General features: G+C 36.8%; 4 protein-coding genes, 1 long non-coding RNA gene, 1 other non-coding gene and 1 pseudogene across 11 annotated transcripts; 3 read left to right on the top strand and 4 right to left on the bottom strand.

The window, feature by feature from the left end:
- The first annotated feature begins 243,457 nt into the window (after positions 1-243,457).
- On the top strand, positions 243,458-782,073 carry SYT1 (synaptotagmin 1). The gene is made up of 12 exons (XM_019952111.3): positions 243,458-243,611; positions 243,708-243,812; positions 357,473-357,583; positions 428,161-428,219; positions 588,060-588,242; positions 636,578-636,762; positions 642,688-642,810; positions 646,567-646,734; positions 650,410-650,577; positions 697,997-698,114; positions 776,311-776,444; positions 781,022-782,073. The coding sequence occupies exons 5-12, from the start codon at positions 588,077-588,079 to the stop codon at positions 781,226-781,228; spliced, it is 1,269 nt and encodes a 422-aa protein (XP_019807670.2). The 5' UTR covers positions 243,458-243,611; positions 243,708-243,812; positions 357,473-357,583; positions 428,161-428,219; positions 588,060-588,076; the 3' UTR covers positions 781,229-782,073.
- Positions 318,075-318,150, bottom strand: LOC117314385 (U4 spliceosomal RNA; annotated as a pseudogene).
- LOC117314363 (small nucleolar RNA SNORA18) lies at positions 663,643-663,773 on the top strand. The gene has a single exon (XR_004529110.1). It is a non-coding gene; the product is annotated as a small nucleolar RNA SNORA18 (small nucleolar RNA).
- Positions 782,074-848,456: 66,383 nt separating the features above from the next.
- Positions 848,457-951,121, bottom strand: PAWR (pro-apoptotic WT1 regulator). Its single transcript, XM_033866301.2, has 7 exons — positions 950,962-951,121; positions 949,760-950,447; positions 880,796-880,927; positions 871,373-871,407; positions 855,021-855,168; positions 853,309-853,413; positions 848,457-851,120 (listed from the first exon to the last, which is right to left on the bottom strand). The coding sequence occupies exons 2-7, from the start codon at positions 950,297-950,299 to the stop codon at positions 851,034-851,036; spliced, it is 1,047 nt and encodes a 348-aa protein (XP_033722192.1). The 5' UTR covers positions 950,300-950,447; positions 950,962-951,121; the 3' UTR covers positions 848,457-851,033.
- Positions 940,767-941,319, top strand: LOC117314189 (large ribosomal subunit protein uL23). The gene has a single exon (XM_033866302.2). The coding sequence runs from the start codon at positions 940,794-940,796 to the stop codon at positions 941,262-941,264; it is 471 nt and encodes a 156-aa protein (XP_033722193.1). The 5' UTR covers positions 940,767-940,793; the 3' UTR covers positions 941,265-941,319.
- A 38,979-nt stretch (positions 951,122-990,100) lies between the features above and the next one.
- Positions 990,101-995,167, bottom strand: LOC109547189 (uncharacterized). Its single transcript, XR_012324283.1, has 2 exons — positions 994,409-995,167; positions 990,101-991,632 (listed from the first exon to the last, which is right to left on the bottom strand). It is a non-coding gene; the product is annotated as an uncharacterized lncRNA (long non-coding RNA).
- Positions 995,168-998,969: 3,802 nt separating this feature from the next.
- PPP1R12A (protein phosphatase 1 regulatory subunit 12A) lies at positions 998,970-1,148,835 on the bottom strand. 6 transcript variants are annotated; one of them, XM_073788378.1, is made up of 26 exons: positions 1,148,391-1,148,835; positions 1,090,731-1,090,861; positions 1,071,966-1,072,084; positions 1,062,556-1,062,715; positions 1,057,984-1,058,128; positions 1,056,517-1,056,591; positions 1,055,597-1,055,685; positions 1,055,289-1,055,446; positions 1,049,878-1,050,002; positions 1,042,256-1,042,471; positions 1,040,897-1,040,991; positions 1,039,941-1,040,045; positions 1,038,855-1,039,022; positions 1,038,281-1,038,457; positions 1,031,858-1,031,948; positions 1,030,233-1,030,433; positions 1,029,822-1,029,990; positions 1,027,116-1,027,237; positions 1,022,987-1,023,052; positions 1,017,288-1,017,304; positions 1,015,902-1,016,037; positions 1,012,747-1,012,851; positions 1,007,213-1,007,260; positions 1,004,987-1,005,017; positions 1,004,191-1,004,241; positions 998,970-1,001,422 (listed from the first exon to the last, which is right to left on the bottom strand). In XM_073788378.1, exons 1-25 carry the CDS (start codon positions 1,148,625-1,148,627, stop codon positions 1,004,210-1,004,212), a joined length of 3,018 nt encoding a protein of 1,005 aa, XP_073644479.1. In that variant the 5' UTR covers positions 1,148,628-1,148,835; the 3' UTR covers positions 998,970-1,001,422; positions 1,004,191-1,004,209. The 6 variants fall into 6 exon arrangements, with proteins under 6 accessions (XP_073644479.1, XP_033722189.1, XP_019808203.2 ...); XM_033866298.2 differs by lacking the exon at positions 1,004,987-1,005,017 and having other exon boundaries at positions 1,038,855-1,038,986; positions 1,148,391-1,148,834; XM_019952644.3 differs by lacking the exon at positions 1,004,987-1,005,017 and having other exon boundaries at positions 1,148,391-1,148,833.
- Positions 1,148,836-1,153,433: the final 4,598 nt, after the last annotated feature.

The raw sequence follows: 1,153,433 nt of genomic DNA, 5'->3' as shown, positions 1-1,153,433 counted from the left end.
TCTTAAATCACCTCTAGTTCAAATTATCTACTAAGACCCATTTGGGCAGGCATAGAAAATAATTTGATATTTCTTAATTTTTAGTCTCCATTTATAAAATAGCAATAGTGTTTAACTCTTTGACATAAATTTTGAGAAAACTGAATTTGAGGAATCTTCTCTCCCTTGTGTTTGGTATGCTTATACAATTGGCATCTGTTTTTCAAGAAATAAGGTGAGATTTTGCTCTATTTTTAAAATTGGGTATAAGTCAATTTAAGGTTAAAGATGCAGCACACTCCTTGGCTTTTCGGACAATTTTTTAGAGAAGTTTGCTTTTGAGAAGGTGGCTGCATGAATATGTCTCCCTTCGCCCCACAGAAGCAATTAAAAATCCATTCGGAGGTTTTAAGCAAAGTTCACTTGATTGTAGGTCAGTACCCAGTGGATAAATCACAAAATTGCTTCAAATAACGTACGTGATTTGTTTTCTCCCTGCTAAGGAGAAGGTCTGAACTGAGAAAGCATGAAGTAAGAATTGTTTCCTCACCCCTAAGGTTAACGCCCCTGTCACAACTGAAGTCACCATCAAGGAAAAACAGAGAAGTAGCTTAAAATGCAACTGTTTTCATCAATCTGCCACAGGCAGCAGAAAACAAATGATCATGGATCCTATCTGCCAGTGGCAGGGTATTTGTTAAAGTACAAAGATAAGAGAAAAGAAGGGACAAGAAATCCCTTGGCAAAGAACGTGAGTGAAACATGCCACCAAAAGTGCAGGGCCTTCCAAAAATAGTCTCTTGTGATCACTGAGGCCCGTTGGGTTGGCAGAGTGTAGTGTTTGGGTGAATGTGTTAGGCGTAAATGTTCCCCTTTAGAGTATTAGGCTATTGACCCCCTGCTGCAAGAATAATCTTTCTCAAGCACCATTTTCATCATGTCGTTCCTACTCAAGGACCCTTAGGGCAGAGCACCCTGGTGCCTACCATATTAAATCCAAACTCTTCAGCTTGGCATCCTCAGTGGTCCTCTCCAACTGATCTTTGCCTCTATTGCACCAGCAAACAGGCCCTCTTCAATCCATTCAAGTAGATTGGCGTGCTTTTCTCTGTATAACTTTTTTGGTAGAAATTGGCTTTAATATTCTGCTTCTCATTCTCCAGCCTTGAATGTTCTCCTTGTTCCCAAAGGTACACACTCCCACATATACTTCTGTTCCACGCCTGTTGAAGTCTCTGCGATTAGCTTTGAAATTGGCTTCCCTCAGGAAGTCTTCCCCGACTAAACTTAGCCCTATTCTGTTAATTTTGATTTTGTGTCCCTCTTCAATTTGTACTGTTTTTCCATATATATTCTTCACTGTGAGTTTCACTTCTGTAAGTTTGTTGCCCCAAGCTAGAGTCAAAATATAACAATTGTAGCATGTTTTATGTTTGTTTTCCCAGTGACTTGATCATCATTCATTCTTTTATTTCTTCACTAAATGTTTATTACTTAATTACTCTATGTCAGGAACATTGCTAAATTCTGAGTCCAGGGAATTCCCTGGCCGTCCAGTGGTTAGGACTCTGCGCTTTCACTGCCAAGGGCCCAGGTTCGATCCCTGGTTGGGGAACTAAGATCCTGCAAGCTGTGTTGTGGCCAAAACAAGCAAACAAACAAAAACAATACTTCTCATTGTCAATATTAAAAAAAAATTCTGAGTTCAAAAATAGACAATAAACTGTTCCAGTTTGGGGGAATTCTTAAATTCTAGTTGATTCAAGACCAAAGTGTTGTGTGAGCACAGAAGCAGCTCAGGTAAAGTTTTCTGAAAGAAGTAGCCTCATCTTAATCTATATGTATTACATTCAAGATAAACTAGGAATTTCTGGGGAGGGATAAGCAAGATGGAGAATCTCTTTGATATAAAAGTAATAAAGTATTTGTAGAAATTCAGAATATAAATGTGGTTCTTAAAAACCTCAATCTTAGCTTCATGTTAGCACAAACATTTTTCTTTCATGGGACGATTTGCTGAATGCAAGTTTATTTCAGAAATTTAATTTCTCTAAATAAATGCCATGCTAGGTATTGCATGTTATAGAATTGTTTAGAATTGACCTGCTGCTCTCAGAAATTAACATTATGACCCTTCATGGGTCATAAAATTTAGACATATAATCACCAGCTTCTTAAACCAGGTAATAATGTATAATATGATGCAGAAGTATAGCTGCTACTGTTATTATGTTATTGAGAAATAAATTATTTTAGGACAAGAAAAAGCTTACAATAAAAATCAGAGTTTCAGTATAGAGACTTTTAATCTGTATGGTTGAATAGACTTATTTTTATTAACATAGTCTGATTCTTTTACTTCTTCCCCCTTAATTTGTTTTGTCATTTGCCTGTCATTCAAAGGTACTTAAATCTCATGTGAGCTACAGAGCATAAATATATGAGATTCTTGTCTTAAATGTTAATTCTAGATATTTAAGTGGATGATTCCATTTTGGAAGCTATATTGTTCCTTATATATATGTATATATATGTATATTTATACAGAAGGAGCAAGAGATAGAGGGAGAGAGAGAGAGAGATGGATTGATTGATTGATTTTAAGGTATCGGCTCATGAAGTTATGGAGGCTGGCAAACCCCAAATCTACAGGGTGGTCCAGCAGTCTGGAGACCCAGGGTAGAATCAATGTGAAGTTCAAGTCCAAAGGCAGTCTGCTGGCAGATCTCCTTTTGGGAGGGGAGATAAGTCTTTATTCTATTACAGTCTTCAACTGATTGGATGAGTCCCACCCACATGATGGAGGGTAATCTGCTGTACTCAAAGTCCATGAATTTAAACTATTAATCTCATCCAAAAAAGCATCCTTATGGAAATATCCAGAATAATGTTTGACCAAATATCTGGGTACTGTAGCCCAGTTAAGTTGACACATAAAATTAACCATCACAGAAGTCAGAAGTTTTCTTCTTTGTCTTATTTTAGACCTTATTAAAAGTTAGGGAGAGAACTGTGTTCAAGGCTTATCTTTTGTCTTCTTTTGTTTTTAATTTAATTAATTAATTTTTATTTTTGGCTGCGTTGGGTCTTCATTGCTGCGTGCCGGCTTTCTCTAGTTGCAGCGAGTGGGGGCTACTCTTTGTTGCGATGCGTGGGCTTCTCATTGCAGTGGTTTCTCTTGTTGCAGAGCACAGGCTCTAGGCACATGGGCTTTAGTAGTTGCAGCACGTGGGCTCAGTAGTTGTGGCTCGTGGGCTCTAGGGCACAGGCTCAGTAGTTGTGGAGCACAGGCTTAGTTGCTCCGCGGCATGTGGGATCTTCCTGGACCAGGGATCAAACCCGTGTCCCCTGCATTGGCAGGTGGATTCTTAACCACTGCGCCACCAGGGAAACCCCAAGGCTTATCTTTTGAATTCATATGACTTGACTACAGGCTCATGAATCACAGTTCCCACCACTGCCACCTCATCACAACCACCACATATGCTTAACGTTGTCTCTGTATTATTCAATGAAGTGTTTTCAATTCTGGCTAATCAGCCAATAAAACAACCTAAGTGTTCATCATGGATGAATATGGATAAGGAAAATGTGCATATATAAAATGGAATATTATTCAGCCACTAAAAAGAAGGTTATCCTGTCATTTTTGACAACATGGATGGATCTTGAGGCTATTATGCTAAGTGAAAAAAGTCAGACAGAGAAAGACAAATACCATATGATCTCAATTTTATGTGGAAACTAAAAAAAACTCCCCAAACTGAACTCACAGATACAGAGAACAGATTGGTGGTTACCAGAGGGAGGGGTAAGGGGTAGGTAAAATGAGTTGAAGGTAGTCAGAACTACAAATTTCCAATAATAAAAATAAATAAGTCCTAGGGATGTAATTTACTGCATGAGGACTATAGTTAATAATACTGCATTGTACATTTGAATGTTGCTAAGGGAATCAATCTTAAAAGTTCTCATCACAAGAAAACAATTTTTAACTATATGTGGTGATGGATATTGATTAAACTTATTGTAGTAATCATTTTGCAATATATACATGCATCAAATCATTATGTTGTACACCTAAAACTAATATAATATCATGACAGTCATATCTCAATAAAAAACAACATATATATATTGAGTCCTTATTAGATTTTATGCATTATTCCAGGTACTGTTCATAGCAGCCTGTTCTTCTGAAGCTTACATTCTATTGAGGACCACACACAACAATAAATAAATAAATGAACATAATAAAAGATAAAGTAGTAATAACTACTCTGGAGAAAAAAAAAAGCAGGGCATGAGAATAGTAGGGAGAACTATTTTAGACAGGGTGGTCAGGGAACCCTCTCTGTGAAGGTGATGCTTCTGTTTCAACAGGAACCTAAAGAAATGTTGGGAGAAACTAGGCAGATATCTGGGAGAAGTATGCTATATTCAGAGGCACTAGTAAGTGAGACATCCTGAGATGGTTCTGACTTGCTGTGTTCAAGGAATAGCAGAGGCCAACTTGGCCAGAGCAGTGAAAGATAGAGGAGAGGTAAGAAATGAGGGCAGAGGTAGCCAGGAGCCGGTTGTAATTGTGGTTGTCAGGGACACAAGCTGTATAATCAAGTACACTGCTATGGTGATTTTATTCATGAGCAGAGAGAAAAGGAATTTTGGATCTTATTGTAAAATATAATAAAGATGAAGTTTTCAAATGTAAATACCTATTCTGAGTTGGCCAGATAAGGAAATGTGTGAGGCATGTTGGTGGAAACTCTGATGATCTGAAGAGTAAAGGCCTTGTCAAAAGGGGATTTCTTATACCAACTTCTAGCAAATTATCATCATGCAGGTAAGCTTTAAATTTGAGACTTCTGGTAAAATGGTTTGGCATGTTAATTATGTGCATTATGGAAAGAAACATACATTTATTATACCTCCTCTCTAAGCCAGGCGTTATAAAAGTGGATTTCATACCTGTTCTCATACAATCTTCACAATTAAATTAGAGGTACTTTTCAAAGAATAACAGAGCCATGTCAGGAGGCAGTTCCTACTTTAAAAAATCATCAGCAACCATGGCAATAAGTTGGAGGTCAGCACTGACACATACTCTGTCGCACAGTTAGGTCAGTGAAATGGTATGTGTAAATGAGACTCATCCAGTTTGTCTGAGGCACCATGGTTTGATGGCTGTCAGTACCAGATGCTTATGCATAAATTTCAAAATTGTTTTCTGAGAACTAGTTAAATACTCTGAACTACTCACATATATCAAGGTTATAAAATAATTGAGAGTGAGAGTTGTTTTTAGAAGAATTTCTTTCTTGTAAGCTATGCTATGAGCCCCACTCTCAGAAAGAAAAGGGATAAAATTATTGATCCGTTACCAAAAGCCTAGGAAAAAAGAATGGCTTTCATAGGATTAACTCAGGAAACATTTGTCCTCTGAATCCTCTTTGGAAAATGTCAAAAGCCAGAAATGACTGAGTAATATTCCATTGTATGCATATACCACATCTTCTTAAACTCATCGTTTGTTGGTGGGCATTTGGGTTGTTTCCATGTCTTGGCTAGTGCTGCCGTGAACATTGGGGTGCATACATCTTTTCAAATTAGAGTTTTCATTTTTTCCAGACATACGCCCAGGAGTGGGATTGCTGGAAACTATTTTAGCTCTATTTTTAGTTTTTTTGTTGTTTTTTTTTTTAAAAGTTACTCTTCAGCGTGTATTGCCATGAAGTTGAATTTTTTTTTTTAAGTATAAACCAGATTATTTATTTATTTATTATTTATTTATTTATTTTTGGCTGTGTTGGGTCTTCGTTTCTGTGCGAGGGCTTTCTCCAGTTGTGGCGAGCGGGGGCCACTCTTCATCGCGGTGCGCGGGCCTCTCACTGTCACAGCCTCTCCCGTTGCGGAGCACAGGCTCAGTAGTTGTGGCTCACGGGCTTAGTTGCTCCGCGGCATGTGGGATCTTCCCAGACCAGGGCTCAAACCCGTGTCCCCTGCATTGGCAGGCAGATTCTTAACCACTGCGCCACCAGGGAAGCCCTATTTTTAGTTTTTTAAGGAAGCTCCATATTGTTTTACACAGTGGCTGCACGAATTTACATTCCCACCAACAGTGTAGGAGGGTTCCTTTTCTCCACACCCTCTCCAGCATTTATTATTTGTAGACTTTTTTTTTTTTTTGTAGACTTTTTGATGGGAGCCATTCTGACAGGTGTGAGGTGATACTCCATTTTGATTTAGATTTGCATTTCTCTAATAATTAACAATGTTGAGCATCTTTTCATGTGCCTGTTGACCATCTGTATGTCTTCTTTGGAGAAATATCTATTTAGGTCTTCTGCATTTTTTTTTGATTGGGTTGTTTGCTTTTTGATATTGAGTTATACAAGCTGTTTGTATATTTTGAATATTAACCCCTTGTTAATTGCATCATTTGCAAATATTTTCTCCCATTCTATAGGTTGTCTTTTCATTTTGTTGATGGTTTCCTTTTCTGTCAAAAGCTTTTAAGTTTAATTAGGTTCCATTTGTTTATTTTTGCTTTAATTTCTTTTGCCTTGGGAGACTGATCTAAGACAACATTGCTACAATTTATGTCTGAGAATGTTTCGCCTATGTTCTCTTCTAGGAGATTTATGGTGTCATGTCTTATTCTTAGGTCTTTAAACCATTTTGAGTTTATTTTTGTATATGGTGTGAGGGAGTGTCCTAAGTTCATTAATTTACATGAGGCTGTCCAGCTTTTCCAACATGATTTGGGGAAGAGACTGTCTTTTCTCCATTGTATATTCTTGCCTCCTTTGTTATAGATTAATTGACTATATGTGGGTGGGTTTATTTCTGAGATCTCTATTCTGTTCCGTTGATCTATATGTCTATTTTTGCGCCAATACCACACTATTTTGATTACTGTAGTCAGCACTGTAGTATTGACTGAAGTCTGGGAGAATTATGCCTCCAGCTTTGTTCTTTTTCCTCAGGATTGTTTTAAAAAAGAATGAAATGTTGCCATTTGCAGAAACATGGATGGACCTACAGAATATCATACTAAGTGAGTTAAGTCAGACAGAGAAAGACAAGTTTTATATGATGTCACTTAAATGTGGCATCTAAAAAATGATACAAATGAATCTATATACAAAGTAGAAACAGACTCAGAGACATAGAAAACAAACCTATGGTTACCAAAGGGGAAAGGGAGGAGGGGGAGGGATAAATTAGGAGTATGAGGTTAACAGATACAAACTCCTGTACATAAAATAAATAAGCAACAAGGATTTACTGTATAACACAGGGACAATATTTAATATCTTATAATAACTTATAATAGAAAATAATCTGAAATATATATATAGCTCAAGCGCTTTGCTGTACGTCTGAAACTAACATAATATTGTAAATCAACTATACTTCAATTAAAAAAAAGTAAAATGGGAAAAATAATACTTAAAAAAAAGCTAGATATAGGCGATTTGATGGCAGAACTAAAATAGAATTACTACTGCATTATTACCAGGTTGTGGAAAATAATGCATAGACCACTTGTAGATGTATAAGTGAGCACAGCAGCATGGGTTAATTTGATCCTGTACAAAGAGGAAGAAATCTAACTAGTATTGCTAGATATCTACTGACTGCAGAAACACTAAAACATGAGCTGACAGTACATCACTTGTATCAAGGGAAAGGCAGATAATGGCCCCAGCAAAGGGAGATTTCTGAAGAACATACAAAAATTGTTCCATGTGAGAGAATCAGTTTAAACATTGGCCAGGCTCATAGAACCTGAAGCCAGCTTATGACATTAGCAGTCAAGTAAGAACGTCATCACTTATAATTCTACCTTTTCTATTCTCCAACCTGGGAAAGTGCAAACTTCCCTCATGCCGATAATGTTAATATGTAGAACACACAACTGTTTATTATCAATAATAGTTTCAGTAAATGTTAATAGTTATCATCTCTGGATCAAACCAGTACAATTTAACTCCTTATATATAACTTGTCTTTGCCTAAAGGTAAAGGTCCTCTCAGACTCTTCCACAGATGTTCCTTAAGCCAGGGGTTGGCAAAATTTTCCTGTAAAGGGCTAAGTAATAACTATTTTATACTTTGTAAGCTAAATGGTCTGTCACAACTTTTCAACTTGGCCATTTTTAGTATGAATGCCTCAAAGACAATATACACATGAGTGGGAGTGGCTATGTTCCAACGAACCTTTATTTACAAAAATAGGCAGCAGGTTGGATTTGTCTCAAGGGCTATAGTTTACCCATGTTTGCCCTAAGTGGTGGAAACAGTCGTATTCCTCAATTTTATATGAGTATTCTCATTATGATATCCTTGAAATAGTGAGTAGTCCAATTGCTGAGACAACCAAATATAGCTACTTACATTAGCAGTAACTGAAACCTTAGCTCTACTTGGCTAAACTGTGCTTTTTTTGCCCCATTAGTTCCAGTGCAAGATTTCAAACGTTCTATAATTATTCTATTTATTTTGCCTTTTTCCTACAATATTTTGGTGACCTGTGCCACTTTCTATGATTTAATTTACTTGACAATTTCTACTAACTAAACTTGATATTGTTCTCTCCTTTAATAAAAATAGATTTCCATTTGAATCAGTGATATACCTCTAGATCAGTATAACTTTAGATTTCTTTTTTTTTAATTACATCGGTTTATTTATTTGTTTATTTATTTATGGCTGTGTTGGGTCTTCGTTGCTGCGTGCAGGCTTTCTCTAGTTGCAGCGAGTGGGGCCACTCTTCATTGTGATGCAAGGGACTTCTCCTGGCGGTGGCTTCTCTTGTTGCGGAGCACGGGCTCCAGGTGCGTGGGCTTCAGTATTTGTGGCATGTGGGCTCTGTAGTTGTGGCTCGCGGGCTCTAGAGCACAGGCTCAGTAGTGGTGGCGCACGGGCTCAGCCGCTCCGTGGCATATGGGATCTTCCCGGACCAGGGCTCGAACCCGTGTCTCCTGCATTGGCAGGTGGATTCTTAACCCCTGCACCAGCAGGGAAGTCCCAACTTTAGATTTCTTATATAAACAATCTTAGTGAATCAGTTGATAGTCAAATATAATATCTACATATATGTTTCTGATCTGGTAGGTAGATTAATGCCTGGAAAATATCTCTGTGTCCAGTAAAATCTTTTCATGCTTGAAGATTGGAAGTTTCACTTCAGGTACTTTGTCACATTGGATAGACTGTCTAAAATCAAAGAAGTAAACAATAGTTATAACAATGGTCTTTAAAAAATAGGCTTAAAAAATAAATTTAGCTCTTGTCACTTGTAACGTTACCTATATTCAGCCTAAGAATCTAAGGAGTCATTTGATTAACTGATTTTCAGGTTGTGACTCAAAGTAGAACTGTGTATTACATATTTTGGTAAAAGTAAGAGTAAAATTATCTCAGAAATACATCAAGCAGATTTTGGCAATTGAGGAATCAATTACTGACAGAATATTTAAGCCGATGATCAGAGAAGATTACTTCCTCAGAAAGTAAATTTATAGTATGATAATAGTAACACATCCTTGATCTCAGAGAAATAAAAATAGATAATAAAGCAAATGTAATAAATTGATGAGTTATTTGTTAATTTAAAGTGGGGGAACTGATCAAATCGAAAGTTTTGTGGGTTTTGTTGTTATTATTATTTTGCTATTACTAACATTTGAGTTAGAGTGAAAACGACTTTATTTTATTTTTATAAATAGATGCTAGGTCTAAAGCCCACATTCTTAGAACTTCAAAAGTGATTTTTTTCCTCCAGTGCTGTGTATGGCAGGCTAAAACAATTCTTACCTCCATAAAGCATTTAGTAATACTCTGTAAAACATAACAAACACTCTTTCAGATGCACAGCTGAGTTCATGTGAAAGTAAAGGAAATACTCAGGGTCCAAAATCAAAGAGGAGTCCAGAAACTAGAGTTGTCAATTGGAACTGAAGCTTGTGTCTGCCCAAGAGCCTTAACAGATTCAGAAACGTAGAACCTAGGATTGTAGAAGCTACCAGGAGGGTAAAGAACTGAGGTCCCCACATAAACCTGAAACACTTGCAAGGCACCTACAATGAAAAGGAAGACTGAAGAAAAATCTATTTATTGCTATAAGGACTGGAAAAAAATCTTATTTACTGCCCTATGGAGGCGACCAGAAAACAAGTTTGTGTTGATCTGCAAGATGGAAAAAAGAAAATGCCTGAGAATTAAAATCCATAGTACTGCTCTTCTGCATGTTTGATGTTTGTGTTTATATTACCTGCAAAATACAGAAAATGATAAAAAATGAATAAATTGCAGTGGTCACAAGTTGATAACTCCCAGAGATATGTGGCAGGAGTAAAAGCAAATTCTTCCTTGAGGAACAAGGAAGCAAATTCTTCCTTGAGGAACAAGGAACAACTTCATACCAGGTCTCAAATAATTTATACAGTTAAAGCCTAATGAAACATGGATTCAGAAACCAAAATTACAGAGCATGGAAAGAAATAACCTACCATGAATGAAATCATCAGAAGCAACAGAAAGCAAATTAAACTTACAAGAGTATCATATGATTTGAAATAACATAAAAAGAATGTAAGTCATATATTAAATATATATGGAAAAAAGAAGCTACAAATATAAGCCAGGTGGATCTGAAAAGAAAAAAGAAAATTAGTAGCAATGAAAGCTATACTTCTAAAATTAAAACACAATGGAAAAATTAAAATGCATGAGACCCAGCTGAAAATAGGATTAGTGAACTGGAAAAATTAATCTGAAAAAATTACATAGAATATAACAAAATAAAACCAAAAAAGAAAAGCATTCAACAGTTAAGAAAATAGTCTTCACCACTACACATGAACCAGTGCAAAGCAATTACTTATTCTCTGAATATGTGCAACAATATAGGCACCTATTAAATTTAAATTCTGCAACATTGTATGTCAAACTTATGAAAAATAGCTGAAGTGGTGCTTGGAGGAAAACACACACCTAATCACTTGCATTGGATAAAATTATCAGGCAAGCATCCAGCCAAAGAACTCAGAAACAAAACAACAAAATAAATCCAAATAAAGTGGAGGAACTGGAAAAATAAAGATAAAAGCAAATATTAGAGAAGATTAATAAAGCCATGAACTTGAAAATTTTAAAAGATATATAATAGATGGATTTTTGGCAAGAATAATTGTGGAAAAAAGAAAATATATGAATAAATATTACTAAAAATGAAAAGTGAGATAGAATTACAGATAGGATAGAGAGTAAAAATATTAAAGCAAACGTTAGGAAAAACTCTAGACCATTAAATTTTAAAACATATGAAATGGTACATTTCCTAAAACAAAGAAGTAACTTATGTAATAGTGACTGCAAAAGAAAATCTGGATATATTTTTAATCATTAAGGAAATTTAGTCAGATGAATCAGTAGCTAAAAATCTATCCATCAAATACTATGAATATTAAACTACTAGGCCTGTATTATTTTACAAATGAATTTTAACAAACGTGTACAGTACAGAGGCCTAATAGTACAGATTAGCTAAAGAGAAGTAATATTCACCAATTCTTCTTGTGAGATGAGTGTGATCTTGATGATAAGCCAAAATGTAAGAGAAGAAAATTATAAGTAAATATAATTTGTAAAAACATACAAAAATCTGAAATAGGTATTAAGTTCATTATGACAATATGTAAAAGAGATTAATGTATCAAACACAGGTGGGTTTATCCCAACAATGCAAAAATGTTAGAATATCTGTCAGTGTAATTCTCCACATTGGTATTGAAACAGATAACAATATGGCCATCTCAACAGACTGATAAAAAGCATTTGATAAAATTTAGCATTCATTAATACTAAAAATTAATGATAAAACTAGTAATAAAATTCTATTAAACTGGGAAGAAATTTTAAATTCCTTCCTCTGCTAAAGGAAAACTACTTAAAATTAAAGAATGTCACTAACAAAATTTATAAGCATTTCCTTTAAAGTCAAGAGTAGGGCAATGAGGTCTATTGTCTCCATTTAAATTCTATCTGGGATGGAAACTCTGGTGAGTGCAAAAGTAAAGGTGGAATAGAGAAGGAGAATAAAAATTACAAACGAAGAAAAATTATAATCATCCACAGATTATATGTTATCACATAAGAGACTCAAAAGAATCTGGAAAGAATATTAGAAATATATGAATATAGCAGGGTGGCTATTTATAAGGTTGGTAAAGAAGAATCAATGGCTCGTCTACATAACTTTTAGAAAACATAATTTGTGAAGTTCACTTACACTAGAAACAAAAATATGAAATAACTAGGTATAAATGCAAATGATGCTTCAGATCTGTATGGGAAAAAAAATAACACTTTATTTAAAGTCATTAAAAATACCTTTTAAAAAAGTAGAGATATACCACATTAAAGGGTAGCATAACTCAGTATCTTAAAGATGACAATTGTTTTTTCAGTGCAATACAAATCAAAATTCTCAGTGGGTTTTTCATGAACTTGAGAAGCTAAATTAAGATATATATATATATATATTTGGGAGAGCAGATGGCCAAAAAGAGACAACTCAGTCTTTTTTTAATTTAATTTTTATTTTATATTGGAGTATAGTTGATTTACAATATTGTGTTAGTTTCAGGTATACAGCAAAGTGATTCAGGCATATTTATATATATCCATTATTTTTCAGATTATTTTTCCATATAGGTTATTGCAGAATATTGGGTAGAGTTCTCTGTGCTATACATTAGGGCCTTGTTGGTTTTCTATTTTACATATAATAGTATGTATATACTAATCCCAAACTCCTAGTTTATCCCTCCCCCCCCCACCTTTCCCCTTTGTTAACCATAAGTTTGTTTTCAAAGTCTGTGAGTCTGTTTCTGTTTTATAAATAACTTCATTTGTACCATTTTTTTTAAGAGTCCACATATAAGTGACATCATATGATATTTGTTATTCTCTGTCTGACTTACTTCACTTAGTATGATAATCTCTAAGTCCATCCATATTGCTGCAAATGGCATTATTTCATTCTTTTTTTGTGGGTGAGTAATATTCCATTGTATATATGTAATTAATACCACATCTTCTTTATCCATTCCTCTGTCGATGGACATTTAGGTTACTTCCATGTCTTGGCTATTGTAAATAGTGCTGCTATGAACATTGGGGTGCATGTATCTTTTTGAATTATGGTTTTCTCCAGATATATGCCCAGGAGTGGGATTGCTGGATCATACGGTAGCACTATTTTTAGTTTTTAAAGGAACCTGCGTACTGTTCTCCATGATGGTTGTACCAATTTACATTCCCACCAACAGTGTAGGAGGGTTCCCTTTTCTCCACACCTTCTCCAGCATTTATTGTTTGTATACTTTTTGATGATGGCCATTCTGACTGGTGTGAGGTGATATCTCATTGTAGTTTTGATTTGCATTTCTCTAATAATTAGCGATGTTGAGCATCTTTTCATGTGCTTTTTGGCCATCTGTATGTCTTCTTTGGAAAAATTTCTATTTAAATCTGCCCATTTTTTGATTGGGTCTTTTTTTTTTAATATTGAGCTGCAGGAGCTGTATGTATATTTTGGAGATTAATCCCTTGTTGTTCATTTCACTTGCAAATATTTTCTCCCATTCTGTGGGTTGTCTTTTCATTTTGTTTATGGTTTCCTTTCCTGTGCAAAAGCTTTTAAGTTATTTAGGTCCCATTTTTTTAATTTTTGTTTTTATTTTTATTACTCTAGAGGTCGATCCCAAAAGATATTAGTGTGATTTATGTCAAAGAGTGTTCTGCCTATGTTTTCCTCTAAGAGTTTTATAATATGCCATCTTACATTTAGGTCTTTAATCCATTATGAGTTTATTTTTGTGTATAGTGTTAGAGAATGTCCTAATTTCATTCTTTTACATGTAGCTGTCCAGTTTCCCAGCACCACTTATTGAAGAGACTGTCTTTTCTCCATTGTATATTCTTGCCTCCTTTGTCATAGATTAATGGACCATAGGTGCATGGGTTTATTTCTGGGCTTTCTGTCCTGTTACATTGATCTATATTTCTGTTTTTGTGCCAGTACCATACCGTTTTGATGACTGTAGCTTTGTAGTATAGTCTGAAGTCAGGGAGCCCAATTCCTCCAGCTCTGTTTTTCCTTTCTGAAGATTGCTTTAGCTATTTGGGGTCTTTTGTGTTTCCATACAAATTTTTTTAAAAATTGTTCTAGTTCTGTGAAAAATGCCGTTGGTAATTTGATAGGGATTGGACTGAATCTGTAGATTGCCTTGGGTAGTATAGTCATTTTGACAATATTGATTCTTCCAATCCAAGAATATGGTATATCCATCCATCTGTTTGTGTTGTCTTCAATTTCTTTCATCAGTGTTTTATAGTTTTCAGAATACAGGTCTTTTGCCTCCTGAGGTAGATTTATTCCTAAGTATTTTATTCTTTTTGATGAGATGGTAAATAAGATTGTTTCCTTAATTTATCTTTCTGATCTTTCATTGTTGGTGTATAAAAATGCAAAAGAGGGCTTCCCTGGTGGCACAGTGGTTGAGAGTCCACCTGCTGATGCAGGGGACACGGGTTTGTGCCCTGGTCTGGGAAGATCACATGCTGTGGAGCGGCTAGGCCCGTGAGCCATGACCGCTGAACCTGCGCGTCCGGAGCCTGTGCTCTGCGACGGGAGAGGCCACAACAGTGAGAGGCCCGCGTACCGCAAAAAAAAAAAAAATGCAAAAGATTTCTGTGTATTAATTTTGTATCCTGCAACTTTACCGAAATCATTGATGAGCTCTAGTAGTTTTCTGGTAGCCTTTTTAGGATTTTCTATGTACAGTATCATGTTATCTGCAAACTGTGGCAGTTTAACTTCTTCTTTTCCAATTTGGATTCCTTTTATTTCTTTTTCTTCTCTGATTGTCATGGCTAGGACTTCCAAAACTAAGTTGAATAAAGGTGGTGTGGGTGGACATTCTTGTCTTCTTCCTGATCTTAGAGGAAATGCTTTTAGCTTTTCACAATTGAGTATGATATTAGCTATAGGTTTGTCATATATGGCCTTTATTATGTTGAGGTAGGTTCCCTCTATGCCCACTTTCTGAAAATTTTTTTTTAACATAAATAGGTGTTGAATTTTGTCAAAAACGTTTTCTGCATGTATTGAGATGATCATATGGTTTTTATTCTTCAATTTGTTAACGTGGTATAGCACACTGATTGATTGGCAGATATTGAAAAACCTTTGCATCCCTGGGATAAATCCCACTTGGTTATGATGTGTGATCCTTCTAATGTATTGTTGGATTCTGTTTGCTAATAATTTGTTGAGGATTTTTGCATCTATGTTCCTCACTGATCTCAGCCTGTAATATTCTTTTTTGTGGTATCTTAATCTGGTTTTGGTGTAGGGTGATGGTGGCCTCATAGAATGAGTTTGGGAGTGTCAATCTTGAAAATAAATAAAAGGTGATGAGAGTTTTCAGTTACTAAGATTTATTATTATATATTTATTATAAGATATCAAGACTTATTTTGAGTAAATCATATTTGTGTATCTCTGAAACTTGATGTGTGACAGCAGAAGCGCTACAGATTAAGAAGAAATAATGGACTGTTTAGTAAAAAGTGTCTGTTAGTCAACTGGTTAATCGTATGGAAAACAAAATACAGTTAGCATTCCACCTTACAATACACACATAAATTGCAGATTAAAAATATAAGTATGAAACCAAAATTTGTAAAAAAAATATTACAATGGCTTTTGTTAGGAAAGGATTTATTAAGATACAAAAAGCAATAACCATGAAAAAAAAGATAGTTAAATTTTCTGCATTAATATTAAAAACTTCTTTGGGAAATGTGACAGATACAGGTAGAAGCAGGTAAAAGATGTTGCAATACATGTACCTGACAAAGGATTAGTGCACAGACTATATGAAAAGCATTTCCAAATTAATAACAAAAAAGTACACTGGAAATGTGGGCAAAAGATACATCTTGATGGAAGAGATAACCCCAAAACTCAAAAATATTATGAAAATATTTATCAACTGCATTAATAATAAAGGGAATCCAAATTCAAACCACAATCATATCTGATTTTACACCAAATTGGCCAAAATAAATACTCTAGTGATTTAAAAAGGTAGATAAAGGAAAACTACACTGCTGACAGGAATCTGTCTGGTATAGCCTCCTTTGAGACAAAGTTGACTATACTCTATCTGGTAAATAAAAAATGAATTTAACCTATGAAATTCCACTTCCAGATATATACTTTAGAAAACTCTTTGCACAAGGAGACAGACATCCATAGTAGCAATGTTATAATAGTCATAAATAAGTGTAGCATATTTACATAATATAATACTGTGTAGCAGTGCAAATAAATTTCCTAGAGTCACATATATTAACACTGATGAATTTCATAAACTATATTGAATAAAGCCATTCTTTTTTAGGAGTAGCAAGAGAATAAAATGTGCCTGAGAATTACAGATAAAAAAATTTAGTTTGGTGTTTCCTTCTGAGGAAGGAGTGAAATGAAGGAATTACACTCTGTACGTAAACTGGCTGGTGTGTTCTTGGTATTGTTTATATGTTTTCTATTGCCTGAAAATTTTAAGTAGAATGTACAAAAGAAGGAGAAAAAGCTACTTAAAATGTTTAATCTTTTTCCTTTATTATCTTATGGCCTACCAGTCTATGCTACCATTTTAAAATTCTCATCCCCAGAAAAATCTTGGCGGAATTCCTTTGTGGATTAGTCACTCCATTACATGGATTTTTAGTTTATATATCTCTATCCTTACTTCCTAGTTCTTGTATTTTTCCAGATTCACAGTACTTCTTGAGAAAATAGTGTGAAAGAGAAAGTGTAATATTTGCTCTACAATAAAAAGTAAAGAGCACCATAAAAATCTCTTAGTTACATCCATGAGTTTCATAGACTTGTATCAAGAATAGATTTGAGCTCTGGAAGCAGTTTGGTCTTTAGAGGAATACTCGAAAGCCTGAAAGCTCTTCCATGAAAACAGAATTAGTGAAGCCCTGTTCAGTCATTTGCTGTTATAAAGTCAATTAGAGCATGTGCGTATAACACATCTTGTCCTATTTAATTGAGGGTTGTAAGCATACTCGGTGATGTAAGCAAGGAATGAAACTTGGTTTGGGCAGGGATGTGATATGATTTTTAAAAAAATATGTATGTAAAAAATACAAACAACCACAAACCATGAAATTAAGAATGAGACATACATACACTAAACAGAGGAATTTGGCACTCCTATTCTTACTAGCAATCTAAAAAGGCACTAAGTGTTGCTATATAGGAGACTGATTAATTGCTATAAAAAACTAGAAAGTATGAAACATAAACAAGCATCTTTGACAGAGGGGAACACCAAACTAAAGATGTAATGAGGAGGAGATTATCTATAGCGTGTGACTCGTAGAAGATGCTGATAAAACTTCTTTGCCATACAACATCCAAAGAAATTCTAAGACTTGTGTACAATAAAATGGCAGTACAGGGCCCAACATGGCTTTAAATAATACAGTCAGTGTGTAATCACTGTTGTAGTACTTGGTGCAACTCAACTATGTTGCATGTGTTCAGGGGCTAGATTGTCAAAAAATTCTCAAACAGTTATGATATGTGAGGAAGTGATACATTTTGTCGCTTGGGAAGCAGAAGCAAAAGAAGATAAAGCCTGCTGTGGCACCATGTAGCATGATATGGCGCAGTTGTAGGGCAATTAATAGGAGCAAACTAACCAATTTGCTTCTAGCAATACAAAATGAAGGAGATCACACTGTGGGCAAAGAGGCAAAGATGCAAGTAGTGATGTCTCATAAACTGGATGCAGCTCTGTCCCAAACGGCACTCTTAATGGTAGAACTCTGAAAAGGAACATTCCTTACACATTTTAATTTGCAGACCAGAAATAATTTTGAACTTCCAATGTGTGCATATAAAAATGTGTATATTTTTAAAAAACCCAGATTAATAAACATACCAAAAGAAAATTAAATAATTAAATTATAATAGAATTTAAGAAGTAGTTGTAAATAAGCACCATTTATTGTGGTAGATTTCTTGCAGAGTATAAGAGAAATATTTTCCTTATAATTCCCAAAGATTGATTCACCTGAGATGTTTATAAATTCGCTGTAGAGGCAAAATGTTTATAGAGTCACCATAAAACATTTTAACAGAAAATATTTTACAAGTGTATTTAACTCAGGAATGAAGACAAAATGTATAAAAGGTCAGAGAAGATTTCACAGAGTATAAATTCCTTGAGATGGTCCATGAATGCTTTGCAGGGCTTGGATGAGTGGATTTGAATGGAAAATGTCTTCTGCGTGTTAAGAACAGTCCATGTAAAAGCACAAAGGCAAGAATGTCTCTAGAGTTTGCAGGCAACCCTCAAGAAAGAAGCCTGACAGAAAAGTATATTGAAGTCTTGGGAAATGATGTTGGATAGCTGAAGTGGAGTGAGATTCCTGAGAGCTTTGAATTGAATTCCTGGGTAAGGAATATCAGTTTTATCTCACACAGGAGGGGGAGACATCCAATTATATGAACTGGCTTGATCAAAGTGGGGTTTTAGTAAGATATATCTTTCTTTAGTGTGTAAGGGCTATTTGAAATGGGAGGTTAGAAGCTCAAGAGAAATAGGAGATATTTGCCCTAACCCACCTAAGTGGTTAGGACCTAGGCAACTGGTGGGGCCAGTGGTAACAGGAAATGATCAAGTCTATTCACATGCCCAGTTACTCTTAAATTTATTCATTTTTTTTCATTCAGTGCATATATATTGAGCGCTTTCTATGGGCCAAGTTCTATTCTAGGTACAAGAGATACAGCAACGATCAAGTAAAACAAGGTCCCCATTCTCAAAGAATATACATCCAAAGACCATGGAAAAACAAAACATAAATAACTTTATAAAGTGTTTTTAAAACGGTGAAAGAATAGAATAGAAAGTAATGGGGAGAATGGCTAGCTGAGATTGGGTGTGTGGTTAGGGACAGTCATCTGAGCTGGGTCCTGAATGAAGGGAGGGATGGATGCTGAGCAGAGAACATCCCAGGTGCCAAGGAAATCATACGGAAACACTGAGCCAGAAACATGCCTGGTGTGGAGATTCATTACACACAGCAGCATACTGAAAGCTCTGACAAGTCCAGCTTTAAAGAATCTTTAGTAAATGTTGTTAGCATTTCTCCAATTTGTTTTATTCCAAACTGTCTTTTGAAATTGTTGGGGCTGTTTTTCCTTAAACAACAATTGGTGTGTTACCCTAGACATTTCATGTCAAAGTCCCAATCATTTAGCAAGTTCTGTCTTTATTTTTTGTAAGATAAAACATGTGAACGAGAATAAAAATGTCACTGCTTAGTATATTCTTTGGCTCAGAATAGTACATTTGCATTAAGCAAATGGAAATGCCAGGTGTTATTATGATAGTTCCTCTAGAATAGCTCAGCGATAACACTGGCATTGCCACCACACTATTTCAATAACTCTCAACTCACTTTGGAACCACTTCCCCTGTCAGTCTCATTGTCTTCTGCCACCTTCTGGGTTCATCACATTTTACAAACCCCTGCTGGAGTAACTTGGAAAGCAGTTTCATCCAGTAGCTTCTCTGATCAAGAACTGGTTCTGCATTGGTTACAAAATAACGTTAAAACTTTATCTGAGGGCTTCCCTGGTGGCGCAGTGGTTGAGAGTCTGCCTGCTAATGCAGGGGACGCGGGTTCGAGCCCTGGTCTGGGAGGATCCCACATGCCGCGGAGCAACTGGGCCCGTGAGCCACAACTACTGAGCCTGCGCGTCTGGAGCCGGTGCTCCACAACAGGAGAGGCCGCAATAGTGAGAGGCCCGTGCACAGTGATGAAGAGTGGCCCCCGCTTGCCACAACTAGAGAAAGCCCTCGCACAGAAACGAAGACCCAACACAGCCATAAATAAATAAATAAATAAATAAATAAATAAATAAATAAATAAATAAATAAATAAAAAACAAAAAATAACCCAAAAAACTTTATCTGATATTCAAGGCTTTTTTCCAATTGCACTCCAATCTGCTCTAAAAATCTTATCTCCCACATTAGCCCAGCTTGAAATTTCCTACCCATTACCTGTGCTCAGAGTTCTGCAGCACCTAAAATAATATCCTCTCCCCCTAATATAAATCTAATCCATGTACTCATATTTCAAGGTCCATTTCAAAGCCTAAAGGCCTTTCTTTTTTTTTTTTTGCGGTACGCGGGCCTCTCACTGTTGTGGCCTCTCCTGTTGTGGAGCACAAGCGCCGGATGCGCAGGCTCAATGGCCGTAGCTCACGGGCCCAGCTGCTCCGCGGCATGTGGGATCTTCCCAGACCGGGGCACGAACCCGTGTCCCCAGCATCGGCAGGCGGCAGACTCTCAACCACTGCACCACCAGGGAAGCCCCTAAAGACCTTTCTTTAGGGCCTTTCATTTCCATCACCCAGCTCACAATTCTTTCTCAATTTCAGTGACATTTGTTGTCTGTACTATTAATGTGAGATATACATATATACACACATACATTCATGTTTTTATTATATATATTTGTTTATATTATGATTTTCCTAGCTATGAGATTATATGCATGTATGTCAACTATAACCTGAGCTTCTGAAAGGCAAGAATGATTATTTAGTTCTTTTATTTCTATTAACACCAGAAGAGTTAGCTAATAATAAATACTCAGCATATATATCAATTGATTAAACACCTACATAGAAATTATAAACAAATACAATTCCTGAATTTGCTCATATAGTTGTTCTTATTACATCATTAGTCAGGTTCAGCTTGTTCCATAATAATTTTCCATTTTCCCCTCTTATTCCACACACAGTTGATAAAATGTGTTCTGTATATTTTCTTTTTCTCTTTCTCTACATATACTTATGCATTTGCACATATATATACATACCATATATGCAAATCACCTCTATATATAACATATATCAGATATGAGTTACATATGACATAGTGTTGGTTTGACAACTTGATGTCACATTTACGGATACTGCATAGGTTATCATTGATTTTCATTTCTGAGAATTAAATAGACCAAAGGTTGGCAAATCTGATCCATTATCTGTTTTTGTAAATAAAGTTTTATTGGCCACAAAAGCCACACCCATTTATTTACATACCATCTATAGTTGCTTTCCCCCTAAAAGGAGATGTTAAGTGGTTGCATCATGGAGCATATGGCACACAAAGTCTAGTATATTTGCTATGGCCCTTTACAGAAAATGTTTGCTGATACCTGATACAAAATAAGAGGAAATGTAGTGCTTTACGTTTGCATAGTTCTCAAGACCCAGGTGTCATAGGTCGATTGATATTCTACTGTTCAACTTCCCCATTTATTCAGTTGTAATAGGAGTTTGACACCAGACACATAGACCCAGAAGGACATTATTTGCAAATTATCCTCTTGTTGCTCAAGGCATTCAGTCTGAGTTATACTGGTCTTGAAAATATGGAAAATGTTACAAGGAGATATCAGAAGGTATAGAAGTTGAGCTTAATCCAGAATTATTTTCTTCCAAAGTTATTTTGATTATGGAAGGCCTAATTAGAAAGCTTAATCATAACACGAAGAATGTGTTTGCTTTGCAAAATCAAATCAATTGCACAATTTATGTTCCCTGCAGCTGCTACTTCCCATTTTTCTTTTTCTTTTTTTTCGGACCTTCACTTTATGAAGATCTGTTTCAGATCTTTTTTTATAAATATATTTATTTATTTTTATTTTTGGCTGTGTTGGGTCTTCGTTTCTCTGCAAAGGCTTTCTCTAGTTGTGGCAAGTGGGGGCCACTCTTCATCGCGATGCGCGGGCCTCTCACTGTCGCGGCCTCTCTTGTTGTGGAGCACAGGCTCCAGACACGCAGGCTCCAGACGCGCAGGCTCGGTAGTTGTGGCTCACGGGCCTAGCTGCTCCGCGGCATGTGGGATCTTCCCAGACCAGGGCTCGAACCCGTGTCCCCTGCATTAGCAGGCAGATTCTCAACCACTGCACCACCAGGGAAGCCTTACTTCCCATTTTTATAGAAGCAGCTGCATCCCAGCTGTGGATATGAGCAGTTATGGCTCCTGCTTATTCATAGTGGAGATGTTTCACACCCATCAATACGGACGCCAACAACCAAAGCTTGGAAGCAAATTTCTTTTAAGAAAAAAAAAAAGAGGCTAGTATTTTTGAACTAAAAAAGAAATGAAAATGTAATGTACTGTAGGTTTTTGCAAGCCTAGGGAAATATAGTAATATATAGTATTACGTATTAACATATCAATAACATATCAATTTCAAGGTTTATTCTGTTAACTTGGGATTTGAATTATTATTAATATTTTTCTGCATCCCAAACTGACACATTAAATTACTAATTTATGACAGATTCTAAAACTATAACATTGAAGAATAATATTTTTCTTCCTTTATAACATAACCTTAAGCAATGAAAGAGAGGATAGACCTCCTTTTAAAGAGACAACAAGCACCTTGTTAATAAGTTAGCAAATAAACTCATTTGACATTTTCAGTAAATTCCATTGACTTTGTCATATGCACGCATATATCTGTACAGTATCTAAGGTACGGGTTTTGTCTCAGTATTTTTGGTTTTGCTTAATAAAATATTACTTTTTTTGCTAAAAATACGATTTTCTTAATAAATCTCTGGCAATTAGTCATGTTTCTATTTTTCCGGTTTTATCAACCATTTTATTGTATTAGTATGCCATTAATTCTGGAATATAGCCCAAACAGTGATATGAAACAATCCCAGAATTGTAAGAATATGAATTCTTGCTGAGTAAAAGCAAGACATAAGAACTGCATGTAGTGAAATGTAAGTTCAGTCACACAGTAGCTTGGATAATAAGTGTAATGTATCCTTGTTCACAGAGCAAAATTCTGAAATCACTCTCATTAACTTTTCCTGTGTGTTGAGAAGTTAGTTGAGAGCTGAGATATTAGCCAAAATTAGTTTTCATGCCTTACCATAAGCGCATTCCACATTTTTTGTTATACATTTGCTAATTTGCCCCTCATATTTCTAAATTTCTACTTTTACTGTGGTAAGAGTATATACTTAAGGATATCACAAATTGATTCTGAAAAGGACAAAGGAATAAAAGGAGAACATACAATCACTATAATCACATAATATTATTTGAAAGTCTAATCAATTTGGAATTTGTACATTAGCATAAAATTTTTATTTGTGCATCCAGCAATTACTTTTGAGCTGACGTATTCATTTAAAACTTAAAGAAAGAGTATGCACGTGGCGTGTCTTAGAATGCCATTAGCACCCGTTGAGGAAGAGTTCCTGGTCTTCTCTCCATATCTGAGTCATGAAGGAAGAGATGTATATACAGATAAGAGAAACACTTGATGAAGCTACCTAGGAGTAGGGAAAATTCAGTGGTATTGATTCATATTTCATAAAGTATATTCCTATCGTTATATCACAAAAGTTAAGAATATTACAGTTCCATGGTTGAATAATTTTTGGAAAACATTCCGTATTATTTCCCCTGAAAATTCAGTGTTTATTTGGATATTAGAGGGTTTGAAAAATCCTAATTCAAGAATCCTGCATTTTTTTGTTTTGTTTTGCTTTCCTTTGTTTTACCCTTCATTTGCCTTTCATTCTCCAAATTCATTTAATCATAAAGTGCTTTTTGTAAGTGACAACTCTTGATATCATCTGGAACAAATATTCTGAAAAACATGTAGGGAAACATGGAAATAGGTCTTTGAAAAAACAGGTGAAAACACACATGGAGGTATGCAAAGATGGTGGGGTACTGGCCAGTCTCTCACCAGATTTGTTTATAGCAGGTGCCAATTCTAGGTTCACTCTGGTATTCTCTGGATAAGAGGTGACCATGCAAAAGAAGACTCTCAGAAGGAGCTGGGAGCATAACAGTGACTCTCAAACTCCTTAGATGGGTACTTTACAACTGGCAGGAACCTTTCAAGGAATGCCCTATTGTCCTCTGTGATACTCTAGGAATTTCTATCTGCTGAGAGCCACATGCTTCCTAAAGGCAATATCCCTTGTTGAACCTAAAGCCGGGGCCCACCATTGCACCATTGAACAGTAAAAAGTTTACAAGACATACTTCTTCCCAAACCAGGGGTCTTTGGCCCTTTTGTAATTAAATTAAACATTTATGGAGACAACTAACACATGTATGCAACCGTGTGTTAAAGCTGGAGTCTGAAAAAAAATGACAAAATAAAAGTCTCAAAAGGCTAACAGATTAGTGTAAGAAATAGCCATAGGGACAAATAACCACAGTAAAATCTGATAAATGCTATACTAGTGGAATAATTAAAGTGTCATAGGAACACAGGGTTGAGGGAGACAATACATTCCACGTGTGGAAGACAGAGGAAGAAGGTGGCTAAAATTTCACAAAGTAGGTGAAATTTCATCTGAAGTAATAAGAAGTAAAATATTTTAATAGAAATTATTTAATAATAAATAAGATAAAAAAATTATTCACTCCATGAAACAAAAATGGGCTAAGAAAGCTGCTGCCTAGTACAGAGCCAAATCTTTAAGTTGGGTCACAAACAACCAGGAAAAATTCTTTGAGATAACGCTGCCATCTATGTCTAGCTATAGCCTTGAGAAATAATGGCTACTGGTATAGTCACTCAACAAATGTTTCTGAGAATTTACAATGTGAAGGGCATACTTATTAAGTACTAGGCATACATTTGTAAACAAGACACAAACCTCAGGCTTAAGATTCTAAAAGTATAATGCAAAAAAATGCAAATAAGCAATTAAAGTAAGCATTTTTTTAATGTATGCAAAATGCTGCCTGATTTGGTAAGTCAGCTCATCATGTTTATGAGAAGTTTACTATGCAGAGACAGAGTAGTGAACAAAGCATCAAAACATTCTGGTCATTGCCCCTAGGAATTTATAGCATAGATAGACTTTGAAAAGGTTCTAATTCCAGTTGAAGGTGTATGTGTATATATATAAGTATATGTAAGTGTGTATGTGTATATATATATATATAATTTATATACAAATTTATATGTTGATTTAATATATAAATTATATATATATATAATATAACATTTCCAGTAATCTCCTTTGAAAAATAATCCAATGGTGAGTCTCAATTGCTATATAGCTAGTGGTGCAGCTTCAGAACTTCAAAATGGATCATTGTAAATATTCAATGCATATTATGAACGAGTCCCTACACTTATCCATCGCAAGTGAAGCTCTCTGGTTAACACCTCCAATTTGCTCACTATTGGAGAGTTTTCCTCATTGTGCCATTTACGTTTTGGGTATTTTCTGGTATTACTAGAGGTCTTTAGGAAGAGATAGGGATGGGATAGGTAGATGGAGAAAACCTGTATATTCTGTTGTCGAATTTCCTGTTATTTATATTTTTATCCAGCAGGTTCTTATTAGTTATTCATTTTATACATATTAGTGTATATATGTCAATTCCAGTCTCCCAATTCATCACACCCCCTCTCCCCGTCGCTTCCCCCCTTGAGTCCATACATTTGTTCTCTACATCTGTGTCTCAATTTCTGCCCAGCAAACCAGTTCATCTGTACCATTTTTCTAGGTTCCACATATATGCATTAACATACGATATTTGTTTTTCTCTTTCTGACTTACTTCACTCTGTATGACAGTCCCTAGATTCATACACATCGCTACAAATGACCCAATTTCGTTCCTTTTTATGGCTGAGTAACATTCCATTGTATATATGTATCACATCTTCTTTATCCATTCGTCTGTCGATGGGCATTTAGGTTGCTTCCATGACCTGGCTATTGTAAATAGTGCTGCAGTGAACATTGGGGTGCATGTGTCTTTTTGAATTATGGTTTTCTCTGGGTATATGTCCAGTAGTGGTATTGCTGGGTCATATAGTAATTCTATTTTTAGTTTTTTAAGGAACCTCCATACTGTTCTCCATAGTGGCTGTATCAATTTACATTCCCACCAGCAGTGCAAAAGGGTTCCCTTTTCTCCACACCCTCTCCAGCATTTGTTGTTTGTAGATTTTCTGATGATGCCCATTCTAACTGGTATGAGGTGATACCTCATTGTAGTTTTGATTTGCATTTCTCTAATAATTAGTGATGTCGAGCAGCTTTTCATGTGCTTCTTGGCCATCTGTATGTCTTCTTTGGAGAAATGTCTATTTAGGTCTTCTGCCCATTTTTGGATTGGGTTGTTTGTTTTTTTTAATATTGAGCTGCATGAGCTGTTTACATATTTTGGAGATTAATCCTTTGTCCGTTGATTCATTGGCAAATACTTTCTCTCATTCTGACGGTTGTTGTTTTGTATTGTTTGTAGTTTCCTTTGCTTTGCAAAAGCTTTTAAATTTCACTAGGTCCCATTTGTTTATTTTTGGTTTTATTTCCATTACTCTAGGAGGTGGATCCAACAGAGATCTTGCTGTGATTTGTGTCAAAGAGTGTTCTTCCTATGTTTTCCTCTAAGAGATTTAGAGTGTCCGGTCTTACATTTAGGTCTCTAATCCATTTTGAGTTAACTTTTGTGTACGGTGTTAGGGAGTGTTCTAATTTCATTCTTTTACATGTAGCTGTCCATTTTTCCTAACACCACTTATTGAAGAGACTGTCTTTTCTCCATTGTATATCTTTGCCTCCTTTGTCATAGATTAGTTGACCATGGGTACGTGGGTTTATCTCTGGGCTACCTATTCTGTTCCATTGATATGTATTTCTGTTTTTGTGCCAGTACCATATTGTCTTGATTACTGTAGCTTTGTAATATAGTCTGAAGTCAGGGAGTCTGATTCCTCCAGCTCCGTTTTTTTCCCTCAAGACTGCTGTGGCTATTTGGGGTCTTTTGTGTCTCCATACAAATTGTAAGATTTTTCCTTATAGTTCTGTAAAAAATGCCATTGGTAATTTGCTAGGGATTGCATTAAATCTGCAGATGGCTTTGGGTAGTATAGTCATTTTCACAATGTTGATTCTTCCAATCCAGTATCATGGTATATATCTCTCCATCTGTTTGTATCATTGTTCATTTCTTTCATCAGTGTTTTATAGTTTTCTGCATACAGGTCTTTTGTCACCCTAGCTAGGTTTATTCCTAGGTATTTTATTCTTTTTGTTGCAGTGGTAAATGGGATTATTTCCTTAATTTCTCTTTCAGATTTTTCATCATTAGTGTATAGGAATGAAAGAGATTTCTGTGCATTAATTTTGTATCCTGCTACTTTACCAAATTCATTGATTAGCTCTAGTAGTTTTCTGGTGGCATCTTTAGGATTCTTTATGTATAGTATCATGTCATCTGCAAACAGTGACAGTTTTACTTCTTCTTTTCCAATTTGTATTCCTTTTATTTCTTTTTCTTCTCTGGTTGCCATGGCTAGGACTTCCAAAACTATGTTGAATGATAGTGGTGAGAGTGGACATCCTTCTGTTCCTAATCTTACAGGAAGTGCTTTCAGTTTTTCACCATTGAGAATGATGTTTGCTGTGGGTTTGTTGTATATGGCCTTTATTATGTTGAGGTAGCTTCCCTGTATGCCCACTTTCTGGAGAGTTTTTATCATATATGAGTGTTGAATTTTGTCAAAAGCTTTTTCTGCATCTATTGAGAGGATCATATGGTTTTTCTTCTTCAATTTGTTAATATGGTTTATCACATTGATTGATTTGCGTATATTGAAGAATCCTTGCATCCCTGGGATAAATCCCACTTGATCATGGTGTATGATCCTTTTAATGTGTTGTTGGATTCTGTTTGCTAGTAATTTTTCGAGGATTTTTGCATCTCTATTCATCAGTGATATTGGTCTGTAATTTTCTTTTTTGTAGTATTTTTGTCTGGTTTTGGTATCGGAGGGATAGTGGCCTCACAGAATGAGCTTGGGAGTGTTCCTTCCTCCACAATCTTTTGGAAGAGTTTGAGAAGGATAGGTGTTTGCTCTTCTCTAAATGTTTGATAGAATTCACCTGTGAAGCCATCTGGTCCTTGACTTCTATTTGTTGGAAGATTTTTAATCAGTTTCAATTTCATTATTAAATTCATTTCATTATTAAATTCATTTTATTATTGAATTCATTTCAGTTCAATCACAATTATGTGTGATTGTTCTGTTCATATTTCCTATTTCTTCCTGGTTCAATCTTGGAAGGTTATACCTTCCTAAGAATTTGTCCATTGCTTCCAGGTTGTCCATTTTATTGGCATAGAGTTGCTTGTAGGTCTCTTAGGATGCTTTGTATTTCTGTGGTGTCTGTTGTAACTTCTCCTTTTTCATTTCTAATTTTATTGATTTGAGTCCTCTCCCTCTTTTTGTTGATGAGTCTGGCTACTGGTTTATCTACTTTGTTTATCTTCTCAAAGAACCCGCTTTTAGTTTTATTGATCTTTGCTATTGTTTTGTCTCTATTTCATTTATTTCTGCTCTGATCTTTATGATTGCTTCCCTTCTGCTAACTTTGGGTTTTCTTTGTTTTTCTTTTTCTAGTTCCTTTAGGTGTAAGGTTAGATTGTTCATTTGAGATTTTTCTTGTTTCTTGAGGTAGGCTTTTATTGCTATAAACTTCCCTCTTAGAACTGCTTTTTCTGCATCCCATAGGTTTTGAATCATTGTGTTTTCATTGTCATTTGTCTGTGGGTATTTTTTGATTTCCTCTTTGATTTCTTCAGTGATCTCTTGGTTATTTAGTAACACATTGTTTAGCTTCCATGTGTTTGTGTTTTATGTTTTTTTCCCTGTAATTGATTTCTAATCTCATAGCGTTGTGCTCAGAAAAGATGCTTGATATGATTTCAATTTTCTTAAATTTACTGAGGCTTGATTTGTGACCCAAGATGTGAACTGTCCTGGAGAATGTTCCGTGTGCACTTGAGAAGAAAGTGTAATCTGTTGTTTCTGAATGGAATGTCCTATAAATATCAATTAAACCTATCTGGTCTGTTGTGTCATTTAAAGTTTGTGTTTCCATATTAATTTTCTGTTTGGATGATCTTTCCATTGCTGTAAGTGAGGTGTTAAAGTCCCCTACTATTATTGTGTTACTGTCGATTTCCTGTTTTATAGCTGTTAGCAGTTGTGTTATGTGTTGTGGTGCTCCTATGTTGGGTCCATATATATTTATAATTGTTATATCTTCTTCTTGGATTGATCCCTTGATCATTATGTAGTGTCCTTTCTTGTCTCTTGTAACATTCTTTATTTTAAAGTCTATTTTATTTGATATGAGTATTGCTACCCCAGCTTTCTTTTGATCTCCATTTGCATGGAATATCTTTTTCCATCCCCTCACTTTCTGTCTGTATGTGTCCCTAGGTCTGAAGTGGGTTTCTTGTTGATATATCGGTCTTGTTTTTGTATTCATTCAGCAAGGGTGTGTCTTTTGGTTGGAGCATTTAATCCATTCACTTTTAAGGTAATTATGGATATGTATGTTCCTATGACCATTTTCTTAATTGTTTTGAGTTTGTATTTGTAGCTCCTTTTCTTTTCTTGTGTTTCCCACTTAGAGAAGTTCCTTTAGCATTTGTTGTAGAGCTGTTTTGGTGGTGCTAAATTCTCTCAGCTTTTGCTTGTCTGTAAAGCTTTTGCTTTCTCCATCGAATCTGAATGAGGTCCTTGCCGGGTAGAGTTATCTTGGTTGTAGGTTCTTCCCTTTCATCACTTTAAGTATATCATGCCACTCCCTTCTGGCTTGTAGAGTTTCTGCTGAGAAGTCAGGTGTTTACCTTATGGGAGTTCCCTTGTATGTTATTTGTCGTTTTTCCCTTGCTGCTTTCAATAATTTTTCTTTGTCTTTAATTTTTGCCATCTTGATTACTATGTGTCTCGGCATGTTACTTCTTGGATTTATCCTGTATGGGACTTTCTGCACTTCTTGGACTTGGGTGGCTATTTTCTTTCCCATGTTAGGGAATTTTTCTACTATAATCTCTTCAAATATTTTCTCGGGTACTTTCTCTCTCTCTTCTCCTTCTGGGACCCCTAAAATGCAAATGTTGTTGTGTTTATTGTTGTCCTAGAGGTTTCTTAGGCTCTCTTCATTTCTTTTCATTCTTTTTTCTTTATTCTGTTCCACATCAGTGAATTCCACCATTCTGTCTTCCCGGTCACTTATCTGTTCTTCTGCCTCAGTTATTCTGCTATTGATTCCTTCTTGCACAGTTTTCATTTCTGTTATTGTATTGTTCATCTCTGTTTGTTGGTTCTTTAATTCTTCTATGTCTTTGTTAAACATTTCTTGCATCTTCTCCATCTTTGCCTCCATTCTTTTTCCGAGGTCCTGGATCATCTTCACTATCATTATTCTGAATTCTTTTTCTGGAAGTTGCCTATCTCCATTTCATTTAGTTGTTTTTCTGGAGTTTTATCTTGTTCCTTCATCCTATACATAGTCCTCTGCCTTTTCATCTTGTCTGTCTTTCTATGAATGTGGTTTTTGTTCCTCAGGCTGCAGGATTGTAGTTCTTCTTGCTTCTGCTGTCTGCCCTCTGGTGGATGAGGCTATCTAAGAGGCTTATGGAATTTTCGTGATTGGAGGGACTGGTGGTGGGTAGAGCTGGCTGTTGTTCTTGTGGGCAGAGCTCAGTAAAACTTTAATCCACTTTTCTGCTGATGGGTGAGGCTGGGTCCCCTCCCTGTTGGTTGTTTGGTCTGAGGCGACCCAACACTGGAGCCTACCTATGCAATGGGTCCTGATGCACACACTACTTTGTGTGTGCCCTCCAAGAGTGGAATCTCTGTTTCCCCAGTCCTGTTGAAGTCCTGAAATCAAATCCCACTAGCTTTCAAGTCTGATTCTCTAGGAATTCCACCTCCCGTTGCCAGACCGCTAGGTTGGGAAGCCTGACGTGGGGCTCAGAGCCTTCACTCCAGTGTGTGGACTTCTGTCATTTAAGTGTTCTCCAGTTTTTTAGTCACCCACCCAGCAGTTACGGGATTTGATTTCATTGTGATTGCACCCCTCCTACTGTCTCATTGTGGCTTCTTCTTTGTCTTTGGATGTGGGGTATCTGTTTTGGTGAGTTCCATTGTGTTCCTGTCGATGATTTTTCAGCAGTTAGATGTGATTCCAGTGCTCTTGCAAGAGGGAGTGAGAACATGTCCTTCTACTCTGCCATCTTGAACCCTGTCTCTCTGTTTTCTCTTTTTTCTTTAAATTTTTGCACATAGTTCTTGAGATGTCATTTTTAGTAACATTTACATATCATTCTCTACTTCTTTCATAAGTAAATTCTGGATACATGTCATGGGGTAAATGCAGCCTAGGCTGCTATGCTGTGTATATTTAGGTAAGATAACATTTTAAATTGAATAGATATATATATAAAATTCTGGAAAAAATTAAATAGACACACACATAAACACAGAACCTTTCTTCAGATGAACACTTTCTTTCCCAAGAAGCACAAACAGTTCAAAATGAATCTGTTAAGTCTGAATTCATCTTTGTACGAATTCAGTTTACAAACAGTGACTCACTCCTTAATTCTTAACATAGTAAAACTTCCCTGAAAGTTTTATTTCTGCTGCATAATTAAGGCATGATATCTATGTTGTTGAGATCTTGCTCTTAAAGGTTAGAGGAACATCTTGCAGTGTGGCACAATACCTACTGTCAGGTGGCAGAAGCATCCCAGTTAGATGTTAACAAGTGTGGATGATCATACCTCATCCCATGCCAAGTTTTTAGCAGTAAATATGTCTGCCTTTCAGGGTAGCTAGTCTGCCCTCCTCCACACACATGCACACTCTTCTTTTCATGCAGAAATCAGAGATGACTTCTGAACTTTTCTTATCTTTCTGTATTTCTTTAAGGAAAAAAATCCTCAATTTCTTAATAATCATATACTAATTAACAAAGGAGCCAGATGTAGCAGTGACATTCAAAAACTATTAATTCCACTAAGAGTAGAGTATCTGATACATCTCTATTTTGATTTTACTTTAAATTTTCAAAAGACAGTGGAAACAATGAAGGCAACTTCTACGCTGAATTCAAGTGGAAAAACAGATGAAATGATAATTTATCACCAGATGGAATGGTTGAAAATATAGAACAGAAAGTTGTTAAAAATTTGCCTTGTCCTACATACAGACAAGAATTTATAGGTCTCAATACTCTATATATTTCACATTATACACATTTTTTCAAATGTTACTGTTAATTACTGAAATGTAAATGTGGTCATGTCTGAGGAGTTGAAGGCAGTTTTGCCAGCACTGGAAAGTTTATCTTTTCAAAAAATCTCCTTCCTTATCTTTGTGATTTTTTTCTACATTCATTTACTTTTCTTACTTGATTTACAAAGTGGTGACCATCCTCTCCAGCACCTTTTATCACATTCTTTCAGACAGTGTTCTTATAACATGTAGGGATTCATTCTGAACACCTGAGACATAACTCCAGAGCAGCTATTGCTTGTTAAATCTCCTCTTGTTTTCTGATTATTAAATTTCAGAGTTAAAGGTAGACTGTTGCATCTCCAAGCAATAGTTTAGTAACACATTCATGAACACATACACAGCATTATAAGCTTCTGTTTCCATCAGACTTTTAACTGTTCTATTTTAGTACTCACTGTACCTGGTCTTAACCAGGGTAACTATAGAGTGGTCCGTACTTACTTACCTATATAGTATTGAGTCTTTTAGCAGGAAAGGACTACATCATTGTGAAATTCATAATCGCAAAGAAAGATAGTTAGAAACATGCCTTAGACTGCAGCAATAAAATATTTTAACAAAAGTTGTCATAATCCTTCTGCCTGGATAATCTTAAAAGAAATATTGTTCAAGAATATCAGATGATCAAAAATGAAATTTTGACTCTACAATTACAAATATTTTCAATTAGTAAGACCTGAAGTGTTATACAAATTAACTAAGAAGAAATTTACAAATAAATAAAGATTTTCAAATAGATATATACAGGTATACCTCGGGGATATTGCAGGTTCAGTTCTAGACCACCATAATAAAGTGAGTCACAAGAATTTTTTTGTTTCCCAATGCATATAAAAGTTGTGTTTATACTATAGTCTATTAAGTGTGCCATAGCATTACATATAAAAGAACAATATACATACCCTAATTAAAAAATATTTTATTGCCAAAAAATGCTAACCATCATCTGAGCCTTCTGCAAGTCACAATCCTTTTGCTGGTGGAGGGTCTTGCCTCCAAGTTAATGGCTGCTGACTGATTAGGGTGGTGGTTGCTGAAGCTGGGGTGGCAATTTCTTAAAATAAGACAATAAAGTTTGCCACATTGATTGGCTCTTCCTTTCATGAATGATTTCCCTGCAGCATGCAATGCTGTTTGATAGCATTTTATCCACAATAGACCTTCTTTCTGTATTGGAGTCAATCCACTCAAACTCTGCTACTGGTTTATCAACTAAATTTATGTAATATTCTAAGTCCTTTCTTGTCATTTCAGTAATCTTCACAGCATCTTCACCAGGTAGATTCCATCTCAAGAAACCACTTTCTTTGTTCAGCCATAAGGAAGCAAATCCTCATCCGTTCAATTTTTTTTGTTTTAATAAATTTATTTATTGGCTGCATTGGGTCTTCGTTGCTTCACGTGGGCTTTTCTCTAGTTGTGGGGAGCGGGAGCTACTCTTTGTTGCAGTGCATGGGCTTCTCATTGTGGTGGCTTCTCTTGTGGTAGAGCACGGCTCTAGGTGTGTGAGCTTCAGTAGTTGTGGAGTGCAAGCTTCAGTAGTTGTGGCACACGGGCTTAGTTGCTCCATGGCATGTGGGATCTTCCCAGATCAGGGCTGGAACCCATGTCGCCTGCATTGGCAGGTGGATTCTTAACCACTGTGCCACCAGGAGAGCCCCCATTCAAGTTTTTTTGTGAGATTGCAGCAACTCAGTCACATCTTCAGGCTCCACTTCTAATTCTAGTTCTCTTGGTAGTTCCACCACATCTGCAGTTATTTTCTCCACTGAAATCTTGAACCCATGAAGTCATCCATGCGGGTTGGAATCAACTTCTTCTAAACTCCTGTTACTGTTGATATTTTGATGAACCATGAATATGTTTAATGGCATCTAGAATGGTGAATCCTTCCCAGAAAGGTTTAGGTGACTTTGCCCAGATCCATCAGAGGAATCACTATCTATAGAAGCCTCACAAAATGTATTTCTTAAATAATAAGACTTGAAATCCAAAATTACTCCTTGATCCATGGGCGGCAGAATAGATGTTGTGTTAGTTTCATGTGTGACATGAAAACAATATTAATCTTATTTACATCTCCATCAGAGCTCTTGAGTGACCATGTGCATTGTCAATGAGCAGTAATATTTTGAAAGGAATCTTTTTTTTCTGAGCAGTGGGTCTCAACAGCGGGCTTAACATATCCAGTAAATCATGTTGTCAACAGATGTGCTGTCATCCAGGCTTTGTTGTTCCATTTGTAGAGCACAGGCAGAGTAGATTTAGCATAATTTTGATGGGCCCTAGGATTTTTGGAATGATAAACAAGCATTGGCTTCAACGTCAAGTCACCAGATGCATTAGCTCCTAACAAGAGAGTCAGACTATCCTTGGAAGCTTTGAGGTCACGCATTGACTTCTCCTCTCTAGCTGTGAAAGTCGAGATGGCCTCTTCTTCCAATATAAGGGTGTTTCATGTCCATTGAAAATCTGTTGTTAGCGTGGCCACCTTCATTAATAGTCATTACTAAATCTTCCGGATAACTTGCTGCAGCTTCTACATCAGCACTTGCTGCTTCACCTTGCACTGTGATGTTATGGAGACGGCTTCTTTCCTGAAACCTCACGAACCCACCTCTGCTAGCTTCAGACTTTTCTTCTGCAGCTTCCTCACCTCTCTCAGCCTTCACAGAATTGAAGAGAGTTAGGGCCTTGCTCTGGATTTGGCTTTGGTTTCAGGCAATGTTGTGGCTGGTTTGATTGTCTCTCCAGATGACTGAAACTTTCTCCATGTCAGCAAGAAGGCTGTTCCTCTTTCTTATCATGTGTGTGTTCACTGGAGTAGTAGTTTCCTTTAAGAACTTTTCCTTTGCCTTCACGACTTGGCTAACTGGCACAAGAGGCCTAACTTTTGGTCTGTCCCATCTTTCAACATGCCTTCCTCAATAAGATTCATCCTTTCTGGCTTTTGATTCAAAGTGAGAAACATGCAAGTCTTCTTTCACTTGAACACTTAGAGGCCACTGTAGGGTTATTAATTGGTTATTTAATATTGTTGTGTCTTAGAGAATAGGGAGGCCCAAGGAGAGGGAGAGAGATGGGGTCAGTGGAGCAGTCAGAACACACACAATATTTATAGATTTTCATCTTATGTGGGTGCCGTCCATGGTGCCCCCAAACAATGACAATAGTAACGTCAAAGATCACTGATCACAGATCACCATAATCATAATAATGAAAAAGTTTGAGATATTGAGAGAATTACCAAAATGTGACACACACAGACATGTGAGCAAATGTTCTTGGAAAATGACACTGAAAGACTTGGCTTGATGAAGGGTTGCCACCAACCTTCAATTTGTAAAAAAACACAATATCTGTGAAGCACAATAAAACTGAGGTATGCCTATACAAACAACTTAATATATAGAATAATGGCTAAGACCTGTGATGGTTAAATCTTAGTAGTTGGAGTTTGAAATTCTCCTCTCACACCAGCTCTGTGAGTTCAAGCATGTTATGTAAGCAGTCTAAGCAACTGCTTCCTCATCTGTAAATGGGAATAATAAAATTACCCATCTCAAAGTTTTTTGATGATTAAATTAGATAATATTTATAAAACAATTATCTCAGTGCCTGGTTAATAATAGGTACTTGATATATTCAACATTTTTGGTCAAAAAGGAGAAGGGTCGCCTAAAAAGCTAAATATAAAAATTAACATGAAAAAAAATTAACATGAATAAAATGGAAAGCTGGGGACTTCTCTGTCAGTCTAGTGGTTAAGACTCCGTGCTCCCAATGCAGGGGGCATAGGTTCGATCCCTGGTCCGGGATCTAAGATCCTACATGCCACACAGTGTGACCTGAAAAGAAAAAATCAGGAAATTGGAGTATCAAAGATGGTAAAACTTAGAAAATATTCTAAAATACAAGGCCCACAACCTCACATCTTACAGGTTATTGTTCAAGTCTCACCTTCCTAGAGAGGCCTCCCTCCCTATCGGATTTAAGATTTTGAGCTCCCGCCCCCATCCTCACACTCCCTATTCCACTTCCCTTTGTAATTTTTCCCATCAGGCAGCTAGACCAATACCTGTCCTATAGTAGGTGCTGATATTTGTTGAATGAATGAATGAATGAATAAATGAATTACAGATCAAGTAGAACAAAGATGGAGTAAACTCATTGCTTAGGGAAGGTGATATAAAGTTAAATGATGACAGAAAGACAGCACAACTGTTCATCTTTACAATCATCTTCTTACATAATGAAAATGGAAATACGGAAGTTGTCCTCCATTCACTCCTCTGTTTCACCTTCTAGATTTTATCAGTCGCTCTGTTGTGTCCTTTGATTATATTTCCTGTTTCTTGCTCTCCATGCTTTATTTTCTTTTTTAGCATTACAAAAATCTCTAAATAGGTTTGTTCCTTCCAGTGCCGTCTCTTTCCAATTTAACCTCCACACTGTCAGGAGTGATATTTTTAAAATACATAATCTGATTAGGTTAGTCCCTTATTTTAAGTCCTTCACTTGTTCTTTACTTTTTTTTTTTTTTTTGGTAAATTCTAAGTTCCTTAGAAAGGGGTGCAAATTATGGCACAGTGCAGTATTATTCGAACAGTAGGCTATGATCAGTTAGTGGTTCCAGAATAAATTTACTCTTTTGTTGTGAGCAACAGTTCTAAAACAATTAAATAGACTATACTAGAATAGAAATATCTAAATAAATCACACTTATAAAGGATAACCATAATTTTTGGAATTGAGATACACACACACACACACACACACACACACACACACACACACTACTTTATGACACGAGACACATTTCTTACTGTGGATTGAGGTAAAAAAATTACTTTGAAAGCCACTGGCATAGTGGTTAAGAGCATGGACTCTGGAACAAGGTGACCAGAGCTTCAAATTCAGTTCTGCAATTTACAAGTTGTGTAACTTTGGGTAAATTACTTAACATCTCTGGCTCCAGAGATATTTATGAGGTAAAATACAGTATCTACCTTTGTGATTATTTTGAAGACAAATGAGTTTATATATGTAAATTGTATAGAAAAGTACCTGACTCAAAGTATATACTCAATAAACATCAGCTATATAATTTGGAGGGTTTTTTCCCAGTGTATGTTCATCTGGCTCCTCGTCTATCTCTATAGCCTTACCTTACTTACCCTTCCCTTCCACCTGTGCTTCACTACATCCTATTTGAATTACTTAACATTCTTTGCGCCATCAAGTTTAGCACCTCATAACTGAAGAAGCTGGGGCAGAGATAAGTAACTTACTTTGCCCAAGTTCACAGGGCCAGTTACTCTGGTGTGCTGAAGGCCACAGCTCGTGCTCTTAAGCACCACACCACAGTGCCTCTATTGCCTTTGCTATAACCATCATCACAAACATCTAAACTTCCATCATTCTTACGGATCTTTGTTGGGCATCACTTACTGAAATTCCCAAGTACTTCATTATATATCTGTCTTTCATATTAGATTCTCTTTCCTGTATGTACTTGAAATGCTCTTCTCTCGGAAGTTTCCCTGGAAAAGTCCTACACATCATTCTAGATTCTGCTCCCAAGCATCCCTCTCTATGTGCAGCTCCTGGCAGACACAGTTTAGTCACATTAGTAATTTAGTAAATTAGTCAAATTGGTAATTTCCGTGTACTCCAAAAGTACTTTGTGATTTCCTCTAACAGTATTTCTCAGTTTGTGTTATCAGGGACAAATAAAACAAGTCACATATGAGATGCCAAAAAAACAGGTCACTGGTCAAACTTGGGGAATGCCACACATTATGCCTTCTTTTGCCTAGGAAAGTCACAAAGTGTGTGTGTGTGTGTGTGTGTGTGTGTGTGTGTGTGTGTGTGTGTGTGTGTTCGTATGAATATATATATTTTAAAGGCTCAGGGAAGACCTGAAGGAAAGATGGCAATTTTTCTTTTGTATTCCAGATTTTAAAAATAAACATTGAACCATTATTTTGGTGTAATACTTATTAAGTATTAAGCAACAGTTTTTGCAAATGCTGTACTGTTAGCCTTTATTTTCCTAAATTGGGATTATTTTCCATGCCTACCTCTTTCTCTTGAGTAACTCTAGCGTGTTTGTTGTTTTGGCTGTCCATTGTGGGAATACCTTCCCTGTTTTGGCATAACCCTTAAATATTTGGCCAATGACCTCACCTACTTCCATGAAAGCAGAAAGAGCTATATTACCCTCTGATGCCTGATTACCTGTTTTTATCTGGAAATTTAATACTTAAGAGGAAAATCAGGAAAGTACAAGGATATTTATTGCTATTTTTAACATCTGTGGCTATCAGTAACCAGTAGTAATGGGGCCATTGTTTTCCTATGTTGTTCAGCTTATACTGCACAATACACTACTCTAGAAATCTCAGTGGCATACAGCAAAAGTATTTGCTTCTCACTCATGCGTTGCATGTTAACTGGGGCTCAGCTGATCTCGACCGCGCATGGCTGGACTTGGCTCCAGGCCATGCCTAGCATTTAGGATTTCTCCATATGGCTCACATTTTCTGGGACAGCATTATACCTGGTACATGCACATTCCAGGCATGATGCAAGCCTTTGCTTTATCATGCCCACTAATATCCCACTGGACACAGCAAGTCACATGGCTAAGCCCAAAGTCAAGAAGCTGGGAAATAACACTTTTTCTACCAAGAGACCATGGCAAGGGTATGAATGTATAATGTTATTACAAGGGAATGGAGAATTGAGAACGTAATATAATCTGCCACACATCCTAAGCATACATGTCTGTGGCTGAATCTTCATTGAACCTTAACTTCCTCTGTTGCTGCTAGGGAGTTTTTCTAGTCCTCCTGATGATTCAGTGAGCTACTTGCTATCCTTCAGCAAACAGTGACATTTCAAATAATATGGCATCATATGAGCATGTGGGAGAGTCTTTGGGTACAAAGAGAAGATCCTCAAATAAGGTCAGGAGACCATGGCCTACCCTGTATCTTAGTAAATCCAAATTCTGACTCATAAATCTTCTCCATGATACTTACACTTTCCCATCAAATATTTTGTTATAGGAAGCACTGATCATTATATAGGATATGATTTTTTAGGAATATAAGTTAAAATTAGTAAATACCTTTATTAGGATATAAGTATTCTATTCCAAATTTCTGGTTTGTAATATCTTTTAAACAAAGATTTTCACCAGAATACTCACATCCATAAGTTTGAATTGGAAGTAATGGTATGTATGATTTTTAGTTGCTTTTTTTCCTATTAGAAACCAAATTTGATGGGGGCGGGGGGGGGTGCTGTCTCCAAATACTTACATTGGTAAGCATGAAGTAATTGAGTTGAGTTTCAAACAGTCAGCAGTAACTGTTACTTTTTCCACAAATATAATATTCTTCTGGATTACTAAATATGTAACTGGTACTTGCTAATTAATAATATTAGTTAATATTAGTAGGCTTAATATTTAAAAGAATACTTCTTCATTTGAGGGCAGATAGTATATATGAGACATCGAAAGAAAGCTAGTTAACCATGAAATATGAAACCAAGACCTGGAATGAAGAATATTTCCAGTAAATGTGGGAAAATACTCGTAAACCTGATGATTAGTCCATGTGAATTATTCTCAGTGCTCTGCCTTATGGTTGGAAATTTGAGCATGCAGAGTAATGCACTGCACATCTGTGATTGCTAGAGGGAATTGAGTGAAAGCACTACTGTCTATGCAAAAAGAAAATAGCATTATAAAATACCTTGTAATGCAAGATAATGAGCTGATATGATTACAAGCTAATAGACTGCATTACAGTACACAGTGCCGCTCTGGGGTCAGTCTGATATTCCTCTTCTTTCACTCCAGATGCCACTCTGCTATTATTTTGTCTCTTTTTACTGTCATTGTGTAGATTTACAGCTACTTTGTATGTTTAATTTTGTTTCAAAAAAACTGTTGGTGAATTCTGCTCTAGGTTGATAAAAATCAATGGTTTGTAAGCTCCGGGAAGGAATACTGACTAACTGGTGAGGAGCTGCAGCATTGAGAGTCCTAGTCAGTGGCCTCCACTCATGTCACCATCTGCCACAAAGTAGTACTGTTTCTTCTTTTTTCTTAAATTCTTTTTTCTTAAATGAGTAATTCTTTGTGGCAAATCAGATGTGCCATGGAAGCTCTGTCAGTTAAAGTTCAAGCTTAGCTGAATGTAACAGAAAACCTAAATATAGCCGATTAAACAAAGTGGGGTTTCTTGTTCTGTCAAGAAGGATAAGTTAGGGAGTAGACCCTCCTAACTTCCACTTACATCTCATTGTCTGGAATTTAGCCACCTGGCCAATGCTACCTGCAAGGTACTATCTTTTAATTGGAAATACTGTCACACTCAACTAAATAATAAGGAAGAAGAGATAAATGGATATATAGTAGGAAATTAACACATTAGTCACATATCAAATCCAACAACAGCAGTCTTGGAAACTAATGGTAAGAGAATGCCTCATTTGAAGAAAGACAAACACAGCCAGCGATTAGACTGTAATCTCATTTAATAAGAATCATAGAGTACTCCAGGTGACTTTGGAATAGAGTACTTTAAACTGTCAAAGTATAATTATACCCTACAGAGTTAAACAGACAAGGAAGATTTTATTCATGAGAAATGCAATAAAGGAGAGAGCTTGAACTAAACTCTGCTGCAACAAAAGATGGGAGCTGTTTTAAACACTCGGGTGAGCTAATGGAAGAGTACTGAAAGGCATCGGGTTGAGGGGAGCTTGGTCAGTGTGATTAGGCCATCTGTGTTTGCTAATTGGTGCTTATCAAAGTTAGGTTCCTACCATCCCACAGAGACTAAGAGAGGAGAGCTATCTTTCTTGATGATTACTTTTCAAAGGGATGACTCTCAGGTCTTGAGAAGGACATTTTTGAGTTGTAAAAATGACAAGAGGTTTGGAGAAGATTTTCATCAAAGGGGAGATGCTCTAAGAAAAGGGAGGTCAGGAGCTTATTATGGTCAGGAAGAAACCTGGCTAAGGTTTAATCAAGCCAAGGGGAACATTAAAGACCTCTTGGTCAATCTCATTGATGCTGTTTGGAAATGCTAGACCATGGTGATGATAAAAAGCAGAATAAATTTAAGTCATTAAAAAAATTCTTTTTATATTCTCTAGTCAATATACCCCCTTGTTGCCAAGGATATTTGTCATTGTTATGGGTTGCACTCTGTCCCCCTCAAATTTGTATATTGAAGTTGTACCCCCAGTACCTCAGAGCGTGACCTTGTATGGAAATAGTAGAAATAGGGCTGTTACAAATGTCATTAGTTAAGATGAAGTTATACTGAATAGGGTGGTCCTCAAATCTAATATAACCAGTGTCCTTAAAAAAAGGGAAGATTTGGGCTCAGAGACACACACAAAGGAAGACTGTCATGTGAAGGTCGGAGTTATGCTGCCACTGGCCAAGAAACTCCCAGAAGCTAGGAGAGAGTTATGAAACAGATCCATCCCTAGCATCTTCAGAGGGAGCATGGCTCTGCTGACGCCTTAATTTCAGACCTCTGGCCTCCAGAATGGTGAGATGATAAATTTCTGTTCTTTAAGCAGTTGGTTTTTGTACCTTGGTAGACAGCCCTAGCAAACTAATACAGTCATTTGTTATTTCTTAAAAGTTATCTACAGCAAGTATTGCAAAAATTGAAAAACTGATAAAACTGAATGATAATTATATGTAGGCATGCCATGTTATTCTCTGTGCTTTTTTTCTGAACTTGAAAATGTCATGATTTAAAAAAATAGAAGTAAATTTCAATCCTCAAATACATAATTAATAAAATGGAAAAGGTATTCAACTAAGGAAGCTAGAATGTGAATATTAAAAACTCAGCTTCATGGATGGTAAGAGGAAAGTCCTAAACAGTAGTAAATCCTGAATTAGTACACTGAAACTCAGTGCAATTAAGAAAATTATTGTTTAAGCTTAAAAAGCAAAACTCTGAAAAATCAAATTAATAAAAAAGATTTATAAACAGAAAATACATGAAGAAGACATAGAATATGTAAAGATATACAGAGATAATTTCTTTTTTTAAAAGGTGTAGTTTTTTTTTAAAATCTTTATTGGAGGATAATTGCTTTACAATCGTGTGTTAGTTTCTGCTTTATAACAAAGTGAATCAGCTGTACATATACATATATCCCAATATCTCTTCCCTCTTGCGTCTCCCTCCCACCCACCCTCCCTATCAAATGAATAATGATACAATTGGCAAAGTTGTATACTAGTACATTTAAATATCTTGAGAATGAGAATAATTTTCTAAAAACTATGAACCACGTGATATACATCCAGGAGAAAAGTCCTAAAATCCCATTCTTATACATTTATAATGTGGAGAGTATATATCATATAATTTAGAAAAGTGGAGTACACAATTTAAAATATGATGAAGGTTTCCTCTCACACTAGACTGGGAGCTTCTTGAAGGCAAGGATTTTATCATGTTGATCTTTGTATTTCTTAGCACTTGGTCCAATGTCAGGCAGTTTGCAGGTATTTAAGCAATGTTTTTCTGAGTAAATATAGGAAATAAGCATTAATCCAGTGCATGATAAATGTCAAATATATGGCACAAAACAAAATATGGTAGGGAATCAAAAGAGAGCAAGATTGCTATGTGAAGTTTTCATTGCATCACAGTACAATGGGAAGCTTTGGGTTCACAGACTGTTGGGGGCCAGTTGCTAGCTGTGTGATCAAGTTATCTAATCTTTCTAAGCCTCCACTTCTCCGAGTGTGAGGATAACCAACTTGAGTTCACAGGGTTGTCTGGAGCCCATAATGTGCCTGGCTGATACAGGTGGTCCATGAATGTTGGTTGCTGTCCCTCTTCTGCACTGTTTACACTGTTGTCATTGATTCTTGACCAGCTCTATGCTTCTTGGAGGCAGAGATGATATCTTACTCATTGGTACTATTTCATAGCATAGAACAATGAATAGCACAAAACATGTGCTCAATAAATAGTTTTGATTAAAGAAGAAACTACGTGAGGTTGAAGGTTGGGTTGCATTTGGATATATATGAAGATGTAGCATGATGGTGAGAGGGAATAATACTGAGAATGAAAAAGGTGAAGCATAAATAAAATGTGGGAAGTAAAATGATCTAGGCAGAGACCTTAGAAGACAAGTCAACCCAAGTAGATGATTCAAGTAAGAGATTTCGCAGAAGAGTGAGCAGAAAGTAAGGTTAAGTCTTAACTATGAAAACATGAAAATTTAAGATTCTGTCTTTTATATAATGGGTAGCAAGAGAAGCATTTTGAGCAGAAGTATGACATGTTCTTTACCTCAGGATTAAAGAGTGTTCCCCAAATTCAGGCAGGGTGAAATAGAGGTTATTTGAAAATAGAGTTTGATTTTAATCACTGAGCACACTTAAGAGAAATGTTATTATTAATCATTCATGTGGTATGGTCCTGAAATAGAGTGATATCAAAAGAAATAAACATGGAGCGTTGGATGTAATTAATATTACATGATAGATTCATAGAATGTGATGGGGAAGGACATGGAGAGCATGCAAAATAAGAACAATGAAAAATAAGCTTGAGAACAGAAAAGAATTCAGAGAGAAGATAAATTCAGCTTTAGACAGGTGATGGTGGTGATATGTCCAAATACAAAAGCTGGGTAGGCATTTAGGGAAGTGGTACTGGATGGACTCAACAATTACATAATTACCACAGAGGTGGTAAGTTACAGGATTAGAGTAGATGAAGACATTTTAACTCAAAATACAAAAAATAATAATAGAAGACCAAAGTTTGGCCTTTAGGAGAACAAAGTACTAGATGTTAGGAACCAAAGGAAAAGGGCACAATCTTGTATGTTTTACAGAATTCTGATCTTTTTTTTTCTTTTTTAACTAAGAACAGTGCTTCAGTGAATAACTGAGTCCTCTTCAGATCTATTTAAGGCAATCATTGTATTTTATATTTTTCTTCTTTTTTAAAAATAACTTCATCAGGGAGACATTAAGGTTGCAGAGGAGTAAGGCATGGAGATCACCTTCCTCCCCACAAATACATCAAAAATACATCTATATGTAGAACAGCTCTTAAAGACCACCTACTGAACACTGGCAGAAGACCTCAGACTTCCCAATATGCAAGAAAATCCCCATGTAACTGGGTAGGGCAAAAGAAAAAAGAAAAACCAGAGACAAATGAATAGGGATGGTACCTGCACCTCTGGGAGGGAACTGTGAAGGAGGAAAAGTTTCCACACACTAGGAAGCCCCTTCACTGGTGGGGATGGGAGTGGGGGGAGCTTCGGAGCTACGGAGGAGAGCACAGCAACAGGGGTGCAGAGGGAAAAGCAGAGAGATTCCCCCAAAGAGGATTGGTGCCGACCAGCACTCACCAGCCTGAGAGGCCTGTCTGCTCACCCGCCAGGGTGGGTGGGGGCTGGGAGCTGAGACTCGGGCTTCACAGGTTGTATCCCAGGGAGAGGGCTGGGGTTGGCTGCGTGAACACAGCCTGAAGGGGGCTAGTGCGCCACAGCTAGCCGGGAGGGAGTCTGGGAAAAGGTCTGGACCTGCCGGAGATGCAAGAGACCATTGTTTCAGAATGTGTGAGGAGAGAGGCTTTTGCTCCATGTGCCCACAGACGGCGGAACACCGCCTAAGTGAGCTCCAGAGAAGGGCATGAGCCATGGCTATCATCTTGGACCCCAGAGGTGGGCAGGAACTGCTACCGCTGCCACCAAAAATCCTGTGTACAAGCCCAGGTCGCTACCTACAACCCCCTGGGAGCCTGTGCAGCACACCACTGCCAGGGTCCTGTGATCCAGGGCCAACTTCCCTGGGAGAACACACGGCACCCCTCAGGCTGTTGCAAAATCATGCTGGTCTCTGCCACCACAGGCAAGCCCCAACCCGCATTCCAGTTATGACTGCCATACCCCTCCCTCTCCCCAGCCTGAGGGAGCAAGAGAGGCCTAATCTGCTGCTTTAACCCCCTCCTGTCTGGGTGGGGAAGAGAATGCCTGAGGGCGGATTACAAGCAGAGGTGGGGCCAAAACAAAAGCTGAACCCCGGGAGCCCCAGGAGTTACGCAAACAAAGAAGAAAAAGGGAAAATTTTCAGTGCAGCCTCAGGAGCAGTGGATGAAATCCCTGCAGTTGGATTGAATAAACCCTGCATCTGTGAAATACCTGAATAGACAATGAAAGTTCCCAAAATTGAGGTGGTGGACTTTGGGAGCAACTGTAGAATTGGGGTTTGCTTTCTGTATTTGATTTGTTATTGGTTTTATGTTTATCTTGGTTTCATTTTTAGTGCCTGTTTTTATTGGTGGGTTTGTTTCTTGGTTTGGTTGGTAACACAATAATAGTAGGGGACTTTAACACCCCACTTTCACCAATGGACAGATCATCCAAAATGAAAATAAATAAGGAAACACAAGCTTTAAATGACACATTAGACCAGATATACTTAATTGATATTTATAGGACATTCCATCCAGAAACAGCAGAATACACTTTCTTCTCAAGTGCACATGGAACATTCTCCAGGATAGACCGTATCTTGGGTCACAAGTCAAGCTTTGGTGAATTTTAGAAAATTGAAAGCATATCAAGCATCTTCTCTGACAACAACTATGAGACGAGATATCAATTACAGGAAAAAAACTGTAAAGAATACAAACACATGGAGGCTAAACAATACACTACTAAATAACCAAGAGATCACTGAAGATATCAAAAACTACCTAGAAACAAATGACAATGAAAACACAAAGAGCCAAAACCTATGGGATGCAGCAAAAGCAGTTCTAAGAGGGAAGTGTATAGCAGTACAATCCTACCTCAAGAAACAAGAAACATCTCAAATAAACAACCTAACCTTGAACCTAAAGCAATTAGAGAAAGAAGAACAAAAAAAACCCCATAGTTAGGAGAAGGAAAGAAATCATAAAGATCAGATCAGAAATAAATGAAAAAGAAATGAAGGAAACGATAGCAAAGATCAATAAAACTAAAAGCTGGTTCTTTGAGAAGATAAACAAAATTGATAAACCATTAGCCAGACTCATCAAGAAAAAAAGGGAGAAGACTCAAATCAACAGAAATGAAAAAGGAGAAGTAACAACTGACACTGCAGAAATACAAAGGATCATGAGAGACTACTACAAGCAACTCTATGCCAATAAAATGGACAATCTGGAAGAAATGGACAAATTCTTAGAAACGCACAACCTTCCAAGACTGAACCAAGAAGAAATAGAAAATATAAACAGACCAATCACAAGCACTGAAATTGAGACTGTGATTAAAAATCTTCCAACAAGTAAAAGCCCAGGACCAGATGGCTTCACTGGTGAATTCTGTCAAGCATTTGGAGAAGAGCTAACACGTATCCTTCTCAAACTCTTCCAAAATACAGCAGAGGGAGGAACAGTCCCAAACTCATTCTATGAGGCCACCATCACTCTGATACCAAAACCAGACAAAGATGTCACAAAGAAAGAAAACTCCAGGCCAATATCACTGATGAACATAGATGCAAAAATCCTCAACAAAATACTAGCAAACAGAATCCAACAGCACATTAAAAGGATCATACACTACGATCAAGTGTGGTTTATCCCAGGGATGCAAAGATTCTTCAGTATACGCAAATCAATCAACGTGATACACCATATTAACAAACTGAAGGAGAAAAACCATACGGTCACCTCACTAGATGCAGAGAAAGCTTTCGACAAAATTCAACACCCCTTTATGATAAAAAACTTCCAGGACTTCCCTGGTGCCGCAGTGGTTGGGAGTCCACCTGCCAATTCAGGGGACAAGGGTTTGAGCCCTGGTCTGGGAAGATCCCACATGGGATGGGCAGAAGACCTAAATAGACATTTCTCCAAAGAACATATACAGATTGCCAACAAACACATGAAAGAATGCTCAACATCACTAATCATTAGAGAAATGCAAATCAAAACTACAATGAGGTATCACCTCACACCAGTCAGAATGGCCATCATCAAAAAATCTACAAACAGTAAATGCTGGAGAGGATGTGGAGAAAAGGGAACTGTCTTGCAGTGTTGGTGGGAATGTAAGTTGATACAGCCACTATGGAGAACATTATGGAGTTTCCTTAAGAAACTAAAAATAGAACTAACATACGACCCAGCATTCCCACTACTGGGCATATACCCTGAGAAATCCGTAATTCAAAGAGTCATGGACCACAGTGTTCATTGCAGCAGTATTTACATTGCCAGGACATGGGAGCCCTAAGTTTCCATCAACAGAGGGATGGATAAAGAAGATGTGGCACATATATAGAATGGAATATTACTCAGCCATAAAAAGAAACGAAATTGAGTTATCTGTAGTGAGGTGGATGGACCTAGAGTCTGTCATACAGAGTGAAGTAAGTCAGAAAGAGAAAAACAAATACCGTATGCTAACACATATATATGGAATCTAAAAAAAAAGTGGTTCTGAAGAACCTAGGGACAGGACAGGAATAAAGATGCAGACATAGAGAATGGACTTGAGGACACCGGGAGGGTAAAGGGTCAGTTAGGACGAAGTGAGAGAGTGGCATTGACATATATACACTACCAAATGTAAAATAGATAGCTAGTGGGAAGCAGCCTCATAGCACAGGGAGATCAGCTCGGTGCTTTGTGACCACCTTGAGGGGTGGTATAGGGAGGGTGGCAGGGGATATGGGGATGTATGTATATGTATAGCTGATTCACTTTGTTTTACAGCAGAAACTAACACACCATTGTAAAGCAATTATACTCCAATAAAGATGTTTTTTAAAAAAGTTACTAATAAGTAAAAAAAAAAAAAAAAGAAATAACCTAGATTAAGTTTTGCTTATGTTCATGAAATAAGCTAGATTTTAGTTTTCCTTACATGGTTTAAATGGTTGTGTCTGTTCAGGGCATTCTCAAGTTTGGTCTCATTCTGTATTTAATTTTAATGCTTGGATAACGTTGAGTTGTGATTTGTGTTTTCCCTACTTTAGTTCAATTTACTTAATAATTAGTGTCAGTTCCTCTCATTCTGTTATTATGTTTTCTGACAGTCTTGGTTTCCAAGGTTGTGAATCTTTTTTTAAAAATTTACTTCATGGATATCTTAGTGATCAGTTGAGAGAGGTTGTATTAGAATCTTCTTGTCAGAGACCATTTTGAACTAGAAACTATTTTGTTCAGTTAGAAAATTGTGTGACATGATTGGATAAAAAACTAGAGCTGGGGATGCTGGCCTTGGCTATTACATTCCTTAACAGAGAAAGCTTTTTACCACATTTCAAAAACTGACTTTGCCCATCACCTGACACCTATATCAGTATATACAGGTCACCACGCGTCACAGGTGTTCAATAAATGTGTGTCGGCAGCTACTTTTCTGAGAGCGTTTCTTATAGCAAAAATCCTTAAAAGAGATGTCTGTACATACTTTATCATGCTCACTCCCTGGGTAATAACATTTATTCCATGACTCCAAAATGCTGTCAATAATAAAATGGGTCCAAAACTTATAACTGTGTCTCTGACCTCTTCTTTAAGTTTGGACTCATTTAACTACCACTTTGATGCCTGGTAGGCGACTCAGAAAAGAAGTCTTAATCACATCCTACCTTTTCTTTGCAGGTTGTTTCTGTCTCAGTAAATGGCTCTACCATTTACTGTGTGTTGCTTAGGCCCAGTTTTTTAAAACTGACGTATAGTATAGTGTTATATTAGTATAATTTCAGGTGTGCAACATAATGATTAAATGTTTGTATATTTTGTGAAGTGATCACCATAGTAAGTCGAGTTAACATCCATCACCATATATAGGGAATAAGCCTCTTTCTCATAAATTCTGGGCCCTTTTCAAACAGCTGCATCTGCCCTAGGCCCTGTGGCATGTGAGTCCCTGTGCAAGTCCTTTAAAATTTGTTTCTCAGTTTACCACAGCCCCTTTGGTCTTGTGAGCATGAGCCCCGTTAGTTTTCAAGCTAGATGTTTTGGGGGCTTGTCTCTCAGGTGCAGGTCTTAAAAGTTGAGGTGTTTGTTGTGTGGTATAAGCCCTTAGCTCCTCAGGGAGGAGCACCAGGTTCGAGTTCCCTCCTGATTGTGCCTGGCAGTGCTGGCCAATGGGGTTTATGGTGAGATTACATCTCAGCCTGTCCTAACTACTTACATGTGTTTGGGTTTTTTTATCCTTTGCCCGATAGGGAGTCGCTCTGCAAGTTTCTTAGGTTTTCTTTTTTTGTTTCGTTTTTTTCCCCCCAGAGGATATTGTTCCATATGTAGCGGTAGGTTTAATGTGACCACGAGAAGGGGTGAGTTCAGGATCTCTTTACGTCGCCATCTTGAACCAGAACCTAAGGCAATCATTATAGAAAGATAATTTGATAAATGTTTCCTATCATGTGTGTTTGCTTTTTGAGCATGGGTCTTTGCCATGATTATTCCTGATCTACTTCCCAAAACTATATAGTGAGTTTTGTGTATTCATACAGGTAAAAGTTAATAATGATATTCCTTAAATTCATCTCTTGTAAAATGGTTATAATTATGTACAAATTTTATGAAATACTTTATAGATTGGTAAAATTTATAATACTTGGTAAAATTTATGTATAAATGAAATTAAATGGCAAGTGTTATTTTAATCTGAAATAATTCTGATTAATTAAAAATATTATTCAGCATTCTTTCATCTCTACCTGTGATCTGGATGAACCAATGAGTATCCTATCCTTTACAAATTAATCTCCAATTAAGAGCTGCTCCTGGGAATGTGGATGCTGATAATTTTAATCAGGAACACTGTGAAACAGCTGATTTCATTTAGTTCTTGAATGTGGTAGAATTTCATAGACTCCCAAACATAAGATTTTATTTAACAGTAAAATTCAAAGTAACCCAAAACAACTGGATATATTACTTTTAAGGTAACTCAAACAGAAGTATATTTTCTGTGTACTTTTTAATGCCAGCCCTGAAAATTAAATGCCTAGATCTTTCCTGGTAGAATAGACACTAGTCTATTGTTTCTTTTGTGTTTTGTTCCAGAACATTGTATCCTTTTAAATGAAATATACTAAAAAACACTGTAATATTAGAGTGTTTAAAAAAAGAAAAAGAAGCAAAATGGCAATGGAAAATTTCAAGCCTACACACAGGGACTACACACTCAGAATCAAAGTTTCTTAAAGAATAAAAAATGAAAAAGATAAGAGTAAGAAGTTTTCTTCAGAATGGTACAGTGTGTGCATCCCAGTCACATGGAAAATTGTCTTAGACTGGAAGCTACTTATGACAAACACGAAGACTTCTGCTTAAATGCCAAAAGATTCTGCCAATCTCCCCACAGTAGCGCGGTTAGCTGACAGACAGATGTTAAACAAAGCTCTCTCACTCTGTGACTTCCTGTTGATATGCTTCATAAAACACCTTTCTTCCTAAAACAAAAGACCAAGAAAAACCTGGAAGACTTCTTTGCAATTCATATAGGAGGATGCCATCAGTCCTAATCCCAGCTCCTTGAGGCTGTTTGTCCTTCAACTTTCAAACTATACAATATACAGCTTAATAAGAGGACTTTTGCTTCTGCAAATGCAAGTCACCAGTAAATCAGTGAACTAGATAATTGCCTGTATTTTGAGAGAAATTAGAAACATTCACTAAGGATTTCTGTAGCAAGATCCCATTTCAAAAAAATGTTTGAGAAGTGTGGCAAAATAATTTTCATCAATGATTTTAATTAAACCTCTAAAATTTTTGTTTCTTCGTTGTTGTTAGGTGAATAGATAGCTGCCTGGAGGCCAAAACTGTTCTATTTGTTTGTTTCCTTTAGATTGAGGTATAATGGACATAGAACATTATATTAGTTTCAGGGGTATAATATAAGAATTCAGTATTTTTATAATTGCCAAATTATCACAAGTCTAGTTAACATCTGTCACCCTACAAAGTTACAAAATTTTTCTTGTGATAACTTTTAAGATTTATTCTTTTAACAGCTTTCAAATATGCAATATCGTATTAACTATATTCCCCACCCTGTACATTGCATTTGCATTACCGATTTATTTTCTAACTGGAAATTTGTACCTTTTGACCCCCTGTACCCACTTTGTCTAGCCCCCATCCCCACTCCTACTGCTGGCAACCACCAATCAGTGCTCTGTAGCCAGAGCTCTTTTTTTTGTTGTTAAAGTCCACATATAAGTGAGATTATACAGTATTTGCCTTTCCCTGTCTGACTTACTTCACTTAGCATAAGGCCTTCACAATTCATCCATGTTGTTGAAATGGCAAGATTTCCTTCTTTTCTGTGTCTGAATAATATACACCACACCTTTATCCATTGATTTATCAATGAACACTTAGGTTGTTTTCATACCTCGGCTATTGTAACTAATGCTGCAGTAAACATAGGTGTGCATGTATCTTTTCAAATCAGTGTTTTCATTTTCTTCAGATAAATACCCAGAAGTAGAATTGCTATTTTTAACGTTTTTGAAGAACCTCCTCTGTTCTCTGTAGTAGCTGCACCAATTTATATTCCCCCAAGCGGTGCACAGGGGTTCCATTTTCTTTACATCCTCGCTAACACTTGTTCTTTCTTGTCTTTTTGGTAATAGCCATTCTAACAGGTGTGAGGTTATCACGTTGTGGCTTTGATTTGCATTTCCCTGATGATTAGTGTTGTTGAGCATCTTTTCATGTACCTCTTGGCCATCTGTATGTCATCTTTGGAAAAATGTCTGTTCAGATATTCTCATTTTTAATTGGATTGTTCTCTTGCTGTTGAATTGTATGTGTTCTTTATATATCAGAAACTCTTCTTGTAAGTACTGTGGCTATGAGATTTCTCAGAAAGCCCCATGAACCCTGCTTGGTGCTGGTACTTTCCACTTCCCATCACATATGGCCCTCTCAAGAATGTCCAATTTACTCAGTGTTTTATGTGTCTCTACTTTGAATGTGATGTCACAGCAGAGCCTAGGAACTGTTTTTCTCCCATCTTACCTGGGGAAGGTAAAGTTGTGTAGCAAATTCTATTTTTAGCCAAGTGCAAAGGAAAAATAATTTTCTCATCCTCAACAAGGAAACCATCTGGATGGAGGATGGAGGGAGTGACGAGGAAAGCTGTACTCCCTTCCTCGTGGAGTTTGGAGCCCATTGCATTGAGGCCTGTAAGAAGAGCCCTGATGTGTCACTTGCTTCCCACACATCCCCAAATGGTTTTCTTAAATTTGCAAAGCAGACATCTTTCATTTTCTTTTCCAAGAAATGAAGTTTTAAAGGTCAACTATATTAGAGAGAATTTAAGGGTTCTTGAGTAGCTGCTTCCTGAAAGAAGAAAAGCAGTCTTGTATTTTTGTCTTTGAAAATACATTTCTTCTAGTTTCTTAAGTCTTCTATATCTCAAATGCTTGACTTCTGAGCAAACCTAAGGCTAACCGGGGCCAGGCTAGTTAAACATTAGAATGTGTGGAAATACTCCTGCTTTCTTTATATTACCGATTTTTCTCAGCAAATGCTGTAAATTTCTCATAGAAAAGAAAAAAGCAATAGGAGAAAGATTACCTAGAAAATCTTCAATTAATTTTTATAAAATCCCCTATTTGGTAAAAGACTTATTGGCACAATTCCTATTTGAAAAATTTAGTGGGGAGCATCAGAATTGGAAAAATAAATAAAATATTTCAGTAGAGTCAGAGGCAAATAATCTGTATTCCTTAACTATGTGAAGCAGGATTAAAGCAAAGATTGGAGTTGAGGTTGAAGTAATTGATCTATACCCTTGTGATACCACTATTGAATATTAATCATATTTTTCCAGAGGATTTCAGATTGTCTCATCACCAAGAAGACTAAAATGAAAAGCTAGCAATAATGTAAAGTCCAAACTACTCTTTCTCTCTTTACTTACTACCCCAAATCTTACATAAATGCTTACTCTCACTGCAGTCACTCTCTGCTCAGCTTTTCGCTCACCTTACAACTTTGTAACCTGAACTCTTCCTCAGTCACTGTGAAGACCACAAGGACACTGCTTGATACACAGGACCAATGCCTTCCTAAATTGCCCATCCAGAGTCTCACCCTAGAAAACCCCAAACTTCAAGGATAAGAGCAGAATTGAGGTCCCCCCAAAAAGTAAAGGGGAAGTAGAGAATCTCAGTTTATTAAAGCAAGTTGAGAAGAGCAGCCCTTCCTATCCCATCCCTTTCACACAACCCCAAGAAAGGCAATCACTACTATGAACCAAGCTCTTGAAATTTTATTGGCCACTATGGTAATTGGTTGAACTTTGTAAACTAAGGGGTAAAAAATCCGGTGTTCATGAGGATGATCTCTCTTCTCTCTCTTTTCTAGTGCAATTGCTGAAAGGATGATGGAGAAAAAAAGGATAGAGGGAGTTGTTTTTCCTTTGAGAAGCTGAGCTATTTTGTTGTATATCTTTCTCTCCTCACCTCTTCGTCCTCCCCGTCCCCCCTTGCTACTCTCTGACTCCCAAACTACCTCCAAAATAGAATGGCTCTTGGAGGTTTGCTCTCCACCTGGGGGAGGAATACTCTGTCTAATTTGCATTCCCTCCCTGTGTGTTTGTTGGTTGATTGGCTTTGAGAAGGCAAACGAGTTAACTTGGGCAAATCTGTTTCACTAGGGAATAGAATATCTGTTTCACTAGATAGAGCCCCAGCCTGGAATAACAACATTCTGTGCATACTTCTCCCCATGATTATTTTTCTCTTGGAGACTTCATGTAGAAATGTTTGTTGATCTAGAACAAGCCTAAATAGTGTAACAATTTTAATTTTAGCTTTCACATGATGATATTTATACCTGATCCTTGTTTTGAGCTATCTTTAATGTGCTATTTTTCATAAATATTATTCCAACCTACCAACATTATTTGACTCTTGCATAGGAGCAGAATACTGAATTAGGTTTGAGAGAATATGAAATAATGCTACCTCTAATGAAATGATAACCTAGTTTGGAGGATTAAACATATAGATCAATAAATAAAACAGTAATAATAACTAGACTGAGAGTAGAAAACAAAACCTGAAAACATTACAGTCATCTGAGGAAGAGATTTTTTTTTTCCCATTTAGGGTTATTAAAAGAAGTTTTCATTAAAAAGGGTGGAATTTGAGCAGAGTCTTGATGAATTACTGAAATGCTAGTAGTGGAGTTTACACTAATGGTTATTCCTTATGATGAGAATGACAGAAGAAAGGCAGGAAAAATTGGAAAATTATAGATACCTCAAACTAAAGAGTCAATTTGTGTGAATACTTAATACAGTGGTAAGAATTATAACTTAATACTTAGAATGGAATCAGATGAATCTGAGATAATCTGAGCTCTTTGCAATTTATTCTGAAGGAAAAGAGGGTCTACTCATGGTTTTGGAACAGGGATTCAAGTTAATGACACAGAATGGTTCATTTGGTAATGATACGCTTGATACTTCTTCCCAGACCAAGCCCACATCTTCTCTGTCCATTAAAAGAGTCCCCTGTTTACCCTTAAACATGTCAATACTATAGTGTTCTAGAGTGTTTTCAACTTAACATACAATGGACCATGCCCTGTCCAAACCCTTTAATGGCTCCTTGATGCTTATGGGATAAAGGGAACATGATTTCATATGACTTCCCAGACCCTCCATGCCTGGGACCCTGCCTCTGCCTCAGAGTAATGTTCTGCCATTCTCCACATGAAGAGTATATGATATCATTGGATGAGAAGCTGAAGAAAACATTAAAATGTGAAAACTGATGTAAGTAAATGCAATACAAGGAAGGGAAATTGCACTTGACTTTATCCAGAGTGACTCAGAAAATGGGGGTAATAATTTAAAAAGCAAAACCAGAAGAAAGCTGAATTGAGAAAGAGAGAGAATCATTTTGCATTTCTACTTGTTGGGAGTGAGAAACTTGCAAAATTACCGGGTAAAAACTTCCTTCGTGGGGTTGATAGTTGGGGCCCAGAACTCAGTTGTGAGCAAAAGTAGATCTAAAAATTGAATTTTGATAATGTTAGGCATTATGGTGAAAGTGGAAGCCACACAGATTATGAAAATTGACAAGGAAATTATGGAGAAAGAAAGTGGTACCAAAGATCCTTTTGACATTTTATAATGTGCACAATTAGTAAGTGGGTGTAAGAGGCACCTAGAACAAGAGACTGTAATAAATGTCTCCTTCTCATGAGAACAGAGACTTTATTTCAATCCTGCTGTATTTCTGCTCCTGTAACAGAGCTTGGCACATGGGAGAATTTTAATAGGTCTTTGTTAAAATAGCTGAATAAAACATAAAGGCATAAACTCACATGGTACTGAGACATTTTCTTGTAGTGAGCATTTTAGTATTTGGAAATGGAGAAAAATAAGTGAGGTATTCAGGACTCTGGATGGAGGAGTTCTTAGGAGCGTTCAGAGCCATTGCTGAAAAGATATGTCTAGAAACCCAACTAAGTTACGAGGCAAGTAATGCTAGAAGGGGGTTTAGGCTTGGAGAAAAAGGAGAGTGAGGGACCTGAGACCACAAGGAGAGGAGACACTAGTGTTTTGTAAGCATGAAGAATTGGGAGAGGGAGCATTGTGGAGATTGTAGTAAGGGACAAGAGATTTTAAATTCAAGATCCTGTCTTAGCTCCTTTCTTCTCTCCGTCCGTGATTTATTTTCTGTCCACCCCCATGACTTCAGTTGTCATCCAAATGAAATATCCTGAGTGCCTGGCTCAAAGGAAGAATTCAGTGAAATTTGGCTATCACCTTTTCTGTATTATTATTTGTTTATATACACAGGCTTTGCACACAAGTTTTCTGACTTCCTTAAATAGCTCCAGATTTATCATTCCAATGCTGACCTCAGACATCTCAGATTTAACTTGTTCAAAATACAATTTATCAGTACTTTTCCAAGGAAAAGCTTTTGTTCTTTCCGGTGCCACAGTAAAGTGCATTGTAAATCCAGTCTTACCAGTTAAAACAGAATCATCAATTACCATTTCCTTTTGGTCATGGTCACATCCAGCCATCACGTCCTACTAATTCCCATTCAGAAATATCTCTAGAAGTCGACTTCCAGTCATCCATACTGCTACCTCACTAGTTTAGGCACCCATCATTACCCCCCTAACCTATTAGAGCAGCCTTCTGTTCCGCTCCTCAGCTGTTTATACGTCTAGACTGTTCCCCACACTGTTGTCATTGCTGTTTTTCTAAAACTAGAATCATGTCACCAGCATTGAAGATATCTGCTGGCTCCTGATTGGCCTCAGGATAAAAACATCCATTCTTTTGCTATGCACTACTCCTTGTGCTGGAGGCCTGGGGTACCATGATGAGCAAGACAGTTGCAATCTACCTTCTTCTCCTGGCTCCCATTACTTCTTCATGATCATCTTCAAGCAACTCATCGCCATGTTCTCTTTTCCTTCCATACGGGGTTATTACCATCTAAGAGTATTCTGGGCTTTTCCACAATTTCTCCTTCTGTACGTGCTGATCCCATCATCTAGGAAATAATACCTACCAACATTCAAATGAAAAACCTCTCAAATGCCATTCTTTCTCTGAAACGTGCGTATGTCCATGGCCAAGATATTTCCTCTTACCTGTCCTAGGACTCTGCTTATGCTTCTATTATAGTACTTATCATGTTTGTCTTTCTCTTTTTCCTTTACTGTGACTTCCTGTAAACATTTGTATACCTAAAGCATAATACAGTGTGAAGCAGTACTGAGAGGCATTTGAGTATTCTGGGGATGCGGTGAAGTCAAAGAAAGGTACAAGCACAGATCTTGCAGGGAAACAAACCTAATTTGAATTCTTAAGTCAATAATTTTTTGTTGTAGAACAAGAGCAATCATTCAACAGCCTTTTTTAAAAGAAACTTACTATAATGGAAAATTTCAAGCAATACCCAGAATCAAAGAGCATAACATTATGAACCTCCGTCACGTACTCATCACCTGTTGTCAGTTATTACCAACATGTCTAATCTTTTCATCTATACCCGGTCTGTTTTCCCCCTCTCCTTCTGAACTATTCTGATGCAAGTCCCAAACTTCATCAACTTTAATCCATAAATAATTTATCACGTATCACTGAAAGATGTGTTCTCTATTTTATAAGAACTTATAACATCTCAAAAATTTCTTAATGTCATCATTCAGTCCAAATTTTCCCAGTTATTTCTAAATAAGCAAGTGTTCTTTAAATAGCTAGTTTTGGGGAATCAGAATCCCAATTTCCACATTTCTTGTATTGATATGTCTTCTAAGTATCCTGTGGTAATTTTCCTCTTTACTTCCTCCCTGATATTGCTGTTAAAGAAACCAGTTTCTTGTTCCTTATAGAGCAGGGCTTCTCAAATATTAATGTGCCTATGAATCACCTTAGAATCTTGTTAAAATGCAGATTCTGAGTCAGTAGGTCTGGGTTGAGGCCTGAGAGTCTGCATTTCTAACAAGCTCCCTCCCACCTAGTGCCAGAGCTTTACAGGCCGCACTTGCAAATGTGACTGTAGAGCATCTTACATTCAGGATTTTGCTAATTTCATCTACATGATGTCATTTGCCTTGTTCCTCTGTACTTTGTGATATCCTGTAAACTGACAGTTGTATCTAGAATTATGGTTCCCAAACTTGGCTACACAATTGCATCACCAAGGAACTTTACAAAATCTTCATGTCCAAGTCATACTCCAGACAAGATATTAAGCATAAAAGTCCTCTTTTATTGACCAGTTTGTAGAACAATGAGTCATTTCCCTATCATCTTCCAAAAGCTTTTATTTAAATTCACTTTAAATATATTAATATATTTGTATCTATGCATCTATATGTACATATAAAATGAGAATTCTTAATAGAAGAAGAATTATATATTTTGTAACATGTGTTGATGAATCATTTAAACGTAAGATAGGTTGTTGGTGGTGGTGGTGGTTTTTTCTTCTTTTGTCTTTGCTTTTGTTCTCTTTGTAAGAGCTGTGAAAGCATAAGCGTCTCAGTGAAAATGTGCCATCAGTAGCAGCAGGTACACCTTAACACCTGGCACTGACATCTCTGCCAGAGTCTGACCTTCCCATTCCCGGGCTTCTGCCTCTCCAGCTGCAAGTACGGTTGTCCCCTCTCAATCCTGGGGGCCCTGAGTGGTTCCAGAGCAGTTGCTCTTCACTGCAGCTCGCAGGATAAGGAGGTTATTTTCCATGTGCCCAAAGCTTTCCTCGCCCCTTTCTTCTTTTGGACTAAGTATAGACTTTTATCAGACAGCAAAATTCTTTTATCTTCTAAAACACTGCTGCTTTCAGTCCTGCATAATTCTTTGAGACAAGGAAGTAGAGGGTCTTGCTCACTGGCTAGGAATAGAAGAGAGGAGGGAAAATTGTGGAGAACAAAATTAGCTAAAAAAATTTATTTTCTATCATTTATTGTCATTGATAAGAGTATTTTGTTTACGTAGCTTTAAAGAGAGCATTTACATTAAAACCCAGCATTAAACTTTACTTTATGGGAATGTGGATGGTTAAACATATGTGTGAGCCACTGAAAATTTACAGTTACTGAAAACTTAGAGATAGTATTTTCTTATGTGTATTTGTCCATAGTAGGGCAAAGATTTTAATCTACAGTCTGTCTAGTAATCAGAGAGGTAGTGTTTAAGCAATGTGCTTCAAATAAAAATAATACCCTTGAATGTAATAATCAACTTCAAATGGGTTTTTTCTTTCTGTAATTTTACAGAATGGGATTTTAAACATAAAACTTATACAAGATCAGGGTACTTTAGAATATTTGTGTAAACTAATTCTGATTTTCAAACCCAGAGGCTTAAAATATAATGAAAACTAAAGATATTGCCAGAAAATGAACTATACTATATGGTTAGCTGAAGGCTAAATTTGTTTTCAACTGCTGCTGTTGAATTTATATCTGTTATTCTCTCACCATGATATCATGAAATATATTGAAGAGTGGGTACTTTAAAAGTGGTATTATAATTATTACAATTAGCATAACACTTCATAAGTTACAAAATATAGTGAATGTGTATATGCTTATACACCAATTCAAAAACTCATTCAATCCTTACAATACCCCTGGGAGACAGGTGCTACTGTTCTGATACTTTTATTGAGATAGAAACTGAGGCTCAGAAGACTAAAGGCTCATAGCTGGAAATCAATCTCTTGGAAACTAGAGCTCAGGTTTTCTGATTGCAGATCTTGGTCTGCTTTTATTTTTTTTATGCATAGACTAGATCCAGATGAGATCTGATCTGAGAGGCATAACTAGGTTTAGAACTAGTCATATCTCTGATTAAATAATCAAAAGTGATTTGCTAATGATGTATAACATACATAATGTACATTTAGATATCACACTTAAAAACTTAAAGTATCTTTACTGCTTTAATCTTATTTTAGTCTTCCAAGAAACCTGAGTGAATAACTTCAACACCCAACTAACAGATGAATAAACAGAGGTCTAATGAAGTTATGGTACTCATCTAAAATTATTAAAAGTTTCATTCTTTCTGATGTTCCAAGGTAACTCTTTCCACTGAAACCACTTCATTTGTAAATACTTATCAAGCCTAAAATTTACTAACAAAATCTGATTTAGTGACCTTTAATCATTTTAAGAATATAGAGCTGTTTAAACTTCTATGGGGGAAAATATGCATATGAGAAAGTAGATTTTTCTTTTATAAAGGAAAAAACCCCAAACCCTACCTATGTCAGCAATTTGTAATAATACAAAATTTGCCACACTGCTTTATGTGTACTGCTACTAACCTTTACCCTACTCATTGATTTAATCCTTTAGCCCAACATTTAGTCATAAAGCAAATTATGAAATAAACATTTGGTGCAAATGAGAACAAACATCATTTGTTTCCAAGGGTAAGTCTATTGACCTGCTTACAAATTACCCTCTGAGAAACATCATACATCAAGACTTTGACTGTTATCAACGTTATACTTCCAGAATTTTCTTTCTCAGACGGACTGGGCACAGAGAAACTGAGCATGTGCAGATGAGTCCCCAGGGCCTCAGGAGCCACACAGTTGTGCAAAGCTCTTCTCTTGAAGTGAGTTGGGCTGAATTAGAAAGCTTTATTTAGGTCCTTCTATGAGATGATTCAGGAGGGAAGTGGTTTTCAGCCCAATTACCACCAGCTGAGATGGGAAATCTGTCTTGATACCTCCATCCTCTTTGGATATCTGAAGCTTAATGGAAATTGGGGAGGAGGGCTCTGATATTTAAAAACCAAACTACTCAGCTAGGTCTCACACTAAGCTTTTAGGCACTTCTGATAGAAGAAAGTAACACCATTGCTCAGAGTGACACCAGAGATTCAATGTGAATCGAATGTGTTCTGATGATTCTGAAAGTCTGCTGGAAGCTTTAGACAGCCCATCAGCAAGTTGGCCATGTGACTAACCAGAGGTGACTTCAGAACTGCCAGTTTCCCAAACAAGGAAGCCTTCCAAAGAGCCATATGCCACTAGAAGTGTCTGTCACAATTTAGCATCTGAATGTAATGCTTGCTTTCCAGCTTAAAGAAACGGTAAAATGCTTTAGCTTCCTACTGGAATTCTCTCTGCATTCAATTAAATTATGTTATTTAGTGACCAGAGGGTACAATAACTAGTTATGGATATAAAAAACAAATTATAAGTCACTAGGAAACAGGATCCTAAACTTCAGAAGTACATAACCTTGTTGAAATATAGCAGTGTTACGGTATTTAACTGCTCTAAACCTTCCTAGTCCTTCAAGGTCTTAATTCCTGAATAATGAAACCCAGGCATAAGAATGGTACTAAACTATCATGTATACAGGTACGACATAAATATGTTTGTGTTCCCAGGGCTGTTTGCATGTTAACAGAGACCAAGAAACCTTAAGTCAAAATAATGACGCTCTAGGGAATTACTTTAAGGCACCAGTGAACAGGAGGGAGAAGTATATTTCAGGGCCCTGGGCACTGTTCAGCATCCCAGAAATCATATGACACGAACAGATGACTTACTCCAGCTATATGTAAATTTGGCCCCCGAATTGGGACTACCATGGTCTGCTTGCCTATAAAGCAATAATAATAATATGATAGGATATTTTAGAGCTGTACATTATTTGTTAATACATCATTTTATTTAATCTTCTTAACAACCTTGAGTTATGCAGAGCACTTAGTTTCCCTCCACCCCTCCATTTTTTTTAAAGGAAAAAGGCAGGCTCAGGAGGTCTAGATTAATTTCGGATAAATGACAAGCCTTATGAATTAAAATGAACTTCTGGGCTGAAAAAGCTGAGCACTCATTGGTTATGGTAGTGTATCCCAGAGGTATGCTTGTCTATCATAAAAGGAACATTTTTATTGAGTGGAAAGTGAAAATGGTAGCCATTGCTACATTGGAAAGTGCTATGAGCATGAAATGTAGGGTAAAGCAAGTATAGAGAACAGAAAAAAAAAAGTGAAAGGAATTAGAAAAACTAAAGGAAATAATGAAAGGAAAAATGAAACAAAAGGAAATAATAAAAAATGTCCCCAGCTATTCTAATGCATGTTTCTATTATTAGGAAAGGGAAGAAACTTGCTTGTGATCTTCATATTTAAAGATGTTTACCGACCTACTCTCAGTGAGATGTAGACTTTACATTGTGAAAATTGTCTTCCAAAACAAGCAAAAAAAACCCCAAAAGAACCAAACCTCACATTCTTAACAAAAACACCTAGGCAGAGACAGAGACATCCACAAAGCGGTTTCTCCATGCACACATCAAGTTGTTGTTTAAGGCTCAAGCCTGTGGACTGGATCCCATTAACTCCATTTTATAATATACTCTGTTGACCACCATTGAGATGTATCCACTACGCAAATAAAATTGGGAGAAAAGAGGAACTTTCAGAATAGTTAGAAAAGTACTTGAAAGCAAGGATTAGAACTAGAATACTGAGCAGGGTGAATAAAGAGTCGGAGTACTCAGAGGTCTTTCAGTACTTTCTGGTATTTTACTTCCTACCTAGTTCTCGACCATATTCCTATGTACATATGGTAAATAATTTGCCATATTTGTAAATGTAAAATGTTACTAGATTAAGTCGTATTTTTAAGCCTTGATAACACTATAATATTGTGGAGGAGAGATTAAAACATTGAGGTTTCCATTCCATTTTTCCAATGTGCTTTTAGGAAAGCTCAAATAGGTAGCATCACTAGGAATCATGTCAATATGCTTCATGCAGGTTGAACAGAATGTATCTAAACATGAGGAAAAAGATACATTGGGAAATTGTGTCACATTAGCTAAGATGAAATCCTCCAATTTTTACCTCCATACCTATCTAAGATTTGGGGTAAACTTTAGGCCTCCATTAAAGGATAACCTAATTGGTTAACACAATTATCGATGTAGCTCATGTTCTGTTGCTCATGCCAGACTCTTAAAGGAATAATGAGATTAGTTTAAGACAGGAATAAAAGGAGTTCTGAAGGTTAATGAAACCAAGGGTAGCAAAGAAGGAAGATGTCAGTTCTGGCACACCAGCTGTGTATTTCGAGGACAGGAGCATCTGTCTCCTGTCTGTAGGCCTATTACTATTAAATTTGTCAAAGCAACAGCACCTAATGGAGCTTTATTTTTGTTTTTCTCCAATAGAAGCGCGTTTCTTTGAAAAAGGTTGACAGAGGATTCTTAAGTTCATGGAAACCTTGTACTTTAAAAACCTGGTTTCCTTTATACATCCTACCCTTAGACCTTTTGTTTATTGCCTTCACCAAGTCTGACTACAAAATCTGAGTATGGATGTTTAGGGAAAACCCATTGAGAGTACCATCTATAAGGGACTACTCAAATAGAGAAGAAGTAGAAGCCCAGCATGAGCAGGTTATGAGATTCTTGAGGGCCGAGAAAGACAGCATAGCCAGAGGGAGAATCTCAATTAAAGTCAATGAGGAAACCAAATATCGCCACAGAGGAAGAACTGAGGATTGGGAACCAGGTACCTGAGCTTCCTTTACCAAATAGAAACGTGCCCCCATCAACACTGGGACACAGTCCTGTTCCCTTCAACACTGGTAATGGTGTGCTAGGACAGATCAGTTGTCTTTGCAATTAATCCCCTGTGTTACTGACTTGCTGATTAAAAATTCCAGTATACTCTGTGTACTGCTTAAATTAAGCACCGTCTTTGTAACAGATAAATCCTGAAATATTAGAGGCTTAAGCTAATAGCTATGGTGGAATTGGCTATCTGTCCAGAAAAAATGTTGACTCTCTTTCCTTGGAGTAGAGTTTTTGCGGGGAAGCAACTGTGCAGTTGAGAGCTTGATTTTACAGCCCCATGGAATCAACGGAAGGGGGCATCTGACTAAGTTTGGACCAATCCTGGTAGAAGTGACTTATCTCACTTCTGGGCGTATCCCCTAGTTAGGGGACCAGCTCACATATGCAATATACTCTCTAACTTCCCTTCTCAACAACCTGTCGAGGTCAGGGAAAATGGAAACTATGTATAGAAGATGGCAAACTTCTTTCAGCTGAATTTCTAAGTGGAGTAGCCACCTGTAACATTTGAGGTTTATGAAATTTGCAAACTGACCAATTCTTGGTCTCTCTCGTTGATCTAATGCCTGCTAAATTGTCTATTCTATTTTCATCCTCCTTCCTAAGAGCTACAGACAAGAGATTGGCTGGCTGCTTTCCAAATTATTATGTGTGACAGTTTGACTCAGTGTTTCGTCACTGCGTAACATGGGTCAACAGCTTTCCAAACACCAGTATCAGTTTCCTTGTTACCCAATACCCAACTACTAAGCCAGTGCCACTTGCTTTAGTTTTGGGGTTCTTTTAATGATACCACACCACTTCTGATACCAGTTTCTTTATCAGTATAAACACTAGAAGTGGAGTCTTAGGGTTAACACAGTTACACAGTATCTCACTCAAATAAATGCCAAGTGACAGCAGAGAAAGCGAGAGTTCTATTTGACACAGTCATTCAAGGACCCAGGCTGACAAAGGTTTTGCTATCTTCATGTGGTTTCCAGGTCACCTTGGGAATCAACATTCAAGCCCAGACATGGCGAGTGGTAAGATAGTGCATGTGGAGGGTACACGGAATGTGTCAATGGCCAGGCCTGAAGGTACATTACCAGGCCTACCTAGATGCAAGGGACATGTGTAGAAGAGAAGTCTTGGAAACAGTTCCTGGCTGGGCAGCAACTGCTCAAACGCCACTACACCATAGTCAAGACCTGGTCATCCCTGCCATATTTTATGGCTATCCCAATAAAAACATCAATAACAACAGCAAAACCATAATAATTAGAATAATAAAAGTAACCACTTACTGAACATCTACATGCCAGCCTTTTATAAAGATCTATTTTAATCCTCACATGTATCTTTTAACATAGCTAATATTACCTATTAAAAAAAAAAAAAGAAAAGAAAAAAAGAAACTGAGGGGGCTTTGCAATTTGGCCAAGCTTCTACTGTGTTACTATCAAACTCACATTTCAAACTCAGCTTTTCTTAGGCCAAAATGTGTGATCTTTCTGCACTATACCTGCCTGTACTTTGTCTAACAATAATTTAGAAGCTCTGGTTAATAGGATGGTCAGAACTGAAAATAGAAATAATAAGTATAACTTTTAGAAATTAAAAGGCAAGAGTGTCTTATTTTTCATGTGATATGCATATGCCTAAAATATTCAATAGAAAAATGTCATAAACAAATTCAATAGCTTTCCTATATATTAGAAAAAATTGCTATTTTAGTGATTAGAATTTAAGTGAAAATATTTTGTAAGGCAGTTCTTTCACCCTGACTATATTTAGAAAGTTATTCTAAGCCAAAAAAAAAAAAAAAGTACAGAAAAGGCATTAATTACATGATGTTTTCTAGCTTTATTTATACAAGTGAAAGACAGGAGGTAACATAAATAGTAATACCAAATGCATAAACATCCTCTTGATGTAATCTCACACAACTCTAAAACTTGATCATATTCATTGAAAATACTATAATATATAAAATGCATATGTTACAACAAATTTTAAAAAGTATACTAGTATCCTCTTTATATAACATCAATCAAAACAAAGCATAATGTATAGAAAACCAGGATACACACCAAGAATTAATTGTGGCTATTTTTATGTGAAGGGAAATTGATTGCTTTTTTCTTTATTTCTTTAATTGGGTATTTTTTTTCTCACAAATCTCTTGCATGGATGAATTTTATAGTGGAAAATATCTGACCTTTTATTTCAATGAGTGTGGCAGGAAATTATATTTGTAGAAGTAAGAGTGATTAATGCAATTATCATCTGCAATCAGCACTCTGGGTATAACACCTTCCATGACCTACTCAGTAAATGCACAATCATAAATGTCTATGATATGCTAAGTAGCTCCTTAAACCCTATCAAAGTATGTAGCCCTGAATATTTCACTTTAAACTAGTTCTGTTACTTTTTCTTATATAGAAAATTAAAGTTCTGAACTCTTAAAATATTATAGTTGTACATCATGTGTACATTCACCATCCTTATCATTGTCATCATGTAGATATTTAACGTAGATACTCAGAAGATCTATATATGTTGTTCCAGACTAGCCCCCTAACTAATCCAAAGACTTCTGATATGCTTTATGTTTGATGAACTATTGTAGATAACTTTTGCTGAGCAGTCTCATCTAAATCTTCTTTGGCCAATTTATTCTAAAGGAAGGGCAGAATTACACATTTTTATAGTAAAATATGTGCCTAATTGAAGGACTGCAACACCGTTACTCATTTTAAGAATCCTTATCCCATGAACCACTATGCATTTATATCTGATTTTGATACTTTATAACTTAATTACCTCCTCCATACTGGAGAAAGCCTTGGTAAGAGAAACTAATTTCAAAGTGCTATGAGACTCTGACCACTTGTCCCCCAAATTTTCTGTTTCCACCATCTCTTTAAATAAATTGTTATAGATCAAGTTCCTAATTCACGTCTTGTTTTAGTCAAACTCTTTTCTTCAATCCTGATATCATCATCAGAAGAACAAGTCAGATCCTCTTTAGCTAAGGAACCAAATTTTTATTTGGCATATCAAAAACTGAACTATGATTCTCCCTATTGTCAGTGTACAATGGTTCAATTCACTCCTCCACTAAAAATTCATATTTATTTGTGTTTTTTCTCGAATCCAAACATCTCATGTGCCAATCCCTTCTGGAAATCTTCCCCGACCCTGTAGGCTGAGTCAGCTGCCCCTTCTCAGGGTTCTAGTGACGCCCATGCTTCTGCCAGTAGTGCGGAAGCTCCGTTCCTTTAAATAAATTGTAAATTAATATATGACTAAAACGCAGGCCTCTCAACATGGTTTCTACCGAAACCATTTATTGACTCAGACATAAGTCACATAGGAAGGAAAATGGCCATTACATTAGATTCATGAAAATCCTAGCATCTAAGATCATGTCTATCTATATGATCCTCTGAAAAGTGTTACTGTGACTAAGACCACATAACCAATTTGTAGTGTCTGTACTCATCGAGAAAGCAATCAGTCCCAAGGCCTCTAAGCTTTAAATGTCTAGTACCCAATAATGTATTCCCATTATTTCCTCATCAAGCTTGTCAAAGATGACTAAATCACCTCTACGTACAAAGCTCTTGAGTCCTAAACTCAGGCCATAGGAATTATACATGCGAAATAGACAAACTGTAGAGTCATGGAACATGAGACAACTGCCACATCTGTGAGAATGAGAGCGGTTAAGACTCAAAGATGATCGTTATTGGTCCTTTCGTTCTTTGCTGATTTGAAGCATCTTGAGGTCTCTAGTCTTCTCCTTTCCCTGTTCAGGGGAGGAGATGGAGAGGAATAGGGGGAAGGGACCTCAAATTAAGCTAAAGGCTGGCTTCAGGTCCATGAAAGAGGTCTTCCACAGGAGCAATGGCCAACGAGAAGAGGTTGGATAAATATCATCTGATCAGACTCTTGTGTTCTCTAAAAATGTTAACAGTGTAATGACTACAATAAAGGGTGTATTCTCAGGGCTTGTTTACCAAAATTATCGATGAACTAACCTTGGAAGTACTCCATTTTGGCACAGAAGGGGTGCGATTCCTTTAACATGAAGTATATCAGAGAAGACAGGACCCCTTGAGTCATCCAGACACTCTGAGGAGCCTTTCAATGTGCCCTAATGCTTCTTTCTCTGGCAGCTAGCCAGAGCACTGCATTTTCTGTCAGAATCTCTAACCCACTTAGCACTCTGTTTCTGGGCCTGGCCTTTTGTTTGTTTGCCTTAAGCCTGGACTTGATTTAGTTAGACAAGCAGCCCCAGCCAGATCTTGTCATTCAGTATCACTTCCTGACCCTTTTTATTTTATTAATGTCATTAATCTGTTCCTGACACCATGGAAAGAGTTTGTCAATGCTCATCTTCTGCATACATAAACACTTAAAATTCCAAGATAAATTTAAAACAGTTCAGGTTGGATTTCACAATATTTAAATGTATTTAATGCTCACATGACAAGCTTGCAATTTAAAAGAAATGTATGGAGAGCCTTTTTCTGAGGCCAAGAAGCCTGAAAGAAAACTGGGAGTCATATGTATTTGAACAAGGATTGCCCTTGGAGTTAGGAGAGTCAGATCTGGGTCCCAGCTCTCTCAAAAGCTTATCATGTCATCTCAGGCAAGTTAAATCATCTAACCTTTCAACTTGAATTTCTTGTCTTTCCAACTGGAGTGTTTGGACCAAGTAACCGCCATGTTCTGATCAACTTTTAAAATTTTACTAAATTATGTTATACCACCACTTGAATTATGAGCATCCAGACTTCACATAACTTAAAAACACAAATGTTTTTGTGTTTTTAAATGTGAACTACCCCTTTCACCACACACGTCACCCACACAAAAGTTGGAGGCTCTTGCTCTGAACAGAGACAATTGTAACTCACATGAAATAAGGCGCTGGTTAATTTTCCAGTCTTATGCTTTTACACACGTTAATTCCTTACCTTTAAATGGTTGGATAATTGTTGCTTTTTTTTTAACAGAGTTGTTACAAAGATGCAATAAGATAATACATATTCTGGTGCTAGTATCTCTGGAGAGAGAATAGAATGAGTTTGATTTTTGACATCTAGAAGGAAATAAAATTGCCTATAGGCCATTGACTCTTATGCTTCAAGACATTGAGCTAGGTGTGAAATTGGTATTAGTCAAATAATTTGTCTGTTTATCTTCTTCATTCCCCTCCCTCCACTATTCTCCACCATCCCTAGTGTGCCTAAAAATTTATCTGTAGCAGATGTCATACTCATAATTGAATTCTCTGTAGTATCTTCAGCGTTTGCACCATATTTAGCACATTGTAGGGCTTCATGTTTGACGGAAGTCACGGGAGTTTGACAATACCCAAGAAGAAATGGGTTATGAAGAAAAATTCTGGGGGCAGTTAGAAGGCTATTATAATAATACAATAGAAATGTTTATGACTTAGAAAATATTATTAGCAGTGAGGCTAGAGTGAGGTGGATGCAATTGAGAGACATTTGCAAGGTAGAACATCAGTACTAGGTGATTAAGTGGATGTGAGTAGAAGAGAGAGAAGAGTCTGCCAGGTTTTTAGCTTGAATTGGGTAGAAGATGGTGTCATTTACAGAGTGAGTAGAGGTTTTTTACATATTGAATCTGAGATGACTGTGAGCTATCCAAATGTCAAACAGATGGTTGGATATGCGAATCTTGAAATCAGAAGCAATGTGAGAGCTCTAGAAATACAGCACTCAGATTATAAGTGAAGTCCTGGAAGTGCATGGCATTCCATAGGCATTCCATAGGTAGAGAATAAGAAGAGAATCTAGAAGAGGCTCCGGATATTTTCAAACATTTAATAGTAGCATTCAGAAGGAAGAATTGATAATGAGACCAAGGAATAGGTGACAGAGATATTGGAACAAAATCTGGAGAGGTGATAGAGAGCAAGGGCAGAACATATTACTAAAAAAAGGAGTGATCAGCTGCATCAAATGAAACTGAGCTCTGAAGTGATGAGTCCTTGGAGATATCCATTTGACTGAGTAACATGGAGCCCATTGGTGAACTCGGTAAGAGCAGTTCCAGTGGAATAGAAAGAGGGGAAGCTGAATTGAGACCTATAGAGAAGTGAACGAGGGATGAAGATGCTGAGACACTTAACATCAACAACTTTTTGGTTATTGCTAAGTTTGACTGTTAATGAAAAAATAAACAGAGCAGTGAGAAAAGACCATGGTGTGATAAGTGAGGGATAGTTTTTGTCTGTTGATTTGTTTTTAAATATAGGTAAAATGTGATCATGTTAAAATGATAATTGGAAGGAGCTGGTAGAAAGGTCAGGTTTGAAAATATGAGAAGCGGTAAGTGAAGCAGCACAGACTTTTTTAATTGAAGCATAGTTGATTTACAATGTTGTGCCAGTCTCTGCTGTACAGCAAAGTGACTCAGTTATACAGATATAGACATTCTTTTTTTATATTCTTTACATTATGGTTTACCACAGGATAGTGAATATAGTTCCCTGTACTATGCATTAAGACCTTGTTGTTTATCCATTCTAAATGTAATAGTTTGTATCTACTAACCCCAGATTCCCAGTCCATCCCTCTCCCTTCCCCTCTCCCCCTTGGCAATCACAAGTCTGTTTTCTGTGTCTGTGAATCTGTTTCAGATTTGTAGATAGGTTCATTTGTGCCGAATTTTAGATTTTACATATAAATGATATCATATGGTATTTGTCTTTCTCTTTCTGACTTACTTTACTTAGTGTGATAATCTCTAGTTGCATCCATGTTGCTGCAAATAGCATTATTTTGTTCTTTTTTATGACTGAATAGTATTCCATTGTATATGTATCACATCTTCTTTATCCATTCATCTGTTGATGGACATTTAGGTTGGAAACAACAAAGTTTTTGAGAGGACAAACAGATGGGATTCCAAACACAGGTAGAGGAGTTATTTCTTCCATTGTAAGTAGAAAAAAATTATAGTTAAAGATAAAGGAAGGGTTAGTAAATACAAATCAAGGTGGTACCCAATCAGTGGCATCAGTTGAGGGTGAGAAGGAGAATTCAGAGATTTGAGGAGAGTAGAGAAGTACAGAGTATTCACTGGACAGAATAAGAATGTTGTAGAAGAAGAAAAACCAAAGACATTCCATGAAGAAAAAGGAAAAAGGAAACATCAGAAAAAGTAAGAGTGGAAGCAAGGGAAAGAAATCATTAAAGAAGATAGACACAGTTGTTGGGCAGAAGCCACTGCATCTCACTCCATTTCTCCACATGCTGCATCATTAACAGATCACTGCATTCCAGTTTTTCACTGTTCCCCATCACCCCATCTCTTCTAACTTTTCCAGTTAGCTCCAGAAGATATTTTACTATTTCTTGTTGGCTTGGATGGTTTCTCCTTTCTTTGTTCAATTCATAAGCCTAACTTTTACTGTAGTTATGGTTTGTAAACTGTAGTGTCATGCTAGTAAAAATACCTTCTTCAGGGAACAGGGCAATCATATTTTGAAATGAAATAGGCATAATAAATCATGGCTGACCACCAGTTCCAAGCAAATTGTAGACTCAATTCCCCCATCTATCTCATTAGCCTCTTTAACTTGATTCTACTTTAGTTTAAGCTCCAATGAGTCAGAATGTTAAAACATTTTCAATATTCGTGCCATTTTCTTATATATTTGGAGATGAACTCCCTTATCAGATTTATGGTTTGTAAATATTTTCTCTCATTCTGTACATATTAGCATTCTCAAGTCCATTGTAGCACCATTCACAATAGCCAAGATCTAGCAACAACCTAGATGTCCATAGATGGATGAATGGATAAGGAAAATATGGTATATACATACAATGGAATACGATCCAGCCTTTAAAAAGAGCGAAATTTTGCAATATGCAACAACATGGATGAATCTTTTTTTTTTTTTTTTTGCGATACACAGGCCTCTCACTGTTGTGGCCTCTCCAGTTGCGGAGCACAGGCTCCGGACACACAGGCTCAGCGGCCATGGCTCACGGGCCCAGCCGCTCCACGGCATGTGGGATCTTCCCGGACCGGGGCACGAACCCATGTCCCCTGCATCGGCAGGCGGACTCTAAACCACTGTGCCACCAGGGAAGCCCTATTTTTTAATTCTTTTTTTAAAGTTAATTTTTATTGGAATATAGTTGCTTTACAATATTGTGTTAGTTTTTACTGTACAGCAAAGTGAATCAGCTATACTTATACATATATCCCCTCTTTTTTTTGATTTCCTTCCCATTTAGGTCACAACAGAGCATTGAGTAGATTTCCCTGAGCTATACAGTAAGTTCTCATTACTTATCTATTTTTTTAATATAAATTTATTTATTTATTTATGGCTGCATTGGGTCTTCGTTGCTTCACACAGGCTTTCTCTAGTTGCGGCGAGTGGGGGCTACTCTTTCTTGCAGTGCGCGGTGGCTTCTCATTGCGGTGGCTTCTCTTGTTGCAGAGCGCAGGCTCCAGGCACGTGGGCTTCAGTAGTTGTGGCATGTGGGCTCAGTACTTGTGGCTTGCGGGATTTAGAGTGCAGGCTCAGTAGTTGTGGCTCACGGGCTTAGGTGCTCTGCGGCATGTGGAATCTTCCCAGACCAGGGCTTGAACCCGTGTCCCCTGCATTGGCAGGCAGATTCTTAACCACTGCGCCACCAGGGAAGTCCCTAGTTATATATTTTATACATGGTATCAATAGTGTATATGTGTTAGTCCCAGTATCTTGAGGACATTAGGCTAAGGGAAATAAGCCAGTCACAGTAAGACAAATACTGTGTGATTCCACTTAAATGAGGTTTCTAAAATAGTCAAATTAATAGAACCAAAGACTAGAATGGTGATTGCCAGGAGCTAGGGGTAGGGGGAAATGATGAGTTACCAATCACTGGGCATATAGTTTTAGTTCAGCAAGATGAATATGCTCTAGGGATCTGCTGTACTATATTGTACCTATAATCCACAATAATATGTTGTACACTTAATAATTTGTTAAGAGGTAAGATCTCATGTTAAGTATTCCTAATATGACTAAAGAGGTAAATTGTTTGTTATAATAATTTGTTAAGAGGTAAGAGCTCATGTTAAGTATTCCTAATATGACTAAATTCTAACAATAATATAAAACTTAAAGATATTTATACTATTTTCATATTAACAGTATTATAAATAATTTGCATAGTACAGAAAACCAAAAAGAAGAAAATAAAAATCACTCATCGGATCACTCTGAGATAATCCCAAATTACTTGATACTTAACCTACTGGTTCTTTATGGCACGCACACCCTTTATACCTTAAATAACACAATCCTAACAATATGGTTTTATTTTTTCTTAAAAATAGCACGTTACTACAGCTATATTTGGCATGAAATTAATCAATGTAAGTATGTTACATCTGTTTTAGGCACTGTAGATACAAAGGTTATCAAGACACAAACACCAGTAATGTCCAAATTGATGATGTATGAATAAAATATAATAAAAGAGGTATGAATAAAATATAATAAAAGAGGTATGAATAAAATAATGGAAAAGCAGATCATTAATTCAAAAAAAGCGTCACAGAGGGGGGACGTACCCTTCTGAGATCTTTATAAGAATTAACAATCCTGTGAAAGAAACATAATTATTTCCTTAATTTTATACATAAGAAAACTGAGATGTAGATTTCAAACCAAGTCACACTGCTAACATGTGATGTGGCCAGCATTTAAACACTGGTGGTCTAATGGCAGAGCCCATGCTCGTTTAATCACCAGGTGATGCTTTTCTTTTCACCAACAGGACTTTATTTAGCAGAAGGTAGGTACAAAGGCAAGACAATAAAAGTTCATGATCTACTCCAGGAAGAGCCAAATGTTTTCTCCAGTAGTAGTAGAGGGTCAGTGTAAGGTGATGGAAGAGATGAGACTGGAAAAGTGGTTGCAGATAGATTATAAAAAGCATTTAATGCCATGGTAAGGAATTTGGACTTTATTCTGTAAGCAATACGGGAGGCACTGAAGGATTTTAAGCAGAGGAAGACATGTTTCTGTGTGGACTTCCAGTTTATAATATTGGTATCACCAGTCTTAAAGTTAGAAATCACTTTTTAATTGTTTTCTTCACATCATTATATTTTAACTTTGCCCCTCTAAGTTATCAACAAGAACATTAACAGTAATAACAGCTTAGATGGAGCCAGAAAATCTGAACCTAACTCCATGGGGAAGTTGGGAAATGTTAGGACGGGTACTATGCACCTTTGTCTAGCTATAAATGGTTTCAGAGCTTTTGCTCTGATGGCAGGACCATCTTCTTCCTGTTTCTTGTGTTGCCCAGGTAGCCTTGGTCTTACTGTAGAAGCTGAAGAAGGCACAGGTCAATGATCCATTAGCTTTAAAGATTAAGCTTTAAAGATTAGCTTTAAAGATTAAGATGATAGAGATGATTCAGTAAAGGAGTGTACATGTACTATTGGAGAGAATAGTTCTGCTGAGGGGATATCTTCTGGTTACTCTGCTACAGTCAGTTTTACTGCTTTATGACTCCAACAAATACATTCTTTAACTTCATCTTCACTCCTTGAGGAAAACACAGTGATTTTACTAGAACATATAATCAAATTTCAAATCAAGGATATAATTTAAGACGTCATTTCCCAAACCTGAAGCATTTTGCTTATCCACTTGGAAATCTGTCTTTTGGTTTTTCTGTGATATTAAATATCATATAGAAGAAGCATTTTGGAGGTTTAACAGTCTTACTTATTTTAAACCAACATTTGCAGTTTCTACCTAACCCTCTTCAAAAAACCAACCAAACAAACAAACAAAAAACCCCAACTTTTCCTAGAGCTATTAATTGTTAAAAAGATTTGGTTGAAGTTTCAGATCTTGATTTTTTTTTCTCCTTTCCTCTTTCTAAGTAGGAGTGTCAGAGAAAACCAAAATGACAAAAAGATGTGAAAAAAGGCATAAAGGATAGAGCTGAATCATTTTCAGAACACTGATAATAGGATTTGTTCATGCTCTATTTTAACAGATACACATTGAAGGGACAGATCATGTTTTCTTATCTGGCAAATTAGACCAGTTCCTTTCTTAGTTAACTGTAAACAACCAGCCAAACTTTATGAGCTTCCTTTGATTTTGCAACTGAAATCTGTAGAACTATGGACACTGTTATCCTGCTTCCTAGAGACCAAAGGTAATTAGTCATGGTTTGCCAAAAATCCAGTCTCACAAGCAGAATATTAAATTAAGATGAGTAAGTATGCCGCACAGTTAGGAAACTTAAGCAGCAGGACAAATAAAAAGGGAAAGAAGTTTTGCTCTATTGAGTAGATTAACAGCTAAAATTGAAGCTCGAATTCTAGGGCTGAGCTCTGCCACTTCCTTCTTATCTGTTTATGAGAAACTGTTTAAGCCAAAAAGCCCCTAGGCAAACATCTCACGTTATTTTATCTCTCCATTTTATCCCTCTCCTGCCTCTCTGTTCCACACATCACTGCCTAGCTCCATCACCAGCTGCCTCTTTTTTAATCTAATTCACACAGAGGTAAAAGTGAGTTGATATTGGTGGATGATGTCTGGAACAAGCAAAGCTTATGCCAAAGGAACAAGGCTCTAATAATGAACTTCAGGTAGTACAACATCTGGATACTATTCTGAGGCAGATGAGTTCAGGTGGTTCTCTCAGGTCTCACGAAATGCTCATTACACAGCATGACTTTGCTCTTCTGAGTACCATCACTGGATCTAGACTGCCTGGACTGGAATCCCAAGTTCACTGCGTGCATACACTTGGCAACAGCTATGGAAATGTACTTGGGCACAGCACTTCTTCCCCTTGGTTTTAGTGTCCTCCCCTCTATGGCTGAAAGAGTAATAATGCCTATCTTGTAAGCGCTGTTGGAGGATTAAAGGAGATTCTAACATGTAAAGTGCTTAAAACTATTTTGGCCACAGCCAGTACCCAATAATTGTTAGCTGTTTATTTATTTACACATTTTCTCAGATTTTCTTAAGGAAAAAGAGATGGCTGGCATCAATTTTGGTATCCTTTCCCAAGGCTTATTATTATTATGAAGGAAGAACATATGTTAACATTTTGACTTATGGTTTATGGGTTCAAATATTTGCATTCCCCTTTGCCAAACTTACTACTTTTACTGAGCGCCTCCTCTTAAAAAGATGGTGGTAGAGGTAAGAGAGATGCTGTGTCATGATACAGTAGAAAATGGCTTGGACTTAGACTTATTTTAAAGCCTTGCTCTGCCACTTAAAATCTAGGTAGTTTATTAAGTTTCTCTGTTAGCCCTCTGTGAAATGGAGGTAGCAGTTGCCCAGTTTGTTGGGTCATGGTGGTATATGGAAGATAAAACTTATCCATAGAACCAAATAGAATATTAAAGAAGGAGGTTTTTGGAAGGGTATAGGGTCAGCCATGGTAAAAATTATATATTTCCATTTCTACTTTCTACTAGAAAGCAGTTCCTGCCAAGTGATCCATTAAGTGTTGATCTGGACTGAATGGGTACTCCTTTCATAATGTTCCTTGGGAAGGCTAATCACTCAATGAGCAGCATTGAGTAACTTTTTCTGCATGTTTCTCCGTTGGCTTTTATAGCAACTTTTCTGATCTTCCTCCTACTTTATTGGCTGCTCTTTCTAGGATGGTTATTGTGGCCTTATGTTTTTTTAACCATTTAAAAGTCCAAGTTATTCAGTGTTGTTTTCTTGTCCCACTGCTGTTCATACCCTCTATCCCCCTCGGATGATCTCAGTAGCTTCAACTGCCATTAACAAGCAGGTTATTCCCAACACAAACCAATCTCCAGGTCAGCTTTCTCTCCTATACTTTGGACTAACCAGCTACTTGATGCAAACCTCGATGGGATATTCCACAATCATTTGAAACTCAATAGTCCAGCACTGAACTGAACGCCTTCCCCAGATTAAAAAAAAAAAAAAAAATGTTTTTTTACCTTCTGTCTTAGAAAGTGGCACTATTATCCACTCGTCATTCAAGCTAGAAACATAGGAAACATCTTAGAAAATTGCTTTGTAACCTCCATTATCACCTCTTACATATTCTTCTTCCTTAATATTACTCACAGCTCCAGTCCACTCCCCTGTTTTAATTTAGTACCTCATGGCTTCTTGAACTGTGTGAGTTCACAGCCTTAAAGTGGTCCCCCTATGTTCAATATCTCTTCCTCAAGTCTTCCTCGCATTGTGACCATAGTGATGTCTCATAAGGCAAGACTGACCTTGTCTTTCTCCTGCTTAAAAAGTGTAATGGCCTCCCCCCCGCAACACACATAATTGTAATGGCCAACATAGCTTTTATGACGAAACTTAAAATATTTATAGGCTAGTGCATGGGTGTTTCACACTCTTGCCCTTGCCTCTTTCCAGTCTCAGTCCAGCGTGCAGTCTCCATATTTATCAGCCTGAGGTCACAGGACAGTTTCTGATAGAGATACAAGGAATAGCCGTCAGATTCAGGCAGTGCAAAGAATTACACTTGAGATATTCCTTCTCTCATACCAAACTACCTCCAGAGACAAAGGAAGGAGGCTACCTATCATTTGGGAGTTGTTGGCTGAGATTCCAAGAGATGTTAGTGACACACTGTTTATTTTTTATTTTTTTATTTTTTTGTGACACACTGTTTAAATAAAATTAATTAGAATCCACAAACTGGTGTGAGCTGGGTGGGGTAGAGGGTATTTGGATTAATTAATGGTGTATTTTCAGACCTTAAACACTTAGGATGTAGGAATCATATATTAATGGACTTTTTATACCTAGTGATTAATACAAAGCCCAGCACATATTAAGCACTGATTAAATTATTTAGGGAATGAAAGAGAAAGCAATGAGAGAGGCCACTATGAACATGTATTTGACTCTATACTCACTTTTTACATTTCCTTCTTTACAAGAGTATTCAGTGATGTAGAAGATGAAAAAAGGAAAGGGGAATATTAACCAGAATTGTTAAACATTTTATTTTGAGGGTAGTGTTTATATACAGTTAATGCACAGTTCTTAACTGTACAGTATGATGTGTTTTGACAAACGTATATATACACCAGTGCAAACACCACCCCAATCAACATAAAGAAAATTTCCATCGTACTTTTCTCATGCTCCTTTCAGGCAATCCCCCACCCAAACAGCCACTTTGCTGATTTCCAACACCATGATTCGTTGGCCTGTTCTTGAGCTTCATATAAGGGGAATCATACAATGAATGTATACATTTTGTGTTTGGCTTATTTTGCTTATCATCTTTTAAACATTAATCTGTGATGGTGAACGTATCAACAGTCAGTTAGTTTTCATTGCTGAATAGCATTCCATTGGATGAATATGAATATACCAAAATTTGTTTGTACATCCACCTGTTGATGGACATTTCTACCCCTACCCAACACCCACTCCCAGAGTTTTGACTCATAAATCTCCTGTGAAAATTCTTATACAAATCTTTCTGTAGGCATGATCTTTTCATTTTTCTTGGGTAGAAACTTAAGAGTGGAATTATTTGCTCACATGCTTTGTTATATGTCTGAGTTTGGAAGGAATTGCCAAACTGCTTGTCAAAGCAGTTGTAAGATTTTACACCTCTCCCAGCAGTGAATGAGAGTTCCAGTTGTTTCGCATTTTCATAACACTTGCATTGTGTTTATAATTTTAGCCATCCTAGTGAGTTTTAATTTGTGGGTTTTTTGTTTTGTTTTGTTTTGTTTTTTGCGGTACGCGGGCCACTCACTGTTGTGGCCTCTCCCGTTGCAGAGCACAGGCTCCAGATGCGCAAACTCAGCGGCCGTGGCTCACGGGCCCAGCCGCTCCGCGGCATGTGGGATCTTCCCGGACCAGGGCACGAACCCGTGTCCCCTGCATCAGCAGGCGGACTCTCAACCACTGTGCCACCAGGGAAGCCCTAATTTGTGGTTTTAATTTGATTTCCCCTGATTACTAGTGATGATGGGCATCTTTCTATGTGCTTATTGTATTATACAACTTCTTCTGTGAAAAGTCTGTTCAAATCTTTTGTCTACTTTTTGAGTTATTTGTAACTTTATTGAGATGTGAGACAATTATATATAAATATATATAATGGATATGTAAATATATAATCCGTGGCTTATTTTAATTTTAATATTGTCTTTTAAAGAGTAGAAATTTATAATTTTGATGATGTCCAATTTATTATTTTATGTTTATTGCCATTTTAGTTCTAAGGAATCTTTGCTACCCCAAGATTCTGAATATATTCTCCTATTAATTTTGAAATTTTGTGAATGCATAAGATAGGAGTTAGGGTTCATTATGTTCCACGTGGATAACCAGCTGTTCCAGATAATTTTTTGAAAAATTTCCTTTCCCCACTGAATTGCTTTGCCACTTTGTGAAAAATCCATTGACCATGTGTGTTTGTCTATTTCTGGATACTCTATTCTGTTGTGCTGATCTACTTATCAATCCTTACACCACACCATACCATTTGACTGCTGTAGTTTAAGAGTAATTTTTAAAATTAAGTAGCATAAGTGTGTTCTTTCAAGACTATTTCGGTTATTTGATGTCCTTTGCACTTAATAATTTCATATATATTTTAGAATCAGCTTGTTTTATTTCTACCAGAGGTAAGGAGGGAGGCAGGGAGGGAGAGAGGGAGGCAAGGAGGGAGAGTGCTTGCTGGGAATTTGATTGGAATATTCACAAGGTTGGGCCATCCAATTAATAAACTGTAATATTTCTCAACTCATTTTTTCCTTAGTTTCTTCCAACAGTGTTTTATAGTTTTTCAGTGTAGAGATATTAAATATTCTTTATTCAGTATATCTACTTTTTTGTTATTAAGAATGGTATTGGTTTCTAAGTTTCATTATCCAACCGTTTGTAGTTTATAAAAATGTAATTAATTTTTGTATAGTGTTCTTATGAACTACTAATTTGCTTAGTAGTTATAGCATTTCTTCTTTCTAATAGATTTTAAAAATTTACTATGGACTAAGTTATGTTGTCCATGAAAAAATACTATATTAATCTTTACTATATTTTATTATTTTTTACTTGTTTTATTGCACTGAATGGGAACTCCATTACAGTATTATTAGAAGTAGTGAGAACGGACAAGCTTGCCTGTTTCCTTTAGAAAGGAAAGTACTTAATTATTAACTATGATGTTGATTGTAGATTTTTTTTCTCAAGGTGACCTTTATCAGATTGAAGAATTTCCCTTAGATTCTCAGTTTGTTGAGAATTTTTATCATGAGTGGGCATGGAATATGATCAAATGCTGTTTCTACACCTATTGAAATGACTATATAGTTTTTTAAATGTGGTGTAGAATTCAACAGTGAAGTCTTTTGGACCTAATGTTTTACTTGTGGGACAATTTTAAATTATGAATTCAAGTTATTTAAGGTGTAAGGCTATTCAAAATCTATTTGTTGTTGGATTAGTTTTGGTAACTTGTGTTTTTCAAGGAATTTGGTGGTTGCATCTTAATTGTCAAATTTATTGACATAAGATTGTTCATAATATTTCCTTATTATTCTTCAAATGCCTGTAGAATCTATAATAATACTTCCTCTTTATTCCTGATATTGGCAATTGGTATTTTCTCTTTTGTTCTTCTTGTTCATTGTAGCTAGAGTTTTATCAATTTTGTTCTTCTTTCCTACAAATTGGTTTTTGGTGTGATTGATTTTTCTCTATTTTTTATTTTATAATTTTCTGATTTTATTTTTATTATTTACTCTCTTCTGCTTACTTTGGGTTCAGTTTGGTCTTTTTGTTGTTGTTATCTAGCTTTTTAAGGTGGAAACTTGGATCAAAGATTTTAGAACTTTCTTCTCAGTCTATACATCTTTTCTAGGAACTCTGTAGAAGCTGTCATTATACTCTGCTCAACTATGAAGGCTGATAACTCCTTGGAATTCAGTTTATCAAGGTTTCTTTGCAAATGCCTTTTCCTAATCCCACAGAGAAGTATGGTTTTTATTTTGTGTCGACTTTTCTTACTTCTATCGTGGGCAAAAAGATCTTTCAAATCCTTTACTGCTTACCTCCTAGTAGAAGTTGATTCACTGGTTCTTTAGATGTCCTGAACATACTGAGGTTCTGCTAACATCTGGTTTAAAAAAATTCATATATTCTTAGCATCTTTCCCCATTTTCCTAAATTAATGCTAAGTAAAAATCCTGGCACACTCACTCTGAAAGATCTCAGAGAAAATTACCTTAAAAAACAAAATGGAAATATGAGATTTAGCCTTTCCCAGCTAGAAAACACCCAGTTAACCATTTTATTTCTTTTCTCTAAATGAGTTGCTAATTTGTTAAATTCCAAGGGAAAGTTATACAGTATCTCTCCCACATCTTTTTATTTCTGCTCTAAAAAATTTGTTTTAAGTAGTAAAATGTGCTGTAAAGTGACAAGTGTAAACTATCTTAAATGAAAAAAGTCGAAGACTGAAGGAACATTTTATTCTATCATAAGATTCATGTATCAGATATTACATCTTTTTAGGTAACGTTTAAAAAAATCTTTTCATGAATGACAGCTATTACTTCCAGTCCAGAAAGTGTATACTTTAATACTCAGAGGAATTTCCATGGACCCCCAGAGGGGGTCTATCGTTGAAGATTAATCATGTCAGATCACTCTACTGTGAGAAGCTAAAGCCAAGCACACGTGATGATTTCATTTCAATAGATTTAATTTTCTTCTTCTGACTGCCACTTTACTCTCTGGTTGCCTTAGAAAAAGCCATGGTTAAAGGAATCCCATTGTGAAGAGAAACCAGGAAAAAGCTTTGCTACAAGGCAAGAGCTAATTCTCTATTCTGTAGGGGCTGATACTCTTCTATCCTTCAGTAAAAGCTAATGGCTCAATAGGCCTCATGCACTAAGCTAATCTAGGAAGAAGTTGATGCTTATTCAATCGAGGATTATTCTTAAGTGCTATTACTGCATATAAAACTACACTTACACCTACTTGATGTAAAATATGACTAAGGTTTTTAAAAAACCAACCTACTGACTTTAGCCTTGTCAATATTACATAGACATTTGCAAATGTGATAGTATTTGAATCAGATGCTACTGCATATCAGTTTGGGTTTTTATAGCAAATGACGATACCTGCTAATTAGAAAATGAATACATAAATCTCTGGCATGAAAATTAGCCTTGTATTATTCCTAAGGTCTCCTAAAGAATTAGAAATATGTAAGTGATGCTATTTAAAAATAATTCAGTGACTGCTGTTTACTATTTAGAATTCAGGCATCCTGATAAAAGGACATAAGCTTTCCTAGCAGGTATTTTTGCCAAACATTCACAAGAGTAAGAGGAATTTCCTTTTGATATGAGTAGTGTGTTGGCTAAAGGCACTGCCACCCTATGGTTATCAATTCCTACAAGGGGAGAGAAAACCATGAGTAGAGAAAGAAAGAAAGTGAGAGAAGTAAGCAGCATAAAATTTGGAGACAAAGTTCTTGTATAGGGAAATAGCAGAAAAGTTTTTGTGAAATTCAGTTGTGTCAGTTGTGGATTGTAGGCCCTCATTAGGAGTAATGAGTGGTCAGTGCAAAAAAGACCCTCAAATAACTTCTCTTTACTTAATTACATACAGCTCAGTTTAGATGGTTCATTTTAGTTAGTTAAAACTGAAAAATCATAGAGATCATAATGTTAAATTACTTACAGTTGCATGAAGATATAGAAGTTTGAAAGTTATTTTGCTTTACCAAGTACTCCTAATATAAAAATCATATGCTACTGTTTCCGTCATTTCAACTACAACCATATCCACTTTCAGTTTTATTTGGGATGATGATCTGCATGTAAAGGCAAAAAGTTAATTCATAAAAGTGATGCACTGTTCTCATGATGTTAAATGCAACCACGTTTATGTATAGGCATATTGGGTTTTATGTAAAACACATGTGTTCAAGAGCGATTTACTCACTTGACATGCTATTTATAAGTGTTTGAGTATCCTCTAGCATTTGAGTATTGTTATATATGTTGCATTTTTAAGTCTACTCGTGCTGAAACCATTTTAGTTTGGGTCTAAGCAAATAGAAAGTGTACTGCTCTGAGTTATTTCTTCTTAATGTAATAGAATTTAGATTAAACCCTAAGAGTTGTATATCAAACATCTATTATGAAAACTCTCTACTGAAACTTCAGTTTGCTCATCAGAAAAAATGAGTATGACCTATATGATCTCCTATTCCTCAGATATTCTGATTGTGTGATTGTACGTGTTGCTCATTACAAAGGGTAGAAATAGGCATAATTTTATTACCTAAGGAAGTTCTATCCAAATGTTCTCACATTTCATCTGGTTTCATCTCTAGGCATTTGTGACCTTTGAGAGATTTGGGAGCACCAGGAAGAAGCTATGGACTTTTATTTTTGAAGGTTAAAATGGCATTGCTCCTTCCTTGTAAAGAATGAATTTTGACATTGTGCACAGGTTTATTCATCAGAAAAGGGGATATAAAACTAGGGTAGCCCTTTGGCTTACAGACATATCTTTACTTATTTGTGAATTCTAGAATAAAGCCAAGCAACTTCACAACAGTAAACATGATCCAATATTTACTGAACACTAAATGTGTGCCAAAAATTCTAAATGCTCTAATATCTGAAGTTTTGTAATCCTCAAAACAATTCTTTAAAGCAGATATTATTTTTTTTTATTTTATTGAAGTATAGTTGATTTACAATGTTGTGCTAATTTCTGCTATACAGCAAAGTGACTTACTTCTACATATATATATTCTTTTTTATATTCTTTTCCATTATGGTTTATTATAGGATATTGAATAGTAGGACCTTGTTGTTTATTCATCCTATAGATAATAATTTGCATCTATTAATCCCAAACTCCCCTTGCCTCCCCCCAACTCTTCCCCTTGACAATGATGAGTCTGTTCTCTATGTCTGTGAGTCTGTTTCTGTTTCATAGATATGTTCATTTGTGTCATATTTTAGATTCCACATATAAGTGATATCCTGTAGTATTTGTCTTTCTCTTTCTGACTTACTTCGCTTAGTATGATAATCTCTAGGTCCATCCATGTTGCTGCAAATGGCATTATATTATTCTTTTCAATGGCTGAGTAATATTTCACTGTGTGTGTGTGTGTGTGTGTGTGTGTGTATATATATATATATATCACACCTTCTTTATCCATTCATCTGTTGTTTCCATGTCTTGGCTATTATAAATAGTGTTGCTATGAACATAGAGGTGCATGTATCTTTTCGAATTATAGTTTTGTCTGGGTATATGCCCAGGAGCGGGATTGCTAGATCCTATGACAACTCATTTTTTAGTTTTTTGAGGAACCTCCCTACTGTTTTCCATAGTGGTTGCACCAATTTACATTCCCACTAACAGTATAGGAGTGTTCCCTTTTCTCCACACCTTCTCCAGCATTTGTTATCTGCAGAATTTTTTTTAACATCTTTATTGGAGTATAATTGTTTTACAATGGTGTGTTAGTTTCTGCTGTATAACAAAGTGAATCAATGATGGCCATTCTGACCAGTGTGAGGTGGTGCCTCATTGTAGGTTTTTTTTTTAAATAAATTTATGTATTTTTAAAATTTATTTTTGGCTGCGTTGGGTCTTTGTTGCTGTGTGCGGGCTTTCTCTAGTTGCGGTGAGCAGGGGCTACTCTTCATTGTGGTGCGCGGGCTTCTCATTGCAGTGGCTTCTCTTGTTGCCAAGCATGGGCTCTAGGCATGCGGGCTTCAGTAGTTGTGGCACGTGGGTTCAGTAATTGTGGCATGTGGGCTCTAGAGCGCAGGCTCGGCAGTTGTGGTGCCCAGGCTTAGTTGCTCCGCAGCATGTGGGATCTTCCCAGACCAGGGCTTGAACCCGTGTCCCCTGCACTGGCAGGTGGATTCTTAACCACTGCACCACCAAGGAAGGCTTTTTTTTGTTTTTCGCAATTCTCTAATAATTAGCAATGATGAGCATCTTTTCCTGTGCCTATTGACCATCTGTATGTCTTCTTTGGAGAATTGTCTATTTAAGTCTTCTGCCCATTTTTTGATTGGGTTGTTTAGTTTTTTGTTATTGAATTGTATGAGCTGTTTGTATATTTTGGAAATTAAGCCCATGTTGGCTGCATCATTTGCCAATATTTTCTCCCAGTCCCTGGGTTGTCTTTTTGTTTATGGTTTCATTTGCTGTGAAAAGCTTCTAAGTTTGATTAGGTCCCATTTATTTATTGTTGCTTTTATTTCTATTGCCTTGGGAGACTGACCTAAGAAAACATTGGTATGACTTATGTCAGAAAATGTTTTGTGAGGCAGGTATTATTGTTCTATCCATTTTACAGATGAGTTACAAGAGATTAAGTAACTTACACAAGGTATTAGTAAGTGGTCAAGCTGAAGATCCAACCCACGCATTCCAGCTCTGCAGCCTGCATTTAAAATCAATACACTATAGTGTTTCTATGGAATACATGTTAAGTTGAACACTGTCAATAATAGTTCCAGATCATTGGTTTTATTTTTTACCAGCAATTTGGATAACATGGATCATCTTAGTGGTCTGTGGCAGCTGAGTTCTCCTGCTTGGAGAAAAGGTCCCCAGACACAAGCTCTCAGGGTCTTTCCTTTCTAGACCCTGAGCTATTTATGTACTCATTCAACTCTTAATTATCTGTCTTGGGCCAGTAGCTTAGTGAGCTTGGGCTCCCATAACAACATACCATAGACTGTGTGGCTTAAACTGTAGACACTTATTTTCTCACAGTTCTGGAAGCTAGAAGTCCGAGATCAGGATACCAGAGTGTTTGTGTCTGGTGAGAGCCCTCTTTCTGATTTGCAAATGGCTGCCTTCTTGCTGTATCTTCACATGACAGAAGGAAGAAGCTCTGGTGTCTCTCCCTTCTTATAAAGGCACTAATCCCATCATGTGGGGGGGTTCTACCCTCATGACCTCATCTAAACCTAATTGCTTCCCAAAGGTTCCACTTCCTAATACCATCACTTTTGGGGTTAGGGTTTCACCATATGAATTTGGGGGAACATAAATGTTCCATTCATAACAGCCAGACTTTGCTCTAGGCACTGGGGATATAGCATAAACAAGTCAGACAAAAAGCCTTGCCCATGTGGAGCTTAAAGTTTCATGGGAAAGACAGATGATAAGCAAGATGAATAAAATAAATAGACTGTAAGTGCTAAGGGAGATAAAAGGCAGAAAAGAAGGTTAGGATATATAGGGTGTTGACATTTTGGATAGGATGGTTAAGAAAGTCTTCTGAGAAGTTGACTCTTTTTTTTTTTAACATCTTTATTGGAGTATAATTGCTTTACAATGGTGTGTTAGTTTCTGCTGTATAACAAAGTGAATCAGCTATACATACACATATATCCCCATATCTCCTCCCTCTTGCGCCTCCCTCCCACACTCCCTATCCCACCCTTCTAGGGGGTCACATAGCACCTAGCTGATCTCCCTGTGCTATGCGGCTGCTTCCCACTAGCTATCTATTTTACGTTTGGTAGTGTATATATGTCCATGCCACTCTCTCACTTCGTCCCAGCTTACCTTCCCCTACCCCGTGTCCTCAAGTCAATTCTCTACATCTGCGTCTTTATTCCCGTCCTGCCCCTAGTTTCTTCAGAACCAGTTTTATTTCTTTTTGGATTCCATATATATGTGTCAGCATATGGTATTTGTTTTTCTCTTCTTCTGACTTACTTCACTCTGTATGACAGACTCTAGGTCCATCTACCTCACTACAAATAACTCAATTTCGTTTCTTTTTATGGCTGAGTAATATTCCATTGTATGTATGTGCCACATCTTCTTTATCCATTCATCTGTCGATAGACACTTAGGTTGCTTCCATGTCCTGGCTATTGTAAATAGTGCTGCAATGAACATTGTGGTACATGACTCTTTTTGAATTATGGTTTTCTCAGGGTATATGCCCAGTAGTGGGATTGCTGGGTCGTATGGTGGTTCTATTTTTAGTTTTTTAAGGAACCTCCATACTGTTCTCCATAGTGGCTGTATCAATTTACATTGACTTAATCTAAAAGGGCTAAATGGTGGGAAGAGCCAAAGCAAAGGGCTTGAGGGGGAGTGTGGCTGGCTTCTACGAGACAGTGACAGAGCAGGGTGTGTCAACTCATGTGAATAAGGGAGAAACTGTAAGAGATGAAGTTAGAGACATAAAGGAAACCCAGACCATGAAGGTCCTTATAATTCGTAATAGGAACCTCAGAAACTATTGGAGGATTTTGAGTGGAGGAATGACATAATCTGACTTTCACTTTAACAGAGTAATTCTGGCTGCTCTGCTGAAAATAAACTGAAGTGAGGAACAAGAGCTGAAGCAGAGAGACCAGTTAGGAGGCTATCACCTGTCAAATTATTAAAAGAGATGAGGCAAATGAGTGCTAATCATGTCTCATCTGAATCGATCAAATGTTTTGTTTGCTGCACAGAGAAAATTTGAATGTGATTTTAATGCTAACTTGGGAAGACTTGCAAGAAAGTTGGCAAAGTGTACAAGGCATTAATCTCTTTTGAATTCTTTCAAAGAAGAAAGACAGCCTCAAATTGGATGTAAACTGCATAGGTATACTGAAACTAAAGAGTGGCAACAAAGTCATACTTCAAATTCTATAGGTTACCTGCTGGATAGTGTGCAACTTATACTTAGATGAAGTACTCCAAACTTCAATAGATATTACCTATAATCCTAAGTATGATAAGGAGTTTAGATTGTGGATGGGAACAGTCTGAAGAATACCACTAAATTCTCTTGCTTGGAGAGGTTAATAGTGGGATATATTTGTGGACTCACTCTCATTGTGTACAATAGGAAGGGCGGGGGTTAGCAAGAGATCTTCTGACCACACAAGGTAGCCACGATATTGCATTTAAAAGGAAAAGGGGAGATTGTAATTATAGCTGGGTCAAAGGAGAAACAAGGGAACAACATTGTGGGGACATTCTGGGTCAACAAAGACATTCTGTGTTAAAGATTCAATAGAAAAACTCCATGAGCCATAGAAAATCACATTAGATGGAACTTCTTCCAAGATGGTATTCACTCCTAAAAGCCCAGAAATGAAGATCTCATCCTGACCTACACTGATGTGACCGTGCATGCCAATAGGGGATGAAATTCAATAAATCTGGAAGAAAAGCTGAAAGAAGTTGGCTGCCGAGTGCCCTGTCTCCCTTAGAATTTACCCCTCCTAAAGCTAAATAACCCTAATAGTTGGAGGAAGGAAAATATTAATAACATCAAGGCCTTCAATTTAGAATATTGAAGTGATGCCATGATAAGAGGTAGGGAAGAAAAGAGAGAACCTCTGTGCAACATTTAGGGACAATGGCGGGCCTCAGTGGGCCTGTTTTTATTAAAGGCAAAATTACAAATAAATGCAAGATTAAATTGGTGCCATAATTCTTCAACAGAATGAAAGAAGACACCTATGCTAGACGTAAATACGTGCTCGAATTTACGGAAATACACTTACCTAAACACATTTGGGAAGTTTAGGAAAGAATTGCGTCACCCTTTCAGGTTAATAAAAGACAGGAAAGGGTAAGATGCAAAATACCAAATTATCCATTGGAGAATGAGCTATCAGAATGAATATTTAAACTAAAATAGATAATTTCAAAATCATACTGAAAAAGAACAGAATTTTATTAGTCTTCACTCTATAGCTTACCACACAGACTTGAGGAATATATATATATACTGAGGGAAAGGGAAAATAAATGAATAATTGGCAATGCAGAAATTGTTTTAGACAAAGTTAAATACGTGAAGAAGACTTTATTCAAGGCTACTGCAATAGGGGAAAAAAGATGCCAATGCAGTCTAAGCTGAATTCTGCGGATAGAAGTGGCAGAAGTGTTTTTAAGGGCTGAGTATGGGGGACCAGAGACCATCTTCTCATACCTTCATCACAAGAGATAGTCTTACAGCTTGGAACAAGGCAAGTTAAGCTCCTACCCTCCTACAGAAACAGAGATAGGGATACTCTCTCCCTTGTTTATTACACTTCAAAGAGATGAATCCCAGGTCCTTTAGAGAAAACAATCTTAGGTGGTAAAATCAGCAAGACGCTTCTAAAGAGATTTAAATCACAAAGGAATAGAGAAAGACTTTATAATGACAAGTTTTCTAAAGTAAATGCTCTAAGTAAACAGAGAAGAGAGGCCTCTGTGGTTAGGCTATCTGGATTTTGTAAGGCATGTGCGAGGGAGGTCAGAGGTAGGAAGATGCCTGTCTAAAGTTTAGTCAACCTGAGAGAAAGGTTAAGGTGGTCTTGGTCAATATAGATGATAAGGTAGTTGATACAGAGGGCCACAAAATGAAGATTCAGTCCCCAGATAGGTATAGAAAATACTTTCAAAGACATAATAAAAGAATAATTCCCAAAATCAAATAACACCTAGATCAGTATATATTTAAATCATGTTCTACGAAAATTTAACACCAAGATCTATCTTGATGAAATAACTAAACTTTAAAGATTAAAAAAAAATCCCACAGTTCTAGGTGGCAAAAACATAATAAAATTGCAAAGGACAAGAAATATTTAGCCAGGCCAACTTCAAACCTCAGATCAGCAAGTATGGGCCATTGTCATTAGAGTATTTTCAGGGACTGATCAGATTGTAGAGAGAAATAAATTACAGTTTAAGAAATGTTATCTTTATTCCCTTCTCTACTTTTTAAAATAGCTCTATTGAGGTGTAATTGATATCCAATAAACTGTACATATTGAAATGTGATAAATTTCAACATATATATGAGTATGTATGTGTGTGTATGTATATATATGAAATCATTACCACAAGTAAAGTAACAAACAATTCCATGAACTCTTTGTTTCCCAGTGCTCTTCTGCAGTCCAACTCTTCCACAACCCCACCCACAAATAACCACTGATCTGCCTTCTGTAATTTTATGTTAATTTGTATTTTCTAGAATAAATGAAATCATACATAGTCAAGATGGTTATTAGTCCCACCATACACTCCCATTATGCAATCATACGATTGTATTTATAATGTATGTGGGGGAAGATAATGGGGCATTTTTCACTTACCATTTTTGTTTTGAGAATCTCTCATGTTTGTTATATGAATCATTCGCTTTCATTACTGAGTAGTGGTATAATTACACAATGGAACACAATTTGATTCACCTGTTGGTTGTCATTTGTGTTGTTTCTAGCTTTTAATAAAGAATCCCAAATAAATCTCACATGAACATTTGTGTACCACCAAGTCTGTGTGGAAATAAGCTTTAATTTCTTTAGGGAAAATACCTAGAAGTGGAAATCGTATGTCATAAGGTAGTTTTATGTTTAATTTTGTAAGACTCTGTTACCACCAGCAGTCTGAGAGTTCCAGTCACTCTACAGTCTCACAAACACTTGTTATGGCCAGTTTTCTTAATTTTAGTGTTTCAAGTGGGTGTTCTATGGTATCATGCTGTGTTTTTAAATTTGCACTTCACTGATGACTAAGGATCTTAAACATTTTCTTCCTGTGTTTACTTGGTATTAGGAAATCTTCTCTGAGGTGGCCATTCAAAGATTTTATCTATTTAATTATTTTAATTGGGATATGTATCTTTTTATCATTGAGTTGTGAAAGTTTTTTTAATATATTCTGGATTTAAGTTCTTTTTCAGTTATTTGTTTGTTAATATTGTATCCTAGTCTATGGCTTGACTTTTCATTGCCTTAACACTGGTTTTAAGAGAAGCCTGTAATTTTGATAAAACTTCATTTATCAGTTGTTATGTGGTTCATATTTTAGTGGTTTTTCTCAGAAACCTTTTCGTAATATAAAATCACAATTTTTCTCTAGTGTTTCCTAGAAAAGCTTTATAATGCTAGCTCTTACATTTAGAGATATGATTCATTTCAAGTAAAGTATTATATATGGTATGAGGTAAGGGTCCAGATTCATTATTTTGTGTGTGGAGAACCAATTGCTCCAGCACTATTTCTTGAAAAGATGTTTCTTTCCCCATCAAAAATTGCCTTTGCCCCTTTGTCAAAATTAATTGGCAGTACATAGATGACTTTTTGTAGACTCTCGATTCTCTTCCATTGTTCTATATATCTATTTTTCCACCAGTACTACACTGTCTAGATTACTGTAGTTTAGTAGTAAGTCTTGCAATCTGCTAGTATAACTCCTCCAACTTTGTTTTTCTTTTGCAGAATTGTTTGTCTGTTCTGGAAAACTTCCATTTACATGTAAATTTTAGAAATCATCCTGTCAATTTCTACCCAATAAAGTCTTCTGTGATTTTGATTGGGATTGTGTTGAATTGTAGGTCAAACTGTGGAGAATCTACCTCTCAGCAATAATGGGTCTTTCAATTTATGATTATGGTATATCTCTCAATTTTTTAAAATATCCTTTTATATTTCTCTCAACAATGTGTTGTATTTTCATTATGAAAGGATTAAAGGGCTTCCCTGGTGGCGCAGTGGTTGAGAGTCCGCCTGCCGATGCGGGAGACACGGGTTCGTGCCCCGGTCCGGGAGGATCCCACATGCCCCAGAGTGGCTGGGCCCGTGAGCCATGGCTGCTGAGCCTGCGCGTCCGGAGCCTGTGCTCCACAACGGGAGAGGCCACAACAGTGAGAGGCCCGCATACCGCAAAAAAAAAAAAAAAAAGGATTAAAAATACTTATCAAATTTTATGTTTTAATTCTATTAGTTGTATTTTAATTATATTAGTTTTAAATTTTAAATCATCAGTTATTACTAGTATATAGAAATAGATGTTTTAATATTAACTTTATACCCTCCAACTCTGCTTTTCTGTGGATTCTTCATGCATTTCTTTTTTTCCCCAGTTTTGAGATACAGTGACCATTTAAAATTTCATGAATTTAATGTGTACAACTTGATGATTTGATAACACGTATACATTGTCAAATATCCACCACACTGTCTTTATTTTACGTCAGCCTTTCCCAGATGGATGTTCAAAAATCAATGCATCCTACATCCTTTCTCATTACCAGTTTGAAGATTCATTTCATATATTAGCACATTGAAGTCTTAAATTCCACGCAAACATGTAGCTTTTTAAAACATTTTCCAAATGTATTTGACTGTAAAACTTTTTTGAAGAACAACTTTTAACGTTGCCCGAACTATCGTAACATTTTCTAAAATTGCTACCTTGGGTCATTTGATCAAAAAATTGGCATCAAAAATGGGGTGTTTGGAGGAGATGAACACAGTGGCTGTGCATAGAATGGACTGGAAGCCAGGAGATCTTACCAACTAGAAGGCCATTGAGATGGCTATTTCAATAAGCCAGACAAGAAGAGATGAGAGCCTAGAGAGTTATAAAGAAGGAACTGATGAAATGCCTTGCTTACTTCCTGTTGCCTGAAATGCCCTGTTCTCTCCTTTCCAACATGGAATTTAAAGAATTGTTCTTGTTTGAATAACTACAACAAGATTATGGTGGTAGCATCTACTACTTAACAAATTATAATTGCTACTTTCCCCATTGTTTCTGTAGTCCCCTCACCTTCTTTATCTGAATTGACATGCAACTTATTACCGAGAGATTAGTCAGTTTAAATGGATATAATAATTTGCTAATACTAAAAATCAGTGTTGGTAAGCTCTGCCTTCATATGCCATTTCTAAAAATTACTATTTGTTCTATAACCTGGGTCAAATCCTACTTCTTTATAAATATTTCCTAGACCATGCTTTCGTATATTGACTCTCTGGTCACTGAATTACTTTAGCATTTATTTACTATATTACTGTAATGTATCCTGTCTTAATTTGTTTTTATTTTATATGCTCAATCTTCCTATTCATCTGTATTGTAATTGTATTCCATGGAAGATAATTGTTTACCCTTCTGCAGCACCATCTATAGACCTATTGCACTGGGTACAAGATAAGTAAAATTGATTAGATTTAAATATTCTACTTCCTTTGATTTTTCTATTATTTGATAAATAAGCTGTGAATTTTAATGAAATGCTCTCCATACATTGGAAAGAAATGGAATGGAATAGAGTATTTTCTCACGGAAAGGTAATTCCCTAAGCCTCTAAAAATGTACACTTTAAAAAGAATGTGTGTATGTATATATATATATATATATATATATATACACACACACACACAGACACACACATATATATATATAATTTGAATTAGTAGGAAATTGTAGTTTTTTGACATTGACATCTAATGAATTTAAAGAGAAGTTCACAAGGTAATTGAGAATACATAACCAAAACTATTCAGCAGTAGAGTTTTTATGGAGATGAAAGTTTCATATATTTTATTATCTTCTAGGCAAACATAAATGAATTCAAACCAAGCATTTAAGTTGCCCGCCTACCCTTTAGAAAATTGATTTCTATAGGAAAAAGTACAGGTACTAATAGCAATTTATTAGACTATAGCTTATGAAGAGTAGGCGGTTGGGATAAAAATATCGCATGCGGTATAGTGATGGAGTAGAAACTCTGGAGTCAATGGAGTCATTGAAATTTGGTGTGAATCACAGCTTTTGTTTTGCTAGTGATCTTGGGCAAATCAATCTATAACTATCCATCTATCTGCATATTTTGAAAATAACAGCACTTTCCCCCACAGGATTGCTATGAGGCCTATGAGAGAATAGTTGTAAATAGTTGTAAAGAGTAAAGAGAAGAGGTTCTATTTTTATTTTTGTATAATTCATTGTAAGATATTGTGGGATATTTAAGCAAAATAATTTCTCAACAGAGAAATAAAACATCTAAATTAGTTTTAGGACAATTAGTGTGAGATACTTAACACATGAAGTATTTAACTTCACTGAATCATTTGCTCTCTGTTGAGAGGAAATATCATGGGCCCCATAATGATTTTTATTGAATTTTCAGAAAAGAGTGTTTGCATAGTCCAAAGTTACAAAGTTTTTCTCCTATGTTTTTTCTTCTATCTTTACCTTTAGGTCTGTGCTCTATTTTGTGTTAACTAATTTTTATGTGCTGCAAGGTGTGGATTGAAGTTCATTTTTTCGCATAGGGATATCCAGTTTTTTGTGGGGTTTTTTTTGCGGTATGCGGGCCTCTCACCGTTGTGGCCTCTCCCGTTGCGGAGCACAGGCTCCAGACGCGCAGGCTCAGCGGCCATGGCTCACAGGCCTAGCCGCTCTGCAGCATGTGGGGTCTTCCTGGACCGGGGCACGAACCCATGTTCCCTGCATCGGCAGGCGGACTCTCAACCACTGCTCCACCAGGGAAGCCCTATCCAGTTGTTTTAACATGTTTTATTGAAACAACTGTCTTCTCCCCACTGAATTGCTTTTACACTTCTGTTGACAACAGTGGTCCACGTAAGTGTGGGACTATTTCTGACTTTCCATTTTGTTCCGTTGATCTGTTTTTCTATCTTTACACCAATGTCACACTGTCTTGTTTGTTGTAGTTTTATAAGAAGTTAGGTAATATTAGACCTCCAATTATTTCAAACTTATTTGCTATTCTAGTCTCTTTGCATTTCTATATAATTTTTAGAATTTATTTGCCAATCTCTACAAAATTACCTATTCAGTTTTGACTAGGATTATGTGAAATTGATAGATCAGTTTGGTGAGAACTGGCATCTTAAATTACTGAATCTTCCAGCCCACGTAGAATGTATCTGTCTCTATTTAGCCCTGTTATTTCTCTCAGCAACCTTTTAAGGTTTTCAGATCTTTCATATCTTGTGGGATTTATCCTTAGGTATTCATATTTTGAGGCTATCATAAATGGTATCACACTTTAAATTTCAACCATTTTGGAAATCAGTTTGGAAGTTTCTCAAAAGTTAAACATACTTCTGACATATGATCTAGCCATTTATCTTGTAAGTATTTTCCCAAGACAAACAAAAGCACATATACATAAAAATACTGCACAGCTTTATTCGTAATAGCACAAAGCTATAAGCAACTCAAATATCCACCAAAAGGTGAGTGAATAAACTGTGGTATATATACATACAATAAAATAAAACTTAACAATAAAAAGGAATAAACTATTGATCCAAAGCTGGAATATGAATGAATCTAAAAACAATTATATTGAGTGAAAGAAGTCAAACAGAAAAAGAACAATCTGTATGATTTCATTTATATAAAGTTCTATAAAATACAAACAATCTATAGTGGCATAAAGCAAATCATTGGTTGACTGGGAATGGTGTGAGAGGCTGGGAAGGGATTACAAACAAGAAAAAGTAAAGTTTGGGGGGTATATTGTTTTGCTAGGACTGCCACAATAAAATACCGTAGGCTGGGTGGCTTACACAACAGAAAATTATTGTCTCAGTAGAAGTTCAAGATGAAGCTTCTCCTGAGGTCTCTCATCTTGATTCGCAGCTGGTTGCCTTCTTGCTGTCCTTGTATGGCCTTTTCTCTATGCCTGTGAGCATCCCTGGTAACTCTCTTCTTATGAGGACACCAGTCATATTAGATTAGGGCCCCACCCTTATAACCACTTTTAACCTTAATTAGCTCCTTAAAGACCCTATCTCTAAATATAGTCATGTTGGGAATTAGGTCTTCAGCAAATGAATTTTGGGGTGGCTTATAGCTGTGGGTCTATTTTACTTAAATGTGTGTGTTCCCTTACTATAATAACCTAAAGCCTTGAAATACTGTGTTTTATGTCTATGGCTAACAGAATTATTTCTAGTTAGTTTGCATAACTGATGGTTTTACATAACTTTCTAATAAGGGGTAGCAGGATCAATATAGAGAGAAGCTAGCATCAAACCACAGATCAAAATGAAGTGCAAATTAGAGTTGGTGAATATCTTTGAGAATTAAGTTGTTAAATTCTGTGCTATTTTAAAAATTCACAGCTAGCTGTTTTTCCCAAGTTTTACATAGATGCTCTGCCTGCTGTTTGCTTATCACTCAATTCAGCAATATATCTCCCAATTGTTAGTAAGCCTTTGATTTGGTCTGAAGTGGCTGCTCACCCAAATGGCAGGCCTGAATTATATAGTGTAATAATTAATGAATATACACTAATGTAGTCTCAAGGATTCAATTAGTAAATAAAATAAATTTAGGGAAAAAATAATAATTTAGAGAGCTGTCTGCATCTGACTCCAAACAATAAACAGGATTTCTTATACATGCTCTAATTTTCCTTTTCAGTAGCCTATTTCTAGTTCTGAGGTATTACTTACAAACTTGTTAGTATTTAACAAGGGGAAATAGGGGGTCATAGCATTCATTATAAACAGAATGTGTCATTCATATAGAAGAGCAAATAATTATGTGAATGAGATATAAGATATTTTAATCATAAGTGCAGCACAAAACAGTCTCTTCTTTTGTAGACACTACCTACTTTTCTTCTTAAATGTCATCCATATTTATCAGACAGCATGGTTCTTGACATTTAGGTTTTTTTTTTTTTTTTCGAACTGTAACTGAAGCTTTGACAACAGGAGCTAATCATCAAGGGACTAAAGAGAAACTTCTTTTTTTTCTTTTTTTAAGCAGCAGGTCTCAGTAAAAGTGTGAATTATCAGTCATTTGAGATACTCTGTAGCCGAGAACTTTTATCATAATGTAGTTAAATCTCTTAAAGCATTTAATAGATCTTAGAAGTTTACATGGAAAGTTTCAGAAATTAAGTTTAACTTATTAGACAACTTTTTCTGTCTTTCTGTGTTAAGTAATCTGTGTACATCATAGGGAAAAATTGTTTTGAAAAATTTCCACAAAACAGAAAGTCTTACTTGAAGTATTTTATGGAGATAATTGTTTCCCCATGAAAATTACATTATAACAAATGTTCCAAATGTCTATCTTTGGTCATTCAAATTAATCTTTTAAAGGCCCCATTTCAAAGTTTATTAATGACTAGTCAACTACAATATTTTCACTAGTTATGTTTATAGATTGTTTATCAGCAGTAATATTATAACTATTTTCCTGCTCTTAAGCCAGTTCATATCATGAAACATATGTCAAGAAATCTCAGGAAACACTGGTGAAAAAGTATTTACTAGGAAGCTTTTCATAAAAGTTGTAGATTTATCAAGAATTGTGAAAAATCTGAGATTTTACCCTCCTTCAAGGTAACAAGTTAGCCTACAACAGTTGTATAAATGCTGGTACAATACACAAGATTCCTGGATCAGAGACTAATGCTAGTTTATTTCTGACAGCAATCTTAGTAGACAAAGTATAATATCTGCTTTGGTTCCCTGAGCCTCAGTTCTCACAGGGTGAGAGGAAGCGGACCAGTTGATGTTTGCATATGCAGTGTGTTGGATTACAGGAGAGGAACCCTAAGTTTAGGTAACCCAAATATCTTATAATGGGCAGTAAGAGAGCCTGGCCTTTTTTCTGGAAGGAGACACTATCTTTATCTTCCAAGGTTGTTTCCATTCTGGAAAATAGTCTGGAAAAAAGGCAGTGCCTCTGAACTGAAGATATGGAAAAACATGAAAGATGCATGGAAAATTGTCTCCCAGTAGTAATTTCTTAGGTATGTATCTTTACTCCAAATAAACTCCTCTAATGGGTATTGATCATGTGGCTGACCAAAAACAATTTTAAAGACCCAGTATATTGAGATCTACGAAATTAAACTAATTCATCAATTCACTTACTATAATTTAGACATTATATGTAAAAATTCTCACATTCCTACACCAAGGGAAAGTTTATTGTTCTGAACAGTACATAAAGTAGTTGGGATTTTTTGTTTTTTTGTTTCTATTTTTGCTTTAACAATTCTGGTTTCTATTCCAAAGTTCCTTCCTCAATAAATCCAGTTAATTTCTTTCTTATTGAAGCTGTTATTGATGCAGTTTTTGTGTTGGGAATACTTAGACTCTAAGATTAAAAGTGGTCAGCTGTACTTAAGGCAATAGATAGAAATGGAACAACGCAAAAATCCGCAACCATCTGTCCCTCTGTTAATGAATTACAGTCCTTAAGGGTCTGCTAAAAATCCTTTTAAGCTGACTAAAGTATTTTAAATGTAAATCTTCAGAAAAATATTAATTTTTAAGATAATGCTGAGCGGCAGCTATGCACTAAGAAAATGTATAACTTAAATTATACTATAACCAAGCATATTTTAATATAAATACAAATAAGGTATGAATAAACGCTAAAACAGACAATGTGATGAAAATAACAGAGCCTGAAAACAGCCAATATTTGATATTTTGGGGGCACTGACAGAGTATGACTTAACATTGTGCTAAGGATGGGGCAGTTAGCTCTTTGCTGTAGATAGCTATGGGGTCTCCTGCTTCTATACTATGCCTAGACGTGGTTCTTGTCCTAGGTTTTATGGCCTAACACTCAGTATTCTCCTGCCTTAATCTTACCCATGAAATATGGGATGAATCAGTAGGAACGATGAGGAATAGCAGCCCTGGGATGAAAAGCAATCACTAACAGGGAGTGGTATGTAAGCTAAGCACACTGATGGATGTGCTGGATATTAGGGATAACAACTGCCCATGGGATGCTTGGTCATAGCCTTTGCCCAATAAGTGCAGTCTATATTGGATGGACTTAAAATGACCCAGCTGGATACTCTCTTGTGATTTTCAAATGAAATACAGAGATGTTAATAGGGGATGCTTGATTGTGAGGAGAATGAACAGGATATGTTCATTTGAGTTGTTACTTAGCCTGAATCACAGTAGAACATTTTATTTCTATTCTCCTTGATGCTCGTGCACCTTCAGGTCATGGAAACTCTGAGTGGTATCCAGTGACCATACAATTGCTGAGATGGCTTTGCATGATTGCTCACTTCTCCCTGCATTGATAGAATAAATCCTAATGAACTGAAACAAATTGAGTACATATCTTCCCTCTGAAGGAGAAGAATTTCCCTGATAGACAAACGTGGATTAATTACAACTGAAGTATATAGTTTACTGAATGGTTAATTTAATGTCAGTAACATACAAAATTGCACATACCATATAATGTAAGTCTATTGTAACTTCCAATCTCTCCTTTGCAGGAATCACTGAAATAGTTACTCACGTGTGGCTCAGGTAAATTGTGTCCCCATTAGTTGAGTATAGTCAGCCTTTTAGTACTAGATTCTCTTCTGTATCTACGTCATTTCTCTAGAAAAACATTTAATATCATTTTGAGGGGATTCTGTCTCTAGATTTGAAGCTACTCAAAATATAATTCTAATTAAAGCAACTTTATAGAATGAATTTATATAACTCTAGGTAATTCTGTTTTTAATTGTGTTTCCTTTAGATTTTTTAAATTGAAGTATAGTTGACTTACAATGTTTTAGGTGTACAGCAAAGTGATTCAGTTATACATATATTTATTCTTTTTCAGATTCTTTTCCATTATAGGTTATTATAAGTTATCGAATATAGTTCCCTGTGCTGTACAGTAGGTCCTCCTGAAAATCTATTTTATACGTAGTACTATGTATCTATTAATCTCAAATTCCCAATTTCTCCCTCCCTGCCCTTTACCCTTTGGTAACCATAAGTCTGTTCTCTTATGTCTGTGAGTCTGTTTCTGTTTGGTAAATAAGTTCATTTGTGTCATATTTTAGATTCCACACATAAGTGATATCAGGTGGTATTTGTCTTTGTCTTACTTCGCTTGGTATGATGATCTCTAGGTTCAACCATGTGGCAAATGGCACTATTTCATTCTTTTTATGGCTGAGTAATATTCCGTTGTATTTAATTGTGTTCTTACTGGCTTTCCCCCTTTCAATATAGTTATCAAAATGCCAGTGCCAATTTGCCCCCCACCCCACAAGAAAGTTTGTTGGATATTCCACAGTACACTGTAACTTTGTTTTTCCTCTCTCTAGGAATATAGTAATTTGTTTATATTTGCAAAATCACCGTAGCAGATCTTTTTCCCTCTAAATTTAAAATCTACTTATGTTGCTGAAATCCACAGGGATGAGGAATGAGTTGGAGCGTGAGTGGTTCTTCTTTTCTCTGGATATTTTTAAGAAAGAGAATCTCATGGAGGCCCAACTGAAATTCTCAACATGTGCACAAAAGTGCGGTTTCGTGTACACCACTGTATTTTACATTTCTTCTAGTTTTAGCGGTGTCTCTTCACCTTCATAGCCCTGGTTTTATTGTTTAACTATTTTAAAATCTCTGGTGTACAGGATATAATTTTTAACTTAGTACATCAAGGTAAAATTTTAGCTGAAAAACTGCTCTGTATATAGATGTCTGGGAAAAGGGGGAAAATAAATCTACCGATGAAAGAAATTACTTTGCTATTTAAAATTAAATTATCTCTCTTAAAATTAGAAGGAAAGTAATACATTTTAATGAAAAAAATATGGGCTTACGAATTAGACAAATAGAACTCAAAACTTGGTTCTCCCATCATTAAGTGTACAAACTTGAGAAAGTCATCGTGTCCTCCACGCCTGTTTCATTATCAGTAAATTAGGACTAATAATACCTAGTTTGCAGAGGCTTTTGAGATTTATGCCATTATGTGTGAAAAAATGCTAGCTGAATTGTTTGCTCTTAATAAATATTTTTAAAAATCGACTTTGATAAAAGAATTAAATTTTTGGCAATCCCTTATATATTGTACATTTCTTTCTTTTGACCTTTTGCTAATCAGTCTCTTCATAACCCCAGTTATCTTTAATATAATTTTAATTATATTATATATTTAATATAATTCTATTATATAATTATATTTAATATAATTTTAATTATATTAAATTTATATTAAAGATAACGTGGGTTATAAAGAGAGTTTTTCCCTCTGACATGTTAATATTATCTGTGCTTTCTTTAAGTTTCCATCATAATTTGTTCTTTTTGGTTGAATCTTCCTTTCTGGTGTTTGTGTGTGTGTGTGTGCGTGCGCGTGCATGTGCGTGCTCACGCACATGAGCACACAAATATCTGGATAAAAGGCACAGCAGATGATGAGTTGCTTTCTCTGGGAAACAGTATAGCAACTAGGTGAAGGGCTGCAGTTATTTTAACTGTTTACAATTCTGTGCAGTATGTGTTTTTATATGAAATACTAACATAAAATAGTCATAATTTACTATTAAAATATTTAAGCTAACACAATGCTAGTTTTGTCTTTTACTCTTTGACCTTGAAAACTTAAATTTTAAATTTCTTAACAATCCCAACTACCTCTAAGCTTATGCAGTGCTCTTCTCTTTTCTAAGACCTCTACACCATCTATCGGTCTCTTTAATCAAGAGACAAAATCATGTTACTTTATTATTTTAAATTATTATGCCTCTTTATGTCTTAATTGGAATATTGATTTTTAAACTCCTCACCAGAAAGACTGTTCTTTGAGTATCATGTTTTCTTTTTTTGCTTTGTCTATATTAGTACTGAAATTTATCATAGTAGTGACAAGTATTATACAGCAATGATTTTCTTTATTTAGACTGCATGTGATCATAAACAAAGCATTGATCCCACACATGCCTACGAGTCCAGAGAGGCATTGTAAAGTAGTTAGTGTAGTAAAAAAGACTACAGATGCAGTGTGTCTCATAACATATTGCGGTTTTGTGATCTCCAAGGAACCTTTAAAAAATAGATTTTCTTTACAGCTGGCTTACCTAGGCAGTTCTTTTTTGATTACAGAGTTTCCTTCTTTCTCTTTTTCAGATCTTTCAAAAAGCAGCAACACCTGAGTTCACCAAATGATGTCATTGCTTATTCTTTATCATGCAATTTTATAAACAATAAGCTTTTTATTCTCATAGTTTGACTAAACGATACATGTACAAAGCAGGGCTGCTATTTAGCCCATATGCACAATTTTCAGTCATGCCAGATGTTCCAGATATTAGAATATATGAATATTTCTGAACTGGAAGAAAAAGAGCCACAAAGCTCAGCTGCTTCAGTATCTGCCCCTAGCACATTCTGTCCATCCTGTCAAGACTGCAGCAAGATCTAGGGCTGCTGAGGGAAACAGTAGGTCCTCCACAACTCGCCTGTTGATTGCTTTCATAATCCTTGTTAAATATTCTAAATATCAAGGGATGTTGGGTGGAAGTTAAATATGTATTACATATTTTTTATTAAATTTTTTTTATAATTTGAATGAAGTATACAAAAACAGTTTACCTGAGAAAACCATTGCATCTAAGGCCAAGAAAGTGGGCTATGTCCTTATCACCCTGACCTTTTTGGTTCGGTCTATTTTGGAAATGTTCTCTGGCACAGTTATGGAGGTCTTGCTGTCTATCCAGTGATTCCTTGGACACCAAGGCAGGATCTAGAGTTGAGGTTCCCTGGATTCAAGACTTGATTTTGTTACTCCACTAACTGTGACACCTTAGGTCTCTTACTTAACTTCTCTCTGCTGTAAAACAGCAATACTAATTATCCCTGCCTCATAAGACTGTTATGCAAATCATATGAGATAATTAATATAAAGCATTTATAAAAGTGCATGGCACATATTATGTTCAGTAAGTATTAGTAACCACTGCTGTGTTGGTGGTCAGTGTTGTTACTACTGGGTCATATTGCTGTCACTCGGACCAGGTGGTTTCTCGTGATCTATAAAGTTACACTTAGCAGCTTTAAGAAAGTGTAAGTGTTATACAACCTATTCTGGCAGAAAGACCTCCAAAGTAAACATTATTTTCGGTCTACTAAAAAACACTTTCTGTGAAACAGTACTAATTATCAAATCACTTTTAATTTAATAAAATGTACTAACAGTATTGCATTGTAATAATTTGATTACAGTCTAGTCTCCATACTTACCCTTCTCTCCTTCTCCTTGAAAAAAAATAATATATTTGATGAATAGCAATAATCAGAAGAACTACTATGTACTTAATATTTAAATACCTTGATTCTCACAGCACTTCTGAAAGGTAGCTATCACTATTCCCATTCTACAGATGAGGAAACAGATATCACAAAGGCTAAATACTTTTTCAAAATTATGGAAGTAATAAATTGCATAATTGTACTCCCAAATCTATGCTCAGAGCATTAAGCCATTTGTAAAAGTGTTCAGTGAATAAAAAACCACTATGAGATCTGAATGGAAAGATCTGTGGCAACAGTGATGCAGTATACCTTCAAATTAAGGGCTGTGGGCAATAGTAGCATTCGTTTAGCCTTGGCATCAAAATTATTTTTTTATATTTTGTTTTGCATTTACAAGACAAATCCTTGTTGCATCACTATAAGTTTTGCTTTATGGAAACATTTTTGAAGTAGATTTTTTAATCACAGGATATTCTTTTATTAAAGTGACCAAAAGCTTTGAATAGGAACAAAAGGATATTTTAGTTTCAAAGTGAAAAAAGTAACCATATCTAACATAGATAATGTTCCTTTTTAATATATTTAAAATAAGAGAATACCCACAAATTGCAATAACTGTTTTAGATTAATATTACCTAATAGGATAAATATTTATTTGATATTGAATAACTCATTTATAAAATAATGAAGGCTCACCTTATTCTTACCTGGCATATAACTGTCTTTAACATCTATAATAATTTATCTACTTGGCTTTGCTTTATTTCCCATATTCTGTCTTTCCCTACTCATTTCCACAGTTCTCCTTTACCTTTACATTTCTGAGCACCTAATGATGCTCTATTCTAGCTAATGCACTATTCTATCTTTGGAAAGATCTTGACAACCCAAGGGTTTCTGATGATGCTGAAAATAATTCATCTCTCTGTGATAAATATAAGATTTAATTAGAAGCTAGAGAATAAGTCCAGAGGGAAAAGATTTGAATGTCAAGGTGAGAATGATATTTTTTTTCTGATTCTAAGGCTATTAGTTTTTTTTGTTATTTAAAAAAAAAATCCAGAGACGATACAGTAAGAGATCCAGTGTGTTATGATTCTACCATTTAATTTGATTTTTATTTTGCTTTTCAAACAGGGTTTAAATCAAACCTAAATAACTAAATCAAGTAATTAAATGCAAAGTTCGAGCTGATCCACTCATGCATATTCTCTACAATAACCATCATCTTGTTGCCTTAATCAAGGGGGTAAAATTAGATTATTTCTTCTCTAGCTTAATGTGAATATTTAGTACATCATTTATGAATGATCAGTGTTCATGGAAAAAGTCCACCTTGTGAAACTGAGCAACTTCCCAAATTGGTACTATTAATTGTTGCTTCAGAACAACTCATCTCAAAAAAAAAAAAATAGTTAATCAGTGTGTAACTGTATAATTTTATCAATGAAATTAGATGGTACAACTACTTAAATGTCTAGACTCTTTTGCTTTTTGAAGATAAAACATTCTCTCAATTGCCAAAGTTCAGCTTTATGCCAAGACAATAAAGTGCTAAAGTTAAATGCCATCCTCATTCTAAACCATTGAAAAGACAAGCCTGCTCTTATTGAGTAAATTAAACAAAAGACTTTGACATAAGAGGATCACTGAGAAAAATGCCCAAACAAAAGCCTGTGTGATGTGAATCAGTAAATCCTTGAAAAGCCCTGACAAAAGACAAAAACATACTGTAGTATTTTAATGTATTTTGGGAATTTTTTTTTTTTTTTTTTACTTACAGAAAACGGATTAAAGAGGGCTTGAAGTGTAGGTGTCTTTATTCAAAAGCTTATCTATGAAAACAATCAATGGAAGACATACATCTTTTCAAAACTTACCTTTTCACAGACCTTCAAGATTGTACAAACTTGGGCTAGTCAAACAGGCTGTAACTCACAGAAACCCATGATCTGACTTGACTCTCAGTAAGGAGGAGATACTGCTAGAGCACGGTTGCTTGTCAAACAGCTTCCTATGCCCAGACTAACAACGCTGTGTCCATGGCAATGCAATTAGCACAGCATCCTTTGAGTTTAAGGAATGAAGAAGCAGGCTATGTTACTTCAACATTCTTTGCCTTACGCACTCCCTTGTTCTGTAGTCTCATACCTGAGAATCGCTGGATAGAACTAAATTATCAAATGGATAGCCTCAAAAAATGTATAATTACACTAGAGTCATTCATCAGTCCTGATAGGAGCTTAATCTCAAACTGAGTGGTACTTAACTCCAGACCAAAAGAATGGAATTTGAGAGACACAGGTAAGACATGCTATCATCTGTTCCCTAAATTCTCAGTTTCCTTTCATATTAAAGTCAGCAGGCAGTAATTTATTTTGATATAGGTAGGAAATAATAATTGTCCATTATATCAGTTCTTCATCTCTTGCATCCTTTGTAGATTATCTTTTTCATCTTTTGAGAACATTGTCCATTAATTATTCATTGTCCTTAGAGATAGCACTGAATAGCAGAAATTTCAGTGAAATTCAGAATAAGAAAATCTAGATTCTTATCCTTATCTGATGCTTACAGAGACTATAACCTTTTACAAGACACTCAATCCCTTTGGGCCTCAGTTTTCTCATTTAAAAAAGAAGCAGGTCGGACTAGGTAGTTCCTACCACCTTACCTGGATCCAAATGTTCATAAATTTCTGAAGATATTCTCTCTGATACAGGGTGGTAGTGTGTGTCTGTCATTTCCCTGTTGTCTCTCAGCTCCAAACCTATCACTATATACCTTTGCTCTGTGATGCTCACAGCTGGGACTCTGCAAACTACATTTCTCTTATGCCACCTGGTTTCCAGTTAGATTCTCTTAATAGGAAGCACCAGAGGGAGACAGCAAGGCTGTTTGTTTTTTGATCCTTGAACAATGTTGAGCTGTTGTACGTTGCTTAGCAATTGGTTCCAGTCTCCAGCTTCTTTCAAAACTCCCACTTCTTTTTCAGCCCTCTAAGTTTAGTCATTGTCCTATATTAAATTCTTCATTATAGTTTCCAGTTTTTTTGTCTGGACCTATACTAATACTTAGATTATGGGGCAATGGATAAAGCTGTATGTGTCAAGAGATAGGACCCATGTCTATCTTCTTTACCTTGTTCACTGCTGTATTTGTGGTCTAAAACATAGTAAGCTCTCAGTACATACTGAGTGAGTGAGGTGGACTTTTATAGACTAGTGACCTTAATTCAAGTTCCTGGCCTTACCACTTAAATGTTCTTAAATGATCTTGGGGAATTTTCCTAACGTATCTGATCCTTAGTTATATAATCTAAAAACCAGAAAAGTAGACATTGTTTTTTGTAATTCCTGGTTATTTGCAAAAAACCTGATTAACTTAGTTTTTCCTACATACTCACTATCCAGCAGATTGTCTGGCTCATGGTTGGTATTCAGTACATTTGTGTTTACTAAATGATGAGTGAAGGCTGCAGGAAATAAAAAGATTTTTTTATGATTGATTGGAGCATGGTGGGTCTTTGAAAAATTTTGACTATATCATCTTGTTATTTTTGTAAGACTCAGAATTCCCCCAAAGATAGATAGTATGTTTCTATAGCTCTCTGTTCTCGACGTGTAGCATAGCACCCATGCCTGTGGGTACTCATGGAGAGTTGAATGAAGCATGTTACTAACAATGCTCAACTACAGTAAATGTGTCATCTTGCTCCTGGTTGCAGTCATCTCCTTTTTTATTACTGTAGCTGTATTGTGTATGGACCTGGTAAATTTTTACATCTAAGAGCTTAGGGCTCAAAACATATCTCCACATTAATTACTAGCTGTTAATTTCTCCTTTTCACAGCTTTCTCATATGTAAATGGAGATTCTAGTATACTGTTCTCATAGGGTTGTTTTGAGGATTAAATAAATGACTACATCAAAAGTTTTTGGAGCAGTGCTAAATATGTGGTAATCTCTCAATAATACCAGCGATTGTTCTAGAGGCATTCATTCAGAGCTGCTAAAATCTTATTTCTGAACTCTCTATTATTGATAATACATATATACTTATAGTTTTGAGCATCCACAAAGTGGCCTTAATTTTTCTAGTGAACATAAAAAATTGTGTCATGATCCAACAGAAATCCAAACCTGAAACTTGGCAGGATTTCTCGCTCCCATCTTGTACATCTAACTGGTCACTGAGGGTTACACAAATGAACCAAAGATGACCTCTGTGCATTGACCCCCGGGTTGTAAATTTCTTCACTGCAAGCTGAGACCTGTTAGCTCAAAAGCCTGCCAACACCAAACTCAAATTTTCGTAACTCCAATTATTTTTTAAAAATAGACCATCCACGCAGTCAGTCCCCAGATCCCTTTTTACTTTCCTTTTTTTTTTTTTTAACATCTCTAGATCCACCTTTTAGTTTTCATCCTGGCTGCAATTGCTATGGTTCAAGACTCATCACCTTTAGCCTCAACTTTTATACACACTACTATATATAAAATAGATAACTAATAAGGACCTACTGTATAGCACAGGGAACTCTACTCAATACTCTGTAATGATCTATATGGGAAAAGAATCTAAAAAAGTGTGGATATATGTATATGTATAACTGATTCACTTTGCTGTACAGAAGAAACTAACACATTTTAAATCAACTATACTCCAATAAAAATTTATAAGTAAATAACTAGATTAAGTAGGCTAGTAACTGGTCTCTTGCCCCATCCAATTTTACCTTCCATAAACTGTCAGGATGATCTTCTCAAACATAAACCCAGTCGTATTATGTGCTGCTTAATATCTTTCATTAGCTGATTATAACACTGTGACTTTGTTGAACTGAAGTGGGTAATGTGACTGTTGACTTCTAAGCTTTTAAAGTAACATCTGTATATAAATATGAAACATAACTAAAAAAAGAAAATACAATATTGTAAGTTGTAAATGATGTGAAAAAAGACAGGACTATCATAAAGAGAAAGCAAATTCATAGTTACTAGTCTATGACACATAAAAAGACCTCCAAAGAAACCTTCAAAGATACTTTTGAAACAATATATTGAATTTAAAGTTATGTGAAGTATATTACAGAGATTCTCAAATAGGTCTGTGTTATTTTCATGTTCATAAAGGGTGTCACCACTGTATAAAAGAGTTTAAAAAGCACAGGATTTAAAAAGGTAGTAGAAAAGAATAAAAACAGCAATCTGTCTTCCAAATGTGCAAATTTACATGCTCATTCTAGCAAAACTTATTTGAGTCAGGTTGGATTCATTTGTCATCTCAGAATTCATAAATCAATCCTAGAAACAATATAAACAAATTCTCTTGTGAATTTATTAATCCTTTTTTACCACACCATTTTCTAATAGCTAGAATGCTTTACATCTTGGAAAGGTTGAATTCCAAAGCTATCCTACAGTGTTTGTTGATTTATTTGACATCAAATTGTTGATCTCTTTGCTTGGTTCTAATAATATAAAGATGAATAAAAATGGTCCCCAAGTTATAGCAGTTTATATTTACAGAAAAAAAAAAACACATATAACCAAGTAGTCTTCCAACTGAATGAAAATGACTATGCTAGTTTTGTCTATACAAGATACAGGTATGGTTTAAAGGAGTCATAATCAATTTCCTTTAGGTGAGTGGAGAGAGAAGTTGCAAAGAAGAAATCTTTGACCTAGATCTTTAAGCAAAGGGAAGCTCTTTGAACGATAGAGTGGTTGAGAGGAAGGTTACTGCAAGGTGACTAGAGATTAGCCCACTCTGGGACTCTAATTCCTGGATGACATTCATACTATAGATATCTGGTTATTTTTAAGCAACAAATTTTATGTAATATTTTTCTGGCATGAGCTTCCAAGTATAGCCAAGTCTAACCTTCAAAGTTTAGAGAAGTTTTAAAAAGGAGAAATATATCTAGTCATTTTACCTGTACTTTTGTCTTTGGGGAAGTGTTCTTAAATTATCTCAGGTAGATTTTTACCATTTTACTTCACGTAGAATGGTATATAAACTTCTCACAATTCTCAGTTTAAAGGAGAAAAATAATATGCACTCTAGAGATTAAATATGATAAAAATCACCAACCCTCAGTTTCCTCATTTGTAAAGAAGGAATGCAAAACCACATACCACATAGGGTAACAGAAAGGATTATTACCTATATAAAGTGCTTAAAAGAGTGCCTGTCCCACAGTAAACTCTAGGTAAGTGTTATTTATTACACTATTCTGAATACTCATACATATTTTTTCAATGACTCTTGAAATAAGACAAAATAGACTATTTTTCATGTTGTTACTTTGACTATATTTCTTGTTACCTTAATATAGACTTAGTTATTCACGATAGAACATTTAAAAATTTTATTTCATTCATAACATGTTACTTATGGGTTAATTTTAGGTGGTCTGAGATGCTCTGTACCCAACCTATAACTTCCTGCATGAAGGGCCAAAGATGGCATCAGGGTATAAGTGGCTCCTGTGACTTCCAGCCCCGGAAGCATGTGGAGAGTAAGGGAGGAGCATGGTTGGAAAGATACAGAGCCAGAGCCAGTCTGTGAAAAGCCCTTCCAATCTTACAGCTCACATATGAAAGAGACTTGACAAATGTTTTCCCAAATTAGATGGTGATTCTTAAAAATCTATGTGATATTGCCAGTAATAAATCTAAAGCAATCATTTCTAAACCATCAATAAAAAATTCAGTCTACTCTGGTAGAAAAACTAAGGTCTTTTTTCAATTCTCTCTATAGAAAATGATTTACAAAGTTGCCATCATGGGAAAGTGGCATCATCAAATCAGTAAGTTTGCAGCCAAACTTTTCAGGCAAAAAGTCTTATAAAAGTAGTGTTAGTTAATGAATAAAAATATTGCTTTATTTCCTCATTTTTGTGATATTTGTGGTCTCAACTTTTAATAAGTTGTACTTTGATTTCTTCCTTTATTCTCAATAAGTAACCACACTGCACCAATTTTTACTCTCAATTTTGCAGTATTATTTTTTAAACAGTGGCCCTCAAATGGTCTTAGTTCAGAGCCCCTCTTTCTGAATGATGTTATGATATCCGATTGACAGTAGAGGAAAGTGAGGTGCAGAACCAAAAGTCACATAACCAGTAAGTGAGAGAGCAGAGCTAATATACGTGGTACGTGTGATGAGAAATGCGAGGATAACAACTATGTGTAAGGAACCCAGGGAAAACAGGTCAAGTGTCCAATGCTATTGAGAAAAATGATAGGAAAAATAAATTATATGTATTTGCAGCCCAGAGAGACATGTCTTTGTGTACCAAGCAGGTTGAAGGGAGGAGAGGAGACTGGCAAAAGTGTAGAGATTGAGTGAGGAGATTCTCTGAGAACAGTTTGGGAGGAGGTGGGGAAGCAAAGCCAAGAAAGGGAGAGGAGAAGAGGGAATAAGAAAGAGATGAGAATCATGAGAGAGAAGGAGTGTGAGAAAATAAAGCTTTTGGTTTGACTCAACAATCTGTTAGTGTTCTGCCTCCAAAGAATAGACGCCTACTTGAAACTTTGTATTTGAGTAATATTGTGTGAGGAACATATGTGAAGTATCTAGTGGAAATTTATTATTTGGCTCCCTTAATGTGAGCTTGCAGTTGAAAAAATTAAGAAAAATAAAGAAAATTTGATCATAAGAAGGAAGGAATAAAAACAGTGGTTATTCCAGGTCTAAGTAAAAATTGTATACTTTATAATATACAACAAAATAGCATCATTATAGCCTAAAGGGAGTTTTAAGCTAAAGCTCACAACTTCTGAGGAAACTTGGCTTATATTACGATGATAAGAAATAGATTTAAATAATGAAAATAATTTAAATAGATTTAAATAATGAAAAAAATAATGAAACTTTTCATTATCTCAAAATCTACCCTAATCACTTAATTATATTGCTGCAAGGAAACACCGAAACGAAAATAATCTGATGACATGAAATATTTTTTACAGATTATTTAAATGTGTCCAATTGTTTCTCCTATTTTCCCCCTAAATTAGTTGATAAAAGATATCTTAGTCAAAGGCTGAGCCATGAACCAGAAAGCTGTTTATAATATTGGCACGCATTCCTTCATTTATTCACTCAAAAAATATTCAGTACCAATTGTGCTCCAAGCACGGTGCTTTGGACAAATGATGGTGGAGACAAAGAAATGGCTGGGGACACCAGGCACAATGGCTGCTCTCAGGGAATTTACATACTAATGGAGAGGCAGGCATTAATGAAATAACTACATAAGTGAATATATGAATACATTGTAAGATAAATACTGTAAAGGGAAGTAACCAAATGGGAAGACATTCCTGAGGATATGTGTATCTGAAGTGGAAGTGATGGAGAGAGAATATTTTAGTACAGGGAATCAGACATGCTGAGGTTATTGTACCTTAGCCTAAGAACAAAGAAAGTAATTTAAAGGTGGAGATTGGATTAGGAAACGTGTGAATGAAGAAAAGGTAGTTATAGATGACAAGTGGCAGCTGGGGTTAGGTGGGAGCATTGGAGACAGAGAAATGGGAGTATTCAAGAAGTATTTAAAATAAAATATAAAAGATTTAGTGATTGACTGAATATAGGAGGGGTGATGATAAAGGAGGGCAGTGTCAGGAATGACTCATCAGTTTGTGCTTCTAGATAAATGTTTCCATTTATTAAGATGGAAAACACCAGAAAGATGGGGTGAAAGGATGGCAGACATAAGGAAGGCTATATTATTGGGATTACATTAGACTATTCCAAAGATCCACTGCTAACACAGCATTGCACTAGGACTCCAGGCACTATACCAAGCCACAACTACCTCTAATGATAAATGGCCATACAGGCATAAATCACTTAGTAGTGAGCAGTATTTCATCATCTTCACAGATAATTCTATAATAGGACCAAGGGAAGTGTAACAACGCAGATTATGTTCCGTTCTTTAGTTAGATGGTTTCTTCTGGCTTATATAATTGTTAATTTGGTAGCAGAATGGAAACAGAATATGTAAACGTATGCAAGTGCCAAGTTAGCCTTTTAAAAATCTATGCTGAATGTATTTTTCTTTACATTATTCCTGAGTAGCCTTCCTGGAAAATGTAGCTGGTTTATTATAATCAGTGTATTGATCTCATCTCCCAATATAATTTAAACCAGAGTAAGACATTTCTTCTCAACAATAAAACAAAAATCTAGTTAGTCTTCATACGTGGCTTCAAAGTTGTTTATACGTAAAGAGAACCATGCAAGAAAATTATCCTTGCATATCCCAAACTGCATTTTTATATATTTCTCTTTTTTTGGATGATTACTAGCATATAAACTGGTGAGAATTATTTATCTCTATTCAACATTCAATAGATTTCAGCCTCTGCCAGACAATAATGTATTTGTTAATATGTTCTTCTGAATATAATCCTATTATAGCCCCATTACTTTCCAAATTTATTTTAGTCCTTTAAGTGTGGATTCTAAGAACAGATGTTGAATACACATCCGATTTTGGTTCAATCATCTCATTCCTCATAGTGTTAAAAACGCAATAGGTCATGGAATTTTAAAAATTAGAGCTAATTTCAGATGAGAAAATTAAGGCCCTGAGGAATGAAGCCAGCCTTGCACAGTCACAGGAAGTTCCTGGCCAGATCAGAGCTCAGAGCTCGGCTGTAGCAGCATGGGTCCAGGCCTGTTTCTTCTGCTGCACTACATGCTGCTTCTCCACTGCAATGGCCCCTGAGGCCATTTTATTTAACACTTACTAGATGCTGTATCAGTTTATTGATAGTATCTCTAATGTTTGCCCACCTCTTACCCCACTTTTACAGATGAGCTCCCTGAGGCATAAAGATATTAACACTCTACCCTAGTAAAGGGTGGAACTGTTATCTGACCCCTGAAGTCTGACTTGTGCATCAGTGCAGTTAACCAGTATACCACGCTGCCTTTTTAGAAAAGCTCTCAAAAAAGCTGAACCTGAAAACACTGCTCTCTTCTAATAATTTCTTTTACTAACTTTATATAAAATATACTTTAGTTCATCAATGTGAATAATATTTTTCATTGTTAAAATACAAGAAATTCTCATGAAAAATTAGTCAATAACATCTGCTAAACTTAACATACTTATCTTCTCATAGACTGGCATTCTTTATATTCTTCAGAGGAAGTCTTATTATTTTGACTATTGAGCCCAGTGTGAAGTCAGCATAGAATTTCCTAATAGCCTTTAGAAGTAGAATAAATTAATTCAATAAAGGTTCTAGTCTGCTTAGTTTCCTTCTCTTTCATAGTAAGGAAGTAGTAAAGTAGTAAAGTCCAAAATAGACTCATTATAAGCTTATCATAATATACTTATTTGAACCACATTCAATCCTGAATTTTTAAAAAAGTCTTCCATTTAAACATCATTTTTTATTGCTGCAGATGTATGTGGAAAAAATATTGCCTGAACTGCATTAAAACCAGCTGATGTTTTATGAGATTTTCTACCATGATATTCTCTAGACATTGAAGGTCTGTTAGAACAATGGAGGAATATGACAAAAGAGGAGGAAAATAATTGTTGAACTAGGTGCTAGATATTTTCATATATATGATCTCCTGTTTATCACAGCACTAAGATATTTACATACATACATTTCCTGCATTTTGCAAATAAGGCAACTAAGGTACAAAGAGGGAAAATACAGCCCACAGCCAATTAGAGACAAATTCAGGACCCAGGTATAGGAATACCTGTAAGAGAGCTGAAGCTTTCCCCACTGTTTTATGCCAGATAGTCTGCAAGTGTATAGATAGTGTCTAAAATTTTCAAGGAAAAGAGAAATAAGGGGAAAATTAGCTTAAAGAATCAGGAGCATTTTATGGGAAGGTATGTAAAAGGGAGAGGCGATGTGGAGAATAGTATGGGTGAGAGTGAGAAGCAGGGAGAGAGAGAGAGAGAGTGAGTGAGAGTGAGAATGAGAATGAGTGAGAGACAGACACCACACATGGTGGGAGACAGGGAGTGTGGGGAGGAGAGGTTGGAGTTCCAGAACTAGAGGGGAGAGAAAAATATTTTCCGGGAGTTACTGTATGGCATAGATGAGAGAGAGTATCTAATGCTGACATGTTAAAAATTGCCTTCACAACTCATGGACTTTTGTGTATCTTTAAAGCCAGAGCAAAGATTTAATTTTTTTCTGATAGAATGTTGTTACTTATTTTAATGTAATTTTGCATAAACCCTGGAACATATGAGTCCTCAATATTAGTGTTACACATTAATGATCTATACTGATAATAAATTCATTCATAGATATTCCTCCATATTACCTTCTGCCTTTTTCATTCTTTGTACTACAAGGGAAAGGTAGAGAAGATGAAAGACTACCCTAGACTTAGAAACATACCTATCGTACTTTTTTACACTATAGGAATCAGTGCAAATACAACATATTAGCATTTTGGCTAAAATGAAGAATGTTGAGTTTTACAATATTTTGAGTTGTTTAATGTAAACATTAATAGTGAAAAGTGAGATAATTAGCTACCGTACATCTGAATGGATATAGAAAATATGCTTCTCTCATTCCCCAACGTTCTTTACAGATACTCATCTCTATGCTATGATTCCCTTTTCCCAACCTTTAGATGTTTATCATTTATTCATTTGTATATCATCTGTTGGTCCAAAACTTCCCTGGTTTTGTTCATCCATCCACTTAACAAAAAGGAATAAGTGCCTACTCTGTGCTAAATTCCCCATGGAGGACTACCTCTTGCTCCTGCCCTATTCCTTTGCTGCTTTGTGAGCTGGTTATCTTGTATTAAGCAACAGAATAAATATAATTACAATAGATCTTAGACTTCCTTCCCTCTCCTAATGTGGGACTATCTACTATATCATTATAAAAAGATGGTGAAACAATTTCAGCCCAGGAAGATATGTTCTATTTTTAAGCAGAAAATACAAAATAGCTTTTAGGAACTTACCTCTTTTCAAATGAAAAAGCCTCCTTCCACTAAGGCTTAAAAGTGGCTTAGAAATTTGAAGAGAGCTTTGCAGTTTAAAAGAAAAGTGTAGAAGGTGAAAAGCCTTCTCAAATTGTGGGTTATATAGGGGATTGGAAATATTTGGGTCATGAGTCCTCTAAATGCCCTTAGTTTACTGCTGGCTACTTATTTAGTGTCCCAGGGAACAGAATACACACCCCTCCCCACCATCCTTGGAAGATACCCCAAGATACTAACGAGTCAGCTCTTAAAGAGAAAGCATGTTTTCCACATATAGCTTCAGAAAATTGTAGGCACCCTAGGAAAAAATAGAAAAGAATAATAGAGCCTTTAAATGAGATAATTGGGAAATTTAATATATTACTATAATTTAAAAAATATATCTGTAAAATATTTAACATACTACTCTGTGAACAGAGAGATGTTTATAGAACATTGTTTTAAATGTTGATGCTGCAATTGTAAAACAAGATCTCATACTAAGCTGGTGATAACAGTTTAGAAAATTTCCCAAAGTTGTTATTTAACTAACCAGATTCTCTGACCATGGTAATGTAACACTAGAGTACAATTTTTAAATCTAACTAAAAAATAATTACAAAACTTTTAAAATACAATCTTGATCACAGAAAAAATTTTAAATTTCAAATTACACTAACAGACTACTCATTTAGTTTTGGAACATTGCATATGAAAATTTATGAGATGATGTTAAGAGTAGCTATTTGGGCAGCAGTGGACATCAAGTTTAATAGTGAATTGTTAGTAATGCTCTCTAATCGAGCTTTCCACAATGATGGAAATGTTCTCTGCATTGTTCAGCATGGTAGACACTAGCCACATATTACTATTGAGCACTTGAAATATGACTAATATAACTAAAGAACTGAATTTTATGTGGAAAATTCATAGTGAAAAATGCTCATGTTATTTAACATGAAATAATAGAAACAAACTAAGCACTCAGCTCCAAAGTTTTTTTTTAAAAGACATTAACATTAGAATTAAAAATTGCTTAAAATTAGAAGTACATTAGAATTTATGAGTAAATCCAAATTCAGGCAGGATATTTAAAGAAAGTGAGAGGCCACCCCTAAAGTCACACATCAAGAATAAGAAAGACATTATAACCAAAATGCAAAGATGTTTTTTAAAGGATAAAAGGAGAATCTCTTCTAATTGGGAAATTTTCAGTAAATGTGGCAATTGTCTAGTAAAGTATAAATTATGAAAATTGACCTGAAAATGTGTTTGCATCACTTAACCATTTAAAAGAAATCCTAATATATGTACTAGACCAAAATTTTTAAATAGGTAATTATTTAGGTATGTGACATGTCCCATATCATTGACAAAGATTAAGTCTTCCTAGAACTAATTTCGAAAGCTAAAAATGGTTTGATATGCACTCTTAACATGTTATTCAAAGAATAAACTATATTTTACTGTAAGGTATAGAAGGAAAATTCCCAGAAAAATCTTTGAGAATTTCATACAGCAGAATGAAATGCCACAAACAAATTGTACTTGTGCTAGGAAAGCAAGAATGACTAACATTAGAAAAAAATACCTTATTAAATCCATCATACAAAGAAGTTTAAGAGAATTTTTTTTAAAAAAAGCTATAATCAGGGCTTCCCTGGTGGCGCAGTGGTTGAGAGTCCGCCTGCCGATGCAGGGGACACCGGTTCGTGCCCCGGTCCGGGAAGATCCCACATGCCGCGGAGCGGCTGAGCCCGTGAGCCATGGCCGCTGAGCCTGCGGGTCCGGAGCCTGTGCTCCGCAATGGGAGAGGCCACAACAGTGAGAGGCCCGCGTACCACACACACACACAAAAGCTATAATCATCTTAATTAATTTGATGAAATTTAATATCTGTTCCCTACTCCATTAACTAGTGTTTCTAAAAACATATTTCTCCTAACATGAGTGAAAATTACCCATTTGGACCAACAGTAGACATCAATTTTAGTGGTAGAATTCAATGGCAGTGCTGTCCGGTGCTTACAGCAATGGTAGCGATGTTCTCCTCACTGTCCAATAGAGTAGGCACTAGTCAAATGTGGCTATTGATTAGTTGAAATGAGGCTAATGGTATTGTAGAACTACATTTTAAATTTTATTTAATTTTAAACAATTTAAATATAACTTTAAATACCATATGTAGCTAGTGACTACTATACTAGAAAGTGCAATCCCAGACACAAACCTCTTAAATTCATGAATATATTTAGGGAGTGCCAGCTAAGTACCATGAACTATGCTATGTTCTGAGGAAACAAGGGTGGTTGGATAGACCTCACTCCTTACATAATGACACTTAACTTTCAATTTATCTCAATATAAACAGCAGTATTATTAAGAATACTCACAGATTTTATTTTGCATGTTGATCTTCTGAAAAAAATATGCAAAATTTGAAAGTAAAAGTCTAAATAGAAATTTACATCTCTTTTTTTTTTTTTTTTGCGGCACGCGGGCCTCTCACTGCTGTGGCCTCTCCCATTGCGGAGCACAGGCTCCGGACGCGCAGGCTCAGCGGCCATGCCTCACTGGCCCAGCTGCTCCGCGGCATGTGGGATCTTCCCGGACCAGGGCATGAACCCGTGTCCCCTGCATCGGCAGGCGGACTCTCAACCACTGCGCCACCAGGGAAGCCCTACATCTATTTTTATATAAATAAAATTCCACTAGAATGAAAGCTTCTTGAAGTCTGGGTTTTTCTTTTGTTCACTATTATATGTCCTTGCTTTAGAACAGGGTATGGAACACAGAGAACATTCATTAAATCTTTGATGAGAGAGAGAGAAAAAAAGGAAAGAAAGAAAAAAAGAAAGGAAGGAAAAAATGGAGGTACTGAGGGCGGAAGGAAGAATAAGTATATGTTTTTTCTATCATATCTTACAGTGTTGGATTATAGCATTGGTATTAAATTATATGTTTACATTGATAAGATAAATAATTTAAGAACAGATAACCCCTGAGTTGTGTATAAGGCTATATCTGTTAGGTCCACATAAGATTGCTCCAAACATTTAATACTAAGGTGTTCTAGAGGTGTTAAAGGACCTTTTAACATTTTTACCAAAGCAAATATACTTCGGGACTCCCTATTGCTATTAATTACCAATTTTATGTTATTCTAGTCAAAGCTATTTGCAAATCAAAGAGAACTATAATGTATTTAATACTGTTGCTGTTAGAATTGAGTCTTATGTTCAAAAACTTACCAAATACTGAATTGGGAAATAAAGAGAATGGCAGGCATAATTAACAAGTTGTTTGAGGAGGTTGGTGATCTTTGGAGACAGGAAGGTCTGGACACAATGAAGGTCAAAATGACTGCAACTCCATGATTTTTAAGGTATAGTATAAGGAAAGAGGATGTACTTTAGAGTTAGATTGATCTGAGTTCTGATTCTTTCTGTGCCAAGTACTGATTCTGTGATTAGATTCACCATCTGTAAATTTCCATGATAATACTTCACCAGAATGGTATAGCTGTTAAATCAAATATTGTTTTAAAGCGCTGGGATTGAGTCTGACACATTGTTAGCATGTAATAAATGCAAATTCCAACATGGATACCATCTTTCCTTGGCTATTACCTCCCTACTCTTTTACCAAAATGGTTTATTCCATGTTCAGATAGCATTTTGCACCAGGACAGTTTCTTTTCCAAATACACCCCAAATATCACCAGTAGCTCTTTGAAACAACAGTGTTAATTATCATAGGAATATCATATTTGCTAACACATTTGACTTTTCATTGCAATATAATCTTTTGTTGTAGAAAGTTCTTCCATTTCTTGAAATTCTAGCCAATTACAGTGGGAATCTTTCTTGCCCTTCAAAAGCCAGTTGTGGGAAAATTATAAACAAGATCATACTTAGTTTGGTACAACTTTTCCATGTAACCCACATCCTCTGACCTTCCAAGAAATAAGTGAACCTTATCAATTCATAAATCTTACTTCTCAGCAAAGTTCTGTCTATACTGAATTCTTTTGAAGAATTTCCATTTTGAACTTGATGGACTCTTGCATTATTCCTTCACAGTCTTTGATTGATCACAGGGAAAAGTAGGTTGGGCTCGAAAAATGAAAGATGAAGTAAGACTAAGACAACATTTCAACCCAATTTTTATTTACACTCATGTTCCAAAAATGGAATGAAAACTGTAAAATACCAAGGATTCATTTTTAAAATAGATTTTAATGGAATAAGGAGAATGTTGTGTGATAACTTCTCATTAAAATGTAAAGAAAGTAAACTTGAATATTAAAAGTGATACTGAGTGATCCCGTATAAGCTCTTGTATCTCCCTCTCTGAGGATGGCAGGAGGAAAAAAAAGCAGGATACATTCTATATTTGATTTTGAGATGCTCTGTTTCATTTCAGTCTAGACTCAATTTTGTTTTAAGATTGACAACGTGGCCTAGCTTCATAGTGCATTTCTTCCAAAAGCAATGTACTGAAACAACATTGCAGTATCGATTCATTTTACATGGTTGATAATGTGATTATATAATTAGAAGAACTGTGAAGAAATCTTTCACACTTCTGCCCTGGTTGAAGAAATAGCTCCATGGGATAAATCTTTAAAACATTAAAGGATTTAAAAAAATAAGTGTTGTGTTGGTGATTTATGCAGCCCATAATAATTTGGGTTACATTTATCATTTAGTTATGCAGATTGATACTTGAGTAAACAATAACTTCCTTGGAGAAAGGTAGGCTTAGCTATTTCTTTTTTTTTTTTTGTGCAGTACACGGCCCTCTCACTGTTGTGGCCTCTCCCGTTGCGGAGCGCAGGCTCAGCGGCCATGGCTCACGGGCCCAGCCGCTCCGTGGCATGTGGGATCCTCCCGGACCGGGGCACGAATCGGTGTCCCCTGCATCGGCAGGCGGACTCTCAACCACTGCGCCACCAGGGAAGCCCGCTATTTCTTGACTTACTATAGCTAATAACAAAAGTTAATAATGAATATTAAAAACAATAGTTCTCAAAATTTATTGTATATCTAAATCACCTGGAGAGCTAATAAAATTCATATTACAGGCCCCACAGCCTGATGTTCAGTTTTAATGGATAAAATTTGGGTCCATGAATCTGCATTCTGAATAAGCCTCTAGGCTTATTGTCTAGGCTTGTTGTCTACCAGAAATGTGAATTAAGCATAAAGACTCAAATAGCCACCTGAAGGATCAGAATTAGAGCTAATTCTGATCTAATCAGAATTAGATCAGAGATAGAGCTCTTTCAAAGTCTTATTCCAAAAGAATTGCATTATTTAACCTGTCTAATGGTTCCCTGGAAGATCCCACTTGCAAGACTATTTGTATCTGACCTAACAGAGAGCATACCCAATACCAAAAGCCCTTTCTCCTAGAGGAGTTTGTTGAAAACAATTACAGTGAGTATTCTAACTTCATAGCTGTATGAGGGGGTGGATAACAGTTGGGGCAAACAGTAGACTAACTGAAAGGCCTAAAAGGAAATTCTGGTGAATAATGTGTGCATAGGGGCTTTGAAACACTCTGACATAGTCCTAGGGATCTAGAGAGTCACATACATGCTGTGGACACGCTCAGGAAAAGATCTGAGAAGGCCATAAGCTCTCACCTCCAGCTGACTTCAAGGCTCAGTGAAAGCAGGAAGTAAGACCAAGACAGAGATGTCAACTGCTTGGCTGGGCATAGCAGGCATGCCTCAGCATGCACAGAGTGCCCTGGTGAAGACTGGGAGAGGTACTGCTTCCAGGAATTGAAGACAATATGTCTAGTATTCACAAAAATATTAAACAAATGACCAATGATCTGACAAATGATTAAACAGAAAATTCAGTGGTCAGAGACAATAAAGAATACAAACTTTACAGAAAAGTCACTAAAACAAACAGTAACAAATGTAACAAGTAGCAACAACAACAAACCTTGGGGAAAGGGGAGACAATGATTTCCAGAAAAGCCATATTATATTATTTTAGATGTCAAGTTTTCACCATAAAATTATGAGATATGCAAATCAACAGGAAAGGGTGCCTCATAAACACAAAAAATAATTAATAGGATCTACACCTGAGGAAAGAACTATTCCTGAGGAAGTCCAAACACTGGAATTCCCAAAGACTTCATTTTTTTTAAGTTTTTAAAATTTTTACTTTATATTGGAGTACTGGTGATTAACAATGCCATATTAGTTTCAGGTATACAGAAAAGTGATTCAGTTATAAATATACATGTATCTATTCTTTTTCAAATTCTTTTTCCTTTTAGCTTATTACAGAGTATTGAGCAGAGATCCCTGTGGTATACAGTAGGTCCTTGTTTGTTGTGTATTTTATTTTAATTATTTATTTTCTGTGCTTCAAGAACATAATTTTTTATTTGCTGTATGGAATAAAGACTGGGGAAGGGAGACACAAAAGGTAGAGACACCAGTTAAGAGGCTATATTTTATTACAAGGGTACAAAATAATAGGAAAGGGCAATTACAGAGGTAATTCGTACAGAAAGCCAATTCAGGAAATGGTGTTTCTTTCTAACTGATAGACTTCCAAGAAATGTTTTTTTTTTTTTTTTAACATCCTTATTGGAGTATAATTGGCTTACAATTTTGTGTTAGTTTCTGTTGTATAACAACCTGAATCAGCTATACGTATACATATATCCCCTTATCCCATCCCTCTTGTGTCTCCCTCCCACCCTCCCTATCCCACACCTCTAGGTGGTCACAAAGCACAGAGCTGATCTCCCTGTGCTATGCGGCTGCTTCCCACTAACTATTTTACATTTGGTAGTGTATAATATGTCAGTGCTACTCTCTCACTTCGTCCCAGCTTCCCTTCCCACTCCCGTGTCCTCAAGTCCATTCTCAACACCTGTGTCTTTATTTCTGTCCTTGCCCCTAGGTTCATCAGAACCTTTTTTCTTTTTATTTTTAGATTCCATGTATATGTGTTAACATACAGTATTTGTTTTTCTCTTTCTGACTTACTTCACTCTGTGTGACAGACTCTAGGTCCATCCACCTCACTAAAAATAACTCAACTTCATTTCTTTTTAAGGCTGAGTAATATTCCATTCTATATATGTGCCACATCTTCTTTATCCATTCATGTGTCGATGGACATTTAGGTTGCCTCCATGTCCTGGCTATTGTAAATAGTGCTGCAGTGAACACTGTGGTACATGTCTCTTTTTGAATTATGGTTTTCTCAGGGTATATGCCTAGTAGTGGGACTGCTGGATCGTATGGTAGTTCTATTTTTAGTTTTTTAAGAAACCTCCACACTGTTCTCCATAGAGGCCGAATCAATTTACATTCCCACCAACAGTGAAAGAGGGTTCCCTTTTTTCCACACCCTCTCCAGCATTTAATGTTTGTAGATTTTTTGATAAAGGCCATTCTGACCACTGTGAGGTGATACCTCATTGCAGTTTTGATCTGCATTTCTCTAATGATTAGTGATGTTGTGAGCATCCTTTCATGTACTTGTTGGCAGTCAGTATATCTTCTTTGGAGAAATGTCTATTTAGGTCTTCTGTCCATTTTTGGATTGGGTCGTTTGTCTTTTTGATATTGAGCTGCATGAGCTGCTTGTAAATTTTGGAGATTAATCCTTTGTCGGTTGCTTCATTTGCAAATATTTTCTCCCATTCTGAGGGTTGTCTTTTCATCTTCTTTATGGTTTCCCTTGCTGTGCAAAAGTTTTTAAGTTTCATTAGGTCCCATTTGTTTTTTTTTTTTTGTTGTTTTATTTCCATTTCTCTACAAGGTGGGTCAAAAAGGATCTCGCTGTGTTTTATGTCATAGAGTGTTCTGCCTGTGTTTTCCTCTAAGAGTTTTATAGTGTCTGGCCTTACCTTTAGGTCTTTAATCCATTTTGAGTTTACTTTTGTGTATAGTGTTAGGAAATGTTCTAATTTCATTCTTTTACATGTAGCTGTCCAGTTTTCCCAACACCACTTATTGAAGAGGCTGTCTTTTCTCCATTGTATATTTTTGCCTCCTTTATCAAAGGTAAGGTGACCATATGTGTGTGGGTTTATCTCTGGGCTTTCTATCCTGTTTCATTGATCTATATTTCTGTTTTTGTGCCAGTACCATACTGTCTTGATTACTGTAGCTTTGTAGTATAGTCTGAAGTCCAGGAGCCTGATTCCTCCAGCTCCATTTTTCTTTCTCAAGATTGCTTTGGCTATTCGGGGTCTTTTGTGTTTCCATACAAATTGTGAAATTTTTTTTGTAGTTCTGTGAAAAATACCATTGGTAGTTCAATAGGGATTGCACTGAATCTGTAGATTGCTTTGGGTCGTATAGTCATTTTCACAATGTTGATTCTTCCAATCCAAGAACATGGTATATCTCTCTATCTGTTTGTATCATATTTAAATTCTTTCATCAGTGTCATAGTTTTCTGCATGCAGGTCTTTTGTCTCCTTAGGTAAGTTTATTCCTAGGTAATTTATTCCTTTCATTGCAGTGGAAAATGGGAGTGTTTCCTTAATATCTTTTTCAGATTTTTCATCATTAGTTTGTAGGAATGCAAGAAATTTCTGTGCATTAATTTTTTATCCTGCTACTTTACCAAATTCATTGATTAGCTCTAGTATAGTATCATGTCATCTGCTAACAGTGACAGTTTTACTTCTTCTTTTCCGATTTGGATCCTTTTTATTTCTTTTTCTTCTCTGATTGCCATGGCTAAAACTTCCAAAACTATGTTGAATAATAGTGGTGAGATTCGGGACCCTTGTCTTGTTCCTGATCTTAGAGGAAATGGTTTCAGTCTTTCACCATTGAGAACGATGTTGGCTGTGGGTTTGTCATCTAAGGCCTTTATTATGTTGAGTTAGGTTCCCTCTATGCCTACTTTCTGGACAGTTTTTCTCATAAATGGGTATTGAATTTTGTTAATAGCTTTTTCTGCATCTATTGAGATGATCATATGGTTTTTATCCTTCAGTTTGTTATTATGGTGTATCACATTGATTGATTTGCATATATTGAAGAATCCTTGCATTCCTGGGATAAACCCCACTTGATCATCGTGTACGATCCTTTTAATGTGCTGTTGAATTCTGTTTGCTAGTATTTTGTTGAGGACTTTTGCATCTATTTCTATTTTGCATCTATATTCATCAGTGATATTGGCCTGCAGTTTTCTTTCTTTGTGACATCTTTGTCTGGTTTTGGTATCAGAGTGATGGTGGCCTCATAGAATGAGTTTGGGAGTGCTCCTCCCTCTGCTATATTTTGGAAGAGTTTGAGAAGGAAAGTTGTTAGCTCTTCTCTAAATGTTTGATAGAATTCGCCTGTGAAGCCACCTGGTCCTGGGCTTTTGTTTGTTGGAAAATTTTTAATCACAGTTTCAATTTCAGTGCTTGTGATTGTTATGTTTATATTTTCTATTTCTTCCTGGTTCAGTCTCGGAAGGTTCTACTTTCATAAGAATTTGTCCATTTCTTCCAGGTTGTCCATTTTATTGGCATATTGTTGCTTGTAATAATCTCTCATGATCCTTTATATTTCTGCAGTGTCAGTTGTTACTTCTCCTTTTTCATTTCTAATTCTGTTGACTTGCGTCATCTCCCTTTTTTTCTTGAGGAGTCTGGCTAATGGTTTATCAATTTTGTTTATCTTCTCAAAGAACCAGCTTTTAGTGTTATTGTTCTTTGCTATTGTTTCCTTCATTTCTTTTTCATTTATTTCTGATCTGATCTTTATGATTTCTTTCCTCCTGCTACCTTTGAGGGCTTTTTTGTTCTTCTTTCTCTAATTGCTTTAGGTTTAAGTTAGGTGGTTTATTTGAGATGTTTCTTTTTACTTGAGGTAAGATTGTATTGCTATAAACTTCCCTCTTAGAACTGCTTTTGCTGCATCCCATAGGTTTTGGGTCATTGTGTTTTCATTGTAATTGTTTCTAGGTAGTTTTTGATTTCCTCTTTGATACCTTCAGTAATCTCTTGATTATTTAGTAGCATATTATTTAGCCTCAATGTGTTTGTTTTACAGTTTTTTCCTGTAATTGATATCTAGTCTTATAGTGTTGTTGTCAGAAAAGTTACTTGATACGATTTCAGTTTTCTTAAATTTACCAAGGTTTGATTTGTCACGCAAGATATGATGTATCCTGCAGAATGTTCCATGAGCACTTGAGAAAAAGTGTATTCTGTTGTTTTGGATGGAATGTCCTATAAATATCAAGTAAGTCCATCTTGTTTAATGTGTCATTTAAAGCTATGTCTCCTTGTTTACCTACATTTTGGATGAACTGTCCATTGGTGAAAGTTTGGTGTTAAAGTCCCCTACTATGATTGTGTTACTGTTGCTTTCTCCTTTTATGGCTGGTAGCATTTGCCTTGTGTATTGAGGTGCTCCTATGTTTGGTGCATAAATATTTACAATCGTTTTATCTACTTCCTGGATTGATTCCTTGATGTTTATGTAGTGTCCTTCTTTGTCTCCTGTAATAATCTTTATTTTAAAGTCTATTTTGTCTGATATTATAATTGGTACTCCAGCTTTCTTTGGATTTCCATTTGCATCGAATATCTTTTTCCATCCCTTCACTTTGAGTCTGTATGTGTCCCTAGGTATGAAGTGGGTCTCTGGTAGACAGCATATATACGGGTCTTGTTTTTGGATCCAATCAGCCAGTCTGTGTCTTTTGATTGGCACATTTAATCCATTTACATTCAAGGTGATTATCAATATGTATGTTCCTGTTACAGTTTTCTTAATTGTATTGTGTTTGTAGGTCTTTTCCTTCTTTTGTGTTTTCTGCCTAGAGAATTTCCTTTAGCATTTTTTGTAAAGCTGGTTTGGTGTTGCTGGATTCTCTTAACTTTTGCTTGTCTGTAAAGGTTTTAATTTCTCCATCGAATCTGAATGACATCCTTGCTGGGTAGAGTAATCTTGCTTGTAGATTTTTCCCTTTCATCTCTTTCAATATGTCCTGCCACACCCTTCTGGCTTGCAGAGTTTCTGCTGAAAGAAGAGACTTTCAAAGGGGGATTCCCTTGTATTTTATTTGTCGTTTTTCCTGTGCTGCTTTTAATATTTTTTCTGTGTATTTAATTTTTGATAGTGATTATCATGTGTCTTGGCATGTTTCTCCTTGGATTTATCATGTATGGGACTCTCTGAGCTTCCTGTACTTGATTGACTATTTCCTTTCCCATATTACAGAAGTTTTCAACTATAATCTCTTCAAATATTTTCTCAGACCCTTTCTTTTTTTTCTTCTGGGACCCCTATAATTCGAATGTTGGTGTGTTTAATGTTGTCCCAGAGCTCTCTGAGACTGTCCTCAATTCTTTTCATTCTTTTTTCTTTATGCTCTGCTTTATTTATTTGCATTATTTTATCCTCCAGGTCACTTATCCATTCCTCTGCCTCAGTTATTCTGCTATTGATTCCTTCTAGAGAATTTTTAATTCCATTTATTGTGTTGTTCATTGTTTGTTTGCTCTTTAGTTCTTCTAGGTCCTTGTTCAACATTTCTTGTATTTTTTCCATCCTATTTCCAAGATTGTGGATCATCTTTACTATCATTACTCTGAATTCTTTTTCAGGTAGACTGCCTATTTTCCCCTTCATTTGTTTGGTCTGGTGGGCTTTTACGTTGCTCCTTCATCTGCTACATATTTCTGTGTCTTCTCATTTTGTTTAACTTACTGTGTTTGGTGTCTCCTTTTCGCAGGCTGTCTGTTCGTAATTCCCATTGTTTTTGATGTCTGCCCCCAGTGGGTAAGGTTGGCTCTATGGCTTGTGTAGGCTTCCCAGTGGAGTGGACTGGTGCCTGTGTTCTGGTGGGTGGGGCTGGATCTTGTCTTTTTTGTGGGCAGGGCCACTTCTGGTGGTGTATTTTGGGGTGTCTGTGAACTTAGTAAGATTTTAGGCAGCCTCTCTGTTAACGGGTGGCGTTGTGTTCCTGTCTTGCTAGTTGATTGGCACGGGGCTTCCAGCCCTGGAGCTTTCTGGCCGTTGGGTGGAGCCGGGTCTTAGTGCTGAGACAGAGATCTCTGGGAGAGCTCTCGCCAATTGATATCATGTGGAGCTGGGAGGTCTCTTGTGGTCCAATGTCCTGAACTTGGCTCTCCCACCTTAGAGCCTCAGGCCTGACACCAGACCAGAGCACCAAGACCCTGTCAGTTACCAGCAGGTAGGAGATAGCTAAATAGAAAGTATCTCAATGGCTTCTTAAGTGATGGGGAAGATGTGATGCATGAAGTACACAAGCTCAAGTCTCACAGCTTAGTTCTGTGAACTTGAATGAGACAGTTAACCTCTCTGTGCCTCAGGTTTCCTTTCGTGCAGCATCTCCTCATCCCAGAGGCCCAGTCATGTGCAAGGGAAGGGCTGTCGCTCACAGGCTGTGCAGGGAGGAAGGCTGGGAGCCTGGCTCAGGACCGAACTGCGCATGAGTGTCTTGGAAATGTCTATATCTATTTTAAATAAAGCAGTGTGTACATGTCAATCCCAAACTCCCAACCTGTCTCTCCCCCAACCCTTCCCCCAGTAACCATAAGTTCATTCTCTAAGTCTGTGAGTCTACTTCTATTTTATAAATGAGTTTGTGTTATATATATATTTTTAGATTCTACATATAAGCGATATCATATGATATTTGTCTGTCTTTGTCTGACCTACTTCACTTAGTATGAGAATCTCCAGGTCCATCCATGTTGCTGTAAATGGCATTATTTCATTCTTTTTAATGGCTGAATAATATTCCATTGTCCATATATATATATATATATATATATATATATATATATATATATATATATATATATATACACCACATCTTCTTTATCCATTTATCCATTGATGGACATTTAGGTTGCTTCCATGTCTTGGCTATTGTAAACAGCACTGCAGTGATCTTTGGGGTGCATGTATCCTTTCAAACCATAGTTTTATCCTGATATAGGCCCAGGAGTGGGAATGCTGGATCATATGGTAGTTCTAGATTTAGTTTTTTCAGGAATCTCCATACTGTTCTCCATAGTGGCTGCACAAATTTACGTTCCCACCAGCAGTGTAGGAGAGTTCCCTTTTCTCCACACCCTCTCCAGCATTTATTGTTTGTAGAGTTTTTGATGATGGCCACTTTGACCAGTGTGAGGTGATATCTCATGGTAGTTTTGATTTCCATTTCTCTAATAATTAGCGATGTTGAGCATCTTCTCATTTGCCTCTTGGCCATCTCTATGTCTTCTTTGGAGAAATGTCTATTTAGATATTGTCTTTTTTTTGATTGGGTTGTTTGTTTTTTTGACATTGAGTCCCATGAGCTGTTTGTAAATTTTGGAGATTAATCCCTTGTAGATCACATCATTTGCAAATTTTTTCTCCCATTCTTTGGGTTGTCTTTTCATCTTGTTTATGGTTTCCTTTGCTATGGAAAAGCTTTTAAGTATAATTAGGTCCATTTGTTTATTTTTGTTTCTATTTCCATTACTCTAGGAAACAGATTGAAAAAGATATTGCTGCAATTTATATCAAGGAGTGTTCTGCCTATGTTTCCCTCTAAGCGTTTTATAGTATCCGGACTTACATTTAGCACTTTAATCCATTTTGAGTTTATTTTCATGTATGGTGTTAGAGAATGATCTAATTTCATATTTTTACATGTAACTGTCCAGTTTTCCCAGCACCATTTATTGAAGACACTGTCTTTTCTCCATTTTATAGTCTTCCCTCTATTGGCATAGATTAATTGACCATAGGTGCATGGGTTTATCTCTGGGCTTTCTATCGTGTTCCATTGATTCATAGTTCTGTTTTTGTGCAAGTACCATACTGTTTTGATGACTGTAGCTTTGTAGTATAGTCTGAAGTCAGGGAGCGTGCCTCCTCCAGCTCTGTTTTCCTTTCTCAAGATTGCTTTGGCTACTTAGTGTCTTTTGTGACTCCATACAAGTCTTAAGACTTTTTGTTTTAGTTCTGTGAAAAATGCCATTGGTAATTTGATAGGGATTGCATTGAATCTGTATACTACCTTAGAAAGTACTGTTATTTTGACAGTATTGATTCTTCCAATCCAAGACCATGGTATATCTTTCCATCTGCTCGTGTCATCTTTGATTTCTTTCATCAGTGTCTCTTTTCTAATTTGGATTCCCTTTATTTCTTTTTCTTCTCTGATTGCCATGGCTAGGACTTCCGAAACTATGTTGAATAAAAGTGATGAGAGTGGATATCTTTGTTTTGTTCTTGATCTTAGAGGAAATGCTTTCAGCTTTTCACTGTTGAGTATGATGTTAGCTGCAGGTTTGTTGTATATGGACTTATTATGTTGAGGTATGTTCCCTCTATTCTCACTTTCTGGAGAGTTTTTATCCATAAAACAATATTGAATTTTATCAAAAGGTTTTTCTGCCTCTATTGAGATGGTCATATGGTTTTTATTCTTCAATTTGTTGATGTGGTGCATCACACTGATTGATTTGTGGATATTGAAAAATACTTGCATCCCGGGATGAATCCCACTTGATCATGGTGTATGATTCCTTTAATGTATTGTTGGATTTAGTTTGCTAGTATTTTGTTGAGGATTTTTGCATCTATGTTCATCAGTGATATTAGCCTGTAATTCTCTTTTTTTGTGGTAACTTTGTCTGGTTTTGTTATCAGGGTGATGGTGGCCTCATAGAATGAGTTTTGGAGTGTTCCTTCCTGTGCAGTTTTTTGGAATAGTTTCAGAGGATAGGTGTTAACTCTTTTCTAAATGTTTGATAGAATTTACCTGTGAAGCCATCTGGTCCTGGACTTTTGTTTATTGGGAGTTTTTAAATCACAGTTTCAATTTTAACACTTGTGATTGGGAGATTGTACCTTTGTAAAAATTTGTCCATTTCTTCTAGGTTGTCCATTTTATTGGCATATAGTTGGTTGTAGTAGTCTGTTATGATCCTTTGCATTTCTGTGGTGCCTGTTGTTACTTTTCCGTTTTCATTTCTAATTTTATTGTTTTGAGACCTCTCCCTCTTTTTCTTGATGAGACTGGCTAAAGATTTCTGCTCTGGTCTTTATGATTTCTTTCCTTCTAAAAACTTTGGGTTTTGTTTGTTCTCCTTTCTCTAGTTGCTTTAGGCGTAAGGTTAGGTTGCTTAATTGAGCTTTTACTTGTTTCCTTAAGTAAGATTGTATTGCTATAAACTTCCCTCTTAGAACTGCTTTTGCCATGTCCCGTAGGTTTTGGATCATTGTGCTTTCATTTTCTTTTTGTCTCTAGGTATTTTTTGATTTCCTCTTTTACTTCTTCATTGATCCATTGGTTGGTTATTAACATAATATTTAACCTCCATGTGTTTGTGATTTTTACAGTTTTTTCATGTAGTTGATTTCTAGTATCATAGCATTGTGCTCAGAAAAGATGCTTGATATAATTTCAATTTTCTTATATTCACTAAGGCTCACTTGTGGCCCAGCATGTGATCAATCCTGGAGAATGTTCCATGTGCACTTGAGAAGACTGTATTCTGCTGCTTTTGGATGGAATGCTCTCTAAGTATTAATTAAGTTTGCCTGGTCTAATGTGTCATTTAAGCCCTAGGTTTCCTTATTGATTTTCCGTCTGGATGGTCTGTTCATTGATGAAAGTGGGATGTTAAAGTCCCCCACTATTATTTGTGTTTCTGTCGATTTCTCCTTTTTTTTTTTTTTTTTTTTTGCGGTACGCGGGCCTCTTACTGTTGTGGCCTCTCCCGTTGCAGAGCACAGGCTCTGGACGCGCAGGCTCAGCAGCCATAGCTCATGGGCCTAGCCGCTCCATGGCATGTGGGATCTTCCCGGACCGGGGCACGAACCCGCATCCCCTGCATCGGCAGGCAGACTCTCAACCACTGCGCCACCAGGGAAGCCCGATTTCTCTTTTTAAGGCTGTTAGTGTTTGCCTCATATATTGAGGTGCTCCTCTGTTGGGTGCATTTATATTTACAATTGCTTTATCTTCTTATTGGATTGATCCCTCGACCATTATGTTGTGTCCTTTGTTACTTGTAGCAGTATTTATTTTAAAGTCTTTTTTGTCTAATAGGAGTATTGCTGCACAAGCTTTCTTTTGATTTCCATCTTCATGGAATATCTTTTCCATTCCATCCCCTCACTTTCAGTCTGTATGTGCCCCTAGATCAGAAGTGGGTCTCTTGTAGACAGCATATCTATAAGTCCTGTTTTTGTATACTTTCAGCCAGTCTATGTCTTTTCGTTGGAGCATTTAATCTGCACAAGACCCTATGTGTGCCCTCCAAGAATGGAGTTTCTGTTTTCCCCAGTTCTGTGGAATTCCTGCAGTTAAACCCCACTAGCCTTCAAAGCCAGATTCTCTGGGGGCTCCTCCTCCCAGTGCCAGAACCCCAGGCTGGGGAGTCTGACATGGGGCTCAGAATTCTGAGTTCAATCCTGTGGGAGAACTTCTGTGGTATAATTATTTTCCAGTTTGTTGGTCACCCACCCAGTGGGTATGGGATTTGATCTTATCGTGATTGTGCCCCTCCTACCATCTCATTCTGGCTTCTCCGTTGTCTTTGTATATAGGGTATCTTTTTTGGTAGGTTCCAGCATTTTTTTTTGTCAATGGTTGTTCAGCAGTCAGTTGTGATTTTGGTGTTTCTGTAAGAAGAGGTGAGCTCACATCCTTATACTCCGCCATCTTGTCCAGGAATTTTCCAGACAAAGACTTTAATTCAGCTATTTTAAATATGTTCAAAGAGCTAAAAGAAATTGTGTCTAAAGAACTAAGGAGAGTATGAGAATGGAGTTGTTTGTGCTGCAAATTTATATACAAAAAGTACTTAAGGTACAAATCTAACAATATGTACAGAATATGAATAAAACTATAAAACACTGTTGAAAGAAATCAAAGAAGAGTAAATAGAATTTCCTTGTTCATGGATTGGAAGACTCAATATTAAGATGGCAGTTCTTCCCAACTTGATCTGTACCTTCAGTGTAGTTCAAATCAGAATCCCAGCAAAGTCTTTTGTAGTTTGAAACAGTTTTTAAACTGATTCAGATATTCAAATAGAAAGGTAATAGCCTAGGCTAGTCAAAACAATACTGAGGAAACTCAGAAAGATTCTACTACTTGTTTTTAAGTCTTACTATAAAGCTTGCAGTAGTAGAAAAATAATAAACACACACACAGCTCAATGAAACACAAGAGAGAGCCCCAAAATAAACATGCTCAAATATAATAAACTAATTTTGGACAAATTTATAAAGTCAGTACAATAAAGAGAGGTTAATATGTGTAACAAATGATGTTAGAACAATTGAACATCCATGTGCCAAAAATAAAGTGAACCTAGACAAAAAGTTTACCTCTTTTACAAACAGCTCAAAATGGGTCTTAGATTGTAAAATGCCAAACTATAAAAATTCTAGAAGAAAACATAAGATACGATCTACGTGATCTTGCATTTAGTACTGAGTTTTTAGATATAACACCAATAATGCAATCAATGACAGAAAAACCACATAAATTGGAGTAAAGTAAAATTATCTGCTCTGTAAAAGATACTTGTAGTAGGCTCAGTAATCTTTTCCCAAAGACATAGGGTCCTAATCCCCCAAACATGTAAATGTTTGCAGATGTGATTAATGTAGGGATCTTGAGATGGGGAGATTATCATGGATTGTTTGGTAGGCCCTAAATGAAATCACTAGTGTCTTTATGAGAAAGATGTGGAAAGAGATTTGACATAGAAGAGGACTATATAATTAACCATAGATGCAGAAACTAGGGTGGCTACAGTCTAAAGAATTCTAGCAGCCTTTAGAAACTGGAAGAGACCAGGAACAAATTCCCCTCTAGAAAGCATCCGGAGGTCGATTTAACCTACTAACACCTTGGTTTCAGCCAGTGAAACTGATTTTGGACTTTTGCCCTCCTGAACTGTGAGAGAATAAATTTCTGCTACTTTAAGCATTTGTAATAATTTGTTTCAGCAGCCATTGTAAACTGATAAGCACTGTTAAGAGAATGAAAAGACGAGCCAAAGAATGGGAGAAAATATCTGCAAAATGTATACCTGATAATGGACATGTGCGCAGAATATACCAAAAAAAAACCCCAAACCTTAGAACTCAACAATAATAAAACAAACCATCCACTTTAAAAATGGGCAAAAGATTTGAAAAAATACATCACCAAAGTAAATATAAATATGGCAAATAACTATATGAAAAGATGTGCAATATCATGTTAGTAAAATGCAAATCAAATAACAGTGATAAAACACTACTCTTTTAGCCATTCCAGTAGGTATAGAAGGTAATTTTTTAAAACGTAGACTACCAATTGCTGGTAAGGAGAATTCTCATTCATTGCCAGTGGGAGGGCAAAATAGTCCACCCACTTTGGAAGACAGTTTGGCATTTTCTTGCAAAGCAAAATATAGTGTTGTTATATGCTCCAGCCTTGTACATCTAGATATTCACTCAACTGATGTGAAAGCTTATATGTACACTAATCTGCATGAAACTGTTTATAGTAGCTCTATTCATAATCATCCAAAACTGTTGCCAACCAAGATGTCCTACACCAGGTAATGGATATACCACCTGTGGTATATCCATATGATGGAATATTATTCAGCAATAAAAAAGAGTGGACCATCAAGTACAGAGAAAGACATGGATAAATCTTAAACACATATTCCTAAGTGAAAGATGCCAGTCTGTAAAGCAACACATTTTATTACTGCATTTAAAGGAAATTCTGCAAAAGCAAAACCATAGAGGCAATGAGCAGACCAGTGGTTAGAAGCTTGGGGGATGGGAGAAGAATAAATAAGCAAAGCACAGGGGATTTTTTTATGGCAGTGAAATTATTCTATATGATACAGTAATGGAAAACACATGACACTGTGTATTTGTCAGTATCCACAGAACTTTACTATACAATGGTGAACTCTCATGTAGGCAAATTTTTAAACTACTAAGGAAGTTAAGGGATCTCAGGATGAATGTGGGATGTGCCCAAAAGGAAAAAAAAAGAAACTGTAAGAGAGGTATGAAACAGCTTCAGTGATTAGAGTGGGGGAATAAGGTGCTGACCTAAGTAAGTAACTTTGCAAGCTGAGTGCTGTCTGTATGACTAAAGGCAAAAGGAACTGTGCATGAACACTCTACCCTAGTTGATAAAGTTGGTTCCTATGGGGTGTGGGTTAACAATTCTGAAACCATTATAGATATTGTAATTGAACAATTAAGTAAATGGAAGGGGATGGTGGGAATGAGTTTTGTAGCTGCTAGAGTAGAGGTTACATGAAAACATGAGGAGGAGGCTAGAATGACCCACGTGGTTGTGGATTAGAGCAGAGACATCAGCATCAACGCACATCCCACTTAATGTCAGTGGAGTTACTTGCATTTAGAAATATTTATAGATATGTGTGTACATACAGATTAGTACAGGTACATGTATTTCCTTGCTCCCTCAGCTAAGGGAAAGCTGTACAACTTTGTACAAATAGTCAAAATTGTTGATTGTGATTTTTGAACTTCCTTTCAAAATTCAAGACATTTTTATTGTTTGCCATTCACTCATTCAACTAATATTTACTGTATGTCCATTGTGAGCCAAGAATGTTCCACCCTGAGGATATGAAACCAATAATGTCATTGACCTCATAGATGAATGGGAAAAACATTCAATAAACAAAGAGTTATATGTATATAATATAACTATATATCTTCAATTTATTAAAATACTTCTAAAGTAAGTAAAGGAAAATATTATTACCTTGTACCAAAATTTCAGAGCAAGAAAAATATTCAGGTCTTTGACTTGGTATTTGACATCTACCTGCGGTAGAAAACATCTAGCCTGATGATTGCAGTGCTTCATTAATCCAATGATGCTCTCAATTCAAAATATACTTGTTGACACCTAATATGCTATATATATATATATATATATAGCATATATATATGTGCTATATATATATGCTATATATATGTGCGCTCTCTCTCTCTCTCTCTCTCTCTCTCTCTCTCTATATATATATATATATATATCTCCTACTTAGGAGTTAGAAATATCCATTCATTCCCTTATTCAACATTTATTAAGGGGTAACTGTGAGACTATTTCTAGAAATTTCCAAGATGAATTAGACATATTTCCTATCCTTAAATAGGTCAGTATAACGGGAAAGAAATACAATTAAAAAAAATTAAATCCACTCTGGCAGAATGTGCACAAAGTATTATGGAACTATAGGGCATGTCATCTAACCTAGCGTGAAAGCCAAGGAGGATTCTTGTTATATGCCTTTTCTGAGCTAAAAATTTGAGAAGGAAGTTAGGCTTCAGAACCAGGCAGGAAGAATATAAGAAGTGAGGACGTATACCACAGAGAGAGTATGAACAATGAGAAAAGAAACAAAATGGAATGTGCAGGAAGCTACACAGTTTAGTGTGGCCCTGGCTTTTCAGGGGGAGGACAGGAATGGTAGGAGATGATGTTGGAGAAGGAGGAAGAAACAAGTTTGTAAAGAGGCGTCAGCCATGCTGTGGAACTTTAATTTTATACTGTGGGGATAGCACACGGATTTTAAGTTGGAAAATGAAATGGCTAGATTTAGAGGTAAAAGATGTATTTCTCTCCTTGAGAATCTTATGGCCTCAGAAATCAACTTTCTCTTTATAGGAGATGTGTTGCCCTTATCCTTGAAGAAATCCAGAGTTTAGGAATAGAGTAATATATTCTTGACATCATACCAATGCTAAGGAGAGATACGAAGGACTCAAGGAAAAATAAATACAGTGAGAGTTATCTTAGTAATTTTTTTTACAAGAAAGTTGGGACTGTGAATTCTGAGTTCCGAGGCTGATCTTTAGAAATATCTATTTTAAGGGTGGAACATTTAAAGAGCAGGATATCTCTCTAATGGGTTGGCCTGTGTAGGAGGAGTATGTTTTGTATATTCTGTATGATCTGAGCAGAATCACTCAAGTGATCACAAGCAAAAGATGATCATAATTGAAATTAACCTTTTGGTTTCTTCTTACTAAGGCTGTGCCTTTTGGCTGGCATTATAAAATGCTTAACACTTGAAAGCACCTTCTTTTGATATTGCTACAATGATCACAGAAAAATATAACTTTCCTCTCAGTGAACTAAATGAAGCAAATTATAGTGAGGGCTACAAAGAAGAAAATTACATGTTGCCATCAATTTAGGCAATAGAGTAATAATTTTAATAAAAACTTTCCCTATTAATTTTGTCACTCTCTTTCTGTGTGTTACCATTGGATGACTAACCATCCCAATGGACTAGACAGGCTCACATTAAAAGTTTTATTCTTAGGCAAAAGTTTTCCCAGAGCTATCATAGACTTTATTGTTCTCACTTATTTGCCAAAAAACATAATGTAAGTGACACAGAATAAACTCAAAGTTGTTGATAAGAGGGTTAATTTGAAAAAATCTGACAGTGCACTGGGTTTCGGATTTCATATGCCACAGAATCACCTGTGAAGGTTGTTTAACATATAAATGCCTCAGTCTCCATCTCTGTCAGTCTCAGGAGGCACCTACACTTTTAGTGCATTTCTGGTGCACTCCAAAGTTTGAGAATCAGAGTTACAAATGACAAAAACCTTCCAGTATCAGTTTGGAAAACTGATTTTAAAATTTTAGAGCAAGGACAAGAATGCCTCTTTGCTGCATGCTTAAACATAAAAATTTATAAAATGTTAAATTCTTTTTAAATTCTGCATGTCATCTAAAAGATCGGAATTTACAAAGATGAACATAGTAGCTAATATGTTTAAACAACCTAATATAATAAAAGATAAGTTAATTAAAATAGAAAATAACTGTAGTCTCACAGGAGAATGCCAAATGCAAATCAGGGTACGCTTCTTCTGTGCTAAATGAGAATATGCCTATGCAAACTTGGAAAATAGTAAGTTTACATGGAAAAAAATAAGCATGTATATATTGAAGTAATAAATTCATCATGTATGTAAAAAAGAAAAGGTGCTAAAAATTATGTTATGGGGGAAAAAACCCAGAAGAGCAGTCACCTCTACTGGATTCTGATTCTCTGAAACCATTGGTTGTTTTTTGTTTTTGTTAAACTTGTAAAACGTGAAGAAAAAATATACATACCTCAAGGAAGCATATGCTTCAAGTTTTTGGATGTTGGTCCAAAGAAAACTCAGTGTTTATGTGCAAGGCAGACATTTCACGTTTTTTAATGTAATCCAGTTTTTGTGGAAAGGGTCCGTTCCCAATATATAAACTTTTCTCAGTAATGCTGTGAGGTTTCCACCTGTCTCCTCAGCAATAGTTCATAAAACAAAATAAGAGAATTTATTTTAAGAAAAGTGTGCATTAACCTGTGACATCTGGTTTGTTTAGTGACCCTGTAAATGCCGTGGGCCTATCACTTTAAACTGATGAGGTTTACATAACCTTAATTGAATTATCAGGGCATTGAAAACAGAAGGGACAAGAGGGACTACAAGGCGAGTATTCCAGTTTCTAACTTCTACTCAGCTCAAAAATCAGTCTCCTGTCAGATTTTTGGAGACTTGTGCCTCCCTGGGGCTATTGCAGACTTCTAGCCTCTGCTCTTTCGATTAGGTTGCGCAGCTCTCAAACAAATACAGAGGATAACTTTCTGAGTGCGTAGAAACAAAATGTGGAGTCTGAAGCTTTGCTAAAATTTGAAAACATCAAAATGATTTCCCCCAGGCCTGAAAATGCTCTCAGTGTTGTGGTGAAATTCAGCCAGCCCTATGCTTACATGGAGTGACCAGTATGAAAATACACTGGACAATGTATTTGAGACTGCTAAGACAAGAGGCACGGTGGACCAAAGCATCAATTTAATGTTAGAACTAAATTCAAATCTGAACTCTCATACTCTGTATGACCTGAGCTATGGTCTCTAATCCGTTTTCCTCATCTGAAAATGGTGATGATATATATCTTGATAGATTCTTGTGATGACTAAATGTTGAAATTCATACAAAGCATCTGAAAAAAATGTCTAAAAATAGTTATCTATGAGTAAGAAAATACATAGCTAGAATCATTCATTCCAGGTAAGTTTACTGATCACCTCGTTTATGTAATAGAGATGGTAGGTTATATCAAAGTTCTTTGTGAGCATCTGTAACATTTTGAGGAGCACTTTAGATGGCCTTAGAGAATATCTAGTTTATATCTAGGTATAATTAAGCCTTGAGGAATAGGAAAGGGAGCCACCTCTGTCATATGCAGAAATTGCCAAGAAGTTGAGAGGGACTACAAATTTACAGTGACAAAAGATTAAAGCACTTTCTCTCAACTGTACTGAGAATCTCAGAGAAGATGGAGAAGATAGAATGTTAGAATGATTCAGGATTAGGGCATTGTTGTTGTTGTTTGTTTTGTTTTTCCAGGCAGTTATAAAAGATCTAACAGAAGCAGGGTCATTGATAGTGTGGCAGGGTGTAGTTGAAGCCAAAAAAAAAGGAATTAAGAAAATGGAATATTAAAGTTTACAATTTGGAGGTACAACTTTTGAGAAATACAAGCTGTGTCTAATGTTTGACTGTGGGTGTGTGTGACTTCTGCAAAAAAGATTTGCTGGCTCTTGAGTTAAGGAAATCAAGAAATTCTAAGTCTAGAGGCTAGCGGTGGAGAGACACACTCTGGGTCAGCCTGACACAGCCTTCAACGGCTATCGATTTGACCAGGATGGTAAGTAACAGTATCAAGGAGAGATGACAAGGTTATATGGATATATGTCAATGGATATCACAAATCTCAAAAGAGAAGTGTTCTTAATATCAAGTTATAAGTTCACAGTGGTGAACAGGAGCTAGGTGAACACTGACAACACCACTATCATCATCACCACCGCAATTCTGATCATCATCACCACCAATACAATTCTGATCAGAGAAACTAAGCTGAATGGAGCCAACAATATGGGAAGTAATTAACAGCCAAGGAAAGATACTGGAGTAAGCAAACTGTGAAATAGTTGAGTATGTAGGAAAGTTTGTTGACCATGAAAGGGTCATTCCAGAGGCTAGAGGGAAGAGTTAGTAGGGAAGGGAACCGTGAGAAAAATGGAGTAGGGAAAGGATGCACAGAATATATGGGGATGAGGTTACAAGAAAAGATAGGTGTTAAGAAAGGAGGCATTTAATGTGGTATCCGAGGATGAGGTATGTGGCTACTGTAGGATGACTTGATCTCCGAGATCCCAAAGGAATTCTGGTTTAAAGTTTTTCAGTGTTTCTGTAGTCTAGGTGGTTCATATGGCTTGTTTGTTGGTAAGAAGTATATTGTATTAGTTAGGTGCGTGGATTGTGGGGTCAGATCATCTAGTTACAGGTCTTCCTGCAGTGCTGACTCACTGTGCAACTTTAATAAGTTACTTAATTTCCCTGAGTCTTGGTTTCATCATCTGTAAAATTATCAGTGTAGCAGGTTCATCATAGAGCTGTAGGATTGAATGTCATAATGTGTATTATATTAAGATTTGAACTTGGCACAAAATTAGCACTTTGCTTTCACTATTACTATTTTTGTATGTATAAGAAGATGATGGCTTTTATTTAAGGTTCAAGCAGAACATTCAGTAAAAATTGTAATGTCTTACTCATAATCAGAATTGCTTTTAATTAGTTTATAGAACACGTACCTCAAAATAGAAAAATCAGGAGACTGTGCAGAGTGAGAGAATTCAGGCCTCTCATAAAGAGCCCATCTTACTGGCCACCTTTGCAAAGGAAAGCTTAGTGCGGGCCAGGGAAAGGGGTGCAAAGGAGATTTCTTAGTTTCAAGATTGTTCCCTTTATCTATTGCTGCAAAACAAACCACCTTGAATTTGATGGTATTGAAAACAACATTTAAAAAAAAAATTCTCTCTCATAGTTCAGGGGTTGATTGATCCCAGTCAAGTTTCTCTCCCTTAAGGTCATTCATTTGACAAAAGTCAGACAGTGACTGGAACTGGAGTCATCTCAAAGGCTTCTTTTTTAAAATCCATTCTTTGTTTGATAGCAGTTTTATATTTACAAAATTATTACAAAGATAGTAAAAAAAAAAGTTCCCATATACTCTACACACAGTTCCCATTACTATTAACATCTTACGTTAGTATGGTATTTTTGTCACAAGTAATGAATCGATACATTAGTATCAACTAAAGTACATCATGTACTTAGATGTTCTCAGTTTTACCCTAATGTCCTTTTTTCTGTTCCAGCATCTCAGCCTGGATAACACATTACATTACATATATGGTCGTGTCTCCTTAAACTCCTCTTTGGCTGGAAGAGTTTCTCAGACTTTCTTTGCTTTTGATGACCTTGTCAGTTTTAAGGATTACTGGTCAGGTATTTTTGTATACTATGCCTCAGTTGGGATTTGTTTGATGTCTTTCTCATGATTAGACTGGGGTAATGTGTTTTGGGAGTGTAACCCCAGAGACAAGGTGCCGTCCTCATCACAGAATGTCAGAGGTGTGTATTATCAATATGACCTACCATTGTTGTTGTTACCTGTATTCATTTCCTAGTACTGCTGTAGCAAATTACCACAAACTTTAGAAGATTAAAAAAAAATTATTACCTTACATTTCTATATGTTACAAATCCCATATAGGTCTCACTAGGCTAAAATCAAGATGTCAGAGGAGCTGTATTCTTCTCCATAAACTCTAGAGTAACATCTATTTTCTTGCCATTCCAGCTTCTAGAGGCTTCCCACGTTCCTTGACTCCTTTCCTCCGCCTTCAAAGTCAGCAGTGTGGCATCTCTCAGTGCCTTTCTTCCATAATCACATCTCTCCCTCTGACTTTCCTCTTCTGTCTCCCTCTTCCATTTTTAAGGACCCTTGTGATTACATTAGGTTCAGCTGAATACTACAGGATAACTTCCCTATCTTGAGGTCAACTGATTAGCAACCTTAATTCCATCTGCAACTTTTAATTTGCCTTTGCTATGTAACATAACATATTCATATTTTCCAGGGCCTACAACATGTATGCCTCTGAGGCCATTCTTCTTCCTACCAGATTAATCTTGATCACCTGCTTGAGGTAGTATTTTTTCCCCTCCCTTTCATAATATACCCAATGGAAGAAAGTCACTATGCTCAGTCCATTCTTTTTTTTTTTTTTTTTTTTTTTTTGTGGTGCGCGGGCCTCTCCCTGTTGTGGAGCACAAGCTCCGGACCCGCAGGCTCAGCGGCCATGGCTCATGGGCCCAGCTGCTCCGCGGCATATGGGATCTTCCCAGACCGGGGCACGAACCCGTGTCCCCTGCATCGGCAGGCAGACTCTCAACCACTGCGCCACCAGGGAAGCCCTCAGTCCATTCTTAAGGACTGGGAAATTATGATTTTATGCTTCCATCAGGGCAGAGTATCTGTATGAGTTACTTGGAAGTTTTTATCTATTTTTTTCCCTTTCATTTATTACTCAATCACCAGTTATCTTTATGGACTCATGCATATTTATTTTATTCTTTGGATCATAACCTAATACTACTTAGTTTACTTTGTTTCTCAAGTTTTTCCAGCTTGGCTGTTGGGAACTCTTTCAGATGACTCCTGTATCCGTTAGACATACCCTCATAATTGTGGGGGTTTTTTTGTTTTTTTTTAGCACTTTCTTACTTTCTGGAATTATAAGATGCTCTAGGCTTGTTTATATACTTCCTTCTACATTCTAAGAATCAGCCGTTTCTCTTGTTCCTTTTATTGAAGTCCAAAGTCTGGGTGCTAGCTGTTCCGGTTGCTATTAGGGTGTCATTATTTCTAGGGCCTTTCAGCTGACAGAGCATGGAGATATATATATTTGTGCACTAACCTGTGCATATGCACATATTTACACATGTTTTTATATTTATACTAAGCTAAATATGAGTTGATACTGATGTCTCTAAGTCTAATCAGTTACTACACGGATCATTCTAGCTTATTCCTCCTGCTTATCTATAACCTCCCACTCCAACATTGAGAAACCTTACTCCTCCCACCCCCTTCCATTTCTTTAATTGTTCAATTTCTGTATACATATAAAATGGGTTCAGAATTGTTAAACCCATATGCCCATAGGAAATAACTTTATCAACTAGAATGCAGTTCATATGTACAGCTCTCTTTGCCTTTAGTGGAATATACGCCACTCATTTCCAGAGTTACTTAGCTCAGGGACTTCTTCTCCCATCCCATTCAGTGAGGTGGTTTCATATAGCTGTAATATAGTTACATGTTTTGGTTACACTTAGCATTTCATCCCGTGATTCCTCTGAAGCCCTAAATAATTTCACAAATATTTGCATACATTGAGGTTCACTCTGCTATAAAGTTCTATGAGTTTTGACAAATGCTTAATGTCCTGTACTCACCACTAGAGTGCCAAACAGAACAGTTTAATCACCCCCAAATTTCCTCTGCTTCATCTATTGCAACCCGTATCCCTTGAACTCCTGACAACTAATGGTGTGTTTTGCCTTTCCAGAATGTTATATAATTGGTATCATACCGTGTGCAGCTTTCGCAGATTGGTTTATTTTACTAGCAGTATGCATTTAAGATTCATCTATGTTTTGTATGGCTTGATAGCTCATTTCTTTTTATTCCTAAATGATATTGTATAGATGCATCATAGTCTGTTCACTTATTGTAGGACATCTTGGTTGCTTCCAGTTTGGGCAATGATGAAAAGTTTACTATAAACATCTGCAGGTTTTTGTGTAGGCATAGGTTTTCAAATCAATTGGATAAATACATAGAAGCACAACTGCAGGATTATATGGTAAGACTATATTCACCTTTGTAAGAAACAGTCAAACCATCTTTTAAGTCATTACACCATTTTGTATTACCATCAATAGTAAATGAGAGTTCTTGCTGCTCTTCATTTTTACCAATATTGGTACTGTCAGTGTTTTTAGATTTTGGCCATTCTAATAGATCATTGTATTATCTCACTGCTGTGTCAATTTGCAGTTTCCCAATGGCAGATAATGTCGAACATTTTTAAGATGCTTATGTTGCCATTTTTGTATCTCCTTTGATGGGATGTCTGTTCATAACTTTGCCCATTTTTTAAAAATTGAGTCATCTTTTTTTAATTTATGAGTATTAATAGTTCTTGGTATATTTTGGATACACATACCTTTATCAGGTATGTGTTTTGTAAATATTTTCTTCTAGTCCGTGGCTTGTCTTTTCATTCTCTTAACAGTGTCATTTGTAGAAAAGAATTTTAAAAATGAAGTACATCTTTAATTTTTTTAAAATTTCATGGATCATACTATTGGTATCGTATTTAAAAGCTCATTGTCAATCCAAGGTCATGTACAATAGATGTTGTTTTATGTTTCTATTAGAAATTTCATTACTTTGAATTTCACATTTAGGTCTATGATCCACTTTGTTTTAAATACACATAGTCATGTTTATAAAGATATACCATTTTTACAAGCTGGGATCATATTCTACATACTCATTTGTTTTCAATGTGGCAAAATTTGTGTCTGTGCAAAATAGAAGTCTTCAGAGTTTAATCCTATGCCTTTTCACTGATGTACATAGAACCATATAACAAATATCCCAATCAAGGTATAGAATATTTCCATCATCCCAATAGGCTTGCGTCTGCTACCCTTCAAGTAAATTTCTCTCCTCATATTTTGATTTTTACCACCATAGATAATACTGCCTATTTTTGAATTTCATATAAAAGATACCATACAGTATGTATACTTCTGTGCCTAGTTTCTTTCACTCAGATACTGTTTTTGAGATGCACATATGTTGTTGCATGTACAAGTGGCTCAGATTTTCTTTTATTGTTGACTAGTGTTCTGTTTTATGAATAAAAATAATTTGTATCCACCATCTTGTTAAAGTATATTTGAGTTGTTTCCAAGTTTTGGCTATTACAAATATTAGCAAAAAGTTGCTGCCAAAGTGTTTCCCAAAGTGGTTATACCATTTTACCCTTTCACCTGCAATATATAAATATCCTCTTGTTCCACAACTTTTGATATTGGCAGTCTTTTTTATTTTAACTGTGATAATATACATATAACATAAAATTTACCGTGACATTTAATATGTTAACAGTGTTGGCAAAACCATCACCACTGTAGTTCCAGAATGTTTTCATCACTCCAAAAGGAAACCTAATCCCACTAAGTAGTCACTTCCCATTCTTCACCTCCCCCTGAAATATTTTTTTCTGTCCAATCTCTCTTCTCTTTATTGGACTCCCAAGTAAGTAATGATAGCCTGCCGAACATTGCCCTATAAGAGTCTGTATTCTTTTTCAATCTTTCTTTTCCTTAGGTCTTCTGATGTAATTATTTTATTAATTTGTCTTTAAAACACTTTATTTTTTAGTTTCCGATCTGCTAAGTCCATTAGGTACTGAAATCTTTTTAGATATCATAGTTTTCAGTACTAGAATTTTCATTTGATTCTTGTTTATATTTCTCATTCCTCTGCTGAGGTTTCCTATCTATTTACTCATTATATCCATCTTTTATTTAAGTCCTTGAGTATTTATAATACTTATATTAAAACCTTTGCCTGCTAATTTTGACATCTAGGTCATCTTAAAGATGTTTCTATTACCTGCTTTTGTCTTTATTTTGTGCCATATTTTCTTCTAATAATATTTTAAAGTTATATTAGGGTATTATGGTGATGCTGTAGACAATCTGAATGTTGTCTTCCTTAAAGAGATCAGACTTTGTTTAGTTAGGCAGATCAATTACTATCAGATAATTCATTTTTTCTTGTCAGAATGTTGTGTGTGTGTGTATGTGTTGTTTTATTTTGACTCGTCTGTACGTAGGTTCTACAGCTCTCAGCCAGGCACACGTGGGGAGCCTCTATGCAGAGTTCTGAGCCCACCTCTCTGTGCAGCTTTCTCCTTTTCAGTGCCCTGCTCAATAAATTCAACAGCATCTCTGATATCTGCCCTCTCAGCGTAGCAAGACTTCTGTGCTCTACTTATACCCATCTTCCTGTAGCATAATCTAGAAAGAGACCACAGGCAGAAAGCAAGAGCAAATGTGCAGTTCACCTGGTGTGTCTCCCTTCTCTTGAGAAGGATGTGTGTAAACAGTTTTCTCTAATATTCTGTCCAGTTTTATAGTTGTTTGCAGAAAAAGAGCAAGTCTAGTATTAGTTACTACATGATGGCTAAGAGAAGTCTTGATTAGGGACCTTTAAGCATTTAACATTCACACTGTATTATAAAATGATAATAATTGGTATTCACAAAAATATTTTTCTCCATTCTTGAAATATTTTTGTTCCAAGGTAGTACATATGTGTCCCAATTTTTAGCTTTGCTGTATATTTTTTTCATATTTTTTCCATGAAGCATACAGTTGGTTAAAAATCAGTTTAGAAAGGTAATTTAGAAACTCCTTGAAGGGCAGTAATTATATCCTGTAGCAATAAAATAGTAAAGAGAGATATTAAATATTGGAGTTGTAAGTTAAAAGAATTAGGATGATAAAAGTGGAGTAGTGTTATGGGGGAATGACATAAAGAAATGCTACTGAACCCCTTCAGTAGATGATGGTGTGGAGGTTACTGCAAGGTCTAAATAACATAATAATGCTGGAATAGGGGAAATTAGAGGGTAAAAGATAGGAAGACTCTGCTGGTTTTATTTATTTATTTGACAAACTTCATTCAAAAACCTCTTTTTCATAAAGGTTGTAGAAATGTGAACATTGGCATAGAATAAAAATAGATTATGAAATCAAGGATAAGGAAAAATAAAATCTACGTCCAAAATTAAAATCTAAGACCATGTTAAAGGAGCCACAAATTTGGCCATGACATTCCTAGTAAATAAAGGAAGGAAGAAAAGTGAACACAGCATCCATAATGCTGAAAAAGAAACTAGATAATTAGGAGAACATGTAAGTGAGTGAGTGAGTGAGTGAGTTTTTTGGTCCCAGCAGCAAAGAAAGATTTCTCTGATGGGTTCTTACAGAGGTACCACATTTAAGCATAGCACCTTTATATTAAAGACAAGTACACAGTATGCTCAAGTAGTGTAATTACATTTTCTGATACTCAGGGGTAGTGCTCTTTAATTTACAATTTACTTATCCATTCCAACGAACTATATTGAGAAATGCTATGTTTTACTAGATAAAGATTGGATGGTATGGTGTCTTTTATCTGCAATATTTTATCCTTAATATTACTTATAAATACTGTTCAACTTTTTTTTGCATATTCAGCCATATGCATTCTTTCTTCTATGTGTACATCATGTAGATATCATAACTGACTGACTGAATGATTGGACGGATGAGTTAGGAGGACAAAAAACATTCAGATCCTAAATAATAACTTCCTATGTAGGAAGCGAAAATCTATTCCCTGTAATGACAAACATTAGCTTACCAGTATGCCAGTTGGCCAAATGGGAGATTTAGGAGCAGTAATCATCCAGAAAAATACTGGATCAAGGCTTCTAATTGACCTTTTTGATATTTATTATAGTTCAGTCTTCTTGCTTCCTAGCTTTCTTTAAACTCTGAAATGTTGAGCCTATGCTCATCTCAACAGGAACTTTATAGCTTCAGCCTGCCCAGATAGAAGAGCATATTTGCATAGCATGAACTTTATATCGACTCTTATGATTCCTCAGATAAATGTCTTTGATATATTTAAAAACGAATAAAATCCATCTCACAAAACTGTGATGGAAAATTAAAGACAAACTTTTATTTTCATCACTTCTAAACTTCAAAGGCACCATCTTGGTAGAGCAAGAAAATGTTAACACTTCTGACTCCTCCACTTCTTGGTCATAATCCCTCAGTGGATAATCTTACATTGGGAAGGTAATAATGAATACAGATTTTACTTCTTTGTCCACATGTCCTTTATTTTAGTGTGCATCACACAAATATGAGTTAGTTTTGTTCACACAAAGGGAAAAATTTAAATGACCACCCAAGTTAGAAATACTGTAAAGAGATCAGGTAAAGGAGATGGAAGATTTTAGTAACTAAAGAAAGGTTTTCACCAACCTTCTCCTGTGCAACTCTATTAAAAAATGTACTTCAGATGATCTCATGCTCGTAATTCTAGAAACTAGATGAAACGTTGATCAGAGCAAACTACAAAGCAGTGTATGTCATGACAAAGTGACTAGACAAGACACATGGGAGAATGTCAGGAATTATAATCTGACATTAGAGTTGATATTGTTCATGGTTGGATTAAATAAATGTGATTACTAAACCATTTTTTCTCTGAATCATTGATAGGATGATTTATATGAATACATTTCATAAAAACATAAGCAATCTTTAAAGGTATGATAAATAATCCTACTTTGTCAAAGGATTTTTTTTTTTTTACTATACTGCTGGATATTTTATTTGGTATTGGATATCTCTAAAGAGATAGATAGATTTTGGTCTCTGATAGATTTGTGTATCAGTGGTAAGCAAGATTTATAAAATTAACAGAGAAACAACCAATATTTCCTATTTCCTGGAATATTTTATTGACTTTTTATCTAAAATGATCAAAAAGGTTATTTACTAAATGGTGTGTGGACATTGCCTGCTCCAGTTGTAGTTCTTTAACAAACTTTTTATGTATTCCATTATTATTGGTATATTTTGTTGCATCTTCAATTTTGGTCTTTTATGTTTTCCTAGAAAATCACCAATTTGATAAAATCTTAAAATGTATATCAGCATAAAATAGTATTCCTAAAAATGGGCTTTTGGAGATACTGGATCCAGGAATTGATAACAGATATGCCAAGAAATAAGTATTCCTTAGTAAAATACATTTGCATATTATGACAGGGAAATTAGAAATCAGCAATATGCCTTAACCTATCAGATCTTCTGAAAATTCCTAGAGTCAAAATATCTCATTTTTTTTTTAGTTTGGAATTTCCAAAACATACTTGAACATGGATACTTCTACCATCACACAAAAACATACCTATAAATATACTGTAAAACAAGGCTTTGTGGGACAGTGGTTTAGAAACACTAGAATGCAGCAGATATAAAAAGTGATCTCCCATACTCATTCATCTGTTTACTACATATTGCTTTTATAATTGCAAGATAATGAATAGACATTGCAAAATATATACAAACATAAATGTGAATAAAGTTAGTGAAAGTTTTTATTTCTCTACTTCCATTTGTGCTTCCTTCTATGGAATGCTGAATGGACTAATTATTCACATATTTTTCCTTAATTATTCAGTAATATATTAATTTAAACATATATAATTAGTTCCTAACTGCAGATTTTACTACATATTTTGTACATTTTTATTAAAACTTTTTCAAATTCTTTGTTTTGGTTTCTCCTTTGAAACAATAATTGTTTGAGACTTTCTTTTCTTAACAGTAAATGGATGTTTCTTATTTAAACTTTTTTCATTAATACCTAGTTTGTTACACTGTAATTAGATATTATACCTGTATAAATATGACTTTTAGGAGCTGATTGAAATATTCATTAAGCGTAGCCTGGTTTATAATAAGGTTTGTAAATATTTGCAAAAATATGTATTCTTTCCTTACAAAGTAAAATATTTAATTTAAATCAAGTTATTATATTAATAAGTTTTTCATTATACAATATTCTTACAAAATTCATTCAAAAAAGTACATGAAAATGTCATGATTTTGGTTGTTCCAGGTAAATACATGAAAAAAGAGAGGGATGAAAGAATTAAAGAAATTAAAATTATTAAATTAAATTAAAATTATTAAATTAAAAAAATCATTGATAATAATGACATTATTTTAAACATTCATCAATGTATCTGTTTTACTTAATGGGTCTGCCCATGATTTGAATGATATTTTGAACAATTCAACTACCATCACTTTTTCTTCAATTTTTATTGAGTTTATAATGTGTTTGCTTTAAATTGTTGAGTCATTCATTCATTCAACAAATATTTACTGAATATCCATCATATTCCAGGCGTTTTTCTGGGTACTGTGGATATAGTAGTTAATGAAAAAGACAAATCCAAAAGTTCCTGCTCTCACTGAGCTCATTTTGTAGTCCCATGGTACCATCTTTGATGCTCTGACATTTGACACTAAAAGATAATGAAAGGTCTGCATTAATTTTGGCTTTTCCTTTTATTTGTATACCTATTCAGTGTAAGTTCTCAAATTTTAATATTTACACTTCTCCTTCCTTAAGTTTGTACTTTCCTGGTAAAATTTTACCTATACTTTTATTTTTTTTTTTTACTTCTTTCTCCCGTTTCTTTGTTGATTGTCTCTTTTATACAAAATATACTATCCTTTTATATCCTACATTGTTTGTTCTATTTTAACTGTTTATTCTGTTCAGTCACTATCTGTTGGTACACAGCCTGAAGCAGCCAGCTCTCTAGTCTCTGGGGATAGAGTGGTGTGAAATACATCCAAGGTTCTTACTTCCCTGAAATTTACCTTCATGTGGGAGAGGCAGATCATATTTTAGATATTAGTAAGCACTATGAAGACAATTAAAGCCACTGAATGGGATAAAGGGGATATGAGATATTCAGGATAAGTGAGCAGAGAAGTTTTCTCTGAGTAATTGCTAATTTCTGAATGAAGATCCAGTGACGCAAAGATTTAAGAGAATAGTGTTCTAGGAAGAGGAAAGAACAGGTGCGTAACATTTAGGAACTGAAAGAAAGCCATTGTTGCCGGATGGCATGGAGCAGGTGGGAATGAAGTTAGAGGGTATACGGGAGCCAGATAACAAAGGCCTTTGGATTTGCAGAGTAAGTATGTAAGAAAATATTAAAGACTGCTCTGTTTTGAAGTCTGGCCTCAAATCTGAGAACAATCAGTGCAAAGTAACCTGTCATTCTAGGTATAGAACTGTCATGCCGGACATATATGAGAGGTGTTCAAATCTGGTTCTGCCACGGCTAATCTGTATCCCATCACACATTTAATGAGCAAAAGCTAAGCATTCCTTAGAGAGGATAGTTTCTCTGAAGAGAATGAGGAATTCTATGGAGCACTGGTGTCTTCCTCCTTCCCACAGGCATAGACCTGTCACTCCCTCCCAGCCAGGGAAGAAAGCTCCCAAGAGCACGTTCAGAAAGATTGATCCGTGTCCTGGAATTGGAAAGACACTGCGGCCGGTGTCCGTGTCAAGGCTGAGAAACGGCTGAAGGCCAGAGGCTGGCTGGAGGGGCCTGGTGTGACAGAGGGGAGGGAGACGTCCTGGAAACACTGAGGTTCACAGTATGGCTATGGGTTTTCCCGTGGAACGTTCTGGGGAAGGTAGCTGGGTGAGAGTAAGCCTGATGGGAAACAGCCCCAGTGATTGGGTCCATGTGGTGAGGTCCTCCTGAAGGCAAGACAGTGGGAAGGCCAAAACTGATTACCAGAGGCAGCGCCACACATATCAGCCTGCTGCAGGTGAGACAGTCCAGTGACGGGGTCTCCAAAAGGCCCACAAAAGCACCTCACGGGCAGAAAAAGCAAATAAAATGAGATTTAAATTTCTGACACAAGCATGGTTCCAGGTTGCCAGACTACAGTAGCACCTGCCATGTAAGGTTGTGCACTCTTGGGATTTCTCACTCCTGCTGAGGCTGGCCTAGCTTGATGGAGAAGAGGCCAAACCTTGGAACCCACCCCCTTTCCGTGTGGTGGGTTGAGTCAGGCATCAGTGAGGGGAGAAGAAAAGAAGCTTTGAAAGGAAAAAGGAAGTCAGCTTTTGCTTTAGATCAAAGTGGACTTTATAAACTAGAGAATGAGGTTTTTAGTCAATATCTGAGAGCAACTAAAAATCTATGAACTCGAGATGGTATTCAGTAGAGGGAGTATGAAAAAGTCTATTTTAATCATTGCATTCCTACAATTTTATTTTGTTCAGTAAACAGCCTGGCAGGGTTTTAATATACTTACTTACCTATATTTTAAAATCTAGATCCATTTATTTTCATAAGTGACAGTGTTGGTCTTTCTGCATGTTTAGTCTCTATTTTTGTTGATGTTATCTGGGAAGTACATTGCATTCATATTTTTTAAATTATTTACATTCCTACTAATTATTTAATGTTTGATTACTTTTAACCATAGGAATTAATTTTTAAACTAAATCTTGGCTTCTGTGTCTCAACTTAAATCCTTTTAAAATCACAGTCTCTTTATTCTTCCATTCTTCATGTCATTTATCTCTCAGTCAATTGAAGTATCTCTTTGATTATTTTTTAAAAAGAAAGCATATTGGCCTCCTAATATCTGAGAATGGCTTGGCATTTTCTTTGAGAAGAATGACAATTTGGTTGGATAAATATTTTCTGAATGTACAATCATTTTTACTTTAAAACTTTTAAAAATACTCAATATTGCACAGATGCCTGCTTAAAAACTGATTTGTGTTCTAAGGGTATTTGTACAGATTTGTTTTGTTTTGCCTGCATCCTGTACATTGCCAGACTTTGTCTAGGATTTGGTCTCTTTTCCTTAGTTAAAATTGCTTTAGAAAGAAGTTCAAGGACTTTTTTCAGGTTAGCAGTGTTTTCTTCTTACATTTATTTGATCACTGCTAATAATCTATCCTGTTTCTTATTCTGAGAGCTGTATTATATGCAAGTTTAAACTTCTTATATCTTGTATGAACTGGTCTCGAGAACAAGCATCCCCTGCTTCGAATCTGCAGTGGTAATCAAGTTATGAGTGTCTTCCTTATTGCTTCTCCATCGCTTGTGCTTTCATATAAGAAGCTCATTCTGCCGGCATTACTAACTAACATAGATTCACCAAAGCTTCAAAAGACTGGCTTTTTTCCTAACACAAAATTTTCCTCCATTTTCTTCTTCTTTTTGGCTATTTGTGTGGAAATCTGGGAGGGAGTTATATCCATCTGTATTCTAATAACAAGCCTATCCAGACAAAAAGCACTTATTTTATGCAATGTTCTAGTTGCACCCTTGTAGAAATGTCTATATCCACGTTACTGAATGTAATGCCTAAGAAACATTTATAGAAGTACAATTATAGGCTCAAAATTATGCACATTCAATTTTTTTTTCATTTTGATAGGCTAAAATATGCATCTCAACATTTGAATAAATTTTAATTTTCTCTCAGTGAGGTTGAGCATGATTTCATAAAATAACTTGGTGTTAATAAATTGTCTTTTCAGGTCTTCGATCTTTTTTAAAACTAGGTTCCGATATGTCACTTATAAATTTGAAAGAGTTCTTTGTACATTAAGTGTACTAACATCACATTTTATTAGTTACAGTAGCCTCAGCACTATAAAAAATAGACCCTTAAAAGAATTGTCTTCTATTTTATAGAGACTTTTACTTTACATAGTTGAGATTATTTCATATATGATTTTAACAGTGGTCAATAAAGGAACATTTACAGATTGTATCTCGACAAGGATTCCCTTTTTGGAGACAGCAAATAATATTTTTTGTTTGTTTTACTTTCAGCGCAATAATTTTAAGTGGGTTCTTAAAAAGACAGGAAATTACATGTGAATTGTAGGATTAAGGATGTGGCTCAAAAATCACATTTTCCCTTAGGAAAATACAAATTCAGAACCAGTATTTATCCAGTCCACATGAGAAAAATTTAATGAATTGAACGACTTCCTGAAGTCAAGAACCAAACTTTATGAAAACTTAAAAAAGTTCTTTTATCTAAAAGCCCCCCCCCCCGCCTATTTTTTTAAGGTTATGGTTTTTCTTGTGTTTTTCTCTGTAAATCTCCATGAAGACAGGATCCACTTCTGTTTTGATCACCAGCTTATCCCAACTCTTGGCAGAGTTGGCAGAGTATCTGATGCATAGTATCATATTAAAATATTTGTTAAAATATAGCAGAGGGAGGAACACTCTCAAACTCATTTTACGAGGCCACTATCACCCTGATACCAAAATGAGACAAAGATGTCACAAAAAAAGAAAAATACAGGCCAATATCTCTGATAAACATACATGCAAAAATCCTCAACAAAATACTAGCAAACAGAATCCAGCAGCACATTAAAAGGATCATACACCATGATCAAGTGGGGTTTATCCCAGGAATGCAAGTATTCTTCAGTATATGCAAATCAATCAGTGTGATGAACCATATTAAAAAACTGAAGGAGAAAAACCATATGATCATCTCAGTAGATGCAGAAAAAACTTTTGACAAAATTCAACACCCATTTATGAGAAAAACTGTACAGAAAGTAGGCATAGAGGGAACTTACCTGAACATAATAAAGGCCGTAGATGACAAACCCACAGCCAACATCATCCTCAATGGTGAAAAACTGAAACCATTTCCTCTAGGATCAGGAATAAGACAAGGTTGTCCACTCTCACCACTATTATTCAACATAGTTTTGGAAGTTTTAGCGACAGCAATCAGAGAAGAAAAAGAAATAAAAGGAATCCAAATCGGAAAGGAGAAGTAAAGCTGTCAGTGTTTACAGATGACATGATACTATACATAGAGAATCCTAAAGAGGCCACCAGAAAAACCACTAGAGCTAATCAATGAATCTGGTAAAGTAGCAGGATACAAAATTAATGCACAGAAATCTTTTGCATTCCTATACACTAATGATGAAAAATCTGAAAGAGAAATTAAGGAAACACTCCCATTTACCACTGCAGCAAAAAGAATAAAATACCTAGGAATAAACCTACCTAAGGAGACAAAAGACCTGTATGCAAAAAGCTGTAAGACACTAATGAAAGAAATGAAAGATGATACAAACAGATGGAGAGATATACCATGTTCTTGGATTGGAAGAATCAACATTGTGAAATGACTATACTACCCTATGCAATCTACAAATTCAGTGCAATCTCTATCAAACTACCAATGGCATTTTTCACAGAACTAGAGCAAAAAATTTCACAATTTGCATGGAAACACAAAAGACCACGAATAGCCAAAGCAACTTAAGAAAGAAAAATGGAGCTGGAGGAATCAGGCTCTCTGACTTCAGCCTATGCTACAAAGCTACAGTAAGTAAGACAGTATGGTACTGGCACAAAAACGGAAATATAGATCAATAGAACAGGATAGAAAACCCAGAGATAAACCCACGCACATATGGTCACCGTATCTTTGATAAAGGAGGCAAGAGTATACAATAGAGACAAGTCTGCCTCTTCAGCAAGTGGTGCTGCGAAAACTGGACAGCTACATGTAAAAGAATGAAATTAGAACACTTCCTAACACGATACACAGAAATAAACTCAAAATGGATTAAAGAACTAAATGTAAGTCCAGACACTATAAAACTCTTAGAAGAAAACATAGCCAGAACACTCTATGACATAAATCACAGCAAGATCATTTTTTACCCACCTTGCAGAGTAATAGAAATAAAAACAAAATTTTAAAAATGGGACCTGTTGAAACTTAAAAGCTTTTGCACAGCAAAGGAAACCATAAAGAAGATGAAAAGACAACCCTCAGAATGGGAGAAAATATTTGCGAATGAAGCAACTGACAAAGGATTAATCTCCAAAACTTACAAGCAGCTCATGCAGCTCAATATCAAAAAAACAAACAACCAAATCCAAAAATGGGCAGAAGACCTAAACAGACATTTCTCCAAAGAAGATATACAGATTGCCAGCAAACACTTGAAAGGATGCTCAACATCACTAATCATTAGAGAAATTCAAATCAAAACTGCAATGAGGTATCACCTCACACTGTTCAGAATGGCCATCATCAAAAAATCTACAAACAATATATGCGGGAGAGGGTGTGGAGAAAATGGAACCCTCTTGCACTGTTGGTGGGAATGTAAATTGATACAGCCTCTATGGAGAACCCAGCATTCTCACTACTGGGCATATACCCTGAGAAAACCATAATTCAAAAAGAGACATGTACCACAGTGTTCACTGCAGCACTATTTACAATAGCCAGGTCATGGAAACAACCTAAATGTCCATCAACAGATGAATGGATAAAGAAGATGTGGCACATATATACAATGGAATATTACTCAGCCATAAAGAAACAAAATTGAGTTATTTTTAGTAAGGTGGATGGACCTAGAGTCTGTCATACAGAGTGAAGTAAGTCAGAAAGAGAAAAACAAAGTATGTTAACACATACATATATAGAATCTAAAAAAAAGAAAAAAATGGTTTTGAAGAACCTAGGGGCATGACAGGAATAAAGACAGAAACGTAGAGAATGGACTTGAGGACATGGGGAGTGGGGAGGGTAACCTGGGACGAAGTGAGAAAGTGGCATGGACATATATACACCACCAAAAGTAAAATAGATAACTAGTGGGAAGTACCACATAGCACAGGGAGATCAGCTCTGTGCTTTCTGACCACCTACAGGGATGGGATAGGGAGGGTGAGAGGGAGACACAAGAGGGAGGAGTTATGGGAACATATGTATATGTATAGCTGATTCACTTTGTTATAAAGCAGAAACTCACACACCATTGTAAAGCAATTATACTCCAATAAAGATGTTAAAAAATAATTTGTTATAAATAACAAGAAAATCTTAAAGTTGTGTGTATATGTTGTGTGTTTGTTAATGGTATATTCAATAAGAGTACATAGGTGGTATGTTTTCTAAGCCCTTGTATATCTGAGAAATTCATTGTCTTCTGACATGGAAGACTTGGTTGTTTATAAAATTCTTGTGTTTTAAACATGTTTGTTCAATACCTTTAAGTGTTACTCCAGTGCCTTTTTGGCATCTTATTGTGTTTGAGTATAAAATTTACAAGTACTTTTTTGACTAAAGTTTATAGGCTTTTGTTCTCATCTCTTTTTGAAATTTAAACCTTTAGTCAGGACATGTTTTGATTTGGATCTTGTCTAATTTGGGTGGGAGCATAGTGGTTCCCTTTTAACTGTATACTTAATTACTATTTTAATGAAAACTATTTTCCTTATTTCTGTTTTTAAATATTATTTCTGTTATTATTCTTCCTGCACATTTATAATTCTTGGTTTATTCTCCATTTTCCTTCTTTCATATTCACTACTTCTCTCCTTCTAATCATTTCCATTTGTTAACTTTTTCTTTATAATAATATGAATAAGAATAATGAGAAGGAGGGAACTTCCCTGTTGGTCCAGTGGTTAAGACCCCATGCTTCCCCTGTAAGGGGCATGGATTCGATCCTTGGTCACGGAACTATGATATCCTACGTGCCCTAAGGTGTGGCCAAAAAAAAAAAAAGAAGAAGAAGAACGAGGAGATAAAGGAGATGTAGAAGGAGAAGCAGCAGAATCCAAGCTCTGCCACAGGGAAATAAAATAAAAACCCTTTAAAAAGAGCCTCTTATGCCAAGGGGGAAATACAAAATTAAATTGTAAAACTTACCAATACTAATAATTGTTATTTATTATAATCTATGGCATGATGCTAAAGCAGTACTCAGAGCAAAATTCATAGCACTGAATGGCTATATCAATAAACATGAAAATTAAAATTTGTTCCAAGCAGTGGAACACTTATTCCCTTAATTCAGGGGTCCACGGCCTGTTAGGAACAGGGCTGAACAGCAGGAGGTGAGCAGCGAGCTAGCGAAGCTTCATCTGCTGCTCCCCATCGCTCCCCATCGCTCACATTACTGCCTGAACCATCCCCCATCCCATCCGTGGAAAAATTGTCTTCCACAAAACCGGTCCCTGGTGCCAAAATGGTTAGGGACTGCTGCCTTAATTCCTGTTCCTTTAACCTGGATCCTAGCAGGGGGAGACACGTGAAGCAGACCTGAAGTCAACCTACAGAGCTAAGCCGGACTGAGACCAGAGGAGTCAGGCAAAGCCACAATCAACCCATCAAGCTGAGAAGAAGAAAGAAATATTTATTGTGAAAGCCATTTAATTTTAGGGTTGTTTGTAGTAAAAGTTGACTGATATATTGAAAAATTAATATATTGAGAACATATTAGAGGCATTTCTTCAAAGTATAAAACAAGTATGCCACTATTATCATTATTACTTAACATGGTACTGAGGTGTTAGTCACTGCATTTAGATAAAAGAATGCAGTCAGAAGAATAAAATAAAAAATGAAAGGAGTTTTACAGTTTATGTGATTATATAACTGGAAAACCAAAGAAATTTAGTGGAAAAACTATAAAACAATAAGAGAATGTGGTAAAATAACAGGAAGTATACATATAGAAATCAATACAAAGAAACCAGTTATAAGATATGCCAGAGAAAATTCTGTTTTCTGTGGTAAGAATAACAAAAAAGCAAAAAAAATACCTAAGCACAAAAAATTAAAATTGTGCAATAACTATACGAGGAAAAGTTTAAAACCCCAAAAGACACATAATAAACAAAAAATAAAAACATATATTATTCTTGGATATGAAAATTCAACATCATGAAAATGCCATCTCTTCCTAAATTGCAAATGTGCATGATTTCTATAAAAATGTCTATAGGCTTATTTTTCTACATTAACTATAAAATTCATATAGCAAAATGAACAAATAAGAATTACCAGGAAACGTCACCAAAAAAGAACAATATTGGGAGATATAACCCTACCAAATATTAAAACATATTATAAAACCTCTATAATTAAAGCAGTTTATTATTGGTGCAGACCTACAGTGGAACAGGTTCCTAAATCCACAAATAGATACAAATACATGTGGAAAGGCAGTATATGAAGAATGAGGCATCTCAAATATGTGAGGAGATAAGAACTTTCTGCTAAAGATTGTTGCTACTTTGTCATTTGAAAAAATACTGGATTCATGTCACACCGTACTGCACAATAAATTCCAAGTGGATCAGAGATGAAAATGTGGAAACTTAAACCAACGTGTACTTAAAGCATGGGTAAATTGTTTTATAACTAGAGAAAAGGGAACACTTTTAATTATGTCTCAAAACATTACTAAATTTGAGTACATTAAAACTTGCATTCTAGAAAACACTAAAAAATAAAAATTATAATTACATACTGAGAAATAATATTTGAGGCATATAATATACACAAAAGGCTAATTGTTGTAATATATAAACTATTCAGAGAGGAAGATATGAAAATAGCTCTTAAACATGTGAAGAGACAGAAAACCTTATTCATGATAATGAAAATAAACATTAAAATTATATTTCTAAGCTCGTTTGCAAAAATCTACAAATTTGATAACAAGCTCTTGTATGGAAACAGGGAGGTTTAGCCATTGTTGTTGGGAATGCAAAATAGTTCAACACTTACAATGAAGAATGTGGGAAGACCTAGAAAAGTTGCTGGGCATTTACTAATTCATCTGATAGTCCCTCTTCTAGGATTCTATTCCTAAGATGTACCAGCACAAGTATAAAATTACTTAGGCAAAGAGACTTCCCTGGCTGTCCAGTGCTTAAAACTCTGCGCTTCAAATACAGGGGGCTTGGGTTCGATGCCTGGTCAGGGAGCAAAGATCCCACATGCTGTGTGGCTGAGGGTGGGGATGGGGGATTACTTAGGCAAAAAGTTATTCTTTGTAGTCTTATGTGTAGTGGAAATGTATTGGAAATGACCCACATATCCATCAGTTTCGACCTGATTGAATAAATTATTCTCTGCCTACACAATCAAATACAATGCAGCTGCAAAATGGAATGAAGAATATCTTTATAAATTGATATGGAGCAACGTCCAAGACATAATGTGGAATGAAAAAAGGACAATGCCAAACAATATGCATAGTGTGTTATCCTTTGTGCAAGAAATATACTAATATATGTACTCATATTTTCTTACATTTACAAAAATAATCACTAGATGGGTAAATAAAAAAAATAGATACCTGTAGAACTGTGGAGATAGAATAAACGGTTTGGTGAAAAAAAGTCACAATACAGTTACTACTCCAACATTTTTGTTACAAATCTTATATTTATGGGCAAAACGTTAGAATCACTGGGGAAAATAAGGGAAAGGCATCTCTACTTTCGTTAAGGTGAAAATATTTGCATCCTTTTTAGGTCACAGTACCAATTTGTTCTTAATTAAAATTTATGGGCTTTGTGGTTACTGGAAATTCTTCACAGAATCTGTCAGTAGATTGACTTTGAGTCTTTCCTTTTCAACGTGGTAATTTTCTTTTCCTATCTTTTCATGGCATCTTAGAGGAAAAAGTTGGAGAAGCTGTGCATTTTACTACTCACAAAATTTTACACAATAATTAAATTATGAATTTTTATGATATATTTGTAAAATCTGACAAGATAAGTGCTACTCAGTCTCCTTTTTAAAATGGATTGGCTAATCTTGTTTATCTATTTTATATAGTTAATATTCAAAGTGATTCCTGCAAAAAAAGAAACATTTCCCCATTTGAGATTTTGCTTAAAATTTCCTAAACTTATTAGAGAAGACTTTGGAGATTTATATCATTTGTTCTAACTACAGGGACTTTATAAAGTTTCTCTCATAGAGTTTGTTTTTTTTTTTCATAATTTTATAATATAGTTTCATCATATTGTTAAAACATTTCTGAATATTTTATATTTTTTGTTCTAGTTGTTATATAGGGCAGTTATTTATTTTGGTATATTTATTTTGTACCTGGGCACTTTGCTTTCCCATTAGTTCTAATACATAGAAAAGCATGTTGTCTGCAAGTATTTATGACGGTGATGTCAAGTTTCTAAAAGTAATAACCAATACATCTGATTTGTGGCTTATTGACTTAATAAAACATGAGACTGGTAATTCTCCTTTTCTTAAACTAAACTATTGTAAGAAAGCTTTCAGAGTTGCATTTAAACATAATGCTGACTGATCTTCAGAGTAAGAGAGAACCCATCTATTCATAAGTATACTATTGGGGACTTTCTGTGATATCCAGTTATTTGTGCCCACTTTAAAAAGTGGGAATTCCAGCAGAACTCTTAGGAACACCTTCCAGTAACTAATAATACTCATCATCAGGGAATCTCTTTGTATGTCAGTTGAATCCCTAGTGTTTCAATTCAAATCAACTACTTCTTAGACTATCCCTCATTAATTGAGGTAGCTCATTATCAACATTTTGTTATATCTCTCAAGGTTCATTTTTCTTCATATAAAAATTGTTGCTCCTTTTTCAATTATTCTCATATATGCTTCAAAAATGCTCAGTGAAGAGTAGGTTCACCTGAACAAATACATCATGAGATAAGTTTCATTTACTGTTATTACATCCCTATAAAACCATGTTTATCATGCCTGAAAATGTTTCTAGTGGCCCTTCGCCTGATGCTTTAAATCACTTAGTTATCATTTTTAACTTTATCACACAGGAAAAAAATGCTAATCAAAAGAGATTATTCTAATTTTACTCTAAATAATCCTTAAGTAAAATAAAGGAAATTAGGAAATAAGATTTCTGATGAATGTAACTACACATAGAAAACTAGTTTAGTTATGTAAAATTATCTTTTAAAGCAATCTTCATTGGAGGTTATATTTTCTAACAATAAGTTTTTATGGAGCTTAGATAACTAACTAAATAATGTTTGGTGATTTAGGCAAAGGTATATATGAGTACTGGAAAGTATATATGAATTAGTATGGACTTTGTTAAATACATAATATCAGTAGTTAAACACCTAGAAAGGCAATAAAATACTGATAATGTGAACATTTTTCCAACTTACATCAAGGAATATATGGTTTGAAAATTTGACTTTATATAATAAGAGGAAAAAATTTTTATTATATTTCTAGACAAAAATTAGGTAGCCCAACATTGATATCATATGTACATACTTGGAGCATTGCTTTCAGAAACAATTCTAAAGACTTGAAACAGATACATACTTTTGCTTGTTTTAATTGATCACTAGTTTCACTGCAGTATAATAGATTCTGAGTAAAAGTGTGTTGGATTAAAAAATCAATTTATATATTTATTAAAATCAGCAAAGTAGGGCTTCCCTGGTGGCGCAGTAGTTGAGGGTCCGCCTGCCGGTGCAGGGGACATTGGTTCGTGCCCCGGTCCGGGAGGATCCCACATGTCGCAGAGCGGCTGGGCCCATGAGCCATGGCCGCTGAGCCTGCGCGTCCGGGGCCTGTGCTCTGCGATGGGAGAGGCCACAACAGTGAGGGGCCCACATATCGCAAAAAAAATAAACAAAATAAAATAAAATCAGCGAAGTATATTTTTGTTATGAAAAGATTCTGAAGCATACTATATCAATGAAAGATTTACTTTCATATTAATCTTTCATTTATTTAAAAATTAATCAATTTGTTTCTTGAAAAACTAGAAATTACTGATGTCTGGATCACATCATCTGACTATAATTTTCAGTTCAGTGGAAATAAAAATGACTTTTTCTCTTGATAGTCCTCCATTTTGACTATCAAGGACTATTTTGCTTCAGGGACTATCTTTATCAGTGAAAGTATAAGCTGAATATAAACTCTTATTTTATGCAAATACAGCTCTCACTGGGTCTAAATCCGTGAAGGACAACTATTTCTTCTTCACAGATTGCCAGTGACCTAAGAGGGGAGGGGAGGAAAGCTTCCAGCAATCAAGTAGAAGAATTAGTATAAACACTGTGTCCACTGTGATCGCCCATCATGATTAAAATCAGAAATCTTTCAAGTGTCACTAATTTAAATAGGTCTTTTGTTGTTTTATAAAATCCAATGGACCATTCAGAATGGCTGGATCAACTCTTTCCCCTTATCACTGCACCACTGCTGTAGTTCAGTCATTGTAAATCAATTCTTCCCATGTTCCTACAGCCTAAGCAAAACTGAGTTGAAATACAGGGAAAGATGGATATTATTGGTAGAAACCAGAAAGATATTTTATTCATTAGTTTTGCTTTTCATTCTTCTGATTAACTTGGACTTTTCAATGAAAATTGGTTGTGGAGCAGTTGTTAGTGTGATATGGGGGAAATGAAGTATAATTGATGGTTGTCTCTGAAGTTTAAAATCTTCTTTACAAATATTGTGCCATTTCATTTTGGGAACAAGCTAGTGAGAGAGTAAAGACATTTATAGGTAATGAAATCTGATAGTCAGAGAAGATAAATTTAACATGGTTCTTCTGAGTCCCAAATATTTAAAAATTATAGGCACTGGAGAAGAGCTGAGGACTTAATGGACATAATCCCTGAGAAATAAGCAGGTGTAAGATTAAGTAAACCAACATTTTACAGCTCTTTCTTTTTCTTACGATTCTAAACATTAGGCAGAAGACTGAACACAGCATGGACCCGGAGAAAAGGCCTCTTCTAATAGGCAGAGAAAGAGCACAGCTTTAGGCTGCTTTCAGGGGATATAAAGACAAAAAACAAACAAACAAAAAAACATAAGGGGCCAGGATCTCAGTCAGATGGGTGGTGCAGAGAATGATTTCAATACTGTGTCAGTTTGTACTCAAGATATTTGCTAAATTTTAAAGCTGCGTAGGTCAAAATATGAGAAACCAAGTACAAACTCTGAAAAATTGAAAAAAAAAATCAGTAGTGTCTACATGTTAAGAAAACTAGCATTGGGCTTCCCTGGTGGCTCAGTGGTTGAGAGTCTGCCTGCGGATGCAGGGGACACGGGTTTGTACCCCGGTCTGGGAAGATCCCACATGCTGCGGAGCGGCTGGGCCCGTGAGCCATGGCTGCTGAGCCTGCGCGTCCAGAGCCTGTGCTCCGCAACGGGAGAGGCCACAACAGTGAGAGGCCCGCGTACCACACACACACAAAAAAATAAAAATAATACCCTCTTTTTAAGGTCATAATGCTTATGTTCTTCTGCTTCTGCTGTTTGGATTCTAAATTCTCTGCATATTCAAGTTTGATAAAATACAAAGAAATAAAATTTTCTTGTTTCCTACAGAAATTAAGCATGATTAAATGGGATTGCCTAATCATTATGTTGAACTAAGTTTGCAAGTTTTTAGATATTTCATTAGATGTCGCTCCCCCTGCACATACAGACACATACCTGCCTAGTAACATCCTAGTATCAAGTAGATACTTATGAGAAAAACCAGATCAAATACAGATAAATAATTTACTCTTCCCCTGCATATCTGAGATATACTGTGAGTTAAATTTTGCAATTTTAGTGTATAAATATTTGGAATATAACTCATTCATGGCCTACTACCTGTGCCTTAAAAATGTTGTTAAATTGTTTTGCTTAATTAGAAGGATATTTATTTTGATAATAGCTGATAACAGTATTCAAGTATTATTTAGAATAACTCATTACTAATTTTATGACAGATTTTACATTATATTGGTACTTCAGTGAATGTAGCTTTTAAAAATTGTGTTGAGTTTCCTTCAATAGTTATCTAATAATAAATATAATTAAGGTTTTTAAGAAGCATATATAAACTTGAAAAACAGTATTAAAAATGGTGTTTTTATTGCTTTTAAATTAAGGACCTTATTTATAGTTGCTATGATTGAGTTATTCATATGCAACTGAAGAATCAAATTTTATTTTCCTTTACTGTGGTTGTTATAGTCAAACCCACAAAGCTATTATTTTATTTTTAATTGTAGTCTTTTCAGTTTTGTGTGTTTCTTTTTTTTTTGGAAGTTGATAAAGTTAACTGTCAGTTTTCACCCCAGGGTGAGAGTCTCATTTTCTAGGACTTCTGAAAACTCAAGAACCATACTTCTTCATGAATTTTTAAAACATTATTTTCTTTTGACTTGCCATGTAAAAATATTGGAAGTTAGTGATAATAATAAGCCCATTTCTATGGAAATGTTCTATATTATTTAATCAATCTTTCTAGATGCTAAACAATTCATGAACTTCTTTTTGAAATTCAATAAGCAGTTCATGAATACTTGAAAAGAGAGATTCTGTTTAAAAAAATCAGAAACTGGTAAGTTCTATCAGTGACGAATGCTCTCCCATCAAATTCAAACTGGTTATGAAACAACCCAGTTTTTTAACTCATCCTGAGTGCACTCACAGCAGTAAGAATAGACAAGGTACGAAATTCATTTTCTTAGGTGATTTGTAAAAAAAAAGGCTTTCTGAACACAATTCCGGAAGAGAAGTTCCAGAAAGGTTTCAAGCCGTGGTAGCTTCATTGTAATTAACGTACAGTCTCCCAGAGAGATTTCTTAGAAGGTAAACACTCATTGTGGTACTTGTTAGTAATTGTCTTTGTTATTTTACTGTCATACCTTTTAAGTTCGGTAAGGCACTTTGCAACTAAAAGAATGTCTTTCAGAGAACCTTGGAAAGGATGGTGTAAGGGGCCTGGTACATATCTGGAGTGTAGGAAAATAAAGTAAAATCGTATTCTTCATACTATCAGTGTACATTCTTATTCTGCCATGGATGCATTTTTAATCGCTCTCCTTAAAAGCTTGATCCAGCAGCCTTAGAAATAAACAGCTCTCTATCATTATCCTATTATAAGTGAACAGCCTCTCAATCCTATCCTGATTTTCAGAAAGAAAAAAAAAAGACATTTAGAAATCGTTCTGAAATATAGTTTCTACAAACATTTCCGGTGGGTGATCTTACTAGCCTGTTAAACATTTGTAATCACACAGAGCCTAAAATATGGAACTGCAAGCATGTTAGCAAAGTGTGAAATTTCAGTGCTCAGAAGGCATCCAACACTCACAGTGAGCTGATTTCCAGAACTGGAGCTGCACCAGCTCTTCAGAGAGCTAAAGCTGCCAGTCCATTCTCCTATCTCCCTTGGAGGATAATAAGTGGTAGCAACAATCCATGTGGTGGAAAATGAAGAAATAGAGAGATAAAGTAGAGGAGGAGGAGAAGGTGGCACACGCACGGCAGTGATGGAATAAATGACACAGCTTAAATTCAGCGGGTTTCTGTTCCTGGTTTTAGACTGATGATGTGCACAGCTTTTTTTCCCCCTCCTTTTTAAATTATCAAACATAATCCTAACTAAGCACCTGGCTGCCTTGCTCCTAGACTGCATTGGCGGTGTCTGTCTCCTTTCATCTACCATTTTAATGCAAAATCTGAATGCAGTTTCACTGCTCTAAGAGATTTGCTGGGAGCCTACTGATATTTTTCCAAGAACGCTTAAAAATACACTTTGTATCAGAATTTCAAGCACTGGAATAATAAAAGAGTGATGACAAGAATAAGCAAGTGGTTTAGGGAAAAATCATAATCTACTTCCCCAAAGTAATGGTATTAAGAATCCTATTGCTAGCATGAGTCATGGTTAAATTAGTACATAATTAAAATGAAATAATAGATTATGATAACTGTTATGCCTTCAGTTTTTCTCTCTCTTTCTCCAAAGGGGTGACAGTGGTGAAAAATACAGGAAGTAGCATGATTTGTTTGGGATGAGATGAATGGTTCAATTACACAAAGAAATTTTTGGTTGGTTTGGATAAATATTGAAAATTGTGTTATATCAATATATCAGCGTGCCCTTTTCTTCAACAACACAAATATTTAAATCCCCTTTGGCTGTTCATGTGAATTCAGCCCAGCCACCAGTTCTGTACCTGGTTGCAATTAGCTATAAACACATAATTCCCAAGGTAGGTTGTTTAAGGCTAGGTGGAAAGATTTAATACTTCTTAGCCACAGTCAGATAGTTTATTGCTTATATGAAGGCCTGTGAGCCCTACCACACAGGAATGTGTACAGCAGCACTTGTTTCTGACTATGGCTACATTCTTCATAGGACAGTCCACTATTCTGTCATTATTTTAGTTGAGGCTATACACGAAGCAAGATGGGAAGATGTGAAAGCGTTAAAGACTCAGGTTCTTTGGGGTCCTGAAGACAGGCAAGTGGCCACTCAGCCAGGTTCGTGTCTAAGGCCTATACCATGAATCAGAGCCTCCAGTTATTTGATGTGCCCATTTCCCTTTATTATACATGAAAGCTTACATACAAAAAGAGGGGCCATAGCTGTCCAGGAAAGGACAAGGTAAATATAAACATAGAAAAGTAAAAAAGTAAAAAAAGTAAAAAAGGAAAGGTAAATATAAACATAGAAAAGTAGTCATCAAGTTGAATATATACCTAGTTCTGACAGGAGACTTGGTCATGGAAAAAACAATCACAGTGCGAAATTGATGGAATTAAAAAATAATTACATGTGGGAGAAAATGTCCAACTAGCAGCAGAATGCTTTTGGGAATTCTCCATTACAAGTGTGGGTGTAGACACCACCTTATTTCATTTTTGATAAGTGTTTTTACAAGTTCCACATTTCAAGTGTGTTCTGAAGTCTGCTACAGAGCTGATGTGAAAATAGCCTAATTCTAAAATTATACTCCTGTTGCTGTTACTGTATGTATCTACTTTTAAAAATAATTAGACTGCTTAATATCTTGAAAACTTATGTTGAAAAATCTAATGAGTAAAATATTCACCAGGATTTCCATTTGACAATGTGTGAAGTAATGGATCCCAGTACGATATTTATGTTACAAGACTGTAGTCTCACATTTGACAAAGATTTTTCCAAATACAGACTCAAGATCTTTGGTAGACCGTATTATTTTAGCTGTGTTGAACACGGTCAAATCATCACAGAGTCTGATAAAAGTTGATTCAGCTAAAGATCTATCTCTTCATATAAAAGATTACAGTTAATCTAAACTCTTAAAAACTCTCAATGGATTGCCTCAGATTCATAGAAAATATATTTCAGTTTTAGAGAAGTTAACTATTTCAAAGACAGTCTATCTAAATACTTTTGTAGCTTTTAATCTGTACAATTTTTTGTGAAGTAGTATATACTATTGATTAAGATCATGGGACATGGATTCAGACTGACCTAGATTCACTCTGTGGTCTACCACTTACTTGCTTTTTGGGCCTGGATGAATCTCATAAAATCAGAGTCTTTCTTTTCAGATTTATTAAATGGAGATAACAAAAATTTATCTCATAGGAGTTTTTGTGGGGATTGAAATAACATAAAAAGTTATTTAGGACAGTGCCTGGTACATGTGAGATGCTGCTATTCTTATTACAAATCAAAAATAAAAGTTAAGTTACAATGGATTAAGTTGTAATCTCATTAGAGAACATCAGATTAGTTGTAAAATCACTGTAGAAATCCCTTGTACTATGCTGGGAAATTAACATATGCCTCTTAATAACCTGTGCCCAAATTTTCAGGGTGGCCAGGTACCAATAGTAAACGTTGAAGGAACAAATTTCACTGACAATTACATGACTTGAACTAGCTGATCTCTAGTATCAACAGTAGTATTGACCTAAAATCAGGAAATTTAATCAGTTCATATTCAAAAAGAAATTGAGGGAATCTAAGATGTAAAGAAAATCAAGCAAGAGAGAAAAATAATCTCATTTCCATGAACTGAAAATAAAATATCAGAGATATTTAAGATGAGGTCTTACCCTCCACCAATAACAATAGAAAGAGATGGAGAGAAAAGGAGACTAGGTATTACATGAGTCAGCAATTCACATTGGAAGTTTTTCATCTTCAGGTCAGTAGATCAAATATGATCTCAGGCAGTGCAGAAGACTCTAAATATACCGGGTGTTTGTGCTGTGAAAAAGACAAGGTATAATTAAGCTCTCATCCACCCAGGTCCATACCAGACTCGGCTTACCCAGGAATGAGTCACAGCTCTGATGCGCTGATTGCCCTGGGCAGAGCCAAAGCAGTGATTAAATAGCTCAGAGCTTAGGAGCTGGAGGGAACCTCTGCATTAATTCTCCTTCATGCTTAAATTAAGGCTGATTCTGGAGCAATCCCAGTGATTGCTAGGGATTTAAGATGGTCTTCTGTAAACCATCCCCAGGAATTGATGCCAACAGGCTCTCCACTGAGCAGATGAAATGCGGGCTGGGGAGCTCTAGGGCTAATTTGTTTTTCATATATTATGAATGTTTTCAAATATAAATTATTAACTGTACTTTAAAAGTTGACTGAATAAAATGAATTTTCAGTTAACCTACTCTCCAAATGGTCTGCAACATATAAACAACTGAAGATACAAAAACATTTCTTTACTCAACATATGACTAAGTTTATTCCTTTGAATAAAACATTACTTTTTTTTTCTGGACTCTGTATCATAATGCTTAAATCTTATTTTGTCACATGGGAAGACTTTATTGTAACGATAAAAAAAAAAGCCTTTCTAAACTGATCAAAATAATATATTTTTATTTAATTGGCCCAGAAGATTATAGTGGATACTGATTATTTTTCACTGGTTGGGTATGATGCTGCTGCTTGGGTCACTGGCTTAAGTTTCACATATCCAGATTATCTATATATTATCTATGCATTGTGTATCCAGGTTACCTATAAATATCCATGCATCATGAATCCAGCTGTGCACACAGAAAGATTCTATTCCACACTCAAATTTGTGCACAGTTTCACAACTGGTAAGATTTATAAAGCACCTACCGTATTAAATATGTGGGAAGGATTGTACTTAACCCATCACCACTGTTCATTGCTCAAAGCGAATATAGTTGGGGGAGTTATAAGGACAAAATGTGTTTATGTTCAAAGTGACTCAGATATATAGATTTGATTCTGAACCTCCATATACTTTTAATCAAAGATAGATTGAACGACAGACTTTACATGCAGAGTTTATATTATTATCTTAGTAAATAAGTTCATTAAAAAAGCATTTGAACAAGGTGGATTTCATTTTCAGATATAAGGTAACTGGAAATGCCCTTCTTCTGGTAGAAAGAGTATACAATGAAAGAAACTTCATCATGCTTAAGATCTCCCGCTCTGAGGTGGTGCTCCTCTCATATGTTCATAGTTTCTATTTCTCCAATTTGATTAAAGGGTCTTGAATAGTGAACTCAATAATAATAGCCTTGGAGTTCAATTCAGATCCTGGTTCATACTCTGGAGTTGACATTCCAGCTGTCTCATTTGGGGCAAGTGTTTAACTCCTCTGAGCCTTGTTTTTTTATTTGGTAAAATAGTTTGTAAGCTGATAAGTTTATAAGGTATTTTTTTAAAGAAATCAGAAATATTCCCTGAATTCTCTCATAATTCCTAGCAAAGTGTCAGACTTATTTAACTTAGCATAATGCCCTCAAGATCCATCCATGTTGTTGCAAATGGCAGGATATCATTCTTTTTTATGGCTGAGTAATATTCTATCTATCTATCTATATATATATATAAATCTCACATTTTGGGACACAGGTTTTTTTCCATATCTTGGCTATTATAAATACTGTTGCAATGAATGGACATTCTTATATCTTTTTGAGTTAGTGTTGTTTTTTCTTCAGATAAATCCCCAAAGTGGAATTGCTGGATCTTGTTGTAGTTCTATTTTTAACTACTTTTAGGAATCTCCATACTTTTTTCCATAGTGGCTACACCAGTTTACATTCCCACCAACAGTGCACAAGGGTTCTCTTTCCTCCACTTCCTTGCCAACACCTGTGATAATAGCCATTCTGATAGGTGTGAGGTGATATCTCATAGTGGTTTTGATTTGCATTTCTTTGATAATTAGTGATATTGAGCATCTGCTTATGTGTCTGTAGACCATCTGTATGTCTTCTTGGGAAAATGTCTATACAGAGCCTCTGCCCAGTTTTTAATAGGATTGGTTGTTTTGATATTGAGTTGTATGAGTTTTTTTTCTATATTTTGGATACTAATCCCTTATCAGACATATGGATTTGCAAATGTTTTCTCCCACTCAGAAGATTGCCTTTTGATATTGTTGATGGTATCTTTTGCCATCCAGAAACTTTTTAGTTTGATGTAGCCCCACTTTATTTTTGCTTTCATTGCTTTTGGTGTCAAATCCGAAAAAATATATCATCACTAAGACTGACGTCAAGGAGGTTACCACCTATGTTTTCTTCTATGAGTTTCATGGTCTCAAATCTTACATTCAATTTTTTAATCCATTTTGAGTTAATTTTTGTGTATGATATATGACACTGTACCAGTTTCATTCTTTTGCATGTGTCTGTCCAGTTTTTACAACGCCACTTACTGAAGAGACTATCCTTTTCCTCGTGTATTTTCTTGGCTGTTTTTTTTTAAATAAATTAATTGACTATATATGTGTTGGTTTATTTCTGGGCTCTCTATTCTGTTCCACTGATCTATATGTCTGTTTTATGCCAATACCATACTGTTTTGATTACTATAGCTTTGTAAAATAGTTTGAAATCAGGGAGCATGAAGCCTCCAGCTTTGTCCTCCTTTCCCAAGATTGCTTTGGCTACTCAGGATCTTTTGTGGTTCCATACACATTTTGAGATGGTTTGCTCTATTTCTGTGAAAAACGACACTGAGATTTTGATGGGGATTGCATTGAATCTGTAGACTGTGTGGTATGGACTTTTTAACAGTATTAATTCTTCCAACTCCTGAACACCAAACATCATTCCATATATTTGTATTTTCTTCAATTTCTTTTATTGTCTTACAGTTTTTAGTGTATAGATCTTTCACCTCCTTGGATAAATTTTTCCTAGGTTTTTTTTTTTGAAGCAATTGTAAGTAAGATTGCATTCTTAATTTCTCTTTCTAGTTTGTTACTAATGTATAAAAATGCAACAGATATCGGTATACTGATTTGTTATCCTGCAACTTTACTGAATTCATTGATTAGTTTTAACAGTTTTTTTGGTGGAGTCCTTAGGGTTTTCTATATATAATACTATGTTTTCCGCAAATAGTGAAAATTTTACTTCTTCCTTTCTGATTTGGATACCTTCTATTACTTTTTCTTTCCAAGTTGCTCTGTCTAGGACTTCCAATACTGTGTCAATAAAAATGGCAAGAGTGAACATTTTTGTCTTCTTCCTGATCTTAGAGGAAAAACTTTCAGCTTTTTAGCATTGAGTATGAATAACTGTGAGCTTGTCATATATGGTCTATATTATGTTGAGGTATGTTTGTTCCATATCCATTTTATCGAGAGTTTTTTTATCATAAATAGATGTTGAATTTTGTCAAATGCTTTTTCTGCATTTATTGAGATGGTCATGTCATTTTTATTTTTCGTTTTGTTGATGTGGTGTATCATGTTGATTGATCTGCAGATACTGAACTATTCTTGCATCCCTGGAATAAATCCCACTTGATCATAGTGTATGATCCTTTTAATGTATCATTGAATTCAGTTTGCTAATATTTTGTTGAGGATTTTTGAGTCTGTATTCATCAAAGATATTGGCCTATAATTTTCTTTCTTGTGGTATCCTTGTCTGGTTTTGGTATCATAGTAATGTGCATTTGGAAGTGTTCCCTCCTGTTTTTGGAAGAGTTTGAGAAGAATAGGTATTAATTCTTCTTTGAATGTTTGGTAGAATTCATGAGTGAAGCTGTCTGGTCCTGGACTTTTTTTGTTGGGAGATTTTTTAAATTGCTAATTCAATCTCCTTACTAGTAATCAGTCTGTTCAGATTTTCTATTTCTTTATTTTTCAATTGGAAGGCTATAGTTTTCTGGGAATGTATGATTTATTCTACAAAGCTCAATATTGATATATAAATGTTCTTGGTAGTCTCTTATGATCCTTTGTATTTCTGTGGTATCAATTGTAATGTGTCTTTTATTTCTGATTTTATTCATTTAGCCCTTTAACCATCTAGTTAATGGTTTGTCAATTTTGTTTGTTTTCAAAGAAACCAGCTCTTGGTTTCATTGGTCTTTTCTATTATCTTCTTAGTCTCTTTTATTTATTTCTGCTCTGATATTTGCTTTTTCTTTCCTTTTAATTTTGGGCTTTATTTATTCTTCTTTTTCTAGTTCCTTAAGGGGTAAACATAGGTTGTTTATTTGAGATTTTTCTTGTTTCCTGAGCTAAACATGTACTGCTATGAAATTTCCTCTTAGAACTACTTTTGCTACATTCCCATAAATTTTGGTGAGTTGTATTTTCATTTTCTTTTATCTCAAGTTTTTAAAATTTTTCTTTTGATTTCCTCTTTGATCCATGGTTGTTCAGTTTGATGTTGTTTAATCTCTACATATTTGTGAAATTTTCAGTTTTCTTTTTGTAATTTATTTTTAGTTTCACACTATTAAGGTCAGGAAAAATACTTGATATAATTTCAGTCTTCTTAAAATGTTTAAGACTGGTTTTGTGGCCTAGCACATGATCTGTTCTGGAGAATGTTCCATGTGCACTTGAAAATAATATGTATTCTGCCATTTGGGGAGAGAAACATATATATGTATAACTGCTAAGTCTATCTGGTCTAACATGACGCTTAAGCTGATGTTTCCTTGTTAATTATGTCTGAATGATCTATCCATTGGTGTAAGTGAAGCTATATATTCTTTTAAACTACATATTTAAATTTTAAAATTAGTTCTTATATTTGTGCTTACCTTACAAAAAATCAAAGGAGGTGTATATAATTATTTAAGGTTAAAAGTACAAGATATAGGGGTTCCTTGGTGGTGCAGTGGTTGAGAGTCCGCCTGCCGATGCAGGGGACGTGGGTTTGTGCCCTGGTCCGGGAAGATCCCACATGCCGCGGAGCGGCTGGGCCCGTGAGCCATGGCCGCTGGGCCTGCGTGTCTGGAGCCTGTGCTCCGCAAAGGGAGAGGCCACAGCAGTGAGAGGCCTGCGTACCACCAAACAACAACAACAACAACAACAAAAGTGCAAGATATAATAATATCAGTAAGAAAGATAGAGGGAAAAGTACTTCAGTGATTAATGGAAATTATGGATATATTTTCTTCATCTGCTGAATATATATATATATTTTTTTTTTTAAAACTTTATAGTTACTCTTTGACTTTCAGTGATACAATGTATTGACAACCCCAAAAACTAAAAAATAAGAACCAACATCTCATGAAATTTCCAATAAAGTGTATGAACAGATTTTATTCTCTCCTCCTTCTCTCATCAGTACCAGATTAATTTCTTTTCTGTCATATACAGCTATATTTCACATTGCTTTTAGGAGTGAATTTGCATACTTTAGATCAAGTACTGTTTCTATCTCCTTATGTTATTTAACTGAAAAGGCAATCTTAATTGGTAGAAACTTATTTATTAAAAGAAATTATTAATGTTTTCTTAAAATTTTCATCTTTCAATGAGAGCTACAAAATGGAAAATAATACAGAGGTTTTCTCTATTAATGTCTAATTAGATAGTATAGTGTGAAAGTAATTTTAATTTCCATGTCACATCTGGAATGCAATAAAAATTACATAACCATATGGAAGATTTATTATTTGAATAAAAAACACTAATAAATTGAAATACTGAAAATATGTATATATGGCTTAACCTTAGTAAGTTATTTACTTGGGAAATTAAAAGAATATTTAAAAACTCAATTCTAACTCAATTTAGTAAAATAATGCAACATGGGTACATTAATTTCTTTAATTTGGGACTTTTAAATTTATTTCTTTGTAGCCATCATTGATTTCCAATTCTTGTTTTCATATCATGTTTTTTTCATTTTTTTCTGTCATATTATTTATTCAGATGTCTGACTCTCCAGCAAAAGCTGTACCTTTATCAACTGATATTCACATTTAGTTCACTACATTGTGTCTAGTGAAGGAGAATCATGTTTATTATAATAAACAAAGAAATAAATAATGCTATATATATTTCACAGGCTATTATGTGGATCTTAAAATTCTGTGGAAGAATATTTAGTAACAAGGGAAAATATTTTTTAAATCATCTAAAATGGCCAAAAGCAGGATATAAAACTTATGTAATCATAATATAATTCCAATTTTATATATAAATATATACATATAAAATTGCCAGAGATTAATACACCAAAATAATATTCTATATGCTAAGGGTGTTGGGAGCCGGAAAGTGAGATTAGACATAATACTGCTTTACTTCCTTATATATTTCTTTATTTTCCAAAATTTCTATGGTGAATATATATTAATTTTTACAAGTTATATGCATTTAATCATGTTTTAAAATATATTTTGAATAATGAATTTATCTTTGAAACTAAAAGTATTTAGTTTAAATTATTAAAAGTCATTGCCTTACTTCATTCATATCTGATCTGATATTATGCCCTGAGACAATAATGTACCTTTTAGTACTCTACCAAGAATGGAAAATACAGCAAAATACCTTTATTACTATTACAAATTGAGGAAAAACTAATTACTCCATCTTCTCTCAATTATATCCCCACTTGAAAATTGCATATACTGAGTAGAAAAAACAATGGTGGAAAAACTGTAACCAGTCACCTTCAGAGTATTTCAATATGAAGACCATGTTCATAAAATTTTAATCTCTGAAAGAGTTACTGGTTTCCAGTTCTATAGCCAAAAAAAAAAAAAAAAAAATTTTTAAACAAGGTTGACAGAGCACAAGATAGAATAATATTTTGATTTTACCTTTGGAACCTTAGTATGGGCTTTAAATCAGTGCACAGAACTTTTTTCAATTTATATATATATATTTCCCTTTGTGAAAGTAACAAATGTTGAAAGGTTCTGTAAAATATAAGTGCCTTTTGATACATTGATAAAACAAAGCTGCAAAGAATATATCACATAACAAGACCCAACTGAGCATGAGTTTTAACTGTAATCTTAGCTGACATTTATCTAAAATTGTCTCCTACTTTGTCATTGCACTGTTATAGGTACAAGTTTGAGTGGCCCATAAATCAGAGGTCCTCTAATTCTGTCTGAAAAATTAAGGTTGATTTATTTAAATTTATCTGAAATCCCAAGGCCCTTAGAGAATGGATGATTAAATAGAGATGTATGGCTCTCTGCAAGGTAGCCGACATTGCACCAGGGTCTATAAAAGCTCTATACTTGCTCCAGTCTTTTATCAAGGCTCTCTATTTCAGAATAGAAGATTATAAAAAAGAATCTTCACTTTATTGAAAAGCTTCAACCCATCCTGATTTACTCGTACAAAATTCCACGTAAACTGACCTTGAGGAGCCTTTTAAGATAATGCCAACTACTCTCTTAATGAAATCTTCTATTCAAGAATTTTACCCGGGAGGTTTAGAGATGGTTTTATCTCTGCTATGTACATTGAGATTCTGAATGGTTAGGTAAATTCTCTAGTACATTGTATGGCTCATTGCCAGGTTCCTGTCTCCCAACTTACCGTGCTAATAGTATTTTCTCATTCACCATTCATGGATATAAGAGGAAAATGACATATATGCACATATATTGAAGTACTGCCATCCTTTATTACATTTATATTTCTAAATGTTTGATTTTCAAAACAAAGGATTTAGGTCCTTTAAATAGCATCCAAAAGAAACCAAGGGTGAAAAAACTCTTAAGAAACCTTGAACAAATCTGAGTTTGAATAACTATGTGGTTATATGTCTTTATGCCTGATGCACTCCTATTTGAAACTTTGATCCAAATTTAAAATCTCCGGTTAAACAAATTTTTACATAAAGAGTAATAGCAGTTGTTTTGTGGTTCATTTAGTGCCTCAGTAAAACAAAATTTATTAACGTCAAAGTCTCCAAAAAGCATTGTTTTTTCTTACCTCTACTTGTACTTTTAAAACTTCAGTCCATTATTTACTGTAATAAAGGAAAATACAATTTTAAACTTATTTGCCAAGGTAGGTAACTTATTTACCTACTAAGGCAAGTATGTTAGTGAAATAAACATCTTTTTAACCTAAACTCATCTGAAAGATGAAAATTCCAGAATTTATAAGGATCACCTCCATTATGAATTTCTCTTATTAAAAGAAATCCTTATAAATTGTTCTCATAAAAGTTTCAGAATTATGCTAGTTGCAGGAACTCTTCATAAATGTTACAGGGACTCAATGTTTTCACTTTGTAAGAGCACTATTTTAGTATTCATACTTTGGCTGATTCCCTCCCACAAGGTCAATGTGGGGTGATAAGTAGAAAGCACCCATAAATGAAAAAACAGCACCACAAAGTGTCTAGGGTTCTGTTTTGAATTAGTATGTGCATCCTGTGTAAGGACTGGGGGACAAGGCAGGGAGTAGAGTTTTTGGCTTGGGGCATTGCTGTGCTGCAGAATGATAAAATAGTAAAAAGAACTGCTGGGATTATGTTGTTGCTTCTCCTTGCCAATGATTTTGGGCAAACGGTGCCTGCTTCACATTGGTAATGATTCAGAGAACTCTCAGGATTTGTCAGGAATAAAATCGGAAGCCCTATGTATTTAAGAATCTGATAAAATAGATTAAAATAACTAATTTTAGGCAGGGCTTCCCCACCCCTCCTTTCTAAACTTACTGGACTGGTAAACTCTAAAGAGGGTCTCCTCCTAATGTTGTCTTATTGGGGGAAAGGGTAAGTGTAAGCCTTTTCTGATTCTAGGTAGTAAAGAGTGAATAGTGGTTTTCTAATGACTCTGGGTCTTCATCCTAGGGGTTCATTTGCTCTCTATCCCTCAGCTGTTTGGATCTGTCATGTCCTTCCCACATGTCTGACAAATAGCTGATATACGGAGGGCAAATGAGCTCACTGGATAAAATAAAATAAAAAAAACAACCTCTCCCAATACACCATTTATTAAATGAACTGTCCTTCACTCTGAAGGTAATCTTGAACTAATAGATAAAATCACCCAAACTCTTTTATTCTCCATCCACAGAATAATTCATTATTATTGGTCCAGAAAAATATTACCAAGCTTATCAAGAACAGTAAAAGGAACCCATTAGTCATAAAAAACTAGTATGAGAAGAAAAGATAAAGTAAAAATCAAAATTTTTCATCTGAAGAAATACTCCAAACCACAAAGAAGAGAAAAACTGGTACATAACATCAATATGAATTAAACCTAATTAAATTATTGTCACAGGTAAGGTACACCAGATGAATCAGAAATTCAAAAACTGAGAAGTGGAAAACAAATTATTCATTGAAGAAAAACAGAAAATCAACTCAGAAATAAATATGGAGATAAAAAGTATCCAAGGGAGAAAAAAATATGACTCAATACACAGTGATAGATACAGAAAGTAAAAGAACGAAAATGAAATCTGAAAAAAAAAGATTAAATTATGAAAAAAAGAAGGCAGGCACAGAGATCCAACATACATACATACATACAACTGGAATGGGAAGATCTAATAAAAACAAAACAGAACTTTATAACCGAGCTAAATATTAAAAATTTTTCTGACATAAAAGCAGACCTGCCCTTTCTACTGAAAAGGTCTATCTTTGTACCTAGAAAAATGAACCTGGAAGGGTCAAGTCCAAAATATATCAAAGTAAATCTATGCCTCCAGAACAAAACAAACAAACAAACAAACAAAGAAAAAGAGACTAAGTCACTTACAAAAGGAAGAAATTGGTGTGAATAAAAACTTCTTTTGTGAAGTGTTTGTTCAAAACTTCTCCTGTTGTTTAAACTAGGTTGGTTCATTTTTTACTGAGTTATGAGCTATTTATATATTCAATATTAAAATATTTTATCAGATGTTGTTTTCAAATATTTTCTCCCAGTTTATAGTTTGCATTTTTGCATGTGGTTGTTAAGCACTTGAAATGTGGCCAAGTGTGACCAGAAAGCCAATTTTTTTTTAATGTTTTATTTTTAAGTTTTTTTAAAATTGAAGTATAGTTGATTTACAGTGTTGTGTTAGTTTCAGATGTACAGCAAAGTGATTCAGTTATACATATATATGTGTATGTATACTTTTCAGATTCTTTTCCCTCATAGGCTATTATAAAATATTGAGTTTAGTTCCCTGTGCTATATGGTAGGTCCTTGTTGATTGTCTGTTTTATATATAGTAGTATGTATATGTTCATTTCAAACTCCTAATTTATCCCTCTTCCCTTTTCCTGTAACCATAAGTTTGTTTTCTATGTTTGTGGGTCTATTTCTGAGAACACTGAATTTTAAAATTTCATTTTATTTTAGTTAATTTACATATAAATAAAATAGACAAAAGAAGTTATATGAATGTCCAGTCAGCGCATAAAAAGATGTTCAACACCATTAATCATTTGGGAAATGCAAATTAAACTATGAAATGCCACTATAAATACACTAATATGGCTAAAATGAAAGAAACTTATGATAACAAGTATCTGTGAGAATGCAGAACAACTGGAAAGCTCACATATTGCTGGTATGGTTTCCACATTAGAATATACTTTGCCAATTTCTTATAAAGGTAAACACACTTACCATATGACCTAGTAATCCTAGGGTATTTATGCAAGAGAGAGGAAAGTATACGTCCACTCAAAGACTTGTACATGAAAGTTCATTAAATTTTATTCTTAATTCCCACAAACTGTAAACAACCCAAATGTCCATCAACTGGTGAATGGATAAACGAATTGTGCTTAGTTAAAAAAAACCTGAGATAAAAAATCTTGAACTATATAGTTGTGCTTATGTAAAATTCCACAAAAGACACATTTAATAATCAATAATTGCTGGGGTTAGGGTGGATGTGTGGAGAGGATTTAATGCAAAAGGGCATGATATAACTTTTGGGGTGATGGAAATGTTCTCTGCAGTGTTTGCAGTGGTAGTTATATGAGTACATATATTTGCCTCCAAACTTACTGTGCAATTCACTTAAAATTGATGAATTTTACTGTGTGCAGAGTATACCCCAATTAGGCTGATTATAATATTCCTAGAAATGAATGATTGTAAAGACAGTACTTATAAAAACCTGTAGAATTCAGCAAAACCTATGCTTTGTGGAAATCTTATAGCCTTAAATATATGTATTAGAATGGTAGGAAGCATCAGAATGAATGAATTCAACATTCATCAGGAAAAATAATTTTAATTATTACAGAATATACCCAAAAGAAGAGAAACAAAAGAGGTAATGAGGTGGATAGACCTAGAGTCTGTCATACAGAGTGAAGTAAGTCAGAAAGAGAAAGACAAATACCATATGCTAATACATATATATGGAATTTAAGAAAAAAAAATGTCATGAAGAACCTAGGGGTAAGACAGGAATAAAGACACAGACCTATTGGAGAACGGACTTGAGGATATGGGGAGGGGGAAGGGTGAGCTGTGACAGGGCGAGAGAGAGGCATGGACATATATAAACTACCAAACGTAAGGTAGATAGCTAGTGGGAAGCAGCCACATGGCACAGAGATATCGGCTCCGTGCTTTGTGAACACCTGGAGGGGTGGGATAGGGACGGTGGGAGGGAGGGAGACGCAAGAGGGAAGAGACATGGGAACATATGTATATGTATAACTGATTCACTTTGTTATAAAGCAGAAACTAACACACCATGGTAAAGCAATTATACCCCAATAAAGATGTGAAAAAAAAAGAAAAATTATAATATGTTATAAAAACAAATATTAAAAAGGCATTAAAACAGCTAAAAACTAAAACATTGGCAAGATGACTCAGATTTTCATTGATGAGTTTGCTGGTGCTTATTACATTATTAAATTTATTAACATTATTAAAATATAATAAATACCAAACAAAAGTATGCTAAGTACTGACAACGACGAGTATGTTCAGTGAACCAGGGTTTATTACTCATCTCATTCTGTGCATCATAAGTACAATGGAGAAAAATGCAGTTTTCAAAAACCTTGATGTTTTACTTATAGACCCAAATAACAATAACAATAACCTAATATTTTTTAGATGTGTATTTATTTCAAGATGATATTGTATATTTGAATTTTCTATTTCTATTTTCCAAATTTTCAAGAGAATGTCTTTTAAAGAAAATAATAAAATTAATAACCATGTTAAATTTTATTATTTTTATTACTATTTCATGAATTTTTGAAATATGAAGATGAAACAACATGATACATGTTTGTGTGTGATTACGAATAAGTACTGCAAAATATTTCTGCCTAGGGAAGTTCTTGTAGCATGTATACACACACACACACACACATATATATGTGTTTTATTTTGTATGGTATATATACCATAGTATATTCCACATAAATGTACATATGTATTTTTTGCACTTTCATTGCTCATTATAATAGTGGTAAATAATATTTTAAAGTTGCTGATATAAGTACTTATCTCTACCATTGAAGAAAAATGTGGCATATAGAGAATGAGTACAGTTTATGAAGAAAAATAGACTAAAACAGTTATGAAGTAAAACCATTGGCGTATATCAGTGTTAGCCCATTGCTTTTTTAATGCATGTGATTACAAAATGAGAAACGTAATTTTATTGCATCCTTCATTCTTTGTGACATGGAATTAAAGCTCTTCTTCATTTCTTGGCAGACATTCATTGACAGTTTTGTTAAAGTTGACAAGGGCCAAATTTTTAAAAAGATAACTTCATAGATGTACACTGGAACTTCTTATATGAAAGTATGGCTTTAAAACTTCTTAGCTATCAAATTAGTCATAAAATAGTTAATGTCTAAATAGAGCTATCTCTATACTTAAAATTTCACTTATATACTCATTTTTTATATGAAAATCAGTTTTCTTTTCTCACCTAGACTCTCCTTGCAAAAGAGAGAATGAAAGAAACCTGCATGCATTTCCATGGGAATATTCAAATTGGGTGCTTAAATATTCAGATTCCAAGAAATCAGAATCCTTAATGAGGTGGGATGCAAAATCTGCAGAAACAAATCCATCAACAAAATTTTAGCAACTAAAGCTCAAGAGAAGTTTATTTCTTGCTCATTTAGCAGTTCAAGGCGGTGAATCTTGATCTTTAAGCGGTTCTTCTTTAAGTAGTAATTAGGAGACGCAGGGTTCTTTCATCTATGTTCCTACTATAGTGTGGATTCTTGTTATCATTTGCAGCCAGTCAGTGGAGAAAGAAAGAATGGGCAACAGGCCACCCATCTTCTTAACCCTTGTCCCTGATATGGCACGTAGCATTTCCATTTTATCCCATTGCCTATAATTCAGTGACATGTTCACACCTAACTGCAAAGAAGTCTGGGGCATGTACTCAATTTGCGTGCCTAGGAAGAAGAGCAAATGGATTTCAGTAAACCACAGTCTCTGACGTAGAAATCAATTCTGTGCTGTATTTTAACATCTGAATGATGTTAAGTGAAAAAGCTGAGTTTCTGTGGTAGAAAATACCTACATTATGGTGTCATAAGAATAAGATGAATTAAGATTCATTATACCTGGGCCCTATGCTGTCTCCACCTATAACATCTGAGTAAATAGGCAAATCATTAAACTTTAGTGAAATTCCATTTTGAGTTTTGTGACTGAATCATCTCTAAGATTAGCTACAGCTCTAAAATGCTATAATTATACTTTTAACAGTTTTTGAGGTGTTGAGTGAGACTTCAACGTACAGACTTCCAGCAAATTGGAAAAAGGTGATGAGTACTTTATAAAATGAATATTAAGGTTCATGTGGATGATTTTTATCACATATCAGAGGTACGCTATTCTTTTTCTAGGAATTATAGTGCAAGTAAGTATCAATATTAAATATCAATTGATTTTAGTCACAGTTTTTCTTAAAATTCGATATTTTTTCACCACTGTGTGCTGACACCATTACTTCTGGCACATCGCAGGAACTCAGTAAATATGTGCTAAATGAAGAAATGCATGAATAAATAATTAAAATGAATTTAAATAAAATTTAACTCCTATGACCTGAATTTGTATCTAAAGTATCACTTATGCTATATATCTTCTCCATAATTAATCGAAAAAATACATAAATAAAATGCAGATAAGAAAATCCTCCTATAAAACTTAATACTTAAATGGAGTAAGCTCTGCCTTTTTCTTCAGAGCATGTTGTAAATGAATTCAGATGGGTCTAATAATTAAACTAAATCTAGCGAAAATCTGAAAAATTTAACTCAACAACTGGGACTGGTAAGTGCACACACATTACATAGTTCAAATGAAAAAGACTGCATTTTCCATAACAGATTACTTACCAGAATTGACATTTTTAAATGAATTTCCTAAGGGAAAGACCTAGAGAAGAAACATAATATGTAAATGCAAAGAGAGTTAGATTCTGAAGCTGGCAGAAAGCTTCAAGACACTGTGTGATAATTGACACATTTGGTCCTTTCATATTCTTGAATATAACTATCATCCCACTCCCCCACCAACTTAGAGGAGAGTTTTCTTTTCTCAAATGCTTATGGGAAAGAAAATGTTAATTATATTCAAGTAAATACAGGCAAATTTCTCCCACATAGTGGTCTAATTCATTTCTTTTTTAACAACTTCATTGGACTATAATTGCTTTACAATGGTCTGTTAGTTTCTGCTTTATAACAAACTGAATCAGTTATACATATACATATGTTCCCATATCTCTTCCCTCTTGCGTCTCCCTCCCTCCCTCCCACCCTCCCTATCCCACCCCTCTAGGTGGTCACAAAGCACCGAGCTGATCTCCGTGTGCTATGCGGCTGCTTCCCACTATCTATCTATTTCACGTTTGGTAGTGTATATATGTCCATGCCACTCTCTCACTTTGTCCCAGCTTACCTGCCCCCTCCCCATATCTTCAAGTCAATTCTCTAGTAGGTCTGCGTCTTTATTCCCGTCTTGCCTGTACGTTCTTCATGACCTTTTTTTTTTTTTGAGATTCCATATATATATGTAAACATATGGTATTTGTCTCTCTCTTTCTGACTTACTTCACTCTGTATGACACACGCTAGGTCCATCCACCTCACTACAAATAACTCAATTTCGTTTCTTTTTATGGCTAAGTAATATTCCATTGTATATATGTGCCACATCTTCTTTATCCATTCATCTGTTGATGGACACTAAGGTTGCTTCCATGCCCTCGCTATTGTAAATAGAGCTGCAATGAACATTTTGGGACATGACTCTTTTTGAATTATGGTTTTCTCAGGGTATATGCCCAGTAGTGGGATTGCTGGGTTGTATGGTAGTTCTATTTTTAGTCTTTTAACAAACCTCCATACTGTTCTCCATAGTGGCTGTATCAATTTACATTCCCACCAACAATGAAAGAGGGTTCCCTTTTCTCCACACCCTCTCCAGCATTTATTGTTTCTAGATTTTTTGATGATGGCCATTCTGACTGGTGTGAAGTGATATCTCATTGTAGCTTTGATTTGCATTTGTCTAATGATTGATGATGTAGACCATTCTTTCGTGTGTTTGTTGGCAATCTGTATAACTTCTTTGGAGAAATGTCTGTTTAGGTTTTCTGCCCATTTTGGGATTGGGTTGTTTGGTTTTTTGATATTGAGCTGCATGAGCTGCTTATAAATTTTGGAGATTAATCCTTTGTCAGCTGCTTCATTTGCAAATATTTTCTCCCGTTCTGAGGATTCTCTTTTCGTCTTGTTTATGTTTTCCTTTGCTGTGCAAAAGCCTTTAAGTTTCATTAGGTCCCATTTGTTTCTTTTTGTTTTTATTTCCATTTCTCTAGGATGTGGATCAAAAAGGATCTTGCTTTGATTTATGTCATAGAGTGTTCTGCCTATGTTTTCCTCTAAGAGTTTGATAGTTTCTGGCCTTACATTTAGGTCTTTAATCCATTTTGAGTTTATTTTTGTGTATGGTGTTAGGGAGTGTTCTCATTTCATTCTTTTACATGTAGCTGTCCAGTTTTCCCAGCACCACTTATTGAAGAGGCTGTCTTTTCTCCACTGTATATTCTTGCCTCCTTTATGAAAGGCAAGGTGACCATATGTGCATGAGTTAATCTCTGGGTTTTTTATCCTGCTCCATTGATCTATATTTCTGTTTTTGTGCCAGTACCATACTGTCTTGATTATTGTAGCTTTGTAGTATAGTCTGAAGTCAGGGAGCTTGAGTCCTCCAGCTCCTTTTTTCTTTCTCAAGATTACTTTGGCTATTCGGGGTCATTCATGTTTCCATACAAATGGTGAATTTTTTTGTTCTGGTTCTGTGAAAAATGCCAGTGGTAGTTTGATAGGGATTGCATTGAATCTGTAGATTCCTTTGGGTAGTAGAGTCAATTTCATGATGTTGATTCTTCCAACCCAAGGAAATGGTATATCTCTCCATCTGTTTGTATCATCTTTAATTTCTTTCGTCAGTGTCTTATAATGTTGTGCATACAGGTCTTTTGTCTCCTTAGGTAGGTTCATTCCTACATATTTTTCTTTTTAACATCTTTATTGGAGTATAATTGCTTTACACTGGTGTGTTAGTTTCTGCTTTACAACAAAATGAATCAGTTATATATATATACATATGTTCCCATATCTCTTCCCTCTTGTGTCTCCCTCCCTCCCACCCTCCCTATCCCACCCCTCCAGGTGGTCACAAAGCACCGAGCTGATCTCCCTGTGCTATGCGGCTTCTTCCCACTAGCTATCTACCTTACGTTTGGTAGTGTATATATGTCCATGCCTCTCTCTCACTTTGTCACACCTTACCCTTCCCCGTCCCCATATCCTCAAGTCCATTCTCTAGTAGGTCTGTGTCTTTGTTCCTTTCTTACCCCTAGGTTCTTCATGACATTTTTTTTTCTTAAATTCCATATATATGTGTTAGCATATGGTATTTGTCTCTCTCTTTCTGACTTACTTCACTCTGTATGACACACTCTAGGTCTATCCACCTCATTACAAATAGCTCAATTTCGTTTCTTTTTATGGCTGAGTAATATTCCATTGTATATATGTGCCACATCTTCTTTATCCATTCATCCGATGATGGACACTTAGGTTGTTTCCATCTCCGGGCTATTGTAAATAGAGCTGCAGTGAACATTGTGCTACATGACTCTTTTTGAATTATGGTTTTCTCAGGGTATATGCCCAGTAGTGGGATTGCTGGGTCATATGGTAGTTCTATTTGTAGTTTTTTAAGGAACCTCCATACTGTTCTCCACAGTGGCTGTATCAATTTACATTCCCACCAACAGTGAAAGAGGGTTCCCTTTTCTCCACACCCTCTCCAGCATTTATTGTTTCTAGATTTTTTGATGAGGCCATTCTGACTGGTGAGATATGATATCTCATTGTAGTTTTGATTTGCATTTCTCTAACGATTAGTGATGTTGAGCATTCTTTCATGTGTTTGTTGGCAGTCTGTATATCTTCTTTGGAGAAATCTCTATTTAGGTCTTCTGCCCATTTTTGGATTGGGTTCTTCGTTTTCTTGTTACTACGCTGCATGAGCTGCTTATAAATTTTGGAGATTAATCGTTTGTCAGTTGCTTCATTTGCAAATATTTTCTCCCATTCTGAGGGTTGTCTTTTGGTCTTGTTTATGGTTTCCTTTGCTGTGCAAAAGCTTTTAAGTTTCATTAGGTCCCATTTGTTCATTTTTATTTCTATTTCTCTAGGAGGTGGGTCAAAAAGGTCTTGCTGTGATTTATGTCATAGAGTGTTCTTCCTATGTTTTCCTCTAAGAGTTTGATAGTTTCTGGCCTTACATTTAGGTCTTTAATCCATTTTGAGCTTAATTTTGTGTATGGTATTAGAGAGTGATCTAATCTCATACTTTTAAATGTACCTGTCCAGTTTTCCCAGCGCCACTTATTGAAGAGTCTGTCCTTTCTCCACCGTACATTCCTGCCTCCTTTATCAAAGATAAGGTGACCATATGTGCGTGGGTTTCTCTCTGGGCTTTCTATCCTGTTCCATTGATCTATCTTTCTGTTTTTGTGCCAGTACCATACTGTCTTCATTACTGTAGCTTCGTAGTATAGTCTGAAGTCAGGGAGCTTGATCCTTCAGCTCTGTTTTTCGTTCTCAAGATTGCTTTGGCTATTCGGGGTCTTTTGTGTTTCCATACAAATTGTGAAATTTTTTGTTCTAGTTATGTGAAAAATGCCAGTGGTAAGTTGATAGGAATTGCATTGAATCTGTAGATTGCTTTGGATAGTAGAGTCATTTTCACAATGTTGATTCTTCCAATCCAAGAGCATGTTAAATCTCTCCATCTATTTGTATCATCTTTAATTTCTTTCATCAGTGTCTTATAATTTTCTGCATACAGGTCTTTTGTCTCCTTAGGTAGGTTTATTCCTAGATATTTCATTCTTTTTGTTGCAATGGTAAATGGGAGTGTTTTCTTGATTTCACTTTCAGATTTTTCTTCATTAGTGTATAGGAATGCCAGAGATTTCTGTGCATCAATTTTGTATTCTGCTACTTTACCAAATTCATTGATTAGCTTTAGTAGTTTTCTGGTAGCATCTTTAGGATTCTCTCTATATAGTATCATGTCATCTGCAAACAGTGACAACTTTACTTCTTGTTTTCCGATTTGGATTCCTTTTATTTCCTTTTCTTCTCCGATTGCTGTGGCTAAAACTTCCAAAACTGTGTTGAATAAAAGTGGTGAGAGTGGGCAACCTTGTCTTGTTCCTGATCTTAGTGGAAATGCTTTCAGTTTTTCACCACTGAGGACGATGTTGGCTGTAGGTTTGTCATATATGGCCTTTATTATGTTGAGGAAAGTTCCCTCTATGCCTACTTTCTGGAGGGTTTTTATCATAAAATGGTGTTGAATTTTGTCAAATGCTTTCTCTGCATCTATTGAGATGATCATATGGTTTTTCTCCTTCAATTTTTTAATATGGTGTATCATGTTGATTGATTTGCATATATTGAAGAATCCTTGCATTCCTGGAATAAACCCCACTTGACCATGGTGTATGATCCGTTTAATCTGCTGTTGGATTCTGTTTGCTAGTATTTTGTTGAGGAATTTTGCATTTATGTTCATTAGTGATATTGGCCTGTAATTTTCTTTCTTTGTGACATCCTTGTCTGGTTCTGGTATCAGGGTGATGGTGGCCTTGTAGAATGAGTTTGGGAGTGTTCCTCCCTCTGCTATATTTTGGAACAGTTTGAGAAGGGAAGGTATTAGCTCTTCTCTAAATGTTTGATAGAATTCGCCTGTGAAGCCATCTGATCCTGGGCTTTTGTTTGTTGGAAGATTTTTAATCACAGTTTCAGTTTCAGTGCTTGTGACTGGTCTCTTCATATTTTCTACTTCTTCCTGGTTCAATCTTGGACGGCTCTGCATTTCTAAGAATTTGTCCATTTCTTCCAGGTTGTCCATTTTATTGGCATAGAGTTGCTTGTAGTAATCTCTCATGATCCTTTGTGTTTCTGCAGTGTCAGTTGTTACTTCTCCTTTTTATTTCTAATTCTATTGATTTGAGTCTTCTCCCTTTTTTTCTTGATGAGTCTGGTTAATGGTTTATCAATTTTGTTTATCTTGTCAAAGAACCAGCTTTTAATTTTATTGATCTTTGCTATTGTTTCCTTCATTTCTTTTTCATTTATTTCTCATCTGATCTTTATGATTTCTTCTGCTAACTTCGGGGTTTTTTTGTTCTTCTTTCTCTAATTGCTTTAGGTGTAAGGTTAGGTTGTTTATTTGCGTTGTTTTTTGTTTCTTGAGGTAGGATTCAAACTGCTTCTGCTGCATCCCATAGGTTTTGGGTCATTGTGTTTTCATTGTCATTTTTTACTAGGTATTCTTTGATTTTCTCTTTGATTTCTTCTGTGATCTCTTGGTAATTAAGTAGTGTATTGTTTAGCCTCCATGTGTTTTTATTTTTTACGGAGTTTTACCTGTAATTGATATCTAGTCTCATAGCATTGTGGTAGGAAAAGATACTTGATACAATTTCAATTTTTTTTAATTTACCAAGGCTTGATTTGTGCCCCAAGATATGATCTATCCTGGAGAACGTTGCATGAGCACTTGAGAAGAAAGTGTATTCTGTTGTTTTTGTATGCAGTGTCCTATCAATGTCAATTAAGTCCATCTTGTTTAATGTATCATTTAAAGCTTGTGTTTCCTTATTTATTTTCATTTTGGATGATATGTCCATTGGTGAAAGTAGGGTTTTAAAGTCCCCTACTATGATTGTGTTACTGTTGATTTCCCCTTTTATGGCTGTTAGCATTTGCCTTATGTATTGAGGTGCTCCTATGTTGGGTGCATAAATATTTACAGTAGTTATATCTTCTTCTTGGATTGACCCCTTGATCATATGTAGTGTCCTTCTCTGTCTCTTGTAATAGTCTTTATTTTAAAGTCTATTTTGTCTGAAAGGAGAATTGCTACTCCAGCTTTTTTTGATTTACATTTGCATGGAATAACTTTTTCCATCCCCTCCCTTTCAGTCTGTATGTGTCCGTAGGTCTGATGTGGGTGTCTTGTAGACAGCATATATACGCGTCTTGTTTTTGTATCCATTCAGCCAGTGTGTGTCTTTGGTTGGAGCATTTAATCCATGTACATTTAAGGCAATTATTGATATGTATGTTCCTATTACCATTTAATTAATTGTTTTGGGTTTGTTATTATAGGTCATTTCCTTCTCTTGTGTTTCCCACCTAGAGAAGTTCCTTTAGCATTTATTGTAAAGCTGGTTTGGTGGTGCTGAATTCTCTTAGATTTTGCTTGTCTGTAAAGGTTTTTATTTCTCCATCAAATCTGAATGACATCCTTCCTGGGTAGTGTAATCTTGGTTGTAGATTTTTCTCCTTCATTACTTTAAATATGTCCTGCCACTCCCTTCTGGGTTGAAGAGTTTCTGCTGAAAGATCAGCTGTTAATCTTATGGGGATTTCCTTGTATTTTATTTGTTGTTTTTCCCTTGCTGTTTTAATATTTTTTCTTTGTATTTAATTTTTGATAGTTTTATTAATATGTGTCTTGGCATGTTTCTCCTTGGATTTATCCTGTATGGCACGCTCTGTGCTTCCTGGACTTGATTAACTATTTCCTTTCCCATATTAGGGAAGTTTTCAACTATAATCTTCAAATATTTTCTCAGTTCCTTTCTTTTTCTCTTCTTCTTCTGGGACCCCTATAATTCGAATGTTGGTGCTTTTTATGTTGTCCCAGAGGTCTCTGAGACTGTCCTCAATTCTTTTCATTGTTTTTTCTTTATTCTTCTCTGCAGTAGTTATTTCCATTATTTTATCTTCCAGGTCACTTATCTGTTCTTCTGCCTGAGTGTTTCCGTTATTGATCCCTTCTAGAGAACTTTTAATTTCATTTATTGTCTTGTTCATCACTCTTTGTTTGCTCTTTATTTCTTGTAGGTCCTTGTTAACCGTTTCTTGTATTTTCTCCATTCTATTTCCAAGATTTTGGATCATGTTTACTATCATTATTCTGAATTCTTTTTCAGGTAGACTGCCTATTTCCTCTTCATTTGTTATGTCTGGTGGGTTTTTGCCTTGCTCCTTCATCTGCTGTGTATTTCTCTATCTTCTCATTTTGCTTTACTTACTGTGTTTGAGGTCTCCTTTTCGCAGGCTGCAGGTTTGTAGTTCCCATTGTTTTTGGTATCTGTACCCAGTGACTAAGGTTGGTTCAGCAGGTTGTGTAGGCTTCCTGGTGGACGGCACTAGTGCCTCTGTTCTGGTGGATGGAGCTGGATCTTGTCTTTCTAATGGGCAAGTTCACATCTGGTGGTGTGTTTTGGTGTGTCTGTGGCCTTTTAATGATTTTAGGCAGCCTCTCTGCTAATGGATGGGGCTGTGTTCCTGTCTTGTTAGTTTTTTGGCATAGGGTGTCCAGCACTGGAGCTTGCTGGTCCTTGAGTGGAGCTGGGTCTTTTCTTGAGATGGAGATCTCTGGGAGATTTTCAGTGTTTGATATTACATGGTGCTGGGAGGTCTCTTGTGGACCAGTGTCCTGAACTTGGCTCTCCCACCTCAGAGGCACAGCCCTGATGCCTGCCTGGAGCACCAAGAGCCTCTCATCCATACAGTCATGTGGCTGTAGGTAGGAGGCCTCAGTTCCTTGCCACATGGATCTCTCCTTTGTGCTGTTTGAGTGTCCTCATGACATGGCAGCTGACTTACTCCAGGATGAGTGATCCGTCCTGCAGTCCCCAGGACTGTCACGGCTTCAGCTGCTGGGGCCCCTCCAGTACCAGCATCCTCAGTGAGACCTCCCTCCCCTCAGGCTCCGGGGCTGTTCAATGACGGCGTAGGGCAGAGACCCCAAGCCAGCAGTTCCATCTCTGCCTCTAATTCATTTTTACATTTGGTCACTGTTTAAAATATTTTGATTGTATATACTTTATATACCAGGTTTTTGAGATATAATTGATATATAACATTATGTTAGTTTCAGGTGTACAACATAATTGTTCAATATTTGTATACATTGTGAAATGATCAGAATAAGCCTAGTTAACATCTGTCACCGTACATAGTTACAAATTTTTTTCATGTGAAGAAAGTTTTTACAGTCTACTCTCTTACCAACTTTCAAATATAAAATAGAATGTTATTAACTATAGTCCCCATGTTGTATATTACATCTCCTTAACTTATTTATTTCATAACTAGACGTTTGAATCTTTTGAGTCATTCACCCATTTCACTCACACCCCCAACATCCCCCACCTCTCACTACCACCAATTTATTCTTTGTATCCATGAGCTCAGATATTTTGTTTGTTTTTTAGATTCCAAATATAAGTGAGATGATATGGTATTTGTCTCTCTCTGACTTATTTCACTTAGCATAATACCCTCAAAGTCCATCCATGTTAACATAGATGGCAATATTTTATTATTCTTTTTTTAGGCTGAATAATATTCCATTGTCTATATAAAGCACATCTTCATTAGCCATTTATGGACACAGGTTGTTTCCATATCTTGGTCATTATAAATGATGCTACAATTATCATGGGGTGTCTATATCTTTTTGAGATTTTTGTTTGTTTGTTTTCTTTAGATAAGTACTTAAAAGTGGAATTTGCTGAATTATATGGTAGTTCTATTTTTAATTTTTTGAGGAACCTCCATACTGTTTTCTATGATGGCTGTATCAATTTACATTCCTACCAACAGTGCACAAGGGTTCCCTTTTCTCCACATCCTCACCAACACTTGTTATTTCTAGTCTTTTTGATAACAGCCAGGTGTGAGGTGATATCTCATTGTGGTTTTTATTTGCATTTCCTTTATGATTAGTGATATTGAGGATTTTTTCATGCATGTGTTGACCATCTGTATGTCTTCTTTGGAAAAATGTCTGTTCAGATCCTCTGCCCATTTTTTAATCATATTGTTTGGGGTTTTTAAAAATTCTTTCCCTATTTAGTTGTATGAGTCCTTTATATAGTTTGGATATTAACCTCTTATCAGATATATGGTTTCCAAATATTTTCTCTCATTCAGTAGGTTGCCTTTTTATTTTGGTGATGGTTTCCTTTGCTGTCCAGAAGCTTTTCAATTTGATGTAGTACCACTTGTTTATTTTTGCTTTTGTTGCTTTTGCTTTTGGTGTCAAAAAAAAAAAAAAAATATATATATATATATATATATCTTCACTAAGACCAATGTCAAGGAGTTTGCTGCCTATGTTTTCTTCTAGGAGTCTTATGTTCTCAGGTCATACATTTAAGTTTTAATTCATTTTGAGTTAATTTTGTGTTTCGAATAAGATAGTGTTCCAGTTTCATTCTTTTGCATGTGGCTATTCAGTTTTCCCAGCACTATTTACTGAAGAAACTGTCTTTCTCCCATTGTATATTCTCGGGTCCTTTGTCAGAAATCAATTGAATATATATGTGTGTGGATTTATTTCCGGGTTTTCTATTCTGTTGCATTAATCTATGTATCTGTGGTTATGTCAGTATTATACAGTTTTGATTACTATAGCTTTGTAATATAGTTTGAAATCAAAGAGCATGATGCCTCCAGCTTTCTTCTTCTTTCTCAAGATTGATTTGGCTATTCAGGGTCTTTTATGGTTCCAACTTCAACGAATATTTACCAAACATTTTCAGAGCTGTAGGTCTGAATACATACTAGTGACATAGAAACACAAAGATCCTGCTCTCATACAATGTATAATCCCCAATAAAAAACTCTACATTACAGTATTGTATTGAGTAAAGGGAGTAAATAATTTAGCATTCATCAATTATAGAAAAGCAAAATATTAGAAAATTTAAGTTAATATAAAGAAGAGATAAATTTCATGTAAAAGAGTTAAATGATGTGAGGTAATAGAAAGTTTAAACCCCATTTTCTTGGCCTCTTAGTATCCAAAACGGTGTGGAAATGCTAGAAAAAATTACTATAGATCTAAAAATAGAAGCTAATTTGGAATGTAGGTATTGTGAATTCCATTAATTGATTTAATCATTTGGTGAGTATTGATTGGGTCCTTACTATGGGCCAAACATACAAAGGTTAAGATATTGCTTAGAAAAGAAATAAAATAATTACAATACAATGTAATAGAATTATAAAAAGAAGCACAAAACTGTAGAGAATATAGAATGGTCACTTAATATAGGCAAGCCAATGCCATAATTTAAGAGAACTTGGACATGTAAGAGAACATTTCCAGGAGAATCATTGTCTAAAACAGATATGGAGACCTTCAAGATGGCAGAGGTGTAAGATGTGGAGATCACCTTCCTCCCCACAAATACATTAGAAATACATCTACATGTGGAACAACTCCTACAGAACACCTACTAAGTGCTCACAGAAGACCTCAGACTTCCCAAAAGGCAAGAAACTCCCCACGTACCAGGGTAGGGCAAAAGAAAAAAGAAAAAACAGAGACAAAAGAATAGGGATGGGACCTGCACCTCTGGGAGGGAGCTGTCCACACACTAGGAAGCCCCTTTACTGGCAGAGACGGGGTGGGGAGGGTAAGCTTCAGAGCCACGGAGGAGAGCACAACAACAGGGGTGCAGAGGGCAAAGCGGAGAGATTCCCGCACAGAGGATTGGTGCCGACCAGCACTCTCCAGCCTGGGAGGCTTGCCTGCTCACCCGCCGGGGTGGGTGGGGGCTGGGAGCTGGGGCTGGGAGCTGAGGCTCGGGCTTCGGAGGTCAGATCCCAGGGAGAGGACTGGGGTTGGCTGCGTGAACACAGCCTGAAGAGGGGGGGGCTAGTGCACCACAGCTAGCCGGAAGGGGTCTGGTAAAATGTCTGGAACTGCCTGAGAGGCAAGAGACCATTGTTTTGGGGTGCACGAGGAGAGGGGATTCAGAGCACTACTTAAACGAGCTCCAGAGATGGGTGCGAGCACGGCTATCAGCGTGGACACCAGAGACAGGCATGAAACGCTAAGGCTGCTGCTGCAGCCACCAAGAAGCCTGTGTGCAAGCACATGTCACTATCCACACCTCCTCTCCCGGGATCCTGTGCAGCCTGCCACTGCCAGGGTCCTGTGATCCAGGGACAACTTCCCCGGGAGAACACACGGCGTGCCTCAGGGTGTTGCAATATTATGCTGGCCTCTGCCGCTGCAGGCTCGCCCCACATTCAATACCCCTCCCTTCCCCCTAGCCTTAGTGAGCCAGAGCCCCCTAATCAGCTGCTCCTTTAACCCCGTCCTGTCTGAGCGAACAGACGCCCTCCGGCAACCTATTTGCAGAGGCAGGGCCAAATCCAAAGCTGAACCCCAGGAGCTGTGCAAACAAAGAAGAGAAAGGGAAATTCTCTGTGCAGCCTCAGGAGCAGGGGATTAAATCTCCACAGTCAACTTGATGTACCCTGCATCTGTGTAATACCTGGACAGGCAACGAATCATCCCAAGATTGACGTGGTGGACGTTGGGAGCAACTGTAGATCTGGGGTTTGCTTTCTGCATCTAATTTTTTTCTCTTTTTATGTTTATCCTAGTTTAGTATTTAGAGTTTATTATCATTGATAGATTTGTTTATTGATTTGGTTGCTCTCTTCCTTTTTTTTATATATAGATATATATTTTTCCTTTTTCTCTTTTTTGTGAGTGTGTATGTGTATGCTTCTTTGTGTGATTTTGTCTGTATAGCTTTACTTTTACCTTTTGTCCTAGGGTTCTCTCCAGTTTTTTGTTTGTTTGTTTTGTTTGTATATTTTTTTTAGTATGCTTTTTAACACTTGTTTTCATTGGTGGATTTATTTTTTGGTTTGGTTGCTCTCTTTCTTTCTATTTTTTTTATTAAACTTTTTTTATTTTTAATAATTTCTTATTTTTTATTTTAACAACTATTTTATTTTCTTCTTTCTTCCTTCCTTCCTTCCTTCCTTCCTTCCTTCCTTCCTTCCTTCCTTTTTTCTCCCTTTTCTTCTGAGCCATGTGCTTGACAGGGTCTTGGTGCTCCAGCTGGGTGTCAGGCCTGTGACTCTGAGGTGGGAGAGCTGACTTCAGGACACTGGTCCACCAGAGACCTGCTGGCTCCACATAATATCACACTGTGAAATCTCTCCCAGAGATCCCCATCTCAACACTAAGACCCAGCTCCACTCAACGACCAGCAGGCTACAGTGCTGGACACCCTATGCCAAACAACTAGCAAGAGAGGAACACAACCCCACCCATTAGCAGAGAAGCTGCCTAAAATCATAAGGTCAAAGACACACCAAAACACACCACCGGATGAGGTCCAGCCCACCAGAAGGACAAGATCCAGCCTCCTCCACCAGAACACAGGCACCAGTTCCCTCCACCAGGAAGCCTACACAACCCACTGAACCAACCTTAACCACTGTGGGCAGACACCAAAAACAACGGGAACTATGAACCTGCAGGCTGCAAAACGAGACCCCAAACACAGTAAGTTAAGCAAAATGAAAAGACAGAGAAACACCGCAGATGAAGGAACAAGGTAAAACCCCACCAGACCAAACAAATGAAGAGAAAATAAGCAGTCTACCTGAAGAAGAATTCAGAACAATGATAGTAAAGATGATCCAAAATCTTGGAAATAGAATGGAGAAAATACAAGAATCGTTTTACAAGGACCTAGAAGAACTAAACAGCAAACAAACAATGATGAACAACATAATAAATGAAATTAAAAATTCTCTAGAAGGAATGAATAGCAGAATAACTGAGGCAGAAGAACGGATAAGTGACCTGGAAGGTAAAATAGTGGAAATAACTACTGCAGAGTAGAATAAAGAAAAAAGAATGAAAAGAATTGAAGACAGTCTCAGAGACCTCTGGGAAAACATTAAACTCACCAATGTTCAAATTATAGGGGTCCAGAAGAAAAAGAGAAAAAAAAAAAGGACTGAGAAAATATTTGAAGAGTTTATAGTTGAAAACTTCCCTAATATGGGAAAGGAAATAGTTTATCAAGTCCGGGAAGCACAGAGAGTCCAGGATAAGTCCAAGGAGAAACATGCCAAGACACATAGTAATCAAACTACCAAAAATTAAATACAAAGAAAAAAATATTAAAAGCAGCAAGGGAAAAACAACAAATAACGTACAAGAGAATCCCCATAAGGTTAGCAGCTGATCTTTCAGCAGAAACTCTGCAAGCCAGAAGGGAGTGGCAGGACATATTTAAAGTGATGAAAGGGAAAAACCTACAACCAAGATTACTCAACCGAGGAAGGATCTCATTCAGATTCGATGGAGAAATTAAAACCTTTACAGACAAGCAAAAGCTAAGAGAATTCAGCACAAGCAAACCAGCTTTACAACACATGCTAAACGAACTTCTCTGGGAAGGAAACATAAGAGAAGGAAAAGACCTACAATAACAAACCCAAAACAATTAAGAAAATGGGAATAGGAACATATATATTGATAATTACCTTAAATGTAAATGCATTAAATGCTCCAACCAAAAGACATAGATTGGCTTAATATATACAAAAACAAGACCTGTATATATGCTGTCTACAAGAGACCCACATCAGACCTAGGGGCACCTACAGACTAAAAGGGGATGGAAAAAGATATTCCATGCAAATGGAAAACAAAAGAAAGCTGGAGTAGCAATTCTCATATCAGACAAAATAGACTTTAAAATAAAGACTATTACAAGAGACAAAGAAGGACACTACATAATGATCAAGGGATCAATCCAAGAAGAAGATGTAACAATTGTAAATATTTATGCACCCAACATAGGAGCACCTCAATACATAAGGCAAATGCTAACAGCGATAGAAGGGGAAATTGACAGCAACACAATCATAGTAAGAGACTTTAACACCCCACTTTCACCAATGGACAGATCATCCAAAATGAAAATAAATAAGGAAACACAAGCTTTAAATGATACATTAAACAAGATGGACTTAATTGATATTTATAGGACATTCCATCCAAAAATGCAGTAGGATACACTTTCTTCTCAAATGCTCATGCAACGTTCTCCAGGATAGATCATATCTTGGGACACAAATCAAGCCTTGGTAAATTTAAGAAAATTGAAATCGTATCAGGTATCTTTTCTGACCACAACGCTATGAGACTAGATAGCAATTACAGGAAAAATTCTGTAAAAAATAAAACAGATATGGTACAGAAAATGGGCTAAATTTGGAGTAGAGATTCAAATTTGGCAGCTCAGTGTGAAGTTGGATGTGTGACATCAACTCTCTGAGTCTCAATTTCCTCATACATTTCAAGAAGTTATACCTACTGGAATGGTTGTTGCAAGGATTGGCTAATGGTCTGGTATTGGCTAATGGTCTGGTATATGGTATTGGCTAATGGTCTGGTATATGGTAGATATTCTGTAAAACGGCGATCAGTGTTAGGATTATTTGCAGAGTCTTAGGATTATTTGCAGAGTCTTAAACTCAAGTAAGAGTAGTCAAGGATGTTCCAAATAAAGAAAAGTACAAATGGCATAAGCTAGAATAATAGAATGCCTTTATATTAGGTCCCTAGGGAACAGTTGACAAGCTGCTAGTAGGTGGACTGAATAGAGAAAAGAGTACAGAGAATGAATTCGGAGAGGTGAAGTGTTGGAGTTAGATAGTGAAGGACTTGTGTGATATTCTAAGGAATGATGCAGAATCAAATTTCTGTTACAGAAAATTATTCTGGTGGCAACTGGAGGGTGAATTGGAGATGGAGCAGTATGACAGTTATAGAGATCATATAGAAAGCATTTGGAGGCATGCGTCCACTCCTCCTGTGTACCAGGCATGATAGGTTATATTGATGCGTAAATGAAGAGATAGCTACTTTTAAATCCAGGAGAGAAATTGTGAAGCATGAAATAGTGGAAGCAGAGGTAATGAAGATTTGGGAGAGCTTTGGAATCATAATGGACAAGAGTATATGATCAAGTAGGTGTGGGACATGAGAGACAGAGAAAAGTCAGGATGACTCTGGAGCTTCTGAATGAAGCCTGTGGGTAGGCTACAGGCAGGACAGCAGTGGGCGAAAAAACATGGTCTCCAGAGACTGCTTGGGCCCAAATCCTGGCTTCATCACTTTGTAGATGACATACCTTGGGTAAGTAAGTAGCTCCTCCACTTGCTAGCAATATGCCTGGGGTGGAACAGGGGAGACGTCAAGCTCAGTAAAGTGAAGAAATCTTCCTAGAGTAAAACTTTTGATAATATATTGAAGAGCTTGAGACAGAAATACAAACAAGGTATGTGGTTAACAGTTTGGCTGCTTCACTGCTCAAAGCCGTAGCCACTAGCTACATGTGACTATTTAAGCTTAAGTTAAGTTTAGCGCTTTAGTCACACTAGTCATACTTCAAATGCTCAGTAGTTACATGTGTCTAGTAGCTGCCATATTAGTTGTACAAACTATTTTCATCATTACACAAAGATCAACTAGACAGCACTGGGTTACTCCAAGAACTTATAAGGAGCAAGATTAGAGGATTTTAAAGAGAGGTTTGGGGTTCCTGAAACTTTTAGAATAAGCCTACAGTGCAGAAAAATTTGTTCTGTTATTGTTTACTGAAAGCCCCTCTCTGCTGAAGAGACAATCAGGCACATGAGTGTACTTGGTATTTGTATATCCTTCAGTCACATTCTGTTCACCTGATGTTTGTCCAGTGGGTTAATAAACAATATTCATCAGCTCAACATCACAATTCTCCATTCAATCAGTGCTGACCTTGCTGTACTACACATAAGAACCCAATTTTTCAGTAACAACCACCACCCCTGAACCCCCAATTCAATAACATACAACAAAGGGTGCAGCCAGCTAGATACCTGGTATCAAGCTTATGACATTGGACACCTTCCATTTGAAGGAAGCTTGGAAGAGACATGTACTCTAGATTGAGATTTGTTTTCTTTGCTCATTATGTTACGCCAGCACAAACATTCATGGGCTTGCTAAATGCCTTATCCGCTCTCCTGGCATGATGGTATCATTGCTTTAAGGAAATCATGTTATGGAAAAAGTAAAATTCAAAACCTTATCAGTTAACTGATCATCAAAAAGCAGCTGGTATTATAGCATGATAAAATTTCTATTAAAAATACATTTCTCCAGCACAAGGAGTCAAATCATTTTTAGGCTTGGACAGTATCTCATACCTAGAGGATGTGGTAAATGGTTTGTATTTTTGTCATCTTTTTCCCATAACCAGAACTCAAGTGTCAGGTCTCCTAGCATGGAATTTGACATGGAGCCTGCCCTTAGGAAACCAAATGATCCACTTGTGTGCTTTTTTGTTTTTATTTGTATGACTGAACCAATATCTACACCAATTAAAAACTGATACTGCTACTTGGCCTTTTGGGGTTCTTCATGCCACTTACTGAGCAATCCCAAATGGAAGTTTATATAGTTGATATGGGCAGTGGATCTGTTTTAAGAAAAACTGGGTTATAATTCCTACAGTCCAGGAATTCCAACCCTCCTTCTTGTTCTCTACATATTCTCTCTTTCATACTTATTACATTCTAACATTATATAAAATTTACTCATTAGTGTTCAGTGTTTATCATATATCACTTCGTGCTTAAATATAAGTGACTCAAGGACAGAGATCTTTGTCTTCTTTTGTCTACCAAAGATTTCCACTGTATAGAACCGTGCCTAGAATGTATCAGTTATTAAATATATATATATATATATATATATATAGAGAGAGAGAGAGAGAGAGAGAGAGAGAGAGAGAGAGAGGGAGAATTGAAGCACGAATGGAATCAGAGACTCCCCTAGTTTCAACTGTTCCATTATAAAAGAAATGGAAGACTACTGCAATCCATTACAAGTACGATTACTGTAAAGCTCACATCCCACGAGAATATTTTGGGTCATCCTTCAAAGTTGAAACAAACAAACATGGTCAAGTTTCTGGCTAAAGGCAAAAGTAATAATGAATTGGCAAAAGAGTTAAAAACCATGAATATCAACTATGGCCCCATGACAAAAGGGAATCATGCCTGCAGAAAGAGAATAGATTGTTTATGGTTGTATTTTTCATTCTTTTCTCTGTTTTACTAGCATTTATAGATCATTTTTATTGAGATGGGGTAATCATAGACTTAAGGAAATAAAAGGTGCCACCTAAAAATCTTGGGCTTAGGCACCTAAACTCTTACAGCTGTCTGCAATAACTGATGAGATTTGTGGATGGTTTGCCTTTCTGGGGGGAACTGGGTATGTTTGCAGTTTTAAGGTTGATTATGTTATGGGGGAATATTATTTTTAGAAATGTAATATAGTTAGAAGATATATAAGGAAATGAGGTAGCCAAGGGGGTAATTTTGTAAACATTTCATGGTTTGGGGTACCATCAACATTGACCCCTCCTTCAACTGGTAAAAAAGGAAACTTCATGTATAATATCTGTTTCATTTCTCACTATGGAGACTGAGGGAAATGGCACCTAATGGCAGCAAATGTACATAGAAGTATCTACAGCTCAGCCTTGGGTGTTGTATCTGAAATGAATGATGTAAAGGCAGTGAGATGGTTGGTATTTATTAAAGTTAGCTGTGACTGTGTCCAGACACAGAAATACCCTGGCTATTTATTTAGCAAGTATACATATAGGCCTTACTATGTGTCAAGTCCAGCTCTAAGTGTTTTACAAATATTAACTCATTTAGAAACTTCTATTAGTCTCTGCCAAATATTCTGGACTTGTAGTAGGATTGTACTCTCTGATGTCCTTCTGGTGTAGCCAAGTGACCAGTTTGCGCCAGGGAGTTTTAAGTAGAAGGGATGTGTGTCATTTTTAGGCCTACCAACTAGTTGTCAATAAGATACCCTCCTGTCCTCTTTCACCTTTGTTGTGGCCATTGATAATAATCCAGAGAATGGCTCTTCCTTCAGCCTGGATTTAAGAGTGCAGATGATGGAGCTGTCAGTTAGCCAAACCATAATGAACATGTTCCATGAGCATGAAATGAATATTTTAAAGTCAGTGAGATTTGGGGGGTTGTTTGTTACCAGAGCATAGCTTTCCCTAGTCTAATACAAATTCCTGTGTGGTAGGTACTGTTATTCCCATTCATAGGGAAAACCGACCACAGAGTGGTTAAGTAATTTACACAAGGTCATACAGTAGGAAGCAGGATTCAAGTTCAGCTAAGTTAGCTTCAGAGTCCATATTCTTAACTAGTAGGCTCTGCATCCTCTATAGGCTGTCATTTATAAAAGATGGTTTCTGTCCTTTCTGATTTTTGTACTTCCAGCCTTGCCTTTTACCTGTGTTCCTTCCAAGTCTTTCCATTAGCTCCCCATTATTAGCATGGGTACTTCAACAAATAAAACTTTTCTTTCTTAAAATAGAGTTGTTTTGGTGCTTATAACCAAGAACCCCAAAAGAAATATGTGAATGCTTTTTACCTATTAAAAGCAATAGGTATTCACTGAAGGAGTTTAAGCTGATGAAATACATGATCCAATTGTATTAAAATAAGCCAAATAACCTGTTTTAAAAAACTAAAATTAGAAGTGTATTTTACAAATTAGAAGTGTATGGAAACAAATTGATTAAATATATTGATAGAATGTCTCAAAATTTCCCATAAATCTCAGAGAATTTTAGATATTAGAAAAACACAGTATAGTGATACTGTGTTCTCATTATGATGCTAACCTCAAATAATCCCAACTCAGGCATAATATATAGTCTCTCCAATCCTGAGAAATGGTTTTTATAATGGTGTGACTAAGGAAATATATTCTGAAAGCCCCACAGAACTACTTTTCTATTCACTGTTGATTTTGACAGTGTTTTCACAAGTTCTGGTTATATGTTTGGAACTCTATTTTTAAGGTAACAAAATAAGTTCTGAAAAAGCAAGACTGGATTTAACATCTAGCAAAACTGCCAATTGCTTTTCAATTTGTTAGTTGAAAAAAATATCTAGATAGTAAATTGAAAGTTTTTATATCTATCATTGAAAAGTGGTATTTGTCTCCAGACTAAGATAGAAGTTTGTGATGCAGAAGCCTAAGAAAATTTTTATTTACAATGGCTCACTCTCAGTACCTATCTCTTAGAAGTGAGACAGTACATCAATACATATTGCCAATTCTGTCTTTTATTGTTTCCATAATTGTCAGACTCCTTGTCAGATTTTTAATATCTGAAAATAATCAAAGCAAGATAGCAGTTTCACCTATTATACTTGAAAATTTCAGCAAGAGTTCCTTGTTATTTGTATATATTGAGCCCTTCCTCGAGAATCTAGGTCTAGATGTTATCACATAAAACCAACAATAATTTTTAGGTTTTAGGGTTCCCAAGATAATAAAAGAATACGCAGATAATAGAGTACAAGGAAGATAAATTTCTTTTAGGCCATATAAAAGACAGAAACTATGCTTATAATGCTTGGTTCTTCTTTTTTGTAGAAGAGTTGGATATATTCATTTTTATGTGTGTATGTTTATTGTGATTTGCTATTATGGGTTTTTTTTTCAATCATCCCAATTGCAATGATTTCTCCTTTCTAAGTGAACAGAGAATATTAATAAATCTAGGGCCATTGTTCCTAAGTGAGTTTTGCCAGAAGGTCAGTGCGTTTTTTTCTGTAAAAATACATTTACATGTTTGCACTAAGGAAGGATGAGTTAACATATGCAAATCCTATGGGGATTTTTTGGGGGTTTTTTTGTAGATCTTGCTGCAGGACCCTGTTGTCTTAATCTACTTAAAGTGAGGTTTGTCCCTTTGTTTCACGTCTAATAAGATTGCTAAGCAAGGACCTTTGTCTAGCAAGTACTGTTGGGAATAAAATCTAGGGATGCTGTGAATAAATTTGGGTCATTAACATAACCTAGTCATGCTATAAATTTTTATCATAACCTCTCTTCAGTGATGAGTGGAATGGTCTGAGGTCTGCCTGCTGAGGTATAACTGTAAGCTAGAGGCTACCTCAGTTTGCCCCTGTACACTCAGGCCTGACAGCTAAGATGCTCAGGACCACTTAGACCTTGAAGGTGTCGACTATCAGAAAGAGGCCTGAAAACAATCATGGAATAACTAAGTATGGTCTGGATATTACTTGGAGCAGAAAGAAGTAGTTTGGAGGCCCCCAAACAATGAATTGACAGTGTCTATTTAGAATCCAGTAATAAGCACTTGAAATATAAGCACTTAAGGTGATTTTAATACTTTTTACTATATTTCTCCAATAGTGAATATGAAAGGACTGGGCTTTTATTGTTTGTGTTGGGAATTTTATTGTTCTCATTAATTTCACCATCTGTCTACATTCGTGTTGTGTGATTATTACATGGACAAGAATGTAACAATGAAAAGAACAAGCATTAATTCAACTAAGGTTATCTTTGAAGTCTGTCGACTGTACATTGTCTTAGTCTCCTAATAAGGAGATAATATGTTTATAATTATATTGTTTATTTACCTAAAGAACAGGAAGATCTAAACATATGGCTCAAACTCACAATTAGATGATTCCTTGCAGTGAGCTCAGTAATCCTTGATAATTTTATACAAAGTGACATTTGGCTAAACCTGTGACAAGGAAAAAAGCAAATTTTCTTTGGAAAATAAGTGAATAATCTCCTAGAATCTAGAAACTGGGAAAAATAGGAAGTACAGGCTAAAAATTAAGACTTTCTGTCTGCATATCAGCTCATAAGTTTTATAGCACTTGCCTTCCTCCAGATTTTCAGCAAGCCTATAATCTACAACAGCCCTTAGATCCCATTCACTTTGCCTTATGCACTTGTTTATTTTTCTTGAAAATTCCCCAGACATTTTTCTTAACAGGTGATTTTTCAATGAAATGTCATTTTGGTTTTTTGTGAGTATCCTTAGTGGCATGTACCAAATGACTCATTTCATTTGTGACCAGAGCCAAATTCAAATTTAATTTTCCAGAGGGGACAAGTTAATGTATAACCTATTGTGCCACCTGGCATCCTAAATTCAATTTCCTGAACTGTTTTCACTGAGAACAGAATCGGGTTTATTGTTTTGTAAAGACATTTCCAGCTGTCAGCTGTGACTTCAGTCACTTTTTTAGTTATATAATTAACCCATTTGTTATAATTAATAAGTAATAAATACTCAGAATTCTAAATTTTGAAAATGAAAATTTGGGTTATTTAGATCTATGGAACTGCCGTGGCCTATATTCTGAACTAGAGAAATACTAAAACCTCTTAATTGAACTTCCATTATTCATCCTATACTGAGTTTTGTGCCTCATGAATACTATCCTAATTTGTTCTTTTGAGGTTCAAACCCAAACCAATTTAATTCCAAAGCTCATATATTTTTCTATTACATGATGTTTGAGTTAAAGGTGTTTTTTTAATGTTTATAGAAAGCATGAACATTATAAAGTTAAAAATAGGAAGAAGAATTTTCAGACCACTTCAAAATGGCATGTAGATACAAAGTCGTAATAGTATTGTATGTTAAAAAAGTGAGACTTAATAAAGTTTCTTTACATAAAGATTTCTGAGTTATTAAGGCCACTTGCTGTTCATAGTAGCCTGGTATGTTACCAAAAGACTCTAATTATAATATATAATATGTGTCTTGTAACTCACCAGTTTACATTCATGCAGCAGCTTGCTCATTTATGTCCAAATATTCAAGATTGTTCTATATGTTTGACTAAACCCTGAATGAGCCATTTTAAATAGTAAACAACATATTTTACACTGCATTATTTTGAAAAAAAAATAAGATGAGAATTTATGAATTAAATGATATTTTGTTCTTTATTCTTATTTTAGAATCAGTTATTCCCTTTCTTATTCTTCATCTAAAACTACAGACCCTGACTTTAAATTCCAGGCCCACAATCTCTTAGCTGAATAACTTTGGGAAGTAGTGTAACCTCTCTGGGTTATAGTTATACAAATGGGAATAATAATAATAATAGTAATGACCTCATTTGGTAATTAGGAGTATTAGGCAATTTTTATTTATGTAAAGACTTCAAACAATATCTGAGTACTTAAAAAACATCATGTACTATTATTAGTTGTTAAAGTTTTCATATTACAGTGCCTTAGCATATTAGCTAATCTATCAATCTCTAATGCTCAATTCTCAATCACTACTATGTTCTTTCTTCCGTTTTACCTCATTTCTTCTGAGCACAGGTAATAAATAATAATACCAAAATATACCAAATAATAATACCAAATATACCAATAATAATATACCAATACCCATATACCAATAATAATACCAAAATATTTGCAAAATATTTTGAAATAAGGAAAATACATGATGTCTTCATCCAAAAACATGTTCTAGAAATACTTGAGGTGTTTCTTCTCAGTCTTTTCCCCCCTAGGTATAATTTACACTGTGATGATCGTATTGCATATAAAATTCTAGTTCCTGTTTATTAATATAATGTTACCAAAGAAATCTCTTTACTATAAAATATACATCATGTTAATGGTTTAAGTTATGAATATATACTAGGTTATTCAACAGTCTTTCTATTGTGAATCATTTAGTTTACTTTCATCTCTCTCTCTCTCTTATTTTTATCATCATAGCTAGTGCTATGGTTTGTTCATTCACCAAGTAAGAGTCCTTTCTAGCCAGAGGAAACAGTAGGGACCAAAGGAGGCAGAATCCCTACCTTTGTGGAGCTAATGTCCTAGCTGGGAAAGGAGCAATAAACAGATAACTCTACATACATTTAAAGGAATGATGTGTACTTTAAAGAACACTAAGACAAGATATGGGTATAAATATTGATGGGGAAGTTCTCTTTAAGACAAACTGAATTTGCAAAGCCTCTCTGAGGATATATTTGAATAGAAGCCTAAATGAAATGATGATTAAATTATAAAGTTTAGTGCATAAAACTTTTTATTGCAGGTCTTTTTGAATATTTTTAGTTTTATATGGGGAAGGGAAGGAAAATCAATAAACTAAAAAACCTAAATAATTTCATGTCACATCCTAAAGTCACTCCCCAGCAAGCATTTAGCATAAAGAATTTATAACATTATTCCTTATTAACAGTAGCAAAATAAGCATATTTAACTCACTGGTTGACATATGAGAGGTTTGAAGTATGACTCAGAGAGTTACATGATTACTCAGGCCAGTTTTCTTGTCTGGTAGGTTAGAGATCATGGATCTAAAAACCAATTTTGGTTATATATTTGTTAGCAAAATCCTCATAATCTGTTTATAAAAGAAAATCAACATCAATGGGTATGATTCAAACATGTGCATCTCTTTGGGTTCAAATTATTGGCAACAGCATACCTCTATATTTTTATACTTATAAAACAATCCAAATTCTCCTGTGGAATTCCAATAGAGAGAAACCTATTATATTCAACAATATGTAACCTGCAAAGGATTTCTGAAAGTCAGGGTGCATGATGGAGATTGCCTTTGCTTAGACCTTTACATAATCACTTACAGTCAGCCTTCCTGGAGAAGTTCCCATATTTAGCTTTTTGATCATAATGCAGTAGGACAAATGTCAGGAAATACATTCCCATAAAGTGAAATAAATCTTGTTCTTTAACCCAGAAATGACTATAAACATTACCTTCATGGAAATTCCACTCATTTGCATATTTTCAGCTTCTGTAAGGAGAACAGAACGAATGATAATTAGGTGGTGGTATTTTTAATTGAGGACAAGATTAAACCTTACTTATCAGATTCTCACATAGTGCAGGCTAATTTTGGTCTGTATACTATAGTGAAAACATGACACATTGACCTCAAAGCATTTGAGGGCTGTTTAATTTTCTTTCACTGAAAGGAAAAATAAAATAGATTTTGGTAAGTTGTCTTGATGAGAAAAATTCATACAATATTTACATATCTTTTTTTGTAGCATGTTTATATATTTTGAGATCAAACAGCATTTTTCCTTTAGTTTTCTTTTTAAATAATATAGCATTGTAAGTTTCAATCTCACATAGATGGGAAGATTCAGAGCTTAAAACAACTAAACAAAGACTTAGGTACATGTACAAGCCTCAAATTGGAAACACATCAGATTCAAGAATGGAAAATGGTGAGTAAAAAAAGGGAAGGAAAACAATGAAATGAGAACAGACCTAGAAACGATAGAGGAGAATTATGTTAAGAACGGGCAGAAAAGTGTCAGAAGTACCATGAGGAGGAAAACACAGAGAGAGAAGTAGAAGAAGAGACATAAATACTGAATAGAAAGAAGTAACAAGGCAACAGGGAAAGGAAGAGAAAAATAAATGTCAGTAGAGAGGATTATCTCAGTCCTCCAAAAACAAAAAAATCAGAAATGACAAAGAGGGGAAGTAAAAAGAAAGCTAGAAGAACAGGCAAAAGAAAAAGAAATTCCTAGTTAAGATTCTTTTGACTGAAAGTTATACACTCACCACAACTATGTTGCAATTAATTAATTAAGAAGAAAATATCTCATAAAGATACAAAAGTATCTCAGAGAACACAAGACATGGAAGTTCAAGCAGGTTTTCCCAAGGACTAGCACCCGAAACTGGAAAGCTGACAGTGTCAAGGGCTCTTTCTTCCATTCTTCCCTTTTTTCATTCTTTGCTTTCTGCAGACTGGTTTCTGGTTAGAAGTTTGGTTTTCTTGCAGCTTCCACTTTCTCATCTACTCAGTATAATCAGCATCAGAGACTGGCTAGGATTTCTGAATTTTAATCTCAAATTATCATAGGAGTTTGTTTAACCCAATTGGATCAAGGATCTACCCCTAGTATAATAGGTTTAATCAGCCTTCACCAGGGAATGATAATTAAATTGAGATTAGTCAGTCTTCTCCCTATGAATTGTGGAACAATTCTCAGGAAAGGAAGCAGTGGGATAGGTTGAAAAGTTCAAAGATATCAACTTCTTAGAAATAAAGAAGATTAACTAAAGGAGTGATGGAAAAAGAACGCTTATAGGTCAGTAAAGTAAAAGGAATATTGAAAGGAAAGCAAACAGAGGAAGAGAGAGTAGTAGAGATGATTACTATGTTAAAGAAGAATCAACCCAATACAATTATAGTACTTCATATTGGTTTCAGCATTTACAAAAGTTTCATAACACCCCAAAAAATGGTTTCTAGCTCTACATGTATAGGGAGAATGGAATATCTTCTCTTGAGTTCACATAATTTGTCCTTTATGACTGACATCTCTTGAGGGCAAGGATTGACTCTTTTTTTAAGAAGTTTATTGTGGTAAAAACAATTTAACAAGAGATCTGTCCTCTTAATAGACTTTTACATGTATAATACAGTACATGTAAAGTATTGATTACAGGCACAATGTTGAATAGCAGATCTCTAGAACTTATTCAACTTGAATAACTGAAACCATATACCCCTTAGTTAGCAACTCCCCAATTATTCATCCCTTCAGCCTTTGGCAACCACCATTCTTCTCTTGCTTCTATGAATTTGACTATTTTAGATACCTCATGTAAGTGAAATCATGCGGTATTTGTCCTTCTGTGACTGACTTATTTCACTTAGCATAATGGCCTCAAGGTTCATCCATGCTGTCACATATTGCAGGATTTCTTTTTAAAGTTGAATAATATTCATTGAATGTATGTATATACCACATTTTGTTTATTCATTCATCTGTTGATGGACACCTAGATTGTTTGCACATGTTGACTATTGTAATAGTGCTGCAATTAACATAGGAGTACTAATATCTCTTCAGGATACTGATTTCAATTATTTTAGATAAGTACCCAGAAGTAGGACTGCCGGATAATATGGTAGTTCTATTTTTAACTTTTTAAGGACGTTCCATACTGTTTTCCATAGAAGTTGTATTATTTTGAATTCCCATCAAAAGTGTAGAGGGTTCCAATTTCTTCATATCCTCATCAACACTTTTTGTCTTTTTTTTTTTTGGAGGGGAGAATAATAGCCATCCCAACAAATGTGAGGTAATAACTCATTGTGGTTTCAATTTGCATTTCCCTGATAATTAGTGATGTTGAGCATCTTTTCATATGTCTGTTGGCCATCTGTATATCTTCTTCAGAGAAATGTATTTTCAAATCTTTAGTCTATTTTTAAATCAGGTTATTAGGTTATTAATATTGCTGTTGAGTTGCAGGAGTTGACTATATATTTTAGAAACTAATCCCTTATCAGATATATGGTTTGCAAATATTTTCTCCCATTATATAGGTTACCTTTTTGTTTTGTTTATTGTTTTCATTGCTCTGCATCTTTTTAGTTTGATATAGTCTCACTTGTCTATTTTTGCTTTTGTTGCCTGTACTTTTAGTATCATATCAAACAAATAATTGCCAAGACCAATGTCATGAAGCTTTTTTCTGTTATTTCTTTTAGGAATTTTACAGTTTCAGGTCTTATATTTAAGTCTTTAATTCATTTTAAGTTGATTTGGGAGTATGGTGTAATATATAGATCCAATTTTATTCTTTTCATGTGGCTTTCCAGTTTTCCCAACACCTTTGTTGAATAGACTATCATTTCCCCATTTTGTATTCTTGGTACCCTTGTTGAAGATCAGTTGGCCATATATGTGTGGGTTTATTTCTGGGATCGCTATTCTGTTCCATTGGTCTATATGTCCTTTTGCCAGTACCATACAGTTTAATTACTGTAGCTTTGTAATATAGTTTGAAATCAGAAAGTGAGATGCCTCCAGCATTGTTGTTCTTTCTTAAGATTGTTTTGGCTATTTTGGTTCCTTTGTTTTTCCATGTTAATTTAAGAATTGTTTTTTCTTTTTCTGTAAAAGAATTCCATTGGGATTTTGATAGATATTGCATTGAATCTGTAGATTGTTTTGAATAGTATGAACATCTTAACAATATTATCTTCCAGTCCCTGAACATGAGATGTCTTTCCATTTGTTTGTATTTTCTCTAATTTCTTTATCAATGTTTTGTAGTTTCAGTGTACAACTCTTTCACTTCCTTTTGTTTATTTTTAGGTATTTTATTATTTTAAAGCTATTGTAAATGGTACTGTTTCCCTAATTTACTTTTCAGATAATTCACTGTTAGTGTATTATCACAACTGATTTTTGTATGGAAACACAACTGATTTTTTTGGTTGTTGTTGATTTTGTATCCTGCAACTTAACTGAATATAGTTATTAGTTATAATAGGGGTCTTTTTGAAGTCTTTAAGGTTTTCTATATATAAGATTATGTCATCTGCAAAAAGGGGTGATTTTACTTCTTTTTTTCTGATTTGGGTGCCTTACATTTCTACTTGGTCTGGATAGGACATCTAGTACAGTGCTGAATAGAATTGCCTAGAGTGGGCACCCTTGCCTGTGCCTGATCTTAGAGGAACAAATTTGTTTTTCACCAGTAAGTATGACAATGACTATGGGCTCTTCATATATGGCCTTTATTATTTTGAGGTAATTTCCTTCTGTTCCTAGTTTGTTGAGTGTTTATGATGAAAAAGTGTTGAATTTCGTAAAACATTTTATCTGTTGACAATATCATGTCATTTTTATCTTTCTATCTATTAATGTGGTATATCACATTAATTGATATTCATATATTGAATCATCCTTGCATCCCAGGGATAAATCCCACTAGGTCCTGGTGTATGAAATTTTTAATATGCTTTTAATTTGGTTTGCTGCAATTTTATTGAAGATTTTTGCATCCTTGCATTTATCGGTGATACTGGCCTGTAATTTTCTTATGTTTTGTTGTCTTTATCTGGCTTTAGTACCAAGGTACTGCTGGCCTCATGATATGGGTTTGGAAGTATTTGCCCCTCTTTAATTTTTTGGAAGAGTTTGAAAAGGGTTAGCCTTAATTCTTATAGAATTCACCAGTGGAGTGTTCTGGTCCTGGGCTTTTCTTGTTGTAAGGTTTCTGATAACTTTTTCAATCTCATTGCTATCTATAGGTCTGTTTAGACTTTCTTTTTCTTCATGACTAAGTTCCAATAAGTTCTATATTTCTAGGGATTTATCCATTCCTTTTAAGTTATCCACTTTGTTGATGTATAACTGTTTATAATAGTCTTTTATGATCCTTTTTATTTCTGTGACATCAGTTGTAATCTCTTCTTTATAAGCAGGTTTAGGTTTACAGAAAAATTGTGCAGAGTACAGAGAATTCCTGTAAATTGCCTTCCCTCCCCTTCCTTCCAGTTTCCCTAATTATTAAGACCTTGCATTAATGTGGTCCATTTGCTACAATTGATGAGCCAATATTGATGCATTATTATCAACTAAAGTCTATAGTTTATATTAAGGTTCACTCTTGTTGTACATTCTATGGGTTGTGATAAATGTATACTGGCATGTATCCGCCATTATCATGTCATACAGAATAGTTTCATTGTCCTAAGAGTCCTTTGTTCTCCCCCTATTCATCTCTCCTCCATTCCAACCCCTGGCAATAACTGATCTTTTTACCTTCTCCATAGATTTGCCTTTTCCAGAATGCCATATAATTGAATTTATGCAGTATCTAGCCTTTCAAATTCACTTCTTTCACTTAGCAATATGCATTTATGATTTCCTCATGTCTTTAGTGGCGTGATGGGTCATTTTGTTTTATTCCTGAATGATATTCCATTGTATGATGTACTACAGTTTGTATATCTGTTCATCTATTGAAGGACATCTTCCAAATTTTGGAAATTATGAATAAAGCTGCAGTAAATATTCATGTGTAAGGTTTTTGTGGACCTAAGTTTTGTGGACCTAAGTTTTCTCATTTTGGTAAAAACCAAGCAGCACAATTGCCCTTCTTTTTCAGTACAGTTTTTATACCTGGTAGTCCTACCTTGATAAATTATAATTTCTCCTTCATAGCTAAGTCCTGTGCCTGTGATCCTAATTTCTTTTTTTTTTCTTTTTTTTTTTTTTTGCGGCACATGGGCCTCTCACTATTGTGGCCTCTCCCATTGCAGAGCACAGTCTCCGGACACGCAGGCTCAGCGGCCATGGCTCACGGGCCCAGCCGCTCCGCGGCATGTGGGATCTTCCCGGACCGGGGCACAAACCTGTGTCCCCTGCATCGGCAGGTGGACTCTCAACCACTGCACGACCAGGGAAGCCCCTAATTTCTTTTTTTAACACATTAAAATATGGATATTTTACTGAAGATTTATCTCATGGGTAGATGGGGAAGAAAAGGTATAACATATAGCCCAGACTTAAAATCCTTATTAGACATATTCATTCTTTAATCCTCAAAGTTCTTAAAATGAGCAAACCACCTCTTCTTTTCATTTCTCATTTTACTTTTTTGAGTATTTCTTTCCTTAGGTTATCTAGCTAAAGTTTGTGAATATTGTTTATCTTTTCAAAAAATCAACTATTTTGTTGATTTTTTTTCTTTTATATTCTTTATTTATTTCTGCTCCAATCTTTTTTATTTCTTTCCTTCTGCCAATTTTGGACTCAGTTTTTTCTTCTTTATCTAGTTCTTTGAGGTGTAAAGTTAGGTTGTTTTTTTAAGATCTTTGTTTTTTTTCTTTTTTATTCTTTTAAAGGTTTATCACTAAAAACTTCCCTCTTGGTGCTGTTTTGGCTGCAACCCATAAATTTTGGTATGTTGTATTGTTTGGTTTTTTTTTTGCGGTACCCGGGCCTCTCACTGCTGTGGCCTCTCCCGTTGCGGAGCACAGGCTCCGGACACGCAGACTCAGCAGCCATGGCTCATGGGCCCAGCCGCTCCACGGCATGTGGGATCTTCCCGGACCAGGGCATGAACCCGTGTCCCTTGCATCGGCAGGCAGACTCTCAACCACTGCGCCACCAGGGAAGCCCTGGTATGTTGTATTTTCACTTCATTTTCTCAGGATATTTTCTAATTTCTCCTTGATTTCTTCTTTGACCCATTGGTTGTTGAAAAGTATTGTTTAATTTCCACATGTTTTTTTGATTTTCCATTTTTCCCTCTGCTATTGATTTATCATTTCATTCCATTGTGTTTGGAAAAGGTACTTTGTATGATTTCAGTCTTACTGAATTTGATCAGACTTGTTTTGTGACAAACTAGTGACTTATCCTGAATAATGTTCCACATGTGATTGAGAAGATTGTTATTCTGATGAATGTTCTGTGTATGACTATTAAGTTCAGTTGGTCTATAGTGTTGTTCAAGTTTGCTGTTTCTCTGTTGATATTTTGTCTGGGTGTTTTATCCATTATTGAAAGTGTGGTATTGAATTCTCCTACTATTACTGTGTTGCTCTGTATCCTCACTTTAATTCAGGAATATTTGCTAATGTATTTAGATGGGTACATATATATTTATAATGGTTATATCTTCCTGTTGAATTGACCCTTTTATCATTATTTAATATACTTTGTCCCTTACAATTTTTGACTTAAGTCTATTTTGTGTGATATAAGTGTAACTACCCCTGCTTTCTTTTGGTTTTTATTTGCATGGAATAAATTTTTCCATTCTTCTTTTTTTTTTTCCAGCCTATGCATGTCCATAAATGTAAAGTGAGTCTCTCGTAGTCATCTATATGTTCATTTTCTTTCCCAGATTTGGAAAGTTTTTGGTCATTGTTGCTTTGAATTAGATTTTGGTTGTTTCTCTCTATGTTCTTCTTCTGGGACTTACATAATGCATATATTGATCTTCTTTTTGGTATCCCATATATCCCTTAAACATTCTTCACTCTTTTTGCTTTTTGCTCCTCTGACTGGATACTTTCAAATAACCTGTCTTCAAGTTGCTAATTCTTTCTTCTGCTTGCTGTAGTTTGTTGTTGAACTCCTCTATTGAAATTTTCAGTTTAGTTGTTGTATTCTTAAGTTCCAAAATTACTGTTTGGCTATTTTTATAAATTTCTGTCTTTTTGTTGACATTCTCACTTTATTCATGCATTACTCTCCTGAGCATTTTTAGCATTCTTATAATAATTATTTTAATTCTCTGTCAGGTGATTCATATATCTTCACTTCATTAGGGCTAGTTCTGGAATTTTACCTTGCTCCATTTTTTAAAATCATATTTCCATATTTCTTCATTTCCTTTAACTCATTGTGTTGTTAGCTACACAGAAGAAAAAGACCAGCTCTCTCAGTCTTTGCACATTGGCCTTGTACAAGAGATGATATTCACCAGTCAAGCCAGTTAGAGCTTCTGTAGTGCTCTCAAACATTTGTGTCAGTCCAAATCACCATTTTTGTTTTTAGGTGCCCCTAGACAGAAGTGACAGAAGTCAATCCCTTTGGTGGTAACTGGAGAAATTGTAACACTGAATGTGTGATCCAAATCTTTTCCTCCCTAGGGAGAAGCTTGGAGTTAGGGTGGCTTTTTCTTTCTCCCCACTAGCTCTGTGTTAGGCTTGAGTAGCTGTGCTGAGTGCATGAATTTTAGTTTAAATTGCTGCCTTTGTTCTCTGTGGTCCCAGGAGTCTAGCATATGTTGATCCTGTCAAGCACTCTGCAAGAGATGAGATAGAAGCCAGTCCTGTGGGCAGCATGCAAAAAGTTGGGATACTATATGTGTGGTCTAATTCTTTCTCTCCTCATTGATAAGCTGGCAGCTGGGGGTTTCCTGTCAACAGCATGGCACTGTTTCAGGGAAGGGATTATGGCAAGAGGATGTCTCCAATTTTACTACCAGTTTTTTTTTGTACCTGGTTTTTGTACTTGTCCAGACTGCAGGAGCCCTTCAACTAGTTTCTGGATTTCTCACAAAGGGAATTTATCTGTGTATTTCTGTTGAATTTATATGCTGGTGGTGGGTGAGTCCAGGGGTTCCTCTTCTGCCTTCTTGCTGATGTCACTTAAGTCTTATTTGTTTTTATGCTAGCACTTCACAGAATGCCAAGCACTTAATCAATGCTTATGGATTGATGATAGGAAATCATATACTATTGCCTTTTGTGCTGTTAGCTGATTCATTGAATGATATACTCATTCAAAAAATAATTGAGTTTCTCCTGTTTACTAATCATTTTTTTCCTAAATATGAAATATTCACCACTGGAAAGATGAAGATAAAATGGCTTACTTGACACACTCAACGCATAAAATGCTCTAGGTTAGATTCCTTGATGAAACCAAATAAAGAGTGTCCTTCTTTACTGCCTGTATCCTAGATGAATTGGGAGGCAAGATAACAGGCCAGCAGATGGAGAACCAAAGTATCTCCTTTACTGCTGATAAAGGTTAAGAGGAAGGACATAATGGAGGAATCAAAATTGCTTTGCTCACTGAACCCATAGAAATAGAGAGATATACCAACTGGGAAGTTTTGCATTGAGCCAGCCACCCCTACAAAAGAGTCTGCCACCAGAGGAATAAGGACAAAATGTGATATCTTATGAACACATTCAGAAGGAAGGAAACAGGAATGGTTTACCCCTACAGTACTTCAGATTAGTGTATACAAGTCTAAGTTATAATGAGTGAGATGCATTATCTAACACTGAAGTCAAAATATCAATGAATTACAAGAAAAAAATAAATGAGAACCAAAAATTTTACTAAATTTTGTCTTAGATAAAGATTTAATTTCACTCATTAATGATATTGATTTCTGCTTGTAATTAATACATCATTAGAGTTTTTATTTCTTAATGACAGCACCTAAGGCTGTGGTTATAATTCTCCTACATTAGTGGAAGCTATCCAATGGCCAATGGCATTCTATTAGATTTTCCCAGTTAAATTAATATGATGGACTTTTAATGGATGTTTTAATAAACATGATCAAGAATATTGTGAAATCACAGTCACTCTCAATGACATTTTTGACTTTGTGTAGTAATAGAGTTTTCAGTCATTGATTCTGGTCCTCTGAGAAACAATTCAAAATGAATTATTAATATATTTTTCTAGTGTTAGTAAGAAAAGTGACAAAGGGAACATAGACTAGACCAGATTTAACAAGATTTTTTTAAAGATAAGCTATTTAATTAGCTAATCTAAAGTTTCCGTTTCATGTCATTGTGATTATCCAGGTCTGTGATCTTTCCAAATAGAATACAGGTAGAAGGGGTGAGATTTGATTTGGGATTGAAAGAGTAATAGATAGGCCATCTATGCTTATTTATAAATTTCCTGTCTTAGGGTCATGTGTTCAGATCACTCACAAAGACAGATTTTGAGCTTAGCTTAACCTAACTCAAAACAGTGTTTCCTCCAAGATATAGATTCTTAAAACCTTCAAGTCCAATGGGTGGCTATTTCTCTTCACTCTGTGAAAACACACATTTAAAGAGAAAGCTGCTAAGTTGCATGCTGAGATTCTCCTAGGACATATTTTAAAGAAATTTTTGCAGGTGGTTGAGAGTTGTCCTCTATGTATCTGTGGTAAGGGAATGAAAATTGCTTACTCTGGGAACATTGACTCTATCATTCTTAAATTATCTGTGTACTACTTAAATAGTTTACATTGATATAGGGATAGAAAGGCTCACGGTTATGTTTCCATCCTGCCACCATCATTGCCTATAAACACTGGGTACTCGGTGCAAGCAAAGCAAATTGTGTCATATTTTTTGTTTTAAATTTTCATTACATTTTTATTGCTTATGTAACAATATTGTTACTAAAGAAAAAATAAAGTGTACATATAAAAGATAAGAAAGAATTTAGGAGAATTATTCCTGTAACCTAGCATTTAAATATAAAGCCTATTAATATTTTAATATTAATGACCATTCAGATATATTTATATGAGTATATGTGTTTTTCTTTGTTTTATTTTTCCTCAAACACTCATGTAGTTATTCTCCAATACATTAAAAATCTTATATTTTCTAATTGAATACAAATAGTATAGAAAATTAAGAAAGAAAAATATAATAAATTGGAATTACTATAAATCATTGCTCTCAGACATAACTACTGGAAATACTTTAAGATATAGCTGTATATTTCATTTTCCCAGTCTTTATCCTGAATAATTGGTATAATTAAGTAAAATATTAAGAATATATTCCATGTCAATAAGTGTAGAGAGACTTCAGTAGTCTAGTGATCAAAATCATTTTCCCGATTCAGGGAATGGCCTGACTGCCATTTAGTTGTTACGGAACATAGAACAATTTCATAACTCTGTGGAAACTCATGTCTGTATCGGAAAATAATAGCACCATCTACCTCATATAGCTGTTGTAAAGCAACTAATACATAGTATTTTATGTAACATAGTATACTATAATATCTCATAATTTTATTTTATACTATTACTGTGTATTTTGTCATGTGTACATATACCAGAGTCTATTTAACCAACTCTATTTTGATAAACTTTCAAAGCACCTCAGATTTTTCACTATGAAAGAGAATGTCTATGATGAAGATTCTTACACATATATCCTTATACATATATCAAATTATTTTCTTAGAATACTTTGCATGTAATGGAAAGTTAAGTCAAAGATTATTCATTTGAAAGAATTTTAGGACTACTGAAATTTTCTACTTAAAAACGTTTTTATTACATCTATTATGAATAAAAAGAAAACTATGAACAAGCACATAAAGTACCAGAATTCTTCTTAATAATAACAGATGCCATTCCTTATACTTGCATAGAAGAAAAGAACTTGTTCAATTTGTTCACCTTTTATTGTTCATAGTAGTTTTTTAAGATCTTTGTATTTCTGTGATGTCAGTTGTAACATATCTGTAATTTCTGAATTTTACTTGAGTACTTTCTCTTTTTTTTTCCTTGGGGAATCTAGCTAAAGGTTTGTTTATTCTTTTTTTAAAAAAACAAAAGCTCTTAATTTCATTGCATTTTTAGACTCTACTTATTTCCACTATGGTTTCTATTATTTTCTTCCTTCTACTAATTTTGAGCTTAGTTTGTTCTTCTTTTTCTAGTTCCTTGAGGTGTAAAGTTATATTGTTTTATGAGATCTTTCTTGTTTCTTCATGTATGAATTTTTTGCTAAGAGCTTCCCTCTTAGAACTGCTTTTGCTGCATCCCATAAGTTTTGGTATGTTGTATTTCCATTTTCATTTGTCTCAAGATTTTTTTTTTTAATTTCCCATTTGATTTCTTCTTTGACCCATTGGTTCTTCAGTAGCATGTTGTTTAATCTTCACATTTTTTTTCAATTTTCCAGTTTTCTTCATGTAATTGATTTCTAGTTTTTTACCGTTGTGTTTGAAAAGATGCTTGATATGATTTTAGTCTCCTTATATGTTATGAACTAACATTTAATTTAACTTCTCACTTATTTCTAACTCCAGATAACTTTAGAAAATTACTTTCTACACTGTGACATTTTCTTCTGAGTTGCTTCTTAAAAGGCTTAATAATAAAAGTCAGTAATGGAGTTCAGAATTCTATCCATGAAATTTATTCTCTTGTCCTTGATATCGCCTAAAAACTTTGTTGACATTCAGGCACCTTAATTTTAGTTCCTTGGAGCATTGTCTTTATGTCCAAAGGAATGTTATCCATTATCTAAAAGTGAATTCCTTCTCTTACATATAGAGGGGGGAAAACGTCTTGATTTTATGAGGTAATCATTTTGTTTGATTATTTATGCAATTTCTAAATAATCAAAACTGTCTAAATAACATTGGTTAAACTATTTTAGAGAAAACCAAAATGCTATATGAGACAAATGAGTTATTCCAATTGCTATATGGAAGTATGATTTTCTTTTCCCTATACAACATCCATTTAATCTTTTATTGAAATGTCTAGAGTGGTATATCCCTTTAAAATCTAAAATTACATTATTTATATTTGAAGTGTTTCTGCTATTACTATTCTTCCTGAAAATGTTTTTTTTTTATTTTTATCTTTTCTAACCTAGCTCCTTTCCTCATCTTGTGTTGCAACTTAAAAAGTATCTCTTTTAAAAAATTCTAAGTAGAAGAACATGTTTATCAAAGGGTTTTTAATTGTCATGCTTTAGATTTTACCAATTTATACCAATTCCATAAATTTTTTATTGTAAGTGAAGTTTTCCACACTCAAATAAAAGTACCCACTAGAAGACCATGGCTTTATTACTCTATTTTTATAATTCTTAAATAATTTACAATATCAATATCTTCCACTTTAGGTTATACTAATATTTTATTAAGTGAAATAATGTATTAAAAGTACATAGTATCATCACTTAATAATGCTAAGTTGTAAATTTACTATTGCTGCTAGATGATTAAATACTGAAGCTCTGTTTATTTGGGAGCCTAAATAAAAAGTGCACAGTTTCAAGTATCATAATTACACAGAATTTTATTTTCTATGAAATGAGGTGGAAATAGAAGTTAATCGTATTATTGATATCATTTTAAAACTCTGACACATACCGGAAAGGCATTTATGTGAAATGTGCAGTGAAGAAATGAGAAAGTTTATCAATATTTTTAACAACAGAAGTTTCTCTAGTGTACAAAGAAAAACAACTTGTTAAAGAACATGCCTGAAAATCTTACACTAGGAAATACTTTCATAATGACTTTGAATTGGAAAACTTTCTACAATCCATTGGAATGAAAGCAAGAGAAGTGAACTCCAGCAGTAGTATATGTTTGAGAGCAATGAAATCTCTTCAGTACAAACATTCATATGCATTTTGAAAGACTATAGAAAAGACATTATTGTCATGCTTTAAAAATGAACCTATAGTTACACAGGGAAATTGGCATATGTATGTTCCTCCATCTTTTCCTGAATCTCGCCGAATACAAAATTCCCATCTCTATCGTCCTGTAAAGCTGGAACCTATAAATCTAGAGAATTTGCAACAGTTTAAGTTAAAAATGACTTTAAAACAACCCAGAAGCAAATGTTCTAAACTGACTTGGATTTAGGAGCTACTTAGCTGTAGTCAGAGCTTGCACAGGTGCTGGACCCTACAATTCTGAAAGCACATAGAAAATTTAGAGGACTCTGTGATTAAGGGATTTTAAGAGGAAGCTAAAGAAACAGAGTTATAATGTAAAACAAACAAACAAAAAAACAAAAACAGAATAAAAAGACCTCAGTGTTCCTCCTCAGACTTAATTGTTTAATATCGTAGAGACTGAAGGAATACACTGATATTTTATTGAGGAGGGGCATCTCTACTGTGATTCCTGAAAATGGCTCAGGTTTAACTACAGGGTCAGAGGAGTTAGATTCAGTATAAAAATGAATCAGTAAATTTCCTATGTAGATGCTAAAGTGCAAACAGCTCTCTTAACGAAAAAACTTCAGGCCAGCTCCTCATCAATATTCAGTTAGAATGCATATTCCAGAAGTATTCCTTGATCCCTCTTAAACATACTACACACAGCCATCAAAAGTGACTTTCTTAACACATAAAACATATAGTGTCATTCTCTTATCTCACACTCTCCCTCTTGGCACATGGGATCATCTGTATTTTTTTCACTGATTTTTAAAATGTGGCAAAATATATATAACAACATAAACATATAACATAACATTCACCATCTTAACCACTTTAAAGTGTACAATTCAGTGGCACTTAGTACCTTCACAATGTTATTCAATCATTTCCACTATTTAGTTCCCGAAAGTTTTCATTGCTCTGAAAGGAAACCCTATACTTATTAAGCTGTAACTCTCTACTCATCTCTCTCCTCAGCCTCCGGCAATGACTAATGTGCTTTGTATCTGTATGGATTTAAGTATTCTGGATATTTCATATAAATAGCATCATAAAATATGTGGCCTTTTCTGTCTAGTTTCTTTCACTTAGCCTAATGTCTTCAAGGTTTATTCATGTCACAGCATATATCAGTACTATAATACTTTTCATGGATGAACAATATTCCATTGTATGTATATACCACAATATTCATTCATCAGTTGATGGAAATGCAAATCAGTTGAGTTGTATGCACATCTTGGCAATTGTGAATAATGCTGCTTTGAATAGTTTTGTGCAAGTCTTTATTTGAATATCTGTGCTCAATGTGGAATTGCCGGGTCATATGTTTTACCTATGAGAAACTGACAAACTGTTTCCACAGCAGATGCACCATTTGATATTTCCCCCAGAAGTGTGTGAAGGTTAAAACTTTTCCACACTCTTGCCAACGCTTATTATCACTTTTTTTTTTTATGATAGCCATCCTAATGGGTATGAAGTGGTGTGTCATTGTGGTTTTTAATTTCCTAAATGACCGATGATATTGAAGACTTCTCATGTGCTTTTTGGCAGTTTGTATATCTTCTTTGGAAAAATGTCCATTGAATTTTTTTTTTTTTTTTTTTTTGTATGCGGGTCTCTCACTGTTGTGGCCTCTCCCGTTGCCGAGCACAGGCTCCGGACGTGCAGGCTCAGTGGGCATGGCTCACGGGCCCAGCTGCTCCACGGCATGTGGGATCTTCCTGAACCGGGGCATGAACCCATGTCCCCTGCATCGGCAGGTGGACTCTCAACCACTGTGCCACCAGGGAAGCCCTGTCCATTGAATTTTTTTGTCCATATTTTAATTGGGTTGCTTGTCTTTTTGTTGGTAAGTTGTAAATATTGTTTATATATTTTGGATACTAAACACCCTGATCAGATACATGATTTGAAAATATTTTCTACCCATTTGTGGGTTGTCTTAACTCTCTTGATAGTGTCTTTTAATGCACAAAACTTTAAATTTTGAGAAAATCTGATTTATCTGTTATCTTTTGTTGTTTATGCTTTTTTTGTCGTAACTAAGAAATTATTGGCAAGTCCAAGGTCATGAAAATTTACCTCTTTTCTTCTAAGAGATTTAGCTCTTAACGTTAGGCCTTTGAAACATTTTGAGTTAATTTATATATGGTGGGAGGTAAAGGTACAACTTCATTCTTCTGCAAATGGCTATACAGCTGTCCCAGCACCATTCATTGAAAAGACTGTCCTTTCTCTTATTGAATGGTCTTGGCACCCTTGTCAAAAATTAGTTGGCCATAGGTATTTAATTTATTTCTGTACTCTCAAGTCTGTTTCATTGGTTTATATGTTACCCTTATGCCAGTGCAATTGTTTTGATTACTGTAGCTTTGTAGTTAGTTTTGCAGTCAGGAAGTATGATTACTATTTTGGCTGTTCAGGGTTCCTTGCAGTCCCATGATAATTTTACGGTCAGGTTTTCCTTTCTGCAATATGGTCATTGGACTTTGATAAAGATTTCATTGATTCTATAGATCACTTTGGGAAGTACTGCCATTTTAACAAAATTAAATCTTCCAATGCATGAACATGAGACGCCTTTCCATTTATTTAAGTCTTTTCTATTTTTCAGCAGGGTTTATCATTTCCGATGTGCGAGTTTTCTAATCTTTGTTAAAATTATTCCTAAGAATTTTATTCTTTTTGTTACTTTTATAAATGGAATTGTTTGCTAAATTTTTTGATTGTTCATTGATAATGTATAGAAATACAAATAATATTTGTGTGTTTATATAGTATCTTCCAACTTTTGTTGAATTTGTTTATTCTTTTTAAAATTTAATATAATTAATTAATTTTTATACAGCAGGTTCTTATTAGTTACCTATTTTACACATAATAGTGTATATATGTCGATCCCAATCTGCCAGTTCATCCCACCACCACCAACCGCACCCACCCCACCCCTTTTTCCCCTTGGCATCCATATATTTATTCTCTGCATCTGTGTCACTATCTCTGCTTTGCAAACCAGTTCATCTCTAACATTTTTCTAGATTCTACATATATGTGTTAATATAGGATATTTGTTTTTCTCTTTCTGACTTACTTCACTCTGTATGACAGTCTCTAGGTCCATCCACATCTCGACAAATGACCCAATTTCATTCCTTTTTATGGCTGAGTAATATTCCATTGTATATATGTACCACAGCTTCTTTTTCCATCTTCTTTATTCATCTGTCCATGGGCATTTAGGTTGCTTCCATGACCTGGCTATTGTGAATAGTGCTGCAATGACCATTGGCGTGCATGTGTCTTTTTGAATTATGGTTTCTCTGGGTATATGCTGAGTAGTGGGATTGCTGGGTCATGTGGTAATTCTGTTTTTAGTTTTTTAAGGAACCTCCATACTGTTCTCCATAGTGGCTCTATCAATTTACATTCCCACCAATAGTACAAGACGGTTCCCTTTTCTCTACAACCCCTCTAGCATTTGCTGTTTGTAGATTTTCTTATGATCCCCATTCTAACTGGTGTGAGGTGATACCTCATTGTAGTTTTGATTTCTCTAATAATTAGTGATGTTGAGCAGCTTTTCATGTGTCTCTTGGCCATCTGTCTGTCTTCTTTGGAGAAATGTCTATTTAGGTCTCCTGCCCATTTTTGGATTCGGTTGATGGGTTTTTTTAATATTGAGCTGCATGAGCTGTTTAAATATTTTGCAGATAAATCCTTTGTCCATGATTCATTTACAAATATTTTCTCCCATCCTGAGGGTTGTCTTTCCATCTTGTTTGTAGTTTCCTTTGCTGTGCAAAAGCTTTTAAGTTTCATTAGGTCCCATTTGTTTATTTTTGGTTTTATTTCCATTTCTCTAGGAGGTAGGTCAAAAAGATCTTGCTGTGATTTATGTCATTGAGTGTTCTGTCTATGTTTTCCCCTAAGAGTTTGATAGTGTCTGGCCTTTCATTTAGGTCTTTAATCCATTTTGAGTTTATTTTTGTGTATGGTGTTAGGAAGTGTTCTAATTTCATTCTTTTACATGTAGCTGTCCAGTTTTCCCAGCACCACTTATTGAAGAGGCTATCTTTTCTCCATTGTATATCCTTGCCTCCTTTGTCATAGATTAGTTGACCATAGGTGCGTGGGTTTATCTCTGGGCTTTCTCTCCTTTCTATTGATCTATATTTCTGTTTTTGTGCCAGTACCATATTGTCTTGATTACTGTAGCTTTATAGTATAATCTGAAGTCAGGAAGTCTGATTCCTCCAGCTCTGTTATTTTCCCTCAAGATTGCTTTGGCTATTCGGGGTCTTTTGTGTCTCCATACAAATATTAATATTTTTTGTTCTAGTTCTGTAAAAAAATGCCATTGGTAATTTGATAGGGATTGCAGTGAATCTGTAGATTGCTTTGGGTAGTGTAGTCATTTTCACAATATTGAATCTTCCAATCCAAGAACATGGTATATCTCTCTAACTGTTTGTGTCATCCTTGATTTCTTTCATCAGTATCTCATAATTTTCTGAATACAGGTCTTTTCCTCCTTCAGTAGGTTTATTCCTAGGTATTTTATTATTTTTGTTGCAATGGTGAATGGGATTGTTTCCTTAATTTCTCTTTCTGAACTTTCAATGTTAGTGTATAGGAATGCAAGAGATTTCTGTGCATTAATTTTGTATACTGCTACTTCACCAAATTCATTGATTAGCGCTAGTAGTTTTTTTGGTGGCATCTTTAGGATTCTCTATGTATAGTATCATGTCATCTGCAAACAGTGACAGTTTTACTTCTTCTTTTCCAATTTGTATTCTTTTTATTTCTTTTTCTTCTCTGATTGCCATGGCTAGGACTTCCAAAACTATGTTGAAAAATAGTGGCGAGAGTGGACATCGTTGTCTTGTTCCTGATCTTAGAGGAAACACTTTCAGTTTTTCACCATTGAGAATGATATTTGCTGTGGGTTTGTTGTATATGGCCTTTATTATGTTGAGGTAGGTTCCCTCTATCCCCACTTTCTGGAGAGTTTTTTTAATCATAAATGGGTGTTGAATTTTGTCAAAAGCTTTTTCTACATCTATGGAGGTGATCATATGGTTTTTGCTCTTCTATTTGTTAATATGGTGTATCACATCGATTGATTTGCATATATTGAAGAATCCTTGCCTCCCTGGGATAAATCCCACTTGATCATGGTGTATGGTCCTTTTAATGTGTTGTTGGATTCTATTTGCTAGTATTTTGTTGAGGATTTTTGCATCGATATTCATCAGTGATACTGGTCTGTAATTTTCTTTTTTTGTAGTATCTTTGTCTGCTTTTGTTATCAGGGTGATGGTGACCTTGTAGAATGAGTTTGGGAGTGTTCCTCCTTATGAAATTTTTTGGAAGAGTTTGGAAAGGATGAGTGTTAGCTCTTCTCTAAATGTTTGATAGAATTCACCTGTGAAGCCATCTGGTCCTGGACTTTTGTTTGTTGCAAGATTTTTTTTTTTGAATTTTATTTATTTTTATACAGCAGGTTCTTATTAGTTGTCTATTTTATACATATTAGTTTATATATGTCCATCGCAATCTGCCAGTTAATGCCACCACTACCACCCACTTCCCCACCCTGTGGTGTCCATATGTTTGTTCTCTACGTCTTTGTCTCTATTTCTGCCTTGCAAACTGTTTCATCTGTACCATTTTTCTAGATTCCACATATATGCATTAATATACGGTATTTGTTTTTCTCTTTCTGACTTACTTCTTTCTGTATGACAGTCCCTAGGTCCACTCATGTCTCTACAAATGACCCAATTTCTTTCCTTTTTATGGCTGAGTAATATTCCATTGTATATATGTACCACATCTTCTTTATCCATTTGCCACAGTTGCAATTTCATTACTTGTGATTGGTCTGTTCATATTTTCTATTTCTTCCTGGTTCAGTCTTATACCTTTTTAAGAATTATACCTTCCTAAGAATTTGTCCATTTCTTCCAGGTTGTCCATTTTATTGGCATAGAGTTGCTTGTAGTAGTCTCTTATGATGCTTTGTATTTCTGCAGTGTCCATTGTAACTTCACCCTTTTCATTTCTAATTTTATTGATTTGAGTCCTCTCCAGCTTTTTCTTGAGCAGTCTGGCTACACTCTAACCTTTAGGTGTAAGGTTAGCTTTTATTGTTTTTTGTTGTTTTGTTTTGTTAAAAGGTAGCTTTTTAAAAATTTATTTATTTATTCATTTATTTTTGGCTGCTTTGAGTCTTTGTTGCTCCGTGCAGCCTTTCTCTAGTTGCAGAGAGTGGGGGCTACTCTTCGTTGAGGTGCATGGGCTTCTCATTGTGATGTCTTCTCTTGTTGCGGAGCACGGGCTTTAGGCACTCGGGTTTCAGTAGTTGTGGCATTCAGGCTCAGTAGTTGTGGCACATGGGCTTAGTTGCTCCGTGCCATGTGGGATCTTCCTTGACCAGGACTGAAACCCATGTCCCCTGCATTGACAGGTGAATTCTTTTTTTTTTTTTTTTTGGTACGCAGGCCTCTCACTATTGTGGCCTCTCCCGCTGCGGAGCACAGGCTCCGGACACGCAGGCTCAGCGGCCATGGCTCACGGGCCCAGCCGCTCCGCGGCATGTGGGATCCTCCCAGACCGGGGCACGAACCTGCGTCCCCCGCATTGGCAGGCGGACCCCCAACCCCTGCGCCACCAGGGAAGCCCGACAGGTGAATTCTTAACCACTGCACCACCAAGGAAGTCCCTAGATTGCTTATTTGAGACTTTCCTTCTCTATTGAGGTAGGATTCTATTGCTATAGACTTCCCTCTTAGAATTGTCATGTTTTCATTGTCATTTTTCTGTAGATATTTTTTGATTTCCTCTTTGATTTCTTCAGTGATCTCTTGGTTATTTAGTAATGTATTGCTTAGCCTCCATGTGTTTGTGTTTTTTTACGTTGTTTTCCCTGTAATTGATTTCTAATCTCATAGCATTGTGGTTGGAAAAGATGCTTGATATGATTTCAATTTTCTTAAATTTACTGAGGCTTGATTTGGGACCCAAGATGTGATATATCCTGGAGAATGTTCCATGTGCACTTGAGAAGAAAGTGTAATCTGCTGTTTTCGGATGGAATGTCCTATAAATATCAATGATATCTATCTGGTCTATTGTGTCATTTAAAGCTTGTGTTTCTTTATTAATTTTCTGTCTGGATGATCTGTCCATTGGTGTAAGTGAGGTGTTAAAGTCCCCCACCATTATTTTGTTACTGTTGATTTCCTCTTTTATTGCTGTTAACATTGAGGTGCTCCAATGTTGGGTGCATATATATTTATAATTGTTGCATTTTCTTCTTGGATTGATCCCTTGATCATTATGTAGTGTCCTTTCTTGTCTATTTTATCTGATATGACTATTGCTACTCCAGCATTCTTTTGATTTCCATTGGCATGGAATATCTTTTTCCATCCCCTCACTTTCAGTCTGTATGTGTCCCTAGGTCTGAGGTGGGTGTCTTGTAGACAGCATAAATATGTATCTTGTTTTTGTATCCATTCATCTAGTCTATGTCTTTTGGTTGGAGCATTTAAGCCATTCACATTTAAGGTAATTATCAATATGTATGTTCCTATTACCATTTTCTTAATTGTTTTGGGTCTGTTTTTGTAGGTCCTTTTCTTCTCTTGTGTTTCCCACTTAAAGAGGTTCCTTTACCGTTTGTTGTAGAGCTGGTTTGGTGGTGCTGAATTCTCTTAACTTTTGCTTGTCTATAAAGCTTTTGATTTCCCTATCGAATCTGAATGAGATCCTTTCCAGGTAGAGTAATCTTGGTTGTAGGTTCTTTCCTTTCATCACTTTAAGTATATCATGCCACTCCCTTCTGGCTTGTAGAGTTTCTGCTGAGAAATCAGCTTTTAACCTTATGGGAGCTCCCTTGTATGTTATTTGTCATTTTTCCTTTGTTGCTTTTAATACTTTTTTTGTCTTTAATTTTTGTCAATTTGATTACTGTGTGTCTCAGCATATTTCTCCTTGGGTTTATCCTGCCTGGGATTCTCTGCACTTCCTGGACTTAGGTGGCTATTTCCTTTCCAGTGTTAGGGAAATTTTCGACTATAATCTTTTCAAATATTTTCTCTGGTCCTTTCTCTCTCTATTTTCCTTCTGGGACCCCTATAATGCGATTGTTGATGCATTTATTTTGTCCCAGATGTCTCTTAGGCTGTCTTCATTTCTTTTCATTCTTTTTTCTTTATTCTGTTCCACAGCAGTGAATCCCACCATTCTGTCTTCCAAGTCACCTATCCATTCTTCTGCCTCAGTTATTCTGCTATTGATTCCTTCTAGTATATTTTTCATTCCAGTTATTGTATTGTTCATCTCTGTTTGTTTGATATTTAATTCTTCTAGGTCTTTGTTAAACATTTCTTGTTAAACATTCTAGGTCTTTGTTAAACATTCTTTTTTCCGAGGTCCTGGATCATCTTCACTATCATTATTCTGAATTCTTTTTCTGGAAGGTTGCCTATCTCCACTTCATTTAGTTGTTTTTCTGGGATTTTGTCTTGTTCCTTCATCTAGTACATAGTCCTCTGCCTTTTCATGTTGTCTCTCTTCCTGTGTATGTGGCTTTCCTCCGACAGGCTGCAGGATTGTAGTTCTTCTTGCTTCTGCTGTCTGCCCTCTGAATTGGTTTATTCTTCTAATAGTTGTATTGTGCATTCTTTCAGATTTTCCATACATAAGATCCTGTTATCTGAGAATATAGTTTTTGTTATTTCTTCTTTTCCAGTTTGGATGACTTTTAGTTATTTTCCTTGCCTAATTTCTCTAGCTATAACTTCCAGTACAGTGTTCAATAGCAGTGCAAAAGTGGAATCACTTTCTTTTTCCTCATCTTAAGGGGAAAGCTTTCAGTATTTCATTATTGAGATGTGGGTTCTTCATAAATGCCCTTTATCTTGAGTAAGACCCCTTTATGTTGAGTAAGACCCCTTCTATTCCTAGTTTGTTGAATGTTATCATCATGAAATGGGGTTGGCTTTTGTGAAATGCTGTTTCTGCTCAATTGAGATGAACATTTTTTTTTTAACCTTCCATCATTAGTTGGTTATATTATATTGATTTTTGCATGTTTAGTTACTCTTGGATTTGTGGAATAAATCCCACTTGGTCATGGTGTTTAATCCTTTATATAGGCTATTAGATTCAGTTTGCTAGTATATTATCCAGGATTTTTGCATCTATGTTCATAAGAGATATTGGTCAGTACTTTTCTTGTGATATCTTTGGCTTTTTGCCAGGCTAGCCTCAAAGAATGTGTGAAAATAGTGTTTCCTCCTCTTTTGATTTTCGAAAGAATTTGAGAAGGATTTGAGAGAATCCTTTAAAAATTTGGTAAAATTAACCAGTAAAGTGATCTGCTCTTGCACTTTTCTTTGTCGGCAGGTTTTGTTGGGATATTTCATGTGCTTTTAATTTTATGAACACTAATGATCTGAGCACTTTTTCATGTTCTTATTAGCCATTCACACTATGTGAATCATGTGTTGAACTCTTCCACCGTTTTTTAATTGTTTAGCAGTCTTTATTATTGTGCTCTAAGAATTGTTAATATATCCTGGACACAAACAGGATATACGTTTGTGAATAATATTTCCCAATACGTGGCTTGCCTATTCAGTTTCTTAAGTTTCTTTTGAAGAGATTTTTAATGTTGATCAACTTTAATTTATATTTTCCTTTATAGTTATTAGTTTGTTCTAAGAGCCTAGGAATTCTTTAATTGTTCTGGATTTAAGTCCTTTGTCAGATATATGCATTACAAATGATTTCTCTCAGTTTGTGTTCTGTCTTTTCATTCTTTGAATGTTGTCTTTGATGGTCAGAAATTCTTAATCTAATGAAGTCCATTATGTCAGTCTTTCCATTAATGGCTAGCTATTTCTGTGTTGCATTTAAGAATTATTTGCCTACCTCAGGCTGATGAAGATGTTCTTCTATGCTTTATTCCAGAAGCTTTACTGTTTTTCTTTTCACATTTAGGTCTATGATCTATTTCCAATTATTCCATTGGATAAATGTATCTAATTGGTTTAATGTCATTTGTTGAAAATAAATCCTTTCCCCCACTGAATTAGCGATGTGCCTTTGGTACAGATCAGGTGACTATATATATGTGAGAGTGTTTCTGGACTCTACTTTCAGATCTGTTGGACTATTTGTCTATTCTTGTACCAGTAACGCACAGTTTTGAATATGAGTCTTTGTAATAAGTTTCATATCTACTATTGTAAGACTCTCAACTCTGTTAAATGTATTTGAGACTTTCACAGAAAGTATAAGCCTTTTTACCTCCATATAAATATTTAATCAGCTTGTCAGTTTACATTAAAATTGATATTGAATTTTATCTATAAATTTATATGGGAGATTTTGGCATCCTATTATTTATTTCTCCAATATAAGAATATGATATTTTTTCATTTATTTGTTTTCTTAAATTTTTCTCATCAATATTTATAATATTTAATGTAGACATCATAACCATATTTTCCTAGATTTATTTCTAGGTATTTAATATCCATTGATGTTATTGTAAATGATGTAATATTAAATATCACTTCTAATTATTTGTTTCTAATAGTTACAGAAATTAGTTTTGTATATTGATCATTTATGAAGAAAACTTGGTAAATTTATTTATTAATTCTAAGACTAGATTTTTTCATAGTTTCTGCATATAGAAGCATGTAATTTGCAAATAATGATATTGATTTTTAAATTTCATATGTAATTTAAATTTCATATATATGATTTTAAAATTTCATAATATATAATCTTTCTCACATATTTCTGTGTCAGTGTGGTTAGATGAGAAGTCCATTTTCCAGAATCTTCTTCTATGTATAATGCCTAAATAGAGTTGGTCCAGAGGTACTTGTGTACGTATGGAAGACATAAGTGAAGCTGTATCTATTGTTCTCGGAAGGTCCTCATGCTTAGATGTGGTATCAGATAGAACCTGGCAGATTACATGTAACAGAAAGAACCTGGCAGTTTCTAGTTTGTTCTGTCTATTCCATGTCCAGTTCTTCTTCTCAATAATGCTCACAGACCCATAACCAGGCCCTTGGCTGCAAACCTACAGAAATAATAAGTAGGCAACAACTTTCCATCAGTCTCTCCATAAACTTCATCTGTTAAATCCTTCTGAAATCCTAAGCTTGTAATTATAAAGGATAAGTAACTTAAACCACTAACAAGTTTTCAAAAAACAAACAACAAAAAATATTGTGAGGCATTCAGAGGAAGACATTTTTAATCGAGAAAGGGTAGGAAATAAGTTTCTAACTTATGATGGGTTGCCTGAAAGTATCAGAATTGAGACTTGAGTCAGTTGATAAAGAAATACTTAAGACATTTATTTAAAGAAAAAAACCACTATAATTAAACCATGAACAGTTTATTTTGTATTTAGAAGTTAAACTTCTTTCCATTTCTGGGGATATTAACAATGTAGATTGCTTAATCATTTTTTATTTTAGCAGTGTTCAATATGTGCTTTGCAAACAGATAAATGCTACAAAAATTTAAAGTACTGTATAAAACTTAAGATCCTATATGTTAAATTTGAGATTAAATACATCTATTCTAATTGAGATTAATTTAAAATTCCAGTTCATTTTTTTTAATGTTTTGAAAACTCTGCAGTTTAAGGGAAAGTATAAACACCTGGATTGCTCAGCTGAGAAACCCATACTTAAGCAGGGAAATGGAGACATTTTAAAAAGAATAAGACAATTATAAGCAATAATCACTGAATAGATTGTATGAAGTTCATAATTCTTTCACCATTATTTAAACAAACTCAAATCATAGAAATATCAATTTTGTATACTTTAATTTTTACTACAGTCTCTCTTATGATCAAATATCTAACATTGCCTTAGGAACAGGCAGCACAGCAAAGTTAATTTCCCAAACTTTAGGTCAATTCAAGCTTGGTTAAATTGCCATTATTTACTGGCTCTTTGCTACCTGTTTTCAAAGCAGTCCATGTTCTTTCCCTTTCACCTTCTGTTAGTCAGTTTCAAAATCTTCTGATCTATTAGACATGCACAGAATCTGCTTCCCATCTGCTCATCTCAACACCACTGATGTTAAATTCTTAATCTTTAACCCAACATCACCACAGTACTTTCATCTCTTGGGAAAAACTTTTTTGATCGTTGAATGAAAATGGCTACCTTCACCTAGTTGCTCCATGTTTTGTTCATGCTTACTGATATACCCTGAAACTAGCCCTAGACATTCCATTCTAGATTTGCCTGGTTTCAATGTGTGCTCTGCCACTACCAATGCAGAAAGTAAAGAGGGAGACTGGGTAAAACAAAAGACATTGCATTGGTAGAACCAGGTTATACTCCCTATTACCTTTAATTGCAAGCCTTTTAAACAATCTGACCCTCTTTCATCCTCTGTTAAGTGGGAACAATAGGAATGACATCAGAGGACTATTACACTGAAATGATATGGGTAAAAAGTATACTATAAAACCCAACATATTACTATTATAAAATATGCTAATTTTGAAAATATCTTTTTAATATTCTGAGATACAGCACTGATGTTTTTTTCCTTTAGAAACCATATTTAAAGTGGCAGTTAGGAATACTAAACATGGGATTAATATTACTAAACTTTGAGCTTGTAATAGATTTTACAAGTTTTGTGAATTCTCTAGAGGAGTATTTTGAGAGTGTTTCCACTTAAATATATATATTTAACTTCCAAACAATTGCCTTACAAATAAACTTTTTACTTATTCAGTATTTTTTTGTTTATTATAAATAAAGGTATCTCTTCATGGTATTCTTTATATGAAATTAAGATCTAAGGAACTTTTTATTATTTTATTTTATTTATTTATTTTTTTACGGTACGTGGACCTCTTACTGTTGTGGCCTCTCCCGTTGCGGAGCACAGGCTCCGGACGCGCAGGCCCAGTGGCCATGGCTCACAGGCCCAGCTGCTCCGCAGCATGTGGGATCTTCCTGGACCAGGGCACGAACCCGTGTCCCCTGCATCGACAGGTGGACTCTCAACCTTTGTGCCACCAGGGAAGCCCCCAGGAACTTTTTAAACAGGGTTAAAGTTGTTGTGATATCAGTATGCTTGCTTATTCCCTTGTTTAAAAGCATATGCTAGCAAAATAATAGAAATGGTGAGAATTTTTCTTATTTCTATGAATTCAATCATAAATCGACAATAACTGTTCCCAAATTGTTATCTCTAACCTTGACCAAATTCCCAGACCTGAGAATTACTGACTTAAGTGACATCACCAGATCTCCTTTCCATAGGCAACTTAAACTCTAAAACCCCACACTGAACTCACATCCTTTTTAAAGCATACTTTTCTCTGTATTTTCTCTCCAGTCAATGACTCTAATATTTCAATTAACCAGCTCAGATATCTAGACTTTTGTCTAAATTCCTCCCTCTCTACCACCTTTGACCTGGAAAACCTTTAAATACATGTTTTTAAACATCTCCCAAATGTGTCTCATCTTAAACATGTCATTATTACTGACTTCACTCAGGTCCACATACTTGCCTAAGACAGGAATCAGCAAACTTGTCTTTGTAAAATACTAGATCACAAATATTTTAGGCTTTGTAGGTCATATAACATCTATGAGTACCAAACGCTTATCTCTGCTATGTGAAAGCAGCCATGGACAACAGACAAACAAATGGGTGTAGCTGGATTCTAATAAAATTTTATTTACAAAAAGCAGTTGTACCTTGGGTTGTAAATAAACCTTAACATGAACAAATTGGTCTAAGAGAAATTAGTCTGCATGCCAAAATAAACTTCAGCACACTTTAAAGGAAGACAGTAGTATTCAGACATTTGACAATGTAATATTCACAATGTCCTGTATCCAATAAAAAAATACTAGAAAGAAGAAGGAAGCAACTTTGACACATAATCATGAGGGAAATCAATCAATAAGCAAAAATACAGAAATAATAGATGATAGAGTTAACAAGGATTTCAAATGAGATAAGTTCATGCTTAAAGCTAAATATAAACATAACAGAGGGAGAAACAGAAGATATAAAACAAATGACATTCTGAAGCTGAAAGCACAATATTCAAAATGAGAATTGATAGACTAAATAACAGATGAGATACCGAGGGGTGGGGAAAAAAAAGTGTGTATAAGGACATAGCAATAGAACTATTAACACAGAAGCAAAAAGAGTAAAAGGGAGGGAAAACCCCTGAGTTTTGGATACCTGTGGAAAAATATTAAGCAGTCTAACATATACAGACGTGGAATCCTAGAAAAGAGGAAATGTGGTTGGAATGAGAAGAAATATTTTAAAAATTTTCAGAATTTTCCCTAATTCATTTGAAACTCTGTTTACAGATTAAAGAAGCTCAATGACCCCAAGCAAAATAAACACACAAAAAAACTGAAACCAAACAAATCATATTGAAATTGATTTGAAAAATGAAAATCCCAAAAGCAGTCAGAGAAAATGAACATATTTTATGCAGGCCGAGAAAGAAAAAAAAAAATCATTCTCATCAAAACCATTGCAAACTAGAAGATAATTCAATAATGTTTCTAAAGTCCTGGGGAAAAAACACATATTTTATCAGCCTATATTTCTATGTTCAATGAAAATATACTTCAAAAATTAAGATGAAATTAAAGACATTTTTAAACAAACTAAAGTTCAGAGAATTTGTGAATAGCTGTCTTGTACCACAACATAAGTTATAAGATGTTTTTCAGGCTGGAGGAAAACCCAGATAAAAATAGAAATGCACGAAACAATGAAAAACAGCAAAAGTTTGTGGGTAAAGATAAGTGAATATTGTACAAAACTAATGATAATGTAGATTTAAAATATTTGTATAATTAGAATAAATTGTCAGATTTATGCTACTCGTGGTATAGGAATAAATGGAATTACATGTTCCTAAATTATAGCATTATTGAGAAAGTGGTAAATAATGTGTATGCGATTGCAATAAGTAAAGGGTATATGTTATATAAACACTAAAAGAATAGTAAAAATAATGAGTTGAATCCACCATATATTCACATAGAAAAAAAATGAATACTGACCCCCAGTCTGACACCATGCATAGAAATCAATTCCAGATGGCTTACTTATTTAAATGTTAAAAGTAACAAGCAAATCTCTTAGATGAATGCACAGGAAACTGTCTTCATAACTTTAGAGTGAGCAAACATTTCATATATAGGGCATAAAACAAGCTATCCATAAAGGTGTGATGTGAAAGGTTGTGCTACACAGAAAAAAGAACACAGACCCAATACACGTTATTTGATGCTTTAGTAACCTTGATACCAAAACCAGGAAGTACAGCTCAAGGGGAAAATTATAACTGAATCTTAGTCAACAACAGAAATCCAAACATCTTGACAGAATATCATGAAACCAAATCCAGCCATTTATTTAAAAAATAGGTTTATATTAGAGTTAATTTATGTCAAAAGTGCAAGATTAATTCAATATTAAAATACATATTAGTGTAAATGACATTAACGTATTAAGAGGAAATTGCCCTCTCAGTAGATGCAAAAAACAAATTAAAACCTAGAGAAAATTCAACATCTGTCCATGATTAAAAAATAAAAATGTAAACCAGAAATAGGAGAGAACTTCTTTGCCTTATAAAGACTTTGTCAAATACTCTACAACAAACAAATACTTATTGGTAACATATTAAAAGTGTTTTCCTTAAAGTTAAAATAATAAGGATCTTTACTTAAGTGGATCATCTACCCAATGCAATAATCAGGCAAAAGAAGTGAAAATGATAGCTGTTGAGAAAATTGTCATTATTCATAGATTTTTGTCTCCAGAGAAAATCTAAATAATATCCAAATTATCATTATTAATTAGTTTAGCAGCTTTGCTACAAAAGCCAACTTCATTTTTTATGAGGAAATGTAAGTTTTAAGTGGTAGAATTTGCCTCAAACAATAAAAACTGGTACTTAAATCTGGGGAAAAAGTGTATAATGTCTTTGATAGAGTCAAAGTCATAGTGCTACCAATTTTTTCCCAAATTAGTAAAATATGTAATAAATGTTATCAATAATATTAACAGAGTTTTTTTAATGGAAATTTACAGGGGAATTCTAAATTATATGAGCATGCTTAAGGTAAGCAGTCAAGACACTTGGGGAATAGAAGAAGGAAGAAACAGTGGAGGAGGAGGAGTGGGGAATGCTTTTAGATATCAAAATCTATTATAAAGTTACATAATTAAAACAGTGTACTGTTGATGCAGAGATAGATAAGAAACATATATGCAAAAATGAAAAAGTGATCTAGACAAAGCTAGCATTGCAGGTTGATGGGGGAAAGGACAGGCACTCAATAACTGTGCTGGGACAACTGGTCATCAGTAGGAAAAAAATAAATTCTATCTCAAGGTATATACAAAAATTATTTTAGTTATATTGATGACTCAAAAGTTAAAATATTTTTAATTTTATAAATATAGAGAATATGAAGTGAAAGAATCATAGAATTGGGCTACACTAAAATTAAGCATTTGTCTTCATTAAAAAAAAACAGAAAAAGATGAAAATACAAGCCACAAGTTGAGAAAAGATATATGCAATACATATAACCAACAAAATATTAATACAAAGAATATATAATGAACTCCAGTGAATCAAAGACCAAAAATAAAACATGGGGAAATGATTTAGAAAAGGCATTTCACAGAAAAGGAAATATGAATGGCCAATAACATATGATATTATTCTCAACAAATTTCTCAGTAATCAGAAAAATACAAGTTAAAAATTCAAAAATATATCATTGATCTCCACCAAATAAGAAAAATTGTTTTTAAAATTTGTTGTGATTTCTTTTCTCATTCCAAATAAATATACACTTCCATTCCTATTTTGAGGCTATTTTTAAATAGCAGATGACATGATATTATACACTGAAAATCCTAAAGACAGCACCAAAGTAAACAACTAGAACTCATCAATGAATTCAGTAAAGTTACAGAGTACAAAATTAATATACATAAGTTTGTTGCATTTCTAAACACTAACAATGAACTATCAGAAATAGAAATTAAGAAAACAGTCCCACTTACAATCACTTCAAAAAGAATAAAATACCTAGGAATAAATCTAACTAAGGACATAAAGAACCTGCCCTTGGAAAACTATAAAACACTGATGAAAGAAACAAAAAAGGACACAAACAAATGGAAAGCTATACCGTGTGCATGGGTTTGAAGAATTAATATTGTTAAAATGACCATACTACCTAAGGCAATCTACAGATTCAGTGTGATCCCTATCAAAATGTTGATGGCATTTTTCATGGAACTAGAACAAATAATTCTAAAATTTGTATGGAAACACACACACACAAAAACCCTGAATAACCAAAACAACGTTGAGGAAGAACAAAGCTAAAAGTATCAGATTCCCTGATTTCAAACTATGCTACAAAGCTACAGTCATCAAAACAGTATGGTACTGGCACAAAAACAGAAACATAGATCAATGGAACAGAATAAAGAGCCCAGAAATGAACCCACATTTATGTGATTAATTAATCTACAACAAAGGAGGCAAGAATATACAATGGGGAAAAGACAACCTCTTCAACAGCTGGGAAAACTGGACAGCTACATGCAAAAGAACCAAACTGGACTAATTCCTCATACCATACACACACACACACACACACACACACACACACACACACACAAAGAAAACAAACTCAAAATGGATTAAAGTTCTGAATGTAAGACCTGAAACCATACTCCTATAGGAAAACATAGACAGTATACTCTTTGACATCAGTCAGCAATATTTTTTTGGATCTGTCTCCTCAGGCAAAAGAAACAACAAAAGCAAAAATAAACATATGGGACTACATCTAGCAACAAAATGAAAAGACCACCTACTGAATGGAAGAAGATGTTAATTATATTTGCAAATGATGTATCTAATAAGGAGTTAATATCCAAAATATACAAAGAACACATAAAATTCAACATCAAAAAAAACAAACAACCCAATTAAAAAATGGGCAGGTGAAAAAAAAATGGGTAGGGGACCTGAGTAGACATTTTTTTCCAAATAAGACATACATATGGCCAACAGGCACATGAAAAGGTGCTCAACATCATCAATCATCAAGGAAATGCCAATCAAAACCACAATGAGATATCACCTCACACCTGTCAAAATGGCTACTATCAAAAAGACAACAAGTAACAAGTGTTGGCAAGAATATGGAGAAAAAGGAATCCTCATGCACTGTTGGTGGGAATGTAAATTGGTTCAGCCACTGTGGAAAACAAAGTATAGAGCTTCCTTAAAAAAATTAAAAGTAGAATTATCGTATGATCCAGCAATTCCACTCCTGGGTATTTATCTGAGGAAAACAAAGACACTAATTCAAAAAATATGTGTACCCTTATGTTCATTGCAGCTTTAATTACAGTAGCCAAGATAGGAAAGCAACCTAAGGGTGTCCATCAATAAATGAATGGATGAAGAAGATGTGGTATACATACAATACAATATTACTCAGCCATAAAAAAGGAGTGAAATCTTGCCATTTTTGACAACATGGATAGACATGTAGGGTATTATACTAAGTGAAATAAGTCAGACAGAGAAAGACAAATACTGTATGATTTCACTTATATGGGGGATCTAAAAAATAAAGCAAATGAGTAAATATAACAAGAGAAACAGAGTCACAGATTTAGAGAACAGACAGGTGGTTGGCAGAGCAGAGGAGAGTGGTGGGGATGAGAGAAATAGTTGAGGTAGATTAAGAGGTACAGATATCTAGTTAAAAAATGAGTCACAGCTATGAAATATACAGTGTGGGACATATTGTCAATAAAAAAGATTTGTTGTGACTTTTTTCATTCCAAATAAATATACACTTCAATTCCTAATTTGGGGCTATATTTTAAAATAAGGTCCCTAAATTGTAAAAACCTCAGATCTATAAAACCTGGGTCCATTTCTTATTCTAGGTGTATACCCAAGAGAAACTCATGCACATGCAGAACAAAAGACATGTTTGAAATTAATTATAGCAGTACCATATGTAATAGCAAAACAATACAATTATCTATAGACAAAAGAACAATGGTAAAAAACAATGATGGGGACTTCCCTGGTGGCGCAGTGGTTAAGAATCCGCCTGCCAGTGCAGGGGACACGGGCTTGGGAAGATCCTACATGCCACGTAGCAACTAAGCCCATGCACCACAACAACTGAGCCTGTGCTCTAGAGTCCGTGAGCCATAGCTACTGAAGCCCGAGTGCCACAACTACTGAAGCCCACACATGTAGAGCCTGTGCTCCCAACAAGAGAAGCCACCGCAATTGAGAAGCCCGCACACAGCGATGAAGAGTAGCCGCCGCTCACCACAACTAGAGAAAGCCTGCACACAGCAATGAAGACCTAATGCAGCCATAAATAAATAAATAAATAAATATTTTTTAAAATGATGTATTCATACAATTGAATACAATCTATGAGTTATAATGAATAAACTTCAGCTACATGGATGAATCCCAAAATGTACTCAAACTAAGTGTGTTGAAGGAATATATATTACTGCATAAGTCCATTTATAAAAATCCAAAAAAAGGAAAAACTGAAAATGACAATTTTTAGAGTTACTTACATATGTGGTAAAATTATAAAGAGTAGCAAGATAATGGTAAACACAAAATATAGGATAGTGGTTACCTTGGTGGTGCAGGTAGGAGAGTATCAGATGAGGAAGAGCAAATGAATGATGGCAAAGGTAATTTTCAATACTTAATTTCTGAAGCTGGATGGTGCATATACTGGTGTCTTTATTAATAACATTTAAACTATTCATACTATTTCCTAATGAACATTTCTAAGAGTTCTAAAGCCAACAGCTAAAACTCAGTAACCTTATTCATTAAGAAGAGTGGCTGGCAAAATATCCCTTTTCTGGTTCCATGCATTTCCCTTGGTGATGATGAGACAGTTATATTAATGTGTTATTTAAGCTATTCCTTAATCCATAAATCTTTCAATTTACTCTGTATTTTTGGAGCCTAGTAGAAAAGGATTGGAATTCTTGAAGTAGTCACAGTTATTTTGAATATATCTTAAATTTCTCTTGATTGTCATGTGTTGGGGATTGAGATGTGCTGTGTGATGTTGGAGAAATTAACATTTCTGTTTCAATTTTCTCAAAAATATTTTTAATATTTATATCCCATTGACTTCCTGATACTCAAATCTATTCCTCTACTCTTAAGATAGAAAACACGGGGACATACAAAATGGACAACCATGGTCCAGGAGATGTCATCATCATGGCATCCACAATAGGTTTCAACTACAGTGGGGTTTAAGCATGCTCACAGACCAAGAGACCAATCACTCAGGCTCCTGTTACCTCTGTCAAAAGTCTTCAATATCCAAAAGGGAAGCATGCCCAGATCTATGAGAGACTTTTATTCTGGGGTTAGAAGTAGAGAACCTTGGGTCTTTCTTATCTTTCCTCTTTGTTCAGTATCCAGTAAATGAACTTTTCCTTCAAAAGCCTGCCAGTTTTGATGCTTAATTTAGTATTAGGTGAATTAGAAACAAATGGACCAGGTTGCATATAAATTGTTGAAGCACACACAGATAGTCGGTTCTACAAAAACCCTCCCAGGAGTGTACTAGAATGAATCAAACGTATTTGTGTTTTTCCTGCCTTCTATCAAAGCACTGAGCACCATTCCAGAATCAAATTTTGAAGTCTTGAATGTCTGCCCTGCTTCTCTCCTAAACATTATTAAAACATTTTAGCTTGTTGAAAGCACAGACTATTTCTCCCCTTCCACAGCCTCAACCTACCTTAACTCTCTCTATGGCTTTTGATAAGTAATTAATCCCTCTGGACACACATTTTTTTTTTTTTACATAAATTGAAGGCAGTAGTTGAGCTATGATTCTCTTATGTATTCAGTTAAATAGAATTCTCCCTCTGATTTTAAAGGGAATTAATATAAAATTTAATGTTCCTCTTGATTTATTAGCAAAATTGCTTTTGCTACAGTATATTCCTGGTGTGATAGGGTATTTGAAAAATATATCACTTGTTTTCCTTCTAAAACCTTTGGCTAACACTAACTCAAACTACTTTTTATTTTGCTCTTGAGATAGATTCACTTAAATATTATTTTCCTTTTGCTAACCTCAACAGCCTGACACAGTATATTACTTTTTGAGTCACTGTTCTCCTTTTCATTTTCAATATTTTCTTAGCCATAACTTTAAGAAAAGCCTTTTGTAAAGCCACATTGAATACTTCTAGCTCTTTATTTTCTTTTCTGTGAAAATTGTAAGGTATTGTAGTTCAATTATAGAACTCTTACTCTCTGCCCTAGAGACTAAGACTTGACTTGACTCCCATGTATTCATTTTATTTTTTTCCTCTTTCAATTCTAGATTCTCTTTATTTAAAACTTTGGGTGTCCAGTTAAAAAATCCATGTGGTTAATTTCTTTTTATCTAATTCTAAAACAGCTCTGATGTGTTCTCCTTACCAGGTGGCTATAATATCATTAGCAGTACTATCAGGCCAAATGATTATGAGAGAAAGGAAACCAAAATGGATGACTCCACTGTCTTTAAGTGTTTTGAAAACATGTGGTTGGTTCCACTGGCCTCCTAAAAACCAAAAACACCAGTGTTCATATTTTTAACACTAGAATAGATTTTTCTTAAAGAGTAATATAAACTAAATGTTAACAGCAAAACGATACTTAAGTGCATATTCTCTAAAAATTATTCATCTCCTAGAAGCTTACAGTCTAAGACCAACACATGCAAGATAGAAGACTGTTGATGCTTTATGTATAAACAAATTTTTATAACACGGATTAACTCTCTTCTAACTTCAATGTTCATACGTAGAGTGTCCAACTCACTGTTGGCTTAAATGGATTGGATTATGGGAGGAAGTCCCACCTCCTAGAAATCTGAAAAACAAAAACAATGGCAAGAGGAACGATAATGATAAAATAATAATAATGGCTAATGTCATTAATCCTTGCTATGTGCTTGGAACTAGCACTTTATATACATTGCATTACTTAATCCTCGCAAAAAACCCTAAGATATATGCTGTGTCCTTTTGTACATATTATAGATGAGAAAACTGAGGCTTGGAGGGGTTTTGTACATTTTTCGAGATCACATAGACAATTAGTGTGGAAGCTGGAATTCTATACAGATTTTTGCTCCAGAAAACAAACACTTAATCAATCCTGTATCCTGGAAAGAGGGGAGAAAAAAGGCTGTATCTTGAAAGGCAATGACAGAAAATGTATAACTATAAAAGAAAATATGAATTTATAGAAACAAAATAAATCTATACAGGCAAAATATGGAAAGGTTGGTTATTTTTTCATTTTTTCACAACCTTGAGAAATGATACTTATGAATAGATTTTACCAATTAGTGTGGTTATTAAAGATACAAACTTTAATGATATATGAGTGTGTTAATTCAATGGAACTCTTCAGTACCATTGATCAACTAGCATATACAAGCCTTTTCAGCAATGTGGAGAATTCTCTTGATACCTCTCTTGTGTGTTCTTTCTGTGGTCTATACAAAACCTTGGCTAGGTTTGCACTTAATGAATTTCTAGTTTCTAAAGTCTCTAATTCCCACTCTTGCCCTAAGACACACTCTTCTCCTCAGTGCCCCAATCCAATTTAATTTCTATTCTGATCCTGTAGCCTATTAAAATAGATGGCAAAGGGAACATTAAAGTAGTAAATAGATGAATCCATTGAAAAAGGAATAAAGAAAATGATGATGAGATCTCAGAGCAAAAAATGTGAAGAAAAAAATGAACAAAGGTTTTTTTTTTTTAAGCAAAGAATGGGGAAGCAAAATGTTGAACAAAATAGATAAACACAGTTCTGAAAATAGCAAATATTTTTTAAAAATACAGGATAACCAAGGGATGAGTTCAATCTCAGTAGCATAAGACATAGACATTTCTAGATTTTAAAAGTACCTGAGGAACTGGATAAAGACAAAAGCCTATTGACCTGATCTTTCTTTTAATGGAGGTGAGTCTACTATAAAGTCAAAGAGATGATATATACTCTCTGCAACAGAATAGCATGATATGTGAGCCCAGGTGGAGGTCTTTAGATCATTCCCAGAGTTTGGAGAGAACATAGGAATAGGAGAGAGAATTAAAAATCTTAGTTCTGTAAAAATTACAGCGTATATATATCCAGTATGTAAGTGCAGTCTTCCTAATATTCATGATCAGAAATGCTGTTTATTCCAAAGTTAATCACAATATACCTGTGAAACCCATTCATATCTTAGCCAGCAGTCTCCTGCAAGGAACTTTGGGATGTAAACATCTAACACCATTCCTGTTGTTTAGGATTCTGACCACTGAGAGAGAGTTGATTATTGGGTAGCATATGAGGTAGACAGGAAGAGAAATTGGCTAAAACGCTGATAATAGGATCAGAGTCTGGAACAGAGATTAATATGGAATCATATTCTACTTACTAATTTCTTCTAAAATAAGTTTACTTGTTTCTACATGCAGCTATTGGACACAGCTTTTAAAAACAAGCAGCTTTTAATTATTGGAATCTAGAGAATGTGCTAGGAGTATTTTTTAGAATAAAGATCTCTATTAGGTGGATAATATAATGATCCTCATGTGAGGACGTTTACTAGGAAACAGTGTTAGGTAATTGATTCTTTTTCTCCTCCTCCTCCCCCCTCAACCTCCTCATTCTTTTTCTTCGTCATCAAATACTTAAGTTGATTTTAAACTAACATCTATTATCTTTCTCCATCTATGAAATTATTCTAAGATTTGAGGAATATTTTTAAACAATGGGAGATCCATATAGTTACAATTTTGGAGAATACACAGGTATTTGTCATTAAAAGGATTAGTTTATATCAAGTTGTCTTCTTTTCCCGTATACTTAGAATAAGGATCTTAATCTTAAACATTACATAAATTGGAGAGATTTAATTAAAACTTGAAGAAATGTGTTACTGTTAATTGAATTCTTGATACAGTTACCTTTGCAAACCAATGTTAATGAAACTCCAGTTCAAAGTGGATGGGTTTGGGGAATTGAGATAGCTATTTATTTCCTTAACTGAGATGCCGTGATCATCTTCTCAGTAAAATAAAGAACCCAGTTAGGAGAGTTCTCATTTGTAGCTATTGATCAAGTTTACACAAACTGGAAGTATTTCTAAGCAAAACAAATCAGAGATTCAAAGTCCGGTAAACAAGGTCAGTGAGTGAGAGATGGAAATGCTTCTATGCGTTTTGAAAGACTTGCACCTGTGGAGCAGAGCCAGGACTTGGTCCGACCCCGAGCCAGGTTCCGCTCCGCCCCTTGCCTCGCTTGCTCTCCCTGCCCCCACACGCTGAACCTCCCAGTTTGGTATCTCTCGGTATTACCAAGCTATAAATTGCCCTAGAGCTTAGAGGCAATCAGGTCAGCACCGCTGTCACAGGGGAAAAGCTTCTTACTCCCGAGCAGAATCGTTCGGGGGAAAGAGAGGAAGGAGGGAGGGAACCCACGCTTTAGTCGTCACTGCGCTGGCAGGGGGTGGAGAGATGGGGGAGGGGGCTGGCAGAAACTGCATCCTCAACAACGTCGCCCTTGACCCAAGTCTACAAACTTATTGGTCGCCACAGTGGAAACTCCCAGTGCACTCTCCGCTGCCTGACAGCCCCGGCTGCTGGGTGGAGTCGCGCTTCCCGGCCCCACCTATGGGAAGGAGCTTCCCCTGCATCTCCGATCCACCGCACCCTTTACGAAAAGTCTCCAGGTACCTAGCAAGGCTCAGATTGTTCTACCCCCGCTTCCACCCCTGCACCCACACGATAATATTATCAGCCTCCGACAGCCCAGAGGGCCACCTTCCTGTGTCCTCAGTTTGAGGACACTCTTGCGGAATCCTTTCTTTTCCCCGCCCTGCTTTGCTTTCACAACTCCAGCGGGTTGAATGGCCAAAGACAAACTTCTGCCTCTCCTTCCCGGCTCCCACATTTTCAAAACCCCACAGCCTGCAAACCCACACACATCGGAACTCCAAGGGTGCTGTTGCAGTCCGGGCATGCTCAGTATCAAGGCAGATTTTGATTGAAAGTAAAAAAAAAAAAAAGAAAGAAAGAAAGAAAATAGCTTTGTATTATGCAGTCTCCCTCTCATGTGCTTACAGCTTGCTGAACAGGTTGCGGGGCATTCCTGCGACTACCCAGAGGGTTTATCTGGTGCCCTTGATTACGTCTCCTTGGCATCTGTACCCCTCGTAGTTCCCCCCCCCCAACCCTTCTCAACCCCCCCTCCTCAGGTCCCTGTCCGCTGTGGGGATGGAGAGACACTAACAGAACTGGGATGGGCGCTGTTGGCTGAGCGGATCCACCTATTATTAGTGCGCCAGGATTGGCTCCTCGGCGCAGCGTACCCCAGGTGGAACCAATCAGGAGGCCGGGGCTGGGAGCTGATGGGCGGCCGCCTCCTCACTGGAGGGATTCCTCGAGAAGCTGCAGTGTGGGGATGCTCTAGACCGAGTACTGCCCCCAGTGTCTTTCCACCTCTTCTTCCTGCAGCGGCGGCAGCAGCGCTTGGCAGCGGCAACTTGAGACTGCGCCCAGGGCAAGCCCCCCCCAGGGTGGTGCTCAACTGAGAGGGGGGGCTCAGTGCCCGAAGGTGTGTGTGTAGGGTGGGGGCGGCCAGCTGGGACCAGCTGGTGGCCCTGGAAAACCTCCCACACACCCACACCCACACACCCCTTTTGTGTTGCAGGCTGCCCCTCCAAGAGCAGAGGCAGCAAGAGGACGTGTGTGCACCGGTCCGCACGGGGAAGCAGTAGGGACGGAGCCCGGCACCACCTCCTGGTTCTCCCTCCAGGTAAGACAGCGGGACTGGCGGCACAGCAGCCTCAGCTGTGCCTGTTTGCTTGAATCCGTTCGTAAGATTTTGTTCTCGGTACACTTAGGTTTTGGCGGTGGGAGACTGAGACCTGGGCAGGGAGCCCCGGGTGGCCTATTGTGAGCTATGTAATGAGACCACATGTGCCTCTCCTGGAGAAGCACTTTGCACAGCGCCCGTGATTTAGAGCCTGGAGTTGATGATGTTGGTCATCCCCCATCTTCTTCTTTCCCTCTTTCATTTCCTCTCCTCCGTCCCCCACCCCCAATCTCTATCCTTCACCTCCCCCCCCCCAACCCCTTTCAAATCTCTCATCTTCTCCCTCCTCCCATCCAAAGCACGCACAGTGTTTCTTTCTCTTCCTGGAAAGGATTGCCTTTTCTGAGAGGAAAGAGGGGGGTAGTGATGAAAGGAGAAAGATTTCTTTCTGCCCAGGGGGAAAAGAACAAGATAGAATACACGATAGAAAATTAGAGTACCAAAAGCAATTAAACTGAATAAAGGAAGTAGACAAGCCATGCAGCCCCAGCTGCCAGAGAGGGGAAGTGTCAAGTTTGACTTGATCTTCTGCTTGCAAGGGGCTGTGTCTCTCACTAGATTGCTTCAAATGGAACAAAAATAAACCACCGATCCAACCCACTTTCAATTGCTTAATTGCTGTTGCTTTTAAGTGCCCACCATCTGACTTTTCCTGGTTCCATTTGTCCTGCGGGGCTGACTATTTGGTCTTATCCATCACTGGTAATGTCTGAACTTGGAGAGGTTTCTCGAGTGGAGAAAAAAATTTAAAAACAGATTATTACTTTCCTGAGGTTCTTTGGCATGGCCTTTATGTTGAGGGGCAAAAGAAAAAAAAGTAAAGTTTCAAAACATGTTAGTGACACCAGTATTATTAGGAGGCTTGGATTTCTACTTTGAGAAAGCAAATCTGGTTAGCTTTGTATACATGGTGATTTTGACTTTCTTGAATATTAAGCTTCTGAAATAATGCAAACATTTAACTTTTGTGTTAAAGCTGCATTTGCATATGAATTGTGATTTCATTCTACCTTTCTGCTGTTTGCGTTTTGCTGCCCAGATATCGAATTCATGCCTTGCCTTATTTTCTTTTAATAAGTATATTTAATAGATGTACACATGATGCTTATACAGTTTCAGTACTCGATTTAGAAGGTGCATGGAAGCTCAGTTGGCCAAGAATCCTCTTGTACTGGAACAAAGTTTAGGAAGTAATGGTAGGAAGATAGCGTCAAATTAAAAAACCTTGAAGGGGAAAATGCTTTTACTTTCATGTCTTATTATAATACAGAGAAAGGTATCAAAACAACTATGTGCCCTGGCTGCCTGCATGATAGGTCAAGTGAAAGGGACTTGCTGGACAGAGCCTTGACAGCAGCCTCAGAAATTTCTAATTCCATCATCAATGGTATAAGCTTTCCTTTCCTATTATTCAGCTAAGTGATGACCGTCAGATGGGAGGAGATAGAAGTGCTTAGCTGAATGTAATGGGAAAGCATCCCAAGTGGGTGCTACATGAGTGCAGAGAAATCAGCAGATGTTAGTGTCCAGATAAATCTTTTCCTTTGATTTATCAGGGGAAATGCCAAGTCTTACATTTTTTTCTTTTCCTACGTGTCCACTTCGGATAAGAAAAGGGAGCCTTCTTAACTCTGCCTGATCTTCCACACTAATCTGTGTACCCCAGAAAGTATTTTTTTCACCACATATCTTCAGTGGACAAGTTTATACACTGACCTAAAGAAGAGCTGCTTTCATTTACCATCAACGTAATATATGTTATTTTCTAAACCATTTTCCATTTGAGACACTTATCTTTCCTATCTAAGTAGAATTGCCTCGAGTCACAAAAACAAGATCTTCTTTCTAGGCCTTTGACATTTAAATGCCTTTTTTTTTTTTCTTTTTAATGTAGTATCTCTGTTGAAAGCTAAAACTTATTTTTTAGTGGTGCCACCTTTTGGTTATAAGGACAAAAGGACAATCGTTTAATTGCCTTATGTGTGTACAACTGAATTAACAAGTTTAGACATGAAAAGATATAGAAAAAGGAAACCAACTGCTTTTCACTGCGAGCAAAATATTTTACTTGCTTATTTCTCCACTGTCTTAGGAAGGGTAAAAGTTTGGTCTTGGTTTGTGACATTTATGTTCAGGACTCTTAACAAATGCTAATTATAACAATGACAAGTAAAAGACATGCATATGAGTATTGAGTTTCTCACATACAAAAAAATTAAGCCTTTATATACCGGAAGTCAGAACTAATTCCAATATATATTGAGTGGATTAAAGTGAGACTTTAAATGATATATTATGGGAAATTATTACCCTGTCTTTCCACAAAATGTTCTAGTGTAACAGTTTCATACAACCTTCATCTTTTCTCCTTTTAAAAGAATATCTTAGTAAATCTTATTAATGTTTTAGAGCAAATATGGTAATTAGACTTTAATGTATTTTTATCAGAACTAAAGGTTGCTACCCTACAGAGGAAATGCTAAAATGCTAATTTCATAAAATACCACATGATAGAGAGTTGTTACCGAGTAGTTTTGAACTTTATTTCATAATGGAGAATATTAGTTATTCTGTCTGGTCAAATTGTCAGAGAGTTCTAATTCAGAAATATGAAAATGGTTAGCATGGTATGTACAAGATTTGCACATTAGACTTGGTGCTAACTGAAAATAAAACTAGAATATAGTAGCTTCTCTTAATTGTACTTGCAAAATGAACTGGATGATTAATAAATAAAATACAGAATGTGTTAGATCTAAAAGCTAATTCGAACTTCCTGTTTGCCTAATGACACCATGGACATAATATCAATTCATTCTTTTGAGTTCAGTATACTAAATCAATTTATAGCGAATTCCCAAAACAGATTTTTACAGTCATCTAATCTTAAAAAAACTCACACTTAACACAGACAATTATGTGAGCCTGAAATACTTATACCTCTTAGGATTTCCAGTTTGTGTAATAGCTAGGAAGAGATACCATTAACTCCAAATTGGAACATCATAATTGTTTTCCTAATGGTAGTGATTAAATGATTTGGGGAAGGGAAAGTAAAAGTAAACAGTTTGATTACATAATGGAGCAAATTTGGTCTCCTATTACAGAAAACCAAGACCAAAGTTAGACTTTCTGGCATTAGAATAACATAGGTGTGGGTTTTACAAGTGTTTTGCTAAAAACTAATGCTTTCTAAAATGAAATACCTGGAACACTTGTGATTTAAAATAATTTTTTTTTTTTTTTTTTTGTGGTACGCGGGCCTCTCATTGCTGTGGTCTCTCCCGTTGCGGAGCGCAGGCTCCGGACGCGCAGGCTCAGCGGCCATGGCTCACGGGCCCAGCCGCTCCGCGGCATGTGGGATCTTCCCGGACCGGGGCACGAACCCGCGTCCCCTGCATCGGCAGGCAGACTCTCAACCACTGCGCCACCAGGGAAGCCCCTAAAATAATTTTTAATGATTTTCTTGTCATAAATACATCCGTATCAAAAGTTTAATATATGATATTCTTCCTAACTGAATTTGTTTGCCATCGAAATTGATCAAAGCTATTTAAATAGGGATAAAGTATATGGCTGTGTAAAACATAATTTCAATTAGCATTTAAGGATATATATATACACGTATGTGTGTGTATATATATGTGTACGTGTGTACATATATATACATATTATGTAACATTTTCTAAAAGGATTTGAGACTAATGGACAGTAGCATGTAATCTGCTGAAACTAGGGAGTACTCCTGTAAAAAGTACCATTTAAAGAAAGATGACAATGTCTTGGGGATGCTTTTAATATTTCTTTGGTTGAAAAGACCAGGAGTACTCAGAGGCAAAATTAATGGAGGTCTAGATCTTTTCCTTTATACAGCCCTTCTGTGGCTTAGGGAAGAAGTGATTTTTATATGAATCATGTATTAAAAAAAAAAAACAAAACACCTCTCAGTGCAAGATGCACTTTTATATACAGGTAACAAACTGAAGTCACATTTTCACATGATTTGGACATAACAGGGCATTAAAGTTTTTATCTTTCTAAGATTTCTTCAGTGTTTCTTTCAGCATTTGCACAAAGGTAAACGTGTTCTTAATCTTTTACATAATCGACATGATTATCATTGCTTTTTCAGATAAGGGGGTTTAGATTGGTATCTTAAATAATTCCTTTAGGAGTGATCAATATTTTTCCTAATAGTTTTATAAATTTGATTCAAATCTCTCCATTCAGTGTGGTCACTTTTTTTAAAGCAGGAATTTAATCTTTCCAATCTGAAGAAAACAGTGTCTTTCCTTTAGCTTCTCTGTCATTTTAGGAGAGTTCTTGAAGAGCCACTTTTATATTGACTATAAGATGAACTGTGATAGCAGGGCATATGAACATCGTTCTACTCATATGTGTTAGTATAAAAGAAATGTATTTTAAATAATATTGCAAGTATAGTCATGCTATCTATTGGAAATAAGAGAGCACCCAGTCCTTTCTTGCTATGTATGAATAAAACTTCAACCTTTGCTATATTGTTTAAAAAAGAAAAGCTCTTATTTTAAAGTGTACAACGTGAAATTATTGCTATGTTATAGAAGGAGTAAGCACCGGGGATGTTATTTCCGCAGTTTTAAAAATAATTATAGAGGTCCTATTGCAAAGAAGCCTCCTTTTAAAATATCCACTTTCTAAATCTAAAAACAATATTTAAAAGAGTTCTAAAACAAACTGAAACCTAGGTTAGCATAACAATAGCACATTTATGACTGTGTTAGAAAGAAGTATTCTGCTGTCTTTGAAAAATGCAAAGCAGATTAAAAAATGTTTCTGTAATTTCTGTAATTGTATTTAGTTAAACCACAACTTCTAGTTGTTTAGAACTAATTCTGATTCTCTTTGGCTTTGTTTTGTCTCTACAAATACACTCAGTGCTTGGAAGGGATGTGACACACTGGTTTCCTTAACTTACCAGTAATGTAAATGAGAGGAGGTCAGAGTTCATCATTTTTGGTTACTGCTATTGTGGAGATAAAAAGAAAAGATACCGATCGTTCCTATACTGGTCTCACATGTAGTATGTTGAACATATTAGTTATACACATAGGGCGTCATTTTGTTGAAGAGGAGCTCTGGAAAATTGGAAAGCTTATGAAGATAATAAACGCCTTCTGTATTTTAGCTGTCTGTACAAAATGGGAGCTGGAAACTTTCCATGTAGATTGAGAATGGCCTTTCTCAGCTAGTATGAGAATCTGGTGAAATACTGTAGTTTCTGAAATAATTTGGTTAAAATACCATTTCCTAGCAGCGCTGTCAGACAACATTTCATTGGAAATACTGGATTACAACCCCCCTACCGCAGCCCCCAAAACTACGCCTAAGACAGTTAGCTAAGTGCCTCAGTCAAGAACGAATTTTGGTCGAAATAGCCATTTAATCAAATCCAGCTATGGATGGTACTGAAACTTGGTCTTGCCTCATCCCATTAAACCTGTTGTTTCTCTATTTGCTCAATGTAGTTTTGCTTATAATTAAAAAGAGTTAAGTGTTTCCTGCAATAGATGAATGTTTTCCTTTTCTTTCTAAATCATTCACCTGATCAAGGATAAAATGCACATAGGAACTTAAACACAAATAGAATCGGAGAGTTACTTAAATATGAGAACTTCTGATACTGCAGTTGTTTAAATGAGACATACTATCTCTTGTCCTCCTCCTACACCCTCCCAGACTACAGCCAACTTTTCTGTCGCAAGCAAATGAAGGAGAGAGCAGGCAAACCCACCTCACACCTCTGGGCACAGTTCCTTGGGTGTGGCCTCCAGGGGACAGCCTCCTGTTTTTACCTGAGGTCTCCTTGCGTATCAGCCCAGGCCCTACTCTAGCTGAAAGCAGATAACTGAATTTAGGAATTGCTACTTTGAGATTTATTGGCATATTTTCGTCAACGTGAGGGCAAAAGCACACGGAAATACTCAGACAGAACATACTCAGCTGTAACAAACTTGGTGCTAACACTTTTCAAATGTGATGCTGAATCTTATATACGATTTAGATAATTGATAACATAGTTTTCTTTCATGGAATTTCTTTTGATTACTCACAAGTGATCCAAGCAAAAGGTGAGATTGTTAAACCGTGAAGCCTCGTATAACTTAACTTATTAGCACCAGTGGACAAAGCTGAGATAATTATTTAAAAGAATTTCAAATCCTTCGATTGGCTTTAATACTTCCAAAATCCACCTGTGTCTTGTTATGGAGACCCTTAAACATTTACATACCTCGTCCTGCTCATCACAGATAATTGAGAACTGGTTTGTACATCTACAGACTGGATATTATTGTGAAACGTCACATAGGGTTGCTTTTAGGATGGATTATTGCTAATCTTCTTTCAGGCATAATTTTATGTGAATATAACTAAGTGTAAACAGCATGTAGCATCACAGCAGCAGACTACACTCACTACAATGTCAAGTTAGAATTGTTTGCTCTTTCCTTGAGAAGGAGAAAGAGTCGATTAAGTATATTTTTTCCTGATGATGTTCTGCCCCCCAGCATTCTATGTATTATAAACAGCGAAATAGGTCCTTGTTCTCCACCTATGAAATATGGAAGCTGCTTATTTTTGTGGGGAAAGTCATTAACAAATGTTTTTTTGGACAAATGACTTAATGGCTTTTGAAACAAGGACAAATGATATAACACAGGTTACTAAGGCCTAGCTAAGCTCCTCTAGCAAGCAGGCTCTGCGTTAGCAAGATTATTAAGAAAAGTTGACACAGCTTCTCAGGAGAAAGGCAAGGTAGCAAAGCTCTGAATCTCTGTCTCACTTGGAGTGTCTGCAGATCCTTGTTTACAAGGCTGGCTTTCTGCCTAATCCCTAGCATTTTTATCAGATTTGAGGAATGAATAAAGTGAACCATTGGGCCTTAGACCATATTTCTAGAGCACTAGCATCTTTTTATAAATAGAATAACATCACTATCCTATTTTAGCCAGTGTCCAGAATCCAAGGCCACTAAAAGTTTTATATATAAATATAAACCAGACCATTAAATGCCTAAAAATGCTTGAGTTTTATCTGTCTGTGTACAGGAAATTCTTGTGTTGAAAGCTTAGTTAACAACATGACTGTACAAGTAATTTACCTATTTTTCGTGTTTTTATTAAATTATAATATTAAATTTAAAATGCCAAACAATCACTTTGAGATACAGTTGACTTTAATAATTCAAGAAAGTGACATTTCAACAAAAAGCCAACATATTCCTAAATTCTCCAACACCACCCTGCTTTTAAATTGTGGGAGGAAAAAAGTACTTCATATGCAAGTTTCCAGTTTTGTTTTGTTTTTTTTTTTTTCCTGTGGAATCATAGATACTTTCGGAACCATTCCTAGATACCACAAAATGAATATTAATGATAGGACAGAGCCTACTCCTTCAGGACAGAGTGGAGTAGACAAGTTGTTAGCCTTGGAGAATCTGTTTCATCATTTAGATATTGAACACATAGCAACAGTTTGATTTCTTTGACTTCTGGACTTTTAGACCCGTATGTGTTGGAGCGTGTTACTACTCACTGCCAGGGTAGAAGAGATTTGTTCAGCTCTCCAGCTAAGAGCGTGATATAGCAATTCTCTTGCATTCTCTTCCTTCCCCACCATTTTGTTCCTTTCTCATCTCTTGTTTGCCTGCCCTCTTCTGCCTTCCTTCCTTTTTTTCTTTCTTATTCACCTCCTAACGAATCATCTTCCCCTAGAATCACTGGGAGCTTCGTACTCTAGGCCCCATACTAATCTCCACATGCTGAATTTATTTTTTGTCAGTAACCAAGAAATTTCACTCTTAGTTTGTATACATTTCAGGTTAGTTTCACAAAAGGTTTGTATAGATAGATAAGGGAGCATCCTCTTAATTTGTTTAAGTAGTTGGTACACTTAAATGGATTGTGCCACGATTTGAATGTTTTTAAGACCTTACATGTAAAGACTAGCCCACTGGTAATTTTTAGAACAAAATTGATTGAAGAGAGATAAAACAATAATGTTTAAAATTCCAAACGGCATGTACTTTTAGGCACCTTTTTTTCTCTGTTTTGTTCTTCCAGTGGTAACTTTTACATCATTGTTTTCACAACAGTTGTATCTCACCGTATGTAAAAAATATTATGTTGCCTTATTTGATTTTGATAATAGAGAGATTCTCCATTTTACAGAGGCAATAAAGGAGACTCAGAAGTTAAGTTACCTGGCTGTAATTACACACTTAGGAAGGCTTTTATAATTTTCACCTGCTGAATCATACTGCCTCAGCAGTTAATCAAGAAAAAAGTCAAGTATATTTTTAAACTTCCTCGCTATATAAGAACTAGTTTGCTATTTCTTATCAAAAATAAAAACAAAAATATAACATCTTCACTGAATATTGGATATACAGTTGTTATTCTTCCCATTGAAAAGAGAAGGACAGTTTAATATACTGTCATTACTTCTGTGACTCTAACTTTGGATTAAATTGTATTTTAAAATTATTCAAGGAACAGTTCTCTAATCCATAAGACAGTTCACCAATCCTGAGTCACTAGGCTTAGTTGGCCTTTACTCATTGCTGTATCACTGTGGTATTAGATGTTACCTCATTTGTTTCCTTATTTGGAAACTATGGAGTCATAAGCCACCTCCTAGAGTACACAGAGATGTGATGAGAAAATGAACGTTGTAGCTTTACTAGAAGCTTTACAACCTCATCTCTCATTATTTTTCTCATTGGTACTTACACATAAAACTTCTCACTGTTTCCAGAACCTGACATTAATGGAAGTTGTTGAATCTACTGGTGCTTTTTCTCTCCTATTTCAAGATAGAAAGGGCTAAGCAGGGAACATACTCAAGCCCCAATTATTATCCAGCCCTAATGTGAAATCCATCAATTGGCAATTCTTTATGTTAAGAATCAAACACGTTTGGAAATGATTGCCAGTAAGTATACACATTGCAATGTGGATCATCATAATTGACTTTCTAGCTGATCTGATAGAAGGAAACAGAAGTTTTAATTGGGAAAGGCTTATAGAAAGAATGCAAGATTAATTGGAACAGAAGACAGGTATTTATGGGGATTTTTGGACAAACACAAGTTAATCATATTCTCGTGTTCTTACTACGATTCCATTTAATATTCCCAAGAATTTTTTGAGACTGGTACTAATTTATCTATAATTTTTAGATGAGAAAAATGTGGAAAAGTAACTTGCCAAGGTCATACAACTGTTATGTAGAGGGAATTGGATTCAAACCCAAGCAGTCTATTTCTAGAGCCAACACTCAACCATAAGAAATCATAATCATTAAACTCCTCAGTGGTAGAAGATGCAGAACAGTTGGAAGCAAACAGAAGTGATCAAAAGAAATTGAACAGTCATAAGCAAACTGTACTTCATAGTTTGAGTCAATATGACCATCATGGCAATGTGCTAAAAGATTGAAACTTGAGTCTCATAGGTCTGGGTGTAAAGACCTACTCTGGCATGGTGAGCTTCAGTAATATATTTCACTACTAAAAGCTTCATTTCACCAGGAATGGAAATGTTTGCAAATTGTCTGGTACTCTGTTAATAAATGGCAGATCTGACCACTCTTGCCCCCTTTTTTATTAGTCAGGAACTCTTTCACTTTCAAAAATGCCACCTAACTCAAAATGGTTTAGAGAGAAAAGGGATTTTAGAGCTCATGTTACCATAAAATCCAGGAATATTCTGGATTTCATCATAGCTGGAAATAGGAAATCAAGCTATATGATCAAGACCAGGCCTATCGCCCCCCACCCTCCCACCCATCCCTACCTCCTTAATTTTACTTTTCCTGCCATTGCTTTATTTAGAATCAGGCTCTTTCTTTACAGTGGTAAGAATGTTCCCAGGGAACAGGCTTACATAAGAAATCTCCATGTAAAGAGAGCATCTTTTTTTCCAAAAATTTCTAGGATAATCTTGACTGGAACAACTTGAGTCACTTGCCCCAAACTCATCACTATGGTGAAGGCTGTGAAATACCATATTTTTCTAAGCTGAGCCTTGTGTCATCCCTGGATTTGAGAGTTGTACAAAGCATCACTCAACTACACAGAAAGAGAGTTCTGCTGTTAAAAGAAGGGAAATGATTAGATTTAGAGCAGGCAAAACAACAAATGCCTAGCTCATAAGGTATGGGCACTGACCGGTCGAGAGGATGCCTGCTGGCATTAATGCTGGAGCAGGCTCCTGGAGGGCCCTTATTTTTCCTGGCACTAACCCCTTAGTTGATGGGGTAAGATCCAGGGAATTCTAGGGGAAGGGCCATAGTAGTTGAGGATGTGGAAAGGAGTGGCCCTCAGAAGGCTTGAAGCAATGCCATTTACAAACAGGTGTGGATGTAGTCAATAATTAAACAACTGGTATGACTATAGCAGTGTGAAAAGGCTGCCTATCAGGGGCTGAGGGCTGAGTTGAGTGTCGTTTAACTCTAGTTGGGTCCTTGCCTTATTGCTTTGGCCTCCTCTTTTTTAATGCAGTGGGAAAATACTTATAGGATTTGAGGATTCTTAGATTCAGAGCTCAGTAGGTCTGAGAACTGCCAACTAAAGATATGTACAAGGCCACCTGTGTATATGTCAATACCTCACATTTTTGTTGGTTTTGAGTAAGGCTGGTTATTTTCAGGAGTTTATAGAGTTTTATTTTATGATTACCCTAACTACCTATGTATTGCTACAGATACAATAAAATAAATTTGCACAAAAACACTATACATTTTTCCTTGCTATACCCTGAACTGAAAGGGAATTATTTAGGAATGATGCACTTCCTCCGTAAGCACCAGGGCATGCCTGTTATATGCCAGGTGCTATTTTAGTGCTGGGAATATAGAAACAAATGTAGTAGATAAGTTCCTTGCTTTTAGGGAGCTGGCATTCTAGGGAAGGAGACAAAATAGTTAAAAACAACAACAAAAGATAACTAAGGTAGTTTTCAAATAGTGAGAAATGCTACTACATAATAAAACAACCTAATAAAACAGTAAAATCAAGGACTCTGGTAAACCAAAGCTATGTAAGTTGAGGCATGAAAGGAGAAGGATCCGGCTATGTAAACACCAGGGGAAGAGCACAGTAGACAGCAGAAATCCTAAGTGCAGAGGCTTGGCAGTGAGGGTGAGTTTGTTCTACTTACGGAAGAGAAAATAGCAAATGTAGCTGAAGTTGTAAAGATGCTGGCTTCATGAGTGTAACCCTGCTTTAATATTTTAACTAAAAGCAAACTACAAACATTATTAAGGAAATTTTCCAAACAAGACGATCACGTCACCTCAACATTATTTAAATATATGTAGTATCTTATTTCTGTGTAATACATTTCCAGTCTATGTAATCATGCTTACACATTTTATGATTACAGTCATGGAATACATACTATTTCCACCCTGACTTTCAAAATGCACTCTCAGGTGACTTACAGGCATATATTTTTATCTTCCAATTTCTCTAGAAAGGTAACTTCTTTTCTTTTATGACATAGATTCCTTAGACACGTTCCGTTATCTTTTGTTAAATCTTAATAACCTTTCTCCTTTTGCCCTCCTTTCTAAGGGAATTGAACACACAGCCTACCCTCAATTTTATTGTTTCTCAAAATTTAAGTGAACACCTTGGTTTTTTATCACAATAACGTTTTTTTCCTCAATTTAATTTCCTTTTGAGTATATGTTTGATTATATCCAACAAAATTCAAATTTAGATTTTGAAACAAAAGTAAATAAACACTGAAAGCATAATGAAACAACTCATTTTGTGTCGATTATCATTTAGACAACACGGGTCTCAGAGCATTAACCGGAAATTATTTTTCCTCTGTCTGGTTTCATATCCTGGTTTTAAGAACTCAGTAACCCAAGTCTACCTAGGTCACTCTGTGACAGTAAACTAGGTGCTTACAGAGGCATATTAACATTGCGAGTGGTGCTGCAGTACCACTCCCTATGCTGCAGCAGTAATGAAGTAATAATTACAGTGTCAATCTTAAATGGCCCTCTTTTTTCCCCTAAGACTCCCATAGACATTATATGCTGATAGTAACATATTTTGTAAAGAGAGTATTCTTTGCTGAATTCACCCAAAATCATCTATATGTGAATATAGCAAGAGTGTTATAATGGACCATTCTCATCAGTAAGTGATAAACTCTGTTTTCCTTATCTGTGGAAATCAGGCTCTTTTGTATCCTAAATATCTTATGTTTTTCTACATCTGTATATATATATATATACTTGCATATATAGTATATTTGAATTTTTTAATTATGTGATCACTCCACTAAGTGCAAGTTTTTCAGGATTTTGCAATGATGTATGTATATTTTTTATCATCTTTTGACTCTGCAGTGCCTGACAAACATTAGGAAGAGAGCATTCCATAGAATATTTATTGAATGAGTGAATGAATTCACTAAATCTATATTTTCTAATGTTTTTGAATGACATCCAAACACAGTATGCTTTCAAACACACATACACACTACATGAACAAAAGTTCTATGAAGTATTTCTTACTGGTGGTGTATTCTGATACCTCCTTTTCAATTCTCTTTTTTACCTAATTTATTTTTTTATTTTTATTTATTTATTATTATTTTTTTTTTGCAGTACGCCGGCCTCTCACTGCCGTGGCCTCTCCCATTGCGGAGCACAGGCTCCGGATGCGCAGGCCCAGCGGCCATGGCTCACGGGCTCAGCCGTTCCGCGGCATGTGGGATCTTCCCGGACCGGGGCACGAACCCGTGTCCCCTGCATTGGCAGGCGTACTTTCAACCACTGCGCCACCAGGGAAGCCCTACCTAATTTATTAAAAAAAATACTGGTCATGACCAACAAAGTTAATGTAACAGCATACCAATGGATAACAATCTGTAGTTTTAAAAACAGTTTCCTAAAAAAGTATTATCAATTTCAAAAAAGTATATTTAAGATCCCATTAAGCATACATAAGTATAATATAATGGATATACAGGAACTTGCAGTGCCTTATTTGGAACATAAAGTATCATCATACTGTAAATGAATGAAAGTTAATAGAATTCCCAGACCAAAATGCTCTTGCTGTATTCACATATAGGTGATGCTCTTGCTGTATTCACATATAGGTGATGCTCTTGCTGTATTCACATACAGGTGATTTCGTGTGAACTTACACTGTATTTTTTTAAACCCACAATGAATCTGGCGCCAGTGCTGTTATTGGTCATTCTCAACCAAGCAGATTTATGTTGGTCTGCTGCCTTCTGAGGAATTCAGTTAATAGCCATTAGTTAAAATAAACTTTTTTATAGACTAGAGGAAAATACAGAGATGTGATAGGAGATTATTTCTGTTTCTTTAAAGTAGTGAATACAGAACTAGTCTATGGAACCAACAGATGATGAAGACTGAGCATAAATATTTAGATTTTTGTGTTCAAATATAAAAACAAGCAAATAATATAAAAACCCTCAATCTGTCACTAAGTTTATGATATGGTGATTTTACAGTGTGATCTCTCTGAAACCCTTCTGTGCTAACTGGAGAGGATCTGTAATTGATCATGATATTTCTCTGCAAGGTAGTAGACATTCAAGTGGCTCAGCACAGTAATGCTTCTTTGGCTTTCCTACTATCCAGGTGAGTTTTCTCATGATAGTGGATAAGGTGGAGATTATGTCCTCAATCTTTCAGTCATTCATCAAGCTGCTCAAAAATATTTGAGAGTACAAACTCTCAGGCACTGTCAGCCACTTATGGAAAAGTGTAGTTCAGTTAAGAGAGACATCATAAGCAAGTAGTGGTAATATATTCAGATGTGAGCTGTGAAATAATCAGGATAGGGTAGGAAATGCTATGGTAACAAACAATAGGAAAACCTCAGTGGCCTAAACATCTAAGCCTTATTTCTTGCTTATACTATGTAACCATTGTGGAAAAGTGTGTGTGTATTTGGGGGGAAGGGTGGCAGAAGACCCTCTGATTTGAAGTCATTCAGGGACCCAGAATGTTGAGAGCTTCAATGAGTTATAATACTGTCATCTCAACATAATGACATTAATGATACAATGACATTAAGGATTCATTGCAGTTGGGAGGAAAGCGCTGGACAGTTTCTCACCATCCAGTGAGAAAATTAACTACTTTGACCCTATAAGAGGCATATACAATTTCTGGTCAGAGACCATTTGCCAGATCCAGCCAACGTGGCCTGTAACTACAAGGGCATAGGAAGTATAACACCCTCCACCCCAACTTGGGCCTCGAAAGGAGAGGATATTGCCAAGATCTTGAAGCCTCTTTTATTAGCTGCCACAGAAAAGTGAAAGCACATGAGAGTGAATGATCAGTTAGTCAAGCCAGCTACGGCTTCACAGAGGAGGTGATGCACGGGCTGCACTCTGAGGGACTTTTCTATTATCATGAAAGATGCTTAATTCATTCTTTAATGAAATCTTCTCTCTCTCTCTCTCTTTTTTTAACCTGAATCTCAAACACGGGATATGTGTTTTATTAAGAATGCCAGCACTCCTGGTAAATTTGGTGGATGAACTAAATCATTTCTCTCGTACTAGGAGTGCTGATATATAATACAACTGTCAATTTAACAAATCTATTTGGATGTCTCAAAGACACCTCATATTTACCATGGAAAAACTGAACTTTCAGTGTCTTTGATCCTAATGAATGATTCCATCATCCATCTAGTTGTGTTATCTAGAAACCTGGGAGTCATCTTTGTTTTCGTGTCTCTCATTCTTTTTTTTTTCGTGTCTCTCATTCTTAACCCGAAGTCTAAAATATATGATATCTTTATTATTTTTAGTTTATAAATATCCTTTACATCTCATTATTTTTCTTTATCTCCATTGCCATACCATAATCAAACCAACCTTGCCTTCTCAATTCTACTCTTCTTACTTTGACTTTCAAGTGCATGCATTATCTGGCGCCTCCTACTCACCAGCCTAATTTCTCATATTGTTTCTCTCATTCTCATGCTCAGGCCACACGGGCCTTCTGTCAAGTTTTAATATTCCAAACTCCTTCCTGCTTCAGGGCCCTAGTACATGCTCTTCCTATGCTTGGGTTACTGTGGACTGTATTTACTATTGGCAGACACTAAGGATGTAAACCCAGCAATAAAGTTTGGCCAGCTTTTTAAAAATAAATGTTTATTCTTTATATACAAGAGTAAGTATTCGGTTTTTTTCATATTATGAGTATGAATATGTCACTTTTCAAAATTACTGCAGAATTGTCAAGAATTGGCAATCACCGTGTGGTAGAAAGGGATCTGAACAGTAATTGAAACTTTTTTATGGTTTGGGAAACCCTGAGTATAAGTTTGAAGATGTTGAATAGTTAGCTGCTTTTAAAGAAGAAATGTATTTATAAATTCAAATCTTACAGGTGAGGATACTGATGAAACGAAATTTAATTGAAGGAAATCTTCAGTGGGATATAGAACAGTGCTTTAAATATATCTTGCTAAAATTTTAACCTTAGGATTTTTTCCAATTATTTTGAGAACATGTTTCTTCCAAATCATGCCATCGTAGAGTTTTTTCTTGTTTGTTTCTTTTCTTTGTAATGGGAACACTCTGATCTCACATCCTCTGGGTGTGAAAACACACTTTCAGAAAATACTTGAAAAAATGCAGTGAAAAATAAATCTAGCTAAAGATAAAATAGCAAGACTATAAGAGAAATTTTAAAATAAAGATTTTAAAAATCTTTAAAATCTCTGATTACTGAGACTGAAAAATCTCTGAGATTGACTGTGTTAAGAAATCTCTTATATTTATGTGTATATTTCTGTACTTTAGTTCAAACAGTAATTCATTGTTATAAAATTATAGCAATGAAGATTAATGTTTATCATCTTGTTTCCAATTATATCTTCAATGTCAACTGACCTAGCAGTGCTTAGCACTTTACTAAGTAGGAACCTAAAAATCTTTGGTGGACATTGCTGGATGGATCATCCTTGTTGGTGTTTTTTTCATTTGTTTCTCACGCATTTCTATTTTTCTTCCAACTTAATGTTTAGCCTTGGCAATGAATCTTCATGAACTGGAATTAGTTATAGTTGACTCTTACTTCATCCAAGGTGAAATATGACTTACTTTCTTTAATCAGCCTTTACTTCTCTATAATAAATCATCCCAGTAGTTCACTACTAAGTTGCAAATGAATGTGTGCTAATTTAAATGTATAGATCATTAAGAGTAAAAACATATAATTTATTCCAGTTCCACTTTAATGGAGCCACTATTGTGGATTATTTGGGTCAATGCTAACTATCTTTGAAATAGATAGTCAGTCTTTTGCTTTACTTTTTCCCTTTCATCTCTTCTCCACCTTTTCTTCCTTCTCTCTTTTTAACCATTTCCTCAATTTTATCATAAATATCTATTGCATTCGAAGCACAGAAGAATTCTACTACTAAGCAAAAAAAATATTCTTTCTGTATGGATTTTAAATATATGTTTAATATTCTACATTGGAAACTGGTATTTTTTAGAAAATTATGGTTTATTGCTAGTAAAGAGCAATGTTTTTAAAGAAATATTTTAACTTGATTTTTTTTAAATTGAAGTTGGTTGATTTACAATGTTGTGTTAGTTTCTGGTATACACCAACAAAGTGATTTAGTTATACATATATATACATATTTCTTTTTCATATTATTTTCCATTATGGTTTATTACAGGATGTTGAATATAGTTCCCTGTGCCATACAGTAGGACCTTGTTGTTTATCTGTTTCATATATAGTATTAACTTGATTTTTAAATGAAAAAGTATTCCCTAAAAATATTTATAATATTAAAATAATCCAAAAATATGTGAATTGAAAAGTAAGTCTCCTTTCAAACCACTTGTTGTCTTCCCACAGGCAACCATGGTTAATAACCTCTTATATCCCCTAGCAGAAATATTATCTCTGTATGCAAACATACATCACATTTAAAATTAATGTTCCATTATATACACAATGCTCTGTACATTTTAAGTTATTATATAATTTTATTTATGTTGGATAATATTTTATTTTATACAAACTACAATTATTTCATAATGTACATAATATATTTTACATGTTAGTAAGAGTTATAGCTAACACTTTTGGTTAATGTAACAGGAACTAATTCTATAAAATATGTTAATTGCAAGTGATTCAGTTTAACTTTAAGCTAAATCAGTTTTATAATTTTAAGTATTTTCTGGTATAATTTGTGATGATTGTGACAATTTACTTTAGATATATTAAATGATTTTATAGATTTGATCATATTTAAGGATTTTTATAAAGTTTTACTTTTCTCATATTGCAAAGTATCTGTCAACAGATATTATAATATCTTGTTTCAAATGAATAATTATCATTAGAGAGCATACTCTTCTGTAGTATTTTTAATGTTCAGACACTATTATAAATAACATTTTATAATCACGTTTATTATGTCTTTGTTTGGGGGCTTCAATATGTTAATCTTAAGGATTTTAAAATATTTCAAAATGTAAAACATTAAGAATGATCTTGCTTGTTTTGGGTGCATGACAAGTATTTTACAACAGAAAGGAGATGGAAAATATTTGAAGGAATATGAAGTTTTTAGGGGTCTTTACAGAATATGTTGACTTAATAATAGTAGCTTACGTGTAGAGAGCTTTAATTACATGCCAGTTGCTATTCTAAGTATTTACTCATTTAATACTACTTCAAACTCTTTGTGAGGTGTGTACCATTATTACCATTTTGGAAATGAGAAAGCTAAGGGTAGAGAAATGATGCTGTCTGCTTACAGTCACATAGCTGTTAGGTGTTATAGCTGGGACTCAGTTCCATGTGAGGGGAGGGTGGCTTTAAAGCCAATAGAATCTAGATTATTTATTCTGTCATTAATCCAAAAACCTCTGAGCATTAGTTCAAAATTATTCAGTATCAATAACTTTCAGCCCTCCAAGAGCTTATCTTTTAGGGGGAGCAGAAAAGAAGTTAAGTGGAGAAAAGAAAGAAAGGAGAAAGGAGAGAGGAAGGGAAGAAGGAAGAGAGGGATTTGTTGGTAGTATGTTTTATCTTGGTAAGTACTATCAAAATAGTCAAGATAAAAAAACAAGGAGAGAGAGCAGAGAGTGCCAGGTTGTGGTGGGTGGGGGAAGATGAAGGCAGAATGCATTTTTAAATAGGGTCCTCAGTGAAGGTCATAATTGAGCACAGATCTGAAGGAGGTGAGGAATTAAGCTTTGGTAAGAGGTGGGACCATGCCAGGTGATTCAAGGAAAGCAAAGGAGACAATTGTGGCCCAGGTGAAACAGGCTGAGAAAGCACCAAAAGATTATTTCAGAGAGGTGACTTGAGGGCAGATGGTGTAGAGCGCTGGGTCAACTTTGGCTTTTATGCTGAATGAGATGGAAAAACCATTGGAGGGTTTTGAGCATAAGGGTAACATGTTCCAACTTGGATTTTTAATGATCTTTTTGAATAGAATGTTTTTGTTAGAATAGGCTGAGTGGGTTAAGGGTGGAAGCAAGGAGAAAATATGCTCTTTGTAGGTTTATATTTGAAATGAAATTGCCTGCACCTTCTCTCTCTGTTCCCTAGACGTTGTGGCCTTTAAGTACATTAAGAGAGCGGTGGAAAGCTCAGGAATATGTTACCACAGAATGTTTATGAAAAAAATGGGTTTAATTTCCATCATAGAAGGTTATCATAACACTGTTTTTTTTGTTTGTTTGTGGGTTTGTTTGTTTGTTTTAACATTTTATACATGCATTTCCCAGCCATCTTTATTTTGAGGCAAGCAGATAAAAGGTGGTCTAACTTCAAGGCATCTGGGAAAGTGGCAGAGAAAATCTTTTTTTATTCTTTCTATGCTTGAAAGACTTACTAATGCACTCTCAAACATTAGAGGAAGAGAAGCATTAAGGGTTCATGAATATAGAGTGCGTGCAATTAGTTCTAAAAGCCGTCTTCCATAAGATTGGATTGGCATTGCTTTTCAAGAAAATTTTTTCTAGACAAAATTCTTTTGCCTTTCAGTATTTTACATTTAATTTCATTTTAAACAAAAATAAATCAATATCAACATTGCAAATGATACCCACCCTACTGAAGGCCGATTTTGAGACTTAGAAGACATTTGATATAATTCTCTAAAATTAGCCATCATCCAAATAGTGCTTATCATAGTCAAATTCATAGCAACAAATTCAGAATTAAAAGATATCTATAACGCTTATAGCTAAGTTGATTTGTGTTTTAGTCAGTACATACTCCTTATGTTTCAGTGCACCATCAGCAAATAGTTTTCCTTTGCTTGCTTACTATGAGATGAGCCTTCAGCCAGCTATTCTAGATTTTTTTAAAGGCTTTTTTAAAAGGAGACTATAATATAGTTAAAAAGCTACAAAAGACCCAGAAAATACTTTCAGGGAAAAATATAAAACAGTATATTATTTTTTGCTGAAGTGGAGAAAATGAATATTTAAATAAAAGACATGGTGGATAAACAGATATAAGCTATTTAAAGTTAAGTCATTCAACAAGACTCCATTATCTATAAGTGCTATTTAGTCGTGTGGTCTGGGAATGCCAAGGGGTGGAATTGAGGAGGTATCTCCAATGACACTTGTACTTTATACCTTATAATATAGTTGTTTGTGTACATTATTTCCCTTCCCTATTACAATATAAGCTCCTTGATAGTTGAGAAGATATCTTAATTATCTTTATATCCCAAACAATATCTCACACATAGTTGATATTCAATAGAAGTTTACTAATTGAATGAAGTATGTGCTTTCCCCTAAGATGCTAAAACATAATTTCAATATCTAGGACTTTCATTGGGAGAAATAGATTATTGCTTGCTTGAGAGCACTGATCATGTTTCCCAAATGTGATATTCTTGGCTTATTGAGAAAAAGCTTACCTTTTTGGATGGAATATTTAAAATTAACTAAATTTTATTTCCAAAGAGGCATGCTTAAATTTTACCCCCCCCACACAAATTATTATTAGTAGAGTATTTAAACTAAGTTATGTTGAGATTATAGTTAGTAATCAAACTTACTTCATATAAAAAGTGAAATATTAATTAGTATCATTAGTAGTAGTAATAAAAAGTATAAATTAGTGCAATTTCCAATATAAAAGTATTTTTAAATCATTTTTTTTAAATAGAGGGTTTTTGTTTCAATTTTTATGATTTACAAAGATTACATATTGCCCTTGTATGTAGAAGACTACATATCTGACTATAAAGTAGGTGTAAGTAAGTAGGTTTAATAAACATATTCAAGCTGCTGAGATAATAAAACATTCAACTTAATAATAATGCATGTAAAGTGATTAGTATGGCAAAATCATATTAGTGATTCTTTGACACAAATGTTCAGTAAATGATAATGATATCTATAATTGCCATTATTATTCTTACTAATCTTGTTGGAGTTGTTCACTTTTGAAATGCTTTGGAGAACACTTTTTGCATTTACCTTCTGAACTCTTCTTCACTTTACATTGTTCAGTATACCTCTGCCTGGTGATTGGTTCATATCTTTGGTAGCTTCTGAGTCATGCTTTATCAGGAAACCAAGGCTGTGATTTGCATCCCAGAATATCCTCCTCCTTCCTCCTTCTCACTGTCACTTCTATTTTTACTTCGGAGCACAAGGTTCTTTAAGGCTTATCTTGTATTCTGAGGTTTCCCGCATCCACAGATTTACTACCTGCTTCTCTATAAGAAATGTGTACTTGGTAACAAATCCTTACTAGAAAAAGACCGCTGTAGCTAGGTTAATACCTAAGGACAAAGCTTTTCTTTTTTCCTAAATCTCCCATTCTTTCCCCTCCTTGAGCTGACTGTTAGCATTTTTCTGCCCCAGTTCTCCCCGAGTGCCTGGTCCAGTTAATCTTGTTAAACCAATAAAAAATGATTTGGTTACCTGTAGTTAATCTGTTGAAAAGCATATATTGAATTCCTACTTTGTCCAGGGACGTTTGTTAAACACTAATTCAGGATATCTTATCTTGGCATCCATGTTGCCTCAAGGGTTTCAGAATATTTTCCTTGAAATTATGTGGAAAACGTGGTGTGCATGTTTGCAGGTATGTTTTTTCTGGGGAATAAGCTCATAGTTTCCATCAGATTGTCAAAGGGTGAAGATGCCAAAAAGATCAAGATTCACCCACAACAGAGGCAAAAATGCATAAAGCACATTTCTCTGGTTGAGGAGCTTACAATACAGGTGAAATTAACAGGTAAATGACAGTATAAAAATAAGGGTGAAGAGTATATAGTACAATAGGTAAGAAGAGAAAAATCACTTAGAAATAAATTGGTGGGAAGAACTGGGACTTCATCTGGGTTTAGAAATAAGTTATTTAAAGTTTTATGGGACTTCCAACCTGAGGGAAAAGAGTGAACAAGTCCTTGGAATTAGTAGTATTGATTAGAGTGTCTGGGAAGATAATGAAGAGCCTACTTGAATTATATTTGTTTATAAATAAAAGTGTTGTTGAGTACATGATATATTAATAATTGCCATGGTTTAAAATGTTGAATAGTAAAAATATTCATGGCAGATCATCTTTTAGCTAATCTTCCTTTAGATTTAAAAACTTTCAGATTCTGAAAACCTTAAATATTCATCAAGATATTTTTCTGTAAAATAACAATGATCTGCATGATATTTCATTAAGAAAGACACTATGGTCCATTTCACAAAGACATGAGGTACAGTTCTTCAGTAGTAAATTATATTACAGCAGCTTACACTGACCTAGACTGAATATTTTAGTTTTCTTAAATATATCCAGTGCATTTTGTTTCTAAGCTTCTGTTTTATCCAATTAGAAGGAAAAAAAGTTCAAATTTCATGGCTTAAGAGTGTAGACATCTGTACTCAAATATTACGTACTATCTCAAAATTAAGCATCTTAAACTGGACCGCTCATGACCCTCTTCTTCCTTCAACTCACGTCCTCTTCATCCTCCTTTTCTTTCCCCTCCCTTCCAAACTTTGCAGTGTCTCAATTGTAATCAGTCTTTCATCTTCCAGGTCACTCATTCTTCCCAAAATTGATCCCTTCTTCCCAGAAAACTTTCTTCATCTTCTTCTTATACCATATTTTTCATCTTCATTCTCCACTCACTAACATTTTCATTGCCTCGGATCTCCTATCCAGAGTCAGACTCTTTTTCCTTTCCATCAAGGTAAATATTGTCCTACCTTCAAGGCTTAACTGAGAAACCATCAGCTAGAGTGTTTCTAAATAAGAACTATACAATAGTAATCATGCTCCTAACATGAATACTTCTAGATTTTAGGTATGTAGATAGTACCCTGTTTTATACTATATTTTCTGTTTGGATTTATGTAGAATTAACCCTGCTGATTTTTCACATATACATATGTTACTTATCTTTCCACCTTAACTAAAATCTTTTTGCTGGCTGGATCAGGTTTCCTATTCCTGGTTTTCTTGTTTGTTTGCTTTGTTGTATTTTTCATCTGTCAGATCATTAGGCACAAAATGGGCTCTTTACGTACAGCTATTTTTAAAACACAGGCAAGATTTTAGGAGAGAATGGCACGTAATCAACACATACATTGTAATTTACACTGTACATACAAAGTATCTCATTTACTAACACTATTATGTTAGTGTTAACACTATAACACTATTATGTATTATCATCTTCATTTTGCAGATAAGGAAACAGACTTGGTCAGGAATAGGAAACTAGTCAATACCTGACCTGAGCATTAACTCAAAATGTCTGCTCTATACCCAGCTTTCCATGTTAGCATAGCTGCCTTCTAGGGCTGCATTTTATAAAAGAAAGTTAAAAGACTGAATAGTTTCTAATATTCAAAGGGCAATAGATCTGGAACAAATTTGTCAAGATAACTAACAGAAGTTCTAGATGTTGCTGAATTGTAAAGTATCCACCATGAAATGACAGTTAATTGAAATTTACTTAAATACGGAAGGAGGCATTTTTGACAGCTTTTTAATGTGTAAAACTTGTAAGATAATCTCAGAACATGTAGGATAAAAGGAAACTTTGTCAGTATTATCACCAGAAACCTGTGACAATTTGAATTGTGCCCAGGAGGAAGGTCACAAATCACTCCTTTAGGGATGTCCATTAAGTAGTCTTTCCTCTCTTTAAAAGCTAGGTAGTGGGTACCAAAATAAACCAACCTCAAACTTAGATGCATGTCATTTCATGTGTGTCTTCTTAGGTCCGCAAAGCCAGCACTGTTAAGCTCAAGTGCTGAGAATTGTTTAAATAAATCCTCCTATGTGTGACAAATAATCAAGAGGTAAAAGTCTAAGAAAACTACAAAAGGTTACTACTAATAATTTTATATATTGGCAGTTTTCCATTCTATTTCTCTTGACGTGTATTCTTTAGTCTTAGTGTTTATGAATCAAGCGTATTTGGTATTTGTAGGATACAAATGCATATTTGATTTAGCAACATGTTTTCTCTCCAAAAATTATACCAAGGAAAAGAATTTGATGACAAATATATATACCAATTAGGGTGAAAATTATTTTTGAGAATTCTGCGATATTTTAAAGATAACTACATATGAATCTTAGTTTGAGAAAATCACTTTGAGAAAAAACAAAGTCAAATTCTAAAATTGAAAAAATAGTTCATATAAGTATCATCGTGATGCTCTTATTATGATTTGTGTTCCCTAGTAACTTAGTTGCCTAACAAGGTTATTCTGCTGATGACCTTTGCCATCAAAAATGGTTATCAAGATCTATGAGGATTGTGCAGACAAATGGATGCCCGCCATGATTGTAGCCAGTATGAGCGCACCGAGCATGAGCATACAAATGGAAACCATTCCACATTATTCGCAGACAGTTGCAACATCAAAAGCAAGTGTGATTAATAGTTAATGACAGGTTACTTCTTTCAGTCTACTAATAATGATTCTTGCCTTAATTTTTTTGACTTTCCATTGGCTAATTTATCAAAACTTACAGATTAACACTGACAATAAAGTTGTTAGCATCTAGACCAATAACATGATTTCTGAATAGAATACATATTTCTAAATTAAACTTTTTTAAAGTTTGCAAGGTTTGTTTTCAATACTAAGCATAATTTTCAAAGCCAGGTCATCTAGGTACATACATTTCTCTTCATTTTATCGAAGAGGAAGCAAATCTAAGTACCAACATTCACTGAATACCTGAAAAATAAAAAGACAGTTAATTTTGATACTCATGAAATCCAAGCTTTTAAAAGCGGATATTATAGAAAAGTTGAGTCAAAAATATTTAGCCTTCTACCTGAGTAAAATTTAATATATTGATCCTATGATTTCTGCTGTAACTTGACCAGTGGATGATGATGTGTTGCAGAGAACAAACTTCTCTGAAGTGAAACTAAACCTAACCTTAAAGGTAGCTAAAGACTGGATTTATCTCCTGTTATATAGATAATCAAAACAAACAGATAAACAAAAACCATGATGCATTAAGTTAATAAATTAGAAATGAGTTTAAATGCATACTATGTAGATACCCATTTCTGTCATCACCAAAGTAACGATACAAAACATAGTAAAATGTCCTCTATGTTTCTTCTTCAGATCTCAGTTTTCAGGGCCTCTCATGCACACAGACCCTTCCGAGATCCCGGGGGAATAGGGAGGTTAGCAGTGGATATGTTTTGTTTGTAAAATTTGTAAAAATAAAATATTTTAACCATAATTAATGAGATAACTCTGTCCTTTCCACCTAACTTTGTATTCCTATTGCTTTTGTGATTTTTTTTCTTCAAAAGGGCCCTCAGAATTGTATAAGTGTCAGGAAACTCAATGTCTGGAACTGCTCCTATATGCTTTACCTCTGCCTAGATCTCTCTCCCCTTCATCCCTACTTGTTAGAATCCTACCTAACATTCAAAGCCTATTCCACATACCTCTTCTTCTATGCGAGTGTTCTGATTTGTTTATAGAACTTTGAGCCTATTTATTTTCAGTGTTAGTTTTAATTTATGGCTTGTGTATGGTTCTTCTTGCTTTTCACCACCCACATAATCTAGTAACAATTGGCTCCAGCCTAATAGACTCTTGGAGACTCACTCCCAAGCCTCATGACTTCCTAGTTGTGTGACACCAGGCAAGTCACTCATTCTCTTGCTCCCTCTGGGACTCAGTCCCGCACTATCAAATGGACATCAAAATAATAATATTCTCCTCATAGACTTGTTGTCAGGAGTAAATGAGATGATTACTATTAAGTGCTTATTAGAAAGCTTGGACAATAGTAAAAACTCATGAGTTAGTTCTTACAATTATGATTATTTAAGTAAAAATTTTAGGTTTCCATAGCATCCCGTAAAATACTGTGAAAATAAATATGTACTGACATGAATTATTGATAACAGACTTGATTATTTCAGGCTATAGGATCATTTTGAAATACAAAATGAGAAAAGACAAAAAATGTTTCTTCGTAAAACTACTTTATGACATTTAGGATTAAGTAATCAACGTGGTAAGTAAAACAATCAAAAATCCTTTGATGTAATATTTATTCTAAGTGCTTAATGTAAAATAATGTTAGTTTTAGCAATTACTAAAGAGTTGGCATTTGTGTACTTCCCACATAATAAACAGACTCTAAAAAAACACATTTGGTGGTTTGAACTATGGCATTTTCATTTGAAAAATAAAATATGTTATCACAGAAACATTTTCATTTCTCTGTGATTGACTTATTTAAAAAATATTTTTGAAGGTATTCTATAAAAATACTCCTTTTTTTGTTAATCCATGTTTTTGATTCCAAAATATTTTAAATAAGGCATATATTTGAAGTCACAGGACACAATAATGAATGATTGTGATATGTGCAAAGTATTTGAATAATGAAAGCTAATTCTAGTCTATTAAGGACAAAAAAAGATGCAACACTATCTGCGTCAAATGTTTTCTTAAGTTTACTCTGTATTTGGATCTATGGACACCACTGCAGTTTATAGCCTCTTTGACTGTTTGGAGTTGCAAGGTAAAGAAATCAGGCCTCCTGCTATAATGGGGACCTTGTGAAAAATGTAATGGTATAGGAGAAAGAAAATGGCCAAAAGAAACCTAAGGACAGGAGGCAAGCTCAGCTATTTGGTTGCCATGCAACGGGCAATTTCTTTACCCTTGAGCCTTTTCCTCATATATAAAATGGAAATCATTATACTGACTTCAAAGGTAGATGTACATAAAGCACCTAGATCAATTTCTGGAGTGTAGTCTGTGACTTTACCATATACATAGATGAAAGAAAGAATTTGTTTCTAGAAGTCCAACTCTAAGTATCACAAAACCCCTTTCTTCTTCTTTTTTCCTAAGCATTTAGTGTAAAGTTAGAACTGCATTTATTCTTTTCTAACTTTAATTGCTACTTGCCCTGTTTGCATAAAGAATTGGCTATTTCAACAGTCGTGCTAACTAGTGAATGAGTATTGTCTTCACAGGAATTATAAGATAAATACATTGAGAAAATGTGCTTGAGAGAAAAGAGATATGGAAACACACGATAAATAACTAGGGAAATGTCTCAGGGTAAATGATGAAGAAGAACATTTTAGCTTTTTTTGTTAAATAAGAAAATGTGGTCAATGGAACAAGTATAAATCTCCTGGAAGAAGAAATTTATCTGAGACAACCCAAAATTTTATCTGAAACATATGCTTAATATAGGAGATAAAAACATTCTGAAACACAGATGGGGGGAACTTAATTTGAAATGAACAGCAATCACTCTCCCTGAGGGGCAAATGTCCCCAAACTGTATATCCTCTAAATACTGTAAATAGAGAATTTACAGTATTTAGAAGTCAATGATATTTCTTTTTTTTAATTTTTATTGGAGTATAGTTGATTTACAATGTTGTGTTAGTTTCAGGTGTACAGCAAAATGAATCAGTTATACATATACATATAGCCACTCTTTTTTAGATTCTTTCCCATATAAGTCATTACAGAGTATTGAGTAGAGTTCCCTGTGCTATACAATAGGTCATTATTAGTTCTCTGTTTCCTATATAGTAGCATGTACCTGTCAATCCCAGTCTCCCAACTTCTATTAATTGTTTATAATGTAGATACCAAACTCATTTAATTCTGTTTTAATTTAAAACAGTATAAAATATATTACATACTAAAAATTATTTGAAAAGAAGGTATTTTTTAATTAGCTTCATTTCTCCTTGATGAACACAAAAAGGAAAAAAAGAGTGATTTTATATATTTTACAAAGGATAATAGGAATTTTAGAGTTCAATATATAAAAAATATTTTCTACAAAATATTAGTTTCAATTAACAGAAATATATAATTAGAAAATTTACCTTCCTTAAATCTTAGCTCACAATAATGCACTTTAGTCTTTTTGACCTATGTATAATATCTAGATTTATGACAATATCTATATGTAATATCTAAATAGATTTGTGACAGTGTCAGCAGTCAACTAAAAGACAAGATGTTTAAAATTTTATTTTAAACTTTTCTTAAATTTGTTACATATAGACTACAGAAGTAGCAGACCATGCATTTAAGTATGTAATACCTTCATACTGATTAATCTAAAATGTACCATAAAATAGCTTTTGTACTTTGTTTCTATGAAATACCATTTGAAAAATATTCAGGCTAATTTATTTTTATCAAATGTCAAATATCAGGATATTATTAATGATTTTTGAGCTTAAGAGAAAAGCTACTTTCCTTTCTCTGTATTTCAGTGGTATCAACATAGAAATACTACTTAATAAACCATCCTCAGAGTACTTCGGGCAGGATTAAATGTTTAGTGACTAGAAGTTAAACTCTTTTTTATTAGACCAGGTCTTAAATGCTGTTCAATCCCAGAGGTGGATCTTCATCATTGCATAAAACTTGGTAAACCTGAAAAAAATGACAGTTCAAGACTGTCGTCTACAGGCATATGAAGGAGTTTGTCTTGATCGTTTAAAAGGAGTAGACAGTTGGGCTTCCCTGGTGGCGCAGTGGTTGAGAGTCCACCTGCCGATGCAGGGGACACGGGTTCGTGCCCCGGTCTGGGAAGATCCCACATGCCGCGGAGCGGCTGGGCCCGTGAGCCATGGCCGCTGAGCCTGCGCATCCGAATCCTGTGCTCCGCAACGGGAGAGGCCCCAACAGTGAGAGGCCCGCGTACCGCAAAAAAAAGTAGTAGACAGTTGATGCTTTATTAATGATTTTACTAGATCCCATCCACTGATTTGCTCTGTATAACTAATAAGGATCCATATAATTTATCAAGTGCCACAAGGTAAAACTTATACTAGGGCTTTTCATCTATCATCTCACGAAGATCATACTTAACCTGTGGATAAGTGTGTACTACAAAATAAATATTTGGTAGGGGGAAGGTTTATCTTCTCAATTGTTTTGGAGTATTACGTTGATCAGAGAATATAGTGCTGAGGCTCTGGTATTTTTTTCTTTTTTGCAAATTATTTCTCCCATTGATATTTTTTAAAGTGAATATGAAATCTTTTTGATTTTCCATAGGCTCCTTGGAAAATCTTAAAGATAGTTTTAGAGGTAAAAGATATCATGAATTTATTTTTTATTTTTTATTTATTATTTTTATTTTTTTAACATCTTTATTGGAGTATAATTGCTTTACAATGGTGTGTTAGTTTCTGCTTAATAACAAAGTGAATCAGTTATACATATACATATGTTCCCATATCTCTTCCCTCTTGCATCTTCTTCCCTCCCACCCTCCCTATCCCACCCCTCTAGGTGGTCACAAAGCCCCGAGCCGATCTCCCTGTGCTATGCGGCTGCTTCCCACTAGCTATCTATTTTACGTTTGGTAGTGTATATATGTCCATGCCACTCAATCACTTTGTCACAGCTTACCCTTCCCCCTCCCCATATGCTCAAGTACATTCTCTACTAGGTCTGTGTCTTTATTCCCGTCTAACCTCTAGGTTCTTCATGACCATTTTTTTTTTCTTAAGTTCCATATATATGTGTTAGCATACGGTATTTGTATTTCTCTTTCTGACTTACTTCACTCTGTATGACAGACTCTAGGTCCATCCTACAAATAACTCAATTTCGTTTCTTTTCTGGCTGAGTAATATTCCACTGTATATATGTACCACATCTTCTTTATCCATTCATCCGATGATGGACACTTAAGTTGCTTCCATACCCTGGCTATTGTAAATAGAGCTGCAATGAACATTTTGGGACATGACTCTTTTTGAATTATGGTTTTCTCAGGGAATATGCCCAGTAGTGGGATTGCTGGGTCGTATGGTAGTTCTATTTGTAGTTTTATAAGGAACCTCCATACTGTTCTCCATAGTGGCTGTATCAATTCACATTCCCACCAGCAGTGCAAGAGGATTCCCTTTTCTCCACACCCTCTCCAGCATTTATTGTTTCTAGATTTTTTGATGATGGCCATTCTGACTGATGTGAGTTGATATCTCGTTGTTCTGATTTGCATTTCACTAATGATTAATGATGTTGAGCATTCTTTCATGTGTTTGTTGGCAATCTGTATATCTTCTTTGGAGAAATGTCTATTTAGGTCTTCTGCCCATTTTTGGATTGGGTTGTTTGTTTTTTTGTTATTGAGCTGCATGAGCTGCTTGTAAATTTTGGAGATTAATCCTTTGTCAGTTGCTTCATTTGCAAATATTTTCTCCCATTCTGAGGGTTGTCATTTTGTCTTCTTTATGGTTTCCTTTGCTGTGCAAAAGCTTTTAAGTTTCATTAGGTCCCATTTGTTTATTTTTGTTTTTATTTCCATTTCTCTAGGAGGTGGGTCAAAAAGGATCTAGCTGTGGTTTATGTCATAGAGTGTTCTGCGTATGTTTTCCTCTAAGAGTTTGATAGTGTCTGGCCTTACATTTAGATCTTTAATCCATTTTGAGTTTGTTTATTTATTTATTTATTTATTATTTATTTATTCTTCGGTATGCAGACCTCTCATTGTTGTGGCCTCTCCCATTGCAGAGCACAGGCTCTGGATGCGCAGGCTCAGCAGCCATGGCTCACGGGCCTAGACGCTCCGCGGCATGTGGGATCTTCCCGGACCAGGGCACAAACCCGTGTCCCCTGCATCAGCAGGTGGATTAGGTGTTCTAATTTCATACTTTTACATATACCTCTCCAGTTTTCCCAGCACCACTTATTGAAGGGGCTGTCTTTTCTGCACTGCATATTCTTGCCTCCTTTATCAAAGATAAGGTGACCATATGTGCGTGGGTTTATCTCTGGGCTTTCTATCCTGTTCCGTTGATCTATCTTTCTGTTTTTGTGCCAGTACCATACTGTCTTGATAACTGTAGCTTGTAGTATAGTCTGAAATCAGGGAGCCTGATTCCTCCAGCTCTGTTTTTCGTTCTCAAGATTGCTTTGGCTATTCGGGGTCTTTTGTGTTTCCATACAAATTGTGAAATTTTTTGTTCCAGTTCTGTGAAAAATACCAGTGGTAGTTTGAAAGGGATTGTATTGAATCTGTAGATTGCCTTGGGTAGTATAGTCATTATCACAATGTTGACTCTTCCAATCCAAGAACATGTTATATCTCTCCATCTATATGTATCATCTCTAATTTCTTTCATCAGTGTCTTATAATTTTCTGCATACAGGTGTTTTGTCTCCTTAGGTAGGTTTATTCCTAGATATTTTGGTTGCAGTGGTAAATGGGAGTATTTTCTTAATTTCACTTTCAGATTTTTCATCATTAGTGTATAAAATGCCAGAGATTTCTGTGCATTAATTTTGTATTCTGCTACTTTACCAAATTCATTGATTAGCTCTAGTAGTTTTCTGGTAGCATCTTTAGGATTCTCTATGTAGAGTATCATGTCATCTGCAAACAGTGACAGCTTTACTTCTTGTTTTCCGATTTGGATTCCTTTTATTTCTTTTTCTTCTCTGAGTGCTGTGGCTAACATTTCCAAAACTATGTTGAATAATAGTGGTGAGAGTGGGCAACCTTGTGTTGTTCCTGATCTTATTGGAAATGGTTTCAGTTTTTCACCATTGAGGACAATGTTGGCTGTAGATTTGTCATATATGGCCTTTATCATGTTGAGGAAAGTTCCCTTTATGCCTACTTTCTGCAGAGTTTTTATCATAAATGGGTGTTGAATTTTGTTGAAAGCTTTCTCTGTATCTATTGAGATGATCATATGGTTTTTCTCCTTCAATTTGTTAATATGGTGTATCACGTTTATTGATATGTGTATATTGAAGAATCTTTGCATTCCTGGAATAAACCCCACTTGATCATGATGTATGATCCTTTTAATGTGCTGTTGGATTCTGTTTGCTAGTATTTTGTTGAGGATTTTTGCATCTATGTTCATCAGTGATATTGGCCTGTAATTTTCTTTCTTTGTGACATCTTTGTCTGGTTTTGGTTTCAGGGTGATGGTGGCCTCTTAGAATGAGTTTGGGAGTGTCCCTGCCTCTGCTGTATTTTGGAAGAGTTTGAGAAGTATAGGTGTTAGCTCTTCTCTAAATATTTGATAGAATTCACCTGTGAAGCCATCGGGTCCTGGGCTTTAGTTTGTTGGAAGACTTTTAATCACAGTTTCAATTTCAGTGCTTGTGATTGGTCTGTTCATATTTTCTGTTTCTTCCTGGTTCAGGCTTGGAAGGTTGTGCATTTCTAAGAATTTGTCCATTTCTTCCAGGTTGTCCATTTTATTGGCATAGAGTTGGTTGTAGTAATCTCTCATGATCCTTTGTATTTCTGCAGTGTCAGTTGTTACTTCTCCTTTTTCATTTCTAATTCTATTGATTTGAGTCTTCTCCCTTTTTTTCTTGATGAGTCTGGTTAATGGTTTATCAATTTTGTTTATCTTGTCAAAGAACCAGCTTTTAGTTTTATTGATCTTTGCTATTGTTTCCTTCATTTCTTTTTCATTCATTTATTTCTCATCTGATCTTTATGATTTCTTTCCTTCTTCTAACTGTGGGGATTTTTTGTTCTTCTTTCTCTAATTGCTTTAAGTTCAAGGTTAGGTTGTTTATTTTAGATGTTTCCCATTTCTTGAGGTAGGATTGTATTGCTATAAACTTCCCCCTTAGAACTGCTTTTGCTGCATCCCATAGGTTTTGGATCATCATGTGTGCATTTTCATTTGTTTCTAGGTATTTTTTGATTTCCTCTTTGATTTCTTCCGTGATCACTTCGTTATTAAGTAGTCTATTGTTCAGCCTCCATGTGTTTGTAGTTTTTACAGATCTTTTCCTGTAATTGATATCTAGTCTCATAGCGTTGTGGTCAGAAAAGATACTTGATACAATTTCAGTTTTCTTAAATTTACCAAGGCTTAATTTGTGACCCAAGATATGATCTATCCTGGAGAATGTTCCAGGAGCACTTGAGAAAAATGTGTATTCTGTTGTTTTCGGATGGAATGTCCTATAAATATCTGTTAGGTCCATCTTGTTTAATGTATCATTTAAAGACTGTGTTTCCTTATTTATTTTCATTTTGGATGATCTGTCCATTGGTGAAAGTGGGGTGTTAAAGTGTCCTACTATGATTGTGTTACTGTCAATTTCCCCTTTTATGGCTGTTAATATTTGCCTTATGTATTGAGGTGCTCCTATGTTGGGTGCATAAATATTTACAATTGTTTTATCTTCTTGGTTCGATCCCTTGATCATTATGTAGTGTCCTTGTTTGTCTCTTGTAATAGGCTTTATTTTAAAGTCTATTTTGTCTGGTATGAGAATTGCTACTCCAGCTTTCTTTTGATTTCCATTTGCATGGAATATCTTTTTCCATCTCATCACTTTCAGTCTGTATCTGTCCCTAGGTCTGAAGTGGGTCTCTTGTAGACAGTATATATACTGGTCTTGTTTTTGTATCCATTTAGTCAGTCTGTGTCTTTTGGTTGTAGCATTTAATCCATGTACATTTAAGGTAATTATTGATATGTATGTTCCTATTCCCATTTTCTTAATTGTTTTGGGTTTGTTATTGTAGATCTTTTCCTTCTCTTGTGTTTCTTGCCTAGAGAAGTTCCTTTAGCATTTGTTGTAAAGCTGGTTTGGTGGTGCTGAACTCTCTTAGCTGGTATTTTTAATTTATTTACATTTTTATTGAAGTATAGTTGATTTACAATATTTTGTTAGTTTCAGATGTACAGCATACTGATTCAGTATTTTTGTAGATTATATTCCATTTATAGGTAATTTCAAGATGATGGGTATAGTTCCTTGTACTATACAGTAAATCCTTGTTGCATATCTATTTTATATATAGTAGTTTGTATCTGTTAATCCCACACCCCTCATTTGTCCGTCCATTCTTCCCTCTCCTGTTTGGTAACCACGTTTGTTTTCTGTATCAGTGAGTCTGCTTCTGTTTTGTATATACATTCATTTGTATTATTTTTTAGATTCCACATATAAGTGATGTTATTTTATTTTATAGAGTTAGTCCCCAAAACACTTCTGCATGGGCAGAGATGAAATTCCAGAGTTAGGAAATGAACTACATATAATATGAAAGTTCATTTGTACCTTGTGCTGGGTATCCTTCCTCATCTTTAGCTCCCAAAGGGGTGGAACACCTCAGACTGAAAAATCTTACTAACCTAACTCCTAACCTTACTAACCAAGAATTTCTTAAGGCATTCATGAATGCTTGAATGTCAGTGATTATAGTTCATAAATCTTCTACCCTGTCTGTATGGTTAAAAAATGTTATATGGAGTAAAATTCTTATACTAAAACTGTACTTAATAACTATACAACCTTGAGTAAATTACTTAACTTTCCTGTCTCATATTTCTTACCTGTAAAATGTGCATAAGAATAGTACTACCTATAGGCTTGTCTGGAGGATTTAAGTGAGTTAATAAACACCAATAATCTTGGAACAATGCCTCGAAAAAGGTAACAATAACTGTCAATTACTGTGATTGTTATTGTTTTGTTATTTTCTCATATACAGGCTGATCCTATACCAGGCCAGGAGAATTCGGTCAACTTGAGGGGGGAAATGTTAGTCAAATAATGATTTGGTGCCAGAATTCATTTTACTTTCTGTTTGGCTGTTTAATCATTTTGTTAAAGAATAACAAACAGCATAATCTCTATTCTCAAAACGTCCTCAGCCTTCTGATCTTCACAGAGTCACAGAAAGTAGGATTTAAATGGCTTTCATCTAGTTTGTCTTAGTAATAGACCCACAGTCCATCAAGAAACAAATGTCTTTCTATGGCCCTAGTTAAACAGAATTCATGATTGTTTTTCCCCCTAGGACTGCATTGCAACTGCAGATGAGAATGGCATCATGCCAGTGGGCCCTGCCAGATGGCTTTCCACTGCATTCTGAGTTTTGGAGAACAGGAGCACAGATATTTTTGATTCTGCAGGTCCATTCGAGCACAATTTACAATAAGGAAGAAAATATTTAACAGCAATTTCATATGCAGTGAAGTTATAACTTTAACATTGAAAAAATGCAGTTTTTAAATATATATCCTTTCCAAATGGATACTAGCAAATTATCAGCTAAAAAACCTGGGTATCTATAACAGAGCATGTTTTCCAATAGTTAACTGCAGATTCAGTAATGATACAAAATGATATAGTTGTTGATATTGAAATGTTTCAGTCATTCCTTTCATTCATCTCTTCAGTACATAGTGCCTACTCTGTGCCCAGCACTTAACGTGAGACGCCTTCACTTCATTGTTGCTGGTTTTGAGTTGGCAAATTCTGATGTGATATTGTTTCTTATACTAGACTAGTTCTAGATAATAATGCTCACTAAATATCTCCATGTTCATATAAAATATGAGATTATATTTCTCATTTAACTCTATGTTTAAGGCTATCAATGAATTCCTCATGAGTGTCTCTAGTGTAGGGCTTTGCTTTATCCTCCAGTGTATTCCTGGAGCTAGAGCGGTGTCTGGCACAAGTTAAAATATACAATGCAGTAAATAATTGAGTTAATAAATATGAAAATCTAAATAATCCCGAATGTCAGTTAGGAGAATTGTGGTAATGATGAAAAGCTACAAACCCTGGGAAAAACTGTTTTAATTTCAAAATCTATGTGATATTCTCCAGATAAATTTTTTTTTCATTTATTATATATTAAACATATATTAATGTATTATTTGGTTAAAAAAATGTGTTTCTATAAGTGTAGATGGATACAACCTACACCATTTTAAAGTTTTTACGATATACTTGTGAAATATTAACACTTTTCCCCAAAAGAGATTTTTCTGTTTTTTTTAATCCAAGGTGGTTTTTGTCTTTGAAATTTAATGTAGCTCTTAAAAATGTTCTGTTCTCTCTATTTAATCTGCAAACTTAACATAAGTGGATTTTTTTGAACCTGGTTTTTAAAACACTATGTGAAAACTTTCTCTCTAATATACTTAATTCAATATGCTTTATATTTTTTATTGATTTTTTTAACGAGGCTCAAATAATTTTATACTTAGATTATTTTATAGGTAAAACAGAATATTCTTGCAATAGGAAGACCTTTTGAAGGAAGTCATTAATTTTGTTACCTAATTGAATTTAGCTCCTAGTTTTTTATCTGATACCTTTAGAAACACAAATTAAGAAAATTATATGAATAGACAGGCTCCTTATTTAAATTAAAAATGTCATTACCTTGTAATTATAGTATGGTAAGACCAAACACAAATATGACAAAACAGGTTAATCGAATAATTGGTCATTGAAAATTGCTAATAGACCCTTTGGTGGTGATTAAGAGAGGCAGTAGATAAGAATAGCTGTATTTTGGTAGTTTTCTGGTAAAATGTTTTGATGGTGAAAAATAACTGAAAAGATGGTTATTTACTTATTTTATTCTTTCATTCAACAAATATTAGTCTGGACATTTTGCCAGGCACCCTTCTATGACCAGGGCTACACTAGGGAACAAGCTAGACAACATACTGTTCTCATGAAACTTACATTCAAGAGGACAGGACATATATATGTGTTAGTATACGGTATTTGTTTTTCTCTTTCTGACTTAATTCACTCTGTATGACAGACTCTAGGTCCATCCAGCTCACTACAAATAACTCAATTTCGTTTTGTTTTATGGTTGTATATATGTGCCACATCTTCTTTATCCATTCATCTGTCGATGGACACTTAGGTTGCTTCCACGTCTTGGCTATTGTAAACAGTGCTGCAATGAACATTGTGGTACGTGACTCTTTGAATTATGGTTTTCTCAGGGTATATGCCCAGTAGTGGGTTTGCTGGGTCATATGGTAGTTTTCTATTTTTACTTTTTTAAGGAACGTCCATACTCTTCTCTATAGTGGCTGTATCAATTTACATTCCCACCAGCAGTGCAAGCAGGTTCCCTTTCTCCACACCTTCTCCAGCATTTATTGTTTGTAGATTTTTTGATGATGGCCATTCTGACTGGTGTGAGGGTGGGAGGGAGATGCAAGAGGAAGGAGATATGGGGATATATGTATACGTACAGCTGATTCACTTTGTTATAAAGCAGAAACCAACATACCATTGTAAAGCAATTATACTCCAATAAAGATGTTTAAAAAAAAAAAGAGGACAGGACAGATATTATTAAGTACATAAGTAAATACATATGGTGAAATCTGGTAGCTTTAAGTGCAAAAGAAGATAAAACAGGCTAGAGAGTGACTGTGGAGAGATGCAGCTAATTTTGAATGAGTAGTCAAGAAAGTCTCATTTGAACTGAGACGAGGAGATGCCAGCCCTGTGTCAGATGCTCTAGGCAGAGGAGCTAAAGGCCCTAAGGGAGTGTTTGAGAGATGGAAAGAAGGCACATTTGACAGGAGCATGTAGAACTAGGGAAAGGAGGGGAGAGGATGCTAGATATCTCTAAGTAACACCCTGTGGAAACTATGAAAAGAGTTGGGCTGTACTCCAAGTGCAGTGGAGTATTGTAAACAGCATAGTGTCAGGCTCTTCTTTATAATTTTAGAAAAAAAACTTATGTGAAAGAATATTTGTTCTATACTTTTTAAAGTCACATACATTTGGATCCCTGTTGGCAATGCAGTCTTGTTTCTTAATTTAAACACTCAATGCTGTCAAAATGCACATAATTTTTAATTTAATGTGGTTTGTCAGAACACTAGAAGGCAATTAAAATCATTTGACATACTATTTTCCTTTTTGTCCATTTTCACAAATGCATTTTAAGTTTTTTATAATATTTCAATTAAACAATATCTAATCCATTTATTTAACTATATCCTTCCTACATAGAAACGTCACACATTATTTTTAAAGGTATATGCATAAGTGTGTCTATCTGGCTGGCATGATATTAATTCATTGCTTCTCTAGGAAGGATAGTCATGAACAGTGTTTTTCTATTCAACCATTTAACCATCAACATTTTTCATGATGATAAAATTTATGTATTTTCCAGCAACAGAAACTTTGAATTGCATTTGGACCTCTTAAAAGAATTTTTGCCCAATGGCAATAATCTTCTTCCCTGATTGATAAAGATTAGAATTGGTTACTGAGTTTTTGAGATTTTATTTTGGTATAGCATTTTTCCTTTTCTTTATTTTCCAGACATGAATAACTGCCAAGCAAACACTGTATTTAAACCCCTGAGAAGTTCAAAAGGGTTTGGAGACAGCAAAGGGAGTTCTTTTATATTTCATTATCCTCTATAATTAACATTTCTGCCTCAGCATTAATAGAACTAAGCTTTTGTCTCCTTTTGATTTTCATTTTAGTGGTTGAGGCCATTATTATTTGTGCAAAAGGACAAGCTAGCTGTTAAAAGTAGCCCAAGTGCAAATTGGAGGGTAATTGAAGGAGATAATTTGCTGTTGTGAAAATATGTCCAAATATTTGTTCATGTCATTGTCAACAAAATGGTGATCATCAGACCAAGCTAATTCCCTTTCCCAGGCACCAACTGGTTGTTGTTGAGTGTTTGGCCTTCACAACACTCATGTGATCACATCCCATCATATGTGCTTGAGACAGTGTCTTTAAAACAGCAGAAATGTGGGTGCTGCTTCTTTACCTCTTCATCTTAAGAATTATTTTATGTTTTAGCTGTATGCTATAACCAATCTTTAACTTTGATCATATAAGGATACTTTATCTTAACGTTACATATGTAACTATGCCCATTGATTCTTGGAAAAAGAAAATTCATTTCTTTACATAGATTTTTAAGGACCCAGTTGAAGATAAGCTCAACATATAACAGTAGGCAAACCATATAGAGTACTTTAGGGATATCTCTGTAACTTCTATATACATCAAGCAAATAGCTCATAAGACTATATACAGGGTGTTATTTATTTATGAACTGTGAAGAAAAATGACATAGATAATACAAGTTGGTAGACAAACTGAAATTATGAAAGTAAAAATAATTTCTTAGTTATAATAGCTGTCACTTACTGAATATTAGCAGTATCATTAATGAATATTGCTATTTATTTTTTCCCCAGGAATTTTCTGTTTTTCTAAAAGGTAGAAGACCATGAGTTAGTTAACAACCAAATAAACATCATTGAGTAGATATCAAATAAAGGTATATGAGAAATTTAAATTTATTTTTCATCCATTTCATCTCCAAATACTTGATTATTTCACTGGTAGTTATGTGATTTTGCTTCATCTTGACCCTTTGGAGAAATAATATTCTGTCCTCTGATGGTCATGGAATTTGTAGCCTGCTTTGAAAGACTCATCACAAGATGTTATTGACAATCTGAAGTCTCAAAAAAACATTGGATGTATCCAGTATACAGCATTTGGTGTTTCCAGTTTCCTGAAAGTAATTGGTGGGACTGTACGATAAAGCAGGGGTCTTGAAATTCAGATCTTACTATTTAAACCCTAGTAATATATGTTGCTAGGAGCTGAATTGGGGTTAAAATATTGTCAGCTGAATTTAGCCACAATTGTACAGAATCAATTTTAAACTCAAAGAACCGATAATAGTCATTTATATTACACCTTGTATTAGTTCAAAGCTGGAAGTATAATATAAAGTTATTAAATCTCAAATCAATCATTCAAGGTAAAGATGGATATATCTTTGGCATTTTATGTCAAAAAGGTAGGAAAGCGTCTCTAAATATCTAATATTTTATTTGTGATATTTATGCTGCAGAATAAATAGGATATAGTGCTTTTTAAATACTTCTGCATTTGTTAAATTTTTTAATTGGTTAAAAGGATACACAAATATAACAATTTCAAAAATTGCCGAGTGAAAATGATATTTAGGATATTCTGAACTACAGGTATATGTTTACATGTAGATTATGGGTATATATTTATATAAACATATACATTTACAGTTCTCATAATCTTGTATGATAAATAGCCTATCATTTTATATGTTTTAACTTAATGAAATATATAATGTAAATAGTTATACATATATTTACATATAAAAATGTCATGAATTTTTTAGAGTCTCCAAACCGTACAGTTCTTTGTATTCTTTAAGCCGGGAGTCAATAAAGATACCAATTTATCTTTATTCCTGTTAAAGGATCACAAGATATACCCTCTGAATCTATATGATACAAAACTTGATCTATCTGATTAATGGAACCAATAACTAGTGTATTCAGAAAATAACAATAAATTAAATAATTATGCATCATAAGAGTATCAGAATCCCAATTATTAAAACTGTTATAAATCAAATTTATCAATCTTTATTTTTTACGTTACAATTTGAAAAGCAAACTAGAAATACTAGTGTGTATTACATTTTAATTTATCTTTTCTTAGAGAAATTTGCCATTAAGTATTATAAAATATCAAATCAGTCATTATCTGTAGGTGACTGAGCCCTTAAGATAATTGTATATTAATTTTCATACGTGATTCATCCATTAGAAAGCTTATGCAAAGTTAGATGTATTGAAGACAGCCACCATTACCCCATAAAAAATATAAAAATTAATTGCTCTCTAAGGATTTAATGTCCACCTATTCTGGGGAAGTCAATATATTGGATCTGTAGTAAATAGACTCAGTGAATCTAAATGTGGACATGCTGAATTTCTTTAATAGTATGCATTAGTCTAAAGAACTGTAAGTGAAAGGAGGTAGTGTGTGCAATGCTATGATAAGGAACTACAACTACTCAATTTTAATTCTCATCTGAAAAGCATACAGAATTTCACAAATATTGGGGAATGTTGGAAGAAAAGAGTTTTAGCTTAAATGGAACTGTCTTTTAACTCTTTTAGTTTTTATTTGTTTTAAGTAAGGAAGATAATAAGAGTATTGCTGGCTCATTGAGCACTTTCCATGAGCAGGTGCTGAACTAAACTCACTACTGCACAGAACTTTTTATAAGACAGATATATATCTATATCTATATCTATATAGATATATACACATATACACGAGACAAATAAACACATGAGACAAATAAAGCATGCAGAAGTAAAGTTGAACCAGTTTTCGAAATTAGGGTGATATTCATACATTGCAATTAATTAAATTTGTATATGTTAATCTAAAGAATATTTCCACCAGATTGGCTAAATGTTTTATAAATAATTTCTTATTGGACATTTGAAAATTATTTACATTCTTAAATTTGGAACAAATCTTTCTGTAAATCTCCTTGAATACTAATGAAATCTTGCAAAATATAGTATGTATATTAAGTAGTTTATTAAAGGGAGATTACGGGTTATTCAGATTTTTTTACATTATTAAAATGGAAGAATCAGTGGAACAATTTTCATTTTTTCTTTCTCTACAAGAAAGAAAAACGTGAGATAATGCAAATACGTAGCAAAATAAGGCTAAAAATAATAGAAAAGATGGTAATTGTCTTATTTCTCTACAAAGTGAATAACTTAAGTACCATAATAGAGGAAGCAATTGCTCTCTATTTTCAATTTAAAAACAGATTAAATAAAGTGTTAATTATAGGAATAGTAAGTAAAACAAATCTACTTTCAATATTTAAAGGTAAAACATAATGGAGATTTCAAAGAAATTTGTTATCACTAATTTATGGTGGTTTAGGTTCAGCATGACCTTGAATCTATTAGTTAGGCATTAAATTTCTTTTCTGTCCTGTGAATTCTGGAAAAACTTTAAGCCTTAGGGCAGGTAAAATATGAACAATAGTTTTCTCAAAGGTAGTTACTTTTTAAGTACCACAAATATTTGTTTAGCTTCTCCTGGGAAACTAGAGCCATCATTCAGCATCCCCTATTTCTGAATCTTCTTAATTTAAAAAACATGTCAAGTTTTAGCTGATGAAGGTAAGAGTGTTGGATATTTTGATAGTTTCTTTTTTTTTTGACATTTAAAAAAATTTATTTTACTTGCCTTTATAATCAAGATTTTTGAATAATACCTTCTAAGCTAATGCATTTTAAGCCCAAAAATTTTGTATTGTCATCAGTGATGAAATTTAGAGTAAATATAAAAGTATTATTTTCACAGGTTTTTAAGTACTTTTAAAAAATATTTAAATGACAAAACAAAACACAAATTATACTAAATTTTCATTAAAAGATACTTGGATAGCTTCTTAATACAGAACGTTGCACAGGCCACTTGTTCATACAAGGCGATAAATTCTGTAACCATTCACATGGCCCCGGAAAACTGCTCTATAGATCAGCTTTTAGCATCAAATTCTTTGGAAGTTTGCTTACCTGAAATTATAATTGTCAAAAAATAAATTAAATTATATCTATGTTATTAAAATTTGTTAATGAAGAAAATGCAAGAATATTCAATATGCTTGCTTAAAAATATGCTTTTTGAGACTTGCAAGATAAAACTTGTATATAAGTAATTTTTATTGTTGATATTTGCTCACTTCCACAGCAGCAGTATTATCTGGCAGGACCTAAATGAAATCTAAAGTTAACCTACCTGTTAAGTTAACTTTTACAAAGCCTACAATAAGGTTTCACACAGAGGTTGTTTAATTCAAAAAGCAAAACCTGAGTCGCCATTGTATTGGAGTAGATGCTCTGCTGTAGCAGAAGTGGCTTAAAAATATAAAGTAGGATTAGGAAGGGAAACTTATCTGGATAGAAAATTGTTAATGGTGGGGTCCCTGAGTGAAACAATTGTGCTCACAGAAAAATATCTGTTCTTTTAAAGTGGACTTAAAGTATTTTTTTAAGATAAAAGGCAACTTTTTTAATGCAGAGAGTTTAGTTAGACTTATGGTACATGTAAATGTTAATTCAGAACCTCCAAAGATTAGGGATCCATCCTGGAAACACAAAAGTTGGAAGGAGATATTATGAATATTTAGAAAATGATTAAGATTATGTAACATAAATAGAGACATTATTCACTCTCATCCCCATATTGAGATGAGGCCATAAGAAAATAATTTTGGATAATTGAAGAAATTATATTTGTATATAGTAATACATATTTAATATATATGTAAAATTATAATTATATTTTACACAAGTAAATAGTTAAGTTATGGAACGAAGAGACAAAAAGGCTGAAAGTGTTCAATAGACTTCAAAGTTTTGTAGTTAAAATGGTCTGTCAAACTATCGTCACCATGCTGTACATTATGGCTCCAGAACTTATTTATCTTATAAGTGGAATTTGTACCTTTTGACCCCCTTCACCCACTTCGCCCACCTAACCACTCCCCCACCAACTCCTGCCATCTCTGGCAACTACCAATCTGTTCTCTGTATCCATGAGCTTGCTTTTGTTGTTGTTGTCTTAGATTCCACATATAAGTGAGATCATACAGTATTCGTCTTTATCTGACCTATTTTACCTAAGTATAATGCCCTCAGGGTCCAACCATATTGTCACCAATGGCAAAATTTCCTTCTTTTATATGGCTGAATAATATTCCTCTTTGTGTGTGTGTGTATATCACATTTTCTGTATCCATTCATCCATTGATAGACACAGGTTGTTTTCCATTCCATACTATTTTAAACAATGCTGCAGTGAACATGGGAGTGCGTATATCTCTTTGAGTGAGTGTTTTTGTTTTCTTTGGATAAATATCCATATGTGGAATTGCTGGATCATATGGTAGTTCTATTTTTAATATTTTGAGGGCCCTCCATACTGTTTTCCAAAGTGACTGCACCAGTTTGCATTCTCACCAACAATGCACAAGTGTTCCCTTTTCTTCCTTGCTGACACTTATTATTTCTGGTCTTTTTGATAATATCCATTTTTACCGGTGTGAAGTGATATCTCATTGTGGTTTTGCTATGCATTTCCTTGATTATTAGTGATGTTGAGCATGTTGTAATGTGCTTGTTGGCCATCTCTGTATGTCTTCCTTGGAAAAATGTCTATTCAGACTCTCTGCCCACTTTTTAATCGGATTATTTTTTTGTTTTGCTATTGAGCTGGATGAGTTATTTATATATTTTGAATATTAACCCCTTACAGATATATGATTTGTAAATATTTTCTCCCATTTGGTAGGTTGTGTTTTCACTTTGTTCGTTGTTTCCTCTGCTGTGGAGAAGCTTTTTAGTTTGATGTCCCACTTGTTTGTTTTTGCTTTTGTTGCCTTTGCTTTTGGTGTCAAACCCAAAAAATCATTGCTAAAACCAGTGTCAAGGAGCTTGAAAATTGTTTTTCAAGTTTTCTAGACTTCATATGTTATACTTAAGCATAAAATGCCTCAAGCCCTATACTTGTATTTTCTAAACAAACTGCAAATGTTATTGTCGGTTACTACTTACTGAAATCTTTTTAAAGAACGACTTGTGCATTAAAAATCTTCAAAGCAGGAACAATTTGGAAAAGGATAAACCACTCATTTTTATACCTCTGACCTTTTAATATATATATCTTCTACCGTACATTAGCTTTGCTCTGCTTACTGTTTATTTTAATTTCAGTTTCAGTAAAATAAATAAATACCTGAATGTAGGAATCCTAAGGGAAATAACCTTGGAAAAGGAAAAATAGATTCTTTGATCTATTTAAGTGATTCAAAAATTACAGCACATTACAGTGCTATTAAATGTTGTAAATAACATAAAACCTTACTTAACTCTCTAATATGGAGAAAAATAGTTCTGATTATATGAGATGTAGCATCAAGGAAGTTTGTTTTTTTTCCTCCAGAGAGGTTTGTCATATTTTGTAAACACTGATGAGGTTTTCCTTTATTGAGGTAAGATAAAAATATTCATAATTGAGGAGTACTCCTCCTTCTCATGTATTCAAGGAATCTGAAGAAATCAAAGCAGTATTTTTAGCGTACTTTCAGTCAAGCCAGTGAATAAAGATATGAATTAAATAAAGAAATTTGTATATTTAGAATGTACAATTATAGAACATGTTTCTTTTAATAGAAGGAGGGGATGGATTCAGTTATGTTCAGTAATATTAAGAAAGTCTTTAAACTCTAGAAAAAAATATTACTCATATTAAGTGCTGATAACTGATTTTATTCTAGGCACTTACGTATATATCCCAAAGAAAAGGAAGGAGCTACCATGTAAAAATACATTTCCTCATGAGGAATGGAAGTTCATTCAAACATTCAGCCAGTAGCTCTGGGTGCCTGCAAAGTGCCAGGCTGAGTGCTGAAGATATAGCAGTAAATAAAACAGATAAAAATGTCTGTCCTCATGGAGTTTATATTCCAATGTGGAAGGCAGACAGATATAATAAAAAATAAAATACTGAGCATGTCAGATGGCAAAAGTGCTATTGAGAAAGACATAGGGGGAAGGGCCTACCAGCAGCAGGAGTGTGAGTTGTCCCGGGCCACCTACTAGTAACTAAGAGGAATGACACAGAAGTGAAATTAGAGCAAACAGAATTAGTTCTGCCTGTCTTCACGCAGGGAGTGATCAGACTGGGAGTGTTCTTGAAGAGAGTCTCACCAGGAGAAAGCAGTGTTCTGGGCTCCGTCTTCTCTCTGCCAGAGCACACAGTATCCCTAGGTCACATGGATCATTCTGCCATTTCATTCCATGTCATCACTGAAACGTCGATTTGAGCACCTGCTGTGCCAGGAGCGTGTTGTGTCTTGTGAACACAAAAATGATGAAGACCTCATAACTGCACGTGAGAAGCTCAAACCCTGGCACTTCAATAAAACTACTGGTATAACTCTTTGATTTAAATTATTTAGAGACTAGATTTTCATGTTTTGATTCATTAGAGTTGTATTTATGGTAAAGTGCTCTCAGAATGGGAATTTAACCTTTTCGTGTTCAGGTTCTGGAGTAGGGGCTTCATAAAATCAAAAAAATATTCCCAGGAGTTGGATATTATGATTCTTATTTTAAGAAAAGGAAAAAAGAAAAGGTATCCAAGTTCATGGGGTAAGCAAGAAGCAGGAAAGACTATTGAATCCGAAGTCTCCATACTTTCTGTCAGAACATGATGTAGACAAAAGCCACCCCAAGAAAGAGATTCATTTGGTAGTTTGTTATCATCATGATTGAATGTATAATATGGAAAAAAAAGTATGTGAAGATGTGTTAAATCAAAAGATAATGCCGTGTATATATATTCAGAACATTTCTCTAATAAAGGACCAAGGGATGGAGCTCCTCCAAGCAAAGTGATCAAGTCCAGGTGATGATGCTTACAGATTTACATCCTCAAAGCAGTCCTCCTTTCCAGAAGTTCCATACTTATTAGAGCATTAACTACTAAATTCTCCTTTTATGTACCGATGGAAGTCTCAAAAGACGAGCTGTCTGAAGCCAAAATATAAAATGCCCTGTGTAGTTAGGTCAAAAACTCTGATCTACCTCCCAGTTATTACTGTCATGAAGCTACGTTTTATTTTGTCAAATGAAATAAAAATGTGAGTTTGCATATGGCTTACAACCTGAAAAGCGTTATCAAAACCACAAGTTCTTGGGACTTAACAGAAGCAAAATGATCAAGATGGTTGCTTACGTAAAACGTTGATTTAGTTCTCTGATGCTTTGAAAGGAAGGCATAATTTGAATTACCGCTCAGGTATAGAGGGGAGAAAGTCTTTTCTCCTACCATTTCCTGAAGTCTGACTCTGCAATATTTGGAGCTGCTCAGCCAGCCAGCAGCCACGTCGTTGCATAGAAAATATGCAAATTACATTTTGTGCCCAGAAGGTGTAAATAATTGGGTTTATTAGAAATAGAAATTTTTAGATCACACTAGTCTTTTTTTTCTAGTTTCTTCATCTCCTTGTTTACACAAAGACACATACCCTTTTGTATAAATCACTCTCTCTCTTTATATATTTATATACTCACTGTGTCCCGGGCAAGTGATAGAAAGCCAGAGTTTTCAGAAACTCAAGGAAAAGAATCTGTCAAAGGTTCTCTGGATTGACCTTCACAGGCTAGTGGCTCAGTCTTGAGTAAATCACTTCACCCCACTTAGCCTCAGTTTCCTCATATCCACAGTATCCAAAATTCTTTAAAAATTCTGTTTACTCATTAATATTCATGGAATTTATAATTTCCAAGCCCATGGGATCTTTCTTATTCCATTATTCTAATCAAAATGTTATATTTAAACTTGCAGAATTTGAAGATCAGTGAGATGTTTTTGAGTACCGGTTATATTGTTTCTAAATATAATGTTACCGTAAGGGCCATGTGGTACAGCTTCAGAGATAACATAAACTCACACCACCATGACTGCCAGTTTTGATGATTACATATCTTAACAGTAGAAAGCTGAACAGAACTCAACAGTTCATTTTTAGACCAGAATTTGTGTTAATCATTTTGGTCTACTGATAAGAATTTAAAGCCATATTTTTTCCCCCTAATCTCTAAAGCATAACCGTGCCATGTTCCAATCATGATTTGATGTTTCCAGTTTACCCTATTTTACTCCTTATTTCTGTAAATAAAATAGGCTTAAGAAAATGTTGGAACTCTAATGGATAAAGAAGGACTCATGGACAGGTTGAGGGCAGATCTACTATTTTGGCCTTTAGAAAAATCTCTACGTATCTGGGTTGAATCTCTTACCTGGCATTTCTAGGAAATCAGTTTTGATACTTCACTTAGGAATGATCAGTTTCTAGTACACTGATCAATATTGAACATTTTCACAAAGAATTGATTTAAAATCAGAACACAATTTATTAATATATAATTAATGCCATTTCAATCAACCAAAATGTTCATAATCTCTGCAGGACAAAGAAAACTTGGGAACTACATTTTATTACAGAGAAATGTTTATCTTACTTGACTAAATGTTCATTTATTCAAGTGGTGTTTATTGATTTCTTGCTCTCTGCTGGCCATTTGGGACACAAAGAGGAGCAAAAACAAGTACAGCCTTTGCCTTCATGAAAATTTCAGTCTAGAAAAGGAGAAAGAGTAATTACACCATGATCACAGAAAATGTTAAGTTACAACTCTGAAAAATGCTACAAGAGAAAGTAAGATATACCGTGTTCTGAGAGCTTATAGTAAGGACATTTTGCCTTACTGGGTAAGCCAGGCTTTCCTGAATAAGGTACACATGAGCTGATATCTAGAGGACAAACTGGAAATTAACTTGGTGATGCATACGGGGCAAAGAATGCAGGCAAATTCTTGACAAAGGGCAGACATGGGACTGAAAAGGCCACTCTGCTAAAGTACAGGGAATGCCTAAGAGTATGCTCTAAGAAAAGATTAAAAAAGCAGAGAGAGATCATATTGGGTTTATAGGACATGCCAAGATTTGTCCACGAGTGATGGGAGGCCACTGAGAGGTGTTGAACAAGGGAGGGAAGTGATCAGATTTTCATTTTTAAATGACCTTCCAAGCTGCAGTGTTGTGAGTGAACTAAAGGGACACTGAGCTGGGTGTGCATAAATTAGTTTGTTGTCAAGATGAGTTGTACAACTTGTACAACTAGATGGGTGTGGGTGTTATTTATCAAGATAGAAAATGCACCTAGTGGGTGGGAAGATTGTGAATTTTATTTTGGACATGAATGTGTGTTTGGAAATAAATCCTGGAAGAGATGTCATAGGAAATTGAATATATTGGCTTCGAGCTCAGAAGAAGTCATTTGTGTTTAGGTCATATTGCAAACTGTGGAAGTGGAAGAAAGCATAGAATAGGGCAAGCCTAAGTCTGAACTTCGAGGTACTCCACTGTTATAAATGTTATAAGTGTCTATGTACACACAAATGAACCCACAAGTAACAAAGAACTGGCACAGAGGAAGGAGTATGATAAGACAAATGTGGCAGATGACCAGGGAAGAATATGTTTTGAAAGGGCGGGAGACATCGTCTATGTCAAAAACTGCTGTGACATCATCTAAAATCTGAAAAATGTTTATTAGATTTACTGACATTGGAAGTCACTAGGAATCTCAGCAAGAACTGTTTCAATGGACTCAGGAGACCAGATGCCAGAATGATGGGTGAGGAGTAAGTGAAAGTTAAAATGGACATAAGTATAGACAGCTTTAGCCTCTCTAATGCTTTGTGATGATGATGTTGGTGACTTCCTGGGGAAGTGAGGTGACTTAATTCCCAGGAAACACTTTTGCCATTGCCTTATTTCCTGTTCTCTCTTTATTCTAAACAAGTCAGTAATGGAGTCCTAGAGTGTATCCCCACTTTGTTAAATTACTGAAAGCAATGAATATTTGCTCACTATACTAATTGTATTAATAGAATCATAAAGTCTTCCCCAAGGCTCAAAGCACAACATAATTGATGACATCTATGTCTGACTTCCTATTTCCATGAATATCTGGGTGAGTTTCTATGATATTTCTGTAAGTTTCCTCTGTAGAATGTATGCAATGGAATTTAGAATTGGGGTACATAAGACAGGTAATATCAGGGATGGAATATTTGGTATGGGTCAGTTGTGATATCTCAGAAAATGAAAATGGATTTATTATTATACATTTACTCCATTCCCTCCCTCCCTCCTTTCCTTCCTTTCTTCTTTACTTCCCTCTTTACTTCCTTCTTTCTTTCCTTCTCTTTAAGGAATGAACACCTAATGATTCTTCTGTAATATGCAAAGTACTAGCTGATAAATAGTAAAGGTAAATGAAGAGTTAAATGATAAGTACACTGAAATTGCTAAAACAGAATAGCTATGTCAAAATAAACAAAGATAAGATTGAAGAGAATGGGATTAAGAGAATGGGAGTGATAAATACTTTTGAATGCAAGCCTGTGATATAGTGATGAATAGAACGTTATTAAGAAAATAAAACTTAGAGATTATCCTAGAAGTTCTGCACAGGTCTAAAAATAAAGAGACATTGGTTATCGTAATAATCCTAGACATCAATTTTGGGAAATGAATATAAACAAGATGCATTATGCCATGGAAGTATTCTCAAGTCTCAGTAATCCCTGAGAACATGTCACAGAGAAAGGCAGTCAATTTGGAGTCAAAAGGAGCTTTACATTCAAGATATATTGTGAGGGAGATATTTTTAATAAATAAAAGTATAATTTGGGGCTTATTAGGTATCAGGTGTTGGTAGGACATCCAAGCACACATATACTGAGGCAGAAGAAAATAAAACACATGTAGAATTACTGTTCAGGTATCTAAACATTTTCTCAAATACTTCTTGGGAAGGCCCACTCAGTAACCGGAATTTTCTAACATATGCCATAGATTGATAAAGACAAGTGAGAAAGTTGATTGGTTGAAAATATGTTACAAATCTATTTAGTTATATTTACTTACATCAGAATGGAAAGTTAAATTTTACTTTTAATTGTAAGTGAAATCCTTTTAAGTTTATTCATTGCCAGTATGTGCTGTTGAGTCTGTTCTCAGAAGACATAAGTAAAACATCTCAACTTTGTCATAAGCACATGTACACAGTACTCTTGATTTCCCATAGAAATCTTAGAGAGATAGCTTATTTTTAAGGAACCCAATTCTAAATTTCTTTATCCTTTAAAGATACGTTTTATTTATTTATTGTATTTCCTTTTGTTTTTTTCTAATATAATTTTTAATCATACTCACTTTTGATCAGTCTCTACTTACTGTGAGATCTAACAGTGATAATTTTAGACTAGGGAATTCCCTGGCAGTCCAGTGGTTAGGACTCCACGCTTCCACTACAGGGGTCACAGGTTCAATCCCTGGTTGGGGAACTAAGATCCTGCACGTCGCATGGTGCGTCCAAAGAAAAGAAAAAAAAGTTAGACTAAGCCAAACACACTCTTTTTTTCTATATTAGTTGAGTAAACACTTGAGTAGAGCCTTAAAGTTTGAAGAATGATATTTCTTCAAAAAAGTATCAAATTTCTACTTAATATAATATTACTTTATTGATATTTAAGAAACTTTTTGTACTTTCTCTCTAGATCTCATAATAATTTCAAGTGCATACATGCTTGCAGAATGCTCTATTATGCTCATTTTCCAGATTATTTGAAAAGTTTCCTCAGCTGATGATAGTTATGATTTTTATGAAATACAGAATTCTTCCTTCATTCCTTGCTCCGAAGAAATCTTTAAATTTTACCAATATGTGAGTTGTTAGGGGTTTTTGTTGCTGTTGTTGCTGTTTGGTTTTTTGCTTTCATTGAATAATAATCAAATCTTTTGCAATATTTACTTGATCCAGTAAAATAGATAATTTATTTGACTCACAATGATGTAAATAGGAAATGATTAAACCCACAATAATTGAAATTAATTATTAATCAGTGATCTAGATGATGAACAAATTAGCCTTCTGCATCGCTGGTCACATAAGTGGGGAGATTGAAAGGGTGTAATATATTCCTATTAAAAAATTTTAATTGTGTCTCTAGGAGTCCCCTAAAACTTTAAATATCTTTGGGAAAACTGGGTATTTTGGAAAGGGCACTAAATTGGACTTACCTTGGGAAAATCAGTTTTTCATCTTATTTAGTTTTTCATATGCAAAATGCAGATAATAATTTTTACTTATTATATAGATTGTTCTGACTCAAGTAAGATAACATATGTGATTTTTTTAAACATAGAAAAATGGCATTAATCTTCAATTAATTATTCTTTTGCTCACCTATCAAATCCATCCCTTAGTAAAATTCTGAGGAAATAGATATGGGTCAGTTTTCAAAAAGGTTTTGGGAAAATGATTGTGGGACTTTGACATTGGAGAAATGGGGACTTCAGTAGAATACCCTGGAAAGTACTTCTGTGGGTGGGAAGAAAGAAGTTGTGCTAATACTGGAGAGAGAGGTGCATAATTGGGGACTAGAAACACAGTGAAAAGGAACTTCTATTTCCTGGTTTTGTCCCTGGAATCTATTCTGATAATAGCCTGTGACCGTCTACAGCAGATGTTTTCATGTGTTTAGCCACCAAGTAGTTTAATGAGTTAAGCCTACTTTAACAGCAACAAATTATAGAGTAATTTGTTTTCTTTTATTGATGCACATATTATATATACGTTTCCACTTTAATGTCCTCATTTGCATAAGTTTAAATAGGCATATGAATTACAGCTCTGAGCCTGATGTGCAATAGTGTATGGGTCCCTACAGCTTGTGATGTCTGCTAAAGAAGTATAGAGCTCAAATGCTGTACCAGAAACATTTCTTATTTTTCTCCTTATAAAACCTCTGAATTTAACTCTGAGTCAAGAATGCTATTTTCTACGTCTTTTCGTGCATTAATTCATACAAATGATTATCTACTTTCGTGAGAGATGTGTGCATAATACATTGTACCTATCCTCAATTTACATGCCATCTAATGTAAAAGTAAAACATGTACAGATATTTATAATACAAAAATGAAGGTTATAACTACCACGTGGTTAATACAGAATGAATGGGGGGTCCAAATAGAGAGTGATGACTTATCGCAAGTTGTGAAGGAGTGCCTTTTGAGCTGTATGTTGAAAGATGACTGATAATCTCTTGAAAAAGGCAGACTGGACAACAGTATGAGCTATTGAAAGTTTTAGAATCAGAAGGTACTATCATTAAAGAAATGCTTTAAGAAGATTGAAGTGGTGGTTTGAGCCATATTGGTTAGAACACAGGGGATGATTCTGCAGATAAAAGCACAGTTAGGGGACTATTTTAATATTCGGTCCATGATTCCCAAACACCGGTTCCCAAGCACCCCTGCTACAGAAGCATCTGCAGAGATTTTCTAAACAGCAAACTTCCAGGTCCCTCCTGAGACTCTGATTCAGTGCGTCTTAGTTAGGACCCCAGAAACAATATTGAAAACCCATCAGTGATTCTGATGTATAGCCAAGGTTAAGAATCACAGGTTGCAATGATAAACCCTCTGGCCTTATTAGTAGAAACTAGAATTAAGGTAATGGGAGAAAAAAGAAACAAATGTAGGAATGCCATAGAAGGTATTTTAGCTGTTAATAATTGCCCAACATTCAAAATGACAAGTTTTACTATTTGCAGTTTGTGAATTGCACTTGTGGAAATTTTTCTGTCTTGTTTTGTTACTATATTTATAGAGCATTTTTAATCTATTTTCCTACCATTTTGTTCCTCATTTGACATCACAACAAATTCTGTCAAAATAAGTTTCAAAAGTGTTTCTTCCTTCTACTCATGCTGACAATAATTCTGAAGTTATTTTAAGATTTTAAGCCTTTTGCAACTGCACCGAATATTTTAAATTGCTACCATAGATACTTTTAGAAAGAATGATATCAGCTGATTATGAAAGAAAACATTATATTTGAAACAGTTTTCTAGGCTTTGCTAGCCACTTTCAAATTCTCTATATTTTTATTAAGATTCCCAAATACATAACAATAGAAACTGATTTATTTTTAAATGTACGTTTAACATATTGGTATTTAATTATGCCATTTTATGGGGATGTTTTATTGTAGAGTTTAATTAGATGTTTCTGGGTCTAAATGAAATCCAGTCTTATTTTAATTAAATGGTACATGGTGCTAAAAATGATAGGAAAAGCTAAAAGAAAAGAACCCCAATGGAAGACTTGGGTTTCAGTTGTTGGTTTTTTTTAAACATAAAGTAGCTCAGCTCTCTAGCTGAACTAGCCAGACAAGATTTGAAATCACGTATAGGACCCATTTGTTGAGCCAGGATTTTCTCTTATTTAGTTTCACTGATATGTCTGAATAAATTACTTAGCCAAATGTATGGTTTACTATTAAATCATATTGGAATCATGGCAAGACCAAAAATCTTATATGAAATAAGTGATGTACAGGTAATGCAAATAAGCTCATTCAAAACATTTTTTTTAACAAATACTTGAGGAGGGCTCAGATTGCTTATTGAAACAACATTTTTTTTTTTACATCTTTATTGGAGTATAATTGCTTTACAATGGTGTGTTAGTTTCTGCTTTATAACAAAGTGAATCAGTTATACATATACATATGTTCCCATATCTCTTCCCTCTTGCGTCTCCCTCTCTCCCACCCTCCCTATCCCACCCCTCTAGGCGGTCACAAAGCACCGAGCTGATCTCCCTGTGCTATGTGCCTGCTTCCCACTAGCTATCTATTTTATGTTTGATAATGTATATATGTCCATGCCACTCTCTCACTTTGTCACAGTTTACCCTTCCCTCTCCCCATATCCTAAAGTCCATTCTCTAGTAGGTCTGTTCTTTATTCCCATCTTACCCCTAGGTTCTTCATGACCTTTTTTTTTTTCTTAGATTCCATATATATGTGTTAGCATACGGTATTTGTCTTTCTCTTTCTGATTTACTTCACTCTTCATGACAGACTCTAGGTCCATCCACCTCATTACAAATAGCTCAATTTCGTTTCTTTTTATGGCTGAGTAATATTCCACTGTATATATGTGCCACATCTTCTTTATCCATTCATCCGATGATGGACACTTAGGTTGCTTCCATGCCCTGGCTATTGTAAATAGAGCTGCAATGAACATTTTGGTACATGACTCTTTTTGAATTATGGTTTTCTCAGGCTATATACCCAGTAGTGGGATTGCTGGGTCATATGGTAGTTCTATTTGTAGTTTTCTAAGGAACCTCCATACTGTTCTCCATAGTGGCTGTACCAATTCACATTCCCACCAGCAGTGCAAGAGTGTTCCCTTTTCTTCACACCCTCTCCAGCATTTATTGTTTCTAGATTTTTTTTTTAACATCTTTATTGGGGTATAATTGCTTTACAATGGTGTGTTAGTTTCTGCTTTATAACAAAGTGAATCAGTCATACATAAACATATGTTCCCATATGTCTTCCCTCTTGCGTCTCCCTCCCTCCCACCCTCCCCATCCCACCCCTCCAGGCTGTCACAAAGCACCGAGCCAATATCCCTGTGCCATGTGGCTGCTTCCCACTAGCTATCTACCTTACTACGTTTGTTAGTGTGTATATGCCCATGACTCTCTCTCGCCCTGTCACAGCTCACCCTTCTCCCTCCCCATAACCTCAAGTCCGTTCTCTAGGAGGTCTGCGTCTTTATTCCTGCTTTACCCCTAGGTTCTTCATGACATTTTTTTTCTTAAATTCCATATATATGTGTTAGCATATGGTATTTTGTCTTTTTCTTTTTTTTTTTTTAACATCTTTATTGGGGTATAATTGCTTTACAATGGTGTGTTAGTTTCTGCTTTATAACAAAGTGAATCAGTCATACATAAACATATGTTCCCATATGTCTTCCCTGTTGCGTCTCCCTCCCTCCCACCCTCCCCATCCCACCCCTCCAGGCTGTCACAAAGCACCGAACCAATATCCCTGTGCCATGCGGCTGCTTCCCACTAGCTATCTACCTTACTGCGTTTGTTAGTGTGTATATGCCCATGACTCTCTCTCGCCCTGTCACAGCTCACCCTTCCCCCTCCCCATAACCTCAAGTCCGTTCTCTAGGAGGTCTGCGTCTTTATTCCTGCTTTACCCCTAGGTTCTTCATGACATTTTTTTTCTTAAATTCCATATATATGTGTTAGCATACGGTATTTGTCTTTTTCTTTCTGACTTACTTCACTCTGTATGACAGACTCTAGGTCTATCCACCTCATTACAAATAGCTCAATTTCGTTTCTTTTTATGGCTGAGTAATATTCCACTGTATATATGTGCCACATCTTCTTTATCCATTCATCCAATGATGGGCACTTAGGTTGTTTCCATCTCCGGGCTATTGTAAATAGAGCTGCGATGAACATTTTGGTACATGACTCTTTTTGAATTTTGGTTTTCTCAGGGTATATGCCCAGTAGTGGGATTGCTGGGTCATATGGTAGTTCTATTTGTAGTTTTTTAAGGAACCTCCATACTGTTCTCCATAGTGGCTGAACCAATTCACATTCCCACCAGCAGTGCAAGAGTGTTCCCTTTTCTCCACACCCTCTCCAGCATTTATTGTTTCTAGATTTTTTCATGATGGCCATTCTGACTGGTGTGAGATGATATCTCATTGTACTTTTGATTTGCATTTCTCTAATGATTAGTGATGTTGAGCATCCTTTCATGTGTTTGTTGGCAATCTGTATATCTTCTTTGGAGAAATGTCTATTTAGTCTTCTGCCCATTTTTGGATTGGGTTGTTTGTTTTTTTGTTATTGAGCTGCATGAGCTGCTTGTAAATTTTGGAGATTAATCCTTTGTCAGTTGCTTCATTTGCAAATATTTTCTCCCATTCTGAGGGTTGTCTTTTGGTCTTGTTTATGGTTTCCTTTGCTGTGCAAAAGCTTTTAAGTTTTATTAGGTCCCATTAGTTTGTTTTTATTTCCATTTCTCTAGGTGGTGGATCAAAAAGGATCTTGCTGTGATTTATGTCATGAGTGTTCTGCCTATGTTTTCCTCTAAGAGTTTGATAGTTTCTGGCCTTACATCTAGGTCTTTAATCCATTTTGAGCTTATTTTTGTGTATGGTGTTAGGGAGTGTTCTAATTTCATACTTTTACATGTAGCTGTCCAGTTTTCCCAGCACCACTTATTGAAAAGGCTGTCCTTTCTCCACTGTACATTCCTTCCTCCTTTATCAAAGATAAGGTGACCATATGTGCATGGGTTTATCTCTGGGCTTCCAATCCTGTTCCATTGATCTATCTTTCTGTTTTTGTGCCAGTACCATACTGTCCTGATTACTGTAGCTCCTCCAGCTCCGTTTTTCGTCCTCAAGATTGCTTTGGCTATTCGGGGTCTTTTGTGTTTCCATACAAATTGCAAAATTTTTTGTTCTAGTTCTGTGAAAAATGCCAGTGGTAGTTTGATAGGGATTGCATTGAATCTGTAGATTGCTTTGGGTAGTAGAGTCATTTTCACAATGTTGATTCTTCCAATCCAAGAACATGGTATATCTCTCCATCTATTTGTGTCATCTTTAATTTCTTTCATCAGTGTCTTATAATTCTCTGCATACAGGTCTTTTGTCTCCTTAGGTAGGTTTATTCCTAGATTTTTTTTTGTTGCAATGGTAAATGGGAGTGTTGTCTTAATTTCACTTTCAGATTTTTCATCATTAGTGTATAGGAATGCCAGAAAAATCCTCAACAAAATACTAGCAAACAGAATCCAACAGCGCATTAAATGGATCATACAACATGATCAAGTGGGGTTTATTCCAGGAATGCAAGGATTCTTCAATATACACAAATCAATCAACATGATACACCATATTAACAAATTGAAGGAGAGAAACCATACGCTCATCTCAATAGATGCAGAGAAAGCTTTCGACGAAATTCAACACCCATTTATGATAAGAACCCTGTAGAAAGTAGGCATAGAGGGGACTTTCCTCAACATGATAAAGGCCATATATGACAAACCCACAGCCAGCATTGTCCTCAATGGTAAAAAACTGAAACCATTTCCACTAAGATCAGGAACAACACAAGGTTGCCCACTCTCACCACTCTTATTCAACATAGTTTTGGAAGTTTTAGCCACAGCAATCAGAGAAGAAAAGGAGATTAAAGGAATCCAAATCGGAAAAGAAAAAGTAAAGCTGTCACTGTTTGCAGATGACATGATACTCTACATAGAGAATCTTAAAGATGCTACCAATAAACTACTAGAGCTAATCAATGAATTTGGTAAATTAGCAGGATACAAAATTAATGCACAGAAATCAACATTCTTCTGATGACATTTCTCCTTTTTTTATTCCAAAGTTCAGCCCAGTTAAATCCATTTATTTCCCTGCTATCTTACCTTTTCATTTATGGGCCAGCAAATATAGTTAGTTTATTGCTTAGTATTGAACTGTCTCTTTGATCTATACAGTTTTATTTTACTCTTGATATACCTAGAAAAGGAGCATAGTATTCTTTATTTATAAGTACCTCAGTTAGTTGTATCTATTGAAACTATGAAAACCCCTTTTTAATTACAACTAGAACTCTATTCTCTGTCTAAGTCTCTGGCTTTACTATTTATGAAAACATAGTGTTTAATTACTGTTTTGCCACCTCATTTCTTTTCTAGTAATTTAAACTTGAAAACCTTTTCACAGTCTCAGTATAAATTCTGAAAGCAGTTGTAACTGACCCCGTGCTTTATTAGAAACTTCTTTCCTATATTGAGTTGAAATGTCTTCTTATATTTCTACCTATCGCTCAACCCCTTGTGGCTAGACAGAACAAATCATATTCCATGCAACAGCCTTTCAAGTATCTGAAGATGGTTATATTCATACTTCTATACCATCTCTGCTCCAGGCAGTTTTTCATGAGTCATGTCTTTGATTTCTTTACCATCCTGTCTTCTGAATATTATCCCAATTAATCTTTATAATCAAAGCTGACTGTAGGACCCTGGCATCACAGAATAAAATTGGACCAACACTAACTTTGTTCTTGCGAATGTATTTGCATTAACACCCCTAGATACCCAGCCACACATACCCTTACCCATCTGATCAGATTAGTTTCCAAAATGATTGTTTCATCATGTTGGCTCATATTAAATTTAAAATAAACTAGAATGTGGGCCTGAGATAGAACACAAGCATCAACTGTTGGATAGATCAAAGAAAGAGTAGCTACATCTTAAGAACTCATGTTCATATTAAACAAATCTTTTAGAACTTTTAAAAGCCATACATTAAGAGATTTTTAAGTCTTCTGTAAGGTTTTTAAGTACTCCCATATCAAATCCTATAAAAAATAATTTATCTCAGAAAGGTACAATAGTAACATGGATTTTTTTTTTGCTTAAGTAAGACAGTGATGCCATAGGTGCTCAGAGTGGGCTTGATTCTTCCAGGGAAGAGACTGAGAAATCGTTGATGTGAGAAGAGCCTCTCGCTTGCTGTTCTCTCCTTTCCGGGCTGGTTGCCTGCCAAAGCCTCATTCCTACCTGTAAAACTGCCAACATCGGTTCATGCAGCAAGCCTATGTAATTTGCTTTTCTGGGGAGCTATATTAGGGCAGGGTTGACTGATTGAGAGAACTGAAAGCTACAGGCTCTGGGACAAGAGGGCTTTCCTGTGGCCTTATGAGCTGGTTGGTCCTTTTTCAAGCTTGAGAGATAAAACTCTTGGTAACATAGAAAAGGCCTTACTGGCTAAACTGACAGTACTTTACTGAACAGTGCAAATGGCCCTCATAGCAGGTGCGTTATTCATGGAGCATTATTCATCAGAGCACCACCTGGACAAAAGCAAACAAACAAAACAATATAGAGAGAGATTAGTTGGGAACAAATTTTATATAAAGGATGTTCCTTGTCGAATTATTTATAATGGAAAGGAAAAACTATTCAGTCTGAATGGCCAGAAATTATAGTATTAATTATAGGGCATCCATACCAGGAAATGTTATGCATCCTGTGTGATGTTAAAGAAGAACCTTCAATTTCTATAAAAGTTGATGAGATACTTAATCAAAACTCAAATTTCAAGGCAGTATTATGGTGGCAGCTTGTTAAAATGCATAAGTGATGTACTGGGAGAGCGATACTAATTGAGAATGAGATGTGGAAACAGAAGATAGGAAGGATTATCAAACAAAATTTTAGAATATTATTGTTAGATGGTAGAGAGTTATTGATGACTTGTTGATTATTTTAGTTTCACTATTTGTGCTTATATGTGTTATGCAAACACACAGACAATAAAGTTACTGCTTTTGTAATAAAAGCATGGATAATTTAAAAACAATTTTGATGGGTATAAAAATAATGTTTCCAGGTTCTAAACAACAGAACCCAGCTCTAGGGAACTTGAAAAAAAAAAAAAGAATGTGTTGGAAGATTATCAGAGAACTCTCCAAATCTGCTGAATCCAAGATTGGGAAAGATGTCAAGGGAAGCAGGATACCAAGCGAAGCCCGGACAGCTGAATGCAGAAAGGGATCAGGCAGAACAAGGGGATGGTCTGCTTATAATTCTTCCATTGGTACCTTTGTCACTGGACTGTGATATGTGCCATAGTCTCTTGACACCTCTGTTCCTGTGCCCAGAATAATCACTAACTCTCCTTACATCTTTGCCTTGCTTTGTTAAGATACCAAAGTCCAAGTTGGGATGGTGTATATTAGTGGCCCATAACCCATAGTATGTGTCCATGCCCAAGCTTCCAGGGCCCTGCATGGCTATTCTCTGCTTCCCTTGGCTTCAGGTGGAGACCCACCTCTTATTTTGAGGTTTCTGTCACCTCCCTCCAGTAGAAAGCTTCTTGGATGCTAAGTAGTAGCAAATGTTCTGTACATCAAATGTTGGAAGAGTTAGTAAAACATTGTGTTAATATTTCTCTGGAGATGCTTAAAAGCCTTAAATAGGATCCTTCAGATAGATTTTTATCTGTACAAGTAAGTCCAATTGTGTATGCCACAATTCCTAAGACTCTGGAATATTTCAGTAATGTGTATTATGTAGCTCAGGCATAATAGAAATGCATTCTCCTGGAGACCAACACATGAAACGATTTGTGTATGCATTGCCAGCGTCAGACACCATATATTAGTGTCAATATACTGTAGAGTACCATCAGGATGTTTTTTGCTCAAGAGAGCTATGAAATTTAGTCCTTTTGAAATACTAAGGCAGAGTGAACTACTAAGCTAACTGCCAAAATCCAAATTTAAAAATATATACAAATACTTTTATTTTTTGAGGGATATGTAGGAGCCTGTCTTCTGATTAACAGACTCAAAAGAAAAATGTCAGTTAAATTAAAGTCATGGGAATCTATGATTAGGTTAATAATGTAGTGACCACGTCTTGCTAGTAAAACAATAATATTTAATAAGAGTGTTCACTGCACTTTTATAAGATGGTTTACAAGGTCACAAAGAAAGTTATAGTTGTAGTACCTGCCACTGAGTTGTTTTATGAGCTAATAGATGACATTCAACAGATGAAAATGAAAAGGCAGAATATACATCATAGATAAATGTATGACTATATTATTTATAAATGTGTGCTAAGGGATATTGGAATGGCTTAAACACATTGAGATTATTTTAATACAAATTCAAGAAGCAGTTGAGTTTTCAAAAATTCAGATGCTTTTCATTTCTTAATTTTATGCAGTCAGATGTATTTTTGTAAACTTTGCAACCGAAAGATCTCTGAATAAGCATTTTTAATTAAAAGTCCCACATAACCACTTTGAGAATATTTTTTTCATTGAGGAAAGGGGGAAAGAGCCCATTAAATATTGCTGTTATTTTGTATGTATAAAAGAAGTCTCAACTGGCAATTCAAAGCCTTCTATGATTTGTTCAGTTGAAATTAATTCTCTTCCTTCTCCTCCATGTTTCCCCTGAACTTTGCTTTTACCTGTATTATCTCATTTAAGTTTGCATCATATGACGATGAGCATAACGATAATAATGAACCCTTAGTGATTAGGAAATCAAAGTTTAGACAGATAGCTAATTTGTTCAAAGTCGTGCTGCTTATAAATAAAGTACTAAGATTCATTCTTAAGCAATCTGACTCTAGAGTCCGTACTTTCAATCCCTGCACTATTAATTGAATATATATTTTCTTCTCTGGATCTTTAATTTTTAAAAGGAAAGGCATCCATCTTACTTACCAATATAACTTTCATGGTACTTAAGACCATGATGACCACAAAATAAGATTAAAAGGAAACAAATCAAAATGTTCAGTATAGTTGTTATATAGTGTGATTATAAGTAATTAATTTCATTCTTTTACTACTTTAATGTTTTCCTAATATGCTGTAATAATAGAAGTCAGCATAAGAGATAGTTAAGAGTAGGAATTCTGGTCAAACATACCTGATTTCAAATTATTTCTCCCTCACTTTATGACTCTGTTTATTTATGGCTTCAGTTATCCAATCATAAAATGGGAATATTACAATGGAAATGGTATTTAAGACTGTTGTAACAAAAATACACTTGTCAGAGTATCTGGTAGAAAGCAATCAATAGAAGCTAGCTATTATTTTTAATCAAAAAATACTTAAGGAGAGAATACTAATATATCATAAATAAAGAATACTGAAATTTATGGTCATTGATGAGTCTTTGAATCCTTAAAATGGATTTTTATCCATACAATAAATTCTAATTTTGTGCACTAAAATTCCTAAGACTCTGAAACATTTCAGTAATGTGTTTTGTACAGCTCAGGTCATGATTCTAATGCTCAGGGTGGATAGAATAAGTAAAAATGCTACTTACAAAGATGTACCTGACCAGACTTCCTCCTTTTGGGTATTCTACCATGGTACAGTCATATTTAACAATGAACGGTGTTTGGAATCAATTTATATGTATACACAGTATGTTTACATGGTATTTCTGAGATTATTACAATGTTATTTAATTAATTTTATTTGGAATTTCTGCTATGGCTTGAATCACAAAGTATTGCAGAGACAGGGTCAGGAAAAAATAAAAGATGGTGAGAATGAGGTGAAAACTTTAAATAAATAATGCTTGGATTTTATAAATAAGCAAAAGAACATCTTTTTTACATGTCTCTGTAGTTCATGAAAACTGTATTAGAACAAGTTTAGGTCTAAGAGAAGATAAGGGGTAATATTTTGAAATCAACACATTTTTTACTATCACTGAAGAAATTTCAATATATTTTATCTTGCATCAAAAAATTACATCTAAATATTTCTTTATAAAAGTTTCCTTAGGGCTACACAAACCCAGAGAGGTACAGAATTACTTGACTTTTCTCTGTGCAATCCTAAATCAAATGAAGTTCTCTCAACTGAGATTCTGTGATCAGTTTGGAGGTCTTGAACTAGACTGTCCCTTATACTGACCGTAGGAAACAGTTCTCCATATTCGTTATCATTTTCCCAGTATGTACCAGCATGTCCAGTACATACTATGTTCTCAACAAATATATAATGAATGCATAACTAATGGAGTTACATGGCATAAAGATCTTGGAATTACCAGTCCTGTCTTCAGTCCTGGGCTTTGCCACTTGCTGATTATTTAGCTTTGGGCAAGTGATTTAACTTTTTAGAATGTAAATTTATGTATCTGTAAAATTTTAAAAACAATTCTCCTAGTCTCTGTGAAGGAGATACATGTAAATTATCTTTGAAAATTATAAATGCTAACCATTATAAAGCCATTTCTAAGGCAGAATGACAATGGCTTAATATCGTGGAATCATAGAGTCTCTGTATTGAAAGAGACCTTAAAAGTCATTAAGTTCAACCACACCACTGGTACTTGATTTTCTTCCTAAACAGGGATGTAATGGATATGAAATGCATATTTTATTTTATACATAAGGGGTTTTTCATTCTGCCCCTGATATGACCCAAAACATTCCCTTTGAGTTATAAAGGAGTGATATTTTCAGTACTTTACTCCACACTTTTAAACCGCACACAATTCCATGAGGTAGACACTACATTTATCCCCATTTTAGAGATGAGGCAACCTAAAAAAAGAATTGTAATGTTACTTGCCCAGTGACTCACAGTTGGTAAGTTGTAGAGCCTGGACTTGAACCTAGACAGTCAGGATGGAGACAGTCTTGAGTCCATACTCCTAACCAGCACAGTGCACCCTCCCCAGGTGAAGTGGAATGTGGGAATCTTCTCTGCTCCCTGCATGCAACAGTGGATGGTTGTAAGGCGCATCCTATCAAATTCCATAACAGTCTGGAGTCTAGACCAGCAGAGTTCCATAGAACTTTCTGAGATGAAGGAAATAATCTATATCTATACAGTCCAGTATGGTAGCTAGTAGCCACCTTTGGCTTTTGAGCAATTGATACGTGAATGGTGTGATTGAGGAACCAAATTTTTAATTTTGATAATTTAAGTTTAAATAGGTAGATGTAGATAGTGATTACACGGTGACCACATGTTGAACAATGCAGTTTCAGGTTCTAGAGCAATGCTTCTCTTTTTTTTTTCCTCCTTGGTATATATGACAGCTGGCATTTATTTGTGAGACACTCTCCCATGAATGGAGCCTGGCAGGACAGAACCAAGTAGTGGCTAAGAATTTAGAGGCTGAAGTTAAGCCGACTTAAGCTCAAATGTCGGCTGTCGTGCTGAATGTGTGACTCGGAGTGTGGAGTTGACTTACCCTTAAATCAGGGCAGTAATTAAATTACATCACTGAGCTTTTTAAAAACTGAAAAAAAATTATTTGACATAATTTCAGAGTTACAGGGGGAAATGCAAGAATAGTACAAAGAATTCCTGTGTACACTTCACTTGGAATCCCCAAAGTTTATTACTTTTTCTCTCTGTCTCTGTCTGTCTCTGTCTGTCTCCCTTCCTCTCTGTCTCTCTCTCCTCTTCCCTCCCTCTCTCTTTTTCTCCCTTTCTCTCTCTGTCTCTCTCTGTGTATGATTATTGCCCTGAACCATTTGAGAAAAAGTTGCAGGCATGACTCCCCTTTCCTTTTACTAAATACTTGTGTGCATTTCCTAAAAATAAAGACATTATCTTAGACAAGGCAGGAAATTAACAGTTACTAGTCATAATACTATTATCTAATCCACAGACCTTATTCAGTTTTCAGCTGTCGTCCCAATAATGTCTTTTATATCCAAAGCAAATACCATCTTATGCTGTGCATTCAATTTTCATGTCTCTTTAATCTCTTTTACTGTAAAACAGTTTCTCAATCTTGATATTGTTTCATGACATAGATGTTTTTTAAATGATGTAGGCCAGTTAGTTTGCAGACTGTCTCTCTGTTTAGGTTTGTCCTTTGTTTCCTCATAATTTGATGTACTTGTGCACTTTCGTTAGGGATAAGAAAGCTATGGCATGTCCTTTGCTGTGCATCATATCAGGAGAAATATGATGTCCATTTGTCCCATTATGTTGGCCCATTATGGTGATAATAACTTAGATCACTTGGTCACTTAAGTAAGTTTCTATCTACCAAGAACATGTTTTCGAGTTAAGCTTATAAATTCATATAATTATTTTTTTTGACACTGTAGCTCCACATTTGAGTAGAGAGAGCCCCCCTCCAGCTGACCCTTATATCCTTTTGACATGACTCCATCATTATTTGAATACATCCCTAATTTCTGGCATAAGAAGTCACTTCAGACTCAGGTCTTATCTTCCCTGACTACCTCCTGGAATCATTAATTTCATCAAAATGCTTCGGTTTATAGGAGTAAAAGAAAGGTATTTCGAAAGCAAGATCTTAGAGCCTGGTGGACTTGTTGTTGCTACTGAATGTCAGTACTTCTAGGCTTTTTAGCAGTTAGAACTAGGCTACACACACAGAGATGGGTGTATGTACCACCACATATATACATACATACATATATATATATGTAATTTCTTCCTCCCTTCCTACCCTCCTTCCTTCTATCTATGTCATAAAAGTTGTAAGTTCAAACTGGTTCAAGTTCAAACAAGTTCAAGTTGGTTTCAATTCCAACCAGCATCATCTTTCATCTTTCCCACATTTGTAACTCCCTTCTCTGACAGTACAAGACCTAGATCTCATTATCCACAATATATTTATTTATTTGTTCAGTCCGAGAATACATAGAAAGTAGTTTCAGAAGTATTAACCAATAAATCTGAAAAAAGATACCTGCTATGTAGAATTCAATAATTGTTTAGAGTTCTTTGTGTCTTCAGACTGAGGGTATATAGTCCAAATATGCAAAGTCCAAATAGTCTAAAAGTTACCTGAATTCTCCCCCTCTGCCACCATGCCCAATGTGGCTATGTTATTCATTTGATATAAAAACATGACTCTGTTCATGTTTCTGTTTTGGGTTTTTAGATTTGGGTCCCTCCCCAAAGTGTTGTCCATTTTCTTTTTTTAAGTATGTAAAACATTAACCATTTCCAAAAATTAGAACTTTACCAGAAATTCTATTCAGAGAAGTGTTATCCCAACCCCCTCTTCCTTCATAGAAGTTTTTTGAGGAATAAATAAGATTATAAGTGTTTAGATTTTTACACACGACCTGGTACCTATTTAGATTCCAGGAAGTCCCATCTAGCTATTCACTTAATAATATTGCTTTACCTTTGTTCATTTACACACTCCTCAAATACTTCATGCATTTTCCTCCCATCTATGAAACCAAACTGGAAAGCAATTGTGTGAATAAAATTCTTCTCAACCTTTGATATTTTAGATCTTACTAGGAACAGATTATGTTGATATCCTTATCACAACTGATCACAAAACGCTATTGTATTTAGTTACCCAGTTAATCAGTGGCCTATTTTGTTCCTTAAAAGAGAAGAATATGCTTACTGTCTGTGGGATAACCATAATGTTATTGCAGGAATTATGTAGAAAACATATCACAGTAAGACCTCATTTCAGTGATGCCCTAAACAAAGCTGTAATTCTGTATGAAGGTAATAATTGTTAGATTGGACTGAAACAAATAAAGAATCCTGAGACATGTCTCAAGAAATAAGTGAGTTAAGTGGAACTTCCAAGAATCATCACCAGGTTGCATTCGGGTTCTAGCTGCATGCTGAACCCCAGGAATTTCTTGGGATGCTTTAGAGACCCAATCTTTGTGTAAGGTTATTTTTATAATAAATTGGTTTCATTGTCCTCAATAATACAACTATAGGTTTTGCTCTAAGACTATTGCAGGTCATGATTTTTCTTAAATTTTGTATCTTGCATTCATTGTGAGCCATGTCCCATTCCATAATTCTGACCATGGGATCATGCCTAAATTTTCTTTGCCTTTTTGAAATGCCCTTTCCAAATGCCTACAGTATGTTTCTAACTAGTTGCTATCTTTCCCCTTCTTGCTGGTCTGAATTAAGCATTGAAGAGAAATTATCCTAACAACTTTCTTTTCCTTCTCTAGATAAAATTGTTAGCAGGGCGAGGAAAATATTTGTTAGCTTTTCCACTTTCATTACAATAAGATTTGTAGTAGATGGCAGAATTTAAGCCCCCCATTGCTACAAAGCTTGCCTTTCTCTCACCTCATCTCGTGGTTATCATTAGGAATAAGGCATCCATAGCCTCCAGCCAACCAGGCATCTCTAGCACCGTGCACCTCCTTAATAGGATGCTTCTGTCTGCCTTTGTGTTCATTTATGCCAATACTATTCTGCATGCTTCTGCTCAGAAATCTACAGATTTCTCAATACCTCATTTTTCAGTATTTCTCCCTATTTCCCCTCACTGGGATTCGAAAGTATGCCTTTGAACTTGAAGTAAATAATACTAATTGGCACACGATTTTTAAAAAATTCTGTTGTTATAAGATGGGGACAAAGTGATAGCTTAGAAAGATGTAACTTATCATAGCAATGAAGGAGTTTGGGATATTTTCTCTTCTTAGCTCATCTCATTAGTAACTACTGCAGGAGTCATTTGTATTCCATTTTAAAGTATAAATATTTGATTCATATCCAATTGGGAATAATTTGTGTAAGATATAGCATACAATGTTTTACCTCTGTGTATAAATCATTACCCCTGCATTTAATCATTGCTAAGAGATCGTATAATTTAGCAATATAGATGATTTTATATTTGTTTCTAGGCTTCTTTTACCTTTGGATCAATTAAATAATTTAATATATTCACCACTTAATGCAGCTTTTTAAAAAACTGAAGTAAAGATCATAGAGGAACAACTATGACCTTAGAAAAGTTTGTGACTTCATTAAACAGCAAAAACAAAAAACAGCAGGAAACGTAAGTTTTTTAAAAATCCAGAATTTGTGACATAGAAGTGATACCACAAATAGGGCAATTGCAGGAAATCTGAGACTATCCTTAAGACATGTCATGTTGTTACTGACAGTTATACTATATAGTGAATTCTAACACATTCTGAATCATGAATCCAATCACTTGGGTTTGGCTGACCGGAATTATCCCAATATAGCACATGCATTCATTTTGAGAACAAAGAATATGAAAGCTAGTATTTGATTTCTCTTGTAATCATCTGGAAATATGGTAGATAGTTTTAATCCAAAATTTCCTGTATGAGAAGGGAATAAAATGGAAATAATGCTGTTGAAGTTGAAGGTCAAATTCTATCAGCATGAACAAGGAACCTAACATCAGACCAAAGTTCTCCTTCAGAATCCCAGAGTTTGAAGATGCTATGAAGTCCTGCACTGCAGGAAGAATAATTAAACAATGTTATCAGTTGGATTCTGTCAAACAGTCTGGTGCTATTTTACCATAATAGTTCTAATTGATCTTTCCATAATCTGAACATTGTAACTTGAATGTGACACTGCCTTAAATGCCCAATAAAGTGCCAACACAGAGGGACCATTTGGGGCCAGATCCCAACCTATTTCTAATTCAGTTCTATTCTATTCTATTCTATTCTATTCTGTTCTATTCTATTCTATTCTATTCTATCCTATCCTATTCCATTCCATTCTATTGATTCAAGTGAGTATCTGCTAGTTACAGGGGAGTTTTAAGGTGAAGTTTAAGATTTTTAACTAAAAAAAGTGTTAAAATAGGGTTGTAGAAAATAATATATACTTTGATCCTATATCTGATATAACTAATAATAATAATAAATAAAAGAATCTATAAATACACAAAAAGTTATTAACAGCAATTATTTTGGGAGAGGGTAGGAAGACTTTTTATTCAGTAATTTTACTTTCTAATTTAACAACTTTGTAGTGCGTGATTATCAATTAGCAGTTATTACCATCTGATTAGGAAAAGATAGTTTTTCAAAAGCTAAACTTTATAGAAAAGTCAAATGATGTAATGAAAAGTCATAGAATTTATAGTCAGAAAACATGGCAACTGTCTAGCCATGTGACTCGGTAGATGTCATATATTTCTTCTGAGCCTCAGTATTCTTATCTGTAAAATGTGATTGATAATAAAATTACCAAGGTAAAAGGTGGTTGAAAATATCAAAATGCAATGTATGAAAAAGTACTTTATAAGGTCAAGTATCAAGATACCTTTGGTAGTTATATATGTACAGTTTTATGCTGACTTATAGGTACTTATTGATAATTCAGAGAGAGACATATTGGGTAGACCTATTTGTAAAAAAGAGCAAAATCCTATAAAGAAAACTGACAGTGAAAAACTGAAGGCAGAGGTGAAAGGAAAAATACAATGGAAATATATCAGAACACATTTTCAAAACAGACAGAATGCAGCCCTGGGAATAGGGAGGAGAGAATTAAAGAAAAATTAACATGGTAAACGAAAAAGTCAGAAATTGGGGGAAAAAATAGAGCCAATGACGAAGAGACTTTTAGAAATAGCACTAAGCTGTGAAGCCTAGGATGGTCATTAGATTTGGGAAGGGTGATTGAGGCTCTGGCACTCTTACATGCTAAAAATGACTAAAGGACAGAATGAAAATCTTTTCTAGGACTGTCAAGTTAGTTATGCTATATAGCTGGAGGTTGGAGAGTGGTTAAGGTTTGAAAATAATTAAGTGATATAACCAGGATTTGATCTACTGAATTCGATTTATGTCTTCAATGGCCGAAGGTTAAAATGATCAACACGTAAAGCTGAGGCATAAGTTGTCACATGAGACATCTAAACTCAGATCCCGGTTCGAGCTTGCTTCTGCCCATAGAATTGAGGACTTCAATCCACGTCTTGAGAATTCCAGTTGGTTACTTAGGAGTGAGTGAACGCGTGTGTGGCCATGATGGATTTATTTATTTCTGTCTTAGGAGTTATTTTCATAGTTTTCCTTTGAGAATTCTAACAGACTTCTACCAGCTTCAATTGTTCTGTGTCTCTGGATGCTGCCTACGTTCTGTCAACAGAGGTGGGCCAATTTATCTGATATTGCCTCTGCAGAAAAGACAGGAGCTTTGGGGGGCAAAGTGTGCCTATCATGCAGGTAAACTTCCCTGATCTAACCAGGTAGAGAACTAAGCAGTCAGGAGAGGTAGTGTTGGGAAAAGCAGAATCTTTTCTGTAGCCACCTCTCCTGTCCACGTAGGAATAGCTAGCACAAGAGCCACTTTCTATAAGAATTCCTAACATTTGACATGGCTCGACAAGGATGACTCTGATAGACATCATCATGTCAGAATCTGTGCATGGCTGAGTCTACCGGTGTGTTTGGACAGCCACTTTCCCTCGCTGCAAAGTATGTCTCCTTTTCATCCTTAGTGGTATTTTTGGTTTATGCCCTTGTTTGTGAAATTATGAGAGGCTAAATTTGGTTCTTCCTCCAAATCTAAATATCTTCAGAATATAATCTGAATATCCAAATTTAGGGTTGGGTTGGGTTTCCTCTTATATTTATTTTGTTTGTTTATTACCATAATGACTTCCCTAATAATTGTAGTTTGTACCCTAGCCTGAGAGCGGCAACTAGGAGAATATATGCCTGCTGCCTCTATGCTCTCTGTACCTCAGTTTCTTCCTATATGTTCGTGGGAGGTATGTCAGTGTTTTTTATTTATCTCGTAGGATTATATTGAATGCCAATTAGGTGTATTTTTAAACACTTACAAAGCTATTTGTGTCCCCCAAATTATCTACTCATAAAAATACTAATTTTAAAAGGATCCCTGTGGTAATGAGGTTTATAATTAAGCTGTCAGTTTAAAATATTTTGATTTCAGTTTTATTTAAAAAGGAAAATCTAGAGAATGGACTTGAGGACACGGGGAGGGGGAAGGGTAAGCTGGGACGAAGTGAGAGAGTGGCATGGACATATATACACTACCAAATGTAAAATAGATAGCTAGTGGGAAGCAGCTGCATAACACAGGGAAATCAGCTCGGTACTTTGTGATCACCCAGAGGGGTGGGATCGGGAGGGTGGGAAGGAGATGTAACGAGATATGGGGATATATGTATATGTATAGCTGATTCACTTTGTTATAAAGCAGAAATTAATACACCATTGTAAGGCAATTATACTCCAATAAAGATGTTAAAAAATAAAATTAAACAAATAAAGTTTATCATACTAGCAAAAAAAAGGAAAATCCACTTCAAGTTTGCTATGTGAAGTTTTGAAATTTTGTGTAAATGCTAACATCACATGGAAATCACATTTTGTACAATTTTATAGCCACCATTTTTTTTTATCTGACGGTTCTTGTAATTTTCTTTTTAGTTGCCTTCAGGGAACAATATGAGAGCTCTACTTAGAGCTTATTTAACTCCTATCAATTCTTATCAATAAAAATCAAAGATTATACAAAATTATACAAACATTCATTTGGATAAGAGGCAGTCCATTGAATTCTGCTAAAACAGTTTTTATATTAAAACTGATTCATTTTATTTCCTCACTTCAGTTATAGGCTACTAAACTCTTACAGCCTTCTGAAACACAAAAATTGAAAAAGTCTTATTCATGTAAAAAATTTTTTAAATTCTACGTAAAGCAAATGTCTGTCATACCAAGATGTCCAAAATTATAAAGGTTATCAGGCATCACTCGTGGTAGCCTTGGAAATTATTTGTTTGATTTTTGAGAAAATCCTTTAACCAGTCAAGTTCAGTAATATTTTTAACTTACTTTTCTCTGCATTAAAAGGATATGCCTGTTAAGATATACCTAGGTCATACATAATATATTCATCTGTCTTCTACCACCTCTGTGGGTTGAGATGCACATGGTTTAAGTGAATCTGTGTGACGAATATTAGAACCATCTTGACCCCAGTGTGTCAACTTCTGTGAGTCTGGCGGTTCTCAAAGAATTTGTTGGCTGAGCTATAGAGTCTCTAAGAAACTCTGATTTGAAGAAGGAAGACTAAAGTTTGGGGAGGGAAAGTGAAAAAGGTTGATAAATACATATAACTTCCTAAATAAAAATTTTGTCATATATTATCAAGAGTAGCCCAGGAAAACCATTCTTATGGCTTCTAAATCCTTGAATCCAGCAATATAAAAAATTTTTATTTTGATTTAGGTTTAAATGTCCAGTATCTTGAGATGCCAGTTTCTTTACAACCTAAACCACTTGTCAAGTTCAGACCACGGGGAAGAATATGACTAGTTTTCAAATACAGATTATTAAATCCATTCCATTTGAAAGACTAGAGATGCAGGTCAAACATCCTCTACTTCATGTTTTGGATCCCCTGGGAGATAATCCATTTTAGGAGTTGTTTAATACTTTCTGAATACTTGTCATAAACTTCCATCACAGATACTTGTTCTTAAATCTGCAAGGCAAGTTGTCTTTTTATATGCTTGTTTTGCCTCTTTAAGAGAGAAAAGGGAAGAGAGAGGGAATGGAATTAAGCTTTAAAGAAACATGCCTGGTTTGTGTGTTTGGTGCTTTCCAGAAACAGGAAATTTATTAGAAGAAATTGAGGGTAATCTATAGTTAAGGGAAGCAGTTTATATGTCTTATGGGCCATGGTTTCCCCAATGAAAGAATGTTTAATACATCTTTATTGAGTAAAGAGGCTTGAATAAAATCTATAAATTTATAAAATATTTTTGTTTGATCTTTATGGCAATCCTTTGGGATGAGTAAAAGCAATATTATATCTCTTTCTGGTGTTGTTGCTAACTTGGCTTCCTGACCCAAAGTCAGTATCAATCCATTCCAATTGTGAAAGACCTAGGAGTGTCATCTGAACAAGCAGGAGTGGAGATGTTAAAACCACTGGTTTTATCGCACATCTGCAAGTGAGAAGACCTGTCAAAACATGCGTTAATTGTTTATATGGTAAAAAACTAGATGTTGAAGTGAAAAATCTAAAGTGCTAAATATGTTAATTATAATTAAATATGAGCTGTTTTCGGAAAAGGTACACTGAAATTTACTACAGAAAGAATCCAAGACTCTCTCTGATGAAGTTGGTATACAACCTCTTTCTTTAGAGAATAGTACAAGCACAGGGAGCAGCTGCAGGACCCCCAAATTCTTGGAGGTAAAGAATATCTAGAATTTAGATAGATATTATTATTAGATCTATTCATAATAAAATATAATTATTCTATTATTCTATTTAGAATAATAGAATTTGCAGATTCTAACAGGTCACATCACATGTTGGTAACTGAGGTGTGAAAAAACAAAGGACCATACTCTGGCTTGTACTCCACAGAAATCACACCTTACTTGTAACTTTAGATTTGGTTGGATCCTTTTCCAATGAATTAAGGGCAGCAAGCATTAAAAAAAAAAGACTAAAATTGAACTCAGACAAATTTAAAATGTAAGATCTAAAGGTGGCACATTGTGGGCCTAGATAATTTGAATTCTGTCTTTGAACAGAAGGGCAGCTATGGGGAAATTAGGCTTCTTGTGATGACATCAGAGACATCTCATCCCCTGGGTGTCAATGGTCACATTTAGAACGTTGCTCTAAAGTCCGATGCAGACTCTCTGCTGATAAGTTTCTGAGAGGCAAGTTTTTGGGTCTCATTGATTTACTGAAACATTCATTCAATTAAGAAATTTTTGAGTTCCTGGAAGGAGCCAGTGGTATGCTAGGCCATACAGCTACGACATAGGCATGGCTCATTTGTGGTGCAACCTAAATTTTGTTGCTTTGGTAAAGATAACATTACTTCCGAGAAGGGAGGCTAAATATTATAGAAAAGAACAGAACAGAAGTAGGATGCCTCCATAAAAGGAGGCAAATACATAAGATTGGAAATTGAAGTGTGCGTTCAGTCTGGGTAAATAAAAATATGAGATTAATTGCTCTTATATGGGTAATTAAATGGGGGGTGGGGGAGGTGTTCCCATGATGTTAATCCTTTCTGAGATTAACATGCTTTTATATACTGGTTTCAGTTAGTCATTTGCCAATGAAGGCTTTTAGATAGTATTTAAGAGAAATCTGTACAGGTCAAAACAAAAAAAGAGACAATCTTTCCTAGCAGAGCAAATTGTTAGAGATAAGAGTATACATGAGTTATGAAATTTGCTGTAAAGTCATTCGAAATGGGTGTATTCTTCTGTGGCCACCTTAGCTATATATGTATCTCAGAGCAGAGGAAGCCCATCTAGATCATATCATCTAGAAACCAGTATTTGAGCAGCCTCATAAAATATTTCAAAGTATAAAGTCTCAAATTTCCTTTGATGTTAAAGAAGAGAGACACAGTAAATAAGTAAGGTTTTGGATATAAGATAAAGAAAAGTTGGAAGAAAATTATTTCATTATCATCAAAATCAATTATTGAGTTTCACTGTATTTATATCACTTCTTTTAGAGTGGTAAAGTTAGGAGAAAATTTAAACATTTTCTTCTAAGAATGTACAATTTAAAAGGATAATTTTAATATAGAAAAGGTTAACTGATGAATAGAATATATTCTATTTAGGAATGTTTACTTAGATAACGACAAAGTATTCATGTTTCCTTCAATGGTAGTTGAATCAGCAGTATCTCTAAGTTTGCTAATAACTTGAACACTATGATTTTGGACTTGAACCCTAAGGAGTCAAGTTCAAATGATGACTTGTATGTTCTCTATTATTTAGTTGGGAAATTAGACCTGGCTATTTAAGGTTTCTTAAATCATTACATATATGTTACATATTTTAAACAGCTTTCAGTATAATTCTTGTGAATTGGCTTTGCAGATATGCCTGTTTATTTTTTTAGATTATTTAGGAGATTATTTAGCATTAGAAGATATGTTTAATTACAGTTTTTCCTTATAAAGTAGGCAAACTTTCATGTTTACTAAATAATAAGAAATATAAATTCTTTATTTATTAGTGAATGTGGAAAATAATTTTCTCTGAATGTAACCCAGTCTGGTAACTTTGCATAAACAAGCCCTAATTCAAAGCTATTGCAACAGGAGGGAGAGACCGGAACTCAATCTGAGCTCTACTCCAGGGGGAAAAAAAGGGCAGGAGAGTTTTCAATTAGCAATAATCACGCCTCGGATAAACCTCATTGGCTAGGATACTGCCACTGCGCAAAGCTGGGCAGGAGAGTTTTAAGAGGTGCGTGGAGGCCTTTGTTTGCTAAGTCCGCCTTTGTTTGCTAATTGGATTTACCTACAGGAAAAGGAAGATAGTTTTACAACTTGGAGCAAGGCACCTATCAAATTTAGGCTTCTACCTTCCTACAGACACTGAAAGATAGAGGTACTGTCTTCCTGGATGGTTACATTTCAAAGGAATGACTTCCAGGTCTTTGAGAAAGACATCTGTGGGTTGTAAAACTGGCTAGGGCCTTTGAGAGATATTTACATTTCAAAGGAGCAGAGAAGGATTTTACAATGATATGTTTTCTAAAGTAAATGCGCTAAGAAAAGAGAGATCAAGGGCTGAGTCAGGAAGATAACTAAAGTTTAGTCAAGCAGAGGGGGACCAACTTGAGCAATATATTATGTCGTGATTATGTTATAATTTGGACTTCTTCTCCAAGGTTCTTTGACTGTGGACCTCTGGGTGTGACTCATTTGGACTTCTGGAAAGGGGAAGGAACAATAGGGATGATGCTTTGGTAGTCTTCTTTACTCTGTTACCAACTATTTATGTCTTGAGAAGCTGCCTTTGGGGCCTTTAAATTTTGTAAGTTGAGAAGAAATTAGATATTTATTCTAGTAACAAACAATAATGAAATAAATTATTGGAATTGCATAGATTATCATAGAAATACGATTAGTAGTAGTATTTTTAATACTTGTGTTGAACTTAGCCATCATGATGCATAGAAAAGAGATGTTGTTATACTATAAAGATAAGTAAATTTAGGTAAGTTATGCTGAACAATTAAGCAGAATAGCCTTATTCTTATACTAGCAGCTTCTTACCTTCAAACTGGAATTAAAAGAGAAAGTTTATATGTCATCCTGTTAAGGAGACAGTGATAATTATAAATTCTCGTCCTCCTTCAGAATCTTAAACAAAAAGCCTTACTTTCTGGAAAATTCTATAGTCCTATAATGCGGAAACATTATTTAGAATAAAACAACTCGTAAAATGTTGATAAAAAAGAACTACCTAGCTAATTCTTAATTCTCTGAAAACTAAAGCTCTCTAATACCTATTTTTTGAATGCTGTTGTGGGTAATTAGATATGATTTTCCAGTTATTGGGGAAAGAGCAGATGTGACTGGGATTGCTGAGATCATAATTTCATGGTGTAATGTGATGCTGACCGTGTGAGGGGATGTGAAGATGAGGCAGTTAACAGTAGATGTAAGAATTTGGAACTGGGAGTCTTTGAACTATATTTGAAAGAATCAGAGCAAGGGCTTAAAGTCATTTTACTTTTCTTCTTTCTTTGTTTCCTTCTGCCATTCTTATAGCAGATGAATTCTTGGGGCCTCTCTCCTCACTCTTCCTTTCCAACGTTTTCCTTCTATTTCCTTCTCCTTTAGCACTGCTCTTTAAGTAAATAGGACACTGAAAGAATATATAACGTCAAACAACCATCAGACAGCAGGTCCTAATCATGCCAGTATTCAGTAAGCCATGTCTGAAGACTCTACCTTTCCTCTGGGTTTGATAGGATAAAGCTAGTCGTGGAAAAGGAATTGAGAAGTGTGGCTCTACTGATAAGGAAACATCACCATAAACTATGAATTAGCAGCAGGTCACTGGATTTACACCTGGAGTGTTTCACTGCTATTAATAATGCCTTTTTTACTCTTTGACTTCTGTGGACATATCACCTAGGATAATGACCCTCCATCTATTTGCACAGGTGCAAGGAAATAAAAAAAGGTCCTAAAATGTACATACAGACTCACACACACGTAAGCATGCTGGGCATACTAAATTATAGAAAAGAATAATTCATCAATAAAGTAAATGTTGTGAAGTCCTGTGATTCATCATTCATGATTCATTCATAACACAAATTAAAAAATAATTTTGAAAGAAGCTGACAGATTGGACCAGAGGCATAAATCTAAGCTATCCAGGCAGTATAACTCTGCACAGTAACATTACGGGAACAGCTGCTATCTTTGTGTAGCTCACACCTAGGTTGTTTTTGTAGACCCTACTGATGACAAAACCAATTAGCAGATTAGAAATTGCCAAAAATCAGGGATGCCTTGCTGAAGAATCTCTAAAACTGAATAGTATTTTGGCTAATGCTGTTCTTTGTTCATCTCAGGATTTATAGAATAAGAATGTTTTGTGTGTAAACATCTGTTGCTTCAGGGGAGCACCCATCATGCAGTTGCCAAATGAGGTAGACATATGTGCATATGGAAGGCCTTAAGACCTGTGGTACTGCTGAATTTCTTAACATAGATTAAAACTTCTAATCAGGTTTTTTTTTTTTAAGTAAACCTACTTTATAAAATGAACTGTTGAATAGTTTGATGTAAAAGAAAGCATTTCAAAGGATATTTCATTTAAATGTAAATGTAGACTATGCATTATTAAAGAGAACGTGGCTTTTCATATTCTTGTTTTTCTAGACACCTGGGATCAAAGTCACCTTTTGAACTTACACAGTAAGCTTCTAAACTTAAATCTTACTGTTAAGGATTTAAGTTCCTTATTTTCACTGTTAAGAGACAAATGCTACCTAAAGCTTTATCTGCAGCATTAATTTTCCTGTAAAGACAGGGGAACTGAATTAGCAGGGGAAAGGGTAGGACTCTGGAACACTTCGGTCGTAGCTTTGGAATCAGAGCTCTCAGCAGTTTCATGCTTTGTGGATAATTAAAATCGATACAAAATAATTACACAGCTGGAAGGATCTCCAGATAGTTAATCCAGTCCCTTTCCTCCAGGAGAAACTAACTCTAGTCTAAACCAACGTCCACACAGGCATTCAGGTTACATGAAAGAATTAGGAACCCTAGATTTACTTTCTGCACTTACTATGAACATTGCAAATGTGGCCTGGTAATAAGTGTTCAGAAGGAGATTATTATTATTATTATAAAGACGATGTAAGCATCATACAATAGCCTTCTGCAATCGCAAGATAATCAATGGAAGGCAGTGATGGCTAAAATGACTGTCATTTTTAGTGTTTCTCATGTCATATCTTAAAAGTCCAGATCAAGTGCTATTCCTCCCTAAAATCTTACTAATCTCCATATCCATTGGTTATTTAACTTTTGGTACCTATATTTAGTAAGGCTTTAGGATATATACATAAATCTATAATATGAATATAGATAGCTGTATAAAGTAACTTTTGACATCTCTGCACCTTAATGAGAAGTCCTTGAATGCTAGTTGCCAGAGCCTAGCACAATGCTCTGTACTTAGTCATTACTCAGCAAATGCTGGTTTTTAATATTTTTCTTCTAAATCCGGTTGAAGCTAGTTTTTCTTTATTGTTCTGTCCTCAGGGCAGGTGAGGACAATCATGAGAAGTGTTGAGTCTCCTGGCTGATTTCAGTTCTCTATTCCAACATTCTCTTTATTTCTTTTTTAAGGCGTCTTTGTTTTTTTTATTTTATAGAGATCAAATATTGTAAGAACAAAATAAAACAAATATTTCCAAGTTCCATTAATGTTCCACATTTTTCAAGTAAAATTTAACGTGACGAAGTTAGTCTACAACAAAAGATTTTTAGATGATCTCTTGGAGTTCAATTTTATTTTTTAGGTACACTTTTCCTAAAGAAAAAGGCCATGGTTCTTGAAGCTTTTGGTAAATCAGTAGAATTCAAAAATTGTAAAGTAACGTGTCAAGTTAGATTAGTGGATTAGTCCAAGGCATCTACAAAGTTTTAGGGAAACAATGTATTACACTCACTACATGCTTTGAAAAAAATAAATAAAAGGGAACTTTTCATCAGTATTCAATATTGGGCCACCATATGGAACTGCACCCTATTCACACTTTTTATGTTTCCTTTAATCCTGCTGTCTTTGACTGGTGGTCAAAACACAAGATTTCTATTACAGAAAATATTTCCCATCAATTGTTATTTCTACATCCAGCTGCCTTCACAATCTCTTTTCTTTATTCTGTGACCTACATTCCACATTTCTTTACAGTATATTCTTTCTTCTTCCTTTAGCTAATAAACTTCCAGTTTCTTCACTTGACAAGAAACAAAGGCAACTCAAATGGAGGCTGTACATTCCACTACAGCCAGAAGGGGATGGGGGAGTGGGGAGGTGAGGGCTGAAAATGGGAATAACATTCTAAATTTCCATGCATTCAAATACCATCACTTTCTTTGTCTGCAAGACCCTTACTCTGCATACACATCCCAGACACACTGTCTTCTAATCATTGAGGACACTGGAATCTGGCTCCCTATCTTCCTTTTGACCCCCAAACCCAAGCATCCTTGTGTATAGCTTCAGTGTCATTATGGTGAACCCATCAATTTATCCCAAGAAATTTTACCGACACTTCACTCAACAAACATCATCAAAGCTCAAGTCCAAAGAAAAGAATGAATCTCTCTCTCTTTCTCTCTCTCCCCCATTCCCTCCATTCAACCTCCATGCTCTTCAACCCTATAATTATCTATTTAATTTTCCTAAAGCACCGCATTAATCCATGCAGTCACTGATTCCTATTGCCACATGTTCAGTCTTCCTACTTCTGGTGTTCAAAGACCATCAAAATTGGCCCTCAACCTTTGTCTCTAGACAATTTTTGTTACTTGGGCAAGATTATAACTGATCCAGCAATTCTCCAAATACGCCTAATTTTCTAGAATTCTAAGCTATTCTCATGGCCTCTGTCAATTGTGTCCTACCCTCCCCCACAAAAAAAACTACTTTCCTTTAAGATCCAAATGGCCAGTAGTCTGTGACCACTCCATGTGAAAGTGTCTGTGTTCTTCTCAGAAGTTCTGTGGATTGGGTTCCACTGTTTGAAAGCATTTATTTCTTTGTTTTGGGGTTAACTGTAAATTTATCTGTCTCCTTAATTGCCTAAAAGGTAGAACCAGCTTACTGTGTTAGTAAAATAGGGTATTAGTTCCGTGTCTACCTCTAATGAGCTCTTTCTGACTTACCACTTCACCCTACTGAACTACAATTGTATATGTATGTAACAGGAGAATGAGGACATCGATTAAAATGATGTGTTATATTTTGTATGTGTTCTATGAAATTATCAGAGAAGTGGCCAGGGCGTTCTATGTTTATTATTTCCATATCACTCTCTTTATAGTAGGCTAAAACTAGTAGATATTCAATAAATATTCATTAATATTCATTGAATAAGGAGATATTTACTAATTTCTTTTTAACAGAGCACAATAAGTTTTAAGGAGTCAATAATCCACTTAAGGATACAGTTCTCAGTCATCTACCCCTTCTTTTCATCACATCCGTGATTAGATTTCTCCACTAGCTCTGTCTTCTGGACCACATCTTTAGCCTATGGCAAATACTAAAACTAGTATAAAAAACATGGCATATCAGGTTTGAAAAAACAGACTTCTAAGTTTTAGTGGCAAGTTGTGCAATGCCACAGTTTCTTTGAAAAGCCTTTGCAAAGCACCTCAATTACACCTCATCATTATGGTTCTTGTGACTTCCTGGATATTTCTCTAATAAACTCTGTAAAACTCACCTTGTTAATCACCATTGACAAAGCTCCATCACATGGTTCATCTTGTTTGAACCGCATAAGAAATCAGAAGTTGTACCTTCTTCCTGTCTCATTGGTTGCCTCAAGTTGTAAGTTTTGCATAATTATATAGATTTTTCTTCAAATGATGGTATCTTATAAACATGGCGAGTTATGTCTTCTAGAAGCCCGTATCTTTGGGGGGTTTTACATTGATAAGAAACATTGAAAACTTAGTTCATTTTTACAAAGATTTCAGAATTTTAAATATCTCTGAGAAGGGTCATATGCCAACAGATGCTTAATTTTCAGTGTAGCCCACATTATCCAATGCCCAGAGGGTGTTTTTTCTTTTTTAAATATTTAAATAACAGTAATATTGGCAAACACCGTCTTCTCCCCCCAGATGTGGAATACAGGAATGACTTGTTGGCTACTAAAGAGATTAAATTTCATTTGTCTTTGCCCTAGAGATAAACACCAAGTAAAAGATGGAAATATTTTTGATAAGTAAGTTATCACAAACAGCATAGTTTCTACTTAAGAAGTAAAAAAAACTAACTCGGCCTCGGGGCTCTAATTCTATTTGTGTGCCATCTAATATTTGTAAGTGGGCTTCACTTTAAGCTTGTCTATCCTGGCAGTTCAGAATGCAAATATAATAACAAAATTCCCTGAAAACAAATTTCAGCTGATCAAAACCCCTTAAAGAATTGTTTAAAAGATAAGTTATTTTCTTTACTACAGTAAGTAAAGTATTATGGTGATCAACGTGTGAGAGAAATGAAGTTAATTTATATTAAATACAGAAAGGAATAAAAATAACTCATAATACATTCAAAACAAGACTGTACCGTATTTATAACTAGCTTACCTTATCTCAGTAGTTGAATTTTCCTTTGAATATAATTTTGGAGGAATTGCGCTTTTTTTGGCTAAGGTTCTATTTTAAAACACACACATATATGTTGTTGACAATGTAGCCCTCCATCCTAATAACCGAGATTAATATCCAGTGACATAAAAACACTACCAAATGTAAAATAGCTAGTGGGAAGCGGCTGCATGGCACAGGGAGATCAGCTCGGTGCTTTGCAACCACCTAGAGGGGTGGGATAAGGAGGGTGGGAGGGAGATGCAAGAGGGAGGGGATATGGGGATATACGTATGCATATAGCTGATTCATTTGGTTATACAGCAGAAACTAACACAACACTGTAAAGCAATTACACTCCAAAAAAGATGTTAAAAAAAAAGTACTTGAGATTAAAATAGAATAATTGTGAAGTAAATGTGTTTTTTTCCCCCTTAGACTTGGGACATGATTCAGCATTTAAAACTTATAATTCCCCAAAAGATGTTACAGAGACAATTCAGCTGTTGGATTTGTTTCAGAATAAATAAGGGACTTAATATAATATGCATATAATATCCATATGTGTACATACATATAGAGTCTTACATATCTAACCTATGTATCATGTGTTGATATATTTTTTCTTCTTTAATGTGAACAATTTCAGTTCATTCAGTGATATACTTAGGCAAATGTTACCAAGCCTCCCTCCTCTGTTCAGGAAATGAGATCAGCAGTGCTTATGGGAAACGCACATGGAATCATCAGTCTTTGGTGCTCATCTAGTCACATTAGCATTGTACTTCACTAATAATGTGGGATTTGGCACAAATCTAATGATATTAATGGGGAATGACTTCTGTTTGTATAGAGAGAGTAAATGGTGGATAATTGTGCTCTTTCTGCCCTTATTCAATCCTTTGTTCACTCTCCCACAGCCAACATGCCTCCCACATCCCACCTGAAACTGGAGGCAGCCTTTCTTGGCTTTTCTACTTTTTCTAATATTTCTTAGCCTTGTGGGAGAAGATAGGAGGAGGAGGAGGAATAGAAGAAGTCTAGTTCAAAATATGCAGTTTCCTCTTTAATGTCACCACTGGACTTGTTCAAAGAGAAACTCAGATCCTTTTTTTTTCTTTTTTTAAAGTAGTATCCAGACAAAAGTTTTAGGCTGTAACTCGGGTATGTAATGTTACAGCAGCTTTATATTTACATATTAGAGAAATCTGTATATTTATATGTTAGAGAATTCTAACATAAAAACCTTTTTATTTATATTTCAGTAAAATGTCCTTTTAAAAATATTTAAAATCTGAAAAAAATATTTCCCAAAAGATAATCTCTCTTACAAGGAGGGAACACATTTATTCGTTCCACAGGAATTTGCTGGGTGTCTTGTATGTGCCAGGCATCTCCTCACTGGAGATACAGTAGGAAAAGGAGGACAAAGTTCCTTTATCCAGTAATACTTAAAGGGTTAAAGCTTGTATTTATAAGAACTGGAGCTACCCTTAAAACCACTAGACTCAGTAATTCTATAGTGCCCATAACATCTTACACTAAACATGTAGTAAGTACTTTAATGATACATTTCCTCACCAAACTGGAAAGCCATTGCATGTTTAGCTAAAATATCTCCACTTTGGAGTGAACAAACAAAAGCACTGGGTTTGATCAAAATGTAGAAGAGAAATACCTATTTGTTATGAATCTGCCTCTTAGTATAAAGGGTATAAGAATTATTTACATCTACTGGAAAAAAAAAAAAACTTTGCAAGTTTTGTTTCCAAAATGTTTCGTGACATTTATTTATTAACTACGAATTGTTTGTATATTGTGATGGACTACCACTTAAGGTGTTTTAGTTGTTGTTGTTTTTACTATTCCTGAAAGATTTGCAACTAGTTTACCCCATCAGCTTGGTTTCTTTCTCCTCTCTCCTGGAGCCCTAGTTTCCTGGCAAACAGCAGGAATGTTATAGATTTAGGAATTAACCTTCAAGAAGGCGCTTTAGATGGCGATGTCTCCATGAACTGCTCAGTTCTTTAGTCTCTCTTTTGGGCACAACTTGGCAAAGTGAAAATAAGCCAAAAGACGGAGAGGAAAGTATTTTGCATTGGAAATTTTTTCTTTTCTTGAAAGAAACATCACTCACATTTAGGCTAGATTATACACCACGACCTGGAATTGGAAACCTAGCAGCTGATGAATTGGAACTTTTCTGTGAAACAAGCCAATTTAAGTTAGAGTCATGGACTGTTCACACAGGCTATCAAATTCAAACGGATGAAACAGTGCCTGGCAAGAGTTTGACTGAATCTAGAAAAGAAAAACAGATTCACTTAACAGAAAACGGCTGGTAAGAGATTACAATTTTTAAATATGTACTAAAATTACTGTTGTTCAGGCTGATAATTTCTCAGTGCTAGTAGGCCACGGAAAGGCTTGATACAGCCAGTGTAGCTTTGGAGACAGGGATTTTGTTTGGTTTTTGTTTCTATGTTTTATTCAAATTATTGTTGTTCTTTATAAAACTGCTTGGGTCATTTTTATTAACGTAGGAGAGCCTGGACTTGTTGCAAGAGATATTGTCTAAAGAGTGATGGCACTAAAGACCTTTAGTCCCTATATGGACAAGAGAAAAATAACTAAATTAGGGTAGATCTTTTTATATAAACCAATTTTAACAAAACAATCTTAGTAAATACTTTAATAAAATATCTTCATAGTCAAGTAGTGTTTTAAAATACCAGCTATACATTTTCAAGTTCATTTTTTTTCAGAGCTTTTAAAGAACCATAGAAATACTGTATGTAAAAAATGAATAAATCCAACAGCAGTGATAGAAAAGGATACAAATATAATACATGAAAGGTCCTGCAACTTACTTTAACCACCTAACTAAGAAAAGTAAGAACACTATTTCTCAGATAATTTTTTTAAGTCAATATTACTACAACTCACTATATTAAAGGCTCTCAAAATGAGGGAATTAGTCATGGAATAACATTTTCTACAATTAATGGCATATTTAATTTTCTTATTTAGTCATATTGCTTTCTTTACTCATAATCAAAATATAATTTAGAGAATGTATTATTTCATCTAGAAATTAACAGCTGGCTTGTAAGAAAGACTTATGTCAGATTAATTACTGCCTTTTTAAATTTTATAATATACTGTGACAGAAAATTAATGATGCCTGCAGTATTTAGCATAGTTCGTAACCCACATTTCAATGAAAATATACTGTTATTAATGATAAACATTGCACAGATATAATATACATGAATTGCTGTCCATTTTATGTCTGTTCTGTATAATTCTATGAAATGAAGCTATATTCATTCTGTTTATTAATTTAGGCTTCATGGATTAAAATTTGCATTCATTATATTCATGTGTATATAGGATTATATGAATTTAATCAACTCAAGGCATGACAAGTAGCGTTTGACTGACAGTTTCTTCACGATTCTAATCTGGTCAAGAATTTATTTCCCGTTCATTTTATCATAGACATATGAGCATTTTAAATTAGACTGAACACGTTAGCATTTTAGGTAGTATCCATTCCCTTCATGCTCCCTGTGCCAAAAGCAAGGTAGTGTCCACAGGCAGACATAGACTTGTATAGTGTCCACAGAGAGATGCTTCCATAGCATGCATGCCCTGACATTTAAAGCATGATATCTCCAGTTTGGTGTCTCAAATTTAAGTTTCTTGCACAGTTTTAGTTAAAATCTCTTTTTCCTGTAATGGATAGCAGGGCCCCTTACATTATAGTGTAGCAGGTGTAAAATTCCAGTTTCTCAAATAGGGTCACCTCTTTCGTTTTTAGTCCTACTGAATTCAGTCATTTTCTTTATACCAGTGGCTAGTGATTGGCTATGACGTCTCCAAACCAAGGACTATAGTAATAAGAAAGACATGGTATATCCCTGGACAAATATGGGAACAGTTATTTTTGGAACCATAGGCATAAAAATACTAAAAAGAATGCTTAATAGTTTTCCTGTAGAGGATCCTTTCGGAAATACAGAATTGCTATGGAATACTTAGAGGAATATTCATAAATAGATTGAATGAATAGTCGAGATTTCTACATTAATAATGAATGTGAAGTAAAGTTATTTCCATAAAATAACACCAAGTAATATTTGCAGAGCTATGATAATGAGTAAAATGTATCCACTGGTTTCAAGATTGTTCCAAGTGAGTTTAGAAGGTGTGAGTTGTCACAAAATAATACAGCGAAGTTTTCAAAACCTTAAGTAATACCCAGTCTGAGAGACTTCAATCACAACACCATTTCATTTATAATTCACTTTTAAGTGTCTGTGTTCCAGAGATTGACTGACAATGGCAGGTGTTTCTGAGTGATTGCTGAAGAAAATATCTAAAATGAGATACAGCAGAAATAAGTCTCTCTAAAAGAAGAGAATTAAAAGCAACCAGGTAGGGAAATGCATTTCTGAGAAAATACAAGAGACTTTCAGATCTCTCTTTGAGGCATATGCCTCACATTGAAAAGGAAGCATTTGAGGAAAACAGAGATGCCAGAGAGAATAGATAGGGAGTTTCCCTCCCATTAGCCTGAACAGGGTACAGAGGTAGAACTGGGCAACCTAAATTACATTGAATAATCTGAACTATAAAAACCTTTGGGATATGAATTTGCCTCTACTTTCATAGGAACAGAGTAGATGTACATGAAGATTATAATCAATATTTGTGCATAGTGGCAGAATAAAATTATGTTTTCAAAAGTTAGAAATGTTTTAGCATTTTTCTGGGAAGTCATAATTCTCAAAATTTTCAAAAACACAAAGAAAAAAGTAAAGCCTTTCTGGAATGGTAGCTCCTAAAAGTAACTAAAATTGTCAGTTTGGTGTGAATCCTTTCAAACTTTTGACAATATGCAAATATATACGTTTACATTAATGGGTTTTTCTGTAATATCCTTCTGTAGATTAATTTTTTACTCAATCATATAAGGTATAAATTAATGTGTGAATACATAGGAACCTACTTTATAGTTTTGACACTACCATGTTTCATTAAATGGATGTACCATAATTCACTGAAGCTATCCCTTTCTGAAGTATATTCATAATATGATAATATAAGTAATCATAAATTCTAGTGTAATTTAGGTTTTAACACAGTTTCTGATCAACCCCAGCGATGAGAAGGGACTTCCTTCAGTGGAAAACATTCAAAGTGCCAGCCAGTTTCTCATAGTATTTTATGAAATCACAACCACCTTTGGACGTAGAAATCATAAGCTTCATTTCACAGCACAAAACAATGTGTTTCTGAGAAGTTAAAAAGTTTATTGCAAGACATAGCTGGTTTGGTAAAGAATCTGAAAAAGAATGAATATATGTATATGCATAACTGAATCACTTTGCTGTACACCTGAAACTAACACAACATTGTAAATCAACTATACTCCAATAAAATTTTAAAAATATATATAACTTACCCAGTCGTTCAACCAGAAAACTGGTGGGTATGCAGTTATCGCCCAGCTCCTGGGGTACAGGCATGCCAAATACAGAAGAACTCTGTCAAGAAAAGATATCCAAAAAGTATGGGTAGTGTGTCCCTCCCATGTCATACAGGAATGAAGGCCTGCCCAGAGATGAACTTTTTGGTTTCAGGATCCATTTACATCTTAAAAATTATTGAGAATTCTAAGGATATTTTGTTTGTGTGGGTTGTAATCTAATACATCAATATTTATGTATTAGAAACTAAACTGAGAAATTTATTTACTGATTCATTTTTAAATGACAATAATAATAAACCCACAGCCAACATTTTTAATTAAAATATGTTTTGTAAAACAAACAAGACACAGAGCTAGTAAATGACAAAGCTAATATTCAAAACCAGTTATGTCTGACTGATTCCCTGTCCTTGACATGCCAACAAACTGTGAGAAAACTGTGAGAAAAATATGTTATTTCATCATGACCTTTTAGTGAGAGAGTTTCATTCTCAAGTTGTTTTCCTTAACTACAGAGCCCTGGATTTAAGAGAATTATTGAACAAAATTGTGCCATTCTTTTTTTTTCCTCTAACATCTGTACCAGGAAACCTTGTTGCTTAGACCAAAATGGAGGAGCCATTGCACTGTCACCAAAGTACCAACCTACAAATAGTGTCATGAGGATTGATGGGTTTCTGTATCTTTATATTTTAAATATAAAGCAACGCCACTCATGGACATCAAAGGACAAAGTTTTTTCATCTAATACAATTTTATACTAATTTGGAGGTGGCTGTTTTTAATGGGATATGAGATAATCCTCTATGTAAATAGGTAGTGTATTTCATCCAGAATAATAGTGAAGTCCAGACGCTCGATATATGGATTACCTCTTTGCCCTAATTCAGTATAATTCTGCTGGTGTCATAAAGCCTCAAATATACTTTTTTTTTTATACAAAACAAAGATTTTTCTTTTGGATAAAAAGTTGTCTCCTAATTATCTACAGGTCATTCTATTATGGAACCAGGAACTTCATTCATTGGTTTATTAAGCAATTGTTACTGGATTTGTGCTGAATTCTAGTGATATCAAAATAAATTAGAAAGAGAGTTCATGTCTCCATTCCTCCAGCAACCACCAGTGTGATAAGTAGGGAAGGGACATGAGCAAGGAATTGATACAAAGTATGATATAAAGTAAAATGAGAGCCCAGTGCTAATTTTGGGTCCTAATACAGAAGACACATGAGAAATAGGGTTAAATAAGGTTTCAGGACAACAACATTGTGGGATTTAATATTATAAAATTTTTAAAGTAATTAGGATAATCCCAGGGAAGGGGGGAACGACTAGTTTAAAAAGTACTGTTTAATATGTGATGTCAGTTTGTAACTACATAAATAAAACGTCTGGTTAACGTTAAAATAAGACTCTCTTAGTCTGTGTTATGAGTCAGTGCAGTGAACAAGTTAGTCAACCCCCTTTTTGGCATCGTGTTCAAAACCAAATGAATGACCAGATCTTTTGTTCACCTGAGTGGACCTTTTGCCATCATCTGGTCACAGCCGCCATTGCAGCCCCTAGTGGTTTGGCTACTAGAGCGCTTGCCAGAGCTCATGTGTCATTTAGGATGTCCCCAGCCTCTGCACGTCTGTTTGTTCTAATGACCACCCTCAGCAAGCCCCAGCTTCCGAAGGAGACTCCACTAATTAACTTAGTCAATACAGCATCTGATAACTGGTTGGTGGGATAAACAAAAAAGACTCCTAAAGTGAAGGAAGGAAAAATGAATTCTCCAGGCCACGAAGACCAAAATGAAATTACGAGCCATCAACCCAAAGCCATAGAAGCTTGATCATGTACATCAGCCTTGTCTTTGGCATTGCCTGGCACTCCATCCTGGGCCAAAATGTAGATAACTGCAGTTATACCATGCTCAGCACTTCAGTTTGGTGGCAGTTTCATAATATAATAAAATTTATCATTTGTAAGCCCGTCTGCTTTTTTTTTTTGAAAAAAGCCCGAGAACAATTTGATCTGTCCTGCTAACAGCAGACGCTGATGCAGGTGGTTTAAAAACAAAGCATTTAATCGGGCAGGGTTTTACTTAAACTACTTGATGATTCATCATCCAGCCTCTGCTCATTGTCAATTGTGCCTCTCTGAGCTATTATTTATAGAATATTTAAAGAGCCGGGACTACATGTGCCTCTGTCTTGGGTTCTGTTGTGCTATAAATTGTAGTTCCAATTTGTTTCAAATGTGGCATGGATTGTCAGGATGCCATGACTCATGCTTGGTTCAGATGAATACTGTATAGTAGTTATAGCGAAAAGAACAGTTTTCACTATTTATTGGCAGTTCTAGAATATTCCTAGACTACAGTTTTCTCAGGTTTTAGCCCCGTAAAATCATTCTACTCCTACATTTCCTCATGTTCATTTTCTTCACAGGGCAAAATTCAATCAATGGCTTAAGGAACACTGTGTAGGTTCTGGCCCCCTAAAATGGCCGTTGCCATATGAGGTTGCTCAGCATGACGCAACCCTTTATCTATCAAGAAAAGAGACCAACATTTGTGGTTTTCCCAAAGGAGACACTATAGATTTCTTGAATCACATTCTGTCTCCTTAGGTACTTTTTTTTCCTTTAAGCTAACTATTAAAAACAAAAATCAGAATCAGATGAAAGAAAGAAAAATTTAACTTTAAATGACAAAACCAGGAGGATAGAAACTTTTACTTGTCATGCTTAGTCCTTAATAATTGCAATTAAATAGATATTAAGTTTAATTCACCCCCTAGGCTCCCTAAAAGCAGAACAGTCTTTCCTCTCTGCACCCTCCACCTTTAACTATGTCCCATAGTAGGGACATAATAAAGATTAGTGGCAGGAATGAATGATTCTGGAAGACAAGTTATGTGACTCTATCATTGGGAGGCTGGAGAAAGTTAGAAAAGATAGTAAAGTATAAGAATAGGACTGAAATAGGATGATTTAGAGAAGAGTTGAAAAGGATACATAATTATCCAGCCTAAGAGTCCGCCTCTATCTTATTCCATTCGGGCTGCTACAACAAATCACCAGATGGTAGCCTTTTCACTGTCCTCACATGGTGGATGGGGCCAGGGAGCTCTCTGTGGTCTCTTTTATAAGGGCACTAATCCCATACATGTGGGTTCTACCCTCATGACCTAATCACCTATCCAAAGGGTGCATCTCCAAAGACCATCCCATTGGTGGTTAGGAATTCAAAATGTGAATTTTGGGGGACAGAAACATTCAATCTGTAGCAACGTCCGAATGAACAACCCCTCCTCAGAGCACATATTGCTCATGTGCGGCTATGGCACCTGGCACATTTCATTGTTATAGCTCCTAGGGGTGCTTCGATTGAGTGTGTTCATCTTCTCATTCCTAGCACAGGGTGTGGCACGTGAACGAGTATTCAGAGAGCATTTATGGATGGACTGAACCAGTGCACACCCAATATCATTATCATCAAATGCTAAAGGCTTTCCCATTTTAAAGAGAATTGAGGTGTTGTGTTGAGAAGTTAGACAAATTGTATAATCCACCAGAAGCAGTGTCTAAAAGAATAGGCATCCAGCAAACACAAATTTTGATGAAATTTGAAAATTCGAACCACAGTATGTAGTTAAAAAAAACTCAAATAGGCTTTGCCAGAAGAAAAAAAGGGTTTTGAAATTTTTCATTAAAAATTCAAGAAGAAAAGAAGGTGGGGCATGGAGAGGGAGAAAAAGCAGTAGGGAATGTGAGGGAAGAACCAGAAAGAGTGAAGACAGTGGATCAGAGTTTTCATTAGGTCTAGCCTGGTTTGCTTTGGACCCCTAACCAGGGATGATTTTTACCTATTCAATTTTCAAAAGCAATCCTTAATGATATTTCAATGCCCAATAATATTTCAGTTATATTTTAGCGTCAGTGCTATCCAGGAGGATTATTCAGATTTACATGGCAAACAAAGGTACTTAATAAAAGTCTTGGACTACTTGGAGAATCAGAGAGAGATTTCCTCTAGCTGCTTCATTTGTAGCCTTAGAGAAATAATGCATTAATCTGCAATTAGATCATGTCATCTTTCAGGATGTTTAGCTAAGGTGAAACGTGTAATTAGACATTTTAAATTGCATGTCACCACCCACAGGGTTGACACATGTTGTTTTCTCTTTGGTACAGTTCTGTGTAAGGATTCACTCAGTATATCCAGAAGTCACCTTGACCATGAAAATAAGGCTCCTGCAAATTACAGCTTCAGAATGAAATCAAACGTTATCTTCCATTACTCGTGTATTCCAACTTGAATGAACATGCATTTGATAAATAAGTTTTCATTTTGCTTATTAATTTAACATACATTTTATATTTGAGGATAGCTTAATAATTATCAAAATGACTAGCAGATAATGATTAAAAATAGTCCCACATGTACTCGGTCCACCTTTTATTATGGTAGGTATAGGCATGGAAAAGAGGCTTTAAAAGAGAGAGAGAGAACATATGTAAATATCTTCTTAATATTGAACCCAGTTGACTTTCCTTAGTTTGTTGTACATGTGATAATTACCCTGGATCATATTTTTCAATAATGGCATGTTTGTTATTATAAATAACTTTATATATGTATTTTTTCATTTGGGATTTTTGTAAAATATTAGCAGGTGAGGGAAAAGAAGTAATGTAACCCATCTCTAAGTGTATAATAATGAATGCTAAATGTTAAAGACATATCTGCTAAAATACACTTAAACAAATGCAGTATGGCCTGCTTTATATCTCTCTACCTTTTTATTGCGATGTTAATCAGGAATTTAAATTTTATTTTTAGGCATGGTATCCTGAGTACTATGTGAAAAGGAAGTGATGATGGAATTTTTATTTTAGTGTTAACGGCAGTTTTCAAGAGGCCTAATTAAAATCTTTATCTGAACCTTGAAGATGGGAAGGCTGTGTGAATGCATGCACTGAGTTCATATGCCTTTTGAGATTTTCTTTTCAATTTTATAGTATAAAATTTCTAGTTTTTTAATACTTTTCTCCTATAAAAGTAGTATTTCTTGTTATCTTTAAATACTGCTTTCACTTAAAATGACAGTTAAACAGTTTCTAAAATATTTTGAAATACTTTAAGAGGGAAAAACCTACTTTTCCAATTGTTTAACAATAAGATAGGAGTTCCAATAATTTTAGGAGTTGCCTAGCCGCTATACATATTAAGGTGATGTCTGGGTGATTAGCAGGATCATAATTCAGAAGATAGGAAAAGTGTTGCTTATTTAATTTTCAAGTCCACCATTCAGGTTATGTCAGTATCTCTTGAGTGGGGTAATACTGGTTGGTCCTCAGGGAGAAATAAATGCTTATTCGTTGTATAGGTGTTTATTTAGTATCTTTAGTAGACTTAGTGTCAATGAACTATACCTTTATAATGACCAGGAAGAAAATAATCTTTACTTGACCATTACCTGAAAGTGTTATGGGACCATGCATTTTATTTTCTGCCAAGACATTGTGTGGGTATATGTAGGTAAAGACTGGGGACGGGGTGGGGAGAGGGCAGGGGTGAGAAACACTGAAATACAATGTCTGTTGGCTCTATGGTTACCTAGCAGATAAATTGCATTTTCTTATGTCTTTCAAAGTTTCAAGGTCAAACATGTATTAAGATTAATATTTTTCTTTGGCTGAAAATCAGTGATCAGCATAGAACGGGGTGGTGTAAGACAAGTGGTGCGAGTCAGAATGGAAACTCCTATAATATGAGAAATTTTGTGTTAAAATGAAGTTGCTTTACTCGTTTGAACTTAGGTCTTCTTTTTCTGAATGAGGATGTGGTGTGTAGGGATTTGCGAGGAAGTGCCTTGGTAATCATGGAGTACTAACGTTGCTGGAAGGACTGGTTTTGTGTGTATGCTTGTATGTGTTTAATAAATGTGAAATGACATTCTGAGAGATAGCTGGAACAATTTAATACAAACATTAATGCAAAGTGCGCAAAGATTTTGGAGGCATACTGCTTGAGTTTGAATCCTGGCTCCTCCACCTGTTTTTTCTGTGACAGGCTACTTACGTAACCTACTTGCACCTCAGTTTCCATCTCTGTAAAATGGGGATAGTAACAGCAGCTACATTATTAAAATGGCTTGAGGATTAAGTGAGTTAATATCCCACTCCCTCCTCTTCTTAGAAAGGAAAATTCATATCCCACTCCCTCCTCTCCTTAGAAAGGAAAATTCAGGGTTTTTTTGTGTGTTTTTACAGGATGTATCCTAAATAACCAAAACAATGGTGGCAATCATTTAAAATTGAAAATACCTATCAGAAATGGAGAAAAAATGTGTTTCTTAAACCACTGGCAAGGACATTTATGCATAGGCTTTGTGTCTTAGTAGCAGCTTACTCCAAGGTGACTGTGTTACTTACTGAGATTTGACCTCTTATATAGTTGATAAATTAATCAGTAAAGAATAATTACAGAACACTGAAAAATACAGATTATCATCAGAATCAAAATTTGCCTATTATGGTGAGTTTCCTTCAGATTTTCATGGAGAAAATATTGTCTTAACATCACAGTTTACTGGACTAAGAAAGTTGGAGGGATTTTTGTTTGTTTTGTTTCTTAATGACAGACACCTTAAAAGATTTTATTGTTGTTCAGGACCATGAAGTCCATTATGGTAAAGAGCTAGTCATTTCTTGAGTAATTTTTTTTTTTTTTTTTGCTAAATACTAATATCAGTTTAAGTAAGTTTGATAGCCAGCCTTGATCACGATTGATTACACAGCATTTGAAGTCATTGCTCTAGTGCTAATAGTAAATCTATTTTGTACTGTGTAACCTCTTAAATATCCTTAATTAAACTGTCTTTGCTCCATGGAGTGTCACCTGCTTGTAGACCAGCAAGAGACCTCTCTCTCTTCATAACTGCCCCTTCATAACTAGCACAGTGCCTGGCACAGAGCAGGCTGTCAGTAAATGGTGGTTAGATGAACAAATCATACTAAATGAAAAGGTGTCAGTCCATTTCAATTTCCTTATACTTTACTGTGCTTAATTTTAAGTCATAATAAAATTGATAGTAAGACCTGCAGTAAAGGCACAGTGGTGGGAAGCCTAGGAATTGAGGTACCATCAGAGTTATATGGCAATAAAGGACAGTCATCACTTAGACGTGGCTCAGATCTATGGAAATTGACAACTAATGTAGAGAATCGTATTATCGACATTGCCTACACCTGGGTAATATGACTGCTGAAGCACTAACTGTGTTCAAGCACTGAGCTCAATACTCATTTCAACTAAGAAAACTCTGTGGGGTTGATTTTATTAATTGTATTTTGCATCTAAAGGGACTCAGAAATGTTAAGTCATTGGCTCATGGTCACACAGCCAGTAGGTGGGTAGAGACCAGAATTGGATCCTGTGTTTTTCTACATGAAAATCCTGTATTCTTTGCTTTTCTTTGGGAGTCAAAATACTCTGAGCTGGCCCAAATAGACTACACGTTTTCTTTGACTCAAATGAGTCATATGTACAATGGATAAAATAACAAAACACTGAAGATCTTAATATTGTAAGGTATTTCAAATAATACTCCCCAAATAAATATGAAAATCCTGCAAAATGTGGCAAAGCAGTAACCATTATACCATATTATTTGGTTAAGAAATCATCTAAAAATTTAAAGTCAATTTAGTCAACCTGCATTTTTATTTACATTCTAGCATTCACATAATTTTCGTTTCCCTCAATTTACTCTTATCCCCTAAATCCTTACGTAGCTTCACTTGAGATCATAGCTTCTTCTAATTCTGTTCAAGGTGTAACTTTTCAGGAAAAGAAAAGCCATTTTTGAGTGTACTTTTCATCTTTCCTTGTGAAGAAAGTTATAATTAGAGATAAAGTCTGATCTCCCTTCTCCAAGTACCCTTTAATAAATGGATTATGCTTCTGAGGCCCAGATAGTTCCAAACCACAAGAACCCTGCATACAGAGCTGTCACTGAGAAACCAAGGACGCAATAGATACTTCAACTTTCTCTTTTTAATTTAGTTTACAAATCCAAATACAGCAGAAGTTTGTTGATCACTTCCTTGCCATATTTTTGTTTGTATTTTTCTGTTTCTACATTCCAGTGTTAGAATTTGTACCTAGCCCCTACCAGGCAAGGTCAGGAACTTACCAAAGATCATTCAAAATACTATGTATTATTCTTTCTAGTGATTGAGTTTTATTACTTGCAGCTATAATTTAAGTAAAGGAAAGTGCACTATGCTTTGATATCATTTTGTATCTTTTGTGCCAGTGTGAAAAACATTCAAGATCCCTTTAACATCAATTGAGAAGAACATTTATAGGACCGAAGAGTCTGCTGTATATAACATATTTGAAATTATTTTATATGTAAACATTTATTCTTATAATATGCTAATTTTGAACTTTAGTCTCTTAATTGTTCAGCAAATTATTCAATTTATTTAGTTAATTTTTTTTTAAACAAACTGGTAGAAAGCTGTATATATTAACTAGTATAAGTATTGTGTGGCGGTTAAGCAGTGTTCCAAAGTACTGAATCAGTTGGAAGAAAGATTTTCTTATTAAATATTTGTGTTACGAATATATTTGGAATAAAATTATATGTAACTGAAAATGCAATATTTTAAGATGTTTGCTTAGAATTATGAAAATTATAATCTTACTTAAGAGCAATTATAATCAAAAAGCTTCCTCACAAGAAAATACTGGTTTTAATATGCTTCAAATACCCTTTAATCCTTCTGCCCCCATCTGTTATTACAAACATGTTGCTTGTGCTACCTTAAAATGTAAACGAGGGTGTATTCCATTAGAAGGTCTTCTTTTCTATATGAACACAAAAGAGAGAGGTTAATAGATGCAATAATTCTGATGGATGATTCTCATAAGAGGCCCCTAAAAAGAAACAATCAATCAAACATATAGGTTCTAGCTCTTATTACAGAACAACAGATGTCAGGGCTTCTTAAGAAAATGTGTGCCCATCACAGAATACTGCTGAGTTCTACCCTCTTTGAAACTAATAAAAACACAGTTGCAATGCCAGCTATGTAAGCTAGGGAGGAATTCAGTGGAAAAGTGAGATATCAGAAATGCTTTCAAGTCCTTTGAAATTGTAAGTGCATTTGAATGTTATGCCGTGAGCAGGGAGGCTGCATGAAGTGATTCTGTTTCTAAAGGTAGTTATAAAGAATCTGAACTACAGGATTCAAGAAACACTACTGGTGATTTTGAAAAACCATATAAAGCTAAAGTTAGGAAGAACTGCATTCCAGAGTGGTTCAAAAATGGCACATGATTTCAGAGTAATTTAAATAATTTTAAACTCTTATATATACTTGATTTTACAGTCTAATAGTTAGTATCTTAGTTTTAAAAAACAATAAAAAGGCAACTTCACTACTTCCATGCTTTGTTGGGAGTTTTGCTTGTCATGGAAGAAAATAAAAGAAGAAAGTAAAAGAGAAAATCTTAACAGTTCGTGTTTCAACCCTGTTCAACTCCATTTTTTGAGAGTTTTTTCTAACCTTTAGCCTTTCTAGATTTTCTCTTAACAAGCATTTTAAGTAACGGCATGAATTTTAGGAATTCTCAAAATATTTTCTGCTATAATTTAAATGTATGCAGAATCTGGCAATACAGTGATCTGTTCATTTCTTGAGTGAATAGGTAAAGCATATTTAATCATTGGAAAGTAGAAACACCTTTCTGACTCAATTTTTTCTCACGTAGTTCTTCATCTCAAAGAAGAAGTTCCTTTAGCAACCAATGAAATCAATTGGTGAAGCAGGTGTAATGGACAGATGTCTTAATGTGCTGCCTGCCTGGGACAGCACAGTCTATTGGAAAAAAACAGAAAGTAAAGATGCCAGAACAGAGTAATACATTAGTGTCACATTTAGAGAGGTTCATGCGTTGCTCTGGGGGACACAGAGATGATTCTACATAGATCAGTGGGGTTAAGGATGGCTTCTGAGAGATGTGAATAGGAGTGAGGATCATTTCTGAAGAATTTCAACTGCAGAAAAGTTAGCCTAGCCAAAAATTTTAAAGAAGGGCCTGCCATGGTTTTCCCTGTAGAATTAAACACATCAGCTTATACTTGAACTATAAAACTTTCTTTCAGCTCATGGTCTGTGCCTACATATTGGCAAAGGAACGTACAGTGGAGAATATAAAACTATTGCAGTTCTATTTTTAATAGCCCAGTATGGATCTGTAATCCATCAATTATATAAAGTTTTCCTTAAAGAAACTTATCTTTTCATTCTCCTTCTCTGGAGTGTGCGTTTCTATACTCGAAGGCCCATTTTGTGGACTATTTAGTATCTGTTTTGTTGTCTTAAGTTTGCTATTTCAAGCTTTAAGCCGTTGTTACTCCCGTAAATTCTAGTGATTCAAGATTTCTATGAGCAAGTTCATGTTGACCCAATCAACTGCCTTCATGTCTTCATAGAAGCTGATTATATCCCCTTTGTTTTCCTAAGTGGAGATATTATCTTTGCAACCCTGTCTCCTGTAGCAGCCTGCTTTTCCTCTGAATCACAAGCAGTATGTCATATAAGAGAAATGAGAAGGTAGTTGTAGGCACTGCCTGAATGATGAGTAGTTCTTATGCATTACTAATGGCAACTTGAGAACTACTTAGAATGACACTTAGCACCAGATAAAGTGATCAACCTTCCAGGAGATGGAAGCTCTGTAATTGAACTGGAATAACCGGTAAACACTACATCCCTTTCTTTTCAGCTTGTTGTGTCATATTTTGGTAAGTGAACATAATCATTTACTACATATCTGATGCTATACTTGAGCAAATTCATAGTAAAACCTTTGACTCATGAGTTACATAGAACCAGTCAGAGGCCAGATGTAATATTGTTATATACCTGTAGTGTTTTTTGATGTCACATAACCTACTATAACAACAGTGTATTGAGATAAAATATTGGATTGTGCTTTTTGTTCGTTTGTAGGGTTTTCTTCTTTTTTGGTTTTAAGGTTCATTAGTGTGATTTTGTTTTTCTTCAAACTTTTTGCTTGTGATGATATGGATAGTCTAGGCAAGAAGCTTGGGTCACTTAGGGTATTATCTCATAGGATTCTTACAAATATTAAATAACAATATGAGATAAAGTGTTTAGAGAACTGCCTGGCACACAGTAATCACTCAGTAGCATTCTTTTTAGGGCATTATAATGAAATATTATCGCTCCATAGGTCAGTTACCTTTACTTTTCTCCAAGCAGATTTATCCTAGGTAGCCTATAAATGATCAATAAAAACTGAACAACACTACTAGAAAACTAGCTCAAAGTCTATGACCTAAATATTACATGAACCAAGTATGTCAGCTTTGTAAAGCGATTGGAAAATGTGGCGTCTGTGAGTCTGTTTGGGGCAAGGAAGCAGGGAGTTGGCCTGTGTGTGTTCTCAGTCCTAATCTATATAGGATATTCTGAAAGCAAGCTGTCATTCAAACTTTTTAAAAGAATTGGCTTATAGGAACAATGAATTTATTTCATAAGCTTTGGTAATAAATAATTGTGTCGCTTAACTCTTCTATTATTGTTTCCCTGAAATCTATTCACCATACCACAGCCGAAGTGGTGTTTTGAAAATTCAGCTCTGATTAAGTTACTGCCCCCTCCTACCCTACTTATAGCTCTTTATTTATTTATTTATTTATTTATTTATTTATTTATTTTTGGCTGTGTTGGGTCTTCGTTGCTGCACACGGGCTTTCTTTAGCTGCAGCGAGCGGGGGCTACTCTTCGTTGTGGTGCGCGGGCTTCTCATTGCAGTGACTTCTCTTGTGGAGCACAGGCTCTAGGCGCACAGGCTTCAGTAGTTGTGGTGCACAGGCTCAGTAGTTGTGGCTCGCGAGCTCTAGAGCACAGGCTCAGTATTTGTGACACACGGGCTTCATTGCTCCGTGGCATGTGGGATCCTCCCAGACCAGGGCTCGAACCCGTGTCCCCTACATTGGCAGATGGATTCTTAACCACTGTGCCACCAGGGAAGCCCCACTTATAGCTTTTTAATGATTTTATAAAGTTTAAGAAAAACAGGCCAAAGTCCTTGCTGTGACTTACAGGGACCTCTGGGATCTGAATCCTCCTTACCTTCCCAGCCTAGGGCTCCTCACTCACACTGTGCTTTCTGTGGTTCAGTGGCCCTGATCATGGGCTCGACATGTCAGAAAATTTGCACATGCTGAACCACCCCCCTGGAATGCTTTTCCCTACAAGGCCTTGCTCAAGTAATTTTTAATTCTAAGTTTGATCTCAACACAGTGCCTGGCACATAATAAGTGCTCCAAAATATAGGTAGCATAAATGAAAAAGTGGATGGTTAATGGAACATGTACTGTCTCAGAAGCTCTGTAATAAAGGATAATTTGAAATTTTTTTCACTAGCAGTTTTCCCTTTATGTCACTTTATATTAGAATAAAGTTCAAACTCAATTTAAATATTCCCTTCTTTGGATTCACATTCATGTATCTGAATTGTTAAAAGATTCTTACCATGTTAGTAGAGAAAAAAGTCTTTTATCTGCTAGTATATTCTTTTCAGATTTAGGGTTAATACATTAATAAAGGGGGAAGGGGTAATACATTCTCTCTCTAGAATTTTGGAAGATTTTGAGAAAAGGTCCAAAACTTAGCTCACCAAAAATGGAATGACTGCATGTATCAAGCCTATATTGAATGGTAACAATTGTAATAGTGAATATGCTGTACATGATATAAAAACTGTCTTACAATTTGTGCTCTAAGGAAGATATTGTGAAACTATAGCCAGACAGAGATAACAAAGTAAAAAAAAAAAATCTTAAAAGGAGAAAAACCATACATGGAAGCTTCACAATAATAAGCTTTTGCAATTGCCCAAGTTCCCTCTCATAGCAGCCTTGGTTGATTAGAATGAGGAACTGTGAGTAAATAGAATTCCTTTGAAAGAAAAAGTGTTTGGGCTCCAGAAGCTGATGAATTTTCTTGTATTCTTAGGGTAGCAAAAAGAAAGAAAGGTAAAATTCTGAGCTTTACTCTCTATATAACAAGGTTGTTGTGACCAAATGAATGTGAAGAATTTAGAACACTGTACAATTCTAAACTATTGACATGAGTAATACTTTTTTGTTAACTATTAGTAATGTCAATGCATTCTGTATGCTACTGAGGAAATTGATTTATTTTATGTGCACTAAATAGAAGTGAGACCCAATTAGAAATGAGAAATTATTCCTAATCTTACTTCTAAACTTTAAAACATTTGTTCATAATTTTAAATCTTTCAAGATTTCATTATTCATTTTTATCTCTCTCTACTTGTTAGTTTCACACATCTTGAAAAAGAATATTTGTTGTCTGAATTACTTCTTATAAAATAGAAATTAAATATTGTCTGACTCTTTTAAGCCTTTAAGAAATGTCTTTTTTTTTTAGTTTATGAAGATGCTAGCTGGTGTATGTGGGTGTGTGTATCTAAACATCCCGAAATGTCCCACACTACTAATATGAGTAACAATTAGAAGTGCACATACAATAGTATTACTATGCTTATTCTCTGAGTTATTGTATATCATTATATTTTATTTTATTGTCCATTCTATGTGTTCTCACTCTGTCTCTGAAGGAACACTGTCAAGAGATATACTTTGAATCTGTAACTTACTTGGTTTCTTGACCACACACTCTACTTTTAGAAGTTTCTTCTACTTTGTCTTTCAACACACTGCTCCCTTCTTTTGCCTATTCTTGGGTATATTACATTTTCTCTGTCCATCTTTTATTAAATATTGGTTTTCTTCAATGGTAGTCAGCCATTTCCTCTTCCTACATTTCATGTGTTCGCTGAGAGATTTCACCTATTCCTTTAGCTTGTTTTTACATCTCTACAAACAATCTCAAATCTCTATTCTCAGCTCCCAAATTTTTTTTTTTATTCCTTAGTTTTGCAAATTAGAGAGGGTAGTTAAGAGTGTGGACTTTGAAGACAAAATGCTTGGGTATAAATGTGAGCTTTACTTATCAGTTAGGTGACCTTGTGCAAGTTATTTAATATCTTTGTGCCCCAGTTTCTTGTATTCCATGGTATGGCTGTGAGAGTTAGCCATAGAATAGAATAGTTAGCCATTGGAATAGAACCTGACACATAATAAGTCTTCTATTAAGTGCTCTGTTAGATTTGTTGTGCTGTCATTGTCATTACTGATTGAGCAGGTAGCATGAGCAGGGAGACATAATACTGAGCAGAGGAAACAGGACCTGGCCCCTGCTCTCCTGGAGCATATAGTCTATAATCCTCTTTTTAGCTTCCCACTAGATTTGTGTGCTTGGTTAGCCTCCTGGTATTTCCAATAGAAGATATTTAAATCCAAAACAAGAACATGCTTCCCCCTCAAATCTGCATCCAGTCCTCATAACACTTAACATCTTTACAAGGGTCACCTGGTAAATTGAACATTACTTCAATTACATTTTACAGGAAACAACTTTCTGAATGTCTCACAGGTGTGACATTGGTCAACCACTTGCCAGTGATCCCACAGCATAAGTCCTGGAGCTGACACTTGGACCAAGATTGTTCTTCAGGCCCTTTCTGTATGAGTCACTGCCAAAGATACCATGTTTCCTGGAACCTGGTAGAACATCAATACATATTCTTGAACTAAATGAATGGAATGAACCCTAATTTATTAATTCAGAGTTTACATTTTGACTGTGTCTATTTTATGTTCTGTTAGAAGACAGGGAAGTGGGAAGGGACCAGTATTTTCTGAGCAGGAAACATTTATATACCTTAATCATTCGTTTGTCATCCTTCACCTCATTCTGTCCTTGTAACTCTAAGACTGGTACCATTATCACCATTTTAAAGATGAGAAAACTCGGGAGTTTGAACAATTCTCTTAAGATTCCTGAGCTGGTACATGTTAAAGTCACAATTTAATTCCAAACCTGTCTAATTCTAAGGACCCGCAATCTTTTTACTATGCCATCTTGCCTATTTACTTTGCCTGACAATCTATGGAAAATAGTTTCCTCTTACACCATAGTTTTAGCTTTTCACAACATATATGTCGAGCACTCGGTCATATCACTTGTTTCAGATTAAGTCAGAATAAAAACATTGACAAGGTAAGTCACCTATCTGTTTATTTACAGAACCTTAGACAGAATCCAGAGGTATGAGTCAAAAACTTAAGGATGTGAATTAATCCCCTATTATATATTTTTGATATCATATTGGAGAAGGTACTTATTCCTCCTGCATTCTTTTTATACATATAAAACACTCAAAAAAGTTAATATTCATAAAAGCCTTTTCTTGCTAATAACTATTGAGAGAAATTTAAGTGAAATAATCATTGGCTTCTGATAACATATGACCATTAAGTCAATATATGCTTCTACTCTCTTTAATTTTTCCAGTATATTATTGAACAATTCCTTGTTCAAAAACTAAATATCAAGGATAACAAGTAAGATATTTGAGCTAATATTTGAGCATAAACTATTAAGGACAATGATGTAGTTTTATTTTCTTGTGTTACAGTAGAGAAGGGCATCTTAGCCAGACTAGCACAGTGATGACATATTTTCTGAACTGTTTTTTCTCACATTGTCTTATGCTTAATTTAACAAATATTTATTAAGTGCATACTGTGGGCAAGGGGTCACTATGGAGGGTACAAAAGAGGCTAGAATATCATTTCTCCCCTTGAAGAATTCATAATCTGATGGCAAAAGCAGACTTGTATGTAATCAACTGCAGTATCTGGAAGAAAAAAGTACATCTTTTAATAACAACACAAAATACTCTGGTATTGTAAAAAGAGCAAGGCTAGAGGGCAGGGCATTGTGGAGCTTGGAATGAAGTGGCAGGATATTAAATGGAAGACATCAGTTATGAAGCTAAAGCACATATAGGCAATAACATGATAAGAGTCTGGATTCGTCAGTGGACTGAGAGAGTAGAAGGTAAAGAATATCAGGGACATTTCAGGGGAAGAATCAATAATATGTGACACTTAATCAGATGTGGGAGTAGAAGTTAGGTGGAGTCAAAGATGAATTTCAGTTTTCTTATCAGATAATATGCCAGGGAACACAAAATAAGAAAAAGCGTAAGGGAAATGTGCAACATTTCATTTGAGGTTTGTGGGTTTAATATACCAGTAGGACATCTATAAGTAGATAGCCAGCAGGAGGAAATTTGGGTCTAGAATATAGTGAGGAGGAAGCAAAATAAGAAACTACAATAAAACACAAAACTACGGGAACCTCCTTGGTGGGGCAGTGGTTAAGAATCTGCCTGCTAATGCAGGAGACACAGGTTCGAACCCTGGTCCGGGAAGATCCCATATGCCACGGAGCAACTAAGCCCGTGTGCCACAACTACTGAGCCTACACTCTAGAGCCCGCGAGCCACAACTACTGAGCCCGTGTGCCACAACTACTGAGCCCGTGTGCCACAACTACTGAAGCCTGCGAGCCTAGAGCCCGTGCTCCACAAGAGAGGCCACCGCAATGAGAAGCCGGAACACTGCAACAAAGAGTAGCCCCCTCTCACTGCAACTAGAGAAAGCCCGCGTGCAGCAACAAAGACCCAATGCAGCCCAAAATAAATAAATAATAAATAAATAAATAATTTTAAAAATAAATAAAACTACAAAAACCAAAAACTACAAAGCCCAAAAAGTATGGGCATTAACACAGAACCAAAGTTTTGAAACAGTGGAATGGTGCTTAACAATCTCAATAATGCAGAGAAGTTGAAAATTGAGAATTAGGTGTTAGATTTGACAGCCATGAGATGCATGATGACTTTAGTATAATGAATGAGGAAGCCGGATTGCTGAAGGTTGAATAGATATATGGAAGTAAATGCAGAAAAGTTCACTATGAAAGTTTTATAATAAAGAGGAGAAAAGTGAGTAAGGGGTAAAAGGGTAGTTGATGTAAAATTAATATTTTGGCTTAGTATGGAGAAAAATGAACTTGTTTATAAACTAGTAAAAAACAAAAATAGAGAAGAAGAAGAATAAAGATACTTAACTCAAGATCCATAGAGTAGGAGTCTATTTGGGACTTCAGGTTGATTTTGATCTCTTAAAAGCATAAACAAAATATTGAGTGTATGTAAATTTTTATTTGAAGAGTCATGAGATTCTCATAAGGATCTCTACTTCTCACTGCAACCTCCCAAAAATAAATTTTGGAATCTCTGAAATACACAGAGGGAAGATTTTATGGGCAATACCCAAGGAAGCAGGATGAAATGAATTCAAGGGGATGTATATTCTACACCATTTCATTGAAAATTTCATCTGTGAATCTCAAAGTGTTCCATGTATGTTTAAAACAAATTTGAAAAGAATAACTCATATCATCTCTTAATATACTCTGAATTCTGAAAGGAAAATAGACCTAAAAGGATCATCACTGTACACATTACCTAAGAAATAACTGAGCACTTGCCCAATCTGTGCCAGGCATAGTGCAGGGTGGACTCAAACAATTAGGCAGGACACCTAACGTAGAATTTAGTGGAACCATGCCAATGTGGGATTCAGTAATGGTTTAGCAGACAAACTATCTAAGCTAAAACATGAAGAACCCATTCATTCAAAAAATGTTTATAGAGTGCCCATATGAGCCAGATACTATCCCAGGTGCTGGTCTTCTGGGCACGAATAAGACAGGAATGTCTGCCTTCGTGCATTGTGGCAAGAGGGAGACAAAGTAAACAAATGGACAAATAAACAAAAGTCTATAATATCAGGTCTTGATAAGTGTTATAAAGAAAATATACGGGGCGGGGGTGGGTATAGTGGCAAAGGAAGACTTCCCTACAAAGGTGACATTTGATAAAAGACTGGAATAAACAGAGGAAATGAGCCATGTAAATATCCAGGAAAGATCATGGGTGGTAGAGAGAACAAAGGCCCTGGGTAGGAACATGGTCTGTTGAGCTGGAGGAATCGCCAGTGTGTCCGGAACAGACTGAGGAAGACAGATGAGGAGAGTATATGAGGCCAGAAAAGACTTATGAGCCATGTTAAGGAGTTGAAATAGGAATAAGTCAAGTGAGGATTGGAGGGAGTAGCTTGACTTATTTGACTCCTTATTGAAGTTTGACTCCTTATTGAAGGAGAGTGTAGAGAAATGAAGTTGGAGGTGGGGATAAAAGTATTACCATTTTCATAGGATAGAAAGGACTTGATGAATGGTTTACTACCAACTAGCCGTCAACAATACACGAGAAACCCAAGGTTTGCAGATCAAAGACATCACTAGATAATTTCATCATCCAAGATTCTCTACCAAGAGATACCAATTGTTTTTCTTTATACAAGACACTGTATTGAGTACAATGCTTTAGATTGAAATGGGTATATTCTAATATAGTAGCTTTAGATCATTTTATAAATTTTCTTACTTTGCAGAGCCTAAAGTTCTGAGAGTTTCCAAAGTAAACATATTTCACTGATTTATATGTACATATTTTAAAGAACATGAAAATAAAGTAGACTGATTTTTTTAGTTATTCTAAAATTGGTTTTAAACTTTATAATATTTCTAACTTCGATTTTTTGAGTGGTTCTCTTTAGTACATAATGTTTTTACAAATATAAAATAATTCTAGGAACTAAAAATAAGTACCCTATTCTCCCTTCCCCCATATAACTGATGGACTCAAAATGTTAGTGATTCTTGGGTAGCTTTAGTTGTTGTAAAGTATGTGCTTTTACATCTGATTTAAGAAACAGGTAAATGTTTATTTAATCGTTCAGTTGAGATTGATACAGTTGTCTTCTACTTACGCTATCTTCTTATTGCCCAAATCATACATAGAAGATATGTAATTTTTTTTAAATATAGGTAATTTATGAAGTTTAGAATGAGAAGTTTATGGTTACTACTACATGAGCAAGCTATTTCAATGGAGGCTTCCTTGTTCTATTGCATCGTACTTGCTTAAGTCTGGGTTTTCTCATATCTGGGTTCTTATGACACTGACAATGTAATGTTAAAAATGTGGGACTAAATATTTTGTGCAAAATAAACTGTTATACCATAAAGTTTTTTTTACAATTTACTTCATTTATCTGTTTATTGATAGGCTCTTTTCTCATCAAAGTTGAAAGCCTCTTTTGTAAATTATAAAAAATTTTATTGTGACCTGGTTCATTTAGTACTTATTTAGATGAAAAAAGCTTGAACTTGATAATAATACAGAGACATTCAAACAAGGTCAGTATACTCTGCCTTCGTTATTACAGTTAATTTTTCATGACTTTTGTTGTCTTTTTATGAAAGTTTACATCTTTTACAATTTCTTACATTTTAAATACATTTTCTAAAATATTTACTATGTATATATTTGTTCATGTCTTTATTTTTGTATTTGGCACTCCAACATTTGCACTGGTATAGAATTTAGCAAATACAGCAGTAACAGAGTTTTAATTGAATTTTGCAAGAACTTAAGCAACATGAAAGCAGGGATCTGATCTGTCTTGTTTGCCTCTGTAACTTCAGACCTACAAAAGTGTCTAGCACAAGGTAGGTCCTCTATAAATATGTTAATGTAAAGGAGAGAAGAAAGAAGAGATAGAGGACAAGAGAAAGGGAAAGATGAATTAATAAGACAGTTTTTGTCCTGAAGAGACTTAGAGGCCAGATAAGGAAATATGACATGTGCGTAAAAACTAGAATAACAATACAGTGATGTACCCTCCAATATACCATAATTATATGTGCCTTCAGCGTTCAAGAATGGGATTTAGGCTGAAGTGTTTTTAAATTTGAAGTTGTGTTAACTTGATATTAAAAAGAATAATGATGTTAGTAATGGTAACATTAACGCCAACGCAACAGAGCTTATTATATGCTAACATTTCAAGTAAATTAATTTATCCAATCCTCACAATAGCACTATTGGATAATTATTATTATTATATTTGGTTTTTTAGATGAAGGAATTGAGGATTATAACTAGGAAGTTCTAAAGACAGAACACAGTGACAACCAAAAAATAACAGCCTGGGCTTCCCTGGTGGCGCAGTGGTTGAGAGTCCGCCTGCCGATGCAGGGGACACGGGTTCGTGCCCCGGTCCAGGAAGATCCCACATGCCGCAGAGCGGCTGGGCCTGCGCGTCCGGAGCCTGTGCTCCGCAATGGGAGAGACCACAACAGTGAGAGGCCCGCGTACCGAAATAACAGTCTGTGAAAGCTCAATTCAGTCCTTTACTGGAAATATCACTCAAAAAAAACCTTTTTTTTTGTTTTTGGCGGTACGCGGACCTCTCACTGTTGTGGCCTCTCCCGTTGCGGAGCACAGCCTCCGGACGCGCAGGCTCAGCGGCCATGGCTCACGGGCCTTGCCACTCCGCGGCATGTGGGATCTTCCCGGGCCGGGGCACGAACCCGTGTCTTCTGCATCAGCAGGCGGACTCTCAACCACTGCGCCACCAGGGAAGCCCCGAAAACCTTTTTTTCATACAGCATTTATTTTTGTATTTTACTTTCATTAATTTTTTTCCTTAAGTTGGATTTATAGTAAAATAGTAATAGTTATAAATAAGTATAACAATATAAATATTATTTCAACTATTTAAAAGCTCCAATTTATTAAATAACAAATGTTAATTATACTTCTTTGAAAAATTTATTGAAAGGGTATCCATTTTATTTATTTTTTAATTGAAGTATAGTTGATTTACAATTTTGTGCCAACTTCTGCTGTGCAGCAAAGTGACTCGGTTATACACCTATATACAGTCTTTTTTTTATATTTTCCATTATGGATTACCAGAGAATGTTGATTATATCAATAGTTCCCTGTGCTATACATTAGGACCTTGTTGTTTATCCACTCTAAATGTAGTAGTTTGCATCTACCAACCCCAAACTGAAAGAGTAGCTTTGAAATAAGCAGCTAAAGAAAATCTAAGAACATCTCAGTGTTCTGCTGATTCTAGCATTTTGTCTCTAGATTTCTAACCTCATCTACGAATTATTGCTCATTCTCTTTCCCTGCTCCACTCATACATGTAAGAAAGTCTGCTAGAACTTGAGCTGTGCAGATTGCTGTGCAGAATAAAATGTTAATCTCTTGGCTTATTCAATCCAAGAATGATTGTAATATACTTACAATGATTGTAATAAATTGAGACTGTGACTGACTCAGATAGTGGCACAAAATTAATTACCTGTCTTTAGTCTTATATAATGCATTATATATATATATATATAATATTTAGGAAAAGCACACAAGCATGGAAGATACATATATAATACACTATATATAATATAATTAATATATATTATATATACATGATATATATAATATATAATGCATTATATATACGTGCCTTCCATGCTTGTGTGTTTTTCCTAAATCTGTTCTCCCAGTGACTTTTACCTGCACTTCAGATCAGAGTTCACCTAAATTCCCACAGTGGTCAAGTATTGCTAGTGTTGCTAGTTTGTTATCTAGTAGTTAGCATACCACTAACAGTGGTCAGTAGATGATGGCATAAAAAAATGGATCATGTGCATCATGGCCAGTTTTAGCAAATCTCTAGACTAGATTCCTTTCCTAACTAAAGTTATCTTATAAAGAGGTCCAAACGTATTTTGAATAATTTAAAATCAAACCTGAAAATACATTTACAAAAGAAAACAGAAATATGTTCATTTGTCCTCAATAACAAAGGAATAGAGAAACTGAAGGCAATCAGTTGAACCAAAACAGGTTGTTAAAATTCACAGTGTGTTCTATGTTGAAATTTTAGAAATAAAAAAGAAAAAGATGAAAGCAGATGCACTGTTTTGTGGATTAAATCAGACAAGAGAGCCAAGGCTTTCAAACTCCTTCTTCTGTCCAATTTACAAAGAATAATGATATAAAATTCTTTGTAGCTTTTATCCCACATTGACTAATATGGTAAAAGATTTCTCCCTGGCATTTTTTTGCTTTAAAAAAATCCAAATAAATTTTAATTCTAACTGAAGTCCTTCCACATTCTATGTTTCGAATACAATTTGCAAACATTTTGTCTTAAATTATTTTTTAATAGGGAAAAAATTTTTGAATGGTGCAAGAGCCTACCTCTCCTGCTTTCTCCCCCACTTTTTGCCTTTGCACATTGCAAACAAGATTCTTCTTACGCAATTATCTTACAGGGCATCTTGGCATAAGGATATTCAAATGTAATTATTCTTTACATTTTCATGTCTCAGGTAATTTGGCTGGTATATTGTCTGTGATTTGCTTATACATAAGGTCAAAAACCTGACCCCTGTTGGTAATACATCATAAACTAATCATTTATATTTTCTTTGCCAAGGTTCACTGAACCATTTAACTTACACTGACTACTGCAACATTAACTTTTTCATATTAAAGCAGTATTCAAATTAACGTTTTTAAATTACACTATAAAAAAGTGAATTTGCGTAAGTAAAAATTAAGGGCACCGTAAGCAAATAAGTTGGGCAGTTTTTCTTGGGAAAACTGTAGCTTAAGCACATTCCTCTATATTATTTAAGCTGTTTGTTGTGTTACAACAATTTGTATCTAACCCAGTAAAATTTATAGTACATGTGTTCAATGGAAGAAAATAATTGATAAATTAAACATCTCACTCTGTGGAAGCAGTCTATTAAAATTGCTAACTTATTAGATATTTTGTCTATGAGCTTTTATGAATTCATCTATATCATAAAAATATAATCTTTTAATATTACAAAATTTGAAGTACATATATTTGGTTAATTCCTCTAAGTTCCCCTGTCAAATAAATGGTACCAGAGAGCCCTTTATCTGTATCCATTTCTAAATTGATAATAACTAAAAGGATTTAGAGTTTTGTGAAAATAACAAGAGAATTTACCGAAAAATGATTGACTCTTACCCTAAAATGAGTGAACCTAAAGTCTAAGAGAAGTACGTTAGGACAAATATATTTTGCTTTCAAGTTAGGTTCCTCATCTTTTATTTTTTTGTTCATTTACTTTGCCCAAAGAGGTTTATTTATACCTTTTCCATAAGCTACAATTATAAATACTTTTTTTTAAATTGAAATATTGTTGATTTACAATGTTGTGTTAGTTTCTGGTGTATAGCAAAGGATTCAGTTACGTATTTGTGTGTGTGTGTGTGTGTATACATATATATATTCTTTTTCATATTCTTTTCCATTATGGTTTATTATAGAATATTGAATATAGTTCCTTGTGCTATACAGTAGGACCTTGTTGTTTATCCATTTTATATATAGTACTTTGTATCTGCTCATCCGAAACTCCTAATTTATCCCTCCCCACCCCCTTTGGTAACCATAAGTTTGTTTTCTATGCTTGAGTCTGTTTCTGTTTTGTAAATAAGTTCATTTGTATCATAGTTTAGATTCCACATATAAGTGATATCATATGATATTTGTCTTTCTCCTCCTGACTTACTTCACTTAGTATGATAATCTCTGGGTCCTTCCATGTTGCTGAAAATGCCATTAGTTCATTCTTTTTTCATAATTGAGTGGTATTGCACTCAGTTGTTACGGTAGTATCTTCTCTATCCATTCATCTGTCGATGGTCATTTAGGTGGCTTCCATGTCTTGGCTACTGTAATTAGTGGTGCTGTGAACACTGGGGTGCATGTATCTTTTCAATTTAGAGTTTTCTCCAGATATATGCCCTGGAGTGGGATTGCTAGATCATACGGCAACTCTGTTTTTAGTTTTTTAAGGAACCTCCATGCTGTCTTCCGTAGTAGATGCACCAATTTGCGTTCCTACCAACAACGTAGGAGGTTCCCTTTCTCCACATCCTCTCTAGCATTTATTACTTACAGACTTCTTAATGATGACCACTTTGACCGGTGTGAGGTGATGTCTCATTGTAGTTTTGATTGGCATTTCTCTAATACTTAGTGAAGTTGAGTATCTTTTCATGTGCCTGATGACCATTTGTATGTCTCCTTGGGAGAAATATCTGTTTAAGTCTTCTGCCCCCTTTTTGATCGGGTTGTTTGCTTTTTTGTTATTGAGTTGTATGAGCTCTTCATATATTTACAAATACTGTTTTGAATGACGAATCACCAGAAGCACATTTTATTAGTCTAATAAGCTCTACATTAGCATGCAAAGCTGACCTGGCATGAAAGTAATTTAGGGATAAAAATAATAGCAAATGATTGCTAGCATCAGGAGACAGTTTTCTAAATTATCCATTCATTTATACATTCAACATGTATTTGTTGAGCTACGACTGTATAGAATAGTAGCCAAATGGTGTTCTAGGCACTAGATATGCATCAATGAACCAAACTGAAAAAACCTCGAGCTCTTACAGATTTTTGAAGAGGTGGTCGTGGTGCCAGGAGGAAACAGACAAGCATATATGCAGCGTAATGATAAGTACTGGGAAGAAAAATACAGTATTACTGAAAAGTGAAGAAAACAAATAAACCTAGACCTATTCAACATCAGGGAGTCAGAAAACTAATTTTTAAATCAATACGATAAATTTCACTCCTATGAATAGGTAAAAGAAAGTTGTTGGTTTTTTTTTTAATAGTGATAAATATCCTCACCCCAATCCATTCTCCAAAGAGTAACTAAAGGGAGTGGATGCTTCAGTGGCTTCCAGGGTCCCCTCACCTAGAACCCTCATCAGAGGCTGCCCCATGCCTGCCTCCAGCCTTGATACCCCCATGCCTCTCCATACTCACTACATTTCAACCACATGGACCCTTTGTGTCGTCCTTGTTCCTCAAGCATACGGAGCTCAGGACTTTACACATATATTGTCATATTTTGAATCTACCCCTTTACCCCATCCTACCCGTAAATCCAGCTAATTCCTGAATGTGATTTCTGCAAGGAAGCCAATTCTGGATGAAGCTCCCCTGCTCTCACTTTCCCGGCATCTTTACCTGTCCTTTTTGGAATTTATTACACGTAAAGTGTGTAATGACACATGCTCTGTATGTATGTTTTTATCATCTCTCTCTTTCATTAGCCTGCAGTCTCCGCGGGGCGAGGTGAGGTGGGCACTAGAGGCAGCCGTTTGTCTCCTTTGCCAGTGAGTGTTCAGTGTCTTGCACCCTGCCTGACACGAATAAGCATTTAGAAAATCACTTCTGAGAGAAAGAATGAATTTCTATAAAAAATGTCTTAAGTTTACAACCCATGGTTTTATGTAACACATTGCAAAGTGGGTTCTGGTGGGAGCTGGTAATATCCTTTTAAACCATGTGACTGAGCTAAATCTAGTTGAATCTTTTGTTTTTAAATCTGTGTTACATACTGTTTCTGCCCCGGACTCTGCTGGAAGTCTACTGCTTGCTTGTAGACTCACAGTCCCAATGACAGATGTTTTTTAATCTTTGCTATTTGACTTCCAAAATGGGTATATATTACTAACTCATGTATTCTCACCAACATTTAGAAAATGACCCTGGGGGCTGTGCTCTGAGAAATCAGATACTTTCTGGGACCTGTAGCCATGGGAAAGAGGTCTTGAACGCTTTCTGGTGGGAAAAGCCATTTTATGCTTGGAACCATTGTTGAAAAGAAGATCCAATTGTGAAAAGCCACAGTTGTGTAAACTATTAAAAAAATTCCAGGGAGTGACATAGATCAGGACTTTATTGTTTTATCCTCTTACTTCACATGTGTGTGAAGGGCACACACATAGATGTGCATAAACATACAGTGTTGGTGATGTTTTCTGCTTCATTCCACATGAGAACTTAGAATACTCCTAGAGGATGGGAAGAATCCTTTATCCACATGCCTACCACATCCTGCATCTCCATTGTGACACTTATCTATGTGTAGTAATAATTTATTTCCTTACCTGTCTCGCCAATTCTTTTAGAAGCAAGAAACTTTCATTTTTTATCCCCAAAACCTGGCCAGCAAAAAGACAGTCCACAATAGACACTCAATTAATATTCATTGAATGAATCGCAGATTATAAATAAGTACCTATAATGGAAATAGCCTGAGCTGGAGTCAACCTTCCCTTGTCTATCTCAGCCAGGCAAAATGGAGCTCAGAAACCACTCAGGGAATTACACTGTCTTATGCAGCATCTTCTCCTTTAAACCAACAGCTAAGGTTTTCCCAAACCCAGAAAACCCCCAAAAGATTTTCCTACATGGATTTATGCCAGAACGATTCTGGTCCATTAGTTGGCAAAGAGGACTCCATAATAACTTCAGAGGAACTGTAAAATTCTATTCAGAATATAATGAAAGCTGCGGGGGATTGTGTATTCATTTATCTTGAAGTAGGAAAGCTTGAATCCTCAAATAACAGGGTGTTGCCATATTAGCTTCCTCCAGAAAACTGAAACTTCAACTGTGAAGAGAGCAGAATGGTCTGATTAGTATCAGAGCTGCTGGAATCTGCAAAGCCTCCATTCTTAATTGGAGCTGCAAGATGCAGCTGATAACTTAAAGTCTCCCTCTGTGAGTTTCTGCATTCGTGGATGAATTCTGTTACTTTAGTGTTTTTGAGATTCCATATTCTAAAATCATTATTTAAAAATCTCAAATATAAGATAATACCATAGGTTGCCCTGTGTCTAAGAATAAATAAATACAATAAAAGAGTATATTAAAGAAAACAGAAAGAATAAAAGGAAGAAGGAAAGAAAAGAAAAAAGAATGGAAAAGAAAGGAGGGAGAAGAAAAGGACAAAGGAAGCAAGGAAGGAAGGTACTATTAGAATATTTGATAGACCTCCTCCACAACTCAGATGTTTTTGTATGTGCAGTATTTCAATGTCCTTCCTAGGTACATACAATGCCTTCCTTTTTTATTAGCACGGCTGCAGCTGCTGTTGCTTGCAAAGAGGTTCACAAATCAAAATAGACTCAGTTAGCTTTTCAATAATTCTAAAATATGGGGGAACACTGCCAGAGAAGGACAGCACTCCAGTATCCTAAACAAGGAGTCTTGTCAGCAAAACAAAGTATGAATTGCTTAGAGATAATCCCCCCGGGTGGTAATTCCACCGGGTGCCTTCTGTGGCGGCACACGCTCTTTCTCCTCTACGGAGCAATGCCATAGAACAGGCTATGTCAGAAGAAATAGGAAAAAAGTTGCTTTCTTGAAACATTTCTTCTTCTAGATTTTTCTTTATGTCCACATGATTCATACCTCTTGGTTCTTAGCCTGGAGCACGTAGTGCAACCAGGAAATGAGGAAGCTAGAGCTGGCTGTGAATAATGAATGGGCCACATCAGCAAAAGTCTATATACACACTCAGTAGCAAAGGCGGGTGCAGAGTTGCAGGCCAGCATTTTTATGAATTTTTTCCATTCTCCTCTTTCTCTCAAAGGAAACCAGGAAAACAAGAACTAGCAAGAGCTTGACAAACGCCTGGCTTTGAATTGGAGACATTCACCTGCCTATTGCTTCATTCCTGGAAATTTCACTGCAACTAACTAAGGTACGTGGAAAAAAAACAGAAACTTTGATATGTTTTGTTGATGAACTTGTGATATGTGGAATAAGAATGCATTTATGCGGAAAATTGGAGGACTGTATCTCTTACTTCAAAAGAATGTTTAGTATTTGTCATGTCTTTTGAAATTATTACTAGTATTAACGCCCTTGACGTGCTAGTTATTTGGTGGGGCACTGGCCACTTATATAACATTTTGCTTTCTCCCACTCTCGTTTTGTACTTCATCAAATCCAAAGTTGTCATGGTTCATTATCTGTAGATGATCTTGAGCAGCCTTGCATTCTAAAAGAATATGCCACAGCATCTGCCTCTGTGCTTTTGTGCCCTGCTGTACGGATGATATTTCAGCAACAATATTGGGTAAGGGGTGGGAGTGGAGGCAGATTTGTCTCAGGCTGATGTTTCTTTGTGCCATACTATGCCTTACTCTTTCCTATATGCCTAATTCAACAATGAAGTACATATATCACATTGTGACTATTACCTGTGTTAGAGTACATAATCGAGGTTGTAAAGTATCTGCTTGAATGTCCCAACTCATGAATTCCATCAAATTCAATTATCATTCTTAGACTCTTCATTAACCAATCAAATTGCTTCTTTGGTCTGTCATTTCTAACACCCTTTCACTCGGCATAACCACAGTTCTCTGAAGTAAATTGGAGGTGATTAAATTATCTCACTAATCATTATTGGGAGTCTCATGTTACTGAAGTTTTGGATTTCTAAAGAATCGTCTTTCACATGATTCTCATTGTACATAGGAGAAATAATGTTACAGTATGAGGCCGTGTCTTGAACTTTATTCTGCTATTTGTATCTTAGTTTCTTCCTGAGGAAGGTGGCTGCAATAGGTCTCTGATCCTAAAATCATACAGAAATAAACCAACTATACACTCCTATAAATTCACATCTTATTAAATAAATCTGTCCAGTAGGCTTGTGTTGTAACACAGTTCTTCACCTTTGGGGAATGAACCATTTGAATGCTGGAAGTTCCTCTTATCTCTGATGCAGTATGATTTTACAAGATCACAGTTGTTATTGCTGAAACATGTCTTTTGCTAATTTTTATAATTTCCTTACATAGATTATTAAAACAAAGGAAGTGGTTCTGAAGTGCATATTACCTAGAATCAAAAGTTTCTTTCTTAGGCAGTAATTGTCAGTGCTAATATATAATGGTTATTTCAATCATTTTATAATGAAAGGCACCGCTGATGATCTGACAGTGTGGTTCTTACCATGCAGTTCTTAAAATATTCCCATTTTATACTCTTCTACTTTGTATTTTAGAAACAGTTTCATCTTCTACTCTGCAAATATTTTGAGAAACATCTCAAAATGTAACCTGAAGCCAACCTAAGGAAATATCTATTCCTGGGTTCCATGCCAGACGTACTTAATCAGAATCTTTGTGAATGGGCTTTAGAACCAGCATTTTAAATATGTGTATCAGATCATCCCAATGCACTCCAAAGTTTAAAAACCACTACTCTATAATATGACAGCAAGGAAACAGCCAAGTGGAAAACATTTTAAAGCTATAGACATATAATTAATATAAAAATATTGAAAATAAATTAGGATTTTGACTTTTTTCCTACATATTTTTATTTCCTAGGAGTGTACAAAGGACTTTAGACTGTTTCTTTCCCCTTTCATTTGAGTCATAAATATTTTGAAATTAAAAATTAAATGTTAAATATGCTAAGGGTATGAATGTCTATCAATTGAAAAGTTTCCCAAAGTTGCCAAATAATAAATGATCTCATAGTAAAGGGTATTAAATTCATAATTGCTACAATTATTTTCACATTTAAATCTTTAGTTTTACAAAGCTTTCTAAATATCAAGTCATTCTTTCAATATTAGATGTCTAATAATCATCACTTCTTTAAGAATTCCAGCCTGTACTTCTGTTATGGTTTCTACTCATACAAGTCCTGTGGGTGTCAAACTTTCAAAAGATAATTTATTGGTACAACTAAGTAAAACCTTTTGGCTAAGGGTACCCCATTTATTCATAAGTGAATATTTTTCTTTTATCTAATTTTAGTAAGGGAATTTCCTCATAGCTTTATCTTTAATGCAAAAATGTCAGACAGTTTGCCAACTTAACATGCCAAACTCTGAAGTATACATTTAAGTTAGAAGGGACAAAGAACTTTCTTCTGAACCGTGAAACGACAGAATATTGTGATTACCTCTGGCACTGAATGAGAGCAAAAAGTAACATTAGATTTAGTAGGAAAACTGCAGAGACTGTTTGACCCATAAAATTAATTCTTGCTTCCTATCTTGTAGAATCCACTGAGACAAGGGTCTAAAAGGGGAAAATGCTCAAAATCTTTAGGTTTTCAGGTGTACTTACTTTATAAAAGTGTCCTAAAATAGTTGGAATAATTGTCTTCCAAATTCATACGAATCTTTTTATAAATAAAAATATTCTTGGTTTTCAACTGGTTTTAAAAATCACATTTACAATACAGGCAGGCACTAATTTCAATTGGATTGTATTTCAAAAGTTTAATTTATAAGTTATATTTAGAACTCAAAATGTTTTCACACAGAAACGATGTTATAAATGATGTTAGATGCACATTCAATTTTTTTTTTTAAACATGTTGGGGGTAGGAGTTTATTAATTAATTTATTTTTGCTGTGTTGGGTCTTCGTTCCTGTGCGAGGGCTTTCTCTAGTTGTGTCAAGCGGGGACCACTCTTCATCACGGTGCGCGGGCCTCTCACTATCGCGGCCTCTCTTGTTGCGGGGCACAGGCTCCAAATACGCAGGCTTAGTAGTTGTGGCTCATGGGCCTAGTTGCTCCGTGGCATGTGGGATCTTCCCAGACCAGGGCTCGAGCCCGTGTCCCCTGCATTAGCAGGCAGATTCTCAACCACTGCACCACCAGGGAAGCCCCACATTCAATTTTTTTTAATCCACAAAATTATAGTCAAATTATATGATTTGTAAAAAACGAAAAAAAGAGCTCTAAAGTGGAAAATAGTAGAAAACAATACTATGGGATTCTAAAAAGTAAACCAATTGAACAAAATATTTTTTTAAATTCTTATTTACTTTGAATATTGACACTAAAGAAAAACAAGTTTGGTTATAAAGTAAATGAGAAACTGAAAGAGAGGGTAGGATGTTTTTGTAAAACACAGAGAAACTGGTTATAACATGAGCAGTATTCTCTTGAGCAGAGGAAAAGTAGATGGAGGGAAGAGATGCAGCCCAGAGATAGAGCTTGAGGGGCAAGTGGTCTCAAATATATTGCCAAGCAGTATTAAACTATTAAATAGACAGGATGCTCATTAATGTTCATGTTTATGGCTCAAGGAAAGAGGTGCATTCAGTTATTTTTAAATGAATAGATACTTATTGTAGGTACACATTCATTTAGAAAGCAGATGAATAGAGGAAGTGTTTAAGCAGAGACAGCGAGCATGAATGCTAGTCCAATGAACACCAAGGAATGATGGAAAGAGAGAACTAGTGATCTCATAGCCTTCTACCAACAGCTTTTTCTCTGAATGACTCAAGCCGCCACTCAGGGTTTTATTATACCCCACTTTCTAAGGAATTCTACCCTCTGTGTTTTTCAAAAAGTTCAGCATCATGTTCAGTTGGATCAAGTTTACCTATTTGCTGCATTTACCCCTACAGGTGTTTCTTTAATTTGCCAAATATTTCTTGAATATCTACTGTGTTTTAGGCACTTTGCTGAATTTGCTACTTTTAGCCCAGACATTAGACCAAAAAAAATATTTTGTTCCATTTGAATTTTAGTATTTTCTGTTTTACTATTTCTCTTTCTTTCTATTCATTAAATTCGGATGGTTTGATAAAACAGGAAGCACCTGTACCTGGCATGGAGGACAGGAGTCTGAATAGCCCAGGGAATGAGGCCCAAGTAAGGGCTTATCTGTCTTATTCTTCCTCTGTTCTTTGGAAGTCAAGGAAGTCTTAGCAGCTCTGAGTCCCCTTTACCTGATTTAACCTAAGGAACAAATGGTAGAGGTGGAAAAGCAAACAAACTAAAACTCTTCATTCAAAGAAAAATTGATAATTTCAAAATAAAGGCCCGTAATAGTTAACATCTCTTGTTTTGGTCAAGCCTCACTACTAGGCTAATCTGCAGTGTAAGAAACAAGAAGTTAGATACCTTTCCTAGAAAAAGGGCCTGTAATACTTCATCAGTTCTAATTTTTAGTAAAATAAAATGTCTAAAAGAAAAGTTTCCAGAATCTCTATTACCGTTGAGGTTGAGGCACAACAGAAGTTATCATGTAGGCTCCTAACATCCCTCTTCACTCTGGAAATTCCACTAGGAAAAAAAAATGGTTCATTTTCCATTGAAGAAAATTTTAAAGATATTTTTAAATGTAAAGCACCCTTCTTTTCCATTCCATTCTCAAGAAACAAGAGTAAAGGGTAATATGGAGTATTGGCAACATTCAAATGAGTCTTAGGACAGGAATGGTCAATGCCTGGGTTGAGTTATCTCAGTCTGTACTTCACAGCTTTCAAAAACTACTAGGAAAACCTGGGCTTAATGAGACAACAATGGTATTGCCACTCAGCCTTGTTTGAATTTCCCAATTGCTTTTGTTCCCTCATCCCTTTGAAGTGATGCTTGAGAATTGCTTGACCAGTCCTATATCACCAGTTATCTTCACATGTAAGCTTGTTTGATGTTTCCTGCACTTAGGTTTTCAATCAGTATATCTTCGTCCTCTACTTTCCCTTAGCCCAGCAAACCTTGTTCATCAGCCTGGGTTCACACTTCCTATGCCAGTCAGCACTTCCTATGCCAGTCAGTCTTCCAAGCCGTGTGTCCAGGCCCCTGGTCTATGGAGATTTCATGTTAGTGGAGAAACAAACAAGAAACAAACACATAAATACTCAGACCCACTAAAATAGTGATCATCCAGTAACTCTAATCATATTCTTCTCTGCATTTTTTTCCTCCAAGTTGTTTCCAGTCAATGATCCTACTCTTTTTAATCTCACTGATTCTTACTGTTGTCAGTTATGCACTAAAATCAGTCTGGTCCACTTACTTTAACTCTTTTTAGTCTTTATACCTCCTTAAATGAAATGTATAAATTTGCATAGTAGATAAAGCTATATTGCCTGAGAAATCTAATCCATAAAGCTAGGCCTAAGTAATGCCACAGTGGCTACACTGTGGCCATTATGGAATCTAATACCCCACAACCCAGGCCACCAAAGGCATAATTTCTGATCCTGAGATTTTTCTTAATTACATTTCCCAGCGACTAAGTGTCCTGTTCTGGGACACATCAGAATAAATCTTTTGCTCTGTTGTTCTATCTGGCAAAGTAACTTCACTATGGATGAAATTGGACTAGCCACTTTTAAATTCAATAAGGATTGTGTGTATCTAGTCAATATAAAAGAATAGACTTTCGAGAATTCATTGTGGTAATAGGAAGGAAAATTACCTACTTGAAGATATTGGATGTAATTCAGGAAATAGATGATAAGAAAAGAATACATAGCAATTTGTGAGAATGATGCACTATTTAAGAAGAGATAAACCAATAGCCTGAAAAAGTTATAGAAGTTGGACATTCATTCTTAACAATTTTCTTTACACTTATTATCACTTAAAAATAAACTAATAACATTAAAATGCAATATTTAATGAGAGTAGAACCACTCTAATTTAATAATAAAAATGATTTTTATATTTGCTTATGCTGATACTTATTTCAGTTTAAAAATGTTTTATGGAGAAGTTAATACTTTTTATTGTAATTTAATAAAAGCAAAAGTTGTGTTGCTCTCATTAGTTTATTTAGGGTTGATTATCTTTTTTATTTGAAAATATTTTTGCCAATTTTAAGGCATTTAAAGAATCTTCACTTTGCCATACATTAAACCCCCTAAGCAATGTGCAGCTAAACATATCTTAAACATATATACCCAGGAGAATAATACAGTTCACAGGAACATCGAAGAGAGCTTAATAGAATCTTCTAGAAAAACTGAACCAGAAGGAAATGTATAAAATAGATGAAAGGATATTTTCAAAACCCAGTAAGAATGTGAGGTCACAAGGGGATATGTTGAAGGACATAAAATTGTTTCAGGTGCAATAGTAATGAACTCCAGAAAGCTATCCTTTTCCTAACATTGTGAAATACACACAGAACTATGTGAAGCATTGTCTCATTTCACTGTGTGCATCTAGGTTAATCACTGATTACTAATTCGTTTCATATCTGAGATGAAGCATTTACCACCTCTTGTTCATACATACATATCTATAGTATTATCACTATAAATATTTCTAAATATGTAGATCAACAACACATTAAAACCCTGAAAATCCTCAAGCGTCAGAAAAGAAAGAGCTCGAAGGCAGAGTAGAAAGACGAAGAGCTGATGTCATGACTGAGTAGGGAGAGGTCGGTCCTTTATCAAGTCTCTAATGACTACAGGACTTGGGTCTAAGCAGGTTCGAGATCTGGAACTGAAATTCTCACATAAATTCAGGATCGGCGAAGAGCTGCTTCCTTCTTGATGAAGCAGCAAGAAAATTGCACCCACTGATCCAGGGAAGTGACTAGAGCTTATCTGCCTAGGAACCTAGATGAAATACAGGGAAAAAAATAGTTCTACTGTGACAAGTCAAAACACCAGGCTTTGGCATATGTCAGTACGGGGCTTGAATGTATATTATTCACAGTGCATGAATCCTCCAAATGTAATTTATATAAACTAATGGGAACCTCCAATTCTGTATGGAAACATGTCTGAACCAGGACACACAGGACTCTTTAAGAAAAAAAACAAAACTAAAATGAGTTTACAATTAAATGAATAATGATAAAACCACACATGAGAATTATCCAACATAGCAAAGCATAATGAGGCACCATAAGCAAGAGCATTCAAATCCTAAAGTTTTGAGATAGCTTAACAATATGAAAAACAGCATAAACTAATCATTTAAAAAATTATAAAAATAAAGAAGGAAGAAATAGAAACCAACAGTAAGACACTATGAAAACAGATTAGCAGATCTGAAAAAGAACCAAGTACTCATAGAAAAGAAAAATATAGTTTTCAAATTAAAAAATTTAATGAAAACTTTTAGGATGAAAAGAGAAATGACCTAAGATGATATTAATGGACTGTGAATTACATCTGAAGAAATTTTCTAGAATGAGCACAGAATGTTAAGAGATGGAAAACTTAAGAGACATAGAGGAATAAAATGAGAAAGCACACCAGTATCTATTAGGAATTCTAGATGGTTAGTTACAAGATAATAGCTGAGAATTTTCCATATTTGAAGAAAGTCATTAATACCTTATAGAAAATCATTCCCAGCCACAAACCAGATAAAGAAAAACAAATTCAAACATAAACATTTTAACAAAGCCACAGAACTCCAAAGATAATACAAGATCTTAAAAATCAATTAGAACAAACAACATATAAAGGAGCAAGGAAAAAATAATAGATATCTCGTCAACTATAATAGACAAGATGACAGTGCAAAAAATAACTTCATGTGTTGAAGGGAAATAACTAGCAAGTTCCATATTTATATTCCATATTTATATAAACTACGAATTGATTTTGCTGGCATTATTTTTCAATAATGACAGCAAAATCAATGTACTTTTTCAGAAAATGATTAAAGAAGTTCACCACTCATAAATAATTTTGAGTAACAAAATATATATTATCTACATTTTAGTGAAACCCTGGTTTTCAGCCTTGAAAACTTGGTTATTCTAGGATTCGGTAAACTAAAAAGACATCCCTGGGCTTCCCTGGTGGTGCAGTGGTTGAGAATCCACCTGCCAACGCAGGGGACACAGGTTCGAGCCCTGGTCTGGGAAGATCCCACATGCCGTGGAGCAACTAAGCCCGTGGGCCGCAACTACTGAGCCTGCACTCTAGAGCCCGCGAGCCACAACTACTGAGTCTGTGTGCCACAGCTACTGAAGTCCGCATACCTAGAGCCCGTGCTCCACAACAAGAGAAGCCACTGCAATGAGAAGCCCGCGCACCACAACGAAGAGTAGCCCCTGCTCATGGCAACCAGAGAAAGCCTGCACACAGCAACCAAGACCCAACACAGACAAAAATAAATAATAAATAAATAAATAATAATTTTTTAAAAAGACATCATCAGTAGCGTATTGTTACAGACCAAGTTCATTGCTGACATATCTTTATGTGTCAAAAGGTTGAAATTTTAATAGCATAAGAGAGGCGCCTTTTTGATAGATAGTTAAGTGGCCTAAAATACAGAAACTGCACTGTCCTGATCATTTACTTCTTCAGTTAGCTACTCTGTAACATTGCCATTCTTCTGAACAGGAACTTCAAATGTAAAATCTTTATGTTCTCCTAAAATCATTGTTATCATTCTTGACCCATCATTAAATGTAAACTATTGCATTTCAGAATGCACATCCAGACATTTAAATGTGTACACATGTAAATGCTTATCTTGCTCAGCTATTCTGTAATAGTGTGAGAGATATATAAATAATCAATAGTTAAACCTATAAACCATCTTTGTGCCAAGCACACTTAGTAATTATAGGATAGCTGAGCTAGAGATAAAAAAGACTGTAGGGGTAATTGGAGCAAGTTCTTGCCAGACAGCTTATGATCATTAACAACTTCTTCATGTAATAAAGTGATTCTGTGAAGAAGATGGAAGGGCACTAGGAACTAGCGTAGGAGCAGACCTAATGACTGAGTGGTTTAGCAAGAGTGTGTTTTTACCCAGGACAAAGCCTTAAGAACTAGAGACAGACCAAATACTAAGAAAGAAATTTGCATTAGTAACTTATCTACCCCTTAAATTAGATAAAACATTCACAAATCAGTTATACCCCTTCTTGTGCCTGTGATGTTTTCTTATGCCCTGCACAGAATTTACTAAGATAATTAAAAACTCAGAGCATCCTATCCATACAATGACATATAAACATTCTCATTCTGTTTAATTCTTGAAGCTAATGTGTTTATTTATTATGATGATCAGAAATTAGGAAACATAAAGGATGAATTTAATAGGAAAGTATTAAAACATATTCATGAAAGGAACATACTACAAAGGCGAATTAAAATTTGCTATCAAATATGTAGAAAATTAGATGGAGTTTTTGGTTTGAAACAGCTGAAGAGCTGGCAATATGCTACTATTAAAAACCAGCATTATACTAAGATATTCAAATAGAAACATAAGAATAATGCTGGACAGATCACTGTATTAGAGAGCCTAGTTCTAATTTAGATCCATAATTGAAACACAACATCAAGAACTAATACAAGGACTGACATATACACACTACTATATATAAAACAGATAACTAATAAGGACCTACTGTATAGCACAGGGAACTCTACTCAATACTCTGTAATGGCATATATGGGAAAAGAATCTAAGAAAGAATGGATATATCTATATGTATAACTGATTCATTTTTCTGTACACCTGAAACTAACACAACAGTATAAATCAACTCTGATCTAATAAAAATTTTTAAAAAAAGATTTAACAGAGGGAACTGTATTCATTATGCTGTAATAAACCATAATGGAAAAGAATATGAAAAATAATATATATGCATAACTGAATCACTTTGCTGTACAGCAGAAGCTAACACAACATTGTAAATCAACTATACTTCAATAAAATATATTTAAAAGTAAAAGAATTAAAAGAAATTGAGAAACAGCAACAAAACTAAAATTATTTAAGGTTTGAGACATCACCTTGTCAGAAAAGACTAAAGAAATTTCAAGATGTTAAAATGAGAAAAAGAGAAGCATCAGATGTGGATTTAAAGTAAATATAGGCCATTACAAGAAAGGTCAGACACTGAGGCCCAAAAGGGAGAAATGTGTTTAAATTGTCGGAAAGAATAGCAGATGAGATGATGTGATGTTCTACAGAAGAGAATGTTGAAATTCTGTTCTTGAATTTATTGAAAAGACAGAAATTTGTCTTTTGTGAAAAATTTTATACAGTTCTCCCTGACAGTAAAGAAATACATGTTTATAACACTTCCCAATTCTCGTATATGTATATTGATAGATAAGTTTTGACACTGTATTTGGAAGGCTTAGGGTAATCAACCCAAAGGTTTCCTGAAGTAGAAGCACAACATTACAATTTTCTAGGTGATAAGTTATTTTATGACTTTGTTATTACATTGAATGAGCAACAGGAGAGTCCAAAAACATAATCTTCCCCCCACAAAAAAAAATCCGTTTCCAAAATAACTCCTGTCAAGATGGCAGCCAAGTCCAGAGAATGACCAGATTAATCGTTTGGGTTTCGTGGTTGTTTTGATGTTGCATAGAAGGAGAAATGATCATTCTGTGATGGTATTCAAGGAAGTGCTCCTACAGAGATAGAGTCATCCGCTCACCATCCCTCACAAACCCCCTTCATAAAATGGGAACATTCCAGGTGGAGGACAGATAATAAATTCTTTATGTTGTTTTAGAACCTTTAATTCTAAAAATATTGGAGGTTTTTATGTACTGCTGTTTTACTTCTGAGTATAAATGTAAGGAAGTTGTTTCATAATTTAGTTTTATAATTTAGACCCTTGAATAAGGCTTATAAACTGATTTATGGTCATTATGCTTCAAGTTTATTTTGGATGCAAAATGTCTTACAGAATCTACTGAAATCAACAAAGGAAATAATTTCAAAAAGTGTTCATCCAATAGAAATTCTCTGTGGTTAGGAAAATTTACATCAATCTATTTTTACTTACCGACACCCTCGTTCTTTTCTTTATAAAAACACCTTTGGGGGAAGGAGAAAATTTAAAAGAACACAAAGAGAGGAAAATTACATAAAACTTTAAAAATTGCATGGACTCTTGCCTGCTTTTCACATGGACTACTGTCTTATACTTATTTAATCTTCTCTGATTGCATTATGTTGTGAATGGGCAGGGTAGTGTTTTCCCACCAGTTTCTTCTATACAGGCAAGAATTTTCAAACCAAAAATCTAACAGTTTGTGTTTTTATTTTACTTTATTATTTTTTTAATTAATTAATTAATTTATTGTTTATTTTTGGCTGCATTGGGTCTTTGTTGCTGAGCCAGCGTGGCTTTCTTTAGTTGCGGCGAGTGAGGGCTACGCTTCATTGCGGTGCGCCGGTTTCTGATTGCGGTGGCCTCTCTTGTTGCGGAGCTTGGGCTCTAGGCGCGCGGGCTTCAGTAGTTGTGGCTCGTGGGCTCTAGAGCGCAGGCTCAGTAGTTGTGGTGCACAGGCTTAGTTGCTCCGCGGCATGTGGGATCTTCCCGGACCAGGGCTCGAACCCGTGCCCCCTGCATTGGCAGGCGGATTCGTAACCACTGTGCCACCAGGGAAGCCCAGTTTGTGTTTTTATACTGCAAGAAATGTCTCTGGTGAATAGGGAAGATGATTTATATGCATACATCTGACCTTATAAAAAAATCTTTGTTTTTCCCATAAAGTTGAATTTATATTGCTATCATTTATTCCAGTTTCTTTTTGTGTATCTCTAATACACCATTTAGTTTGTAGATCTTTGATACTTTAGAACATATGACAGTTTAAATAAATCTATTTTTCCAAAATTTTTTTACGTTTATAGTTTTTCTTCTTTTTTTTAAAAATGAAACAAATAGTTAATTACATGGTTACAACAATTTTTGCAAAGTTTCAGCTAACACATTGTAATGACTAAAAATTGCCTCTGCCTGTTATTTATTGTTCAGAAATTAAAATTTAATTGTATTAATTAACAGTTCTATGAAGAGTAAAAGTTATTAGGTTTCTAATACTTACAGTTCTTTTTTATATATAGTGAAATTCAGATTTCTTCTAAAAGGGAAAAATCACTCTTCCACAGTAAGAAAGGCTTTCTATTCATATCCTGAAACTACATTTTTTAGCTTGTGGAATATAAGTCATCCACTTGCTTGGTATGAATGCAGAAATTTAGTTCACGAAACTGAATATATATTTGTTCATATGTCTCTTTATAATAAGATTCTGGACTGTGATGAGTGGTTTTTCCTTCATGTTTTCCATACACACATGAAGGATTAAATACATAGCTTTCTTTTTTCCAAAAATGCCATCAGCATTATCAGTCTCTGAATATAGGTGGAAAACTGCCTCAGTGTTTCTGATATTTCTCTTTTCAAAAAAAGCCACAATGCAGAATGAATAAATACTAAAATTTTATAAAGTGTGATCATGAAATAACAAAACTTCTTTTTTTCAAAAAAGCTCATGTACTGAAATTTATATTCAAATGAATGTTGTCCTTCACTGTGGTCACCTTGGATTTCAGAAATGCTGCTGCTCTTCAAAGTATTTTGTTAACACATTTTGGGGTCTGTCTTTAGAGCCAGTTTGTGCACCAGGAAGCATTCCTCAAAGAACACTGGGAAGGCAGACACCATCCATGTCTGCTACAGGAGACATTGGCTTTAAAATCACATGATCATGGCAAATGTGAAGGCAGACTTTCTGAAATGTATGTTTCTTCCTTCCTTCCTTCCTTCCTTCCTTCCTTCCTTCCTTCCTTCCTTCCTTCCTTCCTTTCTTTCTTTCCTTCCTTCCTTCTTTCCTTCTTTCTTTCTTTCTTTTTCTTGCTTTTGTGAATATATTTATTTACAGTTTTCAAAAGCACTAAGTCTACAGCCCTAAGATACTCAGAATGACTTTCTGTGCTTCCTTTGACCTGAGATGTTTCTTTTAATGAGTTTGTGCCCTCTTCAAGCAAAATAGGCATTCATAAATTATATTTTTATTTTAAATAGTACTCTTTTTTTCTGGACAGAAAGATATATCTGTCACATAGGAGGAGGGATCTGAGGCTGATGGAATCATGAGATCACATGTTGGTTAAAGAACTTCTTAGGCTATGCCCAGAACACTGGATTCTTTAAGATATTAAAAAAAAAAAAAATCAGGAAACACAGATTTTTCAGGCTAGGTGAAGGATTATGGGCTCATTGTTTTACTCACTTCTTATTATATCATTTAGTTATATCCTTATCCTGGACAAGTATATAAGGTCCTTACTAGAACCCATAGGACTATACATGACCTGCCCCTGCTACTGGTCTTTAATGGGATATAAAACTTTACCAGAGCCTATAGTACTCTGCATACCTAATTACTGTTTAATATTCACTTTGCATTAGGGATTTATAAAATGGACCCTAAAAAGCCAGTATATACCAGGCCCACATGGGTTCACTAGTGTATTTTACCAAACATTTAAGAGAGAAATTATACCAATTCTCTAAAATCTCTTCCTAACTCATTCTGAGGCCCACGTTACCCTAATACCAAAACTAGAAAGACATTACAAGAAAAGAATATTGCAGACCAATAGCTCTCATGAACAGAGATGCAAAAATCCTCAACAGGAGCCAGCCCATGAGCTATCATGCCAGGTGAAAGAGGTAATGGAACTGTGGAGGGATGTTTCACCTTCTATTACAAACTGTTCATTTATTCAACCAAAGTTTACTGTTCTGAGTACTATCCTATGTGGTCGAGAAGTCAGACTAGTTACCATCCCCCATTCAGTCAGTCACTTATCAATTAACTTATCCAACAAGTATTTCTTGAACATCTACAAGGTGTCAAGCATTATACCTGGTACTGGGGAATGTATCAGTGAGCAAAATAAACCAAACTCCTGCCCTCGGGGAGCTTACGTTCTACTGGGGAAACAGACGACAAACAAGATATACACATAAAATGTAAAACATGTTAGTGACATGTGTTAAGGAGGAAATATGAGTGTAACATGTATGTGGTGGTGAAATGTACATAGGTTGTTCAGAGATGGCCTCACTGAGAAGACGACTTTATGCAGAACCCCAAAGGATGCAAGGGAGAGAGTCTTGACAACGTCTCCTGGAAAAGAGAAGGTAGAAGGAGCAAGGAAACAAAATAACTAGGAGGCCAATGAAGGGTGAGAGAAGGGATGTGCTTGGTGATAAAGTTGAAGAGTTAGGTGGAAACCTGGTCACGCAGGGCCTTGTGGGAAATGGCAGGGAGTTTGGATTTTATGCCAAGTGTAATGGAAAACCGTTGGAGGCTGTTCAGTGGGAAAATGCCATGCAATGATTGACTATTCTAGAAATTCATTCTTATTTCTGTGGAGAATATATATTTAGGTGTCAAAAGTACAGGCAGAAAGACCAGAAGTAAGTTATTGCAGCAGTGCAGGTGAGAAAGCTATCAGAGGGTTAGTAGCTTTGATTAGGCTCATGGAAGTATAAAGGGGAAAAGTAAAAAGACTTGAGACATATTTTCAAAGTAGAACTTATATGACCTGTTGATAGATTGGTTATGGAGAATAAGAGGAAAAAAGTTAAGAATTATCCTAGATTTTTGCCTTCAACAGCTTGGTAAAGTCATTCACAATGATGGGGATGATCCAAAACAGGATCCAATAAGGGAGGATAAATAGAGTTTTATTTTTTACATAGTAGGTTTGAGATTCTCATTGGACTTTCAAGGGGTGACAAAAAGGCTCAGGTGCAGGAGGCTGGGCCCCGGGAGAAATGACTGGGATGGAAATATCAAAAGAAGATTTGTATTAACTAGGATGCTCTCAGCAGCAAATTAAAGAACACCTTACCAGAAGCTGCTTAAAAATAAATATTACTGACATTTGTTTTGTCACTTTACCATGTCTGTTTATTAAGTTTAACTTTAGAGTTAGATAACTCAGCAGATAATTGTTGTAAAAACCCTGGGTCAGCCTCTATGAGAGTCTCTTGGCCTGGCCGCCAGGTATGCAGTGTCAGTGCAGCCATCCAAGCATCATGTCTTCAAGTGGCAACAGAGAAAGCAGGGTAAAGGAAAGAAGAGTGTGCAGCCAAAAAGTTAGCTTTCTCTTCTGATTGGGGAGCAAAATTTTTTCCAGAAAATTACCAACAGATTCCCCCATGTCTCTTGTCCAGAGCAATATCAAATGCCCACCCCTTGCAAAAGGAAATAGTATTATCTAAATTGATAAGACAAATGTGTCATTTCTTATAACCAAGATTCCATCATTAATTTTAAAAAAGCTAGGCTGTCTAAGGAAGGTAACCATCCATGTCTACTACAGGAGACATTGGCTTTAAAATCAGGACAAATGATGTCACCAAAAATATATCACTGTACACCCAAAATATTTCACCCTCTCTCTACAATAGCCTTTTTTAAATGGCCACTGGAAGAACAAAATCTAGAGTATCACCTACAAATTAGTTGCTTCTGGAAGTGAAAGAAAACCATAACCCAACAAACATAAGCTGGCTGTAATGAAGATTATCTCTCATCACAGATGAGAATTACACACATACACACACACACACACACACACACACACACACACACACACACACACACACACACACACACACACACCATGATTTCCAGTAACTTCATGTTTCTTGTTAGCTTAGGGAAAACCACAGCCTAAAATATCATAATCTTACATATATTTATTGTGGACTTAAATTCAGCAGATCTGGATAACAGCCATTTTACTTTCATGAACCATGACTGTCTCATCTCTGGGCTTTTGCTCTTGCCCTGCCCATTCTGCCTGGAAATCACCTCCCTTAGATCTTTACGGGGCCAATCAGTTCTCATTATTTGGATGAGAATGTCATTTTCTTAGAGCCTCTTACCTTGACCACTTTACTGAGAGCAGCCATACCTGTACCAAGTCCCTCCATATTTAATACATATTTAAATAACTGCTTTTAATGCACAGAAGTTATCCCTAACTGAACATTGTATATATTTTTGCTTGGACCTATAAGATGTTTCTTCCCCACCCTTAATTAGGTCAAGGACGTCTGCTTTCTTCTCCATGGGCTCTCAGCACCTATGACAGCACGTGCTATGAGGTACATACTCGGTCAAGATTCATTTGTGCATCTGTAAATGAGGATACTTTGAAAATAACGGACCTATATGATCTTTCAGAAAACATATAACACTTATATTCTGTGATTCCTGAGAAGATTTTTTTTGAGTGACATTTGTTGGAAGTTTTTTTTTTTTCCCCTGATTAGGAAAATAAATTACATCTAGAAATCATTCTTAACTCACTGTTCTATTAGTGCCTATGACTTAGCTGACCTCCTTCTTTCTTTGAGAGACTTTTTTCCTTTTAATCCACATTTTCTACTTCAAAATATAGGATGAATAAAAGTACATGACTGTGTTTTCTTAGACATAGTAGTTGGTTAAAGTGGGCACTAAATGCAAGAGGAACCAATCGTGAAACTTTTTCATACGGTTGTAATCATTTATGTGCATATTCATGTTTATACTTGTAGGCTCTTAACCTATGTGCTCCAGTGCCTCTTAATTTGGAAATGAAATGTCTTAACAGTGGCCTACAATTTTATACTATGTTTTTATAACTTTGAAATTAATCATCTGCCTATGAACCAAGATATAAATGAAAAATTTCCTGGGGAAAAAATGTACCTATATTTCTGGGCTTACAGGTCTAAAAGATAAAAATTGGAATATAGCGAGGAAGAATAGCTAATATCACAAGGATTATTTGAATTGCCTTTGCTAAGTGACAGTAACTGAATTCGATATTAGAATTTTTCGGATGAATAAGATGTGATTAATGCATTTGAGTGTTCCACAGCCTAGTTGGAGATTATAGGTAGTGTGTGAAGTGAAATAAACAGGAAGGAGAACAGGATGTGTCTAGGATAAATGAGACCCAGGGAAAGAAAGTTTTCTGAGAAAAAAAAATAGAGCTCAGATGTAAACATATCTGATTCAGAGACTGTGCTGGAAAATTAATGAAATCAGTAGGCAAAAGAGAGATTAAATCAGCCTAAGAGGGGGGATATACAGATCTGTTAAAGAATCAGAAATGGGACAATCAGAAATACTGGGAAGAGACTTAGAAAATTTACAGGAGAATGGAAGCAACTGAATTCCAGAAAGTAAGTTTCTGTGTTTGTGCACCCTTAGTAGAGGGTCTCTGCTAGTATTTGAACATGCGCTTGTGTACGTGACAGTGTTATGCGGCCTGTGAGTGTTGCCTCACCTGCCGCCTCTATGAGTAGGGTTTATGGGTATTAACTGTTCATTTGTTTACTGAGAATCTCCCATATGCCAGGTACCCTGGCAGAGGCAAATAAAAGAGACCACTGTCCTCAAAAAGGTCATAATCTCTGGGATTGGGAGATAAGTATTAAATAAGCAACGTGATAAAATATACTTGCCACAATTTCCTATTATTGCAGGGTTTTTTTTTCTTTCTTTCTGATGTCAAAAAGTAATCCAGGCCACCCACTGGCATTTAAATCATGTATATCTAGTTTACAGTGTCCTTCCTTACAGTTACTTTGTTCTATATTTGTTCTATTACAGAAAAAAACAATGTGAGTTGATATCTACATGAGTTTTTAAGTACAAATCCTTATCTCTGTCTGCCATATCACACTGTGTTGTGAGAAGTCCAAAATTTAGGTTCTTTCTTAAATTTAATTATCTGGTACTTCCCTACAATAGTCTGTCTCTTATTGACATGTCAAATTTCATTTTGTTCACATATCTTTTGTGTATGTCTACTTGATACTGATAACAGTGGCTGGTGTAAGAGCTTATCTGCTTTTGATTCTGAAAATGTAATAAAGAAGGAAAACACAAAGGAACAGCCACATGTACTCGCTATTCAAGCATACATCCAACTTTTATATCAAACTAATATTGGGAGAAACGTGGGCTGCATGTTGCAACTCAGTCTCACTGGTATCAAAGACAGACACCAATGGCAAGGGACAGCGCGTCTGTGACAAATGTGTGAAGGGATAAATTATTGAAACAAAGCATGTGAAAGCGGTCTTATGAGGATCTGTGTTTGACTTTTAGGTACAATAATTTCACGAATGTGTCCCTTTGTATTACGTTACCTTTGACTTCAGAACAACAGCATTTTTCTTACCTAACAATTTATGAATAAAAATGACATGAAAATGAGAAGAGACATTACCCCTTAGTGCTCCATTTACTCCATTTGAATAGATCTTAAATAATTATCAAATTAAAAAATATTTGAGGGAAAACATAGTATTAAAAGAAACGCCAAGGGCTTCCCTGGTGGCGCAGTGGTTGAGAGTCCGCCTGCCGATGCAGGGGACACGGGTTCGTGCCCCGGTCCGGGGAGATCCCACATGCCGCGGAGCAGCTGGGCCCGTGAGCCATGGCCGCTGAGCCTGCGCGTCCAGAGCCTGTGCTCCGCAATGGGAGAGGCCACAACAGTGAGAGGCCCGCGTACCGCCAAAAAAAAGAAAAAGAAGCGCCAAGAAGTTATGTAGTTCTTGCCTAACTCTAGGCAGTTTTGAAATTAGTAAAGGCCTTCTAAAAAGGGAACCTTACATCTTATAGAAACACTTCCTTCTATCTAACTCAAATGCTTTATTTCTATAGTAACCCTATGTTTTCTTTTCTTTAGAAAATTAGTAGTAGAGTATCATGTCTTTTGGGTCTATAGCTAACACCAAAAACACTGTAGTTAATTAATGTGGATATTTTTAAATTGTGGACCCCTAGATAATTAATTTTGTTTCTCTGGACTTCACAGATGAAAGCAAAATTCAATGATGTGTAATTAGAAGAAAGGCACAGTTAGTCCTTTTGAATCATTTTATGTGAAAGAAGATTTTCATCATTTATTTAAAATCATAAACCGACATTTTTATCCAAGAAAATTCTAGAGGAAACATTTTGATTTTCAAATGTGATTAGAAAAACTCAGACATTCATCCTTGCCCTTTCTATGAACTCTTTCTCAGATTAACAAGTTTTCTTGATCTCATCATTTGGGGTGCTGTTTATAAAACTGATAGCTGTACATAAGCACTGAATCTTTTTATAGATTTTATAAAATCATGCTGAATTGTTTTGTGGATAAGTATGTTTGTGTCAAATTGATTTGGCTCTCTGTGGATTACTGTTTGAGGAAAAGGCTGATCATTTTGTAGTGAGGGTCATTTTGTGAAGAGCCGTTATTTCCTGGAACCTTAATTTTGGGGCCCCAGAATGTAGACTTAGGGACCAGGCTCTTCACCAAGGTCATTGTTCTGTTCTTACCATTGCCCTTTCCCCAACTCAAAGTCACCCTTGTAGTCAGGAACATTCATTTACAGGGAAAAGAAACGAATAGCTCTTTCTTACCTATGCCCCAGAGCAACAAACAGCAAATATCACCCGAAAGTCACTGCAGATGGACGGAATATTCAAGTTTTAGAAGTGGTTATGTCTGGACCTGAATCTGCCAGTTCCGTGTGACTCTGCACAAGGTGATTGACCTTTCCAGCACATGCCATCCAAAAACAACAGAATATACATTTTTCTCAAGTGCTCATGGAACATTCTCCAGGATAGATCATATCTTGGGTCACAAATCAAGCCTTGGTAAATTTAAGAAAACTGAAATTGTATCAAGTATCTTTTCCGACCACAATGCTATGAGACTAGATATCAATTACAGGAAAAGATCTGTAAAAAATACAAACACATGGAGGCTAAACAATACACTACTTAATAACGAAGTGATCACTGAAGAAATCAAAGAGGAAATCAAAAAATACCTAGAAACAAATGACAATGGAGACACGACGACCCAAAACCTATGGCATGCAGCAAAAGCAGTTCTAAGAGGGAAGTTTACAGCAATACAAGTCTACCTTAAGAAACAGGAAACATCTCGAATAAACAACCTAACCTTGCACCTAAAGCAATTAGAGAAAGAAGAACAAAAAACCCCCAAAGGTAGCAGAAGGAAAGAAATCATAAAAATCAGATCAGAAATAAATGAAAAACAAATGAAGGAAATGATAGCAAAGATCAGTAACACTAAAAGCTGGTTCTTTGAGAAGATAAACAAAATTGATAAACCATTAGCCAGACTCATCAAGAAAAAAAGGGAGAAGACTCAAATGAATAGAATTAGAAACGAATGTCAGTAACAACTGACACTGCAGAAATACGAAAGATCATGAGAGATTACTACAGGCAACTCTATGCCAAAATTGATAAACCATTAGCCAGACTCATCAAGAAAAAAAGGGAGAAGACTCAAATGAATAGAATTAGAAATGAATGTCAGTAACAACTGACACTGCAGAAATACGAAAGATCATGAGAGATTACTACAGGCAACTCTATGCCAATAAAATGGACAACCTGGAAGAAATGGACAAATTCTTAGAAATCCACAACCTTCCAAGACTGAATCAGGAAGAAATAGAAAGAAATATGAAGAGACCAATCACAAGCACTGAAATTGAAACTGTGATTAAAAATCTTTCAACAAACAAAAGCCCAGGACCAGATGGCTTCACGGGCGAATTCTATCAAACATTTAGAGAAGAGCTAACACCTGTCCTTCTCAAACTCTTCCAAAATATAGCAGAGGGAAGAACACTCCCAAACTCCTTCTATGAGGCCACCATCACCTTGATACCAAAACAAGACAAGGATGTCACAAAGAAAGAAAACTACAGGCCAATATCACTGATGAACATAGATGCAAAAATCCTCAACAAAATACTAGCAAACAGAATCCAACAGCACATTAAAAGGATCATACACCATGATCAAGTGGGGTTTATTCCAGGAATGCAAGGATTCTTCAATATACGCAAATCAATCAGCGTGATACACCATATTAACAAATTGAAGGAGAAAAACCATATGATCATCTCAATAGATGCAGAGAAAGCTTTCGACAAAATTCAACACCCATTTATGATAAAAACCCTGCAGAAAGTAGGCATAGAGGGAACTTTCCTCAACATAATGTCCTTTATATGCAGTAATTTAAAAGGGTCCTCCCAACATCATTCCAAAGACAAAAACTGAAGGTAGAAATGGTTCTCCAGACTATTCTGACTTCTAGTTTATCAGTGGCGTGAGGTTCTATTAAGATGTAACTTAAAATAGTGCCTGTTAAATGGTGGATGGTGACCTATTAGTGGGTCATGGAACCAAATTAGTGGTTTGTGACAAACATTTTAAATGGAATAAAATAGGACAAAAATCAGAAGTGTGTAAGTTACATCAGATGCAGTGAGGCTTAGTATTGCTTTGTGAAACAATTATGTATTCAGTTACATATTTGCATTGTGTGACTGAATTGTGCTATAAAACATTTCTTACCGATGTCATTGCATTAAGTAAAGTAGCTGAGCTGTAGATGTCCATGTGTAGGTGATATTTAGAAACTCACCATGCCCATTCGGTTGGATGCTTGTGAGAAGAAAGCAGATAGATTAGTGCATTCTTATTTGGTTTACTTAAGAACCGCTTTTAGGCACCTTTCCTCAAAATCCGTGGTGCTAAGACTACTGCAGAGAGAATTCTCTGTTTGTTTCCTCTTCACACTCTGATGTTTGTTCGCTGACATTTTTGTGTCAGCCCCACAATGGCTCCTTTGGGCTAATAAATCCTTGTGCACCAACTCACAACTCTTACATTCTGATAGCACTCTCTAATGACTTAAAGCCTGTATTAGATTTCTCTGTTTCCTAAAACAGCATATGAAACTGTTGGACCTAAATTATCCTGGACCCCAAACTCTGAAAGAACATATAATCATAGGAAAAATATATTTCTTATCAGAACAAGCAGATGTGCTTGAATATTGACTAAGCTGCTTAATCTTTTGGGCACGGTATGTCTTGCAAAGAAGGACAGTAATGTTCAAATACCTGTACTTTTATTTTCTGTCAGTTTGATATTTTTCCCTTCAGAATAATCATTTTCCACTTTCCTAATGAAATCAGTTTCATGCATCAGATCAGCCATCCTTGAATATTTGAAGCCTTTGACATCAGGTCCTGTAATGCCGTTTTACATATTGTTTGCTGATGTGGTTGCCTGGTCAGAAATTCAGCTGTTCCACTGGGACCCCACTTTTGTTTTTCTAGGAGCAGTTGAACATCCATAGCATCCAGCTTCTGGAAAGAAAAGCTTTCAAACTAAACAGACTGTGTTCATTTAGGTTACCACAAATTCTTTAACCATATAAAACTGCTCTTTGACTCATTTTGACCTATAAATGTTTAGTTCAGGCAGTTTCATATAGTTCAGTCTAATATTATGTTTGAAAAGACAATATCCTGTATTCAATTTACATTTCCTTTTAAATAGCCAGACTCTGAGTTCAGCCAGCATGAGATATGGGCTGATGCTTTTCTTCATTCTTGTATTTAGTAAATATTTTCCTCAGTTCCAGCTATGTTCAGAGCACCAGGCATGTGGTAAAGACAAAGATAAAGCCGACAGATGCTTAAGAATCATGTAATATTTTTTCTGATTGCTAGTAGACTGGTGGCAAAATAAAGTTATATCCTCCTTTTCACTCATAAAGTAACACAGAACTTGATAGCCCATTAAGGTATGTGGTTTTTCTTAAATATGGACTCAGTGTCGTATTAGAATCATCAAACCCCTTCCTGTGTCCCTATATTTATTTCCTCCTGAGTAGATACTCTCTCCAATCAACCTGCCAGTGTCATTTAGTCTCTCCTAGGTACCTGTCCCTGATCTTTAAATACTAATGATCTACTGTAAGCATTTAACCACCTAAAGTCTCATTGCATCTTGAAGCATTAACAAAGCACTAAGGTGGCTCTTTAACGTTTTAATTGCACCAGCCACAATCAATAAAATATTACAGATGTTCCTATGTTATTGTTTCTTCGTTTTGGAGATGAGAATGAGTGGATATCTTTGTAGTTTGCCTCTTTGTAAGACAGTCACTGCCTGGCCTGTCTGTTGCTATTTCTAGTTCTTTTCACGTTTACTTTAGAAGTTGCATTATTCTTGGGTTTAGTTTTGTTTTGTTTGGAGGGAGTCCTTTGCTCTGTGGTTGATATTTTTGAAATGATTGCTCCCATCGCTATCCAGTGTGGCAGGGCTTTTGTTTCCTTCAGAGACTCCTCGTTTTGTTTCTTCCAAATGACCATCCCACCCGCCACTGCTGCACTGATGTTACCAAACTATAGACTGAGTACAGCAAGGCGGTGCAACCATGGCAGTGATTCTCAACCTTGGCCGCACGATAGAATCCCCCACGGAGTTTTAAAAATACTGACGCCTGGGTTCTGCTCTTGACATTCTGAATGAATTGGCCTGCACTGAGGCCTGGACATTAATATTTTTAAACATTTCCCAGCGGGAGTCTAATGCGCAGTGAAGTCTGAGACCCACTGATTAAAGTTTTAATAAGAGTTCCCACGTCGAGCGAGCTGTATGTCTTTGGTCTCATTGAAGCTGGTCCAGACTTTGGAATGAGCTAAAAGCTAATGTGTATAACTTCTTTCAGTAACCCATTCTGATGGTTAGCTGGTTACTTTATAAAGGTTTTACCACCTGCCCTACATTTATCAGAGAGGAGTTCAGATCTCAACAAGAGTGAGAAATTATATCCATAATATCTAATAGCCCTGAAGTCACTCTTTGGGATCCACTGCAAGATTATTTTACACACCTGACACTTTGGGCAGCTTTCCTAAGAGTAATTAACATCTGTGTAAAGATGTAATCACCTGAAGCAGCTATGTAAGCAAGAACAATCTCAAGAGCTTTTCATTTCTAGCAGCAAAGAAATTGTATAACAGCAGCATTTTGCCAGCAGAGCTTAGGACATCAGTGTAGCCAGTATTAGAATGAAGCATTGGAAGACTGAATAACAGGAAAAGATTAATTTCTATTAAATACCTACATCTGCTGGTTCTCCCAAGTAGATTAGACTGGAAAAGCCTAATGGAGGATTTTACCCAATCTCCTTTGACTCTGTGCACAATTCCTGCAGGTGCTACCAAGTTTCCCCAGAAAGAAAAAAACAAAAGGAGTAAGAAGTAGCCCCAAACATGTAACCAATCCCCAAATTAATTGCTGTTTGAATGAACTGTGTTGTTATTTGTGTTGTCTTAATTTACATGGACATTCTTTTGTTAAGAAAGAAAGATTTCTTTTACTATGTAACATTATACACTTTTAGAATCAAAAATTTGCCTGAATTTCTGAACTGAACTTACTGTTTATCATCTGTCAGTTTCACAAATAATCCAGGTCTTTCTCCATCCATTATTGTTACAGAGAGGTCTACAGATAAAATTATGGGTATAATTTTACTCCTATCTACCTTAATGTCATTTATTTTAAGAGAATTGGAAGATCTTTGTCAGCTTTTGCTGTTACTTTTATGCGTCTCTCCCTCAGTGCATTCGGTAAACTATAAAAAAATAGACGAATAGTAATTTTCAATGAATATAATTTTTCTGTTTTATATCAGAGTCCAGCTGCTTTCAAGAGAATCCCTTGATCACCTCTACAGCCATGATTTGGGCTTAGGGAAATGTGACTAAGCACTGATTTCCACCTAAGGGAAAGGTTGCTTCTAAGATATAGGAGAGCCTTGCAAGAACACATTTCTTTTTTAGTGAAAGCTATACTATATTGATACCAATTAAGAAGAAAGCATGGGGCTTCCCTGGTGGCGCAGTGGTTGAGAGTCCGCCTGCCGATGCAGGGAACATGGGTTCGTGCCCCGGTCCGGGAAGATCCTACATGCGGCGGAGCGGCTGGGCCCGTGAGCCATGGCCGCTGAGCCTGCGCATCCAGAGCCTGTGCTCCGCAATGGGAGAGGCCACAACAGTGAGAGGCCCGCGCACCGCAAAAAAAAAAAAAGAAGAAAGCATGAATGGGAACTCTGCTGGGTTTCTGAAAGTTCTGTTTTACTACAACTTTATTAAAGCCCTGGGAAAGACCCTTTTTTTTTTTTTTTTTTTTTTTTTTGCGGTACGCAGGCCTCTCCCATTGCAGAGCACAGGCTCCGGACGCGCAGGCTCGGCGGCCATGGCTCACGGGCCCAGCCGCTCCGCGGCATGCAGGATCCTCCCGGACCAGGGCACGAACCTGCGTCCCCTGCATCGGCAGGCGGACTCCCAACAACTGCGCCACCAGGGAAGCCCAGGGAAGCCCCCTGGGGAAGACCTTTAAACTTGCCTTAGTGGTTAGTTTTGATGCTAATAGTATAGGGTATTCTTGAAGAGCCTCAGAATTCAGAAGGACCATATTGACACTCTTAGATGGTCAAGAGATTGGTTTCTAAATACTACATCAAACAGTATATGTAAGAATAACCTCAAAGCACAGTAAGAGTTGAGGATGCTATAGAGTCATATATCAAACCCTAAAATTCCATCTGTCTGCCTTACCCTACCCAACCAAATCCGGTTTGGCAAAATACAGAAAATGGATCAAATAAATCAGAAAGATAAAGAGCAAACATAAACTCACACAAGTGGCTTTGGAAATGCAATGCTTAAAAGAAAGTCAGAGAAACAGGAATTAGATTGTTCACAGGATAAACATAGGTCTCGTCACAGTATTAAGTGAGAATCTTTGAATGGCAAGCCACAGAAACTATTTGAGCTGGCATAAATCTCAGTGATGTTATAGGAAAGGCACTGGGGTATCTACAGAATCCAAGGAAGCATTAAGCTTTCACATCTCAGGGAGAGCGGGATCCAGTGTATCGACAGAGATCTCAGGGGCAAGAATATGTTCTCCGGGCTTCTAGAATTCTCCTAGAGGCCCAACAGTTTAACTCCCAAATTAGCAGGAAAGTAATTTGATTTTCCCATTTGAGGTAAAGGGCCTATCCTGTGTTAATTAGCAATATCCCAGACAGCTGTTCTTGGAACAAAAACATGGCCCTTGGGAGTCATTCCTATGGACAGTGTGGTTGTTCTCAACTAGGAAGGACCAGACAGGTAATCCATGATAGGATTCTATTATGAATATTTTCAGAGAGTCCTGAAAACAAAAAGAAGAGATCCTCAAAATACAGGGACGTCTGTGGATCGTGTTATTCCTGAAGCCTCAGGCCTTTCTATTTTGCCTAAATTGTCTTATATTCGTGACTGCTAATGTTAAGTAATTGTGCCTTGAGAGAAGGTGGTCATGTGTTGCTTTGTGAAAAGTAGGAGCATGAGCAATCTTGAGAATGGGCATTTTTTCCTTTTCCTCTTGAGTTTGAGTGAACGCAAGAGGAGGAATGTGTACCGAGATGACCTTCTTTCTTCCCAGAAGCTGACTTGTACCCTAAGCCTATCGCTTTACAATTTCTTTTCCTCTTTCTTGTTCCCTGTTTTGGAAAGAGAAAGAGAAGACAGAGGAAAGAATGGGGAAGAAGAGAGTGTGCCTTGCAGAGGACACCATGTTCCCTGGATTCCCTCGCCCAGTAACCTAATGGAGAGTTAGAGGAAGCAGCTCCTCCAAGGAACAGTTCTAGACAGTTGAGGCTAGTCCTTTCAGCCACCCCGCCCCTCTCTTCAGTGCCACAAATGCCTAAAACGACTTTACAAGAGCTCAGAGCCTTCAGTCCACATTTAAGAAGGAAGGGCCAAGTGGATTTAAGCTCAAAACAAGTTAGAAACTGACTCATATCAAAGTTTTGCCCAAGACCAAGTTTTGAAAGACTTGGAGAGGAACAGGAGAATTATAACAACACAAAAGGAAAAGTGGGGGAAAGAGCAGGATCTGAGAGCCTGCCCCAAACCCTTGCTCTCATCATAGTTTACCCGGTGCTGTCCTTGGTTAGAAGTCATTTTACTTTGTTTGCCTATGAGAAATAAAAATACTGAAATTAAGTCCGAGCATGGAGATATTTATGGATATTGACCTTTAAATTAGGTGAAGGGAGAGTTAGGAGTTCAAGAGCACAGGGGTCAGAATTTCATTAAGAAGCAACTTCTATTTGCTCTCCTTGGCAGGTAACCCTAAATGTGTGAATTCAGTGCCATCCTTATTCCTTACCCAAAGTCACCACTCTTTGTCAGGGAAGAGTTCTGCTTGCTTTGTCCAGGCCACTGGACTGGAAGCTCCATGAGGACAGCCACCATGTCTTCTGTGTAACAACTGAATACCCAGCACCCAGCATGGAGGCACTGAGTAACATGTGCTGAAAAGATATTAAATCATGAAGCAGTGTCTAAACAACAATGTGACCTTCGGGAAATGCGGGGAGGCAGTGTAGAATTAGCACAGTGTTTAAGAACGAAGACCCTCGAGTGAGTTAGACTGAATTGATTCAAATTATGACCGCCATTTTCTAGCTTTGTGACCTCTGCTGGTTTGTTTAACCTCTGTGAACTCGGTTTCCTTCTCTGCAAAACTGGAATAATAATAGGAGCTTCCTCCTGAGATAGTTCTTAAAAATAAATCTATTACACATAAAGCATTTAGCATATTTCCTGCTACACAATGAGTACTCAGAAATATTAAGTATAGCAAGTTGTCACGTGTAGTTATATGCAAAATCCAATAAAATTTTGTAAATCCTTTGAGTTTAGTGTTGGTAGAAAATTTCACTCTGTTACATTCATTACTCATCAAGGGATGCGTGCGATAAAGAGAGGTGGTGTAAAGGTCCTGCTCTTGGCTAATAACAGTGAATTTCTAGAGCAGCAAGCCTCCATGATTAGGTGACAGAAAATGGCTTATTATATAGTTCTTCTATCAGTTCACCAATAAATACATTATAAAATATTCACACAGGAAGCTCTGATTCACCAAGGGTTTTTAGACATTCGTATCTGCTGTTTTTCTTCCAACACTGGCATGATTGAAAAGCATTAGCATGCTCTTGGCTGTGACTGTGTTTTGGAACCTGCATTTGTAACTCCCCCCATAGAAGAGCAGCAAGTGATTTGGAAGCAGCGTGATGGTATGATTTCTAAAGGGAGATTGTTTTGTGTACCTATGGTTTCCTTTTCTGGAGTTTATCTTTAAAGAGTCTAAATCTTTGACATGCTTTTATATTTTTTGTCTAAAAATGGGAGACTAATGGCAATGCTCAAAATCAGGATAACCATGGTATAAACTGCTTCTGACAGCCCTTTCAAGGACAAGTTCAATTCTGACTTGTACCGCCCTTGCTTTTATAATCCTTCCACCCTGGCAGAAATAGTCTAACCTGGATTAAATTTACATCTATCAGAACATATGTACTTAATAGCAACTAAATTAAAATAATCCCATATTCAAACTTTGAACTTGGGTGTGTGGAAGAGGAAAGGTATGTATCATGCAGGGTCCAGTGCAGTCCTTTGCCACCTTATCAGAGATTTTTCAGGAATCGGTCACTGTTAGTAGTTAATGTATTCAATATGTTAGTGCAAAGGTGGGGAAGGGATCAGCACTGAAATGTAGAAGCTGGTTAATATTCCTACAGAGAATTCATTAACTTCAACAAGATGTCATTTGAGAGAAAAGGTTCTCATCACCACACGTTTTAAATAAGTACTTGCACTTAATAGGTGGCAGGATTTTGATTATACAATTGGGTATTTCATACTGAGAAACGCTGACTATTTTAAACATATCAGTGAGGTTAGTGGAAATATACAAAATATTTGAAACGTGAAATAAATGCAAACATTACTGATGTTAGGTCAGATTATATTAAATTGGATTAGGGTATGTTAAAATATAGGACACAGTCTACTTCAGAAGTAATTCAAGATTAATTCACCGTTACCAAGCTGTGATTCGGATGCAAAGCAAAATGGAAAGGAGAGTGCTGTTCTTCTTCTTCAGCTAAGCAGTGGAAGGATTAAAAACTGTAAACGTACTCCTTGGAAACAAAATACCTCTCTTGCTTTTGAACGTAAGTGGTTTTTTAAAAATCACTTTTTAGAACTACCTTAACTACTTCTTCATTTTGAAGATATGAGGGTTTCTGTCCTTAAAAGAAAATTATACTTTGTGTCTACACTTGAAACTATCAAGGTTGATGCTGGATTGTCTAATAATGCCTTAGTCACACACACTATCCTGGGGCCAAAAGATTCCAATCAGTATTTTGTTTTCCATATAAAACGTTTTGTCATCTTCTTTTCATGAATTGAAAATACTGTTGTTGGACCTTTATTTCCGTTGATGTCCGTTGGTGAAATATCCATGTACTGAGACACTCCAAGAAATGCCAACTTAAATTCCCAAATATGTCTTTACTTGAAAATAAAAAGCGAACAATAAGCAGAAAATTGTCTTAGCCAAATTAGCAACAGAAATCATCTCAAATAAATTATGTAACTGAATATTAAAGAATTCTACAAGTTAAGACTTCCAATGTGTTTGCCTTTGAGTATCCTTTTTTAATAGTCAGAATACCACTATTGTCTACACCTTAATTCATTACTATTCTAGTATAAAAATCACAGTAAGTTTAAGGACAATTCGTATTTAACCCTTAAAATAGCTAAAAGCTGCCAGTATGATAATCAGTTCCTCTCTTTTACATGTTATATTGGATAGACTAAAATGGTGATATTTTACAAATCCTTCATAAAGTTCACTTCAGTTAATAAGAAAAAAAAAAGTCCCCAGTCTCACTAACAAAGCCACCGCTAGAGTGACAGTAAAACCTTCTGGAGTTTCATCATTCATAGATAATTTAAAGAACATCAACTGTAGATCCTATGATTAATTAGATTAAAAAAACCAATGCTTAGTGATTTTTTTATTAGTATACATTTTAACTCTAAGCTGTTTTACGAATAAGAAGAAAGTACAAACATGTTATTTAAGAAGAGAATGTGACCAGAGTTGAGAAGACTAAAGATGTTACACTGCCATCCCTACAATCCATTCTATCGGTTGGAAAGATTGTGTGCTATTAGTGGCTACAAAAAGGCTGCGAAGAAGTGAGCACACCACCATTATCTGACTAATTTGCTTTGTGAAGTGCTTTTAGAAAAACCGAAACTGAAAGGCACTCTAAACTACCAATTTATGGTCTATTCTTGGTGTCCATGATGCCTGAGAGAACAGCACATTGTAAAGTCTGTTTTTCAGATGAGAAGATTTTTGTCAAAGTGATGTGGATTTTCAAATACAGTCAGCCCCCCATATCCAAGTGTCCCGAATGTGCAGGATTCAACCAAATGTGGATTGAAAATTTCCAGAAAGTTACAAAAAGCAAATCTTGAATTTTCTGCACCCCAGCAACTATTTACATAGCATTTTCATTGTATTTACAACTATTTACATAGTATTTACGTATGTCTTTTAAGTAATCCAGAGAGGATTTGAGGTATATGGGAGTATGTACGTAAGTTTTATGCAAATACTATACCACTTTATATTAGGGACTTGCGCATCCTTGGATTTCGGTATCTGCAGGGGTCCTGGAACCAGTCCCCCAGGATAGTGAGGGACAACAGTACTCGTGATCATCTGCTTTTCATCATGTGAAATTTATCATGTGCATTCACTTTCACTTCAACTGTCTTCATCCAAATAAATGTTCTTTTTTTTGACACTTGCTTCAAAATTAAAAGAACATAAACAGAGTACGTGGATTTATTTCAGTGATTGGATTAACTGAGAGGTTTTGCTTTTAGTAATTTCAAGGTTTTCTAATTCCATTTTAGGAGTGTGCTCTGCGTTAAACATCTGCATGGTAAAATCACTAAGATATTGAAGGGAAAAACTGCTGTTGCAGGATGCATAGAGATGTTTGCAGATCCTTTTTTTAATAAAAGGATAGAAATATGTATACCTTTTTTTTCCTCCTTATACTTTTCAAAAAATTAAAGAGATTTTACTGTAATTTTTTACCATAATCTTTCACTAGTTAAAAAGAATGACAGAAAGGCATGGATGTGATAAATTTAAGGGGATCAAGGGAAGCACGTCAGTACAGTGTGCTCCCTCCTGGCCAGAAAAATTATAAATTAAAAGTCATCCTGGCGTGTGCTTATTGGTCACTTATAATAATTTTCATTTATGAACAACTTGTTTACCTTAAGTTGAAATGTCTTTGGCAGAAAGAATAACAATGCACTTGTGAATGCAAGAGGAAATATTCCTTGTTTGGCTTTTTCTCGCATTGTCATTTTTTTAATTATTATTATGAGGGGAAATTTCGTTTAGAATAAAGTCTCATCATTTCACAGTTTTAAAAGTTTTCTCAGATGAATGAAATTTGGCTTTTGAACCTCTCAAGTTCGGTATCCAGGTAGTGAGTGAGCTACGCAGAAAATGGTCTCATGCTGTGTTTATTGAGATGTCCTGAACTCTTGCCCTGAGCTTATTTCATTTATATTCCATATCTAGTCAAACTATGAATTTAGTTTAGCGTCACGAAGCACATTACATTTGTGTATTCCTTGAATCTCAAATTCACTAAGTCACTCCTTTGGGATTCTTCTATCATGGTGAAGTAAGGCAAGATGAGAAAAAAATGAGATCCAACATTAAAAAAAACAGCTTGAACTCTTATTCACTTTGTTTGGAAAATGATTTCATGAAACCTGTAGTATTGGGCTTTAAAAAATAAATATCTGTTATATTAAGATAAGTATGTAGCTTTCTTTTAAAATGAGCAGAAGGTACATTTGTGCTGCACCTTTCACCCCCTAAGGAGTGTGTTACAAACTCTATACAGAGCACAGAAATTACTTTTTCCATCACTGGAGTGGAACAGAGCAGTTGTTTAACAGAATACAACAATACTGCAAAATCACTTAAGAAAGGAATTGAATGAGAGTACAGCCTCCAAAAGAAATGACAGGGGGGATTTAAGAAAAGCAGACTGCAAACTCTCAACTTGGAATGTGGCCAGGACTTTCAGGCCAAACACTCCAATCTTTCCCTGAAACATTATACAGTAGTGCCTTTGACCCATGATCAGTGTCTTGTCATTTTAGTGTTTATCACATGTGACATCTCCTGGATCTAGTCCCTTGATAATTAACTAGTCCAGAACTGATCCAGAAAAAAAAAATCTTTTAATGACTTTCCAATGTCCACTCTTCTAATGCACCTGGGTTCCCACCGTCAGGTCTCCTTGCAAATGTCACCAGTCCTAGCCAATGTTAGGAGTGTAACGCACGTGTTATTTAAAACCCAAGGTGTCAAAGTTGTAGGTGGTAAGATAGATTTTTCTAATTTCAAGTAAATATAAATAGATCCAAGCTTAAGACATCAGTGCAAAATTAGAAAGTTTTTGAGACATTCAGTGAAGCCAAGTGAATAGACGTAATATGTGTCATTGAGGGGTTGTTGTTTCTTTGTTTCCTAATAAAAAGGCTCTACCTTCATTTACATTGTATTGTAGATCTTTCCAAAGTCCTGAATGATAATGATCATTTTGCAGATGAATTTATTTTGAAAAGCATGTATATATATTTCATTTTCCATTTTGAAGATACACTAGACGTTTTCAAAACTTTTGACCTACTCAAATTTTATCTTTTGATGATATAATCTTCTCAATTCATTAGTACATTGGACAGTCCCTTTTCATTTTTTATAATTCTATAGAAACTCTTCTGCTTTGAAGTCAGATTAGAGCTATTTCTTTTTTCATCTGGCAGGTTTGAATCAGCACTCCCTCTGAAAGGATTAATTTCTTTTGTTCCAATTTTAAAGTAACGATTGCCAGCATCTTAAAAAGCATCAGTTATGTGGAAAAACTGCCCTGCGCAGAAACCATAATAAAATAGTTAACCTTCATCTTTAAAGTAACTGTGATGCCACCAAGTATTCAATTTTCTATGCTTTCAAATATCTAATAACCCTGCTTTTTTAACCTCATATTCTAATCAAGAAAAGACGATCACATGTAATTTATATATATACAAAGCAATATGAAGAAAACATGCTTATATTCATTTAGTTTGATTTATAGTTATTTGTGGTGAAAGTTACCAGTTGTCTAAACTTCCCAAAGTAATATATTTGGACATTTAAAAGTAACTTAAATTTTTAATGAAACTAAATAAATTAGATCATAAATATAAAGGTGATGACAATTGCAATTTCTCTCTAATAATTACAACACGTAATTAATTTAGCTAATTCTTACTGACTTCTCTTATGTGCCTAATAAATTCCATGATTTGGATATAAAGCACTTAGAAATACTGAGCTCTATACAAATTTTATCATTATTATTGTTTAGTTAGTATAAGTAATTGTATTTTGGTAAAATTTCAATAATATCTTATGTTTAAGTTGTTTTGTTGGGTTGGAGCTAAAGATAAAGAGAAGTATTTGATGTTGCTATTGGTTTGGTTTATTTCAATAGGATAGTAGCACTTAATACAAGGGTGAAAATCAGAATGCAGTTTGAATACACATGTGGGAATTTTTCAGGTATCTAGTATGTCCCATTTCCTTTAAGCATTTTATCTCATTTCACTTCACCACAATATTATAATGAAAAAATTATTTCCATATTTAGATGAAGAAAATAGAGCAGAAAGGGGTTCAGTAACTTACTCAGTGTCACGTGATTATAAATGATAATTCAAAGTAGCTGACTCCAAAACTCTCTCCACTCAATAATGACACTGATTTGGTGACTAATATGTTCATATGCTCATTTTAACTTCGAATGAGAACTTACACAAAAACCTGAAGCTTAACTCTGCATGTATAATACTTCCATGAGAAGAAGGGTTTCCTAGAACATAACTTGAAAACCCTGATAGATGGCATCTCATAAAAGAATCTAGTATCCTTACTGTGTGAGCACAACAAAACTTTCTGGTAGCCCTCGCATTCTAGCAAACAAGAAGCCCCCTCTAAAACTATGATAATTTTCCTTGCCCCAGCGATACACAATGAGGTCAGCAGAACCCCTTGTTTCAAGGGTCCCAGCCAACCTTATGTGTTAGAGGCCAGCTATAGACTTTAGAAAGGGAGCATGAATGAAGTCACAATATGTCTGAACCCATTTAATGTTTCAACATGACAATGTTTTATTCATATTATGAAATCAATTAAACAAATGTTTATGAATAGATAATAAACATGGATTATCTCTGTGGGATTACCCACAAAGATTAAAAAACATGGATGTTTAAGGTCACACAAACCTAGATCGCAGTCCTAGTTTTCCTTTTACTAGTTCTGGATCTAAGCAAGTCTTTGCAACCCACTAATGTGCAGTTTCTTTATAGGAAAAACAAGGCTAATAATAGTATCTCTCTCACAGGGCTTTTGTACATTAACATGTATTAAATGAGATAATACATGTAAATGACAGTGTATCTGCTCCATAGGAAACACTTCAGAAATTATTTTGTTCATTTACTAGCATTATTATTAATATATACCGGATTGTATACAAGATCCTTAAGAGCAGATAGACATGGCCTCAACTTAGACATAGAGGTTATGGATTGAAAAGATAGGCAAACAAGCATGGCCGTGCAGTTTACCAATTACTATGCTGGAAGAGGATTAAAGTCATCAAGAGTTCCAAAAGGTTCAGTTTAAAAAACCATTCCAAACTGGGAACTGGTCCCATCGAAGGTATGCACTTCATGCAGGTCCCACATCTTCAAATTGCTCTTCCCACCATGGACACACCTGAGCCCTGGTGGATTAATATCAGACATCTAGGGTAGTGCTGTGGTTTTGACAGGCACTCTGTTTGCCTACCTTCCTTTTCTCTAATTGGTTTGCCTTGAAGGGTGATGATATGCCTTTTAGGATGCCAAAAGATTAGACACCTTAGTTCCTAAGAAATCATTGTGACTGTGGGTAAAAAAAACCTAGAAGATTTTTTACTCAAGGTTCTCTTCCAGGGAAGACCAAGCTCTTGAAATTGACTAGAAATATCAATTCCCATTCTAGCTTGGAGAGGAAGTGATGGCATTCATTACTTTAGGATTTTCTCTCTCAGGCAGGTCTACTTGTGCCAATGTATGAAGGTCACTTATATAAGGCATGGGAATTAAAGTATTCGATTCTGGGTCATCAAGGGAACACTTAGTCAGGACTGGCCAATGCAGCGGTTTGCCAACAGCTGGCACCTGTTTGGCCGAAGTTGCCAAGGCCAAAGGGTGGCTATTATGCAAGGAGTGGTTTCCATAATAAGTCGTAATTGGAGTGTACCATGAGGGGACAAGGGAAGGCAAAAGTGGCAGTGACCATGAATGAGCTCCAGGCAACAGGTGCTCTTTTTGGAAAACTAGTCATGTTACTGGGAACGATGACATTGCAGGCTTGGATGTTTGGGTTTTCTTGTCTTTTGACAATCAGTGAGGATGACTGTTTGGTGTCATCTTCTGAAAGTCCCTGAAATGACGTATCTCCCACCTGTTTTTGTTTGTATTTTTTTTTCTTTTGTTTTGTTTTGGGTTATCTAAAATGTACTATATAGGATCGTTAGAGATTCACAGAAGATATTCTCGGAAAGCTTCAGAGCTTTGTTTGCTAAGTTTGATTCTAATCAAGGATAAGAGGGAGGTCCTGCAACACAGTTCCCACTTTACCCATGACGAGCCATGTCAAACCATATGGTGAAACACATTATTATTGTGGTTAATAACTTTGAAGCACAGTTTGGTTGCAAGTAATTAAGATGTTATGCATTGATGATTGACTTCAGTAAATCTATAGCTCCTGCTATTTTGTTGTTTTGTACCTGTTTAAAGCTGCCAAGAGAAATCTTAAAAAACAAAATCCATACAAATATACAAAAGAAGTCCACACAAATATACTCTTAAGGTGCTCTACCCATTAAAATTTCAGTGTGTGGACATTTCAAGTGTTTTCAGCCTGAAATTATTCACAGTTACCTTGTTGGCCATTTTTCAGCGAAAGGGTTGCTACAGTTGACAGGCATGGCAGCCAGCCAGGAGAAATTGAGCATAGAGGAGATGCAAATTTCCCCTCACAGTTAGGTGAGGGCAAATTATGCAATTAAGTATGGTAGCTATTTAAATCCAATTGTAATTCAAGGCCCATCTCAAGTCCCTCCGCCTCCTCCATGAGGCTTTTTAAATTACTTCAGGCCATGATGACCTCCCTGTCCTCTGCAGCTCTATAGCTCAGTTTATTCAGGTAGTTATGAAATGAAAATGAAGATGTATTTTATAAGTTTATGTGTAAGTTAGTCATTTGGCACATGAAACTATTTTCCAGGAGTTGGGAAAAAACATTTTATGTGGTGGTTCTATTTTTTTCAGTCAGCTTTGTTACAATTATTAGGAAATTATTGCCTAGATCAGTCCCCAGGGCCACCAACCGTCACATAAGCAGTGACAGTACTGCAGGAACTTGATGTCCTAAGGACTTTTATGTTCCCATATTTAAGAGTTCTCTTCCTCTTAAATTAACATAGCATCTGAACTCAGAAGGTAGTTGAAGGTCAAGTTGGGAGTGGAGGGGAAAAAGTAGATAATACTTATACTGTTTTGTGTTACATATGTCAAGTTTCATCTCCTGGGAGGTGTCAAGAAAAGGCTTTGGGAGAAGGTGAATAGAAGATTGAGAGGTTCAATTCTCATTAGAAGGGTAAGGGGAGATTTTCAATGCAAAAGCTCATCAAAGACAGAAAAGAATTCTGGGAGGAGATGGCTTCAGAGATTGGGAATGTACCTGGATGATTGATATGGGTAATGGTCCCCTTCATTCATTCAACATTCAACTCACAAATGCTTACTAGACGTCAGGCACTGGTTTAAGGAGGTACTTGGGGATACAGCAAAAATACGTTAACCAAGATCCCTGCCCTCAAGGAATTTACACTCCAGTGAAGTAAAAAAGAAGATCTACCCACATACATATAAATAGTTACGACTGTGATTAGAAAAAATACATAAATGCAGTCGTGAGTGGTGAGTTGAGGGTGAACGGCCATATATATACAGTGGTCACAGAAGGCCTCTCTGAGATGATGACCTCTGAATCGAAACCTAAAGAGTAATAACCATCCTGGAATATCTGGAAGGAGAGGGTTCTAAGCAGAGGGTTCAGCACATACAGGAATCCTGAGGCAAGAGCGACCTTGGTTTGTTCTAGGGGCAGAAAGAAGAAAAGTATGAGGAGTTCAGTGCAAGCTGAAGGAGAGTGTTAGGTGAAATAGGCAGGGGAAATATGTACGATCCTATAAGCATGAGAAGTGGTTAGATTTCATTCTAATTGTGATGGGGAGCCACTGAAGAATTTGAAGCAGAAAAACGCTGTGACCAAGTTTATATTCGAGAAGCTTATACAGGCCATTGGATAGAATATAGACTCCTTTCTGTAGGTAGAAAGGAGTGATGTTAAGAGACAAAAGCATTTATCCAAGGGAAAGATGAAGGTATTGTGGTCTATGATTGTGGCCGTGCGGATGGGGAGAAGTCAAATTGGGACTTTTGTGGAGGTGGAATAGGTAGGTTTGATATAAAGATTAAGGGAAAGGAAGGAATCATAGATGATTGATAGTATCCTAGCTTCAGCCTCAGGTTGGATGCATAAGGTGTTCCAACTGATGGCTGTGCCATCTCCCACTGTTCACTCCTGTTTTTTGCTAGCCTCATTTCCCCAGATAATGTCCTCATGGATGATTGCCCCATTTTATTCGTGTCCATAGTGTTTACCATAGTAGGAGTTGAATAAAAACTCCATTGATTTATTTTCTCCACTACTTGAACAAGAAAATATTATTCAAGAACAATTTTCTTCTATAAGAAAAACATTATGGTGAAATTTTTAGAAACTTTAGCATTGCTTTAAATATATTTATGCTCCCAAGATTACTTATAAGATTATTACTCCATTTAGACACGTCAAATTGAAAATCTGAATTGCTCGCTTTCATTAAATGTTTAAATTACACGAAGACTACCTTTCTGGTTACCGTGTGACAACTTCTGTTGTGGCTGGTGTGAAATACAAGATGGCATTTTAAAAGCTTTATAAGTTTTTAGTACTTTCCATGAGAAAACCAATACCTATCAACACTTACGTATTTCTAAAACAGTATTTTAAGTCTTAGTGGTTTCATCTTTACCATTTATGTAAAGATCCCTCTGATTTTTTTTTAACTTTCAATAGTTTATGCAAAGCCATCCATCCTGTGAATTGTCTAAAGCACTAGGCAACCCTACTTTCTGTTTTCCCCTGACACCCAGAATAAACTTTGGTTGTCTGCACACTTCATTATTGATGAGTATTAGCAAAGGCAGCAAAGCAAATCATAGCTATTAATACTAAATTACATGTATTAAGTTCTTACTTGCTTCCTGGCACCATGATAAACACTTGTATGTTTTATTTCATTTAATCAATGTAAATACCATATGAAGTAAGTAGCATCATTATCTCCATTTTACTGATAAAGGCTGAGACTTAGAAAGAGTGAAGGCTGTGCCTAAGATCACCTAGCTGTCAATCAAAAGAACTGAAGTCAATGTAAGTCCACAACTCAGACTCTCAACTATAAGGTATATTGCATATTGACATAAGAAGGTCAATCCAGCTGATATTTTGGTTATTTTTATAATTTGGTTAACTTTAAAGGTTTATATTTTCTAACATTTTGAGAGTCTATACTTTAACCTGTATCTCATTTTCTTTTCCCATCATTATCAATTCTGTTTGTTTCTTTAGCCTTTTACTCTACCTTTCTTTCACTATCATCTTTTCTCCCTAGCCCAGATTTAGTGCTTTACTCCATAATATTAAAGCTCTGCCCAGAGAAGGCATTCTTTGTACTTCATGACACTTTGCTGCCATTGCTGTCACTATGTTCTTTCCTGGATTCGCAATCCTGAGCTCCAAGTGTATTGCCAAGATTTCTTAACCTGCCTTTCAGTGTCTCTGGGTGGAATACTGCTGTGTGGAGTCTGAGGTCTTACCAGAGGCTTTATGGGTTTCTTTTTATTGCTAAATGGATACTATGGCATTCCTATTACAGTAGTTTGTTTCTTTATCCCGTTCTTTCAATATTTTTCTAGTACTATGGAGAAAGAGGTAGAAAAATCAATAGAATTAGAATTGAAAAGAAACTGTGACAAGATGAAAATTGGACAGAAACAAATTGAATGATTTTTTTTTCCAGTCTAAGTTGAAGATTAGACTAGATGTCTCTCACTTGTCTTAGAAAATAGAAGATGGGGAATATCTCACATGTATCCTGTCCTCACTTTGGTTGCCTTCCATGAAATCCTCCATTTCATTCTGAACAAACTCTCCTCTCAAAATCATGTCCCCTATGTGTTCAAAACAGGAAGTAAGTTGTCCATAATAACATGTTCCACTGCCTTTTTTTTTCGTGAAGATCATACCTTTTGCTACTCCTCTTGATATAAAAGTGAGGAGGAAAGTCATCCGTATTTGAAACCCCCTCTTATCAAAGCCCACTAAATTATTCTTTACTATATTCTTTATTAAATCTGGATTCTTGATTAACAAATTCAGTATCTCCTTTAATGCCTCCAAGACACCCAGATCCTGATCATTTTACTCTCACCTGTACTTGCTCTATTTCTGCAATATAGACTTACAAAGTCTTGTTCTGCAATCAGTTGTTAAGCCATTCCTGTAGATACTCAGATTCTTTTCAGGACCCCATCCTAACTACTTTATTACGTAAATTTTCATTATTTATCTCAATCTTTGAAGACAATTTTCTTCTAAAGCTAGATCCTCTGAATGTACCCTCTATCTAACACCCATCTAATTCCTGATTGCTAGCATGAGGATGCCTTTATTTTCCAAGTCTACTTGATTTCCTCTTCAAGGGAAAGATGGAGGCATTTTGGACTAGGATTGCGGCTGTAGAGAGGGTGAGATGTGGCCAGATTTGGGCCGTGATGCCAGTCATTGTTGAGAAGTCCTACCAGAATTTGATGTCTGTTTCTTAACATTAGCCTAAAAAGTTGCTTTAGGATCTCATATGAAACCTTAAATGAAATATCTTTTCACTGGTAAAGAGGAGGTTAAAAGAGATCATAGTCTTCAAGTAATGGAAACATTTATTTAATATTTACTGCATATATTTTTCATTCAGTAAGTATTTATTAAGTGCCAGGTGCTCTGCTAGATATTAACAGTTCTACTGAGCATAAAGTAGACAGTGTCTCCCAGTGTTTACTAATAACTTAGAAGAAAAATAATCAGTTTACTACAAAGAAGTGTGATGAGTGATTTGAGAAATTACAAAGGTTTGTGGATCTGTAGCAGGAACATTCCATCTAGTCAAGAAGGCAATTGCATTTCATTTGAGGTCTAAAGAACAGTAAGAGTTAACCCTATCCTAGTGCTAAAGAGAGAAGGTTGAAAAGATTGTGCCCCGGACCTCAAAGAACTTACAATACAGGTGTGTATATGCTTTCTGAGAGATCTTACTAGAAATCGTTCAAATAAACTAGGGAAAACTTTTAGACCAATGGCTCTTTGCACTTAAAATTCACCTGAGCTTTATGGGAAAAAAAAATCTATGACTAGTTGCCACCCCAAATCTCCTGAATTAAAATTTCTTGGTATAAATCCTGGGAATTTGCATTTTATAAGATCCCCAGTGACTCCTATATTTATGAATGCTTGGGAATCATTGCCTAAGATTTAAACATAGGTTTTCTTGAGAATCACCTATGATGTTTTCTATCTGCAGATTCTCTGGGCACACTTAGGACCTGGAAAGTTTAGAACTAAGAGGTCCAGAATCTTCATTTGTAGGCATCAGTCCAGTTGATTCTAGTTCAGGGGTAGGTGGACCATACATGGATAAGCAGCACTCTAAAGTTGTATGACAACATTATCTGTTATAGAATATTATGGACTAGATATTGATTTAATTTTTAGAAGAAGACTGGATCCAATCACCTGGAGGGTATCTTACTTTCTGGCCACATCTAGCTCAAGCCGTCTCCCACTCAAGCATAACTGAGCACGTACTACTGTGATATACAAATGGCAAGCCACATTTCATTGTTCATAAAACCACAAGTGTATGCAGAGTTTTCAATATGGAAGGAAAGGAGTTGGGCTTTTCCTATTCTCTTACTTGTTTCTGTGACACTTCTGAGATCTATGGAGTCAAGTCACCATTATATAGCTCTTGCTTTCAGAAAGAGTCAAGAAAAAAAAATGTTGTAATATCTCCTGGTTCTTCGTGAAGTATGTAGGCAGAAACTGATAGCTTTCTGCAGACAAGTGTTCACTCCTTCTGATAAAAACAGAATGTACCTTTTAGCTGCTCCCATGCCTCTTCCCAGGTGGTCACTGCTCTGCAGCCAGATTGCTAATTTTCCTTCCATGGTTTCTCATCACTCTTAGGATGAAGTCATCTCCTTAATGAGGCCTACCATGCTCTATAGGACATGCCCCGACTCACCTCCAGACTCATGTCCCCTCTTTCTTTGCTTCATTAAGGATGACACATATGCCTTATGGTCACGTGGCACCTCTTTCCGTGCACCCTCGTCTGCCTGAAGACCCCTGCTATCTCTGCTTGCTTCCACATCAGCCTAACTAACACTCATCTGTTTCACATGGCAGCTCAGGAGTCACTTAGAGAATCTTACCTTGACTCCCACTCAAGGTCAGTTTTATCAACATTATTCTGTCTCCTAGGGTGCTTTTCTTAGAGAGTTACTGTATCTACTCCTTCATGAGTTTATTTGCTTAATGTCTCCTTAACTAAACTGAAAGCAGAAACAGTGTGTGTGTATATGTGACACATACAACATTGTCTACACATAGTAAGTACTTAATAAATATTTGTTGAAGACGTGAATGAAGAGTGTAAAAAACTTGAAGAAAGTCAGAGTATTTCAGAGTAGGATCTCAGTCCATCCAGTGGGTTCATCAAATATTTATTCAATATTTGCTATGTTCTGGATGCAGTAATAGGCACCAGGAAGACACAGATGGATTAACTGTTTGTGAGCTGTAAACACAACATGCACTCTCAGTTTTAGGCAACTTTCTTCCAAGGAGATGCTGTTGTATCACTCATTTGTGTAAGTGGTAGCTCTTCCGAACTCATCTCCAACTTATCTGCAAGCAACCTGGGCATATTCCATTTCTATTTCTTCTGTTTTCCCCATACAACACCTAGCCCATTTCTAGGAGGTCCAAGTAAAGCATTCAGTCAGGCCCAATTCTAGAAACAAACCAAAACCTCAGATCAATTCTTGTTATAGTATAAGAAAAAGTACCTTTTTTTCTAGATAGTTATAGAATGGAAATGCCAGCAAAATATATTAGAAGATTAAATAGTACATTGTTTTTTTCATATACAAATGAGATTCATGACTATATCAATTTTGTTTGAAAAAACAAATCTAGGGTATTTTGACAACTTCTAGCGAAAAATCAATTCAGATACTTTAATCAGAAATAACTCTCATGATAAGTACCATTTATTTTTTCTTAAGTCTAACCTAAAATTTGCACTCAAATGTGATTAGAACTCTTTTCAAATACTTGATACCATTTAGAATAGTGTTTAGAATTCTTCCCTCTAACCATTCTATGTCATGCCTATATTTGGTGGAAATATTTCTTCTCTTTGAAAACATATTCCGAAATCTTCATATCGAATTTAAGTTAAAGATTCAAAGCTAAAGTTAGAAGATATAGCCACATAAATAAATTTGTACAGTGATGACTCATAATAAATGCAAACATTGTAACTCAGAGTGTCTACCTAATAGTTGGTATTGTACCTATTAATAGTCGGTATTGGTATAGACGTAATGATCAAGCGTAGCCAACAAGAGAGACTTTTTTTCTATGAAGCATCTGGTTGGTAGTACCATGTTTGTTGGTTTTAACTTTGCTAGGCAAAATGCCATTTAGGGTTTTGAGGGTGTTTTTAAGAAGTGGGGAAACAACCTTCAGCATTTTTTTCTTACTAAACTCCATTCATGTCAGAGAAAGAGAAGATTGCTGGCTGGAGAAACCAGAAGCCAAATTTGCAAGTGAGGTCAAACAAAATACTAATAGATTCTTGCAATATGCATTAAAATGCTTTCATTTTCACAACCCATTTAACAAGTAGGTGTTTCCCGCAATGCAAAAATACATTAATTCTTTTTTTCTTTCCACACCTCTACAAATTGCTTTTGTGTAATATACTGCACCATAGGATACTTACTCAGAGAGCTGATGCAAAACCTCATTTTGAGAAACAAAAGCAGTGTCGATTTCTATGGCAAGAGAATGAATACTACATTCCAAGTTGATTTAGGATCTGACAGTTCAAATCTAAAATAAGTTACTTGGAAGGCCCACTATCTTTTTTCCCTGACCTTGGGTATTCACAGCATTTGTGACCTTGAATGAAAATGAAGTCTAACACTAAGAATGTTCTTCATCAGCATGAATTAGCAGTTTTTTAATGTATGTTTCTGTGATCATCAGTTTATTTTCCAACGTGTAATTTCTATCTCCCTAAATCAATTTACCCAGCAGCATGTTGCGAATGTGACTCATTTCGTCTGTGCCTGTGCTTAGCATTATGTTGCTACAACAAGACCACCTGACAGATTTTTGAGCCTAGGAAGTTGTCCATTTCAATTAACAGGACACCCAGGACATTTCCCTGTCAGGATAATGAAAGTATGCACTAATTTGCCTCCTCTCTGAAAAAGAAGAAAATATTATGTACTGTTAAAATGAAGTCAACTTCCTTTTTTTTCAGAACACAAAGTCTTAGCATAAAATGAATATAAATAATGGAAAATTATACATAAAAATATACAATATATATTATATGTTGTTTGTATTATGTATATTATATGTGTGTGTGTCTGTGTGTGGGTCTGTGTGTGTATTTTTTTCCTCCACATTATAGTGTATGTGCCAGGCATCCTTTCCTAATTCTTCGACGTCTATAGAAAAATGGATGGATTATGGACACAATCATCAATTCATAATGCTAATATGACCTGCTGTTACCTGTCCATAGCAACAGATTTCTGTTTCCTGTGCTTTGGAGAGGAAATACGTAGAAGAAAATGCATCATTCTAATGTTTAAGTATCGTTTACTTCATGAACCCTTTGAAGAAACCTGCAGCGTTTAATTCCTCCTAGGCTATGGCTAAGCAAGGGAACCTAATGGGTGGTAAAGTACAAACACGGTATGACAAAGGCTCCAACTGGTTTCATGAAGAATTGATGCAGTTTTGCAATAATGCTTTAATAAGATTAGAAACTCTGACATTTTCTCATCCTCCGTCAACATTGGTGCATGCGGGACTTTTAATATAGTTGCACATGTAAACCTTAGCTTTTCTAGTCCAATTCAGTTTCTCCAGGTTCTATTCTTGATAGATCTCTTTTTGTTAATAGTTTTTGTAAGCCTACAGGAGAAAGGAGAAAAGGGAAAACAAACTGAAGCAAAGCTCCTTTCAACTATAAAACGTCCCTACAAATATATGCGGGTGCTCTTTAGATATACCATTTTGTATGGTTAAGCCTCACAAACTCATCTCTGCAGCAGGCTGCACATAATAGCTGGGAGACAACTGAGTTATAAAATTCGTTTTGGACTATTGAGAAAAGAAATGGAGCTAAAGAAAGGTTCGAGATTCTATCATGAGCCCATAAAATAGGAACTTTTACTTCTTCCGGTGAATTTCTCTCACTAATACTGGTTTATTTTCCTTTGTATGGAGAATGGTCACTATTAAGACACCTCGTAGGTTTCCTCCATGAACAGTGGCCCTTAATTAAAGTTGTGCATATATATGTAGTGATGAGATGAGCCTGACGTTTTGCAAACACCTGCTTTCTTTAAATAAAATCCAATGATTATTTTATAGAAAAAGAATAATAATGTTATACAATTTGGGAGCTGAAAAGATGGATCTAACCCCTCAATAAATCATTTTAAAGATGAAAACTACTGTCCAAAGAGGTTGATTTGCTCCAAATCAGAAAGTTATCTAGTGATGGGAGAACAGACAGAGTGCCATCATCTGCCCCCTAGGAAAGCATTTTACTCTTCAGTGTGCTTAACAACTTGACAATAAAATGAGGGATTTAGAAAACGTATAGTTCCTAAACCTAGACTTTTTAAGGAAATAATTTACCATAACTCATATTTTTATTTTATCTTTCAAAGAGCTGAATCTAAGTACCAAACTTATTCATTAACATTTTTATTCTATTGCCAATATAAGTGCATTTCTTATATTTTAATGTCTCTTCTGCTTTTTCAAAGCATCTCAAAATCTGCCATTTTGTTTTGTCACCATAGCTCTCCAATAAGGTAGCTATTCATATCTTCTGTATTTTGTTTTTCCCCCCTCACGGAGGACACTGAAAAAGAAAGAGGTAAAATACAACGCTACCACGTTCACAAACCAATCTATACAGACAATGACAATATACCTGTGTGTCAATGAATTTGTAGAAGGAAGTATAAGAGAGGAAACTTACTTATACCAACTATTGACTGATCTGTGCTAAACTAGTAGGAGAAGCTTTATATATGTTATTTCATTTAATTCTCTGTGAAGAAGCATTATCTCAATTTCCTAAATGATGTACTAAGTCTCAGACAGGGTAAGTAATTCAGCTGAGGCCTTAAAACCATGTAGAGGCACAACTAAGATTGAAAATCAGGATTTTTACTACAAAAACGAATGCTGGGTGTTCTAGACTAGTGGTTCTCAAATTTGGTCTGGGGACGCCTGCAGGCCCAAAGACCTAGTCTATGAGATCAAAACTACTTTTATACCTTTTCAATCTCATTGCCTAATGATTTTACAATGTTTTCCAGAGGTTATGTGACGTATTGCAACACAACAAATTGACTGAAGCAGCAGACATGACACTTCAGCTACCTTCTATTAAGACAGAGATTTTTAAAGATTTGTAAATGTGTAAAACAATGACATTGCTTTCACTAATCTTTTTGTTTGCGAATATAGTTACTTTTTAAACATGTTAACTATATTAACGAGTTATAGTTTATTGTTATTTTAATAAGTTAATAAAATTTTACATTTCTTTTAATTTTTAATAGGTTATGTATATGCAGACGTAACACATATGCAACAGATCTCGTGGAATCCTTGATAATTTTTTAGTATAAAGGAGTTCTGAGACTACAAACATTTGAGAACCACTATGTTAGATGAAGCCTCCTCATTGAACAAAACAACCCAGGACCTGTCTTTCAAAGGTCAAGAAAATCTATGTGTACATCAGTCTTAGTGCTAGAAATGACTTTCAGATAAAACTTTGCTGCCATGTTGTTTTTTCACTTAACTTATCCTAGAAAGAAATCAGTAATTATTGTTCTTTTCTTGGAGGTCCTGAGTTATGAACTGTCACTGTAGTCAGGTATTTAAATCTAACTCTTTTGACTTAGTTTTAGCAAAGGTCTCAAAGGCCAAGAAGGAAGTGAGAGGTGATAAAGCCTGCACATTCCAAAGTGAGGGGCAGTAATATACATAAAACTTTCAAAGACAATTTTTAAAATTAGTTTGACAATACCTCTCTTACCTGGATGAAATAAAAGGGTCAAAGTAGGAGAAGCCAGGTTGTTGGAAACTGAATAATTTCTTTAAATATAGTTGTTAGTATGCTGAGTCTTTATGGGGGCAGGAAAAACACAGCTTCCCTCTAGCCTGAAACCTAGAGAAAAGGGGCTTTAGAGAGACCATCTGAAGTTCCTCACATGATGGAGTCTCTGTGGCCCTGCAGTTGATGCCTGGCCCACAGTAGGAGAAGCCAGAATGTAGGATATTGTGACTGGCTCAGGCCTCAGATGGAGGAACATGAAGAGACTTCACTGAGAGCAGTCTGGACTCAGAAGTTGACAGGGCCAAGTATGGTGAGCATTTCCTCTGGGATCAGGTCTTGAATAAACAGCCTGGAGTTGTTTTTAGTAATTTTAAAATGTTTTATTATTGTATATTGTATAATTCATAGTAATACATTTATTATTACATAATTATTTCATTCCTACAGAAAAGTTACAAGACTACTACTAAGAATTACCATACACTCTTTGCTGAGATTCGGCAATTATGTCTATGCTGTACCATTTACTTTATCATACCCTTTCTTTATCAGTCTTTCTCCATGCGCGCGCATGCACATGCACACACACACACACACACACACACACACACACACACTTTATTTCTGAACCATTTGCCTGTAAGCTGAAGACATCATGCCTCTTTATCCCTAAATACTTCAATGTGTATTTCCTAAGAATAAGCACATTTTCATATATAACCACAGTGTAGTTATCAACATCAGGAAATTCCTCATTTTTATCATAGTACCACCTAATCTATAGCTGGAATTGTTTCACATTTTTCCCAAGAAGGGCATCCTGACCCCACCTAGGGGTAGAAATGCTGATCTCCCAAGGGTTGAGAGAGGAAGTATGAAGGGGGAACGGATGGAAATACATAGATCTCTAACCCAGCCTTGAGTGACTGGCAAGGATTCTAGGAAATTGGGATTGGTGATAGAAAGGACTCATTCACTGAAGAACAATTCAAAGATTTATTTTCTGGGAAATGGGGTTGAAAGAGGTACCTGGCCGACCAACAGCAAGGCAAATTTAAGCACAGATTGGAATGCACCTATCACAGGCTCCTGGTTGTGCTTTCTCTTTATTGTCAGAATTGATTGAGGAAACCAGGGCTATGCTTCTTCAACAGGTAGAGATTGCTCATACTCAGTGGCCAAGACTAGCTGCTGTATCAATATCCAAAGCCAGAATTTTGCTTAACAGTATGTATCTGTAACATATCTTTACCATTCTAGAGCTATAGAGACACTTATTCATTTAATTATCAAATATTAACTAAATGTGTACATTGTAAAGTCCTAGACTAGGAATACATTCCTGCAGTCTCAACATTCAGTCATTCATTCATTTATTCATTCAACAAATACTTTCTGAGAAGTACCATGTACCAGACTTTCTAGGTGCTAGGAAAATAGTATTTGACTAAAATGGCCAAGATCCCTGCTTGCCACGAAGTTAGTTACTTTCTAGGGTGCATTCTGTTGTCCTTGTTGAGCTTATCTCTGCAAGGGGGATGCTGCAAAGATGTTTTGTTATATCTGTGCTATAGTTTTTATGCTGTAATGATTAAGAAAGAATTTGGATCAGAGAATGAAGCTAATGGAGAATTTAGTCCAGCTTTTTTCCACTGTGATGATGTATTGTCTTCTTGAAGTCCTGCTGTTTGCTACATATTTTATTTTTTAATAGCTCCAGGATAATAGCTACCTAACCCTGCATTTATTGGGACTTTTTGACAGTCAGTTGCAAAGCAGAATACCCTTATTTATTTTTTATTTATTTTTAATAAATTTATTTATTGATTTATTTTTGGCTGCATCGGGTCCTCGTTGCTGAGCATGGGCTTTCTCTAGTTGCAGCAAGCAACAGCTACTCATCAGTGCAGTGCGCGAGCTTCTCATTGCAGTGGCTTCTCTTGTTGTGGAGCATGGGCTTCAGTAGTTGTGGCACATGGGCTCAGTAGTTGTGGCTCACAGGCTCTAGAGCACAGGCTCAGTAGTTGTAGCACACAGGCTTAGTTGCTCTGTGACATGTGGGATCTTCCCAGACCAGGGCTCAAACCTGTGTCGCCAGCATTGGCAGGCGGATTCCCAACCACTGCACCACCCGGGAAGCCCCAGAATACCCTTATTTAAAATATGCTTATGAGGGACCTGGCTCTGCCCCAGCAGCTGAGAGGAGCTGCGTCTCCTCACGACCCCCTGGAGCCTTGGCTTCTGGAACAAGCAGGGCCGAGGCCATGCTGATGGCCCCGGCTCTGAGATGAGAGACATCAAGTCCACAGTAACGGAAGCCTGGTCTCCTCAGGACCCGCTGAGAGGTGGTGCCGCTGAAGGAAAAGGGTCTTGGTGTTCCGGCTAGGTGTCAAGCCTGAGGCTCTGAGGTGGGAGAGCTGAGTTCAGGAATTGGTCCACCAGAGACCTCCTGGCTCCTTGTAATACCAAATGGTGAAAGCTCTCCCAAAGATCGCCATCTCAACACTAAGACCCAGCTCCACTCAACAACCAGCAAGTTACAGTGCTGGACACCCTATGCCAAACAACTAGCAAGACAGGAACTCAAACCCACCCATTATCAGAGAAGCTGCCTAAAATCATAATAAGGTCACAGGTACCCCAAAACACACCACCGGACACAGTCCTACCCACCAGAAAGACAAGATCCAGCCTCATCCACCAGAACACAGGCACTAGCACCCTCCACCAGGAAGCCTACACAACCCACTGAATCAACCTTAGCCCCTAGGGGCAGACAACATAACCAATGGGAACTATGAACCTGTAGTCTGCAAAAAGGAGACCCCAAACACAGTAAGTTAAGCAAAATGAGAAGACAGAGAAACACACAGCAGATGAAGGAGCAAGGTAAAAACCCACCAGGCCAAACAAATGAAGAGGACATAGGCAGTCTACCTGAAAAAGAATTCAGAGTAATGATAGTAAAGATGATCCAAAATCTTGGAAATAGAATGGAGAAAATACAAGAAACGTTTGACCAGGACCTAGAAGAACTAAAGAGCAAACAAACAATGATGAACAACATAGTAAATGAAATTAAAAATTCTCTAGAAGGAATCAATAGCAGAATAACTGAGGCAGAAGAATGGATAAGTGACGTGGAAGATAAAATAGTGGAAATAACTACTGTAGAGCAGAATAAAGAAAAAAGAATGAAAAGAATTGAAGACAGTCTCAGAGACCTCTGGGACAACATTAAACACACCAACATTCGAATTATAGGGGTCCCAGAAGAAGAATAGAAAAAGAAGGGGACTGAGAAAATATTGGAAGAGATTATAGTTGAAAACTTCCATAATATGGGAAAGGAAACAGTCAATCAAGTCCAGGAAGCACAGAGCGTGCCATACAGAATAAATCCAAGGAGAAACATGCCAAGACACATATTAATCAAACTATCAAAATTTAAATACAAAGAAAAAATATTAAAAACAGCAAGGGAAAAACAACAAATAACATACAAGGGATCCCCATAAGGTTAACAGCTGATCTTTTAGCAGAAACTCTGCAAGCCAGAAGGGAGTGGAAAGACATATTTAAAGTGATGAAAGGGAAAAATATACAACCAAGATTACTCTACCCAGCAAGGATATCATTCAGATTCGTTGGAGAAATTAAAACCTTTACAGACAAGCAAAAACTAAAAGAATTCAGCACCACCAAACCAGCTTTACAACAAATGCTAAAGGAACATCTCTAGGCAGGAAACACAAGAGAAGGAAAAGACCTACAATAACAAACCCAAAACAATTAAGAAAATGGTAATAGGAACATACATATCGATAGTTACTTTAAACCTGAATGTATTAAATGCTCTCACCAAAAGACATAGACTGGCTGAATGGATACAAAAACAAGACCCATATACATGCTGTCTAAAGAGACCCACTTCAGACCTAGGGACACCTACAGACTGAAAGTGAGGGAATGGAAAAAGATATTGCATGGCAATGGAAATCAAAAGAAAGCTGGAGTGGCCATTCTCATATCAGACAAAATAGACTTTAAAATAAAGACTATTACAGAGACAAAGAAGGACACTACATAATGATCAAGGGATCAAACCAAGAAGAAGATATAACAATTGTAAATATTTATGCACCCAACATAGGAGCACCTCAATACATAAAGCAAATGCTAACAGGCATAAAAGGGGAAATCGACAGTAACACAATCATCATAGGGGACTTTAACACCCCACTTTCACTAATGGACAGATCATCCAAAATGAGAATAAATAAGGAAACCCAAGCTTTAAATGATACATTAAACAAGATGGACTTAATTGAGATTTATAGGATATTCCATCCAAAAACAACAGAATACACTTTCTTCTCAAGTGCTCATGGAACATTCTCCAAGATAGATCATATCTTGGGTCACGAATCAAGTCTTGGTAAAATTAAGAAAATTGAAATTGTATCAAGTATGTTTTCCGACCACAATGCTATGAGACTAGATATCAATTAAGGAAAAAATCTGTAAGAAATACAAACACATGGAGGCTAAACAACACACTACTAAATAACCAAGAGATCACTGAAGAAATCAAAGAGGAAATCAAAAAATACCTAGAAACAAATGACAATGAATACACGATGACCCAAAACCTATGGGATGCAGCAAAAGCAGTTCTAAGAGGGAATTTTATAGCAATACAATCCTACCTCAAGAAACAAGAAATATCTCAAATAAACAACCTAACCTTACACCTCAAGCAACTAGAGAAACAACAACGACAAAACCCCAAAGTTAGCAGAAGGAAAGAAATCACAAAGATCAGATCAGAAGTAAATGAAATAGAAATGAGGAAACGATAGCAAAGATCAATAAAACTAAAAGCTGGTTCTTTGAGAAGATAAAAAAAATTGATAAACCACTAGCCAGGCTCATCAAGAAAAAAACTGAGAAGACTCAAATCAATAGAATTAAAAGTGAAAAAGGAGAAGTAACAACTGACACTGAAGAAATACAAAGGGTCATGAGAGATTACTACAAACAACTATATTCCAATAAAATGGATAACCTGGAAGAAATGGACACATTCTTAGAAAAGCACAACCTTCCAAGACTGAACCAGGAAAAAATAGAAAATACAAACAGACCAATCGCAAGCACTGAAATTGAGATTGTGATTAAAAATCTTCCAACAAACAAAAGCCCAGGACCACACGGCTTCACAGGTGAAGTCTATCAAACATTTAGAGAAGAGCTAACACCTATCCTTCTCAAACTCTTCCAAAATATAGCAGAGGGAAGAACACTCCCAAACTCCTTCTACGAGGCCACCATCACACTGATACCAAAACCAGACAAAGATTTCACAAAGAAAGAAAACTACAGGCCAATATCACTGATGAACATAGATGCAAAAATCCTCAACAAAATACTAGCAAACAGAATCCAACAGCATATTAAAAGGATCATACACCATGATCAAGTGGGGTTTATCCCAGGAATGCAAGGATTCTTCAATATATGCAAATCAATCAATGTGATACACCATATTAACAAATTGAAGGAGAAAAACCATATGATCATCTCAATAGATGCAGAAAAAGCTTTCGACAAAATTCAACACCCATTTATGATAAAAACCCTGCAGAAAGTAGGCATAGAGGGAACTTACCTCAACATAATAAAGGCCATATATGACAAACCCACAGCCAACATCGTCCTCAATGGTGAAAAACTGAAACCATCTCCACTAAGTTCGTGAACAAGACAAAGTTGCCCACTCTCACTGCTGTTATTCAACACAGTTTTGGAAGTTTTAGCCACAGCAATAAGAGAAGAAAAATTAATAAAAGGAATTCAAATCAGAAAAGAAGTAAAGCTGTCACTGTTTGCAGATGACATGATACTATACATAGATAATCCTAAAGATGCTACCAGAAAACTACTAGAGCTAATCAATGAGTCTCGTAAAGTAGCAGGATACAAAATTAATGCACCGAAATCTCTGGCATTCCTATACACTAATGATTAAAAATCTGAAAGAGAAATTAAGGAAACACATTGCAACAGAAAGAATAAAATACCTAGGAATAAACCTACCTAAGGAGACAAAAGACCTGTATGTGGAAAACTATAAGACACTGATGAAAGAAATTAAAGATGTTACAAACAGATGGAGAGATATACCATGTTCTTGGATTGGAAGAATCAGCATTGTGAAAATGCCTATACTACCCAAAGCAATCTACAGATTCAGTGCAATCCTTATCAAACTACCACTGGCATTTTTCACAAAACTAGAACAAAAAATTTCACGTTTTGTGTGGAAACACAAAAGATCCCAAATAGCCAAAACAATCTTGAGAAAGAAAAACAGAGCTGGAGGAATCGGGCTCCTGGGCTTCAGACTATACTACAAAGCTACAGTGATCAAGGCCATATTGGTACTGGCACAAAAACACAAATATAGATCAATGGAACAGGATAGCAAACCCAGAGATAAATCCACGCACATATGGTCACCTTATTTTTGATAAAGGTGGCAAGAATATACAATGGAGAAAACACAGCCTCTTCAATAAGTGGTGCTGGGAAAACTGGACAGCTACGTGTAAAAGAATGAAATTAGAACACTCCCCAACACCATACACAAAAATAAACTCAAAATGGATTAAAGACCTAAATGTAAGGCCAGACACTATAAAACTCTTAGAGGAAAACATAGGCAGAACACTCTATGACATAAATCACAGCAAGATCCTTTTTGACCCACCTCCTAGAGAAATGGAAATAAAAATAAGCAAATGGGACCTAATGAAACTTCAAAGCTTTTGCACAGTAAAGGAAACCATAAGCAAGACGAAAAGACAACCCTCAGTATGTGAGAAAAAAATTGCAAATGAAGCAACTGACAAAGGATTAATGTCCAAAATTTAGAAGCAGCTCATGCAGCTCAATATCATAAAAACAAACAACCCAATCCAGAAATGGGCAGAAGACCTAAATAGACATTTCTCCAAATAAGATATACAGATTGCCAACAAACACATGAAAGGATGCTCAACATCATTAGAGAAATGCAAATCAAAACTACAATGAGGTATCACCTCACACCGGTCAGAATGGCCATCATCAATAAATCTACAAACAATAAATGCTGGAGAAGGTGTGGAGAAAAGGGAACCCTCTTGCGCTGTTGGTGGGAATGTAAATTGATACAGCCACTATGGAGAACAGGTTCCTTAAAAAACTACAAATAGAACTACCATATGACCCAGCAATCCCACTACTGGGCATATACCCTGAGAAAACCATAATTCAAAAAGAGTCATGTACCACAATGTTCACTGCAGCTCTATTTACAATAGCCAGGACATGGAAGCAACCTAGGTGTCCATCGACAGATGAATGGATAAACAAGATGTGGCACATATATACAGTGGAATATTACTCAGCCATAAAAAGAAGCAAAATTGAGTTATTTGTAGTGAGGTGGATGGACCCAGAGACTGTCATACAGAGTGAAGTAAGTCAGAAAGAGAAAAACAAATACTGTATGCTAACTCATACATGCGGAATCCAAAAAAAAAAAAATGGTTCTGAAGAACCTAGGGGCGGGACAGGAATGATGACACTGTTATAGAGAATGGACTTGAGGACACGGGGAGGGGGAAGGGTAAGCTGGGACAAAGTAGGAAAGTGGCATGGACTTATATATACTAACAAATGTAAAATAGGTAGCTAGTGGGAAGCAACGCATAGCAGAGGGAGATCAGCTCAGTGCTTTGTGACCACCTAGAGGGGTGGGATAGGGAGGCTGGGTGGGAGAAGCAGAGGGAGGAGGTATGGGGATATTTATATATATGTATAGCTGATTCACTTTGTCATAAAGCAGAAACTATCATACCATTATAAAGCAATTATACTCCAATAAAGATCTTAAAATAAATATATAAAATATGCTTATGAAATGTTTCTTTAGGCAGATAGAATTCATACATTCATAAGCTAAAGCCCACATGTATGCACACTAATTGATTTTTATGAATACCAAGTGTGAGTGTTGTTTTCTATCCAAAGTTCTCTGTGTGGTTTTACCATTTAGGCAGCACTGATTTGTCTAGAAGTATTTTGACATGGTACACGTACTAAACATTCAAGCCTGAATTCAGAGTAATTTTCCCTTAAAATTACTTAGAGGCAAAAAAAAAAAAATTATGTGAGCAATCATTACTCTTACTTCAATGTGAATCACGTGCCTCATCAGCATGATTCCATTTCCTCTAAGTTCACTCTAAAAGCTCTTCAACTCAAAGCCAAAATATGATATTTGCTTGTTAAGCTTTATGGAAGCATTGGGAAGCCTGGAAATGAGGCTGAAATTATATTGAACATTGGAGTTTCTAATGTCCATTTTTACAATCATTAGTAACTAAGTTTAATGGCTTGCTTTGGGATTGTCATTCTAGACTCAAATCTAGAGTGAAAAACCTGAAGTATACTTTGTGTATTATTTTACCTGTAAAATAAAAAATGTAATTTGATTTCTTGATCATATGTGTATGTGTGTATATATACACAATACACATTGACATAGACACATGCATGTACACATATATATACAACATGCATATGAAATAAGTGTATATTGGTGCATCTATGTGTTTTTATGCCTATATATAATATACATGTATATACAGGCTGTTTTATTCTGACACGCATGCAATGTATACACATATATATGTTTATATACATTTGTGTGTAGAAGAGCTATTAAGCAGTAGAAAGTGATAAAGACTATCTGATTCTAGATCTTTTTCCTTCTTTTTTTAAATGCCAAACACTGTACCTGTGTAAGTGACCTTTTGAGAAGGTTGGTAATATTGATGCATATGTACATTGTTGGAAATTGTATTGTGATATTACTAAAGAGAAGTAGCTTATGTCTGCATATGAGTGTGCAATTGCTTCAAAATGAATCTTCCTCCTCAGTGCTAGATGTCAGCTACTGAAAATAGATATTAAAAAAGACCCTTGAAATATAAATTCTGTGGCATAATAATATTATAGTGAAGAATTGTATTTAAAATTTTGATTTGTTAATTTTATGCATGCTTTATTTTAGTTTCTCTTTTCTTAAGGAAATATTACTATTCAAGCATGTAAAATTGCTTGCTTTTCTAAGTTAACAGATTGGCTACAGCATTTATGCTTCTATTTGAACACTTTCAAGAAAGAAGAAAGTTTTTAACCCATTCAGAATAGGAATTATGTCTGTTCTATAAACATATTTCAAGTACGCAGTTATTATTGTTTCCCGATCAAGGAGACTTTAGTGTCCTGGTTATAGAAATGAGGAAGATGAACACTCAGAGATAGTTTCATTCTGTGAGTGTTCAATGCATTTGTATATTGATCACTGAAAAAAAATTGCCCATTCTCATCCTTTTAACGTGTTCTTTCCTGATAAAGAAAATGCCATTCTGCAGTTAGGAAAAAACAACAGGCCATTATTAAATTTAAAAAGCACTGTGCCTTTATTTTATTGGAATCACTTAGTTTATTTGCCTGATTATTTGTTTTCAGCTATTAGAATGTATTTAAAGCTGCTTGAAAACCCACACAGCACTGAACACTGATGTGTTCCTTTTACACCCTTTAGTAGATGCCTTGAAATTCTCCACATAATTTGGAAAACTATTTGGAAAATGCTTTACTCTGCTGCATTAAGGGAACTTAAGTTCTTGTTGTTTTGCTGTTTCTTGAGCACAACCAACTTTCCCTGCCTCAGACATGGTGCTTCCAATTCTCTCCACCCAGAAGGTTCTTACCTGGCTGCCCACACAGCTGTCTTCCTCACTTTAGTCTCTGTTCAAATATCTTTCCAAAGTGGCTTTCTGGAACCACCGTACCTAAAATAACCTCTCCAGCCTGCTTTCTGCTTGATTCTTTTAAGTCTTGCCTACCTATATTTTTCTTCATAGCCATTATTACTACCTGGAGTTATAGTGATTCACTTTCTTATTGATTCCATGAGGATAAGGATCTTGTGTGCTATATTCACCTCTCTCAACAGTGCCTGTCATATTGGAGGTGCTCTCAATATTATATATTTTATATATATATATATATATATATATATATTTATACTTATATATGTATCAAACCCATGCTTAATCAATGTAGAAAGCAAGTTGAAAACCAAAAGATTTAGGCAAGTGACAACCGCACACACTTGAAGCCAATTTATGATTAAATAATACCATACCCAAAGTATCCGAAAAAATGAATTCCTTTTTTCCCAAGAAGTAGGCAAACTAAAACATAATATGCTCTAGTTATTTTAACTTGTAACAAAAGAATTGTTATTTAAAAGCATAAAAAAGAAGCTTTAAGATAAATTCTATTTGCAACAATTAATATAAGGGTATGGCATAACATACATTTATTATTTTGTAATTGCTTTAAATAAATAGAGACCAATTTAGCTATGGGATTTGCATCAACTACTGGCCGAGTTTTAATGGTCAGATTGCCTGTCTGTGGATGGCGAGATCTCCTTATACCTTCCCAGGCTATATTTATTTGAGTTAGCCCATTTCTTTGTATAGGCATAGTATGAATTGATAAAGATCTCTGTATTTGGTCAGGATAAAAGAACAAAAGAGGAATATTGAATATCACCTAATCCATAGGACGAGATTACTGCTTGCTTCGTCAAGTAATATTATAGAAATACATGTTATTTTAATCATCTCAAAGATGTCTCCATGAAAAATGTGTTAGAAAACTTCAGCAAAATAATGCACTGTTGGTTGACAAGCCACTTCAAATTTCCTTTCTGTGGAGTTATTTGTGATCTATCATCCAGTCAGCCCTTAGCAGATATTTCTTTACTCCAATAGAAAAATACACTTTTCAACATAATCTTCTCACATTATTGTTGTCCTTCTGAAACTTTAAGTGTAAATTATGTAATATAATACATGTTCCTGGCCAGCCTAATGCTTTAGAAGTTCAAAATCCAAAAACAGATAAATAAACTAATATAGACAGAGCTAAACTAATATGGATAGAGCATGATCATTGGGTAATTCAGTGAAGATTTTGTGCTTTTCCTTAAGTAAAAACTACACTTTACTGCTGACTTTGTCTCCAGAGCAACAGAGTAGTTTAAATGGGAATAAGAAATAGAAAATGCATGTGGGGTTCCTGCCAGTCATTGTGGAATAATAACAGTAATAGATTTTCTAAGAGCATTATTTCAAAGGGCTCTTTACGTTAACCACCATCACACAAATATTTTTTTTCCTGTATTCAGTGGTTGGAACATTTCTTATTCAGGAAGCTGTACAAGATATATTTGGCTTTGGAAGTCCTGCATGGTAGTAGGATACTTTCCCCTTCCTAGGTAATTTCTACTAATGCAGATATCAATTATGCTTTCAAACTTTTCAATATCTCGCCCTGTGTGTTATGGGTAGTGCAGATTGGTTTTGTTTTATAGTCTTTGTTAATGCGTTTGTAGATTGCATTGAAAGAGTCTGAGAAAATTACTCCATACATCAACATCAACAGTGCAAATTGTTTTTTCTTTTTTTTTTTTTTTGGAAATCTACATACTGTGCTAGTGTACTACACTGTACAAATCAGTAAAAAAAAATTAAATGATTAAAGTTGGTTCTGGAAAGTTTTAGGTCGGGAGCAAATGTACTTTTTGAATGCTTCTCAAAATTGAGCAAGAGAAAGGGAAGTAAATAAAAACGACTATGAAACCAAACATATATGCTGCTCTCTTCCTACCATCCAGATTCAGAAATACTTGTGACTTCTGACATGGTGATTAATGTAACATCACTTGTGAAATCAATGAAACTAAAATATTTTCCATACATTCATTGCTTTTCTCTAGCTAATGAACCTTAAATGAAGTTTTATTTATATAGATGTGCTAAGTGTGAACAGAGGAGGTTACTTGGTAATTGTAAGTTAATTAATTATAACTGTAATAAATGTTTCTTTAAGAATTCCTATGGTAACATTTTGCAAGTAAAGATAATGCTCTTCTTTACTCAACCATGTGTAGAAGAATAACCTTAACTGAATGTTGCAATGTTTCTAACCTGCATAGTATAAATTCTAATACATTTAAGTGCCATTGTGCTTAATTTTTTTTTTTTTTTTTTTTTTTTTTTTTGCGGTACGCGGGCCTCTCACTGTTGTGGCCTCTCCCGTTGCGGAGCACAGGCTTCCGACGCACAGGCGCAGCAGCCATGGCTCACGGGCCTAGCTGCTCCGCGGCATGTGGGATATATCTGGACCGGGGCATGAACCCGTGTCCCCTGCATCGGCAGGCGGACTCTCAACCACTGTGCCACCAGGGAAGCCCGTGCTTAATTTTTGTATCAGACTTGCTTCACTGTCTACGTGTAGTTTTCTTTTACCCTCCTGGGTACAGATTGTCTATGCCACATAGAACAAATGATAGGACATTTTGTTAAATCAGGTAATGTCTTTCTCTTCCATGTGTCATGAATTTCAGTGTTAAGAACACTTTCATGGAAGAAACAAAAGCTTTGCACACTTTATAATACACTTTCAAGACTGCCTAACAATACTTTGTTATATTTTACTCCAATATTTTTATAGCACAAAGTGAAATAAAGCATTACCTAATCAGAAGACTACTACCCAGTTGCTTTGCTACATTGATCTTCTGAGAAACCTGCATTGGCTTCTTGTTGCCTTCTGTAATCTCATTCTAAGATTGTCTACAATATGATCCAACCTACTTTTCCAGCCTTATTTCTCTGTCCTTGCATACACCTGGTTCTCCTGCCCGACCAGCCTACTGTCTAGAAAACAAAGATGCCTAGTGCTTTTCCTCCTCCATCACTTTGCTTCTCCATAACTGGTCCCTCTGAGACGCTTTTCCCTATCAAAACTCAAACAAAGAATAGATCTTCCATGTACCCTAAGCCGTTAGGGCTTTTGCTACTCCTTTGGATTTTAGTTTACATACAAAGAGAACTCATTATAGTCTGCTTCAGGTAAGAGTTATGAGTGGGTTCAACGCTCCCTCCCCCACCCTACCTTTTGGATAGAAATTTCTTGGGATTTCTCGTTTTTGTATTCAGAACAGTGTTGGGCAGGTGCCTTGCCCAAAGTATTCCATCAGCAAAATCCATTAAATGAAAATATATCATGAAGGAATTGCATCATTTGCCTTGGTGAGGCTCTCACAGAATGAAAGAAATAAGAATAGTTGTTTAAACAGTCTTATGTTTAAATTAAATGGAGGGGTAAAGTGATAGTGTCAGCTCAGAAGTACACCTACATTGTCCTTAAATAATGACTTGTTTTAGGTGAAACAGGTTCAGTTTCCTTCAGATGTGTATCATGTCTCCAGTATTGTTGCTTCAGTTCTTATCTCCAGTCTGCACTCACCTCCCATGATCACCATCTAGACTTTTGGAGCTATTGCTCATGTATATACACATACATACATATATGTATGTATCTTTCTTTATATTTTCTTTATTCCAGAAAGAATAAAATATTTGTATTTAATAGAATAAATGCTCATCCAATTTTAAGGATTGATTTACATAAATGACACCTACTGAATAAATCCTTGATAAAAGAGAGATGAATTAAAATAATCTCAAAATAGTATCATTTGCAATGAATTTAACTATGAATGGCACAATTATTTGATTCCTCCCATGTTAAGAGTCTATTTTAAAAGTCACTAAGGGGCTTCCCTGGTGGCGCAGTGGTTGCGAGTCCACCTGCCGATGCAGGGGACACGGGTTCGTGCCCCGGTCCGGGAGGATCCCACATGCCGCGGGGCGGCTGGGCCCGTGAGCCATGGTCGCTGATCCTGTGCGTCCGGAGCCTGTGCTCCACAACGGGAGAGGCCCGCGTACCGCAAAAAAAAAAAAAAAAAAAAAAGTCGCTAAGAACGTTTTCCTGACCTAGAGAGCTTGTAAATTTTATTATATACCTCCTGCAAATACTTCTGATCATCAATTTTTTTTTTTTTTTTTTTTTTTTTGTGGTACTCGAGCGTCTCACTGTTGTGGCCTCTCCCGTTGCGGAGCACAGGCTCCGGACGCGCAGGCTCAGCGGCCACGGCTCACGGGCCCAGCCGCTCCGCGGCATGTGGGATCCTCCCGGAGCGGGGCACGAACCCATGTCCCCTGCATCATCAGGCGGACCCTCAACCACCGCGCCACCAGGGAAGCCCTGATCATCAATTTTAAATAATATTAAATTTGAGGTTGTGGTACACTGTGCCCGATGTGTTGATTGGGTCTTCTATGTTGACTTCTTTTCTTGGCATTTGCTTCTTTTCAATAAAGGAGCATGAAGACAATCCAACATAGAAACGGCCTCTTAGGACCATGTTATAGCTAATCAAATAAATGCAGAATTTTATATTTTAGGCTTGCAGAATTTTATATTTTAGGCTTGAATGTCCCTAATTCACCAAGACAGTCACCTCTCACCCCTTGTTAAGGTGATGATCCATGTTAGTTCCCTATCATGTAACTTTCATATTAGACACATCACAGAACTAACCTGGCTTTTTCTTGTAGAACCTAAAAGAAAAGTGAACAAGTACACAGATAATGGGCAAGAGAATAAGGTTTGAGAGTAGTAGTTTTCTACCTGGGAGAGAGAGAATGTGGTGTGGAATAGTATAGAATAAGTTACAATATTCTGCACTTGAAATGTCTGGAGTATATGATACAACCGCACCATCAAATTGGCAAACTAGATTTTTAGTGAGAGGGTACTGCATAGAGAAGGAAGACTGATTGGGTTCTTCAATTGTTTAGTTCAACAGACATTTATTTAGAACCTCATATATGCCAGGCAATGTACTAGGTGCTTCCAAGTACATTGTCATGGAGTTAAACAACCTCAAAAACTTTAACATGATGTACTAAGTGCTATGATACAGATATGAATTGGCATTCTATTGGACAGAGACCTTTTCTTCTACTTCATTTTGTTCCACACAACTCCTGGAATGGTACTACAGAAACACAAGGACATTTGTTGAGATTTGCCTGATTAGAGAGATGGAACTGTGACTTGACTTGGGGCCACCTCCAGTACATGGACAGTAAGACTGTGATTTGTATTCAAATCGGAGAAGGTCTGTGCTTCCCATCAACCTCCGCCAACCAAGTTTACTATTCTTAATATAATTAGCATTTAAATGATTTCATTATGTTGACATTTTAGTCCATGTTATGATTGTTAGTAAAATTAGAAATCCACATGTGGTAGATGATACTTCATAGACTTCATTGAAGTCTGTTAAAGTGAATGATTACATGATTAGTTTCTGAGTCTCCCCTATATCAAAGAGATGGAAGTGATGATAATAAAATCAGTTTCTTTTCAAAAATGACATGACCTTAAACTATAAAGAGGAAATTACAATGCTAGGGAATTCTATGGCAAAAACCAGAACACCACTGAGAAACACAGTAAAAGTTCACCTGCTATAATATGTAAATCCAAAAGAATTTTTATTTTAAATTGAAGGTTGTTCTCGTCAGTTGAGTTTTCTATCAGTGGGCCCAAAACTCAAGCCCTTATAATCCCTGCCTAGAATCCTGCCTCCAAGGGAATTTCCCTGTTCTAAGGAATTAGTTCTAAGGAATTAATCTTGATCGTATTCCTTTTGTCAGTGAAAATTAGTCGCCATCCACATTAGACCCCTAAAGGATCAAAGAATAGAAGCTGGGAAACCAGCTCACCCATGTTATTGCCTCACTGGACCTGTTGTTATTCCATTCATTATATCATTTCATGGGTGAAATGAAAGTCTTTTTTCAAACCCAAGTAAAATAGTGTCAAATTTTTAAGTAAAATTTTATTGAACTCTCCCCCAAATTTCTAATGCTAGATCACTCAACTGCTTTCTCTAGTGAAAAATTTAGTGTGATTTAACTATACATTCCCCATGTAACTTGTTGGACATTCTTCATTTCTCTCAAGTATATTTAGGTTTTGAAAACATCTTTGAGTTCTCTGAGTAAATCATTAATTCAGAATTTTATAGGATTGCATTTATGGTTATTTTGAGAAAAATAATTTTATCAGAATTAAGTGGTTTGTTCTTATAGCAAGTGTCTTATTTCATTTCTTCTCCCCTTTGGTCTTTTCTATTCATCAATTTGTTTTCATCCACTGATGGGGGATCTCGAGTCTGGTGTTCTGAAACTGACTTCATGTGCATTCACTTTCAGAGTGGAGATCCCATTCTATTCTTTGAAATGCTTACCATTTCCAATACCCACACATCTAATTCTAAGAACTAGTTTTTAAAATGTGTTTTCTCCAAGTAAAGTTTTTTGGTTTTGGTTTTTTTGTTTGTTTGCTTTTTGTTTTTTTTGTTTTTTTTTAAATTTCTAAACCTCTTAGAATTAAATAAGCATTGTCCATTTAAAGAGTTGAGAGTTTGGCCGTTTGAGTTAACACAAACCTTTGTGCTTTGGGGTCATCACATAACGTCTTTTAGCCATCCCCCCGGTATGTAGCTCTTAACTTAGGTATTCACTCAAATTTGGTTGACTCTAGTTAGAAAATGTATCTCTAGACATCCATGAGCATGCAACTTTTACTTCCTGCCTAATTCGATGTGAACTGTGTAGATGTTTGTAGGACAAATGTTTTATGCGTCTCATAAATATATCCTTGAAGGTAGTCCCACAATAGTAAATCCTCATATGTAGATGAAACTATTATGTTGATTTAGAAATCTTTTGTTTAATGTAGGAATAATGCAATTCAGGTAAAAGTTCCAGGAGTAGTAATGAATTTTACAAAGGTTACATGTTGAACATTCCTTGAAAAGACTTCTACTTTTAAGGCTTTTTACGCTTCAGAGATTAGATATATTCAATTACTTTTAGAAACCAAAGATACCTCAATAAATCAAGTAATTTAGTCTTTTTCCTCAGGGTAGGTATTGTGTTACCCCATCTTACAGATGAAGCAATTAAGATGCAGAAAGCATGTGAATTGCTTCAGGTGATACACACGGAATAAGTAGAAGAGGAATGTCTAGAAAATAGGCTTTTTACCTTCTCAAAGTCCATTCCAACACTACAGAGACTTTGTTGCAAAGGAAAAATGGGATTCAGAAAGAGAGCTGAATGTAGATACTGGCTCTACCATTTACTAATTCCAAAGAAGTTGTGACCTGAGTTTGCTCTTATGCAGAGATTTAACACCTACTTCACCATGTCCTTGTGAAGATGAATGTGATAAATATATGCAGTTTGCTGAGTGCAACTAATTAAATAGCAGTTATACTTACTTTTTTAAATCATGCTGCTTCTCCAAAAATAAGCATGTAAACCCCGACAGTGAATCTTTGAAGAGGGCAGTTTTCATGTGAATATAAAGGCCCAGGATACTATAAGCAAATTTGTGTTGATTTTTTTTTAATGTACCAGTAAGAAAGAGAAAAATAAGACAATGTCTTGAGAACTAGTTTAATGTGAGAAATCACTAATTTTCTATTTTATCTCTACAATTTTTCCCCGAGTGAATAGAAGTGACTGAAGACCACTTCTTCTAGGCTATGGTTTTGTCACAGCTGGCCCTGAACTTCCAGCTTGGTACTTTCCCATGGTGATGAACTAAACTCAAAACACAACAGAATTTGAGCCAATCAGCATAGACCTGTAAAGATTTCATGCCATATCCCAACATCACACTTATTTGGTCACTGAACTTTGTTGGGCTTGAATTTGCAGCAAATCCAGGTTTAAATGTCATTTTCTCTCCTTCAGTCTTAAATCTGTATACAGAATTGATGCCCCACTCCCCCTACCCAACCTCAAAAAATTGGGAAAGTTGAGTCAACTTATTTTCATTGCTTGTCACTTCATCATGTCTTATTAGGACAGGTGTGGTTTTTATAGCTACCTTGGAGCCCTTTGTAAAGATATTTGGTTGGCTTCTCCTTTTCCAGCAATTATGTCAGCATCTATGTTATGTAAATATTCTCCACAGTCTCTAATTGTTGCAGCACCAGAATCTGTAGAGAAATCAAAACCCTCTGAAAATAGTCCAGTTCGTTTGTGTTCTCTTTCCCTTGTGCCTTCTTCCTCTTTTGTACCCCTGGCTGCCCACAGAGACGCTAATTCTGCCATCAACAACCCTCCATCTTTCTTATAGTGGTATCACCATCAGTGGTCTTGTTTTGAACATAGAACCATAAGAAACATCCTGCTCTCTTCTGACAAAGCTGGGAAAGTGGCCCCTCTCACCTCTCCAATAGATCAGACTGAATTGGCAAACTAATTTCAAGTCATAGATTGAGGTGCCTTTCAGGCTATTTGACTAGGTCTTTCTAGTTAAAGAACAGTATACCTTTCATCCCCCTATAATAGGTCCTTGGCCTTTCTTCCCAAAAATGCCAGGAAGGATAGGTGCTGATAAGAAAGCAAGGTAGGGGATCCACAGAAGTCCCAGGATCACCAACCATGGTTAATGGCCAAGAAGTCATTTTTTGGTATCTGCCAATCAGTATTCCAGTACATTTTCTGAGCTCAAAATATACTCTGCCCATCTCCATCAACAGATGAGTGTTTACCATGCATTGACTCATTTTAAGTACCACCTTATTGTAGGGAAACACAAATGCATAGCACATGCCTCCTCTAGAAGTCAATTCAAAATCAGCATAGATGGGACTGGGGAAAGTAATGAGATCATATATAAGTAAGGGCTAAGTTATGTGTTATTGAATGTAAGTGCTCCACAAGCGTGTAGGAAAGAAAACATGAGGAAGCTAGTGGGTTTTTTTTTCAATTTGTTTTATTGAAGTATAGATGATTTACAGTGTTGTGTTAGTTTCTGCTATACAGTAAAGTGATTCAGTTATACATAAATATAATAGTTTTCATTTGTTAATCCCAAACTCCCAATCCATCCCTCCCTTACCACCCTCCCCCTTGGCAACCACAAGTCTGTTCTTTATGTCTGTGAGTCTGTTTCTTTTTCATAGATAGGTTCATTTGTATCATATTTCACATTCTACATATAAATGATGTCATATGGTATTTGTCTTTCTCTGACTTACTTCACTTAGTATGATCATCTCTAGGTCCATCCATGTTGCTGCATTATTTCATTCTTTTTTTATGGCTGAACAGTATTCCATTGTGTGTGTGTGTTTGTGTGTGTGTATGTGTATATATATATCTATCTATCACATCTTCTTTATCCATTCATCTGTTGCTGGACACTTAGGTTGTTTCCATGTCTTGGCTATTGTAAAGAGTAGGAAGCCAGTGTTGATCATCAAAGGCATCATGGAGGTATCTGCAACTGTGCCTTGTGGGTCTTGAATTAAATAGCTCTTCATGGAATTAAATATAGATTCTAAGACTTTCTTCAGCCTTTTCTTCTCTAAGATGGACAGTAACAATTCTATGACCATGTAGTAACAGAATATTTCTATGAACTCCTGCCATTTCGTGGCTTCTTTTGAACACTTTCCATTTCTATTCACTTGGGAACTCTAGATGTGGAAGCAGAGAGTGTGTAGTGTCACAATAATAATAAAAAGATAAAGATTTCTACATCTTCATGCTTCTGTCAATAGTATATGTAAATGTCACTTCACACATGCCAAAGCCATAAAGCACATTTTGCATTCTCTCTTCTATATTAAAGTCTCTTTCGATGGGATTTATTTCCCATTACTTGAATCAATGCATTGCTCTTTTATTCATCTTTTCTTTTCCACCCTCCATTTGTCTTCATTTAAAACTCATATCTGGCTATTCTCTTCTACAAAAAGGTTCACAGTTACCCATTTTAATAAACAGAACCACATACAGAAATATTTAGAAATGGAAGGCACATTAGAGAATCACCTTTTTCCACACTCTCATGGCTGATGACCTTGAGGTTAAAATAGATTAAGGGATTTGCCTAAAGTCACACACTAGATAAGACAGAGGCAGACTAGGATTATATGACACTTAATTTTACTTTTATCAATATTCAATATTATTCATTCAACAAACATTTATTTGTGTGATAGGAACAATTCTAGGAGCTGAAGGCCAACAGAGGCTCCCCTAGGCATAATTCTGGTCCTGTGGCTCATGTTTCTTTGGGTTTTTTCTCCCTTTGCTGTGCTTACTGTGGCTTCCTGCTATACCTTTTTTAAAAATTGTTTTATTTCTTCATGTATTGATAGTGTCTTTATCTTCACTCAGTCCCAATTAACTTTCCCAAGCTTTTCATTTAATTAATTCCCATCCTCCTTTTCAAGGTACAAACTGGCTCTCTCCTGGCTCAGTGCCATTCTGCCTCATTATCAGGCCTCCATTCTAAAATAATTATTTTGAGTATAATGAAAATGTTAAACATGGTTGAACCCAGTATGTGATTTGTTATAACTGACTGCCAACAGCTGTTTTATAGTATGTTTTGACTTGTATAATAAAGTGTCACATCAAAAAAATAAGTAAACCCTTCATCCTTCCCCCCACCCACCCATTTCATTCTTTGTTGGTAAATATTTGCTTCTATTGTAATGAGGACAGGCTTGTTAGACTTAAGCCTCTTAAGTGACTGAATGGTTAGACACAAAACATAGAAAATGTTCTTTCCTCTAATATGAGGTACAATCTTTTGGCCTTCTACCTTCCTTTGAAGGAAAGTCCATATTCTGTGTGATTGCCTTGTTTACTGTTCCTACCAGCAACTATAGTGATTGCATTTAGTTACAGAACATTTGTTTGTTTACTCTATTACTTGATGGAATATTTTTCTTTTACCACCTAATATTCTCTAATAGTTACCCAGATAAATGTCATTGTCTTATCTTTTGTAGCTATAGACAGAATAAAACCATCTTGTGCTTATTGATCAAAATAAGAATAGCCACAGTTCAGTGTAATGTTTTGTAGAGATACTGAAAAATGGCATTTTATATTTATTTAATTTTTTTTAAAGATAGTTTTAGAGTCTCTTTTTTGGTCATGTTTGTTTTGCTATTTCAAACTCTCATAAAGCATTACAAGAATAGGACAGGAAGATCTCATATTCCCTTTACCTTGATTAACCAACTGTTTACATTTTATCCTATATATCAGTTTCTCTTTCTGTCTCATAAAAAATGATATACATATATATACTATATATTCTTCATATTATATATGTTACATATGTCTGTGTGTATACACAGTTCATAAACCATTTGAGAATAAGTTGGAAACATGGTGTGACTTATCCTAAATACTTTAGCATATATATCAGTGTATTTCCTGAGTACAGGACATTCTCTTACATTACACAGAACAAGAATCAAACACAGGCAATTTATCGTTGATGTAATACCATTATCTAATGCATAGTCCACATTCAAATTTCATCCACTGTCACAATAACGTTCTTAACGGCTAATTGTTTTTTCCCATTGGTCCAGGATCTAATCTAGAATCATGTAAGCCATTTAATTGTCATGCTGTGCTTTACTTTTTTGTTTAAAAGCTTGCATTCAGTCACTAATGACCTGGATAGTGTCTCTTTTTAAAGTAATTTCTGCTTGCTGACTACTGTTCCAAGAATAGGAATTTAAGCCAAAAGCTGTCTAACAAAATCCCTTAGGAATAATGTTATCTGTGCCGGAAATGGCACAACAACTTTGAAACCCTGTTGTGACGACAAGTTTTGGCATTTCAGTAGGAGACAGTAAAGAGAACTCTAAGTTAAGCAACATTTTGCAGTTTTGAAATTTAAAACTTGGAATAGAGATTCTGTTGCCATTCCAGTCAAGGGGTAATGTTTACAAGTAGCCGTGTTGCACACAGATTCACAGTGCAGACTTTAAATCCAACCCTAAATAAATATTTAGCTCAATGATGTGTTAGTGAATGCTTAGTAAAAATCAATGCTTTCATCAAAATAAAATACTGGAGATATTTTTTAAAGTTTGGATGTAAATATTAGTTATTTGTCATTTTTTAATCTAAGTCCCCTTTTTTAAAAAAGCTATGCATTTTTAAATGTCTAGCATTAAAATGAATACAAGTAGTTCCCTCCCCCCCAAAAAAACCAAGGAACACTGATCTGTAGTATTTATGATGCCTAAAGCATGCAGTGTTTTGCTTAGTTCTGTAAATAGAATTATGATTAGGGCTACAAGGTTTCCACAGCAATTTCTAGCCACTGTTGAGCAATAGTGATACCTAAGTCTCAGACAATTTTCTTTTTTCTCCATGTCAGGCTTGCTTCTAAAACTAGATAAAAAGAACATGAAAGAGCCATCGGTTTTACTGACTATGAATACCTATCATGTTTTGTGAAAATTATATGAACCTACCTACCTAAACAGATTCATTTTGTTTTTTTTTTTAAGTATTGTAAAAACAGGCAAAAGTACCAAGTACCAGGAAACTGAGTCAGACCTACTGGTAGCAATTACACTACTGAAAAACCAGATGGTTGACGGGAGGTGCAGAGTCATCCCATGTTATTTTCACGTTTTCCCTCTAAAAGAGAGAGAGATGTTTATACATGCAAGAGACAAATTAGCTACCAGAAAAATACTATGCACATCCATATTCAGCACGTAGATTAAAAATAAAATAATTGTCTGTTCCCTACAGTGGAACAGGCTTGCCCATTCATCCTTGTGATAGATATGCATGCAAAACCAAAATGAAACCAAATCCCTGCAGATGGCTCATAAGTCACAAAAACTGTTTAATCCTTTCATTGTATCCCTTTGGGAAGCCTGCCCCTTGGTTAGTAGTAACATGCAATATGTATAATGTCAAGTATTCTGTTAGTTTTTTAGTAGAAAGGCTTCGTTTTTTCTAACAGAGTTGTGTCCCTGTATTTCATACAAAGAGCTTTATGCCACTCTGTTACCTTAATATGTACGTCCATAGAATTCTGTTGTAGCTTTTGTTTTAATAAGAAAAGTGTCAGTAAGCAGAAACCATGTATGGAAATCTTATCTAAAATTGATTGTGGCTCTTATCTAAATTGATTTTAAGAGGCAGGCAGGTAAATCTAAGGTGCATTTTTACATTGCTCTTTCTAGTGGATTTTGCTAGAAAACAGTTGAGTTTCAAGCAGGACTAAAATGGAAGGAGACCTTGGAGTCTTAACCATTGAACAGATGCAGTAAATGCAGCTTTGGAAATACAGCCGTCACTTCACATCTTTTCCACTGAGTACCTATGTAAGCCAGTCACCAGAGCTGCTGTCATTATAATATTTTTGTACCTTTGTTGAAAATAGACACTGAGAACCCTTTAAACAGAGTAACGTGCCTATTATCAACCTATTTTTAAATATTTCATTCCTTCTTGATTTTCATTCCACTTAAATTTTTTGATGACCAAAACTAATGAGAACTTATAATAAAAAGGTACTTGTTTCTAGCACTGTGAAATTGTTCATTTGTGAGTTGCTAACTTATCAAACCAAATCAGAAATTCTTGATATCTTTATAATATTAAAGCAGTTCCTGATATTGACTCTTGGGAAGGATTTAATTTTCTTATTCTCTAAACTGAAAGTTGTACTGCTTTCTGCGATGATGTGAGATTATTTTTCTCTTTATCCCTGATGGGATTTTATATATATGTGTGCATATATATTATATATATAGTATATATGTGTATAAATGTATGTGTATATACTTATACACATAAACACACACACTAGAATAGTTTTAGGTTATATCTGAACCTTGATATGGCTCCGAAAATAGGCAAATAGGTAGAATATATTGAAGTGTTCAATATAGCAACAGGCATTTAATTGACTAATAATTGTATGATTCCTTTTTAATGAATAAAATAATGCAATATTCTCTAACAATGTCTGCCTAACTTAGTAGTATTTCAGTTTTCAAATGGAAAAACTATAATGTAGGGAGCATAATGAACTTCCACAAAATCAGTGTATAAACTATGCACAGAACCTTGATCTCTAAATCTTCAACTTTAAAATCCCTATCTATCTATCTTATACTATATCTACTAAGTATATATATGATATTGTATTGTATTTGGATGTATATAGTGTAAGATGTTTAAGTAGAAATATTAAATAATAAAATGAATCAGTTATAATTCATGACAATATGAAATGATTCTGAACTATGTGTACTCACCTAACCATTGCGCATATTGTTTCCTTTTAGGAAAAAAAATACCAAGAAAGAAAACAAAGAACAAAATACCCGAGAATTCCTGAAGAACAGTAAGTACTTTAATGAGACAATGATTATACTAGCGCTTCTATGACCTTACAAATTTCTTTTATAGAAATATTCACCTTTCTGTTTTCTAAGATAAGAAACTAACATACTAAGTAAATGGAGCCTTCTAAAACTCAATTTCAATTTACTGGAGCAAACTGAAAATCATTTATCCTATAATCCTCTTAGATAAGAGGCCAGGGTAATCCTTGTGATACGTATATGTGGCAGAAAATGTTTATGTTGATTCCATCATATCTTTTGACTAGCATCATATCATTTTAAATTCTATAGAAGAAAAACAGTAAGTAAAATTTAATCAAAGTACCTCACGTTCTCTGTATGTGATACAAATTTTTTTTCACTTTGAACAAAATTTTAAGCAGAATCAATATGCTTGGTTTGTTTATAGTCATTAAATTAGAATTATTAAAAAATGGCAGCCATCTGCAGGCATTAAAACTAATTAATCTCATTAGTACATTTCTTTCCAATCTTCTCACAACTTAATTACGACGTGTATTTCCTTACATAGCTATTATTTGTTAGTAATAATTGTTTTTATTAAACAAAATTAAGTGCATTCTTGATATCATTCTTTCTGATAAAACTAGTAATATTGTAATGATTTCCTAGATGTAAACAATTACATATAATGTAAATAATTATAAATTTTGAATATGTGAATGTCAAAAAATAGTAAAATAAATATAGGAAAGCAAAATCCACTTTGGTGCCCCATGGTATATCACTTTTAATACCATGGTAGTTTTGAAATGAGTTTTCACATGCATTTCTCTAAAATTTAAAACAGAAATGTTGAAGTAAAATGTAGTGAATTAGCAAAATGATAGATCTATATCTTGATATATATCAAAATAGAATAAAGTCCAATGGAAAGGCTATAAGTGTGATATAAAAAAAGAAATTCATGAATAATTTTTCTAGGATATACACAAATTACACTTAATAAGATTTTCTAGCACCCAAAGAACTTTAAGATGTGATTCATGCATTAAATGATTAAATATAATTAATCATGGTAATGATGATATAAATGCAGTTTATCTTAAACTTATTTTACTTTTGAAGTGTGAGAGAAGCAGGAAGAAAAGGATTTTCTTTTACTTACCTATCTGAATATTATCCCTGTGCTGCCTCACTTTATACAAAGTAATTTACCTCACTTTTTGCTGTGGTTATGGATGGCTATACACTTTCAGTTTTAATCAGAGATTTATAAAATTCAAACTTCAGAACTTTCAACAACTGTTCCTTGTTTTAAAAAAGAAACTCCAAATATGTGAATTGCTTTTCTGAGGTGACATAATATGTTTACATGGTCTTGGGTATAAGAAGGATAATTTAAGAATTAGATTTTTCTATCATGTTTAAAAAAAAGAAAAAGTGCCGCCAATTTGAGTGAATTGCAGAATATGAAATAAATGGGCAATTTCTTTTTGACATGTTTTATTGCCAACATCTTACTGACCAGAGAAAGTCAACTAAGTAATTCAGCCAAAACATAACACCTAGAAATTGTCCCACAAGAAGGCTAGCTTCCCTTTAAGTTTTGTTTTTATGTAAATAAGTCAGTTTTTAAACATAATTTCAATTCCTTACATTACTTATTGGGGAAAAGGTTGGATTTTTAAATGAAAGAACCATGCATGTTTGTTTTAAGGTCTTTATACAAGAGCCAGGTAATACCTACCCTAGCCTCTCACAATTTCTTAGTCATCTTCTTATAATTTTATTGTGAAAAGCTATCAATGGCTTTTTATCTTATCTGATTAATCTATAACTTATTTGGTCTGTTATTCAGTGTGACTTATATAAGTGATTTGATTTGAAATGTAATTTTCAGTAGGATTTAGTATGGCATACTTTGGAAGGACCTGATTCAAGTAATGACATCTTTTGCTTATTTGGAATAATCCTAGGGAAAATAATGTATGTTTCCAAGAAAACAATCATGCCTTTTCTTGGTGCATTTTGTGGTATAGGGCAGTTTTTCCCTTCAGTCTTTAATTGTCTTTTATTTAACAACAACATGTTAAACTACTCGTAAATAATTGTAAGGAAAAAGTGACTCTTTTTAAGATACATATCATCTGATTTAATGGTTCCAGAATTCTTATGCCCTAATCCTTCCATTTTTTTAATTTTTATTTTATATTGGAGTATAGTTGATTAACAATGTTGTGTAAGTTTTAAGTGTACAGCAGAGTGATTCAGTTATACATATACATGTATCTATTCTTTTTCAAATTCTTTTCCCATTTAAGTTATTGCAGAGTATTGAGCAGAGTTCCCTTGCATTACAGTAGGTCTTGTTGGTTACCTATTTTAAATATAGCAGTGTGTACATGTCAATCCCAAATTCCATATTGATCCCTCCCCACTCATCCTTTCCCCCCAGTAACCATAAGTTCATTCTCTAAGTCTGTGAGACTGTTTCTGTTGTGTAAATAAGTTCAATTGTATCATTTTTTTTAAGATTCCCCATATAAGCGGTATCATATGATATTTGTCTTTGTCTGTCTTATTTCCCTTAGTATGATAGTCTCCAGGTCCATCCATGTTTCTGCAAATGCCATTATTTCATTCTTTGTAATGGCTGAGTAATATTCCATTGTATATATATATATATATATATGTACCACATATTCTTTATCCATTTGTCTGTCGATGGACATTTAGGCTGCTTCCATGTCCTGACTACTGTAAACAGTGCTGCAATGAACATTGGGGTCCATGTATCCTTCTTTCGAACCATGGTTTTCTCCAGATACATGCCCAGAGTGGGATTGTTAGATCATATGGTAGCTCTATTTTTAGTTTCTTAAGGAACTTCCATAATGTTCTCCATAGTGGCTGTACCAGTTTACATTCCCATCAACAGCATATGAGGGTTCTCTTTTCTCCACACCCTCTCCAGCATTTACTGTTTGTAGACTTTTTGGTGATGGCCATTCTGACCATTGTGAGGTGATACTCACTGTAGTTTTGATTTACATTTCTCTAATAATTAGCGATGTTGAGCATCTTATTGTGTGCTTTTTGACCATCTGTATGTCTTCTTTGGAGAAATGTTTATTTAGGTCTTCTGCCCATTTTTAAAATTTTTTCTTTAATATTAAGCCACATGAGATGTTTGTAAATTTTAGAGATTAATCCCTTGTCGGTTGCATCGTTTGCAAATATTTTCTCCCTTTCTGTGGATGGTCTTTTCGTTTTCCTTCTGGTTTCCTTTGCTGTGAGAAAGCTTTGAGTTTAATTAGGTCCCATTTGTTTATTTTTGTTTATATTTCCACTACTCTAGGAGAGGGATCAAAAAAGATCTTGCTGTGATTTATGTCAAAGAGTGCTCTGCCTTTATTTTTCTCCAAGAGTTTGATAGTAGTTGGTCTTATATTTAGGTCTTTAATCCAGTTTGAATTGATTTTTGTGTATGGTATTAAAGAATGTTCTAATTTCATTTTTTTACATGTAGCTGTCCAACATTTCCAGCACCATTTACTGAAGAGACTGTCTTTTCTCCATTGTATATCCTTGCCTTCTTGGTCACAGATTAATTGAGCACAGGTGCATGGGTTTATCTCTGGACTTTGTATCCTGTTCCATTGATCTGTATTTCTGTTTTTGTGCCAGTACCATACTATTTTCATGACTGTAGTTTTGTAGTATAATCTGAAGTCCAGGAGCCTGATTCTTCCAGCTCCATTTTTCTTTCTCAAGATTGCTTTGGTTATTCAGGGTCTTTTGTGTCTCCATACAAATTTTAAGATTTTTTGTTCTAGTTGTGTGAAAAATGCCATTGGTAATTTGATAGGGATTGCATTGAATCTGTAGATTGACTTGGGTAGTATAGTCATTTTGACAGTTTTGATTCTTCCAATCCAAGAACGTGGTATATCCTTCCATCTGTTTGTGTCGTGTTTGATTTCTTTCATCAGCATATTAAAGTTTTCAGAGTACATATCTTTTGCCTCCTTAGGTAGGCTTATTCCTAGGTGTTTTATTCTTTTGATGTGGTGGTAAATGGGATCACTTCTTTAATTTCTCTTTCTGAACTACTGTTGTTAGTGTATAGAAATGCAATAGACTTTTATGTCTATATTTTATATCCTGCATTACCGAATTCATTGATGAGTCTAGTAGTTTTCTAGTAGCATCTTTAGGATTTTCTGTCACCTGCAAACACTGACAGTTTTACTTCTTCTTTTCCAATTTGGATTCCCTTTATTTCTTTTTCTTCTCGGATTGCTGTGGCTAGGACTTCCAAAACTATGTTGAATAAAAGTGGTGATAGTGGACATCTTTGTCTTGTTCCTGATCTTAGAGGAAATACTTCCAGTTTTTCACCATTGAGCATTATGTTAGCTGTAAGTTTGTCATATAATGGCCTTTATTTTGTTGAGGTAGGTTCCCTCTATGCCCACTTTCTGGAGAATTTCTATCATACATGGGTGTTGAATTTTGTCAAAAGCTTTTTCTGCATCTATTGAGATGATCATATGGTTTTTATTCTTCAGTTTGTTAATGTGGTGTATCACATTGACTGATTTGCATATATTGAAGAATCCTTGCATTCCTGGGATAAATCCCACTTGATCATGGTGCATGATTCTTTTAACATATTGTTGGATTTCGTTTGCTAGTATTTTGTTGAAGATTTTTGTGTCTATGATCATCAGGGATATTGGCCTGTAATTTTATTTTCTGTGGTATCTTTGTCTGGATTTGGTGTCAGGGTGATGGTGGCCTCATAGAATGAATTTGGGAGTGTTCCTTCCCCTGAAATTTTTTGGAATAGTTTCACAAGGATAGATATTAACTCTTTTCTAAGTGTTTGATAGAATTCACCTGTGAAGCCATCTGGTCTTGGACTTTTGTTTGTTGGAAGATTTTTAATTACAGTTTCAATATCATTACTTGTGATTGGTCTGTTCGTATTTTCTATTTCTTCCTGGTTCAGTCTTGGGAGGTTATACCTTTCCAAGAATTTGTCCATTTCTTCTAGGTTTTCCTTTTATTGGCATATAGTTGCTTGTAGTAGTCTCTTACGATTCTTTATTTCTGTGGTGTCATAACTTTTCCTTTTTCATTTCTAATTTTATTGTTTTGAGCTCTCTCCCTCTTTTTCTTAATGAGTCTGGCTAAAGGTTTATCAATTTTGTTTATCTTCTCAAAGAACTAGCTTTTAATTTCATTGATCTTTTCTATTGTTTTCTTCATCTCTATTTCATTGACTTCTGCTCTGATCTTTATGATTTCTTTCCTTCTACTAACTTTGGGTTTTGTTTGTTCTCCTTTCTCTAGTTGCTTTAAGTGTAAGGTTAAGTTGTTTATTTGAGGTTTTTCCTGAAGTAAGACTGTATTGCTATAAACTTCCCTCTTAGAACTGCTTTTGCTGTGTCCCATATGTTTCAGGTCTTCGTGGTTTCATTTTCATTTGTCTCTAGGTATTTTTTGATTTCCTCTGATTTCTTCAGTGATCCCTTGGTTATTTAGTAGCGTATTGTTTAGCCTCCACATGTTTGTGTTTTTTTTCCTTGTAGTTGATTTCTAATCTCATAGTGTTGTGGTCAGAAAAGATGCTTGATATGATTTCAATTTTCTTAAATTTACCGAGGCTCGCTTTTTGGCCCAGCATGTGATCAATCTTGGATAATGTTCCATGTGCACTTGAAACGAATATGTATTCTGCTGCTTTTGGATGGAATGATCTATAAATATCAGTTAATCCATCTGGTCTAATGTGTCATTTAAGGCCTGTGTTTCCGTAATGATTTTCTGTCTGGATGATCTGTCCATTGATGAAAGTGGGGTGTGAGAGTCCCCCATTATTATTGTGTTACTGTCAGTTTCTTTTTTATGGCTGTTAGGAGCACCTCAGTATATTAGGCAAATGCTATGTTGGGTGCATATATATTTACAATTGTTATATCTTCTTCTTGGATTGATCCCTTGATCATTATCTTGTGTCCTTCTTTGTCTCTTGTAACAGTCTTTATTTTAAAGTCTACTTTGTCTGATATGAGTATTGCTACTCCAGCTTTCTTTTGATTTCTACTTGCATGGAATACCTTTTTCCATCCCCTCACTTTGAGTCTGTATGTGTCCCTAGGTCTGAAGTGGGTGTCTTATAGACAACATGTATACGGGTCTTGTTTTGTATCCATTCAGCCAGTCTATGTCTTTTGGTTGAAACATTTAATCTGTTTATGTTTAAGGTAATTGTTGATATGTATGTTCTTATTGCCACTTGGTTAATTGTTTTGGATTTGTTTTTTTAGGTCTTTTTTCTTCCCTTCCTCCTTTGTTCTCTTCTTTTGTGATTTGAGGACTAACCTTAGTGTTGTGTTTGGATTTTTTTTCTTTTTTGTGTGTGTATCTATTGTATATTTTCAGCTTGTGGTTACCATGGGGTTTTGCTATAGCAGTCTATATATAAACAAGATTGTTTTTAAGTTGCTGGTCTTTTAATTTCAAATGCATTTACAATATCCTGCATTTGTGCTCTCCTCTTCTCACAGTTGCTGTTTTTGATATCATATTTGTGTGAAAATGATTTGCTACCTTTACTGTATATCTGCCTTTACCAGTGAGCTTTTCCATTCGTAATTTTCTTGTTTCTAATTGTGGCCTTTTCTTTTCTGCCTAGAGAAGTTCCTTTAGCATTTGTTGCAAAGCTGGTTGGGTAGTGCTGAATTCTCTTAGCTTTTGCTTGTCTGTAAAGCTTTTGATTTATCTGTCGAATCTGAAGGAGAGCCTTGCTAGGTACAGTATTCTTGGTTGTAGGTTCTTCCCTTTTATCACTTTAAATATTTCATGCACTGCCTTCTGGCCTGCAGAGTTCCTGCTGAGAAATCAGCTGATGATCGTATGGGGATTCCCTTGTATGTTTGTGCTTTTCCCTTGTTGGTTTTAATACTTTGTCTTTAATTTTTGTCAATTTGATTCCTATGTGTCTCGGCATGTTTCTCCTCAGGTTTATTCTATCAGGGACTCTGCTTCCTGGACTTGGGTGACTGTTATTCTTCCCGTGTTAGGAAAGTTTTCAGTATTATCTCTTCAAATATTTTCTCTCTCTCTTCTCCTTCTAAGACCCCTATAATGCAAATGTTGGTGCATTTAATGTTGTCCCAGAGGCCTCTTAGACTGTCCTCATTTCTTTTCATTCTTTTATGTTTATTCTGTTCTGCAGCAGTGATTTCCACCATTCTGTCTTCCAGGTCACTTATCCGTTCTTCTGCCTCAGTTTTTCTGCTATTGATGCCTTCTAGTGTATTCTTCATTTCAGTTATTGTATTGTTCATCCCTGTTTGTTTGTTCTTTATATCTTCTAGTTCTTTGTTAGACATTTCTTGCATCTTCTCAATCTGTACCTTCATTCTTTTTTGAGATCTTAGAGCATCTTTACTATCATAACTCTGAATCTGTTTCAGGTAGATTGCCTATCTCCACTCCACTTAGTTGCCCTTCTGAGGTTTTATCTTGTTCCTTCCTCTAGGACATATTCCTCTGCTGTCTCATTTTGTCTAACTAACTTTCTGATTGCAGTTTCCATTCTGCAGGGTTGTATTTCTTTGTGCTTCTGCTGTCTGCCCCCTTGTGGAAAGGACTGGTTCCTGTCCACCGGTGGGTGGAGCTGGGTCTGTCCCTCCAGCAGGTAGGGCCATATTACAGGGTGTTTATTGGGCAGCTGTATGCTCAGGAAGACTTCAAGCAGCCTGTCTGATGAAGGGTAGGGCTGTGTTCCTGCCCTGTTGGTTGTTTGGCCTGAGGCATCCCAGCACTGGAGCCTACAGGCTGTTGGGTGGGGACAGGTCTTGGTGAGAAGGGATGGCCTCTAGGAGGGCTCATGCCAATGAGTACTCTCCAGAACTACTGCCACCAGTGTCCCCACACTGTGCCAGAGCCACCCCCATCTCCACAGGAGACCCTCCAATACTAGCGGGTAGGTCTGACCCAGTCTCTTATGAGGTCACCCCTTTTTTCTCTGGGTCCTGGTGCTCACAAGACCCTGTGTGCACCCTCCAAGAGTAGAGTTTCTCTTTCCCCCAATCCTGTGGAATTTCTGAAATCTTACCCTGCTGGCCTTCAAAGCCACATTCTCTGGAGGCTCCTCCTACCATTGCCAGACCCACAGGCTGGGGTGCCTGACGTGGTGCCCAGAACTTGCACTCCTGTCGGAGAATTTCTGTGGTTTCATTATTTTCCAGTTTGTGGGTTGCCCACCCCCCCAGGTATGGGATTTGATTTTATCGTGGTTATACCCTTCCTACTGTCTCACTGTGGCTTCTCCTTTGTCTTTGGATGTAGGTTATCCTTTCTGGTAGGTTCCAGCATTTTTTTGTCAATGGTTGTTCAGCAGTTAGTTGTGATTTGGGTGTTTCTGTAGGAAGAGGTGAGCTCATGTCTTTCTACTTTGCCATCTTGTCTCCGCCCACACTGGATCCTTCCTCCTTTCTTTAGTTCCTTCCTTCCTCAAAACAAATGACTCAATTTAAGCCTGAATAATAAAAAACATATAGTTTATTTCTTTAAAATTTTATAAAATATTTATGAAGAGAAATAATCTGAATTAAAATGATGTCAAATGTGTGTTAATATATGTCTTAAGGGTGTCAGTGCATGGAGTAAAGCATGATATTAGGTGACTATTTTTCTTGTCTTTATCTGTAGAATACGTGCTTGTATTATACACCCATGACGAGTAAATAAGCTTTTACAACTTTTATTTGAATCAAACCTTACAAATGAAAGATGTTTTAGCAAAGGAAAGCCATACAGACCTCCTATACTTTTTCTTCAGAGCCCATAGCTTAAGAATGATTTGGTGGGGACTTCCCTGGTGGTCCGGTGGTTAGGACTTCACCTTCCAATGCAGGGAGTGTGGGTTCTATCCCTGGTCAGGGAGCTAAGATCCCACATGCCTCATGGCCTAAAAACCAAAATATAAAACAGAAGCAATATTGTAACAAATTCAATAAAGACTTTAAAAATGGTCCACATCAAAATATATATATATATTAAAAAAATTGTTTTTAATGATTTGGTGATTAAAATATTACTACAGCTCTTTAGAGCACATTGCACTTATATTTCACAAAAACTTTTTGTGCCTAAGAAAGATAAGGAAAATAAGGAAAGAGGACCATTGGATATTGTAGTTTATATTAATAATTTTCCTCTCAATTGCTGAACACTTGGTGGTGCTTTCAAGAGCTCAATGGGTCAGCACTTTATAGACGCTAAACACACTGGAAAATAATAACAAAGAGGATACATATTAAAAATTCAGGTGCTCAAGCGTGCTTCTGAAAAGCTATTCACATTACCCTAGATTTACTAAACCTCTTTAAATACTATTGGGAGTTGATGTTCTCACTCAAGGCATGACTATTAGCATGACTATTATTAACAATCTTGCTTTCCTGGCACACCAAATAGAGCAAGAAGTTTTCAGTAAGAAAGGTCCTAATGGAAAGCAGATTTTAACTAGGAAAGGGTTTGTGATTCACTGGAGAGTAAACATTATTTGTAAATGCTCTGTTCAAGCTTCATTTAGTCAAACCTCTCTTTATTTGAAGTAGTTAAGTCCCTGTAATCAAAAAGTATAGACGTGTGTGTGTGTGTAATAGTAGCATAGAGCTAGGGAAAAAAATTTATCTATCTGGTCTAAAGTTCTTCTTTTAGACATTACCTCCTTTAATATGCTCATTTATAGAGGGCCAGATAAGACAAGTCATTTATCCAAGCTGTTGCATCTAGTGACAGAATCAAGAAAAATTCTAGCTTCATTAACCACCCACTGTTTTTCCTATCTGTAGTATTAATTGAAAGAGCTTATAGAAAAACTGAGGGTTTCAGATTGGTTCAAGAAGCCTGTTCTCAAAATTTTAACTTAATTCAACCAAAACTCTAACAAAATTTTATTTAAATAGCATGGCCTACTCTCTACCTGCCAAAAATTTTATTGTGATATGGCTCACTAGGATGATGTTTATAGTGGAAAGAATTAGAGAGAGTTAGTTAGAGAATCTGAGTTTGAATCTTGACTTCATCTATTCCCCCTCTCGTAGCAAAGAGTCCTGGGGAAGGTGATGACTTTCAAGATCACACAGGTAGATTACTACTGGATAACAATAATACATACATACAATCTACCATCAGCAAAAGTTAAGCAATTACCTCTTTGATTCTCTACTTTTTTTATCTAGATGATGAAAAAAAAATCTGTCTAGTCTGCTTCCTGAGATTCTCTGAGAGCTAATTAGATTGCTGTAGTGATGTTATTACATTATTTTATAAAATCTTATACTATGTTACTGTAAAAAAACAAGTTCCTTTTGTGTGAAAATTTGACTTTACTGTCTTGGGAATCCAATATTTCATTTTACAACAGTCCATTGCTGATGAAACCGAAGTTATTGATTGACGTCTGTTTTAGACAATAATGGTCATCCAGAAAAAAATTCCCTTTTCCTTGAATTTATAATTTACCCTTAATCCTGATCAGCTTTCTCACACATAGACCTAAGAGAGTTCTTATAAAAAAGGAAGAGTGTTAGGAAGGGAAAAGGAGCACTTATTGGGCTCTTAGTTTGTGTCACATGCTCTACTAATTATACAATTAAATTTCATTTGATTATCAAAAGTACTCCTCCTATGTTATCATGGGTTCATCGATAATGAAAATAAGAACTGAAAGCCTTATAAAGTTAGCCTAATTTAGTAAGCAGAAGTTTTACCATTTGAACTCAGGTCTGATTTACCCCTTTTCAAGTTATCACTCTTAAACATTTAACAACGGGTGAAGGCAAAGCCTATTTCATTTTCCTGTATGAATGATGGCATGGTGGGAGGAGGTGGAAGTAAAGAATATATCACTTTTTAAAATGTAATTTGTCTATGAAGAATACTTGATGTACAGATAATACTACTTTATCACTTATCGTCAATAAACATTAGGTTGCATCATGCCTATTTGTCCTTCAGATGCTAAAATTAAACCATGATAGGAGAATTTAATTATTAAAGACAGCTATCTTTAGATAGAAAAAGTAGAACCAAAATTTAAATGAATGATAGCCATAAGTGTAAAAGATCACCTAAAGAGAAAGAACTATATTTACTCTATTTTTTGTTTGTAAATTAACAAATTGATGTTCACAGTATGTGCTTCTTAGATTTCTATGCTTACGTTATTATCTGGACTTGTTCCCTTTAAAATCATTGGTAAAACTTCAGAAATTTATCCCTTTATTCATTATTCTTTAACATTTGCTAGTGAGTGCCTACTGTCTACACTGCCCCAGGTGTTAGAGATACAGAAGTGACCAAAGCACAAGCCTCTGCCATCAGGTAGCTTATATTTAGAGTAATTACAAATACTGGAATGTCTATTTTATAAAGAGAATAACAGTACTTTGACTTACAGTAATTTAAGATTCTCATATGATTAACCATGGTCAGAATCACTTTATGTATTTATTTACTAGGTGACTGAGAATTTTGTTGCTTTCTCTGGGACATTGGGTATGATGGGTTTCCCACAATCATTACTATTCATGGTAAAGCAAAGCTAAACAAATTTTGTGACTTAGGGCATTTCCTAGAACACTAAAGAAGGAGCCTTCTGTAATCATATTATAGCATTGTACTGGCTTTGGAAACTCACTCTCTGTGTTCAAATCCCAGCTCCACTGCTTATTAGCTATGGGATTTAGGGCAATTTAGTAGACCTTGTGATTGTAGGTACTACACTGAGGTTAGCTATTCTACTTATTCAATAGAAGTTGATAGAATTCAGTCCATTTTTTATTTCTAGAAACATTAAGCTTTGATTTGGCTGCTCTTATTGAAATTCGTCTTTATTTTGTTCTGAAAATTTTATCATCTTTCATGACTCAAATATAAGTTGTATAGTTACAAAAGAGAAGGGAAATGCTTTCAGATCAGCAATATGGTTTTAGAGATATGTGAAGTCTAAAGTTAATAAGACTTTAAAACAAATGATTCAGCCGAGTGATTAATGCTAATTTTGATCTGCTCTAACATGGAGACTTATTTACAGATTTGTCGGCACCAGGGCATTACTGTGGGTTGCATTATTCATTTGTGTAATTAAGAACATTGGCAGTGGAGGAAGGAACTGCATTCAGGTCCTTTTTCTGCCACGTACTTGCTGTATGACCTCAGGAAGACAATTTAACCTCTGCCTCAGTGTCCTCATATATTACAATGGAGATAAAAAATCCTATTTTATAGGCTTCATGTGAGAATTCCAGTACACGTTTTTTAAGTGTTTATTACAGAAGTTAATACAGTAACATCAGCAGATAGTACTTCTGTTGTTATATTTGCTATTAAAGATATCTCCTTTGCAATATTAAAGGGGCATTTTTAAAAAATCATAAACCACATACAAGTCTGCAAGGAATAAAGACGAAGGAAAGTACAAAGGACGAAGAGTAATGAAGGCTGGTTAGAAAACCTGAATGCAAGATGAAATTTGGTTTCGATACAGTAGTAGTCTACCATGAGCCCTCTCCTAGAAGGCCTCTTCCTCCTTAAAGCAAATGCTACTGAAATTAGACAAGGCCAATAGCGTGGCTCCCTTTCAGAGAGGTCAAAAGTAAGACTTGAGACATTTTGACAGTCTTCACGGTTCTACAAGTAAGCTAAATCAGCATGCATCCTGTTGTGAAGGGTACCAAAAAGGCTTTCTACCCTACCAAGAAATGCCTTCCTTTGGGGTCACAACTGGGGTCATTTTCTCCAGAGAAAATAACCCTAACCCCAACTGTAGGCTGAGCAGCTTTCCAGAAATAAATTATACCCAACACATGCTATAACAGGCACCATTGTAAAGTTAAGGGCAGTTTTATGCCACTGCATAGCAAAATGACACACTCTTCCTTTAAAGAAAGTTACATAAAATTTTGTATGTGATATCTAAAACTGAAATCGCAAAATTATTCTTTCACCAAGGAAATCTCAGATAACAGCACTTCTTATTTTGCTGCTTTTTCCCCCGTGTTAAGGAATCAACTGAGTTCCTCCTCATTTTAGTACCTCACCTATGTTGTTAGTAAATTTCACATCTACCATTTTAATTTGCTTTATTGTTTGTCATTCTTTTGCAAATATCGTAAAAATCCCTTTATAATACTGACATGGAGTATCAATACCAACACCACTCTCCTTTTCATGTCGAATCCTGTTCTGCCTGTAAAGACAGGTATATCCCAGCCTTAGTAATAATGATTCATTTATCACCAGAATGTAATTCATGGTAAATATCTTATTTTTCTCTTTTCCTTAAAAGTTAATTCTTACATAAACTACACACAATTTTATTTCTTTCCTATTCTAAAATATAAAAAATCTGGTTCAGCATATGCTCCATTGTACATTTGAGCAATTTATGTCTCCTTATGGCTAATATGAATTGCTTAACCCTGCTATTGTTTTTATTTTCCACTTTCAAAAGTATCCTGGCAAAGCCTATGTTTATGAATTGGTACAAAATGTTTCAGACTGAGGAAGGAAAGTCTCTAAACCAATGCCCAATGTGCATTGGCTTCCTAACTCGATGACCCCCAAAGTGGTATTATATGAATTTTCAACAGTCTGAAATGTAAAAACTAATTATTAGCAGTTTTGCCAGTTGCTCAGGGTTTTTGCTTATCCATTTTATTTTGGCATGTAGCATTGACATGTTCGCTTTAACATCTCCTGGGAAGTACTTATTTTTTATTAACTATGTAATATTTGAACATTATTTAGCCTTGAATTTTCCTTCTCTTTTGTATTTTAAAATACATTTTCCTCATTTTAGAGGTTTTCATAATGCCCCCCATTATGTCTTAGAGCATTTTATATGTGATAGTATTTATAATATCATTGTATTCTAGAATGCATGATTTTTAAAAATTTATCTGAATTATAACTAACATAATTCTAGAAAAAGATGGGTTTGCATAATTGTGCAATTATTAATATGCCCATTGTTTCCAATTATGATGAGATTTGAACAATTGTCAATATGGTTTATGAAAGGCAAAGCCAAATTTGTTATTGAGACAGCTAAAGAAATGGAGAAAAAACAGGCAGTCCCCCACCTATGAAAGTTATGTTTTCTTTCTATTTCATGAGGTAGATATTTACTGAGAGTCATTGCACAAACAAACCCATGAAAAGCCACAGTCTCCACTGAGCCACAGTATTTAGAGCATTGGGAATGGGGATGGCATGAGTGAAAGGGGGACAACAGCAAAATGTTTCTCCATTTCTCCTGACACTGAATTGACCCTGCCCAAAATTTGAAAAATAAGTAAAGCTGGCTTTCCATACTGCCTTATCTCTTTCTGACCTTTGCTTTTTTCCTGATGTAATTCTGTTTCCCACCTAATGTTCTTGAGATGCCTTTTCTTTAAAGCGGTTTCAGCTTCTAATTTCCTAACCCCACTTTTCTCTTGCTCAGCACGCCTCAGTGCAGCTGGTATAGGGAAGCTACTAAGAAAAAAGGAACCGGCTCAAAGTACTCGCACTGGCCCTGCATTCTCTCTGCTCTCCCCCAACCCCTACACACAATAGTGTTAACCCAAAAAGCAAATGACAGAGGGGATTTTACACAGTGTGAGGTCCTGAAATGATGAGCTCAGATGGTGTGGGTGGAGATATTTGGGGACACAAACTTTCAGTCCATCGCAACCATCTATACCAACCATTCTATTGGGACGACTCAGATCAAGAAAGTAGCGCTTAAATTTTAATTTTCAATTTCTGTCATAACTAACTCTGGATGTGAATATAATTAGTAATGATGAAACAAATGCTGTGTTCTTTCTGTGCTGGTATCAACAGTTATGGAAGTGGCACAGTGAGACCAAGCCAGCCCATGCCTCTGTCCTCGGACTGACGGCAACGGTGGTCCCCATTAACTGAACGCTTGCTTCCCCCTGAGCACTTCACATGTAATTTCCCCTATTTCACAAACGAGCAAACTGAGAGGCAAACTAGCTTTCTTAATGTAACATATCTTATAATTTTTGAGCTAGATGCAGACTCGAGTCTATATAGTGCTAAAACCCATACTCTTAAACAGACAAACTTCAGACTTATACCAAAACAATGTTTGAGGAATTTCTCTCTGCATGAGAGGGTGAACTCCTCGAGTGTGGTAGGCGAATCACCTTTGTGTCCCAGACTCTGTGCCAGAGTTCGTGCTCAGTGCTAGTTGAACCAAACTGATGACTTTTTTACTCAGATCTATCATAGTGGTGGCTTTATTGAAAACTTTCTTTTCTCTTATTTTTCCTCACCAAAGCTAGATTAATCCACATCCCCAAACACCCCATTGCAATAAGGTTTTCTTTTCAAGAGTTGTATCTTTAGCCCTATACAAATTTGTCATTTATTTTGACCTTTTTTTAATTATGATAAAATATACATAATATAAAATTGACTGTTTTAACCATTTTTAAGTGTACAGTTCAGTGGTATGAAGTTCTTTCACACTGTCGTACAACCATCACCACCATGTACCTCCAGAACTTCTTCATCTTCCCAAACTGAAACTCCATATCCATCAAACAATAACTCCCCATTCCCTCTCTCCACAGCCCCTGAAAACCACCATTCTACTTTCTATCTCTATCAGTTTGACTACTGTAGGTATCTCATATAAGTGGAATCATGCAGTATTTGTCCTTCTGTGTCTGACATATTTCACTTAGCAAGGTCCATCCGTGTTATAGCATGCGTTAGCATTTTTATGCTTCTTAAGCCTGAATGATAGTTCATTGTATGTATATGCTACATATTGTTTATCCATGTATCCTATAGTTTATTGAATAATGTAGCTGTCCAATGTGGAATTCTTTGCCATTTCCTAACTTAAGATGCAAATATAGAAATGCAATGAGTTTGTGACTTCTAGGACAGCTATTCTTTTATGTCATAAACTCTAAAATTAATCACAGAATGCTAGTTGAGTATAGGCAATCAGCAAAAGAAATAGATGAGTTTAAGATAATTAGGGTGTCTGAGTCATAAATATGCCATGTTTTAACTGCTCCAACTAGAATTAGCCAGTCTTCATGTGATTATCTGATGTTTTTACACATCAACTTTTCTTCAGAAGATTTGAGAAGCCACTGGTATTTTTAAATTGCCATTTCTCTAAAAATAAATAGAGGCTTGTTGATTCAAAATAGGAATGCAAATTTATAACCTTCAACTTTTTTAATACTACCATTTAACTTCTAATCTGTGTATTATGAACTATTGTTCAAGAATTACTGGATGAATCTTAAATCAATAAGAAAGAAATGATCTATTCATCCCTTCATGTTTTCAACAAATGTTTCTTATGTGCTTACTATTTTTACAGCCAGCATTTACTGAATGCAAGATACACACACATGTTTATAGCTGTATATATCTTCTAATAGACAAGCTTTATCACCATTTTTACAGATGAGGAAGCTGAGGATCAGAAAGGTAAAGTGATTTTCACAGCTAGTAAGTGGCAGAGTTGGAATTCTAGATGCATGGCTCTTGCTCTCTGCCACCTCACACTGCCCCCCCTCTACATGCTATGCATGGTGTTATATGCAGGGCAAGACACCATCTCCACCCTGGAGTAATTCACATTATAGTGGAATTGGTGAACATTCTAAAATGCATCATAATAGTACGATAAGAAATACTTGGAATCCAGTTGGACATGGCTTAACATCGCCTGAAAAACTTTACAGAATAAAGGGCAGTCCATCTTGACCTTGCATGACTTGCTTCCATGCTGGTTTTCCACTTTGATTGCTAAAGAATTTACTTAAGCACATGGTATGGTTGGTTAGGGTTGAGGCTGTAATGAGATCATGAAGGTCAAGTTCAAGTGTTTGTTTGAAGTTAATCTCTAGCCAGTGGAAAACCAGCTTTTTAATGTTATTTTTTCTGCTTAATCTCTCATTCTGTAGAAGCCTTAGTAATAGTAACAATTTTTAAAAAAAAGATAAGTTTCAGAAAAATAATTTTTGTTAGCTTGTTAATGTTCTTGCATTATAGAAATGAGGCAAGATTTAAGTGTATGACCTTGGCTTTTGTTCAGAACCATTCCTTCTCTCGGGTGATCCTCAACAGTATGATCCATAATAACCTTTCGTTGCTATTTTCTGACCTGTTGGGCGAGGCACTGAAGCCTGCTTCCCAAGGTCTGTGTTGCTTTAAGTTACCGCAGTGAGGAAATTTCACAGTGCTGTCATGCTTTTGGTTAATACAGTTTTGTGTTTTGCTTGGAAAAGACAATTCTGATAGTGTCCTACTGATTCAGATGTTTTCTGACAGTAGCTGCCTACCAGGTTTGCCTTCATTGACTTTTCAATGTTCTGTTACAAATAACTTGCATGTACAATTTGATATTGAAGGGCATAGAAGGTTCCCCACTGTGCATGAAGTTGGAGCAGCCCTGAGTCACGGGGTGGTGTGTGCTTATTCTCATTCTGAAATCACCCACTTGTCCTAGGCTGTTGCCATTACAGGGTTGCCTTTTCTCTGTCATTCTTTTTTCTTCTCCCTGTTTTATTCTTTAAACTTCATTCTTAGAAATCCCCCATGATGAGTGAAACTTGATATATAAAGTCATAGGTGTTTTCTTATTTTTTTGGACACCTGGAATCCACAGTATATTGAATTGCAAGTACATATTTTGTTAGTAATTTTAAAAGAAACCTATTTTTCGATTCTTCTGAAATTGTGGATGGTTAGAAATGTCTGTTATAATAAAAATAACTATCAATCATTTAATGAATGCCTACCACTTGCCAAGCTCTGTGCATAGCAATTTTTACATGTTATCTATAATTTTGACAACTCTACAAGGTAGGTTATCATTGCCCCATTTACAGATGAGGAAACTAAGACTCTGAGAGATCAAGTCACTTGCCCAAGATAATAATAATCACTACTCTCTCTCTAATCATGCTTGACTTTTAGTATCTAAAATGATAGTAATGAATAGTGTTTGGATTTGTAGAGCACTTCACAGTTTGCACGGCAGTTCACATACGGTACCTCTTTTAACCTCACAAAACTGGTATCTGTACTTTCTATTTCGTCTTAGTCTCTGTAAGACCATTTTAAGGCTCCAGATTCTGAAATGGATTATGAATTTCCTTGGGCTGAAATATCACCCTTTGTTAGGTTAGCATCATTTGAAATAATAGCTTCGTTTCTACCACTGCTAGTTTATCAGTGGAGAAGGCAGCTGGAGAACTTGCCTGTTGATACCCTTGAAGAATTCGGGGCATTATGCTTACCCAGACAACAGCTGCCTAAAGCAGAAGCATAATAGTGTTTTCGAGACCATAATTCTCTGCCCAAGAAATCTGTGTAAAAATTATATACATAGCTGCTATTTTTTACTGTCCCCTACCAAGATCCCAGCCCACAGCATCCTTGCCATTTAAAGACGTTCCAGTCTCTGCAGACTGTTCCCATATCTTCATATGTACTAAAGCATCCTATTCATTCATATACATGAATAGACATAGGGAAGAGGGGGAGGAAATAGACAAGTGCACAGAGAGAGAAAGGACACCTTACAGTATTACACAAGGATAAGGTTACAGGAAAATCGATACTAAGTACATTTCTGTCTCATCACTAGTAGTTCCAAAACTCAATGACCTTAGATTCTCTGACATAACTAACTTAGGGTGGAAAATACCAATTGGGTAATGGGAACAACAAATAAAAAAGTTTAAATAGAAGAAAAAATAAAACAATTAAAGCCACCTGTTATCTCCCATCCCCCATGGACCACAAAACCACCCTACTCATCATTTCAGAAAGTTCCCTATTCTTTCAAACACCAGAGCTTTGGCTTGAGAGTTTGTCCCCACTTTTCCTGACCTAACCTCCTCCTATGCTGAGTTTCTCCATCTCATCTATATCCCCAGAGCATCTACCACAGCACTGCTCGGATCTGCTGGATGGGAACAGAGTCAGCCATCAGTAGGGTAACCTTGCCACCGCCTCACCCCCATCATACCAGAGAGCAGTCCAGCACTTTGAGCACAATGCCCAGCACACAGCAGAGGAGTCTACAGCACCAGACCCTGTGCTAGTTCTGAGGGTTAGCCTCAAGGAATATTTATTAGAAGAAAGGGAATGAAGAAGGTAGGGAAGGGAGGAATGAGAGAGAGGAAAAAGAGACGGAGGGAGGGAAGGGGAAGGAAGGAAGGCGGAAGATATAAAAAAACAATGTCATGATTTAATCTATCACGTAGTTTTTCATATAAAACAGTTTTTTCAGCAAAGACATTTGAAAAAATAAATATTTCAGAGTCATTCAGAACTCACAATGGGGATGAGGGAAATGAGTTTTATGTAGGACTAAAAGTCAGATCTTATCATTTGTTTTCCCACTATTTTGGAAGTTTATTTTTCTTATTACTATTTCCACTTTTATTATGACAAGGTCTTTGTTCACTCCTTAGCTAACAAATTTTAGAAACAGACAATTTTATATGTTTTTATAATGTAACAAATAAAATAAGAAGGCAAAAGAATTTTATCTCCCAATCTACAAATTACTGCATTAAAATATTCCTAAATAATGCAAAATCCACCATATACAAGTGTGAGGGTGAGTGTGTTTTCTTTTTTGGTCTCTGTGAGACTGATTATGCTAATTGATACCAGTGCTCCTAATAGGAACTAACTACTCCCCAAGGAAACACCATTTACTATTCATTCTCCTGCTCAGGCGCTCTGTAGCTTTACTTTCTCCTTTTTAAAATTTCTCAGCACTGTCCTCATCAATCCTAAGAAAACTCCTGATTTTTCTAGCACTTCTAGGCCTTGAGGGGCTGCATGCTACCATTCTACTGCTCTTCATACATTCCAACAACTAGAAACTCATGGATAGAGTGTTGGTCATAAGACACATTGCTCCGCTTAATGATTGAGACTTGATTCCAATTCTTGCTATACTTGTGGGCAGACAATGTATTTATTAAATAAAAAGCCGATGTTTTATTTTTCTTCCTATCTCTCTGCTACTCAAAAACAAATATCCCAGGAGCAATAGTTAGTTAGCAGTCACGGAAGGCAAGAAGATTAAACAGAAAAATAAACAATCTTGAGAAAAAGAAAATCAAGTATGATTTTTGAATAGTACCTTGAAATGTATTATAATCACTTCCTAACTTCTAAATCAGATCTGACCAACACATACCCCAGTATCTATTGAAATCTATAGGTCAGTCAAATATTACACAATGAGAAAGGAATATTTATTAGTCTTTGTGCATTTATAGGCGTAGAAGATGCTGTGTGAACTGGTTTGAATTTTTCATCTGTTCATTATCTTATGGTTTCAATTAGTAATGAGCAGAAAATTGAAAAAGATGGAAAAGAAAGAGGGGAGAAGGGAAGAGTAAAAAGATCAAGGGCTGCAAAAATTATAAAAGAACAAAGTAGTTATTCACAAGATAGAAAAAGAGATATTTCACAAAAACGAGTTGGATTATGGGTTGGAGGGAAAAGACCACACATATGCACAGCCACATACACGCACACATCACCCACACATGTGATATACTGACCACACACAAAGATGTACACACATGCACAGACTCTGCCTCAGATGTATCATCCACACACACAAAAGCACAGACTACACACTTGCTCACAAGCACACACAGACACAACAAAGTTACGCTCCCATATCTCATAGTGGCTTCCCTTGGTCCTCAGTGCTCTGGGGGCAAGGATGGGGAGGGCAGGGCTCACAGTTGCCTAGGACTGGCCATGCGACCAGATCTGTAAAGCTCCACTATCTTTGCTGTGCTGCACCTTTATATACTGCTGTACAGTATCATTCCAGAAAATCTTAAATTTATAGTCTGTATGCTTCAGATATCTTTTGGTTCCTAAAGCAAATTCAGTGACCATCTAGCTTGAGGAAGCAGAGTCAGTGCCAAGGAGTTACGAGCAATATTGCATTCCCTTGAATTAAATATCGTGGATTGTACTTATCTAACGCTGAATTCGTACAGTAGGAATAATAACACTGGCCTAATGAGGAATAAGTGAAATAACGTTTGTAACACACCTAATACAATGCCTGGTGCATAAAAGATGCTCTAAAAAAAAAAAAATGGAAAAGGGCGAGGCGTAATTTTACCTTTGTTATAAAGATTTCTAGCTGCTCTTGGTTTGGTTGATTTCCCTCATATAATCTACTAGATCTGATCACCTTTTAGTGTCCTAAGAAATATTAATAAAGACTACTTAGTCCACATTAATCTGTCTCTGAAATCTGAATAAAACTTTAAAACTTTCAAAGGTAGTTCAGAAATACACACGAAGTAAGTGTTACGTATATATTTCCTCAAGGCAGTCAGTTGAGTATGATTTTAGATCATATATCCGTGCACTGGAGAAACCCTTCTGCTATGACAAGCTAGTTAAATTGTGAGATTCACCCAGTTTATAAAAATCAACATGCTTTTTTAAAAGAAAGCATTTAAAAAAATTCTTTGAAGTGTTAAGAAGAGGATAATGTTATAGATGTTGGTTAAAGGTAGTTGTATGGAATTAAAATCATCTAGCTCATGACTATTTGTTCAGATGTCCCTCCTACAAAAATAGAGTTCTTATGTGTACTGAATTCTCATAGTTGACTTTAAATTCTGCTTCCTGTATTAAGTAGAAAAATAGAGTCATGGAACTGTGGAATTGGAATTTGGAAATATGCATTTCAATGCCATTTGGATATTAAAAGTATTAGGAAACTATATTGATACACAGGCATTTTTAAGAGTCAGTTCTAAGTCATTTTTTTAAATTTTAACCTTTAAGCTTTTACTTGGAAAAAATTTCTTATAATTTTAAGATCATATAAAAACCATAGTGTTCTGAATGGCTTTATGTGAACTTTGAAGCAAATAACTAACACGGTATGAACCCAAGCAAGGCCCCAGATGATTCTCTCTAGCAGTTAGTTTGTAAGGAGACCTTGTAATATAGACTTGTTGGGGTTTCCAGGTAAAACATCAAATACCAGCTGTACTTTCACGCTCAGTGGTGTAGAAAGGCAGAGAGGAGAAGTAAGGATGTGGGCACCAGGTCCTGGGCTAAAGGTTCCCGTAAACTTCCCCAATTCTTTATGCTAGCCTACATCCTCCCCTAGGATCAAACTGCCCTGGGCTACAAACTGAGACTCGGAGAATATATTTGTTCATGACCGCACACACCAAGTACAAACTGATGTAGAATATGTTACGTACCTGCCTATTTCAGGGCTGAGTGTCATCATTTGGCATTATTGCCTTTACACTGTTATTTCCACCACGACACACCCATGAGGCAAGTCTGAAAGAGGAAGGCAAGACTTCACATCATTCTTAGAGCCCCTGCCAGGCTTTGGATTTCATTCTTATTAATTTGGGTTGTAGTTGCAAAAAGCCAAGCCACAAATGACCTTTGATTATTTTATGAAACCTAAACACACTTGTCAAACCCAACCATGCAGAACGGTGCAAATTAAGTCAACTTTTACTCTGGTTTTGTGCCAAACGGGATGAAGCCTCTGGTGGCCTGGACAGCTCTATTTCCTGCTTTCAATTTCAGAGAGTCTAATTAGTAAATCAAACTTTTAAAAGCTGTCTAAAATAATTAATTAGGTCATAATCACTCAGAAGCATATTTTATAGTGTACTCTAATCTACTATCTTGTCTAAATGCTTGAAAATGGTATCAATTTCATTATTAAAGAATTAATTATAATTGGGCATAATCCTTTGGTGATGGAGGGTGAAAAGAAAACATACTCTAGCGATAAATTGTTCACATATGTGAAGTAGATAAATTCTTCCAGAGCTCAAGAGTGCTAGTTGTGCTCTGGAATTATTTTCTGGTTTTAATAATATTCCGTTTTAAAAACCTTATAAACATCACCCAACAAATAAATGCCTCATAGGAAAAAAGGGCCCTCTGTCTGAATGTGTTCATTGCACATGGACAAGTTATTTTCCTCCTACTGTATCCAAAGCATTTCTGACCATCATTACATTAGTACAATAAAGACAAGGAGAATGTATGTGTCGTATCAAACTCTGTACTAAGGAGTTTTACCCACATTATCCCATTTGTTCTAAAAATATAATGTTATAAGGAATGTGTCATTTTTACAGATTGAGGAGGAGAGGTCCAGGGAGACTGAATGATTTTCAGAGTTAATAAGGGCAAGATCTAGGAATTGAATTTAGGCCTATGTAATTCCAAATCTCACCTTTTTTCTCTTTTTTTAAACTATTTCAGGTTTGTTACATTGGGGACCCTAGTAACAAGTTTTCTTGAGGGTCCATGAGACTTTTTTTAAAAAATCCTGTCCTTTCATTTCAATAATAATTTTAAAGTGTATACGTATTACCACTTATGAATACAAAACAGCTACTGGGCAGTGATCAAACAAGAAAAATATTTTAATACAATATAATTTCAGTTGTTAAGTCATGATTTCTCAAACAGGGTCTTCAAGCCCCACTGAGGGATCCTCAAAGATTTCTTTCTTTTCCTGAAAGACACCTGCGCATGACTTGTGCTTATAGATGAGCATTGAAAAACCATGAGCATATAGAAAACCATGTCCTGCACTACCATAGAATATTTTATGGACTCCTGAGTATTTTAAATTAATTCTTCAGATTCCAGATTGCATTTGTCTATTTTCACAAGCATTAATGATCTTCAAACCCTACATGTTACCAGATGTAAAAAATATCTAGTCATAAACTCTTGAGTTTGAATTGTATCATGTTTGTTATGGAAAATTTTCTTTGACCAACCATTGGGAGCCGACATAAGCGTCCAAAGCAAGAGCAAGTATTTGCTCAAATGATTCTTAGCGAAGATGACACTTGTTCTTTTATGCATTTAATATTCGTTTTACTCAGTTTTAACCAGGCCCCTGAGTTCTCCTTTATATATTTTTGTTCCTGGTTTACATACATATTAATGAGTTCCATGAAGCGTGGTGTCGTAATATCTTTGTCCCTTTTATATGCCAGTACAGTGTGCTTTTATTTGACAAATAGCTTTTTTCAACTGACATTTTAATGCCACATTCACAAAAAAATCAAGCAAAAATGCTAAATACAATTTGGTTTGTCTGTGAGGTAGGGTTTTATGAAGAGCTTTCCATCAGAAAAGCTACATGGAAAAGATAATATATGAAAGCTGGGAAAATATAGATAATTACCTCACATCCTAATATTTACGCAAGACAATGTAACTTTTTACCAATTACAAATAGAAAAAAATCTTTTAAAAACAATATTATATCATCCCCTAAAGACTAATTCTCAATTTTATTAAGATTCAACAATAGAAATCCTTTCTGAAAATTAACCTAAAATTTCTCATTTGGAGCGACAGCTTATTTTGCTTGTATTCTGCTCCTAAATGTTCCTATCTTTAATATAAAGTCTCTTAAGCTGCATGAAGACTAATTTTCCCCAATCTTGTCTTTCATGGACTATGGAGAAAAATGCCATGAGGTAAAAATGTTGCTGTTTCTTTAAGCTCCTACTCATTCCTTTTTAATGTTTCTTTTAGGATCTAGCAAATCAAATAAGAAAATTTAACTTATAAATAGTAATAACACCTAAGATCAATAAATCTTGCCTGTGCCCATCCATGTCAGAGAGAAAATATAAATATGAACCATTTCAAAATCTTCTTGCATATTTAGGCCAAAGAGTATTGTAAACTAAAGCTGTGGACTTCAATTGATCATTACAGTTTTACGGGTATACTGTTGTAGTGACTTAATGTGTTTCTCAGAAGAGAAAGAATAGAGGTGACCAATGCTCATCTATAAATGGCAATGAGTAATGTGAAAACAAGAGCACAGATAATATACCTGTTAAGGGTTTCACAAATGTATAAACCACAAAAATGTTAGATTCATAAACGAAGTAATCAAGAACATCTTTTAAACACTGTTGTCCTCCTAATTTTTTTTTAGGTTTTATAAAATATATTACATACATAAGTAAAACCATAATGCAGACTTAAGTGCTTACTTAAAATGTATTTTTGGAATGAAATTGGGTCATTTGTAGAGACATGGATGGACCTAAAGAGTGTCATACAGAGTGAAGTAAGTCAGAAAGAGAAAAGCAAATATCGTATAATAATGCATATATGTGGAATCTAGAAAAATGGTATAGATCATCTTACATGCAAAGCAGAAATAGAGACACAGAGATAGAGAACAAATGTATGGATACCAAGGGGGAAAGGGGTGGGGAGGGAGGAATTGGGAGACTGAGATTGACATGTATGCATTACTGATACTATGTATAAAATAGACAACTGATGGGAACATACTGTATAGCACAGGGAACTCTACTTAATGCACTGTGGTGACCTAAATGGGAGGGAAGTCCAACGGGGAGGGGATATCTGTATGTGTATGGCTGATTCATTTTGTTGTGCAGTGGAGGCTAACACAACATTCTAAAGCAACTATACTCCAATAAAAATATTTTTAATAAAATTAAATAAATAAAATGTATTTTTGAAAAATTAAGAAACTTTTAATTTTTCCACATAGTGTTATATTTATGAATTCTTTTTTTAATTTTTTTAAATTCCTATTTTTATTATTTGCACATTCCTATTTTTCCACAACTGTGTTTGAGTGTTAAGACTGAGTTTTTTCTTTTTTATAGACATTATAACATTAGCTTTAATAGTAATTAAAAATTAACGATAAAGTATAAAAAGGAATCTAAAAATTCCTGCTGTATAGAATGATGGCTACTAAAGACCATTTGTAGGTGACTTGGTATTGACAGAAAAGTATACAAGTGTGGATTTAGTCAGATGTTAAAATTCCTTTCTGGGGGCTTCCCTGGTGGCACAGTGGTTGAGAGTCCACCTGCTGATGCAGGGGACACGGGTTCTTGCTCCGGTCCGGGAAGATCCCACATGCAGCAGAGCGGCTGGGCCCGTGAGCCATGGCCACTGAGCCTGCGCGTCCGGAGCCTGTGCTCCGCAATGGGAGAGGCCACAACAGTGAGAGGCCCACATACAGCCAAAAAAAAAAAAAAAAAAAATTCCTTTCTGGAACTCAGTCCTCTTGGCAAACATAAGTATTGTGTAACTCTTTATATTTTAATTGGAGAAAAATGCCTGCGTGAAAGGATAATTTTTACTTTTTATCTTTTCCAGCAGCACGTGCTGCTGTTTGACATGCCAAATGGAAAAATCAGAAAGAACTGAATTAAATATCTCATTATCCAACAGATTGAGTAAATTATAAATAAGAAAAATACATACAAAGAGAGGCTCAAATATAACCTTGAGCATAATGCTTTGAAGGGTTGTAAGAATTTTCAATATGCCTTCCATTTTCATCCTCTTAAATATTTCAAAATATACTTAAGATGTCATAGATAAATAAATAATAATGCTTCCATTTTAACTATAGCCTATCTTTTGAAAGCTGTTTATCACCAATTCCTGCTATTTTATATAATGGGCCTACCAACCTACAGAATGAATGACATCCAAACTGACCAGGACAGACTTAGGAAGCTAAGTACACACCAGTGCAAGAAGAGCAATTTGTCTAGTCATAGGATTTTTGTCTTCAAAATGCTTTACAGGCCTCGAGAAATTCTAACCACACCCCAAGAGGTAATTTGCTATTACTGACAATTTATGATTAAAAAAAACTCTTGGCTATCTCTAATTTGCCCAAGGCCAAAGAAAGTCAGATTAAGGTTTTTGGCCTCAAGTTTTTAAGTCTGATTGATTATTTGGATTGCACTTTATTTTTTAACTTTAAGTTTTTTTATTATTTTAGGAATTTGGCATCATTTGTTACTGCAAACCTATACTTGTACTTGAGATTACACTTCTATTTTAAATTCCTATTTTCATCACTAACAGCTTTTTATGCTTTTCTCCTCTTTTTTTTCCCCAAGCTTTATTTTCTTCCAGAAAATTTAAAGAGTTGTATTAAAAAACTGCTTGGTCATATTTCAATTAGTCAAAACTTGACACCGATAACAGTTGCAAGTGAAGAATATTCTTCACGCTCTGTGAACAGAAGAGTAGATAATTCAAACCTAGGTCCCCCTCAGAGCACAGTCAGAATATAGGAAGAGAGTTTTGCCTCTCAAAAGTGAGGAGCTGTGGACAAAAGACAACATGTGACTTGAAATCCTGATCCTCCCTTTTTAAAGATACTACCTCTGAACTCTAACTAGAGAAACAATATAAAAATAGAGGGAATTCAGTCTTTGTTCAACTTTGGGTTGGTGTTTAAAAGCCACAGACTCCTCTTCAGTACATTACTGGGCTGAAGTGTAGAGAAACCTTTGTAAATCAGTACTACTTATTTAAAAAATAATTTGTTGATTAATTCACAACATTTTATTTACTATCTTTTATGCCAGACCCTATTAAAAGCACTGGAATTATGGTAATAAATGATATGAACCTTTCCCTTAAAAAGCTCAGTCTAAGAGAGAAAGAGAGAGGAAAAAGGAAACAATAACAAAAAAAACCTCTAATAAATCTGTGCTAAGAGAATACAAGGGAAAAAATAATTACTTTTGTGGACAGTAAATATTTCAGACTGGAAAACTGGATCCCAGAGAACCAATGTTAATTAAATGCCTACTGTATTTCTTTCCTAGGACTGCCTTAAATTATCAAAAATTTGGATGGCTTAAAACAACAGAAATTTACTCTCTCACAGTTCTTTGATCCAAAATCAGAGAGTTAGCTGGTAACAAGGTCCTACTGTATAGCCCAGAGAACTACATTCAGTATCCTATGATAAACCATAATGGAAAAGAATATTTTGAAAAAGAATGTATATATATATGTATAATTGAATCACTTTGCTGTACAGCCAAAATTAACACAACATTGTAAGCCAACTATATATCAATTAAAACAAAAAGAGTTACCTGGGCCCTGCTCCCTCCAAACTCTCTCAGGAAGGAGCCCACCTTGCATCTTCCAGCTTCTGCTAGCCCTAAGCATTCCTTGCTTTGTGGCAGCATAATTCCAATCCCAGCCTCTGTCTTTGCATGGCTGTCTTCCCTCTGTGTCTCTGTCTCTCCCTCTCTTCTTATAAGGACACCAGTCATTTTGGACTTAGGGCTCACCTAACTGCATTATGACCCCATCTTAACTTAATGACATCTACAAAGACCTCATTCCCAAATAAGGTCACATGCACCAGTACAAGGGATTAGAACCTCAACAAAGCTTTTGGGGGGAAACAATCCAACACACGACACTAGATACTCATTAAAACACTAGGTACTTGTCCTCCTTGGTTTAAAAAATAATAGTGGTTTCATTCAAAAATCAGACAATAAAATAATTCATCAATTTTTTACAGTTTGCAGATCTATGTATATGAGCTTTTATACATACAGCTCTCAGTATTTCATTATTATCTGTAGCATTTACTATTCTGTCTCTAAAGATGAAGAGGATTCTCTTTCTGAACAAGGAAAAAGATAAACTAGATTTAAATAGCAATTAAAGATAGGGCTGGAAAAGAACAATGGCTCTCTAATACAGACTTATTGTGGCTATTGTGGGATGACACTGGTGATTTATTGAAATAGGTAAACTAAGGAAGTGAAATGATGAAATCTTGCCCACAGTAGAGAAAGGGCACTAAATGACCTCCTGGAGTAACTTCACTGGCAGTCATTTGAATACAACAAAAATCTAAAATTTTTGAACATAGTATGACACATAAGCAGGAATGCTTACATAAGACTGACAGATTTTACCTTTAAAAGGTATTTACATATATAATGCATGTCCAACCTGAAAATATACTATTTTGTGATATTTGAGTTTCCTATAGTCTCTCAGGAGGCACAAATGGTACATAGAAATATTTGCGACGTTTTGTGTACTGTAGTTGACTGTTATAAACTTATTGTACTCAGCAAATTCCAAACTATCTACTGCACACTGCAGAGAAACAAGACTTTTGCCATGACACCAAGGACCATATTATTACTATAATATGCTTTATTTATATAAATAGGGGCCTTAAGAGATTTCACCAGGATGAGAACTACAGGACAAAGGTGGATATTTCAGGAAAAGAGAATGACTAATTAATTCATTCAACCAATATATATTGAGAACCTGCTATTTGTCAGGCCCTGGGATTTCAGCAGTGAACACAGTGTTCCAAGTTCTTGTCCTCAAATAGCTTAAATTCTGGGGTGGGAGGGAGGGGGAAGGGGGGGTGGGGAGGGCCGAGAGGTGTCATCAGAAAAAATACAGCATGCCCTGTTAAATTTGAATTTCAGGTAAACGACGAATACATTAGTAGTATAGGTATGTTCAATACAATATTTGGGACACTTGAATAATTATACAATGAATAAGTTTTCAGTATAAGTAATGACAAGTAATAAGTTTTTAGTATGTCTGATACAACATTTAGGACACACATACTAAAAAGTGTTTTGTTGTTCATCTGAAATTCAAATTTAACTGGGTGCCTTGCATTTTTATTTGCTAAATCTGACAGTCCTAAGGTAGAGAAAAAGAAAATAAACATAAAAAAGTAGTATGCCATAGATGATAAATACTAGGAAGAAAAAGAAAGTAATGTTAGGAGAATTGGGGATGCTGCAAGAATACGGGGTCACCATTACATTTATCAGAGAGAAGGTCCCTCCAAGAAGGAGATATTTGAGCAGAGACCTGAAGGAAGTGAGGGTGTGATCTACACCACTACCTGGGTGAAGAGCTTTCCTGGCTAAGGAGACAGTAAGTAAAAATCCCTGAGGTTGGAATACTGTAGGCTTCCCAGGGAACCAAGAGTCCTGTATGTTGAAACAGAGGGAGCAATGGGAAGGGCAAAATTTGTATTGCCCTTTCAGAATTTATTATGAGTCAGAATGAATTCTTTGGCATTACTCAAAATATGACATTAAGTTGTATGTCTGTCCGTCTCTGTCTCTTTGTTCCTCTCTTTATCTCTGCCTCTCTACAAATGCATGTGTGGGTGTGTGTCTATAATGTAAGACATATATATATATATACAGAGAGAGGGAGAGGCTCAACACAAAGTAATGTCTGCTACAAGGAAAAATAATGAGCAACTTAATTAATCTGGGCCTTATTTACACTTGTGTTGTCAATTTTGATCATTTGCTTATTTAACTAAAATGTTCTGCTTTCATTACAGTCATTAGCTTCCACCTATAAATAATAATGTATTCATATTCTGTAAGTATGTTATAGAGTTCCACACATTTTGCAGCAGAGACCAAGACACAGAGAGTATTGTTATTTAATGAAACCTCTCATCAAACCCTGTGGATTTACTAGCAGTTGGTTAACCTTCAAAATAACACCACATATTGGGATTCTAATGCCCAAATTTATTCATCTCATTCTTTGTTTTGAAAATTGGCCTCCATTAGACATTGTCACACTGCAAACTGACCCTTCTCTCCACATGGAGGTGGTCTCTGTGACCCCAAAAGGTGGACTCAGCAGTGCCCCCCATTTTAAATACCAGGGATTTAAATAGCTCTCAATCCAAGGGACACTTGTACAGCATTTGTGTTCCTGTTCTGCCCCCATTCTTGTGTCTTAATCTCTGACTTGGTAGCTTCCCAATATTCCAGCCCCTAGAGGCCTGGAATATGACCTTTCTCTTGTTATTAACACTTCTAAAATACACTTGTTTTCTAATCTCTGGCCTGGTTCTTGAGATCACTTTGCTTACTGATACTATTTTCTGAGTAAAATATCAGAGTATTAATCATCCTTCACCCCTGAGTTTTGCTCACTCAGGAGCCAAGACATCCCAGATCAACTTCTCAACTCCCTTTCTTGACTTTGCACTTGGAATTTTGTCCTGCTATTGTCATGCTTCCTGACATAAGTCATGTTTTGCTTGATAGACTGACTTCCTCTGAGCACCAGCATGGGGATCTGTTCTTAGTGTGCTAACTCAATTCAGAATGTGATTCCAGAGGAAACTTACACAAGCCACTTAGATAGCCTCATCCACCAGAGGGCAGACAGCAGAAGCAAGAAGAACTACAATCCTGCAGCCTATGGAACAAAAACCACATTCACAGAAAGATAGACAATATGAAAAGGCAGAGGGCTATGTACCAGATGAAGGAACAAGATAAAACCCCAGAAAAACAACTAAATGAAGTGGAGATAGGAAACCTTCCAGAAAAAGAATTCAGAATAATGATTGATAGTGAAGATGATCCAGGACCTCGGAAAAAGAATGGAGGCAAAGATCAAGAAGATGCAAGAAATGTTTAACAAAGACCTAGAAGAATTAAAGAACAAATACACAGAGATGAACAATACAATAACTGAAATGAAAACTACACTACAAGGAATCAATAGCAGAATAACTGAGGCAGAAGAAGAGAGAAGTGCCCTGGAAGGCAGAATGGTGGAATTCACTGCTGCGAAACAGAGTAAAGAAACAGAGTAAAGAAAAAAGAATGAAAAGACAGCCTAAAAGAACTCTGGGAAAATTTTAAACCCAACAACATTCGCATTATAGGGGTCCCAGAGGGAGATGAGAGAGAGAGGACCCGAGTAAATATATGAACAGATTACAGTCAGAAAGTTCCCTAATATGGGAAACGAAGTAACCACCCAAGTCCAGGAAGCACAGCGAGTCCCATACAGGATAAACCCAAGGAGAGACATGCTGAGACACATAAATCAAATGGGCAAAAAATAAAGACAAAGAAAAATTATTGAAAGCAGCAAGCAAAAAATGACAAATAACATACAAGGGAACTCCCATAAGGTTAAGAGCTGACTTCTCAGCAGAAACTCTACAAGCCAGAAGGGAGTGGCATGATATACTTAAAGTGATGAAAGGGAAGAACCTACAACCAAGATTACTCTACCCAGGAAGGATCTCATTCAGATTTTGATGGAGAAAGCAAAAGCTTTACAGAAAAGCAAGAGATAAGAGAATTCAGCACCACCAAGCCAGCTCTACAACAAATGCTAAAGGAACTTCTCTAAGTGGGAAACACAAGAGAAGAAAAGGACCTACAAAAACAAACCCAAAACAATTAAGAAAATGGTCAGAGGAACATACATATCGATAATTACCTTAAATGTGAATGGATTAAATGCTCCAACCAAAAGACACAGGCTTGCTGAATGGATACAAAAACAAGACCCATATATATGCTGTCTACAAGAAACCCACGTCAACCTAGGGACACATTCAGACTGAAAGTGAGGGGATGGAAAAAGATACTCCATGCAAATGGAAATCAAAAGAAAGCTGGAGTAGCTATACTCATATCAGATAAAATAGACTTTAAAATAAAGAATGTTACAAGAGGCAAGGAAGGACACTACATAATGATCAAGGGATCAATCCAAGAAGAAGATATAACAATTGTAAATATTTATGCACCCAACATAGGAGCACCTCAATACATAAGGCAACTGCTAACAGCTATAAAGGAGGAAATCGACAGTAACACAATAATAGTGGAGAACTTTAACACCTCACTTACACCAATGGACAGATCATCCAAAATGAAAATAAATAAGGAAACAGAAGGTTTAAATGACACAATAGACCAGATAGATTTAATTGATATTTATAGGACATTCCATCCAAAAACAGCAGATAATGCTTTCTTCTCAAGTGCTCGTGGAACATTCTCCAGGATAGATCACATCTTGGGTCACAAATCAAGCCTCAGTAAATTTAAAAAAATTGAAATCATATCAAGCATCTTTTCTGACCACAACGCTATGAGATGAGAAATGAATTACAGGCAAAAAAAAGGAAAAAACACAAACACATGGAGGGTAAACAATACGTCACTAAATAACCAAGAGATCACTGAAGAAATCAAAGAGGAAATCAAAAAATACCTAGAGACAAATGACAATGAAAACACGACGATCCAAAATCTATGGGATGCAGCAAAAGCAGTTCTAAGAGGGAAGTTTATAGCTATACAAGCCTACCTCAAGAAACAAGAAAAAATCTCAAATAAACAATCTAACCGTACACCTAAAGGAACTAGACAAAGAAGAACAAACAAAAGACAATGTTAGCAGAAGGAAAGAAATCATAAAGATCAGAGCAGAAATAAATGAAATAGAAACAAAAAAAGCAGTAGCAAAAATCAATAAAACTCAAAGCTGGTTCTTTGAGAAGATAAACAAAATTGATAAACCATTAGCCAGAATGATCAAGAAAAAGAGGGAGAGGACTCAAATAAATAAAATTACAAATGAAAAAGGAGAAGTTACAACAGACACCACAGAAATACAAGGCATTCTGAGACTACTACAAGCAACTCTATGCCAATAAAATGGACAACCTGGAAGAAATGGACAAATTCTTCAAAGGATATAACCCTCCAAGACTGAACCAGGAACAAATAGAAAATATGAACAGACCAATCACAAGTAATGAAATTGAAACTGTGATTAGAAATCTTCCAACAAACAAAAGTTCAGGACCACACGGCTTCACAGGTGAATTCTTTTAAACATTTAGAGAAGAGCTAACACCCATCCTTCTCAAACTCTTCCAAAATATAGCAGAGGGAGGAACATTCCCAAACTCACTCTATGAGGCCACCATCACCCTGATACCAAAACCAGACAAAGATACTACAAAAAAAAAATTACAGACCAGTATCACTGATGAATATAGATGCAAACATCCTCAACAAAATACTAGCAATCAGAATCCAACAGCACATTAAAAGGATCATACACCATGATTCAAGTGGGATTTATCCCAGGGATGCAAGGATTCTCCGTATGCAAATCAATCAATGTGATACACCATATTAACAAATTGAAGAATAAAAACCATATGATCATCTCAATAGATGCACAAAAAGCTTTTGACAAAATTCAACACCCATTTATGATAAAAACTCTCCAGAAAGTGGGCATAGAGGGAACCTACCTCAACATAATAAAGGCCATGTAGGACAAACCCACAGCAAACATCATTCTCAATGGTGAAAAACTGAAAGCATTTCCTTTGAGATCAGGAACAAGACAAGGATGTCCACTCTCTCCACTATTATTCAACATAGTTTTGGAAGACATAGCCACGGCAATCAGAGAAGAAAAGAAATAAAAAGAATACAAATTGGAAAAGAAGAAGTAAAACTGTTAGTGTTTGCAGATGACATGATACGATACATAGAGAATCCTAAAATGCCACCAGAAAACTACTAGAGCTAATCAATTAATTTGGTAAAGTTGCAGGATACAGAATTAATGCACAGAAATCTCTTGCATTCCTATACACTAATGATGAAAAATCTGAAAGAGAAATTAAGGAAACACTTCCATTTACCACTGCCACAAAAAGAATAAAATACCTAGGAATAAAGCTACCTAGGGAGACAAAAGACCTGTATGCAGAAAACTATAAGACACTGATGAACGAAATTAAAGATGATACCAACAGATGGAGAGATATACCATGTTCTTGGATTGGAAAAATCAATATTGTGAAAATGACTATACTACCCAAAGCAATCTACAGATTCAGTGCAATCCCTATCAAATTACCAATGGCATTTTTTACGGAACTAGAACAAAAAAATCTTAAAATTTGTATGGAGACACAAAAGACCCTGAATAGCCAAAGCAGTCTTGAGGCAAAAAACCAGAGCTGGACGAATCAGACTCCCTGACTTCAGAGTATACTACAAAGCTACAGTTATCAAGACAATATGGTACTGGCACAAATACAGAAACATAGATCAATGGAACAACATAGAAAGCCCAGAGATAAACCCACGCACCTATGGTCAACTACTCGATGACAAAGGAGACAAAGACATACAATGGAGAGGAGACAGCCTCTTCAATAAGTGGTGCTGGGAAAACTGGACAGATACATGTAAAAGAATGAAATTAGAACACTCCCTAACACCATACACAAAAATACACTCAAAATGGATTCAAGACCTAAATGTAAGACCGGACACTATAAAACTCTTAGAGGAAAACATAGTAAGAACACTCTTTGACATAAATCACAGCAACATCTTTTTTGATCCCCCTCCTAGAGTAATGGAAATAAAAACAAAAATAAACACATGGGACCTAATGAAACTTCAAAGCTTTTGCACAGCAAAGGAAACCATAAACAAGACGAAAAGACAACCCTCAGAATGGGAGAAAATATTTGCAAATGAATCAACAAAGGATTAATCTCCAAAATACATAAACAGCTCATGCAGCTCAATATTAAAGAAACAACCCAATCCAAAAATGGGCAGAAGACCTAAATAGTCATTTCTCCAAAGAAGACATACAGATGACCAAGAAGCACATGAAAAGCTGCTCAACATCACTAATTATTAGAGAAATGCAAATCAAAACTACAATGAGGTATCACCTCACACCAGTCAGAATGGGCATCATCAGAAAATCTACAAACAACAAATGCTGGAGACGGTGTGGAGAAAAGGGAACCCTCTTGCACTGTTAGTGGGAATGTAAATTGATACAGCCACTATGGAGAACACCATGTAGGTTCCTTTAAAAACTAAAAATAGAATTACCATATGATCCAGCAATCCCACTACTGGGCATATACCCAGAGAAAACCATAATTCAAAAAGACACATGCACCCCAATGTTCGTTGCAGCATTATGTACGATAGCCAGGTCATGGAAGCAACCTAAATGCCCATTGACAGACGAATGGCTAAAGAAGATGTGGTACATATATACAATGGAATATTACTCAGCAATAAAAAAGGAACGAAATTGAGTCATTTGTTGAGACGTGGATGAATCTGGAGACTGTCATACAGAGTGAAGTAAGTCAGAAAGAGAAAAAAACAAATATCGTATATTAATGCGTGTATGTGGAACCTAGAAAAATGGTACAGATGAACCAGTTTGCAGGGCAGAAGTTGAGACACAGATGTAGAGAACAAACATATGGACACCAAGGGGTGAAAGCCACAGGGGGTTGGGGATGGTGGTGTGCTGAATTGGGTGATTGGGATTGACATGTATACACTGATGTGTATAAAATTGATGACTAATCAGAACCTGCTGTATATAAAAATAAATAAAATGAAATTCAAAAATTAAGAAAAAACTAATACTAAACTTTCTTTGGGTTATTTGTATGGAAATATGTTAATATAAATGTTTCAGACATTACATGAAATTCCTAAAAATCTTATATATTCTGGTATAATGTTATAAGTCATAATTCTAGTTATTACTTTAAAATGTATATCTCAGAAATAACTAAAAACAAACAACAAAAAAAAGAATGTGATTCCAGCGGCTGCTATCCCTGTCTGCCCTCATTGGATGTGGCAGGACCAGGACACTGGGGCATAAGCTAAGCCCGCCCCGCTTTGTGCCCAGTAATCGAACTGGTTGGATATTGCTCCTTGTTTCTTGCTTTCCAAAGTAAGACACACCAACATTACTACATACTTTACTCTGAACTTCAAATCAAAAATGTTTTAAATATCTCACATCTCAAGGATCACGAATTAGAGACACCATATACATATTGTTCTGTAATTTCAGAACCAGGCATTAGAAGAGCCCTGTGTTTGCAGAAACTAGAACTTTAAAACATTTCTAATCATACTCTTGCAAAAAAGATAACATGACTTTCTCCCTCTCAATTCATGCCATCTTTTGCTTCCTGGCCAAAATCATCAAGGCTTGTTGAATTTCATAGTGAATTTCTCTTTTTGGTCTATGGACCCACTCTCCACCTTTTTTACATCTCTTTTGAGTTTTTCCACTTACACCCACTAGGACATTTCCTCTTTGTGCTAGCCCAAGCAGGCTTTTCTGTCTGCGTCAGGCCAACATCCAGCTCTTTCTTCCCAGCAAGTGTCTGTCTCTGAAGTCTGATGCAGAGCTTAGCCAGAGAACCTTTCCGCATGTAAGTAAACAGAGCCATGTTTAACTAGGTCTCAAGATGAAACACGTAACTGTCCTTTTTGCTGTGGGGAAGTGCTTCTGATGCTTTAATATTTATGCTCTAGATCTAAAATAATCTACTATTAGTTCTGTGAACCTAATCCCCAAGTCTTAGTTTCCTCATTTGTAAGATACTGGCTATGTGATCTCCAAGGTCACCTCCACCTCTGCGGTCTGTAATGCAATTATTCATCACATTCGGCAGAGCCTCTCCTCTTTATAAAACTCAAGTCTGTGGAATCAGAGAGAACAAAAATGATCCCAGGCATGATTTTGCTATGGCAGGATTTCTACCTTCATAGTCATATACTCCTTTTTAGAAAACCATAAGAAGAGGTAAACTATGCAAATTAGAAATAAATATATATCTGATAATTATAAATCACAAATTATATCAGCTTTAAGAACAGAGAGATTACTAAAATTTCCTAAGAAGATGTACTGTGACATCTTATATATTGTTACCTTTTTATTTTCTGTCAATTCTTTACTGCTTTATTTGGAGGTGAGTTACATACACAGTTTTCAAGTTAAGCAGATCAGATGAAACATAATCGTGATTGCTATTCCTCTGTTTTTGCTTTCCGTAGTGGATGCTTTAAGTGTGAAACATTCAGTGTGTCTATTTACAAGACTATTAAGTGTGAGGAATATTTGTATCATAAAACACTCCAGGATTAGCTATACATTAATAATGTTTTAAAAACTTATTTGAAAGTGAACACTCAGCCAGTCACATTGTCTGGGAGGTCCCAAATAATTGGAATGGCTTTTTTAAAAAAAATTAATTGTAATTTCTTAATTTTCTGAATAAATGTGCATAGTTCACCAGTGGATTTGTCTTCTCCATTCTCTCACTTGCTGAATCTACCCTATCAATCAATTCCTGAGTCATTCTTGATGCAGTGCAAATGTTTTATAGTCAGCCTCAACCCAGCAGTGCATAGGGTCTGGAATGTCTTACTAATATGCCCAGTAAGTTTTAGCCCTCCTTTTGTTGCCCAGCTCTAGCCACTGCATTGACTTACCATAGAGTTTCTGCTTCAAGTTCCTGATAGACCTGAGCCCCTGTAGAAAAAGCCTTGACCTCACTGGCTCTTGTCAGCCCCACCTCTAGAGAACAAGAAGCTGTTTATTCCCACAACACTACCATGTTCCTTCCAGGAATGGGCTCCTCACCCAAAGGCGCAACACTGCCATCCAGCTATTTTGACCTTGAACTCGTTCTTCCACAACTGGCCCACAGTAATGCAACACCCACAGTGACCACACAGAGATTTGCCGTTTTACGCAGGACAGCCCCATGGATAGGTCTGCTTTCCAGTTTCAGTGTTTTGTCCATATCTGTTTCCATTGCCTCTTGTTGGTGAAACAGCACTCTGACCCATTCTGACATTTCCAAATAGGAGGGGAAAGTACAAAATTGTTTGAACCATTCATGAATAACTTGGACATTCAATGGGAAAGTAATCAAGACTGTTTATGAATATTCCTCTTTTAAAATAAAATGGTATTAAGCAAGGGATTGAGGTGGTCGACCATGCTGTATTTGCAAAGATAAATGAGATTTAGATAAAGACATAAACTTTGACAAGAGCATTATGTACTTTTTGCTTTTCAATCTGTTTTTGCTTTTCCTACATGTTGTTAGCTGAAGGGGACTTTTAAAAAGCTAGTTGAAAATAATGACACCTCAAAATAAGCATTGGGCCATTCAACATTATCACTTTAATCTTTCTGGCCCTTTTAGAAATAATATGCTCATTTTAAAAATTACATGCTTTCTTCTGGTAATTGTATGTAAATTTCAAATCATTAAAAAGTACTATCACATTTTTTTTCTGGTTCATTTTCTGACATATTTCTGTACAAATGGGTATATTAGTAGGAATAGGACAAAATTTTTTAAAACTAAAATTGAGCATTGTATTCCTGGTTTTTAAAACTGTTGTATCCCATGAAAGAAATGTTTTCTAAGATTTCTATAAGCTATTCATAGAACCATCAAATTAAGGTTGCACTTTTTTTTAACTCACTGACCACTGTCCAGTTCTAACTTAATGACCATCGTTTGATGGGAAAAGCATGTTGACTGCAGAATCAGCCAGAGTTGGCAGCTAATTCTGGCTTCTCCACCTACCTCCACTCCACTCCTGGATCTTACCCCCGCTAGCCCACCAATTCTCTCATCTCTAAATAGTCAGAATGTCAGTATCTTTCTTATTTGAGGGTCATTGTGAGAAGAAAAATAGACAATATATATAAAGCACTTAGTTCCCTGCCTGACACACAGTAGGAGCTTAATAAAAAATTATTAAAAACTAACATTAATTATATATATCTGGAGTAATTGAGGCAGATGTTATAATGCAATGCTCGAATCTGTTCTAATTATACCCATGCCTTTATTAAAAGCCTATCATGCTTTCCATTATCTTATCTAATACTAATAAATTGTCTTTCACAGGTAGAACCCATGGCTACTTTTTAAGGGACAAAATATTCTGTAAGATTCTATTTTATGCCAGAATCACTTTTTTTCAGAATTACATATATTATTATATATAAAAGCCATTATAAAATATAATTATATATTGCATAATTATGTAAATTATATAATATAAATATATGATGTAACTATATTATATATGAAAGCCATATATATATACACATACATATATATATATATATATATATACACACACACACATATATATACACATACCTCTACAGGGAAAGAGAGGGGTGTTATTTCCTGGTTTAGATTTTCACAAAGGTCTTATATGTATTGGCTTGCCCCAGATGCTAATGGATACTTAAACCACATGATACAACTTCACAGAGAGTCAACTGTACTCAATGCAATGTGATAAGTAAACTCAGCTATGTGAAGGGGTAGAATTAAAAAGTCATATGAATTAGAGACTTCCCCGGCAGTCCAGTGGTTAAGACTTCGCCTTCCAAGGCAGGGGGTGCGGGTTCGGGCCCTGGTTGGGGAGTTATATCCCACATGCCTTGCGGCCAAAAAACCAAAACATAAAATAGAAGCAATATTGTAACAAATTCAATAAAGACTTTAAAAATGGTCCACATCAAAAAGAAAAGAAAAAAAGAATGCAGAGATATTTTTTTAAAAAAGTCACATGAATTAAAAGACTGCACAAGATCCACCTAAAAATTCTTTTCTGACGGGACTGATTCAGGCTACACCTCAGAATCCCCAGCACATTTAACACTTCTGATTTAGGGTATTTTTGGAATACCCTACAAAGTTTGGAGAAAAAAAGAAAGAATAGAAAATAGTTAACATAAAATCAGTGAAAAAAAATAAGACTAATATAGAAACTATTGTCATAAGCTGTAAAGAACATGAGAAGGATATTCCAACTGATTTTAACCTCTCCCTACAGCAGAGATTAATAGAGTGATAATTCTTATTTGGTACCTAATCCATATTAAAGACAGTGATTTAAATAGCACCTGTGGTGTATGGAGTATTAGATATAGCAAAGGCCCTGAGTCCAGGGTATAAAAAGCTTAGAACTTTATAAGATGATTGGCATGTATTTGTGGGATTATTTTTTTAGAATACGGAATGGGAAATTTTATCTAGCTAAATTTAAATTCCCACTAATACAGATTTTCATCTTCTTTAAATTGAGATCTGTATGTTATTTGAGTTAACTACCTAGATATATCAAATAAAATTAATGTATCAGAGTATGATAGTAGAAATGACATTTTCAGATATTTGAATTTGTTTTTAATTATAGCAGTGTTCTCTATCAGCTACAGAAACTGTGGAATATGTATGTTATAAACATGAACATAAATAACCTTATTCTTTTGAAAGACCACAATAATTTCAAAGAACTGTTTGCTGTTGATATGCACGAAAATGAAACACACTAAAGTGATAAAACAGACTTTGGATCTTAAGGTTATAGTGACTGCTATTAACATTGAACAGATCCAGAGACATGAAAAATGGGCTGTCTGTACTCTTTGCCAACTCAGTGAGAATATCTTATAAACCAGATCATTACTTGTGTTTAGCTGATTGGTATGGATGAAGAGAACCTTAAATTCACAGTACAATATTTTTCTATTCCTCATATGTGAGTCATCGTTGCAAAAGTAAAACCTTCACTTCCTCAAAAGTAAATCTCCTGCTGTTTCAATGAGATCGAGCATTTCAATAATACTCATTTTAAATTTAATATTATACTATTGGGTCCTACAGAAAAACAGAGGATTTAGTGTGTAGACGTTTACCCATTTATATAAAATCATTATATTTGGGCCAAAAAAGGGAGAATTCTGCAAATTAGTTGTTTCTTTTTATGTCGTACCAAACATCTTGAGACATCCGGATGTTTGACCATCACTAAACTTATTATGATTAATAAAGCATTATATTTTTTATCTAAATGACTTGGCACCTAAGAGAAACAGATTTAATGATTATTTATTAACCTTCAATTCCAAGGAAAGTTAGATAATTTTCTACTGTGAAACAGAAAGAGAAGCCATTCACTTCAATAAAAGCTGTTGCCTAAATCTGTATCTGAAAGAAAACATAATTGATGTCGGTAGATGTACGTATATTGATCTTTAAGACAAAACAAATCACAAAAAAGATGGTGAATTAAATATATGTAAGTTTCACAGGCTAAATTTCACAAGCGAAAACGATGAGAAAGATTTACTGGCTCCCACATCAGTGAGCAGCAAGGACACCAGGCAAGACTTAAATTCTGTTAAAGCCTTTGGGATCTTAACCCTGCCGCTCAGGCCTTCTGCTTGGGTACCACAGCTCCAGAGAGGCAACCTAGCAGCCGTAAGGATGCTGTTAGACTAATCGAATCAGTCTCTTCCACTGTCAATACTTTGTCAAAATAGTCTAAGATGACAGATGGGTCAGGGAATTTAGGAGTCTTGCCAATGGGCATGAGATTAGAAAGTGTCAGGTTGTAGCTTTATGATAAGAGCAGACCGAAGGGAAAGTGAATGCAACTAAATGGGGATTTGGAATCATGCTGCCAGGCTGCTTAGATAGTAGAGCTGTATATCTGGGCAGTGAGGAATCTGAGTGTGGTAGGAATGGAACTGACAAAGTTTGGGACTGAAACGATTAAAAAATAAGAGAGATTGGAAGAGCTATATATCATGTCAAAAGCAATCACTGTATGCATATATATGTATATGTGTTTGTGCAAACCTGTACACATAACGTATGTGTACCTATCGCGTAACCTGTCGCATCCTCTTCCTCAACTCCCTCATTCCAACTCCCCTTCCAGGGAAGACCATATAGCTACAAACATTTTAAAGCCTGTGTATAAAATCTACAAAAAAAGAAAAAAGTATATTACTACATTTCTACCTATATGATGCAATACGGACATTGTTATGCTTCACAAATTCACTTGTTGTCCAAGTTACATATGAGGCCTACTCTCCTGTATCTGGTAACCGGTCCTGATTTCTCTCTTTATTCCACAGTTTCTTCTCCCTATCAAATTATAAATTGCCTTCTGTAATTTGTTTCTCTGATGTAGCATATCCTCTGTCAATTCAAGTACTTCTGCCGGCTTTCCTTGGGAGGTTCTAAGATGACAAATGACTCCTTTATCATTTAATTCATCTCACTATAAAGGAGTGTTTGTCATTATAAGCTTCTTATTTTCTTACACTATAGCTGGCTGATGGTGTGACCATAAAACCTTAGTTTCGTTGTATCTCAATCGTCTCTACAAAATAGAAATAGTATATACATTGTCATTAAAATTTCTCTTACTGAAACTGTTGTGGCCAAGATGAATAGTGTAGTAAGCTGGGCCTCAAATATATTGGAATGCTGGTGGAGATTCAACATAGATTTGGTGGGGAGGCCAGATTCTGACCCTTCTGTAGACACTACCTAAGAGTGGAAGTCACATGGCTTTTTCTCCAGACATGTATACTTTTTGGTTTATCAATATTCACAAAGGCTTATAAACCCATCTTCAGCTTAGTGGTCCGCAAGAAGTAGCTTCAGTTAGCATCAGAGAATAGCAACCTCCCAGATATTGTAAGGAAATTTAATCTCTCATTTATCAATGTAACATAAATTTTTGTATACCTGCTCTATCCCAGCAGTACCATAGTGTAACTATGAATAGACATGGTTCCTAGCCTCAGGGAACTGACAGAACAGAGAAGTCAGACAATAAAAGAGGAAAAAATAACATGTACCTTGTAAAAAAAACCATTTCTGCTGTGATAAGAGAATCACTGCTAGGGAATTCTGAGAAGACAAGTAAAATATATTGCACATATAAGCACACACCTTAAAATAAGCTCAACAAAAGAAACAAATTGGTCAATGATAGAGAATAACTACTGGGTTATTATGGGAAGATGATAGCTTGAATATATCCCTGCTACCCTTGCTGCTACTGTATCTGACCCAAGCAGCTACCTAGGCTTCCTGTGCTGCCAGAGCCTTGAAAGAAAGAGCACTTGGGGGAATTTTTGCTTCATGAACCAAGGAAGAGGCAAGGACCAGTGGGGAAAGGCCTGAAGGGAGGCCCCAATGAATGTGGTAGATTCTGGTGAAAGTCTGGCCTGCGGGGTGGATGAGCAAAGGCTGCCTGCAAGAGTGGTCCTTGCTGGGTCTACCAGTCTCCCCAGGCCTTGAGCAGCTTCCGGGTGAAAGAAGGATTTTTTTTAATCATGAAATAAAAAAAGCAAAAACCATGAAAGAAATGATTATTCAACATGACTGTACTAGGATAAAAACTTATATAAAAAAGAAACTTTAAAAAGTAAAAGGATAAGCCAGATGAAGAAAGTATATTTTTTTAAAAATCAAATAGCCTAGAAGAAAAATGGCCTAAAGCATTTTATTCAGAGAAAATTAGAATGCCAATAAAAGTATCAAAAGATATTAAAGCTCACTAGCAACTTCTGAAATACTAATTAATAGATACTGACCCCAATTAATCTTACACCAAGGTGGTAATAAAGATGTAGAAAGGTAAGACTCACAGACGTTATTGGTTGAAGTAGAAATTAGTACCACTACAGAGGAGAGCACCTTCAAAACACCTGGTAAACTTGAACATGCTCACAAGCCCTGATTCACTAGTTTTCCTACTAGATGAATGAATTCCCTAGTGAAACTCTGGCACACTTTTATAAGGACTTACATGCAAAGATGCTCAGATCTGCTCCCTTTGGGGGAGTGAAACATCGCAGCAACCTAATTATTCTTCACTACATAAATGAATTATTCTTCACTACATAAATGAACAAAGTGGACTTTGTTCACACGGTAGGATAGTGAACCAAAATGAAAACAAATGAATTTACATATATTGACCTGAATAAATTGCAATAAACAGGGTGATTTTGAAACACCAAGTTGAATTTTTAAAAAGTATTAAATGATTTGAACTTGACAAAATGTATTCAACGTAAAAAATGCATTTATAAAAAAAGTTATATAAAAACTTTAAATGTAGAAAATAACATATATATTGTTCATAGAGAGATCCATATTTTATAAAATATAAAAACTGGACCTAGAGACTGTCATACAGAGTGAAGTAAGTCAGAAAGAGAAAAACAAATATCATATTAATGCATATATGTGGAACCTAAAAACATTGGTACAGATGATGTTATTTACAAAGCAGAAATAGACAAATGTATGGATACCAAGAGGGAAAGGATGGGTGGGATGAACTGGGAGATTGGGATTGACATATATACACTACTGATACTACGTATAAAATAGACAACTAATGAGAACCTACTGTGTAGCACGGGGAACTCTACTCAATGCTCTGTGGTGACCTAAATGTGAAGGAAATCCAAAAAAGAGGGGATATATGTATACATATAGCTGATTCACTTTGCTGTACAGTAGAAACCAACACAGCATTGTAAAGCAACTATACTCCAATAAAATTTTTTTTAAATTATGCATACATCTACCAATGTCAGGAAAGTGATTACAGCTGAGAAGGAAGGGGGGGAACGGAATGGGACAGTCATTAGCTACATGTGTAACATTTGATACTGAATGAGAAAGCACCTTGACACAGAGATGTCAGCATGTCAGCATCTGTTTGTGCACGGAAGTGGACATCCTTTGTAATATTATTTTTATTTGATGAATCACGATTATTGTGGGAGATTCACAGACACACCTCTTAATAAGAAGAAAAACCACAGTTTCTCAAGGAATAAGGTAGAGTTGAAAGGTCAAGTGTCATAGAGGTGAAGAGGACAGGGGCTTGGTGGTGTGCTTTGGGATCAGGTGTGGAAGAATCCAGAGCCACCACTTACCAGACCTGAATCTTTCAGAAAGTTATTTAACCTCTTAAAGAATCGAAGTTTTCCTCTGTAAAGTGAAGATAATAATGGAATCTACTTCCATGGTATTATAGTGAAGCAAAATGTACTAATGTAGCATATATAAAACAGTCGGCACTGTGGCCAGAATAAATGGTCCATAAACGTTGACATAGTCCATTCATTCATCAAGATATTATTAAAATTCCCAGTCTAAACACATAATGTCATGAAGATATTATGAGGGCAAATGGAATGATATGGGAATTTAGTAACAAGCATTAATTGAATATCCACTAGGCTCAACACTTTCCATAATTTACCCGTAAGCCTCCAAATAACCAGGCAACAGCAACTCTTATCCTGTGTAAGGAGACCCAGGTCCTAAGAGGCTCAGTGTTTTGCCTAAATCTCCAAGCTCGTGAGAGCTGTGAGGTCCAGATTAAAGCCGACATCTGACTCCTAAACTCATTTGTTTACAGTGATAATCAAACTGCACTTCCACTGGCTATGGCAGCTTTAAAATGTTTGAGAACCATAATTCTACACTATGTTACCTTTCTGCATACTAGTAGATACTTCCTAAGGTTCAAAGAAAGGCCAATATATACTTTGGTGTCAATATAATATTTCAATTATCATATACAGTATAATGCAGGTAAAGTTTAAGAACAAAACTGCTTAACCTTAAGCATGATTTTTTTACTGTTTTACATTGTGTATTATAGAATTTGGTATAGGTGAATTAGTTGACAATAGGTTACTGACTTAATATGAAATAAATATAGACATACATACACACACACATGAAAATAATGCAACAATGAACCTTATGTTTGAAAACCTTACACCAATCTCTTCTCATTTTTAAATAAGTTTATGTGTGGTGAAAATGCAGCTAACCATGTCCCATGTCCCAGGGCAGAAGCCTTCTTCAAGTGCTCCCTGTACAGGCAACTAAAGTGTTATAACCTCTTTCCGTCAGCGGTGTGAACCTTTCTGAGGGCTCATGGTGGCATGGAAAGATCTGACCTAAGTCAGGGGAGCTGGGTCCCAGTCACACAACTACCATTCACCAGGAGGAGGTCTATAACACACCAGGGAACCCGGAGCTTCACCTTTTCCAGGCTTCAGCTTTTCTTTCAATATAATGGAAGCATTGGTCAAAAGCATGGAAGTAGTTTTCAAATGTATTTTAAGTCCTAGACCCCTTTGTTTACTTAAAATTTTAAGCCAAAGTCAAATATGTCAATTGCCTGGAAAGGGGACATTGAGAACTCTCCCCAAATTCTTGGACACATCTCCAGGAACACTTTGGAACCATCCAGAGATAAGTCAGAAAAAATTAGTGGACAAGATGAATTCTAAGATTAAATTAACTAAGGAGAAAATTGTGGGCCTCCAAGTATGACCAACGTGGTTTGAATCTCAGATCCTCCACTAACTAGTTGTCTTACATTGAGCGAATTAACTGGTATAAAACTAGTTCCCTGTAACCTACCTTATAGTGTTATTGTGAATATTGAATAAGATAATGCATGTGAAGCACTTAGAAAAGTGCCTGGAACCTAAAAAAGAGATCAATAAGGTAACCTACTGATCAGTTTACCACCACCAACATCATCATCATTATTGTTATGAAATTAATCAAATGTACGAAAAAAAACCTAGCAGTTGCCTGGCACAAGATGTGTGTGTATTACACCTCCATCATTTTCCTACTTTTATGCCAAGATATCGACTCTATATTAGGCTCTAGAAGCTGTTAGATTATATTAAAAGGTAATGATGAATGAGATAGCAACCTCACAACACACTGATGAAAGTTATTTTCTGCAGATTAGAATGAATATTGAGCTAATGGTATTTTTGTGAGAAACTTTCCTCCATCCCCAGTAGTTTTGTATCTGCTTCTCTGGATATTTTAGTGGTTGAGACATTCCTGGCTACACAGGAATGTGAGATGTTCATTAAGAGAAGAGCCCTAGTCACTGCCTTGTAAAGATGATTCTGACAGCCTAGTTCTTTATGAACTATTTGTGTGTTAGCTTGTCCAGACTTTGGATGAGTTGGCCACTGGAGCAGAAAAATCACCACCAGGCTTGTCATATATCATTGATGCAATGTGCCTTTCTATGTGCTTGGCTGAGCAGCTTCCAATGACATTTGACATGGGGTTTTCTCCCAAGGCCATGGCATGCTGTGTGCAGCAAATCTGAGCTAAAAAACTAGTGTATGGCTGGGTGTTCTTGGTAGGCCTCCAGGCATTTCATGTTCATTTATAAAATGCCTTCTTTCTCCTTCAAATTAATCTTACGTTCTTTCCAATCACCACTGTAATACTCTTTTGACTTTATTTTCTGACAAGCATGAAATAGCCTGATAGGATTGAACTGAAGTATAAAAAACCAGAGTTACTACAGTCAGAAATAAATGAAAAGCCAAAAACCAACTCTGCAAATTTACCTTCACAGCTGTGTTAGTGCACAGTTCAGGCCGTTTCTAGTTTTAGGACTCTACATTACCTCTACATGATGTCTTTGTGTTGAATGAAGTTGTAGGTGTTATGTTTACAGAGCAGTTAACCTGTCTCCAAAATCTGTAACGCTCCTGGATGTTCTCTGACTTTCACTGCAAATGGAACTTCAGTGTTGTTTTATGGAAAAGCTACTAAAACAACAGAAGGACAGTTATCACAAGTCTCTTTATGAAAAGCATTAGCTTGTGGTAATTAATCTGAATAGGACATTTACTTTAGTTCATCTAAGCAAATCAATCTAAATTTTATTTTCTTCCTGGATATGTCGTTTAATGCCCATTTAGGTTCAAATATTATATTTCTTTAAATTGTTAGTCCTAATGTGTGTTGTTGGGTGATCCATTCATTTAATAAGCATGTATTTGGCACCTCCTATATGCCTGGCTTTTGGAATTCAGAGGCAAATGGCACAAAGTGTCTGTCCTCAGAGTGTTCCTAGTCTGATAAAGGAAGAAGAAAAGTAAACAAGAAATGTGTATGGTGCATCAAAGCCCAGTGGTAATAATGTGTACCAGGCATAGGGGCAACAGAAGAGAATGGGAGTTCAAGGAAGGCTTCCTGGAGAAAGTGATCTCTGAGCCAGACAAAAAGGGGTAGGGACTTCCCTGGCGATCCAGTGGTTAAGACTACGTGCTTCCACTGCAGGGGGCACAGGTTTGATCCCTGGTCAGGGAACTAAGATTCCGCCAAAAAAAAAAGGGTAAAATGATGACAGGCAGTGATGGGAAGTTTGTTAACCAAAAGGATCCAAGTAAAATGGAATTGAATTAGGGAAACCGAACAATTTGTATGGGGCTTTATGTTTAAACAACACTTTTATGTATTCGCCCACTCATTTCTTCCCTTGAGGTATGCAAGCCAATATCTATCTTATTTTATAAGTTAGAAAACTGGCTCTCAGAGTTCCCACTCAGTGACTGTTACGTGAATGAGATAACTCAACAAATACTTATCAAGTGCATAGTACCTCTCTGTGCCTCAATTCTTTATCTGTAATATTAGCATAATAATCATACCTCTCTCTTAAGATTATTACGAGGAATAAATAATATATGCTAGTAACATAGAACAGTGCTGGGCTCAAAATCAGTGTTATATAAGCCAGTTATTATTACTAGTAGCAGTAGTAATAGAATGCCAGATACTGTTTTAAACGCTAATTGTGAGCAAAACAAAAGCTAATTTTCATGGAGTTTACAGTGTAGCTAGAGCAGACAAATGGAGACAGTAAAAGGAAATGAAGTTGAAAGATTTGCTGGAAGAGGGAAAGGCACAGATTGCATAGGAATTTATAAGCATGCTAAAAATTTAGAATTTTAAGCAAAAAAAAGGATCTAACTTATGCTTTGAATGAATTACACATTGAATAGATTGAAGAAGGGCAAGGATGGAGAGAGTAGACCCGGTAGAAGATTATTCAGAAAATGGTGGCTTTGGGCCAGTATTGGGGGGGGCTGAGTGATGAAGGGGCGCAGAGAGAAGTGGTCAAAATCTGGATATATTTTGAGGGTTACCAGGCAGAATTCACTGATGGATTGGATACATGGTGTTCAAGAAAAGTAGATTCCAGAATTTTGGCCTAAGCAGGTAGATCAAAGCTGGCATTTCTTGAGATGGAGAAAGATTTATGAGGAAGACAACTGGCAGCAAAAATCGAGATTTTAATTTTAAACAAGTTAACACTAAATAAATTGATGAATATATGATATTGCAAAAGATGAGGGTGAACAATTTAAGCTACATTTACTAGTTGATTGGCAACAGTTAAAATTTTCAAAACAATTTGAGCTAAGGATCTTCATGTTTATCATATTATATTGAGCTGTTTATGTGGTTTGCTCTCCCACTAGATTATAAACTCCTTGGTACACTATTCACCTTTGTGAATAGTGTACCAAGGAGTTCATCACTGCCCAGCACAGTGCCTGGCACATAGTGTGTACTCAGTAATTGTGGAAGTAAATTGAAAAGAAATGGTTTATGCCCATACAGAAATTCGAGTTGAGATTGTAGGTTTCCTGGGTCTGCTGTTGTATAAATTCAAACCACTCATGCTTGGGGTTGTTGAGAAAGTTCCAGATATCTGCTTAGCACCACAAAGAAGGGGAACCCTCACTTCCACATCCTGCAAACAACTCTTAGCATCCTGCTACTTCCTTATTTTGCCTCATACCAGAGTCAAGAGCAACATTTCAATGTGTCTCTTACATTTAATTTACTAAACTCCAGGCCAAATTGAGCCCTGGTCTACTTGAAGAAAAATACACAGATGTAGTTTCTCCTTCCTTGTGCACGTTCATCTATCTTTACTCTAATTCACTCAGAACTCAGAGAAAAACGCATGTGTATCGAAACATTTGTATGGCATTGATTGTTCCCCATGCGATTATGCCAACAGCAATAGTGTGAAAGCATGGGGGTGAAAATCATCTCTGTAGCTTGTCTTTTGTGTGTTTACACCCCAGTGAGGTAGGACAGATAGCCTAAGGTGTGTCTCTACTTTTCTCTGAGATTTGTCTTTTCAGTAAGAGTGTATTTATTATACCTCCTGCTTGCTTTTAGTGACTGATAGATTTCTTGAAGGTAGAACAGATTCTTTTTCACTTGAAAAAAAATTTATTTCTGTTGTAGTAAAACTGTTTCTTTAAAAAAGTTTTTAAAGATGTGAGACTAGATGTCATTTTAAGCTGGTACAAACTGTTCAAATTTTGATAACAATAAATCAGATTAGAGGTGTAGGATACCATTTTGTTTTCCGCTAGCCCCACTTACAGCCAAGTGCCCATCATTCCAAACTATCTGCCTCCATCTTTGTTCTTCTTCCCTCTCCCCTACTATTCTGATCTCCCATAAGACCTCTCACACTTTCCTATCTTATCTGTCAACCCAGTGATCCCTCATAATTGAATATTTGAGACCACTGGAGAAGCCTAAGCAGTATTGGAGCTCATGAAACTTATATTTGCTAGGTGTATGGTATACCTGCTCACAAGGATCTTCTAAACTCCTGAGAGACAAGACACATAAACAAAGTTTATTAAGTGTGATTCATGCTTCAATAGATATTATCCAGAGGAGAGGGCTTTGACTTTTTCTGGGTCAGTCAAGGAATATTTCACTGCAAAGGTGATATTTAGCTGAATCTTAAGGGATGAGTAAGAGTTTGCCAATGAAGGAAGGCATTTTACGTTAAAAAAAAACAAAAAAAGCAATATGATAAAGGGAATAGAGGAAGGCAATGATGTGATCCATTTGGAGAAAAGAAGTTAAATGGGACTGGAAGGAAGAATAGTCAAAGGTGAGGGACCAGATGCTGGCTGGGCAGATGTTAAAAGACTGTGAGCAGAGGCATGCCATCATCACATCGAAACAGTATGGAAGATGAATTAACATAGGTACTAAGTTCACATAAAAGTCTATGGCCATGGTCAGAGAGAGGTGGGACGGAGTCAAGGGGATTAAGAGGCTGGATGGAATCAAGAGAGTTACAGGAATCAGAATCCACATCAATTCATAACAAAGTGCAGGAGGGCAGGATGAGGGAGAAAGCAGAAGTAAAGGTTTTAATTCCCAGGTGCCATTAACCAAAATAGAGAATAAAAGATATTGGCTGGGATTGCATCAGCATGAGGAGCATAATATAGCTGATTCTGGAAGTGCTGAGTATAAGGATCCTGTGAGCTAAGCTGAGTTATATATTTGGGAGTCTAATAGGCAGAAAGGTTGAAGTCATAGGTGTGGATGCAGTGACTCAAGGTAGAACGCCCCTGAATGGGCCTGGTTCCTCTAAATTAGTCTAAGGGATGTCAGCCATACTTCCGAGAGATCTCAAATATATATTCCCTGGTTTACAAAATTCAAGTAAGATATTCTCATCCTTTAATGATGCATGAGACTGCCAGACAGTCCATTAGCCAGAGGTCGCTGATATCATCTAGCCACAAGGTTTAAACCTCTGAGGTCTTAGAAAGCAGTTTTCCAAGGGGCTGCAGAAATGTACTTCTCCTTTGCTTATGAATACCCATAGGAGCTGGTATCACTAAGATACTATGCAATCTAACTCCCTCTGGAAAATCAAAATGCTCATAAAATAATGCTAAGATCTTGTCAAATAAGGCCTTACCCAGCCATATTCAAGGAGGAAAGCATTCCTTCTGACTTCTGAAAAATGGCCTATTTGCCTTCTCCAAAAAATAATGTCAGAACATATCACAACTATTACTGTATATTTAATAATGATGGAAATTTTAACTTTCAAGGATCCTACTTAGAAATCAAAAAGAAGGGCTTTCAAAGCTACATTGCTTATTTCTCTGTGTGTGTGTGTGTGTGTGTGTGTGTTGTTTTTTTTTAACCTCTTTATTGGAGTATAACAGCTTTACAATGGTGTGTTAGTTTCTGCTGTATAATAAAGTGAATCAGCTATACGTATACATAAAAAACAAAAAAGGTGGGGAGAGGAGAAATTCCTCCCGCTTTCTTCTTACCCAGTTGCTTGAGCTTGGGCATCTGTCTTCTGCCCTGGGCTTCCATGGTTCTCAGGCCTGGGGACTGCAACTGATTTACACCACCAGTTTTCCTGGGTCTCCAGCTTGCAGATGGCAGCTGGTGGATTTAAAAAAAAAAAAAAGTTACATTGCTAGTTACTAAGTAGAGAAGACCCTTGTTTTCCTCACCTCCTTCAGGGTGAGACCAGAAGGTTAGTCACTTTAGTGTGTGTGTGTGTCTGTGTGTGTCTGTGTGTACATATGCACACCTGAAATCTGATAGATAGTCCATGATCTTTGAAAATTTGTTTTGCTTTCCCAAAAGTTTGTTTGGTTATGTTTTTATTTAATCTCTCTGGGCTTACGTTTCATCTTAGCCATCATTTAATAAGTTTCTTGGATGTGCCAAACGATAGGAGTTTTATATTCTTTATTTCATCTCCTCTTCTGTTACTTATATGAATGAGATATTAGCATGGAGTTTTTTTGTTTTGGGGGGTTTTTTTGCGGTACGCGGGCCTCGCACTGCCGTGGCCTCTCCCGTTGCGGAGCACAGGCTCTGGATGCACAGGCTCAGCAGCCATGGCTCACGGGCCCAGCCGCTCCGCGGCATGCGGGATCCTCCCGGACTGGGGCACGAACCCACATCCTCTGCATCGGCAGGCAGACTCCCAACCACTGCGCCACCAGGGAAGCCCCTACCATGGAGTTTTATACATAAATCTGAATCTGCAAAAGGTTAACCAACTTGTCCAAGGTCACACATCCACAAAGAGGCACAGCAAGTGTCTAAAACTAAGTCTTTCTGACACAAAAGCCCCCGCTATGAAACACAAGGGATGAACTTGCCCAGAGAAAGAGACTACATGAGGATACAGCCAGAAGGCACCATCTGCAAACCAGGGAGAGAGGCCTCAGGAGAAGCCAAACCGGCAGATCCCTTGATCTTAGACTTCTAGACTTCAAAACGATTTCCCAGGAGCTCTATGACCCTGTGACTTTGGTTACTGGATTACAGCCCAGGGATGAGCAAAGCTGACCTTCAGCAACATTACTGATCTCTCTTAGTAGTAATAATTATAAAGAGATTATCTCAGAATTTCTATGTGAACAATCTTATTGTTTAAAAATAATGACTTTTTTGGGGCTTCCCTGCTGGCACAGTGGTTGAGAGTCCACCTGCCGATGCAGGGGACATGGGTTTGTGCCCAGGTGCAGGATGATCCCACATACCGTAGAGCGGCTGGGCCCGTGAGCCATGGCTGCTGAGCCCGCGCATCCAGAGCCTGTGCTCCACGATGGGAGAGGCCACAATAGTGAGAGGCCCACATACCACAAAAAGAAAAAAAAAAAAAGACTTTTTCAGAAGCAAGAAGAACTACAATCCTGCAGTCTGTGGAACAAAAACCACATTCACAGAAAGATAGACAAGATGAAAAGGCACAGGGCTATATACCAGATGAAGGAATAAGACAAAACCCCAGAAAAACAACTAAATGAAGTGGAGATAGGAAACCTTCCAGAAAAAGAAGTCAGAATAATGATAGTGAAGATGATCCAGGACCTTGGAAAAAGAATGGAGGCAAATATTGAGAAGATGCAAGAAATGTTTAACAAAGACCTAGAAGAATTAAAGAACAGAGATGAACAATACAATAACTGAAATGAAAACTACACTACAAGGAATCAATAGCAGATTAACTGAGGCAGGAGAATGGAGAAGTGACCTAGAAGACAGACTGGTGGAATTCACTGCTGCGGAACAGAGTAAAGAAAAAAGAATGAAAAGAAATGAAGACAGCCTAAGAGACCTCTGGGACAACATTAAACGCAACAACGTTCGCATTGTAGGGGTCCCAGAAGGAGAAGAGAGAAAGAAAGGACCCAAGAAAATATTTGAAGAGATTACAGTCGAAAACTTCCCTAACATGGGAAAGGAAATAGCCCCCCCAAGTCCAGGAAGCACAGAGAGTCCCATACAGGATAAACCCAAGGAGAAACACGCCAAGACACATACTAATCAAATTGGCAAAAATTAAAGACAAAAATTATTGAAAGCAGCAAGGGAAAACGACAAATAACATACAAGGGAACTCCCATAAGGTTAATAGCTGACTTCTCAGCAGAAACTCTACAAGCCAGAAGGGAGTGGCATGATATACTTAAAGTGATGAAAGGGAAGAACCTACAACCAAGATACTCTACCCAGCAAGGATTTCATTCAGATTCGATGGAGAAAGCAAAAGCTTTACAGAAAAAGCAAGAGATAAGAGAATTCAGCACCACCAAACCAGCTCTACAACAAATGCTAAAGGAACTTCTCTAAGTGGAAGACACAAGACAAGAAAAGGACCTACAACAACAAACCCAAAACAATTAAGAAAATGGTCAGAGGAACATACATATCGATAATTACCTTAAACATGAATGGATTAAATGCTCCAACCAAAAGACACAGGCTTGCTGAATGGATACAAAAACAAGACCCTTATATATGCTGTCTACAAGAGACCCACTTTAGACCTAGAGACACATACAGACTAAGAGTGAGGGGATGGAAAAAGATATTCCATGCAAATGTAAATCAAAAGAAAGCTGGAGTAGCTATACTCATATCAGATAAAATAGACTTTAAAATAAAGAACGTTACAAGAGACAAGGAAGGACACTACATAATGATCGAGGGATCAATCCAAGAAGATATAACAATTATAAATATATATGTACCCAACATAGGAGCACCTCAATACATAAGGCAACTGCTAACAGCTATAAAAGAGGAAATCGACAGTAACACAATAATAGTGGGGGACTTTAACACCTCACTTACACCAATGGACAGATCATCCAAAATGAAAATAAATAAGGAAACAGAAGGTTTAAATGACACAATAGACCAGATAGATTTAATTGATATTTATAGGACATTCCATCCAAAAACAGCAGATTACACTTTCTCCTCAAGTGCGCACAGAACATTCTCCAGGATAGATCACATCTTGGGTCACAAATCAAGCCTCAGTAAATTTAAGAAAACTGAAATCATATCAAGCATCTTTTCTGACCACAATGCTATGAGATTAGAAATGAATTACAGGGAAAAAAACGTAAAAAACACAAACACATGGAGGCTAAACAATATGCTAGTAAATAACCAAGAGATCACTGAAGAAATCAAAGAGAAAATCAAAGAACACCTAGAGACAAATGACAACGAAAACACGACAATCCAAAACCAATGGGATGCAGTAAAAGCAGTTCAAAGAGGGAAGTTTATAGCTACACAAGCCTACCTCAAGAAACAAGAAAAATTTCAAGTAAACAATCTAAACTTACACCTAAAGGAACTAGACAAAGAAGAACAAACAAAACCCAAAGTTAGCAGAAGGAAAGAAATCATAAAGATCAGAGCAGAAATAAATGAAATAGAAACAAAGAACACAATAGCAAAGATCAATAAAACTAAAAGCTGGTTCTTTGAGAAGATAAACAATATTGATAAACTATTAGCGAGACTCGTCAAGAAAAATAGGGAGAGGACTCAAATCAATAAAATTAGAAATGAAAAATGAGAAGTTACAACAGACACCACAGAAATACAAAGCATTCTACGAGACTACTAAAAGCAACTCCATGCCAGTAAAATGGACAACCTGGAAGAAATGGACAAATACTTAGATAAGTATAACCTTCCAAGACTGAACGAGGAAGAAACAGAAAATTTGAGCAGACCAATCACAAGTAATGAAATTGAAACGGTGATTAAAAATCTTCAACAAACAAAAGTCCAAGACCAGATGAATTCTATCAAACATTTAGAGAAGAGCTAACACCCATCCTTCTCAAACTCTTCCAAAATACTGCAGAGGAAGGAACACTCCCAAACTCATTCTATGAGGCCACCATCACCCTGATCCCAAAACCAGACAAAGATACTACAAAAAAAGAAAATTACAGACCAATATCACTGATGCATATAGATGCAAAAAATCATCAACAAAAGACTAGCAAACAGAATCCAACAACACATTAAAACGGTCATACACCATGATCCAATGGGATTTATCCCAGAGATGCAAGGATTCTTCAATATGTGCAAATCAATCAATGTGATACACCATATTAACAAATTGAAGAATAAAAACCATATGATCATCTCAGTAGATGCACAAAAAGCTTTTGACAAAATTCAACACCCATTTATGATAAAAACTCTCCAGAAAGTGGGCATAGAGGGAACTACCTCAACATAATAAAGGCCATGTAGGACAAACCCACAGCAAACATCATTCTCAATGGTGAAAAACTGAAAGCATTTCCTTTGAGATCAGGAACAAGACAAAGATGTCCACTCTCTCCACTATTATTCAACATAGTTTTGGAAGTCCTAGCCACGGCAATCAGAGAAGAAAAAGAAATAAAAAGAATACAAATTGGAAAAGAAGAAGTAAAACTGTTAGTGTTTGCAGATGACATGATACGATACATAGAGAATCCTAAAATGCCACCAGAAAACTACTAGAGCTAATCAATTAATTTGGTAAAGTTGCAGGATACAGAATTAATGCACAGAAATCTCTTGCATTCCTATACACTAATGATGAAAAATCTGAAAGAGAAATTAAGGAAACACTTCCATTTACCACTGCCACAAAAAGAATAAAATACCTAGGAATAAACCTACCTAGGGAGACAAAAGACCTGTATGCAGAAAACTATAAGACACTGATGAAAGAAATTAAAGATGATACCAACAGATGGAGAGATATACCATGTTCTTGGATTGGAAAAATCAATATTGTGAAAATGACTATACTACCCAAAGCAATCTACAGATTCAGTGCAATTCCTATCAAATTACCAATGGCATTTTTTACGGAACTAGAACAACTCATCTTTTAATTTGTATGGAGACACAAAGACCCCGAATAGCCAAAGCAGTCTTGAGGGAAAAAACCAGAGCTGGACGAATCAGACTCCCTGACTTCAGACTATACTACAAAGCTACAGTAATCAAGACAATATGGTACTGGCACAAATACAGAAACATAGATCAATGGAACAAGGTAGAAAGCCCAGAGATAAACCCATGCACCTATGGTCAACTACTCGATGACAAAGGAGACAAAGACATACAATGGAGAAAAGACAGCCTCTTCAATAAGTGGTGCTGGGAAAAGTGGACAACTACATGTAAAAGAATGAAATTAGAACACTCCCTAACACCATACACAAAAATAAACTCAAAATGGATTCGAGACCTAAATGTAAGACCAGACACTATAAAACTCTTAGAGGAAAACATAATAAGAACACTCTTTGACATAAATCACAGCAAGATCTTTTTTGATCCACCTCCTAGAGTAATGGAAATAAAAACAAAAATAAACACATGGGACCTAATGAAACTTCAAAGCTTTTGCACAGCAAAGGAAACCATAAACAAGATGAAAAGACAACCCTCAGAATGGGAGAAAATATTTGCAAATGAATCAACAAAGGATTAATCTCCAAAATATATAAATAGCTCATACAGCTCAATATTAAAGAAACAAACAACCCAATCCAAAAATGGGCAGAAGACCTAAATAGACATTTCTCCAAAGAAGACATACAGATGACCAAGAAGCACATGAAAAGCTGCTCAACATCACTATTAGAGAAATGCATCTCCACATCCTTATGCAAACATAACAATGATGCCTACCTTACAATTTGTAATGAGTACTAATAGGCATAATGTATTGTAAAAGGCTTAGCCAAGTGTTTGGCACTAATAAACGTGACCATTTTAGAGCATTTGGGGGAATACAGTTTAGTCCAGCTTGACTGTAACGTATGAGGAAGAGTAAGGGAAGATAAGTCTACAAATATAATTGAAACCAGAGTAAGCAGAATGTGCAACACCAGCCTATTCCTTAAGGTGGAAAGAATCGTGAAATGTTTTTTGAGCAGGGAAGTGATGTCTCAGTGCTAGGCTTTTGAAAGATTAATAGATCAGTTGTTTACAGAATATTTTGGATACTGGAAATACAGAAGTAGAAAATCAGTTAAGAAGCAGTTTAATTACTCCCACAATAGAGACCAAAACAAGAGAAAGGATTGCAGACATTACAGAAGTCAAGTTGACAGGACTTTGTGACTAAGTGAATGAGTACAGGTGTCAAGGCTGGGGGCCTGAGAGAATAACTGAATAGAGATGGCAATGAAAGGACCCAGTTTGAGTCAGAAGAAGATGACTCAGCTGTGGGCACACTGGTTTGAGATTCCAAAAGATACCCAGCCAGCAGTGGAAAATGTAGAACAAAAATAAAGGGGAAAGCACTAGTTAGAAATGTAGGTTAGAGTATCATCAACATTCAGATTGTAGCTGAAGCCCTGAATGCTGGCAGGATAGCTCTGCCAAGAGAGAATGGAGATAAAAGAAAAGGATGGTAAGGGCATAGTCCCAATGTCTGAATACTTCTCACTAAAGAAACTAGAAGAATGAGTCTGGGAATGAGACGGGGAAGGGAGGGATCCATATGAACAAAGGACAGCCAGTAGACACAATGAGCAGATTCTACATGTCAATTGCTGTATGTAAATAATACCTAAATAACGAACTTAAACACTTTTATTCAGATATTTCGTTTATAGGGTGCCAAAAGAGCTAATTTAAAAATTGTTGGTAATGCTTTTCACGCATCATGAAAATGATGTAAAATTCTTGAGCTTTGTCTTTTTTCTTGTATATATCTAATTTATTTACAAAGTCCTCATAGAGAGGTCTTTTTTAAAATGTTCGATTTCTAAAATATAGAAGCACTTCTTAAGGAAATTGTGAAATATTCAGACTTAGCTGAATAGCTACCTAGGAAATAAGTCCTGTCAACAGCATGAAAAAAGTTTCCTTTGACATAATAGCTAAAGGTGATGAAATGATTTCCTCATTAAATGACTCAATTCCCAGGGTGGCATTAGGAATGCATAATATATGAGGTGTTATCACAAAAGGCTTTTTTTTTTTTTACTGCCACACCTCTCCCCTTACTTTAACTTTAATTATGATAGAAACAAGGTATAAACAAAATCAGCAAGTATAAATTAAAATGATATAGATTGTTTCATATCACTAGTTGTTCACCCCCATATTTCACATTGTGTTGTACAGATCAGAATTCAAGTTAATAGAGGAAAAAAGTTTTTCTCCTTCAAACAGGCATACTTATTTACATAAATGAAATTATGAATGAAATTTTTAAAATAGTAGAACTGATATAAAATATTGAAATACACGCTATAGCCAAGTATATGTTAATAAACCTGAAAATGTCAATTAAATAAATATGTGGAAAAGTAAAAATGATCAAAATTAACTCAAGAAATATATAATATAAATAGAGCAATAAACCAGATGAAATTATTATTATCAAAGAATTCCAGAGCTAGAGTTTACCAATTGAATTTTTACATTCAAGTAATAACTTATTATATTATTTTCTATAATATAGAAAGTAAAAGTTATCCATTGTTATTCTTGATGATTTCAAAATTTGATCAACATGAAAAAACATACAACAAAAATGCATGAAACCTCAGCTATTAACAAAGTTGGATACAAATGTACTAACAGGTAATTCCAGTAATACATTAAAGGTATAATCCTTTATGATGAAGATAGGTTTGTTTCAAAAAAATTAAGTTAATTAAATCAGTGAATTTGATAAAATTTTACATTCTCGTTAGAAGTATTATCGTTAAAATCAGAAACACGGCATGCTTACTCCCTCCATTATTTTAGAATAAGATAGATTGTCGGGCTTCCCTGGTGGCGCAGTGGTTGGGAGTCTGCCTGCCGATGCAGGGGACACGGGTTCGTGCCCTGGGAGGATCCCACATGCCGCGGAGCGGCTGGGTCCGTGAGCCATGGCCGCTGAGCCTGCGCGTCCGGAGCCTGTGCTCCGCAACGGGAGACGCCACAGCGGTGAGAGGTCCGCGTACCACAAAAAAAAAAAAAAAATAGATTGTTATTCTGTAAAGAGCACATGCTTATCTTCATAGACTAGTCCCAGAGAATTATCTAAAAACCTATTAGATATTCTTAAAGACTTTAGCTACAAGAATTTAGGTATAATATAAACACCTGAAAAACAGCAACTTGAATTTGAATCACCAGTGAGTAGTTACAAGACAGAAATAATTACCAACTAAGAAAAAATTAAAATGTATCCAGAAATAAGCCTTAAAACATTGTGGCAACTATGTCAAGGGAACTATAAAGCTTTATTCAGAGATTAAAAAAGGAAAAAAATTAAATAGGAAGATGTACTAGATGGGCTCCTGGATGGGAAACTTAAATATTGTAAAACTATGAATTCTTTCTAACTAAATTTAGAGATCTAATGCAATCTTTGGTAATATGTCATTGGAATATTTTTGAGAATTTGATACTTGGTTCTAACATTCATCTGGAATAATAAGATAGAAGAATGACTACAATCAAATGGCATTACTTTTTTTGTGTACAGTAAGAACTAATGATTTTCTTAAAGAGTAAAAATGAAGACATGCACCAAGTTGATAACAATACTAATATCTTGAGGGCGGGATTAAAAGAACTTGATGGAAGGGGGAGGCTTTTTTTTTCTTTGTTTCTATATATATTTTAGTGGGAATGATTTTTACTTTCTTCTGACTGTAATTTTCAATTTTTACAAGATCCTATTAAAACAATAAAAAATGATCCTATTAAAACAAAAAAAGGAAATATTTTAAATGAATTTAATGAATGTTTAGTATGTTTAATATATAAAGATATATTTCATTTCAATAGTAATGCTAAATTATTCTAGTAGAAACTTTAATATTACTAGATAATTGGCAAAAGAAGAAATTTCCTTGAAAGTTCACTATCATTAGTAAGTAACAAAATAAATTTAAAACAAAATAGAGATACCATATTTATCTTTTTGATTTTGTGGTTTAAAATGTTAATATTTATGACTGATAAGGCAGAGTGACAGAGGCCCTCCCAGACTCTTCTTGTAGGAATGTAAATGGGTCAGCAGGAATCTTGCCTGAGAGATCACAATGGATTTTGATTTTCCAACTCACATATTTGTGGATTTTTTTAATTCCTACAATATTTACACATTTAAATAGTACAATATTAACATATTCTACACTATTTACCTATTACTTTTATAATCAGAAAAATAAAAAGCATTTTTAAAAAATAAAGTTGCTTAATGTAAATTCAGCAATTAGGATTTTTTAATATGGTATTTCTTAAATCACTGCTTTTCTTAATTTATTTGTGAGTGACAGACATGGTTATGGCCTCAATTCCTCTCCCCAGTAAGTTCATTCATAATATTCTAGTAACTGAAATGAAAATACACAAATTTCTTCTCATAGGGATGCTGGGTGATAGGTATAGTAATAACTGTAATAATGTTAGTAATAGTCAAAATATTTAACATTACCATATGCTGGGTACTGTGTTAAGCTCTTCAGAGGTATGAACACAGTTAATCACCAAACCCTATATGGTGGGTATTATTGCTTTACCAATTTACAGATAAAAAACTAAGTGTCAGAAAAGTTACATAAATGTGCAGGACAGCACTGTGACTCCAGAGATGGGATGCCAGGATCTTATGCCCTGCTAGACTGCTTGCTTGGGATTTTTTTTGAGAGGTCATGTAACTTACTTGAGCCAAAATGTTCTCAACTCCGCTGTAAAATGAAAATAATAACACTTGGCAGTGTTGTGAAACCAAATGATGTGATATATATGAAAGTGCTCTGAGGAGCAAATTCTGTAAATTTAAAACATGATTGTAGAAAAAATGGAGTTTAGTTTTAAGTATTTAGATAACGGTTCCTTTCTAAAAAGTATCTTTCTTAGTGTCATCGATTATTTTTCCCTGTTCTTTTAAAAAATCTAGGCTATTTTGTAGGAGAAATTGTTGTTCTTTGTTGAGTACAATGTCTGAAGCATTGTCCACCCAGTGTTGCTAGTTAGAATTTTACTACAGACCAACCAATCCCAACCACAGAAGCTGTCTTTGTGTATAAGACTTTAGATGCAGCAAATAATAATAATGTATCTATAGCAAGTTTTCCAGTATATATTACTACTGCCAAAGGACCCCTGATGAGATGTGAGAGAAAAGAAATTAACTATTTGTGATTAAAGATGTAGTGAACACTTTACAAACAAGTATTTTTTCTGACCATAATTAAATTTTGGTTGAATTACATTCTATTTATGATACCTCATTGCCCCCTAATTTCATCTGGGTAAAATGTTCTTCCTGTTGTCTCCTTTCGACTTCTGCTCCATTTTACAAGAAGTGACTAAAATTTTAAAACCTTTTTTTTTTTTCATTTATGACAACAAGATTGAAGGAAGACTGCCATGAGTACAGAGTCCTACACAAGAAATAGAGATCTAGGTCAATTTTTCCAATGGGGAAAACAAATTGGGCTGACCTCCAATATTACCTCCTGCCTTTTCTCTGTGATAAGGCACAGTAAGAACCAGAAATGAACTTGAAAACAAGAAGTAGCCTCCTTTAGTTCCATAGCAACCTATGAATAAAGACTTCAGAAATCTGTCCTTCTCTAAAATAAAGATTTTAAGGGGTTTAGATCTTATTTTCTTTTGAGTAGTTGGAGACTCTAATCGCTTTAAATCATAGGAAATCTAGAAAATGTTTTATGTGAATTCAGGTATAATGCATTTATACTTTAATTCTAAAGCTAATTTTGATATCAGAAGTTTGCTTCTCAGTTAAACACTGATTAATAAAATGGATTTTTAATTTTATAAACCTTAATGCTTGATTTAGCAGTGTGGTTTAACCAGTATTTATAGATATAGATACAGATATCAAAAAAGAGCTTTAGGGGCTTCCCTGGTGGCGCAGTGGTTGAGAGTCCGCCTGCCAATGCAGGGGACACGGGTTCGTGCCCCGGTCCGGGAAGATCCCACATGTCGCGGAGCAGCTGGGCCCGTGAGCCACGGCCGCTGAGCCTGCTCGTCCGGAGCCTGTGCTCTGCAACGGGAGAGGCCCCAACAGTGACAGGCCCAGCTTTAAACATGTATGCACTTGAATATAAAGTATAAATAGAAGAGCACAGAGAAATTTGCTAGTTATTGGTTCTTAAATAATAAAGCTAACAATTGTTAAACTCTTACCAAGTGCCAGATGACTTAGTTATCACAAGTATTACTCCCTTTAATGCTCACAATAATTTTATAAATAATTAGCATTTTTAAGTCAAATGATTAAGTGACCTGCCCAAGGACATGCAAAGATAAAGTGATGAAGTTGGACTACACTCCCATTGGTCTAACTCTACAAAGAGTACTCGTTACCACTCATCCACACTATGGGTACTTTACTTACTTGTTTTTTAAAATAGTCACTATAGTGTACCGATCAAATATAAGAATATTGTGAATTTAAATCCTCCTCACTTAAAATTTAAAAATACTAGTTTCACTGCAAAGAAAATCCTGAGGTGACTCCATGGTCTACAGTAGTATTCCTAACAAAATTTGGGATAGGAGGCTGTGGGGCAAAGAAGGGAAAACCTTTCCAAGAGGGCTGTTTTTATACTATGTTCACCCCACCTCCCAATTCCAGTATTTCTCCCTATTCTTTTCATGCATTACGTATGTACGTACCATTTCAAATACTCTTCCTCTTCATGGAACATGCTTTCTGCTTCTACCCTACGTCATGGCTAAGTTTATCCTGCAGGTCTCCACTGACATGTTACCTTCCCCAGGAAGCCTACCTGTTCAGTTAGGGTGTCCTTCCTCTTGCTCATAGCACCCTGTCCTCTTTCCTATCATATCACGTCCCTCTCTCTCTCCCTTTCCCTCTAACACACGCACAGTATTTTAATCCTTTATTTATATGTTTGTCCATCTAGTCCATCATATCCTTCCAAGCAGAGACAATGAGTTTTTCATTCATCTTACTGTAGTAATAAATTTTAAAAATAAAAGACAACTATTATTTTTATCCCAAGTGAGTACCATAATGCCTGCCAGAGACTCAACACTCAAAACGTATTTGTTGAGTGAACAAATATATTTCAAGGCACCTCCCAGTTTTCAATGTATTTTCTTATGTGTTCCCTCATTTAATTTTCATGTTACACCTCTGTGCTGAGTGTAATATTCTTATTTTTAAATAACGAGAAACCCAAAATGCAGAAAAGTTAAGAAACATGTCCAAGGTCACAAGTGCTACAACAAAACAAAACTGAGACTGAAACTTATGTCTTTGGACTCTGTCCATTAGTGTTTGCCTTACAACGAAGACGAGAAATCAGTCTCCTAGGAAAGTACGAGGTATACTTCTGGCTTACCACATTTCACTCTCTGAAAAACTTTACTACATTGAAGTGGTAGCATGCCACAGAAATTTTTAACTGTACATTTCAAGCTTAATGGACAAAATAAGAGTTTTCTTCAATTCAGTAACTGTTTAGTACAGAGCATAGAGTTAGTAAATAACAGAGACAATCTTTGCCCTTCGTGGAACTAAAAGTTTAGTTGAAAGGATTAGAGAAAAATGCAAATAATTTTAACTCAAGGCAAGAAAGAGATGCTACAAGAGAGTCAGTAGTTCATTGGACAAATTAAATAACTAATTCTATGTGCCAAGCTTCATGCAATGGGTTAGATATATGAAGATTTAAAAATGGGATTGTGGGCTCCCAAAAGAAAGTGATATCCAGTGGCTTGAATTAAGAACAGAGTCATGTGACGGGGGCAGTGATGGTAGTGGTGGGATGAATTGGGAGATTGGGATTGACATATATATGCTAATATGTATAAAATAACTAACTAACATATAAAATATGTATAAAATAACTGTATAAAAAAATAAATAAAATAAAATTCAAAAACTAAATAAATAAATTTTTTTTTAAAAAACAGAAAAAAAAGTTCTTCCCTCCCCTTAAAAAAAGAAAAAAAGAACAGAGTCATGGAAGTGGTAGAAACTGAGAGGAAGCTTAGAGAGCTGGTTGACTTTCAAAGAATAAGGATAAAGGTGGTCATTCTGGGAGCTATGGAGACATTAGACAAAAGCTACAAGATAGAAAGATGTGGGGCATATTTTGGAGAGAACTAGTTTAATGAGAGTGTTAAAGGGGGAAAATGGGTGAAAAAGAATGAATGTCAGGACCTTATATGCCAGACTAAGGAATTAATTCATAATTTGATAAGTAATGGGGATCCAATGAAAATTTTGAGCAGCAGAATGACATCACTTGAGGTGGGATTTGTAAAGATTTATCTACCTGGTGTATGTAGGATGCAGCAAGAAACTGAAGTCTTCAAAGCTAAAGATGATAAAGCAGCATCATATAATTACACCATTATAGTACAGAAAATATTTAGGTGATCTAAAATAAACACATTCTTTTATTCCCTGAAAATAGATGAAACAATTTTAAGAGAGTCCCCACTGATGAGTTTTCATACTAAAAAAGCCTATCAGGGCGAGAGATTGCAACGCAGTACAGTTAAATTAGATTTGTTATTTCTTGGAACGAAACTCCCTTTGGTAGTTGTAGAGAAGTTCTATTGCAGATTCAAAAAGAAAAAGAAGAACTTGAAGCACACAGCAATTTTTCATAGTTATTACAGGTGACATCTAAACTGGCAGGGTGCAGACAAAGAAAAGGCATGTAAATTAGACTTATAAAAGCGTTTGTTTAGACTTCTCCATGAATACCAACAGAAGTATATAAAGAGATAATGAACTTGTCTAGGGTAACTACTGATAAATGAGCAAGCCCAGGTTATCTTTCAGTTCCAAAATGTATTTCACAGGCAGGTCAAGTCACTTTTGATTATTATTTTCAAAAGGAGTCATTTTTAAGATATTTGTGTTTCACATATAAGTTAGCCAAAATATTTTATGTATTATTAATTGTATTAATATGTATTACTAAATATGACTTTAACAACTGACATCCCAACCTGCCTTAGAGATTTAATGATGATTTTATCAAATAGAATAAGAAGGTACTTGTCCTAGTGCTATACCATTGAAACTTGCACTTACGGACATTTAATAAATAGTTCTTTCATGATAGAGATTTTATACTAAAGAGATATGGCTTACAAACTATATTGTATTAGGTAGCCCCAAAACTCTCTGTGTTATAAATTCCGTGAGATGATCTGCAAAAGAAAGAAATTTTCTATTGTCAATTACATTTTGGAAATTTGCATGTCTCTTTCTTTGGAGATACAAACTACACATTAGCATAGTAAAGTCTGATATATCCTGCCTAAATATAAAACCTATTTAACTGTATTCAACCCAGTGCTTTCCAATCTTATGTGATAAATATAATCTATTTATTTTCCTTTCATATCTATTCATATTCCATGCTGACCTCAGGAAATATTGCCAGCGAACAAAGAAGACAGCATTACATATTCGGGAAATGTGAACTTTTAATGAAAGATCTGCTCACCACTAACCCTACTTCCCAAAAAAGCTACTGGCATTCTGGTCTGAGTCAACCCATGGGGTGCTCAGATTTATCATAGGTGCTCATGGGGTCCCCATAGTCCTATTTAGCCCTGCCTCAAAAATGAGACATTAGGGGCTTCCCTGGTGGCGTGGTGGTTGAGAGTCTGCCTGCTGATGCAGGGGACACGGGTTCGTGCCCCAGTCCGGGAAGGTCCCACATGCCACTGAGCGGCTGGGCCTGTGAGCCATGGCTGCTGAGCCTGCGCGTCCGGAGCCTGTGCTCCGTAACGGGAGAGGCCACAACAGTGAGAGGCCCGCGTACCGCAAAAAAAAAAAAAAAAAAAAAGACATTATCTCTGATGATTTTGTCTCCCCTACTCTGTTGCCTCCATCCATTCATTTGATCAATGTTTTCTATGTTCTGACTCCACGACAGGGAGCATGATATATTCTGGAGATAAATAGTATACAGACCCCATGGCCCTCACCTTCACTAAAATAGTGGAAGAAAGAGACAAGAAAAGAGCCTGATATGTTTCTAAGGAAAATACCTGCACTGTGGGAACACAAACGAGGAGCATCCGTACCGCTTTAGTGGATTAAGTGCTGAGAATAAACTGAAATCTGAAGAATAAGTGAGAGATTAGGAAGATTGTCATGCAAGGCCTTGGTGTGGAGAGCTTGACTTTTAGGAAAAAAGTAAATGTGGTACTTCGCTCCATCCATGCAGTATGGATCCCAAGGAAAAGTCTTTCTTATTATTGAATTTCCCTTCTCAGAAGAGTAGAGACTATTCAAACCTTGGTACCTGTAGGGTAATCCAAAGGTGAGAGGAGGTGGCATCATGCCTTTTAGAAGCTTGACCCTCTGCCCCTTGATTAAGTAACTGCTGTTACTTGGAGGCAAGAAGCTAATGTTGGAATCACCCCCACCTGCCCACCGTGATTTAAGTTCAGAGCTACAAAGAGCCAACCAGCTAACCAACACCTCCTCCTACAGTGCTTCCTCTGTGGTTCTATCCAACCCTGGAGAAGTTCCTTCAGGCAGCATTTGACTCTAAGTCATGAAGGCAATCATAAGTCAAGACCAGAAACACTTCTTTGAGACAGAATATAGCTCTTTGAAGTATGTCCACTAAATAGGAGATGTGTTAGGATACTGCTGGCCAAGCCTATATGGATGTTCATTTCTTGTCGAAACACTGATTTGTCTTTCACAGCAAGGTCTACTGGATTGTGAAATCAATGTATATGTCGCAAATGAGCAAAAGAAAAGAGTACCTAAAATTGAAAATGTCAGTATTATTCACACAAACTCAAAAACACCAAATTGGTAACACTCTAATAAAATGAAGATGAAAATGTCTTAAAAATGAGAGACCAGAATATGTTATTATATGCATTGATTCTACATTTTCAAAAGGAAACAGTCACAGGAGGCTGTGAATCATTTATCATCCTGACCAGACCTCTCCTACTCTTTTCTCTTTAAATTTGAAAATGGTGCAATTATTCTGTTATGCTTCATAAAACAGTAAATTATCTCCAATTATTGCAGATTCATAGTAGCAGTAAAATGCTTGTGTAAAACAACACACTCTTGGAATTTATTACAAGATTATAAAATTACAACTCTGAAAAGAGTTTCAAAAACATGTCTAACTCATTTTCCTTGCCTCTGGGCAGGACTGAGTTGCAGATAATTCCAGAAAAGAATAACTATCTAAAGAGATGGTCCAACAATTATTCTTGTTAGCTCCAGGGTTCAATTACACTTATAGAGAGACAAATATTTTTTCCATATGCCACAGTTCTTAATGTTTCCTTATGTTTATATTCAGCTAAATTCTCAAAAAAAAATCACATTCTATCATATCAATAAAAGTGAATGGTCTCTGAACAACAACAAAACCACAAAATTAAGTAAAGAAATCTGTCGATGACTTTACCCCATAAGCTTTTGAAAACCCTTTCATTTATTTGCCTTGATATTTCTTGTTTTGTCTAAAAGACAGCACTGGCTAGACAAATTTTTAATCACCTCTACGTCAAGGATTTTTAAAATGTCTTAAGAGTGGAAGGATAATCTACCCTCTGCACAAAAACATTTTGTTATTCCCACAGAAACCATAAAGTAAGCATAGCTTTTCCTCCGCTGACATTAGAGGATATTAGTGATTTTCTTAAATTGTAATTTAAAAGTTTTTTGGGAATCTGGGAGATGCCAGATGTCCCCTAAAGTTTTATCATAGTGTACTATTCTCCTTTTGTTACTCAGCACACCATCAAGGCTCTCCTCTAGAGACTGTCCTTCCACAATTTAGGGCTGCTTTGAGGATTTCTAGAACAGTTCTGAGACCATATATTTGTCAGTCAAATCTGTATTCAATTCCTATGAAGTTTCTCTCTTCCCCATACTCTGAAAGTTACAAGGAGCAGAGGGGTATACGCTAGTGATATGAAAATAGTAGCGTACAACCTCTGGCGTGAGAAAGATCTGTTTGACACCTGGTTCTGTCACTAACAAGCTAGTTGACCTTGGAAACGTCATTTATATTGTCTGAGTTTCAGACCCTTTGGCCTTTAAATGGAAATGATAATGCCCACCTCAGAGGGAGAAACGGATTGAGATAATTTATGGAAAGCAAATAGCCAGACACATTGGTCCTCAGTCCATGTCTGCAGTTATCGTTTTCTATCATCGCTGGTGTTCTTGTTGTTAGTATTACTGTGTCTGTTGGGAACGATAGGGCACGAAGGCCAAAAAGCCCAGAGGAGTTTAGGATTGGTATCAGTGCCCCCGGAGAAGTGGTTGGAATGTGCACGATGTACAGTGGGGGAAACGCTGTGAGACTAGTAAGAAAGCAAGGTGTTTCCTCCACGTATTGATTTAAGAGGCACACAAAATCGCTAGCAAAGCAGAAAACCCTCTCATAAGTATCCCACCTTAGGTGGAGACACAAGGCTCAGGGTATTAACGTAACACACCCAACACGATTGAACAAGGACTCAAACCCAGGATTTCTGCGTCCAAAGTCAGTGCTTTATCTGCTTATACCAGATGCCTTTTAGGACACCATTCCTGCCCATAATAGTCTTCCCCAGCCAGCCAACCTCCTAGTCATTGCCTATTTTTAACTCCCATTGTATGTTATACTCATTTTATTTCAGCATAAATATTTGCTGTGTTCTATCTCTTTCTACTGAATTTTGAGCTCCAGGTCAAAGAGAATTTCTTGTGCATCTCTGTATCTTAAGGCCTTATATTCGAATCTGAGTTCCACCGCTAGGATTGGTGGGCAGGTCACTTCTTTCCACTCCAGGGAGGGTGGCAACTAGGCCTCTCTCTGGGTTCCCTTAGAATCCAGAAGCACCTCTTGTAAATGGAGAAACGGGCACGTAGAGATTGGTGAATAATAAAGAGTAATGAAAAAGCCAGAGTATAAAATTGAAAGTGTTTCAATTCTGGACTAAGGATAAATTCTTGAGCTTGGGAGTTGCTTCTCGAAAGTCCTGTTATTAGAAAGATTAATCTAGAAGCAAAATACGTGGACAGACTAGCAAGAGATGGGAGTTCCAGTAAAATCATTCATAGGCTAATTAAATTCCCTCTTCGCGCACTTTTACTGCAATTAAAATATAAAATGTCTGTTGACATTTTTGATGCCTTGATACGTATGCAGAGATACTTATTCTTAAGTGGGTTTTCCCTTTCCTTTTCTGTGCTTCGTATAATGCAGTCACTATCCACGTGAGCCCACAGTGCTCAATGTTAAATTCGCCAAATACTGTTCTGCACTGTTCCCTCAGCCAATTTATTTCAATCTCAGAAGGAGCAGCCAACTCCACAGTGGATGACTGCTGACTGCAGTTCCACACCATCACTCTTCAGGAGTAAGCTGCGCTCGGGCAAAAAGCTCCCACCGTGTGAGCATGGATGCGATCAGTCCCTCGTCAGCGGCAGCAGCTGTGGGCCTAGGAGACCCCACTTTCTGCCCATGGGGTGCAGAGATGCAGACAGCTTATCTACCTCTAATACAGGACTGGATTTTTATCTTTAAAAAAAAAAGCTATAGAAAAGGTAAGGGAAAATATATAGGTTGCATAGGGAAGATTATCAAACCAGTCTTCATCCCATGTAAGAGCTAGGTCATATTTACAGCATGATTGGTGGTAGCCAGATATCATAAATGCTTATGTTTATTTTTGGAAAAAATTATAGAACTTTCAGGGTAACAGCTTAAAACTTCTAATTTTCATGGTTAGGGGGTTAGAGCCTAAATGTTCAGAAGTTTTCCACAAACGCTATCATCAACTTAAAATAGCTGTATTTTGGGCTTCCCTGGTGGCGCTGTGGTTGAGAATCCGCCTGTCAATGCAGGGCACACGGGTTCGTGCCCCGGTGTGGGAGGATCCCACATGCCGCGGAGCGGCTGGGCCCGTGAGCCATGGCCGCTGAGCCTGTACGTCCGGAGCCTGTGCTCCGCAACGGGAGAGGCCACGACAGTGAGAGGCCCACGTACTGCAAAAAAAAAAAAAAAAAAAAAAAGGCTGTATTTACTAAATGAATTTGTATTGAGATGGACACATACGATAGCAAGTCTGTGGCCCAGAGCCAGGAAAGCTTTACCTTTGTCCATTTGACCTCCCTCCTCTTGCCTCTGACTTTCCTTATATGCTGATTCCATCAAATAATTTGATGATTATAGAAATGATCCTTGACAAGATCCTTTATTCTTGAACTATATTATCATTTACCCTATCACCTTGCATTTGTGAACTGCATGTTAGAATAAGCCACTTTGCTGTTTCCCATGTGTACTTATTATTGGTTATGTATTGTCATACTCCGACTAAAATTATGATTTTAGTAAAGAAGTGGATGTTTCTAGAAATGTATGCACAACATGGAGTTTTTTCAAAATTTGACTGTACACCATAAGGGTAAACATTTTTCAAGTGCAATGTTAAGGGAAATTTTTTTCACGTAATTTGAATCGACAAGCCATTTCATTCAAGTCTACATACAATTTTCCTGTGTAAGTAGTGGCGCAAAAACAAATGGCATACTGTCTGTTCTTCTCTGTTTAAAATCATAATCGAGTTTACCATTTCTGCTATGTAATAAAGCAAACAGCCCTAGTGTAGAAATTAGAAATAAAAAGGAGAATTTAGTGAACATCAAAGTTGAGTCCAACACTGTACATGTGTTATCATCTGTAAATTTCACAACACAAACATCAAGCAATTATCTGAGTTTCCAGGGAATTAAGTAATTTAACGAATGTGTCCTGCTGGCTCTTTAAATGCTCTAACTCCACAGGCTTCTGTCCTGAGTACTGTCTTTTGCTACAGTACATGATTTTCCTGGGTGCTCTCATCTCTTTTCAGGGTTTCAATTGCTGCTTATATACTCCAATTACTCTCAAATCCATTATTTCCCACTGAAACCTTTCTCCCAAACCTCAGACCCAAATGCCCAACTGCCCAAGATATCCTCCCTTCCCTGTTCCTAGACACTTCCTCCTCCAAATATCCACTAGTGGTTTCCCTATTCTTTCTACTCTGTTTCCTATGTATGTTCCCCATATACACTAGCTGAGTTAAATCAACACATTAAACAAAGGACTCAATATGAAAAATTTATCAAAGTTATGTGACATTTCATGTGATCAAATATGTGATTCCAATAAGAGAATTTCCTTAAACATTTCATTCTTATACCTCAGAAGCCATACAGGCATCAGCTGATCCAGATTCCTTGCTTCGCAGCTGAGAATCTGATGCTAATAGCAGCAGTTCAGTCTTTCACTCGAGATTGCATGGCCAGTGTCTGCCTTGAATCCCAAGTTCCCTGACCTGGGAGGAAGTTCTACTGGACCTTGTAAACTCCTCCTTTTTTTCAAAAAGTAATGATTTAGGAGTGTGAGCCGGTATTTAGAGTAGTGAGCTATCATGTTTCAAATCAGCAGAAATCATCTATGTGTCATCTCAAATCATCCCTTATGGGAGAGTGGGGCCTAGGTCCATATTGTCACACTGTCTTCTGTATACGCTCCTCGGTTGGGGTCAGTTTCTCTTCCCTGCAGTGGCTCCTAGCCTGTATTTTCCTTTCCTTCTCCTCTGGCAAACCCATTTCCCAGTCATGAGGATCCCATTGTTCACATCCACACCACTCACTGCCCTACCTGACTCCCAAAATGGGGGGCTTGAGTTTAGCTACCAGGAAACGTGCTTCAAGTTACCTCTTTCCCAGACTTGGGGTAGGAATGTTTTTGGTCTATAGAAATAGGCAGCCTCACATGTTAACTGCAAATGAAAACTTGCTTTGTCTGTTGGGTTTTCTAACATCCTAGAACAATCTGGAATAAAATGTAGAGTGCATTTTTAAGTGACATTGAATAAATCTAAAAAGGAAGGTAGACCGCTATTTGATTTTGCTAGCCTCTTGTTGATTTCAGAAGCAGGGCCTCTGTAATGGTGAATTCAGTTTTACACTTTTCTCCTCTTCCCACTCAGGGCTCGTTAACCCCATAGTCACTCTCCACCTGCACCATCACCCACAAGCTCCTCTCGTGCCCATCCCTGGCAATTTATGCCTTAGGTTAGCTTTAAGGTCACGTTTATGAGTCTGCTAAACTTGCAAACCTAGCCACCTGAGATGCTGCAGGAAAGGAAATGTTCTTATTAGCTGCTTTCAATAAAATTTTCTGGAGCTCAAGTAGTGTTTTTAACACCCCAAGGAGACACCTTGTAGAGAGAAGAAGTCAAGCCTTATATTTGCTTAATTAGTAAGTACCTGTTAAGGTATTGAATGATATACAACATAGTAGATGCCATGCAAGTAAACTAGCATTTATTGAGTTCCTAATACATGATAGCCAAACATAAACAAAAATCAAAAGTCCTGCTTGCCCTGGTAAAGGGGAACTTAGAAAAGCTGCATTTTTAGCCACACACTTTAATGAAACTGTTCCCCTCTGGTCACTGCTTTTCAGCACTTTTTCTAGTAGCTGTCTTCTGTCTATCATGTTTCCTTGCAAGATTTTTAAGTTCTTTCAACTTATAGAACTATAGCATGTGTCTTAAGCATATTCTCTTTCTTCAAGCCCATCATCACTCACATAATTAGATTTAAAAGACTAGAAATTTCTTTGAAAAAAGGTCAATAAAAAGATTCACACTCCAAATAAGTATGAATTTTTAACTAGTTTCCTAAAAATTAATTTCTGGGGAAGTTTTTCAGTTGGAAGACTTTCCTATAAATTGGGCTATTTTGAACTTGAATATAGCTAATTCAGCGTCCAAACGTGGTAAGTAAAGCAAATTTTTGTGGTCATATGTATGTTCCATTCATTTTTTTTCTTTTGTTTTTTAATAGGAATATAGTTGCTTTACAGTGTTGTGCTAGTTTCTGCTGCACAATGAAGTGAATCAGCTATATGTATACATATATCCCCTCCCTCTTGGACCTCCCTCCCCCCCCCCACCCCATCCCACCCATCTAGGTTGTCACAGAGCACCGAGCCGAGCTCCCTGTGCTATACAGCAGGTTCCCCCTAGCTATCTATTTTACACATGGTAGGGTATTTATGTCAAACCTAATCTCCCAGTTTGTCCCACCCTTCCCTTCCCACCCTGTGTCCACACGTCTGTGCTCTATGTCTGTGTTTCTATTCCTGCCCTGCAAATAGGTTACCCTCTTGCACTATTGGTGGGGATGTTCCATTATTTTATTGCCAATAAATTAAGTTTGGTAAGTTTGAGAGACAGATATGAAAATGTCTGAAGGATGGTGATGTTTAAAGTGATTCTTTTTTTCCACCAAGTTCTTAGTAAATAATAAATTCTCAATTACTTTGAGAAAGATTATTTTTATCTTCCCATATTTCCCTAGCCTCCCAGTAATAATTCTAACTATTAATCTAACTCGCTTTATTTTTTAAAATAAATGATGACATCTCCTAAGTAAGGTGATCATTAACATCCATCATTTTTATAAGCAGTTTGACTGAAAATGAAGAATTATGATGAGGGGAGAGCCTAGTTTTACAGGAGAGTATTTCACCCTTCCTTTTGGAGACAAGTTCTACAGAGCCACCCAATGTGTGTTTAATTCACTTATGATAGAGAAAGAATGAAATATCCTTCAAAAGCTTCAAATCAACTTGCCATTTAATCCCCATGTTTCCAATAGGCTCTAACATTAAGCAAGAGAAGGAGCTCTTGGATTCCTACCATAAGCTCCCATCTGTCTAAAAAGTTGTCTGCCTCAGCATTGCAGGTCCCATCATCCAGTTCAATTCTTTGGGCCATGCCACTGTTGCTGAAGGCATCCATCTCAAAGCATTGTGTGTGTGTCGGGGCCAGGGTGGGGGGCGGGGAGTAGTTGCAAGAGAGAAAATAGAAAAGAATAAATGCCCCATTAACAAAGTTATAGAACTGATTTTCAGATTCCTTAGCTATCACTTCAGAAATAAGGGAGGGGGGCATGGAGAATCTTATAGAAAAACAAATAGGTAATTATGTTGAAAATAATAACACCGAATGGTTGATTCTTCTGATCCTCTAGATACTAACAGCATCCCCACTCTATAGATGAGGAAACAGGCTCACAGGGATTGAGGAACTTATTCAAGCCTGTGCTTGAAATCACAGCACTGCATTATGGTAACACAAACGTTTTGTTCAATTACATTTTAGAAGCACATTTACTGCATAAATCTAGTTCTTTTGTGCATATAATCACACTATCTTTTTTTCCACTAGCTAAAATAAAATTGAAGCATTTTACATTTCCTTAAATGACAGTAGGTGTCTAAAGATTTAGTTTTCCATTTTTGGTGTTAGAACTCAGTGAGCTCCAATTACTGATTCCCCATAAACCTGAAACAAATAAACAGGAATGTTTTTTTAAAGTTAATAAATAAAAGTTCTTTATTTCCTTGACCAGTAAATTAAGAAAAAACAGGAAGAAAAGTCCAGAATAGCTCTACTCTTCCCCTAAAATGAAGAGGAGACTAATGAAGGACTCTTTCAGATACCAACGGGAGAAATAGCTTTGCCTGCCTGCCTTCTTTTTCACTGGTGCTCTTGTCGTATTTTTAATTAACACTTATCAAGCACTACTATGTGCCAGACACTCTGACAAAAACCTACATTGATATATTCAACCACCCCATGAGGTCTTCAGGAACTACATCACAGTGAAATTTTCAAACAAAGCTCTCACTTATACAGAAGACCAGGATTCCCATTCTAAAAGGTCATCTCTAATTCACACTTTTGACTCTGCCCTAAGCACAGCCAGAAGTCTATTGCCTTTCAAATTATGTGGCCTGCCTTAGGGAAGAATTCCCCAGCACAGATATGATGTAATGGGAATAGCATAGACACCCAGCGTTTGAATACACCCTGCAACTTTCTTGTTTTATGATCTTGGAGACAATACACAACCCCTCAGAACTTCCATTCCCTCATCTGAAAAAAAAGGGTACCAAACCCAAGAAATTATCATGAGGAAGAATTTAAATAAGCCATAGATAACCTGGAAGTAAGAGCCCAATGAAATAATTTTTTTCATCATCATCATCTTTATTAGATGGTACTTTCTCAGATTCTTTGACCAGAAAATAAGAAGGACTTGAATAGACAATAAGACTTCTCCATGGAGTAATTGTATACATTGTATATATAAAACTATATATTATTGTCATTTCATACTTGGTGACTAGACAATGATACCCCTATTCTTTTTTTCTAGATTATCAATCAAATGTCCAGCATATAAAGATTTGAAAAGTTAAGTATGGAGTAGTCTGAGTAAAATTAAAAGTATTAATTCACTTCAAGTGAAGCTGAGGGAAAAAAGTATTTGAGGTTACTCTAGGAAAGAAAGGAGGGAGAAGAAGAGATAATTGAGAGAGAGGAATAAAGAAAATACGCTCATTATTTCTTCCTTATTCTCTGCCATTGTGTGATTTCTTTACAGGGATTAGAGCATTGACATATGCAACCTTGATTCTTGTTATCTCTGATGAAGAGTAATCCATCCCTTCTACGGTGTGTGTCTTAGGGCTTAGCAGATCGCTTAATTTCAGAAAGTTATAACAGAACCCTCAAGAAAAAACTAGAAACTATTAAAAACTGTGTAAGCAAAAAATAACGTATCGTTTTTTCTTCTTCTTCCCAGTTGAGGACTCCATTCTTTGGCAAACATTGTAAAGTAACAAAAATGTTTAGTCAGAGTCCTCAGCTTATATATGAAAAAATCATTTTCTCTCAACTGCTCCAATATCATTATCACTTTGTTAATAGGCATGCCGCATTCCTAAGTTGGGAACATTCACTCTTCCTGGAACAGGCAGGCCCCAGATTCCTCCTGGTTTCTGCTCAGTCTACCTTATCAAAGATGCCTTTCCTATCTTCCTCCTAGGCAGCAGTTCCCTCACCCCATCACTTGCTACCCTCTAATCCAACCTTTTCTTTATTTTCTTCAGAGCACTTATCACCATGTGACATCTATCTGTTTAGTGTTGTTCTCACCTCATGAGGATGTAAGCACCATGAGAACAGAGATTTTCTTTGGTTCACTACTGTATGGCGTGAAGGAGGAATTCAGTGGTTATTTGTTAAATTAGTGAATGTAAAGAACTATTGAAGGAGCAAAGGCCTGATTAGGTCTCAGAGACTGGAAAAAATTAATATCAGCACATTTAAAATAAAGAGCTTATATCTTTATTATGTAGTCCTTGTGAGTGTGTGTATATGTGTATATATACATATATACAGAGAGAATGTGTGTGTATATATATACACACATATTGAGAGAGAGAGAGAATGGCACTACTAAAAGTATAACATGCTGGAATCGTCGCTCAGGTAACTCTAGTGACAAAGTCACTTTGGAGGCTATATGCAGTGTCAAACGACCTCATTTAGGATGTCTATCTGGACAACTTCAAGATGATGTTGGTAAAAATATATTTAGACTCATAATAAGATAGGGCCCCAGATGTCCTGAATTACTGGGTGAACTGGTATGGAGCGGTACTAGAGTGAGAAATACAGGAATGGTGACTCTGACCATATCTTGGACTCAAGATTGTAGTTAAGGTAGGGCCTACCAATTACATGAATTCTGTTTGTCAGCCTTGTGGTGTTAGTACTGAATTCACTAAAACTTGGACTTGCAACTTGAGAATTATCACCTAAGCTATTTGATTACAATTTTGTGTCATTCAGATTCATGGGAGACCCCCATCTAGGACCACACCTCACCAGGAGGAGGCTGTTGAAATTCTGCTGGTGGCATCTCTCAGCATTGAATCTATTATCTCACACAGTTAAGATGTGGCTCCAAAGTTTTATATCCTGTTCAACAAGACTTAAGAATGATCCAGACCTACCTTCCATTAAAAGTAGTCAGACGACATTTGTTACTAAGCATGATCCCCTAGAGCCTCATACCCAGCAGCCAAGCTGTTCAGAGTATTCTTCCCAGTGACAGAAGCAAATTTTTATAAGTACAATTTTCTCCATTTCTTACAATCCAAAGATATATTTTAGTGCCACTTACGCACTGGTTTTCTGGAAAATGCCTGACTAACCTACCCTTGATCTGACTTTGCCTTAACTTAGCACTGGTTGCAAGAAAGATATGAAAAAAATCAGAAGGACAGTTTCTATCATGAAATAAATCGAGGGTCAAGAGTTTAGTAATGTTTAAAAGCAAGAGCTTTGAAGCTAGCCGGGTTTGTCTTATATCTGAATCTGAGAATTACAGCCATATGAATATGAGCAAGCTACTTAATATTTTAAAGCTTAGATTTCTGAACCATAAAATTGGAATAATGACAGCACCTAGCTCAGAGAACTGATGTGAGGATACTGGGTAAGTACTGGGCAAAGCTGTCATGACGACTGGGAAGAATAATGGGCGTGAAATGACTATCATGGAGCAGGTCAACATGCCTATTTCCTTCTCTTCTCCCTTCACTTGGGAAGGATCCAGTCCCTGGCACTCCCTTGTGCTACCAAAATCCTGCCTTGGTATGGCTGTTTCTGTTTCCAGCTGTCTTTAATCTGCCACATACAAGAATAAAAGCTGAGAGGAAACCTAGAAAATAATGATTACCTTGTCTTTATTTATTAAGAGCAATAGAAGAGGCCTTTTCTTAGGAATAAATGTTGAATCATGTTAGCAGAAGTGACTGCTATTATTTAATATTGTTTAAATTCAGCTATTTAGGAAATGAATTATCTAGCCAGGTAGAGAGACAGAAAGATGTAGATAGACACATAGGTAAATTAATGCTTGGATGGAAAGAGAGACATAGGATCATACACGGGTGGATGGACGAACAGATAGACAAATAGGTAGATATATGCATGGATGGTTAGGTAACAAATAGATTCAGAAAGATGAAATCATATATGGTTGGATGGATGGATAGATAGGTGGATGGATGGATGTTATGGTATGAATAAGGTATGAGAAACATCATGGTATGGAATTCAAGGTAAAGGGGAAATTCCTAGAACCCTATCTCCCTTTTGAATTACAGCCAAGCATACTTATGTTTCAAGCCTGTGATCTTCAGACTGCAGCATGGTGTACTCAAATTACAAGAAAAACCTGTTACATTTTCCTAGAAATTCTATAATCTTCAAGTATTCGGGAGGAATTTTTTGTTTTTGTTTCAAAAATCCAAATATATAATGAAATAAGGTACAAATACATAGGTATTTTTTTAGAAAAAAGCTCATGTGTTTTTATGTTAGAAAAGCGTGGCCTTAGGTTACAATCCCCTAGACTCTCCTGATGGTATCCCTTCTTTCTTCTTTGTCTTTATGGGCACTTTGGTTGAAAATTTTAGAAGTACATTGTCAATCAAAGGGTCACAACAGTTGGTGTGGTCTGAAACACAAACTGTTTACAATTTTTGTTTTCTTTTTATTTTAGCAATGTATATATTAATTTTTTGCTAAAACCAAACACGCATGCTATTAAGGTCATGCTGATCCGATGAAACATTAAGCAGAACGGGCTGTGAGGTACAGTGGAGAACAGGACACAATCTGCTATGAGTAAGAGAGAAAAAGCACAGATGCATGTCAAGGCAAATACTCAGTAGACCCGTAAAACTTCCCTTCATGGGTCTGTAAGAGAGCACAGTCAGGTCGATGAAAATTGTATGAAAATGAAGAGTCACTACTGAAGGAATTGAATAGTGCAGTGACATGGGTGCTTTCCTAAATCCACATAGGAACACTGATGTACTCTAGGAGGAATTATATTGTAAAATATACTGCCTCATTCACCATATTTGAGTATGAGTTTCTACAAATTTAGTATCTGAAAGTGTGCTAAAAATACAAAATGGTTGGGAATCTCTGGGTTAAACTTTGCAGTTTAGATCAGGAGATTTACTGACACCTGTTAGCAAAATACCATAACCAGATGGAGACAGTGGCTTTTAATAAGTGAATCTAAGTATAAATGTGTAAAATTCCATTTAAGTCATAGGGCTTTGGATGGAATGTAAAGCTATATCAAAGATGATTCAATATGTGTACATTATAAACATTTTCAGAGATGTCTTATTTTGCAAATGGGTACAGACCTCTGCAAATGGACAGATGGAAAGAATTACATACAAACAAAACTCAAGTAACATTTTTGATGAAAAGTTTGCAGATCTTTCTCAGAAATCCATATATAAAGAAGTAAATTTTTCTTGGTACATAAAAATGTGGGAAATTTGCTAAGATTCATCAGGAATTCCTGTGTATATAGTCATAGCAATCAATGAAATTTTTTTATGATCTGGAAGGTATTCTTTTTCAAAAACTGAGTGATTTCTCACCCATAGTGAACTATAGGTGACTATACAATTTACATACTAAAGTAGGACACTGTTGAGAGTTAGAGGCGGTGCTAAACCAAATTAAAAGGAATTGCTTGATCTGTACCTGGCTTTGCCGTATGCATACTGGAATGCATTCACTCTAGGAATAATTGCCGTTACCTGGAAATCATTTGTCATCCCATGCATTATATTGTCCAGCATCAAACCAGTGGAGACCCATCATTATTGCTCCAAGACAGTTCATGGGTGTCATGTTTCTGTACATCTGGAGAGCATAGGAACCAGCTGCCTTGGTTCTCAGTCTTTTCAAGAATGTTTGTGTGGCAAAAGCTTTGGAAGCTAGAGATCCAGAGCAAAAGTTAGGCTGGTTAGCTTGCATATCATCACAAAAGATTCAGGTTTTCTAAGCTTAGGATTCCTCATCTGTGACACAAATCCCATATGTGCAGAACATCCGCATAATCCTTATGGGACCAGGACTGTCAGGGAGAATTGACACAAATATGAAGCTCATGCTGCTTGCTATGCCACAAATAAAAGTCCTTAATCTTTGGCCCTGGAGTTTCATGTCTTCTGCCAGTATCCATGGATATTTAGATGGCTAACTTGTTCACTTACAAGTAGGGCAAAATACCAGCCACTTCATAGCTTTTAACACACATGGATAGGGCAAGAGCAAAACAAATAACCATTGTGATAATAATATTTAATCTGAGTCCTAGAAAGGGCATTGGACAGGGGTCCAGAGATAAATTGCTAATCCCACTAGACTACAGCCTTTTTGAGTGAAAGAACAAATTACTCCCTTTCTCTCTGGTCCTCAGTTTTCTCATCCATAAAGTAGTCAGAGGAAGGAGGTGGCCTTTTAAAGTCCTTCTGATCCTAAATTATTTGCATTTGTGATTCTTTCAGTCTGCCCATAACTCTGTCCCTCATTCCCACCACATGATTTATAGATGCATCCTATGTACATATGATATGTGCTCTACGGTATATGTGTTAAAACTCACAGAATATTAGCATGCAGAAGCTCCTTAGAGACAGTGTACTCTAGATATTTCCATAACTATGCTCTGATAAATCCCAGGATCCTTCAAAGAAGATTTGGGAACTCCAAAATTCTTGATTGGTTTATTTTTCACGTAAGTGTAAACTAGTTTTTAAATTGAAACAAAACCACATGGATACTGCAATCTGTTGCAAGCTAAATGCAACCACGTAGAAGACCAACAGTGAGGGAACATATCCTCATTGACCTTACAAAATGCAAGTGCCATACAGTCCAATTTCTAATATAAACCTACACTGATAAAATTGTTTCTTTTGACTGCTAGTTAAATGAGTTACAAACAACAACCACTTTGCAATGCTGACTTTATCAATCAGAGACATGAAACACTGATGCATTACAGTACTATTAGTCTGATGAAAGGGAGTATAACGAATTGGGGTAAAGAAGAGAAGTAGAGGCAGAAAAGCTAACTATATATACATATGGAACTATTATAACTATTTGAAGCTTATTTTCCTTTTGAGTTGAGGATCCTGTTGTTTCTTTTAAGGTCACGTAGTTGAATACTGCAAGAATTTGGAGTATGGGTTTACTACAGTAGTTTTTGTCCCTACTAGCAAAATCATTATTAAAGGTTTCCTTGAACATAAATGTTTCCTTGAACAAAAAGTTTTCTTTTGCTCTGGCTTGGCATTGCTGTCCCCAGAGATGAAGGGATGGATCTGAACTTTGGAGGAACAAGCCAGAATGGAAAAGAGATGTGTATAAAAGGCAATATGGAAAAAGAAACAATCCAATGGCTGATTCATGTGCAGAAACACTTAAACCAGTGCATCTCCGTGACTGGGGAAATGATGGCAACTTGGATAGAAACAGGAAAGTTGAACAGAGTAACCAGTTTTGAAAGCAAGAATTATGAGCACAATTTGAGAAAGGTGGAATTTGAAGAGATAACAGGCCACGTGGTATAAATCCCTAACGAACAGGCCAGAATTGAGGAAAGAGGCCTAGCTAGAAATATGGATTTGGTAGTCATCTGTGTCCACAGACTGCAGGCTTCAGATATCAGAAATTAGCTTTTATTCTTGAATCTGGAAGTGCCAGTAATGCTGGCAATTTCCTGCCACTCTTTCCAATAAAAAAGTCCACATTCTGATTTCACTGTGACTCAGTAAATTGCCTCAAATCTCATACACCATTTTCCTTGTTGCAGGGTGTCAAACCCAAATCTACCTTCACTTTAAGTGTAAAAGTTTTTAAAAACAGTGTTGTGCGTTTGTAAATTGAATAATTACATTTTCCTTTCCCTGAGCAATATGGAAATGTGAAAAAATAATAATAAATCATCTTCACCAATCAATGCAAGGAATTCAGGTTTGCAAAGCCATGTTTGAATTACTATAAAAGGAAAGGAGACCTGACAATTTCTGTGTGATTGTGAGATGTATAGCATCATCAGAATGACAAGGTAAATGCTGAGGAATATTTTTCTAAATATTGGAAGAATTGACTGGGTATTCAGCAGAAGCTAAGTGAAAATGTCAGGGTAACGATTACGATTTTGCACTTTAGCACACACTGACGATTGGGACATAGCAAGATTTGATTGTGGCTTCATGAAAGTATGAAATGGAACTTTCAGAGACATCGCCTGTACTAGACTATACTTGAATGCTCCTTTATTTTGCATGCAAGATTTTTTTTTTAATATATACTCTTTTTAATAGTATGTTATTTGGTTAATATATATGTCACACTCATTAAATTTCATACCTTGAATTTGAAGGTATTTTTTCTATCTTTGTTTCTTTGTAAGCATAAAATTATTCTGAGCTTTTCTCAGATACCAGTAAATAAGTAACAATTGTTCAGTGAGTATCTACCATGTGCCTACCGCAAGGCTGAGCATTATGGACTTTTAAGACGGAAGAAATTAACATCCACTGGGGAAGCAAGTGTAGATACTCATAAGTGTTCAACTTTCTATTCTGTGATAAGGAAGATTAAGAGTTGGGTGCAGATACCTCCTTGGTTGACATGAGCATCTTGCTTTTGATCGACAAAGACACTTATGGGAATATCAGCTTATCCTACTCCATGGCTTTACTTTTAGGGCCACAGGACACGGGTTGGTGGTGGTCAGTGGATGAGTATTCTCTTGGCAGAAGTCAAGGATTGCAGGATTCAGGTGTCTTTTGGAGTGGCTGAGTTTCTGAACAAATAAGATCCTAGCAAGAGCAATTAAAACAAGCTCTTAATTAAAAGCTTTTGGTATCTAAACTTGAGGAAAGCAAATCGATGTGGCAAGCTTTCACTCCAAGTCATATCATTGCTCTGAAGCCCAGAAGGGTAGCCTGAGACAACACTGTCTGGAAATTTCCTGAATGCCTAAAAGGACTTGGGTTGAGTTCAGTCTAGACTGGAAAATATGTCTATATTTAGAATAAATGGTGAAAGTTTAACATTTAGACAGAAAATCACTTAATTTTCCATTATTATAAAACTAAATGTATCATTCTCATGAGTAGACATCCTTTCAGCTGCTGTCTATTGAACTCTTATGAGCAGCCAGACATCTGCTGACAGCATTATCTTGGTTAAACTCACACCATATTATAGATTGGTACTCTATCCCATTTTTACAAAGGAAAAAAAAATCCTGGAGAAGTCAAGTAACTCGTTCAAGATCCATCACCTCACAAGAGGTGGGGCTCAGATTAAAACCCAAATATGCTGACCCCAAAGTCATCGTGTTAACTACTACCTGGTACTACCAAACTTGACCAGCAGTGAACTTCAGGTATTACATATGAATGTGCTAGGTAAATTAGTTCCTGACTGCATACAAGACCTCTACTCTCCAAGCATTTTTTTTTAATACCACACATCGCTGATAAACTATTTTCCACCGCTTCTAATAATAACACTATAATAATGACAATTATTACTGAAGATGGCCAGTGTATCTCTGTAATTTTCATTTTTAACGTTATCTAATGCAGTTTTTGCATAAATTCTTCTTAGCCAATAATTTATTGCTTGTGTTAAAAGAAAAAAAATCTAAAAATGAGCTTATTACATGTAAATGGTAAATCTCTTCTATTTATAGAAAATCATGTTTCTTGTGTTTTTCATTAATTATAATGGCACTGATCAACTTTAAATGTGGGCTCCCTCTACATATTAAAATTGATTTTTCTCTACATTTTTAATTCTGCAGCTATTACGTATCTGGGAAACAAGAAAAATGTTCAATTATTTTCATTATTCCACCTATGTGAGGTATGGCTAGTCATTTCTGTAGGTCATATCAAATACTTGTTCCAAAGTATTATTACTTTGCATCCAAAAACGTCAATAACAACGAGTTAGATCTATCATTTATTGAATGACTGATATGTTTTAGGTACCACACTTAGAACTTTTTTTGTACTTGGCACTTTATATCCATTGTATCATTAATATCCACGACCATCCCATAAAGTAGTTATCATTACCCACAATTATATAAGAGCAATCTGTGGATCAGAGTCGTTAAATAACTCTCCTAAGTCATAAATTAGAAGTGACAAAAGCTGTTTCCAAAACCTGCCTGCATCCTAGCACTAAATTTTTAGCCTATCACCATGCTCCCTCCAAGATACCTTTGAAAACACTGAAAATTAAACTATCTGTAAAAATAAGATCTTGAGCATGTTTCATTTTAGGTTTGCACTTCATAAACATTTTAACAGATATCCTTTGATCTTAGGGGAACAAAAATTAAAGTTAGCTGTAACTCTGTAATTTGTTTCTTTATATATTCAGTATCTTATCAACCCTTTGTTAGCATGGCTGACCTTTCCCAGCGCTGGTATTTATGTAGAGCATCATGCTTTTGTATTAACTATAGACATTTCTGTCTTTACCCCTGCACAAAATCTCTTTCCTGTCACGCTGTTAGCAGATATTTATTCCACTCTGCAAGCAGTAATGCATAAAAATAAGGCTGTAGATATGCATGTCCTTTCTCAAGCCCTAACACATACAGATTTAACCATCACGTCATTCATAGATACTTATTTCATCATGACAAGAAGAGCAACATATATAATTAATATTGATTTCCCTGATCTTGCCTGAACCCATACAGCTTTCACTGGTACAGACTGATAGGGAAACACTTTACCTCTGAAACTCTCCGGCGTTTAAATATTTAACTTCCATTTCATACATCACTAAATATTACTGGGGTACACAAAAAAACTACCAAAAAAGCAGTAATTCAAACTAAGAACTTAAGAAATCAACTGAAGCCAAAAAATCTTTAAGATTTTAAAAAGATATCACTAGGAACTTACATTTCAACATCAAATTTATATTTCAATCTCAGTGAAAGAGACATAAACATCATTACTCTTTAATAAAACCATAAATAATATTTTGTGGTATTTCCTAAATGCAATAATACTAAGAACTAGTAGTCTGTTAGAATTTACAACCTACATTCCAATTTACAAACAGATCACTGGCTCTGACTTTCATTCGCTTCTTCCTTTTGACCACAGATCTGCAACTTTGGGCAAGTTACTTAACTTCTCCAAGCTATCTTTTCCTCATCTTTAACACGTAAAATAAATCCATGGATTAAATGAAAATATGTGTGTGTGCATTATATATGTCACATTTGTTGAGATAAATATATTCATTCAATACTATCTATCAGGAAATAGATATTATATGATTATATATATATATGTGTGTGTGTATATACATATATATATCACACAAACAATGCCTGCCATACACGTAGTAGGGTCTCAATAAGTGTGAGTTCCCTCCCATTTTCTCCTTTTCATATACGTATTGTATACTAGGTACGTATCTGTTAAATATATTGTACTTTATCACGTACTATAAAGTATATGTATACTCTAAAGTATAATGTATAAATATACGTTATACTTTACCCTATACCTTATCACCTCTGTATCACACACTATTTATATAATTTGTTAAATACATTGTACTTTGCAAGGCTTTCACTCAGGGTGGGACCAGAATGAGGCACTTGCTTCATGTACAAAACTTAAGATGATGCAAAAAAAAAAAACATAATCAAGTAAATAATATTTTAATGCAATTTTTTAAAATAAGAATTTATCGAAATTCCATGATGAACAAAATATCAAAACATTAAGTAAGGGCAAAATCAATATTACTGGTCTTTCCTTTGCCTTGGGCTTTTATATGGCTCAGCCCAGCACTGCTTTCACCAGAATTACCTAAGCATGTTTCCGAGCTCTCAGCCTCTCCGTAGAAAGAATATTCAGCATGTCTGTGTTCTTATTCCAGGGCCTCTTGCATGAGGTAGCTCATCACAGCCTCATTTTTTTTCCCAGTTTGAAGCTGAAAGGTTTAAGGCTTGAAACTGGAGATAGGAATACAGGCTGAAGTATGAGCTGAGAACTTGAGGAATCAAGAATGCGAGAGGGCAGGGCATCACAGAGATCTAGTGATGAGAGAGCTTCTGTTCTAGAACTTGCCAACCTTGAAAAGCCTACAGACTACTGTCTCTCTGCTCATTCTGCTTCAACTTCCTCATCCAAGAATGATTTCTGACTGTGACATGTTTCTATAATGATTTGGGGAGGCACTAAATACATTTCTGGTTCTTAGGCCTATGAATATAACAGAGTACTCCATAGTTATTTTCCTTTCTGTTGGACTTGGGGGGGGGGGGGAATGCCTTGATGAATTACACTTATCTAAGTACTCAGCATATGTAGGCATAGAGTTGATTTTAATAGTGCTTTTGAAAAATGAGAATGGGTACATCCTCTTTCTACAATGTTTTCTTATTTCATATTGTACCTATTCCTAAATATTGAAATCAGCCTCTACTAAAGCCAAATTGTAGACCAAGTTAGTGCTGGATATGACTTGGTTTAGACTGATTCTCTCACTGAGACAAGACACATCGCTCTCTTCGGTTTACCCCAAGGGAAAGAATTGTATCACCAGTAGGCAACCCAGGAAACAGATTAACCAAGCCATGGAGTAGAATGAGTAGGTGACGGTGCTTCTATCCCTCAGTTACCAAACTATGCACAAAACATATCTGCAGTTAGTGTGGCCATGTATGCAGCATTTCAGGTGAGCTATGGATGGCAGGAAAAGACCACATGAGCCTACAGAAAGTCCCTGGTTTATTTAACAAGAATTCTGAAATTAATGGAAACGCAGTGGCTCCCCACAGCGGGGGCAGATAGGCAGCATATGGCTTTCCTCTTGCCCCTGGCTTCCCTGAGGGGCGCACATCTGCCAGAGACTCACTTCATCTGGAGAAGGCCCTGCTAGCCCTGAAAATACAGCCAAGTTCTTCTATGCCACAGTCTTTCAAGACATGGAGTCTACGACACCAGGGAGACATAGGCTAATAACCTATGTGCTTCCATTAAGGGAATATTTACAGACTTTATAGACTCTTCAGGTTCTTCTGCAAACTCTCCCCAGGAAGCTCACATTTGCTTCTGGTACAGAAAGCAGAGTCAGGTTTCCTTCACAGTATATCTGCCTCTAGAATTCTGGTATCTCCAAAAGCCATTTTCTAGAACACTCCTTGATACAGACTTAGTACATTTTAACTAGGTGGTTTCCACATACAGTTTGGTCTGAAGATAACAACAGATTAACTTTTCTGAAATATATTTAGTTCTTACCACATGCAAAGTTAAGTGCCTATTGAGTTCTCAGAGCAAATGAATGAGTTTGGACCCAGGCATACCTAATTTATAAAAGACTGTGTATTTCATTACCATGCATTAGAGTCAATTGGAATGCTTATCAAATGCAGAATTACTGGGCATCTCCTTAGATTTACTCCTGAATTATAATGTTTGGGGGTGGGGCTAAAGAATTGTTATTTTTCTGAGCCCCCACTTGACTCATGCACCCTAAAGTTTGAGCATCACTGATTTGCATCCTCGTTGCATTGACTCCTTTAGGATTTGAAGTTCTGGTTATCTTAGGAGAAGTCCGTAGGTTTACATGTTACCAGTACCATTGTGACAACTGTCTTTGCGTCCCTCAAAAAAACCATATACTCTCTCTATATATAGATAGATAGATAGATATAGATATATATACACACACACACAAACACATATACTCTAGTCATTACCCCAAGCTGAGCTCAGCTTGCCTATATCATAATGAACTGACAGTCAGGGTCAAGGGAGTCAACTTCCTAAGTGTTCATCTTGAAAAAAAGTAGGCCAGCTTTTTCGCCTTGCCTTCTCTCTTGAGTTTTGTTAAAATAAAGCCTATTCTTATCTGTGGAAACCAGCATGTTTTGCCATCTGTCTCCTTGCAGATATCAAAGTTCTATATTTTTCATTCAGCACCAAATATTTATTTCACCCCTCCTTATGATGTTTTTTCATCCTCATCTCCCCTTCCATATACCAGTTTTCTGTGATCAGATTCAATCTATGCATTGGCACATTAATCTATTCTTTACGCTTCATTTTATTCCTAATTTAGGCCTAAGGAATTTTATATTTTAATATCTTGCGACACCCTATAGGTTCCTTATTTCTTTAAAAAAATGTACTCCTTTGAAAGTGTACAAATAACATATTTGTATCTTTGCTGCTTCTTAAGTTTATTATTTAGATGCATGAAATATTACATGTGACATTAGACAGACATGCTAGAATGGATGGCTTAACTAAAGTAAGCTATTTTGTTTACTTCCATTAATACTACTGTGGTTATATAGGTGAACACATTTGAAAAACATGAGGAATATATGCTAAATTATTTTGCATTTCCTTTTTTTTTGAATTTTTGAATTTTATTTTATTTTTTTATACAACAGGTTCTTATTAGTTATCTATTTTATACATATTAGTGTATATATGTCAATCTCCCAATTTATTCCAATTATTTTGCATTTCATAGCACAAGTAAAACCAATGTTCTAGTATTGTTGATGAAAAAGAAATCATTGAGTAATTGGGGCAAAGACTGAAAATATTTAGGTTAGTAATGATTATTTGAATGTGGAAGACCAGGTATCTATTTAAAGAACAATACATGTGAACCTAAAACTGCTCTTTAAAAAAAGTTTTTAAAAATATAAGTCTATTTAGAAATATTTCATTTAACATAATTAAGGTGGGCTCAGGACGTTATTTTCATTGCTTCTACTACTTTCATGATTTTTTGTAGTTTATGGATCCCATACTTTCTAAGGAGTATCACGGGGCTGTAGGAACACATGGCATTGGTCTACATAATTCATCAGGTTAAACAGTCTATGTCATTGGCTTGGATTTCTTTCTTCAGGGTGTTCCCAAAGTACATCAGGACCCAGCTCAGCTAGCAGCAGTTTGAGATAGAGAATTAGCATATAGTTTCTTAGGGAATGGTGCTTGAGTAGCTGCCTTGTGTGAGGCCTGAGCAGAATTGCTGAGAGCCAGAGAGGAAACAGGGTCCAGGCAGTAATCCTGCGTGACTCTGTCTAGTTTGGTATCTCAGGAAAGGAAATGTCAGGATCATTGTTGAGTGACGAACACACAGACAGTGCAGATCAGTGTTGCATCTGGGGCCCGCAGCTCGCTCACGTTACAGCACACTTATGCAGAATTCCAAAGCAGCCCCTGTGGTACCAGGTAAGCATCTCACCTTCATTTCTACTAGTGTGAAGTACTGAAAAATCATTGAGAAGTTAAGACCCTTCTTTGCCTACCACTTGATGATTTACATTATTCACCTTTTTATGAGAGGGCTTAAAAATGTCCATTTTCTAGAGGGTACTAAAGATGGAAATAAATACATGGCTGGCTGGGTTAAGTATACTGAAAATGTGGCCAGAATAAAGAAAAACAAATCAACCTACAATGTAGACCAACCATGAGAGACTGAACAATATGATTTTTTATTAATCTCCCATGCCAGGGAAACAGACACTTACTAAGACAGATGAAATAGAATGTTTCCATTTGGCAAAATGCTTGGAGGTGGAGACAAATTTAAACAGTCAAATGTGAACATTAGTAAAATGAGAAGAAATGACACTGTAAGCAGATCACAATTTCTTATGGCCTTTCATTTGTCTTTTGAGAAGCAGAATAAAATGACTGTCACTGTTTTAATCGCTTGAGAACCAGAATTCTTTTCAGAGTTTTATCACTTATTGTTGAATGTACCTGTGTTATGAGTCCAAGGTCCAGGTTCTGAATCAGAGAATCATTTATTTGATTTGTGTCAGCCACAGATTGCTTGAGGAATGTCACTTTTGCTTACAGAAAACTGAAATAGGCATGGTAGGATGTATTCCTATACTTCAAGTGCATTTTAAGACAAGAGGTCAAACTCAAGTTGTCCTTAGATAAGGAAGAAGCAGAAATAACAGTACTTCAAGCACTAGATTTTTTGTGTGTAACCTTATAGGTTTATGATTTTGAGAAAATCTTATGTTACAAAAAAGATGGATGCTTAGATATAGAGAGTAACATACCGTTTTCTCTGATGATACTCCAAAAATGGATTCTTAAGAGCAGATCCTATTAAGATCTTTTCATGTTGCTAGGAGAATTGTTACCATAGAAACAATGGTACTAGTAAGCATCACTTACATACACATAACCTCAAAAGTAACTTAATTAAAATACCTTTAGAATTTTATAGTGTTGTCTTTTGCAGCATTTGTGTGTGTGGTACAACTTATTAAGCCCTTTTTTAGGCAAGCATGAGTAAATTTGCCCACTGCCAGCTTTTATTAGTTTAAATTCTCACTCACTTTGTTACACTGAAGTTTTATCTTTCTTCAGCATATAAGGCAGAAAAAAAACTTTAATATTCTCAACTCAACTGTCATTTTTATTGGGAACATTGAATCACAGCAGTGGTGGGTGCTCAGCCCTGATGGGATGCCATAATCAAATAAGAAAATCAAAGAAAACTTTGGCACTGCGACAGATTTAAGTCACGCTTTACCCATAACCTCATAATCTTGAGTATTATTTTGAAAACGCCAAATCAGAACAAGTAGCCATCCTCAAATTCCTTAAAATATGCTTCTGGATTTTTCATTAAAAATCACAAATTCTGATCAAATGGAAGAGAGTTCAGCTCAAGCAACTTTGAGAAATACTCTTCTACTTTTTCCCTTAAAAGTATAGTTAATAAGACTCCATTACACAGGTACTGATTACAGGCCCATAGTTTACTGTTCAGAGAGCATGCTAGCTCACGTTACAGATTTCTCTAAAATCAAAAGCTTGAAGTCTGAATTCAGGATGTAAAGTGTTGCCAGGAAACAAATTGGCAGAAGAGTTCCCATGTCTTGGTTGGGAAATTGTGCATTGCTTGTGGATACCCTGAAATACTGTAAGTTGGGAGTTTTGGAGGGGTATTGTGGAAGATACAGCACACCACACTTGACCACTGTAGGCTTCTGCTAATGTCGCACCCATCGTCACCTCTTTGACATACCATTTCCTCCAAAATTAGCTCATTTCGCTTACTATAGATCAAATTCCTTTTCAATTTTTGTCAATAAAGTTTGTTACTGCAACCATACAATAGACAGGGCACCAGAGTTATTTCCCCTGAATTCCAAAAGCCAACAGCAAAGCAGAGTCAATAACACCTGTTGACAAGGCTGATACATCCAACAGCTGACATAAAATACTGCCTCAATGACATAGAGAACAGAGATATGGGCCCCCAGACACGAATCTCTTCCGTGACACTCCTTAGTGAGACACTCCCTCATTTTCCCACCAGCCAGGAGGGCACGGCTTAACAATCTTGTCAGGCCAAACTGGGATGAGGGAAGGGGGCTTCTAACTGTCTCTCTTTCCAAGAATACCGACCCCAGGCATCCATGGCCCACGTGGCACAATTCCACTTACAAATGACTGAGCTAGACAGCAACCAAGAAGTGATCCTTCCACCAGACCCCTCCACCTGCGTAGTCATGACAACTGCTAACCCAGCACTGAGAACACCAGAATACTCCTTAACCCTCTTCACAGCTTGGTTCATTTTGCATTGAGAATCTTGTCTCCCAGGGAGTTATCCATGGGATAAGCCTCCAATAGGCTTTCATTTTAAACTAGCGAGAACTCTGTTTTACCTTTCCAGGGTGGAAATAGCCTCATATCTCCCTGCACCACCCAAATCAAAAAACTTCTCTATCCCATTTAGCTGTAGCTTGAAGGCACTTTCTAAGTTTTCTATCATGTCAGTGTCCTCCATTGTATTCAGGGCTTGGTAGTCTTAATAATCAAGAGTATCAGAGTCTGACCTTGCCCTGGACAACTTGCTCTCCCTATCATCTTAGAAAGAGCAAGAGCCTTGATATCAGCAAATCTCTAAGCCTCCGTTTCCATATATAGAAAATTAAGAGCATAACCTTACTCTGTAGCATTGGAGTATTAATGAGGATTGAACTAAATAATGCATATTCCAGCACAGTATCTGGAATATCAAAGCTCTTAAAGAGAGGATAGCTTCTACATTATCTGCAGAACTGGTTGGAAGGAAATCGGACTAATATCTCTAATTGTAATCAGTTTTACTTGAGCTTATTTTACAATTCACTTCTCTTTGTGACTATCATTCATGAAACTTCACTTTGCAATCTAAAATTAATTCAAGTTCCAGGTGGGTGTTTTCCAAACTTGATAAAAGGAAATACCCATGGGACAACAAATATATTGGTAAAAAAAAAAATTACTGCTACAAGAGGCAACGAGAACACTGTTGGTCATAATTTAAGTAGTGCAATGTAGAAAAATCATAAAGTCAGAGAAACCAAAAATTTTTAAAGCATAACAAGTCATCAGTTCTGCTTGCCCACCCCTTAGGGTTTTGTCCAGTGTTCATCTCTAATGTCGTAATGATGAAGCAGCTTCTGCTTCCCTTGAAAAACTCTCATAATCAATAACTCTTACTGTCAAAGACCTTTCCTGATAGACCAAATTTTATATTTTCATTCATTCTGTTCTATTATTTTTAGTTATGAGCCTGAGTACTTCCAAACTTTGTAATTCTGCCCCTCAGACTTCCATACACTGGATGGCCAACCTAGTCATTTTTTTTTTTAATCTTCATGATTTCCTAAAGATATTCTCTCACTTACTGTTCTCCTTTGATCAAATCACCAGTGCTTATCTACATCTTTTGTAATACAATGTTTGCAGTCCCTACTGTTTATTAGTGTAAGGTTTTGCAATTTCTACTTTTAATTAAATTGCCTCAGAAGACAATTTAACTTTATCCGTTTCATTGCATTGGCAAGTCCTTATTTTACTTATCTTCTATAATTCTCAGTCTTACGTATGTCTTTTAGATCCTCATAGCTGTGTACAAAAGAAGGACTCCTGAACACAAATGTAACACACATTGCACACTGTGTCAAAGCTCCTTTGGAGGGCTTCCCTGGTGGTGCAGTGGTTGAGAGTCAGCCTGCCGATGCTAGGGGATGCGGGTTCGTGCCCCGGTCTGGGAAGATCCCACATGCCGCGGAGCGGCTAGGCCCGTGAGCCATGGCGTCTGAGCCTGCGCGTCCGGAGCCTGTGCTCCACAATGGAAGAGGCCACAACAGTATCACATAGCTGAGTGTTTTGCATAGTAGTTGCTCAATAAATGTTATATTGCGTTCTCTTCTCACACAGCAAGTTGAAATAAAAGCAATAACTCTCTTGAACTTCAAAGGTAAACTAGTAAATTTTACTAAATTAGAAAAAAATAATAAGACTTTTAGAAAAACTTCTTAAATCAAAACTTATCTGTGCAAAAATTAACAATGGAGATTCATTTAAACTCAACTTTTACATTGCTGCATAAAAGCTAGCCACAAAATGATTAGCAATAAAACTACCTAAGTTCCCAAAGAATCACCAGAGGTTCTATTAACAGCATCTGAAAGAAATATTTCTACAAGCCGCGCCACAGAGGTTATGCTTTTATTGGTGTTTATTTCTTCATTTCAATTACTCTTTCTTTTCTCACTCTGTTTCTTACCGTCTTGGAACCATTTGTCATAACTACTCTTGCAAGTGCCCTAGCATTGCACTGCGGTATCAATTTCATATTTCTTTAGCAAACTTCCCATGTCAACTTCCAGATGAGTACTTTAGACTTTTAAATAAGCCTACTTAATGAGCCCTCCTATAAATTACGTTGCATGGATTTCATCCCTGTTAATGCTCTGATAAGACCTTATGCTTTTCCTTCATATAATCCATCACAAAGGTAATTATGTAATTATTTGTTTGTGTATTTCCTGAGTCTTCAGCTAAATTGTAGGCTCCATGAAGGGAGTAGCTATATGCCTTACTTACTACCCTGTCTCTATCTCAGCTCACTACTATGTGTCTAGCACTGTGTCTGGCATTTAATAGTTATACAATAAATACTTATTGAACAAGTGAAGAAATGAATGAGAAGATGGATATAATTTTATTCTGATAAAATGTGCATTAGTTTAAGCAGTTGATAAATTAATCTATGTACATCTTCACTTTTTAGTATTCCTTGCATGGTTATGAATGGCCTAGAAATATAAATATGAGCTTACCTTTCGTTCATCTATGTCTAAAGAACAGCTAGTGATTTTCCCAAACTGCTCTTAACAAAGATATTGGTGGACAAAATGTATTGGCTTTCCTGGTGAGTCATTTCTTACAACTCCATTCCCTTAATGGAGCACCCAGCAGGGAAACAGGTGCTGCGGGAATGAGTTAAATTATACCTCAAGAAGGGAAAATGGCTTGGCATTGAGGAAATAATAGCCAGACTCTTTCTTTAATAATAATTAAACAACAGGTCAATTAAGTCAAGTATCCATCATTTAGGTTAAATATCATTACAGCTGTTGATGTCTGGAGACTGAATGACTGATATAATTCCTTATATTTAAGTTTCATAGGAGATATCTTTATTAAATAGGAAAATTCTAGTCATAGTCAATAAACTAGTCAATAACTAGTCAATAAACATGTGTAGTGTTTACTATGCAACTTATGACATGTCTTTGTTTTAATGGTAATATCTATACTGTATTTAACAAGTTCAATACTAAAAGCAACTATGCTGTTTTTTCTGCATGTTTTCCAGTGCCCAAGTTGCTTGTGGCTTCTGCACTGTGGATTTTTGGAAGTTCTTTTCTCAATATTTATTTCATCAATCTATTAATTGACTTTACAGAACAGTCTCCACTCTAAAAAAATATCAAGACCTTATCTGCTCATTACCTCAAATTGCTTTAGACAGTAACAAATTCACAAATTCTATAATTTGTACTATACATGCCTAATAGTACATTATCCAGTGTTCTAAATCTATGTGGCTTTGGTTCATCTTCATTAAAAACCTGTTTTTCTAACTTTATTTAGAGTGTTAACTTTTTTAAAAATATGATTTAGTATACCTTATCATTTTGTTTTACATAAATTTTAAAGATGGTTATCTCACAGAACTTAGGAAAAATACTTAAATTAATGCTTTATTTTTTAAAAGATTCATTTAAATCATTTTGTTTATGGCAAGAACTATTTAGCCATACTGAACATAAGTCATTTAAGAATTAGTAATAAGTAACAGGTATACGTGCCAGCAATGTACAAGATGCCATCATCATTTTTATTTTTTTTAACATCTTTATTGGAGTATAATTGCTTTATAATAGTGTATTAGTTTCTGCTTTATAACAAAGTGAATCAGCTCTACATATACATATATCCCCATATCTCCTCCCTCTTGTGTCTCCCTCCCACCCTCCCTATCCCACCCCTCTAGGTGGTCTCAAAGCACCGAGCTGATCTCCGTGTGCTATGCGGCTGCTTCCCACTAGCTATCTATTTTACGTTTGGTAGTGTATATATGTCCATGTCACTCTCTCACTTAGTCCCAGCTTACCCTTCCCCGTGTCCTCAAGTCCATTCTCTACGTCTGTGTCTTTATTCCTGTCCTGCCCCTAGGTTCTTCAGAACCTTTTTTTTTTTTTTTTAGATTCCATATATATGTGTTAGCATACGGTATTTGTTTTTCTCTTTCTGACTTACTTCACTCTGTATGACAGACTCTAGGTCCATCCACCTCACTACAAATAACTCAATTTTGTTTCTTTTTATGGCTGAGTAATATTCCATTGTATATATGTGCCACATCTTCTTTATCCATTCATCTGTTGGCCATCATTATTCTTAATTCTTTTATGTATTAAAATGTTCTCCTCTTGGCAAAAACCCAATGAGATTGGCATCATTATAAACAGATCTACTTTGCAGATAAGTAAAGAGCGGCAGAAAAGGTTTAAGTAACTTTCCCAACATCACAAAGCCAATGATTCAAACTCAAACAATTGGACTCCAGAGCCCAAGATTTAAATAATTATGCTATCTACATTGCTTCTCTTTACACATATAGTATTTTAGGTCCTGGAAAAAAGGGAAAAACAAATAGCAAAAGAAACAACCAACCACAACAAATGAAAAACACTTCAGACCTCAAAGAACTTTTAATTGTGAGAGAATTTACAGCCCAATACGTCAACCACCCTTCTAGCCCTACACATATTCCCACAAAGAGACTGAACACACTCACAGCAAAAACACTTTATACATGTACCCATATACACACTTAAAAGTACAAAGCAAGTTACAGGCGGATGTAAGTTAACCTATGTGTAGGAAACAGTTCATTAGAACCATCTGAACTAACATGTAGAGATTATAAACTATATGCCAGGCCTTTTCCATATACCATCTCCTGTAATCTTCATCACTTTATAGAAGATAAATCTGAGGCTTAAAGAAGTTCAGTAGTTTGCTGAGGACCACACAGATGACTGTGAAAGAGCTGGAATTTAAACCGGGTTCTGAGTCCAAGCCCATGACATCACCACACCACAGTACAGAAAAAACTAATATACTCCAGAGACGGACCACAAAAGCCAGTAGGAGATGCCCATAACGAAAATCAGTGTCTCCACTTCAGCAATTCTGGCAAATAATAAACTTCAAAATATGGCCTTACGGAGTATAAGGTAGAAGAATGGTCAGAGCCTGTCGAAATTCACCAGAAAATATTTTCTGAACGTTATTAGATCTGACCTGGGGTTTTTGAAAAATTTAATTGTGATTTATGTCCACAAGGTAAAGGAGAGAGGAAGACTAAATAGCATATTATCTTTTTAAAAATGCATAAATCTCCAGAATGTAAATATAGTTTATAAGATGAACCTTTACAATCATCACCAAAAATAACTAATTAAGTTGCCTATTTGTTCTCCTCTTGCACATCTAAGCGAATTTCACACTTATTCTTAACAATTACCTCTTTTATTTTCCAAGCATTTGAAAACACAGGCCTTTAGGAAATAACTTTTAGTGTTCCCCTAATTGTAGATTTCCATGAAAATTAAAAGACAAGGAAAGGAGCTGAAGTGTGTATACTTTAAAGTCTACACCTGTTTTACTCTAAATTTAAACTGATTTTTCTTCTATCTTTGTGAGTGCTGAAAGTGGGGAAAAGAGTTTATTATTATAACGTTCATTGTAATGAGTATAACCTAGGTTTGAACAATTTTAGGTAGGCTTTGTAAAGTTAAACCACATTAAAAGGCCTTAAATTCAAAAGTTTGTCAACTAATAACTATGTTTCTTAGAATATGTGGCTCAGTGCCATATACTGGTAGCTACAATATTTAACTTGAATGTTCCCATCACAAAAATGCAAAAATGTCAACTGATAGAAAGGAACAGTTACATCTAATGAGTTCATGAAAATCTGTGAGATCCACATGAAATATTAATCCTAGGGATTTTAAAGTTTTAGTATTTGTAAGTCAGGATGACTCAAACTTATAGTCTTTCAGAGATGTATAAGGGAATCTTTATTTGGTGAAGTTGCAATGAATTCCCGCACTACCATATCATTGGTTTGAAATAGGAACTTTTGATGCCACATCTGGAGAATAGAATAATATAAGCCACTACAGGTAGTAATTACTGCAGGTAATTGTAATGCAGCTTGAATGGTAAACATTAATGGGGAAAAAAAAAAGATTTCTAAGCAAATAAAAATCTCAAGCATCAAAAAGACAAAAAGTTTGTGATAAATGGTTCATTTAGGCATGCAGTGCTGTGTGGGCAAAATTGGATTGCAATCATAGCCATTTCAAAAATGAAAACATTGGGAGAAAAGAAAATTGGACAGAAATGGCATGGAAATTACAGCCTTTGAACCATTCTGAACCTGTTTTTGAAGCATCGTCATGAGTGGGCAGCAAATTCCTTCCAATCTCCTGTTAAAACCTTTATGAAAGCCTAGAGACCCTGAGAGAGAGATAATCAATTCGGGGCAGACAATGGAAATATTTTTTAGTGATAATCTTCTTTTCCATAAAACTGTGCAAAATTAATTCTACGGTTAAATTGCTACTTGATTTTTCAATTGATACTTTTAATTTCAGGAGAAAATCCTCCCTAATTATCCTTGACCCGTCCAACTAAAGATCAGTTAATAAGCACATACTTCACGGTAACTATTGGGTTGGCCCAAAAGTTCATTCGGGGTTTTGGTAAGATGTTACGGAAAAACCTGAACAAACCTTTTGGCCAACCCAGTAATAAAGAGATGACACAATTTCACATAAATAAAGAGTATGTTAATGTTCCTGGTGTTATATTGTTGGGAATCTCACGGGTCCAAGAATTCTGTGATTAACAATGCACACCTAGGAATGTAAGTGGGCATTATTCTATGGAAACAGATCTTTGGCCCTTATAAATGATGCATTATAGTTTCCAAAGACATGTTGTGCTGGGTCTGTATTTGCAAAAAGTTAAATTAATTCTTACAGCTTTGAAACAATAGTGATCATAGACTTGTTCGATCATTGCTGAAATGTCTGTAATTCGATTCTAAGACATTAATATTGAAATTACCCATTGGCTTTCTTTATTAAATACTTGTAATTAGTCATTTCATAAGGGTTTTTAACCTATTTGTTAAATCCATGTTTTTAAATTAGCTTCCCAGTAATCATTTAACTTATTTCTTACAAATAAAATAATTTTAGATTATTATCTGGAAGAATGTTACATCCTGACGTTAAAAAGGAGAACTATTTGTAAATAAATATAAGAACGTTACTTTACCTTTCAGTAAATAGCAGCTTTAATCTTCTGAGAAGATTGTTTAAATCAGATTTGCAATGCCTGAAGCAAAATCTTGGTTTATTTTATTTGACTTGACTACATTCTGTTTTCATTAACATTTTCTATTTGACCTTTTGAGTTATAGACCCCTTCTAACCTAAAAAGATGTTATTATGAAAGAAGAATGTGTCTGTTTGTTTTTTATCTTTGAAAGTGAGTACTGTTTTATTGCTATTTGAAAGTATTACTTAAAAGATGGTGTGAAATTTCAAATGAAATGACAAAAACACAGATTTTTTTTTCTGTCAATGATTTTTAACTCAACTTTGGGTGAAGTAGTTTCTTCCTAAGACTCGTTAGCTATGTATAAAGTCTGTAAGCAAAATGACCCATTTTTATAACATTTTAAGGCTTTCATGATATTTTTTCTAAATTATATCTATGAAGTTTAAGAAGCATAAAATAATTTTCTAAATAGACTTTCTCTTGGATACTGGCAACATACAACACATTTTTTTTAATCTGAAAGAGATGAAAAATCTTGCCTTGGTCCTTGAAGAACCCATGATCTAATGGAAAAGATGGACAAGGGGCAAATTGAAAAATTGTATGATGACTGCTCTAAGGGTGGCACTTAAACATCACTGCCTCAGGGACTGCTAAACTAGGTTTATCCCCTTATAATATACTACCTGAGCACACTAAATTGTCCCTATTAAAAAGTACTCCACATTCTGTATGGCAATTACAAATCAAATCTGTCTTCCTGATAGACCGTAAACTCTATAGGGACCCATATCTTTTTTCTTGTTTATCATAGTATCTTCAATGTCCAGCACCATTTCTGACATGTAATAGCTGCTATATGCATTCATGTTGAATAAATGAATGAGAGTGAATGAATGAATGAATGAATGAAAGGTATAAATAGGATGTTATATTATTTAACCCAGAGCAGACCTTTTTTTTTTTTTTTTTTGTGCAGTACGCGGGCCTGTCACTGTTGTGGCCTCTCCCGTTGCGGAACACAGGCTCCGGACGCGCAGGCTCAGCGGCCATGGCTCACGGGCCCAGCCGCTCCGCGGCACGTGGGATCTTCCCAGATTGGGGCACGAACCCATGTCCCCTGCATCGGCAGGCGTACTCTCAACCACTGCGCCACCAGGGAAGCCCCAGACCATTTTTAAGTGAGAACTCAACTAAGCCGTAAAGGAAAGTCCAGATGAATATGGAGAGGGAGGACATAACACATATAAATGTACAGAGGTGACAAGGAGCACAGAGCAGTCATCTGGAATGGCTAGAATATGCACAGAAATGCGAAATTACAGTGATGCAGTATATTTTTTATTTTCATCTTAACATTTTTCTCCACATCAAGCAAGTAACCCACTCCTTGCCTAGAGGGTTTCTTTCCAGGGAAGAAAAGAAAAACAGCCAGAAGTCAATAGCACTTATTGCTTTTGGTCAGAATATAAATACATCGAAGAAATACTCTTAGTTCCAGAAGAAGGAGCATAAGGGGAGCATGCTTTGGAAGACAAAGAGAGAGTAAGAAGAGAGACTCCTTGAGACAAATCAGGAAAGCTGGTTTGTCAGTACCTTAGGATGACGGTAATGATTGTACCACAGACCCAGAAGCTGCCAGCTTCACCAAAAATTCCTGTGCCTGAAGCATGGGATGGAGAACAGAGAGCTACTGGGGTAAGAAACCCACTGAGAGACCATACTGGCTGAAACACTGGGCATCGCAGGGGTGACTAGGATGAGTAGATGAATCACGAGCAGAGGAACCTCCATGATTTGGGCGTTCTGCAATTCCCCAGGACTTCGGAATAACCTTGAGGCAATAAAGTTACTAAATTTGACATCCCCACCTGCCAGGAAGGATGGAAGCCTAGAGCCAGGTTTAAAGTACATTTAAGAAAATTAAGGGGCTTCCCTGGTGGCGCAGTGGTTGAGAGTCCGCCTGCCAATGCAGGGGACACGGGTTCGTGCCCCGGTCCGGGAGGATCCCACATGCCGCGGAGCGGCTGGGCCCATGAGCCATGGCCGCTGAGCCTGCGCGTCCGGAGCCTGTGCTCCACAACGGGAGAGGCCACAACAGTGAGAGGCCCGCATACCGCAAAAAAAAAAAAATTAAGAAATGCAATATTTCTTGTCATTTGAATTTGTAACTTTAGATTTCTTATGTGCTACTTAACCAAGAGAGTTAGGTTGAAAGGCATCATATAACAAGCTAATAAGTTTCAACTTGATTCTGAGAAGAGTCAGCCATTCATGGTTTTCAATTAGGGAAATTACAGGTTTAGATTAAAATTTTATAAACATCACCCTAATGGTAATAGAAGTTTGGATTGGATAGCAACAAACTAGTGGGAAGTCGCCCAGGTATGAGCAATATTGCAGTCAAGAGATAATAAGTTGAACTTAAGATAATAAGAATAGAAAGAAACTGTTGACATGAGAGCTATTTAGAATATAGAACCATCATGCTTGGATGTGTATGGTGAAAGAAAAAGAAATCTCAGGTGACTCCCAGGTTTCTGGTTGGCCTGGAGGGTTGAGAGGGGAGGAGGAGGTATCACGTTATCATTTGTACGACAAGAATCTGAGGAGTGTGCTCCTGAAAGAAGGGAGAAAATTATCTAGAACACATGAGAGAGGAATTTGGGGCTCATCAGTAAAGTTGAAGTTTGAGGCATGTATATGAGACCTAGCCCAGGAAATGCACAGAGAGTAAAAGGGCTGAGAAAGGAACTCTGTGTGTTCAGAGAGAGAAGTTCTGTAGATGACTGAGAAGGAGTGAGCAGAATGCTAGAAGAACAGTAAAGAATGCTATCCCAGAAAAAACGAGAGGAAAAATTTTCAGGAAGGAGGAAAACAAACGTCAACTGTGTCAGATGTGATAAAAAAAAAAAATAAGCAAGTAAAACAGATTTTGGAAAATTTGAACAAAAATAAATACCTGGCAAGGAAACTAGATTTTGGAAAATCTTGAATATGAGATCTTAGATGACCTATGAGAAAAGAATTGTTATGATAGAAGGAGGTGTGGAACCAGGTTTCAATAAGTCAAGAAGAGAATTCTAGGTGATGAAATAGATACTTTATATATAAAGTTGAATCAGAAGGGGAGATAGGCACTCAGGCCTCTAAACGGGTTTTAGGATCAAGGAAGCCAAGTGATCTTGTTTTCATTGCTGCTTCACGGGGGGAGATTGGAACAGTTAATATTGTGGAGTGTGGGAAGGGAAAGTAGAGGGCAAGAGGTTAAAGAGAAAATAAAGGATAAAGGAATGGTAGCCTGCGGCAGCAAAAAAAAGCAGAAAGAGACAAAATGCAGATAGACACAGAAGAGAAGGAAGTTAGAATCCTTTTGAAATCAGAATCACTTCACGTCTGTATAGAGCAGGAAGAAGTGAATAAAAAGTGCAAAATGTCAAGGAAATTATTGCGTGTTTGCCTCTATTTTTCTGAGAGAAAATAGGCAAGAGAGTAATTGTCTATTTTGTGAGGAATATTTTATAAGGACTTACCTATTTTCATATTATCTAAATCTCTATGATGTCTATTCTATGAGGAATTATATAGCAGAATCTCTGTTCCATGAGAGGAATTGTCTGGTGGGAGTGAGGACACAGTTTGGAAGACTGAGTTCAGAAGTGAACATAGTTAATATTGGAAGGACAGAGGGGGAGGGGGAGTTGACAGGGTAAGTGGAACACTTACACGGTAAGTTTTGCAAAGAGCTTTCCTATTGGGCCTCAACTATGGATGTTAATTTACTAAAGACCGTTTACAAAAAGCAGGAAAAAATGTAAAAAGAAGTAAGAGAAGTTGAGACCTAGGAGGAGCCTTAGGTTTCATCCAGCCATATTACTCTGCTCATTTATATGTAAGGTAACTTGAGACCTGATGGGTCAAGTAACTTCCCCAAAGCTCAGCAGTGACACAGTACTCCAGTCCCTTCCCTGCTGTAACAGAAGTCTTTCACCCCTGCAGCTGCCTCTTGATAAATGGCCTTCATCTACACATAAGTAAAATTTACCAGGAGGCTAATTTTGCAAGATCAGCAGAGCCCACAGAACCTGGAAGCCACGTATACAACCTTTTAAATTCATCGTTTTCTCTGAATCCTTACCTCCTGTTCAGTTTTCAGGAATTGCAAACTGTTTGTGGCTAAACACCCTAGTTAGTAAGTATACATACACTTAATTTCACTGGTGAAACCTCATAACTTAGTCCTTTAAAAAGGACATACCTCAATAAACATATTCTTGGGGAATTTTTACTCCAAAGATTGTTTTGTTCTTAGCAAGGACAGGAATAATTTCACGAACAGCTTATGTAACTTCTGGAGGATATGACATTACCTACCTTTTGAATACTCTTAGGCTATATTTTCTCAGGGACAGTTTTGCCTGAAATTGTTGAACAACTGCTTCCTTACTGAATTTCTGGCATGAAATGGATGTCCCAAATTGAGTTACAGGTTGTTTTTTGGTTTTAATTTTTTCAGTGATTATAAAATGCCTTTCCCCCATCCCCAACCTTTCCTATAAGTATTCCTGGTGTTCCCTATTTTTTAAACCTCCTAAAGGGGGGAAAAAAAAGAATTTTCCAAACTTAAGGCAAGTAAAAATATCACATTTTATAAATACGAAGTTTAAAAGAGTATCAGTGTGTTTCTGGTTTGCACTTCACTTTGATCCAAAGAAAAAACGTAGGAGTTTAGAAAAACTAAGCAAGCTCCAATGATCAAAGCAGGGGAGCCCACAGAAATTTTCCATGTAGGAAAGAGAAGAATTTTGGTGAATCAATATCATGTAATATTGTTAACTTAAAAAGGAAAATCTACTTTTTTTCATGATTGAAGAAATACTCAGTATCATCCAGCCTTAACACTCTCCTCAACAATTATATACATGAAAATTCAAGAAAGGTAATTGTAGTTTACCTTAAAAGGTAAACTACATTTATCTGGACATTTATCTGGACAATGAACCACAAGCACCTATGTCCGAAGTCTTGATCAATGGCCCAACACAAAACATAAATTATAGTGCAGAGTTAAAAGGAAGCCTCACTGGTGGAGGTTGGGAGAGGTGGGGCTAGGTTCCAGCCCAAGGTCTGGGGATTAGACAAATTACTTAATTTCCCAGGTTCCTCAGTTTTTGTCATCTGGAAAATGGAAGTTTTAAACTAGATAGTCTTTATGACCCCTTCCATCAATAGGATGCCAATCAACCCAAATTCTCCTGGATTCAAATTTTTAACAATAAATTTATGCCTCTGGCTAACTTTCATCAAAATTACGGTTGGGGAAAAGATCCATTGAACATACAGGAAAATTCTGTTTTACTATCTAAAAGAAAAATTGAGCTACACTTTTTAGTGGTTTATAGACTACCCTAATGCATCTATGTCACAGTATGGCTATGATTAAAAACTCAATTTATGAACAGTAGGGACACATTAATTATGACTGGAACAATAAACCTAAGCATAGAAGAGATAATATGATATGTTTCTGTATAAATTATCCCGCCATAGGAGAATGCTGATTCAAACTTTGTAGCACTGGTAATCCTTCTTTCTCTGAAATGGTGTGACTTTCAAATAGTTTTACTTTATTGGGTGGACTTCACAGATGATAAGTTTGTTTTCTGGCATTAAAAAATCATTCAGGGGCTTCCCTGGTGGTGCAGTGGTTGGGGGTCCGCCTGCCGATGCAGGGGACGCGGGTTCGTGCCCCGGTCCGGGAGGATCTCACATGCCGCGGAGCAGCTGGGCCCGTGAGCCATGGCCGCTGGGCCTGCGTGTCCAGAGCCTGTGCTCCGCGGCGGGAGAGGCCACAGCAGTGACAGGCCCGTGTACCGCAAAAAAAAAAAAAAAAAAAAATCATTCAGTTGTCACCACAGTTTCTTAGGGAATTTGCAAATTCAGAGGTCTTTATTTAAAATGAGTCATCATGATGGTGCTATTTTTCTCCCAGGGGTCTACCCATGTATTCAGTTAGATATCTGAGGTTCCAGACATGAAGTCAAGTTGCATGTTTATCAACTGAATGAAAAAGATGTACCACCTGTAAATCAATGTGGCTAATGATATTGTCTCTATTTTACAGTAAGGAAAATTGATGTTCAAAAAGGTTAAAGAACTTATAAGGCCAAGCAGATTTTAAGTGGCAAATCTGAGAATTGAGCCTCTGACTTTAAGAACTTCACGTCCAATATGTGTTCACTGTATTATACAGTCTTCAACTACCTTCTCCTAATCATTAGTATGACTGGGATTTACAGGCTTGTATTAACACTAACCTGATTCATGATTAAATTTCTCTGGTATAAGTCAGAGTTAAAGTACTCAAAGGGACATTACGGAGCGACTGAAAGGTTACGATTTGAGAAACTACCCCCCAAAAAACTATTATTTTAGGTTATTTCAGTGTTACCTTGAAATAATAACACTTCTTGAGCGCTTGCCACATTGCTCTGAGAACTTTACAGATAGGAATTTATCTAATCCTCAGAATAACTCTATGTCATAGGTACATTTTTTTCCTTCCTCTTTAACAAATGAGGAATCTGAAGGACAGAATAGTAAAATATAAGCTAAGAGGTCTGACCCCTGAGTCCATGCTCTATACCACTCTCGGGTTGGGATAAGAGGGAAAAAGATCCTAACATTTCGTCCAGTTACGTACTTATATAGTACACTTTGGTGGAAAACAGGAAAAACTGTAGAATGAAGCATTGAGAAGATATTACTGTCGGAGCATGTGATATCAAAATAGTGGCCACAGAGTGACAATGAGGAGACAATTTGAAATGCCTAGAAAAAGAAGGGTCCCTGAAGACAGATTGCTTCATAGCTTCATTTGGGAATTTGTGATGATAAATTCAGAAGAAAAGGCATATGGATCTGGGCCCTTGGAATCAACATGACAACCAAGATGTGGGGAGAAAATTGCTGCTTCTGTGCCACTGAAGGTACCCTGTAAGCTTGGACGTACTCATTACTGAATCCATTTACCAGTAAACTTACAAAAGAGCCAGGAAGTTCTCTCTACTCCCACATAAAACAGCCATACGGCCATGGCACCTCCATTCCACTCCTCCAAGCTCTTATGCTCAGGATCTGATAAGCCAGGAAAAGTAAAGATAAATATTTGACTAAATGGAAACATGAGATTGCTCTACTTAAAATATGTAACGTCTTGTTAGAGGACATACTAAGGAACGTACTTATTGCCACGGAGGGCCAAACAAATGCAAGAGATGAAAATAAAGCAAGATTGTAATTTTTCAAAGGAAGAACTGTTTAATCAAGAAGATAATAAAGTATTAGAATGGGCCGCCAAGAGGAATTGTTTAGCCTCTGTTTCTGAATATCAGAAGTGCTGCTGTTTATCCTTATTGATTAAAAATTGAGATGTCTAAAGGTAAAGGCTCCCTAGAATCCCACTATTTAATTTAAAAATCCATATTTAGCTATAAACATTGTCTTGAGGCATCAACAATACAAACACGCTTGAATTTCTCTGTTGACACTGTATTCTTTTAAAACAGAATAAAACTTTCTTTTCATATAAGGCATTTGATGCCTTTATCTAGGCGCCAAATCAACTGTACATATTTTGTTTAAAATCTGTGAATAATTTAGTAGCGTCCTCGGTTCACCAGGTGATGTCTCTAAAGGATACAAATCATGTTTTAAATGCAATTTACGTATCAGGAAATAGCCTATCAGAGTTAACGATTCCGTTAATGCACTCTTTTGAAAAATTAGAAATAGTTAGTTCAGCTTTAAAAATAGGTATTAAAATGGAATCATTTTCTCTGGCAAACTTTTAGCGGTAATTTCAGAAGAAAAAAAAAAAAACCAAAATGGAATTCTTCTGTTGCCTTCCGGCCCCTTTTGAGAACTCCCTATTTACAGAGTAGGATTTAATGAGCATTTTTAACTAACACTTGATGAGAATTTGCTAACAATTATGTAACTTGAGTATTTGATTCGGTTGCTGAATCATCAACTGTTATATGTAAGGAGCAGATTACCCAGTCATATGTTCAGTTTCTAACCAACATTTCCAGAGGAACCACATATTAAAATTCATGTGAGTCCAACCTTGGTCATTATACACCTACATCAAGTACTGTGTGCCAATTGTGTCACACATATGACCTCATACTAAGAACAAGCTTGGGCAAGGTGGGTACCATTATTACTCTTTTTACAAATGACGAAATCAAGACTCGATAGGGTCTTACAAAATGAAATTCTTTTTGAGGCTAATTCAGTAGGTCTAACTATAAAGCCCATGATCCGTGCACAAGGCCACATGGCCTCATTTTCATCAGGGAAAATCACTAGGTACTCATTTGATACACAGTTTGCCTTCATAGGGTCATTATTTGTGGGTGTGTTCATTGCTTTGAGGTAGTTTGCCTTCAGAGGCCATACTCACCCCAAACTGCATGAAAAATACAGGCTGTTCCGTTTCTTTAATTCATTTGTTTATTTATTTAATTAAAAATAGTAAAAAAATTAACACATCTTAAAGCCCTGATAGGATGCAATCACTGACATCAGTCAGAAAAGGGTCCTCCTTGGCAAGCGTTACAGCCAATTGCCACGAACAAACACTTCCAGGTCCCCTTTCCCCTCACCAAGACAAGCACGAGGTGTCCAAAGCATCATCTCCAAGATTGGCTCAGACAGGAGAGAGAGATTGATGGAGAGGAAGCAAAGGGAGTGGCGTCAGAGGAAGGTGCTGAGAAGAAGATGAAGGGTTCGAGTAGGACCACTAGCATGATCATGGAGCACAGCCATCATTCCTTCTCCTGCCACCTCTGCACCCCACGGTGCTTAGGACCCCGTCCTTTCCACTGTCAGGCAAGCTTGTTCCACAAGACAAAGTGACCTACTTACAGTTTATTGCAAGGGAAACTTTTGGCTGTGACCTTTAATAGCACAATGTTCTATAGGCATGACTATCATTCACCCTTTGCATTGACGTGTCTGGTTGGAGTTATGATACCAGGTACACTCCTTGGGCAATTAAAAACCACAAAAGACAGACGGGCATCAAGTGAGAGAACCAAAATAGCTACCGCAGGCACAGCCTCAGTCCCACCACTATTTTAAGATTTCCTGTTCAAAGCAGTAGGTGACAAGAAATCCCCCACTTAAATGAAACTCTAAGCATGCTTAACTCTCTCTGTACTTGAAATACGACCAAAAAAATAACTTCCCCAATTGACCACATATGATAAATTTGTTCTTCTAGTCAATGTTTATCTGATGGCACTATTCATTCAGCAAGTACTTGTAGAGTGCAGACGCATGTCATGAACTAGACTGGGGGTTGTTGAAGATGCAAAGAATAACAGGATATTGTTCCTTACAGGGCGAGACTTACCCTTTAACTGGGAAGACAAACAATTATAGGGCATTATACTAAAAACTGTACCTTTGTTATAACCCTGAAACTCTCCTAAGTGATTTAAATGTATTAACTCATATAATTCCCCACACAACCTTTTAGGTATTTGCTGTTAACATCCCCATTTTACTGATGGAGAAAATGAGGCCCAGACAGGTTAATTTATCGAGCTAGTAAGGGCTGAAGCTGGGACTCAAACTCAGGCAGCCTGGCTCCAGAGTCCACAATTTCAGTCACCTTGTTGTAGAACTCTAAAAATAGAGAGCGACCCTCTCCAGGGGATCCAGGAAATACTTCTGAGAGATGATGTTAGAACTGAACTCTTAAAGACAGGTTGAATTTAGTCAAAGAACGGTCTTTCAAGGCAAAACATACAGCATGTACTGAAGCATGACAGTTTGTTCAGGGAACATTGATAGTTTGTAAAGATGGCATTTAAAGTGTGTGGGAGAAATTAAGAAAGGCAGGGAAATTCCATTAGGACAAATGGGGAAGGGCCCTTTATGTTATGCTGAAGAAGTTTGAATTTTCATTCTACGAACAATACAGAGACAGCAGAGATTTCCAAAGTAGGTAAGGAGAAGTAAACTTTAAGTTGAAGTACAGGCTTGTGGATTCTGATCAAATAATAGAAAAAGTCCAATGTGGCAATTAGGTGGGCTTAGGGATTATGCAAAGATGTCATAGTCAGCATTTTGTTTTTAAGACACTGTTCTGGCTACTTACAAAAAAATCACTGGAGAGGGAGGAAACAGAGAGGCTGGGAAGGTATTCAGAAAACCATTAGCATGTTTCATCAAACCCAAGGCACCACTGATTTTAAAGTGCATGATTTTAAGAAATACTAAGAAATAAAAATGCCTACAATTAAACACCATCTATCATAAAATGCATTCCAAGTTCACAGATGTTAAAATGTAGGAGTGAGTGCATCTTAGAATCTATGAAAGGTGGTATAATGACTCAGGCAAAAGTAGGCTTAATTACTGATCCCAGTCACTGAGTTAATTGGAACCTAAATTCATTGAACAAATAAATATTTATTGAATACTGGTATGTAGAAATATAATGGAGATGTTGAGAGTAAACGGCAGTAGTGACTAAGGGAAAGAAATGATATTGGATATAAGATCTCTTAAAAATAGACTTGTTGAGCTTTGTTGTACTACTGAATGCAGAAAGGGAGGGAAGGAGCTTTAAGGATAACCATTGGAAGGCTGACAAGGTAATGTCTTTAAGACAAGTATAAAAAGATGAAAATCTTAGTCTGTGACACCATGAGTTTGGCTCTGAACATGCTGAGGTTGAAATAAAGATAGGACTTGCGTGTGGGGATGTCAGCAGGTAGTTAGAATCACTGCCTGGCTCCTGCTTAGGAAAGAGGACAGGCTTGGACAAATTGATTTAGGAAGCATCCAAGTGATGTGGTGACACCATGGTAGTAGATGGAGTCACCTACAGCAAGTCTCACCAAGAGGTGATGTTGGCTTGAACTAGGGCAAAGCCTTAGAAATAAATGAAAGGAGATGGATTCAAGAAATACTATGAAGATAAAGTTCCTCAGTCTTGATATTGATAATCCTTAAGGGTTGGGAGAAAGATGATTCCATTGGGTGATATGGGAAGTTAAGAAGTATAGCAGTTTGGTTGAAGAGGAATAAAAATTGCAATTCTAGATGTGCTGTGTTGGAAGTGCTATCAGGATATGCAAGTGAAAATGACCTAAGAGTAGTTTAAAATGTATAGTCTGGGGCTTCCCTGGTGGCGCAGTGGTTGGGAGTCTGCCTGCCGATGCAGGGGACACGGGTTCGTGTCCCGGTCTGGGAAGATCCCACATGCCGCGGAGCGGCTGGGCCCGTGAGCCATGGCCGCTGAGCCTGCGCGTCCGGAGCCTGTGCTCTGCAATGGGAGAGGCCACAACAGTGAGAGGCCCGCGTACCACAAAAAAAAAAAAAAAAAAAAAGTATAGTCTGTATTTCTGGAGATGGGTCAGATCTAGAGATATAAATTTGAGAGTCATCTCTTCATAGTGAAAGTTGCTGCTGTGGTATAAAAGACTGCCGAGAGAAAAATAGGGATGGTAGAAACAATTCAACCATAGAACTTTAAAATAAGTTACATTTAGGTGGGAGAAATAGTTCTATCTTATCCTAAATAATATTATTTAATAAGAAATGACATTATTTAATAATAAAATGCCTATGATTTATTGAATGCTTATATGTATGAGCCATTTCACATTTGATATTTATAATACTTCTAAATAACTGCATGGTAGATACTCAAATCTCCATTTCAAAAATGAGGAAAATCTGAGGTTTAGCATCTTTCCCAGGGTTACACATCTAGGAAGTGGCTGAGTGGGGATTTGAATCTAAGGCTCTTGCTTGCAAGCTCTCCTGCTTCCTAATGCACTCCCAGCCTACACAAAGCCCATCTTCATGTCACTGTCAAGCATCGCTCCTCTTCTTTACAGAGCACATGTAACAAATCCAAATGCCCAGAGAGGACACAAGCAAGTAATGTGTTTCAGAGACTTGAGCTGGATCTACCCCTAATGGTATCTGGAATTGTCTGCTTTTGACACTGCACCCTTGTTTTGACCATGAAGATATATTCTTCACTTCTACAAAAAAAAGGTTTCCTTAAAAAATGTGGTCCTCTTACTCTATTTTCATTTTTCCCACTTTTGATTGAAACATGGAAACAAGTATTTCTCTACCATAAGAAAACAACGATGTAATGAGAGCAAAAGATGCTTGAATTCAGTGCTGAGGACAATAGAGAATGGCGGCGACTTTGGCAAAATGGAGAGTAAAAGCCCATCTAAAAAGGTGGCAACCCCTCAAAGTCTTGTGTTGCCAAATCTCCAAATTTTTTTCAGGGAAGGTGGGAATTTAAAATGCTCGGCAAGGGCTTCCCTGGTGGCGCAGTGGTTGAGAATCCGCCTGCTGATGCAGGGGACGCAGATTCGTGCCCCGGTCCGGGAGGATCCCACGTGCTGCGGTCCGGGAGAATTCCACATGCCACGGAGCGGCTGGGCCCATGAGCCGTGGCCTCTGGGCCTGCGCGTCCGGAGCCTGTGCTCCGCAACGGGAGAGGCCACAACAGTGAGAGGCCCGCGCACCGCAAAAAAAAATGCTAGGCGAAACCGTCCACTTTTGATAGGATGCATCATTTTAAACACCATGCAGGCTAAAGAAAAACTGCCTATGAGTAGAATTAACACTGGTGCCTGTTTATGAACATAATCACATAATCAAACCAGTTATATTTTGTAGAGTGGATAATTAAGAAATGTTGGTACTTTACTATCAGTGGTGAATTACTAGTATGGCAAGACACTGCAGTGGAGAACCACTGAACCTGGAAGCGTTCACAGAGAATTTACAGCGTGCTTTCCTTTTTCCTTCTTTTTTGGCTTTCTGTTGTTCCCCCAACTATTGGTTCATCTAAACTAGACTGTCCTTCCCGCCCTCATGTTTCCATTCGTTTTGCAAAAACATCACAAGAAGCTATGTCAAATGCATCAGTAAATTAAAGTGTATGTATGAATAGATATTCACAAATTTCCCCACATCATGGTTAGCTGTCATAAGCTATGCAAAAAGTATGGAAAGGAACCGGGTCTCTTTACCTTTGGAGCGTGCCCAGAGGAACACAATGTAAAGAGAAATCCTTAGGAATGACTGTTCTCAGTATCTGCAATCTCCACTGAGCCCCTTGCTTTATCTTTGGGAATTTAGTGTTTAACCATATTTTAATATGTCAAACTATTTGTTTCTCATGAGAGGGGGCATGTGGTAACAATCATTGTTTGAGTCACAAACTGGATGAACTAGATTTAAATGTCATTTCTAAGTGGATTAAGAAATATTCCGTTTTTACATTCAACAAATGAGAAATGGCACAGAGGGAAATGGTGATCTAGACAGAATCCTGGTAGATACCTAAATTTATGTTGATAGAGATTTACCTTACCCCTTTACTTTCTAAGACGTTGATATAAAGCAAAAGGCATATGTCTAGAGGAGTGACCTGATGACTACCATTAGCCTTCGGTAAAGGAGTTGGTATGAGGCAGGGACTGAGGAATCTTGTGTCCGGATCCTTGTGGAAGTGGGAGAACGGCAATAATAGGTTTTCTATCACATTCAAAAATTTTGTTCAGGGATATCCCATTTGTGTAGAGAGATGTAATTTTCCTCAGACATCATCTAAGCTCATTTCATGGAAATGGGGCGGCCTGAAATTTTTGCTGCATTTCTCTTTAGAAACAATTTTTAACTCTTTCTTTATATCACGGTTAAAAATTGTAAATGAACAGTTAGGGAAAAAACCACCTCTGTTGATTTAATTATATAGCTTACATGGTATTTAAATAGCCACGTTTATTACATATTTGTAGCTTGAGAGGATTCTTCACACATAAAAGCTTTTCTATGGGCTGGGCACCATCCCAACTCAGATTTAGAATAATGTGGGAAAGGTTTTGTTCACTGAACTTATTCCAAATTTTCTAAAGTTCTATATTGTTGAAGGAGGCTATGGTTGCTGATTTTATATGGTGGTGAAGACTCTTCTATTAAAATGTGTTTCACTGAAAATCTATCCTTTGAACAGACGCATAAGAAATTTATCTTGATTGCACTGGAAGATGGCAATTTGGAGCAATTATTTATCCTTATAATGACCCAAGAGCTTTTATCATCAAGCACTTACCATTTGAAGACCTGACTCCCGTTCCTAAATAAGTGAATAATAATCTGCGTGTTTAATCCTTGCAATACAACTTAATCTTTTGCTAGCCTATTCTATGAGCTAATGAGTTTATATTAAGTGGAAACTGAATTGTCCACCTTCTCCATTGTTTATACAGATATATATTATACATATGCAACAGGATGAGCACCAAAGAACATTTTCTTTTAAACAACTATATTATAGGAAAGTTTCTTTGGCTGCTTCAGGCTAAAATCTAATTATTTACTAAAAGTTCACCCACTGAACTCATCAAGTTTTCCTTACCTTTCATCATTTTGACTACCTGACTTCTTACACAAAAACATTTTACTGAAAAAAAGTTACACTTTTACATTTTCTGGAACTTAAGAGCCATGAGACCTGTCTTCGCAAAACACCATTTTGGTACAGATAATTTTTCAGAAGGCAACTTAGTATTTTGAAATATATACCAGTTGTCAGAATCTATAAATCTGCTGGTAATTAGGTTTTTTAAATTCAATTCTGGTCAATTCTACCATAATAATTGCAATAGAATGCATTAATAACGAGCATAAAAGTTTAATGCAATGCATAGAATAGAATTCAATAGCTGATTTTAATAGTGGTCACTTCTTATTCTATGTAGGGAAGACCAAGCTCTATATTGATGTACAAACCATGGAGGCTATCTGGGAGACAGAGATGCTATACTAAAAACGAATATTTTAGGGAGAAAAATCAGGGTGTCGCATGGTCATCTAGGTCATATGGTTAGACCAAAATTTCATTTAATTTTATTTTTGCAATGCCCTACTAATGGTTCAATAGCATCACAAGCAGGCCTAAATCCTGGGTGATAACATGTTCTTCTTCCAGTTTTAGAAATCCAATTGAATAAAAATACCTATAAAAATACCTATACCTCCCTTGGTCTTGTGAGGATCAAATGAGATAATGTACATGAAAGCACTACAGATGCTATACAAATGCTAGTTGGATTCTTAGGGAAGGCTTTTTAGAGACAGCTTTGGCACAGTAGAAGGATACTGGGATTCAGTGTTGGAAAAATCTTAGTTTTACTAGCTCTGTTCCCTTGAGCAAATCATTTAAAATTGAGTCTCACTTCTGTATACGTAAAACAAGTAAACTAATTTCTACCACAGTGCTGTTTCGTAAATCACCTTCAAACAAAATGAGACCTATGATGAAAGTGTTTGTAAACGATGAAGCACGATACTGGTATATTGTTATTAGAGTGGTTATTTATTAACTATAGAGAAGGCAAAGTAATGGTTATAACAAAGTAAATTGTTTAATTAGAATATCTGTTTAGAAAGGCTAGGCAATTGAAGTGAGTTCTTTGTTAAGTACTTATCAAATGACTATCTCAGTGTCCCTATGCAGAGGGCAGAGAAACAGTGGACAAGTCCTGGACTTGAACATCTTACCATTTCAAGAAAGTAAGGCATACTTTGAGTCTCTACAAGAGGTAAAGGAAAATTTTTTAAATGTATCCACATTATTGGCCACTTGAATGATTAAATCTGTCACCTAGCTTCAATAATACTTGTTTGAGAATTAATTGTGTACAAAATATTGTCCTATGCCCTGATCTGTGGGAGTGTTTGAGTGTATGTGTGGAGTAGTTGGGGAGGGTGGGAATGAAGTTGACATGTATACTACAAAAGAGTAAACATATCGTTCCTCCCTTCCTTCGACAACCTTATTCATTTGTGAAACTTCAAGATTTTATGCTATGAAGAAGCATAAAATGAATGTCAAAAGACTTGTACCAGGATGTATTATTGAAACATATTGCACCTGCTACATAGAAACAGGTCTTTATTTTTACGAAATATAAACATTAAAAGACTAAATTGTCAGGTACCAAATATTTGTAGCTATACATTCCCCAAAGCCCAATATATTAGAATTAAAACAAAGGATTAAAACATTATGTTAAGGTCTAACACATATGTATACACTTAACTTCTTAGTCTTCTAGTGATTTGTTTAGACAGGGAGCTTAGAAAAGTCAGTAAGATCTGGTGGAAAGCCTTATTCGAGTGACAGTGTCAAGTTGTCTCACTGAGCCTCAGCTTCCTCATCTGTAAATGAGGAAAGCTCTAACTTGTTAGGTTGTGATAAGATTCAGCATTCTAGTGAACAAAAGTGACCCAAACTGTGCCAGACAAGTGCTTGGAGTTTAAGAAGTAAGCAATAATGTTCAGCAAGTAGGAATCTCCTTTTTGTTTTTTAAACCTCTTAATCCCATACCCCTGTCTTGCCCTTCCCCCCTTTCCTCTCCTCACTGACAATCCCTAGTTTGTTCTCTATACCTGTGTCTGTTTTTTTTATATTCATCCACTTGTTGTATTGTTTAGATTCCACATATTGTGGTATCATACAATATTTGTCTTTCTCTGACTTATTTCATTTAGCATAATACCATTCCAGTCCATTCATGTTATTGCAAATGGAAAAATTCCATGCTTTTTTATGGCTGAGTAGTATTCCATTGTGTATATATGGATCCACTACATCTTTATCCATTCGTCTGTTGGTGTACACTTAAGTTGCTTCCATATCTTGGCTATTATAAATAATGCTGCTACGAACATTGGGGAGCATGTATCTTTTCAAATTAATATTTTTTTCCTTCAGATACATTCCCAGGAGTGAAACTGCTGGATCATATGGTAGTTCTACTTTTGGTTTTTTGAAAAGGAATCTTCAATTTTAATAAACACAACAAATGATGTTTCAATCTGGCAAAGATGGGACACCTTGCTCTAAATTTAATTATTCTTTCTCTTTCCCACAGAATACTACTAGTTCTTACTGGTGAACCATTAGTATTTACAGAATAAAGACAGCTCTTTTTCACATTTTAAAAGCTTTCAATATAGTCACTAGGAAGACAAAGTAACGGTATTTGTTATGGTTAGAAAATAGCACACAGTTTTCTAAATTCTTTTTCACTGAAAGAAATGTTTCAGACTAGTGCTTTATCCTCAGAAATATGTGAGTTTGGGTATATTATCATGTTATTTGAGGTTAGCAAGTATGTGATGCTTGAGGTCATAACTAGCTATTGTTTACTAAACATGTATAAGATAAAGGGAGATGAGAGGCTAATTATCAATAGACTTGCCTTACATAGCAAATACCATTTTCTACTTTAACTTGGCCTCAGTGATAATAATCAGAAGTCAAGTTTCTAAACAGCTTTCCCATACCCTTTTGGGCCATTAGTCCCTCATCTTTAAAGTTTTCAATATTCTTTTCAAGACATCTTGAATACTTGAGCAGCAATTTTCCGTGTCTGCAGCAATCACCAGTTGAATGCTTTTGTGAATGGGAAAATAAATGGATTTTCAACAATGTAGATACTTTTAAATGAGAGTCCCGATGAAATTATGGATGAATCAAGGGACAGCAGAAAGTCTGTGATTTTCTGCATTTGCAAGTGTCTTTCTAAAACACGGCATCCTTAGCTCTCAACAGATATGACCCATTAATGCCAGTGCCTCAATATTTTTTTAAATAATTCTTATTTAAAAAAAATTTTTTATTGAAGTATCATTGGTTCACAGCATTATATTAGTTTCAGATATATAACACAGTGATTCAATATTTTTATAGATATACTCCATTTAAAGTTACTATAAAATATTGGCTTTATCCCCTGTGCTGTACACTATAGCCTTGTAGCTTAGTTATTTTATACACAGTAGTTTGCATCTCTTAATCCCCTACCCCTCTTATGCCCTTCCCCCCTCCCTCTCCTGGCTGGTAACCACGAGTTTGTTCTCTATATCTGTGAGTCTGTCTCTGTTTTGTTAAATTCATTCCTTTATTTTTTTAGAGTGAGAACGTTTAGTAAACAATAGCTAGTTATGACCTCAAGCATCACATGAGTGAGAACGTTTATGGCTTCAGAATTTCACACAAGAACAGTCAGTAAAGTAGCCAACTTTATACATAAACTCTCTAATTGTATAAAGGGCATTAAATATGCTACTGGTTATTGGAGGACTCCTACAAAATATTTATGTCCTGACTTCTAGAAGTCTAAATAAAAATGGTATAAAAAAAAGGTTTTAAAATCTAAAGAGAAAAAAAAATCTAAAGAGAATATAAGAACTCATACAGGGAAAAACAGAAATGTATACGATGTTATTTAGCTACCTGCTTGTTTTTGTCACTCGCATCTGTGAGCAGAACAATTTAGAGGCCCCTCAGATGCAGTGAGGCAAACAGAAGTCTAAAGGCCTTTCTGGAAGAGGATAGCATCAGCGAGGGCTCAGGGGGGATTCGTCTGCCAGGGCTGCAAGCAGATCTGACCTATTGGTGGTGTGAGATGAAGCAGCTGTCTTTGAAAGCTACTCTGGCATTTGCCATCTATGTTTCTCAGAAGGAGCGTGGCAGAAGAAGATCGATAATTAGTGAAGATGATTCCTGCTGTTACTAAATAACCACAGAAGAGGAAGAATCGTTTGACCTTCATATTAGTCACATTGCTGTTTATAAAACAGGTCTTTCAAATGAATTCCCACTCACTAATTTCATATATTTCCTCCAGAATTTAACTATTCATTCAATAGAGAGTTAATCTGACAAAACCATTGCATGATTTTCCAGAAGAGGGTTAAGATAGGAGAGTGATGAGAAACACGGGGTCTGGAGCTGGACCCGGTGGGTTTAGATCTCGGCTATACTCCTTAGCAGCTGTGTGACTTCAATAAACTATTTAGTCTCTCCTAATCTCAGTCCCCTCATCTGTAAGATCAGGGTAATGTAATGTCTCCCCTCTTATTTTAATGAGAAGATTAAATGATAGAGTTGTCAAGAAAGCACTGACAATATTTGGTATTACAAACACTCAGTAAATGCTAATTATTAAGGTTTCTAGGCTTGAAAGAGGTCATTTATTTTTAAGGTATATTTTATTACTACACCATGCAAATCTGTATCTCTTTTCTTGATTTCTGTAATAGAGGAAAATACTGTCAAAACTGAAAGATTCAAAATGAATTACCCAGGTACCTAATTCAATGAATACGTATCAATATGCTACTACGTATAACACAAGTCAGTAAGAGTTCTTGCCCTCAGGAAAGGAGTTGTGCAACTAGAGATGCCCAGGGAATAAAGTGATGTGGCATAAAAGGCATACCAACTCTTAAGATTTAAGGGGACTGGTTAATGGCGTACGTATCTTTTTCCTCCAGAATTCAGAACCATATGAGACACTTTGTTACAAAGCAGAAACTAACACACCATTGTAAAGCAATTATACTCCATAAAGACGCTAAAAAAAAAACAAAAAACATAAGAGAGGTAGGCTGAGGAATCAAGCTACTACTGTAGCTTTAGGGAGCACATTAACTGCATTACGAGGCTTAAATGTGTGACCTCAGTGTGGTTCCTTGAACTGAGCTTGCGATTCAAATCTGCAATCCTCCCTGAAAGTGCAGACTGTACCCCTGTAAGTTCACTGCACATCCAAGAGCATGCACCTCTCTGTGGGAAAGCAGATGTACAGTAAGAACCTCAGACACCCTGGGCCAAGCACGCTCAATTCCTTCTCTCACATTTATCAATAGGGCCAGGGGAAGACGGATGGAGAGAGGAAGCCAAAAAGACAGAAACATCACTCCTTTATTTTTTCCTTGAAAGAGTGCTATGGAAATTCCCCCTTCACTTGGTGGGGTATGAGAAGTGAAAATAAGTGTTCTTGTCCTAAAGGAGACAACATGCATAGGGGTTCAAAGAAGAAAGAGTCCAGAGGGTTGGAATGATTAGGAAACAATTCAGAGAGTAGATAGTACTGGGGATATGCATTTTAAAGGAGTATCAATTGGATAGGCAAGATGAAAGAACGGGGCTACCATGAGGAGCTGGTAGTAAGTCCTAAAGAAAAAGCTAGAAGAATTTTCAAGCATCAGAGAAGAAGACCCATCACAGTTGACACTGAAGTGCATTTCTAATGAACTTCGAACACCTGAGACTTTGTTAATATTTAAGGGCAAGAAATAGGCAGTCGTCGTAAGGTGTTTAAGATTAGCAAGCACATGCGGTATATATTTAAGATGATGTAACATTCTGTGGAAATAGTATATTATTAAATAGATATTGTGAGGGTCAGGCTCGATTGCTGGATAAATGAAACCAGCACCTATATCACACACTAGAATGGGTAGTAAATGACGAAAATAATGAACAGATTTATAGGGGAAAGAAGACAGAAGGCTATCCGGAAAGAAAGGAATTTTGGAATGTATAATATGGAAAGTGGATCACTGCCCAGAGGTGAAGCCCAAACCATAATTACAAAAATCATTAGAATCAGAAAATAAAGGAATTTCGAGAGCCAAATGGCAGAGAATCATCAATGGACGTTGAAGTCACTAAGAATGCCTCTAAGGATGTTAGCGAAATGCAGTACCAGCCAGTGGAGGAAGATGGACACCCATCCTAGAAGTCCTGGTGACAACGATGAAGCATTAAATAGCATAAGTACAGAAAATATAAGTGGCTTAAGAAACTGCTGGGAGTTAATTGTCTGGAATTAGTATTGAAATAAATTCTCCTGGGCTTATGGAAAATAAGAGACTAAGAGGCATCAGGGGGAAGCTGGGTTTCAGTTAATAAAAGATGGAAAGAGTTTAGAAGAAAGATTTGAGGGTTCATTACAAGGTGCAATCAAAGGCAGGCACTCAACTGACACACTATGCATGACACAGTAATAAGGGGATGGGCCAGAGTGTAAGGGACCTGGGGAAGAGGGGCAATCTAGATAGGAAAAAGGATGCGGGCATTATCAATAGCCAGGATTAAGGAAACGACGGCTTGAGAAAGAAGCTCCAGGGACCTGTTGACAGTACAGGCGGTAGCATAATTTTGTCATTTTCAGGCCTCTGGAATGGCATTGCCGGGTCACTTAGGGATGTTGAAAAATTATATTCTTTCAACACCTTACAATTAGGAATGGGAATTGGCATCATCCTATTGGCGCTTGCTGCTAACACCAATGTGGGAATTTTTAGAGACAGACACATGGTCTCACCAACACATTCTAATGTAGTCACGATGCCATCCAGTGGTTAGCTTGGTTACTTTCACAGACACTGTCCGTCTCTCTTTAAGAATATATTTTATTTTAAAATATATATATATTTTTTTATTTTATAGTGAATATTCATCTAAGTTTCAGCAGGCTTTTATGAAAAGCATTTTATTGTATCTTCAAAAACCACAGAGGAGGGATTTGATTTGTTATTTACTTCTAAGATAATGGAGTTACACCCAGCTTGTTTTCTATATGTGTTATGCTCTAGGAAACATGATTTAGCCTCTCTTCTATTGAAATTAATGCAATAAAGAACCATGAAATAATGGGCCTTACACTGTATTCAATTTTAGTCCTAATAGAAACACAATGGAAAATAACATCTGCGACATAGGCCTGGTTGAACACAGGAAAGTAATGGATATTTTCTGCTATGATTTTATGGGTGTTCTGGGTTATATCCTTCACAGAATGCTCATTGGTACGGTAATAATATGGTACATACTTTGACTTGACTTATAGGTAGTCTCAGTTTGTCTATACGTTTACTTGGGCAAATTTAGCGGGGAGACTTTCATTTGGTTGCTAACAAAGTAGGATAAATCGAGCTGCCATTAGCAGGAACCCTTCTCAAAATTTTTGTAAAAGCACAGCTTTCACATTCATTGCACATCCCTTTAAACGCATATTTTAAAGTAATTTTTAGCGACATCCTATTTGGGATATGCAAACATTTGGCAATAAAATTCTCCTTTGCCACAAAAATTCATTATTTGAATCTCCATGGTAAATTAGCTTTATGAGGTAGCTACTTTATTTTTCTATGAAGCAAAGGCAAGAATAGAGACAGTTTCATCATCTTTATCATTGTTTGTATGAGGAATCACTAAACAGTTCACCGGTGGGAAGCTATGAAAAGGCCCTTTGGTTTACGCCTTTATCGGTAGGCATAAACATAACTAAACCGCCCTAGAAAAATGTACATTAATATCTAATATTGTTTCTAAAGACCTAGAGGGGTAGCGTCACCACAGTCAACTATGCTGTACTGATGCAATATTTTAAATCATTTCAATTTGAAAGTGATTGGAGCCATTTGTCATTTGATTATTTTCACACTATTTGTCCTTAGACTGCTTAAATTCAGTTCAGAAAATACAGAATTGATTTGGAGAAGAAGACGGTATTGACATAAACGATGGCAACGTCTGCAGATTTTCAGGGCTGGGGGAGCAAGAGATCAAATGCTACCCAGACTGAGAGGCAAAACTGATGACAACAATCAAAAGAGAAAACTTTATGGTTCATACGAGTTATTGCATTTGATCTTAACTCATGCAATTACATACTCCATACTACTTATCAATATTAAATTAATGCTAAATAATTTTTCTACTAAATTCTACCATTCTACAACCTTCTTCATGCAATGAACTTTTGGTTGTTTGGTTGTTGTTACTATTTTTTAAACTTTACATTTGGAAAAATTTTAAACTTACCAAAACAATTGAAAGAATAGTACAGTGAACACACATATACTCTTTGCTTATGCCAAATGATAACTTTTTGCCACACTTGCTTTGTATATGTGTGTGTGCTCACTTTTTTTGGCTGAACTATGTGAAAATAAGCTGTAGGCACTTCATCCCTAAGTTACTTCACTGTGCATCTTAAAAACAAGAATACTCTCCTACATAACCACAATACCAGTAACACAAGCCAAAAACTTGAACATTGGTGCAATAATATTATCAAATATAATACCTAAATTTAAATTTCCCCAATTGTCCAAAAATGCACTCAATAGCTCTCTTGTAAAGGTACACTTCAACTTTTACAATGAATATCCCCAGATACCTTTTACGCAATTTTGTTTTTTGGCTGTGTTGGGTCTTCATTTCTGTACGAGGGCTTTCTCTAGTTGTGGCAAGAGGGGTCGCATGGGCCTCTCACTATTCATCGCGGTGCGCGGGCCTCTCACTATGTTGGCCTCTCTTGTTGCAGAGCACAGGCTCCAGACCCGCAGGCTCAGTAGTTGTGGCTCACGAGCCTAGGTGCTCTGCGGCATGTGGGATCTTCCCAGACCAGGGCTCGAACCCGTGTCCCCTGCATTAGCAGGCAGATTCTCAACCACTGCGCCACTAGGGAAGCCCTACGCAATGTTTTTAACATCTACGAATTCTTGCCTGAATAAGTTATTATGCTGGGTATTGCAAAACAAGGTGATTTTCTAATTTTGCCATTTCTTCTACATTTTGAGACAGCATTCTTCTGTAAAGAAGAAAGTTCTTTTCCTTTTATTTAATAGTATCACCCTGGGTTCATGGACTTTTTTAATAATTTTTTACAATCATTTTACTTTTTCACATCCACATTGTGCCAGTTGTGGCCAGTAAGGGCCCCAAAGACCAGCTCCGTGTCTTTCTGACACATGCCAACCAATATGGGGCGTATCCTTACATTCTTACACAATGAGGAGCTCTAGGCCCACCCAGTACCTTCCTTGTCCCAGACTTAAACACAAGAAATCCGTTCTGCCTTCCCTCCCCAATGGGTAAAGGTATTGAGAAACCAAAATATACTAATTTTTACTGGAATATCATCTTCTAGGCTCTTTTGGTGGACAGAGCTAGGTTTTTTTTAAAAAGAATGCATTCAAATTTACACCTCTAAGTCAAGTTCAACAACACAGGATTCTTCTGCACTTTTTTCCATTCCATATGCATATCCCTACATCTCACTGTGAGAACACCAATTTCTAACATCATCCATATATTTCTCATTTGCTCTATCCTACAATACACAAAAGCTTCAGAATTACTACACCAATAGCAGTAGTAACAAACCTGCTATGTCAGATTCAAGATTTTTAAACTATTCTTTTATGTCCTTAGATTATGTACCACTAAGGTGTTTCACTTAACAATGCATCTTGAAGCACTCCATATCAGTTCATAGAGATATCTTTTATTCTTTTTGATGGTGTTATAGTACTCCATGTTATGGATACATCAGAATTTACTCAACCAATCTCCTATAATTTGGCATTTAAGGGTTTTTCCCCAATATTATGCCACAATGACTAACTTTGTCTATTTTGTTTTGTACTTTCGAAGGCGTACCTTCAGGATAAATTCCTAGAAGTGGGATTACAGAAGCAAGGGTTAGCAAGGATACCTTTGTCAAATAGTGCCAAATTCCCCTCCATAGATATCGTGCCATTTTTCACTTGCATCATTGTACTTCTTAAAATAACCCAATCATTATTTCTCCCTGAAAACACTAATTATTTAAATGATGAACAATTAATTTTATAGAACTATAAGAATTCCTTACACACCCACTTCCTGATTCCAAACTCAAAGTTAAATTATATAGGTGGCAGATGTATATATCCACAGAAACAGAGGACTATAATACTAGACAAACCTGGACAGCTGGTATGTTTTGAAATTGTAGTATTTATGATTATTTTTCTCTTAGACTAATTAAAAATACAAAATAAAACTAAATAATTCATATAATGGAAATTTAGAGTGAAAAGAAATCTCAGAGATCGATCTTTATGAATTATATTAGAAGAAAGTGAAGTACTTACAACATAAACATGATTGAATGTACATTACAGTTATTTCTGGAAGTATGACTATCTATATAGTATATCTGCTACTCTCACTGAAAATATAATCTTCTCTGTCTTAATTTTTCTTCTAGGGTTCTCAGTCTCTGTATCAACTTTATACCTTCCTAGATTTCTAATATTTCTATTTAAACAGTTCCTAAGATCTCACAATCTGATTTCTTAGTTCCCATTCCCAGGCCAGCTGGTGTGTGGAAGACACACAGTGTGGAAGACACAAGTGTGGAAGACACAAGTGTGGAAGACCAGCTCACGTGACTAAACCACTATAGATGTTCCTCATGTGACACCAATGGGCTTTCACTGCCACTCAGCAGTACTTCCTTCTCCAGGCTCCAGACATCTGAAATTCACCTTTCTACACCTTTTCTTTTAGCTGATGACCTTAGTTTTTACTTTACTTGAAAACCAAGGGCATTCAATTTGTATTCATACCAATTCTATCCTCCCTTCCTTGTAACATCTTTATTTTCACTCTTCCTGCAGGCTAACTCTCCCCTTCTCACCTCCACACACCTGCACTCTTCCCTCTTCCTCTGGAGCTGTGCTCCATAAATCGTCTCCTTTTCAGCTTACAATTTGTTAAATCTTTCTGTCTTCTGGCAACTTCTCTTTGTCTCCACACATGCTTAGGACTCACACATTCTAACAACAGCTTTCTTCACCTTCTCAACTTGGAATTGTTACTTTTTCTTGTCCTTTCAATGGCAAAATTCTTAAAGACACTGTATTAAAAATCACAGCTTCTGTTTACTCTCTTGTCAAGCCCTTGTAATCTGGCTTCCACTTCACAGAATATGTTCTTTTAAAAGTTTCTAGTGACCTCTAAACTCTAATTCCAGTAGTCTCTTACTGTTCTCCATCCTTCTTAAGCTCACTTCAATGTTTGGTGCTATTGATTGATTTCCTCTTCAAACTCCCTTTCTGAGATCATCTGGACTCTTTGTTACCACAGTTTTCCTCCTCAACATTCCCTCTCCCTCTTGTTCACTAGTTCGTCCCAACTCCTAACATTAGGGATTTCCTAAAAGTCTTCCATAAGGTTTATTTGAATAGTTCATCAGGTAAACAACATGTTGGAAGACCACACATGAGGATGTTTCCTGGATTGTGAAAATGGTAGAATGCATATTGGGGAGCTCATTGCACAAAGCCTGAGAGTTATAGGTATATAGATAGGTTCAGATGAACTATATGGCAGCAGATAATAGATAGGCAACAGGTATATATAGGTTCAGATAATGGGCCATGTAGTTCTAAGACTATTTATTGGGCCAGTATGTATCACAATATTTGTGGGCCAGTATTTCTCAGGTAATTATATATCCAACAACAGTTTTTAACTGACTGAAAGCAGAGGTCCGAACTATAATTTTAAAACATTGATAAAATGTTAACCCTTCTTTTTAGCCTTTCTGCTAAAAAGATTTTCTTTTAATCTAATATCCAAAAGCAAACTGCATCATATTACTATGTCTAAACTGCCCTTAGTTAAATCATTAATAATCATCCATTACTTTTTAGAAATCAGCTCTATTTCTCCATTTTTAAAGACCTAAAAAATTTGAATAGGTTTTTTTCTACAATAAAAATACTGTTACAGCTTCAGTTGACATAGGTCAATTTCTGATGTAACCTGGTCTTTATAGTAATCACTCAGAATAAAAACCAAAAATGTCACATTCCTTCAGTCAGGAACTTAGGCAATATTTAATCACACATCCATTGCCTAAATTACAGTAAATATTTGTTGTGCACCAATCATATGCAAGTCTCTATTAGGACATTAGGGATTCAATCTAGACAAAAATCTTTGCCATGAGAGCATATACATTTCATCTGAATGAATCAGAATGGCTTAGATGTAATGGTATTTGTAGCTTATACCTGTCCTTCCTGTAGTGGGTGGTGCTGTATAGGGTGTACCAGCTTTAGTGAACCCACTAAATTGGGCAGCTAGGAAGATATTTATCTTCTATAAAGGGGAACTGTTCATGTGTCCATGTTCAAAACTAAGGGTGGTCTTGCCCCAGGGAACTTTTGGCAACCATTTTGGTTGCCCAAGCTGATGGGAAAGGGTTCCTACGATGCACTGGACAACCTCCCAAAGAATTATCCCATCTACAATGTCAACAGTGCCAAGGCTGAGAAACCGTGCTCTGGGCAAAAGGGCTCATGTGGCTTGGGTTCTCTCTTAGGAGAGGGACATAAACCACATTCTTCCACAGCCTTTCTCCTACTTCTGACCATACAGATCTCCCTTCAAGTTTATTTCTCTGATCTTTTTTGTTCCATGGGAAAACATATAATGTTCAACTGAGATCTGTACATTCTGTTTTTCTGGGCTGTTCTCAAGGGTCAATCAATGCTTGCTAAAGTTTTCGAGCAAGCACTAAGGTAAGTTCTGTGCCTGCTGGGCATAATTATAGAAAACAACTTCAGTTTAAAAATCTCCTAATGGGAAGCACAGGCACAATCTACAAATTACAATCTTTTTCTGGTGTGTTTGTGCCCTCAGCAGCTCACAGCAGGGCCAAATCAGTCTCCATCAGCCACCATTTTTCTAGCTACCTTCCTAAAATATCAGAAGCAACAAACCTCCCAGGGTGAGGAAACATTCTGCAGTTTTGCCTACGTGGATCACTATTTTTCGCCTACAGTGGTTATGCTGCTATAAAATAACTAAGAAGTTATTATTTAATTCATGAATAGAAGGGCAAGTTAATCATGTTATTCTTTAGAAGTGTTATATTTCAGATGGTAGAAAACTCACAGGGGCCTTGGTTGTTAGTCCAAAATTCACTTGTGTTTTTCCTTTCCTTTAAATACTGCCTAAACGTTATAGATGATAATGTCATCATTTTACCTGTATAACTCTATGGCAAGGTATAAACTAAGTCACGTAACTGTTGAACTCCGGATGGAATTTATACTTTTACTACTTGTATAATATTAGATAACCCATTTAACCTTTCAAGGGCTGGATTTAGTAATGCATTAAATAAATAAGTTGAGCTAGTATCTGGCATGAGAATCCTGGGTTTGAATTGGGTCACACAGCCATCAGCTGGTGATGCCATCAGCAAGTCATCCCACCATTTAGACTCTAGAGATTATAATATGATTACTTCGAGTATTACAAAGCTATTTGCCATTGCTTCTGTCATCACTAGATGGTTATCTTGAATGTGTCTTCTGGTTCTACAGACACAACTCAATATCACCCTAAACTGTATCTAAGAGATGATATCCAATATTCAGGGTGTCTGAATTGGCCAAAATTAAGTAGGGTTTTAAATTCTGTGTTTCAGCTTTTTTTTCCCCTAGTAAAATAGTTACACTTTGTAGGCATAGAAGTATAGGAGTGGAGATGTAATTTTTACCCCAGTGGTTCCAAATTTCTTAACATGCACATCTATTTTAGATTCACTAGGAACTAATACATTATAAACAAAACACTTCTTTTTAGTAAAGGTCGAATATTTTCTCTGAAAAGTCTCCCATCTCAGAATGTGTCTTCTTTTCTGTCCTAAAACTGTATGAGCTCTGTTATTACAGCAAGAACACCTTCACTAGCAAACGGAAATGTCACCCAGCCAAAGAGAGGTATGGAGAGCCAGGTCCCATCCACTGTGACCTGGCATTTTGGTCTGTAGTTACTGACCATCAAGAGTGATGTCGTTCATTTTTAGAAAACCCCATGATTTATTAGTCCAGAGCAAGAAGAGAGACACGTTTGTGGGTGGGTGGCTGGAGTAGATCTTGGACATCATTTCTGAATTCTGTGATTTTTCCAATTACCTCTGCTCCCAAGAAGTCAATCACCACTGCTTGTAAAGAGTAACCCATTTAACTGATAAATAACTAGGTTCTGAGGGAATATTAAAATGAAATTAAACACTACTTCATTTACACTTCACCTATCCACTTGCATTTCAATGTATCCAGACCATTTTTCTAGGCACTCTTGTTGAGTATGGTAAAATCTCCACCTCCATCAGGTACTTTTTTATTTTTATTTATTTATTTTTTTTGGCAATACGCAGGCGTCTCACTGTTGTGGCCTCTCCCGTTGCGGAGCACAGGCTCCAGACGCGCAGGCACAGCGTCCATGGCTCCTGGGCCCAGCCGCTCCGCGGCATGTGGGATCTTCCCGGACCGGGGCACGAACCCGTGTCCCCTGCATCGGCAGGCAGACTCTCAACCACTGCGCCACCAGGGAAGCCCTCCATCAGGTACTTTTGAGGTTGGATGCACGTTGGAGTGATTCTCCATGTGATATTTCACAGAATCACCAGCCCACCTTTCCAGTATCCCTTCTGGGTTAGATTTCTTCACAATACCCAGATAACAAGTAGGCAGGCTACATCTTATTATCCAGGTTTGCACTGTGGAAGGAATGGTCTGATTCTCAAGAAGCTGACACCTTTCTTGGATATAAAAGATATGTAAAAGAATAAATAACCCACTCCAAAAAATACTGTGATGGTTTACAGCAGATCAATTTGCTATAAATGTGATTTACTGCAAATCATCATAGTACTAGCTATCTTCAAGCAGTATGAACTAAAGATGTAGAAAAGTAGTATATAGAAGAAATGGTTTGAAAATACCCATGATTATGAACCAGTTCCACCTAACCAAGTAATTTATCATTTAATAGTTAGGTATTTTATAGCAAAGTTAACTATATATGCTTTTTCTATAAAGTACATCCTATATTTCCATTCTTGGCCAATGAAAATTTAAGTGCAATCCTGCAGTATGTCAGGAATTGAAGTGTTTTATGTTCTAACATTTCAGTCCCCAAGAAGAGTTCATTTTGTTTCTATAGCATTTTCCACATCATCTTTCTTTGTTCAACAAGCTCCTTCCAATCCTCTTTTCCATGAAACTACAAGATTTCTTGAGGCTCAAGGATCCCCACATATTCACATCTTCTCAAACTTTACTCTTGTCTTTCTTTGCCTGTAATTTTCTAGTATCTCCTGGATTTTACACATCAAGTATAAGATTCATGAAATTCAGTTACTCACTTTATCAGTTCTGCACATTCAAACTTCCTGGTATTGATTTCACCTTACATGCATCATACCTATAGTTGGTTTGCATTTTACTTATACCGCACATAAACTCTTTCTTTGTAAAGAGTATTTTTACAGTACAGTGGAGAGTGCGTAGGAGACTTTGGTTTTAATCCTGCAGAGCACTTTCTTTCCTCAAGCATAGAATAGAAATGTTGAAATTGTGTTCATTTTCCCAGAACTTATTATGATGTGTATGTTTTTTATTCACGTACCCTCTAATTTCTTACTCTCCCCAGGCCTAGAAAAGAAATTGAACTTTTAGAATTCTTTCTTTGAGAGAAAGGAAGTAATTTTATTCATGAAGTCCATTTCATTTAGTAAAAATGTCTCTGAGTGGCTGATTCCCCAGAGATTAAATGTCCAATAGGCAGTCAAGTAGAAAGTGGACTCCCATCCCCCTGGCTTCTCACACCATACGTAAGTGATGGTATACACTTCCTCCTACCAGCTTTCTCCTGAAATCGTAATTTGTCATTTTCTAAGGACTAAACAATTAAGGTCTGAGATTCATTTTCATTGCAAATGAATAATTAGTGAATGTCAATTTCATGTTCTCTTAGTCCATGCAAAAGACAAAAGCAGTTATGTTACAATGCTTAACAGGCTCTCTAGCTACGATGACGTACCAATTCTTGGAGATGATAAACATAAATATTATTATTGTTTTCCTCCTTAAAAGATCATCTAATCTGGTCTCATTTAAAAGTTTCCTTAACATTTGTCTTCTCTATGTATAACTTTAGGAGTGTTTTGCTAATTAGATACAAGAAATATAGTCACCTCTTCTAAACATTATTTTATTTACACTTGGTTTTAGATTTTTTATTGTTTCTTTGTTTCTCCACCCCCTTACAGCACAAGGTATCTCAAACCCCAAGCAGCTGCCGTCTGGCTTGTTTTACATAACTCTCTGAGGCCATTCAAGTGGCAATATACCAGTGAAGAATAAAAATATATATATTGGATAGAGCCCCGGAACTGCACCCAAAATAGCTTTTGAAAAGTCATTGAGCATAACAGTGGAAATAATAAGGAGGTCATAGCAGCAGCTGCTCTGGGAGCACTGGAATGATTCTCCCATCATCATGCCGCAGGTACAGGCGGAGAGCAATGCTTTTGGAACCTCCACTTTCCCCTTTAGTTTTTACGCCTATCGCTCAATCTCAACAGCTGACAAGCACCTGGGGATCAATGCCTTCAGGATTTCATAAATTCACACTAATTTTGGCAATTTCCCAATTGTAACAGTGAGAACCTTCCCCCAAGTTGGGCAAACAGCTTTAATATTTCATTGCATATTCATGTATCACCCCATGTTATTTTTAGTCTGTAAAGGAGACAGCAGACGAGGCTTCATAAAAGATTAGTAGGAGTCCTACAAATAGCTTTCTCACTGTTCTCATAGATTTGGGGGTTCTTTTCTTTTCCTAAGAGGGCAGACAGGAATTCCCTTCAAAGACAATGTATTTGGTAGTGAACAAAAGGAAAACTTCAAACCACCAAGAATCTCCTTGATATGTGAGAATATCTAATTTTGATTCCCCAAAGACAGCCAGCCACAATGTTCACCAATTGTAAGGCACCAGCTAATCTTTACTTTCTCTTTCCCCCCAGTTCTTCCCATTTGTATTATTTAAAGGGTATGTCATGTTTCATTATTTCCACATTTCTTTCTGTGAGATATCAAAATCACATTGGGAAAGAGCTATATCTTAAAAAAAAAAAAAAACAGACAATTGGAGATAATTTTTTTTGTACCGTATAGGTGTCTTGTAACTTTTATATTTACTGTGCTGTTTTTTACAAGAATTTTCTATTCCATTTCCCTTATTCATCCAGAGAGTTTTATAAGATTGTATAGTGTGCAATATAGTGAAAAGCCCAAAATAATAGAAAACATTTTTAGAATGGAGACATTCTACAAATGACAGATTTTTCCATTTTAGGCCTTATGAAAAATGGATTTGAAACTTATAAAATATGTATCTGGAACATCTGAGTGCAAGATGTTTTATTTTATTTTAGAATTCAGATCCATGATTTAAAAGCCCTTTCCTTTTTCTGAAAATAGCCATGCTGAATTGATTTTTAAGGAGAAAGAAAGGGTGTAATTTGGATTGTAACCCTTTTCTAAGGACTTACACTGTTTTCACTTATACTGACTTCCTTTATTCCCATTGCATCCTCATGGAGCAGGGAATGCATGTGTTATCATCACTCTTTTACAAGGATGAACTTTCGGCAGAGCTATAAATAAGGCTTCATTTTCCTTTGTTCCATTTCACCTTTTCAGTTCTACATCTCCTGTTATAGACGCAGTGTGGCTTTCTAGCTAACACTCCTTTTTCTATCTTGAAAGAAGGGTCTTATTATCTTATAACATCACTCAAAGAGAACTTGCTTTCCCCGCATCCCCCAGAGAGTTAAAGAAAGGAAATAATCAACCCAAATGAATGAATCACTAATGGTAGAACTTCAATAATGAATGTGAGATAGATATCTAGGAGATATCGCTGGGTATTTTCCAAGTCTTTGAAAACTGCATGGAGGAGTAGGGAAAGTCCCATTTTGTTATTCTTATGAAAACCAAAAATCTGAGTATTCAATCTCTAACCCGAATTTTATAATCTTGATTCTCCAACTTTGAAAGTAGTTCTTTCTCAGTCAGACTTCTTCCTTCTATAATGGCTGCATCAAATTCCACTAATTTTTAGTACAGTTGACGGAGTAAAAAAAGAAGGTAACTGAATATAAAGATGACTAGGTTGGAAACCAAAAATCCAAGTCTAGTCTGATTTGCCACTAACTAGCATTCTGACTTTTGGAAGCAGCTGTGCCTTTCTGAATGTATTTTCCTCCTCTAAAATTAGGAAGCTCAACAATATCTTTTTTAATGGTTCTGCCACAGTCTTCTTGGATTTAAGCTTGAACTCTACTAGGTGTGTGATCTTACACAAGCTATTTAATCTCATCTCTAAAATGGAGATGATTGCAGTACCTACCTTGGAAGGAATTACATCAAATGGAGTAAGTACTTAGTTAGATTCTAATAATTTTTAGCTATTACTTGATTTTTAAGAGCTAAATTCAAGTTACCACAGAGACATTAAACAGTTAGCATAACTGAAAAATGTAAATATGATTTTAGATATTTGTATAATAGCTGATGTTTATCAAGTGTTTATTATGTGCCAAACATTGATTAAGTCCTTCATTTGTAAATCTCATTTAATCCTCTCAATAACACATTGTAGAAGATACAATTATCTTTGGTTTACCAATGATAAAACAAAGGCTTAGACGATCACACAATCACACAAGTAAAAAAAAAAAAAAAAAAAAAAAAGGTGCCGGAGGTGGTGGCGAACAGTTTTTTCCCCAGAGTTCACTCTTTTAATCACTGTGCTATCCTGCCTTCCATTCTAGGTCTTCTGCCTTCCATCTAGATGACTAAACCCTAATTAAATGCAGCACTAGATCCTAATAAAAATAAACCTTCTCATCTCTTCAATCATTTTATAATCCCTATTTGATTTACATTAATTCTCTTCCAAACTTGCCAGTGGACTTTTATGAGGCTATGAACCCATAAAGTCAAAAAGTGTTTTCAAATCACGACTCATTATTCGCCTCCATCCTTCCCCTTCAGAATCACATATGAAGGACCAAGTTTCTTGGGAATCTCAGAGACTTATTTAGATCTAGCCTGGAATTCACCTAAAGCTAGATAAAACTGGTGTTGATAGGCCTGTAAGAGCCCCACAGAAAACATTGCATCAACACACACAAACACACACACACACCCCTTCATTTCAAATATAAGAAGTCAGAGGTCAGAGTTTTAACACCATTGTTTTCCATAGATGGTGGCAATTAAGACATTTGAAACTGCTACATTTCAATCTCCAGATCCTCATGGTGCAACACTTCACTGCACTGGGAAACAACATCTGTTTCATTCTCCAGATTAATTCCCTTCTTTCAGAGAAATGACTTTCAGCTATTTTAGATATATGCGCTTCGCTTCATTTGAGAAGCAATTTATATTCATTCAGTCACAGCCATCATTCACTAATATCATGGATTGATGGACTTAAAAAGCCTAGCTTTTCATTAGTTCTGTTTGCAAGGCTAATTTTTTTTTTTTTTTTTTTTGCGGTGCGCGGGCCTCTCACTGTTGTGGCCTCTCCCGTTGCTGAGCTCCGGACGCGTAGGCTCAGCGGCCATGGCTCACGGGCCCAGCCGTTCTGTGGCATGTGGGAGCTTCCCAGACCGGGGCACGAACCCGCGTCCCCTGCGTCGGCAGGCGGACTCTCAACCACTGCGCCACCAGGGAAGCCCTGCAAGGCTAATTTTTATAGCATTGGATTATTTTACTTCCAGTTGCTCCTTTTTCCAGGACTTTGTGTCCCACAATCATTCTTTTGATAGAATAATCTATTACATGTTTCTATCTAATCTATTACATGTTTCTATCTATCTATTACATGTTTCTATCTAAAAGGATGTGTTGATTCCCTTTGTAGTGAGAGCAGGTATTTACAAAAGCCAAAAGGTTTATGTTCCTCGTGCTAATTTGCACAGAAAGTTCTGTGAACCCTTTCAGTTAGCAATGAGACTATTAAAATATAAGTCTTGGAACAGAAAGGATCAGGAATTTAGTTGCTTGTGTAACACGTATTATTGGCTCCTAATTTGCACTGAATATATGTAAACTCATTGCTCCATTTCTTAAGTATCCTATTATTTGTTTACTCTTGCAGCTGTTACTGCTAACTTCAGATTAGTCACAGGATCTCTCAATATATTACTATTCCTTTAGCAAAAGCAATGATGATAGGGAGGGAGGGAGGGAGGGAGGGAGGGATGGATGGAAGGAAGGAAGGAAGGAAGGATAGATAGGGATCAGTAATACCTACATTTATCTAAGTCCACATATATAAAGGATTTTTCACTTGTTAAATTGTACTTATCAAGAACATGTGTAAAACAATCTAATTGTTTTGCTGTTTATAGGCACACCATGAAATTTTCTTCTGAAGCAGTAGATTCTAGTAGGTGAGGAGCCTTGGGAACAAAGAAGAGACGATTCCTTGTACTAATGATTCCTAGAAATGTTTCTAATTACAGTATGACATCCTGTATCTTAGGTGCAATGCAATTACCATTTTCTCTTTTCTTCTTCCTCCCGATACACTTATACATGAGGATCTGTGGGTTTCATTACACCAGGGTGATTAGGTAAAGATATTTGGTTGAGATTTTAAGGTAAATTTTGACTTCAAAAACGAGTGATAAGTGATTTCCTTCTTCCTGGGCATTGCTATGTCCCAGGAACTTCACCTATACATACGATCTCCTCATTTAATCCTCCCAGCAACCTGTGAGGGACCTGTTGATCTAGTAAGGAAACTGGGACATATGCCCTGTATGACTACAACTAAGACATAAAATGATGACTGCTGCAAGCCAAGTACAGAGACGTATAACAATAGCTGTGCAGAAGAAAGTTTCCTTCTATCTGAAGAAATTTTTAAAAGCTCCTTGAAAAGGTAACATTACCATCAGACCTGAGAGGAAGAAAGGTATTTCTAATGTTACTTTAAATCCTAGGACTCCCTCTTCCCTTTAGACGTGTACCACTAATGTTATTCTTGTGGTAAACAAACATAAACGAGGTAAGAATGATACCTTGGCAAAATGTGAAATGAAGACGAGGGAGCAAGGAAAAAAGGGAGAGAAGGTAGGAGAATATGGGAAGGACCTAACAAGGACTATGTGTTTTCATGAAAGAGAGATTGTGAAAGATAGAAATAAGAAAGACCTTATTCCTAATCAGTTACAAATAAGAAGGTGGGGGAGAAGGAAAGTTATGGTTTAATGTTCCCTTGATACAACCACCAGTTGACACCACCAAGGCAGTCTAGTTTATTTGTTGCCTGAGTTGACCTTACTAGTGTCAGGGGAGAATCTGTCTTCTGATCTCATGTGTAAGACATTCCAAGCTCAGAAGCTCATTTCTCAAGAGAAGAAGATGAAGTAAGAAATGCTTCAGTTATTGATGGTCTTAAAGTTTCCTAATATTAATACCTAGTATACGGAGAAAAGGGATGCGAAAGAGGACAAGGCACCTGTTTTAATGGTGGCAAAGGTGGCCTCTCTCCCACAGCTAAGCTGAGTGATCTTGCTTATGGGTGAAGTATTTTGCGAAATCATTCTGGCTTGCTCAGGGGCCAGCCTTGTTGAGTGTCTCTCACCATTCCTAGAAGGACAAAGTAACTGCCCCCAACATCACCCACAGGGTGTAAGAACTGATTAATGTGAATGCATTTACCATTTATCATTTATTCAAATATTAAGACTCACTGACCTCTAAGAGAATCAAAGTAAGCATTTTTTTTTTTTGCCCTTCCTTCCTTTCAAATAAGTTGATATCAGTAGCTGTGCTTCTCATACATGGATTCTCTAGAACCAATTCCTTTCAAAACTGTGGCCTCTCAAACTAGCAAATCATATCTGAACTAAAGTTAGTTCTATTCAGGTGGCTTTACATTCCATTCCATTCTACACAATGTCATAGTCAGTGTACTACCCTAAGGACCCCAAACAATTTCCTAGTAGCCTGAAAGAGTCTCTATAACTTTCCAACAAATTTCAGAAAAAACATAGGATAATGAAATAAGCCCGAGAAAAGATTTTTTTAAACATCCTCTTTATGCCAGGGGTTGTTCTAGACCTAAGAAGATGCAATGATGCCACTACTGGACTCTCAAGGAGTTTACAATCTAGTATAAGAAGAATATGTGTAAACCAATATGTACTAAGCAGTAGAACATATGAGACGCACTAGGGAAATAAATGAATTCTGACTGGGTGGGCTCAGAGAAGAAGGAAACAATTGACTTAAAACTTGAAGCATTAAAAAGATTCAGATAGTAAAGAATTAGATGGGGGCAGAGTTTAGGTAGAAAATTTGCTGCAACGGAGGTAAATCACTTAACAGAGCAGAAATTCAGGGGTGTTTCACACCAAGAATTTACTTTAAATTCTCTCTAAAGTATTTACTTTAAATTACTTATTTCTATATTTTCATTTTTTACTGTTATTAAGATCCATCATGACCAAAATATATCTTCTTTTGTATAATACTTGAAAAATTGATGATGCCAACTTTAAATATGTTTCTTATTTCATTACTTCATCAAATTTCAGAACGTTTTTGCTCTTTGTGGATTCAATTTGTTCTTGTTTTATTTTTCTCTATTTCTTAGGTATTTTAAAATCCCTATGTGCTGATAAATCATACAGCACGTTGGAATTACTGGATGCCCAGATTAATTTAAAAACTGGAATTTAAGTAGAAATGTAATTGGCTATAAAATATATAGACTCTTATTATGGTAATCTTCTAACTTCTTTTGAACCCTGGATTTCAAGTCTCTGCTGACCAGTGAAACTTGTCGTTTAAATTCATTCAGAAGGGTAGTGTCTTACGCAGAGTGAGCCTATGAAGCAAAAATTATCTATAGTCTAAGTGACCTTTGAAAATAAGCCTACCATAAAATTCAGTAGGCTGCTTTTTCCTGTTTTTCAGTAAATCTAACACAACGTTGAAAGAGATCACTGTTCTTGGTGAGAGACTGAGGTGAAATAATCACCTGAGCTAGAAGCCGTACTGGACGAAAAAACTGAATTGTTGCTTTTTTTTTTTCCCTGAGTAGGTATGGTTGATGTCACCTAAGTTTAATTAGAACACTACTGCAGTGGTTCTCACAGATAACCATGCATCAGTATCCCCTGGGGAGTCGTCTGTTGAACTAGCTTGCAGAATTCTACCCTCAGTAGGTATAGAGTAAGGCTTGAGAATTCACATTTCCAACAAGTGACCAGTAATGGTGATGCTGCTGGTCCAGGGATCTCACATCTGTGTCCGTGTGTGTGTGGGTGTGTGGGTGTGTGTGTGTGTTTTAAAGATACCCGTGTATGCAGCCATTTTCACAAAAAAAGAAAATCTGCTAGCAGCTACCAGCTGCAACCTTATGGTCTCAAGGTCTCCCCCATGTAACTATGCAAGCATTTTGGACCCCAGTCAATCCTTGCTAAGCAAGCATCCTTACTTCTTGCCACTCCAATCCTGATTCTTAACAACTTATGCAACTTTTTGGTTTTTGCCTATGTAAGCCTTCCCCACTTTGTAGCCCAGCAGAACACAATTCAAGTGCTTCTTGAATCTGTTGTCTCCCAGGCTATAGTCCTCTATTTGGCTCAGATAAAACTCTTTTCCATTCCAAAAAATAAAAAGATGCCCTGTATGTGTGCGTCATTCAGCCAACTACATTCTTTCATCTATCAGTCCTTTCTTTGTTTTTCAGTAGTGAATATAACCACTTCTGCCCTGTAGAGCTGCTTTGATGTGCAAAGTTGGCAAAACCAATTCTCAGCTGCTGGGAATGCCTTAAATGCTGAGGTCAAATTGTCAATAGAATCCTGCCTGGGTTGATTTAATGTCAGGAAGATAGATATAAAAGTGGCATTTCAATAAGCTACTTTGCTAAACTTTAATAACACAAATTCTGTTAACCTTGGAGCCCTGATTTAAACACAAGTAAGTGAGGAAATCCCTATTGTTAACTAAGCCCATTTTGCATATTTACTGCTATCCCTTTTAATTTGTAAGGGCATATCAGACTAATGAAATCTATTCTCTACGTACTAGGTCTTTGACTTTGCCTTTTCCACTCGTTACATTAGATGTAGATGCCTGATGTGACTTTACTAGCAGCTTACCTACATTTGGAGAAACTATGAAAACATTTGAAAAAGTGCTTGCTGTCATCCTGTCATTCCTTTCTTAACTTTCTCATTTTTTCCTATACTTGTCTATAATCTGTTTTCAAAGTCCAAAATTTTTAACTTGCTTTTTCACTCCACCAAAATGAAAATCATATCTATATTGATTTCACTATTTAAAAAATAAATGCCGTATTTTGTTGAGTTCGGTATTACATTCAGTCTTCCAGTTGTTTTAATTCAAAATTATCCTTTGTGCAATCATATACCTAAAAAAGAGAGATAACCCTGAAATAAGAGAATACAATGCAAATAAGCTGGGATAGGGGAGTGTGAGAATATAAAAATTTGGAAACGTGGCGACTACTTGACAACCAAGAAGATTATCACACTGTCATCAGCAGGCTTTGGGGTTGATTAAGGGGAAGGAAGAGGATGCCTTAAGTAGCGTGGGGAAAGACTCAGAGTAAAGATTTAGATGTAACAGATTAAAATGACAAATTCACAACTTCATCAAGTGACCTGCCTTGTTTTGTAGTCTAACTTGGAAGGAACTAAGGTAGAAAATATATAAATATGATATAAAAAATTTAAATATAAAAAATCAAATTACCTACTTCTTCCCCTTTTATAAGTCTATGTAAAGTTATAGAATACAAAGTTAAAACATATCTTACTTTAATTGCTCTGCCTATGGATTTCTTATAGGGAACTGCCTTCAGTGGCATGAAAAATCTAAAATTGCTTGCAATGTTTATATTTGAAGTCAATAAATTCTACTTATGCATTCATCCACACATATTTATTTAGCAACTTCTATGTGACTCGTGTTGGGTGACTCGTGCAAGAAATAGAGTTGTGAACACACATCCCTTGCTTGGCCTGGTTGTTAAAGTATACCAAGGAACTGCTCATAGCAATAACATGCATTGACTGTGGAAACAGAAGTTCATGGACCTATCATGCAGTGTATCAAGGTGTCCTGGTACTAATCATGGTGTCTGGGTGCTCCTGGCAAACTTAAGGAACCCTAATTAAGAATTAAAATTACATGTGGAAAAACAATCAGTCTAATCTATATATTTTTTTCCTTCAGCAACAACTACAGAGAAGAAATGTGTCCCTTTAACCTCTGAGGAGGTTATTTTCCCTTTCAACCGAGGGGGGAGATCTTCACATCAGAACTAACTGTTCTATGATTGATTAATAGCTTCCCTCCTGTTGCTGTGTGCAGCCGGGATGACATGCATTGTACACACAACAGGAGGTAAGAGAGTCAATCAATTAGGGGAACAATTAGTTCCAGTTTCTACAATTTATTTGAGGCTGTAGATGAAATTGCCTGAAAATATTCAGAACATTAAAGATCAGTGATGAAACCTAAAGAAATAAATTTATATTCAAATTTCAGAGGCAGATGCTTAGCTGACGCTGCTCTTCTGCAGATAGGCTACGTTAATGCAATAACAATTATAACTTGGCAGCAATTAATAAATAGACTGTCAAAAGCAGTCAAGTTGTGTTCATGGTTTTGGAAGGCTGCTGGTTTTAGCTTTGACATGATGTGGCTGAAGTGTTCCTGAAAAGCTCAGCGTTATTAATTAATTTAAGAATGCAATTCTGTGACTCCCTTTCTATGGGTCTTAGGTTGGAAATTTCAGGAACCAATCATTCAGTGCATCTTGCTGTATCTTCTTTGGGGTCCATATTTAATTCATATTTGTATTTAGAAAACTGCAATATGTAGGAGTATTCTAAAATTTATGAGATTGATGCAAATACAACCAAGAAAACATGAGACGACTTGAAGTAATGTAATTTGATGGGATCCTCACATAGAATTCTAGATTTAGCCCTCGTTGCAATATCATGGTATAAAATTCAAGTTAGGGGTAGAAATCAGGTGGGCCAAGGGTGATGGTCTAGCTCCAAGTGAACTTAAAGTTACATCGCATGCAGTATAATCTGCAAGTCTGAGCCTAGGGTCCCTCTGGTCCAGGGAATGAGACAACAGAAAGGAATAAAAATGGTCAAGAACATTTCACTGAGAACAGTGAAATAAGCAAAATGTTCAATAAATGTAATACAAATTCTTTTTCTTTTAAAGCAAGATATAAGAAGGAGTTTAAAGCCATAATTCTACCAAGTTTTAAGCTTGGAGATTTTCTTATCCTTACTTAATAATCATCAAAGCTACCTCAGGCCAGAATGTAAATCCCTGATCAGTTTCACGTATCTACTAGTTTGTTCAGATTTCAGTAATGAGTAAATAAATTATTGATGTTAACATGTGTGTATGTAATAATATTTAAAACCCAAACACATTCTGAGAGTAATGCTCTAGAGTTACTCAAATTTAATCCCTCAGAGAAAATGTACATTTTTTAAAAGGTAGCACTGTTACTTTGATGAATGCATAATCTCTTGCTGAAAACTCTGATGGAAACAAATAGGACAGCTAAGAAATAAGGCAGGCAAATAATATCACTATCACCCAGAAAACAAGGTAATACTAACAGAGAAAATTAACTCTAAATATTAAATCTATCTCTAGACCAAAACAGGAAAGAATTCATCTCATCTCACACAAGTTTTCCTAACCTTTAAATAAAAATCTGGTAGAAATGTGTTAGAAAATTCCATTTTGTAATTCGATTCTAGAAATTAACTAAGAAGAAAAGCAAATTGATATTCCCAGCTCCTTGTCTGTGGTGTTTTAGTACTCACATCAACTTTCGTGCTCTAACTAATTTTATTAATCCCTCTAGTTAATGAATAAGTAAATCAAGAGCAGGGAGAAAAAGAATCCATCGATTGCAAGAACAGTAGTAGAACATTTTTAGAAGTGGCCCCCAGCTACGAAAGTGATCTTGTCAGCATTGCTTTGCTATCTAGTTAATATTCTAATTTCTGTTTTATTGTTCTTCACAGAGCAAAATGTTTCACAGTTAATCTTCCACGGTAGTTTTGTTTCTAAGCTCTCTTTAAAACATGGATTTGGCAGTAGCCAAATATTTGAAGATAAATTGATTTCATGCAATACACAGAAAACAAGTATGTTATTGATATAAATGGTTTATTTGTAGAATTACATTAAAGATTATTTTGAAACAGCATGATCCCTCTCTGGACGGTATTAGAATTTCATGCCTAAATCAAGTTGAACATTAATTTATGTGAGTTTCTTTGTCATTTGCAGTAGTAATGAATGTCTCTGAGTGGACTGTCAGGGGAGGGACTGTGTAGATAACAGGTTCAAGAAAAAAGATGCACGTGTGAAGTTCACGTGGGAAGAAATTGCTACAGATTTCTCTCTTTTATTCCTATTCTTAAAGGAAAATACTTAAATTTAAGGACATCAGTCCTTTTCTTTCAATCTGATTGATAAAAGCAGAAGACTCAGCCCTAAATTGTAAATTACATATGCAGTCGAGCAAATGCCCAGACATGATGGAGACAGACCACAGTAAGAAAGAGGAAGGCTGCATGAGTTTGGGGAACCACAAACCTTGGACACTGACATTCTGAAATCAAATGACATTCTGATACCGATTTCCAGGCTTTTTCACTAGGGCAGTGTTTATAATCTTAACCAGCATGGCCAAGGGAAAAGTCTCAAGGGCAGTATAGACTCCAGTCATTGCCTACGTTTTTTTTTTTTAATTGAAGTATAGTTGATTTACAGTGCTGTATTAGTTTTAGTTGTACAGCAAAGTGATTCAGTTATATATTTTTTTCAATATATTCTTTTTCAGATTCTTTTCCCGTATAGGTTATTACAAAATATTGAGTATAGTTCCCTGTGCTATACAGTAGGTCCATGTTGGTTATCTGTTTTATATATAATACCGTGTACATGTTAATCCCAAACTCCTAATTTATCCCCTTCAATGCCACACCTTTCTTACTTCATCTGGAATGCTGTTTTCTCATTCAGAAAGCTATTCAGTCTCTGATGATGGATTTCTACAAAGTACCATCTGAATCCGCTGATTTCTACAGAGACTTTTCTTCTAACACCCTCTGCAAAATGCTGTCTGGCTTCTTTACTTGTTATCATGAATAACAGCATGATTTTGTAGATACGTGTTCTCTCTTTCAACACTGAATGCTCCCTATCCTTTTTCTGTCTACCAGCTGCCTTCTCTCTTCACTGTCAGCATTTTGTGATGAAAAAGATTCAATGACAAAGTGTGCCTAATATTGTGTAGGGTTTACATTCGCTCAGGATTTGAAGCAGGCCCCTGTTCGTATTGTTCAAATGCCGTGTCACCTCTGCTAATCCCAATTCTCTCCAAAATGGAACTTAATCTGATCTAACATGCAAAACTCAGAAATGCACCCAGAGCCTGCTTGTGACACCAGAGAAAAATGAAGAATGGTGGGTAAATTCACCTAACTTCACCTAAGCTGATATGGTTCACTCCCTCATACCAGGAAAATGAAGTATCTATTTATAAAAATTTTATAAGTATATATCCTAAAAACAATCAAATTTCTACCATACTGGGGTAGGGATTGAGACTTTGTGCTGAATATTGCAAATACATACATGAATAAGACCCTATCCCAAAACTCAAGGGGCTCAGAGGCTGGTAGGAAAAATACATACATAAGCAGACAATCATGACATAATTCTAGAAATGCAATAAAAATGCACTAAAGTCCTCATTTTTTCCCTTTTCCAACATAAAGTAGAGGAGTCTTTTTACATATTGAAGAAAAGGGGGGGTGTTTTCATCAGAAGTATAGACAGGATTTCTGTTCCTGGTGGCTTATTAACCACAGAGATTATTTATGCTTACTTCCAAAAGCTATTGAAATGGTAGAAAAGATATGAAAAGAAAGGGGTGAAGTATATAAAACTCTGGGCAACATGAGAGTACATTAATAAATCAGAAGTTGAGACACTTCCAGAGGATAGAAGGCATTTCACAGTAATCGATCAAGACAGATCTGAGAAAACTGTAATCCAGAAGTACTTGATGAAAATACAGTCCAGAGAGAGGAACCATTTTCCCCAGCCGGCCCTAGATATTTTAACAAATTGATCCAGCACTTTTGCCTAGAGAGTAATTGCAATGGAGTAATTTATTAGTGGAGAATTGCCAGCTCACAGCTGGGCAACCGACTCTAGTTTACACAGAGGTAAATAAGGCCACTTGGAATGCACGCTGAGTAATGCGGGGAGAAGTCTGGGAACGGTTTAGGACCAAAACAGAAGCAGAGCCAGGTATTCTGAATCTCAAAAGGATATTAAGAAGAACAGGAATAGCCCCTCTGTCAGAAATAAAACATGGTCCACTCCCAGAGGAATGCCTTCGTCACCTTGATAACGAGGTCACTCCTAGCCTACCTGCTGCCCAGGCATCTGTAAGAGAAGCCTGGTCATCAGTACACTCCAACCAGGTGCACTGAGCTCCCGGTCAACCCCTCTATTCAGAGGAGAGGCTAACAGGAAGAGACTTGCCCAGTTTTGGAGAAATCCATAGCAGTCCCTAATACTAATCAACACAAGGTTCAAACACAGACATTCTGGCTTCAGAGCCTATGCTCTCATCTAGCACATAACTGGTCTAGATACGCATTGGCCCAGTATACCTAACTTAGTAACAGAACCTGCCCCCCACACCTATGTCATATTTCCAATTATTGAAGGGAATTTTTTTAGTGTCAGGCAAATATCCAATTGGTGAAACAGCTACCTATACAGATATTGAAAAGGTAAAAAAATCAAGGAAATGTATCTTGGAACCAGAGCATTACCACATGGACCAGCCATTATTCCATGAAGTCATCCTTAGATCCGATCCTGGCTCTTTCTGATTCTCAAAACTTTTAATTTCTGAAGCAGCAGGACCTCTAGAAGCCGCATGGTATTCGGGCTAATGTTCTTACAGCTGTATTGGAATTGCTAGTGCTAGGAAAGGGTGATTCCCATATATGTACGACTTGGAAATTGGGGCTTCTAAATGGGTGCCTAACTCTCAGTGTCCTATAACACCTTGCCAGGGCCACAGAGCTTCAGAAATTTTAACCAGTTTGACACAGAATCCTGAAAAATTCCTTTGGTAGCAGCTGCCCTTTTATTGAAAATTTGATAAATCTGAACTATATATTTAGATCCTACTCCATAGAGAAAGGGGAACAACCTCCATCGAGAAACAGAACAAAAATTTTTCATTTCTTTCTGAGTCTAATTGATATTACTATGGGAGCAGAGGGTGGAGAGGTAAACAGAAAAATGTGGCCATATTCCAGGATCTGGCCTTCAAAGTGATAGACTTAGAAAATGATTTTGAAAGTTATCTTTCAGTGTGACTCACACTAACCAATTCACAAGAGACTAATGTATAAACTAGAATGCCAATATTTGTTCAGGGACTAGATATCTAGGCATGTCTTACCTGTACATTCTTTCCTAGCAGAGAAATCTGCATGCAAATAATACTATGTTAACTTCATGAATCAGAGCAGGAGAAGCTCCTTGCATCTAGCTCTGTAATAGGGATATATCAATATTTGCTACAGGAACAAGATGATGATGCTGACCATCATCATCATCATCAACACTGCATTAAAACAATTGTTATCAACTACCACTGAGTGCCTGCAATGTGCTTATTCACATTTTATCTAATTTCATAATAAATATATAAGTTGTATACTATTATCCTTTTTAACAGGTGAGGAAACACTGGCTCAGAATGCAAGTAATGTGCTCTTGTTTTCACAGCTAAAAAAGGCAAGAGACAGAACTGAGATCCCTCTCAAACTGGCCATCCTAGAGCTCATGTGTGCTCACAAGGTCCTTAACAGTACCACTTACCTTGTGAAAGTCTCCTCTTCCCTGGATGGATTTTATCTCTTTTTTTTTTAACACCCTAATTCCTACATTTCATTATGAATTATTTTTCCTTTAGGTATGTTGTTATTACTTTCACCTGTGTAGCTTTAAAGTTTCTCGTAGAGCTATATTTTGCCTGTTCTTTCTGCCTCTAGCCCTGATAATTCTGTGATTTGAAGTTGCTGTTGTAGAAATCCTTCTCATATTTCAGTTTGATTTTATAATTTTACTCCGTTAATTTTAGTGGTGCTCTGCTGGCATTCCTACCTTTTCTTTCTTTGTTAGGCACAAAACTTTCACACGGTCCTTTTGGTTTGGGGGTTTTTTGGTTGCGTTCTTTCTCCCTGATTTTGTCTTTGATGCCAAAGCCCCTGAGTGATTTCTACAATCAAAATCTTCAGTAAACAAGTGGAATGATATTAAGTCATATCTCCTATTTGATTCTATATTTCACCTTCTAGAATACAAGGTGACTTTTAGTTGATTGAAATCAACACTCATATTTTATTCATGCTATCAGTATACTTTTATCTTAGTAAAAGTGTTGGTTTATCTGTAATATGATATTCAGTGATGAATCAGTAAGAGTGTGCCCTCACTCTGAAATGTCTCCTTAGTCAGTTGGATATTAATTGCGATTCAGCTATTGCTATTACCTGTTTTAAGGAAAAGCAGTTGCATATTAATGGCGTGGAAGAAAAAAAGTTTGGCTAAATATAAACATTTTCTCCCAGTAAATGCATCATCGTTTATAACCAGATTGATGAAATGAAACATGTAGTTGTAACCATCAATGATCTTGAGCTACACAATGGGGCAAGTTGCAAATCTTCCCTGTACCTGTTGTTTCACAGTAAGGTAGAGATGCTTTCTACTTAAGAATATTAAAAAATTGTGGTAATATGGCATTCTGAGAGTAAAGGTCATCCAACAACTTTCAAAGAGGAAGATGGGCCATTCAGGTCAAGTACTTTAGATTACTTTTCAGTTTTCTTTCAATATGTCATAATATCAAATTATTCCTATGTTTGGAAAAAAGCCTAAAGAGATAAGACTCCCTACAGAATGACTTTTTTTTTTTTTTTTTTTTTTTTTGCGGTACGCGGGCCTCTCACTGTTGTGACCTCTCCCGTTGCGGAGCACAGGCTCCGGACGCGCAGGCTCAGCGGCCATGGCTCACGGGCCCAGCCGCTCCGCGGCATGTGGGATCTTCCCGGACTGGGGCACGAACCCGCGTCCCCTGCATCGGCAGGCGGATTCTCAACCACTGCGCCACCAGGGAGGCCCCAGAATGACTTTATTTTGATGCAATTATACTGTCTGTAATTACTAAATCTACAATGTAAAGGCAGTTTGACTCCATATATTGCTGTCATTAAGCCAGAATGCCTGTTTATTATGCAAACGAGAGGGTATTTACAGATTGTGCTTTTGCTGAACTCTTTCTTTGAAGACCTAAAATGTAAACTGCTATATATTCATCTGTCTTATCATTGAGCCACTCAAATGGGAATGGCATGAAGTCCAATTGTTGGCCAAATGTAAGTTTAAACAAAATAAAGCCTACAGATACTGATTTTTATCAAAGTCATATTTTTCACAGTGATGCTTAAATGTGAGATGAGGAGAAGCCAAAGAAAAGGAATCCACTAAGAAATGCTTGGAGAGTGTGCCATGTAAACGACATAATAGGGTACCTGCCTCTCAAATATCCTTTCCAAGTGTTTGGCTCCCCCGATTTACTTCCAAAGTGCTCCAAGTGGATGAAGGCACAGTTGTACAATGTCCAGTCACTCACACGTTTTGATTAATTATGGACACATTAAAAGGTAGAGCATTTAATTTGAATACAATGTACAAAATTAGAACCTTACCTAAACCTTTTAAATCTTCTAAATTAGATAGAACCAATCATGAAGCCAATTTTCTGGTATTCTGAATAAATTCAATTTGTATTAATCTAGCACTTTAGGATGCTGGGCAATGATCTTCACCATAATTCATAGGGTGTAGGGAAGATACAGCTCTGTTCTGAATAGGAGAAAATGTAATGAGTGTCTCATAGACTTATTGAGCATCAAAAATTAGGGGTCATGGGCTTCCCTGGCGGCGCAGCGGTTGAGAGTCCGCCTGCCGATGCAGGGAACACGGGTTCGTGCCCCGGTCGGGAAGATCCTACATGCCACGGAGCGGCTGGGCCCGTGAGCCATGGCCACTGAGCCTGCGCGTCCGGAGCCTGTGCTCCACAGCGGGAGAGGCCACAACAGTGAGAGGCCCGCGTACCGCGAAAAAAAACAAAAAAAACTAGGGGTCAAATGCACACACAGGTAAAGGGTATTAGCAAGCAGCCAATAAATACCCTTTTCTACTACTATGCTAGGCATAGCATAATAGAAAATAAGCCGATAGAAACAATTTTATTTTTGTTATTGTGGAGATCATATTATAAAGTATTTGTGTATGCTAGCTTTTGACTGCAGGCAACACCAAATGCAACACAAAATGGATTAAACCGTAAGAAACACTTATCTCCCATTGCAAGAAGTTCCCAGGCGTGGTGGTTGTACGGCTAAACAGTACAGCAACTCAAACCATCTTCAGGGTCATGATTACTCCCAACTTTCAGCTCCTTTATCCATAAAACACCAGCCTCTCCTTCACTGAACAGTTCTCTCATGATCACAACACAGGTACAGGCAGTTCTAGCTGCCACACACAAATATAACACCAACCAGCAGAAGAGAAATCACTTCCTGTGTATGTATTTTCAAGAGTTAGAAAAACTTTCCCAGACATCAGCCAGCAGACTTCCTCTTATACACAACAGGCCCAAACTGGATCACATGGCAGTGCTCAAACCAACCATTGGGAAGAAGTATGGGATTACCAGGACTGACATATAGACTAATAAAATTTACCCATGAGTGGGGGATAAGGAGTAGTAGTTGCTTATCTAAAAATGCATATCTAAAAATATGGCGTATCTGAAATCAGAAGGAAGGAATAGCTGTTAGGTAAGCAACTGACCTACGATCTTGCTTATTATTTTTTTGTAAATTGTATATATTGTTCATTCAAGTCTCCTGTCACCAAATTAGTTCATCAGCACACAACAGAAGGTCGAATTCAGGAAGAATAAGCCAAATCACTTTTTATACTTCATATCTGATATATTTAGCATGTAAACTTAGACTTCAGGCCCAACTATACTCAGATATTTAAATCCTGGTGGTTTTCTACCTGGTGTGTTCTCTCAGTTCAGTCTTTCATAATCATTTCTGCTAAAGCATATAACACATTGGATTTTAACCATCTGTATGCATCTGTATGTATTCATTTATTAACGAGGCAGAATTCCACGGGCCCTGGAGCCAGCTTGTTTCAATTCAAATCCTCTCTTCAGCACTTACTAGCTGTGCAACCTTTGGTAAGTTTCCTTATCTATGAACGACAGATAGTACTGCCTGACTCATGGGTTTATTTTGTGAGCATTAAATGAGCTTCTACGTTTCAAGCTCTTATTTTATTCATTTACTGTTTTTAACTGGAAATTGCAGAAATTTCCGTCATATTTAACAATCTGAACTGTGTATAGACTGATTTTAAAGTTTTGCTTCCCTGTGTGACAAAACAATGACAGTTTGCACACCGTTTGATAAAAGAGGGCCTTGAGTCGCAAGCTTACATTTTCTCTCAAGTGCCTGTAGCTCAGAAACAGCAAGAGTTCAGAGCTGGGTTTCAGCAAAGCAATGGAGAATGGGAATTCCAAATGATTATTCTGTTGCTGCTATAGAAAACATTTTGACAGTCAGTTTGCTTGATCCAGCTAACCTGTACCACTTCCCAAACTGCCAAAAGCATCTAGTTTTATCTTACTGTACAAAAGAACAAAACTGTACAGAAGAGGTAACTTCAATTAATATCGTACACAATGACATTGTTGATGAAAACTATGCTAAACTGATCCATGTAAGATTTCCATTCCATCTCTAGGTTTTCATATCTACCGGTTTTATCAAAAAATAAAAAAGGGAGACTTTGACACTGTATCATTTTAAAAATGCTACAAAATGCACTTGAAGTCTTTATAATGCATCTGAAAAAGCTCTTTTGCAATCTTTTCTTGATCATGACCCTGCCATTCTTACCAAAATCTTGGGAGGCCCTTTAAAGCTATACAATTTCTCCAATATTGAGTGGTGCTTTGAAAATAAATTACAGTTTTTGAAACTGCATTAGTAGAGAAATGGGTGTACAATAAATGGATTACTAGAAAAACAATGTTAAATTTGTGAATTTATTATTAAATGCTTTTAGAAACATCTCTGATATCCCAGTTTCCAAGATTTCTTTCCCTATTATAGGTGGGAAATTTTCAATTTGTCTAAGAACTCTTGCTTTTCTGTATCATTATCACAGTATTTCAGTACTTGGGTCTTGACTTGGATATGTTTTGTTTCCATTCTTTTATTCTCTATATTATAGGTCTAAGGGGGGAAATAATCTAGCAATGAATATAGTTTTCATTTGGCTCAGAGATTCATTTTTACTTTAGCTAGTTCTTCTGAAATTTATGTTGACTATAATTGCTGAATATAATTGCGGTGACTGATCTTCTGGGAATGAGAAACTCAGTTTGTTTAAAATTTTATACAGTCTATTACTTTATAATACATTATTTGTAAACAATGCTCGTGCTTTCTCTTCATTCTTTAGGAAATCTCTATTTCATGTACTCTAAGAAACCACTAATTACAGGATGCAGCATGATTTTATATACCACTAAGAAAAAAATGCTGCAAATTAAACTATGTCCAAAAACGGTTTCCTATCACTTGAATTTTTATTTTGTACTTATTGAAAGGTCATTGACTTACTTAGATTTTATTTTGTGTCATTTTTGTGCATACAAACGAGGAAAATAAAAGAGATGGGTTAATAACTTGCAAAGATTTCTAAATCTGTCCTCAATTCATAGTTGATGATGCCCATCTTTTCTTACAGACCATTTTCCTTTGGGCCATCAATAGTGTTCGATAAAGCATCTCTTTAAATATTGTTCCATTAGTGCTTCTAAAGCCTTCCAAGCTGTTTGACTCCCATTCTGCTAGTTTTCAGTGTATAAGCTTACAGTAGAAAGCTTCAGACACAGCCAGGATTCTGATCCCTTCCTCAAATGGCCTTTAAATGATTTGTTACTGGGATATCAATAGGAATAAGAAGACAGTTGAGTGTGCACAGGCCTGGCTGACAGTGATAGTGAGATGCCATATGTTATAAGACAAATAAATCCTCATTTCAGAGGTGTAAAAACATGGGGGAAAATGTAATGTGGAAAAAAAATGTATTCAGAGTCGAATGTTTTAATCTCTCCAATATCATTGAGTCACCATGGCATTTTTCTAAACCTACACAATAGGGGTCTCACATCACTCTACATCATCAGTTCTTTCACTTCACACACATACCCAGTTATGAATGCAGAGCAGACTTAGTAACAGAATTCACCACCTCTGGCTATAAATTCAGATATTCCAGGAACAACTAAGCCTAGTGAACCCACACAGGTTTTACTTCTAATCGTGCTTTCTTGATTACAAGGTACAGATACTCAGATTACTATCAATATTAGTATTGCAAGATACTACGTACTGAAACTCAGAACTGAAAACCAAGCCAAAGGAAGCAGGACAGCCAGAGGGATGCGGCTGCCATGGTGGTCACAGATTTGAGCCCTGGGATCAGCTGCATTTGGGGCCCTGGTCCCCCCACTTATTAACTCTGTGACAATGAGCATGTTTCTTCTCTTCTCTACGCTTCAGTTTCTTTAGGGTATTTCATAGCTTCCATTCCTGAAGGAGAGAATCTTATTGGCCTCACTCACCTTTTCATGCTAAACAGTGTCATTGGCCTCAGGCCAGCATCTAAGTGAGGTGCCCTTCAATCAGGTACTCATACCTCCTTAAATCTGCTGTGCCCATGGCTCTTGGGGGGCGATCATGCAATCTACATGGACTCTTTTCCATCATTAGAGTCTGTAAGCAGGACAATTTCAGTGGAAAGGGGCTATGGGTGGGCATTCACATCTTAAGTACATCTCCCACCACCATCTACAGGATCCACAGTCAGATCTCTCCTCAGAAAAAAAGAAAAAACAGTTGAAAAAAATTTTTAATAGATACAAAGAATTTTGAACAAATTGGACCAGCTTGGAAATAAGCCCTAGTAATAATGACACTTTTGCCAAAGTACATTATTATTTTTTTAAACAATGAAAATTAGAGTAAGACAGGAAAATAACTGAGTTCTTATTATTGCCAGTGTCCTTCCACCTTTAAGGAAGAGAAATCTTGAGGAACTGCTTTTGCTTGTCTTGGGGAGACAGGAATGGAAGGGGGTAAACACTGGACAATCTGGAAAACTAAATTGTATAAGATAAAAATAGGAAATAATTCACACTGAAAATATGAAAACCAGAAGTTGGTAGTCCATTCCAAAGTCTAGTAGGAGTAGCTGACCATTTAAAAGTTTGACCTCTGGTTTTTAATACAAATGTTGCTATTCTGCTCTTTGGAGCCCCTAACATATGTACCCCTCTCTGCTTACTCCTTTTGGACCCAGATTTCCTAATTCCTGGTCCTACGGTTTACTTCTTATACATGCTTTGTCACCTGCTCCCTGGCGATCAGAGTAGTGTTTCCAGTTATCTAACTATGTCAGGAAGGTAACTGTGAGTTGTAATTTACCACTATTGGTGTCAAGAGATGCCATCCTGGGGTCTGTTTGAGTTTCCATAATGGCAGGAAAAGGCAGCCAGGAGAAACTCAGGGGCTGTCTCAATGGTGTGAATTGGCATCTTACTCTCCTTTTCACTGACTCCACACAAGGCGCAGCACTCAGGAGACACACATAACAGGCATCAAGTACCCAGTACATGATAAGTAAGACATAGCAGTAAATAAGTATGGTTCTCCCCTTCGGAGGAAGAAAAGAAACTAAGAAAGAAAGAAAAGACAAAACTAAGGAGAGCAGGAGGATGTCGATTGGAGAGGAGAGACGGGGGCGGGGGTGGGGGCAGAAAGATAGGAGAAGGAAAACCAACATAGCTGTAGGAGGCTGCAGAGAGCCAGGCTTGGAAGAAGGGACAGAGAACACATAACAGCACCTTCTATGGGGCCAGGAATGGGAGACCATGGTGATGGTTTCCATGGGCGTTTACTTATTTCCAAGCTCATCAAGTTGTACACATTAAATATGTACAGTTTTTGTATATCAACCATACCCCAGTCATTCAGTATCTCCTAAGGGATTCTTAGGAGATGCAGCTGGTGAGTGTTCAGTACTCCTCCCTCCTCACATTTTTCCAAAGACACCTTCAGCATAATAACCTCTACACCTCTTCAGGGTTTGTACTGTGATATTTGTAGGACTGGGGAGGAATGTTGATGCTTTTTGCAAAGTAAAGCTAAGCAGGCCCATTTGTATTTGATTTGCAAAGGCATCTGTGAGAGATACTGGCTGAGAACCATACTCTTAAGCAGAATTCTCGCTGCACCTCTTTAGGAGACTTTTGTGATGAGATAAAGGGGTAAAATCTGGAGGTACCTACATCTATTTTGAATCAATAGATTGCAGATAAAGGGCTCAGGAGCCTGTATGTTTTATGGTTTCATAAAGGTAGGCTACGTGCTATGCTTCCATTTGCTCCAAGGTCTGATAAACAACCTTTCATCTCTCTCCATTTTACTGGGACTAACACCAGAAGTCAGCTTTCTCCTGCCATGACAGGGACCATACAATCTCTGGCTGTCCTCCTACTTCCAGCAAGAGAAACTATCTAAACCAAAGAGACGCTACACCTCAAGCCTGACATTGCAACATTTGCAAACTCATAGAGGATTTTGATCATGCTGCTAGAGTTCACTAACTGCCTAAGGATCCTTGGGTTTGGAAAGAATTTAAATGAAACTTTTGACAGTGTTGTTTTTTTTCCCCCAAAAATCTTTCAGAGTGGGTATCATAGGTGGGATTCCCAGGGAAGCTGCTCTAAGTCAGAGGTAGCTTACTGGGGAATGCTTTTCATGTAACGGGGTGGAGAAAGCAAGGTTTAGGCAAGATGCAGTTACCACAACCTTCAGCTGATCCTACAGGGGTCTTCAGAGATTAACCAAATTAAGGCAGGGGGACGTGCCTTTACACCAGCATCCTAGTCATTGCATGGGGGCCGTCCCTGGGGAAGTGGGTTTAACCTTGGACAAAGCAGTTCCCTTTAACCAAGGGTGACTCTTTAGGAGAGACTCCTCAGCTGTGAGCTGTCAGAGGGCCCTGAGACTGAGGGCCTCATTCCTGAAAGGGAGGGAAGGAGGCACAGGGCATCTTCTTAGGGTTTTCACCTACACTTACAGAAGGTCAAGGGAAATTCTGATGGAATAAAATGACTACATTCTGCCCTTCATCTCAAAAATACTTTATAACACATTCTGTGATATCTCCTGGACTCTGTAATAATTTCTGCAAGAATTACTTTCAGTTTGGGGCATTTCTGCATTCAAAGACTTTTTCTTAGTAATAATATATTCTTCAATATTTCTTTGACCTTCTTCTCCTGTTTGCTCTTTAATTTTGCATGCTATTATGATAAAGTACAATGCTTAAATAGAGATGGAAATAGTTCTTTCAACAAAAATCATTATGTGTATGCAGTATGATAGACTGTCTCACTGTAAAATCCAAGAAATCCATATCAATTTATGGACCTAGAGACAGACATAATTAAAGTCCTCCTAAGTAGAATAAATGTAAGGGACAGAGGGAAGTTGTCATGGCAACAAAAAATCCTGATTTTCCTCATTTTATACCACAAATGTATTAACTTTTATGATACCTTAAAATTTCTTCTACATTCTGTTTTAACCAGTGGCCATTTTGCATATTATATTTGCTAGATATGCAGCTGAATCCTTCTTTCTTGCAGTTTAGCTTTTTACATTACATTGTAAAGTTTGGTGTTTTTTTTTAATCTGGTATTGAGAAATCTCTTTCTGGAAGGTATAGTTTTCTCAAGAGCAAAACAGTTTTAAAGGCCTTTTCTTCTGTGTAATTTTAAATAATTCAGGTTTATAATATACTGACAATATAAACATATGGGAAAAAAACAGAGTATCCTATCACAAGGTTGACATTTTTAAGTGTATCTTTCCAACCTCTTTTATACAAAAGATCTTATCTAGAGAAATTGGACATACTTTCTATAATGTCTCATAATTTGCATTTTCATCTAATTCTCTAATGTATTTCCAGGTTTGTAAATGTTTATCTTTAAAATAATTCTAATAACATTATTTTATGGATTACCACAATTTAAGTCTCTCTGTTAGGTAGTTTCTGGTCTTCTAATACTATAAATAATTACTACAAACATCCTTATATTAAATGAATTCTCTACTGTGAATTCCTAGAAAAAGAATGAGTGCTTCTACAGCTTTTAACATGTTCTCTTACTTTGGCCTCGATAAAGTATTTTTCAAAACTATGGTCTTTACCCATTGCCAAGTTTTTTGTATCCTCACCTTCACATCTATATTTATCCTCATTTACAATTAATATATATTAACTTTCAGTTTTTTGACTATTTGTTAAATTAAACACTTTTTTTTTTTTTGGTAGGAGGGATTTTCATTTCTTTCTTTTAGAATTGCTTGCTTGTGTCCTTTGTACCCAACCTTCTTCTAGGCGGGAATTTATTTTTCTATTCAATAATATTTCTCTTGGCACATTCAAGATGTTAAATTCCATTTTAACAAACTCAATGACTATACCTCAAAATTAAGCAGTCCCTTTCCTATTAGTAAGATGACTTGTATTTTCTATTTACTGCTAAACCAATTCAAAAGAAAATCATAAATACCTTTCCAGTGCTGATTTAATTGTTTCATAATACTTAAATGTTATTACTGGAATAGACTAGTGGAAGGAACTGTGGATCAGGCTAAATCTGTGTAGAACAAATCGCTTAACCTCTCCACAACCATTTTTTTTCCCTGTAAAATATGATAAGTTATTTTTCAGGGTTGTAATGAGAATTGAGGATATTATACTTGAATATCAATGCCAGCATTTTGGCACATAGTAGGTTCTTAATAAATGGCATCTTTAGTTTTTCTTAGCCTCATTTAATGTTATTGTATCTTAACAGGTCCCTTAGCATAGTGATTTTCCAAACTGTAGGTCACAAACCAATAGTTGTTTGTGAAACTAATAAATATAACGAGAATTTTTTACTAAAACAGAATAGAATGGAATGTATCAGAATATCTCACACATAGTAAGGGCAAGTTTCTTTATGTGAAATGTGTTCCATATTTAACATATAGGGGGAGAGTGTGTATACTGGAGCACAATACAATGTACTTCTTACTAAGGGTCATAGTCCAAAACTTCTTCAAAAAACCCACTATTTTATTAGATTTTAGTCTCATAGCGTACAAGTCCCTTATACTAGTAGCTAGGACACCTAGGTTCAAATCTCAACTCCACTAATTACTGCTATCTATCTTTGAACCAATTGCATAACTTCTGTATGCCTTAGTCTCCTCACCTGTAAAATGGGTGCTAATTATACCTATCTCATGGGAATGGTGTGAGAACTCTATGATTTCATATATCTCAGCCACTTAGCAGATCCTCAATAACTGTTGGCTGTTTTTTGTCAAGACTTGAGTAGAACATAAATTTTTTTACTAAATAAACAAGCAATGCCACCTGCACTAAAGTACATAAGAGAGTATAAAGTCATCACATTAGTCAGGACTGAATAATAAGCTAGTTTTTCCACCTGCAAAATGATGCTTCTTGATAAGCATCTTATTTCCATAAATATGCATTTTCGAGAGCCATGTAACTGTTCTTAGTTTTGTTATTTACAAACACTATCTCTCAAAATATAAAGGAATGAAAATAAATTCAACAATTGGTCTTTCTTTGTCAGTATAGTAGATCCTTAATTGCCCATTATATCTTTATAATTTGTGAAAGACCTCTAATTTCACAGTGGTATACATTAAGTAAAAGAAGCACTGTCTGTATATTTCTTACATAATCTTTTCTTGATTTTTAAAACAATCAGAAATGGTAGGGATAATATCATTGGCTAGTAAGTTCCAAGTTTATAGATTTTACCTTTTTTTTTTTTTTTTTTTTGCGGTATGCGGGCCTCTCACTCTTGTGGCCTCTCCCATTGCGGAGCACAGGCTCCAGACGCGTAGGCTCAGCGGCCATGGCTCACGGGCCCAGCCGCTCCGCAGCATGTGGGATCTTCCCGGACCGGGGCACGAACCCATGTCCCCTGCATCAGCAGGCGGACTCTAAACCACTGCACCACCAGGGAAGCCCTAGATTTTACCTTCTTTTGATAAAACACCTTGCAAGCTGTACCTTATGTCTGAAGAGAATTCTTTCTGGAAATTATAGAAACATTCTTTGCTTCCTTCACAACAACAACAAAAATACTGCTTAAGCTTCAAGTGCCTTTTCTAAATGTTGACTCTGTTTAATAAAAGCCTCATTTTTCCCAAAGCCTTTAGATCATTCAACTTATATATACAAATGTTTTATATATATTACGAAATAAATAAATACGAAAATATTTATTTATATATATAAATATATATATTTATATATATGCCGAAATAAATAAATATGAAAATATTTAACAATCCAAGAGAAAGGACCCAAACATCTCCGAGCACAAAAGCTATAAACAACTGTGTAGCCCGTTGGAGGGAGCAGCCGAACGTCAGGCTTATCCCAGCAATGATATCCCACTTCCAGAACATGACAGAAATTGAGCTGAAACAGACAATATACCTTTAATTTAATGATGACACTGTTGTATTTAGCTATTCTATTTAGCACAATCACTTCCTTTAAATCCCACAGCAAACCATAATTCCTCAAATATCCTCAGCTATCCTGTGGAGATAAGTAATGATAATCACATCTGGTGATTCTCATAGCAGAGGAACAAATTCATTTTTTAATACACACAGATATTTTATGCATATGTATGTGTTTGTGAGTGTGTAGTTGTAGTCTTGCTAAGTTACATGAAATACGAGTGAAGGCATCATCAATATCAATAGCTTCATCTAGGTTGTGCGAACAGTACTCCAGATTTTTGCAGGGAGACAAGAGCCAAAGCTAAACAGAATCAGAAAATCAGGGAAAGCTTCTGGAAAGTGACCCTGAGTTAGAAAAAATAAAATTTTTTCACAGTCTGGAAAAGTCTGAGCTGCCAAATGCTATTAGGGAGGGATAGATCAATCAATCGATTGATCAATTAATCAACAGAAGGAACAAACTTGCATGCCAGACATTGTGCTAAATTCTTTGCATGGATTAAAACCTTACATACTTGGTATGATTACTCTCCTTTTACAAATGAAGAAACTCAAGAACAGAGAAGCCCTGAACCCCTATCTGTCTAATTCTACCCCTTAGGATTGTATTAGTGGCTACTACTGAAAAATTCAAAGCTTTGAAAAGAGAACTAATCTATTATAAAATTTGATTATCTATGTGTCTCAGCCTCATCCTTGATCTCCTTTCAGGAGACCCAAAATCTCTAGATTTTGATTAAGATTTTAATAAATCCCATACATTGGAGATTATTCTACTTTCACTAAGTATGTAAGTAGGCGTAATTAATGCACAGAAGGTTTGAATTCTATAAAAATCCTTTATCTGCTTGCTCGTTACTTCCATTTCTTTGCAACTCAGAAGGGCTTTATGGGTCCATCAACTTTCCTGCTGAGACTGTGAAGTTAGGCCCAGGCCTATTTGTATTTATCTATTTCTGCCCCAAATCATGTCCACTCTCACCAGCACAGTCTGAAAACTTACATCACACAGTAAAAGTATTTAAGTCCAGAATACGTTTAGATTGGAGAATATGACTTCATTTGTACCCCTTTAGAAGACCTCCCTTACATTTATACAGCACTTCACAGGTACTAAGAAAAATCTAGGCAGGGCAGGTTTTGATTCTTCCTATTTCAAAAGATGTATTAATTAAGAAGTTTAATGCCTTGTCAAACTTCATTTAGCTAGTGAAGAAAACTAGAACTGTTTTCTGTATTCAAGGCTAAGATTTTTTCACTGACTACCTTAAGGATTCATTTTTTTAAATATTTTGAAGATTTTTAAATAATTGAATAAATAATTTATATTATTAATTATATAATTCAATAATATAATCAAACTAAATAAACTGAAATAATTAAAGTCATGTTTTATCATCAGCACCTTAGTCTATATAGTCAATCATGCCACATTTACAGTGGCTTCAAAAATTCAGCGTAAGCTGGGACAAAGTGAGAGAGTGGCATGGACATACATACACTACCGAATGTAAAATAGCTAGCTAGTGGGAAGCAGCCGCGTAGCACAGAGAGATCAGCTCGGTGCTTTGTGACCACCTAGAGGGGTGGGATAGGGAGGGAGGCACAAGAGGGAAGAGATATAGGAACATATGTATATGTATAACTGATTCACTTTGTTATAAAGCAGAAACTAACACACCATTGTAAAGCAATTATGCTCCAATAAAGAATTAAAAAAAAAAATTCACCCAGCAAGACAAGTGAATTATTGATCATAGTATTATCTATAGTAAATGTCAAAAAAAAATAACTGGGCAGAAAGCATGCTATCAATAAATGAGATTCAAGAACTAATTTCTGTATAACATTCAGGAATCTTAGAGTATCAGTGTTACAATAGTATTCTTTACACCCATTTTAAAATTTACTAACATTTTGAATGTGCTATCTTTTATAATTTATCAACACTTCCAATATAAATATTTGGTCTCTCCTTTTCGGAAACGCAAAACATTTAGAGTATAGAGCATGTATGTTGTCAGCAATTGTTTCATGGACATTTCAGTAGGATATGGGTTAAAAAGTTAAATCTATATAGCAAGTAATTGCCTGTATAAATAACTAATAGATTTGACAGTTTCATTTTATTGTTAGGAGAAAATGCTTTCAATAACTATGTCTGGTCTTACCTTCTGGGGAAGAACCTTCTCTGTGGTTCCATAAATATTTCATGAACCAACATAAAGCAATATGCTAATGACAGGCTGTTTACCCAGTGAGCAGATGTGCCCTCTGATGTTTTTTCATCTCTAGAATAGATCTGATGTGGGGTCAGTTAAACCATTTTGAATTGTTCTTTTTTTTGCTTCCCTCCCCTCACAGTTTCACCTGAACCTAAAATGGTGAGCGAGAGTCATCATGAGGCCCTGGCAGCCCCGCCAATCACCACTGCTGCGACTGTTCTACCAAATAATGCCACAGAGCCAGCCAGTCCTGGGGAAGGAAAGGAGGATGGCTTTTCTAAGCTGAAGGAAAAGTTTATGAATGAGTTGCATAAAATTCCATGTGAGTATTGCATATTGTTACTTGAGTAAAAATAAATGGTTGAAAATCAACGTACCCATTGGGAGGAAAAGAATTCCTCTTAACCTAAGTGTACCTTTGATTTTTTTATTATTGGAATGGTAGTATTCCAAAAATAAAATGGAATATTCTTGGAAATGGAATATTCTTCTTAAGGATTTAAATATACTTAATAAATGAAAATCCAATTTATAAAAAAAACTATCTTGTGTTTAATGTAGGTGGGCTCTTTTTTTTAATCTTCTTCAATGTCTCTTTCTCCAGAGAATGTTAACGTTTTATGTGTTGTGTATTTTAGATTTGTATTTATGAAATCATTCCATTGTAAAGATTATTCCTAAGCAATAGCTAAAATGTACTTTCCCATTATTACAAGTTTGGTTTTCTTTCACTCATCTGTTAATATTTCAAAAGCTTTTGCACACTTTTTAACATTTTCTTTGTTGTCATTGGGAAAGAAACAATAACCTGGACCTAAGTTTATTTGTGTGGGTATAGCACTAAGTCCAACCAGCGCCATTTAATTTAAATCATAAACTACAGGTTGTTCTTTTTTCTTCAGAGATGAACATTTACTATGCACTAGACACTTCTCTAGGTTCTGGGAAAGTAAGTTTTGGCCCTCACAAAGCTTTTATTCTAGTGGGGGAAAAGAAATAATCAGTAAGGAGGCAAATGTTTATGGTACATCATGGTGAAATGGTGAATAATATAAGGAAACAGAAGGAGAGTAAGTGGGAAAGGGAAGGGGGTAGAGGGTAAAAGGTTATTACTTTTTAGGATTATCTGAGCTGATTTCCTTTGTAAGGAAACCTGGAGGAAGTAGGGGAGAAAGCTCTAAAACCTGTGTTATACAAAGGCCCTTAGGCAAGAGTCTGTCTGGAATGGCAAGGAGCTCAGTGTGCCTTCCGTAGAATAACACAAGGTAGAGAATGGCGGAAGACAAACCTGAGGCCGCTATATGGAGCCTAGTGAATTGTTCCAAGGAAGCTGGGTTTTACTCCGAGTGAAATGAAATGGCTTCGCAACATTCTGAGCAGAGGGATCCCATGATCTGACATAGGTTTTTCTTAAAAATCACTCTTGCTGTTGTGTTGAAAATGTGCTTAGAGGGGCAAGGACAGAAGATAAAGCAGGCTGTTGCAATCATCTAGATGAGAGATTTACCAAAGCTATAAGAGTTATTCTATAAGGACATTGAGAAACTAAATGAAAACTACAGGGAATCAATTTCTTATCCTCCCAGGAATTAACAACTTGTTCATCTGTTTGTCCACCTTTAACAAATCCAAGTGCATCTGAGAGACACTCTTAGCTCAGTTGTCAGTAATTTCCATTCCCAGCATGAAGTTCCATAACCTAGGGAAGAGGGAGATGGTCCAATAGAGCGATCCCTAGGATGGAGAACACAGGCTCTCAGGTTCTCTTCCTTGCTCTGCTGCTGAGCTGATGGACTGATTTGGGTATCTTTTGATATGACTTTGAAGTCATAACTACAGGGCAAAAGCCAAATGCACCTGTCATGGGGGCAAACTCTCCCTTGAATATTTTATCGAAATGCTTGCTCTAAAAGAAATGTGTTAGAGGGAAGCAGAGATTGAAAAGAACAACACCAAATCAAACGCGTATTCTGCCTTGTCTTCAACACCATTTCCTTCTCTGGAAGAGTAAACAATATGAGAAGCAATGGCAATGTCGATACCAGTGAGATTTAATGTTCCCCGTGTATCCACACACCCATTCTCTCATCTCCTTTAGGCCTTCACCCAATAGCATCTTCTTAATTAGGACCTCCCCAACCATGCTATTTAAAACTCTAACCCATTTACCCCACCCAATCTTTGCCAGCATTTCCTGTCCTCTCCCTTGCTCTCCCTTGCTTTATTTCTCACTGTATTACTTAGCACCATCTGAAATGCTATGTATTTTATTATCTGTTGTTCAGTTGCTCTGGCTCTCTCCAAAATAATGTAACCTCTATGAGTGCAAGAAGTTGGGTCTGTTCTATGCATAGTTTCATCCCTGGTGATCCTTAATATATACGGGGCACTCAATATCTATTTGTTGAGTGAATTAATGAATGAATCAATGTTGATTTAACTTATATCCTGAACCACCCACTCTTAGATTTTCAGGCCTTAAGATGCTGAAAATTTAAAGCATATGAAAAAATTTAAACAAAAACGTCCTACTGTATGGCATAGGGAACTATATTCAATACCCTGTGATAAACCATAATGGAAAGGAATATGAAAAAGAATGTATAAATATGTATAACTGAATCACTTTGCCGTACAGTAGAAATTAACACATTGTAAATCAACTACAATAAATTTTTTAAATTTAATTTCTAACACCAAAGAAAGCATCATTTCAATGCTTGACTGTGTCATTCACATTGAAAAAACAAGTTGTTTCCATATTTATAGTCATAACTCCATCATTTAGCCTTCTCCACTTAGTGCCAGCTATTACTTTATACTTTCCTCCCTGTGTATCAGCAGGAAAAGAATCAGCTGGGAAAAAATATCTATGCAACTCTCCCTTCTTTTTTTCTTTCCCTTGGCTATTCTTATTTCTTTCCTTCTTCCCAAGCCACTATCCCATTCCTGTGTTTCTTTCTTCGGCACTGGGAATTAGACCAGGAAATCAGCCTTCCTCCATGGAGATTTGCTTTGACCAGCAACCTAAAATAATAGAATGTCAGAGGATCTAGGTAACACCTCTAGAAATATTATGTTGCTGGCTCTCTCCTTGATTTAATGGGAAGAAACAACTGAGATACCTAAAATTTTTAAACGGTTTGGTAAATAAGTTTAGGAAAACTAAATAATAAATACAGCCATGCAGGTTTATGATAAATATTGTAACGGCGTATTTTACACTTTCATTTTAATCCATCACAATTTTTACTGCCCGTGTAATTGAAATTTCTAATGGGATTTATACACAGAGAGCAACACTCAACAGAAATGAAACAGATCCCTAAATCAAATTCCTTTAGGAGCATATGTTAGATAAATGTTATCACTTTTGACTTGGCATAATACGGTGATGCTAATGACAGGTAACAAATTAGAATATTAATTGATTTCCGTCTCTGAACTAAATCTTGGCTCTCTGGCAGATGTGTTTTTTGCAAAACTGATAGCAAACAGCTTTAGTCTGTCACTTGAAATTCCCACTTGTGAAAAGAGAGGTGTCACAATGGCAAGGAGTGTGCATGTCATTAGTTGGGTAATCTGCAGAGTCCAGCACGGAGCATATTCAAAGCAAATTGCCTGATGATAGCATCCACAACACCACAGGGGTTTCAAATAAAAAAAGGAAAAGGAAATGCTAAATGCTGAGCATTTTTATCTTTCAATTCGTTCTGCACGCTGTTATCTAAATGAAGCAGACAAGGTTTTTCAGAATGTTTCTTTATTTTGCAACTTTGATTTTAATATGACTAGGGCCATGGTTGGTTTGTAAAGCATGAACTTGTGTCATCCAAATAGCTGTGATTAAGGTTTTGATATTCATGAGCTTCTTGAAGTAAAGTGCAACTTTTCTGAAGCACAGCAGAAAACCAAACAGCCAGAACTTGACTTTGAGTCTAGAATAAGAGCAAGTGGGCTAAGCGTAGTTATGTGATTTGTGCAGAAATACTATTGGATAGACAGTTTAAACAGGGATTAAAAACACAAGCTTTGGTTACAGACTGCATGGGTTCAGATCTTAGCTCTGCTACATCCTAGCTCTGTGACCTTGGGAATTATTTCATCTTTCTGTGCTTCAGTTTCTGCTGGTATAAAATGGGGGTTAAAAATAATATCTCCATCATCGGGTAGTTGGGCAAAGGCATCAATGCATAGGAAGTGCTTAGAGTGTCTGGCACAGAGTAAGCATCCTATAAGTGTTAGCTATTATTAGAGTCTAGTTGTCATTTTTAACAAGTGTATTCCTCTTTCAGAAAAGCCCTCTATTCAGGTCAGACACCCAAACTGAGAAAATTCCAGAAACTTTGCAGCCAAATATTCAAGCATTGCCTTCTTTAAACACGTTCCAAGGATGCCTGTTCTAGGAAAGACAGATTCCTTCTTGGTGTTTCCTCTTCCCATCACATCTAATTTTCTTTTTTTCCTTTGTAATTTCATTTTCTTACTCCCTCATTCCTTTTAGCCTACAGGTATGCTCAAAAAAGTCCACATATTTGCAAGGGCCTAGTGAAATGCTATGCATCGTAGGTGATTCAGAAATGTCAGTTTCCTTCTTTCATGCTCTAAGATTTTCTTCTTCCTTTACCTCCTCCATCACCCACCATTCTCACTTCCTCCTTCGTATCTACATCAAACTGATTGGAAACAACAATCTAGATCCTGACATCTATTTCTTCAACTTCCATTAACAAGTCAGCTTCTTCTGCTCTGATCTGCATTGTCAAGTACTATTAAAAGGGTCACCAGGTACCTCCTTTTGCACAATTATGAGGGTGATTGTCAACCTTCATTTGGTCAGATATTTCTGTGTCGTCTTTATGATCAGCGGTCATCATCTGAAAACTCTTGATTTCCAGGAGTCTACTCTCATTTCCTCCTCTTGCCTCCTTCCCTCCTTATTCTCTTTCATTGACTGGTCCTCCCTTTTCATTATCTTTCCTTCCCTGAAGTGGTAGATGTCATGGTTTCCAGGGTTCCATTTTTAATCCTGTTGCAATCTTATTCTCTATGCTTTCCCTGGACCATCTCATTCCCCTGGCTATTCAGATAGGAAATCTCACTATTATCCTTGTCTCCCTCATCTATTGCACCTCCAATTCCATACCCGCATTCATTTAAGTCCTGTGAAATCTCCTCCTAAAAAACCTCTCAAAACCAGCCAGCACTTTGCTTTCTCTCTTCCTGGATTCCCTTACCCAATTAACCCTGACACGTTTTTTTTTTTTTAATCACTCAACCAGTTCAGATGTTACCATTTAGATAAGAAGTTGCCTCATTTCCCAAAGCAGAATTGTTTGAGTCGTCCTCCAGCCTTCAAAGCTCTTCATTAAAATCTTTGTCTTGGTTACCTTGTTTTGTTTGGTTATATCTGTCTTTCTCACTGAAATGTAAACTCTTCAGAGGCAGGGACAATTTCTTACACACATTCGTATCCCCAATCCCCAATTTGAAAGTATCTGCCACCAGGCTAGAAACTATACTATAGGTATTACCATATTACAAGTATTAACACTACACCAAATACTGTGGTTCTTGTGCCATGCTTGGAGAAACTATGATCTAGAAAGCAATAGTTTTCAAACATTTTAGCCAAGGATCCCTTTGTTCAAATAAAATATTATACGGAAACCTATGTACAGGAAGTCAGAGCTGCCTTGGTGAGTAAACACATCTTCCTCACTCACCCTCCCAAGGTTTATTAGCAGCAACAAAGACACCTGGCTGTATGGAACACAGTTTGAAGGCAGTGGCCTCAACAAGTGGTAGATATATCAATGTTATCCCTCACAGCAATAACCAGTGAAACTCAACAACCAGTAGTGATATAACTGGTTAAATATGGCATAAGCAAATATTCATCCATGAGGAAAAATGCAGTCCAGTAACTTTGTTTTCCCTCGTGGGGCTGCAGAATGAATATAATGCTACTGCCGTATGTTAGTGTCAAGAACACAATGTTAATTCAAGAAGATAATTTCAAGAAACGTAGGAAGAGAACCCTTAGGAACATATAGTAATACCTAGCATGTGAAGAACAATAATTATTGTAACGATTGCCAATGTTCACTGAGCACTTAGCATGGGCTGTGCATTCTGTGAAATCAACCTCCATTCTGCCCTGTAAAATCTCTACTAGGTGTGAACAATTATTATCCCCATTTTACAGATAAGAGAGCTGAAGCCTAGTAAGGCACACATGGTGCAGGTTGTAGGTGCAGGGCTGTGGCAGGAAAATTTTTGCAGTTTTTTTGCCTTCACAAAATATCACAAAGACTGCAAATCACCTCCACTGTTGCTTATCTCCACTGACTTGAAACTCTTAGGGCTCTATGTGCCTGTTCAGAGATACTGGTTGGTATTTGATGTTCATCTCTTGTTATTTGTTTTACTAAGTGAATACTTGGAATACAAGTTTAGTACTAATTCAGAGTTTCTCCTTGGCTTGAAAGGCAAGTGTTTATTCACTTTATGTTTCTGCATTTCTTTTATTGGACTCACTCTAACACACTGTCATGTGAATAAATAATCCATTACTACCTAAGTACTAAGAGTTAGATTCTGTTGCATTGTATAGATGAACTCCTCAAATATCATCCACTGACTCAGCTTCCGCTCTCATCTGTTGACTCTGTACTTCTCACACTTCAGAAAAGCACTGGCTAAAATGTTAAGTGAGATTATTCATTGTTAACCTCTACTAAATGGAAATATCTATGAGAAAAAAGTTACAATGCTGATGAGCGTTACTTTCAGAGCAAGTGCTTTGCAATATTGAGTTACTTCATCAGTGCAATGCTGAAGGAATCTACTTGGAACAAGGACACTTAGAGATAAGGGTTGCAGTTCACAGCACAATGTAGTGATTCATGCTTACACTCAATAAATGGTTTTGTTTATTTATATCATTTTTCAAGTTTAACTCTGATTCAAAATGTAGGAAATGCATACGTGTATATGTAAATACAATGTGAATTCAATGTGTGTGTATTGAGTTACCATGAAAAACTTAATCCTAGGGCAGAAAGTCAGTTTGGTTCTTAAAATTTTGAGTTGGCACTGCCCCTTATAGGATATTATGAATACTCGTTGGGCCGTTTTTATTGTGCTGATAAATGAGCATGAGGGGCAGCTACTGGCATTTAGAGGCCCTGGGCCCGGGAACCCACACATCTTCCAACATGTCAGACAGTTTCGCACAATGAAAAGTTGTTCCACATTCTGCACAAATTTCACAATCTCCCTGGGATGTGCATATGGAAGGAACCCCTGTTTATAATTATCTGAACCTAGAATGACTTGACATAAAAGGTTAAAGTGTTTTCTGCGTGGCTCTGATATAAACTGAATATTCTAGCTTTTATTCTAATGTTTTCCTAACCTCTGAAGTTTCACTTGCTCCTGACTTTTTGCAAATCTTCTGTCTTATTTCATTAATTCCAAACATCCCTTTTAGCAGTTGCAAGCATTTGATTACTTCATCGTGTCTTCTAGTAAAGTTTTGTCTGAAGATTTTTACAGTGAACTGTGAATTATTTCATTACAAATTACTTTATTATTTCTCCTATATTATAGTTAGCACATTTTATTCATTTGTAAAATTTATGTGGGTATGTTGTATTATCTATTATTTACTCTGAGTAAAAGGATTGTTATAAAATATTCATTATACTACTGATTTTAAAGAGCAAGTGTGTAATCTGACTCTATCAACATCCTATATTCAATGTATAAACCTAACAAAATTATAGGCTTCTGATGCTGTATTTCAGGAAGGTTGTTTAAATGTGTCCTTGAATTTTGTTTCCCTCTTGGAAGCCTATTATGCAGAAAATTCCCCCAAGAAATTCATGCCTTTAAAATTAATTAGTGTTGTGAGATTTTATAAGCCTCCAAAGCATAGGTAATACAGAGTAACAGTAAGCACATTAAGCCACCCAGTTAAGATCTCAGCGAAGTTTCTAAACCTTATTTAGCTACATTCTCTTAGCATTTCAAAGATATTAAGTAAACACACCTAAGAAAAATAAGGGGAGTGAACAATATTTTGGACATATATTAAAAATAGCTCAGGAGGTCTTCCCTGGTGGCGCAGTGGTTGAGAGTCCGCCTGCCGATGCAGGGGACACGGGTTCGTGCCCCGGTCCGGGAATATCCCACATGCCGCGGAGCGGCTGGGCGCGTGACCCATGGCCGCTGAGCCTGCGCGTCCGGAGCCTGTGCTCCGCAACGGGAGAGACCACAACAGTGAGAGAGAGGCCTGCGTACCGCAAAAAAAAAAAAAAAAAAAAAAAAGCTCAGGAATCACCTTGCTGAAATACTGTACCAATAGATAAATACATTTAAAAATAATTTTAAACATCTATTTCTCACCACATAGCAGTTGCATGTCAAAATACAGGCTACATTTTCACTCAGGGAAGTCTGACTATAAATGCAAATCTATAAAGAAAACAGCAAAAGGAAAGAAGCTGAGAGACTGCCGTTTTCGCCTATTCTAATGACTATGTAGACCTTTTATTGCACTGCTGACCTGTCAGGTTTGTGCCAGTTTCTATTAAATTAGATAAAGAATTTAGAAGTGGAAACCAGAGGGAAATTATGCGATGTGCCATTATCTTTTTAGCACTCGGCTTTATTTTTCTTTGTTTTGATTTTCATTTCTGAGAATACTATAATAAAGAGATTTGAACTTGTTTTCTTCTCAGTCCACATACCTCCTCACTCTGCCTTTTAAGTGAACTTAGATAACTTTGAAATAAAGATTAAGAAGATATTGGCCCAGGGCTTCCCTGGTGGCGCAGTGGTTGAGAGTCCGCCTGCCGATGCAGGGGACACGGGTTTGTGCCCCGGGCCGGGAGGATCCCACATGCCGCGGAGCGGCTGGGCCTGTGAGCCATGGCCACTGAGCCTATGCAAGATATTGGCCCATTTAAAAGTTTCCTCACCAAGCAACACTTTCATTGAAACCACTGTACTGGAGGAATCTCAAAATCACTTCAACCCTCTGCCTTTTTCTCTTTCAAGCTTTTTACATACATACAAGTTATTTTTAAAGGCAACAGTAAGCTACAAATAATAGAAATATATTTGACTAACAATTATGCCATTTATGGAAAGGAGTGTGTACCTGTCCACAAAAGCTTAGAAAAGAGCCAGGATCTCATGGTAATAAACTTTAATTGATAGAGTTAATGGTTCAATGCCTTGCAAGTAAAATTTTATTGCAATAATGTTTTTTCATAAGGATTTGAATCAGATTCGTTAAAATCAGTAAACTATTGCAGTAGATTAAAAACACTGCTGTTGGGCTTCCCTGCTGGCGCAGCGGTTGAGAGTCCGCCTGCCGATGCAGGGGATGCGGGTTCGTGCCCCGGTCCGGGAAGATCCCACATGCCGCGGAGCGGCTGGGCCCGTGAGCCATGGCTGCTGAGCCTGCGCGTCCCGAGGCCGCAGCAGTGAGAAGCCCGCGTATCGCAAAAAAAAAACAAAAAAAACACTGCTGTTATATAAATATTACCCCTAGATTCTTCTGTACACTTCAGTAGCCTTAAGTTTTAAGACTTTGACCATAATTCTAAATTAGTCACTCAGAGGCTCTGGCCCAGTATTAGTTGTTAACCCGCAGTAGGGGAGCACTGTTTGCTACAATAAGAGGCCAGAGGGTGAGCTCTGGAGTTGTTCTGCCTTGGTTCAAAGTCCCAATTCTGCCATTACTACTACATGACCTTGGGCAAATCATTTAATCTCTCTGTAAAATGAGGATAATAATAGTACTTACCTCTGGGAAGGTGTGAGCAGTGAAGTATTAATATATATAAAGTGCTTTAAACATTGTCTGGAATATAACATGGGCCATATTCAAAATTCATAAACTCCTAATGCGTATTTATATAGCTCCTACTGTGTGCTAGGCTGTGTGTGCCATGCTTAGGAACTAAACTAAAGCACATCATTTTAACTTGTTTCTGGCTTCGATAGCATTACAGGCTCAGAATTTTTCTACCAGAAGGACCTCTAAATTAAACTGTCTTAGCAAGACATCAACAGTATTGTAAGATATGATATGATTTTTGCATACATTCCAGTCTCATCTGCAATTATTCACCCTCACACAGTTTGTTTTGTCAATACAGAGACTCTTAGAGTTACTGAATTTATTATGCACATTGTCCCATGCTTCTAGGTCTTTGCACAGACTCTCTCCTCTGCCTGAAATTGCTTGCTGGCCACTGCTTGTCTAGCTGGACTACTTTTAGTTATGCCTAAGGGCTCAACTCTTTTTTAAAGGTCTTCCTGTCCTCATGCTACCAATCCCATAATCTAATATTCATCAGCAATTCTCCCTCTGTAATAAGTCTGTGCTTTACATATGTTCATAATTTTTACTTTCTATTTTACTTTTGTGTTTTCTCTCTTAATATGAACCAGTCTACGTGAGATCAGAACACTGTCTTTTCATCTTTGTGTCTCCAACCTCAGCACAAAACTTGGCTCATAGTAGGCAGAATTATTATTCTCCTTTAGCTCAAAAGATCCTACATAACTATATTAACAAGGAAAGGACTTCCAATCCTAGATACAGAGGACAGATTGGCAGAAGCCAGAGGCAGGCGGTGGGGTGGGGAAAATGGGTGAAGGGGGTCAAAAGGTACAAACTTCCAGTTATAAAATCAGTCATGATGGACGGATGGGGAAGTAAGTTACAGCATGGTGACTATAGTTAGTAACACTGTATTGTATATTTGAAAGTTGCTAAGAGAGGAGATCTTAAAAGTTCTCAACACAAGACAAAAACATTTCTAACTGTGTGTAGTGATGGATGTTAACTAGACTTATTGGGGTGATCATTTCACAACGCATACAAGTATTGAATCATTATGTTGTACACCTGAAACTAATATAATGTTATCTGTCAATTATATATCTGTTTAAAAAAGGGCTTCCAAAGGGGTATCACTGGAAAGGGGTAATAATAATAATCAAAGGTGAAATTCAACATTATGCTGGACTGAAGATGGGCCACCTTCCAGATCCCTTTTGCTTTCCCCTCAACCACTCAGCCCTTGACAATCATCTTTTCTCACCTTTGATTTTTCTCTCCCTTTGCTCAGCCTTTGCCATCTGCTGTTTTGTTTTCTTTCCTCCTTGCCTGTGTTGTATCAAAATGTTAGGAACTGTTTGATTCTCTTTGGCCTGGTGGCAGCCCAGTCTGATTCATCGCTGAGATACAAACCACCACCCAATCGGTCCTCAGAGTACACAGCTCTCCCCACAAGTATTTTTATTCAAGTGGAGACCTGGGACTTAATACCAGTTTCATGTTTTAGTTTTTAAAATAGTGCACGGTCCTGCAATGCCCAGGAAACAAGATGAGCTCATTTCTCTCAACGATTGCTGAACCACACAGCCTGGTTTCCTGTGCATTCACCGAGAGAGTTCAAAGCTATCGCTGAGTGTTGTGTTACGGCAGCTTTTACCACACTGTGTACTTTTGTGAGGTTTTCTCTGCTGAGTAGCTGTTTATAGGAAACTTGTATGAGTCTCCCTGTTTCACTTATCAGCCACACAAAGCACAGCCCTTTGGTCTTTGGGGGATCGTTGCTGCCGATGAGGCCACAAGGTGGATATCGTTTGAAGTGGTGCTTCAGAATGGCCTTGCCAGCCATCTTCTGCCCACACTAACTGGAACCGTTCCATATCACCTCACCTTTCCACGACTGCTGTCATCCATCCACCTGTCTTTTCCATACCTGTTAATGTGGCTCTGATGTGATTTACCTGGCTGTCTTTCAAGTCCTCATCAGTAGAGACTCTGTTTTGCTATTTTGCATTCCGTAGCCTTCACCTCTAACAGCAACGCTACGGATGTGAAAGCCCAGGAACTCTCGTAAGAGTTCAAGTTTGATGATCTTTCTAAAAGTTGAGCACCACGTGATTTCACCAGTGCCTCAATTACTGGAAAACGGATCATTTCCCGAAGTCAGTTCTGCTGCTTTTATCCTTCATGGGAGCTCGATGTACCTTTGCTTCTATCTGGATTCCCTGATTTGGCCATTCATTCAGCCAGGGAGAGTGGACCTGTCTGTACAGACACCCAGTGCCATGTACCTTACCCTTCCTGATACTCTCTTCTCCCTTGGTTCCTGACACTTTAATCCTCTTTCGTTTTGAGTGTTCTTTTTCTCTTTGCCTCCTTCAATCACTGATAGGTACTTTCCAAGGACCTGCCTTTGGCATTCATCTACTGCTATGATTTCTTCATAATTTCAGGACTTTCAGTATTCTCTTTATGTAAATCATACTTCTAAACTCAATCCCCAGTCTTGATGTCTTTACTGAGCTCTCCCCTTTTGTTCAATTAACCTTATTAAGGAATGATTTACGTGCAATAAGATGCACCCACTGCAAATGTACAGCTCTGTGCATTTCGACAAGTATATGAAAGGTAATCACCCCTCAAAAAATGCCTCTAGGCCCTTTCCAGAAATTCCTGCCCTGGTTCTAGGTGATAACTGATCTGCTTTCTGTCACTATAAATTATTTTTGACTGTTCAAGCATTTCATGAAAATGGAACTATGCACTGTGTCGTCTTTTGCATCTGGCCTCTTTCACTGAGCCTAGTGTTTTTGAGATTCATCCATGTTCTTTTATATACCAGTAATTCATTTCATTTTATTGCTCAGTATTCCGTTGTATAGATATCCACAATTTGCTTATCTATTAATGAAAGTTTAGATTGTTTTCAGTTTGGAACTCATAAGATAAAGCTGCTGTAAATATTCCTGTGCAAGTCTTTGAGTTGATAGAAGTTTATGTTTTCTCTTGGGGAGTACCTAGGTGTGGAACTGCTGAGTATTAGTATAGAATTTATTTTTCTTTATGTAAGAAAAAAAATTGTCAAACTTTTCCTAAAATGACTGTGGTATTTACATCAGTGATGTATGAGAGTTCTAATTGCCCTGTGCCCTTGTCAACACTTGGCATTGTTGGTCTTTTAAATTTTAGCCATTGTATTACAGGTATCAAGTATATCACTATAATTTTAATGTGCATTTCCATGGTAACTCAAAATAGATTATAGATCTAAACATAAATATTAAAATTGTAAAACTTCTAGAAAACATAGCAGATAATTCAATGGTCTTGATACAGGCGAAATTCTTTTTTCCCAGCTTTAGTGAAATATAATCAATAATATAACATTGTATAAATTTAAACTGTACAATGTGTTGATTTTATACAAAATGATTACCACCATAGCATTAGCTAATACATCAATCTCATCATATAATTACCATTTCTTTTGGGGCTGAGAACATTCAAGATCTACTTTTAGCAAATTTCAAGTAGATAATACAGTATCATTAGCTATAATCACCATGCTATACACTAGATCCTCAGAACTTGTTTGTCTTATAATTGGAAGTTTGTACCCTTTGGCCAATAACTCCCCATTTCTCCTACCCAGCAATAGTCTGCCTAAAAGGACATCAAAACCATTAACAATAAAAGATAAAGGTGACAAATTAAACTTCTTCAAAAGTAAAGACTGCTTTTTTGAAATGCAGCACTAAGAAAATAAGGCAGGGGGCTTCCCTGGTGGCGCAGTGGTTAAGAATCCACCTGCCAATGTAGGGGACACAGGTTTGAGCCCTGGGCTGGGAAGATCCCACATGCCATGGAGCAACTAAGCCCGGGCACCACAACTACTGAGCCTGCGCTCTAGAGCCCATGAGCCGCAACTACTGAAACCCGCGCGCCTAGAGCCTGTGCTCTGCAACAAGAGAAGCCACCGCAATGAGAAGCCCACGCACCGCAACAAAGAGTAGCCCCCACTCACCGCAACTAGAGAAAGCCCGCGTGCAGCAACAAAGACCCAGCGCAGCCATAAATTTATTTATTTATTTTTTAAGAAAATAAAAAGGCAAATCATAGACTGAGAGCTCTAGAGTATCTGCAATACATAGATTTGAGAAAGATGCTGTTTCTGGAATATATTTTTTTAAAAAACTCTTACAAACCAATACAAAAATGAGCAAAGATTTGAACAGATATTCAGTCAAAGAAGATATACATGACCAATAAATTCATGTAAGGATCAATTGCACGATCATTTACATTCAACATTTTTAGTCATTAGGGAAGTGCAAATTAAAACTACAATGAATTTCATTTTTAAAGCTCTCTTTAAGATCCATTCATCTGTATATGCCATTTGCATATTTTACTAAATTGAAATTTAGTATATCCCAACTAAACTCACCTCCTTTTCCCCCCAAAAAATACACACACACCTCTACCCTGAAGCTCAAAACCCTAGCATCATCTTTGATTCTTCCCACTTTTTGTCCCCATTGTCCAACCAGGTAACAAGTTCTACTGCCTCAATCTCTGCCTTCTCTCCTCTCTATTCTCACTGCTGCTTCTCTATTTGGGCCGTCCATCTGTATTACAGTTATTAGGACCTCTTAAGAGATTTTCCCATAATTATCTTCCCCTGTTGGCCAATCCACTGTACATAAATCTTCCAGTTGTATCTTCCTAGAGCACAGCTCTGAACACACCAGTCCCTTGCTCAGAAACCTTTAGTACTTTCCCCCTTATCTGATTTTTGAACTCCTTTATTTGCCATCCAAGACCCTCTGTAGTCTAGCCCCAACCTACTTTTCCAACCTCAGTCCAACTTCTTTGAACTGAACTATTCACTGTTCCCCAGAGACATGCCTCCATTTCCTGCTTTTGTACCTCAGTCCATGGTGTTCCTACATCTGAAATGCCATTACCCCCATCTCTGCATATCCAAGCCTTCCTAACCTAAATGATAAGGCTCAATTCAAATGCCAGCTCTTCCGTCTTGCTCCTCCTGAATAACCATTTTACTCTTTCAATATACTTATCTTCTACCATGTAGTATTATGCCCATATCTTATCTTCCTTACCAGATTTAAGTTCTTAGAAGATAGCCTCAGACTTTGACCCCTTTTTTCATATTTTAGACTACGTGCTATGTGCCTTACAAAGGATAGGCAGTCAATAAATGTGTATGACCTGGATGAATTGCTTGGTTGTAGAATACAAAACAGAGTAAATTATCATTCCTGTAATCTAGTAGGAGAGATAAGATACGCAGAGACAGTAACAGTGTAAGACAGTAGAAATGTGTAGAGGAGTCATCAAAGATGAGCCTGGAAATGTAATTTGGAATTAGGTTAGAGAGGGCCATCAATATCAGGCTAAAGAGTTTAGACTTTATTAAATCGTTAAAGAGGAGCCAGGAACCATTCAAGATATTTCAACACGGAAGTAACATAATCATTGTTTTGTTTTAGGAACATCAATCTGACAGCAGTGTGTGGGCAGGAGAGATTACAAGGGGAGAGCCTGGAGAGACGGACCAGGCAGGAAGGAGGCAACTGAAGGAACAGTAGAGATAATGAAAGTATAAATTGATGTGGAAAGGAAGGCACAGATGTTCACACTCTGTGAACATGCAGTTGACAGACACTGCAACTGGATCTGAGGGTGTGTAGGAAAAAAAGAAAAAATATAATTCCAGAGTATCTGGGTGATCATTCCCCAATGATGCCCTGTAGGGAATGGGAATGCAAGGGAGAGTTCAGCATTGGAAATTGAGGTTTGGGGAGTTGACCACATATAAATCTAGGTTGTGAATGTGGATAGTTGACATAAGTAAGAATGTGTGGGATGGGGGTGGAGGGAGTCAATGATAAATTCTTAAAATAATAAAACTCATGGATGAGTAGTGAAATTGATGGCAGGATAAATGAGCTGTCAGAGAGTGGTGGGTAAAGCAGAAATGCAGAGTGTCATAGAAGCTAAGTAAAAATTTTCTGAGAAACAGTAGCCAATCTGGTTCAAAAGAAATGTATTGAATGTACTGCTTGAAATTCGGAAAAACAAAAATGACTAAAGCATGCAATCTACCCTTACCATGTTTTCAATATAGTGGGGGAGAGGGAGCAGATACCATCGTCATCATCATTACCAGTATTTTTGAGTGATTAATACAGGACCTCATCTATGTATTAAATTATTATTCCTCATAACAACCTTGTTGGGTACGTATTTATGATTTTAATTTTATAAAGGAGTAAAGCATCTCAAAGATATTAAGCAAAATGTACTCTGGTACAGGGCATAATGAACTAAGGATTAAAGAAGGGTGCAAGTAAGCAAAGCACAAAGGAAGGAGAAATGGTACAGGAGCAACAGAAGGAGTTAGTTAAGAAAGAGGTGCCTTTTGAATTAGGCCTTGAAAGAGAGGATTTATACAACCGAAGAACTGGACAGAAAGCCATTTCCTACTGAACAACATGAGTCGTGAGTGCCATCACAGTTTGATGGTTAACAGTTTGGTTTGGTGTGACTGAATTGTAGGACACATTGAAATGATGTTGATGCAAATCGTGTGACCCCATTTTTTTAGAATATTTAATGCTTGGCTAAACAGGTCATACTTTATCCTGCAAACCATAAACCTTTATGGGATTTTAAAAAATAGAGTGTAGGTCCAACTAATCTTTTTTTTTCTTTCTTGATGATCAGAAGAAATAATAACATATAAACATCCAGGCATGGCAAATGCTGCAAATAGATCATGGAAGCTTATGCTTGAGAAAAGGTCAGTGGATGTAGAGCTCTTTGTTGACCTTGGAAAGCCTTGTTTCATTAGACAGCTGGCTTGCAGGGTGTGAGGTGAGGAGTTAAGAAGTGAGAAAGTGGTGTGAGAAAGTGAAAGCAGTGAGTGTGAACTGTTCTCTCCCGTGATGGGACAAACAGAATGACGGCTCGTGCACTTAGCAGGATGAAGGGGAACTGGATAAGTGTTGAGGCAGGGAGCAGAATGAGATGAAATGACAGAGACTGTCATTACCATAGGCAAAGTGAACTCTTTCCTGGCTCATTCTGAACGCCACCACATATCCACACCCCATCACACATCTCTCCTAATTTTTTTGCAACGGAAGTTACTTGTAAACCTGGGACAGAAAAGTTGGTGACAGTCCACTGAGAGCTTCAGTGTTAGAAACTCTTCCCAATGCATTCAAATGACTAATTCACTGGGATTATAAAGTGTTGCTGAGACCACAGACCAATATGTTTGCACTATTTTTCCTTCTTCATTGATCAGAATCTCCCTTCCCCTGTTCTTTCCGTAAACCTCATGCTACGGCACTTGCCAATTTTGTTCTTATGTGACAGCTATTTGTTTTATTCTTCCAGGTTAGTCTAAAATTTTTTTTTGGTGGGGGGAGGCAGAAATGGACATTCTCATATATATTGCTGCTGTAGATACTAAATAATTACTTATTGAATTAATTTTGGAGTCTGTTTCACTATTATAAATACATGCAAAAAATTGGTTTGCAGAGAGATATATTAGTTTCCTACTGCTGCATGAAAGCTTACAACAAACTCAGTAGCTAAAAACAATACACATTTATTGTCCTACAGTTTACATGGGTCAAGAATGCAGGCACAGTTTAACTGAATCCTCTATTCAGGGTCTCACAAGATTGCAATCTATGTGTCACCTGGACTCCGGAAGAGCGACTCAGGCCCCTCTTCCAAGCTCCTTCAGGTTTTTGGCAAGAATCCATTTCTTGCAGTTGTAGGACTGAGACTCTCAGTTCCTAGAGGCTGTCTGCTTCTTCAAGGCAAGTGGAAGAACATCTCTTTCACCTCAGGAAGGGTCTAGTCTCTCTTGAAGGGCTTTCAACTGACTAAGTCAAATACACTCAGGAAAATCTTTCTTTTGATTAATTCAAAATCAACTGACTTAGGACCTTCATTGCACTGGCAAAATCCCTTCACCCTTGCCATATAAAGTAACTTCATATCACAGGTCTTGCTCACAGTCAAGAAGAGGGAATTCTACAGGATGTGTACGTAAGGAGTGCTAAGAGGAATTTGGGACGTCTTGGGAGCCATCTCAGAATTCTGCCCACACAGATATGGAAGGGGAAACAGAGCATTAGGAGAGAGCAAAATAATTTTTCTTTAATGAAAAAGCAATAGATATTTCCTTTTCTATAGTATCTATTTGTACTATATACATTTTTTTTTTTTTTTTACAAAATTAAGAGGATTTGAACTGGAAAGCATCATTCATTCTCATTTTGTCCATTTCTTCTTTGGTGGCGGGGTGTGGGGGGCAGATTCCATTATGACCACTAATACAGTATATTTTCACAGGGTTAGCAGCAGCAGAGTTAAAGTGCTGAGATGTTTCAGTGCAGATTCTTTGGTATCTGAGCAATGTTAAAGGGAGTGCGAAAGCTAAAGCAGTTTGCTGTTCAGAACTCTCAGTCTAGCAAATTTTTCAAAGGTTATATTTTGGTAATGACAATGAGTTCACATCAACGGGTTTCATAATGTCTATGAAATGAAAGATAGGGAGAATTAGTAGCCAAGGTCATTCAACTACTAAGTAGCAACAGAGGATTCAAACCTAAGCCTGGCTTTTAACTTGAGCCCAGTCCAAATCCATCCAGGTTCTTAACTCTTGCAAGATGCTCTCTCCTCCCAAAACACTCATAATAAGACCTTGTGTTGTATGTAATAAGTAACTTGTGTATGAGGGTGCTCATATACATCCTCCCAAAATTCATATGCTGACACCTAATTCCAATGTGGTGGTATGCGTAGGTGGTCCTTTAGGAGGTAATTAGGCCATGAGGGTGGAGGCTTCGTGAATAAGATTAGTGCCCTTATAAAAGAGATCCCAGAGATCTCCCTTGCTCTTTCTGCCATGTGAGGATACAGTGAAAAGGCAGCTGTTTATAAACCAGGAAGTGGGCTCTCACCACACACACAGAATCTGCTGGTGCCCTGATCTTGCTTCCAGAACTGTGACAAATTTCTGTTGTTTACTAATTACCTAGTCTATGATATTTTTGTATGGCAACCTGAATGCACTAAGACAGGCTATTTGCCACTTTTCCCCTTGTCTCCAAAATTTGAAGACAATCAGTTTCCCATTTCTTCATTTTTCCATGACATTTTTTTCTTTTAAGCTTGTTAAATGAAATTTCGTAAATTACTCAAGTATAACCACATGCTTGCTCACATTTCAGTATCAAGCACAACATCAGGCAGTGGGCATTTTTTTTCACACTGATGCAACTGTTCTGGTAAATTAAGAAACTTGTTAAATCCTTCTTGTGTCTCTATTTATTAAAAATACTCTAAAACAAAATCAGTGCAGCAAGAATGCATTGGAGGACCTTACTCAGGAGCAAGGATTGCAGATATTGGAGATGCAGTGCAGAAAATTTCATCCCTCTTCCCCATTTCCAAACTCAGCGATCGCTTTGTGAGCGCCAAGCAGGAGGTCTCTGAAGTTAAGCCCATCCCAGAATGGCATGCGTTGTTGCTTCTAATGATTGACTTTACTTGAAGTATTAATTATCAAAAGTCTACTCTCTAAAAGTGCTATGTATCCTTATCTCAGAAAGGGAAAGCAAAGTTAACAGGGCCATCAAGGAGTGGGAGGAAAGGCAATTTTACAGATTTAGTTAGCATGGAAAAGGAAGAGGGGAGGGGAAGAAAATGGGGGCAGGGAGTAAAGTTACACCTAATAAAGCTTAAGAATCTAGTATAGCTTTTATGATGTAAAAGCATGATGCTCTATCATGCTCTGTCATAAAGTAAAAAGAATTAGTTATCCATTTACCCAGTTTCACCGTGGACTCTACTACCACATTTTCAAATGTGTTAGAACAATTGATCAATTCATTTCAACTCCATTCTCTGCAATTTGAAGTACTGCAGTGAAGGCTTTCATACTGATAATTACCAGTGTTCTCTGCTCTTTTCCAGGCCTAAAATTAAGGTGCCTTTGTTAATACCTTCATCACTATCATTGGCTTTGCACATTGCTACCCCCTTGTTATTTTTACAATTTGCTAAAGCTTTTTTTGTTTGGTAACCTTGATCCTCAAGAACTTTCTGCCTGATTTCCTTTACACAGTCCTTTAGCAATTTTTTCTCTCTTCATAGAAATTCTCATTTCCTGTATACTAATGCAGAAAACACTACTATTTGATCATAAAACTAAAGGGATCTATACTAACCTTTCCTCCCAAGTTTTCACATATTTCACTCTAATTCTTGTTGGGCTTCTAATTTTACTTTGAAAAGATTTTTTTCTAAACTGAGATTTCTCTCTTTAGTTTCTTTTCTTACGTGGCAAAAATGGAAAAGCACTTTAAATGTTATTCTAAAACTTAGTCTGTGAAGTAGGTGGCAGTCTTAGCAAGAAAATGTAATTCCTGGAAATTGTTTCCAGTGAGTGATAGCTGTTGTAACTGCGAAATCTAGTGTAAGCAATGAGTTTTTTCACCAAAGGAATGACTCAAACTGTTATATCTCTGTGTAGAAGCCATGCTTTAAAAAAATACCACCTTCTCGTTACTTGGAAACTCAAATATAAATAAATAACCTTTAACCTTCCTTTGATTTCTTAAGTAGAACTTTATATTTTTGTGCAGAGTTTTATAAGAGGTAATGTTTATGGGAAGAAAAATATAGCTGCAAAAAAACTGTAGTAAAAAAAAGAAAAGAATTATGACAATGATAACAAGCTTTTGCAATTTTGTTAATTCTTACCAAGATTAAGACAAACTTTTCGGAGGAATAACTCAGGAGGAAGCCTCGAACTAGTCTCTAGTTTCACTAAAAATGGTATTTTATAGAAACTATGCAAAAACTTAGTAGACTATAGATTCTGGAGACCAGAAGACATATTACTGGTCAATCCCAAAAGATAAGGATCCTGTTGAGAGTAGTGGGTACAATAGATGTTTTAGAACATGGCAGTTGTTTTAAGCATGAAAATTAAAGGTGCAATGAAAATCAAAGATGATTAAAACTTTAGGCCTAGGGAGAGTTGAGAGAATGGGGGAGCAATGATTAAAAACTGGACATTTTGAGCATGTATTCCATAATGGGAAATGGAAATGAGACCATAAAAATGAATAGAGCCCAGTCATCGATGGCCTTGAATTCCAAGTGTCACTGGGGACCACTGAAGTATTTTGAGCAGAGAAGTAACCTGGCCAGAGCTTATGCCATTTCCTCTAGGCTTCTGTTTTGGAATGAACTGGGGAAGGGAGAGGCTGAAGAATGGGAATCGATTAAGAGGTGATCCAAGTATTCTAGGCAGGAGGTAATAAGAGCCTGACCTGACTAATGGAAATAGAAATTCAAAGAAGGAAAGACATGTAAAATGTATTATCGCCTTTTCCAATCTGGTACGTATTTTTGCCCCCATTCTCCGGTTCATGTTGGCGGTCATTCCCTCATCAGTTCTAAATGTGTGAATTCTGCACAGCCTTCGTGATACCTCATAATGAGGCCATTCCAATTCTTCTAGACTTTCTTCTATTATTTCTCTGAATTTATTTTTTTACCTTTGTCTCTGAAGCAATTATCATTAATTCTATCTTTTATCATAGTCACCTCTGTTGACCTCTTATCTCAACTATTGTGAGTTCCTAGAACACTGAGATGATGCTTTAGTTTCGGTCTATCACCCTTATCCAGCCCAGTGGCTAGAAAGTCAGGGTTCAGTATAAGGGTGACAGTATTTGCTGGGGGTGTTACGTGGATAAAGTGCAGAACTAGCAATATACACTTGCTGGAAAGTCAAAGAATAACAGCAAGAGTTTCAAAGGAGGGATTTTTTTTAATTTAAAAAGTTTAAATCTGTCCCTAATTCCAAGTGTCATTAGAGATAAGGCAAAGTGAAGACAATTGATATAGTGATTATTACCTGTGAAATTCCAGAGTATTGTTTTTATAGAGAAGATATTAAGACTTCAGAAAAGGTGTTCCAAAGTCAAGGGCTGTCAGGCCTCTTCGCATAGCTATAAACCAAATGCATTCTCATTTCTTCCATTTACCAGTACTTCTGGTTCACTGTTGTTAAAAAGATATCAGAAGTTGCAAAATAGCAACTTATGAGGTGCCACTTATGGAGTAGAAATGCTTTTCACATAGATAGGCTTTACAATGTTGTCTTTGAACATTCTTGGCATAAACAGGACATACTACTGCTGAGATATATAGGGTATAATGAAACATAGCACAAAGTCAAGGACTCACAACTCTTTGCTAAGAGAGAAACAATTTATGAGGCATTATTAAGGACGGTGGGGTTATTACCATCTCACTAGCAAATGGAAAAAATTAGATCATATATTCCCTTCACACATGGCAGATTGTTTTGCAACCACCTACATGTTGGCAGTTGATCATCACTCAGTATTGAATGAGTGCCTGGTGTGTGCTCAGTGACCTTCAAGAATGCACAGCAATGGCAGTGGGGGAGAGTCACAGCACAACAGATGCTTAGCACACACAGACATAGATACTCAAAAGGCTCACAGTCATACAAGGAAAGAAACACACATTCAAAGAGTTGGAGAACACTTTCCAGGGCAGGGGATCAAAAAAAGCATAGGAAACTATAGTTAAAAGCATGAATTTGCACTGAAAGGGGCACACAATAGAAAAGTACTAAGAACCATCTTGTAGGATGAAAATATTCCTCTTGAGAAAGTACATTTTCAGTTGGGATTTCAGAAAATGAAGGTCAATAAAGATCTTATCGGTTAAAAAGAAAATAGCAAAAAGTAGTCAGACTGGTTGAATCCATTTTTTAAAGTTCACTGAGGCTAAACCAAGCCCATTTGACCCAGTTAGTATCACAGGACACTTTAATCCCATTCAGGATGCCCCTCGTTGTAGCAAGTGAATTAGTCACATGAAAAGGATGGTGCAAGACTAATGACATTTCTATGAAAATACTCAAAGTAAATTCTCCATTGATGGAGAGTAGCATTTTTAATAATGAGAGGAGTGAGATGGATGGAGAGTACAGCAAGATTAGATTTCTTAAAAAGTATGTTATGAAGAAACAAGGACTCAGTAGAGGGAGAAGTTGGATTGGGCAGTTGATGGAGAACCTCCATTGCACCTGATATTCTTAAAAGGGGAAAACGTACATACTGGGAAAATAAAAATTATTTGAATAAGAATGTGTAAGCCAGAGACTTCTCTTGTCTTCTTACTTAGAAATCATCATAGCAATTCGGGTATGAAATATCAAAGGCATGGAGAAGAATGGTGTTTGTAAAAATGAAGAAGTCTGGAGTCTCAAAAATGCCAAAATGGCTGGCCAAAAAAAGATAGAGAAGGCAAAACTAACCCAAGAATAAAACCAGAAGAATGATGAAGTGATGATATGTTTAGCAAAATGCAAAAACTTGAACAGCAGCTCAGGTTGGGTACAGACAGGCAAGACAGGCTTGGTTCTGGAACATTTCTGGTTTCAGATATTGCTGAAACAAACACCTTTGGGTCAGAAGTTGAAGTCAGCTGGAGACCCTTGACATATAGGAAATCATAGTTGAGAGTTAGCCTCAAAAACAAGGTAGTTAATGGGATCAAATCTAACATAAAAATGATTGTACAAAAAAAAATCTGTGAATCTAGCGAGAATTCATGAAATCAATTAATTCTGTTTTCAGAGGTAGAAGATCGTTGACAGAAAAAACTGATTTCATTTTATGTATATATTTTTTGTATTGTCCGTCTCTCAAGCATGTTCCCTGGGGCTATGTGACTTTTCCAGGCTCACAGGTGTTGAAGGGTGACAGCTATGTAACTTATCCCCTATTTTCCTCCTGTTTTCCCAAAAGTCTTCCATCCAAAGAGTTGGAAGTGTGGATGGTGAGAAGACAAAGCCATCTAGAGGAGACAGATCCTAGGGGACATATGCAACTATAATGAGGGACTTGGTGCTTAATCAGATAGATGGAAAAAGATCAAAGGTCAATTATTTAGGCAAACGCCCAGCAAAACACTAAGCAAAGCTAAGTGGTAAGTATTTCCAGGAAGGAGGAGGTGTTAGCAAGAGCGGAACCAGAGGGATGATCTCACTCTTCTGGATGGATCAACAATAGAAGATTAGGTCCCCAACCCTGGAAAAACTGGAGTTTAAGACTTCTCATCACAACAGCAGTTTAGAAGAATAAAACCCCATTACAGAAATTGAACTAGAATGTTAAATATTAAGGTTTTGAAGGCCAGACTCTGGAAGTGGATCTCCACATCAGAATAAGGCTAATAGATAGCTGGAATTCCTTAAAGCCCCCAAACAAGAAACCGGTGAGGGTCTGGACCATCTAATAGTAAAAATAGTTCCCATTAATTTAGTAATTATTAAGTGCTTTACCTGAATCATCATATTCAATCCTTATACAATCCTATAATATAGGTATTATTATTTCCATTTTAGAAAGACTAACTTGCTTAAAATTATGCAGCTAGTATGTAGCCAGGAGGATGCAAAATCCATAAGTGTGTGACAAAAAGAGACTACTGCCTGGGTAAAAGGAGGATTCAGAACAAGAATGAACTTGTTATAACAACACTCCTCCTAGAAGTCCTTCCAAGAAAGAAAAGGCCATTGCTGAGTATGTCTGCCTTCCAGGATAAGTTACCTCCCAGCATGAGAGCTCTTAGCTCCTGTTCTCACAAACCCTTATCTATTAATAAAATCCCAGTATGTAAACATAGTCCTACTACTGCCATCAAGGACTCCTCTGGAATACTCAAGGTGAAGTCCTCTTATATATCAATATATCAACTCCCTTGAGTCATTTAAAATATTTTAAATTTGAGAGCAATTCTCATGCACAACTGTGATATATCTCTGGAGATGTCTATATTGCTGCAGTATAGATAGTTTCTAATAAAAAATTTATGAATGAAATGTACAAGTCAGTGACTTAGAGTAATACACTTTGGGTCATTCCATCATAATAGCCCAAAACTAGAAGAGTCTTCACACAATGAAATGGGTGATCAGCATTCTTTTGGTGAAACCCAACGCTAATTTGTGTACATGATGAGTGATGTTTTTGGTTCTTGGAACTAACAAATACCCACCTACCCTGGCTCCCACATAAATGTGTCCTCAAGCTCAAATGATGTCATCAGAACTCAGTTTCTCTCTTTTCAACCTTTAGCATGGATTTCTTCAATTTTTACTTCCCTCCTAGGACGGCATTGTCCACATGGCAGCTGCCCAGCAGCTCACGGCTAACATTCAGCCAGTGTAGCAACGCTCAGTATAAGTGACTTTTTCACTCATTCAACAAATATCAATACATGTTGAGTGCTTACTGTGTACCAGCATTGCTCTAAATGTACAGATATGTCAGTGAAGAAGAGAGAAAAATCTTTGCCCTTGTGTTATCTTTTCTAGATCTACTATTTGTAAGAATAGTTCCAGGTACAACTACTTCAACATCATGTGTCCATCCATGCCGCAGTCATTATGCTCTGGGGGAATGGAATGTTCTCGTTCACCAGACCTACAGCTTAAACCCGTGCTTAAAGAAGGGAAGACAGGATCAGTAACATTCAAATCACCTTAAGACTAAAAAAGAAGAATTGGGGGTGCTTTTACCAAACAACAAATGTAAACCTAGGAGGAAAATTTTTCAATTAAAACTCCAAAATCCAAATTCAGGGAGTTTAGATGAAGAAATCTCCCCTGAAAACAAGTAGAACTTGCTCAGATAAAGTTTTTGAGTCAAATTAAGCTTCCAGAATCATCCAGTCTAGACGCCTCCTTGTTTAGTCCATGAGCACTAAGGGGAAAATAGTCTTCCAATGAAGAGTATATGGGGTAGAGTCGCACTTCCAAGGATAATAGCTATCTTCAGTCATTGTCTGAATATAAGTTTTATTTATATAGAGAATTTCAACATCCACCCAGTGAATAGCTATGGGCTATGCGTCCTTCCTTCTTGCCACAGACGGTGGAAGTTATGTTCAATTTTGTCTCACCCCAGGTGAGGAGAGCTCAAGCTATTAGGGATTGAGACCTCAGGCTTCATAATTTATAAAATTTATTTTGCTCTTCTGTGTCATGGAAGAAAAACTGCCCCCTGTGCTTTGGGAAAATTGATTCAAAATTTGATTGTCTAATATACTGACTCTAGATAACTGGATAGTAACTGATAAGATAAAACTTCGTTAGGAAATACTTATTTTTTCCAACAATAATATAATGGTAGCTGTCCTTGTTTATTTTTTCTTGACGTGCTAGATGACAGGCAGATAATAGGGGTGTGTGTGTATTGAAAAGCAAAGTTATTAGACATTTATGACATGGTTAAGAATGGTGACTTTTGCAGCTGAACTGCCTGAGTTAACATCATGACGCCAACATTAAGCTACTAAATGATCTTGAGCAAGAAACTTCTCTGAAACAGTTTTTCAGAGTATGAGAGTAATAGCACATTATAAGATTGCTGAACATATTAAAGGTATTAACAGACATCAAAACTCAGCACAACAGCTGATAGATAGTTAACATTCAGTAATTTTAGTCATCATTATCTTCGTCATACTCAGGATGCTTTTTCCTGCCAGTAACAGGATTCTCATCTTAAGCTGATATAGGTATTGTCAGTACTGACTGTCCCTCCTTAGGGGCACTGGTATAGTTGCACTTCCTCACCTTATTGTAGGCGAAGCTGTGTCACTAGTTCTGGGAGGTTAGGTTGTGGGTGAAAGTCACATGTGCCTCTTCTGGGCTAGAACATTTGATTCAGATGTGAGAACACCCAAAACTCTTCCTTCTGGAACCCAAACCAGCAATTTTGGAGATGTACTTGCTTCATAAACCCACATCTTTGAGTGACTACAATAAGCAGAAGCCCCTGCTGCTGCACAAAGGCCTCTAGCGTGAATGAGAAATAAGCCTTTGTTGTTTTAAGTCCCTGAGGTTTGCTGCATAATCAAACACATCTTGACTGATGCAAGCAACTTACACAATGAAGCATTTAAGTGTCTCATATAAAATAAAGTCTTGGGGTAGGCAGTCCCAGAGCTAGTTTACAACCAGGAGCTCTGAGTTTCCTTTGACCGTCTCTGCATAATTGCAAGATGGCTGTGGCAGCTCCAGACACCATACATTATCAATATAACAATCCAATCCAGAAGGAGATGGTGGGGGAGAAAGGCAAAAGGGGTCTTTTTCCCTTGGTGCTATCTCTTTTGTCAGGGAAAACATTTTTCCCAGTAGTCTCCCGCAGATTTCCCTTAAATAGTATTGGCAGTACTGGCTCTTATGTCCAACTCTAGACCAATTAGTGACCAAAAAAAAAAAGGAATTACAAAACTGATTTAATTCAATCGTAATTCATCCCATCAATCTGGGGAAGGGGCCTGCTATTCTTGAGTATACTAATCCCTTGCATGATACCTAAACAAAATCGGTATTCCTTAGCAGAGAGTGAGGAAGAAGAATGGTTATTTGTCTAAGCGACCAGGAGTATCTTTCCCAAGAGCAATGGCCTTTTACAAGACTTCTTGTAAAACTAAAAGAGGACTTTTTAAATGACTTTCTGAAATGACCTACTTACTGTCAATGAAGTTGTCCCAGGAGAGGATTTCAAGTCTACTGAGAAGACTGAGGTATGCTGGTAAACCCTTCTGCTTGCATATTTCGGTGGACAGTGTGGATTTCTAAAGAGGCTTGCTCAGCCCCCTTGTTAGACAGACACCTAATAATCTGGTGGACACTGAAGTATGTTAATAGGGAGAATGTGTTACATGAATTATTTAGATTATGATTATCCCAACGTTAAGCAGTTCTTGAATTAAAATATATGCCTAGGATACAAAATGCATAGCAGCTTATTTTGTTCTAAGGTGAGAAATGTAGGAAGAGAAGAGGTTACCAGAGAATGATGATCGACTCTCCAACCCCCTTATGGCTTTGAAAAAAATCACAATTTACAGTTTAAAAGCATGGATTCCAGGTAAAAGCTAAAAGTTGGTGACCTCCATGTCTTTCCAAAACATGATCACGCAGGACGGCAAGAGAAACAGCAAAACAAATTCCGCCTTGTAGCACACGTTTTCCTTACTAATATTTGCAATTCCAGTTTCTAATAGCACAGGTATATTTAATTGCCTCTGAATGTTGGAATGCAAACCCATTTAGTGTTGAAAATAGGAGCCCAAAAAGGAATCGCAGGCTCTGTTGGCCTGCAGAATCCCATAGCTGAAGGCTGATTTTAATGTATCTGGGGAATTTTTTTTAATTCTTGGCTATCATGCTTACTTTAGAACAGCATTTAAATTATTAAACCATTACCATCTCAAGCACAAATGTCTTGCCGACACTTGTGACTTCTGAGTTATTTGTGTTACCATTTCAAGAGTTCTACTGAATATTTTGAGCACGTCTAGTGGTGGAAATGTATATTTTTCTCATGCTCCAGTTCCAAGCTCTTTAAAAGGGGCTGGTCAATAAATCCAAATCTTTTTTTTTTTTTGACCAAGAGATCTCTACCACTGTTAATAGTAGGTATCCTTCCAAAAGATTCCTAACAATAGGAATCCTTCCAAAATTGTAATGCCAATTACTCTGCCTGATGCAGAAGAAACGTGCTATTCATTAATCTGTTTCTTATTTGTTTATCCTACACTTGAATTTTCATCTCTGAGTAGCAACATTACAACACTTAAATATTAGGATACTGTACTTTTTCCCTGTATGTATCCATGATTCACCTTTAAGTTAACTTTAAGAAATCTCAAACCTAAGCTTGCTAATATAAACTTTAGTATTCTTTCCAGCAGAGACCACTTTACTAACAAAAATAGCTTCTATCAACTTGCTAGAAGAGTCTCTGTGTGGCCATAGCTGAGATAAACGACATTGAAGATGTAGAGCAAGAGACAGTTTTGTTAAATTTCACCTTAATAGACATTTAGCAGCATGTATCAAAATTCACTTTTATCCAAAACTGAAGAAAATGTATTAAAAGTTAGAATAAGACAATAACTCACTGTCAACTTTGTTGACAAAGGTATATTAATTGAGATGTGGAAAAATAGTCAACTTCTATCCTTCCAAAACTGTCAATCAGCATGTTTGATAGTTGGACACTTGACTTTGGTTAGCACTCACGTATTAAGGTTAAATTATGTGTTAGTTCCATGGCTGGTACTAACTAAACTATTATCTTGCCAATGGTTATTGCAATGAGGTCACACTTTTGGTGCAGAACAAACAGAAACCAGGAATCTATCATCATCCCACTGGAACATTACTGTTAAGTGAACCAAGAAAGAAAGAAAAGCATCTCACTATTAACCTCAAATACTTTTGGAAATGGATGTTCGCATCCATATCCTCTCTGATAGCCTGGGTTATGGCCTTGGAAGTGAAAATCCCTTGCTGTGTACATAGTGGGTCAAAAGAGTAGGAAGAAAACTAACTCAAATGTTTTAAGATGCCTCACAATGACACCTGAATTTCCTCTGATGCTTAGCATTTTATTTCCCTAAGGGTGAGACTACTTAAAGGAGAAAAAGATCAACTTCTCAGATGAGGAAGCAAATTAAACAGTTAATAGAAATAGAGATTATTTTGTTTTGCTTTGAAAATAAACAACACATCTCATTCTCAGAAGACGAGCAGCTTAAAGTACACCTTTATTTTACGTATCCCTACGAATTGCACATTTAAGAACACTACAGAATAATGATTCTGATTTATTTGGTTTCAAAATGATTGTGACAGTGTTGGAAGGCAGGGTTTTATGTTTCCTTTCTTTTGTTTTTCTGACTTAGCATCCTGACTTTCAAACAATCCAAATGAAGTGAGGATGCCAACTAGACAAGGCATGGAGGTGGGAGACTCCAGAACCGCATCACTTTTGTTAACTAGGATAGTGCTTCCCAGGATAGACAGAGTGACTGCTGAACTACATAGAAAACACAAAGCATGGATTTCTGGGCATGTGGGATGTCTTTAGGTAATTTGAGAGACAAATCACGTACGGTGCATTGACTGCTCTGCTGTGGCTATTTTGCTGAGGCTATTTTGACTCTTAACACTGAAAGTTCAAACTGCTGTTAAGATTTCACTATAATGTGTGCTGTGGTTCTCTTAGGAATGAAGAGTTAAATCTACAAAGTTCCTAAGAACACTTATGTAAAAGCATAAGGAAATGCACAGGAATAAGAAATTAAAAACACTTAATTTCATGCAGAGTTTACATCTTGGGAAGAGACAGGAAATGCAATCAGAGGTGGTCCTATGTGGCCTCAGCAGTCATCATCTTTTAGTTCTTCAGCTTGGTGTGAGGTAAATGAACATCACACTTTATTCCTTTTTGCTTGACTTAAATTGTAATAATGTCTGAAAAAATTAAAGTCCATGTAGTATCATGGGAACATTCATAATGAAAAAAGCTGAATACAAAATTGCATGTGCTGTGAAGGCAACTCTAAATATATGTGTGTAAATGAGGATAAGAAGGGAAAACGTTAAGAGGTGACTTGATAAAATAATAGAATTATGAGCCATTTGCATGGCAATTGCTGCGAGATATGATTTGAAAGTTTGGTGATCAAGAAAGGGAAAATAGGGCTTCCCTGGTGGCGCAGTAGTTGAGAATCTGCCTGCCAATGCAGGGGACACGGGTTCGAGCCCTGGTCTGGGAGGATCCCACATGCCGCGAAGCAACTGGGCCCGTGAGCCACAACTACTGAGCCTGCGCATCTGGAGCCTGTGCTCCGCAACAAGAGAGGCCGCGATAGTGAGAGGCCCTTGCACCGCTATGAAGAGTGGCCCCCGCTTGCCACAACTAGAGAAAGCCCTTGCACAGAAATGAAGACCCAGCACAGCAAAAATTAATTAATTAATTAATAAGAACACCGCAATCAACAACATTAAAAAAAAGGGAAAATAGAACCTGAAGAAAATGGAAGCTTCTTTCACATAAAACAAAGGAAATGTTCAGTATAAATCAATTTAAATATTCAGTATATAACCAATTTGAACCTTGGCTTTTTCTTCCTCCTCTCCCCTGTATTCACCCCATCATTTTACACTCTTTCAATTAAAGAAAAATTCTTCCTTTTCTGAAAACATCTAGAGTTAAAATTCAGAGTTCTACAAGAAAATATAATTCAGAGCTCTAAATTTAAAGCAAGGTGAAAGTGCATCCACAGTTTTTAAATATTACAAACACAATAACTGGCATTCAGCTGAATTTCCTATTTATTGCATATTCTGAATTTGATATAGTCTAACACTTGTAGGCTTAAAGCTTAACTGAGGCATGTAAAATAAGACAACGATTAAACAAAAGGAGAATTTCTCACTTCTACCATAACTGTGACATTAGGAAAAAAACTCAGCTTTACTTTTCCAAAGGGACTTGATTACATGGAGATATATGTGACGAGGAGCAAACACACCTCAGAAAGATTTAGAAATACTTATTTTTCCTACAGGAATTCCCAGCCAGAAAGCAAAACTTGCTGAGTCTAACTGGCAAAAAGATTCTTCTTTGTTCTAAGGTAACTGTTCCTTATTTCCCATGGCCTTGAATAAATTCAAATGCAGCGGTTGTTTTGCTAAAACTCAGAGTAGAACCTCTCATTTACCTACTATTGTTCTGCTGCATTTACTTCATTCTGATCAATTTCAGTCACGCTCTCTTGGTTGCTTTGAAATTGGCAGGTATTCTAAATGAACATCTTGTCAGGACTGGTGGAAGTAAATAAGCAGTTAGAGAAAAAGGCTATTTCATTGAACTGCAAAGAAAAACAATCTTAAAGACTTTGTTCTTATTCTCCTGCCTTTAATAACGCACAGTCATAATACTACGGAAACCTTCTGAGAAGAAATTTTTATTGGTGGCTTTACTTCACCATACATGCGCACCAAAATGCCTTCAGAAACTGATGCCCAAGGTGCTCCCTCAGAGGACCACAAATACAATAAAGTTCCGTTTGAGTGTAAGGCTACTTTAACAAGGAATTCAGATTTAATTAGGAGTTTGAGATTAACATATACACACTACTATATATAAAATAGATAATCAACAAGGGCCTACTGTATAGCATAGGGAAATATACTCAATATTTTGTAATAACCTATAAGAGAAAAAAGACTTTGAAAAAGAATATATGTATGTATAACTGAATCATTTTGCTGTATAGCAGAAATTAACATTGCAAATAAACTATACTTCAAGAAAAAAAATTTTTTTTAATACGCAGGTTTCTCAAACAGGAATTAATATACTTTAAAACCATAGGCTTAAAACCCAGTGAGACAGTGTAAGTGATGGCCAGGCATCATCGCCAGCCAAGCTTCATTGCCTCTAAGATTTCATGAGCTATGCCAGATCTGCTCTTTTTTAAAAAATTCTTTCAGTACATATCAATCCTTAAAATTAAGAGATTTCTACTTCTCTGCCCCCAATATTTTCAGTCTCTTCTGCTATACTCTGTTTATTTTTACTAACTCTCCCTTCATAGAAAACAGGTCTTTAATTCTCTTATAGGTCCCACTGGCTAAGATTTAAATGTCTTCTTTACTTGATGCTGGATATGCCAAATTACCTATATTCCTTCCAACTTGTAGCAATTACACTGGGCCAATTTTCTTTTCCTTTAAGTTATGACAGGCAAATAGAACCAGGGCTCTAGAGGAAACCCAGCAGGTTTCATATAGTTTATTGCTTGGGTCTAATCATTTTAAATATGTTACCAAGAAATACTTTCAGGATGAAAAATATTAAACTTTAGAACAGAATTTGATATATATTTATTTTTATATAAAATTGGAAAGAGAACTAGCATTTATTAAACCTCATCTATCTGCCAAGTGTCAGATGTGTTACCTCATGGAATTCTCTCAATTATTATTGTGGTATTATTATTCCTACTTCTCATGGAGAGAAATAAAGGCTCAAAGAAGAAAAAGACTCACTGCGCTTTAAACTCAGGGTTCTTTGACTCCAAACCTCTACTACCTTTTAGTATACCACGATGAGTTGAAGTAATATATAGAATTATAATTGATTTTCTATGAATTTACTGTTTCAGTTATTAAATTTCAAATTTATTAAAATTCACGCAAAAACATTTACCTTTACTAAAAATCAAATTATATTGACATCATGCCAAAATAACTGCTTTATGAGGAAAATTAATCCAAATCTATTCCCTTCTAGAAAGGTAAAACTCTTAGGTGTTGCTTTAGAACAATAACCAAATAATAATTATGTTTCAGCCATTTTAGAAACTTATTTTCCATTACTGTATATTAATTATGATTCTGATCAGTTGTGTTAACAAGACTTTTTCTCCTTATACTTTGAGCTTTTTTCCAAGAAGTCTATTTTGTTTTATGCCATAGTTGGACTTTTGCCTAGAAAATTACAAAATCACTTAAAACGAACAGTATTTATCCCGTCTTTCTGAAGGAAAATACTTCTAACTCCAACCTCATGACTCTCCCCTAATATTTTTCCAGCCGTAGGTGTTAGCATCTGCTGTTGTAAAATCTTTGGTTTTGATTGGGGGAGACTGGGGTGAGGGCTAGAGCAAAGATCACTTTTTACATTAAACATTACATAATCATTCCACATGTCCAATTACACAGATGACTGGAACTTTACAAAACAATCTACCTCCTTAAGCTCATCTTAATCATTTTCACATTTGTGTTCTTGAGATTCTACCTGAAATTCTCACCCTTACAATCCCTAAATAAGGCACCTGACACACTTCTCACCAGGTAGGAACCTGGTGGTGACAAATGCTTTCTCTGCGTCCTTGTGAGCACTGCTGAAGCTGAGATAGGTCTCAACTCTTCTTCTCCTGGAAATGTATGCAAGCCTCAGACCACTTACAACCTCCCCTCCCTGTTTCACCATTTAGATGACTGCTCAGAGACAATCAGAAAAAGTGCCAAAGAACGTATCACCCCAAATGACTTCCCCAAACTCCGTACTGTATTCTTCCCTCTCTTGACTCCCCCACATTATCATATATGCGTAAAGCAGCCCACAGAGGCGGTAGAGTGAATGGAAAAGAGAAAACCAAGGCACAAGGCAGCACCATGTGCTTCAAGAAGGACCAGGAGTGATGTCAGGAACCCTGGGTTCAAGGAGGGAGCTGACCCAGGTTAACATAAACATAGGGTCACTTACTGCCCCTTTTGCAGTGTCCATAGAATGCGTCCTTAGTTTTCTTCCATTTGTCTCAAACGCATGGTAGGACTTCAAAGAGCACTGATTAACGAAATGACTTACTACACAATCAGTTGCCGCTTTTAAGTCAGCTGAGCTATTCTCTGAGGTTAGTGGAATGCTTTTTCAATAGGAGATAGCGCTCTCCATTCTTTTTTTTTCCCCTCAAGATCCTTCTTCTGATAACCTGTTTTATGTTGAGTGCTCTGCTATTTTCTTCCTTTCTGTCCATCAATATTTAATTTAAAGTAAACATCTTTTTCAGAGATAATAGTTTGACCTTTAGTCAAAAAGATTTACCCACATCAGTTCACTGAATTCTCCATTTTTATTATTTCATTTAAAATCATTAAGATGAACTTCAAATATAAAATTTTTTATTACTTGAAAGGCATTTGCCTCAGTATGTTAAGAAATGGATCTACTATCCTTTTCCAAAGAATCTTAGGAGGCCACTAGTCTAGTAAGACAATTCTATTTCTTCCAAGCAATATCTGGATTTAGTGATCCTCCAAGCATACATGTTAATATTACAATATTTGTGCAGCAACCGGGTTCTTGACTTTGATGGTTACGTATAAGTAAAATACTGGGGAAAAAAACAGCTATCCCTTCCATTAAGTTTCATAGCTTTCAATCTTTAAAGAAAATCCTCTATTTCACTATTTTACTAAATCATATTAAAATGTAAATTTCAGCTACTGTTTCAATTCTAGTCAAAACCACCAAAAGAAAACTATAGGCTCCTAACTTAATTTTCTTGAAAATGAGCAAAGACAGCAGAAAATAAAGGTTTTCTGTAAATGAATATGACATTGGAATGATTTAAATAGCAAAGAACCAAAAATTGTGATCCTAGATAAGTTTAAATCCCAACACCGTTGATTGATTTGAAACAGGAATTATCAGAAATTGGATTAGTAGAAAGAGCTTGATGTTCAAAAGACTGAGCTCAAGATTGGGCCATGGTTTCTTCCCAGAATCTTAGGACAGTCATTATTTTTGGTACTTTAGATTTACCATCTGTGAATGAGGATATTACCTAAATGAAATAATAAACCCAACTATTTTATAAATTATTCAATGGAAACAAATGGTATAAAATCAAAGTTGGTTCTTAATAAAAATTGATCATTATAACTTAAATGTGTATGTAAATAGTTACTGAACAATAAATGCTGAATTCAAGATAGCTTTTCAGTCTCTTATAATACTTGGCCAATTTTTAAGGAGAAAAAAAAACAGCATCAAGAGCATGTTGTTATTAATGCATAAGCACTATAAAACGGGGAGTGTGTTCAAGCAAAATCTACCATTTAGCCAGTAGAAAGAGTAAAATCTTTCCACTAATATCTTTACTGCTTAATAAAAAGGTTTACCTCAGGAAGTGTTAGCTGGGCTGAAAAATTACTGAAAATACGAAGCAGTACATGTTTATTTCCATTAATACAAACTTAATATTATTCTAATGCTGCTTGCACTATTTGAATAATATAAACAATTGTTGGCCAGTGCAATTCTGAAGGACAATTATTTATGTTCCCCCAAAGTTTGATCTATTCATTCTATTATTTATCCACGAATAGCTTGATGACTACCAAAATGCTTTGCATTTCAGTTTTTCAACAGCAATCTTTATTTTAGAATGTTACCCTGACATTCGGATATATTGTTAGGGCAGAACACTTTGAGCGTACTGGAAATTGTACAATACATACAAAATTGCTTGTAGTTCATCTTTTATCCACGTAACGTTCAGAACTTGTTTTTTCTGCCAAGTTTTAAGCATTTTCAAATTGTGAAATTTCATCGGAATTGCTGGCAAATAATACTGACATTTAAAACTTTCCTTCATATTATCTACCATTCTAAGCACTTTGCATGTCATAAATTTACATATCACAAGTCAGAGTTTATATCATTATCTCCTTGCTTCACTCACCTCCCCTGTTACAGAGGGTAAAACTGAGGTTCAGAAAGTTTAAATAACTTGATCAAATTGATTTAGCAATTTAAGTGGCAGAACTTGGAGTCAAGATGCATGATCCTTATTATATCTGATGTTGCCCTGTTACGATTATCAATAATATTTTTTGACAAATGATTTTCATTGATTTGGCATAAACAATTAAAACTTATTTCAGTTAAGAGAAACCTGACAGTAATATACAAATATGTTCACAAAACTAAACTCTTCTTAGAAGTGATATAATTAGTGAATATTTGCTCATCTGTCAATGTGGACACGAGAGAATGCCACAATATATAAGAAGAACATGAAAATTGAACCCCAAAGACTTAGGTCTGATCTCAACTCTAAAAGGAATCACATTACAGGAACCATAGTTCAGATCCTCAGTGTTCTGATCTGTAAAATGGAGAGTATGGTATCCACTTTAGCTACTCTACAATTTGGCTTTTAGGGTCAAATCAGTTGAGGTAATGTGAAAGGGTGTCATCAAATGAAAGAACTATATAAATGAGAAATTGAATTAGGAAATACTGCAGGGGTAGGATATAAGAAAGGAAAAGGCATACCAGCATTACTAGTACGATTTTAATCGAATCTTTTAAGGAGATATATGACATAAAAATCATTTAGAAAAAATAATTGACAGAAAAAAATAAGCCAGTTTACTGCTTTTTCCATAGTCTATCTGGAATAAAAAATAAGGGATGCTTGCACAAACTTTCTAAATAATCTGGAAAAGTTGATGTATGTATGAAGGTTTATCATGATTTAATCTGTAGTATTTTTTTTTAAGTGTACGTTTTAGTTTCAACAAGGTGTCCAAGGAACCAGGCCCTATGTATAAACAGTATTTGAAGAAGGCTGTCTCTGCCTCTAATTATACTTTCATTTATTCAATAAGCATTTACTTAAGACTTACCCTTGTACCCAACCCAACTGATACTTCATAGAAGGCAAAGGAAAGGAAGATATCAGTATCCCTCTTCAGATAGCCTCCTCATGTTGAAGAGACAAATCACAAAGCTACTAGAAAACAAGGATCAATACGTGATAATAGAAGGCATAAATGAATGTGGATGAGAGACAACGCAAAGGGCTCCTGTGTGGTATTACTCAGGTAGACATTTGGAGGAAGTCTATTGGGAGTCATTCAAAGGAAGAAATAACTGAGTTTGACAAAGAGAAGAGAATAAAAGGAATTCTACATTCTTAGTGGACATCTGTGAGAATCTACAAAGACCAACAAGATTTGCAGGGCCTTGAGGTCACATGCTCACTGCTGCGGTGCTTAGAAGCACGAGCTCTAAACAAAAGAGAAATAATATTTAAAAGGAAAAAGAAAAAATAAAGAAAAAGTCACCATATACAAGATTGACCAGCATAGGGAAACCCCGTCAAAAGCAAGAACAGGAAATAAATCAAGGATCTTGGGAGCTGTAAACGAAAAATGAAAGTTCACATCCAAGAACCAGGAAACAAAAAAAAAAGAAATGACGCTACAGATTGTGAATTGGACACATAAAATTGCCAAGGAGAGAAGCAGACTGAGATAAACAGAGAAAACAACAGTTGGAAAGGAAAATTAGTAAGTGTGGTCTGTAGCAGCAGCGATCCATCGGATCATCAAGGCAAAATGTCCTGTGGATAGCTAGACAAGTGGGCGGCTTTGCTTTCACTGTTGTCTACCTGTCACTTTGTATAGTGATGAAATTAATGAACCTGACGCTTCCCTTTCATGACTGGAAAGACTCGAATGTCCTGCCCTTCTTCGCTCATGCACGGCAACCACACAGTTCTCCTGTCAGTACAATCAAATCTCTCCAAGTTACAGGGAATTCTGAAAACGCATCGTTTGCTCCTAGAATAATAAACAGGAAATACAGGGGAGAAAAATCCTTCCAAAAAGCAGGTAATGAAACCAAACGGCCTTTTTGTTTGTCTCTTTCTTCTGTTATAAAAGAGCATAGGGAAGCAGGGAATATATCCGCCCATTTACCTGACGTTCTTTTATCATAATTGGATTTCATTCTAATAACATTAAATTTCTTAGTAAAGAAACAAGTAGACTCTCAACTATTGAATTATTCCAAAGTTAACAACGGGTGCTATATTCAATGCTTGGAAAAGTCTTTTTTTTCTTGGCATCTTTGCCGAAAACAGACAACAGATTAAAGACCTAGTTGACCAAATTCAAAGCATCAAAATAAAACCAAGTACTAATTGGATCAGGATCCAAGAGATGCTTAATTTGAAGCCTTAGCAAACAAAAGTCAAGAAGAAAGTTAGCTTCCGCTATGGGAAGAAAAAACCCGAGACATAATTTTTCTTAGTTTTGAACTTAGAAATCAAAACTCGAGAGAGAGATGCTACAAATGTTACAGGATAAATGGATTTCCCTTTAACCACAAAATTGTGTCGCCCACAGCATGATTGAAAACTGTTACAAATTTCCAAGAGCTTCAGCACTGATTAGCGAGTGAATTGCCTTCATCTCTGCCAACTTACCTGGCATCCCTCTATGTTTACCAACACACTTCTCCCTGGAGGCTGCAGAGAGCAAGTTCCGGAGTCAACTCTGGAGCCTTATCTAAATCCCCTGAAAGCTGTGAGGGGAGCTTATCTCTGCCTGAAGACCCAGTGTCATTTTCCATGTCAAGTTGCAGACATTCCAATATTGTGAAGATATGGATGACTTGGCCTCATCGTTGAAAGCAGACGATTATTACAGGCATTTTATAAAATTAATTATTTGGTTAATACCTGTGCAGATAAAATGGACTTCAGTCGACTAATTTTTGTTACCAAGACTGATCCTTGCATTCAGCCAGAAACATCAATAACCTTAACAAGTTATTCAGCAGGGACTGTGAATTTGTTCAATAGAGCAACACATACTGAAATCAGATCGATGGATAGAGGTTCTGGTAAAAATGTATCAATGTATAGGTTGTGATTTTGTGCATATCAAAGCAGTGTATCTTACTGAAGTCTTTTTATGTGTTAACTTTATTAAATTTTAAAGTTTTTAAAAATAATTCTAAACTAGTGCTCATCGGACAAGTAGAATAAGATTGCTGTGACTATATAGAATTAGAATCTAACAAAAGGCCTCATTTAATTTGGCATTTAACATGCTATCTGGTATTGTTCACAACTGCTTCATGTCTGTTAATCAAATCTGACCAACTGGACTGGAAGCTGATTAAGAAAATTGTTTCAAACCTCACTATTCCTCCAATGTGTTGAGCATTATCGTGTTAAATAGACATTCAAATGGATGAATGAATGAGCGAGCCTCTCTCCTACATTATTTTTTACGCAATCCATCCACCTTAAAAAGCCACGAGTAGCTGACTCAAGTCAATGACTTGGATCATTTTTACAGCATATTTATACAGACACATCTTCCAGTTTGCTTTCTGTCAGGGGCTCATATTGGAAAACTGAACAGAACGACATTAGAGGAAATGTGAAATGTGTTCTTAAGAAGGTAATTCTGAAGGGTATTCAGGGAAGGCCACGTGTGTTTACCTCAAAGAAATGTCTTTCCATTTACTATGATAAAAAAATCTAATGTAGATTTTCATAAGTCCGTGTCTTATTGAGAGCTTTGTTTAGCAAGGTAGTCACTGGGTGATAAGTTAGATTAAAAGGAGTCTAAAACCCAAAGGAAAGGAAGGAGAAAGGAAAAAAGGGAAGGAGGGAGACAGACAGGAGGGGAGGGAGTCAGGAAGGGAAGGAGGGAAGAAAAGAACTGGAGTCCCCAAAACACTATTTTCACTGTGTACCAAGCAAGGATTCAAAGCTCACCTCAAGACTCACCTCCTCCATGAAGCTTTCCTTGAACTCTAGGACCTTTTATCTTGCTCTTCTCTAACCTGCTACCTGCCGAGCCCACCTACTCCACTGAATTCTGTGTTTAACTCTGTATAGGCTCCTGTCTCCTGTAGTTTATTCCTGGGAGTTAGTCTTCATAATCTCCTAGATAAAGGGGCCCATCTTCTCTGGGTTCTGTTTCCCCACCACCCCCAGCATAGTATAAGCACACAGCAGACTGCCCAGAAGAAATAAGTGAAGGGTTAAATGACCAAATAAAGACTACATTTTCCCTAACTCACTAATCTTGAATTTTACTCTGATGCTCTCAGAAAGGAGTTTTTACTTCAGAATCCAATGGTCTTCTAGACCTAGGGAACTGTAATCTCCACAAGGGTACCACACACTCCCAATTGTGTGGAAATTTAAACCAACACACAACACACACATACACACATCTTCCCATCAAGAGCCCATAGCTTTTGTCATATTCTAAAAAGAGCATACAATTCAAAGGGGGCTTAGAACTACCATTCTAAATAGTGAAGAAAAATAAGTTTAATACCCAGAAGCCAAGAATGCATGGTCTTTGAAGCCATTTCGGTCTATAATGAGAAATTCTTCATTCTGACCTTTGACTGGTTGGTTTAATCTTAAGCCATATCCTGAATTACTTCATACACTATTTCAACTCTTGCATTTAACAGTCTGTCTCCAGAGGTGGTTAATGAGTGTATTAATCCACATATTTGCAGAACTTTTTTTTCCATTTGCATTCTGTAATTTAGAAAAAGCTTTAAAATGCAAGGCTTATTTTCTTTTTTTTTCCTTTTTTTTGCCAATTTTTGAAAAATGATTATCCTTGTCTGTTTTTTAATAATTATTTATAAACAGTCTAAAAGCAAAGCTCTGACATATAGATTATTTTTCCTACTGGTTAAGAGCAAAAATTATTATTTTTCTATTGTATTCTGCATCTTGCATCAACGTATAATGATCTAGAAAGATGGATTGTATGGGGTAAAACTGGAAGTTGGCAAAAATCTTCAGTAAATGTAAGAATTAATTTTTATATAAATTATTCATAAAATGAATTACACATACCTTAGTGCAGTGGTGAGGCATCAAACAAACAGAGAGACATCAAAAGTAGAAAATGCTTGAAGATATTGCTGAATTTTTGCAGTGGCCATAGCAATGATATTACCTCTGTATCTTGAGGCTCTTGGCTCGCATAACAAGAATTGATATAAAAGTACAAGCTTACATTTCTCAGAGAGGAAAATATGGCTCATCTTGTGAAAGAGTTATGAATTTAAGGTTGTTTCTTAATATGCTAGATGGGAATGAAATGGAAAGATAATGCAGAGCTGCTCCAGAAAGACAAAAAACAGTAAGTTTTGTCCTCGATTAAACCTTGAACCCAATGAGTAAATCCACCAAAGTTTGCCAGCCTAGGAGACTGCAGTAGCTAACTGGGAATGAGGAAGGAGAGGATCAGAGCCGAGGACATGGGATTGAGTAGCTGACCCACAGGAGACACACATGGGAGGGTGGTGGGCCTCAGAGACTGTCCACTTCTCTCCTACTTGAGCTCAAGAATGTGGGGACGTGGGTTTCTTTCAAGCCATTTACTGAGCACCATTAAGCAGATAGTACCGAGTCAGGTATTTCAGAGAGGGGAAAGAAAAGTCTCTTTGGAGGTGAGAGCTCAGAATTAGAAGAGCTTGAGCAGGCCTCCCCTCAGCCATAGGGCACTTTGTGTAAATTAGAAAAAGCTCTTCTCGCCAACTGCTCATTCTGTAGGTCTGAGGCACAACGCACGTCTGATGAGTAGATTTCAGATCTGGGAGCATAAGGTTGACACACATGACTGCTATCAGTAATGCTAAAATTCTCCCTTTTATAAATGTACTCTCTGAAATACCCTTGTTCTTGGTGAGACTTTTATCTTTGATTTCACCATATATTAAGGAAAAGGATATTTCTTGCTCTATTAAAGAAAAGGATATTTGGAGTGTCTACTTTTTCTTTACATATATGTCAGGGCCCCTTAAGTAAATAATTTAAGAAATTTATTTACTGCCAAACTCCCTGTGGGGGGGGGGGGGGTTGTGGCAGGAAATGAGGCTTTTCAGTTTGAGAGTTACATTTTTATTGTAGAAAGAATATTTACTTGCTGAGTTCATCAATAAACATACCCCTGGAGTTCTAAATTTGTCCACAGGGGCATATTAGCCATGTAGTTTCTACCTGAAAATGTACTATATTATGTTCTGAGTACTGAGCTTGGCAAATACGGAAAGTTACTTTTTTAAAAAAGTAAATTAGACCTAGATTTAACACCTGGGAAGTCAATAGAAAGCTTCATGATTGCAGAAACCGTGCTTAGCACTGTATCCCAGACCTGAGAAAAATGCCTGACACACAGTAGATGGTCCATAAATATGTGTTTGATTAAATAATTACTTTTTTAAACGGCCGACTTCCCATGAAAGGACAGCCTCTCTTGATAAGGGAAAACAGTTGTTTGGGGTTTTTCCAACAGAAGACCAGCTAATGAAAATTTATTTCTAACTGGTTCCAAATTAATTTTATTGTGTTTGCATTAAATATCCGTGCTTCATGTCATGAATAATCTACAAAGAGCTGAGTTTTAAGTCAGCAAGAAGTGAATTTCATGTGTAGGAAGGAGTTTATTAAATACCTTTTATACATTTTTTTTTACAGGTTTGTCTTTTTATTTTTACATTATATGTCATTTTTATGCCAGTCTAACAAACCACCCAGTGTATTATACCACACAGTCCCCATTTCCCACTGGCTGGGAGGGGGAAATTTTAGCAAATATATGCAATATTTTTATTTAAAAATCTGTCAACACTCAGTGAGACTTGTGTTGAGCCTTGAAAAGTAAGTATTATTTAAATGACCAAAGAGGAAGCAGAAAAGCCATTTCACAAAAGAAGGCATCTGCTTTAGAAAAACATGGGGGTAGAACTGAGCAAAGTACAATGAGTTGCCCTGTCTGACGGGACTACAGGTGGTATAGGAGAACAGTGAGAAAGAAAGGTGGATAGGTGGGGTGGGCCAAACACAGAGGACTGTGAAAGCTATGCACAAAATGACTGAAAAGTATGTATGAGAAAAGTTGTGCTCATAAACAACAAGGTCCTGCTGTGTAGCACAGGGAACTACATTCAATACCTTGTGATAAACCACAATGGAAAAGAATATGAAAAAGAATGATATATATGTATAACTGAATCACTTTGCTGTACAGCAGAAATTAACAGAACATTGTAATTCAACTATACTTCAATAAAATTTTCTAAAAAAAGAAAGTTTTGTTCAATGACAATGGATGGGTAAAATGGAGAGAAGAGATAACTGATGGGAAGGGAGATCAGATGGGAGGTAATGTCAGGCCCAAACCTTCCAAGTCAAATAGATGTAAAAAAAAAAAAAAAAAAAAGAAACATATAAAAATGTATCAAAGAAATGACAAGACTTGCCAATCAGTTGGAAATGGGAATTAGAATTTCCACGTGGTTCCAATGTCTAAGGCAGGAAATTATAAAAGCACTGACAGAAGCCACATAGCTGGTTTGAGAACTGGTTTGAGAAGATGATGAAAGATTCATAGGGAACATTTCCTAGACAGTTGGGAACACGGTTCTAGAGAACAGAAGAAGGGACGGTAACTGACCTACAGTTTAAGGCATGGGAAATGATGTGCTTATTAACGAGGGAATGTGAAGATGAGCACAGAGCTAAACGCCTTGAATAAAATCTCCATCTGACACTGGAGATTGGGAAAGGAAAGAGAAGAAAATGTCCGAGCCACAGAAGGAGGTGCCGGTACGGGTAGTAGAAACAAAAGCAGAAGAAATTTTCAAGAAGGAATGCATGATCAAGACTTTTTCATACCACTGACAATGTAGTTTGGGTTTAGCCAGAAGAAAATCATTGGTTATCTCTGAGAGAGTCTTGAGTGCACTGTTAGTATCATGAAAATGGTTGCAGAAGGCATAGATAAAAACGGTGAATAAGAAGAAAAGATCACCACATATACAGAAATAGCCCACATTAATATTCCAATTGCACAGTCATCTATATGCAGCATATGTTATAAATCTCTTGAGGTCTGCTTTGTCTCTATTGAGTTTCCTATTGCTGCTGTAATTACTTACTACAAAATCACTGGCTTAAAACTGCACAAATTTATTATTTGGAGGTCAGAAGTCCAAAATGTGTTTAATTGAGCTAAAATCACATTGTCAGCAGGGCTGATTCCTTCTTTCTTCCCAACTTTAGTGATAGGTAATTAACAAATAACATTGTATAAGTTTAAGTTGTACAACATGATGATTTGATATACGTATATATTGTGAAATGATTACAACAATAAGGTCATTTAACATATCCATCACCTCACATAATTACCATTTTGTGTGTATGTGGTAAGAACAATTAAGATCTCTCTAAGCAAATTTTAAGTATACAATACAGTACTGTTAACTACAGTTACCATGCTGTACATCAGACACCCAGAACTTATTCATCTCATAATTGGAAGTTTGTACCCTTTGACCAACATCTCCCCATTTCCCCTACCCACCCCCAGCCCCAGGTAACCACCGTTCTACTCTTTGTTTCTATGAGTTCCAACTTTGTAGGTTCCACATTTAACTGACATCACAGAGTATTTGTCTGTATGACTTATGTCTCTAACTTCTCATTTAGCCTGATGCCCTCAAGGGTCATCCATGTTGTCTCAAATGACAGAAGGAACCTTTTTTATGGATGAATAATATTCTATTTTCTTTATCCATTTATTTTCTTTATCCATTTATCCATTGATGGACACTTAGGTTACTTGTATATCTTGACTATTGTGAATAAAGCTGCAGTGAACATGGTGGTGCAGATATTTCTTCAAGAGAGTGATTTTTTGTTTCCTTCAATAAATACCCAGAATGGGATTGCTGGACCACATGGTAGTTCTACTTTTAATTTTTTTGAGAAAACTCCATAGTTTTTTGTTGTTGTTGTTTTATAACGACTATGTGAACTAATTCTTCCCGTTGCGGAGCACAGGCTCCGGACGCTCAGGCTCAACGGCCATGGCTCACGGGTCCAGCCGCTCGGCGGCATGCGGGATCCTCCCGGACCGGGGCACGAACTCAGGTCCCCTGCATCGGCAGGCGGACTCCCAACCACTGCGCCACCAGGGAAACCCTGAACTAATTCTTTTGAAGCTGTAGGAGAGAATCCCTTTCCTTGCGTTTTCCAGCTTCTAAAGGTCACCTACCTTCTTTGGTTCATGGTCCCTTCCTCCATCTTCAAAATCAGCAGCACAGAATCCTCAAATCGCTCTGATTCTGAAACTCCTGCCTGCCTCTTTCACTGAGAAGGACCATAGTGAATACACTGGGTTCATCTGGATAACCTAGGATAAACTCGCCATCTCAAGATCCTTAATCACATTTGTAAAGTCCTTTCTGCTATGTAAGGTAACATAGTCACAGGTTCCAGGGATTAGAATGTGGACGTTTTTGAGGACTCATTATTCTGTGTACCACAAAATCTAAGTTAAAACATCAGAAGCAGAATTGACTTTGACTTAATTCTTATGCATCGGTTTACCTTCAGGTTAAATGATATGTGAGATTAATTCATTAACTAGAAGATGAAAATAACACTTTTAATGGAGAGCTTTTACATTAGTCTATTATTTTCTGTTGAAAGGTCCTTAAGTTAAATGCTAAAATTCATGTTATAAAATTCCATTTAATGATAGTTGGGTAGCAATAACTATAAGCTGATAGCTTTCTGCCAGTAGCAATATTTTGATGAGCCTATTTTTGATTGAAACTATATTTTATATTTAAATAAAATAAAGAAATCACTCTTAGCAGCATCTTTTGCTGTTATTTTTTTTCAAAAGTAAAATGTCCTATTAAACAGGCTTCACAGCCCCACAAGGACTTTTCCTTTGTATACATGTATAATATGCATATTTTTAACCTAATGATGTAAAAATATATTTCAGTTTCTCCTACTATTCAATCTGTAGTTTTTCCTTTATAAAATTGAAGGGATAATGAACAAAACTTCTGTGAAGATTACGTGAGATTTAATGTATGTAAAGCCATAGCACAGCTGCTGGCCCATAGTAAGTAGGTCTTCAATAAATTTTTAGCGTAATCCAAAATATATTTCATGAGATTTGCTCACTAATATTGAAACTTATTTCTATAAATGCTACAAAGTAATAATACTGTGGATGGTGTTTCTGACTAAACTTACAAAATTCTCGAAATTTAGTTGCTCTACGAAATAAAATAAGATCGTTAGCACGAAAATTCAATTTAAATAACTGCATTTAATTTAAAATGGTGGTTTATAATTATTCAGTCCAGTTTTCATATGGGTACACAAAATGATAGCATTAAGGCTTTTTTAAAATTCCATCTAAAGGTACCAGTAAGTTGTGAGGAAATTTTTGTTTATTTCATATATTCAAAGTTAAAATTAAGCTATTCAGAAGATCAGCTGAAAGCAAATCTAGAAGACAGCAGCACTATAAGAAATAGAAGTCAAAAACAAAAGTTTTTTTCAGTGATTATAATTCACCTTCAAGTTGCACTATTTCAAATTTCTTCCTGTAATCCTATGTTCCTATCTCTTTACCTCCTTTAAATAATGTTCCTGTGCCGTCACTGTCTATTTTCTTTTTGTTAAGTTGTCAAATGATCTCTGTCTTGCCCTGTGTAATTTAAGAGACTTTTATGTAGCTCTCTGAGAGAGTATCACGCAAGTCCAACTAGGAGAATAATTTACGAGGTTCAAAATGAAGGGTCATTATGCTACTGTCTCACCCGCAGTGAATACACAGGCTCTCTCCTTCACGCATGGCAGGGTTTTAACTAGATCAAAAGAGGTAGAAGCTTTTAAATGAAGTATTGTGAATGCTATCATTGGTTACATAAGCTCCCTTTACATTTTTTTAAAAATATGATTGCTTAATGAGATTAGAGACCTATAAGAAAGCATGTCTTTGGGTATGGGCTTATCTGTAACTTTCACACAAATCTTTCTTTAGCTGAAAACACAATTTCAGCAGTTATGGTTTTATATGTCCTTAGGGTAACATCTAGTCATCTTTCATAAGCTAGAATAATATGCATAGTAAGTCTTCTTCACTATGAAGCTGAATGCAAAAGGAGCCAAGAGAGCGGATTTTCTCAGTTTTGAAGTTAATTTTGAGGTGTTTTTACGTCATCAAAGTACTCCTACCTGTGTTCAGCAATCATTGATACTAACGATGTTTATGTAGCTAGAAGAAAATAGCACTTTTTCTTACCATTTCAGTAACTAATGTCTTTTTTGATTACAACAGGCAAATCTAATTACTGCTTCTTGTGATTAATCTCAATAGTTGAATGACTTTCTAGGCAAACTGAAATCCTCCGTGTTTCCATGAGACCTGATTGTTTTATAAGCACATGTGTAGGGGATGCCAAATGAGAAAATAGAGTTACTTTTAGTAGCTGGACAACGTGTCATAGAAAAAAATGCTTGAGTGTCTTTATTTGTGTGTGCTTTATTAAACAGACCCTGTGAATCGGAAGTCTACGCTCTTATCTAAAAATTCTCTCTTCCTCCTCTCAATTTCTTAGCATATCCATCAAACTCCTCTCAGTGTATTCACCTCTTTCTTTTTATATATTTATTGATGTGCATTTTTTATGCCCCCATAGGTACTCTGAGCTGTGTCACCCACAGTACTTAGCCCTATGCCTTGAATATTTTTTTTAAAAAAGCTAATATTAATTGAATTCTTGCTGTGTGCTAGATGCCATTCTAAGATTTTTTAGTCTATTAACTCAACCTTGAAAAGAGATGAAACGGGTACCACTATTATCTTCATTTTATAGAGAGGGAAACAGCAATTCAACACACATAATCTGGCCAGTTACGAAGCCTGTAAGTGGCCAAGCCCGAATCTAAGCCTGGGTTTATAACCGCTGCCCTACCTCCAGAGACCCTGCATGGGTAAATCTCCCCATGATCGACTTTCAGAGCACCAAGTCCTTCTTCCTAATCTTCACTACTTTTAGGACTTTACATTTGTCTTTCTGTTGTTTTGATTAATATCTACCCCTTCCACTGTGCCCAGGGCATATTAATAGAACCTATAGTATTTGATAGATGAGAAATAGCAGCTAATATTAAGTTTTTGCCATGTGCCAGGTACTGCATCTTATTTTAATATTCAGAAAGACTATCAGGTACCCACCAATTTACCTCCACTTTAGAGATGAGGATACTGAGACAGAGAGAGGTTAGGCAACTTGCCCAAGGTCACACAGCTAGTAAAATGGTGGAGCCAGGGCTTGAACTCAAAGGCCAGACTCCAGAGGTAAGCTCTGAAGAAATGAAGGAGTGGATCATTGAAAATCTAGCTTGGAGGGGCAGGGAAAGCTGTAGGGAGGAGATGACATTTGGCATGCCTGGACGGGCGAGGGGGAAAAGATAGAAACACTCTAGGCTGGGGAAACAACATGGATAAAGCAATGCAGAACAGTGTGCCTAGAGCTCAATAAATACGCATGAGTGAGTGAACAGCTATCTTTACGGCCCATGAATTTAAAGGTTTTGCAGATGTAAATGCTTTATTACTAACAGTCTCTGCATTTGTTTTCTTTCAGTGCCACCGTGGGCCTTAATTGCCATAGCCGTAGTCGCAGTCCTTTTAGTCCTGACGTGCTGCTTTTGTATCTGTAAGAAATGCTTGTTCAAAAAGAAAAACAAAAAGAAGGGAAAGGAAAAGGGAGGGAAGAATGCCATCAACATGAAAGATGTGAAAGACTTAGGGAAGACCATGAAAGATCAGGTAATGTATTCATTCCATGTTTCTTCTTATTTTATCAAAAATTTAAGAATAGACAGTTTATTCGTTTATGCCAGATAAATACAGAAATAAACAATATCTGGACACTTGTCATAGTTTTAGAAATGCTTTGCAATCCTTTCAGTCAGGACTCAACATCCCAAAGTACAATGGAAACGTGTGGTTAGGGTTTTCCAGTCTCCTAAGCACATAGACCGGGAACGGGCATCCATGACCATCAAGGCCAAATTGGTAGGCCCAGCGTATTGGAATGATACCTGAACATTTGTATTACATCTGTTTAGCCTCTCTTAATTGTGCCTAGAGCTAGAGAAACAGAATAAAGAGTACCTGTTCTTCCTCTTGGGCGGGACATCTTTTTATCATCATCGCTGTTCATAATCACTGTTAAATACTGAGTCTTATAGCTATTTATCACACTTGATGAAAGCTACCATCCCTATACAAACATCCAGCTCAATTATGAGCGCTCAGGAGTAATGAGTTATACAAGGCAAGTGAGAGAAGTATGAGCTGGTTCTAAAGAATGGGGTAGAATTTTAAGGCAAAACTCTTCACTTAGGGACAATTAGAACCATAATGCAAGTTATAAAATCCATCTGGCTGAGTTATCTTCCCAAGCCCAAGGAAGCAATCTGAGTGTCCTTTACACTATTATCTATCTTTCCTAAACGAGCTAGGTGATTTGGTTCAGAATAAAGTCTACTATTAATAAGTATAATAATTAAATGTCTCTTCATTTCTCTATTGGAATCATATTCATATTGGATATTTCTAAGGAACAACTTATTTCATATAAAAAGTAGATGTAGGGACTTCCCTGGTGGCATGGTGGTTAAGAATCTGCCTGCCAATGCGGGGGACACGGGTTCGATCCCTGGTCTGGGAAGATCCCACATGCCGTGGAACAACTAAGCCCCGTGCACCAGAACTACTGAGACTGCATTCTAGAGCTCACGAGCCACAACTACTGAGCCGTGTGCCACAACTACTGAAGCCTGTGTGCCTAGAGCCCATGCTCCACAACAAGAGAAGCTACCACAATGAGAATCCTGAGCACTGCAACAAAGAGTAGCGCGCTATCTACAACTAGAGAAAGCCAAACTAGAGAAACCCAACGCAGCCAAGAAATAAATAAATTTATATTAAAAAAAAAGTAAATGTGAAGATTTTTCAGAGAAATAACATTTTCAATTATCAATGCTTCCCTTCAAATAATTCAAAATTTCTATTTATTCCCTAATAGCAACATATATAGGCAGTTTTATAAATTCTTATTATACTATTAATTGAACTCTTAAATATGTGAATCTCCTTAAGAACAATTTAGTTAAGGAAGGTATTTTTAGTACATTTGTGTAGTTATCCACACACTCAGGACACTAATCCCTCTCCCCAGCCTGAGTTTTAAACACTTTGTTCAAAGACACTGTAATGTCTCTTGACAACAGTTTCACATAGGCTCATTTTTCACTTGAACTTCTGCTTGGTTTCAGAGCTGTAGAATGAATGCTATGCCTGCACTCACACTCGGAGAGCTTCATCCTGAGCTCAGAGTATCAAGGGTTATATCTTTCTCAAAGTTTCTAATCACAGCCACAGAAGCCCAGGTGCCAGTGTTCAACCACAGATGTCTAATAAGGATTTTTCTTTTCAGTTAATTTGTTACATAGAAACTGAAGCTTTAAATCATGTCTTGTTTTATTTCAGCATTTTCCGTAACCAGCAGGACGTGATACAGATTTCTTTAGACAACATATTTGGGAGATTAATAGCAGTAGTAATAACCTTCTAGATGGACATGGATGTACTGAATAATTTGTATGTGAATTTGAGCTATGTCTATGAAACATTGGAAATATAATACTATCATTTTCATAACTACATTAAAATTCAAATGTGGTTTTCATGTTTGCTAGAATTAACAGTTTAAAACACTAAATAATGTTAAATGATTACTACAGCATTTCTTCCTAGGACAAGAAATTTGTATTTTTCTTTGTGGAATTTGTTCTGTATGATGTAAGACTAATTTATAGGATAGTAGCAGTGTTTATTACCCCTATTATGACATGGATAAATGACCAAGATCTCAAAAATAGTAAATACAGAAATCAGTAACTTGTACCATTTCACTCCATATAAGAACTAACAGAAATTCAAATTTCAATATTCATGACTATATGTCTCTATGATAAGATTTTATAACCAAGGAAGAATTTTTAAATATTCTGCAATAACAACAAAATGGTAATGATACATAATATTTGTATACAGAAAAGGATACATATTTAAGACTTTTATAATGGCTTAAAACTTAAAAGCACTAAAATTACAGAGGGGCAAAATCAACTTGCAAAGTCAGAGGTCTGGAAAGGTCATTTCTCCACGGCTTTTACTAACGTGTGTGGATATTTAAATTTTTATTTCTTCCCTCTGTGTCCTCCTTATCTGTATTATGTCTCATGACTGTTCTGGACTGTCCCTTGCGGTAGGTTTCCTCTGCTATGAGACACCCTTAGTCAACGCTCAACTACATTTAGTGGCCTGGCAACCGGGGCTCCGCAGCTGAGGGTGTACCATTCTGACACACATCAAGAGGCTGAACTAAATTGATTTTTTTTTTAAGATAAAGGGTTTTCATTTTAAGATTACTGATTAAATAGAACAGTATTAGAAAGCTCAAGTTTTAATAGATGGGCACAGAAAGAAAATGTAGTGTCTTACGCTCCCTTTTTAGCATGTCTTATTAATTCCAAATCTGAACAATTTAACATAGAATGAACAAATGCACCTTCTGATGGTTTATCCAAGTACAACTAAACACCTTTTGAATGTTGAATCAAGCCAGAAGCATGTGCACTAAATTTTTGAAATTTAAAACAAGGTCTTTTTCCCAACACAGCTTTTCCCACTACAATTTATCAAACTCTCAGAACTGCTGGGCTTACATGCATTTTCCTCTGCATTTTGTCCCTTGGTGCGTGTGGTGGGGAGACTACTGCTCTTGAGATATTATAATAGCTGCTGATTTAATAGGTCTTAATTTAATGTAATGGTACAGAAAATGTCTTGCTTAAGCTTGGCCTTTGGGACAAGAATAGACTTAATCACGTCACTGATAAAACAGCAGCACTGAGAAATTATCAAAAATTTAGCCCTATTCCATGCAGAATAATTGCAGAAATGGTCATGCACCTTTCATTAGGGCAAAAACCACTTAGAGAGAAGGTGATTTAATAGCTCAGCTCTTTCAAATGACACTGAGCTGAAACATATGTAAATTGTCAGTTCTGAAAGAGATTTTGAAAAAGTATTTTAATCCATGAAAATTTTTTTATGATGGAGTGGTGTGAAGATTTTTTCAGACAAAAATGTGCGTTAAATAGTTTGCTATTAAAAAAAATTAAAATTTTACAGGAGGCAAATTACCTACATTGCCATTTTCTCAACACATCTTTTCAGACAGTATTAAAGACTGACGCACAGCTGAGGTTCTGAAAGGGCAATGTGGGTTCACTGCCTCAAGTCCTCCCCTTAAATTCAGTAGTCTTTTCCTGTCACTTTACTATCATTTTTCTATTAGCAACACCCCAAGTTAAAAGATCAATATTAATTTTTAAATAATTATGTTGTTTTCCTGCCTGTGGCTATCAGTAAAGCAACATTTTACTATTCAAGGAAACATCCAAGTATAAACTTCCTAATTAAATGGTGTATGGCTCACCAGATTTGAAAAGGTTTCTGCACAGATGTAATAATGGCAATTTCCAATTTTCCAAAGTCATTGTAGGCTCCTGAAACTTTTCAGGAAGAACAAAATGGGAGGCATCTCCAACTACAGCTCAACTCTCTGCTTCAGCTCAACTCTCTGTTTATCATCTTCCCACCCTAATGAGTTCTAGTAAGATGATGCCAAGTCTGTTTTTTAGGATCAAATTAGAGTTAGATGGCTAGAGCCAAATTGCAGTCTTGTCTGTTCAGAGACTGAGGGTGTCATTTTGAGGCACCACTGCGGGTCTCTGTATGAATGGATAAGTGAACAGAAGAGATTTCTCTGAGCAGAAGGAAAAAACCATGTAGTCTGGGAGTTGTGGGAGGTTGGATGGTAGAGCTATAGTCTAATGACTCTGAAGCCTTTCTGAAGCCTGATTATACTTCTGTGCATTTGAGTTCTAGAAGATTTCTCAGGTTTAATTTGATCACTGACAGGAGTTAAAATTCTTTTGCTTTGGGCTTCCCTGGTGGCGCAGTGGTTGAGAGTCCGCCTGCCGATGCAGGGGACATGGGTTCGTGCCCCGGTCTGGGAAGATCCCACATGCCGCGGAGCAGCTGCGCCCGTGAGCCATGGCCGCTGAGCCTGTGCGTCCGGAGCCTGTGCTCCGCAATTGCAGAGGCCACAACAGTGAGAGGCCCGCATACCGCAAAAAAAAAAAAAAATTATTTTGCTTTGCTTTGTCAGAGATATAAAGCAGCCTACCACTCATATGTCTTATCTTCAATTTTGTGAGATTCTATGGTAACACACACACACAAAGAAAGGCAGTGAAAATACCATAACCAAAACCTAGGAGAGAATATTTGTGGTATATAACAACAAAAAGATTGAGACCACTAAAATACAGAGCCTCTACAAATCACTAAGAGGCAAACAACCCAATAAAAAATTAGCAAAGGATGTATTATATATACATATTATACAAAAGATTATTACACAGGTAGTCCCCAGAAGAAATAATACAAATAGTTCATATAAAGGTTTTTAAATTTTTCAACCTCAATAGTGTTCAGGAAAACGTAACATTTTATCATTTTTCATTTCGAATAACTATTTATAGATTTCTAATTTTTTTCTAATTCTTTAAAGCAATAAGAATGCACACCCCCTAGAAACAAAACTTCTAATATTTATAATCTTTATAACCTTTGATTTTTTTGAGCAAACTTTTTGCATTAATTGGGAAAATACATTATATATTTTTATTTTTAATAAAGAGGACCATTTGAATGAATTTTATGAAATTATGAGCTTTCTAGTGTTTCAATTTATATTACACTTAAGTTTTAGGTTATCAGGAACATTCAATTGGTTTAAACTCAATTTTGAGAATTCTGTGCCATGATTTTTGCTTGTTACCACAAAATTAATTTTTATGCTAATTTCAGCTTGACAGAATTGCAAACATAACTCCTTTTACCTTTTGCTATCAAACAGACCCGTAAGTCAATTTAATTCAGCCTAGCTTTCTGTGGAGCTGTTATGAAAGTAAAACAGTAAACTTAAACTGGAACTGGGGTAGATTTTTCTCCAAACATGCATTTGCTGGTGGCATGTTTTTTTTTTCCTCTTCTCCCATAACCATTACAAACGTATACGCAAAACTCAGGAAATTACAATTTTCTAAGAATCACTTACTCAACTATCTTTTTCATAGGAAACAAGGCAAGAAAAGGCCACCCATTTCATATAAATTACTCCACTGCATGTAACAAGGATGTTTTACATGATGCTTAAGATCTCTTTTAAATTACATGAATGTGAAAACTGGCCTGGTTAATAGCATGTTTATCATACCTCCAAAAGAAGCGATTTTATCAGAGCCAAATATAACACAAAGTTGACGTTTTCTTTGCAACAACTTTACATTTTTTGCTTGCAATATTCTGAGGGGCTATTTCCATTGCTTCCATGTTGCTTGCTGATTGGGGGGGAAAAATTCCGTGCACACATGGAATTTTAAAAAAATATGGAAGCAGCAGATGTGAATGTGTGTCAGACAAATGGAGATTTACAGCATCTCAGTGCTTGCTTCTAACAGCTTGGAAGTATAACCACAGGCCCAGTGTCATTTGAGTTCTGATGAAAATTCATTTGAATTCACATATAATCCATTTCCCTACTCATAGGCCCTGAAGGATGATGATGCTGAAACTGGATTGACTGATGGGGAAGAAAAAGAAGAACCCAAAGAAGAGGAGAAATTGGGAAAACTTCAATATTCACTGGATTATGATTTCCAGAATAACCAGGTCTGAGGGGGAAAATGTCTTGTAATTCCATTACGTTTTCTGAAATTACCAACTAGAAATTGAAACAAGATACTTCTTAAAACATTTGGTTTGCTACGAGGGGAAAATGCAATTATCAAAGCTATTGATGAAATCATTTCTAAGTACAGGCGGTCCCCTACTTGCTAATTTAACTTCTGGTAATTAGAATCCACAGTGTTCAGCCGATTACATCTACTTATGGCACTTACAGCAGGCAGGCAGAATACAAATTAACTTGAAGCCATCAGTCTGATTCTGAGAGCTCCCAGTCACAGATCTCTCAGGCTGAGCTACAACAATCTTCCTTGGAATTCATGGATTTAGCTCCAAACAGGGCAAGGGACCTTTGAGTTAGACCACCAATTAAGCCAAAGTCTTCAAACAAAAATTAACCATTTGATGAGGAATCAAAGATTAAAAAATTGACTTTCCATGAATTTCAATGGCAAGAATGCCTTATGTAACATGATACTGGCTAAACCTCCTAGCACAAATGAGTTAACGGCTCTAGAAAAGTAGAAAGACCATCAACTTGATTTCTAATGCCTTTGCATGCTGCCCTGCTTCCGGAAAAGTGACAAGGAACTAAAGGTTGCATCAAAACAGTCCCTCCTGCTTTAAAAGCCGTGAAGTGCCCCCTAGATGAATGATAATACTAGCTGGCTTTTATTAACTGCCTGCTATAATGGTAGCTCCAAGATAAATGTTAAAAAAAAAAACAAACCTCTACCTAAAAAGACCTTCCAGGGGCTTCCCTGGTGGCGCAGTGGTTGAGAGTCCGCCTGCCGATGCAGGGGACACGGGTTCGTGCCCTGGTCTGGGAAGATCCCACATGCCGCGGAGCGGCTGGGCCCGTGAGCCATGGCCGCTGGGCCTGCGTGTCCGGAACCTGTGCGCCGCAGCAGGAGAGGCCACAACAGTGAGAGGCCCGCGTAACGCAAAAAAAAAAAAAAAAAAAAAAAGACCTTCTAGGACCCATGACTTTGATGAAGATGTCTCTTTACCTTCTGAACTGTTCAAGAAATTTAAAAGCTTAGATAAGAATTAGCTGAGTTAGAGATCAGGCTCTTAAAAATCTATAAGACACAGTTCTCTTCCGACTAGGAGAGGTTTAAATCGATTTCTCCAGTTTGATCAGTTCACTGACCTTTCGGGGTGGGGAAGAACTTGATAGATGTAAATAGAGTTACTACCTAATGCAGCATGTGTTAATTATGTCTAGTTTGATGAGGAATAAACAATAAATAAATCAAACACCAATACTCAGCTTTGGTGACTTATGTCCAAAGTCAGTAATACTGTGAGCTCTAAACAATGGCAGAAATTCTGGACTTTATTTAGGAATTGACTGTTCAAATAATGTCTTCACTTTTTGAAGTGTCCAGAGGGTTCCTCAAAAAGAACATATTGATACGTACCACCATATAATAAATAATTGTATTTAGTTAGCTTCATTATAGCCCTGGCTCATTATTTTATAATACATTCCAGAAAACTGCATGTTGGTTATAGATACAAGCTAATAGGTATGGAATTATACAGAATTATAGGTATACCATTTCTAGTTAATTAAATAGGGCATTTGAGGTCATTTTTATCGCTTCTACCAAAATTTGATTAGGGATTGGTTGAGAGCAAAACTGCCTATTATTTATGTATTCTAGAGAAGGTCAAGGTCAACTTACATTATCTTAACACAAAACATCTTTTCCAGAAGTATAACCTGCCTTTATATATGTAGTCAACAATTTTCTACTAATTTATTCTACTTTCATATCTTCCAGTAGAAATCTAGTGGATCTCATCTTGGTTAGTCATAATTTTGAAACTTCCACGTTGGCTTTGAGTACTCTAAGTAACATTTTATAAGGTAGTATTTTTAAGAATACAGCACTGAATTTTTTTTACTCAAATATAATTCGAATGCATTTACTCTTCCTTTTCTAGCAAACCCAATTTAGAAGGTATTTCATTCAGACGATCTAGGGTATTCTACCTGATAAATTATTTTAATAGTATGCATTTATTCTTCCAAATGGTCTCCGCTAATCTGATTTATAAAATGATTCCTATGAGTCATGGAAGATAAAGTCTGAGGAATTTCGTAGATAAGGCTGTAATCAAATATACACACCTGCTTACCAAAACTAAAAGACAATCCTAAAAGTCCTCTAAGAATCCTTCATGGTGGAGAGAAATGTGATACTTATCTCTCAAGCAGAAGTCAGAGGGGGGTTGGGAGAAGTAATTCCACCTCTATCAACAAGATACCCCCAAATCTTTAAAGTACAGATGATCAAGTTTGAAAGAGTTTAGGCTATATCACTAGTGCTTTCCCTGCCCCAAAGAAAAAGTATTACAAAAAGTGAGGAGAGAATATAATCTTGCTTATTCACATTGCTATCCAAAGGCAAATTCCAAATACCAACTTGGCAAACCTAGAGATGAACTGTTTGCTTTACTAATCATGTCTTTATAAGCTGATGTCTATTTTAACCATTCTTTGACCATCGGTCTACGTTTTGTATACCTACAATCCAGCATTCTTATTGCTACTGTTGTATGATGAAGTCACAAAGATCTTGAAGCATTAAGATGGAAACAACAATCTTTAAGGGTATTGGTCTAGGTTAAAACTTGAGCCAACTAGCCAAAGTGCACATGGTGGGTCCATTTTGTAGAAAGTGGATGTGACTTTTTCAAGGAGGTGACTTGCTTTTCCACTCTATTGGTGGAAAAGATACAGACTCAACATTTCAGACCCTGATGTGAACAGCTATGATGTGACTGCATTTTCTGAAGGGTATATACATTGAATAACAATAAGGGAGTCTACTTTTGTTTCCCATATGGATCTAAACCAGTCTGTTGACACATCATGTCTGATGGCAGGGCATCAGAAGAGTCTGCTCACACCTTCTGTTTCCTTTGCAAAAACATTATCAGTGCCAGCCAATACCGCATTCATAATAAGAGATAGGAATGTATCACTGAGAAAACCAGATGTGAAGAAATGCAGAGATTTCTGCTGTATTTGAAAAATATCAGAAACTTAGTCACTTAGCATTAAAAACCATAACTGTAATCTCCCCTTCCTTTATATGAAGCTAAAATTATATTTCTTTGACCCCATGTCCTATATTTAACACAGAATTTAATATACAATAATCATTTTACTCTAAGTTAAAACAAGAAGGAGCCAGTACCCAAGTAAAGGTCAAATATGATAGAAACTTGAAAATCTTATTTTTATCTCAAAAAGCTACCAAATTCTAAGAAAATTTCTATTTAGCTGCTCTGGGGCTTTGGTTCAAAATAAGAATTTCCTACTTTATAATTACAAGCTTGTGATTGTTTAACAATTTCTTTCCACTTACAAATCATGCCCTGGAAAGAAAAATAATGCACAAGGGCTTTTAGCAACTGGAAAGTTATTTGATTGCAACCCTTTTGCAAACATGAATTCCATATTTAACTGTAATCAGCAACCTTTTAAAAGCCTCTTTTGTGTTTAAAACCAGGCTTCCTAGAGCCTGCATCTGTCATAATTGGGTTTCTGAAGTCTATGCAGCTCACTTCATTTGCCTTCTGTGCTCAGATTCAGAAGAGAATAAAAGTTTATTAAAAGCAAAGAACAAAAGGGAAAAATCACAATATGCAGCAGTGTGAACACATCAATCTTTTCCAACATGTCCACCAATGCCAGTGTTTGCTGTATCCTGCCTCTCATTTCAGCTGCTGGTAGGAATCATTCAGGCTGCCGAGCTGCCCGCCTTAGACATGGGGGGCACATCTGATCCCTATGTGAAGGTGTTTCTGCTGCCAGATAAAAAGAAGAAATTTGAGACAAAAGTCCACCGAAAGACCCTTAATCCTGTCTTCAACGAGCAATTTACTTTCAAGGTAATTTTTTTTTTGTACTTACTAATGAACTTGTCCTCTGTTGTTCTAGATAACAGACTGATCTCATCCTGACACATATAGAGACCACTTGACCACTTGTTCAGAGACTCACAAATGATTCTATTCAGAATATTTAAGATTCTTATCTTCAATGTAATGAGGACTCTCTATTGCATTAAAATTTGGTCCCAGTAGGATTCAGCTCAGCTATTTCAGAAAAGAATATGGACTGGGATAGAACTAGGATGTCATTCGTATCTAAAAAGTGAGTTCAGCTTCAAGTGTGTCTGTGGACCTGAACGTTTCCCCCCTCTCTAAAATAAAGCCAAAAGAACTGTAAACTTTTTCCAGGTTTCCAAGTTCCTGAAAATAAATCACGACCACAGAATAAAGTAAGCTGTGCAACACTATTTAAATGGTACAATGAGGTATTACTCTCGTTGCAAAATTTTTTGTGTACAGGGGAAATTTAAGTATTCTAAAACATTCTGCTTAACCCACCAATAAAAAGAATATGAACCTATTGTTTTTTTCCATCTCTAGCATTTTCCTCTTACTCTTGGCTCTTCCCTGGTGTTCTTCATCTTGTTGAGACACCTCAATTAGCAAGCAGTAACAAAGAGGAATTCTGGCCACATAATAACTCAGCAGGAAAAGGTGCTTGGCAGGTCTCAGGCATCTCTGCATATACGAGTAGTCTCTGTAGTTCTCATCTTGAAGTCATGCATAAAAACAGTCTTTTGGTAGATATGTTTAACACGTGAAATTTTTTGAAATGCATTACTTAAAACAATACATGTCTGTGAATATGCCAAGGAGCAGATTCAGAATCACCTGTCTACCAGTCAGCCTTAGCGATAGCACGCACCTGACATTAGCAAACATCCTGGTATGAAGTAAAATGGATGAAACTGAGGGCGTGAGTCATTCCCATGAACCTTGTTTCCAATTTTGTAAAAGAGCGGTATCTTTCTATTCACTCTAAAATTAGAATTTTTAAGACAAAAAAAAAAAATCCCTCATCTACTGTCAGCAACTCTGTTTAAAATCTATACTTTTCTAAACCCAGATAGTTAATGTAGAGTAGCAGTAAAAACCAGCTTATGAAGAACTAATCATTAGGGTCAATATACCACAGGACATACAGTGAAAACGAAACAAAAAAATATTGCAAAAGGTAATTACAATCCTTCTGTTTGACTATGTATTGATCTTAATTTAGGTCAGTAGTTTCTAACCACAATTTAGTCAGCACATTCTTAAATTATTTGAAATACTGTGGGGCTTTGTTTTTGTTTTGAGTTATCTATACGTTATTTCTTTTAAAAAAGTGTATTGCTAATAATTTTTAGTAATGTCTATAACCTCAAGAATTATAATCATTGAGATTTTGAAATTGCCTATAAAATTTAATAGGTTCCATTTTACTTCAGGAGTGTTGATCACATCAGAAATCAATCCAAAGTACAATATATTTTGATAGATTTGAGAAATATACCACCGTTTCTAGGAACTAGTTAATTTTTCCCTGTAGGCCTTGTAGATTATGCATCTTAAATGCCAATAGGCTGTATGATACAAGAATGGAAGCAAAACAGTTTAAAGAGGATTGGCTTTAAAATTGAGTTCAAATCCACTGAACATGAACTTGACATGCCCCACATGAAATGCTCCTTCTTTTCTCCACAACAAACTACCATTTGAAAGAGCTACTCATCATTCAAACAGTAAATATTTATTAAGTGCCTACTGTGTACCAGCACTGTGCTAAATGCTTTACATGTATTCGTTTGGCCTCAACCAGCCCCTGTGAAATAGACACTGTTATCATCACTTTTTGATGGATGAAAAAGCCGAGGTTTATTTACTTGTCCCAGCGCCGTCAGTGGGAAAAAGGGGGAACCCAGGCCCAGACCTGCCTGACCTCAAGCTCAAGTTTTTGACTAATGCCCTTTCAGTACAATCACCAAAAAATCTAGAGAGATTTCAGAAATCAGATGAAATTTTCAAGAGTTCATCCCTACTCTAAAATTCCTTATTTCTTCCTTTCAAAACTGGCTCTTTGGAAGGGTTTATTTTTTCACTCTAAAGTAGAAAATGTGCTGTGCCTAGTTTTTAATCATAGTATTTTAATCTGATTCCAAATAGATGACAAATGATATAAAATAAAAACTCTTTGGAAAAACCAAAATTTCTTGTATATATGCAGTCAAATATTCTTCCTTCTCCTTTCCTTCTTAATATACAGGGTTAATTGAGAAATGTTTGCTGGAGCATAACACAACTATTTACACTGATAAAATAATAGCAAGTGTCTGAAAGTTGATCAAACCTTCAATACAAGTCTGAACAATTTCTTAATTAGGCATTTCTTCCCGGTTACTGAAGTGTAGCTTACTTGGATTGCCCTGCTTTCTCTGAATATTAAAAATGTCACTAATAAATATCCCAACCCATAGCATCTGTCCCAGTTATATTTGAACAGCTGGAGAATTCATCAGTTCTTGGCCTTTTGCCACTGCTCATCCTAAAGAGTGTCGTACCTAAGAATGAACTTCAAGATCTGGATTATAATGCATCTCTGATATTCAAAACAGCAATTTTCTAGTCAGCTCTTGTCAATCAGTAACTTATTTTAAGGAATAGGTGAGGCACCTTGTGAATTTCATTCAAGTCCTTGCAGACTCCTAGCATGCCTGTTCACATATCACTGCTCCATTAAACTATGACATCCAAATGGCCTGAAAGAGCGGGAACTCTCCTCAATACTCTGTAATGGCCTATATGGGAAAAGAATCTAAAAACAGAGTGGGGGGCTTCCCTGGTGGTGCAGTGGTTAAGAATCCACCTGCCAATGCAGGGGACATGGGTTCGAGTCCTGGTCCGGGAAGATCCCACATGCAGCGGAGCAACTAAGCCCGTGTGCCACAACTACTGAGCCCGTGTGCCACAACTACTGAAGCCCATGCGCCTAGAGCCCGTGCTCCACAACAAGAGAAGCCACCGCAATGAGAAGCCCACACACCGCAACGAAGAGCAGCCCCTGCTCACAGCTAAAAGAAAGCCCGTGCACAGCAACGAGGACCCAACGCAGCCAAAAATAAAATAAATTTATTTTAAAAAAAGAGTGGACATATGTGTGTGTATAACTTATTCACTTTGCTGTACACCTGAAACTAACACAACTTTGTAAATCAACTATACTCCAATAAAATTCCTTTTAAAAATGAAAGAGTTAGTAGAACTTTTGAAACAACTTATCTACCCGGTTAAGTTGCACCCTGACAGTATAACTTATCATAAAAATGACAACAAAATATTCTACAAGAAAAACTTATTTATATAGTCAAGTGCAATTGGCTTGGTTTATTCGTATATTAACCTTGAAGTGTTTCTAGCCTGACTAATAGTATGAGCTATTATTAATAATACTAACAGCTTCTAGAACTTTGGGATAAAGTGATAAATCACTATGGTAAGTCCTCATTTTCTCCCAAGTAATTTAAGCCCCAAGCAGTTAGTTAAATGATTCAATTTAAGGAAAAAAACCCCAAAGCACAAGTATCTCCCTGTTCTGTTTATCCAACATAAATATTAAAATTAAAGACTATAAACAGGTAACATGTTTTAAGCATTTTTTGTGACCAGATGTTTTGTCCTCATCTTTTTATTTAGGTGCCGTATTCGGAATTGGGTGGCAAAACTCTGGTGATGGCTGTCTATGATTTTGATCGTTTCTCCAAGCATGACATCATTGGGGAATTTAAAGTCCCCATGAACACAGTGGATTTCGGTCACGTAACTGAGGAGTGGCGTGATCTGCAAAGTGCAGAGAAGGAAGAGGTAAGAAAAACATTAGCATTTCTAATGTGACAAGCCGTACTCGCCAGTTGCTACTCTCATACTAACCTATTGAGAGCTGCCGGGGTGACGTGAGTGATGTGGCCCTACAGCTTCTGACAGTGAGCAAAATAGGGTCAGGGGATTGCATAACCTCGTAAAAAAGTATACTGATCTTCTGGGTCTTATTTGAAAGAAAACAAAGGTTTGTGCAGGTCTACAGATAATTCCCTGGGGTTGAGGGGACAGACAGACAAACACACCACTTCTAAAAGCTTAGAAATTACACACACACACACACACACACACACAATCTGCTTCTTTAAAAGGACAGTGAAAAGTCATCTTTTCCTTTGTATTTTTCCACAAAGACTTTGTTTTCTACATAGATTATATAGCTATTAAATAGAAATGAAATGGCACTTTTTCCTTGATTATTTCTGCATATTATAGACAGTTCATTGTTTCTCCTAAAGATATCAGAGCACAATGGGTAAAACGTCAAATAAAATTCACAAAGGCAGATATTAAATCCACTTTTTAAGTGACTCACATTTTTACAGTATTCTTCACATTGTTTTGCCCCAGTTTTAATAGGTTAGCCCAGGATTTTTCTGTGATTTAAAGAAGGGAATTTCAGTAGCCTTAGTGCATTTAAACTGCATAATAATCAATTCTATTTGATTATGCTATGCCAGCCTGACACTAGTGCTTTTCTGAGCCAGTGTCTCAACAGGCCAAAACCAGAAAAGCAAACAATTCTTAGCTTCTCTGAATTCCTAAAGCAACTCCTTTTCCAGCCATTTTTTTGTTCCTAACATGGGTTTATAATTACCCAAGGGATTGCCAACAGCCTTTGTCATTTAGGATCACTAGACGCCTTGGATTCTGTAAGGTGTGGTCACTTTGGGGCCACCAGGGAAATCAGAAAGTAACCCAAGCCTTCAGAGAAACTCAGCCAAGAACATCACCTGGGAATCCTTTCAACCTAAGGTTTTCTGTAACCATTATTACTATTGAGGTTTTAGAACAGGTTTATTTATTACTATACTGAAATTGAATTTTATTAGTGCTCTAAAATTATTACTTCGTTGTCAAAAAAAAAAAAACGAGTCAAAATTATTTGAGTTAAGCTCTGCTTTTTCTTTGGAAGGAAAACGTTTAGTCAAAATTAGATTCTTGGATATTGAAATAGATTTACTGCCCCTGTGGATAGAACCACCCAAGGATAATATGGAGTTTTTAAGTTTTACAACTTATTTAAGTAGTTCTTCCCTATGAGTAGACCAATATCTATATTAAAATGCAACATCTGTGTGAAAAACATTTAATCCTTTAATCATAATGTTGCTAGTCATTTAACAAAGTATGACCTGTTTCACTGAATTTTTATATTTTATTGACATATTTGACTTTGTAAGTTCCTTGTGGCTGGGGGATAGGGGTGGGACCATAACAAGTATTATTAACTGATAGATTTTTGTTAATTGATTATTGGTTGGCTTCTTGGTCGAGTATCCAGATAGGACCCACTTGTCCTTCACAAGCCCACCTGTCCAGAGGGCATGGCTCATGTCCTTCCCCCCACAACTAGTCACTATCAAGTGGTATGGGATTCCAAGACTACACCCCTGGGCTTCTGAAAAGTTGGTAAATATTTTTGTCTGTGTTAGGAAATGTAATCCATCAAGCCATTTTCTTCTTTAAAAAATTCTTTGAATACAGGCAGAGTTTGATACTTGACACTGAGCTGACAGGTATGACGCTAGAATCTACGAGTTTAGGTAGACTGCCCAAAAAGAATCACGTTTTTATTCTCACCCCCTGAATTGCCCGTTTTCTCTCTTTCATAACTTTCTTCCTCCTCATCTTCTCTCCCTATGAAAGATTTTTTTTGTGATCCAACTTACTCAAAATGATTCACCAGGGCTTCCCTGGTGGCGCAGTGGTTGAGAGTCCGCCTGCCGATGCAGGGGACGCAGGTTCGTGCCCTAGTCGGGGAAGATCCCACCTGCCGCGGAGCGGCTGGGCCCGTGAGCCATGGCCGCTGAGCCTGCGCGTCCGGAGCCTGTGCAAACGTTTATTATGTACTGCTATATTCCTAGAACTGTGCCAGGTGTTTAAAAAAAAAAAAAGAAACGTGAAAAGGGTGGACACTGTTCTTGCTTTCATGGAGTTTAGTGCTGCCTCACTTTCCTCCCTCACTCCAGTTTTTGCCTTGCTTATTGCCAGCTAGACTGATTTCTAGTAAAAGTCTTGCCTTTAAGATCAAACACTCCTGGGTTTCAATCCCTACGGATCCATTTACTAGCTCAGAGATCTTAGACAAGTCACTTATGCTCTCTAAACTTCAGTATTTTTTTTTTAATCTAGTAAGTGGTCTAACATTATCTTATTTTACAGATTAAATAGGATAAAGTACCTAGCATGGAGTCTGCTATTTGACATATTCAACAAGCAAGAGATCTCCCATTCTTTCTTCTTGACCAATCTTTTTTGTGTCCTTTCTTTCTTGTGCTTTCATCTCCCTATTTGTTCTACTCTTTTTCCTCTATGTGTATTGCTCTACTCTTTTCCTCACCACCACTGTACTTACTGAATGGCTCTGGAGATTTTTAACGGGAAATAATTCTATAACTATACTTTTAAACCCTGGAGCCTTTCCTCTTTGGTATCTACTTGGGAATAATTTTTGGTTTTCAGTTGAGTGACTATTTCCTTTTATCATGATATAGGAAACCTTATAAAACAGATGTCTAGCTTACAAAGTATCTCTGGATAACTAGATTCAGGTATAAACTTTCTCCTAATAAATAAGATTCCAATTACATGTTATGTCTAAAGAATTACTTCTCACTGATAACGTGCTGTCTTTTCATCTACTGTTCACTAACTAGAGAAAATTCTAGTTGTTTGAATAAACTGAAGTCTTAGATTGACTTTAGTTCTCACGGTTTCAAACAAAATTCTTTTTCCATTTTATATGAGCAATTTTGTTTAAGATTTTTGTTTTGCTTTCCTCTAAAGTGTTAAATCTTCTTTTTAATGTCATAATGAGTGAAAGATACCAAAGACAGCGAGAAAAAGGAATTCAAGAAACAGCTTTGGAATCTAGAAACTGAACCGCTAGTCATTAATAGTCTGTTCAAGGAGAGACTTGGATTTAAACGGGTTAAATACAGCCCACTAGGATCCAACCCCAGGGTTTTGATAGCATGGGGTAGGCTTTGTTGTTTAAAGTTATAAAATATAAAAGTCATAAGATGATGAAGCAATTACGTAAGTTAAAGGATTATGTGTTATCTTAGTAAGCAATTAAATACGCGAGCAATTGGGGAGAAACTGGAAAGGAGCCTTATCTAAAAGTTACTAAGCACATGTTTGAAACACAGGGGGTGTTGAAGAGAGAAATTAGGCCAGAAGAGCTTCAACAAGCACACAACTCCCATTGTTAGATTCTAGCCCGTGGAGAAAACCTCTGTGCTGAAGTTTCCATCCTGACTTTATGACGTTTTTATGACTAACACAATCCAAGTCCCCTCCCTTACTAGTAGTTCAGGTTCGCTAGCCATTTTTTTTTTGTTTAATGTTGCATGACTGATGACCCACTCTCCTTCCACCTGCTAACAGGTGAAGATGGAATCTGACCTTGCAAGACAGCTAAACCTTTCTCTTCCTTTTGTCTCTTTAAAACAGAAGTCCTTTGAGTTTCAAGAGATGGTTACGCATAAAACCATTGTCTTAATTTTCCCCCTTTTCAGGTTAAGGCCTCAAACATCATCTTTATAATCAGTATATACAGTTCTTCCACTGGTAAAAGGCTTCTAACATGTATAGCCTCAGGCTACCTGGTGAATTTTTAAGATTTTCTTCATTTTAATCATTCAAGAATATTTATGTCATCCATAAGTCAAACCTGAAGCCAACCTCCAGATATTTGGAGTAATCCATTCTTTTAATATTTTTACTTAATTACTTCAAATATTATGATCAATAGCTATGACTCCATTTTCTTTTTTAATGAATTTTATTTATGATCATTGCAGCAACTGTATCAGTCCTGTACCCCAGCATCAAGTACATCTTCAAAGCATTTAGACCCTTTTTATTTTAGCATTTGTTCCTAATTTTTCATCCCTATGCCTTCCACTACTACTTTTTAATCCCTAAAAACAGCATAAAATACCACCAGAATGCAACTGGATCCCTTTTTTTTTTAAGGAGTCTGTCTCATAACTTGACCAGTACTATTTTGTCTCCATTAGAAAATGTCCATCACCTCTGCTTTGTGTAGAATTCGTTAAAGAGTGATTTTTAAATGAGATTCTGTAATCTAGTACAAATGGAAAAAAAACTGATTGCTGAATTAAAACAAGTTGGGACATAATTTAATTAGGACCCAAGCAGAAGGGAAGAGAAACTACTTTAGTGCCTTAATAGAAAATCAGTTTTGCAAGAAAACTTCACATTTTTAAGTCTAATTAGAAAAACATTTAATTCACAGAAAAGCATTTGGAGAATACATATTCAATCAAAAATCCAAAGTTTTTTTAAGCTTATGATAAGTGACTTGATATTCCTTTGGAATGCGTTCAAGTCATTATTCCTTATGGCAACTCTTTTGTCCAAGGATCATGAAAGAACTGATGCTGTTTCTAAGTATACTTAGCAGTCAGATGGTAGCTCACGCCCTCCAAGAATCTCCGCACAACAAATTAGTGCCCTGAATGAAATCCTCATAAAAGGTTAAGTGCAGGAACTTTAATATGGAAGCCAGTAAGAATCTACCTTGTCACTCACAAACTATCACATTAGAGAAATGCAACAGACACTCATTTTGACCCCCAGCATTCCAGGAAGGTATACTTATTTTTACTTCTTCATCGTCTGTCTTCCCCACTGGACTATAGGCAGCGTATCTATTGTTTCCAACTGTGAAACCAAGTTTAATCACAGAGGCAAGCACACAGTAGGTGTAAAAAAATATTTTCGAATTAATGAATGGGGCAGAGTTGCTTATTATACATGAGAGATGCTTCAAAACTTCCATTTTAAAGTCCATGTTATGGTAATTGTGTTCTTATTTTACAAATGAAGTCTAAAGTATTCTGAAAAACCATCAATAAAGTATCTTAGCACCAAACAATGAAAGTGATTTAGTACCCTTTTGTCTTTTCAGTCTTTTTATATCAAATGGAGGCAGATAGATGCTTAGCAAAGGCATTCTAATTGTTTTTGTTGATGGTCATGAAAATGATGAGTTTCTCTCACTAATTTTTTGGGGGGAGGTGAGGGGTAAAGGCTTATTCAGGATCTCTTTCCTCTGTATAAACCTTTTTATCCTGTTTCCATGATGCATGGAGAGCTTGTGGCTCAGCTTAATTTAACTTCTATTTAAAGTTAAGATTTAGTTAAAGCTCTGATTTGAGTCTCTGCTGGCAACATGGAAATTTACCCAGAGGGAAATGGGAAAGAATCAATTCCAAGGAGAAGTCCAAGAATATGAACAAAATCTAAGTTTATTGTATCTAGAATATTTGTTGCTAGTCAGATTTATAATAAAATAGATATAAAACAATTCAATAATATTATATGAAGACCATGATATATTTTAGTGTACTTAGTATCTATGTGTCCATTTTGTGGTACGTGCAACATAATAGTTTCCCTTTAAACTAAGTAGAGTTGCATTTGATTTCTTGATATGTCTTTGGCCATAGCTGTGGTTTACTTGCATCTGAGTTTGGTCAGAATTTCAATCACCAATTATAACTGTATTGCTATGCATAATAAGTATTGTCGGCTTCATGATGTGGTTTCTAAAAACATCATAGGAAAGAATAACTGGAAATATCCTTCTAGTGTGTAGGACTGTAATTTGATTGCCTTTCTAGTTAAAAAGCCTTTTCAGGCACAAATGGATGAAAACAAATTCTCACTTCACTGAGATTCTAAATGAAAATTTGGTATCATTTGTCTGCTAAAATAAAAGCGTGGGAACTGTGAGCTTCAGTTTTATTGGGGACTTAACTGAGGACTATAGCCCCAGAGACAGCCTCTCAGATAGCTCCAAGGAACTCTCAGGAGGACATAAGGGGGGAGGTTAGTATATACGTGATCTTGGCAAAGAGGTTTGGCAAGCAAAAGCACATCTCTGTAGAAGGTTGCTACTAGCCACGAGGAAAAGATATCTCAGTTAACGATTTTAGTGCTTTAAAGTATGGGAAGATGCAAGAATTTGGGTTCATAAGATTTTCTCCTGAAAATATCTAACTATCTGAAAGCCTTGTTCTGCCAGTTTTCCCAGAGCACAGAGGGCCTCATTCCTGATCTCCACCCTGAGCTCCTTTCAGGGTATGTTAAAGGTCAGCAACTCCAGTAGCTAATGACTCAATCCTTGTAGAACCAGACAGCAAGCGACATTCTTCAGTTGGCCCTTTTTTTTTTTTTTTTACTGTGAATTCCCTAGAAAAAATAAATTTAGACTCTAAAGAATTAAGTGGAGGGAGAGACCCTGGACATTTTCAAAATGCCCTTTGACGACCTCCCATGGTTCCCCCATTATCATAACTTAACCTACTGCATTACCCTCCCCTTCACAGCTGTCATGGCCCAGAGGCCTGGATTTCCAACCCAGCTCCCTCGGTTCCAAAATTCATCTTATTAAAAGCTTCCCTTAACTTCTCTACCTAAGTTATAAACACCAATAATAATAAGAGCTACTATTTACTGAGAATCTACTGTGTGTCCACAAAAAAACTTCACAACAGTCTTCAAAAGTGGCATATTAAATCTGTTTTACAAAATGAGGGGAAAAACAAACCTGAGCCCAGGAAAGTCTAAGTAGTCTGTCCAGGTTCACACAACCAATGCCAGAGCTAAACTTCAAACACCGGTCTTTCTACTTCACCACTCTTTCTACTTCACCATACCATCTGCTTTAAACAGTGTCTCTCAGTCTCTTTAGCCTCCAAGTGTAGCTATAAACTCAACTTAAATGCAACAACAAAAAAAAGAGCAAAACCAAACTGATACAAATTAGTTTTTCCTCAGCTTTGGCTTGTTTATTTTGGAATTTCAACGTTTGGTCAATTTTCTTTGACAACATTCAACTGATTAAAATCTACATATATATTTTCCCTCTCAAATATTATAATACACTGCAAATGTAACACAGCAAAAGAAAAAAAAAACAGTAAATAGCTATGGCATTTTTGTTTCTTCTTCATAATATTTCATAAATACTTAGCATGAATTCCTGTCCAGGATACAAAGTCCTAAAATTCAAAGGTCCTGTCCAGGATACAAAGCCCTAAAGTTCAAAGGTACTCATTAACACAAACATGTTATTATTCACTCATGATTGCTGATGAATTTAATGAAGGCAGAGGGATTTTGCCTTCCAATAAAAAAAATTCATTAAATAGAATTTAAATTCACATTCATTTATTCAGAACATATATTGAATATCTGTGAAATTACCACTGTAAAGTGCATGGAATGGAAGATTAAGATTCACATATGGGAAACGGTCAATAATTGTAGCAAAATTTCGTAATGAAAATTAACAAAAGCAGTTTTGTAAAGAGCCAGATCTGAAGTATAAATTACTGGGCACCGTATGTTTTAGGCGCAAAGAAAAGGTACGGACAGGGAGGGTCCGTGGAAGAGTTGAAAAAAGTGAGCTAGTCTTTCAAACTGAGTAGATTTTGAATAGGCAGAAGGAAACTAAGAATGCCTTCCAAAAGTTAAGAGGTGAACAAGAGACAACTGACAGAGCTAAGACCGCCAATGACAGGCCCAGGTAGAAGTAGAGTGAAAGCTTGAACAGATATCCTGAGAAAGAAGACTGAATGAAGTAGTTTAGTGACAGTTTGTCCCTTACAATGTCAGACTGATCAACCTAAACTCAGGACGCTAAATAAAGCTCGTAAAACTTGTTCTTCCCAAGGACAAGAGCTGGAATATGAAAGCCAGCCCCACCTCTATGCCAAGCACTCTACTAAGTGCTTTTCTCACATGATCTCAGGTAATCCTTGGTGCAGTCCTATGGGGTCATTCTTCAGATCCCTGTTTGGGATTGGCCAATCCCCATCGGCCCGGTGCACCCAGAAGGTAAGCACCAGAATAAAGATTTAGACCTAGGTCTGACTCCCAAACCCATTCTCTCTCTCCTCTGCCATATTGCTACTTAATTGACTAACACTCAGTGAGTCCAAGGATATTGCCAATCTTGTTTCTCTTCTTATCCCCAGTGCCTGGCACTGTGCCTGGAACATCCCAAGTGCTTAAATAAGTATTTCCAAGGGAATCGGTTGGACAAATTAAAATAAAAATTTTCTTTTACAAACATGCATGAGTCATACCACCTTCAGAGAATTCATCTTTGAAGGATACCCAGTTATTCCAGTTGTACTGCCTATATGGTACATATTTTGAATTCCAGCCCCTCTCTCCAAAATTCTTTCTCAGTATACAATACAGTCTTCTCTCTGTCCTCAGTTGTGGCCTGTCTTTAAAAGGTAAGTTTGATTGAAATGGTCATAAGCTGTTTCCAAGTATGACCTATAAGGTGATGATCCAACTGAGTAAAATAGTTTTAGTTATTATGATCAAGTAATGAAGTGGATATTCTTGTGAGACTTCTATTCTGACTCTGACCAAAATGTTTTGAGCAATAACATCATTATATAGTCTCTCAAATGGGTCACTATAGGAAAAATCATCAAGAGATATAAGTTCTGGATACATGTAGTGCCAAGGAAATCTGTTTTAAGAGAAACTAGTGTAGGTGTTAGTTTTCTTTTTTATTTAAAGAATAAAGAGTGAGAGTTTTCAGTCGAACTTTAAATACAGCAAAGTGGTTTAGAAGCATGGATTTCATGAATATAGATTGGAGGAGCATAAAGTGAGGAGTGGGAATTGAAACAGGAATGAATAGAAAACAAAAGAAGGGTGAGAAAAATGATATAGACAAGTGCAATCTTGCCTGTATCTGGTTGTTTTACTATTGAAATAGCAAAGAGGATTCTGAGTGGGAAGCAGTGTCATCAATGCAGGAGAATGTCTCGTTCTGTCCTGTCCTCCAATTCCACACATTTGGATCTTGTACAATGTCATCTTTTCTGGTGGTTCATCATATGCTTTGGAACAATTTTTTTTATTATCTTGTTTGTGACTTCTTCAAATAAAATGTTTTCACCTTCTGCTTTACTCCTGCCTCGCTTTGAGCAAGCCAAATGTTTGTATTGTGAATCTTTAATCCATTACAATCTGTTACCCTGCAATTAGATGAAATGTCAGCAATTCAGTTGTACTATTTGTACTAAAGAATAAGGGAGAAGAATGAGGACTTGCTGATAAACAAGAACTTAAATAATTAAAGGATGAAAGAGAGGGAGCCCGCATACACACATGCAAACCTACTTGTTTTACACGTGGCTAAGGTTCTTTCCAATTGTGAACAAGAGGCCTTAAATACTGCAAATTACTTTTATTCCTTCATTCTTTCATTTATTCAACATATATTTATTAGGGCTCTTTTGTGAGCCAGGGACTGTACTAGCTTCTAGAAAAACAGTGGTGAAGATAAACAGACCCATTAAGCGTAGTCAATTATACTTTAATTATGAGACAGTACCACAAGTAGATAAAAGCTCTGAGCCTGGGCTCCACCGATGTGTATCCAACCATGACTCCACTTACTATTGGTGTCCTTAGGCTTGTTACTTAACCCTTCTGTAAAATGGGATTAATATTACCCACCTCCATGAGTTGTGATACACTCTAAAAGATAATTCATTGAAAGCACTTAAACAATACTTGGCACCTAATAAACTCTCAACAAATACTAGGTTTTCTTATTATGGAAGACACTGATCAGAGCCTTTATTTCCTTGCCACTGAAAAAGCACTGCTCTGACCACTAGACTTATATACTTTCTTTTGTGAGGAGACTGAGACAGCCTTAGGGTTCAGAGGACATCAGCATACAGTTCTGATGAAAGACAGGATATCCGAGTTTAGCTCCCATGTGTGAGAAACGGTGGATGAAGACAGACTGTGGGTGACATGGAGAAGAGGTCACAAGGCCAATCCAGGGTAAGGCTTAGCACGCATGAGTGGAAGGTGGCACTAACACAGTGTGGCCCCAATGACCACGCACTTCTCTATGCTCTGACACCACAAAAAAAGAATTCAAAGTCCAGGCCCTACTAAATCAAAAAGACTGTCAGTAACAAGTATTGGTGACGATGTGGCAAAATCGAAACCCTCACACAGCTCTGAAGGGTGTAGCCGCTTTGGAAAACAGTTTAACAGTGTCTCAAAATGTTCAACAGAGAGGATTCCTATGACCTAGCAATTCTACTCCTAGGTTTATACTCGCCCCCCAAAGTGAAGACGCATTTCCACACAAAAAAATTGTAGAAGAATGTTCGTAGCAGTATTTTTCACAATTGCCAAAGAGTGGAAAGAATTCAAATTTCCATCAACTGATGAATAATTAGACAAAACATGCTATAGTCACACAGTAGAATATTATTCAGCCATAAAAAAGAGTGTAGCACTGATACGTGCTACAACATGGATAGATCAGAACAGCCAAATCCACAGACGGAAAGCAGATGAATGGTTGCCTAAGGCTGGGAGTTGCAGGGTGGGGTGGGGGGCAGTAGAGGAGGAGGCATGAGGAATGACAGCTGGTGGGTATGAGTTTCTTTGTGCGCTGATGAAAGTATTCTAAAATTAGATAGTGGTGATGGTTAACACAACTCTGAATCTACTAAGATCCACTGAAGTGTATCCTTCAAGAAGGTGAATTTTCTAGTAGGTGAAGTATAACCTCAATAAAGCAGTTTTAAAAAAAAAATGTTATTTCAGGCACTGAAACCCTAATCATGGAAGCATGATGTTCTAGGTTGACCTGGGGTTCCATCTGAAACAGAACTGATGTATGCTGGGAATCCTCTCCCAATACTGTTTCCAAAGTTGAGGGATATTTCCTCAAAATATTCCAGTCTCCCTTTAAATCAGAACATGTGTCTGCAGGATCCTGCTCTTCACCACCACACCTCTTGATGTAAGGTCAATACTAAGACCCCTTGGAGAGATGAAGAACCCAGGCTCAGGCCACGTGGCTAGCCAGTGAGAACTCAGGATTCAGACACCCTTTTTCTGATTCCAAAGCCATTTTCTACTAGTGTACTCTCTCGTAGGGTAGAAGCTTTAGGGTTGCTTATCCTGACACAAGAACAATGTTCTAAATATTAGAACTACCCACTCCCTTTTGCAGTCTGCCTTCCTACGGTAGATTCTCAGAGATTCCTCCAGTCATTTCCTTGCTCTTTTCTGTGCCTTGACTAGCAACGTCATGCCTTTTTTTAATGGAGGTAGAACTCAACATATAATAAAATGCAGATATGAAGTGTACAGTTCAATGTGTCTTCACAACTGTATACACCAATATAAGCACCACTCCAATCAGGTTGCAGAACATTTTTTTACCCCCGAGAAGTCCCACATGCATCTTGGTGTCTATACAGGAATGCACCGATACTTACTCTAATGGGATTCTATCGTTTTTTCTTCCTCATTCTCACTAAGTGCCCTGATAATACTCAGCATCACCTTGATCTTTAACCCACAGCGTATTGTTTCCGCTGTACCGTACGACTGGCACCTCATTACACACATCCCTGTTTTCTAAGTGTCAGTGCCAAGCCGCTTTGTGCCGTTACATAAAAAGATGCCTTGTTTACCTGTTTTGTTGTCTACAGGAGTATAAGCTCCTTGGAAGTAAGGAAAGTATTTACTACTTTTGCACATCACAGTAATTAGCTCTTAGGAGAACGTGTGGCAGGGATCAAATGAGGACAGATCCCACCAAATCCCATCAACCCTCTGAGCCTCATTTCCTTATATGTAAAATGCTGTTGAAAAATGTAGAACGATATGTACTTACGTGTTTGAAATTTACTTTTGTTTTTTCCCCAATGATTTTTAGAAAATTCATAGAGTTGTGCAACTATCAGAACAACCTAATTAAAGAACATTTCCATCACCCCAAAAAGAAACCTTGTGCCCATTTGCAATCACTCCCATTCCCAGCCCTCATCCCCAGGCCACTATTGATCTACTTTCTGTCTCTATGGACACTGCCTATCTAGACACTGCCTATCAACGTAATTCTACAGTATGTGGCCTTTAAAAAGTTATTTTTCAAACCCAGGTCTGTCTGATGCCAAATGAGTTCCTCAAGTAAACAGATACATTGAGTAGAAAATCACTTGCTCTTTGGGGGAGTGGGGGGGAGATTCATGGTTTCCAGTACCATTTGGCAGTTTCAGGAGTATTTTTCCTCTCACTGTAGCACCACTGACAGTCTCAGTATCTCTTTCACTCACTCCTGTCCACTCTTTCCAGATTTCAAGTGCCTGAAGAGAAAGAGGAATGGCACCTAAGCTTTTGGGAAGACTGATGGGAGGTTTCTGTCAGTCTACTGCAAACAAAACTTCTGCCACTTGGCGTCCCCTGCCAGCCTTATCTCCTCTCTTCTCTCTTTTTATCTCTTCAGGAGAACTCAGGGAACAAATAAACCATTTAGATTGCTTTTTTGCTCCCTTTTAAATGTCCCCCAAGCTGCTAATAACGTGCAGTTATTTTCTCCCTGATGGAACACAGCGAGACTGTGAAGCAGGCATGTATGTCAGGGTGCTCACAGGGTCTTACCTGGCCCCCAGGAGCTGGCAGGAGTCCAGCTTGGAAAACACAGGAGAGCACCGGGCAGTAGGAGGACCCAGAGCACAGCGAATCCAGCCTTGGGCAAACCATCTAAAACGCTTAGAGAACAGTGTTCTTAGGGGTAATGCCCTTCATTCTAAACTGAGCCCCTCCTTTCAACATCCTTTCTGAAAGTAACTTCTAAATCAGTATTTTTGGTTTTGGGTGGAACATAATGAGTTTATATGCAAGAACAATTTGCTGGACTTCAGATAACACTGAAGTGGAGAGATGAGGATTTGTGAGTGAAATGTGAGGCCCTACAGACAATTCTATTAGAAGGGAAGAGTTGAGGTCTATCCCGATGGGGCTTTTTCTGTAAACCTACATCGTTGGAAACGCCTCGTAGATTAACGGTGTGGTTTCCTTTACTCACAGAACTACATGTTAGATCTGTGGGAAAGAACTACAAGACAGAGCTGCCAAGTGAACTATGAAAAACCTAACTTTTTACCTTAGGTATTGGCATATCCCAATGATCTGTACTGTTCTAGGGTGTGATGGCTTAGGAGGGAATATGATCTGAACCTCATACATTTTTAGAGGGTGTCAAACCCTCTAAAAAACCCTGGTTCTGCCTGTCAGAACCAGGCAGATCCATCTCCTGACCCTGAACATGGTCCTAAAGTAAATCGCTTGAGGAAATTGGATCCCAAAGATTACAGGTGGGGAATTTTGAAGTGTGTCCATATTTCATTGGAGATCAAAGAAGCCTAACTAAAAGAATTGTGGGCTGACTCACATGATAACTTATTTTTGAAAGGGCTGTTTTATCTTGAAGATTATGAGTTAGGAGAAACTAAGGTGATTGGCAGTGGAAAGAATCAGAACGTGTGAAATTCCTTAAAAATTTATTGACTTAAATAACTTTGTGTTACACATAATTTAAAAAAAACTCTTTAAAAAAAGGGAAAAAAAATTTTTTTTTTTTTTTAAAATACTTCTAGTCATGTCTCCTCATTCTCTAAGCTGCAAACACTCTGGAATGTGGTGAGAGGTTATTTAGCAAAAGTTAACCAACTGCTCTTCAGTTTAAGGTGTTACTTCTGCATGTATAAATCAATATTCTGACAAGGAGCTTCCCTGAATTTTCTCCTTCTGCTAGTGTAGGAGGGGAACTTTTAGGAACCAGCATAGTGTCAGGAGTTGTCTGTTCTTAATTGTATCTCAGTGTCAGAAAGCAAAAATAGAGTGAGATTAGAATATTCAAATAGGTCAAGAGTCTGGAGTTTTGTTTTTTGATCTTTGAACATATTTTTGGATAGCCTAAGTCATAAAGAGAGAATGTAGACAGTAGCCTTTGAAATGCTTGCCTGATTTTAAAAAAAAAAAAATTACCATCAATGTTTAACTTAGAATTTGAGGACAGATGTGTGCTGCTTCTTGAGGTCATTGGCTTTCCAAGTCCCATCATGTTGATGCTTTGTTTATATTGAGGCCACATTTGAAAATTACATCCAGGCTATGGAACCTGAGTGTCACAGTAGGATTGCCTAATTTTAGGGGAAATTATGTTATCTTTTTTTGTTGTTGCTGCGGTACGCGGGCCTCTCACTGTCGCGGCCTCTCCCGTTGCGGAGCACAGGCTCCGGACGTGCAGGCTCAGCGGCCATGGCTCACGGGCCCAGCCGCTCCGCGGCATGTGGGATCTTCCCTGACCGGGGCACGAACCCGTGTCCCCTGCATCGGCAGGCGGACTCTCAACCACTGCGCCACCAGGGAAGCCCTCTTTTTCTTTTTGGTAGACAGTATTTTCAAAGCTCCGTTAGCTAGAAAAACCAGGTAGAGCACAAACTTAGCTTAACTGTGTTTAAACTCCCATCTGTTGAGTTTGTGTGGGGGGCAGATGCGTGTTAGGTGTGTTATCTCATTGATTCCTCACAGTGACACTCTGGGGTACGTACCCTCCATATCCCCAACGGATAGACAAAGAAGCTGAAACTCAGAGAAACTGAACAGCATGAGGCCATGCAGCTAATGGGAGGCCTGGGGTTCCGACATGGTCTGACTCCAGACACACATCACGCATCACATGGGATCGCCTCTAACTGAAAAAGAGGTCACAAGGCCTGCATTAGGGATGATGTTTTAGTCTGCAAACGCACACCCGCTCTGCACACACTCCGTACTTTGTTCCTCTTACTCTTGCGCTCTCAACTCTAAGGCCTCCACCCTACTGTGCGAAGAGGGCTACGACAGCTTGCCTCAGTTCAACACCAATCCCAATTCCCAACCCTCTAGCTGTCCCCCAGCTTCCTGGGTCAATCTTTCTATGACATAGATCCATCTGTGACAGATCCACCTAGGATTCACATGTTTCTGTTTCCAAGTCTCTCTATTCCCCATCTTCCCATCTGTTTCATTCCATCCTATCTCAAGTTCCCGGCAGGAGGAAGTCATTGCTTCCATCTCTTTCATCACTTTTCCTGATACCAGGTACAATGGTGAACTTGGAGTTGGACATCTGCCTGGTAACTATCCCTAGGACACCAAAGATCAATGAAACATTTTCACGTTCTCCAGACAGTGTTTAATAAGGTATACTTGAATCTAAGAGACAGTTCTTTGTAAAACAAAGTATCTTTGTCTGCTTAGAGTTTCCTAAGCCCCTGTGTATCACAAAACAAGAGAAGCTCCTTATTTGCACCCTATACAGAAGATTTTGAGCTCTGTAGAATTTCTCAATATTTTTGTCACTCCCGAAATAATTCTTAAAGAGCAATGAATCTGCCAGAAAGGGCTGATTCCTTTATGAGGTGCTACAATTTGAAACATGGCACTGACCATCCTGCGAGATTGCCACTTCAAACCCTTCTTACAAGAGAAAGAATAAGAGGGAAAGAAAATGCATGAGCTACCTCTCACCAAACCAGATGATTACTAAGTGCCTGTCATCCAGTTTCCAATTTAGCCTTTCTTCAAATCCAAATATTTAATATTTTGAGAATAAAATCATACCATTCCTGCCTGGAAATTTATGTCATCTTTATATGAATTAATTTCACATATACCTTAGCCAAATTTTTAAACACTTTTTATGTTAGGTCTGAATTTTAGCAGGATAGCTAGCCTTTATTAAATGAGCAGTGGCTGGTGTCATTGTCAGTCATGACTTCCAAAAACCTCGTATCAGTTGGTGGCAGACCTGGTTTCCTGCACAAGGAAATCATCTCTATCGGGGGATTTCTAGAGACCTTGATTCTCACCACCACCCCAAAACCCCAGCCTCTTCCACCTGCTGGTTTATGGTCTCTCTCCAAAAATCTCCTGACTTTGTAATTCGAATTGCTGATCCATTCCCTTGGGAGGTAAAACAATTTACATATTTAATTTATATATGAAATAATTAAACACATTAGCTCAATTAAATCTCACAGACTTGTGTTATACATATTACACTAAACGTGCACATGAGGAAACCAAGACTCACAGAGGCTAAGAAACTTGTCTGAAATCACATAACTAGGAAGTAACGACCAGATGTTTAAATGGTTTGCCGAAAAGTCCACGTTAATTACTATTTATTCTATTTTTAAATTCCAAAGTGGAGCAGGGACTCCACGTCAGATTCCTGGGGTTGAGAGTTAGGAACGGTTCAAGCCACGTATAAAGGGACCTGGTAATTCACTTAGAAAAGAAATGTAGCATGCGACAGTGGTGACCTTTAAAAACTGGGTAAGGGTTTTCCCGAAGTAGTAATCAGGATCAGAAGGGTGCCTATTTAAATAGCATACATGCAGTTTGAATTCTTTTTCTTCCTTTTTTGGCGTGCTGGAGGAAAGAAAATTGTTTATCCCAGTGACTGTGACTTCATATCCAACAGTGCTGAACCTCAAGAGAGAAAAGAGATGAGACAGCTGCATTTTAACAAGGTTGATTTAGGCCAGAGCTGCTGTTTGGGGCCTCTGGTTTGAGTCCGAGATAAGTATTTACCAGGATGTACTGCTATACAAGTCACCAGCAAATGATTTCACGGAAGAACCCAGTACACAATCACAAGGATCAACCCCCCTTTCAGATCCTCATGTTCGGCGCATAATGAATTCAGTGCCCTGGGCTAGAACTTAAGTAACTGGGAGCAAAACCCAGCTCATCATGTGTCATTTCTACAGGAAGATAATGCTTGATACATTATGTGATCTCCTGTATGTGAAGCAGGAAGCCACTGTCCAGCCATTAGAGTGTCAGGACCGAAGACAGAGAGAAAGGCTGGGAGCCCAACAGGGAGGGTGTAGTGGATTATTTCTCTCTGGGTGTTGATGTGGTGACCTGCCATTGCCCACTGCCCTTCCCATTCTCAGCATACTCGCCCGCCAATGTTCTCTAAGAAAATGCTTCTGGGTGCCTCCTTTCCACATAAAATCATATGTACTTGGGCTCAGAACCGAGAATGGAAATGGTTCATTTCCCAAATGCAAGTTCTGGCCCACCTGAACAAAGATTTGTACGCAGTAAGTTAAAATCTCTCAAAGAGTTTCAAGCGTCAGTTTTTCAAACATATTCTCGGACTGTGAAAATTAAGGATTAATATATCCCTGAATGGAAACTGCTAATTAACATCTTCTATGCTTTATTCTTCCTATTAAGTCTGAGATTATTTTCTTACTTTTAAACATACTGCATTTGTTTGGATTATCTTTTTTTTTAATAAATTTATTTTTTTTAATTAATTTTTTTTTTTGGCTGCATTGGGTCTTCGTTGCTGCGCACAGGCTTTCTCTAGTTGCGGCGAGTGGGTCCACTCTTCGTTGCGTTGCACGGGCTTCTCATTGCAGTGGCTTCTCTTGTTGCAGAGCACGGGCTCTAGGCATGCAGGCTCTAGAGCACAGGCTCAGTACTTGTGGCATGCGGGCTTAGTTGCTCGGTGGCATGTGGGATCTCCCCAGACCAGGGCTCGAACCCATATCCCCTGCACTGGCAGGCAGATTCTTAACCACTGCACCACCAGGGAAATCCTGGATTATCTTTTGTGTCCCATATATTTCAGCTTTTATTAGTTCATATTTGTCCCCCCAAAATGTAGGTTAAATAGGTGATAAGTAAGATTTACACTATCTGTTTTTATGAGTTTAACAGTAAATATTATTAATATTGCTTTACATTTGTGTGATGCTTTCATGTGCTCTAGAGACTATTGGGAACCAGCCCTGTGTTTCCAAACCAAATTCTCTCTCCCCTCAAGTCTCAGGGCTGTGGCATCTATGGAAGTTGCCTATCTATTTTGGGCTCTTAAAATAGAAGAACCACAATCTTTCTCTGAGAGAACTGAATAATCAATGTCCATTAATTGGGGGTAAGATATCCATTTGAGGCAGCTTAGAATGACCTTCTGAAGCGACTAAAGCCTAAATAAAAAGGCGTTTAAATGTGGCATGGAAACCAAAGATACCCCTCCTGGCAGAGTGCAGTGTTGAAACAGCTACCCCAAAGAGGCTACCTCTCTGGAGGGTTTTTAAAAATAAGCATTGGGGGCTTCCCTGGTGGCGCAGTGGTTGAGAGTCCGCCTGCCGATGCAGGGGACACGGGTTCGTGCCCCGGTCCGGGAAGATCCCACATGCTGCGGAACGGCTGGGCCCGTGAGCCATGGCCGCTGAGCTTGCGCGTCCGGGGCCTGTGCTCCGCGGCGAGAGAGGCCGCGACAGTGAGAGGCCCGCGTACCGCAAAAAACAAACAAACAAAAAATAAGCATTGGGTCATGGATTTATAGTCCTGCTTCAAGGTAAGGGGACAGACAGGGCGATCTCTCATGGGATCTAGCAGCCTGGTGATTCATCAAAGAAGGTGTTTAAAAAGCAAAACCGTGAAAGAAAAAGAGCTGTAGCATCAATCTAAATCAAGGCTCACATGTACTTTCTCTTTTTTTTTTTTTAACTTCTAATCTCTGCCTGCATTTTCATAAGACCTATCACAGTAGGACATACCCTCTACAATTACTTTGACAAGCAATGGTATCAGTACTTAGGTTTTTAGTCTCTTTCAAAGTAGTCAATTTTTGACAGTGACAAATAGCAGAAACTGATTCCTGAAGCTCTGACTCCAGTCATAGATTTGGAGAGTTGATTTAGCAGAGTGGCTTTCCGTATATTAGCCCCTGGCTAACTTTCTTGGGCAAGTGCGCATAGGCAGCAAAATTTCAGTGGAAACTTACACAAACGCAATAAAAAACAGAAGTTATATCGTGTTGACTTTTCTACCAGGTAGATTTAAAAAAAAAAAAAAAGTACCAGTTTTTTAACAATCTATTTTTAATGACAGTTATATACAGCAAAATATTCTGCCCAGAGATGAGATTTCACACTGTAGAGTTCTTGCAAACAGAAGCAGTAACAAGCTGAGCCTCTGGCCATCCTATCTAAACTACATAGAAATTCATATTCATGGAAGCCAACTTTAACTTATAATTTCACACATTAAAATGGGCTTAGTGCTCAAAAATAGGAAAGTGGCTAATTACACTACCACTTAATGGAATATTAGGCATTAGACATAATTATATGGAAAAATGCTTTAATATGTTAGGCAGAAAAAGCAAAATATAAAATTTTATACATAGATACATATGCTTGTGTTGTAGGTTTTTTAAACATTTGCATATGGAAAAGATAATTTGGGGATCTATGAAAATGAGATTATTGTTTTAGGATGCTAAGATAGTATTTTTGGTCCAATTTTTTTTTTTTTTTTGCGGTATGCAGGCCTCTCACTGCTGTGGCCTCTCCCATTGCGGAGCGCAGGCTCCGGACGCACAGGCTCAGCAGCCATGCCTCACGGGCCAAGCCGCTCCCACGGCATGTGGGATCCTCCCGGATCGGGGCACGAACTCATGTCCCCTGCATCGGCAGGCGGACTCTCAACCACTGCGCCACCAGGGAAGCCCTTTGGTCCAATTTTTAATGTACATATATAAATGTAAATATACACACACACATGTACATTTGATGTAACAAATGACCACTTTTTCAAAGTTCAGTCTAGTATATTTTTTTTCTGCACAAGTTTTTATTTTTTTTTAAGTGCTCTACCATGAGTTTTAAGAAAATGCAGGTAAACCCACATGTTCCCTCCTTCATTCACTTCTCTGCTCATAAGACCCCTGCCAGCTGCAATACCCAGATATTGAATGGGTTTCCATTTTAACTTGTATTCAGCTGATAAGTTTTTCCTTTTCCTTTTGTCCAAATGAGTTTGCCCCAGAAATGTTCCCCTAGATTATTCCACAAAAGCATGTAGTATTTACCCTTAAGTAATTAGAAAATAGGAAGGCGAGAATAGATTAACATTTAAAAATAAGAGAGAGCACCCCTGCCGTGCTTCTGTGGCGTTTGAGATGTGCAGTATCATACATGTGTTTCGTCACTGGCTAAGTGAGAAATCTGGAAGGGGCTAGGAAAAGTTGTGTGGCTGCAGTAAAATCTCGACTGACAAAGAGAAGTTTCTGTGGTGAATGTTTCCATGCCCTACAAAGGAATGGGGCAAAATAAAAAGATCAAGACTTATACCTCGGGTTAATGCAGCAAAAACTATATTGGTAAAAAATTTCAGTGCCACGGAGATGCCATCACACAATCACATTGATCAAAATGCTTCCCTGAAGCATGGATTTTCAAGCGTTTGCATTTTTCATGCCAGCCAACTTCTATTCTAAGTAGCCATCAAGTTTTCACAACCTTCTCCTGGCCACCTCCAGAAACTGTGGTGGTTAGCAGGTTTATTCCACTGCAATGAAACCGAGTAACCTTTAGATATTCTTCTATAATATCTGAATCCCAGTTACGTATCTTTACAGGGGGAGCCTGAGACTGAGGGAGACTGAACCATGAATTCATTTCTACATGACCTTTGGCCTGCTTCTGACAGCTAAGGAGATTTGACTTCCTGGCTGGCCTGCTAGAAGCTCAGGGAATGAGACTTCCCAGTATTTACTATGTCATTTTCTAAATCACAGTTTCAGACAGAGTATGATGTAGTATACCTCCTTGGTGGGGAAAAGCAATGTTATGGCCCAGAGGGAAAAAAAAAAAAAAGCATATGCCCTCATTCTTGTTAGATGTGGAAAACAAACCATCGGGTGAACAGGAAAATAAATACTGTTATGCACCTAGCTTCATACCAAAAAGATATTACTTTGTTGACCTTGCTTGCCTTTTCAATGCCAACTTCAGGTCTATTTGTTAATGCCAGCTTTGAGTAATTCAAAATGTATATAAAACCATTTTCATGAAACCTACGGTTCATGGAAGACAGAGGAGAGGTTGTCCATTTCGTGTGAGGCCTATGATTTCCCTCTTTCCATACTGATTTATATACCTGCAGGGAGGACTCATGGATCAAGAAGGTACACCTTGGTTCAAACTGCCTCTGCTCTTCATGACTGTGCAAACTTGGAGAATTCAGCTAACCTCTCTGTGCTTTAATTTCCTTATGCCTAAGATAGAGAATACAAAACCCTATCACAATGGCAATTATACCTCAAGAAAAACCCTCGTCACAGACTACTAATAATAAGATGCTACATGTGAAAACATCCAGAAACCAGTAAGCATGCAATGAACACTAGCTTCCTTTCTTTTTTTCTCCTTCTACACTCTTAGCTATTATAACTTACACAATAATTGTGTTACTTAAATTCCCTACTACTTCTTTCAAATACAAAGACCATATTTACTGATACAGGGGAACAAATACATAAAGCTTAAATCATATTGTGTCATCTTTTTAAAGGGTAGTCCAACAAAATGGGACCAAGATTTTCTTGCCATCCGTAGACAGTTCATTTTAGCCTTTTTTTTTTTTAACATCTTTTTTGGAGTATGATTGCTTTACAACGGTGTGTTAGTTTCTGCTTTATAACAAAGTGAATCCGCTATGTATATACATATATCCCCACATCCCCTCCCTGTTGCATCTCCCTCCCACCCTCCCTATCCCACCCCTCTAGGTGGTCACAAAGCACCGAGCTGATCTCCCTGTGCTATGCAGCTGCTTCCCACTAGCTATCTATTTTACATTTGGTAGTTTATATATGTCCATGCCACTCTCTCACTTTGTCCCAGCTTACGCTTCCCCCTACCCCTGTCCTCAAGTCCATTCCCTAGTAGGTCTGTGTCTTTATTCCCATCTTGCCCCTAGGTTCTTCAAGACCTTTTTTTTTGTTTGTTTAGATTCCATATATGTGTGTTAGCATATGGTATTTGTTTTTCTCTTTCTGACTCACTTCACTCTGTATGACAGATTCTGGGTCCATCCACCTCACTACAAATAACTCAATTTCGTTTCTTTTTATGGCTGAGTAATAGCCCATTGTATATATGTGCCACATCTTGTTTATCCATTCATCTGTCAATGGACACTTAGGTTGCTTCCATGTCCTGCCTATTGTAAACAGTGCTGCAATGAACATTGTGGTACATTACTCTTTTTGAATTATGGTTTTCTCAGGGTGTATGCCCAGTAGTGGGATTGCTGGGTCATATGGCAGTTCTATTTTTAGTTTTTTTGGTGTTGTTGCAGTAGGCAGGCCTCTCACTGTTGTGGCCTCTCCCGTTACGGAGCACAGGCTCCGGACGCGCAGGTTCAGTGGCCATGGCTCACGGGCCCAGCCGCTCCACGGCATGTGGGATCTTTCCGGACCAGGGCACGAACCCGTGTCCCCTGCATCGGCAGGCGGACTCTCAACCACTGCGCCACCAGGGAAGCCCTATTTTTAGTTTTATAAGGAACCTCCATACAGTTCTCCATAGTGGGTTATCAATTTACATTCCCACCAAGAGTGCAAGGGGGTTCCCTTTTCTCCACACCCTCTCCAGCATTTATTGTTTGTAGATTTTTTGATGATGGCCATTCTGACCAGTGTGAGGTGATACCTCACTGTAGTTTTGATTTGCATTTCTCTAGTGATTAGTGATGTTGAGCATCCTTTCATGTGTTTGTTGGCAATCTGTGTATCTTCTTTCAAGAAATGTCTATTTAGGTCTTCTGCCCATTTTGGATTGGGTTTTTTTTTTTTTTTGATATTGAGCTGCATGAGCTGCTTGTATATTTTGGAGATTAATCCCTTATCAGTTGCTTCATTTGCAAACATTTTCTTCTATTCTGAGGGCTGTCTTTTCGTCTTCTTTATGGTTTCCTTTGCTGTGCAAAAACTTTTAAGTTTCATTAGGACCCATTTGTTTATGTTTGCTTTTATTTCCATTTCTCTAGGAGGTGGGTCAAAACGAATTTTGCTGTCATTTATGTCATAGAGTGTTCTGCCTATGTTTTCCTCTAAAAGTTTTATAGTGTCTGGCCTTACATCTAGATCTTTAATCCATCTTCAGTTTATTTTTGTGTATGGTGTTAGAAAGCATTCTAATTTCACTCTTTTACACGTAGCTGTCCAGTTTTCTCAGCACCATTTACTGAAGAGGCTGTCTTTTCTCCACTGTATACTCTTGCCTCCTTTATCAAATATAAGGTGACCATACGAGCATGAGTTAACCTCTGGGCTTTCTATCCTGTTCCATTGATCTATATTTCTGTTTTTGTGCCAGCACCACACTGTCTTGATTACTGTGCTTCGCAGTATAGTCTGAAGTCAGGGAGTCTGATTCCTCCAGCTCCATTTTTTCTTTCTCAAGATTGCATTGGCTATTCGAGGTCTTTTGTGTTTCCATACAAATTGTGAAATGTTTTGTTCTAGTTCTGTGAAAAATGTCATTGGTAGTTTGATAGGGATTGCATTGAATCTGTAGATTGCTTTGGGTAGTACAGTCATTTACAATGTTGATTCTTCCAATCCAAGAACATGGTATATCTCTCCATCTGCTTGTATCATCTTTAATTTCTTTCACCAGTGACTTATAGTTTTGTGTATACAGGTATTTTGTCTCCTTAGGTAGGTTTATTCCTAGGTATTTTATTCCTTTTGTTGCAGTGGTAAGTGGGAGTATTTCCTTAATTCCTCTTTCAGATTTTTCATCATTGGTGTATAGGAATGCAAGAGATGTCTGCGCATTAATTTTGCATCCTGCAACTTTACCAAATTCATTGATTAGCTCTAGTAGTTTTCCAGTGGCATCTTTAAGATTCTCTATTCATAGTATGTCATCTGCAAAGAGTGACAGTTTACTTCTTTTCCAGTTTGGATTCCTTTTATTTCTTTTTCTTCTCTGATTGCTGTGGCTAAAACTTCCAAAACTATGTTGAATAAGAGTGGTGAGAGTGGGCAACCTTGTCTTTTTCCTGAACTTAGAGGAAATGGGTTCAGTTTTTCATCATTAGGAACAATTTGGCTGTGGGTTTGTCCTATATGGCCTTTATTATGTTGAGGTAGGTTCCATCTATGCCCACTTTCTGGAGAATTTTTATCATACATGGGTGTTGAATTTTGTCAAAAGCTTTTTTCTGCATCTATTGAGATGATCATATGGTTTTTCTCCTTCAATTTGTTAATATGGCTTATCACATTGATTGATTTGCATATATTGAAGAATCCTTGCATTCCTGGGATAAACCCCACTTGATCATGGTGTATAATCCTTTCATCTATGTTCATCAGTGATATTGGCCTGTAGTTTTCTTTTTTGTCACATCTTTGTCTGGTTTTGGTATCAGGGTGATGATGGGCTCATAGAATGAGTTGGGGAGTGTTCCTCCCTCTGCTATATTTTGGAAGAGTTTGAGAAAGATAGGCATTTGCTGTTCTCGAAATGTTTGATAGAATTCGCCTGTGAAGCCATCTGGTCCTGGGCTTTTGTTTGTTGGAAGATTTTTAATCACAGTTTCAATTTCAGTGCTTGTGATGGGTGTGTTTATATTTTCTATTTCTGACTGGTTCAGTCTCGGAAGGTTGTGCTTTTCTAAGAATTTGTCCATTTCTTTCAGGTTGTCCATTTTATTGGCATATAGTTGCTTGTAGTAATCTCTCATGATCCTTTGTATTTCTGCAGTGTCAGTTGTTACTTCTCCTTTTTCATTTTTAAATCTGTTGATTTGAGTCTTCTCCCTTTTCTTCTTGATGAGGCTGGCTAGTGTTTTATCAATTTTTTTTATCTTCTCAAAGAACCAGCTTTTAGTTTTATTGATCTTTGCTATTGTTTCTTTCATTTCTTTTTCATTTATTTATGATCTTTATGATTTCTTTCCTTCTGCTAACTTTGGGGGTTTTTTGTTCTTCTTTCTCTAACTGCCTGAGGTGTAAGATTAGGTTGTTTGAGATTTTTCTTGTTTCTTGAGGTGGGACTGTATTGCTATAAACTTCCCTCTTTGAACTGCTTTTGGTGCATCCCATAGGTTTTGGGTCATGTTTTCATTGTCATTTGTTTCTAGGTATTTTTTTATTTCCTCTTTGAGTTCTTCAGTGATCCCTTTGTTATTTAGTAGCATATTGTTTAGCCTCCATGTGTTTGTACTTTTTAGTTTTTTTCCTGTAATTGATATCTAGTCTCATAGCATTGTAGTTGGAAAAGATACTTCATATGATTTCAATTTTCTTAAATTTACCAAGGCTTGATTTGTGTCCCAAGGTATGATCTATCCTGGAGAATGTTCCATGAGCACTTGAGAAGAAAGTGTGTTCTGTTGTTTTTGGATGGAATGTCCTATAAATATCAATTAAGTCCATCTTATTTAATGTGTCATTTAAAGCTTGTGTTTTTTTATTTACATTTTGGATGATCTGTCCATTGGTGAAAGCGGGGTGTTTATGTCCCCCACTATTACTGTGTTACTGTCGATTTCCCATTTTATGGCTGTTAGCATTTGCCTTATGTATTGAGGTGCTCCTATGTTGGGTGCATAAATATTTACAATTGTTATATCTTCTTCTTGGATCGATCCCTTGATCATTATGTAGTGTCCTTCTTTGTCTCTTGTAATAGTCTCTATTTTAAAGTATATTTTGTCTGATATGAGAATTGCTACTCCAGTTTTCTTTTGATTTCCACTTGCATGGAATATCTTTTTCCATCCCCTCACTTTCAGTCTGTATGTGTCCCTAGGTCTGAAGTGGGTCTCTTGTAGACAGCATATATATGGGTCTTGTTTTTGTATACATTCAGCCAGTCTGTGTCTTTTGGTGGGAGCATTTAATCCATTTACATTTAAGGTAATTATCAATATGTATGTTCCTATTACCATTTTCTTAATTGTTTTGGGTTTGTTTTTGTAGGTCTTTTCCTTCTCTTGTGTTTCCTACCTAGATAAGTTCCTTAAGCATTTGTTGTAGAACTGGTTTGGTGGAGCTGAATTCTCTTAGTTTTTCTTGTCTGTAAAGGTTTTAATTTCTCCATCAAATCTGAATGAGACCCTTGCTGGGTAGAGTAATCTTGATTGGAGGTTTTTCCCTTTCATCACTTTAAATATGTCCTGCCACTCCCTTCTGGCTTGCAGAGTTTCTGCTAAAAGATCAGCTGTTAACCTTATGGGGATTCCCTTGTATGTTATTTGTTGTTTTTCCCTTGCTGCCTTTAATATTTTTTCTTTGTATTTAATTTTTGATAGTTTGATTAATATGTGTCTCAGCATGTTTCTCTTTGGGTTTATCCTGTGTGGGACTCTCTCCACTTCCTGGACTTGATAGACTATTTCGTTTCCCATGTTAGGGAAGTTTTTGACTACAATCTCTTCAAATATTTTCTCAAACCCTTTCTTTTTCTCTTCTTCTTCTGGGACCCCTATAATTCCAGTGTTGGTGTATTTAATGTTGGCCCAGAGGTCTGAGACTGTCCTCAATTCTTTTCATTCTTTTTTCTTTATTCTGCTCCCTGGCAGTTATTTCCACCATTTTATCTTCCAACTCACTTATCCTTTCTTCTGCCTCAGTGATTCTGCTATTGATTCCTTCACACCCCCCTCACCATCTTCCCCAGGGTTCCCCCATCACCACTGGACCCCTAACCATGGGTGGGTCACTCTGGGTGTACAAACTCCTCGCTTTCCCAAGCCGCCCCTCAAGGGTGCTGTCCTGGAGGTCCAGCCTTTACTTTTGCTCCCCCTTCCCTCCCTCCCACTCCCTCAGGACCCACGCGGCTGGAGGGGGCCTCAGTGGGCAGAGGATCAGGTCTGGGATCTCAACAGGCTCCCGGGGGCCCAAGTGGGCAGGGGAAACCTGGCCATGCTCTCTTTCTGATCCTCTGCCCTCCCAATGGTTCACCAATTTCCCTCTTCAGGTGTGGGATCCCTTCCCCTCCCCCAGCCGCCCCTCAGGGGCGCCAGTCCCGTCCCGCCTCCACTTCTCCTCCCCCTCACTCCCCCCATGCCCCACATCCTACCCAGTCACTGGGGGTTCCTCCCATCCACTTAGGTGTCCGTGGTCCCCCACAGGTGCCTGGTAGGTGCCCTAGTTGTCTAGCCTAATTATTGAAAAACTCAACTATTTTGACTTTTTACAGTGTCTGGCAATCCAGAAAACCTTTAGCTCGGATTAGCCGGACTACAGCATGGAGAAGGAACGTATTCAGGCTGAGAGGCCCGTGACAAGCTATAGTTAATAAGTTCTCCATGGTGTCAAAAGTAATAATAGTAACATGCCTTTGTGAGTTAAATTAATTTTGGTTTGTGCACTGGCCTGCACATAAAGGTGAATGACATTTCCAAAAATGATCAGGCAGGAGTTGAGAAAGCCAAGTGGTAAAGCAGAATGAGATGCGCTCACTAGAGCAGGGCCGCTCACTGCAGGCATCTGGGGGCACAGGCAGAGAGATGCAGGGTATTATTACAGCAAAGGTGATGCCGTGGGGGGAGGGGTTGTTTTAGTTCATTTTGCCCTTTACGAAAATTCCGGAAGAGAGATTGTGTCTTTAGAGAAACTAGAGATGTTTGACATCCTGGCTCCCTGTTTGGTAATGAGAGAGCATCTTCCTGCTAATCTCTGATTTCAAGTGTCTTCAACCCACAGATATTTTTTTCCCTCTGCCTGCAAGAGGCAGCTGACTGGTAATAGCTTTTAAATGAATGACCCGTCAAGTGGCATTTTAAAGCCCTAATGGTTGTGTTCATTTCAGAGACTTCTTAGGAACCCCACACACATACCCTGCCACTGGCACAGATAAATATGCTGTCTGCAAAGAGTTAAAAGACACATGTTGAACCCAGGAAGAAAAGATCTTAGTATGACCGACGTAGCTGGTGTGGTATCTTGTCTTTTTCTGTTTGAGCTCTAATAGTTCAAGGGTTGCAACCAGAAATCAAATTATAAGGAAAATGAAGATTTCCCTGTTAAGTGATTACTATAGATAGGAACTATATAATAGTTTATATTATGTAATTATATAATAGTTTTATATAATATATTATAATAGTTTATATATAAACTTAATAGTTTAAGGAGGAGCTATATAATAGTTTAAGGAAGCTGTGTGTCTCCTCTTACTATAAACTTGACAATTCAGTCTAGGCCTCATCCTAGAGTAATAAGTCTCTACATTTCTTTCATGTATCTGTCAACACATTATTTTTCCTGTCTGTTCAGGAGTACTATTGATATACCACCCAATTTTTAAACTTGTATGTACAAGTTTCTTTATTTCAATAAAATTAAGAGCACTGTATTCTAGGCTATACATATTGTTTGATATCCATAGCCATCCTACACACTCTTGGAAGTATTCTCCTCATTTTATAAAGGAAAAGTAAAGGGAGTACCACAGTCATACGCCCATTAAGTTACCAAGTCTGCATCTTAACTCAGGTCAGTCTGAGCCTGTGCTCCTGTTGACACATAACCATAAAAACCCTTGCCCTGTTTTCCAGCAATCAATTCACTGTATGTACTAAAGGCTTCCTATATAAGCAACTATGTTCTGTACCTTCTACATTTAACTATCCCAAGCAAAAACACATCAGCAAAGGAAATAGCTCCTTGGTGGAAGATTTTTCATTAATCTGATGCCTCAATTCAACAACATATCTACAGATCATTCTATGCTGGGCCCTGGTGATACAGAGATGAATTAGATACAGTTTTTCCACTCAAAGGAGTTCATAGGCAACAAGGAAGGGATGATGCTGTCTGGAGGTGAGGCGTTCAGAAGGGATGATTAGATATGAATGAGGTGGGTTATAAAGGACGATTAGGAATTCAACAGGTCAAGAATAAGGATTTCCAATCAGGGGAAGAAGGGTGAGCATCTGAAACATTCAGAGAGAAATAACGTCTGGCTACGATCTAATGCATGTGAGAGGAGAATGATGGGGGCAGGGGCTAAGCCACAAAAATAAATAAGGGTAATATTTTAGTGCTTTGAATTTGGAAGTTAACATTTTACTCTGATAGTTGGCAACCAGGAGGGTATTAAAGCTGCCAGTGGCCGTATCAGCTCTATGGCTTAGAAAGCTAATCCTTTGGCAGCATGACGATGAATTGAAGGCTCTTGCTTCCAGAGGCAGAGTTCATGAAATTACGTGGCAGTGAAAGTAAGAACTCAAATTTGGAAAGGTTTTTAAGATATGATTTATAGAAACTTGTTTTCAATTAGACAGAAGAGTGAGGGCTTGAAAGCCATTGAAAGTGATTCCAACTCTAGCTTGGTTAACTGAGAAGTGAGCAAACGAGGCAATAAATGAAATTACAGAAAGATGCATGAATTTTAAGGATACACATTAAGTTCTATTTTGGACATGTTGGTTAAAACAGAATTCATTTCCATTTTAGATCATATTAACACCCTACTTCTCCCCCATCACAAACTTGTTTAAGTGCTTTATATATCGTATTTTATGTTCTCCTATATAGTACCCTACCCAGCATCAACCTGCATTGCTTAAATTTTCCTGATTCCATCATCTCCTTAACAGTCTAGTATTTTTCTAAATTGCTTATAAATAAAGCCAGAAGGCACGTCCTTTTTTCAAAGGAAAGAAATCTCCCAAGGAAAAAATGTCCTGAAGAACAGAAAGTGAAGAAAACAACCTTCATCCTTGCCATTAAGCTAGTACCTTTTCTAGCTTCCTCAGGAACTTCCTGATTTCCATTTCCACTCCTCCCAGTTAGCAGCCAAGTATAATAAACCACTACTAGCACCTGCTCCTTCCTGTGCTGATCCAAGCTCAAGGTCACTGAGGGGTGAAGTGGGGGGACAAAATCCAAGCCACGTTTTACCCAAGGATAGGATTCAGTGGACTTCAACTCAGAGAGACCCACTGTGTGAGGAGACCCTGAGCTCCCCTGCAGAAGGAGGACCTCAGGTGGGGCCCAAGTGCAGTGAGATGGGCATCTCCACATAGACATCTTACCAGGTCCCACAGCTGGCTGTCCATGTCCACAGCTCTTCTGTGTGTCCAAGAACAAACTCCTAAGAGGGCTGACTGAGAGCGAGAACTCTGTATCAGCATTCATATGACATTATCCTTCTGTTCATTAACACAACAAAAATATGAGTGTCTGCTATGTGCCAGACACTGTACCCCGCACCAACTGAGTAAGGAACACACAAAGATGGATATAATTGTATTTTGTAAAAACTCATTCTTAATTTTTGATGGATAGAAATGCTACGAATAAAATAACGAACATGCACTGTGCACTTAAACCATATTCTAGGCATCATTCTAAGCACTTGGTGTATCTCCTCTCATTTGATCCTCACAACCACCAGTTGAGATCAGTACTATCATTATCCCCATTTTATCCAGGAGGAAACTGAGGCTTAGGGAGATGAAACAACCTACCCTAAGTCACCGAGCTAGGAAGTGACAAACCAGGGTTTCAAATCTAGGTCTATCTGACTTTAGACTCCAGCTCTAAACCTCTACTACCTGTAGCCCAACAGGTACTTCAGCCACAGATCCATCCCTATACCGTATCCACTGACCTCTGGCCACATGAGAACAGAGAATACAGCACTTATCATGTGTTTAGAGAATGTAGCTTGCTTTTATATTTTTCTAATTCACTGCTTGAAATAATCCCTTTCTTGCATTTATTTATCCTCCTTTTTGCAGAAAGCTTATCCTTCTACCCACTTTTTCCTTATTTGACCTCACCAAATCCCTGTGAGAAGAATATAATTGATTACCCCTTCTGATTCAAGATGATGTAATACATCTCCTTTTAGTCGATACATTTAACTCAGGCAACCTCAGGAACGGAAAGGAGAATCAGGGAGCCTGTGTTTGGGACGTGCTTCTGCTCCTCTGAGAAACCTTTCATCTCAATAGTCTGCAGGTATACATGGAAGACCTTGAGACGGTCATTCAGAAATTGTAGCCTGCTGACTCCTGTACACTCAGGAGGACATGAAAGCAATTGCAAGTTGCTTAACAGGGGGTGCAATATTAGAGATGAAGAATCTGGCTATGAACACTTCCACCAGGGAAGCGCTGCCATGTGACATTTTTTTCCAGTTCAGCACCTTGTGCTAATAGTATCTTACAGGCTTAGTATTAGATACTATTGAACAATGATTACCCAATATAAAAAGAAAATTAAAATTTCACGAGATTTGCCAGATAGAAGAAAAAGCATGGACTTTGATGCTTAACAAACCTGTGTTCTGGGTTCTAATAACCATGTTACGTTAACAAAGTTACTCCACAGGGCTGAGCCTCAGTTTGTCCATTTATGAAGTAGAGACAATGATAACCTGTACTCCATGGCTGTGAAGATATGGAATAAATCATATGAAGTATCCAACACATAGAAGCTGATCTGTAAAAGGCAGCCCGATTTTTTTTTTTTTTTTTTTTTGTGGTATGCGGGCCTCTCACCGCCGTGGCCTCTCCCGCCGCGGAGCACAGGCTCCGGACGCGCAGGCCCAGCGGCCATGGCTCACGGGCCCAGCCGCTCCGCGGCACATGGGATCCTCCCGGACCGGGGCACGAACCCGCGTCCCCTGCATCGGCAGGTGGACTCTCAACCACTGCGCCACCAGGGAAGCCCGGAAGCCCGATATTAACAATGACTAACATTTATTGAGCACTTCCTGTGTGCCAGCTTCTGTATGCACAGCACGTGTATATTAACTCTTTAATCCTCACAACAGTCCTTTAGTTTATTATCATTCCCACTCTACTGATAAGGATACAGAGTCCCACAAAGGTTAAGAATGTCCCCAGATCACAGCTAAGTAAGTGATTGGTCAAGATTTGGACTCGGCAGCCTTACTACAGTATTAACTGTGGTACTAACTGTCTCTAAAAATCAGTTTTGAGAACCTCATACCTTTTAGGAATAAAAGCTTAACCTCCAGTCCATTTTCCTTTCTTGATGTACCTTATTTGGAACCATAGGAAACTCTTTCTCAATGACCCCATGAAAAATTGTCTGTGGTTACCTCTGTAAGCTATTCAGTTTTACCCTCACACACAAACGAGTATTCTTAATTTATACTAGAAACAACTTCTTTCAGAAAGATTTCCCACCTGACCCTGTACCATTGTCACCTACAAGGGACATCATTGGCTCACTTCTCTGCCTTTAATTCACTCTGGATAAGTTTGAAAGTAACCCTTTATAGTACAATACATTCTTTACATTTTTTGTGTTTTTTCCCATAAGCTTAAACCTATAAGACTCCTCTATCTTCAAAAAGTAGTCATATGTATCTACGATTCATTATCTTCAGACAAATCTTTTCAAATATTTCAAGGACTCTGACTGCCTAAAGGCTTTTTTCAGATAACAATTTTTTTGGTGTTTTTTTTTTTGTTTGTTTGTTTTTGCGGTACGCGGGCCTCTCACTGTTGTGGCCTCTCCCGTTGCGGAGCACAGGCTCCGGACGTGCAGGCCCAGCGGCCGTGGCTCATGGGCCAAGCCGCTCCGTGGCATGTGGGATCTTCTTGGACCGGGGCACGAACCCGTGTCCCCTGCATCAGCAGGCGGACTCTCAACCACTGCAGCACCAGGGAAGCCCTACATAACAATTTTATACATATTCTTTTTAGCTTCAAATTCAAAATGATGTCCCTTAGATTTCACATATTCTTTCTCTGAGTCAAAAGATTTTGGGGGGTCATCTGAAGTATATATGGTGATTTTTTTTAAATTTATGTCATTTTTACTTATTTGCCAAAAATATGCATGAAAGCAATGGAAATAAGGATTACCTCAGGCTCTTAATTTGTCCCTTTGCAGAATTTATTGAACAATAATGGTTACTACTTTTCTAAGAAAGAGTTCATGGAAATCTGCAAACTACTTTAAGGTACAGTGTTGGCAAACATGCTTTTATGGGATTTCAAATGTGAAAAAGTTCTTTTTAAATTTTTATACTGGGACATCCCTTGTGGCACAGTGGTTAAGAATCTGCCTGCCAATGCAGGGGACATGGGTTCGAGTCCTGGTCCGGGAAGATCCCACGTGCTGTGGAGCACCTAAGCCTGCGTGCCACAACTACTGAAGCCTGCACGCCTAGAGCCCGTGCTCCGCAACAAGAGAAGCCACCACAATGAAAAGCCCATGCACCACAACGAAGAGTAGCCCCCTCTCTCAGCAACTAGAGAAAGCCTGCATGCAGCAACAAAGACCCAACGCAGCCAAAAATAAATAAATTTATAAATAAATAAATCTTTAAAAATTTTATATTGATCTCCATTAACAGGATATCACATAATAAAATCCGAGATGAAAACCATAGATAAAAACTAAATCCTAATAAAATGATAAAAAAATCACCTGATGAAATTGGCCAGAAATTTATGGGCCCGTTTTCTCAGTCACATTTTCTAGAAGCTAAGTTTCCTTCATTAAAAATACGATGTTCAAAGTTGAAAACCAGAATGCCATTACAAATAAAAGAGGAAAATTATCACAGTTTAAAATGCCTTGAGTTAGTTGCATAACACACATCCTTAAAAATTCTTTTAGTCGTCATTTCGCATAAAAAATCTGTGATGTCCTTTACATAACAATAAAAACAAAACCCTGACATCTCAGCAGGTCACTCCAGCTGTCAGTCTGAATACATGCAAAATGAAGGAAATAAGATAATACCTATGTGCTTTCTTTGTCTGAAGACGATAGCTTCCAAGCAAATTCACATCACACTCATTTGCAGATAAACTATATTTTTGCACTGTGTGATGTAGTGACATCCACATTTCCATGCAAGGGACCACTGAATTCCCTAATGATCTGATTTTCTTAACGATGAGCACCAGTGAACTTTCCCCTAGGCAAACCAGATGGAAACGAAATTGTTTCTGCAAAATGAACAATTTGTGAAATGTTGGCAAATTGAATTCCAAATATACTTAGAGATGATCTTGACTTCCTCTGTAAGTCTGCCACAACATGCAGTGCATTTAAGGCCTACATGAGAAATACACTAATTATCTGCATAACCTTTAAGGAAAAATAAATGAGAACAGAAGATCACCACTGGAGAGAGAAAAGCCAAACTCTGATGAAGTAGTAATGTGTAGATGGGACCGTTTCACTAAGAAACTGAGATTAATGTAGATGTTCTTAGAGGTGTTCACTTATCACCTTTGAGATTGGTGATCTATTTTGTGAAGGGGGTAACTCAAGCTAAGCAAATTTCTTCACATTGTTTCAAGTCAGTTACATAGCCAAGATGAAAATATAAATTCAAATGCCTAATCTATATGCATATAATTTGCAACTCCATATATTTTTATCTTTATCTGAAAACTGAATTAACTGGGCTGTTCATGAGAAAGATTTTGCTTCCATTATCCACAATCTGATTATATTACTATTTTCACAGTGACACTGAAACTATCAAGCAGATGCAACATACTTGTGGTACAGAAGATGGACTGTACTTTTCTCTTTATCTCAATAATCCTTACAGGTCTCCTCGTATCCCATCCATGGAGGGTTGCAATGCCCCTGGAGATGGCCATAGTCATAATTGGGATTTGTACCTATTCAGAAATTCAAATATTCCACCTCAGCTGTTATATCATCAAGTAATGAGGATTCTTTTGCATCTTTACAAGAGCCAGCTACTCAATGTCTAATAAATAATGAAGTAGTGGAAACTATTTAAAAATGGTTATTCTACTGATATTAACCTAGTAAGAAAATGATATTAATACATCTCATGTACAGGGTTAGTATTTCAAAGCTCTTTTCTTTGATTTCATTTTATTCTTACCAGTTCTTTACTAGAAAATGTAGTTGCATTATTATATATAAATCTAGTTAGAGTTTCTCTTCAAGCAAACTAGCCAAATTCCCAGTGTTATTCGCGTATCATTTTTAAAACCTATTCCCAAACAGTAACTGTTTTCTCTTTGGCTCTTTTATGTTTTTGTCCTGTCTAGTTTTTCCGCTAATGATATTTATCCATTGTCCTTGGCATGTCTGCTCTCTCAGAAAGCTTGATCCCCAAGATTCCACTTCCATATTCTCTTTGCCTTTAATAAGAAACCCAAATGATATCTTAACTCTAAAGAAACTTTATTGTCAGCTATGTGCTCGACAGTTTTTTGTTTTTACATCACTAGTGCATATAGCATAGCTTTTCATTTCTTCCCCATCAGAGTCTTGGCCAACTGATTCCAAATTTTTCTTACAATAGCACAAAAACTAAAAATTGGCATTTCCTCTGTCCTATCCCTTTTCTACAGTAAGACACAATGGCTCTTGACCTGTAACTTTATATCGACTTTTAGCCGTATGGCAGACACTTTGTTAGGCAAAAGTGATGAAAATATAAGCCTTGTTTAATGAAAGAGGCACATAGGGAACAGGCATCTTGTGTGTAATATTATAAGTGCTATACTGAGAGTTTAAAAAGGTGTCATTGTAACAAAAATAGGGAAGAAAAGCCATTCATGAGAATGTCCAGAGGATGACTCAGTAGAGATGACAGCTGAGAATTAAGAGGAGTCCAGTAGTAAAACAAAGGGAGGGAGTTATACCAGTTAAAGGAAGCAGATGTCCAAAGATATGAAAGCACAAAAGAACGTGGTGCAATCCACAACATGCAATAGTTCTTGTTCTGTTGCCTGCAATCCAAAATGAATCTGCTTTCGTGTAGTAACATTTCTGTTGTATAAGTGTGCATCTCCTTTGCTATTTCTTTATATAATACTTTTGTCGTTTTCCTTTGTATGTCCATGGGCTTCATCCTCTGCTCTGGTGTCATCTTCATAGGTTGTCCTTTGTATTTTCAAAAATCTGTTCAAGTGAGACCACCCTTTCCAAGAGTCTGTCAAAAGGGCGGTTGTGTTTAACCTGAATCCTCCTACTTCTGCTCTCTTAATTCTTCTTGCTCATATAGATTATGAGAACCGGAACAGTCAAAAAGCTGGTCTTCTTCTTCCCCTGCTACACGTTCACACATCTAACCCATAATCCATCCCTTTCCAAAAATCCATCCCCCCACTCCTGTGGCATTCTTCCCCTACTGATGGGTATCAAGAACCCCCAGACCAATCCCTTCAGGAATGTTCACTTCCCCCTTTATTGTCAAGTACTTGCACTTTATTGGAAGATAAAGTAAACAAACTGGCTTTTCCCCCGACCCCTTACTCTCTTTTTCAAGTTTCTTTTCTCTCCTCTATTCCTTTCTCTATTTTTTCCCCACTGCCTTGCCTCTCCAACCTCAATTTATTGGCTTTTTTTCCCGTCTTCTCTCTTTTTTGAAGGCTCCCATTTGCTATGGACAGCCCCCTTGGCAAGCTGAAGCCGCAAGTGGAAAAGCTGGACTTGGCCCCTATGACCTCCCTCACCTTGCTTAAGTGGCTTTTCTCCCCTTGCAGCTTCTGTGTGACTAGCCTAGTGCATAGCGTGCTCTTTTTGTTGCCTTCTTTTTGGTTCTCTTCTCCGTGATTGTAAGCTCCTCTTGGCTCACAGGTGGGTCTTACGTAATCCTCACGGAAAGAAAGAGCAGGCACGATTCATCTATTTTAATGGTGCAGGAAGAACTTGCTTGCAGTGCCCCCCTGAGGTGGTTGGTGGCAGAACTCAAGTCCACGGAGCATTTACCTTCCCTTTCACCCAGACCTCCCTGAGAAGAAGGAAAACCTTCCTGGGGCAATGGTGTCTCCTACTTGTGTGGTATTACCATTCCTTCTGGATTTCTTGGTCACCACCCCAGAACTAAAAAGGGAAAGTGTTCTTTGGATAAAACAGCACCTTGGCTTCTGAGTTCTCTCTGTCAAGACCCTATTCCCCCATGGTACCTTTCACGTTAGTTAGGATGCACCAGTAAACGTAGCTATGGAGTGAGAGGTCAGGGTACTAAGTCTTTGCAGTTGTTGAGTATGATTAGTAAACATTTAATGCTGCTCTACCAGAAAGACTATGTATAAATCATTCAAATGCTTATCTCTGCCAGTAAAAATGACACATCTCAGAGTTGAAAGTGCCAAACTATGCCTTCCAAGGATTACCTGGCATTGTTTTTCATGACTGCTCCAGCACCAATGGCCCACCTTCTGGCATATTATTTATGTATAATGGCTTCCTTTATAATTGCCTAGGTCAAATTTGCATTTTTATGTAGAAATAGGTTGCTCATATTTCAAAATTACTTAGTATCCACACTTCCGGTTTAAAAGAAGATAACGCTGGTTCCCATAATCCAAATTTAACTATTTGGAAGAGGCCCCAAAAGTCACATGAAGACAAGAAAATAGAATATTTAAAATTGGGTCTGACCTAGAAAATCAAGGACATGTAGCTAACAGAGAGAGAATGTTAAAGGGACAAAGCAACGTGGTCTCTTTAGATACTTTCCACAAACGTTCTGCATTATTTCCCTTCGCTTCACATGTCCTCATACAATTGGGTCATTCACCTGGATTCCTACTAGGCGCTCTGACTGACTAAGGCAGCATCCCTAGCTATGGAGACATACTCACAATCTTGGCGTTTTTGCCCGTCTCCACTCACTTAGATAAATCTTCCATAACCCAAAGAACTGTCAACTAAAATTTAATACCATGATGGATTGCCATGTCATCCTCTAGGGGGCAAAACAGCGTTTCATATTATTTTAAAGGACTCCTAGAGATCTAAAACTTTAGGGGAAGGGAATGAATGGTGGAATTTCAGGCCCCAAAGCACACTACAGAATGAAGAATCTTTTGACAAGGACATTGCCAGGACTCACTTTCCATTCTACATTCTGGTCGCATTCCCCTGTCCACCACTCGAAATTCTCATTTGAAATTAACCAAAACAAATTCCTCTACCTTCTCTATACTGGTCCTTCCAAATATATATTTCTAAAATGGCACTAATCATTTTATGTTGAACTTTTGTTTTTATGCTTGTCCCCCTCAACACAGAATAAGTTTCTTAAGGTCAAGGACAAGTTTTCATCATCCATTCTTCCTAGTACCTTGCACCATGACTGACATATTGAAAACACAAAATAAGCATTTGGCAAACTGAATTAATGAAGTATAAGCATTGCTCATTTTCTACTAACCACAGAAAGTGAAATGGATCACTAATCATACTTTTGAAAACACTGTTTAGAATTCATTCATTTATTTCTATTAATTATGTAAGGCTAGGCTACAGTAAGAAGTTGGCCCAAACATGTAATGGTTCAGCAAAAGAAATTTATTTCTTGCTCACTCAGTAGTACAAAGTGGTTCCACATTGGCAGGTAGGGTTCTTTTACTGTGCCATTTGGGGATCCTGGCAAACTGAACCTCTGCCATCTACAGCACGTGGCTTCGAAGGTCACAGAGGTCACTGTCACAGTCATAGGGGAGATGAAAGATCATACAAAGTAGTTATGGGGGATTGAGTCTAGAAGGGCACACTTCACTTCGGTTCACAGTCCATTGGCTAGAATCCAATCACAAGACCTCATCCAACTGCAAGGAGGGCTGAGAAATGTAGTCTAGCTATGTGTCCAGGAAGAAGAGAATGGATTTTGACAAACAACTAGCAGTCTCTGTCAGAGTTGAGCACTCAAATATGCATGCATTCTTTGTCTCAATGAATATGTGCTAATCATATCTTATATGCCAGAACTATGCATACAGATTAAAAGGGTACTGTATAAAGATGGTCAAGTTCATGTAAGTGAGATGCAATCCAATAATCACACAAATCAATATCTGATTGCTGTATATCATTACAATTACTGGGCATGATTATAGTAATGATAACTATAGTCAAAACTTCAAAAGAAGAGTATAAGGAACCACTAAAGAATATTTAAGAAAGGCTTTACTTAGTCTTGGAGTCAGGTAAGGCTTCTCTAAATAAATGTTGAGGTAAGGTCTGAAAGATGAGTAAAGGTTACATAAAAGGGAGAATAACGAAAGGACAGAATGTGTCAAGCAAAAGGAACTGTTCATATGGTGGTGCTAAGAGTACAGTTAACATGACTTATTTCATGATATGAAGAAGCCTGATATGAAGAGGCTGAGGAGTAAGCAGGAACAAGACATTGAAGAATATTTTAACTGGTGGTAAAGTTGTGGATCTTTATCCCAAGAGAGACAGAAGACCTACTTGAGGATTTTAAGTAGATTTGTTATTTAAGAGGCCGACTCTGCCCACTATATTCCAGGAGTAAATTGGAGGAGGACAATTTAGAGACTATTAGAATATCCCAGGTGACAGATTATTGGATTAGGGGGTAAATACTCTAATATTGAAATATTAGAGATTTATTGGAAAACGATGGAAACAAGTGAACCCACTTGAGAGATTTCTAATAGATAAAATCAGATCTCTAAAGAAGTCAATGGTCAGTGATAATGCCCAGTTTTCTGGCTTTAGCAACTGTTTGGAGGCGGTTACCAATACTGAAATAGAGTGAACCAGGCTTGTGAGAAATGTAATGCAATTCAGTTTTTGGCATTTGAGTCTAAGATCTTTATTTAACGTACTAATGTGGAAATGACAAGGGAGCAGTGGATATATAAGTCTGGAGTCCAGATAAAAGATCGGAACTGAAGAAACAATCTTGGGAATCATTTCTGGATTGTAACTGAAGCCATAGACAGGGACAATATCAGTTTAAGAAGAAAAGAAATGGGCTTGGACTAGAATCAGTGGCCAGAGAGGCAGATAAATCAAGAAAGCCTCCAGAATTACAGAATCCAGGGAAGAGAGAGAAGTCAACACATCCTGCTGAGAGTTCAGGTTAATGAAACCTGAAAAATATTTATGACTTACCAAGATGGATGTCATTTGAAAACTTGGCAGAAACAATTTCAATTCAATAAAGTAATGGAGAAATCAGTAGAACATGAACAAATAGGGACAGTGAATGTAGACAATTCATTCAAGAAGTTTGGCTTCTCTAGATAGTGCCTATTTCGACCACCCTCTTCCCTATATATGGCACTATGTATGGGGAAGAAGGTGGTTGAAATAGGATTTTTGTTATAATAGCAAGTGCTCACATAGTACGTTTTATGTGCCAAGCACTCTTCTAATTACTTTACTTTGCCTTGTATTTTACCATGTTTATTTTGTTCCTTGGTTTTGTATGCTTTATTGTGCCCTAGTATCTAGGACAGTGGTGGCCCATAGGAGATGCCCAATAAATGTTTGATGAACAAATAGTTAATGCCCATGTCTCAGTCCAGTGCTCTCTCCATCACTCTGTACTGCACTGTACTGTTATTTTTAATAGGCATTTTGATTTTCTATTTTCATCATTTTTAGAGCACTTCAGAATATCCACTTTTCTGTTGTTAATTCTTATTTCTAATAGGACTACAAGTGTATCTCTTCATCAAAGTAGAAGTTAAAGATATAGTGAAAAAAATTTGAAGATGTAAATCATAAATAGAAATCTGTCCTTAATTAAATTACATATATATTATACTTATAGAAGAGTAACTTGTTTAAGCGCTTAGAGACTTTGCCCGTGCATCCCTGTGCCTGGAATATTCTTGCCCTGTCCTTCAAGGGGTTCACATTGACTCTTCCTGTGGAATCTTCCCATCTCAGCTCAGGTATTTTCTCTTCAAGCACACTTACATGTCACCAATCCCCCATATATACTAGCTCTAGCTGAAAGGGGAAAGCTGGAAGACTTGTCCTAAAGCTACATTTGCATGGCAAGCACATTTGTTTTACAAAGAATGTTTATTTGGGGTGGCTGGAAAAATTTATCCTTGATTATTGGGGGTATAAATCTCCAAATAAAGTCTTCCTTCCTTAATTCTATCACTAGACCCTGGCAAGTTTCAACCTTCTCCTCTTTGCCCCCAGAGTATTTGTGCCACCTGTTCAGTGCAGTTAACACATGATATTGTTATTCTGTTTAAATTTGTCTTTCTACTACATTCTGAACTTGTTTAAAGTCATCTTATTCCTCTAGGTATCTATGGAGCCTAGACTAGACCCTGGAAGAGTTTATGATGGAACTTAATCATTGCTTAGTAAGAAATGAATAGTTGAATGCATATGAAGTTAATCAATTACATGGTAACCTCACAAAAATAAGTATTAAAAGAAATAACATAGTCTCATTCACCTGAACCATTTACTGTCCATTTGCACGCTAGGCCAGATTCAGTCTTTTTAGCCTGGGTACATCCACAGCAACATTTCACACTGTGACCATCTGGACCATTAGATGTAAATACCGATTTGCAGATACTTCAGGGGTAGAAGAGTAGTTATGGGAATAAAAAGAATTTCAAAGATACTACCACACAAAGGATATGTTTAAAGCCACCCTACCTGTTATTAAAATTAAAAACCTGACATTGACCTTTCCTATAAACGAATAATATCTTTGTATTTTTACAAATGGAGAACACGCAAATAGTCTAGATTTTCATTTTGAGAGATTGGACTGCCATTTGTCTGTTACCTCTAAATAGATGCCCAACCTCAGAAAAAAACCTTCTATTCAGAGAGAATATCTCCAGTTTAACACATAGAAAAATCTTAAGATTAACATAAATAGAATATGTCCTTTTAAAATGTCACAGCATTAAGTCAATTCAGGTACCTTTTTAAAACTCATTCAAAAGTATAGCATTTCCAACAAGTGTGTGAACTTAGCCCCATTTGCAAAGATCATTAAAGTGAACACCTCTCTCTACACATAAAATGATGGACGGTGCTATAAAAAACAGCATATATTCATTTTAATCAAGCTTTTTATTTACCCAATGGAGATGACCTCTGTTCTAGTATCTATAATGCTTTTCAAAAAGGAAAGGTATTACTGTAGTTGTCTATATTAAATCATTAATTCATGTCTACTCTATTCAGTGGATGCTTTTAAAAAAATATCAGAATTATCAAGCTGCTCAGAACAAAGGTGCTTTCTGATTGTCAGCTCCATATTCTAAAAGAGCAGGTTAATTTCTCTGAATCTCACAGTTGGAACTTTCTAACACTAACTGGCAGTTTCCACCTAGTGATCAAGGCAATTGACTAAAATAAATTATACATAAAGCTGAGATTTCTAATAGTAGTAAGGTCCCTTCATGAGCTAATCATACCAGCAAAAGCACTCATCTGTCGGCTGCAACCCCATAGGGTCTTGAAATTATCGTATAAAAACTGCACTTCCAAGAATGTTTTCGTTTCCAGTTTCATGAAAGGACTAACTGAGCCATGTCTACAGAACTAGGAACAAAGAAAGACCTCTGAATATATTCATTAGTTGACTTGTTGATTAACTAGAAACACTGTTGATATATCGAGTACTAGTGTCCATACTGTTTACAAAACAAGACTGGTGAGGCTCTCTTTTCAATGCAATCAACCAACAGTTATTTCTAAGCCCCTATCATGTGCCTTATTAGGTAGTATCAAGTACAATCCCTCTTCTTCTGGAGATTAGGGTGAGGGGAACTCGCAAATATGAATAGGGGAAAATATCTCTAGGCACCATACTACTGGCTATAAAGCAATTAATTACTAGTAGAAATCCTTGTGCACTATGGAGTTACTTAAAGATATGGAACTTGGACTAGGGCTTAATGGTTAGGGGTAATTTAATTAGGCATAATAAGGGACTACAGACAGACATTGTAGATGAATTTCCTGACTAAGCAAAAATCTGGTGATGGGAAGGAAGATAGCTCAGAGACGTAGTCATTGCTGTGGTGACCCCTACACACACACACAGTCTTGCACCATCTTCATGATGAAGGCATTTATTCCACTGGCCAAGAGTGTTGATGGCTGACACTCGTAACAACTGAGTTGCTCCTTCTTAGAATCTCCCTCACAGCTGAGGAGGCCCTGGTCCAAGATGTGGGGAAAGGCCACATCCAAAGACCGGTGGATTCAGGAGCATAAAAGTCATCTCTTCAGAATTTAGAACATCTCTGAAGAGCTATTTTAGCTCCAGAACTTCCCATAGGATCGACTGAGGCCTTTGGTGTGACTGCATCATAGCCCAACTTCTCCACCTGAGCCATCCTGCTTTCTGCATTCTCCCACAGGTGTTGATTCAAAGGACACATCCCAATCTCCCATTTGCAAATCAGTTTGCTTCCATGAAGAACCCAACCTGTGGATACTGAGGACATTGACTATAATTGATAGTAGGGAATCTGCATTTATTCCATCAATAGGAATCATACAGCTCTGCTCTGTGCCAGCCATCTCTTGTGGATCTCATACTCTGGTGGGGAAAACCTCAACAAAATAGAACTTCGAGCAATATGTGCTAGGATGAAAAAAAAAGCAGGGCATGGGGGTAGGTAGTGTGAGTGTTTAGGAGTGGATGGAACCTCTTCAGATAGCATGGCCATATAAAAGGTCTCTAAAGAGGTGATATGTAAAGCAGAAAGCTAAGCAAACTAATAGAACAATCCATGATAGTATCTGGGGGAAGAATATTGCAGGCAGAAGGAAGAGCATAGGCAAAGGGTCTGAAGTCAAAGTGTACCTAACGGGTTTGGAGGAGAGAAAGTAAGATCGGGAGTATAATGGTAGGAGATGGAGGGGTGAGACCCCCATCTATAAGGCCTTTAAGTGTAAGGAATTCAGATTATTCTAAGTGAAATGGGAATACATTGAAGGGCTTTGAGTAGGATTGTCTCATGACCAGATTTCCACTTTGAAAAGATCAGTCTGCCTTCTATGTGAGGAAGAGTCTAGAAAGGAGCAAGAGTTGAAACAGAGTGGCTATCAGGAGGCTATTAGAGAAGTCTAGGTCAGGAATTATGTGATGCTTTAGACTTAAGGTTACCAATAGTCATGGTTTGCCTGGGATCGAAGTCTCCCAGTATACAGGACTTGTGAGGCTTAAACCAGTAGAGTCTTGAGCAAATGAGGGTGGTTGGTCACCCTTCTTGGACTAGAATGATGACCCTATAAATGGGGAGATACAGTCAAATTCAAAATATATTCTGAAGATTGAGTAGGTAGTGAAGTTGAAGAAAAAGATTTGGATAGTTAGGGCAAAGAATAGAGCTTCTTGAAAGCCAGGAAGATGGGTTTGGACCTTTGAAAGATTAGCTTGGCATTAGTATGTGGTCTACATTGGACTTTGGTGAGACTATGACTTAAAGAAATCTTTGCTCAGACTATTTCAAAAGAGATGACAGAAGTATTTAGGGCATAGTCTCACAGAGTGGAAATGGAGGTGAAGGGGATAGCGGTAGTGGTGGAGGCCATGGTGTAGGGTGATGGTAGTAATGGCAGCAAATGGTAGAGATGCAGGTCATATTGGAAGTGGAGGTGGTGAGGGTAGAGGTCATGCTGATGATGGTGGTAGAAAAAAGTGAAAGAAAAAAATACAGTTGAACATACATTACCCAAAAAAAGAAATGTCAAGACTTGTAGGCTGAATGACTAGAGGAAAACAAAAGGTAAGGTGGCCACTGGAAACAGATGAGTTAGCGACCCTGACAGGTAAGAGTGTTGAAAAGGCAAACAGTTGAGGGGAGGGTTTGCTGATGAACATCCATTTAGTAAGACAATCTAAAAGTGAAAGAATATCCTAGTGGGCGGTCAGTTAGGAATATTAGTTTCTACCATTCCAGATGACAGTCTGACACTAAAGAAAACTCAGGGGCTTCCCTGGTGGCGCAGTGGTTGAGAGTCCGCCTGCTGTTGCAGGGGACACGGGTTCGTGCCCCGGTCCGGGAAGATCCCACATGCCGCGGAGCGGCTGGGCCTGTGAGCCATGGCCGCTGAGCTTGCGCGTCCGGAGCCTGTGCTCCGCTGCGGGAGAGGCCACAACAGTGAGAGGCCTGCGTACCGCAAAAAAAAAAAAAAAGAAAAGAAAAAGAAAACTCAGGATCAAGTCAAAAGACTTTGAGCATTAGCTCCATGCTAATGTAAACCTTATGTAAACCGAGTTTAAAAATTTTAAAGCACTGAAAAGCAACTTCAGTTGATTAACATAAAAATACATGCTTAATTTGGCATACCAATTATGATGATTTTATGAGCAAATGAAATCTTACATGTTCAAGTTCCTAAGTTAATGAATTAAATGGAGATCTGTAAAAGGTGCTAAAATAAGTACTTTTCTCTATTTCCCTTTCTCCCAAAATATCCACTTTGAAATCCAGTCACTCATTCTTCCCCCATCCCATAGCTTTAAAATTAGAGGTAACTTGACATATTTCTTCTACTTGAGGTATGGTTTTTTCAAACTGCAACTGCTTTCTTCTGAAACTAAATATGTAAAATCTTAAAGATTCCCTAGATATCCTAAGATTGAAGAATAAAAGTATACTAGAAGTTATGACAACTCTTCGTTTAGAACACCTGAGATGCCTATAAAGTGTGGAATTAGATTATGGGCCACGAAGAACGGTGTCATTTAAGAGAGAACGGCTGATTAGGATGCTTAGAGTGACCTGGTTCTCCAGCAGTTCCCCAGGAAGGTTACTGTGGCAAATAGACTCCTGCAAAAAGAACCCTTCTGATGAGCATTTCTGAACAGGAGTTTTGTTCATTTACCTTTGTCTTGTCTCCTAAGGTTCAGATGAATTTGTCCATCCTTTGTATTAATTTCTGTGCTATCGAGGCCCGTTCTGTATTTTCAGAGACTATGAAATGTAATCTAGTCCGCTAGATTCTCCTGATATGTACATTAATTCCTAGGGGTGAGTAGGCACATTACAAGTAACTATTATCTACACTAGTGGAAGAGAGGTATGACCTAGATAATTCAAAATGAGGGAATTAGCTCCAATTTCCATATATTTGCTTTTTGAAAATATGTGGAAAGTGATAATTCAGGGAAGGACCTTGTCTTCAAGGAGTTTTTAGTCATGTGGGGAAATTAAGACACGCACAGTAAGACCAAAAAGTCCCCTTAGTAACGTAAGAGATATGTGGGTAAGGTGCTATGGGAACTCAAGAAATGAAAGAACCATGGCTATACACACATGTGGTGATATTTTCAAAAGCATTACATAAGCAGAAAGTACCATTTCTCTCTTCCTCTCTCTCTCACGTGCGCGCACACGCACACACACACAGACATTGAATATATTACTTCTCACCTATCGATAAATTATAGAACAGGTAGATACCCTTTCCTTTTTGAAAGATGGATTTAATGAGTACCCCCCAAAAAAGGAACTGCATTTTCTTAATTTGTTGGATTACATCTCGGCAGTTAATTTAGCCAATTTAACATATGTCAAGATACAGAGAAGGCCAAAAACAGCCAAATTAGGAGTACAACAGGAGAAGACCTGAGGATATGGCCTTCTGTACCTCACTCCTATGTTAGAAATCTATCTGCAAAAGTCTGGCACAACCATTACCTTCTTTGGAATTACTATTGGAGGGGAGATGGGCAGGGAAAAGATGCAAAGAAATAAACCCTGATTTGCCATACATATACTTAATGCCGTATGTCAGTGAGCAGTCTAGCACCTCCAGCATCTGAGAATACAACAAACTGCACACCCTTGCCCCCTCTCTCATGCATTAATATGAATGCAAAAATCTTCCTCATGTTCAATTACCAAAGTTCTTAGTTATCCTAAAGAGTAAAACACTTAAGGTGGGAGAACCCATAGGCCTCTTTTCTGAAAAAGGAGAAAGTTCTATATAGCGTCAACATTTTAAACTCTTCAGTTATTCAGAGATGCTCAAATATAGGATTGGTGAATGTTCTTGAAACTAAAATATGATACCAATGAAATAGCGTGAGGGTATATGAGAAACTTTGTGTTACTGTGTATTTCACTTTTGTGACCCACTGCTTAGATTTTTATAAATTTTAGGATAAGGAAAAAGAAAGTTAGACCTCACTTGAAATGAGTAAAACTAAAAGTGCAAAAACTTATATACGTTTTTGCCTTTTTGCCTTTCTGCTATTAGGAATTTACAATTTCTCATCAATAAATAGAATTTAAATGGAACATGGAAACAAGTATTTTTCCCCCAAAAGTCTAAGTATTACACATAATCCTATTTGAAATGTCAAAAGACAAAAAAGTAGGTAGGTTGAGTCTACCAAAAAAGTGTTAGGCTCTTTTCAAAGCTATTTAATCAAGTTATTAATTTTTGCCAAGAGTTTTGCAGTACTATTCAGAAAGCAGTCTCTAAAAAATTGTCTTGGTCCCATCTCCTGAACCATTGAATTATGGATATATTTTGATGAATGTTAAAGTATAGATGAGCTAATTAAAAACTGAAATGAGTTAGAGTCACTCTTGATGATACCTTAGTGAATGAAAGACCACTGGGTAAATGCCAGTGAACGTTAAGAGTTTTCAACTTCTAATTGTCATAATCCCCCTCCCTGAGGAGTTTACAGTGTTTATGTACAAACCACATTCACCTTTATTTGAAAAATTACTTATACTTTCTTATTGGTTTTCATAGCAAGAGAAATTGGGTGATATCTGCTTCTCCCTTCGCTACGTACCTACTGCTGGCAAACTGACTGTTGTCATTCTTGAGGCAAAGAACCTGAAGAAGATGGATGTAGGTGGCTTGTCTGGTGAGTCTGATGTTTACTGTGTTTTTTGATGCTGTTTCATCGTGGATACCGAATGCACAGCACACGTGCCGCGATGCCCCACTCCTTAATTGGTCACAGTTCTCTTTCCCATGGAACCTGGAAGCAGTTTCAGAATTCATCCCAACACAGAGACCCAGGAAGCCACTCTCAATTTATTAGAATTAGCAGAGAAGATGAGACCTATTTTCCCACTTCACAGCCCAGGTATCAATTGGCAATCCTATAGCTCTGAAAGATGAAAAACTGCTTCTCTTTTGAAAGGCAACACCTATGACCAATTATAATTTTGTTCCCTTTTTTTTGTTTTGTTTTTTGGTCAAAATTCATTTATGATATGAAAAATACTGTTTTATCTGAGACTCATTAGGTTAATACTTAATTTATATAATAAAAGACAAATATTAGGTAAGTATATAGCCTAAGATAGTTTTTAGCAATACTGTTTTGTGTGAACATGCAGCATTTCAAATATATGTGAACAATAAAATCTGAGGGTGAATCCTCATGGTAATGCATTTATTCTCTACAGCTTGTGTTGGGGATGGGGAAATTTGGGGATTTAAAGTTCTGTAAAACCCAATTTTAGTTTCAAAAAAAGTGAGTATATTCTTTTCTTTTTTTTTTTTTTTAGGTGAGTAAAGTATATTCTTTTTTTTTTTAACACCTTTATTGGAGTATAATTGCTTTACAATGGTGTGTTAGTTTTTGCTGTATAACAAAGTGAATCAGCTATACATATACATATGTCCCCATATCTCCTCCCTCTTGCGTCTGCCTCCCACCCTCCCTATCCCACCCCGCTAGGTGGTCACAAAGCACCGAGCTGATCTCCCTGTGCTATGCGGCTGCTTCCCACTAGCTATCTGTTTTACATTTGGTGGTGTATATATGTCCATGCCACACTGTCACTTCGTCCCAGCTTCCCCTTCCCCCTCCCCATGTCCTCAAGTCCATTATACTTGCTCAAAAGCAAAGTCAAATGAAGGACTTGTCATTTCCACAGCGGAACACAATTGTTTTTATTTTCTTCTCTGTGTGATTAAATCAGTTATATTCTTGATCTTCTAGTAACTAATTAAAGTGTGAGGAATTTTCTTGATATGGCACAGGGTCAAAAATAGACTATAGTTGCCATTGTTCATGGCTATGGAATTAGATCCAACATGACTGGTTATTCAGTGCTTTCTCTAATAAAAATATTGCAAACTTCAAAAGGTCACCCTCATGCAGCATGGTGATTTTATATTATAAAGTGTAACAGCTAAAATATGCTAAAGCTAAGGTTCCACCTACTGAACCACTAATTTGTCAACCAAATTCTCCTGGTGCCTAAATTTACTTCTCTTTATAAATATATTGCCTGGGGAATCTGCACGACTTCTTTCATGTCACTAAGACCCCATTTAAAAACTTGCTGCTTTCATTGCCTAATGGCATTAACAGAGCAAGTTTAAAGCAATAAGCAGTTTCTTTCAAAAATGTAGAGTATTTACTGTGCCTAAGATGCAAAATATATGCATACACCTATGTAAGTATCTATACACATCCACCTTTTCCTGGCTCTGTCCTGTAAAAAGGCCTAGAAACAAAGACTGACCTAGTAGCCATGACCATCCCAGAACCAGAAATGGTGTGAAAATACAATTTCTCACTAGAAGAACCTGGAGCTTATTGGAGAAATGGTAGATTCCAGGTGTGGCAAAAGAAGGTATACAAGACAAGCCGAGAACATCTCATCATACCAGAAAGCAAGGAAACTATCAAAGACTAAGGGAGTCATGTCAACAGGCTTAAGAGTCACCTTGAAGAGGCTTCCACTGGCCAAAGATGTGATCATTTGAACATCAGTAATGATAATAAATGCAATGTATTTAAACCTAAAACAAAAGAGTATTTAATGTGCAGAGAAATTTTTAGGCACGAGAACAGTTTACCCCCAGAATTCTACTTAGTATCTTGAAGTCTGACTTCAGACGCCTTTGACCTTTCCGCTTCCTTTGGTTCGATAGCCAACTATCATCATCTAGTTCTCTGCATCCTCTCTCCCACACTTCTTTCCAAACTCCTATGCCAACCACCTCCTCATCACCTCTATCCAGTGCTCTCCTGGTCTTCCTCCCCATTCACCTTAGCACCCTTCATCAGAGTTCCAGAAGCAACTCTACCATGAAGCCAGTAACTTCAGGGTCCCTTATTTGTTCTGTCTTCTCCCAAAGTCCTAGAAAGGAGTCCCCATGGTCACAGATAGATATTTCACCCACAATTTGTTAATCACAGTTTGTGCCTCTTGACACTCTCACGCCTCTTCCATCATCCATCTCTCTTGTTGTTCAGCAGCATCAGAGATGCTACAGGCATTTTTGAGGTTTAGCTATGGGAAGTTGGGTCTAGCAGGACATTATTTATGTGGCTTGCAGTCATAACCATGTGTAGTTGGGTAACTGCTAGGTATCCCAGTGAAGGAAGGGCTCCTGGCATGACTCCTACTACCCATTGGGCTAACTCAACACTGTGACATGGAAGGGGCAAGGCCAAAGGTCATATCTAATTCAGTCTTCGTAACTCTATAAAAGAGAAAAAAATATATTCTTTTTTCAAATGCCAAACTACATTTGCTGAAAATAGCTAGTTAACTGGAACCAAAGTGGGCTATTTTCCCAGGGTTTACAATTATAGTAGCTTCACAACCCACCTAACCCAGTTCCACCCCTAAATTTGAAGTACCTGGAATGATTTGGTTGAACAGTTAAATATTAAATTAAGGATATTTAGCCTTGAAATATCCTTAAAGAGTCCTAATCATATGGGCTTCCTGCTGCCTGTAAAATTAAGTCATAATCACTCAGGTCTACATAATATAGATACTTCCAGATTACACCCCACCATATTTCTATATTTGAACCAAGTTGACCAGCACACTGGTCCCCAGAACAGGCGATGGGATTTGCTGCCTCCACTGTTTGCTTAAGTTGTTTCCTTCACCTGGAATCTCTTCCATCCACCAAGGAAGGTCTAGCTAAACCCTATCCATTCTTCAGGCCCAGCTGAAGTCTTATTTCCTCCATCCATTGAACAACTATGTATTGTGTCCCTACTTTATGTTAGGCATTGTCCTGAAACCAGGTTTACATCAGTGGACAAAACAGCCAAAGGACCCTGCCCTCATACAGATTACATTGTAATGTGCGGAAACAGACAGGAAGCCAATAAATAAGAAAAGCACGTTGTACACCAAGAGGTGATAAGTGCTATGAAGAAAGCAAAGCAGGGAAGTAGAATAAGGAATGTTGGGGAGAAGCTTTAAATGAGGTGGTTGGAGAAAGACCCGTGAGTAGGTAACCTTTTGGCACCAAGCTGGAAGAGGTGAAGAAGTGAGCCATAGGGGTGCCTGGGACAGACAGCATTATACGTGGAGGGATTCCATGAAGCCTTTTTTGATCCATCCTAAAAGAACAAATTTTTTCCTTTTTTAAGTGCCAGGAGTTTGTTTACACCCTTCAAACATCACGCTTCTCTGACTAGACTGTGCTCTATATTTATATATCCCACCATTCCCACACTGACTGGTAGCACTGAGCTGAGCTGCTGAATGAATAATCAATTATTTACAAAGGAGCTATGGCCTGAAAAAACAAGTCTTGCATTTCAAATTTGTTTAACCTACTTACCGTTAAAATGACTTTAAGCACTTGGATGGTCTGTCTCAAAGTAAGTTGACCTATGTCCAAGGAGACCAAAATTATATAATGAGGTCCTTCCAGGTAATTTGAATGCCAAACTACATTTGCTGGAAATGGCTAGTAAATTGGAACCAAAATGGGTTTTTTGCCAGTGTTTAAATCCCAGTCTCCCACTGTGAGCAATTTGACATTGGACAAGTTATCTAGCTTTTAAGTCTCGGTTGCATTATCTGTAAAGTGGAAATAATTAGAGAATCTTATTTATAAGGTTATTGTGAGAAATAAATGAAAGCACACTAAAGTGCTTACTATTATTGTCATTATTTCTATTAGTAACCTTATCAAATCTTGGGCTAAATATGCAAAATGTGAAAGCAACCAATGGATAGTTTAACCAATTCCTTGATTTAGTGGGAAAAAAGCTTGATGGGATTGGCTGGTCAATTCAGACAAAGAGATATCAGTAGACTCCTGTATTCTAAGTCCCAATATCAAATTAAGACAATATATGGGATTAAACAAAAAATATTGAAGAAATAGGAACATTTTTAAAAATAATTTCTTACGACTCAACACAGTTTCTTTCTTTTCTACTGTATGAATTCAAAAAGCATGGCCTCAAGATTTTGCCTCTATCATATACCCAATATAACAAGCCATGCAAATCCCAACTCTTACCTTACAGTGACAAATTTGATTGGACCATTCACATATCTACAGTAGACACTTGAGCTTTGTTGCTTCCTGTTCTAGCGCTCAAGTATTTGAGCACCAGCGAGGGTTTCCGAATCTAGCTATTTGTATTGAAATCTTGAGTCCTGCAGGCTGCAAGGCTGTTCGTCAGGTGCACGTATGTGCAGTGGGAAATGAGCAGCTTTTGTGCCCTGTACTTGGAAAAAACTCAAGCCTTCGGCCTAGTAACCACAACTTAATATACATCTGCACTTTTGGAGTAAATCTCCCTTCAAATAAATGTTTTCGTAAAAATTGAGGTAGAGTATGAAGAGTGCCTTAGTCCATTCAGGCTGCTATAACAGAACACCATAACATGGGTGTCTCATAAACAGAAATATCTCACAGTTCTGGAGGCTGAGACATCTAGGATTAAGGTGCCAATAGGTTCTGTGTCTGATGAGAACCTCCTTCCTGGTTCACAGATGGATGTTTTCTCTGTGTCCTCACGTGGTAGAAGGAGCAAGGGAGCTCTTTGGGGTCTCTTTTATAAGGTCACTAATCTCTTTCATGAGGGCTCGACCCTCAAGAGCTAATCACCTCCCAAAGGTCCCACCTCCAAATACCATCGCATTGAGGACCCTGTTCCAACGTATGATTTTTAAGGGGACATTAACATTCAGTCTATAGAAAAGAGGTCTAAGAAATTGAAAGCATCAGAAAAGTTGAGAATTCCTAAAGGTGTGAGGTTCTATATATGTCTTGCATTTTTTAGCTGTATAATGTTTATATTTGAATTTCTACCCGTGTAGAGGCACAAGTCAGAAATAACTAGATACCCTGCTCCTAATTTCTTGTCCCTGGATATGTTACAGTTAATCTTCTCAGGTTTTTTTTTTTGGTCACCCCAGAAATTTGAGACTTCTGAGTACAGCTTTAAAGAGGAATGTCAAGACTCTAAATTCAGTTTGGGCTTTATATATCACAAGTTAAAAAAAATTCTGAAAGTTTTCCAACGAGTACATAACTGTTCCAAGAAGGAAAGACAAAACTTCTGAACCAACAAAATGGAAGTGATAGTAAGCTTTTAAGTTTCTGTATTAGGGAGAAGTTCTAATTTTCAACTTTAATCTGAAAATTGTTTTCAAGTGTTAAGAAGTCATTAGCACATAGTTATAAAACACTCTACTAATTTAGAAAACCTTTTCTAACTTGGTTTTCTCATGTGGTCCTCAAGATAGACCTGTAAGGTAGTTTCTGAAGGTGATATTCTCAGAAAATTGAAGCTTAGAGACACTAGACAATGTACGTAAATCATCTTGCTCCACGTCTGTCACATACGTGGCATTCGATACTGGCCATTGCTTTTGTCATTATTGACATTCAAAGCCACCTAATGTGTAGATTGTAGAGCTGGGACTGAAGTCCAGGCCCTACAATTCCCCAACATAGAACATCTCAAAGACTGTTCCATTTCCCTCTTCCGCTGAAGCTAGGACAGAATTCTTTTGAAATTTTTCTAAATGTTTGTACTGCTAGGAACCATGGCAAGTAAATCAAGGTAAAAATCTGCAGCCCTGCCCCCTTGATACGGTTTGTGTTCACTTATATTGTGAAGAGAACATCAAAAGTATGCCAATCATTGGCAGCAAGAGAATGCTGGGAAAACATAGGAAGGACTGAAATGATATGCCCCTAATTCCAGCAGTCTGCTGAAGGTCAAGGACCTGGAGAGGTAACTACAAGGTAGGATCAGGTCAGAGACATCCTGAGGGCTGGTTGGAGAGAGCGTGGTGGAAATTGTTCTCTCTTTTTTGATTTACTTTATTTATTTATTGAAGTATAGTTGATTTACAATGTTGTGTTCATTTCTGCTGTACAGGAAAGTGATTCCATTGTACATATATATATATATATATATATATATATATATACACACATTCTTTTTTGTATTCTTTTCCATATGGTTTATCTCAGGACATTGAATATAGTTCCATGTGCTGTACAGTAGGACCTTATTGTTTATCCATTCTATATGTAATAGTCTGCTAACCCCGAACTCCCACTCTGTCCCTCCCCCCCCCACCCTCCCCCTTGGCAACCACAAGTCTGTTCTCTATGTCTGTGAGTCTGTTTCTGTTCTATAGATAGGTCCATTTGTACCATATTTTAGATTCCACATATAAGTGATATCATATGGTATTTGTCTTTCTGTCTTAGTTCACTCAGTATGACAATCTCTAGGTCCATCCATGTTGCTGCAAACGGCATTATTTCACTCTTTTGTATGGCTGAGTAGTATTCCATCCCATATGTGCACCACACCTTCTTCATCCATTCATCTGTCAGTGGACATTTAGGTTTTTCCATGTCTTGCCTATTGTGAATAGAAACTGTTCTCTCTTACCATCTTTTCTCCCTTTCACTTTCCACACCAAGTCCCACCTCCAGTCTTCTTCCTGGCCGTCCCCAGATCTGTCTCATCACTATGGAATTTATACTGTGAAAAGCAAAGAGCAGGAGTAGAGAGGTCCCCCAAAGCATCTAAGTTCCAAAGAACAGGGCGATGGATTTCACAAACGGCACCAACTACTTGAGGGAGATGATGGCAGAGGAAGAAAGGAGGCACACGGTGGTAAAGAAGTCACCACTGCTTTACAGCAAACTGCCAGTGTGTGGACAAGCCCCTGACACCCAACCCAGTATGATTTACCATATGCTTCCCCAGCCCTGCCGGCCCCGCCCGCCCCCCACACACACGCACTGCTTTCCTTTCCTCAAGATGTAATTTTTTTTTAATTTGTCACGGGTTTGTCTTGTCATTTCTACTGTCCTAGAAATAGAATTTGGAAAATAGAGCCAATTTAAATTTTGGAAGTTATCTAGGAAAGGGCAACTCACCCAACCCTGGGGAATCACTAGATTCCGCATATAGAAACCATGAATGAGCACAGGCCTATCGTTCTTTCAAGCACTAGTCAGCAAGATGTGATATTCTACCTACGTCAGAATCATCCCAGGTACATGTTAAAATTTAAGATTTCACGGACCACCTCAGACCAAACTATAACTGAATACCTATGGGTGGGAACCTAGAAATTGCATTTTAAACATTCCCCCATGTTACGCTTATGCATCTTAATAGGAAACTATACTTTATAGGGAATGTATAGAGTTAGAGGAAGCTAGGGTGGAAATCATATTGCAATATATGTGTTTGAAATCAACACATTGAACACCTTAAACTTACAATGTTTGTCAATTTATGTCACAATTCTTTTTTAAAAAAAAGAAAAAGAAAACTCTGTTTTAGAGGCTTAAATTCTACATCATAATTTTTTAGCTGAGGTCCGGGTCAGCCCAACTCCAAGTTATAATTTTTATCAGTGATATAGAATACATCTTTTGCTTCGTCCACTGGAATTTCCTTAAGAAGTCCTATTTTTTTTTTTTTTTTAAATCAGCTCAGTATCCTCTTCCCTGAAAAATACCTTGCCCACATATCTAAATTACTGTCTTTTCTTCTTCGGTTTTTTCCAACCAGAAACAGAAGCAATAGGCAGTTCCTTTATACATTCATGATCACCACTCTTGACTGTCCTTCCATTGGTGTTGAAAGCATGACAAAGAAAACCACTCCAAATTCAACTGATTTGGACTAAAAGACACTAGTCTGGGAGCTGGGCCAACAAATCAAGTGGCAAAAACTTATCTGAGCCAATTAGATAGGGATATGCAAATTAATTGGCCATGATATCAGGGTCAAGCAATAACATGCAAATAAACTGGTATCTTATTGAGCTAACGAGATAGGAATATGCATAATAAGTTGGCCATGATGTCAGATGGCTTCATCCTAATTTTAGGCTTGAATGTTATAATACAAAATTCTGTGACACTTCAAAAGGCTTAATTACAATATTGATAAAATAGTCTGAATCCCTAAGATGTGAACAAGTTGATCTGAAAAAGAAATGACAAATCCTTAAACTGGATCATCCTGCAATGTGAGATCCAGCCACAATTACCACAGAACAGAGAGAGATGCTACACCTGAAGGACTAAGTGGTTTGGATGAAATGAGAAGAGGAGATGTGGGATGTGGGCTAGATTTGATATCAGAAAAAATGAATGATTGGCTGAAACACATTAGTTCAGAAAAGCACAAAAACTCCTAAATAAGTCCTTTAGCTGGCAGGCACATATAAATCATTCAACAAACATTTGAATACCCACTCAGCGCCAGGCACCATGCCAGTCCTTGGCTAAACAAGTAAAAATAACAGCAGACACTCACGTAGCACGATGTGAGCCAGACATCCTCCTAAATGCTTTACATATGCTAAGTGATTTAACCCACACTTACAACCCTATGAGGTAGATACTATTTTTAATAGAGAGGTAAGTAACTTTCCCAAGGTCACAGAATCAGTATTTGGCAGATTTAGGATGTCAAGCCAAGCAGTCTTCCAACTCCACGAATAAAACTCAACTCCTCAGGCATTATCCTTCCTCACCAGGTTCAATCTGGATGACAGATGGCTCACTACCTGTTATAGTTTGAGAGATGGCCAAAAATTCTACCTGATTCCAAAATTCCTTCATGCCCAAACTAAAATTAGATCATGGAAGCCACTAATATAAATTCACTGGTTGATTGTTCAATTAGGTTTTGGTTACTTAGATGGCAAAGACAGGATCAATGAGTTCATAAGATCAGACATCAAATACTAATAGATTTCCAGTCGGAAAGGACCACGTCAGTTTCAGTGTACAGACTGGTATGTTATTTTAGTGACTGATTCTTTATGCACAAAAGAGGACAAAATACAAAACAGTGTAGTTTCAGCTGTATCAGTGGTAGAGACGCAGGGATGTTGCTAGAATATGGAAGAAAGCCCAAGTCTAAAGGATTTGAGTGCCTATTAGGCGGCAGAGGAAGACTAAAGAAAAATTTTACCTACTACTCAATATCAAGGGCTGATTCTGGATGACAGTATGTATGATATGATTGGGATGGGGGGGAGATATGATTTAATAGTACAAAAGCTTACTGCCCCTATAAAGCGCTATGGGACTCTGTGGGCCGATATTACATATTTAAATAATAAGACTGAAGAAACTTGAATTGCAACAGACAACTACCAGGAAAATAGAGCTCATCTGGACAATGTTAATGAGATCCACATATGGAGAAGTGGAAATAGTTCCAAAGAAATCTGAATTTTTACTAGTCACCTTGAAACTCCAATTCTGAAGGTGACATCCATGTTTCCAGCCACTGAAATTCCAAGCTCAGTGAATAAATCCAAAAGAAAAAGAAAAAAAAACAAACCTTGCTAGGCTGAGTAATCCAAAGTGTGATAGATGAGCTTCAGTGTAGTCAAGCTTAGAAGTAATATATTGAAAGGAAAAAAAAAAGTTAGAGTATAAAATAATAGGGTCTATTATAAGCCAAGAAAAGTCACACAGAGCCATCCATTGAAGACATTTATCAAGTGTGCCACTACAACAAGAGGTTTGGTGCTGTCGTGGAGGATTTTATAAACACAACAGGGAAAAAAGGCCCTGCCTTTGTCCCAGACTGGAGCTCATTCACGTATGGAGAGCCTGTGGTTACAGTCCGACCTTAGGAAAGAGAGTGGGGTTAAAGGCCCAGCTGCCAGAGAGGCGGCTAGAACAGGGATGAAGAGGCTGTGTGTGAGAACAGGCTAAGAAGATTGCGACTTTGTAGTCTGGAAAAGGAAAGCTGAGCAGAGATATGATTAGAGTCTGAAAATCATGAAAGGTAGAGCCAGAGTAAGACCAACCTGTTTATCACATCCCACAATGCTAAGATTAGGAAGTGACTTTGATGCTTGAAAGAGAATAGATAAAAGGGAGGGCCATTGAGAATCATCCCAAAGGCACCTTTCTGCTCAAATTCTTCATCAGATTTTCTCTGCTACTTTACAGTTCAGTAGTAAAACTTGTTCTAGGAGATGGAGTGGGTTAAGATCAATGTATGGGTCTGTTTTGAGTTATAGGCTTGAAAGGGTACATCTCTAAACCTTTATTGTATGTTGTCTTGTAGGACCCCATGTGCCTTTCCATGAGTAACCATCAGAAACAGACCCCACAGCTGCAAAGTTCACTAGCTGTTCAACCCAGAATGGCTATATTTGCATCCTTGAGTTTCCATTCTATCCTCTGCTCTCCATTCAGTATGTAAGAAAGGAATAGCGAAGGCCAGATTTAATAGGTAATTGCACTGGCAGGATTAAAGCCCCCAAATACTTGTTTTTAAAACTGTATTTGGTGGGCTTTAAGAGATTTTATTATCTATATTATATGTATTTGATAATGTTTTAAAATAAAACTATTAAAAATATATCACATTTGTGTCAACATTATAAATTAACTATACTTAAACTTTCAGAAGTTGAAAAAGTATTGCAAATATCTTTGCCATTTTTCACTTCCTTTTGTGACACTGCCAGTTTCCCATTCAGCCTGGAACAGTTAGGTAACAAAAAGGGGAAATACTATTGAGTCTGAAACACCACAACAATGCTCAGAGAAATAGAAACATCAAAAACAATCTTTTTAAAAAAAAATTACATACTTTATTATAGTCACCTCCACTTTCAAAAGGATATATTGTTTGTATTTGGTCCCGTAATCCCTTATTCCTGATTTGTTATAAATTTAATCATTCTTTTTCCTTCCTTTTTATAGCCTTGCCACTTGCTTGTACCAAGAGCTACCTTGAGAGCAGAGATGGTTGTCTACATATGTTTGCCTTCTCAGAGGCCCTGGAACTTATGTGAGGGGAACATACTTCAGCTTCCCTGCCTAAACAACCAGTTACAGATTTTAAGATTCTGCCAATCTAACTGGTTATTTTGCTTTCACCTTCCAACTGATCTGACTTAATTTCTTCCATTTAATGAAATCCTTTTGGCATCATAGAGTAGTAATAGTATAATAGAAACAGCAGCTAAGAAATAAGATCAGAAACATAACATGTAGTTATTGAAATTGATTTCAGCTGTCATTTTCAGATTTCTTTTTTCCTTTATTCCCCCACTTCCTTAATAGTTTAAAAAAAAAAGTGAAACAGATCATCTCCAGGAAATAAAGGAAAAGAGTAACCCAGAAATGCACACGTTACTACAGTTATTCCTCAATGAGGGTCATAAAGACATTTTTCAGTGAAGAAGTAAAGACAAAAACTGTTCCCTAGTCACATCTTTAGCCCAGCATGAACAGATAAGGCAATGACTCAGCATCTTACTTGTTCATTGCTTTATAGACTAACTCCTTATAAAAGTCAAGAGAACATAGCAGCTGGTTGCCTTTTTCAATTCCTAATGGCCTAACTTTTGCTACATATCATTCTCAGGGCTCCCAGGAAAACTAGGAGGCTTTCTATAACTTTTTTCTTCTACAAAAAAAAAAAAAAAAAAAAAAAAAAGGTTTTAAGTGTTTACTTAGGAAATTAACTTTGTAACTTGAAAATATGAGATAAGCACATTATTTGATCTCCTTGGGAAAGCTCAAACTGCTTTTGCTCAAAACTAAAGCAACATGGTGACTGACTTAACTTCTAGACTTCAAACTACTGATTTCAGCTAATAATATGACAGCGTGATTAACTGTCCCATGTGAACCAAAAAGAGGTGAATGCATTTACTGATAGCACACTTGCAGAGCTCATACGCGTACATATGGAACTGTGACATGTCGCAGTTATCTACAGTTGTTACAGCTGCCTTTTGTTCATAGTATTATGGACTTTCATATCCTAATTAAGGAAACAAATGCTTTCACGCATAGCACTGTTAAACTATTTCCCTCCATTTTTAGTTTTCAAATTATAGAGAAGCTCAATAAAATTAAAATAACCTATAACCCCACCACTGATTTCAAATGGAGGGTAAAAAATTAAGCCCCAAAACTACTCCCTCTAATCCCTTTCCATTCAGAGATAATTCAGTGTCTGAAGGAAACAATTTGAAACTTCACATCAAGATTTTTTTGATTTATATAAATTATATGTGCATATATAATATATGCATTTTATAAAAATGAGATCATAAAACATATTACGCTAATATTTTTTCACCTAGCAATATATAATAGAGATCCTTCTAGGACAGTATGTATAGACGTGCCATTATTTCTACTAGTTGTATGACATCTCTTTGTTTGGGTGCACCATAATATATTTAGTAATTCCCTTATAAATATAACTGTGAGGGCTTCCCTGGTGGCGCAGTGGTTGGGAGTCCGCCTGTCGATGCAGGGGACACGGGTTCGTGCCCTGGTCCGGGAGGATCCCACATGCCACGGAGCGGCTGGGCCCATGAGCCATGGCCGCTGAGCCTGCGTGTCCGGAGCCTGTGCTCCGCAACGGGAGAGGCCACGGCGGTGAGAGGCCCGCGTACCAAAAAAAAAAAATAATAAAAGACAACCTTTACTGATTGCAAAGAATACAAAAAAAGAAAAAAAAAATCAGGTCATTAGCGTGTAGATTTTCAGATTTTCATCAACAGGCGTTTGAATCCTTTAACTCACTCAGTCCAGCAGCATTGTTTTGATAGCAGGTTGGAGATATCTGTGACAGTCATTATAGTCAAAGTAAAAATATATACTTTTGCAAAGTCAAAACCAATATTTTTAAGGCAATTTCTCAAGTTCTAGATTTTACAAAACTACTTAAACACGTGAAAACTACTTATACTGAAAGTTGCCAATTCTAGGTGTAGAAAATACTCCTGAGTTTTATAGTATCTTCTTTACATGCAGTGAAAACATTATAAATGAAAGCAGCCTAAAGAGCTGTATTATATTATAGGGAAGCTTCCGTTTACTATAATTAGATACCTATTTTAATCTTAACTGGAAGGCGTGCTCATGTTTTATATAAGAATTTCACTGAAAAATTTTTAAGAAGAGTTTTGTGGCAGAGATTTTAAAAGAGGCAGTGAATGCTTATGAATTATGTAAGTCTGAACTTTCATTTTATAATAACTCCATTAAAATATAAAAACCTTAAAAGCCTCCCAATAGGAATTTAACTTTATAGAAAGGCTTTATATGTGCCCTGACCTTGCCAAAAGACATGCCTTAGGCAGGATTTAACAGTTATTACAGGGCAAAGCCTAATAATAAAGACCCATCTGAAAAAACCAGCATTTGTCCTTGCCTCCTTGGCCTCCAGTGGAGTTGCAACTCAGCCGTAAACAGACCCTCTCCTGAGAGACAGCAGGATGCAGTGGGAAAGGAACAGTAGCCAGCATTGGAAAACCTGGATCTGAAGCCTTTTAACCTTTCTGATCCTGTCTGCTTGTTTATACAGTTGGGGTATTAATAACAGCAAGGTTGTCACGTAAGCAAATGAAGTAATGTCAGGTGGAAAGTCTGAGTTGACAGCACCATGTTAAGTGTTGGTTATTTTTAAGCCGAAGACAGTTCTTGGTTGACTATTTTTCTCACCATATCCTGGTTCCTAGAAAATACAGTCCTATATGCCTCATACTGTGTATGTTTAAAGAATGCACCCCCATTATTTGCATGGCAGTCACCTGCCTGGACTCACCTACTCTAGGAGAACATCCCAAGGCTAACAAATCCTGCTCCCCTCATCCATTCATTCTTGGCCACAAGACCTTGTATATTTTATAAGAAATAAGACCAGTAGTGTATTTCTCAAGGATATATTTCTACCATTTTCAACTTTAAGTTATATGAATTTTCTAAGATACCAGAGTTCTCTCCCAAGTGGTTCTTTATGATCACAGGCCCAAGATTGGGCTAATAAATAGGAATAAAGAATAGAACCTCTCTCATCCTAATTACCAAGTTCATGCCTGGAAGCTGGATAAACTCTCTCTAAAATGAAAACACCGTAAGATGGAACCTGGTGTTGCTTGTTAATTTGACTAGAAGGGGCAGGGCCTGGTCCCAGAGCAGCTCTGGGGGAAGATATGTGAAAAATTGTTGTGCCCCAGAGCAGAGATGAACCCTCTGTGTCACTTTGATTTGTTATTCAACTAATTGCTAATTTTGCCTACATCAGTAATGTTGAACTGTGTGTCTCTCTCAAACTAGCCAGCCTGACCCCAGTTTAAACCAATTGCTTAGGAAGCATTTTCTGTGAAGCTAAGAACCTGAAGACTATCTGTATTCCAGGGATAAATGTCAGAGCTTCACAGGATGCTAAGGCAGATATAAACACGAGATTAGGAGGTATATTCCAGCTTGATCCCCACGTTTAAAAAACTCTTCAAACCTATTGCGATCAAGGCTGCTTTTATTTTTTAAAATCAAGATATATCTTTAGTATTCCTGGAGTAATATTCCCAAGAGAAGTATTACGTAAGTTTAGCCCAAAGCTAAAGATGCTATCCTCAAACCAAATTAGATATACAGATTTTCATGTGTAAATAGATACATCTTTTAAATTAACATACCCACATAATTATAGCATATCGATTTTGATTCTTATAACTGCCACTTGAAATTTTTTTTAATGTAAACTATTCTAGCCATCTTTAATGCTGTAAGAGGACCTAGTTTTTAAAGCTACTAGAACTTAACATTTGCTTGCAAGCAAGATACAGGAATGGGATTTTTTTTTCATCTTGGGTGGGTTGATGAGCACAACGATTTTTATTTCTCTTTGACTGCTGCTGGTGTGGATGGGTCTTGCCATTGCCTCCCTAGCTTTTCCATTTGATCTGATATGTAAAAACAGCAGTGAAATCTTACCAACTGAAATTATTCATTTCAAAGATGAGACTCTGGCAACAGAGCTTCTATACACTGAGAAGTCTGGAATATTGCATTCGTTTCTGGAAACACACTTAAGAGGAGAGACATTAACTCTCTGAAGCAAATCCAAAGGGAAATCAGGGTCATGCAGAGGGTAGATCCAGTCTCACTGGAAGAACTGTTCAAGGAATTGGAGATGCTAAAGCTACAAAAGAACAGACTTAGAGAGGACATGATGGTAACTGCCTGCAAATACGTGGGGAAAGAATTGAACTTACTCTTCACTCTAAAGAGCTGAACTGCAGATCCATACTTGGTTCTTTCAATTTCAGTACCTAAGCAAAGGCTAGAGGCGAGCTTAGCAGAAACACTGGTTAAAAATTGTGCTCTACTCACCGCTGTAGGTTAGGGGGTCAGCCTGTTAAGTGCCTCCAATCTCCTAAGACTGTCTCATTTTAGGTGAGAACTGAAGCTCTAAATGACCATGCTCAGCCTGAAGCTAGTGTTAGCACATGGAAGAGTGTATCTATTAAAGACAGATTTACCCCCACCAAGTAGGGATAAAAATTGAGGATGAAAGACTATTGCTGAGAATGATGACAACAACGACAATACTATAAGTCTTGTTTCATCTTAATCCCATGAAGTCAAGATTATCCCCATATGCAAATGAGGAAACGAAGCCTTGGAAAAATTCAGAGACTTGCTCAAGGTCACAGAGTGAATGAATGGCAGGTCCCAGCTCCTCGCTCCAGCTGGGTGTGTTACCTAAGCCTGTCTGATTACCCACTACATTCCACTGTCTAGACGATGCACACTGTAATTTCAATTGGCCATAATCCCCAAACCGTAGAAACCTCAACCGTAGAAGATAATAAATGCTTTTGAGCTGCAAAATGATAGCTGACTCACAATTAGTACCCTCTATAGATTACCGTGACAAAGTAACGATATCCAACTGTGCCTGCAAATGCCAACACATGCAAATGCCTGCGACTTCATAGATAAACAGCAAATGCCCTAATGAGTAAAAACTAACTGCTCTTCATTTTTTTCTGTGTGCTTATTTCTGCTGGAAAATAATGTCCAGAACGAATTTATGTTCTTTCCAACAAAAAGAAAAGAGAGAGGGAAGGGAGCGAGGGGCGAGGAGATTAGTGTTTACAAGTTTACATAATACAAAAAAAGAGCAGCCATGAAATAGTGAGCTGTGGCTTCCCAGTGGGAAGATAATCACATGCAACCAGTGAGTTCCTGGGCAATTTTAATTTCCTTTAATCATTTCCAAAGTCGTGCCTCGAGAGGTGGAAGCTAAAAAGCTTCCTAACATCTTGCCTTTCTTTTTTCCTCCTCCTTTTTTCAGGTTGGCACAAAGTAGCAAGAAAAACAAAACAAACGAACCTGGGTAGAAGCAATTTAAGTATTTGCTTCCCCGGGAAAATTCCTCCGTTATTTTAGTCCCATCATCATTCATCTCTACCTTTGTACTGCCCATGTATTTCACTGGATCACAGGCTTGTCTTTCTTTGATCGTGTCCTATAAATGCCTTTCCTCGTTCATGAGACTGAGTTCTTTAATCGTCAGCGTTGCCAGGCACCCTATTTATTCCTTTTTCTGTGTTTCCACGGCACACCGGAGTTATCCCTTCCCGTGACTTATCACATGCTGTAGGTGTCTGTGGCTCTTTCTGAGTTTCTTTTGCCAGAGACCTGACTTAATTCATTTTTGCACGGCCGTCATCTAGCACTGCCTAAAGTAGGGCCCCATAAGGGTTGAAATAAAATGAAAATACAAATATTTCATTTTATCCCCCCATGTTGGGCTTAAAGTATGAACTGAATTGAAATGAATCCAATCAAAAGTTAAGTTGAACTGAATTGAATACATTATGTCACAATAAAATTATCCAGATTGCACTTACACATATAGACAAATTGATTAGCACAGCCCAACTATGATGTTGTGATTCTAATGACTGATACTCCTAGCATTACCTATTATGTTACCATAGAAAGGGCAATACCTTTAGGCATAATATTATAGTTATTTCCTTCAACTGAGGCCATAATGGCAGACACAGTCTAAATCACTGTGTATTTAAAGAGTGGCTAGGAAATGTAGAACAAACCTCTGGAAAGTTGACAGTATGTCTGAAAAAGCAAATGATGTATAAAGTAACATGAACTAACATTACACTATTGATTATACAGGAGGATTCCTCAAAACAAGTAGATTTTAAATTTCCTTTTCCAGGCTAAGTCAACTTCTTGGTCCAAGCTATGCTGTCATCCCAGAGGGAGAGGAAGTCCCATCACCATCAGGTCATCCCCTCGCTCCTCTCTTCTCACTGACTGGTTTTTAAAGCCAGAGATAATCAGCAAGTCAGTCACCATCTGGGTTAAGCCCCTACATTGGGTACTCGAGATTCAGTCAATAAGATGGACATAATCTGTCCTGCTCTGGAGCCTACAGTCTCAAAAAAGACCAAGCAAAGTATAAAAATAATTTAAAACCCTATGTATTAGGAAAAAAAATCAACAGGATATGAAATTAAAGGAGGTTTCCCTCACCCGATGGATATGGACTCTGATTTAGGAGTTACAGGCAATTCTTCTCAAAAATTCTCTCTTTTCAAAAGAGTTATTTACAAGCCAGATAAACGTTTTGTGAAAATCAAAGTGAGGACAGGGCTGAGGGGGGGAGCTATCCCTTCTTTACAATCAATGTTTAAGCAGCATACAGTTGTCTGATGATGAAATAAGTGAACATCAATTTGAAGATCTCTGATCAGTAAAACTTTTGGAGCACCTTCTTCCTTGCATGTTTATAAATTTTGTACATTTAATGTTGTAGTAATATAAAATGGACATCATAAACTTCTTTAAAAGTAAAAAAAAGTAAAGCCTATAGCAAAAGTAAAATATACATTTTACATTTATGAATGACGAAAATGTTATTCTCCCTTCCAGTGTTATTAATATATTGTGTTAGTAAATATGCGTCATTGAAAATATAGTTTTAACCCTGTGACATAGCAATTCACAAGTTTATTTCACTTAGTTTATTTCACTTAGTTCTAAAAAGAAGTGTCATTAAAAAAAAATACCTCACAAAGGCACGATATTGACTGTAAATTGAGATTCACAGTAAATATAAATCAGTGATCACACTGACTGAAGTTTTTGATGTTTTTAAAAAGATTTTCAGTCACTTCTCTAATCTGAAATAGATCATTTTTACTTCTAATCATGTCTGACACTGAGCTCACTCGAGAAACAGTCAGTTGTGTCACATTCTTATTTTTCACTCGTGTGAAATACATTTGCATTATCAGGTTTTTAAGCCACCGTTGTTTTTCAGGAATCACTTTAAGCAACATGCTCATTTTGTGAGGATGTTTGGTTAAAACTAAATATAATCCAGAAATACATATCACTTAGTTCACGTAAACTGCAGTACATAGCAAAACACAAAAAGCAAACAAGTGAGGGTCCCTCGGGCAGTGGTGCTGTCGCGGCCCCTCAGCAACCCTTGAACACCGCCTGTGAATGACGCCCAGACAAGGACGCCACATTGTTCTGTACCTCAGACCGTGGCAACTCTCTAATCTGGTCTTATTTTTAGAAGAAAAAATAAAGCAGAAATTCTAATATTTTCTTCCCCATGGAGAATATTTAACTCCACACTGAAGACCACAGAAGACTCAAGGCTTCTAGTTAATACCCCAGAAATCTGCCAATCATACTACATTTTCTTTTCCTTTCTTTTCTCTTACCACAGCCAGAAAGATATTGTATCATGTTGCTTCAATTTTCCTTCCTTAAAAAAAAAAATCAATTATTTATTAACCCAGAAGCACAATGCATTGTAACTTATCAACTGGCGAATGAGGTAAGTGTTTTAGGCTTTGCAGGCCACCTGGTTTCTTGGAAGTATTCAACTCTACCCCTGTAACACGAAAACACCCATAGACGATATGAAGAATAGATGTGATGGTGTGCTAATAAAACTTTATATAGGGACACTGACATTTGAATTTCATATAATTTCACATCTCGTGGAATATTATTCTTCTTTCCATTTTTTTTTCCAACTTTTAAAAATGGAAAAACCTCTTTAGTTCATGCCCACAAAAAAACATGCAGCAGGCAGATTTGGTCCATAGGCAATCATTTGAGGAGCCCCAAGGCCAGAGGAAGGGTAGGTAACCCCTACTGGGGTGTCATGGAGGCTTCCTGGAGGAGGAACTGTGTGAGGGGTTATGCAGCTCAGGAGGACAGGCCCAAAGCACAGTGTGAGCAAAGGCATGTCTGTGTGAAACTAATGGGCAAGTGCATATGAAATTGCTGCAGCAGAGAAGAGTGAGAAATGAAGTGGACAGAGAGGCAGGGCAGGATCGAGGGAATCGAATTTTATGCTCTGGGGGTGTTAGGGTGACACTGAGGGGTCTAAGCAGGGAGTTTGTGTTGGAATGATCAGCAGTGGGGAAATTCTAGAATGTCAATTCTAGCTCTGGCTGTGCAGTCAGTCTGACTTGGGCTAGGATCCCCATTCTGCCACTGACCACACATACAACTTCAAACTAGCTTCTTATCCCTCTAACTCTGAATCCCTTCATCCGAAAACAAAAGATGCTCTCTAGGTCCATCCATGTTGCTGCAAATGGCATCATTTCATTCTTTTTATGGCTGAGTAATATTCCATTGTACTATATATGTACCACATCTTTATCCATTCATCTGTAGATGGACATTTAGGTTGTTTCCATGTCTTGGCTACTGTAAATAGTGCTGCTGTGAACACTAGGGTGCATATATCATTTCAGATTAGAGTTCTATCAGATATATGCCCAGGAGTGGGATTGCTGGATCATATGACAACTATTTTTAGTTTAAGGAACCTCCATACTGTTCTCCATAGTGGCTGCACCAATTTACATTCCCACCAACAGTGTAGGAGGGTTCCCTTTTCTCCACACCCTCTCCAGCATTTATTATTTGTAGACTTTTCAATGATGGCCATTCTGAGCTGTATGTTACCAAACGGGAAAGGCAGGAGGAGGGATAAATTAGGGGTTTAGGATTAGCAGATACAAGCTACTATATATAAAATAAACAACAAGGTCCTACTGTAGAGCACAGGGGGCTATATTCAGTATCTTGTAATAAACTATAATGGAAAAGAAGAAAGAAAACTAAAGATAATCCCTCCCCTAGCATTTGCTATTCTCTGTTATTTGCTTCTCTTGCTGTACATTCTTTCACAACTGATAATGTGAGTCACTAACTGGTTGTTGGACTGATGCCCCCTCTAGCTTGCAGAAACATGTCATTACCAATGTACACCAAATGCCTAGCATTGTGTCTCACAGCAGGTACACAAAAGTAGTTAAGGAATAAATGAAACAAGTCAAAGCCAATATTCTCCCACCTTGTCATTCTATCATTGTCCATACATGCTTCTTGTTTTGCAAGGATAAATATGTTGTAACATTTATTTAAAACTTGGGACAAAGGCACTGAGAGAAAAATGATTAATCATCCTCTATACAACTATCTTATGCATAATAAGTTTGTTTTTCTGAGAGAGTTCTAATTACATTACATTTTGGTACATGGCTTTCCCCCCGCCCTCTTCCACTGAGATGCCTTTCCTTCAAGAAATTTTCTTAATTTAAATAGGCAATTTTCTAGTTTATATTGCACTAAACTTGAAGTAGTATCTTTCCAAAGCACAATGCATCGGGCTAACTTTTTAACTTAAACTCAGAAATAAGGTGACAAGTGGCCCATTTCATGAATGATCCAAATGATGTATCCTTCCTCCTATAAATTGCCAAAAGTTCTTCATATTTCACTACCTGATACCATAACACATTATAAATTGTATACATATGATTTATCTAATCACCAGATTTCTAGGACTCTTGCTCCAGAGCAAACCAGAAAGCAACAAAAATCCATGTTGATGTTTTGCTCAAATTGTTTCTTATTGTTCAAGTTCATTCATTCAATGAATGTTTTCTGAGCACCTACTATGTGCCGTGCACTGTTAAATCTTTCCTTTTAGGGATATTCATGGAACATGTTTGACATTTTTACTTTCTAAAGAGGTGAATTCTTCACCACTTTAGTTTTCCTATTATGTGTATGGGTAATGATGGCCTAATTAGAAAAAGTCTAACAGTTTCTAGGGATAGGATAAAATATAAAAAACTCATAGGACTGTTTAAGCCATACAGATTTTAAGAAGCATGATCTTCAGTTTCTGCCATCCTTCTATTTTCCAAGTAATCATAACTGTATCTTGAAATCTAACCTCATTTACATAGGATGGTGTTACTTTTTTTTTCAAGAGCAAATGCCTTTATTAGATTAAATATATTTAATGTTCTGTCATATACTTCTGCAACCAAAAGGTGTACGTCACACATATAGTGGAAAATACATTTCAAAAATTCAAAAGCCTGTCATAAAGTGTTCACTCAAGATAAATTTTACTCCATAATCATACAAAATGAATCAATTAACCTTGAGTTTTAATATCTCAGTGTGACTTTAACAAAAATACTATTACACATATTTAGAATTGGTACACAAGGTATATAATTGTATGTTAAGCACTGTCTTTGCTTATATTTTAGCCAACAATAAAATGTAGTGTTTTTTTTATATGACAGCGTTACTTTTGAAAATTCACGTTGGCCCTATCGCCATTATTATATAAACAACTTAGTTCCCTTTCTCCCTTTTAGTTCCACAGTCCTTTAAGACTGATTATAAATTGAGAATATCCAGGATGCTAAAACGATATACAATTTACACAACATACCAAATCTGTTATTTAGAAAAACCCTGTCATTTTCTCAAGAGAGCTTATAATTACATTCCAACACCTATTTCGTCATCACTCCAGTCTTGACTAAAATTAAGCAGAAAATAGTGTATGTGAGAAAACAGTTTAATTCTATTTCTGAAAATGAGTTCTTTCCAAGAAAATTCTGTTCAAATGTGATGAGATCCCCAGGATTTTATAAATTTGCAGTTACTAACTTGTTAACCCAAATAAGTGGGGAGAGATATATTCATTCAGTGCCATAAATATATACTCTATGAATGTATATTATGTATATGTATATTATGTATATGTATATTATGTATATGTATTCTATGATATATGTATTTAGTCTGGATTTTATCCAAAATCCTAAGGATGACTTAACATTGTGGTGAAATATATACTATATAGACAAGACTTAAACACTTGACTATTCAACAGAACTAGCTGTTGAATCAATTGAGTAAATGTAGTTTAGTGTTTGTTGCCCCTTCTTCTTCCCGAATAGTTTTACTTGCTCATTGATTCAAAACGTATAGCACACCTGTGTCCTAGTCAGTTCTGGAGGCTAAGGATATAGCAGTGAATAAAACAGTCAACCCTCCTTCATGAGACTGATATTCCAGAGGGCGAGAAAAACACTAAGCAAGATAAATGAGTAAACTACAAAGTGTGTTAGATAATAAGTTTTTAGGAGAAAAATGGAGATGGGAATGTTTAAGTAGTCAGATTCTGAATATAGTTTGAAAGGATCTGAAGTCAAAACAAAAAGGAGTGTATGTTTGAAAACAGGGCTTGGGTCAAAATGTTTATTTTCAAAATAGGGGTACGAATTGGAGATCTGTTACCTTCTATATCCTTCCATGGAAATTTCCTCCTGAGAAAAGAAATGCATTTAATTCTAGTGTTCTTGTCATGTTTCTGATGATTTACATTCTCATTTTCAGTTCTGAGATTATGGTTTAGTAAATGGTCCTCAGACCCAATAAACTTATCAGCAGATAATTTTTTTTAGCAAGTTAATCAAAATGCAGGCAAGACAACGGGATATGCTTGAAATAACAAATCACTTGATTAGTTAATTAGGTTAGCAAGACTGCCACGAAATGAAACCCTGTCATTTTTTAAAACCTCAGTTGAAAATATTCTGGGTAATGACATGTACATTTTCAAGGAATAAAGAAAATTGGCCCTTTTGAAGGTTACTAAAAGGTGCCAGCTGTGTACCTTTCCAGGGATTCCTCAGAGAACTCTGAAAATACATAAGGGATTGGTTAATTATCTTAAAATCTCAAAGAGCAGTCTAAGCTACACAATAACATAGTAAAGCCACATAAAGCCTCCTGATGTTTTATGGAAAGTCCTAGTTAGCCCAAGCTTTTGGATTGGTTGAAATTTTTATTTCCAAGCTCAGTATCAAACCCCTGGATAGCTGTGATTTTAAATAAACCTCTCTGTTGTGTCTTTTGCCTCTTAATATAGTAATCATAGATATTTGCATACTGAGTCATCATCTAGTGGAACTCTATCTTTGAAAAACATGTTTACTAAGAGAATACTAAAATTACCCAAAGGAAATATAATAATTTTTAAAAATAGCTATATTATTGAAGGCTTACTATCTTCCACTTGCTGTGCTTAATACTTTATATGTAGTATGGCATCTTATCACAACATACCTGAGACATGTACTATTTACCCTGAAAAGATGGCCTGTGGAAGATAAAATACCTTGCCAGGTTCACACCAGACAGTGAAATGACTGAACCAGTCATCCGAACCCCACCTTCTAACTCTACTTGGATGTTTCCTGACTTACAAAATCTAAAACCCCTTTCTAGAAACAATATGACCTCTTTGGAAAACTTCTTTTCCAGTTGACCTATTTTACTTTAATTTTCATAGCAGATGGAATCTTTTAAACTAAGATTTTGACTCTAATCTTGGCTTTTAACAATCCTTCAGCTCCCCTGAAAATGGAGGATGTAACAGCACCTGTCATTTGGAGCTTTTGAGACAATAGTAACAGCAGGAACTAATTAGCATACTCTGGAAGTCAGATAGGAGTTCAGAGAGACTCTTAGGAAAGATAAAATTTGAAATGTGTTCCCCCCGCCCCCTACCATGTTTATTCACATGGCCCCCTTATTCAATCAGCCAATCAGTAAACATCTGTCACTCCTCTCTCTGCATCCAGTGTCAAAAGAGTACTTTCCTAAAAGTGAAGAGGGCTTATTTAGCAGAACTATAAGCAGCCTCCCTTGCAATTTGCAAAGTGGAACTTTGCCAAAGCTTTCCCTCTCAATCCTATTATCTCCTAGAAACACCTACTTGTGCCTTTTTGAAAGACACCCAAATGTGAAACCCCAAATTTCCTGGACCTGCTTGAGCAATCCCATATTTAGGGTCCCCACGTTAGAGGAGTGTAGTGTGTGTCCCAGAATGCTAAACCCACAAAAGAGGATTAGCAGCCGTGTGTAATACCACGTGGTCTGACTGAATAAGGTAGCAGGACTCGTACTCTGAGCTTACTGTGTGCTGGGCATATGCTCAACACTTGACAATCTTTACCCCATGATTCCTATGACAATTCTGAGAAATATATACTATCATTATCAACATTTTGCAGTCGAGATAACTATGGCTTAGAGACTTAAGTCAGCTAAAGCTCATGCCCTTAGCTACTGCAGGATTTAAGTTTTTATTTCTTTAAAAATGGAAGATCAATGGCCTGTATTATACAATACCGTTATTCTGAATTCCCTGATTTCTACTTTAAAACAGTGTCAATTTTTTTTTAAAGGATTATAGGTGCTTTTATTTTGCTCTCCCCAGAAGGAACTTATCCTTCCTTCAAAGGTAAAACTGTATACGTCATCTTTACAGTTGAGAAGTAGTTGAGACTGTCTCAAGTTGTCATCAGATCAGATATTCCTTATCAGAGCCCCTTGAAGATAGAAGGACCAGCATGGTTATAAAGCGCAGCACAACAAAAGCCAAAGACCCGGTAACAGCACTGCATTGAAATGCAGCAGCATCTGTGTTTTCACTCCCCATCTTAACTCACAGCATAGCAGGGGGTTCGAAGGATTTGAATTCTGAATTTGTTACAATAACATCTGCCAAGAACAAGTCCTGAATGTACTATTTGTCCCCATGGAGAAAAATGAGGAGCTTATCATGCAGGTCTTTGTCAAGATAATAACAACACCTGTTGTCAGGCTAAAGATTTAGATACTCCTGGATGAAATGCCAGGTCTGCTGTGTGCGGTCGAGGGAGCGTGGTTGAGCCACAAATTGCTTGGAAGCAAGCTGATTTTAAGTTGCCATGGAAAGAAGATGCAGACAATGAGAATCCTTTACATGAATATTTTCTATGTCTTGTTATGATAGGAATGTCCAGCTGAGGGGCACTTTCTTGGTACTACCAGTGACATGAACGGATAAAATAATGAACACTAATTACAGTGTATTATAATGATTTCTGGGCTTCACCTCAGAGAGGCATAGATCTAGCTAGGTAATTACTTCTCTGACAGATAGGTTTTTCCATGAGATTTGAGGATGATGAGTCTAGTTTATTGACTGCTGGTGAGACCACAGGGGAGGAAAGTCATGAGGCATGATTAAGAACATTTTAGTCAACATGTTTTTCAATCAAGTTGTCAAGGTACCCAATTCTGGTTAAAGAAATGCTTCCTATGGAAATGACACTGATTCTCAGCCATGGGTGTCTGTTACTTCAGGGAAGGAACTAAACAGTAAGAAACTGTTCTCAGGGTGAAGTGCAAGTTGTTTCCTGAAAAGGATGCCTTTGACTATCGTGCTCTGTTTCTTCCTAGTGTGAAAGAGAGCCAGATTGTTTATTACACTTATATTCCCCGAGAGATTATTTTCCCCCTACCAATTTGGATTGACGTTCCCTACACAGTTCTGGATAATGTTTAGAAGGTACTCTGACCTCAGGGAATTTTCAAAAGTACACAAATCCATGTGCTTTTGTTTCTTTCCACATCCTCTTGAGAATCTCCTCCCTTTCCCCACACCCTAACTGATTTTACCTGGAAAAGGGTGGTGGTAATTCTCCTTGTTATTTACCTATAGATAGCAAAGAATCTATAGAAGGAAAAAACAGAAAATTAGAGAATTCAGAGAAGAAAAGGAAGTAAAAGAAATAAAGCTTTATCAAAAATTTGAATAGTACAGATGGGCTGCCCTTCTGGAAATGATCTGTCTTATTAATGATATGGTTCTAACACTTTTTAGCCCTGTTACGAGTATAAGGATTCAGAGAAAAAAGTGGTTTAACACTATGGCAAATGATTGCTACTTCCAGCACTGAGTAGAGATTCCTGGGTTGTGATGAAGTATAAATGTCACGGTGCAGTCCCCTCTTTCACTTACTAAAGAAATTCAGATATTGTAGAAATGCAAGCACATCTGGGCTGCTTGTAAAATATGATTTTTCTCCCCAGTAGACTGTGTGCTGTTTGGTACTATTGATCACCTGGTATCTTGTCTTCTATGAATGGTCTAAGGGAAATTTAGCCACACCTAAACAGAGCTCTTGCAATGTTTATTCCTAGAATAGAGATCCTAATGTGCTTTGCAGAACAGACACAAATTTCCATTTCTTCCCTAACTATACTTCATCCTATTCAATATGGCACAAGAGCAAACTAAATTCATAGGGTACAGATGGCTATTCAAGATACCAGGTTGGGGCTTCCCTGGTGGCTCAGTGGTTGAGAGTCTGCCTGTCGATACAGGGGACATGGGTTCGTGCCCCGGTCCGGAAAGATCCCACATGCCACGGAGCAGCTGGGCCCATGAGCCATGGCCTCTGAGCCTGCACGTCCGGAGCCTGTGCTCCACAACGGGAGAGGCCACAACAGTGAAAGGCCTGCATACTGCAAAAAAAAAAAAAAAAAAAAAAAAAAAAAAAAAAAAGATACCAGGTTTGTTTTTTTTTAATTCAAAAAGTGTTTTTCCTAAAACAAAAAACTCTTTGTGCTTCTCTAACTACCCTTTATGAACATTTTGCTGTTGTCCCTCACAGAATTTACAGAGTTAAACAAAACACACCGTTCAATGATCAGAATTTAATTAGGTTTTCTGTGGTTGCAACAGCTTTCCAATTCTTTCATCTTATGAAGGAGTAAATCCCTAGATTACTCAGACACGTGAAAATAAATTTAACTAGAGTTTTTACATTGCACCTCTCAGTTCTTCATCATGTAAAACACCTGTGCCTTTCTAAAAGATGCGAATCCCTCTTTATTATTTTGATGAGCTAACAAGGTGAATTCATTTCTAGAACACTGTAAAAAGTCAGTTGTGATCAATGGCCCCAAGAATATAACCTCTTCTGGATCATACTTACGATTTGGGAAATCTCTGTGGAAACTAGAATATATAGAAGTGTTATCTGTGTTGTAGTCATACAACTAGAGGGTTTACCCTCCCCTCTGGAGAACTTAACATTGAGGGTAGGCTGAGAGGCGATCATTTTAATATGGAAGATTTTTCATAAATAAAGGAAATTGAGTTTTTAGTAGTTGAGGCAAATTCTCCATATGCATCCTTTTTTATCTCTTATTGAGTGCTGATCTATACAATTAACACAGCAAATGAAGAAAAGTTCCCAGCTTTGAAAATATCCAGCAGATTTAAGTATTGTTATTTACCATAACCACCTCTTAAATATATGTTAATTGCAGCTGCTAATAAATAAGCTTTTGGGTAAATGTCTTTATAGCACATATTTTATATACAAAATTGAAACGGAATTTTATCGGATTAGACTTGTATGACAAAAATAATCTTTAGACAACCTCTTCCATGTCTATAATTATCTAATGCTTGGGTATCAAAAACAAGACTAATTGAACAGGTTAGTGTTAAAATAAGTAGAATTTATTATCTACAGGGACCTGTAACCAGATTGGCCTGTATCTGGAATAAGTATAAAAAATATTCAGCTTGGCGCTGGCATGTAAAATTTGTGAGTTCAACAACAAAAAAAATTTAAGTGGCTTCACATTGCCTAACCATATGGGTTATGGGCAAAGATGCTATGGCACTGAGATGAATGACTCTTTTGACAAACTTTTTTTTTTTTTGCGGTACGCGGGCCTCTCACTGTTGTGGCCTCTCCCGTTGCGGAGCACAGGCTCCGGACGCGCAGGCTCAGCGGCCATGGCTCACGGGCCCAGCCGCTCCGTGGCATGTGGGATCTTCTCGGACCGGGGCACGAACCCGTGTCCCCTGCAACAAGCAGGCAGACTCTCGACCACTGCGCCACCAGTGAAGCCCTGACAAACATTTTTGACACTATCCTGGGAGCTTGGGAGCACCGTATACTTAGAGCCATGATGATGATTTTAATTTATAGTTCCATCATTTCAAGCTTTGAATATAGGCATAAGAGCAAACAAAAATGAAACTTGATTCAGTTTTGTGGGCAGATGTAAGAAAACATCATCACTTATTATATGATAGATTTAACTGGCTTTCTCCTGAATTACATAGACATATGTATTAGGGACATAGACATGTTCCTAATCTGTTTATATATAGGTGTTTAATACCGAAGCCTTTGTATTATTGTTTGATTGTTTATTCTTTTCAGCTAAGAGTTAGTCCCACCAAGCAATTTATAATAAATAGCTGATGGGGCTGGGGGTGGGCTGGTAATTGGGACTCAGTGTGGAACAAGCTATGTCCAAACACAATTTTTTTCCCAAAACTTCTACAGAGACAAAATCAGTTCTATATAAATTAGCTATTGGAAGTAAATTCTCAGGACTGTTTGTATATTTTGTTTTCTATCTATTTGTAGATGATCAAGATTTATGTATATTCATTGATTTTTCAAGTCTGATTAGCCTTTAAAATGTAGCTTGAATCTTTATGCTCATTCCCCCCTCCAAATGTCACCCACAATTAAAATTGAAGTCATGATACCAAAATTACTGGTGGCAGAATGCCAGGATTTACAGTTCAAAATGGTGTCAGGGCAAAATTACATATGCAGGCAATTATGGGTTTTAGAATAAATTAGTGTTTTAGGCTAAGGTTACCAATTCGAGGGGAGCATCAATCGACTGTGGGTATTAATTCAATTACCTGGTTTGTTTGTTTGTTTGTTTTTTTGCGGTACGCGGGCCTCTCCCTGTTGCGGCCTCTCCCGCTGTGGAGCACAGGCTCCGGATGCGCAGGCTCAGCGGCCATGGCTCACGAGCCCAGCTGCTCCGCGGCATGTGGGATCCTCCCGGACCGGGGCACGAACCCGCGTCCCCTGCATCGGCAGGCGGACTCCCAACCACTGCGCCACCAGGGAAGCCCCCAATTACCTATTTTTTAATTCAGAAAAATGTGTTGTGAGCATAATAAATGAAAAAAATAAAGCCATGAATAGAATGTGCCACTGGAGTGGTCTTAGGTGAGAACATACGTGGTGAATTATAACACTCCAAAGACTGCTGCTTCTCCGGCTCTTTTCAGTTCACTGGATAGACTGGTCTATCATTAAATGAACCAAGCTAGAAAAATCCTGCAGTCAAAAGGAAAACAAACTTTGTTATGAAAACTCAGGCTAGCCCAAGATTAAGGAAGGGCAGGTGAATGTCATTGCCACGATCTCTGATACTATCCTTGTGCTGTGAGAACTGCTACTTTAAATCAACACTGGCATATCCTGGGCCTTTAGTTAACCAGTAAGGGTTGTCCAGTCCACTACCTTGCTATTAGATAACACTGCTTGAAACCATTCCCAAAGAAAGGTACCACATCACTCTTCAGAGAATTAGTTGATTCTTGACAAACCAAATATATATATGAATATAAATATATATTTATATTTGAAAATAATAAATTTCTAACCAAAAAAGGTTCACAAATTTAAGATCCCTTTGGAAGTAGCCACACTTTCCCCCAAATATGTCTTTGGGGTTTTTTTTCTCCCCTTTTTATTTGCTTTCTATTGCATGGACTATCTTCCTACCCATTGTACCTTTGTTGAAAATATTAATAACTACTCTGCATTCCTGAAATTCCCTAGTGTTTGAGTCTTTAAATATCTATTATGATCTTAATCTCTGAAACCTAATAATGATTCACAAAAATTCTCAGTGCCCTTCCCTGAAGTTAGTAGCTTCTAGGCACCTGTGTCCAGTCTCACGAACCCTGGGTCTGTGGGCGCCCCTGCAGTATCCTCACACTTGCTTCAGCTTCTCCATCCCCTTCCTCCCTCTCTTCCCCTGCTGTCTTGTTCATGGTCAATGTTTCTGTAGTCCTACCTTGTTCTCATTCTTCTTGATTTCTCTCCCAACATTAACCTCACATATGTGAAAAACAGTCTATTGGAAGAATAACCTATTGCAACATTTTATAAAGTCATTCTGAATGCAGTTGACATAATGATGTTTGCCTGGTCACCTGCCTGTAGGGGATAAAGGAAGTGCATGTGTGATGGGAGACATAGGTATTATTAGAAATGACAATCATAGTTGATATCTTAAACTGAGATAACCTGTATTTATCTTATCTCCATTTTCAGCACTTCTGCTATCTGCACCCTCTTACCCATCTTATAACCTTTGAATATTTTATCTAACTAGTATCCTTTATAAAAGGAATATTTTTGCACACTATATGCTTTTGCTTGAAGAGACAGCAGTGGCCCAGAGAAGCCGCTGGAAATTAGTGGTAATTCATTAGTTAAAATCTGCCTCTTTTTTCTACCTAAGCTCAGTGGAAAAAGCACTAAACCGAGTTCTAGTCACAATTATACCACAATTCAAACCATAGGCATGGGGAAGTCACACAACTTGTCCAGGCATCAATTTCTCAAATGAAAAAAAAAAAATTAAACTGTTTGACATCTAAGGTTGCTTCCATTTTTAAAATCAATGATTCTATTACTTTTTTTAGTTAAATAAGGTTTAGGAAGCTGGCCTATCAAATGAAGTTACTATAAAGAGTAAAAACAAGAGAGAAATGATTTCAAATACGAAGCTATGTCAGCTGTGCAGACATTTTTGGAATATTTCTAACCAAGCTTAATCACTGTTGAGTTATTCTATTATTTTTCTATGTGCATTTGATTAAGGATGATGCACAAATGTTTCTTTTTATGTGCATTCTATTGGGGATGCCAATTATGAGTTAACTTATTTTAAAGGTTGTTTGTAATGTCAATACAGTCTTAAGAAATGCCCAAATAATAGTTGCTAGGAGAGAGGCTAAAATGCCTATGAGATGGTCTTGGAAATTTCTATAATATCTGCTCTATCTAATTATGTATAGATCCAGACTATTCATGCTTAATATCCAAGTAACTGCTGGAATTAGAATGGTTTGACCAATACATGCAATTAAAGGGGACATATTTTAACCCTTTTCTTAGGAAGTTGATTTTTGTAATATGAGCATTTTTAGGTGATATATTTAATGCAAAAATCTTTGACATCTCACCATTAAATTCTCATGAACACTTAATGTCATTTTGTTACATTAAAACAAAACAGCCTCTACATCCTGCGCACACTTTTTCTTCTACGTTGTACAAATACTTAAACACACGTGCATATAGCTGTAGGGGGACTATAGATGGAGTGGGGTCAGAAAATATCTGCAGTGCACTTGTAACATTTTTCCAGTTCCTCGGTCACCATCTTTCAACACTTTCCTTTACCTGTGTCTTTTTTTCTCTTCAACATATACACATCAGTACTTTGTCTTGCTTTGTTAAAAAAATAATAAGGAACACTGATTTCAGGGGGAGGATTATATGCTTGAAACTATATACATTTTTGCAGCGGTAGAAATTTTTAAGAAGGGTATTCATATTCTATTCATAGAAAAACTTAAGAAATGGTTACTTCAAATCCCAATTTCCAGTACTAAATATATTATAAAAATTATACAAAGGAGATGATGTTCACGATTTCAGTCCTCTTTGCTGAGCCTGTGACACACCTAAATCTTGCCATTTAACAGACTCCAAAGGAACTCATTTTTGAATGCTATTAAGGATATGTATTCACAATACTTGAAACTTGGCTATCCTGTGCTTAGAAAAATATGCTTCGTCAGTAGGTTTATCCTACTTGTCCATTATTCTCCATGACTCTCTACTTGCAACAGAATTGCGTAATCAAGTTATTTCCATTCACATTTGCACACCGTGCCAAGAAATAAAAATGTGGAAAATCAGTTCTGACTCAAGGCACATTTATTAGATTATAGAAAATCTTACTAATCACAACTTTCAGCAACACAATGTCAACCACAGTTTTTGTATAAAGACATTGAATTGACATCCCGTTGTAAAAATTCTATCAGTAGTACAACGTATCTATACTCTTCCCAGTAACGTGTCCTCTGACAGATCTAGAAAGCCCTAAATTAAGTTAGACAGCCGATGAATACGAAGAACACTTTTAGTGATTTTTAGTGAACTTAAGTAACCTAAGATACTGCCATTTGCTAAGTGCTTGTATGAATCGGGCACTGTGCTAAGTGTTACAGAGAAAAACCCTCACAGCAACCCTGTGAGGTAAGTACTCTAATCATCATCATTTCGCAGATGAGGAAGCTGAAACTTGAAGAGCTTAAGTAACTGCCCACGATTACAGAGGCGGAGCTACACGTCAAGTTTGTCCGGCTCCTCAAGCATTCTATCCTGCACCCTAGCTTTGTTTATATTCAGGTTTCCTTTGCTATCTCACCATAAAACGCTGCCACCCTATCTTAATGGTAGAAGAGATTTAACTCCCACCTCTAGCACGTGTCATAGGACACAATTTTAAATGTAACTCTGGAAGTATCCAAGGATATTTAGCTTGACTGCCAAGTTCTATAGGTTGAATTCAGTCTTTCATGTGCTTCACCCTAGCCACCCAGTGCAAATTATGTCACCAGGAGCAAGGTGATTGTCGTTACTTTCAAGGTCAGTCACAGTCACTAGGCCCAGAGGTTAAACAGTTGTATTCCATCAGCAGAGGGCATTAGAATCTCCAGGGACACTTGTTAAAAATGCAGGTGCCCTGGGCTTCCCTGGTGGCGCAGTGGTTAAGAATCCGCCTGCCAACGCAGGGGACACGGGTTCGAGCCCTGGTCCGGGAAGAGCCCGCATGCCACGGAGCAACTAAGCCCGAGTGCCACAACTACTGAGCCTGCGCTCTAGAGCCCATGAGCCACAACTACTGAGCCCAGGTGCCACAACTACTGAAGCTCATGTGCTAAAAGCCCGTGCTCCGCAACGAGAAGCCACAGCAACAAGAAGCCTGTGCACCACAACGAAAAGTAGCCCCCCCTCAGCATCTCTGGGATAGGGAATCAGGCATCTGCATGTTAACAACTCCTGGTTATTCTAATGCAAAGTCCTGAAGAATCACCCTTTGAGAAACACTAACTTAAAAACATACAACACAAAACAAAGGACGAAAGTGGTTTTTGGAAACAAACAGTAAAAGAAGGTTTCAAAAATTCCTTCCCAGTTCTAAAATGTATATATCTGGGGATGCCAGAATCACAGTGCTCAAAAAATTTGAAAAGCCCCCTAGGAGTGCAAAAACCTAGTTTAATAAAGAATGACACAGTCCATAGGTCGTTAACTCCAAAGGATGTATTAGTAAGATGGCGAAGAGCTAACATGGCCCATTTTCATTATTTTCTGAATGTGGGAAAGATGTTGCCAAAAGCAAAGAAAAGACATTATCTTTTGTAACCACTGAAATAGAATCTTTAGCTAATCCCCCAACAGTTCTGAGTAGACAGTAAGAATTACACGATTGCACCACTTAGGAAAATGAGAGAAAGAAATTAATGGATTTATTTTTATTCAGGATGGCTGATTTGTTGTGATCAGAAGTCAAGGAATTTTAAAATACCAAGGAGCACAAACCTTCATGCGAGGTTTGGGAGGCAATGGACCAACTAAAAATAAGGCCATCAATACAGCAATCTGTAAGCTATATGGCAAATATCAATACACTGTTGAAAGCTCTGCAATTTGTATACATTGTAAATTCTTCTCCAAATGTGCCACGTCCACACAACGTGAACAGCATGTGTCACCACAGAAATAACGCTCTTTGAAGAATGAGTGGACACACGAGACGTGACAACATGCTATTAATCATTGTTTCTCCAAAGAAGGAACAGTTTAGATACTGTTTCATGAGACTATCTCCACGGCCGCCACATTTTCAATCTTTTTAAAATGTATGTTTGAAAACCCCAAAATAGGCAAGTTTCCATGGGAATACACTTGTGGACAACAATTTGAAAAACTAGTAGTTACAAACCATTTTCTAAAAAAAAAAAAATCCTTGTTTCCTCTCATACCTACAAAAACCACATCAACTTTTGCCACTGTGGGAAAACTACACGTAATAGGAAAAATAATGATAGAGAGTTCATAATTTATAGTAAAGCTATCAGCTGTACAAAGATTTTAAGAACATAGCAAATAATGCTCACTGCTGATACATAAGTGAGAATATTCACAGGTTTACAGCAAATGAGGAAAGAAGATGGAGAATAATTCTTTACTCCCCACTTGACCCCATCTGTGACATACAATTTACTTGGAGTATGAAGAACAAAGAGTAGAGAAAGAATATCAAGAGAGATAAACTAATGTAAGCTGATGCAAAATTTTCAAAGACATAGGTATATGTATATATACATATATATGTATGATGTACATAAAATAAAGAGATGATTCACTTTAGTCTCTCTAGTTAAAGAAATCCAAGCATATCTACTCTGACCCTGTCTGGATAGACAATCCTGAAAGCACTTCTTTAGACTTCTCTATCAGCCCCCATCCTCCCCTACCCCATCCCTCTCCGATTTCCTCTGCCCTTTGGGGAAGGAACAAAGACTGACCACCTCCCCCGATATTTACCCCTCTGCCAAACCCTAACATCTCTCTGTCATTCTGGGAGAGCGAGAACCAGAAACAGCCGCCATTTCAATGTATACCTTCTTTCTGACTAACCTGAAAGCTATAACAGGGACTGCATTGGAGAGGTGATATATTATTCGGCTGCAATCTGCTCTCATGCTTTACATCTGGTCACATGTATTATTTAAAATCAGACAGATACATAAACTGTTGATGTAGCCCAGATAGCTGGATGATAACCAACTGGTAAATGCTAGGGGTATATAGCTAGGTATTAACGTGAATTGCAATGGACCCGCAGATATGAATATGATTTGGGATATCACCAAGGCAGCTGTCAAAATGGAAATAATATTGCTTTTACTGAGGAGAAAAAAGACTGAAAAGTAAAAATACAACTAGAAAGTTACAGGAAGAAACTCACACAGTAATAAGATTTATCAGTGTTTATCAATTGCCTACACAGGTTAAAGATAGATTGCTATGACAGTATATAAAACAGTCTGCAGGATGATTCAGTATCCAAATATGAACCCATTTAAACTCATGAAGATCAATACCAATCAGAAGTTGATGACACATAACCCACCCTTTATTCTCACATCTCCTCTCAAGAGGTTAACACGTTTCAGAATTAATACATTTAAAGATGCTTGACTATTAGGATAGGAATTAATCTATTTGGCTTATGTTAAAGAAAACTTGTTTCAGCCCACATCAATAAACTGTAATACCTAACTAGAATTCATCAAAACAGATTTCTACTGTATCATTTCAAAAAACCAGATATTTTCCCTCTTACTCAAATGCTAAAACATCTGGACCATAAATTTTATCTTACCAATGACATATCTACACAAAAGAGTTGTTTTGCTATTGAGTGTATTTAGTCATTAGATGGACTGCCTGTCTACATAAAATTACCTCCATAATTATCAGAATTAAGATTAAATAGATTAATCTCATGATAACCCAAATGTTTTAAAACTACTTACACACCACTCAGTTTTTTATATCATTTCTTAATGCCAAGATGATTTTAAAGGACCAAATACATAATTGGCATTGAATACATCTGTCAAATGAGAGAAAAGAAAAAAGATGTAGAGAAGAAGACTGGTTATAGAGAAGACATCAATCAAAAATTCCTCTAAATGATTTAGTTGTTTAATTAAAGTAGAGAGCCCCACATTTATTATAGACTTCAGTAGTAATCTTTGATTCATGAAGTAAAGAAATTTCTTCTCCTAGTCTATATATAGTATACACTTAGAGTATAATGAAAGGAGAAAAAGTACAGGAAGCATACCAAGGGAGAGAAAAACAATTTAAGTTGATGCATATCATATCAAAAATAAAATACCTTATAATAAACTTAAAGTTTTTATTACCATACCACACTTGGTAAAGAAAACAAGTATACAGATTTTCCTAAATTAATCCTTAGTAATAAATTCAGGGAGACTTACTGTTATGGTCCACAAGTCAACCATTGACAATTTTTATTATATTATGGTTGAAAATACTGAATAATAGTTTGTATACTAAATTGGTTACTATATCTAGGAATATAATGTTAATGTTAATGTTCAGATATGAAGTTATTTATAATCATTTCTAAACCAAATACTGTAATACTTTAGAAACTGAGGTATTTATTATGTTTAACACTTTATAGGGTCCAAATAGTATGCTAACAGATTTCCAGGTAACAGTAAGGGATCTTTATACTGATGGCTAGATTACCCTAGTACAGGAAGGTTGGTTGCTGTGGTTCCTGCCCTACACTGATACTTTTTCACTTGAATACATGCTAGGAGAATATATTTGATAATTTTGTAGCATATTTAAAGTAAATATTAAATATCTAAATATTAAGTTGAATATTATTCCAGTCTTTCTCAATCCTCTCAGTACAGAATCACCTTAGATTTTAACATATAGATGCCCAGGCTCTATCCCAAGAGGAACAGTCGGCTGAAGGTTCCAGGAAGCAACGATTTTTTTTTTTTTTTAAGTTTCCCCAGTCGATACTAATCTAATACAAAACCAGATTAAATTCTTTTTCTGATTGAGAATAAAGGGATAGAGCTCAAGGAACAGAAGTTCTATAAATTCATATATATCCAGGCTATGGGACATACTCACAGATTAAATGGAGAAAATTGTAGCTAACGTATCAATACTTTGTGTTGCTTGGTTAAAGGCTGATTTTTTTTTTCAGACAGTCAAATACTTACTGAGCATTTATTTAGTGCCAGGCACTATCATATAGATACCCAGAATAGAAAAGTTAACATGATCATTCACCCTTAAGGGCTTATATTCTAGTAGGGAGAGATAATAACAATTAAACAAAACCAAAAAAAAGAGTAAGATAATTTGGGGTACCGGTAAGTGCTAGGAAGGAGACCAACAGAATAATGTAGAGGGTGAATGTGGAGGGTTGACAGCTCTGGTGAACAGAGACATTTGAAAATCCGGAAGAAAGTTTTTCAAGCAACAAGAAAAATACCAAGCTCCTGAGATGGGAAGAAATGTTGTGTGTTTGAGGAATATCTAAGAGGCTGGTGTGGCTGGATCTTGGCACACCATTGAGAATGTGTAGGGAATTCGGTCTGAGAGACAGGCAGGAACCAGCTCTTGCAGGAGCTTAGAAGCCTTGGGAAGGTATTCGCTTGCATTCAGTTGCACTGGGGAGCTAGCCATAAAAGGGTTTTCAGTGAAGGAAAAAAAAGACAATGACGAGGTCTGCCTGCACGTTGGAATGTTGTTCTGCTTACCCTCTAGAAGAGGGTCTGTGGAGGGGGTCAAAACTGTGGGCAGCATCCTTATTGCACCAAGATGATGGTGGCTTGGTACCGGGAAGATTCTAACTGATCCTCTAACTGTCTCAAGTAATGATTTTTCTTCATCGTTCTTTTAGATCAGAAACACCATACTACAAGTCTTAAAGATGTGGCCAGGTGGGGGGATACGATTAATAGAGAAATATATCAGGATGGTTCCTTTTTATAAGTATATGTGACATTCTAATCCCAACAGCTTCCAATCTAGGAAAATCTTACACAGTATTTTCCACTAGCAACTGTAAATTCTGTGTTACTACATAGAATTGAAACCTCTCAAGTTTGTGTGTCAGAAAATTGTTGAGATGGATGAGGTTACGTTCATGCAACAAACATTCGATTCTGAATTGCTGTTTAAAGCTGAAAGTTGACCTAACTGAATTAATTTCTAAATATGAAGTATTTTCCTGTTACTATCAATTATATTCCATTTGTCATTTATTACACCTCAGAAAGCGATCGGTATGCAAGGTCGGTCTGATCCACAGAAAAGGAGAACATAGGGGTAGGAGGGCCCTTGCTACAACAGAGGCTGAGCCCCTCTCAACTACCAGGGGAAATCTGTTCAAATGCTATTGAAGGAATTTCACACTTTAGGTGGAAAGAATACTAAGGACTATGCTCTGAGTTCATGGCAATCACTACCTTGTATTCAATAATTGATGTGGCTTTTCAGCAAGTACTGCCTTAAAAAAAAAAATCCTTTGCACTACTGTGTTCAATTCTTAACTTACCTCTTAACTTATCCTGGCTTTGTATTGTCAGCCAACTTAATTTTTCTGATGACAGAGATCAGGTCATACGGCACATGCATCTTAATGCCTTATTATGGTGCAAAATATGCAATAGGAAGTCAGTAAATATCCACTGAACAAAACACATTTAATACAATAAGGTCCCTCTACTCCAGAAGCCGAGAACAGATTTTAAAATATGATTGAATCAATGTTAATATATATTATAAATCAACATGTATAAAGTTTCATCAATAAACATGTATCAAAACACTTGCAAATAGGATTTATGGATGAGGAAAGTTTTCTGGGAGAACTCGCCTAAATTAGTATTTCAAAAAGAAAAGGACCTGTTTTATAAACAATGAAGTTTGAATAGAAGGGAGAACTTGATATTGGAAGCCAGGAAGACCATTTTTTCTGTTTCACGATTCCCTTAATATTTCTGTCACAGCCCTTCTAGTTGGTCTCTCTCCAGACCTCTACTCCAAATCACTGTCTAGCTCAACATGCAGATTAAAGCATGCAATTTCAGGAAGTCTTCTCTGTATTTCTGCCTACTTAATTTCTGCAACATTAATACACAGTCCAGTACTGCCATGCTTGGTCTCTTTTGAAATCCTGCAATCTTAAAATCCTGTAATTTCAAAGATATTTCTTTTCTTAGGGAATTGGGATAGGGCAGAAATGAGAAGGAATATTGATCCTTTCTTTGGTCTTTAAGTTTTAGAAGGGTTTTTGATATTGTTATCTTTAAATGAATGTCATAGGACATTTTAACAAGTGATCTGTGGTCATTTGAATAATTTTTTGGCCTTTTAAAATTTCATTGTCTTCAGGAGATAATTTCAAAGAAAATATGATAAAAGATAAAGTAAAAATTCAGATGTGATGTTCTATTTGGAAATTATATTTTCTCTAGAATTAAAGAGTTCAAATATGTTGCCAAAAAGGAAAAAATAAAACCTTCAATGGCTGTATTTATAATACCTAGATGGTTCCTAGTATTACATCTATCTCATCTTCCATTACTTATTAGGAGAGAAAGCAGATTAAGTCTAATCAAGCACACTCGATGATTGCTGCCGGTTTGTTTCTAAAGACACCTTTTCATGTAGATGAGGAAAGACTAAAATTTCCACATAGTAGATATTACAGAGTAACGAAGTGGCTCTCAAACTTTGGCGTAATTCAGAATCATCTGGAGGTCCGGTTAAAATGCAGAAATGCAAAATGCTCTGCTGGACAAACCACAATGACTTGAATGAAAGCAAACAGTTTATCCAAGTACATTTCTCTCTAAAGCCAAGATGAGTAGAACCTACCTAGTCCCCCACCTTCTCTCCTATTCTTGGGCCTCACTTCCTCAAATACTGAAGACACTAGTCATACCCTCCATCGACTTCAAACTCCCCACTCTACTCTCATTTCCCTATGCCTGGCTATCCTTAATGTTTAGCGACATAGTGTGATGTCAGAGAGAGAAGTGGGCACAGGGACCTGAGGCAAGATATCCATTTGAGCCATGATTTCTCCATCAAAACCTAAACATCTACTTTTCCTGGCTACTGTTGATGACTTAAAAGAAATGATATGTGTATAGAAGCAAGCATGACACCCAGCACACAGGAGGCCTTTCCTACTGCCGGCAAAATGAGTTTCCTTTCCATCCTTCTAGAACTTCTAGACCTTACATGTCATCACATTAATCTCCTTGTCAACTCTACTTTGTACAGAGTGTACCAGGCAGAAAGGAGGAGAATGAAGGTGGCTAGGCAGGGTTTTCAGTTTTTCAGAAAGCAAAGAAACACAAAGGGGGTAGATTGATTGCTGCTTGCAGGAAGGTAGAGGGCCAGAAATCAGAGCTCTAGAACCTTTTAGCCATTTTCCTCACCTCTGTCTGAACAACTTATCTACAGGTAACCATACCATCTGACAGAACACAACAGATGCAACCACCTAATGCCTGATACCAAGTTTTAGACCGAGGGCACATTGCCGAAAGGCAGGCGTTAACTTTGTTCACCTTGCCTAACTCGCTGTTGTCTGTGCCATTGCCTTGTATCCACAGGATGCCCTAGTGTATTTGGTTTCCATGAAGTCCATGTGTGAACCTAGAAGAACTAAACCTCTAATCCGAAAGTGGAACAAATATCTTCCTTATATTTTCATCCGCTCCTTTAGACCAGGGGTCCCCAACCCCCGGGCCGCAGACCGGTACCAGTCCATGGCCTGTTAGGAACCCGGCTGCACAGCAGGAGGTGAGCGGCGGGCAAGCAAGCGAAGCTTCATCTGCTGCTGCCCATCGCTCCCCATCGCTCCCATTACCCCCCTAACCATCCCCTCCCCCACCCTGATCTATGGAAGAATTGTCTTCCACGAAACCGGTCCCACGCCAGAAAGGTTGGGAACCGCTGCTTTAGACAGGAGCACAATAATCTGTGGATGCAAGTCATCATCCCATCAAGTTTGAGAAGCACCATAGTAGCCGTTAGGGACATGCCATCTGGGTGCCAGCTCTAACAAACAATGTGACCTTCAATAAACCTTTTCAGTTTCTTGTGTCTGTGACCCCCCCACCTGGAAGATGGACCTAACGCCGCCTGGCTAATCTATTTTTTATTGTTATTATGCTATATCAAAATGCTTCAAGAAGTCAAACATGGGCACATGTAACACTGATGGGTAATTTAAGTGAACTCTATTAACTAGCAGTCAATCATCAGCTCTCATATATACCACATATCAAGAACATGCCATAAAATTCCCATTACGCTTTCACTTGGCATTCAGGAAGCTAGTGATATAAACCCCTTGATGATATAGCCTGAGACAAAATCCAGGTTGGTCACTTCTTCCACTCCGGAATAAATGTCTTTTCTGAGAACTTTTGTTGGCTAGCAGATTTCTGTAAAAAGAATTTTACGCTCCAATTTTATTTTGTTGCTCAATAGGAGATTACCACATGAAAGCAAGCCATTAAAAATAAATTGTGAACTTTTTAAGAAGATAGACAAGGGGGACTGGTATATACTCATAGCACTGTTTGCAGAATGAGTACTGTGGCACTTTCAGAACGGCGGGAGGCTTCACAGAACCTTCTGACACTGGCGTTGACCCTCCAGCTTGGGTCAATCTACACTCCACCCCTCACAGGCTCAAATAAGAATTCCTCCCGCGGAAAGTTTCCGCAAGGCAACGGACAAACCCCCTGGGACTAGCTCCCGGCTTGCCTGAAGCTCAGCTGCTTCTCTCGAGCTGCCATATCACACTTGACCAGCAGGTGCTGCCATTTCAACATGTGTGATTTTCCCTTCCAGTCCCAACACACAAGTTCAAGGTTTCCAGCTTTGGGAGATAAAACCTGGGTTTCAGGTCTGATGAAGTCTTTTTCACTGTGGTTATCTAGGATTGAGCCATTCTGAGAGCTCTAGTTTCTGTTCATGAAGCAAACTGAAAACAAGGCAGCCCAAGAACGACCCCTCCTGGATGGGCAGCCTCAAAAGGCGGATTTTTCACAGGTGTCGCCTCTGTGCTGCAAACCTAAATAGCCCAAGTTCAATCGCATCGATGCCGGAGGCAGGAAAAAAAAAACGCAACAAAAGATAAGAGCAAGCTCAGTAAAGCTTATGGCTCTGCAAGGGCTCTTTTGATATAGAGATCTCTGTGAAAGCTCATTAAATCCTCAGTGTGTGAGGCAGGACTTCGGGAAAAGTCAAAATGAAGATAATAAGACACCACATCCACTCATACCGACACATTTGTAAAGCATTCCGGATACTCCAAGGAAATTCCACACCACTCACCCCCTCATATTAAGGGGCCTGAACTAGCTCTTCTAGTTAAACCACAGTCCAGATGAACAGTCACAGACTTGGGAGACAGTTTTGTTATAACATCGACCACAACACTGACCACAAACAAGACTATTAAAAAAGCAACTCAGAGCATGGTCCCCATGATGGAGAGCCTGTTGGGGTCTCTTCTTGAGCAAACAGCAGCCCCCACACACCGTAAATATTCAATACATCTGAATAGACGATCAGACATTAGGCGATAGTTATATGTGAGAAAAGCCAGTAAGTTCCATTTTCCCAGTGCTTTATATTTACTGGAAAATACTCATAAGAAAAACTTTATCCTCAGACTTCAAGCAGAACTTGAATGGGAATGAAACCTTGTATTAAGGCTCTCCAGAGGAACAGAACCAAGAAAATGGACATGTGTGTCTGAACAGGAAGAGAAAATTTAAGAAAGTGACTCACGATATTGTTGAGGTTGGGAGGGTAGGCGGCAGGCTGGAGAACCAGGGCAGGGTCGATGATGCCACTCTGCAGTCCACTGGCAGAATTCCCTCTTCCCTAGGCAAGCTCAGCCTTTTTCTATGATGGTCTTCAATTGGATGTAGTCCCACCCCGATGACCTCATCTTATCTTAATTCCCTATTTAAAGACCCCATCCCCAAATACAGTCACATTCTGGGGTCCTACTGGGGGTTAAGTCTTCGATATACGAATTGGGGGGACAAGATTCAGCCCATAACAGGCCTGAACGAGTATCATTATGATCTAGAGATTAAGAAAGAAAGAGGTGGAGAGAGGTTGGTAAAAAAAAAAAAAAAGAGTAAACGTGTGTGATTCTCCACCCCTGGTCCCAGGCCCATCATCAACAACACCTAGAAGTTGTTAGAAAGGCGAATTCTCAGATCCCACCCGAGATCGACGGCATCTGTGAGTGGGGCCCAGCAATTTGTTTTTAACAAAGCCCTCCAGGTGATCCCAATGAAGGCTACAGTTTGAGAACAACTATCTTAGAAGGTTCTTGATTATAAGAGCAATGCCACCTGAGAAATTTTCCAACCAATGTGGCTGTCAGTAGTGTTTAACCTGTCTTTTCTTTAAATATGAAGCTGAGTCATATTTTATAAAAGGGCCCTGAAATCCATTTTACTCTTATAAATTGGAACTGAAGCCAGAGCTCCAGGGATAAGCGTGATAACAACACTGCAAAGGGACTTGGCCTCTGAATACAGATTTCACAAGGTGAAAGCAAAGCTGTAGGGACCCGATAAAGCTAATTTATCAAGTAGGAGAGCAGTCTAATAGCTGTCTGTCTGGCTGGAGGCCGCCCGTTACCTAATGCAATTCCCATGAATGGCAGACTAAATTAGAATGGTTGATCTTCATAAAATTCATTCTACTCTCCCTCTTAAAAATGAAAAACTAGAAATAGAACTAAGTGGTCACTTTTGAGCAAGAATCAAATTTAGATTATGCTACACTTGGCCCCAAAATATCCTCTTCACCCTCAGAACATTAGCCTCTGCAAATACACTGGTTAGTAAGTGTATTTGGCCATGCCTCTCACCAGGCCCTTTAAGAATCTGCACTCCTGGGACTTCCCTGGTGGCGCAGTGGTTAGGAATCCGCCTGCCAGTGCAGAGGACACGTGTTCGAGCCCTGGTCCGGGAAGATCCCACATGCCACGGAGCAACCACAACTACTAAGCCTGCGCTCTAGATCCCGCGTGCCACAATTACTGAAGCTCGCGAGCCCAGAGCCCGTGCTCCGCAACGAGAGAAGCCACGGCAATGAGAAGCCTGCGTACCACAAGGAAGAGAAGTCCCCACTCGCTGCAATTAGAGGAAGCCCACGCACAGCAACGAAGACCCAACGAAGCCAAAACATAAATAAATAAAAATAAATAAATTTAAACAAACAAACAAAAAAGGAATCTACAGCATCAGGAGCAAAAAGGTTGAATTCACCTGTGAGTTATTTCCAAGACTTGGTGGATGGTGAGATATATAATACAACAAGGATACCCATAACTTTTTATCTGGAAAAGTCAGCTTCATCTGAGGCTTCTTTGATGACTCCTCTTGAAATCGGAAGAGGATCCGATTTTCTATGTTCCTTCGATTCTCTTGCACATGGCCTGCACTGAGATTTCTGTTTCAGAGTGGTGGTTCATGCAGGACACTCAGAGTAGATGCACCTTGCCGTCTTCTTTTCCTCCGTCTTTGACCACGTCTCCACCTCACAGAGACCTCTTCTTTCCAGTTCCCTCCTTCTGCAAACAACAGTCTTCACTTCCTTAATCCTGTTCACACTACCTTCTAACACTGGCCACCAAAAGATGCTGCTTCCAGAACAGGTTGACAGGGATGCTCAAATGCATGGGGGAATATTCCTGACTCTCACCTGGAATCAGTTTGGCCTGGGTATGACACTTGAATTTACAGCAAATGTGTGTATAGGCAGTTCTGGGTGAGCCACTCTGAACAGGAGATGGCAGTAGCGGCAAAGGTATCTGGGCATCCTTCTCCAGTCCTCCTAACAAAGGGTATTTCCTGTCTGTCAATTCAGGGCATAATTTTGCTCACCAGAGCCAAGCTGTGGACTCCGCAACTATTGAAGGGCTAAAGATTGCTCAAATGGAAGGCTGAACAAGCAAATGAGCAAGGTGGGGGAGCTGTTACTAATTCTCACCGCAAAGGGAAGGAGGAGCCCCAGAAAAAGCACAGATGCTGCTACTTAGATTGGCATCATTGGAAGCTGGGAAAGGATTTGAGATCTAGTGCACAATCTTACGGTGACTTTGAGCAAGTTATTTAGCAGAACTGATTCAACCTGTGACCTCATGTGGCTTAAGGGGGTAAGGGGGTCCTCCTCGCAGGCTTCACAAAGCGTCAAATAAGATAAGATCCAGGAAAACCATGTAAACTGTGACATGCTCTAAACGTACGAGGAAGGCATTTTTGTTGGCTTGTCCCTGCACCTCCAAATGTCCTAGACCACTTTTTTTTCCTTTGTTTTTTTTTTTCATCCAGGTTATATGGCCAGAAGCTGTTTGACCATGGGTCTCTTATTTCTCTGATAATTATAAATTCCCAGAGAGCTACGGCACACAAATTACATTGTAATAGCTCTAAATTCTTTGCTTCATCCTGAGTCTACAATTATGCTCTCACCCAGGCTCCTGTCATCTGTTGTCTTGATTTATGAGAACTTCTGTCCTCTGATCTCCTCATTTCTTACCCCTGCCTCCTTTAAAACTTCTGAAATGTGGCTGCAAGGTCGAATTTCTCATCGTGCCAGCATTGCATTCTCAGGTGTAATCATTACTGTCTTAATAAAGCAGGCAGCTAGTTCCACAATAGTCTAATTCACTAGATAATGGCTCAGCCCTCACTGTATAATCCCCATCCTGTCCCTTGCTTGGACTCCAGAACCACTGTGTTGTGGTTTGAAGTATCTCTTAAATTGTCACATGTATTATTTAAAAATTTGTTTCCAGTCAAGTACATGATGGATCAAGTGCTGCATATAAATTAGGAAAACATAACCAGTTTCACCTGGAGTGAAAACAATAGCCGGAAAGTTTTCTGGTAACTTCCATATACTTATAGACCCTTTCCAAAAGTTGGAAAAAGAAAAATCTAAATTTTCAAGTATTGCAGAATCAGGTTGGTATTAAGGTAGAAGATTTAGGAGGCATGCAAACCACAATTTTTGAGGTAGTTAATAAGGCAGAGATATATTATTTCACTTTGCTCCACTTGTGACCTAGAGTGAATTATATCCACAATAAAATTAGACCGAACTTGACTCTGGTACCTGAATGGCCAAGAGGTACAGAAATTTCCAACACAGCTTTATTAGTGTGTGGGATATAACAAGACCATAATCTAAAGCCAGTCCTCAGTTTTATTATTTATTTTGCTGCCTTGATCATTTTTCTCTACTCATTTGGCTGGAAGGCACAGACATTCCCTGTTGATTATCTCGACTTGGCAGTTGGTTTCTGCTACACATTTTGATTCCTAATATGGTAGCAGGAGAGGGTTTTGTATGAGTTCCAGCGAGTTTCTCTGGGCTTGTGGAATGCAGTGAGGAAAGAATCCTACAGAGATGAAAACATGAACATTTGCACTGATAAAGAGAAAAAAGAAAGAAAGAAAAAGAGGATGTCTCTCTAAAACCTTTTTTTTTTTTTTTTTAACTCACGCCACTTTCATTTCTAATGTCGTACAGTTGGGGGATGGAAGGAATTAACTTTGTGTTTTTTAATTGCCTGTACTATCAGGACACTTCAAAAATCGTTTTGAAATGCCTGAGTGTTTGTATAGAAGCAGTGCTAACAAAAGACACTTTTCAGCATCATCAAGGTTTAAATCCTCGAAGCACCCAATGACACTGTTCTCTAAATTAGCCACAGAGTGATGAAATCTGGGAAAATAAGTTGCATGTCCCCAAAAGAGAGTAATAGATTATTCTGTCCATTCACTGTACAAATTATACTGTTCCTCCTAATTTTTGTAGCAATGAGATTTAATTTTAAAGAATCCATGGATTGATTGTTTCAGAGGTCAATACAGTTTTTCTCTCAGTTATAGGTTAGTTCACAGAAGTATTCATTTGGTAAAAATTCCTTTAACAATACATCCCAGATGACAAACTCTCCTTTAGCAGTAGGCTCTTTTTTTTCTAAATGTATTTATTAAAATCCTCTGTACTTTAATAAGCCACATTTGCACTGGTGTAAAAATGTCACTATTTTCATCATAATTAACATCCATTTAACGTTTAACTTTTATGTAATTAAGAATTATATTTGGTGGCTATCGCCTCCAAATTGGCTGTATCAACATTTGGGATCATGTCTAGATGGGCTTATCTGCTGCATCAAAAAAACCCAAAAAATCAACTAATGAGTCATCTAGAAATTCAAGAAATTCAACATGCTAGTGTAGATACATTTGAAAGTATGGGTGTTTTTCTGTTTTGTTTTTTGTTTTTTTGGTCGCACGGCGCAGCTTGCAGGATCTTAGTTCCCGGACCAGGGATCGAACTGCACCCCTTGTAGTGGAAGCGCAGAGTCCTAACCACTGGACCACCAGGGAAGTCCCTGAAAGTATCGTTTTTATGATGCTCCATATCTTTTCTTTTTCTGGACAACTAATTCTTAGAAGCCCTCTGAAAGGGTTCTGATCAGTTAGCAACAACTACAAACACAATTAGTCTGTATATTAGTTAGGCCTGGGCGTGGCTACAAAAACCAGAAAATCCCCAAATAACAGTGGTTTAAAGGATATAGAAATTTATGTTTCTATAATACAAAGTACTGTGAAGGCCATCAGTCCAGAGCTGACATGGGGTCTCCATTTGTCACAAGCAACCTATGGCTATCTTTCTCCTCTGCCATCCTCTGCATGTGGCTTCCATATCATGGACTCGTGTGGCAGCTGCAACATCCATGTGAGAAGGAAAAAGGGGGAAATGAAGTAAACCCATGCCGTTTAGTGAAAGTTCTTAAAGTCCCACATGGGTTTTCCACTTACATCTCAATGGTCTGAATCTAGTCTTGACCTGCCAGGGAAGCTGGGAAATGTAGGCTTTTATTTCAGCAGTGTGCCCAGCTAAAACTTGGGGTGCTAAAGCTAAGGGAAAGGAGTGAAGTGGATATTGGAGTGGGCAACACACAGTCTCCATCATAGATTCACAGGCTCCTTGACCTGCTATCATTGTCAGGGTCATGGATGACTTAGCTTCTCCATGCATATTCATACTGATTTATTTAAATTAGAAGTAGCTGTTGTGCTTCACTAATGTAAATATATATATAAATTATAAAAACTTTGAAAATGCAGATAATTAGGAAAAGTTTTAAACTATCTTAAATTTCACCACCCAGAAATAGTGGGGTTAATTGTTTAGTACATAGTTCCAGGCCTATCTTTATGCACACCTATGTATATATATATATACTTTCCATAATAAATTTGAAATATACGAAGCATGCTAATCTTTAATCTGCTTTTTTAACAAGATGTTCACGATATGGTGAACATCTTTCTTCATCGATAATCTTTTCAACATTGTTTTAAATGACTATAGATTATTTCTTTATATGATTATACCATAGTTTAACCAATATCCAATTGTTAAATATTTTAGTCATTTCAAATTTTTCTGTATTATAAACCACACTGCAATTAATATATTTGTCACTAAATCCAGGGAAGTCCCTGGATTTCTTTGATTACTACTGAAGTGGAGCGCTTCCCTGGTGGCACAGTGGTTGAGAGTCCGCCTGCCGATGCAGGGGACACGGGTTCGTGCCCCGGTCCGGGAGGATCCCACATGCCGCGGAGCGGCTGGGCCCGTGAGCCATGGCCGCTGAGCCTGCGCGTCCGGAGCCTGTGCCCCGCAGCGGGAGAGGCCACAACAGTGAGAGGCCGCGTACCGCAAAGAAAAAAAAAAAGTATGAGACTACTGAAGTGGAATATTTCCCCCTGCCTTAGATTTAGCTTTCTTTATTGTGAAAAGATAGGACATGAGAGAAAGAGGTTCATGGACTCAAATTTGGAACTACTAACTTTGAACTGAAAGGAACAAGTCCCTGGTTGTTAGATAAGTCATGCATGCTCATGAATGGCAACATAAGAGAAGAGATTATCCTTCCATTTCAAGTGGCACTCAATGACGATGCCACCTGGCCACTTCAGGTAAGGTACCTCAATTTGTTCCTCATTGTTTAAGGAAGAAGCCACCACGATCTTGGTCCACATTGAGCTTAAAGGACAATGCTTCATATGTGATTTGTGAGTTTTCTCCCAGCCCAGTCATTCCCTTGAGCTGACTGTCAGGCTCTTATCTCAGCAGAGTGGCAGGTAAAAATATTCAGAGGGTCTCCAACTTAATTCAGGTAGTCAGCAAACCACAAGGTCTGTCTGCTAACTACTTTCATACCAGATAGGATATCTCCTACCTAAATTTGTAACAGCTGAAAACAATTTTGTGCCTTTAAATATCTGATGATGTGCCACATTTCACTACCTCTGAAGCCAGGGTGATACACAGTAAGTAGTCAGATCACAACATGTCAGTCCAACAGCCGTTGGTATCATTTCCTGATGTTTGCTACGTAGAGAACTTCCCATACCTTAGGCACATGCTCTCTGTGAATGGGATTGATGTATTTTCTTGCTTGTGTGTTGTATACATTATTCTGAAGCAGTTTATCTCTGCAGCTTTTTAATCCTCTCTTTGCGCCTAAAAGCTAATTAGTAAATCAAGAGTTAATATAAGAGATAATTTGAACATCATAGGAGAATTCCCAATTAGACCATAAGGACAAAACTTCAGAAAATTGCATGCCTGAATGCTGAGGTGCAACTAAAAATAGGAGGAATAAAAGTATACTTCAGGGCTTCCCTGGTGGCGCAGTGGTTGAGAGTCCACCTGCTGATGCAGGGGACACGGATTCGTGCCCCAGTCCGGGAAGATCCCACATGCCGCGGAGCGGCTGGGCCCATGAGCCATGGCCGCTGAGCCTGCGCGTCCGGAGCCTGTGCTCCACAACGGGAGAGGCCACAACAGGGAGAGGCCCGCGTACCGCCAAAAAAAAAAAAAAAAAAAAAGTATACTTCATCCTCTACCAGCAAAACCAAAAATTAAACATTAAACCACAACTCTCTCTTTTTCTCTGTAAGCCTAACGATTCTCTTCCATATATGTAAGGAAAGCAAATACTCATTTTTGTTTACAGTTTAGGTTAGGCGTTGTACAGTGACTCACATGGGGCACACCCCAGAGAAAATTTAATGGGCAATAACATCGAACACTACAAACTCATAGGATTGTAAGACACGGCTGGGGTTTGCCCATCCTCCAACTGTCTTGCTGGACTATTTTTCTCTCCTTCTATGGGAGAAATTATTTAGAGTCAAGCATTATTAAGTCAAAATGCAAAGGAAGGAGAAAATGAATATGGGTTAGTTGCATTCTGGATGCCACTGAACCGCAGTTGGGATAAATTATTATCATGGTATACAAACGCATTGTGCATTCCAGGAAGAAGCTGGAGTATGGGTGTGTACCAGAAAGTGGCCGCAGATGAGGATTCTGAGTGTGTGTGTGTGTGTCTGTGTGTTGGCAGGCTGAGCGTGCATATGGATCCTCATACCTAAGGCTAAGAAGTCGGGACTCTGTCCTGAAGCAGTAATCTCCCAGGAGAGTTGTAGCTACTGTCCAGGAATGTCCCATTACATGCAATTTGGCACATTCTGTGTGAGCTTCTCCCCTTTACCTTACTGCACAAAGAAGATACCTGCAATCTCGGTAGAAAAGTAAAACTCTTATTCCTTATCAGCAATCTGCAGGGTAACAGAGGAAACACTATGATAGGAGCAGCTGTGATTGTGCTGAAGACCGCTTCCTACCATCAACCACCTGGGGAGAAAAAGAATTCAGTCAATAAAAATAAAAGGCAGATAGGCACCAACCCTAAAGCAAGGAACTTTTTGTAATAGGAGTGAAAAGAAGGGACCAATGAGGGCTACAAGAATCACAGAAGGCTTCTCTGAAGAGGGGATGTTTGCTACCCTAGCCAGACGTAAGGCAAAACCTTTAGGGTCCCGAAGAATCGGGTAGCAGTAGGACTGCAGGGAACCATTTCCTCAGTAGGGATACAGTGATAGGCAAAATAGACAAGTCTCTGATTTCATGGACCACCACAGAAAACACAAGGGCCTGTTTGTTTTGTTTTGTTTTGTTTTTTGCAGGGCCTTGTTAGGGTGCCTGCATCTGAAGGACTTAGATAACTGCCCCTTTTCAATGGCCTTTACTAATTTTCCATTTTATGTACTTCTGTGTATAGAATTGTTTAAAATTCATTTTTCAATTTTTAAAAGTAATATGTGTTCATGAAAAAGCAGTAAAAACAGACCAGAAGTATAAAGTCTCTTCTCCACCCCCATACCCAACCCTTCTATCCAGAGATAACCACTGTTTCAGGTGTATCTGTCCAGAAATTTTCCATGCATATATAAGCACAGAATCTATATTATGTATAAATATTATCATACTATTTTACTTTTTTAAAAATGTAATTCTGCTATAGTGATAGCTCTATAATGTTGATATAGGAGAGACTTGATGAAGGCAATCTGGTTGGGAAAAGGTCTTGAAGCTCTGTTGTAATACACTTTATATAAAATATAATATCAAGGGCTTCCCTGGTGGCGCAGTGGTTGAGAGTCCGCTTGCCGATGCAGGGGACATGGGTTCGTGCCCCGGTCCGGGAAGATCCCACGTGCCGCGGAGCGGCTAGGCCCGTGAGCCATGGCCGCTGAGCCTGCGCGTCCGGAGCCTGTGCTCCGCAACGGGAGAGGCCACAACAGTGAGAGGCCCGCGTACCGCAAAAAAAAAAAAAAAAAAAAAAAAAAAAATATATATATATATATATATATAATATCAATTGTCAATATCAAAGAAAGGTGCGTGCTAGAAAGCAAGGAACAGTAAAGCACCACCCAGAAATTCCTTGGCTTTACCACTTAGGCATCTCTGCATGAGAGCACAGAACAGTTGCCTACCATTTCAATGTGTGAATGGACCATAATTTTAAATCATACTCTAGTAGTAGATATACAGAGATTGTACGTAGTGATTTTGCCTTCATAAGCACTACTTTTTGAATCTCTTTTTACATGTACCTTTGCATTCTTAGGAAAGGGAATTTAGAGCATAAAATCTTCCAAGCAGAATCCCTGGGTGGAAGGGAACGTGCATTTTAAACGTTGATAAAATGTTGCCATAAAATGTTGCCAAACTGCTCTCCCCAGACGTTTTTCCAATTTACAAGTCAATGGCAGAGACAATCTGTATATTTTAGGATTTGCTTGGAGCAAGTGCTGAGCTAAGCTGCCACAGAACCAGTTCTGCAAGCTTCAGATCCACCTACCTGTTTGCAATCAGGATCCCAGCCATGCAGGCAAGTTCAAGGTTCTCTGAGCTTTTGGCATCCTCGGGCAGTTTGCCTTAGTGCAGCTAAACGGGAGTGGTACGGTGCCGCCTACATTAAGAACCATTTTTGTTTTCGCTTTCTGGAGTGTAAATACCTATTAAAGGATTTTCATTCCAAACCTAGGGAAAATTCTATTGAGAAAGTAAACCAATAAGAGGGAGGGAGCTGTGAAGGCTAAGTCTGAGCCGTCAGGAAGGCAGACAGAAAGAAACAAGGCAGGGAGGCAAGGTCAAGAAATTGAAGAAGGAACTGTGAGACAGTCCTACGACCACTTTGGCCTCCTGAAAGAAAAGGTTTGGTAGATATTTGCCCGAAAGCCCCTCGAGGAGGATTCAGCATCAAGGCTGAATGGCAAAGACGAGAAGTTCAGCACTTTTGCTATTTTCCTCTCTCTCATGTTCAAATACTTCTCAGAAACATACAGCTTCATCTTCATTACCATTTGATGTGTATGTATATAAATCCTCTTCTAAGTAGACTTGGGGGTTTATATGCATGGTTTTGTGATAAAATAAGAGATAATCACATTTTCAAACACAAACATGTGAATGATAGAAAAATGATAGCATTGGTAATTCAGTTTCACGTTTTGTCAAGTATCTTTTTAAAATGCAGTTAATTATATACTAAGCCTTCTCATACATCATTTATGTTATTGATTAAATGTAAAAATGGAAGGAAAAAGACTCAGTCCAATTTATTTTTGCTAAGAGAATGAGTAAAAAACCATCAGCCACGTTAATATTTCAAACAACAAACAATTGGAAATTTATTTCTGCTCTTAAAGAAAAGTTTGGGACTAACAAATTCTTTGACACATGTGCTGTTGATGAAGAAAGGAGGGAGAAGAGGTACAATATGCTCCAGAAAATGATTACACCTTCAGCGAGAAATGGAAAGAACAGCTCCTCTGTTGGCCACTAGGAAACCATGCTTATGACTTAGTAGTCATAAACAGTAAAAACACAACGAAAATCAGAAGATATACATATACGTGTGTGGACATAATCATTCTGTGCTTCGTTTCCTGCGAAACTGTACAACAGCAATATATTTTTAACTTAATCTAAAATGTAAAGCCTGTACCAATTATCAGTCATCCAAAGTGTCTGTAGTACAATTTGAGGCAGCACGGAGAACAATGGAACACACATTCTCATTCAGTCTTTTTTTTTATCTTTATTGGAGTATAATTGCTTTACAATGGTGCATTAGTTTCTGCTTTATAACAAAGTGAATCAGCTATACATACACATATATCCCCATATCTCCTCCCTCTTGCGTCTCCCTCCCACCCTCCCTATCCCACCCTTCTAGGTGGACACAAAGCACGGAGCTGATCTCCCTGTGCTATGCAGCTGCTTCCCTCTAGCTATCTATTTTACAATTGGTAGTGTACATATGTCCATGCCACTCTCTCACTTCGTCCCAGCTTCCCCTTCCCCCTTCCCGTGTCCTCAAGTCCATTCTCTACGTCTGCGTCTTTATTCTTGTCCTGCCCCTAGGTTCTTCAGAACCATTTTTTTTTTTTTAGGTTCCATATGTATGAGTTAGCATACGGTATTTGTATTTCTCCTTCTGACTTACTTCACTCTGTATGACACTCAATTTTTTTAATGAAATATTTCAGGCCTTACGATATTAGGTATAATATAATGAATACTCATGTACCCAGTACACAAAAGAAACAAAACCTAGCACATCTAATCACAATACCTTGGGTACCCTTTCCTATCCTTTTTCACCCATTCTCTCCTCAGAGGTAACTGTTATCTTAAATTTGCTGTTTGTGATTCTCAGCTTAGTTTCAAGTTTTATGTTCATTATTCCTAAGTATGTTTTTATTACACATACAGTTTTGTTTTTGCATGTTTTCAGTTATATAAATGATATTGTACTCTGTGTATTTTATGTGTTTTCAAACTTTATATATACAAGTGGTATCATATTATGTATCCTTATGCAGGAATGTGTCTCTCCAAATTATATTCTTGAGATGAATCCATTTTGGTTAATGTGAACTTGTTACTTTTAAATTACTGTATATAGCATTTCATGGTAGGAATATACCCCAACTGAGGTTTACATTTTTCTGTTGATGAATATTTGGGTTGTTTCCAATTTCTTGCTGTCACAAATAGCACAACAAGGGACACTCCTATACATGTCTCCTTATCCAAACATGGGGGAGTATCTCTAGGATGTTTACGTAAGAGTGAGATTTCTGGGATGTAGGGAATGTACATCTTCAGCTTTTCTAGACATTACCAAATAACACCCTACCAGAAGAATATGAGCATTTCTATTGCTCACATCCTGTCAACACTGAGATTGTTTAACGTTTAAGTAGTCAATTTTAACTGGTGTGTTTTTACCAAACAATCCTGCAGGGGGCAGCATATCCTGGTGATTCTTGCTGTTTCTGCCACATTACAGTTAATGGGTCCCTTCCTTCACTCCTTGAAATCCTTCGACCTTCTCTTAGTTACTCCTCAACCCGCTTTCTTACCTCCATCAGCTCCCTGGAGATATCTTACACGGACAAATATAACACCATCTGAAAGCTGAAAGCTCCCTCCCACTTTTCACTCCACATTCCTGGCACATATCTGTCTCCTGACAGGATGGGAGGGAAATAGAGGCAAGCCAGTCTTGAATTAAAATACTCATTCCAGTTCAAAGTAGCATTAAGAGAGGATGTGAGTGGACAGCAAAGTCTTCCACAGTTCTGAAACAGTGGTATGTAACCTAATTAGAAGGCATTGCACACTGTCAGAAACTGTTTATGTAAATTGGAAAATTGCTGAGAAGTAGGGAAAAGTATTGCAAAGCAGTGGTGGCTTTGTTTTTCTTCTGGAATAGAAGCTATTTACTCCTTTGCTTTCTTAGTTACGTTGTTGCTGGTTCCCTAAGGAAGAAAAAGAGAGTTCAGTTTCAATACACCTCCTTGAATTTCTCTCATTTATACTGAGCTGAAGTCTCTCCATGTCCAGAGCTCCATGGTGGGAATGCAGCCCTCAAAGATGCAATCCTTTCAACAAAGCAGATGTGAAATTGAGCTGTGCTTAAAGATTGAAAATGGCTGCTTTAGAGGAGAGTTTGTTAGTACTTTCAAAGTGGTCCTACTGTCACCCCTCTGCTGGGAGTACTTTTTCCTTCCTAGAACTGGGTTTTTAAATTTCAGTCCTTTAAAATGAATGAATCATAAAATTGTATTACTGTCCTTAAGGGGGAAAGTAGGCAAATAAATATGATTTGCTTTTGGATTGACCACTGTTTTGAGTTATTAAATCTTCTCCTCCTCCATTATCATAGATCAAACTTTCTCCAAATGGAACCTATCAAATACTCTTTTAGCAAAATGTTAATAGGTGTTCTGGGGAGTACAATTTATGTCAGTAAAAATGTTGGATTGAAGAATGTTTTCTACAGGAAAATCAAGTTTCTCTAATGCAAAAGTTTCTCAGAGTCAGTTATTTGCTGATATGTATTATAAATCTATAAGGCACGACTTACAGCGATTCTGTGTTTCGACAGCGATTCTGTGTTTCCAAGTGGTTTGACCACAGTTCCCTTTTCCATGAAACACCTGACAGGATTAGAGTTCAGAAGACACACCGGAAAATGCAAGGATAGATATTCTAAGGTTGGCTACACCATCACCCCGAATCACTGAAACCAGAAATTCACAAGACCCAATTATATGTTATCCTTGACTGAAATTCTTTCATGATAGAGTATCTGTCTTGACATGTTGGTTGGCCTACACATTGCTTCCGTGTTGAATGTTATTGTGGAGATATTTGAGGGCAGCCTAATTTTTGCTTCCTGGTCTGTGACTTTTTTTCTGCTTCAATGCCTAAGGAATGTCTGTATTCTCGAACTTCAATTATTCAGTCAGGGATATGTTTGTAGTGTTGAGCATTCTGTTACCAATATGTCCTAGAACATGGTATACTCTTTCAATCTGTAGGCTTCTTTGTCTTTAGTGATACTTCCTTGTATGACATTTGCAAATACTTTTCCTGTTCTATTTATTGGATCCTCTGCTCCAGGGATCCTCAATTATGTTAAGTGCTTTGGAACTCCAATCTATTACCTTCTAATTCCTTTGCTCCTCTTGTATTCACAAGCCTTTCTTCTAGGTCAGTAATTTTATTTGCAGCCATGTTTATTTCATTCCTTGCTATGTCACCTTTACTTATTGTTCTATAATGTTGTTTTTGTCCTCAACCTTCTTTAATTCTGTAACCTTCCTGGTGTTCTCTCATCTCATCATTGAGCTCATATTTTTCGGAGTGCATGTTCTCATTAACTTGATTCATAGTACAAAGCGCTGCTGAGGAATTTTGTTTTGTGCTTTGGATTATGTTTTCTTTAAGAGTGAGGGTTTTATCATTCCTCTGCATGCCATGTTCCTTTCTTTTAAGGGTTGGTTGGTTTTGTTTGTTTTTATTTGGGAGCGTTGCCTTAGCATGTTTGGATATTTGTCTCTGTTTTGTTCCCCCCAACCTTGTTCTATCCGGACCTTCTCTTTGTTCTGACCAAGTGTACGTGACTTCTCCTTGACTCCATGTCCATTGACTCTGACTTGTTTCCACACTGAGCTATGGTTTGAGAACTTGGTATTGAATACCACCCACTTTCCTGTGGGGACTGGAGGGGAAGACTATGTGACATCTGTGTGAATTAGACTGAAGGGAAGCTGTGTGACATCTGTGTGAATTAGAACTCCTGGATTCTGCTCTCTCTGGGATTTGATAGGCGTTTTGAACTAAGTTTTAACCCCTCCCTACAATCAGGACTCATATCCACCCTGAAGGGGGACACTCTGGGATTTTTTCTCCACAATCATTCAACACATTTTTATTGAGTACCTGTTCTCTACTAGGTACTATTCTAATCTAGGCACTGGAAACAAATGAGACAAAAACCCCCTTTCTTGTGAGTTTATATTCATTGTGGTATCTTGACTGATACAACGTGGTATCCAAAAGAAGCTGCCCACTTCTGCCTAATGGCCATTCCACCACCCCTTAGTCAAAAGAGAGGAAAAAAAAACAAGGATAGTCATTCAGTTCAATTTTCTGGAGATCTGAGGGCAATAATGAAGGCTTAAAATTCATCAAATTCGCCAGTGAAGCTTCAGAGGGGCAGGGAGGAAGGTCAAGGTTAGGAGCTACACTGTGTCACTCCAGAATCTTCTCTTTTCCTGGCCTGCATTTTGCATGCGTGTGTACATGCCCATGTTTTGTTTTGTTTCGGTGTCCATACTAGTAAGGGGCACGCCTTGCCTTAATTTGGTAGCTGGTTTGTTGTTTGGAAGGAGAGAGCTAGTGTTTCTTGGGGTTGGCGTTCACTTTTTTAGTTGTGAGAGAAAAATGGAAGATTCTATGACCTGTTTTCACTCTATCACCTTCAGCTGGAGGCCTCAACTTGTTCTTTTAACTCTTAACTAAATATCCTATCTGTGGTCTGCAAATATAAAATTACCATGAATAGCTCCTTCCTCGTAATTATTCAAGTATTGAATACTTGAAGACTCAGATTTAAAAAAAGAAATCAAGCTGAAGTGGTTTGGTTGGGTTGTGTGCCAGCTCCTCTTGGCTAAAATACATTTCAAGGACTTAAACTTGAGAGCACTTCTAAGAAGTTGGTTATTCTGGATTCCTTCATATCTAGGGAACACATTTGTCAGAAGAGCTCTTCAATTTCATGACACCTTATGCTCAAGATTTTTCTTGCACAATCCCATAAGAATCCAATCTCTCTTCTGAGTATGTCAAACGCCTACACAGTTACTAGCAGGCACAGACAGGAAGTGAGAATAAATACCTATCTCTAGACTTGCGCTAAGATATGGGCTCTGGGTTAGCATGAGAAACCCCAAGCACCTAGACCTATTTGCTGAACCTACACAGTCAAAGAAATAACCAAACACTTGTGCCTTTTATTGTGTACAGTAAGAGACTGAGCATTACCTACAAATGTCTCCCAAATAAATCATACTTAATTCAGATTATGAGGAGAATATTTGATAAATGCTTTGAGAATATTTGATAAAGGGAATTTCAACGGCACTAGATTGCATCTTCTTGTGTCACTACCATGTCTCTAATGTAATTTCCCCCACCCAGAAATGTAATCCTCAGCCAGTTGCCTTGAAAGCTGGTTACCTTGGAGATGATTATCAGTATTATGATGACCTATTTAGAGGAATTTCTGCATTGCCAGAAAACAAATAACCACAGAGAGAGCCTTACAAAGGAATGATGCTTGTTCCCTGGAAGTGCCTTTACAAACGAATGCCGTAGATGTGATGTATTATGTGTGTGCGTGTGCGCGCGTGTGTGTGTGTGTTTGGTGTAGATTTGTCCATAATTAGGATTTACGTTTTTGTGGAATGGCAGTTGTGCTTAAGCACTTTAAGAGCAAAGAAGGCAGTAAAAACCACAGCAGGAATAAGCATATAGACATCTTCTCTCTTCCTACAATTTGAAATTCATGGCCATGTTTGTATTGATTTCTCATCAGTGTTAACATAGTTTCCATTTGCCCAGTTTCTTTTTCTTGCTCAGGCTCTGTTTTTTGAGGATTTTCTAGGGGTGCTGGAGTGTGGCTGACAGGTGATTGGTGAGGATTGATTTTTACAAACCAATTGATGGACTGTTAATAGTTCCCAAATAAACTTAGAGCTGCTATTTTGATTTCCTCAGAATTATGCCACAAAGTCTGTGTTCTAACTCTATTTGGTCTCCCATTCTTCTGTGAAACTAGTGTTTGTGATTATAGGCAGATTGGACTTTTTAAGTTTAAATGTTTTTCATTAATCATTATCATTGTCATTATCATTAATGCTTCATCTGCCTTTTTTTTTTTTTTTTGGAGAAATTTTTGGTACTACTTTAACGTGGACCTTAAAAAATTCCAGTGATAAATATTAAACCTTTATTACGATCAAAGACACAGGAAAAAACAACATAAACCAAGCATTACCCAAAATAGGACCAATAGACCTAAATTTCCAAATTTAATATTTGTTCTTAGGTTTTCAGGTTAAAATTCACTTATTGTAGCTTCCTCCAAGGTAATAACAACGTGTCCATATTTCCCACCATCTTCTCAGATCATCTTGCAAAGCATTGGACACATAATGAATGTTCAATAAACCTGACCCATCGTATAATTTGCCCTCCAGGAACTTCCAAAACCTTTTTACATTCCAACTCAGTTTTCATCTGCTCATGTTCAGCAAGATTATGTAGGGATCTCCTTTTTTTAAGCAATATGCAGTAAGTCTGTTTTCAGAGAGGATCTTGAGTCAAGGTCAATTAACTCATTCAGGCCCTATTTTCAATTTTTGTACTGTAGACCTGTCCTTATGCCTGAAATCGCATCACTCTGAAATGAGGGCAAATATCAAATTCATATTAGTTACCTAATTAAGTTCTTTGGACTGTTCTGACTGCCATGTTGAAAATGCCAGTGTAAGAAAATTTTCTTCCATTTGACTAAATATAACTCTTTCTCTTTCAGTATTTTTGAGAGGGAAATACACTGATAGTTTAATGAATAATTCCTTAGCTGAATTTTATCTCCTAAAATCTAGCACTATATTATTCAAATGGATCCTGTAAAATGTTGACTTCTCTCCATCTAACAGAGTTGTTAGGAACGGTTTTACCGAAAAAGCATTAACATTGCTTATTGGTATATGGCCTTTGACTCATTTATGCCATGTCCTAAAAGAGGCACTAAAAACACAGAGAGATTTTCTACTTAATTCAGAGACCGTAAATGGTCTTAGAACATAATGTCTTCCCTCTTATTCATTTATTCAATAAAGATATTTAACTGTCCCTTTAAAATGGCTTTCAGATGAAGTAACAAGTTGTGAGTTGTTTGAAGTATCTGCACATCCAGCGCTGCTTGGTAAGAATTAACCCTTTTGAATCTAGGCTTGTATCCAAACCATCCAGAATATTTCCAAAAAGATTCAGAATCAGACCTCTGACTCTGCCCAACAATGCCACTAAATTAATTCACTCTGCATCCTCTGGGATGGCCTTTCAAGGCAAATCATGAACTTGCATTAGAATATTTGCTTTGTGCCTAATCTTCACTCCTAGAGATGACAGTTCTTAACGTTTAACACTCGCCATCCTTCCCACCCTGATGCTAAACTGGGAAGAATGAGAACAGAATGTTCTAACCTCATCCATACCACAAGTGGTTATTCAAGGGAAAAAACATATCTCATGGCCTTTTGCTAGATAAACTTGCTTTACAAACAAGGCAAAATCTTCTGAAGGATGATATGGAATAGCTTTTCTCCAAAAGGAGTTCATGACTTTATTCCCTCTGCTCTAAGAAAACTCATGTCCTACATTGCTAGTGATCTGACGCAAATCATGAGATTTGCTCACTACAGTTATTCCAGCTGGTCATTTCTGTCAAGTTCTATTCAATCCAGAGCAGCACCTGTTAGAGTGTTTCCGATGAGAAGCTTGGGGAAAGGGTTATTGGGTAAACGGGCTGTTTTCACCAAGTCCCATTTGCCATCCTTTTAGTGATTGATAGCCATCCTTAATGAAGATTATAAAAAGAGAAGCTGCTTTAAAATGGACAGTCAAAAAGTTTCCACGAAGAAATGATACAGAGCTGAGCTTCATTACAGAGGTATAGGGTAGGGGCATGAAGAGGAGGCATTTCAGGCATGTGGCCCCAAAGAGGGATGAAACACAGTGTATTCAAGGTGCTGAAAGGGCTGGAGCAGCAGGGGGAGTACCCTGAGAGACGAAACTGAAGAGGTAGGTAGGAGCCAGACCATTCAGGGTCTGTTAGTCTAGTTAAGAAATGTGAACATTAAACTTACAGTATAATTACTGGATTGAAAACCATGTAAGGAGTTATATCATGTTTTAATCATCCTTCCTTGCACAATGTATAGAGTCTAAAACTGATCAAGTTTCTGAATGTTAGATTAGGATGAATGTTCAAAGTCGCAGGGTTTCTATGATCACTGATATTAACTGTCTGACCACGGACCCGTCACTTAGTCTCAGGTCCCTCAGCTTTAAAATGGAGGTAATGAAACCTCTCTCTCGGGGTGGCCATGAAGAATAAGTGAGATAAAATACAAAGAGTGAAAAATAAAGTGCCTGCTAAGAATTTTTTTTCAATCGGAAAGAATATGCAGTACAGGCCTTAGATGTGGGCAAGAAGGGACCGTGCCCTGGAACCCAGAGTTTAGAGATCCTACTGTGGTCCTCCTCTATCTACCCTTTCAGGGGATGAAGAATCCTCAAGACCAGCAGAACAGAACACGCTGATCTAGGGGCTGCACCCAACTCTCCATTCTAGACCGGGCTCTGGGTACCCCAGATCCAATGCTCCCTGCCAAAATGATCTCAAGTTCATTCACGAGGTCTTTGAAGATTTTTTTTCCCCCAGATATGACCGCCTGAAGGCAAGTGCATACCCCATGGCTAAAGAGCAGTTTTTGGACACATGCAGGCTGGGGCGTCCCCATGGGTGTATGTGAAACTTCTTATGGTGTGCGTGGGAGTTTAGCGAGGAGAAAAAGGGGGCCGTTTCCATTGCTGAACCCCGAGGAGTCTGAGAACTCTTGATTTAAAGCTGGACTTCCTGGTTATTATGTGTTAAGAGATGAGAATAGAAACTACCTATTTTAACAGTTTGTGTTCTAGTTTATAACATTTAACAATTTAGACATATGGCATATGGACTTGCATTTGAAGTTTTAACCTGGGCCCTGCAAATGTTACAGGCAGGTATGTATGTATCCTATTATTTATAAAATCCTGCATACCACACAAAATTCCATTTCATTTAAACCGCCTTAAGATGTAGGGGTTGCCTATTTATGAAAATCACTTTAGGGCAACCATGAAATGCCATTATGCTCAGGAAGGCTGGAAAAGGCCAAGGGAAAAAAAACAAGTTCAAAGAAAGGCAATCCATCTAGTGACCTCTTTTCTTCTCCACACAAGCAGAAACACCATCCAAATATCACTGTATGGTGTTTTGTGAAATTGTACATCTATATGTGGAGGTGGAATGAAAAGAGGACATAAGAGCTGGTCTTGTTTAGAACTAACAAAAGGTAACTTCTCTCTTTGTGACATTCATTGGGACTCCCTAAGTGTAGAGCCTTGAATTCAAACTAAGCGTTTCCAACCGAGTGAAGGGTGTCCATCTGCTCCAAATTCCTCTCACTGTCATTGCCATACAAATCATTTAGCAAGAAAACATACACTGTCTTACGCTATCTTTCCTAATACAAAAGATGTGAGTTGATTTAAACTTACCTTTTCAGGAATTTCTGTCTTCTCCTCCCACCCAAATGTGAGCTCTTTGAAGAACAAACTGGGTTCTATAGTTTTCTGTATCCCCTCACTCTCTTCCCTAAGAGTTTGCTCAACAGATATTTATACCTCACTGACTGATGCGATCATTTAGCAAATATTTACTGGATTCTACCATGTGCCAGGCTCTGTGTCAAGCATGAGGGTACAAGATTGAATGGGACACTGGCTAAAAGATAAATGCCTGGCACATAATAGGCACTCAGTAAATGAGAGACTGAGCAGGTGAATGAATAAATGAATGGATGCATCAGTGAGTGAATTCTGTACCACAGAACTAAGGAATAATATCAAGAAAAATGGAATAACCACTTAAGTTATATTAAACCAAAAGGCATCAAAGTAAAAGATGTCAGCCTGTAGAATATCTGTGATTCAAGAAAATGTCAGGGACATCCCTGGTGGTGCAGCGGTTAAGAATCCGCCTGCCAGTGCAGGGGACACGAGTTCGAGCCCTGGTCCAGGAAGATCCCACATGCCGTGGAGCAACTAAGCCCGTGCGCCATGACTACTGAGCCTGCGCTCTAGAGCCCGTGAGCCACAACTACTGAGCCCGTGCACCACAACTACTGAAGCCCGTGCGCCTAGCACCTGTGCTCCGCAACAAGAGAAGCCACCGCAATGAGAAGCCCGCGCACCACAATGAAGAGCAGGCCCCGCTCGCCGCAACTAGAGGAAGCCAGCGCACAGCAACCAAGACCCAATGCAGCCAAAAATAAAATAAATAAAATAAACAAATTTATATATATATAAAAAGAGTAAACAATTAAAAAGAAAATGTCAAATGTGGGGAAAATAAGAGCAGCCCTAACATTTATACCTCTGGGCCATCTCCGTGGCTATTTTTAGTGTGTGGCTCTGGAATCTTGCAAAGAATTAAACTGATCCACAGAAACCAAATATTCTATATAAAGAATTTGACTAACTCTAACACCCCAACTCTCACTTCTCCCAGATTTAGGGATGAAGAATCTTAGGTGTTGTCAATTCCATAGAAATCAGTATGTACAATAATATTATTGTGAGTTTTTACTGAGACCTGAAATACTGATATGCTGTGATTGACTTTAATCACAAATTTGCTTTATCAAAAGCAGTAAAATCACCACAGAATTATATTACTCCTTGTCATACTATATGCAGTGTAATACTGAAGTCATAGTTTATTTTTATTTTCTCCTTACAGTATTGTAAGAAAACCAGATTACCAAGGTAGAAGTTGATCTCTCTTGCAAAACTACTTATCTTCCTGACATGCAGAGCACCAGCTGATTTCGAACAGAGTTTCACAGCTTTATAAAATAGAACCATATTTGGCCATCAATGAACCAAAATAAAATACCTCTCTAGAAGGAGAAAGGAAATCAATATTTACATAAAGAAACTTAATAACAAGCCAACCATGGTGTTCAAAGTTTTGTGTCTTTAAAATAGGGCATGCATTATTCATACTGTACAATCTCAAACCAAAGGTGGAAAGTATGAGTTCTCAGCAATATTATGAGTCTTAAAAACCATTATCTCCTTTGTAGAAGAAAATGAAAGCCACTTTGTTCATCCTTTTCCAGGTCGGCATGCTTAACAATGTCACTTAAAGGCAGGAGGGGGACAGCAAGGAAAAAGAAACCTTCCTGAGATCATGAATTCATCTCCTTTCTCAAGAAGAGAAAGAAGCAGTGAGACATTTCCAACGAAGAAAATGTAGGGGCCGTTCCCCCGCTCCCTAGGAGACAGACCCAGGCACTTGACAAGTTCTAGAAGCAATTCAAAGTGAGGACATGGAGAGAGATTCCTCCACTCCCTATGGAAACATTTCCAAATCTCTCCCTCCATTATCCTTAGACAGGCTCAGTCCATAAACTTTCTAATATTTGGACTGCAAAATGTCTAGAAGACACATAGATATTTTAAAGCAAGTACATACAAGGAATAGGGAGTTAATGAGAGTGAAATCCATTCTGGCTGAACCAATGTGAGAACTGGGTGAAGCTGAAGTTACCCCACCAGAGCACAAACCCTGTTCAGTCATACTAAGTGTAAGAGCATCTCTATTCTCACATTGTTTTTGTTTTGAACTCAGGCTGAACTGCCTGGAAACCTTCTCTGTGTGGATAAGGAGTAGCATCCATTTATTGCCATATTACATGTGCTTAAAAATCCCAGCAATAGGGGCTTCCCTGGTGGCGCAGTGGTTGAGAGTCTGCCTGCCGATGCAGGGGACACGGGTTCGTGCCCCGGTCCGGGAAGATCCCACATGCCGCGGAGTGGCTGCGCCCGTGAGCCATGGCCGCTGAGCCTGTGCGTCCGGAGCCTGTGCTCCGCAACGGGAGAGGCCACAACAGTGAGAGGCCCGCGTACCGCAAAAAAAAAAAAAAAAAAATCCCAGCAATGTTATCCAGTTACCAATGTTATCTCATCAAGTAGAAATGTCTAATAATTGTTAAAAAAAAAAAAAAAAAAAAAGGAGGAAAGAAAGAAAGGAAGAAAGTATCTTACTAGTGATCTTTCATCTGGCATAAATAAGAGGCTAAGCCCAAATGTCCAAAAAAAGAAAAAGAAAAAAGTCAAATTTGCTGTTTGCAATTTTGTTTGCTTTGCTGAATCCTTGGACTGTTTTTGTTTTTCCAATCAGCTCGTACAAACAGTTTATACATGGTCATTCCATGAAACTTTTTGTAGTCATCCAGAAAGAATCAAACATAATTACTACGGTTCCTAGTCTCATGTGTTTGCCCTTCCCAAAAGATTTTCCAAAGTTCAGGAAGAAGAGGGTTGAATTATAGATGAAGAATTTCACCTTCAATACTGAAAAGGAAAGATTTGGGTTTTGCAAACACAGTGAACCCCTTCCTCTACCAAGGGTGGAGCTCAAACCCTCACACTGTTCTTTTACTTGCCCATAAACGCACCACATCTGGAAAATCTTTCTTGGCTGTAGTCCTACTCCATAGGTTTTGTTCATGCATTCCCACACTTTTAGTCAAGAGGCTGGCGGTCACGTACAGTCCACTTTGGCAACAACAAAAATGACTGTTGGAATTCAGTGGCTTCCTTACCACGACCAAAAATGCTTTCCACTTAATTCATAACAATAGCATTTTGCGCTTATGTATTTGTCTCATCAAAGCACTCTGCCGCCATTAATGAGCTAAATCAGCCTTTGCTATTTTATAATGTCTCACTACAATGAGGTTGCTTTTCTCTGTGGCAGTCACTTGTGTCATGTTGTTTTCTTCTAGCAAACACTGAACTTAACTAATGTAAATTCATTTTTAAATTGTGGGCTCAGAGGAAAATTTTCCCGGAATATATTTTTAATGCTGCATCCTTACTATAACATTACAGGGAGCATTTTAAACTATAAAGACACATAAGTTTTTCAATGTAGTCTTCTCTAAGTACTTGTAAATTATTTATAAAGACCCCCGCAAGTAAATGTGTTGTAACTGCCAGTGATGGAAATGGAAATTGTCTGCTCTGTGAACCCTATTACTATTTATTTGTATACTGTTTAATGATTGGCTTACTGATGAAATACTCCGTCAGTGTACAAGAAAAAGCCGCAGCTGGCAAGGAAACTCTAAATCCTAAATCTGCCATGTTTTAACTCTGCTGTCTCTGCTACTGCTAGACCACTTTTTTTTTTGTAATACTGATATGGCAGTTTAATTCAATGATAATTAGATCTATCTGTCTACTGTAAGATATACAAACATATACTTTTCTGCATTCCCCTAGGAAAAAAAGTAAGTTTCACGTCATGGACCACTTTTTACAAGTGCTTAATGGCTCATTCCTAGGAATTTGATCTCAAGTGGAAAGGAATGGCTCTCTGAAAATAAGTGTATGCACACTTCCAAGTTTAGACAGAGATGGACTCCTCAAGACCCTAGGTTGAGAAACTCTATAAACATTGGTTGGTTGCCTCCCAACTTCTATTCCCAGCATTCTTGGTAAGGGCCTTCTAATTCCTGTTTGAGGAACTACCATATTCTTCTATTCTTAGCCTTGTATGTTTGAGGAACTACCATATTCTTCTATTCTTAGCCTTGTACTTAGGCTAGAGTTGCACCTACACCCAACTCCAAAGGTAGGATTCCTGGCACTCCTGATTGGTTTGGGGATGGGCACATGACCCAGGACTAAGCCAGTCTTAACTCATCACATCATCTTCAACACAGGGATTAATATAGGGTTGACATTTCATCTATGTTTGTCCAATCAGAGTGAACTTGGGACTTTTCCTGGGAATTCTGATGTAGATTCTCTTTCCTTTGGATGGTATAGTGTGATGATATGAGACTTGAAGCTGGTACAGTCATCTACATCCTTAAGAGAAAAGCCTAGGATATCTTGGGGAGGCCACCATGTGGAATCTGCAGAGGACTCTGTAGAAAACAGTAGAGACGCAGGCAAACCTGGGACCGTGATATTGTTGACTCTGTATTAAATAGGGAGCAGATTGAACTGCTGTAACAAAGAGGCTCCAAAAGATACAATTGCTGTTTGAAATTCTTTATCTCCCTCATGTCCATAGGTGGGTGGGTGGGCAAGATTGGTAGGCAGTTTGGGGCTGTGAGGTCATGTAGGAACCCAAGATCTTCCTACCTTGTTGTCCTGTTCCCCTGGAGTACCGACTTCATGTTGCAAGGTAAAAGCTGGTTCACTGCCCTCCCATATCATCCATGTTTCAGCTGCAAGAAAAAAGAAATATAAAGTGGAGGGCGTGAAGCTTATTTTAAGGTAGGATTTACCAATTTTAGCTCTATTGATATTTTGGAGGTGATGATTCTTTACTGTTAAGAGCTGTCCTATACATTGTAGGATGTTTAGCAGAATCCCTGGCCTCTACCCACTTAAGGCCCATATTACCTCCCCAAGTTATGACAATCAAAAATCTCCCCAGACATTCCAAAATGTCTGGGGGATGAAATAGCCCCTCCATTGAGAGCCACTGTTTTAAAGATATGCTATGGAGTTCACACACAACACTTCCATTCACTTCCAATAGCCAAAGTTACTTATTTGGCCATACTGAGTTGTAAGAGAGTCTGGGAGAAATATTTCTAGCTGGATGAAATGGTGCCCAGGTAAAACTTAGGAGTTTCGTTGCTAAAAAAAAAAGGAGGGGAGAGAATTCCCTGGCAGTCCAGCGGTTAGGACTCCATGCTCTCACTGCCAAGGGCCCGGGTTCAATCCCTGGTGGAGGAACTAACATCCCGCAAGCTGCACCGCCCAGCCAAAAACAATAAATAAATTTTATACATCTTTTAAAAATAAAAAGAAGGGAGAAAAGGATTTTAGGGGACAATTAATCTTTGCCACACAGCCCTACTTCTGGACTTTTCCACCATATGTGGTGGACTGAAATGAGTTTTCAGTCACTTGAAATTTGGGACCTTACTTGATAAAAGTGCTACTTTCCTCTTCCAACACGATAAGTTGAAATTTACTGAACATTATCCATGGGGTGGGCCGGGGGGAGCGGGAAGGTGAAAGGAATGATACCTAAAGTTACTCAGAAGCTGGGTACTGGCTCAGAAGGGATTGAACAAAACAACTGAAATGAGGCTGTTTCATAACAAGTCTTTGGTTGAAATGGAAAGGCCATGGTTACAAGGGCCCACGGTCACTGTGGTAGTTAAGAAAGAAGACAGTATAATTATGCAAAATTGTCAAGATGAAAACTGCAGGCATCTTGCATTATTCGGCTTTGAACTGCTGCTTTCTAGTTCTCATTGTAAATACAAAAAGCCTTTAGTGGCCCCTTTATATCTCACACAAAAGGATCATTGCTTACAGCCAGCTGTTTTGCAATTCTATTTCTATGAAGTTAGAATAATTGGACATTAGAACTGCCTAAGGGAAGAAGGGGGTGACAGTGTTCTTGGGTATTAAAGTAGAGTATGGAATAGTAATGGAAGGATCCCCCTTGTTACAAGGAGATAGTCTTCCCAGAGTTCATCCTGAAGCCAATAGTTCTGAATTCAAAACACATTTTCCCACAAGAATATTGTTTTTATGTTATTAGATAACCACAGAAGTCCTCCAATACCAGAAAAGAAAGAGATGTATGCTTTGCAATAGTACAAAAGAAAATGCTGCAGGGCAGACAAAGGTTTGTCTGAAGGTTCTGACTGAGGAAATCATCAGTAAAATCTTCAGGGAGGAGGTGACTTTTAAATCACATTTACAATGGGAAAAGAAAGCATCTCAGGCTAAAGGACAGGCAGTTCAAAGATGGGGCATTCAGTTCTCTGTGAGGACGAGTGAGTATCGACCAGGAGTGGAGCACAGGTTTGTGGAAATGAGATGAGGAAGTTAGGATGGGCTGTGAATGCTATGGTAGAGTTTGGAGATTTTTTACGTTGGCAAGTCATTAAAGGCTTTTAATCAGGGAGCTAGTGTGATCAAATGTCATTTTAGCAATTATAGGAAGACTAGTTTGATGTTGATGGCATGGTAGCAAGAGAGATTGGATTTCTGATCTCGAGATGTGGCAACAAGTTAGAGAGAACCAACAAGTGTGACAAGGTGAAGGGAAGTTGGCAGGATGTGGTGGCTCACTCTTCATGGGAGGTGGAAAAGGAGGAATCAAAGATGGCCCCAAATCAGGCTGGACTCATGACACAAGAACAGGCCAACAGGGGAGGTAATGAGCTCAGTAGGTTTCTGTCCCAAGGATAAAAGAGCCGAGGGAGTTATAGTTATGGCCTTATAGTACAGCATGTGGGCTGCACTTACGTTTCTGCAAAGCTCACCCAACGTGGTGTCCCTATAACTGAAGGAAAACAACTTACTGAATTTCATACTTAGTTCCAAAGTCTTCCTCCAAGGTTACTCTATGTCCTTTTTTGGGAATGTATCTCTACATGTTGAAACTGCGCCAGGGACACCAGTGTTGGTGAAAACATTACATTCCAGTGCCAGACTCTGTGGCCAGAAGCTGTTTAACTGAGGTGGCAGTAATATTGAAATCATAAGGTTGTACTGCAGGGTGTCTGAGAAAAGTAGTGTAGAGAAAAATCCTATTAAATGTGTGCTAAAATAATATCAAATGTGATTACACTCAAGAGTCTTGGGGCAGATGAAGGGAGAGGAGAAAATAAAGAAGTATCAGTAATGGTCAGAGAGAAAAAGAGGGGACCAAGGGAGAGTTTAGTGGGAAGAGAGCTATCTTAGTCTGGAGATAGATAGACAGACAGACAGGTAGGGGTCTGCTATAACAGAATACCACAGACTGGGTGGCGTAAATAACAAACATTTATTTCTCACAGTTCTGGAGGCTGAAAGTCAGAGATCAGGGTAACAGCATGGTTGGGTTATTAGGGAAGGCTCTCTTCTTCATTTACAACTCTCCTCATTGTATCTTCACATGGCAGAGAGAAAGATCATCTCTCTTATGTCTCTTCTTATAAGACTCCACCCTCCTTTGATTGCCATACCCAACCTCCCCATTTCCATCCCTTCCGTAGACAAAGCCATCAAATCAACCGAGCCTTTGTACAGCAAGGTAGATTGTGGAGAAGTCTGGAAAAGCAAGAAAATAGGGGCATATATGTGTCATCACTCTTCTTACTCCCTAACCAAAAGAGGATGGCGGATTCAGTGCATCCAGGGCAGATCAGATGGAGATGAGTGGGATGGGATGCAATGCCTAAAGGACTATGTGTAGGTGGTAGCTCGAGCTAAATATTGGAGCATCAGGGCCAGATCAGACCACTAGGAATTGGTTGTGGGAAGAAATCCTTCAGAAAGAAAACTCCTACCACTTAATGTGAAAAATATATGTGAGGGCTTCCCTGGTGGCACAGTGGTTGAGAGTCCACCTGCTGATGCAGGGGACGCGGGTTCGTGCCCCGGTCCGGGAAGATCCCACATGCCGCGGAGCGGCTGGGCCCGTGAGCCATGGCCGCTGAGCCTGCACGTCCGGAGAGAGGCCACAACAGTGAGAGGCCCGCGTACCACAAAAAAAAAAAAAAAAAAAAGTATATATATATATATATATGAGAGAGGTCTTCCACTCAAAATTAATGCCTGAATAGGGACCAAATGAAAGAAAAAGATTGGCACCAGACCATAGTCTGTCCACCCCACGAATTATATTCAGAAGAGGCTGCCCAACTGGCAGAAAATGGTCCTTTCACCTTCAGGATTGCTTATAAGCTGGAGCTGACCAAGGAATCACCTAACCAGTCATCCCTGAATATGGCCGCTGAGATCAAAGTATTCATTTGGCCGTCAACCTAGGATCCTCTGCACTCCTTTCACATGGCAAAGTCAGTGCTCCCTAGCCTCCACTGCCCAGGAGGTGAGGTGCAATAAGTGACTTAGCAAATCATCTCACTGTAGCTTTAACACAATGATTTCCTATCCCTCGCTCTGGATTGGAAAGAGTGGAAAAAAAGAAAGGAGGAGTTCTAAGGCTAGATGGAAGCAGAAGGAAGAAACCAGACTATAAATGTTTTTCATGATAGAAAGGAATTAACAGAAAAAGGGAGGAGGTATAGACACTACCTCTCTCCAGCAACCAGTAGGCATTACTATATTCCCAACAACAACAATAAATCTCAAAGCTGAGGGCCTCCTTTTCTGTTTCCTCATTTTGAGCAGCATCAGGAAAGTAGATACTACATACATAATATGCCCAAGTATATCCACATTAGCTGGCCTCAACATCTGGAAAGAAATCTCCATAAATCATAGTTTTGACTCACACTAGCCTAGAGCCTCAGTAATAAGAGTCCACTTAGAACTCTCCAGATTAACTTTTCAGCTCTGTGTAATCTGATGTCTTGACTTCAGGAACAAGAGGAAACTATACAGGATGCTGAGTTAGTTTCCCACCTCACACCTCAAGACCACTTATACAGGTAGAGATGAAAGAAACCCTTCCCTTCTCTTTCACACCATACATGATTAAATTCTTCATTAATGAACCAGTTGCTTAGCATGGGTTTGCTTCTTTCCAGAAGTAAATCTGACACTTGGGGCAGCTTGGCTCATTCCTGCAGCCAATGGAATGACTTCCTCCCATTTGCTAATGGTGGGCACCAGTTCTGCAACGTGAGTTGGGGGAGAGTCTGACACGTAGATACTGACTTAGATCTCAGCCCTTTCATGACACAATAATAAACGTTGATCATTAATAACAATATGTTCCAGGCACATTTTGAAACACCTTCCCTGTAGAAACTCAATTTAATCTTCGCAACTCTCTGAGCAAGGTGTTATCATTCTCACCACTTTGAGGTGAAGGAACTATGGCACAGAGAGCTTAAATAACTTGCCCAAACCACACAGCTAGCAGTACAGCTGAGATTCAAGTTAATCTGGCTCCAGAGTCTATACTTATAAACACTATACTAAATTATTTCTTCAACGTATCACAAAGAGCAGTAGGTTCAGAGTCATAGGACCTCGGTTTGAGTTCTTGGGGAAAAAAATTAGTCTTTCCAAGCCCCAGTTCCCTCACTGGAATTGTTGTAAGGATTAAAGGAGATGATATAATTTATATATATATACCTAACATATATGTATATGATCTTAAAGTACTCTACAAACATAAAGGAACATTATTATATTAAACCTTGTAATGGATCTGACTGTAAAAATTATTCTCAGCTAAGGTTTCATCCATTTTGACTAATCTTACCACGGATCCTGAAACATCTGTACGTAACTGTTGTCTTCTGATTGCATGCTCTGTGTTAACTTTTTTGAATTAAAAAATACTTTTTTGAAGGATTTTGTTTTGAGGAACAATGTAATAATTTTTAGAAGATTGGAAAAAAATATCAATTTTTTTCCAAAAGATTGTTTTCTAGACCTATTTAAACTTGACTTTCATCATCAAACCTTGCTAGATAAACAATAGAATTATCTCTTCAGCTTTGGTTGTTGTATTAGTTTTTTGCTACTGCCATGATAAACAATCAAAAACTTAATTTTTAAAACAATACATGTTTATTATCTTATAATTCTATAGAAGTCGTACACAGGTGTCACTGGGCTAAAATCAAGGTGTCGGAAGGGTCGTGTTCCTTCCTGGAGGATCCAGGCGAGAATCCGTTGCCTTTTCCAACTTTTAGAGGCCAACTGCATTCTGTGGCAGTGTAGCCATCTTAAAAGCCAGTAGTGTAGCTTGTCCCTTACCCTTCTTCTATTGTCACATCTCTTTCTGACCACAGTCAGGAAAGGTTCTCTGTTTTTAAGGACCCATGTGATTAGATTTTGCCCTCTTAGGTAATCCCCTCATCTCAAGATCCTTAACCTTAATTACATTTGCGAAGTCCCTTTTGCTATATAAGGTAACATATTCACGAATTCCGAGGGTTAAGATGTGGACATCTTTTGAGAAAGCTGTTTTTCTGCCTTCCATAATTGTGAACTTTAGGGACAAAAAACAAAAACTGTTGTATATTATATTAAAGAGGCTAGTCAACATATAAAAGTTTGAGGGTGACTTCAGTACAGCGTCCTAAAATACCACCAAGTCATAACAGCTATTATGACAGAAAGGAGATGAAGTTCAGTTAGGCTGACTTCAGACAAAAAGAGAGCCGACAAATGGTGAGTGAAGGTGGCAGTGCCACAGTGACAACAAAACCAAATGATAGACCTGAACATCATCCAAAATGAGGCAATGAATCTGCACTCTTTGTACCTGTAGTTTATTATTGGGAATAAAGAACCATCTTTCTGATCCCAGTCCATCATTTTCCAGAATTGAAAAGTTACACTCATATACTATTAGAGACTAGATAGACATCGGAAAAGAGCCCTTCCTTTCTACCACAGTTTGAAAAACAAAAAGACACTAACCTTTTTTAAGATAAATTAAACAAATAAAAGAAGCAAACTGTCCCAAGTCTTGCACCTGTTTCAGTGGCAACAGGGATTATCTAAATGGTGTTGAAGAAGGGTTGTCAGTATTTAGATGATGAAAGGTTCCATGAGTGCTTGTTTTGGGGACAGAATAAAGCAGTGCAGCCGCAGAGGTATGGAGTCCCTGAGGACAGTAGCCCAACTTTGTAGCTTGCATATTTCCCCATGCTATTTACATGTTTACAAAAACCTAACAGATGTTTGAATGCCATGCATGGTGTCCAGCAGTTGTACTCAGGAAAAGCAACAACATTAGGGAGTCTCATTACAGCCTATTTATCATTTCCATAAAATGATGTCTTATTACGCAATGATCAGGATTTCTAAGCCACTAAGAAACTCTGAATTGACAAGGATTTGCTTTGTGGAACAGCCCCTAAAACAGAACAAATTTAATTATACAGGGTCTTACTCTGCAGGAGAGGCGATCCTTACTATAAAAAACGTGTGTGTACTTAAAGCATGATGGGTATCTCATAGTTAGGTGGGTATGTTTCCATTTAGAAGACTCAACCATAGTTACGGAGACAGGAGCCAGGTCTAGATCCCCAAAGAAGTTACTAATGAACTAATCAAGGGATTAGGGCCATCTCCAGAGGGACCAGAATTCAGGGCAAGACTCAACCAGAGGACACTTAGGAAATCAAGCCAATCAAAGAGTAGATGAAAATGGAGAAGACTGGAGAAAATGGAGACACAGTGTAAGACTCTGGATGGCTGAACCAAGAAGATGCTCAAATGTGACCACCTTGGGTACATAACCTATCAGGCTTAGACAGTCAAGACTTATCCAGGCACAAAAGTTGAAAAAGAGTAAGACATCTGACAACCTGTGGAGTGGGAGAAAATATTTGCAAACCATGTATTGGATAAGGGATTAATATCCAAAATATATAAGAAACTCATACATCTCAACAACAAAAAATAAAAATTTAAAAATCCATTAAAAATGGGCAGAAGTTATGGATGATATTTTTACAGAGAAGATACATAAATGGCCAACAGGTACATGAAAAGATGTTCCAATATCACTAATAATCAGGGAAATACAAATCAAAGCCATAATGAGATATCACCTCAAACCTACTAGAATGGCTATTATCAACAAGACAAGAGATAACAAGTGCTTGCAAGATGTGGAGAACAGGGAACTCTCATGCACTGTTGGTGGGAACATAAATTGGTGCAGCCAGTATGGAAAACAGTATGGAGGTTCCTCAAAGAAATTAAAAGTAGAGATACCATATAATCCAGCAGTTCCACTCCCGGGTATGCATCAGAAGTAAATGAAATCACTATCTCAAAAAGATATCTGCATTCCCATGTGTCCGTTGCAGCATTATTCACAATTGCCAAGACATGGAAACAACCTAAGTGTTCATCAGCAGATAAATGGATAATGAAAACGTGGTATATATAAAATAGATTATTATTCAGCCACCAAAAAAGAAGGAAATCTGCCATTTTTGACATCATGGATGGACCTTGAGGGTGTTATGCTAAGTGAAATAAGTCAGACAGAGAAAGACAAATACTGCATTCTCTCTCTTATATGTGGACGTAGAATCTATTAAAAAGCCAAACTCATAGAAAAAGAGCGCAGAATAGTGGTTGCCAGGGGCTGAGGAGTGAGGGAAATGAGGAGACATTGATCAAGGGATACAAACTTCTAGTTATAAGATGAATAAGTTCTGGGGGTCTAATGTACAGCATGGTGACAATGCTGTGATGTATACTTGAAAGTTGCTAAGAGAGTAGAGCTTAAATGTTCTCGCCATACACACAAAAATACTATAATTATGTGAGGTGATCAATGTGTTAACTAACCTTGTGGTGGTCATTCCTTCACATATATATGTATATCAAATCATCACACTGTACATCTTAAATTTACACAATGTTACATGTCAATTATATCTCAATAAATATGGGGAGGAAAAGGAAAGAATAAGCTCTAAGTTACTGTCAGTCTTGGTTATGATTAAGACGGGAATTTTGCCTGTAAAGTAAGTTGCTTTGGTACCTGTAACAGGATGGATCTGCAAAGACTAACTCTGTCCATTCATAGCAGCCCCATACCTGCTCCTCTTCCAGCCCCGTGTCCCCTCTTGTAAGTATCATGAAATTATAGAATATCTCTGAATCATGGTCAGAAGTGGCAGATTCTGCTTTTGAAAGTGGGAGGCCAGCAGTGTTACCTCTCTGACCTCACTGCCTACCTCTCCCCACCTTGGCTTCTTGTTCCGTAGACACACAGAAGGACAAGCACCTTAGGGCTTTGCATGTGCTGCTCCTTCTGACTGGTTCAAGCTTCCACCACATCAACCAACGACTCACTCCTTCTTGTAATTCAGTTTTTAGCTCAAACCTGGCCTCCTCGGTGAGAACCTTGTTGATCAGTTTTCCTAAATTAACTTGGTCTCCCCCAGGCATTGATCACATCACATCAGAGTTCATGTTGAAATCTGAAATTATCTTGTTGGGTTTTTAATTTGCTTGCTCACATGGCAGATGCACAAGGAAATTTCTTGTCATATACTGTGTTAAATGAATAAACAGTCACCGTGCTTCTCTTGCAAAACCCTGTGCCTTAGTTAAGTTGATGAAGTTTCAACACATGAACACAGGAGCCATAAACATTGATTTGTGACTATTTAGTACTTGGGTATTTTGTCAGTGCCAAGGAGCAACTGGAGACTTGACCATCTTTGTAAAAGTGCAAGGGGCAGGGATGGAGGACCCAGAGAGCTTCATAAGCAAACAAGGTCTCTGAACCAAAAATCAGAGTTGCCTGTGAACAGCAAGATGGATTATCAGTAAAAAGGGCCTTTTTTCCCCTTCATTTGCAATTATTTACAGTGCATTTTTTTAACTGATCAACTATGTAGTTGATAGGCTTGGTTTCTCATCACTTGGTCTGGCTTTTAAAGATATTCTTCATTTTGATGAAAATCTTCATTACGAGCCCCTTGACTGGATGTAACATTAAAAACAAAAACCCCAAACAACACATATTCAAGTAATGTGGGCTTTGGGGCAGTGGGAAGAAGACAGGACTAAGAATAAGGAGACCCAGATTATGAGGCCAGCCCTAAACAAGTTCCTCTGATTCAGTCAACAAACATTGTATACTGCCAGGTACTGTTTAGTAAATTCAGTTAGTGAATATGACAGACAAAGTTTCTGTCCTTCAGGAGTTATGTTCTACTAGGGGATAGGAAGAGGGAGATAAAAACCACCTTTGCTGGTCTGCAGTTTTATCTTCTAAAAGTACAATATGTGGGCATTAAACTAGATTATCTGTAAAGTTTCTCCCAGCTCTACACATTCTGAAAGAAAGGAAAGTAATTTTGGAAGGCTTGGCAGTGGTTATTTTAGGGGAGTAAAATCATGGATGATTTAAAATTTCTTCTTCTTTTTGTTTATCATTGCTTCCTGATATTTTTTCTATAATAAACATGTATTACGTATCCGATGGAAAAATATTGAAGAAAACAGTAGATTTTACTATCAAACCTGGGTACTGGTTCTTAATAACCTGAAGGGAGGTCATTCATCTGTTAGTAATGAGAATCGTCTTTCCCCTCCAGTGACTTACTTATTACTTTATCTAATGAGGCTTTGAGGAAACTGCTAAGGGAATCTTTCTGCTCCTTTTCTCATTACCTCTGTGTGTGCTACCAGCTTACTCTCTTTTCCCTGAATCCTTGAAGCTCTTCTCTACCTAGAAATGTTCTGGCACAGATCCTGGTTATCTCTCTTTCTCTCTGTCTCATACACACACACATACACACATGCACACAGACACTCACACACACACACTCAGACATGTGGCCTCTTGTCACCCTTCAATATTCACATCTTACTTTAAATGTTACCTCTGCAGAAAGGCCTTACCTGAGTGATCTAAGTATAAGAATTCCATTCTTCCCTTAGACTCACCATACCTCTGGGAGTCTCTATCACACATCTCTCTGCCCTTTCCTTCCACAGCACTCTTCTCAACTTAGAATTTCATATGTATTTCTTTTCTTTACAAGCTTATTGTCTATTTCCCCCACAAGTCTGAAGTTCCATCCTGAAAAGAGGGATGGTCTGATTTGTTCACAGCTATACTCCTAGGGCTTAACTAATATTGTTTGAGCAAGTGAATAAATGAAAGAATGAAATGTCTCCTTTGTCCTCTCTCTGTCAAGAGTTTTAATTCCCATGCAGTGGTATCCTGAAGCCAGTTCTTTGCCAGCTCACAAGAGCCAATTGTTAAATTTTCAGGAATTTAGTGAGCCAATTGTTAAACTGTTAGCTTGAAATCAGCCATGCTGCGAGTATTTATACCATGGACATTAGCAAATGCTACATGTCAAGACTTTTTTTCCCCAAAAAGCTGGTTTACCAGCACACCAATCCTCTCATCTCCTAAATCCAACTATAAATATTGAGATATCATGGCAAAAAAACATGGCCCATAGGTTACTTAAAATCTTTCAATTAAAAAACGCTTGAAATTAAAAAAAAAAATACTAACTACATGCTACACAATTATTTTCCTGTCAGGAATACTTGGACTTTTTATAAGCTAAATTATAATATAAAAATATGTGTCTCTGATTTCCTAAAGTTTTTGTTTCTGTTTTTCAGATCCTTATGTGAAGATTCATCTGATGCAGAATGGCAAGAGGCTGAAGAAGAAAAAGACAACGATTAAAAAGAACACACTTAACCCCTACTACAATGAGTCATTCAGCTTTGAAGTACCCTTCGAGCAAATCCAGGTAATGTCAACCGTATTTTTTCTTCCCATTCAATTTCATTTCTTCAGATCACATAAATTCAACACACAGATCTTGTGAATTATCAGTGCATATGCCTCCATTAGAACTGCTATTCTCATTCCACGCACATTTAATGCTCAAACTACATCAAGAGGGAAATGATAAAATACACAGCACAGGATGTGCTGATTCATCGCCAAAAACAGCTGTCATTCTGTTGAGCAGAAATAAAGTAGGAAAAAGAACATCGACAGAACCACTCTACTAATTCAAAAAGTACATCCACAAAGGTTAAAAGGTCGAGAGAAAATAAGCTTTCACTCTTTACTCCCAGGCCACAATATATAATTCTCATTATCACCTCTTTGTAGCAAAAAAAAAAAAAAAAGTAGGATAAAGGAAATATTTTGGTTGATGCTAAATATGCAGCATCTTTAATCTTTCACTATTAAAAAATAATTAACAGTAGAAAAATTAGGCTAAGTTGTATTTTTCATTGTTTAAATTCAGCTTCCTGTTTCTGAGTTGGAATGGATGGTTATTTTTGTAAAGACAGAACCTTAATTTGCTAGATAATATTTGTTATGATAGGAATTATCCTATTAAAAGACCTTGTGGTTAACATGTTGAAAATAGGATGCTACATGTAGACACAGTGATAGCATATGATCTTATTATTTAGTCATTCTTAAATATTTTCAGATTTTCTTACGTCATATTCATAGTTAGGCTCTTGGATCCAAAGTTCGCATCCATTAATTATGGGCTATTCTTGCTAATCTTTCTTCTTTTTTCAAATATGTATTTATTTATTTACGGCTGTGTTGGGTCTTTGTTGCTGTGCGTGGGCTTTCTCCAGTTGCCGAGAGTGGGGGCTACTCTTCCTTGCAGTGCTCGGGCTTCTCATTGCAGTGGCTTCTCTTTTTGCGGAGCACGGGCTTCAGTAGTTGTGGTTCACGGACTTAGTTGCCCCGCGGCATGTGGGAACTTCCCGGACCAGGGCTCGAAACCGTGTCCCCTGCATTGGCAGGCGGATTTCCATTGGCAGGCAGATTCCCAACCACTGCGCTACCAGGGAAGCTCTATTCTTGCTAATCTTTAATGGGTATCAGAGAGTCAAATTTCTTAAAGCAACACTATTTTTACACTTTATAAAAAAATTGATGTGGGTCTATCTTTTCAGTCCTATAGAAGTTTGCTCATAACTTGAAGGAGAGATGAAGGGTAGGCATCAAAACTACAACATGGAACCTTCTAATGGTCCAGAATAACAAAATGCAGCAAATATTCTTCGTTTGCATATTTTTATTTTTAACCTAGTCTTAAAATACAGTACCTTAGGAATGAATCACACCTTTATTCCATGAAGAAAGCTAATATAATAGCTACATTTATTGTATATTTATTTTGTACCTAGGCCCAAGGTAAGCACTTTACCTGCAAAATCTCATTGAATCCTTACAATAACCTTATAAGCAAGGTACCATTATTACCCCAATTTTATATACATATAAGGGAACTGAGGCTTAGAATTGTCTCCTATATAAAATAGGAATAATAACAGAATCCATGTCAAAGTGAGACCATGCATTAAAAGCATTTGGAACGGTGCTAAGCACATACAAACGCTCAGTAAATGGTTCCCATCATTCTTACTCACGATGCTATTGTTGTCTTTTATTCAAATTAACATTTTATGTATTAGAAAATGGATCTAACAATAAGATTAAAACAGTATGTAAATCAGCACTTTCCAATAGAACTCTGCAAGGATGGAAATGTCATTGGTATTGTCCAATAGGGTAGCCACCAGCCATAGGTAAGTCATGAGCACCTCAGCCACTAGTATAAACAAGGAAGTTTAATTTTAATTTATTTAAATTTAAACAGCTACATGTGGCTAGTAGCTACTGTATAATATAAGGCAGTTTTTAAATCATCAGTAATCCCACCATCCTCACATTAGTTCATGGTTTTTATATAACCTTTCTTATATACATTTTCACATGTCAGCTGATTGTACATACTTATTTACTTTCAATAGCTGTTATATAAGTAAATGACATTGCAGAAGACACTGATTCCCTGTCCCCAGTCACTTGTTTACTAGCCTGAACCAGTGAGCTCACTGCTTTGGACCCACTGGCAACCTAAGACATCCAATTTCTCCAACAATTTATTTTGCAATATTTATTCAGTGAACTCTTTTTTGAGTTCTGAGACATTATTCCTATGGAAACTAACACCTCCTGGCATTTTGTGTTTTAATTCCACAAAACAATATGAGGCAGGACATTGAGATGAAAAATCCTATTGTAAATCTTCTCCTTTGAGCTACAATTCTATACCTTTGAAAAAAAAATACATGTCCCTTTTCAACTATAAATTCCAGCAAATGCAAATATATTGAAAATGAAGCACATTAAAAACAAGATGTATGCTGGGTTTCTGGGGCAGCCTTTCAGAGAAGATAACATTTTGTCAGGACAGAGAGAACCTCAGCCCAATACAGAGTCCATGAGGCATGGAAATAATGAGCATGCCTTTGACTGCATCCCTTCTTCACCGCTCCTAAAGTCAATTTGCTCTTTTCTTTCTTCTTTTCCCCAATAGGCTGCTATCCTAGTCTTTGCATTTCCCTAGAGAAAATAATTGAGCATTTAACATGCTATAATAGGGGCTTAGGTTTTTTTTGGGGGGGGAGGGCTTAGGTTTTATTTACCCTGAGGTTATACGATTGTCTGTCTTTCTATCTGTCTCTATCCATATGAAATACATTGAGAGAAGCAAAATATGCTGATTTCCAAAAGCATATGAAAAGGTTGCAAACCACCCCCCACCAAAAAATGTATAGACTACAGATGCAGCTGAAAAAATGAACCCAAGGCCCTTATAAGGATATTTTGTTTTGATTGCTCCTAATCAATACATTCCTAGGTGAAAGAATCAAAATTCACTCCAACTATTCACTCCAACCTCCAAAACCCTTGTTACTTTTGTGCATGACGACCCTACTGTCCCTGTCCCTCATTCCTTGCAATATGACTGCATCCAGATGAATTCGCTTGGGAAAGGTGCTCAGAACCAAGGTGATTCTGTTCTTGGCTTCGAATGCCATCCAGTGAATAGGTAATTCCCTTGATAATGGCATCAATCCAAGGCTGCACAAGGAAAGATGGAAATCGGTTTCCTTTACTGCCCATGTGTTGCATTTTACATTCTAAATTCCACTTTCAGAAGTGATCATTTTCTCTGATCTGAAGCTGTATGCTGGTGACCTCTCTCAGCACATTCGTCCAATGATGCAGTCCTCAGAGTGCCAAGCCCAGTAAAGGGCCATAACTGAGCGGGCTCTTCATCTGGCCCTAGCTTCCATCATTACATTTTCTGCTTCTTTGGCCTCTGGCCACCAAATACTACACGTTCTACTTTATTCTAAATTTTCCCTTTATCTTTTCCCTTGGTTTCTAGATTGGAGCCATTGCCTATTTTGACTAAGCAAATTCATTACTTAGGAAGAACTAAAAGATACTTTTAAAAAGTGTTTCTTTCGTGTCAAAATGGTATGGGTTTGCTTTCACCAGTTCAAAAAAGTCAGGCATTAAATAAACCCTCACAACCTAATGGAATCACTGGAGTAAATCTTGTGTGGCCTAAAGGGTTATTCCAGTTGATGTCAATGCTGGATACACAGTTACTTAATAAATGCTTATTGAGAGAATATATGAATGAGAAAAATTATCTTTAGTTAATTACTACTTTTTTAAGACTTTCACTCTGTTGTCACACTTTAAACTCACAATAATCATGTGATTAGCTGAAATTCTATATTAGTTTTATGTAAAACTATGCTGGCTCTTCCCACCTGAAATAGGATTGCAGTACATGGTTGCTTTGAAAATTGTAACCAAAAAAACAAAAATGATCTGAGTACTAACGCCAGAAATTTTGCTGATGAAACAATGGAAACAACTGGATTTAAAGGTGAATACAGGGGACTTCCCTGGTGGTCCAGTGGTTAAGACTTTGCCTTCCAATGCAGGAGGTGCGGGTTCGATCCCTGGTCGGGGAGCTACAATCCCACATGCCTTGCGGCCAAAAAAACCAAAACAGAAGCAATACTGTAACAAATTCAATAAAGACTTAAAAAATAAAAATGCATACAAGTTGACATGGGCAGCCGGGCATGGTATTTTATCACATGGACTCCCGAAACCAAACCACTCATTTCTCATATGACTTCAGGCACGTGATTTAACTTCTCTGAGCTTCAGCATCTTATCTCTATAATGTCAATGTTAACGGGACCTATTGTAACTGAGTAGTTCACATGAAAGACTCAGAATTGTGCCAAAATTAACATTTACTGAGTATTCTGAAGATGCTGAAGGAGATGATGATGATGTAATAATGGCAGGGACTGGACTCGGGTTTTCACGTTCAGGCCATTTTCCTCCTTGTCCTGGTGTTTGGAGCTTGGGTCTTCTTATTTCCAACTGCTTTGATCTCAAGGAAGCTTGGTAAGGGCTTTATCTCTAGAGCCGGATGATTAATGTTTATTTTGTGTCCTCTTTCAGAAAGTGCAAGTGGTGGTAACTGTTTTGGACTATGACAAGATTGGCAAGAACGATGCCATCGGCAAAGTCTTTGTGGGCTACAACAGCACCGGGGCGGAGCTGCGACATTGGTCAGATATGCTGGCCAACCCCAGGCGACCCATTGCCCAGTGGCACACCCTACAGGTAGAGGAGGAAGTTGACGCCATGCTGGCCGTCAAGAAGTAAAGGGAAGAAGAAGCCTTTCTGCATTTGCCCACGTAGTGCTCTTTAGCCAGTATCTGTAAATACCTCAGTAATATGGGTCCTTTCATTTTTCCAGCCATGCATTCCTAACACAATTCAGTGGTACTTCAAATCCTGTTTTAATTTGCACAGATTTAAACGTAGAGAGCCCCTAAGCCCTTCGTCATACCACTGCTCTCCAAATCTACTCTTCTTTTAAGCAATATGATGTGTAGATAGAGCATGACTGAAATTATTTATTGTATCACACTGTTGTATATACCAGTATGCTAAAGATTTATTTCTAGTTTGTGTATTTGTATGTTGTAAGCGTTTCCTAATCTGTGTATATCTAGATGTTTTTAATAAGATGTTCTATTTTAAACTATGTAAATTGACTGAGACATAGGAGAGCTGATAATATATTATATGGTAAATATAGTATCGTCTGCATTCCAGCAAAAATATCAACTTGTAAGGCACTAGTACAGTGAAACTGACATCTTAAAGGACAACTTAAACCTGAGCTTTCTGTTGAATCATATGAGCACCAAGATACGCTGACACCACATATTTGGTGGATGAATCCAATTTTGTAGAATTTCTTCACAGGCAAATTAGCATGATCTGAGAAGCATCCAGCCTGACCTCCAGGAAGTAGAGCCACAAACCAGAATAGCATCTGTCTGTACGTATCTACAGAGCTCAAGTCACGCTTCACTCTTACATTCAAGGAAGCAACTGAACAGGGGTCAATGATTTCACGTTACTGCATATAGAGTAATGACACGATGGTGTTCTGTGTGTGTGTGTGTGTGTGTGTGTGTGTGTGTGTGTACGTGTGCATTTGTTTGGGGATGGGGTGGGTGGGAAAAAAGCTGAGGGGAGAAGAAGTCAGCATTTCTGAAATACTGCCTGACTATTTAAAAAGAAAAAAGTAGCTCTCCGTTAACACCTTTATACAAAATGTGCATCCTGTGAATTCTGTTCCAGATTTCACACCTACTATAACTTCAAAAGGTTTGCACGTCAGACTTTGTAACGGAATATTTTATTATACAAAACCAGATTAGAAGGAATGCAGAATATTTTTAACGCAGCAATCTGTGCTTATGACACAAAATGACTTTGTGGTAAGCAGACAGTATTGTAATCCCATCAAAAGAGGAAAAAATAAAACAATTAGCCATAGTTCTGAATGCACTTCCATTAAGCCAAAACAGACAGCTAGTGATCTTTTTATATGCTCTTTTTACGTAAATAAGTTTTAATTTGTCCTTTAAAAAAAGGTGAAACAAAACCAAGAACAAGTTCTAGAAAACTGAAGCAACCTCTTATGTACACTAGATGCTTGATTTAGGACGAGTTTTTAAATGTTTTCAGTGTTATTATGTAGTGATTGGCACTATTACGAAGCTACTAGTCATTCCATAAGAGTCTTAAAGGACTGCTCTGTGTAACACTGTGACTGCCCTGTGTGCTTAGACACGTAATGTAGTTTCCTCAGTGGATAGCACTCAATCTATTCCGTAGTGATATTTTAACAATACTGCCATTCCCTCCTACTGCACTGCCCAAGGTGTGTGTAGCACAAACCGTTCTCATTACAAAGGACCAACTCAGCACTGAAAAGCTATGCATAGGACAAGAAAGATACAAAGCATGGGGTGGAACACACAGCATTTCGTCAAGCACTGTGCAATATTCCATATTTTTCCCCACCATGTTAGACCCCCGCTTTGCCGAAAGGCAGCCCATGATCTCACACTGCATGTAGCCTTTTCTCCCACTCCCCTCTGTGACCCTTTTCACTCGCAGGCCACAGAGAGTAGTGATGCTCTGAAGTGAAAGTTTTGTCTCCAAAAATACCAAAACAGAATGAAGGAAAACTAAGCATTAGCCTCACGTTGACTTTCAGATATCGCACCATGGCTTTTACAACTGCAAAGAGAATTCAAAAAGGGCTGATGGGAAGCTTCAAACACGGGGTTGGCTGTTTCCTGATAAAACTACAATTCCTGTCTTGTTCTTTCCCATCAAAGAAGAGGCAAGCCCTTTGGCCTTTCAGCCCAGTCATAGCAAACTCCTTAGAACTGGGATAGACCTGGAGGACAAAGGGAGAATAACATCTCCCTCTTCCGTGGATGGTCCATACTTTTTTCAAAAGGTAGATAATAGAAAATGCACAATTCACGATGTGAGATTAAATACCAGTTTGAACAGAAGATTCAAATGAGACTCCTTCCAACTTAAAAGATCAGACCCTACCAAAGAGAGGGAGTTGATTGACTTTTAAAAATTCCTTGAATACCAGAAACTGACATTTGATTTAAAACTTCAGTTTTAAGTTGTTCGCGCTGAAACAAACATTTTGAAACAAGCAGGTTCGAGCTGCCGAATACACATCATTTCTTGCATTAAAGCACGATTAATGCATTCTCTTGCAACACTGCCAGACATGGGATATTGTCACGATAGAATTAGTTGGTACTACGCCACCTGTCACAAGTCAGTGACCGAACCTGCTTTAAGACCAAGATTCATCCTCCAATAAGCCACATGTACCTTTCTGACAAAGCTGTGTAAAGTATTAGAATCTGATGCTCTAGAAAGATCCTAGTTGCCTTTGTGTATATTTACTGCCTGCTTGAGTGCTTCTCTGTGTGGGTATTCTCTGTATCTTGTAGAAACGTTGGGGTGTTTTCTTCTGCCATACGGCTCGTGGCCCGCGAGTCAACTCCTTAGCTGTATTTTACGTTCATTTTCGATGAGGTAGTTTAAATTTTGTTTCATTTTGTGTAGTGAATTCCACAGGAGTTTTCTGATTGTTGTTAAAAATGACTTAACATATTACACAGATATTCAATAAAAATGTTTTATTTCCTGTTGATGTTGCTGCCTTTCAACCCTTTTTCTTACCTGATTCTGGTGGGGAGTCCATGGCCTATTGACTTTGGAGCCTGCTGGAAGCAGGGGCACCTAAACAAAAGCTTGCACTGAATGCCAACCTCTGAGTCATGTCTATGAAGACAGAATGGCTGGAGGGAAAACAATGCCCAGAGAGCATTTGCCCATTCCTGCCCAGTGTTCCTGGGCATGTCTTTCTCAACATGTGTCTCTCTGTTCCTGTTTATGATGAGTTCACCAGGCACACTTTCAGGCTTCCTGCTTTGCCCAAAATGTGTCCTCCAGGATTTTCATACTCTAGAGTCTGAGTGCCATAAGCCTCTCCAGAATGGAATTAAAAATAAGATATTTTAAAGCCAGTCTTCAAAGGAGAGCATGACACATTAACTTCCCTGCCTACCACAATTACTAGGTAAAACAAGTAAACACCTTTCCCCCACTAAATGCAACATTCATCAGGTGCCTGCTGTGTACCGTGTTTGTCCTGGGTGATGGAGATACAACAAATGATGTAATAAGATTCACCTGGTCCCAAAGAGCCCACAGTCTCAGGCGGACATGTACATGCAGTATCCCAAGATGCTATGAGGTACACCCTGAGTCCCTGAGAACTTTCACCAGACCAATCCTAGTGGACACGATGGTGTGCCACCCTCACTCCCCTTCAGCACCTAGAAGCTGCTAGAAGCCTTGCCTGCCGACAGCTCACAGCCCTGTCCCTCTGCCCTCTGCTGAGGAGACTGCCTTACCTGAGGTCATGCGTCCTCCCAGGGGGCGCAGCTCACATTCCGTGGCCCACAGTGGACCTCCTGCGCCATCATAGCCGAGAGGGTTAGTTGACGGTGCTTGTGCAACCGCAGTGCTGTTCGACTTCTCCCTCTGCCCCGTCAGTAGTCCTCACTCCTTCACGGTGGCGCTCCCAAGGGCGCTCGCCAATAAGACTCCTTCTCAGAATCCATACCCTGGGATCCCTGTCTTTGGGGGAAGAGATAGGAAGAGAAGATTTCTAGAGAATACAATACCAGAGGGAAATCCTAAAGGAACTGGTACGAGTTATCCAAGTCCATGAGTGGGCAAGATTGTGGCAACATTTATCTCATTTAACAAGGCTTAAGGTTCACTCGTGATAAGGTCTCTGGTAGCTGCCTATACCTTACTCCCTTCAGCAGCATTTACTGGGACCTGCCAAATAAGGGTAAGGACTCAGCCCAAGCAGCTTAGACAGCCAGGGAAGAGGCCACCTAACTACTGTTTCTGAGGAAACAATTGGCAGAGGTCTAAATGTAAGTTGAGAAAAGAAAATTTGAGACCCGTGAGGGTAAGGAGCAAAAAAAAAAAAAAAAAAAAAAAAAAAATCAGCATTATAAATTGTTCAGTTTTCAATGGTGAGCATTTTGTTTTCCTTAAATAGCTCTTGACATTAGTTTACAAAAAGAATGTTTCTTAATGAAGTACCAAAAAGAAAAATCACCATATCCTTTCTTCAATGTCTGTATTTCAAATAAGGAATTTAATATAAGAATTTGGCCCCATAAAAGATCTGAGAAAGCCAAGCAGAGACAGCAGGTTAACTCAGAGGTGAACAGATACCACCTGTAATTACATGCCAGGGCTGCCCTAACAAAATACCACAGACCTGGTGGCTTAACCAACGAAAATGTATTTTCTCACAGTTTTGGGGGTCAGAAGTCTGAGATCAAGGTGCTGGCAGGGTTGGTTTCTTCTGAGATCTCTCTCCTTGGCTTGTAGGTGGCATCTGGTCCCTGTGTGTTCACCTGGACTTCCCTCTATGTGTGTCTGTGTGCTAACCTCCTCTTCTTATAAGGACATGAGTCATATTGGATTAGGGTCCACCCTAATGACCTCATTTACACTTAATTACCTCTTTAAGCACCCTATCTCCAAATACAGTCACATTCTGAGGTATTAAGGGGTTAGGACTTCAGCATATAAATTGGGGGTGGGGCGTAACTGAGCCCATAACACCACCCCTAAGGCTGGAAAAACAAAATGGAGAAGAGATGTTAACACAGCCCAGAACCATAGCGGAGGGGCCAGAACCTGCGGGAATTAGCATGGAACCACCAAAGGGTCTTGGGTGCTGGTGTTGGAACCAACAAAGAGGCTCCCCATTGGAGGCTCAACCTGGGCCTCCCACCAGCATAACCTAATCAGAGTCAGCTGGGGAGGGAGTCCGGGCGTACATAGCCAGCACAGAAAGGTGGGAATGAGGGTGGAGAAAAAGCAGGCAAATGACCAATACTTTAGGTGTCTCAGTCCATTCAGGCTGCTATAAACAAGAATACCGTAAACGGGATGATTTAAACAACAAATATTTATTTCTCACAGTTCTGAAGGCTGGGAAGTCCAGGATCAAGGCACCAGCAGATTGAGTGTCTGGTGGGAGGTGGTCTTCTTGCTGTGTCCTCACACGGGGGAGGGGACAAGTGAGCTGTCTCTGGGGTCTCTTTCATCAGGGCACAATCCCATCCATGAGAGTTTCACCCTTGTAACTTAATCACTCCCAAAGCCCCCCATGCCACCTTCTAATACAATCACTTTAAGTGTTAGGATTTCAACATAAGAATTTCAGGGGGACATAAACATTCAGTCCATAACATTAGGAAACTTTTAGCAGCTGCACAGGTTTTCTAAATGCTCTGGTTTCTTCCCTGTAGGATTCAGGTGTTCCTATCCGAGCCACACCTGATGAAACAGGTGCAAGAAATCACAGTCTTCCATTTATGCAGAGAGTTGACTAATACAGATTTGAAAGTTCCAACCAAGATTGCCATTACCCACTCCCTGCAACACAACTTTATTACATATGCACAGGACTCTTTGATGTGTAGCAACTGATTTAAGCTGCACACAAATCTTTACTGTAAAACAGTCAGACGGTGACTTTGGAATAAGAAGGTTAAAAAAGCAGGAAAATAAAAATGAGAAATAGCCTGATACTAAATGTAAAAAGAACTTTTCCAAAGCATACAGAATAATAATTATGCTGGAGGAACCATCAAGAGGGAGCAGTAATAAAAGCACCATGCAAACCTGCTGATCATTTCTGTGTGATCTAAGTTCTGAGGCTGCCTGTAAGTTACCTGCATCTTAAAGTCTGCATTTCAGCCATACTGATTCCTTCCCCCTCCCCGACCAATACATATCCCCAAAGTTCCCACACTCATCCTTCTTTAACAGTAACCATCTTGCCAGCAAAGGCTTTTTCCCTGTGCAAAATGGACTTGCCCTCGCCAGAGCACACACAAGGTCAAAAGGGATTTTGTACTGAACAAGTCAGGGCTCACTTCCTTCTCAGCTGTCCACTTTACTTTGGTCACTTTCCTACCTCCTCTGGCCTGGGAGTGAAGCAAAGAGGTGACATCCTTTATAGGCAGGATTTTTTGAGTTGCCTGTGGAAGGAACCCAATTCAAGCTGGGTTAAGGAGAAAAAGAGAGGGAGGGAAAGGGATCCAGGGCAGGGAGAGGGAGAGAAAGACAGAGACAAAGAGAGACAGAGACAGGGCTTCCCTGGTGGCGCAGTGGTTGAGAGTTCGCCTGTCGATGCAGAGGGACACGGGTTCGTGCCCAGTCCGGGAAGATCCCACATGTCGCGGAGCGGCTGGGCCCGTGAGCCATGGCCGCTGAGCCTGCGCGTCCGGAGCCTGTGCCCCGCAACGGGAGAGGCCACAACAGTGAGAGCCCCGCGTACCGCAAAAAAACAAAACAAAAAGAGAGACAGAGACAGAGAGAGGAACTATTGGCTCATCTAACCAGGAAGTTCAAGTTATGATTCCATTCAGAAACAACTGGATCAAGGGTCACAATGTCATCATTCTCTTTCTCCCTCCTCCCCCCCAACCCCTGTCCAACTCTGTTCCCAGTATTACTTCATTGTCAAGTTCCAGTGTCTCCATGATGGCCCCTAGCACCTCCAAACTTCTATTCTTCCAGCTTAGCACACTTGCAGAAAGTGCCACTTTCACAATTATGTCGCTAAAGTTCCCAGACCTGACTTCCATGCTTGCGGCACATGCCCTCCTTAAAATAACCACTGTGGCCACATGATGCAGTGTTCACTTTGGCCAAGCCTAGGTGTTGTCCCAGCCCAAGAGCCACAGAGATGGAGCAAGGATAGTTACTCAAAGGAAAATCGAAGTGCTCTTACCAAGGAAGAAAAGTGGTACTTAGCAGACAAAAACAACATGCATCTACTCGTTGGCCTTGGTTCGCCTCTGCCCCAAGAGGAGGAAAGCTGAAGGTACAAACTCAGCCACGGCAGCAGCCTGGTCATTTTTCCTTTTGACCAAAAGCACTATCAGGAAGGGAATTTTGAAAGTATGCACCACCTTTCAACCACCTGAAAACATCCGTGTTCACCTTCCTACTTATTGCCAGGAAAACCAGTCAACTGCTATATATTTTAAGCAGCCTCTTTTGAAAAGCACTGAGATATTAACACAACTTTAGATTCCTGAATTTGTAAAAAGAATTTGTTATTATTATAGAAACTTATCAGGAGGAAAGGGAAATAGGAAAAATTCACTCTACATACCTTTCTTGTTTTTACAAATGGACTGTCTTGGTCCATATATACAATCACCCTTTAGATGGTGATTGTATAGAATTTAGTATCAACTTCTTTCACTTAACGTGAAACACAAGATTTTTTTCTTGTCGCCACACAGTCTGTAATTCTTATTTTTAACGGCCACCTGACTTTTCTTCAGATAGACAAACAAAAATGTGTTTGACCATTTCCCTAATAGCAGATTGTAAGTTGTTACTAATTTATTTCTTATATAAATAACATTGTAGTGATACTTTAGTGAAGATTTTATTTATTTATTATTCTGTTAATCTACTATTATCTATTTTCTCAAGATAAGTTTCCAGAATTTTCCAATTTGGTTTCTGGAAGTTCCCACCAAAATGCACTGCTACTGGTGTTATGTACTCCAGTTTTCCCACAGCCTTCCCAGCTGTGGTCATCATGCTTCGAATGTCTGACAGCTGTAGAGGGTCATGTTGCCTCGGTGATAAAAGGTCCAGGGCTGGAATATGAGTCTTTCCATTCCAGGGCCACTGCCCTCCTCACTACTCCAGGCAGCTTGGCTAAAGAAAATCAATGGCAGGAGTAAAACGTTGGCAAAGAGCCTGAAAAGAAAGGACAGCAGGCGAGAATCTCAAGGAAGAGAAGGCCCAGGACGAGGAGGGTTCAGATGGGACTCTTTCCTCGTTCTCACCTTCACCATCAAATCCAGGGACTCTGAGCGCTGGGGAGTCTCTCCGGTCCCTCCGTGTTTCTTTAAACCCCTTGTTCAGGCTTGCATCTTATCTTACCATCAGTGTCACAGAAGCCTCACAACAATCCCTCCCAACACCCAGCCTCACTGGCTCCAGCTCTCACTGCAGACCGGACAAAGCACCACCCTGAGAGCTGGCAGCCTGCGTTCAAATCCTGCTCCCATCACTAAGCTACATAGCCCTGGACAAGCCACCTACTTTTGCAAATAAAAGATAATTGATATGAAAACCTGGTATAAAATAAGCATTCAATAAAAGGTAGTTATGGTCTTTCTGAATCTAGCTCAGTGTCAGTAAACTTCACCTGTAAAAACAGCTTTCGGGGAGCTTTGTGGGCAATATGTTCTTTGTGGCACCTTCTCTTCTTCTGGCTGTCTGGCAGTCATCCATCCCTCCTTTCTTTCCAACGCTTTAAAGATGTAAAACCCCCTGCACTTGCTTCGGCAGCACATATACTAAAAATGTAGAAACCTTTTGTAGTTCACAGACCATACAGGTACAAATGGCTGTAGTTTGCGGACTAGCTTCGAGTCACATCACTCTGCTTCTTAAAAGCCTCCCCTGGGCCTTCCCTGGTGGTGCAGTGGTTAAGAATCTGCCTGCCAATGCAGTGGACACACGTTCGGGCCCTGGTCTGGGAAGATCCCACATGCCGTGGAGAAACTGGGCCTGTGCACCACAACTACTAAGCCTGTGCTCTAGAGCCCTTGAGCCACAACTACTGAGCCCGCATGCTACAACTAGTGAAGCCCGCATGCCTAGAGCCCGTGCTCTGCAACAAGAGAAGCCACTGCAATGAGAAGCCCATGCACCGCAACGAAGAGTAGCCCCCGCTCGCCGCGACTAGAGAAAGCCCACGCACAGCAACAAAGACCCAATGCAGCCAAAAATAAATAAATAAAATATATTTTTTAAAAAAGAAAAAACAAAAAAACTCTCGTTTCCTCTTCCCTATAGACTTAAATTTAAATTCTTCAGCGTGGCATTCAAAGCTGTCTCCAGATATTAACCACGCCCCTCTGCCAGCCCCGCCCCGTATCCCAGCTACACAATTCTCTGAACAAATCCACGTGCTCTTCCGGCTCACACCTTCACTGATGCTGTCCCCTCCACCTGAAGTTCCCTGACACAATCTGGCAGGTTGGTGAGTGACGTGGGAAGGGAAGGAAGGCTGTGGAGACACTCAGGCGATTCGGGGAAGGAGAGAGATGTGACATTTTGTTCCCAATGCACTGTCTCTGTGAAGCACAGCCTGGGTTCTCAGGCTTAGTTCCTTAGTCCTGTGTTCTTCCAGCCACCCATGAGCCCCACATGCCTCCAACCGTTAGGCAAACAACCATTATCTTTAGAGTAACGATGCCTGAAAGACTCACCATTTTCCTTGAACATACTGAAGATTTTTTTTTTAATTCAAGGGAACATGAACATATTTCAGAATATTAAAGCACTGCTTCCTCCAGCAAATGTGAGACAGTCAGATGATTTATAAATTATAAAAAGGAATGGGACAATCGGTCCTTGACTAATTTCCTGTCAGTGTCACAGTTGCCTCATTTTCTTACATTTCCCTAAAATCTGCATTGCTGTTTTCTCAGAGCCGGAACTCAGACTCAGGTGACCCAAATTAGACAGGCTCGGGACAGTAATTTACGGGCTGAGTGACTCACTAACTCTGGCTTTGCCTCTAGCCGGGATGATCCCTGCATGTGTCCCATGGCCAGGAAGAAACCACATGGCCTCTTTTGCCTCCCAACCCCCAGGACCCATCACCCAAGCCGGTGTTTTTACCATGAAAAGATTCTCTTACTTCACCAGGAGCTCTTTAGGAAGAGATATACCATCTCTACATATTTATTCAATACTTACTCTGAAATAAGTGCTAATTCTTTGGTTGGGAGTCTCAGGCAGACTGGACTGAAATGGGGCCCTGTTATGGACCGAATTGTGTCCTCCCCAAAATTCTTATGTTGAAGCCCTAACTCCCAGTCAGAATGTGACTGTATTTGGAGATATAGATTTAAAGAGGTGATTAAGTTCAAATGAGCCATTAGCGTGGGCCCTAATCCAATCTGACTGGTGTCCTTGTAAGAAATGGGTCTCATTGGGCTAAAATCGACATTGTGGCAGAGTTGCATTTCTTCTGGAGGCTCTAAGTGAGAGTCCATATCCTTGCCTTTTCCAGCTTGTAGTGGTTGCCCACATTCCTTGGCTGGTGGCCCCCTTGCTCCATGTAGCAGTATCTCCTCTCTTACCCATCCTCCTTCTTCCCATCTCTCTGACCACAGTCAGGGAAAGGTTCTCCATTTTCAAGGACTCATGATTAAATTGGGCCCACGTGGATAATTCAACATACTCCCCTCATCCCAAGGTCCTTAACCGTAATCACATCACAAAATCCCTTTGCCATGTAACAAACATATTCACATTTCAGGGCTCTTGCACATCCTTGGGGCCATTAATCTCCCTATCACATTGTGTTATTTAAATATTATTAAAAATATTAATTTCAATTTTTTAACTTTTCTTAATGTGCCTACTAAAATATTTTAAGTTACCTATGTGGCCTTCTTTTGTGGCTCACATTATATTTTTATTGGACAATATGATATTAGAAATTGAGAAACACAGAGATCAAGAGATTTGTCAAAATTTATAAATCAACTCAATAATGGTGCTAAAAACTTTGAAGTGGCTCAGGCTCAGGGCTCAGACTTCCCTTTCCATACTCATCCTGGGTGATCTCATCCTGCCTAATGACGTTAATGCTATTTACACACTGATGAGTCCAAAATTTTTATCTTCAGCCCAGACCTCATCCTTGAACTGTAGTCTCATATATCCAACTACCTACTTAATGTTTCACTTGGATGCCTAATAGCATCTCAAATGTAATATGTCTCAGTCTGAACCCTTGTTCTTCCCCAGCACCAATCCCACTCTCGATCCCACCCTGCTGCTCATATAGTTTCCCCCCATCTCAGTAAGGCCCCAAACCTCAAAGGTAACATTGACTACTCTATTTGTTTCCTGACCCACATCGAATGTATCAGCAAGGTCTGTCACTTCTACCCGTGAAATACATCCAGTTTCTGCTCATTCTTGGTACCCTCCCACCTGGTCCAAGCCACCCTTGTCTTTCACCATGGTTAACTCAACAGCTCCGTAACTTGCCTCTATAATTTCATCCTTCTCCCTTTCAGTTTATTTTTGATAGAGCAGCCAAAGTTATCATGTTAAAACACATAGATCACATCATTTCTCATCTTAAAATTCTCCAACGATTTTCCATCTCAGTTGAAAGAAAAACTGAATTCCTTACCGTGTTCCACAAGACCCTGCATGGTCTGGACCCCAGCTACTGCTCTGACCTCATCACTTACCACTCTCTGGTTGGCTTACACCACTCATTTGTACTTGCCTCCCTGCTGTTCCTCAGACATGCCAAACATGCTCCCACCTCAGGGCCTTTGCACCTACTGCACTTTGCTGTTCCCTCTACTTCAGCAGTCATTCTCCAGAGAACCCCCTCTCTCGTTCCTTCATTTTCTTTAGGTCCTTAATCAAACACCAACTTTCACCATCCTCATTCCTTCACCCTTTCCCGCTACCCTGCCTTATTTTTCTCTATGAAACACCACCTGGCACACTAAATATTTTCTTGTTTATCTGTTTGCTGGCTGTTTCTGCTCAAAGAAATGTATCCATAAGGACTGAGACTTTCATCTGCTTTGTTCATTCCTATATCTCTAGCATCTAGAATAGTGACTCGCACGTAGTAGGTGCTCAATAAATATATAAACTAATTGACTCAGAAAGAATTCATAATGTTAGGCTGAATAATTAAGAATGAGCTAGATAACCATGCATTAAATATGTTTTTCAGAACTGTATTGTTTGGTTCTAGCAGATCTTTAAAGGCATCTTTCAAGAGTTAGCCACCTTAGCCAATTTTCAGATAGAAGTCTCATTCTTCAAAAACCTAGTGGTTTCAAATCCTAGTTGCCCTTTTGCCACTCAAAATCAGTTTTTCTTACGTGGATAATTGTTTAAATCTCATCTTTAGAACTGACAAGGGAAAATGTAGATAATTGCTGTTAACATAAATGGAAAAGCGCCAAAAACTACTGATATTTTCAGTTCATTTAATCCCTAATCAACTGTCAAACAGAACATCCTTCCCAACTGACAGCTTCAGTTAGCAAACTAAGGGGCCTGCTTGTCTCAGGCTCCTGTCACATCAAGAGTCTCAGAAGGCAAACTAATTGCTTATCACCTAAGAAGAACAGGAACAGGGGCATTATATTTTCTTATTACTGTACAACTTTATTTCTCTTTTTGCTAATGCTTTTGGAGCTGGTGATGTCAAATTTTGAACTGCATTTTTTTCATCCCATACAGAAAGCAGTGCTGCTTCAGAGAGGCAGAGACCAATAGGTGGGCTCCTAGATTGATTTGTGTCACATGAAAGATACTCACGGATACTCCTTGAAATACTCACGTGAGGGGACTATTGAGCAAGGGGTTCAAGAAGGAGGCAAGAGCAGCCGGAAGCAGGATGCAGGGGGTTTGAGGTTCCTACTTAACATCCACCGAGACATGAGATGGGGGAGAAAACCCAACCTTCTCTATGACTACCTTCTCTATTGAGTAATAGCACAGACCGATTAAAAAAATAAAAAATAGGGCTTCCCTGGTGGCGCAGTGGTTGAGAGTCCGCCTGCCGATGCAGGGGACACGGGTTCGTGCCCCGGCCCGGGAGGATCCCACATGCCGCGGAGCGGCTGGGCCCGTGAGCCATGGCCGCTTAGCCTGCACGTCCGGAGCCTGTGCTCCGCAACAGGAGAGGCCACAACAGTGAGAGGCCCGCGTACCGCAAAAAAAATAATAATAATAAAAATAAAGAATAAAAACCCACAACTTCTAGTCTAGAGTCCAAAGCCCCTAGAGATTTTGATTTCTCTTTCTCGGTTTCTAAATTCCTCTGCCTTATTTCTTTGCCTTCTCTCTTCTCTCTCTGTAGGACATTCAGTTGTTGTTTTCATTGATTATACTTTTGTAAACAAATTTCTACTCTTAGTTTTTTGAGATAGTGGGATAAAGGGTACATTATTTCCCTTTTTACCTAGATTTTTTTATATTACTACATTTTGAAATTTAAAAATAACAAAGTAGGGACTTCCCTGGTGGTGCAGTGGTTAAGAATCCACCTGCCAATGCAGGAGACATGGGTTCGAGCCCTGGTCCAGGAAGATTTGACATGCCATGGAGCAACTAAGCCCATGCACCACAACTACTGAGCCTGTGCTCTAGAGCCCACAAGCCACAGCTAGTGAGCCCATGTGCCACAACTACTGAAGCCGGCACGCCTAGAGTCCATACTCTGCAACAAGAGAAGCCACCGCAATGAGAAGCCCACACACCGCAACAAAGAGTAGCCCCTGCTTGCCATAACTAGAGAAAGCCTGTGCACAGCAACAAAGACCCAATGCAGACAAAAATTATTAATTAATTAATTAAACTTTTTTAAAGTAACAAAGTAAATAGAAGACACATGTATTGGGAGCAAAAGTGAAAACCACTCTGATGCAGTCCTGGACACACTAGTACTTAAATGCTCTTTACATATTTTCATCTTGTATTAAAGTCATTCTTGGGAATTCCCTGGCCTTCCAGTGGTTAGGACTCCGCACTTTCACTGTGAAGGGCGTGAGTTTGGTCCCTGGCCAGGGAGCTAAGATCTCACAAGCCGTGCCAGCGCAGCCAAAGTCATTCTTGATATAATACTGACCTCCACAAATATACGTCCAGGAGAAAAACCACACAGTTTCTAAACTGAACTTGAGAGCAGGGACTTTGTCTTTTTATCCATTTTTTAATTCAATAAAAGCAATTATTGAGTGCTTAAAAATGCCAGGAGCTAAGTTTATAACCTGAGCAAAAGAGATATAATTTGTTCCCAAAGGATTTTAAAGTGAAGGGATTGTTTTGTTTCTTTGCATCCAGGAGTCTCACAAATGCCAGGAATATAGGGGACACTGGATAAATGTTGTTTTAACTAATTACTAACTGCCTTGGGTGCCAGGGCCTTGGTTCTAGTCTCCCCAAATCCCTGAGGCACTTTTTATCAACTCTTCTTTTTCCATTCAATATTTCAATCTCACCTATGCATTTGTGGACAACCTGCTCCCCCAGACAGTAAACACAAACCACATGAACAACTCTCTGTAAAATGGGGGTAGGAGATGGGAGGGACAGTGTAGGAATCATAGATCAGTCTGTAAGTCACCGCCCTTTCTTTAGGAAGTTAGTATTGCTCTGTTTATGACCCCTGTAGGAGCTTAATACATAGAGATCTTTGATGAAAGAGTTAATGAAGGGGTATGTGCTATTAAAAATAATGATAATTCAGAACAAGAAGATAGAAATTAATACGGCTGGTTTTTTAAGGAAAAAGCCCTGCATGTGTGTGTGTGAAGGGGAGGATTCCAATGAAGTTGCTGTTGCTCGAAACATCTTTGGAATTCCTTTCGGTAATATTATTCATAAAAAAAATACCCTAAGGATAGGTTTAACTAAAGCTTTTGGATACAGCTGAGATATGAGGAATTTCTTTTGGTCAGTCACAAGATAAAAAATTCTACTCAGCATTTCTCAAATTGAGATCCCTTTTATACTAGTCTTAAACATAAACCAACAAAAGAGTTCTGTGGCCAAAAACGTTTAGGAACTACTTCATCCTATTCTCCACCCTGGAGATTTACAAAGCATATTTCTATTATGTTATCAGCTCTTTGCTGCTTAATTATGGATTCCCAAACTAATTTGACTGAGAAGACTTTTAAAAAAAATTATGCCTATCAACATTGGAAAAAAATTTATTGAGGTATAATTGATTTATAACAAGAAAATCTTGTTTTAAAGTAACACGTGCTTTTCTTGTGTAATTTTAATTTTTTTTCTAAAAACCCTTACTTGAACATACAGATTTTAGATATACCTCTTTTTAAAATCAGTTACTAAAATCAGTTACCATAGCAAACATTGTGAGTTATATTTTCATATCCATTTTTCCCTTCTACCTTTACAAAACGAAACAAATCCCTTTTGTTCAATGTGGCAAAGTATTCAGCTACAGACACGCACCTAATCTACATCCCTTTGTGGCGTTGTGACCAAGTTTTAGCAAATGAGATCTAAGCAGAAGTAACTAGGTATGGCTTCTAGGGAAGCTATTTAAAAGGTGAACATTCTGCTGGTGTGCCCATACAGCCTTTTTCCTCTGTCCCTCTCCCCTGCCTGGAGCACAGTCATGACACCTGAGGGGCAGCCAGCATCTTGCATCCATGAGATTGAAAGCCACAGTCTAGGGAGAGTAGAGCAGCAAGATGGAAGCAGCCTAGGCGGCTGAGGGCATTATGGGGCTGCCCTGGGCTCCAGAACTTTTTTTTGTTTCAGAAAAACAAACTTCTTTCTTGTTTAAGCCATTGTCTGTCATATTTTCTTTTAATTTTGACCAAACACATTCGTAACCAAGAGTCACATTTATGATCACATTTCCCATAGTTTCTATCTTGCAATGAGTTGTGTTTTAGACTTATTATTCTTGTACTTTTATTGTACATCACCTCAAACCCTTCTTGACAGTACATATAGTGTATATGAAACAATAAAAACATATGTATTTATAACCATTGCAAGCTCCACATTGCAAATTGCTGTAGGTCAGCAATTAGAAATAAATGTACACGTGGTCTGCAAAGATTTTTCTAAACCTGAATATTGGTCAAAGAATCCAAAACCATTAGTTTTGTTTAATGTCGTAGCAATCACCTTCTATAAATTCTGTTTGTAAATGTAGCTCTATTCATAATTTAAGTAAATGAAAATAAATTTTGTAGTGACAATTTTATTTCATCCTTTGTAAAAACTGTAAATGTCCTTAAGTATTATTACCTTGGGTTGGGATGCCATGATGTAGATATACATCTTTAATTCTACTTTGTTCTTTTTGAATGGAGAAAATCTGACTTCATCTCAGTTCCCAGCACAACTGGCCTTGGGAATGCTGGGAAATGGATAGCTCTAAAATATGTGGGGAAATGAAGGGGATATAAATTGCTGAGTATTATCATCATCTTGATGGCATTGTAGTCTTTTTCTCTTCTTTAGACAGAGTCAGTGACTGGGAAGAGAGATATGACTGAACTCTGTAAGTCTATGTAAGGATGGAAGGGCAATAACCTAAGCCACCCTTGATGTTCTATTGAAGACTGGCTGCTTTGCCATTGTTGCAAATTGCCCTGCAATTGTCAAAAGTAACTAAAGAGACTTGAAATTTTTACCTGAGGAATAGTGATGAGACAGAATCCAGACTCCCTTAAGAAGTTTCACCTGACTGAAAAAGGGCCAAGAAAATCAAGCCCACTTCTGGAAATTTCCATGCGTATTAGTTCTTCATAATTACAAATGGATGGACTTCCCTGGTGGCGCAGTGGTTAAGAATCCGCCTGCCAATGCAGGGGACACGGGTTCGAGCCCTGGTCCAGGAAGATCTCACATGCCGCAGAGCAACTAAGCCTGTGCGCCACAACTACTGAGCCTGCGCTTTAGAGCCCACAGGCCACAACTACTGAAGCCTGCACATCTAGAGCCCGTGCTCCGCAACGAGAGAAGCTACCGCAATGAGAAGCCCACGCACCACAACTAAGAGTAGCCCCTGCTCACTGCAACTAGAGAAAGCCCACATGCAGCAATGAAGACCCAATGCAGCTAAAAATTAATTAATAAATTAATTTTTAAAAATAATAATAATTACAAGTGGAATTCTATGGAGTGCTGAAGGAGTGTTGTCACTTAACGACTTCCTAAATAAACTGCCATAAAAAGAAGCATATTAAAGAGGAGTGATATTTAAACATGTGGCAAGAATTATCTGAGATAAATTACAAAGAAGGTGCCTCTCAGCTTTGCATGCAAAAAGAATCTCCATTAAGTAATCAGTTAACCCCAAAGCAATCCTGAACAACTGATACATTTAACAAACTTCACTGAAGGCCTATCGTTTGTTATCACTGAGATTCACACAAAGGATATAAAAAGCATTTCTATGGCAGAAGTATGTAACCATAAAAAGTTTACAACTGGGGCTTCCCTGGTGGCACAGTGGTTGAGAATCTGCCTGCCAATGCAGGGGACACAGGTTCGAGCCCTGGTCAAGGAAGATCCCACATGCCGCGGAGCAACTGGGCCCATGAGCCACAACTACTGGGCCTGCGCGTCTGGAGCCTGTGCTCCGCGATAGTGAGAGGCCCGCGCACCGCGATGAAGAGTGGCCCCCGCTGACCACAACTAGAGAAAGCCCTAGCACAGAAATGAAGACGCAACACAGCCAAAAATAAATAAATAAATTTATTTTTTTAAAAGAAGTTTACAACTGAATAGGAAATTTAGGACATATATAAGAGCAAAATAAATAATGATACATAAACTAAGTTGCTGCACCCAAGTGACACAGCCAAAGGAACTACAGGAATTCAAAGGAATAAACAGGGTGTCCTGGTTAAGGGCTTTGTGAACAGAGAGAATGGGCTTGAGTCCTTGTTCCATCTCACTCCACCTTTGTGACTCTAGGCAAGTTACCTAACCTGTCTATGCCTCAGTTTCCTCATCTGTAAAATGGATTTAATAGTTGTAACTACCACAAGGTTGTTTTCAGAATTAAATATGGGGCTTCCCTGGTGGTGCAGTGGTTGAGAGTCCGCCTGCCGATGCAGGGGACATGGGTTCGTGCCCCAGTCTGGGGGGGATCCCGCATGCCGCGAAGCTGCTGGTCCCGTGAGCCATGGACGCTGAGCCTGCGCGTCTGGAGCCTGTGCTCCGCAACGAGAGAGGCCACAACAGTGAGAGGCCCACAAAAAAAAAAAAAAAAAAGAAAGAAAGAAATATGATAACATACGTAAAATGCTTAGTATTGATTCTGGCAAGAGTAAGTACACGATAAATATTATCCATTATAAATACAGCCATACCTCAGAGATATCGCGGGTTCAGTTCCAAAGCACCGTAATAAAGCAAATAGCACAATAAAGCAAGTCACATGAATTTTTTGGTTCCCCAGCACATATAAAAGTTACGTTTACACTATACTATAGTCTATTAAGTGTGCAATAATAGCATTATGTCTTGAAAAACAATGTACATACCTTAATATAAAAATACTTTATTGCTAAAAATGTGCTAGTCTTCATCTGAGCCTTCAGCAAGTCATAATCTTTTTGATGTTGGAGGGTATGCCTCGATGTAGCTGGTGCTGACTGAGCGGGTGGTGGCTGCCGAAGGCTGGGTTGGCAGTGGCAATTCCTTAAATTAAGACAACCATGACGTCTGCTGCATCAATTGACTCTTCCTTTCATGAACGACTTCCCTGTAGCATCCATGCTGTTTGATAGCATTTTACCCCGAGAACTTCTTGCAAAATTAGAGTCAATCCTCTCAAACCCTGACTCTGCTTTATCAACCAAGTTTATGTAATATTCTAAATCCTTTGCTGTCATTTCTACAATCTTCACAGCATCTTCAGCAGGAGCAGATTCCACCTCAAGAAACCACCTTCTTTGCTCATTCCTAAGAAGCAACTCCTCATCCGCTCAAGTTTTATCATGAACTTGCAGCATCTCAGTCACATCTTCAGAGTCCACTTCTAATTCTAGTTCTCTTGCTGTTTATACCACCTCTGCAGTTACTTCCTCCAATGAAATCTTCCATGAGGGTTGGGATCACCTTCTTCCAAATTCCTGTTAATGTTGATATTTTGACCTCTTCTCATGAATCTCAAATGTTTTTAATGGCATGTATGTAGTGACTCCTTTCCAGAAGGTTTTCAATTCACTTTGTCCAAATTCATCAGAGGAATCAGTGTCTATGGCAGCTAGAGCCTTACACAGTGTATTTCTTAAATAATAAGACTTGAAAGTCAAAATTATTCCTTGATCCATAGGCTGCAGAATGGATGTTGTGTTAGCAGCATGAAAACAACATGAATCTCATTGTACATCTCCATCAGAGCTCTTGGGTGACCAAATGCATTATCAATGAACCATACCATTTTGAAAAGAAGCTTTTTTCTGAGCCGTAGGCCTCAGCAGTGTGCTGAAAATATTCAAGAAACCATGCTGTAAACAGATGTGCTGTCATCCAAGCTTTGTTTTTCCATTTATAGAGCCCAGGCAGAGTAGATTTAGCATCATTCTTAAGGACCCTAGGATTTGGGGCATGGTAAATGAGCATTGGCTTCAACTTCAAGTCACCAGCTGCATTAGCCCCTAACAAGAGAGTCAGCCTGTCCTTGGATGCTTTGAAGCCAGGCATTGACTTCTCCTCTCTAGCTATGAAAATCCTGGATGTCATCTTCTTCCAGTAGAAGGCTATACTGTCTTCATTGAAAATCTGTTGTTTAGTGTGGCCACCTTCATTAATGATCTTAGCTAGATCTTCTAATAACTTGCTGTAGCTTCTACATCAGCACTTGCTGCTTTACCCTGCACTTCTATGTTATGGAGATGATTCCTCCCCTAAACCTCATGTAACAACGTCTGCTAGCTTCAAACTTTTCTCTGCACCTACCTCACCTTTCTCAACTTTCATAATACTGAAGAGAGTAGGGGCTTGCTCTGGACTAGGCTTTGGTTTGAGGGAATGTTATGGCTAGTTTGATCGTCTATCCAGACCACTACAACTTTCTCCACATCAGCAATAAGGCTGTTTCTCTTTCTTATCATCTGTGTGTTCACTGCAGTAGCACTTTGGATTTCCTTCAAGAAGTTTTCCTTTGCATTCACAGCTTGACTAAGGGGCACCAGTGGCCTAGATTTTGGCTTGTTTTGACTTTTGACATGCCTTCCTCACTAAGCTTCTAGCTTCTGATTTAAAGGGAGAGACACGTGATTCTTCCTTTTACTTGAACACTTAGAGGCCACTGTAGGGTTATTAACTGGCCTAGTTTCCATATCGATATGTCTCAGGGAACAGGGAGGCCCCAGAAGAGGTAAAGAGATGGGGAGTAGCCAGTCAGTGGAGCAGTTAGAACACCTTTATCTATTGAGTTCCCTGTCTTATATGGGTGCAATTCTTTGCCCCAAGACAATTACAATAGTAACACTAAAGATCACTGATCACAGATCACCATAACAAATATAATAATAATGAAAAGGTTTTAAATATTGCAAGAAGTGGCAAAATGTGATAGAGACACGAAGTGAGCAGATGCTGTTAGAAAAATGGTGCCAATAGAGTTGCTTGACACAGGGTTGCTACAAAACCTTAATGTGTAAAAAATGCAGAATCTGTAAAATGCAATAACGTAAAGCATGATAAAATGGGGTACGCCTGTAATTTGGAGGAATGATAACTGAAGACTGGGTCTGTAACTGAACTGGAAGTCTTTCAGAAATGTTGTGAAGGATCCAACTTAAACAAGCAGAGAGAGAAGAGAGAATAACTCAAATCTTGACCAACATAAGTAAATACAAGGAATAGGAATGCACAGGGCACATTTTAGAATTAATAAATTTGAAATCAGTAGTTCTCAGTTGTTAATAACTGAATATTGCAATCAAGAAAGAAGCAAAGGACATGAGCAGCAAAATCACAAATTAGGAAGTAATTAGGAAACAAACATATGGGAAAATATTCAGTCTTATTAGGAATCAAAAAATGCAAATTAATATGAGAGGATGATTGACTCAAGACGGTGGATTAAGCACACAAATCTAAGTACTTTCTTAGCCCCAAATCCCAAAAAATGTCAGCGATGATAGAAAGAAACTAGAACAAAGTGCCATCAGCAGACTAGAAATGTTGTGAGATTCCTGAACTATAAAAATCACACTGCAGTGGCTTGATGGAGGAAACCCAAAAGAGTATGGGGGAAAAAGACCACTGCAGTGATACGAGCCATTCTGGAGGTTATCCAAGTTCACAGGTAATTAAAACGTGGAGGAGGTGGGATGATTAATTCAGGTAATTACTGCATAGCTACTATAACAGACATGTCCTGAAATCTCACGGATTTAATACAATAAAAGTTCATTTCCCTTACTTACATCACGTGCCGTCAGCAGCAGAGATGCAAACGGGCATTTCAGGGAAGGGGGCTGCTGCATTCTCCCCTGGGATAAATATGAGTGTAGATACAATCACACCCTTAGACTGGCAGGTGGGGCCCCTGTCCTACACTTTGCCACTCAAGGATCCCTGTGCTCTGGAACACCTTCCTTGAAATTTTCTAAGTCTCGTGCCTGGACCTGCCAGAGACAGCAGTGTCATCCAAGCAGGGCACTCCAAGTCTGGACCTGGTCCAATATGGGTCCTGGTCACCAAAAGCCCCTCTGAAATTTTCCAAGCTTCCTCCAATAACTGGGAATGGCCAGGGCCGTCTGAATATTTTTCTCTCTTCTTCCCCCTTTTCTCTAGGAGTCCAATTATGTAGCGTTTAGGCTACTTAATATTGTCCCACAGAGCATGATGCTCTATTTAAGTTTTTTCTTAGGCTCCTTATTCTCTGTGCTTTCTTTTGGATGGTTTCTGTTACTGCGTTAAAGTATACTGAACTTGTCTTCTCCAGTGCCTCATCTGCTGTTATGTCTACCTGGTCTATTTTTAATTTCAGATATGGTATTTTTTCCATCTTTAAAAGTTCCTTTTGGAATATATATCTATGTTCCACTTCTCTCCTCAACACATCATGTTTTCTTCTACTTTTTTTTTTTTTTTTTTTTTTTTTGGTGCGCGGGCCTCTCACTGTTGTGGCCCCTCCCGCTGCGGAACACAGGCTCCGGACGTGCAGGCTCAGCGGCCATGGCTCACGGGCCCAGCCGCTCCGCGGCATGTGGGATCCTCCCGGACCGGGGCACGAACCCGTGTCCCCTGCATCGGCAAGCGGACTCTCAACCACTGCGCCACCAGGGAAGCCCCAGCGTGTATGTATACAGATGTTTTAACGTCCTTTTCTGCCGGTTCTGTCATCTCTGGAGTCTGTTGTATTCCTTTCAATGAGGTTGGATATTTTCCTGGCACACAGATAAGTTACTGGAATAAGCTGAATGCTTTCAGGACTTACTTTTAAGCTTTGTTAGGATGTATCCAAGCAGTCATTAGTCAAGGGTTAATTTAGTTCCAGTACTAAGATAATATTCTTTGGAGGTTTCTACCCAATGTGTATATAATGAGGTCTTTCCAATACGGCTTGTGGGAACATGAGCTATTCCCAGCCTGTCTGAATCCCAGTAATTGTTCCTCCTACTTCTTTTTGATGGTTGTTTTTTCTGGTCTCAGAGAGTTCCCCTCTCACACTCAGTACTGGGCCAAAGTCTCAGAAGGACCCACTGCTGCTCCCTCCCTCACTCCCTCCCTGTCTCCCTCCTTTCTGCCCGCCCTGCAGCTCCATTCTCTAGGGTACTCTGACCCACAAATTGTTGCCATCTTGGCCTCCCCAGACTCCAGTCTCTGTCTCCACAATTAACTGGGACTGCCAGTTTCCTTCTTCCTGTGCTGTGACCTGGAAACTGCCTCCAGGCAGTAAGCTGGTACAGTCACACCAAGTTTTGTGTGTTTGTTTTTCTTCTCTCAGGAATATACCTCTTGCTGCCTATTATCCAATGTTGGAAGATTATTGCTTTGTATATCTTGTCCAGTTTTCCAGTTAAGGGAACAAAGTAAATCTTGTCCCTTCATTTCTTCTCATACAGAAACCTCTCAATGTAGCTTTAATTTGCATTTCTCTGATGCTAAGTTCTTGATCAAAGTGTATGTACATTTCAGAATTTTGAGAGATACTGCCTACTTGCTCTCCAAAAAAGGTGTTATAAATTTATATTCCACCAAGAGTTTTGCATTCCAGTACTAATGATTGCCAATCTTAAAACACTGGATATGGAAAGATAGTAATAAGAATAGGAGATACAAATGCCTTTAACCACATGAAAATATGCTCAATCCTGTGTAGAATAGAGAGACCCAAAGCACAAAATTAAGAAAAAAGCACTTAGTAGAAATAGAGAAGATGCAAAAAGAGAAAACATATAAACAGCTTGTTATTCATCAGATAAGATGTTGCATTCATAAAACAAAAACAGAATGCTATTTTTTAAAAGGGATTTTCAGAGAACAAGAAAAAGATGCTTTCATAAGTTAGAAATGTGATCACAAAAGTTAAAAATAAAAAATAGAAGGGTTGAGGAAATTTCCCAGAGATGGCACACTCACACATAAAAAAGACAAAGATATAGGAAAGAAGAGAAAGAGATAAGAAAAATAAGAGAGTCAATCCAGGAAATCCAATGCCTAAGTAGTACAAGTTCCAGAAACAGAGAAATAAACAGGGCAAAATTATCAACAAAATAATTAAGGAACATTCCCCAAAACTGAGATACCAGATTGAAAGGGTCCACTGACTGCCAAGTACAGTGGATGAAAATAACCTAGAATGATGGACATTATTGTAACATCTCAAAACACTGGAGCAAAGAAAAGATTCTATAAGTTTTCAGAGAGAGAGAGATGGAGAGGGGAAGGGAGAGAAGAAGGAGGAGGAAGAGGATGGGGAAGGAGAAGAAGAAATCCATATCACTCTGGACATCTCAGCAGCTACCCTGGAGGCTAGAAGACAATGGAGAAATGGCTTCAAATGACAGCCAGTCTAGAATTCTATACCCAATCAAACTATCAAACAAGTGGGAAGATGGAATATAGGCATTTTTAGACACTCATGATCTCAAAAAAAAAAAAAAAAAATCTATCTCCCACTAACCCATTATTGAGTAAAACTGACTAATGAGTTCCAACAAAATGAAGACGTAAACCAACAAAGAGAAAAACATGGGGTCTAAGAAAACAGGAGGGAGGTCCAATGTAAAGGAAAGCATATGGAATCTCCAGGAGGAATGTGAAGGAAGATCCCAAGAAGGTAGTTACAGAACAAGTATAGAAGAGCAACCAGAACAGCGTTATTCAAAAAACTGACACGCTGAGAATTACCATTAGCAAGATCCTCCTGCCTTTTTGCCATCATTTTAATCTGAGGATTGAAAGCCCAGATAAAGCCTGACCCAGATTCTCATACACACTTGGCTTATTTGAACCATGCATTGATGATTCTCTTCTCTACTGCACACCTTGACTCTTGGATCAGCTGGGAGTACTCAACTCTTTCTAGAGAAATGTTTTGTTTTGATCTATTCCTGAAAATTTGAACTAGGCCATAGCAAGCTTAAAAGTGGAAAATACAAAGCAGTCTCTTCCCTTCATCCTATTCCTGCCAGATATCCAGTACCTGGCCCATCTACACTCCTGCCAGATGCCCCAACTGTGGTAAGCCCTGCGTCCCAGGATTCACTCCTGACTGTGCCCCCCAGCTTCCCAAAAAGGGGCTCCTAAAAACTTTCAGGAAAGCTGAGGCCAGGCCATGACCCAGTGACTCTGTGCAAGTTATATTTTCTATGTTTCATCGGTGGCAATATCGCCTTTTCCTTACACAGCTAGGTTTGTGCTTATGCTGTTGAAGGATATACACATAGGTGATAAATCTATAAAGAGAAACAGCACAATGAACACAGAGCTAGTACAGTGGTTCCTCTAGAAGGGTTAGAAGTAGGTACAATCAGAGAGGGACCCAGAGCCATTTCTAAAGTGTTGGTAATGTTTTAATCTACTTCATGTATTATAACTTTTCATTTTATAATTATTACTTAAAATGTGCATATGCATTTTATACACACTTCTATGTGTGTGATACACTTCACAGTAAAAAGAAAAAATATATAGCAACATAATGATGTCCATAACTGGACAAGTAGGCCATGAAATTGAATGCATGCTATGATTACAACTCTGCATTACATGACTAGGGAGAAAGAATAGAAGGTAGTTATTCTCCAATGAGAGCAGTAAATTATAGTTGAAAGATCATGCATGATTTTCTCACAAACCTAACAGTTTTCAAGTGGCTTCAAATGCATCATCCCATTAGTCCTCACCATTCTGTAAGGCAAAGATTTGTCACAATGCTCATGCTGCCAGTGGAGAAGCAGACGCCTGCCTTTTTTAGCAAACCTCGCCCATAATCTCACAGTCAAGGAGCAGCAGACCTGGGACTCAAACCTCTACGCCATACAACGTCCCTGTCGCACCCTTTCTCCTACCTTGATCCCAGTGACCTCACTAAGCCTCAGCTTCTTCATCTGTAAAGTAATAATAATGGTAATGGAGCTTTATTCAAAGAGCTATCAGGATCAAATGAAATAAAGCATGTATAGCACTTAGCATACAACCTAACATACAGTAAGTGATCAATAACTGTTACATATCAGTAATAGTAATATTAATATTAAGAATTAATTAGAGGGCTTCCCTGGTGGTGCAGTGGTTAAGAATCTGCCTGCCAATGCAGGGACACGGGCTCGAGCCCTGGTCTGGGAAGAGCCCACATGCCGTGGAGCAACTGGGCCCGTGAGCCACAACTACTGAGCCTGCGCGTTTGCAGCCTGTGCTCCGCAGCAAGGGAGGCCGCAATAGTGAGAGGCCCGTGCACCGCGATAAAGAGTGGCCCCCGCTCGCCGCAACTAGAGAAAGCCATGGCACAGAAACGAGGACCCAACACAGCCAAAAATAAATATACAAAAATAAATAAATTCATTTTTTAAAAATGAATTAATTAGATAGTTGAGTTCCGTACTATTTAACTAGGCATTAGGCATACGAGAATGACTATGAGGCCATTTGTCCAGGAGTGACAGACAATTAAACAAATAACAAATTCAAGAATCTGTAGAAATGATGGTGATATAGATATACATAGATATATATAGATACAGATCTCTCTCCAAGGAAGATGTGTGTGTGTGTGTGTGTGTGTGTGTGTGTGTGTGTATATATATATATATATATATATATATATATATATATATTTTTTTTTTTCAAGGAACATTTGCTTTGGAATTGGACCTGGTAAGGTGAGGTGAGGCAGCTGGGGAAGGCTTCCCTGAGGAAATGTTGCAGACTCTGAGATGTACGGCTGAATTGGAAGGAGTCTAAGAGACTATCTAGGCTATTCTCTCAATCCTCACTTGAGAAAAGGAAAAATGATGACAGTGGAAGTTGAGGTAAGGAGATTATTATACCCAGAGTTTAATATTACCACACTAAAATGGTCTACTGTGACTGTTAAATCAAAGGAATAAGGGCAAAAGGTCTTTGGCTTTGGCAATTAAAAGATAATTAGTTTCAGAAAAAAATAGGTACCTGGGAATTAGATGATATCAAAGAATTGTTCATTTTGTTAGGTGTGATATATGGTGGTTATATTTTTTTAAGTACCATTCTGTGAAAGACATAGAGTTCAACTTCATTAGTTACCTTAACTTATATAATTGGCCTACAGTGGGAATGGGATAGGCGTGAGAGTGCTGATTATAAAAGAAAGTATCACAGAAAGGAAATCACCAGGCATTCAAAGAGAATAACCTTATCTCTACCTTTATATATGTTTGACATTTTCTGTAATAAAAAATTTTAAATATAAAAAGTGGCCAGCGACCTTGAAGGAAGCCACTTCAGATAAATATTGTGGGGAGAAGACAGATTTAAAAGGGTCAAAGGGTACATGGGTGATGAAATATTGAGTCAACTCAAGAATTCTGGCCATAGCTCGGTGGAGTCTCAGGCTGAGAAAATGCAGATAGAGATACAGATAAATACATAGATATATACAGAAATAAATATGGTTTGGCTAATTATAAGGAAATCTAAACACATCTGTGGGTCTAAAGGAAGAAGCCAGTGGAGGAAGAAAGACTGAAAAAGTAAACCAGAAGGCATAAGACGTTAAAACCCCAGATGGGTCCTAAGAGGAGAGGAGATTAAGCCAGAAATTAGAGCAAGAGAAACTACTTTCAAACCCATCCATGTCAGATGAGCAAAATCCCCAGCTCTCCTGCCAGCCTCGGCCACTTGTTTCAGGAAGACACACCCATCACCATCATGCGATGGAGCTCTTCAATGTGAGGCCTGACAGTGGAGGGCATGGGCTACCAACGAAAAGGAGGAAAAGGTGAACAAAGAAACAGGTACAAAGAGAAAGGAGACAGCTACTCCGAGTGAAAAATCTGATATTGAAAAGAACCTGCCATGGGGTGAATCATAGCGTTCACCCCAGCCCTGCTGCTCCACCACTAAGTCCAATCAGATTCCAGCGAGCAGCCCACCCACAGACTCAGGTCTGGAGTTCAGGAAAGGCAAGAAGACTGGCCCAGGTTGGAGTTAGTAATCCAGGGGTTAATATGGGCTCATCCTAGGGTAGAAGCGAAAGGCAGGGCAAGGGAGGAGGTGTGTCCATTTCAGAGAGGTTCCGAGACCCAGATTTAACTGCCCTGAATCTCAAGGGTCAGTCCAAACAGGGCCAAATTTTTTTGGTTTGAAATAGGAGCAGGCTGCTTAAATATGGCTACTCGCCAGCAGAACCCATATTATTATCCGATACTAAATTTAATGATGCAGGAATTTTGGCTTACCACTTCTCTGTAACTCAATTTCCACAGTTACCCTAAGTTGGCCCGTGGTGGGAGAAAAGTATTCCAAAATAATTATCATAAGAAAAAAAAATGTCAATGAGAGGAATAAAATTATTCCTCTCCTCCGTGCAAACAAAGAAACCTTTTCTACCTTTTCCCCTACACCCATCCAAAAAGGTATCTGAATCATTGGTCCTTTGAGAACCAACAATAACCCTCAATTGTTAAGGAACTAGAATTCTACTAGAACAAATTATTTTCTTAACGATGCCAGCTGAGGAAGTGAGAACTATTTGTTGCACTGTTTAGCTGCCTTAATAGGGCATCGTTAAAATTCCCTCTTCAGTTCACTACTTGAGATGCAAAGCCAGGGAAATGTTCCACTAGGTGTGAGTACAGACATTCTAATTAACGTCATTGTAATCAGGGTTTCTGCCCACCGATATGCTAAATCACGTGAATTGCATGAATAGTGAAATGGAGTGGCAAGTATTTCAGAGGTGCCTTCTGAGCAGAATCCATATTCTGATTCTAATCAGAGCTACAAAGATTTCCTATATAAAATCTCACATTTCTAAGTCTCCATCCATCAGTTATTGACTCCTCCTTAGAGCCACTTCACCCACAGTCCTCACAGCAATACTCACTCCTGTGTGTTTTTACTCCCTGGGACACAATCCATTGCCCCTCACCAGGAATTCTCATTGACAATACCCGGAGAGCAGAGTTATTCTCAGAGAACAGCTTGCCCAGTGCCGGGCTTCATTTGTCTTTCCCCGTGGGTCATTTATCACAGGGAGGTAGCCTGTTGAGGTAAATACTAATTGAAAGCCTGTATGTTCTCCTGTGTGAGAGCTGTACGTTCTCCAGCCCTGAGCAAAGGAAATTATTTTGCACACAGAGGCACCAGTCCAGAACTGGACAAAGTCCCCCCAGCTGGCAGTAACACATGCCCTATCACTGTCTTTGGAAGAAAGATTCTTCCAATTCTCAGAGAAAAAAGGAATCATGGAGTATTGCAATTTACATATGCAAGCTGAGATTCCCCCCAGGCCAAAGGTTTTGTTTCTATAGTAGCTTTAACTACCTTCATTATCAGAACCCAACAAGAGAAGGTTGGGTTCCCAAATGTAGGCGTGTTCCTACATCCCTTTCCTCACCCTTCCCCCTCCCTCTCTCCTCCCTATTGGACTTGACATTACAGGTAGAATCCATTTGTAAATAACTTGGCACATTCACCAAATACAAGTGTCTGTTATGCACCAGGCACAGCAGCAGCTGTAGAAGATAGAATTTTGATTTTGAAAGAGAATTATACACCATAATAATGCAAACACCGATTATTGATTTTTAGCAAGTTAATCTATGCATAAAACTTGAAAAACTTAAAAAATGTACAGAGCAGAATGTGAATGGTAGAAAATGATGTAAATGTACAATGTCAAATGCTGGCAAGTGAAAGGGAGGGAAGGGGCTTCCCTGGTGGTGCAGTGGTTAAGAATCCACCTGCCAATGCAGGGGACATGGATTCGAGCCCTGGTCCGGGAAGATCCCACATGCCGCGGAGCAACTAAGCCCATGCGCCACAACTACTGAGCCTGCGCTCTAGAGCCCGCGAGCCACGACCACTGAGCCCGCGCGCCACAACTACAGAAGCCCACGCGCCTAGAGCCCGTGCTCCGCAACAAGAGAAGCCACCGCAATGCGAAGCCCGCGCACCGCAACGAAGAGTAGCCCCCGCTCGCCGCAACTAGAAAAAGCCCGCGCGCAGCAACGAAGACCCAACACAGCCATAAATAAATAAATAAATGAAAGGGAGAGAAGATTGCTGAGGGGAAGGATTTGGAATCTATGGAGGAGCAAATAAAGGTATAAATGCGTTAACGTTACCAAGGTAATTAGAGTGGACGTTACTGGTGCCTGACCTATTGCCACCTCCCCTTCTCTCCCTTTCCCCCTGCATTTTGCTTGTTAGCAGAGCCCAAGTTCTATTCATGTGCCCACGTTATTCTTTGGAATCATGTGCTCAGGAACAATCAAGGGTAAATCATGATTGATCTAAATCGTGATAACTGCACACCCCTTGTCAGTCATTAGTGCCGAGTATGTGGCTGGTTCTAGCCAAAGAGACAGGAGGCAAAAATCGGCACTGAGCTTCTGGGAAAGATATAAAGGAAGAAACGGCCTCTCATATTGTTTTAGACATTATCTGAATTGATTAATCTTATAGTTAACCTATCTTGGAACATCTTACTATGGGAAAATACATTTTCCTTACTGCTTAAATATTTGGAATTGATTTTCTCTTTCTACAAGTGAAAAACAACCTAAATACGATAACTCACTGCAGAACTAAAAATGATGATTTAAATGTGGAGGAAGGAAAAAAGAAGGAAGGAGGAGATGTAAATGATGATTTAAATGTGGAGGAAGGGAAAAAGAGTAAATTCTCAAGTATAATAGCAGAAGATTATATATATGTATATATCTATGGTATATATGTATATATATGTATGTATATAATTGATTTCTTAACAAAAGAAAAGTAGCAGTGTAAGAATTCTATTTAGAGGGATGGAGGTAGTCATCAGAAGAAACAGAAGTTAAAAATGTGACCAGAACTGAGGTGGGAAGGAGTGGGTAAACTATTTTTCATTATAAGTCTTTTTGCACTATTTTATTTTTAAACCATGTGCATGCATTATTTTTGATAAAAGCTTTAACATTCACATAAAGAAGAAAATGAATTCAAAACTAGAAATTAATTTCCTCTTCTAGAGCCACCAGAGAGAAAATAAGACTCTTTCTCGGAGACAAATCAACAAACGTTAATAGAAGTGCTTTTAACCAGGCGAGAATGCCAAGGGCCTCAGTGCTTTTCCCCGTGCTATCCGTGTAGTAGTTTCTCTTTGTGCAGATGTGGATTAGGCTTTTGGCAGTGGAAGTGTTTGAAATAGAAGGAGATAAGGGAGTTTGGAGGGCAAAGAAAGAGAAAAATCCCCCAGCTACAGTACAACCAGTTTTCCTCTCGCTCCAAACAATGCAAATGACACATGCTCTCAGATTCCATTTTGCTAAAATAGGTGGCAGGTGTATGAGTTGGATAACTAAGCATGCTGCATTTCTCCCACTAAAGTAAGATACCAAAAGTAAGATACCAACTTTCTCCAAACTGATTTCACTCTTAAAAGTACAAGAGAAAATTGCCATGGTTATCTTGACAGTCTCCTCTGGGATATGAACTAAGTTCAAACTGCATCTCCCCCACCTCTTTGACACTGTTGACAAAAAGGTACTAATGATCTAACTTGAGCCACCAGTATCACCATAGAACATCTAAGGACATTCCTCTTCAGCAAATCCCAAAGCTCCCAAAGATGCGATTTTGTTCCCAGGGGATCAGAGTTACTGAAACAAGTTCTGGGAAGAAGACAATCCTATAACTGCCAGAGTCCAAGAGAAATAAACATCTACTTCCAACTTTATTCACTTGATGTCCCATTGAACTCATTGGTCAATAGGCCATTTCTTTTAAGCTGTTTTTCAGTAATGTAAGCCATATATACTGGTTTAAACTCAGTTAAAATAAATTCTAACCTGAAACTAGTCAAGTCTTCTGAAAACGAACCTATTACAATATCAAATATGAATTGACGCAGCCATGCATATTTCTAGCAATATATCCTACAGAAATAAGACATACAAGGTTGTGCGTTGCAGCATCCTTTGTTATGACAAAAAAACCAAACAATCCAAAAGTCAAACAGCAGGAGATTGATTGAACAAATAACGACGTAACCACACTAGGGAATATTATACAGCTATTTAAACAAAAATAAAATAAAAACTAGATAGAACTCCATGAATTGTCATAGAAAGATGTCCATAATACATTGTTATCTAAAAAAAAAATTTGCAGAAATATGTGCAGAATATAATTCCATTTTATTAAAAAAAAGTGTATATGTATATCTGTATGTTTATTTTTATTTTTTTCATGTAACCAGGGAAAGATATGAAAGGGTATAGGTCAAACTGTTCATGGTGATCACCTCGGGGCATAGAATTAGAGGCAGTACAGTTTTACTTTATACACTAGTAAATATTTTGAATCATCATATCAACACCACATTATTTTGCATTGAGGAAAAAAAACAAAAAAAGATGTATTTGTTGGGAGTGTACGGAAGGTTTTCAAATCCTCTCTTCCAGGACCACACTTAATATTACAATTTCATGAACATCTGTCTGGTTTTTCAATATCTTCAGAAAATAAAGATTTTACAACCTTCTTCTGTAACTTTGTCATCATAATAGTTTCCATTTAGTGAAAAGCTAATGTGTGTGGGTGCTTCCCATACAGTCACTCACTTAGTCTTTCAGTAACAGCCCCGGCTTCCCTAGGTCAATTGTACAGATGAGAAAATGAAGTAACTTAAAGAAGATCACACAAATCCACCAAGCAGCCTAGTCAGGACTCCAAAGCAGATCCAGCTGGAAAGCTTGTGCTCTTCCTGGGACCACAGCACATCTATTAAGCGCATGCTTCTAAGCCGAATCACTCACCTCACTTCGAATTCGATTCGTTTTGCAAATGGAAACAGTATATACTGTGGGAGTCTAAAAACCTACCTCACAGAGATGTTGAAAAAGAATCAAAAGAGACCTGCCTCAACCATGGCCCCTTCTTCCACTCATCATGCTCGCCTCCCAAAGAAAACTGTCCTTCACAAGCCATCATGTCCTCTGTTACTCAAAGCCATACTCTTCCCACTCTATCTTTACCTTCAGCCTTTTTTTTTTTTTTTTTTTTTTTTTTTTTTTTTTTTGCGGTACGCGGGCCTCTCACTGCTGTGGCCTCTCCCGTTGCAACGGAGCACAGGCTCCGGACGCGCAGGCTCAGCGGCCATGGTTCATGGGCCCAGCCGCTCCGCGGCATGTGGGATCCTCCCGGACCGGGGCACGAACCCGTGTCCCCTGCATCGGCAGGCGGACTCTCAAACACGGCGCCACCAGGGAAGCCCCCGGCCTATTTTTTTAAAATTCTCTTGGTGAGGTCTCTCTGAATTCTCTAGATTTTTCCAGACCTGAAATCTGAACAGATCCCTTCAATACTAAAGCTTACCTCCCAGCTTCCAAAAGCTAAGATCTTAGTCCTCTAGTATCCCAATAGCCTGCAAGCGTGTCATGATGTTTTGAAGGTTAACAAAAACAAAAATATTGCGAACTCATGGTCACTTGACTCTAATATTTTTTTCAGCTCTGCTTGAAAAATGGTTTGTCATTCCTGGCCTTGAACTTGTAAGATTTGTTAACAACTCTGTGGGAGGGACAGTGGTCAACAACTTTTGGAGAAAAATGTTCATTAGAGCCAAAGAGGAAAACTCAGTAGGGTTTAGATGATACACAGCATAGTAACTAAGAACTGGGAATGTACAGTATACATCGGAGAGGCAGCAGCTCTGTCCCCTGTCACGGACGCTGAGATGTGGCTGGATTATTACAGGTGCTGTCTCCTCACACAGCCACAGTAACCAGAAATGCCTTTCATCCCATCTCTGGCTGGTCCAAAGGTCATACTCCCCAGGGACCTACCACTTCATAATAATGATTCATTATGTATTCCAGCCCCAGGACATTTCAAAAGAGTGTTTCAAACCACTGCTGGTTATTATATTGGATTTAACTCTACTGATGCATTTATTGACACCACGGGAACCACTGAAATGCAGTAAGCTCCTTTGAAAGCAGAGAATTTCAAGTAGGCACATATTTTGAATCTGTCTTTCCTAAGAGGCACAGAATACACTAATTAATGGTGGAAAGTCACAAGCCTATATACATGGAACGACCTGGGAGGGAGGGCAAAGATCTGGGGGCAGTTGATGCGTACACCTACTCATTTACTTTTCATCTTTGTACTGTTGCTATAGCAATCTTTCTAATCTGCAAAGCTAGATCAAGTCTCTCCCACATGTAGAAGCCTTCAATGGTTCCCACTGCCTTCAAGATAACCCCCTTAACATGCTGTCTACCCCCCTTTCAGGATCTGGAACAAAATTCTCCATCTTGGATCCATGAAGCGTGCATAGTAACTGATAGTAAGTAACAATAGACTATGTCTTTGTATCCACAGAGGCTAAGAGAATCCTTAGAATACAGTAGATGCTTGTTGACTGACGGAAAAACTGAAAAAGTGAAAGAAGAAACAAGTGGAAGAATGAGACATTCTTACAAGATTCTGTTCAGTTGTTTTGATTCAAAATTGTGACTGTTTCTGCTATCTCATATTCACAGGAAGGGGGCAGGGGAGGAGACAGATAGATAGATAAATTTTTTTCCTGTGAATATAGGCGTATTATATATATATATTTTCCCCCCACAGGAAATATGCACAGTAAAAAAAGATTATCTATCTAGCTATTATCTCTATCTGATAGCCCAACAAAACCGGGCATTTTAGTTCTGGTTGCTCTTTTCAGTGGGGGTTTTTGGCCCCAAGAATGTGAGGAATTTACTTGTATTTACTTTCTTATCCTCAAGGCTAATTTTTATCACTCACTTAACATTCCAAAAGCCCCTGGAGCCAATAAGCAAACCATTTGATTGAAAATAAAATTGTAACGTAGTCCTCTATTGCCTAGAGAATTAATTAGAGTTCCAACTCACTTCCTTAGTACCATTTTAGACTGGGGGGAAAAACCTAACTACAGAAATCACATGTTACTGGTATTGATGCTTCACCCAGGCCATACATCGTAGGCCACTGAGTACTAGGAAACAACCTAACACCTAAAAGCACCCCCTATAGGCTAGAAGTATTAATGCAGCTCTCTCATTACATCAATGGAGTAGCTTGGCACAAAATGACTAATTCTTTTACACAGACCTGAAAAGAACTCTGTAGAGAATCATTTCTCTGTCAAATCCCCCTCTTCCCCAACACCACCAGAAGTCTTAGCCAACAGCACTACCACTTATTCACTGCGCAGGTCAAAAACTTAGCAGCCGCCTGTGATTCTTCTCTCTGACACTCTACAGCCAGTCCGTCTATAAGCCCTGACAGCTCTGACTATAATACATAAATAGCTCTAAACTGACCATCTTCCCTCCCCCCACTGATACCACCCGAGTGTAAGCCCACTACCAGGTCTCCGTATCCACCACACTTGTCCTGTCTGTCCATCCTCTCCACAGCAGCCAAACTGTCTATTCTAATTACATCAGCCCACATCCCTTTCCTGCATCAAACACTCAATGACTTCTCACTGCACCGTGAGTAAACTCCAAACTTCTCACCGTGGCCGCTAAAGCTTTTCATACCCAGCCCCTGCCTCCCTCTCCCGTCTCATCCTCCCTTCTCCCTCGTTCATCACGTCCCAATCCACCGGCCTCGTTTCTATCCAACATGCTGAGCTCAGCCCCTACTCCCTCAAAATTGTCAAATGGCTGCTTTCTTCCCAACATTCAGACCTCAGTTCAGATGTCATGACCAATTTGACATCTTTGACCAATCGACATCTTTCCTGACCAATTTAAGCCACTCTCTAACCCATGACCCTATTTTATTCTTTCAAGGTTAGATTTTATTATCTGTCTCCTTCCACTGAAGTTGGAAGCTCCTTAAGGTCAGGGACTCATCTGTTTAAGTTCTCTGCTCTACCCACATGGACTAGAACATTTCCTGGCACAAAGCGTGCATCAATAAATATTTGCCAACTAACTGAGTACCACCAAAAAAAGGATCTTCTTTTCCACATACCACATGCTAGCGTCCGGCGAGAATGAGCACACCTGTGAGGTGCCGTCGTTTGAAAAACAAACAGCTTATCTCTTCGAAAGGAATATTTCAGACCACTGTGGATAAGATTCGTATCCAGAGTAGAGAAATGACTTGTCATGAGCAGACACTAGAGGTAGTTTGTCTTTCATTCTCACTAGATTAAGATCTAAAAGTCTAATTTCCACCCTGAGATCTTCAAACGAAACCTGATGAGTTTTTTCCCCTCGCCTGTCAACTGATAAACAGACACTTGTGGTCTTTCTTACTATCATTCACTCAATCTTTGATCTTTGGAATTCTGCTTGCTTCATCTCGGTGCAGTTACAGCTCCACTCTGTGGAAAAACGGGGAAGGCAGGAAACTCAGGATAGGTGTGTCACCTACGTGACCACTGAGAAAACTGGGGAACCTAGGCATCAAGAGTACAGCCTGTAAGAACATGCACAGAACATCAGAATAATGAAGTGTGTTTTATTCTTATTTAGATTCGATATGGTAATCTCTAAAAATTAAATATGAATCCCGGGCCTATCAGTGTTTGATGATTTACTTGCTTTCTTGCCCATCTTCCCACCTCTTTTATTTCCATCGCAGGTTTGCAACTGTTCAGCAATGTGCTTTCCTAAATGATGCATCTCTGTCAGTAGACACCATGACGTGTATAAAAATTACAAATACATAACACAAAGCTCATTCTGGTCAGACCCCGAAATGAGATGATGAAAAGCAAATGATTTCTTATATCCAGATGCATAGAATGCAGCCATGGAAACTAGCAGAGGCAGCACTGACTTTTCTTAAAAGGAAAAGAATGTTTTTCACTAACTGGTATCCCTCAAGCCTTGCCTAGGGGAAAAGATCCTTCATGAAGCTGCCAATTGTTATGAGCAACATCAAATCAAGACCTAATCAATGTCCAATTGGCCCAGCTTCCAGGAGAACAGGTGCAGAAAGGAAGTTAATCATCTCTCCCGGAAAGGTCTAGAAATATTTTAACATTTCTTAGGATTTAATACACTGCAACGTGTGGTCTCCAAAGCATCAAAACTTAACACGGTTTCTGGTAACAGAGTGACACTCAACACAAACAGCTACAAGGCTTCCACCACTTTGCCATCTAAAGATTTTAAAGCCATTTCAGACTGAGTTTTAATCTATGATTGATGGTAATAATATCAATTGCCCCTTCTCCAGCTTCAAGAAGTCAAATTTGGGCTCCACTTTACACTGGGTTTTTCATTGGACTAACTCATTAGAAGGCTTCAACCCTTAGTGAAATTAGAAACTAGGCAGAGTTTATCTTTGGTGACCCAAGATAAACACTTCATCTCCACACTCCCCCACGCTCCTGTCCCTGTTTTGCTCTCAAGTTCTTTCCCTATCAAAACAGCCTCTAAAGAAGAGATCTGAATTCCTTAGCACTAAAATAAACCTCTGCTAGAAGCTTCCAGAATGACCTTTCTCCAGGAGCTACAAATAGGGATCAAAGCTTTGAATTAGACTATGTTTTCAAGAACAAGAGAACATGTAGGGAGATGAGGAGTTTTTCCTGAACCCATGAAATTGTAGAGACGGCAGCTGCCAGCTTAGCCTACTGTGTGATTAAATAAATTCACTTCAAAACTTCAAAACCGAGCCCTTCCTTCAATTAGTTCATAGTTCACAAACATGCAAACAATTCATTTTCATTCATGAAATAATTACAAGATTACTTAAAGGACAGATTGATACCCAAAAAAAAGAGAAAGTTTCACAAAGGAGGCAATGACTGAGCTTGGTTCTCAAGGATAAATAAGAATCTGTCAGCAGTCGAGGTTAAAGGACGTTGTAAAGCAATGGATCAAAATGAGTAAGGGGTCGGGGTGGGGGGGGGTTGAAAGCATTCTATTGGCAGCTTGGTTTCTAACTTACCTCTCTCCCCCCTCTGGAAAACCCTGACCTTAGGGATTAGAAACTCTGCTGACAAGCCCCAGTGCTCAGATTTAGAATATATATATGGACTGAGAATATTTGTGATGGACAATTCACTGTGTAGAATATAATGAAGAGTAAGAAACAGCCCGGCCACAAAGCAATTCACAATATAATGGACGGAAATAGAAATGGATGCACAGAACATAAGAGAATAAAGACTAAGAAGAAGAGAGAGTGGAGCGTGAACTGGCTGTAAAGTAAGCCAGCCATAAAGCTAGCCCAGCTCCCAAAACGGAAGTCACGGTGCGTAGATCATTTAAAATCCTATCCAAAATAAATAAATAAAAATTTAAAAATAAAAGTACTATCCAGTGGCTAAGTCAATGTTGCCAAGTCCTGCCTGAGTGAGAGGAGACTGAGTGGGTAGGCGTGGCTGTCTTCTGTCCCACCTTCATGTTTCCAATTTGCTGATAAACCCCACTCAACAAAGGTTCTCCCGGCTCAGGAAAGAGACTCAAGGGTTTTAAATTTTCTACATTTACTAACTTATCATGGAAAAATTCCTGATCACGGGAAAATTCACCCACAGCTGATATCACGTGGGGCAGTTCTCAGCAAAAAGGGTAACCACTTCCTCATTTACTGGAACCACAAATCCCATCTTACTTGTAAAAGAGAAGAAACCTCAACATCCTGCTGACCCCTCAGAATCTTGCCTCTTCTGCCAAGGGCTGCATGCTCCCGTCATCTGGTTGCCTTGGACACATCACCTCCCTCATCTCCCTGATGTGGGGCTGCATGTAAAGATCACTCAGTGCAACTCTGGAAATCCCCCAGTCTGGGTAGTGTCCGCCCTATGGCTGCCCACAGCTGTCACTGCTCAGGCCACCTTCACTCAGCCAACGCCACTTAGAGCAGGGAGAGCTTTGCTGCTGCTGCAGATGTTGACAAATGTCCCTCCACCTGTGGCTGGATCAGCCTGCCATGGTCTTCTGTGTTGAGTTTGAGCTAGGAAGCCTCTGACCCCTTGGGCCAGACATCCAGCTGGTTGTTTTGGACAATTACGAATCAGGTAAATATTTTCATAAGGCTGAATATTTTTAGCAGTTTGAGTGAATGCTCTTCAAAGCTTCAGGTTCTGGGTCAAAGGCAGTTTTCATTTAGAGAAAAAGTCTCATCCCTTCCCTTTTTACCTGTTAAAGTTGTATGGACACTATTTGAGATAGCTGCTACTTTATTTTTCCTGTTATCTTTTCTTGAGTGTGAAAGTGTGGGAAGCCCATGTTAAGCGGGTATTCTCTCTGGAGAAGGCATCTCAGGTCCAGTCACATGCCTTCAGATTCCCACCTATATAATGATATGAGCCTTCATGTAGAATGTAAAATGAATTCACACACAGGATAAAAGTAATCTCGATAAACACTGAAATTTTTACTATATGGGAAAAAAATATGAATGGGGTATCCTGTAGTTTAGAAGCAGCATAGACTCAAAAAACCTCAGAGATCCTGTCATCTAAGCTCTCATTTTATGATTTAGGGAATTCATTCCCATTCATTCATTCACTCATTCAAAACCAGACAGGGTTCATCCCAGCCCAGCATTCATCCCAGTGATTCTCAAAGTGTAACCCCAGGACCAGCAGCAGCAGCATCACCTGGGACCCTCTAAAAATGAAAATTCTTGAGCCCCACCACAAATCTACTGCGTCAGAAACTGTGGGGGGTAGGATCCAGCAACCTGTATGTTACCAAGTCTTCCAGGCACACACAAGTTTGAGAGTCACTTCCCCATATCCTGTAAGTGGAATGTATTAGGGCTATTTATTTTAACTGGATTAAACAAAAAAGGAAATCTATTCATCTATGCAACTAAAAAGTTCAAGGAGGGGACTTCCCTTGTGGTGCAGTGGTTAAGAATCCACCTGCCAATGCAGGGGACATGGGCTTGAGCCCTGGTCCGGGAAGATCCCACATGCCACGGAGCAACTAAGCCCGTGCGCCTAGAGCCCATGCTCCACAACGAGAGAAGCCCCCCACTCACCACAACTAGAGAAAGCCCACGGGCAGCAACGAAGACCCAACGCAGCCAAAACTAGAATTTAAAAATAAATAAATAAATAAATAATTTTGAAAGTTCAAGGAGTAATTCCTCCTCTAGAATAATCTGGGGAAAACACCATGTTTTGCTTTTCTTCAACGGCTGCAAATTTCCATCTCCATCAGCTACTCCTCTGTTAGGGTTGTCCATACCATGGTCCCAAGCTATCTCTCTAACTTGATTTCCCACTGCTCTCCAACAGGTACCGCTGCTAGAAACTTTATGGTTTTCCCCGTGTCTTTTTTTTAATTGAAGTAGAGTTAATGTACAATGTTGTGTTAGTTTCAAGTGTACATCAAAAGTGATTCAGTTTATATATACATATATATACACATTCTATTTCAGATTCTTTTCCATTATAGGCTATTACAAGATATTGAGTATAGTTCCCTGTGCTATATAGTAGATCCTTGTTGATTACCTATTTTATATATAGTAGTGTGTATATGTTAATCCCAAACTCCTAATTTATCTCCCCTTCCCCCCACCGCTATCACCTTTGGTAACCATAAGTTTGTTTTCTATGTCTGTGAGTCTATTTCTGTTTTGTAAATAAGTTCATTTGTATCATATTTTAGATTCCATATATAAGTGATATCATATGATATTTGTCTTTCTCTGTCTGACTTACTTCACTTAGTATGATCATCTCTATGTCCACCCACATTGCTGCAAATGGCATCATTTCATTCTTTTTTATGGCTGAGTAATATTCCACCCCCTCACCCCTGTGTCTTGACCATACTATGCCTATTCCCCTATGTTCATTTCTTCCAATAAATTCCCCTTAACTGAAACACTTCCATTCCCTCAGCCTATTAAAATCCTTCCCAGACTTTAAGAACAAGTTCAAGTTTTACCACTTCCATGAAAAATCCCTTGTCCACTCCAACCATCTCTTATAAACTTTCTTGTGAACTCCTATAGCATTCAGTGCCTGACCCATACAAGATAGTCTGTAATTACACTTCTTAGTTAGGGACTGTTTTGTTGTAAGAGAAACCATCTGTGCTTGTTTCAATAAATGGAGATAGCTGTAAGGATTTAGAGAGATTTCATGTAACCCAATTGCAGGATGATTAGCTAAACCTCAACAGGTGTGAAAGGTCACAAGTAGTAGACAGGGACACTTATTCCTCACGTTTTAATATGGATGGACATATACTGTCCTCTCTCCCTACCCCTCAATCAATCTCAATTAACTGTCCGACTGGTGACTTTGGGAGAAGGAAGTACATGCTCAGTGTAGCCCCTTATTCTCCTTTTTTGTGGGGGGAGGCAGGCTTCTGTAGGGAGCGTTCAAGGGCAGGTGCCCAGGGCAGGGAGGTGGGCAGCACTGCAATTTTCCAACTCTGCTTGGACTAGGTGCGTAAGTTTATTTTGGGGTGAAGTTAGTGAGCCCCTTGTTACTGCAGGGTTGAAGTTGGAAATCAACCCAAACAGATTAAGGTGACACTTTTATTTCCAGCTGCCTTATTTGTCTGACCCTCAGCTGGTTCCAACTCAGGCGAGAAAGAAAAGGGTATTCTCACTGGTCACCCTATAACCATCTAAATAAGAAGCAGCAATTCTCTAACTGGAGCTACATATTTAACATCCTTGCTGGAAATCCACTCCAATTCTCCCTCTGAAAATGAACTTCTTTTTTATTTGAGCTTCTGGCTCCTCATTAACTTAGAAATTTATGTGGAACTGGGTGTTGCCATTAGTGACAGAAACTGCTAATTTTCCCCCAGATTTATTCCCCTCTTCATCCTTAGTAACAGAACACCCAAATTTCAGCTGAGTACATGGAAACCCAGAATAAAGAATATATTTCCCAAGTAGATGTGGTCATGTGATTAAGTTCTGTCCAAGGGGATTTAAGAGGAAGGGCTATGCACAACTTCTGGAAGATATCTTAAGAGTGAGGGAGTTTGCTCTTCCCTTTTGATTTCTTCTTTCCTACTGGTTGAAATGCAGTTCTAATGGCTGGAAATGAGGCAGCCATTTTGGACCATGAGGAAGAAGCAGTGGTATGCTAGAGCTGCCTCACAGGTTCAGGGCCGCAGATTGTTGAACCTTCAGGAATTTTGCAAACTAGTGATTAAACCACTGGTAGCTTGAAATTGGCCATGCTGGGAAGGTTTCCAACATAGGAATCAGGCAAATGTTACAACTCAAGCCTTTCCACTCCCACTGCCTAGAGCCTGTGCTCCGCAACAAGAGAAGCTACGACAATGAGAAGCCTGTGCACCGCAATGAAGAGTAGCCCCCGCTCGCCGCAACTAGAGAAAGCCCGCGCACAGCAACAAAGACCCCAACACAGCCAAAAATAAAAACAAATAAATAAATTTATTTAAAAAAATAAATCTTTTTCAAGGAGTGAGATTGGGTATTTGATAGTGAGAAAAACAAAATGATTAGAAAGAAAGATTTGGGGGGAACTAGTGCTATTCTAGGATCCCCTCCCCCAAATTCTTCATTCCTCAAGCCTGCTTTTTTCTTTTTTTTTTAGTTATTTATTGTATTTATTTATTTTTGGCTGCATTGGGTCTTCGTTGCTGCGCGTGGGCTTTCTCTAGTTGCGGTGAGCGGGGGTTACTCTTCGTTGTGGTGCGAGGGCTTCTCATTGCGGTGGCTTCTCTTGTTGTGGCGTGCGGGCTTCAGTAGTCGTGGCACACGGACTCAGCAGTTGTGGCACACAGGCTCTAGAGCGCAGGCTCGGTAGTTGTGGCTCCTGGGCTTAGTTGCTCTGCGGCATGTGGGATCTTCCCAGACCAGGGCTCGAACCCGTGTTCCCTGCATTGGCAGGCGGATTCTTAACCGCTGCGCCACCAGGGAAGCCCAAGCCTGCTTTCTTCTACAAAAGTCTGCTTTCTTTAGCTGCAGCTCAAGAACTATATTTTTCCTACACTACCCTCTCTCAATTGAGAATTAATTCTACATGCTGCCCCTTCAGGATCCTGTTCTGCCCTCCACTGGTCATGTCAAGTTCCTATCCCTCACTGTGAACTAGATTTTTTGATTTTTTTTTTTTAACTATCAAGACCCAGGTCCCACTTCCAGACTGATTGAATCTAGTATGAATCCAGAGCTGAGAACCAGGATATGACTGTATAATAGACGGCTGTCGCCGCTAGATCTCCAGAATTGTTGAGGAAGTTCTATAGCTATGAACAAAATCCCACCCATATTCCATGTCTGAAGAGCTCACGGGTGTAGGGGACAGATGCCTTCATGTAGGAACTGGAGACAGTCAACCTGCCAGCAGACCCACTTCTTTGACACAAGAGAGAGAAGGGGAGAGAGACAGGGGGTACCTCTGGGAGGAACGCATTCTGCAGAGTGGCAACCATCCCTTCCATCGCCCCTCACTGTTTAGAAGGTTAGTTTTCAAGCTGGGATCCCCGCACGATACAACTGAGGCCGAAATGTCGCTTCCTACCACTACCGCTAAGTTGAGGACTGGGGATGGGCTCTGGACTGACAGTTGGCAAGTCACTGGTCTGGCACAGCACCTGATCCTTGCCAGAGTGGAGGGGGGAGCAGAAGAGAGGTGCTGAAGCTGACGGGAAGCACTAGAAGGCGGGCTGTGTTGCCCTCTTCGGAGCAGCAAGAAGACAAGTGTTCCACTTGGCTCTGACAGAATCCAAGGAAGGTGACTGGGCTTTAGCCGTCACGCTTTCCCAGGCAGCTAAGCGTACCATGGTCTAAACGAGAACATTGCACCTGAGAGAGCTCTCCACTTGGAGCATGGCCAGGGGTAGCCTGGAGAGCCCACTGAGGAACCAGCACATGTACCCCAAGAGAGAAACTGCATTCAGACAGCAAAGGGCAATCAGTGTTGGCCAGATAAGCTGCCACAGCCTACAGAAAGGAGAGGTGAGTACAGACCTCCTCACCAGAAGCAGGCAGGTAAGAGGAGGCATTGCCAGCTTCCATTCCTACATCGGAATTGTAAACGCTCGCTTGCTCTTTTTTTCTTTTTTTTTTTTGTGGTCGCACCGCGCGCCATGCGGTGTCTTAGTTCCCCGACCAAGGATGGAATCTGCTCCCCCTGCAGTGGAAGCGCAGAGTCTTAACCACTGGACGGCCAGGGAAGTCCCTGTAAGCGATCTTAATGGCGTCTCAGCCCAATTCCATACCTTGTGTCGCTCCCAATTTATTAAAAGTGTCATTGAAATCTTAAGACTCAGTAGTGCTCATTTTAGTTTACAATCATTTTCTATTCAAAGGTCTTCTTCCTTCTATTGCCCACACCCCTAGAAAACTCAGTCATCTTAAATGCTGGAGGGTGGGATGGGGATCTTTGTTCTCTCACATCCCAGCGCCCTTTGCTGCGCTTAGGTCACCACCTTGCCCCGAGGTATCAGTTCCCAGGTCCACGAAAAGACTCCAAGAGGAGACTCTGACTTCAGAACCAGTTCCCTAGCCTGAGGTCGCTGTGATCCGAGGTGTTTTCGAGAAAGCCCCTCCCCCTCCCTCTGAGGCTAAACTTTCTTTCCCGTGGGTCTGAAATTCTCAGCATTCCTGGCATTCCCCAAGGGCTGCGACAGCTCTCTAAACATTCCTGCCCAAAGGCACCTGAGGAATGGAGGACGACAGGGAGGCCTTAGACACACACACACACACACACACACACACACACACACACACACACACACACACACACACACACACACACACACACACACACACACACACACACACACACACACACACACACACACACACACACACACGAGAGGGTGGAGGGTGCCAGAGAGGGAGCTTGGTCTAGAGGAGAATTTGCAGCACCTTGGTTCCGGCTCAGCCTGGTTAGGGACTTACCTTGGAAAGGCTGGTGCAAAGCTTTGGAGGCTGGAAAGGAACCCAGGGCCCTAATATAAATTTTTAATCAAGATTTTTCGCTAGTATCACTTGCTGGAACCCCTGGGGGAAAAAGTTTTCACTGAGGCCCTAAGTGTACCTCAGTAGCCCAGTCACTAGAGCCTCAGAGATGAACTCCATCGGCAAAAATCCTCTCCCTTTCTGGTCTCTTTCTCTCCCTCCATCTCCCTCCGCCTCCTTTCTCTTTCCCACACACCACCTGAGAGTTTATTGGGGTAAATCTTCCTGAGAACTGGGTACACCTGCAGTTTATTCATCTATGCCTCAGACACACCACTAGAGGGCAGTGTCATCACTGATCCCCTAAAAAAGGCTCCCGGTTTCCTCTGGCTGCAGTGTTCAGGCAGGCCCAGGCACACATCCTGTGACAGGATGTTTCAGAACTTTTCCTTCCACTCTCATTGTAAATAAACAACCTCGGGGTGGATCCATCCAGATGCACATCACAGCACAGCATGAGCTGCCTGGGCCAAAGCTTCCGGTCTATCTGTAACAGTCTTGCTCAACTGTAGCACAGGTCAAAAGCCGGAGCTTAAACTTGCATTTTCGTCCTTCTGAATTTCTGCCTGAATTCTGGAATTTCTCTCATATGCTGCCCTCAGGAGCAAAAGGAACTTTTCAAAGGAATGAACAGTTGAAGGATCCTGCACAGCCTTTTTTGTACAAAACTCTGTTTTGTTTCCATGTTCAAGTTACAAGTGTTTGGCTTGCTCAAAAAGCAAGGTTGCCCAACTGGTCAGAAGTGATTAGTAGCTTAGTTGTGTGTGCAAACATGGGGACCAGGAGCCACACGTTTCTCTCTGCTGGAGGCACTGGGAGTATGAACTGGGGCCCAGTAGATCTGGTCCTAGTTAATGTGCCAAAAACACAAAGTTGCTAGAAGCTTTGGGCGTTTTTGGCAGAATTCCCCTTCCTGTGAGTTCCACTAGTGCTCCTAGGCCCAGGGGACAGGCTCGTATCTGACTTCTCTGAGATTAGTATTTGAAGAAGCCATGCAAACTAACCCACTGACTGAAGGTCTGGGTGAAATGATGATAAATCAGGGAGTATTAAAGGAATGAGGTAAGGGCTAGAACATGGGCATGGACATCGCTGCCCCAACATTGGTACTGTACTTCCTTAGACAACCAGTACCTCCTGATATCAAACTCATCTTCAGTTTATCAGCAAAGGCAGATAAGGTGAAACATTTGCAGCAAGAAGGATATCTGGAATTTTCCTACCATGCTGAAATACCATCCAGAGTTCAAGTGGGCCATATTTGGACAAAGATTGCTATGGTTTTTTTTCCTATCTTTTGTGTTTTCACTGCTATATAATAACATTAACACTCTTTCCACAAGGTCAGTACTATTTACCTAAGACTTTCTCAAAGGTCTCCCTTCTCTTTTCCTATTCTTTTCCCTCAAAGGATCATGAGTCCATATTATGCTTTTGAGGGGAAAAATAAAATAGAGAAGTTTATTGAAATGAGTCAGGTGGGGATTGTAACTCCGCAAATCCACGTGCACCGAAGGGAAGATGGGAGCTGAAAACTAGTCCCAAAATTTAAAGATGACCTTTCAACAGGAAGCTCCCAGGGTTGGGCCCACATTGTGTTTCACAGCAGGCAAACAGAGAAAAAAGCACATAAAAACAAAGATAGAAGAAAATGGAGCAAAACCTAACTAGGTAGAATGTTGACAAAGGGTGGAGATGGATTCAAGAGTTTTACAGGTGGCACCTGTGGCCCTCATCACCCACACACCCCATGAACATTACCAAGGAGGCATCATGGCCTTTTCTCTTACAGGTACCTTCTTTACCAGATGTTGCCCACCCCAGGAAATCAGGGAACAAGCACTTCTTTGCTTTCAGCTCACCTTTACAAGTCCAAGATTTGGGGACAAAAAAAAAACAACAAACAAATAGCTAGGAAAGGATAAACAGTAGGTGAGATCCCAGCTGTAACTTGGCTAAATAGAGCTGTTTCAGAACATGACAACTGGGCTTCAATCCATATTATTCTGAATGTATAATCGATGTGTCCTGTCTGTTTCCAGGAAAGGAACTTGTGTTCTGCTTTTTTCTTCTCCACTTTCACTTGGAAAGAATGGCTTTCTCATTAGGCAACGTTCACATGCCCTCAGAAAATGTGTTTGGAGTAGAAAGACTCCCCGGAATCACAGATTAAAATGCCAGCAGAGTTGAGTATGTTCTTCCCCATTCTGAGCTGGTGAAATGAGCACTCATGCCGTTCTCCATGTGGGGAGCTTCTCAGGTAAGACTATTAAAGCCATGGAGTCATCTATTTAGTGTGGTTATTAAAATCCCACAGCACCCTTGTGAAGAGTGTGTGGACTGGCAGCCAGAACATCTTTTCCCATTCCAGCCCCTATCTTTCCTGAATTTATAGAAGCAAAGCAAGTAGGTAAGATTTAGGTCCTCTCACCCGCTTTGCAGATATTAATTGAGCAACTGTTCAATGTGTTAGGCACTGGAGTACAAGATCTACGGACTTCCCTGGCGGTCCAGTGGTTAAGAATCCACCTTCCAATGCAGGAGATGGGGGTTCAATCCCTGGTCGGGGAACTAAGATCCCACGTGCCATGGGGCAACTAAGCCCGCGCGCTGCAAACGAGCATGCGAGAGCAAATGGAGAGTCTGCGTGCTCAACTACAGAGCCCACCCGCTCGGGAGCCCGCGGGCCACAATTAGAGAGAAGCCTGCACACCACAACGAAGATCTCATGCAACTAAGACCCGATGCAGCCGAAAAATAAAATGAAATAAATCAATAAATTTTTTAAATAAATAAATAAACAAGATCTAGCCTAGACTTTGCCTTCACAGTGTTTAGTCATGAGGGAAACAAGCCAGTTAAAAGTCAATTATAACTTCACACCCACAAGCGTGGCTGTCACCACTTAAAACAAAACAAAACAAAACCAGAAAATAACAAGTGCTAGCAAAACTTCAGAGAATTTAGAATGCTCATACACTGTTGGTGGGAATGTAAAATGGTATAGCTACTGTGGAAAACAGAGTTACCATATGACCCAGCAATTCCCCTCCTAGGTACATATCCAAGAAAACTGAAAACATGATCAGGCAAAAACTTGTACAGAAGTGTTCATAGAAGCATTATTCATAACGACCAAAAAGAGAAAACAACGCAAATGTTCATTAACTGATGAATGAATAAACAAATGTAGTGTATCCATACAATGGAATAATGTTCGGCCATAAAAGGGAGTGAAGTGCTGATACATGCTACAACGTGTATGAAGCTTGAACACATTATGCTAAGTGAAAGAAGCCAGACACCAAAGGACAAATATTGTATGATTTCATTTACAGGAAAAGCCTAGAAGAGACAAATCCCCAGAGATAGAATTTAGACTAGTAGTTGCCAGTGGATGGGGGAGGAGGGGAGTGAGGGGCTCAGAGGGTGTGGGGTTGTTTTCTGGGGTGATGAAAATGTTCTGAAATTAGGTAGTGGTGATGACTGCATCTGAACTGTATACACTTTAAAAGGGTGAATTTTATGGTATGTGAATTATATCTCAATAAAATGAAGTAATTATAAGGCAGTCTGATGAACGCTTTCTGAAAGAAGTAACTTTTAAGCAGAGACCATAAAAGATAAATAAGGGGCTTCCCTGATGGCGCAGTGGTTGAGAGTCCGCCTGCCGATGCAGGGGACGCGGGTTTGTGCCCCGGTCTGGGAAGATCCCACATGGCGCGGAGCGGCTGGGCCCGTGAGCCATGGCCGCTGAGCCTGCACGTCCGGAGCCTGTGCTCTGCAACGGGAGAGGCCACAACAGTGAGAGGTCCGCGTACCGCAAAAAAAAAAAAAAAAAGGATAAGTAGGAAGAGGGACAGAGGAGGAAGAGTGAGCAACGCTCAAGGACCAGGGGAACAGCTGGGTGCTGAGGGGAGAAAGCACGGCACAGTTGGGTAAACAGTGAATTGCCCCGTGAGCTGAAGCAGCGTTTGTGGTGGGCAGCAGAGAGACATGTGGTGGGCAGCAGAGAGACATGTGGTGGGCAGCAGAGAGACATGAGGTGGGCAGCAGAGAGACATGAGGGGCTAACCAGCCAAGCTAAGGAATTTGGACTTTGTCCAAATTATAACAGGAATCCTTTGAAAGAATTAAAGCTCAGGGGCACCAAGATCTGATGTGTTCTTCAGAAAGGCTGCTCCAAATGCGGAGTGCAGAGCAGGCTGGAGACAGAGCAAGGATGGAGGCGGGGAGATTAGTCAGGAGGTTACTGCACTGAGACAAGTCAGAACTGACCGTGTAGGGAGAATTGGAAAGTACCGGGGAAGGGCTTCCAGGCTCCCTGGCATTAATGCCCTGCCAACCCTAGTGGAGATGCGGTCTCCTGAAGAGGCGGGGCTGAGCCTGCCGGCGGCGTGCCTCCCTGCAGGGAGGCCCTGCTTCTGCTGCGGGCCAGACTTGCCTTCACTTTTCAGACCACCCCGACCATAAAGAGCCTGACCACCTGCCCTGGAAAGACAGTCTGCTCCGCATCAGCTACGGAGCTGGGACGCAGAGACACCCGAGTTCAATGCCTGCTCTGCCGTTTCCAAGCTGCCTGACCCTGGGTAGCTGTTTCATCTCTGATCTGTTTCCTCGAATGTGGGGTGAGGGGTATAGTACATAACTCACAGTCTTTACTCACGGCTCTATGTGACTATATAGATTAAAAAAAGCCTTGTACCAGGCCTGCCCTGTAGTGGGTGCTCAAGAAACTTGTTTTCTGTACCTTTCAAGCCCTCTGAGATTGTAACTGTGGTTTCAGTCACAGTCATAATTCTTCAAGGCAAAGTGGGAGTCCACAGGGTAAAAAAAAAGTCTGCCTTAGGCCTGGTGCTGTCAGTATTTAAGAGAGCTGGGAAACACTGTTCCGCTATCGTCCTAGAAAGAGGTGCTTGCCCAAATGACAAACGTTAAGTCATCTGGATCCAGGCTCTTTAAAGACCATTTCAAAATCAAATGTATTTAAATAAATTCCTAAAAAGAAAGATCTGAGAGCTCCTCAGACAAGTTACCGAATTGGGCTTGTTTACGCTCCAGGAAGGCCAAAGTTCCAGGTAAGACACCCCTTTCAGGAGCTCAGCATAACTCCAGGGCAGCAGACCATATAAATAGTTTGAGGCACTGAACAAATGGAATGTCGTCTGGAATGATAATGTGAAAACAGAAAAACAGTCATGTAAACACAGCAGGCGATTTAATTTAAAGAAGCACATTGAACAGGCCACCTAGAGCTTTCTAGGCACAAGTTAAGGGAATACATTTTAAAAACCAGGCGAGGATAGAAAGTATCAAAATGTATTTTAAACCCTTACTAAGGAGTTTATTGTTATCAGCACTGAAACCAAGGTCTTTCCTCTTCTCCTTTGCCAGGTTGCAAGTCCTAGTCATAAAATATAATTTTAATACAGATATCATCTAGTAAACAATCTCCCAAACCTTCAGAAAGCTCTCTCGCGCTCTCTCTCACACACACACACAATGTATCTTTCATGTATCTGAAACATGTTTCCCTCTCATCTTCCTACACTATGAAAATTCATCTCCGAGGAAATACCCACCTTCCTAAGGATTTTCCTTTCTTCTCTGATCACTGTAATGGGTTGCAGAAAGCACAAGGTGGCAGCAGCACACTAGAAATGCAACTAGAATAAGCTCTTGGGCATCATGGAAACTGCATCAACAATCAATTTATTTTCATAAAAGTAAAAGAGACTTTTCCATTATAAGAACAAATATGCTAAAAGTTTGGAAAATACGACAGTGGAAAGAGAATTATACCACCCAGAGATATGGACAAATGTTTAATTCTTCCTGCCATGATGAGTAGTTGTGATTATACTAGATATGCAACTGTATATTTCTCCCTTTTAAACTTTAACGAAGTGAGCACTTTAAAATCTTATTTATTCATACATCGCCTTGTTTCAAAAAAGATTTAAGGCATCTGCATGTCTGTCCATATTTTTATAAACGCTTTAAAAAGATAATTTATTAGAATTAGCATATTTAACCATTTTCCCATTAGCAACAATTACTTTAAGCAAAACGTTATCAACAGTGCCTGAGCTAATAAGTTTACATTTCTAAGATGCAATATCTAAAAGCAAAAACAAAAAAGCTAGTTATCAGGGAGAATCAGAACTGAACAAATGAAATGGTAACCCTCTCTTTTTTCCTAAAACAGAAAATGAAATCATGGTGTCCTTTCTGGGGGAACAGCATTTACTCTAAAACCTCTGTAACTCCAGAAAAAAAGTACAGAATATATTATTGCTTTAGCTGGTCTGTATGTATTGGGATCTTCATTTTCTTATTTTCAAACCTATATCAACAGTGTATAATATGTATTTTACAGGTGTGGGAATAACTGTACATATATGCATAATTTTACATGCAGAAAATATCACATAACAAAATAATTTTTAAAATACTTAAGTATTGCTGAAGCAGCCAAAAGTCCTTTATACTTTTAGAAGATTGCCACTAACTAGATTTGCTCCTGGAAAATTAACCAAAACCAAAATTCATTTGCTGCTTTGGAATCATTGATGAGTGCTTGAAAGAACTGTATAAAATCATTTGGTCTGGTCATCTCCTTTAGACAGAAAAAACCCATTATTATTACCCTCTACTCAGGCAAGTGAAACCTTCAACAACATCAGGCAACTAAGTGGGGAGACAGGGTACTTAAAACCCTGTAGCAAGCACTGAAAAAATTCCATATCATCTCCCCCATGTTTCAGTACCTTAACTCACCCCTTTAATCCGCAGGTCAAATATGAAAAGTTAGAAATAATGTAGTCACTCTTCCCCCTTTTTAAAGTGAAAACTTAATTTGCTTTATTAAATGAACAAAATACTGACTTCCATGGGAGGGGAAATTCAATTGTCAGGAACAAATATTATTACAGTCCAGAAACTCCAAATGGTAAATCTTGATTCTCTCCTTTGTAAGAACCTATTAGGCAATCACATGAAATTCTCTTCAAGAAAAGATCCCATTCAGACTCCCCAGGCCCCAGTCAGAACTCAAACAAAAGGGTTCTCACTCTGAAGGTTTCACTTGCTCCTTGCTGCTTTCCCCCTTCCCAGGTAGCTTTGAAGAAGTTTCCCATTTTATTCAAATGCTCTCAGCCAGTTCGGAACGGGGATTTCCTGAACTCTGAGCGCCAAGGTTAAGTCTTCTGTGGTCCAATATATTGCAACTTGGAAGTGACTGAAGGGGGAAAAGTCAGCTTTAAAGAAATTACTAGTGCAGGAATTGAGAGCACTTTCTCAACATTTCTTCACCATAGAACTGCATAAGAGACTCAAGATTGAGTCTGGATGATTTGACTAGAAACTTTTTTTGCCTCCCTAGTAGCTGAGGTTTCCCAAAGATTGGGCTTTTCCATTTCCAGAGCCCTGGAGAAGATTAAAAAGCATGTACTATATTAAGTAACATGCCTTGTGTATGGAGTATCCACATTTTAAAAGCCTAGAAATTCTCTGGCTTGGGAAAGCTAGAAAAGTAAACACCAACTATGACGACTGGCGAACTTAATCTTTCCACTGCTGTATCTCGTCCCCAAACTTTTCATAAAAATAATTTAGGTTTTGGCCCTCGGAACTATTCCTTACGAAAACTGCTTATCGTTATACAAGAATAGTTTCCACTATTTTCTGTTTGTTTTTCCTCTATTTCTATTCTTTCCCACATAGATTAAACCAAAATAAGATTAGCCAGACCTAATTTGATTCCAATCCAAGCCACACACCCTATAAGTATTCCATTCCAAATCAAGTTTAATTTACTAACTTCCTTGGGGCCCAACTGAATGACCTACTGGAAAGAGGTCACAGAATAATATTGCAGGCCAAAAAAAGAATGTGAAAAACACAAACAAGCCTGGAAACAGATTGGCCCAAACACATGACTTGGTTAAGATGTTTCTTGTGGAATTCCAATGTTAAAAGATTAAGCCTTCCAACAGGAGAAGCAGCCAAGGGAGAAGTAGATGCATTTGTATTTACTTATCATTCGTTCATCCACTTATTCGACAAATATTTATTGAGCACCTATTATGCAATCAGACCTTGTATACTCATGGACCTTACAATAGTAGAAGAGACTTCAGGAGACTATTTGCTTTTCCAGGTGTCCAGGTCTGCACTAAAGCCTGTCTCCCCTCTGTCTTCAGTATTCCTTCCGTGTACTGTGAAATCTGTGAACAGAAGCTTCATATTTTACCTGCTTCTATCTTTTGATAATTTAGAAGCTGAATTAAAAACCTCCCTTTTGATTCTGGCAACAAATGACTTTTGGATTCTTTTAATCTCAAGGATTTTAGACCTTTTTTTTAAACCTCCTTTTGAAGTCAAGTTTTACCTCTAAAAGATAAAGTCAATTTCATTTGCTAACAATATAAGAGCTAATAGTATAGCAGCTACATATGGCTTTATACTAGTGATAAATCACTAATATTGTTATAGCTCATGTTACAAACTTCCACCATATTTTTGACCCTCAAAATCACTCTCATGTAATAGGAGAGGTATTACTATGTAATAGTGTATTTTGTAGATTAAGAAGTGGAGGCTAAAGAAGGGGAAATGACACATCCAAAGTCACTTAGTAGGTGGTGAATCCAAATCTTAAGACTATCTGATCAATGTGCTTTTCTACTTTTCCTCAATTTAAATTTAGTTTAAAATTTAAACTTTTGGCTGTTTGTGCTAGCGAGTGGGACTCTGTTATGCTACAAACACATCAAGAATTCCTCCTTAAGATTCAGAAGTTTCCTGCTTAGTTTTGTTTAACAACATACCATATGCCCCATTTGAATTAAAAACAAAAATTAAACACATGATAACAGTAGACTATAGGTATATCAGACTCCCATAAATAGAACAAAAATGCTCTTATTTAGAGCATGTCATTTTGGTGAACAGGAAATCAGAAAAACTATTTTAGTCCTCATTTCAGCATTATTTAGCTAATTAATCCTCTATGTCAAGTTCTGTGACAGTTTTACACACTATAAAATGTGTATAAAAAGTGTCCTTTAAATTTATAAGAAGAACAAAATCATTAATTCTAAAATATTTTATATAGTACCTAGTGTTACTGTTACATGAATTCTGAAAAGGGAGAGAAAAAAGCCCATTTCCAGTTTCAGCTCAGCAATATCTTAGGAGAGAAGGTACATTTTTTTGAGGTTTCTTGTTTAGTATCTAGAATATTGTAATCACAATCAGTGAATTCTTTAAATTCCTTTTACGGACATCCCTTTGGACCATGAATCCAAAATTATGTAGGCATTTTCCCTATTACACGATTAGACTGGTTTGCACAAGGTACACAGTAAGTGAGTAGGAGGATCAAAGGTCAAAATCTCTGCTCGATATCCTAACGTGCCAGGATCACTAGGTCACACCTCTGCTAATAAGATAAAACTGTGACAGAACTCAACAGAATTCAACAGAATTCAACAGAACTCTCTAAGCTGAGCCTCAGTTTAGCCATCAGTTCCCATGCTAAATCTTACCAGATCTGCTTCTTTCTCTTTCTCTATTCATGCCTAACAAGCAAAACAACAGATAAAAAGCAAGCTGTAAATGTGGAGCAAAGAATCTGAATAATCCACAAGCCAGAAAAACCTGACTGAACGAGAGTTAACTAAATGGATTTCTTTTCTACAGTTTAGAAAGTGAGTTTTCTTTCTTTCTTTCTTTTTTTTGCGGTACGCAGGCCTCTCACTGCTGTGGCCTCTACCATTGCGGAGTACAGGCTCTGCACGCACAGGCTCAGTGGCCATGGCTCACAGGCCCAGCCGCTCCGCGGTATGTGGAAATCTTCCCGGACCGGGGCACGAACCCGTGTCCCCTGCATCGGCAGGCGGACTCTCAACCACTGCGCCACCAGGGAAGCCCAAAAGTGAGCTTTCTTAAATCATATAATGAGTCCAAGGATTCAGCAGGCTACAATGTGAGTTTGTATTAGAATTTTATTTTCATGAAAAAATTTTCAGAGTCACAAAATGGAAATAAGAAAATGCACAGGGACTTCCCTGGTGGTCCAGTGGTAGAGAATCTGTCTTCTGATGCAGGGCACGTGGGTTCGATCCCTAGTCAGGGACCTAATATCCCACATGCCACGGGGCAACTAAGCCCGCATGCCACAACTACTGAGCTCGCGTGCATCAATGACAGAGCCCGCTGTGCCGCAAACTACAGAGCCCATGCGCTCTGGAGCCCACGCACCACAACTTGAGAGAGAAAACCCGCATGCCTCATCTAGAGAGAAGCCCGCGTGCCGCAAGAAGAGCCCACATGCCGCAACTAAGACCCAATGCAACCAAAAAATAAAATAAAATAAATACTTTTTTAAAAATAAGAAAATGCATAAGTTGGCCTACAGAAAGAGAAAAATGCCTGTGAGAACTCTATCACAGGACAAAATTGTAAAAAAATCACAAAAATCTTTCAGAAAAGGTAATCTAGTCACCCAAAGAAATGTATAAATTGGCTGGAGAAGAGCTACTGAAAAATACAGACCCTGTCCTTAACAGGTTAGTAAGAAATAACAATACTAATAGTTCTGCATTTACCATGTAATACATATTGATTTAGGCATTTTTAAAAAAATCTTAATCCCTTAAAAATTGCTAGATCCCTAAGAAGTTTCACTAGTCCTTCAAAGCAATCTCTCCTTCCTCTGTGCTTGTTCACATTATATCTACCCTTTAACTATATGTAAACCTACTGAAGACAGAGACAGTCTGATTTATTTTACTACTGCCTTCAGCATATACCACAGTGCCCTGCCCAGTAAACAGTAGAGTTTAAAAGAGTGGTTTTCAAACTTTGGGTGCATAAAGTATCACCACCAGATTTTGTTAAAGGGGCAAATCCCCAGACGCCAGACTCCAGAAAATTGGATCTAGTATATCTGAATTGAATCTAGTGATTAATTCAAATATTCAATAAACATTTATGAAGTACTTACATGGTAGGTGTCATTCACTCGACTTTACAGATACAGAGCCATGAGTAAAGTAACCTGCTAAAGGTCACAAAACATAATAAATAAGGGTCAGGCTTAGGCTAAAGTAGCAACCAAGGTCTCCCATTTACTCATTCATTCATTCTTGTATTCACTTATTTAACTGGTAATTGAAAACCTCCTACGGGTGGGCCTTTGAAAGGAAAATGTACACAGACACCAAATGCCAATCATTTCCGTACTGTTAGCTGACAGTCCTGGAAAACGTTATCCCCACCAGCGTAGTCCTGGAGTAGCCGTCAGAAAGGGTGCAAGAAAGAAGAGAGAAGGGATGTCCTAGTTTTATTTCTAGGAGATAGAAGCACTGCACGATTTTAGGAATAGGCTTTTTCTTTGTACATTAATTTTTTTCATTGGGAATTATATTTTTTAAAGATGCCTTTTTCACATTTTTTTCTGTTTAGCAGCTTAGTCAGCTATCTTTTAAATGTTAAGAAAATCCATCTCTCTTTAAATCCATACTACCTTTCATAACCTCCACCAATTTAAACTGAAGTTCCAAATATTTTTGGTTGAAAAAGAGTCTATCGCTTGCTTTAATTTTTCTCATCAATCTCACTCATGGGAAAAAACATTCCTATTTCTGAACTTAATTAAAACAGAGATTAAACTTTCTTATACTCCACAAATTTCATATAACAAGTAAAATACACATGTTTAAGCTGAGCAGAGTATTTTCCTACTAGAGTGATATGCATGTGTAAGGTCTAAGAATGGACAAGTGTAAGATCTAAGATATCTCAGGAGAAAATACAACAAAAGGAGATACACTGTGTGTACAATTTCAAATTAATACATATAACTGGACAAATAAAATGTCCACATTCCAGTTAAGATTCTTTTTCTAGGTCAGAAGACGAACATTACTTTTAAACTTGTACAATTCAGGAGGGAAAAAAAAATGTCCTAGCCCTTTCAATTGCTACTGGGGTACCCTGCCTCAGTGATTAAAAAAAAAAAAAAAAATCATCCCTAGTACTGACACCTGTAACTGCCATCCTCTGCTTTGCCGCCTAATATAGCACGTGTATCCAGGGCAACAGAAACTGCTTCTTGTTGTACAGGAGCAGGTCAGGAGACAAACAACCTCTTGCTTTGATATGCTTCCTGTTTTCTGCTATCAGGACATACCAGTCTCTAGTAATCAGGTACACTGAAAAAACAAGTGGAGAAGTAGAGAAAGAAACTGACTCGTTGCCAACCTTCATGAATTCAAGCTGATTCACCCTGTTTGTTTAGTTCCCGTATCAGCTCGGTTAATGATACTCCTCTGGAATATATTTGTTCAGGAGTCCGGGCAGAGACATTTCTTAGTAGGAAAACAGGCCCAGGTTGAGCCTGGGGATTTGAAAGGAAGAGAAAGCTAACTGAGAAATACTCTGAGCTTCTCAAGTAAACTAAATCAAGAAGCTCTTTCTTTCTAAAATATGCTTGCCTTCAACCAAGATTTTGTTCAGTGTTTCTTGGGTAGCCACAATTTTCCAGGGGCTATAGAGATTATGTTACATTAACATCAACACATAGCACATCCTCTTTCAGGACAGAGCTCAGACTTGCTTCAATTGGACTTCTGAGGACAGTCTCCCTAGCAAAGCAGATATTTAAGACCAGAGGGCAGTTTTATTACTCACTCAGAGCTTCCTGATTACTTTTTGTTTAATTTCAGGGAGGACAATCATTATCTTCTCAACTTCTTCACTGGTAAAACTCACACGAGAAAAGGTACTTCATTTAAATTCTTCTCCCATCATAGCTATGAACAGGCATGGTGTCACATTTTCATTTATCCTTCACAATGAGCCAACCAAGTTAGGCACTATTTTGTCCTGGGTGCAGATGAAATTATAAAGCAACTTGTCCAAGGTCACTCAGCTAGTAGTGGTACAGCCAGGCTCTGAATTTGAGTAGGTCTAACTTGGAAGCCAGCACTTCATAAGGTGGTGTGTGTATGAAGAACCTTAGCTGCAACTCTCGGGTGCAATACCACGGCTCATCAGACGTTGAGTATTATTTTCCTAAATATTCCTGACTATGACTGACACCAGCCCTCCCTCCCCAGTTCCTTCAAACTTGCCTCAAATTCTAGGTCCTAAAGGTGTCTCCTCAGTCCTTTAAGGAATTAATCTCCCCCTCCTCTTTTTTGTGCACATCCTGTCTAATCCTTAACCATGTATATGCATTTTGAGAACGAACAGACAGTCTGATTCATTTGGGTGTCCCTATGGCCTCCAGGTGATTCTGAGGCAGGGGTAGAGGGACTACCACACTTAAAGAAACACTGCCTCCAGCTGTTTGTGACTTTGGATTGAAATCATGTTCTAAAGAGACACGAACAAAATAAAAGTTAATTTCCACTCTCCCTCCACTCAAATAATTTTTATGATTTCCTATATCTTATGGTTTTATAGTATTGTTTAATCTCTGACCTTTCTCTAAACAGGTCAGTGTTGCAGACTAATCTTATTAGTGGTCAGACACCTCCATTTTCAGGTACTAGTAAGATATCTGATTCTGTTTACATCACTACGTGACCTCAGTGTAAATAAAACACTCCTCTCGGTCTTATTTCCCCATCAACGCAGAGATATTCAGCTTTTTAAAGTTATGAAGATGTTATAAGCCTATTTGAGACCAAATAAGAGAAACTTCTCAAGTACCCTGGGGAGGGGAAATAATTCTTACCAATTTAAGTTACTTTTAAGAGTTTAAAATAATCTAGGTATAAAAGGGAAAGGGCTATCCTAAGTTCGTAAGTGAATCAGGGGTAAATCCTCAAAACTGGTTCTAATTCCCCCACATATGTTCTTCCCCAAAGAAATAAATCTTTAGGTAACTCACAGGAAAAGGATAAAGTGTCCTGACCGCTCAATTACAAAAAAAAAAAAAAAAAAGTAAATGGATGATGATTTCACCGTAGGGGGAGTGTTTCTCAAGTAACTAGACACCAAAAGCTTGTAAAGGACACTGTACTTAGTTCCACCTCAATTGCAGAGCTCAGAAGGAAAGAAAAACACACAGAGAAATAAGTTTTATTTAACCATGGGTGACTTTGGGAACTTTATGAGCTATAGGAACATAGATCCATATTTGGGAATCCATTATAAAATTAAGCATAGAAATGGTAAATAATTACAGATCTTTCAGATGATCAGAATGTACTAGAAAATGTGGAATCCTGACCTCCACTAAGAACTTACTAGCCTTGGCCATTAAGGACATGATTTGGGGGCAAAAATAAAATCCATGTAACAAATTAAATGAATGGAAATACAAATTTATGCTCTAAATGCCCAATTTCTCATGATTAGGGGAATAAATCTGCCTTTTCCAAACATTAGACCTATCAGCATGTTTATGACACAAACTATAGCCCATGACACGTATTGAGGCTACTCTCTCTGTCAAAAGAGAAGTGAATTTCAATTCTCATCTTCTGGGAAGTTCCAAAGGACATTCTGAGAAGCAACCACCCTGTGCCAACACTCTTTTTAGGGCAACAGAGAATAAAATGGTGTTGGCTAGGATTTGTCTTTTCGTTCACTGTGATATACCAAGTACCTAGAACCAGAGCCTAGCACAAAGTAGTATACAAGGAGTATTTGTGAACTAATGCAAGATGCAAAATACAAGAATTCTAGGCTACAGCTGGTTTCCATGTTCTGGAAGAAAAGAGGGGATCCTTCTTTCTGGATGGAGATACTGGCAGGAAGAGAAGAAAGGTTTTGTCAATGTTAATTATCAGGTGGTCCCCTAGTCGATGGCTGCCAGCAACCAGGCTTTACTCTAAGCACCGCAAGAACTCGTGGTGGCTCAGTCACAGGGCGACTTCACAACCTGCCTCTAGCCGTCATCCAACACTCCACCTCCTACTCACCAGGACTGCCTCACAACCAGCTGTGAAAACTTGCTTGGCTGGCACCTCTACATAGACCCTCATTCATATGTGACTAGAGACGGAAGTGTCTAGCATCTATTAAAACCCCTACTCCGAGTTTGCGCCAAATTTTAATGGGGTGAGGAATGAGAATTTGTGCACCACTTTTTAATTATGATTTTATTAGCTTAATTAAATTATATAAGCTCTCTGATGTCTTTTCACATCCAACTCAATGAACATCTACCTATACATGCTGACGTTAGTTCTGTGCTGCATTCTAATTTGAACACCACTTTACTGTGATTTAACTACTAAAAAAAAAAAGAAAAAATCTTGACTTTTATAGTCAATCTCCTGAGGTTCTCAACAGGCATGAATAGATTTAAATTTTTTTCAAATCAAGATATGTAAGATCTGCTTACCATTTATTTGCACAGAAAATGAGTGAGAGAATGAGAAATCACAAAGCAACAAGCAGCTTTCTGTCATCTTTCTAAAATTTTCTAGTAAAAGTACGAGTTGGAAAATGTTTCAAGGTCCTTACAGCTTTTACAGTTAAGAAGAACTCTGTAAGTGCTCTCTGGTTTTTATTTCATCTGATAATCTAGATGGTTATCAAGGATTTAATTTTTTACAAAGAAAGGTAGCTCTTAATTCCAGGTCTTGAAAAGGCAATGTACAAGATGAGACTGGAACACCTAATGCCAGAAAACAAGGAGGCTATCCATGACCAAAAGGACACAGGAGCTAACTTGGAAGGGGCACCCACTGGCCACATATGAGATAATCTGGACATAAAAAAATAATGACTGCAATGGATTAAAACACTTTAACCATATAAAACAAACATATGACTTACCTTTGGAGGCAGCCTGGGCTCTGGCCCATTACTGTAAAACTGGTAAATAAAGGAAAAGAATGTGATCTTATCTTCCTTATATTTTAGAGAAACCAAGTAATTGATGAAGAGCTTCTCTTTAAAGAATTCGAACTACTAATGTAAACAGAATGATAGAACTTGAAAATTATCACTGCAATACCTAATGATATAATAGATCTGGGCAATAATTATCAATATTTGCTAAAACCATTACATAAAAGGTTGATGTCAAATTTTTAAATAGAGCAATCAAACTAATAACATCTGAATTTACTGACCTATCTTAACATCATTAAAAGTGAGACAACCAGACATTATGCACCTTCTGATGTGATTCAACAGAAATACACAACACTTATAAATTACTGCCCAAAAGGTATACATATATTGAATCTAGTAAAGTCTCTTCATCTAATTAACAATTTATAGAAAATAGGGGGGATAGAGGGACAAGTTAAACAGCATCTTAAAGATAGAATCAGCCAAATCCAGAATGTGGGAAATTCTACAGCACAAATGATCTAATTTCTTCAATTTGAAAAAAGGCATAAAAATTGGGGGTGTGTGTAATTTATAGGTTAAAAAAAGGCTTAAGAGACATAGTAACCAAATGCAATGAATGACTCTCATTTGGATCTTTATTTGAATAAACAGTAAAAGGACATTTTTTGAGGTGTCGGGAAATTTGAACACGAAGTATTACAGGATGCGGCAGCCATGAAAATGGGCTTCTCCATGCTCCTACTGTGGGGTGGGTAATTAACTGACAGCTGCTGTGATTTGAATCTGCCATGGTGTGCAGCTAAGGCCCTGCTTCCTACTGGCTACTCCCTGCCAACAAAGGAGCATAGCAGGAATACAAAGGCAAGCCCATTCCTGCAAGATGTGGGACTACTCTGATGAATGGGCATCTTTGGCATGAGGACTTTTACAGACTTGCTAAAACTTTCTTCAAACTGCACTGTGGATTAAGACTTCCTGCTCAACCATCCTCCTTCCCTCTCTTCTTCACAGCAGTCAGGTCTATGCTGAGGTTTCCCAACCTGCCCTAGCTCCTGCCCCATTTTTCCTCACATGTGCTTTCCCCCAGCAGATCTCTTGCAGGCCTGCCAGAACCCCAACTAAACAGATGATATCAAGAAATTAGCATTAAATGAGTTCGGGATGCTAATATTGTGATTATTTTTTGAGCCTTATCTATTAGAGACACATACTCAGGTATTTACAGGTAAAACGATAGGATGACTGAAATTTAACTGTAAAAATACCTCAGCAAAAAATGAGAAAATGGGGGACAAATTAAGATTGGAAAAATATGGGTAATTTATCGTCTTTTGTGTATATCTGAAAACATCCATAGTAAGATGTGAGAAATACCTGACCAATAATCCTCAAAACTGTCGAGGTCATCAAAAACAAGGGAAGTCTAAGAAACTCACAGCTAAGAAGGGTGTAAAGAGATACGACAACTAAGCATCATGCGGTATCGTAGAGTGGATCCTGGAACAGAGAAAGGACATTTGGGAAAAAGTGAGGCTACATGAACCAAGTATGAACGTCAGTAAATAATAATGTACCAATATTGATCCACTAATTATCACAAATGCACCACATTAACATAAGACATTAATAACAGGGGAAACTGGGTGTGGGGTATTCGAGTACTCTCTGTACCATCTTCATAATAATTCTGTAATAGAAACTTGCTCCAAAGTTTTTAAAAAGTAAAAAAAAAACAAACAGTAGATTATTTAACTATCTCATCATGTAAGAAAATAATGATCCCAAATTAGACTTTAATGTTTTTCTTTACTCACTGGGATGCAATTTTGTGGCTTTATCCTCACCAGTCAATTAGCTAGAAAATGCTATTGAATTTCTGAGTGCACAGAGAGTAAACTGAAAATTCAGTCTCCCCATGGACCACCCCACAGTGTCTATACATACAAAAAAATGAAAACAAAACTATAACTCTGATGAAACATACATTTATTTGTTCCCATCAAGGTTTAAAATTTGACAAAAATGCATTTCTGTTACCAAAAACCTTCAGGCAATAACAGAGATCGACCTTAACACAGAAGAACAAAGATTTCATTCCACAGACTCTTGGACTTAAGAATTCATTTGAGTTCCAGAGATAATACTAAACTAATGGGGTCATGTCAAGCTGCCAGTATCCATGCTGAGGCTTTTCCTGATACAATCTTTTGCAATGTAAGCAACAATGAAAATATCATTTTTTTTACAAGTTCATGTTATATTACTTATATAATGTCCAAAGACAAAAGGAGGACCAAGATCTTTGCTTAAAAATAGAAGTGCATAATGCAAATTTGCAAGCTTTGACCTGCATCAGAATCATTTGAAGGGCTTGTTAAAACACAGATTGTTGGGCCTCGCCTCATTCTGTTGTTGGGTGGGGCCCACGAATTTGTATTTCTAACAGGTTTCTAAGTGAAGCCAATGATACTAGTGCGGGGACCACACTTTGAGAACCACTGGGAAAATATTTAATAGGACAATAATTATGGCATGAAAGTGAGTATGTCATAGCAAAAGGCACAAAGTATTGCTTTGTGACCTTGGGCAAATTAACCTCCCAATCTGTACCTTGCATAGGTTTTAAGGAATCAAATAAAAACAATATTTAAAGCACTTAACACAATACCTGGCATATGTGGTTACTGAATTATTAATTATTGAATGTTTTTATGCTATACGAAATTAAGGTTAAAGTTATGTTCATACTGTTAACTGAGTCACTATGCTTAACTGAACTTAAGATATACTGATCTCAAAAGAGTTACAAGAAACAAGAGGTACTTTTAGTCTTCTTATGATCATTAATTACCATTCTGAAGTGTACATTTATTCATCCAATTACAATGTTCACTGATTAACTGATTTACTTTAAATAATAAAGAATACAGTTAATATGAAAATTACTGGCATAACTTTACTTTAGATTAGTGATGTTGTTTACTATCCTGAATTATCCATTCATGAAACTTTCAATCGGCTACAGAAGGCTAATAATTTTCCTACTTTTCTTAACACTGTATCAAATGAATGCATTCTTACCAAAACTGATTTGCAGGTTCTTCAAACGGAATTTCCTATGCCTTTGACTGATAGCTTTGTTTATACTTTTGCACTACAAAAATAATAAAAGGAGTCAGATACCTTTCTATTATTTTTCCTAAAACTTTGCTTCCATAAAGCTAAAATGTCCACTGATGACATCATCCACCTTTGTTTAACCACAGTAAATAGTTTACATTTCAAAGGAATGCAAACATTTCCCTGGATAAAAGCCTGTAATGTAATATAGACTGTAAATTTCATGTCCCGTAGTATATCTAAGCAGGTATAGCTGCTGATCATATATGGACTAAGACAATAATTTATCCTGAATAATTTTTCATACTTCAACATGAAAAAACATACCTAGCAGTCAAAACCCTTATTTCGTTTTTCTTTCACATGTATAAAGTCAAAGTCCAATCTACCTTTCCTAACTAGCTCATATTAATTTTTTTTCATACTGCTCAACTATCTGACACCAAGTAGCATTCTCCTTTATTAAAAGCATCTTTATTCAGTCAGAGCAGTTTTTTTAAAGTGAGAATTGAATTGTGCATTTGGTCCAGAATTAAGAGAGAAGTGTTTTGCTTTCTTTTTAACCTTACATGGTTAGACATTAAAAAAAAAAAAAAAAAAAAGGTTTGTAAAGGGTATTATAACCAGCCCTACCTCTTTAACATGAAGGTCTAATATTACATAATTCTTTCCAAGAAGCTGACCGAGAGTAAAATGTAACCAACCTCTTGTAGAGGTGAAAAGAGAAAACTAGAGGCATGAGATTAAAAAATCATATGGGTAGTTTATAGCTACTCATAGAATTGTGTGCACGCACAGAGTGAATCTGGAAGGAAAAACAAAAAATAGGGATTTGATGAAGTCTAAGATAAAGAGATCCAGTTCCAGTTGAGACTAGGAGACCTTGCAAATTTTTTCAATAAACTTGCAAATGGAGTACATTCTTACATAATGACTTGAGACTTTATCTAAACAGTCTGACTGAAAGATGCTTGTTCACTTGTTAGACATGTATGACATTACTGAGAAGATTTAGAGTTCTAGAAGTAAAGAAGACTGATTAGCCTGTGCAGGTGTATGAAGAATGACACATTAGGCAAGAGGTTATGTAAACCATTTACTAAAAAAACACAGACTGGATTTTTACATTCCCAGACCTCTACCTATCTTTTCTAAGTATGAGGGACCTGAAATTCTTTGACCATCATCGGATTTAGTGGATGACAGAGCAAATTTTGGATTAAGAAATTATTTGTGCAGTTTCAAAACACAAAAACAATTAAAATTTTTAGTCAGGTTGAACATGTACACTTCCTCATTCAAAAAGCCCCACCACGAATGTATTCAGATCTTATCAATACCATATTTTTGTTTTGTAAAATACAATTCCTTCTACAATAATATACTAATAAAGATTTTAAAGTACTGCATACTGTTTCAGTAAGAGGCACATAATGAGAATATTAACATTGTCCTTTAACTTCGAAAATAAAACTCATGGTCAGGGTTTCACCGATAGTACAGGAAGGAAAAAAATAATTAACCAGTGTTAAAAATTAAACAAAAATTTACTTTTTATTGAGTATTTATTACTTTACATGCAAAGCATATTAAAAGTGAATCTATATCACGTTGACTACCCCAGTGAAAACCTATGCAATGGGAATTATGAAAGCTGTCTACACAATACTAATGTGATCAATAAATGATCCACATGTTTCTCTACAAATTTGCATTACCTGAATTAGCTGATTTTTCAACAAAACAGTAATTTTAGCTTTCATATGGTCTTTACTGGTAACAGCAGACATCTGATACTTAAATTTAGCAGAAAAGCATAATAATAAAAACCCTGAATAGCACAGTCAAAACTTTCAAGAAACAAGTTCACCAAAAAAAGGTAATATACATCTATTAGGTATCCAGAGGGGGAAACAAAACAAAACAGGCATGTAATAAATGTCCATCAAGTGATCATCACTAACATTCTATTATTACCAAAGTGACTGCCAATATGTGAACTGTTTATTAGACTTAAATACCTAAAACAAACCAGTAATCAATAATGTATACAGAAAAACTAACTTAAAATTACATTTGAATACCATTAACAGTTTGGTGTATCTGACATAAACTGAATTCTTTTTACTTCACCACTGCTACAAATGCCTTTAAAATGTTCTTTTCATAATACATAATTATCTTAAAGAAACATGGTAAGATACTTCCCAAAATGCATCAGGTCTTTCATCCACCACTCAGTAAATGCTGCAGCAAATTAAACAGTACCTATTAACCAGACCTAAAATACAATGGCTGGATAATAAATACAAAAAGAATACTTTTGAATGAACTATTCAGATTAGACTGGCTAATGCTACTTAAGATATAGCACTCTTAAGATAGCACTGACACACACTATACAGATTGTACAATGCTAGATAGAAGGGCTGGTCCATGTCCATTTTTTGGAAACTTCTGTAATATCTAGAATTGTATACCCAGTTGACTAATAAATACTTGCTGAAAGAATAAGTATGAAAATTTAACATAACCCCCTCAACCATATTTTTCCCACATATAATTATTTTGGGGGGGTAGGATGGGGATATGACTTTAATATGCTGTGAGATTCTAGCTAAGTAAACTAAAAAAACAACGTGGGCTCAGGTTTTCTTGGACTATGATTCAAGTCTACACTGAGAATGAAACGACCAACTTCTATACATCAATGAGAAAACATAACAGGATGGGGGGAAGTACCTTTGTTGATGGACCTGATGAGCAAAATGTTTGTCTTATTAGTACTATGTTTTCAGTTTATTGAAACAACAAAAGTGTCACTAGTTCTCAGATAAGTCGTACAAGTTACAATCCTAATCAATGGGATGTCCTTTATTTATGAGAGCATAGTTCCAATGCAAAAGAAGTCAAGTTTACTGTTACATATTAGGAATGGTTTAGATATAATAAGAGAACATTTACCACTGACTTTAACATGTTATTTTAAAGTTCTGATTCCTGAATGTTAGTTCCTTCTCACTTAATATATTCTCCCCAGTGATAAGCTGGTGTTCGGTTTTTCGTATTATAAGATGAAAATATATGCTTATTATTATTAACAACATTATGATGTTGTTAATGTTGTTAATTATTATTAACAACATTATGATGTTGTTATTAACATTATGAATAGTTAGTAAATAAGTGCCAACATTGCATGAACTTACTAGGTACTGAGTCAAGATCAAAGAACTACAAAAAAGATGAAAGATAACTATCACTATATATATGAATACTGTGTAGGACATCAGATTAATCATCAAACCCAAGGTCCTTCCTATTTTGTCTTTTGGTGTTGAACATACGGACGTGCTACTACATTGACTTGCATTATTTTCCACAAAGTATTAGTGGACTCAAAAACTTGCATTTTAATTTCTAATTATAAAAATCCAGAGTAATCCAGAAAACAGAAACCACATGTAACTGAGGTAGGTTTTTTACCTTAAGAATACATTGCTTTCTACTGCAACTAGAAAGTTATTTTTAAAAACACATTGTTTCAGATATCTGCTCCTGATACTTAACCTTCTGTTATAAACTACTTGAGCAAGTATTACAATGTTAATCTACTATATTTAATAAATTCCCTTAGAAATACACACCCTAAAGCCTTCCTCTTCCTCTCTAAAGGTAACTATAGTGCAATAAAATTAGTAACAATTCTAGAAAGATGAAACAGATATTACTACAGTAATTCCCAAGTTTATGCATGTCAGAAATCAAGGAGGAGAGTCACATTCATTTTAAAGATGATAAACTTACTGTTTTGAAAATAATATCATAAACACATTAGAACTTTGGATATGCTTTATTATGCCACAAATTCCCAAGAGATATAAGAAATATTATTTCTGAACGGGACTAATAATTTCACAAATACTAGCACTTTATTGACAATAGCCAAGTTTTTTAAGGTCATGCACATGTATTTAAGTAACGTTTTTAAAATCTCGTGCTTTTTATAAAATTTAAAGGGAAACTGTAGCAGATCCTACTTTATTTTTCAATATTCAGTGTAAAAATCTATATGTGATATAAATATACATTTTAAGGACAGGAGGGAGGACTGCAAATGAACTGCTTTGCCTAAGTTGCCAGGCTCCTGCATAGGTACCGTTATGTAAAAGATCATTGTTGGAAATGCTCCTGATAAACTGAAATAAAGGAAAAACTTTAAAACAGCTTGGTCTTTAAAAGCATTAATACCTGGCATAATTTTAAAGGGGGAAATGAAATATTCCTTTACTTCCAAATGGATTAAACAGAAAAGTCAAAATACTTCTCTTATTGAAAAACGAGTACACAAATACATTTTAAGGCTGGATACTAACACCATTTTCACAACATCCAAAGTATGGATGGGAAGCTAGGCAACACCGATATTTCTGCCATACGCCTAAGGGTAAACAAAGGGAGATGAGGACTTCACCCCCAAAGATGGTGACTGAGCCTGGCATACCACTTTGACATGTGGGCAGCAGATCACTGTTCCCATGCTGGGACTATTCTCCAAAAAGGATGCCCTTATGCAGTAATTCTACAACTTTATCAAGTTTGGTAATCTAACATTGAACTTTTGGCTAAATATATATATGGACATATGTGAAGTTCTCCAGTGACCAAGTTAATTATTAAATAAACTAAATGGTGAAAAAATGCTAATAGCTAAAATTATGTTAATTTCAGGGTTTTCAATGGAAGATATAGGAGGAAAGAGGCAAGGGTAGCTGTTTCCAAATCTAAGTTATGAACAGAATCATTAGATGTTGAGCTTTAAAAATTCTATCCAGGGTCTCAACCTAAACCTATCTAGAAGCTATAACCCAAGAATTCTTTTTAAGCAACCCAAATGATTCTGATGATTAGTCAAGGTTGAAACTTCTGAATTGGGGGCATGGGGGGGGGAGAGGGCACGATCTAGATTATTGCAGAGTTTTAGTATTCAACATTGATATTTATCATTTACTCTGCATTTTTTCCCAACTGTCTCACCTTCCCTATTTTTCTAACAGTGAATAATGAAGTGGCTTAGCACGTAAAAGGAAAAGAGTCAGTAGGGTACCCAAAATGGGTTTTTACTATGTTCAAGCCATTTACATACATTAATTGGATAAAAGGGTACCAGTAGACTGTTTGAGATTCAACTTCAGACAGATATTTCTTAATGTATTTTAAAGGAGAAGGTTTCCTTACTCAACATGAGAATGTAATAATATAAAATAATTCTAAACATTATTGTTACTTAATAAAAGAGAAAATTTGTATAATTCTTCAAAATAATTGTTTTTATAAATCCAATGTTAGGAAGAAAATCCCTTAAATTTGAGGTAGGGGAATAATTCTCTCATATGGGAACAACTGTGTCACAGTGTTATCCTCCAAGTTAGAAATTAAGCAAAGTATTTCAGTATTATTTCTGTTTACATACTGTTTTGTTACAGTAAGTACAAATGTTTTAAATGTGGATAAATATTTTGGTTTTGATTTTAATGCATATGATAATTAAAAATATGGATTTTTTTTTCCTTCTACACTGAAATTGTATACACTCTCTAGGCTTGATGAATAAACAACTTTTAAAATACCCCATGTTCACTTATAAACCTTGGAATAATAATAAAAAAAAAAGTAGTACCTACATAAGAAATTTTACATTAAAATTACAATTGTATGTTTTTCTGAAGTCAAAGTGATTTTAAATTTATTTCAATATTTGAATACAAAATAGTACATTTTAATTTACTATAGCATAATTCAAGTATTCTCTTAAATTTTATATTTAGCCAACTAGTATATGATATTAACTGACTTTTTATAATAGCTTTCCTTTTTTAAAGATGACTGTTATACAAAAGAGTGTGACTCTATGTTCCTCTAAATTGCTTAGAATAAGTTGAGAGAACAAATGACAGTAGATAAAGACCTTTAGGAGTAAATCATCAACATATAAAAGGTTGCACACATCAGTAATAAGGCATTTGCAGGTAACTCCCTAAAAAGTATTTGAATTCATGTAAACAAAGACTATGTATATTCTTTTAGGGAGAAAATGCACTACCATAGATGAAATATATTCAGATGGTTGTGACTTTAAACCATATGTTATTTGAATACCACACAAAACCGAAAGAGGCATAACCTACCAGTTTAATAACTAAAAGATGTTACTTATTTGTGAACTAAAAGGTTGATACTTTTTGAAACTGATAATGAAAAAGAAATATTTTGAAAATAAACATCCACTGTTTTCTAGAAATAAATATACATACTTAGTTAGTTTAATGTATTACAGCATAGGAATACTGTCCTAGCGCCCAAAACATTCAATCAGTAGTTTTAAAATATTTTTCCACACTGAGCCTTGAATCTTCTACCTTGTTAGCTGCCCAACAACTTTCAAAAGAGTTTTATTCTCCTGCTTTAGTTGTTCATTTTCATCTTCTATGTCATCTAGGTCCTTAAGGAAACAAAAAGGAAAATAATACGTAAGTTTTTAAAACACTTAAAAGTATTCTGAAGGTGATAAAAAAATTTCAAAAATATACATTCAAAGATAATTCATACAAGCAATTAGTCTGCAAACGAGGGCTAGTTCTGAAAACAACTTTGGAAGGAATATGCCCCACCTAAAGGCAGCATCCACTACTTAGACTCCTCACTGGTATCATGATAATGCAGGCCAGCTCCTGCCAGATCTTTCAGTTTTTAAAGAGAAGCCAGAAATCAGAATTCTTTATTGTGAATCTTCCAATTTTTAATCACTATAAATAATTTAAGTTTTTAGTTAAAAACAAATCCCTCCTTCCCCAAACTAAGAGCTAAATACATATGCAGTCAATGTGAGGTTTGGGGCCTTGGATTGCAACCCTGTGTCAAATTAGGCATCAAAAAGATCCAGGTACAAGTTCTAGATGTACCCCTACCACCTTGGTGATCTTTGACAAAGTATGCATGTTGCAGGGGGAGAATTTGGGGAGGTGATAGAACTGAGGTATACAGAAAAGGAGGTCTGGGGCTTACAGAGTTGATCTGGTTCAATTTATGTTAGGCTTCTCCATGATATTTTGTTTAAGGGAAAGGTTTAGAGCTTAAAAAAATGCGAAAGCCACTAAACTAGGTGCTTTAAAGTTATCTGATTCTAGCTCTATGTTCCTTATATTAATCTTAGTACCATATAAACACCAGTTGGTAAATACAAAGGCAATCCACTATAAGTTTTAGTTTGAAGAAAGACTATTTCAAGGTAGACTATTTACTGATGGTTGGAAAAGAAAACATTTATAGATTTATCCTTGCAATTCAAAATACTAAACTTGGAGAAATCAATTTGAATTCTAAGTGTACTACTGGATAGCAAAATTCTGAAACATTTAGTATACTGTCTTTGAACAATTAGGTAAATGAGTTTTAAATGTTCAAACACAGAATTTGTATTTACTCACAAACTAAATTAATGATATTAGGAAACTAATTTGTTGAAACTAACAATAATAAAGATACGGGATTCCTAAAATCACTACAACTGAGACCTACCTAAGATTTAGAATTAAATAATAAAATACATTCACCTATCATTTACTAGATTACAAACTCTGTAAGGGCAGGTGTTTTTTTTATTCTTTTTAATGAACACACTGACTAAGACAATGCGAATACATCATAGACATAAAAATATTTACAGATTTTATTGAATCATATTCTAGAACCAAAAGAGGAATGCCCGTGTTCCAAACCAAGATGAAAGGCAGTCTATAAGAATGGAAGAGCTTACTTAGAATTAAAACTATTGAATACCTGAGGGTCAAATACTGGCTCAGCAGATAACTATGTGATTACTACATATGACCTTGAGCAAGTTAAACTCTGAGTTTCAGTGTCCTCATCCACACCCTGCAGTTAATGCTGGAGAGCTGTATTAGAATAAGTCTGCACATAATGAAGCTTTCTATTTTCCCTTCTTTTAGAATTAGAGTTAAGATTGGATTAGGAATTTGTTCCGTTTTTCCCTGAAGCAAATTTATTTCTTTCCTCCATCTTATGTAAAGCCTTCGAAAAAGGGAAACTATGAAATCTCTCCTCATTACCATTACCTAAGTATGGCCTAGCATTAATACCTGCTTCTTAAGCAGGGAGTAAATTCTAGGGCTGAAAGAGAAAAAAAAAAAGAGAGACCTTAGGTTTAGGCTAAACCTAAAGCTGGGGATGCATATGTATAACTGAAGGAAAAAAAGTGGTGAAAATACCACAAAGACAAGGACATATGGAGTTTCTTATGGCAAGACAGTAGCAATTTTAGTTCTTCACTGGGGCAACTCTGTACCAGTACCATTTTATGTGTGGTGCTGACCAAGCTGCCTCTTACCTCCAGACTCTAACAAAACACAGAACAAATCCATTCACTGGTCCATCCCCAAAACAACAATATTAAGTAAATACAACTGACTGGTAACTGGCCAGAGGAAATCAGTTTATGGAATGAAATGACAGTTCTGGCTACCACAAATTACTATTGCATTAACAAAAGAATGAACTATTTAGTTCATATTATTATTTAATAAAATTAAATAATTTCTTCATATTTATGTATTTTCATCCAGTTGACAGAAAAAAAGGAAACCATTAAACTGAAATATGTGAATACTCACTCGATTTAACAAATCAATTTCTTCTTTGAGTTTTCCAATCATTTCCTCTTTATCTTGCATTAGTCTCACAAGTCTTAAGTTTTCTTGTCTTTCTCTTACCACTTCCTGGTAGATATAATTACAAAGTATTAATTGGGAAGTAACAAGTTGTTTATAATCTTAAATAGCATACATCTGCTAAGTCTGGTGAAGTACCTTAGATACATGAAGATTTCCAATGAATTTCTTAAGTCACTTGGTAAGGAAAGGAGGACCCCATCCCAGAAAAGAACCAGAGAATGAGAGGAATACAGGAGTTGTAAAATATACTTCTGATTAAATCTATGTTTACCCAAGTTTTTAACAAATACCAATACTCAATGACTTTAGCTCTTTAGTTGATCACCACCATTAGTAATAAAATATCTTAACATTTAATGACCAATACCCTGTTGAAGAAAATTCAAAATTTTAATAAAAAATACAAAGTTCAAGAAAAGGAGATGGCTCTATGGAAAACTCTAAACAGAAAAATAATGATCCTCCATTTTACTTCTGGCTCTGCCAGTTAACTGACAATGGATAAAATGAAGGAACTGAAAATGATTACTGGTTTTTAAACTTTTTTTTTCTTTAAACAATGCAACACCTTTTCCAAAGAAATCTTATCAGAAGCCTGGACTTTACGCTGGGTCAGCCACCTTGGGGGCAAAAGTGAAGCAGAACTGAAAGGTCTCACATAGAATTTGGCTTCTTTCTTACTCACCCTCAGAGGAAAGCAGCCAGCCGGCCTCATTAATCAGCTGCTGCCAACTGCTAGGAACTCAATCCAAACTCTTGTGGAACTTTAAAAGCCCTTCTGAAGAACCCCCTTGAAAACTATTATACTATGTATTCCTTAAAGTTTTTAATTTAAACTCACAGAAACTAGGGTTAAAGTTCGAATGTGAACTAACAATAATCACAATATTATAAAAAGAAACAATTTTTAAAATTCAATCTCTACTTAAAACAATTTTTATATCACAAGGAATAGTTTCAGTTCAGCAAAATAAAACACATTTTCAACAAACAGAAAGTAATTCAGCACCATTATCAATTTTAGGGATTTAATGTTTACAGAACAAAGTTGAGACTCCATGGTTAATAAATTAATGCCAATATTCATTTGAGATGTTCTCAAAGATACTCCTAAACAGGTTTATCCTTAAAATTGTTTCAAACACCACAGTGGCTCTAGGCTCTACCTCACAACCCAGAAGAAAGTCTACAATCTGTACAGATAATATAATAAACACACAGTAGTACATACTGCTAGCAGAGACTTCTAACCATTTCAAAGGCAAAGATTGTTTTCAATATATTAAAGATAACACTCGGCAAAATGAGAGTATCCATTAAATATTAACCAATTCAAGAGCTGGCTCCTTTTCTAAAAGTTTTAACATCAACAGAACTGGACAGAAAAGTATTAAGGAAATCAGAAAATGCTTAGCCATTATGCATCTAGAAAATATATAATTAAGAGTGATTCAAAGCTTTTATTTGACTACACATGGAAGTACCGATTAACACTACTGGTTATCTTCCATTAGTGCCCCTCATTCTTTTCCCTTTTTTGTCACTGTCTCTTCCTTACACATTTCAATTTTTCTCTGTGCTGCTATGAAAGTGAAAAAGGGATCCCAATGGTATATTAATTTCATAAATCTTAAATAATTTGTAATTCATACCTTTTCAAGATCTTCAATTTTCTTTTCCAATGTGCTACTTGAGACCAAATTACCTGAAGCATTTGCATCCCTGTTATACCTGCTGAACCCACTTCTATCTGTTCGGGAAAATCTACTTGAGACATCTTCTTCAGAGGCAGTGGTTGTGCTATGGAAATAAAAAAGATACAAAAATTTTTTTTTTTTTTTAGATGTTGGGGGTAGGAATTTATTAATTAATTAATTTATTTTTGCTGTGTTGGGTCTTCGTTTCTGTGCGAGGGCTTTCTCTAGTTGTGGCAAGCAGGGGCCACTCTTCATCGTGATGCGCGGGCCTTTCACTATTGCGGCCTCTCTTGTTGCGGAGCACAGGCTCCAGATGCACAGGCTCAGTAGTTGTGGCTCACGGGCCTAGTTGCTCCGGGGCATGTGGGATCCTCCCAGACCAGGGCTCCAACCCGTGTCCCCTGCATTAGTAGGCAGATTCTCAACCACTGTGCCACCAGGGAAGCCCCCCAAATTTTTAAAGATACCTAATATTCAGCAAGAAGAGTGCCAAGAGTATTTTCTGTTCACCCTAAACAATTATCATTCCCCTGAGGACACATGGTTATAATAGCCAACTTATTTATAATTATGGAAGTTAATCATTATTCCAACACGATAAAAAAATTTTTTTTAAATTAATTCTTTTGACCAGTATCTACTGAGTAGCTGCTAAGTACCAGACACTGTTATGAGTACTGAAGATGGAACAGGAAACACAGATGTGCAAACATGGACTGACTTTCATAGAGCTTTCAGTGTAATAGGAATATAACCAACGACAATAAAGCAAGACAACTATCACAATAAGGTAAGTGTAAGGTACTCTGAGAACTATGACAGTGGACCTAATGTAGCCTATCTGTAGTGAAGAACCACTTTCTTTCTCCTTTTATTTTTAAATTCCATTACATCATGGACAAACACTTTTTTTTTTTTTGGCTGTGCTGGGTCTTCACTGCTGCACACAGGCTTTCTCTAGTTGCATCAAGCAGGGGCTACTCTTCATTGTGGTGCACGAGCTTCTCATTGAAGTGGCTTCTCTTGTGGCGGAGCACAGGCTCTAGGCACACAGGCTTCAGTAACTGCAGCACACGAGCTCAGTAGTTGTGGCTTGTGGGCTCTAGAGCACAGGCTCAGTAGTTGTGGCACACAGCAGTTGTTCCGCGGCATGTGGGATCTTCCCAGACCAGGGCTCAAACCCGTGTCCCCTGCATTAGCAGGCGGATTCTTAACCACTGTACCACCAGGGAAGTCCCCATGGACCAATACTTTTGTAAGATCAAACAAAAATGAACTGGAAAAATAAAAGTAAAAAAGGCCATACAAAATACAAGCCTAAATGTTTTATTAGATTCAGACCCATAAAATTATATTTCAAAAACAGGATAAACAAAAAAGAAAAGAATTACATAAAACTGCAGAATTTTCATTGGAAGTATGCATATAGGCAATTATAGAAAAGAGTTATCGCACTAGCAACTTTTGTCATTTCATAATTCTTATTTAACCAAAAGTTATCACTGAAATAGCCATTCTTCATATTAAACACCAATTCACACATTCTGAACTAATAGCATATGTCAATATTTAAAGTTTTTAATATAACAAATAAGCTTGCTTCTTGCTTTTGCATTAGTTATCTATTACTGCATAAAAAAATATGCCAAAACTTAGTGGCTTAAAATAACACAGTTATTATCTGACAATTTCTGTTGGTCAGGAATCTGGAAGCAGATTAGCTGGGTGTTCATGATTCAGGGTCTCTTATGAGGTTTTAGTCAAGATGTTGGTCAGGGCTACAGTCATCTGAAGCCTTGTCTGGACTGGAGAGTTTGCCTCACTGAGCTGATGGTAAAAGGCCTCATCAGTTTCTCACTGGTTGTTGGCCAAAAGCCTCAATTCCTCAGTATGAGGGCCTCTCTACTGGGCTGTGCACGACAAGGCAGCTGGCTTCCAGAGAGAAAGCGACACAACAACCAAGACAGACACTGCAGTCTCTGTTATGACCTAAACTCAGAAGTGACATACTATCACATCAACCCCATGTTGAATGTGGAAGGGGATTACACAAGGTGAAAATACCAGGAGGTAGAGCTTCCTGGGGGCTCTTTTGGAGGCTGGCATCATTCTTGCTAATCTACCGAATCTAGCTTGGACTGATGACAATGCTGATCACAAGGGGTAAGGTATATCTAAACTACCTCTATGATTTGTTTTAGTAGCACTCACAACAGAGAAATTAGTTTCACAGATGTATATTGACCAAAACAGGGGAAGAGACTTTGAAGCAATTTTAGCAAGCTCAGGATATTCAGTTTTAACTTTTACCCAATATGCAGAAAATGACATTTTTCAAAATTTGTCCTCAATTCTTTATTGGTAGCCAGTTCCAAAAATTTATCCATCAAAAGTATAGTTAAATCTATAATAACTTTTGATGAAAAATAATAGATTCTTGATCTATTAATTTCCTATGCATGGGTTTTCTTTTGATGGAAAATAAAATTCAAAGTCTTATCAAATTTGTAAGGTATATGCTTATAACATTTTGCAACAGTGCAATATTAAAATCATCACCTACTTACTGATAAATTGTGGAACCCATCATAACAATTTGAAGAATCTTTTCCCCAAAATTTCTAACTTTCATTTTTGTCCTTTGACCTTATGTAACACTGAAAACATTTGATATTTCTTTCTTGCATGAAAGGCTAATTAAGATCATTTTTTAAAAAACAATGATGCTATCAGACAAATAACCTTAATTCACATATTTTAAAAGCTGGGGACTAAACTAGTTTCTTTTTAAAAAAAAATGAAGTATAGTTGATTTACAAAACCTGATTTTTTATCTTGTAAAAACATGAAGTGTTCATGCCAAAGGTCAAATACTTTGCCTGAAAATTTCCCTTTAAAAATTATTGTATACCTCAGCATATCGTAACAGCTGATTGGCTCAGCTTCCAAACTATCAGTTAGTTGTTTTAAAACCTCAAATTTAATGTATTAGTGTTTAAGTAATTCACACTTTTAGCGAACTGTTAATTTAGTTGATATACCAAGTACACTACTTAGTTCAGCCGACATAACAAGACTTTCTCAATGAAACAAGCAGGAAGTTGATTTACATTCTGGCACAAGTTTCAACATTTTTTCCCTGTCACTGTCTATATAATAATCAGAACATACTCCTGCAAAGCAAAGCAAAACACCAAACCACATTTGTTGACTTGGTAACTCTTCAAAGTTTTATATATCTCAGACAAGCTGTGTTTGTCAGCAAGGAAGCTGAAAAATAAATTCTTCCTTCACATTACTGTCATGTGAGCAAAATCAATGTGCTGATCATATTGTAAGAAAAATTCCTTTGCTATCCTGATTTGTCTAAGAGTTGGTCTTCTGTATGACTAAAACTGTCCCTAAATATACCAAGCTATGGGTGTCGCTGGGAAATATTACATGAACTACCTTCTTTGCTACAGATTCATCCAACACCTTCCAGCGAACATCTTTGTCTTGTCATTTGTGTGTAGTTTTTTAATGTTAGCAACCTGAAGTCAGACTGTAAAAGAAACTCACAAAATACTAATGAAATCCTGAATATATATGAAATCCTGAAGATCTCTTCTGTCAGCTTAACTGTAATAGTTCTTCTTTCAAATAAGGCATTTGTGGTTGTGAATATAATTATGTCATGCATGTAAATGCCACTTAAATTTTGATGGTTTTATTGTTTTAGCAGCCAGTACATCACTGCAAATAACCCACTGTGGTTTTAGCACTTCCCATCAATAATGGCTAAAAATTGAACTCAATATAGGAGGGAGGATACTTCCCAACAGAACTAGTACAAACTCTTTTGGTCTGTACCTCTTTGAAATTACTTCCATCATCATCATTTGGTTTAGTATTACTGTCACATTCAGAAAAGATGTATCTTTTTTTATTAAAAAAATAATCTAGGAAAGCTTCCTTTATCATAAGTAAATTAAGATTGAAAATAAAGAATATAAATTTTAGGGCTTCCCTGGTGGCGCAGTGGTTGAGAGTCCGTCTGTCGATGCAGGGGACACGGGCTCATGCCCCAGTCCGGGAAGATCCCACATGCCACAGAGCAGCTAGGCCCGTGAGCCATGGCCACTGAGCCTGCGCATCCGGAGCCTGTGCTCCGCAATGGGAGAGGCCACAACAGTAAGAGGCCCGCGTACCGCAAAAAAAAAAAATTTTACTTCCTAGATTTAGGTAATACTAACAAAAGCAGAAATTGAAAAGAATAAAAAAGGTTTTTTGTTTTTATTTGTTTTATTTTGATTTATTATATATTTACTTTTTAATTATTTTACTTATGAAATAAGAATATGCCTGATTAAATTTAACACATGATTTTTAAGGTAAATAAATCCTTCTTCAATTCTTACACATTTTGGGTTACAAATGACTAACATAAAAATAACACAGGTAGAGCAGAATACACATTCTTCTCTAGCTTGCATGGTATACTAACCAAGATAAACCATATTCTGAGCCATAAAACACACTTTCACAAATTTATAAGAACAGAAACCATATAATGTCTGCTCTTAGGCCACAACAGAATTAGACTAGAACCAGTAACAGCCCCAAAATAACATGCAGATTAAACAGTGCACTCCTAAATAACACGTAGGTCAAAGAAAAAATCTCAAGAGAAATTTTAAAATATTTTGAACAAAACGAAAACGAACCCACAACTTATAACTTGTGGAATGCAGTAAAAGCAGTGCTTAGAGGGAAATTTATAGCAATGAACGCATATATTAGAAAAGAAGATAGATTTAAAATGAATAGTCTAAGTTTTTACCTTAGGAAACTAGAAAAGAAAGAGCAAATTAAATCCAAAGTAAGCAGAATAAAAGAATAACAAGAACCAGAGCAGAAATGAATGAAATTGAAAACAGGAAACCAACACAGAATAATCAATGAAACCAAAAGCTATTTCCTTGAAAATATCAATATAAGCAATAGGCCTCTAGCCAAGCTAACTAAGAAAAAGAGAGAATCTCTTCCAGAAGATAAAAGCAGAGGAAATATTTCCTAACTCATTTTATGAGGCCAGCATTACCCTAATACCAAAACCAAAGATATCGCAAGAAAAGAAAACTAAACACTAAGATGTCTCATGAACATTGATGCAAAAATCCTCAACAAAATATTTGCAAATCAAATTCGAGAATGTATAAAAAGAATTATACACCAAAATCAAGTGGGATTTATTCAAGCCTGGTTCAACAGTTTAAAAAAAAATCAATTAATGTAATCTATCACAGTAACAGGCTAAAGAAAATCACATGATCACCCATAAATTCAGAAAAAGCATTTGATAAAATCGAACATCTATTCATGATAAAAACTGGACAAACTAAGCACAGACGGGAACTTCCTTGACTTGATAAAGAATAACTACAAAAAACCTACATCATATGAAATGGTAAGACACTCAAAAGCTTTCCTGCTAAGATCAGGAGAAGGCAAGAATGTCCCCCCCCCCCACTATTCCTTTTCAGCATCTTACTGGAAGTCCTAGGTAATGCAATAAGACAAGAAAAGGAAATAAAAGTAATACAGGCTGGGAAGGAAGAAATAAAACTGTCTTTGTTCACAAATGATAAGATCATCTATGGAGAAAATGTGAAAGAATCCACACCAAAAAATTCCTGGAACTAATAAGCAATTATAGCAAGGTTGCAAGATACAAGGTTAACATACAAAAGTCAATCCCTTTCCTACACGCCAGCACTGAACAAGCGGAATTTGAAATTAAAAACACAATACATTTACATTAGCTCTCTCCAAAATGAGATACTTAGGTATAAATCTAATTAAATATATACAACATCTACGTGAGGAAAACAACAAAACTCGAATGAAAGATACCAAAGAAGAACTAAATAGAGAAATAATCCCTGTTAATGGATAGGAAGAGTCAATATTGGCAAGATGTCACTTCTTCCCAACTTTGATTTCCCACTATCTACTGGCTCGATGAAAGCCGAATCAAAATCTTAGCAAATTATTTTGTGGCTATTGACAAACTAATTCTAAAGTTTACATGGAGAGGCAAGATCCAGAATAGCCAACACAATATTAATGAACAATGTTGGAGGGCTAACACTACCCAACTTCAAGGCTTACTATAAAGCTACAGTAATCAAGCAGTGCAACACTCGTGAAAGAAGAGACAAATAGAGCAATGGAACAGCAATGGAAGCAGAAAGAGACTCACATAAATAACCCACAAGTGATCTCTGTCAAAGAAGCAAAGGCAATACAATGGAACAAAACAGTCTTTTCAACAAATGATGCTGGAACAACTGGACATCCGCATGCAAAAAATGAAAAATAAGGCAAAGACTGTATACCCTTCACAAAAGTTACTTCAAAATGGATCACGGACCTAAATGAAAAATGCAAAACTACAAAATTTCCTAGAAGATAACTAACATAGGAGAAAATGTAAAAGTCCCTGGATATGCTGATGACTTCTTAGATAAAACACCAAAGGCACAATCCATGAAAGAAACTGATAGCTGGATTCATTAAAATTAAAAATTTCTGCTCTGTGAAAGACAATGTTAAGAGAACAAGAAGACAAGCCAGGCTGGGAGAAAATATTTACAAAAGACACATCTGGTAAAGAACTGTTATCCAAAATATACAAAGAATTCTACAACTCAACAATAACAAACCACCCGATTGAAAAATAGGCCAAAGAACGTAATAGACACCTCAGCAAAGAAGATATACAGATGGCAGATAAGCATATGAGAAGATGCTCCATATCATATATCATCAGGGAAATACAAACTGAAATGAGATACCACTGTACACATATTAAAATGGCTAAAATCAGGATCAATGCTGGTGAAGATGTGGAGTAACACGAACCCTTATTCACTGCTGGTGGGAACGTAAAATGGTACAGCCGCTTCAGTGACAGCTTCGTGGTTTCTTATAAAACTAAATATACTCTTACCGCCAATCATGCTCCTTGGTATTGACCTAAAGGAGCTGAAAACATATGTCTACCCAAAAACCTGCACGTGGGTGTTTATAGCAGCTTTATTCACAATTGCCAAAACTTGGGAGCAACCACGATGTCCTTTCCAGGTGAATACACAAATAAACTACAGAAAATGGAATATTATTCAGCACTAAAAAGAAATAAGCTATCAAGCCATGAAATGATGTGAAGGAAACTTAAATGCATATTACTAAGTGAAAGAAGCCAATCTGAGAAGGCTATATACTGTATGGTTTCAGTTATATGACATTGTGGAAAAGGCAAAACTATGGAGAGAATAAAAAGATGAGAGACTAAAATGCTACCATAGTGATGGATACATGTCATTATACATTTGTCCAAACTCACAAAATGTGCAACACCAAGAGTGAACCATAATGTAAACTATGGACTTTGGGTGGTTATGATGTGTCAGTGTAAGTTCATCAGTTGTAACAAATGGGCCTCCCTATTGAGGAATGTTGACAATGGGGAGGCTATCCGTGTGTGGGGACAGGTTTATATGGGAAATCTCTGTACCTTTCCCTCAATTTTGCTCTAAAAACTTAAATTAAAAAAAATCACGTACGTACCACAGCACCTGAACTAGTCGATATCCTGTTCTGAAAGGATTCTGCTTATCATGCACTTAGGTGTGATGATGACAATGTTAAAATGCAATTCAGGCTTCTAAACATTTACTCTCAAGTTTTATTCTTACCTTGTCATGGATTACTTACAAACAGTTCAAGGACCACACTTTGAGCAGCATTATGCTAAAGAATGTTTAAACTCAGACTTAAAAGAGGAATAAGAATGTGTAAATATCTAGAAACAAAGAGTACGTGGCCCTTTGAGAAACAGAAAAATCCAATATGGCTAAAGCATGAAAGGTAAATATAAGGGTGATAAGATATGACACTGGAAAAGCAAGCAGGAGACCTGAAAGCAAGATATGACACTGGAAAAGCAAGCAGGAGACCTGAAAGCTCTTTTATGAAGAATTTCAACTAATGGTCTCCAAATTTATTCATTACATACACATTGGTATGTATATTTACCTACTATCTTTATAATCGATTTACAATATCATTATGTTTGGTTATATATTACATATTCATATATACTGTATTATACAAACATATGTAAATCAAATAATATGATTTATAATGTGATATTGTTAAAATATTATCTGTATCACTAAAAATATAACATAAAGGGGTGAAAAGATTTTAAATGTACATCTTTTTTCTTTTGGCTGCGTTGGGTCTTTGTTGCTGTGCGCAGGCTTTCTCTAGTTGCGGTGAACGGGAGCTACTCTTCGTTGCGGTGCGCGGGCTTCTCACTGCAGTGGCTTCTCTTGTTGTGGAGCACAGGCTCTAGGCGGGCAGGCTTCAGTAGTTGTGGTGCACAGGCTCAGTAGTTGTGGTGCACAGGCTCAGTAGTTGTGGCTCGTGGGCTCTAAAGGGCAGGCTCAGTAGCTGTGGAGCATGGGCTTAGTTGCTCCATGGCATGTGGGATCTTCCCGGACCAGGGATGAAACCTGTGTTCCCTGCATTGGCAGGTGGATTCTTAACCACTGTACCACCAGGGAAGTCCCTAAATATACATTTTAATTATTTATGACACAAATTTTTTTGTTTTCACAAAAATTGACTATAGTATTTTTTTTTTTTTTTTTTTGGGTACGCGGGCCTCTCACTCTTGTGGCCTCTTCCGTTACAGAGCACAGGCTCCGGATGTGCAGGCTCAGCGGCCATGGCTCACGGGCCCAGCCGCTCCGCGGCATGTGGTATCTTCCCAGACCGGGGCAAGAACCCGTGTCTCCTGAATCGGCAGGCGGACTCTCAACCACTGCGCCACCAGGGAAGCCCGACTATAGTATTTTTAATGAAAGTATAATTTGAATATGCTTCACTTCTGAGGAACTTATTTTAACTCTTTGTGATATATAGAGATTTGAAGGTGTAGTTCTATGCATATTTGATTTTTAATGTCTGTAACAGCAGAAAGAGATGTCTCACAGGAAGAATTTAAAGTTTTTTAAATTTTCACTTAAAACTCCAAAGCAAGCATCAAAATTTTTTTCTAATTTATAAGAACAGATCTGATTTTGTGTATCTTGCCAACTGAACACCACATGATCACCTTTGCGTTTATATACTTATTTTTATATTATCCTTAAATTCCCCCCGACCTATCCATTTTGTATTAGTTAAACAACATAATAATTCATAAATCCATCTAACCATTCAAATTACACTATTGTGCAACATTTAGAAAGTGAACAAACTTTCCTCAGGATACCTCAAATACTAAATAATCATCTGATACATAGAACAAGGGAATAAATAACAAGTACATAGTGCTAGCTATTAAGTATACAGTGGGCCCTACGAATCTGTGGGTTCCACATCCACAGACTGAACCAACCCACACTGAAAATATTCAGGGGGGAAAAATGCTAGAAATTTCCAAAAAGCCAAACATATTTATATAGCACTCACACTGTATTAGGTACTATAAGCATTCTAGAGATAATTTAAGTATACAAGAGGATGTGCATAGATTATATACAAATACACCATTTTATACAAGAGACTTGAGCATCCACAAATTTTGGTATCCTCAGGGTCCTGGACCCAATCCCCGCTCCGTGAATATCAAGGGATGACTGTAAATGTCTTACTGTCTTTTAGATTAAAAGGTAAATACAAACAGAAGATCTAATATTTCCCTCCTGCATCCTAACATTATCTTGTGCATCACCCTGCCTTGGAGACCAGTTTAGACTCATTTAAAGGTAATAGGAAGTCATTAAAGCAGGGAAAGTGACAGAATCATTTTAATAAAATGCACTGGAAATGAGCAAAACTGAAGGCAGCGACACCAGTTTGAAGGGTATTGTAATCATCTATGTAAGAGATGATGGTGTCCCTGGACTTCCCTGGTGGTGCACTGGTTAAGAATCCACCTGCCAATGCAGGGAGCAAGGGTTCGATCCTTGGTCTGGGAAGATCCCACATGCCGCAGAGCAACTAAGCCCGTGCACCACAACTACTGAAGCCACACACCTAGAGCCTGTGCTCTGCAACAATAGAAGCCACCACAATGAGAAGCCCGGGCACCACAACGAAGAGTAGCCCCTGCTCACCACAAATAGAAAAAGTCCACACGCAGCAACAAAAAACCTAACGTAGCCAAAAATTAATTAATTAATTAAATTTATAAATAAATATATATATATTATATTTATATATTATTTATTTATTTTAAAAAAGAGATGATGGTGTCCTAGATTGGTGGGTTGGCACTGGAGCTACAATGACTGAATTTAAGTGAGGTTGTGAAGAAAGGGGAGGGGAGGGGAGGCGAGGCGAGGGGAGGGGAGGGGAGGGGAGGGGAGGGGAGGGGAGGGGAGGGGAGGGGAGGGGAGGGGAGGGGAGGGGAGGAGAGGAGAGGAGAGGAGAGGAGAGGAGAGGAGAGGAGAGGAAAGGAAAGGAAAGGAAAGGAAAGGAAAGGAAAGGAAAGGAAAGGAAAGGAAGAAAGGAGGGAGGGAGGGAGGGAGGGAGGGAGGAAGGAAGGAAGGAAGGAAGGAAGGAAGGAAGGAAGGAAGAAGGAAGGAAGAGTCAAAAGCAATGTCCAGATTTCTGACTTGAGCAAGAATGTATTTTGATACCAACTACTGAAATCCACTAAGTTTCACAAGTTTACTTTTGAACATGCTGAGTTTAAGATGCTTCTAAGATATCTAAAAGTAGACATTTGAAAGTTGTTGGTTATACAGATATAGAGCTAATGATTTAAAATCATCAACGTAGGTATATACAGTAACCAAAGTCACCAGAGTGAAAGAAATTTCTAGAACAAATACACAGAACAAAAAGAGAATAGTCTAAGACAAAGAGCTGAGTAACATCAACACATAAAGAGTAAGTACAGGAAAGGAAGAACTACAAATAAAAACTGGGAAATACTGGCAAAGTGGCAGGAAGAAAATCAAGAGGGTACGGTATCACCAAAGCCATTATCTATCATGTTATAAAAGAGCATTAGAATCATTTTAAAGGACCTCTTTTCACTTAAAAAGAAGTCCACTTATCTGCATCAACCACAGATTATTCAAGTAGAAACCACAACGCTGACAACTACAAACGAAAACCTAAAAATGTGGATATCCCTTAATATGTTTGTTTGCTTGATGTACAAGCTTAAAACAGCCTTTCAAAAAGTTTAACCTATTAACAATTTTAAAAATCCTTCCTATTAGGCCTGTCAATACACAAGTGATAATATCATACAAACTCAAAACAAGGAATAATTATTACTGAAAAACATAATCAGTGATTTATCCCCATTAGGTATTAGGTTTGTAAAGAACACTGTCATAATTGTGAATAACTGTGTTAACTGATCTTATTACCAAATTTAGCTCTGTTTATTTTAAAAACAGGGGCTTCCCTGGTGGCGCAGTGGTTGAGAGTCCGCCTGCCGATGCAGGGCACACGGGTTCGTGCCCCGGTCCGGGAAGATCCCACATGCCACGGAGAGGCTGGGCCCGTGAGCCATGGCCACTGAGTCTGCGCGTCCGGAGCCTGTGCTCCGCAACGGAAGAGGCCACAACAGTGAGAGGCCCGCATACCGCAAAAAAATAAAAAATAATAAATAAAAACAGAAATGTTTTTAACTTATTTTTGAGGGCTGGATATGTACAGCGCAAAATACCCAGAATAAAAGATTGTTTTATTAACTCCAAAAAGATTGTAACGTTCTATTCAGGAATGTTAACACAAATCTCTAACCAATACAATTCCAAAAAGAATCCCCCTCTGCCCTTAGCTACAAAGTATTAACCATAATGTGCAGAAAAGGAAAAAGAATAAACAGTATCATCAAAGATAAATACCACCATTTACCGAAATTTTCCCCTCTGGGAATTTTCATATTTTCTGTGGAAAGACTAGAAGGTGTTGTGTTGGGGGATAAAACTATCACGAGAACAAGATTGGCAGCATTATGAGATTACAGCTAAAGGAATTTCCCACTAAAATAGATATTTTAAACCTTAGCAATTAGAAGAAATACAAGACCCATGAGTAAAATCCTAGTTTTAGAATGGATACCAAATATTTAGAAGTATTAGGTAAGTCGGGGAATTACTAAATAACCAAGAAGTACATGACTGGTCTCCATATTTTTAATGTTTCACTACCTTATTCAATTCCACCACCACTGTCCCAAACAGTCCCTCACTCTGGGTAGGTCTTCTCTCTCTTCTCCCTTTAAACACACACACACACACACACACACACACACACAGCAACAACTAAAGATCAAAATCATCTCTCAGACTCTTTATTAAAATTGTGATACATATTCACTGTGGGAAACAGATAACATGAATCAATATCTCCAGTAACTCTACCAACCCAGAGATAACGGCTGTTATATTCTACAATATATTAGTAGTTCATAACCTTTTTGTATTGCAGATCTCTTTGAAAATCTGATGAAAAATATAGCTCTTCTCCCAGATAACCATGATATTCTTTTATATAGAATTTCAGCAGCTCATCAATAGAGTTCAAGTTAAGAACACATATATATTATGATAGATGTTGTTTTATATCATACTCTTTGTAATATGCTTTCCCTCTCTCCATTTAACATAAATAGGTAATAATTTTCCTATAATTATTAATTCCTATAATTAACGGTTTTCTAAAGAATCAGTTTAATGCCTGTATTGTAACTTTATATTAATATGCTATAGCTTATAACCTATCTCACTGTTAGAAATTTAAGTTTCTCCAGTTAGGGGCTATCATACTTGTTCATTTCTGGTGTGTTAAGTATAATGAATTATCCTAAAGAAATCACTATAAACTTAACCAAGTAAACATTCCACTAAGAAAATTACACATTGGGGGAAAAAAAAACCCCAAAAATACATAACCACTGATCCATCCTTCTTAAACCTTGAGTTTCAGAAATTTCAAGACTCCCCCCTCCAAATAATTATCCAAAGTTATTTAAACGTGTTTTAAAAAGGAGTTCAGTGAATATGTTAAGAGACGTTCTAGGTAAACAGGAGTTGATTCAATAAAATAGAGCTCAACTACAGTGACTGCTTAACAAACTCAATGCTTAAAAGTACATCCTTGATATTTGTAAGAAAAAAATTAATATTTAATCCATAATTTACAAGAGCACACAAACTAGTCTTGTGGGTGGCTTGTACCCTCTAATGACTTTTTCAGTTTGTCTAGTCGTATATATATCATAAGTTATTTGGTTTGCTGAAAATATTTTCTAACATATAATGCCAAATTTCTATCCTTTAGCCCATTCCTCCTTTTTTCACCCCCATTAATCAGCAGACACCCTTCTCCAAATAACATACATTCTCCAGTCTTTGCTACAACTTGCTGACAGATTAATGAAAGTAATGAACTGTTGATATACAATGTAACAAATTCCTCTAGATAAGGAATTGATAATTTCAGATCTAGATTTTGTGCTTGTTTTTATTTGGTGTGTGTTCAACTACGAGTTGCTATGAGTCCATGAATAATGACTAGAAACTTTAAAAAAAAATTGTTGTTGTTTGTTTTATAACAGTATTAAACATGGCTAAACCTTTGAGAGCTAAAAAGTAACAAACCATGTGCTTTAGGCTATGAAAATAAAAGAAGTAACAAGTATATGAACAGGTCACAAGTAAAATAATGGTCTAAAAAATGGGTGGGATGGGGAAGGGAGGGAGATCCAAGAGGGAGGGGATATATGTATACATATAGCTAACTAACTTCACTGTACAGCAGAAACTTATACAACATTGTAAAGCAATTATACTCCAATAAAAAAAGCTTAAAAATAAAAACATACATCATGTGAAATCAATTTTCTACCTAATTTAACACAATATGTAAATAAAGCTTTTGATGAGGATTTGTAAATTATTCCCCTAATGATTCTACCTAAAGAATGCAAATCTGAAAAGTGCCAATTATAATTTAAGGTTTATAATTTAATAAGGATTAAATATGTATGAATGATACAGCAAACTTGGTAAGTTACTGAAGTTTATTTTTATTCCCCAAACCAAAAACTGATGATAAAAACTCTTTTGGTTTGAAAATGTGGCCTGGAAATAGGCCAAATCAAAGCTATTTGATTGGCAATGCTTGCTAGCAAAAGAAAAAAGAGTCTTTCCAGTTTAAACTATTCATGTTAAGTAAAAATTACCAAGCACAAGTTTCATTATAGCTACATCAAAATTACTCAGAAATGAAAATAAAAGCAGCAGCAGTGGCAAACATATCAGACCTACTTAGTCAACTGTTGATTACCTTGGCCTTCTTATCTCTTTTAAAAGGTAAACACTGGGACTTCCCTGGTGCCACAGTGGTTAAGAATCCACCTGCCAATGCAGGGGACACGGGTTCGAGCCTGGGCCTAGGAAGATCCCACACGCCATGGAGCAGCTAAGCCCTTGCGCCACAACTACTGAAGCCCACGCACCTAGAGCCCACACTCTGCAACAAGAGAAGCCACCGCAATGAGAAGCCCACACACTGAAACGAAGACCCAACATGGCCAAAAATAAATAAATTTATTTATTTTTAAAAAAGTTAAACATTGAGTTTTATCTATATAACAACTTAGTATTAAAATTAGAGCTCTTCTTAATCAATGTTTTATTTTAGATGAATTATAATAACCACAACTTTTAACCAAATATTTTAAACTTTAACGTAAAAGTAGGGCAAGACAGAGGTTTTATATGTATAAATCTAGGTAGACTGTCTTGTGCAAGCATGCGAGTTCTGGAGTCAGGTTGCCCGAGTTAAAATCCAGACTCTTCTGTTCACTAGCTTCGTAAGCACAGTGAAATGATTCTACCTCTTTATCCCACTTCACTCACCTATAAAATAAGAGTAAATATTATACCTACAGTACCTACCTTACAAGATAACTTTGGGAATTGAATGAGATCTCTACGTAAAGCTTCTTGGACATTATAAGCACTTGATAAGATTTACCATTATTCCATTAATTATTAGCACAAGCATGACCACACCTTCTGCAACCTTCATGGCTTCAACAGGGAAAGAAGCTAATATCTCAGTCATCTCCATTAAACAACTTATACTTAATTGTGATTTTCCTCCTATACACGTGTACACACACTCAAACACATTTTCTGATAAAAGCATTACTCCTTGTGTATAGCTGGTGCTATGGACTTGCTAGGGTCTGAATGTTTGTGTCCCCCCAAAAATTCTGTTGAAATCCTAACGTCCAATGTAAGGGTAATAGGAGGTGAGGCTTTGGGAGGTGCCTAGGTCACAAAGGTGGAGTCCTCATGAATGGAGTTAGTGCTCTTATAAAAGAAATCCCACAGAGCTCTCTAGCCCCTTCCACCATGTGAGGACACAGTGAGAAGCTGTTAGTCTGCAACTGGCAAGAGGGCTTTCACCAACCAGAACCTGACCCTGCTGGCTCTCTGATCTCTGACTTCCACGCTCCAGAATTGTGAGAAATAAATTTCTGTTGTCTGTGATATTTTGTTATAGTGGCCTGAATGAACTAAGATCAGAATGAATTGGATACTCCCAAAATTCATATGCTGAAAGCACTAACCCCGATGTGATGGTATATTTGGAAGCAGGGCATTTGGGAGGTAACTAGATTTAGATGAGGTCATGAGGGTGGGGCCCTCATGATGGGATTAGTGCCTTTATCAAAAGAGACACCAGGGAAGCCACCCCTTCTCTCTCCACCACTTGAGGACAAAGTAAGAAGGCAGCTCTCTGCAAGTCAGGAAGAGAAGCCTCATCAGAACCAGACCATGCTGACACTGTGATCTTGGACTTTACAGCCTCCAGAACTGTAAGAAAATAAATTTCTGCTCTAGCCATCCTGTCTATAGTATTTTGTTATGGTATCCCAAAGCTGACTAATACAGATGGTATATCTGTATTTTCAGTGTTTAAATACACAAGGGAAAATGACACAGTTTTTCTTTTGCTAAGTTCATCAAACCCTTACAAATTCATGGTGTTTGCAGTATTCAAAGACTGTAGAGTATGTCAGAATAAGTCATGGTCAGAAAGACACTACACTCCTGCCTACGATGTAATTTCTTTTTAAGAGCACAATATTAAGGTTTCTTATTTTTCAAACAGCTGTTTGAAACAGTTCTAGTTAGTTAAGCCATGGTCAGGAAGACATTACACTTATGTCTACAATATGTTGTTAGTCATAACTTAAGGATTCTTACCTTTTGTATCTGCCTGAAACTGTTCTAGATGGCTCCTGTAAAGTAAAAATAAAAAATGACATATCAGTTTGGGTATGTGTATAAGCACACAATTCCGTATTCCATAAAACTACTGACAGAGAATACTGGAACAATTACCATTGTTTTTTTTAATAATTATTTTATAGATTTAGTTATTTTTACTTATTTATCTTTGGCTGCATTGGGTCTTCGTTGCTGCTCGCGGGCTTCCTCTAGTTGCAGCAAGTGGGGGCTACTCTTTGTTGTGGTGTGCGGGCTTCTCATTGCGGTGGCTTCTCTTGTTGTGGAGCACGGGCTCTAGGCGCACGGGCTTAAATAGTTGTGGTATGCAGGCTCAGTAGTTGTGGCTCGCAGGCTCTATAGCGCAGGCTCAATAGCTGTGGCGCACAGGCTTAGGTGCTCTGCGGCATGTGGGATCTTCCCAGACCAGGGCTCAAACCCATGTCCCCCTCATTAGCAGGAGGATTCTTAACCACTGCGCCATCAGGGAAGTCCCTTTAAAACTATTTTTGAAACCACAGGAACTAGATTTAAATGTTTAATCACTGGTTATTTAGATAAAGCAGAAAGAAATACTAAGGTTATGTGTATGCACTCAAAGTACATTTTATTGAATGTAGATAATAATGATTCCATATGGAACTTTTCCCCTTAAGTTTCACAAACAGTACTCCAACTAACATTTTATCAAGGTTTTCTTTCATAAAAGTCTCTAATCTTATTTTATATGAACTAAAACTTAAGGCACAGACCTTGAATGATATCTGTCTAAATATGCATTAGAAAAAATGCTAATAATGCCTTAAGTTCCAAAACATAACACCTCTCTCACTTTGGTTATAAATGAAATATTTCAAAACATGACATCAGCTTGATTATCCAGACTATCTCTTGCTGCAATGAAATAGGCAAAATTGCTAAATAAGAATAGCCCTTGTTGCATTTACTGATTTGTGGGTAACTGATATATTGATTGTAATGGTAGAAACAACCTGGCAATAAATAATATTTCTGAGGCTTAAAGTAGGCATTTTCCCCTAACATGATAAAACTTAAGACTAATACACATTTAGAGTAGAATTTTAATAAATACAGAAAGGTGAAATGGAGGATGTTGGAGGATGTTTTCAGCAACACTACACTATCGTGGCATTATACTAATGTTATACTTTGACCCAACTATAAATGACTTAAAGTCAGTTATCAGGTAAGTTTCCATTTATGTATACTAATAAGTTGTATAATATCTGTTTTCTACGTTTCTCACAGCTTTTTTTTTTTTTAAACAACTAGTGACTTAAAACATATGTCAACTTTTACGGTATTTTCTCTACAGCTAGTTTGGTGCAACTGATCAAATGACAACTTGGACATACTTGATCAAATTATTCCATGCTCATGTCCAAGATGTATAAACAATAAGATTTAAGCCTATTTCTGTATAACTAATATTCAAGAGCTAAGATTCTAAAGCAGACCAACAACTCTTAAGCTTATTGTTTATTGGTTAGATGTGAATATGGTTTTTATTAGACAACACTTAAGCTTACTGTTTATTGGTCAGATTTGAATACAGTTTTATTAGATTATACATTTTGTAACTAAATGTTATTTCACAGTGACTCTACTAATCAAATTCTATTGCTTAGGGACTTCCCTGGTGGTGCAGTGGTTGGGAATCTGCCTGCCAATGCAGGGGACACAGGTTCAAGCCCTGGTCCAGGAAGATCCCACATGCCGCAGAGCAACTAAGGCCGTGTGTCACAACTACTGAGCCTGCACTCTACAGCCTGCGAGCCACAACTACTGAGCCCGTGTACCACAACTACTGAAGCCCGCACACCTAGAGCCCGTGCTCCACAACAAGAGAAGCCACCACAATGAGAAGGCCGCACACCACAACTAAGAGTAGTCCCTGCTCACCACAACTAGAGAAAGCCTACGTGCAGCAACAGAGACTCAATGCAGCCAAATATAAATAAATAAATAATAAATTTATATATATATATAAAAAATTCCATTGCTTAACAATGGAATGTTCCCCAAATTGGATAGACAATATTAGCAGAGATTGGGAGGGGTGGTAGCCTGCTTCTCATGTGTATTCAAGACTCACATTTACAGATGGAATTTAACTATTCCCTGCCAAAAAGAGGAAACTGAAATGATAGAAAAAAAAAAAAACATCAGCCCCTATAGTGCAGTAAAAGAGTCCCTTATAACTTTAAGGAGGAAAATTCTTGTTGTTTCTATACATTAATACAAAATTCTACACAAATATAAACCTTAGATTTGTTAACTAGAAGCCTCTATATTTCTGTGACCACAAAGATTTCCAAGCAAAGAGTGATAACGTCATAATTACTATAACTGTGAAAGTTGAAAATTCCATTCTAAGTGTGTGGGGGGAGAAGAAATACCTTCAGTATCACTGAAATTGCTTGTAAAAAATATGAATGCTAAGACTATATTGGTCTTAAAAGTTTCAAAGACTATGTAATTAGACCTTCCAATAACCCTAAAGTTTATTATACAACTGATTTAAAATATACTTTTCCTGAAATAATCTTTCTTGTAATGGGTGGTTTATATTACAAAAGGGAGGGGGAAAGGCCTATGTAGAGCTTAGAAAATGTTGGCAAAGCACGAACTGTTTTATGTGAGTTTAAATAAAACATTCTGCTTCATTCAAGCTTAGAATGGTCAATAAGGAAATTCCACGAACATTGTCTTTACAGGTGCAGTGGCAGATCAGCACTTGTAAAGTATAAACGGATATAAAAGCATATGTGAAATAAGATCAGACAAATACAGGCCCAGTAGAATATAGTAAAATAATACTGAAGTTATTCAAATAAACTTGAATAACTTCAGTATAGCCCTTGGTAAACTATGGCATACCATGGTAACTGGCCCTCAGGACTAACTTTAAAATACCTATACTGGTATATATAATATACTAAGATACAATGTTGAAGATGAATGCAGAACAGAATATCTGTAATGTACAATTGAGAAAAATAACTTTAAAAATGAGAATAAAATAAGGACATTATCAAATTAACAAAGATTTTAAAAGGAAAAACTAAATAATAACCAATATTTGTAACTATAAATGAAGTATAACCTTTAAAAATTGTGAATCACTATATTGTATACCTGTAACTTGTATAGTATTGTATAGCAACTGTACTTCAATTAAAAAAAAAAAAAAAGGAAAAGCTCATTATTCCCCTCCTTTCCTGAACGCCTTAGTCCTAAAGCCATTAGGTGGGGCAGAGCAAGGTGGGGAGGAAACAAGGTGGCCCCAACCAGGGTATCAGAATACCGGAACACTCCATGAAGAAGAGCTGCTTGGCAAAAAGAATCAGAGTCCAAGAAAACTGAGGCCAGCATCCATACAGCAAGGGGACTTAGCCTGGCATGAGAAATCAGAGCCTGAGCAGAATGAGGAGGGGTCTACAAAGCATGAAAGGGAAGTTAGGTTATCAGGCCTGAGGCAAGGTCAGAAAGGGAGTCCCAGGAAGGGATACTGAGAGCCCCAAGCATGGCGTGATGGTCATCCATTCATGAGGGGGGCCCAAAATGGGGATTTAGAGCCCCAGAAGGGTAAAGAAGATGTTCCCTCAAAAAAGGCAGCCTGGGGCTTCCCTGGTGGCATAGTGGTTGAGAGTCCGCCTGCCGGTGCAGGGGACACGGGTTCGTGCCCCGGTCTGGGAGGATCCCACATGCTGCGGAGCAGTGGGCCCGTGAGCCATGGCCGCTGGGCCTGTGCGTCTGGAGCCTGTGCTCCGCAACGGGAGGGGCCACAGCAGTGAGAGGCCCGTGTACCGCAAAAAAAAAAAAAAAAAAAAAGGCAGTCTGGCATGGAGAATTCACAGCCCTTGCAAGGTGTGGAGAGGATCTCTGTAGGGCATGACCAGGGCTGACGTGCCAGAGCCCAAATAGGATGAAGAGAGTGTCCACAGAGTGGCAGCCTGGCCTGGAGGTGTCAAAACCCAATCAGGTGATAAGGGGTCCCCATGACGGAGTAATCCAGCATGAGGTCTCAGTCTGAGCGGGAACAAAGGAAGACCCTAAGGAAGAGCAGCCTGTCACAGGATGGAGAAGCTAAGCAGGGTAAGGACGGAATCCACAGAGGGGGTGAACTGGTGTGAGGAGTCACAACTCAAGCACGGTAAAGAGGGCAACCTGCAGCTTCACAAGGGATGCCCAAGCCTGAAGAAACTGAGGAGAGTGTTCATGCACAAGGTAAAGCCAACGTATGATGTCAGAACCCACTCGCGGTACGGAGGGCATACGTGTGGGGAAGGAGTGGCAATGGGAAATAGGTTACATATAGGGGAATTGACTAAATAAGAAAACACATTAAGAATAACGGGAAACAGGTTCCTCAGTGTCACAAAAGGGAGTTACAAATACTAGATTTAAGTCTTGTGATATTAGATTAGAATTGGCCATATTGGTATAAATTAGTTTCAGTATCTACATAGATAGATGTAGTTACCTAGGTAGGTAGGCAGGCAGCAGACAAACAGATATGTATACGTATGCATGTACATAGAGACACACACAGTAGGTCTGTACATAGAGAGGGACTACAAATGGTGACATCTCAATAACATGAACATAACTACAGCCCAGATCTTGGCTTCACAATATCATTTACCAGTAAAAGGAATCAGGGCTCCTTAGAGAAATAGCTGCTAGCTTCCAAGACTGGAGTAAGAAGCTAAAGATGAGTCTGCATTATCTTATTATGCCAGAAAACAAAGAAGTATTCCAAGAATGATGGAGATGTAGCAAAGGATACAAAAGGTTACAGGGGCTCTCACTGGCCAAATTTGGGATAAAGTGACTATTAAAATAAATAATGATGTGCTGTGGTAGGCAGAATAATGACCCTCAAAAGATGTTCACATTCTAATCTCTGTAACCTTCAAATATATTAGGCTACATGGCAAAGGGAAATTAAGGTTGCTAAATCAACGCCACTAAACAGGGAGATTATACTGGGTTATCTGATGGGCCCAATGTAATCACAAGGGTCACTGAAAGTGGAAGAAAGAGGCAGAAGAAGGTCAGAGGGAGATATGGAAAAGAATAAAGGTCACAATGCTGACTTTGAAGGAGGAAGAGGGACAAGGAATACAGGTAGCCGCTAGGAGCTGGAAAAGGCAAGGAAACTGATTCTCCCCTACAGCCTCCAGAAAGGAATGCAGCCCTGATTTTAGCCTTTGATTTCAGTCCATGATTTTATTAGTCCAGTGAGACTTCCAACTTACAGAAGTGTAAGTTGATAATTTTGTGTCATTTTAAGATACCAAATTTGTGGTAATTTGTTATAGCAGCAATAGAAAACTAATACTGATGGTAAGTAAAACCCATCAGATAAAATAGGTAATAGTGAGTTGATACAGATATACAGATATAAATAGATGATAGATAAATGGACAGAGATAAATAGAAAGTTTGATGGAGATTAAGGTATCTACATGGTTCAAAGCACTTATCCACAAAATACTTATTAAGAAGGGGCAGTGAAGCCTGGCAAATACCACCTTCATCACACGACCAAAGTGATCATCATCAGCAATGGAACAAACTAAAATCATGTGTCACCTGATAGGATACACAATGAGAAAAACATAGCACCAATTTTGTGACATTCCTGACAAAGACATATAACCTGAATCTAATTATAAGTAAATATTAGATAACCCAAACTGAAGGTCACATCACAAAATAAATAACCTATAATCTTAAAAAGTGTTAAGATTAAGAAAGTTAAGGAAAGACTGTATCAGACTGAAGAAGAGATATAGTGACTAAATAGAACATGTGATTCTGAATTAGACCCTCTTGCTATAATTTAAGACATGACTGGGACAACTGGCAAAACTTGATGATGGCTGAATATGTTAGATGGTAAAAGAATGTGTCAATTTTAATTTCCTATTTTTAAGAGGTGCGTTGTGGTTATGTAGGAGATCTTGTTTGTAGAAAACACACAGTGTAGTATTGGGGGTAATAGGGCATCAAGTTAGCAACTTACTCTCAAACATTTTAAGGGAAAAAAATTCTCTGTACAGTACTTGCAACTTTTCAGTAAACTTGAGATTGTTTTAAAAGGCAAATCAATAAATAATCAAAGAAAGGAGAAAAATAAAACTCATAAATGTCCTCTCACAAAATGCCATTATTTACATAAACTGATAAACTTTTCTTCATAAGTAATTTAGGCAATATGTATCAGAAATTTTTAAAATCTTTAAAATGCATTATGGGGAATTCCCTGGCGGTCCAGTGGTTAGGACTCTGTGCTTTCACTGCAGGGGGCACAGGTTCGATCCCTGGGGGAACTAAGATCCTTCAAGCTGCAAGATGCGGCCAAAAAATAAATAAATAAAACATTTAAAAATGCTTTATGGCTTTTGGCCCAATAAGTTCATCTCTGGTAATCTGGCCAAAGAAAATAATTCAAAACACAAAAAGCTTATTTACTCTCCACAGATGTTAATTCCAGTATGACTTATAATAGTAAAAACGTTTAACCACTGAGGATTTGTATTAATGGGAAATTTGTGTCACCTATTACACACATTAAAAAAGAAAATTCTATGCTACTGAAAATAATACACAAAGAGTTTTGAATAACATGAAAAAAAATGTTCATGCTATAACACCTACAAAGAGAATTTTGGCAATACCATCAAAATTACAAATGCACATTCCTTTTCACCCAGAAATTCTAGTGCTAGGGTTTTATCCTACTGATTTACACACACATATGCAAAAGAACATATATTAAAAGGTTTTCACCACCACATTGTTTGTAAAAGCAAAAAATTATATATAACCTAAATGACCATCAACAGAAATTAGTTAGAAAAATTATGATACATATACAAAATAGAATATTCTGTGTTTACAAAAAAATAATAGGGAAGCTCTTTATGTACTCCACAATATTAAATGAAACGAACAGGATGCAAAACAGTGTGCTAAAAATTAGTGAATACATATATAGACATATATATACACACATATAGACATAAATTTGTTTATGGACTACCTCAAGAAGGATCTAGAAGGATGTGCAAGAAAAGAAAGCACTAGTTGCCTCCAAAGAAGGTAACCAGGTAGCTGAGGAAGACTTTTTACCTACACCTTCTTATGCTTTTTCCATTTTTTAGCATGTGATTGTATGCTTCTTTTAAAATTAGTTAAGCCTAAAGTTTAAAATTTAATAAACAGTTCATAAAATACATAAGGAGACCAAACTAGGTAATTTCCCGTCTTTTACATTTTCATTTTTTTCAAATTTTCTAATTGATCATGTATTATTTAATCAGAGAATTAATATATTACTTTAAAAACTGGCATATTATCTAGGGAAAAAACATGGTTAAAAATGTGTAAAATCATAGCTAAAAATATAAGAAAAAAATATAAAGTCTCATTTTTTATTACCACTACTCCATATTATTTGAAAAATGCCAAACAGAAACTTAAAACACTCTAATCTTTCACAGAGCTTACTGTTATGCCAAATTCATGTTCCCATTTCATTCTTCATTTAAAAAATTTGTTTAACTGATTCACATACATAATGCTAAGAAACAAAATCTCTCTGTCCTATTCAAGAAAAGCCTTAAAACAACCAATGATGCCAATATTTTCTCTCTCTTTTTGTTGTTTTTGAAGTTGGAGTTATAAATAAAATCTATATCTTATCTGAGTAATAGAATATGTGAGTTTAGGTAGTAACTCAGAGAGAGGTCAACTATGTAGACAGAAAAGTTCCTGTTCCCATTCCAACTTCAATGTGGCAATTTGGGATCCACTGGAGAGTTTTTGCCTCACTTTCATCCTAAGCACATAGCCTGGAATATACATACTTAAAACCAAGATCATCAGTGAGTTACATCCTAATTGCTAATGAAACAAACAAATAAACAAAAATGAGAGAAATGAAGGGCAGACCTAGGAAGAGACTAGAAAAGCTACAGGAAAGAAGATAAACTGGATAAGGCAGAAAGCTCCCCAGAGAGCCCGGATCAGCAGAGACTGCTACATATCTGGGTATAAACTTGGAAATAAACTAAACACTAGGCTCCTCAGCTTTGACTGGGTAAGGAACAGAAAGAAATCAGCCCTCTTTCCAAAAGCTGCTGCCTGATGTTAAGTGACATGACCAAGAACTAAAACCAGTTCTAGACTCAATCAAAATGCTATATTGTCTCTATCCCAATAAATTAAGCCTATGTCTTCTCCTGGAATAGGCACAGATTTAATTTCAACTTTGCTGTAATACACAAAAACAAAGGATACAAAGATACTTTAGATTATGAACAGTCACAGAGGTGCTGAGAGAAGCACTGCTGCTTAGCTTACACTATGTTATAATAGGGTATTCTAGCAGTAGCAACTGCAGTACAGGGGCACAGACAAACCCACATTACCATTCTTCGCATCAATGTATCTGCCTCAAAGAGCAGAGGAAAAAGAAGTTTTGCGTTCACATCCAAACCATTTCAAAATATTTTGCCTCTCTCTGCCAAATGCCTTCTATCATAACCTTGGAAATTAATAGACAAGTTTACATTTCATTTTTTTCATCGGTAAAACAGGGAGATATGTGTACTGCTCGGAAACTCCTTTTAGAGTAGTATCATAATAAAATGCACTTAAAAAGTCAAAGCTGGAACTCTGAAAAGGCAACACAGTAGCTTACAATCTCAAATTGTCATCAAATTAATTTAAGCTTAGATTTATCAAGATAATTCCCAAAGTACAGTTTATATGGAATGATTCTGAAGAGTGATTTGCTTTAAACTCAGGCACCCCAATGCCAACAACTCCCAATTTTCTGTGCTACAAGAAGCCAAGATAACAGCTAATTGGAAACTGACTTAAATTTTGTTTTAAAAAGTATTTTATAATTACACAGAAATATGGGTGTTTCTGGCAATTCACAATACTACATGTTGTGTTTTATTATTATGTTGAAACATTTGGCTTGGTAGACACTTGTTATTCAACTCTTTATTTGCTACATAATTCTAATGCAGATATCAGCCTGGAACAGTACTCTCCACTCACTTAAAACTCACTAATCCTTACTTTTTTAAGAGCAAAAGGGTAATTATTTTTCCTGCTTATTTTTACAACAGATACTGTTTAAACCTGCTTAGTCAGTAAATATTCACTGATCAGGAACTAAGGACCAAATACTGCTTACGTCAAAAAGTATTTAGATATAAGGAAAATCACTGGTTAAATCCATTTAAAGTACTTAAATGGAGTTGATGCAACCAAAATGAAACAGGAAAAATTATTAACAGTAACTTAAAAATTGTTAAAATAGCTAGTGACATTCTAGAATTTTTAAATACTCACTTGTAACAGATAGGAACTTCCTGGATCTAATAAGCTTACAGCCTCATTTTGCATCGTGTTCTGTTGTGTAATTGCATCTTCTCGTTTCCGCTCTTTCTGCCCAGCTTCATCATCTTCATATTCATCTAAGCACTGAAAGAAAGAATAGTTTCCATTTTACTTCTATATAATATTAATAAAATGTTTTGATAGTACGTGAAGATACATTTGATAGCATTAAGAAATACTAAGCATTCAGAAACTACACAATAAAAGTGTTCCTTTCAACAACTGGTACATTTAATTCCTATAAACTAAATTATCTGCTTAAAATCCAAACCTCCACATTCACACCCTTGTCAACATCTTTCTAGGCTCTAGGCTCTAACTACCAGTGACAAGGTTTGCTTAAAGGTAGGGTTCACTCTTTCTTCATCATTCAATCTTCAAGTAAATGGACTACCTTAAAGCACTTTTTGGAAGGTAACAAAAGACACACCACACAGACATGGAATGTAGAGTCTAACGGGAAGGGGTGTGTGTCTGTGTGTACATGTGCAGATAACTTAATAATAAAAGCCACTGAAGGTAGGGGTGTGTGTGTGTGTGTGTGTGTGTGTGTGTGTGTGTGTGTGTGTGTGTGTGTGTGTACGTGCGCACATAACTTAATGTTAAAGGCCATTTTCTACCTTAGTAGCCTATAAGTATCTTCACCTAGGGAGTAAGTCTTCTACAAACACTCTGTAGAAGAATTTAAAATTTAAAATTTAAAATTTAAAAAATGCGTTTAATTTGGAATTGCAGATATTAAAAAAAGAAGAATCTCAGATGATGGGAAGAACATATGGAAAAGCTTACATGAAAGGGTGCTGTTTAAAAAACCGAATCACCACCTGTGTTATCTACCCAGACTTTTTACATTAATAAAAAAAAAAAAAAACCAACAACCCATAAACAGAAACTAAACTCTATCCATTACACCCACTGTGAAATAGGTCATCTGTTCCTTGTAACTGAACACATTCTTAACCAATACACTGCCTGTGTGTGTTTTGTAAGAGACAAAAAATAAATAATATCTCTGCAGGCACTTTGTAAACACTAAGACACTGACCAAAGCACAGAATAGCAGGAAAGACAACAGTATTTACAAATTGTGCAAAGAGAAAAGAAAGGCTGAAGCCACTGTGCAAACCAAGAAGGATCCCTGGAGCATCTGAAATAGGAGAACACAGAAAATAAGCAGCACATTCAAAGACACAAGGTCCATAGCAGGGAGTATGGAAGAAAGCATCTGTTTGACATGGAGTCTTAAATCAGGATGATGTGGAGGGAAAGCTGGGGGACAGAATGGAAGGGATGAATTAAAGAAACAAGTAGGCTGAGATTCCAGAGAATGTTTAGGGTCTCTCCTGTAATGCAACTAACTATGTGTACAGGTGTCACCTGGCCCTCTTCTCACCCTGTGGGAACTGGGGCTTAGGTAACTGGTACAAGAAAAATGATAACACTGTGGCTACTGCTATTGCTGTGAGGAACAAACTGTTCTTGACTCCCAGGAGACTAGTGTCTTCTGCCAGGATCCATGAAACCAGAGCAGGCTAACTCGTTAGCTTGTAAGCAGGGTAAGATCTCAGATCCTTCAAAGTCCTTGACAGAGGTGAGTATTGGAAAGGCATATGCTCTGATCACAAAGAAATACAGATAATAAATAGCCTAAGAAGTCTAGACTTTTCATTACGTAACACTGAAACATGTTACAGTGCTACAATTCCCTGGAATATAAGTAAAACATGATCAAAACTGATTTGGGGAAAGGAACCTGTATACAGCAATTCAGAGTTCTGATTAACAGGGACCAAAAGTGGAGACTAAACAACATAGTAGGCAATGGGATCCTATGAAAAATGATATATCTGGGAATTCCCTGGCAGTCCAGTGGTTAGGACTCAGCACTTTCGCTGCCGGGGCCTGGGTTTGATCCTTGGTCGGGGAACTAAGAGCCCTCAAGCCTCTCAGCATGCCCCCCCCCCCAAAAAAAAGATGTATCTTAGGTGGAAACAGAATCAATAAAAGGAATCTAGTAAAGGGTACCAAAGTTTAAGAAATTAGTCCTGATTAGAAAACGAATCTCTCTTAGGACTTTTAAAAAGACTTTCTCAAACCAATAGACAGTATCATGTTTTATGCCAAAATATCAACAAAATTTAAATGCAAAGCCAGACTTAAGACACTGATGTCCACTATCAACAGGGTGGTTACCATCACTCTGGAAGTACTATTTGGTAAAACTAGGGAAGACGAATAAGAGATTTCAGCATCAGAAAGGCAAATTTTCATCATTTCAAATGATACAAATTTGTCAAAAATATTTTAGAATTACTACAGTTCCTTAAGATGGTTTTTCATTAAGCACACAGAAATAAATAGCTTCTCAGAGTAACATCAATAGCTAGTTAGATTATATAATTTTAAGAATAACCATAAAAATAAACTAAAAAAACTTTATGAAAAAACTATAAAACTTTACTGAGTGGTATAAATTAAGATCTCTTCTTAAGAAAAAAAAACTAATACTGAAGGTGTCAATATCTGTAAATCAATTCATAAGTTGAATTTATTTGGAAAGTAAGGGTGGATCATCTGGATGCATAATTACATAAGACACCCAGAAAAATTACTTCTTAAAGAGAGTTATGACAGAACACTCACTCTAACTAACATTAAAATGTATAAAACCACAACACCGAAAACTATGTGATAAAGATACTAGAACGGAAAAGAGAGTGGAGTACAGAAATTCTTCAATACATAGTACTGAGACAAGAGTCAGCAAGACTCTAAGACCTAGGAAGAATAAAAAGTGGTCTCATCTAGCCTTCTACTCTGTGAAAGCAATCATTCTCTGGTACCTGGGCTGTAAAAATCCCTGACCGTAGGATCAAATGTCAGTAGCATGAATTCTTAAATCATAGAGTAATATAGACTCACCAGCATTAAAAGAAAGCAGAAAAAATAAACTTCAGTAAATGTTTGCTAAATGAACCAAGATGAGACAAATTAGGGAAATGGACTGTTGCATACCAAGTTAAATTTCTGAATGTTCTTTTTCTTGGCAACACTCTTACACCCACTGACCTGGGAACCTATTTATCACACATACTATCTCTGTGGAGAGTGTGTACATCTTACTTTCCAGGAAGCTTTTAGAATAGGAATTACTTGATGAATCACAATTTCCCTCCAAAGTTCTTCTAGAAACCAGTATAGTTCTTTTAGCAACAAGCATCTTACAAATTCCTTAAACTATCTTACTTAACGGGGGATAACTACACCTGGAGGAACCATTTGGTAGAAATGGTGAGAAATAAGAAAAGACTGAAAGCAAAAAGGAACTGAGTTAATTGACAAAGGTAGGTAAAGACATCTCCTATTCTACTTCTTGTAAAGATTAATAATTTTCTAAGCACAGAAGCTGGCTGGTATCCTCAAGGGAGAGAGAGAGTTGGTCTTTAAATAAGTACTAGCAAAAATAAAACCAAAAAGAACCCTAAATATTTTTTAAAGCTTCTTTCTATGAATTATAAGCTTTTTATCTGGGAGGGGAAAAGATGAGAAGAAAATAGCTACTGATTTTATAGTATACTTACAACAGTAATGTGGGACTGAATCTCCTACCTCTCTTCTCAGCTCTCATTTATAGATAAATGTAATAAACATGTGAAAGTTATTCTCTCCTTTCACACAGATTAGAGAGGAAGTTGCATGGGAACTGAGTTAACAATTATTTGAAACAAACCAAAAAGTCAGATTTTATGAAATGATAATAATAAGCATCACTAATTCTCATCAAGCTCTTTGCTCTTCCCAAAGGTACATTTAGAGTGTTAATATTTTAGCAAATAAAACCTCAGAACAAAAAAGGAAATGTATGATTTTCATTGCTAATAACAAAGTATCAACACTGGAAAAAAAAAAGAAGCTACTTTGAATAATTTTTTATAACATGTAAGATTATTGCTCAGATCTGACAAAGTAACCAAATAAAAAGAAAATGGATTTTTTGTTAAGTCCTATTAGTTAGGATTCAAAAAACTGTACTTCATAGGAGCACAACAGAAAGTTCAGAAATAGATCTAAATAGACAAATTGTGTTTACAATGAAGTAGAAACTCTTACTGGTGGGAAAGAATGGGCTTTTTTTAAAACACATGGTTTGGGGATAACTGGATAACTATGTATTTTTTAATGTGAAATTGGATTTATTCCACATACTAGGATAAATTCCAGTACATCATTAAAAATGAGCAAGGGCTTCCCTGGTGGCGCAGTGGTTGAGAATCCGCCTGACGATGCAGGGGACACGGGTTCGTGCCTGGTCCGGGAAGATCTCACATGCCGCGGAGCGGCTGGGCCCCTGAGCCCAGCGGCCATGCTGGGCCTGTGCGTCCGGAGCCTGTGTTCCTCAACAGGAGAGTCCACAACAGTGAAAGGCCCGCGTACCACAAAAAAAAAAAAAAAAAAGAGCAAAAATTTGAACACTCTACCGAAGAAAATATAGGGGTGACAAATAAATACATGAAAAAAAGGCTCAATATCAGTACTTATTAGGGAAATGCAAATGAAAACCACAATGGGCTATCACTACATACCTACTGGAATAATAAAATTAAATATCGACTAAAATTAAAGTGTTAATGAGGATTTGAAACAACCGAATGTCTCCTATATTGCTGGTAGGAACTAACAGTGGCGTAGTCATACAGGGAAACGCTTGGCAGTTTCTTATAAATTTAAATATATGCTTACCATATGACCCCACAATTCTACTCCTAGTTAGTTACGAAGAGAAATGAAAACATATTCACTCAAACCTTACACAAAAACTTGAACAAAAAAAAAAATAAGGGCTTCCCTGGTGGTGCAGTGGTTGAGAGTCCGCCTGCCGATGCAGGGGACACGGGTTCGTGCCCCGGTCTGGGAAGATCCCACATGCCACGGAGCGGCTAGGCCTGTGAGCCACGGCCACTGAGCCTGCGCGTCCAGAGCCTGTGCTCCGCAACGGGAGAGGCCACAGCAGTGAGAGGCCCGCGTACCGCAAAAAAGAAATAAAATAAAAAATAAAATAAAATAAAAATCAGTTTTCATAATAGCCAAAATCTGGAAATAGTCCAAATGCACATCAACTGGTGAACAGATAACCAAGAGTAGTACAGCCGTGCAACAGAATATACTCAGTAACAAAAGAATTATGCTAAGACACCAGGAAATGAAGACTATATGCTGTGTGATTCAATTTCTGTAAAATTCTAGAGAAAGCAAAGTCATAGTAACAGAAAGCAGATCAGTGGTTGTCAGAAGCTGTGCCTGAGGGGAGCGGGCTGACTAGAAAGGGGCAGAATGAATGACGGAAGTGTTCTACATCCTGATTCTCATGGTGGTTTGCCCAGTTGTGCATATTTGTCAAAATTCATCAAATCACACTCTTAAGACAGTAGCATATTATTATATGTAAAAGACACCTTAATAAATATGACTTAACAAAGAAAGAAATATCGTGGAGGTACTGAACAAATGAGTTTAAAAAAAAACTGAACCTAAATCTGATTAAGACTCTAGATCCAACTACCAACTAAAGGAAATAGAGGGAATAGAACAATATATTAGACAACACCATGGAGATGCAATCATGAAAATCCAGATTGTGGGATATAGAAGACCACAGAGCAAACAGTCATCTGGGGCTACATAAGGTTTGTTGCTTTAAAAAAAAAAAACACTTTAAAAACCATTCTCAGCTCTCCATCATATAGAAATAAGCCTCTGCTGATCCCTGTTATAACTATAAAATACAAATGGCCAGTTCTTACAACTAATAAATTGTAAGAAAGGGAGAGAGAGGGAAAAGGAGAAGAGAGCCACAAATTTGAAACTCAAAGGACATATGAATGAATATCAATATATTGACCTCATTTGCATCCTTACTCAAAGAAACTATTTTTTTTTTCAAAGAAACTATTTTTAAAATAATCATTTAAGAGACAGTTCGAACAATGATGAAATCTGAAATTAAGTCTAAGGAGTTTCATGAGATTAAGGAACTATATTTAAGGTTTGACAGTGATATTGTTCTTTTGTTTTAAAAAGATTCCTTATATTTTAGAGACATGCTGAAATCTTTAAGAATAAAATAATAAGTCATCTGAGATTTGCTTGAAAATAACATAGGGATAGAATGGGTAGTGCGTGGTGGTATAGGTAAGACAAAACTGGTCAGGAGTTGATCACTGTTGAAGCTGAAGGATGTGGACATGGCGGACTTCACTGCACCATTCTCATGACTTTTATATTTGACCAAAATTCTCACAATAAAGTTCTAAAAGTAGCAATAAAATTTGACTGTGCACTGACTAAGTAACTAGAACTAGGTAAGTATCTTTCCTATGAAGCATAACATTTCTGCCTCTAGAGAACAAAATGGTGGAATATTATTTGAAAACTGTTTTCAAAGAAATGGAAATGTTTGCAATTTAATGTAGAGTGGGGAAAAATACTATGATGAATGATAAAAAGAAAAATATACATTATCTCTAGATTTTCTTTTTTTAAATTTATAACTGTCTATAAGTTATATTTTAGATTAAAAAATATAAGAACTCAGATTTTGGAATCAGAGAGACCTAGATTCAAATCCCACGTTGGTGAATTAAAATAGTAATAGCATCTACTAGTAACTGAATATTTTCTAGGTGTGTAGAGAGCACTGTTAAGCTCTAACATCTAGTATTTCAAATACAGGTAATTTTCACAAAAACCTTAGGAGGTGGGTACTACTTTATATAAGAGGGATGTGAGGATTAGAATTAAGTAACAGGACACAAAGTTGTTGAGGGGTACCGTCAGAACTCCAACCCAAGCAGCCTAACTACAAACCTCAACCTCAATTTTCCAACTACCAGTTGTAACCTATTCATCTGTCACGAAATCCATTTAGTGCTCTGCAACCCAGAGTTTATTTGAAGAAAAAGAAAAGGAACAGAACAGAAAATATCAGTGAGCACTTTTCTGTGAAACTTTGGTTTCACGTTATCTCTTGAGGGTCCTGGATCACTTTGCAGAACACAGAATTACTGGAAGTTACAGGAAAAAAAAGAGTGGTTATGAGTTGACTATTGTTGTAGCTGGATGACAGTTATATAAGGGGGGTTCATTTACTCTGTATTAGCTCTGTGTATGTTACCTTTTTTTTCCCCCATTTTTAAAGGGACTTTTAGGTTCTACCAGGTCTCACTTCCATGTTTATTTCAGTCACTGACAGCAGACCAAACTTCCCCAGGTCTCACCCATTCACTTGTACAGACTCTCATTTCCATACCACTCTGTACGGTCCCTAATCTGACCCAATCCTGTGTCCTTCCTCTCCCTTCCAAATCATTCCTCTGTGCGCCCTCTGGAATTCCTGCTGATTAACATTTTGCTTTCCTCAGCTACAGGATGAAACCTAGTTGGCTCCCTGAAAAAGCCCTTTCCCCTGTAGCTCAGTCAACTGGAAGCTATTTGTTTTTGAAGTTCTTTCATACCTTTGGGCCTGGTGGTAGGATTAGTGTATTCTCTGACTACCTCTCTGGAGCAAGTATCTCCTTTGGCCACAATGCTCTAGGCCAATGATTCTTATTCAGTCAATACCACTCCCTAAAAGGCATGGAATTTTGTGGTGGCATTTTTGGTCATATTGATGACTAAGAAATATTACTTGTTTATGGATTGGAAGCATGAAATGGATATCTTGCATTTGAAAAATTAGTCCCTCTAAGATAGAACTGACCCACGTCCCATCCAAATGTAAAATGTAATACCAAAAAGTCATGCGGTGAAAAATCTATTTGTAATTATCTGAGCCTAAACATATTTTACGGGGTGGTGATGCGGGGGGGCGGGGGGATGGGGGAGTGGAGGTTCCAGAGTTTTAAAATACATACAGATTTTTCCAGGAAGACAACTACCCTTTAAATCCAGAGAACATGATATTTCATTTGTTAGTAGCCTTATTTTTTTAAAGTTGCTCAACATTTTGGAAAAGGTCGCTGACAGCAAAACTATTTGTGGTATTTGACTCACTAATAAAGCACACTTTTATCAGTCCAAAAAAAGGTTTTTAATAATCAACATTTTATAAGTTCATAGACTAAAATAACTAAACAGGATCCATTTCATGGTAGCTTTTCCCTATTAATTTGAAAAAGCAGAACTCCACAAAATTCAGGAATCCAGAAAAAGCAACCAACATACCATTTGCCTACTTTAAACACAACTTGTATTAACATTTTTAAATGCTTCTAATATATGGAGAAGAGCATATTCAATAGAACTTTTTACTTAATAAGAATTCTTCAACAGTAAGTAAGCCTCAACAATCACTCATAACTATTATTTATCTGAAACTATGCACACACAACTAAAGAAAATACAATTTTAAAAAATATTTCAAATGCATTAAAAATTGTTAAAAATAATTTTTAATAAAATAAATGCTGAAGCCAAGTTTTGACACTTTCATAACTAGAATAAATTGTGTGGTATACTATCTAGTTCTTGGAAGAGCTCAGCTAGAGATTGCTTCACATTCCTTTTTCTTTTTTCACATTTGTTCCCTTTCATAAGTGAGGAGTCTTACAAATGAATTAAACAATTCATTCATCTCCAAACACTATTAACAATAGTTCTTAAAATCCATTCAAAAATACTAGTCCCCTTAATTTTCAGAATCCCTCCCCAAAAGTGTAATATCATGTTCTTCTTCCCAAATGCCTGTCTCTGTAACCTATGAACACCTGATCTTAATATAAGGAATCCACACAAATTCCTTAGGTGTTTCAGTTTTTCAGTAAATTTTTGCAAAGTATAATTACTTCTCTATAAAACTCTAACACTAGGGAATAGCACAATATTTTCAACATATGAATCAGAATGAGGAACAGAATTACAATAGAACTAAACAGCCAAGTAAGTTTAATTGTATTTATGTACAATAAATCATATAAATGTGGCTCTAAAAGCATGCTGATTTCCCTTTGCATTTTAAGCAATCTTAGCAAGGCTTTTAGGGAAGAGAAAAAAAACTATACAGCTCCAGGAGAGGGAAAAAAAGTCTGTATTCGGGATCACACAGTTACAAACCATGAATGTGGATAAGTGCCTGTACTTTCCAAAACGAAAAGTTACTGTGTCCGTGAAAGGTATTAGGGGAGCTAAGCTAGATTCCACTCGTTTTCTTCAGAGAGACCATGCCATCCTATCAGTACTACTGCTGCTTCATCTGCCTCCCACTCTGGTAACACCCCTTTTCATCCTCCATTAGTCCTTTATCTAGCATATACCACTCTGTCATCATTCAACCTCTGCCAAGCTATTCCTTCCCTTCCCTCCCTGTTCCTAAGCCAAGAGGTTTCTTTTGAAATGGTTAAACAAAAGGAACTTTACAACATTAACAAAAAGAAGAGTAAGATCAAATTAATAAGCATCTTTATGTGAAAAGAACTGAGCAAAATAAACAAATGACTGCTCTCCTCTCATTAGATAGCTGAAAAAGCCACATATATAACACAATGCTTAAAAACTGCCACACACACACAGCCTTAAGCTAGAAAGTTTGGAAACTAAGTGGGATAAATTATAATGTATGGGGCTTCCCTGGTGGCGCAGTGGTTAAGAATCTGCCTGCCAATGCACGGGACAAGGGTTCGAGCCCTGGTCCGGGAAGATCCCACATGCCACGGAGCAACTAAGCCCGTGCGCCACAACTACTGAAGCCTGCACTCCAGAGACCGTGCTCCGCATCGAGAAGTCAACGCAATGAGAAGCCCGTGCACCACAACAAAGAGTAGCCCCCACTCTCAGCAACTATAGAAAACCCGCCTGCAGCAGCAAAGACCCAATGCAGCCAAAAATTAAATAATAAATAAATAATTTTTAAAATAAAATAGAATGTATGAATTTTTCAGACTAATTATTAAACATCCTGATTAACTTTGTAAATTAGCAATGAATTTCATCTATCATACTGAATTAGGCTTTCTAACAACTTGCTAATATATTGATACTAATATAAGTACTTTGATTTCATGGATTTAAAAGCTGAGTTTGCACGAAGGTTAGCATTTTAGACAAAAATGAAATCTTATCTGTAAAGAATCTGAAAATATAACACTCCAAAAAAACAGGAAATGAAAACAGAATTTCATCCTTCCATAATTTTAAAGTACCTTCCCCACCTTAAATTCTACACCAATACTATCAGATATGACTCAGCCATGGACAATCCAACCTCGTGCTGGGATCCCATCAGATCTCAGGGCTAAGCAGTGTCAAGTTCTCTAAAGAGCAACAATATTCATGATTAGAGAGGCAGGCAGCATTCTCACTTTCAGCAATCTCAACAACAACAATAACTTAAAAACTACAGTTGGGTACTTTTTATTTAAACAGAAAATGAGATTTTCCTAATTACAAAATTAATGTACATTACAAGAAAACTTTTAAAATACAGAAAAGAAGAAATTAAAAATCATCCTTTATCTTAAAATAAACAACTGTCATCACTTTGGTACAAATCATTCTAGTACAACTTTTTCTTTCTTTTTTTTAAAATCCATATAATTGTAGGCATCCTGTTTTGAGATCTATTTACATGGCCTCTTCATTTTCAACAAAAATTTTAGTAGTTGCATAGTATGATACTAGATTTGTTTAATCAGATCTGTGTTGTAGGACATATAAGCTAAATAGCCTTTCATATAAATTTGTGTGCCTATCTCTAATTTTTATGGCTCTATAAACATGCTGCCAAATTTTCCTCCAAGAAGGTTAATGTTGTCTCACCCTTATTACTGTTTTAACCCTCTCCGAACATGTTAGGCAAATAATGGTTTCACTGAATCCTAGGTGAGCAGGATGAACTTGTGCTCTCTTTTTATTGGCTTTATGTATTTCTTTATGTATCTTCACTTTCTTCACTGATATCCTCTCTCAATTTTTATACTGGTTTATTCATTTCCTTAGTATGTCCAAAAGCTCTTCATATAGTAAGATGGTAACCTTTATCGTCAATTTTTTTTTCTAGCTCACCTTTTAATTCTGTTTAAGTTTTCCTTCTGAGATTTACTCCCTGTGGTTTTATGTTAAGAAAATGTTTTTCTTACTTTAAGATCTAATAAACAAGGACTTCCCTGGTGGCCCAGCAGTTAAGACTCTGCACTTCCATTGCAGGAGGCGCACGTTCGATCCCTGGTGGGGAAACTAAGATCCCACATGCCGCTTGGTGCAGCCAAACAAAAAAGTCCATGAATTCCAAAGTTCATGAATTCTGGAATTTGTGGATATTCCTATTTTTAAAAAATCTAATAAACACACATACTTTCTAACTTTTACCATCTCACTTTTTTAAACTTTTTAACTCATCTCATATTTAATTTCTTGTATAGGGAGTGAGTTTGGAATCTAATGATTTTTTTAGGGTAAGCCATTGTTCTAGCCACAGAAATGGACTAACCCAGAACTGCAACACTGGCGGGAGGCTGTATGAGTAACAGCCCTGGGAGGAGCTCAGCAACCCCTCCAGGTTCACACCTAGGGGCTCTTAAGCAACCCCTATCTCCTCACCACTGATTCAAAATGCCATCTTTATATTTTTATATATGGCTATGTTTTAGCTTTCTATTCTGTTCCATTGATCTATTTACGTTAATGCTCAAATCATATTATTTTTATCATTAAAAGTTAATAGTATCTAGTAGTATCTAACAGTTTCCTTGATTATTATTCATTATTCAACTCTCTTGGCTATTCCCAGATGACAAATTCTCCTGGTACAATGGAATAATTATTTCAGTACATTTGAAATAATGTATAAATTATTTGGAGAAGTCTACCGACAACATTAATTAGCTGTGTGATCTTCTAAAATGGGAACAGCAGTACCGACATAACAAGTTTGTGCAATAAGTTAGAACTAAGGAAATGAAAGTAGATATGGACTGTGGACAGACATAGCAAACAGCAGTGGAATCTGAACGGACTGAGAGAGTCCAAGCAGTAAGCAGCAGTAACAAGATGACTCTTAGTTTTCTAGTTCATGGTATCATTCTTGCACGCAGATAATTTAGAGAGGAGAAACAATGAGGTCTTTGGTGTTGAGTATTTGGAATACTTGTGTGATATAAACAAATAATTCAAGGAAAGGAAGGACCAAGGTAGAGATCAAAGGCTAAACCTTTTCTAGTAAAACTCTCAAGATGGCTCTAAATGTAGGTAAATTGGACGACACAGGCAAACAAAAATTGTGAGAGCTCTGACAGAGGGTTCTCGAACTTCTCTGAGAAGTAACTGTGCTTTTTTGCTGACAAACATGGGTAAAAGTTTAGGATAAGGTAGTGGGGTGTAGGTTGATTAAAAGTTTAGAATACATATTTGTAGGAAATATGAAACTGAGTGAAAATAAAAGTATGTAAATGATTTCCAGACAAGTGCTGAGGGTCCAGCTCAGAAGGAAAACCCTAAGACTTCAAAATGGCATCCATCTCTAATATCAGCTGTTATTAATTTAAAGCTCATTACTGCTGTGAGTCCAACTCTAGTAGAGAAACTTATTTATAAATATTTTCAGCAAGTTGTCTAATTATTTTTGGAATGAGTAAGGAGGAGGGTCTCCCCATATCCCTAACTGTTCAAACAGGTAACTCAGAAGCAAGTCTTGACCAGCGAGATATTAATTGTGCGATTATACTTGAACATAAAAACTTTGTTAGGGCTTCCCTGGTGGCGCAGTGGTTGAGCGTCCGCCTGCCGATGCAGGGGACACAGGTTCGTGCCCCGGTCCGGGAAGATCCCACATGCCGCGGAGCAGCTGGGCCAGTGAGCCATGGCCGCTGAGCCTGCGCGTCCGGAGCCTGTGCTCCGCAACGGGAGAGACCACAACAGTGAGAAGCCCGCGTACCGCAAAACAAACAAAAAAAACTTTGTTAATATCATTTTCCATCAATATCTGACTTTCCCCCACTAGACTCCAGAACCACACTGATTTTAGATGAAAATTCTTTCTATGGTTTTATATTATACTTTCTTTTATTATCTACAACCCAGGTCTCAACCTAATTATATTTGTTTTAATGCTTAGCAATCCCAAGTACTAGGCTTGGGTATTTACAACATAAAATTTCCTCAACATGAGTCACACAAACAATGCTAGGGAAACAAACTAGGCACTAGTGTAAGGAAAGAGACTATCTTCAGAACGAACTACCAAAAGAGACAAATGTGTAAAATATATTCTATCTTAGATGTATCAATGATGGCTCTTAAATAAGCATAGTGCTGAGGTTGGAAAAATAAACATCACACTCCTAAGCTTAACGGCTCACAAATTATTGATTATACTCCTAGAGACTCAATGAGTAATCAAAGAAAACAACCCAAAATACCTATATTTAGCTTTCAACCATTATCAGGTTTAAACAATCCAGTATTCACAGCCTTTCTTCAACTACATCCAATGATGCAAATCTAATCCCATGATTGTTATTCTTCAACTTCCTAGATGTCTGGGCAATATATGTAACTGCTCTATGCTTCAGGTTTTTTTTAAAATCCGTAAAATGGGGATGACAGCAATAATTATGTCCCATAAAATTTTAAGGATTAAAGGAAATCATGTATGCAAAAAGCTAAGAACAGTGATGCACACAGCAACTTAGTAAATGTTTTATTATCATCATTATAACTCCCATCAATGAACACTCAGATGTACAAGTAAACATGATAATAATAACACCAGCTAACTTTTACCAGACACAATGTACTAGGCGTTATTCTAATACTTTATTTGGATCATTTCATTTAATCCTCACAGGTAGGTACTAGTATAGATTCCTTTGGTCAATGCTGTTTCAACTGGAATTGCTTTCTCCTTACTCCTCTGTGCTAATCCAACCACAAGTATCCAATTCTTCCACTGAGTAGGCACTTTGTATTTACTGAATATTTATTTATTGAATGAAACCTTGTCTGATTATTCCAAATGTAAAAAATCAGATTATAAATTCTCCATTTCTTAATTTTTAACTCATTCCAGTTCTTGATTACATATTATATAGCACTGGTCCCTTTTCTTTCGTTTCTTTCTTTCTTTTCCTTCCTTCCTTCCTTTATGGCTGCGTTGGGTCTTTGTTGCTGCTTGCAGGCTTTCTCTAGTTGCAGCGAGCGGGGGCTATTCTTCGTTGTGGTGCATGGGCTTCTCCTTGCGGTGGCTTCTCTTCTTGTGGAGCACAGGCTCTAGGCACGTGGGCTCAGTAGCTGTGGCTCACAGGCTCTAGAACACAGGCTCAGTAGTTGTGGTGCACAGGCTTAGTTGCTCCGTGGCATGTGGGATCTTCCCGGACCAAGGCTCCAACCCATGCCCCCTGCATTGGCAGGCTGATTCTTAACCACTGCGCCACCAGGGAAGTCCCTGGTCCCTTCTTTTACGTTGCAAATTCTACCTACTTAATTAGGTTTCAAGGTTCCCAAAGGCAGAAACCTCATCCAGTATTATTTCTGGATCCTTCAGTTTCTTGTCAGTAACACCTACACAATGGGAACTTAATAAACAAACGCAAATTCCCTAATTTAATATTTCCTGACTGTCCTATATAAATTTTAAATAATTTTAACAGCATATTTATTCACTTTTATTCAAAAACATTCCTTCTGCTTAAAAAATACAGTTTGAAAAATCCTCATGTACACAGAAATAATATCTGGTAACTACCTCCCATTTTATCCCAGTCAATTTCATTATAGATTCTAACGAGAAATACAGGATTTTCAAGAACTCTCATACACAGCATACTTTAAGAAACACTATATAAATGCAGTAAAGCCTCGTTTCTTCAGCAATAAACAAGCAAAACTTCCCTCTTATATAATGAATGTGGATCACTTTCAGCCTCAAACCCCTCCCCCCTCAAAGAATGAAAAGCAGTAATTAATAAATTCAGAGGACCTGAAACTAAGTCAAGTCTAAAAGGATTGCAGGCAGAAGCCCTGAAACTTTTAAAATAAGTTACCTTACTAGTTTTTGTGGAAGTGTTTATTTATAAAAACACTCAGAATTTCCTATAGTCAAACCACCTATTGAGATTTTAGGCAGCAGGGAGAGAGAAGATTATAGAACAGAAGGCAATCTACCACATGTTGAGATTTCCCCAATGTAACACACATTTTCTGAGAATTCAGAAATATTTGCATAAACATAATGACAGAATAATTTGTATACATACTTGAACAAAAAGAATGATAGCACCGAATCCTTTGAAAATGAGCAATTATCCTGGAATCTCTTTTATGCTTAGAGAAACAAAACCACCAAACAGCTTCTGTCTCCTTTCACCAATGGTCAGTAGTACTAAAAAGAAATAACTAAATAAGGAAAGGTTATCGGAAAAGGGATCCTAGAGAAGAATACGTGGAGACTCATAATTTTGCTAAGGTGTCCACATGCACAGCTAAAGCTCTGTAGAGTTCCTATGGACGACATACCTTTCTGGTCTAATGTCTTGTAAACTTCATTTTCAGTCCTCTTTCCCCCTTAGGAACATTTGTCTAGCCCCTCTCAAGAAGCTTTACATTTCTGTTTAAATTTCCTCGTCCCCTATGCATATCCTCTCATCCCCCAGATAGTCAATCTGAAAGTAATTTAATTTAAACTTATCATACAAATCATTCATACTAATATATACTTCCATTTTTAAGAACAGTTCCTCTCACAGAAAAATAAAAAGTTTTGTCTATATTAAAAAAAAAATTAAAACCGATCTTGAATGTAAGCTAGCACTTAACACAGAGGCTGGCACACTACCAGTACTTGAATATTAAATAAATGAATGAACAACTTAACAAGTAAACTAATTAATCTACTTGAGCATAGCATGCTCCGCACCCAACAAGGGTCTTTCCTTAGCACTCCCTTAGTCTTAAATCTTTCACTTCTCTCCCATCCCTTGGCCCAAGAATCAAGGACTCAGTTCTATTATATGCTGTACCTTCTCCCTTTATCCCAGGCTTCCAATCATAAAATGAGCCAAGTAAGCAATCCAACCTGTACGACCACAAAATTCCAACTTCTCAAGCTCTTTAATACTTTGGGTATACACATTTTGGGTATGAAGAAGAGAAAGGAACTAGGAGAGAACTGATCAGCTGGGAGGACAGGGATGCAGCTTAAAAAAAATCAATTCTGGAATGGTTTGATGGGTGGGACTCTTTGAATAAGAGTTTGTAAGTATTATGTGTATGTGCATCTAAGAGTGAGGTTAGGGGAAATAACTAAATTGTACTGGCAGTGGCTAGATAAAGGTAGTAAAAAGAGAACTAAAAATGTAATTTCAATTTTGTCTAAGTACCATATAACACCCATCTTTAAATGATGGGTTCGTTTTGCTTTAACTTTCATTATATAACGAACTCTATTTGTGCCCTTAATTCTCAGATTTACTGATTATACAAAGGAAGTTAACCGAAATTTTTTAAATGTTTTTAGAGAGAATACTATTGATGTTAATTCAAATATAATAATGACAAGAACACTAACAATTATACAGCACTTATGTGCCAGGCACTGTTCTAATTCTTTTCAGAGCAAAATTCTTTTAACCTACACAACCACCCTATGAGATAGGCACTATTATTATCCTTACTTTACAAATTTGGAAGCAGTTAAGCAACCTGCCTAAAGTCACACACCTAAAAAGTGATGGAACTGTTATTTAAACTCAGACAATCTGGCTGCAGAGTCTAGGCTCTTAACCACTAGGCTATATTTACTATTCTGGGGTGATGTAGCTTGTTCTCTACTTTCACTGTTAAAAAAAAAAAAGGTCTCAAATACAGCAGATATTTTATACAATGCTTATTAACAGGATTAAGAAAGTCTAATGATTTACCAAGGGACTCTGCATAACAACTCCTTTCCTGAGCATTTTAAGGAATCATAAACATTCATTTACCTCAGATGCTACAGGACGAATCTAGGGTGGGGGGCAGATAATCAGAAAAATATATTTCATTGAATCTAAAGATGCCATTGACTGAAAACATACCATTATTTTATGTGCCACTGAGAAAGAAAATTCTGCCAAACTATAATACACCATTAGTTTAAAACATACCCTTAAATGAAAAGTGAACAAAGTATAACTAAGCCAATGAACTACAGTCACTTATCAAGGGCACTTTTAATACATGGTTGCATAAAAGATGAGACCATGTAAAAGACTATTAGCATTTCTTGAAATCTGCTGTATCATTCTGGGAATCCACATATTTGGAAGAACTTAAAAACATGAGAACAACATATGATTAGAGCTTAAGTTGTGGTTGTAGAGAACATCAGGACAACATGATAAACTGGTTTACCAAACATATGCTTAGGTCAGGGCATATGTATTAGTTTGTTGGGGCTGCCATAATAAAACACCACAGACTGGATAGCTTAAACAACAGCAATTTATTTTCTCACAGTTCTGGAGGCTGGAAGTCCAAGAACAAGGTATCAGCAGGTTTGGTTTCTACTGAGGCCTCTCTTTGGTTTGCAGACAGCTGCATTCTCACTGTGTCCTCTCATGGCCTTTTCTCTGTGTGTTTTCAGCCCTGGTGTCTCTTTCTCTTCTTAGAAGGACACCAAACATACTGGATTAACACCTCACTCTAACAATCTCATTCAACCTTAATTATATCCTTAAAGGTCCTATCTCCAAATACAGTCATATTGGGGGTTAGAGCTTCAACGTACAAATTTGTGAGGGGGATACAAAATTCAGTCCTTAACAACATATAATAGCTGATCTTAGTGGAACCCATTCCTGGAATACAAAACATCCTATCTGTTATAGCAAGATACTACTGAGGTAATAGTACTCAACACAAGTCATTTCTACATTAGGATCAACAACTCAAACAAACAAACAGAATAGCTCTTCATTTGAGACTAAAATAATTTACTCTATGGGATTTTAGAAAATTGTTTAAGCTCTATAAAGTGTCCTTATTTTTGGTTTTTGCTACATTCTTGTATTAGAATCAATTCACATTTTATATTACAAAGGAAAATCTTGCTTTCAGGCAATTTTTGCACACTATTCTCTATATTACTTAAGAATTAGAGCCACTATTTACCTTTGACTCACTGGCACCTTACAAAGCGCCTAGCATATAGTAGCGACTCAACAAATATCAGAGGTAGGAAGAGTAGAAGGAAAGAAGGAAGAAAGTAAGTTAGATAATTATCAATTTAGGGTACAGTACTCTAAATTCTTATCTGCTTTCAGTTTTGTACCCTCCGGATTCCTTGAACCAAAATGCTTAACATTCAAAAAACGTATAAAGATAACGGCAAGTTTAAGGTCTAACACAGACTTCAGCTGATTCTTAGCTTCATGTCACAGTTCATAAAAGTAGAAAGCAAGCAAATCTTACGAACAATGTCCAGCTCCCCCGAATGAGCGTTTAAATGCTATTTGAAAGCAGAAACAGACACAGTTCAAAAGACCTTTCAGAGCTCATGGGCCTATGTAATTGCCAGGAAGTCTACTAGTTCAAAAGCTGGCTTTTGAAGTCAGCTGATTCTACAGTTTCAACGAGAAATTTTTACATTTTATCCCCCCCCAAAAAAAGGCCTTCATAAAACACAGCATTTACATATAATACCTACTCTAAACCCTAGATATTCAGAAACCATCCACTGAGTAGTCAACTCATTTAGTATTTATCATCTACATTCTCTTGTGGCTCCAAATCTACAAGGGAGAAGTGGAAGCATAGAGTAAGCTAGATCTATATGAAAGAAATATTCTTAAATACTCTGCTATTTTCAACTGTCAAGGAATATCAAAAGGAAAGCAAGGGGCTTCCCTGGTGGCGCAGTGGTTGAGAGTCCGCCTGCCAATGCAGCGGACGCGGGTTCGTGCCCCGGTCCGGGAGGATCCCACATGCCGCGGAGCGTCTGGGCCCGTGAGCCGTGGCCGCTGGGCCTGCGCATCCAGAGCCTGTGCTCCGCAATGGGATAGGCCACAGCAGTGAGAGACCCGCGTACCGCAAAAAAAGAAAAAAAAAAGGAAAGCAATATTTAAATGTTTCATTGCGGTCTTAACCATATGAAAAATATTTCAATCGCACTGGACTGAATAACAGATAACATAAACAAAGGTGGACCATTTTTGGTCTACTATTTGATGTGCCCACGCTTCTCTATAAATTTAGACGATTGAGTATGAAAGCAAATGTTAAGGTAATAACACTACTTTAATTTGACACATCTGAATTAATGAACATGAACAAACAATAGTTACTTACTATTTAGAAAGGAAAACATTCCTTCAGTACAAACATGTATATGGTTTCTTTTCTTTATAATTGAAATTTAACATATGTTTAAATTGCCAAAATCCCATATCACTCAGTTTCAGTTTATTTTAAAAGGATCCAAAGTTCTTGATCTCATACATCAGAAGAAATGAACAAGACTTTTATAATGAGAGAGAAAACAAAATGACTATAGTAAACAATAAGTTCATTTTGTCTTAATTCTCATTTACTGAAAAATGCTCTTGTGTAGCCTACTTTTCAAAGCCTTTTAAAGAATGATAATAATATGCCTTTCCCATTACATAATTCAGATCAAATTCTATGCCTAACAATTACAAGCATAAAGTATTCATTTACATACCTTCCTTCAGTGTTCAGAATGCATTTATTATTGACCAAATCACTTACATAAGAGATTTAAGTAGGACACTAGGTAACAAAAATTCCATTTCTCCTTGCCTTAGTTGTTTTCTTATTCCCTTTATCAAATAACTGGTATTTCAATAGTGCCCTTCTTCAGAAAGTTTAAAAAAACAACTTTTACCTACAACAATGATTCATGTTTTGTGAGCAAAGAGAGGAAGCTTTGTATTTTTGTTATTTTTATCTGTAAATATATTTTCCCTTTAATGACCAGAAACCTAAGGTAAAGAAAATACAACTTATGTGAAGTCTAAACTGAAACTAGGATTTCAAATTGAAACTTACATTTCAAATAAATTTGAGTTTATACATTCTATCCCTAATAGTTCTTAAATAAGGATGATGGTTTCCAAACAGTACACCAAGGTAGAGTGAACTCAGAGGCTCCTCCAACGGAAACAAATAATTTTTGATATCTGTGGAACACTGCATGAGCCACTAGGCTCAAGGCAGTTCAGTTTCAAAATCAGATCCTACTGCATTCCTTTATACGCACTCATTATCTTCGCAAGACTAAGTCTCTGCAACTAAATTTTAAAATTTTCAAAAAGAGAAAAAAAAAATGGCCAAAACAAAAAATAAATGTGGAATACAAAATGAAGAGTAGAAGTTCCCATTGATTCCATTCCAAGTTTTATGAAGTTGCATAGTATAAACTGTACACATCCCATTAGAAAAAAATTGTAGCTACTTAAGAATAAAATTAAAATATTTCTTGGGGAATTCCCTGGCAGTCCAGTGGTTAGGACTATGCGCTTCCACTGGAGGGGGCACGTGTTCGATCTCTGCTCAGGAAACTAAGATTCCACATGTGGCGTGGTGTAGCCAAAAAAAAAAAAAAAATTTCTTCAAAGAAGGAAGTCAAAGGGACTTCCCTGGTGGCACAGTGGTTAAGAATCCACCTGCCAATGCAGGGGACACGGGTTCAAGCCCTGGTCCGGGAAGATCTCACATGCCGCAGAGCAACTAAACCCATGCACCAAAACTACTGAGCCTGCGAGCCACAACTACTGAGCCCACGTGCCACAACTACTAAAGCCCGTGCGCATAGGGCCCGTGCTCCGCAACAAGAGAAGCCACTGCAATGAGAAGCCTGCGCACCGCAACCAAGAGTAGCCCCTGCTCACCACAACTAGAGAAAGTCCGCGCGCAGCAACGAAGACCCAACGCAGCCAAAAATAAATAAATAAATTTATTTTAAAAAAGAAAGTCAAAGAATTCATATGTGTTATTTATTCAAGTTGTTAGAACATAAATACTTAAGTCGTTTAGACCTAAGTAAATGGAGTTATTTGGTATTTCTTTGGATCGAAGGGCATCATGAAGGAATTACTGGCACGCTAAGGGTGTGGTGAATTGAGAAAGTTTGGGAACCTTTTGATAAGAGTATAAAATGAAATGCCACTGGGACTGTTACTAAACTTAACGAAACATTAAGTGACTACATTATCCTCAAAAGACCATATATAAAAGTTACTGTGTAGGCTCTAATAACTCTATTTACAAATGTCTGAAGTCATCACCTTTTCAAAGAACATTCTCCACCCCTCCCTCTTGTTTAACTGAAGTCCAGCTCTTACCTAAAGTCCAGTCCCTCTTCAGCTGTCTCTGGGGTAAAATACTCCTCAGTCCTCATTTGGGCTGGCACAAATTCATCTTCCTTTTTCCATACTTAGGAAAAAGAGCTACATAGTATTCTTATGATAAAGGCCGAACTTCTTCAACAAATTCTCATGGGTCTTGGTAACAATATATATACGCAGTACCAATATTAATATTATACAAAATTCTCCAAAATACTTTCAGAGCCATATCCTGAAATATCAATATCCTCATTATGCCAACAATAGTGCTTCTCTGTATAATTTGAAGGCACACGAAGTCAGCTCAATGTTGATCTGGTTATAGCAATTCAAAGAGCTTTCAGTAGTACCAAGCGCAGGATCTCAATTAAGAACAAGTGGGTAGCAGTCAAGTTCCGCTACCGTTAACTTTAAGCAAGTCCCTCTACCTCCTGAGTCCCAGTCTCCTCAACCATAAATAGGGTCATTTATTTATATAACAATATTTAGGAATGTTCAAATGAAATTATGCTTATTAAGCACTTCATAACATATTACTTATTATACAAACAAATGGATCCATCATTCTTCCAAATATATACATGCAAAGCACCGTATTAGCAAATAGCGACAGAGCAAAACACAAGACAAAAAAATCCTCTCCTCATGGAACTTAGATTCTAGTTGGGAAATAATATATTTAATCTCAGCTCCCTTCCACTAAAATGACAACAAAGACATGTTAAAAAGATATTAGCACATATCAACAAAACTTGAGACAGAAGAGTGAGCGATGACGGCTAAATTCTGTCTATAAAAAGTAGATGGGGACTTGCCTGGTGGCCAGTGGTTAAGAATCCGCCTGCCAATGCAGGGGACACGGGTTCAAGCCCTGGTCCAGGAGGATCCCACATGCCACAGAGCAACTAAGCCCGTGCACCACAACTACTGAGCCCGCGTGCCACAACTACTGAGGCCTGCGCGCCTAGAGCCCGTGCTCCGCAACAAGAGGCCACTGCAATGAGAAGCCCGCGCACCACAACGAAGAGTAGCCCCCACTCACCACAACTAGAGAAAGCCGGCGTGGCAACGAAGATGGAACTCAGCCAAAAATAAATTAACTTAAAAAAAAAAAGAGTAGATGAACAATTGCAGATTTTGCAGTGCAAAGAAAGCTGAAATCTACACGTCAAGCAAAAAAAGGGGGAAAAATTATACCAAAGAACTGGGGAAGAGGCTTAGGAACCGAAAGTTCACAAGTCCCTAATGGCAAGGGAGAGGAGTGGGCAAAAACAGGAGGAATGGTGAAAAGTCTACATAAGAGGAAGTTAGGGGCTTCTCTGGTGGCGCAGTGGTTGAGAGTCCACCTGCCGATGCAGGGAACACGGGTTCGTGCCCTGGTCCGGGAAGATCCCACATGCCGCAGAGCGGCTGGGCCCGTGAGCCATGGCCGCTGAGCCTGCGCGTCCGGAGCCTGTGCTCCGCAACGGGAGAGGCCACAACAGTGAGAGGCCCGCGTACCGCAAAAAAAAAAAAAAAAAAAGAGGAAGTTAGGACACCTCACTCCCTACCCTCCTCAGTCAGGCAACTATCTTATCCCCATGGACAAGGTTTACTCTCTACAAATACTGAACCAAAGAAGTGCCGGACTCTGAGACACCAGTAATAGTCAAGGGTGGAGGTGAGGAAGGATCATACTGAAACAAGGAGTGAAAGTCTATGTATAAAACAGTGGTATTTCCAGTCCTCTTCCCCAAGTGCATCTCAAAACATCAAAATGAAAAAAGTTTAGATAATAAATATTCCCCATATTTTCAGACTTAAGAGATAGCTATATATAGTAATTATTTATAATGGTTCCTGTTCACCAAAAAGCCGTATTTCGCTATTAAAAAAAAGATTTATTAGGTTCAAGTTTATACAGAAAGGGAGAGAAACAAGAAAGAAAGGGAATTACGTTTAGAGGCTAGATGATCGTCTTGTCAGGGAAGCTTTAGGCAATGAATAAAGAGGTAATTCAATACAATTTTTAACAGTACACAAAATGTCATGCAGTTATTTTAATATACATTAGAAACAATATAGCTAGTTTACTGAACCTATAATTTCAAAATTAGTATTGCTTAGCTAAGGCTAAGTTTAAAAAATATTAAGAAAATATTAACACAGGTATTTTGCAGAAATGGCAGTAGTATGTAAATGTCTAAACTTTGAGGCAAACTACTGCAGAGACGATAACTAAATTGGATGGTAAAGTTAAGGCCAGGTAAACGAAAATTACTTCAAACTCCAAGGATCCCTTCAATTCTGATTCTAGGAATATTTTTAATAGACATACTTTAGGAAACAAATGTTTTCTGGATATATATTGACATAATGTAGGTTGACCAAAGAGATGCTTTTTCAGAAACATTTTCCCAAGATACAACATTAGGTAAAAAGTATTCTTTGAGCAATAGTAATTTAAAGTTCTAAAAATAGAATAACAGATTAGATGAATAAGAACAGTTAGATAAGGTAGAGGAAAATTATAAATTATATTAATAGAAACTACCATTTATTGAGCTTCTACGGTGTACTAGGCACTGAGTTAGCCAATCAAAACAGGAACTCTTTACACAACTCCCTTTTACAGGTTAAAATTCTAAGACTCAGAAGTTAAGTAATTTACTTATGGTCCCAGTTGGGGGAAAGAGGGGTAGCTGAAGGGGAAAAAGTGTGACATAAGGGAAGAAAAATCTTTGATAATCAACTAAGTATCACAATTAAATTCCCAATACTATAGTTTTCCACATTCCTAACATTCGGAAACCCTTATAAAAATCCACAAAGTAAACGACTAAAAACTAGTGGTTAAACAAATGGCCAATAAATTAGATGTATTCCACAGAGATACTGTACCCAGGAAAAAAACTTCAATTTGATAGAGTAGATTCATCATGTGCATCTTACCCTAGCTGAGGACTTAATTACATTGCTGGTTCAGCCAAAGAAGAGACATAGCAAAAAAAATGCCCAAAACTTCTTAAATGGTCCCATTTCCAATATTCAGTTAAACGAAGTCAGACGTTACTGAGCAGCCCAACCAAACAACAACAAAAATAACTGCCATATGCTTTATAATTCTATGATCTGTGTCCTTAAAATGTCAAAGAATGTTTAGCAGTTAAAAAACTTCTCTTAAGTTTTCAGAAATCGTCCCATATTTACATTATCATAAAAAGCAGTAATTTTGTAAAACTGAAGGGAGACTCTGCTATTCATCCTTTTAAAATGTGCTCTTAATTTTTCTGACTACTAAAGGCTATAATAATGTCACTTGGAAAACAGAAGGCTGAGTGAGCATCTGAGGGTAAAAAGGAATGTTTTCACAGGCGCAGTTGGTAAATACCACTGGCTCTAGATGAGCATTCTTCCCTAACTGGAAGCCAATCCAATTTAACTTAAAAAATCTCCTTGTTACATAGAGCAATGGGAGATCATATTATCTCAATTATCCCTTCACATTAAACTCAAGGGTTGAACTAATACTTTAAACATTATCAACATCCATTCCTTTTTACTGTGTTTCCAACTGAGTCCATAGCCAGAGTTAAGATTTAGCTAAACTAGTCAACAGGCTTAGATGTTGTTCTCTAGCTTGGGCACTACAAAAAGCTTATTTTTATACTCCATACTTTCCATTTTGATTATGCAAACATTCAATTTGCAAGTTATAATACATTACCAGTGCTCTCAGGGAAGGATAGCTTGTGAGACCCAATCCAAACTTTAATGTCATAGCAATCCTTCATTGTATTACTGCACAGCAGTGTGAAAAAGGCCAGTATGGCATGGGAAGAAACAATCCTATACAAACACATTTTACAGTAATGAGTCTGCAATCAATAAATCTATTTGGATACTGGAGTAAATGATCTTGAACAGAGAAACTTAGGTGCCTAGGAAATGAATAAAGCATAATCACAAGAAATAAAATTTTAAAGTAAAGCAAAATATTGCATTTCTGAAATTTAAAGTAGTTTTCTTTCTTCACACTTAAATTTTTACACTAAGTGACTGCATAGAATATACACCATACACATGAACAGGCAATTCGGAAAACATAAACACTCAGTATGTAAGTAAGTAAACATGTACAATTCTCAAAGAAAAGCAAATTACAACCAAAAGAGAACTGGTCACAGAAATTTCGGCACATATATAATTTGCATTTAAAGCTTTCCCTTCCAGGCCTGAATCCTGGCTCCCAGATCTGTCTTCCTTATCTCAGCTCAGTCTCTCAATGTAGCTGTCTCATGTGGTATCTCAGCTTAGATCTGGCTAGAGGATCAGGCTATTCTCATATCCAGGCTGGACTAACAAAACAAAGACTCAAGTGACAATAATAAAAATCAAGGAGGAAGGGATAGTCAGTCCCAAGGCTTAAGTCCCTCAGTCCCCTTTTATACTGGATTTCTAAACCATTTTTGGACTGATAAGATCAGTATTTTTTTTAGTTTATTTTTTAAATTTTTTGGCCGCACCTCGGGGCATTCAGGATCTTAGTTCCCCGACCAGGGATCGAACCCAAGCACCTTGCAGTGGAAGCGTGGAGTCTTAACCACTGGCCTGACAGAGAAGTCCCAAGATCAGTATTTTGAATTTATGCTATAAAAGGAAAGAAAACGAAGCAACCCAATGTCATTCAACCCATGAATGGATAAACAAAAAGTGGTATACATAAGCAGTGGAATATTATTCAGGCTTAATAAGGAACTTCTGACACACACTACAATACGGATGAACCTTTGAAGATACTATGCTAAATGAAATAAGCCAGTAACAAAAGGACAAATATAGTATGAATCTCCTATGAGGTACCTGAAATACTCAAATTCAGAGACAGAAAGTAGAATGGTGGCTGGTAGGAGTGGGGGGCAGGGAGGCAGGGGAAATAGGGAGTTAGTTTAATGGAGTTTCAGTTTGGGAAGATGAAAAGTGGTTGCACAACAATGTAAATGTACTTAATGCACTGAACTGGACATTATAAGATAGTTAACATGGTAAATTTTATGTTATGTATATTTTACCACAATAAAAAAAAGGGAAAGGAATGATAAAAACAATTAAGCTCACAATGGCTAAGACCCTGAAAACCTTTCAAGAGCATTAGTGGTATTTAAATATTTAATTTATTAAGTAATACAGATACTCATTGGCTAAATATACCTTGTAATACAGACCACAACCTGATGAATGTGAATATTTGAGCGGATTAAAGAAAGACTTTCAATAGGAGTCACTTTAAATCTTTTATATAAAAAAGTTTCAGATTTGTGATTCTGTAGGGAATGTCTTTTCAAAAGCTCTTTGGAAAGAGTTCAATCATAAAAGAAGACAAAAATATGGACCATCATGCGCTTACTTCATTTTCCAACCTCTATATTAACCTGTTCCTGAAATGTATTTACAAAGAATGCAGCAAATCTTTTCATCAATCACCATGTGAAAACCTTTGGCAGGGACACTGTGCATTCCTGGGAGGATTTAAATTAGTTTGTGAGGGACGGAAACCTGGCTTAAAAGCAAAGAATTGGATTTAGGATTTGACAAAGAGTTTCTTTTCTGAGGAACTTAAAATGTTCTATCATGAGTTTTCACATTTATTTCCTCCATTATTAGCAAAGACACAAAATAACAAAGAATTTCAATTAAAATTATCCTTTGGTAGTTTTCTACTCATTATTATGTTAGCTTTATCTGTCCACCACAGTACAGTATTTGAAATCACATTTCTGTTTTAGGCAAAAAAGGAACTAAATTAATATTCCAAAGGCAGGAAATCCTGTTTCAATTGCATCATTTAAAAACTCTTAACTGATCTACTTTGAAGAACAAGAGTTATCTACCAGAAAGTAGGATAATTTTTTTAACTGATGCAATTTCAATCTCCTTAAACACTTTACACTTGAATATATCAGTGCTTATTAAAAAAAATCACTCTATCTTTTTTTAGACTTCAAATTCTAGTTTATTTTTTAAAATGTTAGTTTGACAAATTATTTTAATTGTAGATAACAGGCACTTAATTTAATTCTGCAACTTTTAGTTTAGGCCTAAAAACTCAAATTGTTCTAAAGGATCCTTATATGTAATGTGGTAAATCACAGAAACGCAAGTACTGCTAGAGGTACTATGTGAGTGATACGCACTCTTCCTGTAAGAGCCAAATTGTCAAATAAGCTTAATTTAAGTAGTCAAACATGTTGAATAGCTGCAATAAACCTGAGAGAACAAGAAGAAAAGATCAGCAAAAATAAATTGACAGTCCTTAAAGAATAGAAATGGGGAAAACCAAAAACATCCTTGTGATAATGCTGGAAGAATCTTCCAGTCCTATGACTCAGGGAAATAACATTCTTACTGGCACAACAATAGGGATTAAAATAATGGTTGAAAGTCTACCCATAACGGCAGCACCCACTATTTGCATAAATAGTTTGGTTAAATATGACTACATTTAAATTTTATCTTAATTACAAATACTATTCCACTAAAGCACCAGCAAAGAAGGTGTGTGCAGAGGGGGAAGACACGGACTAGCCAATCCAATAGTTATAATATGGCCAAAAATAATAACAACAGTAATAGTAATAAGGTAGTACCTGTAATCAGTATATTAAAAAGAGAGGATATGGTCCCATTTAACAGACAAAGCTTGGCAATAATTCTAAGACAATGGCTCAAAAGACAGCCTTCTTGTCCCTCTGTGCAAAAGGAAAGTGTTCCTCTTTCCCATAAATCAACCAACTAAGGAAGGCTCTGGGAGAGTTTGCAGATGGAAAGCTGCTCAAAAAGCCTAGTTCTGGTGATACTTTACCACCCCTTGGGTGGGGGAATTACCACCTGGGAACTGGGGACTGCAGTATTTAAAAGCCCTTTCTTTTCCGTTCGGTAACAATGAAGGAATCATTTCAGCTTGTGAAGTACTGCTACTATACTCCGAGGGGGAAATCAAGGAAGTAAAAGGAAGTACACGTCTGTTTTCATTAAAGTTCCTTAACATCTCTACTAGTTTCCTAATGCATTTAATCTTGCTAAAATGCACAATCTCAGGCCTCACCCCAGATCCTTCAAAAAAATCTGCATTTTACAAAAGCCTCAGGTGATTTGTATACAGATTTAAGTCTGAGGTGTCCTGGTCTAAAGTGCCACACCTGACAGCCTGACATCCCCAACTAACCCCATGCCTAACTGCGTATCACTACTTTCCAAACATTTTAAAACTTGAGAATGGAAAATGAAAGCAACTCAAAATCTGAATATACTTCTGATAATGGAGAAACTGTTGAACTAACTAAAGAGTTTGGACTTCCTAACTCCTTTTCCAAGAGGAAAATTGTATGAATAGATTTGTTTTGAAATCTAGCTCTAACAAGATGAATAATATACTGGAGGCAGATAAATTAATTAGGAGCTACTGTAGTGATCCAAATGAATGATAACGGTGGCCTGAAATAGTATAGTAGTAATGAGGATATGAGGGAAGTAGATGAATCTGAACGATATCTAGGAACTAAAGTTGACAACATGTGGTGAATGAATAGATGTGACATGGAGGTGGGGCAGGGAAATATGCCAGATACTCATGTAATTCAGGACATTCATATCAATAACTTGGAAAAACTAAGCAGATGGCCATACTACTCACAAGTTAGGGAACACCAGAGCAATAAGGTTTAGCAGAAAAGACTAAATTTTTAGGAAAAAAACAGAAATGTTCAGTAGACAGACTGGCACACAAGTCTTAAGCTCAAGAGGAAAATAGGCACTGGAAATATATATTCATAAATTAACAGTAGTAACACCCACTTCTGGCCAAGTTGGAGAAAGAGGGACCAGATTTACCTGCCTGCTTGAAACAACAACAAATACATAAAATGCATGGAATAATGGTTTTCAGACAATAACTATCAGCACACAGTAATGAATCCTGAGAGACAGAAAACTAAAAACTCTGCAATTACTTCCTAGAGAGTTTCCAGACAGCAGCACAGTGAGAAAGAACCTGGGCAGAGACCAGCAATCTCCCTGAATTGAGGAAGTGGGTATGGGAGCCCAGCAAGGCCAAGGTAGCTAGAGTACGCAGGACCGAATTCTGAAGAGAAGAAAGCTGCCCAAAAATATCCAGAGATCGGAAAGGGCCCCCTCTCTAGATTTAAGCTAAGCATTGACCAGTGGAGGCACAGAGGAAGCACCCCAAGGCTAATACATCTGAAAGGATTAGAGGGAAACTGATACAAGAAGAATGACTGTGCTCAATGAAGCCAGATTTTAAGGAGTACGCACTATATGATTACCTTTATATAAAATTCTAGAAAATGCCAAGTAATCTATTGTGACAGAAAGCAGGTCAGTGGTTGCCTTGGATGGGGGAGAAAGTACAAAGGATCACGGGTAAACTTTTGAGGGTGATGGATATATTCAATATCTTGGTTGTTGTGATGGTTTCATGGGTGTACACACGTGTCAAAACTTGTCAAACTGTACATTTCAAATTTATGCAGTTTATCATATGTCAATCTATCTCAATAAAAAAAAAAATTTAACTATCAGCATATACACAGAACCTGAAGTTATGAGGGTGGTTGCGATTGCTGAGCAATTATACACAGATTGAGAAGGCGGCCTAGGAAAGGACCATAAAGAATACCAACATTTAAAGAAGTAATAAAGCAGAGAGATTGTGAAGGAGTTTTCCAGGAATTAGAGGAGAAACTTGCAGAGTGTGGCATAATTGAAGCAAAGGAAAAAGAGTTTTCCCTCAAGGAGTCTTTAAAGGAAAGAGCAATCTATGTCAAATTAAGATAAAGCCTAAAAAATGTTCAATGTACAAAAGAGAAGAATATTATGAGGTAGGCATGGTGTAGGAGAAGGAGCACCAAGACAGTCATCCTTGATCCAATAATTTGTTATTTTAACTAGAAAGACTAAGAAATATAGTAAAAAATTTATTTAAGGCTTGACTGTTAAGAAAAACCATGAATCCTAGATACTAATAGATTATTTTTCATCTGGCACTGGCACCCTCCTAACTAATATGCTACATTCAACATAAACAACAGTAATTAACTGTCCTTAATTGAGTCTTTAAAGGAAATCAAATCAGAATCAAGCTAACAGTAATTAATGCATATACTCATTAAGCATGAGTGAAAGTCCAACTTGGAGGTCTATCTTCCCATCTAAATTTAATAGGAAACTAAATACTTGAAATTCTTTCAGTTTTTCTTTTTTAATGAGTAATAGGGTTATTTATGTTCTTCCTATCAGCCAACCAAGAAGAACAAGATTTTTTTTGCCTCATGTTAGAATAAAAATTTATGTTTACATACAGATGCACATCATCAGCACACATAAGAATTTAATTCAGTAAATTAAATTAAGTGAACAATCTTCAAAACAAATGCAGATTTATCTATGTTATATAACACTAAAATTCCAAGAGACCAAACTAGTCATCCTTCAAAATAAATAATACCAAAAAGTAATTATGTTTAATTGCTTCTTTTAAATTTTTACACAGATAGAATATTTTATAACTTTTTTTTGTTTCATTTCGGAATATTTAGTAAATTCAATCTGTTACATCTCTTGACTATCAACATACTTTTAAATATCTAAACTCAAGCTAAAAATCTCTGTAATATTTTGCAGCAGGGGCGTTTTAGATATTGGATAAAATAGGCCAATGTAGAAGGCCAAATACGTGTATCATTCACAAACAGAGGCAGACTTTGTTCTTGTCATTAAAAACACTTCCCTTGCTCTCTACCTCATCTTACTAGCTTCATTTCCATTTGTACAGTAGTAATAAATGTCTGGAGAAAGCCCACTAGTTCACAATATTGTCCAGACCAACCAATCCCTAAGTAAGACTAAAATGTTAAAAAAATTTCACAGTAGGACTCCCCTGGTGGCACAGTGGTTAAGAATCTGCCTGCCAATGCAGGGGACACGGGTTCAATCCCTGGTCCGGGAAGATCCCACATGCCACGGAGCAACTAAGCCCGTGTGCCACAACTACCGAGCCTGCGCTCTAGAGCCTATCTACTTCTCCTATCCTGATTCAAATGGAATGCCAGTATGGCAACTCCTAGGATTTGTCACAAATGGGAAACCAAGTGCCATCTTCAAAATTTCAGGTCTTAAATCTGGAGGAGGAAGCCAGTACCCTTTTGGAGCCATGAATATTGTCCGAACTCCATCTGTTGCTCAGATTGGAATTTCAGTGGAATTATTGGACAGTCTGGCTCAGCAGACTCCTGTAGGTAATGCTGCTGTGTCTTCAGTTGACTTACTCAGTTCACACAAAAGATGTTAGACAACTTCTACAATTTTGCTTCATCGTTTGCTGTCTCTCAGGCCCAGATGACACCAAGTCCATCTGAAATGTTCATTCTGGCAAATGTGGTTCTGAAATGGTACGAAAACTTTCAAAGACGACTAGCACAGAACACTCTCTTTTGGAAAACACAATTTGAATAAAATAATTTTTAATGGATTCTGAAATTTGTCATGTTTTGAAGATAATCATTCTATTTGAAAGCATGAAGTCGAAAGGATCATGAAGCCTAAGTTTAAAAACTGCTTATGACTATGAAGCTTAATTAAAATCTTTATAAAAAATTAAAAACACTGAACTACCGAGCCCGCGTGCCACAACTACTGCAGCCCACGCGCCTAGAGCCCGTGCTCCACAACAAGAGAAGCCACAATGAGAAGCCCGTGCACCGCAACAAAGAGTAGCCCCTGCATGCCGCAACTAGAGAAAGCCCATGTGCAGCAACGAAGACCCAACACAACCAAAAAATAAATAAAATTTTAAAAATTCGCCTTTAAAAAAAAAGAAAAACAAAAGAATTATAGAGGAAATCTGTCTTTAGTTAAAAAATTTTTTTCACAGTAAATCCCATTTTACAACTATGCACATTTCTATCCGTAATCATTCAGAACATCAATTACATTCTTATATAACATATAATTTAAGAGGAAGAAAATAACCTATAGTAGCTTGAGACCAGACGTTCATTAAAAAAACTTACCAATGAAAGACAGAACATTAGAAGTTCTAAAAAATTATTTTCTGTGATATTTAGAAAGGATTTTTGTCTGTGGCCCATGCTGTTTCCTTTTTTTTTTTTTCTTTTCTGATATTTAACAAAAGAAAATATTTGGGTTTAAAAGACTACATTACTCCCCACAAGCAGTTTTACAAATTGTGCAAAAGAAAAGAGATTAAAGGCAGGGGTTCGGGGGTGGGCATGGAAAGAAAAGATTCACTCTTCTTAACCAACTATTTTATTAGACACAGCTGCAACAAATATAGTTTAAAAAAACAAACCTGAAGACAATAGCTCATTATGTTTAGTGCCAGGCCCATAACAGTTTGGGAGACACAGCTAGACATTAAAAGCAAATCTACCACAGACATACTGGGTTATAAATGCAAGTACCTGGAGTTCTGCAATCAGCTGTGGTGAGCAGCCTCTGATCAATTTATCCTAGTCAGGAGCAGCCAGAGGAAATGAAATGAAGGAAACAGGAAACAGCAAAGATAAAATGCTTTTTCCTAGGGTAAACTTCAGTGTGGCATTGACAGGAATCTGGTCCTTTCCTGATCAACTGACCATGTTAGGAACAGGGAATGAAAGTAGTTATTAAGTACCACAGGACAATTCAAGATGACAGACATAAAAACAAGCAGCAGAAGTGCTGGGAGCAGGAGCATTGAAAAAAGGAAAAAAGAGGAGAAGAATGAAAGAAAACAGAACTTAAAAAACGCTTCATGGGAATAACCTTCATACTTACGCTACAACGCAGCAGCATTACCTGGAGCACTTGCTACAACAGTAGGGCTGGGATGAAGCCCAAGAATCTGCATCTCTCACAAGGTCCCAGGTGATGATAAAGCTAGACCCAAAAACCACACTTTAAGAGGCACTGCTCTATACTTACCCTTTTGTAAGACTCAACCCACTCATGCTCACTTATTTAATTAATATCTGTCATCTGGAGTGGGGGGAAAGACTGTTAAACCCATCACTGTCATCACTGTATTCCTATCACCTAGCACAATGCCAAATACATCATAGTCTCCAAATATTGCTTACTGAATAAAGACCATTGTGAAAAACACGGAATGTAGTGAATGGCGGCGGGGAGGGAAATTAAAAGAGAAAAGTATGAAGACATAGAAAACAAAAGCACAATATAAATGTCCAAGTATTTGCTACAGGAACTGCCCAAGTCTTAATGAGAACGGCAGTAACTGGCCATCAATCTAATTTCATAGGGAGGTCATAAGCCAAAGAAATTTGACAAGGGCAGAAAAAGCAAAAAAGTTAGAAGTAAAAGAAGAAAAATCAATGAATATTTTATATCATTAAAAAGATGGTATTTTTAAACAGCAAGAGTGATAAATTCAAGTGGAGAAGAGAATATGTTATGGATATACCACCATTAGATATCTATAATCTTAATCATCATCACTAAAATTCATTAAGTATCTATGAGTCAGACACTAACACTAGGCAGTTACATTTACTCAACCACTCCAGATAATATTCTCTACATTTCAGAGATAAGTAAACTAGGCTGTAAGTGATGAAATCATTTGCCTTTAGAGTCAGATGGACCTAGGCTCAAATCTCAGTTTTTCCTACCTCACCTCCGAGTAGAATGGCCTTGGGCAAATATTTTGGCCTTTGAGCCTCTTGCTTAACTGTTATTTTTTCCATTCCGTCAGTTTTTTTGTTATAGCTGTCTTGCTTATTTTTAACCTACCATTTAATGAGTTCCCCGTGTGCTAAATAACATGGTAGTCAAAGGCATTAATGTGTAAACTCAGTGAACACAGTAGTGCATGGATCTGAATTCCAAATAAAGCCAATTTCTTCTTTTATTAAACAGGAGTAATAATAATAATACCAACCACATAAGGGCTTGTAAGAGTGTCTAGCAATAAAACCTAGCTTCTCTTGTCATTATCATCATCACCATTATTACTACTAATCTATATATCAACACCAAGATGAATATTAGTCCCATTTTACAAGTAAGGAAATTGAAGCTAAAAGAGATTAAGTCCTGGGATCTGTAATTACTATAACTATTTAAGTACTTTGTGTATTTGGTTATTTTATCTGTACTCAAAGTACTGTTAACTAAAATTTTGTTTTTAAAAGTTGCGATTTATAAACCTTATAGTTTTCAGTCTTCTCGTTTACAGGAAAAGATTTTGTAAATGTGATGGGAGTGGGCGGAGACACTGTTTAACAGAATTAACCTCCAATTAAGAATAGTTAGAAAGGTAGTATAAAAGAGAAAAGAAAGCAGAGGCATCATCTTCTCCTATATTATATCCAGAACTCATAAAAGAGGCCTTCAAGAAATACTTGATCTGATGTAGTTCCACTTTCTTTGAAGCTGTGTTTCTCATTTTAGGGTACATATACCCTTCCTGGAAGTACATATCCTCATATGCAGAGGCACAGTTAATATATGACCTATTCCTAAAGTACTAAATGTATTCAAAGATTGGGGGGAATAGTTAAATAGTACAGAACAGTACAGAAGACTTCAAAGAACTGGGCAACCACACTAGTACAACTCGAGCCCCTTGGGATATAAACCATGTCCTCTCCTACCCGAGTCATTTGATGGCAGTCTGAGTACACCAGTTTGTAATGTAAACCTTTTAGTAGCATAACATTAAATCTGTTTCTACAATTACCAAAAATGAGGTCAATATAATCAAATCAGATAATACATGTTCATTTTCTTCAAACTGTTAAGCCCTATCTATATAAATTAGTATTAATGTCTGCTTTGTTTTTTAAAAACTATGGCCCACCTCCTTGAGGAAAGGGCACATGTAACAAATAGTTTTCTCTCTCCAAAGTCATTTTTATAATTAACATTTATAGAAGATTCTCTACCACTATATCTTTAGAATACATATGCAAATTGCTATTGCCAAGCAATTTAAAGATAACAGATGTGTGTTAATCTTTTCATAACATTATATGATTCACTATCTAGTTCATCTCTTCCCTTCCCTTTCATCCACTGACAAATGCCAGAGTATTAAAAGTTGGATGTTCCTATTTTAATTTTCTTCCCCCATATCCATGCTGTCCAATAGAAATAAAATGTAAGCCACATGTGATTTTAAATGTTCTAGTAGCCACATTTAAAAAAGGAAAAAGAAACAGGTAAAGTTAATTTTAATAATATATTTTATTTAATCCAATAACTCGAAAAAGTATCATTTCAATATGTAATTCATATAAAACATTATATATGAATGTTTAATATTTTAATGATTTAATATTTACATTTTTTCAAACAAAGTCTTCAAAATCCAGTATGTATGTATTTTATACTCACAGCACATCTCAACTCAGACTAGTCACATTTCAGGAGCTCAACAGCCACCTGTGGTAGTGACTCTGTACTGGATAGGGAAACCATATATGGTGACACAAACAAGAATTTCCCTGGCCTGAAGGCTACAAATTCCTGACATTCATGCCTACCTAATCTGCTAAAGCAACTAAAAGAGAAAAACTTTATTTATTCCCTCTCCTTTTACTATGTATCAGAGTACAACTGTGAAATTTAATGAAAAAAGGTATGAGTAATTCAACATAATAAGTACAAAAAGTATAAATCTCTGCACTAGCAAAACTGAAAACATTCTGTGCTATAGCAACAAACAAGAAACCAAAAAAGACCATTTGGTGAAAGTTAAAATGTATTAATTGAGTACCTACTGTGTGTAACATTAATCTATAAAAAAATACAAGGGACTTCCCTGGTGGTCCAGTGCTAAAGAATCTGCCTTGCAATGCAGGCGACGCTGGTTCAATCCCTGGTCAAGGAACTAGGATCCCACATGCCACGGGGCAACTAAGCCTGCACGCCACAACCACTGAGCTCACGCGCCTCAACTAGAGAGACCAAGTGCCGCAAACTACACAGCCCACGCACCCTGGAGCCCGTGCACCACAACTAGAGAGAAGCCTGTGCATAGCAACTAAGACCCAATGCAGCCAAAAATTAATTAAATAATTAAATAAATAATAAATAAATCTTAAAAAAAAATACAAATAGGATCAGTCAGTGATTCTCAAACGTGGCTGGAATTCAAACACAGGCAAACTGACTTCATAATTAGGAAACTCCTCTAGGGCCTTTTTGCTGGTACCACGTCCTCTCTGTAATAAACCCGGATGACTTTCCTTTTGGTAACTGCTAATACCTCCCCAGCTTCCATGCCACACCCACCTCCCCCCCGCACCCCCCCGCCAGCCAGGAAATGGTAAACTGTCTCTACTGCAACCCTTTCCTTCTGCCCCCAAGGCAGATATACAGAACTGTTCTTTAAAACATGTAGAAAACCATAATTCAGGAAGACACATGCACCCCAGTGTTCACTGCAGTGCTATTTACAATAGCCAGGAAACAACCTAAATGTCCATCAACAGAGGAATGGATAAAGAAGATGTGGTACATATATACAATGAAATATTACTCAGCCATAAAAAGGAACGAAATTGGGTCATCTGTAGAGACATGGATGGACCCAGAGACTGTCATACAGAGTGAAGTCAGAAAGAGAAAAACAAATATCATATATTAACGCATATATGTGGAATCTGAAAAAACTGGTATAGACGATCTTATTTACAAAGCAGAAATACAGACACAGACATAGAGAACAAACGTATGGATACCAAGGGGGAAAGGGGGGGGGGCGGGATGAATTGGGAGACTGGGATTGACATATATACACTACTGATATTATGTATAAATAGATAACTAATGAGAACCTACTGTATAGCACAGGGAACTCTACTCAATGCTCTGTGGTAACCTAAATGGGAAGGAAATCCAAAAGAGGGGATATACGTATACATATAGCTGATTCACTTTGCTGTACAGTAGAAACTAACACAACATTGTAAAGCAACTGTACTCCAATAAAAATTTTTTTAAATAATAAAATAAAATGGAAAAAAAAAAGTGATCAAGAGAATGGAGTAGATTAAACAGATTGTAAATCAAGATAAGTGTCCCAGTACTGAAGTTGATGCTGATTTGCTAATCGACCTCTGTTAAAACATCTTATTGCTTTGTGTCCATCCTTTGTCAGCACTAAATGAAAATCCATAAAGCACCGTTTTAAAACATGTTGGAAATGTTTGCCCCCTACCAACCAACCACTGGAAAGCCCTAATAAAAATAAAAGGAAAAAAAAACCTGTAATTCTCTCCTCAGGAATTTAAGTCCTTTACCATGTTTGTGTGTATTCTGAAACTTTCAAGAGAGTGATATAACATAAAAGATCTTCCAAATTTATTTAACTACCTGAACTTTTCTCCTTCTCCTGGCAGGACCTCACCCTACCTCACCCCACCCCTTGCCTCCATTAATTAAAGGTACCCAGCCCTCAGAATTCTGTCTGCTCTTTCACACCCAAGCTAACTCAATCTATCTACTCTCATATGGTTTGAACAGCACAGATCTCTGGTTCTCAAAGTGTGGAATCAGAGTAGCATCAGTATCACTTGAGAACAAGTAAGAAGTGCAATTCTTGGACACCAACCCAGACCTACTGAATTGGACACTGGGTGGACATCAGTAGCGTGTGTATAACAAGTCCCCCAAGTGATGATGTGCACTAAAACTGGAGAACCACTGCCACAGGCTAACTAGCTCCAAATTGTTATCTCTAGGCCAGACCTCTCCCCTAAAATCCAGACACAGTCTAGTAAGATTGTCAAAAAGCATTTTATTGAACTTTGAAAAAAGATGAAATCATACAAACTGGAGAATATAAATAGTAACTATATACTCACAGATAAGGAAAAAAATCTGTCCTTAAGAACTTGTATTTCAAACTCTTAGCCATAATATTTCTAACGAGAAAGTTACTAACAAAAAATTTCAAATTCATGACAGTGTTCATCACCAACCTTGAAAGAAAGAATCTCTGGGGATATCCATACATATTTGTTGGCAAAAGTAGAGAATATCTCTGGAAGGTACACAAAAAAATAACAGTGGCTGCCTGTACCATGTGAAATTTTATCATGGGCATGTAACTTTTAAAAATTAATATATTACATTTAAGGTAATATTTCACTTTTAGTTATAAGAAGATAGTTTTCTTATTTACTTTCTAAAAAAATTCTTATATTAGTAACACTTGAATTTAAAGCCCTATTAGAACTAGGAAATTTGTTTTCTGTGAAGTTTGATGCTGCCTTTGCATCATTTTGTTACATTAAACCAAAGCCCCCTCCCTTCATCATGTTCCCTTTATCTCCATAAACATTTTTTTCACTAAGAACCTATGAAAAGCCATGTGTCATCAGTAAAAAAAAATAATATGATCAAACAGGGCCATGGACCTTAAGCAGGGCTCAGAGGTGACAGGATTCAGGGAATTATAATATAGGAGGGTTATAGCCTGTTTAATCATATTCAGAAAGTAAAATGGGAAAGCAATAAAAAGTAAAAACAAATAAAAATATCTCAAATGAAAACTCAAATGTTGCCACTTGAAAAAAATGCTAGAAAAGATTCTCAAACTAAAAAACAGCCTTCTCAAAAGAAGCTGAAATGCAGTAAATGTTACCTGAAATATAGAAAAATCTCAGTCAATATGTACGGTACAGCTTAAAAAAATCCAGATATCTGAGACAGGAGAGAGTGAAAAAAAAATTTGTAGGGATAATACTTCACATCCCACAAAACAGTTTTTATAGATAACCTCTCATTTGAATCTCACAATAGTCCTGTAAATAGGCTGTGATATTAGAACAACTACATTAAGATGTATTCTAACAAATAAAGAAATCAAAGATGAGAGAAGTTAGGTAAAAGCTGTAGAAGTCAAAAATATTTTAGTCTTTACCCTGTATCTTTCTAATGCATCTAGTCCTTTCTTCTGTATCTCCACATGGGTAAATCTAGATAGCCTGGGATTACTAAACTCTTATTTCCATTCACATCCTCATTCTGGCCCATTCACTAATGGACCTACCACTTTGTCAAAGCGAACTAGAATTCCGTTCAGCTTCTTTCCCTTTATCCTTTCTTGCAAAGCAAAAGCATCATTCACACATAAAGACCAAAGCAAGAACCCAGCTCTTACAGATTCCAGAGTAAGAAATCCACAAAGGCTTACACCAAATCACATTAAGTCCATTTATGCATCTGCAAACTTCAAGTCATAAAATGGCACCCATTCGCATCAAGTGTATTCCTAGAGGACAGAGGACAGAAGATAAATTCTAAAATGTGTGAATCAACACTTAAAATCATGAGAGCGACAGGAAAAATGGGCAGGGCACCAAGAAGAATCTCAGCAGATTTCCATACCCCATGTGAAATATATGGTAAATACAGAGTAAGTGATCAGTGCTCCAAGACAGCAAGCCTCACATTACGAAACAACTATCCACTCATCATTTTCCCATTATACAAATTATTGTTAACGTAATGTTAATCTTTAAGAATTATTAATTCCTAACATTTATTCTTCATATTAATTCTTAATAAGTATTATTGAATATTGTTAATTACTAATGATGTTAATGATTAAGAAGGATGGATTCAGGGGTGAGATACACCTAGATTTTAATCTCGGTACCATCAGTTATTACTTGTGTAAAATTGAGCAGGTGCAGAGTTCTCATGAATAAAATGGAGATTCACTCGCCTATCTCCAAATTCAGGATTAAATAAATTAAATGTGTTTATCTAAATTATCTGTCAAGTAAAAGTCCTCAAATAAGTGGTAGCTTTTTTTTTTTTTTTTTTTTTTTTTTTTTTTGCGGTGCGCGGGCCTCTCGCTGTTGTGGCCTCTCCCGTTGCGGAGCACAGGCTCCGGACGCGCAGGCTCAGCGGCCATGGCTCACGGGCCCAGCCGCTCCGCGGCATGTGGGACTTTACCGGACCAGGGCAAGAACCCGTGTCCCCTGCATCATTGGCAGGCGGACTCTCAACCACTGCGCCACCAGAGAAGCCCAGTGGTAGCTATTTTTATTTACAATGACAACACAGTATCATTTTCATTATTTCCTTATGATTAGGGCTCAGCATTTTTTAAATAGCATTTTCTCAATGCTTCCTTACTCTACCTTCACAGGCAAAATACCAAATGTTTAATAACTCTACGAAATCTTCAAAAAAGTAGGACTTCTAAAATGAAAGCCAAGAAAAAATAAACCACAGATTTAAATTGAGTAATCTGTTTTAGCTAACATGAAGCTATTAATAAATTCTGTAAATCAATATTTCTCAAAGGTATTGTTGATGGTCCACATTCATCAAAATTATCTGGTGAAATCTTTAAAATGCAGACTCATGGGTCCTATCCTAGACTTACTAAATCTCCCTTAGTAATTCTCTGGCAAATAAAGTTTTATAAATTTGTTTTAAATAGTCTAGTGTGAACTTTTGACACAGCAACTGACAAACGAAATAAAGTTAAAGTTATACTATATGTAGCAATTAACTAGGCTATGTGTTTGTAATGTAATAAATAAAGATAAATAAAAATAAATCCAACTACAAAGCACATGCAAAATATACATTCCAGAAAAAGTACTAAGTCTTGGCAAATATGAAATTGTCAAAGGGAGTTAATAGCTCATGTCTTAGTCTCTTCAGGCTGCTATAAACAAAATACCATAGACTGGGTAGCTTATAAACAACAGAAATTTATTCCTCATAGTTCTGGAGGCTAGAAGTCCAAGACCAAGGCACTGGCAGATTGGGTATTCTGGTGAGAGCCACTTCCTGGTTCAAAGATGGAGTTCTCTGCTTTTCTTTCACGGTGGAAGGAGCAAGGTAACTCACTTGGACCTCTTTTATAGGGGCCCTAACCCCATTCATGAGGGCTCCGACCTCATGACCTAATCACCTCCAAAAGATCCCTCCTCCAAATACCAAAACACTGGGGATTAGGTTTCAACATAAAAATTTGGGGGGGACATAAACATTCGGTCATTAGCAGCTTACAATAAGGTAGTTTATTTTACATTCTAAACAAAAAATTGCCTATTAAAAATAACTAGACCTGGTAAGAAATTTAGTAGGACTATTTACCTATTGTACATAAATGATTATTTTCAAAAAAGCTGTACAAAGCAAACAACAGTCCTTAAAATAGTCACTAGAGGCTACCACTTCAAAGGTTTGGGGCTGTTAACTAGCCCCCAATTTTTTTTGAAGTGAGTTTTCATTACTCAAAAGGATATAGAGATTTTATAAAAGGAAGACCAGAATGATCCTATTCTTTCACTACACCTCTGCAAAACCCTCCCCCAATTAGAAAAAAATTATATAATTTCAGGACTTCCCTGGTGGCGCAGTGGTTCAGAATCCACCTGCCAATGCAGGGGACATGGGTTCGAGCCCTGGTCTGGGAAGATCCCACATGCCGCGGAGCAACTAAGCCCATGCACCACAACTACTAAGCCTGCACTCCAGAGCCCGCGCGCCTAGAGCCCGTGCTCTGCAACACCGCCCTGTTCGCCACAACTAGAGAAACCCCGTGCACCGCAACAAAGACCCAACGCAGCCAAAAATAAATAAAATAAATAATTTTTTTTAAGTCCTAAGTGTGATACCAAACTATTTCAAGGTCAAAGTAAGCATTTTTTCATAAAGCTCCAAAGTTTATACTTTAAAAAAAAAGAATGAGAACAAAACACATACTGATAATTGTATAAACACAGTAAATATGCATCTATCACTACCTTAAGTAAACCAAAAAGTTTTTTAACTTTGTAGTGAACATTCAGTCAATGCATTCTTCATTAACAACTAGAAAACTCTTCTGCAATTTCCAGGAAGGAGGGACAGTTCACCAAATATTTTTCCAAGAATCAATACTTACATTATGGGCTTCAACTGTGAAGAGGTTTGATAATACCCCCAATATATATGAGAAAAAAGATTAAAACAATAAAAGATAAGATTTAATTTCTTCTCCAAACAGATATTTTTCCATGGAATGATGGTGGTTACTCAAAAGATTCTCCAAAAAATGTAACTTTTTTCAAAGAAATTTTATAAATGCAAAAATTATTCAAATTTTTAAAATTTTCTTATAGTCTACAAATAAAGCTAAAACAGATACCTTCAAGCCAAAACTATGCTATTAAGTTCTAATCTCTAAAATAATTTTCACCAGGTCCAAAAACAACAAGAGATTAAGTCCAACTGGAAAAGATTTATTTTGCTAACATTATTCTATTTGGTTCAGTTTCTTTCCATCCTTCAACTCACATCCTTTCTCACTTCTAACCCACATTAAATAACTATTTAAACTGACAAATATTTTAAGATCTATAGATGGCTGGCTCAATAAACTCATCTCAACATATTTCTATTGTATCATAAAAATTCCAAAAGTCAATTAAAATAAAAATTGTTAAGTACAGGAAAACTGAGTCTACATTTCATCTCAAGTACACAAGAGTAAGAAACTAGGACGACCTTCCCCTTTCATTTGTTTTTAAGAACAAGAAATTAAGTTTTATTATGCCTAATTAATCTACTGCTTATACTTCTCTGACACACATCTCCTCTCTCCAAACTTCATTCCATTCCAAGTTTTAGTTTCTGGATTTTATCATTTATGACAGCTTACAACTCCCAGTCTTGCTTCAAGAGTGCTCAAATTTTGGAAGCAATTCTGGAAGTAGATTATAAAGTTCAGTTTTCTAAAATCAAACTGCAGCAAAACTTAACATCCCATAAGAGAGCCTATATTCTTCCTTCTATGGAGTTAACAGTAATACATCTCACAATATACAAGAGCTTTAAACTATTCACAGACATTATCTTGTTAATCTTTACAAAATTTCTATAAGGAAGCAGATAGGTAAAAGCACCAGATACCTTGGAAGCTTTTCAATCCTTTTTAGACTCTCCAAGTAGTTTCTTAAAGAGATTATAATGTTATATGATATACTACTAAATAAGCAACCTGTAAGATACAAACTGCACTTTAATAATTTAGGAAGGCAACTCAAATGTATTAGCAGAGGAGACTTCCCTTCCCTTCTAGGAGACTCTAACTGGAAGACATGGTTTCAATTAGTACAAAGTGGGCTTCATGGCCCTCTCTTTCTCTTTCTCACATGGCAAAACAAATGCAATAAAGCTTCTATCTCTCTAAAGGGAAAGAACCAAGCATTTAGCCTACCTTATTTGTACAGGCCATATCTTAAGGTAACTAAATAGTTGATAAAAGTTCTCTCTATAAAATACTCCAGCTAATAAATTACAAGGGAATGACAGAATTAGAGTATCCCATTTTGCAACCCTTAACAAAATGGAGCTAGACCAACAGACCCCAAAGCATGGTCCAAGGAACCCCTGTGGGTGGGTTCCCAAAACTCTTTCAGAGAATCTGCAGAGTCAAAAGTATTTTACAATAATACTAAGATGTTACTCGCTTTTTCCCCCTCACGCTCTCATGAGTGTACGTGAAGTTTTCAGAGGCTACATGACACGTGATATTACAACAAACTAAACGATAAAGCAGATGAGAATCCAGCTGTCTTCTTTTAAGCCAGACAATAAAGAGATTTACAAAAATGTAAAACAAAGCCACTCTTCTCACTAAGTTTCTGTTTTGGAAAATAGTTTTCACAAAAATGTTATTTATTTAAACATGCAATGGGTTTATCTTTGTTATTTCTAAATAAATAACAGATATTTCTGAATTTTTTTAGTTTTAATTTCTAATAAGGTAAACACCAATAGATATAATATCATTTACACATAAACAAAAGGTCTTTAGGTCTTTAATAATTTTTAAGAATATAAAGGGTCCTGAAACTAAAAAGCTTGGGGACAGCTATCTAGGCAATTCATCAGCATCTGCTAACATCACAGAAAAACAGTTGACCAGAGTTTTAATCCTCCTGATGGAAATACAAAATATCACCTATGAAGTATTCTTGAGAAAATAAAATTGAACATGAATCTAATCAAACATCTAGTTTAAATAAAAATCTACCTATTTACAGGAACTACAACGTTCAGAGGATTACACTAAACAACGCCATAGGAATGCAATCAGCAAAATCCAGCCTGTAGAGAATACTACAGGACAATCAGCTTTATTCAAAAACTAAACTGCAAAAGAATAAAAGAGGAAGAATGTGAAGACTAAAAGCAACTTAACAGACACAGCAACCAACTGCAGTGTATAGACTTTATTTGGGCAAATATAAAAACATGCATGAGATAATCATGGAAATCTGAACACTGGATATTTGATATTAAGGAATTATTATTTACGTGTAATAGTGGTATTGTGGTTATCTTTAAAGAGTCCTTATCTTTATAAATTTATACTACTTACAATGAAATGACATGATTCTAGAATTACCTCAAAATAATGGGAATTGGGGAAAAGAGATGAAATATTATTGAACCTGGGTAATAAAATACATTTATACATAGGGTTCATCATACTATTTTGTTCACCTTTGTTCATTTGATTTTTCCATAATAAAGGTAGTTGTTTTTTAATGATTCAAGTTAGGAAAAAATTTATTTCTGTAGGTAAGCTGAATCATTATCATTTACTCTTAAGCCAAAGGCTATTATAACCAGTATTTCTTCCCATTAAGCTGCCTGATGTTGTGCTGTTTCTGCTTCAGAAGACAGCCCTGAACAGTATGTCTTTGGTTTTCCAGCGTTTTATTTCTGAACCCTTCGCCTCCAAGAGTATCAAAACAAAAGCAAAAACAAAAAGGACAACTGGTAAGAAAGGAAGGTTATAGAGAGGACAAACATAAAGAGAGGAATCAGTATAGCAAGTTGGAAACTTCACACTAGAAGGATATAGTCTCATCCCAATAGAACAAATACCAGCATGCTTACACACATGCATTTCTGATTGTGTGCTATAGCCGAGACCCTGAAATGAAGAAAAAGTTCAAAACAGAGCCATGGGAAGGAAGGAATGAGTGCACGTTAAAGTAAGTTCACTCCTGTCTTTTTCTATTTCTGATATGGACTTTGATTAGTCTTCACATTTTGGTTTTCCTGGAGGTGTTGAAAGACTAGCCCTAAAAGTTATTGGCTTGGGCTACAGATGAGATTCCCCACCCAATGAGGCTATGTAAAGATCAAGGATATAACACCAATAACCTTACACTGAGGGTTTCTTGTACTATGATTTTAACAGAATTTTAAGTAACTTGCATAACAGATTTATGAATCACACAAATCTCAAAACTTTCCCCACATGATAAGAAAGAGTAAGCCATGTCATAGAGTAGGGCCATGTCTATTTTTCCAGGATCATCCAAATTTCAAATATCCTATCTTGTCGTCAGGTCTTGTATCCCGATTACTGGTCTGCAAAATACAGTCATCATATCCATGGAACTTAAATAACTAAGAAACATATTTAAATAACATCTCCCCATCTAATAATCATCTTAAATTATGCTTCATTTTCAAGTCCTCCAAAAGAAGCCACTCTAACAAACATCTTGATAATCTATCCTTAGCTGAGTAACTCTCAAGTGTTCTTTAAAAAAAAAATCAGATAATAAATGGAAAAGTATATTGAAACTGGTAAGTTATACTCTATGAATACCAGTTATTCTTTGTTTTTAATGGATTACTTTTCTGAGAAAAAAATATCAATATTTTTAACTTATGGGTACATAAAAAGCTAAAGATAGGTGTTGGTTTTAAATAAGAAAGAAATAAAAGTTGTTAATCACACTGTTTCACTCCTTGCACCAGAGCAAATTTCTATTATTTTTCCCCATTTTAACAATGTAAACAGTTTTAACAACAAATTTTAAAGAACTCAATGACAGTATGTAAGCAAGGTCTAAAAGAAAAATGCATGGAAAGTTAACAAATTACAAAAGGGTTTTACTATTTGTTTGTTTTTAAAACTATTCTCAAAATTTACCACGGAATCAGGTAATTTAAACTTAAAAAATGAAACTATCATCCCAGTTAATGCAATAAGAAAAGGAAATAAAATGTATACAGATTGGGAAGGAAGAAATGATACTGTTCACAGATGACACGATCATCTATGTAGAAAACCTGAAAGAATCAACAAAAAAACTCCAGAACTAATAAGGAATTATAGCAAGGTTGCAGAATATATGATTAGTATTTTAAAAATCAATACGTTTCCTATATACCAGCAATGAACAAGTGGAATTTGAAATTAAAAACACAATAGCTCCCCCCAAAATTAAATACTTAGGTATAAATCTAACAAAATATGTACAACATCTATATAAGGAAAACAAGAAAACTCTGATGAAAAGATATCAGAAGAACTAAATAAATAAAGGGATATTCTGAGTTCACAGTTAGAAAAATTCAACACTGTCAAGATTTCAGTTCTTTCCAACTTGATCTACGGATTCAATGAGAGCACAATCAAAGTTCCAGCAAGTTATTTTGCGGACATCGACAAACTGATTCTAAAATTTATATAAAGAGGCAAAAGACCCAGAATAGCCAACACAATATTGAAGGAGAAGACCAAAGTTGGAGGACTGACACTATCCAACTTCAAGACTTACTATAAAGCTACAGTAATTAAGATGCTGTGGTGCTGGTGAAAGAACAGTCCAATAGGAGCAATGAAACAGACAGTGAGCCCAGAAATAGAGCCACATAAATACAGTTAACTAACAAAGGAGCAAAGACAATACAATGGAGCAAAGATAGTCTTTTCAACAAATGGTGATGGAACAACTGGACATCCACATGCAAAGAAATGAAACTAGACACAGACCTTATAACTTTCACAAAAATTAACTCAAAATGGATCACAGACCTAAATGGAAAACCTAAAACTATAAAACTCATAGAAGATAACTGGGACTTCCCTGGTGGTGCCCAGATAAAGACTCCTCGCTCCCAACGCAGGGGGCCTGGGTTCAAGCCCCGGTCAGGGAACGAGATCCCACATGCACACCGCAACTAAGAGTTCACATGCCACAACTAAGGAGCCCACGTGCTGCAACTAAGGAGCCCACCTGCCAAGACTAAGGAGCCCACCTGTCGAACCTAAGGAGCCCGCCTGCCGCGACTAAGACCCCATGCAACCAAATAAATAATTTTTTTTTTTTTAAAGATAACTAACATAGGAGAAAACCTAGATGACCTTGGGTTTGGCAATGACTTTTTAGGTACAACACCAAAGGTACAATCCATGAAGAGAAATAGTTGATGAACTAGAAGACAAAACAGAGTCTGGGAAAAAATATTTACAAAAGACACATCTGAAAAAGGACTATTAGCCAAAATATCCAAAGAATTCTTAAAACCCAACAAAAAGAAAACGAACAACCCAATTTAAAAATGAACCAAAGACCTATTAATAACCACTTCATCAGGGAAGATATACAAATGGCAAATAAGCATATAAAAAGATGCTGTGTCATCAGGGAAATGCAAATTAAAACAAGGTACCACCACAGGACTTCCCTGGTGGCACAGTGGTTAAGAATCTGCCTGCCAAGGCAGGGGACATGGGTTCAAGCCCTGGTCTGGGAAGATCACACATGCTGCGGAGCAACTAAGCCCGTGTGCTACAACTACTGAGCCTGTACTCTAGAGCCCACAAGCCACAACTACTGAAGCCTGCACACCAGGAGCCCATGCTCTGCAACAAGAGAAGCCACTGCAACGAGAAGCCTGCACACTGCAACCAACAGTGGCACCCGCTCACTGCAACTAGAGAAAGCCTGCTGGCAGCAAGGAAGACCCAACGCAGCCAAAAATAAATAAATAAAAATAAAATTAAATAAATAAAAAGCAGTATTTTAAAAAAGAGAATCCACCTGCCGATGCAGGGGACACAGGTTCGAGCCCTGGTCCAGAAAGATCCCACATGCCGCGGAGCAACTAGGCCCATGCGCCACAACTAGTGAGCCTGCGCTGTACAGCCTGCATGCCTACAACCTGTGCTCCGCAACAAAGAGAAGCCACCGCAATGAGAAGCCCACGCACCACAACGAAGAGTAGCCCCCACTCGCCGCAACTAGAGAAAGGCGGCACACAGCAACAAAGACCCAACGCAGCCAAAAAGTAAATAAATAAATAAATTTATTTTAAAAAAAACAAACAAACAAGGTATCACCACATATCTATTAGAATGGCCAAAATCAGGAACAATGAAAACCCCAAATGCTGCCAAAGATATGGAGCAACAGAAACTTTCATTCACTGCTGGTGGGAATAGTACAGCCACTTTGGAAGACAGTTTGACAGTTTCTTACAAAACTAAACACACTCTTACCATATAATTTGTTGATCATGCTCCTTGGTATTTACCGAAAGGATCTGAAAACTATGTTTACACAAAAACCTACACGTGGATGTTTATAGCAGCTTTATTCGTAACTGCCAAAATGTGGAAGCAACCAAGATGCCCTTTAGTAGATGAATGGATAAATAAATTGGTATATCCAGACAATGGAATATCATTCAGCACTAAAAGGATATGAGCTATCAAGCCATGAAAAGATATGGAAGAACCTTAAATGCATATTACTAAGCGAAAGAAGCCAATATGAAAAGACTACCTACTGTATGATTGCTATTATATGATGTTCTAGAAAAGGCAAAACTATGGAGACGGTAAAAAGATCAGTGGTTGCCAGGGGTTAGGAGGAAGCCTGCATAGGTAGAGCACAGAGGATCTTTAGGGTGGTGAAACTACTCTGTACGGTACTATATCGATAGATATATGTCATTATACATTTGTCCAAACCCACAGAATGTACAACACTAAGAGTAAACCATGATGTAAACCATGGACTTTGGGTGTCTGTGTATGTTCATCAGTTCTAACAAATATACCACTCTGGTAGGGGATGTTGATGATGGGGGAAGCTATGCACAATGTAGAGGGAGGAGAGATGTGGGGAATCTCTACAACTTACACTCAATTTTGCTGTGACCCTAAAACTGCTCCTGAAGTCTATTAAAAAACAAAACTGTCAAATCTGTTTCTGGAGCCAAAATAAAATTAAATGAGCAAAACATTTTACCATTATCATGCCCATCTTATGTGTTACTATTACACATTTTTTCTTGAACAAAAAATTCCAGTCAGTAACAGTGAAAATTCTTCATAGAAAAATCAGTGGGTTACAAAATGCTAAAAATGTCTCTCGTACAGTTTCATTCTAAAAAATTCCATGACATTAAAAAAAAAAAAAGATATTTCCTGAGACACAAGTATTGCAAAGGGAGTAATTTACAAAATATCAAAATAACAGCAGTTACTGTAACTGACTCTTTCTTATGCCCACACAAATTTTTTGGCAGATGTTTTCTAGTATTTGTTATCCTCAACTATTCACTGGAATAGATAACCATATTACCAACTGCAGTTTACAATAAAAAGGAGATATCATAAGTTTAACTCCAATTTTAAGTCAACTTCAAGATTTTGTAATTTTAGAGCAGGAATCTAGGAGAAAATATAATTTAGAAATGAAATCATTTACTCAGATTTGCCACATTTGCCACATTCTCAATACAGTCTTAATTCTGCATAGCAAGCAATGAGCTAAGTGTTGAGGATATTAAGTGGAGTCTCAAGGAAAGCTAAGCTTAAAAAAGGAAAACATTACATTCTAATAATTATTTCAGAACCACGTATAGCTTAAAGTTGTTTTGCGTTCACCCTTTTAACCTTGAATTCAACAAAATAAAAATTTGAGGAATGTAATTAAAGTTCCTTGTCTCTAATCAACTTACCATCTAAATATTCCACCAATCTCAAGATTGAGTCCCTTCTCTGGGAGAAGTCTGTGGTTAGATTTCATTGACGCAGGAAAGGTTTTAATCAACAGGCTAGAAACACAGGCCTTAAGTTCTATATACTGAAGGTGGAAGTAACTTCTCTGAATTCAAATATATTGCCATCTAGAAATGAAGCCAGGCATAAAGAAAGCACTTAAGCTCTAGATGTTTACCCTTCTGACATTTCACTGAATCAATAAAAAAATTAATTAAAGTATCATTAGAATTCATAAAAAATGAATTCTAAGGATCTTTGGAAAGTCAAAGATAGATTTTTATTTGTTTCTTTGTGCAAACACAGGATCAGATATTTGGTGGAAAACCACATAAAAAACTACAAATGTGGACTAGAAAGTAATGTGATTAATATTTTAACATAAAACATATTCTAACTGACATGATCAAATAAGCAATAGGACCTTCTCAAGGCTTTCTATACACCTTATGAAGTTGTACACACTTTATGAAAATATCATTAACCAAAATATTTTTTAGTGCTCCTCTTTTGATATTTCCATTAAAGCTTTGGCATACTCTTCTGAACAACTGTTCATTCGATAAACATTGATTCAACACCTCATTTATGCTATAACTCCTTACTGGTAACAAATGTTTGTCATCTGAGGGTAGATAATGATGCTTTGAAAAAAAATCATCCCAGGTCATCTGGGGAAACTTAGGTGATTAGGTTAATTAATACCATTATTATCTGATTTTAAAAAAATGAAATCTTAGAACCTTAAATGCATGTTGCTAAAATCAAAGAAGCCAGTCTGAAAAGACTGCATAGGAGAATTCCAACTCTATGACATTTGGGAAAGGTAAAACTATAGAGACAGTGGAAAGATCAGTGGTTGCCAGGGGAAGGGGAGGAGGTATGAATAGGTGAAGCATAGGGGATTTTTTAGGGCAGTGAAACTATTCCCTATGATACTGTAACGGTAGATACAGTGACATTATGCATTCAACAAAACTTTTTTAAACTGTACAACACAGAATGAACCCTAATGTAAACTACAGATTTTATTTAATATTGGTTCATAAATACTGGTTCATCAATTGTAACAAATGTACCACACCAATGCAAGATGTTAATAATGGGGGAAACTAGGGAGTAGGGGAGTATATGAGAACTCTCTACTTTCTGCTCAATTTCTCTGCAAACTAAAGCAACTCTAACAAAGTCTTTTACAGGCACACCTCGTTTTATCGTGCTTTGCTTTATCTCACTTTGCAGATATTGCATTTTTTATAAACCTGAGTGGAGCAAGTCTTTCAGAACCATTTTTGCCAATAGTATTTGCTCACTTCCTGTCTCTGAGTTAGGTTTTGGTAATTTTTGCAATGGTTCAAACTTTTTCATTATTTTATTTGTTATGGTAATCTGTGATCAATGATCTTTAATGTCACTATTGCAATTGTTTTGGGGTGGCACAAACGGCAACCACATACGACAGCCAACTTAACTGATAAATGTCTGTGTTTTGACTGCTCCACTGACCGGCTGTTCCCCCATCTCTCTCCCTCTCCTCAGGCCTACCTATTCCCTAAGACACAACAATATTGAAATTAGGCCAATTTATTACCCTACAACGGTTTCTAAGTGTTTAAGCAAAAGGAAGAGTCCCAAGTCTCTCACTTTAAATCAAAACCTAGAAAGGATTAAGTTTAGTGAGGAAGGCATGTTGAAAGCCAAGACAGGCTCGAAGCTAGCCTTCTTGCACTAAACAGTTAGCCAAGTTGTGAATGCAAAGGAAAAGTTCTTGAAGGAAACTGAAAGTGCTACTCCAGTGAACTCGATGATAAGAAAGCAAAATAGCCCTACTGCTAATATGGAGAGAGTTTTAGTGGTCTGGATAGAAGATCAAACCAGGCCACAATATTCCAGTAATCCAAACCCTAATTCAGAAAAAGGTCCTAACTCTCTTCAGTTCTATGAAGGCTGGAGAGGTGAGGAAGCTGCAGAAGAAAAGTTTAAAGCTAGCATGGGTGGGCTCATGAAGTTTAAGGAAAGAAGCCATCTCCATAACATAAAAGTACAAGGTGAAGCAGCAAGTGCTGACGTAGAAGCTGCAGGAAGTTATCCGGAAGATCTAGCTAAGATCATTAACGAAGGTGGCTACACTAAAAAAACAGATTTTCAGTGTACTGATAGGAAAAAACAGCATTATATTGGAAGAAGGCGCCATCAAGGACTTGCACAACTACAAAGGAGAGATTCAATGCCTGGCTTCAAAGGACAGTCTGACTCTCTTGCCAGGTAGGAGCTAATGCAGATGGTGATTTAAAGTTAAAACCAATGCTCACTCACCATTCTGAAAATCCTAGGGCCCTTGTGCTCCATAAAAAGAATAACAAAGCCTGGATGACAGCACATCTGTTTACAACATAGCTGGCCCACTGTTGAGACCTACTGCTCAGAAAAGATTCCTTTCAAAATATTACTGCTCACTGACAATGCACCTGGTCACCCAAGAGCTCTGATGGAGATGTACAATAAGATTCATGTTGTTTCCTTGCCTGACAATACAACATTCATTCTGTAATCCATGGATCAAGGAGTACTTTCAACTTTCAAGTATTATTATTTAAGAAATACACTGTGTAAGGCTATAGCTGCCATAGACAGTGATTTCTCTGATGAATTTGGGCAAAGTAATTTCAAAATCTTCTGGAAAGGAGTCACCATTCTAGATGCCATTAAGGACATTCATGATTCATGGGGAGAGGTCAAAATATCATCATTAACAGGAGCTTGGAAGAAGGTGATCCCAACCCCCATGGAAGATTTCAGTAGAGGAAGTAACTGCAGAGGTGGTATAAACAGCAAGAGAACTAGAATTAGAAGTGGAATCTGAAGATGTGACTGAGATGCTGCAAATTCATGATAAAACTTGAGCAGATGAGGAGTTGCTTCTTATGGTTGAGAAAAGAAGGTGGTTTCTTGAGATGGAATCTGCTCCTGCTGAAGATGCTGTGAAGATTGTTGAAATGACAACAAAGGATTTAGAATATTACATAAACTTAGTTGATAAAGCAGTGGTACGGTTTGAGAGGACTGACTCCAATTTTGAAAGAAATTCTACTGTGGGTAATATGCTATCAAACAGCTTTGCATGCTACAGAGCAATCATCGGTGAAAGGAAGAGTTGTTACCTGATGCAGCAAACTTCATTGTCTTATCTTAAGGAATTGCCACTGCCACCCCAGCCTTCAGCAACCAGCACCCTGATCAGTCAGCAGGCATCCGGCAAGACCCTCCACCAGCAAAAAAAATTATGACTTGCTGGAAGCTCAGATGGTTAGCAATTTTTTAGCAATTAAGTATTCTTTAATTAAGGTATGTACATTTTTTTAGATATAACGCTAATAGACGACAGTATAGTGCAAACATAACTTTTATATGCACTAGAAAACCAAAAAGTGCATGTGACTTGCTTCATTGCAATGTTCACTTTATTATAGTGATCTAGAACAAAATCTACAACATCTCTGAGGTATGCCTATAAATTAAAAAGAAATATTACTATGAACAAATTTGAGTGCTTCAAATGATCTACAAAGTAGAGCTCTGAAGGTAGCATCAAAGCAAACTACCAATTGTAATACCTGTATCCTTCTACTCTATGGGTTTCAAAGCTGAGGTATATTTCCTAATATAAACCCTCTATCCCAGGAATTCCCTGGTGGTCCAGTGGTTAGGACTCGGTGCTCTCACTGCCAGGGGCCTGGGTTCTATCCCTGGTTGGGGAAATGAGATACCACAAGCCACGCGGTGCAGCCAAAAAATAAATAAATAAACCCTGTATCTCAATCAGGTTGCTAACTCCCACCTTTGTACCACTGCCCACTCTGCTCTCTCTCAGTCTGAAATATGACTCTCCTCTTCACCTGCCCATTTCTTATCAGTCCTTCAAGATCAGCTCAAATCTCACACTCCCTCCGTGAAACTTCCTGGACTATTCAGTCCTCTACGGAACTCTCACTTCTCTGTACTAAGAGTATGGCATTATTTACCACTTTATTACACATTTTTTTAAATGTTTCAAAATTATCTTATTTCTCCAAATTAGATTTTAAATTGCTCAAGGAAAAAAACATGAATTAGAGTTTGTCCAAATCCTGGCAATGCTGGTAACAACAGACATAGCAACTCAGATGCCCAAAAGGCCTAATTCAGTGTCTAATATGCAATACATACTAAGAAGGTAGCAAATGTGTTGTAGCTTTACTGGAACATCTGAATTATTAAATATTCTGTAGCCATTAAGAATAACAACACAGCTATATATATATTCACTGACATATAAAGATGATCATAAGATAGTAAGAGCAAAAAGGTTATAACATTTGTAGAATGACTAAATTTCTGGACTTATATATTTATTTTAGGTGTATGCCCAAAAATATCCTCAAAAATTGTACACTAAAACTATAAAGTAATAGTTATCATTGGACAGTGGGAATTACATTTATGAAACCAAAAAATTAACATCTCCGCTTTCAAGAAAAGTTTAAAAGGAAATAATATTCATGATATAATGTCAAGCTTAAAGATAGGTTATAGGGGCTTCCCTGGTGGCGCAGTGGTTAAGAATCCGCCTGCCAATGCAGGGGACACCCCCTGGTGTCCTGGTCCGGGAAGATCCCACATGCCGCAGAGCAACTAAGACCGTGCACCACAACTACTGAGCGTGCGCTCTAGAGCCCGCGAGCCACAACTACTGAAGTCTGCATGCCTAGAGCCCGTTCTTTGCAACAAGGGAAGCCACTGCAATGAGAAGCCCGCACACTGCACCGCTCGCCACAACTAGAGAAAGCCCATGAGCAGCAACAAAGACCTAACGCAGCCAAAAAAAAAAAAAGTAAATAAAAAAAAAAGTAAATAAATAAAATTTAAAAAAATAAAAAATAAAGATAGGCTATAAAAATGTACATAGAATATAATCCCAATTAATAAAAATGAAAGAATGTATGTCAAATCGATAGCAGTAATCTATAGCTGATGTTTGCACAATCCTGTTTTGGCTGTTTAACTTCAAATTTTCTGCAATGAGAAAGCACTGCCTTTAAATCATCAAAAATAAACACTATTCCTAATACGTGATTTGGAGAAGCACTTAACTTCCTCTAAGTAAGAGAGGGCAGAAGGAAGGGAGACAGGAAGGGAGGAAGGGAACATCTGTAGAAGCTGAATGAATAAAGGCAGGAAAAGAATCAAAGGCAATGCCCATCCTTTAGCATCTGTATTCCAAGCATCTGTATTCCAAGATGAACTAAAAGAATCTGGGAGTGGAATTAACACCTGTTTTTATATCAAATACAGGAAAAAGTCTAAACCCAGGGACAAAATTAAGCTATAAACCTCTTCTTGATTACACTCAGAACAGAATCTGACAATTTAATATCACCAGAGCCCCCACCTCCACTCCATCCCACTCCCCTAAAAAGTCACCCCTAAATCTTCAGTACATAATTATTTTTGGTATAACTTTGCTTAGGGCCTATCCTCTCGTTTCTTTTTAACCCATGTGAAAATCTGGATTTATTTATTCTATTATATGCATATTATTTTTACAGGATTTTATATTGTTTAACATTCTTGAATAGGTACCTGTCTCTGAAGAAGAAAATTCCCTTAATGACTTCAAATTAGGCAGGCAAAACTTACTCCATTCTGGAAGCTGTCAGAGTTATTGTATAAATAGGTATGGACAAAGGAAGGAAATGCTTAGCCAATAATACTAACAAAGAACAGCAGAATAAAGTCTGAATTCCCTGGCATGACATTCAGATCCATCACAATTGGTCCATATCATTCCTATTTAGCTGTTCTCCATTCACTCCCAATCATGAATTCTGTGCATGTCAGTTTCCTCTGTAAGAACATATCCCTCCCTCTTTCCAACAATGATAACCAACGTGTGAGCACTGGCACCTAAACAAATGTGAGTCCAAGTTTGCCAGTATAGCTTTGGGCAAGTCACAACTTCTATGAAGCTCAACTTCCTCATCTTGTAAAATGAGAAATATAAAAAAATCTACCTTGTGAGTTAATGTGAAGATCAGATATAATGCACAGAAAGTTCCCAGCAAAGTGTTGTGCACACAGTAGGCATGCAATGTAATGCTATTATCTCTTGGTTCTGTGCCTTCCCTTATCTAGAATGTTACTGTGTACCCTCTGCACTTGGGAAGTCTTCATCAGTCAAGTCTCAGGGCTTAATACCACCTCATCAAATATAAAGCTTTCTTTGACTCCCTCATGTAACTGGTGGCTCCCTTTTCTGAGCTAGTTCAGTACTTTCTTCTTTTCTATATTGCAGTTTTTATAACATCAAATTATAATTATTTGTTATCTGTTATGGACTGAATATTTGTGTTTCTCCAAAATTTCTATGTTGATAATTCAAAAAGAGTCATGTACGACAATGTTCCTTGCAGCTCTATTTACAATAGCCAGGACATGGAAGCACCCTAAGTGTCCATCGACAGATGAATGGATAAAGAAGATGTGGCACATATATACAATGGAATATTACTCAGCCATAAAAAGAAACGAAATTGAGTTATTTGTAGTGAGGTGGATGGACCTAGAGTCGTCATACAGAGTGAAGTAAGTCAGAAAGAGAAAAACAAATACCATATGCTAACACATATATATGGAATCTAAAAAAAAAGGTCATGAAGAACCTAGGGGCAGGACGTAAATAAAGACGCAGACCTTCTAGAGAATGGACTTGAGGCCACGGGGAGTGGGAAGGGTAAGCTGGGACGAAGTGAGAGAGTGGCATGGACATATATACGCTACCAAATGTAAAATAGATAGCTAGTGGGAAGCAGCCACATAGCACAGGGAGATCAGCTCAGTGCTCTGTGACCACCTAGAGGGGTGGAATAGGAAGGGTGGGAGGGAAGGAGACGCAAGAGGGAAGAGATATGGGGATATATGTATATGTATAGCTGATTCACTTTGTTATAAAGCAGAAACTAACACACCATGTAAACCAATTATACTCCAATAAAGATGTTAAAAAAAAACAAGCTAAAAAAAATTCCTATGTTGAGATCATAAACCGCAATGTGATAATATTAGAAGATGGGGCCTTTGGGCGGAGATTAGGTCATGAAGGTGGAGTCCTCATGAATGGGATTAGTGCTCTGATAAAAGGGACCCCAGAGATCTCTCTCAACCCCTTCCACCATGTGAGGACAGAGTGAACCAAGAAGCAGGCTCTCACCAAACACAGATTCTGCTGCTGTCTTGATCTTGGGAGTCCAAGATCACAGCCTCGAGAATTGTGAGAAATAAATTTCTGTTGTTTATATACCACCCAGTTCATGATATTCTGTTATAGCTGCCTAAACTAAGACATTACTTTTTCTCTAAGAGAACACCTGAAGTTCCTTAAAGACTGCTGATAATGTAACTCATTGTATCACGGAGCACTGGGCCTGGGGCACAGAGAAGGCACTCAAATGTTTTTGAGTAAACCAACTAAAAAAGAATCTACCAAAAGTGCTGTAGCACCCAAGGGAGAAGAGTGACAAGGGCAAATGCTAAAGAAGGTCAGGTAGGATGAAAATAGAAAAGAAGCTGTCACGTTGGCAATTATGAGGCCATAAGCAAACTTGGCAAGATCAATTTTAATAAAGTAATGGGACTGAGCAGTGAAATGGGAGTTAGCAGGTGAAAACAACGCCTTTAAGTTGAGCAATTAAGGAAAGAAAAGTAAGTTGAAGGTGAAGCAGAATTAAGGGAACATTCCTTCATGGCAAGATGAACCAACAGAGAAAGGCTGAGTATTTAAGAAGGAATAAAATAATAAAATAAGCGAGATTCCAGATAGTAATCAGGAGAGTTAGCCTGGCGGGGGCGTGGTGGGGGAGAGGCAGGACTGCAACACTCAGCTACAGGGAAGAAGGCTGAGGCCGAAATACAACTTAAATTCTGAGATAAAAGTAGTCTGGGAAAACCAAGTTAACACTTTTTTATAATGGACTAGATGATCTCTAAAGACTTTTCGAGTTCAAAACACCCAGTTATGTGATTTTCTAATACCAAAGAAAAACCCTCTAAAATCCATCCACTGCTTTCCTTTTCTACCAGCACTGCCCTAGCAATCAGTATTAGTATATGGTTAAATGAGTATTCTCAGCTCTAGTCACCGTCTGCTCCCTAGATCTTTCTCTACCTCGCTACTTGGATTGATCTTCCCATGCCACTGTTTTACATATTTTGGATATATGGATGTGGATATGAATACAGATATAAATAGATACATAGATATGTATGTATGTATGGGCATATACATATACACTCTAGCATTTGTTTAGAAAACTGTATTTGTTCCAAAGTAATATGTTAGGGAGCAAGTTGAGCATAACACAAATTTCACATTTGCTTCTGTGCAACTGCAAGAAACACTAGGTGAGCAGAGAAAACACTACCCAGCCACACAGAAACACACACACCACAAAGGTCTGCCAGGTAGCTCAGTTCACTCACTGCATGTGTTATGAGCTATACCCATCCATATCTGGTGTTGAACTTTCAATCCAATTTCAGATAGCCCTTCTTCCACCACTTCACAAGTTGCAACCTTTTTGACACCCACTTCTGTAAGCAAACTTCAGGCCTTTTACAAGGTAAAGTGTCATATTTATTGCAGTACTTCTATATTTAACCATTTAACATGTATAAAATTGTGCTAGTCTTCATTAGGTTTCTGTCTTTTCACATGTCACTGACAAAGTTTTTGAGTGTTCTGCCCCTAAACTCCATTTTTCCATACACCCTGGGGTTTTTAATCATGTGACTTTTGCATACCATGTTGAGTTTTATGAACTTGTATGTTGAGTTATAGCTTACACACACTTATAATTACTGCAGCTCTAATCACGAATTTCCCGCCAAAATCAAAGGCAACAGAGGAGGTAAAAAAAAAAAAAAAAATCTCAGGCATCCTTCACAATTATCTGAAGATCCCAGTACCTATAAGATGCTTTGAATGACCCAAACACATTTCTTGAATGGTTCAGGAAACACAATATATGAAAAGGAATAAATAGCTGTTTAGCAGTAGGGCCAATAAAGCAATGTTGAAATATTTTAACATCAAAAAACACAAACATATCCATCCCTAAAGACAGAGAGTATACTGGTGGTTGTCAGGGGCTGGAGGGAGGGTAGAATGGAGAGTTACTGTTTAATAGGTATATAGTTTCAGTTCTACAAGATGAAAAGAGTTATGGGGATGGTAGTGGTGATTTCTGCACAACAATGTGAATGTGTTTAATACCACTGAATGTACACTTAAAAATGGTTAAGATCTTATGTATGGGTATTTTACCATGATTAAAAAACAAAATCCAACTCTCGGACTTCCCTGGTGGTGCAGTGGTTAAGAATCTGCCTGCCAATGCAGCGGACACGGGTTCGAGCCCTGGTCCGGGAAGATCCCACATGCCAGGGAGCAACTAAGCCCGTGGGCCACAACTACTGAGCCTGCACTCTAGAGCCCGCGAGCCACAACTACTAAGCCCGAGTGCCACAACTACTGAGCCTGAGCTCTAGAGCTCGCGTGTCACAACTACTGAGCCCGTGTGCCACAACTACTGAGCCCGTGTGCCACAACTACTGAAGCCCATGCACCTAGAGCCTGTGCTCTGCAACAAGAGAAGCCACCGCAATAAGAAGCCCACGCAAGGACTCTATAAGCCCGTGGAAACAAGTCTCGGAAACCCTTTTCACGAAGATGGCACCGAAAGCGAAGAAGGAAGTCCCTGCCCCTCCCAAAGCCGAAGCCAAAGCAAAAGCTTTGAAGGCCAAGAAAGCAGTGTTGAAAGGCGTACACAGCCACAAAAAAAAGAAGATCCGGACGTCACCCACCTTCCGACGGCCCAAAACACTGCGGCTCAGGAGGCAGCCCAAATATCCTCGGAAGAGCGCCCCTAGGAGAAACAAGCTTGACCACTATGCCATCATCAAGTTCCCCCTCACCACCGAGTCAGCCATGAAGAAAATAGAAGACAACAACACACTGGTGTTCATTGTGGATGTCAAGGCCAACAAGCACCAGATTAAACAGGCTGTGAAGAAGCTCTATGACATTGACGTGGCTAAGGTCAACACCCTGATCAGGCCTGATGGAGAGAAGAAGGCATATGTTCGACTGGCTCCTGACTATGACGCTTTGGATGTTGCCAACAAAATTGGGATCATCTAAACTGAGTCCAGCTGACTAATTCTAAATATAAAAGTTTTCACTAGGAAAAAAAAAAAAAAAAGAAGCCCACGCAAGACCCAATGCAACCAAAAATAAAAAAATTTTTTTAAAAAAAATCCACCCCTATTTTTGAAGAACACCACCATAAAAATATTCATAATGAATGACTAAATATACACAAAAACCTGTATAGTGTGGTTCCATTTTTTATGTAGATAGAAAAAGGACTATAACAAATATTAATATGTATAACAGGTCATTGGTTTCTCTATCTTTTTTTGTATTTACACAAGGGAACTACAATGAATACATTACTGTTTTAACACATTTTTACCAGCAGAAAAAAAATATTTAAGATACAAATTTGATTTGGATCAACTTTTGCTGGCATTACAGAATATCAAGAGGTCTTGTCAAGAATTTGAGACCTAAAGTAACTTCTTTGACTATTTCAGCTAAAATACTTTCTATTCATATTCCTCAGGTACCATCTTCTGAACGTTCATTTTGTTCTTCATAACTCAGATTTCCATTCTTTTTAAATACTACTAAAAGTATTCTGCAAGGAATTCCAAAAGTAATAGAAAATCATTTCATACTTCATATAATCTGAAAATTTCTCAAATAAGATTAAGTAGTTCAGTTACATGCCCATAGATAAGCTGAATATTAAAAGGTATCTTTTAAAGTTAATTTTATTACAAAACATGTTTTCATCAGATGTTTTTCAAACTGTATTTTATTATTTTTATTTATTATTCAATTAGTCTCTTAACAGTTTATAAAAAGAGCCTGCAAACAAAATTTTAGCTGTCACAGAATTGTAATCTACAACATAAATTCTCTCCTATCTGTTCATTTCAGCAAAACTCTAATAAAATACTCACTTTCAGAACACAACAGCCCTTTTTCTTTAAATTCAACTTATAAAGCAAATGAAACTATTATTGAAAACCACATTGTAACCTATAAAAATTTGGTGAAGGAAATTTCTAAAGACTATCACCGAATAAACGTTTATTAGCCAATTCACGTGCTTAGTTTTGAACTCACTGGAGCTGTTTTTGCCCTTTATGTATATAATTTTGCTGCTTTTAGAAATTAAATATTGTTATAATTTTATTCAGACATGGTGCCTGGCATATTTTTAAGTAACCCAAGGAGAATGTAATAAATAGCTGAGGCTCAATTCCAACACCAGTATGTACACAGCTATAAACAAAACTGCACAAGACTTGGGCTTCCCTGGTGGCACAGTGGTTGGGAATCTGCCTGCCATTGTGGGGGACACAGGTTCGAGCCCTGGTCTGGGAGGATCCCACATGCCACGGAGCAGCTGGGCCCATGCGCCACGGCTGCTGGGCCTGCGCTCTGGAGCCTGCAAGCCACAACTACTGAGCACGTGTGCCACACAACAGGGGAGGCCGCCACACCGCAGCAAAGAGCGGCCCCCACTCACCGCAACCGGAGAGAGCCCACGCACAGCAACGGAGACCCAACTCAGCCAAAAATAATTAAATAATTTTTTTAAAAAAATGGATAAGACTTACACCAAAAGTTGCCTCAGCAATAAGCAAATATGTTAAGAATCAATTGGCTAGCTAAGGACACCGACAGGTCTAATATGTAAGAGTAGTAAACAAAAGGAGAAAAGTCTTCACTTGAGACTATTTTGACAAGATGGACAAAACCTGTTTTAAGAGTTTGAACTAATTATTAAACATATTTACAAACATACACTTTCCCTTAAAGAATATAAAAAAGAAAAATGAGTAAAAGTACAGTTCAAATTACACGTGAAGTATTAGAGGTTTCTTCTGTAGGCTAGGCTTCTGCAAGAAGCAAGACAGACAACATTTTGTACTAAATATATGACATTACATAAATGTTTAAGATCCTCTGAATTTCCAAGTACCTCAAGTTGTCTCTGTTAAAATATCTATAAAGTTCTTAATTAAAAGGGAAAAATAAGAATGTTTAACATCCCAGTAAGAAATTTCCACTAGACATCAACAACCACCTTTCAATGTAACCTACACAGTAACTATAATTTATCATTTGGTCATTCTTAGAACATTTTCAGAAACGTTATCTCACAGGATTATTATATGAATTAAATAAAATAATCAGTATCAATTTCATTTCACAGATCAGTAAACCAGTACAGAGCATTTAAGTCAGTTCTCAAACTTTAGTATGTACAAGAATCACTCAAGAACATGTTAAAATGATGTCTTAAGTAACTCCTTCCGACCCGCAGACTGAAGTGGATCCCAGAAATCTGCATTTTAAATAAATAACACAGGTGATATTGGTACAGGTGGTTCCCCCCACCCCAACCCAGCCACATCTTTTAGGACCCTGATTTAAGTAATGTATGACTAAAGCCATTAATGGCATAAAACTCCATTTTTACTCTGAATCAAAGTTCCCAAAAGTTTAGATGGTAGAGCTTTACAGATCTCATGAAAGATACGTAAAATTTTAAACAAGTTGAAAATATTACATTCAATTAAATTAAGTACCTCTTATACTAAATTCCAGTAAAAACAAGTGGTAGTAGACGTCTAAGTTTTTTAAGAAACTTAAAACTGAGGAGATTCTACCATTTCATTTCTCTGTGAAATGCAGGAAAAGCTGAAATTAAATTATATTAACTTAATAGCTTCTCGTGGTTTGAATACTGTTGCACTTTACTGAGTAGGGAGCTAAAACTTAGGTACCACAGGTTCTAGGAACATAATTAAAAAATTAAGATGAAAATGTAAAAGCACTTAGAGCACAGCTTTGTGAATACACTGAAAACCACTGAACTGTACACTTTGAAAGGGTGAGTTTTATGGTATGTAAATTATATCTCACTTTTTAAAAAGAAAAAAACTCTTAGAAAATTTCAAACTAGTATTTTCCAGTAATTTTAAATTTCTAAGACATTATATCAGCATTACTATTAAACAGCATAATTATTTTCTGGCCTATATCACAGATGCTGAAAACCAGTGCAGAAATAATAAAGAACATAAATAAGGCTGCTAGCTTGACAAAGATTTTAAACAAGAATTGTAATACCACTGTTTATATATTTATTTGCTCTCAAATTCTTCCAGTAAAGTCCCACTTCATCTGCCTTTTATAACAGGGTTATTTTCAAATTCTATAGTAATTTATTAGCATCTTATAAAATAATCTTTTATTTCTTTATTTCTTTTTATTTCAATAATCTTGTATTTCTTAAACTAGGTATATAGTATGTAATACACTGAAATATAATAAGATGGTTATTAAGCACCAGACTTTGAAGACAGACTACTTTGCTTCTTACCACATATATGGCCTCTGGCAAGTAACTTATCCTTTCTGCCCCATTTTCCCATAGGGCTGTAGAGAGAATTAAATGCACCAATATACGTAAGGTGCTTAAGTCAGTGCCTGGCACTTAATAAACACACCATAAATATCATCTACTTTAATTACATAATAATTATTTTTATGTAAAAAGGCCTCTCAGCTTAGAAAACTCATTACAAATCCTGATAATATTAAAATTTCAATTTTCTTTATCAATTTAGGAAAGCTGCAACTAAAATATTATTAAGGAACCTAGGTATTTATGCTGTTTCTACCCTATTCACAAGTCCAATTTTCTCCAACTCTGAGTCACTATTAGTTCTTCTCCTGACTCATCACATAGAAAGGTAGACAGTCTGGAATATAATTGGCATACTAAAAGGCATTTCTTAATCTATCTGGATTTATAAGATTTACTAAGTGGAACTTGTCCTATATAATGGTCAAAAAATATGCTAAATAATTATGACTTAAACTGTGTTCACTTAAAAGTGTTTGTACATATCAAACGTTCCTTCAAAGTATGTAGTAGGTGTTATAACCCCATCTTGACTGAAAAACAACATATCACTTAAGTAAAATCGAAGATCCACATTTTCTGACTGCTAGCCAAAAGCAGATTAATAATTTGCTGATGATCTGGTGTTCAAAATTTTGCCAAGCAAACTACAGACTAGAAGCTCAGAAGCAATCTCTGAGCCTACAAATTTGACCTTAACTTCTATTCAATTCCATACTTTCATTGTTTTCCCCATTCAGATGTTCAAATCATTTAAGATAACCTCTAATAAAAAGTTATTGAAAAAAATCTAGGGACGTAAGCTAAATAATGCAACATAAATTAAAAACTCCACTTTCCCTAGACACAAAAAAACAAATACTTTTAAAATACTACTCTACCACTTATTCACTTTCCATGTGATCTTGAGTCATTTAAACTCTCCAAGCCTCCACCTTCTCCTCTGGAAATGGGGATAAAAAGAGTAACTATAACTACCATATGGGATTGCTGTGAGCATTAATCAAGACAACACATAAAACACTTTAGCCAACCACTATGAAAACAGTTAAGTTTCAATAAATGTTAACTTCTATATATAAATCCAAACTTTAGCATCATTTGACCTCTATCTATTGAAAGATTTTATTTTCTATGAAAACCATCTGTTAACCCATTCACGCACACCTACCCAATGGCAATAACTTCACAAGCACTCTGAAAATGTGGATATTAACAGTCGAGGAAGTTATAGTCCCCTCCTCTTGAGTTAGGTACCCTGCTCAGGAAATAGCCTGTACTTAGCACTGTACTACTTAACACAGTTCCCTATATTACTTGAGAGCCCCTTGTGGGCAAGCCCTGTGTCCTATTATTCATTTCTGTATCCCGAGACTGAAACCCAATAGTTCTAAAACCTGACTCACAAGGGGAGGTTATCAAAATATTAATGCCTGGGATCCATCCCAGACCCATTAAATCTAAGAAGGTCAGGGAGGTAGAAGACAAGTAATCAGCAAGGGGGGAGCATTTTTTTAACATCCTCACGTGATGTTAGTGTGCTGCCACAGTTAAAAACCACTGCACTCTGACATTTAAAATACTATACAAACAGGTATGTATACGTGTGTGAATATATAAATATATAGGTAAAGAAATATAAGTCTCAGTTCAAGACCCTCAACCTCACAGCTACTCCTAGCCCCATCATCTCTTTCCTTTAAACAGACAACACTGTTAATAAACAATTAGTTACATGCTGCGTTAAGATGGTTTTTAAACTGTTAACTCAGTACAGTACTTAAGCTTCTTCATGTAATTATGCCTTAGCCTTCTTCCTAGATTACAGTCTTGCTCCTTGAAAATATACACTGCCTTATTCTTCTTGTTTTCTCCACAGTGCTTATGATAGTGCCTTGAACACCAACATGTAATAAACATGTAGCTGATCTAATAAATGCATACAAAAATTATCAGCAGGAAGTATGTCACATCCAAATTAACCAATTTGGGCTATGACTCAAAAACAGAAAAAGTAAAAAGTCAGAAAAAAGTTTAAAAAAACCTCTAACTTAGTAAATAAGAACAACTAAAGTTTATCTCATTAATGAGCATCTATATATTTGCATTTATTACGGCCATCACATGCAGTATCCCATCACCATCCACCACTTTAAGATTCTAAACTGCTTCCTTACTAAAACTATCTTCCAGTTGCTTGTGGTATCTTTAGCTGCTGTCATGTTCTTTTGTAACAACTTTACAATACTCTGTAATTAGTAAAATAAGTTAATGAAAGTCACAACAAATGTGTCACACGTGCTTAATAAATACGTCTTGAAGAAACAATGTTTATCAACCACTAAAATAGACTCTTTGCATACAAGTTACATGCTAATCTCTAATATAAATTTAGATGGGAATACTGTCTGAAAATAAGAGAGTCTTATTCAACACTATATATAATACAAGTCTAATTGTGAGTATTGACAGACTGATGATTTTCTGCTTTTATAGTATTTTCATACCTGAAAATTCTATTAAATAGTATATGACTTTAAAAAATAGGAGTGCTAAGCTGTATTACACAAGAAACTCCACAGCAACTGGCATTCGCAATGTTGAAACTACTAAGAGAAATGAATGGCACACAATTCTAAAAAAAAAAAAAAATTTAAAGATATGAAAATGACTCACCTTAAAAGTTTTGTGTCATACATGTACCACTATTAACAATCTGAAAGACTTATGTTGTTTTTAAAAATCTGAAAATATGGGGACTTCCCTGGTGGCGCAGTGGTTAAGAATCCGCCTACCAGTGCAGGGGACCCGGGTTCAAGCCCTGGTCCGGGAAGATCCCACATGCCGCGGAGCAACTAAGCCCATGTGCCACAACTACAGAGCCTGTGCTCTAGAGCCCGCGAGCCACAACTACTGAGCCCACTGCCACAACTACTGAAGCCCACGTGCCTAAGGCCCATACTCTGCAACAAGAGAAGCCACCCAATGAGAAGTCCGCGAACCGCAACAAAGAGTAGCCCCCGCTCGCCGCAACTAGAGAAAGCCTGTGAGCAGTAACAAAGACCCAAGGCAGCCAAAAAAATAAATAAATTTTAAAAAAAACTGAAAATATGGGGAGGAGGCACTCAAGAAATATGCCTGCTAATTAGATACTGTGGTAAAACATTACCATGTTTTGTTGGGTCCTACAGCATTAAACAGATAGAGCCGGAGTTACCACAAAAAGAAAGCAGTACACAATTCCCTATTCAATAAAAAAGGTTCAAATTCCACAGTCAAAAAAATGGTACCCTGGGTTGTTTGTTTTTAAGGAAGATTAAATTTAGGAGTTGCCAACACCCAAACGAAAAACATTCCAGAGTATCAGACTCAATTGTAGTGGGGAGTCATCTACATTCTCAGCACTACGTTCCCTTACCCAAAACAGGAATATTAACAAAGGATGCTTCTTAGGATCTCACGAGATACACCATACTTATTTACCCCCGGTAAACATTACCCTTGTTTAAAAACCAAAAACAAAAAGATACTTGAGAAATAACAATTTTAGCACAAGCAGCCAGACAAAAAATGAAGTTTAACATCTGCCAAGATATTCCCCAAAATAAGACCCCTGTCAAATGAACAATGAGGAAAAGATTGCAAATGACAAATTCTTTTATTTGGACCATCAGCTACTTTTAAAAAGAAAGTTGAGGAATGTAGCTTTTCCAAAGCCTTCTCTTCAGTTTCTCCCTAATCTTCATATTTTTAACTTAAAAAAAAAAAACCCTAGAAATTTGATTAACACTCTTATGAATTCCTTTTAAAGCAATTTAATGAGTAACAGATCTTTTGTGCAAGTAGGAAACCACAGAGGGCAGTTTTGCTGGCTGATAAAAATCTCTCTGAAACACTCATAAAAATATACCCTTCAAAGACAAACTCTGATTTTCCAGGTATGGAAATTATATTAAGACTTAAAAATTTGGGTATGTTTGATATACACCCTAACTTACTGCAAATGCTTTTACTTGAACCACAATTAAAGTTGGTGAATTCTTACTATTTATTTACTGTGTGTCAAAGTTGAATAAATTAGAAGGCCAGGAGGAAAAAAAAGGTAAAACCTAGAACCAATGAGAAAAAGATGCAACTACTTCGGGTGAAACAAGGTTATTGAATCACTTCCCCAAACCGGTGAGTTACTATTAAAGTAACCAAATACTTGTTAGAGGATTGTTTTGTTTTGTTGAGGGTAGAGAAAGGTGCAGTTATACCCCAAGTAGAAATGTTTCACCAGTAACTCTGTAATGGGAAGATGCTGCTGCCTGCATAATGGTTTTTGAGACTGCTCAAAAATACCAAAAAAAAAAAAAAAAAAAACCCAACAACAACCCAAAAAACAAAAAATTCCCAACCCTACCACAAATGTTTTCCAGAATACACAGAGCCAAATACTTAAATACAGGGAGAGAGCACTTTAGCAAAAAGAATTGAGGGTTGCTACAGCGTTCCTAATGTCCACAATACCACTCAGAAAAAAACTCGTGTGTGTGTGTGTGTGTGTGTGTGTGTGTGTGTGTGCGCGCGCGTGCTGGGGAGCACTATTTCCAAAAGCTGGTTTATATATGAAATAGAGCATATGCTCAACTGGATATACTTATCTTGGGTTCATTGAAAGATAAAGCTGTCTGGGAGAGTGCTAAAGCCACGTTTTCTTTACAGGTGCTATTAAACACTGTTAAGAGAGAAGAAGAGATAAACTATCTGATAATTTGAGACGGGCACGTGGGAAACTAAAGTACGTGGTCATCACCATTAATCAATTTTTCTAACTGATCAAGCATAAACAAACAAGGCTAGGTGGGCAAGTTCTAGAGCCCCGAGTTGTCTTTCCAACACTGAAAAGAAGGATCCTGGGTCTGAGACCTTAGCCGGGAAGCCTGAAAAGCACGCGTCCGACTTTGGATTTGGGGAACTTCCCAGCAAGCATTTGTTGAGAGTAAAACTCCATCACCCCCTGCCTGCCTAACTCAGTGAAAGGCTAAGAAGTGCAGGCTCGAGGGGGAAAGCTCTGGGCCCTGGAGAGAAGACACCAGGAGGCGGCAGCCCTCCAGGGTCCGGCCGCGGCCCCCGCCCGGCTCACCTCTGCGGCAGGGATGTTGACCACGCCGGTGGAGCGCCGCTTCTCCCGCAGCTTCCTCTTCTCGATCTGCCCCTTGCCTTTCCTGGCGCTGGGGCCCGAGCTCTTGCCCTTCTCCAGGGCGCCGTCCCGCTCCTCCTCGCCGTCCCGTGCGGGGGCTGCCCCCGAAGCGGCAGCGGCGGCGGCGGCGGCGGCGGCGGCGGCGGCGGGGGACTCATCCTCCGGCCGCCGCGGGCCGGGGGCGGCGCGACTCAGCTGCGCAGGGCCCACGGCGCAGTTCACGCCCCCGGGGCCGGGGGCGGCAGGTGCGGCGGCGGCGCCTGGGAGGTTGTTGTTCAGCTCGTTGGCCGCAGCGGCGGCCGAGGTACCCAGGGGCCCCGGCGGGAGCTTCCCGGCCGCGTCGCCCGTGCCCCCACCGGGGGCGGCCGGGCCCGGGGGATTCTGCTTGGCGCGCATCTTCTCGCGCTTCGCCTTCCACTCCTCCAGGAAGTCTGTGGTGCTGCCGCCGCTGCCGCCGCCGGTCCGGTAGCCACCGGTCGCCATATTCCCAGCGGGGCCGGCCGGGCTCTCACCTCAGGCCGCCGGCCCCGACTCCGGCCGCCGCCCCCTCTTCCTTCCCGCCACCCGGAGGAGGCGAGGGAACGACCCCCGGGCGCGGGGGTGGCCGCGGCTCCCCCAGGGACCGGCTGGTCTGCAGGGAAACACAAAAGGGGGCGGAGAAGAGAAGCGTAAGATCCTCGCCCGGCCCGAGGGTCTGCCCCGCGGCCGCGCCCCTCGGAGACCCACAGAGAGCGCGCCCACTCAGCCCCGCAGGCGAGGAGCCGCAGAGTCCCCACCCTGCAAAGTTTCTCCGACGCACCTACACGGCTGGCCCGGACGATCACCGCCCCTCGAGGGGTGGAGAGAGGCACGGTCCCCACCCCCGGCCCGCCTGCCCGCCCGCCCGCCCGCCCCATCCCCGCCGGGGTCCGAGCCTGCGGCGGTCGCGGGACCCGGACCAGACCCCCCACCTGTCGACCCGTCGCATCTCCAACCCTCGCTCCGGTCCGGGGTCCCCGCGACCGACACACTCATTCCCGGGACGAGGCGCGGAGTCCCCTAACCGACTCGCGGAGGAGGCGGGACGCCTCCCGACCCAGCAGTCCAGCCGAGTCCAGGGGGACGGGTGCGCGTGTGGAGCGCGGACCGACCGGGCGGCCCCTTACCTGGGAGGAGTTGGGGGGACGAGGAGCGGGACTGGGTGCTGGCGCCCAGGTGAGCCGAAGCAGCCGCGCGGAAAGACCCGCGGCCAGCTCTCTGTCCTGAGCCCGCGGCGCTCCCGGGCTAGGAGGGGGGAGGGAGGGAGGGAGGGAGGGAATGAGGGAGGGGAGGGAAGGGAACGAGGGGAGCCGAGCGGCGCCGAAGCGCCGGCGGAAAGGACCGAGACCGCGCGCGAGGGGCGCGGCGCGCGGTGGGGGCGGCGGGGCCCGCCGACGCCCCGCCCCCGGCGCTCAGGTGCGCGGAGCCGCGTCCAGCCCGCTGCTGCCGCCAGTCCCGCGCCAGCAGATGCGACCGCACATTCCTGGGCGCGCAACCTCGCGGCGGCCGACCTGCCGGCGCCTCCGACGCTGGAGCGTGAACCGCCCTCCACGCCCTTCTCCCCGTTCCTCTTCTCCGCCTCTCCAGTCTCCCACCACTCTTCCTTTTAAGTACAAGACATATTCTTCCAGGGAAAATCACAAATACTGCTGGCTGAGGGGGAAAGTGCATGATTCAGGGCCTGACTAGCTAGGATGGAAAAATACTCTCGCGTCCCTTTTCCTAGTCGCTGCCCCCTTTTCAGATGTACTGGGGTGGCAAACAGGAGAGTGGAAACGGCTAAAACCCAGGCCCCTCCTTCTAAGTCTGTGGTCTCAGGTGAACGTGTCGCCTGAAAGGAGAGACTTCAACTGTACGTGTATTATCAAGGCTTTACTGTTATCTTAGGCTTGCAGGGAAAAATTTTAAAGCTCATTTTAAAATGTATTGTGTTGGCGATCCCAGTCCTACTTGGAGTTTCCTCTTAACCCTGTCTCTACAACTCCTCTTCACAGATAGGGAATTTAGCAGCAAAACTCCCTACCAAAGTCCTAAAGCTGCATTGAGGCTGATTTGATATGAGCAGGGGCGGTGATTGTCTCTATTCTTCTACCCTTGACATGCCATAGGGTAAATCTTATCTTCAGAGGCAAGTCATCTCCGATTTCTGGATCAGGGCTGGGTGGACTGCCACTGTCAAGCACTTGAGCAGACAGACGTCACCGTATCCGAGTAACGCCAGGGCACATCACTGTCATAGGGTACAAATGCCTGGTCACCATTTTGCAAAAAGTAGGCGAGCCCTGAGTCACATTCTTACCTAACATAACTCTTTCTTCCTACTTAGTACCTGTTTTGCCTAGGTGGCACACGGTGGGTGAGCCGTCAGCCTTTGCCTGCTCAGGAAGGAGAACAGGAGAATGTGATTCACATGCTATTTATTTATCAGAGGGGAAGGTCACACAGTTCTCGTCTTTTGTCTGACTGCTGGAGTGAACTTGTGGATAACCCGGATTGAGTTCTGGAAAAACTCTTTAAAAAATTAAAGGCCTACGTTGGGAATCGGTTTAAAAGGCTGAGCCTGGCTGGTACCAACCTGGGTGTGCCATCTGAAACTGCTCAATTAATGATTCATTACTTTGTTTTCTGAGTTTTAAGGTGGGGGAGGGAGGGTTGAGCATTAAAGAGATTCACACTAATATTCTTTATAACTTAACAGAGGATTTTCTCTTGGAGGGACTGCAGGATATAGCAGAAAGAGGATATAATGTGCCTGAGTACAAACATCTAAATAGCTGAGAGATCTTGGGCATGTTGTTTAAATTCTCTGAAACTCAGCTTTCTTTACTATAAAACCAGTAATAACAGCCTATGTTTTTATGTTGTTATAAGAAATGACACTGTGTACTTGGTCAAGGAAAGCACTCAGTAAATATAGTCTCTTTTATTAATAGGATATTGAACAGAGTCCTGGGTTTCTAAGGGGGGCGCAGACGAAAAAAGATAAGGTACTAAATACACAATATTAACTTGAAAACAATAGACTTTGAATGAACTAGGATAACACTCTGCCACATAATTTATCAGTGCATCTCTTTGACCAGTTCTCTTGGTATATTAACAAGCGCTGAGTCAGGAATGTTGGCTACTATGGACTTGTGTGACTTTCGGCAAGTTGCTTACCTTTTGTGCCTCTGTTTACTTACACATAAAATGGGGATAATAATACTTCCTACATTGTGAGAGGGTTGTGAAAGTGTCCGAGAGATCCTTAGATAAAAGGTAGTATGGGAGTACCGGAGTAGTTGTTATTAGTCTATAAAGTGCCCTAGGAACCATGGATGAAAGAGATTACTGAGGTACAAAGCGCTGTGTATTATTACTGTTATCGTTCATTATACCTTTTGTCTTTACCTTACCATTCTCAATATTCCCAAAGGTATATTTCACAGCCAGACTGCTTCCAACATTGCATCAAGATATTTAGCTGAGTCAGTTCTAAATTGCTGTGTTTGCATGTCGTCAATCTTCACGTACAGCGTTCTGATGAAATAATCCTTAAAGACTCTGAGCCTGGTTTCTCAACTGCAGCACTACTGAAATTTGGGACTGGATAATTCTTTGGGGGTGTTGTCCTGTCCATTGCAAGATGTTTAGCAGCATCCTTGGCTTCTGCCCACTAGATACCTACCAGGAGTGTCCTCCACCCCCAGTTGTGAGTTTGCCAAGTGCTTCCTGGGGGGCAAAATCTTCCCCAGTTAAGAACTTCTGAGCAAACCTAAAACAACTAATTTGGGTGATACACTTGCCCTTAATAATAGAGGGAAATAAGATGATGATAACAAAACAAAGATTCATTTTAATATGTCAGAGTCAAACTTATTCTAAATGTTAAGTCTTACTTAATGTTTTCCAGGCAGTGGATTAGCTATATGTGAAATAGCCTGTTTGTATGTGTTGAAATAATTAATAGGATATTAAGAAATAACAATTTGCCTGCAATGCAAATATTTCTGGAAGATATGCAATTCGCCCTCTAAAATCAAAATAATACATGCACATCGTCTTAATGGTTAAATACTTCAGTTCTACAAGGATTATAACAAAAGACAGCAATCCCCTACCTAAAACCCTACCCAGAACTTTGAACTCTTATAACTGTTTCTGCTAATATAGATCTTCCTATTTATATTTTAATGCCCTCACCTGCTATTATACTTCTTGATTTCTCCATTTTTTAGACATCCATTTTTGGCTTCCTGATACAGAAGAAAATTTAGTTCTCCTCTACTTAGACTACACCTACACGTTTCTTACTCCTAAACTCCTGCTATACTTGTATTGCAATTTTTATTGAATAAACATTTAATGTTTATAGTGTTATTACTATGCAAATATTGTTCACAGCTGAGCCAGGCAGTGTACTATGTTTGCTTTTCTTTTTTTTTCTCCAACTTATTTTCTTGTTACACAAATATTTCTTTTTCCTACAGTTAAAACTTGCCCCTTTTTTGCCTTATTTTTCTATATATCAGTCACAAATTTACACCCAGACTTTCTTCCTGTCGATGCAGTTCATCACGTCAGATGATCTGTCAGTTCTATTTCTCTTTTTCTTGGAGGTATCTCTCCTGGAGCCTGCCACCCCCACTCTAGTCTGGATTGATTTTAAAGCTCATTGCTCTGTGGTTATTCTGGGATTATACTTCCATAACATCCTGGGAATTATTTCCTGTGCAGACTCCTTGTTTCCTGAATCCCATATTGTCCTCTTTCTTTTCCCTTATTTTAGTTGAGTACTTCTTCAGTATTCTCTGGAGATCCGATTGCACATTCTTCGAGACCATGTGTGTTAGAAAATGTTTTTAATTTATCTTCACACTTGGTTAATAGTTTGGTGAGGCATAGACCTCTACGTTGGAAATCATTTTCCTTTATAATTTTGAAGGCATCACAATATTGTCTTCTGGTTTCCAGAGTTGCAGTTTGGAAAACCAATGGCATTCTGATTCCTTTGTATTTTCCCTCTGGAAGCTTTTGGAACTTCTTACCCAGATCTACTTGAATATCTTAAAGATTTGCCATGATTTGTCTTTTTTTTCCTATATAAATTTATTTATTTATTTTTGGCTGTGTTGGGTCTTCGTTGCTGCACACGGGCTTTCTCTAGTTGCGGCGTGAGAGGGGGCTACTCATTGCGGTGCGCTGGCTTCTCATTGCAGTGCGTAGGCTTCTCATTGCTGCAGAGCATGGGCTCTAGGCGCAGAGGCTTCAGTAGTTGTGGTGCACGGGCCTAGTTGCTCCACGGCATGTGGGATCCTCCCAGACCAGGGCTCAAACCCATGTCCCCTGCATTGGCAGGCGGATTCTTAACCACTGCGCCACCAGGTAAGTCCCAGCCATGATTTGTCTTTTTTCATTATTATGTTAAGCACTCAGTGGGCCGTCTAAATCTGACATGTGCCTTTCACTTGGGAAATTTCTTTATCCTATATCTTTGGTAATTCTTCCCTTCCATTTTCTCTTTCTGGAGCCCCTGTTAAATAGATATTGAACTTCTAAGTGTTTTCTAGTAAATATTTGTCTTTTCTCTCCTAGTTTCCATCTCTTTGGCATGTTATTATACTTTCAGTGAAATTTCCTGTCTTACTTGCCAAACCTTTCTGTTGAATTTTCTGTTTCTGCCACCATTTTTTCTTTGATCTATTTCTTAGACTCTAAATGTTCTTCTTCCATATTATCCTATTTTTGTGTCAGATTCATCAGATTTTCTCTTTCTAAGGAAATTCCTTTAACTTTTCTTCTGCTGGTCCTACACTTTGTCTCCTATTTGCTCCCTTTTATCTTTTTGATTGTTTTAGTCTTCATCTTTCATATTAGAGGATTTCCTTGTCAGTCTGCTGTTCATTCATTTTTTTTAAAATTTTTTTTTTTTTGGCCGCTCTGCGTGGCATTCAGAATCTTAGTCCCTCGACCAAGGATCAAACCCGTGCCCCCTGCAGTGGAAGTGCGGAGTCTAAACCACTGGACCACCAGGGAAGTCCGTGTTCATTCATATTTTAGATTAAAGCATTGAAAAGTTGTTTGGGGGACTTCCCTTGTGGCGCAGTGGTTAAGACTCTGAGCTCCCAATGCAGGGCACCGGGATTTGATCCCTGGTCAGTGAACTAGATCCCACATGCATACCTCAACTAAGAGTTTGCATGCCACAACTAAGGAACCTGCCTGCCACAACTAAGACCCATTGCAACCAAATAAATAAATAAATGAAAAGTTGATTGCTTGCTCTTCTTTCAAAAGGCAGAGCTTGTTGATTGATGGTCTCAATTTAGGGAGCTGGTGTTTGGACCCAGGCATTTTGTGGAGGCATGTGTCCATTGTCAGCCTCTTTGAGGCTTTTCTCTTGGCCAGATCAGTTTCCCTGAGAGAAATTGTGTTTCTGCCTGTATTGCTAGTTGTCAACTGTTTCCAGTTCCAAGTAGAAAAAGGGAACTGGGGGAGCCTTAGTACTCAGCATGCAGGTTTCACTCAGTCCCTATGCTTGGATGCCTGGGGTGCTCAAGTTCAGTACATTTGTAATTCAGCAACTTCAGAGCGTGAACTTCCAGTCCTCTGCCAGGATCAGGAGAGACAGCCTCCTTGCTCCTGGGCCTTACAGTGGGGACTTGAGAATCTAACTGTCCCTTATATAGATTTTTAACGACTCCAGCTGTTTTCACCCCCATTCTTTCCTCTCTTTCAATATATGCTGCTTCCTCTGATTTCTGAGCTTTCTTCAGGACAAAAAGGATTCCTTCTGGCTGGCTTTGTCTCTTGCAGGTGGTTAGAATTCACCTTTCTCTTCTCTGCTAACATCTATCTGTTTTTCATCTTCCATCTTCCAAAATTTTGCTCTCATTTCCCATCCTCTTGGTTGTTACTGGTTTATCACTTTACTTTTAGTGAAGTTACTTGAGGGTGTACAGGTAAACATGTGTGTTCAATCTGTTATGTTTAACAGGAGATCTAATCTGTCCATTTTTCAGATTTCTAGATATTTTGAAATCTAATCTGTGATGAGGCTAGATAAGTAGAGACCTCTACCTCTTATTACATCTTAAGCCTCTATTGATTGACACTATTAGGAAGAGTTCTATGAAATGTGTTGTGTTTTCTGGAGGCTGTTTAGGAAGATGTGGCTCATTACATTACATAATGTCCCCAGGAAAAAAATGTCTGACATTACTACTAAGAATAGTTGTATGTATTTCTCTTTTGTTGGCTTTTTTTTTTTTTTTTTTTTGGATGTGGGCCATTTTCAAAGTCTTTATTGAACCTGTTACAGCATTGCTTCTGTTCCATGTCTTGGTCCCTTGGCCCCGAGGCATGTGGGATCCTAGCTCCTAGACCAGGATCGAACCTGCCCCCCTGCCCTGGAAGGCAAAGTTCCAACCACTGGACTGCCGGGGAAGTCCCTTTTTGTTACTTTACTTTTTTAACCACAATAAAACTATGTGTTTCATAGCTGGTAAGTTTTCCCTTCTTCCATCAACTGCTGTTAATCTTAGGCCAGATTTGTGGCCTATCCGGGAAAGATCTAGGTTTTGTGGTGCCTGAAGCTTATAAAACTTAGGGCACCTTCTTTAAGAAAAAGAATAGGTTAAAAAAAATAGTTAGAATGAGCAATTTTAAAGATTATAAATTTTAACAAATTGAAAAGTGCCATAAGCATCACAAAAATCCAGAAAAACAACCTAAATTATTCACTATTACTCTCTGACATATTTCTATAATACTGTTTTATCTGCATTTTTACTATTTATTTTATTTTGTTTTATTTTATTTTTGCCTGCACCACACAGCTTGCAGGATCTTAGTTCCCCAACCAGGTATTGAACTGGGGCCCACAGCAGTGAAAGCACAGAGTCCTAACTGCTGGACCACCAGGGAATTTCCAATTTTATTATTAATTGATGCATAAAATATCTGACTTCATACACAGATGTATCCTCTATTTGTAGTACACAAATATATATATTTGTGCATCATAAGCACAGGGTCTCTATTGATCCTGCCAGTTTTTCATTATCTGTCACTCCTTTCCATGTCCTAACCTCCTTACTCAGATTAAAGCTTATCATTATTAGCCTCCTCTGCCTACTCTTGCTCAGCTAAAATAAGGTTAATTAAAAACAGTTTGGTGGGTGGGCTTCCATGGTGGCGCAGTGGTTGATAGTCCGCCTGCCGATGCAGGGGACACGGATTCGTACCCCGGTCCGGGAGGATCCCACACGCCGCGGAGCAGCTGGGCCCGTGAGCCATGGCCGCTGAGACTGCGCGTCCGGAGCCTCTGCTCCGCAATGGGAGAGGCCACAACAGTAAGAGGCCCGCGTACCGCAAAAAAAAAAAAAAAACAGCGTGGCATCTTTCCTAACTCTCCTTCAAATGCATGACCATAGTTTCAACTGGGCAGTGCATACTATCTGGCAATCCTGCAGTCTTAGTAAGCGTGTTCACCTGTGCTGCAGAATGACTAGTTCACATCACTCCCTTAAACCTCCAAAACCTCCTTATCCAACCCTCGCTCTCAGTTGATGAACTTGTTTGTTGACTAAAGTAGGACCTATGTGAGTGGGGCTCCTCATCTTGCCCCACACCTTTACTCACCTTCCTACATCTGGATCTACCCTCTGCCTCCTTACGTTTAGATGAAGTTCTTAGCTCCTTTTGAAGGCAGTCCTGGCATTTGTATCTTTCCCCTTGCAAGAGCTTTGCTGTACAATTAATACTCTTCTCTCATGCATAACCAACTTCTTCTCTTTTAAATAATTCCTTTCAACATACAAATGCACTCTATATTAATTCCCTCTGTATTAATCTTCTACTTACTGCTGAAACAACTTAACATCTTAAACAACACAACTTTATCATCTTACAGTTCTGTAGATAGATGTCCTACAGGGATGGGTCTCATTGGGTTAAAATGAAGGAACCAGCCCGGCTGCACTCCTTTCTGGAGGCTCTCTGGAAGAATCCATCTCCTTGCCCTTTCCAGCCTCTAGAGGCTGCCCACATTCCCTGGCCCTTGGTCTTCAAAGCAAGCAATGTCCCATCTCTCTGTGCCTTCCCTCCAGAGCCACATCTCCCTATGATTCTCTTCTGCCTCCCCTTTCCACTTTTAAGGATCCTTGTGATTATATTGGGACCACCTGGATAACCCAGGATGATCTGTTTTAAAATCAGCTGATTAGCAACCTTGATTCCATCTTCAATGTTAATTCTCTTTTGCCATATAACTTATATTCACAGGTTCCAGGGATTACGGCCTAGAACTCTTTGGGGCCATTGTTCTTCCTACCACACCTTCTTAAAGAAAAACATTTTCCCAGACTCTAGAATCTAATCTGGTCAATGTCCTATTTCTCTGTTCATGTTCCCAGTCAAAAGTCTTGGAAGAGTTATCTTCATTCACTGTTGCAGTCTTGTGGGAATGAGCCATTAACCTGTGGGGTCTGTGCTAACTCTGGCTAGCTAGTGTTGTAACTGAATTGTAGGACATTCAGTTGGTGTCCAGAGAGTGGGAGAATTGGTTAGTGTGGGAAAACCACGCACACATTTGGTGTCAGATATGTTGAGAGAAAGAGCACAGTGTTTCCCCTTTTACCTGGTTAAGATGAAGATGTGATTTCCTGACAACCCAGCAATTGCACTCTTAGGCACCTACCCTAGAGAAACTCTGACATGAACACAGGGACACATGGGCATAAATGTTCATTGCAGCACTAATTATAATAGTGAAAAAATGAAAAAGTACTTGTAGTTAGCAGGAGAGTGAATATATAAATTATAGTTTATTAGTATAATGGAACATTTATATCATTTCAAACCAGTTTCAAATGGATATGTAGGGACTTCCCTGGCAGTCCAGTGGTTAGGACTCTGCACTTCCACGTTAGGGGGCCCAGGACCTGATCCCTGTTCGGGGAACTAAGACCCCCCCAGTGCAGTGAAAAAAAACAAAAAGAATATGTAGAGTATGACATTGTTCATATAAATTTCCAAAAGGTACAATAGTATATATTTTTAACAGATACACATTTGTAATATAAATACAAGCATACCAAATTCAGCTTATTAGTTACTTCTGAAGACAGATGGAGGGAAAAGGTATAGGAGCTGTAATGTTGCTGTTATTTATGTTTTATTTCTTTAAAAAGGAAAGAGATCTAAGATAAATGTGCATTAACATTTGTTAAATCTCAGTGTAGGGGGTACCTAGATTATTTGTTATATTACTTTCTGGACTTTTGTATATTTGAAATATGCTAGAATTTAAAGTAATTTTTAAAGGAAAAATACTTGGACTTGTGTAAATAGTTTCATAAGAAAAGTTTTGACTTTAAAAGTCTGAAACTTTAACAAAATTGGACTTGCCCAACATGTCTTTGGGCAGCCTTAAAATGTCCCCCTTTTTTGCCAAGCAAAAGAAGCCATAAAATTGTAGAAAACTTAATGAAGCCATGTACCCTGGAAATATTTGAAATGGTTTATGGCTTGGGGCAAAGGAAGAAAACTGAAGCCATGCCAATGTCAAAAGTCACAATTCCCTTTAGAATCACTGATCTTTCCTCTAATATCTGGACACAGATCCTTAAAATGGCTCCTAAACCACTTTCCTTCAACAGGCAAACAACTGGATGAAACCGCTGATGCCTCTCATTTTAACCAGCTCTTCCACTATCATTCTTTTTTTCATACACGGGTGCCACTATTTCTTCCACTAAAAATTGGAAGAAATATTCCAATTTTTCTGATCCCCTTTTGGAGACTTGGCAAGCCCTTGCCACTTTCCGAATGGTGAAAAAACGTCTTTGTCCAGGAAAACTCTGTGTGAATGGAACATTTTGGTTCTCTGGGCACAGATGGAGCACCTGAGCTCAGTAACACGCCTGGTTGAGCAGCTTTGCTGAAGACGCTCCACACATTGTCATGACTCATTGCTCTCAGCATCAACAGGAATTGGGCTGTGCCAGCAGATCTGAAAGGAAACTTGTCTACTGCTGTGAAAGTAGGTGACTTTCACAGAGCCTGGTCTTGATATCAGCCTTTTCAAGAAAATTTAAATAGAAAAGAGATCAGAGTAGGAAGCTCTTCTCCATTACACTTAGTCCACTTGTGACTTTCCAAAGAACAAATCTTAAAGTATGTGATTGAACTTCATGCCTAAGTTGTATGTGTGCTCAATAGAGAGAGAGAGAGAGAGAGAGAGAAACAGAGAGAGAGGAAGAGAGAGAAAGAAAGCCTTCTCAGAACAATTTAACTGGGAGGTGTTCATTCCTAGTTTTGTTACGTCATAGGTGTTTTTGACCATGAGACTAAGATAAATCTTTTGATCCAAGGTCCTACATAGAGCATTCTGGATGCTGCTAAAAGAACCCCATCAACTCTTATAGCTCAGCTGCCATGTCAGGAAGTGAAGATAGAAAGCAAACAACATGTAAACTTTCCAATAAAGAGGAAGGACTTTCTGTGGTCTGAAGCTCAAAGTCTTGTTTCTCTGCAAGCAGAAATCTTCAATACCCCAAAACACCATAAAATTCTTTTGAATGTTACTTCTGCTTAGATGACTTTAAAATTAAATCATGAATTCATCATCCTTTTTGGCCCACAGAAAGCTTCAATGATGTACACGTCACCCAAGATGGTTCCATTGATTCACAGTGGTGATGAGGCATGAATTCAACTCAATCTTGGAGTATGTACTTTAACGTATATTAAGCCAATATTTTCAGAGCTTTTTGCCATTAAAAAAAATTGAAATTAAATGGATGACATAGATGACATAACACGACTTCTTATTCAAATCAAAAGCAGTCTTTCACTGGAATTCACTATTGAGTAAAGCTGAGATTGCCTTTTATTTTGTAGACACTTGGGTTTAATTTAAATTAATGAAGATAACATTTTGCATAATAATACTTATAGCAGTTATTTATTGCTTACTACAAGCTAAGCACCATGATATTACTTCGTATACAGTGTCTAACGTAACCCTTTAAACAGTCCTATGAGGGGAGCATCAATATTACGTCCCTTAAACATCTCAGAGAATTGAGATTATGTAACTTACCCAGTGTCACACAGCTAGTACATGATAAAACCAAACATTTCAGCACGTAACTGTCTGATTCCAGAGCCCATCCTTATATGTCAAAGGAATTAATTTTAATGCAATAAAATAAACAGCTTGACCAGCTCAGTTTCTGTGCATTTTCCTGTGAAAGATTTCTTTTGATTTTATCACAAGGTTAGGGCTTCGTAATCAGTGAATCTTAGGGCTACGAACAACTAGACCAGACAAACCAGGCAGCATGGGCTCCCTGCACAGCCCCTCCCCTCTCTGTCTTTGCATCCTTGTGTCTGGCGCACAGCAGGTATAAATGTTTGTCAAATGGCACACAGGCAGGACTGCTGTCCTAAGGTGGCCCTGGAAGTAAGCTGACTGTCTCCCAGGGCTTTACTTGGGAGGTGGGGACAGTTTGGGGTAGGGAAGTACTCCTTGGTGTTTGTGCCCTAGCCAGCCTTTGATCCTCAGCTTTGCAGATTCAGAACTCTGATTTTATCAGCATCTGAAGCACTTATTAATGTCTCAGGGACACACAGTCACGTTAATGTAGCCCACTTGCCTGGGCTACATTTGTCTAAGAGCCAAATAACTCAATTTATAATGAAAAATATGAAGGTCAGAAACCCAGGAATGTTAAAGTCATCGTGAACAGTGTGCATTCTCCAAGAAGGCAGACCTATATGGGAGTGAAAGCAGGACTGTAAGCTTACTTGGTAAATATGGAAAATGAACAGGAGGGGTTAATTAGAGGAATCCAGTGTTTACTGGCCTCTGCTAAGAGAGCTTGAGACATTTATCTCCACAAATAAGGAGAGCCCTGCCAAACTGAACAGAACAGAATGGCTCTCCCCAGGACCTTTGCATTCCGACTCTTTTTTGCTAAGGAGGCTGCTAACTCTGCTACTGAGGGACACATTCTTCCTTTGCATGTGCTAATGACTTTCTGGTTACGGTCCTGTTTTATTGGTCAGACCTCTTTCAGGTGAATTTGCATATTGCTGCAAAATCCATTTATTGAATTTTTTTAAAGTTTAATTCCCTCAAGGCAATTTTATTGGTGGGCATTCTACTATAACTTCAGTGTACTAATGACTAGCATTTTCTAAGGCCACTCAATAGATCTTCCAATAGAATTTGCTCCTAATTTTAAAGTCAATATATAAGCTATATGAAGAAGAGAATTACAGTCATTCATTCAATGAATATTCAAGGGGTTACACCTACTATCTGTCAGGCTTGTTCTGTGCAAGTTACTGTTTAAGCAATAGAGTACAAAGACAAATGACATCTCCTACCTTCAAGGAGTCTGCAGGTGTGTAAACACATATGTAAACAAAAACAGATACCATAAAAGACTATCTGAATAAAAAGACTTGTAAACAAAAAGATGGTGTTTAGTTCTAAATAGAAATAAGAACAAGTTGTTATAAAATAGAAAACTAATAAGGACATACTGTATAGCACAGGGAACTCTACTCAATACTCTGTAATGACCTATATGGGAATCTAAAAAAGAGTGGATATATGTATATGTATAACTGACTCACTTTGCTGTACAGCAGAAACTAACACAACAATGTAAATCAACTACAACTAAATCCCTGGGGGCGCAGTGGTTAAGACTCTGTGCTCCCAATGCAGGGGGCCCAGGTTCGATCCCTGGCCAGGGAACTAGATCCCACATGCATGCCTCAACTAGGAATTGGCATGCCACAACTAAGGAGCCCACGTGCCACAACAAAGGAGCCGGTGAGCTGCAACTAAGACCTGGCACAACCAAATAAATAAATATTAAAAAAAAAAAAAAGACCAAGTTGTTGTGCAAGCACAGACTGAGGAGAGATGCCTTCACCAAGAATGAATGGGAGATATTTTTAAGTAGACAGGAGAGGAATATGCATTCCAATAGATGGAACCACTTATGGAAAAGTACAGAAATATAAGTGCCTCCAAGGAATGGAGAAGGTGCTGCCTCTGGAAGGTTGGGAGTGGACACAAAGGTGGGCTGGAGGGGACACGGGCATAGGGATGAGTCTACTTGAGTCTTCAGGACCAAAGGAGACCTTTCCCACCTTCCCTCTTCCCGTTGGAATTCTCACCTCTCCATGTTTGCCTCTTGTGCCTCTGGCTATTAATTCTCTGTTACTTTCAGAAGCCTCTGCTTTCCTCAGGTAATTCTTTAAATCAGCGATTTTTAAAAATTAATTTTTTTATTACATAATGCATAAGTGTGGTACAATATTCAAAAGATGTAAGGGCAAAGTGTGACAAATCAGGTTTCCCTTTGACTTAGGATGGCCAGACACATAGTTCTGCTCTTCTGCTCCCAGGGACTACCTCTGGTACCAGCTTCCTGCATATCCTTCCAGAACGTCTCTGCATAGGCACGTATATGCACATGTTTATACACAAATGCATGTATGTATATAATTTTTTACACAAATAATAGACTACTGCTACATCTTGCTTTCTTTGCTTTACAATAGATTTTGGGGATCTTTCCATGTTTATTTATCCTTTTATTCATTCATTTGACAAGTCTTTATTCATTCATTTGACAAGTCTTTATGTCTTTATAGGTCAGGCACACTTAGGTGGTGAGGATACAGCAGTGGGCAAAATAGGTAAAATGTCTGCCTTCGTGGAAATTATATTCTAGTAGAAGGGGTACAGAAAAGACAGACAAAAATCAAATAAGCACTGAAACATATAGTGTGCCAGATGGTGATAAGTACTATGGAGAAAAATAAAGCAGAGTCCTGAGAGGGTAGAAGTTGGAGAGTGGCTGCAATGGTTGTAGGAGAGACAGAGACTGACAGATCTTGTTCCCTATTGGTCCAATAGCACTCTGTCAGATGAATATATCATAATCTGTTGAATCAGTCCCCTACGGATAGAAACTTACATTGTTTCTAACATTTTGCTGTTACAGTGATGCAATTCTTGCACATATGTCATTTGACACATCCAAGAGTATATTTGTAGCTTAAATTCCTAGAAGTGGAATTGCCAGCTTAAAGTCATTAGCATATGCAAAGGGTCTGTGCAGTTTTAATTTTAAGAGATTTTGCCGAATTACTCTCTGAAGAGTACCAATTTACAGCCCTTTCAGCAATGAATGAGCGGACCATATCTTCATCAACACAGTGTTGTCAAGATTCACGATGTTTGCCTATCTGATGAGTAAACCATGCAATCTTATAAGTCTAATTTGCATTCACTTTTTTTTTTTTTTTTTTTTTTTGCGGTACACGGGCCTCTCACTGCTGTGGCCTCTCCCCTTGTGGAGCACAGGCTCTGGACGCGCAGGCTCAGCAGCCATGGCTCACGGGCCCAGCCGCTCCGCGGCATGTGGGATCTTCCCGGACCGGGGCACGAACCCGTGTCCCCTGCATCAGCAGGCGGACTCTCAACCACTGCGCCACCAGGGAAGCCCTGCATTCACTTTCTATGATTGAAGGTGAGTTTCTTCTCATGTATTTAAAGTCCATTTCTACATCTTGTAAACTATCTGTTCATATCCTTTGCCAAATTTCCTATTATGTGTGTGTGTGGGGGGTGGGGTTGGTTGTTTTGTTTTGCTTCATTTCTGATTTGTAGAAACCCTTTTCAGTAAAGAATTTACATCCTCTTTGGGATGTGAGTAGCAAATATTTTACTGAATTTGTCAGTTCGACTGTGTTTATAATAAACGGCTTTAGTGATACAGAACATTTTTGTTATTATGTAGCTTAATTACACCATCTTTTTAATGGCATCAGAAATTATTATTCTTTTTAACTTCCTGTGTTTTCTTCTAGTACTTTTACAGTTTATTTATTTATTTATTTATTTTTGCGGTATGCGGGCCTCTCACTGCTGTGGCCTCTCCCGTTGAGGAGCACAGGCTCCGGACCTGCAGGCTTAGCGGCCATGGCTCACGGGCCCAGCCGCTCCGTGGCATGCGGGATCCTCCCGGACCGGGGCACGAACCCGCGTCCCCTGCAGTGGAAGCACGGAGTCTTAACCACTGGAGCGCCAGGGAATTCCCATGAGTACCATATTTTAAATGTTTCAGCTTATAAAATACATTTTACTGTCTGATAGAAAAATGCATCTCATTTTTCTTATTTTTTTTTAGACTTTCCCTGGCTCTTTTTATTTGCTTGTTTTTCATTTGAACTTTAGAATCAGTTTTCTAGTTCCAAAATAAATCATCTTAGTGTTTTTCTTGGGATTACCCAAAATTTTATAGATTAATTTAGGGAGAATTGACATCTTTGTCATGCTGAAATTTCCTGAACAAGAGCATGGGATATCATTTAGTATGTCTTTTTGTGTGTCCCTCACTAGTTTTCATTTAAATCTTTCACATGTTCTATACATTTTATCCTTTCAGTTTTTGTCTTCTTACTGGTTGTATAATAATCTTTAGTTTCTATGTACTAATTTTGAGTTCTCTTATTGTTTCTGACAGTTTTTCATTTGATTCCCTTGAGTTTTCTGGGTAAACAATCATAGCATTAGCAAATAATGATGATTTTGCTTCACTTTTCCCAATTTTTTTATTTTTATTTACTTATGTCATCTAATTATGTTGGCTAAATAATAGTGGTTATAAAGAAGACCCTTAACTTATTCCTGATGTTACTGGGAATGCTGCTCTTTGTCATAGCTAGAAGCAGGAGTCTCCATTAGGTATTTTAATCATAAAAATCTAAGGTGCTTACCAGAGATCAAACTCTTTGAAAGAGATGAAGTTTATACAAAGATTCTTTCTAGTGATGGGGAGTTATCATAAGGCTATATTTAGACAAATGAGGGAGATAAACAATGATGGTGTGTTTGCTAATTACTCTGTTTCACCCTTTTTTGTTAGCCCAACACTATTCTAACAATTTTATATATACCAGATTATCTGAAATTAATCTCATCAAGTATTACAGGCTCTACACAGAGGCAAATGCCCCAAAAGGAAACTTAATTGATAGAAGTTTCAGTGTCTTGCTCTGACATTGCTCATTCTTTAAGGGATGTACCAGAGGAGAATTAAATAGCCAAACAAAAAGAATAGGAAGGGAGTATGAGATCCAAATCACCTGGTAGTACAATAACTCATCAGCCTCTAATTAGCCAAAATTTGGCCTTAATTTAGAGGCTATTTTTTTTCCCCAAACATACAAAAATTTGGCCCCTGCTTGTCTATCAATACTCAAGTTTTCCTGTCTAGAAAAGTTGCTTTGAGATTGTGCAAAGGCTTTCACCTTTATTTTCCACATCGCCTTAAATAGAAAAGATCTTTAAAAAGATCTGTTGAATGTGTGTTAGGTAATTAGTGCATCCTATGTGGTTTTATATTACCAATATGTTGCAATGTCTCTTGAACAAAGGAAAGGCTTTAGTTAGTCTAAATATACATCAGCTTTTAAAAAGATGATGAATGTAGATAATTTCCAAATGTCATATTACTAGAAAACTATGTTTTTGGATTACTAACACTTGGATTTGTACTGAGTCTGTATCAATCACTATGGTTAAAATTTACTCTTTTGCTATTTTATTTTTCATTTTCCTTTTAAAACACCCAAAAGGCACTGTAACCCTCTAAATCTGTTATTCATTAACAAAACACATGTTGAGGTTAGGACATTTCTAAAGCCCCAAATTGCTGACTTTAAGAGGGTTTAGTCTGTTTGATTTTTTTCAAGGATGCAATGGTGGGAGGAAAGAGTTGAATAATTTAAGCACTGTTCTACATGTGATAAGACGAAACTAGGACCATTTTAACAGCCTGGAAAAGGTCTGTCAAAACAACCCCTTTGCTTTCATTCTCCAAACTCTATTTAGAAGATCTGATTAATTGTCACAATATAGTATCACTTTCCTAAATGGATTAATTCTCACCTCAGGTTCCTGGCTAACCTGTGGATCAGCAGCTTCCGGGCATTTTGACCACAATTCATAGTAATAAATATATTTTACATTGTGAGCTTATGCATGTAGGTGTATAGTTTCTTAAGATGATACTTAATCGATCTACAGGTTTTACACTCCCGTATTTTCTGTTCTTAATCTAGCCTATCCCCTTCTGCTCTATTCATTTAAAAAATTGCTAGCTGTAACTTCTAACTCTGCAGTTTGAAAAACAATGCTATAGTTCACTGCTTCTCAGGTTTTAATCACCTAGGGATCTTGTTAAAGTGCAGATTCTAATTGGGTAGGCCTGAGATACTGCATGTCTAACAAACTTGCAGGTGATGCTGATTGATGCTACTGGTTTGTGGAGCACCCTTTGGAGAAGTAAGCCTGAAGATATTTATCTTTGGTCCTTGTGGCCCAATCTCTGGTTTATTCTGCTGAGGCAAGGGTCTTAGAATCTTATTAAGTCCTTCTTTTTGTATTTTACATTTTGTTGGGGTGAACAATTAAATCTATAATTTCAGGTTGTGTTAAGTGCAGTGAAGAGAAATGACACAGGCTGAAGGGAAAGGTCATGGCAGCAAGGGGCGTTGGATGTTTTAGGCTGGGTGTTTAGGCAACACCTAACTGGGCCAGTGACATTTGACAAAGACCTAAACGAGGGGAGAAAACTGTGGGAAAATCTGGAGGAAGGACAGTCCAGGCAGAGAGAACAAAAAGGACACAGGTCCTGAGGTGGGAAAATAATGGATATTGTTGCTGGGTACACGCTTCACAGACAGCGTAGGGACAGGTCTGACTAGAGGGGAGTAAGAAAGGAGACTAAAAAGATCAGCGCACTTAGGTAAGCAGCCCTGATCATATAGGACCCTGTAGGCTGAGTTAAATTTGGATTTTATTCTAAAGGTGATGGGAAATACTGCAGAGTTTTGAGCAGGGAAATGACATGAAATTTCAGTTTTAAGTGATACGTGGTGAATATACTATAGAAGAATAAGAGTAGAAGTATGGAGACTGGTTAGGACATTATAGCAGTGGATCGTATTGACTTCTTTCCAATGACAGAATTGTGCCCATTTATTTTCTAGAACAGCTAGAGTTTCTACTTCCAAAATCTCTTAAATTCTTGCCCCTTCTCCCATTTTGGAAACCTCCTCCTATCTGTTCTAGCCTGGATGACTTCCTTAATCATTCAGGTTAAACAGAATGATATTCCAAAATATAAATCTGATGATTAGACTATTAAATAAAAATCCTTCATTTTTTTTCTAGTTTGCTTCAGGATAAAGTCCAATCTTAACATAACCTAAACATACTTTTGAATCTTGTCTCTGATTCCTTTTAAAGTAGGTTCAGGTACATGCAAACAAGCTAACATATAAAAATTTTATTCTCTCCTTCTGTAGTATCTTCCTCTGCTCCCTTTTCTGCCTTGAAAACACCTACTTATTCTTCGTAAATCAGTTCAGATGTCGCCTCCTCAGACTTGGATACCCTCTGTGCCCACTCTCAAAGGAGCTAGGTGCATATTCCTCTGTAGCAGTTGACTCACAGACCCCTACTTTAGCTTTCATCATATTTTACAACTGTTTGTACTTTGGGATTGTGAGCCCCTCAAGGTCAATAACCATATTCTATCCATTTTTATGTCCTCAGCACCTAGCATTGGCCCTGGCACATAAACAGGCTCTTAGCAAATACTTGTCAAATGAATAAGTAAGTGATGGACAACTGAAAAAGGGCCACCCTTAATAAATAACATGAGATGCAAAAGTTATGCAATATCTATCACTCTAGCTTTGAAGACGGAATCAGGCCAAAGGGAAGGCTTGGTCCCTCTTGCCCTCCTCAGCCCGCACGGCAAAGTCCACTGGTATTGTCCCTGAGAACTATGGAGCCCTCATCTTGGGACCCTTTGTGTCTACAGTGTTCCCTGAACCCACATTTGTGAGGCCAAGCAACCCGGGTGACCACAGAACTTGAAGTGCCTTTTTGACAGCCACCTCCATATTCAAGAGAAGGAATCTAGATTTACAACCAAATTATTTTAACTATCAACCACCATTTCAAAAAATCAAAATCGGTAATTTGCAAAGTTAGTCAACAGTAAAGGAAGAAAGCAATAGCCCCTGGCATATTTTTCTGTATACATAACTCTCCCCTAAGGACAGAGGTCAGAAACCAGAAAATTCCAAAGAAAATTTGATAGTTAAGTATATAAGCTGTCCTTTAAATTCTTCTAGAGCCAAGATGATGATTTTTTTCCCCATTTTTATCTTTCTACACCCTAGTGCCTCATAGAGTGCCAGTACCTTGTGGGTACTTAATACATGTTGATTAAAAAATGTTGAATGGAGACTCTTACTTTGAAATTTTTTTCCAACTTTATTTTTGCCTTGGGCTTGTTTCTTTCAAACTGTATAAATAACAAGGAAAAACATACTCAATAGTTTCTAAACCAGTAACATCACAACTGGTATTTCTGTTGCCTTATGTTACTATAAGTATCACAATAAATGTACAAAGCAGTGTTCAGAAAGAAACAGGCCTGTTATCACAGGGAAGCAAGGCCCAAATTTCTTATTCTTCCATGGTATTAATCTAGTTGTATGGCCCATAGTGTCGTTAAAGATTTGAACAATAAGACACAGTATAGGCTATTCAAGAAGACAAGGGAGGGGAAAGAAAAGAGTTATACTGAGAAAGTATGGTATATTTGGCCATTTTATAAATGGCTGAATATCACCAGTTTCATATGGTTCAACCTAAGAGCAAAAAGGAAGGGAAAATTGAGGGAAAGTATTCTAAAATAAAAGATATGTTCATGCCACGTTAATGCTTTGAAGGACTCAACAAAAATGAAGATGGCCCTTCAGTATCAGAATCACCCAGGGGCTATATAGCATATTAGTTAAGATATGAATTTCAAAGTCAGACTTCATTTAATTGAATTCTGCGTATACGTATACCACTTACGGCGTGATCTTGTCTTCTGCCTCAGTTTCTTTGCCTGTAAAAGGGAAAAATAATAATACTTACCTCATTGGGGGTTTGAGTAGATTAAATAGAATAAAACTGTAATGAGCTTAGAAATGTGCTTTAGTAGAAACATTTCCGGGACTTCCCTGGTGGTGCAGTGGTTAAGAATCCGCCTGCCAATGCAGGGGACATGGGTTCAATCCCTGGTCCAGGAAGATCCCACATGCTGCAGAGCAACTAAGCCCGTGTGCCACAACTACTGAAGCCTGTGTGCCACAACTACTGAAGCCTGTGTGCCACAACTACTGAAGCCCGTGTGCCTAGAGCCCGTGCTCCGCAACAAGAGAAGCCACCGCAATGAGAAGTCTGCACACCACAACGAAGAGTAGCCCCTCTCGCTGCAACTAGATAAAACCCATGAGCAGCAATGAAGACCCAATGCAGCCAAAAATTAATTAACTATTTTAAAAAAGAAACCAAGTTTCTACTAGATGCGTGATGTTATTTCTATCAGTCTTCTTCAATCAGAAAGGAAACCATGATGTTAGCAGTCATTTATGTGAGGGCAAATACGAATTTGGAGTTCCTAAGTATTTTTATGTATTTACTAGAGGAGATCAGGCTTTGGGGTCAAAAGGATCTGGATTTGTCTTTGGGGGAATTTATTTACCTTTTCTAAGTATCATCTTTTTCATCTGAAAAGTGAGCAAAAGATGTACCTAATTCATATGGTTGTTTTGAAAAGTAAATGAAATTATTTATGTAAAATCCTCAACAGAAAAGTCACAAAGTACTTAATAAGTCATAGCTATTACTATTAATAGTAATTAACTAAATTGACCTGAATGTTACAAATAGATCTTCTTACAGTTTTCTAAAATTAACCAATTCAAAAAAGAGGTTAAATTTTTGTTTATTTTACAAACTTATCCTTGAATATTATGTAATAGTCATTGCCTAGTTAATTTGTTTTAAATTGAATTAGAGGGACTTCCCTGGTGGTCCAGTGGTAAAGAATCTACCTTCCGATGCAGGGGACGCGGGTTCAATCCCTGGTCGGGGAACTAAGATCCCACAGGCCGCAGGGCAGCTAATCCCGTGTGCCACAACTACTGAGCCCACACTCCTCATCTAGAGAGCCTGCGTGCCACCCACGCGCTCTAGAGTCCATGCGCCACAACTAGAGAGAGAAAACCCGCACACCACAACTAGAGAGAAGCCCAAGAGCCACACGAAGATCCCGTGTGCTGCAAATAAGATCCGATGCAGCCAAAAATAAGAAATAAATTAATAAAATAAATATTTTTAAAAAGTGAATTAGAATTTTAAATAACATAAATTCTGTAGATGCATTCAGTTTCATATAATTCATCTGTATAAACAGTGTTGTAATTTCAGGATGAGTACCACATAGAAACATTAAAAATATTATTTAATGTATCTTAAAAACTACAGTGTCTAGTTGTAAAGTTCTATGCAACAAACGTGTAAAAAAAATACAATGAAACAAAAATTCTGTTTGGTCTTTTGGTAAACAAAGGCATATTGTGTTGTTTATTACAATAAAGAGGAGGCAACGAAAGGACTGACAGAGCCTAGTGAAAGGGGTGTCATCTATCTGAAGGGACAGCTTAAGCTCCATTTCCCTTCCTTAAATCTCCATTTAGCTCTGACACAGTGGCGCTGCCTGCCATTCATAGGCTTCAACTCTAAGGAGATATTCTTCCAACAAGAATGTTCTTATAAGTGATGTAATTTAAAAGGTGGGGAAGAAAGAGCAAGCATATTTGCTAAAATCAACTCAGAAGATTGAGAGAGAAGCAGATAGAATGTGAACAAGAAAAGGTCAGCTCAGATTGAGTCTTCAAATTGTTGTGAGAGGCATTTGTTTAGAAAGATACATCAAGGTCACAGGATACAATGTTCAAAGAGAAAAAGAATGAATTCAAAGATAATGTCATTGAGATGTATTTGATTCATGTAAAGGACAACACTAATGGTTATAGAAAAAGTGCTTTTCTATAACTTGAGAAGACAGAATTGATACACAACTTCATAAAACTTCATTGACCAGGAATGTATTTTCCCCTGAGGCTCAAGAGCTTTAAAGCCACATAAAATATTTCATCGTTTTGTGATTCATGATGCTGGCACATCTTACATCACATTCAATTAAAGAACAGTGTGTGTTTCTTCACATCATCTTCCCACAGAGAAACTGAGGAACACGAAGGCAAGTGACATTGTCAGGAGTAAAAATCTTCACTTCTATATTAAGTATTTTTGTTCATTTCTTGTTTGGTATCTCCATACTCACTTTGAAGCCGTTGCTTCCAATGTGACTGGGTACTCATATTTTTCAATGTCTATCAGTCTGCAACAGTTTAGTTTTGGTCTGAACTAGACAGATGGTGCCTGAAGGTCCCTTCTACATGCATTGTTTTGACTTTGAAAGGAATGAGTCAGTATGACAGAGCCGTTAAAGTTCAGTATTTGGTTTCAGACAGGGCCAGTTCAAATGCAAGACCTGGCTTATTTACTTCAAGTCTTTAAGTCTCACTTTCCTTAACTGTAAAATAGATAGCTTTTATAATGCTTACTGCATTTGATTATTGAGAGCATTAATTGCATATAAGACAACCAACATAGTGCCTGACACATGATAAAAACTAAAGGCGCAATAATTATTTTTGAGCTCTTTATTAGATAATGTTTGGAAAATTATAGGACTAGCATTTACTTATTAGGATGGGAACTTAAGTCCTTCTTGATTCATGAAGTGTCCTTAAGCTATAACGATCTCTTCTGCATTTGCCACTAATTGCACACTTAAGATACCTTTATTATTATTTTCCATTGCAGGGTAGAGATTATTGCCTCAAAGCATGAGATAAAAAGACCAGCAATGAGACTTCTACTTCTGGGAAGAGGGAGGAGATAAACTTTTCCCTACTTCTCTCATTAAGTATAGCTTAAACACTCTGCACATTCTCTGGGAAACAAACATAAATAGACTCTGAAAGGTGGAGAGAAGAAGGCAGACCAGATAGGAACCTTGGAACCCAAGGAATGACATGGCGGTAAATACCCTGAGTTTTCTTTTTGCCTTATGTATGCTGGACTGGGTGATGGAGAAGCCCACAAAAAACAGAAACATCAGTAGGTACAGACCATATATATATGTATAACTGAATCACTTTGCTGTACACTTGAAACTAACACAATATTGTAAATTAACTGTACTTCAATTTTATTTATTAATTTACTTTTTTTTTTCTTTTTTTTTTTTTTGCGGTACGCGGGCCTCTCACTGTTGTGGCCTCTCCCGTTGCGGAGCACAGGCTCCGGATGCGCAGGCTCAGCGGCCATGGCTCACGGGCCCAGTCGCTCCGCGGCATGTGGGATCTTCCTGGACCGGGGCACGAACCCGTGTTCCCTGCATCGGCAGGCAGACGCTCAACCACTGCGCCACCAGGGAAGCCCTGTACTTCAATTTAAAAAAAATACCATAGATAAATAAAAATGGAATTCTAAAATAAGTTTAAGTAACCTATAGGAAGACAGGAAAGAGAAAACAGAAATTGTGAATGATAATACTTTCCTCCTAAGATCGGGAATAAGGAAAGGATGTCTGCTCTCCCCACTCTTCTTCAACATAGTTCTAGATGTTCTAGCCAGTGCAATAAAGCAAGAAGAGGAAATAAAAGGCATACTGATCAGAATGGCAGAAGTAAAACTGTTTCTATTTGCAAATGACATAATTGTCTACATAGAAAACCCTAAGAAATCTACAAAAATCTTTTACAACCAATAAGTGAGTTCATCAAGGTCACAGGATACAAAGTAAGCATATTAAAATCAACTTTGTTTCTATATACTAGCAATTAACATGTGGACACAAACATTAAAATATAGTATTACCTACAATAACTCAAAAAATTGAAATACTTAGATGTAAATATTACAAAACATGTCTAGGTTTTCTATGCTAAAAACTACAAAACACTGGTGAAAAAAATGAAAAAAGATCTAAATAAATGGAGAGACATACTGTTTTTGTTGATTGGAAGAATCAACATAGTAAAGATGACAATTTTCCCTTATTTGATATACAAAGTTAATGCAATTGCTATCCAAATTCCAGTAAGACTTTTGTAGATACAAACAAGATTATTCTAAAATGTATTGGGTTGGCCAAAAAGTTTGTTTGGGTTTTTCTGTACGAACTTTTTTTGCCAACACAATATACAGAAGGGCAAAGGAAATAAAACAGTTAAGACAACTTTGAAAAAGAAGAATGAAGTGGGAGGAATCAATCTTTTCAATTTCAAGATTTATCATGTAGCTTCTTTAATCAAGACAGTGTGGTGTTGGTGGAAAGACAGATACATAGATCAATGGGATAGATTAGAGAGCCCAGAAAAGGACCCACATAAATAAGCACAACAGATTTTTGACAAAGGTACAAGTACAATTCAATGGAAGAAAGGTAGCCTTTTTTAAAAATGCTGCTGGAGTAATTGGATGTTCATTTTATTTTCTTATTTATTAATTATTTATTTATGTTGGCTGTGCTGGGTCTTGGTTGCAGCATGTGGACTCTTAGTTGTGGCATGCAAATTTAGTTGCGGTATGCATGTGGGATCTAGTTCCCCAACCAGGGATCGAACCTGGGCCCCCTGCATTGGGATCATGGAGTCTTACCCACTGGGCCACCAGGGAAGTCCCAGACATTCATTTTAAAAAAAGAATCTCAACCTAAACCTCAGATCTTATCCAAAAAGTAAGATCATGGACATAACTGTAAAATATAAAACTTTTAGACAAAAACATAAGAGAAAATCTTTGAGATCTAGAAATAGATAAAGCGTTCTTAGACTTGACACCAAAACCATGATCTATTAAAGGAAAAACTGATAAATTGAACTTCATCAAAACTTAAAAATTTGCTTTGCAAAAGATCCTGTTAAGAGGATGAAAAGACAAAGACTAGTGTTTAGAATACATAAAGAACTCTCAAAACTTAACAGTTTTTTAAAAACTCCAGCTGGAAAATGAGCAAAAGACACAAGGAGACATTTCACCGAAAAGAACATATAGATAGCAAATAAGCACAAGAAAAGATGTTTAACAACATTAGCACCAATAGGGAAATGTGAATTAAGATAAATCACTACACACTTACCAGAACAGTTAAAATAAAAAGAAGTAGTGAAGATCCTGGTGAGGACAAGGGAAAACTGGATCATTCCCAGATTGCTGGTGGGAATGTAAAATGGCACACGCTCTGGAAAATAGTTTAGCAGTTTCTTTAAAAAATAAACATGGGACTTCCCTGGTGGCGCAGTGGTTGGGAGTCCGCCTGCCGATGCGGGGGACGCGGGTTCGTGCCCCGGTCCGGGAAGATCCCACATGCCGCGGAGTGGCTGGGCCGTGAGCCATGACAGCTGAGCCTGCGCGTCCGGAGCCTGTGCTCCGCAGCGGGAGAGGCCACAGCGGTGAGAGGCCCGTGTACACGCAAAAAAAATAAATAAATAAAAATAAACATGCGACTACATAATGACCCAATAATTGTGCTCCTGGGCACTTAACCCAGAGAAATAAAAACTTAAGTTCACACAAAAGCTTGCACACAAATGCTTATACCAACTTTATTTATAAGAGCCCAAAACTGAAAACAACCCAGATGTCCTTCAATGGATGAGTGGTTATAAATCTGTGGTACATCCATATCATGGAATACTCTTCAGCAATAAAAAAGAATGAACTCTTGATACATGAACAATCTAGATAAATCTCCAGAGAAGTATGATGAGAAAAAACATAAATCATAAAAGGTTATGTACTATATGATTCATGTATCATTTTTGAAATGATAAAATTATAAAATGGAGAACAAATTAGTAGTTCCCAGGGGCTAAGGAGGGGTTAGAAGGAGGAGGGAAGTGTGTGTAGTTATAAAAGCACAACATAGGGATTCTCGTGTTGTTGTAATTGATCTGTATCTTGACTGTATTAATATCAATATGCTGGTTGTGAAATGATACTATAATTTTGCAAATTATTACCATTGGGGGAAACTGGGTAAATTGTACATGGAATTTCTACATTGTTTTCTTACAACTGCATGTGAAGCTGTAATTTTCTGAAAGTAAAAAGTTTAACTGAATAAAAAAAAACCACCAGAAGTCCTAGATTCTGATCCTATGTCTGGGTGATTTTTATAAAGACATTACATTACTCAGCTTCAGTTTACTCATCTGCAAAATGGAGGAAATGATACCTGCACTATATCCTGGAAGTGGGCAAATAAAGAGAAAAAAATTTTAAGAATTTGCACATAGCTACATACTCGGAATCAGACTTCTAGAACAGAAGGGACGTTAGTAATTTCCTATTTCATTGGTCTCCAAATTATTTTTTTCTGGACCATAGCCACCACAGGTTGGACATTGTGCAGAGTGATGGGAAGCTCTTTCTAAAGTCCCACCCCCACTCCCCTCACCACTTAGCCTTGCTTTCCTTTGTTTTCCATATTAGAATTCTGAGGGATTTTGTAGGAGGAAAGTGTTTCTTACTTAAGGCATTTTGAAAACAATTCTTCTAGTCCCAATCTTTCATTTTACTGACCAGGAGACTGGTAACCAGAGAGGTTTAGTGACTTACTCAAGACACTAAGTAGTTGGTGGTGGAGCTGAGAACAGAACTAGGGCTACTGACCCTCAGTCCATTTTTATTTTTTACTAAATCATGGTGCAAATAGCTTAATCAGGTAATAAATTTGCTAATGTAATAACATGTATTGTTGTTTAGAGCCGTAACTTTATACAGTCTTCCTTAAACAGATGGGGTGAATTTGTAGACATGTTGGTAGCGGTGGTATTGGATATTGTTTATAGGTGGATGGAATTCAAGGAGTGTCTTAAACATACATCAGTTAGAGTACATATTTGGAAAAAGCTTGTTGGTGCCACCTAGTGGTTCAAGTGATAGATATTAATAGTAGTACTTCAGAAGACATTTTAGAACCCCACTTTTGTTAATGCTATTTCTTTTTTTAAATAATTTTTATTTATTTATTTACTTATTTACTTATTTATTTTTGGCTGCTGTTGGGTCTTCGTTGCTGCATGCGGGCTTTCTCTAGTTGCAGTGACTGCGGGCTACTCATTGCGGTGGCTTCTCTAGTTGCGGAGCACGGGCTCTAGGCACGCGAGCTTCAGTAGCTGTGGCACGTGGGCTCTAGAGCGCAAGGCTCAGTAGTTGTGGCGCATGGGCTTAGTTGCTCCGTGGTATGTGGGATCTTCCTGGAGCAGGTATTGAACCCGTGTCCCCTGCATCTGGCAGGCAGATTCTCAACCACTGCGCCACCAGGGAAGCCCAATGCTATTTCAGTTGATACACTAAAAGTCATTGCCAGCTACCTCAGCCACTTTATGATGTTTTAGGTGAAAATGCTTTTCTAAATACAAAATAAGAGGCTCACTTTTGGTTTAGCTATAAAGTTTATCTCTACTAATTAAAAAGTTTCTTCTTGATAGAGCAAATTACTTAAATTATTTTCAAGCCCAGATTACTTGTTAATTGCAACTAATTTTTAAGTCAGAATAGTGAATCCTTAGTACAGATCCTTAGGATTCCTATAAAACTAATAGTCAGGCTTAAAAGTATTAACATTCTTTTTTACAAAATCTGCAATTTGGATCTTTTACTAAATCAAGTATTACTCTGTATAAAAAAACCTTGTGACCATGTTAAAGACTAATGTCATAAGGCCTGCAATTAGAATTAAGTGCACAATTTAACCATTAGAAGGGTTTCAACTCTTTGAAGTTTTCTAATGAACATATATTTCTTTCAATGAAAACTTATACTTTAGCAGATATAATCCTTTTCCTAACATCAAAGCAATTATTTGAGCAGACCAATACCTCCCAACAACTGTTGAACACTTAAAACGCTTAATTACTTCTACATTGTTCACCATATAACAATTTTCTTTCTTTTATGAGGGGTCATGAAAGGAGTGAATCATAAAATAATTTGTTTGCTAAAGGTGTTATTAACTTTGGAAATTTCTGGTCTTCTGGGCTGGCCCACTTACCAAAGCTATTTTCGGAACAATGATGACAATGATGAGTAAATACTCAAGTACACAAAAGATATTTGGTAGACAAGGATAAGGGAGGTTGTTAACAAGCCTGTGGAGGGAACCTGAATAAATCTGAGAAAAGCAGGATACAAAAGCAGACATGGAGAGAAATGGAACCAATGACAGAAAGAGAAGAGAAAAACATTTAAGGAACAGAGGTGAGGTACCATCATGGCAAAAGCGAAAAAGGTCTGAGATAATGCTGAAAAAGTTTAACGAACAGGAGAAATTTGGAAAGCAAATTTACATTCCCATGTAAAAATATCAACCTGTGCAAAATTATGCAGTTGTTCCAGATTTTAGTAATTGAATATTTTTAACTATTGAGTAGAGGTACATTTTCACAATGCCAATTCAAAAAAGATTTTTTAAGAAAACATGCAAATGTAGCCCATTTCCAAGGGCTTGGATCAGAGATGAAGGTTATGGGTAGCACTCATTAGTCATGTCAGGTAATATTAAGTTCTTCATTTAAGTTACCCACTGACTAATTGAAGCTCTTGCCTCCTTAAAAAAAAAAATCTGGACTCTATTGGAATACCCTCAGTTTTTTCCAATAGAAACACTTCAGACTGAATGTTGAAGACAGGTGAGAACAAAATAGGTTTTGAAGGAAAAGTACATGAGGGCTTTTATGCTGACTTCCTAAAGTCACATGAAGTGGAATGTACATTGAGTCAGATATTGTTCTGATCCTGGCTTCATTGCTTATGCCCTCAGCTCATGACTTCAGTTTCTTCTTCTGTAAAGTGGGAATACAGCCTCTGATGGTTGTTGAGAGGATTAAATCATATATAGATTAAATCATAGGATTAAATCATATATATGTGGGTAAGGTGCTTATCAATGCTTGGCACACAGAGGGTGATTAAGAAATGGTAATTTATTTTTTCAGACAATATTTAGTAAAGCAATCAGCAAAGCATTCAAAGTTCTTTCCCATGGTCTTTTGGTTTCACTGGCAGCATAGACTTGAACTGGCAAAGAAGTCACGAGCTGTTTTTAATGTCTCACATAAAATTCTTAATGCCCTAAGAATCTATTATTATATATAATTATAACAAGTAGATTTTGTACCTAGGGACACATTTTAAAATCTTCTAATAATTACGAGATAGTGAAACTCACTTCTTCCATTTTAACTTGAGGTCGCAAATTTTTTAGTTTAGAGACAACGTGGAACTTTTTAAAGAATAAGGGAATAGTAAGTATGTAGGCTACAAAAAGAGCACTTCTATTTTTAGGATTAGTATCGACCAAATGTGAAAAGCTGGTGTCTTCTAAAGAGATTTTTGTACCAAGATTTGAGAAAATACTCTTGCTCCTGTTAACATTTACAAAGATGTATAAATGAATACAGACTATAACTTTTAAGAATTCTATTTAAGACTCACTACGCCTTCCGTTATTATTACTGTCCAAAATCCAGAACATAAACATGCCATAATTGATAGAGTGTCACTATAGAGATGTAGTGTCTACATGAGGGCTCCTCAACAACAGTTTAAAACTCACACACTCTCACATTAATAAGTTGTGCCTGTAGGCATCCTTTCTTAACTCAGTGGTTTACTGATGAAATCAGCAAAAGAAAAAAACAATGGTTGGCATATTGGTAAAGGGCAAGTTCAGCCCTTTTTTAAAAATCTGGCAATTTAAAGTAAAATTATAATGGAAAATTTAAATAAACTTTAAAAACTCTGAGTACTAATTATATGTAAGAAATAGTACCTAAGCATGCCTGTTTATATAGCTTTGCCATTTGAAATCTTGCTTAATATTTCTTATTAAGCCACTAAATGTATTTTGTCTGTTTTTTCCAACTAGATTATTTAAAAAATTAAAGCCCTTCAATACTGTTCTTTGCTTTTTCAAATTCATATTATTGTCACTTTATTTATATCTAATATTATTCTATTTAGTTTGTTATTCAATCATTCATTTGCTCACTCAATTTGGGCAAGGTTTGGATTTGCCTGTGTTCCTTATGCACATATTCTAGCCAGGGCTGCAGGAGAAACACTTAGAAGTGCATTTCTTTTTTTTTTTTTTTTTTTAACATGTCTATTGGAGTACAATTGCTCCACAGTGGTGTGCTAGCCTCCGCTCTACAACAAAGTGAATCAGCTGTACATATACATATATCCCCATATCTCCTCCCTCTTGCATCTCCCTCCCACCCTCCCCATCCCACCCCTCTAGGTGGTCACAAAGCACCGAGCTGATCTCCCCGTGCCATGTGGCTGCTTCCCACCAGCCATCCATTCTACACTTGGCAGTGTACACATGTGCATGCCACTCTCTCACTTCGTCCCAGCCCACCCTTCCCCCTCCCCATGTCCTCAAGTCCATTTTGTAGTAGGTCTGCATCTTTATATATTCATCTAGAAGTGCATTTCTTTAATCTGAGCAGTTATTGAACTTTCCTTCAGCGTGGTTACAGTTTACCTCTTAGCCTCCTCTCTCTCTTCTATCTCAGGGAAAGAAGTATGTATGCAAGTGAGTAGAAGGGCTTCCAAATGTTGCTCCATTCCCCAGGTCCAGATGGAAAGAAAGATGGGGTGAGCTGCACAGTTAAAACCACTGCCATGTGCTCAGGGGCTCTGAAGGTATGAGAACAAAGAGGGCCTTTCACACCTGTGATGTAAGTTACCAGCACCCATTGTCCTCAGCTCTTGCTCTTCATTCGTCACTTATGCCTCTGTGACATCCTAGCCTATTTGCCCAAGGATTCCCTGGTCTGATTAGGAGAGGCAGACTAAAAGGCTGTAAAATCAATCCCAACTGGGCAAGTCTATGGTGTTCACTAAATCTTTTTATTAAATTTCATCAATGACAAAATGCTTCATTAAACCTAGATATTACTATCATATTTTTTGTTAGATTCAATGAATATCTTTTTTTTTCCTATGTCACTGAACTAGTTTTACCTTTTAGTATATCATACACATTGTTCTTTCATGCTTAAAATAGCCCCTAAAATGGATTCAATTTGCACAAGTGTTAAGGGGAGGAATGACTCATTTCAGGGCCTTAGACAAAAATAAGACGTGCTGCTGACTTACGGTCTAGTGAGAGGAACTGATGTACTCATGGCCAATTATAACCACTGTGGCAGAGGCAGAAAGTAGTGCCATGAGAACCCAAAGAAAACCAGGCTTCTTGAGAAGCGTGCTATTTTAGCTGAGTCTTGACAGCTGCCTAGGAAACAAGGTACATGGTGGGCAAAGGCCTGGAAAGTCTGAGGTCTGTTCTGAGAATGTTTGGTTTCATGGGTGGAGTGTAAAGGGGGCAAATCAAAGTGGGATCAAAGAAGTAAACCTGGCACAGTGCCTGGCATATGGTGGGTGCTCAGTCAATGTTGAAAGAAAAGAAGATGCATATGTCACTCCTGTGCTCGAAAACTTCCCATTATACTCAGAATAAAATCCTGGGCCTTACTCTGGTTCATGGGGCCCTGTGTTTCCTGCCCCCTTAACCCTCTCACCTTATTTCTTACCACTTGTCACCTTGGCTAATGCTGCCACTGGCTCCCTTCTCTTTCTCAAGCATGCCAAATCTGTTTCTGGCTCATGAATGGCAGTTCCCTCTGCTAATACCACTGTCCTTTCAGATATGCCCACAGTTCCACCTGTCACTTCCGTCAGGTCTCAGATCAAACATCTCCTCCTCAGAGATGCCTTCCTTGACCACCTCTTCTGGAATAGTCACCCCAGTTACTATTCACTTTCTCTATTTTGATTTTTCTGTGTAGCACTTATTCATGCTTGATACTACATCCTTCGTTTATTTGTTAATATTCTATCTCCCCCACTAAACTATAAGTTAATTCAGTGAGGATAGGGACTTTATTTTCTTTACCTCTGTATCTCCAGTGCCTCGTATATAGTTGGTTTCAATAAGTTATTTAGGGAAGGAAAGGAGAGAGCAAGGGGCCAGTTGATGGAGGGCTTTGAATACCATGTCCAGTTATTCTGCAGGACACTGTCTCACTAGCCATACCTCTTTACTCATCTCTGGGCTTACAGATGGACCCTCCATAAATTCTTAACATCTTTTCCCTCATTAAAGAGGAATATATTAAATACCTAGCAGGTAGTTAATATATTATTATGCATGCAGGAGAAAAAAAAGAAATCAGTGGATGATTCTTTAAGTCTATAAAGGGCACTTATTATTGCCAGGTGCTGGGCTAGGTGCTGGGAGTATAGCAATGAACAAGACAGATTTGCTCTCACAGAGCTTAGAAGCAAGTAGGGAGAGCTGCAGTGAAGCATGACCAGCGTTTTGTATAAGGGAGTAGGGTAGGTACTCTTATCTGCTCTTATTAGAGGAAACGATGTTCATGCTGAGACCTGAGAGGTGAGTTAGCCAAATAAAAGGGGAACAATAAAGAGTACCTCAGAGTGAGGAAGCAGAATGTGCCAAAGGGGGTGGGAAGAAATCAAAGAAGTCTGATATGCCTGGAGCCTTAAGTACTCTGTCTTCCAGGTATTTACATTCCAGTGGGGAGGAAAGACAGTCATTTGAGGCAGTTAAATAAGAATACAAGGATCTACAGGAGGAAGACCAATGGTCATAGTAACTGAGTGAAACAGATCCTATAGAAGAGTCTTAGAGGAGAGAAATGAAGGGAGAGTGTGGGCTAAAGGTAACTACAGGTCTTCAAGGAGAAAAAGGGATGCAAGAAGAACATGGAAAGCTGGTTGGGATGTAGCTAGATAGACAGAGGGAATGGACCTTCTGATCAGGAGAACTGGTGTTTGGAGGAATAGGATAAGACAGGACTGCTTAGACTGTTAAGGTGGGAGAGGACGAAGTGATAAGTCTTGGTAGCTAGATTTCAAAAGGAGGCCTTGGAATTTATTTGAGGATGATTAGGAGATAGTGAAAGTAAAATGTCAAGGAACAAGTCATTTAATAACAAATATTTACTGAGCACCTACTGTGTGCCAGATACTAGGCGGTACCAATACAGCAGTGAATAAAAGTTCCTGCCCTCATGGAGGTTACATTATAGGAGAAAATATTAGGTGATAAAAATACACAGGTTAAACCAGGCAGGAAGGTTACTACTCAGAGCCAAGAGAAAGTGATGCAAATGAAATACTATTTAAAAGTAGGGAAAGAAGGACTTGAGCAAGAGATTAAATATGTTGAACAAAGGCGAGACAAGAGCTCTGGATTTTTGCTTTGCTTTACCTTCCTGACTTCCAGTTTGTTTATCCTCATTATTGAGAAATTAGTCTGAAGTTAAGACTTTTAAGGAATCAAGTATTGACTGAAGCCTGATATATTCTAGGTTAGTAAAAATCTTAATTTATTTTACATGCAACTTTGTAACAATCTAAATTATTTAAAACAGGGATTCTCTCAGTCTCTCTGTTGCCTTACATGGGTGCCTTACCTAAACCAGTCATCAATTGTGTAATCAATAATTTTCAATAACAGTTGAAATAGAACTGGTATATTGCACATGGTAGGCATTCAGTAAATATCTATTAAATGAATGAATGTTTTCTAATTGTTTAATAAGTTAGAGCAGAATCAGAGTTTTTCTGATAATGTTCTCATTTACTTGAATTCTCATATACTATCCTGAATGGGAGCGAAAAAGGAGGGGCAGTATCTTCCTGCAGGTCGAAAGGATATTTCCGATAATTGCCAGTATGTCTTATCTATGCCAGAGGCCGCCACCTAGGAACCTTGGGAATATGAAAGTCACCCATTAAGTGTGTCCCAAGGGGAAAAACTGAGATCTACTCCCTTAAAAATCACCCCCCAATTTTATCACTCTACAAATTACTTGTTTTCCTTTTTCCATATCCCTTGCTGATTTGCATCCAAATGTATACATATTAGTTGTATATGTATACTTTATTCATTATTTTAAGTAATATTAAGTTGGACACTTTAAATAAAACAGTCTAGATTCTCTACGGCAGATTCAGTTCAGTTATTCTTCTACTGTATAAGGTAATCCAACAGGTTTATAACCCAGGCATTTAACAATGAGTTGAGACTAATTGCCTTTGAATATGGTAGAGTTTCCTTGTTTCTTTAAGCTTCTCCAACGCTTCTCCACCCTTGCAAAACCAATCCACCCCCACCCAACAGCTGACCCAAGGAAGACTCATGTTCTTCACTTTAACACACCTTTTACTTTAGTTTATATACTTCCTGCTATCTGGGATGCTTCTCACTCCATGAAAATTCTATTTTAAAAAGTTTAATTAAAAAATATCACATTACAGAAAATTTGCAAAATAGAGGAAAAATATTACCTATAGAGCTATTCTCTAATACAAAACATTATATTTTGGTCTACTTGTTCAAGCCTTTTTTAAAGCTAGTTTTTTTTGGGTTTTTTTGCGGTACGCGGGCCTCTCACCGCTGTGGCCTCTCCCGTTGCGGAGCACAGGCTCTGGACGCGCAGGCTCAGTGGCCATGGCTCACGGGCCCAGCCACTCCGCGGCATGTGGGATCTTCCCGGACCGGGGCACGAACCGACGTCCCCTGCATCGGCAGGCGGACTCTCAACCACTGCGCCACCAGGGAAACCCCTAAAGCTAGTTTTTAAATTATAAAAGTAATACAAAAGTTTTGTTTCTAGTAATAGCAGAGTAGCTTATACTGGACTAAGCCTTCCTACAGGTAACAGTTATGGACTTTGGATAAAATATATAAAATAGCTGGAGTGACCAAAAGCTGGCACAAACTGGAGAGGACTTAACCCTGGAGAAAAGGGAATCACTTGGTGAGATCCATGTTTAAACAGATTTACCCCTGAGGGCATTCCCCAGTGAGTGCAGTAGAGAGTAACTAGAAATTAAGCTGCACTCTTATCAACTTGAGGTATCAGAGGACACAGTTTGGGGCTGCCAGACTAGTTGGAAATTCAGGGGGAGATTTTTGGAAATGAGAGCCATTGAGATGGGAGTTCCAAAATACGTGCACAAACTTCTTTCAAATTTTTGGATGACCTCTGATTTGCAAATACATGGTCTCAAAAAGCCTAGGAAAGAAACAGCTAGAAAATGCCGAGTAGAGATTCCAATTGTTGCCCACCATTGAAGAGACAGAGTTTGGAGTTTGAATCCTAGTCTCTTAGTCCACTTGGGCTACCATAATAAAATATCACAGGGTGGGCGGCTTATAAACAACAGAAATTTATTTCTTACAGTTCTGGAGGCTGGCAGTCCAAGATCAGCGTTCCAGCATGGTTGAGTGAGAGTTATCTTCCAGGTCATAGTCTTCTTCTGTATCCTCACATGGCAGAAGGGGGTAGGGAGCTCTGTGGGATCTCTTTTATAAAAGCACTAATTGCATTCATGAGAGCTCTATCCTCATGACCTAATCACCTTTCCAAGACCCCACTTCCTAATACCATAACATTGGGTATTAGGATTTCAACATGTGAATTTGACGGGGACAGAAACATTCAGACCATAGCACCTACCAAGTCCAAGGGGCTTGGTACACACTTTAAGCTTTTAATCGAAACTCAAGAAGGGCATAACTTTGAAGTAAAGACTATTTCCTAGAACTAAAGATTTGTTCTAAGACTAAGAGTAAAATTGAAATAGGTCTGTCCTGTAAATATAAAAAGTGAACTTATACAAGATCAAAGTCATTAGCTGGTAACTTAGCTGCTTGCTAGAATGGAAATCAGAGCTTTTCAGAGGAAGATGAACTCATGTATTATCTACAATGTCTAGAATAAAAAATATTAAACATATAAAGACACAGGAAAACCATGACCCAAGATCAAGAGAAAAAGCAGTCAACAGAAACAGACCCTGGGATGACCCCTATGTTAGAATTAGCAGACAAGGACTTTAAAGCAGTTATTATATTTTCAAAGACAACAGAAAAAATAGTTATAGCAAGTGAAGAGATAGAAGAATTTCAGGAGAAAAATAAAATCTATTTTAAAAGAACTAAAATGAAATTCTAGAACTGAAAAGTACAATATCTAAAATGAAGAATTCTCTGGATGGGCATGACACCAGATTGAAGATGGCAAAAGGGTCAGTGAATTGGCAGAAAGATCAACAGAAAAATATCCAGTCTGAAGAGCAAAGAGGAAAAAGATGAAGAAAAATGAACAACTTAGTAAGTTGTTAGACAACATCAAGCAACCTAACATGCATGCAACTGGAATCCAAAAAGAGAAGAGAAAAATAATATAATGGTAAAGAAAAATTATTTGAAAAAATAATAGCTGACAATTTCCCAAATTTAATGAAAGTATCAACTTACAGTTCGAAAAATTTCAGTAAACTCCTTGTAGCAAAAGTACAAAGAAAATCATACTTGTGCACTACCAAACTTCTGAAAACCAAAAATAAAGAAAAAGTCTTAAAACAACCAGAGGAAAAAAATGTATTACATACAGGGAAAAAATGAAAAAAATTATGGTTATATTCTCATTAAAAACAATGGAGGCCAGAGGACAATTGTGTGACAACTTTAAAGAGCTGAAAGAAAGAAAGAAAAAAAAAAAAGTCAACTAAGAATTCTATATCCAGAGAAAAATATCTCCAAAAATTAAAAACAAAAAATAAAATGATAGCTGAGAGAATTTATCACCAGCAGGCCTTCACTGCAAGGAATAAAAAAGATGTTCCTCAAGTTGAAAGTAAATGACATGATATGACATGTCTAGAGTTTGTCCAGTGCTTTGAAATGAAGAGCTGCAGAAATGGGCCTACTTAGCAGACATTTTTTTAAAAAATATTTATTTGGTTGTGCCAGGTCTAGGTTGCAACAGGTGGGCTCCTTAGTTGCAGCATGTGGGCTCCTTAGTTGTGGTAGGTAGGATCATTAGCTGTGGCTCACAGCTTCCTTAGTTGTGGCACACAAGCTCCTTAGTTATGGCATGTGAACTCTTAGTTGCAGCATGCATGTGGGATCTAGTTCCCTGACCAGGGATCAAACCCAGGCCCCCTGCCTTGGGAGTGCAGAGCCTTATCCACTGTGCCACCAGGGAGTCCCAGCAGACATTTTTTTTTTAACACCTTTATTGGAATATAATTGCATTACAATGGTGTGTTAGTTTCTGCTTTATAACAAAGTGAATCAGCTATACATATACATATATCCCCATATCTCCTCCCTCTTGTATCTCCCTCCCACCCTCCCTATCCCACCCCTCTAGGTGGTCACAAAGCACCGAGCTCATCTCCCTGTGCTATGCAGCTGCTTCCCACTAGCTATCTATTTTACATTTGGTAGTGTATATATGTCTATTGCACTCTCTCACTTCAGCCCAGCTTACCCTTCCCCCTCCCCATATCCTCAAGTCCATTCTCTACATCTGTGTCTTTATTCCTGTCCTGCCCCTAGGTTCTTCAGAACCTTTTTTTTTTTCTTAGATTCCATATATATGTGTATACGGTATTTGTTTTTCTCTTTCCTTCTGACTTACTTCACTCTGTATGACAGACTCTAGGTCCATCCACCTCACTGCAAATAACTCAATTTCGTTTCTTTTTATGGCTGAGTAATATTCCACTGTATATATGTGTCACATCTTTTTTATCCATTCATCCAATGATGGACACTTAGGTTGCTTCCATGTCCTGGCTATTGTAAATAGAGCTACAATGAACATTGTGATACATGACTCCTTTTGAATTATGGTTTTCTCAGGGTATATGCCCAGTAGTGGGATTGCTGGGTCACATGATAGTTCTATTTTTAGTTTATTAAGGAACTTCCATACTGTTCTCCATAGTGGCTGTATCAATTTACATTCCCACCAACAGTTCAAGAGGGTTCCCTCTTCTCCACACCCTCTCCAGCATTTATTGTTTGTAGATTTTTTGATGATGGCCATTCTGACTGGTGTGAGGTGATACCTCATTGTAGTTTTGATTTGCATTTCTCTAATGATTAGTGATATTGAGCATCCTTTCATGTGTTTGTTGGCAATCTGTATATCTTCTTTGGAGAAATGTCTATTTAGGTCTTCTGCCCATTTTTGGATTGGGTTGTTTTTTTGATATTGAACTGCATGAGCTCCAGCACGCATTTTTAAAATCATATGAACTAGTTGAACAAATCTCTGTTAAGACCCTGTAGAAAAGGTTTTGATTTGAAGTGACAAGATTCTGGATCTTAAAGGAAATTGGATCTTTGGAAAAATCATATTGCAAAAGGAAATACTGGAATGTTTCCACTGCTGCTTGGGCTTGAGAGTGAGGAGGTATATCATGAAGTGTCCAGTTTTATTGAAACCACATGGAAGAATTGCAGGACAAAACTGAGGAGTATTTTCCCTCCTTTCCAAAACAAGTGTGACTCAGGGAGGGCCCCTTTCTCTAAATCTTCTGCTCAGCTCGAGAATTTGTGAGCTGCAGTCTGTGCACTGAAGATGAGATTCACTAACCTGTCCCTAGCCAACTTCTGGATTTCTATTAAAAAAAAATCCTTTCATTCAAAGGAAAATAATGGACATCATGCTGCAGTTTTCAACTCCTTACATTTGTGAACAGGCTTATTTATTTCAGGTGAAAATGAACTCTGTCCTTGTTCTAAGTTCATCCCAGAGTTGAGAGCATACTAAAGCACATTATAAGCAACACATGCAGTCTAAGAATCTTATAATGATATGGTCTTAATTCTCCTCTTCCATCTTTTGTGCTATTGTCATACATTTTACTTTTACATGTTATAAACCATCAATGTATTGTTTTTATTTTTCATATAGTCAATTATTTTAACAGCTATTAAGTATAAAGAAAATGTCCTTTATATTTACCTACATTTTAAGCACTTTCTCAAATCTTAATTTCTTTGTGGAGATCCAAATTACTGTCTGATATCCTATTACTTCTGCCTCAAGAACTTCCTTTAGGACTTCCCTGGTGGCACAGTGGTTAAGAATCTGCCTGCCAATGCAGGGGACAAAGATTCAATCCCTGGTCTGGAAAGATCCCACATGCTGTGGAGAAACTAAGCCCATGTGCCACAACTACTGAGCCCACGTGCCGCAACTACTGAAGCCTGCGTGCCTAGCGCCTGTGCTCCCCAACAAGAGAAGCCATCGCAATGAGAAGCCCACCATACCGCAGCAAAGAATAGCCCCCTGCTCGCCGCAACTAGAGAAAGCCAGTGTGCAGCAATGAAGACCCAACACAGCCAAAAATAAATAAATAAATTTATTAAAAAAAAAAGAACTTCCTTTAACATTTTTCTGTAGCATAGATATGCTATTGCATTTTCCCAGTTTTTGGCTGAAAAAGCAGTTTTCCTTCATCTTTAAAAGATAGTCTTGTTGGGCATAGAATTCAGAGTCATCAGATTTTTTCTTCTCGCACTTTAAAGACATCACTCCACTGTTGTTTGGCTTGCACAGGTTTGTATATAACACTTTTTCCCCCCTTTGTCTACAAGATTTTCTCTGTAACTTTAGCCTTTCAGCAGTTTGAATATAGTGTGTCTAGTTTTTGTTTGTTTGTTTTTTAAATCCTTCTTGGCATTCTCTTGAGCTTTGTGCAACTGTGGTTTGATACATTTCAACATTTTCAGAAAATTCTTGACCACTATCTCTTCAAATATTTCTTCTGTCTCATTTTCTCTCTCCTTCTGGAATTCAAATTACACATATATTAGCCCACATGATTTTGTCCCACATCTTTTGAGTGCTGTGTTGTTTCTGGGTTTTTTGCTCTTTTTTTTTTGAGCTTGAGTTTGGATAATTTCTATTTACCTACCTATCAACAACTTCACTCTTTCTTTCCTTGGCTGTGTCAAATCTGAATGTGTCTGTAGAAGACATTCTTATAATTTGTTATCCTGATTTTTTATTCTACCATTTCATTTGACTCTTTCTTATAGCTTCTTTTTTTCCTTTTTTTTTGGCCGTGCCACGAAGTATGTGGGATCTTAGTTCCCTGACCAGGGACTGAACGTGCACCCCCTGCAGTAGAAGCATGGAGTCTTAACCACTGGACAGCCAGAGAAGTCCCTCTTCTAATTTCCTTGTCTGTTCATTCCTGTTCCTCACCTTTTCCACTGAGAGTTAACATGTTACTCACAATGATTTTACTTATTTTTTCTCATAATGATTTTAGATTTCCTATCAGATAGTTCCAATATTCATGCAACCTCTAAATCTGGTTCTGATTGCTTTGTCTCTTGACAATGGGTTTGGAAGAGCTTTTTTGCTTTTTTCTATCTTGTACTTACTGATATCTTGCTGCTCATAATGCGTAGAACAGTAGAGATTGAGATACATAGTATTTATTACTGGATATGACACCTCTTCTGCTGGCCTGTAGAGTCAATATAGTTAGGAATTGAGGTGGGTTTGTCTTTTGTTGTTGCTACATTTACCACTGGTTTTAAATTTCACTGGACTTACCTTGTGGTTAGGGTGAGAATTGGTTTACTAGAGACTTTTTCTCAATGTTCTGCTTCTACCTTAAGTCTTCTCTATTAGTTTGTTCCTCACAAGTGGTCTCTCCCTGCTCTTGCGCCTTCCCCCCACCATACACTTCTGTTGCTTGTTACCTGGTACTTGTTATTTGGTGCTTGCCGGGGGGTGGGGAGGGCAGTGAGAGGCTGGAAGAGCTTTCTGTATTCCTGCTTCAGCCTCAGGTTCAGCCAGACCCTGTCTCTCTGGTCTCAGGAATGGAGTTTTCTCAGTGATCCTGTACCTCACCCAGAGGTAGGAACCTGTAATGGACGGAAACTTCACTTTTACTTGATAAGCACTGAATAATAAACTCATTTTATAGTATAACATTATCTTCCCTCAAACAAAAATCTCCTGTTGGATTCCTTTTGTAGGGATCCATTAAAGGTGATGCTTTCTTCTTTGAGGTGAATCTGCTCCACTTCAGATTAATTTTATCTGATTATGAACCTCCCCACTCCAGTTTCAAGAGTAAAAGTAAAATCTTCCTTAGTATTTTTAAGATTGAGTGGAACCAGTAATATGCTCCCAACATAGCTAGAGATTTCTCACTCCCCACTGATAATCCTTTTCATTCTCTACTAGTACAGTCTTTGAGAATTTTTTTTTTTAACATTTAGTTCCATTTCAGCCCAGGTGATCTAGATTTGAAACCTATAGGCCTATAGGCTAGTAGTTCTCAAATTTTATCTTGCATCATAATCCCTTGAGGGCTTGTTGAAAAAGACTGCTGGGTCCTATCTTCAGTTTCTGATTCAGCAAGTCTGGAGTGGAGCCCAAAAATTTGCATTTCTAACAAATTCCCAGGTGATGCTGACACTATTGGTCTTGTGATGTTCTCATGATGATCTACTGATATAGATTAAATAAATAAATAAATAAATAAATAAATAAATAAATATATATATATATATATATATATATATATATATATATATATATGAACTGGTTAAGTCCATTTTCCTTAAAGGAGTTTAGCTATAGTAAGTAGTGACCCTGGTATATCTAGTCACTTAAGATATGCAGCAAAAATGGATGCCTATTTTTAGATATAGCTGAGTCCCTTCAGCATGCTGTGCAGTGTTTATGATGCATTGTAGGGAATGCAGGCAGCTTGGGCCTGAAATGTAAGAAGGCAGTTGTGTTGCCTTTCCTAACTTAAACTTGCAAGAGACTTATATTTTAGGACATTTGCCGCCCTATACCTGGAGTTTTAGGCTTTTTATCTCTCTAGCAAGAAGAGAAAAGGCAAAGTAAGGGGATTGGCTACCCCTTTTCTGATCAAATGTATGCGCCTGTCATCAAGGTGCTTGTTTCATATGAAAAAAAAATCCTTTTCCATTTCTATTTGACTTCCTGGTAAACTGGATTCGATTGGTCTGCATGTGTCCTTTTTCCCAGCCAGGTATATGTGGTATGATTGGACACATGGTCTTCTATTTTTAGACTATCACTGGTGTTACTCAAGGTTTGGGCTATATGATCTCCTTTTAACTATTAACATAGGATATCTACATTTTAGGTTCTCACAAGGGATTTTACTTTTGAATTCTCCATTTCCATTTAGAATATGAACACGTGATATTGCAATGCAGTAGGTCTCAAAATATGGTCCCTGGACTAGCAGTATCAGCACCATCTGTGAACTTGACAGAAATACTAATTCACTTGCCCCATCCCAGACCCTAAATACTGAATTAGAAAATAAAAGTGGGGGGCTTCCCTGGTGGCGCAGTGGTTGAGAGTCCTCCTGCCGATTCAGGGGACACGGGTTCGTGCCCCGGTCCGGGAAGATCCCACATACCACGGAGCGGCTGGGCCCATGAGCCATGGCTGCTAAGCCTGTGCGTCCGGAGCCTGCTCCGCAATGGGAGAGGCCACAACAGTGAGAGGCCCACGTACCGCAAAAAAAAAAAAAGAAAGAAAAAAAAAAGGAAATAAAAGTGGGGCTTAAACTATATTCGAATAAGCTCTCCAGGTGATTCAAGCTTGAGAAACACTGCTGTAGGGGAATGATTAAGCTAACCAGTCCTGGGACAAGAAAGATAGTGAATACTACACACTTGGATTATAGTACTTTGATCTCTCTTGCAACTATGTCATAACATTTGTGGAAGCATATCTTATATTCTAGATTTTTCTTTTGAAAGCAGAAATAAGAAACGACCATCTGAAGAGAAATACTACCCCACAAAGTAGAAACAAATGAGGACAATGTACATTAGGTATATAGACCAACTGTAAAACCCATGAGAAAATTCCTTCCTGAGAAGTGATCCAAAATGTTTATTTTGCCCAATGAACTGATGGGCTTCTTTTACATAGTAATGATGTTTGTAATAATCCATTTGTCCATTTCTAACTTGGTTGTCAAAGAGTTTTAGCAAATGTTTTACATTTAATTGAGTAAGTTTCCCCTTAGGAAACTGAGCCTAGATTTTCTAATATAATTATCCTCCCCAATTTATAATCCAATTCTTATCTCTTGTAAAAAATAATTTTACAGCTATAGAGTATGTGGCTTTATTATAAAGAGCTACAAAATATTCTTGAGAAAAGGGTATGGACAAAGATAGTAAAGCTCTTCAAGGAGCAAGTCTAGTGCACAGCATGTGGTCAATACATGTCTAAACAAGTCCCTCATCCAGCTCTCGCTGCCTCTCCGACTCTCCGACGTTCCCTCCTACTATTCTACTTCTTGCTCACTTAGCTATATAACTACAATAGCCTTACCGTTTGTCAAAACACTCAAGAACATCTGCACCTCAAGGCCTGTGTTTACGCGGCTCCCTCTGCCTGGACATGCTCTTCTCCCAAGCACCTGCACAGTTTTTGCCCTCCCCTCCTTCCAGTTTTGGCTCAAATGTTTCCTTCTCAGTGAGGCCTTCTCTGACAAGCTCTCCCTCATTCCTGAAATCTCTTATCTTGCTCTATTTTTTCCATAGTATCTGTTGTCTTCTAATATTGTGTAGCGGCTTATTTTCAATCTTCCCATTCCTTGAATGTAACCTCCACAAGGCAGGGATTTATTTTTACCTGTTTGCTTCCGGGTGTATTCCTACCCCATAGGGCAGTCTGGCTTGGAAGCGCTAACAAGAACTTGAATGACTGAGACAAAGTCTGCAGGAATCAGAATGCTTATATTTAACACGTTACAAAGCTTTCTTAAAAACCTGTCAAGACTTTTTCCTCCACAAAATGTATCACAATTATTGATTCACTCTTCCCTTTGAAAAACATCAAGTAAACATCTACTATGTGCCAGGCACTATACTAACTGCTGAGAACAAGGATGAAAAAGACTTTGTCCTTTTATGGAGCTCATAGTACAGTAAAATAGAAGAAACAGATTAAAGAGAATTTAAAACCAGAAAACCAAAGTATGTATAGGGTGTCTGGAACATAGAAAATATTAAAATTTAGCTCCCCTCCTCTCTGGTTTTTCTACTACTGGTCACAGTAAAGGAAGTAGTGGACATCAGAGGTGCAGGCTAGCATGGAGTTAGGAATGAGATGGGCAGGACTCTAAATTTCAGACCAAAAGAGTAGATGAGATTATACAACTCTTATGCAGAAGATCATTATGCAACAAGGTTAGCTGCATAACCTTGATCTGTAGGCTGATAAATGGCCCGGATGACCTCAGGATATTTTCTGGGAAGTATTATGTAAACTCTAAAAACATCCAAAATTAGGGATAATCCTGACATTCCAACAACTATGAATTTTAATGAAAACAAGAAATATGGGGTAGCGACTATCATTAAGTATTTACTAAAACACTTACTAGCCCATACTTACCAGCTGCCTCTTCTGTGGCAATTGCATTTTGTATGGCACACCTATACACTTCTTGACACATCCCCCCACTTTTGGTAACAGGAACTGGGGTCCACAGATGGATTAGATGCACACGAGTAGAGAGTCAGTGTTCCTGGAATCTGTTAGGATAGATGTGGCATGGTTACAGAGGTGTACTTTTTCCCTTTCCAATGGTTGAAGGAGGTCCTCTGAAATCCACCTCATTTCTTTCTCCCTTACTGACCCCAGAGTAAAAAAAATAGGTGTTTATGGTTAATTGGGTACATTATTCTAAAATTTTGCTTTAATATATTCTAAGAAGAAACAATCCTATTAAAAATTTTTACACATTAAAAGATTCTTTGGAAATACGTTATAAACATTTATCAAATGATCCCAGAAAAAGTAAATTACATTCTAAAGTAAATTAGTACTTTTAAAAGTCACAAATTATTAATGTAATTTCTTCAAAGTAATAATATAATAATTACATTTGTTGGGCATCAATCCACTAAGCTCAAGAACTGTTCAAGGCACTTTACATAGACATGTCATTTACCTGAAAAAACTGAGTCTGAACGGATAAATGATTTGACCAGCATCACACAATTATAAAGTAGTGTAGGTGAGATTTACATCTACATCTGACTGAATCCAAAGCTCCTTCCACCCTGTCAAGTGTTTAAAAAATCAGTACCCCATAGGTTTTGAAAAGATATACTATGGATCCCACAAAATTTTGATTCAAATTGTTTGCTAAAATGCTTTCCTCAAATTTATAAATACACTCACATACATGTCAAATTGTAAAACACTGGAGAGCACATACACACTAAGTTATATTGTCAAGTTATCTCATTTTTGTGTGGAGCTTCTTATGTCCTGTACTTGGTCTTGATTTTCTTTAGGTCAGAACATACTCACACTAGAGTATACTGCTAGAGCACATGTTTAGCATGGTTATTGTGAAAGCAACTGAAGTTAAGATGCATCTGCTCAGTAATGCTCTGATCCTAAGAATTATATAGTAACAAGTGAGAGTCATGCTGTTGTCACACATATCTTATACAGACCTATTTTATGTTTTGAGTACAGGCATCCTTCAGTATCTGTGGGGGATTGATTCCAGGACTGCCATGGATACCAAAATCTGTGGCTACTCAAGTCCCTTAAACAAACTGGCATAGTACCGTTGGCCCTCTGTATCTGTGGATGCAGAGGGCCAACTGCACTTTCTTTTGGGTTGGGGTCATATCTGTGAGTTAATATGAATACAAATTTTATCTGTTTTATATATTGGTATTCCACACATTTTCAGTGGGGGAGAAAAATTTGCTGCTAAAACCACAGCACTATCAATGTTGCCTATCTTACTTGGGAATAAGAAAGATTCTTGGGAATTGAGCTCCCATCACCAATTAAAAAAATCTATTTTTGAAGGATGCAAAGTTTCTTTTGCATGTAGGTATATGAAAATCTTTTACAAATTTATGGTCTACTGGGCATAGTTAGAATTTGCACCAGGAAATCAACTAGACGCTTGAGCATTAAAAGCATTAATCTTTTAAAAAATCCCATTACAGGGCAAAGGGTTTAGTTAATAATAAGTCCTAAGGAGAGAAAAAATTAGTGGGTGTGGGGGCAGGGATGTGGGATTAGAGAAAGAATGTGGAAGAAAAAAACCAAGAAACGCCATCCTCAAAGTGTAAAACGATCAAACTAAGTGATACAGGGGGAAAAGTCCTAGATTAGGATCTGGGGAAAAAACAATGGCAACCACCACTAAGTTTGAGTAAGAGCTCTGCTTTGTACTAGGCTTGGGATGTTGACCCAGTTAATAATACGTACATCTCAGCTTTCTCACCTGAAATTTCTCACCTTTATTCACCCAGCCTGTTGTAAGAATCAAATGAGGTATCCTATTGAAAAAGACTTGTATCAGAACAAACCTGTAAGAATAATTGAGCGTGGGGAAGGGGAGAGAAGGTAAATCCTTCTCTTTCCCACTCTCATTGTCACAGACCTGTAAGACAAAGTACAGGCCCTACAAGCTGAATATTATTCAGGACAAAATCTACTAATATTGCTCATTTCTTTACACATTTCCTCCGTTTTTTCTCTTCAGCCTTTTAAAATTAAAATATAGTTAATTTTTGTGACCTGTTTATTGGAATTTAAGCAGTGACAAGCTGTGACAGCTGGGCTCAGAAATGCTTACTTCTAATACACTTTAGAAAACTTGTAGTAAAATTTCAAATTATAGTAATAAGATAGAATTATTTATGTCACATTATAGAATTTAAAATTTCTGACTCCTGTGTTTTTAAATTTATTACGTGGTAATCTGCTCATTTTGGGGGTTTGGAACAGCAATATGACACTATGTCACTTACCTAAGAAAGCACTCTGTTGTTTCATAGCACATAGCCCCAGAGAACCTTTCTAAAAGGAAAGCCAAGAAATGTATTTAGGGACTTCCCTAGTGGTCCAGTGGTAAAGAATCCACCTTCCAATGCAGGGGACGTGGGTTGGATCCCTGGTCGGGGAACTTAGATCCCACATGCTGCAGGGCAACTAAGCCCGTGTACCACAACTATTGAGTCCGCATGCTGCAAACTACAGAGCCCACATGCCCTGGAGCCTGTGCCCCACAACTAGAGAGAAACCTACGCACCACAACGAAGAGCCCAAGCCACAACAAAAAGATCTCGCATGCCTCAACGAAGACTCCACGTGCTACAACTAAGACCTGATGTAGCCAAAAAAAAAAAAAAAAAAAGAAAGAAAGAAAGAAATGTATTTAGCTATTTAGAGATATATAATAGGAAAATAAATACTTCATTCTACACCCAGTCCTTTTTGGACAATGGCTCTCATATGTACATTACCCCTGTGGAACATGCAAATTCAGACACACAGAGACCACACACAGCGTAAAACATGGAACATCACAGAAGAGACTGCTTATCAGTCAGCTTTCATCTTTTCAACCAAAGGTTTTCTCTAGCAAGATATGGCTAATGGATTGTTAATAACTGTTAACAGAGTTTGCTCTGTTTTCTGCTTATAATGACAAAGTGAAGGACAACCTACAAGGCTGTTATTTCCTACGGGAAATACATTGCCCTAGTTTGGAGACAATTTGACCTCTGGATATTTTCTTCTTACAAAAACACTCAGTGAGTGCTGACACTGGGAGTCATGACTGTTTCAGATTAGCCAGGAAAGACTAAGTGGTAATAAACCTTTAAGCAAAAGAATAAAATAGCCTAATGGATTAGTGAATATCTACTAATCCATTATGGATTATAATTCATAATCCGTATGAATACTCTCCTAGATAATTCTATCTTTGCATTTGGTTTGAAGTATTTGCATGTGAAATTTTCTGTATGGAGGACAAAGAACAGTAATATCTATCATTCTGTGAGCATGCACAGGGAAAGTACTGGAAGTAGAAACAAGAGACACAGGCTTACTACAAGTCTTTTACCGAAGTTCCCAAATCAGAAATGCCTCTTATCTACTTACAGATGTGTAGTAGATGGGGGTTGAAACTTGGACAAATCTAGGTTGGAGAATGATCTACTATTTTACTATTTTACTATTCAATGGAATATTATCCGTATACGTATTCCCAAGCCTATGTTTGCAACTACAAAAAAGCATAGGTTTAATTTGGAAGCCACAAAATACTTAGGTAAATGAAATCTTTTGCTACAAAGCTACTATCTTGAAACTCACTTTTATCATTATTTTTTACCCACTTATTATCATAAAAAAACTAGTTCTCAGATTCTGCACACAGACAGCTTTATGTAAAATATATAAACATTTGTCCAAATTGATACACAGATTGCATAAATACGGCAATTAAGATTGCATTTACAGATGTGCATGTACAATGTTGTGCAAATTATCACAATATTACAATTTCAAAAATTATTCCAATTGGAATCCAAGTAAAGCAATTAGTGAAAAAATACCCATGCAGAATTTAAATATCTCAGAACAAAGGTTTAAACGTCTTCAGTAAAAGTTCACACATTTAAAATAGTTTTATTCATTTTATTTGTATATGTCAAAATACATTTTTTTTCCAAAATAGTGGGTTTTGCAACTAGTTTCATGCAGAAACAAGGTCTGCTCAATACTACCAATAAAATCAATATAGCACAGTAGCTGTTCAGTTTTAGATACAAAGAATAAATAACCTAAATACAAAACACTAAAATATTAGAAACATGTATTTAATCATTCTTCACAGGCATCCAAACTTCACAAATATAATCCTTAGCATGCCTAACTGTTGTGCAACCAGAACATGTTGCAGTCACTCAAACTGACCAATTATCTGTATATTTTACGTCCACATAAGACCATGGAAATTCTTTATATTCAGACCAACCATTCATACAGTTCAAATATAACCAAAAATAAAATTCCCACAACTATCCTTGTACCTTTAAAAATCAAGAATCCTGAGCTTGGTAGTAAGAGCATAACCTTATATCTTCATAAAACCAATCAAGAAAGAGAGGACTTAAAATCCTGCTTACCAAAACACCTTTTCCCAACCCCAAAGTAATCTAAAATAGGCAGTAGAACACAATGACCTTTTAAAATGAAGGGGGTACAAATTCACATTTAATATAGTATACAATACAATCAATAATACAATTAGCTACTATAAGCTTTACAATGTACAATTTATTCAAATGGCTGAACTGTTCAGTGGTTAAGGAGACAGTTATGTGCCAGAAAGATAGAGTATTTTTTGCATGGTTTAATGAAAATATAAAAGCTATTTGTCCAAATAAAAGCCATCTTCATATGTACTTGGTTTTGCTTTTTTTTAAAAAAAGGCCACTGAAATGTATAAAATGGTCTGAACATGATGGTGGTATCAAAGTCAATGCCTCTTCACATGGCAATAACAGTGCATTTAACACGAACTCACGTTAAGTCTGCAAATGATTTCATAGCATTACTTTGGCTAGCACAACAGTTATAGACAGCACTCAGATAAATACAGGTATGTGAAATGTGAAGTAATTACCTTATGGAACTTTAATTATGGTTGAATACTATCAAATGAAAACTGCAAATAAAAGTAAAAGCATTTTACAGTAGAAAACTTTTGTAAAGATAGGGCTCCACATAAACGTGTTATTTTAAAAGTCTTTATATCACATTGTTAGCAAATTTTGTTTTTAACACTATTATGGAGTAGCCTACTTTGCATTAACAGACATTTGAAATAAGAAAACAGTCAAGCATGCCATGTGGTGGTCTAAAAATCAAAACAATACACTTATTTATATATACAGCATCACTCAGTACCTGCTAAAATGAATGTGAAGATTAAAGAATCTAACATCTTATACTACAATAATAAAAAACAAACAAAACAAAAGTGACCAATGAAGGCAGAAAACAGGACTTAAAAGAATCTAATCTCAACTGACTTTAAAGCATTCATATAAGGAATAAATGCATATTGCACAAACAGTGAAAGCAAATGTTCCACCAAGCAATTCAGTTCCAGGTGGGGGACAACACAGCATTAGCCTAATATATGACAATGATCTCAGAAGAGCAAGTGTTCTTTTCTGTAAATGAGAAAGCTGTGAGACAGGAGAAGGGTCTGCCACATGAAGAGTTAGAAGGAAAAAATACAAACCCAAACTCAGATGAAAAGCAAAAAAAAAAAAAAAAAAAAAAAATTAAATATCGAAAAACTGGAAACTGTGGCACATCAAAAAATGCTGAATAACTGTCTTCTGTGAGAGCTGAGTTTTTGTTGACACAAAAGTATTTATGTACAACTAAGGCTTACTGGTTAAATATCTGAGGCATATCTGGCCTTGAACACTTTCCTTATATGCTGGAGCTGTAAACAAGTTTTCTCAGTCATAAAAAAAAAATCTTCTCAGCAGCTGCATTAACATGAAACAATGGTCTTGATACAAGGAAAAAAAAAAAAAAAAGAAAAACACCAGAAAATTAAACAAAACAAAACTCCTAGATAAGAGGGCATTTGGCAGGATATCCAAAAATGACAGTCTCCAAGGATTCTTCCCAGGCTTCCAGTGACTGTCAATTATGGTCCACTGGGTTACTAATATGTGCAATTCCAATTACTTGCTGCTTTTTCTTTTTTTATTTGGAAAGTTTGCTTATAACTCTGATCAAGGCCCCATTTTCATCCTTTAGCCTCTGGTTGTCTGCTTTTAAGTCTGGTAACATCTATGAGAGGAAAAACAGAAGAGAAAGTTTTAATTCAATAAAAAGATAAAATATGATTCTTAATAAATGTTATATTTTTACCACAAGACACATGAACAAGCTTTGTCAGTTATATATATTTCTAGTGACTAAAACATGTATCAGGAAGAACCCCCCCCATTTGTGAAGCTAATTAGTTTAATAAATGATGAAATGAAAGGTTTATTCTCCCAAAGTTATCAATTGAAATGTACCAGATCACTTGACATTATGAGTCACGAGCACACCGTATTAGAGCAGCCAAGGAAAGGAAGCCTATTTTTGTTAGGATAGGCTCTTAAAGGGAATTCCTTTAAGAGTTCCTGTCAGCCTAAATTAAGGCCTTTTGCTTTATTTATGTCAGACCTCAAACCATACTGTTATTCCACAAGAAAACCAGCTTATTTAGGGAAGTTTTGAGGGAATTAGACTTGTTCTAAATTATTAAAATTCCTTAAATGATTTACCTTGTACTAAGTTTAAGTGCCTAGTACAATGTCTGATCCAAGATAAGTGCTCAATTAAATGGTAACAAAGCAATTATTACTATCATTAGAATAGTATAAAATAATTTATAAGCCAAAGTAGTAAGTCTGAATTTATAAAAATATTCAAGCATAGAAAAATATAAGTAGTATTTGGAGTAAATAGAAAAACACACCCTTACATCCTGAAAACAAAACTATTTTTTGTTTTACAGACAAACTGAAGGAGGGGGTGGAATTATTATAAGTTAATTGGATTTTCTACTAAGAATGATTTAAATCACATGTGCTCTGCCAGATTTGCTTGGAAATGGAATAGCTTATATTTTAGACATTAAAATATACTTTCCAAGATATTTAGGTCTCTTTCCTCAGCTTTCAAAATGTACTAGGTTATCAAATTAGATAAAAGTAAAACTACTTGCAAAATTACCTTAAGCAAAATCTTTATGAAGAGTTTAATATTATGTGGAACCAATCAATTCTTACCTGTGCTCAGAATGCAGGGATATAAAATACAGTAATCTGAAGTTTATTAGGATAACTAGTAAGTTTATTAGGATACCGCTGTTAACAGAGAACTACGTGAATATTAACGAAGATGGTTCTGACTGAAAATGACATTATTTTGAAAAGCAGATATTTCATGTTTAATCTTCGGCTTCAACATATATTAATTACATGTAAAATACATGTTCCATTTTCTTTCTAGTAAAGAGTTTTAAACAGCCATATTTTTAAGTGCTAAAATATTCGTAGAGCCAAAATGTGCATTAGCTTTGCAAAAGTGCAGACAAGTCTTTTATCTAAATGCCTCGATCATTCCCTCAGTTTACTGCAGTTTATCAGTCACAATACACAATTAGTGACACTTTCTAACATTCTGAGAAGCCATGCATAATTAAACAGTTATATGATAAGCTCCAGACACAATGGCATTAATTTGTAAAAGTGAGCTCAAGACACGCTTACTAATACAAAAACACCTGCCTGGCTCTACTAAGAAGAAATGATGAAACTATAAATTATAGATTCACAGACTGCAGTTGCCTACAGAACCCTGAGCGCTTGGCTACCACTCTTGTCAAGGCCCTATTCTCAGTCAGCAGTCGCTCATTTAATTCTCTCAGAGTTTGAATTTGCTTTATTTGGTGCAGATTCTGCAGGAATCAGAACATAAAGAAATAGAAAATAAAAAATAAGAAAGTGGAAAAGAGTACAATGAAAACATAAAGAATCACAGATAACAAATGTAAGAAGAAAAAAATTAAGAGTCTTAAAAGAATATTCCATGAAATTTGCAAAAGTAAACAGTGTAGTTCTAAAATTCCTTATCAAACAAAATACACAGGCAAACAAAATCCAAAAACATTTTCTCCAAAGCCATTCAATAATGTTTTAATAAGAAACTAAATAATTCAATAGAAAAACATTTAAATCTTGAAATTCTAATTCTATGGGCATAATTTCCTATGCATTAGTCCATTAATTCATAATGTGATAGATATTTTATGCAAGACAATGTAGTAAGAGGTAATCAATTAACTATGTCATTCTTTTTTTTTCCTGAGAAGACTGTACCTTCCAATATTCAAAATGAACTTATTTTCACAGGTGATGCAGAGTTTGATAAACTGTACCTCTGACTGTCCACTACTCTAATGTCCTTTATTTTTATTTATTTATTATTTTATTATTATTATTTTTTTTCGCGGTACGTGAGCCTCTCACTGTTGTGGCCTCTCCCGTTGCGGAGCACAGGCTCCAGAAGCGCAGGCTCATCAGCGCAGGCTCACGGGCCTAGCCGCTCTGCGGCATATGGGATCTTCCCGGACCGGGGCACGAACCTGTGTCCCCTGCATCGGCAGGCGGACTCTCAACCACTGCGCCACCAGGGAAGCCCCTAATGTCCTTTATTTTCAAAAGAGAACATTTCTATAGTGATCCCTCCTCACCAGTTATTCTCCAAGGAACAGAGTATTTAAACTGCAACAAATAAATGATAAATCCCAAATCTTATAGTCATTATTGTCCAATTTATTCTATACCTGAACATCAAAAGTGCCATGAAAACTGATTAACAAAAAGATTTGGGTTTTAAATACTTTTCTAGCTCACCTAAAACCTGGATTTAGGAAGAAAGAAAAGCACAAGATATAGATAACTCACAAACTGTATAAGCAGCTTTAAGAACAATTAATGTAAACATAGTATCTGTAATGGTACTGTAAAATTTGAGTTTATACTGCAGCATGATTTACTTACTTTGAGCTCTTCTTCCATTTCAGATATTCTTCTTTCTAGAGCTCTTCGTTCCTAGGTGAATTTAAGGTACTAATGTTAACGATATAAGTATTATATTCTTAAATTTTCTTCTAAATTGTGAAATAGTGACACTTTAGAATAAAAAATTAAATCAGGAGCAGTGTAGAAAAAGATGCGATGCCAGTGATGTGTAAAGAGCTTTCCAAAATTTGAGAGAAATAAATATGAGGATCATTATTTTGTTACTTCCTGTAAGCTCTTTCTTTAAAGCTTTGACTTTCTGGTAAGATGCTACATAACACGTTTAAACTGTTTTTAGTTCACATAAAACTTAGGTTAGGGATAGAGTAAACCAATACTCAAGACTGAGGATTGAATAGAAAAGAAAAAAAAAAAAGAAACTCACACAAAGATGCAATTACTCTATAGTGATAAAAAGCAGAAAAGCAAGAAGCAAACGTGCCTAAAATATCTGTACTTTAAATTTCAAAAGGATCTAAGAAATGTTCATCTCCTCCACCCACGATGTTAACTAGTCATTATTTGTCCAATTGACTTTATAGCTTTGTATTTAGTTTGATACTCTACATAGCATTAATGCAGTGAATCTAATGAAGAAGCAACTGTAGCATTTATTTTAAACTACCTTGTTTCAAAGAGTGATAGGCAAAGGCAACATACAGTATATTACTGCAGTGTACAGTTTTATTCTCCCTTAAATAATAAGCATTCTAAGGTGTTATGCAAAAAGCAAGCAGCAGTAATTAATGTGCTTAAAACTTTGGTTAGGTCATACCGCCCAGAAGATACTGACTCTTGCCGGTCACCTTTCAGATACAAACCATTTAAATTTAGTTTAATCACACTGAAACTATTTCTAAGACATTCTTTCCCAGATTAATAATTAATGTTGATATTTAGTAAAGCAGTACATTTACTGTAAATGTTAACGTTTTTAGAGTATGTGATTTTAAAAAATAGATGAAATCCTACCCATAGTCTTATAAGTACTGTGTTATTCTACTATTAGCATGTTTAAACATTATTACACAGACAAAAATGTTACTTTTGATAAACAGACCTTTCTCCTATTTAACAATACATCCATGACACATTCATAAAACCACTGCACTTCTCAAAATATTAGGACATATAATATTATATTTGATCCTCATAACTTTGTGAAATATCAGCAACAGCATTATTTCCTCCAACTGACAGGTAACAACCCCATCATTCTCAATTTTATTATGTGCCTTCAAGATTTTAACTATGTAGTGGTAAAGCAAGACAAGAGCATTATACTGAACTGCCTCACTGCCAAACTGACAACTGTAAAGTTGCAGGAAATTTCTTATATTTAACAAATAAACTTATTACCATTTAAAAATATGGTTAAGAGAAAAAAAATGCATATAAAGTGCTTAATTCAGTGCCTGCCTGGTATGTAAAAGAGTGCTGAATAAAAGTTGGCAGTTATTATTAATACTAGGATTACCAATGTCTGTTAAACTGAAAGTAGATTAGCTACTTCATAATTTATCTGCATTTGACAGGCAGAAAGAGGAGGTCAGGTGAGAATGTCAGAATATGAACATGTATATATTGTAGGTGTATAAGCCTAGATGAAAAAAAAAAGATAAACATTAAACTGTCACTTATCTCTACATGATAGGGAGATTTTATTTTCATCTTTTTTTAAAATTTTTGTAATAAATACATTACTTTCACAAAAATAAAATATTCTTAAAAATGTGACTATCTCAAAAATAAATAATATTTTGATTAAGTATATGGTTATCTATGTCTTTCATCTCAACTATTAGTATGGATAAAAGAGAACTGAAAACATTTCTTTACTGTTTCACATATCTTGGATGTAAAATTCAGTAAGTTATACTGTGGTATAATAATCAACATTAAATTTAATAAAATAAGTGATTCCAAATTTTTAGCAATTATAAGTTAGATCAATAGTTTTTTAAATGGCCCAGAAGAACGATTTTTAAAACCTCATGAAATCATAATAAAACTAGGAGTTATTATACGTTACAATTTAGTAAATGACATAGACATTAACTGTTATGTTTATATATTTGGTATTTTTATCATTTCTCTCCTTTTTGGGGTCAACAAGGTAAATTTTTAAAATGGAATGGAAGAAAATATTCTCATATCAAGTGCTCTTGACTATTTATTCTTCGATCTAGAGATCAGAGCTCCACAGTATGTAATTTCTTCTCTGGCTGAAACCTTGAAAATCTAGCCACTGCTCAGCTGTACTACAGGTACTCTTTGAGTTAATTTTTCCATTAACTTTTGATCATTTATAGATCTTCAACTGCTCAGACTAAACTTGTGGAGTTTTTCTTATGCCCACTGCCAAATCCCTGGGCAATAATAATAATAAAAGGAGAAAAATACAAGTGAATATATCACGGCCAGATAAAAAATTGCAGAAAGACATAAAATGGTAAAAGGATTTTCTTGTAATCTTTTTTTTGTTTGTTTTAGAAGAGCCTACTTAAGTTAAATATTTAAACTGAAAATTAAATAAAATATTGCTAAATTAACTTTAAAAAGAATTTGAAAATTTGGTCCCCAGATCTTTAAAAACTTTAAGAATGGAAGTATTTTAATTTTGTAAAGAATTAAACTAAATGTATAGATGATTAAAGTGTTTTAAGTATATCACCACAGAAAATCAAAGAGAGATAAATGGCATTTTAAAAATATCAGATTCACTATCACAATGTGTATATTTCATAATTAAGGCAAGATTTTTTTGTACATTAAAAGAATAACATGGTAAATTAAATTTAACAAGGTAATTTCACCCCATAAGACTCTATAAAGAAGATAAGCTAGAAAACATTCATAATCAAATTATTGAATATTAATTTAAACTAATTAAAACTACCATCTATAAAAACAAAACTAAAGAAAACCAAAAAACCTACCATTGCTTATATAAAAAACAAAGGGGGAAATTGATTACTTATTCAGTAAGATGGACACTTACCCTTTTTTCCATTTCCAGTAGTGACCTATCAGCAAATCTTTCTTGTCTCTGCAAGGAAGTAAGAAATATAAAAGAGATGTAACTGCAATAAAGATGGGGAAAGGGAGAGGACCACAGTAACTCTCCTCTACTGGTATTCAAAGAAATCACACTATTCAGGAGTAATACACAGGTGTAAGCAAAGAACAGAGAAAACAGGATTTCTACTGAAATAATAAAGAGTTAGAGGAATGCTTAGGAATACAATGGTCTCCACAGTTCTCATCGTTTATGTATCGGTTTTCCTCGGGTCTTTACAGCTGAGCTGAGAGTAAGGATGGGTGAGTACTATGGAGCAAAGCCAAATATATCCTAGTTTTCCCTCCGATGTTCAAGCTCTCTCTTTTCCTACACCAGGAAGAGTGGGTAACCTTAGTGCTCAGAGTCCACGACCTTGACTGAAATGTACTTTGGACCAGGTTGTGTGACTGTATTCATGCAGTCAGACTAGTAAACTGGCCTTTTGGTCCTCTTTCACAGCTACCTTAGTTTTGCTCACTCCTTCTCTAGAGTTTTTTTCCCCAATCATCCATGTTCCAAAATTGGTAAGAAGGTTCATATCCACTGTCACTTATAAGAAATCCTAGCCATATAACTTTTCTTCTGGTAAGGTCAGGTCTCATTTGTTTCTGCTTCTTGTACTATACAATCAACTAAAGTTGATAAACACTGAGATCTGGGGGATGAAAAGGGCCCTTGGGGTTTTAAGCCACATGCTGCACTCAATACCAGAGAGCTGTGCATATATGGGTATTGAGCACAGGACCAGTTAAAAAACAAGTGCTTAGTTCTCATTTACATTGACCTCTGTTCATACATCTCCCTTGGGATTCCTGGTCTATTTGCTGAAAATGAATTCATCAAAAGGCTCATTCCCTAGAAGCCAATCTGCTGAATAACCAATTTAAAAAATTTACCAAACATGGTTTTTGACAACTACTTAATAAGAATGCTCTGCTATGATCATTAACCACAAAATATACTTTAAAAAACTCTCTCTACATACACATATATGGTTCATCACTGATTAAGCACAACTTCACTGTTTACTTTGGTGATTTAAAAGACATTTCTTGGGACTTCCCTGGTGGCACAGTGGTTAAGAATCTGCCTGCCAATGCAGGGGACACGGGTTCAAGCCCTGGTCTGGGAAAGTACCACGTACCGTGCAGCAACTAAGCCCAAGTGCCACAACTACTGAAGCCCTCACGCCTAGAGCCTGTGCTCCACAACAAGAGAAGCCACCGTAATGAGAAGCCCGCGCACTGCAATGAAGAGTAGCCCCCCGCTTGCCACAACCAGAGAAAGCCTGTACACAGCAACAAAGACCCAAAGCAGCCAAATAAATAAATAAATTTATTAAAAAATAAATAATTAATTAAATAAAAACCATTTCTTTAGGGGACTTCCCTGGTGGCGCAGAGGTTAAGAATCCACCTGCCAATTCAGGGGACATGGGTTCGATCCCTGGTCTGGGAAGATCTCACATGCCGCGGAGCAACTAAGCCCGTGCACCACAACTACTGAAGCCCGTGCACCTAGAGCCCATGCTCTGCAACAAGAGAAGCCAACACAATGAGAAACCCGTGCACCACAACGAAGAGTATCCTCCGCAACTAGAGAAAGCCCATGTGCAGCAACGAAGACTCAACTCAGCCAAAAATAAATAAATAAATAAAATAAATAAACAAAACAAACCAAACATTTCTTTATATAATTTTCTCTTCTGTCAACCCTTTCAACATTCATATTTTTGTATCATCAGGGCTTGTAAACCAAGTTACTTTTTGACCCTTTTTTGCACAATTTCTTTTTTAACGTTATAGTATATAAATAAAGATCTAAATCATGGCCATCTAACTTGTTTAATTTATTTTAATTTTTTTTTCCCCACACTGCACAGGTTGCAGGATCTTAGTTCCCCAACCAGGAATTGAACCCATGGCCTCAGCAATGAAAGCATGGAGCCCTAACCACTGGACTGCCAGGGAATTCCTAATCTGCTGTTTTAAATGATTTTGTTTTTTGTGCTTACTCTTCCTGGAAAAATAGAAGTTAATGTATTCCCATTGCTTACTGTTAGAAATCAAATTCAGAATTTCAAATAAGATGAGACTTTCAGGGATTTCCCTGATGGTACAGTGGTTAAGAATCCACCTGCAAGGCAGGGGACACAGGTTCGAGCCCTAGTCTGGGAAGATCCCACATGCTGCGGAGCAACTAAGCCTATGTACCACAACTACTGAGCCTGCATGCCACAGCTACTGAAGCCCACGACCTAGAGCCCGCGCTCTGCAACGAGAAGCCACCGCGATGAGAAGCCCGTGCACTGCAGCGAAGAGCAGCTCCCACTCACCGCAACTAGAGAAAGCCTGTGAGCAGCAACGAAGATCCAACACAGCCAAAAATAAATAAATTTTTAAAAAGATGAGACTTTCAGCTAATTCTGATATACTTTTGATGTTTTTATTTTATTTTTAATTAATTTTATTTACTGTTTTTATTTTTGGCTGCATTGGGTCTTCAGTGCTGCTTGCGGGCTTTCTCTAGTTGAGGCGAGCAAGGACTACTCTTCGTTGTGGTGCGTGGGCTTCTCATCGCGGTGGCTTCTCTTGTTGCGGATCACGGGCTCTAGGTGGGCATGCAGGCTCAGTAGTTGTGGCTCACGGGCTTCGCTGTTCTGCAGCATGTGGGATCTTCCCGGACCAGGGCTCAAACCTGTGTCCTCTGCATTGGCAGGTGGATTCTTAACCACTGCGACACCAAGGAAGCCCAACTTTAGTTAAGATTTTTGGTAAATATTCTAGTTAAAGCTGTTAAAATAACAATTGGTAAACCTGGTGAATTGACATTTGACAAAATCATTATTCATCAACTGGTTTCTGGTAAATTAACCTATTTCCCTCCCTTGGAGACTGTACAGGGAGTAGGGTGGCTGGGTTAAGGCAGGATTCAAGGATTCTAGAGTCCTTGGCTAAATACTATCACACAGACCTGAACTTCAACTTTAATTCTTTTGGCTGTGCTGCGCCTTTTGCACGATCTTAGTGGATCTTAGTTCCCCAACCAGGGATTGAATCTGGGCCCACGGCAGTGAAAGCACGGAGGCCTAACAACTGGACCACCAGGGAATTCCCAAGATTAATTCCTAACAGGATGATCATTCCCTTGGAAAAATTCCACGTGACTATCAAAATTGCCACTACTATGTATATTCATGAACAGTTACAAAAGAAATGTTAAAAAAAACCCCCAAAACATCAGGTGGAAAGATTCACAGTAGATTCACAGAGATTAAATGCTCAGGATAAGTAACTCTAAAATTGAACAGAAAGTTTAATGTCCTATCAGTTTTACTTTTACATACATCCCTAAATTTTTCAAATGACATTTACATAGTGTAAGATACTAACTTTGAATATTTACTCAATATCTCATACTCTAATTACCCCTCCTATTATTAATTCAGTATACTGGGCATGATACTTAGAATGCCTGCTAAGGCAGAAGCTGTCATACTCTTTAATGCAGTGACTTATTTCTCTGGTGACAGTCAATGGGATCAGAAATTGGTACCTGACCCAAAGGAAGCTTGCAATAGTTGTCCAGTGTCCTATGAAATGGTCACTAATAGGTCCATGGGCACTAACAGGACTGCTTCACGTTGATGATAACTGGCTAATTCTATCAGTTCCCCTCTCTTCTAGAGTTTGAATGAGAAACAAATAGGAAGAATTAGATGACAAGAGAGTAGGTAGAAAAGCAGAGAAACATAGAGATGGCAGTAAGCAGTGGAAACACAGATTAGCTGAATCACCATAAGACAGAATACTACAGTAGGGAGCAGTGGACACTTTTATTTAGAAAATATTATGACCAAATCTCTAGAGCTGAAACTATTTTCAGGGAACTAGTTATAATATTTTGCAGCGGCTCACTAAGCTACTAATGCAACCGGAAGAATGACGACGTTCCAGTTTACCATGAAGCCTAAGTGTAAGACGGCAAGTTTAAACTTGTGTGACAGTCCAAGTTTTTATGACACCTCACTATGAAACGTGTTCTTGTTCTGTACTTCACTGTGTATCTTCATAGTAAACCCTCATTACCTGATGGAATCTGAGTCTTCATAGCCTCACAAGGTTAGCATGATACCTGCAAATTTAGCACAGTCTCCACTGTACATAGACAATTGCTTCACAATGTAATAGTGGTTAACAACAAAAAAGGACCTGGTAATAAGTGTAAGTTCAACATAGAGAAGTAATTTTAAAAATTATGAGAAAGATGAGTATAAAAGAATGGTCACAGAAAGTATGCAGTCTCATTTACAGAACTGAGGACGCCATTTTAGATCAGTGTTTTCAAACTGGATTCTAAAAGTTTAGTGCAGAAATGTGTTTATGCTAGAAAGTCTTATGTTAAAATTAAACGAGTTTGTTTCCTTAAAAATTACAGGACTCGGGCTTCCCTGGTGGCGCAGTGGTTGAGAGTCCGCCTGCCAATGCAGGGGACACGGGTTCGTGCCCCGGTCCGGGAAGATCCCACATCCCACATGCTGTGGAGCGGCTGGGCCCGTGAGCCATGGCCACTGAGCCTGTGCATCCAGAGCCTGTGCTCCGCAACGGAAGAGGCCACAACAGTGAGAGGCCCGTGTACCGCAAAAAAAAAAAAAAAAAAAAAAAATTACAGGACTCGTTAGAGCCTTTAACATATAAATAAACCCTGTAAAATCTCCAAGATATAGAACATATAGTATTTCTCAGTTTCTTGGATCACAAAGCTCTTTCCTCTTCTTTTTTTTGTTTTGAAGGGGGGCAAGAGAAGGAAGAGGGAATGTGCCAGAACTATCTCCCAGAACTAGTGTTTTATGAAAAAAGAGCTTGGGAAACAATTCTTAGATCATACACATCCTAGATCATATGTACAAGGCTGTGAGTTCTGCTTGGCTGTCCTAGTTTTCTTGTCTAAAATTATCTCTACTAGGTTGTTGCACAGAAGGAAGGTAAAAGGAGTTATGACTAAAATTATCTTCTTCCAGAATTATTATGTCAAATTATTAAACAAATTATTATGTCAAATTATTAAAAAGGTATTTTTATTAAACAGGAAACATTCATAATGAATAAAAATTATTATACAAAATTTTATGGCTTTAAGAAGATTCCGTATAGATAGATGCTTTGCCTTGCTACATTTGGTATGTTGGAAATAAGCATTTAAAATCCTTCATGTACCACAACATAGGTATTAAAAGGCTTAAAAATACTTTGACTTTCTACCGTAAGGTTATATACGTTCATATTTTAAATTCACTTTAGAAGAAAATAAATTATTGGTAAACTGTATTATCTTGATTCTGTCCTATTAATAAATAAGCTTTTATCAATAACCAAACTTATATCTAGAACACAAGAGAACATTTCAATGCAATTTTCAGATAGAATAAATCACAACCATTATCTTTAGAGTAACAAAGAGAAAAAGGTACAAACCTGGGTGGCCTTTTCCAATTGTAATTTAAGATCTGTCAGTTCCATATTTGTATCATGTAGTTGTGCTTTCAGCTTTTCATTTTCAGCTAGAATTTGTTCATAAAGCTATACAAATTAGGGGAGAAGAACAAATTACTTTTCTGCTTTTTTACTATTTTAAGAAGATTTCCCATTGATTACTTTACAATATTAAAACAGAAAGATTAATGTAACATACGAACTATTAAAGAAAGCATTAAAAATATTTTAATGCTTTGTGGTCTCAAGGCAGAAATTTTTGGTTATTCAGGTGTATTTGTCCCACATAAACTCTTTAAAAACTAGTTCTGGTATTTAAAATTTATTACTTCACTGAAAATCCTAACTTTTCAGTTTGATTAAAAAAATTCAGTTATCTGATAAAGAGGGACCACACTGTGACCACAGCTGGAGTTCAGGAGCATTATGATTTTTATTTGGGGTCTCTGAGCTTTTCTGCCTATCATTCACTCTTTAATTCCTGATACTGAGATGGGAGTATCAGTTGCATTTATCATTATACTTGTATTATTTTTACTAAAGGTAAAAGGAAAGCAAAATATTTCTTGAACACTTTCATAGCACTTGAATCTACTACTTCTTTTTTCCTCATCTCTACTACTACAACCATAGATGTCTACAATCATCTCTTACCTAGATATTTCTATTATTAGAATTGTTCTCCTGACCTCTCTTTAATCTGTTTTATACAAAGCAGCAAGAGTTAAATTTTCAAAATGACAATCTAATAATTTTCATAGGCCAACCATTCCATTAACCTCCATACATTAAAAAACCCTTGAATGGCTTCCCAATGTTCTCAGTATAAGGAAATCCTTAAAACAGCCTGTAAGGCACTGATGGTTTGGTCCCAGCCTACACATCTGTAGGTGCAAACTCACACCACCATCCCCTTCGCTCTACTAGCCATACTGAAAATTTAATTACTTCAATACATCATGTACCCTCCCACCACCAGGCTGGTTTGTGTGCTTGCCCTTCTCTCCATCTGGAACACTTTTTTCTCCCATTTTTGCCAGTTAACTACTAATCATCCTTCTGTTCTTGGCTGAAGTGTTACTTCCTTAGGAAATCTATCCTTAGGCCCTGTCACTTTCTTTTGTTACACAATTTTATAAAACCGTTTCTTTATTTCAGGATAATGGTTTCAATTTAAAGATTATCCATTGATTTGTATCATTATATGATAAGGTCTGTCTGGAAGATGCTCATAAGAGCAGGGACAGGATCTCCATCTCCACTGCCCATGAGCAGAACTTCACTACTAATTTAAGCACAATTCAGTGTTCAGTTCTTTACTGAACGAATGAATCTTATTCCTAACATAAACTGACCCCCTACCTTCCTTTTCTTGTTGATTTGGCTTGTAAGAAAGTGGGTGATTCAAACAGCTGCCAAATACCTGGGGACATGTACAAATACCACACACCTTCCTCCTCCACAACAAACTTCATTAGGTTTATTCAAAGCTTACAATATGAAGAATCATGATCTTCAGAATTCTAGATTATTTTGTTGCCAGGACTTATTTCTTAATTAGTTCCATCCTTAACCCTTAACAGCACTTGAACTATCTCACAAGTTTTTCGGTTACCTAGGAAATACTATACTGTCCTGGGAAAAGCTATATTCTTTGTTTGGCTGCTTCCTATTAACAAATAAAGAAAAGATTTCACATGCACGCACAACACCCTCCCCCCCCTACCCCACATCTACTCAGTGCCCCCTTTTAGCTCAACCACAGTATTACAGTACTGGCCTGAGAGACTTAAATGTGCAGGAAGTCCTGGGTACTTTCCCTCTTGCGTCTCCCTCCCTCCCACCCTCCCTATCTCACCCCTCTAGGTGGTCACAAAGCACTGAGCTGATCACCTGTGCTATGCGGCTGCTTCCCACTAGCTATCTATTTTACGTTTGGTAGTGTATATATGTCCATGCCACTCTCTCACTTTGTCACTGCTTACCCTTCCCCCTCCCCATATCTTCAAGTCCATTCTCTAGTAGGTCTGTGTCTTTGTTCCCATCTTACCCCTAGGTTCTTTATGACCTTTTTTTTTTTCTTAGATTCCATATATGTGTTAGCATACGGTATGTTTTTCTCTTTCTGACTTACTTCACTCTGTATGAAAGGCTCTAGGTCCATCCACCTCACTACAAATAACTCAATTTCATTTCTTTTTATGGCTGATTAATATTCCATTGTATATATGTGCCACATCTTCTTTATCCATTCATCCAATGATGGACACTTAGGTTGCTTCCATGTCCTGGCTATTGTAAATAGAGCTGCAATGAACATTTTGGGACATGACTCTTTTTGAATTATGGTTTTCTCAGGGTATATGCCCAGCAGTGGGATTGCTGGGTCGTATGGTAGTTCTATTTGTAGTTTTTTAAGGAACCTCCATACTGTTCTCCATAGTGGCTGTATCAATTTACATTCCCACCAGCAGTGCAAGAGGGTTCCCTTTTCTCCACACCCTCTCCAGCATTTATTGTTTCTAGATATTTTGATGACGGCCATTCTGACCGGTGTGAGATGATATCTCATTGTAGTTTTGATTTGCATTTCTCTAATGATTAATGATGTTGAGCATTCTTTCATGTGTTTGTTGGCAGTCTGTATATCTTCTTTGGAGAAATGTCTAGTTAGGTCTTCTGCCCATTTTTGGATTGGGTTGTTTGTTTTTTTTATTGAGCTGCATGAGCTGCTTGTAAATTTTGGAGATTAATCCTTTGTCAGTTCCTTCATTTGCAAATGTTTTCTCCCATTCTGAGGGTTGTCTTTTGGTCTTGTTTATGGTTTCCTTTGCTGTGCAAAAGCTTTGAAGTTTCATTAGGTCCCATTTGTTTATTTTTGTTTTTATTTCCATTTCTCTAGGAGGTGGGTCAAAAAGGATCTTGCTGTGATTTATGTCATAGACTGTTCTGCCTATGTTTTCCTCTAAACAAATAGCTTTTTAAATTCTACTTACCATTAATTACCAAAAACTGAAAATTTAAGTAAGTTATTTCAATAAACTGATTTAATTATGAGTTTCCAGGAGTAATATCCAAACATAAAAATCTCAACAAAAAGATTATTTTTAATTAAATATAAATAAATAACCCAGTACCTTTTTAAAGTCAGTTGAATCATCCTTTTCTAGCCTGCTACTGTAAGGTTTTCTTTCTTCTGAGTAACTGTATGATCCAGAGCGACCCAGCAAGGAATCATACCGATCACTAGCTGATGTAGAACTGATTTCATATCTTCAAAAGATGAGTTTGAGTCAAAATCTTTATTATAGGCTTTCACAACTTACATTAACATGCATCCTAGTATATTAAACTAGATATTCCAAAATAGTAGGTAATATTCTCCTTCATCGGTTATCTAATTAACTTTCATGATATATAATAAATAAATGGGAAGTTATTTTTAACACTAATTTCCCTTAACTAAGAAGGGAAGTTCAAAATCTCTATATTTGAAAGTCAAAACTGGTTTTACATCATGATGAACTATTTCAACAATTTTAAACTGTACATTTTTTTCCCCCACATTTTAATATCTCTAAAATCAGAACAAGGCTTACAATTGATGGGTATTATAGTTTAACTGGTAGCACTTTTCCTTTTTTTAAGTGGCATACAATTGTATTTTAAAATTAGTAACATTTTAGATGATGAACTAACTAGTCTATCCGAAGTGATAGATAGTACTATGCCATTTTATATAAGGGACTTGATTGTCTGTGAATTTTGGTATCCGCTGCGGAAGCCGGGGCGGGGCGGGGAATCCTGGAACCAATCCCTCAGGGATACCAAGGGACAACAGAACAGTTTGTCCTAAACAAGAAGAACATATCTCATTTGAAAATGAGGATCCTCTTATTATCTAGTTCTGAATTTGTGTTACTTTTTCTGATAAATGCTACTGCCTCTACACGTCAATTCAATAGAATCATCAGTATATAAAAATTTGTTCTTAGTTTTTACAAAGCTTTGGTTAACAATTATGGGCAAGAGGAACAAAAATTAGATTCAAGGATATTGTGGAGGTTCTCTGAAAAGATGAACAATTTGAGCTAGATGACACTTTTAAAAAGTGTCTTCATTGGTTTTCTTTTATCTGAAGCAGGGATAAGAGAGAAGATTCTGAATACCTAATGAAATAAATTTCTGGTGGGTTTCATCAGTCTCTGATGTGAATAATGAGATGGTCAGTGTTGAGGTAACTTAGGATGGTTAGGAAAACTAAGAAAAGTTATCACTGTTGCAAAGATCTGAGAAAAAGTCTTTCTTAGTGACTTACTATAACTATTGAACTAGAAGTAAAGCCATTGATAAAGAAAGCTATTAACACTTATCAGGTCATCTAAATATCTACAGATTTTTTTATTATTAAAATAATTCTACCAACTTAAAAAATTTATAAATATCTAGCAATATATTTTTAGAAAGGATAAAAATGAGTAAAAGGTCAGTAAAAGAAAAGAAAAAAAAAAAGTAAAACATACCTAGAAATGGAATCCGTCTATAAAGAGAGAAAAACATAAGCATAACTAAATTTTTATGCTTTCATTAAAGTAACTTATTGATTTATCAAGAAAATTTAACATCAATACTATTTTCACACTATTAAACTAACACCTATTTATTATATACACTTTAATGTAGTTGTTCTTACAAAGAAATTCTAGAACAGTCACTGTATATTTCTACTTGTCTAATACTATACGATTACATTTGCCAATTTATAGTCATATTTTGTGAATTTCTACAAAATGGCACCATACATTATTTTTTTAATTAGAAGGAAAAAAAAGAGAGACTAAGACATATCCATTACTTACAACCTGTTTAGCAGGAAAAAGTAACATTTATATTAAGAAATGCAAGTTTATTATGGGACATCTCAAAGCAATTATCTTTCCCATTTTTGTTTTTGAGGCCATCGGAGACAAACAAATGAATGCCTAAAGTATTTTATGTATGACAGTATATACATATTTTGCTTAAAATTTATTTTCTGGAAATCCAGCTATACGTTCCTTCAAAGTTTAGCAATTAGGAGACAGGAAATTATAATTAATTTTCTTAAGCAAGTGGTATGCTATACTGAAGTTCCAAAACTCTTCTTATCTAAATAGTGAAATGATTAATAGGATAAAATAGTCTTATTGAAGTCAAAGAATTTTTTGGGGATGGTCATCTTTAGCTCTTTCTCTTTCTACTGAAACACGCAATCTATAATTTTCTATAAAATAACTATTCAGAAACGGTTTGTTAAATTTCTGAAATTAGATATTTATACTTACCCTGAATGTACTGTGAAATTACTGGGTTCCTTTGGGACTGTCTGAAGTCTCATTCAGACTAAAAATGTCTTCCTAAGTCTATTTAAGTTTCCTTTGCAAAACCAATTTCTTACCTGCTTCCTATTTTTTTGATGTAATGCTTTACTTTATTGATTTATTCTTTAGTTTTATAATAATGAACAATTTTGAAGTTAAATTTCAATTTTCATGATATCATTCAAATTCATAAGCTGCTAAAAGAGTAGATTTTGAAAGTTCTTATCACAAGAAAAAAAACTTGTACTTATGTGTGGTGATGATGTTAACTGGACTTATTGTGCTAATCATTTCACAATACACAAATATTAAATAACAACTTTGTACATGTGCAACTAATATAATGTTATATGTCAATTATATCTCAATTTAAAAAAAGAGCAGAAACAAACAAAAGATATTATTTATCCAAATTCAGGAAACTAGCCACACATGAAATAAAATGTATACATATCAAATGAAAACATCACATCTCACCTCACAGTCTGCACTCTGGTTCACTGATTTAAAATTTAAGAATAAATAAAAACTCCAAGTAGTCACAGAAATCACTCAAATTCTATTTCTTTGCCTTTAAAAAGCATGGTTTTTAAAGTATTGGTTATGTTTTATATTTTAAAAATTGTAGTAGAAAGCACATAAAACAAAACATACCATGTAAGCCACTTTTAAGAGTATAGTTCAGTAGCGCTGACAATATTCACACTGTTGTGCAACAGCTCTCTAGAATTTTTTTCATCTTGCAAAACTGTGATTTTATACTCATTAAACAAATCCCCATATCCTCCTACCCCTAGCTCCCGGCAACCACAATTCTACTTTCTGCTACCCATGAGTTTGAACACTCTAGGTACCTCATTTAAGTGGAATCATACACTATGTGTTTCTTGTGACCTGCTTATTTCACTTAGCATAATGTCCTTGTGGTTCCATGTGTTTTAAAATTATTTTTCCAAAGTAAAAATGCCCTTTAAGTTTTTCTGATTACAGTACCATAAGCTCATATAAAATACCACAGTATAAAAAGTTCCTCTATAATTCCCCATCTCTCAAACACCCTAGATAACCACTGTTAATCTTTTCTGTATACATATCTTTGTGAACACATAAAATATCTATCCATGCAAATACATTCTGATATATTCCCAACTAATAGACAATGAGGATGTTTTCAATATTTTGCTTCAAGAGCCATGCTGCTGTTAACACTTTAGACTTGTTTTTCCAAACTTAAGTCATTTCATTGGGAATATATTTCTCAAAGTGGAATTGCTAAGCTAAAAGGCATGAACTTTTTCTCAAGCCTTCAGATTTGTACTGCTAAACTGATTTCCCAAGAAAACATATTAATTATAATCCCAAAATCTTATATGAAAATGCCTATTTCAATACTAATCACGCCAAACCTAAGCATTATTAACCTTTGCCAATTTCACTTTTGTATTAATTGTTTGGTTATTAATGAGAGTAAATGTACTTTAAGCTTGTTGGCCATTTATATTTCTTCTTTTGTAACATTTATAAATTTCATGGATTCTGCCTCTGTTTTACTGTCTTTTAAATAGTACAAATATCTTTTAAGTGCTACAAAAGAGGGCTAAGCTTATTTACTTTTTAAATATTTATTTATTTATTTATGGCTGCATTGGGTTTTCATTGCTGCGCACAGGCTTCCTCTAGTTGCGGCAAGTGGGGGCTACTCTTCGCTGCGGTGTGCGGGCTTCTCACTGCGGTGGCTTCTTTTGTTGTGGAGCATGGGCTCTAGGCGCACAGGCTTCAGCAGTTGTGGCTCACGGGCTCTAGGGCACAGGCTCAGTAGTTGTGGCGCATGGGCTTAGTTGCTCCACGGCCTGTGGGATCTTCCTGGACCAGGGATGGAACCCGTATCCCCTGCATTGGCAGGCGGATTCATAACCACTGCACCATCAGGGAAGTCCAGCTTATTTACTTTTTTTTTTTTGCGGTACATGGGCCTCTCACTGTTGTGGCCTCTCCCATTGCGGAGCACAGGCTACAGACGCACAGGCTCAGCGGCCATGGCTCATGGGCCCAGCCGCTCAGCGGCATGTGGGATCTTCCTGGACCGGGGCACGAACCCATGTCCCCTGCATCGGCAGGTGGACTCTCAACCACTGCGCCACCAGGGAAGCCCCAGCTTATTTACTTTTAACTGAGCAAATGTGTCTCAATTTTAATAAGGGCATCTTTTTTGCCATTTTCTAGCTTTACATGTTTAAATAATCAAATCTGCTAATCTTTTCTTTTTAGTTTCTCGCCTTGGTGTCTGTCTTACTTAAATTTTTGATTTATTACTAATGTTCTTTTCATGGTAAAAGTTTTATCATCCAATAGTTTAATGAAAGCAAATTATAATAACCCAAGCAACAGAAGCCCCATTTTTGGAAAGAATGAACCATATTATGATAAAGTAATTCAAATTTCACCTTAATTTTAATTTATATCTTGAAGGTAGCTTCACAGGTAATTCAAAATATTTAACAACTTTTCGGCAACTTACAATTTAGTTTGAAGCGAAAAAGTATACGCTACAAAGCCATTTTTCAAATTGGTGAACTGCGATTCTATAAACTGAATACAAGTTTTGTTTATCAAACACACTTCTGAGGTAATGATAAAATGCACCGAACAATTGTATTGCTCATACTTTTTCACAGAAAAAAAAAGGGCTGATGCTACAAATTTTCATAAGAGAGCAACACTTATTTAGTGGAAGCACTTTTCTAGTCTATTGTAAAGACACTATGGGTTAGTGTCTTAACCTCCACTCTTCCTTTTCCTCATGGTACAGCAGTCATTAAGTTTAGATGAGATGGTACGTAGCCCACATTAGCAGCAAAACGGCTGCAATATATCAGTGGTAGGCCTTGTCTGACATAGAGGGTTGTGTAATATAACTGAATTATAAAAAATTCTCTTTGTTTAATCCAGTTTAAGCTGGGTTTTGCATTACTTGTAACTGAAAAAAATGCTAGAACAAAGTAAGATCCAAACAATCCTCTAGTTTTACAATGAACAAAGACTATTTAAATTGTTTGGAACTAAGAAAAATTTTCTTCATAGAAACAATATTCTACTCAACCTTAATGTATCTCATGTATAATTTTAACAGTAAAACTTAAATACAACATATATCAATATGCTTCAAAATTTGTAAGCCAGAAAACTTTGTAAGCCAGAATATCTTTCCCCTCCTATCCCAGCCTGCTGGGATAGGAGATCTGGGTGATATGGCAGTGAGAAGGGTCAGCTGGAGATGGTTTACTAATTCCTTTGCTTTTGTTTACCTGTCCATTGTTTTTCCTTGAAAGATGGGAGTTCATAGTGTACCAATGGGCAAGGAAGATGATGGACAAGTTTACAGAATATAATAAAGAAGAGGCATAGGTGAAATGGGGGAGTGCTGACAACTGATAGGCAAAGGGTTTAAAAATGACAAAACTTTTGCCCTGCAAATAATTTACCCTTGTTAGTAATTAATTTCTCAATCTGTCTGGCTATCTAAAGGTAAAATAAAACTAACTTTTGGGTCAAAATAGGCCCTAAGAGTAATGTCCAGAGTCACCTAGCACAGAGAACCAACTTCTGGGCACTTCACATTATTGTAGATTCCTGCGATTGAAAGTAATTTTAACAGCTTTATGTAGGAACGCCAAGTCAAAATGAAGAAAATATGATCAGAATACGATTTCAGGCTAGACAGTGCTGAGTATAAAAGATTAAGACTAACTTATGTTGTACAGATCTACCCTTATGTGAATACAGCTCTTCTAAGTATGTCAGCTTTGTGCACAGCCAAACAATAGGGAACAGAGGGGCAAAAAAACTAGTGGGAAGAAACTTTCATCATTTGCTAGCTATGCAACCTTGTCATTCAAACTTGCCTTAGTTTCTTCATCAATACTGAGGGGGCAAGGTGGGGGGGCTTTTCCTGAAGATTATTGAGGAAGATCAGCTGTGATAATGAATGTAAAATCCTTTAGAGACACTACATTTCTAAACAAATGTAAAGCAAGTTAAAATGACCTATTATCTTCTCCAGAATACAACTTTGCCATTTACAAAACTAAAGTCTGGATCTGGTAAGGTATGCACTACTTCTGGATATTCTTTAGATACTTTTCTTTGGTCAAAGGTTATTACAGGTAGCCCCTGCTTTTCAAAAGTTCGTTTACGCCACGTTGCTTTTACGAAAAAAGGCAAAAAGTGCAAACAGTACTCAACATGTTTTACAGCGAGCCATTATAGAGGCAGCACACCCTCAGCAGCAAAAGAGACACCGCCAAGCTCCTTCCCTGGGAACTACACTCAGTTTAAGCTGCCACAGCTTTGGACTGTGTCTTTGAGCACCGCGATTTATCTCAATTTATCTCTTGCATCCGGTAGCAAGATGTGTCCTAAGGTAATTCCCTCTTCACTTTATGTGGCTTACTGAAGATTATGGAACACTCTACTTTTGGACAGCAGTGGAAAACTGTATTCTCTTCTTTGTTTTTTCTTTTCAACTTTGAAGGTTAATTTACATATTTCTTTTCAACTTTGAAGGTTCATACAATAAACTACATCCACTTAGAGAACACAGTTTGATGAGTTTTGACAGTTGTGTATATCCAAAAAAATACCTCTACAATCAAGATCTAGAACAATTCCCAATGTCTCTAAAATACTCTTTGTGCCCCTTTCCAGTCCCTCCACGCCTGATTCCAGAAAACCACTGATGGTCTACCCCCAGCAGGCAGGTACAGTGTGCAGTAACTGTCTGACATGAATAAATATAAACACAAGTAAAAAGTAACCCTTTAAAAATACGAATACTTCTAAATACAAAAAATAATGTTATTTACCTGAGTTTCTTTCTTATTGGATCCCTCTTCTGTATCAGATTGTTGTTCTTGTTCATTTTCATCACTCTAAAATAGATTTTAGAAAAGTAAAGATAAATTTCAAACGGTTAATATTTTAAAGATAAATTTCAAACGGTTAATATTTAAATACATTAGGGTTTTTGTAATTTAAAAGGACCCTTGAGAAAAACCTAACAGGAAATGGATCAAAAGGAAAACTTTTTTAAGTGTGACATTTTTTGCCTTATTTAGAGGAAGCCTATTTTGTCTGCATGGTACAATATAAGTAGGTTAGTGTATACGGTGAAGAAAGACCATCTACCTAACATTCTGATTTAGGAAACACATACTGGGGATGAGGAAGCTGGAGGCTTAGCATGAAAAAGATGATACTCAATTTTATATTGTAATGTTACGGTGTGTACTTTAATAGTCAATATAGATACTATGTAGCTGCTCAACTATAATGAGGGAGCAAAAATAGGAAACTCATTAAGTAAGAAAAACTCTATTCTATAAGCTTGGCAAGATTTATACAATGGTCCTATTATATTTAGGTAGTTCAGCTATCTAGAAATTTTTTGGGAATTTACAGCACACCAAATAGAAAACTAAGGTCTCAGTAGGCTAAAAACCTAGACTCCCAGACAATAGGAATGTTCTACTAGAAGGCCTGAACATCTCAACAAACCATAAAGGACTGAAAGAAAAGGGAAATTTGCAATCAAACATATCTGGCTCAGGCTCACTATAAAAATACCGCAGGCTTTAAAACTAAATCATCCTATTTCACACTGGTACAGCTATTTTCAGCTCTGTGACTTAGTGTAAATTTATTAAAAAAAATTTTGAGCCACAGTTATCTCCTCCACAAGTGGGGATAAAAACCTTATAGAATTGCCCTAAGGATTATAGAGGATCTTTGTACAAACTATCATGTGGTACCTAGCAAAAATGATATGTGAAGTTACTAAGTGAACAGGAGAAATCAAAGCTCCTAATGCCAGTATTACTTATTAATATAAATGTATTAATTCCGCAACACGAACTAATTGTCTTTATGCGTTACTGTTTCATGGAAGAACACAGGAACTGGAAATTTAAAAAGTGGGGAGGGGGACTTCTCTGGTGGCACAGTGGTTAAGAATCCGCCTGCCAATGCAGGGGACACGACTTTGATCCCTGGTCCAGGAAGATCCCACATGCCGTGGAGCAACTAAGCCCATGCGCCACAACTACTGAGCCTGCACTCTAGAGCCTGTGAGCCACGACTACTGAGCCCGCGTGCCTAGAGCCCGTGCTCCACAACAAGAGAAGCCACCACAATGAGAAGCCCGTGCACCGCAACAAAGAGTAGCCCCCACTTGCCGCAACTAGAGAAAGCCCGAGCGCAGCAACGAAAACCCACCGCAGCCAAAAATAAATAAATTTATTTAAAAAGAAAAAAAAAAAGTGGGGAGGCTCAGAGATCCTGAAAAGTAGTAACTAAGAAAAAAAAAAAAGGAAACCTAATAATATAACAGAGTAAAAACACTACCTTATCTTTGACAGAGCCCTTGGTTCTTTTTGTATATTTTCTGACATAGGTTCAATCATGAGGCCATGAAAAGGGAAGGAGACTTGTGCTGATGGTTGATTAGAACACAATTCAACGCAAGCTCAAATTAAAAAGATGAGTATTGCCCATATGGATCTCAGGAAGAATTCTTATAATGCTGGTTAAGTGTATGACTCCAGTAAGTGGATTTTTGAAGGGAGAGCTGGTATAAATAAAATTGGGGAAAAATAAATACCATATAATAAAACTTTGCCTGTTAACCCCCTAATACATATAAGTTATTAAAAAGATAATTTTTAAGTAGTAAGAGTTACTATGTTAAGGTGCTAAGACTGTGAGGTTTTATGTTACTCCTATTAAAATGTTACTGGGCAATCAGTGAGAATCAACCAGACATCATGTACTTCCTGACAGAGGACAAAACACCCTGCCAAGAAAATACTGAACCAAAATCTGATCATTTCTCTACCTCAAACTACCAATTTATAGGAAACATAAAAAGCTACATGACTGTGTTAAACTACAGTTCAGGGATATAACCCAGTTCATTAAAAAATAACTGTAAGAAAAAAAGAGATGGAGGACATAACTGATTACAAGAGACTTTAAAGAAATAACTAATCATAATGTATGGTCCTTATTTGGTTTCTACTCAAATTAGCAAAGTATAAAATTAGAACAGGGACTTCCCTGGTGGTCCAGTGGGTAAGACTGTGCTCCCAATGCAGGGGGTCCGGGTTTGATCCCTGGTCGGGGAACTAGATCCCGCACGCATGCCGCAACTGAGAGTTCACATGCCGCAACTAAGAGTCCTCATGCCTCAACTAAAAGACCCCGCATGCTGCAACTAAGACCTGGCGATGCCAAAATAAATAAATAAATAACTATTTAGGACTTCCCTGGTGGCGCAGTGAGAATCTGCCTGCCAATGCAGGGGACACAGGTTCGAGCCCTGGTCTGGGAAGATCCCACATGCCGTGGAGCAACTAAGCCCGTGCACCACAACTACTGACCCTGCGCTCTAGAGCCCCCGAGCCACAACTACTGAGCCCACACCCCGCAACTACTGAAGCCCGTGTGCCTAGAGCCTGTGCTCCATAACAAGAGAAGCCACTGCAATGAGAAGGCCGAGCACCGCAACAAAGAGTAGCCCCCGCTCACCACAGTTAGAGAAAGCCCATGCGCAACAACCCAACGCAGCCAAAAATAAAACAGTCTATGGCAAAACTGAGAAATCTAACACTACATGCCTACTGAGGAGGGTCTCGCAACAGAGCAAATAAATTCTAGCCATATGCCCAGAAAGATTCAGGAATTGTAGATTTAAAAAAAACCAAAAATAAATAAATAAATAAAATAACTATTTAAAAAATAAAATAAAATTACAATAAACCATTTATGGTAATATGAGTCAACAGGACATTAAAACTGACTGAATATTCAATATTAAGGATTTATTGTCAATTTATTTAAAAATAAACATGATCATGGTATTGTGATCACTTATTATATGATAACGTATTGTGGTTACTTTTATTATTTTTTAAAAATAAAATTCTAATATTTTTAAAAAAGGTGTCCTTATTTCTTAAAAATACAGACTGAGGGCTTCCCTGGTGGCGCAGTGGTTGGGAGTCCGCCTGCTGATGCAGGGGACGCGGGTTTGTGCCCCGGTCCGGGAGGATCCCACATGCCACGGAGCGGCTGTGCCAGTGAGTCATGGCCGCTGAGCCTGCGCGTCCGGAGCCTGTTGCTCCGCAGCGGGAGAGGCCACAGCAGTGAGAGGCCCGTGTACCGCAAAAAATAAAAAAAAAATACAGAATGAAGTTTTTACATATAAAATGATATTACTAAGATTTTCTTCAAAATAATATGGGAGTTGGGAAAGTGGTGGGGATTTAGTTTAAACAATAAATACCTGGGGTAGGGCCATATACTTTTTTATGTTTGAACTTTTCTGTATTAAAAAAATTTTTTAATGAAAAAAAAATCAACTGGCTAAAAAAACAATCCTCCCAAAACCAAATTATTTTTGCCTTCGTGTAGGTATATGTTGTATTGAAACAGTATAAATTTCACTTTAACCACGTTACCCCACAGCTCTTCTTTCTCTTGCATATGAATATCAATGTCAGGCATACAATCAGGAATCAAGAAAAAAAATTAAATTTATAGGATTGTTATAATTTGATAAGTAAAGCACTGCATCTATCCAGCATCACTTGAGATGGAAATAATTGTTATGTATATCATAATCATAGCGGTTCTTTCAAGAACCGCTAAGATAAATGAGCAGTTTAGCCATTATACAATAATCAACATTTGTACACTGAGCTGCAGCCATTATTATTTTTATTCCAATATTGGGACAGTATTCTTACTTTTAATACCAGAAATCTAAGTAGTTGTTTATTCTTGTAAAGAAGAACTCTTCTGATTTAAATAAGTCAGCTCAAACACATAGTGATGATCTAAAGAATATATAATCTGAGGCATATAAGAAATCATTAGTGTACATTCTTGGAAAGATTAAGCATACTATCAAGTAGTTATATTTTAATAGGTTCTCACATCTTGTGTCCAGAATGAAACTCCTGTAGATCTTCTTTTCTCTCTTGGTCGCCGTCGTTCTCTGATTGATTTAGGTTGTGATTTATCTTCTCCCTCTTTTTCTTCTTCTCTCTTTTCTCCCTCTGTTAAGGATTAAAATTATTCATATGGCAGCCATGTATCTTGATAGTATTTTGCAGTGTGACTTAGAAAATAATTCTAAGTCAACCTCCTTTGTGAAGCCTTCTAAAATTCTCTAATCAGAAATAAATTTTGCCCCTCCCAGGGCTCCTATAACATGTGGCTTAAACATGTATCTGTATCTCTCATTAGATACGTTTTTGAGAATCAAGATAAGAACTGATTTAAATTACTTCATTTTTCTAGTGCCTAAAACAAAAATTTTGCTAAAAAGACACACTTACTATTTGCTGAACAGAAAATAATTGAATCCTATGAAGAGAATGGGGTCCCAGTTATTAACATCTGACAGGAAGATAGTTATTATACCTAACATTAACACTTCAAGATAGTTATTATAACCAAACAGTGCATAATGATGGAACAGCTAGTGGGCATCATACGAATTTATCAGTTTCTGCTTCTACCATTCCCAGTCTTCCTTCAGCAGTAGAATGAATACAGTAGTCATTGAATTTTCTATTAGTATCTAAGAGCAAACCTTTTTTTGTGTTGCTGGGAAAAAAATTATCTTTTATTAAAAACAAATCAATGTAAACAAATGTTAGTCTTCAAATTTGTTCCCTTCCTGGGATAGTTAAAATAGCTTCAGACTCACATACTAGAAGAATATTAGGGCCTCTGAATATGCTGTAAAAAGTAGACAGGGCTTCACTGTCTACTTCACTGTCTACACTGCAACCACTGTGCAGTGGTTGGGAGTCTGCCTGCCAATGCTGGGGACACGGGTTCAATCCCTGGTCCAGGAGGATCCCACATGCCGTGGAGCGGCTAAGCCTGTGTGCCACAACTACTGAGCCTGCGCTCTAGAGCCCACGAGCCACAACTACTGAAACCTGCGTGCCTAGGGCCCATGCTCCACAACAGGAGAAGCCACCGCAATGAGAGGCCCGCACACCGCAACAAGGAGTGGCCCCTGCTTACTGCAACTGGAGAGAGCCCTCGCGCAGCAATGAAGACCCAATGCAGCCCCCCAAAAAAAGTAGATTGTAAAAAAAAAAAAAAAAACAAAACAGACATATGGAACAAAGTAACATTAAAAATGATTTTTAAAAGGCTCCTTGTGTCATTGTCTCCTTGCTGTGAAGAAAAAGAAGCAAAAGAAACCCCAGAATTACAGTATTAACAGGGGTTTTAAAGTTGCTTTTAGAATTAGTTTACAGCAAAGGTCGCAAACTCCAACATAGAGAGTGGCCATCCAGGTTACATAAAGAGGTAAAATGGGCCAGGAGGGCACTACTCCAAAGGGGTGGGGGTGGGGCTGCTACTACTTGGCTCTAATCAATTGTTGACCTGTGAGAATTCAGAGCCAGTGTTGCCGTATCTTCCAACTTTTCAACAGAAGACAGAAATCTGAACTTTTATGCAGATACCCCTAACTTTAAATGTTTGCTCAAAATTTTTACAAACATTAGATGGGTCTCACACTTACTGGTTTAAAGAACTGAAATATTTCAATGACCAACAAAAGAAAAGCCAGCTGGAAGTTGAAAATAATTTAATTTTCTGAGTTTATTCCTACATGATTACTGATATTATCATGACTAATACTATGAAATTTTGCTTTTTTAAAAAAAAATGTTAATTAATTAATTTTATTTTTGGCTGCGTTGGGTCTTTGTTGCTGTGCGCGGGCTTTTCTCTAGTTGCGGCGAGCAGGGGCTAGTCTTCGTTGCAGTGTGCAGGTTTCTCATTGCGGTGGCTTCTCTTGTTGCAGAGCACGGGCTCTAAGTGCATGGGCTTCAGTAGTTGTGGATCACGGGCTCTAGAGTGCAGGCTCAGTAGTTGTGGCGCACGGGCTTTGTTGCTTGCCGGCATGTGGGATCTTCCCAGACCAGAGCCCGAACCCGTGTTCCCTGCATTGGCAGGCGGATTCTTAACCACTGCGCCACCATGGAAGCCCGAGATTTTGCTTTTAAAATATTAAATACCTACAATTAGGAATAATTTATTTAGTAGCCATCTCTTATTTAAAGGAGGAGTTAATTAGTGTTTACATAGGAAGCTTATATGAAGTAATAGGAAATGTTAATAGCATCAATATGCCAATATACAGCTGAAAAAGAAATCTATTTCTCAAGAAATAAACATAAAAATAAGTTTTTTTGGCAAAGACATTACATAAGTTAAATGATTTTTGTTTAAAACAATTTCACAGAAAACAGTTAAAAGATATCTACATAATATGCAAGAAATGACTTGAAACATTAATAAACTGCTCCTAGAAATAATCAATAAACTGCTCCTAGAAATAATCACCCCACCAGTTCTTCTATACTAACTTTTCTATGTTGATGGACATAAAGATTTTTGAAGGCAATAAAGATATACATATCAATGCCAGATCACATTATTTTCTGTTTTTATTTTCTACTTTTCTCATTCTCAACCATCATGTTCTTTCTGGTTAGGTAGAATGAGTCCCAGTTTAGGATGTTGTTACTCTTCTGTTAAACTACTAGGAAAAACCAAGTCAAAGAATTCATCTGAAGGAAACAAAGTGTTTTCAAAATCTGGTCTTCTTACCTCTTTCATTTTCCTTTGTTAATCCTCTGGAGTAAGCAGAAGTTATACCTACAAGACTATTTGGCCTGTTTAGTTGACTTGAAGCATAGAGTGAACTGCTCATGGTAGAAAGTGAAGAGGATGGAGTGGTTGAACTTGAAGTTGATACTGGTCTGTAGCGTTGATAAGTCTGTGAAACATTAAAATTAACAACCATTTGAAATATAAACATAGATAAAAACATATAAGACACTTAAATTCATTTCAAAGGAAAAGTAACGTTCTAATCATGTCAAAATAATTTAGATTTCCAGTTAAAATCCTTATGAATATTTTGTATATGGTTTGTTAGTATATAAATCTCTTGCATTTTGAGAATCACAAGAACTATCCGTGCCACCTGATCTAGCGCTGTTGTTGGTATGCTATTACCTCATCATATGTTCTGGAGTACTTTTGTTTATATTCATCTTCTCTAGATGTTTCTGACTCCTTCTTTTCTTCTTGCTTCTCTTTATCCTGTTTTTCTTTTTCTTCTTTTTCTTTTTCTTCATTTTCTTGTTCTCTGGTTCGGGTAGAACGACTCCTTCCTATCGTTTTCTCAGCTTCCTGAAGATCAGTCAATGTCACCCCCTGCACGCAAAAAAAGATAAATTTAATTATGAGAGGCATTAAAGCTCATTTCAAAGGAATATTTTATAAGTAGATATATTAAATATGAATGTATTAAAAGTCAAATATGCATGTTTGGAATTGGTTTGCAAATTGAAACAGAATTTCTAGTCACATTCATTCTATGAAGAATCATCATGAGCAAGCACAATAATAGGTACTGGGAAAGAAATAAAATATGTGCGAGAAATTGTCTCTGTATTCAAGAAATTAACAGAATAGCACAGGAACTGACCATATGAATATAAATATTCCCAAGAAGTTCAGAGAAAGAAGGAAAAGCCAATATATGCATTATTTATGTATTAAATTTATATATATTTATGTTTCTATATATGTATATGCACACAGAGAAGATTTCAGTAAAGAAGTAATTTTTGAAGGTTAAGTCTTGAAAAGAATAGGTTGGATTTCAAGAAGTTAAGGCACGAAGACAGAAAAAATATGTTAAGTAATGGCAAGGATTAAACACTTGAATCTAGGGACTTCTCTGGTGGTCCAGTGGTAAAGAATCCGTCGTCCAATGCTGGGCATGTGGGTCTGATCCCTGGTCGGGGAAATAAGATCCCACATGCTGCGGGGCAACTAAGCCCGTGTGCCACAACTACCGAGCTCGCGTGCCTCATCAAGAGAGCCCACGTGCTGCAAACTATTGAGCCCATGCACTCTGGAGCCTGTGCGCCACAACTACAGAGCCCACATGCCCTGGAGCTCACGCACCGTAACTAGAGAGAGAAAACCCGCACACCACAACTAGAGAGAAGCCCACACGCTGCAACGAAGAGCCCATGTGCCTCACCGAAAAGATCCCACATGCCTCAACGAAGATCCTGCGTGTTGCAACTAAGACCCAAGGTGGCCGAAAAAATAAATAAAATAAATAAATAAACAGTTGAATCTGGACTTTGGAGCCCCTCAACTGTAGGAAAGGGAAGACACGAGAGATATAGGAGAGAGAATGGCAAGTGGGTAAGAAGATGATAACTAGCTTGAGTGACATTTTTCTCATACTTGTATATCAGCTTTTTGATATACCTAATATAAAAGACCTATTTCCCATACCTTCCAAATACACATAGAATTCTTTAATAATTATGCGACATCATATATGATTAATTTTAACACTGATCAAATATCCTGAGCCAGACACTATATTAGGAATAGAAAAATAAATACTTAAAGAGATACAAAGGCATATGCTACTTAGACGAAATGTAACATTAACAGTATAGCCACATAAAAAGGCTACGGTAGGATTATTAAGGCAACTTTTATTTTTTAAGATTTACTCATATTATATAGTGACATCAGTATTTTCACAGAAATGTGAAAAAGGGAAAGATAATTTATTTTGAACTTTTATATATTATACACATTAACTATACCTGTGTTGATCTTCTAGACTGTCTTGCTTGTCTAGATCTTGCTTTTCTTTGGGATTCAGACTCTTCATCTCTAACAGGAGTGAGGTATGATCTACAGTAATAAATAAAAATTGTCACTTGGAGATGCAATACCTGTGAATATAATTATACACGAATGTGCGTAAGTGAAACATTTAAGTTTAGCATTTTAATGGATTTTAAGAAAGAGTCTTCAGAAAATGGTTAAACCCACTCTGAAATTCAACAATGCAATTTGATAGTTTTTTAGATTGGAACTACTCATATTAACATATTTTTAAAGTTCTTCCTAACCACAGTTTTGGTTTTTTTTAAACCATGTTAACATCATTCCTCTTAGCTCCTTTCTTGATTTTCTGCAACACCATCCTAGATGATATGTGAAGTTACAAGGCTAAACTCTAGACTGTCAATGTCTTCTTATGGTAAAGGACTGAATGTAATATTTAGGATATGGGATGACTAGTGAGGAAGCAGCACTCCCTGCATTCTTGTCATTGTGCATTTACTAATAATGTTTTTGGCAGACATCACACTCTTGTTCATACTTTAAGTTCTCTAAAAATTCAAGTGTTTTTATATACGAATTGCTTTAAAATCAGCATCTTATTCTTGGGTCACTGATTTTCTGATACAGAGAAGAGGATTTGGCATTTATGTTCACTAGATTTTATACTATAAATCTAAGCCTATGTTCCATCCTGTCACACGGTATGCACAACTTCAAAAGCATGCACTCTATGTCAAGAGGTAAATAATGAATTAAAGGGTTGAACAAGCAAAGACAAGACAGAGCCCTGCAACATAAGAAAACTTCCCTCTAATGATCAATACTATTCGGGAAGTTCAATTGTTAACACTTTATCTAGTTATACTACTACCATCTAGCTCACATTTCTCAGAGAACATTCTGAACTTGAGTATCTCTATTTTCTGTTGTTCATTAAGTTTATCAATAACCTATCATCATACCCCTATCTCCAAATGCTATTTTTTAAAAACTCTCATGTTAACTTTAGTGTTCTTCTCAATTTGTAATTCATTCTGCTCTTTAACCTCCCTGACACTATTCACATATTCGTAACAAACTTTAGAATTTATTCTTTGTTTTATGCCTTATGTTTTATTTTTTCTGTGTCCTTTAAAGCTCTAAGTTCAGAGAGTATAACACATCTTCAAACACCTTACAGTTATTTACAGTTCCTTCAGAATTCTTTTTAGAGAACTCTCATTCTTTTTGATACATAGGAATGCGTCTTTCCCTCCAAAATCTTGAATTTTTTGGAATCTGTCTCTCTAAAACTAGAATACAAGATTCATTATTCCTAGGATTTGTCTCCTTGGATAACTAACCCTAAGATGACATAGTCATTTCTCACCCAAGATCCTGGTTGCCTCAATTTCATCAATTAACTACTACTTATTGGTTAAAGTTAGTTCTAGAGGACTGGTTCTTCTTGCTTCTACTCTAATCACAGATAAACTGTAAAGCAAGGTAAGTCAAGAAATTCTCAAGAGGGTGTTTTTACTTGAATGAGACATCCAGCAAACTTAGATGAAAATCCCATCACTTCTATATTCTGACTTGTTTTTATCATCTGCTTTGAGAAAGTATCACTTGTGTTCTGTATTCGGTTGAATAACTTATGGCACTATATCATAAGGATAAAACTTTTTTTTCTCTTTATCCGTATGTTTTCTATCACTTTTTACCTCTAGGTTTCTAGAATATCCTGAATGATTATGTCTTTTTGCTATCATAATAGCACTACATTTATCTCATCAATAAGGCACAGCTCATCAAATTGAAGCATTTCATTGAAGAGCTCTATTCTACCAAATTTTGTTTCTATTAAAAACTAGTACTGACTTAAGTTCATAAAATAAAATTTTAATTTTTTTAATTAAAAAAAAATTTGTCTCCCTAAAAGTGAAAGGCAAGGGAGAAGTCACTAAATAAAACATTTTGCTTATCACCATTTCCGTAGTTTAACTTTCTCTTAGTTGAAATTCTGTATGGCTTCATCTGTACCAACACACAAACCCAGAGATGAATACAACTGGTAGGATACCTGCCCTCTCTCCATTCTATGATGCTCAAAAGCTTGATATTCCTTTTTCTCCCATTGTTTTATTATTTCTATTGTCTATACATCAATTCTCTTGAGTTTTAAGGTTTTTATTCAGCTGTAACAGATACTTTCTCATTTTTATTACAACTCCAGTGATTTTTCTGGGTCAAGAAAGAGGATAACCAATAAATTTGTTATTAGAGTTTAAGAAACATTAATTCTGGAATACAATTTTTGTATTGTTTGTTGTAGAAGTTGATTATATAAATGTGGAAAATACTATACATTCTAATGTTCTCCAGGAAAATAACATATTAAAGGGTCTGAAAAGGACTAAGGGAAGAAACCTGTTTAACTGTGTTTAACTCAGCATTTTCCAAGACCATTTAAGCAGGAAAAAGTTTTTTTCTTTTGTGGTACACTTTTAAACGTGTAAAAGTTCTCTGTGAAATATTAGCCTGTAAAATGGCTATTTTTTTTCATCCATTCATTTAACACTTATTTATGCATCTACTGGTCCTATGCAATTTACTGCCTTTTGGACTTCCACCAGATGAGGAAAAAAAAATAACAGAAAGAGAAGAAACCTAAATGTGATAGCAAATCTAGTTTAACAAAAGTTTATAGCAGCCTAGACAGCTGCATGTATCACTTCAGCATTTCATGAGCTGCTCTGAAAGTACAAATGGACATGAAAGACTGAATTCTTATTTCCATTATGTACAAAGTTTTCATATATAGTTTAAAACAACTGCATTGTCACTATGCCCCTTTACCCCATGGCAAATAGCACTATCAACCATCACACTCTCTCCCAAGAAGCCTAGATTCTTTTTCAATACTTTCAAGCTGCCATGAAAGTTAATAAATCTATTTATCATATCTGGTTTAACATATGCAGGTTAGGGGCATAAAAATTACTAGCTGAAAGACTTGTAAAATCTGTTCATTTAAAATTTCCATACAAACATTTGCTCCAAATTAGCATAAAAACCTAGCCTATCGATTTGTAATATAGGAAATATATTTGATAGTCCCCATCTGAAATTCAGTTCCTTTCTCCTCCTTGAGGTGTCTATACAGAGCAGATCTCTAAGAACAGGATGTAGAGAAAACAAATAATTCATATTTTTAATATGTGTTTAATTCCAAAGAGGTGATCATCAAAAAGATGGCAGAACATACCAAATTGCATTACTATATCATATTGTCATACTGATCTCTTTCGTATAACTGTATAGGGTATATAATTTTACTTACTAGTCTTAGATTGCCCACAATTTTCTGAACAATCCAAAGGTTATTCTTAAATTAAGGTTTTTTCCCTCAGTAAAAGCAATTATTCTATATATTATTTCCCTGACATTTATTGGCTGAAATATTTATATTTATTTATAATATTTATATTTTGGTTAGTCAACCAAATTAGATCTCTAAAAAACTGAATACCAGCCCTTGCTTCTCACTCAGCATTTTTCCTTCCAGAGGGAAAAAAATAAGTAGACAAATGGGAGCTGGCTGAGCCAAGGGAAAATGGTAGAAAAGAGTAGTTGTACCGAACCATGTGAACTCATACTACAAATACGAAGTTATTAGTAAGGTACTGTTTTGCAGTTTGAAAAGACTATGGAGAATTAGAAATGCCTACGCAATGAAAGAATTTGCCATCTTGCTCCACCTACCTATCTATCTATCTATCTATCTATCTAGATATTCTGCCACCCCGCGAGGCTTGCTGGATCTGTTCCCTGATCAGGGATTGAACCCAGGCCATGGCAGTGAAAGCCTGGAATCTTAACCTCTAGGCCACCAAGGAACCTCACCATGCTCCATCTGTTTAAAGCTACCTTCTCCTCCCTGCTCCCCAATGCCTCCTCCCTCCAATTAATCAATTGGAAATCTTTATAAAAACAGAAAATTTTCATCCAAACCTGATCCATAAAAACAGGAAAATTCAACAATAATGTGGAATTTAATAGTGTACACAGTAACTTTACATAATATCTAAAAGTACATATGTAAGGGTACCTAAAAATGGCATAAATGTATTAGTATCTTTTTCAGCCACAGTATATTCTTAAATCACCATACATACATTTGGGGGCAAATTTTCAACTATATACATTTTGAAACCATTAATGAAATTTAATTAAAAAGACAAACAGGGGAATTCCCTGGCAGTCCAGTGGTTAGGTTCTGTGCCTTCACTGCTGAAGGCCCTGGTTCAATCCCTGGTTGGGGAACTAAGATCCCACAAGCCAAGCAGCATGGCCAACCAAAAAAAAAAAAAAAAAAAGACAGACGAGGCCAAAATTGCAAACAGTTATTCGACATGAAACAAAACACAAACATTAATATTATTGCACACATCACTGAAGCAAGTGAGACAAAATTTCTGTAATGTAGACCCGGAAAAATGTCAATAGATATATTTTATTTCTTATGATATGAGAACCTGCTCTGTCCTAACAATATCACCAAATATTTATTCTCAATCTTAAAGTCTTCCGGGATTTATTCTAAAAGCTGAAACTCAATACTTTCCAACAATATAAAAAATAAAGAAATCTGAGGTTAAGAATCATAATTTGCTTGTTCTGAAACAACTGATGATTTTGGGGAAACAATCACTGGCTTTGTCATTGGAAAAACTTTTTTAAAGTATGGAATGCTAGATAGAAAGGATTCTAGAAGTTAAAAACTATATAAATTAAATATCTCATTTTACAGAAAAATAAATTCTAACCCACAGAGAACTCTTACCTTAGGATTAAGGCACAACAAGGAGTAAAAAACCAAGACCTCCTGAACCTTTTCCCCTTCAGCTCCCCACCTCCCAAAAAACCAAAGCCCTCAAATTCATTTTCACTAGAAGAGAACGATGAGTGCCTATGAAACTCTAATTTCTGTAGGCTATGTGGTCTCATTGAAAACACCTCAAAAACCTAAAACTGACTAAACTTAAGAGAAAAACAAGAATAATTAAAATATGATATGACCTATACTGGTATTCAAAAATCACAAAATGCTAACTGCTTGTAGTGCTGTTAGAGAAGTATCATTAAATTTCACCATAAAAATAGAAATGAAGCATAAATATATTGACAGAAACTAAAGATGTAATGATAGGAAAGAAAACTTTTTTTTAATTAAAAAAGTTTTCAAAACATTTAACATTTTGTTACTTTTCATATATTCACCACAAATATTACTATAAGGATGCTACTACTTAAAACAGGCCACGCACTTTGCTAGGCATCAGAGACAAAAGATGTATAAGACTGTATATGAATACTATGTGCTAGAAATAAAACCAAATTAATCTGGTTGGTATTTTAGTTAAGGAAAATATCAGCTATGTAGCTAATTTTTCAAGAATAAAATATTTAAAGAGGTTACGTTTAGTTTCCTAAGATGTTCTTTCTCAAGAGGGAAAACCAAATTCAAAGCTAGGACTATGCATGATATAGCAAATAGAACCCTGGACTGATTCTCCTGTAATATTGGGCCTAGCCTTAGCTCTCAATCTTACTAACCACATAAAAGTGGAAAAGTCACTTAATATCTCTGGAACTCAGTTTCCTTCTGTAAAGGATATCATAAAAGATAATAGGTAAATTCCTTTCCACATCTATGATTCCATACCAATTGGCTGCAACAGGAAGAAGTGAGCAATGCTCATAAAAATGTTTTAAGCACATAAAACAAATTCACAGACCCTTTAAAAAATTTAATTAATAAGTGCCTTCTATGTACCAGAATTAAAACTAAGTGAATGTAGTTAACATACTTAAAATTATTTGGCTTACACATATGCATAAGAAGCCATTCTTCACCAAAAGAATTTTAAAATGAAATTCTCAAAAATAACAACAACAAAAATCGCTAAACATGCATCAAATTTCTTAATAATGAGGTGGAAGGGGGAAACAATGAGAAGAATAAAAAACCTGTTTTTGTCATGTTACATCTAGTTTTCCATGAGTATGAGTTGTTTAATATGTATTTAGAGTATGCGCTTAGATCTTCATCACAAAAATGTTTTGAATTAAATAAATCATTAAAACTAAGATGGCTAAGTATGAAGACAACTATCTGGCTCAGTGCCTTTAAACAAGAACATTAATTCTGTCAGAGGTGGGTTACCAAGCCTAAAGGCGAATAATTGCTAATTATATCAATTTACATAGTTCTGAGCTGATCTAGGTTATCTCATGTATTAACCTACTGAAGAGATAGTCACCAACTTCCCAAGATTAAAAAAACAAGCAAAACAAACAACTTTCATCATTGGGCAAGATATATCAGCAGTCCTATTAGGACCTTTACACACCTGCGTCTCTCCCTGACCTCTGAAGTGGAGGAGACAGTGCCAGCAGTAGTTGTAGTCAGGGTTGTGGTAGAGGCTGCAGCATTTACAACAGTTGGAGCAACAGGAATGGTCACTGCCGTAGGAACACTGTCCTTTTCTTTTTCAGTACTATCCTCAGCCCACAAACGATTTGAGGTACTATAGCATCATAAGCAGCAACACAAAAAAGAGAAAAGGAAAACAGCTAAACAAGGAAAGCACTTTCTAGCAGCTGAAAACATGTGACTACAGGGATGGATTTTTTTAAAACATAAGGTGAGACATCTTTCATCTATGAACCAAAAAGTTCACCCAGAGCTGTCAAAGAGAAATTTACACTTTAAGCAGCTTAATGCAAAGAAAGTTCATAAGTTAGGAACTTAATATTTTTTCCCCAGACATGCATAATTGCCTCTTTTTGGAACCAATTTTTGTTTGTAAATCATTTTAACAAGGTCAATGAAAAAATCCAGAGCCCCACAATCTTCTAAACAAAAATGCATGCACATACATAAGCACACAGTAGGCCTGAACACAAAATGTATCTGTGACTCACCTGCTTTGTGTGCCTGCTGAGGAAGAACCCGTTGTAATCTTTGTAGTAGTGCTTGTGCTGGAAAGCAGGCTTTTCTGAAGCCCAGCTGCAGAGGTAACTGTTGGTGTTGATGTGGTGCTTGGAACACTAGAACTAATCAAATCATCTTGTCTTCTACCAAAGGAGCAACTAAAGGAAAGAGTCATATCTATATAGAATGTGTTTGTATGTGTATTCTATAGTCAATGCCTATACATTATACAGATTCACAAGGCTAGGAAAAAATCTAAAAGACTGTGTTCCTAAATACGCCACCGGCTCCAGCACCAAGAGTTGCATCTACAACTTGCTAGAGTCTAGATGATTTCCCTAATTTGGTAGTGTATCATTTTACTGCATCCCCCACCCACCAACAAGATTCAAAGATGATCTGATAGTTTACATTTCTGGAACTGTTCCAGGTCATATGGTCACGCCAGGTTGGGTCTGGAAAAACACTTTGGTTTGGTTTTACTTGGGGAAAGTTAAGACTTAAGCATTTTCTAAGCAATTGTTTTGGCAATGGGTCACATCCCTAGGGGTGACCCATGCCTATATTATATTTGTTGATCTTTTAGTCTTTTTTTGGTTGCTTTTAGCAGAGAAAATAACACATAGATTTTCCACCCCCTCTCCAATATGATATTACCAACATTCCAATTCAAGGCATTTCCATTGCTCTGAGTTCTAACACAGGTAGAAACTTTCCAGGTCACCACATGAGCTCAATTAATCAATCTATTTCAACTGCTCTAGTCAATTACATAATTGACTTATATATAATTACATACAGAGTTCCTTTTTTAATATGCTATAATCTAAAAGATACTTCTTAGCATATCAAATTTAATTTAAAAATATATAATATAATAGGAAGGCATAAGTAGGAGCAAATTTTAACCCATCTTTAAATATATATTCTGTGTCTTTAAATGAAGTTTTATTTAAACAACAAAAGATACATTTAATAAAGGCACATTTTTAATGTTATATTAAATTGAGAGCTCCAAACTGCCTCATATTTTAATAAAAGAATACACAAAAGTTACTTAAGAATTATATTATTACCTTTTATGATAAGCTGATCCTTCATTAATTGAGCTATTCTTTTTGAGATCATCTTCCCATTTTCTTCTTGTATATGAACTACTTGTTCGCAAACTTGAAGAATCTCTGTGAAAAAAATATCTTTCAGATTCTGGTAAATAATTTTAAAATAGGGTTAAAGAAGCTGTATTTTAATAAACATCTGTAGAAGCAGAAACTAGTAAAATCCCTTAGAAAAACAGTCTGGAATACTTATTAAGAAGTGAAAGTAATTCACTAAGATTCCAGTTCTAAGATTCTATCCCAAAGGTATAATCCTCACTATAGGGGGGAAATCTAAATGTTTGCAGAAGTTTTATTTATGATGACAAAAATATTAGATAATTTAAACGTCCATAGTTTGGGGAGGGGAAATGGCTACTTTAACCTCAGCAAATCTACTCTATGCAACACTATGTACTAATGAAGAACAATGCTTATTGAAAATGCATACTAACATATAAGACATTAGGAGATCTTAAGTGAAAGAAAAAGTCAAGACACAAAATTGAATATTATAACATGATTACAATTATATTAAAAATTCTCATACTCTATATGTGCTGAAAAGTAGGAAGAAACAAATTAAAATGTTGACAGTGATCAAGTAAGTGCTTTTTCTCCCTTCTTCTTTCTCCTTTTCTATTATGTTCCAAATATTTAGAAAGCATATACTAGTCTGTGACCTCATCTGCCACCACTGTCCCCTCACTCCATTATAACCATAATGCCTTCATTTGTTTTTGCTATTTCATGAACATACCAAGCCTGCACCTCCTCAAGTCCATGTACTTGGTGTTCTTCCTATTAGGAATACCCTCCATCTCCTCCTGAAATCCATATCCCACATAATTACAACAATGCTCATGTTTTAACTCTTATGCTAGATAGTAAAGATTTTATAGTAAAAAAAATAAAACAAATCATAATGAATCCACCTGTTTTCTTTCTCTTCAATGTCAGATGTACTGGCTAGTCGTCTTGGTATTGTAGGTGCAACATATGCAAGCCTAGTTCCTTTACTATCTTTCTCCTACACAACAGGGAGAAAAAAGAGTGAAAATAAATCTGTGATGACTATAGGTGCTGCTAAAAGTATTATGTAAAGAGTATTCAACAATGTATAATTACACAGCCATCATAGTTTATTTTATAATATTTCCATAATTCCTAGCTAAACTCCAAAATTGATGTCTATCAATATTCAAGTACTATAAACACTAAAAGACAGCCTGTTCAAATTAATTTTCTTTTCCCTCTTGTTTAATCTAGAATTAGCTCTTTTTTAACATAAGAAAAATTCCTCCACATTTTAATGACTTTTCCTGAAACTTCTGTAACATCTACTGTAATGTAGTATTGTAAGATAAAATATCTTTACTTCTTTCAGAGAAATAAGGTCTCAAATACAGTTCACTGATAAGTCTCAATTACTTACATTATACAAGCTATTTACTACCTTGATATACTATGTTTTAAAAATATAACATTAAAATATACAAAACAAAAGGTTATTTAAATTATATTTAACCAAATCTGGCTGAGAGTGTAGTGACAATGACATCTGTTACATTCTCATTATACTGGCATCAAGTACTTGGAAAACAACTGGAAAATAAATTTATACAAAATAAAAAATATTAAAATTACTTAGTGAGAAATTCATTTCTGAATTTCTGATACATGTAAACACTCCTGTATAGAGCAAGAAAACTGTAAGGAAAAAAATGTCCAAGCACTAAAAATGCAATAGAAAATAAATAATCCAATTATACAAAATAGCACTGAATGAACTGTGGTGCATTCTATTTAATGCAATTTAATACTGCCTTTCAAAATACAGTTATTAAAATTGCTCACTAGGACAAAGCTGTGATGTATCAGATGAAAAAAGTAGGTAAAGAAATTGCATATATTGGATAAATTTAACTTATGAGTATAAGCACATTCTAGAAAAATGTGTTCCTAAACTTTCAAAACCCTTCTTAATAAATAAAATTAGCTTGCTCCTTGATACATTTTATTGTAAATTCTCAAATAGAATAAAGGATTCCTTTAATTGAGTATAGTCTCATAATTTATGTTTTGGGCAAATACATCTGATCTTCCCAATAATTATATCCCATATAGATATCTGCTTAAGGTAAGTACATTTGTATTATCATGTAACTCATTAAGTCAGGTGAATTAAGTTGATACATAGATCTAATGATACATAGTAGAAAATCCAACGGATCTGATTCCAGGAAAACAAATTATCATAGTTTTTATAGAAACCAAATTGTGAAACAGATTACCTTTTCTTTATTATCCAAAGAGGAGGAAAGTCTGGGACTTGAAGCTGAACGCATAACACCTGCAGTGTCTTTTTCTTTCTGAGCCTCTTTAGATGCTGTGATTTCTGCAAGTGCGCCATAACTACCAGTCTTTCTAAGTCCTAACCTCCAAGATGCAGGAGACTCATCTTTTCTCTCTTCTTCTTTGGGAGAAATTTTTGTAGCTGAAGTTGGAAACTGTTTTTATTTTATTTTATTTTTAAGAAAAAGGAGAAAAATTATACAATACTTATCAGTCCTTAAACTGAAAATGAGAAGTTTACAGATAATATGTTTAAAATTACAGTTAATAGTTTCAGGAGAAACACTTTTACTAAGCAGGTTAATGTCTTAGTAAAAAATGTAAAGATCTAAAACTGAAGAAGGAAATACTACCTTTCCAGATGTTAGATTTAAGAACACACACTCCACACTTTGTATCACACAGAAAAATTATGATGCAAATACAGAGAACAGAAATGAGCACACCATAATGACTTAAAACCATGCATCTTTGAAACCAATATTCATATTAAACTTGTTATGTTGTAACCTAATATAAATCCTTGCACATCGAAATGCCTCACCATAGATTTTTCACCTTTACTGGGCACAAGAACAATGCCAGTTTTGCGCAAGCCCTGCCTCCATGATGCAGGATCTACTGATTCCACCACAGGCATGATAGGAGCAATGAAATCATACTAAAGCCAATTAAAATAAGACAGGTAAAGAGATAAAGATTGAAAGCATGAAAACAGAAAAGGAAGTTATGAGCAAAACAGACTTTTCTCTTTTTAAAAGAATTTTATAATAAATTAAAACCCAACAACTGGGTAATTATCCAATCTTTAAAAGTCACTGGGAACAAGTTCCAGTTTTAGCATGAGAGAATCTGAAAGAATCTAATACAGAAACTTCTAAGGCAGTTAAAGCCACATAGAGCTGATAGTATTATAGTATGAAGTGAAAAAACTACTGCCCTTGAATTTTGTTTTTATTCATTTTGTACTTGGGTTAAAAAATTTTAAATCCATCATCATCAACAAAAAAGTAATCATCAAAAAAAAAGTAATCATCAGTATATTTCTAATTATAATATTTAATTCATTAATATTTTAAATATCATAGCCTTAAATTTACTGTTTGATTTTTCCACCAAACATTAAACATTTCAACTAAAAACTGTTTTTGTACAAATATTTATTTCATTTTCAGGGCTTTCCAACTACCCTAAAAATGAAATGTCTGTTGTCTGTAACTAGTTCACCTCATTAACTTCACTTACAGAGTTTAAATATTCAACCACAGTTAAATATAGATGGTAAATATAGCAACTATCTAGTTACTACAAGCACAGGATATAGATTAAAAAAAAACACAAAACCACCTTTCTTTCATACCTATTACCAAGGTTTGCCATAACAGCAGTTTAATAGAGCTTGTTAAAGCACCCATAATGTTGGAGGGCTAATTCCTAGACAAAACTGCTACAAGATACCTCTAATATTTCCAATAATTAATTCCTAACAATAAGGTTGCAAAGAGGCTCAAGATATACAAGCATTTTTCAGTTCCCAAAATGCACACTGAGGCATTCCAGGGCGCAAGAACAAAATCACAGGGGTGCTGTGGGATATTTTAAAGTTTTGAGAGAAGTACAGTGACATCTGTTGGACACTGCACAAATTGCCATTATTAACTTATTTGTACCTAACTACTTAATCAATGAAACCAAGAGGTATTTTTTTTTTTGCCAAATGGCACTGTGAAAAAAATTTAGTAAAACACTAAGGTCTCCATTGACTGAGAAAGTCCAGGAAGCTCTGTAATATTTTACATAATATGATAGGCACTGAGATGATTCCTTATTGATTTCAGAGTTTAAAGTCATGGTACTCGAGAACAGAGGTTGGCAAACTTTTCCTTCTGTAAAGGGCCAGACTGTAAACTTTAGGCTTTGTAGACTATAGAGTCTCTGCTGTAACTACTCATCTATGCTGCTGTAGCACAAACCCAGCCATAGGAAGTACACAAATGAATGAATGTGGCTGTGTCACATAAAACTTTATTTAGGGGCAATGAAATTTGAATTTGTGTCACAAAATATTCTTTTTCTTTTCATCCTCCCCCTGCCTCTGTTGACCATTTAAAAGTATTAAAACCATTCTAACTTGCAGGCTGTACAAAAAACAGGTAGTGGGCCACCTTTGGTCCACAGACCATGGTTTGCCAATCCCTCCCTATCCCAGAACTTTCCCCAAACTGGAAACAAATGTTATTCCTTCATGATAAAATCATCATATAGCAAATAATATTTGCTGAGTGTTACAACAGAAGCTAACATTTAACAAATGTTTACTTGTGTGAGGCCCTAAACTAAGTGCTTAATATGGGTTATCTCATTTAATCCTACAATCACCCAATGAAATAGCATTTTACTATTATCCAATATTTTAGAGTTGAGAAAAATGAGGCAATATTATCAAGTTTGAAATTTTGTTGCACTGTTATGACTGATATACCTCCTCTCCACCTCACATGGATTTAAATACTGGTTTATGTGTTTAAAAGCATCTTTCAATTTTTGGTATATAAATAAACCTCTCTGAAAAACTCAAGTATACCTAGTCCCTGAAATTCTTTTTTTGGTTTTTATAACCAGGACACTATTTTGACTTTCCTACTCTCTGACTACCCCTTTCCTGGTCTTTTTGTTGTTGTTGGTAGCAACTATCCTTGTCATAGCCCTGTAACATAAGCACTCCAAGAGTCTGTTCTTGTATCTCCTATCTTCTCTTTATACTTTCTTCTGAATGTTGTGAGTAGGGTCTTCTTATATCCTCAGGCTAAATATTAATTGTATTCAGCTTATTCTCAAATTTGTTATTCTCCAGCTCAATCTGACTCCTAAATTCCTAGTCCTGAATTTCTATTTACCTGTAGAATGGACTATATGTAACTAAAATTGGAACCTGAAACTCAACATGTTTAAAGTCAAACACCTTTATTTCCAAACCAACTCTTCCTCAGTTCCCTATTTCTGTTACTGGTACCAAAAATCTCTTCAATCCCCTAAATTTCTTTTTTTTTTTTGCCCGCTTTGTGTGGCATGTGGGATGTGGGATCTTAGTTCCCTGACCAGGGATCGAACCTATGCCCCCTGTGCTGAAAGCACGAAGTCTTAACCACTGGACACTGGGGAAGTCCCAACTCCCTAAATTTGAAACTTCGCAGTCATGTTAGACTTCTTCTCTGTCATCTTCCTCCATCTACAAGTTAAGTGCCAAGTCTCTAAATCTCCTCCTCTCCTTTATAAGTCCACTGCCACTTCTCTGGTTTATATTCTTATCATGCTAGGCAACTTCAATGACTTTCTAATAAACCTTCTCTCAGTCAGTCTCTCACCTTCAAATACACCTGTACGTTGCTGCCAGAATAACATTCTAAAATTCTCTCATGGCCTTGTTCAAACATCTATGATCCTCTACTATCTATCAAATTATGAAAATGTTACCATAGTAATGAAGACATTCCAATTTGGCTCTACTTTTCCTGCTTTACTTCGTATATATATCCTATAAATCAATCAAACTAGACAACTCATTTTTCCTGCAACACTCCACATTATCCCTACTTGTTTTTTTTTCATTTTTTTTTTGCGATACGCAGGCCTCTCACTGTTGTGGCCTCTCCCGTTGTGGAGCACAGGCTCTGGACGCGCAGGCTCAGCAGCAATGGCTCACTGGCCCAGCCGCTCCGCGGCATGTGGGATCCTCCCAGACCGGGGCATGAACCCGTGTCCCCTGCACTGGCAGGCGGACTCTCAACCACTGTGCCACCAGGGAAGCCCTATCCCTACTTTTGATCACACTGTTTCTCTTCTCTCTTTTTCAACAGACTGTACAAACTCTCCTCTCTGTTAGTTGAAATACTACCTCATTCTTCAAGATCTATCTCAAATGTTCTAACTCCATTACCTCAAATCAAAAAATGATTTCTTCCATTTAAAAACTATCATTCTACAATTATATACTTTTACCAGTATACTTCATATACCCACAGCACATAGTAGTCTCTTACTAAATTTTATTATGATGTAGGTTCAATTAGCAAGAACATGTAATTCCAAGAAAACTCTGAATTTTTACCATCTAGCAAAGAAAATATAGTTTATGCTTATTGGAATATATGTGTATACAGCAGAGTAGGTAATCTTTTTCAGAGATCCCAACAATATTTATTTTGACTAGAGAGTTATATATAAACATTGTTAGTTAAACTTATTGTTAGTTGAAACTTTAACAATAAACTTATTGTTAGATAAAAATTTAATATAAAATGTATATTATTTAACTTATTGTAAGTTAAATAATGTGATAAACTTACTATTTTTAGTTAAAATAAATCATAAGATCAAACTAATGGTTTTATAGATAATATATCCATAAATCATTGGCCTGATCTCACTGCTACAGAAATAGTTTTATAATTTTAGCTGACAAGTTAACAACTTAAGAGAAGATCATTTAAAGTGAATATACCTATGTTTCTCTGTAGTTATCATGAGTTATTATAGAATATAAGTGATATTTAATACTGTTTTAGAGCTTCCAGTTTCGTGATCTATTCCTTGCCATGAATGTTAGAGAGAGAGAGAGAGAGAGAGAGAGGGAGAGTGTGTGTGTGTGTGTATGTATTTATATACATAGTTTATGTACTGCTGGAGGAAGCTAGAGAACTTAAGATAACTTGTCTAGATAATAGAATCAGAGTAGTAAGTGGCAACCTAAAAATAGACAGAACTCTTAATTAATTACAAAATCTTTTACGATGCATTTACAAATTAAGAATTCATCCAAGGAAATTTCTGTTAGGTCTCTAAGTTACAAGGAAAATCTTGAAACAAATGAAAAAAAAAACACTAAAATGCTAAATTATAGTAAATACAGTACCACTGAACATGGTAACAGGCTTTAAAAGTCATATAGTACTGATAAAACTTAAAAATACTTCATTTTTTTGTACACCATGACTTTATTACTTTGAATAAAATTTGCCCATAAAACTTTAAGAACAAAGACTGAAACAATGTAATCTTTAAAGCAAGTTATGATGAGTTTAAATGGAGAATAAAATGGAGTTTCTAAATATGCAAATTAGAGAAACAGTTGTCATTAGATCAATTTAATTACAGAATCAAAGTAATTTTGAATAAGAACTTTTATAGCAAGTAAATTACTGGCCCACTAATCTAACAGAGCTATTAAGTATTTGCTTTCAGTGAGGGCAGTTGGCATAAACTGAGAAGTAAACTGCCATAAATCTAGGGTTATGCTTGAGAAAAATATAATTGATCATAAGAACCCTACTGTAATTATTTGACTATAGTAGGAAAGAGATTGCTTAGTTAAATACTCAAAAGACTGACAGCCGGTTTCTTGGCCAGGTATTCCGGGGGGATGGGGCTTTTGGGAACTTGATAAATCTACAGTTCTAACAGATAATCAAAAGAGCTAAAGTTTAGGATTCACTGAAGAAGTATAAAGGGGTTCTAGAATTAATAAATCTTTAGTTAAAGCAGCTCATGGTGACACCAGTTATGGCATGATAACTATCTTGAAAATTTTGCAGACGACTGCTTCTGGCCTTGAAAAGGCCAGAAATTCTCCAGAAATTCTGGAGAATTTCATTTTAAAGCATATGAAATTATGACCATTTGAGAATGGGTTCTAATTGAATTCAAGAAACCCTCAGTTCTAGAATACAGCAGGTAATAAGATAATTCAGTCACAAAGTCTTCTGATATTCAAATTGTACCAGTGAAATTCATACATTTCTACCACTAAGAATTCATACTACCGCTTTCCTTTGGAAGAGTTTTAGAGGAGGATTATTAATAACAGTATGGATTTTAAAAGAATTCTCTAGTTTATGATTTTAAAAGGTTCAAATTTTGACCACTTGGAGCCAAATCCAAAGATTAGCAAAACTGACAATATGATAGAAACACTGTGGGGATTTAAAATCAGTCCTCAAACCCATGCAAACCAAATAACGTCAGATAAGCAACAAAACAAGAAGTCCAAAGGCAGAGACTTAATAAGTAAACACAATGTATAATCCCTGAGTGGACCCTTAATTTGAAAAATCAAACAGCTAGAAAGATGTTACTAGGAGGACAACTGGGAAAATTTTGAGTATGGTCTGTATATTAGTGAACATAAATAATGGTATTAATCAATGTTAAATTTTCTAAGTATGATGATTTCTGTGAGGGAATGAAGGATTAATGCCTTTGTACTTAAGAGGTACGTACTCAAGTATTAGGAATAAAGTGTTACAGTGAGAGCAGTCAATTTTTTTTTTTTTTTTTTGCGGTACGCGGGCCTCTCAGTGTTGTGGCCTCTCCCATTGTGGAGCACAGGCTCCGGACGCACAGGCTCAGCGGCCATGGCTCACGGGCCCAGCCGCTCCGCGGCATGTGGGATCTTCCCGGACCGGGGCACAAACCCGTGTCCCCTGCAACGGCAGGCGGACTCTCAACCACTGCGCCACCAGGAAAGCCCTGAGCAGTCAATTCTTAAATGGCTCCAGGAAAAAAAAAAAAAGTACGTGTGAGTGTGAATATGTCTACGTGTGTGCATGTGCGTGCATGCGTGCATGTGTGTGTTACACAGAGAGGGAAATGAGTTTACTCCTAAAAGTTAGGTAAGGGTGGGGAGAAGCCTTTAAAAAGAGACCAGTAGGTTAAAAAAAACCCACAGAAAACCCTTAATCTTTAATTAGAGTTAAAAGAAGTATAGGTTCTGAAACAGCAGGGAAAAGAAAAATCTTTAATAGATCAACAAGAAAGTAAGGATGAAGAATAAGTGGAGAACAAAATAAGGAAGAGGAAGAAATGAAACTAACAATTTGGGAGCACTCAGTCACTAGCCAAGCTCTCTCAATCACCGCTTAACAATGTTAACTTATTTTCTCTGTTATTATTTTTGTTTTGTCCTTTTTAGGAGGAACAGATAAGGAAGATAGTCACTTGCTCAAGGTCACAACAACTAACAAGAGGTGGGGTCAGCAGTTGACCTCTGGTCTGTTCTGACATACCTGGTGCTTTGTAAATGAATTAGAAAATCTAGATTCCAGTTCTCTCAGTAACTTGTGGTAGTATTTTTCGTGCTTAACTTATACACATGTGAAATTACCAAAATGCACCTTTACTCAACAGAAATGAAGGATACAAACCCCATGCTTCTCAAAAGTTCAATGAAAATAAAAAACTACCATGATCAGTAGTTTTTCATATGAAAAATTTTATCTTTCTGCTATTTACTGGGTTGGCCAAAAAGTTCGTTTGGTTAATGAATATGTTGCTCAATAAAGTTCTTGGTGAAAACCGAACAAACTTTTTGGCCAACCTGATATTTTTGTTAATGATCAACTGCAAAAAGTACTTGAGAAAAAGAACATAATAGATTCAGAGGAAATAAAGAAAAATACATTCTTATTCTAAAACCTTAAATAAATTTAGAACTGTCTTAATGCTTTAGCTCAAATGGTACTTACACAGAATACATTTATTTTTAACAAACACAATTTTGGCTTACCTTTTTAATAGGTGATGTAGGTGTTGCCTGACCAGATGACACAGTAGGTGTTGTAACAGCTACAGGAGCTGCTTGAGTACTAGAAGTATTGGCATTAGTTACAGAAGCCATGGATTTTGTCTTATCTTTAGGGAAAGGAAAAGGAAAAAAAAGAACACTAAGAGTCATGATTCTAGATGAATTCAGTTTCAATGGTATTGAAAACAGCATTTTACACTGTATTTTTGCTTAAGGTTTTGTTAACTCAGTCTTTTCCCACTATTATACCTTTTAACAAGTGTCATTTTCAAGGAGTTTCTAGAAATGTCTCAATAGGTATGAGACTTAAATAAGAACACGACACACAACCAGACTTTTAAGAATAAAAAGCACAAATAAAATATGACTATCTGACTTGTGTACTTTTAACACTATGGAAAATTTTTTTAAGTTTTAAATTAATATTTAAAACTTGAATACACGAATACAACGTAACTTCAAAAAATGCAAGAGCTATGCAGTTTTCCAATGAATAAACAACTTACATTGCTTATCTAAAACTTATAGCTCTTCTTTATTCTAGGAAATCTAAAAGTGCTCTTTGTCGATAATGACTTATATTCCTGTCAAACAGTATGCTTAAATGTCACAAAGAGCATTCCTTCTCACCCCCCAAAAGTCTAGAGTTAAATGGGCACAATATCAGCTAAATTAGGTTAAATCTCTTCTCACAATGTATCAAGACAATTTCCAACTAGTAATTGATCACTTAGAAAAAGATTTTTGAAATATTAGAAAAAAATCAATATGATGATAGCAAAAATTCAAAGACTGTATTTGAACACATAAACTGGCCTTTAGCAAAAGTCACATATAAATTTAAACCGTTAAATTAACTGTAATTTATAAACGGGCTAGAAAAGTTCACTTTTCAAATGGTCAAAAGTCATTTTATCCAGTTTTAAAATATTCCTTTAGTTTCAAAATGGGATAGGACAGGTATCTTTCTATACTTTTGTGAAGAAGTATACTGCTTTTAAAGCCCTATGAGATACTCATTTTCATTATATTACCTCTCTCCCTTCTTTAGGTCAGTTTTGCAAAGAATCTTCCACCATAAATTACCATTTTGAGTAAGTAGACAATATTAACAAATCCTTATCTTTAGGGCAAATACAAACTTCCCACTAATAATTCTGAATTTGCAATGATTCATTAAGTCCTATTTGTGTCTAAGAAAACATCTGTAAGATGTTAATAGGGTGAAAAGCATAATCTTAAACTGTATCAAAAGACAAGGCCAAACTGGCATATTTAAAAATCACTATAACCACAGCTTTTCAAATAAACTGAATGAGCGAAACTCAGTCTAATAAACGTTTTTCTTGTTGTTAAATCCCTCTTTTCATTCAACAGAAGCTAAGCCTATTCAGCACAGTTAAGTACAAATCATGTATACTCTAATTAGACCATCCTCCTGGAAAACAATCCATCCAACCGGAGAGAGTAATTCAACAAATATTTATTAAGTGTCTGATACCTCAAGTACTGTCCTAGGCACTGGGGATATATATCAGTCAATGAAAAGACAAAATATCTTAACTGCATAAAGCTTACAGTCTAGTAGGAGAAATAAGTAATAAACTAAAGCTCAACATGTGTTTTTTTCATTTTATTTTCTCCTTCTCCCCCTATTTTCTCCAGGTTTAAAATTTTTTTTATATTATTGAAATCTATACATCAAAGAATGTATATGCACGTATACAAACATTTATGTTTGGTTTAAGAATAATAATTAAACAAACCTCAGGTGTCCACCATCTAACTTAAGTAAACATTATCAGTGTTACTGAAGCCCTTTCTATCCATTTGATTTCAATGAAGAATAAAAACTTCATGTCCTAGAGAAAAAAAAGAAAAAACCTAAAAGCAAAACTATGCTTCCCTATTCTCATTCCTTCAACTACCTCTGAAAAATTTATATATCATTTGGAAGGAAATTAAACTTTTGGTTGAGTTCCTATTTTCAATCTGATTTATAAGAAACTGATTAAAAAATGGTTTGGAAAATATTTTATGAAAGAAAATTCAGCAAAATAGTGATTGAACATAAAAGTTTCCCAAGGAAATAACCTTAGAAAAAGAAAAAAGAAACAGTTTAGAAATTGTCAGATTAAGCTATACCTCTACAGGGAAATGGCTGCTTTCTCAAGCTTGCCAAATAAAGTATGATAAAGCCTTGTTGATACTAAAAGAGTGAGAGAGAAGGAACCACACAGCATTTACATGGATTAATTCTTGAGATAGTTAAATTTTCCTGGCACAACTGGCTACTAGCAACAGGAAGAACAAAATTATCAAGTACAATGCTTCAGAGGAACATTTAAAGTTAGCGCACTGAGAAGAGATTGGTATGCTTAAAGTCCAAATTGGGAAATTAATACAATACTATTTGATGGTAATTAATTCTATTCATACTTATAGAAGAGTTTAAAGAACTATCCAGATAGCCTAGTCCAATACTTCTCATTCTACAAGCAAGGAAATTTCAACCAAAGGTCAGGAGGCTTGCTAGTTAGTGGTAAGACTGGCCTAAATCTGAAGTCTTTTTTTTGTTTTAAATAGCTCCCTGGTGCCTAATACTGAACAGTGAACTCTATAGAAGGGACCAATTAAGAAAAAATAGGTAGAAGAATCTCAGGAATCTCTGTGAGATATCTGGACTTCCAGTTCTTGAATTCTACTACATGAGCTAGGAGATCTGGGTACTGGTCCTGGCTTTCGTGTGCACATGTGCATATAGTTTAATTTGTAATGATATATTTTACTAGAGACTGGGGGCCAAGGCATGTCTCACAGACAGGAGATTAACTACATAAAAATAACTTTAAATACTTGCAAAAGTATCTAAGTCAATTTAAATTTCAATGATATCATTTCATCTTTCAAATGAACTGAACAAATTTAACTGAATGTTATTAGGTAAGCATGTACATTAATCTTATTTAAATTAGTAGACTTTAATTTTATACAATTATTACATGAAAATTAACATTCATTACAAAGCAATTGATTGTTATATAGTATCCATGTAAAGCAGGTATTATTACCCTGATTTTACAGAGAAATCAGAGATTAAATAACTTACCCACATCTACAGTTACATGCATGAATCAGTCCATGTTCTTGAACACTGTACATGCTGATTCTCATATAATTTGTTTTTATAGTTAGAAATATTTTAATTAGCATGTTATACAAATAAATTATAATATTCAATGACTACCTGTTGTTCTACTGCCAATTTTACCTATACCTATATTTAGGTATATTACTATTTACCTATATTACCTATATTCTACTGCCAATTTTACCTATTTATTTTACCTATATATTTACAGGTGAGGCAAAAGATATGCTGACTCACCTGATCAGCAATGTCACAGCAATAAATAAAACATTAAATCCCTAAGTGACTAGAATCTAGTCATTTATAAATTTCAAAAACTCTTTGTGTATTTCCAAAAAATAATTTACTTGTAGGATTAGCAAGCTTCAAGAAAATAAAGGAATCCATAACACATCACTGGCAACAAAGCTAGCCTGTGCCCATTTAGCAATATCTTGTTTTTAATGGGAAATAGAATTATCAGTACGTTCCTTGACATGTTTATTTAGTAAACTTTAGCTTCTCACATTTTCTTAGAGAAAATATTTTATTGAGTGAGTAAAAAACCTGATTCAAAACTGTTGCCGTTGTGTCTAGAGGAAATATGGGAGTCCAACAAATTCTAGGGCTCCATTTGTGTTTACTAATGATCACCAAACTGGTCCTGATAATGATGACAGTTTTTTCATTGATAAAAACCTTAATGAAAATGAAATACCTTTTCTGATAAATACGTTAAAATGCCAAAATGCCAGGTTATACAACTCAAAGATAGCAATCCTGGAATCTTATGCTCTCAGAAGGTTTTTTTTTTGGTTTTGTTTTTCTTAAGATTTTTTTGATGTGGACCATTTTTAAAGTCTTCATTGCATTTGTTACAATATCGCTTCTGTTTTATGTTTTGGGTTTTTTTTGGCTGTGAGGCATGTGGGATCCTAGCTCCCCAACCATGGATTGAACCCGCACCCCCTGCAGTGGGAGGCAAAGTCCCAACCACTGGACCACCAGGGAAGTCCCTCTTCAGAAGTCTGAGTGATTAGCCAATACAGAATAAAAGCAATTCAGTAAACAAAATCTATAAAAACATGTGAGCCAGAGGGAAAAAAAAGCAGAAAACCTATCCTTGATAATAAAAAGGGAAAGAACATAAATTGTTAATTGTTATAAAAAGGGAAAGAATGTAAATAGTAAAGCAATTTGGCAGCATCTATGAAGAGTGAAAATATGATTCAATAATCCAATGTTTAAGTGTATCTATTAGAGAACCTCTTGCACATATACACAGGGAGGCAATTATAAAATGATTGCTGCAGCATTATTTATAACACAACATTGGGAATAAGGTAAATTTTTATCAAAAGGGAAATTAATGTATTTAATGAATACTATACAGCAACTAAAAGGATAAGTTACATACATAAAGACACAGATAGATACAAACAAACCTAAAAAATACAACTTTCAAATAAAAAATGCAAGTTGCATAACAACTCCTAGGGAATAATAAAAACACAAAACAACCTTATAATTACTATATATTACTTCTGAATGTAAGATAAGAGTATAAAAATAGACTAGAAGATTCAGAAAAAAACTCATGATAGTGATTTGGGAAAGAAAGGAAAGAGAAGTAGATTAGGGTTGGTGGTTAAAGAAGACAATGGTAATGTTTTAATTTTATTAAAAGAAAAATTATAAGCAAATACAGCTAAATGTCAACAGCTGTTAAGGTTTGGTAGTTGGAATATGAATGTTTATTATATTATACTTTTCTGCATCTTTAAAATTTCTCAAAACAAAGTAAATTTCCCCACACCTCTACAGGAAAAAATCTTGACTCTGCCCCAGCTTTCTAAAACTTTAGTATTACTGAGGAAATATTTGGGATGCTGTTGGAGCCAGCTTCCTGTACTTTAAGGTCTCAGAAAGCAGCAGGAGCATTCTTGAGCTGCTGGGAACCCATCTAACCCTATGTGCACCATCCAAAGAGAATCTTAGAAGCCTCTTCACCTTCTTCAAACCTAAAAATATAGGTCAGTAAAATGCAGAGGTGATCAATTACCTGCCTCCAGGTAAGCAGAGAACAATAAAATCACAGCTATACTTAAATTTCTAACACTCCCTGAAAGGCAATTTACTGGCTTGGGAGGTATCCTAACAAGTAGCATGTCAGTCTGAAAAGTTTCAAAATTAAAGCCTGACCTCATCTTACTTTACACTTCATCAAAATTCACTGAAAATCCCTTTATCCTTCAAATTTTACCTGTTTCAGCTTCTGATTCTGAGTCATCTTCCTCATCTTCTTCACTAGAGCAACTAGATTCATCTTTTTTTCCTTCTTCTTCATCATCAACCTTTTCTTGTTCCAGAGATTCAATACGGGATGCATTTTTCTCAGGCTCAATAATCAATGTCTCTTTGCTGTGAAAGGAAAAAAGCCTTGAAATAATTATAAACACAAAAGGTGAAAATTAATTTTTCCCAGAACCACAAAATCTAATAATCATACTTGTGGCTATCATGACAACTCATTTAAAACAATAACAAAACCTACTTTAATATTTTACTTACTTTTTAAAGGTTTTCTGTGATTGATTATTGTCCATATTGGCTGTTGATTCAATCAGTGGAGACTTCTTCTCCCGTTTTTCACTATGGAGCTTTATAAAAGTTATGCAAAGGAAAATAAGAATACTATTAAAATAACATTAATGAGCAAAATACAGAATTTAAAATAATAACAAAGTAGCTTCCCAAACACGAAATGAAAACAAAACAGACAAAACAAATAAAAGATTTGTTTTACCTAAAAAGAAAAGGGCTTGGATAAAGAATAAAAAGAACTAGACAATTTAAAAGCTCCACAGAGGGGACTTCCCTGACAGTCCAGTGGTTAAGACTCTGCACATTCCTTGCAGGGGACATGGGTTCGATCCCTGGTTGGGGAACTAAGATCTGCTGTGTGGTGCAGCCAAAACAACAACAACAACAAACCACTCCACAAAGGACTAAGTTGGATTTTTTTTTTAAGATCCCTCCAACTTTAGTTTACTGAAAAACCAGGGACCATTAACCATTTAGGATGTCTAATAATATTTTACTTAAACATCTGCTTCCTAGTTATGTAACTCCTTGCTTATCTAGCGTATGCTATTTTAGAAATCTGAGATTTTATAGTCTCCACCCTCTAAGCAAACTTTCTTATGAAATTAGTATGAAAAAGATACTATTATTGAGAACATACACATTATAGAAGTATTCATTTTGGGAAAGGGATGCTAGAGAAATGGGGATAAGCAACACAAAAGGCTAAAAAAAACCCCACCACTACTCCTTTATTCTCATTCACTGTCATTTAATTTGATCGCTAGGAATAACTTAAAATCAAACAGTATAAAACATCACAAGAATACTTTTTCAGCTGTCTAAGATTCAAAGTTATTAAGAGAATTCACTAATAGAGACAATTTCTAGACAATCATCATACATACCAGATTTTGTTTCTTTTGCAACTCTTCTAAATATCCTAAAATGTCTTCATCTGCTACATCAAAGGCTGTCTGGCCCTACGCAGCAAACAAGAGGGTTGGTGATAATTAAAAAATCAATAAATTATAAAATGCCTTCGGTGATTCTGTATGATTATACAGAAAGAAGTTAGATAACATTTTTAATGGTAGGTATAAAACATGGTACATATGACTTGAAGGAGATGTATGAGAAATCCCTGTGAGAGATAAGCAGCTGATATACCTCCGCTTACTTTTTTTGGTAACAGCTTTATTGATCTATAATTCACATACAAGTCACCCATTTTAAAGTATGCAATTCAATGGTTTTAGTATATTCACAGAGTTTTACAACCATTGCCACAATCAATTTTAGAACATTTTCATCACCCCCAAAAGAAATGACATACCCATTAGCAATCCCCTCCCCACTCCCCCTCCCCCTGTCTGAGGCAACCACTAATATACTTTCTGTCACTATAGACTTGCCTATTCCAGACATTTCATATAAATGGAATCATACAATATATGGTCCTTTGTGACTGGCTTCTTTCACTTTGCAAACTGTTTTCAAGGTTCATCCATATTGTAGCATGTATCTACTTCATTCTTTTTTATTGCTGAATAATATTCCATTGCATGATCTACCACCTTTTGGTAATCTCTTCACCAGATGATGGACATCTGCTTTTGCCTTCTGGTACACAATGAATAATACTGCTATGAACATTTGTGTATAAGTTTTTGTGTGGACATCTGTTTTAATTTTCTTGGGTATATAGTTATGAGTGGAATTACTGGGTCATGTGGTAACTCCAAGTTTAACTTTTTGAGATCTTATTTCTACTTTACCGCCATAAAAATTAATTATAAATTCTTAGTAGAGTAATAAAATAAACATATATATTTCTAAACTACTTAAAAGTTCAGCCAGCCACAGGTATGACTTAGTTTCAAAAAGTAGTCCAGGTGAACATCTGTCAATCTATTTTTATTCATAGTGGAAAAGAAAATTTCAAAGAGCTGTTGACCCAAAATAGTAAGGATTTTTCCTGCTGCCAGCTTAGTCCTTATAATAACCCTACTGGTACAAGTCTCCAGAATGCCAGAAAGTTCATTATTTAGAATATATTCTACCTTATATGCTTGCAAAATTTCTTAATTTGTGAATTTCTAAGAATATAATATCAATGGAAGCACCCAAATCTACTCGACACATATGGTAATACTATTACAGAAAGAGTAATACTTCTTTGTCGAACAAGGCCAAATCACCTCATAAGTAGCTGGAAAAGACTTAAAAATAAAAATGAATAAATGATTCACAAAATGTTTTACACAGTTAATAAACCTTAATAGAATTAAATAATTTATATTCTCATAACATTTTTTAGACTAAAACTATATTTCTAGAAGTTGAAATATTTAAAGTACATTTGAAAGGCCTACCACTTTGTTGACCATCTCCATATCACACAGACTGTCCACTAAAATTCGACATGCTTCTTCTTTACCCCAATGAGCTGCAGCATGAAGAGGTGTCCAGCCATCATAATCTTTAATATTAACATCATAGCCCGCCTGTATTAAAAGTCTAAACAAATTACAGTGAATTACATCATCATTAAAATCTAGAAATGATTGGATATAATTAACAGCTATACACGACGCAAGTTAACAAAAATTTGCAATATATTTCTTTTCATAGTTCAGAATCCCTCCTCCCCTCAACAAATTAACTAGGACAAAAGAATTCGCAGAAAACACTGGCATAGAGGATCTTGAGTTACTGCCATAATAATGAATTCAGTTTTAATTAATTCCTAATGACTATGAGTCTTATGGTTTGGTATGACACTGATTAATTCTTGTTAATATGTTTCTAACTGAAAATTTTGCAGGAGAGTCTATAATTTTTCAAAACTATTGGATCAATTTGTATGTTAAACTGATTTATTGTAGGAAATGTCTTCAAGTGTCCATATGATATATCATCTCAAGCTGAACATGTTCTAAAAATATACTGGGATCAAACAAAGTTATTTGTAGTGTCATTGTTGCCTTGTGGTTAAGGAACTGGTTTGTGAAAGCCTTCATGAACCTTTATGATCTACCACTGGAAATTTTCATAGGAAAATGACTGTTAGAAACAAAACAAAGCAAAACAAATATTCCGAGGGGTCGAGTCTACTTTTCTGTAGCAGTAGAAAGCAGATATTCTAATCAACAAAGCTAGAAAACAGGAATACATTTTAATACAATGGAAAGAGTTGCATAAATGTTAGTATGCCCTTATAACTGTATATTGACATCAACCTTCGTTTTATTTAGAAATTAAGCTCACAGAGAGCAAAGAATGGGTCTATAAATTGCACACAGCACAGCGCCACACACAAAGGCGAACACTAAATACTTTATAACTCAAATCTGGTTAACCTTAACCTTACCTTCCAAGATGCTGACCTTGAGAAGGGCTTCTTTTTACCTACAGGAGGTGGTAGTGATAGCTAATATATAACCATTTATTTATGTTTCAAGAACTGATCCCCTATTTCCTAACAATATCTAAAGCAGATGTTTTTAATTATGGCTCCATAGCAGAACCATCTGAAAAACTTGCTATTAAAAAAACAAAAAAAAGTTTTCCCAGCTCCATCCCAGTTCCACTGAATTAATCAGTATCTTGGGAGATGGGCCCTGTCAACTTATTACTTTTAATAAGTTCTGCATATGATCTCACATCACTGCCTGTCTCCTGCCTGCAGATCAACATTTAAGAGCCAGTGATCTAAAAAACACACTAATAGATATAAGTCAGAAGATTTAAGTTAAAAAAATATGGCAACTAACATAAATATTATCAGATACTTTATTAATAGAGACAGAAATAATAATGGAAGATAATAAAAATATACTCCCAATAAGAAATATGAACTATAATAATGTTAAATATCCTGAGCAATACAAAATTCTAAGTACTTGAGAGTCTGTGCGGAGAGAAAGGTAGACACACACACCCTGCCCCCCAAACATAAGGCTCTCTATATGCCAGGCCATGCAAGGATACTCAAAAAAATAAGACAGTATTTATTATGCTCAAGGAACTTCTAATGGAGGACAAAAGTTAAGTAAAACAACAATCAACCCTCACAGACAGGTTCTATGATGAAGCTGCAATAGGAGTACAGAACTGAAAAGCATAAAAATCAACTGAAAGGGGTTGTGTGTGTTTGGGGGGAGGGGGTAAGTGGCGACACAGTTACATTTGAAATGGATCTCTTCTATTTATTTTTGATTTAATATTTTCTTTCCTAAGTAAAATATTCACAAATTTCAAAACTAAAAAAGAATAAATGGCTAGATAGCAAAGTCACTTTCCCACTGCTGACCTTTAGCCAACCAGTTTCCCTGCCCCAGAGATAATCATACTACTACTTTTGATTAGATCCTTACAGAGAGATTTTATACATATATAAATAAATACAACTTAAAGTTTTAAAACATAAACACAAATGATGCATAGTTCTTAACATATCCTAGTGCTCTTTCCATATCTATAAGTAGTGTTTTAATCACTATAGAGTATTCTAGTGAAAGGATGTATCATGATCTATTCAACCATTCTCCTACTCCAATTACAAACAATGCTGCTAGCACATACCTTATTTCCTATGCGAGTGAGAATATCTGTAAAAAAAATTCCTAGGGATTTCCCTGGTGGCACAGTGGTTAAGAATATGCCTGCCAACGCAGGGGACATGGGTTCAAGCCCTGGTCCAGGAAGATCCCACATGCTGCAGAGCAACTAAGCCTGTGCACCACAACTACTGAAGCTTGCGCTCTACAGCCCCTGCTCTGAAACAAGAGAAGCCACAGCAGTGAGAAGCCCGTGCACTGCACAGAAGAGTAGCTCCTGCTCGCTGCAACTAGAGAAAGCCCGTGCACAGCAACAAAGAACCAACGCAGCCAAAAATAAAATAAATAAATAAATTTAAAAAAAAAACAATTCCTAGAGGTAGTGCTGCTAAGCCAAAGAATAACTGTTACTTTGATAAAATTTGCTCAATAGTCATTTATACTTCCACCAATAATGTAAGAGAGTGCCCTTCCCCAAATTTGCCAACAGTGTGCCAAACATTTTGATCTTTGCCAATATGATAGATGAAAAATGATAATTCACTGTAGCTTTATCTGCACTTATTATGAATGAAGTTGAGCATTTCTTTTTCATGGGCTTAAGAGCCTTGAACTGAGTCAAAGGATAGAAAGGAATCTGCTTCCAAGTTGAAGAGATGGTGAATGAAGGTATCTAGATAGAAACAAGAGTAGGCATTAAGGCATCATGAAAGAACTTCAAGTAGATATATACAGCTGGAATCATGCATGCCTGAGGAGCAATGGTAGCAGCTTAGCTTGAAAGAGGAACCAATGGCCAGATGACTAATGGTCTTATGTGCTAAGCTGAGGAGTTTAAAATTCATCCCAATTCCTGCTGAGAATCTTAATGAAGGATTTTAAGAGCCTGGACAACTGAATTACAAAGACCACTTGGAAGCAGTCTAGAAATCTATTTTACAGTGCAATCCAGTACTCATATATATGTTTATAGAAACAAGAATTTTAAGAAACAAAATACCTTTACCATATGCAATACTCTTTGATATTTTCGATTTTTTTCTTTTTAAATGCTGTTCACAGCTCACTAAGTTCATTTCATGACCCACTCTGATGGGGTTTGAAAGTCTGAAAAATTTTGGATTAGAGAGAAACAGATGGGACAAGGAAACTAATTACAACTTAACTGTAGCGGCTTCCCTGGTGGCGCAGTGGTTAAGAATCCGCCTGCCAACGCAGGGGACACGGGTTCGAGCCTTGGTCCGGGAAGATCCCACATGCTGCAGAGCAACTAAGCCCGTGCACCACAACTACTGAGCCTGCGCTCTACAGCCCGCGTGCCACAACTACTGAAGCCCACATGCCTAAAGCCAGTGCTCCGCAACAAGAGAAGCCACTGCAGTGAGAAGCCCGCGCACTGCAACGAAGAGTAGCCCCTGCTCACCGCAACTAGAGAAAGCCCGTGTGCAGCAACGAAGACCCAACACAGCCAAAAGTAAATAAATAAATTAATTTAAAAAAAAGTTAACTGTACTATTCTAGGAGAAGGCTTAAATTACTGAAGTGAGTAGGGATTGAAATAGGAGGAAACCCGGAATAACTGACCCACTTAAACTTCTTCACTGTTTTTACTGAGGAGAGGGAATAAGGAGAAGGGATTGATATAAGAAACCAAAGTGGAACAAAGGTAAAATAGAGGGTGCAGTAGATTTTGCTGAGGGCCAGTCTTATTAGCCTTCACATAGATATAACAAAAGTTATGCACTGAATTGTTTTTTCCATACAGTTGCCAACACCTTTGCACTGCATAAGTAAAAACCAAAACACAAATTTATTGTGACATAAAGGAGCTTTGCCCCAAAGATATTTGTTGATCAGTATATAACTCTATATCGTCTAAGTTGCTTATGGTTTAATATTTAATATTATGCTAACAGCACTCTGGATTCCAGTGTTCATGTAGTGAAAATCTAAAACAAAATCAGATAAGTTACATGTAAATAAACAATCAGTAGGAATCAAGCTCTCAGAATTTGATAATATGTTTATACACAACATTGTTCTTAGTCTCTGTATCCAGAGCTAACCTATCTGGGAATCTCAAAGTGACTCTAATAATTTACTAGGCCAGAAGGTAACATATAATGGTTGTCTGACACTTAAATTTCACTTATTGGAAAATTGCAATGGAAGAACAGTAGAATACTCAAAATTTGAGAGTGAAAGAAAGAACTTTAGAAATAAAGCAATAACATTCAAGGTAGTTTTCTCTTTCTCCCTATAGACAGACATTAAATAACTTACAAAAGCTGTTTCAAAATAATGTTAGCAGGATCTTAAAAAAAGGAAAAGTGAAATAAAGAAAATAAATCAAGCAGAAAAACAACTGTGAGAAGCAATACTTACTTTAAAACTTCTGTATAGCCTTTAGCGGCTGCAACATGAAGTGCTGTACCTCCAGATTTTGCATGCCGGACATCATTTATATGGCCACTATTTAGCCATTGTCTTGCATCTCTAAGCATTATTCGTTCTTCTTCTTTTCGAGCTGCTTCTATATCAACCCCTGATAAAATAAAATATTTTTTTTCATTTTTTTCTCTATAGTAAATGTTTTTGTTTGGAAATAAAATTATCCAAAACATTCCAAGTTTAATTGAAAATTAAAAGTGAAATTATATTTTTGAAAAATGGGCTGCTTAGAACAAGCTGGTTAAATAAAGAAATGTAGGAATACTGTAGATATTTTATTAGCATTCTCTATTGACTATTTAATTTTTGCCCTACAGTATTATTTTGGCTTTCTTTTTACCTTTTCTGCTTATTCCTTTTGTTTTTGAAGATTTGAATACTCCCCAAGGTATTCCCCATCCTTTGGTCTAAAAAAAAAGTCTGTTGTTTTAAATAATCATATGTATTTAAGTCTCAAATTTTTATCCACTGCTTTGACCAGTTATCTGTACTCTAGCCTAGTAGGTACAAATGTTTATTGAACACTTCAACTTGGAGGTCCTGTCCTCATCTAAAATTGAATAGACCTTAAAATCAGATTATTTTTCTACCAACACCCCTTTCTTTTTCCAACATAGTACACTGTTCATACCATCAGTATCAGTTTTATAATTTTAGTAAGTTATATAGATGTTTATTCATTTAAAAGCATTAAGCGCTACGCTAGGTTGAGATGATAAGAGTGGGGAGAATTCAAAAAGGGACACGACCTTCAAAGCGCTCAACATCCTGAGAAAAAAATTAAAATAGAAATGATAATCCTGAAATTCCTCAGTGATCTCATGTTATCTTATGGCTTCAAATGCTGGTTATTTAATAAATAGCACATACCATGATGCATTTATACTCCAGAAGACAACGAGCTTATTAAAAAAGGTAAATATACTGCTTTTTTATCTTGTATCCCCACCATATGGATGGATACCTGATACAAAGTAAAAGGGATCAGTAAATGTTTACTGAATGAACGATGAATACATAAATACATGAGTAAAAAATAATTACACATACACACAACTCCTCAGCTAAGATCTCTTCTATAATTCATATCCATGTATCCAATTGGCTGGCTGGAATTTTTCATTCACTCATTCATCAATCAGTCAGTCAATATGTACTGAGTCTCTACTATATGTCAGGTACTTTATTAGGTGTTAGGGGTTTAGAAGTGAACCTATTACATGGCAGATGATACATCTGTGAAGGAAAAAAAAAGCAGAGTAAAGGTATAGAAGGTAATGAGAAAGAGTTGTTATTTTATATAGGTTGGTAAAGAACAGTCTCTTTGATAAGGTGACATTACAGCAAGAAATAAAGTGACAGTCATACCATAATCTTAGAGAATATTCCAGACAGAGGGAAGTACTACAGATCTTCCTTGACTTACAATAGGGTTACAACAAAAGTTGAAAATATCCTAAGTCAAAATTGCATATGATATACCTATCCTGTCATAGCTTAATGTAGCCTACCTTAGACACGCTCAGAATACTTACATTAGCGTACAGTTGGGAAAAATCATCTAACACAAAGCCTGTTTTATAAATAAATTATTAAGCGCTGAATATCTCATGTAATTTACTGAACACTGTATTGAAAGTGAAAAACAGAATGGTCACATAGGTATAGAATGGTTGTTTAAGTGTATCAGTTTGGTTGTTTACCCTCATGATTACGTGGCTGACCAGAAGTTGCAGCTTGCTGCTGTTGACCAGCGTCACTAGGGAATATGTGCTGCATATCACTAGCCTGGGAAAAGATCGAAACTCAAAATCTGAAGTATGGTTTCTACTGAATGTGCATTGCTTTCAAACCATCATAAAGTTGAAAAATCGTTAAACTGAACCACTATAAGTCAGGGACTGTCTGTATTAAGCACTGAGGTAGAAGCCTGCTTGGAATGTTCTTCTGATTAGGAAAAGGCAGGGTGTCTATAGAGTAGTGAGGACAATGAGCGGGGGGCAGGGTGACAACATCCCACTCAATTTAAGAGGATCACTTAAGCTGAAAAGTTACGAGTAAAAACAGGTAGAAACTGGGAGGCTATAACAATAATTCAGGCAAGAGATGATGGTAACTTGAACCAGGGTGGTAGCAGTGAAGGTAGTAAAGAGGTTAGATTCTGCATTCTTCAAGGCAAACCAACAGAATTTGCTGTTAGTTTGGATGTAGGAGAAAAAGAGAAGTCAAGGATGAATCAAAGGTTTTTAGCCTGAGCAACTAGAAAAATTAAATTTTCAATTTCGGAAATGTGAAGTTTGAAACGCACTAACAGACATCTAATTGGAGTTAGCTGGATATCTGAGTCTGGAGAACAGAGAAGAGGTCAAAACTAGGGATGTAATATAATACATAATAAAATGATATAACACAGTCACCTCAAACTCAATGCTAAAATCTTATCTCAATTTTCCCTAGCCAATCTGCTTGCTGTCTGTCTTATATTTCCTATATTAGGTTCCAATACTTACCCAGAAACCCGGAAGTCACCCTTAATCCCTCCCTTTGCCTTATCCACAGCCTCCATCCAATTAGTCAGCAGATTCTGAGTTGCCATTCCTAAAATGTCTTCTTAATGGCCCCTAATCACTATTTTAGTTCGTCTTATGTCTCTCACACTTTGACGACTACAGCTGGCCCTTAATTCATTCTCCTCAGTTCCTTCTGAGTCATTCCTCACATCATCGCCAGACTGGTTTTTCTGTAGCAAAATACAGAAAATCATCTCTCTTTCCTATAAAAATCTGTCAATGACTGCTCATCTCCTACAAGACAAAGCTCAAGCTCTTTAGTGTAGCAGACAGAGCCTTTTATGATTTGGTCTCAATGCATTTTTAATCTCTAGTCTTTCTCCTCTATCATCACCCAGTGTTCTAACCATATAGATCTTCACATAGATCAAGTACATCATGTGCCTGTGCTGTTGTGCAAGCTAGTATCCTCTATCTGGAATGTATCCTTACCTTGCTTGCTTAGTAAATTACCATTTATTCAACATACAACTAAACTGTTCAATTGAAGCTCAATCTCAAAAAAGTAGGCCATGACTGAAAAACATTTTTAAAATCCCGAGATTACAGAAGTGCAGGTAGTCATCTTCAAACTAGAGATCTCATTTTTTTCCCCCAAATGTTTGCTCTTGGTGCTAGAACCAACTATTCTCTTGAATTTTTCTTTTTTTTCCTAAATATTTACTTATTTATTTATTTGGCTGTGTCAGGTCTTAGTAGTGGCATGCGGGCTCAGTAGTTGCGGTGCACAGGCTCAGTAGCTGTGGTGCATGGGCTCTAGAGCGCATGGGCTTAGTAGTTGCAGCATGCAGGCTTAGCTGCCCCATGGCACGTGGAATCTTGGTTCCATGACCAGAGATTGAACCCACGTCCCCTGTGTTGCAAGGCGGATTCTTAACCACTGGATCACCAGGGAAGTCCCTCATTACTACATTTGAAAGAAACTTGCAAAAAAGTTTTCCAAATAGACTTTATAAAAACAATTATATACACTATATATGTAACGGACAAAACCTATTATAATCTTTAATTACAAAGTATCACCATTTCTATAATAATGCGATTTTATACATATATAAATTTCCTTTCAAAAGATAATCAGCCCATCTTATTTAAAATGCCTTCTAATGTTATTCATAAAAGAAATTATAAAGCTGTAATTGTTAATACATTAAGAATAATCTTTCTACTAAATGACCTTTCTCAGACTGATTTATTTTATTTTCTTATGCTTAGTTTTTTTTACCATGTCTTTTAAAACATGAACATCTTTATTATCGTTATCCCTTTTCTCTTTATCATCTTAAATAGTCTGACTTTTATTGTCTTTTATTATTCTAAATTTCCTCTGGACTTGAAATAAAAAAACAGCTACTTCAAAAAAAAAAAACAAAAAACAAAAAAAACCAGCTACTTCTTCTGGATTTATCTAATTTCATGCTATCTTCACCTAATTACAAAGCAGTTACCCTCTGCTGCCACCAAATTGTGCCTTTATGTGAATTATATATAAATACAACTCAAGTTTAAAATTAAAGTACATGTGAAGAGAAATTTCTTATGCTTAAGAAAATCCAGTTAGAAAAAAAAACACTCTTGTTCTTAAAATCTTTCAAAAATACCACTGATTAGAGCAATAGACCATTAATTTTTGTTTAAACCCCACTGGACTATGTATTATAATACCTGTTTTCTAATTCCAGTGCTTTAACTAGGCTAGCAACCTTTGAGAAAGCCATAACTTCTTTGAATATTAGTATAATGGGTTAAGAACACAGACCTGAACCTAGGCTGCTGGGTTTCAAACCCTGATTTGCCACTTACTAGCTCTATTATCTTGGGCAAGACACAATCTACACTAATATTCAGTTCTTTTATTTGTAAGATAGGAGTAATGAAAGTATATACCTATCCACAATGTGTGAGGATTAAATTAATTAATATTATCTGTGAAGTGTTTAGATGAGGAATAAGCACTAAGGTGTTAATTATCATGATCAGTTCTAAAAGTCTATGATTCTGCTTCTCTTTAACTGCACTGTGGTCTAATAGGAAGAAGATCTTATAATGAATTTAACTGGTCCTTAATCCACCTATAATTGCAAGGTTTTTAAACAACGAAAACAATGTATATTGAACTAAATTGGGTGTGATATAATAAAGTGATTAGACTATTTAACATCTGTCACTGCTATAAAAAACAGTAGGGCTTCCCTGGTGGCGCAGTGGTAGAGAGTCCGCCTGCCGATGCAGGGGACATGGGTTCGTGCCCCGGTCCGAGAGGATCCCACGTGCCGCGGAGCGGCTGGGCCCGTGAGCCATGGCCGCTGGGCCTGCGCGTCCGGAGCCTGTGCTCCTCAACGGGAGAGGCCACAGCGGTGAGAGGCCCGCGTACCACAAAAAAAAACAAAAAAAAAAACAAAAAAAAAACCCAACAACAGTAAATGTTAGCTTGAAATGTAGCCAATTCTCATAGGTAAGAAAAAATAAAATCAAATTGGAATTTTGTTAGCTAAGAAATGCAAAAATTGACTTGTGTCCCACACTAAATAAAGAAAATTGCATTAAAACATAAACCAGAAATACTTTCATCTACTATTCAATCATTACTACTTTCAAAGGCAATCTACTCAAGCATGACTAGTTGTTAATCAAATATATTAGAATAAGAAATAAGAGCCAAAAGAGTGATTAAAGAACTTTAAAATATTAAATAATAACTTTCATACCAGGATAAATAATTTGAGAAATCTTGTCATTACGAGAGATATATTTAGGGTGCTCTTTTTATAAATGTTAAACTCTATTAGAGATGCCTCTATCTTTTGTTTCTTTGGAATAAAGTTATGCTATATAAATTCATGTATTCCCATTATATGAATAAAATGAATATCATGAAATATTTTCTAAGAGATATTCCTAATAAAATGTAGTATGGTACAGTGATGAAGAGTGTGGGCTCAAGGTATCTGCTACACTGTTTGGGACTGAACTACATACAGCACGACTTCCTACATGTATGACCTTGGGCAAATCACTGTGCCTCAGCTTCTCATCTGTAAAATGGGGTGACAGTAGTATTAACCTCTTAGAATTGCTGTGAGAATGAAATGAAATAATGCATGTAAAGCCTTTTGCTCAATGCCTGGCAAACAATCGGTATTTAATAAGAGTTAGTTATTATTTTTAGTATCAGCTCTTTACTTTTCAGTTTCAGGGTCATACTATATACTATTTTCTAGAATTTCCCCTCACCTATTATTTTCCCAGATTTACATTTTCCATCCTGACATTTCCTAAATTCCAACAGTGCACTGAACACTGTCATCTAGATGTGCTTTAGCAACCAAACTCAATATATCCCAAAACAAACTCATACACTCTCTAAATCCGTTCCTGCTTTGTCCCACATTTTCCCGAGTGAATTTATCCAGTCATCACTTCTTAAACTGGAAACTTCAGGAGGCAAATTAGCTTGCTTCAATTCTTCCTTCATCTCCACATTCAATTCTCCACCAAGCTGTTTTAATTTTACCTTAATATTTTCTGAAAACAGTCCTGGCTCTTTGCTCTTTTCCATCTTAAGTGTAACCATTTTGCCCCTTTTCATCTTTCACCTGGATTAAGTGAAGAATCTTCTTCAAGAAAGGCATGCCACCATGTATCCCCCACTCTAATGCATCCTCCAGATTACCATCAGCTGCTTTATTACTAAAAACCAAATCCAATCAGGTTAATTTCCTGCTTGGGGATCTCTGTTGCATCTGTCTAATGCCTACAAAAGAGATGTCTACCATCTGGCTCCAGCCTAATCTTCTCGAGCCTCAACCTCATACTAATTCCATCCTGACTTTTTACTCCATTCCAATTCTAATGAATTCTCCACGTATGCTATGTCTCCAATTCCTTTTCTTTGCACATGCTGATACCCCTGTCTCACATGCCTTTTTTGTCCACTACCCCCCTTCTTTGCCAAGTAAATTCCCTCTCAAATGTCATCTCTCAAACCCTTCCGGACTACTGCAAACAGTTACTCATAGGCTTTTCTGTTCTCCCACATCATTCTGTTCCTACCTATATTTTAGCACATAGCACACTGCATTGTGGGGCTCTGTTTATATACTTGTCACTTCTATACACCGTGAAATCCTTAAGAACAAAGTGTGTCTCTTAAAAAAAAAATACCCAGCACTCAGAACATATGCTGGCACCTTAATCAAAACTGAATGAATCATTACAACTAAAATCAGCCTTGCTAACAGTTTCCTTTATATATAGAAGGAAACTAAAGACAAGAAGTTTTCAGTACATATCTATCCCTTTCCCAGTTCATAATAATTGCTAACTACTATTAAACAATATTGTTGCTATCTATCTGGGCACTCACCAGGGCAAGCTGGACAGATAAGGGACTCTTCATCCAGGTTGATGCTTTATACCCATTCTTCCAGCTTCTTCAAGTCTTGAAGATCCTATTACTCCAAAATTGCTTGCTTAGGACACAGCTGTTAAAAGCTCTTCCGTGTATCTATCCAAGTTCCAGTTACGACTAGTTTCCTAATGTGTGCCTTGTTTCTCCTGAGCTCCAGGTACCTTCAGCCACTTGTTACAATGCCTCAACTCTATTTAGGCATTTAAATATTTCTTCAGTTTCAGTGCCTAAGATTTTTTTTTTTAACAACCAGGTAGTCATTATGAATTTTCCTAATCCCAAGGAATAAAAATCTCTTTTCAAGGAACTGACTTAGCTTCTATTTCTCTGCTTTTATTTCCTGATGAACCACATTTCAGCTGGAGTCAACCTTCTGAACCAATATCCCATACCTTAGGAAAACACAGTTCTCTTCTGATAATACCCATTTAATCACTGCCTAGACATAATATAGTGGAAATCACACAGTAATTTATATATATGTGTGTGTGTGTGTGTGTATATATATATACATAAGTTTTTTAAAGTTGTATATTATATATATATAATATATATATTAGTTTTTTTAAGTTGTAGTAAAATATGCATAACAAAATTTATTATCTTAATAACCATTTTAAGTAGACAGTTCAGTAGCGTTAAGTACATTTACACTGTTGCTCAATCAATGTCTAGAACTCTTATCATTTTGCAAAACTGAAATGCTATGCTAATTAAACAAGTCCCCATTCCCACTTCCTCCTAGCTCCTGACAACCATCATTCCACTTTCTCTATGATTTTGAGTACTTGAGGTACCTCATGGTAAGTGGAATCATACAGTATTTGCCTTTTTGTGACCGGCTTACTTCACATAGCATAATGTTCTCAAGGTTCATCCAGGCTGTAGCATATGTCAGAATTTCCTTCTTAATGCTGAGCAGCATTTTCTCTAAGTATATACTACATTTTGTTTATTCATTCATCCATTGATGAACACTTGGTTTTCTTCCATCTTTTAGTTATTGTGAATAATGCTATAAACATGGGTGTACAAAAATCTCTTTGAAACCTTCCTTTTAATTCTTTGGTTATATGCCCAGAAGAGGAATTGCAGTATAATACAGCTTTATATTTATTGAGATATAATTCACATATTATTTAAAGTATACAATTCAGTGGTTTTAGTAAATTCGCAGAGCTGTGCAACCACTATCACAAACAGTTTTAGAACACTCATCACTCCTGAAAGAAATTCTACCCATAAGCAATCGTTCCTCATCTATAAATTGACATCTCCCAAATTTATCTCCAGCTTGTACCTCTCTCTGTTGACATATTCAACTGCTTGGATACCTAATAGGCAAAACAAACTTAACATGTCTGAAAAATGAACCCCTGAACTCTCCCTACAAAACTTACTTTTCCCACAACATTCACATCTCTCATAAAAACTTCACCCATCTAGTGGCTCAAACCAAAAATCTTAGAATCTTCCCTGCCTTCTTCTTTCTTACACACTGTAGTTTTAATCACTCAATAATCTTCTTGGCCAAACCTTCAAAATATATCTAAAATCCAATCTTTTCTCATCACTTTGTCTACTACCACCCTGCTCCTGCCCTTGCCATTCTCCTACTTCTGCCCTTACCTTCCTATAATCTATTCTCAACACAATAGCCCCAGAGATCCTTTCTAAAGCAAGTCAGATCACGTCACTCCTCTATCTCAATCCCTCCACTAGCTCACTGTTTCACTCAGGTTAAAAGCTAAAATCCTTCCAACAGACCACAAGGCCCTATGTGATATGGTCCACTGCTACTTCTCTGACCTCATCTCCTTCCAGCCTCTTCCTTGTTCTGCCTGCTTCAGTCATACTGGTCACACTCGCTGCTTCTCTGAAAACACCAGGCACCCTCCCATCCTTGAATTCATTGGTTCCTCTGTTTGCAATGTTCCTTCCCCAGACCTACATGATTCATTCCATCACCCCAGTAAGACCTTAGCTTAAATACCACCTTATCAGTGACAACTTCCTGACCACTCTTTAAGTTTGCAATGTGTCTCATTCACCCCGTACACTTCCTTATCCCCTTTGCCTGTTTTACTTCTCTCCAAAGCTTTTATTGACAGATAATTTTATGCCTTACCCTACCACTCATGATACTTCTTTCAACTTTAAAAACATTAAAAAGACGTAGAGTTAAGAATCATATATTTTTTCAAGTAGAACCTTACTTCACATACTGTTAAGTAAACTGATTTTCTTTCCACTCAAATTAAGATTGCCCTTCAATGTCAACAATCATTTATTGAAAAAGTCAAGTATCATGTTCTTTACACAACAGTTTTAAACATATTTTACATCTAGGTTGGTTACATTACCTTGCCGATTAACTTCATTTTGAAGTAGCTCTTCCATTGCCTCCTCCTCAGCAATATCTAAAGGTGTGTCTCCTTCACTGTTGACAGCACCTACATGTGCTCCCTGACCAATCAAAAACCTGTAAAATTAAAGGGAAGAGAATTAAGCAATGACGGTATCATCAAAATAAGACTGAATGCATAGCTAATGAGGCAAGCTCCTATGCAAGAGCAGCAATAAAAACCAAGGATAGCATAGGTATTATTTAAGTTTTAAGAAACTACCATAAAAAATGTTTTCTTTCCTTTTTAAAATTTTATATTTCCTAAAATTTTTCTATAAGGTACACACATTAACTAAAACAAAAATGTTATTTTAAAATAATTACAAAGTCTTTCATAGAATTATTTCAGACTGTCTCCATTAAGATTTTTCATTATCTCCATATTGACTGATTTCCTAACTGAACTTCATGCTCCCAGTCTCATGCCATAAGCAAGTTCTTAACTTTGGGCTCATGGGCATAATTCAGAAGGTCATTCAGCTGATACAGATATATTAAAATACCGTGTATGTTCATCACTATTTTGAAATTAAGGTAATTATTAGACCAACTACTGAGTCTTTTTATTTAATGTGTTACTAAAGAAGCACATACATACTTTGTACTCAGTATTTTATTTTATGCATCCAAAACACAATACTAAGAACATGTTCACAGGCTTCATCAGACCTGACAAAGGGATCCGGATACAAAATGGTTGCGAATCTCTTTCACTATGCCAACTGCACATCTCCCAGAATCATCTATTTAACACAACCAGAGTCAATTTCCAACTTAAAATTCTTTGAATGGTTGTCCACGCTAGGAGAAAACATACCTACATGGCCCTTACTGATCTGGTTTTGTCTTCTTTTCAGCCTCATTCCTCTTCCTTCTTGTATCACACTTCAGACTCCAACAATATGGAACTGTTTGTAGTTCCAGATTAAGCCATGTTCTTTTGGCATCCCTGATTTTACTTTTCTATATATAAAGAATGGCTCCCTTTTTTCCGATGTTCCTAATCAATCTAACTCTTATTTGTATATATATTTTTTTACAGGCTACATGACAATATTCACATTATCAAAACAGTGAAGGACAAAAAGCCCTCAGAGTTTTAAAAAAAGAAGAAAAAAAGAAAAAACTCCCTTATATCTCTCCTTCTGTTATCATGTTCCCTCCCCAGAGATAAACACTATCAACAGCATGGCAAATATCTTTCTGGTACCTTTACTATGAATTTATATGTGTGTCTATAAAGAAATATATACAGTCACTTTTGAGGTTCTTTTTGTAAAACAAAAATTAATGGGATTACTTTAAATGTACTGGAGTGCAACACTTGCCTTCTAATAGCTGAAAAATATTCCACAATATGGCTGGATCATACTTTTATTTAATGCCATCCTCCTAATGGATGTGTTCTTAAATGGACATTTGACATTATCAATCTTTAAAATTTTTCTCAACGTGATGAGAATACAGCATCTTATCATTGTTTTCTTTCCTGATTACACATGAATTTGAAAAAAATCTGGATATGTTCACTAGCATTTGTATTTTCTCCTTTTGTGAACTTCTTATTTACTTCTTTTGCTTGTATTTTTAATGTGTGCCTTAACTCAACAAATACTTATGGGGTGTTGTTACAGATTGAATGGTTTTGTGCTCCTCCAAAATTCATGTTGAAACCCCAAACCACCAATATGATGCTATTAGGAGGTAGGGTTTTGGGGAGGTAATTAGGTATAGATGAGGTAGAGGTTCGAGAACCCATGATGGGATTAATGTTTTTAAAGAGGAAGAGAGTAGAGCTCACTGTCTCTCTGCATGGAGGGCACAGCAAGATGGCAGCCATCTGCAAGTCAGGAAAAGAGCCCTCACCAGACACAGAATTAGCCAGCACCTTGATCTTGAACTGTCTAGTCTCCAGAACTGTGAGAAACAAATGTCTGTTGTTTAAGCATCCCAGTTTACGGCATTTTCTTACAGCAGCCAAAGCTGACTGAGACAGGTGTCTACTATGTATCTACCACTATGTTACATGTCAGGCATATAATAGTAAGCAAAAACAAATGCAGATCTTCCCCTCAAAGATCTTATAATCTAGAAAGAGAGCTAGATTAATTCCCTAAATACATGTAAAACTTTGATGTCTTATAACAGTGAGTTATGTCTACAAGTGAATAACAGAATAATTTGATTTAGTAAGGTCAGAAAAGGATTCTCTGAACAATATATAGGTACTAGCAAACACAATGGAAGGAGAGTATGTTCCAGGAGAGAGAACAAAAGGCACCAAAAACCTGTGACAGGAAGTGTGTATGGCTAGACAAGGGTTTGGTTCATTCTCCTGAGAGTAAATGAAAGAATCAATCTCTATATAATATGTCAGGTACACCCCAAAGTCAGTGAATGTTTATTTTGTAAGATCTGTAAATGATCAACTATGTGTTTCAAAGAGATCACTTTTGTGAAGTATGGAAAATAAATGAGAATGGAGAAAGAATGAAAGTAGTCAGACCAGCTAATGAGCTACTGCAGCGTAGACAAAAATTATGTTGGAAGCTTGAATTTGATGGAGGAAATGGATAAATTCCAGAGATATCTAGGAGATACTAGAGATCAGCTGGATATGAGAAGCGAGGGCGAGGAAGGTGTCTATTATACACTGAAGTTCTTGACTTGTCTGTGATAGATGGACGGTAGTACTAATAAATGATACACAAAAAAATAAGTTATTCTCTCCTTCTGACAAATAGATGTGCTGCAAATATTTTTTCCATATTGTCACCACATTAAAAAAAAAAGCAAACCTTTTCTTACAGCATTTTGTATTTGAATGAAATTTAAAGGTTGTATGAAGTCAGGTCTGTCAATCTTTTGCTTTAAGAAGGACTTTACCGACTAGCTATTGATATCTGTGTGGAGATTTAACTTTTACAAGACACACACACATAGAAAGAGAAAGATAGAAAAAGGAAAGAATATACACTATAAAGTTAACAGAGGTAGCATTAGGAGGAATTTGCTTTTTTAATTTTTTTAATTTTATTTTTTAGCCGCACTGTGCAGCATGTAGTATCTCAGTTCCCGGACCAGGGATCAAACCCGCGTCACCTGCAGTGGAATTGTAAAGTCTTAACCACTGGACCACCAGGGAAGTCCCACATTAGGAGGGATTTGTATTAGCTGGGGTTTTCGTTGGGGGGGGGGGATTTTTTTGTTATCCTGGTTTTCTGCAGCAAGTTTATTTTGTGTATGTATATTAGACCACAAAAATGACTACCATGCCATTTTGTAGCCTGGTATTTTTACAATTAATAATATGTTATAAACATTTCTCCTTGTGCAAAACAATTTTTATGATCTTCACAGGGACTTCTACAAACAGAAGTCATATTTGAATTGAAGAAACTTTTTCTGTTTCACAGTTTTAAAAAATGTAATATAAAACTAATGAAGAACATTTATATACTACAAATAAATAAATAAATGAATCTGGAGCCAAAAAAAAATAAGATATTATTGGAGTAGAACCTGTGCTATGCTCCAGGGGAATATGTACCTATTCTGCTAGGCAAAATCTCAAACAATCAGAGATATTTACATAAAACCACGTATATTTTGCTTAGGTATTAGAAATCATTCACAGGATGTAAAGACAGAATAAAAGGAAGACCTCAGAGTGGCTGCAGTGCTAGCAGAGGGAAGCAGAGTCTCAAGGAAGTAACAGGTCAAAGCCAAAATGAGACAATCCAAAATTTATATAAACAGGAAGGATGTTAAGAGAAACTAACAAGAGTAAAGTTCTGAAAACTGTGGGCAGGAAGTAGGGCCTGGAGCAATCCCTGAGCCAAAAGTTTAGGTATAAATATGTATGCATACAATTCACAAACCTCTCCATGACTCAAGAACTATTATTTGCAAATGTAAATAAAATAAATAAATAAAACCCCATGGCATTAATTCTTATTTACCATGAATAATCTCAAAAAGCCATTCAAAGATTGGTTGGGTGAAAAAAAGCATAAACATTTAAATTCTGCAGACTTCGGGTTTGGTTCCCACCTCTGTTTCTTGACAGCTGTGTGATATTCATTAACTTAAAAACATTTGAAACCTAGCTTATAGGTAACTTACAGGGCTGTGTTATGTTTAAATGAGTTAATGTCTAAAAATAAAATTAAATTCTATCTGTTATCACATCATGCAAAATCATCACACTTAGAAAGCAATATTTAAGATAATGTGAAACAAAATACAGGCTATCTGGAATACCAGAAACTCACTTTGTGGGACCCTTGGAGATACTGAAAACAGATGGTCAGATTTCCTTCAGAACAAAAACGGCTGGGGTATTAAAAGCAGCTCATGGGACTGCTGATTAGGAAAAATACACTATATTTACTGTAAGATTTCTTGGGGGGGAAAAAAAAAAAACTATGAAGATTTCACACAGGAGTCCCAAACTGAAAGTCAGAATATTAGGCTGTTTTTCAGATGGGTAACTTTTTTGAATGCTTCAGGGTTTTAAAAAAAAAAGGGCAGGCTTTTATTTGCTTAACAATGGTTAATGATGTCCTTAAGCAATACAAAAGAGGTCAACATAGGAGATGCCACCTATTGAATGATGAAAATCTTTATAAATTACTGAAGTGAAAAATGGTAAACTGCTAGGTTTACTGAGATTTATAATAACCTACAGCTTGGAGTCAATAAATAATTTTGGATAATTAATAAACCTCAAATTCAAGACATGATCCAAATGGATTTCTACAAAATTATTTGCATATGTGTGAATTTAAAAATCTAATAAAAGGTGTAAAACTTGTTAACCAAATTATCGGGTGCAACTTGGATGTGGTATATTAGATGGATAGGATTCTATCTGGGTTAGAATGATTCAATGTTAACTGAATTCAGCAGACAAATTTGACAGTCTCATAATTATCTTGGATTCTGAGTTTTGTCAAAAGCCAAACCACAGAAGAGATTGAGAAGGAGAAATAGTTCATTTTAAAAATTTGATGTTTTAATTAAAGCCCTTGTCTTTAAATCAGAAGCTAATGAGAACATAGTAATCAAAGAGACAAAGAGAAAGAAATTTCATCAGCAAGAGCTGAATATATTTAGTGTTCAAACTTAATGTACATTGTTTTATTTACTGTAGAAAAACTAGTATCAAGAAGTTGTTTTAACCAATACATGGATTTTTCATGCATTCAATACATGAATTTTTAAAATTCGAAACGTCAGTGCAGCCTTAAAAAAGAAGTTCTGTCATACAGGTGAATCTCAAGGCCATTATGGCAAGCAAAATAAGCCAGTCACAAAAGGCCAAATGCTATATGATTCCACTCATATGAAGTGTCTGAAGTTGTCAAAATCATAAAAACAGCAAATAGAAAGGTGGTTACCAAGGGCTAGGGGAGTGGGGAGGGGAAATTAGTGTTTACCAGGTAGTTTTAGTATCACAAGATGAAAAATCCTAGAGATCTGCCCCCCAAAAATGTGAATATGCTTAACACTATTAAACCATACACTTTAAAATGGCCAAGATGATATATTTAATATTATGTTTTTACCACAATAAAAAAAAAACCCCACAAAGTCAGAAAACCACTGAAATAGTTGTTTCTTGACAATTCAAATGAATTACTCAAAGCCATCCAATGAGACAGAAATTATGAAAACTAAGCTACCTGAACTTTTCAAAGATGGGTAAGAGAACATTGTACTATTAACTTCAAAAATAAATGCAGACTTCCTTGGTGGCACAGTGGTTAAGAATCTGCCTGCCAATGCAGGGGACACAGGTTTGATCCCTGGTCCAGGAATATCCCACATGCCGCGGCGCAACTAAGCCCGTGTGCCACAACTACTGAGCCTGTACCCTAGAGCCCATGAGCCACAACTACTTAGCCTGCGTGCCATAACTACTGAAGCCCACATGCCTACACAGCCCGTGCTCCGCAACAAGAGAAGCCACCGCAATGAGAAGCTTGCATACCGCAACAAAGAGTAGCCCCACTCGCCACAACTAGAGAAAGCCCACATGCAGCAACAAAGACCCAACGCAGCCAAAAATAAATAAATAAATAAAATATATTAAAATATATATTAAAATAAATAAGTAAATAAATGCTATTTTCTTTTGGAAACCTCTGAGCAACATAAAATCAGTGTAAATAACCTTATGCATCTTTAGTGGGAATGCACTTTCCTATTTCATATTTGAAGTTCTATATCACAATAAAAAACAGCTGAAAGTAACTATAACAGTAAGAATCCAAACAAAAGTTCTGACCTGGAACTTTTGAAAGTTTTCTTTAAAATAACAGTTCTTTCCTTCAGCACCTGACAAATGTTGTGCCACTTCCTTCTGGTCTCCATGTTTCTGATGAGAAGTCTGCTTTAATGCAATGCCCCCTGCCCCAATGTTATAGTAGTTCCTTTCTCATTGCCTTCAAGATTTTTACTTTGTCTTTTGTTTTCAGAACTGCTTTGGTTTATCCTGTTTGGAATATGCTAAACTTCTTGAATCTGTAGGTTTATATCTTTTGCCAAGTTTGAGTAAGTTTTTAGCCATCATTTATTACTTCTTTAAATACTTTTCCAGCCATGCCCTCTTTCTCTTCTTCTGGGACTCCAATGGCAAAAATGTTAGCTCTCTGGTATACTCCCACAGGCCCCTGAGGCTCTGTTCATTTTATTTTAGTCTATTTTCTCTCTGTTGCCCAGATTTGGTAATTTCTGTTGTTCTGTTTTTCAGTTCACCAATTCTTTCTTCCATCCCCTCCATTCTGCTGCTGAGTCTATCTGCTATTTATTTCGGTTACTGGATTTTTCAGTTCCAAAATTCCCATTTGGTTCCCCTTCATATCTTCTATTTCTTTGCAGACTTTTTTTGGCTGAGACTTTTTTTCATTTGTTTGAAGCATACTTGTAATTGGTTGTTGAAGCACTTCTGTGATAGCCACTCTATAATCTCTGTCAAATAATTTTAAGATTAATATCTCTGTAATCTTAACGCTGGTCCCTATTGTCTTTTTTTTTTTTTTTTGCAGTACGCGGGCCTCTCACTGTTGTGGCCTCTCCCGTTGCGGAGCACAGGATCTGGACGCGCAGGCTCAGCGGCCATGGCTCACGGGCCCAGCCGCTCGGCGGCATGTGGGATCCTCCCGGACCAGGGCACGAACCCATGTCCCCTGCATCGGCAGGCAGACTCTCAACCACTGCACCACCAGGGAAGCCCCCTATTGTCTTTTTCATTCAATTTGAGATGTTCCTTGGTACGACAACTGATTTTCAATTGAAATTGGAACACTCTGGGTATATTATGAGACTCTAGATTGTGCTTAAATCTTCTATGTTAGCTGACTATATTTGGCCCTGCTCTAGCAGAAAAGATGGGGAGATGCCATCTCATTATTACAAGGTAGGGGTAGAAGTTCAGGTTCCCCACTCAGCCACCATTGACACTAGCGATGGAACAGCTCCTTGTTACTTCTGACTCCTCACCAAGCCTTCACTGATACCTCCCTGGCTAAGGAGGCTATGGGTGCCTCACTACTACACCCTATGTGGCCTCCACTGACACCATAAGGGGAGAAAGAATTAGGCCTCTTTACTGATGGGTGGTGGTGAAAGTATTTACTCTCTACCAGGCCTCTTCTGACTCCACCCCAGTGGGGAGGAGTAGGAGCTCCTTTTTACTGCCAGGTGGGGGTGTAAGTCCAGGCTTCCCACGTGGTCTCCAGTGCCAGTTAGGGTAGGGCTAGTTAACTATCCGATGGGGATGAAAATCTCGGCAGGTTCTGTATCTGGCCTAATCTGACATCATGACAGTAGAGGTGCTAGGATACCTCATGATAGCCTGGTAATGTTGGAAGTCTATGCTCCCTACCTGGCCTTTGCTAGTGAGGGTATGGGTGGGACCATGGTTTTTTTCTGCAGTGTTTGGCTGGAGTAGTTTTTTTTTTAAGGTTTTAGGGTACCCCTCTCCTAGTATTTGGCTAAAGAGGTTAGGGTTTTGTTGGGGCTTTTTTGAGGGGGCAGTGTGGGGCCATTGGTGCTTCTGGGTTATCAGCTTCCTCAGTTCCAAGTGTGGTATATCTGAGGCAAAGAGAAAAGCCAGAAACTTACTCCTGTCATTCTTTGGATCCTGAGATCCGTAGCTGTTCTGTCTTCTCTCTATCTTTTTTTTTTTTTTTTTGGTCTTCTCTCTATCTTATAGAGTCTTTGTATATTTTATATATCATGTTCAGGGTTTTTAGTTGTATTCAGCAGGAGGAAAAACGGGAAAAACGTATCTATTCTATTTTCCAAGAAGCAGAAATTCTCATTTTTAATTGTCAGGAAATTATAATGTTTATAACATTACCAATTTTAACCTTTAAAAAAATTTCATTTTGTCAAAATCTCACAGGTAGAAGTATTATTTTTATACATAAACCCTGTTACTAGTCCAGTAACATGGACTAATGTACCTTGCCAAATACTGTGCTAAATTTCTGACATCGTGGTTTCACAATTATGCTACAGATACAATTAATTATGCCGATAGCAAAGACCAGGCTATTGTGTGTGAGAGAAATGAATCTATCTGTGAAAGTGGGCTCTATTTTCCAGTTATCTAGGCACCCAGATTGTCAAAACAAAACAAAACACAAAAACAAATTCAAAATGTGCAGAAGGATTTAAATTCCTCTCTTCTCTTTGTAAAACCACCTTTAAATACAGGAAATTCTGTAGCTTCTGTCTTCAGCATTTCTTATTTCTCTTAATTATTCCTCAGAGCAGTGACTATACTTCTTTGACCATGCACTAACTCCTGAAAATGCATATTTATTTATTAAAATCAATTACATGCACTACTGTCTTACTTTATTACTGTATCTCCCAATTCCCAGAGGCAAAAATCCTACTCATTGTGTAATAATTCTAAGATATACATTTTCCCCAAATTTTAATATTGCTGAAATCTTCTACAATCTATTGACCTTACAATCAATGATGTCTCAGCAATGGACAATGGCCACGACATGGTTGTCATCATCTGTCTTCATGTAACCCCAGTCACAGCTATTCATATTGTTTTCAACTTCAACTGATTTATGTGCATTCATACCTTTGATACCTTATTTACTGAGCTTAACTGTTACTTAAAATGTCTTCCTGGATGGTGTCTGAAACTTTTTGCTGATACCTTGTAGTAAGATCAAGAAAGCACCACCAACAACACTTGCAGAATGCTATCAGTGGCTTAGAAGAAAATCCCAAAGGCAACAATACAACATTCTTAAGCAATGCTGCATCCAAGACACTACAATTAGATAAAGAATGATACTGTGTGTGTGGGGAAAAAAAACCCCAAGGTGCTTAAAAACAAAAAAACACACACACTGTATTACAGGTTTTTGTTTTTAACCTTTTAAATTGGTACATAAAATAATGACAATGTGTTATGACGATGGCATCTTAGATTTGATGAAATTCAGTTTACGCATTATAAACATACCCAAAGAAGTCCTGGCTTCCTATTGCACCTTTTTAATTGGCATCTCAAACTAGGCTTATTTAAATTCACATTCCACTACACTCGAATTTCCTCTGCTTCCCTCAATCTTGCTCTTTAATTCTTTAATACTAAAGTTAAAGGGCATCATTTTCCCAATTACAAAGGCTAGAAAGGGAGGCAGAAAGGTGTAGTGTCTTAAAGTGCAGACTTGACAAGTTAGACTGTCTAGGTTCAAATCCTAGCTCTGCCAATTATCGTGTGATTTCTCTCTATGACTCAGTTTCCTCATCTATAAAATAAGAATTATAATACGGGCCAACCATCACTCATCCAAACCCAAATTTCAAAACTTTTCTTTTTTTAAAATAAATAAAGAAATAAGTAAATATTTATTTATTTATTTATTGCTGCATTGGGTCTTCGTTGCTGTGTGCGGGCTTTCTCTAGTTGCGGCGGGCGGGGGCTACTCTTCATTGCAGTGCATGGGCTTCTCACTGCAGTGGCTTCTCTTGTTGCGGAGCACAGGCTCTAGGCACGTTGGCTTCAGTAGTTGTGGCACACGGGCTCTAGAGCGCAGGCTCAGTAGTTGTGGCTCATGGGCTTAGTTGCTCCATGGCATGTGGGATCTTCCCAGACCAGGGCTCGAACCTGTGTCCCCTGCACCGGCAGGTGGATTACTAACCACTGCGCCTCTAGGGAAGCCCTCAAAACTTTTCATATTTTAGAAATATAATATTGTAGATTATGCAACACCCTTATTGAGTCTGAGGCAGTACTCCATAACCAAACATGTTAATATTTTTGCAAAAAATAAGTTAAGTGGGGGAGAAACAAAGACTATAAATAGCCTCGTATCAGTTCAAGTCATGGTGAGTTGCCAAATGAGCCTACACCAAACTTACAATTTATTTTGTCATTTTTCAGAATTTTGAGGGTTTGGAATTGTGCATCTGGGCCTGTGGGGTGGTGGCAGCAATATATTTTCATGTAATTGTTAGGATGACCAAAATTATGGACTTAGAGCAGTGTATATTAAAGGACTTAGAGCAGTGACTGGCACACAGTAAGCACTCAATAAATGCTAGCTATTATCAGCATTATAACTACCTTTGATTTTTCCTCCCACCTTACTATCTAGATCCAGTGAATCACACTAAGCCTTATTAATTTTATTTTCCAAATTTCTTTCAGATCTGCCCCACTTCCAAGCTCACTGCCACTGCCCTGTCTCTAACTCCCTAATCCCTAATCTGTTCAAACTCCCTAATCAGTCAAGAATTGTCTTCTTAAAATACAGAGAAGGATCATCATGTTCCTAAAAACGCATCACCACTAAAGGTCAGTTAGCAAGGCATACAAATTCCTCTGTGCTGTAGTCTCAGTTCCCTCTTCCTGTCTTATCAGTTACTCTCTCCATATACCACTAACACTCCTCTCCTCAAAAAACGACGACTCCAGGGGGCTTCCCTGGTGGCGCAGTGGTTGAGAGTCCGCCTGCCGATGCAGGGGACACGGGTTTGTGCCCCGGTCTGGGAAGATCCCACATGCCGCGGAGCGGCTGGGCCCATGAGCCATGGCCGCTGAGCCTGCGCGTCCTGATCCTGTGCTCCGCAACGGGAGAGGCCACAACAGTGAGAGGCCCACGTACTGCAAAAAAAAAAAAAAAAAAACCAAAACAAAAAAACCAAAATACATAGTCTGCTTTACACTAACTATGTATCATTCTTGACAAGAAATATGTAAATAACCGAAATGCATGGATTTGCCAACTCTTCTTGGTGCTCAAATACCCACATATCAAAGTAAATAGGACAAATGACTACTTCACTCTCTCCTGCTCCTCTCATCTAGCTAGGTCTGCTCTAAGACCAAATGATCAGATGATAGTTTTCTTTATTAAATAATCCAGGAGAACCAAGAGCTTAGCTATTTTTCACTAAAAGTAGTGACCAAAGATAGAATTATGAATAACAACAACTAATTCAGCTAACTTTACTGATAACTAAATATATGCCATAGATTGTGCCAAGTGTCTTATAAACACTATCTCATCTAATCTTCACAATAATCTTATAGAATAGGGATAAGCGTTAACATTCCTATTTTAAAGATGAGGAAACAGAGGTTCAGAGAAGCTGGTAATTTGTCTAAAGTTAATAGCAATTAATTAGCAGAGTTAAGATTAAAATAGAGTTGTCTCATTTCTGAGCTTGATATTAGGAATATTGTAACGTTTCTCATAGGCATGGTGGTGCAATTTATATAGTTCTTAAATTGGTAGGAATTTCTGATTCTTTTACCAAAAATAACAACATTATTGAATTCCAGGCAGAGGAATCAGCAGGTGCAGACTATGAAGCAAGATGCTTAGTTTGTTTAAAGGCTCAGCAAGGGGACCAGTTTGGCTAACAAAGACAGCCTGGAGAACGTGGAGAAAATGACATCAGAGAGGTAACAGAGGGTCAAACCACAGCCTGTAGGCCACCAAAACTCTGGTTTCTAAATGCATTATAAACCCACTGGAGGGTGAAGGGCTTTGAATTAAAATGTGATGTTATTCCACTTGCAATACTTTAAAAGGATCATTCTGGCTGCTGTGCAGAAAACAGATGGGGGGAAGAGGATGGTTATGGTTAGAATGATTCCAACTGCAATAATTTCAGTGAAGAACAGTGTCCAGGATCAGGGAGAAATGAAAGAGGTGACGAAACAGTTAGATACTGGATATATTCTAAAGGATAAGCCAAGAGAAATCTTGAGGATTCTGTTGTATGTTTATGAAATAAAGGTTATAGTGAAGAAGAAAAGCCATGCCATAAATAAGCCACCACAAATATTTTAAAAAATTATATCCTTAAATAGCTGATTCTTTAATGATCAAATAACAAAGCTAATGAAACTTTTTCCATGCTGTAAATAAGACCATGAAGATGTCACTGAATGTCACTACCAGTATATTATAATGATATGAAATCTTCAGCAATGTCTTCAGAACTACTCCAAACGTGAAGAAAAATATGTTAAATGTACTAATTAATCAACATTCCATTCTATATACTATAAAACTACATAATGCTAGCCTAACACAGGGCTAATTTTCTCTGCTATTGAAAGTTTAATACAAACACTAAAGCTACTCAAGATAAAAGCATTCCTTAAACATCTGTGGCAGAAGGCTAAAAAAGAAATGTAGTGACAAAATTAAAAAGAGACAAAAGAGATTATAACCACATCAATAACCAAAGTGTTAATAAAACAAATCATTTAAGTTTTATTATTCAAATACAAAATTTTTTTTATTCTTATAAGTCATAGGAATTTTTGTTTATGTGAAAAATAAAGACAATGCCAAGGCTAAAGTTACAGTCATTCAAATAAATAACATTCGCTGGTCCATCAAGAAGGACAAGCTGAATAAACTACAATGACACTGCACAACAGCGTACTAAATACTACACCTGAAGAGAACAATGAGAAATAGCTCTATAACCCACTATATAGTGGTCTCCAGGATAGACTGTTAAGTGAAAAAAGAAAACTGGAGAAATAGTGTATGATAGTCTTTCATTTATCTGCAAAGAGGGAATAATACTTATATTAAAACACAAACTGGGATAAAATATAAAATTTAAAAATGTTACCCATAGGAAATAGGGTGGTAGAGTAGGGACTGCCGTTAGAACCTGGTATTTTATGTAAATTATAAAACAAAATTAAACTAAACAAAAAACAAACTTAAACAGTGAACTTAATGGTATATCTAGTTAGTGGCATAACCAAACAGAAAAGAATTATTCCAAGTGACTTCAGCACACACAGTAATTTGATGGTATATTCCAAGTGGGATACCATAAGGACAAAAAGAAATGTCACCCCCCTCACCCCTGCCAAAAAAACGAAAACAAAATCCCAAACTTCAAACTGCTTTCAGTAATCATTATTATTGTGGTACTGTTATAAGCAATCTAATGTATATGTAATATATGATGAAGCAAATGAGTATTATGTGTTATTTTAATTCTACAGTTCTTGGCAACAAAGTAGGGGAGAAAGGAAATATTGATACAAGATTGAAGAGGTTAAAGAAAGACACCCTGATGCTGAATTTGAATTTGAAAGAATGATCAATGCAGCAGCAATGAGCACTTCTAGCACCCATTACAAGGAACAGGTTTCCTTAGAGAAATGGCAATTCCAGACCCAGGGCAGGAAATATAAAAGATGAGTCTGGAACATTTTTATACTACTAAAGAGCAAGGAAGCTTTTAAAGATCACTTTATTTGGTCATGTCCCAAGGTCTTAGAAGCCAACATGAAGAGACTCTTGTAGACCAAAGATGGTACAATTTGCTAATCAATAAGGGCAATAACTGCAATGGATTGAAATACATCAAGTACGTTTAAATGTATGTGCTCAAGTTATTTAGATCTCAAAAAAATCAATTAGTCCTTTTTGAGGGTAACTAGTAAACCAACTCATTATTTTAAAAATCAGTATATGCAGGGAAAGAATAAAGAATATATCCTGTTTTCCTATAAAACTTGTACAAGGGGTAACCAAATAGTAGATATGAGGCAGTTTCCTTTACAAAAATATTTCAGCTAATAAAAAAGAAAGACAAAGTTTAAATGCTCCATCGTAAAACTCCTATGTCTTCATCTAATTATTTCTTCATCTCATTATTCTTTTATCTATTATTTCTTTATTTTATTTGTTATTATTTCTTGGTTATTGAAAGCCAAGTCAGAGGACTTGGTTTTCAATGTTTTCCACATAATTTAAATATATAATTCAGTTATACTTAATGGCTAGAGTTATAATTAACCAATCGTTATAGACTGGAACAATAAATTGAATACATAATTTTTTGGGCTCCATAATCATTCTAGTATGTCCAGAAGTCATAGTTCTAGTATGTCCAATTTTACTTCTAGTCCATAGCCCAATGACATTCAACTACAACTTTTAGGGAAGAATACCTTGATGTGACAGTGAGAATTTTATACTGCCTGTATTAGTTTGCTAGTATTACCATAACAAAATACCATAGACAAAGTGGCTTAAACAATAGAAATTTATTTTCTCATAGTTCTAGAGGCTGGAAGACCAAGATCAGGGTGTTGGCAGGTTTGGTTTCTTCTGAGGCTTCTCTCCTTGGCTTACAGATGGCCACCTTCTAACAGTGTCCTTACATTGTCTTTTCTCTCTGTGTGAAAGACCCTGGTGCCACTTTTTGTGTCCAAATTTCCTCTTATAAAGATAGAGTAAGATTGGATTAGGGCCCACCCTAAGGGCCTCATTTTAATTTAATCATCTCCATCTATACAGTCACATTCCAAGGTTCTGGGGCTTAGGCCTTCAACATATGAATTTTGTGGGGACATGATTCAGAGCGTAACACTGTCAATTCAGCACCCCAAAGGAAGAGAATAATGTTAATGCGTACATTTCAATATCTGACCCATCAGTAAATAGTAAAACAATGCATATACTGACCATTAACACTATGCTCCCCAAACTCACTTCATTTATTCTTCCTCTAATCCACTCTGGTGAAGGGGCATTATTAAACAATCTCTATTTTTGGTTTTCCCTAAGACTTCTACCTTATTCATAGCAGGGAGATGTTGAAAGTAATTATTTTGGTGAAAATGTGAGAAAATTGAGCCAGAATATGAAGAGCTATCATTCATCTATTCACTTGGCTTTTGCTAGGCTAGAGACCAGATGTGAAATTGTTAATTGTCTAGAAACTAAACTGCAACCTCACATTCTTTGTTCTACTGTCTCCAATAGAGGTCAAAAATTTAGAACTCGCTGTATCCTACCTAATCATCCACAAATCCTCATAGTGAACTATCTGTGCTTCACTGTTTTGTTTTACCTCTCAGTTCAATAGGGTTGAATTAGTACTATTCTGTGCAAAATGTAGTTGGTAAAGAAGCATGTAAACAACTGATATGTTAGAGATGATGATGAATCAGCCAGGAACATTAGCAGGGTTTCTGGAAGAAGTGATTCTAACATAAACTGCTGAAGTCTGGTAGTAGCTGGTCAAGTAAAGAAATGAGGCAAATGAATCACTATGAGCAAAGACACAATGATATGAACCAGCAGGGAATGCTGGGGAACTGAAAGTAGTCTATATTGACAGAGTAAAAAATGTAGAAAGCAATATGAGAAACAAGAGCTAGGAAGAAGCCAGATCATTCCCATTTTATAAATAATATTAATCATAGAGGCTAAGTAGCTCAGCCAAGGGCACAAAGGTAGAGAATGGCAGAACCAGGATTTGCAAACAAATTTAACTCCAAATACATCACTTAGCAGAGTGACCCCATGGTTTATAACTGTTGTCTCTACGTCATTATTAATAGGGCCTTCCTTTACCCTATAAATGCTCTGATTTGGGAGGTATCTTTCACCCTACCTCTTAAGCCACCATGCTATATGTTTTCTAGACCCAAGAAAACTAGGATTTTGGATTTCATTAACTTCTCTCACTCATTAGTGAAATTAATTACTGAAAGAGATAATGCTGGTGAAAATAATCATGCATTTAGAAGGGTTTTAGGCAATCATCACCTAACAAATAGCCCAGTATATACGAGAGTTGAACGGTTTTTTATAAAAATATTATCCTTATTTAAAAAAAAGAATCTCAGAGGGCAGAAAGAGCAAAAAAGGAAAACTCATCATTAATTTTAATTTTGTTCAAAAAAACTATAAATTTAAATATAGTTGACCCTTGAGCAACATGAGGGTCAGGGGTGCTGACTTTCCCTGAAGTTAAAAATCTGTGAATAACTTATAGTTGGCCCTCCACATAAGCAGACCCCCTGTACCTGTGGTTCCTCAGTATTCCTGGTTCCACAACAGCGGATTCAACCAACTGCAGATCACGTAGTACTGAAGTATTTACTGTTCAAAAAAATCCATGTATAAGTGGAACCATGCAGTTCAAACCTGTGTTGTTCAAGGGTCAATTATACTTCAGTTATACCACAGCCATTAATGCCATAAATGCCTATATAAAGGTAGTTAGATCAGCAAAACTATAGTCAACCTTGGTCAAAATAGGTCATTTTTGTTTGTATAAGTCCTATGAAACACATATTCCATATCCCACCTTCCAAAAAGAAGAAAAGTTGTAGTTACTCTACTGAAACTATTAACACCTGCAGCAGACTGCCCAACCCTCCTCACACTTATTTTCTGGCATTAAAAAAACTGAATATGCCAGATACTTGCTTCTCCCAGCAAAGACATGGGCAAATTACCAAGCCCAGGCCAACATAAGTCCCTTAAGGGGAAATCTGCTATAGTCAGAGGGCTCTCTAGGGAAGGTTTCCCTCCTTGACAGTCACAGAATATGGAGAAGATACTTTCCACTCCCCAACCACTTTTTATTTTGCTCTTGGATGTGCATATGTAAAAACACAATTCAGGAGTTGTGGCAATCATCTTGTAACCAGGAGGGAACAAGGCTAAGAATAAAGTCTATATTTGGGAAAGGCAGAAGAAAACACCTGAAGACTCCAAGCCCTGATGACAGCGCTGAGCAGCTTAATAAACAAACCTGAATGCCCTTCCTCTAAACTATGTATTATCCTGTACAACAAGTACCCTTTCCCTTTACGTCAGTTTAAGTTTGATACTGTTTACGTGCATCTAAAATCATCCCAACTGACACAATGGGTTGTTAATCAAGTCTACAAGAGGAAATTATTCAGGACAATTATTACTGTCTTTTCAAACTCAGAAGCATGAATTAAAAAGGAAACACAGGATTACACATCTGAAGAAAGAAGCTGGGTTTTCATTTTCCCAAAAAGATAAAAAAGATAATGGTCAAAAGTTAATACATACTGAGTATTTCCTATGTGCCAGAAACTATACTTGGTGGGTTATCTCAGTTAACCCTCACAACAAACCTAGAAAATATTATTCCCATTCTACAGAGGAGAAAGCTGACAATTATAAAAGTTAAGCAACTTGCCCAAGGTCATACCCCTTGAGAGTGGTTGAGGAAGCCTTCATAATCCACATTAGTTGACTTAAGAACCTAAGTACCAAATATTTAAGGACAGCTGAAGATAAATGCACCTTAGCTATTTTTTTCTATGAAGATGAAATCCAAGCCCCTTGTTGAGCATGAAAAGAACAGAAAGGAATAAAGAGAACCACAATTAAAATTATGAATAACCACTGTTGATTTACAATGGCAAAAAGAATCCTTCATTTTACACATAAAGAAATCAAAGCCCAGAAAGAGGAAACAAATTATCAAAAGGTGTAGCGCAGTCAGTGTTAGAGTCAAATAGCTCAGATTTTCTGATTCCCAGAGCACTTTTCATTTCACCGAACACTGCCTCTCCTTTAAACTGGTATACTGTATCTCCAATACACATGGGGGCTGGAGGGGGGGGGGCGGGCAGTGTATGTGTGCATGAAATGTACAAAGAAATAAAACTATGAAGACTTACTAAGAGAGATTCACAGAGTAGGACTACCATATTTATTCAATATTTATTAGCTGATAAGCTTTGATGTGAGCAGATAGACAATAAAAATGTTTATGGTGCTGGATACACAGCAACAAGAAAAAATAATTTGATGAAAAAATTATTTTGTCAGGATATGTATACTTCCTTGTTAAATTTTTCAAGAATCAAACTTTCTCAGAAAGTACTCCCCTATTAAAGGCAGTTAAGAATACAATGACTATTTTTCACTAAATTTTCATGTTTTTAGAAAACAATCTTAATAAAAACTAAGCATAAATATACTGAATAATTGGAGAATTATGTATCATATTCTTTCTTTAGCAAAGTAACCTAATTCAGAATTGTTGTTAATTTCCCCTAACAATTCATGATTACATAGGGATATACTAGATTGCTAAATATTAACCTTGAATCATTTGACAATACATACACTCAAAAGAAAAGGAGATGGGGCTGGAGAATGTGTACAATTACTCATATCAATTCAAAGTACCAAAAGTCAAAGATGGTAGGGAGACAAGAAGATGATCTCACACCAAGAGACAATATTTGGATTCCCATGATCTACTTATTCTCTTTCCTGGGAAGAATAATTTTTATGAATTAAGGTAATATAAGAGTTCAATCATTTATCCATAACAACAATTTCTATAAAATCTCAAGTCTCTAAATAGTACTTGGATAAAAACAAACACAGAACTAGCTTACTCTGCAATATCAAGATATCCACAAGAAGCAGCTGCATGTAGTGGTATCCAGCCTTCATTATCAGGTTGATTAATATTTGCTCCATTTTCTACCAGAAACTTCACCATATCAACATTGTCATCAATGCAAGCCTAAAAACAAAACAGAAAGCAGGATTAGAAAAATTTTGAATCAATACTCCCAACAACACATCAATAGAATAAAATTCCTATTTTGAAGCTTTTATAACATATTTTCTATAAGGTAGTCTCTTGCCATCTTGATTGTACTGCTATGAAGTAGGCCAATGGTACTACCTAAATTTTAATAGTCCTTGCTTAGATACCCATATAACAATACTGTATGTGACTAGACATTTTATGCCAACCCCATGAGGAAAACAAGTACATGTCAACATGGAAACAATCAAAACATTATAATTAAGTACCAATAATATCCTCTATAGCAGTGGTTCCCAAACTGTGGTCTGTTCAGGGAGTGGGATCCCTTCAGGGAGGTGACAAGGTCAAAACTATTCTCAAAATAATACTAAGATGGTATTTCCCCTTTTCACTGTGTTGACATGTGCACTTGAGGATGCAAAAGCACTAGTGGTAAATATGTTTCTGCCTAAGAATAAATCAAGGCAGTGGCAAAAAAAAACAAAAAAAAACACCCCACAGCACTTTACTGTCCTTGTATTCACCACTCTGCACTCACAGGTTTTTTTTCTTTCCCAAGCTATTTTTACTTATGAATGTCCTTGACAATGCAGTAAAAACTATAAATTTTATTAAATTTTGACTCTTGAATATATATCTTTTAAATACTCTGTGGAATAAGACAGGAAGCATGCATAAAGCATTTCTTCCAAATATAATGACTGCCCTGAGGAAAAACACTTGTGCAATTAATTTGCAAGCCGATCTAGCCACTTTTTCCATGGAACATCATTTTAAAAAAATTTTTTACTGGGGTATAGTTGATTTACAATGCTGTGTTAGTTTCAGGTGTACAGCAAAGTGAATCTGTTATACATATACATATATCTACTCTTTTTTAAAAATTCTTTTCCCATATAGGCCATTATGGAATATATTTTTACTTAAATGGCAAACTATAGTTAGTCTAACTTGGATGTTGGCAGAAATTTTCTTGAAAATGAACAAAGTCTGTCAAAAAAAACTAACAGTATTTGTTGCCAATGATAAAATTCAAGCTTTCAGGAGTAAATGAATTAGTTATTTTAATTAAAAAATGCCATTTATATAACATGGGTAAAGTATTGCTTTAATTCATTTAAAAATGAATTAATGAATATATAGAGTCCTCTGTTTTATCCTCTAGTACTGTAAGTATTAATATATACAACCCACAGAAACAAAGCTCTTTGAAGTCCTTCATAATTTTTAAGAGTATAAAGGGGTCCTAAGATGAAAAATTTTGAGAACCGCAGCCTATAGTAAGTAAGAAGGGAAATTTTTTCAATGCTTACTTTGTGCCAAGTAGTATGATTGGTGCTTTATCTATTTTACTGATTTGTATATATTATCCTCACAAAATCCCTCATGAGAATGGGAATTTTGCTGTATCCCCAGCACCTTTTACCATTCTTTGCATGTGGTAGGGGCTCAATAAATGAATAAATGAACAAGAAAGCTAAGATTCAAAGAGATCAAGTAGCCTGAATAAGCCACAGAGATGGGAAATGATAGAGCTGAGATTCTATCACAGATGTTCAGATTCCAAAAAATAAGCTCCTTCCACACTTAACACCATATCCACAGATGTTCCTATTTCAGCAACTATTTCTCACCTATTTTGCAGTCTCTGAAACAGGATATCATACACTCTAGGCACTTAATAAGTGCTTGCTGTATAAATAAAACCAATTTTCCTTTATCTATCACAGAAGCAAAAGAAAACAGTTTTAGTAGCTTTTTCCTAGGGGGGAAAAATGACAAAGTTGGTGTCAAGAAAAGCACTAAGGACAACGTACTTTACACCTAAAGGGGAAAAACACTGACAAGTGTTTGGCTGTAGGCTCTAGTTCTGGCTCTGCCACAGATTTTATAGCTGTGAACAAGTAATTTAAACTTTTGGGGCTCTGTCTTTCAAGTGGAGGAGAGAAGCTGGTGGGTTACATATCTCTAAAATTCCCTACCATATTTAACATTCTTATATATCCATGATTCTTCCCTTTGGAACAAGTTACAGGCAATCTGAAGGCAAGATCCCAAAGTGCCCAAACAGTACTTTACACATAGCAAATGGTAAATGAGTATATATAAACAACATTCATATAAAGTTTAAGTATATACTGCTTGGGAAAAGAACTGTGTTTTTCAAGGAGCAGTGGTTAAAGGGTAGGAGAGATTTGAGAACCACAGCTATCTAATAACAAGAAACATCAAAATTCTACTGTATTATGAAGTAGTTTATAAAATGTTATTTGAGATAGCTAATGACTCACAGTGGCTTGAAATAATATTACATCTATTTATAAGTTTAAGCATTAATTTTCCTTGAGAAAAGATATTAAATTGTATTCTCCTCTCTCTCAACCTCTTTTAATTCCTACAGGCTCCAAAACAGTATTCTGATTTTATCATTGATATAAAAATATAAAACTCTACCTGATAAATGTTTTCTAATACAAATATGATTACTGTTTTTAAAAAATGGAGAAAAACATTAAAACAAGAAATTATAATATATATGGGAAATGCTCACAATATATTAAGTTTTTTAAAAAGGATACAAAACAGTTTGCCTAATATGATTCTAATTTTACTTTAAAATCTACACAAAAGACTAGAAGAATATGTAAGTTAATAGTCATTATCATTGGTTGTGTGACTATGAATAATTTTTATTCTTTAAATTTTTCTTTATTTTCAAAATGTGTACAATGAATAGGCAGTGTTTACATAAAAAGAAAATCTAAGCCTTGATTCTTAAATGAAAAATATTAAATCTACTGTATGGATATGGAGAAAAAACTAATTGCTGATAAGAGTGTAAAATTCATATAACCCCTTCAGAAAACCATTTGACAGTATCTACTGAAGTTATATAGAATTGATAAATAAATGGGGTGGGATGTATGTATATATGGGGAGAGTCTACTCATGTAATAGAATCCTATACATCAATGAAAAAAGAACAACAAACAAAAAGAACAAACTAATGCTACCTTCAACAACATGGATAATCCCTGCAGACATAATACATGAGCGAAAAAAAGTAGACACAAAGGATACAAACTGTAAATTTCCAGGCAAAACTAATCCCTGGTTATAAAGCTCAGAATCCTGGTAAATTTGTGGGGAAATAATAGGAGGGGCACGAGGGAGCTTTTTGGAAGACTGGAAATGTTCCCCACCTTTCTGATTTTTTACATAGGCGTACATATATGTAAAAATTCACTGAATTACATGCTGTGTACTTCATTGTATGCAAATTATACCTCATTTTAAAAAAAAGAAAAAGAAAAAAATAGGCTACCATGTATTAAAAGCCTACTGTATATTATCTCCAGTATAAAACACTTTATCTTTCTTTAAATTGCACATGCTAAAACATGTCTTCCTTTAATTTCTATCCCCTGCCTCCCGAGGCTCCATGTATCAAATGGAATCTCTCTTTTAACTGATAATCTTTAAATATTTTGAGTTCTCCCCACTGCCCAAATTCTCACATATTCTTTTATAGGCTAAGTATCCCTAATTTCTCTGGCTATTCCTCATATTATATATGCTAAAAATTATATATGCTAAGGCCCTAGAAATACAATGAAGGGAAAAGATCACATAGTATAGGAGGCTAGTCCATAAACAACAACGTAAGGGTATAAGAGCAGTGGGTAGAAAGTACTAAAATATCTTTGGGAACATAAAGAGATCTTGTGATTAAGACAGTCCATAAAGGAGAATACATTTGAGCAAGGTTTTGAAGATTACATAGTTGTTGTTCAATTCGCAATTCAACTAGAAGGAACTTCACTGAGCAGATGCACTATGACTTAAACAATGTATGGAATAAATGAACAGAAAGTCATCCAGTGGTAGATAGTATCTGCAAGTTATAAAACAGAATAAGGCTAGGTGGTAAGAGGTCTGAACGTACTGCAGGTAAAAAAATCTGAACATAACGCAAAGATGACAGGATTTGACATCAGAGGTGGTTTTCAACCTACTTTCTAATCCTACTCATCAAGAAAACCTGCTACACTCCCATCAGTAATAGTGGCTCAATTCAGCAGTAGGAGTAAGTAGGAGAAAACACTGTAGAATTTCAGGTAGATGATGTTTGAAAAACCTATTCAGAGTTTAAAAGCAGAGGGGTGACATGATCAGATCAGTATTTCAGAAAGATTACCGGAAGTGGTATGAAGACAGAAGAGCCTGAACTGAGCAACACCAGTTACTCAGAACGGATATTAAGAGAAATCTGGGAGAAAATGTACAAGGCTTAATTAAAGATTGGATATGAAGGGCGAGGGACAGGGAGAGGTCATTCATGAAAACAAATACCACACATTCGAAAAGCAGGTTGGAGGAAGAAAGATAACTTTAGTTTTGGATATGCTGAATTGATTATAGGTGTCTGTATACTTATCTAACGATGCATATCCAGTAGCCACCTGAATATGCAGATCTAGAGCTTAAAAATGAATGTGGGATAAAAATATCTATTTGGGAATTACCTGCATTAAGGTAATAATTAAAATAATGGGACCTAAAATCACTCAGGGAAAGAATGTAGAGAAGTGATTTCTATGAAAATAGTAAGAGAAAGGTTAAAATTAAATTATAATCAGTATATTCTACTTGGAGGACAAAGACATTTGTGGTATTTTATTCAGTCAGTTACAGAGAGTTCTCAAGAAGCTCATCATCTAGTATGGAAGACAAATACACAAGTAAATAAAAATATCAAAATGAATATGATAAATACAGTTATATGGCTGTACACTTCTTACCATGGAAGCCAAGAAGAGAAGAACTAAAGAAGAATGGTTGTAGTCAGGTAATACTTCCTGGAGGAGGCTCTACACCTGAACTTAACATATGAACAAGTAACAAACACTTCCTGGTATATGAAGATGCAAAATCACATATGGGGAGGATAAAGGTAGGGCAGGATCCAGAACAGAGTCTTATTTGCCATCTTATGAGTAATTCTTTGACAGTGAAGATAAAAGATCCTCAGAACAAATGGTTAATTTTTAAAGTTTCTCCATTTTAAGAAGGTGACTGCCCTGGCTCTTTGAAAAAATTAACATATAGGAATAGCTATTCCCCAGTAAATGAAATGTTGCTGATTTTGATTTTAAATGTTTGTTTTTAAGTCAGTATAACTTAAGAAACATCAAATACCTAAAAGCAGTTAATACCTAAAATACCTAAAGCAGTTAATGTTAAATGTGCTTGGGCCTTTATTTTGTTTAAATGTAATAAGTTTTTGAAATGTTTAAATACAAATTAAATGCCAAAAACATCATTGTAAAACATATATTATAAAGGAATCTCAAGTTTGTGTTGTAAATTGTTCAGTGTTCTCCTGAATATTTACAAAGCATACACAATAAACTGGCAGACATGCCCATGAAAATATTGTTGCTAAGAGAATCAAAAGCTAACACATGCAGCACATTAAGAGATACATGACTTGCTGACTTGAAATATCTGACTAAATATGGTCAGTCTATTAAGCCATATATGGAAAGAAACAGAGTGACTCAAATATACTTCTAAAATCTTATCTGACATGATTTATCTTAAGTTTTTCTTAAATACATATTCCGAGCCATTACCAATAACAGATGATTGTGTGAAGACACTTTTGTCATTTAATCCCAGGTACAGGCAGCTTTGTCAACTTGAACTATAAACTATCTCAATAAACTAGTTCAAGTACATAAAACATCTGTTTTTATTGAAAAGGGGGCCTAGTTATTTTTCTCAGCAAGTTAGCACAAGGACAACCTTTGTTCCCCACTCATGTTTAGGAAAAAGCTCAAAAGTCTAATAACAAAGAATTGAATTATAAAGGGGCTACACAAAGTTGGCTCTAAGAAGACAGAGTCCATGCCTTAAAGACAGATTCTGGGTGAGGCACGTGGAGTTGAAAAATCATTAAATTTCATTCCTAGAAGAGATAAAAACAAATGTGTTTAGCAACCATTCAATTCAATTGAGTAAAATCACAATTACAAAATAAACAGCATTTGAAATAAATTCTAACACTGTTATATTCCTTTTCATGAACAGACTCTAGAGCCAGATTGTCTGGGATTAATCCAGTTCTGCCAGTAGGCTGGTTGTTGTTGGGTCTATTATATAACATCCTGTGTGCCACAATTTCCTCTGGAAAATGAGGACAACAATAGTACCTACTTCAAAAGTTTACTATGAGAGGTATATGAATTAATATATAAATCACTTAGAGTAGTATCTGTTGAATAGTAGGTACTATTATGTTTATATCAATACATAATCCAAATGTTCAATCATCCCCATTAAAATCTTTTTCTTTTTCAATTCTCATCTAAAACTATTTCATCCCTTTAAAATTACAAAACAAAGTTAAATGGTGGAGACTTGTCAAATATTCTTTGTAGTACCACTTTTGGTAAAAGTCCTATCTACTAATGATTTCTAAGAGGATGATTAAATTTTAAAAGATGCATTAAGAAAATTTTAGGGATCAAACCTCCTTCCAACAAACTTTTACATATAGAAGTTTTAAATAAGCTCATTCATACAAATTACATACAACACAAGAGAGTAAAACAAAGGAAAAGATTTAGTTGTATAAATGTAATTATACCAACTTAGGTGAATATATAATTATAGTCAATTAGATGAAATGCTTACAATTTGCACCTAATCATTACTAACACAGTTAATTACTGAAAGGTAAAAGACAAATTAATCTGAATACAGAAGTTCTCTAAAACAATTTCTACTTCCTTGAAACAACTCTTTATGACTCTTAGCAAGGAAAACTCAGTTCTACTCAACTGATAGGAACAGAAATTTGTAGATATACCAGAAAATAGTCCATGCCCTAAGCATTCAGGGTGACACAGATGTCAGTGAGTATGTGTAAAGAGGAAGTAAACTGGAGATGTCCAAACAAGTTTTTGTTCTATTTTAAAGAAAACTTGGACATATCAAAGGAGGAATCACAGGTGTAGTTTACACAAGAAAAATAATGAAGAACTCCGAGCAGCATTCCCATACTAAACAATAAAAAATATCGATAAATACCTTGGTCTTGCATTGAGACTGGCAAATAAATGAGCATGTACAATCTTAGGAGATCATCTATTATATTTAATAATGAAAACAAGTAAGTTCAGCACTGCATTTTAGTTCAATGATTTTTTTTTTTTTTGCCTTTCTTATTTCTTATAAGCAGGTAGGATCTCTAGACATAAAAATAAAGACCTGGCCTTACAATAAATCATATGTTCACATGATAAAAATGATTGGAAGAATAAAATTCAAAACACAGATTATACACAATGGCTAAACCATGGGAATTCTCTATTGGGATTAAGAAAAATTCAGACTTACATAATATATATAGTATCCATAGGAGACACAATGCCTGACAAGGAGAAGATCCAATTTATCTTTGTGGATTGAATGAACTGGACAAGGCAAAAAGACTATAACAAAAATCTGAAAAAACTCTTTTGAGAAAAAATTTCGAGGGGAAAAGTCATTGGTATCTGTGGGAGACTGGTTCCAGTACTCCCTGCAGATACCAAAATTTGCGGATGCTCGAGTCCCTTATATAAAATGGGGTAGTATTTGATTATAACCTACGTACATCCTCCTGTATACTTTAAATCATCTCTAGATTACTGAAAATACCTAATACAATGTAAACGGTTGTAAATACAATGTAAATGTTATGTAAAGAGTTGAAAGCTTGCGGCAATTTCAACTTTTGCTTTTTGGAACTTTCTGGAATTTTTTTGTGGACTATTTTCAACTCTTGGTTAGTTGAATCCTTGGATATAGAGGACGGCCAACTATAATCGACACGTCGCGTAAACATTCATACTTTGTCTAACAAGTACTAAGTATTTGAATAAGAATGCCAAAAACTGGAAACCATAATTATTCCAAGATTAAAACACACCCTTTATCTACTCTTATTACACAGCTGTTATTTCCTTTATTGATAAAGATCTATAAAGTAGTAAGTCAAACCTAGATCTTTAGAGGCCAAAGACTTTTATTTGAGGACTCAGTAAGGGAAGAATATTACTTCTAGAGTTTAGAATCCTTATGGATATAAAAATGTTAAACTTCAGGATCATTCTTTGACAAATAACTTTTATGGACTGCCTACTATATATAAAGCAGTGAGCCAGCCACTTTGGTGGATACAAGGACCAGCAGTAGAGAGTATATTCTTTTTGTTTCCTTTATGCACGCTGCCTGTCATATAGCAAGTCCATAATAAATACATGTAAAATGAATCAAAATAAAATGCAAACCTCTCCTTAATGAGCAGGTGTTTATGACCTAGTGTATGTGTACATTAAACTCTACTAAGTACTGTATAAGACATGCTGCCTTTATTACTGTTTCATGTGTTCCAGTCTTTTCTCACTACTGGATTATAATCTCTTAAGAATAGAAATTGTCTTATATATCCCACAATACCTAACAGTGCTACTCAGCAAATTTTTCTTAATGGACTAAAACAATTGATCATGTAGTACTGTTCTCAGGATGCTTATCATCTACTTAGGAAAATAAGATAAGCAGATAAAGAAAAATACTAAGCAATTTAAAAGCAACATAGCATCAGTGCTGGGAAAACTGGACAGCGACATGTAAAAGAATGAAATTAGAACACTACTTAACACCATACACAAAAATAAACTCCAAATGGATTAAAGGCCTAAATGTAAGACCAGACACTATAAAACTCTTAGAGGAAAACACAGGAAAAACACTCTTTGACATAAATCATAGCAAGCTCTTTTTTGACCCACCTCCTATAGTGATGAAAATAAAAAAATAAATAAACAAATGGGACCTAATGAAACTTAAAAGCTTTTGCACAGCAAAGGAAACCATAAACAAGACAAAAAGACAACCCTCAGAATGGGAAAAAATATTTGCAAATGAAGCAAGGGACAAAGGATTAATCTCCAAAATATACAAACAGCTCATAGAGCTCAATATCAAAAAAGCAAACAACCCAATCCAAAAATGGGGAGAAGATCTAAATAGACATTTCACCAAAGAAGACATACACATGGCCAAGAGGCACACGAAAAGATGCTCAACATCACTGATTATTTTTTAAATTAATTAATTAATTGATTGATTTTTTTTGGTTGCGTTGGGTCTTTGTTGCTGTGCACAGGCTTTCTCTAGTTGCAGTGAGTGCGGTGTGCGGGCTTCTCATTGCAGTGGCTTCTCTTGTTGCAGAGCACGGGCTCCAGTAGTTGTGGCATGCGGGCTCAGTAGTTGTGGCTTGTGGGCTCTAGAGCACAGGCTCAGTAACTGTGGCGCACGGGCTTAGTTGCTCCACGGCATGCGGGATCTTCCTGGACCAGGGCTCGAACCCATGTCCCCTTTACTGGCAGGCGGATTCTTAACCACAGCACCACGAGGGAAGCCCCCAAATCACTAATTATTAGAGAAATGCAAATCAAAACTATGATGAGGTATCACCTCACGCCTGTCAGAATGGCCATCATCAAAAAATCCAGAAACAATAAATGCTGGAGAGGGTGTGGAGAAAAGGGAACCCTTTTGCACTGTTGGTGGGAATGTAAATTGATACAGCCACTACGGAGAACAGTATGGAGGTTCCTTAAAAAACTACAAATAGAACTACCATATCACCCAGCAATCCCACTACTGGGCATATACCCCAAGAAAACCGTAATTCAAAAGGACACATGTATCCCAATGTTCACTGCAGCACTATTTACAATAGCCAGGACATGGAAACAACCTAAATGCTCAACGACAGATGAATGGATAAAGAAGATGTGGTACATATACACAATGGAATATTATTCAGCCATAAAAATAAACAAAATTGGGTCATTTATAGAGATGTGATGGACCTAGAGACAGTCATACAGAGTGAAGTAAGCCAGAAAGAGAGAAACAAATACCATATATTAACGCATATATGTGGAATCTAGAAAAATGGTACAGATGAACCTATCTGTAGGGCAGGAATAGAGACGTAGACATAGAGAAAAGACATGTGGACACAGGGCGGGAAGGGGAGGGTGGGACGAATTGGGAGATTAGGTTTGACGTAAATACACTACCATGTGTAAAACAGACAGCACAGGGAGCTCAGCTCGTTGCTCTGCAACGACCTAGATGGGTGGGATTGGAGGTGGGGGAGGGAGGTCCAAGAGGGAGGGGATATAGGTTATACATATAGCTGATTCACTTCATTGTACAGCAGAAACTAACAAAACATTGTAAAGCAATTTTACTCCAATAAAAAAAAAATAGTTCCCCTCCTAAAAAATAAAAGCAAAATAGCATTAATAAAAGAAAAGTGGGTATGTGAGTAGAGATGAGTTAAAGAAATCTTTTTATACATAATAAATCCTTTGCCAGGTTTCATTACTGTCTGAGCTCTGGAGATAGAAAGCCAGCTACAGGTAGCTGTTTTCCTTGTTGAATTCCTTTATCAGACATGATCACACACTGACCTAGAGGTGTTTAATCAATGAATATATACCAATAAGAAAATAATTTAATTTCAGGGGAAGTAATAAAAGCTTTTACATACTGTTTTATGCAATTCAATTAAATACAACAACAACAGGTTACAAAGGAGTATGCATAATATGATTCAATTCTCTTCATTGATATTCCTTTTCAAGACTCTGGAAGAATACATGTATACCTCATTTTATTGTGCTTCACAGATACTGAATTTTCTTACATTGCAGATACTGCATTTTTTTTTTTTTTTTTTACAATCTGAAAGTCTGCGGCAACTCTAGGTCAAGCAAGTCTATCAGTGCAATTTTTACACAGCATTTCCTTACTCTGTGTCTCTGTGTCACATTTTGGTAGTTCTCCGAATATTCCAAACTTTTTAATTATTATTATATTTGTTATGATGGTCTGTGATCAGTTATCTTTGATGTTAATATTGCAAAAAGATTATGACTTGCTGAAGGCTCAGATGATTGCATTTTTAGCAATAACGTATTTTCAAATTAAGGTGTGTACACTCTTTTAAAGACATAATGCTATTTCACACTTAACAGACTACAATATAGTGTAAATATAACTATTATAGGTACTAGGAAACCCAAGAATTCATGTGACTTGCTGTATTTGGATATTCACTTTACTGCGGTGGCCTGGAACCGAACCTGCAATATCTCCGAGGTATGCCTCTATATGCCAAAATGTTAATTAACAGAAGTCAAAGTCATTGAGTTATTTTCCAAAAACCTTAAAGGACATAAAATTCTTATGGTTTTCCAAAACAAAAAAGAAAATCACATAGTTGTTAGCTATCTGTTTTTTGATGAATTTCTTCAGTGCTCAGCAAAATAAGTGGTCAATAAATAGCACAGACTCTTCACTAATTCAATAAATATTTATTAAGTGCCCACTACAGCAAGATACCATGCCAGCTGCTAGGAATACACTGGGGAACGATATAAACCAGATTTCTATACTCATAAAGCTTACACAGTCCAGCAAGCAAGAAAGATAACTAAACAAACAATAACAAGAGGCATGATAAATACTATGGACTTTACTAGAGAACTTAACCTAGATTTAGGAGAAAGAGAGGAGAAATCAGAATATCTGAGAATGGCGTTAAGGAATTTCCACTTTAAAAAGGCTCGCCATCTAAACCGTAAAAACACACTAGATTGAGAACCACTGATATCCCCAGTAACTGAAGCTAGAGAAATAAACAAGGCACAAACAGCATATGTAAAATATGATCAGAAAAGCCTATGTCAAACCTGGAGAGCTATGAGAATTTAATAAAGGGGAGACAAAATAAAGGGGAAGAAAAAATAAAATAAAAATTTAAAATATACATAGGTATGTAAGTAAGAGAAAAATTCAGGTAGAGAAAGCAGTGTGGAAGAAAATGCAACTTGACAAACTAAAGGAAATGCCCCATATTTTGGTGCTACTTAACAACACAAATGAAGAATACACGAGATCAAAAGGTAAGAAGATAAACCCTATTTAACAAAAAATTCAGCCAATTAAAATAAATTCAGAAATCAAGACACAGTGGTCAAAACTCATAACAAGTGAATCAAAAATAATGTAAATATTATAAATTCTAACAAGGTAGAAATATTAATACAGTTAACAAAACAAGATTAGGGGAGAGAAGAGCAAAAATGAATGAGTGCTGATTTCCTAATCTTTCCTAATGAGTAGTATGATCTTTCTAAAACTGGAACGTGGTTCATAAAAAATCCTATTGCAATGTATTGATATTATGCATAGCCTGTTTTCTTAATCTTAAAGGAATATTTAAGGAAATACTCTGTAGTTATAAAGAAAATTTATCTAAAATTTAACCATTACTTCAGTATTCAGGTTTTTTTCTTTTGGCAAATTAAAGCAAAACTCAATTTTACACATTTTAATTAAAATAGTATATGTAATATGTCCTTTTAAATGAAAGTATATCAAATAATTTGCACAGAGATTCTAAAATAATGTTTCCTAAATGAATAATGGTTAGTTATGGATAATCAACATCCACTGAGCAACTATTATTACTTTTTTTTTCAGCATATAGCACATTTCTTAAAGTTAAAAAAAGAACCAAACACTTCCTGCAATAAATTCAGTCTAATCAGAAATAAACATATATATAGATAAAATTACAAAACAATAAAACCTCTCTAAAATTCTCCTCATTCCAGTATACATGGATTATTTCAGTATACCTTTCCTAAAACCTCAAGAATTAAAACTATATGTTAAAAATTGAAATATATATTTTTCTATATATTAAAAATATTAAATTCAGGGGAAAGGGAGAGGTTTGGGAAGGGAAAGGCAAATTTTTTGATATACCATGACATGAATGGGTGGAAAAAATTAGGGAAAAGGCAATCTAAGCCTTGGAGTTATATTTCTACATCCTTTTCAGAAACGAAAGAGCAAAGATATGTCTAACAAACGTTGAGAACCTGGTAGCTGTTCTGCTATTTTCAGACATGCTTTGGCAAAAAATATCAAGGATGACGTTAAGAATATATGAGTCTCGGTCCTGACGGAAAAAATTGAAAAAAAAACTTATTTGGTTATTTTAACCAAATATTATTTTCCATTTTAGCCTACCAAGCTAGTCTGCATTTCTGGAACCATTAATGGAAGACTTAAGGGAGCAGGAGTTAATACTTCCAAGTCACAAAATAAGAGGAGCACCAAACATTCAAATGGAGAGAAGAGAGAAAAAAAAAAGGTGAAGCTATAAATGATTTTCAAGTACTCTGCTGAACAGTAAGAAAAGGAGAAATGTTCCTAGGGAGCAAGGCATAGTAAATAGGAACGAATGAATTAAGTATTTACTAATATAAGTTGAGGAATGTAAAATACCACAAAAATTATTTTAATTTGATGCTTGTGTAAGTAGCCTCTAAAATAGCAATGATTCCTGCCTCATCCTCATCAAGTTTACATCCTTGTGTAAACTCCTCCCCTTGAGTGTGGACCAGACTGAGTAACTTGCTTCTAATAAATGGAATGAGGTAGAAGTAATGGTACGTCACTTTTAAGACTAGGCTATTAAAAGATCGTAGATTCCATCTTGGCATGAACCCTCTCTTGCCCTCTCCCAAATTGCTCACAACTTGGGAAAACTCAATTGCAGTGTCAAGAAGCAGTCTTATTAAGAGGCCCATGTGGAAAGGAAGTAAGACCTGCCAATAATGAGCTTTGAAGTGGATCCTTCCCCGCCTTCCCCCCACCCAAGTTAAGCCTTCAGACAACATGAAGTCCCAGCCAATAGCTTGAAGTCAATCGAAGTACCTAGATAAACTACATCCAAATTCCTTAACCATAGAAAATTTGGTAATAAATGTTTGACATTTTAAGTTTAGGGGTAATTTATTATGTGGTGATAAATAACAGCTACATTGCTGGATTACTGATGAATGTAGAAGGCATTTATATCAGTTTTCATTGCTTCCGTTTGTGTGTATCCAAATATCCTGTTCCCTTCTCTACTTAATCTCTAATCTGTCTTTTCTCCTGTATTTCCACTTCTCTTAAATGTGGTAAGTTAGTCCTTCAAGTTATTATCTAAATTTAGACCTATCACTCTAATTCCACAAATTCAAAGCTCTAATCACAATGGACCACGCTCCATTTCTTGAATATGCCAAACAATCTGAAATTATAACTTCAGAATAAATAACAATCACCTGATAATGTACCAGTACTCATGCTTGATGAGTAAAAACGTATTTGATATAAAAGAAAATAACCTTCTAACTAGCCAGAGCTATCCTAATAAACAATAAAAATTATTACTCTTTCAATATTTATTTTTGAGGATGGAGGGCATATGAATAGCAAGAATTAAAGTCAGCTTTTATACATTCCTTTGCATTGAGGGAAAAAGATATGTATAATTTTCTACTGCATAATTCATTCGTTTGATCATTTTCCCAAGACTGTTATAAAAAGATGCCAGTATTTTACATTTACAGATTATGGAGTTTTGACATTCCTTCAAATGTAAATAACGAGTCAAAAGAGAAAGTAATAAGGCAGAAATAAAAATACGTAAATTTTCAATTTGCCTCCTGAAACAACTGTCAGCATGCAGCCCTTCTGAATGCAATTCATCACAAAAATTTACTGTAGTATTTCCCAAACTGTTTCCATGAAATTACTAAAATGAAAAGGTTAATAAATGGTCTTTAATAAAAGGTTCTTAAAAATAATTAAATTTAGGAAATACTGGATTAAACAGATTTCTTTACTGCAGAACTTGTCAACAAGTCTCTTTTCCCACTGACATCTATTTTTATCACCAAATTTTTTTTTTTTTTTTTTTTTTTTTTTTTTGCAGTACGCGGGCCTCTCACTGTTGTGGCCTCTCCCGTTGCAGAGCACAGGCTCCGGAAGCGCAGGTTCAGCGGCCATGGCTCACGGGGTCTAGCCGCTCTGCAGCATGTGAGATCTTCCCGGACCGGGGCACGAACCCGTGTCCCCTGCAACGGCAGGTGAACTCTCAATCACTGCACCACCAGGGAAGCCCCAAACTCTATTTTTATGTCCAAGTTAAAGCAGACAGTCTGGGAACCACTGTTCCATACATACAATGTAATATAACAAACAAGTGTACCACTGCACTGTGAATTCCTAGTCTCTCTCACAGAATGAACTAATTTCACAATTTTACACTATTTTTCACCTCTAACGGAAAAACCTTGTATGCAGATTTTGTGTACCAATAACTGCATGGAATCAAGAAACTTCTGAAAGGTTTTCTGTTGTTGTTGTTTAAACTAAACAATCAATAATTAACATGGCTAACTCAACACATTACAAATGAGATTTTCACCTTTGGGGATGGTTCTCCAGCTACCTAGAAGACGTTGACACACATACGCATCTCTGCCAGAAAGACAAAAGCTACAAAACTCTGCTAAGACAGATGTGACAAAGGATCTTTAGATAAAACAAAACACAGTGCTAAAAACCCTACAAAGCACGCTCATGCTCCATCACAAAAAAAGCAGGTTGGCAGGAGGAAGGGGTTGAGTTCAGTTGCCAAGAAAAGTAACCTGGTAATAAAAATTCAATTCTTTCTGATCATACGAATTAACTAAGGCAGTTTGGGATTTCTCGTGAAGAAGACAAAGGGAACCTACGAGTAATGGCTGAGGCACTGCTAGACCTTATAGGTTGCTCCTCAATTTAGACTTCTTCTAACCATCTTAATCCTTTATTTCTGACAACTTTTCCAGCCTATGTTCATGTAGCTAGAATTAAATCATTCTCTTCTTCCATCTTCTGTAACACTGTGAACACACCTCTCCTAACACACTTAGAACACTGTGTGATAATTATCTACCCATATGTACTATTTCTGCATTCATTTTCCTCTCCTTCTGCTTCCACTACTGGGAGCTCTTAAAGGCAAGGACTCCATTATGTATTCAGAGCATAGACTACATTAGGCAGTAATCAAACGTTGAATGGAGGAAACAGTAGGATTTAGCTTCAGTGTAGGACTCAGAAATAGGTTGCTGATTCTTTGTTACCTGTAGATGACTGTATCAGAAATTAATTTTTCCATGTCATATCTGACTTACTACAGTGGATAAGTTAAAACACATTTTGCAATCTTCTTATGTTAGGGGGAATAATACCTTCCCTTTTCCTACACGATAAATCTATAACTAAGAATTTTAGTATCTACAAAGTATTAAACTACCTTGCAGTTAAAGGTACAATTGAGCGACACAGATCACTCAGAAAAATCACATTCTTCAAAGCAGAAAGATGACTAGAGCTGAATAAGATCATACCAGGATAGAAATAACTTATTGTTTTAGCGGCCCTGTGGTGGTGATCACTGCTGCTCCTGAATGTTTACACTTTTTTCACCTGTGTCCCCTAATCAGGTACCAGGAGTTCCAAGGTAGGAAAGACTCCAAACAATTAATAATTTCACTTTCACTTACCCTAACGCCTGCCTTTAGTGAAACTTGCACTTCTTAATTGTACCATATGCAGATATGATCCCTTCCCCTCATCTAAGTGTCAGATAAAATAAACCGTTTTATTTTTAAGTTTCCTTTTAGAAAAATCAAATTATATAACCAATATCATGTAATGTTTTGTTAAAAATAACATTAGCATTCTAGCATAAAACTACTGCCACAAAAGCAATTCCTTTTTTGTGTAAGACAGACTCCCAATGCACATAAGGTTCCTAGTAATTTAGCTGCTGTGGTAATAAAGGCAGCCAAGAAGAGAGCACTGAAGACAAAGTGAAAGCCAGCTAGTTTTTTTTTTTTTCTTTTTCTTTTTTTGGAGTGGTGCCTTGCATTTCACTGAAAGTCTAAAAGCTAAGTCTTGACCATATAAGGCTTTGGGATTCCCATGGATAGAAATGCCTAGGCAACAGTCAAATCTAATAACCTTAAAATACATGAAATACAGGTACTAAACTACCATGAGAGGGTTCTTATTTTTTGCTCTAGTTTCACTTAAATATATTCTTACAGATAATCCCCAAAGTGTTCCTGCAAAACATTACGATCAAATTCACAAAGCTGAAATATATAAAAAGTATATATAACTCACAGAAAATTCCTTAAAAAATAAGCAACTTCTAATGGAAACCCTCCTAAAGTCTGTTACACATTCTTCTGTCTTTTTTTTTTTTTTTTCCGGTACGCGGGCCTCTCACTGCTGTGGCCTCTCCCATTGCGGAGAACAGGCTCCGGACGCGCAGGCTCAGCGGCCAGGGCTCACGGGCCTGGTGCTCCGCGGCATGTGGGATCTTCCCAGACCGGGGCACGAACTCGTGTCCCCTGCATCGGCAGGCAGACTCTCAACCACTGCGCCACCAGGGAAGCCCTCCTCTGTCATTTTAAACACATACAAAAAGATGCAATTTCATTTCTCTCCATTAACTCATTACGGTGTCAACTATTAAACTCTTGATGTTATATAACACTGTCCTTCTGGACAGTAGTGTATGCAGCTAAAATGATACCTAACATGCTTTTTGGGAATCGTTTGCTTTTAATAGGTTTTCTGCTTTCTATATTGCTTCCATCTGTCACCTCCTGAAACTACATGATAGCATCCTATCTTCATCTTAATTTGTAGCTCTTAATTTGCGAAACATTAAAAAAAAAAACTGAGCCTAAAATAAGAGTATATAGGGAGATTGGTTCAAGATGGCAGAGTAGAAGGATGTGCAATCACTCCCTCCTGCAAGAGCACTGGCATCACAACTAACTACTGAACAATCATCGACGCTGGAACTCACCAAAAAAGATACCCCACATCCAAAGACAAAGGAGAAGCTGCAATGAGATGGTAGGAGGGGCACAATCACAATAAAACCAAATCCCATAACCGCTGGGTGGGTGATTCACAAACTGGAGAACAATTATACCACAGATGTCCACTCACTGGAGCGAAGGTTCTGAGCCCCATATCAGGTTTCCCAACCTGGGGGTCTGGCAACAGGAGGAGGAATTCCCAGAGGATCAGACTTTGTGTGCAGCAGGACCCAAGGGGAAGGAGCAGTGACCCCATAGGAGACTGAACCAGACCTACCTGCTAGTGTTGGAGGGTCTCCTGTAGGGGGGGGGGGGGCTGTGGCTCACCATGGGGACAAGGACACTGGCAGCAGAAGTTCTGGGAAGTACTCCTTGGCGTGAGCCCTCCAAGAGTCCGCCATTAGCCCCACCAAAGAGCCTGTAGGTACCAGTGCTGCGTTGCCTACAACTGACAGGGAGGGAACTCAGTTCCACCCATCAGCACACAAGTGGATTAAAGTTTTACTGAGCTATGCCCACCAGAGCAACACCCAGCTCTACTCACCACCAGTCCCTCCCATCAGGAAGCTTGTACAAGCCTCTTACATAGCCTCATCCACCAGAGGGCAGGCAGCAGAAGCAAGAACTACAATCCTGCAGCCTGTGGAACAAAAACCACATTCACAGAAAGACAGACAAGAGGAAATGGCAGAGGACTATGTATCAGACGAAGGAACAACATAAAACCCCAGAAAAACAACTAAGCGAAGTGAAGATAGGCAAACTTCCAGAAAAAAGAATTAAGAATGATAGGGAAGATGATCCATGACCTCGGAAAAAGAATGTAGGCAAAGATCGAGAAGATACAAGAAATGTTTAACAAAGACCTAGAAGAACAAACGACTAGAAGAATTAAAGAACAAACAGAGATGAACAATACAATAACTGAAATGAAAAATACACTAGAAAGAATCAGTAGCAGAATAACTGAGGCAGAAGAATGGACAAGTGACCTGGAAGACAGAATGGTGGAATTCACTGTCATGGCACAGAATAAAGAAAAAACAATGAAAAGAAATGAAGACAGCCTAAGAGACCTCTGGGACAACATTAAATGCACCAACATTCGCATTATAGGGGTCCCAGAAAGACAGCAGAGACAGAAAGGACCCGAGAAAATATCTAAAGAGATTATAGTCAAAAGCTTCCTTAACATGGGAAAGGAAACAGCCACCCAAGTCCAGGAAGTGCAGAGAGTCCCAGGCAGGATAAACCCAAGGAGACACATGCCGAGACACATAGTAATCAAACTGACAAAAATTAAAGACAAAGAAAAATTATTAAAAGCAACAAGGAAAAAACGACAAATAACATACAAGGGAATTCCCATAAGGTTAACAGCTGATTTCTCAGCAGAAACTCTACAAGTCAGAAGGGAGTGGCACAATATATTTAAAGTGATATATTAAAGTGATTTAAAGTGAAAGGGAAGAACCTACAACCAAGATTACTCTACCTGGCAAGGATCTCATTCAGATTCGACAGAAAAAGCAAAAGCTTTACAAACAAGCAAAAGCTAAGAGAATTCAGCACCACCAAACCAAATGCTAAACAAATGCTAAAAAAACTTCTCTAGGTAGGAAACAAAAGGAAGAAAAAGGCCCACAAAAACAAACCCAAAACAATTAAGAAAATGGTCATAGGAACATACATATCGATAATAACCTTGAATGTAAATGGATTAAATGCCCCAACCAAAAGACACGGACTGGCTGAATGGATACAAAAAAAAGACCCATATATATGCTGTCTACAAGAGACCCACTTCAGACCTAGGGACACGTACAGACTGAAAGTGAAGGGATGGAAAAAGATACTCCATGCAAATGGAAATTAAAAGAAAGCTGGAGTAGCAATACTTGTATCAGATAAAATAGACTTAAAAAAATAAAGACTGTTACAAGAGATAAGGAGGGCCACTACATAATGATCAAGGGATCAATCCAAGAAGAAGATATAACAATTAAAAATATATATGCACCCAACATAGGAGCACCTCAATACATAAGGCAAATGCTAACAACCATGAAAGGAGAAATCGACAGTAACACAATAATAGTAGGGGACTTTAACACCCCACTAACACCAATGGACAGATCATCCAGACAGAAAATTAATAAGGTAACAGAAGCTTTAAATGACCCAACAGACCAGATAGATTTAATTGCTATTTATAGGACACTGCATCCCCAAACAGCAGATTGCACTTTCTTCTCAAGCACACAAGGAACATTCTGCAGGATAGATCACATCTTGGGTCAAAAATCAAGCCTTGGTAAATGTAAGAAAACTGAAATCATATCAAGCACCTTTTCCGACCGCAATGCTATGAGATTAGAAATGAATTACAGGGAAAACAACGTAAAAAACACAAACACATGGAGGCTAAACAATACATTACTAAATAACCAAGAGATCACTGAAGAAATCAAAGAGGAAATAAAAAAATACCTAGAAACAAATGACAACGAAAACACGATCCAAAACCTATGGGATGCACCAAAAGCAGTTCTAAGAGGGAAGTTCATAGCAATACAAGAAAAATCTCAAATAAACAATCTAACCTTACACCTAAGAAAGGAGAACAAAAAAAACCCCAAAGTTAGTAGAAGGAAAGAAATCATGAAGATCAGAGCAGAAATAAATGAAATAGGAACAAAGAAAATACTGGCAAAGATCAATAAAATTAAAAGCTGGTTCTTTGAGAAGATAAACAAAATTGATAAACCAATACCCAGACTCATCAAGAAAAAGAGGGAGAGGAATCAAATCAAAAAAATCAGAAATGAAAAATGAGAAGTTACAACGGACACTCCAGAAATACAAAGCATAAGAGACTACTACAAGCAACTCTATGCCAATAAAATGGATAACCTGGAAGAAATGGATAAGTTCTTAGAAAGGTATAACCTTCCAAGAACCAGGAAGAAACAGAAAGCATGAACACAAGAATGGATTACATGCCCCAACCAAAAGACACAGAATCACAAGAAATGAAATTGAAACTGTGATTAAAAATCTTCCAACAAACAAAAGTCCAGGACCAGATGGCTTCACAGGTGAATTCTATCAAACATTTAGAGGAGCTAACATCCACCCTTCTCAAACTCTTCCAAAAAACTGCAGAGGAAGGAACACTCCCAGACTCATTCTATGAGGCCACCATCAAGCTGATACGAAGACCAGACAAAGATAGCAGAAAAAAAGAAAATTATAGAACAATATGACTGATGAATATAGATGCAAAAATCCTCAACAAAATACTAGCAAACAGAATCCAACAGCACATTAAAAGGATCATACCCCATGATCAAGTGGGGTTTATCCCAGAGATGCAAGGATTCTTCAATATACGCAAATCAATCAATGTGATATACCATATTAACAAATTGAAGAATAAAAACCACATGATCATGTCAATAGATGCAGAAAAAGCTTTTGACAAAATTCAACACCCATTTATGATAAAAAGCCTCCAGAAAGCGGGCACAGAGGGAACCTACCTCAACATAATAAAGGCCATATACGACAAACCCACAGCAAACACCATTCTCAATGGTGAAAAACTGAAAGCATTTCCTCTGAGATCCGGAACAAGACAAGGATGTCCACTCTTGCCACTATTATTCAACATAGTTTTGGAAGTCCTAGCCATGGCAATCAGAGAAGAAAAGGAAATAAAAGGAATACAAACTGGAAAAGAAGAAGTAAAACTGTCACTGTTGGCAGATGACATGATACTATAGAGTCTTAAAGATGCCACCAGAAAACTACTAGAGTTAATCAATGCATTTGGTAAAGTTACAGGATACAAAATTAATACACAGAAATCTCTTGCATTCCTATATACTAACAATGAAAGATCAGAAAGAGAAATTAAGGAAACAATCCCATTCACCACTGCAACAACAAGAATAAAATCCCTAGGAATACCTAGGAGGTAAAAGACCTGTACTCAGAAAACTATAAGACACTGATGAAAGAAATCAAATATGACACAAACAGATGGAGAGATATACCATGTTCTTGGATTGGAAGAATCAATATTGTGAAAATGACTATACTACCCAAAGCAATCTACAGATTCAATGCAATCCCTATCAAATTACCAATGGCATTTTTTACAGAACTAGAACAAAAAATCTTAAAATTTGTATGGAGATACAAAAGACCCCGAATAGCCAAAGTAATCTTGAGGGAAAAAACGGAGCTAGAGGAATCAGACTGCCTGACTTCAGACTATACTGCAAAGCTACATTAATCAAGACAATATGGTACTGGTGCAAAAACAGAAATATAGATCAATGGAATAGGACAGAAAGCCCAGAGACAAACCCACACACCTATGGTCAACTAATCTATGACAAAGGAGACAAGGATATACAACGCAGAAAAGACAGTCTCTTCAATAAGTGGTGCTGGGAAAACTGGACCACTACATGTAAAATAATGAAATTAGAACACTCCCTAACACCATATACAAAAATAAACTCCTAATGGATTAAAGACCTAAACATAAGACTGGACACTATAAAACTGTTAGAGGAAAACATAGGAAGAACACTCTTTGACATAAATCACAGCAAGATCTTTTTTCACCCACCTCCTAGACTAATGAAAATAAAAACAAAAATAAACAAATGGGACCTAATGAAATGTAAAAGCTTTTGCACAGGAAAGGAATCTATAAACAAGATGAAAAGACAACCCTCAGAATGGGAGAAACTATTTGCAAACGAATCAATAGACAAAGGATTAATCTCCAAAATATATAAACAGCTCATGCAGCTTAATATTTAAAAAATAAACAACCCAATCAAACAATGGGCAGAGACCTAAATAGACATTTCACCAAAGAAGACATACAGATGGCCAAGAGGCACGTGAAAAGCTGCTCAACATCACTAATTATCAGAGAAATGCAAATCAAAACTACAATGAGGTATCACCTCACACCAGTCAGAATGGGCATCTTCAGAAAATCTATAAACAACAAACGCTGGAGAGGGTGTGGAGAAAAGGGAACCCTACTGCACTGTTGGTGGGAATGTAAATTGATACAGCCACTATGGAGAACAGTATAGACGTTCCTTAAAAATCTAAAAATAGAATTACCATATGATCCAGCAATCCCACTACTGGGCATATAACCAGAGAAAACCGTAATTCCAAAAGACACATGCACTCCAATGTTCACTGCAGCACTACTTACAATAGCCAGGTCATGGAAGCAAGCTAAATGTCCACTGACAGACAAATGGATAAAGAAGATGTGGTGCATTTATACAATGGAATATTACTCTGCAATAAAAAGGAACGAAATTGGGTCATTTGTAGAGACATGGATGGACCCAGAAATAGTCATAAAGAGTGAAGTAAGTCAGAAAAACAAACATCATATATTAACACATACATGTGGAATCTAGAAAAATGGTACAGATGAACCAGTTTGAAAGGTAGAAATAGAGACACAGATGTAGAGAACAAACATATGGACAGCAAGGGGGGAAAGTGGGGTGGGGATGGTGGCAGAAGGATGAATTGGGAGATTGGGATTGGCTTATATACACTAATATGTAAAAAAGAGATAACTAATAAAAACCTGAAGAGAAAAAAAAAAAGAGTACATAGAAACTATATGAGGACTTCTAAGTAAAATAAAAGTACTTGTGCTTAAGCGTGTGCATTCTGCAACATCTGTTCCAGTTCCATGAATAATGCTTATTTTCTAGTTATTGTTTAGGTCATAAAGTTTCCAATGAGAAAAAAAATGATTAGAGAAATTACGCAGAGGACAGACCTAACCAAGTAACATCAAAACTGGCAACTGTTGGAAAACGGGGAACTAATATATGTTATTGGCAGTTTTCCTTGCATAGGGGTGATTAAGAGAACAATCATGTGATGCAACTAGTGCTGATCATTTCAGAGCTCCTGGAAAAAATAGTCACCCTAAGAAAACGAGCAAAGACCCTGAGATAACAGTTCACTTTTACATTACTTATATTTTACTTACAACATTGCATGCTCATGTCTTTAGAATAATAAGATATCGTGATAACTTACACTGTGATTTTAATTTTCAAGAATTCAAGAGCAAAGACAGGGAAAGTAGAAGTTCATTTCACAAAACTTAGTGTGTAAAGCTCAGTGGAGCAGTCATGTCTAATACAGATGGAAATCTTTTTGTTTTTTAAAAAATAAATTTATTCATTTATTTTTATTTTTGGCTGCGTTGACTCTTCGCTGCTGTGCACGCATTTTCTCTAGTTGCAGCGAGCAGGGGCTACTCTTCGTTGTGGTGCATGGGCTTCTCATTGTGGTGGCTTCTCTTGTTGCGGAGCACGGGCTCTAGGTGCACATGTTCAGTAGTTGTGGCTCACAGGCTCGAGAGAGCAGGCTCAGTAGTTGTGGCGCATGGTCTTAGTTGCTCCGTGGCATGTGGGATCTTCCCGGACCAGGGACTGAACCTGCGTCCTCTGCATTGGCAGGCAGATACATAACCACTGCGCCACCAGGGAAGTCCCGGGAAATCTTTTCCGACAGAGCGATTTCATGTTAACAAGAGAACAGATTATATAAATAAGACATGAAGGTAAACCCCCAAGCTCTGTGTTATCACAATAGTCTTCCTTCTCCAGAAAATATCTTTCAGAAGAGCAAAAACAGTTTCTGGACTTTAATACCCTTCACCAGCATGGTTCAGATCTTTTCAATAACTATTGAACATCTATCATTTATTGTGATACAACATGCTGGGCATACAAAGATGAATCATGATTGATACAGATCCATATGAAATACACGGTTTTAACTGGGAGCCAAATAGGAAATACTTTAACATGGCAAGTACCTTACTTTGTAGGAGCTGAGAAGATAGGAAGAGCCTAGAGAGAGAGGAGTCAGAGCTTCTAGGAGTATGTGTCTTTAAGAATATAGAAATGGTGACGGCTAAAACAATATTCCTAAAAGGTAGGGAGTAGAATATCAGATAGAGAGCGTGTGGTATTGCGGAAGGACCATAAAGTGCAAGAGATGATAGGTGATGAGGCAGAATTAAGTGGAGATAAGAGGGGGAGATGGGCTTCCCTGGTGGTACAGTGGTTGAGAGTCCGCCTGCTGATGCAGGGGTCACGGGTTCGTGCAGGGGTCACGGGTTTGTGCCCCGGTCCGGGAAGATCCCACGAGCGGCAGAGTGGCTGGGCCTGTGAGCCATGGCCGCTGAGCCTGCAAGTCCGGAGCCTGTGCTCCGCAACAGGGAGGCCACAACAGTGAGAGGCCCGCATACTGCAAAAAAAAAAAAAAAAAAAAAAAGAGGGGCAGACTGTGGCTGGCCTTGCAGATCAGGCTAAGGAGACTAAATGTATTCTGTACAACAAACAATATGTGTCCAATATGAGTAATATAAAGGGATTCCTCGAAAAGGAAAAAAAATTCCCACAAACTTCCCTAAAATTAACTGAAATTATTTTTATTATGTTATTTAAACAGCTACTAACATAAACTTAGGCCATTATACATGCCTTAGTATATATGTAAATCTAAACAAATTTATAAATTTTCTCATGACTTTTTTCTTTAGTTTGTAAAGGGGTCTGTGATGTCAACTGGCTGGGAATTTACCCCCATCCAATTGCAAACACGACATTTTCACTAAATCCATCTTGGTCTCTCCTCATTTGTTGCTGACAGTTAAATCTGTTATATTTGGCACCAACACCAATGCAAATGCAAATGTCTTCAACTGAAGCTAAGAAGCAGTATTCAGTTGTAAAATGCAACTGAAACTAAGAAGCAGTATTCATGGGTAGCTAGAAATACCCATCTTCCTGGCTACCCATGATCATATATTTTAGATTATCTTCACAATGAAAACTCAAGAATTTAGACATTCTTATTGAGATAGTGATTAAGAGAAAAAGCATCTTAATGCCTCCTAAATTTCTGGCTTATGTGATTAGATGGAAGACTATGCCACCATTTCCAAATGTGTCACCTCTACGATCTTAGAATTCTGAAATTCCCAGAGAAGAATATGGTGTCCCATTCTACATCTTCCTCTCTCTTTGGACTGAATCTCTTCTTTTTTGGTGCTCATTGTGAATTCCTGATTCTTGACCCCTTCCAATTCTCCCCAGTCCACCATTTACAGGCTTTACTTGCCTACTCTATTTCAACTATTCATTCAGCACCCCAGAATTTCTTGCCAATCTTTAGGGCTGAGTAGTATCATCCATTTGCTCTCTGTGCTCTTATAAAGATGCTGTCAAGCAATGCTAGAAATATTATGAAACCATATTAATTTGGTCCATTATAACATCACTCTAACCTCACTATTATTCTACCCTCCTTCTCTTTTCCCTGAATTCCTATCACATTGTATTTACCACTCCAAATCCCCTCCAGTCTCCTTATATTAAATCCTACTGCTCCACAATGCCACCTGAGATAAATACCCAATAGCTATACTTTTACACTATAAAGAAAACTGAAATAGTCAATGGCAATCTTCTAAGATCTCACTGTTCCCACATTAAAAGTTCTTACATCTCCCTTCTTTTTTCTCTTTTTGGTTTGGGAGAAGAAATGTCCCACCATTCCGAAACTAATTCCTAATGACTTATTACACAAATGCCTTCTACTTTTCTATATTTATGCTTCAATATTTTACCCTATGCATCAGCCAACCTGAACTACTCACTAGTTCAATTCTTATCCTGGCATCTCTTGTAATGTTGCTCCCTCCTCCTATAATGCTTTCCCTATACCTCTGCCTAGACCGCACCCCCGCCCCAACAAAAATTCTTTCCATTCCTCTACATCCTAAAAACTACATAAAACACAAAAATATTTATTGACACTACCTTCCACATATAGTATTTCCCGCTTTTCCTTTACATTTTATTATAAAAATGTTCAAACATATAGCAAAGTTGAAAGACTTTTACCGTGAATACCTATGTATCCATCATCTAGAATATATTATTAACATGTTATTACTTGCTTGGCATATATAGCTATCTACCCTTTATCCATCATTCCTTTATCCATCCATTAATCCAGCTACTTTAAAAAGTACCAAAAAAGTAAGGCTGTAGAAATTAGTATAGATAATTAGTAAATTATCTCCCTAAATACTTCAGCATGTGTATCATTAATTAGAGTTCAATATTTGTTTAGTTTTCTTTTGATGCAAAACTTACATACTATGAAATGCAAGGAACTTAAATGTACATTCACTGTGTTTTAACTAATGCATAAACCTGTGTAACCCAAACCTCTATCAATATTTAGAACCTACCATCACTACAGAAAGTTCCTTCACGTCGCTTTCTACTCAACTCCCACACCCCCATCGTAAAAGCAACCACTACTGTTTTTTTTTTCACCATAAATAAGATGTGGCTATTTAAAAATTTCATGTAAGTGGAATTCTAGAGTATACCCTTATTATGTGAAAGCCTTTCTGTAAGCAAGATGTTCATGAGATTCATTCATATAGCTGTAGGTATCAGTGGTTTGTCCTTTTAATTGCTGAGTGGCTATTTCCTTGTATGGCCATATCATTATTTATCCATTCCTCTACTGATGAACACCTGGGCTGTTTCCAGTTTTCCACTATTAAGAATAAAGCTGTTATGAACATTCTGGTATGAGTCTTTTCAGAACATATGTTTTCATTTCTCTTAGGCAAACACTAGGAACAGAATTTCTGGGCAGACGTATATTTACTTTTATAAGAAATTGACGAACATTTCCCCAAAGTAACTGTACTAATTTATATCTCCACCAATAATGAGTTCCCATTGCTCTGCATTCTCACCAACATTTGATGATGTGTTTTGTTTTGTTTTGTTTTCATTTAGCCACTGATTGGTGTAACATTCCCCCTTTCTGAAAATAAATGGCAATGTGTTTGCACCTTTCCTCTTATCCTGTGCGGAATTAGTTATATTTGCACTTGATTTGCCCCATTAGACTATATACACGTCTTGAAGTTACAAATTGTTAGTCCCCTTCCCCCTACAATGTTTATAGCAGAGTGCTTTGCACATGCCAAAACAATAAATGTCAGTTTAATTTAACTGATTATTAAAATTTATTTGTCCTCCCCATTCTGGATAAGCAACGGCGAAAATAAAATCTAAAAGGCACATATGTGAAATGAGGCTACACACAATCAAGGGTTGGTAACAATCTTCCAATTTTATCGTAGTCCTCTGCTAAAATACGAAACAACCCTAAAACCATTTATTATGCTGTTTTTCCTATAATAGTGTCATATCTAGACACATACATATAAAAACATACAGAAACAGAACATAAGCTCCATGTAAACTCCACAAGCAAAGGAATTTTTGCCTGCTTTGTTCATTGATGTATCCTAGTGTCTAGAATAGTGCCTACCAGGTAATAGGCACACAAATATTTGTTGAATAAATACACATACATGTTTCTACAAATGTGCCTTTAAATCAATAGCAGTGAACTTAAAACAATGAACAACAAAGCTTCTTACAGTTATAGCTTTAACAGCTTTAAACCCTAATACCCATGAATATATCCTTTTATAAATAGTTAAGTTTCTGTCTGGGATTTTAAAATATTTTCCAAAGTGAATCTTCACACAATCTGGAATGGTAATTATCTTTAACTTAAGTATACAAGTTAGGGAAGCATACACACTGAATTTTACAGAAAGAAGGTGGCTCCTGAATAGCCTCCGCAGATGTACCAAATCAAGCCGGCAATCAATGATATAGTATAGGATTGTCCACTTAACTAAAAATCTTAATTTAACTATTCAACCTGTATACCTATGCACCAAATAAATTAGGGAGAGCAATTTCATAATGTCCACTTCTATTCAAAGCCCGAAGATGAAGTCTTTGAAATTGGTCATTGTGAAGACAATTCTTCATACCATTAAACATTTCCTGAATATCTAGCAATCAGTATTCTATGTACTATGCTAGGTGCTCACTACAAAGACAAAATTAAGGAACTTATATTTTAGTGGAATAGGCAGTCAAGTAAATAAACAATTACAGAACTGTTACAGAAATATGCAAGAGTTCAAGGACAACACTCAAGACGGCTCTAGATTGGGAACAAGTCAGGATAAGCTTCTTGGCAGAAGTAGCTGCTTGAGATACCTAATCACATGAAGCAGAAAAATAGAGGTCATCTTCTGAAGTGAAAACTCACTAGTAATCATGCTCAAGAGTCAGTTTTCTATACAGCAATTAATCCTGTTCAGGAGGGTTCCTATAGTTTTTGAAGAACAGTTGAAAGCTATTTGGATTGTTGACATGACAGTTGAAGGGCATTTGATTTGTTCCCAGTTCTTAATGATTATAAATAAAGTCATTATAAAATCTGCATACGAGTTTTTGTGTGACCAAATGTTTTCACTTCTCTTGCAGAGGCAAAAAACTTGCTTTAACTTGCTCCTCACTTTTTGGAGTCATTACAAGAAAAAAAAAAAAAAAAACCAGACAGTTCTTGGTGTACTCTGATGCTTTTGCAAAAATGTTCTTATAAAAGGGTTTCATCTTCAAGGAATTCATGGAAAAGACTCTGACAAGTACAGATTTCTGGTAACTGACTATACTGATGAACTGAATGGATAAGCATTTTCAGAACTCTAATGGAAAACTGATGAATTCATAAAAGTGCTAACAAAAGATCAAGATAAAAAGAAATTAATTACATGGGACTGAGTGAACTGATGAGGATGATTATAATTTTTGTAACTTTGTTTGAATAATAATAATAAAAAATCCCACAAGGACTCAGAGGCAAAAAATATACAAATCAATTTTCACTGCAAAGTAAAGGAGCTGTTACAGTGGAGGATTACTGGACTGAATGTCAATATTATGACATAGTATGAGTGTGTTTCATGTTTGGTAATTGCAATCATTGTTGCTTTTGTTGTGGTCACCCATTTACAATGCTTGGTGTCAGTTTAATCTCTTGTAAAAATAAAAATACAGTGTGTGTTTGTGTGTGTGTGTGTGTGTGTGTGTGTGTGTGTGAAAAAAAAAGAAATACTTCTATTTCACCATAAGAACAATGTTTGATAAAGTTTTTGGTGGCTATTAAGAAGGTCCCTTCTGGGCTTTCCTGGTGGCGCAGTGGTTGAGTGTCCGCCTGCCGATGCAGGGGACGTGGGTTCATGCCCCGGTCCGGGAAGCCCATGAGCCATGGCCGCTGAGCCTGCACATCTGGAGCCTGTGCTCCGCAACGGAAGAGACTACAACAGTGAGAGGCCCGCGTGCTGCGCAAAAAAAAAAAAAAAAAGAAAGAATTTCTATTTGATAAGATTTTTGAAGTACCTAATGCTTTTTTAATCAAAAGATTTATGTCTCTATTTTGTTCATTATGTACTTTTTCTACCTTTTCTTAATGTGATTTATTATGTTGGTAGATATTCTAGTATTGAATTTTCCTTGCCTTTGTGAGATAAATCTTACACGGTTCATCATGTATTACGATTTTAAACATTATTTGATTCAGTTTGTTAAAAAAATTTTATTCAACATTTTTACATCTCTTTTTATGAATGAGTTTGGCCTGAAATGTTTCCTTCTGTATTATCCTTGTTTGATTTTGGAATCAAAATTTTGGAAGCCTCATAAGTTGATGAGTTTTATTCCTTTTTCTCTTGTTCAAAACCTTTTGAGGGCTTCCCTGGTGGTGCAGTGGTTCAGAAGCTGCCTGCCGGTGCAGGGGACACGGGTTCGAGCCCTGGTATGGGAGGATCCCACATGCCGCGGAACAACTAGGCCCGTTAGCTACAACTACTGAGCCTGCGTGTCTGAAGCCTGTGCTCCGCACCGCGATGAAGAGTGGCCCCCGCTTGCCACAACTAGAGAAAGCCCTCGCACAGAAATGAAAACCCAACACAGCCAAAAAATATAAAAGTAAATAAATTTAAAAACAAACAAAAAAAAACACTCCAAAACCTTTTGAATAAGATTGAAATTATTTATTCTTGAGGGTTTGGTAGAATATGCTTATAAGACAATCTGCCCCAGGGATTCACCCACCCCCAGAATGGGTTTTAACCACTGATTTAATTACTTTAACAATTAGTGTATGTTCTATTTTGCTTGGGTCAGTTTTTATAGGTTTTGCTAACAAATTGTTCATTTTATTTAGACTTTCAATTTTGTGATTATAAAATTTCATCCTCTCTTCTTATCTAATACATACATTTAAGACTAGAAATGCCCCCTGGAACAGTTTCCAGAACTTTTGATTTGTAGTGTTCTCATTGTCAAAAACATTTTCATTTTAAATTATTTTATTTAAAAATATTTTGTTTTTTCAGCTATACTGAGATATGATCGACAAATAAAATTGTAATATTTAATATATGTATACATTGTAAAAAAGAAAAAAAAAGCATAGGACAATTGCATAGCTCTCTTAAAGGTAAATACTACCAAGCAGTAATAATAACAGCTATTTACTATCTGAATCTGCCAAAAAAGAAAGACAGTGAGAAAGAGAAAAAGAAGCAAAGTAAAAATTGGATTTAAATCCAAAGAGAAGCTACTGAATTTTAAAATTAAATCATTCAACAATTACTGAGAATTCACTATGAGTCAAGCACTATGATAAATGCTTGGGCTTCACTGGTAGATAAATAAATAAATAAATGCATAATTACACCCTAAAAGAAGAGATATGAAAGAACAGGGTGGTAACAGGGAAAGATACGTTTGAGGAGAATAAGACAGGGAATCAGCGAAGGTTTGCTTCAGAAAGTCACAAAGCTTAATGAATAAGTTAGCCAAAGGGTAGAGAGACTGTTTCAGACGAAGGGAAAATGCACAGGGACTAGCGGTATGAAAAAGCTTAGATAATTAAAGGTGTGAAGGAAGTGCAGCTAGAATATTGATGAGCAAAGGGAAGAGACTACAAAAGTCAGCTGATCCTGATAGGTCTAGTTAGATTTGGGATCTTTTTCCCTAACAACTTTGTTCAACTTAGATAGAGTGTCATCTACTTTATACTCATGATAATTCCTCTAAGAGAGATATAAAATTCAAAGTGGATTTCAAGTCTATAATTAGTGTTCTCTATCGAAAAACACATTTCCTCTGAGCTTCAGCTGTTACTGATAATATCAATACCAATGTTTAGAAACACTGACATTTCCTCTTAAGCCCTTTTATTAGTATTGCATTTTATACATCATTTTTATATAGTATTTCATCTAATCCTCACAGCTGGTCCAATTTTTCTAGCAAATGCTAGGTTTTTGAAATCTTTGATTCCTAAATTGAAAAAAAAAAAGAAGTATGAGATTCTTATTCTAAATTATAAAATTCAATTCAACAAGCATTTATTTACCTGATACAAAAAAAACAGTTTTCGGGGCTTCCCTGGTGGCGCAGCGGTTAAGAATCCACCTGCCAATGCAGGGGACACGGGTTCAATCCCTGGTCCGGGAAGATCTCACATACCGCGGAGCAACTAAGCCTGTGTGCCACAACTACTGAGCCTGCGCTCTAGAGCCCACAAGCCAAAACTACTGAAGCCTGCCGCCTAGAGCCCATGCTCCACAACAAGAGAAGCCCCCACGACGAGAAGCCCACGCACCACAACGAAGAGGAGCCCCCCTCGCCACAACTAGAGAAAGCCCGCGCACAGTAACGAAGACCCAACACAGTCAAAAATAAATAAAATAAAAAATAAATTTATTTTAAAAAAGACAGCTTTCAGAGGTAAAATATGGAGGTTGAACTTTTAAAGTAACTTACTCTTTTTTTGAAAGCTTTGCTTCCATGCTGTTAACCTTATAAAGTAATTTTTAACCGGTTCTACCAAAGTATCAGTCAAGCAGAACTTAAATTTTTGTATTATTCTAAATACCACAGTGTGGACCTTGATAATTTAAGTCCACTGGACCTTGATAATTTAAGTCCATATCTTGTTTTCCAGTTTCATGTGTATATGCTGTATTTTATCCTTTTTGCTATTACAGTTAATCCTTCAAGAAAATGAAGGTAAATATAAATACGATCATGAATTCACAGCTCTTCTAAAGAATGTGTGTGAAACCACACTACACAACTATTACTGTCTAGCTGACACACTTTCTCCTCTACTCAGTAACTCTGCCTTTCCACCCACACATTAGATTTTCTCCCCTGAAAATCTGCTGGTGTATATCATCTACAAGCAGGAAAGTACCTTTATGTAAAAGTTCTTCCCTTTCGTCCCAATTCTGCTAGAAAGAATAAAATGATTCCATTTATATGTAGTGCTTAATTAAACAGAGTAAATGTTCTAAATGACTAAAGTCATAACAGATACATTCATTATGGACCCACAATTAGATATAAACTCAAAGGCAGGTACTTTCTATTTGTCCTCCAACACCTAGCGAAAGGTCTGAAACAGCAGTTATGCAAATATTAGCTCCCTTTCCCCTTTGGTAGGAAAGGCTGTACTAGGTACTTTCATTTACATTACCTCATTTCATCTTCCCAGAACCCTGCTACAGAATATTATTATCCTTACTTAGCAGACTCTGAAGGGGAAAGGACTCCAATTGTAGAAGTTCTTCCTTCTATATTTTACTAGCTCTCTATTTTTTCAAAACCTACACCACTCTACAATATAACATTTTATTAAGCAATTGGCTGTTTAATAAACTTGAAAATATCTGCAGACTTCACTTGCTTCATACTCAGCTTTTTGAAAGGCAAATAGCTCTAGATACTTAAAAGGGCCAAATAAAAAGTGTGGTATAGATGTAAAGCAGAAAGCAAGGTGAAAAAAGAACTATTGTTTAATTCTTCAAGACACATTGTAGCATCTTCACTTTACTTGAAGTGAATACCAAGACCACCCAAGTTTAAACACAAATACAACAACATTTCCAAAACCTAAAATAGCAAAAATTCATGTTTGAAAATCCACTTTAACACGTTATGCTGTAATTCAATTCACAGATGGCTTGGCTAATCTTTCTTCCAGCTGCCATGTTACCAAAATAATCTTTCTTCGCTAATTCTATTCATGTTTTACTACAGCTATTATATTCCTGCTTGGTATACTTAAAACCCATCAAACAATTTTTACAGGTCATTCTGCAAATTTCTATGTAAATATTCTAACAAAATAAAATTGAAAAGCCCACTAATCTAAAGATAGCACCACTAGAGCTTAATAATATACACTAATGGTAACAACAGTTGAGTGCTGGAATGTATCAACAGTACAATTCAGAGTATATAAAAAATACACACAAACACAGACATACACCTATGCAAGGTAGAGGGACTGCAAGGAAATTCATTAACATAGAGTAAAGGGACTACCTTTTTTTTCCTTTTCTCTCTCTCTCTCTGTTTTCTTCTTTTTTCAGTATTTCCAAGTTCTCTATAGGGCTTATGTATAACAAAATTAAAAAGAAAAAAAACTAAAAAAAGTGAACATTTAGCAAATATCAATAGAAAAAATCAGATGGCTTTTCATTGCTTATTGTATATAAGACTGATTATACTTCATAAATGATCTAAGTTTATTTTTATTCATGCATAATTCAATTTTAAAATGTATTTCATTAATATGTAAATATAGGTTAAAATAATTCTCTGGCTCCTCTCACTCAAGGTCTCTAAAGTATATTAGTACAGGAGAGAGGCAGGTTGGAGGAGTGTAGCTGCCATCTAGAAGGCAGCCCTTGTGAAAAAGATAACAAAGAGAAGTAAAATGCCTTTTGATAAACTTCCCAATTACCCTAAGAAATTAAGACAAGTCCTAATGCTTTTCTTAGTTCTATTGGAACTCATTGCTCATGATTCTTCATTTATGATAAACATACTTTAGCTTTCAAAGACAGCTAACAACATAAAATTTACCTTCAAAATTGGAGGGAAAAATTATGAGTGTCCAAAGATACTCAGCCTGTACTAACAAAAAAGATCATCAAGTTTACAATAAAAATTTTAAAGTATAGAATATTTCCTTGGGAGGAGATGAAAACAAGAAATTGGTAAATAGAGCAAGCACCTTTATTCTACTACTGTCTACCTTCACTAATGGCAGACTTAACCTCATTTTATTACTGTATATAAAAATAAATCTATTTTCTTTAAAAATTGGAAGACTGCTATACTCTATGGTGTATTGGTTAATAAGGGTTCATAGCATTTTAAAGGGAGTGATCTCCACTATTAGCCTCAGGAGCAATCAGACTACTTGCTACAGTAAATATCTGAAAGAATAGAAGGCTTCTTCATATAAATGGGTCTCTGGGACTGGAAATGTTTAGTTAGGATACTAACTCATAATTCATTTCTCCTATATAAAGCTTTCTTTAAACAATGTTAAATTTTACAGTGTCTTGCAGAGTAAAGAGTAGAATCTTTCCTAAAATTTACTTCAATTTAAAACAGGATGATGATCCAAAGCACTGTATTTAACTATTCCAAATCTTCAAAGAGCATAATGCTTGTGGTACTGTAAGTATCAATGATAACTGCCATACCTAAACTAGGGCCTAGTTTTACTTTTATTCCAAAATAGGAAGACAACAGTTAATAACAGAAAACAACAGATGCCTTTGAATTTTCTAATGAAACTAGTAACGGCTTTTCTTGTAGTCTTTTTGTTTTTTACCTCCCTGTCATCCACAGTTCTGTAAAACGCAGAAGTTCTAAACTTGGAATCAGATTTTCCAGTGAAAACAAACAAGCTTTTAGTAATGGAAAAAATGACTTAATAGAAGAGCAGAAGCTAGCAGAAAAGCAGGTATATGATCCCATTCATGTAAATTGAAAATGAGACAAAAGCATTTAATGAGGTTTTTTACATGATGTCTTGACAAAAGGAACATCTTAACTTAACAGAATCATAAAATACTAATATAAACCAGTGACCTGTTAGTTCTGTGTTACGCTTTAGTCATTATATGTTCAGTTACTATATTTCAGGTAAAGTTATTTAGAACCAAGGACTGATAATTCAAAAATTAACTATACCACTTGTCAGTCAGGGCCCTACAATTCTTGTCTAATAGCACCTACAATCATAAACAGCAAGCTCTGGGACAGTAGAGAATATTAGCTGGCAAAAGCAAACCTTGGTGTTCCCTGGCTATATAAACAGAGCTTCTTGGCATACCCCACTGGTACACTTTAGATAACTGATCTACCAGATCTGCTCTAGCCTATCTACTGAACTATAATTAGCTCCAGGGATTCTTTAGGATACCAAGAGAGGTAGAATCTGGTGATTCAAGTAGCCCAGAGGCACTATAACACAGTGTTTATGAGAATAATGTTGAGTCAAACTACCCAGATCCAACTCCCAGTTCTGCAATGTATAAGCTTTGCTGTGACTTTGGAGTCACAACTGCATCTCATTTTCTTCATTGGTATAAAAGAAAAATAATTACCTCATATGATTGTTGTGAGACAATACAACTGCCTAAAACAGTGTTTATTATATAGTTAAACATTATTATTTATGTTTACTATTTATTACTCCCATGAGATCAGTCCCTCTGAAGATGGAGAGATGTGAATTCCCACACTTTTTATAAGAACCTGTTACAAACTAAAAGTTCTATGCCCTAACCATGGCCTCTGTTTAATGTCATATCATTTTCACAATAAAAAGGGGAGGAATCATTTTGTAAACTGACAACAAATCATATTTATCATTTGGGTGGGACTAAAGGAGAGAGGAGCTTATTGGGTGAGAAAAGGGCCTATGTGAGTTAGTCTAAAAGACCCAACTCAAACAGAACTGGATGGAATAACTATGACAACAATTAAAATGAACCTTCAAGGTATATTTCAAAATATAATATCCATTAATTACTTTGTCCTAAAAAATTTTTTTCTGATCTAAGAGCTACACAAAATTAAAATACTTTAAATCTTGTTTACTCCACTATGAATTCCACTCCTAAAAAAAGAGAGTTAATGCATTAGAACATATGAGAGTTAATGCATTAGAACATATGAATAAAAAAACAACCCTCCAATTTTGAGGGTTAGTCATTGTACAAAGCTGAATACTATCAGTTCAAATTATTTAAAAATTTCTCAATTTAGTATCCAGTATATGCAACTCTATTACAACAGAAAATGTAGCTAGTGGCTAAGAAAGTTAATATTACTGACTTGGAAAGCAGTAAAAAATGCATCAATTCCTAACTTCTTACAACGTCTAATAAAAATCACTTTGTGGGCTTCCCTGGTGGCGCAGCGGTTGAGAGTCCGCCTGCCGATGCAGGGGACACGGGTTCGTGCCCCGGTCCGGGAGGATCCCACATGCCGCGGAGCGGCTGGGCCCGTGAGCCATGGCCGCTGAGCCTGCGCGTCCGGAGCCTGTGCCCCGCAATGGGAGAGGCCACAACAGTGAGAGGCCCGTGTACCGCAAAAAAAAAAAAAAAAAAAAAAAAAAATCACTTTGTAACATTAGCAAAGAATTCTAAAGATAAAAATGATAAAATACTGATCCAAAACCCAACTCTTTCTTGGTAAATAGGAAACCTACAGTATCAAATAAAATCAAAGGGAGACTGGAAGGAATATTTTCATCTCTGAGCTGAACTACTGAAATGGCTTCCAAGCTGCTATTTTCCATAACTATCAAATAAATTTCCTCCAACAGACCTTAATTCATTCACTCCAGTGTTATTTTTTTTTTTTTTTTTTTTTTTTTTGCAGTACGCGGGCCTCTCACTGTTGTGGCCTCTCTGGTTGCGGAGCACAGGCTCCGGACACGCAGGCCCAGCAGCCATGGCTCAGGGGCCCAGCCGCTCCGCGGCATGTGGGATCTTCTCGGACCGGGGCACGAACCCGTGTCCCCTGCATTGGCAGGCAGACTCTCAGCCACTGCGCCACCAGGGAAGCCCCCAGTGTTATATTCTTTACCAATTTATACACCAAGTCTATACTTCTGGGCTTGCCACCATGCATCCTCCCAATCTTCCTTCACAGGCTATTCTCCATTTCCTAAAACTAAACCTCCTTTAGGCCCAAAACCCTGATTGCATTTCCATCACCTGGGTTCAGCTCCTTCCTCACTCGCCTCCTTCAGCACATTTTGAAGACTGTGAAAAATTCTACCTTACCTTCGTTTTATGAATCATCTCAAACATACAAACCACAGAATTCTTACACCCTCCCCCACCTAGAATACCTTTTAACATCTTGTAAAATACCAGTGTTCAACTGAAGAGCCATCTGAGGAAAGATCTGTTGTCTGAACTACTGCAATAGCCTCTGGAATTGGCCTCCTGGTAGAACTCCCTCTTCCCTCCTCCCCCACACCTCAATCTTTTCTATAGGCAGCAGTTGTCTCTTAAAAATGCAAATCTCATTATATTAAGGCAATTAAATATCTCCAATGCATTTCTAGAGCTCTCAGTATGAAATGGATTTAATAGGACTTACTGGGTCCTACTAGATCTGACCTCGACCTACCTCTCTATACCTCTTGTGGTACCATTCTTCTCATCAGTGTGCTCTGGTCACACTTCCACTGGGTTCTTCCTTGGGCCTTGCTCCCTCCCTCCTTCCTATGAAGGGCTTTTATATGTTGTTTCCTTTGTCCAGAACCTATTCCTCAAGATTCCACCCCTCCACCCTCTACCAACTTTACCAAGTCATACCAATTCATCCTTCAGCTTTCAGTTCAACCATCACTTCCACAGAGATCCCATCCAAACTCTCAAAACCTTTCGTTCCCTTTATTATGTATTTTTAAATGAAATATATTTGACATATACAATATTTTATGCTTTTCCTTCAAAAGACTCAACACTGATTGATCATTCGATTAATGTGAACAAAAGTTTGTCTGTATTCCTTAGCTCCTAGTACCAAGCCTGGCACATACAAAGAACTCAACAAACATTGTTAAATTCATGAAATACTCATAGTTCAATCACCAACTAATCAGTATAAGAGAATCTCTGCCCTCTACAAATATAAATTCTAACAGTTTTATAATGAATCAGTTTAATAAGGAGCCTCAGCAGTCTCTTGTGAAATTTCAGCTTTAAAAGATGTAGTAATCCAGAGACTTCCCTGGTGGCACAGTGGTTAAGAATCCACCTGCCAATGCAGGGGACACGAGTTCAATCCCTTGTCCGGGAAGATCCCACATGCTGCGGAGCAACTAAGCCCATGTGCCACAACTACTGAGCCTGTGCTCTAGAGCCCACGTGCCACAACTACTGAAGCCTGCACGCCTAGAGCCCGTGTTCCACAACAAGAAAAGCCACCACAATGAGAAGCCCATGCACCACAACCAAGAGTAGCCCCTGCTCGCCACAACTAGAGAAAGCCCAGGTGCAGCAACGAAGACCCAAGGCAGCCAAATATTAAAAAAAAATTTTTAATTAAAAAAAATTTATTAAAAAAGATGTAGTAATCCAGAGTAAATGTTTCCATTGGTATTATACATGTCTAACCTAGCAAAAGAGATAACTTTTAAAAATATTTGAATTCATTTGAAATCTCACATACTTCTTATACCAGCAGTGTATAAGAATTCTTGTTTCTCCACATCCTTCTCAGCATTTAGTATTATCAGTCTTTTAAATTTTAGCCATTCTGGTGGATATGTACTAACACCTTACTGTGATCTTAACTTGCATTTCTCTGATGAACGATACTGAATAAGTTTTTGTCATTTAATAACATTTGAATATTAATGGTGAACATTTATCACCATTTGAATATTTCCTTTTGTGATGTGCCTGATTGTGGATTTTTTCTTACTCATTTGTAGTTTAATACATACATACACACACATACACACCCCTGAATGTAAGCCCTATGTCAACTGTATGTGAGACAAATATCTTCCCATTTTGAAGCTTACTTCTCTTAATGCTATCTTTTGAGGGACAGAAATTCTTCATTTTAATGCACTCCAGTTAATCAGTCTTTTCTTTTATGGTTAATGATTTTTGTGTCCTGTTTAAACATATTTTCCCTACCTGAAGTTTATAAAGATATCTTCATATGTTACCTTCTTCAATATCTATTATTATATATTTCACATTTAGATCTACAATCCATCTCAAATTGATCTTTGTGTATCGTGCAAAGTATAGGGTGTCAACTCTTTTTCCATATGGATAGGTTGGCTGAGTTCCATTTATTTTCCATCAGAGTAAATAAGTCCTCTCACCTTTCTGTTCTTTTTTTAAATTTTTATTTTATATCAGAGTAGGGTTGATTAACAACGTTTGTTAGTTTCAGGTGTACAGCAAAGAGATTCAGTTATATATATATACATGTATCTATTCTTTTTCAAATTCTTTTCCCATTTAGGTTTTTATACAGTATTGAGCAGAGTTCCCTGTGCTGTACAGTAGGGTCCTTGTCGATGACCTATTTTAAATATAGCAGTGTGTACATGTCAATCCCAAACTCCCAATCTGTCCCTCCCCTCTCACCTTTTTGTTCTTAAAGATTAACCTGGCTATATCTGGCCTTTTTCATTTATATATCAGATTGTCATTTTTCACACACACACACACACACACACACACAACTAGGATTTTGGTTCAGCTTGTGTTGAATCTGTGATTGGTTTGGAATTAACTTCTTTATAATAGAAAATCTTCCAAACCATGAGCATGGTATTGTATATCCCTTCACTTATTTAGCTCAGAGGTTCTCTGAAACCCTTACAGGAAGTCTGGCAAGGTTAATACTCTCATTCTCTCACAAGTGTATGGTGGAATTTTTCAGAAGCTAAATATGTGAAATCACAACAGACTATGTGCAGAAATAGTTACGAGAATCCATTTATCATCTATTAAGCAAGACATTAAAATCTGCAGGGGCTTCCCTGGTGGCGCAGTGGTTGAGAGTCCACCTGCCGATGCAGGGGACACGGGTTCGTGCTCCGGTCTGGGAGGATCCCACATGCCGCGGAGCGGCTGGGCCCGTGAGCCATGGCCGCTGAGCCTGCGCTCCGCACCGGGAGAGGCCCGCGTACCGCAAACAAAAAAAAAATCTGCAAAATGTAAAACAATGCATTTTTTGTGCATTGTTTTACATTTTGCAGATTTTTTTTTTGTTTGCGGTACGCGGGCCTCTCACCTCTCACCGTGCAGGCTCAGTGGCCATGGCTCACGACCCAGCGGCCATGGCTCACGGCCCAGCCGCTCCGCAGCATGTGGGATCCTCCCGGACCGGGGCACGAACCTGCGTCCCCTGCATCGGCAGGCAGACTCTCAGCCACTGCGCTGCCAGGGAAGCCCCAGAAGACCATTTTTAACAAATGTACATGTAAATTAAGGGCTATGCCATCAGTTATTTCCTTCTTCCTAGTCTTGCTCCATTTCACAACTCTTAAAAGCCCTCTTTTCACTGTCTTCAAAAATATTTTCACAAAATTCACATAACTCTAAGCTTCACCATTCCTGATTCTATTCTTAGAGATTTGAGGCCATTTTTTCAATTCATTCTTAAAACAGATATTCATCATTAAATTCATCATTTTCATATTCATATAAAACAAGTCAAAAGAGCTCACTGTATAAAAATTGCTCTTCTATCTTTTAAAATCCCTTTATTCCTCAAAACTATCTGCTTTTTTGGAAATTATGCTTATCTTTTCTTGGTAGTCTACTTGCCAAAAGCTTCAAAATACATCCAACTAAACCCCTAATTCATTTTCTTACTTGTAAAACTCTCCCAAGGTGTACATCATAATGACAATCAATCTTTCATTATGAAATAAAAGGTTCAGAGAAAAGATAGGCATAATATAGAAATAAATATTTAAAACACCAGCTTCCTTGAGTGGACAAAGACTAGCAAACTAACATTCATTATGTCAATGTCTCTATATTTAATCCTGAATACATTACTGGAAGTAGCCATTCAGGCATTTTTCTCCAGTTCAGATTCATCTTCATCACTTTTTTCTGCTTGTTGTAAAAGATTCAAAGATGACATAATCCAGAATATCCATAACCATTAATAGTTGGGGTAATTTCCCCAGATTTTTTTCTATGCAAACAACATTTCCCCCCAAATGGAATCACATCACACATACTGTCTTGCAACTAACTTTCTGACACTTAAGTGTAATTTTACAGGGAACAATTTACGTATCATCAGTCCATTTCACACATAAAACAAACATACACATAATCTCCCCCCACTCCCCAATAAGACTGGCTTTAAATGTCAAGGGTGGGTTAAAAAGCGGAAAAAATGCCACAGTAATTTTGAATTAAGGTTTAATATATATAGTAACCAGGCTCACCGCGCCACTCCCCACTCGCAGCCCCGTGCCTTGCTCCTCTCCGACATAGCAAAAATATTCAGCCCTACAGAGACTGAACGGTGCATCGAGTCTCTAATTGCTGTTTTCCAAAAGCATGCTGGAAGGGACAGTAACAACAGCAAACTCTCCAAGGCCAAGTTCCTTATCTTCATGAATACAGAGCTGGGTGCCTTCACAAAGAACCAGAAGTACCCTGGTGTCCTTGACCGCATGATGAAGAAACTGAACCTCAACTCTGATGGGCAGCTAGATTTCCAAGAATTTCTTAATCTTTTTGGCGGCCTGGCCATAGCTTGCCATGACTCATTTATTAAGTCTACCTCTTCCCAGAAGTAAATCAGAGGAGTCTTTGGGCCTGGCCTCCAGCCCCACTCCCTTTCCTTCAGCCTCCCAATTATCATCTACCCCTCACAGTCCACACATACCCTGAGCCCGGCGCACCCACCACCCCATGCAGGCCACTCCGGCTGGCAGTAATAAAAGCATATTGTTTTTTAAAGCACATACTGGAGAGTCAGTAAATTTGTGCAAGGGAGGGAGATGACTGGGAGGAATATAAATTAGATTGATGTTAACAGTTACCAGAAGTTGTAAAGTAAATAGTAAAAGTGCATCTTGGGTGCATACATAATCATGATTAATGATACCAACATAATCATCTCTAAGTTTCTCAGACTGATGGAGAGACGTCACTTAGTGTTCACTCATTAAATGTCTATACACCCCTACTACGGTACTGTCATAGGCTCTGAGGATACAGTCAGCAAGACAGACAAGGTCCTGCCTTCACTGAGGTTACCTTCTAGTGGGGGGAAAAACAACAAATGAATAAACAAACAAATAAAGAACTATGAGAGTACAAAAAAATATATAATAACCATTTCCTATTTCACTTAAGCTAAAACAAACCCAATGATGCTTGCTCAAGGTCAAAATAACCCACACAACCTTTTTATAGAACTGCTACTTTTCTCATTACCTGTGCAACTTTAAAAAAACATTAAAATATGCAAAAAAGTCACAAATACTCAAAGCAACTCTAGTAATATTTTGAGCAAAAAAGAAAAAATATATCAATGTATAAGTTTTTTAGTTAAAGCTAACATTTTACCTTTATTTTCCCTGAAAACACAGCTTACTAAATTTAGAAACCGAAAAAAGTTAGAGGATTTTTTTTTTTGGTTGCACTGTGCGGCTTGCAGGAGCTTAGTTCCCCGACCACAGATCAAACCCGTGCCCACCACAATGGAAGCCCAGAGTCCTAACCACTGGACCACCAAGGAATTGCCAGAGACTGTTGAATGAATTCTTTTTTTTTTTTTACCCGGGCCTCTCACTGTTGTGGCCTCTCCCGTTGCGGAGCACAGGCTCTGGACACGCAGGCTCAGCGGCCATGGCTCATGGGCCTAGCTGCTCTGCGGCATGTGGGATCTTCCCGGACCGGGGCACGAACCCGTGTCCCCTGCATCGGCATGCAGACTCTCAACCACTGCACCACCAGGGAAGCCCTGAATGAATTCTTTAACTGTACAATTCTTAGCAAAATCCAACATGCTCTGAGAAATGTACTCTCACCTCTCATTTTAACCTATGACCTTATTTTCACAGAGCATTATTTCAGGCAATGAAAGACTTTTAGACTGTTACAGCTACCACTCCTTTATTGCTCTCCAACAGTTCTGTGCTCTACCTCTCCACATCCCCATATCCCTAAAAAGACACACTCTGCCCTCCTCCACAATATCATAAAAATAAATCTGATCTTACTTAAAAGTTCTTAATTAATTCTTCTGAAGTGAAAGGCAAAGGAAATCAAACACAAAACTTTGCATGTATTTTTGGACAGTTCACCAAAGCCCTAAAAACTCTAATCATGAATCCTTATCCTGTGGTTTTCCTGTAGCCTCGTAAATTCTTTTCTATTTGGTATTCAAATAGATCTAAGAAAACAGGCTAACTCCAAGACAAAACACTCTCCAAACAAGATTTTTATATATTATTTATAAGTAGGCCACCTCTCCTCAATATCCTATATGTCCTTTAGCATACTTCACAGTTGATTGTAATTTCTTGCTTACTGCCTGTCTCCCCCAATAGCATTCAAATATACTCTGCTCCTGACCTATACAGTAAGCACAAAGTATTTACTGAATGAACACATCCTGTGAAAAGCACTCCATTCACCTAGTCATCCAAACTGGAAACCAAGCACACCCACATCTTTGCCTCTATTCCCTCACTTCAAACCCCTTCCAATTCCTACCAATTCTATTTCTTAAATATGTCCTGAGTTCATCTACTATTTACCAACTTCACCTCCACTAAGCTAGTTCATCTCTCTTAGACTCCTCAAGTTCCTGAACTAGCCTCCCTGCCTCCAGTCTTGTCTTCTTTTCAGTTGCATTCTCCACGCTGCAGCCAAAGTGATTTTTCTTAAAGAGAAAATTTGTCTCATTTAACCTGATTAAAATCCTTCAACACTTCTATACACCTCCAGCTCTTTGCACATACTGTTCCCTCTCTCTGAAATAGTTTCCAATACCCTTCCCTCCCTTACAACTTTGGCTAACTTTTATTCATCACGCAGCAGCTTAAATAATAACTTTCTCCAGGAAGCCTTCCCCTTCCCCAAATCAAGGTGAGATGTGCCTTCATCAACTTCCACACCACTTTGTACTATAACCATTACATATCATTACACATAACTGACATAAATGTATAATTTCCTTATGTTTATCTATATACCCTAATACACTGCAAGCTGTGTTAGGGCAGGGACAATGACTGGCTGTCTTCTTTGTCATCGTAACTACAGAGATGAATACCAAGCCTCTGCCAGTGCCTCAATTTTTTGTGGTGAACACTGATAAATACCTAATTTCATTCTTTAAAAATACAACAGCCTATTGTAAATTAATTCACACATTACATAATAACCCATTCCAAGTGTATAATTAAAAGGTTTTGGTATATCCAGAGTTGTGCAACCATCACCACAATTAATTTTGTAACATTTTTATCAACCTAAAAAGAAATGCTATACCAATTAGCAGTCACTCCCCATTTCCCCTCAATACCTCCAGCCCTTGGCAACCATTAATCTATCTTCTGTCTCTATAGACTTAACTATTTTGAACATTTCATATAAATGGAATCCTACAATATGTGGTCTTTTGTGACTGGTGTCTTTCACGTAGCATAATGTATTTAAGATTCATCTATGTTGCACCAAGTATCAGTACTTAGTTTCTTTTTATTGCCAAATAACATTCCACTGATTTCCGTAACAAAACATACCACATTTTATTTATTCATCAGCATATTTTGTGTTGTTCCCACTTTCTGGCTATTTTGATAATGATGCTATAAACATTAACATACACGTTTTTGTGTGGGCATGTGTTTTCAGTTCTCTTGAGTATACACCTAGGAGTAGGACTGCTAGGTTATACGGCAACTCTATGTTTAACCTTTTGAGGAACTGCCAGACTGTTTTGAAAGTGGTTGAAAATGGTTGCACCACTTTACATTACCACCAGCAGTGTATGAGGGATGGAATTTCTCCATACCCTAATCAACACTTGTTATTATCTGTTGTTTTTATTATAGCCATTCCATTAGGTGTGAAGTAGTACCTCATTACGGTTTTGATTTGCACTTTCCTGATGGCTAAGCAATTTTACTCTAAACTCCATGAAGGTAGCGTTGATATCTCTTTTGTTTAAAAGCATATCCCCCCCAGTACTTAATAGTGTATGACACAAAGTAGGCCTTTAATTCTGTTAAGTGAATATATAAAAAAGTAGTATGGGTTTGGGAGTATTTCTTTTTCAGGTGTGCATGATAGGAGTTATTGATTGTATATTGGAAGCGGAAGGAGTAAACACAAGAAGACCCTGAAATTGTAGTTTAGTAAGTGGAAGACTGACGACATTAAAAATAAGATGTAGATTATACAAAAAGGAGAACAGATCATATAAAAAGAGAACAGTTGAAACTCTAAGAATGAATGATATGGAAAAGAAAAAATAGAGACACAGAGAACTTTGGAACATTCTTCTTTAAGAAAGAAACAGATCAGAAAAAGAAACTGAACAGGAGCATTCAGAAGACAAACAGGAGGGAACAGAGTCATGAAAGACTCAAGACATCTCTTAAGTTCCTGTAACTTAAACATAGCTTTCGCAGGGATGTCTACCCTGACATTCTAGGTTAAGTCCTCCTAGTAAAAAATTTCATCTTACCCTAGATCTAGTCTAACACCCACTGCCACCTCCTCTAGATTACACACTACATGCACACAGGGACCTTATGCCAGGCATATGATAAATAATGATTTATATATTTGTTCATGAATGAGTTAATCACTAATTGAAACAAATAATAGCAACATTTACCTGCAAATACAAATATTGTTTAATATTTCAAACAACTTACAAATTTTCTTAACACACAGAGTAAAACAGATTTTTCTATGGGTGCCTCAGAGAAGGGAGATGACATCATCACATTATGAATGTAACATGTGTGTCAGCCGGAGTACTTTCAAGGTTAGTCTTCTATATTAAATATACTAGAGACTTTACTGAAAATATCTTTTGCATAACAAGCATTAAAACAGCATGTTATCATGTTATCTTGGGCAAAACATATAAAATTGCAGGTGAAATCTCTAAGATAAACAATCTGAACAATACAATATCATGAGTAAGCAAAGATATACATAGTGTAATATCCACCAATCATGAGAAATTGAAAATATACTAAATATTCATCATCAGACAACTGGGAAAATAAATTTTAGAATGTACACACGTACTCACACATGTACACACAAACTCACACAGCGGACCCAATATTCATTAACACAGTAATATTTCTAAAAATGTGTAATTTAGAAAGTAGGTTATAAACCAGAAAATTAAATATAAACTCACTTTTAGAAAATTATATATTGGATAGAGATGGATAAAGAGAGTCTATTAAAGTTTTAAATGGGGCTAGCTAGCTCCATGCCTGAAAATCTGAATAGCATTTATTTTCTTTTTTTATATTTTTCTATCATGCTTTAATTACTTAAATAATTATTCTTCTTCAATTTCTGTTTGGGATAAAATACATATAGAACAATAAACAAACTTGAAAGTAAGCCATGTTTAAAATTAAAAAGGAGATGGTGAAGACAAAAAGCAAGAATAGAAGGCACTGAAGGCCTAATAATTACTTGAGGCATTTTCATGTATACCACATTGAGAAAATCAGAAATTTAAAGACATTTTAGTGCTTTTTTTTAAAGATGGCTAAAAGTTAAATAGCAATAGACATTTTAAAAGGGAAAAAACTTGAATATTAGGCAAAATTTTTATGCACATCATTCCATGTACTTGGAAAGGATATAAACTGTTGAACATGTCATCTGTTTTAATCTTTTAATAAAAACTGTACAAATTAACTTATCTTTGAGAAAAACAACAGCTCTTAATGAAATACGGTGTCATGATCTGGCAACAGCAGCATCAAAATCTTTTGTGGAAAACACAAAAAAAGACCATGGTTCAATTCACAAGCTATATAAGCTGTTGACTTGTTTCACGCAAAATTCAGAACACAAACGAAGAGTGCACTAAGTTAATCATAAAGAAATTCTGAAGCATACTCTCAAGTCCAAGCAATGTAAAAAGAGTTGACTAAAATCCAAGCTGGACTCTTTATAATCATGTTCCAATTAAGAAAAAGCTTTTTAGAAAATATCATTTAATCACTGATAGTATTTATTAACCATGATTACCCAGCATCTACTATTTTCACCCGACATGTCTCTAGTGACTATCATTTTCAAAATTTACAAACTTTCCTGAAAGAAAAAAAACAATAGCACAAACTCAACTCAACACAGAGGATATTCAAAAGAACCTGCTGGAACTGAAGTTCCGACAGAAAAGTTCCAGAAATGTTCCAAGGAAAAGTACAAATATTGGATTAATATTTAGAACCATCTAAAATATAATTTTGAAGGCTAATAAAATGTATACACTTTAGTTTGTTTACTACAAAGTAAAGGTAATTGATGTGTGTGTGTGTGTTTTAACAGTTAATCCAGGAAAATATACTTTCCCATGTGGTTAACTTCTAAACGGTATCAAGTCACAAAATTTCTCCAAGTATTCAAGAAAATGGTACAAACTTTCTACAACCTTATGATTTTTTTCGTTAGGAAACATGTTAAATATGTAAAACATGCAATTTTCAGTTCATATGAGTTAATAATCAAATTAAAGTAACGCTTTTTAGTCACTGAAGCTCTCCCTGCAGAATATCTCACTCAGTGCACATAACGCATTTAAATAGATTACTGAAAAGGTGACAGCTGAGGAATGCCTTCATTTCTTTCCATGGTTTCTACTGAATGTCATTTCAGAAATGCCTATATAACACATGACAATGTGGAATGTCTCCACCCATGAAAGAGCATTCAAGTCAAGCAAGCACACTTAGGGCAGTAACACAGAGCTCAACTTTGTCTTTTTATGGTTAGCCAGCATAACAATGAAAAGCTAAACAACCAAAATACTAACAAGGTCAGAAAAATAGTGACATACAGGGATCCATAGTGAAAGTGTTATTTAGGAAAAAAATATGATTAAGATCATTAGAAAATATGAATTAGCTTCTAATGACATGCTAGGGATTCCTCTTCTAAGCCAATACTGGATGATTTGTTTAAAGAAATTCATTTTTAAAGTATGTTACATAAACTGAGCAAAATTCTACTTGTATTGGTAATCAGGAACACATTCCATTTCAAAAAAAAATCTAAGATCCTGCTAAATTTTGACTGTAATAATGGTTACCTTTACATTATAATTATCATAAAGTAAGTTATTGGTATACACTTTTTAATTAGAACATTTTAATGTTTGCTGGTTGTTATATTTACCCAAACTGTCATCATTTTATTCTCTATGAACTCTGCTCTTCACAAGATTAGTTTACATTGTGCTCATTTTTTAAAAAATCAACAAACATCTACTGTGCACCTGCTAAAATAAAATGCAGATACCAAAGGGGATTTAAAGAAAAATGAATCAAAGTCCCCACTTGAAGGAATTCACTACTCTGTCTGGAGATAAGATATACTAACAATAGCAGGTAGTGTGTAAGTGCCAAACTTAGGGTTTAAATAGTAAGTGAAAGAATTACTGTGCACCCCCGTGGTCAAGCAAGTCCACACTTTATGCTTTGAGCTGTGTCTTAATACAAATAAGCTGGGAAATGCATTCCAGAGAAAGATTACATATGCAGAGGCTTATGGAAATATAAATATGAAACCAGTGGTTCCTCAAGAAAGCTTTCACCAATCTCCTGAATCTCTTCAGGTAAATTCTTTTTCCACTTCTTACTGAGTGATCAGGGACCAGGCACTTTCATCCTGATGATATGGCCTGCCACCACCTGCACTCTCTCATATCCTACCAAATGGAGAACACAGGGTATAAAGTTTTGAAATCTGCTCACACTTAACTACTCTACTTCATGGAAGAGCATCAAGAACATCTGTTGTCAATATAGCAATAATCTTATAGACTAATATATGAGGCTCCACTGTCCTTTATTTGGATACTATATCCTTTTCTTCTTGTTAAAGTATTCTTCCTTTTATGAAATGATGATGGTAGAAGGTTACCAAGTTGTTTGTTTTTAACGCCCTAACATGACAACATAAAAATTAGGTTCTCCTCTTTTAGTCATCATAATTAAAACAAAGAACAAAAAACAGAAACCATTTCATTGGTCCATGAAATGTACAATTCTGGGAACCAATGATTTCATAGGCAACAAGTAAATCACATTTCAGATGGTGCTCTCACTTACTACCACTAAGAAAAAAAATTCTATTGCCTTTTCTAAGGTGACTTGAAATATAATTTGGCTAAATTCTGCAAAATGATTTAAGGAATGGAATATTCTTATGACTTGGATATTCCTACTAACAAAAGGCTTCCAATTAAAATCAAACATGATAAATATTAAAAAGTTTGTTTTACTAATTCAGAATTTAAATTTAATTCAGGTAACTTTACTAGCATTTCATGTAATGTCTCAAGTCCTAATTATAAATAATAATAATCATTGTACAGAAAGTAAATTTCAGAAGATTAAGCTAAATGGTGGTGACAAGCTGGAGTTTGCTTGCTTGCTTGCCTTCCTTCTTTCACTATCAGTGATATGAGTTTACCTATAATTTATATCTTTTCATTGAAAAAGTTAAGTCTGTGAATGTATAAAGCATTTACTGTAAATGAGTATGTAAAAATGCCTAAAGCATTAATATAAATTGTTATTAAGATAAAGAAAAATGAAGATGTTTAAAGACTAAGTAAACCCTGTCCTTAAAAAAAGAGTTCTGTTGCTGTTGTAACTTCCTTTGTAACTACCGAAAGCACCTGATCAAATATTATGCACATAATGGTCAGTCAAAAGTAATCTTGGGGGGCTTCCCTGGTGGCGCAGTGGTTGAGAGTCTGCCTGCCGATGCAGGGGACACGGGTTCGTGCCCCGGTCTGGGAGGATCCCACATGCCGCGGAGCCTGCACATCCGGAGGCTGTGCTCCGCAACGCGAGAGGCCACAACAGTGAGAGGCCCGCGTACCGCAAAAAAAAAAAAAAAAAAAAAATACTGGCAGTTCCTAAAGTTTAGGACAGATTTAGAGATTAATTTAAATATGGCATTACTGCATTTCAATTACCATAGAAAGCTCTTAAAAGTTTTGACTAGCCAAACAACAGCAGATGAAGAATATAATTAGATCTATGTGTATGTGTTTCATTTGATTCTCTACTGATTAACATGGAAGAACTTCCAACTACTAATCATCAACCATAATTACTGGAAGATTTAAGAATACTTTCTTCTTCAGACTTAAAAGACATGTAGCATAGTGTTAAATTTGGGCTCTGGAATCACATAAACCTGTGTCAGAATCCAGCTCTGCCACTTATTATCTTGGTAACACTGAGCAAGAAAAAAGGGACACTGTGAGAATTAAATGAGATATTGGTTATAAAACTATCTAACATAATGTTTCACATGTAGCAAATCCTCAGCAAATGTTCACCAGCCAATTCCTTTCTTCAATATAACACTGGGATAAGGCATGGCTACTACATATCCAACCCTTATTTAGAAGAAACTCAAAAATGACTGTTGGAGGTCTTCGACCTTTCAAAGAGATATACCAAAATGCCAATACTCCATTTGCCAACCCCTGTGGAACCTCACAAACTTTCAAAAGAAAAGTGGGGTGAAAATCATCATTTTTGGCAGGCAGAAAGGCAAAGAAAATAGCAACTTTGGGAAGTGTCAAGAAGTAACATGTTACAGCAGTAACAAAATAATGTTCTATATTTTGCCTCCCTCCAAAGGTTTCTAAATAGTTATATTTTTTAAATTATCTAACTAGACAGTTTTTAAAGTACACCTCTTATGTGAACAGTATTGTAAAATGTGATAACAAACATAATGAAAAAAATTTTTCCTCTATTCCATCTAATGTTTCTACCTGGCTATACTAGAAAGTGCTCAGTCACAGCTTGCAATCACACTGTAGCTGAAGTACATGAAAGATGGTCTTGGTTACGACACTTCAAAGTCAGACCACAAAACTGTTGCCAGGAAGCACAGAGGTATCAACTGCAGAGAAGGCATTATAACAACAGCACTGTGGGCACTGGTGCCCTACCAGAATACCCCATTTATGGCTAGTGAGGGGCCAGTTTGGGGTTAGAAATTTTGTTTAGGTTTGTTCTGTTTGTTTGTTTTTTATGGTTAGGATGATTTCAATAAAAAGTTTGAAGAGCCATCAGCCATTTAAATAAGATTATGTAGAGAAAATAACTTATACTGTATATTTTTTAAACAGAGGTTTTAATATTAGTTATAAGGTATCCAACAGATTCTTCCAAGATCTTAATATCCCCCACCAAAAAAAAAAAAAGGAAACAATTATAAACTCTACATTCAGTTTTAAAGAGATTTCTCATATACAGCAATTACACTATTCTCTAACAAGAGACTCAATATCAGCTGCTTCCAGTCTCTTTTCCTTTTGGTTGGAAAACACTTTAAGTAGCCCCATTAGAATACTTTTTAAAAGAGAGTTACATTTCAGATTATGATTCAGTGAAAATGGCTTGGCTGAGAAGATTAAGCACTTGAGAAAAAACTCAACAAAAGTATTCCTTTTACTGACAAGAGGGGAGTCACATATTCCTCAAAGAAGCTTCAAATGGCTCCCTCAGAAGTAGATAAAATTTGTATTTTAAGAGCAAAGGGATGTAATATTAAACTTACCTGCAAGTCTGTATCTATTGAAAATCAAAAGGAAAACTTTATTTTAAAATTATAATAGCAAAGAACATGGATTTAATTCTACTCTCTGTATTCCTCTATAGGACCTAGTTCAGACCTTTATAAAGAAGGTAGCAAATTAACTGATGACTCGAGTGAATATTTTTCTATCTCTTAATCAACAGTTAAACCGGTTCAGAATTTTTTTGTATTCTGTATTCCTCTATAGGACCTAGTTCAGACCTTTATAAAGAAGGTAGCAAATTAATTGATGACTCGAGTGAATATTTTTCTATCTCTTAATCAATAGTTAAACTGGTTCAGAATTTTTTTAATGGGAAGGAGGTTAATATTAAAAAATTTTTAAAATCTCAAGACATTAAAAATATCTGCACAGAAGATCCACAACAAGTTCTACCATGTGCAAGAACTGTACTCTAAGTAGCTGGGTGTGAATGTTTTAATGATTTATCTTACAACATACAAATGACTATAAAACTTCCTATCTATGATACGAGGTAAAAGATAAAATTCAATAAATCTTTAGTGAGCGCCTACTGTGTGCCAGGCTCTGGAAATACAAAAATGTGGAAGATTGGGTCCTTAGAGTCAGCCAGAAAAGACAAACTTAAAAACACACACTACTCAGTAAGAAGCATTTTAACAGCAGCAAAGAGGCAAAATGTAAGGTAAAATGAGCACCCCAGAGGAGAGTCTCTCCAGTGACATAGTTATTATACAAATTCAAAGGACAGAAAGATCCTTTCTGGAGGACAACTGGGTTGAACCCTGAATAATGACCAAGATTTTGATTGGCAAAGAGGGAGGGAGTATATTCTAGTGGTGGAAAAAGCAAGGCCATAGGCATGGAAGTAAAAAGAGTAAAGGATATAACACAGTGGGGATATATCAGGTCTAACCTAAATGGTGAAACACTTTAAATCTGAATTTATGGAGAGGAGTGACATGACTGAAATGATATTGTTAAAAGATTAATGTGATAGCAGTATGAATGCTAGACTGGACCAGGGAGAGAAGAGGAAGGGAAAGCAATTAGGCTATTACTTTACTCTAGGGATAAAAATAATAAAGGTATGACCTAGATTGATAATAAGAGTAGCAAGAAAAAGAACTGATGTGAAGGCAGTTATGAAGACTGAGTGTCTATATGTAGACAAGGGGATGAGTAAACAATAATTAAAATGTTTAAAGCTTAATCTAGAGATTAATGACATCATTATCAGAAACAGGCATCGATGAGAAGAATAGGTTTGGTGAAGAAAGAAAAATATTCATTTCGGGTTGAATTTAAAGAAATTCCTGATATTGATGTAAATAAACAGTTGCTATTCTACGGCAAAGGGGGTGGACCTCTATTTACTACATCACTACTTGAAGATATATTTTTAAATATAAAATCACAATATATTGAATAATATTTTACTTTAAATCAACAGTTCGTCATCAGTAGAAAAATGGAAATGAGGGATTGGAGCTCTGCAGCAATGTGAGAACTGGAAACTGACTTGGAAGTCACAGGCGCAGAGGAAGCAGATAAGATTTTAAGGTAAAATCAAAAGGCTACACTCACAACTGCTGGAAGAAATCTCAGTCCTGTATTTTATGCACACCAGTATCAGTAAGCATCAGCAATAAAGCATTCTATAGAAAACTATTATTACTCTCCTAAAACCTTTATAAAGTATACTGAAATAAAGATACAGATCATATAGTATTAAGACTCTACCAGGTAGCTCTTAAATTAGAGCTGATTATTGCCCACTGATAAAAATGAAATTCTACTCTAGACCTCAGTTCTAGAAAATCAGAAGTTTATAACGTAACTTCAGTACTGTTTTCTAGCTACTGGAGGGGGTTAGGGGAAGGGAGGTTATTCTAGAGACCAAGATAGGAAATTTGACTAGAAACACTGCTTTTTCTCCTATATGAATGACCTATTTTTACACACACACAAAAAAGGAAACTGTCTTTCGTAACTTTTAATGAGAAAGAACATTCAACTAATTAAAGAAACTTTTAAATATAAGCTGTTTATATTAAAATGGAAGTAAAATATTAGATTAAGAAGAGGATTTGTGGGTTGTAAAGTTCCTAAAACTCTTCTCCTGACAGTGAAATTTAAGACACTCCATCCAACTTCCCTGGCGGCCCAGTGGTTAAGACTTTGCCTTCCAATGCAGGGGGTGCGGGTTTGATCCTCGGTCGGGGAGCTAGGATCCCACATGCCTTGTGGCCAAACCCCCCCCCCCAAAAACCCACAAAAACATAAAACAGAAGCAATACTGTAACAAATTCAATAAAGACTTAAAAAAAAAAAGGTCCACATTAAAAAAATCTTTAAAAAAGAAAAAAAAAGACACTGGATCAAAACCAAAAATGGAAATGAATATTCCAAAAGACTAACCAATAATTAATCTGGTAAAAACATTCTGGTTATTCTATGAGCTTTCAAGAGGTTAAATTAAAAAAAATTATTCAAGGGCTATTAAACAAATCAATGGGTCAATTTTGGTTTTATAATTTAAGTATTTAAAGCAATCAGTATTCAAGAGATTTTTAAGGTTAAAATTTTTTGTGATTCTTTTTTTAAAAAGTTTTATCACCTTTCACTATCTGTTGTTCTGAATTTGCCGAAAGCGAACTCCTTGTTCTCTGTCACAATGGCAAAAAAGTACAAGAGTCAATAAACGAGAAATGAGGGTGGAGAAAACATAATAAAAATTTTAATGGTTGATATTTTAAAGACTTTGGCTTCACTGAGTTAAGGAATGTGCAAATAAATTACAAAAAGAAATTATGCAAATGATTATGCATAAACTTGGCAACTTCTGCTTAAGTGTTTGTCAGCTAAAACAAAATATCTAATAAAGACAACACCTAAATAATGCCAAACTAACCACTGAATTCAGTTAATCAGGAAGACTTTGATAAGTCTGATAATTCTTGCAACATGTCCAAATTTAGAGGAGGAAAAAAAAAAACCTCTAAGAAGCCTGTTAGATGTATTTTCTCTTTCTACCTAAGCCAATAAGAATATAAATATTAGAAGTTTTCCTCTTCCTCCAAGCCAATATAATTGGGTTCCTCAACAACTGTAATAACTTTACATTTCTATATGACAACTTTAATAAAACATACTGATATAAACCACTATGCAACCTTAACCTGACCTCAAGCATACAATAATCTGTCTTTCTGAATCAATTCCATACTAAACCATGTAAATTACACTTGAAAGAAATTTGAAGAGTCATCCTACATAATTACATTATCATTTCTAATGCTGAAAGTTTCTTTCATTTCAACACCATGTTTTTAGAATCTAGAGTTATGCTATAGCTTAAAATAAACCTCAGCCAAATAAAAAGTTTGTTATACATTAGAGACTCTAAATTAATGGAACAGATAAAGAGCTAAAGACCATGCTATATTTTTACTGGGTGCCACACGCTAAATTCCAGATTTGTCCTGCAATTTGTCAGTCATTACAGTTCATCCAGTCAACTTTGTAAACAAAGGCTATAAGCCAAGTTTGATATGAGAATTCAATTAAATAAAATTTAAAAGTCATCATTCACTAAACAGGAAGGAGTAAAAGGAAAAACGCCACCACACACCTCTTTTAAAAAAGCAGCAATATGCATGAAATATGAAACCATAAGTTTCAACCTCCCAAACAAGTTTTTGTCACAGCATTAATCAACATCTTCCACATATAACATCTTCCACATATAACCAAGGCAACTTTGAGTTAGTTTACAAGTCTTTTCATTGTAAGGGGAAGCTATTGCTGTTAAGTCGTTTTCTAGTAATTCCAAGTTGTCCACTAATAAAATGGAAAGAGTTTATGTTTTGACACCTATTACCATCACTGAAAAATTGCTTTTTAAGAAGAACTCTAAGTGGTTGTGTTGCTTTTGGCCTGTTAAAGGCAAAGCAACATTATCTCCGGATTGCCAATAGTTTCTCCTTATTTGGCTAACATTGAGAGATCCCAATCAGACTACTATAAAACTTTAACATGCACAAAGCATCCATTTTGAGAAAAGTTCGTGAACAGCTTTCTTTTTTCCCACCCCCCAAAAGAAAAATGAGAGCTTGGTAACCGGCTCTGAAAAAAGTGCCTCGTATTTATTCTTCTCTTTTTAACCCCAATGCACACCCCTGGACCTGGGGCCAAAGGATCTCTGACACTGCGGCAAACGCTACTCCGAGTTAGAGGCTCTTTCGTACGTTCCGGCCCCGCGGCGGGCAAGCCCTTTAGAACGCTTCCTCACGCTACCCACTTTCACCTTCTCCCCTTCAGCCGGTGCAGATCAGCTAAATTACAGTTTCCCCCTCCCCAGTGACCAAGAGTAATAAAGGAGAAAACAGGAAACCGTCTGCTCAGGGCACTCGGCTTAGGGCGCTTGATTACTATTATCATCATTTATAATCAAGTCCTAAAAACTACAATAAATCCAACGCCCTCCTAACAAGCCAAAGACGTCCCTCTACCCAAGTGTCCCCAATGCCTCTTGTTCGTAGTTTTCTTCAGCATCCGCCGTCCTCCGACTCTGACATCACTGACATCGGGGGCCCAGGCACAACTCCACCACACCGCTCCCCATCTCGACCCCAAATCCCAGACACACGTCCACAAATGGCCCTGGGGCCCCAAGCGGACCACAGTCCTTTTCCCCCTCTGCCCCGGAAATCTCCTGGTTCCCTTACTCCACCACCAACTGGTCTGAAGGGGGCCCCAAGCCTAGGGCCCTCCCTCTACCAGTTCTCTCCCTCCCTCCTTCGCGGGAAGCCGCCCCCTCACCCCGCGGCAGGGAGTCTCCCGCCGCCCCCAGCCTCAGGAGACCAAGAGCCGAGGGGAGGCCCAGGCGGGAGGCTAACGAGGACCCGCAGGGTCAGGAGAGCGGCGGCGGGGCGCACAGACCTGGTGCAGGGCAGTGAGTCCGTCCACATTGGCGTAATTGATATCAGCGCCGCGGTGCAGCAGCTTGAGGACCTCGTCCGTGTCGCCGCTGGAGCAAGCAGCCAGGAAGACGGCGCCATCATCGAACTTCACCTTGGTCTTCTGGCGCTTCACCACGGGAGGCTCGAGGTCCGTCTCGGAGCCGATCCAGCGCTTCAGCTGCTCGTTCCGCTTCTGCTTCGCGTCCGCCATCTTCATCCCCTCTCCTGCCGCCGGGTCTTCTTATCGCGAGGGGGGGAAAGGGGAGGCGGAGAGGGAAGAGAGGGGAGGCAGGGGGTGTGTGACTGTTTCTATGAGTGCTGGCCAGAAGAGGGCTGGGAACCGGGAGGAGACGCTCGAGACTTCCAGTATCCCACAGAGCACTGGGGCGGCGCGCCCGGCCGAACGGACCTCCCTTCCTACTTCAGAAGCCCTCCCGCCCCCCGCCCGGCCACCCGTCACCGGCGGCCAATCTAACGTAACTTCGCGAGATCCGGGCAGGGAGGCGCCCTTCGGCCAGTGCGCATGCGCCATGGGCCTGTGCCCGCCCCAGGAAGAGCGCTCCCGCGAGCCGCGGCGGGGGAGGCTAGGCCACCGGAGGGAAGCGGGTGTGGTCCAGGCCGCCTGGGCAGCGGGGGCTGGGACCAACCTGGAAGGGCGGAGACAGGGAAGGAAGGTTGTCCTGCCCCGCTGAGGGCTCCTGGGGTTCCGCAGGCCAACAGTCGTGTTGTATGGCGGCTCTTCGGGGCAGACTTGCCTCCAGGGCTGTCTCAGCTCTGCCGAGTGGTTTGCTCAGGGCGGAGGATTTTCCTATTGGCTGCGTTATTTGAATAGAATGGAGGATAGATAGGTCGTGAATTAAGCGCTAGTGATTTCCCTTTCTGAGGAACTCAGATGAATTTGCTAAGAACCTTTTAAAAGCAGGGTCTGTGTGTACAGCCGAGGGATTTGTTGGTAGTTACGCCAGATCTCAGCCCAAGGTGACCGCCTTGTGACAAGGGTTGACCTGCAGTAATTGCAGTGGCTTTCTGCCAGCCTCCACTGTAGAAACGTCTTTCATCTTATGCTTATTTTTTCTTGCTTTGTTGGGTTTGTGTTTGTTGTTTGTTTGTTTGTTTTCTCTCGCTCGTATTTTGGGTCCTCTTTCCCTTCTTTCAATGCTTTAATCCTGTCTGCTACTACCCCGGAGTTTAGCTCTGCCTTGTTACTGGTCCTGACCTTTTAAGGGATTTCTGGTTCCTGCTCCATCGCTTTCTAGGGGTGGATAAAAGACCCAGCTGCTTCTAGAGTTCAAAAGGAATGTTAATACCACGCAATGGATTTAACCGGTATTTTGTGAATACTTACTCTGAGCCAGTCATGGTTCCAGGTACTGGCGATACAATGACGATTACGACATATTTAAACCACCTTTTGAGATCACATGTTCAGAATACTTCATAATTTATCATAATTATAAAAAAGGCTTTTGAACTTTGTCATGTATGACACCGAGCGCGCGCGAGCGATTTAAAACAAATACTAACGTCTTTTGAGCCATCTATTTGTAATCTTCACCAACTGATATTTTTCTAAACAATACAATATTCTCATCCACTATTTTCTAGAACATTTAGCGCCAAAATAAGAGAAGTCACAAAAGGTTAGCATTGAATGGAACTTGAGGGATCATCTGTACTGAGTCTCCAAAGAACTAATGGACTTACCTAATTTTTCTCAGCAGCAGGATTAGTATTCCTTCAGAAATATTACGCACCTGTACTGAGTTAAGCATTGTTCTAGATGCTGCAGATACAGCAGTGAAGAATTAAGCTTCTCTTATTTTCCAGTAGACTACATTACAGCTTATCATATTGAGAAATAAAAAATGGGTAAAATGTGATTAGGAAACCACCTGCCTGTAACACCAAATTTTCTGAATAGCAATTACTAGGATAGTAATAGAACCCAGGTGTGGTTAAAAATATTTCCTCTAAAAATATTGTAGAAATAGAAAGTGAGTGTAACATGCCTAAAATGCACCAATCAGAGCTTTGAATAATGACAGTGTTAGGTGCTGGAGAACTCTTAGCACTAAAATACAAAATTCCTATTCACTTAAAAAACTCCAGAATACAGTTCTTAAAATAAAAGAAAGGAATTTGAAGATTGCCTTGTCAGCTCTTCTATCTACCTAGAAAAACTGACAGCTTATCTTTACTATTTCCCAAGAATGTTATGGTCTATTTGGTAGCTCTTAAAAGTGCCTTGGAATATAGATTGATATCTCAAGTTTTGATTTGGGCAAGAGTTTGGTAGGAAGTATGTTATTTCTGATTCAAGCACTTACTTTAGGATGTAAAATTAATAAAACAGTAGTTTATTAATAAATTGTTAAGTATCATTTCCCAAAGGCTACCAGACAAAAACAAAACAAAATAAAAACCCACCAGGGCTGTTAATATATGCAAATTTCACTGAGGTTAGCTTTCCTTCTCCAGATCTAAGGGTCACGGAGTTCTGTGTTAATCTCTTTGCAAGTGCTGTTAAACTGCCACCTGTTTGCCTTTTTAAGGAGAATTTTTTTTAATGTTTTGAATTAATGATACTGAAGACCTACCACTAACTCCAGAAAAGGCAAAACTTATTGTTTAAAAAACAACACAAAGCCAGTCACTTCATAATACCTTAATAGCAGAATGAACTTAAAAATTTATCTAAGCAGAAAAAGAAATTGAAGAAATGCAAATATTTTCATTTCTTAATGCCCTCTGAGTAGATAAGGGTGTCAAGATACTGTTCAGCTCTTTTAATGCAAATTAAGCCTTAAAATAGAAGTGCAAATTACACTGTATTAATTTGCTAAATGTTTTCCTTTGCTGCAGCAAATCATTAATCAGTTGGGGTCTTTAGTTATTACATGCAGGAGATTTTCAGAAGAGGATCTGTACACATCTTTTTCAAAACTTAAGTACATTACAGATATCCCCTACTAACCATTAATTTACTTGTTAATTATCAATTTGAAGACATTTTTAGTAAATCATAAAATTTAAATCTTCACACATGCACACACACACAAAGCTTAGAATTTTTTCTGTGTTCTCTGATGTACCATCATCTAAAGAGTGTAGCATAATATGTTATTATGCTCCCAGTCAAGTTTATTATTAGCAAAATAACTAGAGAATGTAATAATATAGGATGCTTCAACATCTGGAAGGAGAGTTTAGGTGCATGAGCTTCATCTTGGAACACTAGCATTTAGTTGAAGGATTCATTCAAATGTCCTTAAACTGAAATTCTGAAAAAAGCTTCTAAATTCCTCCAGAGACTAGAATGCAAAAAAAGGACAGAGTAGGATATTAGTGAGAATAAACATGTGCAGTGATAACAGACACAACATCACTGGTAAAGACTATGCTCAGTTTTGGCAGGTGGGAATAATATGAGCCTCATGTGGTTGTTTTAAGATTAAATGAATAATATATATTAGAAAGAAAAAAAATGAGATTTTGTTTTCTTGTATTTGCCTCTTTTCCTTCCCTCATTAAAGCTGATAGCAACTCAGCTTCCTTGCCTCAGGGGATGTTTGTGGCAAGGAAGAAAGCAGAAGTTGCTTTCAAAACACTTTCCTTCCTAGCTTGAAGTGACCACCCCCAAATATCTATTGAATAAGAATTTAGGGCTAGTAATCTGGTTGGAAGTAGTGTACCAGTTGGCTAGGAATTTATTGAAGCTACACTTGCATGGTATTACAGATCAACACAAACAGGAACATTTTCTAAAATTGCTTGTATTCTCACTTTTTAAAAATGTTATTTCATAGTATCATGTAATATTATTTCTATTTAGGGTGGAGAAGGGGGAACCAAGCAAAGGGAATCTCCCAAGCCATTTTTGGGCACTTCTGTGGAAAAGAAGGATTTCACTGAGAATAAAACGTGATGCATAGGCTAAAAGGATGAGAAAGAAGTCGGTGGGCCTCTAGAGCAGTGGGGATTTGCTCCCTGATCTCTGGAAGTGTCCCTAGAATGTGACAAGATCTCAGAATGAATGGCTTAATGCTGCATAGAGAGGCTGGAACCTAAGCATTGGAACTCCCACTAGCCAAACATAGGTGTGCCCCAGACTTGGTCTATACTATGGTCTGAATGTTTATGTCCCCTCAAAATTCGTATGTTGAAATCCTAATCCCCAAGGTGATGGTATTAGGAGATAGGGCTTTGGGGAGCTAGTTATGTCACATTAGTACCCTTGGCCCCTTCCACCATGTAGCGTCACAGTGAAAGGACTACCATCTATGAACCAGGAAGCAAGCTCTCATCAGAAACTAAATCTGGCTGTGCCTTTGATCTTAAGACTTCCCCGCCTCCAGAACTGTGAGAAATAAACGTTTGTTGTTTATAAAGCTGCAAGTTTATGGTATTTTGTTTTAGCAGCCCAAATGAACTAAGACAACCGAAATGCAGCAGTTTGATAGACCAGAGGTTGATGGGTCAATACATATTGCTTAACATCTATTATTTGTCAATCATCATTCTAGGTTCTAGGCATATAGGAATGAATAAAACAAATAAAGTGCCTGCCTTCAATAAACTTACATTCTAGTGGGGAGGGACAAAAAATGAACACATTTTAAACGAATAAATAAATTCAGATACGGCTAAGTGTAGTGGGGAAAAAAATTAGGAAGAGAGAAGGTAAAAATTGTCTAAAGTTACTGGCAGTTAGGCAGATGTGGGGTAGGGAAGAAAAGTTTACTCTGATTAGTTAACCAGGAAAGTTCTGAGCTGAGGGGGTGTCCAGGTTTTGTTGTGCCTGACATTTATGCAATTTGCGGATTCCTCTTTAAGGAAAAGGATATAAAATTACACTCAGTTAAGTGTAGGGCCTTGGAAGGGACCCATTGAAGTTAGAGGCCCTGAAGTTTTGCAGTAAATCTGCCTCCAGCTGGAACTTAAATGTCGGGAAGCCACCTGAAGGGATCATGCAGGCTAGGACAGATGTTCCAGCATTAACTAGTGTGTAAACATGGCTGTAGCA

This window comes from Tursiops truncatus, chromosome 11, assembly GCF_011762595.2.
Source record: "Tursiops truncatus isolate mTurTru1 chromosome 11, mTurTru1.mat.Y, whole genome shotgun sequence".
In the NCBI taxonomy this organism is placed as follows: Eukaryota; Metazoa; Chordata; class Mammalia; order Artiodactyla; family Delphinidae; genus Tursiops; species Tursiops truncatus.
Note: the sequence above shows the minus strand (reverse complement) of the source record. Positions and strands in the feature narration are given on the sequence as shown.

Coding starts and splice junctions, on each gene's coding strand:
- SYT1 (XM_019952111.3), top strand. CDS start 588,077: ATGGTGAGCGAGAGTCATCATGAGGCCCTGGCAGCCCCGCCAATCACC. Junction 588,243..636,577: donor TGAGTTGCATAAAATTCCAT/GTGAGTATTGCA, acceptor GTTTTCTTTCAG/TGCCACCGTGGGCCTTAATT. Junction 776,445..781,021: donor TACCCTTCGAGCAAATCCAG/GTAATGTCAACC, acceptor GTCCTCTTTCAG/AAAGTGCAAGTGGTGGTAAC.
- LOC117314189 (XM_033866302.2), top strand. CDS start 940,794: ATGGCACCGAAAGCGAAGAAGGAAGTCCCTGCCCCTCCCAAAGCCGAA.
- PAWR (XM_033866301.2), bottom strand. CDS start 950,299: ATGGCGACCGGTGGCTACCGGACCGGCGGCGGCAGCGGCGGCAGCACC. Junction 880,928..949,759: donor TCAACATCCCTGCCGCAGAG/GTGAGCCGGGCG, acceptor TCTTTCTTTCAG/TGCTTAGATGAATATGAAGA. Junction 871,408..880,795: donor GAAGTTCCTATCTGTTACAA/GTGAGTATTTAA, acceptor TTTACTTTACAG/GAGCCATCTAGAACAGTTTC.
- PPP1R12A (XM_019952644.3), bottom strand. CDS start 1,148,627: ATGAAGATGGCGGACGCGAAGCAGAAGCGGAACGAGCAGCTGAAGCGC. Junction 1,055,686..1,056,516: donor TGCAAAAGAAACAAAATCTG/GTATGTATGATG, acceptor ACTTTTATAAAG/CTCCATAGTGAAAAACGGGA. Junction 1,039,023..1,039,940: donor GGATCAGCTTATCATAAAAG/GTAATAATATAA, acceptor TCTTTCCTTTAG/TTGCTCCTTTGGTAGAAGAC.